The following is a 1153433-nucleotide window of genomic DNA, read 5'->3' as shown; positions in this document are numbered from 1 at the left end:
AGCAGTTAGAGAAAAGAAACAAATCACATACAAAGGAAAGCCCATCAGAATCACAGCAGACTTCTCAACACAAACCATCAAGGCAAGAAGAGCTTGGAGTCACATTCCAAGTTCTAAAAGAAAACAGCCTCCAACCCAGATTGATGTACCCTGCAAAACTATCTTTCAAAATGGATGGAGAAATAAGATACTTTCATGACAAAGAGCACCTTAGGAACTTTATGAACACAAAACCAGCACTCCAAAAAATTTTACACAATATCCTAGGAACAGACATTGAGGATCACAGTGCCAGGAAGCAAAGCAGAATGAACCCATCTGGCACAACATGAAATTAAATGTAAAGGGGGACAACCCAACAAAAAGAAAAAGGTCATAGCAATGATAAGTCAATATGTTTCAGTTATAACCATCAATGTTAATGGTCTCAATTAACCAATCAAAAGAAATAGACTGGCAGAATGGGTCAAGAAGCAAAATCCAACAATATGCTGCATACAAGAAACACACTTAATTAAAAAGGAAACTCATAGACTGAAAGGTAAAAGGTGGAAAACAATACTCCATGTGGCAGGAACCCGAAAAAAAGCAGGAGTAGCTATCCTCTTGGTAGATCAAGTAGATTTCAAACCACCACTGATTAAGAGAGACAAAGAAGGACACTACATCCTTGTAAAGGGAACAACCCAAGAGGAAGAGATGACAGTCTTAAATATCTATGCACCAAACACTAGTGCACCCAACTATATAAAAAAAAATACTAATGCACATAAAAAGTTATATATGCACTAATACAATTGTAGTGGGAGACCTCAATACACCACTGTCACAAATAGATAGATCAACTAGACAAAAAATAAGCAATGAAAAACTACAACTCAATCGAACTCTTGAACAAATGAACTTAACAGATGTTTACAGACTCTTCCACCCCACAAAATCAGAACAAACATTCTTCTCAGCTGCACATGGGTCATTCTCAAAAATAGACCACATACTCATGTATAGAACATTTTTAAGCAAGTGCAAAGGAATTGAAGTTATCCGCTGTATAGTATCAGACCATAGTGTGATGAAATTGGAGATCCATAGCAAAAGAAATTGGAAAAAATTAATAAACACGTGGAAACTGAACAACACACTTTTGAATAACCAATGGGTCACACAGGAAATTGAAGAAATCAGATAGATCCTTCAATTAAATGGCAATGACAATACAACATATCAGAATCTATGGGACACAATGAAAGCAGTCTTATGAGGGAAATTCATAGCAGTGAATATGCATATTAGGAAAACAGCATGAACCCAATTAAACAACCTGATACTGAAGCTCAAGCTTCTAGAAAAAGAAGAGCAAGACAAACCCAAAGCTCATACAAGGGAGGAAATTATAAAGATCAGAGGAGAAATCAATGCAATGGAGACTAAGAGAACGATACAAAAAATCAATGAAGCCAAGAGTTGGTTCTTCAAAAGAATCAACAAAATTGACAAATCCTTAGCCAACCTTATCAGAAAAAGGAAGGAAAAGGCCCAAATCCATGCAATTAGGAATGAAAAAGGTGAAATTACAACAGACCCAGCAGAAATCCAGAGGATCATCAATACCTACTTCCAGAACCCATATGCCAATAAGATGGAAAACACAGAAGAAATGGACAGATCCCTACATACATATGAATTACCAAAGTTGAACGAAGAAGGCCTAAAGATTCTAAACAACCCAATATCAACCAATGAAATTGAAACATAATAAAAAATTTAAGAACAAAGAAAAGCCCGGACCGTGATGGCTTCATTGCTGAATTCTACAAGTCATTTAGAGAGGAACTGCTGCCACTACTGTTTAAAACCTTCAATGAGATTGAAAGGGAAGCAATACTCCCAAATTCATTCCTGGAAGCAAGCATCACCTTGATCCTCAAAGCAGAGAAAGACCCAACTGAAAAAGAGAACTATAGGCCAATCTCACTAATGAACATAGATGCCAAAATCCTTAATAAGATACTGGCAAATAGAATGCAGAAGATCATCAAGAAGATCATACATCCTGATCAAGTGAGATTCATCCCAGGGATGCAGGGATGGTTCAACATATGCAAATCAATCAATGTAATACACTATATCAATAGAGCCAAGGACAAAAACCATATGATTATCTCCATAGATGCAGAAAAAGCATTTGACAAAATCCAACATGCATTTATGATAAAAACTCTACAAAAAATTGGAATAGATGGTCTCTACATCAAACCGATAAAAGCCATCTATGAAAAACCAACAGCCAGTATCATATTAATCGTCAAAAACTGAAATCTTTCACACTAAAATCAGGAACAAGACAAGGATGTCCACTATCACCACTCTTGTTCAATATAGTTCTGGAAACATTAGCCACAGCAATTAGACAAGAGAAAGAAATAAAAGGAATAAAGATGGGAAATGAGGAAGTCAAATTGTCATTATTTGTAGATGACATGATACTCTATATAGAAGACCCCAAGAACTCCACCAAAAGTCTTCTAGACTTAATAACCAAATTCAGTCAAGTAGCTGGTTACAAGGTCAACACACAAAAATCAATAGCTTTCCTCTACATGAATGACAGATTCATTGACAGAGAAATAGGGCAAATAATTCCTTGCACAATGGCATCTAAAAAACTGAAATACCTAGGAATCAACCTAACAAGAAATCAAAGACCTCTTCTCTGAAAACTATAGCACTCTGAAAAGAGAGATTGAAGATGATATCAGAAAATGGACAGACATCCCCTGCTTCTGGGTAGGAAGGATTAATATAGTGAAAATGGCCATACTTCCAAAACTGCTATATAGATTTAATGCAATTCCAATTGAGATCCCAGCAGCACACTTCATAGACCTTGAGAAAACAATCCAAAAATTCATTTGGAACAAGAAGAGGCCCAGAATAGCAAAAGCAATTCTAGGTAACAGAGACATGGCAGGGGGTATCACAATCCCCAACTTGAAACTATACTACAAAGCTACTGTGATAAAAACAGCATGGTACTGGCAAAGAAACAGACCTGAGGACCAGTAGAACAGATTAGAAGATGCAGAAACAACGCCAGACACACTCAGCCATCTCATATTGGATAAAGGAGCCAAACACCCTCATTGGAGGAAAGATAGCCTCTTTAATAAATGGTGCTGGAAAAATTGGGTTTCAACTTGCCAAAGATTAAAACTAGACCTATATCTCTCACCACACACTAAACTAAAATTGAAATGGATTAAAGATCTAAATATTAAAATAGAAACGCTGAACCAGCTGGAACAGAGGTTAGGTATAATTCTTGAAGACATTGGTGTAGGAAAAGATTTTATGAACAAAACTTCAGTTGCCTGTGAACTTGCACAAATAATCAACAAATGGGATCTCTTCTTATTAAAAAGCTTCTGCACAGCAAGAGAAACCACCAGCAGTATGAAGAGACAACCCACAATGTGGGAAAAAATCTTCACCTGCTTTTCCTCAGACAAAGGTCTACTATCTCCAATCTATAAAGAACTTAAAAAAATCAGACCTCCCAAATTTAAAGACCCAATCCAAAAATGGGCATCTGAAATGAACAGACATTTCTCACACAAAGAAGTAGAAATAGCAAATAAATACATGAAAAAATGTTCAACCTCACTGGTCATTTGAGAGATGCAAATGACAACAACGCTGAGATTCTACCTCACTCCAGAAAGAATGGCTGCTATCACGAAATCAACCAATAACAAATGCTGGCGAGGCTGTGGGGAAAGAGGAACACTGATCCATTGCTGGTGGGAGTGCAGACTGGTGCAACCACTGTGGAAATCAGTATGGAGATACCTCAAAGAACTAGGACTGGAAGTCCCATTTGACCCCACTATTACCCTGCTGGGGATCTTCCCCAAAGCATTAAAAGAATCATACCGCAGTGATATATGTGCACCCATGTTCATAGCAGCACAGTTTGTGATAGCTAAAACTTGGGAAACAGCCCAAATGCCCATCAACTGTAGACTCCATAAAGAAAATGTGTTTTTTTAGTATAAAATAGAGTACTACTCAGCTATAAAAAATGACAAATTTCGGACATTTATAGCTAAATGGATGCACATTGAGGGGATCCTCTTAAGTGACATAAATAAGACACCCATGTATAAATACCGAATAGTTTCTCTGGTGTGAGAAACTGAAAATGTAAATAAGGACTAAAACATATAATAGGTAATGTGAAATAGGAAGAAAAGGTACAAAGGGGAAGGAATTGGGAGGGGTAGGGGATAGGAAAGATGGGAATGGAATTAATATGAGAAAATGGAAAAATAGGAACAAAATCTTTGTAAATACGGGAAGGGGTTGAAGAGAGGGCTGGGCAAGGGTGAAAAATAAGAACCAAACGAGATTACGTAAAGGTGCAAATTTCCAATGATGAATGTCATTATATTGTATACCTAAAATCTACCAATGATTAGAATGAATAATCGATAATGCAAAATAGGAAGAAAAGTTCCAAAGAGGTAGGGGTAGTGGGAGGGGCAGGGGAAAGTAAAGAAGGGAAAAGAAAAATGATGAGAAATGGAAAAAATGGAAACAAAGTCTTTGTAAATAGAGAAGGGTGGGCTAAGAATGGGGAGAAAATAAGAACCAAGATGCATCATGTAAAGGTTCAAGTTCCCAATGAGAAATGTAAATGTGTTGTATACCTAAAATGTACCAATAAAAGAATTTAAGTAAAAAAGAAAAGCTGAATGACCATTAAAACTTTCATGAAAATAAATTTGGAGCTTTGTTTGGTTTTGTTTTTGAGACAGGTTCCTATTCCATTGCCTACGTTCACCTTAAACTACTGGGTTCAAGTGATCCTCCTGCCCCAACCTCCCGAGTACCTGAAATTATGGGTACACTAACAAAAAACACTCCCAGATTAAGTATTCAAATATCTGAAAAGTACAAAATAGAGGTCGTCAATCATTCAGATGATGAAACTGAGAATTAGTTCACCTGCCAGAGTGACAGAACTGAGACAAGGGCCCAGGTCTATGACCCGAATCTAGTGTTGCTACCATATTATGATAGTGCAATTGTTCCCATAGGTTAAGTTTATTGCTTAGTGATCCCTTCATTTGTTCAGAAAGTTTACTTATGAACAGAACTATAAGGGTCACTGCAGGAAGAAAAGTGTGACATCAACATCCAGATTGAACCCACAAGTTGCAATTTAAATGAAGCAGAGAGAGGCAGAGTGGGAGGGAGGCCAGGAAGCGGGGGGGGGGGGATAAAGAAGAAAGGGGAGGGAGAGAGAGAAGAGAGAGAGAGAGAGAGAGAGAGAGGTATGCCCTTACTTGTATAAAGTGAATGGCTCAGACTAAATTCTATAAATTTCCTACACCTTTGTCCACACTTTCTGGCATTCACAGCATATTATTTACAAGGCTTTTCTAATTGACAGGTATGAGAGGCTATGTGGAACAGCTAAATTTGCACATACATTTCTTATTTTGACATTGGTAAGTATGTTCTTTTTATGTGCCAAGGAGACATACAAACACTTTGTACAGTTTATAATTTTAAAAATAGCTCTACTTCAAAGTAACAAAAAGGATCACCTTATTTTTTCCACAGTTCAGATCTTGCAAGGTGCACATTAGTTTGAATTCCTGTGTAGCTAACAGCATTCACTGTTTATCTGGTCAGCCAAACTGGAACTATAAAAGTTAATCCAGATCAATTTGCCCTGCACATCTCTAGACGCCACCAGTCAATCACTAGATTATGTGGGTCTCCATTTGAAACCTCTCCCTCCTCTTCAGCTACCACAATTTATATAATTGTCACCTAGACAGCAGCAATTGGCTTCTATTGTGCCTTTCTCCTCTTGGACTTGGCCCACTTGAATTTTCTTCAGGATATTGCTATCAAGGATGATTTTATACAAAGCATGTCTCTATTACCTTCCGTTTCCTACAGCCAGTGGTTAAATCTCCTATATGTGTTCTTCCTTATCTTTCTCTGATTTTTCCATCTTAATCTTCCCTGCTAGCTCCTTGGACTCTTAATTTCTAGCTATACAAATTGACTTGAATTTCTTCTAAATTTTTCACCATTCAGAACTCATGGCATTTTCACACCCTGTTTCTTTTCCTTTCAATGAACCTCTCCACTCTGTTTATCTGCCAGATACCCATTTTTCCTCACTGTAATTTGGCTTATATCATTAGTGTAGCAGCCTTCTAATGAGTACTGTCCATCTGTTGCCAAGTATTTCTTCCTGTGCTACACTGTGGGTATGGAATGTGCCCCAGAGTCCACACGGTTAAAGCTAAGTCACTGGGGGGATGCCCCTGACTGAGACAATGGGAGAGTGGTCTCTTCCTCTCTCTCAGTGCTACACAACTGTCATGAGGTGAGTGAGTGCCCTGTATCACACAGTCTCACCATGATGCACTATGCTGTGATAGGCCCTAAGCAATAGGGCCAAGTGACTATGGACTGAAACCTGTGAAATCACGAGCCAAGTTAAACCTTTCCTCTTTTAAAGTTGATTTTCTCTGGCATTTTTTCACAATCACAGAAAACTAACACATTGCTTTACAGCCTATGAAATCTTGAAGCAAGAAATGTAACTTATTCATCATTGGTTTCCCATATTTTGGTATAAGGTCTGCCACACAGCACTCAAAAAATAATGGCTGAGTTCAACATAATAATATTAAAGCATTTCTAGGGGAAGACTTCACTTTTTAGAATTTAGCATTCGAGAATCATATAAGTTCCAAGAAGAGACTATGTGTTCTGGATTGTCTATTGACAACCCGACGCAACCACAATTACAGGTTGAGTGTCCCTGAACCAAAATTCTTGGAATCAGAACTGTCTCAGATTTTGAATGTTTTTGAATTTGGGAATATTTCCATATGTATTATAAGATATCTTGGTATGGAACCGAAGTCCAAATACAAAATTCATTTGTTCTATATATACCTTTTACACATAGGCCAAAGGTAATTTTATACTATATTTTACTACACCTTTGTTGTGACTGTGACACCCCCCATGAGGTCAGGTGTGGAATTCTGCACTTGTAACATCATGTTGGCACTCAAAACTTTGGGGATTTGGGAGTGTTTTGGACTTCAGAATTTGCATTTTGGATGGTGAAACTGTACTCTTATTTAAGACTAGAGATTGTTTCATAGAATGGCTTCAGATTGGAATGTGCCAGTGAGAGGGCCCAATAATAATCCGGAAGGCGGAGCAATACAGAAGCCATTCTCCAGATGGCCTGAGATCACAGTGGCTGCATTCACTGTGGTGCTTCCCCAGCCTCTTCATGAGTCCCCACCCTGCATCCCCATACCCATAACTTAAACATCCTGCAAGGTCTCTCACTCATGCCAGTGCCAGGGCTTCAGAATGAAGTAATTACAGACAACTTCTCCAGTCCTCCAGCAATAACCCTCCTGAAAACTTCCATTAACTACATGCAAATCTAAATAACCTTAACAATACATTAACAACATACTCCTGGAATCCTTGTAGTGACTCAGTTATCCTGACCAAACACAATTTTCAGTACTAAAATGGATCCATAGGAACAGAATCTGAAAGATGAGAATCTGTAATTGGTTCTATAATGTGACTAGATTTAATAGCACTAGTAACTTGCTGGGCATGATGTTCAAGTCTGTAATCCCAGATCTCTGGTTGGCTGAGGTAGGAGGATTGTAAGTTTAAGCCAGGCCTGGGAAACTAAGCAACATAGAAAGACCTTGTCTCAAAATGAAAAAGTTTTTTTAGAAAAGACTAGGACTAGAGATTAACTTAGTGTGAAAGCCTCAGTACCACACACACACACACACACACACACACACAAATTTTAATAACTTTACTGTCAGGGGTAAAGTGGATACTCATAAACCATGATACACAGTTGTGAAACAGCTTTTTAAGTTATTACCTGGAGTTTGATACCGATAGCCTTGGTTGACCGTCTTAGTCAATTCAAGCTGCTACGACAACATACAAAGAACAAGCACCCACTTCCCACAGTTATAGAGAATGGAAACTGTAGGTCAGAGAACGAGGAGAACGGAGGCTCAGTGAGGGCCGCTTCCTAGTAGACAATATCTTCTTGCTGCATCCTCACGCAGTACAAGATTTCCCACGCTGCTTTTTCTTCCAGGCCACTTTTATAAGGTTATTAATATCATTCATAAATTCTCCACCCTCATGATGTGACCATTTCCCCCAAATGCTAAACCAAGATTTTTAAATCTTGGGATTAGGACTTCACATATGAATTTTGAGTGAATGTGAACATTCGGACCATAGTGGTGACTTAATACCTACTAACATTTTAAATTAAAATAACTATACCAAAAACATGCACAATATAAGAATGGGTAGGAAGGTGATTGGCTATTTTAATTATAGTAAAGAAAGTGAAACAAGTAAATATTGAAGTCAGGGCTTTGTATTCCCATTTTAAAGCTTGAGGAATGAAAGAGAAGTATGTATGACTATCCTGAAAGAATACCTTATTGCTTTTAGTGGCAGGTTTGAAATTTTGAACATCAAATTTGGCACTGGAAGGGATTAAATTAAAAAGTAAATCATATTTGTAGCTTCTCAGGATTCCTCACAGTATGTCTCTGACATTTTATAGGGAAAGGATAGGAATCTAAAAATTGAGATTGAGATATTTAGATTACAGTGAACATGCAGAACCCACTTAGTAGGACTCTTTCCTGTCTGACTAGATTCATCTCCCCTTACTAAACAACTTGTAGCTTTGTGAGACTTGCCCCATCACTTCCTGCTGCTTCTAGACTTTTAACTGGACTCAAACTTTGAAATGGAAATAAGCTACAATGGCTGGCCCTGGAGGGCATCAGAGGGGACACTATACACACCAGAATATTTGGACAATTTCCATGAGTAAAAAGTAGGGAATGTCTTTGAGAATGGATTTTAAGGGTGCTAAACCAAGTAGGGAGTTGGGGCCAGGGATTTAGCTCAGTGGTTTCGCCACCTGCTGTGCAAACGCAAGGACCCCAGTTCAATCCCCATACCAAAAAAACAAAAACAAAAACAAAAAACAGGTAGGAAGTAATACTCTGTTGGATTCAGCTGAGTTTATTTATAAGAGTGTACTAAGCAGTGATGTGGGATGTAATGTACTACTGTAGGAATAACCCTAACAGCTTTGTGTTATTCAGGGTTCTCCAGAGAGACAACTAATAGAAGATAGATGATAGATAGGTACACAGGCAGATAGATAGATAGATAGATAGATAGATAGATAGATAGATAGATAGATGAAATAATACTTTACCAGTTATCTAGAGATCTCTTAGTCCAATCAAGTTGATACAATGATAAACCAACACAAGCTTGTTTGGCTGGTTGGCTGTAACTCAGTGCCTGCAATAGGCCGAATGAACTAAAGAAGACAGTGTCCAAAGATTTAGGGAGCTGGCTATGTTCGAGTGGACTTAGGTTATTCACTGTTTATCTGCCACTTCTTCAGGTCTTTCAGAAAAACACTTGAAAGACTCTAAATGTTATCTTCAGTGTGCTGGGAAGGCTATAGGTACAGTACACTCCCAGGGGGCAATGGAGATTGGGATTGTGAAGTGGCAGGAATCAGGCCATACAGTTCCTTGTTTCTGTCACTGAATTGCTAGGGTCAGAGTAGGCATAGTCACCATGCTGGGCAGCAGGGATTGACTGTGTGGCAGTAGGCCTATAGAGATCTTTGTAGTCAAATACTTATATCCTTAGGATGAATAGAGATCAATGAGCCACTCGGTCAAGTCTACTTGATTTGTGTGAGCAAAAATACTTAGTACAGGCAGAGGCCTGACTTGAGTCACTCAACCCAGTCAAGGCTCTTGCCAGCTCCTAGGCTTGAGTAATCTTCAGACACAAATCACTGTAAGTGAAGAGAAAGGATGCTGCTATACTGACAAAAGATATACAGTAAAACATCAATTTAGCTTTTCACCAAAAAACCTGGAATAATTTATCAGAGTGTTTGTGCATTAGGGAAAGAAAATAAGCAAGTATCTTAGGGATTACTAGACACTGGTACTGAGTTACCACAAATTCCTGAGGACACAAAGTGGCATGGTTATCTACCACTTAAAAACGAGGCTTAAGAAATATTATCATTCTTTTCTTTCATTCCATCTATAATGTGTCTGTCACTCAAGACCCAAGTTCTAAAATGAATATTTGGAATCAAAATACTCAGAAATATGTACTTCCAATTACAAGGTTGACCTGGCTCTGTCAAAGCTAAGTTCCCAGCCTGCCAACAGTGAGAACAGGCCACGAATCCTTCCCTGGTATAACAGCTTCCCACAGGGTGACCACACAGGTATCTGAAGGCAGGCTGATTGGATCAGAAAACATTGTCAAGAAAGGGGCATTAATTTGTTCTTACTAGAATAGACATGTTGGATCTAAATTTTCCTTCCTTGCCCATAAGATATTTTCCAGTCTGAAGAATATAGCTTCCAATGGAGTAATGCTTCCATGAGAAGGTGAAACCATGGTCACATTAAACTGGAAGTAAAGAATGTCACCTGGTCACCTTGAGCTACTCATTTCATGAAATTAACAGGTAAAGAGTGGGATGACTCTAGTGACTAGTACAATTGGGTTGCTGACACACAATGGTGGCCAAAAGGAGTGTGCTTAATGTGGCAAGCAGACTTCTAAAGGCCCCTATTGATCCTCAACTTTTAACATTCATGTCTTTGTGTAATCCACTGACTTTGAATGCTGGCTGAACTTAGTGACTTAATTCTAATGAACAGACTACAGCAAGTGATTCAGTTCCTCACAAGATGGGATATTACTTCATGATTGGGTTACAACATAGAGTGACCTCGGTCATCCTGGAGACAAGAAGCTGAAGGAAGACTCTGGCCAACATCTCAGGAGGATCTGAATCTCTACAACCACATGAATTTGGAGGCACATCATTCTTGAATGAAATCCTGGAATAACTACATTCCAGCCAATTGTGATGGTGTATGGGTGCCCTGAATCTCAGCATTCTGGGAGGCCAAGGCAGGAGGATGGAAAGTTCAAGCCCAGCCTGGGCACTTTAGTCATTTAATAAGACTCTGTTCGAACATAAAAAATAAGAAAGGACTGGGGATATATGTCAGAGGAAAGGCCCTAGATTCAACCCTCAGTACAGAAAAAGGTGGAGGGGAGAAAATAAATACATTCCAGTCAACATTTTTCTTACAGCCTATGAGAGACACTGAGGCAAAACATTCACTTAAACCTTTTCCTAATTCCTAACCAACAAAAAGTATGAGAGAAGAAATACATGGTATTTTACTCTGCTTCATTTTGTGGTCATTTGCTTTGCAGCAATAGATAACCCAGGCATTCAGAATTCAGTTGATTCCCTATGGATCCTCTTAATAAGCATGTGATAAAATGGAATAGAAAAGCAGGACTGCTAATGGTTCAGGTACCGTTTGGAATAAATGTCTGGGTCACCCACCCAGCAAGAAGCATAAATGATTGAAGCGGTTGCTGAGGACAAAGGTCTTGTGGAACGGTGAGCAGACAAAGGAAGATATAAAACCAGGTTATGGTCACGTGACCATAAGCAGAAATGAGAAAGGTGGTATGAGTTTTCTTGAATGTGTGTGTTTAGTTGCAGGTATATTTAAAAGTGTGTGTGTGTGTTTTGTGTGTGTGTGTGTGTGTGCGTATGAATACAGGGCCAGGGATTTAGCTCAGTGGTTTCACCACCTGCTGTGCAAGCGCAAGGACCTGAGTTCGATCCCCGGTACCAAAAAAAAAAAAAAAGAATGAATACAGATAGTTGCATTATGTTAGTAGCATAATGTGACTATTATCTTGATTTGAAAGATTAAAAGGATATTATTAATACACCCTAAGATGACATAAGGGTAGATTAAGTTAGGCTGGGCTGCCAACCTGGTTAAGCATTATACAATGTTTTCTAGAAAATCTTCTCTTTATAGTCTCATAACCTGAGATTATCTAAGCTTCTGACTGAAAGGATTTAGTGTTAAGATAAAGCAGAAGTGAAGTAGATGACATTTTTCTCAGGATAGGGTGAGGTATCTGACTTAGAAGCTTTGCCAAATTAGCCAAGAACTGTTCCCCAGGTTATATAGTTATAGCTATGTACCCCTTAATTCCTACATTAGATCACTTATTCCCATAATGCTTGTTGTGACTCTTTTATCCTTACCAAATCCAGATTTACATACTCAGTAAATTCTAAGTTGTATCAGTGTATTTTCTTTAAAGATTATATTCTTGATATTTTCAAATTATGACTGTAATATGTTTGAAAAGCTGAAGAAATACAAAAATATATAAAGAAAATGTTTGTCATCGGCTTCATGCCCCTGTCACCATTCGTGTTCTTGAAACATGAAAGTATGGTGTGAGTCTTTCCGTATATTTCTGCTGTCTATAGAAACTTATACAACCATCTCCATGGATACAGAGGCTGTTTTTTAAATTGCCTTTACTTAGTTGCTTTTTTTACCTAATAAAATAAAACTACAAAAAGCATCTACAAATTTGACAAAATCTACATAGTTATAGCTACATATGATTTTTCATGATTTTTCCAAAATTAGGATCACATTAAGGAAGCCTTTTTACATTCTGCTTTTCTCATTCATAAATACTTCGTGGCAATCCATCAATTAGCAAATGAACAATTCTAATTCATTTATTCTTTCAAACAAGAACAAAATATCCCGCAGTTTGGATATTTCATCATTTATTTAGGCATTTTCCCTGCCATGAGTAGTTGCTGTAACAGTGAATTGTTTAGGACCAAGGGTATCTTGGCTTCTTATTTTATTGATTGTTGCCAGGTTGTATTACAGAATTGTTACAATAATATTTATTTCTATCAGAATACATATGAGTACCCAACCTTGTTAATATTAATTTTTAAGGTTTGTGCTTTTGTTTGTATTTGATTAACAATTAATTTAATAAGCTTTCATGCATGCATTGGCCATTTGATTTGCTTTTTTTTAACTAAACACATTCCTATTGGTATGTTTGTCTTACCTGTCATGCTTTGACCTTGTCTACCTGTAAAACGTCTTCATATTATATAGAAACTTTATGGCATCTATGTTTAAGATTTCTTTCTATTGTATAGAAATATACCCCTTGTCATCTAAGTTCCAAATACATATTTCTATGATCTGTGTCTTTTAATTGATTTTGTCTATTGTATTGTTTTTACCACACAAATATGTATATGTCCAAATATTTCTTTTTCAATCCAGTTTAAGCTTCAACATACAAAGAGCTTAGAAGTTATCACTCCTATTATTACAAGAAAATGCAATACCAACTAAAAGTTAACAACAATTTTGGGGGGCCCATCGGGGATTGAAGTTGCAAAATAAATGCCGCCTCAGAATCTAAAGAGACTGGGGCCTCAAGGAAGAAATAGCAGCTGAAATCTACTTACCTGGAGCAGACTGTACTGTACTGAGCCATCAACTGGCAGAAACACTTGAATATAACTATGATGACTTGCTGGAGGCTGAGTAGGAACAAGTATAGAGTGAGCAACTGCAAAGTCAGCCACACCGGGGGGGGGGGGGACTCTATTTAGAATCCCACCAGCTTCTCCTGTTGAGAATTCCAAGAATATCCTCAAAAGGCTCTGGCAGAGAAGATGCAGAGATACCAAATAAAATAAGCCCAGGGCCGGATATTTACCTCAGTGGTTTTGCCACCTGCTGCGCAAGGTCAAGGACTCGAGTTGGATCCGTGGTACCAAATAAATAAATAAATAACCCCAGAGCCTTCTCCATAACAAATGCCTGTTTTCTAGAGGAAAGGACTTTGTCGAAGCCAAGCTGGGTAAAGGGAAATCCTCCCATTATCGTCTCCTTCAGCCTTTTTCTCTCACCCAATTGGGAAGGAGGAGCGCTATCTATAACATACGGAGGGATTACAGAAACAAGAAGTACTGAGGGTAGGTTACAGAGAAAGGAAGTACAATGCTATCCTACTGCTATACCACTGTGAAACCTTGTGAATATCACAGTTCTGAGACACAGGTCTGAAGAACCGAAATTTATTAGGAAGAATAAAGAACACTCCTTCCACCATATCTTCCCACCACACCCACAGGGTCCCAGAATAATATTAGTGGATTGCTGTCCAAAGAGCTGTGGCACACAAGCTCTCTGAGAAGTACCTTGAGAAGGCTGAAGTCAAAACAGGAGTCAAAAGGGAAGGCAGTAAAGGAATTTAAAGCCTTAGAATCTACGACTACAAAAATATCAAATACACCCTAACTCCTAGCTATATTGAAACAGAAATCTTTCCACTAAGGCTTGTTTACTTCACTTTCTCTTATTCTATGTAGCATGTCCAGTTTTCAGGAAAATAATAACATGCCAAAAGGCAAAAGGAAAATAATCTGAAGAGAGAAACTTAGCATCATATCTGGACTCAGATATGATACTAATGCTTTCATTATTAGACAGAAAATTAAAAATAATTATGATCTATATTTTGAGGATTTTAAGGTTGAGGAAAAATGCAAAATCAATTGAGGAATGGAAGCAAAGAGGTGGAAACTCAAAGAAGTAAAAGGAAATGCTAGAAATCAAAATCATTGTAACAGACATGAGGAATGCCTCCAATGGACTCATCAGTGGACTAGCCACTGATTCCGAGGAAAGAATTTATAAGCTTGAAGACAGATCAATAGAGACTTCCCAAATTGAAATTCAAAACCAGTGAAAAAAAATATGCAAGAACTATGGAACAATAACAAAAGACGTAACATACACATGTTTCTTTCTGGGATACCAGAAAGAAAACAAAGAACAGGTCAGAAGATATATCTGAAGAAGTAATGGCTTAGAACCTTCTAAATACCAAAATACAGATCAAAAAGTTCAGAGCCCACAAGGGAGGCTAATGCCAAAATGACAACAACCAAAGCCAGCTAGGTGTTACCCTATTCAAACTTCAGGAAACCAGAGAAAACCTTGAAAACAGAATTCAGGAAGGATATTGTTCTTGAGGAAGAAAGGTAAAAATTACTGGGAGTTGGGCCGGGGATTTAGCTCAGTGGTTCTGCCGCCTGCTTTGCAAGCCCAAGGACCCAAGTTCAATCCCCGGTACAAAAAAAAAAATTACTGTGAGTGTCATATTGGGAATCATGGAAACAAGAAGAGAGCAGAATGAAATATTTAAAATGTTGAAAGAATAAAACCTACTAGCCTAGAATTCTGCATCTAGAGAAATTATCTTTCAAATGCAAATATTTTCACAGAAAGAAAAGCTGCAGAAATTCATTATCAACTTTCCTGCAAGAAATAGAAAATAATTCTTCAAGCAGGACTATGCTATAGATAAGCAAGTTGTATCGCAAGTTAGGGAAGAATGAGGAGGAAGAAGAGGAGGAGGAAGAAGGGTTTCGGAGGAGAACAAATGAATGTAAATATCTTGTTATTTCTTCTTAGTTTGTCTAAAGGATACTTGTTCATTGTTCAAAGCAATATTACAGGCAAAAGGAAAAAAATCTGAAGAGGTAAGTAAAAAGTAAAAAGAGGTAAGTGAGGTAAATAATAAAGCATAAGAGTTACCCACTCCACACCAGAAGCAGTATGATGCTATTTGAAGTCAGTCTTAGGTAAATTTAAAATGTATATTGTAAACACTAAAGCAGCCACTAAATTTTTTAAAGGTAAAATTGATATGCTAATGAGAAATTAAAATGAATCCATATAAAATGCTCAGTTAAAATGGAGGAAGGCAGGAATAAAATAGAAAAACCTGCAGAAGATGTCAAACTTTATCAGTAATCACTCCAAATGAACAAGTAAAAGACAGAATTTCACAGTGGATTAAAAAAACAAAAATAACAACAACAAAAACAAAATCCAATTACATCCTCCACCAAAATTTTTTTAAATATACAGAGCAGGACAGGTTAAAAGGATAGTGATGTTTAAACTACGCTAGCAATAATATACTATGAATGCTAACTCTAATCAAATTTAAATTATTACCCTTATTCATATTACTATCAAGTATATAATGTTAATTATTATTACATTTAATTGTAGACCAAGCAGACTTCAGAAAAAAGAGAAATTAAGATAAATAGAGGCAGGGCCAGGGATTTAGCTCAGTGGTTCTGCCACCTGCCTCACAAGTGCAAGGATCAGAGTTCAATCCCTGGTACCAATAAATAAATAAATAAATAAATAAATAAATAAAATAAACAGAGGCATTAGATAATGAATAGGGATGTCAATTCTCCAAGAGCTCATAATAATCTTCCACATATATGAAGAAGTAACAAAATACAAGCCATCAACTAATGAAAATGAAAGGAAAAATGAAAATAAAGGAAAAAGTATATATATATATATATATATATATATATATATATATATAGTTGTTGTTTTGTTTTATTTTTCCAGTTGAGATTTTTCTATCTCCATTAAGAATGTCTTCCAAATTTAGATGAAGGAATTATGTATGCAGATGCCCTGTAATCCTTGATTAGGAGATTTGTTGTACACAGCAGTGAGCTGATAAATGTTTAACAAGTAGTCTCAGGTAGCAGAGGAGGAGAAGCCTTGATTTATACATGATGATTTCTGTTGTGCATATTCTTCTCTCAACATGGCTGATTCTGTGATATCAACATGATGTCCCTGAATTTAGAGTTGTAAAGAAATGCACACAATTGTCTCATGATAGCTTTTAGGAGCCAAAATTCATTATACTACTAAATATTTCTCTAAGATCTCTTTCTTTCTTAAAAAATAAAATTGTCATTCATATTTTCTTGAAATTACTTTTTTATATGACATGAAACAGGAATTCAGTTTTACACTAATATCCATTCAACTGTGTCAGTACCAATTACTTTAAAAAACAATATTTTTTTCACATTAAACTGAAATAGCAATTTTGTTATGATAAAAATTTATATATTTTTTGGATTGTTTAATATTTTTATATATAATTTTTATATATTTTTGGGTCCATTACACTGTTATACTTTTTAATCTGTTTGTTCCTATCCAACATCATACGGATTTGATTATGAGACCTTAATAATTCTGTTCTTTGAAAAAGCAAGAGTTCCATTATTACTGATAGTTTTCAGTTCTCTTTAAGAATTTAAACATATAAGAAATTTTAAATTATATTATCCAATATTTAAAAATGAAGTCCTACTTGGAATATCATTAAATTTACATATTAACTTTGATAAGAATGACATAGTGTAAGTTTTTGGTTGAAATTTTTAATTTAATAGTTTAGTTTTAATTTTTATCTTATTGGGGTTACTGCTGGTTTTTATCAAAGAACTTTTAAAAATGTATTATACGATAGTATTTTTTTTCAACAATGGCTGATAGTTCGTGTTGACAGAGAACCTGTTATTGAATTATGCTTGCATTGTTAAATTTTATATATCTTTTTACAACTATATTCAAATATATTGGTCTATAGTTTTGGGGTTTTTTGGTATATTATATATTATTTTTGTACTAAGGTTGTCCAGTCTTCCTAAAATAATTCCTAAAATAATAATAATAATTCCTAAAATTATCCAACATTTTCAATAGTTTGAGGTAGTTTAAGTAACATATGACTTATTTTTAAAATTTAGACACTTACATTATGCTTATATCTATACCTTTCATAATGTCATAATGTTTCACCTTTTATAATTTTTTTTTTTTTTTTTGGTACCAGGGATCAAACTCAGGACCTTGTACTTGTGAGGCAGGCAGTAGAACAACTGAGCTAAATCCCTGGCCCTATATTCATTTATATAGTCAGATTTTTCTTCCTCTTAGGGTTATATTTGATCAATTCTTTTAATTTTTAAAATTTCTAGATGTAAAATTATATAATTTATTAAAATCTGTTAGTCAACAATGTTTATATTCTCTTGCCTTATTGTTATTTTCTTTCATTAGTATTTATCACTTATATTTTTATTTACAAAGAACCAATTTATACATTATACTATAATTTTCTATTTTTTGTTTCTTTATTTCAACATTTTTAACTTATTAATTTTGATATATATATATATAGTTAGGTATTTTCCAATTTTGTTAAATACAGAGCAGTATTATCTAGTTAAATGAAGGCATTCACCGTTATTTTCTTTTGATTAAAGGTTTTTCTTTATATTCTGTAACTTGTGATTAAAAATGTTTTCTTTTTTACAGTTTTTTTCTTGTCAGTAATCTCATTTTTTATATTCTCTGATCCAAAATTTTTTATTTCTAAGAAATTTGCATTTTCATCACCATTTATTTAAATTCATTTTTAAACTTTTTAATTTTATTAGATTTTTAAAAGAAATTGTGGCTTTAACTTTCTAAGTAAAGAATCTAGATCTATGAAGTTTCATGGATATATGTGAATGTATATTAGCGTATCTGTGGGATACAATGAAAACAGTTCTAAGAAGAAAGTTTACAGCTGTAAGAGCCTACATTAGAAAAACAGAGCAATCCCAAATGCATAACCTAATGATATTTCTCAAGTAAAATAAGAACAATCCAAACCCAATACTAGTGGGAGAAAAGAAATTATAAAGGTCAGAAAAGAAATCAATAAAATTAAGAGTAAAGCAATCATTAAAAGGAGCCACGAATTAAAGTCCTGGTTTAAAAAAAAAAAAAAAAGATAAACCCTTAGTAAAACTTCCCAAAAGATAGAAAAGATCCATATCAATAAAATTAGAAATGAAAAAGGAGAAATTACAAAAGACGCAATTGAAATCCAGTGAATTATAAGAAACTATTTTAAAAACTTATATTCCAATAAATTGAAAAATCTGGAAAAAATAAACAAAATTTCTAGACACATTTGATTTATCAAAATTGAACCAAGAAGAAATGCTTAAACAGAGCAGTATAGAGCAATGAAATGGATGTCGTAATAAAAATCCTACTAACTCAGAAATGTCCAGGGTGTGGTAGGCTAAATTTTACCAGAACTTCTGAGAAGAACTAATGTCAATACTTCTTAAACTTTTCCATGTAAGTGAAAAGGAAAGAGCACTTCCAAACTCACTTAACATCCAAAACTGGATAAAGACCCTTCCCCCACAAAAAAAGCCAAAGGAATCAAACGAAAAACTACAAGTCAGTATCCTTGATGAATATAGCATTTAAAAAATTCTAAATAAATACTTGCAAATAGAATTTTAAAAATCATATCACAACAAATTCATCTTCACACCAGGGATTTAAGGATGGTACAACATACATAAATCAAATGTCATACCCTACATAAATATAATCAAGGATAAAAATCATATGATCATCTCGATAGATGTAGAAAAAGCCTTTGACAATATCCAGCATCCCTTCATGATTTAAAAAAAAAAAACCCTGAAGAAAATATATATAGAAGGACTTTACATCAAAATGATAAAACCCAGCCGGGGATTTAGCTCAGTGGTTCTGCCATCTGCCTTGCAAGCTCAAGGACCTAAGTTTGATCCCCAGTACGAAAAAAAAAGAAAGAAAGAATCCATATATGGCAAACCCACAGCCAACCTCATACTAAATGGTGAAAACCTGAAAATATTCTTCTAAAATCAGAAACAAAACAATGCTGTCCACTCCTACACTCCTGTTCAATATAGTACTTGAAACTTGAGCCAATAACAATCAGACAGGAAAAACAAATTAAAGAGATATAAACAGAAAAGGAAGAAGTCAAATTATCTCTATTTCTAGATGAAATGAATTTTCATATACACGACCCAAAAACTCCACCAGCAGACTCTTAGAGCTGATAAAGTCAGCAAAGTGACAGGATACAAAGCCAACATAGAAAAATCCATAGCATTCCTATACAATAATAATGAATCCACCAAGAAAGAAATCAGGAAAAGAATTCCGCTTCAGAAGAAAATAAAAAGCTAGGAATTAACCTAACCAAGGAGGTAAACAACTTCTATAATAAAAACTATAGAACTCTGAAGAGAGAGACTAAAGAGGTCATTAGAAAGTGGAAAGACATCTGTTTCTGGATAGGAAACATGTACATTGTTAACATGGCCATTTCACCATAAGCAAAATATAATGAAACTCCTTTTGAAATAATGACATATTTTCTATGAAATGTGTGTATGCCTTCAAGCTATCAACAAATAAAAGCTGTGCTAACATTTGCACTGCTTCTTTCTTCTTTTTTGCAGGAGTATGTTTGGATTTCAATAAATATACAAAGTGTAGGATAATGCATGAATATCTAGTAGAAAAAATTATCCCGACTGAAATTGTATTACAGCCTCATGAAAAATTAGCACAGGTAAAAAGGCTGACATATTCCTCATGCAGCTACGACCTGGGTGTACTCATGCTACCCAAAACAGAAACTGTTACCTAGAAAGACCTATCTCATTACCACCATAAAATAATTTTGAAGATAAGCCTCTGTAATAATCATAATCTTGAGTAATTCACTGAACTCTTTTGTTATATCTTGCTCAATAGTGTTGTGCTTTAAATGTCATTGTTGTCATGCAGTGCACTATTACATCTGTTCATAGAGTTCATCTTTCTTTTCAGTAGACTTTAGGTCCTAGCAGGGGCTCTCACTGTTGTACTGTGAAGTGTTCCACTGGGAACCATTGACATAAGCACAATCTGAAGCTTCTGCCTCAGGCATGCATCACATATAATAGTAGTGCAACCTTATTTGCTTATTCCTAGTAAAAAATAAGAGGGATATTCTGTTTTTTAGAGGGCCAAGAGAGCAACTGAAAATAAGATAATGAGCAATGATTGAAGAAGCCAGACATATTTAAATTGGCAAAAAAAATAAAAGGACAGGAGGCAGGTAATTGTGATAAAGTATCTTATAACCACTTTGTAGAACAGAAATGAGATTTTAATCTTTATAGCTCAGAAGGAGAAAAAGGGTTAAAGGTTAGAGGTCATAGAGACAAGTTTTCCCACAATACAAGCAAGTTGCCCTTCAGCCCTCCAGGAGTCCTCAGAAACTCCAGTTTGATCTTGGAGTTGAAACAATAGAGATGTCCATCTCTCAGCAAGAAGTTTATTATTGAAATTCAGGAATGTTGAACTAGGGGACACATGGCCCCTTGCAACTCAGTGCAAAGATTTTATAGTTTGCTTTCCATTTCTTTATTTTTAAAGTATGAATTATTTACAGCATTCTTGAATATCTCAGTACAGTCATTGCATTGCTCAATGACAGGGACACATGCTAAGAACTGAGTTGTTAGGCAATTTTGTTATTGTGCAAATACCACATACTGACACACACCTAGAGGGTACAGCCACTCTTACTCCTGGGCTATGTAGTACAGCCTTGCTCCCATGGTCATGTTGCATACAATAAACTCATCGAAAAGTTATAAAGAATTTCATTATCATCAAGCAACCTTATCAAACATTACGATCTACACATACACATGTCATCTACTTTTATAAGACTGGCACCCCAATAGAATTTCTTATACCACATCATTACAATTATGTAAGTAATGTGTGGCACTACAATATTATGGTGGCCATGATGTCACTAACTGGTTCCATTGTAGTCTTATGGGACCACTGTGGTATATGCAGTCCGTTGTTGGCTGAAACATCATTATGTACTATGACTGTACTTATTTCTAACTAAGATATAAAACATTAATAAAATAGTTGATGGCCCTTATATGCTTTTATTGTAACAATTTTTCCCCTACATCCTCAATATAGGATTTTTGCTTTATATTTTAGTACATTTATCATTATCCCTAAATAATATGGGGTATATGGTAGCATGCTTTTAAATTTTATTTCAGTTTTGAGGTGCTGAGGATGGAACTCAGAGCCTGTACACACTAGGTGAGTGCAGTACTAGTGTGAAATCCAGTCCTTTAATATTTGTACAGAAGGTGTTATAGTACATATAAACACTATCATAGAGCAGTATTCACTTTTCTCATAGCATCTTCAGTTTCGGTCATACTTAAACCACTTTATTTCTTTTTCTTCATTTACTTCTTCTCCCATGGTCTATAATTATTTCCAACTTTAGCCTATTTATTTATTTATTCATTTATTTGACAGAATCTCACTTTGTAGTTCAGGCTAGCCTCAAACTCAATATGTAGCCTAGGCTGGCCTCGAACGTGAGGCGATCCTCCTGCCTCACCCTCCCAAGTGCTGGGACTACAGGCATGCGCCACCACACCGAGCACAACTTTAGCCATTTGAAGCAACACTTCCATGAGTATGCTGGTCAGTGATGAGTGATGAGTGCAGGAACTTCTCAGTAGAGCAGATTAGAGGCTGATACTCTTTTCCTTTTTGTATGAGTTGTGCTTGTGGACACAGATATAAATATAATTTCTTTCAAGTGTCTTTATTTTTGACTAAAATTATCTCCAGTTTCTACAACTGTTTCCAGATCTTTCAGCTTTTTCTATATTTTTTTCTTGTTTTCCTCTTCACTGTCATAACAAAATTTCTATGAGTGGAAAAATAAGTCTCCTTTTCTTCTACCTACTAAATAGGTAATTAGGTCACCTATTCACTTGAGTAAACCCTTTGCCTTCAGGTATTTGCAGGCAGTGAAACAATCCACCTGTGAAATTTTATTTCTTTTACACTTCTTGCAATATTGACTGTATAATATCACCTAAGTCTTCTGATCAAGAATAAATTTCCACTGTTTAAGAGATCTTGTTAGCCAAACGAAACTTTATAGACACATTGTTACTATACTTATGGGATTTAAACTACAATATTGTAATTTCAAAAGGAAGTCCCTGGGGAGGAAGGATAGAAATTAATCTTTTCTTTAAATTGTATTTATTTTTAATTTTGATGACATAATAGTTGTATATATTTATAAGGTACAATATGATGTTCTGATTCATGTATACACTGGACAATAATCAACTCAGAGTAATTAGTGTACTTATCACCTTAAAACTATCATTTCCTCTCTTCTAGCTTGTCAATCTATCTAATGCATTACTGTTAAGGATATTCACCCTTAAGTGCCATGCAACATCAGAATACATCCTTCCATTCTAACTGTCATACTGCATCCATTGACAAACTCCGCCCATCCCCTTGTCCCACCAGTCTCTTGTGGCCATGATTCTAATCTCAATTTATACAAGATCATCTTATGTAGAGTCTACTATAAATGAGGTCATGTGGTGTTTCACTTAATATAATTGCTCTAGGTCCATCCACGTTATCAGAAATGACAGTATTTCATGTTTTTTAAGTAGCTGGATAGTATGTATTTGTGTGCACACATGTATGCTTTCTATCCAATCATCCAGTTACAAACATTTAGGTTGCTACTATATCCTGGCTATTGCAAATCGTGCTGCAATAAACACAGGCATGCAGGAGTTTCTTTGACATCTTGTTGCATTTCCTTCGGGTACATACCCAGCAGTGGGAGTGCTGAAACATACACTAGTTCTATTTTTATTATATTCAGCCTTCCCTGCTGCTCTACATAATGGCTGCACTAATTTACATTCCTATCAGCAGTGCAACTATGGATATGGGTTCTCTTTTCTCCATAATTATTTGTTTGTTTGATGATAGCTGCTCTAACAGATGAGAGGTGGCATGTCACTGTAATTTTGATTTGGATATCCCTAATGAGTGGTAATGTTGAGTACTTCTTCATGTATCTTCTGGTTATTTGTAGATCTTCTTTTAAAAAATGTCTACTCAGTTCTTCAGTAAATTTTTCATTGGAGGGTTTTGTTTGCTATTGAGTTTGTTTTTTATAGATTCTAGATATCAAATCCTTATCAAATATGTAGTTTGTAAGTAATTTCTCTCATTCTCTAGGTTGTGTTTTAGCTGTTGTTTCCTTTGCTGTGCAGAAAGTTTTAGTTTGATGTAATCCCAGTTGTCAATTTTTGCTTTTGCTACCTATGATTAAAGGGTGATATCAAAAAAGGTCTTACTGCCAATAACCTATGTGTTTTTCCTATTTTTCATCTAGTAGTTGCAAATTTTGGTCTTATTTTTAAGTCTTTAATCCACTTTAAAATTTTTAACAAATAGGAGATAGAGATCTAAATAATTCTTCTGATTTAGGCATCTCATTTTCCCAGCACCAGTTACTGAAAAGATTTTATCCTAATTGTGTGTTCTTGGAGCCTTTGTCAAAAATAGGTTGGCTATAAATGTGTGGGGTTATTTCTGGGCTTTCTGTTTTGCTACATGGGTCTATGTGTATGTTTATATGGCAATACTATGTTATTTTGTTTATTGTAGCCTTCCACATTTATTCTACAAAGCCAGCATTACCTTGATATCAAATCAAATTAAGGTACAACTAAGAAAACTACAAATCACTACCTCTGATGAGCATAAACACAAAAATCCTCAACTAAATACTAGCAAACTGAATACAACAGCATTTTAACATGATTTAAAAATTTATTCACCATGATCAAATAAATTCATCCAAGGAATGCAATTATGGTTCAATATATGCAAATAAATAAACACAATATACCACACAAAAACAATTAAGGACAAAAGGCACATAATCACTTTAACAGAAGAAGAAAGGCTATTTGATAAAATTCAACATCCCATTATGATAACAATTGTCAACAAATTAGGCATAGGAGGAATGTATCTCAATTCAATAAATCTCATAGATTGCAAACCAATAGATACCATCATCATTAATGGAGAAAAGTAGAAAGCTTTTCCTCTAAGATCTGGAACAAGACAATGATAGCCACTTTAACTATTTTTGCTCAACATACTTGCAAAGCTAGAAGTCCTAGCTAGATCAATTAGGCAAGAGAAAGGAAGAAAAGGCATTCAAATTGGAAACAAGGAAGTCAAGCCATCCTTCTTTGCAGAAAATATAATTGTATATATAGAAAACCCTAAACTCACCACTAAAAAGCTGTTGGACATAAATTCAATAAAGTTGCAGGATACAAAGTAAACTTACAAAAATCAATCACATTCCTTATACACTAATAGCAAACTACCTGGAAAGTAAATCAAGAAACCAATCTTATTTATAATTCACACACACACACGCGCGCGCACACACACACACACACACACACAGAGCTAAGAATAAATTTAACCAGAGGTGAAGACTCTCTAGAACATGGGTGGTGAACCTATGGCATGCATGGTTTAGCAGGCTGTTTGTACCACTGTCAGCTCTGAAAGGTTTGCTGTCACTGCTCTAAAGTGAAAACTGCAAAACACCAATGAAAGAAATGGAAGTGGATATGAATAAATGGAGAAATATTTAGTTGGAGGAGTTAATAGTTTTTAAAAAGTCTATGTTACACACAATAATCAAATTCAATGTAATTTCCATCAAAATACTAATGACATCATTCCCAGAAATAGAAAAAGCACTCCTGAAAATGAATCCTGTCACAAAAGACCCCAAATAGCTAAAGCAATCTAGAGAAAAAAATATCAATGCTAAATGTACCGAATTACTTGACTTTATATATGTGTGTGTGAAGTAATAGCATTCTTTACTATACTATATAGATACAGATATAGATATATCAGAAACAAAAGTAAAAATAAAGGAAATTTACTCTGTCTTAGACTGGTTTATAAAATTAAGCTAAAAATATCAACTCAATCAGTATCACACTTCTCAAAAGGCATATGTTTCTGTCTGAGGAAGACATAAGGAATTCATTAATCAACCATTATGCACAAAAGAAAGAAAAGAAAGTTAAAAGAAATTAATTAATTAATTAATTAATGGGTGGGCAATTCTTAAATCCACCTGGTGAACTGCTTTTAATATGGAATGCGTATTTTTCCTTCTTGTTTATTAGATACATCTCTCTGAAGTATGTGACAACTCTTCAATACAATCAGTATGTAGTAAGTGGACAACTGGGTAATGGAATCAGATCAAATAAGGTCAAATTGTATTTAGTTGTTTTTAATTAAAGAAGAGTTCTCTTTTAAGAAGTTTACAGAAAATCATCCAATATTTTTTGTTTTATTGAAAATTAAACTAAATCATTTTATCAACAGAAAATGAATGCAACGTAGCAAAGTAGACATATGTTGCTTTGTTTCGGCAGTATACTCATTCAGCTTCTCCCTATTCAGGACATTAGTCTCATAAAATTTCCCAGTAGAATTTCTAAGAGGTAGAATCTCACTGCTTCGGTTATCTATTTGGGAGAGCCCACATTGTGGGATCCTGAGCAGCTAGTTAGTTATCCAGCATTAGTCTAATCTAACCCACTGGGCAGGAAATAGGGAAAGAGTCACACTGCAGAGAACACAGCCACATGGTAGTGTTCATCCTCACAAGCTATGGTCGAGTTGATCTTGAGAAAGGCAGCATAATTTTTAGAATTTGTGAAATAACTAGCCCACAGGAGTAAGAAATTACAGTTTCCCCAGGTTCCCAAACAATATTTTCTGACTCTCTGCTCCAGGATACAAGTTGACAAAAGGGAAATGCCATCTGGATCCTGCGCACAGAGAGCTAACAAGGTGCTGACTCATTTGCCTCTCAATTTAAATTACAGAGGACTTCATGCCCTGTTTCTATCAATGAGCACATTTTTTTATTGTTCCTTTACAGGTGAAAATTCAATTGACTCACATTTTCCAAAAACTTCTTTCCTGGCTATCTTTCCTAAATCCTACATTTCTAGGAAAAGAATTTAAAATTTATGATCACTTAGAACATTTCTAGAAAGTAGGCAAAATCAATCAAAAGACAGCATTATTCACAACAGACCAACAGTGGAAAAGAATCCAAATGTCCCTCAACTGATGACATTAAAATGATGAATGGATAAACAAAAGGTGACAAATACATGCAATTTATTATTTAACCACAAAAAGAAATAAAATATGGTCACACTCTGAAACATTGATAAAGCTTTAAAAATATGCTGAGAGGAGGCAAATATAAGAAGTCACTTATTTTAAGATTACATCTATGTGAAATGTCCAGAATAGGCAAATCCAAAGTTAGAAATAGTTTTGTGGTTGCCAGAGCCGTGGGCAGGGAGCAAGAGGGCAGCAGATTGGTACTGACAGATAATAGGGATAAAACTGTGATGTTTTCTTTTGAGATGATGAAAATATGCTAAAGTTAGATAGTAGTGAAAGTTGTACAAATTACTGAATATACTAAAAAATTATATACTTAAAATGATGACTTTTGTGTTATCTGAATTATACATCGAGAAAAATAAATCTATTACTATCATGTCATGCCAACTCTGTTTTAGAGTTGTGACCTCTGGGTGTGATAAGAGAGTCTTTGCTAGTTAGTAGGTAATTTTTAAATGAATTTTTGTGCTGCTGACCCCATTGAGGTACTAATTTATGTATGAGAATTTTCTTGTAACAAACATTGCTTTCTTCTCTCCTTGAAAAATAAGAACATGTATAAGCAAATGATGGACTATTCAACTAGTACTGAATGATAATTATACTTCTTCATTGGAATCTTATACATCAGGTAAGATTAATACACCATTTTGTAAATGAGGAAGTACAGGATTAAGATAAATAATTTGTATGGATTTATTACTGGGAGTTTGACTACAGCATACATATTTTTCAACACTATTTTTTCATAGTAGACTTTAAATATACCATGGATGAAAGCTAACCAGCCAGAATGCTTATTGCTTCCTCCCTACGTAAGACAGGACAGGTAAGCCTAGTTATTTTGCTCCCTCTCAAGTTACACAGGAAGAAGCATGCCAAAGGCAGATGAACATCCTCATCGGCTTTCCTCCCCATTCACCCACCTCCTATCGCAGTTATGCATGCATGTGTGAGCACACATACACACACACACATGCACACACTTTTCTGAAGTAATACAAAGATGAGATGACTGCTTAAATATAACTCCTGGATGAAGAACATTATTAAAAATCTAAGTCAAGATTGCAGGCTATCTATGGAATGAATGAGTCCACAGAGAGACTTAATGTATTCATTTGATGGTTACAAAATCAAGAGATACCACAAAAATCTGAAATTACAGCATCGCTTAATAAAAATAAAATCAATTGTAATATTTTATGTAATCTAATGTATCCAAAATATTGTCTCACCGTATAAACAACAGAAATGAATATTAATGAAATATTCACATCCTCCTGTGTTAGATAGCAGAGATGTAAAGGCACAAGCTTGTCCCTGGCCATTGAATGTGGCTGCATCAGGAGACTGTTGGAGAAAGTCTTCGTGCCTAACTCCACTCCTTCAATTCATCATTGTAAAAGACCTCAGTAACAATTTAGGATTCTGGAAAAGCCAATATGATATCTACACACTGAACCACATCAGCATGAATAGGGAACAAATGGATGTGTAATAACATCCTACTAGGGACATGAAATAGAATGCAGGACTGCTTCTGGTTTGTTATAGTCTCTTCACTTCAGCACACCAAATTGGTATGGGGTGTGACAGTCAAATAAACTGACAAGAACTTTTCAAACTCGGAGAAATATTCCACAATATTTGAATCATCAGGGTTTCTCTCAAGTTTCTCACTCTTTCACAGCAATAACAAAAATCTTCAATGTCTCATTACCTGGTTATTCTACCTGTCAAGCTAACCCATTATGATCTCATTCTGCATACTTTTGAAATATTATGGGGAAAAGGCATAATGTTCCTGGGGTAATGGGATTTTCCATGAAAATTACAAGGCTGGCATTCTAGAATTACTGGCTAAGAAAAAGTCAACTTCTACTCATATCATCAAACATTTCTATTTAAAAGATCCACAGTCCAGTTCCCTGCCCCATAATCTCCCCTTAGTGGTTTAAAAATTTGGGGTAATTATAATAAAATAATAATAAATAATAATTTTTAAATTGGGGACCACTGTTTCTGCATCTATGAAAGTACATATGGGTAGGCATATTCACACATGTCACATAACATTAAAAATATTCAAAAACACTAACAGCTATCTTTCCTACCCTTACTTTATTATTACTAGATTTGCTGAGAAAATAAACTATTTTTTACACTTGTTCAATTCAGACATTTACAATGCATGCATGTGTTTGTATATGTGTATAGAATACAGTATAGTATATATATTTTTATATATTAATCCTTTATAAGGGTTAAATTTCATGATAGTTAAGATAAGTATATAATTTAATTATTTCAAGTTTTGAGAGCTGAGCATGAGAGGACCCAAAGTTGGGGAAACATTAAGTCCTATATGAATCAGAACTGCTTTACACTGAAATAAACCATGAGTGGTTTACGCCCTGGGCTGCTGCCTCCAGTGATAGTTAGGCCATTGCTCACTTGAGATGCTATTAAGCAAATGCAACCTATCTCCATTATGAGAAAAGCGTCAGGTGGAATATAGTAACAAACAATAGAAATGAGTACTGCTACATCACTGAGCATTTATAGGCCACTTGAGTCAGGTAGCATGTAAGCAATTTTGCTTGCATTTTTGACAGCTGATCTGCAGCTTCCAGGAATGTGCTAAGAGTGTGGCACCATGTTTTCGTAGTACAGGAAAGAACACTCCCTCTGTCATTGTGATGTATTCTCTCTTCCTCTTTATAGTACCCACCTTCAAACCCCCAGTTGCTACCTTCCCTGATTGATACAGCTTGAGGACATGCAGCTCCAGCTGAAACCCTTTCTGGGTGATAGAAACTGGCCCAGTTCTTGTTTATCTGTGGAACAAGACCAAGAGCACTTGCAGCTTTTGCTTTGACACCTTGGGAGTCACAACCTACCACCACACTCTCCTCATCTTTGAAGAGGGCTCCCTATGTAGAAATAAAAATAGAACTGGAAAAGGGAGACCTTGGAGACTTGTTGGCAAGGAGCATTAAAGTCAGCTGCACTGTGTGATTGATTGCAAAGGTTATACCCTACCATACTCGTGGAGAATGAATAAGGGCCAGGTCTTTGGATTTCCAGTCTCTTGTGGATGAGAATTATATTGCATAATATCAGCCACTCCTGGGAATTAGAAAACTCTTTGCTATCATTAAAACCAGGAAGAGTTCAGATTGGAAGGACTCCCTAGTTCACCCAGTAGAGACACAGAGAACTAGAAAGATAAAGCCAAAGATTGTGTCAAATCGAGAAAAAAAAGGCTTCCGTAATGTCTGCATAGCTACACACTACAGGAATCTCAGAACGACTGATCTAGTTTGAATATTCAAAAACTTTACATTGATAATAATGACAGGAACCTTTATTATAGGTCACCTCTCAATAACAATAGCATAATTGAGCAAGTCAATATATCATACCTAATGGAAATACAAATGAATTGGCTTGTAACACACTGTGATTTTTGCAGTCAGCTCTACACCTAATGCATTTTTGTGGCCAGCTGTTTATCTTGTAGCTTACATAATAAATACAAGGTGCAATATGCATTTAAATGGTCACTTAAAGTATAAAATCTAAATGTTACTAACACTTTTCCAAATGTAATTATTAAAATTGTTGTTTAAAAAATAAATTCATTGCCATAGAAGTCAACCATGAAATGATTACATAAATAGAATGAAGAGTTGGTTTCCATAGGACTTAAATGTATAGGTTCTGCTTAAATATATGAATGATGAGAGAGGTAAAAGGAAATCATGTGGGAAGGTAAAAATGGCTACAGAAAAAAGAATTTTTTTTGGTATTGGGGATTGAACTCAGGACCTTGCTCTTGTGAGGCAGATGCAGTGCCACTGAGCTAAATCCCCAGCCCGGCTACAGAAAATTTTGAATAGACAATTTTCCCCCAAACCTAAACAGTTATATCAAAACTAAGTAAAAACAAAATGAAACAAAAACAAAATAAAGAAGTTGTGATCAATCAGAAATATTCAAAACAACAATAAACATCAAATTGTCACAAAACACTGCTGGTTGATTCCAGACAGCACTGTCTCTAAAATCAGTAAGAAGTTTATAAATCACTATACATTTGAACTTTATGAGTGGTTTATTTCTTTCATCAACAAAGTTAAGAACATTCTCTGGGTTTATCTGAACATGCAAATCCTATTTTAGAGAAGCTATAAAATAGTTTACAAAAACAAAGATGCTCTTATTTTGTTTTCTCTTCCAAATAAAATATGCCATTAGAAGAAATTAAAATAGTGAAGTCAGCTCTTTTCTCATTTGGAAATGGGATGCACACATTTGTGTGCATGTGTGGCTTTCCTTCCTTTCTCTCTAATTGAAACATTCAGCTAGGGCCGGGGATTTATCTCAGAGGCATAGCGCTTGCCAGAAAAGGACAAGGTCCTGAGTTTGATCCCCAGCACCAAAATTTAAAAAAAAAAAGAAAAAGAAAAAGAAAAAGAAAAAAAACCTTCAGCTCTTCTGCAGGTCCTTGGTTCTGACTTCAAAATACATCCCCAGACCAATCACTTCTCATAGCTTTCACAGCTCCCATTCTGGTCCCATCCCTGACCTCTCCTTATCCAGATTCCCGCCAGGACTTTCTAAAGCTTCCACCTCATATGGGCAATTGAGAGATTTTCTTATAAAATAACCTTTAGATCACACTAATCCTCCATCCAGAACCATCCAATGACTTCCCAGGACACTCATTGTAAAATATCAACTTTTCTCAGGCAACAGAATTACTTAATGTGGCCCCTTCCTACTTCTCGAACCACGTTTCCACTGCTCTCTCTATGTTCACTTCACCCTAAAAGTCACACAAAGCCTTTCCTTGTCCCTCAGTCACACCAAGCATGTTCCTGTCTTAGGGTTGTGGCACGTATTAACCCCTCTGCATAAGATCCTTTTTGAAACAAGCTTTACTGAGATACAATTCTTATACTATAAAATCACCAATATAAAGTGTGTAATTTAATGCTTACACTACATTCACAGAATTGCATAACTTTCTCTACTATCAACTTGAAAACATTTTGCTCATCTAAAAACAAATCTCAACTAGCCGCCCATAGAGCCCAGCGGGTAGAACCACGCGGGGAGCAGAGCGCCCAGGACTGACAGAGCCCAGCACAGTCCAGCTGGCCACGCCTACTTGCGACCAAGAGCTAGGAAGGACCCCCCCCCCCCGCAAGCCCACAAGCCACCCGCGGAGCCGCCCAGGCACCTACAACAACAGTGCCAGGCCCCCCACCCCCGCCTCTGCCCTCTTGGCTGTGCAGCTCCCTGGTTCCACACTACGGAGGCACAGGGGAACATAAAGGCCATTGCCCTGAGCTGCAGAAGTGAACAACAGAGAGAGGGCCTCTTTCAGGCTCCCTGATGAAAACTGAAGCCCACTGGAAAAGTGAGGAGAATCTCTGCAATAAAGGCACACCAGACCACAATAATTGGTAAGTTACAGGGGTCATCACCTCCCATCGGAACCTGGACTATCTTCAGGGGAAGGGCGGCTGGAACCTGCAATAGAAACTTGCAGAGTTCAACCCTGCAGCAGAACAGGGAGCTCAACTTGGGACTTGGAGCCAGAAATCTGCCTGAATCTCACTGGTCTGTGACTGGTTTACTGAGACTCATTGACTTATAACTGCACACTTCTGCCCACGTTGTCTATTGTGACAAGCAGAGACATACCCTGAAGGAGGCCCTTCAATTTTAGCTTTTATTTGTTATTTCAAAATTACTATTTTTTTAATCTTATTTTTAATTTTTTTCCTTCTTTTTCTACTCTCTTAAAATCTTTTTTCTTTTTTTTTCCTCTCTCTCTCTCCCTCAATACCTTGCTGTCCCTCATTATTCTTCATCTCTGTTTGTGTTCCTGTTCTGGCCCTAATTCATATTTCCTCTTTATTTTTCTTTTCTTCTCTTTCATTCTCTCACCTGTGTCCTCAGGCTTCACTGCTAACCTTCCCCTATCCTTCTACCTACCTAACCCTCTCTCCCCACAGCCTTCTAACTCCCCATTCCAAAGAGTAAAGTTGCTATATTGAAGTTTATTCACTATAAACGTGTGTTTGGTTGGTCCTTGATTTTGATTTAATTCACACAGTTAAAGATGACAGATTAATAACTACCACAAATTGTCATTTTCTAAGAGGTACTGGATGCTATTGTGTTGCTAATTATATCACTTGGGCTAAGGTATTGTGATTGATCTAATCAGTTGTCCTTCCTGGTACAATGAAAATGAGTCAGACTCAGAGCCATTAAAGAATCAAAACCTAAAGACTAGCTATCTGGAAGACACCTCTGAGAAGCAATCATTCCATAAGGGTTCTAAATACAACAATGATACATACAATAAGCAACTTCAAAATATCAACCCAGGAACTAAACCAAAGACAGTAACAAAAACAAAAATGAGAAGATATTTAAGTAAGGTGACTTCCACCCCAACAAAGGCAAATTCTGGAGGAAATGAGGTGGAAAAGTCCAATAATCAACCACCTGGACACCCTGAACAGATAGCACAGGAAGTAACAAAACAGATGAATGAGGCTCTAGAAAAATTCAAAACAGAAATAATCTCCCAGATAACTACAGAGATGGTGAGCAGAGTGAAAGACATGAATAGAGGCTCTATAACAGAAACAGTTAAAAAAAAAAGATGAGCTCAGAAATATGCTGGAAGCCATGAAATCCCAGCATAAGAAATAAATGGAAACCATGATCGTCCAACATAAGAAAGAAATGGAATCCATGAAACAGATTCAAACAGATATTCAGGAGATTAAAAACTCCACTGAAAGCATACACAACAGATTAAGGAAATCGAATCTGAAGATACAACATCAGATAATAGAAGAGAGGATTGCGGTGAAGGATCATGAAAACAGACATTTCTTAAAAATAGTAAAGGACCATGAGAAATCAATCCAGCAGCTGCTAGATGATGCAAAGAAGAACAACATAAGACTGATAGGAGTCCATGAAAAAACAAGAGAAAATACAATTGACATAAAAAAACTGTTCACATAAGAAATAGTAGAAAACTTCCCAGACAGAGGTGGAGAATTGGACAAACAGATAAGTGAGGCATATAGAACTCCAACTAGCCATGATTAAAAAAACAAATCTACACATAGACATATAATAGTCAAGATCCCAGAAACCCAACAGAAGAACAAAGTCCTACAGGCAGTTAGAGAAAAGAAACAAATCACCTACAAAGGAAAGCTCATCAGAATCATGGCAGATTTCGCAACACAAACCCTCAAATCAAGGAGAGCCTGGAAGTGAAGCATTTCAAGCCCTGAAAGAAAATAACTTCCAACCTAGACTGTTGTATCCTGCAAAATTATTTTTCAAAATCGGAGGGGAAATTAGATACTTCCACAGCAAAGAACATCTGAGAAATTTCATGAACACAAAACCAGCACTCCAAACAATTCTGAACAATATCCTAGAAAAAGACAATGAAGGTCACAACACCTTGAGGCCCAACAGAAGGAAGCCACCAGGCAAGGTAAGAAACTAAAGGGAAAGGGGGGAAAATAAGAAATAAAAGAGCCAACAACAGTAAAACATCATGATAAGTATAAGTCAATATCTATCAATTATAACTATCAATATTAGTGGCCTGAATTCACCAATCGAAAGAAATAGATGGACAGAATGGATTAAGCAAAATCCAGCACTATGCTGTATACAATAAACACACCTAACTCAAAAGGAAATTCATAGACTGAAAGTAAAAGGATGGAAAACAATTCTCAATGCCAAAGGAACCCAGAAAAAAGCAGGCATAGCAATTTTATTTGCAGACAAAGTAGATTTCAAACCAAAACTAATTAAGAGAGACAAAGATGGTCACTTCATACTTGTGAAGGGAACAATCCAAGAGGAAGAGATGACAATCCTAAATATATATGCACCAAATACGAATGCCCCCAACTATACAAAACAAACATTAATGGACATGAAAAACCAAATAAGCGCTAATACAGTTATAGTGGGGGACCTCAATACCACACTATCCCAAATAGACAGATCATCTAGACAAAAAATTAACAATGAAACTCTAGAACTGAACCAAGCTATTGGACAAATGGACTTAATAGATGTTTACAGAGTGTTCCACCCCACAAAATCAGAATACACATTCTTTTCAGCTGCACATGGATCTTTCTCTACAATAGACCACAAGCTAGCTCATAGGACATGTCTAAGTAAATGTAACAGAATTGACGTTACCCCCTGTATAATATCAGATCATAGTGCAATAAAATTGGAGATTAATGACATAAGAAACTGCAAAACACCCACAAACACATGGAAATTAAATAACACCCTTCTGAACAACCAATGGGTCACAGAGGAAATTAAAGAAGAAATTAGACAGTTTCTACAAGTTAATGATAATGCCAGTACAACATACAGGAATCTATGGGACACAATGAAAGCAGTTCTACGTGGGAAATTCATAGCAGTGAATGCCCATATTAGGAAAACAGAAAACTCAGATAAATAACCTAATGCAGAACCCCAAGCTGCTAGAAAAAGAAGAGCATAACAAACCCAAAGCTCATACAAGACAGAAAATTACAAAGATCAGAGCAGAAATCAATGCAATGGAGGCTAAGAGAATGATACCAAAAATCAATGAATCAAAGAGTTGGTTTTTTGAAATAATAAATAAAATTGATAAACCTTTAGCCAACCTTATCAAAAAAAGGAAAGAATAGGCTCAAATCCATGCAATTAAGAATGAAAAAAGTGATGTCACAACAGACAGCAGAAATCCAGAGCATCATCAATACCTACTTCAAAAATCTGTACTCTAATAAAATGGAAAACACAGAAGAAATGGGCAGATTCCTAGATACATATAAATTACCAAAGTGAAATGAAGAAGATGTAGAAATTCTAAACACCCCAATTACAATGAGTGAAATTGAAAATGTAATAAAAAAGTAAGCAGCAAAGAGAAGCCCATGTCCTGATAGCTTCACTGCTGAATTCTACAAGACATTTAAAGAACTATCGCCATTACTCTTTAAACTCATCAAGGAAATTGAAAGGGAAGCAAGGCTTCCAAATTCATACCTAGAAGCAAGTGTTACTTTGATTCCAAAACCAGGGAAAGACTCAACCCAAAAAGAGAACTATAGACCAATCTCCCTGATGAACACAGATGCAAAAATCCTCAGCAAGATACTGGCAAACAGAATACAGAGTGTCATCAAGAAGATCGTATACCCTGACCAAGTCAGATTTATCCCAGGGATGCACGGATGGTTCAACATTTGTAAATCAATAAATGTAATACACTATATTAACAGAGCCAAGGACAAAAATCATATGATCATCTCAATAGATGCAGAAAAGGAATTTGAAAAAATTTAACACCCATTCATGATAAAACCCTACAGAAAATTGGAATAGAAGGTCTTTGTCTCAACCTGATTAAGGCTGTCTATGAAAAACCAACAGCCAACATAATACTGAATGGTCAAAAACTAAAAACATTCACACTAAAATCAGGAACAAGACAAGGATGCCCACTATCACCACTCCTGTTCAATATAGTTCTGGAAACATTAGCCACAGCAACTAGAAAAGAGAAAGAAATAAAAAGAATAAAGATAGGAAAGGATGATATGATACTTCACATAGAAGACCCATAAAAACTCGGTCAAAAGTCTTCTAGACCTAATTCACAGATTCAGTAGAGTAGCTGGATATAAGGTCAACACTCAAAAAACAATAGCATTCTTATACACAAATAGCAGACTCATTGAGAGAGAAATTCGGGAAACAATTCCTTGTACAACAGCATCCAAAAAAATGAAATATCTAGGAATCGACCTAACAAAGGAAGCAAAATACCTCTACACTGAAAACTACAGCACTATAAAAAAGGAGCTCAAGGAAGATATAAGAAAATGGAAAGACATCCCTTGTTCCTGGGTAGGAAGAACGAATATAGTGAAAATGGCCATACTTCCAAAACTACTGTATAGATTTAATGCAATGCCAATTGAAATTCCAATAATATACTATAGAACTAGAGAAAACAATCTGAAGATTCATTTGGAATGAGAAGAGACCTAGAATAGAAAAAGCAATTCTAGGCAACAAAGACATTGCTGGAGGTATCACAATACCCAACTTGAAACTATACTACAAAGCTACTGTGATAAAAGCAGCATGGTACTAGCAAAGAAACAGACCCGAGGATCAGTGGAATAGATTAGAAGATGCAGAAACAACTCCAGACATACCCAGCCACCTCATCTTTGACAAAGGAGCCAACCACACTCATTGGAGGAAAGATAGCCTATTTAATAAATGGTGTTGGAAAAACTGGATTTCAACCTGCCAAAGATTAAAACTAGACTCATATCTATCACCATGAACTAAACTAAGATCAAAGTGGATTAAAGATCTAAATATTATGACAGAAACACTAAACTGTTGGAAGATAAATTAGGTAGAACTTTTGAAGACATTGGCATATGAAAAGACTTTACGAACAAAACCTCAGTAGCATGGGAGCTAGCACAAAGAATCAACAACTGGGATCCATCTTATTAAAAAGCTTCTGCACTGCAAGAGAAACCACCAACAGAGCTAACAGACAACCTACAATGTGGGAAAAAAATTTTAGCAGCTGTGCCTCAGACAAAGGTCTACTATCTAGAATATATAAAGAATTGAAAAAAAATCAGATCCCTCAAATTCAAAGCCCCAATTCAAAAATGGGCATCTGAAATGAACAGACATTGCTCAGACAAAGAAGTAAAAGCAGCAAATATATATATGAAAAAATGTTCAACATCAGTGGCCATTCAAGAGATGCAGATGAAAACAATGCTGAGATTCCACTTCACCTCAGAAAGAATGGCTGCTATCAAGAAGCAGGGGTGTAGAGAGAAAGGAACCCTTCTCCATTGTTGGTGGGAGTGCACACTGGTGCAACCACTGTGGAAATCAGTATGGAGACACCTCAAGGAACTAGGGCTAGAGGTCCCATTTGACCCAGCTATTCCCCTGCTGTGTATCTTCCCAAAAGAATTAAAAGAATCATACCACAGAGATATATGTGCACCCATGTTTATAGTGGCACAGTTTGTAATAGCTAAATCTTGGAAACAGCCCAAGTGCCCATCAACTGGAAAATGGATAAAGAAGATGTGTTTTTTTTAATAAAATCAAGTAGTACTCAGCTATAAAGCATGAAGAACTAGAGACATTTATAGCTAAATGGATGCATATTGAGGCCATACTCTTAAGTGAAATAAATAGGACACACATGTGTAAACACCGAATAGTTTCTGTAGTGTGAGAATTTGAAAGTGTAAATAAGCATTAAAATGATTTAAATGAATAATTCATAATTTGAAATAGGAAAAGATCCAAAGGTGTAAGGTTGTTGGGAGGGGAAGGGGAAGAAGGGAAAGGAAAAATTATGAGAAAAAAAAAATGGAAATAAAATCTATATAAATAGGCAAGGGTGGAGGGGGTGAAGGGCACACAGGTAAGGGGGAAAAAAATAAGAACCAAGATATATCATGTACAGGTACAAGCATCCAATGATAAATGTAAATGTATTATATACCTAAAATGTACCAATAAAAGAATAAAAATAAATAAATAAATAATAAATATAAATTTCATATCTATTAGCATTCTTCCTTTCCTCTTAACACCCCTCACTCTAGACAACCGTATGTCTCTATTTCTATAAATTTGCACGTTCTAGGCATTTTATATGAATAGGAACACACATGTCATCTTAGTTATTGACCACTCATTCTCAGTATAATTTTGTCTATCCATGTGGTAACATGTTTAATACTTGAGTTATTTATCTTTCTGATTAATATTGCATCATATGGATATGCCAGATTTTATTGATCCATTTAATAGTTTATGGATATTTAGGTTATTTTCAGTTTGGGGTAATTATGAATAATGCTGCCAATGAATGCACATGCACAAGTTACTGTGTGGACATATGCTTTTTTTTTAGGTATATATCTAGGAGCAGAGTTGTTGGGTCATATTGTAACTATGTACTTAACAGTTTGTGAAACCACTGGATTGCTGTACAAAGTGGCTGTGCCACTTAAAACTCCAAACACAATGAAATTTTAAAAATTAACAATGCCAAATATTTACTAGAATTTGGAGGAACTGTAACACTCATACATTGTTAGTAAGAGTATAAAATGGCACACCTAGTTTTTAAATCAGCCTTGGAGTTTCCTGTAAAGTCAAATATACATGTATCTCTATAACTCCACTATTCTATTTCTAGGTATTTGCCTAAGGGGAATAAAACAGACACATACAAACACATACAAGAGCACACATACACAAACACACAAATAAATAAATAAGTTCCTAAGAATGTTCAAAGCAGTTTGATTCATGATACCCCAAAACCAGAAACAATGTCTATAGCTAAGAATAAAAAATGAGTTAAAAGAATTCTGATGAGTTCCATATCCATTAACATGCATCATGTTACCTGATGTATGAGCAAAAAGGATAAACTTTAAAAACTGGTAAAAGTCGTCAGATACAAAACACAGATTATATGAGTTATATATTGTATAAAGTTCTGTAACAAGTAAACCCGTGCTGAAAAATTCCATAACAGTTGTTGCTTCTGGCAGAAAGGTTTAGACTAGGAAGAGACACAAGGAAATGTTCAAAGAAAAAGAAAATGTCATTTAACCTGCTCAAGTGTGACTTACATGTGTACATATTTGTCAAAATTCACCAAAATATATATACTTAAGATATGTGCATTTCATTAAAAATAAATTATGCATTTATAAAGAATAAATATATGTGTATGTGACTAATAGAGTGAGAGGGAGAACCAATTCAGTCCGTCACCTTGGACCCTATGTCCATGGTGCCCTGCATCCAAATGGAGTTTACATTCTACTGGGGTGATGGGAAATCATTAAACATCCTCTAATCAACCCCCATGGAGAATATAAAATGAGTCATTTTGGTCCTCAAGGAACCCACGAGCCTTTTCTTTAACCTGTCACTCTGTAACATCTTAAAAATGACTATAGATATGACTAAAGGCAACCTGAAAAACAAAGACAAAATACATTGTTCTTCTGAGCATTCACTCGTTGGTCTATAAATAATCACAAGTTGCTTAAGAGTGAATATTTCGATAAATGATATCTTCAGAATCTGAGCAAAGTTACTGAAAAAATTAAAATAAAATGAATTCAGAATACCATGAATTAATGGGAAATAAGCAAGCTGAGTTTACCCTTAGCAAGGTATACCAGTTCATTTCTATATTATTGCATTAAGATGTAAAACATTAGCTTCATAACATATTATATTTCAAAAATATACTCAAGCAATGTTCACTAAGATCACAGCTATGTACGATTTATTTAAAATTCTCAAAGACTAAAAATACAGGAAATTGATGAATGAGGACTCATCTTTGGGAAATGCTTCCTGATCAGGTATTATAAGAGTAGTATTACATCCAATAATTTGAGACAGTTATTAAGGAAATTCGTGGTAAGCTAACCCACACATTAATTAGATTTGCTATTACTACGAAAATAGGAAGTGTTAAAAACATCAGTAGAGACTGGCTATTGTCTATGGAGAGAGTGAGGAATTTACAGAAAAACAACAAAAGGACTGTTATTCTGGTATTTGTTGTTCATTTTCAATGTAGAATGATGCATACTGAATATTTAAGAGCAATCATAAATAGTCTATGACTACAATCTAAGAAAAAGATTACTATAAACTTGAAAACAGGGATGGCCTTTTTTCCAGAGACTTCTTTAGTAGATTCTTCCAGGCTAGTGTTCCCTGCACATAGAATGGAGAGAAATGCTTTTATTTATTCCTAAAACTAGCCATAGATAGACTCATTGCCCTGCATTAGGTACTAAGTACTCAGTCACATCTCAGGAAAAAATAGGAATAAATAAAGGATGGATAGCAATTGTTAATGTATTTGGAAAGAAACTTAGGAGGACGTCCACAAAACATCCTGAATGAGGCATACAAAATTCTGCCTCTTACCTTAACAAAATGCAACAAGATTCTGGTAAGGGAGAATTTTTTTTAAATTATTCCAGATGCATCTATGCCTAAGAGTGTTTGACAAAAGCTCCACAAACAGAATAAGATAAATGTATAATGTCAATGGGAACATACTTATGTTAAAGTGCTGCACAAAATCCACATTCTAGATGAAGTGAACTAAAAGCTAATGCAATTCAACTTCATGAGTTTTATAAGGAAATTGTGTCGCTATAAAGTAAAAGGTCAAACATATAAACAACTGGGATGTGGATCACTTCCAGCCCAGAGCTCCTCATAATATCTCCTACTGCCCTCAAATCAGGACCACTCCCTGAGATGCAAATTTAGGAGCTATACTTAATAAGCTACACTATCCTCCTATCTCTGCCTAATCACAGCTAGTATTGGTATTCAATTACAACCATGACAAATGGTTCATTTCCAGAATGTGAGATGAAAATAAAGCTAGTGGCACAAAAAGATTAATTTTATCTTAAATATAATATGAAAAATTCAGTCTAATAATTGGATAAGTACAAACAATTTAGCATATATATGAAAAAAGAATTCTAAAGATTAAATATTTTTAAAGTAAATGTAGAAGAATAAGATTAGGGACATGAATAGTGAGTTAATTCACTCAGACTATGCAATAAAGACCTCACTTAACCTGTTCAAAATAACTGAACAAGCATGGTAGTTAATGCTTTGATTATAAAAATATCCTCATGTGCTTAGAATTAAATATCCAAAAACGCATTGTTAATATTCATTCAAGTTGTTCTTAAGTAAAAGCCAAGAGTCCTCTCATTAAACATGTTCAATATTCAAGACTTGAATATTTCCATGAAAATTAGCAAAAGAGGCATTGGCCATATTAGGAGACTGAATGTTTGTTTTTCCCAAAAATTCATAAATTGAAATCTTAATGACCAATATAATAGTGTTACAAAGTGGGGTATTAGAGAGGTTATCGGGTCATGGAAGGGCAGTCTTCATGAATGGGATTTGTGTTCTTATAAAAGGGATTTCAGGGAGCTCTTTTGTTCTCCTTCTGCCATGTGAAGAAACCACAGGAAGTAAGCCATCTGCAAGAAGGCCCTCACCAGAACCTATGTTGCCAACCTTAGCTCAGATTTCCAGCTTTGAAAAGTATGAGAAATAAATTTTGATTGTTTACCAACCACCCAGTATGGCATTTTCTTATAGAAGCATGAAATAAGACAGTGTTTCTGCATAATTAATATCCAGGAATATTCAATTGACTTAAATTGATAGCTACATAATTAGAACTACCAAACTATTTTTTTTTCATTGCGATCATTAATCTGTCTTCATAATAGATTGGAATGTCTCAAGTTCAACTACTTCATTCAGATTTTATATTGTGGCTGTTTAGGAGAGTAGTCCATGTAAATATAAGGATGAAGGGAAGATAAATTTTTTTCCTACCTCTGTGTACTTTTCCTAAATCTACCACTCTCATTCTAGTGTGAAGGGACAAACAACACTCAGCATCCACTACTGACATAGATTACTTTGTATAAATTTTAAGGATAAGAAAACTGAATTGTACAGAGTAAACTACCTTTCCTAAAGTCACACAAAGAGTAAGTCTAAGCTGATTCCCAAGGCGATGCTTTTTCCACATGCAGTCATGACTCTCTGTAATGCTAGGATGGGCATGGGAGCTGGGATGGAGAAGGAATGAAAACTGCAATAGCTATAATTTTCCTTGGAAAATTATCTGGAAACAGTATAGTTAAAAAGAGTAAAAGGCTCAGTGAGAAAGAGGCTAGTTATACCACTTAGTGGCCATCCTCAGATGAGCAAGCCACTCCGCATATTCTAAAGCCTCTGTCTTCTCATCTACAAACTGTGGTAACAGTGCTTCTTCCTCCATAGCACTGTAAAAATAAATACTTAATCACAGGTCCTGGTACTAATTGTGAACTATTTTTCTCTTTTCTTTTTTGGTTAACTGAATTTCAATCTATTTACTGTAATTTGTAGTAAATATCACATTTTCAGAAAACTTGCTCCTCCTAAGCATCATTAAAGATGAGGTAGAAATTACCTGACATATTACTACAGGGTAAAATCATCTTCTCCCTTTCCAGATTTTTCTTAAAATACAATTTTCCTAAACATGAGGTTTGGCCATCTGCCAAAGACTCCAACAAGGTGTAATTTTTGCTACCAGCAGTCAGACACACTGTGGTAAAGACCCAGCATTCGTGAAGGATTAAACTAGATAGACTTCAAGCTCCTTGTGTCTTGTCAATTTTCAGCTATATGTTGTTATACATTGGTAGTATTTTTTTCTTCAGTAAAACGACTTCGGCATCTAGAATGCATTTTTGGGTACCTACGGTCATGTCTTGCACCCAGTATGGGATGATGCACTAAGTGCTAATGACATTAAATAGGCTTTCTGGGAATTTTTCTCATTATCTGACCACATAGAGGCAACATTTCAGAAGTTCAAAACCTCTACTCCAAGTAGAAAGTCTCCTGGTCTTCTCTTGTTTTACCTATGAAATTAATATTCTTCTTACATATTATCAGAATGTTAGAAATGTTCTGTAATTATAGCATCGAAAATAAGCTAACCAAAAGAAACCTGCTAGCCATTTGCAAAAGATTGCAATGAGTTTCAGTAACCTGAAAGAAGCCGTGAATCATTTCTGATATTGATTCATTGCTAGCTCTGGATTAGACAGGGTGCCATGAGATGCCTTCAGGTATGAACTCAATGACTGTATGCTAAACAGATTAATGTAAAGCTAAAGTCAGTGTAATAAGACAGAATAGAAGATTTGCAAAGCCATCAATAGAATGCCTTCCCCGGTGATTTCCAAAGAAGGTATTATACACAGGTTCATGGAAATATCATTTAATGGCCTTAAAATTCTTCATTTTGTTTGTTTCTAGAATCAAATTTAAAAATATTTTGTTTTTTTATAAATATATAAAAATTTGTACACAAATATCTTATCATTCTTTGCTTGTTATCTATTAAATTGATATACTACTAATTTCCTTTAAGGATTTTAATATGAAACCTAGTTAAAATTTCAGCAAGTTGTATAAAACCCTTTGATCAGAGATAGTTTTCTGCTTTCTTCACACTCAGAAAGGTCTCTCTTGCATCTCTGGTTATAAGCTTTTGTGCGTGCTCAGTTGCTATCTACCAAATACAGATAAATTAGATCAGGTTGAATATTTAGATCATTTCAACTTTATGTAATACATTTCACTAAGTATTTTGAGTGGACCTAGACATCATCAATATGTTAGTTTCTCATAAAGGTGAATGATGTCTTGATTCTTTAACATCATCCATTGATGGAGACAGGTATTTCTCAAAATGTGACAAATGAGATGGAATCACCTGCACAGTGGCTATCAAAAGGCCAAGTTCCTGAGTCTCACACCAGAAATAATGAATCAGTGTAATTATCAGAGGCATTCCAAATCTGTATTTTAAACAAGCTTACTGTGTAATTCTTGCAGAAAATGAAATCAGAATCATTGATGTGGCTGTAGTAGCCAGGGATTAAACAGTAGCTGCTATATAAGAGAGTGCAGAGAGCCAGCTAACAAATTCAAGAATTACCTTTCCCATATACCTCTAAGATGAAAATGGTAATGACAGTTTATGAACCTTGGCACAAGTCAGCCCCTCCCTTGTATAACCTTTTATAAGTCACTCAATCTTCATTTTCTCATATGTTAATAATATCTACCTTACAAGGATATTAGCTCTCTTCCTTTACCTTAAACATCTATTTAATCCCATGTGTCTCAGTAAAAAAGACAAATAGTGACACAGTTCTTGCTGTCTTTTACATTTTCCAAATGAGAAAACTGAAAGCTAGGAATTATGAGCTATCTCGGGCCTTTCAACAAAAAAAAAAATCACAAATTCTGTATGATTGTATCAAACAATTCAGACTTTTTTCTGTAGTTACTTTTTGCCAAATTTACCACAATTATTCTTTAAAAATTAAAGTCATCACCTCTGTTAGAATATTTTTACAGTGAAATGAACAAAATAAATTATAGTGTGTTCCATTATTGACTTTAGTCATATTACAGAAGGGGATTTGTGACAGAACAAACTAGAAATAATAATGTTATTAAATCTCACATTAGCCAGTTCATCTCAACAATGTCTAATCTTTCTCACTAGACTGAAGGCTCATAAAAAGGCCACCTCCTCTGTACTTGGCCATTAACAACAGCACTTGGCATAAAGATTTTATTGAATACATTGCCCCTCACTATTCTCAGGTTCTGCATCTACAAATTTAACTAACCAATGACAGGAAATATTTTTAAAAATAACTCGTACCCATACTTAACATGCACAGAATCTTTTCCTTATTCCCTAAACAATATAGTATAATAACTGTTTACAAAGAATTTATTTTATATGAAGTACTATAAGTAATCTAGAGATGATTTGAAGAAATGTGTGTAGGTTACAGGCTAATATTATGCTATCTTAAATAAGGCACCTACAGATTTTGGTACCCTGGGGGGTTACCAGAACTAATGTCCCACGGATACCAAGAGGCAACTGTAGTTTCAAGTGAATAAATGGATTTTATATCTGTTTATACTTCCATGTCTCTTCTATTCTAGGTAGAGGTGAAATATTGCTTTCCTTCTGCAGCTACTTTGGCTATTTATTTACTTATATATGCAATCAACGTATATTTGTAATAATTTGCAAAGCTTTACAAGAAATTTAGTGAAATGCTTACTCATTTATTTACTAAGCAGATAAGAAGTACATCCTATTCAAGAGAATTTGAGAATTATTAAATATTTCAAAAAGTACATACAAGTGGGGTATGATGGTGCATGTCTAATAAGCATTGTAGGCAGAAAGATCTTAAATTGGAGGCTAGCTTGGGCACTTAGTGAGACCCTGTCTCAAAATAAAAAATAAAAAAAGATTGGCAATGTAGCTCAGTATGAAGTCCCTGGGTTTAATCCTAAATACCCCCCTGAAAGTACATATAAAACTATATAGCAATAATGAGGTTTACCACTTATTACTTAACTAGGCTCTGAATATACATTGCTCATTCATCCCACTTTGCCTTTGAGTGTCAAAGAGAGGTAGCTATCTGCTAAATGTACAAAGTACAGTCAGATACAGTGGTGCAATCTTGAAATTCCAGAACTCTTGGGAGGCTGAACGAGGATTGAAAGTTTGACCCCAGCCTGTGCAGCTAGCAATCAGCAAAACCTTATCTCAAAATAAAAAATTTTTAAAAAGCAGAGGACACAGGACTCAATCCCCAGTAACCCTACAAAAAAGAAAAAAATAAAGTTCAATCAATTTCAGGCTTTCCTTCCAAATATGGAAATTTTGAGGAGGACATCATGAGTACTTCGGCCTAATACAGTGCAGTCAGTTAGGAAGGAACTTTAGAGATGAGCTAATCTTTGGTATTTTACAAGTTCCTTTTCTTGAAGCCTAGAATTACATTGTGGGCTCCTTTCACCTTCAGATGGTTCTGATAGCTCATCTGAAGGTAACATCCAAGACTTACAGGGATCATTTGTAGCCTTGTGACCATGCAGACGGCACCGAAGTGGTGACCTCTGATTGCAGAGCCCTTCCAGAAGCCACGGACCTCCTTCAGGCTATGTCTTCTGCTCACTGTCCACAGTTAGTTTCCCAACTTTGGGCGATCTTGGTGTGCTGGCAAGATCATTGAGATCACAATAACATCTGCTGCTTTTCTCTATCAGCTCTGCTTTCATAATGACCTAATAATGTCTTATCTGACCTCTAGCATCCCAGACACCAAGGTTCCAAGTTCATCATTAATCTTCAATATGTAAATGAAATGATAAAGGCATCATCTCAAAGTGAACTGGAGTCAGCCACACTGTGGAGTTCACTGGAGATGTACTCTGCTCTATTTTCACCTTTTAACGTTCTTTAATTTTTTGAGATGGGGTCTCGCTATGTTGTCCAGATTGTCTTGAACTACTGTATACCACCACCCAAAGCTACCTATCATTTTTAGTGAGATCCATTTTTCTCCGTATGGTGGATAACTGACATGTCACAAAGCTAGCACAGAGTTAACCCACAGAATCAACCTTTTCTAAGAGCCCTGAAGAATCCTGGACATGAAAATATTTTCATCAGTTAAATACTTGCATATCATTGGTGAAAATGCCATACTAGATCTACTGATGAAGTCCATGAGGACTCAGTCTAGCACTTTATTTTATTCCAATCTATATACTAGACCCTTATAATATCAGCCCTAAGGTCAATAAACAACAAATCTCTTTGGTTATATCTGATTTAACACATGAATTAAAGTCATTAAGGCTTACTTAGTACCCAGGGAAATTTTAGGGATCTAGAATGTTTAAAAGCTGCATTTATATTTCCCTGGAGATATGCCTCAGAGATTTTGTGAAAGACTTTAGGAGACTCTTTTAAGATTTGTTGCTTGTGTTTATGTTTGTTGTTTTATGAACTCTTAACTTTTGGAGTATAAAATGCCTAGCTTGCTATTTGGTCCTATATATGGTTAAGATTATTATAAATCTATGGGAAGGAACTATATAAAAAAGAACTCATTGGTCATAGTCACAGTGAAGGGAACTATTCTAGTACCACTGCCATACATGGTAAAATTTTTCCAAGGAATATTTATAGCAAAATAATTATTTTTATCTTTAATGAGTCCTAAGATATTTATAAACAGCTGGGATTTTGAAGGCTTTATAAATCTCAGGTCTTATGGACAGGGAAATCTGCCTGACCAACCAAAAAAGTGCACAGTTTTAAATAAGGAATTTTGGAGAAATATCTAATATTTGATCCGGTCTCTTATTAATTAAAAATTACATATGTATTTAACAATATCTATTGAGCAATTATTGAAAGCCAGACACTGGGAATAGAAAGTAAATATCAACTGACTGGTCAGTATACTATAATGACACGCTGATCTGTCATTAGATGACATGCAGATGGTAGGTTAAAATGATACAAAATTGAAAGCAGTCACTGGGGGAGTTGATGTCATTTGCTTATTCAAGAATCTTTATTACACCCTAAAAATAAGATCATTTTCCTGTATAACCACAAAATAATCATTAAAGTCAGGAAACTGGTGTCAAGAAAGTCCTCCTCTCTAATTTTAGAATTCAGTTCAAGTTTCAGTGAATGTCCCAATAATGTCATTTAAGCAAAAGACATCCAGTCCAGGATCACATGCATTTACTTGTCATTTCTCTTTAGTCTCTTTTAATCTGAAACAATTTGTCTTTTCATGGCTTTCAAGGACCTGACACTTTTGAAGATTACAAGCTAGGTATTTTGTAGAATGTCCCCTAGTTTGAGTTTGTCAGCTATTTCCTCATGATTCCACTCAGGCTATGCATCTTGGGTAGGAATATCACAGAAGCGATGATGTGTTCTTCTCACTGCTTCTGCCAGGTGGTACATAATTTTAATTTTTCTCATCACTGGTGATAACTTCGATCTTTTGATTAAGGAAGTGTCTGCCTAAGTCAGCCACTGTGAAGTTACTTTTTCTTTTTGTAATCAATCAGTGCTTCATGGGGAAGTATTTTGAGACTATGTTAATATGGCATGCATGATCAAATGTTAAATTTCTTTATGCATTTATATCAATATGAACTAATGGATTTGTTTCATTCAAGTCGTATCATCTGAACATTTTATTTTAGTGTTGAAGTTATGTAATAATTGGTCACTAGGAGCCCCTTGAACCTGACTCCTTTGTCCTTTGGCAAGTTCCCATCATTTTTTGAGCAATTCCTACTTCCTAACAAAATAAAAAACCAAGCCCATTTTGTACTTTCTTTGTCCTACTCCTAGAAATAGACTTTATACAAAGGAGTGTCATTCTTTAGTTAAATAATATATAGAAATCAGAACACACCATCTTTTTTTCATTTTCAGGTTTTGCCTCTGAGGTGCTGTCTTTATTTCCAGGATGAGATCATGTCTCCTTCTTAGACAATCAATGAAGGAACATTTGCTACCTTTAGAGAAAATATCTTTTTGAGTCACAGCTGCGTAACCTTTCCTTGTGGACAATTTAGCTAGCATTAGTACGTTTTGCAGCAATTAGATTTCTATAAGATTGAGTACTGAATATTATCCACAGAGTCTGGTTCTTCCTCTTACCTCTTCCTCAATGCCAGCTACATATCATTTTCTTAGATACCTGAGAGCCTTGCTTACTTATCTTCAGCCTTAACCATTTAAATAAGAATGCTCACAACTCTAAGAACAAACAACACTGGCATACTTGGGATTCTAAATTCATTCAAGGCCAAAAATTTAATTTGCATCTCCTCCCACAACACAAACAAACACAAAGAACATCCTGGGAGATGTTAAGCCTCTCCAGTAATACACAATAATTGTTATTACCAACAGAAGGATTAATTTCCCAATCTGAAAAGATTTGGGTCAATAGTATTCTGTTCTCCACAAGAAAAATAGGTGAATTCCTACTTTATATTTCATTAAAAGGTCCAATTAAATATATTTTCCAGAACAAAGGAACATTTTATTCTACTCTTAGAAAAAAGAAAAAAAACTGCTTGCAGTTTTGAAATAACAAGGCTTCTAATCTCAATTATGTAGGTTTTCAAAACTCTCAGAGCCAAGGGTCTCATTCAGGATACCCCACAGCAGGATGAGTTTTAGATGTGAAATAAAGGCACGATACTGAGGATGCGCTGAATCTTTTCAATGTGGGAGAGTTCAGTGCATTTGCAGATTGCCAGAGAGAGTCCACAGTGTGGGAGGGGCTGGGGAAACCGAGAGGGCACAGTTAGAGAAGCAATCAATGCTGCAGAGATGTGACTGGTGGGACCAGACAGCAGGTGGAGGGTTTGGCCTTGGCCACTAGGAGGGCATTCTCTGTCCCTGAAAACAGCAGGAAAAGTTAAGAAAGAATACAGCAGATGCAAAGAAACCTACAGAGACTACAAAAGATAAGAGGTTGATGTGTTCCCGCATGGAGGCTCCCACCTTCTCAATAAAGTCAGAGGCAGGATTGAAATCCTGAAGAAGGGTAGTGAAGGTTTTTACAAAGATAAGTGAAATAAAGCAGAGTAACTTTGGCCAATACAAGGCATACAAGATGAAGCTACAAATTTGCAAAGTGAAAATCTGGTTGTCAATTTTGGGGGCTGCAGCCCAGGTGACAAAATTACCAACAAGAATTTATTCCAGAAACCAGGTGTTCTAAGGAAGACATAGTCTTTGACGAGGCAGATGAAATATTGGAGTTGGGTGACTGAGAAAGAAAATGAATTTCTGACTGGGGTGATAGATTCAATGAAGAAGCAATGAGTGATCTGAGAAATATCAATAAAGGGAGGTGGAGGTAAAGGGAATAATGGAGAGAACAGAAAGGAGTAGGACCTTAGAGCTTATAACTGGGGAGGAGCAGAGGTTATGGCGGACAACTAGGGCCACAGAAATGGACAGGTGATAAAAGTTTCTAGTATTGAGGCAGTTAGGAAACTGAGCAAAGAGTTTGGGAGGGCTGTTTACATGGACCCAGAGAGATGATAAGAACTGAGATGAAGTGGAAGGCTGAGTCTTAGATGTAAAATCTTCAATATATTTGAGGGCAAGCATGACCAAAAGGCACATATATACACACACACACATGGACATACAAGTGAGTGAGTAAATATATGTAAGAGGATGAGTTACAACACACATGCAGAGACTTCAAGGGAGTGACAAACAGCATTGTGGAATTAGGAAAATGCAGAGGATGAGGCTCAGGAAAGTGACCAGCTGTCACCACTGAGACAGTCAGGAGAAGCCATGGCCTTGAAGGAGAGCAGGGGACCAGGAAAGGCAAGAAGTCATCCGAGGCCTGGGGCTGCTGCTTGGTGGTAGCGCACTTGCCTAGCATGGGTGAGGCCCTGTGTCTAATCCCAGCACCACAGGGCATGAGGAAAAGAAGCCAAATGAAGAGATTATGGATTATTGTCAATGTCCTCATAACTGATTGGAATTTCCGAAGGGAAATCATATAAAAGACTGTGAGGGAAGAAACCAGCTGATAGGTCCAGAGAAAAATAAGCTCAGAAAATGGAGACAAGAGAAAAGAGGACAAATGACCAAAGGGAGCTACATTTTGAATAGCAGCCACTGATGACAGAATGTCAGGGATGCAAAAGAAAATGTGATTCCCTAGCCTTGACAGTTTGAGTGTAATTTGGGTATAACATTTTCTCAGTGCTGATACAATCTGAGATGCAAGGTAATATCGGAGGCTTCATTAATGGGTGCTCTGGAGTGCTTCTCAAACATCAAAGCAACGCTTAGAGTATACAGAATCAAGAGGTGGCTCTGGAGCCCCCGAATTGGATAGGGGTATTTTTTGTGTGGTTCATGATTTGCCTGTTTATGGTAAGTCACAGTTAGACAGCCCCTTCCACAATCCCATACCCGGGCCACTATACATCTCTTGGAGAACTATATATTCGCAAGAGGAGATTGGGAGTCTATTTTGCCATTATTTGATGATTAGAAACAGTATCTCTGAAAATAGCAGCTTATGACTTTAGCAATAAGATGCTTGGTCAACTAGTTCTTCCTCTAAAGCTTTTTCTTCATTTTCAAATTAACTTTCTCTGCTTATATACGGTAGCACCTGACCCAGAAATGGAGTCATAATCTCATTTTTTGCAGCTCGATATGTGGCCAGGACAATTTAGCCAATAAACAAGCTAGCCAGCATTTTATCCCAACTTTGCTGTATATGGGATTTGATTTATTACAGGACCTCAAATCATTTATAGAATCACTGAAGGATTGAAGAAATAGACATTTGTTTGGGCTTCTAGACTCCCAAATCACAAAGAACAGGACCACTGAGGGGATCTCTGTCTCTGCTACAACTAGAGGCTGCCTTTAGAATTAAGGCAGTGCCATGACAGCCAGTGGCTCCAGAAATACACTTTCTTTGTTAGATTTACCCCACCCTCTGCAGAGTTCTAAAATCAAGTCTCATGAAAGTATTTCTAATGACAGACTCCACATCACATCCTGAGTACTAGAACTGAAGGAATTCTTACTTTCCCGCATCTGCAAAGCAGAAAGTATACTAGTAACAGATGAAATTATATTCTGAATGAGCAATAAGTAGTACCACAATATTTTACCCATATTTGGTCACCAGGTCGATAACTCCTTCCATCAAGAATCTCACTTCTTTGATCAAGTCTATATGAGATTTCTTATCACTCGCTCCCTATTCATAAGGAGATAATTCCCAAGTTCTAAGATGCCAACCTGGAAACGGAAAGGAGGAACTTGAAATTTGAATTTCTTACTCTTGCTTAACAGGTTTCATTCATACAAGTAAGGGGCATGAGATAGAAACTCATCATTTACCTGTGAATCTAAATCCTAAGTAATAGTAAATGCATGGGTTTTTTTGACAGAAAAGGATCTACCTGCCACATTCTTAGCAACTAAAAATGATGATCATGAGACAGCTTTAGATCATGAGATGATCTAAAGCTTCAAACAAGCAATGATGTTGCACTTGTATGAAACAAGTAAGAAACAGAAATCAGGCCATGGACCTGAAACTTTTAATTCATTCCAAAAATTTTTTCCATAAAATTTGGTTTGAGATTGAGTGTGCTTATTTTCAGGTACAAATTTAAACAGTGCATATGATTGAAACTAAAGTTTAAAGTACTGAGGGAAACGAAAGAAAGAAACAACTTCAATGCATGTATATGAAGAGGCTATCAATTATATTTCTGGGTCTTGAAGCAGAAACATCAAAAAAAAAAGAAAAAAAAACACCCTCACACAGCATTTTGTATGGATATTGGACTCTTCCTGTCACTTTTTTGGCAAGGTCCTAGAGTAGAACTATGACCCTGAGTAGACTTGGATCCTTTTATGGATGGTAGAAACATTCCCAGTATCACTCTCCTGTGGAAGAGAGGGGATGCCAATAAGAGTGTGACATTCAGGGAATATGTGGTAAAGGAGAGGTCATGAGGTGCTGCCACATGGGCAGATTCAGTCAACAAGCAGGTTTGATTCAGATACCACTGTGTAGGGGCTCATTATTGCTATGTTTTATTTTATTGCTTTTTACTTTGTATTTTGTTTTTTCATTGACTTATCAATCTAGAATTTAAAAGAATAGCTTTCTATCTCTTTTTAGGTGTCCTTGCACCTTTGTCTCATATTCTGTACTAAGAACAGAGAATTCTGCTATGCTCAGTCTGCTGGAATCCCACTATTCCCTACTGTTCCTTTAATTGGCTCATTTTTACCTATTTCAAGTTTTCTGACATGTCCCTGAAGGCCTCTGAGCTGATGACTTCTGTCTCAAGAGTCAATGAAAGGAAGTCACACCTTTCACTTGGCTCACTCTCTAGAGGATGCCCCCAGTGCACTCCAGATGTGTGGAACTCACAGCTGGTCAAAGAGGCTGCCAGAGGCTCTACAGGGGGTGATGTGGCCAACACATCAGGCCTGTGTGGTTGGTACTCAATAAATGCTTGAAATACATGGAATAATACATGAAAATAAAATGGGGAAATATAGACATTGAATTTTGTTCTTAATTTTATTCATTTAAGAGATGATTACTTTTTTGTTCAAAGTCTGGATTCTGTTCTTATTTATAACAAGTTTCAATATGCTAAATGAATATTACCTATACTGTATACAACATTATGATATGTTATGAGATACACACCTAAGCTAAATCTCACTTTCTTAAGAAATTTAATCAAAACATATCTATAAAATGATCAATATTATTCCCTTGAACTTTGCAGAAAACAGTAATAAAAATAATTAATCAGAGTCATATTTACACTACTTTAAGACTGATCATTTGTTGATTTTAAATAATATATTTCCTTTTATTAAAATAAGTAAACATGCTGATATAAATGTAAATGTTTTCAACCATTTCAAATATGTTTAAATTTTACACTTCTCTGTTTGACGGTAGAATTAGCTGAATCAACTCTTACTTGAAATGACATGTAAAATACAAAGATAGCCTTAATAGGCAAGGTAACTAAAATGATGCAAGTATTTTCAAAACATTAAACCTATAATAATGCTTATCCATTCTAGAGATGAATGTCAGTTTTATTGCAAATAACCTACCAATGGTGTTGTTATAGATTATGGAGTCCAGCTGCTCACCTTAGGTAACTCAGTCTGAACATGGGCAGGTGAGGCAGTGTCCCAGAGTCTTAGCTTTCCTCTGTAAAAGACAGGACATAGGAGCTGGGGATTTAGCTCAGTGGTGCCATGCTTGCCTCGCAAGCACAAGGTCCTGAGTTCAATCCCTGGTACCCCCCCCAAAAAAAGATAGCACATAAAACCCATGTCATGGTGAAAGTTTAATAAAATGAAAAAGATTTTAATACTATGTACCCACATAAGTGTTCTGTGAAAGTTGCAAAATGAAAATATTAAATAAATATTCCTAGATCAATAAGAAAATCAACAAAAGTCAGGTGACAGATGCCAAAAACACCTAGCTAGAATCTTCTGAAATAAGTGGTTTTTGCTTTTTCCATGATAGCTTAGAATATATATTTTCATATAAATAAAATATGTCCATTTATTTCATTTAATGTCCATATCCATTTACTTTTGATCTTTAAGATTGAATTGACCCAGCACAGAGGAGCCTTCGAGGTCAACCTGCCACAGCTCCCAGTACAGAGTAGGAGGCTTCTGGGCCAACCTACCACTGATTCCAGCACAGAGGAGGTGAGCCACACGGGTGCCAGCAACACACCCCCGCCCACCTGTTGAAATGAGAAGACAGCTAAATAAGTCTCAGAACCAGACTCCCAGCTCACCTACAGCAACCCCAAATGGAAATGAGATGGAACACTCTGATACTTAACCACCTGGACTCCATGAACTAGCAACAAAAAAGAATCTGGAAAAAATGAAATCAGAAATAATTTCTCAGATAATAGCAGAGATTGTGCCCATAGTGCAAGATATGATTAATAAATCTAGACAAGGCATAGATAAAAAATAGAGGAGCTAAGGAACATGATGGAATCCCAACATAGGAAACAAATGGAATCCATAAAACAGATGCAAAGATTTCCAGGAAATTAAAAACTCCATTGAAAGTCTACACAGCAGAATGAGCCAATGTGAGGATAGAATTTCTGATATAGAAGATAAGATTGCAATTAGTGACCAGGAAAAGAAAAATTCCTCTAAAATTGTAAGGGACCAAGAGAAATCAATCCACCCGCTGCTAGATGATGCAAAGAAGAATAACATAAGACTGATCAGAATCCATAAAGAAACAGGAAAGAGTGCAGGTGACCTAAAAAAAACTGTTCACAGAAGTGATGGCAGAAATCTTCCCAAGCAAGGGAAAAGAACCTGACATACAGATAAGTGAGGCATATAGGACTCCAAATAGCCTTGATCAAAAAAAATCTACACATAGGCATATAATTGTTGATTTCAGAAACCCAACAGAAGAACAAAGTTCTACAAGTAGTTAGAGAAAAGAAACAAATCCCATACAAAGGAAAGCCCATCAGAATCACAGCAGACTTCTCAATGCAAACCCTCAAAGCAAGAAGGGCCCTAAAGGAAAACAGCCTCCAACCCAGATTGATGTACCCTGCAAAATTATCTTTCAAAATTTATGGAGAAATAAGATACTCTCATAACAAAGAGCACCTTAGAAACTTCATGAATACCAAACCAGCACTGCAAAAAATTTTAGATAATATCCTAGGTACAGACAATGAGGATCACAACCCCAGGAAGCACAGCAGAATGAATCCATCAGGTGAGACAAGAAATTAAATGTAAAAGGGGAGAATCCAACAAAAACAAAAAGTCATGACAATGACAATTCAATACGTATCGATTACAACCATCAATGTTAATGGTCTCAATTCACCAATCAAAAGAAATAGACTGGCAGAATGGGTCAAGAAGCAAAATCAAACCATATGCTGCATACAAGAAACACAATTCAAAAAGAAACTCATAGATTGAAAGTTAAAGGGTAGAAAACAGTACTGCATGCAACGGGAACCTGAAAGAAAGCAGGAGGGGCTATCCTCTTTGGAGATCAAATGGATTTCAAACCAACACTGATTAAGAGAGACAAAGAAGGACACTACATCCTTGTAACAGGAACAATACAACAGGAAGACATGACAATCATAAATATATATCCACAAAACACTAGTGCACCCAACTATATAAAACAAAAACTAACAGACATGAAAAGTCATATATACACTAATACAATAGTAGTGGGGGACCTCATTACCCCACTGTCACAAATAGATAGATCAACTAGACAAAACACAAGCAATGAAATACTAGAACTCTATTGAACTCTTAAACAAATGAACTTAACAGATGTTTCCAGAGTGTTCCCCCCCACAAGATCAGAAAACACATTCTTTTCAGCTGCACATGGGTCATTCTCCAAAACAGACCACATACTCACTCATAGAACATGTTTAAGTAATTGCAAAGGAATTGAAGTTATCCTCTGTATGTTATCAAACCATAGTGTGATGAAATTGGAGATCAATAGCAAAAGAATCCACAAAAATTTCATAAACACATGGAAATTGAACAACACACTTCTGAATAACCAATGAGACACAGAGGAAATTAAAGAAGAAATCAGACAGTTCCTTCAATTAAATGACAGTGACAATACAACCTATCGGAATCTATGAGACACAATGAAAGCCATCTTACAAGGGAAATTCATAGCAGTGAATATACATATTAGTGAATATACAAAGCGAGCCCAATTAAACAACCTGATGCTGAACCTCAAGCTTCTAGAAAAAGAAGAGCAGGACAAATCCAGAGCTCCTACAAGGGAGGAAATTATAAAGATCAGAGCAGAAATCAATGCAATGGAGACTAAGAGAACGATATAAAAAATCAATGAAGCCAAGAGTTGGTTCTTCGAAAGAATCAACAAAATTGACAAACCCTTAGCCAACCTTATCAGAAAAAGGAAAGGCCCAAATCCATGCAATTCAGAATGAAAAGGGTGAAATTACAACAGACCCAGCAGAAATCCAGAGGATCATCAATACCTACTTTGAGAACCTATATGCCAATAAGATGGAAAACACAGAAGAAATGGACAGATTCCTAGATATATATGAATTACCAAAGTTGAACGAAGAAGACCTAAAAATTATAAATGACCTAATATCAATCAATGAAATTGAAAACATAATTACAAACTTACCAACCAAGAAAATCCCAGGTCCTGATGGCTTCACTGCTGAATTCTACAAGACATTTAGAGAGGAACTACTGCCACTACTGCTTAAACTCTTCAATCAAATTGAAAGGGAAGCAATACTCTCGATTCATTTCTGGAAGCAAGCATCACCTTGATCCCCAAAGCAGAGAAAGACTCAACCGAAAAAGGGAGCTATAGACCAAACTCACTAATGAACATGGATGCAAAAATCCTCAAAAAGATACTGGAAAATAAAATGCAGAAGATTATCAAGAAGATCATAAACCCTGACCAAGTGAGATGTATCCCAGGGATGCAGGGATGGTTCAGCATATGCAAATCAATAAATGTAATACACTGTATCAACAGAGCCAAGGACAAAAACCATATGATCATCTTAATAGATACAGAAAAAGCATTTGACAAAATCCAACACACATTTATGATGAAAACCCTACAAAAACTTGGAATAGATGGTTTCTACTTCAATCTGATAAAAGCCATCTATGAAAAACCAACAGCCAATATCATACTAAATGGTCAAAAACTGAAATCCTTCACACTAAAATCAGGAACAAGACAAGGATGTCCACTATCATCACTCTTGTTCAATATAGTTTTCAAAACATTAGCCAAGGCAATTAGATAAGAGAAAGAAATAAAAGGAATAAAGATAGGTAACGAAGAAGTCAAATTGTCATTATTTGCAGATGACATGATACTCTATATAGAAGACCCCAAGAATGCCACGAAAAGTCTTTTAGAATTAATAACCAAATTCAGTAGAGTAGCTGGATACGAGGTCAACACACAAAAATCAATAGTTTTCCTCTACACGAACAGCAGACTTACTGAGCCAGAAATAGGGCAACAATTCCTTTCACAACAGCATCTAAAAAACTGAAACACCTAGGAATCCTTCTAACAAAAGAAAGCAAAGACCTCTTCTCTGAAAACTATAGCACTCTGAAAAGAGAGATTGAAGTTGATATCAGAAAATGGAAAGACATGCCCTGCTCCTGGGTAAGAAGGATCAATATAGTGATAATGGCCATGCTTCCAAAATTGCTGTATAGATTCAGTGCAATCCCAATTGAAATCCCAGCAGCACACTTCACGGACATTGAGAAAACAATCCAAAAATTCATTTGGAACAAGAAGAGACCCAGAATAGCAAAAGCAATTCTAGATAACAGAGACATGGCAGGGAGTATCACAATCCCCAACATGAAACTATACTACAAAGCTACTGTGATAAAACAGCATGGTACTGGAAAATAAACAGATCTGAAGACCAGTACAACAGATTAGAAGATGCAGAAACAACTCCAGACACACTCAGCCATCTCATCTTGGACAAAGGAGCCAAACACCCTCATCGGAGGAAAGATAGACTCTTTAATAAACTGTGCTGGAAAAATTGGGTTTCAACTTGCCAAAGATTAATACTAGACCTATATCTCTCACCATGCACTAAACTAAAATTGAAATGGATTAAAGATCTAAATATTAAAATAGAAAATCTGAATCAGCTGGAACAGGGGGTAGGTAGAACTCTTGAACACCTTGGTGTAGGAAAAGATTTTATGACCAAAACCTCAGTTGCCTTTGAACTAGCACAAACAATCAACAAGTGGGATCTCTTCTTATTAAAAAGCTTCTGCACAGCAAGAGAAACCACCAACAGTGTGAAGAGACAACCCACAATGTGGGAAAAAAAATCTTTACCTACTCTTCCTCAGACAAAGGTCGACTATCTCAAATCTATAAAGAACTTAAAAAAAATCAGACCTCCCAAATTTAAAGATCCAATCAGAAAATGGACATCTGAAATGAACAGACATTTCTCAGACAAAGAAGTAGAAATAGCAAATAAACATATGAAAAAATGCTCAACATCACTGGTCATTCGAGAAATCCAAATGAAAACAACACTGAGATTCCATGTCACTCCAGAAAGAATGGCTGCTATCATGAAATCAATGAATTACAAATGCTGGTGGGGCTGTGGGGAAAGAAGAACCCTGCTCCTCTGCTGGTGGGAGTGTAGACTGGTGCAAGCACTGTGGAAATCAGTATGGAGATACCTCAAAGAACTAGGACTGGAAGTCCCATTTGACCCAGCTATTCCCCTGCTGGGTATCTTCCCCAAAGAATTAAAAAAATCATACCACAGTGATATATGTGCACCCATGTTCATAGCAGCACAGTTTGTAATAGCTAAAACTTGGAAACAGCCCAAATGCCCATCAACTGGAGACTGGATAAAGAAAATGTGGGTTTTTTATGAAATGGAGTATTACTCAGCCATAAAAAATGAGAAATTAGCGATATTTATAGCTAAATGGATGCACTTTGAGGCAATAATCTTGAGTGAAATAAATAGGACCCACGTGGAAATACCGAATAGTTTCTCAGTGTGAGAAACTGAAAGTGTAAATAAGGACTACAAGGTATAATAGATAATGTGAAATAGGAAGAAAAGTGGCAAAGGGGAAGGAAGTGGGAGGGGTAGGGGAAAGGAAAGAGGGGAATGGAATTAATATGAGAAAATAGAAACAACGTCTTTGTAAATAGGGAGGGATGGAGGGATTGAAGGGAGGGCAGGGGAAGGGGGAAAAAATAAAAACCAAGAGAGATTATGTAAAGGTGTACATTTCCAATGATGAATGTCATTACATTGTATACCTAAAATGTACCAATAAAATAAAAATTTTTTAAAAATTGAATTGAATGTAATTTTGTTTTAGAATTAAGTATTAAGATATTAAGGTAGTCCAAAATTTTAATGTACAAAAGCAAGTATGTTTTTAAAAAATTCAACTGCTTCCTCTGCTCCTCATAATAATAGCCATCCCTCCCTCTTTCTTAGGTAAACGCTAGCATTGTATACATAATTTTTCCACTGAGCTTTTCTTTTTCTTGCTTAAGAATATATCCTGGTGATCGTTTTGCAGCAGTACACAGAGATTTTTCTTACTCTATTTTACTGCTCCTTAATCCTTCATCCTCTGTTGGGTGCATACAAAAATTATTCAGCCAGTCCCCTGTTGATGGATATTTGGATGATTTCAGCTTTAGCAAAACACAGTGCTGCAGTGAGTGGCCTTGATATGCAGTAAGAGAATCTTAGGTTGAATCTCTAAGATAATGTCTAACTTGACTGAAACTTGAAGACATTCTGTGAAGTTGTGAGAATTCGGATAACTCAAATACCTAGACAGGAGCTCTACTCTTAGTCATATAGTTTATTTTGACAGTATAGAAAGTAGTCTTTACTTCTCCAGGAAATGAGATAATTTCCTTAAATTTTTTGCTCTTTTCCCCCATTAATTATTGAAGATAGTTTACATCCTTGTACCTCAATAAGATGCCTGAAAAATTAGTATAAAGTTGACTACCATGAGCTCATTAAAATATGTTTGAATTGATCTTACTATATTTCTTTCATATTAACAGTCATGGTAAGCAAAACAAATTTTTGAGACATAATCTTGCCATGTTGCCCAGGTTGACCTTGAACTTGTGGTCCTCCCATTTTAGCCACCCAAGTACCTTGAATTACAGGCAGGTACTACCAAGTTTAGTTTAGAAAAAGAACAAGATTTTTTTTTTCTTTCTCTTGTTCCTTCCCCTTTCTTCTCCAAATTTTTAACCACTTTGTTAAAAGTTGTTTCTTGGATCTTTATGAGATATAATGTACGTACCATAAAATTCATCCATTTAAAGTCTTCTATTTGGCATATTTTATTGTATTTACACAACTATACAACCTCAATATAATCTAATTTTAGAACATTTTGTAACCTGAAAAAGAAACTCCCTTACCCACTCACAATCTCTCTCCACCACCAGCCCTAGAGTCATTAACCTATTGACTATCTCTATCGGTTTACCTACTCTGGATATCCGATATAGATGAAATGAAGACATATATGGCCATTTATGACTGACTTCTTTCACTTAGCTTAATGCCTTTTTTGTTCATCGATGCTTTTAAATAAATTAAAACTTTTCAGATTTTTATTGCCAAAAACGTTATTGCACCAATATATCACATATCTTCCTACTCCTAGTCCCTTAGCAACCAATATTCTATTTTCTGTCTCTATAATTTTAACTCTTATGAGTATTTCTTATAAGTAGAATGATAAAGTATTCACCTTTTTGTGACTGGCTTATTTCACATAGCATATTTTGCAAAAGATTCATCTATATTATAGCATATGCCATAATTCCTTGTTTATAAATACTGAGTAATATTTTTGCTGGTTTTGAAAAATTATGATAACCAAACTACCTCTGCAGAAAATATTAATGGAATTTTGAGCAGAGACAAGGCAGACAACATCCAAGAGCCAAAAAGAAAGAATAAATCTCACTGGAAGAGTAGTTAAACAAAAGGAAAAGGAAAACAAAAAGGAAGCAAGCATTGAAAAAAACAATACAATGACAAAAATCAGTACATACCTTTCAATAATAACATTTAATGTAAATAGTTTTAACTCTCCAATCAAAGACACAGACTGGAGATTATTGTGGAAAAAAAAAAAGACTCAACTATATGTTGCATGCAGGAGACACACATAATCCACAAACACACGCAGTCTAAAAGTTAAAGGATGAAAAATGATACCTGAATTGTTATTCTAATTTCAGACAAAATTGACTTCAAACTGAAACTAATCAAAAAAGACAATGTCACTACATACTGGTAAAGGGAACAATTCATTAAGAAGAGATAACAACAGATGAAACCATAAAAACTACAAACACATTGAGATTGAATAATACCCCCTTGAATGATCAGTGAGTGAGTTAGGAAAGAAACCAAAGAAGAAATTTTAAAATTCCTACAATCAAATGACAGTGAATTACAACATATCAGTCTGTGGGATACAATGTAACCAGTTATAAGAAGAAAGTGCAGGATATAGGTATGAATTTCTGCATTAACAAAACAGAGTGATCATAAATAAATACCTGGAAAACAATTCTAGTACGGTTTCAAAAGAGACAACCCAGGGCCAGGGATTTAGCTCAGTGGTTCTGCCACTTGCCTCTCAAGGGCAAGGACTTGAGTTCAATCCCTAGTACCAAAAAAAAAAAAAAGACAACCCCTGAAAATGAGTAAACCTTTGCTCTAAAAGATACAATAGGGCTCATTTTCAGAGGATGTCTCACCTAAAACCAGACTAGAACTTGTTTTCTGGGTAGGTCTTATTTTCTGGGAATCAGGGTAACCTAATGGTACATCTCAAGGGCTTAGAAAAAGGACAATCCAAAACCAAAATTAGTAGAAGGAAAAAATTATAAAGATCAGAATGCAAATTAATGAAATTGGGGAAAAATATGAAGGGTCAATAAATCAAAAAGTTGGTTCCCAACTTCCTAAAAGAGAGAAGATCCACATCAATACAATTAGAAATGAAACGTGAAGTTGCAACTGACACCACTAAAATCTAGAAGATTATTAGAAACTATTTTGCAAATATATTCCAAGATATTGAAGAATATGGAAGAAATTGATAAATACTTAAGCACATATAGCTTACAAAAATTGAACCAAGAAGAAATAAAAACCCTTAGCAGACCAATAACAAACAATGAAATTGGTGCAGTAATAAAAATACTACAAACTAAGAAAAAGTCAGGACCCGATGGAGTCACTGCTGAATTTTACCAGAACATTAGCAAAATGGAGGAACAAGTGTATGTAAAAATTTTATTCCAATATACCTCTATTATCTGCCCTTCTCCTTGTGCTATTATTACTGTACACATTATATTCATATACATGATAAGTCTATCAAAACATTTTTGTAATTAGTATTTTATGCAGTTGTTTTTTACATCACATAGGAGAAGAATATGTTTCACCAAAAGAATCTTCATGCTGTCTCTTACTTTTACCTAGGTTGTAACCATTTTTATATAAAGTACATCTTTACTTCTTCATGGGGATTTGAGTTACCATCCAATATGCCGCCAAGTCCTGGCTCCATTATATCTCCTTTATTGTTTCTTGAAAGTTAAACAGTGCCGTTTTGAACTTACTCTCTAAACAAAACCAGCTGGAGCTTTCAGCAGCCTGCCTAGAAATGTCCTTAGCGAAGTCAATCAGTTAATTAGGGATATTTTATATTTTCTATGTAACAAGCATCTGTACTACAAAACAAGGGTCCCTTTTCCTTTGGCTTTCAATATCACGTTACTCATTAGCAGCCCCTACCATGTCCTCTGCCAAGACCCTTTTCAAGTCTCCCAAATTCCACCCAACACCTGGTCCCAGCGACACTGCCACATATTCTGTTTTGTTTTCATAACAGCACCCATCTCCCAGGCCCCAAAAGCCTTTTATCTCTTGTTGTGCAATAAAATACTCCAAACTCATTGCTCTATCCAGCAATAACAATCATTCATCATCACTGTCTCAAGGTTCTGTGAGCCGAATGGGCTTAATTAGATGATTCATGTTCAAGGTCTCCCCTGTAATTGGCAGGCAGTTGCTGGGGTTGGAGTCACCTCAAATCCTTCCTCACTGAAACGTCCAGCAACTGCTTCTGGTTGTCATCTGGGTCTTCAGTGTAGCTGTGGTCACCAGGCTTGAGTTATGCACAGATGAAAGCCCCTGTCACCATTTATAACCAAGTGTCTCAAGTCTAAGTCCATCACGTTACTTCCTTTAGTCGTCGGCATAGTCTCAAAGCCATTCCCTGTTTCAAGGGGAGACACATTGATTCTACATATTAATAACAAAGTGGCAAAAGTTCTGGAAAACATGAGGAAATTGACATATCATTGCAGTCATTTTTGGAAAAAAAAAACAGTCTGCCACACAGAAAAAAGAAACATTCAGGCATTACTGAATAAAAATATGCAGTGATGTGATGTTGCAGAGTGGAGAAGTAATTCTGAGTACAAACTGCATGTCTGTAACTGTACCCTGGCTCCTGACCCCTGCTTCAGATCCCAAAGAGAAACAATTCTATAAAATACTGAGATACTCATAAATAGCACACACCATGATATAGTGAGAAAGACTATCCCTCTACTATTGTAAACATCCAAAGAACCTTAATATTATTCCTACCAAGTGTGTAGGTGTCAGGTATTTTTGGCACCAGCACTAGAGCCAGTAAGGGTCTCTTATTTCTGAGAACATGTGAGAAGTGGCATTGCACATGCCCCCCAAAATGATATATGTGAATAAATCTGTTTGCTCAAGGTGCACACTGTAATGTATGTGTAAATCTGTGTATATTAGAAATATACATAATTTATATAAATATATCATTTGTATAATATATGTACTATATATTCATATATGATATATACATTTATATTTTTATATTTGTGATGCTGGAGATCAAACTCAGAGTCTCCCAAACCTTAGACTACTGCTCTACTACTGAGCTATATATTTAATCCTAGCCTTATATTTAAGAAGTACAATCAAACTCTCCATTAATAACTGGCTTAAAGTTTAATGAATAACATAAACCCAGAAGTTTGAAGAAAGAAGAGAAAAGTAAAAGAGAAAGGTTTTTAAATGAGCTATAGTTAATCTCTGTAAGAGGAAAAGATAGCTAAGAAAAATGCAACTGAGACTCAGTTTAAAATACAAGGGGAAGTGGGAGGGGTAGGGGAAAGAAAAGAAGGAATAGAATTTATATGAGAAAATGAAAAAATGGAAACAAACTCTTTGTAAATATAGAGGGATGGAGGGGTTGAAGGGAGGCCAGGGAATGGGGAAAAAGTAAGAATCAAGATATATTATGTAAAGGTACAAATCTCCAATGATGAATGTCATTGTATTGTACACCTAAAATGTACCAATAAAATTGATTTTTAAAATACAAGCTTAAGCCAGTGGGCACTGGTAACTGGTAAATGGGAATTTCTCCCCAATTTCTATATTTCCACTGTGAAATTTTATATTTCATAAAAAGTTACAGAATGTTCCTAAGATATAGCCAAGGAATGTCAGCAAAATGCTTAGAAAATAACACAAATGAGGGGGCCAGGGATTTAGCTCAGGGGTTCTGCCGCCTGCCTCACAAGCGCAAGGTCAGGAGTTTGATCCCAGGTATCAAAAAAAAAAAAAAATGAAAAATAACATAAATGATACCTCGCTTTAAAGAGAGATCGGGAAGTTAATCATTTCAACCCAAAAGATGTCTAATGAGTATGATTCCAGCTTTAATCGCTTTAATTAGTACTGGGCTTATGAGGAAAACTCCAATACAATTAAGCATTCAACAAAAATTACTGAGCCACTGAAATGCTCTGAAACTCTATCTCTGAAGATCTCAAGAAATTATTTAGGAATGAAATCAAAAGACTTATAAAGATATAGTTATATTATAAAAGTATTATATAGGAAATATGCAGTGTTGAATTATACAGAAATGGTAACATATCTGCCAAGAAGAGTTTGGCAAAAACATAGCCTCTACTTGAAATGAATCTTGACAACTGAGATCAACTCTTTGAAGAAATGAGATAAATCTATCTATATTCATATTGACCAGCAACATTTTCCAAGGCATATTGTAAAGCAGGAGAAGCAAATTACAGAACAAAGTGTGTATTATGAACTCATTCACATAAGAAAAAGTCATATTTGGTGGGTTTACATATTTACCTGGATATATTAACAGGGTCTAAGGTAACATAATCCAGCAGGTAGTAGTGATTTCTTCTGAAAAGGGGGCACATAAGGGCAATACAGAAAGACTTTTCTGTATTCCCATATTTGCATACAATTTAAACGTTTTCTAGAATATAACGTCACACACCAGCAGTCCAGGGATCGCCATTCACACTGAGGTGAAGGTGAAGTGCTTACCCCGTGGGAGAGGTGGACAATGTGTCTTTCTCACAAACCACGATGTGGTGGTGGCCCTGGAATTCTGGAAGTTGGCACAGATGGTGGAGAAATTCTTTTTAAAAATTCACTGACTTTAAATAAAGGAAGGATCGGGCCGGGGATTTAGCTCAGTGGTGCCGCCACTTGCCTCATAAGCACAAGTTCCAGAGTTCAATCCCCGGTACCAAAAAAATACATAAATAAATAATAAAAATAAAAGCAGGAAGGATCATCAGGCAGTAAGAACATAGAAGACAATATGCAGTGGAACCGCTAGGCCCCAAATACAGAGGCTAAGAGAACTTGATATACAGGAAGCAAATCCATAAATTATAGGTCTGGATCTGATCATGAAGGAGTTTTAACTTAATTTCACTTGGGAGATGTGATGGAGAAAATGACGAAATCAGGTTTGGCATTAACTCTGAAAAATGCAGAGAAGCTGTGCCAGCAGGATGGAGGGTGAGCTGGAGAAGAGGAACAGCTGGGGCAGAAGGATGGGTCAGAAAGCTGTGTCAATCAGGGAGAGAGCACGGTAACTACTAAGACGCGTGTTCAGATAAGACAGATTGAACCAATAGATGACTGAATGATAGAAGCAAGGATGATGTAAGGCATGACGCCAAGGTCCCAAAACAAAATTTCCAGCAAGATGTCTGAGGAAATGGGCTGTCACGCCGAGATACACACTAAGCAGTGAGTCCCTGACCTAAATCCCCACCTGGGTCAGAACTGATTTTGGAGCCTCAGGTAGGGTTGAGCCTACCAGTGGATATGCACTAACTGGTCCCACATTCGATGTACTGAGTCAAACAGTTACTGTGCTGTATTATGAACAGTTTACATCTCTCTGTTTTGCCCCTAAAGATAATATAAGTTGGCAAAAATTCCTACCGAAAGCATGTCTGCAGCAGCTCCATAGTCTGACAATCCTGTAATGCTCCCTCAAAAGCATCTTGCTTGGCCGAACTAGTTTTCCATAAACTAGTGCTGCCTCACACACATGTTCTTTCCAACTACTCAGAACCCATCTGTTACATAGTATTTCTAGATGATCATATAAGGATTGCTATTCCAAATCTACTTTTCCAAATCTAATTTGCCCTTCACCATTTATTTATTTTTTTAAATTAGAACACCATTTGCCTATCTTTCATCTTCTAGAACATTTCACACTCTTTATGATTTAGCAACTACCAACAATATTATCTTCAGGTTTTCTGAGGATAATTATTGGATATAATGCATATGTATCTAAAACTTACTTAGGCAGAGTCAGAACCTCAGGACTCTTACCTTAATATTCTATACTTTTTCCTTAAGGCAGAGGTAAATTTAGCATACTTTAAACAGCGTTAGAAGGCCATGTTGGTCTGGAGTCTGATAGGCAAACTGCAGGGCAGTACATGATGGAATTAGGGAGGTGGGTAAAGGCAGATCTTATAGCCAAAGTACCATAAATTGAGAATCCAGACATTACTAGGGTGCCATCATATCATTACATAATTTCAGTTTTCTTTGACTAAATGAGCAAGTCAAGTCAACTCTGTTTTATATTCTTATCCTGTTTTGTTTCCTGTGTGTATACTTAGCATTAGATAACAATAAAGGCAATAACAATAAATATTTATTGAGTTCTTTATTAAGTACCAGGTGCTAAGTTCTTCATATATCTCATCTCATTTGTTCCTCATAATATGTCTCTAATGCAGTACACTAAGATTCAGCTAAAGAACAAATTCCACTGTAGCTAGTTCAAATGAAGAAATTTTTATGGCAGGATATCATACAGTATAGCTTAAAGACTCACTGACAGAGATAAAGAAACAGATTCTAAGCTCAATTGAAAAGGAATGGCTTCAAAAGCCACACCACAGAATCAGGGGCTCCTCTTCAAAGATCAGAAAACCATTGGCCCCAAAACTAACACCGGCTGGGAAGACACCTAGCCAAGTGGCTGCCACAATAACAGAACTCCCATAAGTCAGCAGCCATTACAGTTGCCAGCTTAGGAACCATTCCATGCTAGCTACAATCTGCACTAGCAGAATGGATGTCCAACTTCTGCTTCCTGGCACCTACAAAGCAAATGACTGGACACACTGAACTCTGTTTCTATCTGCCACAGAACAAGCTGAATGCCTGCGCTACCTCCTTGCCAAGGAAAAGGAAAAAGAGCTGCCTAAGTACATCATCTGTCTCATTTGAGCCTTTCAAACCTCAAGATATCTTACCCAAAACTGTGGCTGCAGGACTGTGAGGTGTAGTTTTTGTTTGGCTTTATTAGTGAGCAATTTACAGAATATAAAATTTTCCTATTGTAAGTGTGAAGTTCAGAGAGTTTTGAGGAATTATTCACTTATGTAACTGCTACCAAAATGAAGACACAAAAGCTTCACACCACATCAAAATGTCCCCAGGGTATCTCTTCTTATTCAGCCATCTTCAGGATCAGTAGGCTCCAGACAAGCATAGTCTGTTTTTGACAACTGTAGTTTTATGTTCATACAAATGGAATCAGTCTTTACAGAATCTTTTATGCCTGGCCTTTTCACTTATTGTAAGGCTTTTAATTTCATTTATTGTTGCATATACCAATAGCACTGTTTTATTGCTGAGTAATATTCAATCACATAGGCATAGTACAATTTGTGTATCTACTAATCTAAATGTACACTTACATTGCATAGAGTTTGGTCTACTATGAATACCGTTACAAACATTTGCTTATAAGCTATGAGCATATGTTTTCATTTTTCATGAGTAAACTCCTAAAATCAGGTCTTTGGGTCAATAACAATATATGTTTACATATTTAACTTTTTAAGAATTTGTCAAACCATTTCCAATGCAGCATACCATTTTGTGTTCAAAACAGCTAAGTATGAAAGTTATAGAAATTCTGTATCTTCACCAACACTTAATATTTTTCTGTCCATGCTATGGTGTATGATGTTACATTCTAGTTTAATTTGTATTTTTTCTTGACTCGTGATGAGTGTTGTTCATGTCTTTCACATGCCTTTTGCATAAAGTATCTGTTCAAATGTTATGTTCATTTTTAAAATCATGCCATTTTACTTTTTCAGTACTGGCCTACAAAAATTGATTATATATTCTGGGTAAGAGTCTTTTGTTATAAATGATTAACAAATATTTTACTCCAGTCTATGGTCCATTTTCATTTTCTTACAAAGAACCAAAGTTACAAAGAACTCTTTCTATGTTTCTATCTAGAAGGTTTTATAATTTTATCTCCTATATTTAAGTCTATAATTCATTTTGAGTTAATTTTTGTATGTTGTGTAAGGGAGGAATGAGGTTCATTTTTCAAAATATGCCACCCAATTGTTTCAGACCATTTGTTAGAAAGATTATCCTTTTCCATTGCATTGGTTCTGTACCTCTTTTCAAAAATAGCTGAATACGTATTAGTGGACCTATTTCTGGACTACATTCTGTTCACTAATATGTATCAGTGGATCTCAGAGTGTGGTCTGACCCTCACAGAGCCATTTGACAGTCCTTGAGGTCAAAATGATTTTCATAATAATACTAAGACATTGTTTATTCTCCTTTTCTCATAAATTTTCAATGGAACATTCGAGATTATACATTATCTGTGATATTACAACAAATTGAGACAGAAATGAGAATATAGCTCTCTGTTATAAACCAGATATTTAAAAGATTTGAAAATATAAGTTTCACTACTTTTTATAAATCTCACTAATTTGGGGGGGATATGAGAACATAGTTATTTTCATTAAAATATGTTGTTCAATAGTGAAAGTATTATAATTATTTTATAGTGAGTGTTCAAAATAAATATTTCAAATGCTATTTTCAAAATTTCTTAAATTTTATTTTTATGTTAAATATAACTAAAATATGTGGTAGATAACAACAGGTATAATCCACATAACTCACATAAACACAAAGCACTTTAAGATCCTCAATCATTTTTAAGAGTATAAAGGGATACTGAAACCAAAATTGTGAGAATCTCCATCTATATACCATCCTTATGCCAATACCATTCATTCCATATTGATTAATCTAGAGTCACAGTAAGTCTTAATATCAGCTAATATCATTCTTCTAATGGTTTTCTTCTTCTAGAACATTCTCATATTATTTTTATTGCAACTTTAATAATCAGCGTAAAACAATACAAACATATGATGATATACTGTTGTTGGTCCTAAGTCTGACATGAGTTTCACTGGGTAAAAAAATGTTGTCTGCAGAGCTAAGTCCCTGCACTGAAGTTCTAGAGCAGAAATCATATCCTATTGGCAAATTGTTGGCCGAATTCCGTCCTTTGTGGTTTTAAAACTGAAGACCCATTTCTTTGCTGGCTTTCAGCCAAAGTGTCTCAGCTTCTAGATGTCACCCTGATTTGTTGGCTTGTTGGCTCCACTTCCGTCTTCAAAACCAGCAGAAGTCACTCTGATGTTGCAAACCTCTCCTCCTCATCCTTGGTCTCCTCTGTCTGACTTTGAGTTGAAAGGTTATTCTGCCCTTAAGGATCCGTGAGATTAGACTGGGCTCACTTAGACCATCCACAGTAATTTTATCACCTCAGTCTTTGTCTTTTTCATCATACTTGCAAAGTTGCTTTTGTTCATATAAAATAACATAATGTATTCACAGGTTCCCGGGCACATATATAATTTTATTACCTTTGGTTTGCTTGTTTTTCTGTTTTGTTTTGTTTTTTCCTTAAATTCTTTTATTGGTACATTTTAGGTACACAGTACATTTACATTTATCATTGGGAACTTATACCTTTACATGATGTATCTTGGTTCTTATTTTTTCCCCATTCCCCTGCCCACCCTTCCCTATTTACAAAGACTTTCTTTCCATTTTTTCCTTTTCTCATATTTTTTTCCTTTCCCTTCTTTCCTTTCCCCTACCCCTCCCACTTCCCCTAACCCTTTGGAACTTTTCTTCCTATTTCACATTATAAATTATTCATTTTAATCCTTATTTATACTTTCAGTTGCTCACACTGAGAAACTATTGGGTATTTACACATGTGTGTCCTATTTATTTAACTTGAGTATTGCCTCAATGTGCATACATTTAGCTATAAATGTCTCTAGTTTCTCGTTCTTTATGGCTGAGTAATACTCCATTTTATTAAAAAAAAAAAAAACAAAAAAAACCCCACATCTTCTTTATCCAGCCTCCAGTTGATGGGCAATTGGCCTGATTCCGAGCTTTAGCTATTACAAACTGTGCTGCTATAATCACGGGTGTGCATATATCGCTGTGGTATGATTCTTTTAATTCTTTTGGGAAGATACCCAGCAGAGGGATAGCTGGGTCAAATGGGACTTCTAATCCTATTTTTTTGAGGTATTTCCATATTGATTTCCAAATTGGTTGCACCAGTCTGCACTCCCACCAACAATGAAGGGTTCCTTTCTCCCCACAATCCCACCAGCATTTGTTATTGGTTGATTTCTTGATAGCAACCATTCTTTCTGGGGTGAGGTGGAATCTCAGTGTTGTTTTCATCTGCATCTCTTGAATGACCAATGATGTTGAACATTTTTTCATATGTTTACTTGCTGCTTTTACTTCTTTGTCTGAGAAATGTCTGTTCATTTCAGATGCCCATTTTTGGATTGGGTCTTTAAATGTGGGAAGTCTGATTTTTTTTAGTTCTTTATATATTCTAGATAGTAGTCCTTTGTCTGAGGTACAGCTGCTAAAAATTTTTTCCCACATTGTAGGTTGCTCTTAGCTCTGTTGGTGGTTTCTCTTGTAGTGCAGAAGCTTTTTAATGGGACGAGATTCCACTTGTTGATTCTTTGTGCTAGTTCCCATGCTATTGAGGTTTTGTTCATAAAGTCTTTTCCTAACCCAAAGCTCATACAAGAGAAGAAATTGTAAAGATCAGGGCAGAAATCAATGCATTGGAGACTAAGAGAATGACACAAAAAAAATCAATGAATCTAAGAGTTGGTATTTCAAAAGAATAAATAAAATCGATAAACCTTTAGCCAACCTTATCCCAAAAAGGAAAGAAAAGGCTCAAATCCATTCAATTAAGAATGGAAAAGTTGAAGTCACAACAGACCCAGCAGAAATCCAGAGGATCATCAATACCTACTTCCAGAACCTGTACTCTAATAAAATGGAAAACACAGAAGAAATGGACAGATTCCTAGATACATAAGAATTACCAAAGTTAAACCAAGAAGATATAAAAATTCTAAACACCCCAATTACAATCAGTGAATTGAAAACGTAATTAAAAATTTACCAACAAAGAAAAGCCCAGGTCCTGATGGGTGCGCTGCTGAATTCTACAAGACATTTAGAGAAGAATTATTGCCACTACTCTTTAAACTCTTCAATGAAATTGAAAGGAAAGCAATACTTCCTAATTCACATATGGAAGCAAGTGTTACTTTGATTCCAAAACCAAGAAAAGACCCAACCAAAAAAGAGAACTACAGGCCAATCTCCTTAATGAACATAGATGCAAAAATCCTCAACAAGATACTGGCAAACAGAATACAGAGAGTCATCAAGAAGATCATATACCCTGACTAAGTCGGATTTATCCCAGGGATGCAAGGATGGTTGAACATACATAAATCCATAAATGTAATACACTATGTTAACAGAGCCAAGGACAAAAAACATATGATCATCTCAATCGATGCAAAAAAAGTATTCAATAAAATTGGGTTTTTTTTTCGGGGTGGGGGGATAATTATGCCTACCACAATTGATGTTGTTATTATACATCCTTTTAATTTCCATATAATTTTATAATCAGTATATTAATTTCTACCCTAAAAAGCCTGCTTGAATATTTATTTTGATCTTGATGTAGTTATAGATTAATTTGGGTAAAATTAACTTTTAATAATATTAGGTCTTCTGACCCAGTATTGGCCTCCTTTTTAACTGTCTTTTTAAAATTTTTTAGCAGCGTTTCATAGTTTTCAGTGTAAAGTGTGTACAAATTTTGCACTTATTTTGTCACATTTTTTCCTAAGTACTTTATATTTTAGGATATCATTGTAAATGCTATTTTTACATTGTTCTTTGCTAAGGTGGCTATAGAAGTACTATTAATTTTTGTATATTAGTTTTGTACCCTTTGATTTTACTAAACTCCCTGATTCTGATAGCTTTTCTGTAAAGTAGATTTTTTTAGTTCAGTCGTTTATCTTCTATTAAAATCAATTTTATTTCTTTCTTACCAATATTTACATCCTTTATTTCTTTTTCTTAGCTTAGTGTCCTAACTCTGACTCCAGTGCATTGTTGAAGATAAATTTAATGGTCAGAGACACCTTGCCCTTTTCCCAAAATTAGCATTTTAGGGAGAAAATTTTCATTATTTCGCCATTAATGTGATGATAGCAATGGTTTTGTTTTGTTTTGTTTTGTTTTGTTTTGAGATTTTTATTTTATTTTATTTTATTTTTTTTGGTACTGGGGATTGAACTTGGGTCCTTGCGCTTACACAGCAGGTGGCAAAACCACTGAGCTAAATCCCCAGCCCAGCAATGGGTTTTTTTAAAATAACTTTTATTATCAGATTAAGAAGATTCTCTTCCATTCCTAGTTTTCTATATTTGTCATGAATAAGTATTCAATGTATTTCTTTACAGAGATACTAGTATGCTTTTTCTTTTTCAGTCAATTATTATTTACATTGATTTAAGCCAACATTGCATAACTTGGATTAAGCCAGCTTGATCAAGTATAATATTACACAATATATATAATAATATGTATTGAATACATTTTATAAACAACTGGACTCAATCTCTTAATATTTTGTTCAGAATGTTGATGTGTACATGCATGAAAGATATTCACTGTTTTGGGATGCAGTGTTCCACAATTGGGGCAAGTTGATTGATGGTGTTTTCAAAGGTTCTGCATCCTAACATATTTTCCTTTATTATATAAAGTTCTGAGAGTCCTGTAAGTGTAGAGCTCTTCAGTCTCTCCATTGCATCTGTTTTGAGGTCCTTTATTTAGAAGTTCTGTTATTGCATTTTCACGTTTAGGATGTTATGTAATTTTTGTTTCTTTGGTCCCAGGGATTGAACTTAGGACCATGAGCTTGGGAGATGTGAGACCACTGAGCTGGATCCATGTCCCTATGAAATTTTTATTAATTGATCATTTTTAAGTAACAAAATGGCTATTTTATATGGTACACACCTTGTTTTTAAGTTTATTTTGCTATTGGTGTGGCCATTCTAGCTTTCTTTTCATTTTGGTTGACACAATACAGTCTTTTTTCCTTATCCTTTTCCTTTTTTATTTATTCTTCTCTTTATATTTAAAATGGATTCTGTTAGACAGAACATAATTATATCTTGCTTTTTTATCCTATATGAAAATCCTCTGCTTACTTTTAATTAGAATATTTCTGCCATATATTGTTATTGTGATTATAAATATGGATATTTTACGTGCACTACTCTGCCATTGCTTTCCTATTGATTCCATCTGTTCTTTGCGTCCTTTTCTTTTCCCTGCTTCTTTGAGATTATTTGCTTATGACTCTATCTCTGTTAATGTCTTATTTTCTGTACGTATACATTTGTTTTCCAAGAGTTGCACTGTATTGTAGAATATACACATTTATGTCATCACAGCCTACTTCAAAAAGTAGCTTCACTATAGTTAATACCATCATAGCCATATACTTCTATCCCCCTCTCATTCTTTGTGCTATTGCTTCCATATTTTCTTTCACATGTGTTATGAAATACACAATACATATTGTTTCTTTTAAAATTTTTTACCTCTAAGGAAATTCTTAAATGAGATTTTAAAATTTTTGTATTTACCCATATATTTACTATTCCTAGCCACCTTCCTTTATTTTTGTACTTGGTACCAGTTTTCTTCTACCTGAAAAAAATTCCTGTAACATTCATTTTAGGGCAGATATGCTGGCAAACAATTTGCTGAGCTTCACATTGTTTGAAAAGTACTTTTGTTTTGCTTTTATGTTTGAATGAGGTTTTTGAGTCTTTTCTTTGGCTGCTTTCAAGATTTTCATATCACATTTTTCAACAATTTGATTATGTTGTGCATTGATATACTTTCTGGATCTTTATTTGGCTAGAGTTTATTTGAGCTTCTTGGATCTTTGGGTTCAAGTTTTTATCTATTTGGAGAAATGTTGGCAAATTTTTTAAAAAATCACTTCTGTACTCTTCCCTCACTTAATCTCCACCATCTTCTATCCTCTCTGGAACTCAGATATATGTTACACATATTGATACTGTACCACAGGTTGCTGACATGCTCTTAAACTTTGATCATTGTCTTCTCATACTTTGTTTCCAGCTGTGCCTATCCTTATGTATTTGAGATCACCATCCATTCCTTCTGCTTTCTACTGTATTGTTAATCCCATCCTAAGTATTTTTTAAAATTTCAGATAATGTATTTTTATTACTTTAAGTTTCTTTGGGGTCCTTTTCATATTTTCCTTTTCTCAATTCACAATGTTCATTTTTTTCTATTACATCCTAAATTTTGTAATATTCACAATAGAATTTTTTAATTGAAAAATTTGTCAAGTTAAGATCTCTGTCTCTCCTGAATCTGCTGATTTTTCCCTTTGTGGTGGCTAACTTGGGGTAATTCATTTTACTTCCTCGTATGCCAGGATATTGTTCAGTGGGTTAAATTTAAAGATTATGAATGCTAGATTTTGTTGTATTCTTTCTTCACTGTCCTGGCTTACAGTAAAATCATTTTTATTTGTTTGATCTCTTTGTGGCTTTAAGCTTTGTTTGATTATTTTCTGGGTTTGTTGATGTTGTTCCAACATGCATACAGAAGTTGCTCTAGTATGATCTATCTCCAATAGGAGAGCAGGACTTCTCTGAGGACCAAACCAATGGCTCTGGGCTTATGAAGTTCATTTCTGACTAGAAGGAGCGTGGTGTGTTCCTTGCCTCATACATTTCTGGAGTTTGTGGTCCACTGACTTGCAGCATTTCCCAAACACCCTACACCCATTCCCAGCCTTGAAAATGTCACTTGGTGTTTACACAAACCAGCACTCAAAGACTAAGTAGCAGGCACAGTGTCTACAGGCTTAACATTTTCCTTCTTTCTAGATTTGGCCTTGAAAATTATTGCCTCCTTGGCCTCTGAAGACTCCAAAATCCTCAATTCAGAATGGCCACGAGGCTTTTATTGGTTTCCTTATGCCTGGGAGTGTCAGGCGGTCCGCTGGGGAGATTGTACAGCTCACCTCGTTGACTTTGCCCTTCTCAGTACCACAGCCTTGCAGAACTTGTCGTCTAATTTCTGAAAACAGTTGTTTTCATATATTTTGTCCATTGCTTGGGTCAGAAGAACAGAACCTGTCAAAGTTAATATTTCTTGGGAAGAAAAAAACATACGCAGAAAGAGTTTTCAGTTTTTAATAGTGATGAGGCAGATGAGGAGGGCAGAATGATTTTTAAGTACCAATCCCACCATATCCATCCACATTATCCCTGTGCTGCAAAGAAGAATACCTGGGCACAATAGCTCACAGAGGGAATAAGAGGCAGAATTAGGATTAGAGACTCTTTATTATTTCCTCCTAATTCTCAACTATTCACACTCATCCATAACTGAGTCTGGTTCGTTTGCATTTTGGATCAACTGTCATTTTGTCAGAAATTCAGTCTGACAAAGAGATGGCCCTCAGACACAACCCAACTCAAAAGAAGACTCCCCACTCTTAAACAAGACAAAAAAAGAAAAAAACTTAAATCCACTAGCCTTTATCTTCATGTCACTCTGACAAGAGATAATTGAATTCTTCTTTATTGTTCCAGATACATGCCCTGAAAATGGAGCTTTCAGCCTCTCTTGCTTTTTGCACTTAACACCTTTTAAAATTTGTAATTCTTCTTGACTTCACAGCCAAATAGTGTGTCTACATTTTTAGTATTAGAATGAGAATTTAGGAACAAAGATTAATGTAATTCAATGTCTAAGCCAAAGAATTCTACCCCAGCAAGGTTTTGGGGTAGCTGGTTTAAAAGTGTCATTCAATTATTTGTCATTATAGTTTTCTCTCTTGCCATTCCTTCTGTCTCACTTCTCCCTTCCTCCTCTTTCCTCCCTCAACCAACAAATGTTGCTCAATCTCTGGAATTATGACCTTATAAATCATGGAAAGCAACATGGGTCCTATTTATAAACAACTCTCCAAGGCCATATTGTGTCCCCAATTCGCATGTCAAACTCCTGCTGAGATTGAGCCATGTGCAGACCAAGGTCATGCCGTGGATAATATTCTCACTTTCATCTCCGTGTGAGAAATGAGGGGAAAGCATAAGTCTTTTATATCAGTAAAGTTCAAGCTCAAGTGTGACTGATTGGGGTTCAAGGCCAAACACAAAGGCCGATTTTTAGCAGAATTGTTGCTATGGCTTGGTTACCTCACAGAGGAGCACGTGTGGCAAAGCAACGGCGCAAACTGATTGAGACTGTGCAGATCAGAACTAAGCAAAGGACACTTGCTCATCATCCAGCAGAATAGCTGCCTCAGAGCTGTCAAACCATTCGCCATTGATCATCCAGGATCCAGAAATGTATTTCTGACTCACCTTCATTTACCCACTTCACTTCAAGCTGAGCAGATGCAGGCAAAATGATACAGTTTAAAATAGAAGCCCATCAAATTGCTAGTCTTAAGCCTGTTTCCTGCAAAGGTAATTCTGTACAGTAATTCTTATCTTTCAGTGTCTAGAATAATTACACGATTTAGAAACTTTATCCTCATTTGTCCTTGTTTGTATTGAGCAGTCTATTATTTTCTTCTCAAACTACAGGGTTCATAATTTCCATGCCACTCTTGTTTTGAAGATGAAATACATTCTTGATTACCTCAAGTAGCACTTGATGCACTACGTTTACCAAGGATCGTGCTAGTGGAGCGGAAGAGAGCCTGTATGGATGCAGACAGTTCTACACACTCATGACTCAAATGAAAAGGTGAAGTCGGCACACTGTGCCTGGGAATTGACAAAAAGTCTCAAACTCCTCCACCTGAGAAAATATCAATAGTCACATGCTTTTGTCTTTCAGAGCCGGTATTAGAGGTGATGGCCTATTTCAGGTCATAAGAACAACAAAACTTGTACTGGTTTTAAACAGGTTTGCTCAAGACTAGAAGTCAGTGTTGTCCTCATTTTTCTTTTCATTTCAATAGATTTTTTTTTTTGCTTCTGCTGTTTAATGCAGGCTTTATGCCAAAACCATCTTCGAAAGTCTGTTATGCCAGATGTCACCCTTTTGCCCTTTTGCTCTATCTGCAGATTTACTTTTAACAACAGCTGAAGCCCAAGTTAGCAAGCATGCATTTTCTACAGTAAAAGAGGCATTATGAATAACACCTTTTGTGTTTTGAATAACACCCTCAAAGAGCACAGCACTTTATTCATGTGCTACATCTTTGAAAAAGGATTATTCATGCTCCTTCAGATTTAAAGAGAGAACTTTAAGGTCCTAGTAGTTTAAGATCAGTGTCATCACCCACAGTAGAAGCTGATGGGTAAGGTTTAGAACATTGATTGGTTTGGTTTTGCCTCTAAACTGATCATTTCTAGAAAAAAAAAATAGGAAAAAGAAAAAGAGTTCTGCCACTGAGCACTTTTTATCTATTCTGTGTTCCCAAAGCAGAGACTTTAGACAGTGAAGCCGCCCCCCACAGGCACTAGCTCTTTGAGCAGATGGATTCATCAAAGTGTATCATTCAAGGTGGTTACACCTGTGCCAGTCTAGAGAGATGGGGTCTGGGATCAACAGCTAAGGCAGGAGGACTTCCTGAATAAATTCACAGCCTGCTTTGGCCACCTATTCTTTTGTATGCTCTAGCAACTCTCAGTTTTGGAACTTTCCGTCTAGAATTTGGTCAGCATTCTAAGAGCTGAATGTAGCCAGTCAGAATGTAGGACACTAGGTATTAGAGTGTGGAGAACAAAAAAGGTCTCACAGAAGGGAGATTTGGGTTTAAAAAAAAAAATTGCCCTTTCAGGAAGAACCTGTTCTAAATACTGAATTATGAGATTAACCCCATGTTATTTCTACCCATCACCAATTTACTTTACAGGCCTAAACTATAAAATCACAACAACATTGAATATATAAAGTCATAGCTATTGCTCTTCTAAAACTGTCATAGATATTAGGAATTATCCATTGTTAACTTGAAGAAAGTAAAAGCAGGTATGAAATTACCTGGCTTATGTTTTTTAAAAGTACCAATAACAGTCATTAGCTCATGCTCCTCATTACTTGAACAACAATCCCATAGGCTAGCAAGAAGTCAACAAAAAAGAAGAAATACCAAAGAGAAATCAGCTTCCCCTTTCGTATGCAAGAAACGAGAAACCTAGACATAGAAAGCAATCTGTTTAGAATCAGAATAGTGACCTTTTCTTTCTTCTCCCACATTTTCCCTTTCTCCCACACTCTGTTCCCTACCCACAACTACAGATTGTTTGCAAGGTACTTTTGGACAACTGGCAGTGTTTCCTGAGTCAGTGTTCAGAGAGATCCTAAGACCACATCAAAACCAGTGAGAAAAGATGCTATGATTGGTCTGCCATGTTTGCCACAGGCTCAGAAGAGGGTGCAGGTGCCATTAGTGCCATGAGGGTGGCATTGCCAGGCTAGCTGGCAAAATAGGGTCCCTGGTCAGAGCCATGAGATAAGACTCAAAACTGGTTGTTGATCCAGAGGCTACCTATAGTAACATTCCCCAAGCTAACTGCATGCTTCTATACCCAGTTTAGTTGTGCTATATTAATACAGACCTATGAGAACTTAAAAAAATAAATTCTATTGAATTATTATTTTCAGGGTAATTCATTTTATGAAGAACCAAATCTCAAACAGACCAAGAAGAAACTTACATAAAGAAAAAAATAATAAAAGCAACAAGGAAGTTAATTGCATTTAATTGAAGTCATGACTATTACTTGGCTAGTTTAACACTTTCGCCAATTCTCAGCCAACCTTTGGCTTCTAAAATCTCAATCGACAATTAAAGTTAAATTCCTCAAAATATAGTTTGACAAGTATATCCAAACCTATGAGCATTTGTGCTCCTTCAAGCAGCTGTCTACAGAAGGAAGAGTGCCTTTAGTCTGCTTTGGCTTTGCCGTAGCACCCAAGCTATGCTCAGGCTGTTAGCTCATAATGGAGGTGGAGAGTTGATCCACTAAAATTTCTGCAAGTCCCAGACACTTTCTCACTGGCACCAGCTCACAACCCTGCCTGAATTTTAGAATCATTTCAAGAAGTTTGTGAAACACACAAGCTTCTGGCTTCCTTAACCAAAATGCTGATTTAGTAGATGTTGCCCTGGGAACCTTCTTGAGCAATTTTAATCGAGTTCTCCATGTGGTTGTTTTGCAGCCAGAACCATTGCTCTCTCTTAACAGGAATAGTGTTTAGTCCCATGGAGCATTTGCTTCTATCCACCCATTTCTTGCCACCTCCATCTGTGGTTTGGCATAAGTCCATGACACTTTCCTGACATATCCCAGTAAGCACGACTGTGCTACTGCCTGGCTTTCCTATAGATAGGGAACTCGAGACATAGAAGACCTCAACTATAATGCGACTATCACTCCCTGGAGTTGTATTCACTCCATGACCCCGACCATAGGTATTTGAGTTCTTGATCTCTGATATTGTCCAAGCCTCTCATGTTATATATTGAAGTCCATAGACATAACATGACTTACCTAAGATTATAGAGCAAAACAGTGACAAAATTAGGTAAATATCACTCTTGAATCCATAAGAATAAGTACTTGGGTCAATGAAGTTATCACACTCAGCAGCCCTGCTCCAGCGAAACTAAGAATAAGAATTAAGATAAAGAGGGCCAGGGATTTAGCTCAGTGGTTTCGCCACCAGCTGCACAAGCACAAGGACCCCGGTAGCAGAAAAAAAAAAAAAAAAATTAAGATAAAGAGAGACAATCCATGCATGGAAGATAAACACTTTGTCAGAAAAAGCCTCACTGAAGTCTCTGCTTCCCAGACTTGGATAGTCAGTCTAAAGAGAACAAAAGCAATAAATTCAGCTCCTCTGCAAAAACATTCTCAATCCAAGAAATTTGGGAGAAGAAAGGAAGGCAACCATGTTGTTCAGTTAGAAAGAAAAGAGATGATAAAAACATACTCCATAAGGTTAAAGGAGAATTTTTTTTTTTTCCGGTACTGGGGATCGAACTCGGATCCTTGAGCTTGCGCAGCAGGCAGTGAAACCACTGAGCTAAATCCCCGGCCAAAAGGAGAACTATTGTTTCTATAGTCTCCTCTTAGATTTTCTATTCTTTATCATCTTTTTTAAAAAACTCATATTTTAAGGCCAAAAATATCTTAGATCTACTTGCTATTGTTATTAATGAGGTAAATCTTGATTGTGCCAGTATCTAGGAAACTATACCAAGCAAACATGTTAACTTACAAGTACTCTAAAATTTCAGAAACTTCAGAGTTCTCGACATGTGAGACAGTCTCAAACACTTTAAAGGGAATAGGATTTTCTTTTATTATAATATAAAAATAGAAAAGTTACCTTTTATTCATGTAAACACTAATAAATACAATTAATATAGATAAATCCAAAACTTTTTTTCTATTTCTTTGTCACAGGAATCCCAAACTAGTGCATGAGACATGGTAGAGCAGGCTAAAATGCAAGGAAATTGAGCCGTGCCTGGACTGGAATCCAGAAAGGCCAACTGGTAGTTAAAAGCATAATGTCCCAAAGGTATATCGAGCTGAAGCAACAAGCAGGTAAACAGTGTTTGATGCTGGGTCAAACAGTCTAGGCAGTGATGTCAAACATTTTAGAGCTTTCATGATACAAACAGCCTACTGCAGCACACATGCCATAGTCTTATTACCACTGGAGAGGTTATCAGAAGAGAAAATGGTTCCTGAGAAGGCAGTGCATACTGTTAATGAAGAAAGTTTGGGCTCAAGAAATCTGATCTATCCTCTCATCCACAAGATGAGTGGGAGGATGGAGATTTGCCAGCAGGAAGTACATTGGTGCCACTAATTCTATTTAGGGCCTCAACCCATGAATGAGACCGGAAAATTGAACAGGCTTATCATATAATGTGGTAAAGAACTGGAGTTCAGTTGTAGAACTGGATAAAGACAAACAAGGAACCATAGGGAATGACTCAGAAGCCACATAACCCTCGGGTCCATTCCGGGTCCACCAGATATTGGCTTAAAACTGTGGCTTCCAACATCTTTCTGCTCCATCCTGAACTCTCTAGCAACTGAGTGGGCCTGTATCTGCTGCAGAAGCTTCTATTGACTCAGTATGATGTTAAAGGTTGAGGAAAAGAAGCAGCATCTGACAGGAGAAACTGCCACTGGTCAGTAAGAATTATACCCAGTTTATAAGAGGTGGCATACGGAAAATGGTTCTATTTTTCAAAATATTAGAAAACTGAGTCATAGGAGTGTGCATTCAATCAGATGAGTATGCCATTTTTGTCACAGAGCCAAGTGCTCTGACACCAAAATGGAAAAATATGTACAAGGTTTAGAATGTACTTCTGCCAGGCATACGGCATTATAAATAATGAGGGGAGATGGCATGTTTAGTTGTCCCAGAACTATTCATTCTTTAGACCCAGAACCCACCGGCTCATAGGTCCTCTGGGGAAGGGCTGGGAGAAGCATTGCAGCATATTTCCAGTATGGTTCCTCCTAGTGGTTCAGCCACCCCCCATTTCATTCAATGAACCCTAGGTCTAAAAAGTGGTGTAGGTCTGGAAACTAAATACAGATCTTGAATTTTTTTTCTTTTTGGGAGGCTACCAGGGATCGAGCCCTGGTCCTTCATAGTGAGGTACATCCCCCACCCTTCTTTATTTTTTAATTTGTGTCAGGATCTCACTAAGTGCCCCGGGCTAGGCTGGAACTCTTGATCCTCCTGCCTCAGCCTCCTAGCTACACCACCATGGCCATCTTTCTTGAATTTTTATCAGGAACTTTTGTTTCAGTTTCCTGCCCACCTATTCTTGCTTCCTTTCCGTATACTTCCTTGCTATTGTACATATTCGTTAGTAACCTTTTCAGCTGTCCTTCCATTTTGCCCCAAGACTGCCATGTCTATTATTCTCTACAATTCTCAGCAGGTTGCCCATCTGGCTGCCCCTTTATGCCATCTAGATGTTAAGTGGCACCATCTGGCTGCTATTACTTGAGGGTCCTATCATTCCCACTGCTACCAAGGAGCCAACCTCTAACATTGTCTCGCTGTGCTTCCACTGAGCTTGCTGGTGATGCTGGTTCCTTTCTCGCCATCACACTCCCGTGCCCCTCGCGAGGGTTGTGTCTTCTGGGACATTTTGGCTTCACATCTTATCACTACTCCAGCATGCCCACTTCCATGAAAGTTTTCAGTCTCTCACTCTGCACTTGACTGCAAAGATTCAGGCGTCCCAGTTTCTCTCACCATGGACAGTCACTCTCGCCATATTTCAAGGAGCCACCTAAGGAGTGAGTTTGCACCATATTTGAGGTCCTCACTGGGTTGTTGCACAGAGGGTCCCTCCCCTAGTCACTCTTACATCATTGTCCCTTTGGTCTAGATCCCTTCAAACTTACTCCCATGAGTATTCTCCCAGCTTCCTCTAGTATGTGCTGGCTACTTCTTGTACCTTCTCTATAGTACAGTCCTATTCTTTCCTTATCACACTCAGCATGTTCCTAGGGGGACACAACTTAACCCCTTCTGTTGATCTGGCAGTCAAGAGAGGAAGCAGGAGCAGATCCTGAGAGGGATTCTTTGAGGAGCAGGGGAGTATATGTGATTTCCCTTGGTTTTCTGTTTTCTTAATGCAGAAGCCGTTTTACATGCTCCACCAAAGAATCCTTTAGGCCACAGACTCAGTCTGTCTGCCAACTGCCCTTAGGTTTTCATCAATCCATGGTAGCCCATCAATAAAATTCAATAACAACCAGACAATTCCATTATTTTGGGATGTATTGTTCTCCCCACACATGTTCACAACCTGAATCGCTGGACTTTTAAGTTTTCTCCACCAAAACATCTTCTCAAGTCATCTCCAGGAAAGTATTTGACAGTTGGCCACTGAATTGCTCCAAGGACTACCTCCTATACCACTCCCCCTGACTCCCTGCTTTCTTGGAGCAGCCCCAGACGCTCTGTCAGGGGAGTGTGACTGAAACCAGACACCAAGAGGATTTGGAGTGCACAAGTAAAACACTGAAAGGTAAAGAGAGAACAAAAGACTGGGTAAAAACAACCGCCCAGACACAATGCAGAGCTCTGGTCTGCACTGCTTACCTGAGGCACTCCTTTCTGCTAGAAGCAACATAGCTAGGTCCTTCAGCACAGTCTTGCTTGATCATTGGCTGAGGATCCCTCAAGAAGGCTGTGACTTCAAAAGTCAGGGGCATCTGTAAAAGTCAGCAGCTGGCAGCTGTTACTCAACACATTCCTCCAGCAGGAAACAACATTCTTCTCGCTCCTTTTCTGTAGGGGCTCAGAGTGGCATGTTTCTGTGTTTGCCCGTGTTTCTCTTTCCTTTCTGCTGCAAAAATGCCCATTTCACACCAGTTTTGTGGCTCTTGGTGGTTGGTCCACACCTGCTTGCAGTTCCAGGAACTCCTAGCACTGGTGGAGATGTCGAACATGGTTTTGCTTTTGCTTTCTAATCTTGGTTTTTATTGTTACCCAGAAAGACTCCCAAAAGGCTGATATTGATGCCATCTTCCTTGAATTGGGTGAAGGTTTTCTCTTTTGTCTATATTTTAAAAGTAAAATGTAGACCAGTCAATGAAAAATTTGGTATCTGCTTTAGCATTTACCCAAAATCAAGTATCTGAAGAAATGTCATCAGGAAAGAAGACATTTAAAACAGAAGATTCAATTGCAAGTTATATAGACTTTTTTTAAAAACCAAGAAAGTGATGTGCCTGAAACTGTTTCAAAGAATAATGAAATGACCTTGTGCCTTCTTTCTACCTGTCACATTCTACAGCTAATAATATGAAGTCTGAAAGACACAAATTACATAGAAATAGGGGACTACTGTGAAGGATATACAGCAGTTTAAAAAAAGATATTCTAAATTTGCACACATGCTCACTTTGAAAATGGAAGAAAGTTTATGCCTGTTATTTCACACAAATGGATTCACCTAACCATAATTAAAGGCTCTAGCCAATTAAAGTCGTAATAAAACCACAGATAACTAGCTGTAAAATGAATAGAAGAAGAAGAACAACTCTCCAGGGGAGTCTGGAAATTGAAGCTTGCTTATGGCTTGCTTAGATCTTATTCTGTTAGAAAATAATGAATCTCAGGACTTTTGCGATTTTGTACAGATTTCTTCCACTTTAGAGTATTAACGTCACTTTGTATCTGAGGGTTCTATATCCACAGATTCAGTCAACCACAGATAAAAAAAAATACTGAGGAGGAGAAGACTGTCTTCCTAGAATATGTATAGCCTTTTTCTCTTGTCACTGTCCCTTAAATAATACAATATAACAACAACTTATTTGTACTTACGTTGTATTAGGTACTATAGGTAACCTAGAGAGTTATTAGAGTATACAGGAGAACATGCTTAGCTTATATGCAAATACTACACCATTTTATGCCTTAGGCTTAAGCATTCATGAATTTCGGTATCTGTAGCATCCTGAAACCAATTCCTCATGGATATTGAGGGATACTGTATTTTCTTCCTTTTAAGTATTTTTCCTTGTGTCTCTGATGTGCTCATCAGATGTACAGCATTAAATGAACTTAAAGGACCTGATAGACCTTCTCCTCTTTCAGGTCCACACTTCCCATACACTGCTTCAACTGCGGGTAGGAGTGGAGGTGGTTCAGGGAAGACAAAAGGATTTGACCACACCAGACAGACCTGTATTTAAATCCCAATTCCACTCTTTACTAGAGAGGCACTGGGGCACTGAGTGAGTGGCGTAGATACTCAGCCTCAGTTTCCTTTACTGTAAAATCGATATTATGTAATTCATCTTGGAGAGAAACTGACATAGAGATATTTAGTTGTCTAGCATGTGGATATTTAATAAATGATTGTTATTGATCATTTCATCTCCTGTTAATTTAGAAAACATATTCTTTGCAGTATCCCCAAATTATTACTATTGTGTGTCAGTCTTGTAAAGGAAAAAAATGACAAAGAAAGGTGGTGAATTTCTTTCTCTTTAATTCTTCTGAAATATTAACAGTTTTTAAATGTAGATGATAATCCAGAATAAAGATGCTCACCCTTGAATTTCTCACCAAAATATTCAGCTCTCATTGAAGTTTTGATATTTAGTCTCTCTCTCTCTCTCTCTCTCTCCCTCTCTCTCTCTCCTTCTCAATGAAACTAATGATTAAGTTAGAAATTCATATTTAAAGCCACATGAGAGACACTAATTTAAAAATATTTTATAAGGAATCCCGGTCCTTTCTTGGTCTGCTACTGCATTTTGAGTGTGTTTATGATATTGTAAAAAATATAAAGCTTTAGAACAGTATTTATCTTGCCAAGAATAAATGTCAAACTCATATCTGTAAGAAGAGCATTGAACTTTTTATTGAAGGCCAACTGCCAAAGGTAAATTAATACCTACAAAGAAATATTTGACAATTTCTTTGAATATAAGCATGAACTGAAGGTTGATAAATATTCATGCAACTAATATATATTTGTACAAATGGCATGGTAGTAAAAGAGAATACCTTTTCTGGATTTTAAAGAAAATTGCATTTTTTTTTTTATTCTTAAGTTCTTTCAACAAGTTAATATTGATTCTCCACCAAAGCTACACAATAATTATAAGGGTAACTAACACTAAAATGGATGAATTTTTGAGGCACTAAGTTCATTGACAGTGAATAGTTTACAAAAAGAGCTAGATGTTTATCTGTTAGGGGTTGATGAAGGGAATTCATATATTACATTGGAACAGAGATAACAAATACATTTCCAGTCCTAATTAAGTGGTAGAGGCTGCCTAGAACCCTATTTAGAGAAATCATTCTGAAGTTGTGCCTAGGATTATTAGGGAAGAGTACCATGCTCTCTTAGCAAAATATGACCAAGGTACAGGAACAGGGCCCATGTAATTTTTTCACAGTACCTAGGTACCAGCAGATCTAGGTAACAACAGTTAACAATAACAAATACCACCAATAAATAATATTACTGAATTAATACATAGTACTGAGTATGTGTTCTAAGCACTTTACATGTATTATCTTGCTTCACCTTCTTAACAGCACTCTAAAATATGTGCCCTTATGAGCCCTTTCCTATGCATAGAGGAAACTGAGGCCTAATGATATTAACTCCACAAGTGAGAATGACATAGCAGGGGTAAGATCTAAATGTCTTGCCTCGAATCAGTCCTTAAAGAAAGTCCTGCCTGGCTCCAAGACTCAAGATAATAGAGGCAAATAGGAAGCTGAGCCCATCATCTGCTTGCCCTGCTTCACTGAAAACCAATGTCCACCAACTCAGGGAACAAATCTTACACTCAGCATGGAGTCATGTTTGCTCTGTGCTCCCAGCCTCGGACTGCAATACTTTTTTATTAGTTCATATTTGCAAAACATGCAGTGTACAATCATCTTGGGGAATGGGTACATATGCATAATACAGCTTGTTTCTTTTCTTTTTATCCCTTTCTGCTTCTCTTTCACCTCTCTTTCTCTTCCTCTAAATCCCCTTTCCTCATTTTCATTCTGTTAATATTACTAGTCTCATTTCATTTTTATGACAGATAATGTTTACAGTTACTGAGGTTATTAAGTTGCTGTACATGACAATATTCTTAAACAAGCTCTCTTTCAAAATCTTCGAGCCCATTTATATACTAGAGTTGGTACCAGGTCCCTGTCTTGTTCCCTACACCTCTAATATATTAGACCCTCACCCTGGACCTCACTGCCTTCTTGCTGGGCTCTTCCAGCATGAAACCCTGACCCTTACTCAACGTGTGCAGACACTGCAGCTCTGTCTGTGTCCTTGCTGCCTGCACCACCTCAGTGGGTGGGTAAGAGCAGATTGGATGAGAAACTAGAGCGGCCTCCATCTCTAGACTGCCCAGCCCAAAAGGCACAGAACTCAGCATCCAGCTCTAAGCCAAGGTGCAAGGAAAGACACTCTGAAGGCACCTTCAACTCTGTGGGACTTCTGTGAAAGCCTGAACAGTCACACTAAGGGGATATTTTATGGAACGAAGGGGAGGGAGGGAGGTTCACCTTATAGCCATAGGTTTTACTCAGTCAAGGCCAGGGCATTGCCACATGAGCAGTGGGAACAACACTGGGAGCCCTTCACTCCTGCCCCCTGGGGTCTGGGCAGGGTCAGACAAGGAGCTGAATCAGCTCAGGCCCAAGCTTGTCAGGCAGAGCAAAGGGGCACTGCTAGGAACTGGCCTAGCACTCGCACCATGAGGCAGGAGATTTAGAGGTGGTCCCACAGAACACTGTGATATCAATGGACTTCATCAGTAACAAGGAACCCCCATCCCTCCTCCTCTGCCCAGCTTCAGTGGAGTGGAAACATAGGAGTTAAACAGACTCGACTTTAAACCCAAGCTCTGCTATTTGCTAAAAATGGGCCAGTCATTTAAACTTTGAGCCTTAACTTTTGAATTTCTAAAATGGATATTGGTCTATTTCAGAGCAATGTTTAGAAGATGAAGTGTTACTTGTGTGTTTGGCATCCTGTGGGATTTTTAACAATTGTTCTCCTAATTCCTTCTTCTTTTTTACTTGCTTCAGTCCAGACCTCAACTACAAGAGATCATCATCCTAGCATGGAGTTGCTCAGACTTTTCTGTTCAACTCTTCCTCTCTGTCACTTTATTGTTTATTACTTAGATTTGCAAATTCCAGAACTATCTCGATACTCCCTGCCTGTCAAAACACTGATTACCTCAATGAGGGTGCATGACCTTTTTTTTTAAATGTATAACTTCATTATCATTCACAAAACACACATATATACAAAAATTAAAATTATTCAAAGAAAAGCAATGCAAGGGAAAAACTATAACTATATTCAAATACTATAAGCAATACTGAAAAGTACTTAAACATTTTTCCATATAATTTAAAAAACATCTCAAACATTAACAAGACATCAAAGGAAGTGATTTGTTTTAGAAAGATTTTCAAAACTAATATTGAACAAATAGTGGTCTGGAAAAAAATTCTATTAGCTAGTAGACTTCACATAGGCCAGATTTTTTAAATTTAAATTTCAATAAAGTTATTAGGCAATTTCACCGTGTGTATCGCAAAGTACCACACAGAGTGCCAACTTCTAAGTGCAAACTGAAAAGGTATACGTCAATCATCTGTGATGGCCCCTTGATATTATCCAAATGCACAGTTAAACACGAGATACATGAGGCTACCACTGGCATAGCAGCACACTGCTTTACAGTAAACTCTTTTATATAAGTAGAATTATTCTCTAAAGGATGAAAAGCACAGCATGTTATGATAAGTACCTAGAACAGTAACAGTCATTTATCACACTATCAAGTACTGTGTACTGTACATCGTTGTATGTGCTTCTTCTGGAAACATACCCTTTTCTCCTTTGATCTCAGTGACTCTTCCTTCCCAACCCACTGATGAGCTCCAGCCTAGTCTCTATCGACATTTCTTCCTATAGTTTTAAGCACAATCTATATATGGGTTCTTTCCAGATTCCAACCTGTAACTCTGATCTCTCCCCTTCCCCTCCTGCCACTCCTACCCCTTTGAACCTTTTCTTCCTATCTCAAATTATCAATTATTTCTTTTAATCATTTAAATCCTTAATTTCACTTTCAATTTCTCACACTAGAGAAACTATTAGGTATTTACTCATGTGTGTCCTATTTATTCCACTTAAGAGGATGGGCTCAATATGCATCCATTTAGCTATAAATGTCTCTAGTTTCTCCTTCTTTATGGCTGAGTAATATACCATTTTATTTAAAAAAAAAAAAAAAAAACACATCCTCTTTATCCATTTTCCAGTTGATGGGCACTCGGGCTGTTTCCAAGCTTTAGTTATTACAAACTGTGCCACTATAAACATGGATGAGCATATATCTCTTTGATAATTTGGGAAGATACCCAGCAGGAGAATAGCTGGGTCAAATGGAACCTCTAACCCTAGTTCTTTGAGGTATCTCCATACTGATTTCCACAGTGGTTGCACCAGTCTGCACTCCCACCAACAATGGAGAAGGGTTCCTTTCTCCCAACACCACCAACAGCATTTGTTACTGGATGATTTCTTTTTTTTTCTTTTTTTTTTTTACTGGATGATTTCTTGATAGCCATTCTTTCTGGGGTGAGGTGGAATCTCAGTGTTGTTTTCATCTGCATCTCTTGAATAACCAGTGATGTTGAACATTTTTTCAATTATTTATTTGCTGCTTTTGCTTCTTTGTCTGGGAAATGCCTGTTCATTTCAGATGCCCATTTTTGAATTGGGTCTTTAAATTTGGGGTGACCTGATTTTATTCAGTTCTTTATATATTCTAGATAGTAGTCCTTTGTCTAAGTTACAGTTGGTGAAAATTTTTTCCCACATTGTAGGTGGTTATTAGTTCTGTTGGTGGTTTCTCTTGCAGTGCAGAAGCTTTTTAATAAGATGAGATCTTAATAATTTATTATTTGTGCTAGTTCCCATGCCACTGAGGTTTTGTTCATAAAGTTTTTACCTATGCTAATGACTTCAAGAGTTCTACCTAACTTATCTTCCATCAAAGTTAGTGTTTCTGTCTTAATATTTAGACCTTTAATTCACTTCAATTTTATTTTAGTGCATGGTGATAGGCATGGGCCTAGTTTTAATCTTTGGCAGGTTGAAATCCAGTTTTTCCAACACCATTTATTAAATAGGCTATCTTTCCTTCAGTGAGGGTGGTTGGCTCCTTTTGTCAAAGATGAGGTGGCTGAGTATGTCTGAAGTTGTTTCTGCATCTTCTAATCTATTCCACTGATCCTCGGGTCTGTTTCTTTGCCAATACCATGGTATTTTTATCACAGTAGCTTTGTAGTATATCTTCAAGATGGGGATTGTAATACCCCCAGCCCCATCTCTGTTGCCTAAGATTTCTTTTGCTATTCTAGGTCTCTTCTGGTTCCAAATGAATTTTTGGATTGTTTTCTCTAGTTCTTTGAAATATATTATCGGAATTTCAATCGGCATTACATTAAATCTACACAGTAGTTTTGGAAGTATGGCCATTTTCACTATATTGGTTCTTCCTACCCAGGAACAAGGGATGTCTTTCCATTTTCTTATATCCTACTCAATCTCCTTTATCAGGGTGTGGTAGTTTTCAATGTAGAGGTCTTTTGCTTCCTTTGTTAGATTGATTCCTAGATATTTCATTTGTTTTCATGCTATTGTAAAAGGAATTGTTTCCCTAATTTCTCTCTCAGTGAGTCTATTATTTGTGTATAAAAAGGCTATTGTTTTTTGAGTGTTGACCTTATATCCAGATACTCTACTGAATCTGTCAATTAAATCTAGAAGTCCTTTGGCAGAGTAATGTGGGTCTTCTATGTAAAGTATCATATCATCACCAAATAATGAGGGTTTAACTTCTTCCTTTCCTATCTTTATTCCTTTTATTTCTTTCTCTTTTCTAATTGCTGTGGCTAATGTTTCCAGAACTATATTGAACAGGAGTGGTAATAGTGGGCATCCTTGTCTTGTTCCTGATTTTAGCATGAAAGTTTCAGTTTCTGACCATTTAGTATGATGTTGGCTGTTGGTTTTTCATAGATACCCTTAATCAACTTCAGATAAAGACCTTCTATTGCAATTTTCTGTAGGATTTTTATCATGAATGGGTGTTGGATTTTGCCAAATGCCTTTTCAGCATATATTGAGATGATCATATGGTTTTTGTCCTTGACTCTGTTAATATAGTGTATAACATTTATTGATTAACGAATGTTGAACCATCCTTGCATCCCGGGGATAAATCTGACTTAGTCAGGGTGTACGATCTTCTTGATGACCCTCTGTATTCTGTTTGCCAGTATCTTGTTGAGGATTTTTGCATCTATGTTCATTAAGGAGATTGGCCTGTAGTTCTTTTTTTTTGGTTGGGTCTTTCCCTAGTTTTGGAATCAAAGTAATGCTTGCTTCCAGAAATGAATTTGGAAGCCTTCCTTCCCTTTCAGTTTCCTTGATGAGTTTAAAGAGTAATGGTGATAGTTCTTCTTTAAATGTCTTGTAGAATTCAGCAGTGCACCCATCAGGACCTGGGCTTTTCTTTTTGGTAAATTTTTTGTTACATTTTCAATTTCACTCATTGTAATTGGGGTTTTTAGAATTTCTATATCTTCTTCATTTAACTTTGGTAACTTGTATATATCTATTAATCTGCCCATTGTTTTCTGTGTTTTCCATTTTATTAGAGTACAGATTCTTGAAGTAGGTATTGATGATGCTCTGGATTTCTTATGGATCTGTTGTGACTTCACATTTTTTCATTCTTAATTGCATGGAATTGAGCATTTTCTTTCCTTTTTTTGATAAAGTTGGCTAAAGATTTATCAATTTTATTTATTCTTTAGAAAAACCAACTCTTTGATTCATTGATTTTTTTTGTATCATTATCTTAGTCTCTATTGCATTGATTTCTGCTCTGATCTTTGTAATTTCCTCTCTTGTATGAGCTTTGGGTTTGTTATGCTCTTCTTTTTCTAGGAGCTTGAGGTTCTGCATTAGGTTATTTATTTGAGTTCTCTCTGTTTTCCTAACATGGGCATTCACTGCTATGAATTTCCCAAGTAGAACTGCTTTTATCGTGTCCCATAGATTCCTGTATGGCATACTGGCCTTATCATTTACTTGTAAAAACTGTCTAATTTCTTCTTTAATTTCCTCTGTGACCCATTGGTTGTTCAGGAGGGTGTTAGTTAATTTCCATGTGTTTGTGGGAGTTTTACAATTTCTTAGGCCATTGATCTCCAATAATATTTCACTATGATCTGATAATATACAGGGGGTAACTTCAATTCTTTTACATTTACTTAAACATGTCCTATGAGCTAGCATGTGGTCTGCTTTGGAGAATGACCCATGTGCAGCTGAGAAGAATGTGTATTCTGATTTTGTGGGGTGGAACACTCTGTAAACATCTATTAAGTCCATTTGTTCAATAGCTTGATTCAGTTCAAGAATTTCGTTGTTAATTTTTTGTCTAGATGACCTGTGTAATAGTGATAATGGGGTATTGAGATCCCCCACAACAGTTGTGTTAGAGCTTATTTGGCTCTTCATGTCCATTAATTTTTGTTTTGTATAGTTGGGGGCATTTGTATTTGGTGTATATATATTTAGGACTGTCATCTCTCCCTCTTGAATTGTTCCCTTCACAAGGATGTAGTGACCATCTTTGTCTCTCTTAGTTAATTTTGGTTTGAAATCTAATTTGCGTGCAAATAAGATCGCTACTCCTGCTTTTTTCTGGGTTCCTGTCCCGTGGAGAAGTGTTTTCCATTCTTTTGCTTTCAGTCTATGAATTTCTTTTCGAGTTAGGTGTGTTTCTTGTATACAGCATATTGCTGGATCTTGCTCCTTAATCCATTCTGTCAGTCTATTTCTTTTGATTGGTGAATTGAGGCTATTAATATTGATAGTTATAATTGATAGGTATTGACTCATCCTTGTCATGATGTTTTACTATATTTTTGGCTCTTTTATTTCTTATTATTTTCCACCTTTCCCTTTAGTTTCTTACCTTACCTGGTGGCTTCCCTCTGTTGGGCCTCATGGAGTTGTGACCTTCATTGCCTTTTTCTAGAATATTGCTTAGAATTGTTTGGAGTGCTTGTTTGGTGTTCATGAAATTTCTCAGGTGTTCTTTGTTGTGGAAGTATCTAATTTCCCCATCGAGTTTGAAAGGTAATTTTGCAGGATACAACAGTCTAGGTTGGAAGTTATTTTCTTTCAGGGCTTGAAATACTTCACTCCAGGCTCTCCTTGATTTGAGGGCTTGTGTTGAGAAATCTGCTGTGATTCTGATGAGCTTTCCTTTGTAGGTGATTTGTTTCTTTTCTCTAACTGCCTGTAGGATTTTGTTCTTCTGTTGGGTTTCTGGGATCTTGACTATTGTATGTCTAGGTGTAGATTTTTTTTGATCATGGCTAGTTGGAGTTTTATATGCCTCACTTATCTCTATGTCCAATTCTCCACCCCTGTCTTAGAAGTTTTCTTCTCTTATTTCTGTGAACAGTTTTTTAAGTCAATTGTACATTCTCTTGCTTTTTTGTGCACTCCTATCAGTCTTATGTTATTCTTCTTTGCATCATCTAGCAGCTGCTGCAGGATTGATTTCTCATGGTCCCTTACTATTTTGAAGAAATCTCTGTTTTAATGGTCCTTCGCCACAATCCTGCCTTCTATATCTGACATTCTGTCTTCAGATTCCCTTAATCTGCTCTGTATGCTTTCAGTGAAGTTTTTAATCTCCTATATATCTATTTGAATCTGTTTCATGGATTCCATTTCTTTCTAATGTTGGGCAATCATGGTTTCCACTTCTTTCTTATGCTGGGCATTCACGGCTTCTAGTATGTTTCTGAGCTCATCTATTTTTTTTATCTGTTTCTGTTCTAGAGCCTCTAATCATGTCTTTCAGTCTGCTCACTGTCTCTGTAGTTATCTGGGAGATTATTTCTGTTTTGAACTCTTCTAGCACATCATTCATCTGTTTTGTTACTTCCTGTGCTATCAGTTCATTGTGTCCATGTGGTTGATTATCAGACTTTTCCACCAAGTTTCCCCAAGAATTTCCCTCTTTTGGGGTAGAAGTCTGAGTTTGTGACTTGCTTAAATGTCTTCTCATTTTTGTTTTTGGTACTGTCCTTGGTTTAGTTCCTGGGTTGATAATTTGAAGTTGCTTATTGTAAGTATCTTTGTTGATCTATTTAAAAGCCTTATGGAATGATTGCTTCTCGGAGATGTCTTCCAGGTATAGGTGGTCTTTAGATTTTGAGTCTCTAATGTCTCTGAGGCTATCTTATTTTCATTGTACCAGGAAGGACAACTAACTGATTAGATCAATCACAACACCTTAGCCCAAGTGATACAATCAGCAAGACAATAGCATCAAGTACCTCTTAGAAAATGAAAATTTGTAGTAGTTATTAACCTATCACCTTTAACTGTGTGAATTAAATCAAGATCAAGGACCAACTCAACATATGTTTATAGTGAATAAACTCTTCAATATAACAACTTTACCTTCAGGATGGGATGTTAGAAGGAGTTGGGGAGGGAGGAATAGGCAGGTAGAGGGATAGGGGAAGGTTAGCAGTGAGGCCAGAGGGCACAGGCAACAGAAGGAAAGAGAAGAAAAGAAAAATAAAGAATAAATATGAATTAGTGCCAGAACAGGAACACAAAAGGAGATGAGAATAATGTGGGACAGCAACGGAGTGAGGGAGAGAGAAAGAGAGAAAGAAAAGAGAAAAACAGAAAAAGAAAAGTTTTAAAAGAGTAGAAAAAGAAAAAAATTAAAAATAAGAGCAAAAATATAGTGGTAATTTTGAAAATAACAAATAAAACTTAAAAATGAAGAGACTCCTTCAGGGTATGTCTCTTCTGTCACAACAGACAATGTGGGTAGCAGTGTGCAGTTATAAGTCAATGAGTCTCAGTAAACCAGTCACAGACCCGTGAGATTCAGGCAGATTTCTAGCTCCAAGTCCCAAGTTGAGCTCCCTGTCCTCCTGCAGATTGAACTTTGCAAGTTTCTATTGCAGGTTCCAGCTGCATTTCCCCTGAAAATAGTCCAGGTTTAAATGGGAGGTGATGATCCCTCCAACTTACCCAGTATGGTTGTCTGGTGTGCCTTTATTGCAGAGATTCTCTTCACTTTTCCAGTGGGCTTCAGTTTTCATCAGGGGGCCTGAGAGAGGCCCTCTCTCTGTTGTTCACTTCTGCAGCTCAGGACAATGGCCTTTATGTCCCCCTGTGCCTCTGTTGTGTGGAACCAGGGAGCTGCACAGCCAGGAGGCCAGAGGTGGCGGGGGGGGGGGGGGTTGTCTGTTGTTACAAGCACCCATGGGGCTAAGCTGGTGGCTGGTGAGCGTGCCTGGGGTAGAGTCCTCACAGTCTCCTGGTTGTAAGTGGGCAGAGTGAGCCGGAGGGAACAGGGCACAGTCACCCAGACCACTCTGACCGCTAGGCTAAGCTCAGGGTGCATGATCTTTTGATAGTGAAAGGAACACCAACAGAAACGTGGCTTTCCTGGCTTCCCAAATACAGCCCTTAACTTCAGAGTCAAGAGTCTAGAGAGCATGCAAAGTGACCCCAAGCCTCTGCAAAGTGGCTTTAAATCAGATTTATCCATCACATATCTGGGTTAGACTGTCACAGGGTAGATTCTGCCCATTCAAAAAAACATGAAAAAAGAAACCACTTTGTAACATTAGGAGAGTCCTCAAATCTCATGAAAACCCTGTTTAATTCACTGAAAGTCCATTTTCTCTAAATCTGGCCTTGTTAGAAAGGCTGCTTAGGACCCACTGTATGATACAACCTCATCTTCTTGAATGAGTCAAGGATCAAGAGGCAATCTAGAATCTTAGAGGTATCAGAAAATCAAATCTATTTTCTTTAGTCCACTGCAGCTTTTCAGTGGCACTGTCTGGAGAGTGTCAAATGCCCTCATTCTCAGGAATCTATTATTTTTAGATTGTCCCTAATTCAGATCCTTCTATAAAATTGTGACCCACTTTGCTATTGGGGAATTTTGCTCGGTGATGGTGTTTTTCTAGAGGCAATTTGGAGGAGTAGACAGGATGGGTACTTCATGATATGGACATTGAAAATAGGTTCTTACATGCTGTTTACTAATTCAAAATGAAAAAGAAAAGATTTACCAAAAAAAGTACCTCTGACTGCTACATTTGAACGTTAACTGTCTGTCTGGAATCTTCTAGACTCCTCAGAAGAGGAGAATCTAGACAAGGAAACCACTGTCAGGCACATGTGCAGAATACCTGGGCTCTGCTAAGGTCACTATCGATATACATATGCAAATGAAGTTGACAGGGCATGACATTATATATGTGAACTCATTAATGAGAAGAAAGGAGTTTTCTTTTTACTTTGAATTAATCATGTTATATTTCATTGCATAATACTATAATAGAAAATGCTGAGTCAATATTTTTGATTAATTCCTAATTACAGTAATGAAGACAATGATAATTACCTTCAGGAATACCCCGCGATTTTCTCACTTTACTTGGAAGCACTTATTAAATTATTTCTTCAGTGGGTGATGGAGTATCTTAATGGCCAGGGAATAATATGATGGTGTATTAATAGTAAAATTATAACATTAGCTAAAATAAAGTCTATCTAATTATATCAGTAATAACTCACCCTAAATTTAGCAACTTGCACATGCCTAAAACACATAGAGGGGCTCTTAGAATTGTTTTTCTCCTATAGATGAGGGAACTGAAGGCTTCAAAGATTATGAAACCTGCTTACAGTCACACAGTCAGTAAGAAGCCGGGACTGGGTCTCTACCAGGATGGTGTGAAGCTAATCTCATCGCTATTGTGACAGCACACAGTGTCACCTGTCCCACTTTGCAAACTGTCCCTTACAACTTGGGGATCACTCACTCACTTGACCACAGTGTGCTTAGGTTCTTTAAAGAGCATGAGCCCCTGACCAAAATTGCTCTTCTCAGTTATCACATCTCAGTATTCTCCCTGAGGTCTTATTCCATTCCAAGAGTCCCTGCCCAGGAAATGGTTTTCTTCTCTCCTCTTCTTCAACCTCATCCTGTCCACTCTCTGCCTACCAACACACACATCCCTTACCATCAGTCCCCTCTCCACATAATTTAAAAATCTTCCCTCCTCCTTATAATCATCTCAAACATAAGCCCTATTTTCTAATTCTTGCTACTAACCCTATTTTTTTTTTTTTTTTTGATACAGGGGATCGAACTTGGGTCCTTGGCTTGCCAGGCAGGCGGTGGAACCACTGAGCTACATCTCTGGCCCATTTTTTTTTTTTTTTTTGGTACCGGGGATCGAACTCGGGTCCTTGTGCTTGCACAGCAGGCAGCAAAACCACTGAGCTAAATCCTCGGCCCTTACTAACCCTATTTTTAATAGCCTTCGTTTCAATCCCACCTAATTTTCTCACAATCCAACTTCCTATCCCAATACTTTTTCAAACTCTTGTACTAAAGACTTCCTTTTCATCAAATTTAAGGAAAGTTTCTTGAAATGCTTTCTCTCTTTGATGTTTATCTTTTGTGACCACGTACTTCTTCTCCAAACCCAGTGGTTCCCATAAGATTGTGCTTGTGGGATGATCCTGCTATGTTCTCCTTCTTCCTCCATGGTGCCTCCCTCCCCTCAGCCTGACCTATAGGTGATCCTCAGGATCAACTGTCTTCTATGTCTTTGTAGTAGCCTGCAGTGGTATCTTTATTCAGCAGGTCATTAAGTAGCACCTCACCAGATGCTTCTCAAACTCATCTCCCTGAATTAAACCTTTCCTAAGCCTCACTCCTACATTTCTGCCTGCCTGTTGAATACATCAAAGTAACTTATCCAAACCACAAACTCAACATTTCATAAATCTGACTCATTTTCTCCACAAGAAAAATCTAGCATGTCTTTCTATTCACCCTTGAAGCTTTTGTCACAATATCCTATGAAAATCTTCTTTCTAGGTCCTGTAAATTTCACGTTCTCATTGTTTTTCTCTGCCTAGCTTCCTCACTGATCTTTCTACTGCCAATATTTCCTGTCTGCTTCTACAGTGTGCACTGTTGTTAGATAAATCTTTCTTAATCACAGCATCAATAACAATGTCAATCATAAACATTTAATGATAATCTACTTTGTGCAATGAGCAACATCATTACCTTATCAGATTCTCATAACTCTTAGAGGTAGGTACTAAAAATCTTCATTTTTATTATGAAGAGGGAGAAAATGTTCCAGGAAATTTAATCATGCTCAAGGAAATGCATCACATAAAAAGAAGACTATGGATTTCCATCAAGGTATATCAGACACCTAGACAGGTACCAAATCACCTGCCTGTCAAAAGCCACCAAGGGTTTCTCCACCTGCTTCCCTTGCCTGGCGCTTCATCATCCCATCAGCAAGGCCTCAGTAGACCTTCCTAGCCTGCTCGTCACTGCTCGCCTCCAAACAGCATACAATGCAGCCCAATCAAACTAGCTCAGTCCTAGCTCCCCCTATCCATCTGCTCCTACCTGGGTCCTGCCCTTTGTGCAGGACTGTTCCCTGAAGCCCTCTCTCTGCAAAGCCCATTCACTACCTCTTCTGCCTCTCTGCGGTACTATGTAACTCCTGAGACACTTTTCATATTATACTTTCTATTATCTTTTTATCTGTCCTTCAGCTATCCTTTACCCAGAAGGTAAATGCCCTGTGGACATGAACCCAACCTGACCTATTTGGGTGCCCCTGTCATTTCTGTAGCAGGGACCCTGGAAAGTGAACCTAGATACTGAATATAACTTTTATTCCACTGAATTAAGTTCTAGAGGCCCTCAGATTCTGAAGCCATAGACAATGAGACTTGCTCCTATCTTTGCTTTTTAGACTTTGTTCATAAAGCAATCCTCTGATCTCTTCAAAATCTCAGTTCTAATTCTAGTATTTTTTTGACATTTCTTTTATCCCAAGGAAACCCTACCTCAATGAATAAAGTCATAGAGTGAAGGTCTGACACTTCTATCCCAAAGCACTGATGTCTCTCTATATAAAGCACTAAATAACCTTGAACTCCCTATCTACAGTTTTATATCATGCTCCTTTCCAATGCAATTATTAAATCAGAGAAACCACGCTTAAAGTGCTTATCATTTAGGATATTCTCACTTTGATGACAATAAGACACCATGAATTTTTCTTTTACTAGTCACAGTCTCTGAAAGCCAGAGCCCCTCCTAAATTCTACTGAATATAGCTCAGTTATATCTTTTTGCCACTTAACATCATTTATAATCTCTATAAATAATTCTGAATTAAGTATGCAAAGTATATTAAAAATACCACTTTCATATGTCTCTCGCATAATGTTAAAATGTTTTTCCAAACAGCACAGTGCATTTTTTACCAGAGAAGTGCTTTGCCTAAATAGAAACATAGATTAAAAAATACTCCTATGTCAAAATCTGCAGATGCCTTAGTTTTTATGTAGATGAGGACATACACACGTCACTGATTGCATTTTATGTAAACCTGCTGTGGTACATCTGGACTGAAGGGTAAAAATGTTACCCAACCCTCAGCCATAGCTGCTTACAGGGATGGATGCACCATTCAGCCAAGTTCTCTTGCCACTAATGTTTGCTGGTAAATGGCTTATTAGGATGACAGTGACTTGGTGGTAAGTAAACAAAGTGATAAAACTAATAAATGCTGCACCTAAGCTTCTCTTTTTTGTGACCTTCTTTAGAGGATTGCTTTCTTCCCATAAAAGTGACTTTTTCCTAAAGTATTGCATTATATATTTTCATTTCCTAATGCTGTTAAATTTATGAATATGATTCATCATCTCCAATCAATGAAATTGTGTTGTAGCTTGGCTAAACAGCAACTAAAGTTTAATTAAGTTTTCGGTGTCCATGAAAGGAAAAATCGTCAGTCTTATAAAGCAAAGAAAAATTGATCACCTGAGAGATTTTAGAAAATTAAATCTTACACAACAATATGACTGGGTATCATTTCCTTCAAACACATTTCCAACTCATCAATATAAGCACATTATATTTTTCAGTGCCTTGGATATGTTAATATGTAAAAGGAATAAGAAACTATTGTCAAAATGTTTGATGTGCATAAGAGACTCGGTCTCTTAAACCATGAAATTCACAGGTCTGCTGTGAGAATCATGAATGATGCGTTAGAATATTTATAAACCAAAGAATCCTATAAAAATATAAATGACATCCTCTTCATCAACTGCTCTATAAAAATCAAAGTTCTGTCTATTTAGATTTATAGGTATCAGGTATTTATAGGTATTTATAGGTATTTATAGGTATTGTTGTATTTTTTAATTGCTTCTCCCAAAGAGAACTTCACCTGTTCTTTTGTCTAAACAAAATGAAGAAATACATATTATTTCATGGAAGTTTGCCCAGTAGTCACTTAATAAGGTATCTCAATAGTTAAATTTTTTGACCAACCAATAAGATTACAAGTACAGTCACCCAGGTAATATTGATTAAATGGGGATCAAAAGGGGGAGCAAGTCACATAGCAATCATACAAGGATTTTCAGTAAGGGTGGGTCAGGGATACTTCCTGGAGAGGCTGGGTTAAGATCTTGTAATCTTATTGGTTGGTCATGATTTTGTCCCACCTCATGCCCACCTTGTAAACTTCCATTGGGTCTTATAGTTTTGTTCCACTTTGTACCCACCTTTCCACATGGCTTTGCTGTATAAAACATCTTTGAAAAGTGGGGTGGGTGGGCAACCCACTTTCCGGTCCCCCTTCTGGCTCTCTTAGACAGAAGCTTTCTTTCTCTCAATAAATTATTCCTACTCTTAAAAAAAATTTTAAATTTTTTGCAGAACCAGTTCTATCAATTGTAGATGCCAAGCTGAATAATGGAAATAATTTATACTATTCATGAGAAAAATCAAAATCTGTTTCTATAGCAGTTCACAGCACTAGCTTTTAAGTCAGAGACCCAGGTTTGAATCTTTTCTCCAGCACTTAGTAGCATGACATTCTCCAAGTTACCGAAGGACTTTAAGTAAGTCTCATAGGACTGTAACAAAGATTTCTGTAAAGCACTTACCCCAATAGATTATAGCTACTACTGTGAAAAGCAATATATTTTTCTTAACATCATGTTATTTGTTCCTCAAAATACCTCTGTAGAATGTGTGGACCAGAGAGAATATGTTGGAAACTCCCACAGCTTTCATCTGTAGCCCAGAGGTCTGTTGAACTTCAGACCTTTGTACCCAACACTAATAGAGCATATCTACTTACATATGCTATAAAAACATCAACTCAACAAGTTAAAGACTAATTCATTGCATTACTTTCACAAAACCTGCACTTAAAGCTCTATTCTCTCTTTGTGAATGGCCCCCATATTCTCTTATTTCTGGGAATCAGTCTTGATTCCACTAACTTAACACCATGCCAATCTAGCCAGTCACCTGAACCTGCTCATCTACCCCTTTCTCTTTAAAAATTAACCTCCCCTTGAACCCTTTCTTTTTTATACACATTTGTACAGAATGTTTACATTCTTTATGTGGAATTGGTACATGAACATAACATATCGCAATTCCTTTTTTCTTCCCATATCTCTTTCCTCCCTCTGTCCTCCCTCCATATCTTTATCCCTTTCCCCTCTGAGAATGATCTAGCTCCCCATTCCTATTATCTATCATTTATTTTGCTCTTTATTTTTACTCTGAATTTGACATATAAGATAAACAAAGTAATGCCTAAGGATGTGTGTCTGATTTATTTCATTTAATGTTATGGTCTCAAGGTGCATCCATTTACCTAGAAATGATTCAAATTTCTTTCTTTATGGCAGAGTAGTACTTCATGGTATTTAAAAACTACATGCTATTTATCTATTCATCTGTTATTGGACATATGGGCTGCTTTCTAGAATTAGCTATTATGAATTGTGCTGCTATAAACATAGTATGCATGTATCTCTGTAATATGATGTCTTTAACTCTTTCAGGAAGATAGCTAGAAGGGGAATACCTGGGTCAATGGACATTCTAGTTTTAGTTTTTGAAGAATCTCCACACTAATTTCCATAGTGGTTATACAGCTTTACACTAACATCAACAGTGTAGTAGAGTTCCTTTTTCCACACATCCTTGGCAGCATTTGTTGTTTTTAAAATTTTTGATGTTAGCCATTCTTTGTAGGCTAAGATGGTATCTCAGTGTAATTCTAATTTACATTTCTCTGATGGCCAGTGATGATGAGCATTTCTTCACAAATATATTGGCCATTTGTACTTTTCTTCTGAGAAGTGTCTGTTCATTTTGCTTGCCCATTTTTTTATTGGGTCTCTTATTTTGGAGAGTTCTTTATATATCCTAGATAAGAGTACTCTGCCTATAGAATCACAGGTCAAAAATTTTTCCCACTCTGCAGGTTGTCTTTTAACTCTGTTTTTTCTTTTGTTAGCAGAAGCTTTTTAATTTATTATGACCCATTTGTAGATTCTCAGAACTACTTCCTGTGCAACTGGGATTCCATTCAGAAAATCCTGGCCTACAATTATGATTTCAATAGTTTCACCATCTGGTCTTCCAACAGGTTCAGTGTTTCTGGTCTAACATTTAGATCTTTGTTTCATTTTGATTTTAGTTTAGTACATGGTAAGAGATGGATCTGGATTCAATCTTCTGGATTCAATTCTGGATTGAATCTTCAATGTGAATAGCCAGTTTTCCCAACACCAATAATCAAGGAGTCTGTCTTTACTCCAGCATGTGTTTTGGTCCCCTTTGTCAAAGATAAAATAGTTGAGAGTGTACATACTTGGTGTTGTTTCTGCATTGTCTATTCTGTTCCACTGATTGGAGGGAGAAGGGAAAGAAGATGAAAAAAGAAATTAAGATGTGTTCTGTACCAACTTCCCACAAGAAATGTAAACATTATGTACTAATAAATTAATTTTTTTTTTAAAAAAGCTGTACATCTACTGCCAAAAACAAATTATCCTACCAACATTTCAATGGTGCAGGCTTAGACCAAGTCTTCACTATTCCTCTGTTGGCTTCCAACAGGTCCTTTTCACTCTTCTTAACTTTCCCATGCTGCTATGAGAGAAATCTTCCTAAAGTGACCACTACTGCTTCATCATCTACATCCTGTTAGCTTCAGAACTAGTTTCCTGCCACTTTTATCCCCAACCACATTCTTTGTTCAAGCTCTATGAAGTTACTTGGATTTCTCCAAATGTATCATTCAGTCTTACGCCTTTGAAATTTCATACCTACTTCTCTCTCAACTTAGAGTACTCTTTTCACACTTCACATTAGTTGTATTTGCCTTTCAAAATTCAACTTAGGGGTTTGCTCCTTCATGAAGATTTTTCTGACCCCATCATTCTGATCCCAGAATTTCCAACTGGACCTGGGCATCAGTCACCCCTTATACATTCTACCTAGTATGAAATTGTGTGTTAGGTTTACTATTCTTTGTCTCTAACTAAATTATATGCTTTTAAAGGCAGGTATAAAGGTTGTATATTTCTTTTATCTTCATCTCTAGCCAAGAGTAGAACACATCCATGTTGAATTGATGCATAAATGAAAAGAGAGAAGTAGAAAAATGGTATGTTCATTCCAATGTGAATGAACTGAGATTTGTGAATTTCACGACTTCTAGGACATTTTTTATACAATTAACCAATTGAACTGTGTGAGATAAATGTTCTACTGTTGTAATATAGTTTGTTGCAATGTTATCAATTTGTATATTTTTTAAATGCGATGTCACAAAGTAGTCCTATCATGAAGCTTGCACAGGAAAATAAGACTCCCAAAACAGTACAGAGAAAAACATATCTTACAAAACATTATTTAGATGCACCATTTGAAAATGAAAGGTAATTTGGTTGAAAGAATAGAAACTACAGTGCAAAATAAGTTAAGAGTGATTAACTTTTTTGATGAGAAAGACCCCCTTCCTTCCATATTTGTATAAACTTTCTTAACTTAGGAAAGGCCAATAACTAACAATGAAATAAGAAGCTATCAATTGAAACAATGAATTCTTAAACACAGAACCTAGTGCTAAGCATATTTCCCAAGATTCTTCCAGATTTCAAAATTTTAAAATACTCTAATTGGGATAAATACTTTCACACCACATAGAAGGTCTCCACTAATATCAAGACGAGTCACTGGGAGTCTCATTTGCGGTGAATACTCATGAATTTGTCTTTTTGTTTTAGTCACTAGTATTCTTAACAGTGAGTATAAAAAAATCTTCAGTAAGATCCTAAAAAACTTCTTAATTCTTCTAATTTATCAGGGTATGGTTGTTCATGAGATTTAATATGCATATGTGTTTTTTTCTTAAATGGTAACATGCTGAAATCTGAGCAATATGAATTCATACCTGTGTCATTTCTTACTAATACAATTCTATTTTATATTTGTGCTGCAGAGTAAGAATAAATTACCCCCCCAAAAAGAATAAATTATTCCCTACATTTTTTACAGCTTCACAGCTTAATGGAAATTTGATTATCCTAAATCTTAGTTCTATTTATGTGGAGAGGCATGTAAGGAACAGCAGAAATTACAAGGAAGTGAAACAATTGATGTTTCTTTCACATGGAAAATTTTTCCTTCCAACCAAGAATAAAACATTGGGAGTGGATTCTACCAAACAGATCATTTGGAAGGAGGGTCTATAGATTCTGGCTTTCCTTGATATGATACATTTCAAAGCACAGCGTGATTTTTTAATATCCAACAGGAATGAGAATTACAGTGTTTTCCATTCAGAAGAATTATAGCCCCAGAGTAAGGAATATACAAGCATGTGCACACATACACCTCTTGACAGTGGAAAGAAAACAAGGAAACTTTTGAGGCACTCTTTGATCCCTAACTCATCCACTGTAAACTATGATGAGATTCATATTTTTGGTAGATATTGCTAGTCTATTTAATACGATCTCTGGTTTCTTATTTCTTTTTATGCCCCTTTCTATATGTTTACAGAGAAAAATTATGTTTCAGCTCATATCAAAAACCACTAAAATCTATTCTTTTAAAGGTGAAGCTGAAAATAAATGAGAGAAGTGAGAATGTGTTGTATAAATCTCAAAATTAATTCTGCACACTAATTCTAATTGTAAGTCATTGTTATGTGGAATCTAAGAACTCTGATCTAAGAGTCTTAAGTGTGAAGCATAGCTGACTGTCAGGAATTTGGATATTTTATAAAAGTGACATTTTTAATACATATTTTTACATGGAGCATGCAGAATAAGACATGAGCTGTAATAAATCTCTCAGTCATATTTTTCTCTAGAAAATTCTTCCAGTAAAGTCCTACTCCCACTACCCTTATAGTAGAAGCCCCCTCTTTGGCTCCATCTGCAGAGATTTCCCAAGGGACAATTAAGTGAATCTATAATAAAAGATCACCTAATCCATCCCAGTTAGCAACATTCATTTGAAGTTGAAGAAATACCAAAATTATACCTTAAAATAGCATGAGGTCATTTAATGTTAAAGGCCTAGAGGACCTCATTAAGAACTAGAAAATATCAAAGCACAAAACCACTTGGCATTTAGTGAACCTTGAGAAAAGAGCAAGAGGAGAGACTTTTTTCTAGAATAATCATCATTGATATTGCAATTATTCAATGCTGCACGTTCAAGCCAGTTACTACTGGTGTTTCGGGGATCAGAAAACATCGAAGGTGCCTAAGCCTTAAGTGGCAACAAACTAAAAGGCCCGAGAGTTGCTTTATTGAGATGCTAATACTGAGGTAAGAGACAGAGTCATCAGAAGGTAAAGAGAGAGTAAAAGGTCACCAAACAGGAAGTGCAAAGGCTAGATTTCTAAGCAATGGCATGCCTTAGCTAAGGCATTTTCATCTTCCTGGATATTTATTTCCAACTCTGAAGAGATTGGGATTTATAATTCTAACAGATGAGAAAAGGACACTGAAGAATGCACCCCCCACCACTGCCACTTTGAGATTCAGGGTAAAATATAATTTATAAATCATACTTGAAATTTTTTAAAATCAGAAGTCTTCTGTGACAAAGCAGTCAACAGACATGAAAACCAGACAGCACCAAAATCTCAACTTTTAGAAGTATAATTTAAGGAAGCTATTATGAATTGGATTGTATTCACCTTCAAAATTTATATATTGAATATGACTTTCATTGCAATTAGGGTTATTGCAGCTATAAGTAGTGAAGATTCAGTCATCCTAGAAAGGGTGGCATTCTCAGCCAATCTGACTAGGGTCCTTTGAATACAGGGATAAATACACAGGGAGCCTCTTACTCTGGGGCTTCAGCTCCTCTATTCCTTGATGCTTCTACAAGACCAGGAACACCAAAGATTCCAAAACTCCCACTAATACCTCAGAGAAAGGCACGAGACAGTTGCTCCCTACAGCCTGAAAAGGAAAAACCCTTTCTGATGCCTTGATCTCATAATTCTCCAGAACTATGAGACATTAAGTGCCTGTCATTTAAGTCACCTAGTTTCTGGTTCTTCATTATGGCAGTGCTAGCACACTAATACAGAAACTACATGATAGATAAGCATAAAATAAGCAAAAGCAAGACCATAATGCTAAATGAAATAAATCAGACACACAGCTTAAATATCACAAGGCTTCTCTCATATGAGACCCAAAATATAGATACAGAACAAATTGAAAGACAGATAATAAGAACTGGGCAGGTAGACCTTTCTCAAGGGGGAAGGGGATCAAGACATGGAGGGAGAAGAGGAGGAGGCAAAGGGGGTTAAAAAAGCATTAAGCTGTGCTATGTCCATGTACCGACTCCTCACAGGAATGTAAACATGATGTACTGCAAACATGGATCAATAACTAATCTTAATTATTAAAAAACAGAAGTTTTGCAAGAAGAACTATAGATCTTACCAACTAAAATCTCCATGAGCAGGTTAAAGAGCATGTCAAATACAATTAAAGAAATCAATAAATATCAATATATGACTGGGATATTATCTAGAATACATCACAGAGAAAAAGATTAAAAATTTGAAATAAATACTAAAAGAAGCAAAGGATAAAATTATAAAGTCTAATATCTAGCCAAACAGGAGGTACACAGAAGGAGAAAAATAGAGAAAATGGGGGTGGGGGGATAGCGTTGGAAGCAACAATGAACAAGAATCTTCCAGAGGTGATAGAAATATCTATCCTCCATTTCAGGCAACTTCAATAGATCCCAAGCTGGATAAAATAACTGTAAATTCGCGACATGATTCTAGTGAAATGTCAGTAATTCTGAAAGCAGCTAAAGAGAAAAGATAAATCATACGAAAAAGGGTAACAATTAGACAGCTAATTTGACACCAACAATGGAAGAAAACAGCAGAAAAACTGTCACGTGCTAAAGGATGATTAATTGTCAAAACTCAACTTCTACGTGTAACAGCATAAATTATATTTCTGGAAGGAAAATGAATACAAAATGAAAGAGTAGACTGAAAGATGCAATAGGGAGCAAAAGAATTGAAAGCATGTAAGTATATCTAAATTCTAATATGATAAAAATTAGGTTGAACCCTACTGGTAATTACCTATGATCCAACCTTCCCATAATGAACTTCAAAGATGTTAAAAACCAAATGGATAGAGCACAGGTTTGTCAAGCTTACCCAACTGTACCGTTAACGTGTATATTTTCTTCTATGGAAATTATAGCCCAGAAATTGATTTTCCAAATAAATGAAATTGAAATGCAAATTAATAACAAGCTAGATAAAAGACACTGATTACATTCATGGCATTCTAACACATTTATATCACTGGGGAAAGGAAATGAATAACAATTAACTTTAGACTGTACCAAAGCACACATATGTTGAATGTTTAAAATATTAGAATGGACACAGAATAGAAGGCCCGTGGTTAAGAGCCAGCGTGTTCCTCACCTTTCCTTTGGTGTGAATTTGCCAACAAGGCATAGAAATGGTGTAGCAGCATCCAGTTATGAGGGGTCACAAAGAAGATCCAGAGAGCGATTATTTCGTTATTTAAAAGAAAACAAAAGTAGAGACCATAAAGACTCTAGAGGATTGATCTACAAGTCAGAATTTGAGGGAATTTTTTTAAGATAATGAGGTAGAATCTCCCAATGATTTCAGTGTTTCAGGAAACAAAAAAATAGCAAGAGGTAGCGGGGCAGGAAGAGGGGCCAGGGTGCAAATGTTGGTATAAAATGAGGCAGAATGAAAAGAACATTCAGGATCCTTTAGATAAAGTGAGTTATAGAGCATGGTTCATAAATGAGCGACTGCAGGACTTCAGAGGAGCAGAGAACCTTTGTGAATTTCTAGGTCAGGCTCTTTATTTAACAGATGAATGTTCCGGGGTCTAGAGAGGCCAGTAATTTATGCTACAACATTTATATTCCCGGACAATCAACTGCTACCATATTCTCTATTCCAGGAGTAATTATATTTTTCACACCAGAGACAAAGATTTATGTAGTCCCTTGAAAAATACCTTCAAAAAATGCACTATTTAGGACAATTATTTCAGTTAAGGTAGCTAATTATTGGGTATTTAAAGTAGTTAGTGTATTTGCATGCTTAATTAACCATAATTTATTTAAAAGTATTCTAATATCAAATTACTGTGGGATGCATTTGAGGTTTAATTTATTCTTTTATGAAGTTTTATTTTTTATTCATTTCTTTTTCAGTACAACGCAAAACTAAAATTTTATTCCATTAAAGGAAAATCATCAAGTAGAACTAAAAACACAAAGTGAAAAAAATGAGTAGGAATAAAATGTTGAAACTAAATAAAAACAGATCATTAAACAACCATTCAAGAATTACAAGAAAAACAATTTAATCTAAACAAGGATAATTTTCAAATAATAGTTATATTGTGGTAGAAACAAGAGTAGCAGTGTGGTAGAAAGTGTTGTTAAACTAAGTTAGACAGCCAGGCATGGTGACACACGCCTATAATCCCAGCACTGGGGAGACTGAGGCAGGAGGATCACTTTGAGTTCGAGGCCAGCCTGCACTACATAGTAAGTTCAAGGCCAGGCTGAAGTACATAGTAAGACCCTGTCTCAAAAAAAAACTAAAATAAAGATAAACTAAGTTAGACTATCTGGATTTTATCACTGACACAAACATTAATGTCTCTTAATATTTTCATCTGTACAGTAAGTTACCTTCAAATTCTAAATTTATAAGATTCTAACGGACTAGATTTGGTTAAGTGAAAATACCTTTCCTTACGTCACCAGATCTGGATCTTCATCCAGTCTGCTTATACCGGCTCTGTGTCCGTCTCTGGTGCAGGGCGGGTCACGTTCATTGCTGAAGGACTGCAAGCTCCCCGTGGAGCTGGGGAAAACAACTGGAGGGAGTGCAGCTGGGATTGGTAATCAGGAATGCAAACAAGGTGTGGAGGTGGGGAGAAGAAAATCCTCACTTCCTGTCTGCTTAAGAACAACTCCCGTACAGAAGTGTCCTATCAGTTATGAGGTGTTACACGAATTACAGCCCCTTTGGTGGCTTAAGTCTGGCCCTGTTAATTCCTACCTGAAACCAACAGCTCCCCCATCAGTCTTGCCCTCTTCCTTGCTCTGTCTTCCACAGGCTGTTACAAGGATTGTGAGCATATGTAAATGGCATTGGGTTGAAGACCTTCAATGGCTGTCAAATACTTCCAAGTAAAGTCCTAGATCCTTACAGTGATATCAAGATCCTTAAATCAGATCCATTTTTGTTTCTCCAGAGTTATGTTACACCTATTCCCACTTCTTCTTCATTTTATTTTTTTTTAGTACGTGTTTGTGGTCATCATAGGTCTATTCTAAAGCTAGTTCTCTACCCATTCCAAAAAGATTATTGCCAGAACCCCTAGACTTGCATTCCCTGCTCTCTGTGCCTGCCTGAACATCCCTACTCCGCATATTCCTTTTCAACTTGGGTTACTTTTAGCAGTTCTTAGCCCCCGTTCTGCCATTTATTTAGGTAAGATACCTGAGGTACTACCAGGGTAATTATTGGATCCTATGACACTGTACTATAGCCATTTACTTTAGAACTTCTCCAATAGATGGTAAATAAGACAAGAACAATGTCTTATTTATCTATGTTCCCTGTGCCTACTTCAAGTTTTATCTGTAGTAGATGATCTAAATAATATTTTGTGATTGAATTATTACTTCAGAATTTTGCCACAAGATAAAATAATTCCTTCTCAAACACAAAATCCTTTATGGAAATTCTAGAAAATTCAGATTTAAATCTTTATATTTTTCTGCAACTTTAAAATTCTAAATTATAGGTATAAATAAATTGGTCTATCTCATGTCAATAAGCAGAAATCTAAAATTTAGATGATGAGCATATTTTTATAACAATTTTTAAGGAAACTAAATGGCATAACCTGAAAATTATTTCTGATGGTAAATGAAAATTAATTTGTGAGTAAGCATTAATATGAAATTAGTGTATAGTTTTACTAAAAGAGTGATATTTTTTATTTATTGTAAAATATTACAATACAAACAGAGATGTCTCCAAAATAGTGTTTAATTTTAAAAGATACTTATGAAGAGTAGATAGAGAATGATACCCAAGATGAAGGTCAAGAACAAAACTAGGTATCTTTCACAATAATTGTCTTATTCAATACTTTTGTTGATGCTGAGTTATATGGATTCCTGCCTAATACTAGACTTTCTAGAAAAGTTAGCTATCAAGCTGGTAAAAGAGTTAAAATGTACTAAGCGCTTAAAACATGTCTAACATTGTTCCGAACAGTTTATACCAAAAAACTCATCTATGCCTCATAGCACCACATAGAGTTAGTACAACTAAGGTCTCTATTTTATATGTGAGGAAACAGAAATACAAAAAGGAGAATGCTAAACTAGATTTTAAATCTCGATCCCCCCCTGTATTTAAGTGTTTTGCATTGTAACTTTTCAGTTCCTTCCTCTAAAATGCTAAGTTATTTTCCCATCTCTTGACATAGTTGGGCCATTTGACCTGCTCTAGCCAACAGAATTGGTGAAAGAGACAGTGAGTGAGTCAGAGCTTATTCTCTGCCATCACACCAGGAAGAATGTGGCCAGACTAGAGTTGCTTCCTGGTCCCTTGTAGAGGATGGGAGACAATGATTTTGAGATCCTTAGCGGGCCCAGCCTGATGACCCATGCCAGTGGATCCCCAGATGTAGGAGGGAAGTCATACCTATATTTTTATACCTCTGAGATTTTGTCATTGTGTGCTGTGCACACAATCCATACGATCCATATAGAATACAATCCGTATAGAAGCACCTAGGTTGTGCCTGAAGGAGGAAAGTTTTCCACAAATTAGATACCATTATATTCTGTTGTCTCTGTCTTTGTAGTTCTGGGTTATTGGTTGTTGGTTGGTTTGTTTGGTACCAGGGATTGAACTCAGGACCTTGTGCTTTCCAGGCAGGTGCTGTGCCGCTGAGCTAAATCCTCAGCCCTGTAGTTCTGATTTTATACAAATTATTCCATGAGGACACACAATGCCTAATTTAATTATTGGGGAAGAACACACTTCTACTAGACTGTAAATTCCTTTAAGGCTAAGTGTGGATTTTTTATGTTTTTATTCTCATTTCCTCAAACAGCTCTCAAGTAGGGGTCCAATAAGTATCAAATACAAGGACTACTTTTTTTCTCTTTTATCTGAGTTCATTTTTCCAGAGCTAAGCTAACTTGTGGTAGCAACATAAGACAAGCACTTTGGAACCTGTTTAGCCATACACTGGTGCTACAGGAGGAGGTTTATGTTGTATCTATTACAACAAACATGTTTTAATCCCTCAATAATTAAACCACCAAGGAAAACCAACTTCGAAGTCTTTTTTGTCACTAAAATAGTAATATGTTGCAAAAAAACTCAAACATCGTGGGATGACTCTACCTTGCTGCCCCAAATAGAAGGAAAATAAACAGGTGTTTTAGCCTGCTCCATAAGTTAAGAATCTCAAACATCACCAACCTTCATCTTTATTCGTTCCAAACACTAATAAAATTATGGACCATAGCTATTAGACTGTTTTTACTGTGATTATATCAAATAGAAAGTCTATAAGTAGTAGCTGGAAGGGGTAGGCATATTCTTGCTTCATCATCTATGTTTAGATAGAGTCAACAATAGCTTTGTACAGGACCCTTTGAGGCTGGTGGGGAGCCCATCCTACCCAGGCCCTGACAATCCAAGTACTGGCCTTTGGTTCACAAGTCCAGCTTTCAGCTCCAAGAGCCAAGCTCGATCAGGACCTGCTGTGAGCATCTAGTTCTCCTTGACTACTGAATTCCACTAAATATCTGTAATTTAGTAAAGGAAAACGGTCAAACTTCTCATTTCCTTTCCTTTAGTATTTTCATTTTTTATTGTTCTCCTTTTTATTAGACTCTAAATAAAAACTTCATTGTCTTTTGAAAGCCACCAGCAAACCCTGCAGCATACTTCATGATGCTGCTTCTCAGTTCAACATTTTATTTATCCTCCCTGGCCCCCATGTCCCACAGTACAGGCCAGTGAGTCTCTGCAACAACTTTGTGTTACTCAAATGGGGTTGAGCTGCCCTGGCAGAGGAACAAGAAAGTGGAGACTGTTTTACCTACTTCTATTTCCTTTCCTAAGCGTGTTAAAACTGTATAAAACTTTATAAAAATTATATGAGTTCCTTATTTTATATGTTTGTTGCCCTCTCATAACATGAAGTTTTGCCTTCTAAGGTAAATCTCAGGAAAAGTGAAGATTTCAGAGTTGCTGCTATGCATAAGACTGTAAAACCACCAAGAAATTGCTCTCCTGAAAGTTCTTCAAAATGTCAGTATTTTCATCAGTCTACTCAACTCCTTCATGAAAAAGTCACATTGGAGAGATAAACCTGTCAGGTAAAAGTGCCTAAGACCAAGACCAGACCAGGCCACAACAAGCCTTTATTAGGGGAATAGATCTGCCGGGCCGTCTCTGAACAAAGGAGAGACAAAGGCAATATGGCTGTGGCAGGGAGAGTCTTTTATAGAGACTGGGGTGGGGCTTGCAGGGGCTGAGGTGGGGTTGAGTGAGGTAGTGATCAGGGAGTGGAGGAGCCGGTGACGTCACTAGGTGGTAGGGGGTGAGCGAGTATTAGGTTACTCTCTAGGTGGGTCCAGGGGCATGCTGGGAGGAAGGGTTTATTCTTTGGCAGGAGCAACCATCTTGGCATGATGTCACACAGGGGAGGGGGCAAGGCACCATAGGAAGAGGGCAGCTACTATACATAATAGCTGCTGAGGTAGTGGAAGACCTATCAAAACCTTCAGCATTATGTATTTATTTAAAATAGTTTAAATATTTCTGGGTCACTGTTCTCACTATTGATCACTATCTCAACTTTAAGATATGTTTAGTTCTATACCTTTATTTATATAATATGCATTTATAAAATGCATATGTATTTTAAAAGTACATATTAAGGAGTTATCGATTGGAATCTTAAAACATGCTAAAAATATGTTCTTCCGGGCAAACCATGTAAGCATATTATTTCCTTAAAAAAAATTCCAGTATTTATCCATAATTAGGATGTTTTCTGATATCTTTTAAAATGAACTGTTCTTTTAGCAAGAACAACTTGTAGAGTTTTTCAACCTGATGCCAGGTAAGAATTATAGTAGAAATAGGCTACATAAAAGTAGTTTCCTACAAATACTATCATGAGAAACAGCATGTACTTCTTCATATTTCTGCTCTTATGTTTCCATTGCTTTTAAAGTAAATCATTTGTAGGATGTTTGGTTTATATGTGAGGGAATAAAAACAACTGACATTTGTTCAAAATGACAAGATGGATTCAAGTCATGTTTTTGTTTGTGGAGAAATACACGGTATCTATACTGTGGGATACATGCTAACAGCCATTTCTTTGTCTATTAAGTACTCGTCACCTAGCAATAAGCAGCAAGTTACAACCATTAAAAAAATAAGCAAGTCATTTTTTGGCTAGCCACAAGCAGAAAGAGTGTGAGGGGAAGTTCACAGCTGGTTACTGGGATTCCTGACTGCTGGTGTACCATGCTTTGTAAAATCCCCTTGAGTGTGGGTGGACTACGGCTATGAGGGCACTCACTTCTACCTCTACATTACAAGGCAAAGGTGAAGATGTAATTAAGATTCCAAAGCAGTTAACTGAGAGTCCATCAAAGGGGGCTTGGCCTGGGGCATCTGATCCAGCTACCTGGGGTCAAACTCTGAAACAATGAGCTCTTAAGGCTGGAGTGGAGTGATTTCAGGTAGGCATTATAATAGGTGAAATGCACCATGCCTCTAGTTTATTACTAATTATAAGTTTAAAGGGAAGATGATATATTTCAATCTCAGAATTGTGTACGAATAGGAAACAGGATACAAAATCCTATGAGACTCACTCTCACATTCTGAGTGTAAAAAGAATGAACAAGAAGGAACTTGAGCTAAAAGTTCTCACTACCAACACCAGGTTTTCCTACAGTACTTTCCAAGGCTCATCTGCTTCAGAATCATCTGCAGTGTTTGCCTCAAAATGTAGACTCTCAGATATGGTTCCATAACCAGTGAATCAGGAAATCTGAAGGTCTATATATTTTTTCTTTGGAGTCCCAAATACTATATGGGATTTGTAGAGACACAAAGTCTGGGAACCCCTTACCTCCCCAGTGAGATGACAGAACTATTCGTGAGTGAGGAATCAATTTACAGAACGATGATAAGGACTAGGGCTAGGACTTCTCAGAGACCCCTGATCAGAGAGAATCGCAAATTTTGCTGGTCATCTTCTCCAGGGAATTCTAAGGCTGGAAAGTTAGAATTATCAGTGTCTGGAACCTAAATGAGAAAGCATACGTTCTTTGGGAAACAGAAGTTTCTTATTCTCTCTTAGGATCATAGATAACACCAAACCCCTCACTTTTGGAGGGAGATGACCCACATTCTCACCACAGCAAAAACCTTACCTTTCCCTAAGGGGGTATCTCCTCAATTCGAGCTGGAAGAAGCCAAAATTATTTTTGTGACAATTTATAAAACTACAGAAGTGGATTTTGATCCTTCTAATAGGAATGGCTTACAGTTTCACATTTAACATCATCTCACAGATTTTGTAGGGTCAAAAATTACATCTTTTCTTCAGCCACTGTGAGATCCATGGCTGATACTCCTATAACAAAAGATAGATTAATAAGAGAAAGCACAGTGAATTTATTTAACAAAGTTTTAGTGACACAGGAGCCTTTAGAGAAATGCAAAATGAAACTATCAGGATATAAAAACACTGGCTAGAACAGATAATTTTACCTCTGTGAAGGGAATTTGGAGCAACTAGGCCCCTTATATACTGTTGGTGGGAATGTAAAATTGCTATCTCTATCTATCAAGGTTAAGCACATACTTATCCCGTTTCTAGGGATGATACAGATGAAATGAAATCACAGATACACAAAAAGATCTGCATATTCAAATAAAGGTGCATATTCAAGCACCTTTATTTATGATATCCAAACAGGGAGAACCCACAGGAAAATAGATTTTTTAAAAATCTGTGTTATATGTCCACAATAAAATATAACTCTGCAATAAAAATGAACAAAATACAGATACACAAAACAAATGGATAAATCTCAGAATATTTTTGAACAAAGAAATCCAAATACAAAACACTTTATACCTAATGATTCTACTTGCATATAGTATAAAAATTAAAAATAAAATACAAAATATATATGTATATTAGAAGTCTGAGAGGTATTCAACTCTTGAAAGTGGATGATATTTTGCACAAGGGGGTATTCTCTGGGCTGATGGAAATATTCTGCATGTTGGTAAGGGCATGGATTAGATGGGTGTGGGCATTCATGAAACTTCATGAAGCATTTGCTTCAGATATATATATTATACGTAGATTTTACCCAAAAAGTACTATTAAAAATTTACAGCAGAAATTATTATTTTGTTGTTGTCCTTATAAGATACAATAGTAGGAAAGGGAAGTGGTAAACTGTTCTTGATATCTCATTCAGAAGATGATCTTTCCTGTCATCTTGCAAACTCTGAGAACACCCAGATTCTATTAACAAATTATGTATCAACCACTTCTTTAGTAAATACAATATTTACCAAACTCTTTTTCTTCTTCTTCATCTTTGAAAGCTTCTATTTTTAACTTCTGGTTTTTAAGTTCACCAGGGTCCCTTAGAGGCAGATTGAAGAAGCAGAAAAATATAAAGCACCAGGTACAGTATAAGAAAGAAAACAGAAAGCACTGACAATCTATTATTTTTTCCCTTGGAACTAACACTGCCTTTAATAGTACCAGATGTCAAACAATCCACCGGCCATCAAACATTCAATCTTGAACCCTTAGAAATGAGAAACACTGCACACGGGATTGACTAATTGTGGCGGCAGCACCCCAGGACATAAATATCCCTTTATAGAACCTGCACCAAGGCAATATCTCCATGTATCCCCTCCAGACAGAAGAGGATTCAGCTGCCATGAAATGATGGTCAGAGTTAAAGAGCTGTCAACACTGGAAAATGTTGAATTTCAGCACTAGTTGACTGAATCTGGACATAGCACCAGCCAATCTCTAGGAAAGCCAAGCACAAACAAAAACTACTTGGTAATTAGGGATGGCTCATTCAACTTGGATCACACCACAAAACTTGTCACCACTTGTCATTCATTTGAAAAACCATTAAGACTGTAAGCCCTGCTTTATTACTTCCTGTATTTGTTCCTGTCATGCACTACCACCTCTCTGTATCCCTTAACAATCTCTAGAGCAATGTGTATCATTTACAAAAAAGAAACTTAACTCTCCTGCTCCAGATAAACTAGTCAGAAGCCTATATGTTTTAATTTTCTGGGCAAAAGGTTTTTCCCTCACCTTAACGGGTGCTTACTTATATAATAAGTGATGAAAGGAAGCAAAAAGTAGGATAGATTTTGAATCCAATAATATAATGTAATTCTAGGAAACCACTGAAGAACTACTCAAGTCCAGCCCAAAAGACATAAAACTCATCATTTTTAAAGCCCCTCATACCACTCCAGAGATGTAGGTCTTCATGCACATGACCTATAAAAAATCCTGTCCTACTGAATAAAAACATTAAATTAAAGTAATTGAAATATTTCTCCTGGGAAATATGTATATTTATTTTTAGTTAAATAAAACCTCAAAATTACCTCGTTCTTATAAGTTCAGGCCCGGATTTATTACAAAATAGTTTGCCCACTAACTTGCAACCAAACTTTTTCCTTATCAGAGCTTTTTGCATTTTGGATTTACAGATCACGTGAGCCAGGTACTTGTGTTTGGCTTTTATACAGATTGGCTCACACAGTTAACTCCTCATTAACCCGGATCTATTTTTTACAGCTGAATCCTCACATACCTGGAGGCAACACATGAAAAACTCATTTTATTTCAAGTTCTACCAAAACAGTGAATTTTAATCACTGTGATCTGAGGAAATACAGGAAAAATGAAGCAGCTTTAAGGTAGACCAAAAACCCTTACACAGAGCTCTCCAAATATATTAGACCATATAACTTTCAACATAATTTTTCTCTCCTTCACTCACTCTGTCTCTTTCTCTCTCCCATCCTCTTCTCTCTTTCTCCTTCTCTATCCCTCTTCTCCTCCCTCCTCTCTCCATCTAGGTCTTCAGAGTGCTGTCAATATAAGCAGTTTGTGAGTAAATATATTTCTGTCCCAACTGTTACCATAGGCTTAAGTGGGTCAACACTGGGATCCACAGAATGGACAGCAAGAGAAATTCTGAAGCTACACAGATAAGCAAACTAACTGTAAAACTAACTATTGCAGATAGGTAAGTTAATTAGATATCTTATAGGTAGTTAGGAGGAGCCAACATGGAGGACAGGGAAGACACATTCACTGAAGGCCAGCATTGTAAAAGGAGAGAAACTACCACACCCATGTAGGATGAACAGCAGTGATTGATATTCTAAACAGCTATCAATCACCTGGGTGGGGGGGCCAAGGTCTTAACCCAGCCTTTCCAGGAAATATCCCTGACCCACCCTTACTGAAAATCCTGTACTCTTGCTACTTGACTTGCTCCCCCATTTGACCCCCATGAATCAATATTACCTGGGTGACTGTACCTGTAATCTTATTGATTGGTTGTGGTTTTGTCCCACCTCATGCCCACCTTATAAATTTCCATTGGGTCTTATAGTTTTGTCTCACTTTGTACTTGCCTCACCACATGGGTTTACTGTATAAACATCTTTGAAAAGTGAGGTGGGCGGGCAACCCACTTTCCAGTCCCCCTTCTGTCTCTCTTAGGCAGAAGCTTTCTTTCTCAAAATAAATTTTTCCTACTCTTAACCTCCGTTGTTCCTAGAATTCATTCTTCGATTTTAGAGAACATGAACTCGTGTTTTGGATATCTAGCAGGTTTGGGAGTTACATCTCTTCCCCCTATATCATAACCATGCATGAAAACTGGATGGGAGGAGAGAAGGAAAAGACCATCAAATCATGACAGGACAAGGCAGTTTTCAAATAGGATAGCTGAACCAGAGATCACATGAAGTGAAGATATGTGCAGTATTGTAGATTTCCATCGGTCACTCCTTGAGGCAGAAGAATCTTTTCTTATCCTCCAGACTGAAAGGCTGAATATAACCAGAAAAAACAACCCAAGGGGCTGCTGCCTATCTGATAGCCCCTACCCTCTTCCTGAGCCCACACTCACCACAATTCTATCTCTTTTTCTGAAGCCCAAAAGGGGGAAGTTAGTTGAAAAGCCTAAGATGGCTGCCACCATATGACCACAGGTGTTCCCTATGTACAGGCCCCTCGTGTCTCTCTGTAAATCACTGAACCCCTGGAGGTATTTTCACCATGAAAACCTTAAGCAAATCCATGGCCTGAAGGTAAGCACTCATACATCTGTTAGAAATATGTGGCAAGCCATCGGGCAAGTATTTATTTTTTCTAAACCAACCACGGAACTGAAAACTCCCCTCACCATAGAGAAAACTTAGTAGAAAGATGACTTCATGTATACGTTTTCACGTACATAAATCATACGATGTTTCCTCTAATAGAACTTATTTCCCTAGACTAAGAAAAACATAATATAGAGGAACTCATCTCAGTATAATCCAGTATTACCCACTTAACAGCCCATCCACAGGTAGTCTTATCTTGGTCTCTGGAACAGATGGCTAGAATAAAAGGGTTTCCTCTCAACAAATGTGAGCTTTGAAAGATGTGTACTTGATTCTGTAAGTTCCACAATACATATAATTTAGTTCATTTATATGTATAATATACAAACATGAGTGGTAATAGAGAAAACAACAAGGACAGAAAATGATTTACATGCCTTATATAAATTATAGTAAACAAAATATTTAATAGAAGGTTTCTTGGGGTAGGGAGATGTTTCCTTATTGCCATAGGTTTTCATATTACATTTCACATTTGTAGCAGTATATTCCTTCCCAAAACATTTCTTTTTTTACTTATTTTTACAGTATGCACATCAAATCATAGTTTCCCTCCCCCAAAGAAAAATAACACAAAGAAAAAGTCAAAATTAGGCAAATTATGTGACATTTGTTCTCAGAATCTCCTTCTTCCTCTTTGTCAGTTTTTCTTGATTTGTAGGCAGATCAGGCAGTGCTCATTTTCTATGGGGCCAGTCAGATGATTTCATTACAGCCAGAAGTACTAATAAGAAGAGGGGGAAAGGATGACCTTTGAAGGCTTCCTAGCTGGAAGAACCGGCTTACTTTATGATAAGAATTGTATCAATACTCCCACTGAAGCCTTTCCTGGTGAACTTTATTACATTAGGAATCATTAAAAATTCCATGGCTTCCAGGCTAATTTTGCTCCAAAGTACACTATCCCTGTTCAGAGTGAAGACAACCACAGAGAACAGATGACCAAGGTGGGCTTCAGAAAGCTTGCTTCAGTTTGCCTGGGCACTGCAAAGACTCTGTGCAACAGGTAAGATAATTTATGATGAAATGAAGATGGATGAAAAGGTGTGCTGTTATGTGATACCAGATGGATGCCATATTAACTCTTCAGAGATCAGCACATGCAGCCTGGCAAGGGAAGATTGCCTCAGAAGAAAAAATAGCTACAGAAAATTGTGAGCGCAGGAAGAGACACAGTGAATCTGGATGTCTTAGTAAGAAAGAAAAAGATAAATAAGCAGAGTCAGAGAAGCAGTCCTTATTGGGGCAATCTGTCAAGAAACTAAAAAGGCTATCCTGAGATGTGAAGTTACAGGACAAAACTAGACACATGTTTGGCAAAATAAGCCCCACACAACCCTAATTTGTTTCCCTAGAAAGGCTTTTGAAAGAATGACATGTCTCAACTTGAAAGAGGATCGGCTGTATTTTTAGGAATCTATAGTGTGACATTTAAAAATGTGTAAATATCTGCTATAAACAGAGTTCATAGAATATTTACAAATCTGTGCAGCAGGCTCCAGCCCACAAAAACTGTTAAATTTTAACATTTACTTTATGTTTTATTTGATCATTGGATTCCTTATTTGTACATGCTCAAAAGCATGCATAAATAATATTGTTGACAGAGTAGTAAAATTTTTATCATTATAACTAAGTAGTAGAAATAACTTTAGCTACCATTTATGTAGTGCCCTGTTTCAGCCATGGCTCTGTGTCGGGCATTGTCTAGATGTTTTCTACATTATCTCATTGTACTCTTAAATATTCCTGAGGTTTGGTCATTGTTACTCCTTTTGTTAAAATTGACATATTCGTTTAATTCAGGGTTTTCTCTCACATAGGGCCAATGCAATGTAAAGGTATAATGCACAGTATCTTTCATTCAGTACAACTTACTCTGTTTGTTTGTTTGTTTGTTTATTTATTTATTTTGGTACCGGGGGATTGAACTCAGGACCTTGCGCTTGCGTGGCAGGTGCCAGAACCACTAAGCTAAATCCCTGCCCCCTTACTCTGTTTATTGAATGCATACAATTTTGACGATACCATGGTAAGAGCTTCAGTGTATATAATGAAAAACGGCAAGTCTCTGTTTTTAAAATATATTAATAATAACATTTTATCAAGATGCTACAGTACAACGCTATCAAGTAGCAGTTTAGGTCAATGGGCCAAATATTAAAACCAGAAATCAGTGCCAGTGCCCACAACCCACAGGCTCAATCACTGGGGACAGCAGGAGGAGCACCACTGCACAATCGCATTTTAATAATCAATGCAGGTAGGAAGGACCAGTGGATGCTAAAATATTTAGGTGATTCAGGAATAGGATGTGCACACTGCTTCAGTATAACAACCAGATTACCTGTCAATTACAAAAGTAAAAGATAATGGACAATGAAGAGATCTAGTAGATACCCCTTGCCAACTGATCTAATACAGCATCCCCAACAATGAGAGATTTTCTTGGAGCGTAACATGAAAAAATATTAAGACAAATCCAGATAACTGACCTTTAAATATCCAGACAACTAACCTTCAAAAATCTGAATGTCTTAAAAGTAGGAAATAAAAGGATAGAGGAGAGAGAAAACTTGTTCTAGATGGATGGAGGACAACCAAAGTGATCAGACAACTAAATTCAAGTGATTCTTTTCAGTTATATTCTGAAATTTCTTTTAAAAGTTTACAGTGAAGACTATTATTGAGTATTCCAAAATGTGGATTTAGGGACATGCTACATAATCATTTTACATCCAATGTAATCTCTTAGTGTTAATATTGGTTTATGTTCTTTGAACAGAGCATTGTAATAGAAGATATATATGAAGTACTTAGAATGAAGTGTTATATTGCCTATAATCTACTCTCAAGTACTTCAGCAAGATAGAAATACAAATAGGTGATAGATTGTATAATCTATATAGAAAGATAGATATTTGTATTTATTATATTACTAAGTTAGTATATGTAACTACTAAATATCAGCATATGTGCAGCGCTTGTTATAGTTATGTAATATATACTTTATATATAAAATACATAGTATGGAATATACTACATAGCATACTATAGCAATTATATAAATCAATATATGACTAATAATAATACAGTTTATAAATTAATATGTCATACTAAATGCAAAGAAATAGAAAAAATATAAATCTAAGTATGTTCTATGCTATTTGCAATATGAGATATTAAAGATTACTGTAATATGTAAGGGATATTGAACTCAACTCAACCAAAATAAAATGAGAGGAGTTTTGAAGCTCTTGGGTTAGTTACTAGACAACACCTGAAAGGTGCTGCGGGAGGGCTATCCAGCAGTTAGGCTATCTGTCTTTGCTAGTAGTCTTACTGAAGTTAGGGTCCTGCCCTCCCACAGAGACTGGTGGGGGTGCTTATCTTTCTTAATGATTGCATTTCAAAGGAATATTTCCAAGGTCCTTGAGAAAGACATTCCTGAGCTATAGAAGAGCTACATCTCAAAGAGGCAGAGAAAGTATTAGAGTAGCAATTCCTAAATAAGTGCTCTAAGGAAAGGGCTGTGAGCGATCTAGAGTGAGGAAGAAGCATCTAATGTTTAGAGAAGCAAAGAGGCTACAGGGCTGTCCTGGACAGACATATGGTAAGAGATGGCTGCACAACACTCCTGAGAAAGCTTGTGCCTGAGGAGTTAAAAAAAACAAATTCAAGCAAAATTGTTTCTCCATGTTTACTTCTTCAGGTGCACTACTGACATGACTAATGGACAAAGAATCGAAAGCCACCCAGCATTTCTACTGAATGAGGCAAGGCTTTGTAACTCTCAGTTGGCTCAGCCTAAAATGAAAATAAAAATTGTTGCTTCCTACTTCATGAAAATCCTTTAAGGATTAATAGGCAATGTTTATAAAGCACTGTCTACTTTTTATGTAGAAAACACATCATGTAAGTACAAAGTGTGATTTCTATACATTACAGATGGAAGTATTAACAGCAAGATTTCAAAGGGCCAAAGTAGATTGCATCTGAAGAAAAAAGGGACCTTAACAATTCTTTCATGAGGACAATATTTGCACAAGAACTTCATTACACAGAATTTCTTTGTAGTTGTAAATGAGAATTATACTAAGCTAAGCACTGTATAAATAACAGTAAAAGGGCAGGATTGGTCTTAGAACATTCAAATCAGTTCTGTATAATAGAATTTTCTTCATTTCTGCTGCCTTGGCTCAAATTCCCTGAGCTTTAAATTTTTAAATGAAATATAGAATATTATTTTTTCTGTTTTTAAAAAATAATATGTAGTGAATTATAAGCAGTTTCAAAGTTGTAGAAAAGTATAAAATTCCCCAATGCTCTTATCACCTTGGAAAAAAACAACACCTGGATGTAATTACTTATAATCTTTTTGTTCCCAAACCACTTTTGCCAGAATTCTAATCATATTATATATGATTTAAATTGTATACATATGTTGAATTTCTTTTTTGTTGCTGTTGTTGTTTTGGCTTTTTGGAGACAAGGTCTCTCTGTATATTCCAGGCTAGCCTGGAACTCACAGCTATCCTGCCTCAGCCTCCTGAGTGCTGGGATTACAGGAGTGTGCCACCATGCCCTAACTTATATAAAATTTAATACTAAGAATTTTCAGGAATCTACTAGAGAGGAAGAACTGGTAATATTTTATTATTTTCTTATAGACTCTTTAAACTAGGTCAACATTGCTTTTTTGGTACCATGCAAAATGTCCCTCGCTAGCCTTCCCTCCACCCACCTTTCCCTCCCGTCTTTCATTCTTTTGCAAGTCTCATCTCTGTTTGTCAGGTAAGAATGGAGGCCTCTGATTTCATGGCGTCCATAGTGAAGGGACAGCCTATTGCTAGCACTCCTGCTGGTGCACACAGCATGCTTTGCTGATTTTTTCCAAGTATCATTATCTCAAGGACACTTAGCAGGCTTAGATGGACAGTGATAAGATGAGGAGCTTGGCCCTAAGACAAAAATCTGCCATTGGTTTGTTTACTGCTCCACATTAATTAAAAAGTAGGATCCAGGTAATTTAGCATGCACTTAAAGATGTAGAAAGTCCTTACTCAAGGTCTTTGGTGATCAAAATGCCCTTCGTGTCAATGTGTAGGACTTCTGTCTGAGGGAGAGGAACCGTGGTTGGTTCAGAAGTCAGACTAGAAGTCAAAGTTCAGTTCCTTCCTGCCTTTCTCATCAAGCTCATGCAGGCACAACTGCTCAACTCTGTGAAGCAGGCATTGTTATAATTGCACCTATAAAATACAGAAACTTACTGTAGATTTGCATGCATATACACATACCTACCCATTATTAGGAAGTGTTTTAGATCATTTTCAAATAAAGCAAGAAATTATATTTTGTCTGCAGACTCAATCACATGATTTAGAGCTTATGGTGTGAGAAATATTTTCCATAAGGTGTAGAATCAAGAGAGGAGTAATTTACCAAAATATCATGGTTCTCTGACCTGAACTCATATTACCAAAATAATCAGACAACTCTTAATCTAATCAGATTTAATTTTGTATCAAGTAAGGAAAGACTTGGTTGAGCTTAATACCATATTTGTTATTGATTTTAAGTAATCATTGTATCCAGTGGCTTTCATCAAGAAAAATACGTGGATAATATATCTTCTATTTACAAATCTCATAAACTCATCCCTTTGTAATGACATATTGAAGACTACAGGTTAAATCAATACTTTAATTCCCCTCAAAATTTATTGTTTGCAAAGATCTTGTCATTATTCAGGAAAAGAAACTAATGACTCCCAGTATTTGTTACTTTTTAGTCAGTAACCACTTACTCTGTCTCAGTGAGGATGGAAATGTTTTTCTTAATTTTTCCTAAAAACTTTTGTGGAATATGTAGATACAGATCTTTTTACTTTTAATTTTTTACAACACTTGTGAGGAATCCTTTAACTTTATGTTCTCAGATGTTATATTTTGTTTGGTAAAACTTTTTGTTGTGTTTTTAAATATTGTTTCTACTCCAATTCCAATTCAGAAACACCTTTAATTTCTAGATTGGATCTTTATTCTCTATTATTCTGCAATTATTGCCTGCATTGTGATGTTAATCTCTTTCTACTTTTCCCGTTATATTCTTGGATAACTTTGCTTTTGTTCTCTACTGATTTTATTCCTAACAATGTTATTCTACTATGTACTATCTCTAAAGCTGTCTCTAGCTTTAATTCTGCTATTGAATTTTTTGTTTCTTTGTAAACTTTCTTTTACTAACCATCTCCCAGTTTCCCCATTTGTTCTACTTTTTGTACATACTCACACACAAAAAAGTCCTGTTTTCCTTGAAATACACTGTTGAGAAAGCAGAATACATTCTTATTGTTATTTTCTACTTTCTGTGTGAATTTTGAAAATAGATAATTTTAATAGCATGTTCTTTTATCTAGTTAAAATGACACTGTCATTCTCTTATTCCACAGATGTGTTGTTGCTTTTACTGCTATTGTTTTTCTTTTTTAAGTCTCAGTTTGGTCTTTGTTTTTATCTACAACCCATACAAGAAAGGACCACTTTCCATAATCAACATTTGCTCTCAGAGAGAACACACAATTTACTACACCTGGTTCAATACCCACTTAAGTGCCCGTGCACCATTCTTTCTCTGACATAAAGTCAGAATTTATGAATTTATGGATCCAGATTCTTTTTCAATGTTCACTGTGTAGTAAGCACTCATCTATATATTTCTTCTATGCAAAGTAATTTTCTCCCTGCCTATTTTCTGGATCTCTAAAATCCAGCGAAGTATGATACAGGAAAGCACAAATCCTCAGCATACAGAACTACAAACAAGGCTTTTACTTTAGTCTGTCCCTATGTTCAGCAGTATATCTGAGGTGGCTAGAGCTGCCCCAAGGCATAAGGAATCACCATCTCCTACTTATTGAAATTTGTCTCCAAATGGATGTAAGAAGTTTGCAATCAGAACAGAGAGAAGTGTCCTAGTTACCTTCAAAATCAGCATCTCTATCACTGACAGCAGTTTGCCCCCACTTTTTACCTGACATAAAGCTAGCATATGGATGTAGCTTATGGATTGATAATAGTGAGAAAAAGAAAATAATATTCCTGGCTTGTATTAGGGAAATGGGTTGTTCTCTTTATTAGGCAAAACCTGGGCATCCATCAGTTGTTTTTGTCTCTCTCCAGTTTTATTAACTTTATGGTTTGTAGAAGTGGAGTGAAGCAATCAATTGCTTGTCAGATTTCATTTTTTGGATTGTTGTGTTGATCTTTTCTAAAAATTGGCATTTTATTCCTCTGCTTTTTCCTAATCACCAGTCTTATCACTGCTCTAGCTAAGCCTGCACCAACAGCCTTAGTTAAGTGTCCTTGCTGTTCCAGAGCTTTGCTGATGTATCTGAGATTTTTCTAAGGTCAAATGATAATCTCCTAGTCAGAACCTTCCAAGACAGAAGCCTGGGATTGTCAAATGATTTCATAAGTAAGAAGTTATGAGAGCATTTACAACCCTTTAAACCTAGCATTCGATTAAATATCACCTTAAGATGCTGTTATGAATATAGGTGATGAGCATGGGATGGGGGAGGGAGGGTGCTATGGATATGTCCTCATGAGTAAATATGTGCTTCCATGCATAAACATGAACATGCCCTCATGCATGTGCATCATGTCACATGCTGGCAAATCTATGCCTTCATACATACCAGAATACGTGCACATGCACACGCACATATCATCACATATGAATACAGTCCCTTCTCATTAAGAGACTTAGAACTTGCCCTTTGACAGGAAACTCATATATACATGATAACACTCTCAGGAAAAAGCATATGGAAGTAAATGATTCAATGCAATGATACTGTAACTGAAAAAAGCAACTCAATCAAGTGTATGAAAGGCAAGTGTAAAGCAAGTGAGAGAAAGGGAAAGGAATGACAAGAAATAGTAGATGTGATTGAGACAACAATGTGTTAGGCACTTGACACATGTTCTTTGTTACACTCATAATAATTTGTCAAGGAAAGAGCCAGGACTCAAATGCATTCAAACAAAACCTTTATAAGTACCAAATAAAACGTGCTCAGGGCAGACCAATTAAATTTTTTTCCAAGCATTTACCTATAAGTGAGGTAAAGAATGGAGCCCACAGGACAAAGCTAGAAGCTAAACTTCTCTGAACATAACTTGTTTACATATTTGATATCAAAACAATGAAAATATTGAACATAATTTCAGTATTTCTTTTACAAAGCTAGCTCTCAAAAGCTAAAACACATCAAAGCAAATGAACTCCACTATGTATTGAACTAGCAGCATTATCACCCATAGTAAAACTAGCTTAAGTGACTCTATGAAACAACTCCATTATGTATTCCATGTGAGATATACATTCCATGTGAGATATTACATATTTCATGTGAGATACCTAAATATTAAAAAGAACAGCAAAGGGCTGGGGATTTAGCTCAGTGGTTCTAGTGCCTGCCTCCCAAGCACAAGGACCCGAGTTCCATGGTACAAAAAAAAAAAAGAACAGCAAATAGAAAAATAACTTAATTCTGGTAAGGAGGATTTCAAGTTTGAGCCCAGCCTGGCAACTTAATGACTAAGATCCTATCTCAAAATAAAAAACTAAGAAAAGGGCTGGCTAGTTTATTATGAAAGTCCTAGGCTCAATCTCCAGAAACCTTCCCAAATAAAGATTATTAATCATATTTTTGCTGTATTGTTTGCATATTGTCCTGAGTTCATTGTTTATATATCATGGGATAAAGCCTATGGGGTTCTCTGAGAAATGAGATCTTCAGTATGAGACAAAGGAGATTTAAATCCAAGGTTAACGCTATTGAGTAAAAACTTTATAATATTAAAAGTGAATAGAATATACCAGTGTGACTTTATGATATAGTTTATTAAAAATAAAAGCTCTACTCATTGAAACATCCTAGATACAATAACCAACCCAATAATAATAAGTAATGTTCAACAGTTAACAAATATCGATCCCCGTATAGAATTGAGCACCCCACTATAACTTTCAATGTTATTTCTCATGCTGGAGAAATGAGTGATTATAGGTCTGTGACACACAATGTGCTTGCTATTTCTTATTATACAGAAAATCAGAAAGCTACTAAGTTTGGGTCAAATGAACGAATAAACTACTAATATAAAGAGGCTCCTACTGACAAAAGTCAATAAATTTAATAGCTCTCATGGACCTATGCATCAGATAAATTTAAAATATGCCAGATGATAATTTTAAAATTCATGGTCATATTTAGAATATGCTTGGAACCAATTTGCTGTTTTGAAAACTAGTAAATAAAGGGAAAGGATCAAGCAAAGTGTACCTGTAAATAAACTATAATTTAGGATACATAAATAGTTGATAAAGTATTTCTTTTTAGAAGTTCAGCTAATAAGTAGAGTGAGAGTGATAGATTTTCTATATTTCAATATCATAATTAAGTAATGGATCTAGGCAATAATCAATCATCAAAAAATAGTCAACCAGATATTGTGTGCTTCCTAATAGAAGTGCAACACATTACCTGAAGTATTGTTGGCAAAAAATTAAAGCTAGATCAGATCAATTCTGTAGATCTTATTAACAATTTATAGGAAACAGAGAGGACAATGGAACACATCAATTGCATAGGAATTCAGGTAGCAAAATCCAAACTGTGGGAAATGATACAGGATAAATGGCCTGAGTTTTCAGCAAAGAAACAGTGAAGAAGCCAGATGTTGTGGTACACACCTGCACTCTCAGCATTTTGAGAGTGACTGAGGCACAAGGACTACAAGTTAAAACTCAATCTGGGCAACTTAGTGTCTTAGCAAAACCCTGTCTCAAAATTGAAAAAAAAAAAAATTTAAAGGGCCAGGAATGTAGCTCAGTGTTTACTCTGGATTCAATTCCTAATACAAAAACAAAACACAACACAGCACAAAACTTATAAAGAACAAAATCAGAAATGGAAAAGAAACAAACAAAAAAACTTATGTAACAAAAGTTAGGGTTCTAGCAACCAATTGTAAGGTATAAGTTTTATTTCAATATTGATTCAAATGAATTATTTTTTAAAAAATTCTGACATACTCAAAGATGTTGAACATTTATTGGGTATTTTATGCTTTTAAAAATTATTGTTATTTTTAAAGTATAATAATAGGTCTTTGATTCTGTTTTAAATCATCTTTATCTCATTCAGGTGCATGTTGAAATACTTAGAGGTGAAATGGTGTAAGATTAACATAATGAGAATGAGGAAAGGACAGTGGGTAGAGATAATGCAAAGCAACACTGGACATGAGTTCATAGCCATGAACTGAGTATTGAGTACTAGAGATTTTTATATATATTTGAAATTCTTGTAAGATTTTAGTATATAAAAATCACCATACTAGTTTGGAGAAAGATAGGTATCTCTGCATAGTTAAAGAAGTATTTGTTTTATTTTTCAAGTATTATGTTATGGAATAAAAAGGCCATCTTTCTAAAAGTTTGAAAACAGTAGCCCCACATTTGACAATAGAAAAAAAGAAATGAAGAGTCTGTGATTTATTCTTGATCATTGGGTGTTTTCTATATTTAGGATTATTTTCCTGGTAATTCAAGACAAAATAGTTTCCTTAAGATACAGAAAATATAGCTAGCTAGAAAGCTCCTGGTTTATAATTTTAACAAATACTTTTTATCCAATGAGGCAAATTTTATAAGTATTGTGTATTTTCTCTTCAAAAGCATAGTTTCATTTAACATACTTCATTAACATGAGAATGGATTTTTATGTGTAATTTGCTTTTACCCCTTTACTATACTACCTTACAGTTGTTTTATTTTTAAAAAACCATAAAAACATTAAACAACACCCTTTTTAAAAATTCAAGATTTCAATAATTCTGAATTAGAATTAAAATGCATCAGGTATGGAGCAACAAATTAATTTAAAAGCAAGAGAAATAATCATACACTCAGAAAGTCCTTTATTTTATGCATTGCTGGAAGATTTATCCCACAATTACTAAAAATTGAATAAACACTCATTTGTGAGTTTATTACACTGTTTTGAGGAGTCATTAACTTAGCTCCATACAGCAATGCCTTATGATGTGACAGAGCAGTGAGCACAGAGCTTGAGGGAAATAAAAGTATCATTATGTGCTCCAGGAGCTATTCATTACTAATGTAAACAAGATTAAGAGGAATGCACATGTAACAAGGAAGGCCACAGATGATGGGCAAGGATCACATTTAACTGTAACATTTTCATAGGAGAAAGCTGACTCAGGATCCCCAAACAGTTCATGAAAAACAGCAAAAGTTTTTCAGCCATATCACATATAATTAAATGGGGGGAAGAATTACTTATAATGGTTGACTGATCATAAGGTAATGTCCAGTCTCCTCTCTAATCTTGATGACTGTGCAGCTCAGAGAATCCAAGTCATACTCACTGTCAAATTTCTCTTGCAATGGAAGACTTCAGAGGACTTAAGAGCACTGAATACCAATTCCATCATTATGATATGCAAGCATGGGTGTCGCTATGGTAAGATGGAAGGAGTGGGCACAGTTATGTGCCATCCAGATCCCTCCTCAGGAACAAGGGATTTGTCCTCCCTGCTGCTGGGATTGCCAGCCCTCTTAGGAAGTTGCATTGGTTGAAGAGTGCCACCTCATCAAGTCCATGCCCTCTTCCAAGGACACCGCTCACCCAGTGATTGACCAACACAGGAACATAAGGGTCAAGGGCCACAGTGCACCAACTCTGGAAGACTTCCCACTTCAGGGTTCCCTGTGGGCTGAGACCACAAATGAGGCCTTATTAACAGCATGTCTTCTCCCCCTGCCCCATCTTGCCTTCTTTCTGTTTTTCCCTTCACTGGGTATGATCCAAAGAAAATTCCCTAACGAACTTTCTGTAGTCCAATCTCTAAGTCAGAGTCTCCTTCTTAGGAATCTGTGGCAGTGGGCATCAAAACCTTGATAGGAATAAGGATAACATACATGTACACAAGACAATACAATTCTGTGAGACTAAGAGGATACCAGACTGACCCTTGTCCATAGAGTCATTTAAATGCATTACAACTTTGAATGAGAAAAACTCAACTGACTATATAAATTTTGTTCAGGATGGAGGTGGAGACAGGAACCGGCATATCAACCACCTAGGTAAAGGACCCCTCAAAATATACAATTTCTGAATGACTGAGAGCAAAAATATCAAGTCAGACCTTCTAATTGAAAGATGTACAGCTCAGCCTAATGTATTACCATACACTAAAAATCAGTATATTACAATACTCTTCAGGTTGAGAAGCTTTCAAGGAGGTTTAGTGACTCAATACAGAATATTGAATCTACATAGTACCACTGGCTAGTCTGATGCATTGGCAGAAAAATTGAGAGAAGTTTTCCTATTTTGTAAGTCCCTACATGTGCTTACTGATAATAGCGGCTGATATGCACCAGTATACATTGAAGACTCACTATTAAGAAGGATCTCTGTGAAGTACTTTATATAATTCCATGTGTTGTTTCTGCTGGACTCTAAGCTCTCTGAGAACCAATAGTGTCTACATCCCCTAAGTCTCATAGGACCTAGAACCAAGTGCTCAAAAAACCTGTACTAAATGAATGAAGAGTAAAAGGAATCCTCTGAGACCTAGAGGTAGAGGTTATCATAATCTTTATTTTACATATGACAGGCCTGATATTTAAATTAAGGTCACACCACCAAGGAGTGACAACAACCCAAACCAACACTGCTATGTTCCAAAACCTGAACACTCACCTGCTCAGCCTCACTGGTTGGTTGGTTTGGTGAGTTTTCCAGTTTAGGGTGGGAAAAAGACAGAAGGGAAAATTGTGTTCCTTGAGATACCTTCTTCTTTCTCCCTCATTTACTATATTATTTAAGGCTCATTTCTAGTCTCAGAAATCTTTGGCTATACAAATCTTTTGGTTTCATTTTAACACCAGCAGCTCTTAATGCCCATTAAGGAAAAGTTACCCCTAGCTCTTATGGAAAATTAATTATTGTTACAAGTTTTTGATCTTCTAAATGACCCAACTACTTTATAAGCTTGTCTTAGTCACTTCTCCATTGGTGGTACAAAATACCCTACACCAGTCGTGCCAAACTTACAGCACTTACGCTGTAGCAGACTGTTGGTACCATTAAAAGCTCTAAAAGATTTGCTATCACTGCCCTACACCTTCAATTTAAAGAAGAGAGATTATTTGAGCTCATGGTTTAAATCCATGGTTTGTCTGGCTCCAAGGCAGAAACAGGATGGCAGAAGGGCATAGCAGAGAAAATAGTGCTGAGCTATAGTGGCCAGGAATCAGAGAGTGAAGGGAGGAGGAGCCAGGGATAAGAATACACTTCAGGTCATGCCTCCAATGACCCACCTCAAATCAGTCCCCATCTCCTAACACCTAGTGAACTATTGTGCCATTATATTCTAATCACCTTCCCAACACATACGGCTTTGGAGGGTACTTTAGATATAAACCATAACATTTTTCCATGGCCCCCAAAAGACTCTTGTACATTTCTTTATGCAAAACTTTGCCCCATCTTGAAGAGTTGCCAAAGTTTTAACAGTTCCAGCACTGCTGAAAAATACAAGTCCAAAATCTCCTCTAAAACTCAAGGCAAACTCTTACCTCTTAGCCCATGTAGAAAATAAAAGAAAATTAAATACTTCCAAAATATAGTGACACGACATGGGGTAAACATTCCCATTCCAAAAGGGAGAGATAAGGGATTAGAATGGAATGGGACCTAAGTAAGACCAAAACCCAGTACAGCAAACATTAAATCCTGTAGTTCCATGTCTGGCACCCTGAGTAAGTTGTGCTAGGATGTGAGCTCCAAAGAGCTCTCCAGCCCCACCTCTATTGTCTTGCCAGTAGCAGCCCTGTTGGCTTCTTTCTTCGGGTGGGTCTGTTCACTGCCTGTGACATTCTTTAGCAGATGTTCCATGTTCATGGCATCTCCAACTTCCTGTGGTCATCATTATAATTTGGCTTCATTCTCATAGCTTCAAGCATTGCCCTCTCAGGGGCACTCTGCCTGGGCTCCCAGGCCTTCTTTTGAAATCGGAGTGGAAGCCTTCCTGACCCCACAACTTTTGCATTATGCATGCCTTTAAAGCCAACACCATGTGGATGATGCCAAGGCCTGCTGCCAGCTCAAGCAGTAGCCACGCCCTTTGGATCATGGTTGCAGAGCCCTATGAAAGCCTGGATGGCTGAACACAGTGAAAAAATTCCAAGGAACCAATTCTCTAACCAACCCTTCCTGACCAGGCCCTTCTTGAGCAGGCTTACCAGGGACTATCTTCTCAAATGAAAACTTCACAGTTTTGCTCCCTTGAGTCTACAAAGGATGGGGTCTTTCTGATTCCTTGGATGCCTTCAAGTTATCTTTTCTATTGTTCTGATGCAAAGTGCTGGGCTTCTGTTTAGCACTAATCTTTTCAACAACCATGCTTTCCTTTGCCCCAACTTTTCCTTTCTGGTGAAACTCCAAACTTTTCAAATTATTGAACTCTACTACTTACTCTTGATTCTCACTATATATATATGTATATGTATATATATGTGTGTGTGTGTGTGTGTGTGTGTGTGTGTGTGTGTGTGTGTGTGTAATGGAAGCCACAGACTAATCACTGGTCTGCTTTGAAATTTCCTCCACCAGGTCAATTAGTCTACTATACTTAATCTCAGTTTCTCTCAAAGTCTTGGAACATGGACAAAATAAAGACAAATTTTCTGCCAGACAAACAGTCCAACTGCCAATGGAGTTTTTGTACTGAACTGAAACCTCCTGAGCCTGGCCTTTGCTGTCTGCATTTTTATCAGCAATCTGCTCTTCTGAGCTCCGACAAGTATCACTCATCAAGCTCAGCTTACAGTATTCAAGGGCTTCTCAAGCTGGCCTCTCCAAACCTTTCTAAACTTTTCCTGTGAACCACTTCTAAAGGCTTCTAAACACATAGTCAAGTATAGTCATACCAGTAACACCATTTTAGTGACTTAGTCACTTTCTCATCAATAGAACAAAATCCCCAATCTTAAAGGAGAAATTTGTTTTGGCTCACAGTTTCAGTTCCCTGTATGCTGGATGAATCAGGATAGCAGAGGGGCACAGTGGAGGAAAAGGTAATCAACCTATGACATACAGGAATCAGACAGCAAGAGGAGAAGCTGGAGAAAACAATATAGTTCAGGAAGGTCTCTTTCATGAGTATATTTAGTTGTGCTATTGTGGCTGCCTCAGTGTTCTGAATTCATTCAAAATGTTTACCTTTCACGGTTATTTTGATTTGGGAGAAAAGCCAGAAGTCACATAGTACTAGATCTGGTGAATAAGGTGGAAGAGGACATACCATAATATATTTTATAAGCCCACCTTTCTGTTGGATGGTACTCACTGGCAGCATTCATGTATTTTTTATTACACCTAGGAAAGACACTTGAAAAAGAAAGCTTTCAGAACTGCTTCAGAAAGTGGCAAGAATGATGGGATGAGTATGTCTGAAATAAGAGGGAGTATTTTGAGAGAGAGTAATGGCAATATGTCTATTATAATAGTTTTGTAAAAATTTAAACATTCACTAGATTGTTGAATCATACCTCATACATAAGGAAAAACATATGGGAAATTACCATCATCATTTCATATGTTACTTAGAGGTACCTGGCTATATGAGTAAGAAACAGCCTCCCTCTGAGAGGGCCATAGAGTAGTAGTGCACTCACTGGTCTATCAGGTTTCTTTTATGACAAGGAAACAGCAGGAAAGCTTGAAAGAGCACATGAATGCAGTTTTATCGTGCAGAGGAGACTGAGGTTCAGGTAGGAGATACAGGCGAGGAGAAGAGAGGTGTTAGGTGAGGTTAGGGGTCATCTGCAGTATATGCATGAACACCCTGGAGATAACAGACACCTTGAAGAACTGAGAGTCTTCCTAAATCCATCTCTGACTCCAGATTGCAGCATAAACTGGCCTTGTTTTAATAAATACACAGAAATTTAAAAAGAAAAGAAAAATAAACTTCAGCCTCCCTCACCCTTTTTGTGTTCACTGTTGTATAAGTGCTAAGCAAACCAGGAAAAATATCACATCCAAAGAACATTAAAGGAAGAAAAGGTGAAATTTTTACTTCCTCCGTTGTATGCTTTGCTTAATTCAAAGAGCACTTGTTTTTTATTTCGGAAGAGACCAAGGATTCCCATTTCAGAAACAACACAGTGATTATGATCAGCAGAATTCCTGTAAAAGAGTACATAAAGAAGCTTCAGAGACATTTAACTGATCTAAAATAAGAATGAGCCAGGCATTTTAGCACTCCCTGGAAGTATTAGGTGGAGCTACAGTTAAAATTATCTGTTTTGCTACAAGAATAGTACAAAGCTGTCCCTTTGCCAGAGCAATTATCTAGTTAATTGCTGTAGAATGAGTCTAACCCAGTTTCCAGATACATGACACACATTTTGCCAAATGTGATTTGACTTATGCCAGCAGCTTGCAACAGTTTTAACTGCAAAAGTTAGCACTGGAGTTAAAGGATACCCATAGGAGCCTTTGGCAGACCTAAGACTGCAGAGCACCAAGGCCCTGGAAGGGGAAAGAGGAAAAGGAGGAAGCCTTGCTAATTGGGACCAAGGGGTCAAGGAAAAGAGAACAAAGACTGGCCGGCCGCAAAAAGAAAGAGGAAAGGGAATAAAAGAGAAAAGAAAATACACAAATGAACAATGGCCTCCCCATTGGTATTCACAGAATGCAACTCATTTCTTTTGCACCGTTGATATTACCACTCTTTTTGAGGATTAAATGAAATGAATTATATAATAACATAGGCAAAGTGATAGATACAAAGTAACGATGCCAGCAGGTCTTTCCCTTTCCCCAAAGGGATGTTTGTGTGTTCTCTATAAGTACACAATGTGGCTAATAAAGAGCAGGATGATAACAATCCTCCTCCTTTAATTACCAGGAAAGCCCTGCGTAGTCCTGTTTTCAGGAAAAGCCATGTCTTGGTACATAGTTAAAATATTCCACCTGCTATCACAAGTCATGTCAGCACTTCATGAATAGTATTTAATTTTTAGTCCTGAACCAAATAAAATTGGAAAGCAAGGTTACAGATGCCAAGTCCCTGAATGTATATAAGAATTATATATTCTCTAATTCCCACTAGACTTATTTTTACAGTATAGCCATTATCTGGCCATCCGTTTCAATAGAACATACAAAGTAGATGATAAAATCAAATGTTCCCAAGCCTTGATCAAAATCTTAAATACATTCCCCAAATCTCATTGTAATCGAAAAGTTTCAGCTGTTTTCACTTCCTTTAGTTGCTATACTGATTGTTTCCCCACTCTAGGGTATAGATATCCATGAATGTTACAATGGCCCACAAGTGAGAAGTGGGAGAAAAGGGGGGAAATATCAGAAACGCTCTCACCTCATCAACTAGCTAATCAATATCTAAATAACAGAGAAAGAAAATATGACAAATACTGAAAAACACAGCCAGGTCTTAAGTGGGAGGTAAGAAGGTTCTAGATTTGTCCACTTTGCGATTTTCAGTGTAGAATTTAGAAACTTAGAACTCTAACAGCACAAAGGAATGAACCAGGAGAACAGGACCCCAAAGTCCTTAGTGGTGGAATTAGCATTAGTGTCAAGCTCCTCACTTTCAGGGCAGCATTCTTCCCCTTCATCACACCACAGTTGTCACAGACACATGAAGTCATTGCATCTGGTCATTTCTCTTATTACTTGTTACTACATTTTACCAACATAAATATCTACTCCAGTTCCTGGAATATGCATCACAGTCAACACATGTGAAGTCCTTGGCTTCCCTTTCCATTCCTTTCATGCCAGCAGCATCAATGCGAGGAAAAGAAGCTCCTGGAGGAGGTCTGAATCTTGGAGAAGCTCCTTGCAGTCACCTCCCAGGGCTGATGAAGGTTGGCCTCAGGAGTATTTGGCCAAGGTGTAACTGTTTGCTGGTGGACAAGTTCTGTTCACTTTACATGCAGAGATACAAACAATTAAGAAAAGGGGTTTTCATTAGAGATGTCAATAATCTGTCTCTGATTGTCAGCTTCTGAACCTTTTCATTTTTTTTACTGGGTATTTTTGTTTAATGCCATGTGTAGGCAAATTACAAATAAACAAAACCAAGAAGAAAAAAATGTGAGCTGCTGGCAAGATGACATTGCTTAGCAGAAATCGAGAGTTGCATCTCCAGAAGGCTGCACTCCAGACTTCAATTTAATTCACTTTCTACCAGCAACAAGAGTGAGAATAATTTGCTTCCATGTAGGGAGATCAGAGAGGAGAAGCTTCACTGGGTTTCGAGATGGAGAATGACTGGCTGAGACGGCGTAGCTCATCACACAGGAGAGACAGGCAAGGAGATGAAATCAAAGTGGAAAGTGGCTTTTGTGAGCTGAGCTCCGAAAGGCTGACCTGCCTAGCTGTGAGAATACACGAGAAAACTGGCCCTCCACGGAGCTGGACATAGACATGTTTGTAATCCTGGGACACAGAGAAATAAGCTTCTTACAGACAGACTCTCAAAAGATGTCTGCCAAGAGCAGAGAAACATAGACTACAAAATTATGACCACAGTCCTGCATACCCCGCTGTTGGGACAGACATCCACTTTGGAAAAGCACCTCAACATGGATGACTGGGAGGACTGTCCAGAGCAATTGATTATTATTTTCTTTTTACATCTTCACTAAAATCCTTCTATGATCAGGCTCCAGGCCACTGTCCTTGTTTACATTATGTAATTTCCTTTCCATAACAACCTCTTCGTGGTAGGAACTATTATTTTCCCCATTTCTTAGATGGGGAAAATGAGCCTTAGGGAAGAAATGGACTTTCTAGGGCAAGCAACCATTGTTAAAGGGTAAAGAATGGAGTTCCCAAAGAAAATATTTTATCTTTTTATAAGAATGCAATACACACACTGAATCAGAGGTAAGTAACACCATTTAAGAACATAAAAATGGGATTTACAGAGCAGTTTGGCAGGATCCATTTAAATAGTTTCAGCAAAGTTTACATGTTGCATCAATTTCTGTACCTGGAAAGGAAACAAAATGTTTGCACTGGTTTCTTCCTATTGCTTAAAAAAATCCAAAACCACCACCAACAGCAACAATACGGCTGAACCTAAAGTAAGTTTTTCTTCTGTCTCACCTGAGCTTGAAAAATATTCAGAAAAATCACATTCCTCTGCTTCACTCTTCCTGCCATCTGCCACAGTAAGGTCACTCCTGGAGACTTTCAGGGGAAAATACAGTGCACTCCTCCCTCGGGCACTATCTGCACAAGTCACTCATCTATTGATTCCTGATGTTGCTGGTTTTAGCAAGATAAGACTCCTAATCCATCCGCTGAATGTTACTCTGCCAGAGATGAAATAGCTTTAATGCCAACAAAGATCACTGTGATGTTAGACTGAAGAAGATTGTGTTGTTGGAATTACAGCAGTCCCAGGAATATTTGCCATCTAATGTTAATGGCATATGGAAGCCAGACATTTACTTTACCTCTCATTCAGCTCAGAAATCTGGGGGCAGACCCATCATATTTGTGGCCCATGATGAGCCATGGTGATTTTCATTCAATTGGCCTCTTCTTCACATAAATAGATAGTTGTTCCTAAGGCACTATCAGTTATAAGATGCACCATCAGCTGTTTTAAATAATAGCTTTTTCAGAGAAACACTACAGTAAGTACATGAATCGACCTAAGGCCCATACTAGTCCTCACAAATATTAAAATGTATAAAAATATGCATCTTAGAATTAAGTTGTATTGTGTATTATGACTATATCTATATCTAGCTACATATATGTGTACATACATGCACAATGTCACAGATACACATAAACCTATATTTACATAGAGAGAAATATACTGAATACATCTGGTAGAAATAAGCAGGGGGAAAAGGTATCAGTTGTGGGAAATTTTTATATTTCTGCCACTTATTCTTCACTCATTTGATGCCACACTCAGATCCTGACTTTGAGGGATTGCAGTGCAACCTGTCTCGTACTTTGAGTAGGAAGAAAGTAGAAAGCCATCTGCTTACAGCACTAGTTACTGTTACTAATTATTAAGAGAATTTAAGTTATTTTCATTTACAAAAAGATTTCAACACTAGAAACAGATTTTCCCCCTAGTATACTTCATAGCGAGACCTCCGAACAACGCTGCCAGGAAAATCTAGAATGCTTCAGATGAGCCTGTAAAGGGACACAGCAGGGAGTATCCCATGGAGGACCCAACAAAATGGGGGCATCCTCATGCTAGCTAAGCCAGGACGTAACAGCACCCTCGTTTGGCTTGCGGGGACCTGGATTTAGCCACAGCAGGGCAACACATCATGTGGCCTGCTTCACATTTCATCACAGGCATGCTCTCCCGAGACTCCTCTGTAGTACACGCTTGAGCACCTCAAAGCTACATTACATGGATATCATTCATGCACTATGCAAAGATAAGTAAGACGCTATTCCAAAAACAATGCACACTATGTCTGTGTAGATAAACCAGATACACAATCAAGATGACTCCTGAAAGGGAGAAATTGAGTCTAAGGCAATTCTGCAGAAAGGGTTACATTGTATGGGAGAGAGTAGGTGTAACCTCATGGCACAAGCTTGAAGATCATGAAATACTGTGGAAGGAGAGTACTGGAGACACCAAGTACAGCCCTACAGGGTATAGCAGGAAGAGCAGCACACAGAGCAGGCTGGAAAAGGGGCACAACACATGCATACAAGCAGTGCAACAGAAACCAGGGTTGTAGAGTGTTATGGTTCTTATCTGGATGTCACCCCTGAACCTCATGCACTCATTGGTGGGGCTTTGGGGAGGGGACTGGATCACAGGGGCATGATACTCAGCAGTGGATCAGTCCATGGTGAGTTTATAGCTGAATGTGATGTGGGGAGGTGAATCTTGGTCAGAGGAGGTGGTCACTGGGAGTGTGGCCTGGAAAAGTATATCTCTTTCCTCCTCCCTTGATCCCTCACTTCTTCCTACCTCTATGCCCCTCTGCAGAGCTGTCCTGCCTTGGAGCCAGCCAACTGTGGACTGAAACTTCTACAAACTGTGAGCCAAAATAAACCTTTCCTCCTTAAGAATTGTGGGTGTTGGGTATTGTGTCTCAGTGACAAGTAAGTAACTAAGATTTGGAGGCTTTTTCCAATATTTGGAATTGAATCTAGAACTTGCTAAATGCTAGGCAAGCACATCGCCATTGAGCTACATCCCCAGTCCTTTTCTAAATTTTTATTTCAGACACATCTCCCTGAGTTACCCAGACTGGCCTTCATATTACCAACCAAGATTTGGGTTCTCTAAGCTCAGGATATGTCTCCTAACACACAATCCATTGAGTATACAGGCATCCCCAGGTCCTTACTGCGTTACCTGTGGGGATTGGGCCCTGGAAAGTGACACATGAAAACAACATTACTATTGCTAGTAAGGTATCATATAATCTTGTCCTCTGTGTGTGACCTAGCAGTCTTGTGTTTCCTGCAGAACAGTGGCAGGCTAATTTGTTAGCTTGCATGAAGATCTCAGACCCTTCAGGGTTTCTTGCACAGAGAACCTAAAATCCAATCAAGTCTCCCAAATATTTCCCCATGAGTTTACTATGTAGGTAGTAATTACTACTACCATATCCAATCTTTTGGATAAAGAAAGTCCCTTTAAATTTGTAAACAGATGAACTCTAAGGGTTAGCACAATGTGTCATTTTTCCCTAATTGTTATTTGGCTCATTGTTTGGTTTGTGAGACATTTAGCAAATTTCAGAGATAATGGAAAATAGGATACTCAGCTTGGGTAGGAGATTTAGGACTGAGAGACCCCATTGGCTGAGAGGACTTCATCCTTGGAAATAGCACTTCTCACTGGGGAGCAGAAGAATACAGAACAGGAGATAGATTTCAACTTTTCCTCCTGTTTCATTGTACCCCCAAAGCAACACATAAAGTCAATTTTGAAGATAGAATAACACAAAAATGGTAGTAATTTCAGTACTGTCATTCATGAATGATTATTTGCATTTGTTAGATGTGTCATACTAATTTGTATTTTTCCTTCTTCTGCCTGCTCCCAAAAGTATATAAACTCCACTAGCCGAAGAACTAACGTATTGGGTTCACATCCTTCTTCACTCAAATCCTACCCTTCACTCTGCTTCTTCTCTTAGCCTGGCGCTGAATTTTGCATATACATTAAGGATGCTCAAGGAACACTGCTCTAGAAAAGAAAATACACAAAACTACTAATTTCCACCTTTCTGTCAAACAACTCCAGGAAATTAGGACCTCCAAAGCAACATGAAAAATGAGCCAAATAATTCCAAGCTATGAGCAACATTTAAAATTTGTAAGTGGAGTATTTATAATCTTGGATTAATTTATTCAACAAACATTTTATTAATGGCCATTTAGCGCTTTTAAACAACCTTGCATTAGTCACTCTCTCAACCAGTTCCTGTGAAGAAAAACATTATTGTTTTATTTCTAGTGCTGCTTTGTTTAGATAGCAATGATTTAGTTTCTCATTTTGACTTAGCCATGTGATAGGTTGTGAGGAAATTAAAAATATATGTGCTAATTCTCTCATTACAGCCAAATTGAGAAATCAACACGGAGAAGTCCAAGCTGATGAAAAAAGGGCCATTCGGGCCGGGTATTTAGCTCAGTGGTTCTGCTGCCGGCCCCACAAGCAGAAGGACTGGAGTTTGATCCCCCGCCCCGTATCAAAAAAAAAACAAAAAACAACGTGCAATTCAATGTGACTCTTGAAATAAATAAGATAATGCATGCAAAGGTTTTGGCATGTGGAGAAACACTATAAATATAGTAGCTATTATTTTTTTTTACCAAAAAAGTTAAATCTCAAAGCCCTATTTGTGTTGACAATTCCTAATACACAATGAAAAATTTTTCTTTAAAAAATTAAATACTCAAAAAGTTCTCATTAAATTATCAAATATTTAAAGTAGGGTATGCTTAATAGTTGAAGGCATCTGAGTTCATGAAGGCAAGGATTTCATGAATTGAATACAAGTGAAGATTTGGGGGAATATTGATAACAATGCTGTGTGCAATCATATAAAATTAAATGTTTATCCCTTAAAATGTGGACAAACTGAAATACAGCTCACAGGGTTATACCATCTACAGATTTGAGATGAGAAGATGAAGATGCTGACTTTCTCTCCCTCGTGTAGGGCTCTAAGGTATGTTGGGGACTTTGGTCCTCTTTGTTTTGTATATCATTGATATCTACCAAAACTAGCCCTCCAAATCTCGATAAGCATTACATGTGCATCTCCAGCCACTCCCTGGGTAATCAGAGGCTCCCAGTAAGGAAAGCCACAAAATACACTTGCGTACTTTTAATTGCTTTCACTACTCAAATTAAACATCCTAACAAAAAGAAATTTTATTTTTGTGCATAAGTATTTTTTTAAAGCCTTCAGCCATCACAATTAAAGGTGAATGCCTGCATAGGCCATTAGGACTCCTTAATTGCTTTTCTATAATGAGCTGCAAAATATAATTGCTTGCTTGACACTGATATGAATCACATTTGATAGACTCATAAGCGGCATGAAGGCAAAGTGATGCCCGCACTGACATCACACAACCCAGATGACAAATGAGGAGAGAAAGTAAACATCTACAATCTTTTTAAATTCATTTAACAGTTAAAATGAAAATCAGAATCATAAAGTGATCCAATCCTTTTCCTTCCTTCTCACACATCTTCTGCCAATATTTTATTATCTGTCCAGACCAAGGGAAAAATCATTTCAACCTCAGTTACACTGAGCTATTTACTCTGTCGCCTTCTTTTTCCTCTCCACACTACTTCCTTTTTGTGTACATTCAACCATACCAATGCCTGCTTCTCAATGTACAATTGAGGCATTAAAATTCCACCACATACACTTCCTTATCACATGGAGGTAAGAATCTATGCCAATCATACCACCTTCTATCCCCCATCCCACTCAGTACTCTATCTACAATATTAATCCTCCTTCTACTTATCTCACTCTCCAATTTATTTCAATTTTATTTATCCCAGCTCAGAAACTGAAATTCTTTTTAAATAATTTCCTCTTTATCAAAGTAAATGTCCAATAGTCTATTTTTAGTCCAGAAACTTAGATGACTTTATTAAAGCAATTTACTATGATAATTCTTTTCTCCTTAAAAAAAATTGTCCAGCTTGGCTTCTGTCCTTGTCTTTTTCCTTTCTAAAAGCTTCTGAGCTCCAGTCCTCATGGAGTAAGTGTTGACACACGTAGGATGATAGTAAATGTTAACAGGTGGATACTTAGTAAAGTGGAGGACCAGGAAAAATTATTATTTAGTCTGCCTGAGAGGAATGGTATCAGGGCGAAGTTACTATGAGAATTTGGATTGAAATTTGAAGACTGCTGAAAAGTTGGGTAAGAATGAGAAAGCTGAGAGAAAAGCAGAAGTGAAGCCAGATGCGGGACTACCGGGACGAGGATGGGAGGAAGGAGACAGGAGCCACTGGCAGAGGCCCCGTGTGATGAGCCCAACTCACAAGGGAGACATCTAGCATAGCTATGGTTAATGAGGCACAACCAAAGATTTCTGCAAGAAGACAGTGCAACCTGTGTGCCCCAAATGGTTCCACGGCAATGTAAGGTTTGCTTCAGAGGGAAGAAGGAGCAGAATGAGAGTCTGTCACCTGATTGGGTCCAAAGAGATTCCCCAAAAAGAGGTGGGGACCTCAACTCTCCCACACATGGAATAAATTACAGGGTTGTGGAATCACATCATAGAAAAAGAAATCTTAGGACAAATCATTAAAATGAATTTTAAAAATTTGTTAACCAGAAGTATAGAAGCACATGTTCAGAGAGAATAAAGTCTGGGCCTTCAAGAGAGAGGTATATTATGGGGGTTTTATGTGGTCTTGGGGGTGGAGATCTTAGAATTTGTGAGTCTACAGAGCTCAAGCTCAGTGGAGAGTTGAAAGGTGATGGACCACTAGAGAAAGGCATGGTATTTTTTTTTTTTTTTAAGATTTAGTAATTTAGGAATGAGTACCTGAAAGGGCTGCAAGTCATATAGTCTTTTTCTCAGCATAATTTCTAAACTATAATTTTCCTTGTCCTTCTTTGTACCTATTTTTATTTCTTCTATCCTACCTCAAGTCTACTTACAAGTTTTAACTTTATCAGATAATATTAACTTATTCAATAATATTTATGGACACCACACCACTGGAGATAAACTCAGAGTAGGAAGGAGAAAATTTGAAGTAGAAATGGGGTCTTTTCATTGGCTTTGGTTTTATGTAAATACCGAAGACCCTCAGATTGCAACACTTTGAGAAACCATAGCATTCACTACCCCTGTTTTTCTATTGCTTAGAAGAAAGCTACAGAAGTAAAATGTGGAAGAGAACAGGAGAGAGGGAGGAAAGGAAGAATAATCAGAAGAGTGTTGGGGTGTAGTTCAGTGGTAGAGTATATGCTTAGCAGCCCTGGGTACAATTCACAGTGTGAACAAAAAAAGAGAAGAATAAGGAGGAAACAGATGAAATGAAGGTAAAGGGGGAAAATATTCTTTTTAAATGGCTGAATAATAAACAATTCCGGCACAGATGTTCTCATGTGTCTATACATTACTGATGATACTAGTACTATAAATGTGTTTCTATCTTACAGGATGGAACAACAAATGCAGAGGTCTGGCAATGATAATGATTTATCCCTCAGGTTAATTTTGGTCTTCTTTGATAGTGACACAATTGCTGATTTAACTGACATTTAAAAGATTTTTACAGAAAAAATGGTCACTGTGGAGAAAATTCCGTCTAAAAATATATTCAAATTATAAGTGAGAGCGGAAGCTTTCTATGAAAAGCATAAGTGCCACATTAAGTATTAATGTGTGAGATGTACCACACAGGAAAGCACTGACTCAATAGCATCACTTAACCTGAATACTTTATTCCACTACTTTAACCTTGGTACCAACAGACTTAATATATTCAAGCTTTTGTTTTCAATTATCTGTTATGTCCTGCAATCGGTTTATTGTAGACATTGTGAAAACTATTATGACCCCTCAAAGACATAAGGCAATTTTCTTCTCACTGGGATATTTTGAACAAATTGCTCTCAGTTTTAACATGAGTAAGTCTATGATTTTAGTTCTTAACATATAAAGTAATGGAATTTGGTTATAATTTCAATTATAATTATCATATCACATCAGTCAAATAAGATAAAATCCTACAGAGGTGAAAGCTTTCTGTCTTTGTATAATTGCATTTCTTCTTTTTTACCTCTTGCCCCCATTTTGGTCCCAAGCCTAGGGAGCACTTTGAAGTGTAATTATTTTGTAGGGTACTTGAAATAGTTTTACCATTTGGAAAAATGTGTTGTAGCATCTTATCTATGGTAGCATTACAAAGCATTGCTACAGCTTGCAATAATTAAAGGCTGCTACAGTTAAAAATTTTATGATTAGCCCTATTATGGCTCACTGAGTTTAAATTTTGAAATTTTGTACTGAGTCCAAGATTAAAATGTTTCTTAGTCGTAGGATGCATTGCAAAGATTAACTTGGACATTTTTCAGAGTCCTCTCACTTATTTTTCCCATCCTTGGTACGTTATAATGTCCTTTCATGGCAAGGTTATTGCTAATGCTAAGGGTTCAAGGCCAGTGTGAGCAAATTAGCTTCTGTATTTCATGGTGGCCACCCCTGCCGACCTATGGATATTCCTAGGAAAGGAACATCTTCACAAAGGAGCTCTGGACGGAACTTAGCTCCCAAAGCAACAGCCACCCATGTGGGGATGTACAATACCACAAATCCTCTTCTAGAAGACACTGAAAGAGAGGTAATTAAGCTAAGTTAACTGTTACTCTGAGAAAACAGAAAAGAATTTATTCACCCAGGCACACCGACACTTGATTACAATCCCAGCACTCTGGGGAATGAAAGCAGGAGGATCACAACTTCTAGCCCAGTCTGGGCAACTTAGCAGCTTAGTGAGACGCCATCTCAAAATAAAAATACTAAAAAGGACTAGAAATATAGCTTAGTACAAAAGCCCTGCGTCCAACCCCCAGTACAGGGTGCAGAGGGGGAGATACTTATTCAAAGACAGTGGATGGGATAAACAGACTAGATTCTTTTTTATTTCTTTCCCACTTGTTTTATATTGTATTTTTATGTATCCTAAAAACAAATTCTAGATTTACAAAGCTATAGGTTCAGAAGGATGGAATAATTTAACTGTGGCTGCCAGGCCCGTGGAAGGCAGCATGTGTATGGGACAGGCCTGTGGCTGGGTCCCCCAATATTGGAGCCAGTGAGTCACCAAATCTGCCCCTCCAGGATCTTGTTCTACACAGCAGAGAGGTCTCCCTAAAGGTCTAACTCCGAAAACCTCATTCCTCTAACTTGACCCTTCTAAATCAAGAATGTAGGTTAAGCACTTGCATTTATTTTGTAGAACTAATTAAGTTTAGTACTGAACAAACAGTAGACACCAACAAAAACAACAAGAGAGGAACTGTAGGCAGCTGGGAAACGCCCCATGATCATGATCTAAGAGATGGAAATGGGGCACAGAGGTGCAACCGATAATAGCCCTAAGTACTAACCAAGCTGCCTTGTAGACCCCAGGCCATGGGGGGATAGAGGATTGGAACTGTCTGAAGATATAAGAATACAAAAAGAGAGCACAAAGCCCCAAGTTCGATCCCCGGTACCAAAAAAAAAAAAAAATAAGGAGAAAAAAACCACACAGAAAAGAATGCACTTTAAAGAAGGAAATGTTGGGGCCAGGGATGTAACTCAGTGGTTCCTGCGCCTGCCTCGCAAGCACGAGGTCCTGAGTTCGATCCCCTGTACAAAAAAAAGAAAAAAAAGAAGGAAATGTTCTCACAGTCAGAATTGAGTTTTATAATTAATATATACATATTCTCAATTTTGTAAATAAATTAACATGGCCATAGATGACGTTATTATCAGAAAGATAGAACATAAGAGACCAACATTCTCCCTATTGTTAAAGAAAAATAAAAATGAAAGCCACAGTTGATATATACTCCAAAGCTAATGATCTATAACCAGACAGGTAAAACTTAAGTTGTACTGATTTCCCCCAATACTATTATCATGAATCAAACACAGAATGTAAGCTGTATGCCTTGGCAGTGTGATTCAGTGACATTAAACCAATTAGCTGTAGAAATATTAGCCTTCAGCTCTGCTTACCTTAAAATGCAAGTGAATGTATAGTAGTCAATCACATAAAAGATCAGACCACTTCCTCCTTGGCACTTTAGGAACTGCTATAACTACTGTAAGGTGACCTTCTTACCATTTGATTTGAAGTGTCCCAAATCTTGACCTATACTTTTCAAAATTTCAAAATTGATCTTATTTTATGTTTGACACTATTATTGGATGAAGTCAAAAGATTTTAAAATTTACCAATCAAGAAATGCCAGTATTTAGAGATACAGAGGTAGCTATTGAAACTGCAATAACAACAACTAAAAGCAAGTGGAACTGAAGGTTGCCAAGACATTTAACTTTTATTATAACCCTTCAATACTGCTAGACTTTTTTAAACTACTTATTATTACTTTTAAAAGATTTTAAAGTTCCACAAATAAAAATCAAGCTCATGGTCCTAGGTATTACAGCCAGATAAACTGAAAAACAAGCAGACCCCATATGAAAGCATATTTGTTTGAGTTTCTTCTCATTCTGGTCAATTTCATGCATGTGTTCAATATGCTAGAAACAGAAAACTAATGTTGAGGGACACAAAACTCGAAAGTCCAATTGTTACGAGGAGTTTCCTTTCCTCCTTTTTCAGTTGTGATGAATTGTGAGGAGACACTACCATAGCCCCTAAACACACACACACCTCCCAGGAGTAAACAAGTTACGTGTGAGTGGATAGACTTTCATCTATATCCATCTGACACATACTCCCTTCTGTCCAGGTGTGAAAAGTTCAAGAGGATGCTAGTGAGAAGTTATAGCCACAGAGGATAAAGGACAGGTGAGAAGGGAAGATGGAGAATGAAAGCAAAGCTAGCTGAAGGGAAATAGTTCCCCCATGCTGTGCCATGAGACAGTATGAGGGTAGAGAGAGCCGAGGAGACAGAGAGACCCCTGGGGCCCTAAAAGAATGAACTAGACCATATAGTTGACACTGTACATAGCAAGACCAGGAGGAAAACAGTGATGACCAGAGAAGAAGGGGAGGAAGGAAGCCAAGAACAGAAGCAGTGGTTCCTCTTCGTGTGAGCCATATACACATTCACCCAACTGCACAATGGCTTTGTGAGATGCACAGAGTCGCAGAAAGCTCTTGGAATCAAGGCAAACTCCAGGCAAGAGAGCTCATTGCCTCTCTCTTTGGGGCCTTTGAAAGTCACTCGCTACCCAAAAAGAATGAAAGGAAGACGTGTCTCTGGGGAAAATGAAATGAGAAGGGAGGGCGAGGCTAGAGCTGGGTGGGAGGAGGTGTGACAAGATCCTGGGACACAGGCACAGAATGGCTCTCAGGTCCCTGCCTGTGGACTTCCAGCGAGAACTAGAGCAGGGTTCTGGCAGGATGACCTGGATGTGACGCCACTGTGGGAAATATGAAAAAGAGAGCGTCCTTACTGAGTGCTCGCTGTTGTGCCTCTTCACAACAGCCCACTCGACACTGTAGGGTGCATTTTTAACTTTTCCTTCCTTTTACTCAGCCCAAACTTGCTCCGCAGAGCCCATTTTCCCCCACCCTTCTGGTTTTTTCCTGCCTTTAATAAATGTGAAACCTTGCCACCCACCGTTAAAAAATAATCACTTGCAAAAGTCTCTTTTCTTTTGAATATTTATCACTATTTATACTTCAGGAAAACCAATTTCTGTATATTTTTCTTTATGATTGATCTATAAATTGATTAGACTGAAAATACCTTTCAAAATCTAAGGACTGTCTCTTTTACAATTATGGTAAGACAATGAACCTCATCAAAAGGTAGTGGCAGCTACATTTTGTTATTTTTGTTTGCTTTATTCCCAAATCTGTCTTAAGTGGTCAGCAGAGAGCCTGGCCTCTGTGAGTCTTTATCAAGGAAATTGTTGTTTCCTCTGGTTCGATCATAAGCTGCCATCCTCATTCCACTTCACAATCCCTAGGCCTTTATATCCAGCTCCAGCCTTGTGCCTGTGTGAGGCCCAGACTTACCCTCTCTTCAGTTCTGCCCCGTCTAGCAGGGCCAAGACATGGCCCACACTCTCTAGTCAGCTGGCTTTCAGGAACACTGAGCAAGTGGGAAACATTGGCTAGTGTCTGGAGTATGGGAGGAGCAAAAATCCAGGGCATTTCCCTCTCCCTGGCTCTTTCATAGGCAGATGATGGGCTCAGATCCTGCCATCTTCCCAGGCAGATCCTTCCTTCCTCTGTGAATCAGCACCCTCTAGACAGACTTCATGGGGGGGGGGGGCACCACCCCAATTGATGGTTGCAGTCCCTGGAGCCTATTGTACCCCTTGCTTCCGGCTTCAATTCCCTGGTAGTTTTGTAGTGCTTCCTGATACCACACAATCTCATGTTTGCCTTGCCAGCTCTTCTAACACCCATGTGATCATTTTCCTGCATTAAATTCCTTCTGCTTGAGATACCTCTAATGGTTTCTGTTTTCCTGCATCCCATCTCACGTGCAGAGCCATATTCCCCTTCTTAGCTGTGAACACCTGGAGACAAATGGCTTTAATACGACCATTCTGTCTTCAGTGTGTCCTCCAACTAGTCTGTTTTCACAGAGCTATCTGTATTATGTTTCTACAAATAAAATCAATAAATCCTCCTCTGTGTACACTTCAGTGGCTCCACACTGTCCTGACATGTTAAATCTTGCTTTGTTTCTCAACTTGTTTTACAATGAATTAGAAGCTAACAAAATATACTTAATGAGGAAAATAGGAATAAAAATTGATCGTTGGTGAGGAAAAAAGAAAATTAATTATCCTGTAAGAAAAGTTGGGAAGGAGACATACAGTTACAGGATTTGGCTTCAAACACTTTGGCAATCATAAGAGAGAAACAATCAATTACATGACTCTTTCACAGGGCTAGAAAAGTGTTCCTGGCACTTGAATCTGATGGAAATTGCTCACCTTATTGGTATTATGGGGCAGTCAACCAAACAGGGCTTAAAATTTCATGCAACAAAAGGGTTCAAATTTATTTGAAAATTGAAGTTTATGAGGGTAGATGAAATGCCTCTTAATCAAATAATCTTTCATAGTTATTAACTGCCTCTAGGATTCTAATAACTGTAAACAGGATTGAGTTGACTTTGTGCATGCATATTCTTTAGTGCTATTAAAAAATAGCTCTGTATTGTTTAAATACCAAATAAACAGCAGATAAGGCTGACTGACATTACTGGATGAAAACTGGGACAGCTAACTACTATAACTCCCTCTCTTAAATATATGGTCTTTTGATTTCTTCTCCCAGTGACCAAAGGACTAGAGGGCAAAACCAAGATATCCTCCCCAAATTAACAAATACAAAAGAAAAGCATCCTAGCCCTGCTCTAGCCAAGAACAAATAATTAACTCAGTTCTCAGAATTTTCTTCTAAAATGATTAGCCCAGAAAACTATCCAAGTAGGATTTATACATTTTCTACCAATTCCATGGAAAATGTTTCACCTTTCATCCAATAAATATGTACTTGAGCAAATAAGTTCCATATTAAAATTCTAGGAACAATAGGAATAATACTTCTAAACAACAAACTAAATCATCCACTATATAGAGAATTGTTAAGCTGATTAAAACTGAAGAGACTTCTGCCAAACATAGCATATCCAGTTTGGGGATAATGGATTTAAGCTATTCTTCCTAAAAATTATATTAAAACCAATTATGTTGGGTCAACTTCTGGGTTAGAAATGTAAATAAAAGTGTAAGTATAAAATGATAATATCAAGCATTGATGTCTGCGTATAAGAAAAAGAACTCTCTTACAAACAGCCAGTAGACATAAAATCAATGGGTTATTCATCAATGAATATCAAAACTCTTAATATATGCATGTACCTTTGATTAAATAAGACTAGTCCTAGGAATTTATTCTAGGGAAGTACTTATGGGAACATATAAAATTTTCCACAGAGATGTTCATCACCTTATTGCTTCTAAGACTAAAAAATGGAAATGACCTGAGAGAAAATTAATAAATAAATGATCATATATTCCCATTATAGAACATGATTCAGACTTCAAAATTATAGAGTAGAATAATTTGATCCTATTGAAAGAAATGCTCATATTATTGCAAAGGACACTTCCAGTAGAAAAATGGCAATAGCAGATTGAAAACATTTAGACCCATGCTTTCCTGAAACTCTAAAATGAAAGTACCAAGGGTGTTTTTAAAGGAATGAACCCACAAAGACACAAACAAGATAAGAGCAACACAGAAATGGCAACATTTTGGATGCTGAAAAGGACACAGGCAAGTGGTCACTTACTTTAAGATCCAAGAAAGCTGAGCACCAAGTCGGCCATGAAGGGAGCCCAGAAGCAGCTCGGTTTCCATTCTGTTCCAGAGCTCATCAAGGCCTCCGAAATTAGTGTCCTCGGCAACTGTTGAAAGTGGCTGTAAAGGTGGTAATAACATAAAGCTTGAAAGTTGCATTAAGAGGCAGTTAGGAAAAAAATTGTTTAATGACAACTTTTAAAAAAGGAAAGGAAACAAAGGCAAAGCCTCACACTCTACAGGGCCTTAAGGATTTTCCTCAGAAGTTCATTTTTTTCCTTTTATTTTTCTAGGTCTTTGACCCATTTTGAACTTTCCAGTACGGTGCAAGGTAACACAAACTACAGTGTGCATTAAAAAGAAAAAAAAAAAGAAATAGAATCAGTTACAACATAGGAAAAAAGAACTAAGCCTTCAGATTTGATGAAGGTTAAAGGGTCCTCTGATATTTGCCCATAATTTTAAATACATGTTGGGCAAGTCTCTGTTCTGGGAGGCAACATATTCAGCCCTTGTGACGTCAAGACAAATTAGGCCTCTGCCCGTAAAGGACATGTAACTATGCTCCAAATAAAGAATATTTAGGTATTTTCAATAGTCTTTTAAAATTATTTTATTAGTACATTTGTAGTACCCAACGTTTACATCCCTGGTGAGGAATTGGTACAAGTACATAACACATCTTAATTCCTTTTTTATCTCCTTTCCATTTCCTCCCCCGCCCACACATCTCTTTTCAATAAAGTCTTGAATCAACCCTTGACCATGATTTAAATATTGTTCTTTCCTGTAGGAAGAGAAGCTACAAATGCTTCAAGGGATAGATTATAAGATATATCCAGGTAATTGAAGTCTGTGTTTAGTTGATACTCCATAGACTTCACAATGAGGAGGTTTCCAAGGTACCAGGGGCAGGATATTTTTCAGGCTTTATATATAACCACCTTTAGGTTTATACATATATTTAGGTTTTAAAAGGAGAATGTCTTTCTCTTCTTAGAAACATAGAAACAATATCATCATAAAATGCTGAAAACATATTACTTCTCATTCACCATGGAAACACTAAAACAAAGTTTTTTTTATTATATGTTAAACTAAAATGTGTCATTCATCAATTTGAAAGAAGATATAATAAATGACAATAACCAAAGACTCAACCAATGACCCCTTCCAATTAAAAAGGTAATATATGATGAAGTTGCACATTAATAATTACTGTAACACCAGTTATAATTTACAATGATAAAGACATTCAATATTTTAAAATCCTCTTCTTGTTCAGATTAATTTTCTTTTTATTCTCATAAACTTTCAACCAACTTATGAATCAAGACTTGCCCCACTGTCAAATCAGCAACTTTAACTTAAACAGAAAATTATATTAATTGCTTTGCTTCAGATGAAGTATCACATTCTTCCATTTATATATTCTCCTTTGGCTTCTTTGACAGTGATGATCTCAATGAATCCTTTCTGTATATAATAATAGGGCTTCTTCAGCTGAGGGCACAGTGTCTCCTGGATCTGTCTGACTGACAGATGGAAGTTTGGCATATGCGTAAGAGGAAATAGAAACTTTAATTAGCACAGTTACTCACAAATGCCTTGGACACTGTGCCCCAAAGTTGATGACTATAATAAACGTTGACAGGAGATTCCTGGTCTTGGATGAAAGACACTCTTTGAGTGATTGCGCTTCTTATTCCAAATGGAGAAATCATTTATAAGCCCTACACACTTCAACCCAAGAGTCTCAAGTTATAGATTTTTAAGTTTTCATTTCCCACTCTGGTCTTGAGAACTGTTAAACTATGGTGCTACTAAAGCAATTTAGTAGAGAAAGAATGGCTTGTTCAAGAAATTGTGCTGAAACCACTGGAAAATGTTTTGCAAAAAAAAAATAATAATAAGAGAAGGAAAATCGATTAATGCTTCTTACCATATAAAAAATTAAGTCAAAATAGACCACAGACCAAAATAAAATACCTAAATCTACAATCTTCCATAAGAAACTATGCTACTAATTTGAGCAAAGCTTGCTTACATACATATGAAAGTCATTATCCAAAAGAAATTCATAAATTTGACTTAACATTAGAAACTCTTGTGCTTTAAAAATTGCTACTAAGAAATTGAAAAGCAAGTAACAGATTGGAGAAAACTTTTCAAAACATCTTTTCAAAGGATTCATGTATAAGAATCACATGTAAGATTCATATATAAGAATATATAAGGAATGCTTACCATTCAATAAAACAGGACTGTAACTAATTTAAATATAGATGATGGACTCCAACAGATATCTCAAAAAATCACATATGAAAAATTCTTGACATCATTAGTAATTAGAGAAATTCAAATTCAAACTACAACAAAATATAACTAAATCATTCACTAGAGTGGCTAAAATGTAAAAGATTCCTTATAAGAAGTTTCACCACGAATATGGAGTGATTGATAGTTTTATACACTAGTGGTGTGAATGTATGATGGTCCAAGGATTTTAGAAAACAGTTTCTAACAGTGCGACGGTTAATCTAATTATCCACTTGATGAAGAGACTCTTGGAGATGTGACTGGATCACAGGGCACTATGTTATAGCCTAGTGTGTTGTTAGGAAGTAGGGACCAGCAGAGGAAGTGGGTCATTGTAGACGTGTCATTGGAGGATATATCTCTAGTTGTCACTCTTCCCTGTGCTCTGCTTTCTCAGATGTCATGAAGTGAGCAACTTTACTCCCTAATGTTCCTCTGCCATGTTTTTACCTTGGGGCCAGAAGACCCCAGACTGGACCCTGAAACCCCATAAGCCAAAATAAATGCCTCCTCTTTTAAATTGCAAGTGTCAGATATTTTGTCTCAGCAATGAGAAAAGTGACTTATAAAAACAGGTTTTTTTTTAAAAAAAATTAAACATATGTCTATTATGTAATCCAGCCATTCCATTCCTGCATACTTACCTAAAAGAATGAAAAATTTATATATCGATACATGAACTTGTACAGGAATTTGAACATCATATTTATTTGCAATACTCAAAAAGTAGAAATAAATGTCTATCAATATGTAATTGAATAAAAATACTGTCATAAGTCCATATGGAATTCAACTTAATATTTTTTAAAATGAACTAGTAAACTATAGATATTCAGAATAGTATGGATGGATCTCAAAATCAATATACTGTGTGAATAACAACAATAAAAGGCATATGCAGTATGACTCAATTTATGTAAAATTGTTATAAATGCAAACTAATGTATAATGACAGAAATCAAATCAGCAGTTGCTTAGAGCAAGGGGTCAAGGGTGTAGCAAGAAAGCCAGGTGGGAGAGATGATGAAAGACAACAAGGAAATTTAGGGTGAGGATGATGAATATGCTTACTACCTTTATTGGGACGATTGTTTTACTGATCTATATATGTGCCAAAATTGATAAAAAATCATATGCTTTTAATATTGGCACAGTTATTATATGCCAACCTTACCTCAATAAAGCTGTTCACAGGTAAGCAACTTCAATCCTTGCTAACTGTGTGCCAGAGTACTTGGTCTCTCTGCAATTTTCCTTATCTGTAAATGACAAATGACAATAATAGGGTCCTACAGAACCTCAGAGCAACTGTAAGGATCCTACGAAGTGATTTTAAATGTTTCTTTCCAATTATAAATCTTTATCTGTACAAAATAAAAGATAACTGCTGACATGATTATTAGCTCCAAAAACCCTATATGGTTGACTAAGAAATTGGTGGTTTGTCGTGGGAAAGAGGTATGTAGACGAATATGAAAAGGTAAGAGAAGTGCAGAATTCAACTTGCTGCACCAGAATCTGAAGACAGCCAGTAACCACAACCACCTTGGATTCGTACTAGTAATTGTCTGTCCTGAACTGTCCCAGGAGTCCTCAGCACCTCCACTCAGATTAAAACCTATGCTACAACTTCTATCTTCTTCCCTTTTTCTTTCTTCCAGTTAGAATGTGTAGAACAAGTGGCCAGGACAGTCTTATCACATAAGGCAGTGCATTAGCTTTTTGTCTTTGAGACAAAAGAGTACCTGAGAAGAATAGCTTAAAGAAGAAAAGATATATTTTGGCTCATAGTTTGAGAGGTTTCAGTTCATGGTCAAATGTCTCCATTGCTTTGGGCCCATTGCAAGACAGAGATATGGACAAAGGAAAGCTGCTCATCTCCTGGCAGCTAAGAAGGGGAGAGGGGAGGAGGGGAGGGGGAGGGGAGGAGGGGAGGGGGAGGGGAGGGGGAGAGGGAGAGGGGAGGAGGGGAGGGGGAGGGGAGGAGGGGAGGGAGAGGGCCCAAGGTCATGTTCTGTGATCCATCCCCACCCCAAAATTGCCATCAAATTATGATCCTATTAGTGGATTAACCCACTGATAATGTTAGAACCTTAATAATCCAAGCGTTTCAAAAGCCAATCAGCTAGCAAACAAGGCTTCAACATAATGAACATTTTCAGGAATGTTTTAAATAATACCCATAACATAGAGAGAAAACCAAATAGCACTCAGAAAGCATAGTAAGAGCAAGAAAGGAATGGCTGGGGATGAGATGTAGTCCCCCAGTTCACATCCCCATGACCCATTTCTTCCAACTAGGCCCCTCATCCTAGTTCTCCCTGCCATTCTGAGGCAAGAAGGTTTAACTCAAGTCAAAACCTTTGTTCACTAATTCTTTAGCAGATACAAATTCAGAGGGCAACTCAAAACCTATGCAAATTCTCTCAGAGAATCCATGTTCACGGTTTCCTCTGCCTTCTGGATCCTAATATGTGGAGGTGGTGTCTATTTGCCCTACATTACTGCAGAATTAAAAGTCCCATGCACTGAAAAAGATGTCTAGGTTCTGAGTTTAGCAGAGAACTGGAGCTCAGTAAGGATGATTATATTACAGACCACAAACTCTTCATTCTCTACTCTACCCCATACTTTCTCCTTGCTCTTATATTCCAACAGTTCTTAAAACTTTTTGTTAGGTACATGATTTGGTTCTTCCTTCATAAAGTTTAAGACTCACCTGTGCTCAGGCCACTGGGACTTTCCTTTACCATAAGCATCAATCAAGGACTTTTTCTAATAAAGACATTTTCCTCCTGAGTGAATTCTTATACCAGACATTAAGATAATAAATATTTTTAATTACAATTGCTACTTTAAGATATTAAAGCATTGCAAAAATCACAAAAACATACTCCAACTGAATAGCATGTTTGAAGTTCTTTGCCCCTTTCCCAACCAAATATAGACCCTTTTCTTTCTCTAGGCACATTTCCTCTTTCCACCTACTCAATGTGTATTTCTTGATTCTCATTATTTTTCCAGAAAATGTTTGAGACTTTCAATTCTCAGTGAAGAAAGCTAACAATTATCTAAGGCATGACAGGTCCCATACATATTTTTAACAGAAATGTGTATAGATTTAACTGCTGCATATTAGGCACTTGTATTGGCCAGGTATCCTGTTGCTGGGACAACAATATATGTGACACAACTTAAAGGGGAAGTTTACTTGGGCTCATGGTTGCAGTGGTTTCAGTCCATGGTCAGCTGACTCTAAGACAGACATATCATACCAAAGTGGTGTAAAGAAAAGCTGTTTAACTCATGGCATCTGGGAAGTAGAGAGCATGGTAAGAGCCAGGAAAGAAGAGCTAGGAACCAGATAGAGTCCCTAGGCTCATGTCCCTGTGGCCCACTTCTTCCAACTAGGTTCCATTTCCTAACAGCCTATGCAGCTGTAAACTCATGAGTGGGTTAACCACTGATGAGGTTAGTGGCTTTACAAGCCATTCACTTCCTCAGGAATCTCTTATTCCAGTCAAGTTGACAATAAACATTAACTGGCACAGTACCTTTTGGGGAAGGTACTAATCTCTCATGGGCTCTAAGTTTATGAATATATTAGCAATGTTATTCATTATAAATGTAGAAAAACAATGAATCTGAAGCACCAATTTATTAGAATTATGAACATGCTAGATCACTCAGTGATGACACAGAAATACGTGGTCAGAAAAAAAGGTCATTAGCATGTATACTAATTATATTTAGATAAGTGGGATCATCTGCCCTGTATTGGGCTGTTTTTCAGTAGTATAATGAAATACTTGAAGATGGATAACTTCATAAAGAAAAGAAATTTACTTAATTCACAGTTCTGGAAGTTCAAGGGACCCTATATGGCAATGGCCTCCTTGCAGGTTAAGTGTCAAGGTGATGTAAGGAACCACAGAGTGAGAGACAAGAAGCATGTGTGCCTGTGCTCTGGTCTCTCTCATCTTATACAGCCACCATGATTGAATTCTTCTCTGGTGGCCTTATCTAATCTCATCACCTCTCAAAGACCCCACTTTTAACCCTGTAGTTAGTGAAGCTTCTACTCTCTTAGCAAATCACAATTGGGATTAAATTCCAACACATGAACCCTTAGAATACAGGCTCAAGACATGAAAACCATAGCATGAACCCTGACTAAAAATCAAATTTAATTAATTAATTAAAACCTAAACAAAAAGATCGGTTTCTCCTAGGTTCTAATAACCAAAGAAAGTTTGGTTGAATTCAAGGTAGGTGAAGTTTGCATTTACAGGTATTTTAGAGATGGATATGATTTCACGTTTAAGAGTACATAATAGATTCAGAGCTGGAATCATGGTCTATAGCCTGAAGTGACATTAAAAAATTAGTTTGATCTCATGTTGTTAATTAAAATGCATTTATGATTTCTCAGTGTTACTTATTTTCTAAGTGAAGAAGCAAAAGATTTTAGATTTAGTAGTAGATTTCTCCGGATGTTAAGATCATAGTCAATACCAGGCCAAAGAGCCAGAATTTACAGATAACTTCCTAAAGCCATTTTTCTTTTGAATTTTTATCTCTATCCAATTTATTACACTATTTCATTTGTAACTTCTATACATTATTTCATACATAAACCTGCAGACCTTCAAAATCTAAATACGTACTTGAATTTCAGATTGTATGAGTCAAGCACATCCCTTCAAAAATAGTGGCATGTGTGTTTATCACCAACTTTGCTCTCTTTGCTCCTAAATCAGCCCTCATGAATCAGCACAGAGGTTGTCCGTTGAGGTCTTTATCAGCTGCACTCTCACCCTGTGGAAACTGGCCTTTCCTTTCTATTCCATCATAAATCATTCACCCTTACTCTAAGGGTACATGCCACATCCTTTCATGTGCAGTACCAGCCTTGTGCCTCTTTGCAGCTCAGCCCAAACTCTGTCCCCTCCTCTGGCCAACCTAGCAGGGCCACTACAGTCTCCTGCCATCTGGCCTCCAAGTGAGCTGAGCCAATGGGAAATGATCCCACCACATAGCTCCATCTCCCTTGCAGAATTGGCCAGATGGCTTCCTTCCTTCCGCCATGATTCAGCATCCTCCAGACAGAGCTTATCATGGGTGCAGCTCATCTCCACTGTCCACTTTTTAGGCTTTGATAGCCAATGAGTAAATGAGTAAATAGACCTGAAGCCTACTTGAATAGAAATCTCTCAAAAAGGAATGCTTAGTGGTGATGTTATCAGTATCAAAGTCCTGTTAAGATTATATGCCAGTGATGGCAAACCATTTAGAGACAAGTGTCTAAACTGGAACCCAAAACCCACTTATGTGCCACAAAATCCCAACATTGCAATTAAACCTGAATACTGAAGCCGTAATTTGCAAAAATCAACTCATACATTAACATCTTTTGTCTTGAAAAACAACACTTGTGCCAAAGTTTGCCACCCCTCATCTATGCTCTTGATGAATGGTGAAGATGACACTTTACTCCTATGAACGTCCTCCCCCAAACCCTCAACTTCAATCTAATCGAGAGAGAACTACCATATACAAGGAAACTGAAGACAATTCTGCAAAATACCTGATAAGCACTTTTTCCAAATGAATGATCAATGAATTTTCTCTAAATATTTTGATAAATAATAGCCACTATGTTATTCCTGAAGAACAGTGATCATACATAATAAAGGTTTAGTATCAATCTACATCGAAGGATGTATTAAATATAATATGCTTAATATTTCAATTTGGAGTCACACAGAAAAAATTGAATCAGCCCACTGCAGACAGGCAGGTCTATGGACGCAGTCCCAAGGTTGCCAGTCATGCTAAAAACACCAAATCAGCCTGCGCCCCGGCAGCAATCCACTGGACCCCCACCCCTGCTCCATTGGCCTCTTCTCTGTACAGCCACCTAGTTCCACACTACAAAGATGCAGAGGACACCAGACCACCAGACCACTGTACTGGAGCTACTCAAATTCTCAGCATTTAAAGAATTCCTGCCCAGAGGTAGGGGCTCCTGAGCTGCCATCCCACTGCTCCTGGTCCAGAGGAAGGGGCTTCCAGGATGCCAAACGTCCTGCAGCTCCCAGCCCAGAGGAAGGGGCTTTTGGGCCACCATCCCTACCACTGCTCCAGGCCCCTGGCCCACCTCTCCCAGCTTAGAGGAGGTGAGCCGCATGGACACCAACAGCACCCCCCATCCCCCCAGTCGAAAAGAGAAAACATGTAAATAAGTCTCAAAACAAGACTTCCAGATCACCTACAGCAACCCCAAAGTGAAACGAGATGGAACACTCTGATACTCAACCACCTGGACCCACTGAACTGGCAACAAAAGGGGATCTGGAAAAAATGAAATCAGAAATAATTTCTCAGATAACAGGAAAAATTGTGCTCCTAGTGTAAGACATGATTAATACATCTAGAGAGGAGCTCAGGAACATGATGGAATCCCAACATAGGAAACAAATGGAATCCATAAAACAGATGCAAATAGATTTCCAGGAGATGAAAACCTCCATTAAAAGTCTACACAGCAGAATGAGCCAATGTCAGGACAGAATTTCAGATATAGAAGATAAGATTGCAATTAGTGACCAGGAAAAGAAAAACTATTTAAAAATTATAAGGGAACATGAGAAATCAATCCAGCAGCTGCTAGACAATACAAAGAAGAATAACATAAGACTGCATGGAGTCAATGAAGAAACAGCAGAGAGTGCAGATGACATAAAAAAAACTCTTCACAGAAGTAATGGCAGAAAACTTCCCAAGTAGGGGAAAATAGCTTGACATACAGATAAGTGAGGCATATAGGACTCCAAATAGGCTTGATCAAAAAACATCTACACATAGGCATATAATTGTTAAAATTCCAGAAACTCAACAGAAGAACAAAGTTCTACAAGCAGTTAGAGAAAAGAAACAAATCACATACAAAGGAAAGCCCATCAGAATCACAGCAGACTTCTCAACACAAACCGTCAAGGCAAGAAGAGCTTGGAGTGACATATTCCAAGCCCTAAAAGAAAACAGCCTCCAACCCAGATTGATGTACCCTGAAAAACTATCTTTCAAAATTGATGGACAAATAAGATACTTTCATGACAAAGAGCACCTTAGGAACTTCGTGAATACCAAACCAGCACTCCAAAGAATTTTACAAAATATCCTAGGAACAGATATTATGGATCACAAGCCCAGGAAGCCCAGCAGAATGAACCTATCTGGCATGACAAGAAATTAAATGTAAAGGGGGAGAAGCCAACAAAAAGAAAAAGGTCATGGCAATGATAAGTCAATATGTTTCAGTTATAACCATCAACATTAATGGCCTCAATTCACCAATCAAAAGAGACAGATTGGCAGAATGGGTCAAGAAGCAAAATCCAACAATATGCTGCATACAAGAAACACACTTCATTCAAAAGGAAACTCATAGACTGAAAGTTAAAGGGTGGAAAACAATACTCCATGCAACAGGAACCCAAAAAAAGCAGGAGCAGCTATCCTCTTTGCAGATCAAGTAGATTTCAAACCAACACTGATTAAGAGAGATGAAGAAGGACACTACATCCTTGTAAAGGGAACAATCCAAGAAGAAGAGATGACAATCATAAATATCTATGCACCAAACACTAGTGTACTCAACTATATAAAAGAAACACTAACAGACATGAAAAGTCATATATGCACTAATACAATTGTAGTGGGGGACCTCAACACCCCACTGTCACAAATAGATAGATCAACTAGACTAAAAATAAGTAATGAAATACTAGAACTCAATTGAACTCTTGAACAAATGAACTTAACAGTTGTTTACATAGTCTTCCACCCCACAAAATCAGAATACACATTCTTCTCAGCTGCACATGGATCATTCTCAAAAATAGACCACATACTCACACATAGAACATGTTTAAGTAAGTGCAAAGGAATTGAAGTTATCCCCTGCATATTGTCAGACCATAGTGTGATGAAATTGGAGATCCATAGCAAAAGAAACTCAAAAAATTTCATAAACACTTGGAAATTGAACAAACACTTCAGAATAACCCATGGATCATAGAGGAAATTAAAGAGGAAATCAGACAGTTCCTTCAACTAAATGGCAACGACAATACAACGTATCGGAATCTATGGGACACAATGAAATCAGTCTTATGAAGGAAATTCACAGCAGTGAATATGCATATTAGTAAAACAGAACGAGCCCAATTAAACAATCTAATGCTGAATCTCAAGCTTCTAGAAAAAGAAAAGCAGGACAACCTCAAAGCTCATACAAGGGAGGAAATTATAAAGATCAGAGGAGAAATCAATGCAATGGTGACTAAGAGAATGATACAAAAGATCAATGAAGCCAAGAGTTGGTTCTTCAAAAGAATCAACAAAATTGACAAACTCTTAGCCAACCTTATCAGAAAAAGGAAAGAAAAGGCCCAAATGCATGCAATTAGGAATGAAAAGGGTGAAATTACACAGACCCAGCAGAAATCCAGAGGATCATCAATACCTCCTTCCAGAACCTGTATGCCAATAAGATGGAAAACACAGAAGAAATGGACAGATTCCTAGATATGTATGAATTACCAAAGTTGAATGAAGAAGACCTAAAAATTCTGAACAACCCAATATCAACCAATAAAATTGAAAATGTAATTAAAAACTTATCAACTAAGAAAAGCCCAGGCCCTGATGGCTTCACTGCTGAATTCTACAAAACATTTAGAGAGGAACTGCTGCCACTACTGTTTAAACTCTTCAATGAAAGTGAAAGGGAGGCAATACTCCCAAATGCATTCATGGAAGCAAGCATCACCTTGATCCCCAAACCAGAGAAAGACTTGACCGAAAAGGAGAACTATAGGCCAATCTCACTAATGAACATAGATGCAAAAATCCTTAATAAGATAATGGCAAATAGAATGCAGAAGATCATCAAGAAGACCATACACCCTGATCAAGTGGGATTCATCCCAGGGATGCAGGGATGGTTCAACATACACAAATCAATCAATGTAATACACTATATCAATAAAACCAAGGATAAAAACCATATGATTCTCTCCATAGATGCAGAAAAAGCATTTGACAAAATCCAACATGCATTTATGATAAAAACCCTACAAAAAATTGGAACAGATGGTCTCTACCTAAAACTGATAAAAGCCATCTATGAAAAACCAACAGCCAATATCATACTAAATGGTCAAAAACTGAAATCCTTCACACTCAAATCTGGAACAAGACAAGGATGTCCACTATCACCACTCTTGTTCAATATAGTTCTGGAAACATTATTCATGGCAATTAGACAAGAGAAAGAAATAAAAGGAATAAAGATAGGAAATGAAGAAGTCAAATTGTTATTATTTGCAGATGACATGATACTGTATATAGAAGACCCCAAGAACTCCACCAAAAGTCTTCTAGACTTAATAACCAAATTCAGTCAAGTAGCTGATTACAAGGTCAACACACAAAAATCAATAGCTTTCCTCTACACGAATGACAGACTCACTGAGAGAGAAATAGGGCAAATAATTCCTTGCACAATAGCATCCAAAAAACTGAAATACCTAGGAATCAACTTAACAGAAGAAATCAAAGACCTCTTCTTTGAAAACTATGGCACTCTGAAAAGAGAGATTGAAGAGGATATCAGAAAATGGAAAGATATCCCCTGCTCCTGGGTAGGAAGGATCAACATAGTGAAAATGGCCATACTTCCAAAACTGCTACATAGATTTAATGCAATTCCAATTGAGATCCCAGCAGCATACTTCACGGACCTTGAGAAAACAATCCAAAAATTCATTTGGAACAAGAAGAGACCCAGAATAGCAAAAGCAATTCTAGGTAACAGAGGCATGGCAGGGGGTATCACAATCCCCAACCTGCAACTCTACTACAAAGCTACTGTGATAAAAGCAGCATGGTACTTGCAAAGAAACAGACCTGAGGACCAGTAGAATAGATTAGACGATGCAGAAACAACACCAGACACACTCAGCCATCTGATCTTGGATAAAGGTGCCAAACACCCTCACTGGAGGAAAGATAGCCTCTTTAATAAATGGTGCTGGAAAAATTGGGTTTCAACTTGCCAAAGATTAAAACTAGACTTATATCTCTCGCCATGCACTAAACTAAAATCAAAATGGATTAAAGATTTAAATATCAAAATAGAAACGCTGAACCAGTTGGAACAGAGGTTAGGTAGAACTCTTGAAGACATCGGTGTAGGAAAAGATTTTATGAACAAAACCTCCGTTGCCCGTGAACTAACACAAGCAATCAACAAGTGAGATCTCTTCTTATTGAAAAGCTTCTGCACAGCAAGAGAAACCACCAGCAGTGTGAAGAGACAACCCATAATGTGGGAAAAAATCTTCACCTGCTTTTCCTCAGACAAAGGTCTACTATCTCGAATCTATAAAGAACTTAAAAAGATCAGACCTCCCCAATTTAAAGACCCAATGTGAAAATGAGCATCTGAAATGAACAGACATTTCTCAGACAAGGAAGTAGAAATAGCAAATAAATACATGAAAAAAATGTTCAACATCACTGGTCATTTGAGAGATGCAAATGAAAACACTGCGATTCCACCTCACTCCAGAAAGGATGGCTGCTATCATAAAATCAACCAATAACAAATGCTGGTAGGGCTGTTGGCAAAGAGGAACCCTGCTCCACTGCTAGTGGGAGTGTAGACTGGTGCAAGCACTGTGGAAATCAGTATGGAGATACCTCAAAGAACTAGGACTGGAAGTCCCATTTGACCCCGCTATTCCACTGCTGGGGATCTTCCCCAAAGAATTAAAAGAATCATACCACAGTGATATACGTGCACCCATGTTCATAGCAGCACAGTTTGTGATAGCTAAAACTTGGAAACAGCCCAAATGCCCATTACTTGGAGACTGGATAAAGACAATGTGGTTTTCTTATAAAATGGAGTACTACTCAGCCATAAAAAATGAGAAATTAGAGACATTTATAGCTAAGTGGATGCACATTGAGGTAGTACTCTTAAGTGAAATAAATAGGATACACATGTATACATACCAAATAGTTTCTCTGGTGTGAGAAACTGAAAGTGTAAATAAGGACTAAATGTATAATAGGTCATGTGAAATAGGAAGAAATGGGGCAAAGGGGAAGGAAGCGGGAGGGCTAGGGGAAAGGATAGAAGGGAATGGAATTAATATGAGAAAATGGAAAAATAGGAACAAAATCTTTGTAATTAGGGAGGAATGGAGGGGTTGAAGGGAAGGCTGGGCAAGGGTGAAAAATAAGAACCAAAAGAGATTATGTAAAGGTGCAAATTTCCAATGATAAATGTCATTATATTGTATACCTAAAATGTACCAATAATTAGAATGAATAATTGATAATGCAAAATAGGAAGAAAAGTTTCAAAGGGGTAGGGGTAGTGGGAGGAGCAGGGGAAAGGAAAGAAGGGAAAGGAAAAATGATGAGAAATGGAAAAAATGGAAATAAAGTCTTTGTAAATAGGGAAGGGTGGAGGGTGTGAAGGGAGGGCTAGGAATGGAGAAAACATAAGAACCAAGATGCCTCATGTAAAAGTACAAGTTCCCAGTGAGAAATGTCATTGTGCGTACCTAAAATGTACCAATAAAAGAATTTTTAAAAAATTTCAATTTATTAATTTAACTTCTTATATTCATATCCATGAAACATTCATAGCACATAACTGTGTGTTTGAGGGTAAAACTGATTTGTTTCTGGTTTCAGAAGAAAATGCAATGTCATGTGCAGTTCAATCAAACCCAACACAAATAATATAATATACATTTTTAAACAAAGGCAATATCATGTATGTTTTTTATTCTATCCAACCATGTTTTCCCAAATGTGTTTCTCCTCCAAATTACAAGGAACCATTGAAAAGACAAATTGCATATATTGCTTCCATGTCTTTACTAGCAGCTACTTACTTCTTAACTTTTAGAACCTAGGACAAAAGCCACAGCATTTTATAATTTAATATGAGAAGTGACATTGCATCTCTTTTGCTACATGCTGTGGTCACATAGAACAACCCTGACCACTGGGACCTTCTAGAAGGTCGGCTATGCTGGAACAACAGTCTGTTAATACTGGGCCCTTTCTTTGTAACTCAGCCTCAGCTCGGAGAACCTATGTGCCCTAACTGTTAAGAATGATACTCATTCTGTAAGAAAGAAAGGGGAAGTGCTCAACAGGGCTGGGGAGAGAAAAGGAAACTGGAAGAAATCGCTTCTTTGGTTGATCTAGTGTCCTGGACTGAGTGTGAGTTACTATGACTGACAAATAGAGGTAAAAACTGAAGAATCCATTTTTAAGAAAAGTGAGGGTGAGGGTTAGAAGCTCAAAGCATTCCTAAAAACTTTTGTGAAACTCTATACAAAAGATAAATTGTGTTAAGGGCCAGATGATAAAGCATGAAAGAAATCTGACAAAGAACTGACTCTCACCTGTGGAACTAGGACCACTCCAACTCCTAAATTTCCAGGGTTAGAACATTCTGTGTGATTTTCCCCTTTAGGGACAGGTAGAAATCACCCTTTCAGTAAGAGAAAGGACAACGAAACAAGAACGGAGATGCTCAGGTGAATTTGTTTGGTTGAGTTGGCTAGGTGAGCTCAGGCTACCTATATTTATCTTGAAATTCCAATTTCTACCTTACCAGTTGGTTTTTTTTTTCAAAGTTCAGGTCTAATATATATGACTTGCATATTCAAAAGCCTACTAGACATTTGGGCCCTCTTCCCTGTGGCCCCTAAACCACATGACTAGAATCAGTATTTGCTCCTCTTCTCTACATTTCTAGTCTACAAATGGCATTATCATTCTCCTAGTCAATTTTAAACTTTTAACCCACTATTATTCCCCTTCTACTCAAACTCCTTTGGTTCTGTAAGGGTAATTCTGGTTGTTAGGAACAGAAATTGTCTCAAACTGACATAAGCCAAAAGGAAATGATTATCTCATGTAATTACAACTGCAGAGCCAATGGAAGAGGAGAGAAGGGAGGAAGAGAATCACATCTACAGCTCAAAGTCAACAAAAACTCAGGGTCTTTCCAGATCTCTGCCTTGTATCATCCTCAATCTAATTCTCTTTGTTATCACAAGATGCCTAAAATGACAATAAAGACCACACTTTTGTCCTAGCAGGAAAAAGAAACCATGCTGCCATTGGATAATAAATAAATCTTTCATTTGCACCAATTTTGCTGCCAAAACTCAAGAATGGATTCTAAAAAGTTTCCAGGTGAAAGCTGTGCACTAGTTTACTTAAAAATTAACAAGAATCTGTGCCTGGAGGAGAAAGCAGGGAAAGTCATATTCCCCCAAGCTACTGTATAGGGACGTTTGAATACCTAAACGCATTTATATTTTTATTAGGAACAAGGTGGGAGTGAAGACCCTCCCAACCACAGCAACCAACAGGATCGACAGATATCTTAGTTAATTAGTACTAGTCTAGCACTGGACTAGTACTAAAGTCCCACGTAGTCTGATAATGTCATCCTGGCTCTTTGCTGTCTTATAAGCAACTTCATCTTCCCTTACAACATGGTCCCAACACAGTTTTAAAGCATAAATCTACTTTCCACTCCAGCCAGCCCAGCCCACTCCCCATTCTCCTATATACTCTGCTTCCTCCTATGTTCTTGACTTTCTGGATCTCAATTTCATGGGCATTAATTTCACCTGGATTTCCACTCAAACCCAGTTTCCATGAGCAAAGCTGTTCCTTATACTTGTAGGGCAAGGGTCTTAATGGAAGTTGGGTATTACCACAATCTCAGGAGATTTTTGAAATCACCTCTGCCTGGAATCCCAGAGCTTCTGACTCTTCATCTGGCGGAGAGGGCAGACACAGATTTTGTTTACTTCTCTTGGAAGGACTTGAAAGGTAGGCTGGTTGTAGTGGTTGTTTTCAACTTCTCCCTGTGATTCTAATTTTCTTCCAGGGTTTCAAATTTCTTCTCTAAAACAATGAATCAGTCTTTCATGTACCCAGCTGGGGGTGAATCTCTCCTGTGCTTAAGCTTCTACCCTATCTTCATTTCTGTCTTACTGACTTCTACCGTAGTTACACTTATGCCTGACTGAACAATGCTCCCAGACTATGAACTCTAGGGACAAGGTCGATGCCACATTACCTACCATGATGCCTAAACATGTATTAAGAAATAATAATCAGTTCATAAAAATACTTGGAATAAAATATTCCCCCAAATAGAATAAAGATGTACCTTTTGTATCAAGCAACGGTTTTATCAAACCATCAGAAATTGCAAATAGTTTATTAACACCATCTTTGAGATGCCACCAAAGAATAAGCAAGAGTGAGGCTTTGCTATGATATATACAATTCTTGCTAAATTGTTGTCATATTTTATAGTATATGCAAGTTAAGGGCTTGTAACCTCAAACCATAAGAACCAATTCTCATCTATCTATCTATCTATCTATCTATATATTTAAATTTTTTTTAAATGCAAAGAATCTTAAAGGGCTACAAAAATTAAATGTTTACTCTGTGCTCAGCTGTGTGCTAACCCTTCACAATTCCCAGAACAATCCTGTGTGGGAGTGTGTTGGCTTTCTACTACTATAACAAATGCCTAAGATAATCAACTGATAGTAAGAAAAAGTTTACAGTTGACTCACAGTGTTGGAAGTTCCAGTTCATGACTGGCCCAGCTGCTTTTTGGCCTGAGGCAAGACAGTGGATCTTGAAGCAAAGTTGCTTAATTCAGACCCAGAAAGCAGAGGATAAAAGGAAGAAACCAGGCTCCCACAATGATTTGCATGGGCACACACCCAGTGACCAAATCTTTCTACTAGGCCCCACTTGCTAAGATTCCATCACCTCCCAGTAGTGCCAAGGTGGGAGGAAACCTTTAACACATAGCCCTTTGGGGGCGTTTCAGATCCAAACTCGATCAGGGAGGTGCTATCATTGGCCCATTTACAAGTAAGGAAACTGAAAAGACAAGAAACTCCCTGAATGTTACACAGCTGATAAATAGCAAGTAGTGATTCAAACACAATTCTGTCTGATTCCAAACCCAAAAGCCTAACTTCTCAACCGGAGTATGCTGTTGAACATTTAGAATTCTTCGTGTAAAATGCAAGCTCTTCTCAGAAAATTTAATGATTCTTTTAAATGACATACTGTGATACACCAAATGATCTCTAGTTACAAATGACTTCAAAAAGCAAAGAATTTTTATTTTCACTTTTAAAGCCAGAAAAAAAAATGCAATGCTAGAATTCAATCTCCACAATCACACCTCTTCCCTTTCCCAAAATGTAATTATGACCAAGCAAGAACAAATCTTGCAAGAATGCCTGAAAGATGGGGGCCTTCAAGAATCTTTTGTTGAAAGCATAGTACTCAGAAAAGGACTGACAGATAAAAACTATGACTCTTAATATTACAGTTCTATTTAGGATTAGTTTGCACCCTAATTCTCAAGATTTGAAACTGGGGAAGGCTAATTGAACTTTCATTTAACTTACATATTTGAAATGAAAATAACTCAGGTTCAGGTGGTAGCTCTATGGCACCAAAGAACAAAAATATCTTTTACATGAAAACCTTGTTATGTGAGATTCATGAACTCTATTCTCTTTGGTAACCACCAGCATATTTAGATAATTGATCATGTGAGCTGCCCTTGGGTTCTGACTGACTGTCAATTAAATTTGTGCTTAATGTCCCTGCATGGAAATGGCTACAAGTAAAGACAGATGACACTGCTGCTTTAGGGTGATAGGATTTGACAAACATTATGACAAATGCTTCTGGCAACTCACGGCGGAATATTCGGATGTAAATTCCACTTTCCATCAACATTGTAATATTTATCTTTGACAGCCCTGATTGCCTACTAGGGAGGTCCTTCTTAGACATTAGGTTGAATAAAATGCTGGCTTGTCCATTAAAGTATTCATAATTAGGAATGGCAATAGTTAGTTGATCACTTCCCTGATGTCTCGTGGATGGCTTTGAGTTTTTTCCTAAGGAAAGTAAATTTACTTAAAAGAAGCAGAACAATAGAAAGCTACATGTTCTGCCTATTTGGATTTAAGGATTCCTGAAAGTAGAAATCTCCTCATTATTTTCTGAATTGTTGCCTTATTAACAGGATGAATCAGTCATGCCTCTTCCTCTTTCAAGTGACAGAATCCTCAAGTGAACCAACTAAAGGCTACAATGGGAAATGTATTGGCTCATATAATCCATCTGCTGAAGAGGCAGAAGTAAGCCTGATCTGTGGGGCTAAAACCAAAGACTCAAAGCCCTTTGAACATTCTCACTCACATCTCCCCATCAGGATCCATCCTTCTTCAGTTCATCTCCTCCACTCGGAGAATGACACAGCTCTGGGTTTATCTGCACTCACCCTCCGAAAGCTCATGACTAGAGAAGAAAAAGGATCTTTTATCACAACTGACATATGAAAAAAATCCCCACATAAAATTGGATTACCTCAGCTAGGATCCCGTGCCAATCACTTAGATGAGGCACAGGGACCAGGGCTAAGTAGTTATGACAGACACGGCCCCATCCCCAGGTCAGTCCCACCACAACAGCTAGGAGATTGAATTCTACTGTCAGAAGAGGGATCAAAAATCTTAACCATTGTGCCATATTAGTATTATTTTTTATGGCAACAGTGAATTATTAACATTGCAATTGGTTGGTTTTGATTTTTTATGTTTTGATATTTTTTAGTAACCATATTGTATTGGATTGAAGGATCCATAAGTTCATTCTTGCCCTCCTGAAGAGAGGGGTATTACTTTTAGGTAAAGACAAAGAATGGAGGGTCCATCTTCAGTATCACACATTTGAAGATAATGTGTCTATGTGTATTCAAGATTCCCATTGGCCTAATTAGATTATTTCCTAACCATCAGGGGCAAACTACAAGTTTAACCTCATAAATGGTTACTTTTCTACCCATGGGGTGCCACATTAAAATTTTAAGGATATTCTTTGTACAGATTGCAGTCGGGTTGCATGTGTTAAACTATTACTCAGGCAAGTACATATTTGGGATAATTATGCAGGTTTCCCTATTTATTTATGAAGTGTCACATTAAAGTTTAAACTAAGATGTATCATTGACTGCAGATATCCTATGTATAGCAGTTGCCTCTTCTGTGTGCTTGTTGAGTGTTAAATTCAGCTTTTAAAACCAACTTTTAGTATTTAAAGAGAAAGTTAACCAAAATAAACATCGCAGAACTTGAAATGATTATAACACTGTGGCTAAGAGTCAACTGAAGGGTGAAATTTCACTGACTAGGTAATAGTAGAATTGGATACGTTATTTATGGGAAAAGAATTAATCTACTTTCACTATATTTCTACATTCTAGCACTTTTTTTTTTTTTTTTTTGCAGTACTGGGGATCAAACTCAGGACCTTGCACTTGCCAGGAAGGTGCAGTGCCACTGAGCTATATCCCCGGTCCAACATTCTAGCACTTTTAAAGCTGATTTTTCTGATATGAATTTCTGAGTAGCTGGATTGTGCAGTAACTCTTGAGTCCACTGACATAGCAGTGAAATTAGGTGACAATGAAAGCAAAAAAAATGCAAAGTTGATATTCTTAAGATGCCAAAATATTCTATTTCACTCTTCACTAAATCTGCCAAATCACCTGTTTTTCTTGTTCAAAATGTAAGCTGTGCAAAGCTCAGCTTGGCTATGAGAAAATGGCACCGGAAAGAAACAGGTGTCTGGAGCTGGGTGGGGCTGAAGCCAAGGGATTTGCCTCCAGAGCTGAGGTACAGATAACCAAGCACACTCAGGATGAGAACACAGTGTGTGCAGGTTTGGCCCAGGAAGATCGTATCTAAGTGTGAATCTGACCTTACAACTGCTGCCTATCTCCCAAGCTCCAATCTTATTTATTCGACTCCTTGCTTCTTCCTTTCCACAAGTCTATGCTTAGTCCTGACAATATGCCAAGAGCACAGTGGTGAGGAAAAAATACCTGATGGGAGAGTCTGGCAGGGCAACAGAGATAAATAAAAAACAACACCAAAAGAAGTGCTCTGAAGGAAAACACAGCAAAACAATGTGGGATGTGTGTGAGAGAGCTGAACAAAAACACCTGGGGCAAAGGAGTCACACAACTCAAAGAAAGCTTCTCCCTGGAAGCGCCTCAGCCAGAAGCAAAGAATGAGGAGGGATCCCCACAGCAAGAAGGTACATGGTTAGAATCTCCCAGCAAAGCTCATGTTGAAACTTGATTCCCACTGTGAAATACTGAGAGCTAGGCCCATATACGACCTTTAAGTGTTGATGAGGGTGGGAGGGCTTTATGAGGGATCAGTGAGTTAATGGCTTGTCTTGAGGCTGGTTCTGTCATAAAAGCCAGCTTGGCTCTGTTTCTTGCATGAACCCCTCTCATCCTTCGATGCTCTGTGATTCCTCAGGACCTGCAGAGTCCCCATTAGCAAGAAGACCTCACTAGAGGCAGAGGCAGCCCCTCAGTCTTGGATTTTGAACGTCCAGAACCAGGGGCTGATAAAACCTTTAGACTTTGTAGGTTACCCATTCTGTAATATCCAAGTATACCAACAGACCAAGACAAGTGAGAGGGCCAGGGACAATCATTCCCGCAAGAGAAGGGAAGGAAGGGAGTTTGCCGTAGGAGTCCTTATGCTGCCAGCACCTCCAAAGCTTTTGCTGGGGAGAACAGTGTTCAGTAAGATATAAGGGAATTTCCAGGGCCAGATGACATTGGTCCTGAGTGCAGTGTGCAATTGAGGATTTTAATCTTCCTTCCCAGAGCGCTGGGAAACTGTAAACCTTTTAATGTGGAAATGAGAAGGGAGAGAATATAAGGATAATGACTCAATTGGATGTGTGCTTTGAAAATAAGGCTTTGGTTGCCCCCTCAGTACCTTTCATTTATTAACAGCTGCCCCATTTATCTGGTTACCTGACCCAAGAGTTAAAAATCACTGCACTCTTCTGTGGGTCTGCAAGCCCTGCAGCGTTGGGGTTGGGCTTAGTCTGCTGTTCACCTTGACCCTGCCTCAAGACCTCACTACTTCTTGCCTTGATTACAAAAATATCTCCAAATTATGTTCCCTTCCCACTGCTCAGCCTTTCCTGACTGCCCTGCTACTTCTGTACACAAATCCAATCAAGTTTCTCTTGTATAAACTCTTCATCTCTTTCAGCAAAGTTCAAAACCCTTATGGCGTCCACATCTCTGCGGTGATCCTGCCCGTGTCTCCTCTCCTGAAATAGGTCAGTGCTCTCAACACCCCACACAATTCCACCACTCCACACCTTTGCTTGTCTGCTCTGTTAAGAGAGGTGCTGCCTGCACAGCCCCTCCTTATAAACCCACACCCCCACTTGGTTAACTGCTGTGTGACCTTCAAGACTTCACTCAAGTTCTTACACTTATTGAGCCGATAATTACTGTTTAGAGTGCTTTCTGTGTGGGGGGGAAGGGAACAACCCTTTTCCACATGCAGCCTGCAATCTAGAGCAAAGTGAGACCAAAGAAATGCCTTTTGAGGAATAAATGTGAATCACACATGTAATTTAAGTTTTTTAGTAACCACATTAAAAAATACAGGGAAAATTAGTTTGGTAATGTATTTTGTTAAGCAAGTACGTACAAAATAACATCATTTCAGCATGTAATCAGTATTTCAAATTATTAATGAAATATTTTATACTCTGCTACACTTATGATGCATCTCAATTCAGACTCTCCATGCTTCAAGGACTTTCCAGCCTCATGTGGACTTCTTACTGAAAGACAGCTCTAGACAAATAAATGCATTATTACAACCTGGGCTACATTCTCAGAAGATCAAGGCTAGAAAGTGTAGGGGTGAGGGAGGCTAATGTGTCCTGGAGTGACATGAGCAAATAACGCTTCAGCTGAACCCTGAGGAGTAGCTGGGCATCCAGCAGGCAGAGTAGGTGGAGAGAACCCTGCTGATGAGCAGTGTGTGCCAACACCCTGAGGCAGGAAAGAGCTGGGTGCACTATGACCCGAGAGAGGGCCAGCCAGGCAGGGGTGCACCAGCTGAGAGAGGATCAAGGGGGGCCTCAGGGGTCCCCTAAGAGATAAATTACATACCAAAATACAGCTGTAAATCAGGGATTTTAGCAAGGTCATAATATATCAGCAACCCTTCTCCATCCTTCCTGCCATGCCAGGTGTATAATCTGAGTCAGGACCCTCTCTTTGGCCTCTGTTTTAACTGTGATTTTAGATTCTGCATAGGCTACTTGGCATCTGTCATTCCTGCCCTCTTCATAAGTCTACAGGACCACAGGGCCAGACCCTAACCAAAAGTTGTTTACGTCTTCACTGCAGGAGATCTCTCACAGGCATGTAAAAGTCAGATTATAATCCCCACCCCTGCCCACTGGGGCCTGCCTCTTCCCATTTAGTGACCGCTAGGGCAGTTGTGATGAACCCATAGCACGCATGCCACAGTGGGCCGTATGCTATCACTGAAAGCTCTAAAAGGTTCACCATCACTGCACTAGGGGCTGTCTCCACCCAGTAGTTTCCCACAAGCATAGTCATAAAGGCATGTACAAAAAAACATGGCAGCCAGGCAATACACATCTGACCCCTTGAACACATAAGTTTGACCAGTTCCCAGGCACAACCAGCCAGTTTATCTCTAAAACAAAAGGAGGAAGGGTGTTCCAATAGAAATACTTGATTTTTGAACAACTTTCTAGATGTTTAGTTATTTGCATTATACAGGTTTCATAAATTCAGACTAAACCAGACTGGTTTTAGCCATTCAGTTCTTCTACATATGAGCCAAATTTGATGAAAAAAATATAAATGAGCCAGTAAAAAAGACCTAAAACCCTAAAACCAGCTTATGGTTTTGAAACATGGTCTTCTTTTACTAGCAGAATTAATTCTGGGGGATATACTGTGCAATAAAGCATCATAGTATAGATAATGAATCAATAGTGTCACTCCTGGATTAACTCCAAGCGTATAGCAGGAATTATAATTAGAGATTCATTTCAACAATGAAGTTCAGAGGCCAGAGAAACTGAAAGTATTGGATCATATGAGTTTTAGATTTAAATAAGGAATTATTTGAAACTATGACAGTCTCATTTATACATGGTCCTTCCACATCATAATTTACTAGATGGCAATCTTTGTGCAGCATTCTCTTGACTATATATAATAATTTGTTTACATCTTTTGTGTGTCTAACTTTTCATTACTGTGCCAGTCTCACTGTTTAAATTTAATGTGTAATTTCAAAGCAGAAAATCAACTCCAGTTTCTATATTAATTACGGGAATTTTCCAATTCCTTTGTAAGTACTGACAGGGGCTGCAATACACTAAAACCTCTGGATGAGTCCCCATCAACTCTGATTGTAATGAAAGGCTGTGGTTTCCCCCGGTAGCTAATTAGTGTTATTCATATAGTCACCTTTAGTCCGTGAAACTAAGAAAGAAAAGAAATGTGTTTGAACCCATGTAAGGGCAGGATGATAGCTTCCTGTAAACACATTATTTCCTAGGCCCCTTTAATGGAATATTTGATGAAGCATTAGAAATATATCCCTCTGAAAGTTTATTTCCTCCATCGTGTTAAAAATGTTTTGAACCTAAATTCTGACATGAACTAGATTAGCTGAATTACACTCCATTCTTATTTGTCAGTTTCCATTTTCATTTTTAAAAACATCATTACTAAATAAAACTAACACGAACTACTTAAAAACAAAGAAAGATTTCCAGGAGAATCACCAATATGTTCAACTTCTCTCATGGATTACACAACATAGAATAGCACTGGTGATCCTGTATATCTACATACACATCTGTGTGTGTGTGTGTGTGTTTCCACTGATATAGCAGTTTAATGGATAATACACATAAATATATGCCTTCAAAAATGTGTTGCAATGCAAGAAACCCACCCTTTCGGATATTGTTTTGCCAGTACCACCACTCAACTGCTAATGGTTTCCATGAAGATAAGCTTGAAAACCAACACTTCCTTAAGTACCTTAAAATGGCCAAGAATCATTTTAAAGTACCAAAGGAAAGCTTGAGATGTAATCTGACCTTCTTGAATCATGCTTAACCACAGCAGATCAGTCATTCTTTGACAGAAATTGGCAAAGAAATAGGATGCAGCCTCGATTGGCAACTTACTTGGATATGCAAGAGCACAGATCCTCAAGTTGGACTCAGGACCTAAGTGCAGAATGAAAATAACCTGTCATTTTCTTCTGTAAAACAACCCTTCATGTGTTTGAAGATGGCATTTAAATTCAACCTTGCCCTTTGATCTGCACCCAGAATACTGATTCCATGCATTTTATTAGCTGGTAATTTTTTTGCCTATAAATATTAAATGTACCTTTTTAACTTGAGAAGGGACAGTCACTGTCTCATCTTCTGCACAGTACTAAAAATACTGGAGCCATTACTATGAGGCTCATATCTGTCAATCAAGTGGCATTGGATCATCCAAACTCCTGGTCTCTCCTTGACCTTAGAGTCACTACAGCTGCCTTCTCATCTCATTAGTATGTGTGGTTATCCTTGTGCCCCTCCTCATGGAGCCATTTGAAAATGGAGATGCAGAAAACAGCTCCTTACCCTAACTTTTCTGGCTTCCTTTTCATGGACTAGATCAGAAACACAGAAGGTTTTTAGGCCAGCAAACATGCATCCTATGTAATTATCTTCTCCTCAGTCAGAAGAGAGTATGTGTATACTTGTTCCTGAAGGAGTCTGAAACTGGGCAGCTTTCCCAAGTTCTTCCAAGCTCTGACTTCCGGCCTCTGTAGCTGTTACCAACACGTAAATTCGTCATGTTTCATGGACAACTGAGGGTGGCCTCAGCCATCTCCAGGGCTCTCCTCTGTGAACCTTTCTTCTGCCTCTTCTCCTACTTGCCATTTTATTTTGAACAATATTTAAATGTAAATCAAGACTGCCTAGACCAGTGATGGTGAATCTTTTAGAGTTTTCAGTGATAACAAACCGCACACGTGCCATGAGTTTGCCACCACTGACCTAGACTATTGGTTGCCTATTCAACTACTATATACTGACTTCTCCAGGGCAATTTACTTCCTGTTTTGCTACTAGTATTATGCAGCTATTTAGGATCCTGGAGGCCTAAGTATCTGGTAGGGCTGTCCCCAGACATGGAAGATGAATGAATGTTCACGATGGCAGCACTGTAGCTCTTTGAGTCCCTTGCCAATGACTGGTCTAGGCATGGGTATGTGACACATAAAGAGACATCTTCTATGAGGTTTCTGGAAAAGGCTTTCATCCAAGGTTTAATAAAAGAGAGGGGAGAGATTTCTGTGTCCATTGTCTACCCTTCTGCCTCTTAGTGTCATCTTGAAGGGACATGTGCCAAAAGTAACATGATAGTTATCACAGAGTGGAAAAATGTAAAGAAAACAAGTCTGATCCCTGAAATGGCTCCAAATATCTTATCTTATGTAAGATAATAAATTGCTTATCACTTAAAGTGCTTTTAGTTAGGTTTCCTGTAGCTTGCAGCCTAAAGTTCCTTAATCTATAAAGAAGGGCTTTTCTTTCAATAAACAAATTAAATTATGACTTAATGGAAATAATTTCATGGCTGTACTGCCAGCATGTGATGAAAAGGAACACTTCTAGGACACCTGCAGTGTTCCAGGGTCCCGCCATCTTACTTTCCCTCTTCACGAGAGCTCTCTGACATAGGTCATTTAATGTACAAGGAAAGTGAGCGGCAAGTGATGAGTAACTCATTCAAAATGACTTAGCTGGGCAATGAAGGAGTGGAAACCCAGGGTGCATGACTCTGAGTCCAACGTTCTCACCATTTACCATTTTGCTTCCAAACACATCCTCTCTTACAGTGCACAAAAAGATCAGAATATTCAGGCAAACTTGTTTTCTACAGGCCAATATTTCAACAAAGGCCAAACATGTATGCTGGAAGCATTCCACATATCTGAATGTTGTGCATTCCCTGGGAAGAGTTCTTGCTATTCTTGCTCCTCTGCCAGTACACAATAAGAGTGGGAGTGCTTTACTTGTGGTATGTTAGCTCCATAACTGTATATGAGAAACCATGCAATATTTAAGGTCATGCCCACAGGCTGCCTGCTACTCATACAGTGTCTTCCTATGCTCTCACTGGGTGTGTTTCCCAAGGATCTACAGCCACTGCAGGGGAACTCTGGATGCCACCTCCAGGCCACTGGGCCAGGTCAAGTATTTTTGAGAATATTTCTTGGCTCCAAATAGTCAGAGGATGCCTTTTTGAATGTTGAAAAAATATCTAAATCCCACAAAGCAAGAATGCATTTCTTGGAACTGGAAAAATAAAACATTAATGAAAGACAATGTTTACCCTTCTGTATGGCAAAGGAGTGCTAGAACATCTCATCGGAAATTCACAACAGTCCTAAGAGGTAGTGCTGCTGCAGTATTGTTAGCCTTCCCTGCCAGATGAAGAATTTGAGTTGCAGGTAGGCTTTGTAACTTGTCTGTTGTACGGGTTGAGTGTATCTATCCTTTCAAAATTCATGTGTTGAAAGTCCTAACCCTGATGTGATGATATTTGGAGATAGAGCCTTCGGGAGTCAATTAGGGTTAGATATGAGGTCAGGGTGGGATCAGTGTCCTGTATGAGGAAGACAAATCATGAAGTGAGGGAGCTACCTGTGTATAAACCAGGAAGCGAGCCCTCATCAGGGATCAATGTGCCAGCAACGTGACCTTGAACTTTCCAAGTCCAGAACTGTCCCTTGTGGAAACCAACCAGTCTGTATTCTTTTCTTATAGAAGCTTGGGCTGATGCATCACCCAACTTTTCACAAACATAACCGTCAGGCTCTTTGGCATCAAATACATACCCTTTCAAAACAACCACACTGCTTTCTGTTCCACGTAGAGAACCAGCAATCTTCATGTCTAAGCAATAACATCTGAAGCGCGTGGCCTATCTTGAGATATCTTTACGGAATAAATGCAAAGGTTAAAAAATAAAGGGTGAAAAACAGTTTTGGACAGTCTATTGTTGTCAGTTGGAAGCGACTTTTTTTTCTGTGTACTAAACTGTGAAGAATTGGGGGTCAGACCATGTACTGCAATAACATATCCTAGTTATTAAATATTTAGTGGCTGCCAAATGCTATTCTAAGTGGTTCGCATGTAGAGTCATTTTACCTTTACAAGAAATCTATAAAATTTTAAGTAATAACTAAGTTACTCATAGATTTGTAAATAATAGTCTTATCCTCATTGGAGACCGAAAGGGACATAGCAAAGCCGAGGTAGACATGCAGGGCTGGGGGTGGAAGAAAGGCAGCTGGCACCTGGGCTCCCCGTGACCCTCTGTCTCCTTCACAGCTGACTCCCAGCCCTTGGCCCAGTGCCTGATAATCAGCTGTCACTGAGTCTTTGATGAATAGGTACCTAGTTGGTGTTTTTATTAGATGAGGGCCAAAATCAGTCACGCAAACCTATTAAGCATTAAAATAAGAAGGTATCCAGGAAACAGGGCTGAAACCCTGTCATGTAGGAAGCGAAGAAGGAACTGATGATGAGTGAACCCTGCACAGAGAAAGCTCCCTGGGTGGTAGAGCAGCTGCAGTACCACAGGCACACATCCCTGTGCCTTGGTATTATTTCCCTCTAGACTGATCTACCAGAATTATTACCACAGGCATTTTATTATTTTTTAAGTGTCAGAATTTGTTGTAAAAATCAGAGGACCCATGTTCTCAAAATATTTCAAATATGAAATGTACAGATGCTGCCAGACATCCCCTGCCTTCCCCTGCCTGCTCTGAATTCAGGGTCCTGTTCCCAGGGGCTTTGGGGATGCAGGCTCTGACGTAACTGGTCCTGTGGGGCTTCAGCTCTTTCCTGCCCTAATTGACTCCCCCAAGGGACCTTTCAGAGGCACAGCACATGGGAAACTTCTCTGCTCAAGCTGGGGCTGCTGGCTGTGTGTCATCTTTCTCCCTTATCCCAAAGGTGGCCTCCTTCCTGTGACTCTCACTGGAAGAGGAATCAGGGACCAGGAAAGGTAGGACTTACAGACATGGAAAGAAGGGTTGTGAGCAAGGATGGTAAGGATAGAAACCAGGGAAGGGAAAGAACAAAGGGTTAGAGAGAGCATATGAGGTTAAATGAAGCCATTAACCTTATTCAGGTATAATGGAATTATAATAATACAATAAACACTGATGATTAAAAATAACATGCAGAGGAGCAGAGGGAAACTTGCTACTAAGGGAAAGAACATAGACTACCCATATTGAAGTTGTCATCACCTCTTAGAAAAGGGAATAGATTTTATTTGGTTACTTCATAGAGTATAAGAAATTGCCAAGAGGAAAATTTTAGACCAGTGTAAGAAAAATTTTCAAATACCCCTAACTGAAAAATTAATGGGCTGTCTATACAACAGAGGATTTTCCATAATATGGAGGTAACTGTTTCTCAGGAAAGATATGCTGATAAATGCCTACTAAATTCTTTAAATGAAATGCCTGATCTTCCTTCTCCAAACTACAACAATTGTAAAGGCTAGGCTTGTGGACTTTAGGGAGATGATGGAATGGTGAGCAGCAGAGAAATAGCTTTTCCAATATTTGGAATCCAGACACTGGACTATAACAACACGAGGAAGAGAAGGAGGAGAGAAGTGGACCCTCAGGAACCAGCAAGGATCTGAAGTGAGAATTAGACCTTTGGGAGAGAGAAGAGAGGTAACAATGCAGTAGAGGGAGGCAGCAAGCAGCACTTTCTCCCTGAGTCCTGGCTCATACCTTGGGAGAGGCAGCTCTAACCTGTAGAGGCAAGCTGATACTGGTGATCCCAGAGGCCTCCTGGAGAAATGCACCAGTGGAATGAAGCAGTGGATGATGTGGACTGCAGTGGCTGGTGAGTTACTCAGGTTCAGATGCCCCCCCACCCTGGGCAATTGGCCAAAACCGAAAGCTTTTACTCTAAAATCAGGAACAAGACAAGGATGTTGACTGTCACCACTCATTCAATACAGTTCTGAAAACATTAGCCAGAGCAATTAGAGAATAAAAGGAATAACAATAGGAAAGGAAGAAGTTAAATTATCATTAGTTGTGGATGACTTGAATCTCTACATAGGAGACCCCAAAACTCTACCAAAAGACTTCCAGATTTAATCACCAAATTCAGTAGCATAGCTGATTACAAAATCAACACTCAAAAGTCCATAGCCTTCCCATACACAAACAATAAACTCACTGAAAGAGAAATTAGGGAAACCACACCTTTCACAATAGCATTCAAAAAAATGTAATTCTTAAGAATCAATCTAATGAAGGAAGTAAAAGACCTTTACATTGAAAACCACAAAACTCTGAAAAAAGAGATTCCTTGCTTTTCAGTAGGAAGAATGAGTATATTGAAAATGGCCATACTTCCAAAATTGTTGTACAGATTTAATGCAATCTCAATCAAAATACCAAGAGCATTCCTCACATTATTAGAAAAAAAAATCCTATAATTTATTTAGGAGTAGAAGAGACCTAGAATAGCAAAAGCAACTCTAGGCAACAAAGGCAAGGCATGGACATCACAATCCCTGACTTGAAATTATACTACAATGCTACAGTGATAAAAACAGCATGGTACTAGCAAAACAAATAAACAAACAAACTATAACACCAACCAGACATTAGGATCAGTGGAACAGACTAGAAGACGCAGAAACACCTCCAAATACACTCAAACACCTTATCTTTAAACAAGGGGCCAAACAGCTTCACTGGAAAAGAGATAGCCTCTTTAATAAATAGTGCTAGAAAAACTGGTTTTCCACATATCAGAGACTAAAACTAGATGCATGTCTCTCACCATGAACTAAACTAAAATCAAAATGGATCAAAGACCTAAATATTAAAACAGAAAGACTAAATCTACTGAAAGATGGAATAGGTAGAACTCTTGAACACATGGGTATATGAACAAAACCCTGATCACACTGGAAATATCACAAAGAATCAAGCGCTGGGATTTCATCATATTAAAAAGCTTTTGCACAGCAAAAGAAACCACCATCTGAGTGAAGAGACAACTCTCAGAGGGGGAAAAGTTTTAATATCTAAAATATATAAAGAACTCAAAAAACCCAACCCCCCAGGTTAAAGACTCAATCAAGAAATGTACATCTGAAATGAATATGTACTTCTCAGATGAAGAAGTAGAAATGGCAAATAAATATACAAAAAAATGTTCAACATCACTGGTCATTAGAGATATGCAAATTAAAACAACACTGAGATTCCACCTCACCCCAGAAAGAATGGGTATTATCAAGAGATCAGCCAATAACAAATGCTGGCAGGGCTGTGGGGAAAGAAGAACACTGCTCCACTGTTGGTGGGAGTGTAGACTGGTGCAACCACTATGAAAATCAGTATGGAGATTCCTCAAAAACCTAAAACAAGGAGTTCCATTTGACCCATCTATTCCCCATCTTGGTATCTTCCTGAAAGAATTAAAAGTATCATATCATAGAAACATATACACAACGTTATCTATAGTGGCACAGTTTGTAATCATTAAATCTTGGAAACAGCCCAAATGTCCATCAACTGATGAATGGATGAAGAAGATGTGGGATTTTTTTAAAACAATAGAGTACTACTCAGCCATAAAGAAGGATAAACTCGAGACATTTCTAACTAAGTGGTGTACCTTGACACCATACTCTTAAGTCAAATAAATCAAACACACATGTTCAAATATCACATGATTTCTCTGGTGTGAGAAATCTATAGTGTAAATAAGCCCAAAATATATAATAGATATTGTGAAATGGGAAGAAAATGTTCAAATGGGAAGGGGAACCAGAGAGGGTAAAGAGGGAAAGAAAGGAAGGAAAAAAAAGAATAAAAGGAAAAAAATGGAAACAAAGCTTTTGTAAATAAGGAAAGGAAGAGGGGTTGAAAGGAGGGGAGAAAAATGGGAAAAAAGAAGAATCAAGATTATATCACAGTCCTAGGGCAGAGAAGCTCAGCTGGTCCCAGCACCTGGAAGGAAGCTCCCTGCCTCCATCCCAGGCTCCTAGAGCAGAGAAGCTCAGCCAGTCTCAGCACCTGGAAGGAAGCTCCCTGCCTCCATCCCAGGCTCCTGGGGCAGAGAAGCTCAGCCTTCCCAGCACCCTGAAGGAAGCTCCCCCGCTGCCATCCCAAGTTCCTAGGGCAGAGAAGGTGAGCAGCATGGGCGCCAGAAGCACCCCCCCGTGGAAATGAGAAGACACATAAATGAGCCTCAAAAACAGACTTCCAGATCACCTACAGCAACCCCAAAGGGAAACAAGATGGAACACTCTGACACTCAACCACCTGGACTCTCTGAACTGGCAACAAAAGAGGATCTGGGAAAAATGAAATCAGAAATAATTACTCAGATAACAGCAAAGATTTTGCTCATGGTGCAAGACATGATTAATAAATCTAGAGAGGACACAGATAAAAAAATAGAGGATCTGAGGAACATGATGGAATCCCAACATAGGAAACAAATGGAATCCATAAAACAGATACAAACAGATTTCGAAGAGATTAAAAACTCCATCGAAAGTCTGCGCAGCAGAATGAACCAATGTGAGGATAGAATTTCACATATAGAAGATAAGATTTTAATTAGTAAGGAGGAAAAGAAAAATTGCTTTAAAATAGTAAAGGAACATGAGAAATCAATCCAGTAGCTGCTAGACAATGCAAAGAAGAATAACATAAGACTGATTGGAGTCAATGAAGAAGGAGGAGAGAGTACAGATGACATAAAAAAACTGTTCTCAGAAGTGATGGCAGAAAACTTCCCAAGAAGGGGAAAAGAACTTGACATACAGGTAAGTGAGGCATATAGGACTCCAACTAGCCTTGATCAAAAAAATCTACACAGAGGCATATAATAGTTAGGATTCCAGAAATCCAACAGAAGAACAAAATTCTACAAGCAGTGAGAGAAAAGAAACAAATCATATACAAAGGAAAGCCCATCAGAATCACAGCAGACTTCTCAATGCAAACTCTCAAGGCAAGAAGAGCTTGGAGTGATGTATTTCAAGCCCTAAAGGAAAACAGCCTCCAACCCAGATTGATGTACCCTGAAAAACTATCTTTCAAAATTGATGGAGAAATAAGATACTTTCATGACAAAGAGCACCTCAGGAATTTCATGAATACCAAACTGGCACTCCAAAAAATTTTAGAAAATACCCTAGGAAAAGACAATGAGGTTCACAACCCCAGGAAACCCAGCAGAATGAATCCATTGGGCGTGACAAATTAAACGCAAAGGGGGAGAATCCAACAAAAAGAAAAAGTCATGACAAGGCTTTTGAAACTTTTAACTTCATCTCCCTAATGAGTGTATAATTCAATCTTCTTATTGTACTGATTAGTATTTTTCTGATTCTAGAGTTGCACACCATTCCTTGTGCTATACTGGCTATTTATCATCTTCTTATGTCTACATTTTAATTGGGTTATCTATTAATGAGCTCTAGGAATTCTTTATATATTCTGGTCATAGGTTATATGCATTGTAAATATGGTCTGTTTAAGGACTACTTTTCATTTTAATGATGTCATTTAAAGTTCTAAATTTTGATGGAATCTCATTTATCAATTTTTTTTCTTTTATACATCATGTTTTTTGTATCCTAGGTAGTTCTTGCCTACCCTGAATTCATAAATATTTTCCCTTATAATTTCTTCTCAAAGTTTTATACTTTTAGGTTTTCTTATTTAGGTTCATAGATCCCTTCAAGTTTTTTTCATGTATGGAAAAAAAGGGTTGAGGTTAATTTTTTATATACGGATACCATTTGTTCTAGTGCCATTTACTGAAGACACTACCTCTTCCTCGGCTCTTGAATTGAGCTTATATTCTATAAAATGCTAATGTTAAATAATCTTTCAAAACTCAGTGGACCATATATGTGTGGTTCTATTTCTAGATTCTCTGTTTTATTCCAATGATCTATATGTCTTTTCTTACACCAACACTGCCTTGATTACTGTAGCTTTAGAAGAAGTCTTAAAATTAGGTACTAAATGCCTTCCAACACTGTTTTTGTTTTTGTTTTTAGCTTTTCTAGGTCCTTTGTACTCCTATATAACTTTTAAATTTCAATATCCAATTCTTCATTTATAGCAAGTATACACAGATCTGAAGTTTTATATATACCTTGTGTTTTCTAATCCTGCTAAATTCAAGTACAAGTTCTAGGGGCTCCTAGACATTTCTTAGTATTTTCTCTGTAGATGATCATTTCATCTACATATAAAGATTTTGCTTCTACCTTGCCAGTCCTATCCTGATTGTGTCATTTTATTGCCAGACTATTTTGGTGGGGCCTAGGTTTCAAAGTTTAATGGACAGATAAAGAGTAAGCATATCTGCCCTTGTTCCCCACCTTAAGGAGAAAGCATTGTATCATCTCCATTCATATAAGGCATTCTCGCTGAAAGTATGGAGTACATGTCTTTAATCTGTTGAGAAGTCTCTGTTCTACTTCTAGTCTCCCGATAGCTTTTACCATGAACATTTGTAGAATTTAGTCCAAGACTTTTTCTCCAATTAGTGACAGGATCATATGGCTTTTGCCTTTCCTCTGTTAAAATGATGACTTTTGGGGGTGGATCTTCCAATGCTAAACCAACACTGCCATCCCTACAACAAAACCACTTTCTATATCCTGCCAGATCTGATTTCCAATAGTTTGTTTTGTTAAACAAATTTCTATCTATGTTCATACTTTTTTCTTCTATTACCTTTATCCAGTTTTAGGATTGGCACAATGTTGAGTTCCTAAAATGAGGGGAGAAGTATTCCTTCTTTTTTCTGCTTTAATTGTTTGATATAATTTATCAGTTAAAATGTTTATAAGCCTGCTGTTGTCATAGGTAGGTTTTCAAGCTAGGAATATACTTTCTTTAATAGGTGCTATTCTAATTTTATATTTCCTCCAGAGTTAGTTTCATTAATTTGTCTTCCAAGGTACTTCTTAGAAGTTGTCAAATTTATTTCAAAACAGATTTTTGTAATATGCTTTCTATATCCTTTTAAATTCTGTAAAATCTGTGGTAATGTCTCCTAGATCTTAATATTATAATTTAAAAAATGTATAACTGATATTGTGTAACAGGAAGAAAAGGTTGCAAAGAGCAGGGGAATTGGGAGAGGTAGGGGAAGGTAAAAAAGGGAAAGGAAAAAATATGAGAAGAGAAAAAAAATGAAAACAAAGTCTTTGTAAATAGGGAAGGGTGGGGGGGGTGAAGTGAGGGCAAGGGAAGGAGAAAAAAAATAAGAACCAAGAGACTCATGTAATGGTACAAGATCCCAATGATGAATGTAACTGTATTTTATACCTAAAATGTACCAATAAAGTTAATGGGGAAAAAAAGATTATGTCATGTACAAATTCCATATGATGAATGTTATCATTATTTATTTTTAAAATGTATTGATAAAATTAGTTTTAAAAAAGAGCTGCTCCTTAATGCAGTTGTAAAAACCTGTGGGTTTACTTCTTGCCCAGTTGTTATCTATAAATTAAATTCTCTTAGTGCCTAGGGCTTGGGCCCTCTTAGATATCTGCCTTCCAGCCTCACAGGCTTTCCGTGGTTCAGGGTGGCTTGAAAAGTACCCAACCTAAGACAGGAGACCAGGGCTCTTTGTGTTGCCACTGACTGACTTAAGGCATCTGGGTCTTCATTTCCTTTTCTCTGAAATGAATGAATTGGACTAAGTCAGTGGTTCTGAACTTTTTGAGTTACTTTTCCAAAATCTGAGGATGATCTACCCCTTGTAGCTGCTAAACATTAGCATATCTTCTTAAGAAAAATAAATAATAGCCAGAGGCCAAAAAAAAGGACTACATTTGTGAAATCCCCCATAGCAAGAGAATTTTAAGTTGAAAAATTTAAGACTTTCATAGGATGAATAATATTCAAATAATGTTAAGTCATGGAAGGAAATCTTAAAATGTTTTAAATACTTGCTAGAATTAAAACAATAAAGATCCATACAAAGAGCAAATAAATGCAAATTTTTTATAACATAAATAGTAATGATTGGCTCTGACATAAAATTTTCATATTACTTTTTTCTCAGGATCCTCTCTTTCATTCCTTGTCAAAGAGGGCTTGGAATCAGTTGTGCTCTGCAGTGGGAAAACACTGTATGGTGAGAGGCATTTTCCTCCACCCCATGTCTTCTGCAGTCCCTCTTCCTTCCAAGAGGGCAAGTCCTTCCTATTTTAGGAATCTGAGCTATTAATTTCATCTCCCAAGTCCAATTCTGTTGTAAGCCCACAGAATAACTTGGATGCTTCAGCAAACAACATGCTTATGCTACTTTACTTAGTACATCTGTAAATGGGGTATTTTTTTCAAATTCTTGAACATAGGGTTTTTCACTAGCAAATTCTAGAAGAGCAGAATTCTAGGATGGGGTTCCCCCACCCTTTGCAGGACTCCTGGCATCTGCTCCTCTCATCACAGAGGAAGGTCAAGTTGTTCTGAGATTCCAGTTCCTCTCCCTCAGCCTCCTTCATTCCTCTGAAAATCAGTGCATTAATCTTCCACTCCTCCTCAGCCACAGGTTCAAATCTCATTTCTTTCTTTCATATCCCAATCCTTCCCCCTTTGCTCATTTCTTCCCATTGTGGGAAATCAATATTTGCTGATCTTCTCAATGAAACTCACAGATTGCTGAACAGGTAGGGGAAAATAGGTTTAACTATGTTAGGACACTGCCTTAGGGAAATTCCTGGTGGGGAAGAATTCACAGACTGCCCATACTTTCCCAAAGAGTTACACTCCAATTATGCTCTTTATTTGTTTAAAGAAATAGACCCATCGCTGCAAATCATAATTCCCCTTTTTTTTTTTGGTACCGGGGATCGAACTCGGGTCCTTGTGCCTGTGCAGCAGGTGGCAAAACCACTGAGCTAAATCCCCGGCCCCTATAATTCACTTTTTACAATAGGACAGTCGTTGCTTCTCTTTGTAAAAAAGCTTTAGTATGAGTTAAGTATTATACAACATCAAACAGTAATTTTTGTAAATTAATTATGAATAATGACCAATTGAAAAGAAATCATATGCATGCAAAGTCATGTCCAAGTCCAGCAGTTATATCTAATAGAGCTAAGAGATGGACAAGGATTTTTGAGGAGAACAAATCTTTCTATTCAGTTTCATGCTAAAAGTTGTAAAATGTTATTTTTAATAAACTTGTAAAATATGTTTATTTTTGCCAATGTGGGTATGCACAAATCCCTAGGGTATAGAAGGAGACATGGTGAGTAAAGAGGATTGTGTAAGAAAGGGCAGGAGTCTACAGTAGTGAAGAGAAGAGGGGAGTGAGGAAAGGCTATTGAGAAAGACGAAGAGATGTGCAGGCATTCCTGGGTTTCCATGGGAACTGGGTCCAGGACTCTGCACCGATAGCAAAGTCTGTCATGCTCAAGTCTTTTACACCAAATGACAAAGTATTTGCACATGACTCAAGAAATCTTCCTGTGTCCTTTAAATCATCTCTAGATTATCATCCCTCATTTAATGTAAATGCTATGTAAATAATTGTTTTATTGTATTGTTTAAGAAATAATCATAAGGATAAAAGTCCATACATGTTTAGTGTAATTTTTTCCCAATATTTTCGATCCACAGTTGGTTGATATGAAGGGCCAACTGCACATCTAAGAAAAGCAAGACAGCCAAGTCAGTGAAAGAAAGGAGAGAAGAAAGGTACAAGAAGATCAACGTCCTCCACTGGCCATAGTGACAGGAAAGGGAAAGAACGATTACCGATTACCAGCTGTCACCAGTGATCCCCCAAACAGGCTCACCAAGGTGTGGCTCACGTGCTAACTGGGCATCGTAAGGGTGTTGCTTTTGTTACATTAGATTTGAATGCCTGTAGATGTAGCATTTCCTCACCAGTTTATCCCCAGCCTAACAATGTCAGAATTTCAAAGAAGGGATTGGAGTTCTAGAATGGACGAGGTTAGAACAGAGCTAAGGGGACACACCTGTGCACTGATTACTCTGCCTTCTCCTGGCTCCTACTTGTGTGAATGGACCCTCCCATCCCCATTCTGTGTGGTTTGCCAGAGTCACCTCCTCTCTCAGATTTCTGTTGCATGAAATCTCAGTTGGATCAGGCTCTGCTTCAGCTTGTGGAGTCTCGGCTTCCTAGGATCCCTGCTCTGGATAAATAAGTGATGAAAATATTAAGACCCAATCTCCCCTTGTATTCTGAAGGATCTAACAAAACTCTTCCTCCTTCTGGATCCCTTTTTCTTCTCGCCTTGAGTCCAGCCTGTTCCTCCAAGTTCCACAAGTGTAAATAGCCACCACCAAACTCATTGGGGCCCCAGTGTGCATCTGAAATCTGTACCATCATGGAGAACTTGGCACACATGTGTCCCATGTTCCTTGCCAAAGTGCTGAATTTTCCTACCTTCCAATGGAGAGATGCCTTTCTCAAAGGATTGAGAACTTGGTCTTAGGCCCACAACTCTCCTTAAATGGGCAAAAAATTGAATTTGTTAAGTTTAACCTAAGGGGTGAGAGGCCAACAGCCAGGAGACATAGAATTTCCCTGGAAGGGGTCGGCTCCAGAAGTACAGCTGCCAAGTCCTGCTCTCAACCCCTCAGGCTGGGTGCGTTTAGGGAATCAAAAAGATCTCTTCAGTTTGGGAATATGAATATGGAACGCATAATGAACATTACATAATCCTCCTTCCACCTCCCTAGGCACAGCGGCAGCATTCTAGGAATAAATACACCAGGTTCTGAGTGAAACCAACAGTATTCACACTGAGTTGGAGGAAAAAAATCTCCAAATAGATTTGAAGCAGCCTAGGTGTTCAAGTCTGGATGGTTTTGCTCATAAATAGGTAAAAAACAAATAAAACAATAAACTTCTCTGGTTGTTTTGTTTTGTTTTGTTTATATTGGAGATCAAGCCCAGGACCCACTCTACTACTGAGGTACATCTCTAGCCCCACTTATTAGTATTTTAAATTTGGAGACAGGGTGATTGGCCCAGATGGGACTCAAACCTAAAATCCTTCTGCCTCAGCCTTCCAAAGTGCTGAGATTACAGGGATTCACAACCATGCCCAGCTAACTGAGTCGGTTTTTAGGACTTTTTCAATTTCTGATTTGTGGATAAGGCATTAAGGACCTGGACCATAAAGAGAGAAATAGGCAGAAAGGCAGGAGAAGGCTCTTAAAAAGAAAAGAAGTGAACCAGCAAAACCAGACTAGCAAAGGCAAGCGCTGCCTGAAGAGTGTGTGGTGGCAGATCCTCCATGGGAAGGAGGAAACTGTGGCCCTGTAGCGGGGAGAGACCATCATAGAGCAGGGCTGCATCCCCCTGACTAGAGAGTGTGAGAGGAACTCGGGGATACAGAGGGCTGGACTCAAGGGCAGGGCAGGGCCAACAGTGAGGGAGGAGGAGAAAGAGAAGGAGGAGGGGAGGGAGAGGGAGGGGAAGGGACGTGTGGGTCGGGGTAACTTAAGCGCTGGGTCAAGGGCAGGCAACCAGATCCAGAATAAGCCGATCCAGGAGTCTTCCCAACATGTCACCAACCAGGGGCATGCAAAGGGACACTTGAAAAATTCCAGCCTCAAGACAAGAGATTTCATTTTCTGTACTTGAGTTCCTCATATGCTAGCAAACTTCTCTCTTCTCAACTGAAAAAAGGTTTTAGCTCATGGTGGGGTTCTTCACATCAATCCTGGTTAATTTTATCCTGCACACTTGAGGTAACCGGGGTCAGGCAGCGAATTCTAATTACCTCACAGCACATAATCAGTGTGTTGGCCTCTTCTGCCCTGGTCCTTACCCCCAGGGCCTTCAATGAGGTTAATTGTCCCATGTGAGTTTTCAAGGCACTCCACAGGACAGGGACAAGTCATTTTTCTCTTCTCATAAAAGGAAAGCAGGCTCAGAAAGCTAGAACTTTTACAAGGCTACCAAGAAACCCAGGGAAATTTTATTTTCTCTGCATTCTTACATAGTATTAATGAGCATTAAATGAAAATTATAGAAGGTATTAACATAAAGTCTGCTGCATTTTATTCTGCACAATATCCTAATTAATCTCATACTATGAATAAGTTGAAAAATTATTTTCTACCTTTTCTAATGGGTATTCCCAGGAACTCCAGGACAGTGATGTGCTATTCCCCAGGCTACCTTAAGACTTAGAAGATCCTAGCGTGGTACACATGTGGCACTATATTTCTTTGAGAAACTGTGAACACCGTAATGAAATATATTGGGTTGGAGCTGCCTTACCTCTGACTTATCACATGGCTGCTGTTACTGCATTTTTTTTACTGCATGAGGTACATCACGGGGACTGTTGGTGACCTGAACGAGGTTAAGGCAACTCAAAAGCAAGAAGTTATATCTTCTCAACTAAGATCAATCTCAACATTTCATCTAAATATAGTCTGTTTTAGTTTTAGTATTTACATCTAAGGAAAATATGCAACTTTATGATAAATAGCAGTTAGGGAAAAAAGTTATAGAATAGCAGAAAAATAAAGCACTTTACCCTAATATTCCTATTAATTAGTATATACTTATTACATAGTAAAATATTTAATTCAGCCTCATAAAATCTAATAAAAATATTGGAAGTACTAATTACTTTGTCATTACGTTGTTTTACATATTTCCTGTGCTTTCTGATGAAAATATAATACTGAATTGAAAAACATGCATTGTCATTTTGTTAGAGTTATTTAAAATAAATGCTGTTGTGCACAGAATGTATGTTCTAAAAAGGTCTTGTGAAAGTGGGTTGATGTTGGTTTATTGTTTCCCTTGTTCATCTGAACACTCGCCGGTTTACAGCAGTGATGGGAGCTGCAGGAAACTGAGGCAGGCCCGAGAGGTCTGGAGCTGGCGCTGCTTCCGTCGTCCTGGGCCCTTGGGCCTCACATTCTCTAATGCTAAGCTATAGCACATGCCTTTTCCTGGAATGGTCGAAGTTTACCCGAAGGAAAGGCAGGGAGAATCCTACTTTATTAATCTCTATAATCCCAATTACTGGTACGAAGTGGGTTCCCTGATACATATTTGCTTAATAAATGAGAAAGGAAGAAGAATGGAGAGAGGGGAAGAGAGGGAAGGCAAGGAAAAGAAGCAGAGAAAGGAAGATAGAAGGAAGATAAGGGTGAGAAGAAAAGAAAGAAAAACTGTGTGAGAATCCTATGGGAATAATAGAAACCTTAATGTTGGCATAGCTTCTGAATCTCTCAAGCTAGAATCTATTTAGATCAGTTGCCCTCCCACTTGATTTTGTAAATAAAGTCCTGTTGGGAAAAAAAACCCAACATTCTCATTCATTTATATATTGTCCAATGCTGTTTTCATGCTACAACCAGAGTTTTCAGAGTTGTATAGCTGCAAAGAGACCGTGGGGCTACCAAACTTAAAATATTTACTATCTGGCCCTCTACAAAATGTTTTTGCTAATCCTTCCTCTAAATACTCCTCATAGCTCTGACTTTCCCTAAGGAATGTGTTTAAGGTGTGATTCATAGAAACAGAAGACATCACCCCTAATTGGGAATCAGAGTTTAGGGTTATGAAGGGCACTCCTCAAAAGACAGCTGCACAGAGGGACTCTTGAAATCATTACTCATTTTTAATAACAATGTTCTTGGTCATTTGAAACTGTTGAGTCTTTGAAAGGAGCCAGGACATGTGGTACAGAACAGCATTGTCTTAACCAATGCTGTCAACTTATATTGACCCAGAGCAATTTTCTCCAAAAATTTAAAGTGATCATTCATCTGTGTTTACCCAGAGCAGTGGTAATTTTGAGCAATATTCCCAAGTAATTACTAAGAAGCTCCCTTAGGATCAAAGTGTCCTGGAGAATCTATTATATCATCACTTTATATACTTGATTCTGAAGTTATTATGTTTGCTCTTGTCAAACTAAATTCTTTTTATCTTTGGAGATTTTTCTGGGTCTGAGGGTATTTGATCCATTTTTGTTTGCTTGTTGTTTTTAATCATGGTTTTTGTCCTAGATCCTGAAGCAGTCTTAGCTAAAAGACCACAGCTTTTGACTTTGTTTTTGAGAAAATTACTTCACAAAGGCCTATACCCGAATGCTCTCTGCGTATGGCTTTCTCCCAAGAATGATAACAAAATGGAATTCGCTTGAAAATACTGTTTGATTACTAGCCTCAAATATTTCTTCCTCAGTTCCTGTAAGAATATTGACCTCTGTGGCATCAAAACCATTTAACTTCTCTTGTGGTTGCATCTAAGAAATCATCTCAGAGTATCCCTGGAAACCATATCTGAGAATCATTTAAGATGCTCAGAATGTCTCCATAAATGTAGAAGCTTGAGTTCTAGAAAGGATAACCCATTTCTGGGACATTGTCTTTGCTAACCTCTGATGGGAAAGCACCTGGAACCAATAAGCAGGTGTGCTAGTCAGCTGGGGTAGACTGTTTAAAAAGGCAATTGACAGCTATAGATATAGTGTTTAAATTGAAGCCGATTCCACAGCTTATATAGGCTGGCAGATTCTCTATTTTAAGCTTTCAGGTGGCCATGAAAACTTTCTCTTCCCTTTGGAAATTGTTTCAGTGACTCAGGAATAGATCTACACTGTCTACTATGAAAATAACTACACAGGTAGCTACTTAAAATTTAATTAATTAAATAAAAGTAAACATTTACTTTCTTGGTTTTACTAGCCAAAAGTTAAGTACTAAGTGACCACATAAGGCTAGTGATTACAGTGTTGGAGATCTTGGCTATAGAACATTTCCATCCCTGCAGAAAGTTCTGTGGATGAGCACTATATATATGGAGAAAAAGGATGATTAGTATAGTTCAGTTCATAGATCTAGAGCAAGGCATCGCCTTTCTTCTAATAAGCACTTGTCATATTGTAAAGAATACTTCAGAAGTAATGAATTATTGATGTGTATGTATTCAATTTATTCATCAAGCAACTATCACATGATAGGCCATATGCTGAATGCTGTGAAGAATTAAGGAAAGAAACATCACTGTTCAGTGACCTGAAGAACACCCCGTGGACAAGCCAGACTGAGTCAGTGCCATGAGAACGAGCAGTTGGGTACAGAGAGGATAGTTCAACCACAGGTAAAATTCCAAGGAGAATGAACTGCATGCACTCAGCCATGCTGCTGGGAAATGTCTCAAAAGAGCACAATATTCACGTATTCATTCATACAACCACCCCATGAGGGGGCAGAGCAAATCTTCTCTTAGTTTTATAGGACACAGACAGTGTCTTGTCAATCCATGGTGGTTGTACCAGTGATAGAGCAAGGGTCCCAGTTGGGTGCCATTTCTTATATATACACTGCAATCTTACAGAAGTTTTAAACTTAGTGAATCTGGGAAAGAAATGTTAGTGGTAATGGGGAAACATGCATTTATGGTGTACTTTAAAGGGGAAATTTTAGTAAGGGTACAACTTGAAGTTTCAGTTTTCTTTCATTCTAAATTTTCTATGAAGTCTAAATGTTCAAGGAAAAAAGAGCATTTCTAAAAGTGTTTACGATGTTTCTATAGGTAATGCAGCCAGAAAATAAGGCATGTTCATGGGCCAACGCTACTAACGTTGCAAAATAAAAAAACGGAAAAACTCACAGCATGCTGATGCTAGCCCCCATCTGGAGAAGGAACATATTTAGAGGCATCATCATTTGGAGACTGTCATGTTCGGCATATGGCTTCATCGCCCTTCTGATCATAAAGGGCATCACAGTGTACATTTTTAAAAGGCTCTTGATAGTGTTGCCTCTTGAAGACTTAATTTAATCTTATAGAGAACATAAGAGAGTAGAGTTTGTAAATGCATATTTGTGGTAATGTGAGTTCTTTTGAAGAACACTAGGCTATTTATGCCTTAAAGGTGAAAGTAATTTTAAAACATAGATGTTTGAGTGATGAGTTCATTATCAAATGCCTGACAATGCAGGGCAAACCCAAACTGACTTTCTTCACTGTTGGCTTTAAAGACTTCTTGGCTGCTTTGTGGTGAAACTCGGCAACAGCAGTTCTGGTCTTCTAGTTTATAGCTTCAGGGTGTCTTTTATAGTGCTTTATCTTTTCCCTTCAGGCAGAGACATTTTCATTCACAGGTATAAAGCAGAAAATATTGGTCTTGAAATTAACTTCACAAAAAGACCATAGCTCTCTAGAAAGAAGAGAAAGAGAAAACTAAAGTGGTCAGTAGAAGAGAAGATGGTAATTAATATGCACTTGTGGGAATGCTAGCATCTTTCATGTTGGAAGCAAGGACTCCTCCGGTGTGTGCAATTGTGTTCCACTGCCCTCCCTTCTCTTCTACAACTGAATCACACTCTCAGGATACAAATGCAACCCTAGAAATAGGGCTGACCATAGTGGTCACTCATGTAGCATCTGTTTTGGGGAGTCATGGAGCTACAGTGTAAGATTTGTTTCAAAGGCGTTCCCTGGGAATGGTTTTTAAGATCATTAAGATGAACAAAAATGAGTATATTTAGTTTGAACATGGACATAAGAGACAAAGACATTCTACTGTAGGAATAAGTATCTAAGTTTAGATCTCAGTGGTAAAGCAGCCCTAGTAAGGACAGAACTCAGTGTATTTCTCATAGAGAAATATTCATACAGAAGTAAGACACTACAGAGTTGAAGGCCTGGGGAAAGGCCATCAATGTGGATGTTTAAATTACTGTCTCTAAGGGGACAGATTGTATTTTGCCAAAATAGATTCAAGAACATCTCCCATTTTACATGTTCTTCTCACAATATGGGTTTAACTCTCTTTTCATTTAAAGGTGCCATCCATGTCCCAGCTCCTTAAACATATACATACTTTATGATTGTTTTATTAAAAAATTAAAATTTCAGTCACATTTGTTAAAGGATGGTAAAGTAGAATTTATTAAAGATTATTGGAATAGTGTGGTGGTTAATATTGTCAATTGTATTGATTAAGAGACCCCTAGAGGGGTCACTGGATTGTGAGGAGACTAATTTTATCAATACATGGGTTAATAGCTAAATGGGCCCCTAGGACAGGAGGGCTAGCTGGACGAAGTAGACCGCAGGGGCTTGACCTTGGGGACTACATCTGGTCCCTGGCCCCTTCTTCTCTGGCTCTTACCCTGCTCTCTGCTTCCTGGATGCTGTAAATTGAGCAGCTGTCTTCTGTCACACCCTTCTATCATGATGTTTCTGTCTTGGAACTAAGTGACTGGGGACTGAAACCTCTAAAACCACGAGCCAAGACAAATATCTCCTCCATTTATTTGTGAGTATCAGGTATTTTGTCCCAGTAATGGGAAAGCTGACTAATACAAATAGTTATAGGGATTATTGTAATGGGATTAGCAGTGTAGAGAGATTCAGCTCAAATTTGAATACATTATGAGCAAGTGGGAATTTATAGCTAAGGATCAGGATGGGGGTCAGTAGACAGAAAATTACTAACTTTGGGTAAGGGAGATTCTGGCTAAACTAATCTAATAAGATTTCTGCTGAAGACAGGCCAAGATGATCAGATATCAGCTGGGGGACAGTAGAAGATGAGGAACCTGATTGGATGTTAAAAACAAGCAGATACTTAGAAAGAAGTGAGGAGTTTTGCTAAACTGATTTATCTGGTTCTTGCTAAAATAACTGTAGAAGGAAATGCAGAGATGGGCCCAGGAGAAGATTCAAAAGCCCAAGATTGGTCAAAGTAAAAATCTTTATCAGTCTCAACCAATCAATGAAACCAATGTTATGAATTCCAAGATTGCTTCTTAAACTCCATGCTCCTCTTCCATGTTTGCTGGAGGCCACCATGCTGTAAGGAATCCAAACCGTCCCACCCAGGGACCACAGGAGGGGCACAGAGAAAGAGAAACATTTCTACTCCTTTAACAGTTGCTTCAGCCCCTGCTGCCGCCCTCCTCTCTCAGCAACCTTCCACCAATTACTAATCCATAGAAACTATGAAAGATAATAAAATCTCCTCATGTTTTTAGCCACTATCTTGGGGGGCTGCTTGGTACACAGTAATACATGATGGAATCAGCAGGATTAAGAGATCCAGGAATAATCCTGAGAAATAAGCAGACAGTCCTGTTAGTAAAGAGATATCAGTGAGACTGGGAGGAGAATGGAGTGACCATGTGGGATGGATGGTAATGGAGAAGGCGTTAATGAGAGTAGAGAATAATGCTCCTAAGCAACCGCTCTCCCACGCCTAGATAACATACACACCCTGAAACCTAGGAAGAGTAAGGAAAAGTGCACTGGAGAAGCTCAAAGCAAAGAGGAACAGGCATGTTCTCATAAAGGCAGAGTAAGAAGGACTAAGAAGGATTTTGGAGGAGAGACACACAGAGCAATCAAGGCGGGACTTGTCAGGGTTGAACCCAAGAGAGATGAATAGGACGTCCCAGTGCTAGCAGCATATGCATGGGTTGCACAGTGCAGAAGACCAGGGGCAGAAAGTGATCCAAAGCAATGGCAGGGATCTGATGACATGTCCTCGTGTGGGCACAGCACTAACTACTTCAAGGGTTACCAGTACTTTAGTTATAGGCAAGAGCTGTAAAGTCCCACCCAAGAACCAAAAGAAGTACAATTGACTGAGGGCAATCTGAGCTTAGCAGACAGGAAGGCATGGGTCAAATTTAAAACCCAATTTAAATGGCTTAATGTTGTACTATGATAGTCTCAACAGTGAACCTCCAAAATTTATATATTGAGGTTCTAAATCCCAGTATCTCAGAATGAGACTTTATTTGGACATCAGGCCTTTAAGGGACACAGATGACCATGAGGGGTCACAGCAAGAAGGAAACCATGTGCAACCCAAGGAGGCCGCCTCAGAATGGAATGATCCTGCTGCCATCTTGACTTGGGACTGCAAAAAAATACATTTCTGTTGTCCAAGCCACTCAATTTGTAGTATTTTCTCATGGAGGCCCTAACAAGCTAATAAATGCATTATTTTCTCTAATTATTTTTCTCTATTTTCATTAGACTTGTATTTCTAAGCAGTCTAGAAACTCCTTAAAGATAGAAAGCACAACTTTCTTTAATATACTTCCCAGGTTCTATTATAAGGAAAATTCATCATGCTTACTTAATAAATTGAGCAGATTGACAGAAAACAGAAGCAGGACCTTAAAATACACACACAAATGAAAAGTAGTAACATAAAATGCTAAGGACCACTAAGGGGGCCGCCCTGGCATTTGGAAGACTGATTGGGCAGCTACCCACTTCGAAGCTACTTATTCCAGACAAGATGATCCAAGGCTAAGGCTGAAGCCCCCAGGAGGGCAGTTCCAGTTTTGTGGGGCCTGAAGCTCATGAATTTAGGGTGGCAAGCTCACTGTAAGAAATGTACATAAAACTACAAATAAAACTGAAGTACAACATAATACCTATTTAGAATGAGAAAGTAAATCACAAACACGGAAACGTTACAAATATTGACACCTGGCTAGGATTGATAAAAAGCTGATATATTGTACATGTCTGATAATTAGGAATATTTTCCACAGATCAACTTTCAGATCCATGTGTTTCCAACTTTGTTTCTCCTCTGTCACACACACACACACACACACACACACACACACACACACACACGCAACCTGCGCTGAGCATGGAAGAGCAGGACCGCACACCTCTCCGGCAATGCTCAGTGGCACAGTGGGTAAAAGTTCCTACCTAGCACTGCTTCTCCACCAAGATGGTGAGCAATGATGGAATTATATGCTATGCCTAAACTAGAGCCATTTGCAACTCTACCTCTGCCCAGATGTTCACATTTCCATCTCCAGCCAACCCAGGGGGTGTAACAGAGCAACCCTGAGTGGGACAAAACAGTGGTCTATAGTGATTACTCCTGAAGTGTCTTTCTTTGGCATTACCCTGCGAATACCTTGCTAAAGCCATAACCAGCCTTCAGGGACTCATGCCCATAGGGCTCCTCAAACTTGAACCACATTAGCCTTAGGGTAAGTCTGTATCTGTGCAAGGGTGAGGAAAGATAATATGGGTAAATATTGCGAAGTGAAAATGACAGGCTTAGCTTAGAGTTCAGGTATTTCAAACACTGAAAGACAATAACATTGGAGAATGGACCACATTTCCTTTTTAGAAGATGCATTAAAAATAGATCCCAATACAGAAATAGAAGCAAAGAAAAGTGGATGGTGGATGTTTTTCCACATTCAAGGACTCAGTTAAAGAAGTCAGCCCAGGGAACTTGGGGACTAGGGTTCTTTCTGTGGGTCCTGTGTGTTTCCTCTGCATGCCTCTATTCTTACGGTCAGATCATGGACCAAAATGAATCGTGCAGCTGCAGCAATTCCATAAGCAATCTATTCAGAAGGAAGCAGGAAGTGCCCTGTGAGCTACTTGAAATTACACATAGCTCTTCTACCTTCATGCCATCGTTATCTGTCAGCTTTTCACACAGGTACATCTCACTGAAAGGGAGGCTGGAAAACACAGTCTTTACTCCAGTGGCCATGTGCACAAATGAAAGTCAGTTTTATTATTATAAAAGGAGAATACAACAGAGATTCAGAAAATCGCTACCTCTGCTCCAGTCAGTCACTGATAAAGAAGGCCAAAGAAGCCAGATAGCTCCCATCCCAGCTCACAGATAACAGGAGTGACAAAAATACACAGCAGTCAATGGGTAAAACTTTTCAGTTTTACATTAAAGTGAATTTCTTAAACTGAGCTTCCCACTCCAAATTACTTAAGCTGGGTTTGAAGAATCTTGAAGTTCCTGTCTCTGTTACCATAAGCTGATTGGCCCTGCTCTGAAGAAAGTTCACTCCGCACAGGCACTAACCCGATTCTCCAGTCAGCTCCTTGGTATGAGTTGTTTGAGGATGAAAGTGAAGTTGCTCTTCTAGACACAAAGTAGAGACAATGCCTGAGCTACTGCCACTGAGTCAAGATCTCTCGGGCCGTCTTCCTCCAACAGCCTGCGTCCTGTTCCAGTCTCTCAGTCAGGCGTGAGGTGAGCTCCATTTAGGGAAGTAGGCAGGGGCCTGGGCACGCCATCACCCAAGGCCAAACGATCAGTGTCATGACCACAGACACCTAATCTTCATCACAGTTTTAACAGCGACAAGGAGAGGTGACATGAAACACACAGGAACGCATCTCGTCTCTAGAAACCCAGGAGACAATGTCCTGTGCGCCCCACTCAGCTAAAGCCAGCTTAAAAGGCAGGGAGAAAAGTTATGGATGAACGTCCTCCACTGCTAAGGGCCTGCACAGAGCAGAGGCAGAGGGGGGTTTATTGAGCTCTCCCTGACTGTGGGCTGGGACACAAATCTCCTGCCCTTGCCACTCCCAGTTCTCAGGCCTTCAGAGCCAGACTGGAAAGCATGCCTCTCGCTCTCTGGCTCCCTGGCCCTCACACCACAGTGCTGGCTTTCCTGAGTCTCCAGCTTGGAGGTGTCTTCTGTAATATTCTGTGTGGCCCCATAAAGGATTTATCTTTTCAGCCCAGCCAACTGATTCCCTTTTGACCTGATGCAATGTATTCTCCTCTGAATAACCAGACTAAAATCTAAGCATCTTGAAAGCTTCAAGGCCCTATACCAATGATGGCAAACCTTTTAAAGCTTCAGTGATATAAACAGCCATAGGTTCACCATCCCTGCCATATTCCGTCTAACCCTTGCCTCTCTTCCAATCACCTCCCCCGTGCCGCACCCTCACACACAGGCACCACACTCAGCCCTGTCACATTCACCTAGCTGCTTACTGAACACGCCAAGCTCATTCAATCTGAGACTTCCCAGTTGTCCACCCCACTTCTTAAGTGTGTTTCCTTTTCTCCTTCTGATTTAGGCCCATGTCTTCTGGCAGACCTTCTCACTACCGCATCCTTGTCTTCCCCTGTATTATTTTCCTTCAAAGCCCCTAGCACACCAGAGTTTAGTTTTTCTCTTTCTCTCCCCCCTCTCTTTCTCCTCTCTCCTCTCTCCCTCCCTCTCTCCTCTCTGTTTTCTCTCCTCCTCTCCTCTCTCTATTCTCTCTCTCCCTCTTCTCTCTGTCTGTTCTCTCTTTTTCCCTCCCCTCCTCTCCTCTCCTCTCCCCCCTCTCTCTTTCTCTCTCTCTCTCTCTCTCTCTCTCTCTCTCTCTCTCTCTCTCTCTCTCTCTCTCTCTCTCTCTCTCTCTCTCTCTCTCTCTCTCTCTCTCTCTCTCTCTCTCTCTCTCTCAAGGAGAAAGCCAGGATTTGGACTGGTTCATAGCTGCATAACAACCAAAAATAGCAATATTCAGCTCAAGATAAGCACATATTTGTGTCATAAACTGATGGGATGAATAATTTGTATTAGGGTAATTTTCCTACTTAGGTTTTAAGGTTAACATTTTATCTTTTCTATCTTGCATTACAAAATGATGACTCAGAAATGCAAGCTTAAAGAGAGAGTTGGTAAAGGGGAAGGAAAATATGTAATTCTGTCTGTAATCTATTTAATTCAGGTTGATGATGAGAACTCCAGCTGACCTTGTATGTCTAGGAGCATGTACAAATGGATTGAAGGAGAAATTTCCAGGCAAAGACAGAAGATTATTTGTGCATAATGATTGATCTATTTGAAGATAGAAGTTAGTCGGTCTTTAATTGGGAGGTTTAGCTACAATTTCTGCTTCTCCTGAAAGGTGAAGGGAGTATTTGAGAGGCTTAACTTTTTCATCTCTTCAGGGTACCTTTTTGAGGTTGGCACTAAGGAATTAGAGTCACATATTCAATTGATATCAGAACACAATGACATGATTCCCTACAGATACAGGTTCTAGAGCCCCAGATTATGAAGATTTCTGGTTATCTTTTCCATTTGCCTTCAGACTACCAAGGATAAGAAAATCTCATTATCTTTTGAAACAGTGCTTTGTCTTTAAACATATCCGAAGTCCTAAGTGCTGTCTATACCTGATTTATTCTCCAGGAGCATTTTTATTTTTAGCTTTGCTTCTTGCAACTAAAAAGTTTAGTTCATTCCCCGAGGAAATGTAACAGCCTTCTCCCTAGGAAAGAAACCTAGAAAAATTTGTCCTGAGTGATGTACCCTTCATTTGGTGTTTGCACACAGATTCTACTGGACATTTCCAGGGCACTGTTTGACATTCAAAGGTAACATGTAAAATTGAGTATATGGTACCTTTGTCACACATTAAAGTGATGTGATCCATGCTTGAGCTAAGAGACACAAGGTTTTTGATTTCTCCCATAGCAAGAAATTATATCTGATAGCATGTGCATGGTAATTAAAAACCTTTGCGTGGGCATCAATGCCATATGCATAATACACCCCGGTGGCACCATTTCAAGGTTTCAGAGTCACATTTTGTGGACGAGTCATTTATAACCACCACTGCTACTGCAGCATTGTCTGTTATTATGCTCTACATAGGTGTTTCTGTAACAAATTCTAAAGTGGCTAAGTGATTTCTTTAAAATCAAGTTAATGCTATTGTATATGAGATATTTCTTAAGGTCTATGAAAAATCATCACCATGTACCTTGGTAAAGGATTAGAATAGGAGAGAAACAAGAATGCTAATAAAACCTTTTCATTGATCACTTGTAACAGTAGAATAGACTTTTCACAGTTGTAAAACCTGAGGGGATATTTTTAAACATTTCCACCAGGTCATTTTTACCTTTTTGAATTAGGAGGAATCTAATGAAATGGCACAGCTTAGATGCTTTTATTTGCTTAGTCCTACTTGCTCACATTATAAGGTACATGAGGATTTCTTCATTCACAATTTTCTTTTCAAAAAAATTTGATCTTCATTTCACCCTTGAAAAATATGTACTATTCTGAAAATGGAATAGCCAAATGGTTAAAAGCATAGACTTTTAGAGCTGAGTTTTATGGCTCATGTTAAAAATTTGGTTGCACTATTCCTTACCTATCTATCCTTCAATGTCACTCAACTTTTCTGTTTCCTCATCCATAAAGTGGGGACAACAACAGAAATGCCTCATTGAGTTCTTGTTGGAATTAATGTAAGTATCTGACACATAATGTTATGATTTAGATCTAAAATTTCCCCTGAAAGAGTCGTGTATTCAGAAGTGGAGCCTGGTTGGAAATGGAGGAAGACAGACTTGGAACAGTGTTTACTTGTTGCTGGTTCTTATCCACCCCCTTTGCTTCTTCACTACCATTGGGTGAGCAGCTTTCCTGTGTTATGAATTTCTGTCATGCTATTTCTACCTTCAGGCCAAATAACCATGGACTGAATCCTCTGAATACCATGAGCCAAAATAAGTATTTCCTCCTTTAAGTTGGAGGTATCAGTACTTTGGCCTAATGAAGAGAAATTGACTAATATAGATAATTTGTACTAAGAGTGAGGTCACTGCTATGACTGTGCCTGGCCATGGGGCTTCAAAACTTTGAGAACTGGTTTTCCAGAGGAGTTTGGAAAGGTTTAAAGATGTTGCCTAGAGAAGCCCTAGAATACTGTAAGTTAAGGTAGATGGGTGATTTTGGTTGGGGATCAGAAGATCAGGATGCTCATATGAATGTGGACAGTAAAGGCCAGGCTTATGAATTTTCAGATAGGTATGAGGACTTTATTAGACACTAGATTAGAGGCCATGAAAGTTTCATTATGATAAATAATTTAAGTTTTTTCTATATTCTAAGATTTTGTGTGCAGCTGAATTTTAAGAAAGTGGACTAATTGATTTGGCAGACAAATTTTAAGGCAGCCTAGTGTTCACACTGTGGCATGTGTACTTCTGGCTGCTGTTAACTAAATTTATAGTGAGAATCAAAAGCAAACTGCAGAGCAAAAAATGTGAAAAGTTTGCAGTTTCACTAGAAAGGATCCAAGAAGAACATAGTTGCTGAAAATATTAGCATTAAAAAGAAGCCAAGTACTTTGGATAAGAAGAAGAGGAAAGATTCCTAGAAGGCATCTCAGGAAAAAAAAACCCACCCAGACAGGCTTAAAGGGGGTAAAATGGTTTCCTTTGATAGACTTTGCTTTGAAAAGAGAGCCCCAGGGCACCATGCTTATTCAGTGGTACTTAGGGAAGTGTTTCCCTGAGTTCAGCAATTTAGGCACTCAAAGGCCCCTGCAGCTGTGTCACAAGGGGGACGGTTACTCAGACTGGTAGCAGACCTTGCCATCATCCACATGGTGGTGGCTTTTCAGGCATGCAGAATGCAAAAGTTATGGGGTCACAAAGCCTTTCACCTAGATTTCAGAAGAAGGCCTGGGAGGCCAGGCAAAAATATGTGTCAGTCCTTGCCAGGAGTTCATGAGTACATGAAGCTGAGAGAGAGAAATTAAAAGTGTAGTGGTGATCCCAGAAAGTTGGAGATGCCAGGAATATGGAATGTCTGTTGAGGAAAACTCTAGACAGTGAGTAAAATCAGCCTAAGAAGGAGGTCATGTGGAATGCACAAAGCAAGGCTATAAGAGAGGGCTGACCCAGCCCTTTGGATCTCATATATCACCACAACCTGCGGTAGGTGCTATACATGGAACTATAGGACTTAATGTTTACCATACTGCTTTTCAGCCTTGCTTTGGCCTAATTGCTCTCTATTCTTTCTTTTTGAATTGGAAGTGTTTACTGTGTGCCATTGTATGTGCCACTGTTTTTGGAAGTATTGAACTTTCTTTTTTATTTTCATAGAGGCTTAAAATTAAGAGTTTGCCTTGATTCTCAGAGGAGATTTTGGATTTGGGCTTTTTAGAAATGCAAGGACTGTTAAGACCGGCAATTCTTAGAGTTGAACTAAACACATTCTGCATAATGAGATGGGCATGAACCTTTTGGAAGCCAGTGATGGAATGGTATGATTTAGATCTACCATGTCCCCCAAAAGTTATGTGGAGCCTAGTGGAAAGAGGTGGATCATTGAGACACCACCTGGAAGGGTGTACTCTTGTCACTGGCTCCGTACTTCTCTGTCTGCTTCCTGGTTGCCCTGGGAAGAGTAGATTTCCTTTGCCAGGCTCTCATGCCATGCTGTTTCTGCCTTGGTGCCAACCAACCATGAACTGAATCCTCTGAAAATAATGAGTCAAAATAAGCTTCTCCTCTTTCAAGTTGTGGGTGTCAGGTATTTTGTACCAGCAACAGGAAAGTGACTAATATACATAATAATTACTTAATATTAGCTATTACTTCTATAATCAACAAACAGTTTTAGAGAAGTACTGCAATTTTCCCAGGACTACACTGCTAGCAAGTGGCTGATCTAGAATTTAAATCCAGATAGCTCTGATTCTAGAGGTCAAACTCTTAGCTCTAAATCATAGCTCAGAAAAGAGAATAGAAGAAGACAGATTCCCTCATACAAGATGACTGAGGGGATCACATCAGTATTGAATGACAATCTTCATGTTGATAAGTATTTATAGTTTTAAGTAAAAGGGAACTATTTTGATTGTCTAGATTTTAGTAGATTAGGAGTATATACTAACCCTAAAATAAATTTGAACATTACCAAGATCAAACTTGAATACTGTTTTACTAAATTTCTTTCTCTGAACCCCACAGCCAGACTACAGTTGCTATGTTCTTTTGTTCTTAGAAGTCCTATATAACTGAGTTTTGGCAAATGGACAGTGGTAGTATACCTGGTTGTTACCAGGTAGAAATGTTTAGTTGGCAGGTCTGCTTTTTCAAGTGAAAGAGACAATTGGATTTTTATATACCAAAGCTCTTTTTTTTAAATAAGTGCATATTTGGAGGACATAATATTTACATTCTTTCTGTAGAGTTGGTATATGTACATAATATATCTTAATTCCTTTTTTTCAACCCCTTTCCTTCTGCTCCTGCTTTCCTTTCTAAAACATCTCATGATCCCCTTCCTGTCGTTTCCTATTATCTTTTACTTTGCTCTTTATTTCTAATTTGTGTTTCTTATATAAGAGAAATCATGTGATACTTAAGTTTGTGTTTCTGATCTATTCTATGTAACATTATGGTCTCAAGATGCATCTATTTTCCTACAAATGACTCACATTTATCCTCATGTCAGAGTAGTTCTTCATTGTGTATAAATAACACATTTTCTTTATTCATTCAATCATTGATGGATATATAGACTTCTGATTTTTAAATGTAGAAAATTACTTCTTTTTAACATTGACTTGGAGTTTATCCAACTATGACATAAATTCTTAGACCATGATATATATTTTGGGGCCTTTGTGCAGAAATCAATCCCAACCCATGTAGTCCAAATTAGAAAAATGGTTTAACTGTCAATATGATCAAAGTTTTCTGAAGGATAAATACTAGTCAGTAAATAATTAATCTCTATTTGACTGATGTTATGGCTTGTATCTAGATGTCCCTCCAAAGCCTCATGTGCTCATAAGTGTGACTTTTCAGAGGTGACTAGATCATGGGTGTGATACTAGATTAAGGGTGTGATAACTGCCTCAGTCCTGGTTTAGTGTAGTTCTGAGTGTAGCAGAATGGATTTACTGAAGACAGAGGCCCAACCCTGGGTGTGAGTGGCACCAACCAATAAACTTATAGTTTGGATGGAATATAAAGGAAAAGATGGAAGGTGGGATCACTTCTTGCTACTTCCTGCCTGCAACACCATGGACTGTTTCTGCTCTGCTATGCCACCCTGCCTTGGAACCAGGCAACTATAGCCTGAAAGATTGACAAACTGTGAACTAAAATAAAACTTTCCTCCTTTAACTTTGTCAGGTATTTTGTCTCAGCAGTGACAAAGTAAATAAGACAACTGACATAATTTTTACAAATGAATAAAAATGCAAAAGTTGGGCTGGGGATTTAGCTCAGTCGTTTTGCCACCTGCTGCAAAAGCACAAGGACCCAAGTTCGATCCCTGGTACCAAAAAAAAAAAAAAAGCAAAAGTATACATTACATGTGTTAATTATCAGTTAATTACTTTAAGTATTTATGTAATAAAAGGAATCACAAGAGACTTTACAGTCACAGAACAGCCTTATCACAGGCAAAATTTTCAGTGCACCAATAATATAAGGATGTACGTTGAAAGGGATCAGGAGATCTCAGGCTGAGGCTCCCATCCCTGGGTTTCAAGGATGCATGTTATCTCCAGGTCTGGAACTACCACCTGCATGGTGGTATGTGAAGCACTTGTCTATCAGGAAGTGTGAATCTGTTCATGGACATCTCTTATAGTTAGCTGGTAACCTATTGCTTGTGACCAGCCTTAACAAGTAAAAACCCTCAAGCACCACTGGAACCGGGTGCAAACCCCTAGTTACTCTGCTCTAAACAACTCAAAATATCATTTATCTTCAACTAAAATCTTCTATAGCATTGGTCAAGGGGCAGTGCCATACTTCAGAGTACATAGAGATAAAAACATATATACTCAGTCCAGCTGAGATTAACACATGCTGCTATACCCTTAATGTAATTTCAACTTGCTATAAATTCTCTAAGATGGAACAGTGGTGTAATTTGATGGGATTATGCAGGAGTTATACTGTCTTTAGAAAAATAAGTTGGTATAATGTGAAATTTTCAAATAGTAAAAATATCACTATGATTTTCCATGATAATATGACTTGCAATGACTAGAAACATTTAGGAGTTTCCAATGTGAAGGACATTCTTGTCACCAAAACACATAGAGATTAGGTTACAGACAGGTAAAAGAACGTATTATTCTTATCAAGTGGCTTTCTGCTGATGTATATGAAAGTGATGGTATTCACCCATTGTCAGTTATTACAAGCATGGCAACTGTAGGGTAAAGATAGGTTAAGGACATAGCTATACCAAAATGGTAACTAAATTGCTCATAATAGCGTCTCTGAGTTTCTGAAATGTGCTTGAATGAGTTTTCTTCTAAAGAAGTATATAAGCAATTAGACCTTGGCAAACATACATAAAGATTACCAATTTAGATGAATATATATGTATATACACATATTTCCCAAAGCCATAGACTGGATAGTAACAATCTCTCTAGACTAATTAGTACACTTACCATTAAAAAAATTGAAATGCACAATATTTTACAACTTTTCATGAATAATCATGAAATTTAAAAAGTAAAATTTTACTGTAAATGTATATTTTAATGAGCCATATAAAATTTTATTTTTATGTATGGACAAATAAATATTGGCAGAATAGGACAAGTTTCACTACCAATTCTATTTTTCATTTTCAAGTGTGTAAAAATTTTCTCACATACAAAGTACATGGGACTGAAAATTTCTTACATGAAGGAAAGCCATTCTTTGAATATCTAAGTTACAGGTAAAATATCACATTATGACCTACCATTAAAAACAACTGACAACTCAATTATGTCTTTCTTCAATTTTGTTGAAACCAAAGAACTGGAAATGACTAAAATTTCACAAAGATTTGAACCTAGTTATTAGAGTCATTCACTTTCTCAACACCTAACAATTTCCATTTTAAAAAATTATCTGGCCCCTAGGTTTTACAGTGTGTGCGAATATACTATATGGATTGGAGTTTGGTAAAGTATGCTTTCCTTTTATATGATGAAATAACACAAGTAGAATTGATTTTAGAAGCTCCAGAATGGAAAATTATTCTCCTAAAAGGACATGGACCCCATTCCTGCTGGAAAATCATCATGTGCTTCCAGAGATAGCCATTCCCAAGAATGAAGAAAGCAACTGCTAAAAATCCTGAGAGGAAGAACACCCTGTTCCTACTTCAAGTGTGTGTATAACCAAAGCCCAGTTTAAGAATTTATAATTTCCTGTATTTGTAGAAAATGATCCCCAGGACAGTGTGACAGTAATCAAGGTGGAATATCACTGAAATAAAGGAAAGATAATGACCTTTTAGAACTGGATCAACACAGGTCCTACCTTGGCCCTAACACTTACCAGCAATGTTACATTGGGCAAATTATTTAACTTCTCAGAGCCTCAGCCTTCTCAACTATGTAAGAGGGACAGCAACGTGCCTTTAAGTATTATGGGAAAGATTAAAGTGATATTTATTAGTCACTTAGCACAGTATGATATGTGGAAAATATTCAGTAAATAATGGTGGTGGCCATCACCATCATGATTATCGTCATAACTTTACAGACTGAGTTGTTCCTTGGTAGTTACAACTACATGGCATCATAGTGTCAAGGTGAATAAGCAGGTATTGGGGCCCAACTTCTTCACTGTGCCCCATATTGGAAATGATCTTGGGAGAAAAGAGACTGATCAGATGAATTTAAGAGAATTCAATATGAGAGAAAGCAACACTAGCTCATCTCAATACTTCTTTCTCAAAAAGAAAATTAGAAGTAATGAGAAACCAAAAGTTCGGATTAAGAAGCCCAAAATATTTAAATTATCTCATCTATTAGACATATGTCAGGCCATCATCTAATTTCAGTAATTTGATCTCATTTACAAGACTTAATGACCTTACTTTAAAAATCTTATGAAAATTAAATTTGATAAAAATTAATGTATACTTATATCTACTTAATTTAATGACAAAAATTAGGTTTAGCTGTAAAGGTCTCCAAATTTGATTTAAAGTATAGGTGGGTGCATTAGTAAAATGAAGAAGATGATCTTGGGAAGAGAGAGGCACTTAAATTTAGAGTCTAAATGAGAGCTAAGGGAGATTCATTTCTTTATTTATAACTTCATCAAAAGTATGTTAATCAAATGATGACAGTACATGAAGGATTTAGATCTTTAAATACAAAAATACAGGATTAATGCATAGAATCACAGCATTATTCAGTAACAATTTGTGTGAGAATGATAATTACTGATGATCAAACAAAAGCTGTGAGGACTTTTTGAAAGGAAAAGTAAAATCCATCTGTCATTTGTTTCATTTATTATTAATAAAAGGATATTGCATATCCAATGTGATAATGCAAAGTAATCCCCTAAAATGTAACTTTCAATCACATTACAAATGCTTAAATGTCATTCAATTAGAAACTAAACAGCCAGAGACTTAAAGAGAAACTGCATGCTAACAAGCTAGTTCGGACTTTAGAGGAGAACACCTCCATGATACAGTCTTCCCAGGGTTTGAGCTTGGAATTCAAAATGGATCACTCCAAAGCATTCATGTTTTGCAACTTGCTACTGCTATATGAAGATCAATGGGAAAACAGCTTATTAGCTGAAGTTTGACTATTCTAAATATAAAATGAATGTATTCTATCATGATATAACCAGCATACATGCAAATGTTTTGTCAGTTACTTTAGTTTTGTAATAGATTTTCAAAAAACACTAACTTATGAAAAAATAAATCTTAATAAGTCCCCCAAAAGTTTCTCCAATTTTTATAGTAAAATAGCTCTGTTAAGAGCTCCTTCTTTAGAGGATTTAGTTGAAACTGTATTTTCAGAAATATAAAGACCACATCCAATGATATATATCTCAGACTAGAATGTAAGTAGGCTCTGACATGGATTTTATGAAAGGATTTTATTGCTTTTAAATATTTTACCAAAAAGGCTCATTTCTTTGACCTATAGAAATTTAGAATTGTTTTTAAAAAGGAAAAGACTATACATTCCCGTGAAGCCTGCTTAACATGGTGAGAAGGGAGCCTATAACTTGGCAATCTCTAAAAAGCAATAGAATCTGACTAGGTGAACAACAATGAGGAGTGGAAAGAGTGAATAAGGCAAGATGATCCAAGTACAATGGCTCATTGTACAATACAAAGAGTAAAAGAATGGCAGCTCATTGCTAAAAGTTCTTCTGAACCTATGCACATTGAGATAAATTACAACTGCAAGGACTTCTGGGAAGATGTTGGAGTGTGCCAGAATCCTATGCAACTACTGTTATATTCCATATTATTTTTTCTAAAAATCAACAGATTCCAGGATGCATCCTCTCTCCATTAATAGATTTCCTGTGATTTCTCTCAATTTATCTTAAATTCACTTATGTAATTTGTAAGAAATTTCATGTCCAATGTAAAAATATTTTTTGTCATTTTAAAATAAAATTTAAAATATAATTTGGTATCAGTTAATGGCTATTTAAAATATATAAATATCATTTAATTCTTATATTTTCCTTTTGGACACAATATAAAAGCACTAACTTTTCTCCACAAAATGTAAAGAAGAAAGAGAGGGAGGGAAGGTGGGCAGGAGGGAAGAAAAAATGAAACCCAGAAAATTTTATGCTCTAAAATGTTCTTGTGGTAAATTGTATCTGTCCATTTGCTACTGCTATAAATAACTACCTGAGAGTGGCTAATATATAAATAGAGCTTTATTTAGCTCAGAGTTCTGGGGGCTCAGAGGTCCAAGAACATGGTACTAGCATGGAGTGAAGACCTGCTTACAGTATTATCTAACATGTCAGAGAGAACACAATGATGAGACAGAGCAAGCTTGCCGGAGAAAGCTCACTTCTGAGTGCTGAGGAGCAGAGCTGCTCCCAGCGCTGAGGAGGTGAGACTTCTGGGCCACTGTACTACTCCCCCCAGGGCCAAGAAGCAGAGCCCCCCCCCCCGCCAGTGCCTAGGAGGTGAGCCAGATGGGCACCAGCAGCACACCCCCCACCCCTGTTGAAATGAGAAGATACATAAACAAGTCTTAAAACCAGACTTCCAGATCACCTAAAGCAACCCAAAAAGGAAACGAGATGGAACAATCTGATACTTAACCACCTGGACTCCCTGAACTGGCAACAAAAGAGGATCTGGAAAAAATGAAATCAGAGGGGACTCACCCAGAGAGGACCCACATGGGTGCCCGGGCTTTCACCAGAGGCCCGCCATTACATTGATGAGTGCGAGCTAATCCTGGGAAGCAGCTGTGTGGCCAGACCAGCATGCTGTAGGAAGATCCCAGTCGGGGGTCTGCCCCAACCACAGAGGCTCCTGGACTTCCACCCAGGCCAGGGTCCACCCAGAGAGGAGGTGCACAGGCATACAGGCTTCCACCAGAGGCCTACCACACCATCTGCCACAGCCAGGGACCCACCTGTACAGGCACACAAGCAATGCCCAGAGATTTGCCTGATACCATTGATAATTGTGTGGTAATCCTAGCCAAAGCCTGTGCAGACAAGAGGAAATGGGGTGCACAGGCCCAACCAATGACCTTCCCAGACAACAGCTACATGGGGGCCCCAGCAAGAGACACACCTAGATACCATCCCAAGTGTGCACAGACCCCAGCGAGAAGCCCACCCAGACAATAGGTCAGGTCAGGGATCCAGAAGGCCACCACTCTGAACCAAGGAATTGGTGTACTGGTGAGCAGCAGAGTAAAGGCTGCTCAGTGGTTCACTGAGAATCAAGACCACTGGATGAGCAAAAAGTCACCTCAACAAAGGCACAGCAGGCTGCCTCTATTGAAATGAGAAGACACTTAAACAAGTCTCAAAAACAGACTTCCAGATCACCTAAGGCAACCCCAAAGGGAAATGAGATGGAACAATCTGATACTCAAACACCTGGACTCCCTGAACTGGCAATGAAAGAGAACCTGGAAAAAATAAAGTCAGAAATAATTTCTCAGATAACAGCAGAGATTGTGCCCACAGTACAAGATATGATTTATAAATCTAGAGCAGACACAGATAAAACAAAAATAGAGGAGCTGAAGAACATGATGGAATCCCAACATAGGAAACAAATGGAACCAAAAAAACAGATACAAACAGGTTTCCAGGAGATTAAAAACTCCATTGAAAGTTTACAAAGCAGAATGAGCCAATGCAAGGATAGAATTTCAGATATAGAAGATAGGATTGCAATTAGTGACCAGGAAAAGAAAAATTGCTTTAAAACTGTAATGGACCATGAGAAATCAATCCAGCAGCTGCTAGATGATGCAAAGAAGAATAACATAAGACTGATCAGAATCAATGAAGAAACAGGAGAGTACAGATGACATAAAAAAAAAACTCTTCACAGAAATGATGGCAAAAAATTTCCCAAGCAGGGGAAAAGAATTTGACATACAGATAAGTGAGGCATATAGGATTCCAACTAGCCTTGATTAAAAAAAAAAAAATCTACACATAGGCATATAATAGTTAAGATTCCAGAAACTCAACAGAAGAACCAAATTCTACAAGCATTTAGAGAAAAGAAACAAATCACGTAAAAAAGAAAAGCCCAGAAGAATCATAGCAGACTTCTAATGGAAACTCTCAAGGCAAGAAGAGCTTGGAGTGATGAGGAAAACAGCCTCCAACCCAGATTTATGTACCCTGAAAAACTATCTTTCAAAATTGATGGAGAAATAAGATACTTTCATGACAAGGTGCACCTTAGGAACTTCATGAATACCAAACCAGCAATCCAAAAAATTTTAGACAATATTCTAGGAAAAGACAATGAGGATCACAACCCCAGGAAGCCCAGCAGAATGAATTCATCAGGCACAAAAAGAAATTAAACACAAAGGGGGAGAATCCAAGAAAAAGAAAAAGTCATGACAAGCTTAAGTCAATAGATATTAGCTATAACCATTAATGTTAATGGTCTCAATTCACCAATCAAAAGAAATAGATTGGCAGAATGGGTCAAAAAGCAAGATCCAGCAATATGCTGCATAAAAGAAACTCATAGACTGAAAGCTAAGGGGTGGAAAACAATAGTCCATGCAACAGGAACCCCCCCCAAAAAAGCAGGAGTAGCTATCCTCTTTGCAGATCAAGTGTAATTCAAAACAACACTGTTTAAGAGAGACAAAGAAGGACACTGCATGCTTGTAAAGGAAACAATCCAAGAGGAAGAGATGACAATCATTAATATATATGCACCAAACACTAGTGCGCCCAACTATATAAAACAAATATTAATGGACATGAAAAATCAAAGAAGCACTAATACAGTAGCAGTGGGGGACCTCAATACTCCACTGTCACGAATAGATACAACAACTAAACAAAAAATAAGGAACAAAATACTAGAACTCAATTGAACTCTTGAACAAATAAACGTAACAGATGTTTACAGAGTGTTCCACCCCACAAAATCAGAATACACATTCTTTTCAGTTGCACATGGGTCCTTCTCCAACACAGACCACATACTCACTTATAGAACATGTTTAAGTAAGTGCAAAGGAATTGAAGTTATCCCCTGTATATTATCAGACCATAGTGCAATGAAATTGGAGATCAATAGCAAAAGAATTTCATAAACACATGGAAACTGAACAACACACTTCTGAATAACCAATGGGTCAGAGAGGAAATTAAGGAAGAAATCAGACAGTTCCTTCAATTAAATGACAATGAAAATACAACATATCGGAATCTATGGGACACAATGAAAGCAGTCTTATGAGTGAAATTTATATCAGTGAATACTCATTAGAAAAACAGAGTGAGCCCAATTAAACAACCTGATGCTCAACCTCAAGCACCTAGAAGGAGAAGAGCAGGACAAACCCAAAGCTCATACAAGGGAGGAAATTATAAAGACCAGAGGAGAAATCAATGCAATGGAGAGTAGGAAAGTGATACAAAAAAAATCAATGAAGCAAAGAGTTGGTTCTTGGAAAGAATAAACAAAATTGACAAACTCTTAGGCAATCTTATCAGAAAAAAGAAAGAAAAGACCCAAATCCATGCAATTAGGATGAAAAGGAAGAAATTACAACAGACCCAGCAGAAATCCAGAGGATCATCAATGACTACTTTAAGAACCTATATGCCAATACGATGGAAAACACAGAAGAAATGGACAGATTCCTACATATGTACGAATTAACAAAGTCAAATGAAGAAGACCTAAAAATTCTAAACAACCCAATATCAATCAATGAAGTTGAAAACATAATTAAAAACTTACCAACTAAGAAAAGCCCAGGTCCTGATGGCTTTACTGCTGAATTCTACAAGACATTTAGAGAGGAACTACTGCCACTAATGTTTAATCTCTTCAATGAAATTGAAAGGGAAGCAATACTCCCAAATTCATTCCTGGAAGCAAGCATCACCTTGATCCCCAAAGCAGAGAAAGACCCAACCAAAAAAGAGAACTATAGGCCATTCTCACTAATGAACATAGATGCAAAAATCCTCAATAAGATACTGGCAAATAGAATGCAAAAGATCATCAAGAAGATCATACACCCTGAACAAGTGGGATTCATCCCAGGGATGCAGGGATGATTCAACATATGCAAATCAATAAATGTTATACACTATATCAATAGATCCAAAGACAAAAAACATATGATCATCTTAATAAATACAGAAAAAGGATTTGACAAAATCCAACACACATTTATGATCAAAATCCTGAAAAATTGGAATAAATGGTCTCTATCTCAATCTGATAGAAGCCGTCTATGAAAAACCAACACCAAATATCATACTAAATGGTCAAAAACTGAAATCCTTCACACTAAAATCACGAACAAGACAAGAATGTCCATTATCACCATTCCTATTCAATATAGTTTGGCAACATTAGCCATGGCAATTAGACAAGAGAAAGAAATAAAAGGAATAAAGATAGGAAACAAAGAGGTCAAGTTGTCAATATTTGCAGCGGACATGATAATCTACATAGAAGACCCTGGGAACTCCACCAAAAATCTTCTAGACTTAATAACCAAATTCAGTAAAGTGGCTGGATACAAGGTCAACACACAAAAATCAATAGCTTTCCTCTACACGAACAACAGACTCACAGAGAGAAATAGGGCAACAATTCCTTTCACAATAGCATCCAAAAAACTGAAATACCTAGGAATCAACCTAACAAAAGAAATCAAAGAACTCTTCTCTGAAAACTATAGCACTCTGAAAGAGAGATTGAAGAGGATATCAGAAAATGGAAAGATATCCCCTGCTTCTGGGTAGGAAGGATCAACATAGTGAAAATGGCCATACTTCCAAAACTGCTATGTAGATTTAATGCAATCCCAATTGAAATCCCAGCAGCATACTTCATGGACTTTGAGAAAACAATCCAAAAATTCATTTGGAACAAGAAGAGACCCAGAAGAGCTAGGTAACAGAGACATGGCAGGGGGTATCAGGAGCCCCAATTTGAAACTATACTACAAAGCTACTGTGATTAAAAACAGCATGGTACAGGCAAAGAAACAGATCTGAGGACCAGTGCAACAGATTAGAAGATGCAGAGTCAACTCCAGATACACCCAGCCACCTCATCTTTGACAAAGGAGCCAAACACCCTCACTGGAGGAAAGACAGCCTTTTAAACAAATGATGCTGGAAAACTTGGGTTTCAACTTGCCAAATATTAAAACTAGATCTATATCTCTCAGCATGCACTAAATTAAAATAAAAATGGAGTAACGATCTAAACATCAAAACAGAAATGTTGAACCGGCTGGAACAGAGGTTAGGTAGAACTCTTGGAAGACATTGGTGTACTAAAAGATTTTATGAACAAAACCTTTGTTGCCTGTGAACTAGCACAAACAATCAACAAGTGGAATCTTTTCTTATTAAAAAGCTTCTGCACAGCAAGAGAAACCCCCAACAGTATGAAAAGACAACCCACAATGTGGGAAAATATTTTCACTTGCTGTTCCTCAGACAAAGGTCTACTATCTAGAATCTATAAGGAACTTTAAAAAATCTGACCTCCTAAATTTAAAGACCCAATCCAAAACTGGGCATCTGAAATGAACACATTTCTCAAAGAAGTAGAACTAGCAAATAAACATATGAAAAAATGTTCAACATCACTGGTCATTTGAGAGATGCAAATGAAAACAATGCCAATATTCCACCTCACCCCAGAAAGAATAGCTTCCATCATGAAATCAACCAATAACAAATGCTGGCGGGGCTGTGGGGAAAGAGGAACACTGATCCACTGCTGGTGTGAGTGCAGACTGGTGCAACCACCATGGAAATCAGTATAGAGATACCTCCAAGGACTATGACTGAAAGTCTCATTTGACCCAGCTATTCTGCTGCTGGGTATGTTCCCCAAAGAATTAAAAGACTCATCCCACAGTGCTATATGTGTACTCATGTTCACAGCAGCACAATTTGTAATAGCTAAAACTTGGAAGCAGCCCAATTGCCCATCAACTGGAGACTGGATAAAGAAAATGTGTTTTTTTCATAAAATGGAGTAATAGCCATAAAAAATGAGAACTTAGAGACACTTTTAGTTAAATGGATGCACATTGAGGCCATACTCTTAAGTGAAATAAATAGGACACACATGTGTAAATACTGAATAGTTTCTCTAGTGTGAGAAACTGAAAGTGTAAATAAGGACTAAAAGGTAAAATAGATAATGTGAAATAGGAAGAAAATGGGCAAAGGGGAAGGGGAAGTGGGAGGGGTAGGGGAAAGGAAAAAAGGGAATGGAATTAATATGAGAAAAGGAAAATATTGAAACAAAATCTTTGTAAATAGGGAGGGATGGAGGGATTGAAGGGAGGGCATGGAAATGAGGAATAAATAAGAACCAAGAGAGATTATGCAAAGGTGAAAATTTCCAGTGATGAATGTCATTATATTGTATGTACCAATAAAATTAATTTTTAAAAAATATAAAGAAAGCTCACTTCTGTAACTATGTCATTTTCACAGAACCCATTAATCTATTAATCAATTAACCTATTAATCCATGAATAGGATGAATTAATCACCTCCCAAATGTCCCAACTCAATTACCATTCACAGGAATTTCAGGATTAGATTTCCAACATATCAATTGGGATCTTCATTTTTTATCCCTATATTTTATTTTTGATCTTTTTTTTAATTCTATATCCCTTCTTATGATTAGAAAAGAACTGATAAATTAGGACAAGAAATACAAAAAAGATGACTCATCAAAAGATCATTCATCTTCTGAATCCTGTTTACCCACTATGCCCACTCTACATTTAGTAGGAACTGTGGTAGGAAAGAATATCATAGATGAATTAATATTTACTACATAAATTAAAACTCTAACATTTTGTCTTCAACTTCTCTTTTTCCCTCCTTATATACCCATACCCCTAGTTGTTCTTTTATAAACTAGTTTTTGGTACATAATAAGCATTCACATGTGAGTTGGGTGAATGACTATTTGACCTGATTTCACATAAAACCAAAGAGATGGAGAATAAAATAAAGTATAAACTTAAGATAAATACCTGCCACATATTATTCTTGTGATTATCTGAAATTACATACATATTAATTTATATGGATATATAATATTCTTATAATTTCTCAAATAACATGTATTAAAGTCAAGATTCCAACAGATTATTCTAGATTGAATTCTACAGAAATGTGTTAAAGTGTCATGCCAACACATTCACCTATTTATATTGTCTTTTTAAAAATCATACAAGATTCTAGACCTCACGATAGATTGCCCTTGAACCAACTTTCCTATCAGATACAATTAAAAATATCAGGAATTTAAGTGAGCCTATCAAAGACATTTAAAATGAAGATTCTGGACTTAGGAGACACTAAGAGATGTGTGTGACGTTTGGCCCATTTTTCTCTTAAGGTATTTGCCAATGTGAAGTGGCCGAAAGACTTAGAAACTGAGAGGAAATATTGGAGCCTCAACTTGGTAAATATTACAGGTTGAAACCCAAAAAAGTTACATCCTGAGAGAGTAATGAAAACATAGAATTCTACTCAGATACAAGAATGTTTGTCAACTTAATTATATCTCTAAAAAGGCTCAAATTATTTTTAAAATTATCAAATGTATTTTTTTAGAACTGAGTTAAAAATATATGAGAATACAAAATGATAACATTGAACAAACTCCAGGAGAAATATGATAAATACAGACATATCAGAATTCTAAATATTGAAGTAAACATGCAGATAGTTTAACAGAATCAAATGAAAATTCTATGACTGAAAAATACAAGAATTGAAATAGGTGGCTCAAGGGATGATTTAATAGCTACTTAAACACAAATGATGAGAGAATTTGTGTCTTAGAAGTTACACTGGAAAAGATTCCCAGACAGAAGCAGTGAGAAAACAACAGTTAAAATCAAGAAAGCAGTCAAGATAGTAGACATATTCTTTGTGTAAAGTTAAGAGAGTGGAAAGGATAAAATAGCAAAACAATGTTTGATGAGATAATGGCTAAAAAACTGATGAAAGACAGTTAGTCATATATTCAAGAATCATTGAGAATTCCAAGCAGAAAAAAATTCAAAGAAACACACACTTAGAGATCAGTTCTCTGAGAAATACTGCTGCATCTTCCAATGGACCAACCCTCCTGCAGGGAACAATTATATTAGCAGTGAGTAATACATTTTAAAACTATGTGAATTCATTGTAGAGTGAAAAAAAATAGGCAGAGACTACAGTGGCTGTGTCACTTAAAGAAGGGAACCAAACTGGGTGAGATCTATACTTTTCCCCTGAGGAAGGTCTTGGTCTCTTTCTTGGTTCCTTTTCTTTGTTGTTGTTTTGTTTTTTGGTACCAAGGATTGAACTCGGGTCCTTGCGCTTGTGGGGCAGGCGGCAGAACCACTGAGTGAAATCCCCAGCTTTCATCCCTTTCTTGCTCTTTCTCTTAATAAAAAATTAACTCATGATAAAAATTAATGGACTTCATTGTGATATTTCCACACATGAATACATATTTTGTGTCTACTTTCCCTCATACCCTTTCTGCCCTCCCTTGTCTCCCTACCCTCCCATCTCTTTCCTCTTACATAATAGTCCTGTGTGGATACATTCTATCTCCTATGATACAGGATGACCAGAATCAAAAGCATCAGAAGCTAGAGCTGGATTGACAGAGTGACTGAAGATTGAGAAGGAAATTTAGGAAAGAAGATCCTGAGGACAATCCCCCAAATCCATGCATAATTTCTCCTAAAATTCTTAACTGTGCTCCCAGTGCCACATGGATAGGAGAGATTCCAGTGAGCCCAGTGGAAAGCAATAGTGAGAAGAACTATGAATGTGAAGCAGGGATCTCAGTTCCTGTGCACTACTGGAGAAATAGATTTAGAGTTAGAGTCCTGTCAAGTTAGAGCTGCTTGCTACATACTGTGGGCTTTCTGCTGAAGGTCCAGAGGTGCTACACTTTAAAAGACTATGTCTAAGGATTAAGGGAAAATACAGGGCAGATCTTCTCCAGTAAAATATAATAAAAGTTCAAGGTGATTTTTAAAGACATTTACTTTCGTAGCAGAACAAAGTTTAGGGTTTTTCAGGTGAAACACAAGAGAAAAAGAGCTTCCATAGTACATCACTCCAAATTTCTTGTATATATTATTTAAAAAGTCATTAGACATCCAAAGGAAGAGCCACAGAGAAGGATGGCCATAAATCAAGAGAAATAACAGTCAATAGAAACGAATCCTGAGATGACCCTGACATTGGGATTCGCAGACAAGATTTTAAGGTTACTAGTCTCTATATGGTCAAAGAAATTAAAGGAAAGATGGTCATCCGAAGTGCACAGAGGGGGAATCTGAAGAGAGGAATAGAGAAAATTCTAGAACTGAAATGTACAATATCTGAAGTAATAAATTCATTGGTTAGGCTTAACAGGAGGTAAGAAATGGTAGAAGAAATAATTATCGAGATAAAACCATATTAATTATTCAATCTGAAGCACAAAAAGATTTTATAAAGGAATAGGTCCTCAGTAACCTTTGAGATATAATAAGCAGTTAATAAATACATAATAGCAATGCCAGAGGAAAAAGAATGATAGGAAACTTCTTGAGGAAATGATGGCTGAAAAATTCCCAAACTTGGTATTAAACATCAACTTACAGACCCAAGAAATTCAATAAACATGAAATAAAGTTTTATGTGTAGGCACATTATAGTCAAACTATAGATCAAAGACACACAAAAAACCTTAAAAACGGACAGGCAGATAAAAGGAGTTGTAGCATCATCAATAAAGGAATAAGAAGACCGATTCTCAACAAAACAGAGAAAGCCCAAAGGTAAGAGAGTGCTTTATATAAAATAATAATTGCTAAGCTAGAATTCTAAAATCAGTGAAAATATGTCTTAAAAATAAATGCTGAATATTTCTCAAACCACCAAAAAACTGAGAGAATGAATCATTAGCAGACCTCCATCAAAGAAAATACTTAAGGGAGTTCCTCAGGCACAAGGAAATTAATCCCACATGGAGACATGAAAATGCAAAGAAATGAAGTACTGACTATATGAAACAATATGTTGTGCAATTTAAAATACATGTACAATTTTCAAGTGGCAAGGATGGTCCAAAAGGCAGTGGTTGGTAAGTGTACTTCAAGTGACTTGAAGTCACAGTACCATCTATATGAAGAGTAATTAAGAACATGATATGATATGAATGTTTGTCTTCCCCAGAATTAATGTGAAAATTTTAACCTTCAAGGTGATGTTACCAGGAGCTGAAGATTTTGGCAAGTGATTCGATCAGAAGGTAGAGCCCACATGAATGACACTAGTGCCCTTATACAGAGACTTGGAAGAGCTCATTGGCCCTTTTTGCCATGTGAGGTTATAAGGAGAATGCCATCAGGCTATGAAAGAGGGCTTTCACCAGATAGTGACATCCTTGGCACTTTGATTTTGGATTTATCAACTTCTAGAACTCTAGGAAATATAATTTTCTTATTTATCAGTCTAAGGTATTTTGTTAAAGCAGCTCAAATTGTCCAAGACAGAACACTATTTCCATTACAGTTAGAAAATATAGACTTCTATTTTGACTAACATTAGGATTTTGTATTTTAATCCCCAATGGAATCTTATAAGTATATAACATTTATATATATGATTTCCTTTAATATGTAGTATTCTTTATCTGTATTTCAGCAATATATAATGTATGTATATACAAGTACGTATCCATAATATGCATATACAAACAATTGTTTTTAGAGCAACAGAGCCTCTTAACTTCTGAACAGCAACACAGATTAGCAATCAAAGTCAACTAATAATAAAAAGACAAAGTATGACAATGAGAATACTTGTATAACATGTATTTTAAAAAATCATGTCACAAAATCTTCAAAGAAATTAGTTCCACACAGCAAGGTTGCTACTGGAAAAATAAGAAAACTTTAGAAACCAGACATCCTGTCTCCTTCAGTGCTAAAATAGTATGTTATGTTTATAAGAAACAGCAAGATAAAAACATAAGTAAACAAAATCTGCCAGAAAATAGTCAATGGTAAAATACATATTCACATTTTAGAACAGCAAATTAATGATAGGATATATTTGATAAACACGTCCATGTCCAGAATGCAGACTATATTATGGAACAAAAAAACACAATATTTTTTGTTATCATATGGAAGATGCAAAAATGAGAATAGTGAGACAAGTTCCAAGAAGAAAGTAAACAGACAGGACTGCAACATAAGAAGACAGAGTATAATCTGGGAGTGGCAGTGTTGGCAGGATGTGAGACAGCATTCTAGTTATGGCACTACTGTTAATTTATCAGTTTTGCTTTGTTGAGATAAGGTCTGACTGGGTAGCTCAGAGTGGCCTTGAGTTTGCAGTGATCCTCTTGCCTCTGCTTCGGAGGGCTGGTGTTACAGGCATGCACCACCACAACTGGCTGCAGTACTGCTCTAACAACACAAATCACATACATTTTGCATTCTAGTTGGCATGGAATAAATAAGTGATGCAGAGCAATGGCAGTGAGAGTGTTATTAAGGAAATAAAGCAGCATAAAAGAATACACAGTGAAAAATAGGTCATGGTGAATTTAGAAAGATGACCAGGGAACCCCTATGAGGAGGCAATTTTGAGTAAAGACCTGAATGAAGGCAGAGGTGGAGTTTCCAGGTAGAAAGACAGGTATAGACTAGGAAGGTACAGAGAAAATTGTAAATAGTTTTATAACTTGGAATAATATGATCGAAGACGGATCCTTTAAAACATTTCCTTTTGTAATCGTAGATCATATAATGGAAAATTATATAAACCATGCAATTTAATTAATGATATTGAAATATTTTTCGTGTCCCATCCATTTAAAAGGCCAGTCTCGTCTCTCTCTCTCTACCAAAAGAATGCCAGTGAACTTCTATAAGCATGCCTTGAAATTTTTCTTTAAATTGTTTTTCTTCTGACCATCTGAATCCAGGAACTGTGTGAGGCAAAAGTGAGCACGCTAATTTGGTAGTTTAGTATACATCTAAATTTAAATGTTTTTCCACATTCAAAACATTTTTACACAAAATTTGTTTAAAATCTTTGCTACGACTTTGGCAAAAAAGTGAAAAAAGTTGCAGATCTAAATCCTCCTGAGACACAAGCACAATTTTATATCCTGCAAATTAAATGTGTAAAACTTAATACATACACATCCTCCAAACAGTTTACTGGCAATAAGGTTGGAAATAATTCAAGTGACTAAAATAATTTTATATAGGTTGGCTTGCAAGTCATGAAAGGATAACTCTATTCAGCCTGAGCAGATACCTGTTCTGGTAAGGTCGTCCCTCTGTCCCAGGTGTCTCCATACTCAAACACATTCACTGTCCTGTCTGTCCCCATAGCAGTTGTTCCATGCTCCATTCCTACTGCTAAATTGTCTGGTGTCTATTTCCATTTTCTTATTTCTTCCTCTTCCCACCAGTAGATTGTGAGAACCTCTGTTTAATTCATCTTGATTTTCCATCCTTAACATAGTGCCTGGCACTCACATGTTAAGAATTGTATTGTCAATTTTGTGCAATCCTGTTACCAAGTAGAGCAAGATAAACCCTGCCTTAGACTAGACTAGTTCACAGCCTAGCTGGAGAGACAATATATACATGAATAATTGGTCTACAGAGTGACTGATGCACTCAAGAACATATATATCAGGCCTGAAGTTGCATTTCTGAGGAAATAACTCTTGAGCTGAGTTGTTCAACAAGCATTAAGCGTTAACTCTGCAGTGATATGCCAGATGGCTAGAGAATACAGAATTGAATAGAAAGAACATTTACCTCCTCTCCGAAGATTTACAACCTGGAATTAATAGTTTGAGTAAGAAATCACAGGTAGTAAATAAAAGTAGCAAGGCTGATGGCCAGTTTGCTGAACTGTTAAAATACTAAATTCTTCTACACCAGTGGTAAGCAGGCACCCTCCATTTGTTAATTATTCTGCCTCCCCTCAGTACCCCCAATCCCAACTCCCAGGGTCCTCAGACTTCCAGTGCACTAGCAACCAATGAATGGGTCAATACTCCTGAGCACTAAATATTTTATGTTATCCCAGGGGATGCACTTGGCCTGGGGAAAGGGGATTAGAAAAGTTGAAATAACAGTGAGAATTTGGCAAACAGCAGTTAAAGGCCAGAGTATGAAGTTCAAGCTGGGGAAGACAGGAAATGGAATTGAAGAGAAGGGCAATGAAGAGCCACTGAAAGATTTTAAGCAGATCTGCTTTTCAAAAATCATAATTCTGACCGAGTTTAGTATATAAGTGTTCACTAATGTTTGTTCAAAGATCATGGTGCTAATAAACTATTAGCAGTAACAAATGCTCTTGCTATGCATGTGTTTTGCTATTGCTCTTTCTGTTCCTGCTTGCTAATGATGAAAGAGCACCCACATTTGCAAGATGGCTAGTCATTATTTGGGATCTTGTCTGCTGATAAAACAAGAAAAGAGACCAAATGAGCAGAAGGAATTGATCCAGAGACTGTTTTCCTCAGCACAAATCTCTAACTAAGAAGAGGGAAAAGGAAGGCAGGCTTTATAAATGCTATAGACTTTCATGTAGGGAATTTGCTTCCTACTTGTACAAATTACAGAATCTATTATTCTACTATTACTCCCCTTTGCAACTGGTGATTTCAGTATTATAGACTTGGACTCTGAGTAACCACCTGAGGGAAATTCAAACTTGGTTGATGTGAAATGATTTTTTCCATTTCACTTATAACTTTATATCAAATAGTGATTGGATGCTGATAAATGGGTTTGTTTATTCATTACTGTGAACAGGCCTGAAATCCTTCAAAGGTTTGAATTAAAAAGTGCCAATAAAAAAGGCTTGATTGTATGAAAGTATTGATAGAATTGGTTCTCTATTACTTTAATCCCTTATTTCGGTAAGAGAGAATGTGTTTCTCATTAATGGATGTCCAATTAGATGATAACTAAACATCTAAAACAAGACCTGAACATAGTTCACTGTTCTTCCTAACTGGCAGCCATTAAACTGTAGTTACTGTCAATTATAATTCTATCATTGTGTGTATGTGTTTCCATATTCTACCTTAATAGTTAATGACAAATTATTTTCAAAATTATTTAGCACAAGTACTAAAGTTAGAATCCAATAAAGTATGTACAAGTTATCTTGAATTTACCTCCTTCAAGATAATGGAGTACTAGTCAGTCATAAAGAAGGATAAATTTGAGTCATTTGTAGGAAAATGGAGAATATAATATAGAGGAAATAAGTCAGTCACAGAAGGTTAAATATCTCAAGGTTTGTCTCATATGAGAGACCTAAAATATAAGTAATTTAAAGAGTAAAATAAAAGAGGCATGTTAAGAAACAGGGAGGTAGACTCAGTAAAGATGGGAAGGGGATCTGGAGAAGGAGGGAGAGGGGAAGCCAGGGTGAGAAAGCAGAGTAAAAATGATCCCGATATGAGTGTAATTACTACGTATCACAAACACAGTAATAACTTTTGCTTAAAAAAGACAGGTGCGATATGTTCATATGCCCAAAGGTCTGCAAAAATTTTGTCTTGGCAATAAACAACAGGGCACCAAAATTTAACACAGAACCGGGTGTCATTTACTACTGTTCAATATATTTAATGTTTTCTTAAGAATACAGATTCTCAACATTTCTCATTTCTCGCACAGTGGCCATGTGGGGCTCTTCCCATTTGGAGGTTCCTCTTCTGCAGCCCTGCTCTTGTAGCTCCAAGGCCAGCAGCTCAGGTGCACCCGGATGTCACTCCTCTTCACTCGGCACGGGTGAGCGCTCTGGAGGAAGAACGGACTCGAGTTTCTGCCAGCGCTCTGGAGGCCACAGGATATGTGTGGCGTGGGCATGCAGAAGTCCCAGGGAAACCTGAAACAATGGGAAACACAGAGAAAATAATGAAGAAGCGATTTTGTACAGGGCATCACTGATATCGTGAAATTCGAATTTGATTCAGATCTGATATGCCAGGGAAAGAAGGTAGTGGTTAAAAACAGTAAATACTTGGGCTGGGATGTAGCTCAGTGGTGCCGCCACCTGCCTCGCAAGTGTAAGGTCCTGAGTTCAATCCCCGGTACCAAAAAACCCAAGAAATACTTACATAGCCTTTTACAACTTTGTGTATATAATAGGCACCTTTAATCCTTATAAGAACCATTTGACGTAGGTATTATTATTTCCATTCTATAGCTCAGAAAAGTAATTCCAGAGAGGTTAAGGAATTTGCCAAAGCTACCAAGAACTGAACTCTGGTTTCAACCTGTTTATATAGATGCAGGAGCTACAGATCTAGTTCACAGTTTGGTTTCAGAACTTGTGACAGAATTCCTGTATCTTAGAGAGACTTTCTTGGTTGAAAAAACTATGGAGATCTGGAAAAAAAATTACACATTTTGTGAAAAATATGGTGTACGTCCTGAATGAGCAGCAAGAGTGAGTCGGGGGGCCAGGCAGGGGCCTCCACAGACAGCTTGCTGAGCAACTCTGAGCCAGTGCTCATGGTCAGAGGTGGAAACCAGGGCCAGCCCAACAAGTGAGCTGAGAAGCAAGGGAAAAGTATAGAGATCCTGGCGGACGGTAAAGAACCCCTTGGACGGACATCTGCCAGGAGGCAAGAGCAGGTAAGGGGGAGAAACTGCTCCTGGAGGACTTAAGGCCAAGTCCAGAGGTATAGAGGGACCCTGACACATTTTAGTCTCTCTGAAGACATCAACGTCAGGGAGCGAAAGAATGTGGCAGACTTATTTAAAATGTAGATCGGGGCCTATCCTCAGAGATCACCTTCCAGCTGGTCTGAGGTGGGACCTGGAAACCTGTGTCTTTTTTTTTGTTGTTATTGTTCATACCAGGTAATATTTTCATAGTATTTAGAAGCTTACAAAACATTCATATTTAGCACATATTTATTGAGTACCAGATGTAAATCAGATACCACATGGCCACTGTATCATTTTATTTTCTAATGTTTGTTCTATTTTTTTTTACATAATTAACATACAAATACTGCTTCTATTAAAGCTTCTCTGTCTACCACCAGATGCATTTAAAAAATCAGTTTGCCCACTCAAAGCAGGAGCTAGACATTAGGGAGAGACTCCCAAAAGATAACCAGAAACACAATGTAGGTTTGGGGAGTTTCAGGGGCGACCTTAACAAATTGAAATATAAACCAATAAACCCAAAGGGTAATAAGAAGCCCATGGGCTCAATAAAGGATTTTTTCCTTCAAATTATTTTGAAAATCAAACCTATAGAAAATTTGAAAGTATGGTACAAAACCAGCTCCACTCACCAAAAGCCAAGCAGTTATTGACATTTGGTTGCATTCATTTCTCTCTCATTGAATGTTTATATGTGTATAGGTATAGACATATTTTTTCTGAGCTATTTGAAAATGATTGATATCATGCTGAATTTACCCTTAAATACTCCAACATGTATCTCTTACAAACTAAGATTCTTTCCTATATGAACCCAATATCATTATTATATGCAAGATATTTAATGTTAATACAACAATATTACTTAGTATACAGTCTACATTCAAAATTTTCCAATTGGCCCAACAATGTCATTTTTGGCTATTTTTCTTTTTTAAATTCACCATGTAATCAAAGATCACAAATTGCAATTGGTGGTCATTGTTTACTTCCATTTCCATTTAGTTTATTTTAACCAGGTGTCCAAGACAGTTGTCCCACAAAAGGTTCCATATCTAGAATTGCATGATTCACTTCCCTCATAGATAGATGCAAGTTAAATGTTTTTGGCAAAAATAAACTCAGTACTGTATTTTTCCTTTCTATAACATTGGGAGGGGCATAAAATACCAGTTTGTTCCACTGTTGTAATGCTGTTTGGTAGCTTGACAAAGGTGATAGAGAACAGATTTCACCATTCATAAGCACATCTTTTCTTGTAATTAATATTAATCTGTGAGATATTCTGAAATGTCAGCAGCATTTCACCTCTCAGTTTTATCATGCATCAATGATCCTGCTTTAATTAGTCATTACATGAGGGATTACAAAAACAATGCTTTTTCTCCATGTTTCTTTTATATTTATTAGCTGCCATTGTTCTCTAAAAACAAGCGCTTCCTCTTTCTCAGCCCCAACTTCTCGTATTTTAATACTGAAGATTTCTTTTTTAAGTCAAAATCTATTACTTTCTTTTTTATGTTGGATGCTCAGTGTGCTTACCTTGTACCTTGTGCCTGTTTCAGCTGCAAACAGATGTTTCCTTAAAGGATCTTATTTTCTTTAAGCAAGGAATATCATTTAGAAACCAAAGTCAGCTACTAGATTTGCTTATAGTTCCTGGGTGTCAATTAACTCTTTCAGAGAATAAACAGCACCAAAAGGCACTCCCTCACCTCCTCCATTCTATATTTTCTCCCCTTTGCCCCAACTAAGCACCCTGGCTTTCTGCAACTGAACACATTCATTCTTTTATACTTTCCTAAAACACACACACACAATAGTTTTAGGATGACTATAACCACCACCCCAAATAAATTTATTGAGCAAAAGTCAAGATTTCTTGGCAATTATTATGGCTGTTTTATTAGTTCATTTTGTGTTCCCAGTACCTGAACACCACAGACTGGTGAGTTAGAAAGTGGTTTGCTTCGTCTCACGGTTCTGGGGGTAGGTGCACAGCTGAGGAGTCCCATCTAGTGAGAGCTGTCATGATGACAGAGTCCTGATGTGGCATGGGACACGACAGCAGGAGACAGGGTTGCCTCTGTATATGTGACTGTCTGGTCTTCTTATAAAGTCACTGGGATTCTGTCCCGGGGGGTTGGACTCAGACTCTCATGTCAATCATCCCTGAAAGGTCCCACCTCCAATCTCCACAGTGACATTGTTTCGACCCTCTTAATAGTGCACGAGGGGGCTTAAACTCCAGCATGACAAGGAGGGCAGCAAACAACTTTCTAACCCTAGCAGTTCTTAAAGTACATCTCATTTTAAGGAGTTTGGCAGCGTCCTTTGCTCCAAGTTAGTTTCAATCACTTCCTTTTTTTCCCTCCAATATATACGGTGGACTCTCGAGTTACAACCGACCTGACATATGAACAACTTAGGTTACCACCAGAATTTTAGTTTTAACTTACGAACAGAGTCTTGAGTTATGACCCAAATGCTGGCTGTTTGTGCTTCCAGATGGTCTCAGATACAGATTTAACCCTTAAAGAGTTCTAGAGGGAACATTATAACATCCTTTCCTGTGTGGGGTTAATTGAGAAATTCTGGGCCAGTGTCTCTCTAAAGACATTGAGATCTGCCTGTACACAGGAGAAAGACTGTGAAGGCTGTGGAAAGGAGCCTGGGCCCTCAATTGACCAACCTGAGTTACAGCTATCCCGGGAGAACAAATTGAGTCTGTAAGCCAAGGGTCCACTGTAGTAAGCTACTGTTTCATGTACAGGTTCCTTTGTTTCTATTTATATTCAGCTTTGGACTTCGCTCTTGTTACTTTGTTTGATTCAGTATTATTCTTCAATGTATAAACATTTACATGGCTCAAAAGTAAAAATTATTTTGAAAAAGTGTATTAGACACAATGATGCCTCCTCCCCAAATGCCCGCATCCTGTCAGAACTTGTGAATATTACAAGGCAAAGGGGAATGGAGGCTGCTCATCAGTTGAGTTTAATGAGAGTATTCTGCATGATAAAAGGGACCCAATTTCAGCACAAGGGTCCCTACATGTGAAAAGTATTTAGAATATATTCCAGACCATCCTCAGCACCCATGCTAATAGTGTAAAGGGACAGGAGAATTCCCTAGGCCTGAATGATCCGTCCTAGCATAACAGTAGTTTTCATCTAGGTTTGTTCTAGTTTGGGCTCAACTGAGTTTGACAACAGCTGGTCTCATTCTCTTCCAAAATAACCTTTTTTATATTTGATAACTGCTACTCTGTTCTATCTCAAGCCTTTCCCTTGCTTTTCCAAGTTGTTTAACTTTTTTCATAAGAATGATTTGCCAATCTTTTAACTTGGCTGAACTCTTGCCAATATTTGCTTGCTTGCTTAGTTTCAGAGCTCAGGTTTGGACACAGTGATTTAATTCTGGCTTTTAAATAAACAATTATTTCCCTGAAACTAATTTATGGTTCTTTTATTCCAAACATTTATTAAAGATACTACTCTTGCTTCCTGAAAAACATAATCTTCAAAACTATGAATAATGGTAAGCATTCTATCAGATAGATAATATCCATATTGAACATAAACATGATATGAAAATGCAAAATCCAGTTTTATTTAAAATACTAACTAATATAAAGAAAAGAGCCTATTCACTAACTTCATTATCTTGTCATGGATGTTTATTTTTTGTTGATAGGTCTACAGACATGCAAAGAGTATAGTGAATATAGAAGGATATAAAAATCCAGAAATATATGAACATTTTCAAATTAAAAGTTATGCTACAGGAACAGCTTTGCCTTCCACACCTGCAGTATTAATTAGGGTTCTCCAGAAAAACACAACAGGATGTGTATATATAAGGAGATTTATTTTAAGGAATTAGCACATGTGATTGTGGAGGCTTGGCAAAGTCTAAAATCTGATAGAGAAGACTGGCAGACTGAAGACCCAGGGAAAACATGCACTGTGAGTCCAAAGGCCATCTATGGGTGAACTGGGAAGACCTGAGGCTGTGGACAAGATGCCAGGCTTTCTGTGGGCTCATTTCTTCTTGCTCAGAGAAAGTCAGCCTCCTGCTCTATTCATTCCTTCCACTCATTGGAGGAGGCACACCCACATTACAGGATAATTTGTTTTACTCAGCACTCACTAATTTAAAATGTAAGTCAATCCCAAAATTCTCTCACAGAAACATCCAGAATGTTTGACCAAATATCAGGGCACCATGGCCCAGCCAAGTTGACATATAAAATTAATCATTCTCCTCTTCCTCCTCCTCCTCCTCCTCCTCCTCCTTTTTGTTTTATTCAGTGTAACACTCAATGCTTCTACATGCAGGGCAGTATTTTGGATGATATACACATACTGACTCACTCAATTCTCGCAAGAACTCTCAAGGTAGCTACTATTAGTGTCTTTACTTCGTGGTTGACAAAGCCTAGGCACAGTAATATATTTTTGGAACTAAGACTCAAGTCCATGAACTATGGATCTAGAACTTCTATATAATAATTCATAAATTATTTTTTCATCCAAATGAGACACTTTTGATGGGCAGAGAGGGCTTTATTTTAATTAAGAAGGGATAATGACAGGAAAATGGGAGAGTCATGGACAAATCAGGATATGGCCACCCTACTGATAAAGCTTCTTGACACTGCGAAGCCCCACATCTTTTCCTGAGAAAACTAGATTCACTAAAAATAAATGCTCTTTGTTATGGGCTGAATTTTGCCCCCCTAAATTTATATGTTGAAGCTTTAATACCTAGTACTTCAGAATGTGACTATATTTGGAGATACAGCTTTTAAAGGAGGTGACTAAGTTAAAATGATCTCCTTCTCCAGCTGATAAGGAGAGTAGGGAGCCAGGAAAAAAGCAGATATGTGTGTACGTGGGTGAAAGAGGACACAGTGGGAAGGAAGGTGGCCATCTACAAGCCAGGGGGAGAGGCTTTGGAAGAAAACAAACCTACTGACCCTTCATCTTGGACTTTCAGCTCCAGGACTATGAGAAAATAAATTTCTGTTGTTTATGACACACAGTCTGTGGTATTTTGTTATAACAGCCTTAAGGATATACACATGAATAAAAAAGAACACAGAGATACAGGTCAAGGCCATGCTATGTCCCTATACTCACTCAAAAGAGAACAAACAATATATTGAGGTAAAAAGGAAAAACATTTTTGTTATTGAACAGGAAAGAGACAAGCTTAAGCATGTACAACTCTTCCAAGATGCGGCATCCTTCCAACAACTACTCTAGTGTGGCTCTTAGATGTCTTGCAAAGGTCCATGTGTTCAAGGCTGGTTCCCCAGCCTGTGGCTGTGCTGGGAGGTGGTGGAGCCTTTCAGGGGTGGAGCCTAGCGGGAGGTCTTCTGGTCACTGGGGGGTGTGGCCTGAAGGGGTTACTGGCAACCCTTTTGTCATTAGCTAGCATAAGTTCTTAATTTTGGTAATAATGGAAATTAAAGCTAAAACACAAATTTATAGGAAAATATTTAATTGGACAGTCAGAAGGAAGATGGGAAAGGACTGCAGCTTAGGTGTGGAAGGAGCCTGGCCCACCTAGAAAAATGAATGGCCAGGTTTTAAGGATCAGCTAGGGGGCTGGGGTCCAGTTGATCACTATCTCAGTCCTGGTGTCATAGCTCTGGAATGCTTTTGGCTGAGGGGTGGCCTCATTTTAAGGTGATGGCAGGTTCAGGATAAGACCTGGAGACCTCCTGGGCATAGTCAAATGTCCCTGGAAATTCTCCATCCTGGTGTCCTCAAACTTGAATGGGATAAGAATATGTAAATTCAGAGCCCATCACCTTTATTTTGCCAACTTTTAGACAAGCACTCCCTAAATGATTAACATGTCTCTATGCAGAGCTCAGAAGAGATTTGACCCAAGATTGACAGGAAAAAGGATGCAAAATAAAAGTTAGGCTTTCTTCTGCTTTTATTTACCTATCATGCCTCTGTAGGCCCAAGTGAAAAGTCATGGTTTATAGCAAAAATGGCTTTTAAGTCCCTGCCTGCCCCAGGAGAATACTTAAGTCATGCTCTTACTAAGCAGCAGGTAAGGGCCAGGATCTTGCCCACTTCCTCATCCCTGTAATCATCCCTGACTACATTACTGTTATTGAGAAGCCAGGTCCTCACATGGTGAGGTCCTGATGCTGCAAGGAACTGGCAACACACCTTGATTTTTTTCTGTCTTTGATGAAAGATTTCAGACAAGACATGGAGGGCATTGTATAGAGCATGGGTAGAATTTTTTGGAAAATGATAGATTTTTTCAGAGCAAGAGAGAAAGAGGGAATACATCTTCAAACATGGAAGTGGGTAAGTGTCAAAACAGCAGTTGCACTGAATGAGGTCTCAGATTATGTTGATATGATTACTGGATCTCTCAAGGAATATCCTTTCCTTCCTCTGAGGTCCATGTATTGCACAAATCGAATGGGCTGTGTTTCTATACTGCAGAAAGAAATAGGTCCCTGTTTATTCCTTAGTTGGACGTCTCCATTTGGTTTGTTTTGAGAACATGAGGTTTACTCAACCCCTCACCAATAGTCTGAACTTTCTATGGGCCCTGGACCTTATCAGCACACCAAGAGGATGTTACATTCACTTGAGCTAAAGTTTACAACTACAAGCTTGTGTGGATCTTATCTATAGATAATTATTAAGAAAAAAAGGAAAAGAAAATCACATCTTGCTTTTCTAGTAGCCCTGAGCCACCTGTCTCCAGACCTGGTAATGACTAACTCTCTTCCTTACATTCTAGTTGCATCACTTTGTCTCCTATCCTAGTCATTAGGAGTACAATCTCACCTGTTTTGATACAGGCCCAAAAGCAAGGTGCCAATCAGTCATGACTGAAATCTCCAGAAGTGGGGGCCAAAATTAATATCTCTTTATAAGCCAATCATCTCAGGTATTTGTTACAGTAACAGAATGCTGACTAATCAATGAACTGACCTAACATCTTACTGGGACCTGGGTCTCCTTAGTCATTTGTGTCCCATTGTCTCCTTCAGTGGATTCACGATATTTTTCAGATATAAGGAATCCTATTTTATAGTAAATTTTAAAGTACAACAAAAATGAACAATTAAATTAAATGAACTAATGAACATCTCTGAAGCCTTGTCTGATCGGCACATTTTAGTATCCACTGAATGTGAAAACAGGGCTACCCACACGTATTAATGAACACCTTACAATAATTCTGCTTGTCCCTAGGGGATCCTGAACCCAGAGATTGGGAAGCAATGATCTAGAACAGTTGTCACTAAATTGCTTTGATTGTTTGGGCCATCAACAAACAATTTTAAAATTCACCCTCATTATTTATATTTTAAAATTACATTTCAAATTAACAATCCATAAAACGAAACATATACAAATCTCCCTGTATACAGTGTATCACTATACTCATCATGTGAATGCTGACACTCCCTGCTTCAGAGAGCACTACTCTGGAAAACACCCTAAGTACTAGCTGGAGAGTGATCACTGCCAGCAGTCAAGCAGTTTGTTTTGTCCACAGAAGGCCAAGGAACCTCATGGAGTAAATTTACACTGCAGTGCTTGTCTTTGGTTGAACTGGCTCCACTGAGAAGTTATCTTGACATCCGGTGGACACAGCCTTCACAAAGCCAGCTTTTCCTCAGGGAGCAGGGGTACAGGCGCATGCTGCTGGGGTTCCCTGCATGCTCTTCATAGGTCAACTGTCTGCAGAACAGGGCTCCCTTTCTTGGCCTTGGGGCACACTCTTTGAGGGAAGAGCTTGCAAGGGCAAGAGAAAGACAAGGTAAAGCAAGGGTCCTGAGGTAGGGGAGAGGAGAAATCACAGGAAAGGAGATGGGAAGAGTGAGCATATTTTAAAGAAGATGTTCAGAACCAGATCCATGTTCAGAAGAGTATCTGGGTGAGAAATGAAATGAACCACAAACTTTGTAGGTTCATCTGATTAAAATGTTTTCTAAGTAGGAAATACAAACACATTTTATCTGCATTATTAACAAATAGAATCTGTTTGATGAATGAACTTAGCAGATGAACAGGGAGAAATTTCCACATAAACAAGTCAGATTATATTTATTCTACAATATTAAATTACCTATAATTATTTTTCAAAGTCATATCAAATTGGAAGAATATATACACTATGAAGAATATTGTCTTAAAGTAAGTGCTGATTTCTCAAGGCTTAAGGAAATGTCCATTTTCCAATCTGACACCCAAGGTACAGGCATATCTTTCCAACATCTTCATGATGCTCTAATCTATATAAATAGGAAAATCCACACTCTTTAGAAAATGATATGGGGTGACGTGAGGGCTTCTGTAATCACTGCAAAATGCCATGATGGGTCGACGACAAACAACTCCTGCCAAAGAACTGTGGTGCAATCTTAAAAGATACAATATGAAATTTGAAACACATACACTTGTAACCCATGTATTTTAATTCTTTTGCATTTATGGCATCTTCTCAAGCGCTCATTGTAGTATATTATAAAGATAGGTAAAGCTGACCTGGATTCCCTCCGGTGACTGTAATTCCCATCCCACAAATATGAACAACACTAGGGAGAAGAGCAGCTGGTCACAACCGGCCCCAGGGTCCTGGGATGGGTGATTTGGCCCACTGATGACTTTGGCTATTTGACCTCTGTTTTCTCTCTAAAGTTTTCCATAATACAGTGTCAGTGTTAATTTGCTCACTGTTAGCCAGCGAATACTTCTGGTGCTGTATACAGAAGCGCTCCAAACCCTCCTGAATTGGGAACCACAGAGGAGGATGCTGTAGCCACTGTTGAGGCCGGGGCTGGGAGTGGTGTGTAGACAAAGAGGTGACTGGAGAGAAACTCAGGACCTTGCTCGCACCTCTGCTTTGATTTTATGCATTCACCCTGAAGTAGCAAGAGGGGGTGCTGCCCGACAGTGCAAAGGTGCTACCTTCCTGACCCCACTTCTTGTCACCATTTTGTACCCATTTCATCATTATATATCAACAATAATATTAAAGGCACATCTGTAAACAACAACCTGTGCCTGGTGCACCCGGGAGGCGGGGCCTGTGGGACAAGATGGAGTTGGTACAGGTCTTGAAGTGCGGACTGCAGCAGCAGGTCACTGGCCACGGCAGCTTCCGTGGCTTGCTGCGAGTTTTCTTCTTCGCCAATGATGTGAGGGTCGGTACATTGGTGGAAGAAGACAAATACAGGATAAGCAATTTTTTGGACGTCATCAATGGGTTATGTACACCACCGAAATGAATGGCAAAAACACTTTCTGGGATCTGGATGGAAGCACGGTGCCTCCCAAGTGGCATCGCTGGCTTCACAGTAGGACTGATGACCCTCCAACAACTCACCCTCCGATGGATCATAAATTCATCTGGAGAAACCATAAGTTCACTATGACTGGCACTCCAGAACAGTATGTGCCTTACTCCACCACTAGAAAGAAGATTCAGGAATGGGTCCCACTTTCTACAGTGTACCAATAAAGATGATGAGAACCAGCTGCAACATGTAAAACACGGGCCTTCCATGGAATTGCACTTTTACTGTCTACTGTTAACTTGATTAAAATTGTTTCACCAGAAAAAAATAAAAATAAACAACAACCTGAGAGTGAGAAAGAGAGAGAGAGAGTAGAGCAAAACAATTCCTTAATAGCTACCATAAAAGTGCGCTTTCTCATAGATACTGGCAAAAACAAATGCATGGCCTAAGTAAATCAAACAGAATTGGAGATAGAGTAAATGCAGGCAAAAATAATTTTCACATAGAGAAATGGAAAATTGCAGTGTTCAAAAATATTATCAAAATGATATTTTTTAAAAGACAAGAATAGAAACAATGCCACCTACCGTGTTTTCAAATGTGGATTAACACAACCAGGCTGGATGGAACACTGCATTTTTTTTTTTTTTGTACACCAGACAAGGTTGATAAAAAGAAGCTACCTACCACTTTCAAATTCTGGAGATGCTTATCTCCATAGTACTTAGCAGATAAACACCACTCGGGTTAAAAGAAGATATGGATATGGACAGGCAGTGGAGCTTCCACCCTAAGTAGGCCCTGACTCTCATCTACTCGAAGACAAACTGGTATGAACAAAGCTTGGGCTGCACAGGGGAGTGGAGGGAATGAAACAAGAAATGCATCAAACCTCCTAAGATCTAAGTTTTGGTGAGTGCAAAAAAGAAAAAAAAAGAATTAGATTGGTGAATGGAGGAGAGAAGAGGGCTCTGGGAAAAAAAATGGAGAAACAGGGTAGAAAAACCAGGAAGGGGCAGCAGCAGATAAGGGCAGGTGCAGAGGCTCCACAGCAGCGGCAGCACAGTGTAAACATTTTTCTGTGGGGACCGAACCTCTCCCACTGGGCTCTCTGGTGTCACCATCCAGAGAGACTCAGGCAGCACACCAGTTCTGCGAAAAAGGCACCATGCAGAAAACCTCAGCGTGGTTCCCTTCCTCCTCTGAGCCCCGGGAACAGTGGAATCTAGGAGTATTTCCCTCAGACAAGAACTCTTTCCTTCCTGAAGGTGCAGTTCAGCTCCACAGCACCTTAACAGCAATTCCAAAATCCAAAGATCACCCCTACACACACACACACACACACACACACACACACACGCACACGCACAAATAGTGTTTTGTAGTTTCTGGTAGCAAAACAGGACTTGACCTGAGCTGTCATGAAATGTCTTTGTTTATCCCATCAATGTCCCAATTCATACTTTTGGCTGTAGAAGAATGAAGGTGCACCCGACTCTTCTGAGAGAATTGTTCCATATGGTGTAGGCAATGACATACACAGACCCTCATACCTCGGTCGGGATTCCCCGAAGCTGGCTCTAATGTGCTGGAAACTTCCCTGTCTTGAGGGTAGATCTTCCGAGAAATCCCCTGCCTGACTGTTATCTAGAACATTCTCCTAATCCTCCACTGAATTTCAGAGTTGAGATAATGAAACAGGTTGATACAATGTAATATTTTGCCATTGAAAATTAAAGCCACACGCTTTACAAAAGATTCAAAATGAGACTCTCTTTCAAAGGCCTCATTCTAGGACAAGTGTTTTCCTTCATTACCAACACTTTTAACTTTAATCATTTCAAAGCAATTTTCCTGTTCAAGACTTAGCTTTAATCAGAATGCATTTTCAGGTCACTTCATGGCCTCTTCATGATTCTCTCTAGATAACTACAGAATCATGCATAATCACTCTAGTCCCCACAAGGCACCCTCAGTGAGTAGTTAGTTCAACATTTTATGCAAAAATAGATATAAAACAGGCCTCTAGGGGTATCTTCAGCTAATTTTCATGAATTAATTTCCCAGGATTAATGTTTATGCACCAGCCTCTTTACCACATAATCAAATCAATGGAGATGAAGTGGTCTAACTCCTTATTTTGCAGCTTGATTAAGCAGGTGATGAAATACTTGAATATAATTTGGACAGTTAGCAACTCAAAGCATTCACAATAATCCACTGTGGATGGATGACATTATTGACTGATGTCTCATTGTTTACTTGTGTTCTCCCTTAGTAGCTGGTGTTCCACATGCTATCTCTATGTAGGAAATAAAACTTCTCATAAACACACTTGGAGAGAGGTATAAAGTCTTTATTGCCATTGCCATTGTCTTAGACCATATTTAGACCAACTGGGCAGCAGCCATTGAGGCAGAACTAGTGCGCCATAGTGAGTGGATTTGCACTGACACGGTGTCTGTTGCTGTGGTGGGTATGTGGTGGATGTAAGCTATTGTGGAGTCTTCTGGTGAGGTCATCTATACTCATTTTAGGTGCCAATCTGGCCTCCAGCCTCTGTCTATCCTCCTCTCCCCACTTCCTTTCTTTTATCCTTCTTTTGAAGTAAAAGGGAGGAGTCTTACAAACTAAAGAACCGGCAATAAGAGAAGATAAATAAAAGTGACAATGACAAGTCCCAAGATGGTGGCTGTGAACAGCACCACACCTAGGACTCTACTTAGCCATCAGGGAGCCAAGGGAAGAGCAAAACATTCTAACTTGACACAGTTCTTTTATGAGAGCAAGCGACTTTCAATTTTGTAAGGGAAGCTAAGTTTTTGATTAAATTTCTAGAAGGTATTTCTGACATAAGACCACAGCAGGTTCCACAAAAAAGGCTGAAGCAGAATGCAGGCTTCTGGCAATTGATGAATATTGTTCTGCAAGGGACTAAGGTGATACAGATTCAAGTGTAATTTTCTAGAGATCTAACTGAGTCTAATAATAAGAATTTAGGTTACCTACAGGCTAAGGCAGATAGGATGCACTTTAAATTATCTTTTCTAAATATCATTTCTATCTTGATGTATAAGACTTGTTTTGAGCCATTTGTGTCTGCAGATAATTCCTGATCTCGAATTACTATTTCGTGTCCGTAAGAGAAGGATAAGTCTGAGGCAATGATCCTCTCTGCTCTGCCTATCTCCTCAGCCTGGACTCACACCCTGGCAAGAGTGGTCAGTCACAGCTGTAGCTCTTACTTTCCATCAGACCCCTACATCAAATTCTAGATGGTTGTGTTACTAAAAAATAAAATAAAATAAAATAAAAAGTCATTGAAAGAGTAGTGTGAGCCCCTGCAAAACAGGCGCTTCTGGAAACAGATCTACCAGGTGCTTGAAGTTTTCAAGGTGCTCAGAGTGTAGCAGGATGCACTTTGCTAAGGTCATGAGAACCATGAGTATGGCATGTGCAACAACCCCAGCCTTACTGACACTTGCACATTTGTGCGAGTCTCTTCCATCGCCTACTCCCCATACCATAGGTCCCTACAGTCCTTCTCTCCAACCTGCATAGCCAAGGGAAGCACCTGACCTGGGCTGCACCACTTGGACACCCGCATCTGGGACTGTAAGTATGAAGAGGGTGACATAAAGGCACAGTTTCAGGGGCAGATTCATGAGCGCTAGGAAGATTTACTGGCAAAGAAACCAGTTGTCCTCCTTACAACCTGGCTCCTGTGGTGGCATAGGGATGACGTATGTAGCTAATTCTCAAATCCCCAAGCCTGATTTTCACCCCACCCATTCTGTATGCTACCAAGATCCTTCCCTTTTTCTGCTTAATTTAGAAGGAAAAATTAAAAATCGAAATGAATTTGTGTGGTCAGTAATCAAGATACTTGATACGTACACTGCTGTGAAAACATTGACAAAAGAGCTTGTCTATAATGAGAATAGAAACTCAGTCTATTCATTCTTAATTCTACATTTAAGGAAACTAAGGCCCATAAATATTTCCCAAAGCCACTTAGATAGAGTGGGAACACAAATCCTACCGCTAGCTCTAAGTTCAAAGCCCTGTTTGCTATACCTGTCAGTGAAATGAGGTGCAGAGCCCTGGAGATTGCAATGTTTGGCAAGGGGCCCTGCATTGATGCTTTCTAAGCCTGCTTTTACACAAGGGAAAAGTGAGGTCTTTCATTTACCACCGAAAAAACAAACATTGCACATTAAGGTTTGTACACAGCCATGCCACTCTATTTGGGAAGTGTTGCTGATTTGTGGCAGCAGGGCATGTTACAAGCCACTGGGCTGTAAGGAACATTTGCTGGCAATGACAAGAAAGCCAGTGCTTATTACAGCAGCATGGTTATGTCAATGTGCATAAAAGACCCTGAAAAAAGAAAAAACGTGGTAAGATTCTAAACTGCACTCCTTTACCCAACACAACAGATGTGTAACACCCTGCCATATATGAAACACAGGGCAAGGTGTTTGAAATCTGCCAACATGCAGGATATATCAAACTAACTCATGGAACTTACAACTCAGAGGGGGAGACAATTGTCATTTACTTGATCCATGGGATGGATCTGGCAGAACTGGAGAAGCAGAGGCTTCTGGGAATGCGAGTAATCCTGTGAGTAAGAAACCACTGAAGAATTAGGAAGAGAGACAAGTCCTAAACTACAACTGGGGAGGCCACCTCTGATCACAAGTGTGGTAGAGCAACAGACCAGGCAGGAGAGTTTTGCAAGGTGTTAATGAAAGATCTGATGGTGCACAGGACCAAAGGAAAGACTTTCAAAATGAAATCCCAATTTTCTAGCATGGTACACATGGCCCTTCATAAATATGCCTATGCCTATACTCACTTTCTTCTCAGCTTTCCTCAACTGGTACTTCCTTGAAAATCCCTTGCTCGGTTTTCTGCCTCCCAGAAGGCTTTCTTCTACTTTCCCCTACATATCTCATCTTCTGTCCAGATATAGTTTACATGTCTCTTCCTCCTAGAAGACTTCCTATTCTCTTTCCCATGTAACGCCCTGAGCACACTTAGGTCTAATAATTATCAGAGGCACAGTTGTGATCTATCTAGTTCCTTTCTTCCTATTGAGTGTGAGCTTCTTGAAGTGGGCATGAGTTCATATTCCAAACACATGGCAAAAAGGAGAAGGAAAATGTTTCAAAAAATGTTTCTCAATGATTAAAAAATGAAACCAGAGACTGTGTGGCTATATATTGGATACATTGTGACAACTGATCAGAAATGGGAGCTGAGAAAAGAACGACGACGGGTGGAGATGACCAGCATTTTTCACCTGCATGGAAAGATGTAATGCCATTAACAAGACCTGGAACAAAGTAGGAGGAGCAGAGTTGGAAAACAATACTGCTTTGGATTATTCAATTAGAGATTCTTATCCTGTGTTATGGGAAGACACCCTGCACACAGCTGAAAGCCGGGGCAAGATTGCCAAGTGGAACTCAGATTCAGGGGTTATCAGCTGTACTCATGGGAATGCAAATTATCACCTAGAGAAGAAGAAACCAAGAGTACTAAAGACAGACACCTGAGAAAGCACAGCATTTCAGAGGCAAAGCTAGCAGGCTATCAATCATGCACAGCAATCAATACACTTGGACCCACCCCTCCCTGGAGCTCATGAGACACAGGCACAAGTGGAGTGCACTGCTCAGCTTATATAAAGGAGGCCACTGATGACAAGGACAGCAGAACAAAGCGTGAAAGCAAGGGGAGGGAGTGATCATAAATCATCTTTAAAGCTGCAGCGACTCACTCTTTTGACTGAGTCTAGAGAACACAGAAAGACCTCAACAAAACCTTAGAATTCTGTAAATTACATTCACATAATGTGGTTATATATCTGTATATATGCACCTGACTCAGATTAAATATATAATGCAAAGCAAACTAGCAGAGTAATTAAAATAGTTCCTCCAATGGAAATACTTTTTTTCTTTTAGAAAGATAAATGAAGTGCTTTCTAAAAAACTTAGCTGAATTTTATATGAATTGCCCAAGCTTTCAAAAATCACTATGGTCAGAGGCAATCTTGTCTGTGTAAAGCAATCATGCTACCAAAATGGCTATGTGCCATTTATGAGGAATCATTATACATATTTCAGTTTAAATATTATGATCCATCTAGCCATTTTTTTCCCCAAGTAACCACTAAGTGGATTAAAGTAAAAATTAAATTACTCTCTATTCTTTCCCTACTTTTATTACTGTAAAGAACCTACTTGTCCTGTTGGGAAATCACCTTGTTTGTTTGTAAAGCACAGTTTAAATAACCAGTGAAGTAATCCTACTATGATCCTGTTAAAAGAATATCGGTCCAATGAGTCCCAATACTGACACAAAGTTCCTGAATATATAGCTCTCATTGTGAGGGAGAAATAAGTTAATGGAGTCATTTCAGCTTCATAAGCTTTCTCTTGCTTCCAAGATTTTTTGTTTTCTAAATTTTGAGTTCTCCCACATCATAGTTATCTGGCTTTTGTATTTGATTATAGTAGTTAATTCAGAGAAATCTGTTGAGGGTTTTTCAATGTTCAATCAATAAACACACTGGCACAAAGCCAGGTGCTGGAATGCTCTGTATGAGATACTCAAATGTCAATGTACTGAAATTGCTAAAAGCAAATAATGGTCTTTTGATTATGAATGAGAATGGTTATTGTTTGAAATTCAATAATACCAGAATATTTAGGGCTAAAATTTATAAAATGATGGGCAGTCCATGTTAAAGATGACAGATTAGCAGTGAGATAAGTAATGGTAAGATGAATATACACTAGAAGAAATCCCACACGGCTGTGTAGTTTATCTGCAGAAAACTTGTACAGTCCAAGTTATTGTTTCCACAAGTAGACAGAATAATTCTAAGTCATATCTCTTTTCTGTACATGGGTTATACATATACCAGAGAAAAGGTTGATCATTCTTATAGCCTGAGGAAAATATAAGAGGTAAATTAGTTTTTCAGAGCATACTTGTAAATTAACTGGAGACTACCTACTGCTAGAAATGATACATGAGTTTAAAGTTCAGATAATTTAACCTTGGCTGTGGTTTGAAACTTTTCTTAGTGGGTAACAAAAGAAATGTTTCTCATTTATTTTTGGTGTTTTGAGACAGGATCTCACGATGTCTTCCAGGCTGCTCTCGAACTCACTATGTATCCCAGAATGGTCTCAGTCCTCCTGCCTCAGTCTCCCAAGTGCTAGGATTACAGGTGTGCACCACCACACCCACCTGTTGTGTGATATATTTAGATTGATTCTTGTATTGCCAAAATCTGAGCTTGTCTACTACAACTCTTGATACTTCATAAATCCAGAGATGATGTTAAAGTGCCAGGGCTTCAAGCCTAAGAAGGGAGACGCAAAAGACCCTTGTGGTCCTGAGGCAGGGTAGAAACACTCACTGCCTTGTTGGAGAAAGAGAGGTTTGGCCCTCCAGTCCACAGACACTCTCTGTGCCACACTCCCAGTGTTAACGACATTGTGATCTGCTTCTCTACAGAGTGTGGTGGAATAAGATCTCACAAAACACTACTAGAACTTGTCCTGTCTTTGGATGAAATCTTTTCATGAAAACTCCAGGCCATACTTTTAGCCCACAGCAACCAGTACTAACTGGCATTTGGGATCACAGTTTCAAGGAATTTTCTTTTACCTTTGAATGATTTGATTTTTCTCCAGTTGGTTTCTCCGTGTTTTCTTAAACTTGAAAAGACAACAGCTTCATTACCTTAAAGAAATTTTAATGCAGGCCTGGGCCTGTAGGGTGGATGTCCTAACCCAGAATAAATTCATCGGCCAAAGAGAGAGAAACCTGATGATTCAGAAATAACAGCTCAGCACCTATGTTCCTAGAAGCCTGTGATGTATAGAGTCCAAGGAAGAATATAGACAGAGCATCCATCTCAGAGGGCAGAGAGCATAAACTTCGCAGTTAGAAATCAAAATTAGGATCTAGACTGTGAAAATTAATACCAGTATCATTGTGCACAAATTACTTAGACTTCTCTCATTATCAAATGGAAATAACAATACTGAATTTACTAGGTTGCCACAGAGGTAAGTGGTGTATTTTGCAAAGCTGTAGCACTGTGGCCTATGATCTGTTTGTGACAGCCCTATGGAAGTCGGGGATGGATAAAACCTTAGGTGGTAAACAATACAACCACAAGTAAGAGAAAACGGCATTGAAAAGAGCTGAATTGTATCATATTGTTAACTGCTAATGATGTTGAATTAGGAATTATGCCTTTGAGAAAAAAAACTGTATTTGGGTAGCTTGTGATAGTTGTATACAAAAAAATATAAAGATGATTGCAAAATGTCTTGTCCTTCTTAGAAAATCTATCTGCAATGGCAATAATACACAGTTGCTGTTATGTTTCATTTGTTGATGCAAAGCCGAACTTTAAAGGAGCTTTTCTATGTACTGAGATGAACTCAATAAAAATGAAATCCTTTGGATTAAGGTAACATCCCTAAAAGATCTCTACTTCTGGTAAAGGCATTTGCAGTAATGAACAAAAAGAAGAATGGAGGACTCTATTGTTGCTTTAAATTGCATATAAGATAGATCACAAAGAAATGGCTCTTAGTTAAATGACCAATATTTTCCTGATTTTCTCCCAGTTCTTCAATACCTGCTAAAGGTCCATTAGAAGTATGAATTTTCTTAGGAAATAACACTGTGTTATAAATGGCACTAGTTCCTGATCGCTGACTCATTCCTTAACTCCCGCTGGCTTCAGTATTCATTACTCAATAGAATTGCATTCTTAAAAATCACCAGCATTTCCAATGGCCTCTCTTCAGTCCCCATCTTCTACAATATTCAACCTGGCTGATTACTTTCTACTAGAAAACCCTTTCTGGTGACTTCTCTTCCTAGCATTCTGAACACACTCTATAAAGTTTTATGATTTATCATCACATTTCTGTTTCCTGAATGGAGCTACTCCCTGAGGTTCTGACTTCATTTTCTGCTCTCTTTGTAATTCCTTTGGTAAACCCATCCGCTGCCATAGCTACTGGCCACGCTGCCAGTAACCCTCAACTCCTACGTACCAGCCTTTCTCCTCACTGCCAGACCTGATTCTCAGGCGCCAGTGTGATGGCTCATCCTTCCCAAGGACACCCCTCCCCATTATACAAGCATAGTATGCCACACACCCAGTTTATCTCAGCATTCCCTCAAATGCGTATCAGCCCTCAGTGTTTTGATTTGGGAGAATCTCCCTGTTGCCAACTTTAACTGTTACCTTAGAGTCATAAATTAGACTTCCGTCTTCACTTCACCACCCTCCTAACTAATTAGTCACCAGATTCTTCCTTGCTTGAATCCTCTGCTATTTTTCATTCTCTCTGCCTTTACTGAGGGACAGGTTCTGATTTCTTCTATCCTGAATGAGCACAGTAACTTTTATATCAAACTCCCCAGCTCCAATCTTGTTTTGTTCCAACTGCTATACACGCTGGTACCAGGTTAATTTTCTAAAGTTTGTCTTGAATCAGGTGACTATTATGATCAACACACTACAGTAGTTCTTCACATCTTACTGACATAAATATAAGACACACAGGAGGGGTGGAAGGGAGGGAAGGAGAATGGGAAAAAGCAAGAACCAAGATATATCATGTACAGGTAAAAAAATCCCAATGATAAATGTGATCATAACGTATACCTAAAATGTACCAATAAACTTAATGAATGAAAAATATATATCTATGACGCACAGGATGGCCTTCACGAGCCATCACAATATTCTGCCCACCTGTCTACCTCTGCATCCCTCTCTTTCACTATTGTTCTACTATGTACCCAAAACAAGCTCCACACAACTTCTACTGGGTGACTTCATTGCTCACAAAACCTTGAGAACTACGGCCCTCAGCTACAACCAAACTAAAATGGTCACAATTACACTTTGGTTATTCTGTATTAATGCCTTTATTTTTGTTGTTCCTCTACTTTTCATTGCTATCTCCAAATCCTAACCATCTGTCACTATGCAGCAACATTTACCAGAGAGCTGTTTTAAAATGACTCCCCCAGAAGCAATCTCCATCTCACTTGTCAACCTATGGGCAGATATTTATAAGCCTCATCTTCCTAAATGGCCATAAGTCCTCAAAAGCAAAATCCATGTTTATTTCATCTTTTGGTTCCTGAAATAATATATACATTGTAGCATTTTATGCATAGCAGGAAGTCAACAAATAGTTTTTTTTCATAAAAAGTTGATAAACAATGACATTCCCTTAGATAAGATGAATTTAGGAAGGAACGACAAAATGTGCCTGACAACATAGACCTACACATTAACTTTAGGATGAAATACACTTCATAATATAAACTAAGTTTAGCCCTTAGTGATCATAGGAATATATTTTTAAACAATTTTTAAAAATCTGTACTTTCTACAGAGTCAAAGCATGTATACATAAATGATTTTATTTCTTTATGTAAATATATGACCTATAGCAAATTGTATTTTACAAAGATGGCTTATATGCCATCTGATAATCTCTTAAACTATACAACTGCATATTTTGAGCTTATGTCTTAGCTTCTTGTCTTATCTTTGTCTTCTGGACATATATTATCTTTCCTCAAATCATCTTTGTATTTTAGTCAGTATTTTTAAGTGTTTATGGAAGGAGGAAATTTCACATACTACATTGATAGAACCTCTACATTTTCTTTAATGTTGTTGCTATATTGTTCTTGCAAATAATTTTTTAGAATCTGCAGTATTTAAAATGTGCTATGTTAGTGCTGGGGATTTAGCTCAGTGGTTCTGCCGCCTGCCTCACAAGTGCCAGGTCCTGAGTTCGATCTTTGGTACCAAAAAAAAAAAAAAGTGCTGTTAAATATAGGATCTCAGTTTCTAATTTATAGATTTTTAAAATTAACAGCTGCATTTGACTTTAGAAACTGCAAATTTTTTCTTTGTTTTAGTTAAAGAAAATAAGTAAGTCTTAAACCTTGCCAATTATTTAGGATTTTTTTATTTTTTGGAAAAGCTGCTATAAATATCTCTTTCTGGGAGAAAATACAACTCAAAGCACTCTGAACCAGTGTGAGAACAGCTACAAGTGAGAAATCAAAATATTGCTTATTTTCAGGAAAGAATTCCACTAAGGTACTATAGAAAAGAAAGGAGATTCTACAAAGGTAAGTGACAGTATAACTGCTAAGAGCATTAGTGATCACTTTATTAGTTGCTAATAATCTTCAACAGTTTAACAATATGCTAAAAAGGAACCGGCACAGTTTAAATATAGCACAAAGAGCAGTGACTGTCAAAATATAGTCCAAGAGATCTGCACATAAACCTCCTAGGGTACTTATTTGAATCTCTACTGTAAATCTCTACTAGTGATGCTTCTCCACATTTGAAGTTGAGACCAGCTGGTGATGGTTGTAAAAGCCACTATTTTTAAAAAAGAAAATACATGTCAGATCAAAAGGACTTAGAGTTCCACCTGAGGCAAGGCAGAGTGTACTTCTTAAGTAGAGTAGGGGTATTGTGTGCTCTAAAATGCAAAGTGACCTCTCAGCTCTAAGAATACACAACATAGGGCAATCACATTTATCCCAGCCACTCCAGTCTGAGACACCATCATCTTTTATCAGGATATTTCATTAGGCTCCTAATATTGGTTTTAGAAGTCACCTGATCAGAACCACTTTCTAGGCCTCCACATTTAAAATACCCCATCTGGGACCAGGGATTTAGCTCAGTGGTTTTGCCGCCTACTGCGCAAGCACAAGGACCCGAGTTCGATACCTGGTACCAGAAAAATAAAATAAAATAAAATAAAATACCCCATCTGGACACTTTCTCTTTACCCTGTGCCCTTTGCTTTGTGTCACTTATTTCTAGTTGATACGTTACATGGTACGTATAGAGTAGTCCTTGGGGCCTGGAGATGCTTGGGGTCAGAAATGTTTCAGATTTTTTTCAGATTTTGAAATGTTTACACACACATAATAAGATCTTGGGGATGGGATCCAAGTCTAAACATAAAATTTATTTGTGTTTCATATGCATTTATATACCCAGACTTAAAGTTAATTTCATACACTAATTTTAATAACTTGGGGCATGAAAAATATTTCATGGTATTGTATTTTCTACTTATGGCATCATGTCAGAGCTCAAAGTTTTGGATTTTGGAGCACTTCAGAGTTCAGATTTAAAGTTTAGGGATGTTCACCCTTACAGACTTATTCACTTTTTATCTACGGACTTTCACTCCCTAGGTTGTAAAACCGAGAACAAAGACTATGCTTTCTTTACTGCTGTATCTCAACTGCCTAGATGACTGCCTGGCATAAGCAGAGGCTCAACAAATATTGAATAAATAAATGAAAACATGTAAGAAAGACCTCTCTTCCTTCTGGGTTACTAGAGGGGATGAAGGATTTCTAGAGAGAGTAGAGGAAAAAAATATCCACAGGGACCAGAAAGTAAGATGCCTCATGGGTACAGGGAAATCCAAACCAGACTCAAGAATCTGATGTGGGAACACAAGAATTCCTACACTGAAACCAGATGTTTGTAACAGAAGGCTGAGACTGTGTCCAGTCTTCCTAGAGCAGCAACAGTCGCAGGAGCTCAACAGGCCCTGGAGAGGGAGGTTACGCAGCGGTGGTGGGTGTCTGACACAGTGCATACGGAGGGCCATCCTACTCAGGTGCTGTGTTTCCCACCTGAGGTCAAGTGTCCTAAATGCAGGAGGCTACCGATACTCCCATTTCTTATGGAAAATCCTGGAAGAATGATGAAGTCATGAAAATAAAACAATTTCCTGGTAAACTTATGAAATGTTGTGATATGGAAGGATTAAGTCTTCATTTTTTCCAAGTGACGTTTTTGATTTTGCAAAATAGAAAAGATCATACACAAGCAAATAGCTAGATGACAAAAACAGACTGGAATTTTTTTTTTTTCTGGAAGGTGACGAATAATCTTGGAATGCACAGCTCCTAGCAGGGACAGAAAGCCTAATTTTAAGAAAGAGAGGAAGAAAAGTGGCACTATCACACACTGGATGCAGTTGTAAACCTAGACAAAATCAGACGCAAAAAGGAACAGAGTGATTCAGCAAAAGAACCACAGTAGAGCAGAGTCTAGTAAGTTTCAGGGGAAAACTAAGGGAGAGAAATTAATTCCAGTATTTGGGTCCTTACTTACCTGTGAGTCAGAGTATAAGTTCTGCCCTAGAAGAACACAAAGGATCTCTTGGTTATTATTAAGGCTTTGTGAGATGGTCAGGAGGATTGGACATGCCACCAACTGATGGGAGAGAAAGAAAGAGGAGAGAGTATGTGTGGGATGTCAGTGGTTCCTCAAAATCTGAACATGATTTTACTATATGACCTGCTGATTCTACTCCTAGATAAATATCCAAAAGAATTAAAAACAGAGACTCAAATACTTAAACATGCATGTTTATAGCAGCACTATTCTCAATAGCTAAAAGTAGAAACAACCCACGGTGTCTCTCAATGGATGAATTCACAACTAAACTGTGTCATATGCATGCAATGAAATATTGTTCATCTATAAAAACAAAGTACTTCTACATGAATGCCAATGAACCTTGGAAGGATCATCCTAAGAAGCTGGATACAAAAGTCAGATATTACCTAATTCCTCTTATATGAAATATCTAGAATAGGTAAATCCATGGAGATAGACAGCAGATGGGTGGTTTTCTACCAGCTGGTAGGACAGGAGAATGCAGAATAACTGCTTATGAAGTACAGTGTTTCCTTTAGGGGTGATGAAGATGTTTTAGAATTAGAGTGATTGGTTGCACAATATTGCAACTGAATTAAATGACGTGGAATTGTCCACTTCAAACTGCTTAATTGTATTATATGAATGATATTAACAATAAAAAGAAGAAATCTAGTGTCACAGACTAAAAAATAATTTTATAAGTTGAACTTTTAGGAAAGAGAAGGGGAAAGGAGAGGAGAGGAAGGAGGTAGGTGTCTGTGACAGAGAGGAAAATGCTCATACAGGGAGACTGAACCTGGGAGCAGCACCACAATGTAGGGCACGTCATGAAGCCAGCCTGGGAGAGAGACACAGAGCTGCAGAAGGGTGACAGGAACATGCAGGCAACTGTGTCAGACAGACCATTAAGAACTGGAGTTTCCAATTGAGGATGCAAAATCGAGAGATAAAAGATGAATGAAGCGTTCCACCAATGACACACACTACAGGAACTGCAAAAGGTAATCAGGTGAAGTCTTTGTCTCTGAAAGTGAATACTCCAAACAGTTCTGCCTTCCGGAGAAAGGCCCGTGCCATGACAAAGGTACCGAAAGTGTCCAGATCATTCAGGAGAAAGAGGAACCACTTTTCAAAAGTGGAAATGGCAAAAACTTCACAAATCTTTGCATGGGCCCTTACTGAATGGTCAGAGGTGAGGGTGTGGAGAAGACAGCACAGCACACGCAGCCCTGCCACATCACATAAGCCTCCACACTGCTGCCAAAGGACTGTGTCCAGACCTACGTTCAGCGCTAGGTAAAAGACTGGATTTTACCCATGACCTAGTGGGCAGCCATCAAGATGTTGCTACAGGAAAATTAATCTGGCAGATAGGTACAGGTTTGATTGGAAGAATAAAGGACTATAGGTAGGGACAACAGCTAGAAGCTGACTCTTAGTCCAAGCAAGAAGGAGTATATATCTGTATTAGATAATGACCGTATGGTCAGGGAAAATAGATGACTAGAAAGCTGATTGGTAGTAGGCAAAGACAACACTCCAAAATTTTGATGAGGGGAGACTAGGAGAGGGATAGTTTTGTTAGCCCACAGAGAGAGCACTATAAATAATGAGGTAGAAGGTGGACACGGCACACACATGAGAACCATTTGACATATGTTGCATTTCAGATTCTGGAGTGTCCATGTGCAGAGGCCCAGTAGAAGCAATAAAGCCAGAAGGAGGAGAGGAGAAGCCTAGGGGACAGCCTTAAAGGGGTGAGGGCTGAAATTCGATTGAAGTTTGTTATGCACATGGTCTGCAAGCACTTAGGGAAATGAAATCAACCAGAAGCAGGCATGCATTTGCTACCAACTAGTTATGCCAAATTAACCTCAATTCCTTTGTGACGAGGGATCCAGACTATAAATCAGGGAAGTGCTTTAGACATGGTATATCTTGATTTCAGCTAAGCATTTGACAAGTATTTCAAGATATCCTTTGCCTAAAAGGGAAACATGTTGGGCATGAAAACAAATATAGATAGATTCACAGTTGACTGAATAATCATACCTGAAGCATGTTAAATACTAACTTTACACTAAAATGTCCTTTACCTTAAATGAATGGCTTCTTTACCCCACTGAGTAGTTGAAAGGAGCTTCTCAGAGAATTATAAAGTATTTTGTTGGAGTAAAATGCTATTTTGTGGTTTGGAACTTTAATTAAAACTGACCACAAGAAAACATTCTTAAGAAGTCGTATGAAAACAGTAGAGTTATCCATAGATGTTATTTATAAGAAAGTTGCAAAATCAGGCACGTTGTCTTTGTACAATGCAAGATTTCCTTTAAAGCAATTTGGGAGTTTTACATGTTTTATTGCTAAAAATACCGTAGTCATTTGTACACGTCACTATACACTAATCTTTGTCAAAAGCATTTATTATAAAAATTGTATTTTAGTGTTTTAAAGCATCAGCAGTTTTTATTTTAAAATTTTCCCATTACAATCTTGTGGGGGAGGCATCAGGGCCTGTGAAATAAATATAGGAGGAGACGTCAGAGACTGAGTTCTAATCCAATCTCTCTGCCATAGTCACGAACTATGAATTCGCAGGGAGAACCAACATGTAACTGTACAATACACTGAAAGTAATGTGCTATAAAAATATCTAACAAAGATAATACGTTTTCTCCAACAAGAAATGATTCATGTAAAACTGCTACCTAATGGAATAAATTGGTTTTGTCATTATCCAAATATTAATGATGTCTCAATATAAAACATAATTTAATGTTATCTCTTACTAATAATATTTACAAAATACTTTCCTCTGAATATATGAGTCCTACTATTTCATTGCAACTCAATTTTTAGAATCCAGAACTGCAAAAGGACAAATGGATGGATGGATGGACAAATGGATGAGAAATCCTTTCCTTAGTTTAACACAACTGGAAGAGGAGAAGTGTTTGCAGTATTTGGCAGAGACTGATACCTACATAATCAACATTCTTTCTCTCCTTTTGGTCTAAGATAACCCTGTTTTTCTTCCTGGTGACAAGTGGCATTTCCTAGACCCCCTTATTACCAGAGGAGATGCAAATGGAAATTAAATCTTTGGGGACTCAGAATATACTCCCTTCCTCAGCCATCCCCTACCTCCCTCTTTCATTCTTTCTAGAATTCAGAAGTGATGGTTGTTCTTTAGCAGATATGGAAAACAGCATAGAAACTTGAGGTGCCCACAGGACCAAAGTCATGTTCGAAGCATGGCAGGGCCTGAGGACAGGAGGGCTCTAGACAAATTCAGAGGGAAAGATAATGGAAAACAGATTTTCTGTTACATACAGTTAAATTACTCACAGTCAAAATATACTATTATATCCTGTATTTCCCACCTCACCTCTCCACTACAATGTTCTAGTCATAGGATGCTGTTTAATTCAAAATACTAAGGCTTTCAATCCATTCAAAAAATGTTCACAAATATCAAAGCCCAGAAAGAAACACCAGCGTATGCCTGGATCATCTATGGCCTTGTGTCCATCTGAGACACTTTGGAAAATATTTTGAATTGCTATTTTTTTCAGTAAATGCTAACAACATGGTAATTGTTTTTATAGATTTCCAATGAAGAGCGAGGTGCTTTGACAGCTGTCAGCAAAGCATCAAATAGACTGAGGCAGTGAGAGGTGAGGTGATTTAAAAGCCCTGACTGTCAGTACCCTTAATCTGCACTGCTATTGAGCTGCTTAAAATCAGCATCCGTCGAGGAAATAGTGTTCACACTTACCCATAATTCCCTCCTTCAGCTCTCCTGAGCTTCTCTCACTTGTGCTCAGAGATGGGCCCGGTTTGGGAAATAATCCTGTCCTGGACCCTGCGCCAAACTCAACCAAATAGATCCCACTTAACAGCACCCAGGATGTTAAGCTGCATATGAAGACATACACTTTTTACACTAGGAAAGATTACTGGGCTTGCTCCTTGAGGTAGAAGGAATTCTGAGAAGGCTCCGGGACCTCTCCCACAGAGTGCAGATCCCACCCCCTTGAGTAGAGTTGGAACCTGTGACTTGATTCTAGCAGCATGGAAATGGTGATGGGAGAAGGCTCCCCTTATTACAGTTTGTGCTATTATATCATATTGTTTTAGCTAAGGTCTGAGGGATACTGACCCTGGCCTTTTTGTGTGTATATTCTGGAATATTGTTGTGGCTTTCTTTCTTCATTATATCATTGTCTAGTGCAGGTATGAAGCAATTCTTGTCTTATCAAATAAGTCAGTAAGTGTTTCACAATTTCTCCTTCATTTCCCCATTCACTCATCTCCTAAGGATAATGCTTTTCACTTCAGAATTCCAAAAGCTCAGTGTGTAGGTCATTTATTGTTTAAAATACATCAATATACAAAATCAGTTTGCCTTGTAGAAATAATGTTGTACAAGTACTATGAAAAGCAATGGAGAGTAATAAAATTCAAAATATATATAATTAAGGACAGAATATTGTGTTCAGAAAATAAAACTGATATTTCAAAGAGGTCTTTTGTATGATGGAGACCATTGCTTATATAACGACTAAGTTTCAAAATAAAATGTGGAATATGTTCAAAATCCTATTGAATTATAATTACATAGAAAAAGATAGTTTTCTAATGACTCTTAAGAGGGGATTTTTAAGGCTTTTAAAGTTACCATCCAAATTCTTAATATTCTCAATGGATTTTATAACTTCTAAACAAACTTCTCAAAGTAAATATATTTAATTATATTTAGTGTGAAAAATCACCAATAATGTGTTAATAATAGTCTTCAGACTGCTGAATAAAAAATTGAATCTAAATTACTTTTGGTTGAATAATTTTCCTTTCAGATATCATTCCTTCCTAACATTTCCAAATTTTTCCTGTTTATGCAATTCTTCAATGTAATGTATGAAGTATAAAGTACTCTCAATGATATTTATAGTTCTCTTGTCTTAACTGGTAAGAGACTGTCTTATTTATTTAGATAAATTCTATCTTATCTATTTTGATAAATTCAGTATCAGGGAAAAGCAGCACTGTGACAAGGCCACCTCAAACTGTCCCTAGCAGAAGTTTAGTGACAATATGGAACATTAGACTGCACGGTAAGCTACTCATTAGACCATTAACTTTGACCCAGTTTGTCATGATTTTGTGCTGTAAATATCAATTTCTATTCACTTGATTTCTTTTACTTGGTTTTAATAGACTATGAAGAAACTGCCTTTTTCATAGAAAAGAAAGACTACCAGGGAAAGAAAACTCAGAAGTCTCTTGGGGGAAAATTAAATAGTAGTGAGAATCACCTGTAAGTTAATTAACCAGTTTGGAAGATAAGTGAGACTCTTCTCCTTGTGTGTCTGACACTGCCTCCCATTTACACGAGGGCACTTTTCACTGATTTTACACTTGGGTACTTCTCACTAGTCACTGATGCCACAGCACATTCAAAATCTGAGAAAACATTCTTGTAAAGAATTTCCTTAGACCACGCATATCAAATCACTTCTTTTGAGGAAAGAGTCAATTTATATCTTATAATTGAGTGATAAAAATGTAGCCGTCATTTTTATACATGATCAGCTCATTGTTATTTCCACCTGAAATAACCATAGAGAACTAAACGATTAAATGAGCAGCATGCTTTCTGCTTTTTATTAGCAGGTGCCATAAGGGATTTAGTGATGGAGGAATTTATAGCTACTGGCTAGAAAGACAGTTTAAAATGATTTGTAATGTCTTTCATCTATGCTGATCTATGACCAAAGATAATCAAGAGTTGGCTCAGCAGCTCATGGTTCAACAGTTGGTTGTATAGGCACCATGTCCAGAGTGCAGTCTTCCTTTTTTTCTTTCTCTGTTTGAGTAAAGAGGAATTGTCTTGAGCTCTCTATAAGGTATATAATATAGGTAATATAAGTAACAAAGTATCTTTTTAGCATTTTTATTATAATGTTTTTAAAATAAGGAAAAATGAAGGAGAGAGAGTGAAGAGAGAGAGAAAGAAAAGAAAGAAAGAAAGAGAGAGAGAGAAAGAGAGAAAGAGAGAGGGAGGAAGGGAAGGCAGGCAGGCAGACAAAAGGTAGTCCACAGGTTGGACATGGCTGCAGTAGAGGAAAGAGACTTGTTTATCAGTCCTAGTAAAATGTTTCAGTGAACAAAAACCAAAATAATGACATGTCAGACTGAAAACTGAAAAAAAAAAGGCTAATTTTTAAGGTTATTTCATGGCACTTTCACTATTTACTAGGAAACACAATATCTACTTGTTGTAAGCTGATTTATCCAAGTCCCAAGAGACAGCCACTCAGGTAATTATTGTTGCCAAATTGATAAAAGGTTATAAAATGTTTTCAAATAAATACAAAGGGCAAAGAAAGTCCATGTATTTTTATTTCTCAAATTTTTACTTCCAAACTAACTAGCGCACTCATTTTTTAAATCCCAACATTTCTGTATTGAAAGAGGACTAGATCAACTTTGGAAACAGCAAATAGTTGTTAGAATTGTGAAGAAAAAGGGTATATAATCTGAAGAACTTTTTTAACAAAATGTGAACTGGTCAAATGTAATTAAGGGGCGGAATCAAAGATAACTACCAAATTGCTAGTATATGATGGCAGTGCTTGTCAAAATTAGAAAGCTAATGTAAGAAGTAAGTGTTTAGAAATATGGAATTAAAGCTCAGGATAGATGTCTGGGATGAAGAAATATTTGAGAGGGGAATAAAAGAGTTTGAAGATTTGGGTAAGTCAATCTGTGAGACAACCTGGATTGAGAAAAGAGGTCAAAGATTTACTTCAGCTGACTGACAACGTGTAAAGGTTTATTTGAAATATCAGGAAGCATTGAAGTAGACTATAAAGGCAGTCTAAAGCACTACAGAGGGTAAGCTTTCAAGGCCAGGTGCTTTAAAGTGCTTTATCTGTATTGTTTATCTCTACATCTCCATAGTACTTAGTATACTACCTGGGAGCATAGTAGGTAAACAATTATCAAATAAATGAGAAAACAACTCACAACAGTGACATTATGAGAACCAAATGCAAAGAGGGTTTCAAGAAGAGTTGGTCACTTCTAATGGCATTAAGATGTGACTACTGGATTTGGCATTTATGAAGGCATTAAAATATTATCAACAATAGCTTTTGTGTAGTTTTGGTGGTAGAATTCAAATTGAAAAGAATTAAAGAGTTAATGGATAATGAAGTAGTGGAGATATTGAAAATCAGTCTCTCATTCAGCCATTCTAAAAGAAGAGCAAGAATAGATAAAAGCAGGAGAGGAACATTTATTGAAAATTTGTAAGTTAGGAGAGATGTAAGCAGGTTTATATGTTGGAGCAGTAGTCAAAGACAGAAAGATGTAGACTGAAGGAGGAGGAAGACAAGGAGGGGAAAGAGGAAGAAGAGAAGGAACCTAAACGTTGGTCCTTGGGAACTTGGAAGAGATTTCTGTAACACAAGAGGAGAGACTTCCCTATCCATAGTGACTAAATGTGAACACTGAAGGAAAAACAAGAGTCAAAAATAACTCAGAGGTTTCTGATATAATGTGATTTATACCTTTACTTCTATAAGGAGGAAAGAATAAGGAAATACTGGTATGTTTATTGCTGTAGAAATAGAAGTTTGAGGGTATTCTGATTCAAGTTTCTGAGTGAAGTAGTGATCATGCTTCCTTTTTAGAAGGATGAGGGTAAAGTGGGGATTCTAGAGAGTGGAGGATGTTCGGAGAAAACTCTGGCACTGGATTTGAGAGCTTAACACAGATGCATGGAAGGGATGGGTGCTGCCCAAGTGAAGAGATGATGAATTTTAGTTGGCAATAATCTCCATAGTTGGGTTTTCCACAGTGGCATTCAGGGATCTTAGTCTATAAATCAAAAGATAAAGCATAGGTTTAACTGAAGACTAAAAATTGGCTGAGAAGCATCATAGAACAGGTAGAAACCAAGGAGTGCTAGAATCCAGACACTTGGAAGGAACTTTATGTGGGGAAGGAAGAGAGCAACAATAGTTTAGGTTTAAGGGGGATAAGGTGGTTGAAATGTCGCAGAGTGTGAAGGGCAGGGGATTGAGAGGGACTAAGGGCATGTGGGAGCATCACTGAGGATAACCAGTTATGGCCATGAATAATGAAAAGCATCATTGGCTGGGTGCAGCTCCCCACTGAGCCTCAGGTACAGACATTAGGTGAGCTCAAGTTCTTACCAGAAATGATCAGAAGCAGCAAGAACTAGAGAACGGATATAAGCCATATCCTAGAGCAGACTGGCCTGTATTAGAAGTGCTAATATTTGTCTGCACACTGAAATAAATAAATGTGGAAACCTGAAGCTGTAGGTTCCTGGATCAAGGGGTCCAACTGCTTGAGTGATGCTATATCCCAAGCAATCCTCTAACCAGTTCCAATCTATTGCTCCTCAGTGCACCCAAACACATTGACTTAGCGACATTCTGCCTTAGGACACACTGAAGATAGAAATGAGGGAACAGAATGACTAATGATATGGCTCAGAAAGTTAAGGTGAGATTCAAAATAAAAAAGAGGACATGAATACAGGCAAATATTACACTGGAGATGGAGAAAAGAGCAAGCAGGATGGAAATAGAGTCCACGACTTGTTACAAATCGGCCACATGTGCCACCTGACATGGGACAGTGCCTTCTGTGCCTTATGAGACATGGCTGAGTCAACACAGGAGCAAACGTAAAGGTAGAAGTTAGACTTGCACAATTTCAAGAGTAAGTATTTGAAGGTCATAGGAAGCAAAGTCATGTAATATACAACCAAGCGTACCACAGATAACTGATGGGAGTATTTTCTAAAACATGCATTTAAAAATGCACCCCCCCCATGAAGTAATTGTGCTCTAAAAAAAACTCAACACATTATTAAAATACAAAAAAAAAACCCTCTTAAAATAATCCTAATTATTTCATCTTTCACAACTGCACAGAATAAGAGAAAGTCCTTTTGACTCTGGGATATTTATAAAATAACATTTTTTAAATTCCAGTAAAATATAAGATGTTTTATTCTGCTTGAAAATATTTGCAGGAAAAATCAAAGAATGTCATTTGCATCATCAAATGACCTTGGTCTGTGCTCTTCGTAGAAAACAAACAGCTTTAAATGAGAAGAAGCTGTCAATTCTGGCCATGTCACATTAACAAGAGTTCATCACATGCACTATCCCGTGGTTCTGAATTATAGCACTCTTTTATGTAGTTACACTGTAAATCACCACCCACTATTTATGGCATTTCTGCTCTTCTAGCCAAAATATCAAGTAAATCAAATTGGAGATGAAATATTTTTGGCTTAAACCAATCCAATATGTTCTTGCTCCTGACAGCTGTAAAACTCGAGAGTTATTTTATGTCTCAGTGTTTGAAGTCTAAAAATCACAATTTTGGATGACCTGATGCTCTACAACTAAAATCCTGGAAATCTCATGACGGCTGGGAAATTAGTTGGGGAGGAGGATGGTTCATAGGAGACCATTGTTCCTGGATGAAACTCACAGGAGAATCACAGTGAGACCATTAACTACAAAACCAAAAGCACAAGATCATGAACACAAAATTTTAAGAGATACTTAAATTGGAATGAAGGTGTGGCCGTTAACAGGATGATAAAACACAGGTATGTTCTGTTTGGTTCTACAAAGTCAGCTAATGGTAAATTGTCAGAGTCCCCAGTGAGCTTAGTAATTATCCTAACAAAACATTTATGTAGAAAGCAATCATTCTTCTTCAAGACCGTTACAATAATTAGTAAAAGAAATAAAAGAGGGCTAGAGGGATGAGCTAAAACAAGGATGTAAACAATAATGGAACTGTTCACTACCACAGGAGACTATTGACATAATTGTTTGACGTTCATAAGTAAAAATGGCTACTTCAGTATATCTCAAAATAATTTAATGAAGCTACAGGATATTTCATGTACATACAACAATTTAAATTTGGGGAAATAAGAAATAATCAGGTCTTTGCTCTCCAACTACTTGCTGAGGAATGTGATGCTGGCTGTATAGCCCTTCAGTCGTTATGTTGGTTGTCTCATGTTATAGGGATATAACCCTTGCAGACTCAGGAGTTAGGCTAAATGTTTCTGAAGCCTTAAGGGAATTTCGCTTAGTGGTCATGAATATGCCTTTAAAATACAAATAAATAGTCTGGATTCTTGCCAACCTGTTTTTCCAGAACAGGTGGAATTCTAAAGTGAATTTTCATCCTTGGGCATCACAGAACACCTAATTTTCCTTCTTGACTCTGGAGTGATAGCACTATAATACCAAGTGTGCTTGGAATAGCTTAGCCTAACTCACTATGTATTCCAGGCTGGCCTCGAACTCATGGTGATCGTCCTGCCTCAGCCTCCCAAGTCCTGGGATTACAGGTGTGGGCCACCACGCCCAGCAGCCCTTCCTCTTTCTCTCAGCTTCTCCTGATCCTCACCCTGCCAACATTGAGGTTAATACACAGTATGTGAAAATAATGTGTTTACTGTACAAAATCAGCTTCAGGGTGAGATGTCGTGCTTGCCGTCCAATGGAACTGGCATCTTTCCCTTCCTGTATGAGGTGTCATCACCACAAGGGGGTTAGTGTACTGATCAAGCGCACAGACTTGGGCACCAGACAGGCACAGGCCCATGCCATCTATTTCTCTGTGTCTGCCTTGGAAACTTTATACCTCCCCAAATTTCATACTGTTCAAGGATTTGCAAGGACTAAATAATAGAATGTGAAACATTTGGGCAAGATCAGTGAAGTTGAAAGTATTCAATTATGGCTAGCCATTTTTAATATCACCACTATTATCACTACTACTGTTCACTGCATTGTCTCTTATAAACAGTTTTATCCACTAAAAATTCTAAACTTATAACCATACAAATTAATAGGAAATAAAGATATACTAATAGGTAAATTCTACAGGCATTTTGTATTCTAATACAAGCTGTGAATATTTCATTTAAAGAATCATAGAACCCTAAACTACGCTAGTTTGAGAGGTGTTAATTGTCAGAAAATAAAATTTTCTGGTAAATCCAAACACACGGAATGTTGACTTGGTTACTGAGAGCATTTCATTCACTTCTATTGCCAGAGAGTGATTGGTATAAACATCAATTTTCATTTTATTAACAAAGAATGGAAATCCTTGCTATTAAAGAATTTTTGACAGCAATTTACTTGTAACTCAATAATAATTTATTGAATTGTAACCATATGAGGAAAGTTTGTGCTTATGGGTGGGGATTGTATGTATAGGAAGAGGATAAAGATAAGTAAGAAAGTATTTCCTATACCTTACAACCCACGGAGAGAGGAAGGAGGAAGAGAACATTGTAAACCACTGTAAGATAAAAAAATTAAAGTGCTGTAATAAAGGTGAAAATCAAGGGACTGAGAGCACAGGGATGTGAAGCATTGATTTTAACTGAGTAGACTGACGAAGCTTTAGAGTAAGAGGACTCACTTAAACTGGCTGAAGAGGTGAACAGAATTTCAATAGGTTCGAATGATGCCAGGATGAATGATATAAGATAAAAGTAGTTTGGGATATTTGGAAACCATTGGTAAGGATAGTACCCAAAGAAGCAGAAGAGGGTGGGAACGGAACAAAGGAATGCCTGAAGGGTTTTGAATAACGGGAAGAACCGGAATAGTACCAGTAATAGCAGGGGGAGCATCAAGAATTCGCCTAGTAGTAGTGGAGCTACGTAAACGGCTAACACTTAGGTAATACTTTACTAAGTGCCAGGTACTCAATAAGTGCTTCATGCCTACTACATCATTTCATCCTCAACAATAATAATCACTCTGTACGATATGAACCACCTCTGTCTCAAAAATGGACATCAGGTACATGGAAGTGGAGAAAATTGCCACAGCGCACACAGGTAGGTAAGTGACAAAGACAGGGTTCGAACAGATCTGACTCCAAGGCTCCCTCACTTAATTCACATCCATATTTTCTCTTTTATATGAAAACTAAGAAATCATACAGTCCAGAGCCTCCACGCACATAGTTTGTGATCCATTTCTTTTTCTTTTTGGTAATTTAGATGCTGTGGATTGCAAGCCACATGAAAGTATATTCCAGGTTTTGTTTCTGTGGTACATGTTATTAAGAGTTTAAAAAACACTCTGGGAACCTGAGGCAGGAGGATCACAAGTTCAAGGCCAGGCTTTGTTAGCAACTTAGTGAGACCCTGTGTCAAAATAAACAATTAAAAGGGGTGTGTGTGGGGGGGTACTGAGGACATAGCTTAGTGGCAAGGCCCTGGGCCTAGTCTCAAGGATTAAAATAAAGTTTAAAAGGCTCATTCAAAACATAATATATACCATTACTTCTAGTGAAGAAATCGAGGCCTGTTTTCTGGACCCTTTGTATGACAGGGAAATACAACAGAACTTAGCCCCATTTTTCTGGAACTACCAGTTGGAATGATTTCAGGATATTAGTGCTAGGAGGGTGACGAACACAGAGCAGAGGACTGAATGGGCAAAATAATTCTAAGAACACAAATTCTCTATTCTTTTCTATCATGCTTCTCAAACCAGAAGGATCTGAAATTTGGTCCAAACTGGACAGGAAAACAATTCAAGCTTGGAAGCAGCTTCTCAAAACTCTGTTTAACTATGTGCCTCAGTGGCCACATTTTTCTTAGCTGGAAGAGTTTCTTGTACCTAAGATTCTGTAGTGCATTTTCTATTACCCAAGCACACCAAGTATAAGATAAAAGTACTCTTTTATAAGTAATAAATAATGAACTGGCCACTGTGCTATCTTTGAAAATTTTGTCGTTGGACAGTGGATAGGGTTGCCAAATTATATTATGATGGGAATTTTGAGGTATTTTCCATTGGGACAGTAGTTATACGTGTGTGTAAACATTCCCCTCCAAGCCAGGGAGAGGGCTGGATGTCACTGTCATACCAGCTAATGGAATAAACTGCCACCAGTCTGATGCAGAATCCTAGCCCAGGCTTGTTACCAAAAGGCAGTGTTGAACAAAGCAAACTTAACCCATGTGTGTGTGAATGTTAAGTTTTACTTTTTGACATTAATAGAATTTTCATTGACAAAGGTAATACAAGGTAGTTAACTCAGAGTGACTGATTCTTTGGGATTAATATACGTTTTATTAGTGCATGTTGCCAGTATGAATTATTACATATATCATGAGGTGTTGGCACATCCTCTTTCTAAATCTACAGTGATTATCAGGTGCAGTTTTAAAAATTATAGAAGAAAAGGCACAGTCTGTATAGAGGGCAGTATGCCTGAATACAATGTTTTCTGTAAAAAAGCGAAAATGTGCACAGTTTTAAGAGATATTTACTATTTTATAATAGTTATGGTTATGGCCATGTATGTAGATGAATGAACTAGAAAACAGGGGTAATTATATAGATATGCTCTGTAGCTCTCAGTTACAATCTCAAATGATTCCCACACTTAAGAATAGATACTTAAATGTGAAATTCAGGTCGAAAATACTGCTCAGGAAATATTGAGCAGAAACACTAGCAAGTGCTTAGCTGAAAGACCTTATACATAATTTATATTAAATACAGTAATAACTTAAATATTTATGCTAAATTTTTGATATCTTGTTTTGACTAATGTCATTTCTAATTATTTTCTGCTCCTTGCATAATTCAGCTTATCAACAATCCCTCAAAATGTAGAACATTTAAGATACTAGAACCAAGTTATATCTTGAAGTCAAAAATATCATTTCATATTTTAAGCATGGATATTTTAAGGTTTACGTATAAATATAAAACAGATTTCAAATGATCACCATTTATCAGGTTTCCAATATGGTTAGTGTGTTTCAGGCTTTTTACCTGAAATGAAATTATGCTTCAAGTTAAAGTTCTTGGTTCATGTATAACTCTCCCAAAATAAGATTAAATAGAGAAAAACTACGTTAGAATCAATCCCTTCACTCAGTTAGTTAGCTAGTTAGTTAGAGACAGGGACTCACTAAGTCACTCAGCTGCCTAGCCTGGATCCCAATTTGTAAGAGTCTTGCCTCAGATTTCCAGAATGCTGGGATTACAGGCCCGAGCTACCACGCCTGCCCACTAACTTCCTTTGTAAAGCCATTGATTCACCCAGGGACATTCTAGAACCAAAGTGTCTGCATGTGACATTCCAGGAAAACAACAAGGGCGGCTGTAACTTCCTTTGGAGTAATGTTCCAGGCTTGAAGGGAAATGGTGAAAGTGGACTCTCAGGTTTCTAAGGATAAAAAGACATGGCAGCCTCTTTTGTGTGGGTCAGGACTGAGATATTCTGAAAATCACATTCAGAAAAGAAAAACTACAATTCAATCATCCCAGCCATTGTTGTGTACCTATTTCCATAAATATGGTTTGTGAATTGTTTTATATTTTCATGAACATGGTTGTTAGTGTTCAGTTCTCTTTAAAATGATAATTAAGTTTACAAGAACTAAACTAAACATCCTTTCATCATTAAGTACCGGTCCCTTCCTTTTTACCAGAGAACCAATATCACTGAGGGACTCTCACACCTGCAAGTAGCTTCTCCAGAATGGGCGATGCTGGAACCTGTACGACCTTGACTAAAATAGAAAAGCATTACCAAATTCAATTCATTTAACTACATCATTACACTGGATGACAGGGCTGAGACTGAGGGAGGGAGGGAGTATGAGAATAGTAAAGCCCCATGTCCCTTTGGGCAGACAGATAGAATGAGGCAGAACCTGTCTAAACAGCACATTTGTTATAACTAGTCGTGGTCTTTTCAAAGTCTTTGCTCAGGAAACCGCACTGATGGTGCCACCATAGCATTCACCTTAGCTCTGCTGCCCCCAGAAGCATCGCACACGCAAATCATACCTGCCCATCTTGAATTTAACAGCAAAAATCAAAAATGACAACATGTACAAAAAGCTGAACCCAGGCTCAATTTTTTCATTAATGTACAGTCAGTTAGGAAAGAAATTCTCATTCTAAATAATATTTTGCTTTTCTACTTTGAGAAGTCAGTATTTTGGTAAAATTTGACTTTTGTATGAGGTGTAGAAAATAGAACATATCTTCTTGGTCTCACATCCATTGAAAATATAAGGTAGACATGATTAATAATTATAAAAACTGTTTTCTCCTAATTCTATGCTATTTGCTTTCTACATCTAAATTTTTTAAAGAATATTCTTGTTTCACAATATTCCTTAAATATCATAAATTCTTTCTTTTAGGTTTGAAGAGTTAAGATTCAACCATAGAATGAAAATGAGAAGAGAGAGAAATTAATATCTGCTGACCATGTCTACTTTATTTAAGCCCTGTGACCAGCAAGAAATACAGTAGCAACGAAACAACCGCTCCTTAGTGGAGAAGGCAGATATGCTCACCTCAGCCATGGTGCTCTTGGAAAAGCATGTTAGTGGAGCATGGATTACATGCTGTCTCCTTCCAATTAGGGTGACCCTAATAGGCTTTATAAAGTGGTGATGTTTAAACTGAACTTTGAAGAATGAGTAATAGTAGCTGTAGTAATAATTACAGCTACAGCTACTGCTACAACTACTTCCATAGCATTTTCTATGGACTGGTCCCTGTTCTAACAGGCTTACATATATTAACTCATTTAATAACGCTGAGAGACAAGGACAATTACTCCCTTCTACAGATAAGGAAAATGAGGTTCACAGAGATTTAATAACTTGCCCAGTGATATACCTCTAGTAAGTTATGGAGTTGTGTTTTAATCCAGTTGGTCTAGCTCCAGACTCTGGGCTCATAACCAGTGTATCAGACTGCTACTAACATAGAATGTTGCCAAGGTGTGTCAACAGGCCAACCCACGTAGAGGGAAGTGATGAATATTAGGAGTTATGGAATAAAAGACTGATTTCTTCAGTCACTTGGCTCCTCGTACATCACCCTCACCACCTGGATGGGTATTCAGAGCACACAGCACTTCTTTATTCTTCCCATCCCACGCTTTCAATTCAGTTGTCCAGATAAGAAGGAAAGGGAAGAAAATGAATGTAAAAAAGAAGTATACAAAAGCATGAAAATCTTTTTTACACAGAAGTAATTATTATATACAGAATGGAATATTAATAAGGAATTTTGGCTAAAGCATCAAGACAATAATTAACACATTCTAAAGGAGGTGTTAGACCATATGTTGAATTTCTGTAGGATTCTGAGAACCAGTTACACAGTTCTACAATTTCACACTCACATCATAGTACTAGAGTTAGAAATTAAGGAGGAGAACTTATTTGAGAGAAGGAATTCATAAGTTGTGAATTCTACTCTGAAAGATGAGAGATGTCTGCCTCACCTCAGTCTTGAAAAGAGACTTCAATAGTACCTCCTGGATATTTTAAAACTCAAGTGTCCTCTGCAGTTTTATGTGCATGTGGACTGGTGTCCAACTCATGTATGAGACAGCTAAATTAAAGACTTAGATACTGACTACGACCACTTAAGGGGGGATAAAAAAGATTGCTGAGATGGAAACCACCCAATTTATAGAGTACATGGGAGTTCATAATGATCAGGAGTTTTCTATAAACCAAACGTGGGCATTTGACATGAAGGAATCAGAATGGCATCACCTATCCTCATGTCCAGGAAGACCATCTGGAAATAGATTTCAACAGAAAACACCGGAAGAACCCCTGGCTTTCTCAGCCAGAATGCAGATGGTTCACCCCACCAAACTAAATACAGAGTGGGGAAAGTCTAGGAAGAACCAACAAGAACATTCACAAGATGGTGAGCTGTTTGTTTTGTAGCACTGAAGATGGAACCCAGAGCCTTTGTATTGAGCTATATCACCCATCCCTTTTAGAAATTTTGCTTTATGTTAAGGTCTTCCTAAGTGGCCTAGTCTAGACTCAACCTTGTGATCTTCTTGCCTCAGCCTCCCAGAGTGCTGGATTACAGGCATCTGCTACCACACCTGTGGGACAGCTCTAACATTCCCCAAGTCCAGAAGGCATCAATGTTAGACAACACTATTGTACTTACTAGTGAAGGATTTTCCTATCCCTCTTTTTCACCCTCCTTTCCAGTCCTCCAAAAGCAGAGGAGTCAGAAACTGATGTTAGCAAATTAAGAATTGAGAAGTAGAAGGCTGGGTGGTAAAAGAGAGATCAACTATCCCTTTCCCAACTGCACATTTCCTGCCTAAAGAAGGCCTGAGTTTGAAAACTGGAACTTTAAGTTTAAATACAGTTTAGACATAGGCTAGATATTTATATTATTAAATTGAATCCATGTTCTTACCCCAAGTGTACTATAGAATATATTACATGTTGAGCATCTGTATTAGCTTTCCTAAGGCTGAAACACAATATCCAACACCCACCTCTTAAAGGACAAGAGGCTTAATTTGGCTCAGGGTTTCAGGGGATTCAGTCCATGGTTGGCTGGCTCCAAGGCAAGAACATCATAGTGGAAAGGTCTGGCAGTGCAAAGTTGCTTAGTTCATGACAGCTGGAAAGCAAAGCAAGGAAACAGTGCCAGAGAGAGGAGAGAGGGTCCAGAGATAGAATACCTAAGGTCATGCTTCCATGATCAACTGAGAAATGTGCTTTACTCATCCCCTAAGCTCCTCACAAGCCAAGAAAGTTGGCATAATCAAGCTTAATGATCACAGCAACCCTAATCTGAAAAATCCAAATTCTGAAATGCTCCCAAATCCAAACCTCTTTAGGCATTAAATGACACCATAAGTAGAAGATCCTATACCTGGTCTCAAGTGACTAGTCTCAGTCAAAATGAAGGCATACTAGAAATACTGTGTACAACTATAATCTGGCTATGTGTATAAGGTATATATGAAGCAAACGATTTTCGTGTTTAGCTTTGGATACAATCCCAAGATATCTCATTACTCCAAATTTTTTGTTAAAAATCCAAAATCTGAGACACTTCTGCAACTAAGCATTTCATATATTATTCAACCAGCACTGAGTGTCCAGAAAAGTTATGAGACTTTTCTCAGCTTTCATCAAGAGACAAGAAGAGGACCTGCTTCACAGAGTGGGTTTAAAGAGACTGAAAGTAACCTTTCCTTGCAATTACATCTAACAAGTTGTGCTTGAGTAACATAATGGCTATGTGTTGCCATTGTAACACTCCGCATTGGCTACCTGCACAAATGCAACTCTGCTGATTTCTGCTCACACCATGAAAGGCTGCATAGGAGATTCAGAGCCTGGGCTCTACAGCAAGTTTGCCTGAGTGTGCCTTAGTTTCTTCATCTGTAAATAGGGGTGCTATCAGTATAAGCTTCATAGTATTGTTGGGAAGATTAAATGAAACAATATTTGAAAGCATTTAGTTGGATGCTTAACCTCTAGTGATACCTGTATGCTTAATGTCACTGTTATCAATATGACTAATAATATTTCAAGGTCCATTTAATTACCTACAGAGAATCCAGGGTAGGAAGTTCAACACTGCTATGTTTTATCCAATCACCTTTGATTACTTTCAAACTAGCAAGCCCAAATACTGAGCCCCAACACAGTCCAATGGACAGTAATAAGGACGCTTTTGAAAACATCACCATCACAACAAAAAACCTGCTTACTAAGTGCCTATGGCTCTTTTACTCTGGGAGGTTTGGGTGTATTATCTCATTTATTTCTCCAAGCAAGGAATGAGGCATCTACTGTTGTTATTTCCATTTTGCTCATAAGAAATTAGGACTTAGAAAGGTCCTTGCCATAGTCCTTAGTTTTGGTAATAAAACTTTTATGTTGTGGACCCAGGAAAACAGTCACTATCAATATTTTGCCATCTTATAATAATTAAAATTATTGTTCATTCTGGGGGCCAAATATTTACTATGCTGCTGTCATAGGTCCTAGACATTACTAAAGTGCATTAGTAACTCAAAGCAATGCATCTTTTATGGTGAAGCCATGCTTTATTACTCATATCTGTGCGGTGTTTTGGGAATGTGATGAAAATTATGAGGTAAAATTCAAACAGATTGGTTTTTAATTTCAAGGAAAAGGCTTTCACGTTAGAGCACATATTAAACCAAATAGTAATTAAACACATAGTACAGCTGTTAGGTTCACTGTTTAATGGGTGTAAACAGAAAGAGGTTGCAATTTAAATAAATTTAGAGCATCATATCCAATCAGGTGAACTTCTCTGAAGAGTTTTCTTTTACTGCATATCATCATTTAACTTTTCATTTAGTATCAGATTCCTAATATCTAACATGGGAATTTACTGTCAGAACTAAAAGAAATCATGTATACATATGTAAAAACTATTTTTTAATCTATAAGAAGCTATAAAATGTGAGTGCTTATTATGCTTTTTGATAGTCTTACTGTACTTTAATACACATATCATAATGTTTACTCTATAGAAGGTGCACAAGTAATGCTAAATAAAGACAGCGCTCTACGGTCCTTACTAACAGCAGGAACGTATCTAGCATCTAGGAATGAGGTGAATGGTGACCTCATATGTTTGACAGTATAATAATGAATTCTGGAAACAGCCTCTGTAATTTGGGGGATATCCTGGAGAAGAGCTGCAAATAAACATTATATATACAATGGCCCGAGTCTACAATTCAAACTCATGTCATTGTTTCTGTAGCTTTTTCCACTAAGCACATGGGCAAACATACAAATACAACCATAAGCAAACATACAAATACAACCATAAGGTATTAAAAAATAATACCTTGCAATAATTTGGTGAAGAATTGTTGACATGATCAAATTGCATGATATTTAAATTATGAATATAAAGTCATGAAATCTTCTTTCCCTATTGACTTCCGGATGAAATAAACCAACATATATATGACGAAAAAATGTTTTAACTAAAAGGATAATATATATAAATTACTTTTTAATCTACAAAAGAAGTAAAGATGCCCAATAAATACATGAAAACATATATACTTGCATAATTCCATTCCATAATTATTAAGTACTTACTAAGTTCTTCACAGCAAAGGAAACAACAAACAGAGTAAAAAGACAACTTACAGAATGGGAAAAAATTTTTCCAGCTAGTTCTTGAATAAAGGACTAACATCTAGAATATATAAAGAGCTAACAAAAATTAAACCCTCACAATAAAAGAACCAATCAAAAAATAGGCAAGTTGGGCTGGGGATTTAGCTCAGTGGTTCCGCCGCCCTCCTTGCAAGCACAAGGACCTGAGTTCGATCCCTAGTACCAAAAGAAAAAAAAAAATAGGCAAGTTAAATGAATAGGCTCTTCTCAGGAGAAGTTCAGATGGTCAATAAATAATGAAAATAAATAATTTTTAAAATGTTCAACATCTCTGGCCATTAGAGATATGTAAATTAAAACATCTCTGAGATTCCATCTTGCTTCAAAAAGAATGGCCATCATCAAGAAATCAAATAATAGCAAATCTTAGTGATCCTGCAGGAGAAAAAGGAACCTTTCTTCATTGTTGGTGGGAATGTAACCTGATAAGCCACAGTGGAATTAAGTATGGAGATTCCTAAAAAAACTGAAACTAAAAACACCATTCTAACTATTCCCAGCTATTACCCTTCTAGGAATCTTCCCCAGAGACTTGTAGACATTATGTTACAGTGGTAAATGAATACCCATATTTATAGCAACACAATTTATAGCAAGTAAATCTTGGAAACAGCTTATATGCCCATTATTAGATGAATAAAGAAAGAAAATGTGGTGCTTATATAAAATGGAATACTACTCTGCCATAAAGATAAACTTGAGGCAGTTGTAGGTGAATGGATATAACTTGAGACCACAATACTTAGTGAAATAAATCAGACACGCGTTTAAATATCACATGGTTTTTATTTTATATGAAAAACCCAAAATATAAATAAAGGGCAACATAAAAGATAGATAATAGGAAGCAGGGAAATCTTTTTCAAATGAGAAAGGGAACAAGAAATGAGGGAGGCCGGGGGGGAGGGGGCAGAAGGGGATAAAAAGAATTAAAAGAAAAAATGGAAATAGAGCTTTTGCAAATGCAATGGTGATTAAGAAATGTAAGGAGTAGGGAGGGACGGGAGGGCTAGGGAACAACAACAGAAAAAGAATTAAGATGTGTCCTGTACACAGAACAACACTGTGATAAACGTAATCATTATGTACTGCAAACATGTGCATGTGCTGGACAGTCACAGCTATGCTCTCCAGCACTAGTACAACAGCTTCAAGGGGCTACCAGGGAACAACACCTCTGTCCTCTGTCTTCGCTGTCTACTGTGATGGTTGCTTAGGTATCAGTGTAGTAGGATGGACGAGGAAGCGAGAGAAAGGCAGAATCTCCTTTGTAAAGGGAAGTAGTACAGTTATCTTTTAATTTTTTTAGCCTGAATTTGGCTTCAGGTCTCTACCTAACTGAAATAGAGGACCAAAAGTGTATTATGGTCTACACTTGGTAAAATACCCACTTTTTTTTTTTTTTTTAAAGTATGTTTTTCTTAGGGAGAGGGACAGAAGAAAGTGTTTTAGAAGGCAATTCTCAATCTTTATCATAAGCACATTTTTAAATGCATTTAAACACATACGCATGTTTTATCATTTGCTATCCGTATCTCCAAAATCCATGTTGAAATGTTATCCCCAGTGGAACAGTATTAGGAGGTGATGGGGTGAGGAGGACTCTACCATCGTGAGTGGGATTAGCACCCTTACAGATGAAGGCACAAGGGAGCCTGTTTGGCACAGATCTGCCCCTTTGTCTCTATATGGGGACTTCTTTCTATGTAATTAGAGCAATGTTTCTGGAAAATATAATGGCAATATGTGCCCAGAAGTCTTAAAACTATCTGTATGTATCCTATGAGTAAACTAAGAATTCTAGGGAAAGAATCTGAGATGTTGTAAAAACCTAATGAATAATAATGCTAATTACCAATGTTACAACAATACAATGTAATAATTAGAAATAACTCATATACATACATATGTAGAGGCACTACATTATAATGTAATTGGACAATGAAATATTATGTAACTATTAAAAACTATACTTTCAAAGCCTATTTGATGACATGAAAATATTTCCACGGCATAATATGATGTAGGGGAGGATCAATATAATAAATTACACACACTCTTCTTTCCTCCTCTTCCACGCATGGACATTCCTACATGTACTATACAGATAAATGACTAAAAAAGAAGCACATTCAAACTTTAACTGTTAATTTTACGGTTTTTCTCTATTTCCCAAATTTCCTAATATAAGCATGTCTCACATTCATATAATCAGAACTCAACATTATTAAAAATCCATCTTGTTGAAAGTTAGAAGTTACAAAATTGACAGAAAATATAACTATGCAGATTTTCAAGATTAATAATTTTTTAAAAATCTGAAATGCTAGTTTTGGGCAATGGAGAGATACATGTTCCCCAGGTCTAATAAAGAGTAGTGTGAGGCACAATCAGATAATCAATTAGACTTCATGAGACAGGAAATGTCTAAATTATAATTAGGTAGTTATTAGTCACATTATACGAACAATGCATTATCAAATAATGCATTTAAATGTGAATATGTATAATTCATATCTCATCACTTAGAGATAACTTTCAGGATGTTAAATAGGTTCATCAAAATAAAGTATACTACTTATTTAAAGTGTTGAACAACTGCCATTATGTTAAACTTTAGATTCGAGCAAACTTTTTGCAGCTAACATTCAGCTTCCAGAGAGTAATAATTTCACTCAGAAAAGCTGCAAGGACCCAACTCTAAAAATACAAACATGTCACTGAAATAAAAAGTTTCCAAAAGATAAATACTACAAGGATTACCTGGTTTAAGTGTAGAAGTGCAAATTCAATCTGAAATGATATTTCCGAAATACTTCTGGTCTAAAGGATTTTTGTAAACATCTACAAAGCAAGTGCACAGTTATAGCTTCTCTGCACTGATCTGGGCCTTCAGAAACATGTCAATACATGCAGTACATAAGAACCAGCTGTAAGAGATTTTTTTTTTGTTAATACAAAGAAAGGTCATTGCGTTATAGGAAGACACAGCACTTTGTTTATTTCACTTCCAAAAAAGGAATGTTCAAGGGCAAATTCTAAAAGAATGAGTCTGGGAATCTTTAAAACTCTTGGAAAAATAGACAATAGTGGAAAAATTCTGAATGTCTAATATAATATTCTTCCACTGTGTTGTAAACAGAAAAAAGAGAATATTTTTAGAGACTGTATTTTGGTTTATGTATTTTTAATTAAATGTTTTTCCTCCTTTTTTAAAGCAATAGAAAGAAGACACATGCCAAGAAACAACAAATTGATAATAATTATGGAGATTAACTCTGGAAAATTCAAGATAACAAAAATAAGGAATACCTACACAAAGTAAATGCTTACATATTTTAATACAGTTCAGTAATGGCTTCCCTGTTTTGGACATTGTGTTGCTTGGTAAGACCTACTGTTAATGCTTCTTAAATAGTGTACTTTCTTCCATATAGCTCTTTGATGATAGGGAACAGTCTTGCTAGGGTACAACGACTGAGATATTTACTCGGGGTACCAAATTTAAGGAGATGCACATGAAAAATAAGCCCCAAGTAATCAAGTTAAACAATATTTTAAATGAACATGTTTTAAATAAAAATCAATTCGGACAATACAGGATGAACAAAGTAGCAAAATTTTAATAAGGATGGATCTGAAAGCACATAACAAACCTGCTTGGTTTGGGTGGAAATACATGATTTTTTAAAAAATTTCATGCTGCAATTTCTTTTGGAGTAATCAAAAGGTAAACCTCTGAGTAGAATGTCTTACTTACTTTTAATACTTTAGGATCTTCTTTTAACAATTCTCCCTGGAGACTATGAGGAGAAAACATCATCCAGAATACTTTCACTTTTGTTCCTTACTAAGAGACTAAAAGGAAATCATGTACAAGGCACAGACATCCTCAGGAGAATGTCATTATGGAAACAATTGGTATTTACAAGGCAAATCTCCTTATATATGATGGATGGTTAGAACAGGGAGAAATTTAAAAGAGGAAAATATCATTATCCTATTCCTTTAGAAACATACTTAATATTTGGCTAACCTGTTTTTCATTGTCTAGACATTTCAACTGATTTCCCCAAGCTTTTTACAAACAATTTTTTAGAAAGGCAACATTCAAGCAACTCGAAGAGGCCTTGAGGAAATAAGATGAAACATTCACAAGAAGCAAAAACAAAAGAGCACGGAAGAGAAAAAAAAAAAAATAAACAGCCCTGATAACCAGTCACCGCTCCAGGAAATTTTCTTTGGAACACCGAGACAAGGTCCAGCAGTAACACAATAAATTGCCACAGGGTGAGGAGGATAGCTGCCTCGTAGCTGGTATGTAGCAAATTAATACCCAGGATCTCTGATAGTTAATGAACTAAAGACTACTTTAAGTCAAGGCTATATTCTGTGAATGAAAATAGTTATTTCAAAATTAATAATCTAGTGATTATATTTAACATCCAGGTATCTTGTATCCATTCATATGAAATGTTTTGAGGTTTATAAAATAAATCAATGCTATTTTTAAATAAAATGAAAAGATACATGGATGATGACTATAGATGATCATATGCATTTGTTTTCTATGTTAGCGTCTCATCTTAAAAATTCTTATCCTGCTTTGTAGGTAATTATTGAAATAGTGATTCCTGAATCCCATATTCAGTTTTCTAAGTCAGTATCTCCAGGACTATGATGCCAGAAATAGCACTTTTAAGGAGCACTCCCAGGGGCTGAGGATTTAGCTCAGATGTTCCACCGCCTGCCTCACAAGCACAAGGTCCAGAGTTGGATCCCCAGTACTAAAAAAAAAAAAAGAAGAAGCATGCCCAAAGATACTTAGATACCCAACTCTGAGGATCACTACTGAGAGCAGACTATTAATTTAGATTTTAAAGTATAGGCATGGTGGAAATAGCTCGTGGAATGGATTTTGAGGTATAGAAAAGGGGTAAGCTACAAAAGATTTTGTAGGATATGCAATCTTCTCTGATTCTTTCATCTTTTCAGTCTATTGGTTTCAATTTTGTTAAACAATGCAAGATGGCTAGGAGGCGCACAGTATTACTTTCAAGCCTAGTATTCAGTATCCCTGGCTCTCTGGCCTTGCCTTACAATGGCAGCATATTTCAGCATCTTGAGGATCCTCTGCTACTTATTTCTCCACCCCCTTGGGGAGGAAGCAGAGGAACCTGGCAGGCCCACTCTGCCAAACAAACAAAGCTCCACACAGGAGGGCTGTGGCGAAGAGAAGAGGAAACAGCCTGTCTGACAGAAGAAGATGAGTTGAGGATATATGTTGATCCATTAGGGGGAAACAGAAGAAAATCTGCAGCAATCTTAGATTACTAAATGTTAAAGCAGGGAAGGATTTGAGGGAACAAATAAACCAGACCCTTCATTTTGACACTGAGGAGGTAAAAGCAGGCAGAGGTTAGGTAAATTTCTAGGTTCTTTAAAGAACCAGTCTCATGAGCGTGACAGTAACACCCTTGTTACTGATCATTTCCACCGAGTTGCTTTAGCCTACAGTATAATAGACACGCGTTCCCTCTGTAGTAGTCATGCTTTATGGGAGATGCGATACGGACATTGGAGGAGCAGAATGTGAAGGTGTGCAAGAAAAGACTTCCAGTCTTCCCTAAGTCCGTTGCTTTTTCATAAAACCAACAGTTATTGTAAAAATCTCTTCGAATCTATCTACTCCAAATAGTAGTTAGGGGGTACCATTAGTTTTGAAACTAACAATTCTAATAGAATACTACTCAAAATGAGCTTAGCTATGAGAAAAGGAAATAAAGAGAAATCTCAATGACACAGTGCCCTTTATGAACAGTACATATCTTCTCCTTTGTTAATTAATAATCAAGAAGTTGAGGGCTGGGGATTTAGCTCAGTGGTGCCGCTGCCTGCCTCACAAGCACAAGATCCTGAGTTCTATCCCTGGTACCAAAAAAAGCCCCCCAAAACAAAAAAACAAATAACCAAGAAGTTGAGATCAGTTGGTTCATTGCTGACCCATACCTATGGACAAGTGCATTCTCTTAAATCCTATGACAAGACTCCACACAATATTATATTGGACTTGTATATAAAATATCCCATGTTACAAAAACATTAGATTCTAAAATATCCCAGCAACACCAAGATACCTCAATTTTCTAACACTCACACACAGGAATCACATATTTATTCTTGACTCATGGAACTAAAGTGGACATTCATTCTGGCAGATACCATGGGCATGTGAGAACATATCTATCATATGTGAATTTTCAAAGGGAAACACAAAGGGAAATGGCCAAGAAGCTTAAAGTGTTTCGTGTGTATGTGTGTGTGTGTGTGTGTGTGCGCGCACATGTGTGCATGTATATGTGCAGTGGAGGAAGAAGGATGAAATTAAAAGAGAATGTAAGCAGTAGAGAGAAATTGTGACTAGACATCACTATAATCCATAGATTCCTCATTCCAGAAATCCTACATTACACTGGATGTGAAGGACAAATGGCAACCCAGCTGTCTTTACCTCTTATCGTGAGGACTGGGGAGCCATCTGAGCTTCCTGATAAATTATCTTGAGGTTCTTTCTACAAAATCTAATGTACAGTAAAAACCATCATCACATTCATCTCAGGATCTGAAAAATTCTTCCCATTAAATCTTTTTCCAATCCTTTAAGATAATACATTTCAATCAAATAATCTATTCCTTTTGAAGAATACCCTTCAAAATGGGCTCAAAGGGTAAAAAATCCCTATTCAAGTTATAACACCAGAGGAAGAAAAAGAAATGTCATGGTTAACCAACTCCTTCTATGTATGTTGCTGCTATTAAAGAAATTATGATATTCTAATTAATGTAATCAGTGAATACTGATGCTATTACAAGATGAGTATTACCTTATTTCAGAGATAACTTGGGTTAGCTAGATGGTCTTTGCTCTGAAAGTCCAGATTTAATAGCCTGTAGATGTAGAGCACAGTTTTTCTATCTATGAATTGTACTTTTTGTAGAAATCTGTCAGCTTTACTCAGCAGCTATCTCTATCCAAAGGCATATCTGTTCTGGATTAAATGTCAGTCCTCTCTTCTCTTCTTCCTGATTTTCTATGGGTACAGAAATAGTTTATGAGAGGGAAAAGTTCTTTTAAGGTCTAGTGATATTAACTTAAATTTTGAAGTTTTATTTAGGTTTTTTTAAAAGCAAATAGATACACATCTGCTTAGTGCATAGCATAAAGCTAATTATAATCAAGCTCATAAAATAGTTTGTTATAAAAACAAGTATACAAAAGAAAATTATCATGGTGCTGTAACATGTTTGCTATAGACGCTTTCACTGATAATTGGAAGATTCAGCCTCACTTCACCATTTAATCACCTACAAAATAGTTTATTACCCAATATATCCCTCCAACAAGGACATTTTCCATTTAATGTGCCCCTCAGAAAACCAGGGAACATGGCCCAGTGAAAGCAGTTTTCTTTTTTCAGATATTACTGCCAAATTTTAATTCACCATCAGCCTTTGATAATACACACTACAATTAGTATATATTAAACTGAAAGTGGTTATTATTTGAAGTAGAATGACACAGGTCAGAGATTAAAACATAAATATTATCTGCAATATAAGCTTTGTGTTTAAAATATTGCTTTTTAATCATGTGATTGATCAACAATATAACTATATTATTAAAGAAAATTATAAAATGTCACTCATAATTATTCTTTCAGAGATAGTTTTTCTTATTTTTTATTTTTATTTTTTGGTACCAGCGATCAAACTCGGATCCTTGCACCTGTGAGGCAGGTAGCAGCACCACTGAGCTAAATCCCCGGACCTAAATATTTTTAGAAGTGTACATTACAAACTAATGTTTTATCCTAAAAGTAACCTTTCCCACAATCATTAGAAAACACATAAAACTAGTTTTTAGTACTTTTTAGACAAAAATAGACAAAAGTTCATGGATTATTTAGAATACTGCATAGAAAACTTTTTAAATATTTAAGTACTTACAATTTTGATTGTGAAGCTCTAGATCTATCATTTACATTTATACACAGATATTGATACTGTGTGATAGTCAAAGTTAAATGTAGCATTTTCCCTTCACATATTTACTGAGCACCTACTATGTACTGGACTCTGCAAGGCACATTGATACAAAAATAAAAAGATGTCTCTTTTCCAAAGAAAGCTTAGAGTTTAGAAGTAGGCAGATCACTGCCGTGTTCCACGCAAAAAGCCACATTGGAGTTGTTGCAAGGTGTACTGGGAACAAAGGGGATGAAGGCAAGTCTAAGAGAAGAAGCCAAAGTTTGCAGGGCTGTTAAATCTGGGGAAAACATTCCCTTTAGGAGACACTGCTCTAAGTGCTAAGGTTGGACTTACCAGAGGCCATGAAAAAGAAAAACCAGTTGAAGAAATACCAGTAGTTTGGTATTTCTGGAACATAAACTAAAAAGACCTAGAAGGAGCAACACTTCAGAGAGAGCAACACTTCATATGCCATTTAAAGGAGCTCAGGTTTGATGTCATAGGTGAGGAAGGGCCACCAAGCGAACTGTACACAGGGAAACATGGTAAGGGTTGCCTGTGTGAAGATCACTTTAGCTACACTGTGGATGACATCAAGGCAAGAAGACCACCCAGAGCACCTTGGTCTGAATATAGACTAGAAATGGAAATTACGTAAATTAGGAAAACAGATGTGGGGATGAGAAGGGAAATGCAGATGTAGGAGATATTTAGGAAGTAAAAACAAACAAACTACCATGTTTAATTAGATGGTGGATAAGGAAGACAGAGAAGCTGCCATGTTTCTATAGTTGATCACAGGGAATGAAAACGCTGTCCCCAAAGACTAAGCCGGTCTAAACCACTGGCTAGAGGCAACACTGTTAACGTGTGCTCTGAGTGGACTCTCGATGTAGCAAATACATTTTGAAGGCAAGATGGAAGACAGAGGCTGGACACGGTGCTCCATTTCTTCTGAACCTGGGTGGTAGTGTATACAGCCGGGCCTGCACAATGAGGAGAGAAATAGACCAAGTGCTGAACTCTGAAAAAGACTGATTCTGGGATGGGCAGACCACAAAGAACATTAGCTAAGTTCACATCAGGGAAATAAACCTCATGAAACTTTAAAATTATATTCACACTCACATTTCTATTCTACATGCCAACCATTAATTTAAATTAAAGGTCTTGTTTTGATTGCTGCCTTTTAGAGAGGAAATTGTTAAGACAGATAATTTTAAATACTGAGAGTTTTTAAAATTATCCTTTCCAGAGGAAAAAAATGAATAGTACTTAGCTTTGAGTTACAGCTAGCGAAAAGAAGGGTCAAGAATGTGGAAGGGAATCAAGCTGAATCAATAAGCATTTGAACCCTTCTTATAGTCTTTCTTCCTCTACTTTTCCAGGCTTATTCATTTAATTTTTATATATTTGAGCATATTTATTGCATTTACTATGTGTCAAGGAGTGTTAGAGACATTCTATAAAGCTAGTAATGGAGTTACTAAAATCCCTGCCCTGGGGAGCTTAAATTTGAGTGGAGCACAAAGATAATCGACTAAAGAAGTTAGATGGTACACATGCTAGTTAGTTTGGGACAGGTGTGGTGGAGGAAAATGAAGTTGGAAAGATGACGAGGACTCCACTGTTAGAAGCAGAGGCTGAAATCAGGGCTGGTATCACTGATGTGCAGGCCCTGGAGTCACATAGAGTTCCCATTCAGAAGGGCTCTATGTTCATTTTAATGCTGTCTTTGTCTTGATCTTAATCTTTTCTGAACAAATCACTCAATATTTTCCTTGTGTTCCTCAAATGATGCAGTTGATCCTGCTTGTAATTTTAAGTGATGGTGGGCAAAGGAGGCCTGTGTGTGTGATTATCTTGCTTTTGGCTTACCAGATACACACTCTACCTTTCTCTGAATTCCTTATCTCAGGATGCTGGCCTGTGTGGATTGCAATAAGTGAACTCCTTTGCCCTCTAGCTTCTGATTTGGTGCAAATAATGGGGAACTCAGCCGAAGCTCAAAAGATTCCTATTTCTTCCAAGGTCACCCTGTTCCCAAGACAGGATTCTGCAGCTGCCCCTATTCTTGTCCACCAAAGCCCAGCTATGGTAAGAGCTCTGCCATATCAGGGCTGGGATATACACACCCTTCCTGGGTTCGCCATGCTTTGCCCATGTCATTCTTAAACCACTGTTTAATTTTTCTAATTCAAGAAAGCCATCTACCAGCCAGCTCCATGGCTGACAAAGCCTCATTAAGAAGGCAACACTCAAGGAGATTCCTTGAAGAAGGTGAGGGGGAAGCCATGGAGCCATCAGGTAAAAGAACTCCAGGCATTGGGAAAACCCTGGCCAAAGGCTCTGAGGTGGGGATTTGACTCACAGCTCACAGAGAGGATCTAGAAACCAGTCAGTGGGACCAATCCAGCCCACCATCTATTACTGTAAATAAAATTGAATTGGAACACATCCACATCCATTCACATAGGTATGTATCATCTACTGCTATTTTCTGCTATCATGTCAGAGTTGTGTAGTTGACAGAAGTCATGTGGCCCATAAACCCTAAACTATTTACTGTCTTCCCCTTTACAGAAAAAGATTTGAAGAGCAAGAAGGAGGCCAGAGAGCCTAAAGCCTCCTAGCTGAGGGAGAGAGCAGGGGAAGACAATGTCACAGGCATCATAGGAGCCCAGATAGTTTGGGCCTTCTGAGCCCTGTGGTGGGTAGACAGTGTTCAGGAGAGAAATTCAGCTTTACCAGGATAACTATCACTGTGGCACTAAGAATTGAACAAGGACAGAAGGACAGAGATCATTTAAAGGGACTGTTTCAATTAAGATAAGAATGCAATGATAGTGGCCTGTACCAGGTTGCTGGTGAGATCTGGTCAGAGTCTGGATGTGTATAGCCAAAAATGAGCAGTGTATAGATTATATGTGGGGTGTGAGAGAAAGGTAGGATGAGCTAAGGTTTTCTGACACGAGCACCTTCAAGTGTGGAGCTGCCACTGACCGAGTGGGGGGAGGATCTGGTGGGAGTCACACTGGGGATACAGGGATATAGGAGGAATGGTGTAGTTCATTAGTTCAGCTGCAGAAGCCCTAAGTTTTAAATTCCTGTTTAAATCCGAGTCCATAAAAGCTAGGAAGAAAATGAAGAGAATGTGTTGCTATGGGAGTTGGGGGAAAAAAAAATGTTTCAAGAAGGAAGGAAGACAGGATCCCCTGTGTCATTGTACCTGAAGGTCAAACAACAGGGAAATGAAGACTGGAGCAGTAACGATAACGACCTGGAGCTCCCCGGTGACCTTGACAAGAGCAGTTTCTGTGGAGTGGAGTGGGTGAAGCGCGCCTGAAGTGGTGTCAGAGAACAGAAGGGGAGAAAATGCAGACCATGAGTAGAGTCAGTGTTTCCAGGGAGTGTGGCAGTGAGAAAAAGGAGAGAAGCAGGAAATTGCTCGAGGCAGAAGCAGAGTAGAGAGATTTTTAAAGATGGAGTAAAAAGTGGCACATTGATATGCTGTTAGGGAAGATCTTGTAAGTGGGAAGTATGGATGATACAGGAGACAGGATAACAATGATGAGAGCCTTGTCCCTGTGGGTGAAAGGGGTGGGCTCCGCCAGCCTGAGCTACAAGCAGGGAGAGGGCCCGGAGCATGTGACGCTGAGCTATTTAGTAAATAATAATCCATCAATATTGACTTTCAGTCTTCCTACAATAAAACCTCCTGATACTCAGAACAGCTAGGGCATTAATACCTAATCAAGATCTTAAAGTTCAATTCACTGTTTTGTCACTGATGAGCTCCAAGACCCCAGACAAATATCCAACCTTTCTCTTAGTTGATCTTTGATTATGAAACGGAGCATTTACTGGCCATTACAGTGCCTGGAAAATTAATGAGTATAAATCAACCTTCCCAGGCATCAACTATCTTTGATGCTCACTGCTGCAGAACTTCATAGAAAGACATAAAAGGTGCCTTGTAGTTACAAATGTCTATCTAGTAATAGTCATGTGACGATATTTTCATTATCCATTATTTCTATTTTATAGACCTTCTTAAACTTTCTCCAGATGAAAGATCTTTATTCTCTATGCCTTAATATTCTCTATAATTACGTTGCATTTCTGAGAAGACGTAATTTTATGTAAACACCACAGGTTGGTATTCTAGTTTCCAAAATTTCCAAAAGAATCATGTATAGGAAGCGTGAATGTAGATTCATCATCCTTAAAAACATAGCTCTGATGACACTGCCACAGGCAGGTATTCCTGGGTCCCCTTGGGGAGATCTTGTTCTACTGCTTCCTATTCCACTCTATTTATCCCTGTGCTAAGACACTGAGCAGGCTGCCTTACAATGATGCGTTCACATTTCTATCTCCTCCACAGAATATGAGCATCTTATCTTATCCTCCTGAGTCCTCAGTGACATGTACAGAGTAGATAGGAGATAAATATTTGCTTAATATAGATTTCTCAATAGAGGCTGGTCAAATAGAATGGCATGATATACAAGGAAAGAAAAGGATAAACATGGACCAAATGTACGCTTGGGTAAGTGCTCACAAAAAAAGGGAGGCCCGTGATACACATACCTGTGAGTTCTGACTATTCTGTGAAGACTCAAGTTTTAAGGTTTGCTTTGGCAAACAGAATCAGGAACATTTTCTCGAGCGGGCTCTCATACGAAAGATTGATTATAGAGCTCGTCTTCCTCTCTCAGATACGCACATTTCACCTTCAGACCGAGGGGCTTATTTCCTTGGGAAACTACACAAATGCCCTTGTCCAACTTTTACTTCAGGGAGAATCCTGACATCAGTGAACTACTGAAGTCATAGCTTTAATACTCTCGAGTAACAAAGGATATGCATAGTGAATTTACATCAAGGGAATTTTCGAGATCGAACTTCCTGGCAGAGGTAAAGTTGCTTATTACTACCAGATTCACTCTTTCCCAACCCAGTTCCTTTTTCCTCTTGCAGTGAGGTCTCTGTCTTTGAATTCTCTATTAAGCTTTTTAATAGACAATCTGCTTCAGCGCTTTCTGAGAAAAAAATAGAAAAAAGTGCTTGCTTTCCCTTCACAATGGCAGTTAAGTGTTTCATTGAATATGAAATCAAGTGGAGACATCTGTCCTTTGTCATCAGAAAAGAAAACCCTTTATTTTTCTAATTATTATCTACTTATCATCTTTGGGTTGGGAATTCACTCACCTTTGTGCCACCTTGAGAATTCAGCCTTAATTCCCTGTACCCAGGCCTAAGATAGAATCATTCCCTTTCTATTAGTGTTTATCTATATCTGCTTCAGAGAAGTTGTTTACTTCCAATGTTGGACCCACCCTTCACATTAAATTTAAATTGGAAACTTTTTTTCTGAAAAAGATAACCTGTATCCTATTTGTCTTCAGGAAACTAACATAATTTAGCAACAGATGAAAATGTTTCAGAGCTATAAAGAGCTTGTAGCTGATGTTTTCCATTATCAGTTGTTTGTGTAGGTAAATAAATTACAGGTGGGGAATGAAATGTCCATATCAACAACTAAGAAACCAGAGCCTCTCATCCATTACACTGCTTTCAACTTACCAAAAAGAGTTTTGTTGTGCCCAACTCCCAGAGGCCAACTACTGGGAAGGCATGAAGTATCCGAATGACACCAATCCATATTGAAAGGGAGAAAAAAAAAACCCTGCTGGATTTGTTTTCCCTCAAACATTCTACAGAATTGCTTTCCTTTTCTTTTTGTCTGTACTTTTTTTGTTGTTCTAAAATATGTTTATTTGAAATTTCTCATAGCACTCCGATATCTGGAAAATCTCAAAAAGGTTGGTTGACTATGGCAACAGCTCTGACTGTCTCCTTTTTCACACTGGAAGTGCAGCACACTAGATAAAGACCCCAGAGGAAATTCAGGCCCCAAAAAGCCACAAGAGCGAGACCGTCAGTCCAAGCAGCTTTCTAGTTACACAAGTAGGGCCACCGGGGAGGGGGGAGAGAAAGGAAACACTGCAATGCAGCTGTCACAGAAAATTGGTGAATTAAGAACAGTTACTGTCAACTACAGGATTTACTGGGAAGAATGGAAGAATAGTTACATCATCAGAGTAGCTCTCCGTGGATTGGGGAGATTCCAAATGAGTCCAGCTTTCACCCAACCAAAGTTGAAAAGTTTAGTGTCTGCAACTGACTGTAATATTGGGGCATCCAGATGGGACAGTTAAGTGGTTTCTCAGTTAGTGGAATATGAGCTCTCTATCACAGGAATTATGACTCCTTAAGAGATACGACATGTTAAGGATGAGGATGATAAAAAAAAAATGTAACAATCCTTCTTTACCCACCCACCACCAAGCAAAGCACTCTAACAAGCAAGGGGATGATGTTTTCAAGCGATCAGTTATGTTATTCCTGTGACAGAAGAATCTTGATCTCTTCACCTAGATTGAGATGTATAATATTAGGGCAGAATTACACCATCTCTGTTTATCCTGTAAGACCCCAAGAATACTTCCTAGTGCTCTCCCAACTCTAGCATATTCTACGGCGAGTGTCCACAGTACCATGAAACTGAAGTACATATGCATCAATTAAGTACCTCTTAGGAGATTTTAAAGTTTTACAAAGATAACCATTCACACTTATCGATGCCTATTATAGGACGAGAACTTACAATGTGTAAATGGGTGGCTTAATTTACATATACTGTCTAATTTAATCCTTAACAGCTATCTTATGAGGTAAATATGATCATAAATTCAATTTCACAGATGAGGAACCTGAGGCATAAAGAGCTTAAACAAATACTCAGCTATTAATGGGAAATCTGAGTTCCTAACCTCTATGCCATGCTGACTGTAAGTCACAACTTTTGATTTCTCTAACTTCTGACTGCTGGTGTTACCAAGACAATTGTCAAGTAATCTACCTGAAATATTGTTTGTGCCAAAGCTAAATATTGCCCATAGAGCTGCCCTCCTGATGCCGGGTTTGTATCTCAGCTCCTGGCCTACCTCTGAGTTTCTATTTAGTCTAGCTTCCTGTAAGCAGAGAATGCTTTCTTTCTCTAACAGACATGGTCCTTTAACTTGAAAGAATCATGGAACTTGACAAATACCCTAACAGCTATTTTAAGTCATTAGAAAGGCTTAACTGCAACTCATTATATTTGCCTGCTAATGCATTTCTAAATTTTATTTCTCCTACAAGTTCCAGGAAATCAAAGTTTTTATCTGGAAAAGAGATTTGCAGTAAACATCACTTTTTTCATCATGAATATGCTTCAAAGTACTCTCAAATGTGAAAAGTACTTAAGCTAAGTTACGATTGAAAATTTCTATATTTCTGAAATTGTGGGTCCTTACAAACTATAAATCTTGATTACTCAATCCGGGTAAGGAAACGAGGTGTCAGGCTTCACGGTGGGATCATTACTGGCATCCCTCGTCTGAGGAATTTATCACACTGCCTCAACCTCAGCTCCCTCCACACCTGCCTCAGTGCCAGGGTTACCTGCATTCTCCAAGTGGCCTTTGCTTCAACAACCTGTGTTCATCCTTCATTTTTTGATATACTTTTTGACCTACACACACACACATACACCAAATGTTATTATTTTTTAAGTAGGGTTTGTCTGAGATGACAGAGGCCAGACACAAGCTGGTAGGAATGGACTAGTGAAGTCCTCCACAGGCCTCTAAGGAAATCTTACCTGCTGAATTGAGTTAATGTCCACTTGCATTTTGGACATATGCCCAGAAGCTAGTGGACAGCAGGGTCTTTTATATGCAATGCAATTCCCCAAAACAGAAAGCCAAAAAATATATATAAACATATAAAAGAAAATGTTTGGAGAGCAAGGGCAACTATTAACAATGTATTGTACTCAATCCTGTATTTGATTCTGAAACATTTTTTCCAATTTCTATTATTAATCAAGGATTTTTAGTTTAATTTTAACCATCCTCTTTTCCTGTAACACTGTATGCAATAAAACCATCCTTTGAGCTGGGGAATAGCTCCATGGTAACAGATCCTCAAACATCAGCACAGGATGGAGCTTTCAGTGTGTGATCACAGCTCAGAAAAGGAGGAGGAGGAAATTGATGAAACCCACATTGGGTTTCTTTCCTTCCTTGGGATAACATCCTGAGAAAAAGAGATCGGCAATCTCGTGAGGTTATTAAGGCAGCTGGGGGAGTCAAGTGACAGAATGTTAATATGCTAGTTACGGAATTTCAAGGTTTGAAATACATCCTTTATTTTAGGTCCCTAAAGAGATGAAAAATGTATTTTCTATTCAACAGAACATAGAGAACTCTGTACCCTGATGCCACACTTTGCAGAATATAATGAAACCGATCCATTCATTCACTTATTAGCCATTCGCTGGCGGCCTGCCTTGTGCAAGCAAAGCTCTGGGGCAGGCACTGTGCTGGGGCCCAGGTTCTTGTGTTTTCATATGATAAGGATTGGTGATCACATACCATGCACAGAGGGAATTAAGTGTTCCCAACTTGCATAATGGGCTATCCTAGAAGCTGGACTCCCTGCTTCACCTGACTACTCCTAATCAGTATGGGGCTTCAGATGCAACTTTCTAGTCATCATTAAAAAATCTAGTCTTGGGCTGGGGATTTAGCTCAGTGGTTTCGCCGCCTGCTGCACAAGCGCAAGGACCCAAGTTCGATCCTTGGTACCAAAACAAACAAAAAAAAATCCAGTCTTTATAAAAACTTCAAATTTGCCTGCCAAAGTCAACCAAACCTCATGGGTTTGGAGAACTTGGGTTTAAAGTGAGGTAGTGGTAAATTAGAGAACTATGCTTTAAAAAGTTATTTTAAAAGTTCATCAGTGTCACTGGATGGAGATCTTGCTTAAAGAAAACTTTGAGAATATTTTGTATTTCAAGTTTAGAACATCTGTAGGCATATGGGTGGCACTCAAATGCTTAAGGGTGTTTAATACCATTTGTTCTTCCAATCTTGTTTGCACTATTAATTTGGTTAATGGGTTAGTAATCCTTTCGTTATAGATAGCAGCAAAGTAAAATTCAACCCAGCATTTTTCTAAGTTATTACATCCTCAGATTAATGAGGTTTCACTCAAAGCTTTGGATTCACAGAGCCTTAAATGAAGTGTAGCATCCTTCTTTCCATTTAATGAAAACAACAATCAAGAAATATAAATCTGACCTGAATGCAGGGTAACAACTGGATAACTACCTGCCAACATTGAAATCACCTTCGAAGTGCATCTCCAGGCAAGGAAGAGGGCTCTGACCAAGGATGAGAATGCCAACTATACAGTCACTTAAAGCCCCTTTTCAGTTGCAGTGAGTCTCATAATATTTCAAATACATACAATCTTACTACACATTAAGAATGTGGAAAACTAAAATATGTTTCTGATTTTCAAGTTTTTCATTTATTTTGGTGATAAAAAACATATGATCTCCCCAGATTTGTATTATTTTACCTAAAGTAAAGTGAAAAGTTAAAACATAATTACATATACTATTCTCTATAACATCAGCATATCCTGTTTGGGCCTTTAAATAAAGTCTATGGCACTGGGAATTATCTGTATAGAGCACAATTAATTTCATTTCAATAAAACTTGTGAACTTGTCAAATCAGTAAACATCTATTTTGAAATGATTGCTCATAAAGTGGCACTTAATTACAATAATAAAAAATTCAAATGTAGGATAAATGAGTATGTCAACTAAAGAGAGTTATGACCCCAAAGAGGGAAAGAACTATCTAGCTTCTTTTTTGCGTTACTGAATTAATTGGGGAGAAAATGTTAGTTTTTAAATGCAACATCATTACTCTTGAAAGCACCACTCCTAAGTCCATCAGTTGCAAAATAAACATTGCTCTCATTTTACCTCTGATCTTCTAGCCAGGCAAGATGTTATTAAAAAATATTAAGAACTACTTAAAGTTTTTGTGGTTTCTTGTATTGATCAAAGATGCCAAAGGGAAGTTACTAAAAAATGCACCACTCCAATAACAGCTTGAACATCAATCCTAAAATTCAGGGTTTTTTATCTGTAAAATGAAGAAATGCTTCTAATTTAGACATTTGGCTGTTATATGCTTACTCAGCAATTTGAAGGGACAAGCATCACACCTAGAAAATAGTGCCAAATCCAGGTATGAGACACTTTGTATATTTGAAGAGTACATAGGTAAAAGCATGCAGAATAAAGTGAAAGTTTTTATTTCCCTAAATAAAATATATGCCTGTAATAAAGGTTAATGATAAATAGAAGTATTTAACCATAAACATTATCATAAAAATCAAATGCTTAAAGAGGAAAGTTATAGATATATTTATAAACTAGGAGAGAAGACAAGATTACTAATGCAACTCCAAGTTTACAAAAATTGCGGGTGGGCTAAAGCAGTCATGACTCTCTACATAAGTCAACTAAAACTTTTGTGGAAGATGGAAGATGACACACAGTCGTCAATATTTTTTAAATGACCTTTTCCTCAATATGACATTACCATTACTTTGTGTATAAGATTATAAATTCATTACCTACTCAGTACTTTGCCTGTAATTAGGATATGCTGTCACTAGAGGGTAGTAAAGCTAAATTGTAAACAGTTTAAACTTCATTTGCAAAATCTTAAAACTGCCTACTAAACGTTATATTTACATTATATACAACTCACTTTTAAATAAATCTTTATATGTTAACTAAGCTTTATTAAGACAATGAATTACAAAATTGCCAGGAATAATTTTTATAATTTTTTAAAATCAACCTTCAGATATTGAAATTTACTTTCACTGTTACCAACAATTCGAGCCTTAATTATTTGCAGATACTGGTCAGAATGTATCTTAACCTTTTTTAAAATTCTGGCCCTTTCTAGAGTTGATTTTGTCTTTTTTGGTACTGGGGATCGAACTGGGTCCTTGGATTTGCCAGGCAGGGGGCAGAACCACTGAGCTAAATCGCCAGCCCCTAGAGTTGACTTTGAAATCAGGGACTAAAGCTGTGTCTGTCATCAAAATCACTTCCAGGGATAATATTCAATTTCTTTGAAATATTTTCTGTGTTACCTACAGGATTCTTACACTGTTCAAATTATTAGATTTATTTCATAACATGACAGTAGTTTATATTTTAAGACTTCTTAGAATGTTTAAATTTTCACATTTTAAAATATTTGATATGTATATTTGATATAAAGCATGTATCCTTTAATAATTTTCCTATACAGGAAGTGTATCTTAAAATTTCTTCCTTTACTATTATTTCATTTTATTTTTCTTGCCCAAGCCATCTAATATTAAACGAACAGAAGTACGAAAGTGATGACAGTAGATATCCTTGTCTCCATACTGATTTTAAAGGAAATGTTCCTAACTGTTTAACTGTAGAATGGTATTTATTGTAGGCTTTTGGTAGAAAAATTTTATTAGGACCATAAAATTTCCTTCTATTCTAGGTTCACTTGGAAATTTTAAATTAGAAGTGGAGATCAAATATTCTCAAATACCTTTTCTTCCTGTAATGAGATGAGCACATCCTTTTCTCCTTCAATCTATTGATACAGAAGTGAACTGCATTTTATATTTTCTGCTTTATTCTTGATTATAACAGATTATATATTATATATATTACAGTTATATATAATATAGTTATCCATAGTCATATATATTCTATATAGTTGGACTTAGTTTACTAACAAGCATTTACTAACATAAATGTTTACTGTTAAGAAACTTTGGGCCCAGGTGTGCAGTTCTGTGGCAGAGTGCTTGCCCAGCATATAGAAGGTGCAGGTTTGATCCATAGCAAGAAAGGAAAGAAAGGAAAGAGAGAAAGAGAGAAAGACAGAAAGACAGAAAGAAAGAGAGAGAGAGAGAAAGAGAGAGATAAAGAAAGAAAGAGAGAGAGACAAAGAGAGAAAGAGAGAAATTAAGATCTCATAGCACCTTTATGAATTTCTTACTTGTAGAAATTTCCCTTACTTTCTTAAATTTCTGCTGCACTGTTTTCACATTTAGTGGTACTACTCTTGAATGCACTTCAAAACATGTACTCCCATACAACTCCAGGGCAAAAGGCATCGGGAAAATTTTTATTTCTGGCACTTCTTCTCTTCCTACAAAGCTTAAGATAGAGTGAGTATAGTCAAGACAAAACTGTAAGATGGAACTCCATGGTTATTATTTGGCAAAAGGAGGTATCTGACTCAGGAGGCCATCATTTCAGAAGTGAAGAGAAAAAGAATCCCAGCCATCATTTTTCAAATATGCTTTTCAGGGGTGTAAGAAAAGAGTTCTATTATACATAATGACCTCAAAACAGCTAAATTTACTACAAATTGAAATGTTTATCACTTAAATCCTTAGTTTGTTTCCCAATTGCTCTAATTCAATGTGAGGAAATGCTCCAAGGGATCCATCATTCTGGGTTAGAAATGGGACCCATCTGGGTGTCTTCGGAGATCTAAGCTGCTCCACTGGAAAAACCTTCTTGACACAGGTTGGCCTGGGTGATGTCTTCTGGCTGAAAAGAGGGAATTTTTCTAAGAAAAGGCCTTTGGTAAGGTGACAAAAGAAAGCCGACTGGAGAGTTGATTGTCAAAAGGGGTTTCACTGAGCCAAAACAGTGTCACAGTGCCCTACAGGGGCAGGCACCTCTCCAGTGTCATCATCTCTAACCTCTACCACAGCTGATGTCATCAGCCTTGCTTTATGAGTGAGCAGCATATTTACAGAGACTAAGTAACTTATCCCAAACAATTCTTATTAGAAGTGGGAGAGACTGCACCAGAAGTGAGGTATTTCATCTCTGAAGAGAAGGCTGTTCATCTCCCAGAAGTCAGAAATAATAGACCAGAGAGCGTTGGGGTAAATACCATTGCAAGTTTTGGCCTTTTTTATACTTCAAGGTGGGTGGGAGGAACCCCAATTCAAGAGTGAAGAGGGAGAAATATATTCGGGGGGGAAGCTCAGAAAGCCAGGCTCCCAGGAGCAAGAAAGAACCAGTAGAAAGATGTACAAGAAGTTCTCTGGCATTCACAAACAACATCTAACCACAATTTCAATCAAATTATAAGCATCATGCCATTTGCTTAAATGAAGGATAGTCTCTTCTGCTACAACATGTTTTTATGACATGAATTGACTCACACACAATTGTGAAATGGAAGAATGATGATAGAAAAATATACATGACACATGGTTTTATACACTTTTAAAAATATTTTCCCCAGTAGCAACCAGCTGCTGCACACAGGGTAAGAGTACACACCTGACCCCATCTGGTAGCTGTACTGGATGCCCGGTCATCTCAGTCCATTCCTCCTGGCTCTGGGTGTCCGTACTATCAGACACAAAAGGAGCTAACACCACTTCCTCAATGGGCTCCTTCACTCTGTCTCTATCTTGCTTCCATAACTGAGCAGCTTCAAACCCTTCCTCCCACCTGCTTCCATCACATTGTCTATGGCTTTTCTTCAATACTATATTTATGATGCATCTATTTACTAATTATGTATCTTTTACTTGGTTTACTATTTTTATTAATAAGGTTTTGAAATTGTTTTTGCTATCCCTGGTTGCAGTGTCAGAGGAGCACTGAGTGGTCTGCCTCAGTCTTATCCACCCCCCCCCATTAAGCTCATTTTAGTGTGTGGTTTAAAGATTTGGGGTGTCTTCAGGACCACATATATTATGTTATAATAGAGAGTCTGTATAATATGGCCATAATTCATATCTCATATAATTCTTGGTTTTAATGATTTTATTAAATAGAATTTGTTGTGACTGAATTAGTTACTGAGTTATCTACAAACATTATAAATTACACCTTCCAAATAACATAGGAGAGATCATTTAAATAACTTAATTGACGAAATACAATCTAAACATGGGCTGCTTCCAGTTATTTTCTAGATCTTAATAAACTTGTATTTAGCTCCAATCCTGAAGGGGTTTAACTTGTCAAAATTTACTAAAACAATATAAATGGATGTGACCTACAAAAAAACGGGTTTTCATTTCTTATTTGGGAATTGGAGCCACAAATGGAATCACAATAATTTATCACTTTTAATCCCCTTTGAAGCATGAAAACTGAGAATTTGCTCTTTAAATAACTTTTTATTTCTTTAAAAGAAGATGCTTAGGTCAGGCATGTTGCCACATGTTTACGAACCACAGCTGCTCTGGAGGCTGAGGCAGGACAACTACAAGTCCAAGACCAGCCTAGGCAACTTAATGAGACCCTTTCTGAAAATTTTTTACAAAATGTAGTTTAGTGCACTCTGAGTTAAATCCACAGAACTATGCAGGGGCAGAGGATTGCAGATATCTTGCTTTATGGAACCCATGTAAAGATGACAGAATTCTAACTGGCTAGAGATTCTGACAACTTTAGAGCAGTTCTAAGCAGAAACTTCAGGCAACAAGTACTCACAGGATAGGACTCAGTGTTTGAGTTCCCAACCAGGTCCTCATGCCTTATTGGGCCATCTGATCCTTTTTGTGTGAGGAGAGAAAAACAAGGTCCAGCTCTTCCACATGTAAAATGACTTCACTGCTGATGATTGCATGGAAGCACTGGTAGTTCCAGTGTTTCTTGTTCTAATGTTTATTTTCCAAGGTGCAAAACAGCCTTCAATATGCCATGCACTGATTTATCCTATTAAGTCATATTATTGTGTTTTATGAGTGGGGTAGATTTGCGTAAATATGATCTTCCCTACCACATAACTAGTTTGTGTCTTAATACAAGCAAAGAGCACTAAAAAGAAACTTAACACATAGGAGAAATTATGCTCCTAAACCTAGATTTTTTAATTCCTGTAACTTCCTTTCAATATGGTTTAAACTGGTTCATTTGTTTAAGAATGATTTTGAGTGTATCTGCCTACCTCAGGATTTCAGCATCGCCCCTCTCCTGATGCCATTCTCTCCATCCTCTCCTGGGTTCAGCTCGCCCACTTGGACAAGGTCCTTTACCATCTACCTGCTGATGCTCTGCAGGTCCAGGCCACTTCTGCACACACATACCCCCTCTTCACTTAGCTATATAAGAAAAGTAGCTGCATATCATATCTTGACTCCTCCTTCTCTGTGAATGGATCATTCAACTAACCATCAAGGACAACGTCCAGCATCTCTATCCCACCCTATTTCCTACACCATTCTCTTGATTCAAGCCAGCACTGGGGCTGGGGTAGGGCTGGAGCAACCTTTGTCATCTCCTAGTTAATATCCTGTTTCCACCAAGCTTCAGGCTACAGATAGGATGGTTTTTTAAAGCACAGAATCTTGCATAAAATCTACTGCTTTTAGCAGCATAAAGCCCATAACATGGCATTGAAGGGTTTTTATGTAGTCTCTACTTATTCTCCTATCAGTGCTTAAGGAGAATTTCATTGATTACCTCTTATGTGTCAAGCACTGTCACAGATGCTGGGCATATAGCAGTGTAGTGTATAGAGTCCCTGCACTCAAAGTCTTGCTGTTAGTGAAGAAAGACAGAAAACAAACAAATGTATATTTAACCCAAATACAGTGGTATCTCAGTTCACAAACTTGATTCTTTCTATGAGTCTTGTCACAAACTGAGTTGTACGAGAACCGAATCAAATTCAATGATTAGGTTCAATGTTGACGTTATGGGGAAAGTGGATTTGATTTTTTTCTATTTTGGTTCATGACCAGAATCATGGAAGGAACTGAGTTCATGAACCAAAGTATTTATCAAAAGAAGATATACAAATGGTCAACAGGGCTATGAAAAAAATTTGACATCACTAGTCATTAGAAAAATACAAATCAAACCATAATGAGATATTATCTCACTCCATTAAGAATTATATTATCAAAAGACAGAAGATAACAAGTACTACCAGGGATGTAGAGCAAGAGAATTTTGTGTACTGCTGGTGGGAATGTGATTTAGTACAGCCATTATGGAAAACAGTATGGAAAAGATTCCTTAAAAAAATTAAAAATGCATGTACCATATGATCCAGCAATTCTACCACTGACTGTATCCAAAAGAAATGAAATCAGCATGTCAAACAGGCATTTGTACTCCCATTTTTTTTTGTAGTATTGTTGTTAGAAGCCAAATGGAAACAAGTGCTTATCAGCTGATTAGTGGATAAAGAACATGTGATACATATGTACAATGGAATGCTATTCAGCCATTAAAAATAATGAAATCCTGTCATTTTTGACAAATGGATGAAACTGGAGGTCATTCTGTGAAGTGAAATAAGCTAAGCATGAAAAGACAAGTACCACATGTTCTCTTTCATGAATACAATTTAAGAAAGTTGATATCATAGAAGTTGAGAGTAGAATGGTAGTTATAAGAGGTGAAGGAGAGAGGAGAGAGGAATGGAAAAATGCTGATCAATGGTAATAGTTAGAGAGGAATAAGAAGTTCTGCAATTATACATGGCAATAATGTACCATATATTTTTAAAGACTAAAAGAAAGCATGCGAATGTTTTCACTGTAAAGAAATGATAAATGTTTCATGGGATACATGTTTATTCTGATCTAAATATTACATAATATATACATGTATAGAAACTTCACATGATACACACTGAACTTGTACAATTTTTATATTTTTATGCATCAATTAAAAATAAAAAAATTTCGGGCCAGGGATTTAGCTCAGTGGTTTCGCTGCCCGCTGCGCAAGCGCATGGACCCGAGTTCAATCCCAGTACCAAAAAGATAAATAAATAAAAATTTAAAAAGTAAAAAAATTTCAAGACTGCAAGGTGCTCTAAATAAAACAGTTAAGATAGTGTTACAGGGAGTGACTTGGAATGCGGCTTTAATTATAGCGGCTGGGGAAGGCCCCAAGGAGGGGCTGGCAGATGAGCGGAGTCTTGAATAATAAGCAGAAACATGTGCAGACCAGAAGGAAGACTGAGCTGAAGGACTCTAGACTGGAAGAAGCCCGGTATGTTTAAGGGACCGACAGAAAAAAGCTCAAAGCAAAGGCTCTGAGATCAGTGGTCCCAGGACTCTGCAGGGGAGCCGGTCTGAATTCCATGTTTTCTCCACCCCCCACTCCTGCCTTGATAATGAACTACTTTTGTGCCCACAAAGTTCACCCTCTTTCTCTGGAATTGTGCACGCGCTGTGCTCTTCCTTCCTGAGCTCTCTCAAGCTTCCTTCCCTCCATGGCCGGCTTCCGTTCATGCTGTGGGCCGCTCAGTGCACACATCATTGCTTGGAGGGGACCTTCCCTCGTAGGTGGAGACACCTGTCCGTACCCCTGCCTTCTAGCTGTGGCATCGCGACACTTACTGCAGCCTCATGATCGCCGACTTTCCTATCCACCTCACCGGCTCATCAGCTTCTTGAGAGCACGCACTGCCCAGATGTTTACTTTTGCCCCAGCGTTCACACACAGCCCTCATGTACAACAGAAAGTCCGCTTATTTTCTGAAGGAATGAAAGAGTTTTTCTAAGTAATAGTGACTTTCGGGTGCTTACAGGATAGAGATGGCTTTATGGAAACAAGCACAGAGGTAAATGTGCTTAACATTTTTAAAAGAAAGTAAACATTGTATGTTTCTACACTCCTTGTAAAGGTACTGGTATCTTTTGTCTAACAGCTCAATTTCATAAAAACCCCAGGGCCTCTGGTCCAAGCTTTTGAATGCATTTCCTTTTTGGAAACACACATTTCTAAGATGCAGTTGTATTCTCCTTTTCTGTTACTTTCCTAAATCATCATCTTGGTGGCTGGTGCTCTTTGTTTTTTATTTTCTTTATTTGCCTAAACAGGCACCTGCTCTTTCCTGATTGCACCTAACATTTCCGGTCTAGCTTCTGTAGCCCGTGAATGTCCACATTCATCTCTGTGCTGGTTTATGTTCATTCAGCATTAGAGAAACGACTTCCTGCACAGGAATGCACATGCTGCTCCATCCCACCACCCACTGCATTTACACTGCTAATTCAGCACCAGCTAATTCCTCATCAACCAGGGACTGATTGTCCGACTGAGAGATCACCTAGGTCTTACTTCATTTGCCAGATGTCCATCTTCGTTAGCCCCAGCATTTTTGTATTTTTGTTCGATAATATGCAGAAGTGAAGAGAGCAAGTGAAATATAAATTAATCAATTTTGATCATTTTTGAAGAGCCCTCATAAAATGATTCAGTGGACAACAAGGTTGAAATTATTGGCTCCACTGAGAATTATACACTTTCTGTGGGTGTCATTTATCCATGGTATTTCTGATGATAATTTAACTTAGGTTAATTGGAAAAAAATGGGCAGAAAGGAGAAAAAACTGGAGTTAGAGATAAATTAAGAGTAAGAAAAGAGATCTAAAAGTAAGATAGAAATTAACACGATAATACAGTTCAACTGATGAGGAAAGAGTCTGTCCTGGATTCAAAGCACATTTTACTATTATTTCCTGATGAGGAAATTGACCAAATTTTGGCACAAATAAACATCCTCCTCACTGGTTATGTAGCATACGATAGGCTAAAAAGTCAACAGCATAACTATCTCAACTGTTCAGCTGTAGAATGGTCTTCTTTTTTCAAGTTGGTACCAGGCACTGGAGTCCCCAATGCCTGCACACTCATTTAAACACTCTCTCTTTTCTCTCTCTCTCTCTCTCACACACACACAACTCTATGGCACACAGTTAGTGCTTTCCTGATCCCAAAGGGACCCAGAGAGTTGAATTATTTCTTAAGAGGGTCTATAGGATAAACTTAACAGTGCTATAAAATCACAGGTACTTCAGTAAAGGAATAGCTAGCTATTTCCTGTGAAGAACTAAGGGGATGGAGGTTTTCTTTCTTAATTCCCTTAAAGCTCATGTGCAGCCATCTGCATTTATGCAAGGTCATTCCTGTGAAGATGCAATCCATCGTGGGCAATGTGCTTCTCAATATAATGGCACTCATTAGCAAATGTACAAGCATTCCTGTGAATATATTAAAAGGTTTAAGAGAAATTAGCCCTTGTTTATAATTAGAAAATATCAGTGAAAATGTATTTCATGGACTTTTCTGAATACATTAAAATTAAGAATGAAGTATCCCTCTCCCTTGTCAAACTTCTTCAAAATTAATAAATCTTTACATTTCACGTACTGTCTTGTCTCCTCAAAATCCTTTTGGTGTATTTTGTGGCAGTAGATGTTTCTAGATTTATTTTTATATACAATATGGCAAATGTTCCTTTTGAGAAGCTCCATATCACAGGAAGGAATTGAGGACTGCATTACTGTTCTTATTTGGGTAATTACTACACAGGAAGGCACTGAAAGGTGTATTACCATGCTTATTTGGGTAATTATTACATTAAGGACATACAGATAAAAGCAACTGTTTCATGAAAGAGAACTCCCTGAAAGCATCAAGTTATGTGTGGACCCAGCACTCCTGGGTGACTGACCCTCTGAAAGACTCTCTAAGAAAACTTGGGAAAGGAGTATCTGGTGAAATCACTACATAATCAACATTAACATGGGTCCCCCAGAGCTGATGTGTCCCTGCTAGGATTGGTAGGTTCCTTGCTCTCACTGGCCTGTGCTGTACTTCTAGGGTTTGTCACTGACAACCAGAATTCTCATCAAGCCCTATGCAGGAGCCTGAAATACTGACGGGAAGGAGAGGGAGAAAATTATGACGATGGTATAGGGAAATTGGTCTTTGGTAAATAACTAGTTTCTCCAAAGAAGGGAATGCTGTTCTTGTAATTTTTGTCGAAAAATTCTTAAAAGTTGGAAGGTAAGATTATGTCAAGGAACACAGCATGGAAGAGTCTCACAGAGCAAGACCAGGCCAAGCAACAGAGCTGATGCTGTTAGGTAGGAGGGAGGGGTGTGGCCTAAGGCCTGCTTGCAGGAGGGCCAATTCCTCTTCAAGGGCCAGGGCTCCGAGACTGCAGTGCAGTGGGACCCAGTGAAGCTTCCCTCCCTTCCTCGCCTCATCTGTAAGCAACTCAAACCCTGGTGTAGAGCAGTGCAGAGGACAACTCAGACTCAGCCTGTTCAGTGTTATTGGAAGGCGCCACTGCACTCCAGGGACCAAACGCAGAGTTATCTGCAACAGAAGTGTACAGAGAACATTCCAGTTAAAGCTAGAGGCACCATGTGCCATGGTCATACAAATGTGGCATTTAAAAATCTTATTCAAGTTCAACTTCAAAAAGATGGGGAGAGATAGATAACAGACATCTACTCTTTATATATTCCCAAGGCAGCATAATATATTTTCCATATAATAAGACTTAACATTCCTGGTCATCTTAAATAAGGTTTTATAAGAGATTTTCAAACAGAAAATTGCTATGATTAGTGTAGTCAGTGTGTGCTAGAGAACTAAAAATTCTCCATAAACACATGACATGTTGAATCTTTCAAAGTTTCTAGGTCTTTATACTGACAAAATGTTCATAACCTGCCTGGGGCTATAATCTTGCAACTGCGTTAAGAAAAGGGCACTAAATCTACCTCCTAATTGGCTGAGACACAGCCACAAAAATTCAAACGTTTCAAAAAATAGTAGAAATGGTTCATTAGATTACTTTTATGTGAAACCATCCTGAACCAGCATCTCAATCTAATATTATAGGACATTTCAAATGGAGGATCTTGTCTACAACATGAAAAAAAGCCTACCATTAAATATCAGGTGCAGAAATAGATTAAATTTAGAACACTGACCAAATGCTGTCCTGTGACATACAGCTATGAGGACAATCTTCCTATATTTCCCAAGGAGCTATAAATAAAAATATACACACAATAAAGCAACTATGACAACATTACTATCTACTTATCTTCTTGTCAGACACAGGTCTATTGCCAGAAATGTCAGTGAGCCCAGCATTTAGTAGACTGAGATAGGAGTGTTACAAATTACAGGGCAGTTTGGGCTACATTGTGAGTTCAAGGCTAGCCTGCAAGATGCAAGGTCCTTGGCTCTCATGACTGAGGGGACAGGCAGAGTTAAACCATTTGGGTTAGCTCCTCCAGGTGCCTGTCGAGCAATTAGCCTAGTATTAGTTTTAATTTTCTGCACTAGTATTCTTTAAACTATTTTCTGCTAGCTGGAATTCCAAATAATATCACTGGGAGAAAACTGCCTCCAGGGTAAATTTAAGTGGTCATTTAAAATAAGGGTAGTGTTGGAAAAAGGCACCTTTCCCTTGTATCTTTAGAAATTAATTTCACTCATTTTACCTTTGATAACTGCTGCTGTTTGAGGTTTTGCATCTGACAACAGTTTGGGAAGGAAGCAGGCTGAAAAATGTTATGTGTGACACATAAAAATATCATAGGGTATTGCATAGTTTGACCAAGCTCAAAAAAACTAGTCCACATAATGGGGAGAAAACATTTTACAAGAAAAAGACTGTAACCACTGATTGTTTTCTTACACTTTTCTGCATTTTCTAAATTTTGTATAATGACTGTGTTATGCTCATCAGCTGTACAGATGTGAGTGGGGTGGGGGTGGGGCTCGATAGAACATTAGCTTGTATTTGCAGCTTAAAGCTTATACAGTTTCAAAAACAGAATTAACAGTACATTGAGTTCATTACTGATGATAAATGTCATCTGAAACAGAAATATTCTGTTTAAATTCCAAGTAAATACTTGAGAGCTAACGGAAACCTAAAAGAGCAATTGTATAAAGTCTGTTCTAGACCTGCACTGGGAGAGAAACCATAATTGGAGATAAGCCCTCACAGGTTTCATTCTGATATTACAACACATAAAAATATATGGCGAATGTTTTAAGCTTTCAAACACATACACTTGTCTTTCAAGACTATTCTTAAAGGACCCTAAATAAAATAATTTTCATTTTGTTCAAAGGCTGTTCTTTCAATATTGAAAGCTCTGAAGAATAAAAATGTTTCACTTTGCTGTATCCATTACCCTATTTTACTCGAAAAATAGTATTACATGTAGAGTAAAAGAAATGTAGAATAAAAGTAATGCAGCTGCCAGAGACAAAAAGTCTCTCACTTTTCTTCTACAGAAAAAAAATACGGAAGCCCCTTGTGAATAAGAATGCTATTTCTCCTTGTTAGTGTACCATGCCCACACATTACCCTGGGATAACAAAGTCAATTTCCAATTCAAGAAAACAAAGAGCAAAAAACAATATACATGGAAATAAAAACATTCATGGAAAAATAACTTTAGAAGAACTCATAAACTTCAAAACAGTTAAATTGTCATCTCAGTTCAACACACTGTAATTTACACAAAATATTTAATAATGAACAGTGACCTGTATAAATTATCTTAAATCTGTAGGAGTGTGTTCAGTGAATACCACGGTCTGGAGTGATTCCCACTCCAGAGTGGTTACATCTGAAGATCATGATCCAAAGTACATACATCACAGACGGCCATATCATATAATTCAAATATCATCATTATACATTATACTATCAGGTGAGTTAATTAGCTTATGTAGTATTAAGAATAATTTTTCTTTGGTAAAATCATTAATGTTTAGAGAAATGGATTCCCAGAGGGGTTGGAAAGGTCTCCCTGTCTCCCAATGCCCAGGGGCATTCTAGATCGAGAGTTCCTTTTAGTTCTCTGTCCTACCAGCGTAGCACACTATCACCTGAGGAAACCAGAAGATTTGTGGATTCTGTCTCAGTAATACTGTTGTATCTTCTCTGGAATAAAGCATTCATTAAAGAGAATTACTGAAGCTCTCACATGAGCAAAGAATGGGGATGGACAAGCTGGAGACTGGTTTTGCCCTTGGGTGCTAATAAATGTATGGCAGAATTCAAATTATGACTTGCTTTCATTTTAATGTAGGGAAAGAGACTTTTATTGCCCACCTATTCTCAATTTCTAGAAACTTCTAATATTTAACAGGCCTGACGATTATAACATCCAGCCCAAGGGTTACCTTTTTTGTCAGGCCTTCTCTTTTTTCCTCAAGTTGAAAGGAATCTTTGTTCCTTTATAATTCTTAGTGTACTTGGCGGTAATACTTATTTTATCATACTACAAAGGCTTGATTTGTGTAAGGGGAGGTGCTGTTTGTCTTCTCCACTGACTGTGTGTTTCTTTATACTTGAAAGTTGAGAGTAGAAATCATCTAAACTTTATCCCTGATACAGGATTGGTACTGGTTAAAATTTGTGGCTATGAATTCAACATTTGTTCTATATTAAACTTAGGGGTGAAAAAGATAAGAGCAGGAGGACTTAGCATCACTAGAACAGTCTAGATTCTTTCCCATGGGCTTCATCATCACACTACTCAGTGCTGTGGACCTCTTAGGTAGGATCCTGTCTCCCTGTGCATCTGTCACAGGAGCCCATCTTAGCAGGCCTTGCCTGAAAATCCCTTGATCAGGCCACATTTGGGAGATACACTCAGTAACTAAGTAAATATCTGAATGCAACTCTGCTGCACTATGACAGCCCCACAAGCCATTTTTCCCTATGGGGAAAATAGGTTCGTAGCAATATTAATAATAAGACACAGTTATTTGGGACAATTTGGGAGCAATCAAACCTGCCACTCATACAGATTTCCCATATTATACTTCTTCCCTGGAACCTAGTTTTAAACTCACTACTCCAGTAGGACCCAAAAAATTGAACAGTTTCTTGAGCCCATTAATTTAATATGAACATTCCATACCAAAAATAATATTGAGCAATATTGCTGAGAAAGCTGCAGAGCTAGAGAATGATCACTACATCTAGAATAGGATGTCTTACGTTATATAAGCTTCTTTCTATAAATACGTTCAGCAGAAGTGTCATTCTGCATTATTTTTGCTACAATATTTGTTGTTCTGAGGGTCTGTTTTAGTGGTGGCTTGCAGGTCCACTATATTAAAACTTATATATTGGCAGTTGTAAAAGAGAAAATAACCCTAATACCAAATAAACTGTCAGAAATCATAGTGTGAGAGTTACATATGCGGTCTAATTTTAAAACTAATAAATTATTTTAAGATGTTGAAAATAAATCTTTCCTGTTGAAAGACTTTGACTTGTTTTTCATTTATTGTTCTGCTAGTCTAAAAAAGAAACCTAACATTTTCTAACTGATGGACAGCAGTGAATTCCTTTTTACTGAAACACCCACACTCAAAACTTCTTGGCAGTTCTGAAGGCAATGTTGGGTTAGGAAGAAGATGAGAATATGTCAACTTCACTAAGATGAACATCTGGCTTCTAGAGCCACCAAATGAAGGCAGAAAATGTAGGTGTTGAAAAATGTTTTGTCATACAAAACTTTGGTAGTAGAGAAATCTAATAGAAAATATAGAAGCTTTAAGATATTTATATAATCCTATTAAATATTTCTATTTAATAAGAAAAATAGAGTTGAAATACAGTGGGTGTTTTCATTATTGTACAGAAAATAGAGTTTTAAACAAAATATAGGAAACAGAAGGCATCAACAATTCATACTGTCTTAAAAAAGCATCTATTTCACATCTATGTCATATATGAAAGGAGCACCAGGAATATGATGAAGATAACCTCTTAGAATTCACACACTCATTGTTTACTCCTGCTTTGAGTTAGTGATTTCATTCTCATTGTTTTAGCATTACTGTTATCACCTGAGTTAACCCTTCTTTTGAATCCAAAATATTAACTAAAATAGCGCAAAGCAAAATTATTGTTGGGTCTTCTATATTTTAGAAAGCTCAAAGGCACCGATTCTCAAATTTTCACATTTGATTATTTCCAGTGAAGAACCCTAGTGAGGGGGCCAGTGGTAGGACCAAAGAAATGATATTTTTAAATAAGCCCAACATAGGATAGCATGTAGACCTCTAAGAACCACCATTTGGGACAGTCCAAAGCACCGTGACAGCACCCAAGCATGTTCAGCTAAGGATGTTACGCATATATCAAGCATGAGGTGGATCTGTAGTATTTGCCTAATTCTGTGATGTAAGTTTCCCCACCATGGCCAATTTCAAACTGCCAATGTAACGTCACTGGGAAGACATGCTCAGTAGCACACTGTTGTGTCTGCCTTATAGAACTGTAAAGTATAGTAAAATAACTCAAAAAATGAGTATCTTGAGGAATTACTGCTTATATTTAATTATAATTTATTTTTAAATGTATAATATTTAACTTTTAAATCATGTACGAATAGCTATGTTTTAACAACCACTCAAAAAACTCCTGAAAATTGAATGATCAGTCCATACAAGGCAGGATTAGTCAGTCCCAGCACACACCAGCTATGAGATTCATTTTGTCTCATTTGTATCAGTTGACTTATAAAAGTAATAAATAAAGGCAAAGATTCTATTAGTTATGCTTCTAGTTGTTGCTATAAATAAAACCAAGTTATTTTCATAGGCAATAATTGTAAAGAATTGTCTTTTTATTCAAATTTCTTCCATAGCTGAAAGACACAGAAAGTTACTCAAAATGTATCAAGTGGAGGCAAAACAAATTAGGGTCAGTAAAGGCTGTTCATACTAAATTTGATCAGTGGGAGTTCAGTCTCTGAGAAGAACAGGACTTGGAATAGGCAAGGGCAGGGGACGTAAGGCAATTCTGACTCGTGCAAGTAGCTAGCTCTTAAGCCCTGAACATGATATGTAGCAAAGCAGTCTGCAATGCACACATAGCAGCATTTCTAGGAATGGCCAGATGGCTTATCTAGTACTTTCCAACTAAGGAAAACTTGTTGAAGAAGTGCATTATCACCTCTTGGGCTGTTGTACACCACAGAATTTTCTCCCAGATATTCATTAAACGTTACTCAAGTGATTTACACATTGAGATTTCTTTCTTTTCTTGGCAAAATCCTACTCCTTAGCCATCCATGCGTCATGGTGACAACAATAATCACCATTGCTCTTTCCATGATAAGGGAAACAAAGGTGTAAAAGTTCCCCGGAAACTGTCTAACAGTGCAGCAGTAAATTTGGACTTTGACATTAATTTTTTTTAAACCACAGATTGCCTCTAAAAGAAATACATGGAATAACCATTTCCTACCAGATTTTTAGCACGAGTACCATCGACCTTCAATAACATACCTTCTAATGCTAATTAAATAAGAACATTTTATTTTTCTACCTTTTGTCTCTGAAGTCAACCATGACTTCATGACTTATTTATGTGGCTGGCCTAGGCAGTAATAATCTCTTGAGAAAATACTAAGATCTTCTTGTTCCTTTTCTAGTTCACTATAATTTGAGGACCTGGCACCAAAGCTTCAAAAGTAAGTTTGATCCACATTAGAATTCAGGAAATTAAGTGTAGAGTTTAATTTCTATAATTGAATTAGAAGTTGCTTCTCTGGATTATTTTTTCTATATACTAGAAGAAAAGAGTGTTTGATGTAAGAAAAAAATAAAAGATAAAACCAACTTTATGGTTTCCACTAGTCTTAAAAATGGAACTGAGAATGCACCGTAGATAAATATTGCCTAAGCAAAACATTTTCCCAACATCTCTATACCTCTGCTAGCATCAATCCCATACAGAGCAAGAGTGTATTCAGAAGTAAATTTTCAGATTCCGATTGCTTTCACTGTCTGGGCCCCTCCCACCTCTAGCTTCCCATCTCTTCAAGTGCGCGCCCTGGACCTGCCAAGTCCATCACAATGTGCTCCCCATCTTCCTCCTTTCCCAGCTTGCCAACTGTACTGCCCCTGGCTCTGACGAGGAGTCAGTTCCTGGAAAGTATCGGCTGATTAAAAATCCTGAAAGCCTTACTTTACCAGAATCCTTCAAGGAAGTGGGGAGGATGTCAGAAGATTTTACAGTTGTGTATCATCTGTAACCCAGACAAATTTAAGTGTAATGATTGATGATTTTATGAGACTCCCAGATCACTGGAAGACTTTTAGTTATATACATACACATTAACACTGGCCAAGGCCAAATGCATAATTCCACAGCAATTCATTTGATCTTGTCTTATGAAAATCATCCATTTATTGAATTGGCAGTTGAAGAAATGTATTCCTACTTTTACACCAATAATGTAGAATAGCAACACTCACTATACTTAGTAAAGCTTCTCAGCACAGGTGTAACATGTTTAATTCTACAAATAGTAAATACAAATTCCGTATACTTTGATTTTTAAGCAATTTTAAGGTGAATAAAATTCACTGCTTTTCCCTTAAGTATATAAAATATAATTTTTAATTTCAAAATATCAAAGTATATACTACCAAACTTTAGTTTGCTATTATAGTATCATTTGATTATCAATAATATCGAATATCTATTCAATATTGGTTTAGTTTACATCTAAGATGAAGACATTTTAGGGCTGGGGATTTGGCTCAGTGGTGCCGCCCCCTCCCGCTGCGGAAGGGTGCCAAGTTCGATCCCCAGTACCAAAAAAAAAGAAAAAACAAGACATTTTATATTTCATTCCAAAAAAACAAAAAACTACGCACAGAATATATTCTCAAAATGGGCTGAAATATTCATTTTCCTACATTAAAATATAATTTAGTCAAGATATAAATGGAACTTATCTGACAACATGTTAGGAATTGTCAAAAATCTTCATCCAAAATAAAACAGATTCATATAAAATATTAACAATACCCTGCGCCTGAAATAAAACTTTAAAGAGATAATTATAAGGAAAGTCAGCCTACCTAATTATACCTATTTTAATAACAAAAAGTACATATAAAGTTTCATTATAATTATGTACCTAAGGTGATATGCTATATAGCCTTTAAACTTCTTTGAAAAATTAATAGGCAATAGAAGTCAAATTCTCTTTTCCAATAAAGGAAAATGATCACTCTATTCAATTAATTTAAAGTCTTCTCTTTTGAATATGAAGCAGGAGTTTAGCTTGCTATCTTAGCTTTTCAAAAATCCAGTTCTGGGTGCAAGCAATGAGACCCTTCTGAAGATCAACTCAGCCTTTCGCAGAGCCAGCCCAACAAGCACCTGGCACAGTGTGTTCCAGCTCAGGGTAGGGAGATACAGATAAGCGCCTCCAAGGACGTTCTGTCTACGGCCACGAACAATGGAAGACTAAGCTAACAAACACTTAACAAGAATTCATTGTGTGCTGGGTACACAGCTAGATATTTGCAGAGGAATTGTCTTAGAGCCCCAGATCCTTCAGAAATTCTTTGCTTAAAGTTCAATGAAGTCTTCAGCTATGTCTAAAACTATCATTTCGCTTAGGGAAAATCAGAAAAATTTCAAGAACACAGGGAGTCATGGCTCCATTTGATTAACAATAAAGATGTTCCAGGGACAGGAGTTTTAGAAAGATCAGAAAAGATTCTGAAAATGAAGCTTGAGAAAGACCCACAATTCTGAGGCCATAGATGATGTTAATTACATTTCTGTGTGTGGGCTGAGGTGATGAAAGAGAACAAAATAAGGGACATTTGTGATTTTCTCCAATCAGGAGGCTATGGGTGGGAGATGGGAGCTCTTGAGTACACGGAGGCTGGAGGAGAAATAGAGAAACTGGAAGGTGTATACGGTGACCACGTTCTTTGTTTGCTGTCTGGGTCGAATTAGCTTAAACTCAACTATTGGGGAACATGGAGACCAGGACAGTCCAGTACACTAAGCAGCTGCAGCTTGTGGCTTTGGCATTCTATAAACTATTATCAGAGATTAAAGCCTAATAATAATAATATCTTGTTAAATTCTGTAATAGCTTCGTCATGTAACTACCATCTTCAACTACAATGAGGAAATAGGACAGAAAAAATAATTTTTTGTGGAATGCCACCTAGATGGTACTTACATCACAATTTAAGTAATCTGTTCCTCTAGCTCAATCAGATGTTCTATCACGACATGACTAGATCATCCGTACCTGACTGAATGTTCACATGTTGAAATGTGAAGCTTTAAAAAACTGAAGGAAATTCAAGGGTGTGAGCAACAGAACAAGTACATAAAAAGCTACTACTGTTTTATACAGACATTTTTAGTCAGTGGGATACATAACATTTGAGTAAAGGGTTTTCACAGCATATAGGAGAACCGTGAAAAATCCAAAATCAAATAATTTAAAAAGCTGTATAAGCCTGCCTCAAATTATATTTTCAACTCAAAATGAGGATGGATATATAGACACTTTTAAAAAGGTAGAAATGTATGGAAACACAGAGAAGCAAGCTCTCTGAACAACCAGATGTATACAGAGAGCAAATCAGTTCAGCACAGAATCCCACAAGTTCATTGCTGTATACCAAAATGAGAACACATGGCCTTGAGCACAGTCCCTAGACCCCCTGGAGCCTCAGTCCCCCCATAAAAAAAGTGACATTGGACTACCATATCACTAAATTCATCACAACTATTTAAAATTCAAATTCAGCTACTAATTCTGTGAGTCTTTCTGGCAGAAATAAGTATTTTCTTTAGAAGGATTTTAGTGAGTCACTCACTCAACAATAAAAGAATTATTCTCCAAATGGCCTTTCCCTTGAATGACTCGCCTTCTAGGTAACAAGAAATAAGTAATGTTTTTCTTCTTCAGGGGTACAATTCCTAAATTCCTTCAGAGTTACAGGTGATGAATTAAGGACTTGACAGCAAAACCTATGGGCCTTTTTAGTAATGGAAAGATTTTATTTTACCTTTTTATGTATAGTGGGCCCTTGACTTATGAACTTGACCAGTTCCTGAGGGCTGGCTGTAACTAAGTCAATACAGCTGTGGTCTGGATGTTTACCTAGGTACACACTACAAATAACAAGAGGCAGATGAATCTTCCATTAACCTAACTAACCCAAGTTGTTCATGTCAGGCCGGTCATCACTTGAGGGTCCACTGTATCTGGAAACTGGATGCACAGATGTAAAATTCATGACATGAAAACATGTTTTGCCTTTGTTCAGCCTTTTAAAACTCATGTAGATTTTACATCCTACTGTAGTGTTCTCCTGCGTACCTAACAGCACCTCCTTCTCACCTCCCCCTCCACCTGAAATCTGTAATAAAGAACTTTCTTCTTCTAAACAACTTTTAAAAACAGAACAGCTTTATTAAACCAAAAATCTGCATACCACATAGTTTGCAAACTTAAAATGCTACTCCATAGGCAGTTATTCTAAATAACTCCTGATTGCATTTCCTTCTACATTGAGGCCATCATCTCTGAACTGGGCTACAGCCCAAGCCACTTGAAGGATCTGCCAACATTTACATCTACTTTATTTCTCTCTAATCTGTTTTCTGTGCTTTCACCAGAGTGATCTTTTAAAAAGGTAAATCTGATTATATCTTATCTCTGTTTAAAACTCCTTATAAAACATTATCATTGTTCTAAAAGAGATAACCCTTCCGCAAGGCATCCCAACCATTCAACAGTCCTTATACATGGCTGCACACTTAAATCACTTGGAAAACTTTCTTAAAAACCCTAGCGCAAGGCCACACCCCTGGGGACTCTGAAGTAACTGGTGTATGGTGAATCTGGACAGCAGGATTCTTTAAACCTCTGTTTAGAGATTGCCAGTGCCACTGATACGAGAACCAGTATTCTAAGGGATACAGTCCAATATGGCAGCTACTTACCACACAGCTCGCAAGCATGGATGCAAGTTTTAAAATTATAAACCTACTTTAAATAAAGTCATTCCCCTGGTTCATCTCGTGTTGTCATAACAGAATTCCACAGACTGGGTAATTTGTAATGAACAGAAATTTATTGGTTCAAGATTCTGGAGGGTGGAAAGTCCAAGACCAAGAAGCCTAGATCTGGTGAAGGCCTTCTTACTATGCAGAGGGTCAGAGATACAGGGGGGAGAGTGCAAGTGAGGAAGTTCAAACTCACCCTTTCATAATGAACACACTCTCGAGATAATTAGCCCACTCTCATAATAATGGCATTAATTGACACATAAGGACACATCCTTCATGTTCTAATCATTTCTTAATGATCTCACCTCTTCTTTTTTCTCCTCTAGTCAGTGCAAAGGAATCTGTACTGTAGAGGGACCTTATCTGACCTTCTTCTTGGGTGGAGATTATTGGTGTGGTCAAGCGTTCTCTCGGGGAAGTTGACAGAAGTGGGCACAAGCAAGGATAATACTTGTGACAGATCATCTTGCTGAGCTCTATTCTGGGTGAGCTGGTGGAGGACAGGCTTAATGATGCCACTTTGCAGATAAAGCATGAAATGCAGGGTGGACTCCCTCGACACTGCAGTTTGAGAGAGAGTGACCATCCTCCAACTGCCTACCTCCAAAATTAGTTCCTGCTAGTCAGGCGGGATGCACATTGATGGGTCTTCCACTACCTCAGCAGCAGCCATTATGTATAGTAGCTGCCCTCTTCCTATGGTGCCTTGCCCCCTCCCCTGTGTGACGTCATGCCAAGATGGTTGCTCCCACCAAAGAACAAACCCTTCTTCCCAGCATGCCCCTGGTCCCACCTAGAGAGTAACCTAATACTAGCTCACCTCCTACCACCTGGCAACGTCACCGGCTCCTCCACTCCCTGATCACTACCTCACTCAACCCTGCCTCAGCCCCTACGAACCACACCCCTGTCTCTCTAAAAGACTCTCCCTGCCCCGGCCATGTTGCTTTTGTCTCTCCTTTGTTCAGACACAGCCCGGCAGATCTATTCCCCTAATAAAGGCTTGTTGTGGCCTGGTCTGGTCTTGGTCTTCGGCACTTTTACCTGACACACATCTTGTCCTGGATTTTGACTTTGACATTCTGGACGGTGTCATTGGTCTCAGTCTCAAGGCTGATGGTCTGGCCCCTCAGGGTATTCACAGAGATCTCCATCTGTGTCAGCCATCAAGCCTCTGACACTGACCTGGTTCCACCTCCTTGTTTGATTTTTCCTCTTAACATTGTTGTACTGGGGAAACATTCAAACTATGTCAATTATAATGATTTTTTAACAAATGCTAAAAGCATTTAACATTTTCTAAAACACATTACTAGAAATTATGTTTAATTAGAAATAAGATAGGGCCAGGGATTTAGCTCAGTGGTTCCAGTGCCTGCCTCGCAAGTGCAAGGTCCCAAGTTTGATTCCCAGTACCAAAAAAAAAGAAAAAGAAATAAGATAAATTTTAATTTGTCATTAATTGCCTAAGAATCTTTTTTAAAGGAAGAGACTTAGATATGACAAGTAATTTTGGTGTTAAAGTCACAGAACATGATGGTAGACTTCATAATGTTCAATTATGTCTGCAGTCCATTTTACAAAACCCATCGGTTAAAAAAAAAAGTTAAATGAGTGTGTTTCAGCCAGAAAAATATTCCTGAAACAAAGGTTCCCAACTTTTAAAATTTTTGCATAAATATAACCTTCCTTTATTTATGATGTTTAAGTAGTTTTAACTTTAAATGATGTGCTTTCTTATAAAATATTTCTAAGTTTGTCAGTGGGGGCTTAGCATCAATAGGGGTGGAGTCAGAAATGGTGACAGTGAATTTAGAATCAGGTGTTTTCACCTTCTGTGGCAGTAGAATCCCAGGGATCTTTTTCAGTATTAGAACTATATTATCAATTTGGACTGTGAAAATGGCCCCTAATTAATTTTTCAAGTGGTTTCCCATTTAATATTGATCAAAGAGACAGAAAATAAGTGACTCCTTTAAGCCTACATATCAAGGAAGGAGTAAAGATAAGATCAATGTTTTCCATCCTCTCTTATAGCAATCTTCTTCAATATAACATCTTGCCTGCTAATGGCATTTATCAATATAAAATATCGTAAACCAAATAGACTTTATTATGCACATGTTTTATACACTAACTGGACTATGTGATTATTTTATGTTAAAAATTTAAAATGGAAAATGTCACAACAAAATTTGAGATATTTTATAACACTTCTTTTTTATTCCACATAATTCATCAATTGTATAGTGATATTTGTTTCTCCCTGTTTTTTTATAGTCTGGATCTACTTTTTTAAAGAGACTTCAAGATTCCTTGAGAGAAGCTAATTAAAGTGTATTCTATGGTTTAGATATGGTTTGCATATCCCTCAAGGCATCCATGCTGAAACTTAACCCTTAATGTGAAGTACTAAGAGGGCAGAAACTTAATGGTGTTTACAGATGGGCCCTTTGGGAGGTGATTAGGAGACAATAAGGTCATTAGGGTGAAGCCCCATGACTGAATCCTGGTGGCTTTATAAGAAGAGGGTGAGGGAACAAAAGAAACACCCCTAGATGTGCGCTCCCTGTCTCTTGTCATGTTATGTTCACTGCCACCTGGGGCAGCCAGCAGGGAGGCCATCACCAGATATGGCCTTGCCACCTTGAATTTCCAAAACTATGAGCCCAAATACGTAAACCTCTTTTCTTAGAAAACTGTTCAGTCAGTGGCATTCAGTTATTGACCACAGAAAGTGGACTAATAGTGTATTTTTCTAATTTTCCATGAGTCAGCCCAGAACCTGGCATACAGCACATACAGAAAAAAGGAAATTAAGAGCTCACAAAAAGAACCCTGACTAGATCACCATATTTTCTTCACATCAGGTAAAAATAAGTCTTTTTAAAACTAATAACAGTATCTTATGTTTTCTCAAATATTCCATGGAACATCTTCATAAAAGGGAAGTAATGGGCCGGGGATTTAGCTCAGAGGTTCCGCCGCCTGCCTCGGAACCACAAGGTCCCAGGTTCAATCCCCGTACCAAAAAAAAAGAAAGGGAAATAATTATTTTAGTCTAAAGTTCCTAGAATTATTTTTAATAAACTGTATCAAACATAATACATGATCACTTGAAAAAGCATTAGATGGATTTTTCAATTGCTCTTTGACATTTAAAGACATTTAAATGCTAGCAAAACATTATAATTTGTGGGAGTATTAAGCCTCTGAAAACACATGAAGTTCAAATAGGATTCTGTTCTAGCTTTTCAGAGAGAAAAGATACTAAAAATAGTGTGAGCTTAAGCTAGCCCATGGTTTGGTGAAATTGCTACTATTTTACTGAAAAATGGAAGAAATTAAACAAGACTATTTGGTGGGCCTACTGCAAAAGCTGGATTGACATACACCAGCCCTTCAGAATGTTCTATCAAAGGTCCTTTACTCTGTACAGCTAAACTTAACAGTGGGTCCAACCTAAATATATGACACCTTATTGTACTTTTATTATAGTATGCAAATATAAATAAAGTTCCCACAAATTGGTGAACAATTAATGAGATTCATTGCAGGGATATTTCATCACTGGATGCTGCTTTCTTGCCAACCGAGACATGATGTATTTAATTCTAAATGACAACACCTGCTCCCACCTCTAAGTGAAATGAAAAAGCTGCCACAGAGCATGTTGGGAATTCCCTTGCAGGCTTCCTTTTAATCAGGCATTTCTGCATAACCCTGAAAGCCAAAAACATAACACAATGGAAAATAACACAGCTTTGTAAGTCAATAGTTGAATTTGGAGTACTCATCAAATAAAAGAAACTGAGGATATATGGCATGCTAGTCCACCCACAACAGTATTCTATTTTCTGCTGTACAATTACTTTTTGACTCTAAAGCAGGAAAAAAAAGAATGATGTGTAAGAAAAGACAATATTATCTGATGTGGCAAATCAATAAGTGGAAATTAGAATGTTTTTGTTGTCATGGTTACCATGATAATGATACTGTGAATTTATAGTGTCTTTCATCTGAGAATTCAGCACACCTTCCTAAACCCTAACAAACAGTGCTTCATGGTATCATGCACATCATGCATGTCATGCATAACCCAACATGATACCACACATATTCTCCTAACAGGTATGGTGAGTTAGTATGTGGATGGGTGCTTTACCAAGAACCTTGTAACTCTCTTCTTGTAGCTTGTATTTCTTGATTTTCAGTCCTCTTTTCTGAGTAACCAAACTGCTATCCAGTGTGAGCAGTGGAAGTTGTTTATACCAGGCTTTTATCTTGAGTGTCAGTTGAATGAGTATCTATTTTCAGAAGCAAGCAAGTTGCCAAGGATAAACTCAGTAATACCAGTTGAAAACCCCCCAAATTACTTGCACATGAAGTCCTCCTCTAATCCCTAGAATTCTTAAAATCTTGTCCTGATTCAAATATGATGTTCAAAATCACATTGAAATTACTTATATTCATAAAATAATTTTGAAGGGTGCTGTGTTAGCTTTCTATGGCAGGACAAAATACTTAAGATAGACACTTAAATGGAGGAAATGTCTATTTTGGCTCATGGTTTCAGAAGTTTCTGTTCATGATCACTTGTTCTGCCCCTGTGAGCTTATGACAAAGGCACAATTCCATGGTGTAGAACACGTGGTAGAGCAAAGCTGCTCACCTCACGGAGGCCAAGAAGCAAAGGAAGAGAGGAAGGGACCAGGGTCCAGATATCTGTCCTTCAAGGGCTGCCCCCAGTAACCTTCTCCACTAGGCCCTGACGCCTGAAAGTTTCACTACCTCCCAACAGCACCAGTGGCTGGTTACGAAGTGTTTAGTCAAACCATTTCTGTAAATATACTTTTCTGTGCCAGGCTCTAGGTGATAGGAATAAGTAATAAACAAGATAGGCAAGCTTCTTTTCTATATGAAGCTCACGTTCTGATGTGTGACAAGTAGGAAATAAGTAAGTATGCAATAATGGCCAAGTGCCAGGGAGAATAATAAAACAGATTAAGAGAAAAGGGTAGGAGTTTTGCCCTGAGTAGGTCAAGAAGGTTCCGGTGAGCAGTAGGGTGTTTGAACACAAATCTGGATGAGGTAAGGAAGAGAGCCAGGCCAGTATCTTTCACATTGCATTCCTACCCTTCTGCCGGCTCTTGGAAACAACCTTTCTCTATCATTACTCTACATTTGCCTTTTTCTCCAATGCCTTAAAAATATGTCCTAAAATCTTCCAGCCCAAAAAACAGATAAAACACTCCTTTAACTTTCACCTAAACCCTCTCATTCACACATCTCATTCCTTTTACAACCAAATTCTTTTTTTTTTCCCCATTAACTGTATTGGTACATTTTAGGTATAAAATACAGTTACATTCATCATTGGGATCTTGTACCATTACATGAGTCTCTTGGTTCTTATTTTTTTTCCCCTTCCCTAGCCCTCCCTTCACCCCCTCCACCCTTCCCTATTTGCAAAGACCTTGTTTCCATTTTTTTCCTCTTCTCATATTTTTCCCTTTCCCTTTTTTCCCTTCCCCTACCCCTCCCAATTCCCCTACACTTTTAGACCTTTTCTTCCTGTTACACAATATCAGTTATACATTTTTAAATTACAATATTAAGATCTAAGAGACATTACCACAGATTTTACAGAATTTAAAAGGATATAGAAAACATATTTCAAAAATCTGTTTTGAAATAAATTTGACAACTTCTAAGAAGTAACTTGGAAGACAAATTAATGAAACTGACTCTGGAGGAAATATAAAATTAGAATAGCACCTATTAAAGAAAGTATATTCCTAGCATGAAAACCTACCTATATGAAAAAAGCAGGCTCATAAACATTTTATCTGATAAATTATATCAAACAATTAAAGAAGAAAAATGGAACACTTCTCCCCTCATTTTAGGAACTCAACATTGTGCTAATCCTAAAACTGGATAAAGATAATAGAAGAGAAAAGTATGAACATAGATAGAAATTTGTTTAACAAAACAAACTCTTAGAAGTCAGATCTGGCAGGATGTAGAAAGTGGTTTTGTTTTAGGGATGGCAGTATTGGTTCAGCATTGGAAGATCCACCCCCAAAAGTCATCATTTTAACAGAGGAAAGGAAAAAGCCATATGATCCTGTCACTAGTTGGAGAAAAAGTATTGGACTAAATTCTACAGCTGTTCATGGTAAAAGCTATCAGGAGACTAGAAGTAGAACAGAAACTTCTCAACAGATTAAAGACATGTACTCCATACTTCCAGTGAGAATGCCTTATATAAATGGAGACGATACAATGCTTTCTCCTTAAGGTGGGGAAGAAGGGCAGATATGCTTACTCTTTATCTGTCCATTAAACTTTGAAACCTAGGCCCCACCAAAATAGTCTGGCAATAAAATGACACAACTAGGATAGGATTGGCATGGCAGAAACAAAATCTTTATATGTAGATGAAATGATCATCTACAGAGAAAATACTAAGAAATCTCTACGAGCCCCTAGAACTTGTACTTGAATTTAGCAGGATTAGAAAACACAAGGTATACGTAAAAATTCAGGTCTGTGTATACTTGCTATAAATGATGAATCGAATATTGAAATTTAAAAGTTATGTAGGAGTACAAAGGACCTAGAAAAGTTAAGAACAAAAACAAAAAGAAAAACAGTGTTGGAAGATGTTTAGTACCTAATTTTAAGACTTCTTCTAAAGCTACAGTCAAGGCAGCGTTGGTGTAAGGAAAGACATATAGATCATTGGAATAAAACAGAGAATCTAGAAATAGAACCACACATATATGGTCCACTGAGTTTTGAAAGATTATTTAACATTAGCATTTTATAGAATATAAACTCAATTCAAGAGCCGAGGAAGAGATAGTATTTTCAGCAAATGGCACTAGAACACCTGGTATCCGTATATAAAAAATTAACCTCAACCCTTTATTTCCATACATGAAAATAACTTGAAGGGATCTATGAACCTAAATAAGAAAGCCTAAAAGTATAAAACTTTAAGAAGAAATTAGAAGGGAAAATATTTATGAATTCAGGGTAGGCAAGAATTACCTAGGATACAAAAAACATGATGTATAAAAGAAAAAAATTGATAAATGAGATTCCATCAAAATTTAGAACTTTAAATGACATCATTAAAATGAAAAGTAGTCCTTAAACAGACCATATTTACAATGCATATAACCTATGACCAGAATATATAAAGAATTCCTAGAGCTCATTAATAGACAACCCAATTAAAATGTAGACATAAGAAGATGATAAATAGCCAGTATAGCACAAGGAATGGTGTGCAATTCTAGAATCAGAAAAATACTAATCAGTACAATAATAAGATTGAATTATACCCTCATTAGGGAGATGAAGTTAAAAGTTTTAAAAACCTTGTCATGACTTTTTCTTTTTGTTGGATTCTCCCCCTTTGTGTTTAATTTGTCACACCCAATGGATTCATTCTGCTGGGCTTCCTGGGGTTGTGATCCTCATTGTCTTTTCCTAGGATATTGTCTAAAATGTTTTGGAGTGCTGGTTTGATATTTATGAAGTTCCTGAGCTGCTCTTTATCGTGAAAGTATCTTATTTCTCCATCAATTTTGAGAGAGAGTTTTTCAGGGTACATGAATCTGGGTTGGAGGCTGTTTTCCTTTAGGGCTTGAAATACATCACTCCAAGCTCTTCTTGCCTTGAGGGTTTGCATTGAGAAGTCTGCTGTGATTCTGATGGCCTTTTTTTGTAGGTGATTTGTTTCTTTTCTCTCACTGCTTGTAGAATTTTGTTCTTCTGTTGGATTTCTGGAATCCTATTATGCCTATGTGTAGATTTTTTTTTTTTTTGATTAGGCTAGCTGGAGTCCTATATGCCTCACTTATCTGTATGTCAAGTTCTTTTCCCCTGCTTGGGAAATTTTCTGCCATCACTTCTGTGAACAGATTTTTTATGTCATCTGCACCCTGTCCTCTTTCTTCATTGACTCCAATCAGTCTTATGTTATTCTTCTTTGCATTGTCTAGCAGCTGCTGGATTGATTTCTCATGTTCCCTTACAATTTTAAAGCAATTTTTCTTTTCCTCCTCACTAATTGCAATCCTATCTTCTATATCTGAAATTCTATCCTCACATTGGTTCATTCTGCTGCACAGACTTTCAATGGGGTTTTTAATCTCTTGGAAATCTGTTTGTATCTGTTTTATGGATTCCATTTGTTTCCTGTGTTGGGATTCCATCATGTTCCTCAGATCCTCTATTTTTTTTAATCTGTGTCCTCTCTAAGGTTTATTAATCATGTCTTGCACCATGAGCAAAATCTTTGCTGTTATCTGAGTAACTATTGCTGATTTCATTTTTCCCAGATCCTCTTTTGTTGCCAGTTCAGAGAGTCCAGGTGGTTGAGTATCAGATTGTTCCATCTCGTTTTCCCTTTGGGGTTGCTATAGGTGATCCATAAGTCTGTTTTTGAGGTTTGTTTACATGTCTTCTCATTTCCACGTGGGGGGGGGTGCTTCTGGCACCTGTCTGGGTCACCTTCTCTGCCCTAGGGGCTTGGGATGGTGGCAGGGGAGCTTCCTTCCAGGTGCTGGGACCAGCTGAGCTTCTCTGCCCTAGGAGCTTGGGATGGAGGCAGGGAGCTTCCTTCCAGGTGCTGAGACTGGCTCACCTTCTCTGCCCTAGGAGCTTGGGATGGCAGCAGGGGAGCTTCCTTCTGGGTGCTGGGACCAGCTCAGCTTCTCTGCCCTGGGAGCCTGGGATGGAGGTGGGGAGCTTCCTTCCAGGTGCTGAGACTGGCTCACCTTCTCTGCTCTAGGAGCCTGGGATGGCAGCAGGGGAGCTTCCTTCCAGGTGCTGGGACCAGCTGAGCTTCTCTGCCCTGGGAGCCTGGGATGGAGGCAGGGAGCTTCCTTCTGGGTGCTGGGACTGGCTCACCTTCTCTGCTCTAGGAGCCTGGGATGGCAGCAGGGAAGCTTCCTTCTGGGTTCTGGGACTGGCTGAGCTTCTCTGCCCTAGGAGCCTGGGATGGAGGCAGGGAGCTTCCTTCTGGGTGCTGGGACCAGCTCACCTTCTCTACCCTAGGAGCCTGGGATGGAGGTGGGGAGCTTCCTTCTAGGTCCCAAATTCTTAATATAAATGTCCACACTGAAAGTCTTTTCCTTCCATTTGTTCTGCAACCCACACCAAGCTATTTTTGAGCTCCAGAACTCAAGAAACTATGTGGTCAGGATCATCAGTGATCTTCATAATGCCACAGTTAATTCTTGGTTCACTTCTTTCAGCAGCACTTGACCCAAGGATTCTTCTTGAAACCCTCCCTGTCTCGGTTTCTAGAACATCACTGCCAGGTACCATGACTCATTTCCACTATCTTGGCTGGTTCCTTTTCATCTCTCTGGCACTGAACATCAAAATGCTCTAGGGCTCCTTCCTTGGGCCTTCTCTGTTCTCTGTTTAAACTCACTCTCCCTCATTCAGAACTGTGGATTTAATTATACTGATAACTCCCAAATGTACTGGAAGCACAGACCTCTTTCCAAATTCTTATATCCACCTGTGAACCTAACATCTCCATTTGGTTGTATAATAAATATCATAAATAAAACACTTCCAAAATCCAATTCTTAATTTTGCACTCCTACACACACCTGCTACTCCCACAGCCTTCCCAGTTATGGCAGACAGCATATCCCAAAGAGGCTGCCACAATATTTACATGCTCTTCTTGCAATGTGACCTTGGCATGCCTCCCATTAAGTGGTACTATATCTGTTCCCTCTCCTCTGAATTTGAGTGGGGTTTTGGGACTCCTTCATTCAACAGAGTGTGATTGAAATGCTGTTATATCATGTTTAAGTCTGGATCATGAACATGCAATTCCAGCTGTGTGTCCTGGGTCACTCACTCTTGGAACCTACCTGCTATGCTATGTAGAAGCCCACTCTCCCATGTAGAAAGACCACCTGGAAAGATCATGCTGAGGTGGTCTGGCTGGCAGCCTAGATGAAATCCCAACTGAAAGCTACCATCAACTACCAGGCATGTGATGAAGACACTTCTGGATAATTCCACTGAGTCAAACCTAGGCTCCAGATATTGAGCCACAGAGACAAGATGTCCCTACTGGGCCTTATCTGAATTTCTAACCCATTAAATCTATGAGTAAAATAATATATGTGCTCTGCGCCACTAAGTTTGTTACAGTTGTAGTAAATGGAATAGTCTGTTCTGTTGCTCAGGGCAAAACTTCTGAGAATCATCGCCACCTCCCCTCTTTCTCTCTCACATACACTGATCTTTCAGCCCTGTGAAGTCCAGCTCTTCTTCTGAAACACAGCCAGGATCCTATGACTCCACACCCCCATACTTCTCCTCTGGACTATTGTAGTTCCCTCCTCACTGGTCTTCCTGCTTCTATCTTCACTCCATCACAGTCTATCTCAACACAACAGGAAGAGTGCTTCTCTGAAAGCGTTCGGTCAGATCAGATGGTGTCACTGCAATACTCAAAACCCTCCAATGGCTTTCTTTGTGATACAGTTAAAATGCTTAATGGCCAAGGCCTTTAAAATCTGAGCCTTCAGCACCTCTTCCCACCTTCCTTCCTTGTTTATTATATCCTTGGTACACAGGGTTCCTTGCTTTTCCTTAAATCACCTGGTACACTCATGCCTCGAGACCTTTGTAGTTGTTCTCTTTCCCTGGAATATTCTTCCCCTCAAAAGCAATGATAAATTCCCCCCCGCCCCATGCCTCCTCTTAACAGTCAGTTTGTCAGATTTGCTCCAAGTACTTTCCATAAATTAGCACACCTTATATCAGTGATGGCGAACCTTTTAGAGTGTTCAATGGTAACAAACAGCGTGCTGGGGCTCATGTGACCTGGGTTCACCACAGCATTATTATACAATGGTTTGTTTGTTTCACTCTTGTAGTATGAGTTTCCCAGGTATAGAAACTTTGTTGTGTTGAAAGTTCCAGTCCCTAGTGCACAGCAGGAACTCAATAAACATTTCTTGTTAAAGATGCTCCAAGCAGAGGGCAGAGCAAGTTTAAAGGCCCTCAAATAGGAATTTTGTTGGCCTGTCTGAGAAACAGTGCAACCAGGACAGAATGAGAATGGGGGAGAGGGAATAAGACAAGGTCAGGGGGGTAACCAAAGGCCAGATCATGGAGGTCCTTACAGGCTATGACAAAGCTGGATGGGGGAAGTTGAAGGAGAGTGATGTGCTCTGATAGGCATTTTAAAAAGATAATTCTGGATGCTCTGGGGAAAACAGCCTGAATGGAGAGCAGGAGGGGAAGAAAAGCCAGGGAGATCAGCCCTGAGGCTTGTGGAGTAAATCAGACACACAAGAGACAATGGTGGCCTGATTCCTGATGGAGTGACAGAAGAGTCTAAAGTATTCAGATACAGGATGCACTTTGAAAGCAGAGCTGAACAGGTTTGATAATCTGGATATAAGATAATAAGAGCAATCAAGCATGAGTTCTTCTTTTTTTTGGTACTGGGGATCGAATTTGGGACCTTGCGCTTTCGAGGCAGGCTCCGGAACCACTGAGCTAAATCCCTGGCCCCAATCAAGGATGACTTCTAACAGTTTTGGCCTTAGCAAATGGTACATTTTAGCAGTGCAGCGGTATTGCTTCAATAGTTATTTGACTTTAAACAAAGGTCCTGTTTTTAATAAATTCAGAGTTGGTAAGCAAATCCCAAAGCAATGTTCAACTATACCATGGTTTAGTTGAACTGAAGTTCTAAAACAGAACGAGTAACACTTTGATCCACAGGATGCCTAGGCATGGGACATAATACATAATTAATATATATAGAGAGAAGCAGAACACCTCACACAGTGGAGCCCTATGTGTGCCACTGTCTGGGCAAAGCACCCCTCTCCTGACACCTGTACACAGAAGAGGCCTAGCTGGGTGGGCTCTCTAAGCACGACAGACTTGCTATCAGGCAAAGGAGCCATCCAGAAAATACAACAGATTCAGGTTTCTGTCTAGGAAGATGTAGATCTTCAGAACATTTATAGACCAGAGAGGGAGCAACCATACTACAAACCCCAAGGAAAGGCTAACCACCACCACTCATGTAAAGAATTTGTACTTAACATGCATTTCTCCCAACTTGCACATAACAGAAAAACAAATTTGTCAGACAGCTGCTGACTGGGACTAAAAAGGAATGTAAACTAATGAAACATCATAAATGCAGCTCTGTAGGGAATAGCCATCAAAGTGGGCTCTATGGGCTTGGTGCTACCCAACCAGAAAAAGCAAGTTACCTGAACATCTCCTCCCTTTTATAAGCTAACTGCCTTCTAAACATATTTCCATTTCTAGTTTCCTTAAAATATTTTGCCAGTGATTTTTCTCACCTTTCCCTTGAGAAATGAAAATGATTATTATTCTATAATTAATGGATAGTTATCCTGATATACATACATTTTATTACATTGATCATCTGGACTTCAAGCTACCTATGTTTGCAATTTTTCAGGGAACAGTACATGAAATGGCATTCGTATTATACTTTGAAATGAAGTGAAATGTGAATAGAGAATCAGAATGTCAGCCTGATTACTACTAAAGCTGATCAAAGAATGAGTCTTAGAGGTGTGGCCAGAGTGGACCCCTAACACCTTCTAATGCCCCTGAATCAGACAGCTGCCAGCCAGTATCAGAGGAGATGCTGGCTTGACAGCTCAATGAGAGGAGAATGAGACCTGCGGCATGAGCCAGAAGGATGCTCGGGGCACAATCATTTCTTTCTTCCACACCTGACTATCAGAGAAGAAAAGGAAGGAGCCAATGATGATGTCGAGAGAAGCAGATGTCTTCCTTATATGCTTTCTTTCCTGGAGAGTGGAGGAGAAATTAGCTCCTCGTATGAAAACCTGAGTTAGAATACATTTTCTTCCATTGTTGCCTTCCAAAATTGGACACGGGAACTGAATTTAATCTCTAATCACAGACCTGGATTTCTACCAACCATCTATGCATGCTTCCATCTTGTTATTATTTCTCATATACATAAATGAGGCATACGTGGCAGCCGTTAGGCATAAAGAGAGGAAGGCAGCTTTGAAACCTTCTCCTGCTATCTCTATCTTGTGGAATTAGCAAATCTAACTTCTCATAATCTAATATTCTTACCTGAAACAGGATTAGCTTTACCTCCCAGGGTTTTGTTAGAATTAGATGGAAACAAATGGGAAGGAACTGGAATTCAGGTGCCAAACTAATTATATTTTCATCCCTTCCCTAAATCTAATTCAGGAATATCAGAGATTAAAATTTGTATTAAAGCAAACCCCGTGACATTACTTCAGTCCTTGCCTCTTGGTTGAGCTCTTGAGAGTCCCTGAGACTAACCTTCACATTCATATGGTCACTAAAATATTTTAAAAGGAGTTTTGAATTTACAGAAAAATTGGGCAGAAAGTACAAAGAAACCCCGTATATAACATATATGTAGTCTCTCCCACTGTCAACATCTCACAGTGGAGTGGGATATTTGATACAACTGATAACCTTACATTGGGATGTCACCATTTTCCAAAGTCCATAGTTTACATTAGGATTCACTCTTGGCACTACACGTTCTATGAATTTTAACAAAAAATTACTGACGTAAGTCCACCCTCATAGTATTGTGCAGGATAGTTTTGTGGTCTTAAGGATCCTCTGTGCTGCTCCTACTTATCTTTCCTTCTCCCTGATCCCCTGGAAACCATGCAATGGGATAGTATTCAGCCTTAGAAAATAAGTTGTTTCTAGTTACAGCAATATACATAAATCTAGAGGTCATTATGCCAAGTGAAGTAAGCCAGATACAGAAAAAAAGAAATACTACAGCATCTTACTTACTTGTAGAACCTCAAAAAGGTGGATACGTAGAAGCAGAGAAAAGTGGTAGTTATTAGGGATGGGGATGTGGGGGACTTGAGGAGAGGCTGGTCAAAAGGTTAAAACTTATACTTATGCATGGTAAATAAGTTTAGGGGTATAATTTACAGATTGACTGTAGTTCCTAATACTTTATGAGATACTGGAAATTTCCTAAGGGAGTATATATCAAGTTTTATCCCCCAATACACAAAAATAATGACTATGTGAGGAGATGGAGATGCTAATCAACTTGATAGATTTTACTATGGATATGCACAGAAAAACATTATATAGAAAACATTAAATACATGCAAACTTTATTTTTTAAATATGAAATAAAGATACACAAATAAAAAACAAGCATATGAAAAGATGCTCAACATGGTACTTCATCAAAGAATTGCAAATTGAAACACCTATGAGATACTACCGCACATCTATGAGAATGGCAAAACTCCAAAACATTGACAACTCCAAATTCTGAGAAGGATAGGGCCAATGGAAGTTTCATTCACTGTCAGTTGGTAATCAAAATGGTACTTTCGCTTTGGGAGACTATTTGGCGCTATCTTACAAAGCTAAACATACTCTTGTTATATTATCTAGCAATTGCTCTCCTTAGTAAATATCCAAATGAGGTGAAAAGTTACATACACACAAAAGTTACACATAGATATTTTTAGCAACTTTATTCATAATTGACCAAACATGGAAGAAATCAAGATGTTCTTTACTAGGTGAACGAATTAATAAACTGGAACATCCATACAATAAAATATTAGCAGTAAGTAAAGAGAAATGGGATATTAAGCTAAGGGGGAAAAAAAGAGAGGAAGCTTAAATGCATATTGCTAAGTGAAAGATGCCCATATCAAAAAGGCTAGTCTGTAATTTTCACTATATAATCTTCAAGAAAATGAAAAACTATCTAAAAAGTAAATATAATATACGGTCATATTTTTAGTTTTGATGAAAGATCCCTTAAAATATATATACATACACCTTCCATTGTTTTCACAGCAATTGGATTTCATTGAATTCAACAGGAATCAACCAAATTGTTTTAAATTTTGTCATTAGATATTCCTATTTTTGACTTAAGACATTTAGGACATTAAGCTTTAAAAGAAAAACCACCAGGTCAGGGATGTAGCTCAGTGGCAATGCACCTGCCTAGCAAGTGGTCCTGAGTTTGATCCCCTGATACCAGGGGGAAAAAAAAGAAAAAAACTTACCACCACTACCAAAAAATAATTCCAAGTTACTCTACTGCAGCACATGGTGGAGGCCACTGTCACCTTAGAAGAAAGTTGTTTCCAGGTTTATTTAGCAGGGAATATAGAAAGCATAAGAATATTCTGACCAGAAGATAAGATGATTCTATAGAACCACACATATTAAACAGTCAGAGGAACTTTAATAAAGTTCTAACCCCACACTAAAACAACAAATACACACAAAGAAAAACTAAGATAAAGAAAAGTAAACTGACTTGCCTACAATGGCCCATTTACATAGCCCGCCCAAGTCTTCTGACTTTTGGCTCAGGGCTTTTTCCTCTGAGTTAGATGGAAGGAAGGAAACACAAATGGAGGCATGCAGTGAGGAGGACCCTGAATGTTGGAGAATTTAAGGCACCAAGTGCTTCCCAAGCAGAGAAAATGAGAAAGAGATAAAAGCAGAAAGTGACTAGAACATTCTGCTGCCAACTTGGTGGTGGCCCTTCCAATGAATCATACTTTATGATTATGGTTGAGTTCCTGAGTTTGACATTTGCAGCCCAACCTGGCTTTTTGTTTTCTGATTACAGAAGCAAACCAGTACAGTGTCTTTGGCTGTGCAACAAATGAGGCAGCATTTGCTACATGATTCCAGATTCTCCTACTTACTAATGATTAAAAATCTAAAGCAAGCATACTGTTTTTAAAAAATCAGCATCCTATCATGGTTTAAATATGAGATATTAAGCAAGTGGGCCAGAAACAAGCAAGGGACCTTCTTTTCTATATCATAATGATGAACACTGTCATAAAATTCAAATTATATTCTCTCTGGAGGGCAAGAGAGTGCGCTGACAGTGCTTTTTACTTAACAGCCTTGACAGCCAACTCAAGCATAAGCGGAGCAGCCATAGAGAAACATCTGCTGAACCCAAAAGATGGAGACACATGAAATTTGGGACCAAGAGAGAATATGGTGCTGCATATGAGGCCACTTTGGAATTCAGGTCCATATCCTGATCTTTAACGTAAGAGTTGATGCCCTGTGGATTGAATCAGGGAATTGAGAGTTTGGAGATATATATCTGGTAATCAACCAACAATTAAGAAGTAGCTCTGGGATACAGGAAAGAAGACACTTTTCTTATTTCCAGGAGCACTGGACAAAGCAATGCTTAACACTGGAGCAAGCCAGAGGTAGATGGACTTAGAACTCAACTGGCACTTCCCCTGCACGCTGAGTTGCAGAGAGGTAAAGTAACACACTCAAGGCTGGGGCAGAATTAGAATTCCGGTATTCTTTCCAACATGAAAGTTTGAAATGAGGACAGACTATTTTACTACCTTTTCTTCTCTTCATTTTTCGAAATCTTCTGATTTTTAGCAGGTTTTCTAGCTAAAGGTTTTTAATTGAATATCACTGGAAAAACTTCTCACTTTATCATAGCTTAAAACTCACTCTATGATAGCTTAAAACACAGTCTCAGTTTCCTTCAAGTATGAGAAATACATACAATACAAAGGCTGACCAAAAAATATTATGTTTAAATTTTTAAAAAAATATTACAGTGAAAGACACATTGCTCTCAACCCCCACCAAAATATTCCCCCTTTCTGTAAACACTCCTATCTCATCATTCTTGTCATTTTCAGAAGCAGTTCTGGAAGTCCTCTTTCATGTCTTTAGGAGGTGTGATAAAAAAATAGAATGAATGCTGCTGCCAAGCACAATCGAACAGAAAGGAAGGCTTGTGAAAACATTGCACTGTGTCCTCACCCGCCTTATTCACTGGATCTGGCACTGTGCAACTTTTGGCCCTTCTCCAAAGTCAAAATGACCATGAAAGGTAAAGAGCTTTAATCTATTCAGGACATCAAAATATAGCTACAGCCATGACAATGCAATTAAAGACATCCACCAAAGAGGCCTTTCAGAATTGTTTCAAAAGGTGGCAAGAATGCTGGGATAAGTGTAGAAGCAGGGGGATTATTTTGAAGAGGATTAATGGCAATGTATTTTTTACTGTAATAAACATTTTAGATTTAAACAGTCCCTGTATGTGCTAATCACACTCATAGCAAAGACTGTACTAAAAAGGAAGAAGAAATAGTTTAAGCTAGGTAACAAAGAACTTTAACAGATTCTGCATAACAACAGGATCATGGTGTGTAACCTACAGCTCCAGCTACCTAGAAAGCAACGCCTGTGAGATCACAGGAAAAAAGTGATCATCCCTCCCTCAATATTTGCTTAATGAACCAAAAAGATCTATAGGACAATGCCAGAAAACATCACCTTCACCACGCATACACAGTATAACTAAATGTTTTAACCCATGCTAACCAAACCAGCCTCTTATTGCATTCTGGGTACTCAGCAAGTAATGAGTTAATTCATTCTAAGCTTTGGGTTTGCACAGGGAGAATAAAGACAGCAAAAAAGTGAATCAGGTTTCCCAAAAAGAATCTATGCCAGTTTCATTTTCCTCATTCCCAATGAATATCATGGTCCCTCAAGTTATGATCAGCTTGACATAAGAACAACTTGAGTTAACTAGGTTAATGGAAGATTCATCTGCCTCTTGTTATCTATAGTGTGTACCCAAGTAAACATATAGATCTCAGCTGTACTGACTTGCCACCAACTTGAGTTACAACCAGCCCTTGGGAACCGATCGAATTTGTAAGTCCAGGGTCTACTGTAACTCCTGCACAAGTACTAAAATATAGGGACCTAGTGATATTTGATCCTCAATTTAAAAGGAAAGAGCAAATGGTCCTTTTGCTCAAGGAATAACAGTTCTGTCTTTGCTTCTGTCCTACAATATACAAAAAATTTGCTGTGAAACTTAAATTATCATTACCTTATTTCAACACACTGAAAAATCTGAGAAAAAATCTTAAATAAAACATGTCACCAAATATGAATTTTCATCAAATTCAAATCACATGGTAAGGCCTATGTGCAATACAAGAGGCAGCTTGAGGGGCTAATCATGTGGGCCTTTAAAAACTGCCTTTCTTCAATGATAAAATATTGATAAAAAGTTTCAATTTTTATGGTGAATTTAAAAAATGTTTGTAGTGCCATCTTCCCTTCTCCTTGCTGTGATTAACCAATTCAGACAGATAAAATTCTCCTAATTTTGAAACACTCAAATAAATGAAACCTGAAAAATAATGAAAAGAAGAGGAAATCGGTTAGACAACACAGTTATGTGGTACCAGACTAGTTGTGCTTGTAAGTGTGAGCATTGAAACTGAGTGTGGCGGAACATGCCTGTAATCCCAGCACTCTGGGAGCCTGAGGTAGAAGTCTGGGGAATTTAGCACCACCCTGTTGTGTTTTGTTTTTAAAGGCTCTCTGCAATTCTACATACTTACCTTGTATACTGGGAACTAATTTCTTTATTCATATGGCATTTATTGACTCCCTACTATGAAGAAATCACTGCTAGGCCCTACAGAAAAGTTTTTAAAAAGTTGCAAAATAATTCCTGAGACTGCAGAAGCTGAAATCTACTACCAGAAGTAAACATATGATGGACCTCATCACGACAGTATAGACTAAGTGCCAAGTCACTTAAAACTGGTTGTTTCAAAACTAATTCTTTTATTGGTCTATGAAAAATTAAGTGATGATGAAGAAGGATTTAAAGATTATCATACTTCAGAGTCACAGAAGAGCAAACAATGGCTATAAACACAATGAAATATCAAAGTGAAAGAAGTGATGTGTAATAAAATCATAGGAGGCCCTTTGAAGTCACAGAGCTCATGCCTAATTTTTGTTAAACAAAATATAGAATATTGGGGACTTTGTGATTCTAATCACGGCAGGATATAACTACAAAAATGCATAGACATTTTAAAGTTTAAACTTAACTAATTCAGACAGGTAGAATTCATTTTATTTTGAAACATTTAAATAAATGATGGCTAAATAACTAAATAATGGTAAGAAGAAGCAGTCAAAAAACTACAGATTTCTGCTGAACACTTACTGCATACTTGGCATTATGGAGGGTACAAATAATCAGAGAGGAGACTGTGAAGGTGAAGAATATATCTCACTCAATTTCATCCACAGTGCTTTACCATACACCCTAGCCCATGAGAGATAGTTACCTGATATTTTTAAGAAATAAATTTAGAGAAATGAATGACTAAAAAGTGAATGGATGACAGAATTCCTTTTGGCATTTAAATTAGTAACATATTCATTCTATTTCTAGGAAAAAGAAATGTTTCAGTTTGTGATAGAGCTAAGATAAATGCTACAAACAGAAATTAGAATTCAAATATAAAGGAACGGGAAGGAAAATCTAAGAGCTGAAGAAAGATGGTAACTTCAACTGAACATTGTATTCTTAGCAGGCAGGAAGAAAGAGAAGACATTCATTCTTCAGTTATTTTTGTCTGATTAAAGGAAAACACATCTTCAGAGAAAGAGATGGCTTCTTCAGACTATATCATAAGATAAAAATTTCATGAAGCTTACACATGAGAAATGGATATCTGAGGAACTCTGGGTAAATTAACAGGCAATGACGTCAACAGGCTCTTGAAGATGTAGAAAGGGATCTTCACATGATTCTTTGTTTTAGAAAAACTTAGAGAATGGTAAAACCTATAACCCAAATAAGGTGTTTTTATTGGCAGTTAAGCTTGTTGCTTTCTGGTAGTTCATGGAATTATAAATAAAATTTGAAAAAATGCAAAGATATGAGTGGTGAATTCTGTCAATTTCAAATACCAGTTATCTCCCTTTGAGATTATCAGCTCAAGGTAGATAGTGCTTAGCTCAAGAGTGAAGTCTGTAAAGAATGTTCAGCATACAGACTTCTATATTTGTTATTGGATATGTGCCATGCATACATCCAGAAGCATAAAATAGAAAATAAAAGTCTGAATTTGAGGCTATTAAAACCACTTTTAAAGGGGGAACACTCTTACTAAAATCAAGTGAAAGGATTTTTAAGGACAATTCCAGAAAAATTCCATGAATAGCTTGCTTTTCTTCCTGAAATGTGAGCCAATATATATTTTTAAGACTAACTTATTAAGCATATCATGAAATTGACTTAGATTATGAAGTTATTTGAAAAAGAAAAATGATGCTATGTTCCATTTTTATATCACTTAATTTTTTTTAAAAGGATGGTATATAAAGCATGGGTTATCACCTCTTTTGCACTAAATACATATCATGCTTTGCCCAAACACATTAGTAAGGAAAAAAATGTACTGGAGTCAAATATACTCAAGGAAATAGACTACATAATCTTTGAGAGATAAGATCAAAGAAATTTTACTATTGACATTTACCACCAATCATTTTATTTCTTCAAACTCCAGACAGAAAATGGTTAGTAGTAGCATCTGAGCGAAGTCAAGATACTGTAGGTCATGGAGGTGGGTGATTAATTGCCAATTTGATGGTCTTGTCTGAATTACTAATTCCACTCACTGGAATTTTGCTTCAGTCCACGCAAGAGACTCGAACATAACCAGTTCAGTGGTGAGATAGGCCAGTCCATCTCTACCACAAATCATCCCATGAAAATGAGGGTGGATTTTGAAATTCATTTCCATAAATGTTCCCTGAAGTTGTGCTATAAATTTTAAAATTGACCTTAAAGATTTGTTAAAATATTAAATGCATGCTTAAAATATTTATTAATCTTTTCTTCATTATTTCAAAGTCATGTCTGTTCAGAGAAGTTAAGCACTTACAATAGGAAATTGATTGCTTTTCAAAATTGTTCTTATTTCCTTGTCATTTGCCAATTCCTAATTTGATGTGGCTGGACATTCCACAAACCAAGCATCTAACTAACGGAGATAATCACCAGGCAAATGGGAGGAAAGAGCTAGCAAAAAGTATAAGGAAGTAGATACAACTGGAGCACTACAAGCAGCTTGTGAATGAACACATTTCATAGAGCAAATATTCAAATTCCCTTCCCTCCCACAGCTTAATGGTATGATCCAATGCCATTAATGATGGGATATATCATTAATGCATTTTTTTTGTGTAAGCTAAATTTGAATTTTCCATGTACCATAGGGAATTTTTGAAGGACAAAGTTGAGAGATGAGAAAAAAAATCAGAAAATACACAACAAAAATAAAACCAACAAAAATGTATCAAGTGCCTGTTGTATGTGCACACTTGCCAACTCTTTGAGAAGTTACACAAAGATGAAACTTTCTTCCCAGAAAGTTTATGGGCTGGTTTGATTGAAAACACACTTAATGTAGGTGAACCATTTATTCATACAAATCTTCCCTAAGATAATGCTTTTAAAAACATACCATAGTATTGTTTACTCATTTTAGCAAAATACACTTAGATGCATTTTCTTGGAAACAATGACACGTTAGCATTATGAAATGCTAGTAATTTTACCATTTAAAGACTCATACCTAGATATATAATAGCCAGTCACATTTCTTTATGTTGTGCAGTTGGTAAGAGCAGAACGCCAATGATATTGGATGAAGGAGTGGCTTCCAAGATGAGCCTGTCCTGTCTACAGTTTTAAGTGACTACCTCAAAAATGAAGGCCACTGGCTATAACAGGTACTTTCTTCAGGAATGTAGATAAAGCATTTTTAAAATCCACAAAACTTTAATCAACCGAAGGCTTACAGGCTGTGGTTTAGATTTGTTTTTACATGTGGATGGCAGTACACTATGATCTGATTCTTTTCAGCTCATGGCTCTGGTGCACAGAGATGAAAATGATGCTAGTCTTAGGTTTGTGCCAGTTTTCTACATCCGGTTAAAGTCAAAATAACTCATATTTCCTGACACTAAGCCTGCACATGTTATCTGCTATTTACTTAGCTGCTGTAGTTGCCCCTTTAGGGGCATGTTCCTGTTTGAATCTAATACACTGCTCAAATTGAGCCTTCTCGTATACAGCTTATCTGAATTTTATTTGAATTGCCCAGATTAGAAATGAATGCATGCTCTGTTGATCTCTATCTCAAAGGAATTTTCCAAATGTATGCTTCAATTATATATATTCTCATCAGTGCTGTTGTATGGACTAACTCAGCCCACTGTGACTCTGAACAATAAGGATAGCCAAAACCTACACAGAGTGATGCCCTTTAGTAAGAATCTAGAGGACAGTTAAGAGAAGGATCAGCATTCTCGTTTGTTCACGCTACTTTACAATTCTAGCTAGAATTGAAACTGAATCAGTGCATAGGATGTGAAATCAAGTTCACTCTTGGATATTTCAATTGTAAGCCCTGTGATACTGAAAAAGGAGATAGATCATGGCTAGATATGCCCAAGGGAAGTCCCAGTGCACACATAAGTGGAAAATACTGAGGTGCTATACAGAGGCACTAATAAGGGACAAATTTCCCAAACCGGCCCAAAAGATTTTCAAGGCCTGCATCATTGGGTAACAGATATTGGGCTGAGGGACATGGTTTGCTGAGTAGCAGTGTTATCTTTTATGGCTGTCTCTTATGCTGACAAGAGTGAAAGAATAAAAAACAGCAGATCCACTGTCTGAGGCAGAGATATCTTATTCCATGTGACGGCCACACAGTCACCAAGCCTGAGGTGTGTGTCCCCACTAACTACATGCAGCCCTGGGCACATATCTGCAGCCTTATGATGCCTTGTCATCCACTCTTTACCCCACTCCAGTGCTGAGGTACAACTCAGGGCCTTGCACGTGCTGGGTAAGCACTCCGCTGCTGAGCTGCACCCCCAGCCCCCAGTGTAATTCTTTGCTGCCAGAAAGGTGAAGCTCAATAGAAGGAAATTTGAACTAAATTTACATTACTGATTTTGCCCATTTTGAAACTAGATTAGACTCTTTAGTTTAGTCTAGCCAGTATAGAAACTGTAAGAGAATTTTAAAAAGCTTATATTAGTAAATATTATCTTTTGGATTTTCATGAAACTATAAGTCCTGAGGTTATGACTGATGGTATGAATTGTATATTTTAAAATGTATTATGTGAAGGACAATTTGTGAGTATAGGTGTGTGCATGTGCTTGTAAGCATAACCATATTCTTTCTTAATATATTTTTTCAAACTTCGAGATTTTGTGGTTTTTAAGTTAATATCCTATAACATTATTAGTACTATTAATTAAAAATGTACAAAAATACTTAAATTATAGGGAACTCATTTTCTTGGGACAGTATAAATATTCAAATGTTGAAAAATATATAAAATATATAATAAGATTATAAGATATGATCTTCTATTCAGAATAGGTAAAATAGGATTTTCTTTTTAGGGTCATACAAACCACTAACTATAACTGGTTCCTTTATTCAGATGGAACATTCAGTCTTTTCAAAGAATAGCATCAAGAACCATGAGAAAACAATGCCAAAAAGGAGAGTCCTGTCCCTGAGGAAGTTGGAAAGAGAAAATAGCAAGAAGACACATATGGAAGGAAGGCTGGTGGAGAAATGACAGGGCAATACAGGGCAATGGTTCCGTGCTCACTGTTCAAGGGTAACTAAGGGTACAGCCCCTGCCCTCAGGCAGTACAGTCTAGAAGAATAGACACAAACAAATATCTTCAGTACTACATGATATTATAATGCACACATGCACAAGAAGTATAGATTATAAACGCAGTGACAAGAATGTTAAGATCAACTCTACAGTGGTTTTGTAGGAAAGACTTCCTAAAATAAGTTTGGATCTGAGCCTTTGAAAACAGGATTAATACAAAGAAAAGGCAGCTTTTCTTCAGGAAGGGGAAGTAGGAGGGGTAGGAGAAAGGAAAAGGGGAGAAAAAGAAAACATGGAAACAAAGTCTTTGTGGATAGGGAGGGGTGGAGAGGTTGGAGGAAGGGCAGGGGAATGGGGAAAATATAACCAAGATGGATTATGTAAAGGTGCAAATTTCCAATGATGAATGTCATTATATTGTATACCTAAAATGTAACAATAAAATTAATTTAAAAAAGAAAAGGCAGTAATGAAGGGTATATAAAGGAGAGGGGGGCACAATGGATGAAATCCTGGAGACAGGAATCAATAGAAACTGTGGGGGAAATGGAGAGGTTCGGACAAATGGGAGGTTAGGAAGCAGCTCATGGAGTGAGCTCCGGAGCTTAGGGACGGCCAGGTGACCGAATGTCAGATCATACAACATGGACTCCATGTGATGGGGAACAGAGAAGCAGTGGTGCTGGAATCATGGCTGTTGAATCTCTGGACAGGCAGACTGAAACAGAATTTAGTATTTAGGATGTCAGAGAGTGCCTTGGGCCAACTGTAGTGCAGGGAGGGGCACAAAGGAGAACCAGGCTGAGGAAGGAGTCAGCCCACTCAACGGAGAGCCTGGGAGCTGAGAGGGCCCCTGGGAAGTATCTGATGCTGGGTATCCTAACTCTGATGTGCTCACTCACTGGATGTAGACAGCCCTGGACTTGGCAAGGTCAAGTGTCTATAGCCAGAGCAATCCTTACCCCTCACGAGGCTCATGGCCATCCTGTAGGAGTGCTCCCAGCATGGGGAGGAAGTCAGTCCTTGAAGACACAGCTGGGGAGTGACAATTATTGGTCTCATTTAAGAGAGCAATGCAGTGAGTTTCAAAGTATGTCCCAGGGACAGCAGCAGCACATCATCTGTGGATTTGTAAGATATGCACATTCTCTGGCCCCACCCAAGACTTTGGGCCTAGGTAGGACTCTGTTCACTAGCCCACTGGGTGATTATGAGGCAGAACTGCTGGTAAAATGACTATTTGAAAGAGGGTATTGAATTCATGAACAGCGAATAGACTAAGGAAGTATTTCCTTTATAAGTTTACAATTGATCCTCTTAAATTTAATAAAATAAGAGTTAATCGCTTCTCGGCCTTTTGGCTAAGATCAAGTGTAATAAAATAAGAGTTGCCCTCCCTGTTCTGTCATCCACATGTTAGTGGATTTAGGATCTCCAAACACCCAGGATTTGGATGGTAAGCAGTCCTTTTATTCATGCTCTTGGAGATTTAGTATTTATTTTAATGCTAGTTCCTTCTTTCACCCCACTGCTATTTTTAAATGAAAATAAATTCAGTGTGGCATTCTTTAAAAACCCTCCTAAACACCAATATGCTGTGGCAAAAGTTCATACCATAATTAATTGTTCTGCTCATAGGCTCCTCTGTGGCCCTGAAACAAAACCTTACGTACAGTCTTTGGTGTCTAAAAGACTAATGGTGTCATGGGATTAACAAAACTCAATCTGAAAGGTGAGTATTCTGGAACTTGGGTTTCTAATAAACACAGAGCCTTGTGAATCCTGCTCGTTGTCCTCAGTGCTTTCCCCTGTTCACATGGCAGCTCAGGGAGGGACCACATTGCCCAGCCTTCATTGGGGCTGGTCATGTAAGTTGGAGTCAAAAGGATGTGAGAAAGCGAAATATGCACTTTCTGGTTATCTTCAACTTAAAGACAGTTGACTCTAGACTGCCACCCTGACCCAATCTTCCAGGGGTTGCAATGTCAAAACTGCTGGCCTTAAACCAGCTTCAGCCATGAAGAGGAGGACCACTTAGAAAATAGAAAGATAACAGGTAAGAAACAGGGTCTTTGAATAGCCTAATGGTTCACAGCTGTCTAGACCAGATCGTCATGTAGGAGTGAACAAAACTATTATATTTCCAAGCTTTACATTTTAAGCAGTGTTACAAGAAAGTAGCTGAGATTAAACAAGGAAATGTAATTATTAGTATCCTGCATGCTCCTGAACTACTTGGAAAGAAACTGACTTTCAGTATAAATATTATCATAGATTTCGTATTGCAGTATCCCCTCATCTTGAAGAAAGCACAAAAAGTCACACTAGTTTTAGAAGTTAGATGAGTGATCCAAAAGTCACATGAATAAGTAAATAGCAAATAATGTTTCATTTGTTGTCAATATTATGTAAATTAATTAGCTTAGTGTCCACATAAAATTTAAATATACAAGCCTAAAGACCAAGCTTTATCAGCGCGATAGTGTAAATGGTAATTTGGGGTCTGTAGTACAAGTCACTTACTAGAAGGTAAGGATCCATGAAGATAATGACTTATTTATCCCTAGATTCAGACAGACTAGAAAAAAATTCCTAGCACATAAATAAAAACTGAATAAAATTGTATAATGAATAAATGTGATTTTTTTATGATTCAATATCTATGAATAAACATAAACACACATAAAAAGATAGTATTGAAACATGTACACTTTTCCTGAGGGCTGGGTGTGTAGCTGAAGGGCAGAGAGCTTGCCTAGTATACCTGAGGCCCTAGCTTCAATCCCCAGCACCAAAAAATGGAAAATTTACAGCTTACACCTATCTGGAAATACATTAAAAACTTTCCTCAAAATAAACCTGTTAAATCTGTCTTTAATTGCATAAAGAAAAAATACATGATTCCACATAAATAAAATTTTTGATGCTGTTTTTTAATTGAAATCAAGATTTATGAATAATTGTATCAAAGGAAAATATAAAATCCCAGAATTATCTTCTAAGAAAAATCTAAACATACATAAACTTGTATACATAAACATACATAAACTTGCCAAAAAACACAGTGAGTTCCCTTACAACAGTGGAATACCGTTGGCCTTATAATCTTCGTTTGTCTTACACATGGCTTTTACTCTAGGTAGTTATTTTTCTGATATATTATGAAACTTTTCATAGATCTGTCAGTTAATGAAGTGGTATAATGCTAAACCTAGAGCACATACTCTATACAGGCAAAAAATCAAGAGGACTTTATATTTGACATCATCTAGTCTGTCATCAGGGATTATTAGTCAACTCCATTACTCTGTTCAACACTTGGTAAAGTGGGCCAAGGAATTCAATAAATCGTTAAGTAAACTAGATATCATTGTTCCACTCCAAGGCAAGAGACTGCCCCATTAATTTGGAAGGCTTGCTATTGATCACAGGAGGAAGGTGGTGATAAGATGGACAGACTCATAAAATTACTAGAAAAACAGTGCAAAGTGTATTATCTGTGTTTAAGGTAACAAGTCCAGTGTCACCAGAAGTTTCACAGAGATGGTTCAAGCTCTGGCTCTAAGATTCCCTTCTGCATCATTCTGAATGACTCACTATAATTTTTCAGTATGTTCAATGCAGGTATTATTTTTCATCCATTTTCTCATGGAAACATTAACAGATTAACATGATAAAATATATTAAAACAGTGTGAAGCCTGTGAAAGGATGATATAGTATGGATCCAAGACAGCATTAAACTGATTACTTGAGAGGATTTAAGGGAAATTTCAAAAGTATTCCATATCTTATTCCCTATGATTACATAATCCTCTTCATTCTATGTGAAGCATGAAGAATTTTTAACAATCTTTCAAAAAAAAAACACAACTAAGAAATGGTTGGCCTCGAAAAATGTATCCAATTAAAGGGAAACTGCACACTAAAATAGCAATTAAGATAATGAAATATTTCTGGGCTCGGATCTATGACTGCCAAATTTCTAGTTAACGTCCCAATATAGAAATATGATCCAATTCAAATGGTTTCTTTTTTTACCCCCTTCTGAAATTTTCCGGCATATTCAGAGAATGATAATGTGAAAGTTGAGAAAACTTTTAATCATGCCAAAAAGTACAAAGGAATCTTAGAAAGTAAAAGCATTTGGAAAAAAGTTAAACATTTCCTTAGGATGAATTTCTGCCATGATCAAGGACTCGGATCCCATCTTTATATCATTTCTTGGTCACCATTTCAGGACCATTGTTCTGGCTCTGAAGTTTTTAATTCTTGCTAGTGGGTAGATTAAAGCCTACTATGCTCTGATTTTCTACATTCCCTGGAGATGCTCAGTCTGGGAGTCTGGGAAGCTTTATTCATCAGGCTGATTCTCCTAGTCCTCGTGGAGTTCTGCCCCAGCGCAAAGCTGACAGAGTCCCCTGCATTTTGTCAAAAGCAATATCTTTACTCTCATTCTCAACTCATAAGGACATTTCTTTGGCCACAGAAAAGTAAGTCAATTTGAAGATGGATCTGTGAAGTCTGGATTTTCTAATATGTATTTTAACAACCTTGTGTTTGTTTGATCCATCTCCCATTTGCACAAAATAAAACCAAAAAGAAAAAAAAAAGGAGGGCAAATACTCCTGTTTTTTCTTAACAACTTCCCTTTCTTGGTGGCACCTTTCTTTGAGTCAATCAGATACAAAGTCTTAACACTTGAAAATTTAAGTTGCTTAGACTCACATGAAAGTATTCTTAAAACAATAATTCAGGAGAATCATTTAAATACATGTACATGTACATAAACATCCATAAATATGTTTGAAAACATCATCACAATTTTCTGTATGGAAATCTTTATATTCATTCTTTTAATACAACTTCATTAATGCTATAGTTATTTAAAGTGTCACCCTACCTACAAAATGACAAATTTTCAATTGTGTATGAAATTTGTGTCATCCTCACCAAAGCTGACCTCCAGCTAAAGTGTGACTCATTTTTGCTCTTCCTTCAAACCAGACTCAAGTCACAAGAAATCAGTGTGACTTCTGCCCTAGTTGATGGTAGGCATCGGCTTAATATCTGTGTGCTGTGATTGCCACGGTTTTTAGAGCTACACGAGGCCTGGAGGTTTTTCCTTTAAAAATAGTTACAAGTAAACTTGTTGAAATGCTTTCAGAGGTTTTTAATTTTACCTTAAAAAAAAAACACTTCCAATGTAAAAACAGTGAGTTGTCAATTGTAAACTAATGGACTTTCAGTTTATTAGTTACATTACTCTCTATGTCCCTTATTGCAGTATCTGCTTAATACATATATTTGGATAAAGACTGAAGCTATCTCAAGGCATGGTAAAGACTTTAAACTTTAAGTACATTCTGTTGAGAATAATTTCATTGTGTGTGTGTTAGCACCCTAGTCCACACCTGGGAATCTGGCTTGGTGACGGTGGGTTATATCAACCAGGGTATCTAACGTGGACTAATCATCTCAGTACATCTGTTATTATCCAGAATTTCAAAATCTTTAGTCTTCAATTACAACACAGGGAAAGAATCAGGAGTTTCTCTGTTTTAGGCAGCCCTTTATGAATGAACACAGTCAGTCACTAAAAGGCTAATTGTATCTTCTGAGCTATTAATTGACTTAGCTCCAGGAGAACCGCACAAAGCATATGGTGGCAGATCCTAGCAACTGTCCAGGGCTATGCACAGGGGGCATTTGGCTCCTTTTTGAGCAGAAGAACTGAAGGTAATCCCTTTGCAGCTGCAGTGCAGATGGTTTCCTTTACACCATTTCACTGAATGCTAAACAGAAACTGGAAAAAGTTTGAAAACATGATAAACAAACAGCTGAGTGTTAGCTTAAATGCTCTCTGCATCTATCAGAGAGAAGCATTCAGAATCTCTGGATGTTTACCAGATAGTTTAAAAGAAACTCAGTGACATGAAAACTGAATGAAATGATTTGCGAAATTGTACCTAAATATGGTTCTGTGTGGTTTTCTTCAAAGGAACAATATAATTAAATCTCTCTGAAACTTCAATTACGGGTGTCATGATTCATAATCCTTGACATCATCAAAAGTTTAGGTTTCTCTGCAAATATGCTGAGATGGGTAAAGCTGACATCACCAAAGGACTTACTTGAAAATCACTGTTAACCTTCAATCTTTCCCTTTCCTGTGGCAACATCACACACTGTAATCCTTTCCAAATAAAAATGCACAGTGAAGCTCAGTTACCATTTCAACTTCACATCGCTTATTCTATCCTGGCAGAAAGAAAGTATATGCCTGCTTAGTAAGCAAGGGAAAAGCAAAGTTATATCAATGAATGTGAATGGGTTTGACCTACTAATATCCAGCAGGTAATAATAATGTATTTAGTTCACCGAAGAAGACTAAGATATTAATTCTAAAAATAAATCAGGCTCCATGCATTTGTGTTTCGTACTCTTCTAGACGTTGGAATTATGGCAGTAACAAACAAAATAAATATATGTTGTGCCTATAAATGTGTATCTACATGCATTCTTTCACACAGTGGAAAAAAGTCCAAAATATTAGCAGGTTATGAGTTCTGATTATGGATAAAATTCTGCATAGGATTATGAATTGTTCTTATGGATACTTTTTCTTAACTTTTTCATTGTGTAGGGCACTAATCTGGATTTTTTTTAAAGTTTTATGTTGAGATTAGGTTATGTATTTTATTAATAACAAGCCCAACCAAAAGGTGATATTACTTTGCTAAACAAGTTATGAATAAGAATATAATATGCTCTGTATTTTCAAGATTTCTAGAAAGTCTTGTACAAAAATGAAGATCTTCAAAACGTAAAAGGCACAATTACTATATTTCCCCAGAAGGGCAAATATGTGTCTCATTAGTTAAATAATGCATACAGTTTTGTTTTTTGTTTGCTTTGTTCATTTCATTTTGTTTTTTGCAGTACCGAGTATTGGACCCAGGGTCTTCACATTGTTTTTTGGAGGTAAGGTCTTGCTATATCACTAAGTTCCCCAGACTGAGCCTGAGCTTGTAATCCTCCTGCCTCAGCCTCCTAGAGTGCTGGGATCACAGGTATGCACCACTACACCTATCAGTTTATGAGTTTTAAAAATACAACACAATTCATCGAACAAAATACGTTGTAAAGCCCTACTAGCAAGTAACATCAAATCCAAGAAGAACTAAATGGAAATAAAAAGTCTTCCCTCTTTCCACCACTCACCCCTTCCCACATTCTTGAGTTCAATAGCTTTTCACACATGCTGAAAAACAACAGTACCTTTGTAGTGTGAGAACATGAAAGACAAGCTACACCAAAGCCAGCTCTGAAAGGTAGGCTGCTGGTTGGAAGACTCCGTTGCTGAACACCTGGCATCTGGAGCAGGCATACTGTACTCACAGCCCAGCTCTCAGCTGAAAATGTTTTGCTTATCCTTCATTTACTTCTCTCCATTTTTTTCTCCTCACTTGCTTGCCTTTCACTTAACATGGTAGAACACTAAAACAGCTGCACTTAATTCACTTATCATTGTTCCTCTAAAAAGGACTCCAACAAAATTTTCATATGGTTGCTGATATCATTTCTGGCCCAATGAATAGAAAGTCTCAACATTTGGGATTCTTCAGTGAGAAAAATGCTGTAATGCACTGAGGAAAAGCAGGCAATTGGTTGAAATTTCTAATGGAGTCTCCTTGCTGCAACATCTTAATTCCTCACACTGGGAGGCATGGGATGCTTTTCTGGACATGTCAGTTGCTGAATAGCCCAACAGAAGAGCCGGACTGTTGACATGGGAATGAGTGTTTAAGCTGCTTGTCAGCACTCTGGCTGTGATAAAGGCCTGTGTTAAGGGGCCTCAAATGTCCTTAGGATGCTACTGCTTCTTAGTGGCAGAGTTTGAAACTTGGAAAGGACAAGCCAGCAGCGCCTGATTCCGTTTGAGAATTGGTTGCTGATGATGACAGACACTTGAATTTGCTAAAAAGAACGAGGGCATTATGTGACTCTCAAATATGTGGTTTTCTTAAAAATAATGTAATACTAAAACTTCAAGTAAGGGTGCCATAACTCAATATCATCAAAAGTTTAGGGGTTCCTGAAAACGTGCTAAGCTGAGCAAAGCTTAAACCACTTTTGCTGCTATCAGGCTGACAACATGAACACTGTACCTTCCTGGGGTGGCACTGGGCACAGGAAATGGATAGAGGCTCCAGTACCTGGAAGACTCCCCAAATTCGGGTTTCTGATGGTATCAGACCCCATATGCCTAGAGGATTTTTACTTCTTTCACAGGTAATTATGAGGTAAGGAGACCAATAAAATTTACTGGTTCTTTGTTGAATTAATAGTCATTTTTTGAAAAGGAGAAGAAACAAACATTACTTTCTAGCAACTTTCTCTATTTCTACAACATTGTCAAACACTTTGATTTTCTCATGGAATCCAAAAGCACAAGGTTTAATAAACAAAAAAGTTTCCCTTTGCCAATTCCAGAATGATCTTAATGACTAATAAAGAAGATGTCACAAAAAATCTTAAAAGTCAAATCTACAAGGCCTTAATGCCAAACATTAGTCTGGTAAGACATGTGATAAAGGTTAATATATTCACAAACAAATATAAGGGGTGGCAGTTTATTATAAATAGCACACTAGGCTTATTCATCACAGCAGTGTACAAGTGAAGGGTCGGTGCACAGGTTGCCTTTTTTCTTTTTCTTTTTCTCCTAATAATTTTTGGCATAAGACAGTTCAACTTATAGCACTTTAATTAAAACTGAAAATCTGATTCTTTTTGCTTTATTTAATTTTTGAGCTTTATGTGACATTTGTAAGTGACTAAAGTAGTACACAAATATTGTAAACAAATGAAATTCAGGGCAGTATTACTCACAGACATCTGTAATATTCATGGCCCAGCACCTAGTGGCCCTTTGGAAATAGCACCTTGGTCATCCTGCAGGCAGATGCCCTTCCTTAGTTTGAGGGGAGACCCACGTGGTTTGGGCAGAGTTGATCCCATCCCCTCTTTTAGGGTGCCCCCGCAAAAGAGCATTCTAACTCTTTGGCTTCAGTAACTGGCTCAGGGATAAAGAAATGACCTAATATATTTTGTAAGAGTCACATAGCACTCTCCTGCTACTTCCACCTTCCCTTCTCATTCTTCACAGATAATCACTGGTACGCTATTTGGTGTATACCCTTTCAGACTGATTTCTCCATTGTCTAATTCTATTGACAAAATAAACATATACACACATATACAAACATATATATGAAGTGATATATATGTTTTACATACAAAAGATTTCTAATCAAAATGGCATAATTTAAGAAACTAATTCTTTGGCTCACACTTAAGATTTCTTACATCTTTTCTCTTCACAATAACAGATCTAGCATAATTTTATTGATCACCCCGTAGTATTCTCTCCTATAGAGAAAAGAATCTACAGTACAACCAGTAGGATGTTCTGGATAGCAGGATGTGCCACAGGAGGAGAAAATCACTGACTGCGAACAACAAACTGTTTCTGGATCACCCTCCACATCATTACTGGGCACTTCAGGAGCATCATAAGAGGTAGATGAAGGAGTCTCGGCTGAGAGGGAAGAACATTCTGAGGATCAAGTTTGTATGTATGAGAAATGGAAAGATAAATGCAAGACAATTCAGAAAAGAGAAAGGATGTAATCTAAACCAAGTCTCTGCTATCTTCTAAGATCTAGTATCCGAAGCCTTTACTTATCACGAAGTCCAAGTCATGTGTTCATGCTAATAAATCTAGGCACAGGCAAGCCTTGGAACTGAGTTATAAATCCTGCAGTAGACTGGAAATTTAGATATAAAGTCTCAATTGACTCACAGAAAATGAAGGCTGTGGGTGAATGAAATCAACATCTAAAGAAATCTTAAGAATGTGAAGGCCCTGGATCATTGTTGTGCTTGAGTTCCTATATGAAATACATAAGCTGACCTTATAAAGCTGAAAACTGCATGTGTTCATTTAATTGTCCAGTGCACATAAATTTCCATATATTAACCATAGCAACTAGAATTTCTAAAGTTCTAATTTCTTGGATGAAGAATCATACTCAGTACCCTAAAAAAAACACACACACACACACACACACACACACACACACACAATGGTATACATAGTAATTACTGAAAATTGATATCCTTTACTCTTTACTTCTTCCTTCACATTGGTTAAAACTTAGTAAATCATGTAACTGCTTGCTTTTGTTTATTGTATTTTAAGATTTTTAGGGACAGAGACCATGGCTAGCATACTCTACAGTGTTTGCTAGCATTTATGGCATGTACCTGTTCTAGAAAATAAATTTTTGTTGAAACTATGAAAAATCATGGGTGTGAGAGAGGGAAAAAGATTCAGAGAGAGAAAGAGGTAAGAAGTGAATGGAGTGGTACAGGAGAAAAGGCCTAGTGAAGAAGGCTTATTACAAAAATGATGTGCCCTAGCCAGGTGCCATCATGCACATCTGCCTCCCAGCTACTCAAGAGGCTAAGGCAGGAGGATCACAGGTTCAAGTCCAGCCTGAGCAACTTACAGAAATCTTGTCTCAATAAAGGTGGCTGTGGGGGGCTCAGAATGTAGCTCAGTGTAATGCCCTGGGTTTTGTCCTCTGTAATAGAGACAAACAGAAACAAAAGAAAGAAAAAAGATGTACATTAACCCGAATATCCCATAACAATATCCCATAACAATATCCCATGAAGATGAGATCTTATTTTTTTCAAAGTTGCTCAGAATAGGACACAGTTTGAAAGAAATGAGATTATAATAGCTTCATTGTTTTTCTTTCCTTACCCAAAATTGTATATATAGATTATACTTCCTTACACCATTCTCCCTTATTCTTAAAAAATGCACATTGAACAGTGTCAAGTCTATTTTTATCAAAATATACAAACAGCCCTAACTAGCATTTTCCAGTGCCATTGCATTTTTCTTACCCCAACTAGTTTGCCTAATAGATATCCAGAGAAGACCACAAGCAGCATGCACCTGGATAGGACTTAAAAGAAATCACATTGCAGTAAAGCGTTTTCCCTTCTATTTCAGCACTACCCTCTGTTTTCAAGATTAAGTACATTGTGAAAAGGTTGTCATAAAATCAAAGGATATCAAGTGGCAAGGGGTACAGGAAGAGTTTTTCTAACTTTCTAAATCATCTTATTTTTGTACCTTATTCAATAACTAATTCCTATTTTAACTGAAACTCCCTCTCTCATTGAATTTGAGAAAAAATGAAGCCAAACTGTTTGTACTTTGTAATTGGGTCCTTTCAGCAGAAAAAAAACAAAAAAACTATTCTGTGATATTACTCCAGATCTGTATTGAACATGGAAACTCATCTGTAGATTTGAGATTACACAAAAACATCAAGTTAAATATTTTTTAATCAAAGCAGAGCTAACAAGGAATGTGAAAGGGAACCATTAGTATGGTTAATTATAAATCTGATATAACAAAGCCAAAGATTTTAATTCTGGACAGAAAGATCAGCAATTCTGAGTAAATACTCCAGAATGTCTTCATTTCCTATAGATCCTGCCCTAGGCTAATGTAATATTTATCAAGTCTCTATCTACTAAAATAATTCATATCACTAATTTCTAAAGTTCATTTTTGTCCAAGGTCAAAATAAACAGATCATTTTAAAATTACACCAGAAGGAAGGAAATTTTACTGTGCTGTTTCCTCAGATAAAATAATTTCATCTAAATTAATTTCCTGACCAGAAAAATATTTTCTACACTTAATTCAGAACATGAACTATTTTCTACGCTATAACCATACAATAACTAAAGATATCAATCTCTAATGAAATAAATAGCACTTTCAATTTGTTTGGCAGGACTGGGCTGTTTTTGCTTATGAATCTAACCAGAAAATTGCTACATTTCAGTTGGATTTTATTCTTTTCAAAGAAGTTCTAGAAAAATAGTCAAGTTTTTAGGCACCTTCCCATTGCTGGGACAAAATATCAGGCACTTGCAATTTACAGGAGGAGAGGTTTCTTTTGGTTAATGGTTTCAGAACATTTGTTCACAGTTGGTGGGCTCTGAGGCAGAAACAGCATGGCAGAAAGGCCTGGCAGAGAAAAGCTCTTCAACTCATGGCAGCCAAGGAGGCAGAGAAAGAAGGAAGAGTTAGAGCAAGAGATATACCGTGTCTTCCAAAGGCACCTCCTCCAACCAGGCAGGTTGGTTTGCCTCCTAACAGCACATTCAGCTACTCATTAATGGATTAATCCACTTTGAGTACAGTGGTCTCATGATCCAATCACTTTGCAGAAAGCCCCACCTCTGAACACATGAGACTTCTAGGGGACATTTTAGATCTGAACCATAACATTCCTACCCTGTTTCACAAAAAGGCTCATGTCTATCTTCTTATGCAAAATGCAGTTAATCTGTCTCTAAAAGTCAGCAAATCTTAGTTCCAGCATTGCTGAAAAGTCCAAATTTAAAGTCTACTCTAGACTCAAGGTGAACTCTAAGCTGTGAGTACCTATGAAAACAGAAAGAAAGTATTCTAAAAGAAAGGTATAGGGGAATAAATAAGACTCAAACCAAAGCTCAACTGAAGCCCAGCAGGACAAACATTAAATCCTGCAGGTCCATGTCTAGCACCCAGGACAAGCTATGGTGAGAGGTGAGCTCATAGGTGTTGGCCGCCACATCTCTCTGGCCTTGACAGTTGCAACCCATCCAGCCTCTCACATGGGCTAGCTTTGCTCACCAGTTGAAGATTTCCTCAGCAGATGTTTTACATTCCTGGCATCTACAACTTCCAGGGGCTCCACTGAACCTTTGGGTTAAATCTCTCAGCTTCATGCACTGCCCTCTAATAGCTCTTGGCTGGGACTGCCACACATTTTTGCCTGGACTCCCAGGCCTTCTTCTGAAATCTGATGGAAGCCTCCACAACTGCATAACTTTTGCATCCTGCATGCCTGGAAAACCAGCCCCATGTGAATGACATCAAAGTCTGCCGCTGGCTTAAGCAGTAGCTCGGCCCCCATGGACCATGGCTTCAGCACCTACTGAGTGTTTGGAAGGCTGAACTTGGAGCCCTATGTGGCCCTAAGTGAGCAAGGTGTCCCAAGACTCTCTTTTTTAAAGTCTTTCAATGGAGTTTACCCTTTTACACCTTTAAGACTGTGATATATGGGATCTGACCATTTCTTGAGAGGCTCTTAAGCCATGTTTCATATTGTCCTCATCAAAGTAGACTGTTTAAAATGGCATTAATATTTTCAGATACCATACTTACCTTAGCCCCTACTTTATAGGGACTTCGTTTTTGGCTAAGCTGCAAAACTATAAGTTTTTTGCCTTGTATTTTGCTGCTGATTCTCACTATAAATCTAGCTAAAAGCAGCCAGCAGTGCTCATGGTACAGACTGCATGTAAGGCTACCTTGAAATTTCCTCTGCTAGGTTAACTTGTCTTCTATTTTTACATTTGGCCTCACACAAAGTCCTAGGACATGGACAAAATGCAGACAAATTCTTTGCCAAAATGAAAGTTTCATGGCCTCTAACCCCGTTTGCAACGGAGTCCTTATTTGTAAAAGAAACCCTATAAGTCTGCCCTTTATTGTCCGCATTCATATCAGCATTCTGGTCTTCTGAGCCCTGACCTGTTTCACCTATCAAGTGGTGCTTACAACATTCTAGAGCTTCTCTAGCCTGCTTATCCAAACTTTTCCAAACTCCTCCCACAAACCAGTTCTAAATGCTTCTGAACTACATGGTCAGGTACAGTCACAGCAACAACTTCATTCTTGGTACCAGATTTCTGTATTAGTCACTTTCTGCCCCTGAAAGAAAATGTCCAACTTTCACAACTTGAAGTGATATTTATTTTGGCTCACAGTTTCAGAGGGCTTAGTCCATGCATCGTAGGCTGGCTCCAAGGCAGAAATGGTGGACGGGGATGGTGAAGAAAAGCTGTTCAACCCTTGGCATCCAGGAAGGAAAGAGAGAAGGGAGAAATGGGAACAAGAACATGCTCTAACTCACCTCTTCCAGCTAAGCCCTACCTCTTAACAGTATATTCAGCTATCAAATCATCAATGGACTAATCTGCTGATTAGTATCATGACTCATGATCCAATCACCTTACAAAAGCCCCACTGCTGAGCACTTGAGATATTTGAGGTACATTTTAGATCTACATTGGACCCTTGACTTATGAATACAGTTTGTTCATAAAGGTTGGTTGTAACTCAAGTTGGTCAATTGAAGACTCAGACTCCTCCCTTACTGGAGACCTCCGCAGTAGGTTTCAGTCTCCTGCTCAGTGTACAACACAGGGTTGAAGACTCAAAGACAGAGTTAAAGAAAAAAGTGGGGAGCCAGAACAGTCAGTGCTGAGCAACCAGAAAAGGCCCTAATTAGTCTAAGTCACTGATTTTTTTTTTGTATTAAATTCTTTTATTGGTACATTGTAGGTATACAACACAAGTACATTTCTCATTGGGAACTGTACCTTTATATAATGCATCTTGGTTCTTATTTTTTTCCCCGTTCCTAGCCCTCCCTTCATGCCCTCCACCCTTCCCTATTTACAAAGACTTTATTTCCATTTTTTCCATTTCTCATCATTTTTTCCTTTCCCTTCTTTCCTTTCCCCTGCCCCTCCCACTACCCCTACCTCTTTGGACCTTTTCTTACTATTTTACATTATCGATTATTCATTCTAATCATTGGTACATTTTAGGTATACAATATAATGACATTCATCATTGGAAATTTGCACCTTTACATATTCTCTCTTGGTTCTTATTTTTCACTCTTGCCCAGCCCTCCCTTCAATCCCTCTAGTCCTCCCTATTTACAAAGATTTTTTTCCTATTTTTCCATTTTTTCATATTAATCTCATTCCCTTCTATCCTTTCTCCTAGCCCTCCCACTTCTTTCCCCTTTGCCCCTTTTCTTCCTATTTCACATTACCTATTATACATTTAGGCCTTATTTACACTTTCAGTTTCTCACACCAGAGAAACTATTCGGTATTTACACATGTGTGTCCTATTTACTTCACTTAAGAGTACTGCCTCAATGTGCATCCACTTAGCTATAAATGTCTCTAATTTCTCATTTTTTACGGCTGAGTAGTACTCCATTTTATAAAAAAACCACATTGTCTTTATCCAGTCTCCAGTTGATGGGCATTTGGGCTGTTTCCAAGTTTTAGCTATTACAAACTGAGCTGCTATGAACATGGGTGCACATATATCACTGTGGTATGATTCTTTTAATTCTTTGGGGAAGATCCCCAGCAGTGGAATAGCAGGGTCAAATGGGACTTCCAGTCCTAGTACTTTGAGGTATCTCCATACTGATTTCCACAGTGGTTGCACCAGTCTACACTCCCACCAGCAGTGGAGCAGGGTTCCTCTTTCCCCACAGCCCCACCAGCATTTGTTATTGGTTGATTTCATGATAGCAGCCATTCTTTCTGGAGTGAAGTGGAATCTCAGCGTTGTTTTCATTTGCATCTCTCGGATGACCAGTGATGTGGAACATTTTTTCATGTATTTATTTGCTATTTCTACTTCTTTGTGTGAGAAATGTCTGTTCATTTCAGATGCCCATTTTCTGATTGGCTCTTTAAATTTGGGAGGTCTGATCTTTTTAAGTTCTTTATACATTCGAGATAGTAGACCTTTGTCTGAGGAAGAGCAGGTGAAGATTTTTTCCCACATTGTGGGTTGTCTCTTCACACTGCTGGTGGTTTCTCTTGCTGTGCAGAAGCTTTTTAATAAGAAGAGATCCCATTTGTTGATTGTTTGTGCTAGTTCATGGGCAACTGAGGTTTTGTTCATAAAATCGTTTCCTACACCAATGTCTTCAAGGGTTCTACCTAACCTCTGTTCCAACTGGTTCAGAGTTTCTATTTTAATATTTAGATCTTTAATCCATTTTGATTTTAGTTTAGTGCATGGTGAGAGATATAGGTCTAGTTTTAATCTTTGGCAAGTTGAAACCCAATTTTTCCAGCACCATTTATTAAAGAGGCTATCTTTCCTCCAGTGAGGGTGTTTGGCTCCTTTATCGAAGATGAGGTGGCTGAGTGTGTCTGGCATTGTTTCTGCATCTTCTAATCTTTTCCATTGGTCCTCAAGTCTGTTTCTTTGCCAGTACCATGCTGTTTTTATCACAGTAGCTTTGTAGTATAGTTGCAGGTTGGGGATTGTGATACTCCCTGCCGTGTCTCTGTTACCTAGAATTGCTTTTGCTATTCTGGGTTTCTTCTTGCTCCAAATAAATTTGTGGATTGTTTTCTCGAGGTCTATGAAGTATGCTGCTGGGATCTCAATTGGAATTGCATTAAATCTATATAGCAGTTTTGGAAGTATGGCCATTTTCACTATATTAATCCTTCCTACCCAGGAGCAGGGGATGTCTGTCCATTTTCTGATATCATCTTCAATCTCTCTTTTCAGAGTGTCATAGTTTTCAGAGAAGAGGTCTTGGATTTCTTTCGTTAGGATGATTCCTAGGTATTTCAGTTTTTTGGATGCTATTGTGAAAGGAATTATTTGCCCTATTTCTCTCTCAGTGAGTCTGTCATTGGTGTAGAGGAAAGCTATTGCTTTTTGTGTGTTGACCTTGTAACCAGCTACTTGACTGAATTTGGTTATTAAGTCTAGAAGACTTTTGGTGGAGTTCTTGGAGTCTTCTATATAGAGTATCATGTCATCTTCAAATAATGACAATTTGACTTCTTCATTACCTATCTTTATTCCTTTTATTTCTTTCTCTTGTCTAATTGCCATGGCTAATGTTTCCAGAACTGTATTGAACAAGAGTGGTGATAGTGGACATCTTTGTCTTGTTCCTGATTTGAGCGTGAATGGTTTCAGTTTTTGACCATTTGGTATGATATTGGCTGTTGGTTTTTCATAGATGGCTTCTATCGGTTTGAGGTAGAGACCATCTATTCCAATTTTTTGTAGGGTTTTTATCATAAATGCATGTTGGATTTTGTCAAATGCTTTTTCTGTGTCTATGGAGATAATCATATGGTTTTTGTCCTTGGCTCTATTGATATAGTGTATTACATTGATTGATTTGTGTATATTGAACCATCCCTGCATCCCTGGGATGAATCCCACTTGATCAGGGTGTATGGTCTTCTTGATGATCTTCTGCATTCTATTTGCCATTATCTTATTAAGGATTTTTGCATCTATGTTCATTAGTGAGATTGGCCTATAGTTCTCTTTTTCAGTTGGGTCTTTCTCTGCTTTGGGGTTCAAGGTGATGCTTGCTTCCAGGAATGAATTTGGGAGTATTGCTTCCCTTTCAATTTCATTGAAGAGTTTAAACAGTAGTGGCAGCAGTTCCTCTCTAAATGTCTTGTAGAATTCAGCAGTGAAGCCATCAGGGCCCGGGCTTTTCTTAGTTGATAAGTTTTTAATTACATTTTCAATTTCATTGGTTGATATTGGGTTGTTCAGAATTTTTTGGTCTTCTTCATTCAACTTTGGTAATTCATATGTATCTAGGAATCTGTCCATTTCTTCTGTGTTGTCCATCTTATTGGTGTATAGGTTCTGGAAGTAGGTATTGATGATTCTCTGGATTTCTGCTGGGTCTGTTGTCATTTCACCCTTTTCATTCCTTATTGCATGGATTTGGGCCTTTTCTTTCCTTTTTCTGACAAGGTTGGCTAACGGTTTGTCAATTTTGTTGATTCTTTTGAAGAACCAACTCTTGGCTTCATTGATTTTTTTTGTCTCATTCTCTTAGTCTCCATTGCATTGATTTCTCCTCTGATCTTTATAATTCCCTCCCTTGTATGAGCTTTGGGCTTGTCCTGCTCTTCTTTTTCTAGAAGCTTGAGGTTCAGCATCAGGTTGTTTAATTGGGCTCATTCTGTTTTCCTAATATGCCTATTCACTGCTATAAATTTCCCTCATAAGACTGCTTTCATTGTGTCCCATAGATTCTAATATGTTGTACTGTCATTGTCACTTAATTGAAGGAACTGTCTGATTTCTTCAATTTCCTCTGTGACCCATTGGTTATTCAGAAGTGTGTTGTTCAATTTCCACGTGTGTATGAAATTTTTTGAGTTTCTTTTGCTATGGATCTCCAATTTCATCACACTATGGTCTGATAATATACAGGGGATAACTTCAATTCCTTTGCACTTAAACATGTTCTATGTGTGAGTATGTGGTCTATTTTGGAGAATGACCCATGTGCAGCTGAGAAGAATGTGTATTCTGATTTTGTGGGGTGGAAGACTCTGTAAACATCTGTTAAGTTCATTTGTTCAAGAGTTTGATTGAGTTCTAGTATTTCATTACTTATTTTTTGTCTAGTTGATCTATTTATTTTTGACAGTGGGGTGTTGAAGTCCCCCACTACAATTGTATTAGTGCATATATGACTTTTCATGTCCGTTAGTATTTGTTTTATATAGTTGGGTGCACTAGTGTTTGGTGCATAGATATTTATGATTGTCATCTCTTCCTCTTGGATTCTTCCCTTTACAAGGATGTAGTGTCCTTCTTCATCTCTCTTAATCAGTGTTGGTTTGAAATCTACTTGATCTGCCAAGAGGATAGCTACTCCTGCTTTTTTTCAGGTTCCTGTTGCATGGAGTATTGTTTTCCACCCTTTAACTTTCAGTCTATGAGTTTCCTTTTGAATGAAGTGTATTTCTTGTATGCAGCATATTGTTGGATTTTGCTTCTTGACCCATTCTGCCAGTCTTTTTCTTTTGACTGGTGAATTGAGACCATTAACATTGATGGTTATAACTGAAATGTACTGACTTGTCATTGCCATGACTTTTTCTTTTTGTTGGGTTCTCCCCCTTTACATTTAATTTCTTTTCATGCCAGATGGGTTCATTCTGCTTTGCTTCCTGGGGTTGTGATCCTCAATGTCTTTTCCTAGGATATTGTGTAAAATTCTTTGGAGTGCTGGTTTGGTATTCACGAAGTTCCTAAGGTGCTCTTTGTCATGAAAGTATCTTATTTCTCCATCCATTTTGAAAGATAGTTTTGCAGGGTACATCAATCTGGGTTGAAGGCTGTTTTCTTTTAGGTCTTGGAATATGTCACTCCAAGATCTTCTTGCCTTGATGGTTTGTGTTGAGAAGTCTGGTATGATTCTGTTGGGCTTTCCTTTGTATGTGATTTGTTTCTTTTCTCTCACTGCTTGGAGAACTTTGTTCTTCTGTTGTGTTTCTGGAATCTTAACAATTATATGCCTATGTGTAGATTTTTTGATCAAGGCCATTTGGAGTCCTATATGCCTCACTTATCTGTATGTCAAGCTCTTTTCCCCTGCTTGGGAAGTTTTCTGCCATTATTTCTGTGAAGAGATTTTTTATGTCATCTGCACTCTCTCCTGTTTCTTCATTGAACCCAATCAGTCTTATGTTATTCTTTTTTGCATCATCTAGCAGCTGCTGGATTGATTTCTCATGTTCCCTTATAATTTTGAAGCAATTTTTCTTTTCCTGCTCACTAATTGCAATCTTATCTTCTATATCTGAAATTCTGTCCTCACATTGGCTCATTCTGCTGTGTAGACTTTCAATGGAGTTTTTCATGTCCTGGAAATCTATATGCATCTGTTTTATGGATTCCATTTGTTTCTTATGTTGGGATTCCATCATGTTCCTCAGCTCTCCTCTCTAGATTTATTAATCATGTCTTGCACTGGGGCACAATTTCTCCTGTTATCTGAGAAATTATTTCTGATTTCATTTTTTCCAGATCCCCTTTTGTTGCCAGTTCAGTGGATCCAGGTGGTTGAGTATCAGAGTGTTCCATCTCATTTCCCTTTGTGGTTGCTGTAGGTGATCTGGAAGTCTGGTTTTGAGACTTATTTACTTGTTTTCTCATTTTGACTGGGGTGGGGGACTGTTAGCGCCTGCAGGGATTACCTCCTCTGAGCTGGGTGAGGTGGGACAGGGGCCAGGAGCAGCGGTAGGGATGGTGACCCAAAAGCCTTTTCCTGTGGGCTGGGAGCAGCCGGAGGGATGGTGGCCGGGAAACCCCTTCCTCTGGGCCAGGAGCAGTGGGATGGTGGCTCAGAACCCCATCCCTCTGGGCCAGGAGCAGTGGGAGGGATGGTGGCCCAGAAGCCCCTTCCTCTGGGCCAAGAGCAGAGGGACAGAAGGTGGCCCAACAGCCCTTTCCTCTGGGCTGGGAGCAGCGGGAGGGATGGTGACTGGGAAGCCCCTTCCTCTGTACCAGGAGCACTGGGACGATGGCTCAGAAGCCCCTACCTCTGGGCCGGGAACCGTGGGACTCAGTACCTTGGTCTGGTGGTCTGGTGCCCTCTGCATCTTTGTAGTGTGGAATCAGGTGGCTGCCTGTCTGCAGCGGGGTGATTTGATGTCTTCTGTGTGACTCAGGACCTCGGTAGGGCGTGCACAGATCTGTCTGCAGCGGGCTGATTTGGCATGTGTTCCGCGTGACTGGGGACCTCGGTAGGGCATGGGCAGACCTGCCTGTCTGCAGCGGGCTGATTGGGCGTGTGTTCCGCGCAACTGGGGACCTTGGTAGGGTCGCCACTGATTTTTATTGGTAATCAAATTGGGGTAAAGGGGAACTATATGTAAGGTCTCGCAGTTGGGCAGTTGTAAGGATACTAATTCAGGCAAGGCTTGTAAAGGAAAAGAAAAAGCATTCTTGAATTCAGGACAGAATAGACAAACTATAGGGTTGTAATTGGAACCCTATCCTTCTAGTTAAGAAGGTTTTAGTTGTGGGAATGGAATTTGGGTCCAAGTTACTCTGACCTCATCTACTATGTTATCTCGTATTCAGCCCCACAGCTTCATGGTCCATTTCTCTGGTCTCAATTGTGGCCATTAGTGGGAAGGCCATGCTAACCTGTGTGCTACCACAGTGGTTATGAGGTGGTTCTATGAGTCATGTAAGCTTCCGTCAGACTCACTTCTTAAAATGAGCCATTGGAGGGGTTAACTCTTTATAGCCTGCACTGCTTACAGCCTGCTTTGGGCATAATCAATAGGGCACACATACACAGCATTCAAAGTCTCTCTCCTGTGTACAGGCAGGAGTCCTTAGAGAGACATTGACCTAGAATTTCTCAATTAACCCCACACAGGAAAGGATGTTGTAATGTTCCTTCCAGAACTCTTTAAGGGTTAAATCTGTAATGGAAGCACAAGTGGCTGGCATTTGGGTCATAACTCAAGACCTTGGTCATAAGTTAGAACTAAAATTTCAGTTGAAACCCAAGTTGTTCATATGTCAGGCTAGTAGTCCACCGTAAACCATAACATGAAGTAATAATCCAAATTTCATTTCCATTTTCCTGTTATAGTGAATTTTTTCTATGTCAAATGGTGTTTAATGTTTTATATGTAATTGTCATTTTATGTAGGTGGAAAGATCATTACTTGGCTCACTTAAATTTTATATTTTGATCAGAGTTTTGTATATTTTGACACATATATATTATGACTAAACACAAATTGAATAGCAGTGTTCTCAACTATCTTAGGTTTCTAAGACTAAAATACATGTGCTCTTAAGAATATATCTTTATACTATATAAAGTAAAAATTTTAATCTAGTAAATACCATCATGAGCGTATATTAATTTTAATATACTAAGAAGGATAATATACTAAAAAAATTCACAAATCAATAAACTATTTTGATTTTTAAAAACACATCTTACATTTACTGGGACAGTCTCATTTCTTTCGACAGAAACAATTTGTGAAGTTTAGGGTTACATATAATTAAAATTTACTTTTATCTTTTCTTTAAACTATTTTTTGGTAGCAGTAGGGATTGAACCCAGGGCCTTTGACTAAGCTATAGCCCCATTCTTTATTATTTTTTGAGACAGGGTCTTACTAAATCAATAAATTGCTCAGGCTGGGCTCAACCCTGCAATCCTCCCACTTCAGCCTCCAGAGTTCCTGGATTATAGGCATGTGCCATCACACCAGCCTATAAAAATCATTTCTAATAATTGATTGCTCAGAAAAAATCTTAAACTCATTATAGATCAGTATTGAAAATATAAATTTAAAACACAATGCAATCACAATATATAACTTGTCAGCAAGCATTATGATGTTTAACCTATCTCCTTGTCATAATAGGTAGCATTTATTTTACAGAATGGAACACGTGTTCTTCTTCTTTAGAAACAATGTAATTCAGACAATATCAAGCTTCAAGAAACCACACATAATAATTGCTCAGCAGTGAGATGCTAATAGAGTGCTCTAGGGGTACAAATAACAAATTCATGTGGAATGAAGAAGTCAGCAAAGAGTTCATGAAGAACTGGGATTTAGGCAGGTCCTCGATTAAAATTATGGTAGAGATTGGTGAGAGGAGAAGTGAATCAGTTTAATGTTCATTTGAGGAAACTCAGAGGGTTAGGAGGAAATGAGGTGGAGATCGGACAGAGAAAAGCTCTGGAGTCTCAAGTCGTCACCAGGTGGTGTGGGGATTACCCTGCATGCAAATGTGACACACAAATATTTGGCTGAAATGCAGAAATGTCCCAATTTAGAAACTGGTGAAGAGGACTCAGGAGTTCTGGTAAAAGTGGGATAGAGGCAAGGAAAGTCGCTCCATAGATTTGTTAATGGAGAGTTGTTTTCAAGCTCTGTGAAAACTCAAGCCACCATGATTACAAAGTGACAAAGACAGTGACTGAGGCTGGTAGAGTCGTGCATGCCTTATTATCTCAGCACTCTGGGAAGCTGAGGAATGAGGACTGCATGTTCAAGCCCAGTATGGCAATTTAGTGACTTAGGGAGGTCCTGTCTCAAAATGAAAAAACAATAAATAAGAAAAGTTATAGGGATGAATCTCAATGCAAAAGCCCTGGCTTTCACCCGCAATACCACAAACAAAACAAAGAAATACAGTGAACACAGCAATCACACAGTATTTATGATTTGTTTTTGCAAATTAAATTCTAACAGTTTTACTAAACAAAAGGCTCCCCTGCAAAAAATCATCTGAATTTCAGTGCTAAGAAACCTCAGAATGGGAACAATAAATAATCATGCAGATTAAAAGGAAGGACAGGGTGAAATTCTTAAATAATCATTATAAACTAAATCTTTCAAGTTGTTATGGTTTAGATCCGGGGTGTCCCCCAAAGGCCTCCTGTGTTTGGACAGAGATTGAATCATGGAGATGCTATATTACATTGAATGTGCCAAATGTGCTCATGGGAGATGGAGCCTGGTTGAAGGCAGGAGTCTTGGAATCACTGGGAGCATGACCTTGAAGGGTGTATGTCCCTCCCTTCCTCCCCCCTTTGCATGGGGCTTCCTGGCTACCATGATGTGAGCAGCTTTTCTCAGCCAGACCCTTTCTGCTTGCAGCTAGCCCAGGCACTGTAACAAGCCAAAGCAAAATTCTCCTTTAAGTTGAAGATGTTGGGTATTGTGACAAAGAAAATGACAAAGACATAAGTGAAACTGTAACTATGCATTGTCATGGTGTACTTAAATTAAGACACTATAAATGAGTGTTTTACAGACCAATGCCACATTTCCTCTTTATTTCTCTATATTAACTTCTACTTGTTTAACTTGTTCATTTTGTTTCATTTAAATTACTATCTCTATCATGTTTTTCATATTTAGGGTGTGATAATTCAGTGACTATTCACTTCTGGAAGCATTCTCAAATGTTTCATTTGGCATCACTTAATACAGGCAGATGATAAAATCTGTGCTCATTTTTATCACCTCAACCTAGCTCCTCCAACCAACTACAAAAATCCAATAAGAATCCAAATCTACTCATCTTCAGGGCACAATACAAAATTCATCTATTTATTCAAGTCTTTGATTAACGGTGTCTATATTTATGAAATGCTCTGGGCTTTTCAGGTAAGAGTATTTTATATAAAACTCAAGTATTATTAAATATTCTACGATGTTATCACAGTGTTTTGTGTGCAAATGTGCTAATGTTCAATAGCTTTTGCCTCAGGTCCAATATCCACTATAAACTTACAAAATAAGAAAATCTTCTCTTAAGACTTGGGTTTAATTTATCAACTCAGAAAATGATTTTAGAATGGAAGGTATATAAAGAAATTGTTTTATAGCATCTTATTGTTTTGTTTCCTATTTAATATAGGGCAATCTGCAAACTATTACTAAGTAACTACTAAATATCATCTAAACATATATATAAATTATGAATTTTATCTGATTTATATATACACATACACCTATAATAGTTCATACTAAGCTTGAACCAATGTTCATAAAGAGGGAGCTTCTGACTTAGGAAAATCATCAATAAAAGAGGACATTTGCAATTCTATTGTCTTTAAGACCTGCTGTCATCTGATAAAATTCTATTTTACTTACCCTATTCACAAAGGCATTTAAAATCATTTTTATTAGTGTATGATGGCGATACATACTACATACTTCCATCCTGGGGAATCGGTACACTGCATTACAGAGGTACAGACCCTGCCTCAGCTGAGGGCAGGTGCAAGTACCCTGAGCTGAGAAGTGTGTGGACCTTGGTGCTGTCCCTCACTGGCTGTGCATCCTTGAACACACATTTTTAACCTTCCTGGGCTCCCTTTCCTCATCTATAAAACCAATATGATTATCTCCAACATCCCTCTTGCACTAAAATCCTGTCACTTGATGATAATAAATTATTATGATACTGCTACTGCTTCTGATGATGACAGTAAAAATACCTAGTATACACCGAGACCTTAATTATGCAGCAGCCGCTGTCCTATATGCTTTAATACACCGCACTCATTTTCACAACAATCTAGGAGGTAGATACTCTATTTCCATTTTATAGAAAAGGTTAAATAACTTTCCCAAAGTCAAAGTGATAGTACTTTGCTGTTATTTGCATCCTGTCACTTAGACTTAGAACCCATGCTCCTAAATATTATGTCATCTTAGAATAAGTGATCATACTTTACAAAGTAAAAGAAAGCAGAGTCCAAATCAGTGGATTTACTCATAGGTCCATGTTTGCTGGCATTAATCTAATTTAAATCTTTAATTACTAAATCTGTAATTTTCTACTTATATGTGAAGTATGTTAAAAGGATTTCACAAATATAAAAAAGTGACTAAGTAATTAAAACAACTCTATGAAGGATATTGCATAGTTATTTTTCGTCTGCATGTCATAAGAAAATTTAGAGCTAAGACCCAGACAATTATGAGACTTCCTGATTACAAAGTTACTATGCTTTAAATGCCTTATGCAACAAGGAAAGGCAAAACTCACAAGTCACAAAGCCACACGCCCAGGAAGGACACTTGGCATTCCTGACTTCTACTCTTACACGAACATTTATCAACTCTCAAATCTTTTCTTCAATTCAGGCTTCTTTCTTGGCTGAGCTCCTTACAAATAGGATTTAAAATACCCACATGAAATGTATCATTTTCTCCTGAAACATACTTTTTTCTCTTAAATTATCTTTTCTGATTGATGGACTAATAATCACTTACCTGACCCAGAAATTTAGAAGTCTCGTGCTTTCTTTTTCCTCAGTTCCCATCTGTTCACTCAATTCTATAAATTCTACCTTCAAACTGCAGCTCAGATCTATTTATCTTCATTCATATTATTGCTGCCTAAAGTCTTAAATCACTTGAAGTATACAAAAGGTCCTCTGTGATTGATGACGATTAACTTACCATCTTTACAGCCCTGCAACACTACACATGGTTCCTCATACTTTAGCACAAGTTCCTCCATTCCTCTGTGCCTGAGAATTTCTCTTCATTATGGTCATCTCCTTATCTTGAATGCTTACCAGGCTTCATTCTCAAATTAATCACCTTTCTTTTTATACCTTTCATAGTACAGTTTAATGGTAATAAACATCTTTCATTTGGTGACATTAATTCCAGGATCCGTGCTTTGAATATTTTCTCTACTCCTTACAAAGCTATGCATTGAAAATGCAGTGGGCCCTCAAGTTACGGCCAGCCTGACATACGAACAACATGGGTTAATTAGGTTAATGGAAGATTCACCTGCCTCTTGTTATCTATAGTGTGTACCCATCCAGGTAAACGTCCAGATCTCAGCTGTACTGACTTACAACCAACTTGAGTTTTAACCAGCCCTCGGGAACTGATCAAGTTCATAAGTCAAGGGTCCACTGTATTATTCCCATTTTAAAGATGAAGTCCCAAAGCACAGAAAAGTCAGGTGGCTATATAATTTAGATGAGATGAAACCCACATTTAACATTTTTTACCTCAAAACTCTTTCCCTTTCACATGTTACTTGCTAAATTGCTTTCTACATTACACTGATCATCATGCTCACAAAGCAGGGGTCTCTGGAGCTGGACCTCAGGGTCTGGCACACGCACTTGACAAACACCTCAAGAGAAAGTGAATAGGCCATGTGCTGTTTACCCATTCCATAAAATCCTATTTTATTAACTAGTATTTAAATAGAAATGCCAGTTTTATGAACATGACTGATGGGGAAAGAAGATTTGAACAATGTTTATGAGTTTTTAATGTAATTTTTATTGAGTTTTGGTATCCAAACTCATTAATAAAAGAAATGAAAATACTACTGGCATGCTTTATCTTCTAACATCATTCAGATTGAAGTGGCTTTTTTCTTTCAATAAGATATTTGGGCTAAATTATTAATTTCTTTTCTCCTAGAAAGGCCCATCCATTTTACACACAATAACCTAAGCCCTGTTTTATAAAAATATATTTGCATATACAGCTGACATGAGTTTGTCTGTGAATGTCTGGACAATCACATTTCTTCTTCAAAAAGCAGTATTTGTTTTCATTATATGGTTCTAAGAATTATAAAATCTGGAATGTTTTTTATTTTATGAAGGCAAATTTTATCACTTATCTCATAGTCTAAGTTTATTTTAAAGATAAACTTCTTCTAAGAATGGGTACATCCTACTAAATAACTTCCAGCTTATGAAACTGGCATTTGTGAAAGTAATATACTAAATTTTTGTCATACCTTCATATTTAAAAAAATATAGTGGACCCTCAAGTTATGGCCAGCCTGAGATATGAACAACTTGGGTTAATTGGGTTAATGGAAGATTCATCTGCCTCTTGTTATCTATAGCATGTACCTAGGTAAACATCCAGATCTCAGCTCTACTGACTTACAACTAACGAGTTACGAGCCCTCAGGAACCAATTGAGTTTGTAAATCAAGAGTCCCCTGTATATCCTGTGCAAAATAACCATTTGCCTACTTTTCTCAGTAGTCCCTCCATGCTTTAAGAACAAAATTAGGGGCGGGGCATGTTGGCAAACATCTGTAATCAATCCCAGCACTCAGGAAGTTTAGGTGGGAGGCTCACTGCAAGACCAGGCTGTGCTACACAGTAAGTTCAAGGCAAACCTGAACTATGAAGTGAGATGACTCTGTCTCACAAAACCAAAAACTAATGGATGGAAAAGAAATTCCAAAGATTTTTAAAGATGCTCAGAAATAACCATCAGGTGTAGAACATTCAGTCTCAGAATGTTATAACTATTCATTCCAAGAGTGTAAGAATTCAACTTAGTGATCACTTAAATGTACCCTATGACAGATGTCCAATCCATGCTGTTTCTATCAAGTTATCATTCAGTCACTGTTAAGAGAACACACTACTGGTGTCACCACTCTGATACACAAAGCTGCCACACACTTGTTTGACCAGTACTTAAACTGCACATATGACACTCTCATGCATAATGCAGCTCTTACAACCACTCCCTACGACCCAGGGATTTAACATTAGCCCAACTAGTTTTCATTAAAACTAAAATAATTTTTAATAATGCAAAATGGATAATAGTAAAATACAGAAAGGTGTAAAATAAATCTGAGTGTCTCCTTTTATTCCTTTTCAGGCCTTTGTCACTTTCCTCAATGTAGCTCTGGCTCCCAGTCTCTAGACATTTTGCTCTGTAAACTGATCATTGTTTACACAAATGGGGTCAGATTAAAACTCTTTGCAGACTTAATATTTGACATATCTTCGAAATTTTTGCATAGTTCCGCACATGTAACTTTTTTAATGTCTGCAAAATACAAACCAATTTCTTGGTTTTGGATGTACTTATTTAACCTTTTTGTGTTTTGTTTAATCCTTAGTTTCTTTTGTTTTAATGATTATAATCTACAGTATATTATATTGCTGAAATCAATGGCATGTAAATTGAACTTGTGATAGATGTTGACAAAGAGTTTGTACCTATTAATATTCCCATCAGAATATTCTCAAATGTTTTGACCTCAGGACTCCTTTATATTCTCAAAGAACTAAGTTATCTCTCTGTATGTATCATATTAGAAATTAAACCAAAAAATTTTTAAATGTTTGCTAATACATTTTTAAGAAAATGATGAACCCATTACATATCAATATAAATAACCATTTTCCAAAACAAAAATTACTGAAGATAGCTTTGTTCACAAATTTAAATTTTTTATGATTTCCACTTTTGGAAAATCTTTTGTGTCTGCTTAATACAAGACAGAAAGATTATCCTATCTATTGGAATATATTGCTTTCTTTGAAGTATCTGAGGAAATCTGACCTCACACAGTTGGAGAAGGAAAAGGCATTTTAACTGGCATTTCACACATCTGTACATTTTCTTCTTTGAAATCTCACCGAAAACTAAAAGCAATAGTTTTGTTTAAAAATGGTGCAGATGTAGAGCTTAATGCAATAACTGCTCCATTAACATCTTTTAGTCTTGCTGCATATGTATATTATACTTTTAATGAATCTTTACCTACATGAGATTCTGCAACACCATTCATTGGTCATTTGGACAATGCCAATTTATTAAGTTACACAGGTCTTCCAAAGTTGTGTTATTTCACTACAGGAGATTTTAAAGTCACATTTATCTTGGCATCAGTGCCATCAGAAAAGTCTTTTAAGTGTTGATAAACACTTAAGCAAATAGTAGAGGATATAAATTTTCCAAAATTCAAAACATTATACCGCAAAGAAGCTTAATTCTATCACTGGCACCAAATACTGTTAGTTGTTTTTCTTGAAGTAAAAGGCTCAGCACATTAATTTCTGATAAAATATTTGTCCAATACTCAATGTCTGAAAACTTAGTTTGTCAGCCATTCTTTCCCATGAAAGTGGTGTATCATGAAGGATGTAGCCAGAAGGTTCAGCTGGCTACTCAACATCCCAAGTGCCTTCACTCATGCCAGTCACTGTGCCCCAAAGCACAACAGAACTGATTTATGCCCCTTCTCATTTGATCATCCCAAACATCCAAAGAGGACATTGCACTCCTTTATAATAATTTGACATAATAATTTGACTCCTTCGTCAAGAGCATTTCTAAATGAAACAGACATATTTTTTTAATGCCAGTGTATGATAAGGAAAGAGCAACAGAGTTCAACTTTGTGTTATTGCCTGGGTTTCTGACAACACACCTGCAGTCTGCCCAACATTGCCTTTGCACCATCAAAGCCAATAGAAACCACAGTGAAAGTGACAAATAATGGTTTAGCATTCTTATAAAAGTAGTTTTGAGGGCCGGGAATTTAGCTCAGTGGTTCCGCCGCCTACCTTGCAAGCACAAGGACCCGAGTTCGATCCCCAGTACCAAAAGAAAAACTAATAATAAAAAGAAAAGTAGTTTTGACCCCATAAACCCCTTGAAAGTATTTTGAGGATTCCCAGATCTACAGATCAACCCCAGAAAGCTGTTAGCCTATATCATCCCCATTTCAAAGCTGAGGAAAGTAGATTCAGAGATTAACTTTCCAAAGGCAGTTATTAAACATCCCAAGAAAAATGCTAAACTCAGGCATTCTAACTCCAACTTCTTGCCTTTGAGATCATACACATCACTTAGGAGACCTTCCAATTCTTTGCTAGTACCGTCCCAGAGTTCCTTGCACTGAGATTTCACAGTGGTCCTTGCTTTGCCCTTTGGAGTTATAACATACATTTATTCATCAAGCATTTAGATGGCTTCTACTACGAGCCAGGGACTGAGTCCCCTGATGGGGAAGGAGGCATTGTCCTCACTTTCAAGGATTTCATGATCGACTGTGGAGGTAAACAAGTACCTATAATGCCATGTGATGAATAGTATACTAGTACTTCGTTCAAAGTATTTCAGAAGCACAGAAGAGTGATTAATTGTACCCAAAGAAGGGAGGAGCAGGGGCCAGTGGTTTAACAGCTCAAGTGCATTTCGGTTGACTTGAAGGATAAATACACCTAAATCCTTTATTCACAATAGTCTTTCACATACTTGAATATAGCCACCATGTGTCCTATACTGTTTAAACTTCTGCTACTTTGAATTAAATATTCCCAAGGCCCTTAAGAATATATGATGAAGATATATGTAGGAATTAAATTCTACATTATGGAAAGCATCTTCTGAAAATATGTATTGATCTTTCTTCTGCAAGGTATACATACACATTTGTTAACACTAGCTAGTAATTAATCATGAGAGACCTGGATAATTTTGCTTAATATCCAAAGAGCTTATTCTAAACCACAACTGGAAACAAATGTGAAAACTAAAGAGGCTATTGACAACGATCTCCATCCAGATTTTTTAGATGTTGTTGTTCTACACTGGAGATCAGCAAATCCTTTCTGTGAAGGAATAGATAGTAAATAGTTAAGGCTTTGTTGGCCAGATGATCTCTGATAACTGCTCAGCTTTTCCCTTATAGTATAAGAACGGCCATAAACAGTATGTACATGAACAAGTATGGTGATATTCCAAGAAAACTTTATTCAAAGGACCAGTCAGTAGGCCAGATAAGGCTCACAGGCGATAGTTTGCTGATTCCAACTTTAGGTCATCTTTATTCTTGCGTCCTATATCCTTTCACTGTACTCTGGAAAGAACATTAGATTGAGAAGTAGAATAAATGGTTTTTATTTCTACTCTTGCCAAAAACTAGCTGCGTAGTCTTGAGCAAACTGCTTCACTGCTCCAGCACACTTTTTCTTATGTTTAATCAAGAATCTTTTGATTATATGATCAATAATGATTCTTCCCATATTAGTTACTTTCCTGCAGCACAAAACACCAAACACCCTCAACCTAAAGAGGAGAGATTTATCTTGGCTCACTGTTTCAGAGAGTTCAGTCCATGAATGATTGGTGGACTTCAAGGCAGAAATGGCATGGTGAAAGGGCCTGACAGAGTAAAGCTGCTCATTCCATGGCAGCCAGGAAGTAGAGAGAGGGAAGGGGCTAAAAACAGGAAGACACCCTTTCAGTTCACGCTTACGGGGAATCGCCTCTTCAGACCAGCACTCTCAGCTATGAACTCATAATGGGAGCACAGTTTAGATCTAAAACATTAATTCCAAAGAATCACTGCTTAGTAACTCCTCCCACCTCAATATTCTTAATTCATTCCATCACAGAGTGATGTGAGAAATGACAAAAGAATGGTAATAACCTTACATGACAGGAAGAAAACTGTGCATCTCAAATGAGGTTGGAATAGGCTTGGTCCATTCTTCACAGGTCATAGAACAAGTAATGTTCAATTCTGAATAGAAACTAAGAAGACTATTCAGAAGAAAGAAACCAGGTACCTTAAAACTTTTGGACATTTTAGCAAATGAACTATGCTTCAAAGAACTGGGCAAAGAGTGGAAAGCAGAAATGTGGTAGGCATAATGTTACTTTTCAAATCCTAGGGATCTTCAAACAAGTAGTAGATCTTAAAGAAAATATTTTAGGCCTAAATGATATTTTTAAGTTGGGGGAATTCAATGGAATACAACTTCTATGCCTTCTGAATGTTCAAAGTATCTTGAGTATGCAGTTATTGCTACTAATGATGCTAGAAGCAACTCCATTACTAATACCTTATATTTGTATAGCCATTTCAGGTTTATATCCTTTTGTATCATATTCTTTAAATTTCCTGAGACTATGACATTGGCAAAGATGAATATTATGGCTGCCTTTGTACAAATTAGTAAGTAAAATTTCTGGAGTTTTCCTAGAAGATTCTTAATTCAGTAACATAAAATGAGGAGGGGGCTAAAGATTAATTCCTAAATTAATTTAGAACACAAAACTGAACTCAAAAAACAGAAAACACCAAGTATTTTCTAGATCCTTATCTTTCTTTCATAATTCTAGGAGGAAGGAGAGCTTAGGGGAATGGTATTTTAGCTTCACAACACTTTAAATTTGGAAATAGTTGCTTAGCATTTTTCTTTAGCAGTTAGTATTCAATTTACCTCATTTTTTTGGTTAGGTACTTCAGACAAATGTAAACGGTTCTTTAATATAGGTCGAAAAATGTCTGGAGGTGGGGTATGATGTTCTACAATAAAACAACTCCACAAATGTAAATGAGAAGGATTCTAAAAGCAAAAGATACTGTATTCTTTTCAATTTCATTAGTCTAAGAATCTTATTTTTATTTAAAAAAAGAAAAAACTCCAAGAATCTGTGAATAAGCCAAATCACTAAATAGCACAAATAGATTAATATTTTAATGTTATACTTGCCTTTTATCCAGACACAACTTTGAACATAATAGATTTGGTTTCAGAACTGAAATCCTAAAGATTTTGAGGGTTTTAAAAAAAAAATATGTACAATTAACTTCATCTTTGAAGGCTGCTAAAGGTTGTAGAGGGCAGAAGAAATGCATTTGGTATTAAAATGAGTCAATCTGTGGGAGGCCGCCACAGTTTCCAACACACGATACTACAAAGAGATGTGAGAGAGGAGCAATATTGAAGCTATGTTGTCTGAAGAGAATGGATGTTACAGATGGGGAAATTTCTCTCAATCCTCAATTCTTTTTTGGACACTGAGGACATCAATAGGAACCAAAGCTGGAGAAGCCACCTCTATGATATTCCATTGCCATCTAAGTTTTCGTAGAAGAAACCACATTATCACTAACATCCTAGGTCACCTTGTATGAGAAAAGCAGGGGCAGGGTAATTTGTGATGACTTTGGAAAGGAAAAGGGTACGTCCTACTGTAGTCCTTTGTGGAGAGCTGAGCATCTTTATGGGCTGACAGCATCCACCTGAGCCTCACGCCCTTTTAGCCACAGCAAGCATCTCTTACTTCCCCATGAACTAATTCCTTTTAGAAGCTCAGTTTTCCCACTGGGTGAGGCTGCAAGAGGTAGCATTTGGAACACCAGTGTTGGCTTTCAGATGGGGCTTTGTTTGTGGAAAGGCAGACTGTAAGATGAAAAGGACCTGGAATCAAAATGCACACGAAGATCCCTGTGATTTCTTAAAAGCCTAGTAGGCATACTTCTACATGCTCAACTCTTTAACTTATATGAATATAATGTATTCAGTAGTATACAGTTTATAATAAAAAAGCCATCTTGTACCAAAATGGTCAGTGAAATACTTTAATATTAGAAACAACCTCAAAACTAGAACATAGTTCTAAGAAGGATAGATGGTAATTTGTCCCTACTGCTTGTAACGTCAGCACCCTTCTCTCGCTTCATTCTCCCTTGCTTCACGTACCTTGCTTCCTGCTCAGCTACAATCAAATGCAAACAGCCACATTCATTTAGAGTCTCCACACCATTCTGACCTTGCTGTCTAGACTATTTTCTATAACCAATTACCACAAACTTAAAGCAACTTAGATCAAACATAGGTTAAAACGACCCGGTCTATTACCTCACCATTCCGGAGGTTAGGATTTGCTGCTCTGAGTTTCCCAAGGCCAAATTCTTGTTAGCTGGCTGTGCTCCTGGATAGAATTCACTACCAAGCTCTTTCAGGCCATTGGCAGAATTGAGGTCTATGCAGCTGTAGGGGTAAGGTGCTGTTTGCCTGCAGAGGCATCCACTGTCTTTGGCCTCTGGCCCCAAGGGCAGCAGCAGGGGCCGAAGCTTCTGTAAGCTCTTTCCCTCTAGTATTTTTGTTAGGTCAGGGTTTCTTCTTTTTCAGCATGCTTATTTTTACATTTTCTATTGCAAGCCTACATGGTTTTATTCAAATATATATAAAACTCTATTAACAGACCTCTTTGAGAAGTTTTCATTTCTTGTGTTTCAAATCTCTACCTCCCTTTCTGTCTCTTCTTTCCTGAGTCTCCTTTTTCAAAGACTTCTAACATTTCTGCCTTCTGGTTTGCTTTTAAGGCCTCATGTGATTATCTTTGATCCACCTGGAAAAACACAGGTTTCTCACCTCATGTTAATCTCGGGTTATTATTAACCTGCAAAATCCTTAAACAGCAGTATCTAGCTGCAAGTTTGATCGAAAAAAACAGAGGGTGGGAATCTTTAGAACATAAACATCATTAATATTTCTCCCACCATATTGTAATAAAGGCTTGGTCTCTCAAACATACTTCCTTATAGACCCTAAAATATCTTACATATATAGCTCAAACAGACAGACAGCCAAGTTGGTAAACAAGATCTTCTTTTTCTTTCTTTTTTTTTTTTGGTACCGGGGATTGAACCCAGGACCTTGTGCTTGTGAGGCAGGTGGACGAACCACTAGCTAAATCCCCAGCACAGTAAACAAGATTTTGTTTGCAAAATCATGAGCCAAATGAAAACCCACCAAAGAGGACTGTTATGAGAGATTACAAATACTTGAATAAAGCCACACAGGGTTGCAATAGCTAGTACAAATATAAGCATTCATAAAAAAAAAAGAATGCGCTGGCCTGACAAAATACTAGAAGCAGAAGCTCCATTTGCTCTCCAGACAGTTGGGGTCACTGATTTATTTAGAGGTGCCCAGGTGTTACTTCTTGCCAGGCGAAGTCTAAAGTGCTTAGTGCTTTGAAACAAACAGAGCTCCGAGACTTGTTAAAGGCCTAGGTGAAAGTTCCTAATTGAATCTAAAGATCCCAGCTGGGTTTTGAGAACCTGGCTTCCAAACAGATTTGACTTCAAAACCACTCTGGCATTCTGATTTTAGCCAGGTTTTGCACTGCACTGTCTTTATCCTGGCATATTCATGGGTTTTACTAAATAACATCTGAGCAAAGTAAGTCATGCTGGAGTTCAGGAATTCCCAGTGCGTGACACACTTCTCTAGGCTGTGGTCAGACACTACTCTTCAGCTGACAAGCCGAGACAGCCCCTCCCAAATTTTCACAGTATAACACAGACCTGCAGGTGGTAAACTTTATAGCTTTTCTCTAACTTTACTTGGTCTGGAGGCCAATGGTCAACTCAGAATGTTGTAAAGACCAAGTCCTGTGCTATATGCTTTCCTCACACCTACTCACACTGAAGTTCTATCACGTGGATGGCCACTCACCCTCCACAGGTATTATGCAGGTACTGGATACTGATAAATAGTGAAAAGTTTGTTTTTTCTCAGGTACCGCTCAGAAAGTTAGAATTCCTCACAGGGACTCTAGAATCCACACATTTCTGGAAAGTATAGGAGTGCAGAGGGAGAATTTCTTTTTCTCTAACCATGCAAATGATATACGCATACCCAATTTGGACACAGAAGTAGTGATGGCTTTCTTAATGACCTGGAAGTGGAGGAGGAGAAAGGATTGGGAACCATTTCTCTGTTCCTTGCAGAACATCTCACGACTTGTTTTCCTCCAAGAACTCAATAGTTGATTAACAAGCCCCTCTTGCCATATCTTACCTCGCATACGAGATACAATGAATACATCTGGAACAGCACTGCTTTTTGCTAAAGCAAGAGCCACAGAAAATTTATTCCACTGCTAACTAGTAGTCATGGGAGCTATTCAAACTAGAACAAACAACAACATAGGAACCAATATTAACTCAAACTTATCATTTCTAAACTTTTCTTGAAGTTCAGTATTAATTATAGGATAAAAAACCTAAGTCTTGATTTCCATGAAGTTGAAGGAGAGAAAATTATAGTGAGCCCACAGAGTATTAAAGTGGACTAAGATTGAGTGTTACCCATTTCTGCTATAAAGAAAGACTGTAGTGACCAAGGAAGTTTTAAAAGGAAACATGAAAACTGGTCACACTTGACCACAGTGATCTTCTCAGAGACTGTGACTTTTATGGAGCAAAGCAGAACTTGGTTCCCATTAGTAGGTGCCTTTTTCCACTTGCCAGAAGTCTGCCAGCTTACCTTGTAACTAGTCTTAGAAGGACAGATCTGGGGTGAATACAGATCCATTCCCATGGGTAGGCTTCAGGTGGAAGTACTCACCTGAAAATGTCTTCCAGGAGATTGATTTGTCAACTATGCAATTTGAGCTCACAGGAGTAGGAAATATATGGAACAGTTAACTAAATCACCTATAGTACTCAGAAAAGGAAAACCATTTGCTTTACCAAAACAACAACAACAAATCAAGAAAAAAACCAAACACTGGAAAATGCTCAAAAGAGATGTGTGTGTGTGTGTGTGTGTGTGTAGGGGAGAGGGGGAGTTCTTTCCTTTCAGGGAACCATGTGAAAGGTCATGATGTCCAGCTCCAAGGTATTACACCTCTATTACTGTATGCTGAATAAAGGTGTTTATTATCTGAGACAAAAGATCTGATCTACATACTTAACCTGGGGTATGGGGTATGGCAGAGCTTTTTATAGTCTTGGGATTTTTTTTCTCATCTGAGATCTCTCTGATTATTACAGACTCTTAGAAAGATGCCTAGAACTGTCTGGCTCATCCAGCTGCCCTCCCCCAAACCTCTTGAGAGCCCTGGACCAAGGACACTCATAAATTGGTGAAGACAACCAGAAATACCAAAACTAGGAAAATTTACACTTTTTGGTAGTAGATTTCAAAGGATTTTACCAATTTGACATACGTGCTTTTATTCCCTGAAGATAGTTCTATTAAGCATAGCAGCCGTAATTTTCCAAATCTTTTTTCTTTCTTTGTGAATTCACTGAGTAGAAATAAGACCGGTTATTTTTGCATATATGCCACTGTATTCAATAAATGCTAAATAATAGAAGATTATAAATTTTTAATAATTGTGTTTTATTCTAATTGTTTTCTCTTGTTCTTCTCATTTAACAAATCTTTTTTCAAATATGTGTCCTACTGGGGTGTTATTATCTACCCTGATGGGTCATTGACTCTACAGAGCATGGCATATGCTGAAATGAACACTGTAATTACATTTAGGCTCAGGGCAACACCCAATTGTTCACTGTCATTTTTAGCTGGAAGCACCTACAAATGACATATATTAATGAACAAAAGATCCTGTGGTGAGTTAATAGGATAACAAATGTTGATCACTACTGCATAAATTGCAGGGGGAGTGGAATGAAGTTCTTTGTAAACATACGACCTAGTGGGATGGAATCTCTGCAGCAGTGTAGAGCAGACAAGGTTGAGTTGATATTGGTCCCTGTGTTCTCATTGTTCTGTCAATATCCTCATTTCATGTATTCTAGCTGGCTGTTTCCCAGATTTCTGAGAGTAAAACCTGAATTTACAATTCTTCTTGTAATTTGCGAGAGGGCACTACATTCATGAACATGCATGTCAATATCCTCTCATACATTATGAGCTATAAAGAATCCCCTTAAAAACCTCGGCATCCTGAGACCTTCTGTTTATTACCCTTGTGCTTTAGGTGACTGATGTGGTGTAATGAAACATAAAGCATTAATGAATTTCTATTTTATTTTCCCATTAAATAGGAACAAAGAGAAGAGATTGATAACGTCCCGTGCTACTGAAGATGCCCAAGGCACAGGGAAACTCTCATTCACTCCTGGTGGCTACGTGAATCGCCAGCACCTTTCTGAAAAGCAATATGCCAATGTCCATTTCAAGTTAAAGGTGAAGATATCTTTTTTGAATCAGGAAACACAAGTTGGGAATTTTTTCCTATAAATTTAAAGCAGAATACCTCAGTATATATGTGCAAAATTGTTTATTGCAGTACTGCTAGAGGTGGCATAAAACTGGAAATGACTTGCATGTTCATTAATAAAGAAATGATTAAATAAAACATGCATTCACATTATGGAATACCAAACAGCTATTACAAATAATTAATTGCATGTATAAGTATCGACATCATGCATGATGTATCAATTGTCTATGACATATGATATATATCAAAAAGCAAATAACAGAATACGTGTAGAGTATTCCAGTTTAGAAGAGAAGACAGGAAGGGAAGGGAGAGAGAAGAAAAAAGCAAGGAAATGGAAGGAGGAAGGAAAGAAGAAAAGAGAGCAAATGAGAGAGACATAAAAAGAGAGCAAAGAGTAAGGGTATGGAAAACACTAAAATCTACTTATGTGCATGTAAGAGTCAACTTTCTGCTGCTGGGACAAATACTTGACCATGTGCCTTAAAGGGGAAAGGGTTTGCCCTGGCTCACTGTTTCAGTGGCTTCAGTTCGCTATCACCACCTCCAAGGCAGAAACATCATGGCAGAAGGACGTGGTGGGGCAAAGCTGCTAACTCCATGGCAGCTAGGAAGCAGAGAGCAGGGAAGAGTCAGACAGGAAGGGGCAGGGAACAGAAAGAGTCCCCAGGTCGTGCCCTCAAATCCCACCAGAAACAGCACAACCTGTGCTTTTCCAGTCTTCTAGCTATCTCCAGCCAATTAAGTTGACGATCAGGATAAACTGTCACAGTGTCTATGTTTATATGAACATAAAAGACTGCTATACTTCAGATAATGTTTTTAACACCGGTTACACACAGGGACATGAGACTAAAGGAGAAAAGATGAAGCAATTTAAATTTTTTTTCATACTGTAGAATTCTGTAGGGTTTGTTTAATAAAGAGAATATGAATTATTATTACTGCCCATCTTTGTTTGAAAAAAACTTAATTTGAAGAAAACAAGTACATCATGTAGAGACTTCCAACAGTGTGAGAAGGAACTACTTTTAGTTCCATGATGATTTGAGATAAATGAGAAAATACAAGAACATAATGTAAGCTGAAAGTGTACTTCTGCATGAGGGTAGAGACTTAAAGGTATTTTCCAGCCTCGCAGGAATGCCAGCATAGCTGTGATATCAAAATGCCTAGAAGGCCTAGAAACGGAGTCTTCAATTTCTAACCTTACACTGAAATTCAGAGGTTGAGCATGAGTTGTACCAAGAGACCAACAGGCCATTTAAGAACTTACTGTTTCTGGGACCAGACTAGGGAGGTTTTCAATGTGTTTTTGCTTAATGGATCCCTCAAATAATTAAATGACACTGTTATTCCAGAAAAAAAACTTGGCTAAAGATAAAAACTTAACATCATAAGTAGAAACCTTTGAACTTTTAATAAACCAGTTTTTAGCTTCCTAAATAATCAAGTTCATTCAGTAGTTTTTTGGGGTTTTGATTATATATTTCTGTAGAATTTTTGAGCATGTACTCCAAACACATGCAAATTTATTTACAAATAATATACATGTTTTAGTGTTAGCTATACTTTGACTTAACTTCTAATAAAAAATAGAAGTAGATATTTCATTATTTTTTTCTTAATGCATAACCAATGGATTGTTCTTTGTTTCATGTGATGTTTGCATTCCTCTTTGGGATTCAGGGTTTTACAGGTCTAAATGATTTATTGATTGAGTCCACATATATATTCCATTAGGTACATGGAATAATTAAGTCAGAAAAATAATGATACATGAATGAATCTCTGCCTGCCATTCAATTGTTGATGTCAATGTAGCCTTAAATATTTTAAGGTCTAGTGATTTTATTTCCCATGAATATTCAACACTTAAGATCTTATTAACATGATATTAATAGTGCAGCCAATATCACTTTGTTCTTCAGAGATAAGGTCCACTTAGCTCAAAAACTCACTTCAGTGCAGTCATTTGACCTTAAAGCTCTTTATTAAGGTTATATATATATATATATATGAAAAATCTCAGGCTTAACAGATAAGTTAGATGATGATTCACATAATGAACACTTTTTGTTACAATGAAGAACAAATTTAGGCTATCTTTATATAACTATCTCCCTTATTATTTGCAAAATTCTGCTATATATATATAATTTATGGATAAACATCAGTCAACACATCAAGTGAATAAGTGATATTCATTAGGACATGTGAATGGTGCATGGATAATTTAAAACAAATGAAGTTTAAGATCTTTAAAAGGAACTCAGTGGCAGACTGTGATTAGCATGTATAAGGCCCTGGTTTTGATCTGTAAGATCAGACACACACACACACATACTCACACATACACACACACACACACACACACACACACTCAAAATATACCTAGAAGAAAGGATTTTGCAAATTTTGACCACAAAGAAATGATAACTGTATAAGGTGATGGATATAATAAATACCTAACATAACTACTATACAATGGAAACATGTATCAAAATATCACACTGTACTCCATAAATATGTGCAATTATGTGTCAATTTAAAATCTTAATATTAGAGAAAAATGATCTATTAAAGTCATTTAAACTATACTGAAAGGCTGATTTGTCTTCAACTATGGATAATACAAACGCTATTGTCTCTTGACCTTGGTGTAGATTTAAATGTTTAGGGGGACAAATATGGTTCTTACAAGAGACTGTTCGATACACATTCCTGAATAAATGTCTCTTCTTAATGTGTCTTCCCACCCCAGGCACTCAAATACATATATTCTTCTTTTTTTTTTACATACACACATATACTCATATGTATATATACATACATATATAGCGTATTTTTCAGGCAGTTGATTTTGATACATGTAATGACATTTATATAAGCATTTATGTCCTTAAACAAACTGACATCTCTGTATTGCCAATCAGAAGCACACAAATATATTTTAGTAAATTGAACATTTAAAGATTTTATCATTGTTCCACTCATTAATCAGATATGCAGGGTGGATATTCTTTGCTTGCAAACATTCCTTCCTACTCTGATTTTGTTCACCCTTTTTTCTGTCTTTTTTTGCACTCCTGGACGAGTCTTTGATGGCACATATTGATGGCCGTCTCTACCCTCTGGCTTTTGTTTGTGTTTAGTCAACAGAAGGCTAATGAGGAATAATGGCAGAGCATCAGAGAATGAGTCTCCCTTTCTACTGGGCCAGTTTGGCAGTATCTGAGCTTCTCTAATGGCCACAGCTTCTGCTATGTTTTCTCCTACACCAACAGCCTCAGCTAAAGCTTTTCTTGTCCTGGCAATTCCTACCCACCTACCTTCCTTCTAACTCAATTTGCCCCTCAGACTTGTGAGTGGTAAAAGCTCCCTGCTTTCCATCATAAGAGTGATTCACCATTTTTATTCTCCTTTATCCCTACACATACCTTGCAAATAGTTTTTATTAAACTCTCTACATTATACCAACTGTGTGTGTGATCAACTTATCTCTGGGTCCTGATCTATACACATATTAGCAAAGAATCTGTTTAGAGTTCTATAACATAAAGAATAAATTGGAAATTGATTATACTCTTAAACAGTTTACAGTCTGGTAAAGCAGGTAACTGTGGCTCATCACATGTTATTAGCTGATTAATGTCTGCTTAGATATAACTGAAAAGGGAATGGTATTGTCACATGAATGCAGGGGAAATAACAGAAAGGCAGAAAATTTCATAGGATGACTTGTTTTCTATATACTGGCCTGACATAATTAACCTGGTTTTACATGTTTAAAGAACCTTCCTAATATTTGTGTATATTTGAAAGTGAAACTAAAAATTATGTGTCCTTGTACCTAATAATTATTCTACGCATATGCAAATTTTATGGAAAATTCTTGTTTATTTTCTATATCATTTTTATATATCATATATCATATTTGTTTTTAAAATTTGTTTTTAAAACCCATAAATGGTAAAACTTTTTTTCAAGGAATATTTAAAGGTATCTAACATTAATGCAACTATATAGGATATATTTTAACAATTTGATAGAGATAAACTCAGTTTTGATAATAATTTAATTATCACAAATTATTGACTGGGTTGCAGTTGTGAGAAGGCAATATACTTTACAATAAAATAATATTATTTAATGGTGTTTATTTAATTCCAAGTTCCATTCAGTAGGCTAAAAAAAGTAAGACTTTTACGGGAGCAGCTTTAGATTTTCAAGCTGTAGTATAGATCAGATGGATTAATAAATGTATAATGCACACTATTTATTTTCCTTTCTTTATTCATTGCATAAATTCAAGGTGTGTACTATCTCTTAATATCCACATAAATAGTGAAATGATTACTGGAAGTAAGCAATTTACTATGTCCATCATCATACACACTCACCTTTTTAAAATGGAAACTTTGTTTTAGATATTTTATGGACATTTATATTTTGTCAATACACAAACTGTAGATGAGATAAAAAATGAGGCAGCTCTTATTCTTAAAATGTATAATGAGAAATCTAGGCAAGAAAAGAAATGATGTATCACAGGGTAGGATTGTTTCTCTATAGATATTCATTTTTAGACAACTAGCACAATTAATCTAGAATCATCTAGTTTAATTAGAGTTTAACAAATATCCCCACATGAACATGTTCCTGCTTGCTTCACTGCTTCCTGGATTTCTTTTATCACAATGGATTTCTCATTCACACTGCATTTCAAATCAAATTGTATATGACTTCAATAGATATATTATGGAATTAACAAATATTTAAATATTATTGCCTGAAGTCTTGAATTGTTTTTAAAGAATGGGAAGCTTTAGAGAAAAATTAATTTTTAGGCAAGACCTCATGAGTACAAGGAAGACTACCTCCAGACTCTGCAAAGAAAAAGTGCTTAAACATTGGCAAGAGTGACTGTAAAAATCAATGAGTACATTATCTAATTTTCTTAGAACAATTGTGAGATTAAAATATTCGCCTGTCTCAATGGCCTGGCTTTCAAAAGAGTAGAAACATAAATATGTTTCAGTGAAAATAAGCCATTTCAATAAATCTCTGATTCACCAAGTACACTCAAGGCTTTGAACGGCACAGCCCCAAGTGATACATTAGTGGTGCAGACATACATTAAAGCACTTAGCATGAAAATCGCCCACCGTAAAATGGGGCAGAAACACATTAAATATTCTTATCCATCTCAAGTCCAAAAAGATTACAATTTAGAACATATGTGCGATCAGTTTTGCAAAGTGGACTCAACAATTTCTCCAATAATTTTCTAATTGTTTGGGGATTTATTTCCCCTATACTTTAGAATCTGCTGAACAGGGAGAACAGAAAGAAAATATTTCAATAATTTACTTTTGTTTATTTGGCTAGAATAGCAGAACGTGAAACACTCGCTGAACATAATTAGCTGCTCCGCACTGTGATTCCAAATCTCTTAGACGTGGGGCGGGCTGACCAGATGGTGTGTTGTAACACAATGCCTTTGAAACGGAGGCTTGAGTTCAGGCCCACAGGCCACAGGATGACAGAGGCAGACTGCACCTTGGAAGTGATACATTCCACTCAAAAGCCCTGCGCCTGGTAAGGGCTACTGTGCTCTCTGCCAAAGGGCAAAGCAAATGCCACCTTTCTCAAGTCTTGGGCTCTATCTTAGCATGTGACAGCTTCTTGTATTTTTAACTATTTGAGGAGGTCAGGGAGAGGTGATTGTGAGAGGTCAGGAGGACAAAACAGGTGAGGAAGAGAGGGCAGCTAATCGGTTTCCAAAATATCCATAAATTGCTGTGCAAAGAAAAAGATATGTTGGCATCCATTAAAAAGATAGTCTTGTCCCCTAGATTACCTTGTATACAAAGGGATTTTCTGAGAAATTTTCTTTTGCTGTTAATTAATGAGACTGATTGGGTAGCAATCTGCCTTATGACTAGGCCTGACAGAGCTTAATGGAAGAGAAGTTTAATTGCAGAAAAGCAATGGAAGAAATTCATTAGAGAAGACTTGAAACTTGATAATTACAGGCAAAGCAGGCTACCCAAATGGAAATTGAGCAATTTAAGATGTCTTAATTAGATTTAAAATCAGAGCTTAGAAAAACTAAATTAGCTATATCGAATCAGATAAAAAATCTGAGATAAAATGCATGGCTATTATTGGATTACTCAAGATAGTCTGTACAGCTTTGTGCTGGTGGTTCTAAAACAGGCTTTATGAGGAGTAACAAGAAAAAAAACATAAGACAGTGAGTAGGGACTTAAATAGTGTTGCTTTTATTCCCAAACTCACTCTTAACATTTAAGAAATTGTTTTAACATCTGCCCTCCTGTCAAGTAAGAAATGAAAATAAATAAATAAGCAAGCAAGCAAAGAGAAGATTAATCTCAATGTTGGGGGAAAATTAACAAACTAAATGCTCCAATTTATTATTCATTTGCCAGTTAGAAACATACATGAAACTGTTGTGATTCCCAGTGATTCCAAAGTGACTATAGCATAGGTATGGAGGAAGCCAATCAAACAGTCAACACATGGTTGTATTTACTAGGTAAGTATAGAACAATAGCGATAAGAATAAAGAGAGAGCAGAGGAAGAATAAAAACTCTACAGTAAGTACAATCCACTTGATCAATCATACTTATGGGGCAAGTAGGACTCAGGCACCATGATGATAATTCATCTTTGACAAAATATAAAAAGTCCCTGCTATAAATGAAGAAAAAAAGCCTAGAGAACAGGATGGATGTTAAACAAAATAACACTGCTATATGTAAATGACACATTGTAATAAGCACTGTAAAAAGTATAAAGCCACTGATGTGAGACAATAGCAGGGAAACGTGATTTGGATGAGGGCCTTGCTGAAGAAGTGATATCCAAGATGAGATCTGAAGCTGGAGGAAGGAATGGCCACCCAGTGCCAAGGGAAGAACATTCCAGCCTGAAGAGGCAGCCCAAGTTTTGGCATGGTGCATCTTCACTCTGACCCGTAAGACTGGATTGCAGGCTAAGACTTAAGACTTGGGCGTAGGGTAGAGCCTTTGGGAATGATTAAGCAAAATAGTGACATGGCTGGACTTGCATTTTTAAAGGATCACTGTCGTGGCTGTGCCAACAATACTGTAAGAGTTTCTGGATTCCCAGCATGTGTAAGTTAGTGTATTCAGTTAGTATTCCTACTGGAAACTAGTTTTCTACATCTATTGTTTGCCACTTCTACTGAGCAGGAGAGAAATGCATAGATCAATGAGGCTTAGAGTTTGCTTGCAAGAAATGGTAACACATTATTAAATAAATATGATTAGAGGTAAATTGTATTTATAGATATGTACAACATACTAAAAGAGACTAGGGGAAAACTTTATAAAAGAGATAAATGCTGAACTGGGTCTTGTAAGGACATAAGGAGAGAGAAAATATGCCATGTAGAAGCAATTGCAATAATAATAGAGGCATAAAAAAGCATGGGGTGGAATGGAGATGAAAGAAGTTCAGTGATGTTGTACCAGGGAAAAGTGTGGGAAGGGGACACTTGGAAAGGTAAGCTTGTAGAAAATGGATACAAATAATCTATATGCTAGGGGATTTGAACTTCATCCTGTAGCGAGTCAATGGAGAGGTCATGCACTGAATTCAAGCCAGATGAAACACTGTGTTTCAGAAAGATAATTCGTGTCCCATGTGGAAGACAGGAGAGCAGTGCAGAATGAGAGATGGCCAGGGCACAACCCATGGGAGCATGTAGGGACAGCACAGAGCTGGAGAGCTGTTCTCTCCATTCCTTCACATTTCCATCTCTGCTTCTCCCACGAAGAAAGTAGGAAGGATGGCCAGGAAGTTCACTGGGAAGTCAGGAGATCCCACTACATCGACAGTGTAAGCGTCCCTGGACTCAAAGTACAATGAGGAGCACTGGGCAAGGAACCCCTAGGAAAGGAAGCCAAGCACCCCTAGATACAAATTTCTCTATTTCATAATTTTGTCCAGGAAACTGAATGGCTTCTTCTATCTTCAAACTCTCATTAGCTAAGAAGGATTTAAAAGCAGCATGTGTCATTGAGGCATGGGGGCACATGCCTGTAATCCCAGTACCCTGGTAGACAGAGGCAGAAAGATCACAGGTTTGAGCCTAGCCTAGGCAAATTAGTGATACCCTGTTTCAAAATAAAAATAAAAAAGGATTGAGGCTGTATCTCAGCATCAAGACATTTATCTGTGGCATGTTTGTCATAACAACTTGAGTAGACATAATATACCATCTTCCTGGGTAAGCTCTCTTCTAATTACTCCCATGATCAAGTGATCAAGTGATTTGTTATCATGGCTTCATCTGCTAGTAATCTGGTAGTGAGGTTTAAGAAAAATCTATAATCTTCCACTGTAATCATTTAACCCCAAGACAACCGAGAATCTAAACAGCAAAGTAGTAACTTGATCAAGATAGAACGAGTAATCACTTCCAAAAACTCCAGGTTTCTGAAGCCAGGGCCAGGAGCCTTTGCTTTTGAACCTTTATCTAATTCTGATGTTATGACTCAGCCTTGAATATTTTCTTCTACCCATGGGAAAATTTTACTTGAATATCGTATTTTCATTTGAAAATAAACAAGCACATAGTCATTCTTAATGTATTAGTTGTTATTCAAATCCCTGTGATCAAAATTATTATTTCTGTTACTGACTCAATACCCTCCATCACCATCTGAAATAATCAAATCGTATAATTAAACTACCTCTGCCACCAAGCCTTGCTGGTCTCTGACATTTATCTCTTCCTCTATTCTATCACTGCTATGATTGGAGCCAAAGAGCTCCTCATCCAACTGTCTAGAACTAAAGGTTATTCAGTACTTTCTAGGTGTCCCATTTACTCAACCCTTCATCTACATCCCAGCTCAAGAACTCTTGAATAATGTCACATTTCCAGATATAGCATTTTTCTGCCTCTTACGGCAATGGCACAAAAAAAGGTCATGTGTCATAGATATTAAAGAAATAGTGAATTATACTGGTATTTAAAAATCAAGCTAGATGCAGTGTAATAAAGTTACAGGATTATTTTCATAAGACATAAGAAATCTTAGACTATTATACATTGGAAAGCCATTGAAAAGCTTTTAAAAATGTACAAATGAACAGAAGAAAAATATAAGTGTAAAGCAACTGCTTTCATTTTCATTTTTGTACTATTATTATATGTTTTATTTTAGCCTAATTATAGTAAATTCTCATTAAAATTATAGATAATATAGAAAGTATAGAAAGAAAAGTAAAAGTCATCCTTTTCTTCAATTACTGATTACACCTTGATCTTCAGATTCAACATAATCTCAATTAAAAACACAATAAGTTACCTTGTGGGTACTGACAAACTGATTTTAAAGTTTATTTGGAGAGGCAAAAGACCTCTAGTAGCTAACTCAATATTGAAGAGAAGGGGAAAGGCAAAGAATTAATATTACCTGACCTCAAAACTTATTATATAGCCACATTAATCAAGTCAGTGTAGTATTGGTGAAAGGAGACAAATAAAACAGCTGGGTGGAATTGGCTCACATATATATCGTCAACAAAGGAAATTCAACAGAGAAAGAATATTCTCTCTCTCTCTCTCCCTCTCTCTTTCTCTCTCTCTCCCTCCTCTCTCTCTCCTCTGTCTCTTTCTCTGTAGGGAATCCAGTGCCTTGTGAATGGTAGGCAAGCACTCAACAGTAGAGATGCATCCTCAGCCTTTACTTATTTATGAGTCAGAGTCTTGCTATGTTGCCCAGGCTGGAATCAAACTTTCAAACTTTATGATTTAGCATCTCTAGATGCTGGGATTATAGGAGTGTACACCTGTACCCAGGTAAAGATAGTCTTTTTTAAACAAATAGTGCTGACTGACCTTACAACTTTCACAAAAAAGTAACTCAAAATAGATGATAGACCTAAATGCAAAACACAAAATTATAAAACATCTAGAAAATTACATAAAAGAGAGCCTATGGCCCTGGGCATGGTGATAACTTTCCGACATAATATCAAAGGCAAAATTAATGAAAGAAATAATTGATAAGCTAGACCTCATTACAACTTAAAACTTCTACTCTGCACTTTGACTATGCCAAAAGACTGAAAATAAAAATTATAGATTGGGAGAAAATATTTGCAAAAGACACATCTAATAAAGGACGATTATCCAGGATATACAAATAATTATTAAAATTGAACATGAAGAAAATGAATCACCTGATTAAAATAAAGAAAAAATATAGACAGAAACCTCATCAAAGAAGAAATACAGAGAGCAAGCAATCATGTGGAAAGATATTCAACATCCTATGTCATTAGGGAATTCCCAAGTAAAAACAATGAGATGTCACTACAGACCTATTAGAAAGGGCAAAATCCAAAATACTGACTTCAAATTCTGGTAAGGATTCCGAACAGCAAGAAGTCTCAGTTGCTACTGATGGAAATACAAATGGCCCAGCCATTTTAGGAGATGATTTGATGGTTTCTTAGAAAACTAAACATGCACTTACCATACAATCTAGCAGTCATGTTTCCTGGTATATACCTAAATTAACTGAAAACATGTCCATACATAAACCTGCACATGTTTGTAGCAGCTTATTGATAGCTGCCAAAATTTGTAAGCAGTCAAGATGGCTTCTAGTAAGTGAATGAATACATCATGGTATATTCAGACAACAGAATAGTATTCAGTGCTCAAAAGCAATGACCTAGCAAGCCACAAAATGACATACAGTAGGCAGAACCAACACTGTCAAAATGGCCGTACTCCCAAAACTGAGATACAGATTTAATGCAATACCAATCAGAATACCAACAGCATTCCTCACAGAACTAGAGAAAACAATCATAAAATTTACATGGCACCAGAAGAGACCCAGAATAGCAGAACCAATCCTGGGCAACAAGAGCAAAGTAGGGTATTGCAATGTCTGACTTCAAGTTATACTATAAAGCAACTATGATAAAAACGCCATGGTACTGACACAAAAACAGACATGTGTATCACATATACATTCAACTATTTGATCTTTAGCAAAGGGGACAAAAACATATGTTGGAGTGAAGGTAGCCTATTCAACCAAAGGGGTTGGGAAAACTGGCTGTCTATAGGCAGAAATTGAAGCTGGATGCACATCTCTCAACATGTACTAAAGTCAAAATAGATTAAATATCTAAACAGAAAGAACGAACCCACTAGAAGACAAAACAGGTAAAACCCTTGAAGTCATAAGTAGAAGCAAAGACTTTCTGAACAGAATTTCAATTGTACAAGAAATATCAGCAAGATTCAACACATGGGACTGTTATCAAATTAAAAAGCTTCTGCACAGCAAAGGAAAAATCAGCAGATGAAGAAAATCAAGACATGATAGAAGGAAATGGAGTCAGACCTTTTGTAAGGGGGAAGAGGTCAAAGAGACCAAGGGTGAGATAAAGCAGGAGGGGAAGAGGAATAAAACGATTTAAGATGTGTTATGTACATGTGCCAAATACTCACAATGTGTAAACATTGTATGCCATAAACATGAACTAAAAAATAATAATAATAATAATAATGAAAATAGGGTGAGGGCATCTAGAGGCACAGTGAGGGAGGTGTGTGGAAAGGGGAATAAAAAAAATCAAGATGTGTTATGTACACATACCTACTGCTCAAGGTGAGTGCAAACTTCATGTATAGCAGACACATACTAATAAAACAGTGAACTCTAATGTAACTGTGGGCTTTGGGCATAATAATATGTCAGTGTGTGTTCATCAGTTGGAAACAGTGTTCCCTTACGGTGCAGTATGGTGAAGTGGGGAGGTTATGAGTGTATGAAGAAGATACAGTGTATGGAAATTCAGTGCTCTCTGCTCAATTTTGCTGTGAATCTAAAACTGCTCTAAAAATAAACTATTATTTTAGAAAATCTCAGTGTGTTTATCTACTTGACTTCTTGATCAAGAAAAAATACAATAAAAGAAATCACAAAGGTAGAACCATCAAGAGATTTGATTACACTTTAAAAGGCAGGCGTCCATATAAAATTAAAAATCAAACTACAATTAAGAAAATACCTGCTCCAAATTTTACTTATATTCCGTTAATGTTCTTTTTACATAAACCAATTTGAAAACCAGTTCCAATGAAAAAAGACTTAAGTTCATGACAGAAAAATTTATAGATAAAACAAATCACTTAATGGACATAAGAGAACATGGTCTAATGTCCTTGTAATCAAACCAACCTGTAAATTAAAATAATGATATCATTTATCAAACTAAGAAAAGTTAAAGTAAGTGAAAGAACTTAGTGTTAATTAGTAAAACAGAGATGGATGATCCCATACTCTGCCACTGGAATTATGTAGCAATAAACACTTACAAGAAACATTAACAAATTGTATAATGAACCTTAAAAATTTCATTGCTTTTAACCCACCAATTCAAGTATAGAAAACTGCTCCTAACAATTATCACACAGAAATAATTCATTTGTTAAGATAATCATACATCATTATTTATAAATGTTAAAAACACAAACAAAACTAGATTATCTATATGTAGAAAATAATTAAGTAATTAAATTTATGTTTCTAGTGGTCTTAAAATGTTTATAACATAATACTCAAAATTTTTAATTTAGAGAAAAAGTTCAAAATACATATTTGAAAATATATAGAAGATGACAGATATGTAACGGTGATATAATTTTCTACTTAGAGATTGAAAGAGAACATCAGGAAAACTGTGAGAACCAGATAGGATGATCAGAAAATAAATTTAGAGATAGACAGATTATATTAGTCATAACAAATTAGAAAATATAATAAAAAATAAAAAGTAAGATTTTACATTCAAAAGTCAATGTATAAAGAAAAAAATGAGCTATTTAGCCTCTATTTGACAAAAGAGATGACAAAATTAACATAAAATATAAATGACAAGTGGAAAATATATTTGTAAACTTTAAAGTCTTCTTATTCATAATCTATATAGCAAGTTAAAACATCAACAAGAAAAAGGAAACACTCCTTAATAAAATACCAAGAGACATGAAAAGTAATTTACTGAATAAAACGAAAATGATTACTGAGTATGTGAAAATTTGTTCATCTACACATCAAAAAAAATCAATGAACCAGGTTGGGAAAACAAAAAGAATTTTGTTTTGTTATGTCCGTTAGATTGGCCTTAACTAGAGTATGACAGTAGGGTTATTTTCTGATTGCTTAGTAGAATAAAAATATGCATAAATTTTCTGGAGATAAATTAGCAACATTTTAGTAGACAACAAAATTTGTAATATGTATATTCAAAGATCTTGAGCTTTCACTTCTGTAACTTATTTTACAAATACAATTTGGAAAGTGCACAAAGATTTATGTAGTTAGAGAATGTTTAAATCAAAATTCATGATAATAAAATACCATATTAGATATGTCCTTTAAGGCCTTTCATATTTACTAAGTCTAGAAGTGGCACCATCCAAGGAGGTGCAGGATGCAGGGATTAATGCCCCATGAGCAAACATTGACCAATGGGAGACAGGAGGCAGCAGATAAATTGCTCTCCCTTCTTTCCTTCCTTGCCCTGAGACAATGTTTATGTCTCCTTTTAGAGTACAACTCTGCGAGACTGAACAATCAATCATATTTAATACTGAGCAGTGGACAGCTCTAAATCATTCTCTTGGGCTCTCCTGCCATCCTCCTCTCACTTTCCCTTTTTCTCTCAGTTACCCTCCAGGATTGGACTGGCTCTATTTCAGAAAATGTGGCAGATCCGAAATTTTACCTGGCTTGTAATTTAGACCTTCACAGGGTGTGTGGATGGGTGGGTGGATGGATGAATGAATGGACAGACACTTAGATACGTTCACATCTACACAATATTATGAATAGTGCTAGATACACACAGAGAGAACAAGAGGCCTCTGGCTCAGAGACAAGCACAGTTTATTTCAGAAAGAGCAGCAACCAGTTTTCCAAGTCCCAGCACTTGCAGGGTAGTACCATAAGGACCAGCTGACAGCTGTACATGCAATCAGGTATATTACATGAGAAGAACCCCAAAACTAGGAGTCTCTGACCTTCCACAATATTGTTGGCAATGTGTGAATCCTCATCCTTGCTCAGGAGAGGAAAAACATTATCCTGTCTTTGGAATTTAAGCAAATCTGAAAAGGAGATGAACAGGATTTTATCTTAACTACTCTAGACCTCCTACAGAAAGAGATATGTCTCTGAGCTTTGGTATCCTATGATGTCTCTTTATGAAAACATCCATATATTGACTGTAAACGCCTTTACTTATAGAGCCTGGGCCAAGCAAAAATATGAAATATTCATGCAGAATTGTCTTCCAGAAGAAGTTCCAGCCATACAGAGAGCTCAAGTGGAGACATTCCAATTGACAGACTAAGCTAAAGTCCAAGCCAATAACCAGAATCAGTGGACAGATACATAAGTAAACACATCTTTACATGATTCCAGCCTCCAGACCTGGAGCCATGTTCAACTCAAAGTAGAACAGTAGTAACCTGTCCCTGGCAAGCCCTGCCCAAGACTAAAGGATATGTTGTGTTAAATAAGTCCATTTTTGATGTGGGTTTTTAGGCAGCAATAGGTTATTAGAACAACATAGGAACGTGTTCATGATAATTACATAAGCAGTTCAGAGATGAAATATATAACTTGATTCTATGTGCAGATATGTGAGCAAACATACATGCACACCACTGGGAAGATAAACAAAAACATACATAAAAATACAAAAAATTACCAAAAGATTTATTCCAGTGGGAAATGAAATTTCTACTTTATATTATCTGTATTCATTGATATTTTTCTTAAACAAAGATACTGTATGTATATTTTTGGTTGCCGGCACACAATACACAACAGACTCTACTTAATGAAAGAGAGCTTAGATGGGTGGAGATTCAGTGTATGGCCAGCTGCACTCAAGGCAGAGCCACATGGCAGAAGGGCAAGGTGGAGCAAAGCTGCTTACGTCATGGTGGCCAGGTAGAAGAGCAGGGAATCAGTGCCAGAGCATGGGTGAGAAGCCACATACAGTACCCAGGCCTACGACACTACACATCCACAACCCGCCCATTCCTACCCAGAAGCCTGTTTTACTAATCTGATAGGGGATTCATAATCCAATGAAGTTGGATTAGGAGTAACAGTCAACAATATGTTTTAGTTTTAAAGGAAAGAATGTTTTACTCTTCAAAAATAGTGTATATACATCTTAAACTCTGGATTATGTGTTTGTGTGTTTTTATTTTTCCTTATATTTTCCTTTCCCACCATTTTTGTAGAGTAAGCAGTGAGCACATGTGTAGTGATTAGAAGAGCACTGGGAATGTTTTCAGACAGCAGAAATTTGTTTCCTTTCAAGTAGAAATGTCAGCCCATTTACTACAGTTTTGGTTACCATGTGAAATGATGGGATTTTTTGAGAACTTTTCAAGAAGAAAGTGTTGTCCTATACAGAAAGATAAATAATATCTGTTCAATTATTATTTTGAACTCAATATTGATTAACAATTTTCTCTTTTTCTCTCTGAAAGCTAGTAAAAACAGATTACAAAAATTCTAAAAGTACATTATTTCAAATTACAGTTGTTCAGGATAAATGGCAGATACAATAATTTCATTTAGCTTTCTTCATGAATTCAAACAATTCAATAAGTTTCATAGCAGAACAGTCAATATGACTATTTCTATGAGTTATCAGGCAAACCTGTAGTATTGTTCTCTAATATGCAATACCCGACAGCTTCTGCATTATGTGGTAGTCTGCAACACCTATCAACGTTCTCACATTAGGCAGAATTATTTTTCTGTTCAAAATGTGAACAAAGAGTATCATTAAATCAAAATGAAAATTTAAAAGAGTATTTTTTATAATCACCATTAATAGTCCCAAATTCTTTAAACTAAGTAGTGTGACTCAGGTAGGCACACATGTATTTTAAAACATAGTGCCTATTTTTTCCACTTAACGTGCTTTTCTTTTTCACTTTTAAAAATTGCCTACTGTTATGTATCAGTGAGAAACTAATATAAGACATATATTTGAAGATTATATCCATTCCACTTGACTAAATCCCTCTGGAAAGAACACTTTGGTACAGCAGTAGTGAACACTTACTTTCAATAATGTTGGAAAACCCATAGATCACAACTGCATACTTTTCTATTATTAATATAAAATACTGGTCCTTTAAAATGTACTCCATTAAGATTCATTCTGTCCCAATAATACAAATGTGCTTTTTGCTCCTCCATCTTGATGATGTAGTAGCTCGAAACATACATTTAAAACGTTACTGAATAACTCCATATCACTAGACCTCAAATCTCATGAAAATAGGTAATCTAACCAATGAAATAATATTGAAAAGTAATTGATGTATGTATGCTGAGATTTCATGATTGATAACACATTAAAAACATATCAGGGTCTGGGGATTTACCTCAGTGGTTCTGCCGCCTGCATCACAAGCGCAAGATCCTGAGTTCGATCCCTGGTACCAAAAAAAGAAAAAATCTAACTCACAGATCCTGAAAACAAATACATAAAAATCAGCTAAAGTGGTTTTAAACCATCAGACTGCGAATTGCTTATCACCATCTTGAAATCGAATGGTTTCCTTGTTCTCTAGCAATTGTCTATGTACATATCTGTGTTTTATCCTGGAAACAAGTGACTGTCCACATGCAGCTTTGCAGTTCCAGTAGGTAGATGATGTCTAATATGAAACAAGAGTAAAATAAATTCACTAGTATAAGGAGAAAAGAAAATGAGGTTTCTAGAGTTGTGTGTTGTTTTCCTTCTTAGGAATAGATGTGTCATTTTCCCAAACCCATGTTGACAATAAAAGCCATGAAGAGATAATTATGCATATTTTTTAAATCTAGTTTCATCACAATTTAGAAAAATACAGCAAAATGAAAAATATTTCACCAATTTAAGAACATACACTAAAAAGATAACAGCTCCTCTGCAGTTGAGAATCAAGGGCACGCAGATTTAGAAAGAAATTTTATCTTAAATGATTACTAACATTTCTGCCCAAGGAAAAAAAAAAAGGCTTCTAATAGAAAATAATGGGTAAACAAAGTTCTAGAACCTAAAGTCTTGCATGGGGACACTTCTATATTTTCTGCACGACTAAAATGTTTAGGATGAGATCAAACATCTAGGAGGTAACACAGTAGTATGACAGAATAAACTCTGTATCGAAGTTGGGCATTCTGATTTGCCCTCCACCACTGCCAATTCTTTAACCCTAGGAAAAAAACCTCATTTCTCAAGGATGCATTTTGTAGTATTTTCCACAGGATGAATTACAGGATCTTTCAAAGTTTTTCTACTTTTGTACTAGAAACCATTCTGGGTAGAAGTAGACCCAAAAAGGAAAGGAACTAATTCTGCATAAAATCCTAAGAGAGAATACTTACTATCCCTTAATCATCTGTCAGTTTCCAACATGAACAATATTTTTGTTTTCCAAATCCAAATGTGCCTTTCTTTTTTCTTTCAAAACTCTGCCAAAGCTATTTTCCAAGATTTCTTGCTAAACATACCTCACTTTTATTTAATTACTATAATCAATCCCACAATTAGATGTGTCACTCCTTAAAGTAGAAATCAGACATGCTCTTGTCAGTCTATATTTTAATTTTTGGGGGCACCTATCTGGAAAATCTCTTTAAAAATATAATTAATATAGAAACATAAATGAATCCTATCTATGCTCATAAAATAATGTGATAGACTAACCAAGAAAAACTGTATGCTTATACAAAAGTATTTATGGAAAACTTTGGAAAATATATAGAGCCTTAATTTACTTTTTCTACATACCTACTGTAAGATACAAAATGTCATCTAACATGGCAACAATTCCTCTGACTTAAGGTACTTTCTTCCAAAGCCACCAAATATGTAGATTTTTTTCAGTTAAAATCAAAACCAAAATTATATCAAAACTACCACTTAAATACACTCAATTTTTTAAAAGTGAGATTTTAGAGAGAATGCAGTTCAAAGGACTTAAAATATTCTTTTTAAGGTAAGAGGTTCTTTTTGTGTCGAACTTTAAAAACATCCTCAGGTACAAGGCATGTAGAAATTTTTAAAGGTTTTAAGTACACTTTGTCAAAGGTAGAATAATGCCACTGTCAAGATAAGTAGAAAAATGATGTTAATTTCTAGAAGGTAAACTAATCTTACCACCTAGAAATTAAAGCAAGACAAAAGCAACCTTCCATAAGCCTGGTGATGTGCAAAGGAACTGACATTATTTTATCTGACACAAATTCATGAAAAAAAAAAATCAAGCTATTTTCTTAGAAAAGCTAAAAAAAAATATGTGTCAAGCAGCTAGTAGGACACGTCGAATCAATCTACCACTGTAGAGAGATTGACTCAGAGGAAAGAAGATTGCCCGTTTCATCTCTTTCTGTTACAAAAAAGCAATAGGTGTGTTTAATGAACACTTAACATCAAGATATGCTTTGGAACGTTACCAACTAACCAACAAAGTCCGGGATAAGTGGCCTTACTTTTCAAAAAATTAAAACGAAGTACTTTAGGACTACTAAATACTGACGAAATGTCCCGTCATTCATTCAACAGAAGTGGTTTTAAAAGACAAGGAGTCCTCGGAAACTTAGCTGTTGGGAAGAATGGCTCATCATCAACTTGGATGAAACAAAAACCATCGCCTCTGTTAGAGGTCCCTAACATTCATCTGATCGATGTTAAACAGCACCATGTAACAGTTCAGTGTGTTCTGGGGGGCCATCTAACAGTTCACTTAGCGCGGCAATTACCGAGAGACCTGCACAGGGTCATCATGAAGGCACTTGGGGTAGCTATTTTGCTCCTGGGTAGCACTTCCTCCAAAGATTTCAATCACAAAATGATCTCTGACTTGTTCTAACTTGATGTTAGAATTCATCAGTGAGTCAAGTCCTAGAAGAAACTCAAACTCCTTTGTGAGGAGTATCTGGCCTTGACCAGAAAAAAAAACTCATGGAAGCTTTTCCTGGGACACTAGGGTCTGGTTCTACAATTTTCATAATAGAATAAAAATGCTACTATCCCTGTGATCCCATATAGATCTGCCCCTAATTAGCAACATATAATTTTTGCTTTCTAGGCTTTCTGCAAACAGTATAATATTGAACTAGCATAATTATCCAAAAATTTAATTAACATAGAAGACATTAGCAAAAGAGAACTCAAGGCTGGTTTTCAAGCTCCCCAGACTGGCTGTATTAGAAGCATACTAAGTATTTACTAAACATAGATACCAGGATCTCATCTGAAACCACCTAAATCAGAAATTGCAGGCAAAGAGCTCAATAACTGATATTTTAAACAAGGAATCTATTTGATTTTTATGAGCATCCAAACAAAAATCCACACACTACAGGTTTCAGAATCCATTCAGACCTTGAGTTGTTCAAAACTGCTGTCTTTGGGTTGCACTTAGCCTTTATAGATATTTACTACTACCTGAGTATTTGGAGGATCAGCTTGATTAGCATGTGTCTCGATGTTAAAATAAATACTTGTTTCTGTCTTTCCCACAGAACTGTTAAGAAGGACACTGTTAGTACACTGCTTACATTATCTCTATCTCCTAAGAAACAGTATGAATTCCTTTTTTTTTTTAATTGTAAAGTCTGTCGTTCATAATACCCCCACATTTCCTCTAGGCTGCCAAGAAACTCAAAACCAAACTATACCTAATTATAGCAAATGATCTTAACTCTTACAGTGAGCATGTTTGTTTCCTCCTTTCACTTTGATTTCCTTCTTCCTTTCAATTATAGTACTTGAATTGACCTTTTTGTAAGTTAAAAGGGAAAACAAAGTATCCAAGTTCTCTAGGAAGGCAGCAAGGTATGAGAAAATCTCAGCTAAAACCACAGTGGCTTTATCATTTTTATGCTCTTCCCTTAGAATAGTAAATTGGACCCATTTGAGAAGGGGCTTATTCCATTGTCCCCCCACCCCCCTACATTTTCCTCCACAGAAGTGGAATTGGTCTAAATTGGTCCCAAGACATCCTTAGTCTGTAAGAATTTCAGAGACATGGTCATTGTTTACAGATGAAAAATCTGGAAAACTAAATTCCTCAAAATAGCAGGTCGGAAAAAGATGAAAAGTAACCATGCGTGGTTTGAAACCTATGGTGCTCTGCCAGTCTGGAAGATGACACAGACTGCAGCATTGCATGTTAGAAGAATCTGGGACTACAGCATTAGCTGCAGTAGGTCTATTGGAAGCCTGTACCAATTTGAAAGAACCTTCCAGTCACTATTCTGCTTTATAATTGTCTAAGATCAACTATTTTGGTTTGTAGAAAGCCCCAAACAGAAAAGTAACTAGCTGATTGTATTCTCATTTATTTTTCCTTTCACAGGAAATGACTAGTACCATAGCTGTTTTTAGTAATGTAAAAGGTAGATTTAGAATTCTATAGGTCCAGATAGCCATTTTTGGGTAAGTGAGAGTACACATAAGGTATCTGAGGATTTCAATGATTCTTTGAAACTTCTGACTGAAAGGATGATAGTATTAGGCAATTCAGTTTTTCGAAAGTCATCTTGAATGACATGAATGACTATGCCAGTCTAGCATCTTTGGCCACACCGGTAAACCTAAATGTAAACATGCTAGAAATTCAGATGAAGAGAGGTTTTAGAAAATATTTCAGAGGACAGTTTGAGATTGAAAATTTAGTTCAAATATTAATGTTTGTCAAAAAATAAAGAGTACATGTCATACAAATAAAATTTTAACATCTATTTCCTTTGTCAGGGATTAAAATCCATTTATTTAGTCCTAAATTTAAGATATGCAAAGTATAGAAGTTGTTGGAGATATTCTTTCATAACCATATTCTTAAAGAATTACGAATTATAAATTTATAACTTGATCTTATCTACTATGGACTTAAATTGATGTTATATATGCAGCCTAAAAACATCAGTTTTAGGAATTCATGAACCAACTGCAGTGCACAAAAAGAGTTTATTTCTGCCATTATTATCAACACTTAGCCTCTTTCTAAAATGATGAAGTAGAGGTGGCTGTCAAGGGATAGGATGGTCAGACTAAACAAAGCAACTGTTGGGCACCATTAGATTCTATTTTGTAGATTGTACAAAGTAAACTAGATTGAGATGAGAAAGAAAATACAAGAGAATTAAACCATCTAACTTGCAAGTAGCATATTTTTATTTGTCCTCACTTTAAAAATATTTCATTCATTTTATTTACTTATTTTTAGATCTTATTTTATCCCATTCCTCCTCAAGACTCCTCCCCTCCATATGTACAAAACTTTGTTTCCATTTTTGCCTTCTACTTTCACTTTTTATCTTGTCCCTTCCTTTCTCCCTCCGTCCTCCCTTGTTCCCCTTCCCATTTGAACTCTTTCTTTCCATTTCCCAAGATCCATTATACATCTCAGTCCTTATTTCCACATTCAGTTTACCACACCAGAGAAACAATGCAGTATTTAAACATGTGTGTCTGATTTATTTCACTTTACAGTATGGTCTTAAGGTCCATCCATTTAGCTATAAATGTCTGAAGCTCATCCTTCTTTATGGCAGAGTAGTACTCCATTGTAAAAAAAAAAAAAAAAAACACCCACATCTTCTTTATCCATTTGTTAGTTGATGGGCATTTGGGCTATTTCCAAGATTTAGCTATTACAAACTGTGCTGCTATAAACATGGGTGTGCATATATCACTGTGATATGATACTTTTAATTCTTTTGGGAAGATACTCAGCAGGGGAACACCTGGCTCAAATGGGACCTCCAATCCTAGCTCTTTGAGGTATCTCCATACTGATTTCCACAGTGGTTGCACCAGTCTGCACTCCTACCAACAGTGGAGAAGGGTTCCTTTCTCCCCACAGCCCTGCCAGCAATTGTTATTGGTTGATTTCTTGATAACAGCCATCCTTTATGGAGTGAGGTAGAATTTCAGCATTCTTTTAATTTGCATCTCTCAAATGACCAGTGATGTTGAACATTTTTTAATATATTTATTAGCCATTTTTAATTCTTTATCTGAGAAGTATCTTTTTATTTCAGATGCCCATCTTTTCACTGGGTCTTTAAATTTGGGGGGCCTGATTTTTTTTTTAGTTCTTTATATATTCTAGATAATAGTCCTTTATCTAAATAGCTGGTAAAATTTTTTTCCCACATTGTAAGTTGTCTCTTAGTTCTGTTGGTGATTTCTCTTGCTGTGCAAAAGCTTTTTAGTAAGATGAGGTCCCAGTTGTTGATTCTTTGTAGTGTTTCCTGTGTGGTCTGTATTTTGTTTATGAAGTCTTTGCCTACTCCTATTCAGTCATTTTATTATGGTGACTTGAGTATTAAATTTCATAGAAAATATTACCTCTTATTGGGAGTCATTTGTGTACATGGTGTGCTCTTTGAGTCCCTAAAATTAGGTAAAAAGTAATTCCAGCTTGAATATAATACTTTCTATTGGTCAAATGAATGTTGACAGATAGATACACGTGGAATTTTTTAAAGTTTACTTTCTGCAAGCTAAAGGAAAAAAATTCTTATTCCCTGAAAGCATGTCTGTCAATACTATATACAGTTAGTACAAGAAAGGTATTACCAGAATCTCAGCTTTGAGATTCATGTAACTGGATTAGTGACAGCATCATTCTTGTACAACTGGAGAAAAATATTTTTCCTTGATGTTTTAACTATACTGATAGTTTACTAATATAGATTAAAGTTATAGCAGCTGTCTTTATATCTGTCACCACCAACAAAATAATGTGCTCCCTTTCAAATGTGGTTTGCAAGTAAATTCACCTATGACCTTTCATGTCCCAAAGCCTTTTTAGAAAAAAAACAAAACCTAAGAAAACTAAGATAGAGTTTAATTCAATTTGTGCATATTAATATGAAATCAGAGCAATTCTTTTAATTTTGAAAGCACAAATAGTTACAAATAGATGGAACTACTTGAATAATATTATGGTTAAAAGTGTCTCAATGATTCCAACTATGCAAACATTAATATCAATATTTTCCTATTACAAAATGTTTAAAAATTGAAGAGATTTCTTTTCTCTCAAAGATGTGGAGGAAATAAATATTATCACCAGCAGTTGTTTTAGGCTGGGCCATTGATGGATTTCTTGTGAGTGGGAAAAGGATCTACAATAGGACAAAGAAAGGCAAATGAGCTACAAATCATTTTTGACAACTTATTCCCATCAAGAAAAGAAAATAATTCTATATTTTTATTAGGAAAATGTTTTCTGGTTGTTTAGGTTAAAGTGAAAAATCATTTTAAAAAATCAGTAACACTTCAGCATTTGCCAGTAAATGATTGCAGCTGCATTCCGAGCTTTGGTGTAGTTTTTTCTTCCCAATAAAACTGTTCAAAAATTCCACAAAAAAAAAAATTAAATCAGGAAACCTTTTACAAACCAAAACTTTGGCAAATCTTCAAAGAGGTGTCTATGGGTTTGAATGTTTCACCAAAATTCATGTGTTGGAAACTTAATTCCTAAATTCCTATGTTAACAGTGCTTGAAGGTGAGGCTGTGGGAGGTAATTAGGATTAAATGAGGTGATGAAGCTGAGGCCCAATCCTGAATTACAGTAGGGGCTTTAGCAGAAGAGACACAGGAGCTAGCACAATGGCCCTGTGTTGCCATTTTGTGATGTGGTCAGAAGACCCTCACCCAGACAGCACTGTGCTATTGGGCTACCTACCCAGTGTCAAGAATCATGGGCTAAATGAACCTCTGTTTCTGAAAAATTATCTAGTGTCAGGTATTTTGTTACAGCGACAGAAGACAGACTGTGATAGTGCCTCACAGCCTGGGTTTTTTAAAACTTTAATCATTAAGAGTTTGAATTTCCACTTTTCTAAAAATCCTAATTCAGAGGTACCCATAGCCTGCTAATTACCATAACCTAGAAAGAAAAAATAACTTGAAAAATATGTATTGCTAAACTAATTCTAAAAAGCAGTCAATTGCAAACATATTTGTTCTTTTAAAATATTATTACAATGAATTAGAAAGTATATAATTTGTTAATATATTTATCCAATTTGTCAAAAGAGTAAAGTAGTATAATGTGAAAATATGAATATTTATTATAATATCCAAATGCCTATAGCACCTTCAAAGGTATGGAAAACATTAATTCCAAGCAATATCATCACAATACAGTAAGTATTCCATGAGTAACATAATTTATTTTTAAAACATTTGAAGTCTATAAATATGTGCAACATAAATTTGTATACTAGAATTTTTATATCTCTTATATAACATGCATTTTCTTCAATGGTGTGCATGTATGTATAATTGACACATATTACACAGCTACACATCTCATTTATATGTATATTTTATACTTCTATATGTCCTAGTGAAGATTAGGAATATCCTCAGTGAAGTACTTTTAAAGTAATTTCAAAAGAAAAAGAAATACGTTACATTTGGATTTTCAAAATAACAAAACCTTCTCCATTATTCCAATGTCTATAAAGACCTCTGTTTTCTGAACACATTAATTTATTTTAGATAAATAGTATTTTTTTTCAGCAAAGGGCAACAATTCAATTTTATAAATGCACTGAATAACCATGCAAGAAATGGCAAACACCTACTTTTTGTCATGAGAATTTGACAACCTTGAATATATTCTTTCTAAACTGCCTAATATCATAGTTTGTTCTGCATCACTGTTCCTTTGCATTAAGCAAGAAACACAGGTAAAACTGAAGCAACACTAACACTGGAAAAAAAATACAGAAACAGGAAAAGTCCTTTGGATTTGGTTCAGTCTTTTGGAACTGTAAAGAGTAATAAAATCATCCTTATGCCTACTTTTTAAAATTAAGTTTATTGGTATATTTTTCGTATACATTATGACCACATTCATCATTGGGAATTTGTACTTGTACGTGATATATCTTGGTTCTTGTTTTTTTCCCATTCACCTTCCCTTCCTTCCACCACTTCACCCCTCCCTATTTACAAAAGCTTTGCTTCCCTTTTTTCCTTATTTTTCTCTTTTTTTTTTCTTTCCCTTCTTTCCTTTCCCCCACTCCCACTCCCTATTCCCTTTCCCCTTTAAACCTTTTCTTCCCATTTCACATTATCTATTATACATTTTGGTACTCATTTACACTTTCAGTTTCTCATACCAGAGAAACAATTTGGTATTTAAATGTGTGTCTGATTTATTTTACTTAAGAGTATGGCCTCAAGGTGCATCCATTTAACTATAAATGTCTCTTCTTTATCATTTTTTATGGCTGAGTAGTACTATTTGGTAAAACAAACAAAGAAAAAAACACATCTTCATTTTCTGGTCACCAGTTGATGGACATTTGGGCTGTTTCAAGATTTAGCTATATTACAAACTGTGCTTCTATAAACATGGGTTCACATATATCACTGTGATATGATACTTTTAATTCTTTTGGGAAGATACCTAGCAGGGGATTAGCTGGGTCAAATGGGACCTCCAGTCCTAGCTCTTTGAAGTATCTCCATATTGATTTCCACAGTGATTGTACCAGTCTGCACTCCCACCAACAGGGGAGAAGGGTTCCTTTCTCCCCACAGCCCTGCCAGCAATTGTTATTGGTTGATTTCTTAATAGCAGCCATTCTTTATGGAGTGAGGTGGAATTTCAGCATTGTTTTAATTTGCATCTCTTGAATGACCAGTGATGTTGAACATTTTTTCATATTTTTTTCGGTACTTCTACTGCTTCATCTGAGAAATGTCTGTTCATTTCAGATGCCCATTTTTGGACTGGGTCTTTAAATATGGGGGGATCTGCAATCCCCAACTTGAATCTATACTACAAAGCTACTGTGATAAAAACAGCATGGTAATGGCAAAGAAACAGACCTGAGAATCAAAGGAACAGATTAGAAGATGCAGAAACAACTCCAGACATACTCAGCCACTTTGACAGCTCCTTTGATAAAGAAGCCAAACACCCTCACTGGAGGAATGATAGCCTCTTAATAAACGGTGCTGGAAAACTTGGCTTTCCACATGCCAAAGATTGAAACTAGGCCCATATCTTTCACCATGCACTAACCTAAAATTGAAATGGATCAAAGATCTAAATATCAAAACAGAATAACTAGACCTGCTAGAAGATAGGTTAGGTAGACCTCTTGAAGACATTGGTGTAGAAAAAGACTTTATGAACAAAACCTCAGTCGCATAGGAACTAGAATAAAGAATAAACAACTGGGATCTCATCTTATTAAAAAGCTGCTGCACAGCAAGAGAAATCACCAACAGATTGAAGAGGTAACCCACAATGTGGGAAAAAAAATTTTACCAGCTGTTTCTCAGACAAAGGTCTACTATCTAGAATATATAAAGAACTTAAACAAACAAGAGAGACTATCATTTATTTGCCCATTTTGGTTGTATTCATATTTTGGTTATTACTTTTTAATTTATGTCATTGGGGCCACTAATCATGGCACATCAACTTGAATGGATCAAGAAACATATAGCAGCTTAATGGAGCACAATTCTGGGAGTGTCTGTGGATGATTGGCAGATAGGCCATCAAATTCAGGGAGAAGATCCAACTTGGATGTGGATGGCACCAATCAATAGGTTCATAGTCAGGATGGGATAAAAGGGGAAAGAAGAAGGAAGTGTCTCTGCTTTGGAAGAGCTTCAAGCTTCACCACTGCCCGGCTCATTGGCCTTTACTTTCTTCAGCCTTCTAATGCAGACTTGTACCAGCGACTCTACAGTGAGCTTCCTAGTCTTCGACCTTGAGCTGGTGCTGCATCCTTGATCCCTCTCATTCCGTGGTTTCCATCTTCTTGGGCTGACAGCTACTGGATCCTCTGGCTCTCCACCTCACAGACAACCACCGTGGACTCTCCTGCCTCTGATCCTGTAAGTCTATCCAATACGTCTCCTAGGATAACTGTACATATGTTTTCCACTGATTCCGGTTTTCTAGAGAACCCTAACTAATACAGACATCTTCCTTATCTTTTCCTTCCCAGATGGACTGGAAGCTCCTTGAGTGTCAGGCTAGTTCCCAGCACTTTGTTGACCCAACATAGTCCAATAGAATATGACTCTGTCTTGTGGATTACAGGTTCAAATTACTTCCCCAACTTAAAAGTGCTGGAGAAAATTTCCTGGCTATTCACCACATGGAAATTGTGTTGTCTGTTCAAACTGAAGATTTTCTAGAATATAGATTTCCATAGCATATTTGCATATTTTCTTTAACCTGTGGATAATCACTTTAAAATATAGAATATTGTTACATTTCCCACAAACACTTGTTCAGGCCCTGCATGTATAGGTTTGCCTGGCATAATATAATTTCATTTCATAGTATTTATTATAGTTGTAATTTTATTCATCTATGTAAGTGGTGAATGCCTGTTGCCCTCACTTAGCTGTATCCTGCATGAAAGCAAATACAACTACTTTTGTCTTGCCCACCTCCTACCTTAGCATTTGACAGACACATTAAAAATGATCAGGGAGGACCGGGGATTTAGCTCAGTGGTTCTGCCGCCTGCCTTGCAAGCACAAGGTCCTGAGTTTGATCCCCGGTACGCTTGCCTCTTAAAAAAAAATGATCAATGAAACTCCCTTCAAAGCAATCCAGGCTTGGGATGGGGATTTAGCTCAGTGGTGCCACCATCTGCCTCACAAGTGCAAGGTCCCAGTACACCCCCCACCCCCCCAAAAAAGCAATCCAGGCTAAAGCAAGTTATGCACATTAGATTACTCAACATTTCACATATAAACTCATAAACAAGTATGTATGTATGTATGTATATATATATATATATATATATACATACACATACACCTATATATGCGTATGCATTCATTTAGGGGTTTATTTTGTTCTCAAAATACATGCTGAGGGCTATACTAAATACCTACCCCTTAATTTCTTTTGTTATGAATTCTATGATAGTAAGCAATAATACTTCCTTAAATGTATTCTAAACTATAAAATGTTTTCAAAACTTCAAATCTAACTTTACAAAGACTAGTTGTCTTAGGGCATGACATAACCACACACTAATTATATTAGAATATAGTAAAAATGTATGAGACCCTTTCTATGTTTCAAAATGACTTCTAATTGTTCTGCATTACACTTAAGATAAGACAAGAATATACTGAAGTCCAACAATTAATTTTTAAAAACTTGACAGAGGAAATGAGAATAAAGGTACAGTTGGTATACTTCTGTTCAAATGTACACAGGGACATACACACATGAAAAATATATTGTAAGAGGAATAAAGGAAATATATTATTGATACTGCTAATACTGTACGTGTGTGTTGCAAATTTTTGACAAAACGATCATTTTACATTCACAATTAAAGTTCCTTGAATTCTTTAACAAGTATGATTACCATTCACATGTTCCCCTTTTGGAAATTTTCTGTTATTTTCTCAAAATCACTTCAAAAAACTCAAGGTGCATAAAGGGTTATTTATGACTTTTCCCAAAACTGTGTTAGACATAATTATCCTTGGAGCCATCTTTTCATCAAATAATCTCTTTGAATTGGTCTCTTGTCCATGGCCACATAGCACACTTTTATGTGCATGAAATAAACGTGCTTTACTTTGAGTCCAATGAGCCAATTAAAATTGGCCAGTTAACCTTTCAAGCCTAATTTCAAATATGACATCATAATTGTGAGATACTTATAGCTATGGCAATCAACTCCATTCTAACAAATCTTTCCTCCCATTTTCTCTTCAATTTCACAACCTTACATGCTGTGAACCTTTGACTGCATCCATCCTTTTTAAGAGGATATGTTCCATGAAAGGGACATTTATCTAAATATCTACATGCCTGTTATCATTATTTATCTAATATTATTTAGACTATTCAAATATTTAACAATTTTTCACCACTTTTAACAAATTGCTAAAAATAAAAAAATAAAAAAAAACCAAATTGCTTTTCAAACAGTATTTAAAATTCATGTTTAAAGTAAATTTTATTTTCTGTATTATTTATGTAAAATTTTGTGCCAAGAAGTACATACATTGGCACATATTCACGCTTTAAACATGCTGATTCATTCATGTGGTGTTCAATAAATATTAATGAGTAAAAAAATAAATTTGGACAAACACTTAATTTTAACCATCCTCTTAAAGCAAAATTAGCTTTCCTAAAATTTTTCAAAATTAAATTTGAATATTCTCCCTATTCTTGAGCTTTTCACCTGTTGCCTCTATTCTCTAACACTATCCTTCATTTCATTTTTATCACCTCTTCTACTCAATCAACATTTACTCTGAGTTCCATTTCTTAATTACAAACAATTGTTTGAAGCTGTAGCTATGGCTGATATATTTTTACCTTAGAAATGCTATTCTCATGAACTTCCCGCTGGAAGAATGTTAGTAACAGATGGAAGAGCTTCTAGAGATACAAAATGAGACTTTGCATATCAATGCAAATCTGACAAGTGTTTTAATTACAAAAGACACATTCCTCTCCTTCAAAAAAAAAAATGAGGCGGCATTGATGAACTCAGAACGACATTAGAAACAGACTTTCCTTTATTTTTTCTATATATTAACTTTTTAAGCCTAATTTTAAATAAAACATCATCATTTTTAGATTCTTATATTAACTAAGCACATTTAAGACAAATTTTCATTTATAGTATTTAGTCTGATCTCAGGTCATTTCTAGTAGAGATAACTAAGTAAAACCCAGCATTTACCTCCCAAATTACTTTTTTAAGGCGAACATGGGTATTAGTGTACTAAGTATAGGCTGAAAATTGATATAAAGCAATCTTCTAGGCATGGCAAAGTGCATTTAAGTATTGGGAACTACAAGAAAAAAGGACAGACGGAAGGCCAAAGTACCTCTGAGTAATACCAAAATAGGGTTCTGTGACCTTTGGGGCATAAATGAAAGACATGATTATCACATTTTAAAGATTGTTCTTTGAATAGCAATACCTAATCACCAATTCTTATCTTTGAGTTTTTATGTTTTAGCTCCAATTTCAGGCTCTTTGCTATGACTGTGCTTGGAAAATTTCTCACTGAAAAGAAGCAGAAAAGATGAAAGACACAAATTTCCTTAAAAAGTCTGAGTGACAGAAAAGGAAACAGAGCTTGAACAATGAAAGAGTAACATAAATATCTGGTAATGCTTGCTATAGAGACAGGGGAAGTTTTAGTAGTATAATAGCAACAGTTCGAAAGCATTTCAAGATTAGAAGGCAAAGGCAGGGAGAAGGAAGCTCTCTTTAGTACTGAGACTACAGTATCCTCTCCTCCTGCTACATGCCCAATGCCTATGCACCTGGCTCCCCCTGCCACTGGAGCTTCTGGAGCCCCCTTCCCTCAGCATTCCATCTCTGTGAGCATGTCATGACTCAGACTCCCCCCACTAGGAAACCTATTTTAATCTCCTCTTTGACAGAGTCTTGCATCTCTTTCCTAAATTAACAATTTGCCAATTGAAAAAATTACTCCATGCTGAGAAAAATAACACTAAAAGCCACCAGGACAGGGTGAGGAGGAACCCCCTCCCCACTGGCAGGCCCACCAGCTGAAGGCTTGGCTGGGCCAAACAGAGCCTGCGAGGTGGGGCCGAGCGGTGGCAGGCTGACCAGGACCTACCTGCTTGCTCCAGCTTGCTCCACCAGCTTTCCAGGGTTAGCCACCAGGACAGGGTGAGGAGGAACCACTCCTCCAGCCCCCACCCCCGGCAGGCCCACCAGCTGCTGGCTGGGCCGCTTGGGTGCCTCCAACAATACACCCCCCGCAACACCCCCCACCCCCACCCCCACCTCTGGCCTTTTGGCTGTGTAGCTACTTGGTTACACAATGCAGAGGTACAGGGGGACAAAAGCCATTGTCCTGAGTTCCAGAAGTGAACAACAGAGAGAGTGCCTGTCTCAGGCTCCCTGATGAAAACAAGCGCACTGGAAAAGTGAAGGGAATCTCTGCAATAAAGGCACACCAGACCACGGTGATTGGTAAATTGGAGGGATTATCAGCTCCCATTGGAAACTGGACTTTCTTCAGGGGAAAAGCAGCTGTAACCTGCAGTAGAAACTTGCAGAGTGCAACCCTGCAGGAGAACAGGGAGCTCAACTTGGGACTTGCAACCAGAAATCTGCCTAAGTCTCACAGGTCTGGGACTAGCTTACTGAGACTCATTGACTTATAACTGCACACTGCTGACCACATTGTCTATTGCGACAGCAGAGACACATCTTGAAGGAGGCCCTTTATTTTTTAAAAGTGATAGATTAATAACTACCACAAATTGTCATTCTTTAAGAGTTATTTGATGCTATGGTGTTGCTGATTGTATGACTTGGGCTAAGGTGTCATGATTGATATAAACAGTTTTCCTTCCTGGTATAATGAAAATGAGATAGCCTCAGAGTCATTAGAGACCCAAAACCTAAAGATCAGCTATATCTGGTAGACACCTCTTAGAAGCAATCATTCCATCAGGGTTTTAAATAGATCAACAAAGATACTTACAATAAACAACTTCATAATATCAACCCAGGAACTAAACCAGGGACAATACCAAAAACAAAAATGAGAAGGCATTTAAGCAAGTCACAAACCCAGACTTCCACCCCACAAAAGGCAATTTCTGGGGGAAATGAGGTGCAAAAGTCTGACAATCAACCACTTGGACACCCTGAACTGATAGCACAGGAAGTAACAAAACAGATGAATGAGGCTCTAGAAAAATTCAAAGCACAAATAATTGCCCAGATAACTACAGAGATGGTGAGCAGAGTGAAAGACATGATTAGAGGCTCTAGAACAGAAACTGATAAAAAAAGAGATGAGCTCAGAAACATGCTGGAAGCCAGGAATGCCCAGCATAAGAAAGAAATGGAAATCATGATGGCCCAACATAAGAAAGAAATGGAATCCATGAAACAGATTCAAACAGATATTCAGGAGATTAAAAACTCCTTTGAAAGGGCCTGGGATTTAGCTCAGTGGTTTCACCACCTGCTGCACAAGTGGAAGGACCCAAGTTTGATCCCCAGTACCCCCCCCAAAAAAAAAAACTCCATTGAAAGCATGCAGAGCAGATTAAGAGAATCTGAAGATAAAATATCAGATATAGAAGACAAGATTGCAGTGAAGGACCATGAAAACAGAGATTTCTTAAAAATAGTAAGGGACCATGAGAAATCAATTCAACAGCTGCTAGATGATGCAAGGAAGAATAACATAAGACTGATAGGAGTCCATGAAAAAACAGGAGAAAGTACAATTGACGTAAAAAAAACTGTTCACAGAAGTAATAGTAGAAAACTTCCCAGACAGAGGAGGAGAATTGGACATACAGATAAATGAGCCATATAGAACTCCACCCAGCCATGATCAAAAAAATCTACACCTAGACATATAATAGTCAAGATACCAGAAACCCAACAGAAGAACAAAATCCTACAGGCAGTTAGAGAAAAGAAACAAATCACCTATAAAGGAAAGCCCATCAGAATCACGGCAGACTTCTCAACACAAACCCTTAAATCAAGGACAGCCTGGAGTGAATTATTTCAAGCCCTCAAAGAAAATAACTTCCAACCTAGATTGTTGCATCCTGCAAAATTATCTTTCAAAATTGATGGGGAAATTAGGTACTTCCATGACAAAGAACACCTGAGAAATTTCATGAACACCAAACCAGCACTCCAAACAATTCTAAGCAATATCCTAGAAAAAGGCAATGAAGGTCACAACTCCATGAGACCCAAAATAGCAAAGCCACCATACAAGGTAAGAAACTAAAGGGAAAGGGGGGAAAAGAAATAAGAGCCAACAACAGTAAAACATCATGACAAGGATGAGTCAATATCTCTCAATTATAACTATCATTGTTAATGGTCTCAATTCACCAATCAAAAGAAGTAGACTGACAGAATGGATTAAGAAGCAAAATCCAGCAATATGCTGTATATAAGAAACACACCTAACTCAAAAAGAAATTCATAGACTGAAAGTAAAAGGATGGAAAACGGCTCTCCATGCGACAGGAACCCAGAAAAAAGCAGGGGTAGCAATCTTATTTGCAGACAAAGTAGATTTCAAACCAAAACTAATTAAGAGAGACAAAGATGGTCATTACATCCTTGTGAAGGGAACAATTCAAAAGGAAGAGATGACAATCCTAAATATATATGCACCAAATACGAATGCCCCAAACTATACAAAACAAATATTAATGGACATGAAAAATGAAATAAGCACTAATACAGTTGTAGTGGGGGACCTCAATACCCCACTATCACAAATAGACAGATCATCTAGACAAAAAATTAACAATGAAATTCTAGAAATGAACCAAACTATTGAACAAATGGACTTAATGGATATTTACAGAGTGTTCCACCCCACAAAATCAGAATACACATTCTTTTCAGCTGCACATGGGTCATTCTCGAAAATAAACCATATGCTAGCTCACAGAACATGTCTAATTCAATATAAAAGAATTGAAATTAGCCCCTGTATATTATCAGACACAGTGCAATAAAATTGGAGATCAATAATATGAGAAACTGCAAAACTCCCACAAACACCTGGAAATTGAATAACACCCTCCTGAACAACCAATGGGTCAGACAGGAAATTAAAGAAGAAATTAGACAGTTTCTACAAGTAAATGATGATGCCAATACAACATTTAGGAATCTATGGGACACAATGAAAGCAGTTCTACGTGAGAAATTCATAGCAGTGAATGCCCATATTAGGAAAACAGAGAGAACTCAGATAAATAATCTAATGCAGAACCTCAAACTCCTAGAAAAAGAAGAGAATAATGAACTCAAAGCCTGCATAAGAGAGGAAATTATAAAGATCAGAGCAGAAATCAATGCAATGGAGGCTAAGAGAATGATACAAAAAATTAATGAAGCAAAGAGTTGGTTTTTAGAGAGAATAAATAAAATCGAAAAACCTTTAGCCAATCTTATCAAAAAAAAAGGAAAGAAAAGACTCAAATCCATGCAATTAAGAATGAAAAAGGGAAAGTCACAACAGGACCAGCAGAAATCCAGAGGATCATCAATACCTACTTCAAGAAGCTGTACTCTAATAAAATGGAAAACACAGAAGAAATGGACAGAATCCTAGATACATATGAATTGCCAAAGTTAAATGAAGAAGATATAGAAATTCTAAACACAACCCTGCTGCAGACAGGTAGGTCTGCCCACGACCTACCAAGGTCCCAAGTCCCACAGAACACACTGAATCAGCCCGCTGCAGAGAGGCAGGTCTGTGCATGCCCTACCTAGGTCCTGAGTCACCCAGAAGATGCTGAATCACCCCACTGCAGGCAGGAAGCCATCTGGTTCCACACTACAAAGATGCAGAGAACACCAGACCATGAGACCATGGTACTGAGGCCTGCTGCTCCCAGCCCAGAGGTAGAGGCTTCTAAGTCATTGTCCCACTGCTCCTGGTCCAGAGGAAGGGGCTTCCCGGTCACGATCCCTCCTGCTGCTCCCAGCCCAGAAGAAAGGGCTTTTGGGCCACCTTCTGTCCCACTGTTCCTGGCCCAGAGGAAGGGGCTTCTGGGCCACCATCCCTCCCACCGCTCCTGGCCCAGAGGGAGGGGCTTCTGAGCCACCATCCCACTGCTCCTGGTCCAGAGGAAGGGGCTTCCCGGCCACCATCCCTCCCACTGCTCCCAGCCCACAGGAAAGGTCTTTTGGGCCACCATCCCTACCGCTGCTCCTGGCCTCTGTCCCACCTCTCCCAGCTCAGATGAGGTAATCCGTGTAGGCGCTAACAGCCCTCCGCCCCAGTCGAAATGAGAAAACATGTAAATAAGTCTCAAAACCAGACCTCCAGATCACCTACAACAACCCCAAAGGGAAATGAGATGGAACACTCTGATACTCAACCACCTGGATCCACTGAACTGGCAACAAAAGGGGATCTGGAAAAAATGAAATCAGAAATAATTTCTCAGATAACAAGAGAAATTGTGCCCCTAGTGCAAGACATGATTAATACATCTAGAGAGGAGCTCAGGGACATGATGGAATCTCAACATAAGAAACAAATGGAATCCATAAAACAGATGCAAATAGATTTCCAGGACATGAAAAACTCTATTGAAAGTCGACACAGCAGAATGAGCCAATGTGAGGACAGAATTTCAGATATAGAAGATAAGATTGCAATTAGTGACCAGGAAAAGAAAAATTGCTTCAAAATTATAAGGGAACATGAGAAATCAATCCAGCAGCTGCTAGATGATGCAAAGAAGAATAACATAAGACTGATTGGGCTCAATGAAGAAACAGGAGAGAGTGGAGATGACATAAAAAAATCTCTTCACAGAAATAATGGCAGAAAACTTCCCAAGCAGGGGAAAAGAGTTTGACATACAGATAAGTGAGGCATATAGGACTCCAAATAGCCTTGATCAAAAAAATTCTACACATGGGCATATAATTGTTAAGATTCCAGAAACACAACAGAAGAACAAAGTTCTCGAAGCAGTCAAAGAAACAAATCACATACAAAGGAAAGCCCAACAGAATCATACCAGACTTCTCAACACAAACCATCAAGGCAAGAAGATCTTGGAGTGACATATTCCAAGACCTAAAAGAAAACAGCCTCCAACCCACATTGATGTACCTTGCAAAACTATCTTTCAAAATTGATGGAGAAATAAGATACTTTCATGACAAAGAGCACCTTAGGAACTTCGTGAATACCAAACCAGCACTCCAAAGAATTTTACACAATATCCTAGGAAAAGACATTGAGGATCACAACCCCAGGAAGCAATGCAGAATGAACCCATCTGGCATGACAAGAAATTAAATGTAAAGGGGGAGAACCCAACAAAAAGAAAAAGTCATGGCAATGACAAGTCAGTACATTTCAGTTATAACCATCAATGTTAATGGTCTCAATTCACCAATCAAGAGAAACAGACTGGCAGAATGGGTCACGAAGCAAAATCCAACAATATGCTGCATACAAGAAACACACTTAATTCAGAAGGAAACTCATGGACTGAAAGTTAAAGGCTTGAAAACAAGACTCCATGCAACAGGAACCTGAAAAAAAGCAGGAGTAGCTATCCTCTTGGCAGATCAAGTAGATTTCAAACCAACACTGATTAAGAGAGACAAAGAAGGACACTACATCCTTGTAAAGGGAACAATCCAAGAGGAAGAGATAACAATTATAAATATCTATGCACCAAACACTAGTGTGCCCAACTATATAAAACAAATACTAACAGACATGAAAAGTCATATATGCACTAATACAAATGTAGTGGGGAACCTCAACACCCCACTGGCACAAATAGATAGATCAACTAGACTAAAAATAAGTAATGAAATACTAGAACTCAATCAAACCCTTGAACAAATGAACTTAACAGATGTTTACAGAGTCTTCCACCACACAAAATGAGAATACACATTCTTCTCAGCTGCACATGGGTCATTCTCTAAAATAGACCACATACTCACACATAGAACATGTTTAAGTAAGTGCAAAGGAACTGAAGTTATCACCTGTATATTATCAGACCATAGTGAGATGAAACTGGAGATCCATAGCAAAAGAAACTCAAAAAATTTCATACACACGTGGAAATTGAACAACACACTTCTAAATAACCAATGGGTCACAGAGGAAATAAAAGAAGAAATCAGACAGTTCCTTCAATTAAATGACAATGACAATACAACATATCGGAATCTATGGGACACAATGAAAGCAGTCTTACGAGGGAAATTCATAGCAGTGAATATGCATATTAGGAAAACAGAATGAGCCCAATTAAACAACCTGATGCTGAACCTCAAGCTTCTAGAAAAAGAAGAACAGGACAAGCCCAAAGCTCATACAAGGGAGGGAATTATAAAGATCAGAGGAGAAATCAATGCAATGGAGACTAAGAGAACGATACAAAAAAATCAATGAAGCCAAGAGTTGGTTCTTCGAAAGAATCAACAAAATTGACAAACCTTTAGCCAACCTTGTCAGAAAAAGGAAAGAAAAGGCCCAAATCCATGCAATTAGGAATGAAAAGAGTGAAATGACAACAGACCCAGCAGAAATTCAGAGGATCATTAATACTTACTTCCAGAATCTATACACCAATAAGATGGACAACACAGAAGAAATGGACAGATTCCTAGATACATATGAATTACCAAAGTTGAACGAAGAAGACCTAAAAATTCTGAACAACCCAATATCAACCAATGAAATTGAAAATGTAATTAAAAACTTATCAACTAAGAAAAGCCCGGGCCCTGATGGCTTCACTGCTGAATTCTACAAGACGTTTAGAGAGGAACTGCTGCCACTACTGTTTAAACTCTTCAATGAAATTGAAAGGGAAGCAATACTCCCAAATTCATTCCTGGAAGCAAGCATCACCTTGATCCCCAAAGCAGAGAAAGACCCAACTGAAAAAGAGAATTATAGGCCAATCTCACTAATGAACATAGATGCAAAAATCCTTAATAAGATAATGGCAAACAGAATGCAGAAGATCATCAAGAAGATCATATACCCTGATCAAGTGGGATCCATCCCAGGGATGCAGGGATGGCTCAATATACGAAAATCAATCAATGTAATACACTATATCAATAGAGCCAAGGACAAAAACCATATGATTATCTCCATAGACACAGAAAAAGCATTTGACAAAATCCAACATGCAATTATGATAAAAACCCTACAAAAAATTGGAATTAATGGTCTCTACCTCAAATTGATAGAAGCCATCTATGAAAAACCAACAGCCAATATCATACTAAATGGTCAAAAACTGAAACCATTCACGCTCAAATCAGGAACAAGACAAGGATGTCCACTATCACCACTCTTGTTCAATATACTTCAGGAAACATAAGCCATGGCAATTAGATAAGAGAAAGAAATAAAAGGAATAAAGATAGGTAATGGAGAAGTCAAACTGTCATTATTTGCAGATGACATGATACTCTATATAGAAGAGCCCAATAACTCCACAAAATGTCTTCTAGACTTAATAACCAAATTTAGTCAAGTAGCTGGTTATAAGGTCAACACACAAAAATCAACAGCTTTCTTTTACACAAATGACAGACTCACTGAGAGAGAAATAGGGCAAATAATTCCTTTCACAATAGCATCCAAAAAACTGAAATACCTAAGAATCAACCTAACGAAAGAAATCCAAGACCTCTTCTCTGAAAACTATGGCACTCTGAAAAGAGAGACTGAAGATGATATCAGAAAATGGACAGACATCCCCTGCTCCTGGGTAGGAAGGATTAATATAGTGAAAATGGCCATACTTCCAAAACTGCTACATAGATTTAATGCAATTCCAATTGAGATCCCAACAGCATACTTCATGGACCTTGAGAAAACAATCCAAAAATTCATTTGGAACAAGAAGAGACCCAGAATAGCAAAAGCAATTCTAGGTAACAGAGACATGGCAGGGGGTATCACAATCCCCATCCTGCAACTCTACTACAAAGCTACTGTGATAAAAACAGCATAGTACTGGCAAAGAAACAGACCTGAGGTCCAGTGGAACAGATTAGAAGATGCAGAAACAATGCCAGACACACTCAGCCATCTCATCTTCGATAAAGGAGCCAAACACCCTCACTGGAGGAAAGATAGCCTCTTTAATAAATGGTGCTGGAAAAAATGGGCTTCAACTTGCCAAAGGAAACTAGACCTATATCTCTCACCATGCATTAAACTAAAATCAAAATGGATTAAAGATCTAAATATTAAAATAGAAACTCTGAGCCAGTTGGAACAGAGGTTAGGTAGAATTCTTGAAGACATCAGTGTAGGAAAAGATTTTATGAATACAACCTCAGTTGCCCGTGAACTAGCACAAACAATCAACAAGTGGGATCTCTTCTTATTAAAAGGCTTCTGCACAGCAAGAGAAACCACCAGCAGTGTGAAGAGACAACCCACAATGTGGGAAAAAATCTTCACTTGCTCTTCCTCAGGCAAAGGTCTACTATCTCGAATCTATAAAGAACTTAAAAAGATCAGACCTCCCAATTTAAAGAGCCAATCAGAAAATGGGCATCTGAAATGAACAGACATTTCTCACACAAAGAAGTAGAAATAGCAAATAAATACATGAAAAAATGTTCAACATCACTGGTCATTCGAGAGATGCAAATGAAAACAACACTGAGATTCCACTTCACTCCAGAAAGAATGGCTGCTATCATGAAATCAACCAATAACAAATGCTGGTGGGGCTGTGGGGAAAGAGGAACCCTGCTCCACTGCTGGTGGGAGTGTAGACTGGTGCAACCACTGTGGAAATCAGTATGGAGATACTTCAAAGAACTAGGACTGGAAGTCCCATTTGACCCCACTATTCCACTGCTGGGGATCTTCCCCAAAGAATTAAAAGAATCATACCACAGTGATATATGTGCGCCCATGTTCATAGCAGCACAGTTTGTAATAGCTAAAACTTGGAAACAGCCCAAATGCCCATCAACTGGAGACTGGATCAAGACAATATGGTTTTTTTATAAAATAGAGTACTACTCAGCCGTAAAAAATGAGAAATTAGAGACATTTATAGCTAAGTGGATGCACATTGAGGCAGCACTCTTAAGTGAAATAAATAGGACACACATGTATAAATTCCAAATAGGTTCTCTGGTGTGAGAAACTGAAAGTGTAAATAAGGACTAAATATATAATAGGTAATGTGAAATAGGAAGTAAAGGGGCAAAGGGGAAGGAAGTGGGAGGGCTAGGGGAAAGGATAGAAGGGAATAGGATTAATATGAGAAAATGGAAAAATAGGAACAAAATCTTTGTCAATAGGGAGGAATGGAGGGGTTGAAGAGAGGGCTGGGCAAGTGTGAAAAATAAGAGCCAAGAGAGACTATGTAAAGGTGCAAATTTCCAATGATGAATGTCATTTTATTGTATACCTAAAATGTACCAATGATTAGAATGAATAACCGATAATGTAAAATAGGAAGAAAAGGTCCAAAGAGGTAGGGGTAGTGGGAGGGGCAGGGGAAAGGAAAGAAGGAAAAGGAAAAATGCTGAGAAATGGAAAAAATGGAAATCAAGTCTTTGTAAACAGGGAAAGGTGGAGGGCGTGAAGGGAGGGCTAGGAATGGGAAAAAAATAAGAACCAAGATGCATTATGTAAAGGTACAATTCCCAATGAGAAATGTAATTGTGTTGTATACCTACAATGTATCAATAAAAGTATTTAATTAAAAAAAAAAGAAATTCTAAACACCCCAATTACAATAACTGAAATTGAAAATGTAATGAAAAAAATTTACCAACAAAGAAAAGCCTAGGTCCTGATGGCTTCACTGCTGAATTCTACAAGACATTTAAAGAAGAACTAATGCCATTACTCTTTAAAGTCATCAAGGAAATTGAAAGGGAAGGAAGGCTTCCAAACTCATTCCTGGAAGCAAGTGTGACTTTGATTCCAAAACCAGGGAAAGACACAATCCAAAAAGAGAACTACAGACCAATCTCCCTAATGAACATAGATGCAAAAATCCTCAACAAGATACTGGCAAACTGAACACAAAGGGTCATCAAGAAGATCATACACCCTGACCAAGTCGGATTTATCCCAGGGATGCAAGGATGGTTCAACATTCATAAATCAATAAATGTAATACATTATATTAACAGAGTCAAGGACAAAAACCATATGATCATCGCAATAGATGCAGAAAAGTCATTCGACAAAATCCAACACCCATTCATGATAAAAACCCTACAGAAAATTGGAATAGAAGGTCTTTATCTCAACCTGATTAAGGATATTTATGAAAAACCAACAGCCAACATCATACTAAATGGTCAAAAACTGAAAACTTTCATGCTAAAATCAGGAACAAGACAAGGATGCCCACTATCACCACTCCTGTTCAATATAGTTCTGGAAACATTAGCCACAGCAATTAGACAAGAGAAAGAAATAAAAGTAATAAAGATAGGAAAGAAAGAAGTTAAACTGTCATTATTTGCTGATGACATAATACTTTACATTTAAGACCCAAAATACTCTGCCAGATGACTTCTGGACTTAATGGACAGATTCAGTAGAGTAGCTGGATATAAGGTCAACATTCAAAAAACAATAGCCTTCTTATGCACAAATAACAGACTTATTGAGAGAGAAATTAGGGAAACAATTCCTTTTACAATAGCATCCAAAAAAATGAAATATCTAGGAATCAATCTAACAGAGGAAGCGAAAGACCTCTATGCTGAAAATTACAGCACCCTGAAAAAGGAGATGGAGGAAGACATAAGAAAATGCAAAGACATCTCTTGTTCCTGGGTAGGAAGAATCAATATAGTGAAAATGGCCATACTTCCAAAACTGCTATACAGATTTAATGCAATGCTGATTGAAATTCCAACAATATACTTCACAGAGCTAGAGAAAACAATCCAAAAATTCATTTGGAACCAGAAGAGACCTAGAATAGCAAAGGCAATTCTGGGCAACAGAGACATGGCTGAGGGTATCACAATACCCAACTTGAAGCTATACTACAAAGCTACTGTGATAAAAACAGCATGGTACTGGCAAAGAAACAGACCCGAGGATCAGTGGAATAGATTAGAAGATGCAAAAACAACTTCAGACATACTCAGCCACCTCATCTTTGACAAAGGAGCCAACCACCCTCATTGGAGGAAAGATAGCCTATTTAATAAACGGTGTTGGAAAAACTGGATTTCAACCTGTCAGAGATTAAAACTAGATCTACATCTATCACCATGCACTAAACTGAGATCTAAGTGGATTAAAGATCTAAAAATTAAGACAGAAACACTAAACTCTTTGGAAGATAAGTTAGGTTGAACTTTTGAAGATACTTTCACAGCAAAAGACTTTATGAACAAAACCTCAGTAGCACAGGAACTAGCACAAAGAATCAACACCTGGCATTTCATCTTATTGAAAAGCTTCTGCACTGCAAGAGAAACCACCAACAGAGCTAAGAGGCAACCTACAGTGTGGGAAAATATTTTTAGCAGCTGTAATTCAGACAAAGGGCTACTATCTAGAATATATAAAGAACTGAAAAAAATCAGACCTCTCAAATTCAAAGACTCAATTCAAAAATGGGCATCTGAAATGAACAGATATTTCTCAGACAAAGAAGTAAAAGCAGCAAATAAACATATGAAAAAATGTTCAATATCACTGGTCATTCAAGAGACGCAGATGAAAACAACACTGAGATTCCACCTCACCCCAGAAAGAATGGCTGCTATCAGAAAATCAACCAATAACAAATGCTGGCGGGGGTGTGGGGAGAAAGGAACCCTTCTCCATTGTTGGTGGTCGTGCAGACTGGTGCAACCACTGTGGAAATCAGTGTGGAGATACCTCAAAGAACTAGGGCTGGAGGTCCCATTTGACCCAGCTATTCCCCTGCTGGGTATCTTCCCAAAAGAATTAAAAGAATCATACCACAGTGATATATGTGTACCCATGTTTATTGCAGCACAATTTGTAATAGCTAAAGCTTGGAAACAGCCCATCAACTGGAATCTGGATAAAGAAGATGTGAGGTTTTTTTATAAAATGGAGTAATACTCAGCCAGAAAGAATGAGAAACTAGAGTCATTTATAGGTAAATGGACACATATTGAGGCCATACTCTTAAGTGAAATAAATGACACACGTGTAAATACTGAATAGTTTCTCTGGTGTGAGAAACTGAGAGTGTAAATAAGGACTAAAAGGATTAATAACTAATAAATGATACTTTGAAATTGGAAAAGGTCCAAAAGGGTAGGGGTGGTGGGAGAGTAAGGGGAAAGGAAAGAATGGAAAGGAAAAATTATGAGAAAAGAAAAAAAAAATGGAAATGAAGTATGTAAATAGGGAAGGGTTTAGGGGTGAAGGACGCACAGGTAATGGGGAAAAAATAAGAACTAAGATACATCACTTACAGGTACAAGCACCCAATGATAAATGTAAATGTATTGTATAACTAAAATGTACCAATAAAAGAATTTAAGAAAAAAAATAAATAACACTAAAATTTCAATGTATTACTCTTTTAGGGATATTTACATTCCACCAAATGTTCCCCAGAGATGTAAAGCTTTGAATCTATAGGAATGAGGCTTGAATCGGTCAATTTACATCTAGTGATTAGTTCACGGGAAATTCCACTGTTTTCTAAATCAAACCATAGGTAAATAGCAGCCTGCTCTATTATATACCAGCCATGGCAGTATTTTACAGAATGCTCAAAGAACCAAAAATGTATTAAAAGAAGCTCAACTATAACTGCCAATTGCACACACAATGGCAGATTTTCATATACAAATATAAATCAAATACTTATACTATGTATTTTTACATACCCTGATGATGAAAGCAAATTTTCCTGAGATAAGCTCTTTTCACTCTCATCGTCCTCATCCCATCATCACTCTGAGGATAGCTCTTACTGTGTGAGTGAGTCCATTGGCTTGGGCTGTTATTATGGCCTGGATGTGTGTTCCCTAAAGGTACATGTGCTCAAGGCTTCATCTCCAGGAGGGCACCATTGGGAGGTTACAGCCGTAAGAGGAGCGGCCTCTCCAGAAGTCCTCAGGTCACTGGGACTGTCCCCTCAAAGGTGATTGTTGGACCCTGGCCTCACAGTTAAGTGTATAAGCAACAAAATAATGTCTTTTATTCATGCAAGGAGACAAAAGGGAAGAAATAAGATTATAATTATTAGCGCCCCCCCCCCGCAAAAAAAATCTCACGTATTTTTTTCTCAATAAATTTCTGTGCATTTAACTACTCTTGGGCATCTCTTGTCATTGCCCTCACCTCTAGGTTTCACTTTGGATCTAAGTGAATGGCAGAGCCAATACCTGCCATGCATAAGGAACCCTCCATCCAGACCCCTCTAGACCATTCTGTGAAAACTCTGTTTCGCAAGGTGAGCCTCAAGCTCTTATATTTCAAAAATAAGCATGACTACACTCAAGTGCCACTCACTGAAGCTGTTGGTTTCTGAAATGCCTGGACTCGCTACCCTCAGGCAGAGGATTCTGATGCTGACCTCCTCAGCCCCTCACAGTCCCTGCTCAGTCACAGCTGCTGCCATCCCAAAGGGCTCCCTCCTGGGTCCTAGGGCTCCAGATGAAGATAATCAACATAAGGAGCCCCCAAACAGAGCAATTAGCTGAAGGCAGCTGACCTTCAAAGAGACACAAGCTCTAACTTGGAAAACTCGAACTTTCAATCTGTAGTTTTTTCTGAATACAAGAATCTTGTGAGATTTTTTAAAAATGTGTAACCAATTTTAAAATTCAGTGATTGGAAGGGACAAGCACGTGGTATTAGATGAGGAAGATTAAATCCAGATTAAAGAACATCTGGTGTATATTACTTTGGCCAGGAATTTCTTCATTTTTCTTGTTCCCTCAGCAGATTTTTTTTTTCTGTTTGAAACAAAAGAGGCACGAAATCTATAGACTCGGTAATCATAGCAATACTAGTTATGTCAGATCAAGACAAGTCTCTGAGATGGTTTGGCCATAAGAATCAAAACTCAATCACCCCAAGTGTAACAGTAGCACAGTAGGTTATATTGTCATCATTGGGACCATAATATCTAAGCCCAGAAGTGAAGGGGTTCAAATGATAGTACATTTATTGCATATTTTATTCCAAACTGGTCCAAGCTAATCTAGACATCCATTAAACCTTTGGCTGTCAGCTTCTGGGCCAGGGAATGAGGACAGACACAAGGATTACTAAGATATTTTCTATCTTCAGACAATCTCTAACATAGAAAATACAAATTGCCACTTTGTAGGCACTGATCTATTTATACCAGCCATCAGCCAGCCAGTCTTTAAATGAATAATTGTAATGTGAAGAGTACTCCACTAAGCATTGTATTTGGTGCTTTTTACACACAGAGTTTCCTTGAATCAACTAGCCTGTCTCCATTATTCTTTCTACAATCTAATCAATTTCTTGTTCTGGAAAATAGCCAACTTTTAACAGCTCCCACATTGAAAGCAAAGAGAACCTCTGAAAAGGGAGCACAATTTCTGGAATAAAAATTAAAGGGGAGAAGACTTCACTTATTTTAATATTCTCTTGGAAAAGGAAGCTGTAAGTTTTTCTAAGACAAGAATATTTTTCTCTAAAGAATGCTCTCATTTTTACCATGGTGGCCATTTTCACAATATAGTTTCTTCAATTTTTACTTGATCACAGACAAGAATAAGCTGTTTAAATAAATATCAAATGGTGGAATTGCTCCCAAAGTTTAGGAAAATCATGTGAGTAGAAATAGAGATGGAGCTAGAAAAACTAGTAAGAATCCATGCATATTTAATCCATGCAGGATCTTCTATTTCTTCCAACTGATTTCATAATTTAAAAATCTGATTCTATAGGTTCAGATTATTGATAATCATCTAAAACTAATTACATCCTTAAAAAAAAGTCAGAGCATTCATAAGTGTAATACTTAGCCATAAAAATGAGAATGTCTAATATTTGGGATGAAATGTCTTTGGTGTTTCACTATATTTACCTGGCAACATTAAAGGAGCACATGTGTGTGTACACACACACATACACACGCACACATATATTCATCATTTTTTCAAGCAGTCACAGCATTGCTGAATTCTGTTTAATTGCTATATATGAGCAGATACAACTGTGGGCTCCTGGAAGCCATGGCTCCTGGCCTGGCCTTGCATTAGAACAGTATTACATTCATTTGGAAAAGTCTTGCTAAAGTACAGTTTCCCAAAGCCCACACACGTCCTAATAAATCAGAATCTCAAGGAAGCTAGGAAATCCCTATTTCTAAGAAACACTTAAAGTGATTCTAATACACACTACAGTTTGGAAAACATGGCTATACATTTCAGTTATGGTTACACAAATTCTTTTCAGAGAGCTTCAGAATGGAGTCAGAGCCTATGGCCCCATCCCTCTTCTTATTTACCCAGGACTTTTCTCCCCTGCAATGGTTTACCTGTTTTACCTCTGAATTTGAGGTCATCCTGTGCTAAACTGGGCTTTGCCTTCTCATTATCCCACAGAAATCCTGATAGCACCAGTGTCTTGTAGTCTTACTATTCTCTCTGAAGGTAAGAACAGCATTTATCTGAGTGTCCTTAGAGATCCCTACCATGATCATTTCCACTCTGCTTCTTTTTCACGTTTTACCCAGCTGTTCCACTGACCTACTGTTAAAGTTCTGTGATCCACCTAAAAGTAACCCTTCCCTTAGTCCTGTTTCTCCTTTTATCATAGTTTTTAATTGAATCACCATCTGTTTCTAAGGCGGACTCCATCGTGTCCTCTTCCTAGAAAGTGTATCATGCTACAAAAGCCTCCTTTTCAGTTCCACTGGCCACTACAAGCAAATTTTACTCTCTTTTCCTTTCAAATATCCTCCTTGGATGCTTTCCACTGATTTCTTTTTTCTGAACTTAGAGATTCTACTGTTGCTAAGCATATTCACAGGGCAGAAATTTCTTATCCATTCACCAATGAGGTATTAGATCCCTATTAAGAGCCAGACTGTCCAATAGCCATGAACCAGAAGGTCCCTGATCTCATGAAACATAACTATCATGGAGGTCATATAAGAAAATAAACTTAAAAATGAAATAGTATTTCATTTTTATTTAGTGATAATATCTATGGAGAAAATAAAACAGTAATAACAGAGATGGCAGAGATGTGCGTATGTATTTCTATTTTAGGTTAAGTGCACAGAAGAAACTCTTCTCTGCTGTGAAGAAAATAAGGAGCCAGATATTCATAGATCTGAGGGAAGAGAATACCAGGAAGAGTAAACAAACGAAGTTTGGCCTCTTCAAGCAACTGAAAGAAAACCAGAGAGGTACAAGTATAGAGAGGAAAAAAGATGCAGGGGCCACGTGGTATGAGACCTCCTGAAGGCAAAGGTCAAGGGAGTTGGAGAGAACTTCTTGGAGTGTGATGGCCAACCTGACTCCTTTTGTGTAAAGTCCAGGAATTCCCAGGTGGTTGCCTTCCCCCTTCCTGCCTGCCTTGGGAGTTCCCTCAGTTAATGCACAACAGACCATGGCATCCTGTGTGAGTTTCCAACTATGTTATCTTTACTACCTTGTAAACAGAAGATTCCCACACCTGTATGACACTTTGTTTTAACTAAACTGTGTGAAACTTCCCTGACCTCCACTAATTTAGCAAAGCTCTGCTCCTGTGAAATTTTGCTTGTGCTTCTCCTCTCCCTGAGCCCTCCCCAAATAGAAGAGCCCTTAAAAACTGCAAACTGTCTTTCCTTGGTGCAGAGTTTTTGGAAGTGTGAGCCACTCTGGAACTCCAGCTATGGTAATAAAGACTCCATTTAATTCAGAGTGTGGCTCATCTCTATAGTTCCAACTCGCCTGGCCTTATTACAGGAGGAGGTGTTCAATTCTAATAGTAACAGGATGTTCCTGATGTGTTTCATGCAGGTAAAAGACCTGATTCCAAGGTGAGAAAACTCTAGCTGCCATACAGACATTGGAGTTCAGCAGATGAAGAGGGGAGACATGTAGGCCAGTTAAAAAATTATTGTGATTTAGTATGATAGTGATGTAAACCAGGGAGGAAGCTGGAGAGGGAAGGCAGACAATGAGTTTAAGGTGCTTGTCATAGACGGAAGAAGCCTTGATGCTGTGAGTACATTGCATTTGGGAAGATGAAAAGTGACATAGCAAGATAACTAACTAACTTCTATCCTGTCCTTGAGTAACTGGACAGACAGTAGAGTCCTCTACCAAAATGAAGGGAATTTGAGGAAAGAAGGTGGATGTAAGAAGGTAAGAATGGAGAGTTTTATTTTAGACATGTTAAATTTGAGATGATGAATAGATATCCAAGTTATGTGATAAGCTCTCTAGAAGTAGAAATCTGGGCATCAATACATACAAAGAGCATTTAAAGACAAGGTCAATTTTCTGAGGGAGGGTTTTATGCACAAATAGAAGTTCAAGGCAGAGTTTAAGAGCATGCCAAAACTTTAAGATCTGGCAGGGGAGAGGGAAAATGTAAAAGAAGTCTACAAAAAAAATGACTGAGTCTATGGGTTCAAGCTAAGAGAAGAAAATTCTAAATATGTTTTAAAGAGGAAGTGGTCAACCACGTCAAACACTGCTGGAAGGCTGAGTAAGACCAATATTAGGAAGAGATCACTAATTTCAGTAATATGAATGTAACCCTGACAAACTTTGAACCAAACAAGTAAACAATCTCTTCACAGAAAGATGAAAACACAGAAGAACTTTCACAATTCTTAATCTTAGGTAAACCACAGTGAGACAGACAGGTACAAGTATGGAATACAACAGAATTTTCTAAAATACAGGAAATTCTATGGGGGATGCAAAATCAATCTAAATATAGATCTTAGAACTTATCAGCACAGGAGAGCATTTTTTAAAAAATTCCTGATTCAAGAGACAAAAGGGAATTTTTGTAAACACATAATTAATTATTCAACAAAGAGTAACCAAGCCAAGTCTACAAATGCACTGCTCCTACATGCTGCTCCTAGGCTCCTAGGCTCAGAATACTTACCAATCCTTCCTCTCATAGCAAAGCTGCCAAAAACTTGATGATTAATACCAATCCTCCACATTTTAAACAGTGCAAATCACCCATTGTCATTTAAATTGCACCGAATTTGAATTTGCATAGGTTATAAGTAGAGACTAGAATCTTGAAGCCACGCTTTGTCTTAAAACAGAATACATTAATCTTCTCTGGCACTACGCCTCACTAAAACCACAAACTCCATGCTACTCTTTGAGTGAGTCATGCTGTAAAATTTCCAGTTGACTTATCCACAGAGATGGCACCACATGAAACAGATCCCACATAAACTTCAGAGAGAAATGAGAATTCATGTTTTCAACTTTATGCAAGGCTTTGGTTTTGTATATATTACACCAAGATGAGAGCTACCTTCCAGAGCACTGTAAACTTGGCAAGGTACAAAGGTAAACCAGGACTCTTTCATACTCAATACTTTTTAAACTAGTTCTTGAAATACCTTCTCAAGAACAGCATTTCTCGAAGTGTGGTCCTTGGGACCCATTCACCTGGTTATTGTTGCTTAAAAGAAAATGTAGATTCCCAAGCCCAAAATCTTTGTGGGGTGAGCTTGGGGTTCTGCATTTTTAATATAGGCCTAAGTGTTTCCTATCACAGTAGAGTTTGGAAACCATTCCCCTAACTTTTTTTACTGTGGATTTTACTTCTGGTCCTTTGCAAGTTTGAGAGTTTTTTGTTTTTTACTTTTTGTTTCTTCATTCTCCAATTCATTTTATACACTATGTTATGATTATTTTTATTAAAGTCTTGTTCTAACCATTTCTCTACCATATTCTGAAGCCTTCTGAGGTCCTTAATGGCCTGAAGAATAATGCCCAGACTTCTCATGTTTAATGTCTTTAACAATGGCTTCAGACTTTGTCCTTCCCATAGTTGAACTTTTAGCCAAACAATATTGTTCAAATATGCAATAGACATTTCACTTCCATGCTTCTGCTCAGCTGTTCTCCATTCCTAGAAAGTTACTTTCCTACTTGTCCACAAGTTTAAATCCTATCTTTTCTTCAAACTTACTGAAATTTTTCTAATTCCTTTCTGGAAATAACCATTTCTATGAACTTCACAGCATTTGACCTGTTTCTGTTACACCATGTATACTTTTTACTTTTTATTATATTGTAGTATCTTTTCGTCTGCCTGCCCAGAACAGACAGTACCTGGGAACATTGGCCACTAGCAAAATAAGGTTTCCATGAGGTTACCACAAGTTTTATATAACACTGTTTCCAGGTCACAACTGGTTGGTCTAAAGGTCTGTTCTAAACTATGGCAACCACAGTAACAAGCCCTTGAGGATGATTCTTGTTTTAGGGTGGGCACCTGCTTCAAACCAATCATAATTCATTCTCATCTAGATCCTGTTGCAATAGTCATAGCCTGGCCCAAGCTGAGTCTATGGATTGGTCAGATCACTCTCTAATCTATGGCTTATACTAAGATATGTAACCTGGGAAGCTGTCTATGGCCACAGTGGAGAGACTGGGCTTCCACAAGCTTCAAAGGTCTTTTGGGAGAGAAGAGATGGGCATCTGATAGGAGTTGGCCTGCCTGCCATGCTGTTAGGGCTCAAGCTTCAAAACAGACTCAAAGCTCTATTTAGTGTTGTTTTTAGGAATATTTTGGAAGAACCACCACCACAAAAATAATTCCTCTCCGTGCAACTTTACTTTTACTATTTTATTGCTTTTTCTTTTTATGATGATGCTGAGTGGAAGAGAGAAGTTCATGCTATGTTTACAAAAAGTTAAAAGAAAGAATTTTCAAGAAATGATATCTCTTTATCTCACTGTCTTTTTTTTTCAACAAAAGGTTGCTAGATTTCTTCCTTTGGGGAGGGTAGAATAAACATAGTTTGAGAACAGGAAAGCCCTCCCCTCCTCAGGGCGGGTTACCACTGTGGGTTAAGAGAAATCAGGAGATGAGAATATAGAATATGGAGTGAGCTTGGAAGACACTGTAATTTAATCTAGGCCCAGTTTAATATGCTACTGAGTGGAAAAAACTATCTAGGATAAATATAGGATATGTTGTGCATTTGTAAATGGTTTTGCCTTGCATGCTTCATGATGTTTTGGGTTGGTTTATTTTTAAACAGGATTGGAATTACAGAAAAACCCATTTAAGCAGATATACTAATCAAAGCATCATGATAATCGTCCCTATGATGGATTTGGAGCTTTTCAGAAATTAAAATAGAGAATATAGAGAACAAATTTAAGGGGAGGCAGAGGGTTGACACAAGGTCTCACTATGAAGTCCAGGGTGACCTTAGACTCACTACGTAGCCCAGGTTGGCCTTGAATTCTCAGTGATCTCCCTGCCTCCACCTCCCAAATGCTGGGATCACGGGCATGTGCCACCATGCCTGGCTCAACAACTTTAAAAAGAGGGCAGTCATTCTGACCCGAAAAGGTGATGATATATCAATTTAGGATAATGTTCTCCTAAACAGGGATATCCTGTTTCATAAAGGAGCATCTCAGCCTTTCTTATAGGCAAACATTAAATTTACTTGATGAGATGAAAATAAAGAAAATAAAATAAGTAATATTAATAATTAAATTCAAAGAATGAGAAATGAGACTGTTGGGGGTAATAATAAGATGAAAAAGCAAATAATAAAATTTCACACTAATATAATGTTGTTATAAAGAACAAAGGCAATAGAAAGGCTTTCATATAACCAAGTAGTGCTTTAAATAATATTTTTTCATATAAAGAGAAAAAAACTTTAGTTAAAGCAAGATATATTTTTTAAAACATTAAAATACAAAAAAGTATTATATAACTATAATCAACTCAAAACTTAGTCTGGAAAACTCATTTAAAATTCTTTATAAAGTATACTTTTATGACTCAATAGTATAATACTATTTGCAAAAACAATTTAACTAGCAATGTCCATATGGCCAACAAAGACTTTGAGAACCATGCACTTTAATGAATGACCATGTAAGTGGCCTTGCATGTTCTGCACTTTTAGCCTGGGGTCTGTGCAGGATGATGCATTAAATCTAGAAATATCAGCACAATGAAATTAGTCTTCTAGTTTTAAATAATTCATTTAATGGCATTACCATTCTATATTCAGCACAAAATTTTTCTTTGTTTGAAAGACTAAGAAAATACCTGGAATTTTTTTGTATTTGTTTTTAATGTCAGGGAAACACAATATAATTTGCTTTAAAATCCTCTAGACCAAGCATTTTAAGAAAATTAGAATTTCTCCTTGACCAGCATCTCCACAATTCCATGATGACTTGTAGAAATGACATAATTTATAATCTCATTAGTTTTTTTGAAGTGAAACTTAATTTATATGAACAACCTAAATACAATCACGGCTAATTTGAGGGAATGTTTCATTGGCCTGCAGCTTCTCACCAAATATTAGCAGACAGAGTTGAAAGCCTCTATGCAGAACAGGCAGATGCACTTCTCCACTTCTCAGCAATGAGGTTTAAATGGCTTTAAAATGGTTTGGTCAAAGCTCTTCAACTATACATAAAATCACTGGAGGTCAAAGAAAAGCTTCTGCCTAATGGAGTCGTGAGTCTAAAGGAGGTTCTATCTAAAAACCATTATCTTAAAGAAAATCAGAACCAGTGATAGAAAACTAAGTCCAATATTGCACAATTCGACAAAACCTTATTTCCTCTTTCCTTCCACTGATCATATTCTAATCTTCGATCTAATATCAATGTACTTATTTTAATATGGTAATTTCATTTAAAGGGGGTGATTACTTAATACAAATTGAAATTAAAGTAAACATTCTACATTATCCCTTCAGCAAAACTGATGTTTCTTTTTGAAAATACCTTAATTTTGAAATATACACTTGTGTATTTTTAATATGATAATTTTAAAGAACAATCATGGAAAAGAAATTGTGCTTTATTGTGGTGCTGAGGATTGAACAGTGTGGACTGAGCCAAGGGGATTGTAGATGGTGCTGTACCACTGAGCTACATTCCTAGCCCTACCTAAGAAATTATACAAACACATCTTCCTATTAAACAGTGTCACTATTAAAATATAGTATTTAGTGAGGAAGCTCCCCTGCTGCCATCCCAGGCTCCGAGGGCCAAGAAGGTGAGCCGGTCCCAGCACCCGGAAGGAAGTTCCCTGCCTTCATCCCAAGCTTCTAGGGCAGAGAAGCTGAGCCAGTCCCAGCACCCGGAAGGGAGCTCCCCCACTGCCATCCCAAGCTCCTAGGGCAGGCAAGGTGAGCCACGTGGGCACCAGAAGCACACACCCCCCCCGTGGAAATAAGAATAAACAAGCCTCAAAAACAGACTTCCAGATCACCTACAGCAATCCCAAAGGGAAAGGAGATGGAACAATCTGATACTCAACCACCTGGACTCTCTGAACTGGCAACAAAAGAGGATCTGGGAAAAATGAAATCAGAAATAATTACTCAGATAACAGCAAAGATTTTGTCCATGGTGCAAGACATGATTAATAAATCTAGAGAGGACACAGATAAAAAAATAGAGGATCTGAGGAATATGATGGAATCCCAAAATAGGAAACAAATGGAGTCCATAAAAGAGATACAAACAGGTTTCCAAGAGAATAAAAACTCTATCGAAAGTCTGCGCAGCAGAATGAACCAATGTGAGGACAGAATTTCAGGTATAGAAGATAAGATTGAAATTAGTGACCAGGAAAAGAAAAATTGCTTTAAGATTGTAAGGGAACACAAGAAATCAATCCAGCAGCTGCTAGATGATGCAAAGAAGAATAACATAAGACTGATTGGAGTCAATGAAGAAAGAGGAGAGAGTGCAGATGACATCAAAAATCTGTTCACAGAAGTGATGGCAGAAAACGTCCCAAGGGAGGGAAAAGAACTTGACATACAGATAAGTGAGGCATATAGGACTCCAGCTAGCCTTAATCAAAAGAAATCTACACATAGGCATATAATAGTTAGGATTCCAGAAATCCAACAGAAAAATAAAATTCTACAAGCAGCCAGAGAAAAGAAACAAATCATATACAAAGGAAAGCCCATCAGAATCACAGCAGACTTCTCAATGCAAACCCTCAAGGCAAGAAGAGCTTGGAGTGATGTATTTCAAGCCCTAAAGGAAAACAGCCTCCAACCCATATTGATGTATCCTGCAAAACTATCTTTCAAAATCGCTGGAGAAATAAGATACTTTCATGATAAAGAGCACCTCAGGAACTTCATGAATATCAAACCGGCACTCCAAAAAATTTTAGACAATACCCTAGGAAAAGACAATGAGGATCACAACCCCAGGAAACCCAGCAGAATGAATCCATTGGGCATGACAAATTAAACGCAAAGGGGGAGAATCCAACAAAAAGAAAAAGTCATGACAAGGCTTTTAAAACTTTTGACTTCATCTCCCTAATGAGGGTATAATTCAATCTTATTATTGTACTGATTAGTATTTTTCTGATTCTAGAATTGCACACCATTCCTTGTGCTATACTGGCTATTTATCATCTTCTTATGTCTACATTTTAATTGGGTTGTCTATTAATGAGCTGTAAGAATTCTTTATATATTCTGGTCATAGGTTATATGCATTGTAAATATGGTCTGTTTAAGGACTACTTTTCATTTTAATGATGTCATTTAAAGTTCTAAATTTTGATGGAATCTCATTTATCAATTTCTTTCTTTTGTACATCATGTTTTTTGTATCCTAGGTAGTTCTTGCCTACCCTGAATTCATAAATATTTTCCCTTATAATTTCTTCTCAAAGTTTTATACTTTTAGGCTTTCTTATTTAGGTTCATAGATCCCTTCAAGTTATTTTCATGTATGGAAATAAAGGGTTGAGGTTAATTTTTTATATACGGATACCAGGTGTTCTAGTGCCATTTACTGAAGACACTATCTCTTCCTCGGCTCTTGAATTGAGCTTATATTCTATAAAATGCTAATGTTAAATAATCTTTCAAAACTCAGTGGACCATATATGTGTGGTTCTATTTCTAGATTCTCTGTTTTATTCCAATGATCTATATGTCTTTCCTTACACCAACACTGCCTTGATTACTGTAGCTTTAGAAGAAGTCTTAAAATTGGGTACTAAATGTCTTCCAACACTGTTTTTGTTTTTGTTTTTGGCTTTTCTGGGTCCTTTGTACTCCTACATAACTTTTAAATTTCAATATCCAATTCTTCATTTATAGCAAGTATACACAGACCTGAATTTTTTTATATACCTTGTGTTTTCTAATCCTGCTAAATTCAAGTACAAGTTCTAGGGGCTCGTAGAGATTTCTTAGTATTTTCTCTGTAGATGATCATTTCATCTACATATAAAGATTTTGCTTCTGCTGGGCCAATCCTATCCTAGTTGTGTCATTTTATTGCCAGACTATTTTGGTTTAGACCTATGTTTCAAAGTCTAATGGACAGATGAAGAGTAGGCATATATGTCCTTGTTCCCCACTTTAGGGAGAAAGCATTGTATTGTCTCCATTCATAGAAGGAGTTTTTGTTGGAAGTATGGAGTACATGTCTTTGATCTGTTGAGAAGGTTATGTTCTACTTCTAGTCTCCTGATAGCTTTTACCATGAACAGCTGTAGTAGAATTTAGTCCAATACTTTTTCTTCAACTAGTGACAGGATCATATGGCTTTCTCCTTTCCTCTGTTAAAATGATGACTTTTGGGGGTGGATCTTCCAATGCTGAACCAACACTGCCATTCCTATAATAAAACCACTTTCTACATACTGCCAGATCTGACTTCTAAGAGTTTGTTTTGTTAAACAAATTTCTATCTATGTTCATACGTTTTTCTTCTATTATCTTTATCCAGTTTTAGGATTAGCACAATGTTGAGCTCCTAAAATGAGGGGAGAAGTGTTCCTTCTTTTTTCTGCTTTAAATGTTTGATATAATTTATCAGATAAAATGTTTATGAGCTAGGCTTTCAAGCTAGGAATATAGCTAGGCTTTCAAGCTAGGAATATACTTTCTTTGATGGGTGCTATTCAAATTTTATATTTCCTCCAGAGTTAGTTTCATTAATTTGTCTTCCAAGGTACTTCTTAGAAGTTGTCAAATTTATTTCAAAAAAGATTGTTGTAAAATGCTTTCTATATCCTTTTAAATTCTGTAAAATCTGTGGTAATGTGTCCTAGATCTTAATATTGTAATTTAAAAAATGTATAACTGATATTGTGTAACAGGAAGAAAAGGTCTAAAAAAACAGGGGAATTGGAAGGGGTAGGGAAAGGGAAAAAGGGAAAGGAAAAAATATGAGAAGAGGAAAAAAATGGAAACAAGGTCTTTGCAAATAGGGAAGGGTGGAGGGGGTTGTTGAAGGGAGGGCAAGGGAAGGGGGAAAAAAATAAGAACCAAGATACTCATGTAATGGTACAAGATCCCAATGATGACTGTAACTATATTTTACACCTAAAATGTACCAATAAAGTTACTGGGGAAAAAAAAGTAAGAACAAAAAAATAAAATAAAATAAAAAATAAAATATAGTATTTAGGGCTGGGGATTTAGCTCAGTGGCTTCCGCCTGCTGCGTAAGCGCAAGGACCCAAGTTCGATCCCTGGTACAAAAAAAAAAAAAAATATATATATATATATATATATATATAAAAATATATATATATATAAATATATATAATATTTACATTTGTGTAATATTTTTACTTCTCATGAGCCTCCACATTCTAGGAATCACTCTTGCCTTCTGAAACATGATAACTCTAGAAAAAACAGCAAGGACAACTTGTGGAATGGATGGGTCATCATCAGTTGACATGGATGTTGACATGGACGTTGACATGTACGTTGACATGGATGACAAGTGTAACAACAGAATTTACCTGGAAAAACACCTGCCTATGAGTTGAAAGGGTCATGAGCAATACGTGATTATCCCATCCAAGTTCAGAGGAACAGATTGGATCTTTCTGAGGCAGCTTAATTCTCATCCGCTAGCCCCAACTGTCTGCTTAAATGTCTTTTCAGATGCTCTGCCAACTAGGAACCTTGGAGACATCACATTGTCACTTCAGGCTTTTGGTCTTTCACATAAAAATCCAGGAATATCAGTGATTTATGTCTCTCACACTTAATTAGAACATTTAACCCATTAGAGGTGAGTATGAAGGTATTCAGTATTTCAGTCAATGAATTTCTCTGACAGATAGGGTGAGTTAATTCAGTGAAGCAGAATCCAATCAATTCTTGGTTCCTAAGGACTCTCACATCAATACACTTCTTCATATTTTTTATTACTGTCACCTTAGTCTAGGGCCTAATCATCTCCCATTTGAACCAATGCTCTCATCAAGTAATTTCATTCTCTACCTATAGCCTATTTCCAATCTAATCTTTCATTCATAATTTCCCAAATCAGTCTTGCTAAGATGCCTTTTTAAACTTATTATTCTCTTGCTCAAAAATGTAAATGGCTTTTCAGGGCTTTCTAGTATGTTCAATTTTTCAGGCCTTCATATTCAAGGCCAAACATAATCCTTAACCAATCTTTCTAAAGTTTTCTACTGTTGCAGAAATCTCGGAAAGAAATACACGGAGACACAGAATTTGGATAAAATAATAAAATTTCTTCTCGCGAGTGGGCAGGAACACCAGAAACAGGTCTGGTTACTATCCGCACCCCCTTTGTTCAGCGTTTCCCTTTTTATATCCTTTTTAGCCAATATCTCATCCCTAGTGTTTTCTGATGTGTAAATACTGTTCCAGTTCTGATTTACAAGTCACAGACAAAAGATAGGCACATATACATCATAAATTCACCCTGGCATGGGTAACTTTGTTAGGTTAATGAAGTTACAGGTTAGAGTCAGATAACCGACACCTTAAACAAAGAGTTATGGGATAAGCAAATCTTGAAAGAACACATTACTTATTTTGCTTCTACAACGACCTTAATATTCAATCTATTAAGTTATCTAAAACTTTTCCATATCACTACTACTGCCAGGTATGGTGGTACATGCCTTTAATCCCATCACTCTGGGAGGCTAAGGCAAGAGGATTGCAAGTTCCAGCTCAGTCTGGGCAACTTAGCAACTTAGTGAGACCCTGTTTCAAAACACAATAGTAAAAAATAAAAGGGGTAGGGATGTAGCTGAGTGCAAAGGCTTTGTTTTCAATCCCCAGTATTATCACCACCACCACCACCACCACCAAAAAAAAAAAGAAAATACTTTACATTTTATAGTCCATAAGTCTTTGCTCCAAGTACTGAAGTCAACCCTTGCAATGGGTAAAGAAGCAATCACTATGAAAATCAGAGTTGAGATGTGATCCAACAGAACACCTCCTCCCCTCCCCTCCTTCTTCACAGAAACAGGCGTGGACCAGAGTTAGCCCAGGAGCCACAATTAATTGAATGGTGGTTGTCTAGGAAAATCTTTATTCTCACAAGTTGGTCATTTATTGTGTCATAAAACAGATGCTCAACTCTGTTCCTAGTTCTAGGACACAGGCATGCAGGATAAATTAGCTCTTATATATACCTTGGCAAAGCTGATAATCTTCACACCAAAAACGACTCGACAACTGCACCACCAGTGCTGTGAACAATACTTGACTTGGCCAGAAGCAAAGCTTCATGATGGCATAGGTCATTTTTATCATGTCCTGGGCAGGCGGAAGACAATGTAAAGAGAAGAAATGAAGCATGTGTCAAGAGAACCTAACAGTGAATTTAGAGGCTGACCAAGATGTAGGCAGGCCTGGATAAGGAGGAAAGATGAATCCAGAAAATGTGCCTGGGGACAGACTGAAAATGTTTAATGCCTTACTAATGAGTTCAGCTTAGTTTCTTTGAGCCTTATTTCTGAACAGGAAGCACTGCTTTTTGACTCTTGTACTTTGAGAAACCCACATATCACAGGTTTTACAGAAACTAACTGCATTCTTGCCTCACTCAAGAGCTGGTATTTAGTACCAGCAAATGTGACTTGGTAGCCTTGATTATCCACTAAGTGTTTACTCTTAAACAAACATGCATGAGGACCCAGACAAATGCTTTTCCACATCTCTTCTTTTCTGAACAAAAGGGGACTCAGTCCAAACGCCTGGGAAGTTTGCAGCTGGTTGACCACAGGGAGGACTGCAGCCTGCGGGAAGATGTAAATACTTATCTGGGAAAAGAAGCAAATTAAATAACTTGACAAGCTTTCTTCTCAGCATGAAGACAACAGATTTTCGTTAACACATTACCATTTGCCAGTACAATTGAGGGTCATGCTTTAATGCTTACCTGATTCAGGAGATCACAGGAGACACCACAATTATGCAAGACTACAGAGGAATCTTTTAATGAATACTCAACAAATCGTATCATTTTTAAATTAGTATATATGTGGTTCAGGCCCTAACACACGTGGACCATGACACTGACTTTTACACTGGAACATATGGAAATTGAACCCTAAATCTGTAAATAAACTTGCTTTTATTTTAAAAAGTAAGAAACACAGCTTTCATGTTAATTACTAATCATTTGTATTTTGTCTTTTAATTAAAAAAATACATTTTGATATTTTATAAAAAGGTTTTTACAAAGGTTTCAAAATACATAGAATACAAATTTTGGAGGTAATGTACATTTATAAAGTTAAGGAAAAGGAACATATTTTGTTTAACATTTTGCTAACTTGATTTATAGTGATTAAATATTTAAATGTGTGATATACAAACCTTCATGGGCTGGACCTTATAAACATAAGGAAAGGCCTACTATTTGTAATGTGAATTCACTGATGCTAATTTTTACTATTTTTACTTATGTTACAATGTATTTCAGATATAAAAACCACAAAGCATAATATATGAGCATTTGTGCTGTCACTACTTCCACCCTGTCGAGACAGTAAGCCCCAGTAAGTTCTTGCCCACTGTACTCCTCCCATCGCATTTACTCCCATCCCCTTCGGAGGCAGCTCGCATCCTGACAAATTCTTTACAAATATGTTATCTATTTGTTCTTGATGTCTAGACAAGGTTGATCATAATTATACTAATAAACTTGCATAAATATCTTAATCTGCAGATTGCTTTTGGATTTAAGTAGATGGTAAATCATATTTACGAAAAGTAATGGTTTGGAATTTTTTTTCTCATCCCTACCTCTTGTGTTTCTTTCTTATCTTAATATGCATTGGCACGGACCTTTAACATGAAGTTCTACAGGGGAAGTTAAGAGTGAGCTTGCATTTTTTCATTGAGTGTAATAGCTGCTTAGGTTGATGATATTGTATTAACAAGCAGAATGATGTGATCAAGAGTGATTTCAGAAAAATCTTTAGTGACAGGAGGATGAATTAGAGCAGAATTATATTAAGAGTCATAGTATAAAAATCATTTTTATTTAATGCAAAAGCCAAGGGCCCCATCAGTATAACAAACCTCCTGGTATGACTATGAGCACTATAATTAAAAAATTGCATTTTCACTTGATTCACTAAGTTGTATAAATTTTAATATACCACCAGTTCCCAATGGTCCCACTATGGATAATGTCTAAATGCATGTTTATTGTGATTAATTACAAGTTCTGTACATGTCTCCACTAAACAGAAAAGAATTATCCAAGTTACTAAAAAGCTGGCCTTCTATTTCTTTTGCAAGTCACACAAAACCAATAAGATACTGATATAGAGCAAAGTTTTTTTTTTATTATCCAACAAGCTTTGGAAAATTAAATATTTGTAAAGAAGGCCATTTCCTAGAACCTTATCAAAAGAGAATTATTTCAACAGTTTGGTGTTTACAAAGTCATTTATACAGTTTGGTGTTTATTAAGAGAAATGGAGAGTAAATATAAGTGGACAGTAAAAACACAGCAAATATTTTATAAGTATATAGCCATCTAAATAAAGCAATCACTCTCACACCTCGAGTAACAGTATATTCAATAACAGAGTCTTCTTCTCTTATAGGCCCCTCAAGTTTCCTCTTATCTATGTAGACCCAGTTATGTAGATACCAATTCTATCTGAGAAATTATTATCAGGACTAAACTCTCATTTTAAAAATCATAAAAGCTTATAAAATAGCTAAATTAATAACCTGAATATATTTCACTGAATCATGACTCTTGACCCTCCATCAGTAAACATATACTTCTAATAAAATGAACATGCTTCATCCTGTAACTAAACTGCCCCAAGGAATATTATCTGCCATAGCAATGAAGTCTAAGGACAATTCTGCTGACATCCTCCTATCTGAAAATGAAATCATGTGGAAAATGATTTTGAAACTAGCAGAATAATTAAGACAAAGGACAAAATTTGATTTGGTAGAATCGGAAGCTTAGACTGACTCTGTTCTTAGAAGGAGGGATGATATTATTTACTTTACAAGTATATTATGCTTCTGTGATTTCTTTAAAATCATGTGCTCTTTATGTCATAATCATGAAGCAAAGAAATGTAACCACAGTGAAGCAACTCCTGAGGGATTCTTTGTTGCTTTTTGCTATAAGAAGACTTCTCGCTTGTGAAGATTGCTCTAGAGAATGGGCTCTCTTCTGAGGCTTAGCTATCTGTAGTTATACAGATATTTTCATTACAATGACTTCCCTTTAAAATGGTTTTAACCTTTTCTTGAAATGCACACCTTTGTCTACACCAGTCTAATGAAAATTATATATAAAAAATGCGGGGTTGCTAGGTTCCAGCACTATTAAAGGGAGCTGAGAAAAAAACTGAAAAAAACCACTAAGGTATGGTTTTATGACTTTAGGAACCATAGCGCTGTAGCTATCATTATTTTTTCTATAAAACATAGATGATTTTAGTTCCTAACAAACATTTTTAACGAATAAGCATGTACTATAAAACAATAAGAAAATACAGCCAATTAAAGTCTAAGCAATATTTTTCAGAAAATTTGTGAACAGAACACTTTACTTGGATCCCTGTCAACACAGTCTAATGATCTTTTTCTTTATTTGAAAAAGGCTGATTTTAAATAACAGCTACTCTAACAGCAGTAGAGAACTTACACAAGGAAATGCTACACTTCAACAATAAAGAAAATGAAATGTCAATTTATTCTCCTAAGTCCATACAGTATAAGCAAAGTATTTTCAGAGCAGCTGAAAGCCATTAACCATTCCAGGCATATACTACTTCATTCACAAAGCACACAGCATCTATGGTAACTTATGTAATGCAAGAGTTTACCAAATTATTACTATTGTCACCAATATTAGAATATTCTACCAAATGCTCCTAGGAGATTTCACAGGTTTTTCTTATGAGTTTCTAGTACACAAATATACCCCTCTTTTAAGAGGCTCTGAAAACCTTCAGGTGTGGAGTATTTGTTACACTGTCGTGACCACCTTATTGGCTGCTTCCCCCATGCTCTCCTCCTTCCAGGGTAGGGATTACCCTCAGTCATCCTTGTACCTGTTGACTTTTTTACCTGCTCCTCTGGGCATCAAGGTTCTATTCAGCCTTGGAAATACTAGTGGGAAAAGGATTAGGAAGATTCATAGGTTCAGTACATCTTATTATCCATGATTTGAAATTTCTTCTTTTACAGTTTCTGAATACTTTAACTATATCTGAAAACTCCATCCCAATGTCTTTCTTAGTTACAAGATCTCAACAACATCAAAAGGACCCTTCGACACACCAGCTGCCAGTGTGGCCATGTGGTCAGACCCACGTAGTTGCACACTGTTCCTTCCAACTTGACCCGCCTGCTTGCATCAAGGAGACTGTGAGGTGACCCCCTCCCCGCTACCCCCCAGGCCCACAGGGCACAGGCTTGGCCTCTTGGCTGTGCAGCTACCCAGTTCCACACTACAGAGGCACAGGGGACATAAAGGCCATTGTCCTGAGTTGCAGAGGTAAACAGCAGAGAGAGGGCCTCTTTCAGGCTCCCTGATGAAAATTGAAGCCCACTGGAAAAGTGAAGAGAATCTATGCCATACAGGCACAACAGACCACCATACTGGGTAAGTTGGAGGGAACATTACCTCCCATTTGACCCTGGACTATTTTCACAGGAAAGACAGCTTGAACCTGTAGTAGAGATGTATGGAGTTTGGCCCTATGGGAGGGCCAGGAACTCAATTTGGGACTTGCAGCCAAAAGTCTGTCTGAATCTCAGGGGTCTGTGACTGGCTTACTGGGACTCATTGACTTATAACTGACAGTACCAAAAACAAAAAAATGAAAAGACATTTAAGCAAGCCACAAACCCAGGCTTCCACCCCACAAAAGGCAATTTCTGGGGAAAACGAGGTGGAAAAGTCTGATAATCAACCACCTGGACACCCTGAACTAATAGCACAGGAAGTAACAAAACAGATGAATGAGGTGCTAGAAAAACTCAAAGCAGAAATAATCTCCCAGATAACTACAGAGATAGTGAGCAGAGTGAAAGACATAATTAGAGGCTCTAGAACAGAAACAGATTAAAAAACTAGATGAGCTCAGAAGCATGCTGGAAGCCATCAAATGCCCAGTAGAAGAAAGAAAAAGAAACATGATTGCCCAACATAAGATAGAAATGGAATCCATGAAACAGATTCAAACAGATATTCAGGAGATTAAAAACTCCACTGAAAGCATGCATAGCAGATTAAGGGAATCTGAAGATAGAATATCAGATATAGAAGACAGGATTGCAGTTAAGGACCATGAAAACAGAGATTTCTTAAAAATAGTAAGGGACCATGAGAAATCAATCCAGCAGCTGCTAGATGATGCAAAGAAGAATAACATAAGACTGATAGGAGTGCATGAAAAAACAGGAGAAAATAAAATTGACATTAAAAAAACTGTTCAGAGAAGTAATAGTAGAAAACTTCCCAGACAGAGGTAGAGAATTGGACATTCAGACAAGTGAGGCATATAGAACTCCAATTAGCCATGATCAAAAAAAATCTCTGCCTAGACACATAATAATTAAGATCCCAGAAACCCAACAGAAGAACAAAATCCTACAGGCAGTTAGAGAAAAGAAACAAATCACCTATAAAGGAAAGCCTATCAGAATCACAGCAGATTTTTCAACACAAACCCTCAAGTCAAGGGGAGCCTGAAGCGAATTATTTCAAGCCCTAAAAGAAAATAACTTCCAACCTAGACTGTTGTATCCTGCAAAATTATCTTTAAAAATTGATGGAGAAATTAGATACTTCTATGACAAAGAACACCTGAGAAATTTCATGGATACCAAACCAGCACTCCAAACAATCCTAAGCTATATCCTATAAAAACATAATGAAGATCACAACTACATGAGGCCCAACAGAGGGAAGCCACTAGGCAAGGTAATAAACTAAAGTGAAAGGAAAAAAACCCCACAAGAAATAAAAGAATCACCAATAGGAAAACATCATGAAAAGGATGACTCAATATCTATCAATTATAACTATCAATGTCAATGGTCTCAATTCACCAATCAAAAGAAATAGACTAACAGAATGGATTAAGAAGCAAAATCCAACAATATGCTGTATACAAGAAACACACCTAACTCAAAAAGAAATTCATAGACTGAAAGTAAAAGGATGGAAAACAGTTCTCCATGCCACAGGAACCCAGAAAAAAGCAGGGGTAGCAATTCTATTTGCTGACAAACTAGATTTCAAACTAAAATTAATTAAGAGAGACAAAGATAGTCATTACAGCCTTGTGAAGGGAACAGTCCAAGAGGAAGAGATGACAATCATAAATATATATGCACCAAATATGAGTTCTCCCAACTATACAAAACAAATATTAATGGAAATGAAAAATCAAAGAAGCTCTAATACAATTGTAGGGGGATCTTAATACCCCTTTATCACAATTAGACAGATCATCTAGACAAATAATTAACAATGAAATTCTAGAAATGAACCAAGCTATTGAACAAATGGACTTAATAGATCTTTACAGAGTGTTCCACCCCACAAAATCAGAATACACATTCTTTTTGACTGCACATGGGTCATTCTCTAAAACAGACCACATGCTAGCTCATAGGACATGTCTAAGTAAATGTAAAAGAATTGAAGTTACCCCATGTATATTTTCAGACCATAGTGCAATAAAATTGGAGATCAATGACATAAGAAACTGCAAAACATCCACAAATACATGGAAATTAAATAACACACTCTTGAACAACCAATGGGTCAGAGAGGAAATTAAAGAAGAAATTAAACAGTTTCTACAAGTAAATGATAATACCAGTACAACATACAGGAATCTATGGGACACAATGAAAGCAGTTCTATGGGGGAAATTCATAGCAGTGAATGCCCATATTAGGAAAACAGAGAGAACTCAAATAAATAACCTAATGCAGAACCTCAAGCTCCTAGAAAAAGAAGAGTATAACAAACCCCAAGTTTGCACAAGAAAGGAAATCATAAAGATTAGAGCAGAAATAAATGCAATGGAGACTAAGAGAATGATACAAAAAATTAATGAATCAAAGAGTTGGTTATTCAAAAGAATAAATAAAATCAACAAACCCTTAGCCAACCTTATCAAAAAAAGGAAAGAAAAGGCTCAAATCCATGCAAGCAGGAATGAAAAAGCTGAAGTCACAACAGATCCAGGAGAAATCCAAAGAAAATCATCAAGTCTTACTTAGAGAACCTGTACTCTTATAAAATGGAAAACACAGAAGAAATGGACAGATTCCTAGATACATATGAATTGCCAAAGTCAAATGAAGAAGATATAGAAATTCTAAACACCCCAATTTCAATGACTGAAATTGAAAATGTAATACAAAATTTACCAACAAAGAAAAGCCTAGGTCCTGATGGCTTCACTGATGAATTCCACAAGATATTTTAAAAAGAACTATCACCATTACTCTTTAAACTTATCAAGGAAATTGAAAGAGAAGCAAAGCTTCCAAATTCATTCCTGGAAGCAATTATTACTTTGATTCCAAAAGCAGGGAAAGACACAACCCAAAAAGAGAACTACAGACCAATCTCCCTAATGAACATAGATGCAAAAATCCTCAACAAGATACTGGCAAACAGAATTCAAAGGGTCATCAAGAAGATCACACACCCTGACCAAGTCGGATTTATCCCAGGGATGCAAGGATGGTTCACCAATCATAAATCAACAAATGTAATACACTATATTAACAGAGTCAAGGACCAAAACAACATGATCATCTCAATAGATGCAGAAAAGGCATTTGATGAAATCCAACACCCATTTGTGATAAAAATTGCTACAGAAAATTGCAATAGAAGGTATTTATCTTAACTTGATTAAGGCTATCTATGAAAAACCAACAGCCAACATCATACTAAATGGTCAAAAACTGAAAACTTTCACGTTAAAATCAGGAACAAAACAAGGATGCCCACTATCAACACTCCTGTTTAATATTGTTTTTGAAATATTAGCCACAGCAATTAGAAAAGAAAAAGAAATAAAAGGAATAAAAATAGGAAAGGAAGAAGTTAAACTGTCATTATTTGCTGATGACATAATACTTTACATTTAAGACCCAAAATACTCTGCTAGAAGACTTCTAGACTTAATTGACAGATTTAGTAGAGTAGCTGGATATAAGGCCAACACTCAAAAAATAATAGCCTTTTTATATACAAATACTAGACTCACTGAGAGAGAAATTAGGGAAACAATTCCTTCTACAATAGCATAAAAAACAATGAAATATCTAGGAGTCAATCTAACAAAGGAAGCAAAAGACCTCTACTCTGAAAACTATAGCACTTTGAAAAAGGGGATTGGGCAGGATATAAGAAAATGCAAAGACATCCCTTGTTCCTGGGTAGGAAGAAGCAATATAGTGAAAATGGCCATACTTCCAAAACTATTATATAGGTTCAATGGAATCCTGATTGAAATTCCAACAATATATTTCAAAGAACTAGAGAAAACAGTCCAAAAATTCATTTGGAACCAGAAGAGACCTAGAATAGCAAAAGAAATCTTAGGCAACAGAGATGTGGCTTGGGGCATTACAATCCCCAACTTGGAACTATACTACAAAGCTACTGTGATAAAAACAGCATGGTATTGGCAAAGAAACAGACCTGAGGATCAGTGGAATAGATTAGAAGATGCAGGAACAACTACAGATATGGTCAGCCACCTCATCTCTGACAAAGGAGCCAATCACCCTCATTGGAGGAAAGATAGCCTATTTAATAAATGGCATCAGAAAAACTGGATTTCAACCTGTCAGAGATTAAAACTAGATCTACATCTATCACCATGCACTAAACTGAGATCTAAGTGGATTAAAGATCTAAATATTAGGACTGAAACACTAAATTTGCTGGAAGATAAGTTAGGTAGAACTCTTGAAGATATTGGTATAGGTAAATATTTTATGAATATAACCTCAGTGGCAAGGGAACTAGCACAAAGAATCAACAACTGGGATCTTGTCTTATTAAAAAGCTTCTGCACTGCAAAAGAAACCACCAACAGAGCTAAGAGACAACCTACAATGCGGGAATCAATTTTCAGCAACTGTACCTTAGACAAAGGACTACTATCTAGAATATATAAAGAACTGAAAAAAATCAGACCCCCAAAATTCAAAGACCCAATTCAAAAATGGGCATCTGAAATGAACAGATATTTCTCAGACAAAGAAGTAAAAGCAGAAAATAAATATATAAAAAAATGTTCGACATCACTGATTATTCGAGACATGTAGATGAAAACAACACTGAGATTCCACCTCATCCCACAAAGAATGGCTGCTATTAAGAAATCAATTAATAACAAATGCTGCCGGGGGTGTGGGGAGAAAGGAACCCTTCTCCATTGTTGGTGGGAGTGCAGACTAGTGCAACCACTGTGGAAATCAGTATGGAGATGCCTCAAAGAACTAGGACTAGAGGTCCCATTTGACCCAGCTATTCCCCTGATGGGTATCTTCCCCAAAGAATTAAAAAAATCATACCACAGCGATTTATGTTTATAGCAGCACAGTTTGTAATAGCAAAAGCTTGGAAACAGCCCAAGTGCCCATCAACTGGAGACTGGATAAAGAAGATGTGGGTCTTTTTAAAAATAAAATGGAGTACTACTCAGCCATAAAGAACGAGAAACTAGAGACATTTATAGCTAAATGGATGCATATTGAGGCCATCCTCTTAAGTGAAATAAATAGGACACATATATGTAAATACCGAATAGTTTCTCTAGTGTGAGAAACTGACAGTGTAAGTAAGGATACACACGGATGAAATGGCCAAATAACATATTTCTTGGATTGTGTTTCTATCACATGTCATATGACTGTATGGAAATTTAAATTAGGGAGAAGTTTGGCTTATGTGGAGTCTGCTAATTGGAGGTTTTTTTCCAGATCATTATTTGTTCAATGTTGGTTTTGGGGACCTTTCTGAAACAAATCACAGCCCCTGGTGTCTTCTTGGTGCTTGAGATGCTTTTTTAAGTTATATGGAAAAATGTTTAAGTGCTTTTCAGTTTTGTTTTGGTTGAGTTTTATTGTATTTGAATATTATTGTAGGTTTTTTTCCTCCTCCATTGTTCTTCTTTGAGTGGTTTTAATTTTTTGTATGTGCGTGTGTTTGATAATAAATTTATTTAATAAAAAAAGGACCCTTCTTTTCATTCTTCCTACAATGGCAAGAATCTCGTTCCTGCCTTGATCATATATTGTATTCTCTTTTTTTCACCAAAAATGAACAAGGGAGGAAAAAATTTAAAACAAGTATGATTAGATACTAAACCTCTTCAAATTTCCATTTTCTACATATATTACCTCATCCAGTAACTTTTTTCTCACTAATGTAATTCGTGTTTTTCCTGATCCACAGGCCAAATCTAGCAGGCTCTCAAAAATGTCTCTTTTCAGCCTAAACAAAAGGCTTTGCAGGATGTGAAAACATGAACTTGACTTTTTTCCTTCACTTTTTCACTTGTTTTTAAAAACTGAAAACTTTTCATTGTATGAACTTCAAAAAAATTCTATGTAATTTTAATCTTTATTTTCCATTCTTGTATATATCATCACTTTCAGGCTATCAGCTGAATTTACTTGTAAATAATATTTTAATGTTTGGTTGTGGCTAAAATTGTCATCTTCTATTAGACATATTTTCTTCAAAACTTCTCTAGGAGTGGGCCGGCAATTTAGCTCAGTGGTGCCAGTGCCTGCCTCACAAGTGGCAAGGTCCTGATTATGATCCTCAGTACAAAAAAACCCAAAACTGTAGGGGGCTAATACTTTACTAGGTATCAGTGAAATAAATGACCAGCTCTTTTTTCAAAAGACTTGGATATTAAAAGAATGCGTATTTTGTATAACTTGTAGTTTCTTTTCTCACATAGAGAAGATATATCACAATCATTTCTGAATCTAAATTGTTCAGTTCTGCTTCATGGTCCCTGAACACAAATTGTTCACAAGGTGACACTATGATCACAAACTTAAAAATCAAAGTGCATTTATACAACTTGGAAAGATTATCTTTGTGCTTTGAAATGTTTAAAAAAAAAGTGCTTCTTCTAATGTCCTTTGATCAATATAATTAAAATAATTTCTTTTATTTTAGATACTATCAATTTAGTATTTGATTTTAAAATTTAATTTACAGTGTAATTTACAATATAATTATAATTTTTTATTTCAGATACTATCAATTTAGTATTTGATTTTACATTCTAGAATTTTTATTATGACATTTTTTTCTTATGACAAATCATTATGCAGCAATAGTGAAAATATCTCAGTGGCTTATGACTTAAAGGTAGATAAAAATAATACAAAAACTTCAAAGACAGAAAGCACACAAGCTAAATGGAGGCTATGGAAAGAACCATATTTGTGTTTTCACCAAAAAAGAAATACCCATGAGAATAGATATGTGCTGAAATGAATATTTATAACAAATGAAAGAAAGAAATGCTGCATAAATTTTTAATTGATGAGTCTGCTAATGTCAAGTACTTCTTGAAAATTCATACCTATGTATATGTACATACAGATACAAATAAATTTTTTCTTTGAATATTCTGTATTTCTTTGAATATTTATCAGTATCTGTACTAATCAGTTGCTTTGGGGTGCCAGCAAAGAAACTGACAATTTTAGACAATGTACTAATGTCATCTACATGGACATAGTGGTGGTCAAGGGAAAATGATCAATTTCTTTCACTGAGCAAAAGAATTACTAAGACATATGCTTAGACAATGTTTTAAGCAATTAGTAACCAACATATTCACATTTGTTATATGATCCAGTAAAATAGACAATTACCATAATTTGAAAAGAAACTTACGAAAGGTATTCTTCACACTAAAAATTCAAGATGAAGTCATTAATTACTGAATCTACATTATGAGGAGATTGAATATTTTCTGTTATGGTGCAATGATTCAAGAGGTTTATAATAAATATATTTCATAGAGATATTATTATTCATAATCGAAACATTTCATATCCAACCACACTTGTGATATTTTTACCTTCAGCCATAATACCATAAAACATTTTTATGAAACTGAGAGCCAGAGTTAGAAGACATTTACTTTCAATCATTTTAACTCTCTTTAAAAATAACTACTTTTTCTGATTATAAATATAAAACCTTTTTTTGCAAAACATTTAAAATACAGAGAAGTACAAAGGTATAAAAAAGAATTAAGCATAAGCACAACAACTGGAGATAATTAACATAACATTGTATAGTCAGACGTTTAATTTTATATACTCACTTCATAGCATGCACACTATATCATTAATATAGGGTTTTTTTGGTACTGGGAATCGAACTCGGGACCTTGCGCTTGCAAGGCATGCAGCAGAACCACTGAGTTAAATATAGTTAATATAGTTTTTAATAAATATATAATATTTCATCCCCAGAGAAGCCATATTTTATTTACTTTTATATTAGTTTGCTTGAAATGTTCACAAAAATGTTCATTATATGTATGTATGTATGTATATACTTGCTCATATTATCGTGCTCACTTCAGCACCACATATACTTGGTCATTTTATCAATTATTTTATTTAAAGTGGATTTATAGAAGAAGAGAGACTCTTCCTTTTTTCATAAGAAAGTGTAAATCCATACAAGTTATGGGAATAAGAGTTCCATAACCAAGATTATGTAATTTTCTGTTCCATTATATCAACTATGTTTGCAAGAGAATATACTATTTTCTTCTTATGATGTCATCCTTAATAAGTTAGAAGTTTGGGTCTTTGACTATAAGCTACCTAAGATCTATCTCTCTTCCTGTCATAATGTGTTACATTGCTATAAGTTAGTATTACTATCTACTAATAATCCATTGTTTACCTTTCACTCATAAAATTATTCAACTACCTCTCAAGCCCACATATATTTGCAAGAAAATCCAAAAAAGCAAATAAACATATAAAGAAATAAATAGGAAATAATAAAACAAACCTGTAAACAAAGAGTAAGGTATTCTTCTTCTTAATCTTCTTTAGTAGATTACAATTAAAGTCTACTTGAACATAGAAAAATCCAGTTGTATTATGATCAACAATAGGCAGCAATTTAAAGCAACCTAGACAGATTCTGTGATGAAGCATAATTATTGTTCAGAGTTAAAACATGCTAAAAGCAGTTTGAGATATTTTTGAAGTTACTTGGGAGAGAAAAGAAGTTTAAATTTTTAAATTATTTTTTATGGACACAATAAGCATTCTAGACCATCCTGACTACCTTTGAGTTGGTTGTTAATGTCAAAGAAAGTGCATTACCTACTTGCAAAGGGACAAATGTATCAATCAACTACCTGGAAAGCCTTGAACTCACCAAGTTTCCACGTAGAATCTCTACCTATGCTAACTGATAAAAATTTCCACAGAGAATCTTACAGAAATATCATCATTTTCAAAATTATGTTTTAAAAAGTATTACTTTTTGTTTTTATCAGAAAAATATTAAAATAACAAATTATTTAGATACCTATTCATTAATAAATAATGGATTAAGAAATCTCCATATTCAAGTATCACAGTTTAGCTTTACATAAGAATTGTGGGGATTTTAGTTCTTAATTTTTTTCTCTATCCTCTTAAAACTGGAAACATCACTATAAATAAGTTTTCCTAGTCATATTTGCTATTGGAACATAAAACATGAGAGTCCATTCTAAAATAAAAATATGTATATCAAAATTAATGAAATACAGATAGGCTAATACATGATATGAGAAATGTTTCTCTTCATACCAGAAAAGGTATATCACTTAACTTTGACATATAAAAATAATATTAGTTACTGAATGGAAATTGATAGCTTGGTCTAGCTCATGAATTAAATGCCAGTCTGTATAAATATTTTTTCCATTAAAAAGAAAAAGAAGAATCAATACATTTCCAAGTAATTTTGTGCCTCTGATTCAAATTACTGATTCAAGTTACAACAAACACATTTCAATTTAAAACATGATCTAAGCCAAATGGCATTAAGCACTACCAACAATATATCAGTGCTTTGCATGCTATAGTTTCCTTTTGTAACAGATCCAATAAGCTTGTCCTTCCCATGCTATTCTTATCTTTTTTCTTTTTGTAAAGATATCAGTGGTGGGATTTTTCCACATCTGATACACTCTCATGGTTATATTCATAATTCAGTGATTCAAAACAGCACTATTAAGTGCACAGCAAGAATGGGGGCCTTGTAAGAGCCTGACAATAGACAGGATACTGAGGATCATTCAAGTCCCATCTACTCCATACTTTTCTTTCCCAAAGAAGAAAGTGTACAGATTACAACTGACTGAGAAAAACATTAATTCCATAAATAACATCACACCCATTTAACTGAATAATACAATGCAAATCAATCTCAAATTTTAGGAATTTATTCTTAGGAACTAATTATATACCACATGCCTCAAAACGAATAGCAAAATAACATTTTCAACACTTCATTTCACAATCACTGTCCTAACCAATCAAACACAACTAAAGTTAACCAACACTTTAATATGGACTTCACCAACAAGCCGATGAATCAGTATATTTAATCATTTATACAAGAGAAATAAAATTGCTTTTAGGTAATTTATTTTCACTTTCAGGTTTCTACTATATTTCCTCATAACAGACACATCTGCTACATTGCGACATAAAACAATTGCAATATTTTCAGTCTTTGTCTCATCTTTGGTATATCTCACAAAGATTATATTTCTGCATAATTATAATTCATAGGCAATTAAAGGCCTTAGAAATTTTTAAAATTATATTTATAACTAGAAAAAAGGACTAGAAGTAATCTCCTAATATTTTCCCCCACTTATCCATACACTTTTAAACCTGGCTCTATTATTATATGTTCATCCAAAGTTGAAGGAAAATAGCTCCTTCTTTTTGACAACATCACTGGCCTTTCATGCATGATATATAAGAGAAATCATTTAATTCTAATAAGATTTCACATTTAATTTTAGGCAAATCCATGAAGATAAACTTTTATTCACACATTTAAAGGTGTTCAATATTATAATGTGCATACATAACAAAATAGATATGTACAGCTTTCAGAAAATCAAATGGGTAAGGCCAAGCTTAAATAGACCAGGTAATTAGAGCTCAGGTATAGTTTCCATTAACTAAAAAATTCTTTACTTTACATAATGAGTTTCTGCAGGAATCAATAAGCAGAAAAGTTTTGTATGCATTAAAAATGAAAAATGCCCATGTGTCAGGTTATTCACATATTTTATGGACTATATGCATGAAATAAAGTATATCTGTATTCCTGCTATAAATTAAAATGCTAAAAATATCACTTATTAAGGGTGGCAGACCTGCAAAAAAGCACCACCCCAAAAGATGCCTCTCTGCCGTAAGGATTACTTCAAGTTTAAGGCACTTGAAAATCACCAGCTGCAAGAGCATACTAATTTCCCCTTTTCTTCCTGAAAATGGGAGGTAAAAATCTCTCATGTGATAGTTTCCCTTCCTCTAGTAGAAGACAAGAAACATTCTTTGATGGGGAGTCATAGCTGAGAGAATTCAGTAAAACAGACTTGTTAAAATAATTCTTATCTTCCTTCAGCCTCTCACGTAATTTGCTTTTCCACAATTACCTCTCTTTGTTCAACCTAACACAAAACTAGGAAGGTTTTCACATCTTTAGGTCTTCATTTCTTTATCAGAACTCTTGTTCCATGTAAAACTTGTATTAAATTTATATACTTTTCCCCCTTTAATCTGTTTTAATCAATTTAATTATCAGCTCAAAGTGGCACCCAAGGAAGGTAGAAGTAAAGTTTGCCTCTTCTGACACTTAGCAATATGATCACTATGACTCTTGCATTTTTAACTAATGATTTAGAAAATTGATGCCTATGTCTTTACACATTGTATCTACTAACCATTAACTGAAAACATAAGCTACAAAGCATTCCTATGGGGGAAATAAAGATCTTCCAAGTGGGACCAGTCAGCCAGCTGGAAGCAGCTTTTCGTACAATCATACTTGGTATCAACTGCTTTGAAACTCGTCTAATTCAGTACTCGACACAAACCATTCTGTGCTGATACTTCTGTTTGGTGCTCCACACACAAGTGAGAACGTATTAGTATCCCTTGTCTCCTGACTCGCTGTCCTTTCCAGCCAGGACAGTTTGTTTGGTACTTGTAGTTTTGGGGTTCTTCACACCAATTTAAGATGAGTACAGAGGCACCACTGTACTGTGTTGAAGAAGTGTCTAAGTTCTTTTCCATACATGCACACATCCACAAAAACTCGAGAGCTTATATATCTCTCTGACATTTAAAAGCAAATATTCGAATGTAACCTTTTCACTATAAAATTCCCAGTCTCTCTTGGCCTAATTACCTGAGTAAACTATCTGAATGAACTTTTGTTCTCACCTTTGAAATCATATTATATTGGCAACAGGATGAAAGATGACTTACCGGCCCAAAAGAATTGCTGTCAAAACTGTGTCCATGATGATCACCTTCAACCCAGATGTGGCCACGGGGAACTTTGACATACCGGTTTTTGTGTCCCATGGTTCTAGGAACAAACAAGGCAGACACTGAGATAAGAACAGAAAGAAAATTCCACAGCTCAGCATATAAACTTAGGAAGGACAGAAATGATACAAAGATGCAATAGATTTGAGTCTTTTGTGGGAAGGTGGATGCACCTTGAGACCATAATGCTAAGTGAAATGAACCAGATCACAAACTCAAGTGTCACATGGTTTCTCTTATATAAGAAATATAAATAAAGAACAAAATAAAAGACTGATCATAGGAAACAGGGAGATAGATCATTTTCAAGTGGAAAGGGGACCAAGAAATGAAGGGACCGAGGAGGGAGGGCAGGGAATGAAAATACAATTAGGATCTCCAAGGACTAACTTCTCACTAGAAATGTAATTATTATGTACTGCAAACATGTACTAGTAACAACAAAAATGACAAAAGCAATGCAATAGAGAGGTGAACTATGTAACTGGTCAATAACTTCATTTTTAAGTAGAATATAGTTAGGTTACTGTAAATCTATTCACATTTGTTTGATTTCTAGAAGTAGGAATTTTGTGTTTAAATAGAATTCACAAGCACCAAATATAATGTTTTGCTAATTAACTCAATATCTAAATATGTACTTATGAAACTCAATAAATGCTAACAAAATACAGATATATTTGTTTTCTAACATTTGCTTCTGTGTAAATAAATATTTTTTCCAACTCACTCATGGACAGCTGCAATCTTAATTTTTTTCAGTTAAACTTCTCAAACAGACAAGACTTTATAACCTCTTACTCTAAAATTCAGCAATAATAAGAAGAAAAGGAAGGAAAATATCTAGACAATGTCTTGTCAGAAAGTATCATTTGAAAATTTTTGATCACTACTAAAGTAATTTTAAAAACAAAAAACATTTTAGCAATTTTGAAATTATTTAAAGATCAGTGATAGATGATACATACTTAGCAGAATATTCTATATTCTCAATTCTGGCAAGGAAAAGAAATAAGGATAGGTTCTCTCACACAGTGTCTATGGCAACATAAAATGATACAACCTTTTAATCTATATTTCTAATTTGGATCAATTTTGGCAAGTTTTAAGAGACTAAAATGTTCATGGCTTTTGAACTAATTATTCCACTTATAGAAGTCCACTCTAAAGAAATAATCAGAAATATGGACAAACATTTATTATCAGAAATGTTCAATCTGGGATTTTGATAGCCCTCCCCTCCCCCAAAATCAGTTCATCTAATTGTCCAACAATACAGGGTTGATTAAATAAATTCTGATGTGACCAATTAAAAAAAGAGACTGAACTAAAATAAAATACTATTTCAATCTTAGAATAATAATTTCTTTTTGGAGCATAGATTGCTTTATTTTTTTTTCCTCCCTTGAGCATTCTTCAATGCCTATCCTAAAGAAGATTCTTAATACATATTTGCTGAAAGAATGAATGAATCAATATCACTCCCATGCTAATGAGTTTAGAAACCATGCATGGCCCTATATTCTTTGCTGTGGAATCCCTGTAAGATCAATTTTGTTAGCAAGTTGTATATATAAAGAAGAATATATAAAAAAGGGAAAACTACACCTAAATTGAAACTATTCATTATCTGGATGGATTTTAATTTCCAAGATAATTTTAGTGTTGAATGACTTTGCTTTAGATCAGTAAGTCATTCATGCAAGTAAGCAAAGTTGTGGCCATTAGAACCCCAATAGTACGTTAATGACTGCTATTTATTTTTAATTACTACTGAGAAGAAAGTTTTCAGCTTTTCAGAGAAAAGCGAAAACAAGTTGAACGCATTTTACTATCTTAGACTTTGTAATATAAGCATTCTATGAAAACCAATTAGTTCTTGACATCACTACCGCTTTTATCATGAAATTGTCTCTAAGAACTAATATTCCACATCAAGTGTTAATGACAAAGAGAAGACCCTTTTACTTAATTGTTAGAAATGCATAATCCCCAAGTAAATCCAAGTGTTTGTTCACCTTTTTAAGCTGATATTTGGACAGCTACTTGGAAAGAAAACAATTTCTAATTCTGTCTCTTCAAATAACCATTCAAGAATCATAGGTATGTATATGTAGGAAAAACAGACATAAGAGTTTGTTACTATTACAGATTTCACACATTCACAGGAGGGGGTATCTTAGAATATAAAGTATTCCTCATGGATAATTGGGAACAATAGTGTGTGTGTGTGTGTGTGTGTGTTTTACATATGCATATGTTCACAGTGTTTAGGGCTGTCTCACCAGATCAAACAAATGTGGATTTCCATGGATGACACGGGCTTCTAAATGATGTTTGCATTCAGAGTGCTGGATTGGGTGGGTGTCAAGAAACCCAAGACCCTGAACCTCACTTGCCTCTTCCTTCTTGAGCCTTTCAAGTTAATTTAATATGAATTTCTTTGTTAGGAAAGATGTCAGCCAAGGAACCAGAATTGTCTCTCACCTCTCACAGCAACTTCAAATTTTCAGTAGTTACCACCTAGATTGCTAGATGAAGAATTGTGAGAACACCAAAGAAGTTTTGTGCACGAGAATTCTGACTGATTGTTCGTGTCTGCCCTGAGCCCAGAAATAGCAAGGGATCATATTCCTCAGCAAAATCAGATAACTAATAATCATAACAGAAATAGCAATGATGATAATTACTATAAAACATCCCTCATCAGGAATATCAGTTATGGAAGTGAAGGTGCTTTGTGAACTGAACAGATAGACTACATTCTTTGATTATGAGAGAAAATGTTTTCTAAAGTTACAAAGTAAACCCAACACAAAATCATTTCTACAATGAAATGGTAGAGTTTAAGTCAAACTTAGCCTTCTAGAAACCAGAGAATAACATAAAATCCAAACTGAGTTTCAATGTGTTAATAAACCAAGGAGTCAAGACGCTTGTGAAAGAAAATGACAGCATCGTAAAAGTACCAGTGACAGTTGTACATTTCCTCGTATTGACCATCTTAAGTAAAATATTTCAATAGAACCTTTATCCCATTATTTTCTAGCCACTTACGTTGCTTTACTTTTCTGTATTGCACTTGATGTGTGTTCATGGGTTTGCTTATTCTCTGTCTCCCCCTACTAGAATGGAACCTTCAGAACTTTGCTTTCCTTATTCGGTTCAATAGAGTATGCCAAGCCCAGAAGAATACACCGCACAAAATGCTCCAAAAATATTTGTTAAACGAATGAGTAAATGAATGAATAACTAAAGAGTAAAACTTTCTGCAAAATTCTATGGAAAGTACATAGATTTTAGAAACACACAAAACCAGTTTTATTATTTATACTATTACTCACGTAATCTTGTGCATGTCATTGGCATTTGGCCCAGCTTTAAATGGAAAGAAGACAAACTAACTGGGTTGAGAAGGTCAGTAGTCAGATGAACGTCTTTGGATGGGAAATTATCCTATGTTGGCTTTTATATCGGAATTAACACTTTCAAGCATATGTGATCTTGGGAAACGTGATAGCTCTAAGTGTCAATTTCCTCATTATAAAACTAGGTAATTCAGAGTACCTAACTCAAAAATTCATTCAATAGATAAAAGTAGCATATATTAACCACCTGATAAATGGACTTTTTATAGTTGAGAATGGTTCTAAGTAAAGCTCTGAATACAGTTCTTATATATAGTCAGAACCCAATAGGTAGTGGTTATTATTCTATTGTCTTCCTTTGTCCATTATTTTCTTTCATTTTATGATTCAGAATGTGTTCAGATTCATATCTATTAGCATCAGTCTCTTTAAAATCACTTGAACTACGCTTCAATAGTTTCCTTTCCCCACAGTTGTGCTATGGCTATAGACTATTTTTAATGATACAAAGAATCTTTTTTCTTTTACTCTGATTCCCTCCTAAGACACTCTAACATTTATATATAAAAACACTATCTATTTGTGCATATTCAAATATGCAGAGAGTAGTAGGTGGAAACACAATCTATTTGTGATTTCTCCTACTAGTACTTTTCATATTTGAATGTTGCCATGCTACTACACAATGGTTTAGCTCAATACTAGACAGGTGTGAAAGAATTCTTTGCACCAAAGAACTTTGGTAAAATTGATGCCATTTGCATAACACATTTTCTATTTCTTAGGTTTCAATCTAACTTTATAAGGAGTAACCCAAAGTAGCTTTAAAAAATGTTAAACTATTGGGCTAGTTCCTTTTAGGGCTGCCAACGAAATATAATGCTCTTAATAGAATTTCTCAACAGAAGGAATTTTAAATAGCTTTGTTCTCCTAAATTCACATAAAAGAAAGACAAGATAATCCTTCAGGTGATTTAACAGTTAAGTGGAGTGTCAGCCTACAAGGTTGTATGTATCTATGGCTTGAAAATAATTTCAGTTTTGGCAGTCAAAAAATAAGTTCTGTATGGTATTCTAACTACCTGTTTTTTAAAAAGGTACTAGTTTTATCAAGACAAGTCACATAGGTCTTATAAATGGAATGAAGGGCAATTGCCTCCAAATTGATTTGACCTTGAAAACAATAATTTTAAATTTGTGAGTCTTTCATGTGTCATCAGTTGAATACAAAAATACTGTCCACGTAGTTCCTGGGAACACAAGAAGAAAATAAAATGTTATTAAAAGCATTTCACACACACTGTTAATTTAGGTAGCTTGTATTAATAATATTCATGATTGATTAGGTATTCATATTTATTTTTCAAACCATTCTATTGATTTTTCTTGCTAGCCAAAGCAGTGGCTTCCCTGAAGATGTTTACGGTTCCTTGCACTTTAGACCCCTAGGTTTTCATTTTCTTGAAGGCACCAGGAGTCAAAAGCTCAGGGCATAGTGAGATCAGGAGTTGGAACAAGGTCTCTTCATTATGATAGGGATAGTATGAGAAAAAAAATCTACTATCAGGAAAGGAAATGAAACACTTGCCTATCCAGGGTTGGACTGTGAATGAGAAAATAATTTTTTCTTAAGAATCCACACTCTGTTTTCAAGTGAGTTTGGGGTTCAAATTCATACTACTTGTGTGGTATAGGAAATAAATCTTTAATTGCCTGTGGGCCTCTAGCAGAAGCAAATATAAATTGCTTCAGGGCTATCCTTCAAGTTGGATTTTCAAATTTCCTATAAATAAGTCCCAGCCCAAACATCCAAATAAGTCCACGATCCAAAATAATAGATTTCATAAGGAAATAGTTGTCATTAGGGAGTCAGGACAAAGACTGAAAAGCAGAATTAGACCCTCCAAGGACTTCAAATACTACATTTTTTTCAAAGGCAGAATACAAATTGTACATATTGAAACATTTTATAAATCATAAAGGCAATTTAAAACATGAGTAAAAAAAGAATATCATATTTTTAAGTGAAAGATATGTGAAAAAGAACCAGAGAGAACATTGTAAAATTAAAGTATATAGGTAAGCAAATGGATTAAAAACTAATTAGTATGAGCTAAAAGAAGTAAAGAATTAGAATATATATATATATTTAAATTGAGGTTAGAAAAACAAAGAAATGGAAAAAATGAAAGATGCTAAAGAGAAACAGAAAATATCATGAAAAATACAACATCATATAATCAAAGCACCAAAGGAAGAGAATAAGAAACACAGAAGAGATGATCTTTGAAGAAACAGTGGTAGACTATTTTCTGAGATTGATGAATGTATAATTGGCCAGATTGTAGCATTAAAGTGCATAACAACATGAAGAAATCACAACTTAATACACTGTAATGAAATTGCAGAAAATTGAAGGGCCTCCCTCAATCTTTTCAAAAAATCTTTTAACCTTCCAGAGGGAAAAAAGGTGGTTTGCCTTCAAAGGAAGAAAGAATTAAATTAACAGGAGAAATCATTTGTTGGGATATAAGTCACATGGAATATAGTTCAGTGATTTTTAAGTACATAATTCAATGAGTCTTAAAAAACCATTCTGCATAATCACTATGGAGATCAAGATACTGAACACTTGAATCAGTCAAAAATTTCTTCAAGCCTCTCTGCAGGCAAATCTACCCCCAAACTCCCCCTTGGCTATAAGGATCCACCACTGTGCTGCATCCTGTCACTAGAGTTATGCTTTCTGTTGAATTTCATGTCAATGGAACTATACAGTATGTATTCTTTTATTTCTGGGTTATTTAATTGAGCCCTATGCTTTTGAGATCAGTCCATGTTGTTGCTTGCATTAGCAGTTTGTTGCCCTATTTTTTCTAGGATACTATTCTATACATTATACACATTCTAGGATACTATTCTATATATTATTCTATACATTATACATTCTGGGATACTATTCTATACATTACCATTATTCTATACATTTTCTAGGATACTATTCTATACATTTAATAGTTCACAGACTTGGGCTGTTTCTAATTTCTGGTTTTCATCTAAAAGCAGCAATGAACAGTTGGGTCTAAGTATTTATGTGGACATATAGTTTCATTTTTCTTGGATAAATAATCTATGAATAAAATGACTGTGTCATATGATGCAACCCTTTGAATGTTTGTCCCCTCCAAAACTCATGCTGAAATTTAATTGCTCTTAACACTATTAAGAGGTAACCTTTAAGAGATGGTTAGGCTTGGAGGGCTCCATGCTTATGAATAGATTAAGGCCCTTGACCCTGGAGTAGGTTCATTATGAAAAAGGAGCTGGCCTCCTCCTTGCTGTTTCTCTTTCTACCCTTCCTTCCATTCTCTCTCTACCCCTTCCCCATTCTCTCTTTGCCTTTCAGCTATGTGATGCCTTCTCCAATTTTATGATGCAGCAAGAAGGCCCTTGCCAGATGCATCACCTTCATGTTGGACCACCCAGCCTCCAACACTATGAGAAAAGACCCAGCCGCTCATTATCAATTACCCAGGCTATGCTATTCTGTTACAGCAGTGCAAAATGAAATAGAATACATGGTCAGGGAAACTTCAAACTGCCAAATTATTTTCCAAAGTAGTTGTACCAGCAATTTGTAACTATTTGAATTGTTCCACATCTCACAGCACTTGATGTTAGCACTCTTTCTAATTTTAGTGATTTTAGGGGCTTATAGTGCTTTCAATTTCCATTTACTTAGTGACTAATGATTCTGAGTCTATTTTTCATGTACTTATTTATCATTTGCATATCTTCTTTGGTGAAGTATTTATTCCATTTTTAAAAATTAAATTTATGGCCTACCCTATTTAACCATAAGAATTCTTTATATGATTCACATACTAATCTCTATCAGACATATGCCTTTACAAATATTATCTACTAATCACTATTCCACTTGTTTCACAGCAGCACGACAATTTCTTAACAGGTTTTTCTCCAAAGATATTTTTGATTTTGATAAAATTCAATAATCAATTTTTTAAATTTTATGGGACATATTATATAACACAGGAAATCTCTGTTTAATCCAAAATCCCAGGGAATTCTCCTATTCATTGTTTCCCTCAAGTTCCATGGTTCTGAACCTCTTGAAAAAATGTATGAGCTATGAGGCATGGTTAAAGTTTCAGTTTTACAAATGGCAATCAAACTTCTCTAGCACCAGTTTTTGAAAAAAACATTCTGTCTTTGAATTATCTTGGCGACTCTGTCAGAAATTAAGTTATCACATTCAAATGAATGTATTTCTTCAATCTTTATTTTGCTGCAATGATATTTATGCCAATATCACATTGTCATGATTTTGGGGAAAATCAGGTAAAATGAATCCTCCAACTTTCTTCTACTTCTTTCCAAAGCATTTTGGCTATTTTAGGTCCTGTGCATTTCCAAATACATTTTAGAATCATCTACTCATTTCTGTATGGAGTTAGCCTGATGAAAGTTTGATTAGGATTTCATTGATCCTGTAGAGAAAAACTTGGGTAGAAATGACAGCTTTACAACATTGAGGATTCTAGTTCATGAACAGGGCACATCTCTCCAATTTTAAAGGTCTTTTGAACATTTCTATCAGTTACTTCATGAATTTAACAGCAAAAGTCTCTAATATATCTTGTTAAATTAAGATTTCAAAGTGTGCATTATTTTTGATGTCTCTCTAAATGTTTTTACTTTAATTGTTAATGTTTCATTGGTACTGCATAGGAAACAATTGATTTTTCTGTATTAGTATTGTATCCTACAACCAACAATTTGTGTGCTCTAAATATGTTTGTAGAGTTTTCAAAATTTGCCATAGATGCAAGCAAACAGATATTTCTAAGGTAGTTTTACTTCTTGCCTTCTTTCCAATCTCTATATTCTCTCCCTCTTCCCCTTCCATTGCAATGAGTAGAGCATTCAGAGTGACAGTAGACATCCTTGCTTTTTCCCCATCAAAAGTAAATCATTCCATTTTCACCATATAGTAGGACGCTAACTGTTTATTTTCTATAAAAGTTCTTCATCAGATTGGGGATATTCCTGTATTCTTAGTTTTGCTGTGAGTTTTTATCAAGAGTAGGTACTAAGATGATTACATTATTGTTTTTCTTTTAACTTGTTGAGTCAGTGAATACAGTGACTTATTTTCATTGTTAAAACAATTTACAATCTTAGAACTAACACAGCTAGGTCCTGATGAACTTGTAAATTTTTCATTCATTAAGGATGTTTGCATCTATGTTCATGAGTAACATGGGTGTGCCATTTATACTGTGTCATCTTGAATGCTATTGTTAGTTTTTGAGGACGAAATTCTAAACTCTATGATAATAAGGACTATGCTCCTTTTTCTTATTATAAGTCAACATTAATTGAATGACTACTATTAGAGTGTCGATCAGGAATAGTCCCCCAAAATCTCATGGGTTGAAGGTGGAGCCTGGTGAAGAGGCAGGTCACTGGGAGGTGTGCATTCTTGTCCTTAGCTTCTCCTTGTTGTCACTGCTTCTTTGTTTCCATGAGTTGAACAGCTTTCCTTTGCCAGGCCCAACCACTCTGTCATTTCTGCCATGGAGCCAGCTGACCATGGACTGAATCCAGTGAAACTGTGAGCCAAAATAAACTTTTCCTTTAAGTTGCAAGAGTCAGATATTTTGTCCAAGTAATGGGAAAGTTGACCTAAACAACTGCTATGGGAAACAATAAGATGGTTTGTGTGGGGAACACAAAAAAGATCCAGTCCTTGTGAGGGAGAGTATAACTAACATCATGATTTGAAATATAAGAAGAAAAGTGGTCAATGAAATATATAATCAGACAGTCCAAACTACTATAGATGAAACTCAAAAAACTAGAAACATTTGCAAGAATATAATTGATTAGTAGAGGTTACAGAGCAAGAAATGAATGTCAAAAATTGCTAATTACAAAGATTTTGGAACAGTGACATTATTTGAGATTGCAAAAGTCAGAAAAGGCATAAATATCTGAATCAAGAATTGAATAACTGATAAATGCTAACAGATTTAAAAGGCACAATTGAATTCAAATCCTCTTTACAGAGAAAAGGATATGTTTCCCCTAGTGCAATATTTCCTTGAAAAGTGACACCATGAAATAAGGATAATATTTCATAAGTCACTTTCTAATGAAAATATTGTATACAGGAAAATTAAATATATTTAAATTATCTAATTTTAAAGATGTTAATAATTTTTTAAATCATGTAATTTTATTGGTTTTCTCTTAGTTTATATGCTAGCATAATATAAACAATATTAATTTACCTAAATCATAGTCAATTTTTAAATACCACATGGTGTTATAATTTCAGAATTATAAATATTATAATTGCTAACTGAATATAAATAGAAAAGATAACTCCAAACAGTAAAGAATGTACACAACTTGCATATATTTAAAATTAGTTTTTGCTAAAATGATGATTGATGGCATAAAATGTTAAAGGTGTAAAACCACAAGCAGTTTACTTGCTGAAATGGACTTTCCCATGAACAGAAACAGTGACTCATACCATGACTTCATGCATGACTTCCTAGCAAACCAATTTAAATAAAACAGTAAACTTGCAGTGCAGTTTTATTTTTAAATCAATATTTATTATAAGTGATATTGTACTTGTTTACAAAGTCCTATCTAGAAATAATTTCCTAGATGTCTGCATCATTCATCATGTAGTTTTAGTTTGTTGGTCTTTTCCACATTCTAGTTATGTAAGAAAAAACACATTTCAATTATTTTGTTGTAAGGCCCAATAACGCCTAAGTCTTTGAGGAACTATATGAGCAATCTTCCATCTTTTTGTTCTGATCTCAGCCTTACAACTTCAAATTTTAGTATTAAAAATTATTCTATATTTTTATTTCCTGCAAAATTTTTCATGAACTTTTGGATCATTTACTAATAATAAAAAAATGAATGCCTCAGAGCTAAAGAGCTCACTAAATAATTAATCTTCTTTTAAATATCTTTTTAAGCTAGGCATGGTTGTGCATGCTTGTAAACCCAAAACTCTGAGGGGCTAAGGCAGGATGTTCAAGGCCAGCCTCAGCAATTAGTGACTTAGGAAGACACCCTCTCAAATACATACACACATACATGCATGCATGCGTACATACATACAAACAAAAGCCTGGGGTCTAACTCAGCATGAAGGCCTGGTTTCAATTTCCAGTACTCCAATCAATCATATTTAGAAGTCCAAAAAATTTAGGCATTTATTTCTAGATAAGGAAAGTAAAGATAAAAAAAAAATAAAGCAAATAAACAACAAAAAATTGAAATGACAAAAAAAAAATCCATGTTTTCTGCTTCCTCAGGCACTGCTCCTCATCTGTTCTTAAAATGAGGAAAGATATAAGAGCAGGTATGCACAGATGGGCCTGAGTCGGTCTCCTCTTGTTTTGTAATGTGTGTAAAGTCAAAAGATGACTGTCCACAGCTACAAAATCAATGCTTTACATGGAGAAAGAATTTAGCTACCATTCTACAGAGTCACTAGAATGAAGCTTGCTATACTCTTCTAAGAAAGCTCAGGAAACTTTCTGCCTTTTTCTTCCTATTTCAGAGTTAATGATTTAATGTTTTGGGAGGATCTTTTCCTTTAATCTTTGCCTTTTATTTCTACATGTTTGCAGTATATAATGATTACATTCCATGTGGGAAGTTAGCACAGGTACATAACAAATCTCAATTCTTTCTTCATCCCCTTCCCCTCCTCTGCCTTCCCTCTCCCTCCATGTATTGGTCCCTTTCCCATTTTAAAAAGATCTATCTCCGTATTTATTATCTATCTTTTATTTTGCTCTTTATTTATATTTTGGGTTTCTCCTGTAAGAGAAACCATGTGATATTTAAACTTGTGTGTCTGATGTATTTCACTTAGCATTATGTTGCAAGCAGCACCCATTTTCCTACAACTGACTCACACTTATCCCTTGTTATGGCAGAGTAGTACTCCATTGTGTATCAACACCACAGTTTCTTTATCTATTCATTTGCTGATGGGTGTATAGATAGCTTCCAAGATTTAGCTGTTATGAATTGTGCTGCTCTAAGTATGGTATAAGCATGTATCACTGTAATATGACATCTTTAACCTTTTTGGGAAGATACCTAGAATAGCTCTGTTGAATGAAATTTCTAGCTTTAGTTTTTTGAGGAATCTCAATACTGATTTATACTGTAGTTATACTAGTTTACCCACATACAGAAGATTGAATCTAGATTCATATAGCTTACCATGTTGTAAACTAAAATCAAAATGGATCAAAGGTCTAACTGTTAAAACCGAAACACATAATCTCTTGAAAGATAAAACAGGTAAAACTCTTGAAGACATAGATATAAGCAAGGACTTTCTGAACAGAACCCCATCTGGACAAGAAATAAAAATAAAGATCTTCCCATTGGATAATTTAATGTCTATAGACCATTTTTTAGATCTTCTAGAACACAAAACTCTTTAATCAAGCCACATGAATTGACTGATTTGCTTTATTTTCCTCTGTATCATAAGAACAAATTAGAATTTCATTAAATAGAAATTGAGATCCTTCTTTTTACATGATTGTTGAAAATAGTAGAGCTAGTTAACCAGAGTCAGCAAGGATTAGTTTATTAACCATCACACATTTTTCCAACTGATTATACTTAAATGTGAATTCATTCAACAGATTCAAACAACAGAATTATGGAGAGATAACAATGACCTCTTACAAAAATCATAGTGCACTGTGTGGAAGTGAAAGGATATTTGTTCTTCCCTACATATAAAAGACTATTACTGTATGGTGGCAGGGCCTTGCCCTATGAATTTTCTAGGTATTCGTGAATGGTATTCTAGATCAGTATCTCTATGCCAAGTGACTTTGCTATAAACATAAAGTTTACTTGACATTTCTTGGGAGATTTTATGTCTTACCTATCTGTGAATATTTCCTATCAATTACCTATGCCCCAATTGGAGGGCAATTCTCTCAATTTCCAAGAAATGTACTCTTGAGTATCAACTGGACTCTTATGGGTGAGAAAATTCAGGGCATATTCAACTCAAATAAAATGAGCAAGAAGTCACTTTGCTTGAGGATTTTTCAACTTTCAATGTAACAGAAAATAATGATAAACAGCATAAAATTGACTTCAGTATCCACTGAATCCATATGGTGAATATCGGACCTAGAAGTTGGATTTAAGTGATAAAGGGAATCTTTACAACATGTACTTTCCCATATTTGTAAAGATCTAAATTGAAGAGTCAATCCTCCTTGGGAACGGTCTCTTAACACTGCCATGTATGCTTCTTTCCTAATGTAAATTATTAAATTATATAAACCACATTGTAAAAGTTAAAAGCCAGATAGAAAGCCATAACTAAAAGGAAACATATCAAGATCCACTTTTATTCATACCTAGAATGCAACTACTACCCCCTTCCTCCTGAGCTTACCCCCTGAACCAAGTTACTTTGTGGATCCTAGCAGTCACCTTCTCACTGTTTTTTAGGTTTTCACTGTCCTCTGTCTTCAGTCATTTTCCACACAACATATCTAATTCTGTCATCCTCCTGCTCTGTTGAACATTTTCCAATAGATTCCCATCACACTTAAAATATAAATTTCTTACTTTGCCCTAGAAGCCCATCTGGAATTCTTAGCCTTTACATCTGGAACATTTTGAGCCAAACAATACTCAGTAATGGGGGCTGTCCTGTGCATTATAGGACTTGAGTAGCATCCCTGGCTTCTATGAACTAGATGGTAACAGCATCCATTTTACAGGGGTGACAATTAAAAATTACTTCAAACATGGCCAAATGTCACCTGTAGGTCCAAATCATCCCATTTGGGAATCACTGTCTTACATGATCTGGCCTCTGGCTGCTCCTTCTGCCTCATCACCTCTTGCCCACTCCAACCATCATGGCTTCCATGCTCCCCTTAACCCTGGGCCTTCCTTCACTTGCTATTCTCTGCCTGGAATCCTCTTCTTCTACACTCATTTTCCAATCTCATTTATGTTCTAGGCTCCTCCTTACATGTCTTCTATCCTCTTCCTGTCTTAGTGTGCTTTTCTTAATAGCACTTAACTATTCCTAGCCTTAAAATCTCTCATGATTTGTTTGCTCTTTGTTCATCTCCCTCACTCAACTGTAAATTCTACAAAGACAGATATTCTAACAATTTGTACAATACTGTCTGCCTAATTCCTAAGACCATGCCTATCTGCATTTTTAGGAGGTAGTCAATAAACATATATTATGAATAAATGCACCAATCAGTACGGGTTCTGGTAGCAGTTTTCTCTATAGTATAAAAACTTTTGAAGTTGCTATTTGTCTCATTTCAACAATAGCATTATATAGTATCTTAAATTGAAAAGGATTTCAGAAATCGTCACATAACACATTTTAGAGAAAATCTGAAGCCTAGAGAGGTTAGTTTGTCAACAAAGATAAACTTAGTTTGTGAAAATTGACCTTTGAAAACCAAAATGACCAACAAATTTCAGGGCTTCTATTTGTATTCTTTCTTGTGGGCATTTTACCCACAGTGATGGAAGCTTAATTTACAACTAAAGTTTTAGAAAAATTTGATTGGAACCTGGACAAAGGTATTGGATATACGTAGTATAATTATTTAAGGCTTTCAAATTACTTGTGGTATAGGTAATTAACAAGATATATTCAGATAGGTAAGACATAAAATCTCCTAGGAAGCTTCAAGTAAACTTTATATTTATAGCACAGACATTTTCTCTTGATAAATCAAGACTATTTTAACATTGTTTAGAAGTAAATTCAGTCAGTAACACATCAGATCATTTCTTTAAATTCTTTTATTGGTACACTTTAAGTATACAATACATTTACATTTATCATTGGGTGCTTGTACCTGTACATGATGTATCTTAGTTCTTATTTTTTCCCCCATTCCCTGTGTGCCCTTCCCTATTTACATAGATTTCGTTTCCATTTTTTTTTCTTTCTCATAATTTTTCCTTTCCCTTCTTCCCTTTCCCCTTCCCCTCCCACCACCACTACACCTTTGGACCTTTTCCTATTTCAAATTATCAATTATTCATTTTAATCCTTATTTACACTTTCAGTTTCTCAGCGGCACAGTTTGTAATAGCTAAAGCTTGGAAACAGCCCAAGAGCCCACCAACTGGAAACTAGATATAGAAGATGTGGTTTTCTATAAAATGGAGTACTACTCAGCCATGAAGAATGAGAAACTAGAGACATTTATAGCTAAATGGATGCATATTGAGGCCATACTCTTAAGGGAAATAAATAGGACACACATGTGTAAATACCGAATACTTTCTCTAGTGTGAACATCTTTTTATGTGCCTGCTTACCATTATATATTGTCTTTGGTGAAGTACCTGTTTAAGTCTTTTGTCCATTTTTTACATTGGGTTGTTTTCTTAATCAGATCTTTTTTTAAATTGAGAGAAAATGGATGGCTTATAATTTATAGAAATGGGATTAGTTTCTGATTATAAACTAAAATATCTCAAAATACATAAAGTTATAGGATTAAATGTTTGGCACCAGCTCTATCTGAATGGATTCATTTTATGACCCTGATTGGCTGATTTCCATCTAAGCTATATTACTATATGGAAGACAAATATTATTGAATGATATTTTTGGATTCTCTACATCTTATGGTACTTTTTAACATGATTCAATTCAACCCATATTTACTAAGATACACATCTAAAGTGTACATGGCTTGAAGAGTCGAGAGATTAAAAATTCCATTACTGTAAAGCTGTAGTGTCCCCTTGTTCCAGTTATCTTCCAAAAGCCCCACCTACGAATGAGCACATGAGGCCTTTGGGAAAAATGCTCAATATAAACCGTAACAAAGTCCTTAGCCCATTTTTTAATGAAGTTACTCGTTGTTGGAATTTTTGTTTGTTTTATTATAGAGCTATTGGACTTTTTTCTATACAAAGTTTGATTGAAAAATACAGTGAGTGTTGAAATTTAAAATAATTATTACAATAAAAGATACAGTTCCATTGATCATTCTCAAAATCCTCCTCTTTACTTTGAATACATTTATCCCATCATTTTTGCCACATTCTGAAACAGCTCTTGAAGTCTGAGTGTCTTTATTTGCACTGTCTTGGCTACCTCAAAGTCTTGAACCAACTCAAATGTTTACCTTTTGTGGTCATTTTGACTTCAGGGAAGAGACTGATGTTGAAAGGTGCCAGACCCAGTGAATAAGGACACACTACAACATTTTTATGAGTCTGTCTTTTTATTGAATGACACTCAGCAGCAGCATGCCCCAAATTTTTGATCACACCTCATAAAGACACTCACAAAAGAGTACTTACAGAACAGCTCAGACAGTGGCACAAATGATGGGATAAGTATATTTGAAGTGAGATGGAGTATTTTGGGAGGATTAATGGGAATGTGTCTTTTATTGTTATAATTTTTTTAATGTAAAGATTCACTTTATTTTGATCATGCCTTATATGTTGTAAAGTATCCCTTTATAAATGATTTGTATATAGATTAAGCCAGACATATGATTTCTGAGTATTTTCTTCTATTCCAAAGGTTGCCATTTTACTATTGATTGTTTACTGTGCATAGAAGTTTTTTGGTCTGATATAATCCCACTTTTTTTGTTGTTTTCATTGACTGAGTTATTAATGTCATATCCATGATATCACCGGCAAGACCAATGTCATACAGTTTTTCCCTTGTTTTCTTCTAGGACTTTCGCAGTTTGGATTCTTACCCTTAAATTTACCTTAAATCTACATTGAGTTGATTGTTGTAAATGGTGTAAAAATCTCCAACATGTCTTAGGGTAAGCAGCCATTTGTCAGTTAAAGTGAGTCTAGGAGAGACCTGTGCTCCCTCTGAGGTACCAAAAACACATAATTGACAAAATTTCTCTGATTGGATATCTATTTTAATCTAGCAAAAGCAATACTGTTTCACCCTTACCAAAAATCACCTCACTTAGATAATAAATGCTTATAATTATATTCTCTTCATAATTATAAAATATCACTTAGCTTAGGAAAAACAGGCTTACTATGGTAAGCTCTACATGCAGCTAAATCCTATTTTGCCATTTACTGCCATTCAACATAGTCCAGCCTGATAATGGTCGGGTGATCTTTTTAAGTTGGCAAAGGTATAGAGTTATACAAAAAGTGTTACATTTGTTTCTTAATCATAATATGATAGAACATACAAATATGTAATTTATTCACTAATCTTATAAGATGTTATTCTCTTTTGATATAAACCCGTAAATTGAAATCTTGAGAAATCTTTCATAAAACATACTCATGGTGCACTGTTCAGAATTTTCAGTTTTAGTTTCTTTACAATGGAGTAAAAGTCACTGGTACTTACAGATATTTGCAACAAAATCTGACTATAGAATCTTTCTGGACTTTTCAAATTTTTTCCCAGACTTTCAGTTGTCTTACCCCATTTGACAGCCTTTTAAAAAAGAAAACTCATTCTAAGCTAGTCTTTCAAAGCATTTGGTTGCTATTTTTCTTAGTTGTATTTCATCAATGTTTATAATATTTGATTAAATTAAATGAGTACAATAATAGGTACAACTAGCACAAACATGTTTGGGAATAATCACAACTGACAATCAAAACTTCTTTTCAGGCATACATTTTAGCTGGCAGGAACAAAAAGTACATAATATTCTGGGGGAGTAACCTCTTAGCTGTAAACATTCTAGATCATAAGGTTCAGACAAATGCTTTGCAAAAGGAAGCAAGCTAGTCTATGAAGGGTCAATTGAGAACAACAGTTTTTTAGTACAAAGAGGCAGAATAAAATACAAGATGGGCAAATGTAATCTTGGTGAAAACTGAGGTTAGAAAGAAAAGCTAAATGAGAACTGTGAGCCAGGCTCCAAGAGCTTAATGGGACGTCAGTAAGAGCAGGGCATCGGAATACAGAGGCAGGAGTAAGTAAGATTAACTGGCTTTTCGTGCTGTCCCTCTACTCAGTAATATGATATTGGGCCAATTACTTAACCCTTGATCTATAATTTTTCTAAGAAAAGCTACCAACAGTACTTAGTCATACAGTTGTTGTTAAGTTTATATGAGTTCATATTGTAAAATGCTTAGAATGGTGCCTGGTCAAAACAGTCAATTAGCATCTGCTTTATTATTATATCAAAGTGATGTAATGACTGACAATAGTTTCTCGAGTTACTGTTGTAGAGCATAACTGTGAGTTAATATATGTAAAATTATTTAATTAATGCTTAGCATTTTGTAAAATTTTTATATTAATTTGTTGTGGTTGTTAAGAACCTATTAGAAGTTTTAAATGCAGGCATGCTCAGGTAGCATTTCAGAGGTTACCCTGCCAATAGTCAGAGGGAGGGCTTGGGAAGGGAGGGGCAAGCTTGGAGGTGAGAAATGTTTAGGATGTTATTGGTGTTGACTAGGACAGCCAGGATGGCAGGTAGAGGACAAGTAAGAGTCAAAACTTACTTATGCCGCAGAACTGACAGACAGTACCTGCTGCTTGACTGGAAGTGGCTCAGAGCAAGAGGGAAGAGTTGAAGACTTTTGTCATGGACTCTTTTTCTACATGACTGCTCTCAAATATTACATAGCTTTTGGCTTAGGAGTAAACTCAGGAAAGTAGTAAGAAAGTCACAGCAGATATTTCTAAGAAATTCACAAAATCAGCTACAAAAGAAGAAAAAGTCCTATGTTCATAAATAGTATCTCTGTATCCAGGAACCTGAGTGTCCAGTAAAAACTGACCCCCTTCTTATTAAGCCGTCACACTTCTATCCTCCAAAATTATTTATAGTTTCGTATCTCTAAGCCATGCAATTGTTCTTTGAAGATCCAGGCATGAGAAACCTTGTGGAATAATTCTTTGAACATCTTTCCTTTAATATGAACTTGCCTGATAACTGATTTAGTGTTCACTCTACTGAGAAAAGTCTGTACAACAAAGTAGACTAGTAAAATCATTATGCTCCCTCTATTGAAATCTGCAAGGCTTTGAGGCTTTTTCGGATTTTTCTGTATATAATCTTGCCTAGAAGTAGGTATTTATTGATACTAAAAGTGTACTTAAGGTTTCCAAAAAGCACATATGGGGAGAAACTTAACCATTTCATTGAGAATTGTCAAATTCCTTCTTTATTGTGTAAAATACAAGATTAATTTTTAATAGATAACTAACTATATTTATCTTTAAACTATTTATGCTTAGAAGTCTTTTTTCATATATGTTTAGTTTCTTTTATGTTATTTTAGAAGGTTTAAAATAACAGGGGTAACAATGTAACAGAATAAAGCCATGCCCATAGTGTAGTAAAATAACTGGATTCACATGTGAAATTTGAATTCCTGGTTCACTTAAGTTAATAAATATTTACTAAGTACCTTGTAAGTACCATGCATGGGGATATAAAAATGAGCAAAAATAGATACAGCCCATCCTCTCAAGGAACTTCTAATTTAGTGCGAAACCTAGTCATTAACCAAGAGATCACTAATTAAAGCTAAGGACTGTGAAAGAAAAGTACTTGCAGCCACAAATACAACAGGGGAACATGGCTTGGTCTGGAAGAGTGACAAGACCGACACAGACAGGGAAAGGGAGGCTCCAGGCAGATCCAGAAAGTATGCAAAAGTCCAGAGCCCAGAGCAAACCTCAAGCATTGGAGAAACCAAAAGAAGGCCAGAGTGGAAGAACAGTAGAGTGGGAAAGCAGTACGAAATGAAGTAAGGGAGGTGAGCAGAGATTAAACTGTGCTCCGCTTTGCTGGGAAAACTAAGCCCCTATGTCTGGTGGCTTTATTTATTGAGTTGGTTAGGTGCCTGAAGAAATACTTTACTCAAGACAGATGAAATAATCGCTTACTGAGCTACAAGAGATATGAGTTCATCTTACATAAAAATTCAGATATTGACGCCCTGAAAAGGAGCACTTAGCAAAGCAGGAAAATGTAAAACGGTAGGGTGAAGTAAGGCTATTTTTTGGACTTTAACCAAAAAGTCTTCAAGAAAACTTCTAAAGGACAGACATCCAGAGAACAGGTCTGTCAAATTAGTCTACTTCTTCCCAGGAAACACAAGGTAAAGCTATATATTAAGGCACAGTTTTCAAGGAGAAAACATTCATTTCTGGAGCCTTTTCTGGTAAACATTTTTCCCTTTCAGGCCACACTCTGGGCCTCACATGAACTATCCTTTCCTCTAGACCCAAGTGAGTGTGCTCTATCCTTATGTGTTCTCCCACAACCCTCTTCCCAACTCATCCAGCCAATGCAGAGTTCTCTACCTCCCATCTGCAGACATCCAGGAGTTGGAAAATCTACTTACCTATACATAACTCAGTTTTCCCATTGCTGAGACACAATACCTGACACCCACAATTTAAAGGAGGAAAGGTTTAGCTCACAATTTCAGCATATTCAGAGATGGTCAGCAGCCTCCAGAGCAGAAACCACATGATGGAAGGGGGCGTGGCAGCACAAAATTCCTTAGTTCATGGTGGCTGAGAAGATAAGCAAGGGAATCATGCCAGAGAGAAATACATGAGAGAGTAGATATAGTACCTAAGGTCAGGCCTTCAGGACCTATCCAGACCTGCCCAGGAGGGTACTATACTAAGGCCTTTCTTAATCCAATAAAATTGACAAATGAGGATTGAGGGACACAATCCACCCCTTGTCAACTTCACACCCAAACACATTTCATCAAACCACACTTAATCTCCAAAAAAGGCAATAGCACGTTTACATTCCACTTAATAGAATATCCTGGGTACAGCCAGAAATGCAACAATCCCTTCCCTCAAAGTCTTAACAGTTCTAGCATTTTTCAAAAATCCATGACCAAGTTCTTCTGAAACTCAAGGAAAACTCTTAGCTGTGAACTTTGGTAAAAATAAAAAATAGTTACACAATCTTGAGGTACAGTGGCACAAGGTAAACATCCCCACTCCAGAAGGGAGAAATAGGGGGCTAGAAAACAATTAGACCAAAGAAAGACTGAAGAGCAAACATTAAATTCTGCATCCAGAATATCCAGCATCAGGGCACATATTGGTGAGATGCGGAGTTTCAGAGTGCCTGGGTAACCCTACCCTGTTGGCTTTGCTGGGTGTAGTCCATTTGCTTCTGTTGTTCTGCTCTCAGGCTTCAGCTTTTTTTGGCAGAGATTCTAGGTTCCTGGTATCTCTGACTTTCTGGAGTCACCATGGTTCCTTTGGCCTCATTCTAATAGTTTCACACACTATCTTCTCAGGTGCTCCTTGACTGTCTTCCCAGGCCTTGCTTTTGAAATCTGGGCAGAACCTCCTTGACCTCACATACCTTGCATGCTACATGACAGTAAAAGCAGTGTCACATGGAAGACTCAAAGGTCATCTGCCAACTCCAGCAGTAGCAAGGACTCCCAGACCACTGCTGCAGCCTGAGTGCCTGGATGGCTGAGCACTATAAAATGAATCCCAGGGAAGCCATCTTCTAGGAGTTCCTTTCAAGCAGATAAATCAGGGATACCTTCCCAAATGAAATTTATATACTTTTGTACCCTTCAGCCTGCAATGGGTGGGGTCTTTTTGATTCCTGCAATGCCCTCAAGTCATTTTTCTTCTTGTGCCTGTCCAAAGCACTTACTTTTTTTCTTAATGGCAATAATTTCTTTAGCAGCTATTCCTCCTTTAGCTCTAAGTTTACACATGATTCCTTCTGAGCAAGAATGTAAGTTTTTCAAATTTTTATGCTCTGCCTTTTGCCCCTGCTTCTTCTTACAAACCTGGCTAAACACAGCTAGCAGTACCCATGCCACAGCCTGAATGTTGAGCTATCTAGATATTTCTTTTAATAAATTAATTAGTCCATCACCCACAGTCTCAATCTCTTGCAAAGTCTCAGGATATGGGCAAAATGTAGAGACATTTTCTGGGAAATTGTAACATATATGGCCGCTAGTCCAAATGCCAATGAAGTCCTTGTACCTAATTAAAACCTCTTGAGCCTGGCCTTTACTGACTGCATTCTTATCAGCATTCTGATTTCCTAAGCTCTGATCAGAAGCACCCATGAGGCTATGCTGACTACATTCTAAAGTTTCTCTAGCCCACATCTCTAAACTTTTCCAAACTCCTCCAGCAAACCAAGTACTACATGCTGCTAAACTACATGGTCAGGTCACAGTAACAGCCCCACTCCTGCTACCAGTTTTCATATTAAATACCTTTTCCTTCACTGAGTCACAATATCTGATACCCACAATTTAAAGGAGGAAAGGTTTAATTTAGCATTCAGTTTCAGAAAATTCAATACATGCTTGGTAGACTCCAAAGCAGAAACATCTTGGCAAAGGGGTGTTGTGGGGCAAACCAGTTTAGTTGATGGTGGCCAGAAAGCAGGGGAGGGGAACAGTGCCAGAGAGGCTAGAGATTATATATGTTACTCAACATCATGCCTGCACAACCCACCCAGTCACACTCAGGACAGTGCTTTACTAATCTACTAGGTATGTCTTTATCCAATGAGGTTGACACATCAGGATTAGCATTCACATTACTACTCCCACCAATCAGTAAAATGTATCTGTATTCTTTAAGAACAGGGAAAAATGGATTTTTACTTTTGTGAGGTAAGAAAAGAATCCTTACATTCAAAAAAAGTAGGGAACCAAAATGAATAACACCATTACAGCTACAAGAGTTTCAAGGAAACAGATGCTAGTATGGGCTAAAGCTGACAAAAGGAACTACTAAGCAATGAAATGTCAGTTAAGCTTCTGGCTTTAGGAGGGAGACTAAACAAGATAGGTCATTCTAGAGTAAATAAACCAAGCATGAAAACACAGGATAAAGGAATGATGCACACTAGGTTTGAAATGAAGCATGAAATAATAGAGAAAATTCAAAACAAGCATGAATACAACAGAGCATTCACAGTGCAAGTAGTGATAAAAGTAAAATTAGGACAGCAAGATCTTAGAGAGCCTTAAACACTAGGATAAGGAGTTTGCTGTTTTCCCCTTGACATCTGAGATGTACCACAAATGTACACATAGCAAAGTAACTTGGTTAGAGTGATATTCTAATAAAGTTACTAAATGAATTGTAATTTTTATCAACTCATTCAACAAATATCTATTCAATTCCAAGAATGTCCCCCAAAACAGTTGTAGGTACTATTATTGTAGACAATAAACCTGTAACAGGTATACTTACTAATATATATAAATATATTATATAATATATAATTAATTATGTAATACATAAATATATATGTTTGACACAAGACAACAGTCTAAAAAGAAAAGAAGAATCAGGAAGACAGATTTTTATCATAATCATTGAGTTGAAAGAGGCAGCAAAGTTGATTATAGTTTGAAGTCTGCAAGATGAAGAGGCTGTTGGTAACAAGCAGAAAATTGGATCATGTTTTGAGTAAAGATGATGATTCATATCTATGAAATGTTGAGTTTGAAATCTGGAATGATTTTGTCAAGTAGCAATGTACCTCAAACAGAAAGTTCATAAGTAGGTCTTGATCATTCTCTCTTTTTACTCATTATTTCTGTTTAACAATAAATTATGAAATCTTGGTAATTGGGATACATAGTGCTATGCCTCACCATTAGGTAAAATATTTTGATTTAGAAGTCTTTATGTCAGTATTCCATTTCCATGTTCATATAGGGAAATTTAATGTAGAAGGTGCTTACTGGAACAATGGTAAGATATACTACTTAGGACTGGGGATTTAGCTCAGTGGTTCGGCCGCCTGCCTTGCAAGCACAAGGTCCTGAGTTCAATTCGCTAGTGCCAAAAACAAAACAAAACAAATACTACTTAGGAGAGAACCATTTTATTCTTGAATATACTTAAAGCATAATTATATTTTTATAAATATACATAATCACATATATAAATGTATGACTGCATGTATATAAATGTATATGCATCTATAAATATAGCCACATGCATGTGCATACAAATTTCTTCCCACAGAGATGAGGAAAGTGGAGATTTTCAGAATTAACCGGTAGAAGACACCATATTTATTGAAGCCACTGTCCAAATAACCCAATAATATTGTGCATGTACATTTGAATACTTTTGTACTGTTTAAGACAAACCTTAGCCGGGGATTTAGCTCAGTGGTTCCAGTGCCTGCCTCATAAGCACAAGGTCCCAAGTTCGATCCCCAGTACCAAAAAAAAAAAAAAAGACAGTACACTTAGAAAATATTGACAGTCCTAGAAAAAGAGCTTATTCAACCAAGAACCGCATGCTTTGTCACCCATTTACCTAAGCCATTTTGTTTGGCAAGAAGTTTAAATCTAAAAGACAAGTTATAAAAATGCATGAATTCAAATTCAGCTTTTAGACTGAAATTAAAAATACATTACAATTGTAAATCAAAAGACATTAATTTATGTTAAAATTGCCTTTCCCTCCAAGGGTTTTTAAGCACTCAGCAAACTTTATTATAGCAGTCATGCTCTAATTTCAATTATGGGAAAATTATTCTATCTTCATGGACACAGAAACAGAAGAAAAAGAATAAATGACTTGTCCCTGTTTACACAGTACATCAGAAACTTGACAAATAAAGAGGCTCACACTCATGTGCATAAATTCTAAAGACTTCTAATAAAGTTGGCTAAAAGAGGTTGAAAGGGTAATTTAGATAAATCCTCTGCAGGTGGGTCAGGTATTAATTGTATGCCATTGAAGAGAACTTCAAATGTCTTCCTTCCTCGTTTTGACAGAAAGATCTCTACTTTATGGCTCTGGTAACAGAAACAAAATATTTTCTCTAGTTTCATCCATATTTATCAAGAGAACAAGAGAGACATCTACTATAGCCAATGACTTTAACCTATCTAATTGTGCAATTTCTATTCTAGATTTCCTGGAAAATTCATGCACTTATTTTCAGGCATTTGATAGGACAATAAATACGTATCAGAATAATTTCCTCTATGGAAATCACAGTAAATGTATTGTATTTACTATTTTTCCTATTTTTACTATTTACAAAATTTTTCCTCCTGAAATGTAGGAGTTTCTAGAAATTGACTTTCTATGGTACAAGCAATATTAAAAATATTGGTTAGACCCGGGGATTTAGCTTAGTGGTTCCGCTTCTGCCTCGCAAACGGAAGGACCCGAGTTCGAGCCCCGGCACCAAAAAAATAAAAAATAAAAATATTGGTTAGACATCCACTGTCCAAAGGCATCAGTCTAGACTTTACCAACAGACTCCTTTCTACCATACAGTTAAAAAGTCAAAGAAAAAATAAACAAATAAACCAAATAAAAAATCCTCAAGCACATTATAAATGAAAGAAGGCTGAGTTGTTTATGTCTCTTGTGGCCCATTTTCAACAGGAAATTTGGCTATACTTACCAGAATCTGATGTCCTAGCAAATTTAAGATTCTACCCAGTAGAAACAACTGCAAAACTACATAATGTATGTGTGAAAATGATCCTTACAGGATTATTTGTGACAGCCAAATGATTATAAACAATGTACGTGTTCCAACAATAAGTGAATGGTTTAAAAATTATAATATATTCAAACTGTAAACTGCTGGGGAGAGGTAAAAATAATGAGTTATATTTGTGAGGATATAATGTTCATAATGAATCTCAGACTGGCTATAAGATAAAGAAAATTTAAGGTCTGGATTTTTAAAATACTGTATATGCGCTTCTATGAGCATTAAAAATTACAGCAGAAATTATACAAGGAAAAATTTTAACACATTGAAATGTTAAGCTGGTTTTCTTAGTGGCAGTAGGACAATGGGATAATTTTAAGGAGAGGAACTCTAACCTTTAAAAAATTCAGTATTTGGGTTTTATGATACCCATATACAAATAAGAAATTTAAAATATGTTTGACTAAATGCCAATGACTGTGAGAAGTGGCTGCTGTTTGCTCCTAGACTGTCAACTAAGGCCTTAAATTATGGAAGCTTCTATTATTGCTCAGGAACTGGTGCTGAGATACTGAAGCTGAATCCCCTCCCAACCCACAGTAGGAGAACTTGTTACTTTGCATCTCCTCATTGACTCCAACTCCTAGTGTGCAGAGCGGCAGAGAAGACAGGTATGGCTAGAGAGAGAAAGGGTAGGAGCAAGTGACTTTTTGGAACATGAAAATCATCTCATTATAAACAAATACAGATAAGGAGAAGCCAAGAATAACCTTGGGAACAAGAAGGATTAGAAATGGTAGCTTTTCATCTCCTGTTGTCAAAAGAAAGTCTAATTTAGAATTGTTAGGACATGCGTAGTCTTCTTCAAAATGAGTTAGGAAGGAAGTGAAAGAAGATGTTTCCCTTCTCCCCAAGAAAGTGACAGTAGGTTACTAACTACAGGGTAATAAACAACAGGTGAAATGCTATTCTCATACCTTGCCCTTTAGCTTAGGATACAACAATGAGATTCAATGAACAGCAAAGGACCAAAAGCAAAGTACATAACCTTGTTGACTGGCAAATAATAAGCTCAGCTAACTGTGACCTTCCTTAAAATTTTAGATACCAATTGACCTTAATGAAAATGTTGTTATTTTTTTAAAAGGGTTAATATCAAAACACATAAGAATTCACACTACTCAATACTATATAAATAATAAATATCCCAACAACCTCAAAATCAAATATCCCAGTGGGGATAAATGGGCAAAGGGGCTGACTAGACATTTTTTCCAAAGAAGACAGACAAATGGGAAAGAGGCTCAGTATCATTAACATTCAGGAAGACACAAACAAAAACCACCATGTCGTATCACCACATACCTTTTAGGATAGCTATTATCAAAAAGAAAAATAGTAAGTGTTGACTATAGTTAGTAATACTATCTTGTTTAAAAGGAAAAAAATGTGTGTTGACCATAATAGATAATAATACTATCTTTTTTATTTGAAGTCACCATATTGTGCATTAGATTCCCAGAATTTATTCTTTTTACAACTGAAAGTTTGCTTTAACCAACATCTCTCCTTATATCCCACCCCTCAGCCTTGTCAACTGCTCTTCTACACTTCCTGCTTCTATGAGTTTGACCTTCCTAATTCTACACCTAAGTGAAATCACACAGTGTTTGTCTTAGCATAAAGAGGGGCTGGGGGGAGTAGCTCAGTGGTACAGGATGTGCTCGGCAGGATTAGGCACTGGATTCAATCCCCAGTACACACACAAAAAGAAATGCAATAAGAAATCTGACTTTATGTGTCCTCACCCACCATGCACACATATATGGTACCTGTGGGTGGAGACAAATGTGTTAATTAATTTGATTTTGGTAATCACTACACAAGGTAAATCTCCACATTGCACATTTGAATGTACACAATATTTGGCAGTTAAGTATTTATGAATAAAAAATGAAATACTGTGCTGAGAGACAGAAACATATCTCTGAATAAGATTTAGAGAAACTTTAAAGAAGGAAGTTTAATAATACATTGGACTCTATGTTATGTACGAAAATCATATAATCATATCATCCCTTAAAACATCCTACCAAATATTCTAAAGAGTGAATTTAAAAAACTAGTGAGGCACTTCTTATCCAATGTGGTGTTAAATGTTTAACCCAGGTAATACTTAATTTTGCAAACTAAAAATAATGTTTATTAAAAAGCTAACATCGTAACTCAGTGGCTCTAACACTATTTTATTAACTTGATGAGTATGTAGAGTTGCTATAATGACTGGAGGAAAAATAAAAACCAGAATTAAATACCACTACTTTTTCTGGAAGATGTAGTCGCACACAAATTACAGAACACTGCAGTCATGGTGATGATACTGATGGATGACAACGTAAGGTGTCTCTGTCTAAATGCCTGCAATGCAATACAGAATTTTCTCTTAGAAATGATTCTTTCAAGCAGGATCACATGGCTTTCAAAGAAAAAATTTAACATTTTTCTCTACTCTTTCTGTTCCAAAAGATATATAGAAAATGCATCTGCTGCTTCTATGGCTTCCAACTCTTTTGTGTGATGACAGAATGGATAAGCCATCCTATTATATAAAAGAAGTGAGACATCATTGGGAATGGAAATTTACCACAGAGAGTGAAAGTGAATCCTTGAAGATGTGGAAAATGAATTCAAGTTTCTGTTATCTAATGGCATTAAATCTAGTAATACACCCATTTTTTAAAAATTTCTGACCCTACTTCCTTCTTCCATCCCTACACAAATACACAAATAGAACCATGAGATGGTAGAGAAACAAAATATTTGAATGAGCAAAAATTATGTATGTTTCCTTTGCTGGTGGAAGTTTTATTGTTATCAATTTGAAAATTTTATATTTCATAGTTTACCAGTAAATTTAACTATGTGTAATGTTGATATTAAATGAAATGGCAATCAATGTTTTTATATTTGCAACTTTGTAATTGGTAATATCCTAATGGTTCTCAAAAGTACATTCTCTGCTAATAGATCATTAACAAATAAACAATAAAAATGTATTTGCAGTGAGCTGAATAATGTCCACCAAAGATCAGTATACATTCTAAACCCCTGTTGTGAGTGTGATGTTATTCAGAGAAAAGGTATTTATGTATATAACTAAACTAAGAATCTCAAGACAAGGTCATCCTATACTACAGTATCAGGGCGCACGCTATATCTAATGCCAAGTCTTCTCATGGCAGGAAACGTACAGAGGAGAGGCAAATAGGGACAAGGAATAAGCTAGAGAAGGAAGAATGGCCAGTCAAAGCCACCAGAAGCTGAAAGGGGCCTCTGGAACAGGCATAGCCTCCATTCTAGGTGTCCAAAGCTATGACAAAATACATTTCTATTGTTTCAAAACATCAGTGTTGTAGTAATCTGTTATGGCAGCCTTAGAAAACAAATACTTTTTTTTTCTTTTCTTTCATTCAAAAGCAATAATCACATCACTGAGCATAGTCTGCATGTCAGAGAGAGTAAAAATTACTTTACAATCTTCTCCTTATTTAAACTTCCCAAGGATTCCATGCAGATGACTTATTATTAACTCATATTACTGGCAAAGAACCTGAGAACTAGGGTTCAATCCGAAAACAGTCTGATTCTAATCCAGGCTCCTTCATTGAAACTACCAGGAAAGAATGGAGAATGTAAGTTAAATAAATCTTTCATTGCGTACATGCACCTTCAAAAAGACTCTGAAAGGAGGGGTACAGTAGAGAGATAAGAGGCACAGTGGGAAGGTATATTTTCTATTAAATGTTTTAAAATTTATAAGCCATGCTAATATGGTATTATCTGTCAAAAATAAGTCACAGAAGAAAAACATTAGCTGCCTGGTAGGAAAGTTTAAAAACCCTCAAAGGGGCAACGAGAAATTAATAAAAATATTATACACTTATAAGCAGAAAGAACAATTTTAAGAATATAGCTAAAATCATATCAGATTTTTAAAATATGTCAAGCAATTATTAGGTGAGTGCTGGAGTGCTGCTCAAACAAAAGTCATCCCATTGCTAAAATCTGCTCCTGCTCTCCCACTTTCTGCTGTAGTAAAAAGCCTAGCACTTTTCACTGACAGGAGGACAAAAGTAACCAAGCGACCTAGTGCTCAGCTTACAGCTCTGCCCTGTATGCATTGCTCTCATTTTCTACTATTGCAGTTGTTGAAGTTTGCTAATGTAACCTAAGAGAGTATAAGATAGTACAGACATTGGATTCCCAAAACACAGATTATGAAACTATTACTGCGGGAGCTAGAAATTCTTATTCTGCTGATGTTATTTACAAAAAAGAGCGGAGGAGATTTTCTCTTCTGGGTGATTTGCATTTAGACTTACAGTTAAAAGAAGGCAGTACTTAAGACCTCTGGTAATTAATCCTGAATTTACAATTCTAAAATTTTAGTGCCTTTCACAATAAACCTTTTATCTAAATTGTGCAAACTACAAAAATATCAAATAGGATTCTCATTCTTACATCACTCTTTCTATGTCATGTTGGTAAGTCATCTCCCTTTTTATTAAAAAAATTCTCTAATAATTTTCAAAAGAAAAAGAAAATAAATTTAAATCTAAATAATGACTCAGGGTTATTATTATCAATTAGTATTTTATCAAATCTTTACATCTATTTAATATGCCAAAAGATGTTGGTGGTTCATCTTTCCCAGACACATATAAACCCCTGAAAGGATGAGTGGATTAGAGTGAACACCAATAAAATCTAGGGCAAACTTAATAACCTTCAAACAGCAATAGACACAGGGCGTACTAAACGCACTGACCATTAACAAGATGCTTTCGTGAGGTCAAAACCAACCCAGGGCTTTCTATTTCCATATGCTGATTTTTCTGTGACTTTCTCTTTTCATGATACTTGCTTTCAAATGTAACTGTTATTTCACCACTTTAAATAGAGGGTTTTAAAGGACAAACTGATTACTAATAATTAATTTTTGTTTGACTTTTCTTATTGTGTCTTAACCAAAGCAAGCTGCAAGAGATAGAAACTGGCTACGATAGAAAATTACGGATTAGATATATTTAAACTCAACCCTTCGAGTAACCAAGAAGTCAGTATTACAAATCATGAATGGAACTTAGAAGCAGCAGAATCAATGAATATATTCACACTATGCTATCCAAGGTCTTTCTCAGGGACTGTACTGGTTTTCCGGACCATTTACATTTAATTCTGTGGAGCAGCGAGGGTATGTTTTGGGGCTTCCGAAAAATGACAAAGCCTTCAGAGAAGTGATTCTTTCATGGATTGTTTCTCACTTGCACCCTGGAGAAGAAATTGAACCAAAGATGCTTTTACCAAAAAGCTTTTGTAATATGTACATGCTCTTCTACAATCGAATTCACTGAGTCCTTGGGAAAAAAACAAACCCTAAAATTACTATTTTGAGATAAACGAGAAACAACCTCCCTTTAAGATTGATCGGCTTAGGGCCACAGTGGGAAGAGCTCAGTGCTGCAGCAGGTGACCATGAAGTGTGAAGGTCTAGGCGCCTACGAGGACAGGGTCACTAACTTATCTTTGGGAATTAGGAAGCATCTCTTTGAGACAGAGAGATGGTTGAAGAGCTATTCCCTTTAAGTTTTTAGAAATCATTCAGCTCTTCCGAGTCTGTTTTCATTTGTCTATTATTAATGGAGATGAGTGCGAGGCTTCAGGTCAATTTGCAAGTCCGAATGCTAGGAGTTGATCTTGTGGGTTCCTCTAATTCTAAACAGTATTTTAATATGCTTCCCTAAGCCTCTAGATCTCATCATAGTTGTAGGTTCTGAAAAGCGATTATCATTATAGAATATGTCCCACTAATTATCATAGAGTTTACACATGCCCTTCCTTTCCCTCAGCAACCAGTGCAAAATTTAGAAAACAACTTATTGTGAGATGATTTTAGGTTTACAGGAGTTACAAAAATAGTAGAAGTCTCATATACCGTTCGCCCAGCTTTCCCTAATGTTAACATCTTACATAACGCAATTATCAAAACTAAGGAATTAACATTGGCCTACTCCTATGAATTAAACTATAGACTGTATTCAGATTTCACCAGTTTTCTTTGCAGTGTCCCTTTTTGCTTCTTAGATCACGGCTCTTCTGTAAATAATTTACCTAATAACGAGTTATTTGAGACAGAAAAAGGAATAGGAATTAGAACTTCCAGCTTTCTAAATAAGATATTCATGAATATTTTTCCCAGATATATTTATTCAATAAATAGTCAATAGTTTTCTGTTTTATGTTTCAAATCTGTAAGCTATGAAGCTTTGCTTAATGTATTTGTAGATGCTATTTATTGCATGACCCTGACACACAGCTCTGTAGATGCACAAAAATACATATTTCACAATTCCATTTTCTCTCCACTGCTACTTAAAACTGGAGGTGGTTCTTTACCTTGAGAATGAAAGGCTCAGCCCCATCTGGCTAGGTTTCTTAAGACAGCAACATCTTGGGGCTCTGTTCCAGTGGCGGGGTGGTAGCTGCAGGCACCTACTTTGAGATGCTCAGCGCTAAGAACATGACACCTCCACTGCCTAACAACAAAGCAAGAGGCAATTTGTTCCAAGAACCTCTGTACATCCCTCATAATTCCTCTGCATTATTTTATATCTAATTAGCAAGTAGAGGCCAAGGCGATTTACTTCAAATTACTCTTCCTTTGAAGGATTTCACTGTACATAAGAATTCTAGAGAACACAGCTGAGGGAAAATGCCTGAGAGGACACCCTGCTTATTTCTTCTTCTGTTCTTCTTTTCAGACTGGCAGAACCATCTGGGAATCCCACTATATTTCCATCTCTTCCATAATGTGAAATCTTGGATCTTGGAGTAACAAATGTGCTCACCTACCCATGGCACACCACAAGGAGCATTATTTTCTCATATACGTGAAAAGTGGAAGTATAATTTGCTCTGGCATGGGAAGGACACTCTAATCTCTCTTAGAAATTAACTGTAGACTGCTCTAGCAGAACTGGCCAAGGAGTTGCTTTTTAATAATTCTGCAGAGTCCTTGGCATTAGGCAGAAATTATCTTCCCTCACAGTGTCATGTCTAGTGTTGGTGTACTGCAAAGCACTTGCACTATTGCTGGAACTTGTAGCCTTATCATAGATTTGGTTCACTGGGTAGAAAAATAATATTAATAACCACAGTGTTTCCTTCAGTTAAGTGAGAATAAGCTTCAGTCCATTACTGTCTCCCACCACTCCCATGTAATATTCATAATGACCAGGTACCACAAAAATAGTAATTATACTTTGTTTTGAAAATAGAAGGATTTATAAATTGTAGAAATAATTAACTATTTTGAAAGGTTGTTGGGAATGCCTAGTGCTCAGGAAAGATTGATTACGATAATGCTTACAAACCATAAAAAATATGGAGATATCAGGCTTAAGAGAAATTCTACTTCTTTTATATTGGATCCTTGCATATAAAAATCATAAATATTTGGCAATTGACTAATACATTTAGTCCAAAGAACCTTGGTAGTGAAAATAGATGACCAAATCTTTATGTTTAAATAAACCTAATAGAAATACATATAAAAGACATAAAACTTCCAATTAATTTGGATCTTGCTCTGCTTTGGGGTAATATTTTAGAAGGAATTTTTTGAACCATCTAAATCCTCTTGACTTAACCACCACCCCATGAAGAGACTAAAACTTAAATGACTCAAAGATCATGATAGATGTTAAAAGCATTATTTTTTAATTAGTGTATGTTTGTAGTCCATGATGCTTGCATTCATCTCTGAGTAGGAACATGTACTTAACATCTGAATTCTTTTTATTCCCCTTCCCCACCCCATTCTCTCTCCCTCCATCTCTAGATCCCTCCCCTTATTTTTTTTTGTTGTAGTTCATATTTGCCACATGTAATGATTACATTCATTGTGTACCAATGTTACCAGAAACATATCAAATCTTTTTATTTCCCTTTCCCCAAAACATTATTTTTCTTCTCTTTACTCAGTGTATTGGTTGGTTTAGGCTGAAGGGGCTTCAAGAATAAGACTCTGGTCTAATAATGTTGTCCTATTCTATGAAGAAATTAGAAATATGAAAAATTCTTCCAACTCCTCAAATTGTATGAATATGTGTCTGTCCTGTTGTTTCATACATTTAAGGGAGTAAACTGTTTTCTTGTTTAATTGTGGGTGAGATGATTTTCTCATCAGATTGATTGTCAAGACCTTCTTTTTATGTGTAACAAGATAAAACCTGAAAACTAGTGAAATCTGATTGATTTTCTGATTTGCCCCACTGCAGGCTACATTCCACAATTACATTAGTTTTCTAGAAAGTGTTTCACCATTCCAAATCTCTACTCAGGAAGAAAGAAGCCTGGGACAGATGCAATGGGGATCAGCCTCAAGGCAAGGCCCTGAGCATGATTCAACACATCGTCCACTGCCCCACCAGTAACCAACTCTTTTTAATTCTAATCCCTTCACTGTAAAGAAAAAACATATACAGTGCTCAATTCATTGACAATGAATCAACTTTCCATGATTAAAAAACAATGACCGTAACTATTATTATTAATTTTATTCTCGAGAATAAGTAATTCTTGCATTCACATTAGAGAAACTTTCTGTTGCTTGACCATAAATTCAGAAAAAAGATAGTATCCTGTTAAGAAGCACTGATTTGAGAATTAATTAAAATAAAGCATTTGATAGGGTCACTTACCCAATGAATTAACTTTCTGTGCACAAAGTACATATGTATCTAGTGTCATTAATATCATTTAAAAAATTTTAAAAAGACAGTGTCCTCATTACAGAAAAATAAAATAGAAAGTGAACTCATAAATATACAAAATGAAAATGATGGAATTCATCTCAAAAGCAGATTTTATACATACACACACATACACACATACCTTTTACTTTTAAGGAAGAGTCTACATTTTTATTATTAGGATATTTCAAAGGATTCATTAAGTCTATGTTTAATCTCTACTTTATCAGAAAATATTGTCATTCAAATATGCTTAAACATAAATATTTTGGTCACGGTTCATTACTGGGTAGTAATGAAATATACTGTCAACACATTGTAAATTTAATCTAAATTGTAACTCAAAATATTTGATTTTTAATTAGAGCATTACCTCCTATTGCTACATTAGTCTTTATTTAAACATAGATTGAAACTGATATATAAGAACATTAATGAAAGTACTACATATATCCTAATGCCCTGTAGGCTGTTTCATATGGTAGCCTTATTTATAGTGATTGACAACAAAGCCCAGATTCACTCTTGCCCAGGAATAGTACACTACCTCTGTACCGGAGAATAAAAAGCACATACTCCTCATTAGTCTTTAAAGTAACATTCATCTCACACTGTCACTAGATAGTAAGGTTACCTAATTGAGTCAAATGTGTGACAAAGAAACAGTCGCCATGGTTACTGAAACATCTATCATCTATCTAATCCCTTCTTTCCCCTACCCTGTGGCTTTACATTGCTTTATCTGAATAGTAACCTTTATCAGCACAAAGCTAGGATTTGGCCAATGAGAGCATGGACAGCATTCCTCTCTACATTGTTTCTTCAATTCCCTTTTAAAGCCAACTTGAGAAGAGACTTCTGATGAAAATGTTTTTATTTCTACAGGCAGACAAAATGGTGCGAGTAAGAATCAGGATTTTCCCTTTGCCTAAGGAGTCCTGGAAACAACACAGAGGAGCCCCATCCTTCTGACAAGTCCCAGGGTCCTCTGGGCTGTGGGTAGCAGATTTATGCCATGCTCTGTCACTATGGGGAACTGGGATGGGATGGTTTTATTTTAGGTATTAGATATCCCAATTATGTAAAGATACAATGGCTAATAATGCTCTCACTAGGGAAACAGGGCTCTCAAAGTAGAGAAAAATATTTGGATTGTTTGGGATTTTTCACTTTTTATCTCACCTATGTGTTATAAAGTAGAATCAGTACACACAGCTCAGTAAATTGCAAGAATATTCTTGTTCGTGCCTCTCCACTACACTGCTCTGGAGTTTTTCATACACGTAATTCAAGAAAAGGTTAAGGATGTCTTCTGTAAGAGAAAGAGTCAAAAAAGAGCTGTTGAGTACTTTTTTAACAACACCTAAACATTCATAACAATACTTGTTAGTCCAGAGAAGAAAAGGACCATGACAGATAAAGATGGTCTCTCTCTCTCTCTCTTTTTTTTCCCAGTACTGAGGATTGAACTCAGGACCTTGCACTTGCCAGGCAAAGACGGTTCTCTTAAAACTTGTTTTGCTAGGGTAAGAAATCAAATTATAGCCCAAGATATGGAGAATAAAAAATGATAACAAAGACATTAGAATGAAAGAGGAGAGCAAAGAAGACCAGCTTTATTTGCTATAAGATACTCCAATGTATGAACATTGTTTGTTATTTTAATAGGTTGGGTGAATAGAAAGTAAACAGTTGTACATAATTTAGATATTGGGTCTTAACAAACTAATTCTTACTCCAAGGGCATGGCTTCACACAAGGACATCAAAGTCCTTCTAGGCAAAAGAGAATAGGCATAGCTATCTTTAAAAATGGAGGGCTACGGGGATAGCTTAGTAGTAGAGCACGTGGTTAGTTTCTACAAGGCCTGGGTTCCATCCTCCTATAAGAAAGGAAGGAAGAGAGAGAGGGGGGAGGGGGAAGGGGGAAGGGAAGGGAAGGGAAGGGAAGGGAAGGGAAGGGAAGGAGAGAGAAAACAATCCCTTCTAAAAGTTCATTGTCAAATATTCTTGTATTTCTGCTATCCCATGTGTTTTCAGATAGATGCTAGATTCAATTTTCATGTGATCTACTGACATTATGTCTGAGGCAAAAAGATATGAGAGTACTTGACAGGCTTTCAGAAATTCTTTACAATCTCCTGTTTTATTAGGTAGCAGTAAGAAAAAAAATAATCAAGCATGGATATTTAAATGAAAGAACATTAAAAAGCTAGTGAACTTGGCTTTCTATTAAGTATGCCATGCAATTACCTTTTATTCATTCATTTCACAGTCTGTATCCTACATTACTTAATTGCAATAAAAAGCGTGGACTGCTCATACATACACTAATTGCTAAATGTGTAATTGATTGAATGACCCTGTTCTCAATCTATGAGAAAAACAAATATTATTGAAGACAATACAAAGATGGCAAAAGTATATAACCAACAAAAGTATACACTGCCCACTTAGATAGGATTTAAGAACAGCATAAGAACTGATTTAGGTAACTCACACATTTATTTATTTTATTCATACTCCCAGTTCTTAGAACATCTATCATATGAGATTTAAATATTGGCAAAAATATTAGTGATGAAAAGGCAACTACTGCAACCATTTTATAGGTAAGGATGGGCATCAAAGAGAGGCAAAAGTACATTTTCTAAGAGGCTGTTAATAATGAAACACAAAACCAACCACTAATGTGTTTTCATCCTCCTTTTATGGAAAAAAAAAGTCCAAGTTTATTTATGTTTGAAACTGGTAACCACGTGGAAAGTAGCATAATTTACTCACTTCATCAGAGAACCAAACACCAAAGTAGTTTAAAACCTACGATCTTTCCTTAACTAGCCATACAGATTACTATTGTTTTTGGTTCTTGTCAAGGAATAAAATCTTCATCTCTTTGATGCACGTCTTTTTAAATTTTTGACATAAAATATAATATCCACAGAGGATTAGCTGAAGGATATATATGGTACATTAGGTTTTTTTATAGTCTCTAAGTTTTGCCTGGATTCTCTCTAGTCTATTAGAGACCCGTGTACTTGGAATAAAGCCTTTAGTAACTTGTAGAATTATTTTCTTTCTAAAATGTATTTTGGTGCTAACATATAGAAATGCTGTAATAAACATCTCTATGAATTTTATCATAGCATTTTTGTACAGATATTGATGAGACCATCAGTTTTTATATCACACACAGTGCTCTTTTATGAGATCCATGAAAAAAATTTTATTTACTTGTTATACCCATGAAAAGCTGTTCAGGGAACACTGTAAATCTTTTAAGTGACAGTGGTGGTTTAAAAACATGTCTGCAAATTCTCTGACACTATTTCAATCTAACTTCTCTTTCTTCAATATAATTTCATGACTCACTTGAAGTGAACAGTAAGTGAGAGAAATAATACTGTATGACTTTGGAGGGTTAGGTTATAAAAGCCCACACAGTTTCTACCCATTTCTGCCTGTTGGTTCCTCCTTCTCCTCCTCCTCCTCCTCTTCCTCCTCCTCCTCCTCCTCCTCCTCCTCCTCCCTACCTCTTGCGTTTGCTATGCTTTGGAGACCTTAGTCAAGATATGTATATGATGTCCAGCTACCTGAGCCACATGAACACAGACAGAGATACTCTAGGTAGACCTGGTACACTGTTACTCTTTTATGAAAGACACAGCCATCTCCTTCCCAAAGATGCCCAGGTCTTGAATTTCAGAGTCTATAAACAGACTGGGTTACCTGACGAAGAGAAGTATGTTTTCTAGTTAGCTGGCCTCAAGAAAGTGGGTTATCCAGTGAATCCAAAGTAACCCTAAGATTCCTTAAAAAGGAAAGAGGGAGGCAGAAGAGTTAGAGATGAATGGTCAGAAAGATCCAAAGTCACTGGTTTTGAAGATGGAAGAAAGGAACCAAGAGCCAAGTTAATGCAAGCAGTCTCTAGACACTGGAAAAGGCAAGAAAACAGGTTTTCTAGCAGACCCAGAAAGGAATGAAGCTCTACTAACACTGATTTTAGCCTGATGATATCTCTGTCAGAGTTCTGACCTACACAACTATAACATAATAAATTGGTGTTAAGCCATTAAGTCTGTGATAATTTGTTATAGCTTCAATAGAAAATTATATACACTTAAGCCTCTGGGTTTAGGGAGTCTTTATCATATGTTCTTCTATAATGGGAACAGTGACTTTACCTACTTATCAGTTTGGGTCTATAAGAAGCTTAAACCAAATCAATGATCCACCTTTGACTACGCTGCCGGATCTCATTTCCAGACTAACTGTACCTCTTTCTTGATATATTTCCTCTATTATATCATGTTTAGTTTTGTATAATACATTAAATCCTTTGTAGAACAAGGCCAAGAGTAAATAAATAGGGCTGGTTAGAACAGTATAGTTATGCACTGCATAATGACATTTGGTCAATGAGTAATTATATACACCACAATATGTGCCATGTAGCCTGAGTGTACAGTACACTATATCTTCTAGGTCTGTCTATGTACACTCAGTGATGTTTACACTAAGGGCAAAATCACCTAACGATGCATTTTTTTTTCAGAATGTATCCCTGTCATTAAGCCATGCATGGCTGCATATACCATGACCTACCAGAAGTAATGAAGTAGAAAGTATAAAGGGTTTCTTTTCCTTATCTTTTAAAAACAAACACACCTCTGATGCAGATCTACAGCTAGGGAAAACATCAACTGAAGCAAACAGAAACAACATATACTGCATTTAATGTAATATTTTCTAACAATAGGAAAAAGGGGGCTCACTTCTCCTTTGCAATTTAAGAATAAGAAATAAAAAGTATTACCCAAAATATAAAAAGTATGTGTGTATACACACACACACACACACACTCTCTCTCTCTCTCTCTCTCTCTTTCAGCTTTGCGTTTTGTCTGCTTAAGGAAGAATACAGAAAAAAGAACAAATGAAACTAGGGGTTGACAGAAAGACAGAAAAGCAGAAGTTAAAAAAAAAGATGATTCTTTTCAAAAGGTTAGTGTACAAACACAGAGAACGATAGCTCCTCACACAACACACAGAATGAATCAAACAAGAACATCCACTATATGGATGCAAAACCAGGGGCCCAGCCCTCTTAGTTTATTTATTTCAAGTCTAGCTCACTGTGAAGGCCCTAGGTTCAATCACCTGTACCACAAACAACAAAAACGACACCAGCAGGTGCACTCAAAAAGAAGACATGCACTTTCATGGGATAACTAACACTCCTGCACGAGCCTTTTATGATGTTCTCGCTGAGGATGGCTGATGTCACACTGGATTTGAACAGTCTAAACATTCACATGGTACTCTTTGTCTCTTAACAATTGCTCTACGCACCCGTGGAACCCTGCCTTCCTCGCATCTTCTCAGCTTCAGACACGAAGTCCCCTGAAGGCAGCTCCACCTCTCAGGTTCCCAGGCAGCTGAAGCCACTGGAGAGAGTGCAGAACAGAGGCAATCACCCAGCAGCTGGAAAGCCACGTGCTGTTCAGGGAATTTGCCTCTTGAGCACTTGCCTGTCCCTCTGATGGCCAGCTGGTTGCAACCATCTCTGTCTGATCCACATCTTTGTGACCAAGCTTCTGCCTCCATTCCTCCATGGAGCCTGCAGATCCTCTCTTTTCTGCCCATCCAAGTGTGGGACAGACAACATTTTAGTGTGTACATCTGTCTCTCTTGGGTTTGTAACACTACTGATGACCGAGGACCTTTTCCAAAACATATGCATGAAGCAAAGCTATGATAGGTAGTGACATGGACATAGACTTCTGCTGCTAATCTCCACCTGGCCAAAATTTCCTTTTCTCTCTCAATATTACACTTTATGCTTTTAGATACTTTACTGAGATAGCCATCCCAGTGTTTACTCCTTCTTTATAATTTTGCTCATTAAAACATAGCAGAAGAGGGGATAGAAGCAAATGCTATTCTGTTTGTCTACTACAAGTCATAAATAGGAAGAATAAAAATAAGCTTAAGTGTATAGATAGCCCCATCTGTGCAGAGTCCTTTGATACAGCAAAATTATTGGTCTCTTGGAAATGAATGTACAAGCCAGACAAAATTTTAGGAATTCCAGGAATTACAGACTGCCTCCTAACTTCCTTGTATCTTTAGAATTATTGGCATTTAATGCTCGTGGGATTTAATGGTTAGTGAAGGAAGTAGCTTTCTTCATCATATAAACAAAATATGGAAACCTGTGAAGTAGTAGATTAACACTACAATATTTCCCTCCATTCGAGAAATGGCCTTCATAATCTTGGACATCAAGAGGCACTATTCATTACTCTTGGGAGAGGTTCCCCCATGATCACATAAATGTTGCTTGTGAATTCCATTTTGTATCAGTAGAGTGCTTCATAGTTTATAAAGCACTCATGCATTAATCATATAGAATGAAGTTTCTTTCTTTTCAGCCTCTTTCTATACAAGTACAGAGTATTATTTGCAGATAATGTGCTTCACTGAGCCTGCACTGAATTGTTCAGGCAATAGCAATAAATCAAGATTGACTTTTTGAACCTAACTTTGCATAATTCAACAAGCTACTCAACATCTCCTGCCTAAGCAGGCTCATGACTTATAAGAATCTGCAAAGCTAAATAACTACCCATGACTGTCTCAAAATGATTAAATAACAAAGAAGTTTGGCACTAACAAATCAGGAATGAGTCACTTACTATCTGATTCTTCCCTGATCAAGAAGTGACAGAGAAGGTGTCATTTACAAAGAAAAATGTCATGAAATGATTGAACTGTGAATTTCTTTTAGTTCCTAATGATAAGAAAATGACCACAAAAGGGGGTGGTAGTTGGGGGGAGATAACTGCTATTAAATACTAGTCTGTCAAGAGACGAATGTATCAGAGTCTTAGTGGTAATTTTAGTCTTAGCTCAGAAGTAATCAGCTCTGCAGCTAATGAGTACGCTGCTCTTAATCATTTCATTACATATAAGACTAGGCAGTGTAAATCAGAAACACCAGAAAGTCAATACATAGTTACAAGGTGCTTTAACACAGCACAACAATAAAATTTAATTATTGTGCTGAAGCCTTTATTTCCTTTTCATCTTTGGGACAGTTATTTGGAAAGATGGCGACTAGTTCCTCCACCAACCAGATACTTTCTTTGTCTCTCACTTCTTCTACCTTATTCCATGAGTGTGTTTTATAGTTTCAGCTAAACTCTATGTTCGTGAAGACCAATGGCTATGTTTACACAAATTTTAAATTGCTCTGGTGCCCAGTAAAGTGTTATTCATACACAAAAATCAATTTACAATGGTTGAACCACTTGTAAATTATATGATCTTAAAACATCCCCTTAATTTGTTCAAAGGCCTTTCAAGTCTAATGAATGTAAAATGTGAATCTCCTGAGGGTGATGAGGAGAGGAATGAGCAGTGTAATGGTACAGACAAGGGCCAAAGGAGAGGTGGTAAAATATGGTTACCATGCTTAGGGGGAAGCCCAGCTAGGTAAGTAGATGGTAGATGTGGAGCAGATCAGGACTAGGATGAAAACCTGGGGTTGCAGAAGCACAGGGGATACGCTTTTTACTTCATTCAGCAGCCTATGATTTGCAGGAAAGTTCTAAATATTTCTATGGGGACAAAGAAGAGAATCAGGGCTTTCCCTGGCCTGAAACACAGGACTCTTGTGGAAATGAAGAGATGTTTCTGAGAAGGGAAGGAGTGCCACTGGCGGCGAGCGGCAAAGATCAGCCTTCCATTGAGTACAGAATTGAAGTAACTTCCACCTCATTTCCACTGACCCTGATTCTTACCTCCCTTGTTCTCTCCACTCTGTCTTCCTCATGTGAACAAATATTTTCACCATGTATTTAATTTTCAGACCAAAACTCAAGAGCCACTTTGACTCTTTCTTTTCCCTTGGCTGCTATTTGTAATCCTCAACAAATCTTTGTTCCTCAAAATATACCAGTACTACACCTACTGGAGTTTCTTTCCACTTGCATATGATCACCCTGGCCTGAGCCACCATCACCTCTTACCTGGGTTATTATAGGCCCTCAGCTTCCTACTTCTATTTTTCTCCTCTTCTTTATAGTGTGATACCTACCAGCCCCCATGTTCATTTAAGCATATTATCCAGATCATGGCACTTGCTTGCTCCAAACCTACTGGCTTCCTATTGTCGACTAGACAGGTTTTACATGGTCTGACCCAACCTCCTCCTCTGGTCTCATCTCCCACAAGCCTCCACTTTGTATTCTACAAAGTGTTATGTATTCTTCTTTCCTGACCTCATACATAGTAACCTCATTTACATCTGTAGGTCTTGATGAACCTCTAATTAAAACACACAGACCCTATATCTTTATAGGATGACTCATTTCCTTTAGTCATGTCTAGGCCACCTTCCCTGGTGACCTAAACTCTCACACACTTCCCATGGTCCAGCCAATAGATATTCTTCCATCTTCTTCCATTTTCTTCATAGTACTTACCACTATCACTAATTCATTTACTTGTGTGAAGTCTGTCTTTATGTCCCACTTTTGACCCCAACTATACCACAGTTGCACACAGGTTCAGGAGAGTGAGGACTCTTACCAATTCATCTACATTGCCTAGAACAATGCCAGTTACATAGTAAGGGTTGAATGATTATTTCTAGAATGAATTAATTAACACACGAATCACAGTGAAAATCTTATGTGCTTAAGCTCTTTCTGAAATCAATGCTTAAGAATTTTCTGTCCAAGTGTGTTGAATATAGTTTTAATATTCTCAGACGATATTTGAGAAAATGTTTGATATTTTTGCCTTAGCAGAAAAGGGAGGATATGTCACCTACACTTTTCTTAAACACATAGTTTTAATATTGTGATCCTTCCTATGGGAATTTAACCTCAGAATTATAATGCAAGGATGAAAAAAATAATTGAAAGAATAGTGTAAAAAAGTCCATGTTTTCATTCTAGAGAATGCATTAGAGTTTTCTAGCATGACATATTACTATACACGTGCTTAGTAATACAGCAAACCTTCGAAAATGTTATTTCAGAATATTACATCAGTGAAGAGCTCTAACTCTCTCCAGTTTTGCCCAGCGTTTTTAGGATTGCTGTTACAGTGCTTACTTGAAATATATCCATAAGCAAGAAGTACGTGGAAACAACAGCAGTATTAACTTCATCACGTACAGTTAAGTATCCAACACACTTGGAAGTCCTGCTCCTTCCTTTCATGGATGCTGCACAGAGAGATAGGCCTGGAGGAAGGATCTGGTGGAGACACAGCTGCAGTGAAGCTGAATAGGATGACCAGGTGCCCACAGATGGGAGGGTTTATAGACTTTGATTATATGTAGGGTCCACTGACTCACACCATGTGTTAAAGAAATGAATGATGTAGAAGCACAAGGCAGATAACTCACAAGCAGTGGTGGTTAGGACCATGAGGCTGTCTGCCCATAATTTCCAGCTCCTTTAGATCTCCATGTTTTCCACCTCCATTCTCTCTATTCTCAGGCACCTTTATCCAAACACATAGATTCTTAGTAAAGAACAAGTTGAATTAAGGCTTCGTATGAATCAGAAGGCTGAAATTTGAAGCTTTTATAAAAAGTATGTGCTCTGAACACAGCATGGGACTTAAGAAGATCTTCTTCAGCCTCACTCTATGGTTCTCATGTTTGCTGGTAACACTCCAGGCTTCTGGTTCAGGAGATGTTTCCTGTCTTTCTTCGATCTTCCTCCATGTTAAGGCTCTTGGGCCCTGACTTTATATAAGGTTAGCCTGACCCCCGAGGTTCTTTTTCAATTAGGAGAAAGTACAGATTCTCTTTGATTTATTTTCCTAATTCAAAACACAAAAGACAGAGATGGCATAGAGTGTGATGTGAATAAAACTTGGATAGGGTATAATGTGATTGTGATAAAGGTGTCCTCAGGCTCTGAACATGTACAGTGTATAAGAGGAGTGGTTACTGGGCTCACCCGCCTTCAGGCTGCTCTGCTTAGGGGTGAGGAGTGTGAAATAGTAGAGGACTCTCATTGTAATGGGTTACGTATTGGAAGACAGATCAAGGCACTACATTAAACCCTGGGAAGAATTCATCGATCTATTAATGGCAAAAGTCTCTGTTGAATGATTCCACTCAGTCTAATGTAGATACTCTGCAATTGCTTGTATTTGACTATTTTTTAATTAAAAGATAGCAATATTACACGGTTCGACCTCATGTAACCAGTAGTAAGAATTGGGGTACGAAGAAGGAGTTTGTTTTCAGACCTGTTGTACTTTCCAAAGCCAGTTCAACTTGCTACACACTGCCAAGTTCTTACGTGTGGAAGGAAAACCCATTTTATACACTGGAGTATGCCCTGGTAGAGTTTTACGCTCTCATTGTTCCTTGGCTTCTGCCTCCTTTGGTGAATCTTTTCTCAGGGCCAAGTGTACCAGCAAGGATGCAAAGCCTCTGCAGGTTCCTATGGACACCAAGAAACCAATTTAAAGGACTTACTGCAACTTTTGGGAGTCACGTGGAGTGCCCTTTGTAACCTGAGCTGCCCCTCTCTCTCACCAGCCCCCCTACCCTTTTCTTCTCCCATCCCAGGCCTCACTCCATGTTCATCTGCTTAGACCATGCCTATTAGTTCAGCTACTACTAGCTTCCATGTTCTCATTCACAGGGAATATGGGAAAGCCATTTAACAGGATTTGCCATCCTTAAACATTAGCCCAAGTTACCAACACAGGATTCAACACATACACATCTGGAGCACTAATTCGTGGACAGTATTGTGCCTGGTGCAAGCACTGGGGATGGGAATCAAATGATGACCCCAATACCTGCTGGCTGAGGAATTCAGTCTGGTTGTTATGTTTCATAACAGAAGCACAACAGTTCAGTGATGCACGAAACAACAAAAGCTGAGGCAAGGACTGGTAGGGTGAGGGATTTGTGTCAGCATATCCTAAGCCAGAATAGACAAGAAACATTTTTTCACTGAAAATATGCTTCAAATAAACATTTTTCTCTAAACAAAACAATAAGAAATCCAAACTAATTCATCTACACATGGCTATTATAGTCATAGATTTGCATAAGGTAAGCATTGATGGAGTTTGTGATTAGAAATAAAATTGATTTTTTTCTAATGGTCACCTAACAGGAAAAATACTCTTAAAATACAATAGGTAGTTCCTACCAGAAAATTAATTTGAAGAAAGTAAGATAAAATGAAGATATGACTATTAGATCATTTTATATGCAAGCAACTTTTTTGAATGTATAAAGAAGTCTGAATATACCACATATGTAATCTTCTAATCATTGCAGAATCTGACAGAGACTTCCAGGCCAGTTCAATCATGAACTTACCAGTGACAGGCAGGGATTTTTTTGTTTGCTCCTGGAAATCTAAGTTTACATTGCTAAATCTTCTAAGCAGAAAACAGTGAGTGTACCCAAAGCTGATTCCCAGAGATGGAAGTTTAGAGCAGTGGTTTTCAACCAGGTTTATGTATGAGAATCATCATTGGGAGAGCTCTTGCCATGCTCAATCCTGGAACACTTAGAAATGATAGATTCCTGGAATCCATTCCCAGGGGTTTCAAATTTAATTGATTTGAAGTGACTTCCTGGAGCTTTAATGTTAAGTGTTCCAAGAACTTCCAGGTTTGGCCAACTTTTATTTTTTCCTGCAGTTCTAAGGATTGAACCTAAAACCTTTGCGCTGAGTTAACCTTCTATCTCCTTTCATTTCTTATTTTGAGACAGAGTATCACTAAGTAACTAAGTTGCCTAAGCTAGGCTTGAATTTGTAATCCTCCTGCTTCAGCCTCCCAAAGTGCTGGGATTACAGTCATGCATCACTACCCTGAACTTGGCCAGGTTTCTAAAACCACTGATGTACTGCAGAATTACAAAAATGCATGTGTATTGGTGTTTTGGCTTGTATCTAGATGTCCCTCAAAAGCTTCATGCAGTCATAGGTGGGGCTTTTCAGAGGTGGTTGAATCTAGGATGTGTGTTGCTAGGATTAAGGATGTGATACTGAAATTAAGGAGGCATGATTACCAAATTAGTTCACTGATTGCTTTGGCATAGTTCTGAATGTGGATAATGGGAAGGCCCAACCTGGATGTGAGTGGCACCAACCATAAGGCAGGCATCCTGAAAGGAACAAAAGGGAGAGGCAGGCTGCTGCTTGCTGCTTCACTGCCTTCTGCATACCCACTGCCCTGCCATGGACTGTTTCTCCTCTGTGATGCCACACCACACTGCCTTGGAGCCAGTGAACTATGGACAACCTCTAGGAACTGTGAGCTGAAATAAAACTTTCTTCCTTTAACTTTGAGTGTTGAGTGTTTTGTTCCATCAATGATAAAAGTAACTAAGATAATTGGTCCGTATCCTGTTGCTGGGATAAAATACCCAATACTTCTTCCAGCTTCAAGGAAGAGAGGTTTAATTTAGCTTGGTTTCAGGGGATTTAGTGTATGGTCAGCTGGCTCCAAGGCAGGAACATCATGGTGTGAAGAGTGTGGTGGACCAAAGCTACTTAATTCCTGGTAGCTGAGAAACAGAATACAGGAAAGGGCCAAGAGACGAAGGAACCAGGGGTCATATATAGTACCCAAGGTCATACCTCCATGGCTCACACAAATACACACCAAAATATGCTTTACTATTCCCCTGGGCAGCTGTCAACCTGATCAAGTTGAACATCCAGATCCACTATTCTGCCATGTCAGTTGGTTCCAAAACCATAAAGCACAAAAAGTCAGAAAATAATGTACTGAAATTTCTTACACTGTGGCACCAAAACTGTCCTAGGGTCCTTGGGATGTCAAAATTTCCTGGGTCACCTAGACAGCATATGTTGACAGCACACCATGACACAGGATATGAAGCTCCTCTTTGTGAAACTTCAGGCTAGGAATGTAGGCCAAATGATTTCTACTGTGTCTCCACTTAAGGGAAAATGACAAATGAACCTCCCAAGGACAGCAAAACCTCAATTAAGCAGCCTTTAGAATTCATCTCTGTGGTTAACTTTAAAGAAAATGTGGATATCTCACTACACTCATTAGATCAACAATAGAAGGATGTATTTCACTTAACATAATGCCCTCTAGGCTTATCTGAAATATATGTGGAATTTTAAAAAATCAAGTCATAGAAGTACAGTGTAGAATGTTGGTTATGGAGGCTCAGGAGGAAGAGGGTAGATGGAGAGACTCTGGTAACAATCATAAGATTATAGCTAGTGAGGAGGATAAAGTCTAGTGTTTTATTGTACAGTTAAGTAACTCTAGTTAGGAATAATGCATCGTGTAGTTCTAAATAGCTCAAAGAATTTCAAATGGTCTCACCGCAAAGAATTATAATTATTTGAGGAGAAAGATATGCTAATTAGCTAATTTGTTCATTCCACAACCTATACATGTATTAAATTATCACTTTTTATTCATCATATATACAACTATTATTTGCCAATTAAATATAAAATATAAAAAAGAAGGATCTAGTAGCTTACAAAGGCTCCCACATGACACCTCAAAGTAGAAGGGTAACAGAAGAATTTTAACATGGAAAAGCTTTGACACATACATACAACAGAAGGGAAACTTTGCATATTTTGCTAAAAAGAAAACTGAATCTGACATTATAATTCATGGACACTACAGTAGAAATGCATTATAACAGTATCTTTGACCCAAAAATTTCCTCTCAAATTTCACAGATAATGCAGTGGGATAACTATTTAAAAAATTAAAATAGTATAAATGTCTATATAATAAAACAGATAATGAGAAATAAAATTTCAAATATGCACATTTGGTAGTTATTCTTAGTGCAAAACTATACAATCTTGGGAATAAAGGCATCTCTCAAGATCTCATTCAACCATTCAGCTACCCAACACAATAAAAGAGAACTGGATTGAATAGGTATCCAATGAGTATCAGCTGATCAAACCAGACCTAGAGTTAAAGGAGCTTAGTTTTAATTCAGTATCTGACATGGAAACTTGTGTACTTAACATGATACATGTTATACAATCTAAAACATAATCAAACTGAATTTAATTTTGAAGTTCCGTCACTTGAGCTAGGCATGTGTATGTTCTAACATACATGTAAATGTAAATCAATTAGTAATTAAATACAATAAATGAAGACCTGGAATAACTTGACTATGAGGGAATACTTCAAATGTCATGAAAAAGAAAAACTATTTGCTATCAGCCTTGAGAAAAAAAATGCAGGAACTTAGAAAGTCTGTATGAGTAATCATATAAGTGGTGTTTTAATCACTACTGCATCACATGCAGACAGAGTGCTGCAAGAAGGATGCCAGGTTGCTAAAACACTTAGGGGGCCAATCATCCCAGCTGACATTCATCCAGCATAGCAGAGGAAGGCACTACCATGGAGAGGTATTCAGCATAATTAGGGATAATGCCTTCTTTAAGATGGAAATCAGAACCTAGACTAACAGCACCCTTTTAGGTTGAATGCATCTCTCAGAAGAGCGGCTTGTGCATTTCTCATTGCCAGCACAAGTAAAACATTTCCTTTTATCCAGAAACCCACTGGGAGAAATATCCCATTCTCAGGGATATTCTGTTGATGACAGTATTATGGTCACACAATATATCAACTGAAGCACCACAAGACAACATGCCATACAATTTATGTTCCTTGGCATAATTTGTTTCTATATCTTCATTTATTTGAAGACACTGTGACTGGGAAAACTATTAAGGATCTCAAATATGTTTTTATTCTTTGGTGGCCTTCAGAATGAATAGTACTTGTTATCCTTTCGCTTAACATACACAAAAAAGAGAGCTGTTATGATTAAGTCATGGTTAGATATTCTTATAATTACTTGAATGCATTTTAAGCATACAGTCAATGCTTACTTATTGCTCCACAATTCTTAGAGAAAAAAAGCAGGACATTTACTGTTGAGTGAGAGACAAAGGGTTTTAAATTTTGAATAATTTAAATGAATTACAATTTAGTTATATTTATTACATTCACCCCCATTAGTTTAAACATTTTTATCCTTTTCAGTTTTTTCCTATTGAGGTGAATTCTAACGCTTAATAATGTTCCTTCAGAGTCCATACACATCAGAGCTCAAAGGAAAATCATAAACTCAACCCAATAACGAAGTGCATCTACAACTTTCTTACGTTCTGTCAGTGTGACAACAAATTCTAACTCATGAGACATTTTTTGTTTTTCTTCTTTCACAGAATTATAGGTGCAGTATTGAGGTTAATTTTTGTTAAAATGACATATCATTTAGTCAATTAAAAATTGTAAGTTTATTAAAAAGAATTTAAAATAAGCTTAAAATAACACAAGTGAATATTAAATCTGCTTTATCAGCCCTGGTTTGGTGTATAGAATCTGTTGGTAATCAAATACTACACTTGATTTTAGCCAAACAGCCAAGAGGTAATAGTAATCAAATACTAAAAAAATAAAAATAAAAAAAGTTTTAAAAACCTGGATGGCTGGTCTGGGTTACTTTTGTGGCTTAGCTACAAATTCTATTTTGAAAGTATAATTTCAGCATTTATTTTCACTGATGAATTACATTCTACTCAAGAGTTAAGTTTCTTACAATAAATATTAACATAATGTAGAAAGATTTTATAATTTTCCAACTGACTAGGAATCCTTGACAACCAAATGTTGAATTTAAATTGTAGACTAACTCATTAGAAAATATGCAATAGCTCTGTCAAGATTTACAACAAATACACTGGAAGTGTTTAAAAAATTAATATTAAGCTGCTATGCTTGGCTTAATTAGCTTTCTTCTTCATTTACAAAGCATATCTGTCTGGTTTTATGAACTTGGTCTCCAGTCCCCTTTCCTACAAACCTGTTTAATTAAAGTTTAACAGCTGTGTATGCTTTGGAAACACAGAACGGTTTTCTCCCTTGAAATACTTAATCCTTTCTTAAAATATGATCCTTCTGAATATATATTTAAAAGGCGTTTTTACACCCTTCTGACAATGAATTCTCTAACTTGGCTTCAACTGCCCTATTGCGCTGTTTGTGGTACAGTCTCATGTGATGTGTGCTGAGTATGCACACTGCACTGATGCAAGACCAAAATCAACTGCTTTTCAAAAGAATTCTAAAATTTTTTGAAAGAGTGAATTACTGCTTAAAATGTTTTCATCCTGGTGGGAGAGATTTACATGCCCAATTTGTTGACACCAGGCTTAGCCATGTTCCTTGATTTAAGTAATGGCATGTGAATGGAAATAATGTGTGACTCTGAAGAAGTCTGGAGATCCATCCTATGGTTCTGAAATGTCTTTTTTTTTTTCTCCATCTCCTCTGAGACTACTCACCCTGTCAGCCTGAGACTCTGAAGGAAGGAAATGTGGAACAGAGCCTCCTGCAACCAACAGTGAACACATACTAGGGCGAGAAAACAAGTCTCTATTAACTGTACAACACTGAGAGTGGTTTGCTTTCACAGGAAAAGTTAGCCCAAACTGACTGACACCAGGCTCATTTAAGCCTTTTCAATAATAAAGGAGCACATCCTCATCCCCTTTGCTATGCAGGGACAATCCCTGCAGCATTTATGCTGCTGGAGAGAGAAAGGGAAACAGATGGCTGAGACTCCTGTGCTTTACCATTTGCCTTCCTTAACCTTCAGCAACATGAAAAGCTAATGTTGAGCAAATTAGAGAGTTTACATTTTTAAAGATAAGGAGTTGGGATTGATACTAATTGGACTAAGTTGAAATATTTCCAAAATAAATAGAATCATTTCACAAAGTGATATTCAGGATTAAAGTTTATAAATATTGCACAGAGCTTTCGGTAGTCATTAAGTCTGACAAATGCAGTACTTATCGAGCACACCCCAATCTGCTAGATTTCTTAAGGCAAGGTCGTGTTAGAGGCTGGGCTCCAAAAATGAGTTGTGTTCCTAGCCTCAGGAGGTCACAGGTAGAAAGATGTATGTACATTTGTCTCTAATATAGTTAGATGCACTTGACGCTTGTGGGAACCAATAAAATAGCATGGAAACAAAACAGACAACAATAATTTCTGTCAGGAGAAGATACAGAATCTTGACAGATGTGTAGGGAATGGAGGACCATCTCCCCACTGGGCAAGCATGGCATATGTAGAGAAACGTGAAAGCATTTCTGACATGTTGGACAGTAGGGCTCTAGTACATGAATGTACGTGCACACATGGGTTTAAGGGGAGATGAACAGGAGGAAAAGGTGAAAGTTAAAAATTGTCTACTGTGAATGGTATGTTATATACACAAAGTGTACAATGGGAGCACCAAAGGGATCTAATCCTAAGTGCAGGTTTTATAAAGCAATTCCTGAATTGAGACTTCGTTTACATACATGTTTCTTTTACAGATATGTGTGCATACTACACACACACACAAACACACACGTTTCTCCATATGTATATATACACAAATGCCACTTTATGCTCACATAAACGAAAGAGATGAGTTAATGTTTGAAGTATTCCTCAACATAAAAAGCTATACAGAGAAAAATCTCCCTCACACTGCCAGCCCTCTACTCTCCTCTAGAGGCAAAATTTACTTGTTTATTACAGTGGTATATACTTATTAGTTTAAATTGCAAAGAGAGAGAGAGGGAACTCATAGAAAAATGACTGGGTAGAAGAGAAAGATGGCCAAGACTTGACGTTATATTGACTAATTCTAGAGATGGTCTGCAAATATTCACGATGCATGTGCTTCTGTGTATACATGAATTTGTTTGTTCTTCTTAATTGTTCCAAAATATTCAATTTTATGTATGTGTCATAATGTCCTTAACTATACTGGCACACCTTTAGAAGGTTTTCAGGGTATTAGTTAGGTTTTCAATCTTTTGCTATTATAAACAATGCTGTAATTAACTCCATTATATGTGATTCTTTGTACTTGTGTGCAAATATATTTAAGATACATTCATGGGAATAGAATTGCTGGGTAGGATTGTTCAGACAAAAACAAAACAGAAAGAACAAGACAAAGGGAAGGTTGTGGCTTGCAAATGCAATGATATGAGCATTTTCTTCCTATTTCATAATATCTATTATACCAAATGGGAAGAAGAACTAGAGAGGAGGCAGGGGGAAAGGAAGGAAGGGAAAAGAAAAAAAGAGAAAAGAAAGGAAAAAATAAAAACAAAGATTTTGTAAATAAGGAGGGGAAGTGGAGTTGAAGGGAGGGTAGGGGAATGAAAAAAAAGAGGAATTAAGATATATCATATACAAGTACAAATTACCTATGATGAATGTGATCATCCTGTATATCAAAAATGGACCAACAAACTTAATTAATTAAAAAGCAATGCTATGTGAAGACTGCAAGAAACTACAGACTATGAGAATCCCAGGAACACAGTGGAAAGATACTCAGAGGCCAGATCACAAAGGACTCTATTTTCTGTGCTCCAGGATGTGGGAGGCATAATGAGATTCAGATTAAAAAAAATATTCCTGTAGAAGTGTGAAGGATGCATTCGTGAGGGTAAGAAAGAGAAATCAGTTATGATGCAATCACAGTAACCCATGGAGGAATTGAAGGGCTGGTAACCTGGTTACCAAGAGAAAGTTCTCTTCTAACTTCGCTCTTGCATTTTCTCCTGTTGGGAGCTCTCCAAGCTAGTGTCTAAGATGCTCCATGAAAAGGACCTGCCACAGAGAATGACCCTGCTGTGAAATCTACCCCTCTAGCCTGGAATGAAGGAACATTCTTTCCAGTGCTCCTCCCACAAAAATGTGTGTACCAGCTGCTGCCGTGTTTCTATGAAATAAGTAACAGAAATCTTAAGAGCTGACAGACTTTTTTTAAGTCACTTGGAGCAAGGGTCCTCAAATACATTGTCAGCTGCTTTCTATTTTTCAAAGCTTTGAGGAGCCAAAGACAAGCAGGGATTAGAAAAAAAGTGGGAGTAAACTGCTAAAAAAAAAATTAGGCTGCAAGTGGTGGTCAGGGTCTGGCACTTCCTATTAAGTACCAAGGGGAGTGAGAGGACCTGCTGCTGCCCTATGTTTTCCTTCCAGACATCCCAAACAAAACACCAGCACTGAGAGTTTGAACTTAAGCAGTCAGGCAGTGGAGGCCAACTTGAAGGAGTCTGATATCTGTGTCCTGCTCTGCCCTCTGAAAAGGCAGCAGTCTCATATCGGGTTAGACCAAGGCTTAACAGGTCGGACCACTTGGCTTAACTGACACAGTTAGTGAAGGCCCAACACCAGAACAAATTTCCAAATCTCAGTGTCCCTAGAAACATAGAGGGCCAGTTAAAACACAGATTGCTGGGCTCCCTCCCCAGTTTCTGATTCAGGGTGAAAAAACCAAGAATCCAGAATTTTGCATTTCTGTACTGGGGATGTAGCCTAGCAAGTGCAAAGCCCCAAGTTCAATCGCAGAAACTGAAAAAAGAAGACAGAGGGAGAGAGAGAGAGAGAAAGAGGCCACCAGGTGATGTGGATGCTTCAGCCTGGAGATCACAATTGAGAAACAATCTGCATCTCGACACCACTACCCTCCATGAGGCGATCAGGTAGCCTAGAGAATTATGTAGACATGCATACGGTCTTCTACCATGGAGTATTTCTGGATTACCTTTTAAATATTGAGAAAACCATGTTATAAAGTTTATAGGAAACCTCATTTTTATATATTTGTAAAATCCAATAGAGTAGCAGTAACTTACTAATAATTATAAAATCAATAGTTAAAGGGCTGTAAAACAATTATGCCAAGTATTTCAAATTCTAATGTCTACTTCACAGTCTGAAACTAATAAAAGTAAGATTAAGTGACTTTAAAATGCTTCAGAAACCTTACTTCGTTAAATAATCTGAGTATTTATAAAATTAAAAGGTAAATCACAAACTGCAAATAACATACTTAATGAATTAGAACTGAAAGGAAAATATTAGATATTTTAAAATTCTGAAATGGTTCTTAGAGAAGGAAATAAAATGCTAATAAATATATAAAATATCCATTCTTACTAAAAGTGAAAATAAATTCAAATTAAAACATCAATAAGAAATGTTTTCAACTTTCGTATTAGCAAAGATTAAAATGAATTTAATAGTTATTGCTGACTTAATATGAAGAATTTTTGTACATTGTTAGGGAAAGTTTCATTTTCCTATCTTTCTTGATTTCCTTATACTTTGTTGCTAAGAGTGCTGCAAGTTTTAATAATAAAAAACACTACTTTTTGAGTAGTCATATGAGTGTACTTGTGCTCTGAAATATAAAGTTAGGAGTCATTTCAATTTTCATCACACAATAAGCATTCTCTTGATTTTAATGATAGTTGTATTAAATTTAGAATTCAGGCTTAATTTACATAATCCCCCAAAGACATCCCCAGAAATCGATTAAAGGTCACCTTACTTTCTCGTACATATACCAAAATCTAATCTGTTCATTCGTTTCCTCTTCTATTATCATATTCCATGCTTTTGTAAAGCTTACTGCTTATTATACTTTCATTTCAAATAGAAAATCTTTCAGGTTTGCCTTTCCATCCTACTAAACTCCTTCCCAGTATGTATTACTTGCTCCTCTTCATGTTAGAGTAAAAGATTAAATAGGCATTTACTTTTTGATGTACGTAAAATTGAAATCCAGACTCCAGAAATGTTCTTTAGAAGTGTCAATACACCTAGAGGTGAAGCAGTGTGGGACTCGGTGTTCACCACTGCCTGTTCGAGGCTGCATATTAAAATCAGGTCTCACATAATGGGCAGGATGCAGAATTTATTTGTGCAATAACAAGGTAGAAAATCTTCTTGGTCCCTAGGTGCCCGATTCAAGACCTTGAAGTTAATGACATTCCATTCACCATAGGAAAAACATACAAGTTTCATCATATAATTTACTCTTCTGAAAGAAAATATCAACTGTCAACAGCCTAATAATTTAAAAATTAATCAATTTCACTTTAATTCTCATTCGATTCACAACTACCAGGATGAGCATGTTCAAAATCTGAATAATTCTACTAGTGAGACCTATCTAGACTCACACAGCATCACTTTGCATAAAAACTAGAGATATTTTTTAAATGAATGTTACACAATATTTCTGAAAACAAACATTTTGTAATTTTACAAAACAGCAAATATAAACTTTACTTTGAAAATCAACATTTAGAATACAGGGCTAATTACTGCTTATGACTAAGACTACTATATACCTATGTATTTCTCCCAATAAGTTCAATAATATTTGAAGCTTTATCATAATAACAAATGAGTCCAGGAACTAAATTATTTATTTAAACAATACCTATATATTCCCCAGCTTATTAGCTGCTTCTCTGCACTTTTTTTTTTTTGGTCTAGCAAAGTAGACTGTACTAATGTAACAGCCAAAAAAAAGCACTGAGTTATAATGTCAGGCTTTGATGATCAGCTGTAAATAATGTAGGATAGTATTCTAAAACTATTTTCTCAACTGCAGGCCTATTTCTTTTGTATTAAGAAGAAACTAACTGGACAATGAAATTTATTATTCTTTTTTATGAGCATGTGGCTACTCCCCAATTCAGGTGCTCTGCTGTGTTCTTTCAGGACAAATATCTTCTAGGTCTAGGTATGCCAGGTGTCTTCTAGCAATTCAGCAAAGATCTCATTACAAGTAGCAGCTCAGTATTTTCTCTCTGACTGCCCTCTGCCTCAACCAACATATTAACTAATGAATCCATGATGGCTGAGCTTTTTCTCTTATATTTAAACCATTGCACAAGTTTAAAAATAATGGTTCTATTTCCTATTGATTTCCAAGTTAAAGAAATAAAATAAGTAACACAAGCCAAAGGTCAACAAACTACAGCACACAGAGCAGATATGGTTCAACACTTGATTTTTGTAAATAAAGTTTTATTGGAAATTCATTTTATACATCTGTCTTTCATGTTATCAGAGTATTAGAGTTCAGGAGATTTTTCAGAGGCAGTATGGTCCATAAAGCCAAAACTATTTACTACTGGCCTTTTCCCAAAAAAAAGTATGCTGACCCCAGCTGCAGAAAGGAGAAGAAACCCAAATCAGAGGAACAGTAAATGCAACTCCTGCCAACAGGTAATAATGTGTAGGAGGAAGAATAGTAAGGTTGAAGCTATATGGTAGACTACATGTGAGTATTTTCATGGAAAGTTTTAATAGTGCTTTTATCCCATTTTATATTTTTGCTTTTGTTGCATATGCTTTTGATGTCATATTCATAAAAATCACTGCCAAGATCAATCAAATAAAACTTTTCCACTTTATTTTCTATGAGTTTTGCAAGTTCAGGCTTTACTTTTAATTCTAATCCATTTTTATTTGATCTGAGTGCATGATATGAGATAAAGTTTCAATTTCAAGGCTGGAGATATAGCTCTGTGGTAGAGTGCCTGCCTAGTGTGCACACACACACACACACACACACACACACAAAGATTGAATTTCAATCTTTCACATGTAGAAATCCAGTTTTCTCAATATCATTTGTTGACAAAGCCTATTGTTTCTCCATTATGTATTCCCAACACCCTTGTCAAAGATCAGTTGACTATACATACATTGGTTTACTTCCAGGTTCTCTATTGTGTTCCATTGGTCTACATGACCATCTTTAAGACAATACCATACTACTTTAATTACTGGAGTATTCCAATGTATTATGAAATTAGGAAATATGATGATTTCAGTTTTATTCTTATTTCTCAACATTGCTTTGGCTATTCGAGGTATAATTCAAGTCTGTGGCAATGCAAAATGGTGCTAGTACTATGAAAAACAGCATGGAGGTTCCTAATATATTTTTTTAAATGACTACAGTAGCCCCTCCCAATCCATAGGGAACACATTCAAAGGCCCCAGGAGATATCTGAAACCATAGACAGTAATGAACCTTAAAAGTACCATGCTTTTTCATATATATACATATTTATTATAAGTTTAATTTATAAATTAGACACAGTAGGTATTAGTAATAAATAATAATAAATTACAACAGCATTCTGTAATAAAAGGTATATAAATATAGCATCTTTCTTCCTTTCTCTTTTTTGCTTCTCTCTAAAAATACTGTGTTTTTACTTAAAGTAAGTACCTTATGGTTTCTCTTTGCCATATCACAATTACTAGCAACATTACTCCTGCACTTTCTGACTTCTTTGTAAGTCAAATAAGGGTTACATGAATACAAGCGTTGTGATACTGAAATAATTACTTTGCTCATTTTAATATTCTTCACAATGCCCAAGATGCAAAATGAACATAAATACCCATCAACAGAAGAATAAGAAAAGAAATGTGATATATACTTACATTGGAATGCTATTTTTAGCCTTTAAGAAAAGAGTCTGCAATTATGCAACAATATGGATAACCTTGAGGGTATTATAGCAAACAAATTAAGCCAGTTATAGAAGGAGAAATATTACACTATTCCACTTATATGAGCTATATGAGATAGTCAAACTCTTAGGAACAAGAAATAGAATGGCAGTACCGGTTGCTGGGGCAAGGAGAAAATGGAGAGTTGCTGATCAACGGGTAAAAAAAAAATTGAGATATGCAAGATGAAAAAGTTCCAAAGATCTGCTATATAACTATAGTCAACAATACTGTATTGTATACTTAACCTGTTAAGAGGGTAGATCTCACATAAACTATATACACCACAATAAAATTTAAAACATTAATTTCATTTTTTTAAAAATGCTTTTGTCGGTCCGGGGATTTAGCTCAGTGGTTTTGCTGCCTGCTGCACAAGTGCAAGGACCTGAGTTTGATCCCTGGTATAAAAAAAAAAAAAATGTTTTTGTTTATTCCAGTTGTAAGATTCATAAAATGTGGAGCCATGTATTAGCCTAGCAGCACAATAAAATTATTTTCGTTGTGACAACAAAATATTTGATAATCTAAAATGGCAAAAGATTCTGTTAAGCTCTGGAGAAGTCAAATGGAAATTTAATTAATAATAATAAAATAAAGTCAAAACTTCAATAATGTGTTACATTTAAGTTGGCATTGATGCATTTTTTTCTCCTAAATCTCTTTTGTGCTTTAAAATAACACTAAAAATAGAGAGAGAAAAGAAAGTCAAACTAATAGAGGTCAATAGCAACCAAACAAGTTCACACACCTAATATAGGACAGAGCTAGAAGTAAACTTGAAATCATCTCACTCCAAGTATAGCACTCTATCTACTATGTCACGCAATCTCTCATTCTCCTTTAAATGATAAAAACATGTTTTTACAAAAATATTAATAAAATTTTCAAACATTCATAGTTAATTAAATCAATACATTGACCATATCTGCTCACTACAATAAAAATTTCCTCCAAACATTTTAAAAGAGAGGCAGTGGTCAATGTTAAATTTAAGCAAGGTTAACTGAAAATGCACAAAAAAATAGAAGCACTATCTGTTCTTTTATTATTAAGTAATTATTCAGGCTGAAAAATTCACCGTAAGTTCTGTTTTTTAAAAAAGTATTTTAAAAGACAATCTTTTGAGCTTACTGTGATAATTATACTTATATATCTTTTCAAAATATGTGACAGACTTACATTACTGCAGGCAGAAAAAAAAAGCAAAATCAATATTTAGTCCAAAAGACTGTACAAAAGTTAGTGTCTATTTTAAGATTTCTATTTTACTTGGCATTTACAACTCCTAAAAGATATACTAGTAAGAAACGTAGTTGAGCCAGCAGTAAAGAAAGCCACTCCAATATTACCCTGGTCAGCTCCAGGTACAATGTGCTTTTGCCTAGGAAACTTCAGGCTCCAAAGAAGCCCTGCACATCATCTTTCTATATCTAGGGGAGGAGTGAGGCTCACAACAGAACTGAAGAGTCAATTCCCCAGGCCAGGCCAAGAGATGAAAAACAGCTTGGTGAAAAGCATCAAAGGTCAGGCACTGATAACTACCTTCTCCAATGAGACTTCTTGCTGAGGATGTGGCTGAGGATCAAGCCAGGTCATGTTATCTTGCCTGGCTCCCTGTCGGAGAGATTTTGCTTATTAAGCTAAGTCACTGCACTTCCTACCGGAAGCACCTCTATTATTTCACTCATGGAGTGCCTAGGGGGGACATAATGGTTTGAATATTCCCCTTTTGATATTGTGAGTTTAATGAGAATACTAAATATCAAGGACATTATTCAATATTCATTTTCATCTTTCCTTAATTTTCTGTGAATGTTTTGTCTAGGTTATGTATCACTGCTATTCTGTAACACATCCATAGTATCTTTGTGTATGTTATTCACAGGACTATTTAGGACTTAATAAATAATTGCAGAGTTTGTTATGTTTTTAAATACCTACCTCATATGGGAATATACAAATATAGTACTGTTAACATAGTATAACATACACATAGGGAAACTTAAGTCCCTATGTATCTATGTAAAGATGTATCTCAAGTATATTTGTGAAATATTCAAGGAAAAAGCTACTGTAAAATACTTTTCTAATCCTTTCAATCTCCTGCTGAGACACAGAATAGAAGAATATACATCAGATATGTCTTGGGTATAATTAAGGACAAAAGAAAAGCAGAACTTTTCTTTTTATATCATATGCTCTGTTATTGTTTGAATTTTTCATAATAAGTATGTGTTTCTTTTGCAGTTAAGAAGGAGGTTGTATGTCTTTCCTTACCTTTAACTTTCACAGAAAGTTGTCACCAATATAGCCCAGCTCCTCAGGTTGACCAGCTGTTCCCCCTAAACTCCAGGGAATTTTAGTGCACTACCAAAGTAGCAGTTCTCTTGCTATACTATATCACTTCTGCTTCCTTTGTTGTCTTAGCATCAGACTACAAACTTCACTGTGCAAGGCTTTTATCATTTATAACTGTAGAGCTTGGCACAGTGTCTAGCAAAAAGTAAATACTGAAGGCACTGTGTGAATAACTATCAAATCACAGCAACTACTAGTACTATCTGATACTTTCTAAACACCTGCAATGCACCAAGCCCTGTGCTAATCAAATTATACCCACTATTGCATGTAATTCTCAAGGAAGCCCTTTGCAGTGTGTAATAGTGTTACAATATTCAGTGTACAGATGAGGAAAATAAGGCTTTCAAAATTAAGCACTTTGGCAATGTGACACCTTAAATGAAAAGATAGGATTTGAATTAAATACATCCCTGAATCAAGGTAATTTTAATTAATAGTTTGTGTTCATGGCCTCTACTCTATATTGAAGGAATAAATGAATGACCATTCAAGAATGAATAAAAATATGGAAGATTTTCTATTTAAAAAAGAACTCTGCTCAAGGGACAAGAGAACTATGAAACAGAAAATGAAACTAGAGAACCCACTGGCAGGGAAGAACACCACCACAGTAACAGGTGTCACTATTCATGGAAAAAGAAATTCAACCTAAATGGTCTACTGATGTTGCACAAATGTCATACCCTCTTAAGTCACAGTGTACACATTATGTTTGATACAGTATATCCAGAAACCTACCTACGCTGTGAAACTGAATACAGAAATAATTTTGACTTAAAAAGTTAACATTTGTATGTAACAATATTAATCTTTATAGAAAATCAAGATCAACACTCCTATATATGAACTCAATAGCTCTGTCTGGTAGAAATAAATGTCAATTGTTAAAACATACAGTTTTTATTAGGAAGTCCATATTTTATTAACAGATACAGCCACAGTATGCTGAATAATTACATACAGTTATATAAAATAAATATTTCCATAAAGGCTTGGATTGCCATTCAGTCTGTAAAAATAATTCTTTAGCAAGAAAGCAAGAATAAGCAGGCTATATTAGTAATTTCTAATGGTGACTTCAGAAGAAAAACTGATGATTTTTTCAGGAATGCCTCTTATTTATTGGTTAAAAAAAAATGCCCTGCAGAGACCCCCAGACACTACATTTCAATGTGGAAAACTTTATCTATTAAGTAGTAGCACTGGTCAGAACTTTAGTAATAAACAAGGATGAGCAAGACCATTTTGATCAGGAATAATGCATGGTTCACAATAAACCAAACTAAAAGACCTCACAGATTTTAGAAAACCTTCTACCTAAATTACTAACAACTAGGGATTGGTGAATGAAAACCCTCTCTTCTCAGAAGAAACCTTTAGTCTTCAAGTTCCAAAATATTTTATTCACCAATCTATATCAAAGTCCTAGACATATGTCCTTCCTTTCAGAACAAAAAACATGGCTGATTTCCAGTCTACCAAAAGTGCCATAAATCAAGACATGGAGGAGAGTCATAGCACACATTAGGCTTGTATTACTCAGAACCACTATACCAAGAACAAAAAAGAGAAGTCATTAAACGCATAATTTGTAGTTTTACAGGGGAAAAACTGAATTTAGCTCTGTTTTGTTTCCGATAAAGTTTCATCATTTGCTGGAACATAATATGATTCAAATATATGTGATCGGCTAATATTGATTTTCGTATCTTCAATACTCCATTTAAAATCAACAGACTTTAAAATGTTTAATTTCTTGTGATTCAATAGATTTTTTTCTTTCTAATACCAGAAAATTGTTTTTTATAAATTAAGGTGTTTTGACATTTTACAATATAATCTTTAGACTTGAAGAGAATGATCATTTAAATTTTCTGCATCTGGAGAAGACTCGCGACTCCCTGCCTCCGCCTGCTCTGAGGTAACTGGAAAAGATAAAGAAAGCTGCGCGCCATGCTTTCCCACATGAAAAAGACTGCTCTGTGGCAGGACAACTCCATGCCTAAATCCTGCTTGAGGCCAAGAAGTTATTCTGGTTCCTGGAAATATTACCCACAGTTCTTCTGAATGAGGATGCCCACAAGCTAACCAAAATCAAGCTAAATGAAGTGAATTATAAAGTAGATTCCATTGAACTGGTAAGGTGACCATTTGTTGCAGTGTGTCCTGGCAGTCTTGGTTTATGTTGATTACCCCAATGTAATTTTAACATTATCCTCTTTCATTCTCCCAATGTGTGTGAGTTTAGGAGATAAATAATATGGTCGCCTTCTTCTCTGAAAACTAAAAGACTTTATTAACTTGGAGGTCCAGATTCCAAAAGCCTGACCAGGGAGTTTTACCAAATAACAGGAGTAATGATGCTGAGTTGGGTAGAGAAGATCTGTGAACAGAAATACAACTGTCCCAGTAAGTAATACTGTTGCTTTAGAAATTTCAGTTGTGGTTCATTCGTATTGATGTGCTATGTTTAGTGCTTAATATTCATTTTAGGCCTTTCTAAAACAGTGCTTCTCCATGAGTCATAACAAATTAATAAGAAAAAGCAAATAACTATGAAAAATATTTTGGTGGAACTAATGAGTGTGTCTGAATATGACTTTCATTAGCTTTTTATTGTTAGTATTATAGATAATCATACTCATTTGGGTCAAAACATTAAAAATAACTACATGCATGGTGAAGAGATTCAAGAAAGCAAGCAACTGCCATAAGATTTTAATCAAAATTAATATCAAAAGTCCAGATACCCAACAGTCTTAGGACTATCTGGCTGAATTCTCTGAACAAATACTTCACCTCTACTTCTTATCTTGTTGGTATAACCATAATGAGTGTGACTGTAAATAATGTGACTACTTTTATCTGAGTCACTGAAAATAAATCAAAATAGTCATCATACATGTCATAAACAAGGGTATTTAACTACTTTTACAAGAAGCTAGACATTATTTTCTCAAGAGAAAAATTCTCATATCAGTTATAGAAGTCAGACTGCAGACAGAGTGATCCCTTAAGAACGCTAATCAGGCCATACTGCCTCATTGCTGGAAGCCTCCCCAGGCTGGCCATCTGTCAAACACAAATCCAAAGTTCTTAGTACGACCACAAAACTGCAGATCTCTCAGAACTAATCTCTTCCTTCAATTTCCTTCCTTCACATGTTGGCTTCTTCCAATTCATTGAACTTACCTAATATGTACCCATGTCAGATTTGTCTTTGTTATTTCCTTGGCCAGCGCTGTCCTTAGCCTAGAAACTAGTGTGGTTCTCTCCCTCCATTCCTTAACTTCAAGGTCTTTCAAATATTTTCTCATTACAGAGGTTTGCATGTGACCACATCACCTAAAACCCACCCCATTTCAGACCCTACTCCTTTATTTTTTTTCATAGCACCTCTCACTCATAATATTGCATTATATGTTATTTATAGTCTGCTTCCAACAAGTAAATGGAAGCAGCATGAGGACAGGAAACTTGTTCAGTTTTGTTCACTATGTCTCTCTGGTGTCAAGTCCTGTGCTCATTAAATGAACGGCACTAAAGTTTACACTGTGGGTAAATTGATATGAAATACAACCTAACCATCTAAAGCTGACTTTGAAATTTGTGCTGAAGTGTTTTAACTTCTGAATCTGAAGTCTACAACTTCTCCATTGCATATGACCTTTAAATCAATTTCCTCAGAGAAGGGTATTTAATCTAGTGGTGCTGAATGTAAATATATAAAAACGTTCTGAGAGGGAAATTTGGCGCTATCAAATAGAACTGAAAATAACAACAACCATCCACCACAAAAACATAGTTGGCCTAATATTTCCACTTCTAGCTATATTCTACAAAAATAATAAGTGTGTAAGGATTTATATGTAAAGGGTGCTCATTATAGCATTTTTAATTCAATAAGGGTGTTTTATTTCTGTAATTAAAATTGTTTTTTACCTTCCTTAGTGAGTAATATTAAAGCAACTACTAAGGAGAACAGATTACAATTTTATTGAACTGAAGTTTCGAGAGGTAATGCTGAGCAAAGTGACTGCTAATTACAATGCCCTGTCCCGCGATGTCTCACAGCATCTGTCATATCTACAAGCCCGGTACAATAGGTTCCTTACAACTACAAGGCATGCACCAAGTGACTGGTCTACCAGGCAATAACTGATTGGATCAAAAAAGGCACCTATCCCAGAGGCAGCTCATCAATTGGTTGAGAGCAGTTTATCAGGCGGGCAGATCTTAGGAGCATTTATTTAAGGGGTGCATGGAGATTTTTTCCACGAATTTAAACAGAAGGAACACCCCAGGAAGTAAGCAGTTGCCAATGGGGCAAAAGCCAACAGAAATATAGACCAGACAAGCAAAATCAAGGTGCCAGTACATGGAGGGCCAAGTGACAGAAAGCAGAAGTGCTAATGTTCCCTTGTTACTGATCTTCAGTGAGGCTTGTGATCCTTCGCTCCTCACTGTCCTTGCTTCCTCAGGTGTACGTAAAATAAGTGCTCTTAAAACTGTATTTCAGTACATATCTGTTTTTCACAACCTGAAATTTAAATAACAGTACTGTACATTAAACAGAAGATTGAATTGAGCCTTAAGAGGGCTAACCTCTGAAAAGATTGCGGTTCTTCTCTACCTTCTAATTATGTGTAATTCAAATTAAAAATGCTACTGATACTTAGAATAAATGTAACTAGTCCTCAAAGTAAGAGTTTTTCTCTCTGATCATTTCATGAAATATCAATTATTTCCAATGAAAGAATAATTCACATTTGTGCTTAGTTTGACTACTATAATATCTAAAGGAATATCTAAAGAGAGTTAATGATAGAAAACTCACATCACAGACTAAACCACCTTGCATGTCCTGAGCCAGGGCACTATTAGACTAATGACTTTGGGATGTAGATAGAAAGCATATTTCAATGATTGTTTTTAAATACATTCTGCCATTTAAAATATATATCACAGTCAAGGATCTAGTTCAGTGGTTCCGCTGTCTGCCTTGCAAGCGCAAGGACCTGAATTTGATCCCCGGTACCAAAAAATAAAATAAAATAAAATAAAATAAAATAAAATAAAATAAAATAAATATCACAGAGAGAAGAGGTACATCAGTAAATGATATTTTGTTACTTTATTATCACTGGACACTTTTTAACACGGTTACAAATCATTTTATGAATATATTCAATTATTTAAAGCCTAGGATACTTAGGTGCCAAAATTTCAAGGAGAATAAATTTCACATTTTCTTTAAAAATCACGAAACACTTAAGAAAAGATCATTTTCTAATTAATTATCAAATAAGTTTAGATACCACAGCAGAGGAAAATCTTGATCCTATGCACTCCCATTCCTCATGTTATCCGTTGCTCCATGGTTGGGGTACAGTGAAAGGGGACGAATAGGGCCGGGCCACAGGCCCCAAGTGTCACTGCAGGTTTTGCATGTGTTGGCTGCAGCAGTGGAGACAGAGGACACTGACCTAGACCCATTACCTCACGGACTCCCTTTCCTCCCACGCCCAAACCGGTGCCATTAACCTTGCCCTGACTCTCACTCTTGCTTTGCTCTGGGAATCCAATATTAGCATTCGCTGAGGAAAGCAACAGCCCCAGCTTGCTCTCTGCAAAGTCTACTGCAGGATTTCTGATTGCACAGAGCTTTTTGTGTCTCCCCAAGCTTTGCAATCATCACACTGTTCAGCCAGTGACCAATAATGATAAACCTGAATTAGAAGCTGTGTTCTCTTTGGATTATAACCTAAAACGGATCCCTTGACATCCCTAATTCTGTTAGATTACTTTAAATAGATGACATTTTTGCTTGCTTTGTTGACCAATTCTTTTGGATTTATTTTTAAAAATAGCTTTATCAAGATATAATTCATTTAAGACACAATTTATCAGTTTAAAATATAAAACTGAACATTTTTAGCATATTAACAGAATTGTACTGCCATTGTTACAGTCTAAGTTTAGGACATTTTCATATCCCTCAAAACCAAAAGAAAACAACTCTGTAACCCTTAGCAGTGCTGCCCACCACCCCCCTCCCATGCTTCTGGGAATCACTTACCTATGTCTGTTTCTATGAATTTGCCTATTCTGGATATTTCATACGAATGGAATCATGTATGTGGCTATTTAGTACTGACTTGTCTCATCTACCATAATGGTTTCTAGGGTTGCTGATTCATTGTTTAATATTATTGACATCATATCCACACACAGTCTTTTGTTTGGTTTTTTTTTGGTACCCGGGATCAAACTCAGGACCTTGTGCTTGCGAAGTGGGTGGCGACACACACTGTTTTTTAAACACTAAAAATATTCAAATATTTACAGATGGACATTTAAATTATACCTCAGTACAATTTTTAAAAGAACCCCAAACAAATGTTCATGAATATAACCCAAAGGCCAATACAATACTTCCATTAATATCATATAGGTTACAAGTAAGTCTTCAATTTTGATTTAAAAGTTTCTACCTACTGATCTTTACCTTAGCAAGTTTTCAAATTGTTTGGTCTCAGCACTCCTTTACATATTTAAAAATAGGATTTAAATCATATTTTTTTATATGGATCCTACTATTACTATTTATAGTATTTGAAATTTTTAAACTTTTAAAAACATTTTATTGATTTAATTTAAAAGAAAATAATAAAACCATATGATATGAAATATATATTTAACAAAAATATAGTTGTTTCCTTAAAAAAGAAAAAATACTGGGAAGAAACATTTTTATGTTTTTAAAAATCTTTTTAGTGTCTGGCTTAGTAGAAGACAGCTAGTTTTCATATCTGATTCTCATTTGATGTACTTAAAGATCACACATCTGGAAAATTCCACTGTAAACTCACAAAAGCAAGGATGGGAAGGACAAAAAAATTCTTAGTATTATTAGGAAAAGAGTTTTGGTAAATGTACATATCATATTTTGATCCCCTCCCCAACCTGAAAGCCAACTCTATGTGCAAATATAAAAAGGAAAAAGGTTTGATCTTATAGGCCCCCAGAAATGCTTCTGGGGATCCCCACACATTCTCAGGCCATGCTTTGAGAACCCTGGTCTAGATTTTCCTCTAAAGCTGACTGAGGTTCACTGCAGTGAGACTCCTTAATATGCACTAAAATCTATGTAAATATTTTAGGTGAAACTTTTTAGGAAAATAGGATCAGAACACTCTTGAATATAATTTTCAAAGCCTTTTGGCTATACATTGTATATACTTAACAATAACTTATTTAAAGTAAGTAATCAAAATGAGATATAAGATGTCATATAACTAATTACTCTATTTCACATATTCTTAATTTATCAACAAGAATAATAAATGTGTTGTTTAAACACCTATTATACTGTTAATACCTACATCCTCTATTGCTGTCTATGATTCAGAAGTTTAGATTTCACATGCTTTCAAGTTTTCTTCTCTCTATGATTATAAAAGATTCCTCTTAGCTTCTATTTGCTGCTAAAGTAATAAAATGTTCTTGAGTTTTTCTAAAATGGACATTTCTGCCATAATCTTGAAATAACTGTGGTACATTTAATATTTGAGAATCAGTGATTCAATGATCACCGAGGTGGTTAATTTTTGTGTAATGAGTATTTTTCCTATGACTCACAATTTCAGAATGATAATATGGTCAGTAAGCTTCTGTATGCCTTACATCTCAGAATGCTGAATGATGCTCACAAAAGCAGCACCAGCCCATGGTGAAACTCTCAAAGCTCTGGCCCTTCTTGAATTGAGAAGCATTTTCCAAATAATGAGATTTATAAATAAATTAAATATCTGCATATTTTGTACCTGAATTCAACAACAGTACCTACCTTATAATGTCTCCTTCAAGAGCAATCACCCTCTTAATGATCTTCTGTCCTGGGTTTTTAGGGGACCTAGAATAAAAAGATATGGTTATACCATCAGTTAGGTTTCTGTTATTTTAAGAAAATGAAAAGAAATTTGACAACAAAATAGGCTATATTAAAATCATTACAGAATTCTTTGCACCCCTGACATATCAATCCTACTTATGTTCAAGTGATATGACGTTACTATTGAAGTATTTCTCAATTTAAATCTCTGGGAAAAAAGAAGCAATGTTGAAACTTTACAAAAAATAAAAAATACAGAGGGGTAAAGAATTATATCATTCCAGCATCTGGAAGGAAGCTCCCCCGCTGCCATCCCAAGCTCCTAGGGCAGAGAAGCTGAGCCGGTCCAAGCACCCAGAAGAAAGCTCTCCTGCTTCCTTCTCAAGCTCCTAGGGCAGAGAAGCTGAGCTGGTCCCAGCACCCAGAAGGAAGCTCCCCTGATGCCATCCTAAGCTCCTAGGACAGAGAAAGTAAGCCATGTGGGCACCAGAAGCACCCCCCCCACCACCACAATGGAAATGAGAAGACACATAAACAAACCTCAAAAACAGACTTATGGATCACCTATAGCAACCACAAAGGGAAACGGGATGGAACAATCTGATACTCAACCACCTGGACTCTCTGAACTGGCAACAAAAGAGGATCTGGGAAAAATGAAATCAGAAATAATTACTCAGATAACAGCAAAGATTTTGCTCATGGTGCAAGACATGATTAATAAATCTAGAGAGGACACAGATAAAAAAATAGAGGATCTGAGGAACATGATGGAATCCCAACATAGGAAACAAATGGAATCCAAAAAACAGATACAAACAGATTTCCAAGAGATTAAAAACTCCATCGAAAGTCTGCACAGCAGAATGAACCAATGTGAGGATAGAATTTCAGATATAGAAGAAAAGATTGCAATTAGTGAGGAGGAAAAGAAAAATTGCTTTAAAATTGTAAAGGAACACAAGAAATCAATCCAGCAGCTGCTAGACGATGCAAAGAAGAAGAATAACATAAGACTGACTGGAGTCAATGAAGAAAGAGGAGAGAGTGCAGATGACATAAAAAAAACTGTTCACAGAAGTGATGGCAGAAAACTTCCCAAGCAAGGGAAAAGAACTTGACATACAGATAAGTGAGGCATATAGGACTCCAGCTAGCCTTGATCAAAAAAAATCTACATATAGGCATATAATAGTTAGGATTCCAGAAATCCAACAGAACAAAGTTCTACAAGCAGTGAGAGAAAAGAAACAAATCACATACAAAGGAAAGCCCATCAGAATCACAGCAGACTTCTCAATGCAGACGCTCAAGGCAAGAAGAGCTTGGAATGATGTATTTCAATCCCTAAAGGAAAACAGCCTCCAACCCAGATTGATGTACCCTGCAAAACTATCTTTCAAAATTGATGGAGAAATAAGATACTTTCATGATAAAGAGCATCTCAGGAACTTCATGAATACCAAACCAGCACTCCAAAACATTTTAGACAATACCCTAGGAAAATATAATGAAGATTGCAACCCCAGGAAGCCCAGCAGAATGAATCCATTGGTCATGACAAATTAAACACAAAGGGGGAGACTCCAACCAAAAGAAAAAGTCATGAAAAGGCTTTTAAAACTTTTAACTTCATCTCCCTAATGAGTGTATAATTCAATCTTGTTATTGTACTGATTAGTATTTTTCTGATTCTAGAATTGCACACCTTTACCTGTGCTATACTGGCTATTTATCATCTTCTTATGTCTACTTTTTAATTGGATTGTCTATTAATGAGCTCTAGGAATTCTTTATATATTCTGGTCATAGGTTATATGCATTGTAAATATGGTCTGTTTAAGGACTACTTTTCATTTTAATGATGTCATTTAAAGTTCTAAATTTTGATGGAATCTCATTTATCAATTTTTTTCTTTTATACATCATGTCTTGGTATACTAGGTAGTTCTTGCCTACTCTGAATTCATAAACATTGTCCTTTATAATTTCTTCTTAAAGTTTTATACTTTTAGGCTTTCTTATTTAGGTTCATAGATCCCTTCAAGTTATTTTCATGTATGGAAAAAAGGGTTGAGGTTAATTTTTTATACATGGATACCAGGTGTTCTAGTGCCATTTGCTGAAAACACTCTCTCTTCCTCAGCTCTTGAATTGAGTTTATATTCTATAAAATGCTAATGTTAAATAATTTTTCAAAACTCAGTGGACCATATATGTGTGGTTCTATTTCTAGATTCTCTGTTTTATTCCAATGATCTATATGTCTTTCCTTACACCAACACTGCCTTGAGTACTGCAGCTTTAGAAGAAGTCTTAAAATTAGGTACTAAACGTCTTCCAACACTGTTTTTCTTTTTGTTTTTGTTTTCAACTTCTCTAGGTCCTTTGTACTCCTACATAATTTTTAAATTTCAATATCCAATTCTTCATTTATAGTAAGTATACACAGACCTGAATTTTTAAATATACCTTGTGTTTTCTAATCCTGCTAAATTCAAGTACAAGTTCTAGGGGCTCCTAGACATTTCTTAGTATTTTCTCTGTAGATGATCATTTCATCTACATATAAAGATTTTGCTTCTACCTTGCCAATCCTATCCTGTGTCATTTTATTGCCTGCCTATTTTGATTGGGCCTAGGTTTCAAAGTTTAATGGACAGATAAAGAGTAAGCATATCTGCCCTTGTTCCCCACCTTAAGGAGAAAGCATTGTATCTTCTCCATCCGTATAAGGCATTCTCACTGGAAGTATGGAGTACATGTCTTTAATCTGTTGAGAAGGTTCTGTTCTACTTCTAGTCTCCTGATAGCTTTTACCATGAACAGCTGTACAATTTAGTCCAATACCTTTTCTCCAACTAGTGACAGGATCACATGGCTTTCTCCTTTCCTCTGTTAAAATGATGACTTTTGGGGGTGGATCTTCCAATGCTGAACCAACACTGCCATCCCTATAATAAAACCACTTTCTACATACTGCCAGATCTGACTTCTAAGAGTTTGTTTTGTTAAACAAATTTCTATCTATGTTCATACTTTTTTCTTCTATTACCTTTATCCAGTTTTAGGATTGGCACAATGTTGAGTTCCTAAAATGAGGGGAGAAGTCTTCCTTCTTTTTTATGGTTTAATTGCTTGATATAATTTATCAGTTAAAATGTATATGAGCCTGCTGTTGTCATATAGGTAGGTTTTCAAGCTAGGAATATACTTTCTTTAATAGGTGCTATTCAAAATTTATATTTCCTCCAGCGTTAGTTTCATTCGTCTTCCAAGTTACTTCTTAGAAGTTGTCAAATTTATTTCAAAAAAGATTTTTGAAATATGTTTTCTATATCCTTTTAAATTCTGTAAAATCTGTGGTAATTTCTCCTAGATCTTGATATTGTAATTTAAAAATGTATAATTGATATTGTGTAACAGGAAGGAAAGGTCTAAAGGAGCAGGGGAAGTGGGAGGGGTAGGGGAAAGGAAAAAAGGGAAAAGAAAAAATATGAGAAAAGGAAAAAAATGGAAACAAAGTCTTTGCAAATAGGGAATGGTGGAGGGAGTGGAAGGAGGGCAGGGGAAGGGGAAAAAAAATAAGAACCAAGAGACTCATGTAATGGTACAAGATCCCAATGATGAATGTAACTGTATTGTACACCTAAAATGTACCAATAAACTTAATGGGGAAAAAAAAGAATTATATCATTAAGGGATAAAGTTAATTGTTAAATTAGTATGGTTATCAAAGATAAGTACTTATAGGAAAGAATTCATACGTAAGAAAACAATTAGTCATTTCTTTCAAATGATACAATACTTAAATTTATTTCACTTAAAATTAAGAGGAACTTTATTTAAATCCTTTAGAAAACATTGAAGACAAGAAGTACTTAAAAAAAAGAATTAGATAATTTCTTTAAACTACATTTAGGTTTTGCCACTCGACAATTATGGAATTTGGAATGCTAAACAGGGTTACAGAGAGTAATTGACAGGTTTTGATATAATTAACAATGATATCATTTGTTTTAATCTATTTCATGACAGTACCTTTTTATTTGAAGTGATATTATTTACTCTAAATAAATCCCAGCCCCTCTCTTTCTTATCTATCTATCTATCTATCTATCTATCTATCTACCTATCTATCTACCTTCTGATATATCTCCTGTGTATTTCCTTTCCACATTGTAATAGGATTGATCAGTGAGGTCAAGAGAATATGGAAAAAGTGATGATCCATCATTTTTTAGATTATTCCATTACGAAACAGTCTTACTTTCATGTTGTATTCTTCCTCTCCTTCACCCTTCTCTTCCACCCTTTCTCCATTTCCCTTTCCCTTTAGCTCTCCCTGCCTCTGTCTTTCCCTGAAGTCCTCTCCTAGATAGCTACTCAGGGGGAGTCTTGTCTGTCCTGAGCAGCCCTGTGTAGAGATCCACCGGTGAGGAACCCAAGTCTGTGAGCAGTCACAGGAGTGAGCTCTGAGGCAGCCCCTCAGGCCCTGTCAGCCTTCCCTGGCAGTGACCTTGCTCAACAGGTGGGCTGCAACCTCCTTAGAGAAACAGAGCCACCAGCCAGCTGAGCTGCTAATGCTTTCACAACCCTCAGAGAACATGCAAGATCAATGTTTGCTCTTCTAAGCTACATATTGGGGTAATTTCTTACGTAGCAATTGATAAGTCTATCTTAATATGGACAAATTCCTTCAAAGGTCTTAAGTCTTCATAAGGTCTTAAGGTCTTCATAAGGTCTTAAGTCTTCTAATTTAACAGATACTTTCAAGGAACATCTTATATATCACATAAATGATCATTTACCAAATATTTGAAAACCATGGATAGATAAAAATATTTTCAATTCAAATCACATTTTGAGTTGAACTACCTATAAAAGGAATGTAGATGTGCAAAATCTAAGAAGATTAAATATGTAAAAAATGTAGATTTCACAAAAGGAAATATGCAGTTTCAATAAGATTTATTTCATGACATATCTTGTACAGAAAATGAAATCATGTAAAGTGATTGCATCTACTTGTGACAATTACATAGTAACATTCTTTACTTCCAAACAAAGTTTGATCAGAGTTTTGACTGTTTCTCCCCTTCATTAAATTGCACAAACATTATATTTCTGTAAGTCTGACATAATCAATGTACACCTAGAATGAGAATCTGGGTACATTTAGATTGGTCAAATTTGGGTCTTTCACACAGCTGTCTGTTTATATAACAAGTAATACATAAAATAATATTCAGTCAAAAAAATGTTCAGTCTTAGTGGTCACCAATGATTGGCCATTCAACAAGAAGATATTACAGCATTTTCTCACTATATTGATAAACAATACAAATAAAATGTTACAAGGGTTCAGGAACATGAGTATTCATAAACTGCTAAACTGCGTGGTCACAGCCTTCCATAAGGCAGTCAAGATTTTAAAACCTATCTTAGATAAAAAGTGTACTTTTAGTAATTAACCTTGATGAAATGAGGTATGCAAAATTTGTAAATACACAGATATTTAAAGCAGTGCCTATAAAATTTTTTTTTAAATCCAACAACAGGAGATTGGTTAAGTAGATTATCGATCATCCACACAATTAAATGATTTACAGTGATTAAAAATGATGGTACAGAAGAAGATTTCATCATACAGAAATATCAACAAAATTTACAGATTAGGACTGGCTCAGCCAGGCAGGTGGAGCTAACCTTGGTTGTAAGGAGCCCCAGTCTGTCCAATCCACACCCTGCCTCCCAGTGACCAGACTCACTGACTTATAACTGCACACTGTTGTGCACTTTGTCTATTGTGACAGCAGAGACATACTCTGAAGGAGGTCCTTCATTTTTATTTGTTATTTGTTATTTTCAAAATTATTATTTTTTTGCTATTTTTAATTTTTATTTTTTCTTTTTCTACTCTTTCCAAATTTTTATTTTTCTCTTCTTTTTTTTTTTCTTTCTTTTTTCGTTCTCTCTCTGTCACTTGCTCTCTCACTGTCCCACATTGTCCTTCATCTCCCTTTTTGTTCCTGTTCTGGAGCTAATTCAGATTTCTTCTTTCTTTTTCTTTTCTTCTCTTTTTCCTTCTCTCAATTGTCATTAGTTCTAAAGGAAAGTAAATACAGTTACTAGCTTCCCTATTGCTGTTAGGTTGTTCTGTTCTTATCATTGTTCCTTCATTCTGTCTTTTCCTCTTGTCTTCAACCATTTCTTAGAGTTTGCATGATCTTCCTTTGTCCTCTGGCCTCACTGCTAACCTTCCCCTATCCTTCTACCTATTTATCCCTCCCTCCCAAACTCTTTCTAACTCCCCATCCCGAAGGGTAAACTTGCTATATTGAAGAGTTTACTCACTATAAACATATAATTTTGAATTAATTCACACAATTAAAGGTGATAGATTAATAACTACTACAAATTGTCATTTTCTAAGCTGTGCTTGATGCTATGATGTTGCTAATTGTATCACTTGGGCTAAGTGTTGTGATTGATCTAATCAGTTGTCCTTCCTGGTATAATGAAAATGAGATAGGCTCAGAGCCATTAGAGACTCAAAACCTAAAGACCAGCTATATCTGGAAGACACCTCTGAGACACAATCATTCCATAAGGGTCCTAAATACAACCAACAAAGATACTTACAATAAGCAATTTCGAAGTATCAACACAGGAATTAAACCAAGGGCAGTACCAAAAACAAAAATGAAAAGACATTTAAGCAAGTCACAAACTCAGACTTCCACCCCACCAAAGGCAAATTCTGGGGGAAATGAGTTGAAAAAGTCTGACAATCTACCAGGTGGACACCCTGAACTGACAGCACAGGAAGTAACAAAACAGATAAATGAGGCCCTAGAAAAATTCAAAGCAGAAATAATCTCCCAGATAACTACAGAGATGGTGAGCAGAGTGAAAGACATGATTAGAATCTCTAGAAGAGAAAAAGATTAAAAAAATAGATGAGCTCAGAACCATGCTGGAAGCCATCAAATGCCCAGAATAAGAAAGAAATGGAAAACATGATCACCCAACATAAGACAGAAATGTAATCCATAAAACAGATTCAAACAGATATCCAGGAGATTAAAAACTCCATTGAAAGTATTCACAGCAGATTAGGGGAATGGGAAGATAGCATATCAGGTATAGAAGACAAGATTGGGGTTAATGACCATGAAAACAGAGATTTCTTAAAATCAGTAAGGGACCACCAGAAATCAATCCAGCAGCTATTAGATGATGTAAAGAAGACTAACATAAGACTGATAGAAGTGCATGAAGAAACAGGAGAAAGTACAATTGATGTAAAAAAAAACTGTTCACAAAAGTAATAGTAGAAAACTTCTCAGACAGAGGTAGAGAATTTGATATACAGATAACCGAGGCATACAGAACTCCAACTAGCCACGATAAAAAAAAAAAATCTACACCTAGACATATAATAGTCAAGATCCCAGAAACCCAACAGAAGAACAAAATCCTACAGGCAGTTAGAAAAAAGAAACAAATCACCTATAAAGGAAAGTCCATCAAAATCGCAGCAGACTTCACAACACAAACCCTTAAATCAAGGAGAGCCTGGAGTGAATTATTTCAAGCCCTCAAAAAAAATAACTTCCAACCTAGACTGTTGTATCCTACAAAATTATCTTTCAAAATTGATGGGGAAATTAGATACTTCCACAACAAAGAACACCTGAGAAATTTCATGAACACCAAACAAGCACTCCAAAAATTCTAAAAAATATCCTAGAAAAAGACAATGAAGGTCACAACTCCATGAGGCCCAAAAGAGCAAAGCCACCAGGCAAGGCAAGAAACTAAAGGGAAAGGGGGAAAAAATAAGAAATAAAAGACTCAACAATATAGTAAAACATCATGACAAGGATGAATCAATATCTATCAATTATAACTCTCAATGTTAATGGCCTCAATTCACCAATCAAAAGAAACAAACTGGCAGAATGGATTAAGAAGCAAAATCCAGCAATATGCTGTATACAAGAAACACACCTAACTCAAAAAGAAATTCACAGACTGAAAGTAAAAGGATGGAAAACAGTTCTCCATGCCACAGGAACCCATAAAAAAGCAGAGGTAGCAATCATATTTGCAGACAAAGTAGATTTCAAACCAAAACTAATTAAGAGAGACAAAGATGGTCACTACATCCTTGTGAAGGGAACAATCCAAGTGGAAGAGATGACAATCATAAATATATATGCACCAAATACAAATCCCCCCATCTATACCAAACAAATATTAATGGACATGAAAAACCAAAGAACCATTAACACAGTTGTACTGGGAGAACTCAATACCTCACTATCACAAATAGACAGATCATCTAGACAAAAAATTAACAAGGAAATTCTAGAACTGAACTAAGTTATTGAACAAATGGACTTAATACATGTTTACAGAGTGTTCTACCCCACAAAATCAGAATACACATTCTTTTCGGCTACACACGGGTCATTCTCCAGACTAGACCACATGCTAGCTCATAGCATATGTCTAAGTAAATGTAAAAGAACTAAAGTTACTCCCTGTATATTGTCAGACCATAGTGCAATAAAATTGGAGATCAATAACATAGAAACCACAAAACCCCCACAAACAAATGGAAACTGAATAACACCCTCCTGAACAACCAATGGGTCAGAGAGGAAATTAAAGAAGAAATTAAACAGTTTCTACAAGTAAATGATAATGCCAGTACAACATACAGGAATCTATGGAAAAATGAAAGCAGTTCTATGTGGGAAATTCACAGCAGTGAATGCCCATATTAGGAAAACAGAGAGAACTCAGATAAACAACCTAATGCAGAACCTCAACCTCCTAGAAAAAGAAGAGCATAACAAATCCAAACCTCATACAAGAGAGGAAAATATAAAGAGCAAAGCAGAAATTAATGCAATGGAGACTAAGAGAACAATACAAAAAAAATCAATGAATCAAAGAGTTGGCTTTTTGAAAGAATAAATAAAATCAATAAGCCCTTAGCCAACCTTATCAAAAAAAAGGAAAGAAAAGGCTCAAATCCAAGTAATTAAGAACAAAAAAGGTGAAGTCACAACAGATCCAGTAGAAATCCAGAGGATCATCAATACCTACTTAGAGAACCTATACGCCAATAAGATGGAAAACACAGAAGAAATGGACAGATTCTTCGATACATAGGAATTGCCAAAGTTAAATGAAGATACAGAAGTTCTAAACACATCAATTACAATGAGTTAAATTGAAAATGTAATAAAATATTTACCAACAAAGAAAAGTCAAGTCCTGATGGCTTCACTGATGAATTCTGCAAAGCATTTAAAGAAGAACTATCACCATTACTCTTTAAACTCATCAAGGAAATTGAAAGGGAAACAAGGCTTCCAAATTCATTCCTGGAAGCAAGTGTTTCTTTGATTCCAAAACCAGGGAAAGACCCAGCCCAAAAAGAGAACTACAGGCCAATCTCCCTAATGAACACAGATGCAAAAATCCTCAACAAGATACTGGCAAACAGAATACAGAGGGTCATCAAGAAGATGATACACCCTCACCAAGTCGGATTTATCCCAGGGATGCAAGGATGGTTCAAAATTCAAAAATCAATAAGTGTAATATACTATATTAACAGAGCCAAGAACAAAAAATCATATGATCATCTCAATAGATGCAGAAAAAGCATTCTAAAAAATCCAACACCGATTCATGATAAAAACCCTACAGAAAATTGGAATAGAAGGTCTTTATCTCAACCTGATTAAGGCTATCTATGAAAAACCAACAGCGAACAATATACTAAATGGTCAAAAACTGAAAACTTTCACACTAAAATCAGGAACAAGATAAGGATGCCCACTATCACCACTCCGTTCAATAAAGTGCTGGAAACATTAGGCACAGGAATTATAAAAGAGAAAGAAATAAAAAGAATAAAGATAGGAAAGGAAGAAGCTGAACTGTCATTATTTGCTGATGATATGATACTTTATATACAAGATCAAAAAACTCCACCAAAAGACTTCTAGACTTAATCAACGAGTCAGTAGAGTAGCTGGATACAAGGTCAACACTCAAAACACAATAGCCTTCTTGTGCACAAATAACAGACTCACTGAGAGAGAAATTAGGGAAACAATTCCTTTTACAATAGCATGCAAAGAGATGAAATATCTAGGAATCAATCTAACAAAGGAAGCAAAAGACCTCTACACTGAAAACTACAGCACTCTTAAAAAGGAGATCAAGGAGGATATAAGAAAATGGAAAGACATCACTTATTAGTGGGTAGGGAGAACCAATATAGTGAAAATTTCCATACTTCCAAAACTGCTATATAGATTAAATGAAATGGCAATTGAAATTCCAACAATATATTTCACAGAACTAGAGAAAACAACCCAAAAATTCATTTGAAACCAGAAGACACCCAGAATAGCTAAAGCAATTATAGGCAACAGAGACATGGGAGTGGGTATCACAATCCCCAACTTGCAACTATACTACAAAGCTACTGTGATAAAAACAGCATTATACTGGCAAAGAAACAGACCCGAGGATCAGTGGAATAGATTAGAAGATGCAGAAACAACTCCAGACATACTCAGCCACCTCGTTTTTGACAAAGGAGCCAACCACCCTCATTGGAGGAAAGATAGCCTATTTAATAAATGGTGTTGGAAAAACTGGATTTCAACCTGCCAAAGATTAAAACTAGACCCATATCTATCACCATACACTAAACTAAGATCAAAGTGGATTAAAGATCTAAATATGAAGCCAGAAACACTAAACTTGCTGGAAGATAAGTTAGGTAGATCTCTTAAAGACATTGGCATGGGAAAAGACTTTAAGAACAAAACCTCAGTAGCACGGGAGCTAGCATAAAGAGTCAACACCTGGGATCTCACTTATTAAAAAGCTTCTGCTCTACAAGAGAAACCACCAACAGAGCTAAGAGGCAACCTACAGTATGGGAAAATATTTTTAGCAGCTGTACCTCAAAGGACTACCATCTAGAATATACAAAGAACTGAAACAAATCAGACCCTCAAATTTAAAGACCCAATTCAAAAATGGGCATCCGAAATGAACAGATATTTCTCAGATAAAGAAGTAAAAGCAGAAAATAACTATGTGAAAAAATGTTCAACACCACTGGTGATTCGAGACATGCAGATGAAAACAACACTGAGATTCCACCTCACCCCACAAAGAATGGCTGCTATCAAGAAATCAACCAATAACAAATTCTGGCAGGGGTGTGGGGAGAAAGGAACCCTTCTCCACTGTTGGTGGGAGTGTAGACTGGTGCAACCACTGTGGAAATCCGTATGGAGATACCTCAAAGAACTAGGACTAGATGTCCCATTTGACCCAGCTATTCCCCTGCTGGGTATCTTCCCCAAAGAATTAAAAGAATCATACCACAGTGAAATATGTGCACCCATGTTCATAGCAGCACAGTTAGTAAGAGCTAAAGCTTGGAAACAGCCCAAGTGCCCATCAACTGGAAACTGGATAAAGAAGATGTGGGTTTTTTTTTTTTATAAAATGGAGTACTACTCAGCCATAAAGAATGAGAAACTAGAGACATTTATAGCTAAATGGATGCATATTGAGGCCATACTCTTAAGTGAAATAAATGGGACACACATGTGTAAATAGCGAATAGTTCCTCTGGTGTGAGAAACTGAAAGTGTAAATAAGCATTAAAATGAATAATTGATAATTTGAAATAGGAAGCAAATGTCCAAAGGGGTAGTGGAAGTTGGAGGGGAAGGGGAAAGGAAGAAGGGAAAGGAAAAATTATGAGAAAAGGAAAAAATGGAAACCAAGTCTTTGTTAATAGGGAAGGGAGGAGGGGGTGAAGGGAGGGCAGGGGAATGGGGAAAAAATAAGAACCAAGATACATCATGTACAGGTACAAGATCCCAATGATAAATGTAAACATATTGTATACCTAAAATGTACCAATAAAATAATTTAAGCAAAAAAAAATTTACAGATTAAAAAATGAAAGTTAGAAAACATTATCTGTACCCTAATTTCATATCTATAATTACAGAAGGAAAAATGTGGAACCATTTTACTGGGAAAAGAACAGAAAGAACATAAAACAGGAGCGCAAAAAGGACTGTGTACGTTAAAAACTTTTATGCCCAGACTTTTGGTGCAAATTATCTGGATGCCTCTTGGCTGATGACAACTGTTTGCGCTGTATGACGTTACCTGTGAAGAAATGCACGGAATGAAGAGTGAGACCTGACCTAATTAACGTTTGCAACCTAATATCAAGGAAGGAGTGACATATATGAAATAACATAAAAACAATCCCTTTCAGCATAATAAAAATGTTATGCCAACATTTTATGCTTTTGAGATGTTCAGAAGCATTTTATATTTTAAAATAATTTATATTTTAAGATCACAAGGCAAAATAAAGTATGTAAAATGAGCTATCTATATATAATTACAGTCTTATGAATTACTACTTCAAACATATCTATAAATTTTAATGTAATATGAAATTCAAGAATCTAATCAAATAATTCAAAATGAAAAAAGCTATTACTAACAATTCTATTACTGCTTAAAATCTATATTTTAATCATTAGGCTGTTAAATGCAATACTTTGATGTAAGTAGAAGTAGTAGGAGAGTTATTACAGATTTACATCATAAAAGTTATTAAATTTATCTTTGTCTTTATTTTCTTTGCCACTTTCTTATCTTCTAGAATATGTGGAGAATAAAGAGAGAAAGGTTATGCCGTACTTTAGGTATACAATGTGTGCTGCTCAATAGACATTTAACTTTGTAATTTCAGTGTTTTCATAATATGTAATGTTTTATAGTATTTATTTCTGGGACCTGAGTTGTAAACATTCTGTTTTATTTTGAAGATTTAGTTAGGCAAGTTTTCTCCAGAGGTGTAGGCTAGAAGTCTAGAGCTGCCATGGTTCTGAATAGATCTGCATGGTATTAGAGACATTAAATATATTTCTAACCAGAGTGGCTGTGGAGTGAGGGCTAATGTACACGCACAGGATTTAGCTAAGATCATACTCAATGTTTTTCTTTTGAATTTTCTATCTTTTCTCTCTTTTTTTGGTACAGGGATCACACGCAGGGCCTTGAGCTTGCAAAGCAGGCAGTGGCACCACTGAGCTAAATCCCCAGCCCTCCTATCTTTTCTTGACAGAAATGGGGCCATTTTTTTTTAACCTGGTGACTGACCAAACACAGCTATGCCTTAAGTCTCATAATCTGTGTAACTGATTTCATGTTCCTTTTTTGTTGCTGTTGTTGTTAACGTTGCTATTTATTGACAAGAAATTCTTTTTTTTTTAAGCAAAACATGTATTGGAATATTTTAGATATATACAATGAGAATACTCATCAGAGGGGATCTGCACCTACACATGATATATTGTTCTCCAAAGGTGATCATTTTGACCCTGAGAAGGTCCTTTGGAACGCTCGCAGAGAGATTAGTATGTGTCCTGTCACCCTGGGTCTAGGCACTCTCACTCTTCTCTCTTTTATGATACAATTCTAAAGCCTCCGTGAATCAGGTAGATTTTTATACTTTCAGTTAAGGATTGGCTCAGATTATCACAGACTTCACTTCTGGGTTAGAAGTCACTTTAGCCACAGTCTAATATAAGCTTTGATCCCTTAAAAATTCCACCATTAATTGGACACTTATCCCACTGTCAAAACCCAGTGAGGTCTAAGTCTTTATGCTTTCTTAGTGAGGTAAACATAAAAACCAATATTTTGAGGGTATCTTATATTAGATAGGCCATATTTCATTGTCCTATAAGAGGATCATGCATCAAACCATGTAATTTAACATCATCATAATTTGAAAAATACATTTGCTATTGTTTTAATCATCAGAATAGAAAGTAGAATGAAAAGATTAGTTGATTTATAATCTTGCTCATCGTGTACGACCTAAATTGTCTACTTGGTGACCATGCAATGGTCCTCCTTGTGCTCTGCAGACATGTGGCCTGCAGTGAGATGGAAATGAGTGTGCTGCTACTGTTCCACTTCTTCTATGAATGACTGGAAGCAAGCTATGGAACCAATCTGGGTTTCAGATAAGAGCAGAGAGGCCGGACAACCAAATCTGGCTTCTAAGAATGTTCTGTTTGATATGTGTGTGTGTTTACAAATACTGAGGATTCACCATAGTCGCATCAGCCCATGTAGTTAACACACATGTAATGCCTAAAGTTATCTGAGTTTGAGGATCTCTAGAAATACTGATGATTTTTTCTACTACCTACAGCATTATGTGACTAATGAATGTGAATAAACACTTTAGGAGGAATTTGAGCACATACAGGTACTTAGTAATTTTAGTCATCCTTTCCTAAAATAAATTTGTAAGAGAGATCAATTAATGGGCCTAAGTCAATTGTTATAAACCATTTCTTATTCTTCATGGACAGACAATTTTTAAACCCTCTTAATAAAAGTATTCTCCTGGCCAGAGATTTAGCTCAGTGGTTCCACAGCCTGCCTCGCATGCACAAGGACCCAAGCTCGATCCACAGTACCAAAAAAAAATTTTCATAGGCTTTTTTGCATTGCTGGGCAAAGAAAGTCATTTTAAAGATTTAGTCCAGCTTTATTAAATAATTAAAGAAACATCAAAACTAATTATAACAATATTCAGGCCAAAAAGTCATAGTTTAGTTTTAAATCAGATAAGCACTCTCTGTAAAGCCAAATGAAGATGAGTAATTTTCAGTGTTGGGTTCTGTACACTTGCCTTGCTATCAGTAATGGGAACTTTGTGCATTACAGCACCATTTTTAATGGTTTCATTTTTTTAATTTAACACAGTTTTATTAATTAAACCTCTCAAAATATTTTACTTAGGCCAGCATTTCAGCTACATTTTCCCCCTTGCTAACTTGGCTTTGTATCATGTTTAATCTTTTAAACATAAACAAAAAAACCTGTAGATTTGTGGGTCTTTGAGTCTTTGCTTATTTTCACAAGTGGAGCACCTAACTTTAGATGTGCTTGCAGAATATGATACATGTATACACCATGGCTAACCAGCACTTTTTCTCTAGTATCTCAGAAAATGCTTTGGTCCACTCAGTTTTAGCATAGTGACTCATAAATGGGGTGGCATGAACTCAGCTTAATGTGTCAAATTTATGTTCTAAAATTTATTTTCTAGAAAATGGGTAGGTTCTTAGAAACACACCTCAGACAGTGACCAAAGTTTGTCAGACATAGAAAGAGGTTTAATGAGAAGTAAAATTTCAAACATGGGTTTTACGGCCTTATTTTGTAAGATGGGGCTGGAACAGGGGAAGGATGGTTTGACGGCTCTGGTCATACTCTCAAAGCAGACCTCTCTGATCAGGCTAATGAGCAGCAAAGATGCAACCATTTTGGAAACTAGAGAGACTGCAGTCAGGTTTCTAAGAACAAATTTGTGTTTCAGATTTATCTACACAATCCCTTACTCAAGTAAGTACATTTTAATAGTACTAATGAAACAATAAAACCATAAACTTTAAAGAATGAAACTGTTGCACATAAATTTTCTTGGTTAGATGTAAGCATTGTTTTCATTTTTACTATGATTAGGAGAAATTTAATAAGCAAATGGTGACAACTAGTCTTATTGATAAGTCAGCCTTGATTATGTAAAATCAATTAAATGTGTATTATAGCTCAAACTTCCATAATTAAGAAGAGATGCAATAGTTTTGTAATTGAATGCTTTTTTTAATTTTAAAAACAAATGCCTTCCCTTAACTATGAAAAATCGAAGGAATTTAGTGTAATCATAACAATGACGTGATTTCGACCAATATTTAACTCAAGATTTCAAAACATAGAATAGTGCAATCTTAGTCATTAAACATAATTACAGTTGTACCCCATTGTGTAGAATACATTGTATATAAATGAATATATACAGCATGTATATAATATGTAGAATGTTATGTGTGTGTTATTCCATCATGAAACATGAAATCATAATATCAGTACTTAAAAGAAAATGTATTTGTGAAAATCAAATTCCCTTTTATATTCCATGACTTATTTATTTTGTAAACCTGTGCTTTTATACATTGAATATGCTTAGAGTTGAACATACCTGTGGGAATGGAGATGAATACTTAACATAAAACACTATTCTAGACTCTCAAATTGCAGTCCTTTATACAGAAGCCCCAAAGTCAGGTATAACTTGCAAAACTATTCATTTTTCCTCTACTCAAGCTAAGCCACAGCCCTCTGTCCACATTATCTCACTGAGTATCCTTTTGCAGTGCAACACCTTCAAGTCGTGGAATAAAATAAAATAACTGGTCTTCGAAGAATAAAGCATTCAATCTATCCTCATAATTCTAATTCTTCAATGAAGCTACTCAGCTTTAGATTTTTAGCTTCAAGCAGATTGGGAGGCGTGATGAATATTCATACCACAAATCATCCTGAAATATCTAGTTATTTGTATTTTTATATCAAACCATATCTATAGCTATCAAAATGGCACAGAGAAGGTAGGCCAACCAATAACCAAAATGGATACCAATATGTAAGAACTGAAGACAGCAGAACCTGTCATCATCTGGAGAATGCTCTTGGAAGAATGGCACATGTGTCATCCTGTCCCCAGTACAACTCATCTGTCAACTTGCCATGATGTTGGCCACACTGTGTAGAGTATGGTCAAGCTTGGGGAACAGAGCACCTTGGTAAAAGTCAACAGAAAGACAACAAAGGAAGTCTTGACCATTTTACCTGGAGCCAGCATTTGACCTCCACCTATCTTTTTACCTATAATTATTTTCTAACTAGTCAAATATCTAAAAAAAGGGGAAGAACTTCTACATTTGTGAGTACAAAAATAATATATTATCTGTGGTAAACTGAGCTTTTGAAGACTAATTGTTTCCAGTATGTGATTGGGATGGACAGAACCTGTGCACCTGGAATAGCTCAGGTGGCTGGGGTTAGGCAAAAAGGAAAGTATACACTGATGTGCTCACCTCTAGCCCTTTTGTTTCATGACTATGCTTGTCATATGCTACTTTTCAGGGTCTGGCAATAGATAGCAAAGAGACAGGTGGAATGGGGATATTTCAATGGTTACCAATCTTGGGGGGTACTGGTAAGGGGACCTTTACAACTTAGAACCAGACGAGCCAATGTGCTTTTCCACAGATGCCAAGAGCAACAGATGTCTACTGAGGTAATAACTCCAACACCATGGTACTCTGAACTCCTTAGAGCTTAGATGCTGCTATGACAAGATGGAGAAGCATACACAGAATTGGTTTAGAAAGCTCTTCAGTTTATCCTGAATTGAAAGGAGTAAGATTTTTCTTCCTTGCAATAGGAAACTTAAATTCAGTAGTAGAAAAATAGTTATATATTTTACATATTTTATTTTTATGACTGAGAATTTGTACCCATTTCATTTGCTTTTTTTCATACGGATTAATATGCTTTCTAGTGACTTTGGTGACATGCATTATTAATATTCAACTGTGCTACTGGATTCAAAATTTCCTAGTAAAATCAAGTTATCATGTGTGGGGAGAGATGAGAGTCTGCACAATCACTGATATTATCCTAATTTCTTTAAATGCTCACTCTTCTGGAGAATACTGACAGTGTGGAGGCTAGAACATAAGTACAATATGGGTATTCTGACTCACCTTTGTTCTAACCCTGTTGAACTTATTAATTTTTAAAATACAGTGCTATTGCTTCACATGCTTTACAGAAGAGTTTCAGCTAGGCTCCAATAACTACATACAGCGTGCTCCCTTGAAAATTTCAACTTTCTACCCCAATTGCAAACTGAATAGCATCAACAACTGTCTTGAGGAAAAAAATACATGAGATTTGGGGTTTTACAAAATCAATTGCAAGTAGTCGCCCCTGAAAACAGCATTATTATTCACTTGCTCTGCTTGAGAGCAATTTATAAAGCTCTAGTTGCTAAGTTATCAGAAACTTCTATGTGTTTTTATTTTCTATTTATACTTCAGTAACTGGTTACTATGATAATTTATTTATAGACAATTTTAGCCTCATGATACCAAAGACTGTCCTTTGATGAAAGGAGGCAAGCTAGGAATGACAAAAATTTAGACGGGGGGGTTACCGAATGTGAAAGACTATAAAGAAACTTTGGAAACAACAAAGGAAAAATGAGACAGATTTATTTCCAAGGATTAATTGGTTATCTCAATAGATAAGTCAAGCCAGAGAGGTATGAGCAAAAGAGGTAGATACCAGAGAAACAGCCAGGCCAGAAAGAAAAATGTGGTACCCATGGATTCAGTGAAGACTGCACAGAGAAGCACTGATGTCTCCAGTGGAGGGAGAAGACAGTGGAAGTGGCTCCATGTGGGCTCTGGACATTAAAAGGCCTCAAAACCAGAGAAAGTTTGATGACCATGTTGTTACAGTCTGATGACTGTCCTTTGCCTTGTTAGGTTTATCTTGGAAAAATTTCATTCTTTAAGAAAATTAGGAAGCCAAAATATTCCTAGTTACAGAAAATACAATGGTAGCGGCCAGGGGTTTTCAGGAGGAGGTGGAAATGAGGTGATGTTGTTCAAAAGGTACAAAATTTCAATTACACAGGAGTTTTGGAGATCTACTTTAAAACATAGCGACTGTAATAAATAGTAATATATTGTGTACTTGACAATTGCTAAAATAGTAAACTTGTGCTGTCATGACCAAAAAGAGATAGGTATGTGAGGTGACAAATTGTGAATTAGCTTGATTTTCTCATTTCATAATATATATATATAAAATCATTATATTGTATATTATATGTAGTATAATACAGCTGGGGAAAATATTCCTAGTTTCTAGGGTTGAAATGGAGAACACCAAAAAACATTCCTTTCCAAAAATCACTACCATATTTCCATTGGTGATGTCTCCCTCCCTAGACTTTTTCTTGCTATTTTCATTTGACCGTATACAGTCAGCAATAACTATAACGTGTTCAGGTGCATCCTTTTCATAAAAATACTAATATCTGGAGGCTACAGTTTGTCAGAAGATTTGTCCCTTTCAGCCATTCCTTAGCACACACATACCACAGCTACTTATCTTTCCTAGGCCATAAGCTTTATTCCAGATAATTAGGTACCCACTTATGGAAACACACAATGTCAGCCCACAGGAGTTGTTCCTTCTAGGAAGCTGCCCTGATTCTAGGTTGTAAGACATTGATTAATGTGAGAAGTCTTGCCTGCTTTCTGAGCCTTGGTTCTCTAATTCTGTACACACACAAAATGGACTCTAATCTCTGCAGCTGTCATGTTGATGTTCTTCATGAGCCGTACATTTCTGAAACCACTCTACAGCTCAGACGTGATCAACAGCTCTCTTCTAGACCAGAACAGAAGCGTGAGATTACTAAGTCAAAATGTGAGCAAATCCTCCTTTTCTTTTGTGGATGAAACTCACAGGGGATCTCCATATGGTTCCCAGAGCCAAACCTTAATGAGTATCTTCCAGACACAGGTATAAGAACCATTTGCAATCCTCAAATACCTATGCATTGGAGCAAATCAAGGCTTAATAGAATTAAGAGACATAATTTCCAACTGGTCTTACATGTCTGTGGGTTAACTGTGTGAAGGAGGCTTTGATTTAAACAAAAGCAGAATTGTCAGACACATATGCTCCCCAACTACCATTCTTCACCTGAGTGGCTGAAACCTAAGTCTCATTTCACTGTAGCATGGAATCTTTGCCAAGAGATATGAGTACAAGCATCAGTACGAGAACAACCTCTACGACAAAATATGTTCTCAGGCTCTAATTCACATTAGGATTGGTTTATCAGTCATAGCCCCATGTATCGGAATGACCACCTGGATAAATGTTTTATACCGGGTCCTACACCTTAAAATAAAATGCTTTCCTAGAAAAGCAAAATCGAATAAATACTTCTCACAAAAATTCTCTGGTTCAGCTTCACTTTAAAATACATACCCTCAAGCCTTACCGGAGCACACCGTGTCACTCCCACCCTCGATGCGCTCTTCCTTGCTGCAGCCATCTGTTTGCCTTGCTTTTTCCAGCACGATGCCCATCCCTCCAGGCTGCTCACTCACGCTCAGATGCTCCCTCCAATGCTATACCGCACAATCCAAGAAAAGTTCCAGGTCTTTTCCAATTCTCCTTCCCAAAGATTTCCTTCAGCACTACCGCCCTGTCTATTTCAGACACATATCCTTCTCAGGTATTAATTGAAAATTAAATAACATGCACGTTTGCTTTGGGGCCTCTATTTGAGGCACAGTTATTTTCTGTCATCTTGTTTTGTTTTGAACATGGGAAGAAAATTTTCTGAACATCTTGTCTTTTACAATTACAATTCTCAAGTCATTGTGATTCCAGGCTTTAAAGATTGAAATATAATATTCAGAGGACACTTGTGATGAAAAGGTAGCTAAATCAAATGTTTCAGAAAAATATTCTAATTTATTTTTATTAACTTTTAATACATAGAAGTCAACCTTCTTATAGTTATGCTGATTTAATCACAGCCAATATCCTAGTACAGAATTATTAGTTAAGAATTTTAATCAAATATATAATATGACTTAATAAAAGACCAGGAAATATAAGTCCAAGATAGCTCTATGGAAGTTACAAGATAGAAAATAAGGTAAATGACCATATTTTAATTTTTAATAGTATCTTTCCACTTATAACACTACTCGTCTAAGCTAAATTCTGATTTTAATTAGTTTCCAACAATCCAATCTAATCATTTTCAAGTCAAAGACTCAGCTGCTTAGAATGCAGACTGTATCACTGCTGTGGCTCTGTGTACTTGACCTCTTGCCTGTTAACAAAGAGACTCAATTAATTGTTTGTTGTTTTGAACAACTATTTCATTTCACCTCCACCTTTCTTTAAGTGTTAAAAGGCTCAATTGCTTTATCACCTTAACCTTAGCTTTAACTGCCAACTAATAAACTATCTTGATCCAGAAAGCTAATTTTCAGGACCATAGCGCCTAGATGTCTGATGCTAGAATCAGCTGAAGTAACATATTGACCTGGTGCCATATCAACCTCTAAGACAGTCTCTCATTTTGAATGGCAGCAATGGTTTTAAGCTATTTCCCTTGAACTGGGACAAGAAACACAGTAGCACCTCGATAAGTTGTATTGCCACAGTCATAATGAAATACTGCATGCAAGACTAGAATGCTTTCAGAATACATGGAACCCATATAAATTATAGCTTATCCTATTTTTCCCATAAACATTTAGTTGTTCCTGCACACTTTTAATCACATTGAGATCAGTAGATGAATCTCATATTTAAACCCTCAAACATCGAGCCAGAGTAAGAAAATAGCTTTGAAACACACATGAAAATGAATTTTGCAGCGTGTGGATATGGGCAAGTGTGTATGGAATTTTGGACTGTACAGTTATGTAGAACTGATACCACTGACAATCTGCCATTCCTGTCCACATGAGTAGATCAAAGATGATATGAAGAAAGTCTTAAGTTTCTAATTACATGCAACACCGAGTTACTTATTCCACTTAAAGAAACAAGTATTAAGTGACTGATAAAGATGATTGCCTCATAACATATGCGGCAAAATATTGCTACCAGATCTCTCATATAACTGGTATAACATTTTTCCCTTCATGCCTAGACATTTCACTCAGATCATGTCTTTAAGGTTCATTCATGGTGTAACACATATTAGAATTTCATTCAATTGCCATTTTTATGACTGATATTAGTCACTTTTTGTGAATATTGAAATTAATTTATTAACCTAGGAAAAGCATCATATATTTCTTATGACTGAATAACAAATGGCAATTTAGAACTCCTCTATTCTTTCCAAAAGCATTTATATTGATATGAAAATAAATGATTCTGTAGTCTTCAGATAGAATGTAGATCAGTGGTTCTGAATCTTTAGAGTCCAGGGTTGGGCTCATGCAGGCGGACTTAGCCCACCTTGGTAAACATAGCTGGGAACCTTCACATGGACATTCTATGAAATTAAACGTATAGGCCCCCAAATATTCAGTGAAAATATAAGCCATAAGAAAAGTCATGAAGGATTCAAAATGAACATGACAAATAATATTGATTTAAAAACCCATGCAAGATTCTACACTAGTGGGAAAACAAAATTCCCTACTAAGGGAAAGAATAATATTCTCATAATTTTATATTTGACTTCAGCCTGGAATTAGATGGGTAATGGGTATGGAGTAGCAAATTCATGCAAAAAGGAGCAAATCATCCAATTACCAGTGTTTGCAGAATATAAAAACTTCAGTCTGATCATGCAAAATAATAGAAAAACTATGATACAACAGAAAGACTATGAGTATATTTCTTATAGTCATGAATTCACTCAACAAATATTTGCTGAATGACAATCAGATGCCAGGTACTCTGTGTGGCACTATATCATTGTTTGGCAAGCATGTCCTTTGTAGGACCCATGTCCATACTACCTGTATCACCTTGGGCAAGTCATTACCTAACTCTTTGTGTCTTTTCTTTCTATGAAAAAAGAGGTGATTATCATGAGTGCCACTGACCTGAAATGCTGCTGTATGTACCACACTCGCTTCTAAATGTTAACTGCTGCACATCTGCTTTGCATGAAATGTGTCGCAGAACAACATAACCAGTTTTTATGGAAAGCTCCACGGGTCCAATTCCCACTTCAAGTAGGTAAGAAGCTATAATCTCTGAAAGTAAGAGCACAAAATGAACTTCTCCTGACAAAGACGACTGCATAACATTCTGTGAGGCCTGTGTTATGGTCTATTATGTCTAGAAAGCAATTCTGCCACCAATAAGCAAGTTCGGCTCTATTGCCAAATAAATGCCATTCTCTCTCTCTCTCTCTCTCTCTCTCTCTCTCTCTCCCTATTTCTCTTTTCCTCTCCCTTTCCCCTTGTCCCCCTCTCTCCCTCCTTCCCTATCTCTCATTCCATCTCTCTCTTCTTCTCTCCATCCCTCTTCCTCCTCACCCTCTTGTCTGCTTCCCCTTTTTGTTCTTCTTTTTCATTCTACTTTCCTCCCTTATTTTGTAGAAAAATTTTTGTAAGATTTTTTCAATAAGCAAATGATGGTACAGCTAAATTAAGCCATTTTGAGGCACAAGAATTTGTTGCTTTTTTTCATTAGCTCATGAGCTGCTAAATTTGTTGCTAAATGTATTCTTACTGGGCAATTTAATTGCACCGGAGAAATGTAAAAGTTCAATCAAACATTTTTGTGTGTGTGGAAAATGAAGAGAATCTAATTTTTTTAATCTGTTGTGTATTTTAATTAATTGTTCCTCACTTATAAACTATGTACAAAATGAAAACAATGACATTTTATTAAAATGCCCAGGAAATACTGGAAAGAGGTGAACACAAGCATAACTGAAGAAGTCCAAGTTCAGAAAAAGCCACGGGAATGCTGACAAATGATAGCCATTAGTTCACTTTTTAGTCTCAGATTATTTCATCACTTTATTTGAAGGATAATAAAGCACTTATTCGTTAGTATATTTCTAGACTTTTATTCTGATTATTTTCAAATGCTCTGACTTAATTATGATAATATTTTTAAAGGGAAACAACCCTACCTATATTTTCCAATAAGAAACATACTCCAGAGGCAAATGAATACAGTATTTTCAAAAGGCACAAGTCAGATTGTTGCAACCCAGACCGAGGCCAGGGGTTTGATCCATCTGTCTGTTAATCAGAACACTACATTATCATTTCTTGTGGGGGTCACTACTATTGCCAATGTGGTTTCACTTCTTAAATCAATAGAAATGTATAAGTAGCACCAAAAAGAAATTGATGATAACAGTCTAAAATTATCGTCTTTCTTTCTAAAAGACTGTTGAATCACAATAAATTGTGACATAAGATATAAATCAAAATATCAGTTGCCCAAAGGGACAAATTGTATTTAAAATAAGATTATCATCTATACTACACAATCCCTATTTTTTGTGAGAAAGAAAAATTATTTAACCCTAGTTTGAATACATAAACGAATGATATGAAGTCCCGGTAGAGCACTAAGTTCATTTTCTGACTCTTTGATTTCTAAAATTCTTTGACAAAACTTCTTAAGACCACACCAAAAACACAAAGCCCTGTTTTAAGAAAAAGAGAAATTTATAATTTTTTCAAATTCCATTTTGTTGTAAAATTTGTGTTAAAAAATTAGAAATATATTATTAAATATATTATCCTCTTTTTTTGAGGTAGTAAGGATTTAAGCCCATAGCTTTCTTACTCATCTACATCCCCAGCATTTTTTTTTTTTTTGAGGCAGGATCCCAGTGTGCTAGGATAAAGCCATAAACTAACATGCCCAGCTTTATACTATTTTAAAATGATCATTCTTAGTACAAATTTATATGAGTTGGCATATAGAAGAGATTTAGGAGGTCTGGGGTTAATCTTTAACATTTTAAGTTCCAAGTTGGACTATTTTTCTGGTCCAATAATGTGTTCTTGTTTAGTGTACTTTCAACTGTATGCAACTTTTCAAAAATATATGTACAGTGTGAATATCCGCAAGAATCCACACACTATATGCTAATTTTCTTTGGGGAAAAATGTACCATGTTGTCTTGCTTCCACTACAAATTGGTCCAAGGGGTTTTTGGACTTTTATTTTCTTACTACTTATTTATTTATTTATTTATTTATTTAATCTAAAATCATCCTTGATTTCATTATCCAAAAATAACTGCCAGTAAGATTTTGTTATTTTTCTTTTCTCACTTTTTTCTGGCTTCTCACATTGTTTCACGATGCAAATTGTATGTCATGTTTTAAAATCTGCTTTTGTCAAATAATAATAGCCTGTTATGTTTTTCCAATTCATAATTCCCAACAGGATGAAACTTCCAGGTAAGAGAGCACAAATTAAAACTGAAAGATAAATGATTTTATAGTGAAATCTATCAGTACTGTTGGTCAATGAGAGGCTAACCCAAATGAGAGCTTGAAAAGATTGAATTATTGGGTTTGACCACAATCACAGTATTAAAATTATGTGAATAATTCATAAATCTTGCCTCTGGTTAAGTGTATATTTGGCAAATCAAAGCAATTGGTCATGCTTTATACAAAATTTAGGATAACCTTACTAAACTTTCTAGTAAGAAATAAAAATGTATAGCTAAGATCTTTGAGCATGACAAAATGTTTAAAGTAGACCTAAATGTTGACTATTACCAAGTTTTCATTTGAAGAAAAAATTGTATTTCTTATTTTAAAAAGATAGATCTTTTCCAAAAGAGAAGGAGACCAAGAGAGGGAAGAAGGAAAGAGGAAGGGGTAGAGGATGAAAAAGGAATTAAGATGTGTTGCAAACATGTACCAACTTCCCACAGTGAATATAATCATTATGCACTGCAAATATGTATGAATAAAAATAAATACAAAATAAAAAGAATGAAATGATAACCAGTGTTTAGGAGTTGAAGGGACTCCTTTTTTTTGAGTTAGGTTCTCACTATGTAGTTCAGGCTGGCCTTGAACTCACAGTGATCCTCCTGCCTCTGCCTCCGGAGAGCTAGGATTATAGGTGTGTGCCACCTCCCCCAGCCTTCCTTTTTAAGAATATGAAAAATCAAAGCCATGTGTGTAGGAGAACACTGAATCAAATGCATTTCCAGGACGAAGGAAAATACCCGTCATTCCAGTCCACTTAGGTGGAAAGCTGTGTGAGTCCTCCGTGTTCCTGCTGGGGCAACGGAACTCTAGTCCAGCCAGTCCTCTCCCACTTCTCTGGCCTTCCTTCCTTTCACTCCATGGAGACAGGGCACATCCCACACGGAGAGTCAAGACATGTATCTTCTACATCTGAAACCTTTGCTCTGCTACTTCTTGGAAAAAAGCAAGAAAGAACTTAAAGGGGGGATTAATTTAAAAATTGGTATGAGAGCATTTTTGTTTTTTTTTTTTTTGTTTTTGGTACCGGGGATCAAACTTGGGTCCTTGCGCTTGCACAGCAAGTGGCGAAACCACTGAGCTAAATCCCCGGCCCCATATGAGAGCATTTTTGAAAGGCATTTCACATGAAACATGCATTGCAAGATCTATTTGAAAGATTTTTTTTTTAATGTTCCAGGGAGACTGATTATATATTAACCATGCAAATTTGTTAATACCTGAATCTAATTTCAGACTCTATTAGAAAATCTGAGTGATGTTCACTCTATAATTTTCACATTTTCAAAAGTAATATAGATATATTCAAGCTACTGTTCCCCAAAAGCTGGATCCTGCTGCGCCACTGAGCCAAAGGTACAAAACTAAATCAGGTCACAAATCCAAGTCCACACCTCGGTGAAGGAGGCATTGCTTCAGAACTCCCATTTAGAGCAATACTGTGACCTTAGCTAGATCACTAGCTACTCAAAGTCAAGTAGTTTTAGTTGAGTCCTTGCTGCATAAGCACTCATATTAGGGAGAAAAAGGTTCATGGAACATCAAAATTTGCACCTTCGTTGGCAGTCTTAGTAGAAAATCCTGGGCCCTGAATAGGCATGAAGACCACATAATTCTGTGATCCCCAGAGGTGGTCCTACTGGGTCAGAAATGAAGCAGACTGGTGGGCATCATGAAGGAGCCAACACAACAGGCTCTATGAACTACCTGAAAAGACTACTGTGACTGTACAGGCACACTTTGTGAGAACTAAGTGTACTCCTGTCTTTGCAAATGTATATACAATAAAATACACCCTTGAAATACACATTTGGAAAGTCAGGAACATTCCATGCCAACTATGTATTTACTTCTTATAATTTAAGGCATTCTTATTAACTATCACAAATTAAACAATCCATGTCAACTATGTCAGTGGATAAAAATATTTCTAGATTGAATCTTCACACTTCAAGGTTCTTGAGGAAACAGTAATGTGAAAATCACATATTTTCTTATTTGATTGGAAAAACCATGGAATAGAATCACTGACTGTGATTTCATTATCTCCCCAAACAGAAAGCCATAGTTTAAACATCCTTATCTACAAGACCCTAACCCTTAATTTTGGACCATATTTAAAAATTATTCTTATCATCATTAAATATCATATATATACATATATATGTATAATTTCTACTCTTTTATAGTCAACAAATAAACCTTCCTTCAAATACACTTGATGAATTTTATGCAGTTTTTATAAAGAAATATAAATAGATTGGTCAGTTTTACCATTAAATAGATGATATTAACTGGTTTTATTGTGGGCTTTTTGTTTGCATGTTTGTTTTGTAGTACTGGGGTTTGAACCCAGGGACTTCTCACTGAACTACATCCTCAGCCTATTTTTATTTTTTATTTTTAAGTATTTATTTTAATTATTTATTTTTTATTTTGAGACAGAGTTCCACTAAGTCACTAATTTGACCAGGCTGATTTGAACTTGTGATCCTCCTGACTCAGTCTCCCGAAGTATAGGAATTATGGGCATGAGACCTGACTGCCAGGTCTTACAAGTCTTATATGAAACAAACAAAAACCCAACTACATACTGAGAAGTGGAAAGTGCAAATTATTTGACCCAATATTTGAAGTAAGCCTAATCACTTGATTGTCAAAAGATTTACCTTCCCTTCTAGAAATAATATTTGATATGGTCTTTATGCCATTAATTTGGTAGGTTGATCATAAACTGTTTCCGTGCTGTAATATTTTAAGGATAAGAAATTTTCTCAAAGTTCATTCAAGAAATCATTCCTTCCACATATCCCTTCCCTTCCTGTCATCATTTACATATTTAGATACCCGAATCTAGCAGTAAAACTTCATTACCAAGCATTACATGAATGCCTTTCGAAAATGTACTATTCCACTCTCTCTCAGTTCCTACCTGGTATTTAAATATTTACTAGATTCTACATATTTTGCTCAAACTATATTAAGGAATAGAGGAAAAATGTAAAGTAAGTCACAAGTATTATGACAAGGGATTGATCAGGTGTAGGAAAAGCACATTGTAAGAGACTGTTGCTGGCTGAACATCCGTCCTTCTAAGAACTCTTTGCTTAAACATATTCAGGAAGATCAAGGAAAGAAAATAGCTGGGTCTGGTGGCACATGTCTGTAATCCCAATGTTCTGGGAGGCTAGGCAGGGAGATTACAGACTCAACCCCACCCTGGGCAACTTCCGGTGATTTAGTGAGATCTTAGCTCAAAATAAAGAAAAAAAGGCCCGAGGATGTAGTTCAGTGAAAAGGTCCTGTGTTTAGTACCCAGTAGTCCAAAAAGGAAAGAAAAATGGTGAGAGCTACTCTTCCTCACTGTTTATTAGTTACTAAGGTTTTAGTTTTAAAAGTCTGTATATTTTCATTTTTCCAATTCAAGATCACTACTCAACCCCAAAGTAACACATGTATGGGCTCCCACATGCCACATGCATACTCTATAATCCCACTCATGTGTGGTCAAGCAGGTCGCCTCCCCAAGAAGTCAATCTCTTAGACTGTTTAGTATAGCACATGTAAGCTCAGGCCCCTGACTCTGACTCTTTCACTTTGACACAGTGAAACCTAGGATGTGGGGGGAAAAAGAAAGAAATAGGTCACATTGCATTAATGTTAAATGTTCACTTTGCGCTTTGGCTAGGTGAGATACTTTGTTACTTATCATTAAAAACAGCCTAGATTCTTTAAAAAAGAAGTAGCATTAGTTAAAGAAGACTCCTCTATGAGTGTGTGTGTGTGTGTGTGTGTGTGTGTGCAAGTCAACGTCAAGAAGAGATCTTGGATTATCAAACTAAATAAATGAACTTTTTAATACAACATTTTTTATTCAATTCTAAAACAGTAGAACTGGGGATATTCTACCTCTTCTTTAACAGAAGAGCTAATGATACTGGTTGTAAACAGGTAAAACCAATATTTAAGTCTCGAGAAAACAAATGTTGCAATAGTGAATAAATCTGAAATAATTTTCATTAGTTATTCATGTTTAAAAAAAAAATTCCCTAGTGAAATTTTATCTTTCCTAAAATTAGTGGTTAGTAATATCCAACATTTATAGTTTGCTCTTAATAAAATTATTTTTACTGATAAATGAAGATTACTACTATTTCCTTCAGTCATCATAGCCTTTGAAACCTGGAGATTTGGTGTAATTTGTAATAAGAACACCTAGGAAACAACAATGAAAGGCATCTTCAGGTCTGATCTTGCATCTCCAACTTTTACAGACAGTATGGCAGGCAGTATAACGGCCCTTCAAAGCCGCCTATATCCAGATCCCCAGAACCTGTGTAAGTTAGTTTTTATGGCAAAGGGAAATTAAAGTTGCAGATGGCATCGAGGGTGACATTCAGCTGGCCATAATGTACCTATTTTAAAAAACAGTATCATAAGGGGCCCCAAAAGGGGAAGAAGGTGTCCTGCTGACACCCGGCTTTTAAACCTATGAGTCCTATGAGACTTGGGCTGGTCTTCAAAACTGCAGAACTATAATACATAATACATAGTAACATAATACGTTTTTGTTGTTTTAAGCCTCTAAATCTGTAGTAATTTATTACAGAAATAATAGAGAACTAATAGAAGCTGGTTTTCTCAACTTGTTTGCTGTGGCTCACTTGTTAAAAAGATAGATTGTTTGGCCCTTCACAAGACCCCCACAGCTCAAGAGTCAATATTATAACAAAGCATGTAGATTATTGCTATAAGATTTTTTAAAATCCATTATTTGAAATGGTTTGGATCTAAAATGTCCCCCAAAAGGTTCCTGCGTTCAGAGATGGGGTTTGGGAAGGTGACTGGATCATTGTGACACTAACTAAATAAGTGGATTAATCTACTGATGAGTTCACAGCTAAATATGCTGCTTGGAGGTGGACCCTTGTCGAAAAATGTGGGTCCCTGGGGTAGAGACCTGGGAGGGGGTATTCTCATCCCCAGCTCCCCCTTTTCTCACTGCTTTCTGGTTGCCATGGAGTGAGCAGCTGTCCTCCTTTATGTCCATCCACCATGCTGTTTCTGCCTTGGAGCCAGCCAACTACAGACTGAACCCTCTGAAACTCAGCCTTTAAGCTGTGAGTGTCAGTATTGTCACAGCAACAGGAAAGTAACTAACACAACTAGTAAATTCTAAAAGTTTTTTTAAAGGATAATAAGTTGTCACAAATCACATACAATGAATTGTAGATTTTCACTACTCAATCTCTCTCTCTCTCTCTCTCTTTTAGGTACCAGGGATCACACTCAGGACCTTGTGCTTTCTAGCCAAGCGCGGTGCCACTGAGCTAAATCCTCTGCCCTATTCAAACTCTGTTTGTTCAACTAAGTTCATCAAGTTCAGAGCTACTTTTACAAGTTAGTCAAATAATAAATTACAATAAATTACATTTTTATTTTGGTACCAGGGATCAAACTCAGGTCCTTGTGCTTGGGAGGCAAGTGACAGAACCATTGAGCTAAATCCCTGGCCCTTATTTTAAAAATTTTTTAAGTGTTTTAAGTTTTTGGAATATGAACTCTATACTTGTTAAGCAATGAAATAGCAAAAACATCCATACCACAAAATATTATGGCTCTAAATTTCCCTTAAGTTATTTAAAACATCAGAATCAACATTAGGTGAAGGCACTTTGTCTCAAGTCCAATAAATTTGTATTTTAATAGATATCTACAGACAAAAATTAAATGTCATTTATACAACTGGAAACTATACCATTCCTAAAAGATAAGCATTTTTAGAATTTCAATTTCAGAAGTTAAAAATAAATAACAATCAATCCCAACTACTAACATAATGGTACTTTAATTAAAAAATAGCCTTTAAACTTAAATGAGCAACATGAAGCCCACAAGAAATATTTTCTTTACTAATAAAAATAAACTTCCTGTATTACAGTAAGTCCCTGTTGCAAACCTTCTCAGGTGTACTGTATAAGTCTCACACTCGACTTACAAAGAAATCTGACTTTTGAACAATTCTCACAGAATGGAACTTGTTCATAACTCAGAGACTTACTGTACTAGTATAACCAGCTATCATACCATGTGAATTTAAAAATTAAAAAATACCAAGTAAAAGTACTTTGCCAGTTATTTGCCATAATCTGTGTGTGGGTAAGCCCACAAGCTGTTGCTACCTGCCTCAAAGTTCTGCCTTTTAATATCATCAATTCTAATTATTGGCTCAGGTTCAATTTCATTAACTAAATATTTCAATTACAATATGCTAAGCTTCAGAAAAAAAAAGAAATGAAGGAAGAAAGGAAGGTAGAGAAGAAAGAAAGAAAGAAAGAAAGAAAAGAAAGAAAGGGAAAGAAAGAGAGAGAGAAAGAAGAGAGAAAAGAAAAAGAAAAAGAAAAGAAGCTTTTCCTGGTCACACCTGCAAAGCAGGCCAAACTTGACAACCCTGTCACCCTGTCCCTCACCCCAGTGGGGATGCCCTCCCTATATCATGGGCTGAGGCTCTCAGCAATCTTGGTTAGAAACCAGTTTGATTATATACTCTCTGAGATGAAATGTGAGCCTAGTATGAGTTTTGGGAAAGATCCCCCAGATATTTTACAAGAATCCTTAAATACCAAGAAGCCTCTAAGCTATGAAGGAGCCTATCTCTACAGGACAGGATGTGGGGAAAAATCTGAGTTTCAGGACTTCCCTGAGTCTGCCTTAGAGATTATCATATACTATCCCAAGGTCTGAAGCCTGTCCAAGCCAGTGGAATATTTTTAAGATAAATAAAAATCATTGTCATGTAAAGGAGACAACACTAACTTCAAAACTGGGAAGCTTAGTCCTGAATTTGTTCTGATCTCACCGTCTCTGGGCCTCAGCTGACATATTTTTAAAATAGTGTCTTCACTATCCCTGCAGTGCTGTAACACTATCATAGAGTGGGCTGGAATATACCTTCTTCATTGGTATGAAAATTCAAACAATAACTTGACCCACTTCAAAAATCACCCTCCATGGCTTGATTAGTGTGCAGGAAGCTGTGGGTTCAATTCCCAACAACTCAAAAATCAAAACTAAACTAAAAAGCAAAAGGAAAAAATTAATGCTTGCTGTAATCCTACATTTTCTCTTTTTAAATATTTTTTTCTTGGATAAATTATTTTCATAAGGAGAAATAAATACAGTGGTGTATAATGATATGATTAGTATCACCAGTTAAGTAACTGAAATATCAAAATTTTTAACTCAAAATGACAAGGGTAGAGTTAAATATACATATATATGTAAAGTTACATGTATAAAATTATATGCATATATGTAACTATATATAAAATAAATGTGTAAAGAAATTGAAAACTTCATAGATCATAAATGCCCTTTTTCCTAGTTTATTTCATCACTCTGACTTTTACCAATAGTATATGGGCAAATAAGTTAAAATTTAAGAAAGAGACAGGTTGAACAAATTACCTAACTAAATTAAATAATCTATAATATTTATAAAGATGTCAGGGAATAAAATAATAGTTGAATTCTCACAAAAACAAGTGTTCTTGTTATTTTTAAACTCTTGACAACGGAAAAGATAATCAGAGCTGACAGGTATTCACAATGTGCTGTATTCCGCTCAGTAAACCTGTTTTTGAAAATACAGTGACAACTCTATTTGAACCAGAACAGTTATTTCTTTAGAACTGTACGCAAAATTTAAAATGGTCCTTTCCATTTGCTTTTCTCAGTCAATTATCACAAACTTTTCTCTGGCTCTAATAGACTGGGATGGCATTTCCCAAACAGTATTCCGTGGAACACTAGCTTTAGAAATGCTTGTTTTCTTAGATAGCAATGGTAGAGCCCTAAGACAAGGGTTCTATGGGAAGCGAACATTGGAGACACTAGGTTAGAGGAGGGGAATGGGTTTCTTTACTGCAAGAACCTTGCATATGCGATTCTAAACCACACAGGGCCAGCAGACGTCCAGGGCTCCAGATGGCTTTAAGAACAGAATCTGCGTTTTGCCCAGAACTTGCTAACATCTCAAAGTTGATACGTGGGAATACTGTTTTATGATTCAGCTAAGAAACATTATATTAATTTAAAAGTAGTAATAAAAATTATAGCTATTCCTATCAACTAAAGCTCTGAATCTCTCAATATTCTACTAAAATGAAAATATCCTAACAACATAAAAATATTTGAAAAAACGCACTGTCTCACATTATCAGTCTTCAACAGCTTGCTTCTAAATCAGTTTAATAGAGAATGCCAAAACAAAAACAACAAATAAAAGGGGAAATGAAAAGAGAGACTAAAGAAGCATGGAAATCTGACTATGGAGAGCAAAGTGGAGCTTCAATCTTCACTATTTCAAAGCTTAAGGAGAGAAATTTAGAACTGTACAATCAGGCATACACTAAGTGCTTGGAGCTACACAAAATGTATAACAACTTAAACCCAATCAACTTCACACATGGCTCAAGTAGCAGTTCAAAGGACCTCAGTTCGATAAGAGCCATAAATAATGTGCAGCTAAACTGTGTTTGAAGAGTACGATTGGCTCTTCCATCATCAGCACACAGCTTCCAAGGTGACCTGAAGAGTCCCCTCCATCGCAGGCAGTGGGAAAGGAAGAGAGAATAGAGGTGTGAAGATGGAAGACATGTTGGGGACAGGTGTATAATTGGCACCTGTGACTTCTAGTCACATGTCTTTGGCTAGGATAGGCTACGGGCATGTGTTCACAGAAACTGCAGGAGAAGCCATGACATGTAGTCCAGCTGGCACACAGACAGGAAAACAGAGCCCTTAATAATAGACAGCAGCCTTTGGTACACATACAAAGAAAAAGAGGTACAACTCAGTCACAGCAGTCAGCCAAAGTTACAACACACGTAAAGATAGCAAAATTAAATTTGGTCTATATACATGGCCAGTGTTATACTTCTTTGTACCATTTTAAAAAATTCTTTTTGAAAAGATTAAAAATAATACAAACATAAAAAAGAGTTAACTAAATTATAGTATTTCTAAACAGTGATTTGGAAGGATTTACATAACCTAACATAATTTAATATATTTTTAATAAAAATGAGCGTGGAGAAATGCAACATGGAGATGTCTGAAAAAGTAAGCATTAAGGCATTAAGATGTTACTTTAGTGGCAGCTGTGAATGAGTGCTGGGATTTTTAGAGTTGGTGTTTTATTTTTCTTCAATATTTCATTTTCAAAAATATTTACTATATTTAAAATAAAAATGTGTAAATAATGTAAGCATGAAACTATGCACAGTGATAAAGTTCTAAAGCTATTTTAAAATAAAAGATGAACAAAAAATTAAAAACATTTTTATCTCTTTCCCCACGATGAGCAATTGTGGTTTTTTTAAGATATTAAAATTATAAAAGAGATCATGGTAGGGAACAGGTTAATAACTTCTACTTTTATTGGAATTTTTTTATTAGCTAATTTCAACAAACAGCAAGTAATTTTGGGCATTCAGTAGGAGCTATGAAGACAAAGGTCAGTGCTATTTTGTGTCAGCAGCTATCTGTGTTGATGCATTCACAATTACTTTCCATCAAGAATCTTGCTCAATAAAAGCTCCCTGCTTTATTTTCTGTTTATTGATTTTAGGTACAAAGGGACAAGTAGCAAATAGGAGCTTATAGATCAATGACTTACAGTAGTATAATAAATATATACAACTACATACCCATGAGTAGGGAATTTTAGTTATATACACTACCAGTTATTATTATCTAATACTATTAGCTATTATTTAATAAAATATGTAGTCACAGTAGGATGATTAATATATGTACACTAATATATGTAGTCCATGACAATATTCCTAATGCTTTGTAACTATAAATAAATTTATTATTTCCTCTCCTAATCATGAAAACATTAAATAACATTCAAGTATCTTTGTGAACTCCTTTAAAAACACCTTAAAATACCCAGCTATTGTCTCCACAATAATCCTAGCCAAAAATTCAAATTTAAATATTCAGAAATAGTTGATAGTATTAATAGTAATCTAAATTGATAGATAATAAAAATCACAAAAGGACCTATTTTCATATCTACATTTATTGCCTCTGCTGTATTCATAGTGAGCACCCTTCCTCTAAATATTCACTCTCAGGTATTTTAGGTGATAAATGTCAAGGAGACAGGGCCCTTGTCATCTTCCTTCAAGAGCAACCTGGAATACTGGAATGCTCTCGGGCATTGGGATCAGACTGGCTGCTTTTAATTTCTGCCTTGCCACTTTCAAATCCATTCCTTTATTGTCTTGTAGCTGGGATTATTGCCTAAACCTCCTACCAAGCTCTCCAGTGCCTGTGGCCATATTACTCTAAGCTCTCTTATGCGAGGACTGGCTTTTAAAACACACAAGTCTGGGACCATCGTGACTTATTTTAAAACTTCTGGTAGTTCTCCCATTGTGTGATACACAGAAAGCTAGACTTATAGCCCTGACCCTAATGTCCTGGCCTATACACTCTTAACAGTGCCAAATTCTCAAGTGCGGCTGGAAAAGGCCAAACTCATTTTCGTATGTGACACTTTTTATTAATAGCATATATTAATGCTCTTTGTCCTCTCTTGGAAAGGAAAATTTCCTAATTTTTATGCAATAGGATGAAAATGTGTGTTTCATAATTAAAAGTAAATTTCATGAGTTACGCTAGATTAGCACAAATCCTATGAGCTGTTTACATAGTACTGATATTTCAAAGCACATCATTTAAGATGATCATTGCAAAGTCTACAGAAGAGTAATAAATGATAATGCTCTATAAATATAAGAAAATGTTATGGCCATGACAAAGCCTCTCAGAGGTTGAGAAAGGCCCAGGGCAATTCCCAATTTTGAGCCTTTCCTTATATTAAAAAAATATAAAAAACCAAAACATAACTACCAATAGGATGGCTTATTCTATATTGAACATAGTAACACATCTGACATCTTAAAGTACAATGGAATATAAAAGTGCCATTCACAAAGCAATCACAATTCATTGCTAGAATGTATATTTCACAGTTTACTAAAAGTGGTGTCGTCCAGTAATAGGAGTGAAGCTTAAATATCTTCAATCATTTTCTCTGCTCTTGTCAGTACGTTATCGTCAATATTTGATGACATCAAAGCCCTTGCTTTTGCCTTTTCTCAGTGAACAGCCTGGGTCTACAAGGCCAGCCCAGCCCTCCCGGTGAAGACTACCGCTCTTTTCCCAGACACAGACCAATGGACTACTGTAGATTTTGAAAGACAGAACTGCTACTAGACTCCGCTGATCCCATGGGAGATATAGGCGCTAACTAAAACAGCAGCGATAATGACCACCATCCCCATCACAATGGCTTCCTCTTGTCAATGAATCACCCTCCTTGTAATCCCTTTTGTTCTGGCTTAGGTGCCTCCCTCAGTAGGCCTTCATCCTCCACCATCACCTGAGTCTCACCTTCTGTACCCAGACAACACTCACTCTCACACTCAGAGCACACCCTCCTTCGTTGTGCTCTGGAACCCCCTCATGCCACCCAAGTCCACCACTGGGCCAAGCTTTTTCTTAGACATGCTCTTTTTGAGAAACTCATTGTTTGCGACCTTTCAAATCTTTTGTTCTTTTTGTAAAATCTTGATAGAATTTTCTATAATTTTACAGCACAAATTGTAATATATGTGACAGTTATATGGGCATTTATTTCCCCCAAGAGAATGCACTTTCCATGAGGGTAAGAAAAATCCTGTACTCCTCCCTTACATTCCTTATGTTTTCTAGCATCCTATATCATATGTGATGAATATTTGCTAAATAATTATTAATTATAAATTACAATACCCACAAATTTTGGCAACATATTTTCTGAAGTAAATATTTCCTATGGTTTCACTAAAATATTCAACTATCTATTTAACAGCTGAGTTATTAAATAAAATGCATAATCATTAGAGATTTGCTACCCATTGCAAACATACCAGGCATGAAGCATGTACTTTATAAATATTAAACAAAGAAAGAAGAATAATGATAATGCATCAACAATGCTATCGGCTCTCAGAAGTAAGTTAAATCATAAACACAATTTAGTTTTACTTTCTGAAAAGATCTAAGCCATATTTGAAATTCAAATAAAGATATATTAACTTTTCTTTTTAACTGAGTTCCTAAATGTCTTGGCAAGAACTTTATAATATATAACAGATTCATTAGGAAGCTTAATCAGATCACTCAAGCATTTGTTCATATGGAAAGTTCATCCAAATGTATCAAAATTCTCAGCCAATATCAATGTAACTATAATTAAGAACATATTTAGAAATAGTGCCATAGTTAATGCTTATTCAAGTTGCCAACTTCTTCATAAATAAATACATGTTGTCCTTTTAGGTCACTTGTATTCAGTCTCTGGAGTTAAAATAACTTGGCTAGACTCCAACTACAAGACACTTAAGGAAGAAAAAAACCATTTCTTTAGTGAGACTTCACTACATCAAAAAGGATACATAATATACAAAGATTAATAACCCAGTTAGTGAGTTCTCAATCTAATCTCATTATATAAAAACAAAAGTGCATATTGTTTTAAAAATCATAGGGAGACTAATGAAACTAATTGAGGAAGAAATGGTAGTACAGTATTACCAGTTTTTAAAATGTTAAAGAAAACAAACGGGCTTTCTGCCTTTCGACTTTCCAATTTATTCCAGCTCCTTGCAGCTCACAATAATGGATGGACATATGCCACCTTAATGACCGAAATAAAAAGGAAAAGTAAACATCATCAGAGCATGCTGCCTCTCCTTCCTTTCTGCCACCCACTCAGCACATTAGTTAACTACAATTATGGCTCCTATGTCTGTCACTCTACTAAAACTGTTCTCTTACAAGTTACCGAGCTCTCCCCATGGGCAAATTAATTGAGCTTATCTCCTTGTTCTTGTTTTCTCTAAAAATTTTACCCAGGTGAATGCTTTGCTCTCTGAAAATCTCATCAACATCAATGAGGATTCTTTTTGTTTCCTTTTTACTTATTTTCTAGCTCATCTTGCTATCCCCTAGTAAGCATAAGTCTTTACTAAAGTTCATCCTTTTCTCTCTTTGCCCTGACATTCTCATTACTTCCTTGTTTATATACATAGCCACCTGGATTATATTCCATTAACACCTTAAATACCCAAGGGTCTAAAACAAAACATCTCACTTTCTTCTCCCCCACTGTCACAAACCCCAAACAAACAAAGAAGACAAAGCACAAAACAAGACCAGCTCCTCCTGACTTCCTGCTTCCCTTAATGGGTGCATTCTCCTAGTGAAACCCGCTTGGTACTGCAAGGTCAGGTTTGGCTGCTTCAGTTCCGCTCCCCAGTCGGGGAACTCAGGCTCTCCAATGTCCCCCTGCATGGCCTGTCTGCCCTTCTCATTATCTACACTCCAATGCCAGCTCACACTGGTTCTCATCTGAAAATGAAAAGGAAGAGTCTCCATGCTCCCTGCTCATTCCCTCTCTAATGTCAATATCAAATCAAGGTAGTAGGGAACAGCTGATTCTTCACATGTTGCTTGCATACTCACTATTATATTTTCAGCATGCCTTTTTTTTTTTTCCGGTAGGGAAACCACACATCTGGTTAGCTACTGACCAAACGCAGTTGATCTTTTCTCAAGTCCAAATCAATTTCTCACATTGTGTTTTTATTTTACTATAAGTCATAGCCAATCAAGCCACTCTTAACTTTATTCTTGCTGTTCTTTTCCTCCTTCATACCTGGATACAAAATGAGATTTTATCCCTGAGACTCCACTTTCAACTTCTACATTTTAGTAACTGGAAAATATTAGCTCTCAGCTAAAGCTGTATCTCCTAGCCCCCTTACTGCTAAGTATATGTAAATACTTAGTATATATAAATACTTAGTATAAGAAAAATGTACATATATTTTGTCCAAAGGGATATGAGAATAAACTACACAGACAGCTTCCAGATCATGTCTTTACTCCTAACCCTAACCAGGACCATAGCCCTCCACTTCCTTCCTGCTTTCTTTCTTTGACATCAAGTGCCAGAAACATCCTTGGGAATGCAGAGCAAGACGGAATCTTGTTCTTGAACAACATTTTGGAACAGAACCACAGTCTCCCGTGTCCCTCTCCTGACCATCTATAACTTGTGAGAGAAATTAGCTTCTACCTCATTTATATTTTTGTTTTTTTTTATTCTGTTAATGGAGCCAATACAAGAAGCTAACCAATAAATAGATACAACCTCTTTAGCCTCTCTCCTACTTGTCAATAATGGTAAAATATATGGCTCACAGGGTATTGTATAGCAAAAAGGACCCAAGTGGTAATACTCCCGAGCTTCTAAGGCCAGGAGAAAGATTTAATTGGTATAACAGAAAGGAACATGGTAGCAAGAAACATAGGAACTTATTTTCAGTTTGGGCCCTAATAAGACAATAAATCTATCCAAAAAAAAGCCCACAGCTACAGAACATTCAAGGCAGATAGAAAACTAGAGAGCTGCAGCAATCACGCTATTTCGTGAAGCATATCTAAAGTTACTTAGTTTTGATAATAGTTCCATTCGTGCTAAAGAGCAGTTGGAAGAAAACTTTCCCCAGATGCTAATCAGCAAGAGGCCAAGAAATGATCAAGCACACAAATGAATTATTCTGTTTCTTCCTTGAAATAAAGAAGTACAATTTTTACTGAGTTTGGTTCAATGACAAGATGTCAAAATCCGTACAGTACTCACAGTATTTGATACACAGATTTTGTATTTGTGTTCTTTCTTGTTCAAGCTTCTAAGAATCAGATGCTTTGCCAGATCTAGTAGAACCCTGCATATGCAGACAGCATCATAAGCAGCCATGAACCTCACTAGGGACTTTAGCAAAGGAAGAGAGAGAGAGCCAGGATAAGATACGCTATATCTCCTCCTCCTCTCTCTCTCTCTCTCTCTCTCTCTCTCTCTCTCTCTCTCTCTTTCTCTCTCTCTTTCTCCCCTCCTCTCGGCTTCATACTTAACCAAATGAATTACCAGCTGGTGTGTGTGTTTCTTGCCTATCTGATTCCTACAGGGATTGGGTCATTTTCAAAACAATCTTTGGTGGTATTCATAAAATCCTCAGGTAAGAAATTTCTCCAGTGTAGGATATCTTAGAAAACAGTGGAAATGCATAAGTTTTATTGTCAGACAAACCAGACACTAAATCCCAGCTTATCCACTGTAGTATGCATGTAATTTGGAGCAAGTTATAACAGCTGTGTCCTGAATAATTACAATCAAATAATAACAGGGATATTCATGCAATCACATCTACAAGTGTTTTGATGAATCAAAGTATTATAGGAGTAAGTTACAGGGCAACTAACCTAGTTTGGAAAATCAGGGAAGGCTTCTCTAAAGAAGTGATATTATAACTAAGATCTGAGGAATGAAAAAGGTTAACCAAGGGTCAACTAAAACTGTTCTGGGCAAAGACAACACTCTGGGAAAATGCCCACGGCAGTTGAGAGTATGGCACATTTCTGAAGCTGAAAGAAGCCTACTACAGCTGGAGCAGAGGACGAGGAGGATCTTGGTATAAAATGAAACTAGAGGTAGAGTATATGCATATGGCAGACCCTACAGCACAAGCCATCATTCCATGAAGGAGGAGCAGGGTGACATGTACACAATCCTCAGGAAATGTTAGTTTTGTGGTTACTACTGGGAAATAGCACCTGGGCTAAATGAACTCTGCCTGATAATCATCAATTTAGAGATCAAAAGATAGACACCCACCTAAGGAGGACCTCTTTATAGGATGCCATTTTTAAAATCCCTCTCAGGGGACTGGAAAAACTGAGGCCTTTTCTTATTTTTTTAGCTTTTATTTCAAGATGATTATAGATTCACACTCAGTTGTAGGAAGTGACACAGACAGATCCCATGTACCAAATACCTGATCACAACCACAACACAGTGATACAATGCAGAGACCTAATTTAGATCACACCAAGTGTACATGTACCTATCTGTGTGTGTGTGTGTATGGTGTGCATACCGAGTTGTATGCAATTTTATAATAGAAATAGCACCATGTGACAACCACCATAGTCAAAATACACAAGAAGGCTCCCTCGTGCTTCTTTAAAAAATCACATTCTTGTCCTTCCCTCCTCCTCAACTCCCCAGCACTGGCAACCAAAAGACCCTTCTCTAGCTCGATAATTTCATCATTTCAAGAACGGATATAAATGGAATCAAATAGAATGTACCTTATTTGGATTTGTTTTTACTCCACACAATCGCATTAGTTTCATCCAAGTGCTTTCATGCATCAATAGTTCATTGTTTTCTCTTGCTGAGTAGTGAGTGTTCCATGGTATGGATGTACCGAGTGAGTTAACCACTCACTTGTAGAAGAATATTTGAATAATTTCCAATTTGGGGCTATGACAAATAAAGGTGCGATGGACAGTAATGTTCAGGTGTTCGTGTAAATGTAAGTTTTCATGTTTAGGTTAAATGCCTATGTGACAATTGCTGTGTCATATTTCACTTGCAAGTTTAGTTGTATAAAAATCTGCCAACCTGTTTTCCAGTGTTAAAGTGCTGTTCACAGTCCTACCATGGATGTATGAATGATCCATGTCTGAATCCTTGCCAACACTTGGTAGTGACATGATTATTTATTTTAGGTATCTTAATAGCTGTGTAGAGATAATTCGCTGTGGTTTTACAGTGGTCCCTCAAGTTTTGATCAGCCTGACATATGAACTACTTGGATTATGACTGGAATTTTAGTTTTAACTTATGAACAAAGTCTTGAGTTATGACCTGAATGTTGGCTGCTTGTGTTTCCACATGATCTCAGATACAGATTTAACCCTTAAAGAGTTCTGGAAGGAACATTACAACATCCTTTCCTGTGTGGGGTTAAGTGAGAAATCCTGGGCCAATGTCTCTCTAAGGACACTGAGATCTGCCTGTGTACAGGAGAGAGACTTTGCGGGCTGTGTAGAGGAGCCTGAGCCTTCAATTGACCAGCCCTTGTGAACAAATTGAGTTCTTAAGTCAAGTGCCCACTGTAATTTGCATTTCCTAATGACTGATGAGGTTTAACATCTTTTCATGCTTATTCGCCATCTCCTTTTCAGTGATTTCTGCTGTTGTTCATGTCATTTGCCCATTTCCTAACTGGCTTATTTGGCTTTTTTTTTTCAACTGGGATTTTAGTGTTCTTTAAATAGTCTAGTCACAAACTCTTTGTTATATACAGTATATGATTTGCAAGTACTTTCTCCCAAATATTCTAGTTTGCCTTAGTAATGCTTAGAAATAGTTATCAATGTAAAGAAAAAAATAATAGATTAAAGGCTGCAAATTTGCACAATTCTTTTAATACTGGACCTTTTGAATAAATCTTGTTCCTGACATACTCCAAAAATGGAAAATGGAGCTGAGTGTGGCACACACCTGTAAATGCAGCACTCTGGGAGGCTGAGGTGGGAGGATCACAAGTTCAAGTCCAGCCTAGGCAACTTCTTAGTGAGCCCCTGTCTCACAATAAACAGAAACTAGGGCTAGAGATTCAGTTCAGTGCAAAAGCCCTGGGCTCAACCCACAGTGCTAGGGGAAAAAGGCAAATGGAAGCTCTATAATACTACTAACCTTTTCTGTCCCTGCATCCTCCCTCCCGCACGTGCCCATGGTCTAAGTGGGATCTTTCCTTCCATAATACACAACTGTTCTCAGTGGGTAAGCAGTCCAGATGACTATTTCTTCTTGCCACAAATTTATGTTTCTCAGGATATTTGGCTAGCTGGGTCACAAACCCTAAGTTTTGACCTATCAGTAGTACCACTTGAGAGGGGCCCTTCTTTCTTTTGCCAACTCAGAAATCTTTAGTTCCTCCCAGTGTCCACAAGGAGTGTGAATTTCACAACTTTGTAATTAAGGATCATGTTCTAACTCAGTCTCCTTCTGTTCTTACCTCTTCTGTTCTGAATTTCTATCACAGTCATCATGCCTTCCATCTTGCCTCCAAAAAGGTCTGTTTCCCTGTAATGCTTGCTCTCTGAGGTTGAGCTGTCCCTAGAATGACGAGCATGGAGGGTTCTATCCCTTAACCCACAGGTTCACTAACTATGTAACTGATGCTTCTCTTTTTTGGTACCAGGGCTTGAACTCGGGACCTTGTGCTTGTGAGGCAGGTGGCGGAACCAATCTCTAGCTATTTCCACTAGCAACTATCTGTAACTCACTGAAAATAAGGAAATATTGTGTTTAAGTACACTGAAGTTTCCTAGCTTTGTAATATGTACTATGCTCTTTCAAAGCAGTTCAATTGTTTCTTACAAAAATGTTGTTAATTCAAGCATCACATCTCCTGGATGAGATATTTCTGGAAGGCTGGACTTAACTAGGACTGTACTGTGAGTGACAAATGGGTCCAATTGAAGGAAAGAGTGTTCTGAGAGATAGGAAATGAGTAATGATAGCTTTTTAGAGCCATGGCTCGGAAGCTGGCACTGTGTCAGCCCACTGGATTCGACTGCTCCACGCCATCCCACTGCTCATTCACATTCAAGGAGAGAGGGTACAGAGTCACATCTCTCAGTGAGAGGAATGTTAAGAACTTACAGCAGTCTTTAACCCACCATCCAGTTTGGTGGTGGATTAGGGGAGGGATGCTTTGAGTTCTTAAACATCTGAAAATGTCTTCAATCTGTCATTAAGAATGGAGGGTAGATACCATTTCAAGTTGGAAATTTTTTCCTTCATATCTTTAAAGTTAGTACATGTACTAACTCCCCACAAGCAATGTAGTCATTAAATACCGCAAGCATTTACTAATAAAAAGAAAATATTAATTCAAAAAAAGAGAAAAAATAATGCTTTCTTTCCAGTGCCTTGTTGTGTCCCCAAGAAGTCAGATGGAAATCTAATCTGTAGTGTCTTCTTAGACATTTTTTTCTTCCCTTTAAGATTTTAGGACTTCAACTTTCCATCCTCAGTGTTCTAAACCTTCAGCACATATTTAGGTGCAAATTACTGTTCTGAAGCGACCAAAAAGCAAATACCTTTCTTCGGCTCTTAGCTATGGTATTCAACTGTTTTCTTCTTAATTTATTATGCTTTTTACTTTTTCAATTTTTTTCCTGAGAGTCCTAGATTTGACCTGTTTTTATTTATGCCTTCCAGTGCCCCACCCCCACCCTGCCGCCGCCGCCGCCGCCGCCATTTTCTCTATTTGTCTTTTTGCTCTGTTTTCTGGAAGACTGTCTCAGTGCTGTTTCCTAACTTTACTGATTTAATTTCAACAGTCCTATTTGTATTTCCCAGGGCTGCTGTCTAACTCTCTAATGGTTCTCTGTCATAGTATGCCTAATTCTTGTTTTATGGATATAATATGTTCTCAAATCTTCCTGAATATATTAGACAAATAAAAACAGATACTCATGATCTGTCAGCTGTTACTCTTTCTTCTGGGCTCAGCTTTCTTCTTTGTTTATCTGATATTTTACTTTTGCGCTCTTGGGTCTCCTTTTACACCTAGAAATCACTGATAACCATCCACAGTTACAGAGAGATGATGGGGTTCCTCCCGTGGCTTTTCTTTGTATCCAATAAGAACATTTTCCTCATCAAATCTTTTCCTTGAATGAGATATTTGTGTGGGGTAGGGTAGCCTGGGGGAAACAATAAATCACAACAGATAAAACTTGCACACTTGCAGGTTAAGATAAAAAGAGCAGGAAGTCATCTGACAAGTTTCTTGGAACTCCCTCAAGTGACAGAGAGAGAGGAGCTCTGCTCTTTTCTTTGGAACATCCATATGCACACTAGCTGCAGTTTTCCCAAGTCGGTCGATTCAGTTTTTGTATAGTGGAGCCCTGTTTTTTGTGTGTTTTTTGTTTGTTTTGCTTTGCCAAGTACCTGACAGGTAAGTCTGTTTTGGGAACAGAACTCAGGGAGCAGGAACGTGGTGCACTCAATCAGTCCATTTACAGATATAATTCTTACCCAAACCCCTATGGACTTTGATGACTGTCAGCCCAGAATTTCTCTCCTCTGTTTATCTCTTTTAAAACGTTTCATCAGGGATGGAGGGCAAACACATGCTCCTGGTCCAACGTTTCTAATAGTTCTAAAAGTCTTTGCTACTTACACTCAACCTTGCTTTCACAGGTTCAAATTCAAGACATCATTAGAAGACAATATGATGGAACAGATGGCAATTAGTTGACTATATTCAAATAAGGGGGTAACTATTCTGAAAATAACTTTATTATATACCATTTTTTATTATAGCTATTGAAAACAAGTGATTCCCCAACAGCAGACTGAAAACATGGAAATTCTTACCGATATTTTGATACTTGTTGTTCTTTTACAAATGTACCCCAAAGATAGTAAAAGAGGTAGAAAAGCCAAAAAGAGTAGCCAGGATATTGAATCAGAACTCTTCTAGGTACTCTGTGTGGTCAATCGTATTACTATGAATGCATCTGGCTGTCAACAGGTGGTGGTAATGTGTAGCCACAGGCTTATCAATAGACTGCAAGGAAACTTCTGCATGTAGAATCACAGTGTAAGGAACTCTAGGAACACTGAGAATTTTTAAAACATCATTTTTAAATCTTCCACACAGTTCAGAAAATACCTGCCATTATTGTGCAAAACACTTTGCTCCTGTAAAATAAAATAATGTAATGTTTAATTATTTCAAACATCTTTTTACACTGATCTTTGATGAAAGCCCCAATATAATTAAAATCTATGGGAGCATAACTCCAACTGACATTTTTAATACCTTATATTATTATGTTTAATCATGTATGAAAATGTGGTAAAATACAAAATTATTAAATAAATATATTATGTCCTTAAACACTTTGATAGATTAAAGAAAACTTGTTCCTGTAGTTCAAAATCAGCTGTTTTTTACATAAAAGGAGATCTGATTTCATTGTATTCGAAAAGTACTACTATGAAATTTGGAAAGCAGTTAATTATACCTGATATGAATAAATTAAAGAAACTTTTATTAGAATCTCACAATTAATAATCCATCAAAATCTTTCACTGCTTTTAAAACATGATTGGTATGATATTTAAGCCCGAGGAAAAGTTCACATATGAATAAGTGTGATAGCCAACCCGACTCCATCTTGTGCCTCAATGTCATTTTGTACCTGTGCTTGATGAATCTTTTTTTTCTTTTTTGGTACTGGGATTGGGTCCTTGCGCTTGCAGGGCAGGCAGCAGAACCACTGAGCTAAATCCCCAGCAATACCTGTGCTTGAACAAAGTGCTTGCACATGAACAAAGCACCCAAAACTCCCACATCCTGCTTGGCAGTAAACTTGCTACAGTTGCAGGATATTTTGTAGCTCACCTAGTGTGTGTGAAACTTCCTTGTTCTCTCCACTAACCTGGCATGATTCTGCTTCTGTAAGATTCCACTTGTTCTCCCCTGAGCCCTCCCCAACTGAAAGCATGATTTAAAAGGAGAAATGAAACTGCTTCCCATTGCCCAGGAATCTTTCTGGGCGCTAGTCCCCCTCGGCTGCCAGCTATAATAAATGGGCATGAATCTGGCATACAGTGTGGCGCATCTCTATTGTCCGAACTCACTCGTCTACAACACCAGTTAACAATAAGCCTTAGTAGTACACTAAGAGCAAACTACAATTCCCAATTTATAATGGGCTAGGACTCTTTTCTTACCAAAAGATTTCAGCGAATACCATTCTTAAATCCATTCACCAAGAAAAACAGGCAAACAATCCACTGCAATGCTTGTGAGATGAAGTAAATAATTACAGGTATAGAGTTCACTGTAGCTAAGTAGCTAATGGCTACAAAATTGATCACTCCCAAATTCCTGCAACTTCAAAAGACAATCTAGACCTGTGGACAAGAGAAGTGAGCAAACTAAAATTGAACTCTCATGCTCACTGGTACACAGACATCAATATTATTATAATAACTCTTTGTCTCCTTGTTTGACAAAATTAACTGAACTTCTAGATACTATGAGATTTAAGTGCGGAGAGTACAAATGAAGAGACCCCATGAGGTACCAGCAGCATTCTGAAAACAAATGTAACAGAATCAACACCAAGTAGAGGACATAAGGTACAGGCAGAAGTTATCCTAGGCGACAGAAGCCTCGGAGGCCCAAAGAAGCAAAGGTAAAGCTGGCTGTTACCCAATCAAAGCCATAAATATCCCAGGAGAAGAATGCATTAACAGAGCAGAATGGTCAGAAAAAAGATCAAAGCAAAGGAGAGTGACCAATTTGTCAATGTTTATCTAGCAAAATCCTCAGGGAAAGAGATGTCGAGTTTGGGGGAGTTGGCCACCAGCCACTGTTTAAAGGCAGAGAACTTTCTTCAGGATTTTCTATGGCCTAGATGAGAAGTTTCAAATCTTTAGCCTCGAGTCCCTGAAGGCCCTCAGAGGCTGCCAAGGGAGGGTAAAGTAGGAGGGGCGGACAGGAAAACCTGGATAAGCTCCATGTCTTCAAAAAGTGGGAAACTGACCAGCTCAATTGCAATTGTTTCCACAAGTCCTACTGCAGGCTCACCACTGAGTATTTCAGACACAAGTTCAGTTTCCAGGCATCCTCACTCTGGAAATTGTTCCGATTAGCAGCCTTAAGCTTGTAGATCATAGGAAAGGAAAGGAAGATTGCTTTGAAATTACCATGCTTAACCTTTGCTTTGCTTGAACAGGCTTTTGAGACTCTGGTCAGGATGGACAAGTGTACAGCAGGCTGCACACATTGAAGAACACAGGCCAACCAAGCTGCACACCCCGGAATGAGCGTAGTGATGCCATGCAGGTAATGCCTCCCTGCATGCTCTTCTCCGAGAATCTAGAACATTCTCTGGGGGTGTAGACATGGCTACCATCAAACATAAACATCTTTAGGGAGGAGTTTTCCACTAGCGTGTTACCATTACTAACTAATGTTACTACTGTAATGTGTAACAGCACTTCACTGTGCACTGAATCAAAACAACCTGAGTTTTGTCTGGCATTAAAACTTTCAGCACCGATAATTAGTTTGGGCTAACATTTCTTTTTTTTTTTTTTTTTTTGGTATTGGGGATCGAACTTGGGTCCTTTTGCTTGCACAGCAGGCAGCGAAACCACTGAGCTAAATCCCCGGCCCTTGGGCTAACATTTCTTGACTGGAAGTGTAAATAGTACTAATCCATATCCTCTCTCTCAGAAATTTGTGTGATATAATGTTATATAACACATTCTCTATCAAATAGTACATAATCTATCGAACTGCTTGTTTAGAACTTACATATTAATTCGCTAATGTAATAAAAAATATCTCCATTAGATAAATTCAGGGGCAATAAGAAAAAATCTTTTCATTTTGTAAATTACAAAGTACTACACAAATGAAAACATTTAGTGCTGCTAAAATTTTAGTGTTCCTAATTTTGTAAATCTTAGATAGATAAAGACTGAGTACAAAATATGAAAAAGAAACACTAAACTTGATAAAATAAGAAAAAGATGTTTCAGTGATTTAATGTTGTTAATTCCAAATCCAGTACTTTCTCTACCCCCACTGAATTCACATCTCATTTTATAATAGGAAATTTCACTTAAAACAAGTATCAGGAAAGAATTTATTAAACAAATTGAGAGATGCATCTTTGTATATTCTCAACTAGGATATTTATTGATAAATTTCATGAAGAAATCAATGAATCAATGTCAAAGGTCATCAGTTTTCAGAATGTAATGATAGGGAACAGGAACAATGGTGTACCCCAATACAGCCCTTGGAAGATTGGGGCAGGCTGTCTAGGATTGAGTGCTTGGTTTCACTGTGTATTATCTTTTACAAGCCACCTAAGTGTCTATAAAAACGGAAATAATATCCCAGCTTCATAGATTTGCCATGAGAATTGTTTAATTCTCATAAAGCGCTTATGGCAATGACTGTGGCTTCATAAAGACTTCGTAAATGTTAAGGAATTATTGTGGTCCCAGGTTTCTACTCCTACGTCCTTGCAAAAAGGTATGCTAACATCTTCTGAGAAACTCATCATTATCCCCACAATACATGCAGCCCTGTGGCCCATGAAATCTGCCCAGAGCTAAATACAAGTGTTTTTGCCCACCCACCCCCCATCCCTTTTCAAGGAGCAGTTTCTGTATGAAGCACACCTTTCTGGTTGTATATTTAGTGACCCACTCTATCTGGGCATGGTTGTTTCTGCAGGGTATGCTACAGGGGTGATGTATTTCCTTAGCTTCTAGAAATAAATCTATTAATAAAGTAACTAGGCATTTGGGAATACAAATGAAAAGCAGGTTTTGAAATTTTAGAATAGATGTCCAAAGCAAAACAAAAATGTTCTCACTTATCACATCAAAGCTATTACATAAATGTGGCTAAATCTAATTCAAACTGTCCCAGATTGCAGTAAGATTCAATATATGATATAGCTACTAACTCAAGAACAACTTAGGAGTCCACCCTAAGGGTAGTTACTTTTATCATCAGAAATAATGGAATATGTGAATTTAATATTCCAGATTCTAAGACTTTGTGCCACATTTCTACTTGTATAGCCATCACCTCAGTGCTTCACTCTGTTGCTTTCCCAGTTGTTGCTTACATTTAGAATTTTAACTGCCTCGACTGTAGATCTACAAACCACCCATACTTCCCGCCCAGAATGGCTTCCTGCCACATATCCAGGGGAAATGCTTCATCATTATGCTATCTCTTCTGTAGCCTAAAAATGAAGAAAACCAGATACAGTTTTTCTAATTAGCAATAATAGCCCTTCTGCTGCCACATAAAATAGTTTGTGGGAATTAACAAGGCGTTTGTTTTACCTGTATGTAAAGCTGAGGTCCAAATTACACAGAGAGAACAAACACATGCATAGTTTGCAACGACACAGCTTTGGCAAGTTGCTTAAATCCAGCACATACATCACCAATCTATATAACCACCACTCCAGCAACTTCTCATCACCTGCAGTCAGAATCCTGAATTCACAGTTCCCTCAGTTAAGCAGATAGTTACACTCCGTAGTTCCTCACTTAACCCATGCCCCTGTACGGAGAGTTACCATTATAAATGACCAGCACACTTTATGCTGGGGAAGTCTAGTCTCCTGTAATTAAACCATAACTGAAATGCTCTGGTTCCTTATTTGGGTTAGATTCTATCTATTCAGAAGAGGATAAAGAATTCAGGTGTGTTCTGTGGAAAGCGGTCTTCCATTCTTATGACCAAATGCTGAAATATCCTCTCAAAAGTGGATCATTCTTTCTAGCTACAGGATGTAATGGAAACTTAGTGGCCAGAACATCTCTTGGTGAACAACGTAATATAGTTAATAGAAACTAATTTCAGCAAGGCCTGTGGTTTTTATTTTATTTTTAAAGTAATAGACCCTTTGGTCAAGGACATCAGGTGAAAATTGAGCAGATCCGGCTCCCCACCGTATCTCCTCTCACTGCTGACTCACAGAGCTTTTCTGAGTCTGAGCCCAGAAAGCCCTCTCACTCCCACATTTAGGGCCAGTTATGCCTACTCCCCACATGTGGTTGTCACTGCAATTTTATAGCTATACTGTAGTAATAACACACAACATGATCTTGAATGCCAAAACTAATCAAAAAAGAGACTGCGAGGACAACTCTTGACTAAGTGAAAAAAGGAGAACTGTGAATGATGTGCACTGACCAATAGCGATGCAGGACAGGAACATGATGATATTTGTGTCATATTATTTGGCTCCTATATTTTATAATAAATTATTGGATTTTTTTCCATGGACTCATGGAATCAATACTAAAAATCATTCTTAAAAACTAGTTTAATCTACTACAGCAAAAGCACATTTTCCCCAATAGCTATTTATTTTATTTATCTTTTATTAGTACATGTTCTCAGTACATAGTGATTACATTCAACATGGGGAGATAATATATATATATACATATATATACATATATATATGTATATATATCACAGCTTAAGTCTTTTTACTTCTCCTTAAACCCTCCATCTTAAGATCTCTTTTCCATTTGCAAAAAATCAATCTCCCTGTTTCCTATTATCCAGTAATAGTCATTTATTCATGAGACTTTTTTTTTTTTAGTACCAGGGATCAAACTTGGGTCCTTGCACTTGCAAGGCAGGTGGTGGAACCACTGAGCTAAATCCCCAGCCCCATGAGACATTTTTAAAGCACAAATCTTCCACAGACCACGTACTCAGGGAGCATGTATCCTTTTTCTTTCAATAGTATCAACTGTACCCAATGTCCTAAATTCCAAAATCCTTGCTGTCGTCAAGTGACACATGAGCTGATTCCAGGACGTCAGCCTCTGATTGCTTCAGCTGGCTTCTCACTGGAACCTCTGCTACCAGGCACTCACTCTTTTAGTCTACTTTTCTCTTCGTAAAACCCTATCATAATCACCTAAGCTTTCTTAAATACTCCCCTCTTCCCCAGCCAAGGAACCCCCGCAAGGAATTCCCACTCCTTCACTTGCTTCATCAACTTCTCTGCTTCTCCCCAATCTTTCCTAGCAGTACAAAAATGCACTCACTTTTTAACATATATATATGATTTGTGATTAATACATGTTTTCAGTGATTAGTACATGTTTTCAGTATGTGTTTGATTGGATATGTGTGTGTGTTTGTGTGTGTGTGTGTGTTTTGTGATATGTCCCAAAATAAAAACCTGGTTCTTTACTTTCTACCTGTTTCTCAGACAGCTTCTCAGTCCTCCCACCTACAGTGACTAGCATCCATCCAGGCTAAAAACACGGAAGCATTATTGACTCCTCTCTTTATGTCTCATTTACTTATAATCTATTTGGCAAATCTTGCTAGCTCTCCTTTCAAAATATGTCCAGAAATCAACTACTTCTCACCACTTCCACCACCATTGCTCTGAGATACAAGCATAACTTTCTTGGACTACTGCAATAGCCTCCTACTCTTTCTTCCTATTTTATCTCTTGCCCCTCCTCACTCTCAGTTCTCAACATGAGACCAGCCTAAGCCTTTTACCATGCCAGATTTGTCTATTCCTTTGCTCAGATCCACAAGCTGTCTATAACTCCCCACACAGTATGATTCCTCCGGTACCTCTGAAGTCATTTCCTGTGTCTACCTCACTCGCTGTAAACCACACTGGCTGTCTTCCTGCACATACCAAGAATGGTACAGACTCAGGGACTACATACTTCTTTATGGCTGGAACTCTGTCCAAGTTCACACTTTCCCCCAGGTATCTACACGGCTCTGCTCCTCATTACTTTCAAGTCTCTGGTCAACTGTCATTATCCTCAAATGTTATCATATTCCCCTAATAATAATAACAGACATCCATCCTAGGCTTCTAGACACTTCCTGTCCCTTAACCACCTTAAACATGCGCGCACAGGCACACACACACACACACACACACACACAATGTTGCTGTTAATGCTAACTTTTCTGTCTCCTCCCCTTAACATAAGACAATGTAGTGTACATGTTGACAGGGACTTTAGTCAGGTGGGTTCTACTGTGGCATCCTCAGAGCCTATATTTGTGTGTGGTACACTGTCAGCACTTAAAAGTGTTTGCTGCATCAGTACTGAGGGAAAAGTAATTCTTCAAGAAGGTCTGTCAGAGTTACAGTGGTAAGCTACTATATTGGCCAGTCTTCAGTTATAAAGAATGAGTTGAAGGTTTCCAGAAACTGAACACGATTTTTTTTTTCCAGTACTGGGTATTAAACCCAAGGATGCTGCATCCTCATCTCTTTTTATTTTTAATTTTTGCTCAGTTTCCCAGGTGAGATTCAAACTTGTGATCCTCCTGCCTCAGTCACTAGGACATTTGAAGTAGAAGATGGATTATGCATTGATCTCCTGCCAGTTAGGGGTATCTCACTCATGACAACTTTCTTTAACTAGTCCCAACTAACTGATTGCTCCAAAAACTAAATGTTTTTGGCATCAATAATCCATAATTCATATTTGTGTATAATTTGTGTGTGATTTTACATTTTTTATGAGTATTCTTTTGATATAATTAATAGGTATGTGTTGTTTATCTGCCTCCATAACAATCTGTCTGTATCTTCTTTCTAAAAACAGTTTAAAAACTTGGCATCTGGGCTTCAATATTTGGACTGTTCTAGATGAGAAGATTTTGCCTACAAGCAATTTTACTGTTTCTTTAGTTTAGCCAAAATGTAAGTCCTTCAATTTGGTAAAGAGCTATAATTGCAATGATTTCATTAGCACCATATTAGCAAGTCAAATTAATTGCAGATTTAATGTAGAATATACATATATTTATGTATACATATATACACACATACATATATATATCTTAGCCTATTTTTCCATTTTAGCTTTGATCTTAACAATTTTCCTAAGACTGTAAGTTATAGGAAGGCAGAATCCTAGTTGCTCAGGTTGCCTAACACAGTACCTCACACATTACAGGACTTAAAAAATGACATTGATGACGAACCACGGGTAAAATAGAGCATTATGCAGAATTTTGACATAATGAAAATCTACATTTGTGGTTGAATGGTTTTAACCATATTTATTTTTTGTTTCTCTTTTTAGCCCATTTCCAAAGGAATGAAAAAAGAAAGCTGTTCTTTAGCAAGACAAAGCACAGTACAAAAGCTCAAAAAGCCACTTCTACTCAGATCCCCACTCCACCTGGAACACAGATTTAGGGTTATTGGAGCATCCTGTGTAGAGCCTGAAAAATAAACGCTGTGGTTTTCAGAGGACTGCGAAAGTACCGAAGAGAAATTAAACAAAGCCTCCAAACCTTATTTGTGTTCTGTAACACTACTTCAAGGCAACATTTTTATTTTTGAATGTATGCCCTCATTTACTCAGGAAATTAAGAGATGAACTCTCTGTGTCCATGTCCCTGCTACTAAAACAACCTAGCCATCGGCTGATTTACAATTGAGTCCTAATTGAATAGTTATGGTTTTAACTATCTCAGCATATCTGCAGGTTCCTGAGATAAATATTCCAAGCATTTCCCATGGATTGTACAGGCAAAAGAAAGTCTTGCAGCTAACCAGATTCTAGACCAGTTGGCATACAGCTCTGCTTATTTTTCTTAGGTATATTTCATTTCTGATACATATATTCAAAAACTTACTATGCAAAATATAGTCATTAACAACAAATAAGAGGGTTTAGAGAAGATATAGAATCTTATTTCCTTAGTAATGTAACTGAAATTTAATTTAACAATTATTTATATGGAGATAGACCTTAACATCACATGTAACCATTCTCATGAGTTCCTCCCTTGATGGGGCAGTATATTCACTTAGATGCCTTCAGACTAGGTCGAAATGCGTAATCAAATTACACATCCTCACAGCTGTAATGAGGCAGAAATGGATAGCCTATATTAAAACTGTAAGATTTTATAATTTGACTTATTAGTGTGCCTGTCTCAAAAATACTTTTGTCACCAATCATAGTTTAAAAAGTGTAGAGCTGGAATGGTGAGTACAGATTCTGGCCAAACAACTATTTTATATGGAAGAAAACTGATGTTTGTAGATATTCGATAGATTTTCTGAAGGTCCCAGAGCCAGCTGGGTCTCCGGCCCAGGTACATGAAAGAAGTTGGATAATTGAAGCTCATGCTAGCTCAAAGCCTAAGTTCAGTGAACACAAAGGAAGGAGAGAATTGCAAGCATAGGCTACATTTTGGCAATAGAGAGTTCAGTGTTTAAGATTACAAACACAGCACAGTTTCAGTTGAAGACAAGTTTGAGGGATGCCTCAAAGTTTACTGTTTAATGAGGCCATCAGAACTAGGCAAGTCAAGATACAGACACGGGTGTTGAAAGTGTCCCCGGGATGAGATGAGTCAGGTGCGATGTCATGGTGGAAGGCAAGAGTGCTCAGAGTTCAGTGGATGAGAGCGGTAATTAGGGAAGGGTTGCAGAGGTGAATGGCACCAGCGAGTGGGTAGAGATGTGCAGCAGTGATAGAAAGAAAGAAAAGTTGCCACTAAATAGTAGTTTCAAAGGCACAATTCTGGTTGTCAGGGGAAAAAGAGAAAAGTGTGTGCCAGTTTAATCATGTTGAGTTATTGAGACTAAATTTGAAGTGGACTTCCAGCTTGCTAAGAGCAATATTCATTAATATCTGAGTTAGCCTAAGTGTTGGCCAGACTGTTTACCTAGAGAAATACTGTTCTTGCCCTTTCCCTAAACCAATATGTACCTGAAATGGACAGGAATCTGTGTTATCATTAAAGAATAAAATGCACATAAAATGCATGCTCAAGGGACATTTTTCTTCAGGGATGCAGTACATTTAAAAAACAGTTTGCTGAAGAAAAGAAGTCTTTTAGTATGTTATCCCTCTAAAATGGAGCCTGGGTGGAGGAGCAATGAATGGAGAACCTGTGGGATACTGAGGCCTTCTATTCTAGATCAAGATCATTTCCCATGCCTGAGTAATTTTACTCCCTGCCAAGAAAGCTCTTGCCATGATGTGACAGTTTGTAACTTTACCACCAGGCAAGGAATAGATTTTGGCATCATGTTGTACTGAAGACTGCAACTCACAGAGTATCAAGTGATTATTTTCTCCATAATGAATGAATGCGTGAAGAAATAAACGAACAAAATTGCTTGGGTGATTTTGATAGTCGATAGAACAATTCTCTCTGGGAAGAAACTATGCTTTTGAGGGGGAAAGGTATGACATAAGCTAAGAGTTTCTCTGGCTCTGGTAGAGGTATTAGCACAAAATTCTTAGGACACTTCTACTCTGTATTATGTTGTATTTCCCTCTGAGTCTTAGTTGGGAAGCATATGAATACAGCTTGACTTCCCAGACCCATTTCTAATCATTTTTGGGAAGGAAGAAGAGGTAAGCATGTCCATTCGCAGTTACCTGAATGTTGAATAATACAGGCATTTACTGAGTTGCAGCAGAAATAGGTACAGGTAGTGAGAGTTCCATTATTCAAGCTACTGAAATGTAATGTAGATTACAGGCTTATGAATAAAAGACACTTGTATACTTATTTCAGTTATAATTTGATCTTGCTGAGTTTCATATGCACCATTTCTGATGAGATGTCCAAGCATGAATTTTTAGAGTAAACAATACAATTATTTCCATTATGTTTTGAATTCATGTTGCATTCTTCCTTTAAGAAACTTCCGCACCTCATATAATATGGCAATTACCCTCAGAAACACCTCATTCCAATGGGAACAGTGTTTCATAAAAATGGAGCTAATAAAATACAAACAAATATAAATTTCATATAGGCAAATAAACATTAATGCATTCATTTCGTCTACTTTTATAGTCTTTCAGTTTACAGTGAAGGTATTCACATACCTTCAGTATACATTTATATTTGTCTACAGTAATGTTTATATTTGATACTAACACAGAAGTGAATCAAACATAAGTTGAAAAAGATATATCCTTGACACTTAAAAAGGTTTAAACAAGCCTTATTAGAGATTAAGTTTTATAAGGCAAACGAATATAGATTTAGAACAGTATTTGTATATATTACAGATGTTGTAGCCACTCTGGAGTTTTACATAAATTAGAGTGGCTTTGGACATGACCTGATCCAATCCTTGTAGCATACAGATTTATCTGCAAAGGTTTTTGTTTTCATCTTGCAGATGAAGGAACAGAACATAGAGGATTCACTGTAACTCGTTAACTTGTTCAAGCTTCCCGGAGAGTGCACTCACTAAGGTACCATAAAAAATTTGCAAGAAGGCAGATTAAGGAGGTTCCAAATAACTTACGTGTAGAGCAGCTTTCATTTATTCAACACATTTTTATTGCATACTTAATGTACTGCACATTGTGTCTGTCACCAAGGCTACAGCACTGAGCTGGACTGGATGGTTCCTAACCTCAAGAACCTCAGAATACACTGAAGGATACAGACAAGTGACGTGATTAGAAGACCTCCAGACAAAAGCTAAAAGAGGGATAAGTAAAGCAGGACAAATGTTGTTGTGCCAGAGTATGTACCAGAAAAAGCCCTTGAGAACACAAGAGTATTAGTCCTGAGAGCAACTGGGAATCGTGTAAGTGCTTTATGTAAGAGATACACATTAGTAAGTCATATTACAGAAAGATGACTTCGAATCGAAGAGGGCAGGTCAAGGCAGGCAGACCAAGGATGAGGCTGGGGCAGCAACCTAAGGCAGAGCGTGCTACCCAAAGTGAAAAAAGCAGCAGAAGGGACAGAGGCAGGAGTAGGTTTGGGAGGTAAAACTGAAAGAATTCAGTGACTGCCTGGATGGCAGGTGGGAGGGAGATGAAGACTGAGGGAGGCTGGCCAAGTTTCTGTTTTAGTGAAGTGGGTGAACAGGAAGCCATTCACACATCAAAGGGAACGGGAGGAGGAGGAGGAGGACTGAAGAGGCGCCGTGTGAGTGGGGTGTGTTCCTGTACAGCACTCCAAGCCTGCAAGCAAGAGAATGGATGCATTTTGTAGTGAACTAGCAGGGGTCCCTGCAACTTGAGCATTGTTAAAGAGTTAAGTCTTAATTATGGATATGTCATCTTCAAGATATGTTTCTCTGTGGCGTATCTCAATAGACTAAACATAAAGTGGTCTGCTTATATTTTCTTTTTTGTAAAAACAAATCTGGTTTACTTCCTTATAGAGGAAAGAAAATTTCAAGAAATTCTTTGCAGGACAGATATGTAAAAAGTTCCCTCATATCCTTGAGTTCTTGAACTTAGAGTCAAGCCAGGAAAATCGCACATATTTCCAGCTTTTCTTGAGTCCTCAAGTCTTAAAGCTTTTCTTGAGTCTTATTATAATCATAACAAAACTTCATTATTTTGCAGGCAATTATCTTTCAGAACAGTAGGCACACCCATAATCAGATATAAGGAAAAATTAAATTTCTAATACAAATTATTTGAATTACTGAACTCTGATTTTATAATTAAAAGTTGGCTATATATGTATGTTATACCAGCTTTTGCAATGATATCTTCAATATTATATCAAAAGCACAGGCAACAATAGCAAAAAAGGAGAAATAAGAGTATATAAATGTTAAAAACTTTGTGCACCAAAGGACAAAATCAAGAGCATCAAAATAATGGGAGAAAATATCTGTAAATCATAAATCTGATAAGGGCCTCATATCCAGAATATTTTCAAAACTATTACAACTCAACACCAAGAAATATCTACTAACCTGGTTAAAAAATTAAAGAATTTGAGTATACATTTCTCTGAAGTTGATATGCAAATGGCCAAGAAGCACATAAAAAGATATTTCACATTACTAAGGATAAGACAAATGCAAATTCAAATGACAGTGTGATACCACCCTCATTCACTCATTAGAATGGCTACTATTAAGCAAAACAACAAAAATTTTAAAATATCAAGTGTTGTTGAATAGACTGAGAAATTGGAAACCTGGTGCACTATTGGGATTGTAAAAATGGTACAGCTTCTCTGGAAAGGAATATGGAGAGTCTTCAAAAAGTTAAAAAATACAGCTACTATATGATTTGGCAAGTCTACCTCTGGGTAAATGGGATACCCAGGAAAATTGAAAACAAGGTCTCAAGGAGATACTTTTACTTCCATGTCCATAGCACCAGTATTTATGGTAGTCAAAAGGTGGAAGCAACCTAATATCTAGCACCATATAAGTGGATAAACAAATGAGGTGAGTACATACAATAAAGTATGATTCAGCCATAAAAAGGAAATATACGGGCCACTGCCCTCTTGTTCTTGCAGTGGTCCATTCTGCTTGCATGACATATCTTTTCTTCCTTCCTTCAGATTACTCTTTTCTCCCTAAGCACTTCTCCTTTTTCTTTTCTTTTTCTTATTTCTGCCCTAAAATAAATGGTAATCTTTCACATCCACCAATTGTCCTGACCTAGCCATTGACTGGGACAAATGAGAAAATGGAAAGAACTACTGGTCCCCACCCCATCCGAGAGCATCTTGAGCAATAATTGGAGAGATTCTAGAGAGGCACAGTAGAGAAGGCTTTGTGCTCCTTAGGATGTCTTGAGCACTCAAAGGATAGAACATCAGAGCTGGAGACGGCACCGAGATTTATGCAGAAGTAAAACAGGACCTTGTGACCCTGAGTGACTGCTGGTTTGATTGGAGAATGATGGGCCCTGAAGATGGAAAAGGACCTGGTCAAGAAGGAATGGAAGAGATGGAGAATTCCAGGAAGAGCTAGTGCAAGGCCGAGAGGACAGATGGAAGCCTAGCGATGCATGGAATGAGATGAGAACAAGGCTGTAAACAGAAACCAGATAGAGTGTGGCTTTTTGAGCCAAGTTAAAAAATTAGAGACTTTACCATACATTCAAAGGGAGCCCACCAGGAGGTTTTGAGTGACAGAATCTTACAGTAAAAGAAAAAATAAAAACATACACAATAAAAGAAATAAAAACAAAATAGAATTCTACTTCAATTTCTCCTGACTTTATTCACTTCACTCCATGTCTAGTGTCTTCACAGTGGCTACTAATGAGCAACTCTCTTAGACGCCTATTCTGACAATTAATGAAATAGGATACTGAAGTCTCTTCATTTTTCCAACAATCTGTGCAGATCATGATTATAGATTTAATAATAATCTAAAAAGGAACTACATATTTGGGGGTTGCTGGATCTCATATAATGATGCTTATTTAACTCCAGATCTAGACAACAGCATTTCAATCATGTATCACTCTGTTCAACCAGCAATCTAAAAAAAAAAAAAGGAAATACAACTTTCCACAAGCTATACCACAAATGAACCTTGAGGATATTATGTTAAGTGAAATAAGTCATAGAAAGATAGGTGCTATCTGATTTCATTTATTGTAGTATATACAGAAAGTAGAATAAGGGTTACCAAGGGTTAAGGTGGTTGGGTAAAGGGAAGTTGCTAACAGTGTACTGCAGTTTCAGACATGCAAAATGAAAAAGTACTGGAGACATCTATTCCATTATAACGTCATTTAAATAGCATTACTGAAAAGTACACTTAAACTGATTAAGAAGCTAAATTGTATGTTATATTTTACCACAATAAGAGCAATCTCATATTGTATGATTCTATTTATTTGAAACTCCAGAATATTTAAAGCTATGGGGACAGAAAGTAGACTGGTAGTTGGTTAGGCCAGGGAGATTGGAGGTAAGGGAGAGACTGCTAATGATAGTACATTTTCTTTGGGGTTAAAAGGTTCCAGAATTAAATATTGGTGATCTTTGTATAACTCCATGAACATATTATCAACCACTGAATTGTGTAGTATTTTTTAAAGTCCTTTTGATGTCTAGTGACTGACATACTTACATCGCCTCTTAGAGAGCCTGTCTCACCCACCAGACTCTTTAGCAAATCCAAACTGTTCCACATACCCTTCAAACACTAGGAAATATATAAAGTAGTTCCTGAAGGCATCTTAGTAATTATTTTCTTTAATCCACTGCATTCAACTCCCTAGGAATCCACACACAACAAATGCAGCATTAATAATGTTATGTTAAAAGCAATGGCATAATGACAGAGAATTGCAAGGATAAACATGAAACTCCCTTGCCTGAGATTTAGTGTGCATTTCAAAAACAACTATATGCATCACTCCACTTGCATGAGATGTTTTGACATCTTATCTCAACATCTAAAATTAAAACTACATCTTCAATTTGTGGTAAAAGTCTTGTGTTTCATCTAGATAAAGTTCTGATAAGAAGTTAGAATGAAGGAGATTAGCTGCAACAATGCTTATTCGAAGGCTGTCTTCCTTCCTTCTCAAACTTGAAAAGAAGTTCAATAATGTATATATGTCAGGCAATAACATGAGAACTGTTTTAAAGATATGTTATTTACACTTTTTGGGAATTTTTGGCCAGAAGAAACAAAGTAGAAATTTCACTAAGATGGCAGCAATTGCTCCCTCTCAATAGACATTTCACAGTGATTATAATCAATAGAGCTGCAAATTATATTTTCTAGACATATTTGCTTATTTTTAACTCTATTGCATATATTTATTTTCCATTAACATCCTGAGCCTAAAATGATACAATTCCTCTTTCTTCAGAGATTACTATGTGAGTCAGCTCAAAGGACAGTCTTATCCCCTAACCCACCTACCACAGAATCGGTGAGCAGAAAAAAGGAGGCTCAAACATACTAGCCCAAGTTATGAAAACTGTCTTACATATTCTTCCTATTATTGTCCATTCATTTTACTTCTCATTCAGTTTATTTTTGGTACAATCCCTTCTTCACCAGTGGTACCACTCGAGGGAGGTCTCCCTAGTTGGGGCCATGTATATTGTGCTCCCTGACATCCATTCCCCTAAGAAACCCTGCTCAGACAGGGAGTGGTGGAGCACTGGAATCTCAGCACTGTGGGAGGCTGAAGCAGGACGACAGCAAGTTCTAGCCCATCCTAGAAAACTAAGCACTTTAGTGAGAATTTGTCTCAAAGGAGGGGGTGGGTGGTGGGGGTAGGGGGTAGGGGGTAGGGGGACAGTAGGTCAGGGCAAAGGTCCTGGGTTCAATCCCCAGAATGTGGGGGGAAAAGATGAAAAAGATTAGGGCTTCGGTAGCTTTAGAAAACCCCCTAGAAGGTAGACCAACATAGTGGGAAGCATCAGGAGAACAGAACCTACGGATACAGTAGCAGAGAAAGCATCCGTTGTGCAGAAAGAGAGGCTTCTGGCTTTACAAGAAGATGCCATTTGGAATTATACAACGGCTTATTTTTCCAAGCAACAAGCCTACTTAACAATAACTTTTGGAGAAATTGTTAGTCATTTTGGAAAATGAAAGTGATGGTCATGCATTTGGGGGTTCTAATATGGAGTATTAATCACATGCAAGTCACAGCTATTCTTAAACTGTCTCTGTTTGCTTTTCTATTTTTCTGATCTAAGGCAGTATCATTATTCTACTATTATTTGAACTCAGGTTATTTCTCAGAAGAAGGAAAAATCTAATAATTTCCTACAAGTGCATTATCCGGAATGGTAGCAAGACAATTTTCAGTGCGGCAGAGCCACTCTTGGTGTTCATTAAAGTCATCAGGCAGCATGGTGCGACCCAATATTAACGGGACACAGTGCTAGTGGCTCTGTGAAGTAAGTATCTATCCTGATTGCAAATTGTGCATGATGGTACACATAGGAATCGCTGGATCCTTCACTGAAGGAGCTTAAAATGGTGTATAAAAGGCAGCAGCTGAAACACAGGACAGGTTCTAGAGAAAAGAATCATTCTTTTCTGTTTCAAAATAGGCATTTAATGCGGGGCTGTTTCAAGGTTAAGACTCAAAAAATCAATGTTCTTCCAGCTTTTAAGGCAAAGATGCTCCTCAACTGACAAAGGGGCTATGTCCTAATAAATCTCTCGTAAGTTTAAAATATTGCACCCACTACACCTATTCGACCAGCATTGTAGTTTGGCCACACAGCACACTGCAGGGCACTGGTTGTTTCCCTCCTCAGTCTCCTGGCTGCCTGGGAGCTGCTGCTCACTGCTGCTGGCCAGAATGATGAGAGTGAAGTAGGACAGAAGAATAAAGATAAGAGGGAAGAAGATAAGGAAAACCATCATTTTAAAATTGTGCTTTTAAGAAATACTAGAGCTTCTTGGCATAAAAGTTGCTCAGGCCTTGTTTTAAACTCAAGAGGGTTTTTTTTAAAATTCCTAAGGGTCTTAAAGACAAAAAGTCTATAAAAAGCTTATACCCTGGGCTCTGGGCCAATACCTTTCACCTGTAAATTGTGCTCCCTCCTACTGATCCTCCTCCTCAAAAAAGCACACCCTTAGCCTAGCAGTATAGATATGATTCAAACTCATGTAAATGGTGCATTGTAACATAGCGTGCCAGGTGCGTGGCCTGGCAGAGAATGGAAATAAACATCTTTGAATCATAAAGATGCCCCAAGATCACATAAATATACCCAGGCCCAGGCCGCAGTACATCTCATTCTCTGAATTCCTGCACTCTTTTTTGAGAATGCACTTTTTTCCTAAATAAATCTTTTCTGTACCTCCTACTGATAAGTCCTAAAAATTCTAACCCTTTGAGGAACCTCCTCAACCCTGTCCAGTGACAAGGGTATCATATCATCGGCCTGGGAAAAGATCAAAACTCAACATGTAAAGTACAATTTTTACTCAGTGTGTATTGTTTTCACATCATCATAAGGTCAAAAAAATTTAAGTCAAACCATGTATATATTGGGGACCATTTGCATTCATTTAATCCTCAAAGCCCAAAGCATCCCAAAGACAGGTAACATTATTAATCCCAGATCAAATATAAAGAATCTGAAGGTCAGAGTTAAATGATTTCCTGATACCACACAGCTAAAAAAGGATGAACCAATATTTAATCCATACTCTTCACAAATAAAAAGAAATAGTATGTCTTTTTTTAGAAGCATCATGGTTTTAAAAATATTCATTTCACAATGGCGTAATTTTTTTAAAGTTATACCTACATAACACAGCCGTTCTGCCTTTCTAATACACTCATAAGGTTAATTAAAATAACGCCTTGGTTGAGTAACATGTTTACACAAGCTGGGGTAAGGACAGAATCTATGGAGGTGATCTTTATTCTATGCCCAGATGCTGAGCAGATAATTCTGCTCCTTGAAAGCAGAGATTGCTATCTTCATATTGTGAGCACCCAGCACAGTATTAGTAGTGTAAACACTCAAATATTGTGTGGAATGGAGAAGGAAGGTAAATGAATCAGCACTACCTGTGGAAATGTCCTGGCACAGAAAGGAAAGAAGGCTGAAGAGGGAGGGGACAGGAAACCATGGCGACCTCCAGCTCTTAGCTGACTTTGCCCCAGGGCTTCCTACTCCAGAAAGCTGCACACCCAGGATTCGCATCCCTGCTGTGCTAGCCCTGAGTTCAAGCAGCAGGGCAGGGGCCAACGAGAGCAAAGAGGGAAGTCTGAAATCAGAGAAGGTCCCGCTGCAGGGAAGCTGCAGTGGCTTCAAGTCACACCCCCATCCTCAGGGAGCCAGGCGGGAGTGAGGCGTCCAGGAAGGGGACAGGGAGCGGGGCGGGGGAGGCAGGCAGCAAGGGATCTCCACCTACTTTTCAAAGAACCAAGAAGTCAAACTGAAAGTAGAAAGGATTTAGCCTCCTCTTACACAGGGTCTTCTGTCTTCCTTTGAACATGACTTTAGAAAAGAAAAGGCAAGGTTGAAAGGAAACACAAAAGAAAGTCAGCTGCATGCCTAGAGAGTTAAAACATGTTGGAAGAGCCTGTGTAAATCACCAGCTGAGGCCAGTATATTTGGAAGGGACCTGCTACCTCGGGTTTCGGGGGCCTGGTCTGCTGACACTGCTAATTAGCCCCAGGGGGAAAAATTGTTGGAAGGAAGGATATAAATTGGGAGAAAACTTAGTGATCCCTTCTTCTGCATTTCTCATTCATACTTTGACCTTTTTTTCTGGAATACTGCCACACACTCCGCAGCATGGCCAAAAGGCCATCTCTTCTGTGAAACCTTTCCTGGTCATTGGAATGATACCTCATGTAATAGCTCTTAGAAATCATTTGTATAATCTGTTTACTTACTCTGCAGACATTTATTGCATGCCTGTCCTGCGAAAGGTAGGAATACAGTGATGAAAAACACAGAAACAGATTTCTGCATCAAGGGAGCTTACATTCTAAAATAGTATATTGTATATCAAATTATAATTGTTACACTGTAAGAGTATATAAGAGGTTATAAGCCTCTTGTTGAACTACTATAAACTTCTAATAAAGAACAGATACCATATTGCTTATATCTTTGAATTTTCATCTTACCTACCAGAATGTTTTGCATAGAGCAAACATTACTTTAAACACGCATACAAAATTCAGTGCAATCTGTAAAATCAACAAGAAATCTAAATTTCCATCTAGTAGTGTAACTTTATGAACTTTTGGGCAAATATTTTACTTTTACTTTTGACATAAGTTCTTATAATTTCTCATATTTTAACACATGCTGTAGACATGGAAGAGTAGAAATATGTATATACTTGTATTGTACACAGCTGAGCTAGGTAGAAATATTATAACTAGTCAGATAGTCCTCGAGAGAGTCAGGACAAAGGTGAAACATAACACAACTGAGGCAGAGATACATCTATTGGAGGTCAGGCCTCAAAATAAAGACAAGATGACCAGAACTGTATACTTGCTCAAAGGACAAACACTAGGCCTAATGAAGTCTAGATATGTATCAGTCACCTTGGTGGGTGACCAGGACCTCTGGACCCATAATTTCCTAGAAAAAGTCTTTGTTCTTTCCATCCACATTTGTTACGTGACTTGTTTCCCAATTGGAGCACTATTACCTAAGTGACTATACTTATAACCTTATTGGTTGATCATGGCTGTGGCCCATTTTCTAACCACATGGATTTTACTCCATAAAACTCCCCTGTAGAGTGGGGTCCCCCGCTACCCATTTGGGTCCCCTCCTGCCTCTCAAGATTTTCCTATCAATAAGTATCTTCCGACTCTTAACCTCCATGGCTCCTAGAATTCATTCTTCTTTTTTTTTTTTGGTACCAGAGATCAAACTCAGGACCTTGCGCTCGAGAGGCAGGCACCAAAACCACTGAGCTAAATCCCCAGCCCTAGAATTCATTCTTGGATTCTTAGAGATCACGTGCTCTGTGTATCAGACATCCAACAGGTTGAGAGATAAAATATTTCATATTTCATCTCCAGTATCACTTCCTGTATCATTATGTCATAGGAAAGGAAGAATTCAATTTCTATTTCCAAACTGCTAAATATAATACAAAAATATTAAAAATAGTATGAAGCTTCTATTTCACAAGTGTTCATTTACACAAATTAAACTGGAGGCAAGAAGTAGTTCAAAAATCAGTAACAATTCAAATTATTTTCAAAGGGATCTGAAAGTGGTTGTCAGGAAGTGTTTCTTAAATTTCTGTTCATTTGAAAACATATATAATTCATAATACTATTATATAGGTCAAGTATTTTTTCATTTGACTTTAGTTTCCCAAATACTAGTTATGTGCAATGATGGGAACTAAGAAATAATCAGTAAATCACTGTGTACTGACCACAAGATCAAAATGTTAATGCTCAATATAAATACTGAGCTTATAATAGATTATTATTTAGAGGAAAACAACAACAGGCAAAACACTTAAGTTATAGATTAGTCACTGCCTTGGGGAACATGAAGCGATTTCTATTATCCAGCCCATCTTTCTTGAAGACTTTAAGACAGACTTCAGAAAAGTCTATCTGAAAACAGGTAAGGAATAAATAATATATATTCTTCATAATTTGATTTCTTATTCATTCCAATCAATTCACAACATTTCTTATGTAAAATTTATCATTCTTCCAAAGGAACTAAAACTGGTCTTTTTCTGCCAACAAATCCTAATCTGAAGTTGGAGTCTAAATCTCATCTTTACTGCCTAAGTAGAGATGAGTCATGAGCTCAGCTATAAAAATTGCTAAGGAGTAGGGTGATGCAGATAAAGACAAGTTGGGCAGTAGCATTGTAGCCCTCTGGCTTCATAATTTCAGGATCTAATTATTCTTAGAATGAAACTCCCCATCAACTCACAAAGGAAAGAGAACAAAAAGCTTAAATCTTAGCTTCTGATGTCATGATTTTGCAGCAGACTCAATATCACAAGTCAATCTTCAAAAGTGTTTTTCAAACTGGGGGTAATAAAATAAGTAGCCACTGCTGAGGTGTTGGCAGATATAGAACTTTTAAACTCAGACATGCTGAGAGGCCCCACTCCTATACGAATCTTTGTGAATAGCTGTTGTTAGCAATGTGAACATACAAGCCCCTTTTTTGTTTTATCATTAAAAAAATGAGAAACAATGATGTGACCTCACTGAAAACCTCAGCTCCCCTCAAAAATGATCTACATCTTGTAGCTTCAGGACTGAGTACAAAAGCACAGAGTCCCGCTTCATGCTATCACATCCGTGGCTGTGTCAGTAAATCTCCTGATTTTTATCAAACCTCCATATAAGAGACATTTGGTAACCTTAAAAAAATTCTACAACTCTGATCAGAAATAAATTTCATTCATTTTTAATACTGACCTTTCTTTCCTTTTTTAATGAGAAAATGTTGCAAAATTGAATGAGAAAGGCAACAATTAGACAAAGCAGATGTAACACATTTCTGAGCTATGAGCCTAGCACAATACAAAAATCAGACTTGCAGCTCTATCCCAACGGCTTATGCCCTCAGTAGAAGAAAGTCATGCATAATGCAGCAATGAAACTGTTGACAGGGCTACATGGTGACAGAAGACCCTGTGAATTTGCTGCTGTGGTCATGAAGATGAGATGTGTGAAGCAGAGCCTGATGAGATTTCACATCTCTCTTTACTGTGTCCTGAAGGCAAGTTCTGCTGTTTGCTTAGCATCTGCAGTAATGTGAAAGCTTCTTGAAAGTATGCCTGCAATCCCACACATTTTGTGTAACGGCAAAACACACATACACACAAAAATAACATTATTTCCTTATTGAATTGACAAATATTGAAGTGTTCATGGCCTTAACAAACATATACAAACAAGTCATCTAGACTATTTGAACTCAACATGTTCTTTTCCAAATAAATATAAATTTATAAGTTCATTCAATTGCTGAACATCCCAAGGCATATTAAATTTTAATCTCATGACACAAGTAACAGAAAGTAGAATGTAAGTCCAATTTCTAAGTGGCCACTCTAAACACAGAAATGAATTGAAACAAAATACTGGCCATGTGAGTGGTACCTTTAAATTATGAGTCAATAATTTATTATCTGGGGAAGCTAAAGTAGAGAATGCAGGTGTAGCAAAGACAAAATTCTGAGTTAAACTTTCAGCAAGTCATCACTTGTCCTTTACAAATGCTTTTTAAGCTATAATTGATATTTTATAAGCAGTATATATTTAAATTGTAAAACTAGGTAAGTTTTGACATATGTGTACACTTGTGAAATTGTCAAGACAGAGTAATCAAAGCATGTCCATCTCTGGGTAATCCTTCCTTGGAACTCTGACCCTTTCCATATCCTGTCACTATGTGTTAGTTTGCATTTCCTAAAATGTTATATTTAAATGGAATGACATATTGTAGATTGCTGTATGTTTACATCCTAATTCCTAGAAATTTGGAACACTGCTTTATTTGGAGAAAGGGCCTTTTCAGATAAAGGACCCTGAGATGACCAGATCATCCTGGCTTATGTGAACAGGCCCTAAATCTAGAAAGTGTCCTGTCAGGTGATACACAGGAGAAAATAAGGGGAGAATGCAGATGAAAGCAGAGGTAGAAAACTGTGATGTAGCCACAAGCAAGAAATACCAGTAGCCACCAGAAGCTGGATAAAGAAAAGAACAAATTCTTCTTTAAAGCCTATATGAAGAGTACTATGTCAACACCTTCACTTCAAACCTTTATCCTTCAGAATTGTTCAGGAATAGAAATCTGATGTTTCAAGCCACAAGTTTGTTTCAATTTGATGTCAGCCACAGAAAATTAAAGTATAATTCCTTTTTCACTAGTTTTTTAAACTTGGCATGATTGTGGTAGCTCCTTTATCGCTGAGGAGTATTTTGTTACACAGATGTACCAGAGTCTGTTTATCCATTCACCTGTTGATGGATATTTGGATTATTTTCAGTTTGGAAGTAGTAAAAGGCAGGCTGCTATGAACATCTGTGTATGACTTTGTTTTCACACAAACTTGCATTTTCTCTTGAATGAATACCTAGTAATAGAATGGCTGAATCATATAATAAGTGCATTTTCATCTTCCTAAGAAACTACCAAACTGTTTCCAAAACTATTACTTTACATTCCAACAAGAATATATTAGAGTTCCAGCTTTTAAACACATGGAATATAATTATAATGATTTCTAATGTCATTAACTCCTAATAGTTCTTGGTTAGGCATGCCCTACCGAGGTCCCGAGTTGCGCAAAAGACGCCGAATCACCCCGCTGCAGACAGGAAGGTCTGCCCATACCCTACCAAGGTCCTGAGTCGCATGGAAGATGCCAAATCAGCCCACTGCAGACAGGCAGGTCTGTGCACACCCTACCGAGGTCCCAAGTCGCACAGAACATGCCGTATCACCCTGCTGCAGACAGGCAGCCACCTGGTTCCACACTACAAAGACACAGAGGACACCAGACCACCAGACCAAGGTATTGAGTCCCGCTGCTCCCAGCCCAGAGGTAGGGGCTTCTGAGCCACCGTCCCACTGCTCCTAGTCCAGAGGAAGGGGCTTCCCGGTCACCATCCCTCCCGCTGCTCCCAGCCCAGAGGAAAGGGCTTTTGGGCCACCTTCTGTCCCTCTGCTCCTGGCCCAGAGGGAGGGGCTTCTGAGCCACCGTCCCACTGCTCCTGGTCCAGAGGAAGGGGCTTCCCAGTCACCATCCCTCCCGCTGCTCCCAGCCCACAGGAAAGGGCTTTTGGGTCTCTATCACTACCCCGGCTCCTGACCCCTGTTCCACCTCTCCCAGGTCAGACAAGGTAATTCGTGCAGATGCTAACAGCCCCCTGCCCCAGTCGAAATGAGAAAACATGTAAATAAGTCTCAAAACCAGACTTCCAGATCACCTACAGCAACACCAAAGGGAAATGAGATGGAACACTCTGATACTCAACTACCTGGACTCACTGAACTGGCAACAAAAGGGGATCTGGAAAAAATGAAATCAGAAATAATTTCTCAGATAACAGGAGAAATTGTGCCCCTAGTGCAAGACATGATTAATACATCTAGAGAGGAGCTGAGGAACATGATGGAATCCCAACACAAGAAACAAATGGAATCCATAAAACAGATGCAAATAGATTTCCAGGACATGAAAAACTCCATTGAAAGTCTGCACAGCAGAATGAGCCAATGTGAGGACAGAATTTCAGATATAGAAGATAAGATTGCAATTAATGACCAGGAAAAGAAAAATTCCTTAAAAATTGTAAGGGAACATGAGAAATCAATCCAGCAGCTGCTAGATGATGCAAAGAAGAATAACATAAGACTGATTGGGCTCAATGAAGAAAGAAGAGAGAGTGGAGATGACATAAAAAAATCTCTTCACAGAAATAATGGCAGAAAACTTCCCAAGCAGGGGAAAAGAACTTGACATACAGATAAGTGAGGCATATAGGACTCCAAATAGCCTTGATCAAAAAAAATCTACACATAGGCATATAATTGTTAAGATTCCAGAAACACAACAGAAGAAGAAAGTTCTCCAAGCAGTCAGAGAAAAGAAACAAATCACATACAAAGGAAAGCCCATCAGAATCACAGCAGACTTCTCAACACAAACCATCATGGCAAGAAGAGCTTGGAGTGACATATTCCAAGCCCTAAAAGAAAACACCCTCCAACCCAGATTGATGTACCCTGCAAAATTATCTTTCAAAATTGATGGAGAAATAAGATACTTTCATGACAAAGAGCACCTTAGGAACTTTGTGAATACCAAACCAGAACTCCAAAGAATTTTACACAATATCCTAGGAACAGACATTGAGGATCATAACCCCAGGAAGCAAAGCAGAATGAACCCATCTGGCATGAAAAGAAATTAAATGTAAAGGGGGAGAACCCAACAAAAAGAAAAAGTCACGGCAATGACAAGTCAGTACATTTCAGTTATAACCATCAATGTTAATGGTCTCAATTCACCAATCAAAAGAAATAGACTGGCAGAATGGGTCAAGAAGCAAAATCCAACAATATGCTGCATACAAGAAACACATTTAATTCAAAAGGAAACTCATAGACTGAAAGTTAAAGGGTGGAAAACAATACTCCATGTGACAGGAACCCAAAAAAAAGCAGGAGTAGCTATCCTCTTGGCAGATCAAGTAGATTTCAAACCAAAACTGATTAAGAGAGATGAAAAAGGACACTACATCCTTGTAAAGGGAAGAATCCAAGAGGAAGAGATGACAATCATAAATATATATGCACCAAACACTAGTGCACCCAACTATATAAAACAAATACTAACGGACATGAAAACTCATATATGCACTAATACAATTGTTGTGGGGGACCTCAACACCCCACTGTCACAAATAGATAGATCAACTAGACAAAAAATAAGTAATGAAATACTAGAACTCAATCGAACTCTTGAACAAATGAACTTAACAGATGTTTACAGAGTCTTCCACCCCACAAAATCAGAATACACATTCTTCTCAGCTGCACATGGGTCATTCTCCAAAATAGACCACATACTCACACATAGAACATGTTTAAGTAAGTGCAAAGGAATTGAAGTTATCCCCTGTATATTATCAGACAATAGTGTGATGAAATTGGAGATCCATAACAAAAGAAACAAAAAAATTTCATACACACGTGGAAATTGAACAACACACTTCTGCATAACCAATGGGTCACAGAGGAAATTAAAGAAGAAATCAGACAGTTCCTTCAATTAAATGACAATGACAATACAACATATCGGAATCTATGGGACACAATGAAAGCAGTCTTATGAGGGAAATTCATAGCAGTGAATAGGCATAGTAGGAAAACAGAACAAGCCCAATTAAACAACTTGATGCTGAACCTCAAGCTTCTAGAAAAAGAAGAGCAGGACAACCCCAAAGCTCATACAAGGGAGGAAATTATAAAGATCAGAGGAGAAATCAATGCAATGGAGACTAAGAGAACGATACAAAAGATCAATGAAGCCAAGAGTTGGTTCTTCGAAAGAATCAACAAAATTGACAAACCTTTAGCCAACCTTGTCAGAAAAAGGAAAGAAAAGGCCCAAATCCATGCAATGAGGAATGAAAAGGGTGAAATGACAACAGACCCAGCAGAAATCCAGAGGATCATCAATACCTACTTCCAGAACCTATATGCCAATAAGATGGGCAACACAGAAGAAATGGACAGATTCCTAGATACATATGAATTACCAAAGTTGAACGAAGAAGACCTAAAAATTCTGAACAACCCAATATCAACCAATGAAATTGAAAATGTAATTAAAAACTTATCAACTAAGAAAAGCCCGGGCCCTGATGGCTTCACTGCTGAATTCTACAAGACATTTAGAGAGGAACTGCTGCCACTGCTGTTTAAACTCTTCAATGAAATTGAAAGGGAAGCAATACTCCCAAATTCATTCCTGGAAGCAAGCATCACCTTGATCCCCAAAGCAGAGGAAGACCCAACCAAAAAAGAGAACTATAGGCCAATCTCACTAATGAACATAGATGCAAAAATCCTTAATAAGATAATGGCAAACAGAATGCAGAAGATCATCAAGAAGATCATACACCCTGATCAAGTGGGATTCATCCCAGGGATGCAGGGATGGTTCAATATACGAAAATCAATCAATGTAATACACTATATCAATAGAACCAAGGACAAAAACCATATGATTATCTCCATAGACACAGAAAAAGCATTTGACAAAATCCAACATGCATTTATGATAAAAACCCCACAAAACATTGGAATAGATGGTTTCTACCTCAAACTGATAGAAGCCATCTATGAAAAACCAACAGCCAATGTCATACTAAATGGTCAAAAACTGAAATCCTTCACACTAAAGTCAGGAACAAGACAAGGATGTCCACTATCACCACTCTTGTTCAATATAGTTCTGGAAACATTAGCCACAGCAATTAGACAAGAGAAAGAAATAAAAGGAATAAAGACAGGTAATGAAGAAGTCAAATCATTATTATTTGCAGATAACATGATACTCTATATAGAAGAGCCCAAGAACTCCACCAAAAGTCTTCTAGACTTAATAACCAAATTCAGTCAAGTAGCTGGTTACAAGGTCAACACACAAAAATCAATAGCTTTCCTCTACACCAATGACAGACTCACTGAGAGAGAAATAGGGCAAATAATTCCTTGCACAATAGCATCCAAAAAACTGAAATACCTAGGAATCATCCTAACGAAAGAAATCCAAGACCTCTTCTCTGAAAACTATGGCACTCTGAAAAGAGAGATTGAAGATGATATCAGAAAATGGACAGACATCCCCTGCTCCTGGGTAGGAAGGATTAATAGAGTGAAAATGGCCATACTTCCAAAACTGCTATATAGATTTAATGCAATTCCAATTGAGATCCCAACAGCATACTTCATAGACCTTGAGAAAAGAATCCAAAAATTCATTTGGAGCAAGAAGAGACCCCGAATAGCAAAAGCAATTCTAGGTAACAGAGACATGGCAGGGGGTATCACATTCCCCAACCTGCAACTCTACTACAAAGCTACTGTGATAAAAAACAGCATGGTACTGGCAAAGAAACAGACTTGAGGACCAGTGGAACAGATTAGAAGATGCAGAAACAATGCCAGACACACTCAGCCATCTCATCTTCGATAAAGGAGCCAAATACCCTCACTGGAGGAAAGATAGCCTCTTTAATAAGTGGTGCTGGAAAAATTGGGCTTCAACTTGCCAAAGATTAAAACAAGACCTGTATCTCTCACCATGCACTAAACTAAAATCAAAATGGATTAAAGATCTAAATATTAAAATAGAAACTCTGAACCAGTTGGAACAGAGGTTAGGTAGAACCCTTGAAGACATCGGTGTGGGAAAAGGTTTTATGAACAAAACCTCAGTTGCCCATGAACTAGCACACACAATTAACAAGTGGGATCTCTTCTTATTAAAAGGCTTCTTTCTGCACAGCAAGAGAAACCACCACCAGTGTGAAGAGACAACCCACAACGTGGGAAAAAAATCTTCACCTGCTCTTCCTCAGACAAAGGTCTACTATCTTGAATCTATAAAGAACTTAAAAAGATCAGACCTCCCAAATTTAAAGACCCAATCCAAAAATGGGCATCTGAAATGAACAGACATTTCTCTGACAAAGCAGTAGAAATGGCAAATAAATACATGAAAAAATGCTCGACATCACTGATCCTTCCAGAGAAACAAATGAAAACAACACTGAGATTCCACTTCACTCCAGAAAGAATGGCTGCTATCATGAAATCAACCAATAAGAAATGCTGGCGGGGCTGTGGGGAAAGAGGAACCCTGATCCATTGCTGGTGGGAGTGTAGACTGGTGCAAGCACTGTGGAAATCAGTATGGAGATACCCCAAAGAACCAGGACTGGAAGTCCCATTTGACTCCGCTATTCCACTGCTAGTGATCTTCCCCAAAGAATTAAAAGAATCATACCACAGTGATATATGTGCACCCATGTTCATAGCAGCACAGTTTGTAATAGCTAAAACTTGGAAACAGCCCAAATGCCCATCAACTGGAGACTGGATCAAGAAAATGTGGGTTTTTTTACAAAATGGAGTACTACTTAGCCATAAAAAATGAGAATTTAGAGACATTTATAGCTAAGTGGATGCACATTGAGGAGATACTCTTAAGTGAAATAAATAGGACATACATGAATAAATACTGAATAGTTTCTTTCCTGTGAGAAACTGAAAGTGTAAATAAGGACTAAATGTATAATAGGTAATGTGAAATAGGAAGAAAAGGGGCAAAGGGGAAGGAAGTGGGAGGGCTAGAGGAAAGGATAGAAGGGAATGGGATTAATATGAGAAAATGGAAAAATAGGAACAAAATCTTTGTAAATAGGGAGGACTGGAGGGGTTGAACGGAGGGCTGGGCAAGGGTGAAAAATAAGAACCAAGAGAGACTATGTAAAGGTGCAAATTTCCAATGATGAATGTCATTATATTGTACACCTAAAATGTACCAATTATTAGAATGAATAATCAAAAATGTAAAATAGGAAGAAAAGGTCCAAAGAGGTAGGGGTAGTGGGAGGGGCAGGGGAAAGGAAAGAAGGGAAAGGAAAAATGATGAGAAATGGAAAAATGGAAATAAAGTCTTTGTAAATAGGGAAGGGTGGAGGGCGTGAAGGGAGGGCTAGGAATGGGGAAAAAATAAGAACCAAGATGCATTATGTAAAAGTACAATTCCCAATGAGAAATGTAATTGTATTGTATATCTACAATGTACCAATAAAAGAATTTAATAAAAGAAAAATAGTTCTTGGTTAGTTTCACTAACCATCTCTTTATAGGTCATAGCTTTTTTTTTCACACCTGGCAGGTTGTTTTTCTTTTTTTTTAAATCACAGACATTGTGGATTTTACCTTGTTGGGTACTGAATAGTTTTGTTTTTCTGTACAAAACAGATACAATTAAGTTTTTTGAAAATAATATGATTCTGGTTTTGGCTGTAAGATTTCTTAGGAATGTAGCTGTGTTCAATCTGGGCTAATTATTCTCCACTCTTAAGACAAGACCCTTCAGAATCTTAACCTTTCCTGGTATGAGGATACTTCTTTGTGATCTTCCAGAGAATTCTGCCTTCCTGGCTTTGAATAGCTCCTTTGCCTGTATCAGCTGATTGATCCACAGTCAAGTGGATTTAAAGGGCCAAATCTCTCTCAAGGTACCTCTCTGCTCTCTCCTGCTTTATTCTATGCACTTTGAATGGCTTGGTCTTCCTGTGCTCTCAGCCCCATCAACTCAATCCAGGCAGCCCTCTGCTTGGGTTCTTCATCTTTTTTAGGCTGTACCCTGGGAATAAGCTGAAACAATTGTAAGATCACCTTGTTTTTCATCTCACAGGAAGCACTGTGCTAACTTGCCAGATGCCCAGGCACTTATTTTGTCCTTTTGTTTGTTTGTTTGTTTGCTTGCTTCCTTGTCTTCAGGGAGGGTGAATTCAGATCCTTTTATGTCATCCTGGCCTTTTGCCCTTCAGTAACTGCCAAATAACTATATGACCCCTTTTCTCTTTTATAACTAATGAAAAACTAGATCATGTAATATACAAGCAGCTTTAGTACCATTTATCTATAGGAGGAAAAAGTCAACAACAGAGAAAATGTACCCCTGAATTTAAATTGACCATTTTTTTTTTTATCTTTCAGACTTTCTTTAATCATATGAGACATTATCCAGGTGAATGATTGGGTTTTTAAGAAAATAGAAATGCTGAAGACACTTAATTAAGGGAATATTGCATATTAGTTAGCTTTTCCAGTGCTGGGACAAGATACCTGGTCTCCACAACTTAAAGGAGGAGAGGTTTATTTTGGCTCATGGTTTCAGAGCTTCCAGTCCATAGTCACCTGACTCCAAGGGAGAAACATCGTCGCAGAAGGATGTGGTTGAGGAAAGGTGTTCAACTCATGGCTACCAGGAAGCAGAAAGAGAAGAAAGAGCCAGAGCAATCAATACACTCCCCAAAGGTACTCTGCCAGTGACCCACCACCTCCAACCAAGCCCTACCTCTTAACAGCACATTGAACTATGAACTCTATGGTGGATTAATTCATTGATGAGTATAGCACCACCATGATCTAATTACCCTCCAAAAGTCCCACTTCTGAATCATTGGTTTTATCCTGATAATTCTTGTTGGTAAAAATAATTAATATTGGAATTAAATGTTAGGATTTAACACAGTAAAACTTTTTCTGCATTTAGTCTGCACAACAGCTCTAAAAAGCAGATAATATATAATAGTAGATAATATAATACATCTTATAGATAATGAAATTAAAGAGAGATGAAGTGGACCATTTGGGATGCATGTTTTCTCCAAATTGTAACTTAATGAAATTAGTATATATTTGCTGAAAGAACTTTTCAATTTTGGGTTACTTAAAAAATAGCCATTTTCAAATAATTAGATTATCCAAATAGGGATGGAGACAGTTCTGAAACCTGGCTGTTGTGATTTCCAGGTCATTTATCTCTTTAGCTCCTTCCTCACCCATTTCTGTCCTCCCACCATACTCTACTCCCTTATCGCTCTGAAGTACATCAGTTTTAGCATGTCTTGACTGCAAACAAATCACTTCTGAACTCTGAACAAATCCCTTGTCAGAAACTCAGATGCCTACACACCCCAAGCACATGATGTAAACACGTGATTACCACTTCATCTCTCTTTGATTTAGTTTCATTATCTATAAGATGTGCTTATAATCTTGTCTACTTCTTAGACCTGCTGTGCAGTCTAAATGAAGAAAAAATTTTACTGTGGTAAATCTTAACATTTAACTCCAATACTAATTATTTTTACCAACAAGAATCATCAGGATAAAACTAATGATTGTTCATGGCATTGTCTAGAAAGTTAACATGGTATATTGTTGCATCTGTTATCTAAAAATCAGAATATATTCCTCCAAACATGAATATACTTTGATTTATATTTGAATTGTTGATACTGCCATTTTTTTCACTTGACTTTCTAAACTGGTAAAAATTAGTGGGGTAATATTATTATATATTAGGAATAAGGCCAAGGATATAAGCAAAGAAATGTGGGCAATAAAAATTCTTTTATTCACAGAACAAACCATCTTACTTTAAAAGGGTTTCTTATTGAAAATATAATTTAAATAATTTTAATCATTCTAGTGGTCTTGTGTTCATACTCATGGAAGGTCAGAATGAATGGGTGGAGGCTTTCATAAGCAGACACAACAATTATAGCAAGAAGACAGTATCTGACAGTGTGGTAGCCAATGAAAGACAAGTTAAAGTCAAGTATAATCCTTCGGTTACCAAAGTTATTAAGGTACATTACAGGTCAGAATAATTTTTTAAAGAATCCAAAAATCATAAAGAAGGGTTATCTCTAATAATTTCTATTTGGGGGTAATATAGTAGAAAATTTTTTTATCTAAAACAGGCTGTGGTTCAACAATTAACTCAACCACCTAGAAAAGGCAGAATCCTGAAGTCCCTGAAAATGTGAATAGTTAAAGTTTTCAAATAGTTTTCATGCATCTATTTGGGCTTACAGCTTGACAGTACTCTCCAGGAGGGCAAAGTGAGCTTCCTGCTTTCTACTGAATCACAGCATCCAGCCCAATGCTTAAGCCTAGTTGGGCATGAAATTTATGGGAGGAATGGATGAATGGATAGATGTGTGAATGGATGGCTAGATGGTTGCCTGCATTTTTAAAAATTTCATTTTAACTACAGTATTATTAAATCTTTTTTAACATTATTTGCTCCAGAATGGAATTTGTGATTCAGATGCCTTTTTCTCAGATATTTTAAAGTTTTGAACAGTCTATAATTTAGAACAGATATATTCTTAAATATTCTTGTCTCCTTGCAAACATTTTTAGTAATATTTAAAAACAAAATTGAAAAATTAGGAACAAATAAAAACAGAAAAAACTGCTTTGGAATCATTGTTACTAACGACTCAAGTAGCAAGGTTTAGAAAAAAAGAAAAAGTAAAATTCAATAAAACTATCTCTGTCACAGCCAGAACTATTGTACAATTTTACCTTCATTCTACTACCTGAAGCAAATAATTTCAATTCCTGTTCGAACTAGTTAGAAGTTAATGGTATTTTTTTGCTCCAGATAAAACCTGGCAGCTCTGTCTAAGATGGTGTGTCACAGAAAAATTTCACCATTTAATCCTTAAAACAAAGTTTCCCTTTTCTTCCACTTATTGGAAAGGACAGTGATGTTGACATAAGGATCAAACTGTTTGCCCTCAAATGCCATTATGAATGTATAACAGAGAGGGGAAAATGTGCAACCTAGATTAGATTACCCGGCTTCCAGCAACTCTCCCTGTGCCAATTATGGCCGACTTTCATTTACATATAAATAGATCCTAAATTCCACCACAAATGTACTTGAAAACACTGCATCAAGTAGTTCAGAAAAACATGGATTAGGTGCATTTCAATTTAATTTTAAGGTGTTTACTACAAGCATGTATTCAAGTAAATAAAAGAAATGGGATCGATTTTTATTACAGAAAGCAACATTTTTTTAATTATTGAAATTATCCTCACACTGCTCTTAAAACCTTCAGTCAAGGTTTCTTTTAGCATGCTGTTAGTGTTTTGCTGAAAGAGAAAAGAAAGGATTAAATTTTCGTATAAAGCTTGGTGTGATGTATGGGATATATAATGCCGTAGTTTTATTTCTCCTTAGGTTTTGTCTGTGTACATCAGAGATATAAATAAAGCCAGGTATACCTATCCAATATAACTTGCTTTTATCTTTCTGGGTAATCTGGCTTACGGTTTCTATCCTCGTCATGTTTCCACCCACTAAAAGATATTTAAAGTCTGCATGACCTTATTAGTAGTTTCTAACTGCTAACTTGCCACAGATTAACCATTCTATCTAGTGTTTCCCTGCTTGTAAGGAGTCACTTCAAATTCTACTGTAATTTTGCAATTGCAGTTAATAGATGGTATAAATGAACAACTTGTATAGTAGCAGACATGTCCCATAAATGCTGGGTTCTGATGTGCTGAATTGAGGAGATATACTCAGAGCAAAGAAAGCCAGTTTTGCTGTTTACACACTGAACTAATATTAGCAGAGTTTTATATTTTATAAAATGTATCACAATTATTTTATTTTATAAGTATCTGAACATATTTAATTCACTGAATTGTGCACATAAAACCTCAAGCTAATTGGCAAATAGTGGTGTAGGGTAGGGGAAAGAAGGAAGGAAGAGAGAGAGAGACAGAGAGATGGAGACAGAGACAGAGAGAGAGAGAGGCTAATTTACTGTGAATGAAGCTGCAGGCCACCTTCTGTATTGCAATGGCTGAAAGTGTTTAGTGGAAAGTCCTTGCTTGGTGGGGGGGCATTCTGCACAATGGACATGGTAGAAACACTGCTGATCTACAGATGCATCTAAAGGACTTGTAAAATTGATTATGCTAAATTTCATCTTCAACTGATAAAACACAGACGTTGTTGATTATCTACCACATGTGGGGAAGTCTAATAATATTCTTCTATGTGTTTAGGAAGTACTCAGACACAAACCAGGATATACCTAAAGGAAGGATAAAAGAATCCTAACTTTGTATTTCATGATCCAAAATCATCTCAGAAGAGGAAAAAAATCTAAATTCACAGATCAGAGCTCTATTTTTTACACACACAAGATTGAGAAGTTGGAAAACAGACAAGGAAACATAATTTCTTAAAAATAAAAAGCAAAAGAAAAAATGGAACATTCATTAAGCTCTGAATACATGAGGTAAACATAAGTTTTGTATTTTGAGGATAAATTTCTTAAAGTTTATAGTTTAAAGGTTGCTATGCTTAGAAATTTAACAAGTTCAAAAACAAATGACAGGGCCAGGGATTTAGCTCAGTGGTTCTGGGGCCTGCCTCGAAAACCCAAGGTCCTGAGTTCGATCCCTGGTACAAAAACAAAACAAAAGAAAAAAACCCCAAAAAACAAAGGACAAACAAATTTTCTCAGGAAATAGGATAACAGTTATTAATTCACTATGTTATTTCTTTCTTTTGACAGACATCTGAACACCTAATTTTTATTAATATTTGCAAATAAGGCATACAGTCCACAATGAAATAAGATTTATGTAGCCCTTACACTCTGTAGAGTGAACTTGCATAGTCAAATATGCTAACCACAAACTTGGTAGCTCTGTCATATTTTACTAGATTATGTACACTTGTACTGAATACAGTATCTATGATGAACTTGAAACACTTGCTTAGCATATGTCGTTTTTCTTGTAATCTACCACTTTCTCTCTCTCCCTGACTTGTTGGTCTATTATATAAATCAGATTTTGCAATTACCAGAGGGAAATCACTGTGCTTGCCATTATGAATGTGTATACTTAATGATCATCTTCTTTCTAAACAGAGATAACAGCAAAAGGCTATGATGAATTTTTTATGCAATGGAAAATCTATGTGATTTATTTGTAACAGAGGTAGCTATGACCGTCTGTGAAACCACTTATTAGATATACCAGCAAAAGGAAGTTCTCTGGAAAAAAGCTATGTTGCATTTCAGCATGAGTCTCATTATTTGAGAAGTCATTTCCCTAACAGGTACTAGACACTGCCAACATAATGAAGCTTCGATTTAGTAGTCCATGTTTTTCTTTTCTCTCTTTCTCTCTCTTCTCTTAATATCACAATATGTTGCTAAGGAAAAGGCTATGTATTAAAAAAGAATAAATGACATACATCTGCAATCTAAAATGATTGGGTTTCAGACAGGAAAAAAAATCTTATGAGTAGGATTGTGAAAACTAGGCTATAAAATAAGATTTTCTTCAAATGTCACTGGAATCAGAAACTTCCTCTTAAAATCTGAAATATGCCTAATGGACTAAGAAATATAGTACATCAGTCAAAATTAGACAGTTTTTACATAAAATACTTATTACTAGACTTATAAAAATTACAATTTAAAAGATATCGGAAAACTACCTTGACAGTTATTTTAAAGGAAGTAAATATGACTTTCTAAAAAGTTATAGTTAACCAGCTGCCATGATAAAACATTCACTTATTACACGAGTTCTCAACAGATTTAAAACTGACAGACATTGATCCAATTTCCATAAACCAGTGGCATAACCTAGGTACTGTAGAGGCTTGAACAACTTCCAAGGGACACAGTTCAAGGAAGGTCAAGCAGAGAATTGCACTCAGGAAAGATCTGGTTTCAGCTCACTGCTTGCTGGGAGCCAACAGAGATGAGAGCAGGCAATGTCTTCACACTGTTCAAAGCGCTCTTCTGATCACTGGAGTCCTCCAGGGACATACTCTCTCCATTTTAGAGGTGAAAAAATTGAAACATAAAAAGGTCAAGTGACATATTAAGATAAAACCAATAGTAAGCAGCTGAAGAGACACAGATAGCTGTTTCTCTGCATCAAGTTGCTGTGGCCAGGCAGGAATAAACTCTTTTCAAATACATGCTTTATCATAAGATCCAAAGATTTAATAGAATTATCCTAGATTCAGCAGAGAACTAAATGACCCTATTAATGCCTGGCCCACTAGGAATGATCAGATGCCTTCTGACTACTGTCATAAATCTAAAAAGAAAACCAAAAAACCAAAAAAACCACGTATGTTGCAAAAAAATATGATTATTATACTTAGAAAATAAGCATTTGGGGCATTTCAATGTATTGCTCATCACTTTCCACATCAGCTATAATTTTAGCTGTTTCAATCCAGCAACATATTTCTGAAACTCCTGAAGGAAAGAAACTGATATTCCCAGTTTCTAAAAAAAAAAAAAAAAAATTGTTAAAATCATCATCTTACAGTGATGGGTGCATAGCCATGTTTATAGAAGTGCAATTCATACTAGCTAAATCATGGAAGTGGACTATGTCTATCAAAAGATGAATGGATAAAAAAAGTGTGGTGTTTACACACAATGAAGCACTACTCTGCCATAAAGAAGGATAAACGAGTTATTTGTAGGAAAATGGATGCACCTTGAGACCATAATGTTAACTGAAATAAATCAGACACGCAAGCTTAAATATCGCATGGTTTCTCTTACACAAGAAATCAATTATAAATAAAAAGCAAAAAAGCAGCTAATAGGAAGTCAAAAGAGATCTTTTCCAAAGAGAAAGGAGATCAACGCAATGGGGATGGAGGAGAAAGGGGATGAAAAAAAGGAATTAAGATGTGTTATGTACCAACTCCACAAAAGGAATGTAAACATTATATTCTATAAATATTTATGAACAATAAAAAAATTTTTAAATCATTGTTAGACAAAGAGAAGGCTTATAAAAACTACTGATAGCATAAGTAGTTTCTGGAAGAATTCTAGGCTATGTTTCACTGGCAGCGTAAGAAGAGAACCAAAAGGCAGTCACTCTCATAGGTCAGTGACAGAATTCCTAGACCCATAATTCCAAACCCAGTCTGCCAGAACTGCTCCCTCCTCCCAGGTTCCTGATTCCTTCCTGAAAGGTGGACGCTAGCTCATTCCAGCTTGTTCTCATAAAAAGAACCTGCATTCCTGCCCCAGATGGGATTTAACCTGGAGAGCCAAATGGCAAGAGAAGTAGGGGTAGAGTTCAGGATTGAAGCTCATCACAAGAAATTGGTTCATGTAGGCAATTACTTATTAAATATCAGTTTCTTTCCATACTTCCCCAACGTTTGAAATAAAGAAAATTAAGTAAAAAAAAAAAAAAATCTGTAAAAGGTGCTCAAAATGGATGGATACTACTTTAATTTTTTTCTTTCATTAAACTGTTTCCTTATTTTTTCATTTACTATGTAAACAAATGATCATATAATGAATGTTAATAGATTTTTTTTTTTTTTGTACTGGGGATTGAACTCAGGACCTTTTGCTTTTGAGGCAGGCAGTGGCACCATTGAGCTAAGTCCCCGGCCTGTCAATAGATTATTGAGTTTTATCATATACTGTGTTTTATTCTTTCCCTTCCTTCATGTGGGATTTCTAAATGATTTCTCAGAGGAAGTGAGAAGTGATGCCAATTTTGACTCTGATTAAAGCCGTGACTGTGTAATTTCTAAAGAAAACTCATTGAGCTGCTATTACTGGAGACTCTAAGCCTGGAATTCCTTGGTAGTGGGGCTGATCTGTTGACGTTATCTACTATAACAGATGCATAAAAATGTACTGCACTGAATTTATTTATATTAATAAAACAGATTAGTTATATAGTTATTCACTGTATTTACTATATTGTCAGGCAAAAATGTATATGGTGAGAAAAATAAAAGAAAACAGAAGAATATACATATTTATATATACATTAATTGAACAATTGGGTAAATGGATAATATAGAGGAAGAGCCAAATGTTTCACTTGTGGAATAGAGGTTAGAGGTAAGCAAGGGAGGATAATCCTAACAATCCACATGTTGATGGAGTACAGTAGGATACTGGGAACCCCTGAAACATTACTGGAAACCTCTGCAGTAGGCTCCAGTCTCCTGCCCAGTGTACAATGCAGGCCTGAGGGAAAAAAAACCCTAAAAGACAGAACTAACAGAGACAGAAAGCGGGGCACCAGGATGACCAATGCCAGTGAACCAACAAAGGTGCTGTTCTGTCCAAGCCACTGATTTTTATTGTTCATCAGTTGGGGTAAAGACAAGCTACATGCAAGGGTGATGTACCTGCAAGGACAAGCAGTCATGTGGTTTCTATGGAAATTAATGTAAGCAAGGCTCATAAAAGATAAGACAAAGCATGAGCTGGGGATTTAGCTCAGTGGTTTCGCTGCCTGCTGCGCAAGCTCAAGGACCCAAGTTCGATCCCCGGTACCAAAACAAACAAACAAACAAAAAAAGATAAGACAAAGCATTCTAGAATTAGGAACAGAATAGAGAAAACATATGGGTGTAATTAGAATATTGTCCTTCTAGTAAGAAGGTTTTAGTTGTGGGAATGGAATTTGGGTGCGAGTTACTCTGACCTCGGCACACAGACTTCAGCCAGACTCACTTCTCAAAACAAGCCAATTGGGAAGTTAACTCTTTACAGTCAGAACTGCTTACAGCCTGCTTTGGGGATAATCAGTATTGGAGTCTCCCGCAGTAGAAAATATAAAACTCAAATTTACGTTAATGTATTGTTATATATAGAAATGTACATAGTTATGGATATACACAAAGGTTAGTAATACATACATCTATTTCTCTGTTCTGTTAGCTAAAAGGACCTAGAAGTAATCACACTTCAGGGGCAGTATGTATATCTACTCCCCAGATGTACATTACTAATAAAAGAATCTGAGATCCTCACAAAAGTGAGTAATTCTAGTGTAAGGGCAGGAAATATAAAGGGGCAGTCTGGGAATGCCACAAAATGTGGCATTGCTAGGGGAGGTGAGGGAGGGGGAGAGGAATCCTCTGCTGATGTGGGTATATCTAAGGGACACTGAATCTAACTAAAAGGGCACTCAGGCCAAAGCTGAAAAGATTCTGAGCAACAAAATAAAAATTGGACTATACTCAGAGTATAAAATTAATATCCATGAATCTACATAGATATAAATAAATCGTATATCAATTACTGAGGTTAGAGAGACAAATCAACCCAAGCAAAATAATTTCAAATAATCTACATTGATACTCTGCCCTCCAAAAGGAAAAGAACAATTCTTTAGTCCTTGAGTGTGAGCTGCTCACAGTGACTAACTTGCAAACAATATAGTACAGAAGGAGAAGAAAAGGGGTGACATTATAATGCAGAGATCTGACAGACGTTATCTCAGCCACATGGTCAAGGTCAACATTAACAGTGATAAATCACATTGGTAATATGTGCCCTTAGTAAGATAGAAAAGGGACTGTACATCCATGACTTCCTCCCCAAAACTCCACCTTAACCGTGAGAAAAATTTCAGTGGGAGTCACTGTACAAAATACATACACATCAAACACACACACACACATGCAAACACACACACAAACACACACAATTTTGTTGGTTCTGTTTGTCTGAGGAAACTGAACAAAGAAACAAGAGGAGAGAGAAGATGGATAGGAGAAGAAAGAAGAGGAAGATACATAAATCCAACAAAATATCAAGCAGCACTATAAAAGAAAAACCCCATTCTTCGGTAAAGAAATCCCCTCCTAAATGCTATCACCTAACATGAACTGGGCTGCTCCATTCCAGCCAGTAATCTCCCCACCCTGACTCCTCATCTATAAAACAGGAACAACAATACTGAGGTTAGTGAGTTCAAGAAGGTAAAGGGCTGAAGACAGAGCCTAACACACAGAAAGTTCTATAACTTTTGTTCATTATTACCTTGTATTATTGTTCACATTATTCCCTCTTTGCTATGATTCTGAGTTTTAAAGTATGGAAAGTTAGAACTGTAAAAAAATCCAGAACTGAGACAAGAAATACAAGTCTCTAGGTCTAATTCACTGCTGTTTATAATGCAATTCCCTTCACACTCAAGATTTAGCTTTTCCCAGAAGTCTTTCTCTTCATAAACCAGGCCATTTAATAATAGCAAGAAACACCAAGAATTAAATTCTAGCCCCAGCTCTGCCCAGGCCAGCTGGTGAGCACCAGATAAGTCACCTTTCTGTGACCTCTAATCATTCTTCCTAAAAGGTTTGCACTTGGGGGTTGCTAAGGTTCCTTTTAGTTTGAACATTCTAATTCATGAAATTCTTTAGTATTACTTACTGTATTTATATGACATTATGAATTTGGTTTTTTTCCACACTTAAAGTATACCTCTAGAATAAACTAGACTATAAGCATCAGGAACTGCTAGGGCTAGGATCATCATTCTTTTTCTTTCTCTCCACTGCACTTCGCTCATCCAGAAGTGAGATGATTAGACAAAAAATGCCCAGTAGGTGAAAAGGAAAGGGTAAATGAAGTAATCAGGTGTTTTCAGAGTCAATCTGAGATTTTTACTGGTGCTACACAATTATTTTTTAGTAGTACTACTTGATTAAAAAGCTGTTCAATTATATCATCCATTCTTGTAAAGGGCATTTTTCCAAACAAGATGACTTTCATAGTTTGTATAGTTTTAGATGGGTCAGAGGCATAATATATTCTAAATTGATGTCATTCATTTTTCTCAATGAATCCATTAAGATGATAAACTTAACCATGATATAAGAAATCACCATGTATGAGTTTTGCAATTAAAAGGAAATATTTTTATTTATTAACATTTTCAAGTGATACAATGTTTTGCAACAAAATAAATATGCACATAACTAAATGTCAAGGACCAATAATGAGCAGTCAGAAGTGCTGAGCCGATCTCTTGCTTTTAGCTAGTAACACTGTTGTATAGGATCACTTAGACTAAAAATAAAATTTTTACAAGGAAAAATTAACATTTTGTGGTCAATACACCGCTCTACTGTAGGCTCATTTTCTTCATCAAGCTGTTAGGTGTTTCAGTATTTTTAAATGGCTGAGATGTTCTTAAACTACCACACACAACATGGAACATTAATCTTAAGATTTATGTTTTCAAATTTGTAGAGGTCTAAAGGTTTTCAAGGCAGCTGTAAACACATACTCTTCTGAAGTAAAGGTTTCCAAAATATCTGGCACAGAACCAATAAGATATATTATGAAGTCAGAGGAGAAATAGAGGAAAAGTAAGCAGTGTGCAAGAGAATCACAAAATATAACTGAGGCCCAAAGAAGTCACTAATTTCACAAGAATGTCTTGGGTTTTGTTTTGGTTTTTTTTGGTACCGGGGATCAAACTCGGGGATCAAACTCGGGTCCTTGCGCATGCATAGCAGGCGGCGAAACCACTGAGCTAAATCCCCAGGCCCCATGTCTTGGATGGTTTTAAAGCCCACTTCAGATGCATTAGTAGAATATCATTTTCTGTTTCAGAAGGAGTAATTTCAATCCAGGTCAGCTTTGTAGTAAATGAACCCTATAGCTATATTTTGTGAAAAGGGGTTATTTTAATTTCAGGGTCTTTTATTGCACAGTGAGGTGACTGACTGCACTGTAAAACAGCATTTACAATATAAATAAACTCAATTGTCTTCTCTTCAAACAAAGTAGTTACTATTTGAGTATCTTCTCTCTACATTCTCCCATGTTTTAAGATTTACATAGTAGAGGGCGTGGGGGTTAGCTCAGTGGTTCCGGCGCCTGACTCACAAGCACAAGGTCCCGAGTTCGATCCCTGGTACCAGAAAAAAAAAAAAAAAAAGATAAAAGATTTACATAGTAGAATCATAGCCCCTTTTAAAGTCAGATAGAAAGCTAGCTTTTCTAAAACAATTTAATATAACTAATTATATTTAAAATTAATAAAGATAGACAATAATCAGATGCAGAAAATGAAACACAAAGGTGGTAAAGTTTATATATTTCCAGATGACAGATTAAAATGCACAGTATTTTATTAAGATATTTTAAAATATTGTGGTGATATCTTAATGTGTTTGCCCTATTTGTGCTGAATAATCTATCCATTATAGAAAAACGATCTCCTACAGGCCAGTATGAGACTTTTAAAATACTAGCAAAATATCAACCACACCTTAGCTTGCAAATATTGCAATGAAGAACCTTAATTTGAAGTTAAAATATTTCCTTATAATCATTGCATGTATTGTACAGACCCTGTGTCCACCTAAAAGTAACTAACTTAAAAAAGAAAGATAGTGAGACTCCAACAATTCTTATTTTTTTATAAAATCTAAATGTAATTATTCACAATCCATAGGAGGCAAAACTGAAAGGACACAGAACAGTGGCTTATAAATTGGAAGGGCAATGGAAAAAGTGTTAACGCACAATGTTGCCTGCTTTAATTATTTGATTCTATCCTTATCAATGTCAAGCAATGAAAAGGAAACAAGGGAGGAAAAAGAGTGAAAACCATCCTCTGTCCCAACCTGCTTAAGCCACCTGCTGGTTCAAGGTGAGCTAGGTAGGCTCAAAGGTGAACTGGCTACGTTCACTGAGATCAACCATGATCTTAAATGATTTTTTCTGCAACATCACAAGGACCCAGGTACCAGCATTTAACCAAAATGTAAAGTAGTGAAGAGGACTTCTGGTTTGTTCAGTAATATGAGCCCTGGAGCATAAAATTACAGTGCTTCTGGCCCTCAAAGGAAATATAACAAATAGTGAAAGAATACACTGGTTCAATGTTAAGTATTGTACGAAGGAAGGTATTGTTTTCAATACTTCTCTGGAACCACCTTTTTATGTGACATGACTTGAAATGGTTACAAATCAGCAGGGATCATCTTCATCAGTCATGCTATTAATAGACAAGAGATTAAGAAATCTGGAAAATGGGATATTGGGAACCTTCTCAAAACAACAGTTCAGATCAAACGTGGGGATGATAGCTCATTAATCAAAATTAAGGTTTCCACTTGTGACTTAATATGTGTAAGATGGTAATAGAAATATATTTCTAAGCTTTGGCATTCAGGGCATTTTTGCTGTTGTTTTTCTTGTTTTACATCTCAGACTTAAAGTATTTGGAGTACAGGGATCATTTCCTTTTGAACATGTTTCTTTTCAAAGTCTTACAACTGCAATAAGCAGGCTAGAATGGTCTGCATTAGAACCATGAAGACAACCTGATTTCCTATCTCTTGTTATTATTTTTTAATATATGAAGTCACTGCTTCTGTGCTAACCATCAAATAAGAACCTACACTTTTTTTACATTTTAGCAAACACAAAATCTCCAACTTGAAACTTAAGTTTCAGAATTTATTTGAGACTCAGTTATTTACGCAGTGACCACTGTGATGAAAATATATAGTGGAGTGGTCCACTTAAGAAGTCACAAACATTTTGAAAACCACTAGTTTATTTTCAATAAAACCAAACTACACTTCTCTAAACATAGACCAAATCTATTAACCTTACAATTGACATAAATGTTACACCTGTGATACTTTGAGGAAGATACTTTCAGATGCTATGTTTGGTAATTCTCATGAGGAAGCAGTGTCACTGGGAAAATATGCATAATTCAGTTCCAAGAAATCACATTAATTCAGGTCAGCTCTCCCTTTTGTATTTCCTATTTATTTGTTGACCCATATAATAAAACATAAAAACGGTAATGATTAAAAATAACAAATTATCATTATTTACCATATTCATCAAAAGTTTATAAAATTTAGACCTTGTGAAGTCATTCCAGCAACTCTATTCCTCCAGTAATAGTGCAAACTTTACCTAAGAATATTTTTCCATCTTTTACATAGGTTATGGTCTGCTATAGCATCCCATCAGCTCACCAGCCCCATTCTGTATGTGCAGACCCAATAAAAGGATAAGATTACTATACTAGATTGTAATCACCATTATTGAGAAAGCAACCCAAATTTCCTAAAATGATTTACTTGAAAAGAACTTGATGTTTCTATTAAATAAGTAAGTTTCTTAAACAATTAAGGAAGCTCCCAAAATGACCAATATGTCATAGGTTATCCTGAGAAACGTCAGGATACATGGAGTGAAAATAATAAATAATGGCATTGAAAACTTAATTCAGAAAACTGGAGTCTTTATTCTTACTGAACCAAACAACTCATTTAGAAAATTTACTCCCCTAAATTTAATGAAATGAATTATACCAAATTATTAGAGCAAAGAGAGTATTCAAATTTATCTAACATTTGATTATATATTCTGAAATACCTTTTAATCTAAAACTTTCTTATCTCATATTTAAACTATCCTTACTTCCCTCGGCATGCCCTTCAAGTCTAATGAACAAGAGGTATAAGACTAAGACAATAGAGCATTATATAATACATAAAATATTAATTACATCAGAAAATATCAGAAGTTAATATTGATGGTATTACTTGGCCCAAATATAGCATTGAAGGAAAAAAATTCAAATCACTCACTTTAGATGCATTCAATTACAAATATACAGTGTCATCATATAATTCTAGCTGTTCTGAATTATGATTCACAGCTAGTATTTTAGTATGATAAATCTTCCGGAAGATAATCCTGCTTAGGGATTAGTGACTAATTCTTATCGCCATGTACCACCTAAGGAAATTTAAATTCTTGTTTTCTTGGAGCTCATAAATTTTTGATACTAACTGAATTCTGTAAGTACCTACAAGTACTTTTTTGTGGTCAAAAAATAAGATTTAGGGGGAAAATATTAAAGATCCTTGAATTTATTTCTCAGAATGAGTAGTAAGTATGTGTAAATATACTTGTGATTCCTTAAAGTGTGTCTTTGTGGCAGCACATTCTATACTGTTACTAAGGACATCCAATTCCAGGAAAAGTAGGGATGATCTCTCAACTGCCAGATACAGTAAATTTTTCTACCTGTGTTCTAGTAACACTGCAGCTACAAGAATGTGCCAAGTTGAACATGACAAAATAAATTCTTGATGAAACTGTCTTTTCTTGGTTTCCAAGATCCATTCTCCTGGATCTCTCCACTCTCATTCTACATTTTTTCTTTCTTTTTTGGTCCCAGGAATTGAACTTGGGTCCTTGCACTTGTGCAGCAGGCGGCAAAACCACTGAGCTAAATCCCCGGCCCATGTTCTGCATTTCTGATTGTGCTTTACTCAACACTCACTAAAGTGTTGCTAAAACCCAGAGCCCTATCCTTCAGAATCCCCTTTCCTTATTCTATTTGTACCCAATATCCTCATGGCTTAGTATCCATATGTACATCAGTTCTGATCTGTTTATAGCACAGGCCCTTCTATTGAGTTTCAAACATATACATCTTAGAAGAGTGTGGTCATCAGCTGTCTCACATGTGATATTCTAGAGAGATGAGACCATGTAGTGCAGTTAGTGTTGAAACACAGAAGCTAGAGTCAAATTCCTGGGTATGAACCCCAAGTCTGCTGGTTGTATAAATCTGAGCAAGCCATTTAACCTCCCTTTGCATCAGTTTCCTTACCTACAGAATAAAAGTAAAAATAATAAATTACTATACTATGGAGTTGCTATAATGGTGAAGTGAGCTTAGATTGGAGCCTGGAATATAAGTGCTAGAGAAAATATTTGTTCAATAGAATAAATAATAATGTAATTTACAATTCTGAAAATTTGTAATTATGTTCCCTATAGACACTTGTATATGTGAAGCCACATGTCCTGGTTTTTAAAATATCCATCATAAATAGCACTTAATGGCTTCCCTTCTATACAGGTTAACCTACTGGCAATACCTGTGCTCCACGCATTTGGGGAAAGATTAAACTGAAGCAGGAAGCTAGATGCTGACAGGGGTCACAAAGTCTCTGGTTAGGCAAGGAGAAAGAGAGGGACCAGACTGAGTTAGAGCTTGATTTTTAATACTCTACCTAAGATCTTAGTGATGACCACTATCCCCACCCAAATAACAGTCTGCTTTACCACAAAACATGGCTAACATCGAAATTAGGATTTCAGGATTTTAAAGAAGCTCGCAAACATCACACTTTCTCTATTTCCTGTAATCCACAATGATCTTGTCTTAACCCATTCTCTGGTATTACAAGGCCAGGAAACATAATAAAGAAGTGAAAGATGTCTCTATATGACATGAAAAGGCAGAGATCACCTCTTACTCTCTGTAACCCAGCACCTAACAGAATGCCTGGCTTATAACTGGAGTTCAATAACTACCTCCTAAATAAAAGAACAAATGTCAAAAGTTAACTGAGCAAAATAACTCAAATTCCCATTTCTATAGCTGATTCTGTTGACTCAATTTGCCTCAGAAACAACCATACATGGTTGGCCTCCTGTATCTGTGAGTTCCATGGATGGAAACTATTCAGGGAAAGGGGGCCCACAATGACCACATATTCACTACACAACACAGTATAACTACTCCTTAGGCACCATTTATATTGTATTAGGTATTAAAATAATATAGAGATGACTTCAAGTATATAAGTGGATGTACATAGGTCATATACAAATACTAGGTCAGCTTATAGATGGGATTTCAGCAACCACAGATTTTAATATTTGCAAGGGTTGGGTAAACCAATACTATAGGAAATATCATGAGATAATTGTACAACACCCCACCCAATGCACGCACACACACACACACAAACACCTGAGATACGTACATACAGCTGCTGATTTCTTAACCTACAGTGCCAAGGGCCATCTCTTATACCTTTCTTTAATTTTCAGAATATAAAAAAGCCAAATATTCATATCAGATCATTTATTAAAAGTCTCTTCTGAATTAAACACATCCTACAATTAGGATGTGCCAAAAACAATAACAAAATGCATTAATATAGTACCGTGATAAGTATTATAATTAACTCAACCAAAAGCCTGTGATTTCATGATTTTTAATGTCACCTTCCCTCCCCACATCGTCTCAACATTACCATCTTAACAATTCATTTATACAGCACCCAAAAATGCCTGTAGGAAAATACATAAACATTATATGAGATGCAAATGTGACATCTGCCAGTTCAGTCTTGTAATTTTATCTTTTCCATCTTGGCCAAATTGGAGATTTTTCTTCAGGTACAAATTCACTTCCTTCTAAGTACTATGGGTTAAAAATTTAAAAATTTTAAAGAGAACAGTAAGAAGCTATGTTTCAGTACTGGAAAATGCCAGGATGGTTGTGCGACCCATGATTTCACAGTGTGGCCTCTTCCTGCCATTACTCCTGCAGTGTAACGGAGAAGTCTTAGTATGTACCAAGCAAGAGCACAGCACAGGAGACAACACTTTCATCACCTGATATGAGACTAAAACCAAGTGTGGACAGGAATATTAAATGGAGATCACCATTCAACCTTCATACATAAGAAAATGACTGATAACTTTGTCAGCTCTTTTTAGTGAGAGGATCTGAAAGATATATAAGAAAGTTCATAATCCAAAAGATATTGATTCTTTAACAAAAATAAAACATTGAAGCATTCACTAAGTTTATTCTTAACATCCCAGTATCAATCAGAAGATATTATGCTGAGAAATTGCCCTCTCTGGACCACCTTCGGTGAAGGAACTCACTGTTCCCTAGATGCCATCCAGTCCACTCAAATGTTTCCTCACTGAAGTTCCCTCTTCATATACTAGGGACCAGGGTTAGATGCTAAATCCAGGGAATTAAACCAGCATCGCCTTGACCTCAGACACTTACAATTAATGTTGTATGCATTCTTTAATTTTGAGTATTATTCTGAACAAATCTGACCAATCTGTGATTGCCTTAGTTCTCATCTATTGAAAATAGGTTGATGAGTGACAGAACTGCAATAAAAAAATGAACTCTGATAGACAAAATTAATACCAAAAAAAGCATGACTGACAAAAACTAAGGAGCAAATGTGATGCTTTTTTATTCTACCACCAAGTTAAGATGTATGTGTCTGTGTGTATGCTCATGTGTTTTAAGTGAAAATATAAATGTCTGGAGCAGGGTTCCTCTTTCCCCACAGCCCCGCCAGAATTTGTTATTGGTTGATTTCATGATAGCAGCCATTCTTTCTGGAGTGAAGTGGAATCTCAGCGTTGTTTTCATTTGCATCTCTCGAATGAAATGTCGTTCTTTTTAAAGGTTATATAACTAGAAGGTAACTGACAACTCAAGATGCTATTTGATTGTAACATTTTTACATTTATTTATAATTTATTTATATAATGCCTTTGTTTAAGATGGTTTATAGAGGCATAAAAATATAATAAAAATAATGTAAAAGAAAGAAAGATAAGGTAGAGAAAATATAAAGACAAGGAAGTAATTAGGAGATAGGAGTGAGATTAACATATAAATTGCAGTCAATTAAACCCTACTAGAAAAAAAGGCTAAAAACAGACCATAAATCTGATTCCAAGATTTCACATACAAAAACTACCATAGCTATAAAGTAAAGCAAAATCTGCTGCCAAGATCTCTCTTATGGCCTTTGTGATCCGGACCTTGATTATCTATCTTACTGAAATCTTTTCCTAGGGTCCTTAAAAAAAAGAAGAGGAAAGGAGAAGTGTCAACAACAGGGTGATACAATGTCAGAAACACTCTGTGGGTCACTGCTAGATTTGAGGGTGGAAAGGGGCCAAGGTCAAGGACTCAGGCATCCTCTAGAGTCAAGAAAGAGCAAGGAAGTGAATCCTCCAGAAGGAGTCAGCCATGACACCTTGACTGTAGCCCCATGAAACGCATGTTGGATTTCTGATCCACAGAACTGTAAGGCTATACATTTGTGCTGTTTTAAGCCACTGAAGTTGAGATAAGTTGGGAATGCAATGGGAAACTGATAGAGATTTGAATAAAAATCTTCCTCATGAGATAAGAATACAAATCAAAATATCAAAACATATTTGAAAAGAATAATAAGAAGAAAGGCCAATGGAATAAATTTAAGAGAAGTATCCACTATTAAAAAACACTTATATAAGTATAAAATTACTTGAAAATAAAGAAAACTTAAAAACTCAATCAGATGAAATGATAAATACATAAAGCATAAGAAGTTTAATACAGGCAGAATTAAATAATACCAAGTGCAGATGAAAAAGAACCAATTAGAAAAATGGAAACAAAATATGAATTGTCATTGAAATAAAAACTAATAGATTGAATAAACTCTAATCTCACCATATTAGCAGAGAGAATTAGTGGATTTCAAATAGTATTAACAAGAGACCAAGAGTGTACCTATGATGGCTAATTTTCAGGATCAACTTGCCTGGACAAAGGGGTGCCCAGACAGCTGGTGAAGCATTGTTTCCAGGTGTGTCTGGGTGTTTGAGAAGAAACTGGCATGTGAGTCAATGGAGCGTGTGTGAGGAAGACCCACCCTCATTTTGGACAGGATCGTCCTCCCGGCAGGGCAGGAAGAACAAACAGGCAGAGGAAGAGCTAGTGTCTCCCTGTCTTCCAGAGTGGGGTGCCCTTCTCTTCCTGCACATGGACATCAGGATTCTAACTCTTTAGCCTTTGGACTCTGACATAGACTCACAGCCTCCTGGGGCTTCAGGCTTTTGGCCTCAGAGTAAAAATTGCTCTATTGCTTGTATCGGTTCTGAGGCTTTCAAATTTGAATTGAGTCATCCTCCCAGAACCCAGGGCCTGCGGCTTGCAGGTGGCCTATCATGGGACTTCTCAGGCTCCATAAATCAAGGGGGCCAATTCCTCTAAGTCCCCTCTCATCTATCTATATCTATTTCTCTATCTATACCTATATCCTATTGGTTCTGTCTCTCTGGAGAACCCTGACCATAAACCATCCCAGAAAATAATGCAATGAAAACATGAAGGAGCAGCTAAAGAACATGGATAGAGACACTCCAAAATGTATCCAAAAGGAGACAGACAAGAGATTTCCAGAACTGAAGGAAGATATGTGGGAAAGTATACATTTGAGGTCCAAAGTTGGGCTTGGTGGCGTATGCCTGTAGTCTCAGCACTTGAGAAGCTGAGGCAGGAGGATCACCACGAGTCTGAGGACAACCTGAATTACAAAGCAAGACCCTGTCTCAAACAAACATTGAGGTCTGAGCAGGAAAACAATAAATCCACCTGTACAAACATCACGGAGAAATCGTGGCATATCAAGATAAATAAAATTGCTAAGAGAAAGAAAAAAATTATCTACAGAGGAAGACAATTATACTGGCAGCAGATTTCTCCTAACAGATTATAGAAATATATTATTAAATATTTTCTTCAGAATGTAAAGGACACAGAACTCTACCGCAGTTAAACTATTAGTTAAAAGTGAGCCAAATAGTAGATTAATATAATGAGAAAGCAGATTTACCATAAACTAATGAACCTTAATCTTCAGGGCTCCACATTGCTCAGACCTTTCTACTGCTGAGAGTGGCTGAAGGTTACAGAGTGCTCCTGACACAGAAAGACAGCACATCTGAGACTGCTCAGAGATTCCCGGTAGATTGTCTAGAGAGATCTCAGAATGAAAGCACCCAAATCTGAAAGGCTCTAATAATTATCAGGTCTCTTTCCTCTATTCTAGAAAAACATAAAATTCCATTCCATTCTATCCTTTCAAAAAACACAGTAACTCTGTATTTTTTTAAACAAGTTTCTTATAGTTTACTATGTAAGCTTCATACCCTGCACGTGCTTGCTTCGGCAAAAGGACAAGTAAATCTAGAAAAAGTAAAGGTTTAGATATAATATTAAACAGAAATTGGCATGTTTTGAGAAGCTTACCCAATAATAGAGTATTGAAGCATAAAGGTATAAGTAAATTTTGTATGAAAAAGATGTCTTAAAAATTCTAGTTCATATTAACATGGGTCGTTTTGGTATATGAAACCCTCCATCTAAAAGAAGACATCAGAAATACAGAAAATGTCTGGCCTGAAAAAGCCTTAGTGGATAATTTTATAGCAAATAATATGACACTTGAGATAGTTATTAACTGAATCTTTTTATAATCTGGGGGGAAGGAAGAACTAAGTGTTCCCTCTACGAATGAGATTTGAAGCTTTGCACCTCACACTGGGCCACATGGGCTTTTCAGCAGAGTCTGTCAGCAAGCCTTGGCATCATGATTAGGAATGGCTCTCAAACCCTCCCAGTGCAACACGCCTTCCCCAGTGCCTCTGGCCTAAGTTGACAATGGCTCTGTGGTATGATAGTGCAACATCAGAATCCACTCAGAGAATAGCCAGGATACCTTCAAAGATGGCATGAAGGAAGTTTTTCAGGAAAAAAGTGATAGACTAGCAACTTCTCAAAATATATGCCATTTAGTATGACTCTAAAGAAACTTAATGTGGGGCCACATTCTTTCACATGTGCTAAAATCCTTCTATGTCTTGCTGTCTTATCTAGACAATGAAATGAAGATACCTAACTCAGAGGAAGTGTTGTAAAATAAATTGAGCCTAGTGCCTCAGAATTTACCGCATTTGAAATTTAAGAGGCATCCAGAAAATATGTACGGACCACAGCAATATACCCTGTGTTGCTTGCTACCTGTGCTGAGATTCTATTTAAGTCTCCTCAGCAGACTGCTGATGAGTTTAAGGAAGAAAAAGGATACAAAAAGGTCATGAATAGCTCTGCCTGAGGACAGGAAAGAAACTCACAGAATCCAATTTCAAAAAAGGAATAAAAAGCGAGCAAGTGCTCACTGCCAGGTAAGTCACACTGCCAAGGAGCCCCATTGAAAAGACAGGTATCTGGCACCTTGCACTAGCACCATCTTAGCCTCTGTCATAATAAACTGGAAGAGCCTGTGAGCTCCTAAAGGCGAGAGACTATGTCTTATTCATAAATTGTATTCCCCAAACCTGCCACAATATATGGCACACAGAAAGTGCCAATAACACTTACGGATCTGATTAATAAAAGTTAGGACTGGATCTCTGAATAGGATAGTGAAGAAGTGCGGTTGCTGCCTATGCTGTCTAGCTATAGATGACTCCTGAGCTAATTCCAGGGAGGGGCTAAAACCTTCATAAGGTCTCTAGCCACAGGTCAGTGGCACTTCAACAGATGACCTGGAATTGAGTAAGAGAGTCTGTGAAAATAACTATGGTTCAAATTATTTACTATCAAATTGACTTTATGAGGAAGTATTAGTAAGCCAACTCATATTCATTTTCTATGGTTTACTTGAAGACAAGATAGATAATATTCATTCAGAATCAATTACATGTTTGGTTAGAATGCTTAGTAAATTAAGTCACAGACCCAACTATTTAGAAATTTCTCAATAATTGAAAACATAGTAAAGAATTAAGTACCTTTATTAAAAGCTTTTATTTTTAAGAACAACACCAATATTATTGTTTCTCTACAGTAAAGTGGCTGGTCATCCTGGCTTTACATTAGCATATCTTTCTAGGGGTCTTCTTAAAAATTCCAAACTCAGGGCCCAGGGATTTAGCTCAGTGGTGCCGCTGCCTGCCTCAAAAGCACAAGGTCCTGAGTTCAATCCCTGGTACCAAAAAAACCCAAAAAGCCTCCAAACCCAGATTTCATCCTACACATTCAACTTGCCCTCCAGGCATCAGCATTTCTGGAAGCTCTGCAAGGGGTGTCACTATGCAGATGAATTTGGGAAGCACTCCTCTAAAAGACTAAATCCCAGCAAACATTTCAGCCATCTAATCACTAAAATAGTAATGCTAAAGCATACAGAGCAGTTAGAGAGAAATAAACTACTGAAGTGTCTCAGGAAAACGTTTTTATGAAGTTTCAATGGAAAATGGGGAAAACAGCTTTTATATGAAGACTTGCTTTAAATGTTTCTGAAAGTTGGTTAAGTTCTGGTAGTACTGACAGGTCCAGCACTTTATTAAATAATATATTATGTAGAAGTAACTGTTCTTCAAGTCTGAAAAGTTGGGGCATGAGATGGATGTGATGAATATTTTACCTGTTCTTATAAGGTAATTCTCTAGCTATTTGGATGTCAATGCGTCTTCAAGGAAAAGTAAAGGAGCAAAAGAGATGATCACCAATATCAAAGATGTTGACAGAAGGAACAAGAAAATGACATCCAAGCATATTTGACTAAAGAAGCTATCTTTTTATTTCACTTAGGACAATAATGAATTAGTTACATTTTAAAACATATGCTATAACGATATCTAAGTGGTTAAGATGTTTTCATCACTGAAACTAAACCTCCAAAGAATATTTTACTTGCATTTCATAAAGAATATGAAAAGACAAAGTTACAGCAGACTATTAGGAAGAATATATTTATTGAAGTAATCTATATTTCCAAAGCACCTATCTTCTGTACAGAAATATTCTAAATACTGTGGGAATACAAAGTTGGTCCTTGTCCACAAAAGAGATTCTGACACATCCAACAAATATATATGGCTGAAATCTAAGAAAAATATCTATCAAGTGGACCCAGACTTGCTGCACTGTCATGTTTTCACCCTGTTAAAGGTATGCTATTATATCTGAAAGCCAACTACCTCCAGGACATCATTTAAAATTACAACCCTAAGAAAACAGCTTGGTTTAAGCCTAGGCCATTGATTATTATGATATTTCTAAAAAATGTTAAAGGATATTAAGACTTCAGCCTATCGTTAAGTGACTTCTTAGTTCTCTTAAGATTTCATATACCTGAGCAATCATTAGAAGTCAGTCATTACCTTGGACCCTCTCTTCCCCTTGATCTACCAATTAAAATTCTGTATTAGTGATTTTTTCTTTATAAAAACTAGATATAACAGGATATTAAATTGGGTTTCTGTCTCAGTTCATCTGAAACCCAAAAAGTTGAGAAAAAAAAATATTCATCAAACACTGCCAAAACAAATTTAAGTCAAAAGCAAGACAGTAGACCTCTTTTGCAGGACTTGCAAATAAAGTAGTCAAGAACCAGTTTTGCATTTCATTACCCACTCTGAGGATGTAAAGAGATAAAAGCAAACATTGGAAAAGCTACTTAGGGAAAATATATTGATATGTTGATATGTTGTGAATCCCAGTCTCCCTCCCTGCCCCATAAGGAAGCATGGGAATTAAAAGAGCCATTGGCATCCTAGTGGGCACAGAGGTCCGATTCACAGTTAAGAAAGCGAAGGAGCAGAAGTAGGCTCCTCCCTTCTCAGTCCACGGTTTGCAAGATAACTCTTCTCTTCTCAATCCATGGTCTAAGTTTCGGTTTCTTCTGGACCAAGGTGTGTGGAAGACTAGGACGGCTGATTTCCTTGTGTGTCAAATTTATCCCATTTTAATAGTGCTACTATTTAGTGAGCCTGTGTTGGATAATCCAAGGCTGCCCCTTCACAGAAGTCACTTCTCATTCCCCTCCAAAGTGCTAATTCTGTAGAAGTGGATTCTGTGGAGAAAACAAACTTACAGATTCTGAAGCCAAATTCACTAGCTTCAAAATTGTAACTCTTGTCTTTAAGGAACTTTGGAGGAAATAGTGTTAACCTCTGAGTTTAGTTCTTCCATCTGGAAGACAGAGGTAAGAAACCTCCTCAGGGTGCTAGGGCGAATAAAGGAAAGAACCAATGTATCTGCCCAGCACTAAAGGAACAGAACCCACGAGCCCCCCATCCCTCCCCAAACTGATACATTCTTTCGGCACACTCATGTCTTAGGGTCTGGTTTAAAGTGAAAAAACCTCTTTTTCTGCTTTTTTACCTGGCAGACTGCCACTCTTTTAAAAGCATTCCTAACAGACATGTAAATTATCTATTATGTGTAGATTTGCTATCAATTTTAGTAGCCTAAGTCTTCATTTTGTGGGTGACTTAGTGCTGGGCCTAATTACTACTGATGTCAACCTAGAAAATGTATTGTTTGGGGCTTAACTCTACTTTGAGCCTAATATATACCATATCTTTTCAGAAGTATTTTTAAGTCCCACCAACACATCTGTGCTATTCACTGGATATGAACAGAAGAAACCATAACTAGGTCAGTTGAAAAACACAGGATACACTCAAGTTCTTTTAGTCACTTTTGTCCAGAAAGCTTCAGGAAAGCTGAGTGGGCTGATTACAGGAAAAGAAATTAACAGATGAGAAAGCTGACTGAAGAGTAATGGCTAAAAGAAACATTCAGCACCCTACAAATGGGGAGAATAGGGTAGTAGGGTTTTTTTCCAGTGGTCTAAGTATTTTTATGCATTTCACTCTAAAAACAGAGGCTACTATGTGATTGCTTATATCTATATTGTCAGCATTTTTACTAAAACTATAATTTATTTTCCTCTTACATAAAAAGTTATTTTGTTTCTGAGGCTGCTGAATATTTTCCCTGGAGAGCCCAAGAAGGGCTCCCAGGAACTGAGTACATGCATCCAGTGGATAGAGCACAGGACAAAGAAACCTGAGACAGCCTGTCTCGGCTCTAAGCCTTCTGAAAAGTCACATCTACTCTTATCGTCATCAGAAAATACTTCTCAAGTGTTTGGAAACCCTTTAATGAAGCCTTTATAAATACCTGGTTATGTCAGTATAAAAATCCTCAGATGCACTACAGCACAAGCTTTCCTACTTGAAAATCTCCTAGGGAAAAATACTTGAGAAAATATCTACCTTTTGAAACATAAGTTGGCTAAAACAAGAAGAGCAGATTCACTCTAATTGTAGCTAGGCACAGAAGGCACTTTAAAAAGCATTTCAAAGCATTTACATATTGAAATATCTTTATTTCGATGGCAGGTTGTATCATTTCAAGACAAATTGTAATTGATTATATCACAAGCAGCCTGTTTTATTTTGTTTTGGTACCCGGGATCGAACTCGGGTGCGCTTGCGCAGCAGGCGGAGAAACCACTGAGCTAAATCCCCGGGCCTTGTTTTGTTTTTTGATACCAGGGATCCAACTCCAGACCTTGTGCTTGCGAAGCAGAAGGCAGGGTCACTGAACTAAATCCCCGCCCCTGTTTTTGTTTTGTTTTGTTTTTTAATACGGTAGCAAGAATAATGGTAACACTGTCTACTCAGGTTCCCCCTTTCGAACAGGTGCTTCTCCAGCTCTAGGCCCCACTTTAATAACCAGGTTCCATGTATGGTCACTCCCTGGTTCTTTCCTCTTCTAACTGGCATTTGTTTTTTCCTACCAAAATTCAGCGCCACTTAAGCTCAACTGTCTATATCATAGGACAGATGGACAAGAAAGTATAATTGAAAGGAACTTCAAGAAACACACCATGGACACCAACTCCATTCTGAGTCAAAGGTACCACATACCTTCGGATAAATACATGTATCTGTGCTGTCTCCATTCCACAAGACTTACTAAGAAGGAACTATATCAGATTATTACAGAATACTAAAATCCTTAATTCCCAAGCAAATAATTACTTTGTATTTTAAAGCAAATTAATCAAAGCTTTTGTGTTATTGAGGTATGGTAATCCAGAAAAAACAACTCATTTTTATAGAGAAATTAATTTATATGAAACATCACTAAGAGAAGAATCAGTGAAGTAATTAACATAAAGGGGGAAAATGAGTTTAGGGAAAGGAGCAAATCAGTGCACTAAAACCTTTAAAACTACCCTACTCGTGTGAAAGCATATTTTTAAAACTGAACTTAAAAATAATTCTATTTGATATATTTTAATATGCAGGAATTTAAAAATTCATCTATACATCAACTTTAAAAAGAAAACCATGCCTTACAGACAGAGATTTTTGAATCATTCTGTTGTTTTGACTTTTGGAATGTCCTTTTCTCTCTTTCAGCTATTTTTTAACCATGATAAGAGCTTCCCTGTCTTGAAGACATTTAAAAATACTTCATTTTGGAGAAACTATCAAAGGGACATCAACTGGCACATATGCTTGGCATCAGGGCACACCAAATGGCCCAATTAAACCATTTGCAGTCTTTGAAAGACACAAATTAAATGTACCCAAGAAATGTCAACTGGTTCCTCATGCAAAATTATCTTTGCCAATGAGCTATGCCTCAGGAACGGAGCACATTAATCCCTGCAGAAACCCAGGCGGTACCATTTGTCTCCAAGGCACAGGGGCTGACAGTTACCATAGAAGGGTTTTTCTAGCTGAACACAATAGGCACAAACACCTTCAGAGAGACAGAGTAGCTGACACATGAAATTGCCAGCACCGCCCCCTGTTGGAACTGAGTGCCCCACACCGTGTTCTAAAATAAGCCACAGGAGGAAAACTTCCACATTTCCAGTCTCCACAGGCAATTCTGCAACACTTCATAAGAAGCCTTCTCAATGTGATAAATTTGAAGAACATCATAGTGAAGGCTAGGGAAGAATTATTAACAAAATTACATACTCAAGCCACAGCTTCTGCACTGGAAAAGAAAAAGAATAAATTAATAGGAAACAGTTGGGCTAGCTCAAAAGTGACAGCAGGAATAGTAGCACAGATCTTATCTTTGCTCCCTGTCTCTAGCATGGACTTGGCATCTCAGAACTAAGTTCAGGCCTGGCACACATATGAGTGAGAAGACTGCACCTCAGAGCTCAGGAGCACTCAGCCTGTTGCTGCCCCTTCTCTTTGGAAGATTTTTCTTTCGCTAAGATGCTTGTCAGGAAGTCCCTGCTCCATGTGCTTGCCAACATTTGCCTGTCCTCTGTCCTCTGCATGGTCCACCTTTCTGCTCAGGTGCTGGTTCTGGATTGGTTTTGACCACTTCCTGCCTTAGCAAACTGCTCACCTGCTTTCAGAGATTGGCCCCTTGGCAAGGTGGTTTTCTGCCACTCTGCACAAGCTTAATTGGTGTTCATGATTAAGAACATATATAATGGCTCAAAAATGGTTCATTACACTTCAAAGAACACAGTAGGCAAAGAGATGAGGGAATGCAGGAGAAGGAAAATGACTTATAAAGCCCATAAAGACCAACCTAACTAGTAAATAAACATATATTTGAACTTGCTTCCCACGATTGTAGAATATGACAGGGTAAATTCTGGTGGCTAGTGCACTGTAATACCAGACACTCATTATATTGGCACATATGTGACAATAATATACTAAGCCCAGTGCTTTTAGAATGAGCCTATTTAATACAAACTTGTAGCATTTAATTGTCTTGAATATAGTATATAATTAACATTTTATTAAAGCCTAACATGAATAAGCTACATCATTTTAAATTTATCTTTAATCTTATATTCAAAGATGTATTTAAGAGCATGCCGATTATTTAAACAACCAGTGTATCCCTGAGTTATGCTCATGCCTATTTAGCATGGCATAGCATCTACCCAGCTTAATGTTACTTATGAAAATCCTCTAGTAAAAATAAAGGCAGTAACACTAATGGAAGCTTTATCATCTATAACATATTCAATTACATAAAACACTAATGACATTGTGTAAACCATGTAGGACTGGACAATGGCTGTGATGATTGCTCAGTGATAGCTTCCTGTCTCTGAGGCCTGGAGCAAAGATGAAGCATGAGATATAAAGACAGAGGGAGAGGAAGTCTGGAAAGTTACACACTACATTTACTAGGAAAATTGAGGTAAGTTCCTCTGAAGATACTGAAATATCCAAACCAGTGGCTATAAATTTTAAATACTTAAAATTGTTTGATGTGAAGTCCTTCCATCATAACACCAGAACCCCAAATCTACTTAATAGTGTTTCCCATACTAAGGTGGATTTCACTTCACTTCTAGCTATAATTACCTTGAATTCATTTTTGTTCACAGAGATGTCCCAAAACTGTTAGGAGCATTCTTCTTTTGAGTTCATAAAGTTCCCGACACTTTCCAGTGATTACTAATTTAAAAATCCCATCTATCAGACTTCCTTGCTCTACACTTGCAGAGCCTGCTTTCCACATGCGGTTCATTAGCATGATGCTTTCACCCATATGCAGGCTGGTGCCTTCCATGAGGTGGGCACCAGCCACCTGCCTCTTCCATTCCTCTGGAATATGGGAAAGACATATATTGGTGGGAGCTAACCATTCTTGGAGAAGACAAGATGATACCGAGGTACTTTAAAAAATATCTTTTTGAATTTAATTCTTATTCATTTGAGTCTAATACCAAATTTATTTTGCTAGTCTCTCAGAAGAGAAACATAACTCTTAAAATAATATGACAAATATCTCGTGGTTTATGTACTGTGGATACTTCTTTTAAAGAAGATTTAACAGTATTTACCAGTTATAGGAACCTTCATACATATTAAATGCAATTGAATAAATGACAGCCCAGGTCAAGATTGTGAGTGAAATAACACCTTGCAATGGCACTAAACCTAATAAATGTATCTTCTGTGTTGTGGATTAGGCTGAGGATTATCAAAACCCTCATCAACTGGATGCTCATTTGCTATTTTCAGCCTGATGAAATGCCACCTTTATCCAGATACAGAAATAAAATAATTAGACAATCATTGAAAAAACTTCTTTCCTTAATGTAAAAATATGGATCTTCATAAAAATTCTTATCTGTGAGGAATTTCTGCAATTGTGTGTCAAGACATACATCTATACAAGCATGCATGTATAAACACACATACATATGCAGAATATATATATATATGAATTACTATATATATGCATTCTAAGTGAAAGATTATTCAAATTTTTTCCACAGGGTCTTCATTGGATCTCTTATCATCACAATAATAAGGTTCAAAGTAACCAACATTTCCATTTCTGCAAAGGCAAGCCTCAAGAAAGTAAAATTGCAATGCCTTAAATTTCCATAAACTCATGAATTTGTTTTCTTTTGTCTGCTACAAAGCCAAATAAATGTAGATACAGGTATCCTAAGAAAGAATAAAGCCACATCCTTTCTAACTCAGGCTGTCATCCCAGTCAAAAACAATCTTACATTATGAGACAATAAAATATATCTACAGCTAGGCACGGTGGCACACACCTGTATTCCCAGCACTCAGAGAGTCTAAAGCAGGAGGATCAAGAGTTTAAGCCCACTCTGGGCAAATTAGCAACTTAGCAAGACCCTCTCTCAAAATAAAAAATAATAAAAGTCCTTGGGTCTGTAGCTCAGTGCTAATGTCCTGGGCATCCACACCCCCCAAACACACACACACAAATATACCTACAAAAATGTACAGTAAGATTACACTGATGTCACTATAAAATTATGGTGTGTGTTTTGGATTTATTTCTGAAATGCTCTGGCTAGCTTTTCTGAAATAATTCCAACTTCCATTTGAACATAGCAAACAATTCTAAGAAAGAAGCTGAAATACTCTGTAAGACATGGTCTTCTACAGTTAGAAGGTGCCCCCCAAAAGCTTAGTCCCTGGAAACTTGATTCATCAATGTGGTAGCATGGGGAGGTGAGGCTTAGTTGGTGATGTCTACATTATGGGTAGGATGCTCTTGAGTGGATTAATGCCTTTCTCAACAGAAAAACTTACCCTTTCATGAGAGTTCGGTCTGCTTTTCTCGCCCCTTATTTCCCTTTTCACTTTTCTACCATTCTATGAAGCAGCACAAAGCCTCATCAAAAGCAAAGATAGGAACCATGTTGTTAGACTTATCAGCCTTCATAGCTGAAAACCAAAATAAAGCTTTATTCTTTTTAAATCACTCAGTCACAAATATTTTTTATCACAATAGAAAATAGACTAACACACAGCCTGTATCCATTAAACATGAATTCAAGATCGAATTATAAATATTATTACAACGAAAGAGAATATGGTTCTTCGTGTTATACTGTATATATTAAAAAGAGATTCCTATGCTTCATAAAAATGAGACAACTAAACACAAGGGAATAAATAGATGTAATTCAGCTTTCCACATTACCTTCTAACCATTCTCTCTTAAAAATGAACCTTTGAGACTCCACAAAGTGTATCAGTATACAGAAATTCAAGAATAGTTATCCAGATTATTGCCACTTTCTCTGCCCACTGCAGAAATTAGCAGAGGTCTTAGGAAAACATTTATTAAGACAAAAGATCCAGTGTTCACTACCTGGAACTGTACTACCAAATTCCTACTTTAAGAAACAACAACAGCAAAAAAAAAAAAAAAAAAAAAAAAAAAAAAAAAAAATCAACCTAACTAAACTCAGAGCTGGGAGTGTCATTCAGCCATAGAGCACTTCCCTAGCTTATGCAATTCCCAGCACCTCAAAAACAAATAAAACTAAACCTCTGACAACTGAGCTGAATAACCAAAACATTTTTCTCAATTTTTCTTCAATAATTCATTACTTTTCTGCTTGTGAGGCTTTCTCACTATGCTTTCTCATTCCTTATGTCCCCTTTCTCACGTCTTATTAGTGGTGGCTAAGTAGCCAGTAATTCAGTCATATAAAATGAGACCATAAACTGAAAAAAAATTAAGTGCATGGTTTAAAGTATTTGAAATTATTTTTCACATATAAGATTATGAACAACTGAAACTTTCTCTAATTAGTCCAAGGACCACTAAGTACCTTCCCCTCTAGAGCCAATGATAATAGTCTAACAGCCTGCATTTATTTCTAGAAAATGTTTAGTTGTTTCAGACCTATTTCCCCTGCTGGACTAGGCACTTCAGAGGGGAAGACTATCATAGCAGAACCTCTGTTCTCCCAGGGTCAAAGCGGTTGACAGAACATCCAGGACACTCAATAAATGGCCATAGTTTGATTTTCATATATACTGGCATACATATTTGTCATTCACACATTCTGCTGACAAAGAGGATAGGCTTTGAGCCACCACTCAAAAAAAAATTTTTTTTTTTTGTACTGGGGATCGAACTCAGGTCCTTTCACTTGCGCAGCAGGCGGTGAAACCACTGAGCTAAATCCCCAGCCCCCACCACTCAAATTTTAACAGGAGCTCAGAAAGCAAATTCTCCCCTCGGGTAAACTTACTAGCCCTGGTATTTCATGTTGGTGACTTCCAGTGTCTGAAATTATGGCACTTGTACATGTCACAGGAAGCCAGAGCTCTTTCATTCAATGTATGTATATATAAATATAATTTTCCTTCATAGCATATGGTCATAAATTTAAGATTAAATACTTAATTGTGAAAGGAAAAAAAAGAACTGTTCTTGCTAGAATCCAAGTCCTGTGTGAAAGTAGCCAGTGCTGTCTCATTAGTTAGTAAGCTAATGGAAATGGTGCCAGTATTCCTTTCAGTGTCGAGAAAACAGAGCCTGCAATGTGCCAAGTCTTCACTGATTTATTTTTGTAAACAGCGGTGTAATAAACTCAAGGAAGTCAAAAAAGCAAATTTTAAAAAAATAAATATTCATTTGGAATCAAGATGGATATGACCTTTTTACCTAAGCCTGTTACTGACAATTCAGAAAGACTATGTGAACTAGCCAATCATTCATCTTAACTGCATTTGCAGGCATTACCACAACTCAGGTTTTAAAGTGCCCTCAATTTGGCATTCCTGTGGTTTTTATACAAGAAATCACATTATTTCACCCATGTTCCTTATTATTTTCTGACCTTTCAGGAAAACCTGATAATATGAAATAATACAGAAGAATTCCACTTTTCTTCTTCAGCATGCCTGCACATGATCCTCAGTTTGCAATGCACTGTATTTTGTAGGCATTCTATGAAGTTATCATACTGCAATTCAGAACTGCAAAGGTATAAGAGTCCAGCTATTTGAGTCTGGGTTCCAGTGATACTGGAGATGAAATATCACCTCCAAATGATATAATGGAAATATTATACTTTACTAGATGTCTGATACGCTGAGTTTGAGTTTTCTAAAACTGAAGAATGAATTCTAGGAACAACAGAGGTTAAGAATAGGAAGTATTTATTGAGAAGATAGCTCCTGAGAGGCAGGAGGGGTCCCAAATGGGTAGCTGAGGACCCCACTTTACAAGGAAGTTTTATAGAGCAAAAACCCCATGGGTACAACATGGATTAAAGCTATGATCAACCAATAAGGTTACAAGCATAGTTGATTAGGTAATAGTGATCCAATGGGGAAACCAGTCACGTAACAAGTATGCATGGAAAGAACAAAGACTTTTTGTAGGAAGTGATGGGTCCGGAGGTCTTGGTCACTCACCGGAGTGACTGTTATCTGTCTAGACTTCACTAGGCCCATGTTAACAGGTGTCTTGTCCTTTGGGGAAGTATGCAGGCCTGGTCATTTTGTCTTTATTTTGAGACCTGATCTCTAGAAGATGGATCTCCAGCCACGGTTGTAATATGTTTTACCTCTGTCCTGACTCTCTCGAGGGCTGAGGCCTATCTGATTGCCTATCATATTTCTACCTAACTTAGCTGTCTTTAACACTAGCCCTTGCTGGTTATAAAGATCGGAGCACATTATCTCAGCTTTCTAAGCTTCGGTGTTACATTTACAAGATGGCAATAATTTAGAATACATCTCATTGTTTTCTTAAAACAACTAAATGAATGAATTCATGTAAAATGCTCAGGGGAGCTGAGGACTCAATCGAAGTCAATAACAGTTAATTATTATTACGCATCAATATGAATAGTTATTTTAAAATAAGCTGTTATGAAAAATGAATTCTGTGCATATTTTCAGAGCTTACTTTCACTTTGTCTTTTGATTCAGATAATGTCTTAAAAGTTTAGGTATTTTAGATAAATTCACTTCTGCAATCTGTAAGCGACCTATGCTCTCAGGTTTCTGAGATGCACACCAAGCTATTTCAGTGGTGAAATGGCGTCTGGGCTGAGTCAGGTTCACAGACTGGAGGGAAGTGATATGACTGGGAGCACAGTGACTCAACCCTCTGGCCAATGAGCCACGTACACTAGTGAAAAGGCGATCAGTAAAGCAGGAAGGGCCAGGACCAAAGCGCAGAGTGACTGCCTGAGTCTGGACTTTGTAAACCAAGCAAGAGGATGCGCATCTTTGATAGTTTGCAGGAAGCCCAGGTAGCATGGTCTATGCGAGCTGGGAATGACAAGTCTGGGAGTCTATGGAGAGTCTCCTCTGGTTCAGAGACGACTGCCAGCTGCTCTGAAAGGAAAGCTGCAGGGAGGCTCGTTGTCTTGCTCCAGCCCTTCTTCGCCCTCACACTCTTCCTCTGCTCCTCCTATCTACCTGCCTCCAAATAAGTCTCAAGTCCTCAGGCTCTTCCCCACCCATGTGCACCGCCACCTCAATTGCTCTAACTGAGGTTTAAGAGGTCTTTTTCTTCCTACCCTATCCATCCAGGTTGCAAAATACATTGATTCTCCACGGTGCAGGCAAAGTAATATTTAAAAGTGTAAACTGAATGATTTTACTTATTTACATGAATCCCTTTCAGTGATTTTACTGTGACAGATCCATTAAAATCTATTTTCTTCTTCGCTGCCCTTCATTCACAATCATCTTGCTACATGAATATTCTTTGACTTATTCTTTGCATCAAGCTCTTTCCTGACACAGGAAACAGTATTCCCTCTTTATGGAACGCTATCCAGCAGCCATTGTATCATTTTCAAGCTGGCTCCCATCCAGATTTAGCAGCTCAGTGTACGGTTATCCCCTTCTCCATTCAGCCCACTTCCTCTGCTAGTCTCTAACTCAGGACCCTCTCTTTTCCTCCAAGAATTTTCGTCAACTTGGGGCCATTCTGTTTTGTGTTTATGTGTGTGTCTGAGAGGAGGGCTGGTTGGTTTGGTTTCTGTTTGTCTCCATATCAGGCTGTCAATTCTATGAGGGCAGGAAACACATCTGTTCAAGAATGAAGTGAGCATTCAATTAATATTTATTAAGGGAATCAATTAATGAACAAAGAATAAACAAATGTTAGAGGTTTTAAAGTGATAATCATTAACTTAAAAAAGAAAGCATAAGCAAAAAAGTTATTTTTGAAGGAAAATGAGAAAGGGTTAAAGAACTGCTTAAGAATATGACATTTTAAAAGACAGGGACCATGTTCTAGATACCACATCAGTTTGTTTACATTATTTATTTTAACCTCTGAAGTGTTTGCAAAGTCACTGGGCCAAATAGCTAATTATGTCCCCCCAGATCCACTCTCATTCTCTTCTACTGTGTATTGGAGAATTTAACCTCTAATGAAGCCTGGATTTAGCCTTTGGCTTCTTGGAGGTAATCTCTAGGCCCTTAGGAATAGTAGGAGTGTCTCTGATTGCCTGAGGGTCTTAGGTTATGCTTAGAATAGGATAGTCTAAGGATATGATTTAGGGTAGATGCTGGCCATATCAGAAAGACTAATAATGTGAATTAGGTTGTAGTTTTGACCCAGAGACTGAAATCAACCACATAAGCAATCAATCAATCAATCAGTCAATCAATCATGTCTGTGTTTATGGAGCTCCAAAACAAACTCTCAACACTGAGGTTGAGTGGCTCCCCTGGGTGGCAATACTCAGTGCATACTGTCATACATCTAGGCCAAGAAAGGAATGGGTCCTGATTCCAGAGGGACAGAAAAATGAGATGTACTTGTTACAGTTTGTGTCTAGATGACCCCCCAAAGTCTCACGTGATCACAGGCTATTTTAGAGGTGGCTGAATCTAGACTGTCTGATTGATTCATGGTGGGGCTAGGCCCAAGGGCACTAGGATTAAAGGCCTGAGTGCATCCACCCTAAGTAGTTTGAATAAGATAAAGGGGCCAGAGCCATGACAGGCTCTCTTGTTGCTTTTTGCTGCTTCTGCCTCCATGAATGGTTGCCCCTCTGCCACCCTGCCATGGAGCCGGCTGATTATGGACTGAAATCTCTATGAACTGTAAGCCTCATAAACCTTTTCTCCTTTAACTTTGAATGTTAGGTATTTTGTTTCAGCAACAAGAAAAAAGTAACTAACACAGAATTTATACCTATTCATGGGCTTCTTCCATTGTCTGATTTAACTTTGATTAATCTTCCTATAATAAACCACAACTACAAACAAAACAGCTTTCAGTGGGTGTGTGAATCCTCAAGTAAATTAAGGAATCTGAAAGTTGATTTGGGAAACTTCACCAAAAAAAAATATGGGCATTTTTTGGTATGGTTCAATCTAACCTTATAGTTGGCTTAAACTCTTGCATCCACTGTGATCTCTCACCTGGGAAGCCTCGTGGGTTACATAAATAGGCTCAACCTTTGCCTTAAAGCTGAGTGCAGACAATGGAGAGCCCAGATGAAGGCTAGAGAGAGGGAAAAGAGGGAACTTGGTATTTTCCAGGCGGCTTTCTCTTGGTAGGCCTGCCTCCAACTGGCTGTGTCCCTCTCTGAAAGAAAGTCACTGGTCCACCCCTCTTCCCTCTGGACAATCACATTTGTAATTAGATTAGTCCCTGTATAAATGAATCCTTCTTGACTTCTACTAGTTCAAATAGCCCATTTTTCTTCTTGCAGGAAGCCTCTCTGACAGAGGAAAGCACTATTTTATTAGAAAACAGGTTCAAATAGGTCAAAATAACTTGTATAACATCACATAGTGCATGGTAGAAGTAAGATTTGAACTTGGTTTGTCAAGGGGAGAGCATATAATCTTTCCATTATACTAAAAGAAAGGCTGACAAAGGAGATGAAGAAAGAAAAGCAACAAAAATAGTTTGAGAACTAGAAAACCTCATGGTCACGGCCCCTTAATAGTTAAGAGATTTGAGTAACAGACCAGGGATACAGTGTGGGAAGCAATGCAAAAGTACAAAACCCTGCAAAGAAACTCGAGTACTTAGTAACCCTTGGATTCAGTCAGTCTGCCACCAGCATATTTGAAGTTTGAACGATTAAATATATAAAGGAAAAATAAATGAAACCACACGAACATTATGCTCTGAATGTCTATTAACAATGAAAAGACTGTCCGTGTGTACATGTATCAGTGTGAGTAACACACTCACCTATACAAGTACATACTTATATAAAGAGACCACAGAGAATAAAGAGTAAGAGCAGGAAAGTGAGGAGACAGATGGCTAAATTTATTTTATGTATCACAAATAATTTCGTGACAATATTTGTGACTGATGTGCAGCATTTTTCATTGCAGGGAAGGAACATTTCATAATAAACTTTGGCAGAGAAAAATGTATTCTGTATAAAATAATTTCTTACATTTCCAAGATGATCGAAATTAACAAGCAAAAAGCAACAAGAAAAAAGTCACTGATGTTCATATTTTCATGAAGTCAATACACAGTTTGAATTGCCATTTTATGCATATTTTGCAAAACCATACTGCATCTCAGTTCTGGGGCTAAATAATGAAATGTGTAGTGTGGACTTTAAAATTTAGCAAAGGTTCTTTAATAAAACTACAAAATATTTTTGAAGAAAAACATCAACTAACAAAGTAAGATCATTCTAACTTACTATTGTTTTTAATATCTCTAACAACACAAATATAAAATTAAGGCAAGGAAAACCTCTTAGTGCTATTATAAGCCAATTTAACTAAAATATAAATATAGTGAACAACAACATTAAAAGATCCTATCCATTCTCTGAACTTTAAACATCCCAGGACAAACCATGAGGTCATTCTAATTTTAGAAAAGACATTCCAGAAGTCTAACTCAAATCCTTTTTGTTGTTCTGTCTATTGAATCAGTGGGTTAATCAGGGGGTAAAGCCAACTATCTCTTTGCCAACAACAATGAGAGCACAATTCTTTGACAGAATTGCTTTTTATTCAGCACTTGGTCTGGTACTCTGCCATGAAGGAAGTTTCAGCACATGGGCACTGGCAAAAAGAGACCAGATACAGTACTAAGGGTCAAGAGGCCTGCTTTGTAAACGATTCCTGTTGCAAGCTAAGCAAATAACTTCATTATTGGTCTTCTCTAATCCCCTCATCTTTAAATTGAGGAGAGGGCTGGACTAAATCCTGTTAAGCAAACAGAGTCTTTTCTTTTCACCAACTCCTTTTTTACTGGTGATGCCTGCCAGGGATGTGGAAGGATGCTTTGTGCTCAGCGGGAAGAAGCACTACGATCACTCAGCAATGTCTGTGGTGGGGAAGCTGCAGTAAAATGCTGCTTATCTGACATATCTGTACTATATGAGTATTGAGCAGCCTTTAATTGCAAACATTTACAGAATAAGAAATAATAATGAACTACACCAATATGCCATGAAGAGTGATGGACCTGAGTTTTGTATCTATAAATTAAAAGGTTATCATAGAGAATATCTAATGTCTCTTAAAGCCACAACATGGTGTTTCTATGTAGAAAATGTTTTTATATCTTTTCATAGCTATTTAGAGATTAATGATTACGATGAAGACTAATAATTATATTGACCAATGATAAAAGTTCATGCATATATCCAAAGACAGTCTTTTAGATGCTTCTGCCAAGGTACTAGTAACTCCACCCAACTACTATTTACATGGAAGACAGATGGGGAACAGAATCCTTCCTGGAGACACAGCTCAGGTGGAAGGGTAGCTATAGTAATCACAAACAATTGACACTCAAGTTCTCTTTAGAGCTTCCAGAATGTTCATTTGAACCATTCTCTGAGGCAAAAAGACAAGACAACATCTCACTGAAACGTTCTTCTACTATTTACAAATGCAACATGAATGTTTCGGCTTTGGCCACACAGCTCAGGTGGAAGGGTAGCTATAGTAATCACAAACAATTGACACTCAAGTTCTCTTTAGAGCTTCCAGAATGTGCATTTGAACCATTCTCTGAGGCAAAAAGACAAGACAACATCTCACTGAAACATTCTTCTACTATTTACAAATGCAACATGAATGTTTCGGCTTTGGCCACAGCCATCCCCGAAGTTTTACAACCAGATATTTCCTCCAAAGACTGTCCATGGGTAACAGAAGAGAGGAGAAAACTGTTACCATGAACCTCATGACAGAGATTTATAGACTGGAAGGAAAATGGTTTTTAGCTAAAGTAGCTTATATTTTTGTTAGGAAAGTAGGACTAGATATAAAATGGTAGCGAGAAAAACACCTACCAATGTGTAAAGTCCAAAGAAGCTTTGAATAATGAAAAGACAGCTATAAATTCAACAGGAAGAAAACAGTGAGTGCCATAAAGCTGCAAAGGGTTGCAGGCTCACCTCAAAAGAAAGCCTTTGCCTCTGAAAATGCCAGCAATCCAATGTGCTACAAAACATTTTCCCAAAGTTTAAAATAGAACATTGCATGGCTGCACTCCTGAACATTGTCAGGCCAAATTGTAATTAGTGTTCAGTTAATGAATACTAGCATTTAAAAAAGGAAGTATATAGAGGCAAGAGCTAGAAAACTTTGGGGTTTTTTGGGGGGATTGCTGTTAAACAATAATGTTATCTGTATAGAAAAGAACAGATGAGTGGACAATTTTAAGGAAAAAAGAGTGATAAAAGACTTAATCAGGATAAGATGAAAGCATATGTGTCAAATGTCATGCACCAAGGGTACTATATTTGTAGAGTCCCTGTACTCCGTAACTATTCTACAAGTTTGATTTTTTAAATTAAAAGCTAGTTTCAAAAATATTGGATCTTTGAGATGACTTTATTTTCATTTCATCTCATATTCTTGTACAGATGTGAGACTATGTTCTCAGCAATATTTTCTTTTGATGGCCATTTTCCTCTTAGAAGCATGGCAAACAGAAAAGAAACATCCCATTTGCTTATTGTGTCCATCTGCTTGCCAGTGCAATATTATTCCCTGTGGAATTATTTTTACTACTTCTCAAGCCCATATTTAGGAGTCTGAAATGTGTAGGATTTCACCACTTCCCTTGAGAAGTTTCTTCTGTTAATTGTCATCTGCTGAAATACAGGTTGTCCTGAAAGGTTTTGTTAGGTGTATTACCAATCATGTAGCAGAACTCTGCCACTCCAGAAGATAAGACTTATTTCTAATGGTCTGTACACCAACTTCTTAAATTGTTAACCTTTGACTTCTTTATAAGGAAATTTGAGAAATGTATATGTAGGATAAATTGTTATGCAATAAGTGTGTGTATTATGTATACTGACAGTCCTCTGTGCCCTCTTACTCTGTGGCCTGTCACCAGAGCATAGGGCAATATCCAAGCTCTGATATCCAAGTTCTGAATGGAAAATACTTTTGTGTAGAAAATACTTCCTGGATTCTACTTTGTTACCCAGTGATTCTGACTGCTGAATTATAAACACATAAAACATGAGAGCTAGAAGAGACTTGAGAGACAACCAGGTATAATCTCCTTATTTTATAGACAAAGAAATAAAGCCCATAAGGGCTGAAATGCTTACTCAAAGTAATACATTAAGTTGAGGTCAAAGGCAGACTAAAAAACCTGGCTCATTCACTCCTCACCTATAATCTATCTACCATGAAGCCTTATCATATGGTTCAGAGTCTTTTAACTGATCATCACTTTAAATGTTTGAGAGAATTTATAGAATATTAATTTGCTTTTCATAAACACTGCTGGCAATAAACGTTCAAAGCAAGATTTATTTCTAGCATTGCTGAAAAAGCTTGCTTTCCTAAGGTTCAGCATAAAACCCAGTTAATCTTGGTCCCATGTAAAATACATAGGCACATGAGGCATATCTTTAGTCCTTTCACTTTTAGACATATTTCTGCCTAAATGCTTGGCCCTCTGCCAACTAACTAGTATTCTCTAAATAATATTTAGATCACTTCAGAAAATGGAAGTCAGCTCACTGAGATTTCATCCATTCAGACACAGCTGGGAATCAACATTCTAATGTTCTTGCTAATGGGGCTTGAATACAAGAGGAGACGGTGACAGAGTATAGGTTTTTTCTAGAATATGTTTCTTAACTTCCAAAAACATTTGAATATATATTTTCTTCTTTCATGTCTGTTTCTGGCCAAGATTGTAATCACATATGAGATTTCAGGGATAAGGGTAGTTTTGCAGTACATTTGTTTAAAAAAAAAACAAAAAAACAGAAATGCTGAAAATCTGTAAAGAATCTATACAAATAGAATCTTTGAGAAACAAGAAATCTGGAAGAATTTAGCCACATGCAAGTAACTGATAAGTTACCATTCAATGAATGACAGAGATCAGATGTTTCTTAGAATAGACTGAAGATAATATGAATCAAGGGGACAAGTGATATAAGGCAATGAGCTCAAGAAGCTTGATTGAAATGGGAGCTGAAAAATGTGACACATATTTTTAAATAACTTGTTTTCAATTTTCAAATTTATAAATATTAGTTGCCAATTCTCATAGTCAATATTCTGTTTTCACAGTACTCAAACTTGCCCAAACATTAATATACTTCTTTTTTTCTTAAGAAAATTTCCACTCTTAGATTCCATGAAAGAAAGCACTTTCAACTTTTTTTTTCCCTCCATGCTCTTCATTCTCCTATCCTAGCCTTTCCATGCCTGCTTCACGTTAAATGGTGCCCCAAGTCAAATCCTGAGACCTTTGTGTACTCTTTTGCCACGTTGTTCACCTCAAGACATGCTGATAACTTCTATTTACCCCTTAAACACAAATTTCTCCTCTGAGCTCCATCCCTGTATATCTAAAATATAAAGCATCCACTATTTGGCTGAAAGGCACACCAAGCTCAGTATTCTGGAATAAACAGAGAAAAAATGCTCTACTTTTTGTTTACAGCAAATTTAATCTTCTCAGCCTTCTACTTGATAGCTATCAGAAAACCAAATAAACCAAGTATCTCATCTCCCTTAAGTTTGGTCTACTCTACTGGCTTCAGAATTATACATATAATAATTTCTCTCTAAGGGAAATACCTTTCTTCGAGTACACTGGATGGAGTACCTCTCCTCATGGCATTGTAGAGGGGTCCACTGATTTCATGATTCTGCATAAGTACCAGGTCCTTGTTTCTCATCATGGACCAGCAACATTAACATCTTCTGGGAGGATCACCATAAGAAGTATCTCAGGGTAAGCTCTAGGCCTAAGGCATGAGAATCTGCATTTCAACAAGATCTTCAGGTGACTCACAAGTCTGAGAAGCACTACAGAGCTGACGTCTACTCAGCATGCACCTGACTGCTTGTCCTGCTGACACACAGAGCTGCAATCTATGGCTGGTACCACTTTTGTGGGGTTGTTTTCTTTAGCTTTGTTTTGTTTTTGACAGGCTGACTGGTTGGATTTGGAGGTTTTATTGTCTCCATTAGTTTGCTCAGAGACTGGTAGTTGTTTGTACCAAAACCAGCCTCACTTGAGCTCCTACTGGCAACAATCTCCTTAATGAAGGACTTGTCTCCCAATCAGTCTGGCCACAGTCCTCAATGTCTCTCAACCCAGCATCTGTAATTTCAGAAAACTAAATCCTAGGCAATTTTTCTGCTGATTTGGTGGTGTGGTCAAACTTCTGTGGTACATGACAAAAGTAATGGAGGAATGAAAAAGTGATATTTTACCAGAGACCTAGGCATAATTCCCTTACCCATCTCCAATCTAAAGCCATAGAGCACTTTGGAAGATACCTATCCAACCACCTTATTTTCAGTCCGCTTTCCTCTTTTCTCCTTAAAACTCCTTGAGGCAAAATAAAAGTCCACTACATCTTATTTTTCTTCTTTCTGATTCCAACTAGGCCCTCCGCTAACTAGGGAAAATTGTATGAGCTGAGTCATGGCTCAGGTAGATACGGGAAAATCTTACCTCAAGACAAAAGCCTGGCTTCCTGTATTTGGTCCAGAAATTCACATCATAGGCTCTGGGTAGCAGTTGTTTCTTGTGCTTGTTTTTAAACTATATTTCTGAAAAAACAGAGCTGAATAACATACTGACTACTTCTTGGAACTCTGTCTGTTACAAATTTTAATCTCTCTTCAGGGAAATGAATGACCAGAGCTGATGAGGGGAAGGGTTTTTGTTTGTTTATTTTACTCGGTTGAGCAAAACTTTAAAATTTTAAACACGTTCAAACATTATCTTTCCAATATATGGGGGAAACACCATTTGGGGATGAGGACAATTTGCTCACCTCTCATAATCCCACATCTCACTTAATAGCACCGCCTTCCAACTGGGTACCTTCATCACACTGGCTGCCCTACTGTCCACCACAATGTACGAGTCTTGCTTAGGTCATCTTTTCTATATCCCTTATAATCCATGGACACTCTTTTTAGGTTTAAATTTAAAATCTTTGGAATGCCAGCATCTCTCACTGTTTCCTCAGCTACCATGGAGGCCAGCCGAGTCATCAGCATGTGCTTCTCCCCCTAACTCCTTCCCACCTTTAGCCAATTCTCCGCACAGCAGCCCAGGTATTTCAGAAACAGTGAATTTAAAAAGCAATAAATGCAATAATATCTGTAACCTTCCTAAAGCCATCTACCAGTTTCAAGTTACAATTAAAATCTAATTCCTCTCCATGAACTTTCAGGAAAGCAATCTGTAGTGTGTGCAGATGGTGTGGTGGTACACATCTGTAATTGCAGGTACTGAGGAGGCTGGAAAAGGAGGATCACAAATGGGAGCACACCTATTTAATGAGACTCCGTATCAAAAAATGTAAAAATGGCTGAGGATGGAGTTCAGTGCAAAGGCCCAAGTACATGTGTGTGATGGACCACAAATCTTTTGTTCTATAAAGTTGAAAGTCACTTCCAACAATCCTATCCTATGCTGCTTATTCACTGCATTATTTAGTACTTCATATTAGTCTAGACTACTGAAAAATCATTTAGGAAAACAAATGCCCTGACCAATATCTGAGGAATGGATCACCTATAAGTTTTATGGCATAATTTTAAAAACATGTAGTATTTTCTTACATATGAATAAGAATAACAAAACAAAGTATATCAAATTGTGTATCATGCCTTTTTTGACAGGTGAATGTTCTATGCCCTACTTCTTTATCCTCCTTCAGTTTTCTAAATTTTCTTTCATAAACTTATGCTACTAATAAATATTTATAGACACAGCATTTACTTAAATAGTATAAAACAAATAAAAATCAGTGAATATTTCTTTTAGGTAAATATGACTTTTTTCTAAACCTACTTTAAAAAATATAATACTATAGAACAGTCATTTATTTGTATTTGAATTAACTCTACTTTACTCTTCATTACAATTTTATCTGCCCTGACAAGATTTTACTTAGGGCCTTAATTCAATGTTCCAAATCACATGTGAGACACTGACTAATTGAAGACAAAGGTACATCTGAGTATACATATTGAAGAATATAAATTATCAAAAATTACTAAATGAGCTTCTAAATTGGCAATTATAGATTTGTAATAGTAAGAACTAAATACCTTGTTTTCATTCAAACTATAATCTCTTTGGTCCACTCACAAATTCAAGCCTTCTAAACTTACTTCTCCAAATGAAATGACTGTTGGTGTTAATTGAAATGTATGATTGTTACAGCAGACTGAAGATCTTATTGCTCCAGGCAGACCCAGAATTATAATGAATATCTGATATTTCATGGTACCTGGAGACATTCTGAGAGCTCTCCCATTAAGAGAATGAAATACAAATATAACCACTGTAGGGTTGAAACAAAGCAAAGGTGTTTGGCAGACAGATTTGACCTACTTCTTTCATTGTAATTTTATCCTACATATGTATAAATATATACACACAAACTAGGTTTTATAGTTTCAAAAAGGATTTAGCTCAGTGGTGCCGCCACCTGCCTCACAAGCCCACGGTCCCTAGTTCAAGTCCCGGTACCAAAAACAAAAAGATTTATAGGTGATTGAAAGGACACAGAGAGATTAGAATTTGCTATCCAAGTATTAAAATAAGTTAAACATTTGCTGCCTCCATAATTTAACACTCGATTAAGCCAGGCTAAGGGTCATCTATAGATGCTGAGTTTGCTATATTTTTCTCATATCAAATCATTTGGTTTAATTTCCTTACTGAACGCCTACCTAATCTGTGTCAGGCATTATGTTGAATACCAGGAATATAACAATGCAGACGTCCTTGTCTCGGCCAAAGCTTGACAGGATAACCTATAAGGGGTCTAATGCATATTCATTTTGACAACAGAAACCTCACCAAAAGCCCCAGAATTAGAAGAATTTTCTTGTCAGCAACCTACACTGCTAAACATACACTCTAAGTAAATACTCAGTAGACACATCAGATCAGAAACAGCTGGCAGCTTCAAGATGTTCATTTCAAAATGCACTGAAGCCCCATAATCAGAACTAGTGAGGCTATTATTGATACGATAAGTATTTGTGTACTCTCATATGAATAAACTTTCTTTTGTTCATGGTTTCAATCTAAGGGCCTTTAGTGATGTTGGAATTCCCCAATTAATGTCACAAAATGACTTAATTTCTCCCTCAATTCTACTGAGCTTGACTTTCTTAAAATTTTGTCAGGCAGAAAAATCTTCAGATATACCCTTGATGTAATGCATGTGTATTAAAAATGTGTGACTGCCTCACACATAGTTAAAGAGACTAAAGAAAAAAGGAAAGGTTTTTAAACACAAGACTTTCTGACAAAGCTGTTGACTTTTCACATTTATTAATTTTATTCTATTGATCTTTAAGAATCTGTGAAGGAAATAAAGCTGTACTTGCTTATTATGCTTGTATCTAAGTTTTAGAAACTTCAGTGCCTCGTCTTAACACTGGTGTTCCAAAGAGAGACTTTGAGCAGGCCCCATATGTAGAAACCACCCTAAGGCTCTGGGCTATGACTCCAAAGATCTCATTCAATCATGGATTCTCATGGAAGAAGTCATCTAACTACTGTGATTGTCAGTGAAACAGTAAAACAGCAAGTCACCTATGAACATTTATTAATTTCTGCACATGTGGATTAATCAGTGCATTGATATGTCTTGGTTGATGAAAAATTTAAAGTAGCTCAAAATAAAAGTAATGCTGCCTCCCTTCTCTGACTTTCTACTTTGTGCAGAAGTGGCGTCTGCCCTGTTCAGAAAATGCCAGCTAACCACATCACAAAATAGAGAAGGGAATGATAAAAAGTACACTGCTATCAAAGTGTCATAAATCCCACTTTCCAGGGTGAGCAAGAAAGGAAAATCTCTCGATTTTTGGTAGTAGCTCCTCTCTTTGCTGAGGGTTGACAGGAGCGAGGGAGAGGAGAGGAGCCTCCTAGCAGCAGGGTTTTCTCACTCCATGTCTGAACTGGATGCTCATTAACGAACACCCAGCACCAATTTGCAGTAGCCATTCTGAATTTAACAGTGACAGTTTGGAGCCTGCAAACTGAAGTCTGACTCTGAACCTGTGTTTGCTTATTGGAGCACGGGTAGAACTGCATCACTGAGTTATAAAGACACTGGGAAAATTGAGATTAATATGAGGATCCATATTTTGTGCTTCCTCTGCTATACGTCACACTTCTCACCGAGACCCTAACAAGAGCAGGAATTGAGAATAGGTCAGGAGAACATCTGCTTTGCTTATTTGGATTACGTGGGCAGGCAAAGGAATTTGCTTTTATAACACTGAAATAACTTGGAATGCGGCAAAAATAAATGCACCTTCTGTCTCATGGAATGTTATTACAGTACGATGCTTTGTGAATGCTTGGTGGCATTTGCAAGCATTTTTTGTTCCCCTCATTTCTTTCTCGGCTCCATAATGCAATCCTCATGGTTTGAGCACTAGACTTCAAATGAGACATCTATTCAGAGCATGTTCAGACAAAATGAGTGGTTTCCTTAGTAATGGGAACTATGTGAAAGCCTTCAGCACAGCCCTACCAGCCAGCCAGGCTTTCTCTGAGCTTGGGGTTCACACATAGGCTCTCGGTGATCATTACGTAGTGGGAATGCACCCTCAGAGTCCAAAGGGGCCAAAGCACTTAATACTCACTGGATTTCTAATAAAATGTGCCCTTTACAAATCCTTAAGGATGTAAGAAGTACTCTGAATGGTGAGAGGTAATTTACTCATTTTCTACATCATTTCTATGGAATGGAGAGATAAGCAACTATAAAAAAGAGACATACGTTAACTTTCATGATTATGTTTCAAACGTTTCCTTACCTTAAAAAGTTAAGCTTCTCTTATTATTTTTCTGTCTATGCCTCAAGACTACTGCTTCTGATTTTCCAGGTTCATGCCTAGCAATTGTCCCCAAGAAACCTTTGAAATTTTGTTGCTAAAACAGGGTAAGACGGGGTGCAAGTTTTGCCTTTTTATAGACTTAACTACATCAAAAAATAAAACAGCAAAGTAGTGTCATGTACACCAATGCTGAAACTTTGTGTTTGTGGATTTTGCTTCAGGACAAGACAACATCTTACAAAAGAGCAGGTTTTCCTAACTGAGTAAAAGATTTGTCCTTCTTCTTAAGTATATATCTTCTTAAGATAGTCAAAAAGAGACAGCTATCCTGAAATAAAAACCAATGTTTAAATAACAACAAAAGCTGAGTTACTATAATGCTTATCTTTGAAAATAATTCCTTACAAATATCCTCATACTCTACCAATCATCCCATCAGGAGGATAAAAATGCAGTCAAATATTATGATATGAGGTGGGAAAATGAGGTACGGCCAAATTATTTCAGAATTCTATCTACTGTGAATGTGTTGTGTTAATCAGGTTACAAATAAATAAACATAGGAAGAAAAATTGTACTATAGAGCATGCAAAAAAGAGCAAAATAAGAGCTTCATATAATACTTGAAGAGAAAAGGTTTTTTAAAAATTAATTTTATTGGTACATTTTAGGTATACAATATAATGATATTCATCATTGGAAGTTTGTACCTTTACATAATCTCTCTTGGTTCTTATTTTTTCCCCTTTCCCTTGCCCTTCCTTCAACCCCTCCATCCCTCCCTGACTCATCTCCCAGCCCTAGCTCCTCAGTAGTTCAGACTGCAAAAGTTTCCTCAATAACCTCAGTTTCCTCTCTGGTGTAAAAAGGAAAATCCCTGGTTGGTTTCTAGTACTGTATGAATAAAAGAAAATATAGCAGTGCTTACAAAGTGTCAGTGTCTTGCATAAAGTTGAACACAATAAATGCTATTTATCATTATTCTAGGTATTTTCATTATTTCTACATACATGATTTCTACGTTTACATAGTAATACATATTTCAAAGTATGATCTATTTCATTGTGTTTTGTGGGTAGCTCAAGGAAAATGATTTGTATTTCCCTGAATAACAACAGTAACAAATACAACAAAAAGAGCAGCAATACTAAATTTGCTGTCGAAAAGAGTATTGCATCACTGTCCTTGGTAGTTGGAGCATTTTTTTCTCAGAAATTTTGATGGATTTTTCTTCATGGCTCATATTCATCATATCAGTTCTCTATGTAATCAAGAGAAGGTATCTCTGATCCAGTTGGCCATGGATTATGGCTAACTGTCTCACACAAGTATCAAAGCACAACCTTGCTCTCATTTAGACGAGTCTACATATCACAATTATACATTTAAAGACTTGATGCTGTTATGCTTAAATACTTTGCAATATTACTTTCCTCTCCATCAAACCTCTACTTAAAATTCACCCATCCATTTATTCAACAATACATTCAGATCAATTACTCCGTGTTATAGGCCCAGAAGCAAAGCAGTGAACCCAGTCTCTCGAGACAGGGAACAGACTTCCTGGAAGGAATAAGTTAACTCAAGACTAAACAGTGCACACTGGGGCAGCCTTGTTAACCACAAGCATCTGCCTGATCCATGTGCTGCAGGAGGAGAAGAAGCATTTAGAAGGGATGAGACCGGAAGCAAGGAATTTAGGAACAGCTATAGCAACTAAGGTAAGAGATGATGAAGGCCTAGCAGAAAACCAACAGGATCAAGACAATCTAGGAATAAAATGAGCAGATTTCATTAATTGGTTGAATGAAATATATGAGGTAAAAGAAAAAACAAAGATCCTGGACTTCTCTACGTAACTTGGTAGTGATACTACAACAAAAATATAAAAACAAAGGAAGAAAAGCTATTTAGGGAGAGCCTTGTGGTTAGTTATAGACATGTAGAGTACAACAAGACACTTCAGTGCCACACAAGTAGAGATATTTCTGAGAGGTCTGAGGAGTACAGACAGATAAAAGAATTATATATGCAGAGGCAGAGATGTAGGTGTGAGAGTAATGAGCATATAAATACAAGAGATGTTATCAAAAAAGCTCACAGAGCAGTAAGCAAAAGAACAACCCTCAGATTAATACTTTGGAGGTAGATGACACTGCCATGAGAGCGGACAGAATGTGCAGGCCAGAAAGACAATGACTAGGGGGAACTGTTGTGCCGGAACCAAGATGAGAGGGCACTGATGGCATTCTAAGGTGGAATTTCAGTACCAGAGATTAGGTGAGAAGCCAGATAAAAATGACCTATTGACTTAAGTAGAAAGTTAGGCCACGGCTCATAGGAAATGTTGAGAACATCTTTGGGGAACTGAACTGAGGAGGAGAGACATGGAAAGGTAGGATATGGTTAAAGATTTAAGGGAGACTTGTTATTTTGGTATGAATAAAAATGAAGCCTATCTATGGATTTTATGGAAATATGTCACTTACAAGGTAGAGTGGGGAAGAAGACTGCTGGATTAATTCCTGAGTACATGAGAGTAGAAAGAATGCAGAAAGAGAAGAACATAGAGACTGACGATGAGAAAATTTCTCATCCTTTGAGGAGAGAAAGAGAGACAGGATGAGTTTAGATTATAATACATTAGTAGTTGTGAAATAAAGGGAGTTGAAACCTAAAGGCCCAAATCCAGTAAATTTTAAAGCAAGGACATTTTCCTAAAAATAAAGCCATTACAATGGGATGTTAAACAGGGTGCTAAAGTTTAGAATTGTCCTTGAAGATAATGAAGCAAAGGACAATTTAGGACGTACTTAAGGCTGGGAGGGCCCTGCTGCAGACCCAGCAGCAACATGACCCTGCACGTTTAGAGTGGGCACCAGTGGGCAGAACTGTGCCATCTCTCGGAACACTCTGCCTCATGGAAACAGGAACAAAGAACAAAGAGCTCAGCACGGTCCAGAGCTTGTTACTGGACATGGGAAGAGAGCAGGAGAATGAATCAAAGTGACCGATATGGTTTAGACAATGACCTTTAGTGGGTAGGAAAGGAAAAAGTATGAGAATGATCAGGAAGGAAAGAATGGCCACCGGACATCTGAAGTATTTGTGGTGTCAAGAAGCAGATACAGGAGGAGCAGAGTTTAAATGAGCCAGATGGATAGAGGGTTAGGATCAAAGAAGAACATTCAACTCAAGATTTCCAGGTAAAACACATCCACCTACCAAGAAGACATACATGTCCCTGGGAATGGGCCTCTGAAATGAAGGGAAAGTTATCTTCATTTAAGGAGATTTAGTAATTGCTGGCTGATTTTATATCTAAAGGTTGAAATCCCCTAAGATTTTAGTAATAGCTAAGGAGGAAAAGAACACTCACTGCTTACCAGACATCAAGCCTCAAATCTACTGAGATCTAGGAGAGTGGCAGCAAAGGTAAAGGGAAGGTAATGAGTGTTTGTGTTATAGGGAAGATGAAAATAATTAATGGATTATAATTGGTATCTGGAAGCCACAGGAAATGCAGAAGCACGATATCCCATCACACACATGGTCATGCCCATACACACGACACAGCCAGCCCCATGGGGTGAGAAAATGAGAGGCCTCAAAATAGGCAAGATTTATGAAAATACAATCAGGTCCTAGAAGGAGATTAGATTTTACTCAAGGAAGGAAATGGAAAAAGAGACCCAAGAAATAACAGGATGACAAATCTACTTATAACTGAATAACAGGAAAAGTGAAAAGATTTAGGAATATTCATGTAATCCTATTAGAATATGATAGAGTTAAAGATAATTTTAAGATTTAAGGACCAAAATTCATCAGTGGTATCATTGATACAGGAATCTCCCATCTAGTCTACATCCTTACTAGCCATAATGAGTGACTTTTATTTCTGAAAACACCTACCCTACACTAAGGAATAAGTCTATGAATGATCACTAAAAGATTAGACAGAACTTTAGCTCTGGGCTTCCTATACTTTCTATCAATGAAGAAAGAGAATCAGATGAGAATGATAACAGCCACCTTTGTTCTCCAATCTAGTACAAGTGAAGATGACATAAAATATTCATGAAAATTCAAATGATTCTTTAACTTCTGGATGGTACAACTTAACTACATGCCTAAGTGTTTTACTGACAAAGAAGTTTGCTTTCTCCTCGTGAGAAATCACTGCCTCAGTTTTTAACTTGGATTACAAACTAGTAATGTTCATTAGGCCACTTTATAAACAAACCCATATCAAAGCAAAGAAAATACCAACAGAGTTTGCATAAGAATATTGCCTCAGGAGAAAAGTATGATCTGGGGCTTCCCTGGTTCTTAATTTTTGCCTGTAATTTATACGAACATATATGCCATCTCGGTTCTTGGAGTTTAATTTTTGCCAAGAACTTTGATGAACTCAACTGTATTTGATAAGTACTAATCAAAGAACATAAAAAAGCAGAAGAGACAGGCAAAGAAAAAGACCAGGTTAAGAAATATTCTATTATCTCATAAAGAATAGCTTTATTATAAACAACCTTATGTGTAACTGAGGTTGCCAGTCTGACAAAATCTATCCCCTTGAGGGGATTCTCTTGATTTAGGCTTTTTTTAAAAAAAAAAAAATGAATGACTCTGATTGTACTCCAACTTTGAAATAAAATGAGCACACAAAAGGCAGTAGCAGATTACTCCTTTCAAAAATACAAAGTGTACTGCTGGAAATACAAGGCACACAGGATATATTTTCTATCTTCAAGTTGCTTGTCATCTAGGAACAGAAGACCTGCAAATTGAAATACATGTAAAACAAGGCAAACACAATAATAAAAAGTAAATTTTAAATATGACAAAATAAGAAAAATACTTATTTTCATTGAGAAAGGGCAACAGAAGCCTTATAGATCTCATATGCTCAAAAGAGAAAAACAATCTACGGATGCAAAATGAAGGAAATGTTCAGGAAATGTGACATTAGAGGGCACTGACGGACAGGATGTGCTGGAAGTGAGGAACACAGAGAAAAGCACACTGCAGTATGGGAGCGATCTCAGGGGTACTGCGGCACAGTGGTGACGGGTGTCAGTCTTGAAATCAGACTAACTCTGGTGTGATTATGGATTATATCAGTAAGCCACTATGTAACTTGTGGAACACTCAGCCAACCTCCCAGTTTTCTGATCTATACATAAGGCTAATAGTTACCAAGAATTCTAACAGGAAAGGGTGAGTGGCACAAGTTATGAAATACTCTTAAAAGACTACCTTGCACAAAGTGAGCATTGCAAAATGCTGTTCACTATTGTTGTTTTTGCTATTATTGCTACTTTAATTATTACATTGTGGATGGAACTGAACATTGTTAAGGCTAGATATTTTAGTAAGTGAGACATGTAATTAAAAAACAATTAAGCTATCATAGAACTTGGACCTCATTTTTAAAAGAAGAACTATTCTTCGTGATTATAAAAACAATATGTATTGCTACACAAAGTTTGATAAGTTTTTAAAAGAGATAAAGAACTACTCATTATTCCATCAGAGATAAATACTGCCAATAATTTGATATGTTTAGGTTTCTAGTATATTTATTTTCAGTTATTTCTTTGCAACTTATAAACTATGTACCTACCTATCTGGCTAATTACCTATCCACAAGCTGTACTTTGTTTTCGTTACAGGATCCCACTATGTTGTCCAGGCTGACCCCAAACTTCTGGGCTCAACGATGCTCCTGCCTCAGCCTCCTGAGTAGTTGGGACCACAGGTATATACCATTGTGCCCACATAGCTGCTGTACTTTAAAAATTTCTTTTATTTTAAAAATTTGGATTGTGCCATACATATTTCATGTCCTGCACATCAAAGTGATCTTAACAACAGGTTTGGTTTTTTGTTGTTGTTTTCCATACAGCTAAAGAAAGTATTAAAGCGAATCCCCTGAAAGAAAAGAATGAACACAGGCATAGAATAGATGAGAAACATTTTAGAACTAAAAAGAAAGACAAGGAAAAAGAAAAGAAAGAAGACAGGAAACTGAGGAAGACACAGAGCCAAGGATTTGTCCCCTTGATTTTTGACATTTTTCTTGTTCTTGGTTGTGAATTTCCTTGAGTGGTGGAATCAATGTTATTTTTCATATGCAGTCATAATGTTCACTGAAAGTTAGGCTTGTAGTTAAATAAGGATCTCATTTTCCCCCTTCAATTCTACTTTCTAAAACTCCTTTCGAAAGGAAAATGAGCACTGTGGTCCAAGTTGATCTAGTTCAACCTGATAACAACCAATGTTATTCACCTTAAATCATGTTTCTAACTTAATTGGGGGCTAATCTGCTATGAGAATTGGATGATAAAGATTGAAGTCACTGATGATCTTCCCAGCATAATGTCACCCCCCTCTCTATCGGTGGTTCATTCATATGCATTTTACTTTCTGAGCATATCGACTCATCTTTCTAACTAGGTACTGCATTTCTTCCGAGCTCTATTTCTCAAATCGTGACAGCAATAAAAATTCTGCCATCAACACTGAACAACCCTAACTATATGAAAGCGTCCACTGTCTGGTGCATAAAATTCATTCCTTTTAAAGAATAGTATTTTACCTTTGGCAATCCTTGTTGCTGAGTACACTGAATTGGTTGGCACAGCCATCAATCCGTCAAACGTTCACTTGTTACACAAGTGAATATTGAGTGCCTCGTGCAGGGAAAGAGTCTGGCTCTATAAATGCAGGACTGAGTTCAAATTCTAGCCCTGTCATTTAATAGTGTTAAGACGCTAGGTAAGTAACGTAACTTCTTGCAGCTAATGTCAGCTACACTGTCAAATGGGAATAAAGCATCTATCTTATAAAGATGCTATAATGATTAAATAACTTTTAAAACACAGACATATGTTAGTGTTCAATAAATTTGTCTCATCTGTTTTTTTATCCACCGTGGAGCATAAAGACATAATGAGACATACATCTCTCCCCACAAGGAGAACCTTATAAGCTAAAATGGGAAAAGAGGTAAAATTATAGAAACAATTGAGATGACAATAGTGATAAATTAAAAGAGAAATAAAAATTGTTACTCTGGGTCAAATGTAGTGTACATTTTGTTAGAGGAATCAGAGTGGAACAACATATTTTCGAATAGCAGACAAGTAAAAGTCAAGGACTTGGAGTAGAAGGTAGAAAGGACATTCCAAACAAAGGGGGCAGCTGGAACAAAATGATGGTGGTGGTGGTGAAAGGGGAGGGTGAAGGGGAGGAGGAGGAGGAGACGACACCATTGATAATGACCACAGTCATAACTGAAGGGCAAAATTGAGGTCAAACTCTTACTACGTTTCATGCATTTTCTAAGCTCTGTATATGTATTAACTCCTCGAATCCTCATAACAATCGTAAGAGGAAAGTGAGATGTCAAGATGATACTTAAACTGAGATGCAAAGATGATTCTTAACAGAGATGATACTTAATGTGATGCTCAGGGTCACACAGCTAGAAGTAGCGAGGGAAGCATCCAAACCCAGACAATCTGTCACCAGAACCTGCAATCTATCCATTGCCCAGGCTACTTCTATAACAAAAGTACACAGGCAAATAAAGTCCAGGATGAAAAAGGAATAAATCATTCCAAAGTTAATTTCTTTGACTACTAAATCAATGAATAAATATACATTTATATATAATAAGTGAATGTTTTATTTGATGATAAAGGCAAAATCCTTTCAACATAACTTATAGATTAATTCCTCCTTCATGTTGTTAAACTATTCAGTACCTTTAAATTAAGAGTGAATGCTCATTTGAGAACCATTGAAAAAATTTAGTAGAATGTAGCTGACATGTACACCAATGTAATAAGTAGATTTGCAATATGAAATTTCTCTGAAAGTCTATTAGACTCTAAGACAAGAAACTTCAGAATAAAAGAAAAAAAAGGAAGAGAAGAAAGGAGAAAAATCAGAAAGGTAAAACTGGAAATACAGAACTCTATCAAGTATCCAGTGGATGATAAAGTGGTATGGTAGAGAAATGTTGGAGGACCCAAGGGGTTCTATTCCTGGCTTTCGTATCAATTTTGTACACTTCAATAAATCTTTTGATCTTCTAGAACATTAGAGTTCTAAAATTTCACGGTTCTTATTTGATGACCATTCACAACTGTATTAATTCAAAAGCCCTGAAATCCTTACCCCATCATAAGTGAATGTCTTCTTATAGTACTTCATTCTGGATGTAATAGCTAAATAACTCTTTCATACATCTTTTGTAAGAAACTTTCATATTTTCAGTGGAAGACTCACATCATGGATAAGTGAAAAAGGACCTGAAAACACACTGCTTTCACTAGGTTGTTGATATTCTTGTAGCAAGATAGAAACTACAGCCAAAGAATAGAATCCTTATTCTTTTAATCCAAAGCCAGAGTTTTCTCCCCATCATCAAAATCTCACTCCTAATGCTCCACAGTATGGAATTTCTAAAAGGAAATATGAGATCATTTTAATTTAGCGTGTACCTACAATAAAAGAAAAAATTTCATTCCCTATCATCCAAAAGGCAGTAATCATTTTGTTAAAACAACTTCCTATGAAATAATGTCAGGTAGCTTTTAAAATAATACTCAGTTCTACCCAAGCATGGTAACTCATGCCTATGATCCCAGCACTAAGGGAGGCTAAAGCAGAAAAACTGCAAGTTTTTGTACCTTCTGGGCATCTTAGCCAGACCTTGTCTCAAAATAAAAAAATAAAAAGGGCTAGAGATGTTTCAATCTCCAGTACTGCAAATAAATAAATTTCACTAAATAAAAATAAAATAGCATTCAGTCCTAACTAAATTATAACTTAAAAGATTTTTCCTTGATCCCTGAACAAGATTGAAAATGTGAACATTACGAATGATTATTAGTTTCATTTATAAACCAAGAAAGTAGTTTAATCATGTATCTCTTTGACCATCACAACTTATCTTCATTAAGGGAGTGCATTAAAGTAGGCTTGATTACTGGATTTGTCAATTATACAGTCAATACCAATCAACCAAAATGAAATGTTTACAAAATCACAGTATAAAGATAGATTTCATTTTTCAAATAATTGTCACAATTTTAACATACTTCTCTCATACATGGAAATAAATCCTACAAATATTGAAATGATTTGGAATATACAAAAACTTAAAGCTGGAGACTGTAAAATTAGGGGTAAAAAAGGATGCTTATTACCATGATTATAAGTGCATTGAATTATATGTAGACAATCCAATACAGCATTCCCAACACTCAACCTTAGTCCCTGACACATCTAGAGAACCAACTATGTCCTTTTTGAAGAAATACTAGAGTGTCTGGTAAAGAATGAAACTTTAAAATAACATTCTGAAATAAGCGTTATTAGGTTAGGTAAGAAGCCACTTTTGTTTTGAACTTATTTTTATTCAGAAGATTAGGAACCATTTCATGAATATGATCAAAATTCATTACACACATTGAAATCCTCCAAAATGTGAAACTGGGGGTGGGTGGGTACGGAAATTGAGTAATAGGGGGCAATGATTGAAGTATGTTATGTGCATGTACAAATCTGCCTAAATGAAACCCACTAATTTGTATAACCAATATGCACTAATACCAAATGTGGGAAAATAAAACAAAAGAGCATTTTGGGAACTTTTATAGGAAACTACAAAGTGAAAACATCTGGTGGTTAAAGACCAAACTAGTGCTTTTAAAATTCCGTAGTATGATGATTATAAGAACTGCAAATCATTGGTCTATGCCACTTTAATAAATACCTTAAGGAGTAATTAGATGGGAAGCTTTTTTTTGCCCCCCCCCAAGTAAATCTGAGAAATGTCATTTCGTTTTACTCCACTAGAGGGTAGTCTCTCAAAACCAGGGCTGGAGTCATGTATCGAGCTAGCTTTTGACCTGTTGGCACATTAATTCTCATGTTCCAGTCTTCTCAACAAGATGTTGCTTTAGTGTACTAATTAAGATAATGAAATATGCATTTTTAATTGTGAATTTTTCATAAGTATTCTTAGAGACATATACAATTATGATGTTTTTGCATTTTCTTTTCCAAATTTTTGATAAATCCAAAAATTATTTTTCAGATATAGATTATGTAGGATATTTTCCTTGTAAATATCCATAAGGGGTTAATATGCCTAAGAATAAGGAGAATTCATTTTTTGATGATTTAATTTGTTATACTTAAAACAGTCCCCCATAGTAGCAAATCAGACAGCCAAACACCTCTCCCCCTGCGCAGTGAGGTGTGTGCACAAACAGTCCTTACCCATTAACCCATTCACTTGTGTTTTGCAAATTTATTACATTACATAAAAAGGGAGTGAATATTTTAAAAAATGTGTATATTTTTAAAATTACTCCCCTTATATTCAAATGTTTGAATTTTACAGAAGCAAATACATGCTTTATTTTTATGTCCAGATAAGTGTCGCTGCCAAAAAAATTAGGAAAAAGAAAAAGAAACGGTGGGGGGAGAAAGTGGTATTGAACAGCAAGCACACATGCTAAATTAAGCAGTAGCTATAGAGAACCAAATGCCATTCAACGCTAGTTTCAGGATGCTCTTCTTAAAATAATAAAGCGATTGCTGAACTTCACAGAGAGGCAGGCAGAGACTTGAGTTTATACCAGATGTTTTTAATATTCGGGAAATCCTTGTTAGTAGTGAGCCCTGCCTACAGTATTTTCAAAGTGAAAACATAAGTTTCGCTGAATGGCTGATAACCCCCCAAATGAGAGAACTTACCAAAATTCCCTAACATTCTCCTGAAGGAGAAAAAGCAAGCAAATGATTCCTAGGAAAATATGCAAGCCGGTTTCATTTATTTGCACCCTGAGCGGCAGTGTCATAGAACAGACAGGTTGTTCCAGCCAACCAGACTGGAGCCGCTGCGAAGGCTACATCTTGGCAGTCGGAAGCGATTGGCTCCTCTCTGGGGAGTGGAGGGTGTTCAGTTATTAATGACCGCTGAGCAGGCAGCACCATGTCAGTGTGACAACTGATCGGGTGAACGATGCACCGCTAACCACCATGGAAACAAGGAGCAATCAAGCCAACTCCCAGCACCTCCCTGCCCGGGATTGAGAGCCTCAGCTGCCTACCGAGAGAAAGAGTTCCAGGGCAAAGAGGGAATCCTAGCTGCAGCCTCCTGCCTTCCTTTCTATTCAGAATACGGAGATAAGACTGCCTGCATGTGTGCATATCCGTAGTGCATATTTGTGCCTACTTTACCGCACACACATATGCACGATTCACACCCGGGGGAGAAGACAAGCGAGTGATTATCTCAACCAAGGGACGGAGGAATTCTGCACGCAGGGACAGCAGAGGTGGTCTAGCTCTGAAACTGCTTTAGCAAGGTAAGTTTACAATACGTACATCTATTCAAATGTGCTCTTTCTCCTTTCACTGAGGCTCTTGTTTTTACACTTCAATTCTCCTTTGAGGTTTTCTCCTTGTCTGAATGTTAAGAGCATTTTTCTTTACGTTTTACTTTTGAGAAGAAATTCACTTGCAGAATCCTCTTGCTCTGTGTGCAGAGCTGTGCCTGTGGGATTTTCCAACATGCATTTTACTAGCTTGAATGCCCATCAGAGGATGTGAGTAGGAGAGAAAGGCAGGGCTGGGGGGAGGAGAAAGCGGAGAGAAAGGGAAGGGGACAGCGGGGGAGAAGAGAGGAGAGAGTGAAGTGGGGGTGGGGAGAGAGGGAGACAGAGAGGGACAGAAGAGAGACGGTTTCAGGGGGAGTTTTCCTTTTGCTTCATATTATTTGTAATGAAAAGGAGATCACACATCATTTTGTGTTTTAAATCACCCTCTTCAATGGGGCATTTTTGCTCCCTTTCACCGTGTGGATGGAGATGAAGGCGAATGCTGTTTTATATCGAGAGCAAAAACCACTAAGTGGAGTAGCGGAAGGAGCATACTGTATCACAAACAGTTATTGAATTTCTGCCAGGCTACATCTTAGAGATTGGGGTAAATGACTTCTCTTTAATAACATCCCCTCACTGGTGTGAAGGGATGGTGAATGTCTGCTTGCTAATGCAACTGGAACTGCCACACACTAGGTAAAAGGATCCCATGAACCAGAAGAGTTCTCATCTTCTTTGGTAATTAACAGGATCACAGCAGGATGGCTTTAAAGTACATTTCCTATTTAAGAAGATTGTTTGTTCAAATCAACTGCAATATTCCCTTTGCTGTTACTGAACTGGATTGCTTAATTCGGCTCTAATTTATTCATTTTTAACAATATGTCCTTGTTTCCATGTCTCTAATTTTAGTGAAAGCAGGCTATGAATATGAGTACAACCTTCCTACTTTAGTGAAAAGGGGACAATGTGAAAAATAAAAAGGGAAGAAGATTCAAATGATCTACCAAGAAAACTGTGCCCTAGTACTATAAATATTACTCATAGCCTATATTTCTTATCTTTAGTTTCAGAAGCAATGCTTTTGAGACAGAATTATTCAGTAAACTCTATGAGCATCCATGCAGTGATGAATCATGGAACATACTGTGGGCTAATTTTTACTTCCAATCTTGTAGAAGGAAGCCAGCTACTTAGAATATGCTTCCAAAGAGACAACATCAATTGAGGATGTTCGTGGAAAGCTTCACTACCCCTGTGCACAGGTCCTGTAAAGACATTGAAACAAACCCTGTATTTACATTTTGTAGGCTGGAGCTCTCTCTTGCCTTTCTTTAGTTCAACTAACCAGTTAATGGAGTCTGCTTCTTTGAAACAGTGTTATTTTTTTTCACATTGTAATTTCAGAGTTATTATTGATTTCTTAGTTTATAATATATGCCAAAACCAAAAGATAATAACCAGCTACTTAGATTCTGCCACTTTCCCATAAATGTGTCAAAAAACGCGTCAGTTTATAATATGTAATGTAAGAAGTCAATTCATTCCAGCGACCTTTGTAAATGATGACAATAAAGCAGCTCTGACAATCTGCCAGTGGCTTCGATTTTCCCTCTGTAAAATGAACAAGTTTCAGAAGAGGGTTCCTGCTCAGAGTGAAAAATGAAAGGTGCTGAAGCATTAGCTTGCAATATTGGCAGCCGTGCTCGCTCTGCCTCAAATGCCACATGCAATCTATAGAAAAAAAAATGATTTATTATGAAGAGGAAAGGTGTTTTATTTGCTTTTCTGCTATTCATTAGAAGTGTTGCTTTTGAAACAGACCAGATCTGTTATTTTGAGGTAGCTCTAAGTTCCTAGCCAAGAGGAAAGGCTTGAAGTAGACGTTCAATCTCCCAGTTTCAAACTCCTATATTATGTAGCATTGCAGTATCGATTTCAGCTTTTCCTAGACCTTTTCCAGGGAAACTTTTGATATTGAACACACACATTCTTAAATCTTACCCAGCCTATTTTAAAATTGCAATCAATGACAGCTAACAGGAGTGGGTTTACTCTTTAACCTTAGTAAAACTCACATACATATTTTGTGGATTTCAGAGGTCAGCAATGTGCCCACTGGAGTCTGAGAAACAGTCACTCCAGGCCCCCTGCATTGCAACTCAGTGTGCCAGTGAGTTTGGTGATTTGATAATCCGTGCCAGATGATGGACATATGAGTATGTCTGGAGGATTTAACCATTCATAGTCACACCCAGGCACGTAGAGACACCCGAAATAATAGCTTTCTAGCAAGACCAGCTTCAAAAGAGGGTCATTTCAGGGTGTTACTTGACACAAGCAACATATTAAGTTAGAATGCTAATGAGTAGGTGATTTTAACGAGATTTTTTTCTTTGGTAGTGACAACATTTATTGTTACTGGTTTAATAAACAGTGTTACCAGCTTTCTAGGCCAGCAGTTTAGGGATCTGTGAAAAGGGTGATTAACTTATGATTCATTGTCTGTTTTTTACTGGGCTTGTTGTTGTTGCTGCTGTTGTTGTTGTTGTTGTTGCTGCTGTTCTTTTTTTGTAAATATCTATTGCTTTAGCCACAAGATGGGTTTGATGTTGTACGTTTTTCCCCTCCTCTGATTTTTTTCTGCTATAAAATTCCCATGTAACATGGCATTATGAAATTTACTGTAAACTCACAAAAGGTTTGGTTGAATTTTTTTTAAACAACACTTTTGTAATTTAAATGTTACTACTTAATTAGCAATCCCCAAAGATGACCATAGATGAGGTTGCTGAATCTGAAGGAGTTCATTAAAAGGAAACCAAGAACATGCTAGAAAATGAGTCCTTACTTCTAGACTCAATAAGAATGCCCCCAAAGAGTAATTTAAAACCATGTGGTTCAAGCCAAAATGGAGAAACACTGGACATATGTGAAGCCCACTAGTCCTCAGTGTTTAGCTCCTTATGTATTGCTCTTAAGTATATGAAACTAAGTAGAGAAGGCAAACACAAAGCAATACATCAGTATATCTTGTCAATGCTGTCAAAGATAAAGATGCTGGTTATGCACCGAGTACTTAGGAAAGCTTCATTGTATAACAAATGAACACAGGTCTTGCATGTAGCTCACAGAATTCCTCCCTCACCTCCTTGCGGTAAAGTGATGTCCAAGAAACTACTGGTAGAACTTGATAGCAATTATTACTTTGGCAATAAGGTCAAGGAAGTCAAATTCTAATGTAAAGAAAGTAGCTAGTGTCAGAGGATGGGGAAAAGTAACAGGGAGAAATCAGAATGTTTTTTTAACTTGATAGAAGAGTAGAAGATCCCAAAAGACATAACTTAGAGGTCAATAAATACAAGATGAGAAAAGATATCAAGGCCTATCTCAAATCTTTGTCAAGTGCAGCACTGATCAAGTCATGTACTACATTTGCATAATTGTCGAGTTTATTCGTACTTCTTGCTGTCATGTTCATTCATCTTTAGACTATGGGGTGGGGGGCTACTTTTTAAAGGCACCAATAATAAAAACCATATTACATAGGTCATCATAGAAAAAGAAAAAGCAAAAAAAGGCTTTCATAGAATAACAGAATTTTTTAACAGAAAGTGTCGTACAGTAGTTAGTCTAATCTGCTCATCTGATAGATGAAGAAACTGAGGTCCAAAGGGTTTAGCATATTTATAATGAAAGATAATATACCTTACATATTAAACTATTTATGGGAGAGGCTTAGGAGAGCTTCCTCCACCATTCCATTAAATTTCAGCCTCCTCTATATTTCAAAACTAATATTAAAAAGAATTAGAAATATGTGCCAAAAATTAAAAGAATGCTTATCTAGATAATGAAGTACTCTAAAAGCAAAAGCTAAGACCCTATAATAAAGGGGGCAATGGTTTGTCAAATATATAACACGCAAATATTTCAAAAATATTCATCTTTTGGATATTGTATATCATATTCTTCTATGGTAAGTCATAATAGTTAGAGGACTGCTTTTAAAACATCTTCATATTAGTGCTATCTTTCACCTGTGGAGATTATCCAACTATGGGTCATCCACTACAAACTAAGTTTTTCTAAGAATTCTGAAGAGATGATCCACCTCCTTTTTAAACTTAGTTTCACTATAAATATTTTAAAGCACTTAACATATGCATACAAAGTCCCTTCTCAAAAACCCATACTTTGCTTGTACACCTCATTGGAAAACAAAGAGTATATTCTTATAATAGTAATTCCTCTTTCCTTCTACCCTCCCTTCTTCCACCCTGCCTCCCTGTCCTGCTTTATTTTTCATTTCCAGAATTAGGAGAGCATTTGTAGCCAATGAAATCTTAATTTCAGACTTACTTTTTTTCCTTTTTGGCAAATTACTATCTGTTCCTAAATGTATTCTCCAAATTCTGCTTAACACAATAGTAATTAATAAACTCAAAACATTTGGGAAATAAAGAAGTATACTAAAAAATTAACACTGATTGTGAATATCTGTGTAGAGCTCTACTGTCTGTCCTCAAAGCACTTTTTCAACACCATTTGTTCCTCACAGCGATCTGGTGAGGTAGGATAGGTGCAACGGTGATCATCTCTTCCATTAAGACTGGAGAATGAGGTTTTGTAAGTTATAGTCTTGCTAACGTGAAGGAGCCAGGGGCTCCAGAGAACAGGCAATAGCATGAGAATACCATTGATCGCTATACTTCACATTTCAAAAGTCATTCATAAATATCCATTCCCTTCTTCCTGAACTCCTATTCTGGATCTGACCCTACTAAGGCCTATGTTTTTTGCACCATACCACACTATATCTGGATGGTTGCTTGCAAACTGAAACCTATATGTCTTAATTTAAATCACAGCTAATGTTATGCTTGAGTAAGATTAGAGAAGTACAACCAACATCAATTCCTAAAGAAAAAGACTGTGTTGTTCTACCTATTGATCCATATGTTTGTCTGACAGTATTAGCACTGTGATAAACAGATACTTGGCAAAAGTCTCAAAAATTGAATATAATGGGATGTTCCAAGTCGCTGAAAAAAAAATACGAACAAAGACTTCGAAGTCATCTGAAGAACCACTCCTGGTTAAAGTCGTTTATCATACAAACATGTACTCTTTCCCTAGTCTATTGGGAGGGCATAGTTAACTATTCAAAAATAGTTGTGGGCCGGGGATTTAGCTCAGTGGTTTCGCCCCCTGCTGTGCAAGTGCAAGAACCTGAGTTCAATCCCCAGTACAAAAAAAAAAAAAAAAAAGTTGTAAATTTGCTAAGTAGTTAATTTGTAAGCTAATAAAGTCAAAATGCCAGTAAATTTATTTACATTATTCTGATAGCCCTGTCTAGGGGACATTTTGAATTTCAAAAGCAATATTATCTTTGAAATGAATGAAAACCCCTAGAAAACATATTCTAGAGTTTGTCCTCTGAAACTTGACTTCCAGAAGTGAAGCATCCCATACATAACCAGCACCTCTACCCAGAGAAGGTTTTACCCATCATGAGTTTTTGCATGACTGCATTGAAAAGGCTCACCAAATGAATTAAAAGCTTTACATCAACATGCAATATTTTCTAATTCCAGATCTAAGTCCCCAAGGAACCAGAGGAGGGTGGAGGGCAGTGTTTCTGTACGCGTACAAAGTAGGGCCAAGAGGAAATGGGTGATGGTGTTCTCCTGGGGCCAAGCTCACTAAGGATACATGGGCCAAGCAGCAGCCTTCAGGAAGCTCAGAACTCACCACACTTATGAACGATATGAATAATAATCAATATTTCAACTATAAAAAGTATATAACAGGCTCATTTTTCCTGTGGTAGAAAGGACTGATATAGACTTATAAACTTTTCTAAAATTATTGCATTAATAAATGATTAAAATAAAGGCAAATATTTCATTATAGCAACTCCCTAAAGTAATATTTGTTCCATAAAATCTTATAGTCTCATAATACCAAAAGATAAAGGAATTTAAATAACATTGTCAAACAATTTGCAGTTTACTTTTGTTAAGGAAAAAGAATGAAAATTCAAAAAGGTATTAAAAACAGATATGTTTTCAGAGATAAAATCATATTGATCTTTATGTCCTCAGAAATATTTTCTTCATCTCTATATTTTATGCCCAGGAAACACGGATCTTATCACTGTTTGTTAACAGTGTTTCAGGCTGAGTCTGTAACTCCACTTTTATCAAAACTCAGTTACTCAGAAACATCGAATGCTGAATATGTTCTACAAAGAGTATTCAACATCTGCATAATACATGGGACCACAAGGACCAGACCGTAACTAAACTTTCAGTAGTAGCAGGGCATAATTTCAATATACATCTAGAAAGATTATATTTGGGTTTGTAAAAAGGCTTCAGGGTTGACGGCCTTATACTGCAAGTGCCTAAGGCAATGAGAATCAAAAAGTAGAGTAGGCAAAAGGGTCCGAGTTATAGTGCTGTATCACTAAAGAAAAAGTACAATTGGATAGAAAGAGCAAAGCACTGTGACCACCACATATGGAAATGAAATACACTTTAAGCATATATAAACCTTGGAAGCTCTATTTATGTAATTCTTACACGAAAAATACATAAAATGTCACTATGAGATATGAGCTTAGACTTTATTCATCAAACTAGTCAATTTGTTGTGTGAATAGCTGAACTGATTCACTTACCAAATGTGTAATTTATAGTGTTCCTCTCACTGTAGTTTATCACCCACACATTCTTTTTACACAAACACTGTTGCTACTCAAAGGGTGTCACAAAGGTGATGTTCAGCTAACTCTTAAAAAATCAGTGAGCCAACTACAATTTCCTTGATCAGTTAATTTATTTTTAAGGACCAAGTAAATTCCATGTACATATCAAAGCCCCACTTTTCATTTCCACTATAAATTGCCTCACAATGTGCTGCTACTGGACAAAATGGTCAAGGAAATGGAGAATTAAAATGAATGTTATCCCATAAATTAATGTGAGCAGAGTACTTCTAGGCTAAAATTTCACCACCTCTCTTAGTCCTTGCCTGTCTCAGGGAATGATACTAGCAATTCTCACATGGTATATTTCTGTCTTCTGTGTCAAACACTGTGCTCAGCTCTTAACTTGCATGTTCCCATTTAACCCTCACAGTAGCTGCATGAAGTACTATTTTTAATCCTTTTTTACCAGTGAGAAAATAAGGCGTAGAGAAGAAAAGTAACCTGTCACAACCAATTAAAGGTGGAACAGGAAAAGAAACCTAAGTCACTTTGGCTCTAAAGAACATAACTGTGTGTGAGGCAACACTGCCTCTCTGTATTGCGGAAATATAGCTGTCTACACCGCCTCCCGGGAGTCAGACTCCCTTTCAAAATACAACTCTGTCTATAATTCCATACCATGTATTATACACATACTGGAACATCTCTGCAGGATCCATTCATACTTTCTCCTTTGCCTCCTTCTTCTGTTTGTTTCTGGGAAAGGGATAATGATGTACTTAACTTGTGTTTGAGTATCCCTATCCTTTAGATTAACTGAAATGATCTTTGTAATTCAGTTCACAGATCCAGCTGTGAACTGGCAGCATATACTCTTCTTCTTTAACCATTTTTCATCAAGTAGAATTCAACATGCTTCTTTACCTGAGGTCATGTAGTGCAATAAAGGCACAAAGGAAAAAATGCAAAACTTAGCTCACAGGGCTCAAATTGCATTATTTATTTATAACAGTCATTCTGTAGACTCAATCTCAATTTGTGGGCTCTTTTCTTCATGCATATTCTTTTAAACAAGGAAGATGAAAACAATCTGAATACTATTTCACTGCTAGTGTGATCATCAATTTTCAATGACATCCATCAGTCCTCCTATTAATTACCTTAGCTCTGCACAAGTTAACTGATGAAAGCTGTAATTCATTTTCTAAACTGAGCACACTAGTCAAACCTAAAACTTCAGCAGAAGTGTTCTACACCAGCTGTTTATAAAACTTCAGTGTTTCTCGCTAAGCAACTTTCTCTAAGGGTATCAGGGGAGTCCTTCAACTTGACTGTCCTACATAGAAAAAGCTGAACGAGAAATGAAGGAAAAATGTTACCAAGGATTCCTCCAATCATTAGGAATAGGTCTAGAGAATTCATGTTCACATATATTATGAAATTGAAGAATTTTTTAAAAATCAAAAGCTCTTAGACAACTGGAAAAAAAAGAAATTAACTTTGAGGTAATAAGATTTTAAAATAATTTTTGTATCACAAATAACCTAACTCAAAACATGCAAGAAATAAAGAAGGAAATGTTTAATTTGAAATTAAACTTTTTACATTTTCTTTGGTATTTTTTTTAAATGCAACTCTCTTTATTTCAGATCATTTCTTTACAATCAAACACATATTCATCTGAAGCCTGAATTTATAGCTAGAAACTCAGATTCCTCTTTCTGATGCTTTCTAGGACCTGAGTCTACAAAAGTCACTTTAACTCTGGATCCGATGATTCCCCAAGTTTGCTGTCTGACCTACCTTTTTCTCATTAACATTGAAACAAAGGTCCTGTGTCCCTGGTGCCCAATGCAAACATAGGATACTTAAATCCAACTAGATAGTGATACAAGTAGGCCACGAAGCAGGGTGCAGTTAATAGACTCTATAGTTACAAGGGAGCACACAATGAGCAACACAAAACCGGACTATCCTGGGATGGTTTAATGGCTGCACCATCCTCCTTAGCCCACCCTGAAACTAGTCCAGTCTCAGCCAGGAGACATTCAGGCGTAAGTTCCTCAGCCTTGCAGTGTGACACAGCAGGCTATCCAGGGTGGCTATGGACATGGAGTTCCTCAAGTAGCTGAATGTAGTGAGCTGGAAGCATCGGCTCAAGGTAGGGCATCTGTGATCACACAGGCCTGTACATCCGGAGCAGGCACTGGCTCACGATGGAGAGAGAGTCTATACAAATCTTCTCCAGATGGTGACGCTTACAAAATTGAGAGGTGCTTTGGGTGAGCAACTGCTCTAACTCCTTTGAGGAAAGGAACTCAGGCACAGAGATGTCAGAGATGATTAGTGTCTGAAGATTTTTCATCTCAACCAGATAAGGGGCCAAAAGAGCCAAGGTGGATAATGTCCAGCAGTCACCCAGTTCTGCCACCTGCACAGAATCAAGGTTCAGGATTTCTATGATCTCTATGATACTTTGAATGTCTGCTCTTTAATGCACAGCTTCGGACAATCCAACTGCACCAGACCTTTCCTCTGCTGGATCCACTTGAGGAGGTAGGATTGGAATAGATACAGACATGTGTGACTGAGCTCCAGGTCTACAATCACCTTGAGGGGCTGCTTTTCTGCCGCCCTTGGCCCACTCTTCTCTGTGTTTCTCTTCTTCATGGCTTCTGAGGAGGAGCAGGCTTCCAACTTGTTTCCAGTCCAGACTCTCCAAAAGTTGTTGTGCTTGTCCAGCAAATCTAGCACTTGCAGTTTTAACCTCCTGGAGCATATTTTCTGGCTTAGCAGCACATCAATCCCATCCAGTACAGCTTGTTCTTTGTTTACTATGAAGTAGAAGAAGAGGAGGGTAAAAGGAAGGAGAGGGAGATATTGGCCAATGCTTATTTAACAGGCACCATAGCCTGAACCCTGGCTAAGCTCTTTATAGAACTCACCACATTCACCTTCACAGTTCTGTGAGGGAACTGAGCCCTAGAAAGTGGCAACATTTGGCCAAATTGACCCAATGGCCAGGTCTTATTTGAACCTTAACTGACTTCAAAATGCATTCTAGAAAAAACAATGCTAGGGCTGGGGATTTAGCTCAGTGGTTCCACTGCCTGCCTTCCAAAGCACAAGGACCTGAGTTTGATCCCCCGTACTAAAAAAAAAAAAAAAAAGACAATGCTACTGTGCCTCCCATATCATATGTTTCTTAGAATAAGCATACGGTATTTCTCTTCAGGAAAGCATTTGACTTTCTCTGCAGAAGCATCCAGCAACAGGCTGGTTCTATAGTTTTACTTTCCTCAGCAAAGACCAAGGGACTTACACAATAATTAATCAAACTTCACAGTTCAACCACACAGTATTACTTCATTAGTATAATCTTATTTCCTGAATAGTCTCATGAACACTTAATATAACTTAACTAATTTAAAATAAAAGTATTACTTGTAGATTTTCTGCTTAAACATTCTCGTTGAACCATGTAATTTCTTAAGTGTAATGTGTATTTTTTAAAAATGATCATGGTTGAATCCTAGAAGGACTCATGAACATTTAAGGGCTTTATTGTATTTTAGGAAATGGAAGTAGTTGTGAAACAAGGAAACTTTTCTTGACCATAAATATCTTACAAACTGAATAGGAGAATAGGGTACAGGTTTCCTTTTAATCCTAAATATTGATTCTTAGATTGGGAAATATCTTATAACTCTTTTATGTTTTTCTATATTTTGAAAACCTAGGAAAGATGAATACTTGTAACTTTAAATCTGCTCCATAAAGAATTTTTCCTATCTTGAATGGCAACTCCTCCTCCCAGACCACCTCCTCCTGTCATGGTACATGGAGTTCTTAACCCCATTTATGCATGGGGTTTTCCTTTTTACAGATTATGTCTAATTTTAAAGCAATGTGCTGCTCTGTGTTTTACTTGATAGAGATCTCTATGACTCTTTGAAAGGAAATTCTGAAATAATATACCATTTATTCATTTAGACATGCCACTTCATGGTCATGTAAGGGATAACCGTGTATACAGATGGTCATGCGACATATTAAGTAGGAATGATGCATCTGTAACACTGTAAATAGAACCAATGTATGTATCTGTGTCGGTCTATATCAAAGTCACTTGGGTGCTCAGACTCAATGCCGTATCTCAGAACCTCTAAGAGAGATGCCTAAGAAGCCCTATATACATTTTGCACAAAGTTTCATAATTAATATGGGGGAAAGATTATCTTTCTATGTCTATTGTCTGCTATTTTTGTTTTCGATTAAATAAAAGGTTTTTTCTGATGATTAATTGCTTGAATTATACAGAATATGCATACAATAGGTACCCTGCATTGTATTTTCCCTCACAGGATAGAGAAGAGGCTAAGAAAGTTAAGGCTTTGATTCTAAGACATCTGACTGAGATATCGAGTGGATAACCTCCGTTAACATTCAATGGCATATGTTTGTGGTGAACAGAGTCAACTGCCCCTAACCTACAGAGGTGCACCATCCATCATCATTTCTCGGCTCACAGATGATGTCTGTATGGAGCAGATGCCTGCTTTAGGAGGAACATCTACCAGAAAACTTTTTAAAAGCCCTTTTGTTTATGTTTATGAGTTCTAAATTTTTTTTTTTTTTTGGTACCTGGGATCGAACTCGGGTCTTTGCACTTGCGGAGCAGGTGGCAAAACCACTGAGCTAAATCCCCGGCCCCAGTGAGTTCTAATTTTTATATATTTGAGACACTTTATCTAGAACTTAATTGAGGATTAACCAGAAAGTGCCACCAGGGCTGGATGAATAGTATACAGTCTGTTGATTTGCTTTCAAATGCCACTGAATAATATGACAAGTCAGAATTAGCACAAGAGAATCCCAAAATGGGGAGAGGTCTCACAGATCCTAAGTCACTTTCTCAAAGACTCCACTGCTTAAAGACATGATTGGAACCCCAAAGCAGGTGATTTAATCCTTCCCCAGTGGGTATTTCACAGAACACTGTGATCATCAAGATTCAAAAATGTAGACCACATGCTCCTATCAAATCAGTCTTTCTTTAAGCACCAAAAGGCACCAAAAGTTCCCAACGTAGTCCCATAGAGTAACTGGGCAGTGCTGTGAAGGATCCATACTCATGCACAGTCTTGACAGCTGGGTATGGAAGAACCCCAATCCACCGTCACCCAGCCACCTTTCAAGATGCCTCTTTAGATTGACATTTTATTGACAGTGATGTGTTGCTGCTGTTCTGCATCAGGAATGTCAATTACTTGGGTCTGGGGTTTTGTGCTGTAATGTCATTTTAGATGAAGAGTTGCTTTGCTTAGTTTTTTAAAATGATCTAATAAAACAAAGGGGAAAAAAGAGAAAGGCACAAGAAAAAGAATGGCAACTACAGAAATTGCCAAACATCATATTTATCCAAAACACAACTAGAATGATCCAGCTTCTTTGTGTTATTCTATTAGAAGCTTCTACTCAAACATTCTGTCCCAAATTTAAAAGGTTCTTGTAGGGAACAGGGGAAGGGGACGTTACCAGAACCTCTGCAGTAAGTCCTAGTCTCCTGCGAGCCACGGCAGCACATGGCGAATTACAGGAAAGGTAGACAAATGAGACTGAGAAGAAGCTGAGCTTTGGGTCTGATCAGTGCTGCTCTGGGCAGCAAAGACAAAGCCCCCTAGCTTGCAGCACTTTTTATTCAGTACATGGGGAAACAGATGTAACAAGTGAAAAATGCAGAGTTCAGTACTTCACATTGGGATAAACAAGGTATAAAAAGACGGGGGGGGGGGGGCAGTGGAAATCTAAGGACAATGAGGAACTATGCAGATGAAGATTTGGTTCCTCCCTGGCATCTCCCACAGGTGTGTGTGGTCTTGTCCTGGAGTATTACAGCCTCATGGGATCACTGAGGTCTCAGTTGTGACCTGAGGCCAAAATGCAATTATGTCTGGAATGCCATAGCTGGCCTGTAGGCAGGAGAACTAGGCCTACTCAAATGATTTTTCCCTAGAATTATGTAGCATTCCTCCCAATAGGTTCTCAGTCATTTAGTCCTGATCCTCCTTGCTAGACCACAGAAGGCCTTATGACATACAAAATAATTACAATCTTTGAACATTATAAATCTCATTGCAGGTATTTTTTAAATCTTATAAAAACCTTGTAACGTTCCTCCCAAAAGACAGCAGAGTAACTTCAGAACAATGAACACTCAAGACCCTGAGTTGCTAAAATGAATTTTTTAAACTACTGTAAGACCAGAAAATGTTCATTTATCACTGTGACTTTACAGGATAGTTTTTGTTTCTCTCATTTGTACTCTGATTAGCAGTTCTTGTGCATACAATTTAATGAAATATAAACCTTAACCATCTTTATAAGATTTTATTTTCCCCAAAATGTAATCACATGTTAAGAAATGACAACTGCTCTATTCCATCAGTTCAGGAAAAAATGTATTAGCATTTTTGCAGATTTATAGTTAATAATTATATTTCTATATCTCTAGTCCAATGTCAGCAAATATGAATACACATGTGCACACTTTCACATGCCCACAAATAACTGATTTCTTTTTTTGGTGTTGTGCCCAGATTGTAAGGTCCCAAAGACCACCAGGAGGCCGTTTCCGATGTAAGCACATGAGGGTCATTTATTCAAGCTTAAGCAGGGACTCTCAATTGTCACCGACACAGCGGATCGAGATTGAGAGCCCCGAGTTCCAAATTAGCGGGGTTTTTATAGAGGTTACAGCAAGGTTTGGAGATTTTCTACTTAGCAGTTACACGATTGGTTAACATTTATCGAGCATGAAGTGTACATTTTTGATTGGCTGAACTCATCAGGGGTAAGGGGGGATTATGTATAGGTTTTACAAAAGAAAAGAAGGACAAAGGTTAGTGGGCAACTGTCATGTATTGATGGTCAGCAGACACGGTGACTAATGGTCACGACCACCCAGCATTGACAGTCAGCACGTTAACAGACTGTTCCTACAGATAGTGGGCCCAGGATGTTCATTTCCTGGGTAAACAGATGGCTGAGTAATTAACTTAGGAACTTTAGTTTGTTACAGATTGTATCTTTTGTTCCAGAGCAAACACATTTTAACCATTAATTTGAGAGGCTAGGGGAATGGTGGATTTTAGCAAAATGGAGTCGCTTTGGTCTCACATTGGTACCGTGGATTGAACTCAGGACCTTGCGCTTGCGAGGCAGGAGCGATGCCACTGAGCTAATTCCCCAGCCCTCAAATAACTGATTTTTAAAGACAGTTTCCAACTGTTAATAGTTTTGCTTGGTTATAAATATTTAAATAAATCTAATCACAGTTGTTTCTGGTTTCCAATGATGTTTTCCTTCTTCAATGTCATACAATTAAGATGACAAATACAGCAGCAGATCTTAAGAGTTACACAGAAATAAGGAAGGAAAAAAACTACTGTGGTAGGCAAGTACAATTCTGTAACGTTTTATGGAAATCAGAGTCAAATGCCATCCAAGTAAACTGTTTTGCTCTGCCACTTCTGTTCCCACATCTTTACATCTAAACTAAATTTGTTACAATAAATTCTAATAATAATATCATTATTGACATTGATTTTGTAGTGATTAACATTTAGTAATTACTTTCTGTGTTTTGGGGATTAGTGCTAAGAACTTTTATTGTATTAATTTATTTAATTTTCACAAGAACTCCATGAGGCAGGTATTATTATCGCCACTGATAAGCAAACAATGACCTGATCGTGGCAGAAGAGCTGGAGTCCATGTTTGATCCCTGAATTATTGGTCTAGTTCTACTGAGCAGCAATCTGAGTGCCAGAGAGCAAAAGAGAAAGATAAAGGATTTGCATGTGCTGTTTAAGAAATTTGGGAGAGAAGTATAGAACAAAGTTGGAACACTGAGAAGTGATACTCATGGAATACATGCTTGGAGAAAAAACTGTATTTTCACTTAATTTCTGCAGCATAACACCGCTCATAACTGTGAGCTAAGACCTATATATATATGCAACTGTTATGATGGTCAAATTTACTAGAGAAATGACTCTTGCTGAAGATTCTACCCTTTCTTCATTCATTCAGGTACCTATACATACCTGTACTTTTCACCTCTTGAGATAGTTTTGCAGAGGTGGACATCAAGAAACCCCAAATAGAAACAAAAGTCACAATTTTCTTTGTCACACTCTCTCTGTGTCCCATTTTCCCATTAATATTACAGTTCTCTCCTCCACAATTTAAAATTGTTTTAGGAGAAGATGATAATTTCTTTTGTCATCTGTATTTGATTTTTACCAAATGTCCCCTTTTCTTCTCCCTTCTGTCACTAGTACTCCAAGTTTATGTATTTATGTTTAGTGCCCTTGTGCTGTCAGTTCAATAACTAATATCATATCAATTTTTAAAAAGGACTGGACTAGGGATTTAGCTCAGCGGCACAGCGCCTGCCTGGCAAGCGCGAAGTCCTGAGTTCGATCCCTGGTACCAAAAATAAATAAATAAAAATAGAAAAGGATTAGAGGATAAGTGAAACTACTTAGTATAGCTGCCAACAATAGTATTCAACAGTGCTAAATAATAGTCTCATCATTAAGCCTCTAACCTAGTCTTTCCAGTTTTGGCTTCTGGAACCAAATGCAAAAAAAAAAAAAAAAATTTAAATCCAGGCAATAGGAAGGTTAGTGGTAGGAATATAAAATACAGGGAAAATTGCCAAGGGAGCACAGAGATGAGATAGCAACAGATTCCCAGTAAGCTGGATATTGCACTTCTAATCAAATTAAAAATATGAACCAAAATATTTAGGTTCTCTTTCCATTGGAAACAGGGATAAAATCTACTCTGCATCTAGGGACCATTCTCAAGACAGGAAAAAAGCAGATAGGGGGATAATTTCATAAATACAAAGGGGGAAATCAAAAGTAAGGGAAGCAGAGTTGCAGATGTTATAGGGGTAGCAATGAGCTTGAGTTCAAATTCGTGCCATCGCCAGAAGACAAAGAGTAAAGACCATGGAATTTCAGAAGCTCCCAGCACAGTGCTATTTCAATTTCCACAGCAAAGGTCTCATTGAGACAAAAATGAATTCTTATCTCTGTACACTGCAAATATGTAATAATAATTTAAAAATTAATTTCATTCTTCTTCATGAAGTAAAGAATGTGTTTATCAAGATGCTGAAAAATTCCCAAACAGGTGCCAAACAGCCTTCATTTTGCAACAGCAACCGTCTATAAATCTGACATCTAGTTATTCCAGGTAACATCACGAATGAAACCCAAAAAATATTCAGCCGAAACACGAAATATTCAATTTGTGACAGCATGGTGAAAGGAGCAGATGAGACCCAAAAAGTACAAAAGTATATAAAATGACCAAATAAGAATGCATATGCCACCATCTTCCATGACAAGAGGAATTTATTGACTGACAATTTACATCTGCTTTGCTTCCTTATTCTGCAAGTCACAAAAATGGGTTGCTGTGGTAACTATGGCACGCAATTTAGCTTGCTGGGGGAAAAATTCTTAGCATACCTTCTAAGACACAAATACAGCATGTATTTTTTTGTTCTGCCCATCCTAGAAAACTAATTCTGACAGTAGGCCTGTTTTCTCATACCTTTAAAAATGGGCTTGCTTTCTGTTCTTTTCACTTATATATGCTACCAATTTATGCAAAACAGGAAAAAGAAAAAAACTCCATAAAAATATGAAGAGATAAATACAGATGTCCTAAATCACATGAATGTGAGAGGGCCACTGTCTTTTATAGCATCCACACTTTTATCATCAACAGCTCTTTTAACCAGTTCAATTCCGTGATCTCTGTATCCAGTCCACACCCGATACTCACTGGAATACACTACAGCTCAATTCTTAATGTACCAGTAAAGGCAGGTTTATTTTTCTAGACCAGAAACGAGAGCAAGTACAAATAAGAAACTGGTCATTTTCTTCAAAACGGTCTCACAATAACATAAGACATAGTCTGCTCACAAGGATACTAAGCAGTTACTCAGAATTTACAATACCAACATCAGTGCACAGTGGAGCAAGCAAATTAACACCTTGGTGCTAAGTGAACTGGGAGGAGTGCTTATCTCAATCTACTCAGCTGTGACTGGGCACCCTCACTCTACTCCCACAAAAGACAAAGTACTTGGAACATTTAAGGCTCTGAGTATGGAAGAAATAAAAACTCAAGTTACTGTTCTCATTCAATGGCAGGTTTGACAACTATTTAAAATTTCCTGATACCGGTCTGATGTGAGAATGTAAATGTGAAGTCTCTTTTCTCCGGAAGCTCACTAATTTTGAGAAAGTTCTCTGAGAAAAACAGTTCACTTAAAAACAAAAAGAAAGTTAGTTGTGTCTTTTACTTTCACCACCACAACCATATGGAACTTTCTTGGGAACTTCCCACAACCCTAGGCTTGAGTGAAAAGCTCATTCTGTTGAGGCATGAATTTAAAGAGGGCAGAGATTGGCGAAATATGTTTTCTAAAAGATAATGGAGATTTATAATTTAAATAGTAATAACAGAAAATAATGTCCATGTGTGAAAATTCTATGCTTCCACAGTGTGGATAAAAACTTCCCTTACAGCTCTGGGAGGGGGGAAAAAAAGTACCTGACTGTATACTGTATTAGTGTTTTGCTGCACTGTTTAATCATAACAAAGAAAGAGAATCAGCCCACAAATAGATTTTTTCCCACTTTTCCTTGGGCAACAATAGAGAACAATCAATTTAAAAATAATTGGAGAAATCTGTGTTTTGTTCAGAAGAGTAAAGGAAAACATTCATTCAGCAGTACCACATGGAATCATTTGGTTAATAGCATTTCTAATATGTTATGCATTTATTCAATCTACTTCTTTCTATATTAAAATGCAAAAACAATTACTCTGGATGTAAATCCTAGAAAACAATCAAAGTTTCTATTAAATCAGAGAAGAGACAGTTAAGCTGCAATGTGATGTGCAGATGCTCATGAATAGACAGTACTTAGAACTTCTCTCACTAGAGTGTAATAAAGGAGGGTGGTAGAGATTCAGAAATTCCCTTCTTTTCTCCCTCCCTCCTTCTCTCCTTCCTTTTCTTCTTCCTTCTGTCCTTCCTCTCTTTTTAAACACGCTATAAAGAAGAGTTTTATTTAAAGAAAGATAATTTAAATTATGCAGGTGCATATAGCCTTTGGTTACAATACCAGCCATGCAGCAGGTAGAAACTTCCCTTTAACATTCTGTTATAAATAGTTTACATTCAATTAATCAATCACAGGGGACTATGAGCATTTTCAACCTCCTAGTTCCTTCATCTCTTAAAAAAGTTTGAGTAGTTCTTTTTATACTTAAAGCCATTTCTGTTCATTAAAAACATAAAATAAGCATGTTCAAGGAAAGGCACTGGAACACAAAGCTAAGAATGAAAAGATTCTGTGCATGTATAACAAGCATTTTGTATTTTACTGTCTGAATGGAATTTCTAAACTCCACAGCTTTAATTGGGGCGCTACTGAAGTAATAATCTCAAATATGAGATTCAATAAATCTGTTTCATGCTCTGATTAAATGTCAAGGCCACAGATTTGCTATTTCAGATCTAGTGAGCAATAATTTTGCCAGATAATAATGAACTCCTAAAGATTTATTTGCAACATTTAGCTGTCCATTTTCAAACTCTTGAATCACAGTACAATACTTTCAACTCTGTCGATACTATTAAAGAATCTAGTATACAAAGCTTCAATATTTAAGTGAATTTTACCATTTCCTATGTGCTACATGATCATTGGGTTCTGCAGAATCTAGCACCAACAATGTTTGTTCAGTCTTGACTCACAGCAGATGTCTGGGTTTGCATCAACTTTTTTTTTTCCTTTAACTGAATGTATATCAATTTCATTACGAAGGTGTTTTTCTGCTCTAACATTCAGTGTTTTCTGTAAGTATCAATCTCTAGCACAGATTCTTTACTCCAGCCATACTACACTAAAGGCACAAAACTCAACGACTGTTGGTAAAATGATTATTTTCCATCTGATCACTATCCACTAACAATAAAAAAGGTTTGGCCTCCAGCCATACCAAACTAGTTTGTTAGGGGCCTTTTCTCAGCATTTACACTCAATTATCTTCATGTTTATTATGACTTTTTTCATTGTTGTTACATAATTTTCTGTTATTTTTTTAAAGCTTTTGGCACCTCCAGACATTAAGAAAATATGATAAGATTATTTCCCTGGTTTCCTGTGTTGTCCAAGTAGAAATGCCACAAACTTTGAGAAAACAGTTTGCATACCTTACACACTCACCTCAGTATGCTAGTACTATGAGTATAACTTAGAAAACTCAATTGAAACTATGTCTTCAGTAAAAAAGATATACACACAACACATAATATCTCCATTAGTTCCCTCACAACCGATTTATTTAAGATATTATAATGGTAATGATTGGATTAGAAGTACTTTTATCATTCTTTTTCAACAATCTGAATTTAATAATAGCTTTTTAAACATGCTAGAGTTTTCAGTGGGTTTCTTACAATTTTGTACTCGCCTGAATTTAAAACACATACACACATGCATGCCACAAGAACCCACTCATACAAACTGAATGAGTGAAATCAGCAAGCCACAAATTAATATCTTGTATAGCAAACTTAAAAAAATATATTATAAGAACTTTCAATAAAAAACAACTGATTTCCATTCACTCATTTATTTAGTAGATATTTATTGACGTACAGTGCCAGGCACTATTCTAGTTAGGCTTTGGAGTTACAGCTGTGAACAAAATAGAAAACTAAGCAAGCTGACATTCTAGTGGAGGGGATGGGAAGTAGGCAATAAACAAAAACAAATTATTTCTGGAAGTCTAGGATGTGATATAAGGATAACAAAATGTTGAGAATGACTTGGCATTACCTTCACAAGGAGGTCCATAAATAAGGTATCACCAAATTGAAGATTTAAAAGACAAAATTTTAAAAATCTATGATGTCTAAAACAATTTCAGTACAATTTCACGTCTATTGTCATCTGTAAGATAATGTTAACTTTTCTTCCTTAAGTTTTTAAAAGAAGTATCATCTAATTTCATTCTGCACAGAAAAATATTGTTTATGCTTATAAAAAAGGGCTAAATATGAAGGTCTCTTAGTAGCAACTAAACTAACAATTCTCTAGTTATCTAATAACAACGAAGGGTGTCAGTCAGCACTTGGGTATCTATAACACAAAGCTTTAGGCAGCACAGAAAAAGAAAATTGATTGATGGTGAAATCAGAGATCTGGAAGAAAGCTCACCTACTATCCCCAGACCTTTCAACTTTGACCAACTCATTAACTCTCTCCAGGCCCATCTTTATCATCTATAAAGTGGGCATTATTGCACAGACTGTCAGAATTACTATGGGAACCAAATAAGACCAGATATGAAAACTGAACCGAATTTTTATCATGTAGCACATTACTGTGGCTACTATAGTTGTTTGTCGTATTTGTTGCCGGTGTTACTGGAAATGACAGGGACCTTAAAGAATCTTTTGGATCATAACTACCCTAAAATATGCAAGGCTTTTTAGCATCAAAGACCTTGTCCATGTCCATGTTGGAACGAAGTCTACATGAGAGAAAATGATATTTTTTTCTAATCTATGTTTCTCCATGCAGTCGATGGGAATGAGTCATTAAAGAAAACCTCAAAACCAGAACTGTTCATTCCATACTTTTTATTACCCTGACAGCTTAATTATTCCTCTCATATATTTAGGGTAGCTTTATTCACTGAAACAATACCGTGGCTTCCAAGAAAACCAAGGTATGACCACAGTGATAGATTACATTCTACTCACCAGTGTCATAAATTATAATGAACAAAAATCAGGGAAGAAGTTTTATACTCTTTTCAATTTGGATACTGAACTCCAAATCCACATTGGATTAAGCAAAATTTTACTGTGCAGCTATTTTGAATAAAATCTATGTAACATAAATATAAATATGAAAATCTAAGCACAATCAACCAACAACTTCTTTAAGTTCCAAAGAAAGTTTCTCCATAATATGAAATTAATATTGAATAATTCTTAACTGAGTAATGTGAAATATTCCTGTAACAGACTTTAACAGTAAGTAAAATAACATAAATTCATACAATAATTTTGTTTGGGCACAACAGAATAGCAAAGTGAAAGTCTCAAATCAAATTGAAAGGATTCCAGATTGTGAATCATGCAACTATGAAGGGAAAACTTCTTCTCATAACTCAGATATAATAATCAGATATTGTTCACTTTATTTATAAAAGTGTATTGAATACTACCCTCTGAAGCTGTTACATAGTGCTCTTTTTAGCATAAACTGATGGGCGGAAATATAATCCTAAATTACCCACAGAGTTTACTAAGAAATTTTTCCCGGGGGCCAGGGATTTAGGTCAGTTGTTCCGCCTCCTGCCTTGCAAGCATAAGGAATCGAGTTCAATCCCCGGTACCAAAAAAAGAAAAGAAAAGAAATTCTTCCCAACAGGTGATTTGTCCCTAGTTTTCATCTAATCGATGGATGAGATGAGTAACAGGCTTCTAAATAAAGTGGGTGCAAATTTACAAGCTTGTTTGAAAGAAGTCTTTTTCTCTTTTAAATGCAGAATTCTCAATGAATGGTTCATCCTTGTGCAATCTTGAAAAAATGTGTAAGTGGGCATATTGCCCTCACTCCTCATGAGGTAGCTGCTGTGAAAGAAGTGATGCTATCATAGGTCTGTATTACCTATTAACACAAAATTAAAATTTGGAAAGCATCACAAACTATATTACTTTCCATTTCAAAGAAATTACAATTCAGTTTTATTTTATTTCTCTCTTAATTTTGGGTGTTTCTAACACTTATAAGGCAATGTATATTTATTTTTTATCCCAGTGTTTTGGGAATCTTATATTCCCCAAATGTGGAGAACCTAGATGTAGGTCCTTATATGGGATAATGGTCAAATATCACTGCGAACTTACTGCAGTAGAATTCACCATAGCCCTTTATTAGCAGGAACAATGTTGAACATGTCACCTTGTATCAGTGATGATCTTTAATTTAAGAGAATTGTAGTCAACCAAATCTCACTAGGTTGTCTACATAACACAATCCTGAATCATTAACGCCAAGTAAATTATGGCTATTGTTAGGCTACTGTACAATTAAGTAGATATAAATTAGGTTACAGGAAAAAGCAAATTCAAAGCTTTTAACCTGCATATAGTGCCTTTGATTTCTAAAAGAAATAAATAATAAAATTTGACTGACCCAGTGTGCATCAGAAATGAACTCAGTCTACTCTTAAAAACTTCTTCAAGGGTTGAGGATGTAGCTTAGTGGTATAGCATTTGCCTAGGATATAGGAAGCCCTGAATTTGATCCCCAGCATCACCCCAACCCCACAAAAAAAGACTTCTTCAAAGTGTCCCCAGGCCATCACACATGAACCGTTAATCAACACAATTGCTAGGGGGAAAGCCCACAGCTTCTACAGTAATGAATTTCTACTCACTACATGCACACAGACATGAAAAGTGCCTCCATGCCTTGTTTTAAAGATTTACTTTCAAAACACAAAGCTGTAATTCAGGAAGCTTTTTTTCAAGCTTCCAATGGAGGTTTTGTTGCTCTATTTTAAATTTTTTCTTGTAGTCTCTGGACACAGATACAGCAATGCTGTTTTAAGCAGATTTTCCAGAGTGTAAAGGGGAAACCAAAGAGCATGAGGAAATATGGTACAATTTTAAAAATGAAAATAGAAAAACAATGCTGTGGTCATCATAAGGAACTAAAAGTACAGACCCCCAAGGACATGGTCACATCCCTTAGGTGCAATAGCAGAAAAGCATCATCCATCACTGAACTCACGGCAGTCAGGGACTGACCCATGGCACCCTTGAAAATGTGGTACTATAATTTTATTCACTCATTTCTTGCATCTAAAGAAGTCCTTTGACCATAGGTGGTCATTTTATTTTACTTCCTTTCAAAATATTTGGTTTTCCCGCTTCTCAGTAAAAACACTGATAATATATGTGAATAGCAATGAGAAGCAATATTTCTGTTTTATGTGGTACAGAAACTGGACTACCCAGAGGCCATCTCCTCTGCGTTCCTGTCAGAGGAAAGTTCTTCCTTGAAATATGATTTCACAGTCTAAGTGGATGTTGTAACTAAACTACATTTCATTCTCTATCTGTAGTTAGTATCACTGGGCTCTGGGCCAGAGCTTTCCTTTCCTTCTCTGCGAACCAATGACTTTCGCACTGCCAAACTGAGCTAAGAGTAGACTACAAATGTGAGGAAAACCTTTTTGGTGTCATTCTTTCATGACATATGTCTCTGCTTCCAAAACCAGCTCTCCTGAGAATGGTATGAAAGCCTTTCCTTATGATCATGAAGACAGAACAGACCACTTTTGATTTCTGTATTTATGTCCTTCTATATATGTATTTATCATGTCCTCCTACATATAAGACCAGGGGAGAACAGTGCTTGCAATTTCAGGAAGCAAAGGCAACTTCAGTATGCCTACCCACAGTCACCTCAATCTGCATTGTTTCTTTCCTTTTTTTTTTTTTTAAGGTAACAGAGAAATGGCCAGTCTTCATGTGACTCAAAGGACAGAGACTTCAAAGACAGCATACTTGACTGTTTTCCAATGCAGGAGAAAATGATTTAAAAATTGCTTGAGTTATCTAGATAATTACCCCAAATGCTTTCATCTGAAATGTAGGATAATTGTCTACATGAGGCATGCATTTCCAAATCAGCATACTGAGATGCACAATATAAGCCTTTTTCCTAATCAAGCAGGGGAGTGTGCCAGAGAAACTATTTTCAAATCAAGCTGGAAATTCTTTTCAGATAAAATGATGTCCACCTTTACAAATTATCTCACTGCACTAATTCCCAAATAAACTGGAACTAGATGGATGATAAGGATGAGGTTTTAGTAAGCAAAAACGTCAAAGAAATAATAAAAGAATATTCAGGAAGACTTTCTCTCTTAATCATTGTGAAAGCTCTAAAACATAAACGGATACAGGTGTGGTAGCACACATTTGTAATCCAATCACTTAGGAGGGTGAGGCGGCCTGGGTTATACAGTGAGACCCTATGTCCAAAAAAAAAAAAAGAAAGAAAGAAAAGGGGGGGGCCCGGGGTGGGGGGAGAGAGATTGCTACCTAAATCAATGATCTAGAATATCTATGCATAATAAAAATTGGAAAAAAGTGGGAAATTTTAGTGTATTAAGTTCACTTATGAACTGTAGTTCATAAATTTATTAAATCACATCAGAATTTTCTGAGCAGAACCTAAGTATCATAATATACATATGCACATGAGCACATGTATGTGCATACACAAATTTGGCCAAGAGAACAATTATTTCCCTTATAAATGTATATGCATGTTCCTGACATACAAGTAAAAATAATCTCTGAATTTTTCCATGAAGTTGTACAAGTCTTAAGAACTTTTTATACACTACTTCTGCTCCTAGCACTCTATCTCTCTGCCATACTTCTACACATATGAAAAACTGTAAATAAGCATAATGAAAACCTAAAAATATCCTGAAATCTGTGTAAATACAGTCAGTATCTACTCAAGTACATTATGACATCTGCACAAAAAATATACTGGAATAAGTTTGACAGTATTTAAGATTGCTACAAAAATATGTAACTACATATTTACATATGTAGGATCTTAAGGACAACATTCATTGTAAAAATGAAGTGACTAATGGCCACGAGGTCTCCTCCTAATTCTTGAATTTGCTTATTTTCATAATACTCTGTGGGCAAAGTGTTGGGAGTTTAACACAGGGTCGTCACCTACATAGAGTCTATAGTTCAATTAAAACCAGAAGCATGTTTTCTATCACTCTGTATCTTAATTTGTAAAACAAGATGACTGTAAGTCAATCTTAGATGAGTCAATGTTAAGCATAATGCCTAAATGAGTGCTTTTCCCCAGAGAGGACTATACTTGGGATTGTCCAAGTGCTAAATAACAAGGGAACCATAAAAGGGAAGTTAAATAAGCAAATGAGGCAATCAAATTCCACTGGCTCCAAAACAATATTAAACAATGTAGTGTTCTGCCATATAGTAAATTAGAGATTCCCAATACATGGTATGATGCTCATAAAAGAAATACAAGCATACAGAGACAAGTTATGGCTTAGAAATGCCATTTGTTTTGCTAATCATGTACAAAAATCAACTTCACATATAATGCTATTAATGAAATGCTCAGCTGTGCAAAAACTACAATTAAAAATAAATATAAATCCAAATTCTTTTCATAATGAAAAATGACATTATTTTGACAAGCTGATAATTTATGAGTATACTGAAATCATGAATAGGAAACACTCCTGGGATTTGGATTTCATTGTCAAGTCTGCCCTTACAAGCAGACTTCCTAATAATGACAACTCCCTAAGAAATCTCTTGGATTTCATACGGCACTAACAATCAATTTGAAAACAACTGTGAAAATCTCAACCCCAGGTGACTTCTAAACTTGGTCCAAGTAAAAGTTTTCTATCTGAGGAAACCTGCACAACAACAACAAAGGCGTATACAACCATGTATTGGGAATCTCTAATTTACTATATGGCAGAACACTACATTGTTTAATATTGTTTTGGAGCCAGTGGAATTTGATTGCCTCATTTGCTTATTTAACTTTCCCAGTTGAAGGGAAACACTTGTGTGAAAAGGTAATATGCTGAGTGGTGCTGTTTTAACAACTATTTGAGAGGAGTAAAGTTCAGCTTTGGAGGCAAAATAAAAGGATTTGAATCAATGCCTGTAGTATTTAGATCAAGGCACCAAATCCAGGCAATTAATCCCCCTTGGGGCTGGTTTACTGTACTTTGATGACTAAAGTAACTCTCCCACTTGATTTTCTACAGTGTAGACATAAACATAAAACAAAATAGGAATAACAGCAGATAATTAATTGATAGCTTTAAAAGCCCCATAATGACTAAAAACCACTAACCCTAATTTGTTAAAAATAGGACTAGAGTACTGAATATAAACTTTTGATCAACTAAAGAATAGCAAGGTTAAAATCAGATAAATGACTTTACACATAGCTAATTGTTAGAATGTGAAAAAATATTTCACATTCACATAATATGTAAATTTAGAATGTAAGAGAATCTTAAAGATCTTGTAACACAATTTCTAAATTTTAAAGATCAAAGACTGGTGGTAAACACTGTAATCCTAGCACTCTGGAAGTTGAGGCAGGGGGATCACCAGGAGTTCAAGGCCAGCCTGGGCTAACCAGTGAGTTCAAGGCCTGCCTGAACTACGTAGCAAGATTGTGCCTCAAAAAAGCACAAAAATACATAAATAAATAGATTTTAACGATCAATAATTTGATGCACAGGAAAGTGAAATGTCCTTTCCCGAACTACAAAACCGCCTAGAAAATCTGGCCAGTTTCTTTACCTAAAGCAAATGTTCCTTACATGTATTATTTCTTGTTAACCAGTAAATATTATAGGGATAGCTTTCATCAAGCCATTCTAAAAAGCCACTTCTTGAAAGCCAGCACACAAATTCAAATAATTAGGTTAGAAAAAACTATGTCCTGTGAAAAAAAGAACTATCTTTTATATGATGTATTTAGTATAACTCAATAACTTTGGAATATGGAAGCTTCAATTAGAATTGAAGAAAGATTGAATCTTACAACAAGGGAATATCAAGTCAGATAATGGGAGAACAGAATTTAAGTTCTTTGTACAAATGAACTTAGCTAGTAATTTGCAATAGAAGAAAAGGGAAAACCGGGTTTTAATGTAGTCATGGCAACTTTCCATTGCCACCAATTTTTAAACTTGAGTATCGAAATGTTTCTCTTCTTTATTGTGTAGACTTTACAAAAGACATAATGAGGTACAAGGAGGAAGGCATACTTTGTTCTTAAGCTTTGCTATTGTGAAAATTCACCTAAGAAATGGTAGATTTTTAAATCCTCTTACCCACCTGTTTCCCCATTCTATTCCAGTGAACTTTTTTTTTAAAAGTATCACAAAAGACCCAAGAACATTCACTTTGCTCCAGTTGGACAGACAGAGCTAAGCGTTCCCTCCTTTCAGTGTTCAAAGACCACTACACACACCTTTATCATAAATCACATTTACTGTGCAGAATTCTCCTCAGCTATTTACTCCTTCGATAACTGAGAACTTAGTGAGCAAATATTTCATCTTATTTATGGCTGACTTTCCAGTGTCCATAAGAGCGCTTGCCAAAAAGTAGGTGCTCAATGTTTCATAAATAATGAAAAACAGATGAAGAAGCTAAAAAATGAAGATCTCTTTACTATGCAAAAAGTAGCTTTTTCATAAACGGTTCCATGTATAATTACAGTTAGAAAGAATTTTGTTTTTAGATATTGAAACCTAAAAATTACTCTAAAAAGAAACCTCAGGTTATGACGAATGTCCACAGGTATAAAAATATAAGATATGAGAACTTTTAAAATTGCTTTCTTTTAATGGACTAAATCTGGAGGCTTCATGCTGTGAGTGTCCCATATAAAACGTTTTAGGCCTGTGGTGCTTCCTGAGGCAAAATCTGCATGGTAGAGCCAATGAGAGAATTACAAATACTGTGAGAAAAATTCAGACAGCATAAAAGGACATATGTATTAGGAAAATTCCACATTTTCCAGTGCTTTCCAAATTTAAAAAATGACCTTCTGAATCAACCCACAGAAAAGGCTTATATAGGCCGAAGTACATTCAATCAATACAATTTTCTAACTTTTCAACTTTTAAAAATCTTATAACCTGAAGATATTAGAAGTCAAAGAAGAATGACTGGTGCAGGCATCCCTGAGCAAGTATTTACTGGAAGACCAGAAGGATAAATAAATGAAAGGGAGGACAAATGACAAGAGCTAATAAAGTCCAACTCTGCATGAGACATTCACTCAATGTTGCAAAAGTATTATCTTTTAAACAGTAAAAAAGCAAATATATGTATTTTGGTTAAAATTACAGAAGGTTCTCATGTTTTAAGAATAACAGATGATAAGGGGCCGGGGATTTAGCTCAGTGGTGCCGCCGCAGCTGCCTGCCTCGCAAGTGCAAGGTCCTGAGTTCAATCCCAGGTACCAAAAATAAAAAAAGAATAACAGAAGAGAAAAACAACCTTCTGAAATAGTTTTATATGAAAATAACTGAAAAGAACAGTACTTAACTATGAGTTAGTTATTAACACCTAAGAGTGATCACATGGATATTCACTCTTACAAAATGGAATCATTTAATACAAACCCATCTGTTCTTAATAACATTTGCTGCCTGTGGCTTAATTATCATATTTTAATGGACAAAATAAGACATTTCATCTATACACAATCTACTTTATATTCATTCTCTCATCAATAAATACTATGATAGCAAGTCCCTGGGCTCAATATGCCAGGCTCCAAGCATCTTCCTAGCAGATGTAAACCTTTAAGCCTTTAAAACCCAACTTGAAATATTGATTTTCTTTTGAAGTATGATTTTTCACTTATTTTAGAAGAAAACAACCACTGATAATTGATGGAGTGTGGGAATTATGTAAGTATGTCAATAATTACCTAATTCAAATTTTTGTGAGCTTGAAAATGCTTTTCAAAGAGATATCTTTTATTTAATGTGTTCAAAAAGGAGAAATAGAAAGATGAGAGAAAGGGAGGAGGAAATGAGAATGTTTGGGGAATTTAAATTTTGAAAGAATAAAAACAGATCATGCTGGTTATTTTATTTTTAATGACATAATTAGTTTTTTTAAAAAATTACACAGGTATATGTAAAAAAGAAATAGAAATCCTTCTTTTAAAATCAGTACAATCAATATTAATTGTTATCTCACTCAAATCCCAAGTGGCCAAAAGCAGAAATCATTGTCTTGGTGCTGAAGCCAAAAGGTGGCTGTAAAGACCATCTACATTGTTAAATCAGCGTGTTTAAAGTCAATCATTTTGTGTTTTGTCAGTGGACATGGTGCAGTATAACTGACATTTCCACCTTTACCATCACATGAATAAGGGGGAATTGATGTAAAATCTGAAGGTGTATTTTTTTTCTTGATATTTGACTGTGTTGTCTATTGGCAGGTACTTAACTTTTTAAGTTATTTTAATTACTAGTTTGCATGTTATCATTCAACAGAAATGACAGAAAGACACATTTGACAGTTATCAATTAGCAACTCTTTGTTTAATGCCATACTCTACAGGTTCTGAGGTAGATACAAAGGAACCAATTAAATTTATTAATATATTCAAGGTGAGCTGAACACCATCCTTAATAACAATAACCTTAATATACAGCAGAAATAAAAATCTAATAATCAAATATCTACTAAAGGAATAATCTAACAATCTAAAGCCTGTTAATAATCCAATAATCTAATGGATATTAATACTGAATAATCTAATGCAAATGAGGGAATAAAGAAATATCAACAAATAATTCAGAGACAGGTAGAGGTAACCAAAAAAATCAGGAAAAGCTTCTGGGAAGGGGTTTGGTGCCAAAGATCACAGCAAGGACCAAAAGACTCAAGAGCCGCAGTTTCCATGGACGTACTGCTCACTACAGAAGACATGCAGGCTATCATTTCTAATGGCTAGGATAATTCAGAGCTCTAACTTGGCTTCTCAGCCTCAGACCTCCCATTTGTAGGTGAACTGCACATTCATACTTTACCTTTCTAAGTGTAATTTTCTAAATGAAACAAAAAGCACTGGATTGTAAATTCAGAACTTTGTATTCTCTTCTCTCAGTAATGTTTTTCATTCTAATAAACTGGCATTTTGGTTTTGTACATTAGTCCCTTGTTAGTTCAACTTGTGTGAATCACACCCTAGTCATTATTAGTTGATGATAAAGGTAATTTTATAAACTTGAAACTGTGAGGATCTGGGTAATATGAATTATTTCTGAGAAATAAAATCATTGTACTAACTAATGGTTAAAATGACCTCATCTCATTTCTATATATGCATGCGATACAGCTTTCTAGGAACAGGTGAGGGCCTAAGGAGAAAGCCTGGGTTCCAATCTCACTCCATCATTTGTTAGCTGTGTGATCTGTCAGAGGAGACCTCAGGTAGATTAAATTACAGTAATGGAAGGTCTCAACACGCTTACATTGAAAAGGGGTGGGAGCATGAAGGTGTATCTTACTAACCCTTCTCACAAGCTCATTGTTAACATAAACAATGAATAAGAAAGGGCTTTGAAAACTATAAAGCCCTGAGAAGTAAAAACTATTATTAAGGCCTTATTATCTTACAAGAAACCCATGCCAAACCGTCTATTAGTGACAGCACCATGATACTTTCCACAGACAGAAGAAAGTCAATATTGTAATAAAGGTTAAACTTCTATATTCTCTATTGTGCTTCCCATGCTGACAATTTCTTTCTACAGACCAGACCTAAACAAAATTTGAATTTGTTCAGTTCTAAGAAATCTTGTTTTCAAAAGCTTCCAGGATAAATCTAGCTTAAAATATGGTTGTTTCCAGTATACAGCTACATAAATGATGAAATGAGGTCAGAAAAGGGTTTCTAATTAAGCATAATTATAAACTTTAAAAGATATCCAAAGCATAATATCAAAATAAAAGACAACATTATTAGGTTATCACTGCCCCAAGAAAATGCTTCATCTTTAATATTTCCCATCTTCTGGTTAACATAAAGGAGGAGATAGGCTCTTCTCTGTTCAGCTGGAAAAATGGATCCAGCTCATTGATTGGCAAAGGTCATAGTTTTTCATTCTCAGCTAAGTGGTTTATGGGAACATACAGAAGCATATTTTGTACTTTTCACCTAGGCTATTTCTGCTTTAGACAGAAAGAGGAAATAGGTTTCTATATTCATTTTATCCAGTTGCCTGTCCCATATGCCTCCCTATGTGCTCTTATATGGAAGGTGTCCAACTGCTTACTTGTGTTTTTCCCCCCAGACCAAAAGCTTACTAAAGGAAGTGACCATATCTAAGTCATCTTTCTTTCCTCTAGCTATTAACTTCATAAGTGGCACTCAGAAGATGCTCAATCAATGTTGACTGAATAAATTAAAGGATAAGCTACAATTACAATAGATAAGACTTTCTTTAGATCTTACACAAATACAGGTAACACACACGAGACTTATATGAGTTAAAGCACTTAAACTTATCAAAATTAGGAAATTGAACAAATGAATTACTTAAATTGTATGTAAAATGATGCGTATGTAAATTTATTAATTAATCAAATGCACTTAAGAGTTTGTTCAACACATTTCTTAAGCATGTGCCTTTTAAGATCTAAGCATCTTAGGGGCCGGGGATTTAGCTCAGTGGTTCTGCTGCCTGCCTCGCAAGCACAAGGTCCCAAGATCGATCCCTGGTACCAAAAAAAAAAAAAAAGATCTAAGCACCTTAAGCATTTCCTTCTAATTACCAACCCCAGGAGCTGAGGATACAAAGTCAGGCAAGTCCTTGCTCTCAAGAAATTTGGTGCCTGATGAAAGAGTCCAGGAAGCAATCTGACAGAGGTGTGTACTAGGGCCAGGAGGGGACGGGTAGGTCGCTCAGCAGGACTGGAGGGAGGGGTTATGTGGAAGGAAGGCTTCCAAGAGGAGAGATGTTTGAAGTGAGGTTTGAACAGTAAAAGTTCCTTTAAAACAAAGAAAGAGGCATACCAGGAAGAAAGAACAGGAGACAAGATGAATACCTTTACCAATAGAGAGGAGACTGCACACAGGAAAACATCAAAAGATGGGGTAAATGTGGAGAAAAACTAGGACCCCAGGTTGTGGAAGGCTTCATAGGCTGAGGAGGATGCATCAGGTATCTTCATAAAGAAAGCACTGCATTAGTTCTATCCTCAAAGGGCTTAGAATTTACTTAAAGTAGATTAGAAGACTACCTGAAACATTCATTAAAAAAACAAAAGAAACTGTAGTTCAGCAAATAGATATAATAATGAAGAAAGTGGCAAAAATACTTTTAATTCATGGTAACTTAGTAGTTATTTGAATATCCTGATTCAATTTTTAAAATCAGATTTCTGAAAATAAAAGAGGCAAATCAGGTATGACTTTAAATTGTAAACTTTAAATTTAAAATTTTGAGAAACAAGAATTTTCTTTTTACTTAAAAGAATAGTATTTCTGGGTCTCCATAGAGACCACATCTCCAAGGATATTTATGTCTATCACTGAAGCACCAACCTCATTTTATCTGCAGTCAACAATGGTGTTTTAAATGTCAATACTGGGCAGAGATGAAAAGGGAACAGTATTCACAGACTATTATTAGACCATTATTGCTGAGAAGCAACAAGCTGCAGGAGGAAAAACCTACCTGTGTCCCCACTTTCCTGCACAAAGTACAACTGGGCAAAGTACACACCTAAAAGTGGGTTGCTGTTTTAAAACACAGCACATATCAAAATGGCAGTTTGTTTTCAGATTAGTTTTCAGTGATAAAGGCTTTGGTCCATTTAAAAGACAGAATATCTAAGCATCTGATTTACTGGTGTAATAAAGTTGCTTCTTCACTGTAAGTGACTAATGGAACATAAATTATTCGCCAGGATAAATAAAACAGTCAAACATTAATCTGAATTTCAGTTAAGAATGATAATATACTGGTTCATCTACAGTATGTTAATAAGTTAATATCTTTCAAATACTGCAAAATTCAAGTGACTTTAAACAAAGGAGACTATGGACAGAAGTATGGATGAAAGTGGGAAATCCAGCTAATACTACTATTTGTAGTTCATTTAACAATCATTTTATAATTTTGCCCCTAAAAGTTATCTCCTAAGAACACAAGGAACTACACCCTAACTCATTTGATTGTAACAGAATAGTACCATTTATTTATACCCTTGGCATTTTGCCTTCTTAAGAGGAAGAAAAAAGCCATCATCCTTGAAAGGTTGTTTTCCCCTCTAATTATTAGAGAAAACAAAAAATACACTAAAATTTAAAATATTAAGCAAGTAAAAAGTTGCAATAACAGAAAATTCTGGACATATTTATTACATTTAATGAAACTTCAGTCTTCTAAAGATTAACTTTGTCAACCTGTCCAATGTCTGGGCCAAGAGCTCTCAAGAATGGTCACAACAAGCTCAATCATCAGAACATACTGAAGTAACTGTAGATTCTGTGAGAGTATAATTTACATAGGAAATAGAGATAGCACATGGGTATTAGTTATGGTTATTTCCTTTGCACTAATAATTTTTCTCTTCTTTCATTTGTTTTGTATTTTGTTTCACTTAGCATAATGCTGCTGTTCCTGCAATACTGAAGAAGCATGGGATCTGAATAGCACAATCCTAAATAAATGAATTGCTCAATCTCCTGTGATCATCTATACATACACCATCCTCAAAAAGGACATCAGTATTCTACCATTAAAGAAACAGTGACCTTCTATTATCCAATATGCATGACACTTTTGGCCAATGCAATTGTGGCGCTCACACTTATATCCACGAAGAAAAACTCCGCAGTTCTTTGGCATTCATCATTTGACAAATGCAAGTATTTTCTGTATCATTCAGCTCTTACTGAACTTACTAGCAGTGACTGTGGAATCCTTAAGGGCCTGTTAAATTTCTGAAGAAGAAAGCTAAGATGAAGGACATGCCACTCCAAATTCATGTGCTACTTGGCCTAGCTATCACTACACTAGTACAAGCTGTAGATAAAAAGGTGGACTGCCCACAATTATGTACATGTGAAATCAGGCCTTGGTTTACACCCAGATCCGTGTATATGGAAGCATCTACAGTGGATTGTAATGATTTAGGTCTTTTAAATTTCCCAGCCAGATTGCCTGCTGACACACAGATTCTGCTCCTACAGACTAACAATATTGCAAAAATTGAGTATTCCATAGACTTTCCAGTCAACCTTACTGGCCTGGATTTATCTCAAAACAATTTATCTTCTGTCACCAATATTAATGTAAAAAAGATGTCTCAGCTTCTTTCTGTGTACCTGGAGGAAAACAAGCTTACTGAACTACCTGAAAAATGTCTGTCTGGTCTGAGAAGCTTACAAGAACTCTATATTAATCACAACTTGCTGTCTACAATTTCACCTGGAGCCTTTATTGGCCTACACAATCTTCTTCGACTTCATCTCAATTCAAATAGACTACAGATGATCAACAGTAAGTGGTTTGATGCTCTTCCGAATCTAGAGATTCTGATGATTGGGGAAAATCCAATCATTCAAATTAAAGACATGAATTTTAAGCCTCTCATCAATCTTCGAAGTCTGGTTATAGCCGGTATAAACATCACAGAAATTCCAGATAATGCCTTGGTGGGACTTGAAAACTTAGAAAGCATCTCTTTTTATGACAACAGGCTTATTAAAGTGCCCCATGTTGCTCTTCAAAAAGTTGTAAACCTCAAATTTTTAGATCTAAATAAAAATCCTATAAATAGAATACAAAGGGGTGATTTCAGCAATATGCTGCACTTAAAAGAGTTGGGAATAAATAATATGCCCGAGCTGATTTCCATCGACAGTCTTGCTGTGGATAACTTGCCAGACTTAAGAAAAATAGAAGCTACTAACAACCCCAGATTGTCTTACATTCACCCTAATGCATTTTTCAGACTCCCCAAGCTTGAATCACTCATGCTGAATAGCAATGCCCTTAGCGCCCTCTACCACGGTACCATTGAGTCTCTGCCAAACCTCAAGGAAATCAGCATACACAGCAACCCCATCAGGTGTGACTGTGTCATACGTTGGATTAATATGAACAAAACCAACATTCGATTTATGGAGCCAGACTCATTATTTTGCGTGGACCCACCTGAGTTCCAAGGCCAGAATGTCCGGCAAGTGCATTTCAGAGACATGATGGAGATTTGCCTCCCTCTTATAGCTCCCGAGAGTTTTCCTTCTAATTTGGATGTAGAACCTGATAGCTATGTCTCCCTTCACTGTCGAGCCACTGCGGAGCCACAGCCTGAAATCTACTGGATAACGCCTTCTGGTCAGAAGCTCTTGCCTAATACTCTGACAGATAAATTCTATGTACATTCTGAAGGCACACTAGATATAAATGGTATCACCTCAAAAGAAGGGGGCTTATATACTTGCATAGCTACTAACCTAGTTGGAGCTGACTTGAAGTCTGTTATGATAAAAGTAGATGGTTCTTTTGCCCAGGATAACAATGGATCTTTGAATATTAAAATAAGAGATATTCGGGCCAATTCAGTTCTGGTGTCTTGGAAAGCAAGTTCTAAAATTCTCAAATCCAGTGTTAAATGGACTGCCTTTGTCAAGACAGAAAATTTTCATGCTGCCCAAAGTGCTCGAATACCAGCTGATGTCAAGGTGTATAATCTTACTCATCTGAACCCATCCACTGAGTATAAAATTTGTATTGACATTCCCACCATCTATCAGAAAATCAGAACACAATGTGTAAACATCACCACAAAAGCTTCGGACCCTGACCAAAAAGAATCTGAAAAGGGTAATGCCACAATATTTATGGCCTGCCTTGGAGGCCTTCTGGGGATTATTGGTGTGATATGTCTTTTCATCTGCCTCTCTCAAGAAATGAATTGTGATGGTGGACATAACTATATGAGGAATTACTTACACAAACCAACGCTTGCATTCAGTGAGCTTTATCCTCCTCTGATAAACCTCTGGGAAGCAGGCAAAGAAAAAAGAACATCCTTGGAAGTGAAAGCAACTGTTATAGGTGTGCCAACAAATATGTCCTAAAACAAACAAACCAACAAACCTAAAAAACTAAACCTACTGCAAAGAAAAACTCAATATCGAAGTTGTGCTAAAAAAAATAGGAAGGAAATATTACTTTCTATAAAGAAGGCTAAGCTTCACCAATGCTGCTCCTGACCAATGGAAATATGTACAAGTTCAGCATTTTAATTAACTGGCTTCAAAGGGTACTGTGGCAACCAAATAATTCCATTTTCTAGAACTTTCATGTAACTTTTATGTCTGGACTACAGTTAAAGTGGACAAAAACATTTCTGTATTTTTTTTAAGTATATAAGAGTAGTTGAACTGAGCAATACCTCCTCCTGTGTTGTATTACACATATTAGCCACGAGTTTTTGCAGTGACCAGATAAAATTAATTGACACGTGGTGTAATAAAAAGGACAAATTCTGTAGAGTAGACACAGTGAGTATGTGGACCTCTTTTATAAGGAAAAATACATTTTGGATTAAAATCAATTGCTTTTGTCTTGTTTTGTTTATAAATAAAGAATAATTTCTGGGAAATGTCATCTGATCAGATATTCAAATTACAAGTTTTCAAAGCGTTTTCAATAACAAAGTTTGAAATGTTAAGGGTAATACACTTGTATTGGGTTATGTGACTACATTTTAATAATGCAAAAATGGAACTTAGAAAGCATTTGATCAATATTTTAAAAATCATAGTATTGTATTTAATACTTTAATTATTGACTGAGACACATATCCCAGGAAATTATACATTCACTTAAAGATTTTCTTAACAAGCAGCCTTGGAGTGGATTTAATTATTAAGTTCAGATAATGTAAATCCAATACCTGAGAAATTGTAAGTCCTATTTTAATAATTAATAATGGCACATCTTCAGGTTGCTGCTTCTGCAGAGAATATTACCAAATTTCAGTAGGACTTTAAATCTAGGTGTAGTTTTCAAATCTTTTGGTGATTTTTAAACACTTACTGAGCCTCAATAAAATAAGAAAATAATAATCTGCTATGATGCAAACATAGCAAGGGAACAACACATTCCATTTCAAAACTATGATTTTAGAATTTCATCATAAAATATATCGATTAGTAGAAAAAGTTTGTCAAGTTGAAATTTATGAAACTCTACTTTTACTTTGTTCATCCTTGTATAAAAATTATATAATTGGGATCATTCCAGAGTTTGAGGGGACAGCAAGAGGACAGTTTAACTAAGTAAACACTTTTGAAACTAATTTAGAATAAAAGAAAACAATATAGTGCAGTCCTTCAAGACTATATTTAAGGTGCCTAAATAATACAGTTTAAAAATTCCAAATCACTGAAATAAAGTGCCAAGAACTTTACTAGTTGTTTAAAAATATTATATAGAAAATGAAAGAACTTCACTTGGGGAAAAAAAACCTATGATCATCGAGAATTTTATTCATTTTTACAAAAAAACCCCAGAGTGTTAAAAATAAATGTATTTTTGTACAAAGGAAAACATCCTGAAATATTAGAAAACTGTGATAATAAGCCATAATTTTTAAAGGCAAATTGCTTATCTCTACAAAACTACATGGCTTCTATGTTAATTGCTGTTGTGTCTGCTAATAAGTGCTTAACTTTTCTTACAATAGCTTGCTGCATATCATCAACATGTCACTGGCCTGTAAGCATTTCCACTGTAGTCATATCAACTTATTTTTTAATATCAGACATTTCTTTTGTGATGGCATTGACAGTTTCTAATTAAATTCTAGCTGTTTTTGACAATGTGGAAGGTAATTGTTATGAACTCTTTAAAATGAAAGGACAAACTGTGTTAATTTCAACACAACCAAAATGTGGAACTTGCTAATTAATGTTTTTCCCAAACACAAATTTTACAACCTGATGAATCACTATCACACAGAGACTGACATTAGAATTCATCAGCAAGACATGCTCATACATCATGAGGATTTCAGCACCATTGACAGAGCTTTTTGGAGCTCAGCTATTTGTCAAAAATATATGGGCTGAAATACAACCTATTAGGATGCAGGCATTGTTTAGGTCAGCAAGAACTTGAGCAGGTATCTCCTGTGTTTCTTTTAAACTTAAAAACCATCACAAACATATCATACAGCTGAGAATGCATTTCAAGCTACCTATTTCCTATGAAAATTGTTATGAAATAAGCTCTCTGGCTAGACATCTAGTAGTGAGCAATGGAGTGAAGTATTTTTGGTACAGTCAAATAAATACAGAACCTCAAAACAAACCAAGATCCTACTTATTTGCTTAAATTTTAATCTAAAATAGCCAGGAAGAGAAAAAGACATTTGATTGAATGATAATTAGTCTTTCATATTCCCTATGATACCTCTTAAACCTCAATTAAAATTAACTAAGCAATGATCACAGTACCCAAAACAAATAACTTACAGCGTTATCGCACATATGGATGCACCAGTTGTACCAGAGAAGTTTACCTATGACAAACAAAATTCTAAAGTTTATACCTCTACAAATGCCAATTAATCAGATTATCTTGTACAGAGAAAGGTAACTTTCACAAAAATGATTTTTCAAGAATTACATATTTCTAGTTTACTCTTCAAAATAAAATTCCCATTTTCTGAAAAGAAAGAAGTCCAACTGAATATAAAAATACAATCATGCATTGCATAAGTAAGTTTCAATCAACAACAGGTTGCATGTACAAAGCTATTCTCACAAGACTGCAATGCAGCTGAAAAATTCCTCTCACCTAGTGATGTCCTAGCTATCTTCACATCATAGCACAGCACATTATTTACATGGTGACCCTGATGTAAACAAACCTACTGTGTTGTCTGTTGTATAAAGCTATTGCACATACAATTATATTTAGAACATAATACTTGATAAAGGTAACAAATGACTATGTTAATGGTTCATATATGTACTATACTTTTATTATTTTGGAATACAGTCATACTTATAAATAGTTTATTGTAAAACAATATCCATGTTATGCTGGCAGTAGCCTCATATAGCTCACGTTTACCATGTCTCTCTCTTGTTTTGTTTTGTTTTTTATGGAACTGGGAATCAAACTCAGGACCTTGTGCTTGCCAGGCAGGTGCGGCACCACTGAGCTAAATCCCAGGCCCCTATCATGTCTCTTGATTGCATTAGATGCCACATCAAGAGGCCTCTACCACCCAGGTTTGCTTAAGTACATTATATGATGCTCACACAATGCTGAAATCAATTAATGATGCATTTCTCAGAATGAAACATTGTTGAGTTAGGCATGACTACATATAAAAACAGTGTGGAGCAAAATGTGTTACTTGTTAGTAAATCAAAGCAGCGACATACTGTCACTTTCCTAGGGGGGAAAGAGATTTTAGTTTTTATTCTATTTAGATAGGAAGTTTTTAGTCAAAACTGTCAATAGACAGACACAATGTAGAAATGAGTTTTCTTTTTTTGTATTTAAGAAATAAAAATTGTAAGGCTATTAGTCACTGGAAAAGCAGGCTTGAACAGAAAAAATTCCCTTTCCCTACCTAATTACATATTTTACTGAATTTCATTCTGGTTCATTTTCTTTATCAGTGTTTTTAACAAATTATGTATGAACTGTGACACTTTGTAAAGTCTCAGCTTTATTTTATAATTTCATAGAATGATTATACTCAGAAAATCACAAGATTTTTTCTTGGTCTAAAAGTTTTAGTCATAGAAATATGTTGATGTAGAAACTTGTTTCAAATTTATTATTGATTTCTATTCATTATATGTATTTTAAATAGACTAATAATATCCTTAAAATTATTAAATCAAGAGGCCTTTCTATTTACTGTAATTTCTGATATAAAAACACAAATAACTGCTTCATTTCACCTATTTTAAACTTGGACTTTGATCACTCAAGAAAGTGGGAAGTTAAATTCAAGAAAGTCATTGACAGATATCTATGTATTTTCAAGAATGAGAATCACCTTGCTCTAATCACTAACTCTTATAAGATTTTCCACTACCTATGAAAGAAAACTTTGAAATTCTACTAAATGGAATTCTATTTCATTAGACTCTGTTTAACTGATTTAAAATCAAAGTGATATGTCAGACACTTATAAATCAAAAAATTGAAAATAATAATTTAAAAGTGTGTACTTACTAAAAGGAAAATTTCCAATAAATTACTCCTACAGCTATCAAAATATCAAGGAAAACTTTCTGATTATACACATCACCATTAGTGATACCTTGGTCTTCATCCCAATTTTGACTTTCCAGAATATGGGGGATAATGAATGGAAATTAAAGTCTGGCCCATAAATTCTGATATCCAATTTACCTATTCTAATATATATATTTTCAGAGGATTCTGAGTTTATCTTTGAAATAAGCCATATGTATATAACAACTAAAGGATCAAGAACCTCACAAATATATCTATAGAACTTTTTCTTAATAGCAATTTGAGGTCTTCAAATAAGCAACAAATTCAGTCCCAATATCATTTATGACTTTAAATTTATTGTGGGGTCAGCCAGAGTAACAAAAACACAGCAAAAAAAATTGTGGTTGATCTCAGTAAGCCTTTTAGAAGAATGAATTACAATTACATTAGGAGAACTCATAGTACTTTGTGTGATCATAGTTATCTTTTCTAAGTCTACTATATCTGCAGAAAACTAACAGCATTATGTAACCACTGTAAGAAAAATCCAGCTTCTCATTAAAACATATGGCTCAGTGTCTGGGGTTATTGACTCAAAATTCAATCGTGATACTTATTTATTATGTTTACCAACCTCTGGAACAAATAACAGAGTAAGCTTCAGACATAAATTGACCTTCCTAATCCTCACACTGAGAGATTCTGAGAGTAATAAAATAACCTCCCTGTTATTAGCAGTACAAGATTCAAGGCTGGTAAAGAAAGAAACAGTTCTTAAAATATCAGACATGCCATTATTAAAGCAATAGAGTCAAACACACCCAAACAGTTCCGTAAAAGATTACTATATAAAATTGAAATTCATTATCAAGACTGGGATTAAGATCAGATACCTCTGCTAAACATACTGTAACAATGGTTACAGAGAAGATTAGTCCTGTCTCCAAAATAACTTAAAGCCTCTAGCCTTCCCATGCCTGTTTTCTTCTCAGTTAATCAATAAACCAACATTTAATATATAACTTTCACATCGAGGTATCATCTTATCAATGTTTTCAAAACATATTCACATATAAAATTCATGAACTCATAGAACTATATGATGCCAACAAGATAATTTGAACTCTTAAATTTAAAAATAAAAATTCCTTCTACCCAGGGAAATGATATAGAAAAAGTATAAACATAGTAGGAAACAATACATTCACTTTGTACTAAATAACATTTTTCCATACACATCAATGGAAACTGAATGGCTACAGCAAGAAAAAAAAAAAAGAACTACAAAAATAACTGGGAAGAACAAAAAAAAACCCAAAAAACAAACAAACAAAAATAACTGGGAAGCAAAAGGAATTAGGTTTTCTTTCGGTGGACAATATCTGTTTCAGACTAGGTCCAGTCCTGAAGTGACAATGCAAATGTCTGAGTATTTTCCTGACACATAAAATTCATGGCATTTAATAAATATATTGTTAACATATTATATTTGGATAAATATAGAAAAGAAAGGAAATAAAGGAACAAAGGAAACATTGTTAAATGCTAATTTATGCCAGACTAACAATTTCTGATGGTCCTAGAAAATCCACTAAAAAATATGAAAAAATATTTTTAAATGAACATTTAACACCTAACTGTGCGGTAGGAATACTGATAGACTTTATACCTCTCTCATATATATGTCCATATGTATAAACTAACTTACATATGTATATAATTTATACACAAATTCATATATGAATAATTTATACATCAGTACATATTTATATAGAATTATAATTCAATTTATTCAATCCTCATAAAATCTCCGTAAGTTCAGTATTAACATTCCCATTTTATATATTAATCTCAGAGAACTTAAGTGACTTTTTCTTCAACATAGAGCAGAATGACCAAGACATACATCATGAGAAATAAAAAACACTTAAGCACTTTATATAAGCTTGCTATAGCTTACAAAAATAATTCATTGAATTGCCCATTAGTTCTAGGTAATTTAGGGGGAGGGAACAACCATCAATAGTATATGAGATTCATTAATTGTTCCTATTATCTTCTAAAGATTCCCATCCACATGTTGCAATGTTATATATATATATATATATATAATATATATATATATAATATATATAATATAAGTTTTGCATCAGGAATTGGAGATAAAAGGCTTCAGTTACTACCTGAAAAGAAAAGGGCACTGGTTTATCAAAAAAAATTTGTTCAAAAAAGAATATATATGCATACTCTTATAAATAAAAATTTTTAAATAGGCATATTCACCAAGTACCTAGTAGGGGCAAGGCTAGGAACTTTAAATACTTTTTTCTGTATTTATTTCTACACATACATCCATTTCACAGTTCCAATATACAGTGGTACCTTGGTTCACGAACACTTTTGTTTGCAAAAAAATTGGTTCACAGACATAAGTGTGGGATGACAAACGCAACCATGGCCATCTTTCCCATGAAAACACAAAAGTGGCCATCTTTTCTAAAACCATAGAACAAATTAAGTTTGTGAATCAAGGTACCGCTGTACAAAGTTACCTTCGTTTCATTACAGAAAAGCACAGGTTGGTAAATTATCTGCAAAACCTGCTTTCCAACTCTCAGATTTCATTCATCATGCATAATAACCTGACATTAAAAGGTACATCCTGCATAAAGAGTAAAGTTGACAAAACAAGAGCTTCCCTTCAACCCACCGCCACCAAGCCCACTCTGTGAGGACTGGTACAACAGGCACCGGGGCTCAAAAATACTAGGGCACCTTCACACCAGCAGCCCGGAAGTCATTATGCTCTGACCGAGTCTGACTTTCCCGGCTGTCTTGAAATTCACTGCAAATCTTAGGTTCTCAGGAGATCGGTTTTCTGAACATTGTAATGCTAGAGAACAAAATAATTTAATATAGATGATGTGGATTGTTTATCAACAAACAGGAAAACAAATATAAAATTAAAATACCTTCAAATACTATGTGTTTAAAACCTTCAGGTGCCTTCATATGGTAAGTTGGTCATCCATACTTGCCAGGAGAAGAAACAAGGTGGTTCTTTAAAATAAACACACTCACTGCCTGCCTCACAAGCACAAGGTCCTGAGTTTAATTCCCGCTACTCCCAAAATAAATAAATAAATAGATAAATAAACAAACACATAATTGGGGCTGGAGATATAGCTCAGTGGTAAAGCATTTGCCTACCCCATGCAAGGTCCTGGATTCTATCACCCAGTACCACAAAGCAAAACAAACCCCACATTCATAGGTGAAGAACATTTCATGATATTAAATTAGCACGAAGAGATAACTTTATATCTACTAACATTCTTTGTTATTCAAAAGTATTAATTTTTACTTGCAAATATTTCAAAGTTACTATGTTAAGCTTTTGTTGTTTTTTAATGACTCATTTGTGTGGTAGACCTTCTTGAAAGGGATAAGATTTGGAAAATAGTAGCAGCAAAGTTTGAAGCACGGAGACAAAGAGTGGCCCATATTATCCACATATGCATTTTATTCATTCACTATTTATTGAGGATCTGCTACATATGAGACAATAATAGCTACTAAAGATTCAAGATTGACTGTGATAAATATCTTCTGACATCACAAAACTTACAGTGAAAAGTTACATATTAACAAATGAATATGGCAATTTCATACAGGGTAATAAATTACGAAAGGTATACAGACAACTTATACACATTTGGGGTACAGAGTATTTAAAAGGGCCCAATCTTTACACAATCTCCTAACTGCAAAGGAGATAAACATTGGGAGTAGACTAGGGATGGCCTGAAGAATTTTAATAGGATCAGTGTACTAAGTGCCTGGGAAGAAGTGCCAAAGGTGAAAAGAACAGGCATTGCTGGAGAATTTAAAATAGGGAGATGCATAAAAGTCATTTTTTAAAGGCAAGTTTATGTGTTGCTAACCATGGCAGAAACTCCTATCCCATTGGAAAATGACTATGCCAAATTTAAAACACCAGGACTAACTTATAAGAGGACAAAGACTTGTTTTCAATATTTCAATCCTATCTTACAATCCCATAGTTCAGCCATCATCTCTCATCTAATCCACCATAGCTAAGAATAGAAGTAGGAGCAAAAAACAGACATAGGCACATCTGGTGCTCATCTTCTTAGGCTTCTTGTACCCTGAAATCTCACAAAGGCACATACGTATACTCAGCACCTCACAGGTCTACCCTTAGAGAGACACATTCTTCATGTTCAGGGTTACAGCAGTTCAGTATTTGCAAATAAATGAAGAGATCCTAGACATTTTGGGTTGTTTTTCATCTTGCGTTTCAGTTTTGGTTTGTGTTCTTTTTGTGCCAGAGATTGGACCCAGGTCCTGGTGCACAATATGCAAGTGCTCTCCTACTGAGCCACAACCCTGCTGCATATTTTTGCACATAAGAATCCAAATACAATGTTAAATTATGGGGCATGTGTTATGGCTTGTGTCTAGATGTTCCCCCAAAACTTCATGTGGTCATAGGGCTTTTTCAGAGGTGGCTGAAACTAGAGTGTGTGACATTGGGATTAAGGGTGTGTGATTGCTAAATCAGTCCATGATTGGCTTGGCACCGCCCTAATCCCTGTAGTCTGGATACGATAAAAGGGGCAGAAAGACGCTGTTAAGGTTCCCTTGTTGGTTTTGCTATGGTGTAGGGGCCATAAACTGTTTCTCCTCTGTGACGCCTCTCTGCCATGTGCCACCCTGCCTTGGAGTCAGCCGATTATGGACTGAAACCTCTGCACACTGTGAGCTAAATAAACTCTTTCCTCCCTTAAATTTGAGTGTCTAGTATTTTGTCTCAGCAATGAGAGAAAAGTAACTAACACACTATGTCTTTACAGTTAAACTTGCCTAGTTCTACTTCCAATCTCAATTGTATTTATCTTTCCAAAATTTCACAAATATGTTACATAGACTTTTAACAAATATGAAAGTATACAAATAGATACAGGAAAACCAGGGGAAAAAGTGCCACATCTAATTTTTCTGAACTATATATATATATTTGGGGGGCGGGGGGTCGGGATCAAACTCAGGACCTTCAGCTTGTGAGGCAGGCGCTAGAACCACTGAGCTAAATCCCCGGCCCCCTGAACTATATCTTGTGTAACACCAGACAGAGTTCTAACTACCTGGATCTCATAGGTATCATTTTCTTCAAATAGTATTTAAAAATTATCTTCTATTATGTATCAAATGGAGATCTTCTACTCAAAATAACTTAAAATAGGACAGAGTAGGGCCAGGGATCCAGCTCAGTGGTTCTGCTGCCTGCTTCACAAGCACAAGGATCAGAGTTTGATCCCTGGTACCAAAAAAACAAACCAAAAAAATAGGACAGAGTATATGTAGAAGTACTGATCCCCATAAATCAAATACTCATATTGGATTTTCTAGTTTTCTACCATCATGTTCTCTTAAGAATAGTTTATAAGGAGACCTGGGGATGGATCTCTTGGAAATGAGAAGGGACACAAAAGTTCAAGGGTGGGGTGGGGGTAATAAGTAGAATAATGATATGCCATGTACGGGAACTTAATGATATCAATGTAATATAAACATTACATGCCATAAACATGAGGTAAGATTAATAATATCAAAGAAATGAAAATTGGAAAAAGGGATTAGAGGAGGAGGGGGGAAGGGGGCAGAGATGAGGAAGGGGATTGAAAAAAGGAATCAAGTTGTATTATGGACGTGTTACCCAATCCTCAAGATGACTGTATAATGCATGTACTGCAAACATGTACTAATTTAAAAGTTTGGTCAGCTTAATAATTCTTTTACAACGTTCCCCCAAAGCCTCAGGCACTCAGAAGCTGAGCTTGTGGAAGGAGACTGGATAATAGGGATGCCACAGATGACATGATATTAGGAGGTAGGGGCTGATTAGGAAAGGGTCACGTGGGTTGTGACCTGCAAGGGGACATCTCCTTCCCTGGCTCCTCCCTTCTCCCTCTAATTCCCAGCTGCCATGATGTGACAGCCATGCCCCTCCGCTAGGCCCCTGTGCCATGCCACTTCTGCCCTGGAGTGAATCAACTATGGACTGTAACGAAGAGCAAAAACAAACCTCTTCTCTTAAGTTGTAGGTGTTGGGTATTGTGTCTCAGAGACAAGAAAGTGACCAAGACAAATATATTATTTCATATATAAAATAATCTTGATCAATGTATCTTAATATATTATTACCAAAGTAACATGTGAATACACAAAATTAAGTACAGAAAAGAGGGCCTTATGTTCTGTCTTCCATTTATACTCTTAGAAAAGCCTGCCATTCTGCCTTTGCTAAAATTTATAATTTTGTCTTTTCCCCCACTATTTTCACTCCTAATCCAAACTAAACTTGCCCATACCTTAAGAATGACATCAAAGACTTCCAATCTAAGAATCAAAAGAGACTTCAGTTTTCATCCTGTCTTTCTCAGACTCAGCCTCCAAATCTCCCAGTGACATGACCAGCAGATACTACCATCCTTTACTAGCTCAGTCCTTTAGATGTCAGCCTTTTACATTTTTTGAAATCTCCAGGTCTAAACAAAATTTTCCCTTTCATGTTAGTCTGAGATACTTGTTTCTTTCTAATTCTCATTGGTTCTATTTTAAAGAGCAAAATGAATTAATCTATGGTCACAGGCTATAAGTTATGACTATGTCAGCCATTCCTATGTTTGAACCACAGTAAAGGAACCAGTCCCCTTAAAGCAATCCACATCACTCTTCTTGAACATTGTTCAAGTCATTTAAGTCCCTCTTGAAAGGTAATACCGGCTACTGAATGTAATCCTCCAAGTGTGCTCATCTTTCAGCTCTTTATTTGGTTAGAGAGTAATGTGAACCAAATTTCTGCACCATTTTCCAATGGAAGCATCATAGTCAATTCGACAACAAGGGTGATTACACTTGTTGCCACAAGATGTGGTTAATAATGTCATCAGTACCAGCAGCAGCTGTATATGTAGCATTGAGCAATAGCATACATGTAAACTCATTTAACTCCCATGAGATTCCATCAATAGTCATATCTTATATTATAGGTGAATAAATAGAGTATAGAAGTTTTAAATAATTTACCAGGCTAGTGAACACATTAACAATACTGATAGGCAGTAATGAAAGAGGTTTGGTTTCCATGTAAAAAACTGACAGGTTGTTAGCTTTCTAATAAATACTGCAAACCTTGAAATTTTTCATATATACTACATGACCTCTTAGACATAGGTCAGCAGCAGATACCAGAGGCAGATCTTATAATAATTAGTACCAGAAATTATTCTATAAGCACAGAAAGCAGAATGTCTCCAGCCATAACTCGTATTTCATTGATTGTATACTTTCTGGAGTCAAACTTAACACAAACTAAGAACTGGAAAAGAGAAACAGAACAGTGCTACCCTGTTGACACCATTTTCATTAGAGGAATTGGTATGGTTACAAGGCTTTTAGTGGCAACCAAAAAGACAATCACAGGCACTAGAAAAGAGAGCTAGCAAAAGGTATTCCCTGTGACCACACATTCTGATTATTTTATTATTTAACTTACAAGAGTCAAATGCCATCAAGGTACTGTGAAGCAGAGCATAAATTAGAATAATTATTGCTTGTATTTGTTTTGACACTTGTAAACCTGTTAAGCTTTTTTCATGTTAATATAAATATCATATCTTTTAACACATACCCAAGTACTGCACAATGTACACTGACATTTTGTTTTGGTTTTTGCTTACATTTTGTTTGGGTTTTCTATTTTAATGCCAGCATCATGACCTCCTAACCAATTTCATTACCTACTGAAGGAGTCTGGCCGGCAGCTTTAAAACCCTATTAGTACAATCATGGTCAGAAATAAACCACATTCATGAAATGACTGTGGAATTCCTATTCAGCACCTCTTTTTGTAGTGATTAATTCAAAGCTTAATATTGTTTCTATTTAACTCCAGGACAAATAAGGGAAGGACAAATAAGAAGGGAAAAATGGCAATAGTTGTGAAGAAGTAGAGGAGGTGAGCATACATACTGGGTCAACGACTTGCAGAAAAATAAACTGTGTTAATTACAAAAAAGTTCATAATTTTTGACAGGTTAGAAAAAGCTCAACCAGAATCTTGTAAATATGTGTAAAAATGCATCTGTCTAAAATACAGTACCAAAACCCCTCAAAATGTCATTTTGGTTACATTATATGTAACTTTAAAATTATTAAATCAGTAACACTTTGCAGTGGTTCATTTAAAGCGAGAAGTAAGTAGTGTGTAACAGTCCCAGCTTCTTATAGGAATATGTTCCAAGACACCTAGGGATGCATGAAACCGAGGACAGTTCCAAACCTTTTTTATGGGGTTTTAAGTTTTTATTATAAACATACCTATGAAAAGTTTAATTTATAAATCAGGCACAGTAAGAGATTAACCGTAATACCTAATAATGAAATGGAGCAATTATAAACTATATTAAGTTTGGTAAATATGCTTTCTCTGGCCTCTAAAAATATTGTATTATACTCAGCTTTCTTCTTATAATGATGTGAGATGACACAATGTGTACATGATGAGGCAAAGTGAGCTAAATGATGTAAGCCTGTGACTTAGTGTTAGGCTCCTTTGTGAGGGTTCAAGCACTGGGATACTAGGATAGTCAGTATGGCAGGGTAGTGTTTATAGCATTGATACACGATTGGGATGATTCATGTACTTGCCAGAATAAAGCAGGACAGTACAAGATTTCATAACATGACCCAGAAGACTGCACAATTAAAGAGTTTATAAATTGTCTAGTCCTAAAATTTTCAATTTAATAGTTTTGGATTATAGTTGACCAGGAGAAAACAAAGCCATGGAGAGTAAAACCAAAGGTAAGAGGTTTTACCTTACATATCGATGTTAAAGATTAATTTATATATTAGGCACAGTAAGAGATGAACAATAATAACATAATAAGATAGAATACTTATAACAATATACAGTAATAGCAGGTTATTTGAAAAATATGAATTCTTTATTTCTGGAATGTTTCCATTCAGTAGTTTGAACTGCACTTGACTGTGTTGATGGTTCACTTTAAAACCACAAAAAGTGAAATCACAGATAAGGGTAAACTATTGCATATCTCTCTAGAGGACACAATGTAATAAACTGTAAGCAGGCAGACATACATAAATCTAGAATGTCACATGTATATAAATACATAGATATATAATCAAATTGGAATATTACAAAAGTATCGAAGATCAGTTCACTTCCTAGAGGGAAAGGGGTTGGTTCAAAAGTGGTAAATTTGCTCCACTTCAGTTTGTTGATATTACTTATAGTGGTATAACAAAAAACATATAGTAAAATTAATTTTCAAGAAAGATTCATTCTATTTAATTTATACTAATTAGTGTGCTGGAAGAGCCATCTAGATGTCTTTTTTAAGTGGTCTTTTCTGCTTGAAGTATACAATTTTAAAATCAGTGTTTATTTCCTTGCCGATGATTCATTTCACTATTTTAAATAAAAGATGTTAAGCCAGAATCATGATGTTCCATCATGTAAAACAAAACTTACACACCCCACAGGCATACTGCTTCAGATACGTAGTGATCAAGGTTTTTTGGTTTCTTACTTTTAGACCATATTGCTCAAAGTAAGAAAAGGCAAATGTAATTAATCTTGATGAGCCAAAAAGTTGAACAAATGATAGAAAAAATATTTGATTTGAGGGGTAAAGATATTAGATTATAAACATAATGCTCTGAAAAATACTCAGCATCAAAAGCAGTTCAAGTGCTTAAAACTAAAGGTATTCCAACAATTTATCTAAGAGGAACAGAAGTAATGTACTTTGGTGACAATTTTAGCATGAATGAGTTAAGAAAGTATACTTATAAAAACCTCACTCAGTTGGAATACAGATGAATTCCTTATACCTTTGTATAAACCTACTTCAAAATACAGAAAAGGTATTCTGTTCATTCTTTGCAATGTATTTAGCAAGTGTGGATAATGTTATATTGCCTAGAGTAATCTCAAAGCTTTTGTTCTACTGGAAGAAACAAGATACCCTTTAGCTAAAGGTTTTCTGCTGCTTTTGTCTGTTCAGCACTAGCACAAGTAGGGTGACAGTCTCATAAAGAAAATAACCAAAGGCACTCATTTCTCCCAGTGACTTGGCATCCCTCCAGCACTGACATTTCATGCCCTACATTAACTCCTTGGGCCACAGGATCAAAGGAAGAAGGAAATAGTGTGCCTTTTTGTTTAGTTGTGATAGCTACTTTTTTATTACATTGGCAGTATAATTCACTTTCTTATATAACTGCTTAACCCATTTTAAATTTTAATAGCCATCCAGTGACAAACGAATGATATCATTTGTTCTATGTTAGGTGTAACTTACAGATAAAACCTTGCAAATTGACTTAATAAATCAACATAGTCCTGGAAGAACAGTGAAAACATAGCTGAAAAAGATTAGACACTATGTTTTACAAATGTATGCTCCAATTTTTTATTTTAACTCAGCTGAAGTCACCCTTGGTTCTCATGAACCTGAAAGTATAGTTATTTGTTTTCCCAATCGAGAATCCCAGAAATTATCTAGTCACTTGCCTGAAATAGCCTGGCATTTGTGTACCTCCAAGTGATATAACTTACTCGTAGAACTTTTTAAGGCAAAAGAGAATGGCCTGCATCTATTATCCAGAAAGGAAAAATACTGAATATTATGATGTACTCAAAGACTACAAGTATAGCAGAAAGTGCCATACTGGTAAATGTTTTTTATTTGACATGATTCATTAAATCTTCTCTATTGATCTTTTCATTTAAAAATTTGTATGAGAATAAATGAACAAATTTATGTGATGTCCATTTGATCCGCAGTATTTTACCAGTACAAAGGATAAACCTGCAATTTTTATCTTTGCCCTATTTATATTTAATGGTGAAGAAATATTTTGGAACAGAGCTAATAAAAGAACTAAAATAAGACACAATCTTACTGCTCTGGGATACTCAGTAGCACTATTACTTAGAGACAAAAATCTTAAAATGATTCTATGAACAGGTAATGAACTATGAAGATGGCCAGAGACTGAACTATGTTGATATTTCTCTGTTCATTATTTACTAAGAAACTAAAATGTTAGAAGTTCAGGATATGCAAAAACAGATCACACATGCATCTTCTTTATGAGAATTTAGAGAATTAACTATGATGGAGGTAACTATGAGGAAGAAGAGAAATATGATATGCTCTAACAATTTAATAGCAGCTTACCTATCTTGGTAAAATTCAAGACACTAGTAACTAACCTAATCCTGATATGCAAATTAATCATCTTTCCCACCTAGAAAGCTGGCTTTTTTGGTAACAGAAGACACACTAACTAGTGCCTATTAGCTATAAAAATAGCAATAAATCTCCATTTCCTCAAGTTAAAAAATTTCTTCTGAATAAAAATTCTATTTTAAACTAGAAAAAGTGAACACCAATGAAGATATATTTTACCTGCTGGAAATTTGGTTCATCTTATAATTCCCTAGCAAAAAGAAAAACTAGGATCATTCTTTCCCTGACAAGACTGCCTATGTGTTGGCTTCACTAGTTCAAAAACCAAAATTCTAATTTTACTTCTACAGTTACTTGTGAACCTTCCATTGTCTCATCTACTAAACCGCAGTTACAGTTACAATGCAGTTCCTAACTTATGGCATATTCTTGGAGCTTACTGAATAGGAGTGGAAAGAAAGAAAAATAGAAAGAAAGAAGAAGGAAGGGAGAGAGAGAGAGGGAGGGGAAGAGGGGGAACCAATCTAAAAATTGAGATTGAAAGGCAAGGTAGGAAAAAAGTAACAGAAGATATATTTGGGTTGGCAGAAAGAGAGAGAAAGAAATAGACTCAAGGGGATTTGGAAGGACAAATCCTTCTGTCTACTTGAAATCTTAGCTTACTTCCTCCCATTAAATGTTGGCTTGTGTCTATTATCACCTGATCTCTAATCTAATGCCCTATAAAAAAAAATGGTTGGCAAAGACAGAGGTAAGATAAAGTAGCAATGACCTGCCTAATATGAACATTTTGGAGATCATATATTCTGGAGCCCAGATAAGTCAATGCTAGATTTTTTTCTTCCTACATATTCAAATTCCAGTGTACTGAAATTTAAATAAAATTCAAAGTAGTAGTTGTATACTTTTCAATACAATGTACTTCATTTACTATTACATTTGCTATTGAACTTAATAAAAAATTGTAACAAATCATGAGAAAGCTAAGAAATATAATCAGGCATAGTTAAATAAGTTTACAGGGCCAAACCATTTTGGACATATGGCTTTTTGCAATTTTGGAAATATCTGAAGCTCTCATAAGTGCCACAGAGTGAGAATTGGAAACATTTCCATCTGCCTAAACTAAAGGAACAATTGCTCTTCATTCATGTTAATGATAATTCCTTACTGTTCTCCAGGTTATTAAGACTGTTTGGACACTTAAGAAGAAAAATTGTCTTACTCTTCCCCCAAAAAGGGTAATTCTGAAGCCACTTTAGTAAATGACTAAGGGACAAAACAAATTAAAATTAATGCCTTCAAGAGAGATGTCAGAAACAGTCTCTTCCTGACTACTCTGCTTGTAATAGAGGAAAACATCACTGAGATATAGCACAGAACTTGGGCAGTGAAATGAAAAGAACCATATCTTAGTATACACTTTTATATTAAAAAGTGGTTATTGGTGGTAGAATCAGGACTCTCAGATCTTCTAACAGCAATGATCTCCATCTTATGTTATCAATAGCCAAATACTCTGGAAATGGGGTACAGCAAAAAGAAAAAAAACAAAACAGTAACATCACAATTCTTTCTGATGTTACTACCACATTTCATATCTGTATATTTAATTAATTTATTTAAAAAGAATACTAGAAAGAATAAGTTAGTTCCCTTATACCCCTCCACATTTTCTCTTCCAATCATTCCTCAAAATACAATTTCATCAAAACTTTTTGTTAAATCATTATTCATTTATGCATTATTATGAATTTTTAGAGCTGAGCCATATGTCATGCTATAATTCCATGTCATTTTTATACAATTTCATATTTCTTACAGATAATCTCTTCCTTGTTTTTTGTATTTTCAGTTGTTTGATGTCCCATGTACTTACAATACATTCCCAAACTCTCTATGCACTTTAATTCTACAAACATCTCTGGTCTACTATAGGACCCTTCCTGTTCTCTTTATCACTGTGGGCAGATGGAGTTTTATTTATTTCCTTATGGATATTTTAATGACATTTCAAGGAGAGTCATAACCACATGTGTTCAATTCACTATAGTGAACCATGAACTAGAGATCAATTTTTAATACCTGTGGAAAATATTAAAACATTAACTGTGCTAACAAATGTCAAAAGCCATGTAGCACACAGTGACATTACAGTGAGTAGATTCACAAGAATTCATCCATAAGAGATTGGGTTTGATTTTCAAGGAAAATAACAGACCAAAACCAAGCCAGAATTTTCATCTTTAGATTTTCAAATGAAAGATTTGGATTGTTTAATATAAATCTATCTTATTCCCAAATCTTAGAATAAAGTTGCTCATACATTAATATGCACATGGATCACTTGGGAGTTTACTAACATACAGATTATGCTTAAGTCTTCATTTAAAAAAGTCCCTCAGTGATACCAGTGAATTTGGCCTAAAAAGAGCAATGTGAGTAGCAAGACTGTGGAATAAAACACTCAGCCTTGTTATAAGAAGTGGAAAAATGAGGGAGACTTACTCAAGCACAGAAAATAATCTTAAAATATATTTCAGGTTTTACAATTTAGGTTTTGGAGCATTAGTTTCTTATTAGAGAAAGCACTGTCATCCACAAGGGGAAAATAGGCATTTCAAGTTAATGCTCTACAAACAATTCAAAGCCAACTGGACTCACACTTCACCAGTGTCTCTATACCCAAAATGTCACATAGAGTACAATGGAAATGCACTGCATATATATTCAAATGCTTGTATTCTGACGCCAATCCCAATCTAATATATTGCAATACATTTCTAGTCTCCTGCTAACTACCTAGAGTTAATGCAAACTGCACAAGTTACGGGCTCAGTACTTCACAAAAGTGCTCTCACCTCAGAAGACAACCTAAGGACAAACCATTATTAGCAAAATGCCTACAAATCTGGGGGTTCCAGTGACCACCTTCAAGTCTGATAAATCACTAGAATGATACTCAGAATGCAGAAAAGGGCTACACTTGTGATAAACATTTATTTCATAAATACAATCCAAATCATCTAACTAAAGAAAGACGTATAGGATAAGGTCTGGGACAATCTTGAATACAGAGCTTCTATACCTTCACGAGGCAAATCAAGGTACATTCTCCTACCAACATATTATTGTGTGCCCCAACCAGACAGATCCACGGAGCTTCAACATCCAAGATCTACCTGAAGTTTTGGTCACGTGATTGGACTCAGTCTCCAGGTGTTTCTCCTCAGATGATGGGAGGTTGGGCTGGTATCACTTGGTTCCAAGCCCCAACATTCTGTCCACATAGTTTGTCTTTCCATCGTGACCGGCCATCATCAGATGCTAAGAAGGAGTCATCTTACCAGCATAATCTCAGGTCCACACTTGGGCTCAGGAATAACTGAGACACGCCTATCCATGCTAGAAGCTCAGAATAAAGACAAGAGAAAATCTATATTACATAACAATTATTCTTATAATTTTTGGGAAATTATTGATTTAAGAAAAAATCTATAGTCTACTAAGAATAAATAAAAAGAGAAAGAGGTCACCAAGGCAAGAAATAAGAAAACTGAAATCTAAGTAAGTTGGAAAAATGTATATAACAAAGTACTGTATATTGTTGGGGTTTAGTTTCCTTTCCTATATTAGCAGGGATTGAATTGGACAATCTCCTAATGGCTCTAGTACTCTATAATTCTATGAGTTTATAAAATCTATCTTATTCATTTGCCCAGTTATCAGGTGCTAAAATTATCACCTCTTGATCAAGATGAGGACTATAATAAACATCTTTATAGTCACTGCAGTAATGAGAATCCTACAGTCATGTCAACTCTTTCAAAGAATAACTACAACATCAGCTTGTCCTGAGCTGTATTGCTGGCTAACCTCTTTCCCCTAAAGTCTCTTATTCATTAATTTAAAAAACTAAATATTAACTCAATCCATTAATCATACAAATTTCAAAATTTGGAATGTATTTATCATTTTCTAGCACTTTAATATGAATTTAGAGTTAAATTCAACTTTCATATTCATCTGTGTCAAGGAAAGCAAAACTATATGAAAATATCTAATGTACCATAAATTAAGAACATAAAATAGGACAGAGTCCTCTAAACCTAATTATCAGTTATCCTTATCTGTCTTTCTCATTCCAGTTCTACTAATTGTTATTTGAACAGCAAATAGCTTATCTGAAATAAGAAACACATACATTATCACTACCACAAGAAGCATGACAAAGCTGCCTGCCTTCATAATTCTCATAAATGGAATCAATTTATACACATTTTGAAGAACATCAGAAAAGCACAACAGGCTAGGTTCATTTTGATATTTTTCTTTCCTGAACAAGACAGGCAGATCATTACAATTAACATCTATTGTGAATTTACAGGGAATTGGTAAGGAAATAATTCATGTTAAGCAGAGGTTCTCAACATCATTAACAGAAACTGAGAAACTGGGCCAGTGTGCATGAGAGCATAAATCATAGAGGTCATGTGTGTTAATGAGAAAAAGAGCATTTATTAGCTTCCAATTTAAAATATAAAGCCCCTCTCTCTCAATGGCTTAAAATGGAACAATATCCTATACCTGAGTGAGGAGAAGGTAGTGCCCTCAATTAAATGAACAACTCTCCTGGCCCCCAACCTTTTATTGTTGTCATTGAAGTTCATCACTCTCACTTCATTTTTAGATTGTGATGTCTTTGTTCTATGGACAGAAAGCTTGTGAACATAACCTTTCCAGTATTATTACCTACACTGTAGAGTTGCCTACTCTTTTCAAAGTTTTAAAGACATATATATTTAACTCAGTAACCAAAGAGGAATATGTCCTAACTTTTTGGTGAACTCCAATTACTGTTTAGTATTTGTATGTTTGTTTTGAAGTCAAGAGAAAAATGTTCAAATATAATGGGAAAAAAATAAAAACATATTAGAAAACTAAAGATACCAATCATTGGAAATTACCATTTTATTATACAAATGAGAAGTAAACAAAAGGATAGATTTCAAAGGGATGATAGATTATAGATTATCTATAAAATAATAGATTATATAATTATACTATATAACTGTTTTAAGAAGTAATTTACTCTTTTGACACGTTTGAGGAATCTTACCCTAACCCTCTCTCCATAATCAAACTATGGGTTAAAATTTGCAGGAATAAACCCATGATAACATAAGTTAACTTCAAAGTACTGAGACGATACCCCCAATGAAAAGCCAAAAATGTTTGGATTATATTTTCATAAAGAAAACAGAAAAGCCCATCTTTTATATATTTTACAAAAAAAAAATACCACCTAGGGCATTTTACAAATATTTACTTCTTAGCAATTTCATTTTCCTTTGCTTCCAAAATTTATGTTCTACTAATTTTCAAATGAAAGCATTCTTTATGCATACTTTTGATGAAGATGCCTCCCACAATGGAAAGGCACAGAAAGTAAAGTTAAACCACAGCCAGTGAGTGAACCTTTCATCAGGACCAATGTGAAAGTCAGGACTATTCACTGTGGGACATAATTCTCATTTTAAGCCATAACAAATAGTAAGAGAACTCAGATACTATATATTCAAAGCTACTCAAATGTACAAACTGATTTAATCAAAGCTTTAAAAACTTCCCATTCTTTACCTTACTTTGTTTTTTAAACTTTAAAGAAATTGTTATTTCCATTTCAGTGCCACAATGAATATACTGCAACTTTAGGGACAAGTTTTAGTAACTGACCTAACAAAATCTCCCTATTATAAGATGATGTTTACCTACAAAGTAAACAGAATGTGTGATGCTGAAATCTAGTACATTTATTAGAGAAATGAGAGCCAAAACTAGGAGCACAAGTAATAGTTGATGCCTTCCTATTATTTGACATTAGGGATGTAAGGAACCAGAGTCTCCCTGAATCATTATTTATTCCTTTTCCTACATTACTTCTAATTTGATACAGAATGTAGTCACATTGTTTAAATTTCATGTTAGCGAATATCTATTTCATGCCTATTTGTCAGATGCAGTAGAAAATTCTGAGGATACAGTAATGAGCAAGACTGCTCACAATTTCTTTCCTTGTAGACCAAAGAGAGCAAATTCCTATAAGCTGGAATTTCCCTATATTGGGAGAGTCTGTGAAGAGAGAAATCATCTCTCCCATAGAGAAGTTGATCCCCCACAGACTGGCAGAGTAGCTCAAACACACGCCTACCTATAGGAGCTCAAGGATCAGTCTTTCCCTGTACTTCCACACTTTTCACTACTTTTTACTTTTTCTTACCATACTGACGACTTCCTGCTGCTTTTTGAGAATTGCTAAGGAAAACTATAATAAAGCCTCAAAAGGTGGAAGTTATGGAGGAGTGATCATATAAAGAAAACAACTAAATGGATTGATTACATTGAGAGATATATCTCTCAAAGGCAAACCAGGCCTCTTGAGCATTTACTCCATAAATATTCGACACTGTGTGCTAATTCCAGGAGAATAATGTTGAGCAAAATATTGGCCAGAAAGTACTTACAGCCTTGCAAAGGAGAAAGACATCAACCAAACTAATCCTAAACACAGAAACACAAAATGACAAATACTCTGAAGGCAAACCATGAATTCTCTTTCAGAGGGGCCTTATTTGAATTGCAGGTTCAGTAATGATTCCCCTGAGATAGTAGTGTTTACCTTGGGATATTCAAGCTGAGCAGGTAGGATATTGCTAAATGAAGAGAAAAAGAGCTTTCAGGACAAAAATGTGCATAGCATGTGTAAAGAGTTTGGAAAAATCAAGAAATGGTGAAAAATAAAATATTTGGGCACCATGTGGCTGGAAGATAGGGAACTAGAGAACATGTTGAGAAATGCAGAGGTAGACATATACTCAGGCAAGTTTATTAAATCTTGAAAGGCCAGTTTAAGGATTTGATTTGTCATCCAATAAGTAGTTTGCTGACATGTGTACACAGTGTGTCTGAAGGGAATGTGAGCTTCTGCCTGTGCAAGGAAGATTTGAGAGGCTGAAGGGCGCCTTTGACAACCCAGATGTTGTACATTTAAGTTTGCCTTTGTACATTTATGACCCACTTAAAGGAAAACAGTGCTATACACTTTTAAATCACTAGCTCCTGCTTAGAGGAACTGTTCAGCAGAAGAGTGGATTCTAAAAAACCAAACAGAAAGCCACTGGTGTGGTCTGGATATGCCCAGATGGCAAGCAGTAGCGATATAGTAAAAGATTCAGAATGATGTGAATTTATATGGTAAAATCAAGAATGTGTTGTAATAGATTGTGTATAAGAGGTCAGAAAAAGAATGTCAAAGATGAATTGTAGATCTTTGACTGGTACCTGAATGGGTGATTTTATTGTTCACTCTGAGGGAATACTGAGCTGAAAATTAGATTTTCACTGCCTCCATTTGAGACACCTTTATTGCATCTAAAAGGAGATGTCAAATACAGATGTTGGGAGCTCAAAGAAGCTGAGAGGGCAAACAGCATGAGAATATAATTAAGCCATGGGTACAAGTGAAATAATGTAGCAATCTCCTCTTGCAGTTTATTTTAAATTTATTAGCATTAAGTTGAAGATATTTATTTCTTCTTTCAAGTATCTATATTTCAATAGTAAATGTTGATATGAGTGAAGTTCATAAAAGAGAAAGTGATGAGAAAACAGATCGAGCTCACTTCTTGAGTAATCCACAATGGCACACTGATTTGAGTAAACTCAGGGTGGACTTTTGGACTGTAAACAAGTCACAGAGGGCAAATACTCACTGTGTTAATAAAGAATCTCCCAGAATGGATATATGACTCAGTTGTACCATTTATATTAGTGATTACCAAATAAGATACTGAGAAATGGCATGTCCTGTAGATGACTCATCAGGTGAACCCAACGTGCTCTCAGGGTGTCAGCTGAGTATCTGCATGAACCCTGAGTCTGGTGATCACAAACACTAACACAACATTAAAAGGGACTGTTAGGTTCATGAGCCACTTCTTATTAAAGAATAGAAAACCTTATTGGAGAGGTGATAATGTGAATACCCACAAATGAGCACATTACCTGACATATCTTTCAGGTAACTAAACATGTTTACAATCAGCTTATAATTCAAAGTAGGTAGATTTGTGGTGCTCCTGTTACTAGAACATACCTTTTTATGAGAACCAGAAGGAAAGACAGCTATAGGGTGGAATATTTTTTAACAAAAATAAATGAGGTTCTGACACATGCTACAACACTGAGAAACCCTGAAAACATTTTGCTAAGTGAACTTTTGAAGTAAGTCATAGTATGCTAAATCTTGTATGATTCTATTATATTGAATGGCAAACATGGGCACATCCATAGAAACAGAAATCCAAAATTCATTAGTGCATATAAAAGCTAAGGGAAAGGAAAGGAATAGGGAATGATTCCAAAAGAGCATGGAATACTTTTGGGGGTGATAAAAATATTCTGCAATTCCAAAGAGGTAATAACTATACAACTCTATGAATATACTAAAATATACTGAATTATAAATTTCCACACGGCAAAATTTATGGCATAGGAATTATATTTCAATAAACCTGTTTAAAATAATAGTAGATGAAAGTTTCCATCTAAGACTATTGAAGAAGACATATTAACCTGAAAAAATTGCAACAGTTTCTATAATTGAGCTTTATAGAGGTCACTTCAAAAATTCATTTCCTTCCATCTTTATTCTAGAAATTATTTCTGGGAGTATGTGTAATGCATTTATTGCTAAATGCTTATTTTTTTTATTATCAAATACTTACGTTATTTAGCAAATGCTTACATGGTTCTTCTAAGCGATTCACATGGAATAACTCACTGAATTCCCAAAGCTACTCTATGAGGTTGGTACTATTTTTACTCCGCAAGGGAAAACCAGATAACTAGGCCAAGGGCATTGATGGAGTAAGTAGAGGGTTGAAATCTGAATCTAGACAGACTGGCTCCATAACCTATACCATTAACCACATGCTATGCAACTACTGTAATAAAAATATTTAAAGAGCATGCTAACAGAAATACAAAGAGTAGTTATACTGAAGACATCACAAATACATACCGCAGGGAAGAAAAAAAAGTCTCAAAAATAATTTCCTAATGTTTTCTAAATACACTCTTACTGCTTAGGATATAATTTCCAGTTGTAATGTCTTTCCAGAAGTGAGTTTAGATATAAAAGACGTGCTCTGAAACCTCATTAAAGGATGCAAAGAATGGCTCTAGTAATGAAAAATACTGATGTTGAACATCCATGTAAAAAATTGAAATATAAGATTAGAAAAAGCAATATATTTAAGTCAATAAATACATATGTGGTTTTAAGTAATTACTGTAACAAACTAATAAAGTAAAATCTCAAATAAATATCTGAATTATTTCCAATTATATCTATGAAAAAATAGAGGTTACTCTATGCTCAAGGTAACCTTTGTTTGGGGAATGCATAACACATACAACTGGTCGATTTTGTATTAAAAGCATCTAAAAAACAACTATTGATTCTCATATCCATGAAACAATACACTGGCAGCTCATCAGTACATCTGGATTATGTAAGAAAACCAAATGTTAACAGAATTTCATTTTACTTTTTTATCTTTAGTACAAGTTTTATTTTACTTTGACACACTTCTTTTTTTTTTTAACCATGTAGTAACTTTCAAGAAAACTTAGAATCTCATCCATGAATATGAAGACCAAGCAAAATACTATGATTTCATTGCAATTTGATATAGGGGTTGAAACAATCCACCAGATACATGGTCTCTATTTTGAATTTTCAAATAAAACCTCTCATCATATGTTCAGATACTTCCTCATTTTCCAAACAATCTTCAAGACACATAGTACACTCTCATGTCCAGGCAGTCAATCAAGGGGTCTTCCTTCTGCCTTTTTGACAAATTTCCCTTGGGCTGCTCCCTCTCCACCATAGGCAAAAAACCCCTCCTGGCTTTGAAGAGTACATTACCTGCTACTGCCTTCAAAATCATGTAACAAACCACTGATCCTGACAGTACAATCTTGGACCAACCTCCAACAGAGTCCGTGAGACTGAGCTTTGATAGACCTATGCTTTAATTCACTTTGCCACTGAACTGGTTTTGCATTTTAAACATGAAACAAAGCCAACTAAGGAGTACCAAGGTTTGGAAATTTTCTATGCTTTGTTTTTCCAGACAGCACTCAAAATCCCATTGCTATATAATTTTGCATTCTTAAAGTTAATCAATATATGTGTGTGTGTCTGTAGACAGAATATATATATTCTATATATATATAGAATATATATATACATTTTATGACAGAAAACATAAGCCTTACTGCTACTCTTTTTTTCAGGAAAATAAGCATGTTTCTGTAAATCAATCTACGAATCTTCTTACTCACTTTCTCTTTGGTCTCCTAGCAGATTATTTCAGGTCACCTGCTCTTCTGCATGGCTTGCATATGGCCAACTGTGCCATTTCATTAGCCACAGGCTCTTCCTAATGCCTAGAGGGATTATAAACACTGATGGTTTTACTCCTTAGGAAAAGCTGTTTCTCACCAGAGTGCTCCTCTATCTGCCTTTGTCAGGGTCAGGATGTTATGAAGAAAATTGTCCCACAGACTCTTGAGCAATCTGCCCAATATGGCTCCTGCAAAACAGGACGCCATTATAAACACTTGAAAGCATAACCTGAATTTTATCAACTGTATAACACCTAGGCCACCTGCCAGAGTATCTGAGCACACCAAAGGTCCAAAGGGCATTTGTTGGACTTACATAGCAAGTTAGAGAGGAAAGGACACAGTTCTATTAACACAATGTTGGATAATAAAGTTTATTTTCATTCCAGATCTTATAATGTCTAGAAAGATCTAACAAGCAGCTTTCATGAGCTATAGAACATAGAAAAACAGGTCCAATGACAATATACAGATTTAATCAGTAAAATTCAAAATGTGGAACTGTCTTTAGCACAGCTAACTGGGTTTCTTCAATAAATAGGAGAGAGTCAGAGAGAAACAAGAGACAGAGTCAGAGACAGAGATAAAGAAAAAGAAAGACAGACAGGAACAAACCTGTGACTTTTAGATATACTTAAAGGACATAAGCAAAATGTAAAATGAAGACCTGTTTAGTATCTTAATTTGAAAAACCAAAAAATTCCTATAAAAACCAAATAAAACAACTATGAGGCAATAATGAAAATTTGAATATATTTGATATTAAGGAACTATTATCAAAGTTTTAGGTGTAGCAATGGTATGATGGCTATGTTGGAGAAATCTTATCTTTTAGAGATACTGAGACTTGTATTGAGATATAGAGATTTGTAATAGTTATAAGTTAAATACTATCATTCCTGGGATTTCTTTAGAATAATCTTGGAAGAAAATTGGTGATGTCACTGAAACTGGGGGATGCTTACAGAGTGTCTTTAACATACTGTCTCCTATACCCTTTAATATATGTTTAAAGTTTTTCTATAAGTGTAATGAGTTTTCCGGTATTGCTTCTCGGGCCATGGGATAATTATTCAACAAAATAGGAGTTACTTAAGCACAAGCTCTGTGATAGTTTGACAGTCAATCTGATGGATGAGACAGCTTTTGAGTTACTAACAGGCAGGCAGCAAATACAATGTGGATACAGTAGACAAGGCAATGATTTATGTCCCAGGAGTGATGGAATGGGACTGTGTAATATTTAATCATGATATTTAGAAGAGCATGAAACATAAAAGTTATAAATTGTTTATTTCTGGAATTTTCCATTTAATATCATTGGACAACAGTTAACCATGTGAAATTAAAACCACAGGAAGTGGTTTCAGAATTAATTAAAAATTTTGAAATGTTTAAAGACCATATATTTCCCTTGCTTTGATCTTAAATGTTACCACTTCATTGCCTTTATATATTTATTGCCTTTATACCTTGCATTTTAGATATAATTTTTCCTTAGTCTCCTCAATTCAGAAAAAATGTAGTACACATTCTTCCTGCTGTAGCCTCCACACATCTTTATTATTATACACAACACATTTTATTTTTTATTATTATATGCTTGTTATACATATTAGTTACATTTGTCTTGAGGAATATATATATATATGTAAATATATACAATATATATATTGATCTCTGTGCTCTCCCTCCCTGCTACTCCCTCACACATCATGTTTTAGTGCTGTATTTGTTTCTTACCCTGCATTATTCAGTAGAAAATATTTTGGGGAAGTAAATCTTAATTTACTTTGCAAGAAAAAAAAAATCACTATGAATATTGAGTTTAATAAATGAAATTACTCCAGCTCAGCCCACAAGACCCTCTACCAAAACACAGGAGATGTTAGCCAGATACTCGACCTATTCTAAGCACAACTCTCTTCCTCCTCATTAATACACAAAGACCATTATTTTATCTCCAAGGTTTAACTGTAAAAATCATCTATGCCTAGTTTACTTTCCTCTAACTGATGTATCTCATCTCTCATTATCTATTTCTACTAGATGAGAGTGAAGAAGATAGGAACCAATTGTTATTTCTAGTTTTTTAGGACTTAACACATTTCCAGGTGAAATGTGGATTCAAAAAAAGCTAAGAAGAAAAAAATCTTTTGGAAGTGTAGATGTATATCAAACTCCAAAATAAGTTTTGCTGTATATGTTTTTCTAAGCTAAATATAAATTTGAAACCTACAGTTTTACTGTAAAGAAAAGGCTTCTTGGGGCCGGGGATTTAGCTCAGTGGTTTCACCGCCTGCTGCGCAAGCGCAAGGAACCGAGTTCAATCCCAAGTACTAAAAAGAAAAAAGAAAAAAGAAAAGAAAAAGCTTCTAAGTATGCCAAGAAAAAATAATATTATAGCATGAGTTGAAATGAAGCATTATCTCTTTAAAATAGTACTTTATATGTTTGAGAGTATTGCCTTATAGCAAATAATAGTTACTCAGTTTGTAAAAGAAAGCTCTTATCAGAGCAACATATAAAAGTCATCATGACATTTGGAAAATTATAGCATATTAATTTATAGGTACTTAAACATCCCTGTCATTAAAATGTCATTGCAAGACATTACATTCACTGAGGAGAATATTTTTTTACAGATTGTGACATACTGTAACAATAAACACTGTGCTAATGTGGAATTAGTACAGTGCTTTAATTTGATTTATAACACATACTATATTATTGTAGTCCCACTTTCCAATGAATAATCTTAACTTTCTAACTTTTTTGAACTACAAAAGGATATTTTGATTTAAAATAGAAACTAAACTGTGCCCACCGGCAGATGTTCTACTTAAGGATGGAAATCAGTCAGTTTATATATAAACTCAATATTCACTAACAGAAATCAATGGACTCTAGCACCATGTTATTTCTATTTGCCTATACTCTTCTTAAAATATAGTAATAATGTCTAAAATTACAAATCAAAAATGATTATAAAATCACCAAATATATATCAAGTGTAGAAAAAGTGTACTCACCTTTTAATGAGAACTATGTATTTTCTTTATGATATTCACACAATAAGCACACAAACCTGCAATCAATTTTTCACTGAACAACTGCGCATATCCATTCAACATGAATCATTGCCTTATTAAGTGGCAGGAACTTTTTCTCCCTAACTGTTACACTCATTGTACCAAATCTCGTTAGATGAAGCAGAAAGAAATTCATATTTCCTAACACTTATTCAAACTCTTTGGACTAGAAACTGCACTGTAGTCTTCACATTTCATCAAGTCATTCTCCCAGTCAGGTTCACACTAACAAGGCTCTCATGTATCTTTGCTTTTTTCTTTTTCTGAAAAAGAAAGAATCCCCACTAATTCCACAGTACAATGATTCATTCATTACTTAATCTTGTTTCCTCGTCTATTAAAATTAAAGATGCATATGACCTGTTGTACCACACTATTATATTCAATTCTTGGATAAAAATGATTAAAAATGAAATTAAACTACTCTAAAACACCTTTATGGATATTTCTAAAACCATATTTCCATATCTTTTCTGATTTATTCTGCACTGACTGGCTGGAGATCACTTCTTACATCTCTAAAGGTTTATTAGAAGCATAAATAAGAGTAGGTAGATAGCTACTTTCATTATTACCAACTATGCATATATTTTAAAGATTTTTTTTCAAGAGGGAATTATGCACATCACATCAACAAAGATGATTATATTTTTTAAGTACAATAAGAAAAATAATACCAAGGTCCAAACCAGAACACGAAAAAATTCAGTTGTATATGACTGTCAGATTGTTTCAGAAAGGAAAGAAAAGGGATTTTAATTAGAATATAGAACACCTCAGTATTGTGAATGTTAACTGCCGTGACCTAGGAATAATCAATAAAATCCTATGTAGATAGGTGAGTAAGAATCCTAATTCCCTAGAAACAAGATGAATATGCCCTTTCTATTTCTGAGTTTGTTTTAAGAAACAGAAAAACCCAAAGTTTGCAAGATTTCCTTATGTGGAATGCAAAGTAAGTCCCTTACTTTGGAGATCGTGATGTGAGGCCAGAGGCTAAGAGGGCACTGGCAAAGCTGACTCATAACATTGAACTCTGGCTGACTGTGATTATGGGGAAAATGTCACGGGCAACTGTCCACTAGGAAACCAAGGAGCTAAGGAATACCCTTAAATAAATCTCTAAATAAACTGGATTAGACTTGTCTCAGTAGGCATTTTCCTTCTGTTGGCTAAATAAATTAGGACTGGAAAATCGTTTAAAAATAAAATCTGTTTCCACCCATTCCTAAACCCACTTGAAATGCCAAAGCAATCACTGAGAATTGTTTTACTAGAAAACTTGACATTTAACTTGTAACCTACTGTGTGTATAAATGTATATGTGCAAATATATATGTATACATTCGTATAATATATGTAATTTTCCATGAGCTTCCATGCATGTTTTCAGTTGAATTAAAATAATATGTACTCTTAAAAACTTTTCATTGTTGAATATAAATATTGCAAAACACATCAATTTTTAGCACAGCTTGTATACATTTTTATGCAATGAACACATTCATATACATATACCATTCCCAGGAAGTTGCCTCCCCTCATGCCCCACCCAAGTCATTATGCCTCTCATAAGGTAAAAAAATTTTAACCTCTACCACCTCAGATTAACTTTGCCTGCCTTTGAACTCATAGAAATGGAAATATATGCTATGTTTCCTTTTGTGTCTTATGTCTTTGCTCCAGATTATACCTCTGAACTTTATCCACTGTTGTTTGGGTTGGACTAAACACATTTCTTCTACAATCGACCACAGAATTTAACTTTATATCTCCAAATTATTAGTTAGCTCTATTCTTCACAGATACTTCAGTTGTTTCAAGTTTGGGGTTATTTAAAATAATACTGTCATCAGTGCATTTATACATATTTTTCTGTTGGGCATCCATCTAGGGTGGGATAGCTGGGTCAGGCAGATGTTCAGCAGGATGTTAGAACAGACTACCAGCTTTGCCAAAGTTGTTATACCAACTTTCATTGCAACTGCGACCTTCAAAGCTCTAGTCATTCCATATGCTGCTCCTCTACCCTTGGTATTTTAAATTCCTTTATTTTTTCCTTTTAGCAATTTTGGTGGTATCTTGTGGTTTTAGGTTGCATTTTCATAGATAATGAAGCTGCTGATTTTCTTTTCATATAGTAATTGACCATTTGGATATATTCTCTATAAACTGTATACTTAGGTAACTCTCACACTTTATTATCTTTTCTTTGTGGATTAGTAGGAGTTCCTTATTCTAGACTTGAGTTTTTCCAGAGTCAGATAATTCTGCCCCATTCATTGTCATTATGTTTTTCACACTGCATTATTTTCTCAAACTGTAATACTTCGTCATAAGTTAGGTGAACATAAATGAGTCTATTTCTACATTTTTTATTCCCTTCATCAATCTTTTTTTCATACTTACTACAATACCACACTGTAATAATGCAATGCTATAATACATTTTATCTGGAGTATTAGTCTTTCCATTTCATTCTCCTTTAAGTCTGGATTGGTTATTCTCCTGAATTTGCATTTCCATATGCCTTTTAGAGTCAGTTTATCAAGCTCCCCCAGAAATTCCTGCTGGATTTTTAAGTGGGCATGGAATCTAAAATCAGTTTGTAGGCTGACATTGATACAACCCATAAACACATGACATATCTTCTCATTTATTTAGGTTTCCTTTAGTTTTGAAATGTCTGTACAGATTTTGCAAATTGCTTCCCCTAGGCATTTGCTCATTTACTGTTAATGTAATCTTTTAAAATTTTTGTTTTCTAATTGTTTTTCAAGATACTACACTGAAATACAATTTATTTGTGTGCTGGTCTTGTATTCAATATTCTTATATATGTCAAAGAACATACTGAAATATTCTCGGCCCAAGGGTATTTTTTTTCTCGTAAGGATGATTTCACTTACGGATTTTATTTAACATATATGATGATTTTCTCTTCAACAAATCTAAAAATTTTAAATCTTACTTTCCTTTGTTTGTAGAATCTGTTCTATAGTCCTTTTAACAATTCCTCATATTGGTAATTTATACCCTTTTTTTCTCATTTTATTTGTCCTAAGGATTTATTAAGTTTATTAATCTTTTCAAAGAAATATTTATTTTGCCTTCTTGGTATTTCTTTCCACCTAATTTCTTAAATTTCTTTCCATTTAAATTACTTTTTATTTTAATTTATGTTTCAGTTTTAGAATTTCCATTAGACAATTTTTAAAGATTCCAGCCAACATTTTCATCTATTTCTGATGTTATTTAATCACAGTTATTTTAAAGTATGTGTTTGACATTCCTAATATCTGGTTCATCTTTTGTTTTTGTTTTACCATTATTTGGGCATATTTTCTGTGCATGACTGGTAATTTTTCAACGAATATTTGATAATAATGACAAGAAATTTCAGAGACTTTGAGTGATACTGCAAGATAGGATATTTCTGTGGTAGCTAGAAGACAGACAGATGATTACCTGGCATCCAACTGAGGCCAGCATATTTCTGATTTGCCTTAATCTCAAGATGAAGCCCTTTCAAAAGCTTTTACAAAATGTCTGAACATTACCCAAGACTCTTCTTCTTGGTAGTTCTAAGGTATTAAATATTATAGATAGATGAGCTAGGTAAAAATATTATAGGCAGTCAGATAGGGCTAAGTCCTCAAGAGGGCTAGCACAAAGGTGAAACACACCACAGCTGCACATTGGCTGAAAACCAGGCCTCAAGATGGAGACAAGATGACCAGACCCACATACTTCTTCAAAGAACTGGGCTTAGTGAAGTATAGATGGGCAATGACCACCCTGGGGGTGACCAGAGACCTCTGGACCCACCACCCCCTAGGAGAATCCTTGTTCTTTCCATCCACGCTTGCTACGTGACTTGCTTCCCAATTGGACACCATTGCCTAGGTGACTATACTTGTAACACTATTGGATGTTCATGGCTGTGGCCCATGTTGTACTCATGTGGGCTTCACCCTATAAAACTTCTCTGTAAAGTGGGGTCCTTGGCTACCCACTCAGGACTCCTCCTGCCCCTCAGGAGCTTTCCTATCAATAAATATCTTCCTACTGTTAACCTCCGTCATTCCTAGGACTCATTCTTCGATTTCTAGAAAACAAGAACTTGGCACATCATACAGTTAACAGGATGGGAGATATAATATTTCATATTTCATATATCCTGTGAAATATTAAGCAGCATGAACCCACCTTCCTTTCTGGGAATCTCACTTGCTCTTCCCACACAGGCACTGCAAAGGGAACACATCCTACAAAACGAAATTGTAAGCTAAACATTGGGTTCACTTCCTTGGTGGTTTTTCTCTTTCACTGTTGCTTCTTCTTTAGGATCCCTGAGTTCTAGCTTTCTGAGAATCCTGTACTCTAGTTTTTGCTCCCTAAGGTAAGTGACTCAGCTGCCACAGGCCACTGTTTTCTGTTCATCCACCCAGCTTTATACTGGGAGTGCTCAGATGTCCTGAGGAGAAAAGCTGCTGAGAAGGTAGAGAGCACACAGACACTCTACTCCTGTCCTTTAGCTTGGGTGTCTTGATTTCCTTCCCATGGCTTCAAAGAGCTTCTTTTTTGGTTTCCTACAAGCAAAAAAAGAGACTCTAGTACCAGGTATTCCACCGGAGCTGATAATGAAGGTCCCCACCAAATGTATTCGTTGAGAAGGAATCTAAACCAGATGGACTATTAAAATGTTAAGTCTACATAAACATAATTTGTATAGGCAAAAGTGAAAAATTCAGTGATTCATTACTAAAAGTATAGCAGAGCCACTAGTTCCTGTGTGATCTATTTGCAAAGCAGTGAGTCCTCATACTTCTTCACATATTTCTTGAAATTAAGTGAGGCTTGTCTGGGTCCTCTTCCCTTAAATAATTAACCTTAGAAATACATAGTCATTTCGTATCTGTTATGGTTTATGTCTAGACACTCCCAAAACCTCATGTGCTCATAGAGAGGTGACTGGATAGTGGAGACATGATATACTCAGCAGTGGATCAATCGTGATGACTTTACAGCTGTATGGGATGCTGAGAGGAGGCAGGTCACTGGGAGAGTTGCTTGAAGGGAGTATCTCCCTGCCTCCTCCCTTTATCTCTCTCTGCTCCTGATGCCATGCCATGAGCTACTTCCCCTGTGCCATGCTGCCTTGGAGCCAGCTGAATATGGACTAAAACCTCTACTAACTGTGAGCCAAAACAATGCTTTCCTCCTTTAAGTTGTAGGTTTTGGGTACTGTGTCCTAACAATGAGGAAATAACTAAAACAATATTTAAATGTCTATCTATATGTCTCAATATTTTCTTTTCTATTATCTACCAGTAAAAAGTACAATGAAATAATAACAATTATCTGTGGTAGAGCTATAATTAATTTATAGAAAATAAACACACAGACTGATTAGTCATGCTTTTTTTCATGAAAAAAAGAAAACTGCAGCTTTTTCTTTCTAGGGCGTGGCATAGAGTAAGGAAATCCTAACGCCTAAAAAGACAAAAGATTTTAAATATTTTAGGAAAAATAAAAAAGAAACAAAGACCTAGAATTCAAAATCCTAACTTTTAAGAAATCTACAATGGATAGGAATTTTGCTTTCACCATGAAGGATTAAGGCCACTCAGATGCTTGGTGACTGACCCTGAAATGTAGAGGTACCATACCCTACCAGGGAGTTGGCATTTTAAAATTATATTTACTGCAATTTATTCTGGTTACAGAAGTAATTAATATTTATTCTAAACAAAATTTTGCTGCAGGGAAAGAGAAACCCTTCTACATTGTTGGTAGGAATGTAAACTAGTACAACCATTTATAGAAATAGGCATAAAGACTCTTCGATTAGTTAAAACTAGAAAGTCATTGGACTCAGCTATTTCCTTCCTAGGTGCCTTCCCAAAAGAGCCAAAGTCATCATATTACAGTGATACATGCATATTCATGTTTATAGCTCCATAATTCATAATATCATGGAAGTAGCCTTTATATCCATCAACAGATGTATAAAAATGTGTTTATAGGGGCCGGGGATTTAGCTCAGTGGTTTCACCGCCTGCTGCACAACCGCAAGGACCCGAGTTCGATCCCTGGTACCAAAAAAAAAAAAAAAAATGTGTTTATACACAATGGAGCCCTACTTTGCTATAAAGAGGATAAACGAGTCATTTGTAAAAAAACAGAAGTACATTGAGACCATGTTAAGTAAAATCAGACACACAAGCTTAAGTATTGCATGATTTCTCTTATATGAAAAACCAAAACTATAAATAAAGAGCACAAGAAAAGATAGATAATCACAAAATGGGAGATAGATCTTTTGCAAAAGGGAAGGAAACCAAAAGAGGGAGGGAGAGAGGAGGGAGAGGAGGGGAAAGGAATGAAAAAAGAAATAGGATGCGTTATATACATGTACCAACTCCCCACAAGGAATGTAATCATTATGTACTGTAAACATGTACTAATAAAAAATAAAAATTGAAAAAAATTAGAAAACATTTAAAGTCCAAACATGAAAAATACTAAGTATGCTCCTTTTATCTAAAGATAAGATATCCAACAGAAAGATTGAATAATTACGATGTTTCCGGTACGATTTTTCTCATATAAAATGACACCATGCCGAATTCATTTATGGTTATGATTTTAACTTATATACTTTGCATTAAAGAGTACGTTTTTAAAAGATAACAGGCATTATTCAAAAGCAAAGTTTTAAATAGTTACATAACAATTACATTAGATGTCATACAATTTTTTAAAAAGTCAATCACCACACATTTGGAAGTTTTACTGTTCCCAACATTTTGTCATTAGAAATAAATACAATAGTATCTTTTTATATAGTAATATCTGCATGCATCTTTGGCTATTTGCATAAAACAAATTTCTAAAAGTTAATATTCCTCTTCCTACAGATTACTAAACTCATGTCTAGAAAAATTGCGCCAATTTATTCCCCCTAGCTAGAGAATATTTCATGTTAAAAGAGAAGCATCTTTGAAATTAAACATTATGGTTTTAACTTTAGAAGACAAAAATCACTATCAAATATTTTGCACACTTGGATAGCCTAATTACTAAAATGTATCCTCACGCTTGAAAGGGTTTGATCTCACAGATCCCAGAGAAAATGTGGAACAAAATACCAAACTCTGTTGTGCACTTACTCAGCTCTACAGCACTAAAAAACAAAATTGAAAAGACTCAAATGTGCAAATAATCTATTCCATAATTATTTATATAACAATATATCATAGAAAGATGTAAAACCATTTATTTTTCTTTGTAAGAAATGAAAAAATATTTCCTTTCCCTCATGCATCATGCAATAGAACTCATAAGATAAGAAATTTACCCTTTATCAAATCTACCCTTCCATATCCAAAGTGGTCCTGCAGTAAGCTGAAATGTCTTCCTGCTTTTGGATACTGACACTTACTGATGAGAACTACACAAATACTATTTGTAGAAATAACTAGGAATGGACATAACACCATCTTCCTTATATGTAAAGACCTGGAGGAAGCGCAGGACAGTGGCTACAGAAGAGTGCAGTGATGCTGAACAATTCTGCCTAAGGAATATGAACTTTACTAGAATTACCTCCTGGAGAAAAATGGTTAGCCAAAAACTTTCAAGCACATGTTCATAAAAATTGACTTTTTCTGCATGACAGGGCAGACTTCACAAAGGGGAAAAGGTCAAAGTGCAAAGCAACAGACTGTTATCTTCCCGTATTAGTACAGCATATAAAAAATTATTCACAATAATTACATTATATAATTTAAGCGCTAAACCCGGGCTGGTGGCATGGGCCTATAATCCCAGGACTCCAGGGCCTGGGGCAGGAGGATGGCTAGTTCAAGCCCAGCTTGGGAACCTCAACAACTTAGGGAAACCCTGTCTCAAAATTAAAAGTAGAAATGGGCTGGAGTTGTTGCTCATTGCAAAGGCCCTGGATTCAATCCCCAGAGCCACACAAACACAAAAAGCAGATCTAATAAAGAAAAAAAAATTAAGTAGTGAACATAGTTTATGAATTCAACTGGTTATCACACAATTATATTAACTGATTTCAGTACATGGAAGCACAAGAAAGACAAATTTAGCCTCAATAAAAATGTTATTGGGCGGGGAATTTAGCTCAGTGGTGCCACCACCTGCCTTGCAAGCCCAAGGTCCTGAGTTCGATCCCGAATACCAAATAAATAAATAAATAAATAAATAAATAGAAATTAAAGGTAGCATTATCAGCACTACTTCTTAAAATTTTTATCATAGTATTCTAGCACATAAGTGTTCTTGGATCCTATATTCTATTTATAAAATGAATGTTTTGTTATATCCTTTTCCTATTCAAGAAACAAAAACATTATGGCATAGAAATATTATATACAAGATTGCTCCATTTTCAATATGTCAAAGAAAATGTATTCCTTTAACTCTTCAAAATATTGTGATTATTGGGCCGGGGATTTAGCTGAGTGGATCCACCACCTGCCTCACAAGCGGAAGGTCCCAAGTGCGATCCCCAGTACCAAAGAAAAAAAACCAAAATCAAAATATTGTGATTGTAGATAAATAGATATAGGTAAATACATGTAGCTATATATACAAGTAATCTGGAAACAATGCTACATGAAAAATTAACCCGATAACAATAATAGCACACAATACATAAAGGTGACTTTTTAAATTGTATAATATAATCCATTGTAAGACATGTTACTAAACACACTTTACTTCATGCAGAAAGTAGTAGCAATTAAGCTTGGGAGTAATTATGCACTTTTACAATTTCTAAGAGTAATTTTAGAATGAAAAACTGCTGTAAAATGCAAATTGAACTTCGATCCAAAATGTTACTTTTTCAAATCAGACAGCTTTTCAGTTATTTTAGGACACTGCCATATTCATGGGTGCTATACAATTCTCTATGACATTGTTTCTAAGCAGGTGAGAATTTATACTGTGTATGAATTTTCTCAAAGATCCCTAAATATATATTCTGTTGATTAATGTAGATCATAAATTGGGCTATTTATTCCAATTTTCTTGAACTACCAAATTAAAGAACAAAGAAGTTATCTATAGAGTAAGTTCTAGGCCTCTATTGTAATCTATTCAGTCTATGGATAACAAAAATCAAATTGGAAATCAGAGACTTGGCTTCCTCTAAAAGATGCTTTCTGGATCCACTTAAATTTAGACCATCATTGAAAAAAGTACAACCAAATAAATGGAGATTTTTCTTTTATAAGCATATGCTTAATATTTAGGTACTTCCTCTACTGAATGTCATAATGTAGACATTACATAGATCACATAAAATTAGGAGAGTTTTGGAATTTAAAATGTTATTGGCAGTGTTCCATTAAGAAGGGCTCTTTTCTGTTCAGGCCAATCCTTATGACGTTTATAATTTAAAATTTTTATCTGGTTCGTTTGTTTTCCTAGAAGAAACAATAGCCTTTCCTGTTATTTTTTTAACCCCCAAGTTAAATGAACACTTGGTCAGAAAAATAAACTCACTAAACTAAAAAGTAGAAAATAAATTAAACCAACAAAGTACCTTTGGTAGGCAATCAATAGGCCTATGTTTTGTTTCTAAATTTTTCATCCATGTAATGTACTATGAAAGCATATATGGCTTAACATACCAACCCTACCTAAAACACATTATTCAAATCTGAGTGTGGGCAAAAGTTTCTTAGAACCCACACTTGCGAAATGTGAAAACTGCGCTGGACTGATACATATACATACTCCAAACAAAAACACTGCTTGAATATGTTAGTAGGATTAATCATTTTTCCTATATATGGCAATTCCATTGAACATTCTGACTATACATTTTTTTTTAGAAATTTCAAGCAACTTTATAATACAATAAACATAATTATGACATAATTTTACAAATGCAAGTAAAATTTACCTTTAGTTTACCACTGTAATTTTTGGAATTATTTGACAATTATTTGACCTCATTCCTTATATTTGTGAGACAACAAATAACTTAGCATTATATTATCATTGATTGGGATTAATCAGAATTAAAATTTTAAAATTAGAGCACTGAAATATCTTTGCAAATCATATTGTTCAGTAAGCAAAGAACCAAAGATCTAAAGCTGCATTGGCTCTTTACTCATTACGATATGAATCTTGAGTACTGAAAAGCTTAAAGACTGGTTTATTAAGACAGAAGAAATTCTATTAAGAACTACGTGAGCCACTTAGGAAGTTAGACTGTAAACATAAAGTACAAATTAAGATATTTGAAGAAAGATAATGAAGAACAAAATTAAAGTGATAGTAAAGATTAAACAGAGAATCAGAATATCGAAACTAATTTTTTGAAAAAACTCAGGATTCAGGTGATAAGAATTAAAAAGAAAGCGAAAAGAACAAGAGAATGAGACACCAAGGTCCAAATAAACATTAAGAAAGAAAATGAGCATATAACCAGAGAATATAATAAATTGAAAAGCCTTCATGAAATCAAATATCTTAATAAAATTAGTCTTCAAAAAGGATAAAAATTTAAATAAATCTACAACTTTTTAAAAAGCAGAATTATGAGTTTAAATATTTCCAGGAAGAAACCAGACTAAGACTAAAAGATTTTTGCATAGTAGGTTTGTGAAACTTGCAATAAGCAAAGCATTTCAATCTTATATTTTTCCAGAAAATGGGAGGAAAAGAGTATAGAAGGGAGGAATGATTTATTTCCCAACTCTATGAAGCCAATATAACCTTGATTACGAAATTTTGAAAACAAAAGGAGAACAGAAAATAATATGTGCTCCTGGTCACGTATGCAAATGTAGATGCCCTAAACAAAATATTAAAAATCAAATCTAGTGAAACCTAAAAATATTTGTTTGACTAGGTTCAACATTTAGGAATGCAAGGGAGATTATAATTAAAATATCTATAAATGGCATTCACTGCATTAACAGGCTGAGATAAAATTGTAATTGTTCCCAAAAAAGTATAATTATCTCAACAGATGCAGAAAAATTATTTCATAAAATCCAATACTGATTTACAGTAAAAGCTTCAGTAATGACAATTAATAATATATCATTAGCCATTCTATCACAGTACAGCTGTTCCCCCTTATCTGAGGACACATTCCAAAACCCCAGTGGAAGCCTGAAATGATTCCATAACCTATACAGACTGTCTTTTCCTAAATGTCAGGTCCAGGCCATCCTATTAAAAACCTGGTCGAGCTGTCAGGGGAAGTCCATGTTCAGGACTTTGGGAACAGCTCTGCACATGTGTCCCAGGATTTTGTGATTGACAGTCATGCAACTTCCCTAATCTCCTGTCTCACCACCACTCCAAATGTACACACACTGAGACTTGAACAAAACATGAGTAGCAGTTCAAGGCTGCATCCCTAGAATGACCCATTTACCCTTAATGTGCCTGCCTAAAATCACTCAGTACTACCAGGAAAATTTACTATCTGTTCCAACCCAAAAGCCATGCTAGGTGTCCTAAATCCCTCTGTCTTCCAGTATTTAACTTAGAAAGCCAGGCAATTTAGCAGCTTGGTGACACCAGGTCTCAAAACAAAAAATAAAAAAATGTAGCCGGGGATTTAGCTCAGTGGTTCCAGCGCCTGCCTTGCAAGCAGAAGGTCCCAAGTTCGATCTCCGGTGTCAAAAATGAAAATAAAAATAAAAAAAGTGATGGGCAGGTAGCTCAGTGGAGAGCCTTGGGTTCAATCCCCAGTACCCCAAAAAAGGAAGATGCCAATGATTATAAATGCTTTTCTGATATAAGTCTACCACCCAAACTGTTGCTCAGGGACCTCACAACTGCATGAAATGCAAATCTTCAGGAAAACAATGCTCCTAGTCCCTGCAGGTGGATAAATGCCTAACTTCCTATGGGCACCTTCCCTAGTAGGAGAGGATTGTTTCTTCAAGGGGTAGAGACCAATTAACAACCACAAATGATCCTGTTAATAGCCCTCACTCCCTTTTTCTTAACACACTCTACCTTCAGAAAAGTCCGCAGTCTTTTATTTCAGTTGGGGTTTAGTTCCTGCTGGACTCACCTCCCTGGAGGCATCAGCATGGGGAGGGAGTAAGATGAGGAATCAGTATAGGGAGTCCAGTCATTAAGTGGATGCCCCCACTCATAGGACATGGTGTGAGAAAGCACTGGATCACTAGGGAAGGCACCATGGGCTCAGAGATTGAGAGCAGATGATGGTATAAGAAATGGGCTGAGAGGTGGGTAGAATTCTTCAACAAAGCATGAAGAAACCTAGTTCATGGAGTGGCACAATACAGAGTCTAACAGAAGACTGGGCTCAAATAGCTTAATTTAATGAACTCTACTCTTACATGGGTCTGAAAGGCGAAGGAAGGGCATAATGTAAGAGTCAAGTAGGGGCTCAGGAACACGCACTCTGTTCTAAGTGGATATGATTCAAATAAAGAGCTTGGAGGCATCATTTTTTCTTTGTTTTGCTTGTAAGAAAATTTAAATTTGTTTTATCTTGTTATTTGCAGTTTGTGGCGGAGTCCTTGCTTTCCTATCCATTTTTTATTGTGATAAAACATACGTTGCATAATAATTAACCATAACATAGTTACCACTTACCAAAACATAAACCATTTTGAGTACACAGTTAAGTGTTGTCAAGTACATTTATATTCTTGTGCAACCCACTGCAACCATCCATCTCTAGAAATCTTCATCTTACAAAGCTGAAACTCTGTGCACTTAAACAATAACTCCGTATTTCCCACTCTGCCTAGATTCCCAGCAACTACTCTATATTCTGAATCTATGATTTTGACTCTAGGTTCCTCCTATCACTTCTTGGCCTTTTGGCTAAGACCAAGTGTTGACTCTAGGTTCCTCGAATCGTATTGTGACTTTTGTGATTGGCTTATTTTACCTAGCAGGTTGTATACAAATTTCAACTGTATTGTACCATTTGTCTGAATTCTCCTTCTATTTTTAGATTGAGTGATATTCCATTGTATCCATATACCATGATTTGCTTTTCTGTTCCTCTGTCAATGGGCCTTTGTCTGGCATCACATTTTGCCTGGCCATGTCATGAAACATCGCCCTGAGTGTGAGTGTACAGATCTCTGTTCAAAACCCAGCATCCAATCCTTTCCAATGATACTCAGTGATGGAAGTGCTGTGCAATGTGATCCTTTTTTAGTTTTAATTTTTAGGGGAACTACCATCATATTTTCCACAGAAGCTGTCTCCCTTATCTTTTAATGTAATTGTTATTTTATTATTTTGCTAATTTCATTAATGCTCTTTACTAATTTTTATTTACTCTTTTTAAAAATCAGTTTTTTAAATCTTGATTTCATTGTTTCAATTGCTAACAAAGAAGAATCAGTACAGCACAAAGATAACAGATTTATAATGAGTTCTTGATCAAGGTTGTGGGAACTATACATTTTTCTCCTAGTGAATCCTGCAAATATCTTCACAGCACCAAAACAGATTCCCACTCCCATCCTGAATGGTCTCTTTCAATCTTTGGGAAAAGCCTGACGGAATCCAGATGTCAATGCAGCTTTGCTTCCCACCATTCAAATGCAAAGCCCTGGCAAGTTATCCAGATTGTTGTAAATTCTAAATAAATACAGATTGCCATCATTGTACAAAGCAATTGCTCTCAGTCGTGTAAGCAAAAATAGAGTAAAATTCCCTCTCATAATACAGTAAAACAGTCATTCTCGAAGGAGGCTCAAGAACTCAAGGACAGGACTGTGTTATTTATCATTTCTAAGAATACTTAGTCTCTTGATTGTAATTTACAATGCCAAGAAAAAAATAGTAATTAGTATCTTTATTATCTATTTAAGTTCCATAAGTGAGGTTAATAATAACGAAAGAATTATTTTCTCTACTTTATAGATAAGAAAGTAAAACTTACACAGGGTCTTAGCCCATGGTATGATGCTGTGGTATGCAGAATACCACAGACTGAATAAATTATAGTCAATAGAAGTTGATTTCGCTCATGGACCCAGGGAAGCCCATGGTTAAGGGGCCATTTCTAGTGAGGGCCTTCTCTCCGTATTATAACATTACAGGAGGCATCACAGGGCAAGAATGAACTTAAGGGGAGAAGGAAAGGGCACTAAACTCCCTGCTTATATCTAACTCACTCCTGTGATGCACTCATGAGAGTGGTACCCACAAGAATTCATCATTTTATAAAGGTCTCACCTCTCAACGCGTTACAATAGCAGTCAATTTGAACATGAGTTTTGGAAAGGGAAATCAAACATAGCAGGTAGGCAACTTGCCCAGCCAGATAATGGCAAAGCCTGAGTTCAACCCAGGGAATTCAACAAAAGAAAACAGTATCTTCTTCGGATTTAACGTCTAGAGAATGAAAATCTGGTCTGAAACTACTTATGAAGTTCCTATCCAGAAATATAATTATGTTACTAAGAGACTAGAATCCTCCCACTCTGGCCTGCTTAAAAATAAACTTTATTATACTTCCTATCTCAAGAAATTACATCCTGTTAAATTACAAAACAAAACAACAAACAAAGACAAAGGCAGATATCTTTTAACAGTCAAAGGCTGTCTAAGATTCAGAAGCTCCTTCTCAGAAGCAGTTTCCCGGGCCCCGAAGGCACTGACAACTGTAGAACATCTGAACTGGTTTGATCTAGGTGTATCAGTTTCACAGGGCTGCTGTAATAAACCACAACAAACTGGGATGGCTGACAGTGACAGAAATTTATTCTCTCAATAGATCTGGAGGCCAGAAGCCTGAAATCAAAGTGTGGCAAGGCCATATTTCCTCCAAAGACTAGAGGGGAAATTCTTCCTCTTCTCTTCTAAACTTCTGGTGGTGCCAGGCATTTCTTAGCTTCTGGCTGTATCACTCCAATCCCCACCTCTAACTTCACATCATCTTTGCCTCTTCTCTCTGTGTGTTTCTTTTCAGCATGTCTTTTAGAAAGACATCTATCACTTTATTTAGGACCCAAATGGATAACCCTCTTTGAGAGCTCAATTTTTTCAAAGATGACATTCACAGGTTCAGAGATATGAGTACATTTTTGGACAGCTATTATTTAAACCACTACACTATCACAAGCCCATGTGAAACCATGGTATTGAATACCACTGGATGACATTTTACCACTCAGTCTGATCTCCATTTAACATTTTACTATTTTCCTTGTTCAAGGGCTTGATCTTAATACACCATGAACCACACCTGCCCTTTGCACAGCTTGCCTTTGTTACACAGAATACTATGAAATTTTAATTACTCTTGCCTCCTTCCGGTCTAACTAATTATCAAGTCTGTTTCAGACTTTCCTTACCAGTTACCTTGTTGACTCCACTGACAAACTGCAAATCCCAAACAGTATGGGTTCCTCTACCCACTATGCAGCACTGGTCTACTCTGCCCCAAATGACAATATATCTTATTTTGCCCAGGACCTTGCTGGTTTACCTGAGTTTTCAGCCTACTTATTGATATGTCCCCTTTTAAGGTCAAAATTACATGAACATCCTAACTTTCTGTACCTCAGCTTTGACCCAAAGTATTAAAAGTTCACCAATTGGAATCAGATAATTCCAAACTCCCCACAACAAATGCATGCATTATTGTAGTTTATATCAGCTTTAGTGTATTTGGGAACACATTTCTCAATGACTGTATTACCCCAGGATATGACACAGGGAAAATCAAATCTTAGATTTACTGTCTGATATCCCTCTATGGACACCACATCCCTACAAAAGAATTTTCCCTGAAAAAAGAACAGTCAATGAGCTCTGTATTATCCCACTCATAATCCTTAGAAAAAATTATTGAAAGAAAAATATGTTGAATATAATGGCTTAAGTTAACAACCAAGATCTGCCTTCTGAGCTATTGGATGCATGCAGTAAGAATTCTTTCATAAATTAGAATTATACTTTATCCATCAACCATCCTCACCTCTGATTTTTAAAAATATTTTTTCAGAAATCTGCTTACATTTACAGTGGAAAGATAAATTTCTATATACTCTATTAAAATAGTAACATTTTTGCATACAAATAGTTTCCATTCTTTATTTTACTTACATATATTTTTAAGGTATCAGATATGTATGCCTTTCTGATGGAATGTGAAAACATTTTCTGTTGGATATGTGTAAAATAAACTTGGGGCTGGGGATTTAGCTCAGTGGCGTTATGCCTGCCTGGCAAGTGCAAGGTTTCCCAGTTCAATTTCCGGTACTAAAAAAAAAAAAAAAATTAAACACAATCTAAAATGAACTTGATTCTGAATGTTAAAATTATTTATGAATATATATTTACCCAAAAGTTTGAAAAAATGATTTGTGAAAGTGATACAATTATATGTGATTGGTTTTTACTTGTGGGCGTCCCTATGCTCTTTCTTAAAAACCCTGAACCTTTGCTTTTATTTGAGTATTCTAAACTCATTTAGCTGGAAAACCAAATTCCTTGTGGTCCCATTAAGTACGTTGCTAAGCAAACCATCTAGCACCATCTACAAACAGGAAGCTTGGGTGTGAGCCAGTCTTGTAAGTTGAGAGGAGGTCAGTGCATTTTAAACCAGCAGATCATTGAAGAAAGGTGTCTTGCTGCTGAGCCTGTTTTCATTTCTTTTGGGACAAATATATACATCTATTGACCTATGCTAAATTTATTTTCATGTTTACGCCTGCCTTTGAAGCATCTTCTATATTGCTATATAAATTTTACTTAACAAGGGCTTCCTTAACTTGAAAAAGAAGCCGAAAGATGATCTTAAAAATCTACTTGTATACTTTTCAAGCAAGGTTGTAAATTATATGCTGGCTTTTCTTACATTCTTTCTAAGGGAAAAAACTGTCATGAGTAAATACTCTCTTCTTGAAAACTGACATTAAAAAGTAAAGTTGCTGTGGCTTTTTGAACGGGTATTAGCTCATATACTAAATTAAATTTGTATTATTTGGTTAAGATTATGCTAACAAATGACTAAAAAACAAGTGATACAAACAGAAGTGTCTTTCTCACATCCATGGGCTAAAAGTTTGAAATCTAGGTGCCCGCAGCTTTGCTTTCTTCTATGGTTTGTGCAAAAGAATAGTTTCCACGTCTCTCTTCTGGGGATTGGCTGGTAACGACCACCTTTGGAGTGCCTGGGTTTGAGGTGACACAACTCCAGTCTACACATGGTGTTCTCCCCATATCCCTATTTCAGTTTTAAAATTTCCATTTACACTAGGTAGGGCCCACCTCAATAACCTCATCTTAACTTGATCATCTGCAAAGACCTTCCTTCTAAATAAGGTTATATTCACAGGCACGAAGGGTTAGGTCATCAACATTCTTGGACAACACAAACTTTTTCATGAAGGATTATCACAGACTACTTGGGCACGCTCATATTTCTATATTTTTGTCAGATACACTGGCTCCATTCTACCATTGTCTCCTTTTGTTTGTTTTTTCTGGTAATCTTTTGCTATTTCAACAAAGATTTTTAAATGATGTATAACAACACATATAAACTGTTGATAAAATATATCCATAAACATACATTCAGGGTTTGGTTTAAAAAAGTAGCACAAGGTTTAACAGGCAAAACTGCTGGGAGTGAGTCATTGTACTTTGGCACATTTACAGCATTTGGAAAGAGGGAACCAATTTGAAGAATTCTTTCCTAAAAAAAAAACAACAACAACAGAAAATGAAATCACTTCCTCTGTTTGTTTGTGGAAGCTTTTTCCCCCTCAAGACACCCAACAACTAAACTTAGAAATCAAGGCAACCTTCAAGGAAATCTGGATGTGTAGCCAGGCTGACTGGCAAGGAGAACTCTGCTTCTGCACTTAACCCCTTGATCACGATAAAGACTACACCCCAGAATAATCAGCAGGAACAACAGACCAGAAATAATCACTGGAAGCAAGGCTGAAACCAGAAAAGGAGCCCACAATACAGCACCCCAGTCTAATATGCTTCAGGACTACAGCCTATGGCAGTCTTTCCAGAAAAAACTGAGAGCGCTTAAAGTGGACCTACAGAGGTAGAGAACGTCATCTAAAGCAAAGGATAGTTCTAGAAAAGACGAAGTTACAAATACACAATTCTGAGGCCTGTATAAATAACAATGCTTGAGGTTTCCTATAGCTTTAGTTTCTTATGCTTGGAAATAGTCTTAAAATAGAAAGGTAAAACCAGAAATACATGATTACAGTAGATAAGAACACAGTGGTTTTATAATCCGGTTATGCTAAATACTTCTGATTGCTCAGAAAGCAAGGAAAAAAATTCGATTGTATGAGGATATTTCATTTTAACATTTTTATCTCTAAGAAATCAGTACAAAATTCCAAAATTTTGTGCTTGTTTCCACTGCACATATACTAAAATTGATACAGGGAAGATTAGCCTGGCCCGTGAAAGGAAGACTCGCAAATTTTCCTAAGTATAAAGGAATGGATCGAGCCAGCTTTTCACACAAGCATTTCTCTAGCACTTTCTTAAAAAGAAAAGTAAGCATGTAAGACACACACACACACACACACACACACACACACACACTCTCATACGGATCAGGGGAGGGGAGAGAGAGAAAGTGCACACATATACCATATGGCATACATTTATATTTAAAATTATCATGAATTAAATTGTCCCGTGTGGACTTTTCAACACTGTACCACCTTGGAGTTATTAGAAACTCACTAGGGTAGTATAAAATCAATGTTTTGAATCGCTGATCTCAAGGGAAATAATATTTGAGGCTTCTAACTCTTCTAATTATATGAATATCACAACTACCATTTATATATTTGTCTTTGCAGTCTAGAGGGACAAACAGAACAATTAAGGGACAACCTGTAGAACACAAATCATTTAAAGCTTTCTTACCTCCACTCTCAAGATTCAAGATTCTTTCTCAAAAGAGAAAATGGTCAAACATGAATGAAGAATGTATTTCATGAAGCAAGAAACACTATCGCCATATGTTTAAAGTAAAAGAGTCTGGATAAAAAAAAAAAAGCCTAAAATCCTGAAGGAAATTTATCAATATCCTGATCAAACTAGAATTTGTTTAGGACATGTCTTAAGGTACAAGAAGCAACATGAATGATTTTTCTTTTAAATTATAAGCCGTTATTTCCAACAGCAACAATGATGACAAAGACAATAATCTCCTGCCCCCCCCAAAATCAGGTAGCTTACACTAAAAGCAAATACACATGTAATGAAAACATGTTAAAAGAAGAATTAGAGGTATAAGGCCCAAGTAATAAGATAAGAGGAGGGGTGGGTAAAGAAGGAAGGAATTAGTACTTGAAGGAAAGGTGATAACATTATACAGTTGGTGAAAAATAAGGCACAGACATTTGGTAATATCTGCTTTAACAAAAAACAGCATTCATTTCAATCAAAAAAGTAATATATGCCCATAAGAATTCCTGCAATATTGTGGACATATATAGTACTGAGGCTATATTTTGAGGGTGAAATCATATATGTCACTTGCCAAATGTGTTTGCAAAATGCTTTGAAATGTAAGTGACATGCTGGTTTCTGAGAAGACTCCATTAAACAGCAAATTCTTTGCAGATATAAGAAAGGAAACTTAGCAGCTTTATATATTAAAATATTGGATAGATTCAATATTGAATTTAATCTACAAATTGGAACATGGATCCAATTTCTTATCTCTGTTGATATTTCTTCAATCCAGAATTGTACATGTCATATTATAAAAGCATTTTAAAGGAACATATCATTAAAATAAAATCATCTTGAAATTGACAAACTGGCAAGGAACACATGATAAAATGTTAGGAAAGCCACTGTGCAGATAATCTATGGAGGTAATAGTAGAATTACTGTTTTCTATATGGCAAAGACATAAATGTACACTGTCAAGGGACTGTTATCCCTTCACAGGCTATGGACAAATGAAATACAGATGAAGTCTGTAATGGTTCCATCAAAAGAGATTAGGACAAAAACACTCTGGAAGATTCTGATCTCTGAAGAAAAGGACTTTCTCTTAAAGCATTGACATCTCTGCAAAGTGTTACAGTTGTAGATTTTTTTAAAAAAACTTCCATTTTTTTCATAGCTTAATGTAATAATATGATGGTGTCTAATAATTTAGACTCTAGATAAAACATAAGTCAATTTATCAAATATAGCATTTTACTGATAAAATCATTTTTAAAGCATGATTTTTAAAAACATATTTCTAATAATTTCTGTGGTACTAGGGATTGAACCCAGGGTGCTGTGTCTGCTAGACAGGTACTCTACCACTGAGCTACATTCCCAATCCTAAATACACATTTCTAAAACAACTTTCTACATGAATAAAAATTTAAGTATTAACAATACTCAAAATTAGTAACTAACACAAAAGAAGAAAAATGATTCAATATTTAATTGAGAAATATTAGGGTCACATGAGATTGGAGGATGCTCACTTAAATTTTATTGTATTGTAATTAAACTACTATCATTGCAGATAGGTAAGTTAATTAGAGATCTTATAGGCAGTTAGACAAGGCCAGCCCATGAGGAGCCAACATGGAGGACAGTCAAGGAGCCAACATGGAGGACAGTGAAGACACATTCACCGAAGGCCAGCATTATAAAAGAAGAGAAACTAACACATCCTTGTAGGACGAATAGCAGTGATTGATATTCTAAATAGGTATCAATCACCTGTGTGGGGGGCCAAGGTCTTAACCCAGACTTTCTGGGAAATATCCCTGACCCACCCTTACTGAAAATCCTGTACACTTGCTACATGACTTGCTCCCCCACTTGACCCACATTTAAACAATATTACCTGGGTGACTGTACTCGTAATCTTATTGGTTGGTCACGGTTTTGCCCTACCTCATGCCCACCTTATAAATTTTCATTGGGTCTTATAGTTTTGTCCCACTTTATACCCATCTCACCACATGGGTTTGCTGTATAAAACATCTTTGAAAAGTGGGGTAGGTGGGCAACCCACTTTCCAGTCCCCCTTCTGTTTCTCTTAGGCAGAAGCTTTCTTTTTCCCAATAAATTTTTCATACTTCATTGTTCCTAGAATTCATTCTTGGATTTTAGAGAACACAAACTCACATTTCGGATATCTAGTAGGTTTGGGAGTTACATCACTTCCCCCTATATCACTATATTTAACTAGAATTAACAAGTATTGTACATTACAAAATGCAGTAGAAACTAAGTGCTGTCTTTTATAGACCAGGAGTCTTATCTCTACAAAAGAAAGTGACTTGCCAAAGTCTAACCTGCACACTTCAGGGATGTAAAGCACTTAGAGACACTGACATGTATTAAAGCACCATATTTGTCCTGTATTCAGAATAGTGTCCAGTAGCTAATAAACTCAATAACAGTTTAGCCAGAGGGTTTCACTCTTCAAAGCTATTTTAATGACAGAAAGAATGATAAGATTATCATTTCTATCCAGTTATACACAATAATCCAAACCCAGATTTATTGCATTTTATTGCATATGAAAATTTAAGCTAAAAAATTTTCTTTTTCTTTTTTTTTTTTTTTGGTACCGGGGATCAAACTCAGGTCCTTGCACTCTTTCCCATACAATCAGCCATGCTACAGAAAATATATGGTCAGAAGTGTTAACTGGTATGCCCTCATGTATAATTTTCCCATTGCTTTCATGGAGGATTACAAATATTTTCCAGGGGAAGCATCATTTGATTTAATCAAGTTTGATTAAATGATTAAAAGAGTAGCATAGCATTCTAGTTAAGACCTTAAAACTTGCCCTGTTTAATTCATGGCTTTTCTGCATAACACTTTGTGATTAGTTTTTATAACTTCTTATGTTAGTTTGCTTACCTGTAAAATATGGGAAACTGGCAATTGTGCCACATGTCTCTAATCCCAGCACTCTGGGAGGCTGAGACAGGTGGATTGCAAGTTCAACCCTAGTCTGAGCTATGTAGCAAGACTCAATCAATAAGTAAAAAAGGGTTGGGAATATAGCTCACTGCTAAGATCCTTGGTTTAATCCCCAATAATACCCCCCAAAAGATGGTAAATATCTCACATTATGGTTATGAGATAAAATGAACTAATATTTGTAAGGAATACAGGACATGCCCACCATATTGTGAAAGTATTTGTGAATCAAGTGCCTCAATGTATATGCTATCAGTAGCATATAGCATGGCCTTTATTAACATTTATTTCTATGGAAGATTGGGAATAATTTCTTATAATAATTTGTGGAAGGCTGATTACACATGTGCAAAAGGGAGAAAATGTTGCCTTGAAAGAAGTACGTTGAAGCAACCTAAATCATTGAATTAGTTGCCCAAACTTGGCTTCTTATTGGTAAACTTTCCAAAGGTGTTAAGAATGTGAAATCTGTGTCAGCACAGTAGAAGAGGAACACTGTTGAGTATGTGGGATTTTTGCATATTGCTGAAAGCACACATGACAACCACAGTGGTTTGGAGACCTACACACACATTCTTTTGCTCATGTTTGGTAATCAGTGAGCTATAATTTGTGTGTTTATCCTCAGAGAGCAACAGCCAGTAGGTTTCAGGAGTAGCTGTGTAACTTCCAATACTTAGTGACACAGCAGATATAACCTGCTTCCTGGGATGTTCACCATATTATCAGAACAAGCCAGGAATGAAATGCAATCCATCCAGTCAATAGGGAATAAAATTATTTGAAGATTAATCAAATACAGGAAATATTTAAGAAAAACTAGATACAATATGAGCAAAGCTTGTAAGACTGTGCCCACATTTGAGAAGCAAAAGGAATAATCTATTATTTTCTGTTCAGTCATTCCACGATTTTCTTGTCTCCAAAAAAGGGCAACAAATCTAAAGTTTCAAACTACTGTTCTAAAAATATCTACATTACAATGAAGTTAAATATATTAATTATCAATGCTTAAATAGCATTTGGTTATCTCTTAACATGGATTATAAACATTAGCCTTTCTCATAAATAAGAACCTCTCATGAGCATCCATTTGTATGGATTAGCACCCTTCATCATTAACTACATGTTTACATCATAAAGGAAAATGACACACAAACTCCTGTGTTTTTTCTGTCCTTACCCCTCAATCTCAGTTTCATTAGAACAACACTACAATCAACAATGTACTAGGTACAGGCATACAGACTAATATTTCACAAATGAAATTTTCATTCATTTCATATAATCACCCCTCATACTTAAAAATAAGACAGAGCAGGCAGGTATTACAAATTGAAAAGCTGAGGTAGACAAATATTTAAAAACTTCTTATAGCTGGTGAATAGCAGAACCTAGGCATACATATATACACGGGCATATTTCACACCCACTCTTTAGAACCAAAATCTATGTCTTCACAGTATGTTTTATCTTTGTAGCAACTGTCTCACCCAATAAAAAACACACTGATGAATTTCAAAATTCAGAGTACTGACAGGAAATATACAGCCCCCTGTTTGCTTATTTTTAAATTTCACGATTACATTCTCCCTGCTTCAAAAAATTCTATTATCACATGAAAAACTATTAACCAGCCCCCTATTGACTCTAGTAAAACAATTATTGAAAAAAGAACATAGCCTCATAAAACATGTGCATGGAAACAAATATAATCCTTCCCTGGCACAGAGGCAGAAACTCAAATTGCCAGGAGAGAATCTGGAAGATATTTTGAAATCAATACTTGTATATAAATGGTCACAGAGAAATATGAAAGGCAGGGGAGGTATACATATATAAAGCATGGTATTAAAAGAATTGCTTTAAGTGAGCTGGGCATTCCAATAAAGAATAAAAAGTCCACAAATCAAAGATAAGTCCCTGGCAGAATACAAGGCATACAGTAGGCACTTAATAATTTCTTGATGGGCCTGGGGATTTAGTTCAGTGGTTCCGGTGCCTGCCTCACAAGTGCAAGGTTCCAAGTTCGATCCCCAGTACCAAAAAAAAAAAAAATTTTCTTGTTGCCATAAAAATGCAATTATATTATATGAAACCAAATACCAAATTCTATTTCTAACAGTTCAGAAATTAAGTGGAAAATCAGAAAAAAACTATTGCCTTCATTTCAGAATTCTTGTAACACTATGTATTCCAGCTCTATGCAAGAGAATTAGTATTAATTACACAGCACCCTTGTCACTAGCTTGCTTCCACTTCTGACTTTTTCGGCATATAGGCCAAAGGACAGTCAAGGAAAAGGTTTACTATAGCAGCCAATACTTCCTGCACACTGGCTTAGCTACATTCAAGAAAAAAACTTAAAGTGCCTACAAACCCTCAACAATCTTTCCTTACCCACTCCAAGAGAAAACCAGAATAGCTCAGGTAAGGGCTATATGTCAGCTCAGGGGAACTGTGTTAACATTAGTAGGATTAACTTCTAGCACAGTAACTGTTTGAAATCACCACCATATCTAAAATATGGAATATTCTATATTAAGAAACAATAAGAATAGCTTTCCTAATTTTCAATATTAAAAATTAAATTTAAAAATTAAATTTTCTTCTACATAAGACACAATGAGCAAAGTTCAGCTTTAGTGAAAAAGACCTACCTTTTCTAACAATAAGGGTGAGATTTTAAATTTTTTTCTATTAGATTGTTTCTCCTTTTCTAAAGTGAAGAAAGTAAGGTGTTATATCTTAAAGGAGTAGATATGAAGATTAAAGGGGAAAATAGATAATGGGTTTTATTTTACTTTTTTATTAATGAATAAATCACAAAGTAAAATTCTCCTTCAATAAGAACAAAAAGACTCAAAATACAAGAATCAGAAATAGAAGAGGAGGCATTACTAGTAACTCTACAGAAACAAAAGAGATTATAAAGGAAAAGTATGAACAACTCTTTGACAATATATTAGAAAGCGTTCAGTGACGGTGAACCTTTCAAAGATGCATGCCTAAACTGTAACCCAAAACCCACTTATTTATCGCAAAGTGCCAACACTGCAATTAAACCTAAATACTGAGGATTTAGTTTAGGAAAAACAACTCATACATTAACATCTTTTGTCTTAAAACAAAAACAACATATATATCATAGATTTGCCACCACTGACTTAGATGAAGTGGAAAAATTCCTAGAAAACACTAACTACTGAACTCTCTCAAGAAGAAACAGATAATCTGAAAAGTTCTATAACAAAGGAAGTGATTAAAGAACTAATTAAAAAAAACACTAACAAAGATGAGACTAGATTCAGATAGACCACGTATTCACTAAATTTTAACCAAATACACAAAAACTTAATGCCAAGTCTTCACAAACTCTTCTAAAATAGAAGACGTGAAACACAACTTATTCCATGAGGGAATGTAGTTTCAATGCGCCATGCCTGCCTGGCAGGTGCAAGGTCCTGAGTTCAATTCTTGATACCAGAAAAAAACTATTAAGATAAAATTTTAAAAGTCAGTAAAGTTATAGGATACAAGATCAATACACAAAAATAATTATATGTTTATATAGTTGCAATGAACATTCCAAAAATCAAATTAAGCAAAGAATTCTATAAATAGAAACATCAAAAAAATAATATTTAGGTATATATTCAATAAAAGAAATGAAAAACTAGCACTTTGAAAACTACAAAACACTACTAAAAGAAATTAAAGAGTACCTGCATAAATGAGTATCTATCATTTCATTGTCTGAAAAAAATTAACTGTTAATTTGGAAATTATCTCCAAACTGATCTACAGATTCAATGGAATTCTCATGAGAAACCAATATGACTTTATGTAGAAACTGAAAAAATGATTCTAAAATTTATATGGAATATTAAGTGACCCAGAATAGTCAACACCATATTGAAATAAAAACACAAAGTAAAGATTCACACTTCTTGACTTCAAAAATACAACAAAGTAATTACACAATATGGTGCTGTCTATGAAGCATGAAAAGAAGTGAGAGCTCAGAAACAAATCCATACATCTACAGTCAACTGGTTTTCTTTTTTTTTTTTTGGTACCAAGGATCGAACTCGGTATCTTGCACTTGGGAGGCAGACAGCAGAACCACTGAGCTAAATCCCCCACCCTCAACTAGTTTTCAACAGGGTGCCAAAGCCATCCAATGGAGAAATAAGTCTTTCAGAAAATATTTCCAGAAAAACTGAATAGACACTGTAAAATAATGAAGTTGCTGCAGAATACATAAATAACTCTTACAATTCTTTAACCTCAATATGTAAAAAATGCTTACAAATTAATAATAAAACAACAAACCCAATTTAAAAATGTGTTAACCAATAAGCATTTCTCCAAATAAGTCAAAAAGCCAGTAAGCATATGAAAAAATTCTCAACACAATTAGTCATGAGAAAAATGAAAATCCAAACCAAATGAGATGCTACTATACACATACTAGAATTACTATAATTCAGAAGGCAGATAATGCTTCTCACTTCCAGTCACTGCAGTGAAGGTTGAATTGTGCAGTTTTAGTAAGTACAATATCTACCCCAGGCTTGGGAGGTGCTAGGCTGGGACCATTAGGAAGGTTTTCCAATTTCATAATCCAAAACGAGTAAGTGGTCCTTTCCAAGAGGAATCATCAGCAATTAAACCAAATGGTCCTCCAAAGAAGAATGCACAAAAAGGGACAGTTGGAAGAAATTCAAAAGAAAAAATCCATCTTGCAAATCCCAAACCACCATCACTGGCATGTCCCTTTCTAAAATAATGGCCAAGAGGATAAGAAACCTAAAATTAGAAAAGTGCCATGACAGTAAGCTATCATGGCTGCCAAGGAAGCAACACACACTAAGCAGGCTCCTAAAAGACAGCCTGCTGTAGCTGTAGCTCCTGCAAAGGCAGCCTCTAAACAAAAGAATGTGGAGCCTGTGAAAGTTTCTGCTCCCAGTGTTGGAGGAAATGTTAATTTGACAGATCAGATTTTTTAAAAAGAAAGATTTAGCTATTAAAAATGACAGTTAATAACAAGCATTGACTAAGACATTGAGCATACTAGGTCTCTTGAGTGTCCATAAAAAAATTGCACAGATTGTGTGGTTTACTAACTTGTAAGGTTTTTTTATATATTATGGTGTACTCTGCACCAACTTCATTCTTTTCCAAGTTGCTATTAACTTGCTCTGGAACCATTTTCTGGAAGACTTATTTCTCCATTAGATGATTTTGGCACCCTGTTGGAGACCAGTTTGTTTGTCACACTTCTGGAACACAGAAAGTTCGAGATCAAGGTAATGGCCAGTTTGACTTCTTATAAGTCTCTCTGCCCGACTTTCATACAGCCTCTTTCCCATTGTGTGCTAAGATGAGAAGCACACACACTGGAGAACAAGCTATCCAGTGCCTTTTCATACAAGTGTAATGATCTCATCATGAGACTCTCATCCTCATGAGTTTCTCTCACCCTGATCACCTGTCATGGGCTCTATTTCCAAACAGAACCACACTGGGGAGTAAGTCTTCAACAAAGGAACTAGGGGGAGGGGACAAAGATTCAGTCCACAAACAGGAGAAATCAAAACACTCATACACCACTGGTGGAAATGAAAGAGTGATGCTATTTTGGAAAATAGCAATTCCACTCCTAGATAAATACCCATGAGAACTGAAAACGTACATTCATACCAAAACCTATACATTGATCTTCATAGCAGTATTACTCATAATTTTCAAAAGCTGGAAAAAGAAGCTGGGGGTATATAGCTCAGTAGTACACCACTTGTGGAGTATTAAAAGGCCCTGGGCTTGATTCCCAGAAAGCCCATATACATACACACAGGTGGAAACATGCCAAAAGTCAAATAAATAAATAAAATGTACATTACCCATGTAATATAATATTATTCAGTGATATGAAGTACTAATACTTGGCCACACCCATGGCGACAAACCTAGCAAGGCAGGAAGAGAGAGGTCCCTGGCTACCTGGAGCCAAGCCCCATCCAACCCGTGCCATGCCCACCGGTGACCAGCCAGATGGTAAAGACCCCTCACCACTTGCCACGCCCACAGCAACCAGCTTAGCCGCGGACACCTGCCGCCCCCCGTCCCCCCCCACTGCCTCTGGGCTCCTAACTGTGCCACTATCTGGTGCCACATTACAAAGGCACAGGGTGGGCATAAAGGACATGGTCCTGAGCTCCAGAAGATAGACCAGAAGTGAACAACAGATAAAGGGCCTCTCTCAGGCTCCTTGATGAAAACTGAAGCCCACTGGAAAAGTGAAGAGAATCTCTGCAATAAAGGCACACCAAACCACCATATTGGGTAAGTTGGAGGGATCATCACTTCCCATCAGAACGTGGCACCAGGGAAAGGGCAGCTGGAACCTGCAGTAGAACCTTGCAGAGTTCAATCAACCCTGCAGGAGGTCAGGGAGCTCAACTTGGGACTTGCAGCCAGAAATCTGCCTGAATCTCACGGGTCTGTGACTGGCTTACTGAGACTCATTGACTTATATCTGCACACTGCTGCCCACATTGTCTATTGTGACAGCAGAAACATACCATGAAGGGGGCCCTTCATTTTTATTTTTTATTTGTTATTTTCAAAACTATTATTTTTTTGCTCTTATTTTTACTTTTTTCTTTTTCTACTCCTTTCAAATTTTTATTTTTCTCTTCTTTTTCTTTGTTTTCTCTTTTCTTTCTCTCTCACACTTGCTCTCTTGCTGTCCCACAGTGTTCTTCACTTCCCTTTTTGTTCCTGTTCTGGCCCTAATTCGGGTTTCTTCTTTACTTTCCTTTTCTTCTGTTTTTTTTCTCCTCTCACCTGTATCCTCTGGCCTCAGTGTGAACCTTCCCCTATCCTTCTACCTATGAATCCCTCCCTCCCCAACTCCTTCTAACTCCGGATCCTGAAGGATAAAGATGTTATAATGAAGAGTTTACTCACTATAAACATATGTTGGGTTGGTCCTCGATTTTGATTTAATTCATACAGTTAAAGGTGATAGACTAATAACTACCACAAATCGTCATTTTCTAAGATGTACATGATGCTATGGTATTATTGATTCTATCACTAGGGCTAAGGTGTTGTGATTGATCTAGTCAGTGGTCCTTCCTGGTATAATGAAAATGAGAAAACATCAAAGTCTTTAGAGACTCAAAACCTAAAGACCAGCTATATCTGGAAGAAACCTTTGAGAAGCACTCATTCCATAAGAGTTCTAAATACAACCAACAAAGATACTTACAATAAGCAATTTCAAAGTATCAACACAGGAATTAAACCAAGGACAGTACCAAAAACACAAATGGAAACACATTTAAGCAAGGCACAAACTCAGACTTCCACCCCACCAAAGGCAAATTCTAGGGGAAATGAAGTGGAAAAGACTGATAATCAACCACTGGATGCCCTGAACTGATAGCACAGGAAGTAACAAGACAGATGAATGAGGTGTTAGAAAAATTCAAAAACGAAATATTTTACCAGGTAACTACAGAGATGGTAAGCAGAGTGAAAGACATGATTAGAGGCTCTAAAACAGAAACTGATAAAAAAAAAAAATAGATGAGCTCAGAAACATGCTGGAAGCCATGAATGCCCAGAATAAGAAAGAAATGGAAACCATGATTACCCAACATAAGAAAAAAATGGAATCCATGAAACAGATTCAAACAGATTTCCAGGAGATTAAAAGCTCCATTGGAAGTATGTACCGCAGATTAAGAGAATGTGAAGATAGAATATCAGATATAGAAGACAGGATTGCAGTTAATAAACATAAAAATAGAGATTCCTTCAAAATAGTAAGGGACCACAAGAAATCAATCCAGCAGCTGCTAGATGAGGCAAAGAAAAACAACATAAGACTGATAGAAGTCCATGAAAAAGAAGGAGAAAGTACAATTGGCATAAAAAAAATTATTCAGAGAAGTAATAGTAGAAAACTTCCCAGACAGAGGTAGAGAATTGGACATACAGATAAGTGAGGCATATAGAACTCCAACTAGCTATGATCAAAAAAAATCTACACCTAGACATATAATAGTCAAATCACAAAAACCCAACAGAAGAACAAAATCCTACAAGCACTCTGAGAAAATGAACAAATAACCTACAAAAGAAAGCCCATCAGAATCACAGCAGACTTCTCAACATAAACCCTCAAATCAAGGAGAGCCTGGAATGAAGTATTTTAAGCCCTAAAAGAAAGTAACTTCCAACCTAGTCTATTGTATCCTGCAAAATTATCTTTCAGAATCGATGGGAAAATTAGATACTTCCAAAACAAGGAACACTTAAGAAATTTCATGAACACAAAAACAACACTCCAAACAATTCTAAAAAATATCCTAGAGAAAGACGATGAAGGTCAAAACTCCATGAGGCCCAACAGAAGGAAGCCACCAGGCAAAGCAAGAAACTAAAGGGAAAGAAGGAAAAATAAAAAATAAAACAGCCAAAAACAATAAAACATCAAGACAAGGATGAGGCAATTTCTATCAATTATAACCATCAATATTAATGGCCTCAATTCACCAATCAAAAGAAATAGACTAGCAGAATGGACTAAGAAGCACAATCCAACAATATGCTGTATAGAAGAAACACGTCTAATTAAAAAAGACATTCATAGACTGAAAGTAAAAGGATGGAAAATGGTTCTCCATGCTACAGGAACATGGAAAAAAGCAGGGGTAGCAATCTCATTTGCAGACAAAGTAGATTTCAAACCAAAACCAATTAAGAGAGACAAAGATGGTCACTATATCCTTGTGAAGGGGACAATCCAAGAGGAAGAAATGACAATCATAAATATATCTGCACCAAATACAAATGCCCCCAACTATACAAAACAAATACTAATGGACATGAAAATCCAAATAAGCACTACTGCAATTGTAGTTGGGGACCTGAATACCCCACTATCACAAATAGATCATCTACACAAAAAATTAACAACCAAATTCTAGAACTGAACCAAGCTAATGAACAAATGGACTTAATAGATCTTTACAGAGTGTTCCACCCCACAAAATCAGAATATACATTCTTTTCGGCTACACACAGGTCATTCAACAAAATAGACCCCATGCTAGCTCTTAGGACATGTTTAAGTAAATGTAAAAGAACTGAAATTACCCCCTGTATATTATCACACCATAGTGCAATAAAATTGGAGATCAATAGCATAAGAAACCACAAAACTCCCACATGGAAAATTGAGTAACACTCTCCTGAACAACCAATGGGTCACAGAGGAAATTAAAGAAGAAATTAGACAGTTTCTACAAGTAAATGATAATGCCAGTACAACATACAGGAATCTATGGGACATAATGAAAGCAGTTCTGCATGGGAAATTCATAGCAATGAATGCCCATATTAGGAAAACAGAGAGAACTCAAATAAACAACATAATGCAGAATCTCAAGCTCCTAGAGAAGAAGAACATGACAAACCCAAAGCTCATACAAGTGAAGAAATTATAAAGATCAGAGCAGAAATCAATGCAATGGAGACTAAGAGAACAATACAAAAAAAAAATCAATGAATCAAAGAGTTGGTTTTTTGAAAGAATAAATAAAATCGATACAACTTTTAGCCAACCTTATCACAAAAAGGAAAGAAAAGGCTCAAATCCAAGTAATTAAGAACAAAAAAGGTGAAGTCACAACAGATCCAGCAGAAATCTAGAGAATCATCAGTACCTACATCAAGAAACTGTACTCTAATAAAATGGAAAACACAGAACAAATGGACAGATTGCTAGATACATACGAATTGCCAAAGTTCAATGAAGAAGATATGGAAATTCTAAAAACCCCAATTACAATCAGTGAAATTGAAAATGTAATAAAAAATTTACCAACAAGGAAAAGCCCAAGTCCTCATGGCTTCACTGCTGAATTCTACAAGATATTTAAAGAACAACTATCGCCATTACTCTTTAAGCTCATCAAGGAAATTGAAAGGGAAGCAATGCTTCCAGATTCATTCCTGGAAGCAAGTGTTACTTGATCCAAAACCGGGGAAAGACCCACCCAAAAAAGAGAACTACAGGCCAATGTCCCTCATGAACACAGATGCAAAAATCATCAACAAGATACTTGCAAACAGAATACATAGGGTCATCAAGAAGATCATACAACCTGACCAAGTTGGATTTATCCCAGGGATGCAAGGATGTTTCAACACACATAAATCAATAAATGTAATACACTATATTAACAGAGTCAAGGACAAAAACCATACGATCATCTCAATAGATGCAGAAAAAGCATTCAACAAAATCCAAAACCCATCCATGATAAAAACCCTACAGAAAATTGGAATTAAAGGTCTTTATCTCAATTTGATTAAGGCTACCTATGAAAAACCTACAGCCAACATCATACTAAATGGTCAAAAACTAAAAATTTTTCTGCTAAAATCAGGAACAAGACAAGGATGCCCACTATCACCACTCCTGTTCAATATTGTTCTGGAAACATTAGCCAGAGCAATTAGACAAGAGAAAGAAAGAAAGATAGGAAAGGAAGAAGTTAAACTGTCCTTATTTGCTGATGATATGATATTTTACACAGAAGACCCAAAAAACTCAGTCAAAAGATTTCTAGACTTAACTGACAGATTCAGGAGAGTAGATGGATACAAGGTCAATACTCAAAAATCAATAGCCTTCTTATACACAAATAACAGACTCACTGAGAGAGAAATTAGGGAAATAATTCTTTTTACAATAGCATCCAAAAAAAATGAAATATCTAGGAATCAATCTAACAAACGAAGGAAAAGACCTCTATACTGAAAACCACAGCACTCTGAAAAAAGAGATGAAAGTGGATATAAGAAAATGGAAAGACATCCCTTGTTCTGGGGTAGGAAGAACCAATATAGTGAAAATGGCCATACTTCCAAAACTCCTATATAGACTTAATGCAATGCTGATTGAAATTCCAACAATATATTTCACAGAATTAGAGAAAACAATCCAAAAATTCATTTGGAACCAGAAGAGACCTAGAATAGCTAAAGCAATTCTAGGCAACAGAGACATGGCTGGGGGTATCACAAATGCCAACTTGAAATGATACTATAAAGCTACTCTGATAAAACCAGCATTGTACTCACAAAGAAACAGACCTGAGGATCAGTGGAATAGATTAGAAGATGCAGAAACAACTCCAGACATACTCAGTCACCTCATTTTTGACAAAGGAGCCAACCACCCTCATTGGAGGAAAGAGAGCCTATTTAATAAATGGTGTTGGAAAAACTGTATTTCAACCTGCCAAAGATTAAAACTAGACCCATACCTATCACCGTGCACTAAACTAAGATTGAAGTGGATTAAAGATCTAAATATTAAAACAGAAACACTAAACTTGCTGGAAGATAAGTTAGGTAGAACTCTTAAAGACATTGCCATAGGAAAAGACTGTATGAAAAAAACCCTCACTACCACAGGAACTAGCACAAAGAATCAACAACTGGGATCTTTTATTAAAAAGCTTCTGCACTGCACGAGAAGCCACCAATAGAGCTAAGAGACAACCTACAATGTGGGAAAATAATTTTAGCAGCTCTATCTCAAAGGACTACTGTCTAGAATATGTAAAGAACTGAAAAAATCAGACCCCCCAAATTCAAAGACCCAATGTAAAACTGGACATCTGAAATGAACAGACATTTCTCAGACAAAGAATTAAAAGCAGCAAATAAACATATGAAAAAATGTTCATCATCACTGGACATTGGAGAGATGCAAATGAAAACAACACTGAGATTCCACTTCACTCCAGAAAGAATGGCTGCTATCATGAAACCAACCAATTACAAATTCTGGTGAGGCTGTGGGGAAAGAGGAACCCTGCTGCACTGCTGGTGGGAGTGTAGACTGATGCAACCACTATGGAAATCAGTATGGAGATACCTCAAAGAACTAGGACTGGAAGTCCCATTTGGCCCCGCTATTCCACTGCTGTGGATCTTCCCCAAAGAATTAAAAGAATCATACCACAGCGAAATGTGTGTGCCCATGTTCATAGCAGCACAATTTGTAATAGCTAAAACCTGGAAACAGCCCAAATGCCCAACAACTGGAAAGTGGATAAAGAAGATGTGGGGTTTTTTTATAAAATGGAGTACTACACATAATGAATGAGAAATTAAGAGACATTTATAGCTAAATGGATGCATATTGAGGCCATAAACGAGTGAAATAAATAGGACACACATGTGTAAATACTGAATAGTTTCTCTAGTGTGAGAAACTGAAAGTGTAAATAAGGATTAAAATGATTAAAATGAATAATTGATAATTTGAAAAAGGAAGCAAAGGTCCAAAGGGGTAGGGGAATTTGGACTGGAAGGGGAAAGGAGAGAAGGGAAAGGAAAAAAAGGAAACAAAGTCTTTGTAAATAGGAAAGGGTGAAGGGGGTGAAGGGAGCATAGGGAATGGGGAAAAAATAAGAGCCATGATACCTCATGTACAGGTGCAATCACCCAATGATAAATGTATACATATTATATACCTAAAATGTACCAATAAAATAATTTAAGCAAAAAAAAGTTATAACACTTACCACAGTATGAAGAAAGCTTAAACACATTATACCTAAATGCAAGAAGGCAGTCTTGCATTCATTCATACAAAATGTCCAGATGAGGACAGTCTATAGAAAGAAAGACCAACAGTTACTTAAAGGTAGGGTAGGATAGGTGGAGAGATAGTGACAAACCCTAGTGGGTACCAAATTTCTTTCTTCAGGGAATAAAAATGTTCTACAATGAACTATAATAATGGTTGCACAGCCGGACACAGTGGCAACCACCTGTAATCCCAGCACTTGGGAGGTTGCAAAAGAAGGACTGCTTTGAGTTTGAGGCCAGCCTGGGCTACACAGTGAGTTCACTGCTAACCTGAACTACAAAGTGAGATGCTATCTCAAAAAAAAATGGTTGCACATATCTCTGAATACCTATAAACTTATGAAAACCATTAATATGTATAATTTAATAAGTGAATTGTATCTATATGGATCTCAATAAAACAGTTTGGAATTTTTGTTGTTGATTTGGTTGTACTGGGAATTGACACCAGGATGTTTGCATTGAGCTACACCTTTAACGATTTTTAAATTTTTTTTAACTCTATTTGCAGACAGCGTCTTACTAACTTGCGCAGACTGGGCTTGAATTTGTAATCTTCCTACCTCAGTCTCCACATGCAAGAAATCAATTTTTTAAATCATTAGAATAAGAAATGGAAAATTTCATGTTAACAGGTTACTGACCATTACAAGCTTTCTTGAAGACAAGGAAATAAAACTGTAAACAAAGCAAAATTTATATGAGAAACAAACAGAAAGTGCTGATTAATATAAAGGGAAGACAAATAGCAAAATATAGCACTTTTCAGTAACTTTTCCACCACAAAATGATCATGACTGCATTATTCTCAGAATGCATGCAAATCAGTTTTAATTTCTGAAGTACTGAAATGTCTTGTATTAACTTATATTTAATTAAAAATCCTTCCACATGGATTTCATATATTTCAAGCACATGGAAAATGAACTAGACTGCCTATTCTTTTATTTTAATTTCTGTTATATAACATGTACTGTTTTAATGGTAATATAACATGGAAGGTAGGAGAGACATACATGCAGACTTTTCTAGGTTGGTTGTCAAGATGGCTCTATAATGGATGCAAAAATAAATATTCAATTAGAAATGAGTTCACAACATCAGAAATTATTTGAAGAAAGGCAAAATGTGTCAGAGATATAGAATTCTAAAACTTAAATTTCACAGAATAACTTAATGAAGAGGGAGTTTTTTTAAGATTAGAAACAATTTTTTTGATACCACCGCCACCAGCACCAAGGAGCACAGCTGCCCATAGAGCAGAGGAGGTGAACCTTCTGGGCCGCCATTCCATCGCACACAGAACTGAGGTGAGCTGCACCTGGTGCCAGGAGCACCCACCCCCCATTTGAAATGAGAAGACAGGTAAACAAGCCTCAAAACCAGACTTCCAGATCACCTGAAGCAACCCCAAAGGGAAACGAGATGAAACAATCTGATACTCAACCATGTAGCCTCCCTGAACTGGCAACGAAAGAGGATCTGGAAAAAATGAAATCAGAAATAATTTCTCAGATAATGGCAGAGATTGTACCCATAGTGCAAGACATGATTAATAAATCTAGAGAGGACACAGATAAAAAATTGAGGAGCAGAGGAACATGATGGAATCCCAACATAGAAAACAAATGAAATCCATAAAACAGATGCAAACAGATTTCCAGGTGATTAATAACTTCATTGAAAGTTTACACAGCAGAATGAGTCACTGTGAGGACAGAATTTCAGATATAGAAGACAAGATTGCAATTAGTGACCAGGAAAAGAAAAATTTCTTAAAATAGTAAGGGATCACGTGAAATCAATGCAGCAGCCACTAGATAATCCAAAGAAGAATAGCTTAAGACTGATCGGAGTCAATGAAGAAATAGGAGAGAGTGCAGGTGACATAAAAAAAAACTGTTCACAGAAGTGATGGCAGAAAACTTCCCAAGCAGGGGAAAAGAACTTCACATACAGATAAGTGAGGCATATAAGACTCCAACTAGCCTTGATCAAAAAACATCTACACATAAGGCATATAATAGTTATGATTCCAGAAACCCAACACATGAACACAATTCTACAAGCAGTTGGAGAAAAGAAACAAATCACATACAAAGGAAAGCCCATCAGAATCACAGCAGACTTTTCAATGCAAAACCTCAAGGCAAGAAGAGCTTGGAGTGACATATTTCAAGCCCGAAAGGAAAACAGCCTCCAATCCAGATTGATATACCCTACAAAACTATCTTTCAAAATTGATGGAGAAATAAGATACTTTCATGACAAAGAGCACCTTAGGACCTTCATGAATACCAAACCAGCATTCCAAAAAATTTTACACAAAATCCTAGGAAAAGAAAACAAGGACCACAATCCCAGGAAACACAGCAGAATGAATCCACTTGGCACGAGAAGAACTTAAATGCAAAGGGGGAGAATCCAACAAAAAGAAAAAGTCATGAAAATAATAAGTCAATACTTATCAGTTATAACCATCAATGTTAATGGTCTCAATTCACCAATCAAAGAAATAGACTGGCAGAATGGGTCAAGAAGCGAAATCCAACAATATGCTGCTTATAAGAAACATACTTAATTCAAAAGGAAACTCATAGACTGAAAGTTAAAGGGTGGAAAATAATACTCCATGCGACAGGAGCCCGAAAAAAAAAACAGGAGCAGCTATCCTCTTTGCGGATCCAGTGTATTTCAAACCAACACTGATGAAAAGAGACAAAGAAGGACACTACATCCTTGTAAAGGGAACAATCCAAGTGGAAGAGATGACAATCATAAATGTATATCCACCAAACACTAGTGCACCCACCCATATAAAACAAATATTAACAGACATGAAAAATCAAGTAACCACTAATACAGCAGTAGTGGAGGACCTCAATACCCCACTGTCACAAATAGATAGATCAACTAGACAAAAAATAAGCAATTAAATATTAGAACTCAATCAAACTCTGTAATAAATGAACTTAACAGATGCTTACAGAGTGTTCCACCCCACAAAATCAGAATACACATTCTTTTCAGCTGCACATGGGTCCTTCTCCAAAACAGACTACGTACTCACTCATAGAACGTATTTAAGTAAGTGCAACGGAATTTAAGATATCCCCTGTATATTATCAGACCATAGTGGTATGAAATTGGAGATCATTAGCAAAAGAATTTCATAAACACATGGAAATTGGAAAACACACTCCTGAATAACCAATGGGTCACAGACGAAATTAAAGAAGAACTCAGACAGTTCCTACAGTTAAATGACAATGACAATACAACATATCTAAATCTATTGAACACAATGAAAGCATTCCTATGAGGGAAATTCATAGCAGTGAATACTCATATTAGGAAAACAGAGCGAGCCCAATTAAACAACTTGGTGCTGAACCTCAAGCTTCTAGAAAAAGAAAAGGAAGACAAACCCAAAGCTCATACAAGGGAGGAAATTATAAAGATCAAAGCAGAAATCAATGCAATGGAGACTAAGAGAACAATACAAAAAAAATAATGAAGCCAAGAGTTGGTTCTTTGAAAGAATAAACAAAATTGATAAATCCTTAACCAACCTTATGAGAAAAAGGAAAGAAAGGGCCCAATCCATACAATTAGGAATGAAAAGGATTAAATCACAATGGACCCAGCAGACATCCAGAGGATCATTAATACCTACTTCAAGAACCTGTATGCAAATAAGATGGAAAATACAGAGGAAATGGACAGATTCCTAGATAAGTATGAATTACCAAAGTTGAACAAAGAAGACCTAAAAATTTTAAACAATCCAACAGCAATCAATGAAATTGAGACTGTCATTCAAAACTTACTAAGAAAAGGCCAGGTCCTGATGGCCTCACTGGTGAATTCTATAAGACATTTAGAGAGGAACTACTGCCACTACTGTTTAAACTCTTCAATGAAATTGAAAAGGAAGCAATACTCCCAAATTCATTCCTGGAAGCAAGCATCACCTTGATCCCCAAAGCAGAGAAAGACCCAACCGAAAAAGAGAATTAGAGGCCAATCTCTCTAATGAACAAAGATGCAAAATTCCTTAATAAGATACTGGCAAATACAATGCAGAAGATCATCAAGAAGATCATATACCCTGGTCAAGTTGGATTCATCCCAGGGATGCAGAGATGGTTCCACATACACAAATCAATCAATGTAATACACTGTATCAATAGAGCCAAGGACAAAAAGGATATGATCATCTCACTAGATGCAGAAAAAAACATTCAACAAAAACCAACATGCATTTATGATAAGAACCATACAAAAAAATTGGAATAGATGGGCTCTATCTCAAACTGATAAAAGCCGTCTATGAAAAACCAACACCCAATATCATACCAAATGGTCAAAAACTGAAATCCTTCATACTAAAATCAGGAACACGACAAGGATGTCCACTATCACCACTCCTGTTCAATATAGTTTTGGAAACATTAGCCACAGCAATTAGACCAAAGAAAGAAATAAAAGGAATAAAAATAGGAAATGAAGAAGTCAAATTGTCATTATTTGCAGATGCCATGATACTCTATATAGAAGACCCCAAGAAATCCACCAAAAGTCTTCTAGACTTAATAACCAAATTCAGTAAAGTAGCTGGATACAAGGCCAACACACAAAATAAATAGCTTCCTCGACACAAATGACAGACTCACTGAGAGAGAAATAGGGCAAACAATTCCTTTCACAATAGCATCCAAGAAATTGAAATACCTAGGAATCAACTTAAGAAAAGCAATCAAAGACCTCTTCTCTGAAAACTATAGCACTTTGAAAAGAGAAATTGAAGATGATATCAGAAAATGGAAAGACATCCCTTGCTCCTGACTAGGAAGAACCAACATAGTGAAAATGACCACACTTCCAAAACTGCTATGTAGATTCAATGCAACCCTAATTGAAATTAGAGCAGCATACTTCATGGACCTTGAAAGAACAATCCAAAAATACGTTTGGAACAAGAGATCTAGAATAACAAAAGCAATTGTAGACAACAGAGAAATGGCAGGTGGTATCACTTCCCCCAACTTGAAACTATAATATAAAGCTACTGTGATAAAAACAGCATGGTACTGGTAATAGTAAAGAAACAGACTGGAGGACCACTGGAACAGATTAGAAGATGCAGAAACAACTTCAAACACACTCAGCCACCTCGTCTTTGACAAAGGAGCCAAACACCCTCACTGGAGGAAAGATAGCCTCTTTTAATAAATGGTGCTGGAAAAATTGGCTTTCAACTTGCCAAAGATTAAAACTAGACCTATATCTTTCACCATGCACTAAACTAAAATCTAAATGGATTAAAGATCTAAATATTCAAAAAGGAACGCTGAACCAGCTGGAACAGAGGTTAGGTAGAACTCTTGAAGACATTGGTGCAGGAAAAGATTTTATGAACAAAACCTCAGTTGCCCGTGAACTAGCACAAAAAATCAACAAGTAGGATCTCTTCTTATTAAAAAGCTTCTGCACAGCAAGAGAAACCACCAACAGTGTAACGAGACAACCCACAATGTGGGAAAAAATTTTTACCTGCTGTTCCTCAGACAAAGGTATATTATCTAGAATCTATAAAGAACTTAAACAAGTCAGACCTCCCAAATTTAAAGACCCAATCCAAAAATGGGCATCTGAAATTAACAGACATTTCTCAGATAAAGAAGTAGAACTAGCAAATAAATATATGAAAAAATGTTGAACATCACTGGTCATTCGAGAGATTCAAATGAAAACAATGCTGAGATTCCACCTCACTCCAGAAAGAATGGCTGCTATCATGAAATCAACCAATAACAAATGCTGGTGGGGTTGTGGGGAATGAGGAACCCTGCTCCACTGCTGGTGGGAATGTAGACTGGTGCAACCACTGTGGAAATCAGTATGGAGATACCTCAAAGAACTAGGACTGGAAGTCCCATTTGACCCAGCTATTCCTCTGCTGGGGATCTTCCCCAAAGAATTACAAGAATCATACCACAGTGATATATGTGCACCCATGTTCATAGCAGCACAATTTGTAATAGCTAAAACTTGGAAGCAGCCCAATTGCCCATCAACTGGAGACTGGATAAAGAAAATGTGTTTTTTCAATAAAATTGAGTACTAAGGGGCTGGGGATTTAGCTCACTGGTTTCATCGCCTGCTGCACAAGCCTAAGGATCCAAGTTTGATCCCCGGTACACCCCCTAAATAATCGAGTACTACTCAGCCATAAAAAAGGAGAAATTAGAGACATTTATAGCTAAATGGATGCACATTGAGGTGATACTCTTAAGTGAAATAAATAGGACACACGTGTAAATACAGAATAGTTTCTCTAGTGTGACAAACTGAAAGTAGAAATAAGAACTAAATGGTATAATAGATAATGTGAAATAGGAAGAAAAGGGGCAAAGGGGAAGTGGAAGTGGGAGGGGTAGCGGAAAGGAAAGAAGGGAATGGAATTAATATGAGAAAATGAAAAAATGTAAACAAAGTCTTTGTAAATAGGGAGGGGTGGAGGGGTTGAAGGGAGGGCAGGGGAATGGGGAAAAAATAAGAACCAAGAGAGATTATGTAAAGGTGCAAATTTCCAATGGTGAATGTCATTACATTGTATACCTAAAATGTACCAATAAAATTAATTTTTAAAAAAGAAACAATTTTAATGAAAAGCACGGTATTTGATTTTCTATCAGGAAATATATTTACAAACATGTCAGTAGGAGAAATCTGCCTCATTACAATCAGAAATCATCTTTCATTTTGTAAATATCAGGTATGTCTTAAATTTGAAACAAAGTTTAGAAAATTTAGTTTTCACATAACTGATATTATTTTTAAAATCTACAACTTATACATTTTCTCAGAGATGCAGATCAATGAAAAGGCATCAAACTTCCCCCTTTTGCTAACTTAGGAAGACTAACATATGCTACTTAAAAATAAAGTAAAATCACTTAAACCCATTCAAACTAGGAAGCAAAATAGAGGGTCCATAGTGTGTACTGTCTTATTACCTGTGGCTTTTTAATGATTTTCTTTCAGTTACATCACACTGTATTAAACTAGTGTATTTGCTGCACATAGTGCCAAATACAAAACAGAATCTGTACCCCTTAATATTTTTTCCTTTACTCATACAGAAATTGTTTTCTTTTTGAATATGTACTCCATTGGATGACTACTGATCCTCAAGTTTACTGGTGAATGTGGATGAAGAAATGAAGAGAAGAAACGTAGAATTCTGAAAAGTACCACAGGAAAGATTCATAGGACAATGGTCAGGAAAAATTTATCATCTACACATCAAAAACTTAATCTAATTACTGAGTTTCACACTGGCCTACTTTTTGAAAGTTTGTTTTCTTTTCTTTGCCCATTTATCTGCTATTTGTTATATGCTGTTTTTTATACATCTCCAAATTTAAAAGGTATACATGTAATGTAGAGTAATATAATATAAAATCAAAAGTCGATTTTGCTATGTAATATTTGAAGATTCTTTAGTCCATAAAGTAACCAGAAGCAATGTTATAATGATAGTTTTTACACCATTAGACAATTTACCTAAATTAACCTTTGCCCTAAAATGCTCCTTAGGAATTGGATCCATGTGAAATTTCTCTTATTCACATGTAGGTATATAAAATACGACAAGAAGATGGAGCTGCAATGACCTACACTGTGCCTGTGGTCAGAGGGCAAGGAAGTTAAATCCTAGCTTCTTCATTCTCTGTGCTCATTTTCATAGCCTTTCAGTTTCTTTTAAATAGGATCATACTGGCAATCAGATCAGATAAGAAATCTCCTAATACCTCATGCTTTTGTGTGCAAATTGCTTTTCCTATTACTATTTCAAACTAGCTAGAGTATATCTACATATTCTTCAGAACTTTTAAGCATCTTTCCCATGACTCATACAGGCAAATAAGAAAACTGCTCTAAAGTGAATATATTGTCTAATTATTTTCATTTCACTTATGTGCACAAATTAACATAGCCTATTTTTTTCATTTTCGCTCTAGGTAGGATATATGCTTCATTTTACAAATTCAGAAAAAATCTGACATACTATACATTAGATTTCAATGATGCTTGCAGGATAGAAAAATGTTATTCTGCACAGTAAACCCAACATTTAAAATAACATGTTATGGTTCTTAGCTGATAATAACAAAAATTGCTGATAACTCTTTTCAATAGCATGATAAAAGCTAACACAAGAAAAAAATACTCTAAGGGCTTCTTATCATTGCTTCCACATTTCTGATTGCCTCTTACAGCTAAAACCAATAGCTATGAATATTGTAGCTAGCTAATCTCTCACTTTAGATATGCTCAAAACTTGCTTACATATAGAACAACTTTGAATGAAATTCTGTGGCTTCAAAAGCTTTATGAATAAGCATTTCAATGCACACAGCCATTTCTTACTTCAGTAAAAGCAATCAGCATAAATATTAATAAAAATCATAACAAAGAAATTTTGCAAACTAATTTCCCCTAAGTGTCAGAAAAAGGGAATGTGTGAAATTGGTACATAAAATAAAGAAACTCATTTCTTCCTTTCTAGTTGAATCCTCCGTATAGTCAATTCTGCCCTTCATTTTTGTATTTTCAGAACTCCACTTCTTGGTACGCTCAAAAAAACTCTGGGACAGCACTGCAACCTTCCAGAAAAACAGCACTGATGAAACTAAATCCACTGTTTTCTAGTTTCTACCACTACCTAGTATTTACCACTTCTTTTTTGATCTTAGTAGAGGTAAGAAGTCAGATGCTACCCCAGCATCTCAATTGAATTCTGTATTTCAGAAGAGCCCAGCTGCCTCTAATCCCAGTTCTCCCCAACTTCAGTGATGTGTTCCATTCAAGGGAACCTTCAAATTTTTCTGAAAGCAGTCAGCTTAGAGTCAAGAGAGAATATGTTCATTTGTCAAGTGAAATATGAAAAAGAAAGAGTAATTTTGAAAAAGGGGATTCAGAAAATAGAACACAAGGTAATCCTAGACATGAAAAAGTGGGGTTAAGAAATACAGGAAATCAAACATGCTCTTCCGGGAAAATAGCTCTGGGATGGAGGATGGAGGAAAGAGTGTGGTATGAATCCAGGGCAGTCATGATTTCAAGAACGGATTTAGGTGTAAACAAGAAAAAGGAAAGCAGAATGTACAGATATATATAATGGATTTAGGAGCAGAGACATGCAAAGAAAAAGAGAAAACTCAGGCTAGTTTTCACATAGTTTGGTTCTCTCGAGTACTTGTATAAATGGAAATTTTGAAGTCTGCAATCCATTAATCAAATCGACCTTAATTTGTACTATGTTGAGGATGCTAAATCTTACAAGCACAGATTGGTGGTGTTCATGTAAACTGGTGTTTTGCTACAGTGAATAAACTTTATACTAACAATTATTTTATACAAAAATTTAAGGTGGCATTGATATAAATGCTTAAGACATATTAAGTATTTATAAATACATCTTAAATGTTTATTTTGTATCTGCATCAGAACCAAAAAATAAAGAAAAGCCATCATGTTCTGCTTAACCCCATGCTGCATACAGACAGAAAATATGCCATTCAAATAAGTAATAATGCATAAACACTGAGTCCCTATGAAACGCATGTTAAAATTATGTCAATAAAATATCTCCATCCTGGAAAGGAAGTAAACCATTTTGATGTATGCTAATGTAAGCCTTTATAACAGTTATTAGCCATATACTCAAATTCCTCTCTGATTACAAAACAAAAATATGCTGGAAATTCCATAAAGATCAAACTAATTAAGGTCCTTAATTGCCTCTGACTAATTATGGAAATTGGCAAGCTTAGCAAGGAAACAGGCTTCAAAAAAAGAATTTATTTTTTAGGCCGTAGCTTCCTCAATTTCAATTTACTGGGAGCCCCTTGCATCATTTCAGATCTGACACTGCAAGCTCTGTCCACAGAGAACTATAAAGGGAAATGGATGCATATCCATTTGGAGCTTACCTGGGACAAGCCCAGGCTGTATAGTCAGACTTACAGCGACAAGTTGGGTTGGCACTTCCCTAGACCGCTATGTTGTACATTGTTTCTCTCAGCATGGAATCTCTCCTAACATTTTGTTGTTGTTAAAAGAGCAATTCCCTCCACAGGGCATATTTACAATTTGTCCTGACCCTTTTAATTTAAAGGACAAAAAAGGCGTCATCAAAAAGATAAAGTTTCAGGCATAAAGAAGAGAACATGGATGCTGAAGTTCAAGTGATAATTGTTTTGTTTTATTTTGTTTTAAACCCAGCTTTGCCATTTAAGAAGTATGCCTGTGATAACTTGGGAAGTTACACACTTTCTCTTGATCTTGTTTTGTTTTTTCTCAAAAGATAATAATAGCATAACATTGTATGTTGTCACAATAATAGGGAAAAATGGAAGGTGTCTAGCTCATTTATGGAAATAGAAGGTGCCTATGAGTGAAAGTTATTATACTTTATATTCAGTAAAGGACAATCTTTTTCATACACACACAGTATTATGGTTCACTACTTATTACAGGCATATGAGCAGACATGAAAAATCAAAGCTTTCTCTGGGGTCTCCCTGAAACAAATTATAATTCTGCCTTAGGAATAAAAGAGAAATAAAGGGAAAATTAATCAATAATTAGATGATCTTCTATGCTATTTAATCTTTACCTAAGTATATTTCTGGTCAGTGTCCATGTAAAACAAAATCTTTAAAGGTACTATTATTTATAATAATTAAACTATACAGAATGTAATATATATAGTAATCCAAAATACATATTTATTTTGATATTAGAAGTTAATAACATAATTACAAATATTCAATTTCTCTGCATTCTATTAAGGAAGCATGCAATACATTTGCTCTCTCAAGCATTCAAAAGAAATTCCCTAGCCTTTCCCTTCTCTCAAGCTCTCGGTCTCACTATTGCTTTTCAGACAGCAAGAGCACTTGTAGCAAGCAGTACTGCGAAGGGAGTTCTCTTCATGCTGCCTGAAGTCGGCATAAAAATACCACAGACAGGAAGGTTGCTGTGATAACAGTAGAATTGCAACTACAGACTGAATTCTGCTGTTACCTCCAGCAGACTCCACGCACTGCCTCTTAAAGGCTTTCCAGCCTTTTAGAACGACCCATTGTAGATGGTGTGTCGTGCATGTATGTGTGTGTTTGTGTGCTAGGAAGATATAAGACCTGAATTTAGGTGGATTTTGTCAATAATAGTCCCCACTCCACTCTAATTATCCCATAAAAGTATTTTAATTAATTTTGCACAAGTCAATAGTATAAAACTGTTTGAGTCCAATAAAGACATTGATAATAAAAGTGCCCTATCAGTAAATAGGTATTAAAGCAAAAAGCCTCTTTTGAGATGGTTACAGTATAATTTTGCTTTTTAGGTAGCTTTATTGCTGATTGGTATATGAATCTCCTCGCTGAATGGAAGCAGTCCAAGAGACTCATCACTCCCACTAGAAGGAGAAGCTTCAATAAATCTCAAAAGCTGTGGCGGTGGTCCAGTCCCTGTGCCATATGGCACTCCACCTGTCCCAAGAAGTTTTGTTAACGTCCCTTAAAGCTCCAAACAAAAATACTGAGACAAAAAAGTCAAGCTTGCTTTTCAGTGGCGTTTTTTGAGCTCTGTGTGGTAGCTGCAAAAATTCCCCATGCTGTGCGTGTTAATGAGACCCTCCATGGTCACCATTAATACATAAAAGCGATTACCCATAACTCACAGGCCTTTTCCTCTGACTATGTCTAACTGTGTTCACTGCATTTAGCAACTAGAAATAAAATAAACCAGGAGAAATAAGTGTGGATGTCAGGAGACATGAGGACTGAAAATCTAAATCCAATAGCCAGATAAGAAAAGTTATAGGTTCTACACATATAATCGCCAAGAGTTTACTACCACTGAAAGAGCCAAGCAATTAAACACAAAAATATATTAAGATCAACATATACAGGTAAACAGCCATAACCAAAATTGAAAATTCATTTTAAGTGTATTCTTGTGGATCAAAACAGTAAGAAAAAATTTAAATTTCTGTAACCTAATGAAAAGAATAGCACAGAGATTAGAACAAACCACTGCACTCTTTCACATTATTATCCAACCACTTTGTTCATTCAAATCCTTATTGCAATGGATCTAAGCATTTCAAATTAAAGAACATGAGAAATATAAGCAGAAATGAAATGACTGATTATCTTGTTAAACTTTTTCTTATATAGAAAGAGAAATACTTTATTCTAAATCATATGATACACCACAAATAGAAGTCTGACTTATTTTTATGTTGCATTCTATTATTTTCTATATCTTGAAATAATTTTTACTTTCAATGCTATTTTGAAATTACGATTGTTTCTAGACCCATTTGAAGTACATATATAATACATCACAAATTTACAATATTTTGCTAAGTGTGTATTCAGTGTAACTGGTTTCCTTTTTATTCTCATCTATTTTTATTTCATAAAAATAAAAATGTATCCCTGAGAATAAGTCTATAGGCTATAACAGATTCCTACCAAAGCAGTCCACAATGGAAAGAAATAATCCAATTGCTTTTTCTAAAGAAAACACTATACAGACAGACAAGACAGGCCAGTGTCCATGCCTGTGGCATATAATTAGCATAAGTGCAGTTACAGCCATAGGACTACCCATACCTCATGCCTACTTTGCTCTTCCATATTCCTTTGCTTGGTCCAGTATATACCTCTCACTCCTCTCAAATGTTTTAAGCATCTAGGGTCATGTCCCCTTACTATGAAGGTTTCTGAGGAAGTCAATTTCAATAAGCAACCTAAGATGGGTTCTTATTGCCCAGTTTGTCAAGACTTGTGGAATTCATGTATCAAGAACAAGGTGAAACAAAGCAACACTAACAAGAAGCCATATTTTAAAGAATTCTTCCCCTACAATTTTCTGTAACTTATCCCCTTTTCTTCTTGTTGTATACATTTTTATATCCTTAGTACAGTATAAATTGGTCCACTTAGTTCTGGGAGTCGAATAAGTACTAGGTTCTTTTTCTCCTTCTCAAAATAAACATAGATTTATACATAGAAAAGACAACTTCAAAAGCATGAGCAAAAAACAAGTTTACATTACTGCTGTCCAGGACCTTGCACACCTATGATGTGTGGCCCAAACTGGTATAATGGAAGGGAGTAGATAGTGATGTTCTAACAACCTGTGGGCCAGAAGGAGTTTGAAAAAGAAACTGAGCCTCCATCAGTGATGTCAGGAAGCAGAGCAATGCATGGAAAGGGTTCTGCTGCCTAAGGGCAGGGTCACCAGGCTCTCCTTATTAGCACTAGCTAATGCAATCCTGCCACTTAACAAGAGCACCTAGCTACTTAGGGCAAAATCAATACCAAGGCAAGTGACACAGCTAATTTCCACAATGCATACCTAAAAACCATTCACATTCTATTTCAAAACAGTACTGCAGCAGGAATTGATATATAGTAAAATTTCTACTATATATGCTATATTGTTAAGTTCTTGCCTACTCAGGACATGAATCCTATTGGGAATGAGAAAGAATAAGTATGCTCTCATTATATATTTGTTAAATGAATAAAGGAATGTTATGGTTAGGATTATATTTTAAGTCATCATCATGGCAAACACTTAAAAACAGCACATTGTGTGGCAGATATTATATTAAGTGCTTTATAAATACCAAATCATCTAATTCTCTCCACAAGGCCCACATGGGCTATTCATACACGCTACTCTAGCACAGAGATCTTAAATCACCATCCCCAAATCACTTAGGCACTAACTATGAATTTGAAAAGTATATCCGGGAAATCTGACTTCAGAGCCTGAGGCCTTCACTGCTTCACCACATTGCCAGGTCAAACTAAGGTCCACATCTCTGTTCATGATCGTGCTTCTAAAAGGAAAGTATTTTTAAAGTGGGTTGGAGATGAAGGTGGTCAGGATGATTTGCGACCTGTCAGATAGTAAGCTTAATAGGAGGGTGGGACCTCCCCAGCAAGGTCTTGCTGAATGACAGAAGTAGAACTCAGTGCTCGTACTTAATTCCCAGCTCTCACTCTGCTCCATGCTCCCAGGGGCCTCACAGCAGTGTGGCTTAAGTTCTCCTTTAAATTCTGTTTTAATGAAACCCTAAAGATTGTATCCCACACATTTGAGTTCAATTCACAATATTCCTGTTTTACTTCAGGGTGCTATTTAAAAATCACCACAGGCCGGGGATTTAGCTCAATGGTTCCCCTGGTGCCTCGCAGGCACCGGAACCCGAGTTCGATCCCTGGTACCAATAAATAAATAAATAAATAAATAAATAAATAAATAAAATAAAAATCACCATAGACTGAATGGCTGATAACAGGAATTTATTTTTCTTAGTTCTTGAGGTAGGAAGTCTGAGATAAGAGGGCCAGGGTTGCAGACTGTATCCTGACTGGGCAGAAAGACTGCAGGTGGCCTCACTGGAGCCCCTTTTATAGGGATTCACTCCATCGATAATTGTAACTAAGCCCCACTCTATGATGACTAACCTCCCAAGCACCCTCCTGATATCAACATGTTGCAGTTAGGATAACAACTTATGATGAAGTTGGGCAGTACACAAACATTCTGGTCCACAGTAGCTCAGGAGAATCCTGTGCCCAGCGGGTTCAATCCTGTCATTCAAGCAAAGAACTGTTTTGTCCTGGGAGGAGCCAGGGATCCATCTCTGGGTGGAACTGATTTTCTGGCATCTGCAGACAATGGAAAGGGATGGAGAGATGGACAGTTCGACACACTTGGTGATGGTGACTGACACTCCCCACCAAAGACTTACGTCACTAGCTACATTAGTTTGTTATTTAGCTAATGATCCTGTAGACTAAACTGTCCTTGTCCAACAGGGAGGATTTCTACTTAATAAGAGACATTTAAGCAGAGGTATCTATTTCAACTACTCTTCATGGAAAACCAGACCAGACCTAAAAAACCTGGCTTGTACAAAAGTTGCTCATGTTCAAGCAGCCTTCCAATAGTCTCACCCAGCTCCATGACTCACACTGATTAGAAGCCCTGTTGAGAGAGAACTGCCCTTGGGTAGGAAAGGACAAGCTGTAGATGCACCAAAACCTGAAGTGTTATCAAAAGAAATGAGAAAATCCACGTAGGCCTTTTACTATGGCCTTTCATAAGCAAGAATTCCATGGGTGAAACAGAAGGTTCAAGTAAAATAACAACAACAGGATAAAAGGAGCAGAGAAGCAGAAACTTTACCTCTGTGGTCTCAGAGGCCTCAAAAGCCTCTGCATCAATTATAAGTATGGTAAGGCATCAATGCTTGCATGTCATCCAACTTTTTAATGAAAAAAATGAAATATTACAAGGGCTTGCCAGAAAGGAAATGAGCTTGACATTAATGACCAGAAAAACTGTACTAAGACTTAATAAACATGGCAGAGTTACTCTCTCAAGATCTTTTCTTTAACATCTTTACAATCTACTCATGAATTCTATTTTAACTTTCTCCCTCATTCATAACCCAAGTATAGAAAGTAATCAAAAGAAAAAAGACTTATTAGTCTATGTTCTCCTAATCTCCCACAAACACTGAGGAAATTATGGTATCTCTCTGTAAAGAACTAGGGCAAAATAAAGGTAAGAGAATAGGATGATATCTTTAATACAGAACATTTTCAGAGAAGTGCCATCCTTCATAGCTTTTATGATCTTGAAATGACTTAGTTTAAGGTGATTTCTGTATCTCTGATCCACCCCAGGGATGAGGAATAGCAGGGCTTGGAGGTAGAAGAGAAGGCTTAGTATATCTTTTAAGAAGAAAAGATGCTTCTCCTGGTATAAATGCTTCATAACAAACTGTTTCATTGATTAACCTTAATACCAAATTTCTCTGGGTATTATAACTAAGGTTTCATTCATATGGCAACTTTAAATATGTTTAAGGGGGTGGTGCTAATATGTACGTTGATGAGATGATTTCAGATGTTTCACCAGTGGAAATTAATGTGGCCAGTTGCCATTATATCAAAATGATGATTTAAAAAAGAAACTGCAGATACACATTTCAAAACATTGTCTCACACCATTTTTCACACTAAATTAAATGTCTAGCCAATAGCTAAAATCACTGATCACTGAGCTGGTAGGTGTATGTTTTATCGCTTCCTTTTATTTCCAGGGCAGCATGACAGTTATTATTTTTTATTCCTCTAAGCTTTCTAACTACTTGCTATATTTTTCATGCTCGAGGTAAACAATGACACCTAAGCAAAAACAAGATTTTCTTTGATTCTACTAGTGCTTCAGGCTTTAGTTTTAAATTAAATATAACATTACCAAAGCACCAAATTTGGATTATATAGCTTCTTCATCTATCATCAAGTATACTTTTAGGCTTGCCAAAAGTGAAAATTATTTTGTTCTGAGAGAAAATATATGTGTGTATGTGTGAAATGAGGTAAATATCTTAGTCCTTATTCCTCTGTATGTCAGTAGAACAAAAGAGAAAAACAGGGCAAAAAATAGTGGTTGAAAGTGCTTAAAAAAGAATCATAATAATACGTGACCTCAACAGGGAACATTCTCTAGGACTGTTTTCCTCATTTTTCCTGTCCCTGGGACAAAGTGCCTGACACCCACAACTTAAGGGAGGTGTGGTTTAATTTGCCACGTGGTTTCAGGGGTTTCAGTATGTGATCAGCTGGCTCTAAGGCAAAAACATCATGGCACATGGCCATGGGGAAGCAAAGCTGCTCACCTCATGGTAGCCAGAAAGCAGAGCACAGGAGAAAGTGCCAGTGAGAGACATATCCTCCAAAGACACTGCCACAGTGACCCACCTCCTCCACCCGGCCCCCACCTCCCATCAGCACATTCAGCCGTGAAGATCAGTGGACAATCTACTGCAGAGTACAGCGCCCCTATAATCTAATGTTTCTCCAGGAGTCTCAAAATCCATTCCATTAAATAAACTGACATGAGAATATTGGTTTCCTCAAGTAACCTAGCTTCACAAATCACTCTTATACTGCTTGTCTGTATTACACAGGATTATTGATATTGTTGTGTAAAGGTAGGTGAGTAAATACATATTTCTATGTATCCTAAAATAATATAAATAAATTCTATAGCCATTCTGAGACGTAGTTTGACTTAATGGAGTTTAGAGGTGGGGAAGGGGAGCCAATGGAAGAATTTTGACAGTCATTTAAATGAGAACATCAGTAAAACATCTAACGAAAGCCTGGCATGTAGTGAACATCAATAATGGTACTTATTTTCCTTCAAGCAAACTAAAACAGGAGCAATAGACTGACCCTTGCGAATCTGAAGTGATAGATAAGAAAGTATCACAAAGGCAGCAAGAACGGGAAGCAGCAAGAGCAAACTGCCCTGCTTACAACTTCTCTAAGGGCTAAACAGCCTGAAAACTCCTTAATCTAAAGCAGTTATACTATTTAATACAATTTACAGCACATTGTTTACATTTTGAATGATTTTTTAAATATATTTTTTGCAATACTCCACCCCAAAACTATAGGAAAGAAAACCAAGCAAAAGTAGACTAGTATTTTCCTTAGTCTCACAGAGCTATTTAAATTCCATCAAGGCATGTAAAATGCATTCGTTACATCACAGTCACATTGCTGACAGAATACTTCCTGAAATATAGTTAAAATGTGCAGGAAGGTAAAATGCTGTTCACACACACACACACACACACACACACACACACACACGCACAAGCCAGCAGGGCTGAGACTGACTTCAGTGCACTCTTACAGCAAAACTCCCAAGAGCAAATACCAGTATATTTTTTTCCTCATGACTTACAAGTACTTTAGAGGTCAGTAGCCCAATCCATGTTCTAAGGTTAGACTATTCTGTTATTTCTCAGTCTTAAACATGTCTTGGGATCAGTTAGTGCCTATAGAAAATTTTGTCAGGCCAAACAAAACTTAATCTTCCCTAAGTGAGAAAACATGTTTTAAATGGACAATTCACATTCTTTCTATACAGATCTCTTTGCTCTACCATTCTACCCTAATGGTGCATTACTGCAGAAGAAGGCTGGTTCTATTTCTACAGCCAACCAGAGACCATGTAGCACAGAAATGTAAGGAGGAGTATTAACAAAAGAAGGAGAGAAAAAGAGGCTACATTAAAGTCATGGTCGGCACCTTTACTCATCAGGTATCACCTACAGTTTGGTTGGTCAATTGTGTATCCAAGAAGTGATTTTTCTCTCAGACTTACTCAGAAGTCAACAAAAGTAAGATACACATAAATTTTTATAAATCTCATCAACTACAATCAGATTCCACTATGCTGAGAGATTGTGAAGTCCCATACCCCTTTCCATTATTTAATATTAAGACCAAATGATTTTAAATAAAAAATATTATACATATATATGGAACTGCAATAAGTTCTTTATTTCCTATGATTTTGAAAAAATAAAATACGTAAATTTCCTTAAAAATGTTTTATTTCCTATATACTGGTGCCCTACATTTATACCTAGTTTGCAAAACTGAGCGATCCAGTACTGCTCATGGGGGCACTAAATTCATCAGTGGATTCACCCATTGATGAGTTCAGAGCTGAATATGCTGTTAGCAGGTGGGCCTGGTTGGAGCAGGGTCCCTTGGGAAGTGACCTGGAAGGGTATATTCTTGTCCCCAGCTTCTCCCTTCTCTCTGCTTCCTGGCTTCCATGGATTGAGGACCTTTCCTCAATCAAGGCCCTATGTTATCCAGTTTCTACCCTGACCATGGAGTGAAGCCATGGGCCAAAATAAAGTTTTTCTCTAAATTGTGAGTGTTGGGTATTTTGTCTCAGTGACAAGAAAGTGACTACGACACTATGTGGCATGCATGAGGCCCTGGGTTTGATCCCCAGCACCACAATGGGAGGGCAGCCTTCAAAACAGAATAAAATATTGAACACCTATCCCCAATGATTTCTGTGAAAACATAGCTATCATTTTACATCTCCAAGAGTGATTATTTGGGGTTAAGTAGGGAAATAGTCCTCAATATAATCTTCAAAAGGCAGAGATCCTGACTAGACCATGTTAGGCCACACTAAAACAATCCTCCTCGTTTTAGTGAGAAAAAAAATAATGATCAAAAGACAATCTTCTGGTAACTATTCTGATTGGTACAACTAGTTGATTTAGACAATAGTATCTTTAGACAGCATAATGTTGATCTCCTCTGATATTGCTTGTGTGTATTTATCATCTACATTGCTTACTTTGGCTACACATAGTTCAACTTCCCATTATCTAATCTGTATTCTGCCCACTACTTAACTTTAGTTCTCAAAACTATGCCAGGTATGTTTTTAAAATACTGATTTTTTAAAAATATCTCCTTTCTTCCATGCCAGGCCATTTTAAACTCAGTATTCCACAGGCCAAACTCCTTACAAAATCACAGCAATTATACCATAGCCTGGTAGATGCCACAAAGCCCCAGAATCAGTTTGCCCAACTTCTGCCTTGGGCACAGCACGCCTTGCACACACCTTTGTCTCCCACAGGCCGTTGACCTCTACAAACAAGGACCAGAGCTTCTTAACTCTGTGGTTCCTCCATGGCAAGCATAGGGACATATCCGTTGCAGCTCCTCAGTAAATACTTGATGAAATGAGTTTTGTTCTCCCTCTGCATTTAGTATTCTTTTAATATTAGAGTAAACATTTACCTAGTGTTTTGTCTACTTACCATAACCACTGCTGCCTGACCACAGTAACACTCTTAAAGTGCAGCCTCTAGGAAGGACTCTAGAGATCCCCAACAGAATCAGTCCTTCCTTTGTATCCCACATCTGTTTCGGACATTTGCTACTATGCACCATAACCATTTGCTTTCACTGCTTGCTCCCTTTCAACAACTATGATCTCCATCTATGCAAGAACCTCCTCTTATTTATCAGCATGGCCACTACCTGGCACAACACAAGTACACAGCAAGTATTCAGCAAATACTCAGCAAAATGTTAGTAAATGGATAATACTTAATCTTTTCACAATACAATAAATTCATATATAGCTGGAAAAATATTAACAGCATTTGTTTCTAAATAAAAGAGTAATGCTTAAAACATGGTATTTCCTTTATGATATTTCCTTTATAAATTATTTTCTCCACTCTGGGGGAGGCAGATTTTCCATTATTTGCAACCTTATGTTACAAAGCAAAAATCTCAAAAAACATACCTACCTACCTCTAGCCAGAATCAATTTCTATAATCATATTTTGTACACAGACACTAAATTTCCAGATTTTTCTATACTTAAAATAAGCTTTAAAAACTTTTAGCAAAATAAGTTTTACTTATAATTTTCAGAGTATTTATCATAAATAGAAATGTTATATTTTTGTAACTACAACAAACTTCAAATAATGTATTTCAATGAATTAATAGAAAAAAAGCTAAATTATTTAAAAATAACAATTAAAACTGCCAATGTTTGATATATTGTTAATATAATAGTTCTTAAAGAGTTAATATGAATTACATAAACCTTATATTGTAAAGTGTATGAAAGAGGCACAAGTAATAGATTCTTTACTTCCATTTATACTTACATAGAATTATGAAGATTTTAAATCCATTGGATTAACGCCATAGAAACTTAAAGTTATTTAAATTTAAAGTAATAAGGACAGTAGAAACCTAAATCCCATTAACATCTTTGGAAGATAGATGAAAGACTAGAAATAATTTTTTCCCCAAATTTATCACTTCTGTTTCAACTAATGCCAGTTTCTATGATCTCAGTACAAACTGAACTGATATTATCAGTTGCTTCTGAAGACTAATTTCATAAAAGCATAAGGTTGTAAGGAATAAAAATGAGATGGGCTGGAGAATATAAAATGTAACACTAGTGGGAAAATACATTCAAAGAAAAGGGTCAAAATTTCAGTATAAAATTTCAATCACATCATTTATTAATTGTCACATTAATTTTTACTGTGTAGAAACTTTATCCAAAAACATTATTATTTTCAAAAAGCAACACATACAAATGCTTTCAATGAAGGCTAATTTCAGTGGGCTAAATTCTTTGACATACTCTCATTGATTTTTATCTAAGTACCTATGAGTTTCTTTTCAAAAGTATGGATGCTTCCAAAATCCATATTATTTCCAGAATACTATGATTTAACTTTTCAGAAAATTATGAAACTCATTCAAACCAACACATACACTGTTTATCTGAGATCTTCATAAACTGGTAAATTTACTTTGGTAATATGAATAAAGTCAGGACCATGTAAACAAATTTAACTTTAAACAAAGTTTATTTCTGGCCTTACAAGAATTAAATAATCAAGATAATTAATCTTTTGAATGAAATAAAGCACTGCATTGTTCCCACAAAGGAACAAAATGCTTTGTGGCGCTAACCTTTTACATCGTACCAAGCAAGCGGAAACACAGTTCTGCTCTGCATTTTCAGAATCAAAGTATAAAATCAATCGAAAGGAAAAATAGTTTAATGAAGACTCATTCAGCACAACAAGTTTTAAGCTCAAGCAATGTGCTATTATCTCTAAAACCTTATTACAAATCATTGTAAACAAGATAATGAATTCTCATTCAAAAAAAGTTATAGAAGATGCCTAGTCTCCTACTGTTTTCTAAGTAAATGGAAACTTATTTTAAAACATTTTAGTTATAAAAATAAAATATGGTGTTTGTAAAAGAGAAGAGAAAGAAAGATACAAAAGAAAAATTAAGCACTTCAGAGAAATAGCATTTGAAAATGTAAATCCTCCTCATTTTTCTTAGCTTCTTTCCCCAGAAGAAACCATTTTTAAGGCTTCCTTGGAAAACCTTTTACATTTTTCTTTGCAATACATTAGTTTATATACCTGGAAAGCACAATCATTACATAAATGCTCTCATACTGTTTGTAGTTTCACATTTTACATTTTGACAGGACATTATAGACACTTCTCTTTAATGGTACACACAAAACTCATTCACTGGTTTTCATAGCTCTGTCATACTTCACAAGTTATTTTACTGAGTCCGATGTGAGACATAACCAGTTTTCCCCATTAAGCATCTATTCTAGAAATCTATGGAACTGGAAGATAATATGTTAAAAGAAATAGGCAACTACAGAAAGATATACAACACATGTGCTCATTCACATATGGAAAAAGGTTACTGCAGAGAAATAGAGAATGAAATGTAGGTCACTAGAGGGGATGAAAGATAGAGGGGAAAGGGCATAGAGAGAAGTTGGACAAAAAGATACAGTTAGGAGGAGCAAGTTTTAATTTTCTACAGCATAGTAGGATAAGTATTGTTCACAACAATTTATTATATATCTTATAAGGAACTAGAATAGTTTGAAGTTTCTCTATGAAGAAATTAGTAGAAATGAGACAGAAATGCTAATTATCCAGATCTGACAATTATACATTGTAATATACATATACCAATCTCGCTGTGCTCCCTAAATATAATTTTGTGTTAATTAAAAATAATAATTAAATTTTTTAAAGGCTGCCTTAAAGTCCCATAAATTTTCTGGAATTCATGAAGGCATCTTGAAATAATGATATACAGTACTATTTTACATGACCTATGGCCCAGGAAATATTGAAAATGTTGAGAATATAAGGCAACTCTCCTAAGGAATATTGAGACTAGAAGGTAACACAAAGATCAAGTAAGCTAACCTACTGCCTTGAAAATAAATCAAGGGTTTACAGGAAAACAATTCACAGAGTACTATAATTAATAATCTGATGAAGTCTCCACACATTTTTAAAAGGCAAAGATAAAATATTCATAGAACTGGACTTCAACAAACAAAACTCAAACCTTGGTCACAGACAGAAAATGAAAAGAATTCTTAATTATGAACACTAATTCTTATAGACCATAGAGGTAAAATCAGTTGGAAGAACAGGAAAAATAATCATATTTTTAAATAATCATATTTTATAATCATATTTTAAAATCCAGCATGTCACATACCACACAATAGCCCTCTGTATTGTTTACTCAGTACTGATAATGTTCAATCAAATGATAAATTAGTCTAATTCCAAATACTGAAATTGCAGTTTCAAATGTTTAAAATATCCTCTGAAAATTTCTCTTGATATTAAGAAATTACTTTCAAATTAAAATGTACCTCAGACTTTGGAATTTTCAGACATTAATAGAGGCAAAATCAGACAGTAACTAGAAAGAAGAGAAATCAATAGACAGGTGACATCACATAGAGGAATGAAGATTACATAGATATGCTAAACTCAGGGCTATGTAGCTTTTAATCATCATTTCTGTCCAAGGCTCCACAAATGACATTTTAAAGCCAAGTACTCCTTTCCTGTTCTCCTTGACACAAGAATGCAACTGCTAATGGAAAATGAAGGTTTTTCTTTCACTCATTTTGAAAGAAGAAAATGTTATCTCTAGTGTGGATAAACTAGCTGAAAGACTGGCAGGACATGAGTATTCCTCTAAGTATGGCTTCTAATCTAACCTTAGGATTATACAACATAGTGAATAAACACACTGTCAGGGATGCCTAGATTTGTATCTCTGGCTCAATAACTCATTAGCTGAGTGATTTTAAGCAAGTTCTCTCTGAGTCTTGTTTTTCTAACCTGTACAATAGTTATTATTACCTTGTAGGGCTGATGTGTGGATTAATTGAGATAATGAAAGCAAAGTGCCTAATAGCATGACAGTGCCAGGTCACTCTGGGTAACTGTAGCTCATTAAGAAGCTGTGATTTGTACTCTCTTGCTACTGAAGCTGAAATCCATAATTATTTCCTACACGTGCCCTAAAGATTTCTGCCTTGATCATTCTAGTCCCTTTACAATCAATGTTTTCTACTGAAATCTTACCATTCTTTCAACACTTTTTCAAATGCTAGTACCATTATGAAGTCTTTTTCCAATCCTCAGCTGTTATAAGAAGCCATACACTGTGGGTGGAGCTTTGTGTTTCCATCATACATAAATTGTAGATTAGGAGTCACTGGTCCTTCTCATATCTTGCTTTTCAGTGTCAGCTCCTGAGAGGAATGCTCTTCCTTATCTCGAACCTTTTCATTATTTACATTATCCATAAAATGACCTATTGACTGTTGGAGCAGAGAGCTTACTCATTTTCAGAAGTATATACAATCAAGTAAATGTTTGGGAAGTGTGGTTAAGCTCAGGGTTCTCCCCCAATTTCCCCTGAATCTATCAAATGTATTAGTCACTGTGTTTGGGGATTACAAGTGTTTCCCAGGTTTGCTATTGTTATAATTTGTGCCCACTTTTTTCATTATTTTTCATGTCATCTGTGGAGTAGGTTTTAAGAAAGGAATTGGAATCAATACATTTTTAATCTGCTATCATTTACCAGAAACTGCCTTATTTTCAGAATAAATCAATACAGGATATATATAATGTATATTAACTCAAATACTTCAATTCCTTCATTTACACATCAAGCCCTTCTATTTAATCTTGATTTTAAAGTTAAAGTAATGAGACAACCTTTGACATCTCCATAATTTCCTTTTGCTCCTTCAAATACTACCACTAAAACCACCATAAGCAATGAAAATAATATGGAAATATGTATAAGGACATGCAAAATAGTAACAAATACGGAATAGGTGAAAGCTCATAAACATTGAAAAGCAGCCAAAACTAAAAGAAGACAAATCTCTTTAACACATTAAAAATATTCTTGTATCTGAAAGAAAAAAAAGGCTAATGGGAATCACTAGAAAGTTATTCTCATGTAACAATATTAACCTATACAATATGACTTGGTTAAGAAGTTAATAGAATAATAGTAGAATGTTACTCATCAATTAGTAGCAACATAGCTTTATTTTTTACTATTATTCTCTTTTTTGAAGGTGTTTACAGTAGTAAATAATTAGTACAGTCATTAACCTGAGCCGGATATGTTATTATCAAAAGTTGCAAATTCTGCAAAGTAAAGACCCTGATTTTATATGAATGGATATCTATTAGGGATCATGTTCAAATCATCAGCCTCATTTCAATAGACATTTTATCTCACATAAACTATGTTGCTAGACATTAAGTGTCACTGGTTTACCTCTAAAGTATCCAGCCCCTTCAGGAAACTGGGGGTAGTTTTAATAAAATGGGACTCATAAGATTTTATTACATTTATAATGAATGCTTTTCAGTTTTATAGGCTCTTTGAAGGAGCAATTTAGTTTCTCTATTAAAACATGACTTTATATCCTTCACAACTCTCAGGTTTCAATTTTATGTTGCTGCCACTCTAAATATAAATGAAGATATTGAAGTTTTAATAAAGGTATAGAGTTATTTTTACTGACATGTTTGAGGTGTGAGTTTACAAAATTACAGGGGAAAGAACTGAAGATTAAAATCTCTTTTTATTCTGATTCTTCCTATATTTTTCCATCATACAAAACTAATGAATGGTTTTATCAAGATATATAACATATTTGGGTATGAATAAAGCCAGACTCATGACATTACCTTTTTGTAGAATAAAATCTTTTTTAAATGTCTTACGGCACAGTAGAGAATGTAATACTGTTTAATTTAACTTGGTGATCTTTAGTCAGCCTCTATATTATATCAGGTGCAAGCATATCAAATTTTCAGACATGCTGTCTCTGTTTATACCATCAAAAACCTAATTCAAGCTCAACATCAAGAATTATTACAAAGGAAATAAAGGCAACCATGATACATTTTGTTTCTTTATTTTCTGAATTACAGAATCTACTATACATAAAGGCAAAATCACCTTCTATTTGTTCACTCATGATTCCATATTGACTGTTAGGGTGTTTCGAAATAATTTTTATCTATTCTTCTAAGACATACGTAAGAAAGATCTAGTATCACACAGTTGTGCTTGGACAACATAATAAAAAATTCACTAAAAGGATATGAAAAGCATGCCTTCATATGAAAAACCAATGTGTTTTCCCCATCTAATATTTATCATATCCAACCCATGGGCAAATGCTTCAATTTCTGCAAACTTTGTTGTTTTTAGAAAATTAGAACATACCTACGGTCTGAATCCACCCCCCCCCAAATTCCTATGTGGAAATCTAGTTTTCAATGCAAAAGTATTAGGAAGTGGTGCCTTTAGGAGGTGACTGGGTCCTGAGGGCTTCACCTTCATGAATGAGGTCTGTGCCCTTCAAAAAGTGGTCCAGGGAGTTTGCCCCTTCCACCATGTAAGGATCTAGCAATAAGGGACTATCTACATGCAAAGAAACCACGACCATACACCAAGCCTGCCAGTGCCTGGATCTTAACAGACAATGAGAAATAAATTTCCCTTGTTTATAAGCCAAACAGTATGAGGCAGGTTGTAATAACAGCCCAAATTAAGACACTACCGAGACCACATGAAAAACTAAATATAATCTCAAAGCACATCTTTTGAGAAGTAGCTTCCTTATGTGATTAAACATGATTCCAGTGTTGTAGTTAATAACATCATTTCCTAAGCAGAATCATCATTGAGAAATAATCAGAAGCCAGATGAAAGCTTTGTATTTCCTTTGGTGTCAGGTTATTAATTTCCATGATTCTCATTCTTGGCAGGAAAAAGTCAATACAATTAAAATCTATTGATAGACCTTAAATTTGTCTGGAAAAGGGAACTGTTAACTGGAGGGCTGGCCCTATGTCCACCTTACTAACAATTCCCTGATGACAAGTTTCAAGAATCAAAAATAACTACGCTTGTCACACACTCCTAGTTTCTCATCATGTAAAATTCATTGTTATAGAGTGTCTTCATTTCTCCCATGGAGGCCTATCATTTAAGCTGATCTACTCCAAATAAACCCAATGGGGCAAAGATGAGTGTCCTCACAGTTAGTTTCACTCATGAAACCAGCCAGCAATTCAAGTGCCTCTACTTTGTTCTAGGTGGCTGCACTCTAATGATCGACAGTAAAGAGGATATGTAGAATTGACTCTTCACAGAGACAGGCTGAAACAGTGCTACAATATAACATCAAAGGAAAACATTATCTGAGCAAGAAAGGAGTTTGGAGAAAGGGACTACTTCTCTTTAGAAATGGAATAAAGAGATAATAAGTGAGGCCATCCGTCCCGCCGCTCCCGGCCCAGAAGTAGGGGCTTCTGAGCTGCCGTCCCAATGCTCCTGGTCCAGAGGAAGGGGCTTCCCAGCCACCATCCCTCCCGCCGCTCCCAGCCCGAGGAAGGGGCTCCCGGGCCCTGTCCCACCTCTCCCAGCTCAGAGGAGGTGAGCCGCGCGGGCGCCAACAGCACCCCCCCTGCCCCCCCAGTCAAAATGAGAAAACACGTAAATAAGTCTCAAAAACAGACTTCCAGATCACCTACAGCAACCACAAAGGGAAATGAGATGGAACACTCTGATAATCAACCACCTGGACCCACTGAACTGGCAACAAAAGAGGATCTGGAAAAAATGAAATCAGAAATAATTTCTCAGATAACAGGAGAAATTGTGCTCCTAGTGCAAGACATGATTAATAAATCTAGAGAAGAGCTGAGGAACATGATGGAATCCCAACATAGGAAACAAATGGAATCCATAAAACAGATGCAAATAGATTTCCAGAAGATGAGAAACACCACTGAAAGTCTACATAGCAGAATGAGCCAATGTGAGGACAGAATTTCAGATATAGAAGATAGGACTGCAATTAATGACCAGGAAAAGAAAACTTCTTCAAAATTATAAGGGAACACAAGAAATCAATCCAGCAGCTGCTAGACGATGCAAAGAAGAATAACATAAGACTGATTGGAGTCAATGAAGAAACAGGAGAGTGTAGATGACATAAAAAAAAAAAACCTCTTCACAGAAGTAATGGCAGAAAACTTCCCAAGCAGGGGAAAAGAACTTGACATACAGATAAGTGAGGCATATAGGACTCCAAATAGCCTTGATCAAAAAAAAATCTACACATAGGCATATAATTGTTAAGATTCCAGAGATAATAAGTGATTTTACTCTATGAGCTCTAGTTGACCCAAAACTGGTTGATTTGTACAGTAAATATAGAGGTAAGTGTGCATGGGATATTGTGAATCTTTAGAAAACCAGCCTTCTAAATCTATTTTGCAAAAATGGTAGATAAGAACAAACAAAGAAATCCAGAAGTGTCCACTGTTTTGGGAGAACAAGTTTAGCACAGACATCTTCAACATTAATCCCTTGCTCAAAACTAGTAAAACTAATGCTTGTAGGGAAGCAATTCTAGCCCTCACCAAAGAAGACATTTGATTTTGAGAACATCAGAAGTGAAAACTAAAATCTCTTCAACTAGGATAATCTCTTCCAATAGAGACAGCAGAAAAATGAAAAGGGCTAATATTCCCATGAATGGTTTATCATTTGAGATAGATAAATTCTTGAAACAAATAATTCCATTAAAAGGACCAATCATCTTAATAGGCAAGGCATTTTATTTTGTTTTGTTTTGTTTTAACACATTCACTCAATAAATACTTACAGAGGGCAGCCTATGTTCCAAACAAATATTTTTGGCACTGGGAAACAGCAATAAACAAAACAGATACAGACACTGCTCTTATGGAGTGTTTATTCTAATGCAGAAGATCAACAACAAACAAGAAAAATACAAGTATGTAAGATGGTGCTTGGTACTTTAAGGAAAATAAAGAAGGCATAAAAGATAGAGTACTGGGGAAGTTATTTAAAATAAGCTGATCAGAGAACACAAAACAAACGTTTTAAAGACAAAGTAAAGAAGTCATGTCTGAGAAAGAGAATATGAAAATTATTCTACATTAAAATACTATAAATTAAAACTGGAAGAATAAAGCAACCCAAGGAATTAGATTCAGCAGGCTACTTACTCTGCCTCTATCAACCTCAAATATTAGGTAAAATTATTTACTATTAGCTTTCTATTTCTGGTAGGGAGGACACGGGTTTAATACAAAGAACTATAAAAACCAAAAAGATCCTTAGGATATCCTACAATATAATCAGTAGCAGAGCAACACAATTTGAAAGAGATAGCTCTAAAATATTTGGGGAGAAAACACAGAAATATAAACCTACTCTTGAAAATGGTTTCCATGTCTTGGGACCATTCCCATTGGTTACCCTTATAGAATTTTGTTAGGTGCAAGTTCAAAATGGTTACTTTAATAATTCAAAAAATCTCATATTATAGAACTGCTGAGCAGACTAAACTCATAGATCAGCTCTGCTCTCAAAGCCTAACCATCCCGATCTACACTCAGAAAAGAAATAAATCTCATTTTTAAAAAATCATCTATCACATTTTTTAGGATCTGCACTTTAAAATATTATTCTAAAATAATATCATTTCTCTAGTGAAAAATTATCATGTCCTGTCCAAGAATTTTTCAATGACTTGAGACAAATCCTGCTGTGAGTAGCTTTGAAAATACTTTCAAAGCCCACAGTGCTCACTGATGCAAATATCTCTTGAGAGGCATCTAACTTTAAAATGCAATTTATAATTCCCTTCTGTTGAAAATAAATTAAAATATGAACTGCAAGGCATAAAAAACAAAAATCTCATTTTAGTTTATAATAAACCCCAGAGCATGTAGTCACCTCTGCATTATAACACACATGAAAAAATATCTGATTGACATATAATATCCTACACAATTTTTATCCACATTAAGTATTCAATAATGCTGACTTGTTGATATACAGTACTGTATATGTTAGCACATAAGGTACCTATATAATAATATTATAACGAAGGAAATTCTATACTTTAATTCTCTATTATTTCTATACATGAAAATTCCATACAACTCTTATTAGTTGGATTATAAGTAACAAAAAAAAATTCTTGGCAACCATTTATAGGAGTTGAAGTACTTTCACATTTAAATATGATGAGGAGTACTTTCACATAAATCATTTAGACTTCACGACAACCTGTGAGTATATTTCTTACACCCATTTTAAGATGAAGAAATAACATGTAGAAGAGTTAAGTGAGCTGTATAAGATCACAGGATAAAAGCCCACATTAAAACCATAGTATATCAAGAGTCAACTGCTATAACCACTTCAGGGGAAAAATCATTAGATCAGAATTATATATAATTCTGTAGAATTCATGTAGAATTATAATTTTACATGACTGTAATATTTGATTATAATTTTCTCATATTAAAATTATAATGTGGGATTATAATCTTTATTAAAGACCTGAAACAAACAGAATCTGAAGAAATAAAAGATCATGTTTACTTGTCCCATAAACTATAAAAATTAGAGTTCTGAGACATCTATAAATTACATTTATAAAATAACCTAGGAAATAATAATAATATATATGTTTCATGGCTTTGCCATGATAAAAATTAAAAGAAGTAAAAAAGATAAAACAAATAATAATCTAACTCAATTTTATTTAATTTTACCAAGTAACTCCCTAACTACCACTGCCATCCCAATGGACACCAAATTTACAGAAAGAAATAGTAGAAAACTGGTAGAAAACAGAATGAACAAACAAAATACCTCAAAGCCAAAGAATTTTAAAAGGTTCTTCACAGAGATTTTGAGAGTCATATATTTATAAAACAGAAGCATTCTGAGGAGCTCTATGTAGCAGTAACAATACAAGGAAGGAAAAGTAATAAAGATTAAAGCAAGTTTCTTATTTTTAAAGATGTCCAAGATAGCATCGGAAAAAAAAAGGCAATAAAAACAAATAAACATCATATAAAGTTTTAAATGCTACCTATCAAATAGGAATATGTAAGGACACAAGACTTTAGAGCAGACTCTGAGTAAAATCCCTGATGGCTTATTGTGAAAAAAACCCCAATGGTTGGAATTTTAAGAAGTAAGTTTCCTTGGCCAAACATGGCCCAGTGTAAGAGCTGCCATGCCCATAGCATTCCCTCTTGTGGCTTGCATTTGGCTGGCAGGCCATGCCTCAGTGGCACCAAATTTACCTTGTATTGATCTCCATTAGGTTTCCTTCTATTGATAAAAAATGTTTAAATAAAGGTAAATCTCAAAACCACAAACTTGATATGATTATTTTAACTTAGCCTAAAATCCCTTTAATGATACAGTCATTTACATTGTTGGAGGGTAGTCTCTGATATAAGATGTGACTATACAATAATAAGACTGGATTCTTTTTCATAAATATATCAGACTTCATATATTATCTTAGGCTGTTCCTGCCTCTATAACAAAATACCAGAGCCTGAATAATTTATAAAAGCATAAATTTATTTCTCATGGTTCTGAAAGTTAGGAAGTCTGAGATGAAGGCACCAGCATTTGATGTCTGCTAAGGACCTTTTTGGCAGGTCATCACATGGCAGAAGGGACAAAAAGAGCAAAAAGAACACAGTCTCCTCACATGGCAGAAGGTGCCTAGGGCAGTACCCATCATCCTGTGGTACGAGGGCACTGTCACTAATCCTATACATGTGGACTCTAGCCTCATGACTTTATCACCTCCTAAAAGCTCCACGTCTTATTATTTTCACTTGGCAATTAGGTTTCAGTATACAAATTTGGGGAACACATTCAGGACACAGCATACATCACATGAGTGCAGCTGTTCAAAATGTCTTCACTTGATTGGTTATATACTTACTGCAAGGGCATGGTCCTTGCTACAACTGCTTTTAGAACTTCTCTGTATGGATTATTACAGAGCCAATTTACCAGCTCCTATGGGAAAATCAGACCCATTGAATGTTACAGAACAAAGATTTCTCTGCTAGCCAAATACATGCCTTTGCCCTTTCTTCCATCTTTACCTCTGGTTTGATTTACAATAAAATTTACAAACTAGCCAATTCAGGATAAAAAAAATAAATAACAAAAAGGAATTTTACACACATTTAAAAAAATAAATAGCTGGGTGTGGTAGTGCATCCCTGTAATTCCAGAGCTTTGAGAGGCTGAGACAGCAACAAGGAGCCCAGCATGAACAACTCAGCAACTTAGTGAGACTCTGTCTCAAAATTTAAAAGTTAAAAAGGGCTTGGGATGTAGCTCAGGGCAAAGACCCTGAGTTCAGTCCAAAGTCTGGAGAGGGAGAGAGAGACAGAGAGAGGGAGAGGGAGAGGGAGAGGGATAGGGAGAGGGAGAGGGAGAGGGATAAGGAGAGCAAGAGGGAGAGGCAGAGGGAGAGGGAGAGAGAGAGAGAGAAAGAGAGAGAGAGAGGAGACAGACGGAGAGGCAGAGACAGAGAGATAGATAAGAGAGACGGACAGAGACAGACAGACAAAGAGACAGAGGGAAACAGAGAAAGAGAGAGGCGAGGGAGACGGAGGGATGGAGGGGCAAAAGAACTAAGGAACTACAGGCTATAGGCTGTGTACTTCACTCCAGTTCGGTGTCTGCTTGCTGCAGCTGCTCTGGAGCTGAGTCTAGTCCCATACCCAGTTCCACACAGCAGCCCATGGGAACAAGGCGAGATTGTTGACGAGGGAAGTCTTATTTGATTCACATTAGGAATCAGACTACCTGAGTTCAGTTTTGTTTTAGGTGTCATTACATAATAACATAGGCGAAGAGGCTGGGAGCCTTTCTGGCTCAAGGAGAAATCGGCTGCCTGTAGAGCTCCAAACCTGAGCGCTGCTACAATATACACTTAAACCTCCAGTGCCACCAAATCTGATCTCCCAAAGACACACCAGACTGCTTAAAGGCTACTTCAGATGCCACCTCTTTCTTACACAATTGAGGCATTAAAAATCTATAAACTCCTTCAGATCTCACGATTAGTAAAGATGGAAGGTTTTTCATTATATATCTTAGAACCCTAGATCCTGCTTGCTTTAGCCCATTTCCTCTCATCTATCCAGAGGGAACAAAAACATGCTTCTTTTAATATCCCTTTTTGGCAAGTCCCTCTTAGCTTTCCAGCTCGGAGTACAGACTCTTTTCTAGCCTTGCTATTAGTTTCCTCAAATCAGCATCTGAAATTGCACTTTACCTCCTCTTGGTGTACAGTGTGACCCAAAAAGTGGCCCTGATCTTGAGATTTTTTAAAAAGTGAGAATACAGCATTAAAAGCTCATTTTCATCTCCCCAGCAAGAGAATAAAACAGAATAGAATAAAACAAATGGCAAACAATAAGCCTCATTGAGAGAGGTTATTTTTCCTTAGGTGTTGCTCATAGGTTCCAGAAAAGCACAAGGAGTAAACATTTCAAATAAGAACAGTACATAAAAAAGACCAGCAACTACCACTCACCACTCCTCATCTATTGCTGGATTAAAAAAATAATCTTTACAAAAATTACTTTTAAGATTTTTGAAGGAAATCTATTCTCCAATTTAACTGCTAGGATAACTTTCCCAGAGTCCCCACCCCTCCCTTAGCAATAGCCACGTGGAAATCACACTTAAGATGCAACATTAATATATACCTTGCAAGGGAATCTGAGTGCTACGCAAGCACTTGGGCTGTGGAATTGGCTTGCCCCAGTAAACACCTCTGCTCAACCACTAAGAAAGTCATCAGTACGACTCAGTTTCCTCATGGAGGCTGACCTATTTCACCAGGTTGCAAGAAGTGAGATGAAAAACATAAAGCACTTCTCAGTTTCTGGAACAAAATGAGAGCTTAGTTAATGTCAGACATTATTATACTGACTTCTAAGTCATTGCTTACACTTAACATTCCCAGATTTCAAATATATCTTAAAAGATATAAAAACAACCACTTATCTTCCCCATGCTGCTCTCAGCTCAAAAGACCCCTTACCAAACAATGATGAGCCTCCATGCTCAATTCTTGCTGTTTTGTCTGTCTTTAATCAGGAAAAAATGGCCTCAGAGTGCATTATAAAGTTTTATACATTGTGTGTATCCCTCAGGTTTGTTTTGAAAGGCTCTCAGCAAAACATCCACTTTGACCATATCCAATTTGTTTAGAATTTTAACAAGATTCTCTCAGGTCATTAATCATTTGGAAAAAGAATAATAGAGTAAAATTTTCATTGATATTGCTTTGATTTTCTAAAAAGGAACAAGTAATGGGAATGATGAAAGAAAGATTTTGCCTACAATATATCAAGCACATTATTGATTAGAATTCCAAAATCAATGCAAACCCTTAATTAATAACCCCTTTAAATTATTTTATTCTGTAGCTGAATCACCACACTGAAACTTATCTATTTGATGATGGTCTGGCTCAGAACTGACATTTTACTGGCAGGTTATGAAATGTTTGTTAAAGCTATGAAGTCTAATTACAAAAGACTTCTTTCAGAGGCTCACAAAGGGTGGAGAAGAGCTAGAAAATTATCTCTGTCATGCCAAAGGGAGAGGTATCAAACAAATGAAAACAAGCAGAGTGAAAGCAGATCCACGATGCATGTGTAGGTAGTTTACAGTCCACAAGAAAGGAACAACAGGCTTAGAATACAGAGGAGAAAGGAAAGTTGGTCTGGTGCCATTATTTGGGCCATTCTAGAAAATATCATTATCTTTTTCTTCAATGGGGTTGGCTATAACTGTAGTTTCATGGTTGCTAATATGTTATCGTTACTCAAATAATTAGACTTGGGAGCAATAGATTTTTTAAATTAGCTATCTCAAAGCAAGTACCATTATAATCATCTAATTATCCTTTGAGGCAGCGTATGTGCAAATGCTTTAAACGTTCACTACCTTACTTCCACGGGTGCTGGCTCCATGTTTATAGTTTAGTAGCATTTAGTAGAACACAGTGATGAGAACTTAAGAAGCAGAATTTTTTTTCTTAAGGAATTTGAAAATAACTTTCAAAAAGTAAGAATTTATTAATTATATTTAGGTTCAAAATGAATATGTGGTTTTAGCAAATAAAAGTGATAAAACTCATACTCATATTCAATTTATTAGCATACCAATAAAGCCTAAAGTAATTCTTAGCCTAAATGTGAAACATTTAACTATATTCAATCAACAAGTTTGCTTAGCTAGATAAATAATTACCACCTTTATCAGATAAGATGCCTTCCTATAATAGTATGATTCAGTTAGCCTGTAAGAGCAAATGACTTTTTAAAAGACGTAATTGTGTTAAATGAGTCTCTAAAGATCATATCCACCTGATTACTCTAGCAACAATACAGAACAGTTTTCGAACTACAAAGAACTTTTCTTCATTACTTCTTATTGTATGTACGAGTGTAAGAGCCTGCCTGGAAACAGGTGGCTGGGACACTCACAGGTGGATCTGAAGATTTGGATCAGGGGGGCAGAAAAGAGCTCAGGTGTACCTGATCTCTAGACATTACCCTTCCTGCCTGCAGGCTCCCACTCCCTGTCCATGAGCCCAGTTCCAACCTTGGGAGAAGTCTAGTGTCCTCCCTGTTCTCTCAGATTACAAACAAATTGCTCTTTCCCAAGAGTAAGCTATGATCTCTTCTGCTTTCCTTCTCCTTTGCACTGAGACTTTGTTTCAAGTAACTCGGGGAATTACCTTTGGTTTGAGACTTTGCTGTTTATGTTCTGGTCTCCCCACATAAACTTAAGGAAAATTACTCCAGCCATGGAATTTCCTTAAGAGACCCATGAAGTGAAAATTAAAAGAGTTAGTTGGCATATTTGTCTTAAATATTAGAAGGTTCTTTTTTAAAGATGGAGCACATTTCCAACATAATTATGTGCCTATCTCAATCAGTTTGAATTTATGGAACTGGGTTTGTTTCACATGTAAATTGAACACTAGAAAAGTTTGGAATATCCATCTAATCTAATCAACTTTGATGTTTCTAGGTAGAAACCTTTTCAACCACATTCACAGGTGTGTCAATTCTTACAAAATTCTAAGGACTATTTGCACACTTTTTTATAACTCCATTAAGGTGTCTTCTCATTACCACAGGGAGGAAATAGTTTCCTTTTTCTACCTATGACATATTTTTCAGTATTACACATTGAGGTGTATTTTCTTCTGTACTCTTACCAACTCATTAAGATACAGGAAATACTGCAACCACTTACACTTTTCAATCATAAAACTGCCCTTTAAGAGAAGGCGTTAAAAAAAAAAATGCCCTTAGACTATGATAATAGTGTTTTGAATTAAGAAATCTTCAGACATATAAAGAGCAATCTTTTTCTTACAGTGAAATACAGAACCCTAATCAATATGAAAAATAACGCTAAACCTTGAGTATCTTGTGTTACATCTGTCATCAAATAGTGCAGATACATATAGGGCCATTGGCCTTACCTAGACCTAAACCAGGTGGCAAACCCATGGCATCTGTGCCACAGTGGCCTGTTTGTATCATTGAAAGGTTTACCATCACAAATAGACTAACCTTGGATGAAAAAGAAAAGGAAAGAACAATAAGAAACTTAAGCTAATAAGAAATTATGTACTTCTTTCTAAATAAAGAATATATTTAGGTTCAGTTATCTATTAATTCATTTCACAAATATTTATTAGGCTTATTTACAAGGCTTTGTGTGATACCACAAAGTACATAAATACAAGAAAATTTTAAGTACCTCAAGGAAATGTCAGAGAGATTGCTACAAGAGTTCAGAGGGAAAAAACCACATGTGATTGGTCTGCCTAAATATGAAAGCATTTCAGATGGTCCCTAAAGAGGGAACACGGTTTTAATCAAAGGAAATAAGATAGCATAGCATCAAAGATATGAAAAGAAGAAAGCAATGCTTTGCTTGGAAAAAGGAAGAAAACCTGGAGAAAGAAAGGAAAGAGAGAAGGACTGCATTCTGGGCTTGGAGCATGGAGCAATTCAATGACTGAAGTAGGGAACAGGGCTGGAATTGCAGGTTAAGCCAAATCAACAAGATGTTGAATATTAGTCTCAGTCTATTAATTCTATAATTAATGAGGAGTGTAAAGAGGTTTTTGACCAAGGTCGTATGATCAGCAGTGTGGCAGAAAATGTATAGGTTTAAAGCACAATATGGTCAAGGAGAAAAACTTGGGGGGATTGAAATGAACCCAAAACTATATTATAGAAATTTGAAACACACAAATCATCTAAAGCTTGAATAATCTGTATGTTCCAAAGTGGGTTTAGAGAGTATCATTTTGTTATATTCCTCATACACACACACACAGAAACACAATTTTTATTATGTTTCTTATATTATTTTGTGTTTAACATAATATATAATAACATTTAAATTTGAATTTATTTGTAACACATTTCAGAATTGACATAACTGGGAAAACATAAGAATATAAAAGAGAAAAAGGAAAAAAAGAATGATGAATTCAAAATATTGCCTCAATGTTTAGGAGGTTATATCACATAAATTGAAATCACAGTGGACTCTTGACTTACAAATTTGATCAGTTCCTGTGGGCTGGTTGTAACTCAAGTTGGTTGTAAGCCAATACACCTGAGATCTGGATGTTTACCTGGGTACACACTATAGATAACTAGGGGCAGATGAACCTTCCATCAGATGGGTCAAACGTGAGGGTGCACTGTAGAAATGGTTTGGTGAGGAACTGATGAGATACAATAACTTTAAGTAGAAATTTAAGAAGAGGAGTACTAGACAGACAAGTTTTAAAATAGGACAGAAAAATCCTAGCATATGTGCTTATAGGTGGCCTTATAATAAGAAAGCAGTGACTAAGCCCTTTTCATATGGGAAAAGGCAAAAATGTAAATGTTGTTCATATCTTTCTACATCATGAATGAAACTGGACTAATCATTAAATCATCCTTACAGATTTTATCCCCAACCTTCATTTCAATATACTGAAACAGATCTCTCTCCTCCCTTTTTTTGGGAAAATTATAATGATGAATCAGGTCTTAGAATACTGATCTAGAAGGTTATTCTATTTTATAAAACAATACTACATAGAGTATCCTTGAAAAAGCAAGCAAATTTTGTTCAATTCTGTTATTTCTGCCATCACAGAAATATAAATGCACATGAGTGAATAAAAGGGTGTTTAAAAACCCAACTATAAAAATATAACTGTTACACAAAGTGAGGGAAGGTTGAAGAAGGAGAGCAAGACTAAAGGCAAAGGGGAATCCGTGCTAGATTTATGAACATGATGGGACACTGGCTCTTTGTGTCTGCCCAGTGTCCTTCACATCTTCTGCCTTCACACTGGGGCACTATTCCTCTCACTTCATGTGTTCTGGTAAGAATTTCAATCCCTACATTCTATGCCAAAGTGCCATGAACCTCTGTCTGTCTGCAGTGGCTGACCCAAAGGTTGCCCAGAAAATCAAAGAAAAGTCGAGTGAAGTTATCCCCTGGTATTTTATATATGTTCACTGTCTTCATTCTTTAAAACAATGTTTGTCTGGAAGTATCTGCTACTGTGTGCAGTCTGAATCTTGCTGCATGTAGTAGACAGAGGGGGAAAAAACAAGACAAAGAAGCACTGCTGAGAAACAAAGACAGAGCAAAGAGGGAGAAGTGGGAAATGTGACGTGACCATGGGGGCACTGGAGTTCTGAGGCCAATTTCATTCCTGGACTTCATCCCTGGACTTTGGAAGCCAAGAAACTATCCCCCAATCCTCCAATCCATTCCTTTGAGACAGAAAGACAGAGGCCCCAGCACTTCCCTTTACCCTCTCAAGTCCAGAAGGAGGCAGCTGTCAGCACACCTCCCCTCACTTCCCCCTGCCTCCTGCAGGGTAGTCACAAGGTCTTCCCACCACCTCTGGCAGTACCTCAGTCACTTCCCTCCAGGCTGTGCAAACAGGCACCTGGGCTCTGCTCACAGCCAGGTGTCCTCCCCTGCTCACACAGCTCCAGACGCTGCCACTACCTCAGTGAGGAACAGAGAGAAAACTGCATGTGACAGGGTAAAGATCCAGGAGGGACTTAGACCCATGGCTACTAAACCCAAAGTCCCCAAACCCAGTGAGCCATGATCATGACCCATGATCAGAGACTCCTTGAGGGTGGCAGCAGTCGGGACTTCAGCCCCACCATTTTTAACCAAATGATGGAGTTGGCCATCAAACAGCAGCTCTTCCCAAAGATACCCAATCATGACAAATCCTGCTATCGTGATAGCCATGTTGCCCAAAAGGCCACCTGGCTGTCCTAGGAGATATTTGCCATGGCTGCGGCAGGCTTAAAACCCAACACTGTCCCAGGTAACTCCACCCTGCAGCCATTCAGGATGACTCCATCCTGTAACCTCCAAGTGGCACTTTTCCCTCTGCCATTACTCAAATAGGTCCTCAAATAGGTCTGTGAAATGCAGGAAACCAAGTATGCTGGGCCCCTCCTGCTGTAAGTAAGCAGCACTCCCTCCCCCTCAATGCCTCCCTGCTGTGCTGCAGCACAGACCCAGTAAAGCTTCCCCTGGTCCTACTGCTTATTCCTGATTCTGATCTTGGCCGGCCGAGTGAGCTGACAGCACTAGAGGCTCTGAGCATTAAAGAGTTCCAGAGACCAGCAGCAGCTGGCAGAGATCAGCAAATGGTGGAGACCTAGGGAGGCCCACAGAGGCAGAGAAAGTTGCTGGAAGAGCTGCAGACAGCCAACAGAGATACAAACCTCAGCTGCTGAGGAAGTGCCTGGGGTAGCTAAGAGCCACAGTAGCCACAACGCCAAGAGCTGTGACACTAAACTCAAAGCCACTTGCATTCAAAGCCCAGAGTCACTAACATCAAGGGCTACTTTCTGCGGATTCATGATTTCTATCCTATTTGAGCAAAAGGACAATCAGCAGATTGGTGACACCCTGACACATTTATTTATGCTGGTTTGACTTGGATTTCTGTCACTTTCGATCCCCAAATCCCTGACACAAATATTTTACAATGCTTATCCCAGAACAAAGTGTGCTATGCAGCTGTGCAGCCTGAAGTCATCCCAGCTGCTGCCCACCTCAGAGGTAGGGGAAGGAAGAGGAAGAAAACTGATGCCAGTTCTACCAGAGAAGGAAAAAGAAGACAAGAGAACAATGGTATTCACAGTCTCTGCTTTAGGGTGCTCTCACTGTTCCAAATCCAGCAGAAAGCTGGATATAATTAGAGATTTCTCGAATGACATCACCACAGGCATGGCTTTAACATTTAACTCACACAAAGCAGGAATGACCACTGGTTCTGACTAGGCAAACACATTCTACAAAGCACATTTCAAAAGGGTTAAATGGAAATCATGTTTTCAAAATGAATTCTTCATTTTGTTCTCATTTTTGCTTTTGATTTTATTCACTGAGGCAATTATTACAAAACAGCTTGTTATTCCTGAGAAACACAATTATGCAGACAGACTAAACTACCATCTCAAAGGAACTGTCTAGGGTGTGAGGTGCAGTTTAATGATAGCATATGGCGTAGTGTGCACAAGGTCCTAAGTTCAATCCTCAGTGTCTATAATGAAAATAAATTTAAAAACAAAATGCATTATCATTAACAGAGTTTAATGAAAGAAAAAACTGCAAAAGTTTGAAAGGGGAAAAATAAGTACAGATCTTGACTCTAAGGAGCCTGAAAATACAGTATTAAGAAAAACATAGCTATTCTTTTTTTTCCCCTTAAATTCTTTTATTGGTACATTTTAGGTATACAGTACATTTACATTTATCATTGGGTACTTGTACCTGTACATGATGTATCTTGGTTCTTATTTTTTCCCCATTCCCTGTCCTCCCTTCACCCCCTTCACCAAAAAGGAAAAAAATGGAAACAAAGTCTTTATAACATAACTATTCTTATACTGAGGTTTCTTTAATGAAAGAAGCTCTTACAGCCTGAGAGAAAACTAATCACAACTAGCTGAAAATTGTGCTGTGTTTATTGTGTTAATACCAACATCCTAAATGGAGGGAAGATTGTCTTGATTCACCATTCCTCAAGAAAATAATTTATATTGTTGGTGATGAATTTCTTTCTTTTTGCTTTCTATTTGTTTGTTATTATATATGCTGACTTATGGAAAAATCACTTCAATTACTACAACACTCTGATGATCTATAACAAAAACAACATTTAATAAACACCTATGTGCCAGATACCGTCCTACATGTATTCCTGCATTTAATCCAGTCAGTAACATTAAGTAGGCCTTACTTCCTTTTTGCAGAAGAGAAAAGCTAAGACAAAGTGAACTTATATAACATCTTCGAGCACACTGACAAAGTAGAAATGGATTGGAAATCAAGAAGTTTGATTCCAGAACCAGGGCTCTTAGTTGCTGTGCTTTAAAGTAGCAGTGAAGTTGTACTCTATTTTTTCTTTTTTTTATGTGAAGTTATACATGTGATGAAGGGGCCCACATATCATGGCAGAATGGAACAAGTAGCACTCTATAAATAACAGCTAGAAAAAAAAATACGGTGTGGAGGAGAAGTAAATCCAGAAGATAGGAATGGCATAAGCAGGGGCCTGAAAAGAAAGGGCAGAAGCAGCAGGAAGTTTGGGGTGGGGGCTTCACTGAACGGTTACTGCTGAGTAGTGGTCAAGAGAGTTGGGCAGGAGACTGCCACCTCATTTTGGAAGATCTGCAATATTTGGCCTAATTAGTTAATGAAGTAGAAATTTAAAATTTAATGATAATTGTGAATGATGCGATTTTCAATTACACTTTATTAAAAAATCTGCAATTCTGGGTAGGGAGGACTGCAATTAGAATATCACTCAGGAGCTAATCCTATGGTCCAAGAAGGATAATGAGGACTCAACACAGACACAGTTGAAACAGAAAATAAGGAAGAATGGACATGATAAACATATTCAGTATGGTGGAGGAGAAGAGCAACTTAGAGACAGCAAAGTGCAGGGGCTAAAAACAGAGTACTAATCCATTCCAGGAAAGCCTCTGTGCAGGAAGTCAGCAAGGAAATCTATAGTGAGATCTGCTAATGAGTAAGGGCTGCTCTTAAAGGAGATGGAAGAGAGTAGAGGGGTGAGGGACAATGACAAAATTGAAATTCTATGAGAAATACTAGGTATGCAGAGACCTTTGATGGAGAAACCAGGAAAGTCTTGATAGGAGCAGAAGCATGGCTCGAGGAGAGAGTGTGTGTGACTGAGACTGGGGATTTGAACAACAGGTGTTTGTGGGTCTGTGTCCATGCCATTACTACAGTCAGCTATTCTTCACAAGGCTGCTCCTGGGAGTAGTTATTTTATCTTGCCTTGTTCCACATACCCACCTGCACCTTGCACTGTACATATTTCCATCCTATTTCACAATGTCTTCTTCCTCATTTTCTCCATCATAATTTTGGCTTCCCACACCTATCATGTCAGCTGCTAATTTATTTTAGCTTCACCTCAACCACTCAGTAATTAACTCTTTCCCTGACTGAATTAACCCACTCCTATTTTTGAAATACATCATGTCCAGAACCAGTGACCTATAACTTGACTTTCTTTACATTAGGTCCCAATCATAAACCTAACAATTATAAAAGTAATTTTAATCAAGCTTTGGATACTTCCTCTACTTCTAGAGTTTTCCATAAAACCAAAAAACTGACCAAATAGCCACACTTAAATTACTATTAATGTAAAATTCCATAGCCAAACATAGAAGGAAAAAATAGAAACTAAAAACTACAAAAGACGTGAATCATAAAAATTCCATAGCCAAACATAGGAGGAAAAATAGAAACGACAAAACAACAAAAGACTTGAATCATAAAAGTAGTAGGTATAAGTACTCATATTTCAAAAATATATCATCAGTAATTAAAATTGCAAACCATGAGAATACAAAAGCATTGTTTTAAAAATACACAAGAACTTAATTTAAAAAGTAGGTAATTTTATTTTGAAGAAAATTTTTAAATAAAATATCATCATCTCACTGTTGAGTATACATAACCCCTTCCAAGGGTGCTTGTTTTCTTTATTTGTTTGTTTTCTTAGAGTACTTATTTAACTCATTTAGAAAACTATGAAACACTGAAGACAAAGTAAAAACAAAATTTATTGTAATAACTCACTGAAACTAAAGAAATAACATCAATGTTTCTTTGTAGTCTTTCCTGTGGTTAACAACATGGATACTATTAGCAATGTTATTTTGAACCCAATGAATTATAATTTTTTGCAAATTTATATAAAGGTTAAATCTCAATTAAACAAAATTTGGGATGAGAGTAATTTCCCAGCACATTGTTATTTTTTTTAATTATTTTATTGGTACATTTTAGGTGTACAACACCATTACATTTCTCATTGGGAACTTGTACCTTTACATGATGCATCTTCGTTCTTATTTTTTCCCCATTCCTAGCCCTCCCTTCACGCCCTCCACTCTTCCTTATTTAAAAAGACTTTATTTCCATTTTTTCCATTTCTCAGCATTTTTCCTTTCCCTTCTTTACTTTCCCTGCCCCTCCCACTGGCCCTACCCCTTTGGAACTCTTCTTCCTATTTTGCATTATCAATTATTTATTCTAATCATTGGTACATTTTAGGTATACAATATAATGACATTCATCATTGGAAATTTGCACCTTTACATAATCTCTCTTGGTTCTTATTTTTCACCCTTGCCCAGCCCTCACTTCAACCCCTCCATTCCTCCCTATTTACAAAGATTTTGTTCCTATTTTTCCATTTTCTCATATTAATCCCATTCCCTGCTTTCCTTTCCCCTACCCCTACCACTTCCTTCCCCTTTGCCCCTTTTCTTCCTATTTCACATTACCTATTATACATTTTAGTCCTTATTTAGACTTTCAGTTTCTCACACCAGAGAAACTATTGGTATTTACACATGTGTCCTATTTATTTCACTTAAGAGTATTGCCTCAATGTGCATCCATTTAGATATAAATGTCTCTAATTTCTCATTATTTATGGCTCAGTAATACTCCATTTTATTAAAAAAAAAAACCCACATTTTCTTTATCCAGTCTACAGTTGATGGACACTTGGGCTGCTTCGAACCTTTAGCTATTACAAACTGCGCTGCTATAAACATAGGTGCACATATATCACTGTGGTATGATTCTTTTAATTCTTTGGGGAAGATCCCCAGCAGTGGAATAGTGGGGTCAAATGGGATTTCCAGTCCTAGCTCTTTGAGGTATCTCCATACTGATTTCCACAGTGCTTGCACCAGTCTACACTCCCACCAGCAGTGGAGCAGGGTTCCTCTTTCCCCACAGACCTGCCAGCATTTCTTATTGGTTGATTTCATGATAGCAGCCATCCTTTCTGGTGTGAGGTGGAATCTCAGCCTTGTTTTCATTTGCATCTCTCAAATGACCAGTGATGTTGAACATTTTTTCATGTATTTATTTGCTATTTCTACTTCCTTGTCTGAGAAATGTCTGTTCATTTCAGATGCCCATTATCGGACTGGGTCTTTAAATTTGGGAGGTCGGATCTTTTTAAGTTCTTTATAGATTCGAGATAGTAGACTTTTGTCTGAAGAAAAGCAGGTGAAGATTTTTTCCCACATTGTGAGTTGTCTCTTCACACTGCTGGTGGTTTCTCTTGCTGTGCAGAAGCTTTTTAATAAGAAGAGACCCCACTTGTTGATTGTTTGTGCTAGTTCAAGGGCAACTGAGGCTTTGTTCACAAAATCTTTTCTACACTGATGTCTTCAAGAGTTCTACCTAACCACTGTTCCAACTGATTCAGCGTTTCTATTTTAATATTCAGATCTTTAATCCATTTCAACTTTAGTTTAGTGCATGGCTAGAGATGTAGGTCTACCTTTAATCTTTGGCAAGTTGAAACCCAATTTTTCCAGCACCATTTATTAAACAGGCTATCTTTCCTCCAGTGAGGGTGTTTGGCTCCTTTGTTGAAGATGAGATGGCTGAGTGTGTCTGGCATTGTTTCTGCATCTTCTAATCTGCTCCACTGGTCCTCAAGTCTGTTTCTTTGCCAGTACCATGCTGTTTGTATCACAGTAGCTTTGTAGTAGAGTTGCAGGTTGGGGATTGTGATACCCCCTGCCATGTCTCTGTTACCTAGAATTGCTTTTGCTATTCTGGGTCTCTTCTTGCTCCAAATGAATTTGTGGATTGTTTTCTCGAGGTCTATGAAGTATGCTGCTGGGATCTCAATTGGAATTGCATTAAATCTATATAGCAGTTTTGGAAGTATGGCCATTTTCACTATATTAATCCTTCCTACCCAGGAGCAGGGGATGTCTGTCCATTTTCTGATATCATCTTCAATCTCTCTTTTCAGAGTGCTATAGTTTTCAGAGAAGAGGCCTTTGATTTCTTTCATTAGATTGATTCCCAGGTATTTCAGTTTTTTGTATGCTATTGTGAAAAGAATTGTTTGCCCTCTCTCTCAGTAAGTCTGTCATTTGTGTACAGGAAAGCTGTTGAGTTTTCTTTGTTGACCTTGTAACCAGCTACTTGACTGAATTTGGTTATTAAGTCTAGAAGACTGTTGGTGGAGTTCTTGGGGTCTTCTATATAGAGTATCATGTCATCTGCAAATAATGACCATTTGACTTCTTCATTACCTATCTTTATTCCTTTTATTTCTTTTTCTTGTCTAATTGCCATGGCTAATGTTTCCAAAACTATATTGAACAGGAGTGATGATAGTGGACATCTTTGTCTTGTTCCTGATTTTAGTGGGAAGGATTTCAGTTTTTGACCATTTAGTATGATATTTGCTGTTGGTTTTTCATAGATGGCTTTTATCAGTTTGAGCTAGAGACCGTCTATTCCAATTTTTGTAGGGTTTTTATCATAAATGCATGTTGGATTTTGTCAAATGCTTTTTCTGCATCTATGAAGATAATCATATGGTTTTTGTCCTTGGCTCTATTGATAGAGTGTTTTACATTGACTGATTTGCATATGTTGAACCATCCCTGCATCCCTGGGGTGAATCCCACTTGATCAGGGTATATGATCTTCTTGATGATCTTCTGCATTCTATTTGCCAGTATCTTATTAAAGATTTTTGCATCTATGTCCATTAGTGAGATTGGCCTATAGTTCTCCTTTTCCATTGGGTCTTTCTCTGCTTTGGGAATTAAGGTGATGCTTGCTTCCAGGAATGAATTTGGGAGTACAGCTTCCCTTTCAATTTCATTGAAGAGTTTAAACAGTAGTGGCAGTAGTTCCTCTCTAAATGTCTTGTAGAATTCAGCAGTGAGGCCATCAGGACCTGGGCTTTTCTTACTTGTTAAGTCCCCCTCCCCCCATTAACTTCATTGGTACATTTTAGGTATACAATACAGTTACATTCATCATTGGGATCTTGTACCATTACATGAGTCTCTTGGTTCTTATTTTTTTTCCCCTTCCCTTGCCCTCCCTTCACCTCCTCCACCCTTCCCTATTTGCAAAGACCTTGTTTCCATTTTTTTCCTCTTCTCATATTTTTTCCTTTCCCTTTTTTCCCTTCCCCTACCCCTCCCAATTCCCCTGCTCTTTTAGACCTTTTCTTCCTGTTACACAATATCAGTTATACATTTTTTAAATTACAATATTAAGATCTAGGACACATTACCACAGATTTTACAGAATTTAAAAGGATATAGAAACCATATTTCAAAAATCTTTTTTGAAATAAATTTGACAGCTTCTAAGAAGTAACTTAGAAGACGAATTAATGAAACTAACTCTGGAGGAAATATAAAATTTGAATAGCACCTATTAAAGAAAGTATATTCCTAGCTTGAAAACCTACCTATATGACAACAGCAGGCTCATAAACATTTTAACTGATAAATTACATCAAACAATTAAAGCAGAAAAAAGAAGGAACACTTCTCCCCTAATTTTAGGAAATCAACATTGTGCTAATCCTAAAACTGGATAAAGATAATAGAAGAAAAAAGTATGAACATAGATAGAAATTTGTTTAACAAAACAAACTCTTAGAAGTCAGATCTGGCAGTATGTAGAAAGTGGTTTTGTTATAGGGATGGCAGTGTTGGTTCAGCATTGGAAGATCCACCCCTAAAAGTCATCATTTTAACAGAGGAAAGGAGAAAGCCATATGATCCTGTCACTAGTTAGAGAAAGAGTATTGGACTAAATTCTACAGCTGTTCATGGTAAAAGCCATCAGGAGACTAGAAGTAGAACAGAACCTTCTCAATAGATCAAAGACGTACTCCATACTTCCAACAAAAACTCCTTCTATGAAGGAGATGATACAATGCTTTCTCCCTAAAGTGGGGAACAAGGGCATATATGCCTACTCTTCATCTGTCCATTAGACTTTGAAACATAGGTCTAAACCAAAATAGTCTGGCAATAAAATGACACAATTAGGATAGGATTGGCATGGCAGAAGCAAAATCTTTGTATGTAGATGAAATGATCATCTACAGAGAAAACACTAAGAAATCTCTAGGAGCCCCTAGAACTTGTACTTGAATTTAGCAGGATTAGAAAACACAAGGTATATATATAAATTCAGTTCTGTGTATACTAGCTATAAATGAAGAACTGGATATTGAAATTTAAAAGTTATGTAGGAGTACAAAGGACCCAGAAAAGCCAAAAACAAAAACAAAAACAAAAACGAAAACAGTGTTGGAAGACATTTAGCACCCAATTTTAAGACTTCTTCTAAAGCTACAGTAATCAAGGCAGTGTTGGTGTAAGGAAAGACATATAGATCATTGGACTAAAACAGAAAATCTAGAAATAGAACCACACACATATGGTCCACTGAGTTTTGAAAGATTATTTAACATTAGCATTTTATAGAATATAAACTCGATTCAAGAGCTGAGGAAGAGATAGTATCTTCAGCAAACGGCACTAGAACACCTGGTATCTGTATATAAAAAATTAACCTCAACCCTTTATTTCCATACATGAAAATAACTTGAAGGGATCTATGAACCTAAATAAGAAAGCCTAAAAGTATAAAACTTTAAGAAGAAATTAGAAGGGAAAATATTTATGAATTCAGGGTAGGCAAGAACTAACTAGGATACAAAAAACATGTGTAAAAGAAAAAACATTGATGAGATTCCATCAAAATTTAGAACTTTAAATGACATCATTAAAATGAAAAGTAGTCCTTAAACAGACCATATTTACAATGCATATAACTTAAGACCAAAATATATAAAGAATTCTTAGAGCTCATTAATAGACAACCCAATTAAAATGTAGATGTAAGAAGATGATAAATAGCCAGTATAGCACAAGGAATGGTGTGCAATTCTAGAATCAGGAAAATACTAATCAGTACAATAATAAGATTGAATTACACACTCATTAGGGAGATGAAGTTAAAAGTTTTAAAAGCCTTTTCATGACTTTTTCTATTTGTTGATTCTCCCCCTTTGCATTTAACTTGGCACGCCCAGTGGATTCATTCTTCTGGGTTTCCTGGGGTTGTGATCCTCATTGTCTTTTCCTAGGGTATTGTCTAACATTTTTGGGAGTGCCAGTTTGGTATTCATGAAGTTCCTGAGGTGCTCTTTGTCATGAAACCATCTTATTTCTCCATCAGTTTTGAAAGATAGTTTTGCAGGGTACATCAATCTGGGTTGGAGGCTGTTTTCCTTTAGGGCTTGAAATACATCACTCCAAGCTCTTCTTGCCTTGAGGGTTTGCACTGAGAAGTCTGCTGTGATTCTGAGGGGCTTTCCTTTCTATGTGATTTGTTTCTTTTCTCTAACTGCTTGTAGAATTTTATTCTTCTGTTGGATTTCTGGAATCCTAACTATTATATGCCTGTGTGTAGATTTTTTTTGATTAAGGTTAGCTGGAGTCCTATATGCCTCACTTATCTGTATGTCAAGTTCTTTTCCCCTCCTTGGGAATTTTTCTGCCATCACTTCTGTGAACAGTTTTTTTTATGTCATCTGCACTCTCTCCTCTTTCTTCATTGACTCCAATCAGTCTTATGTTATTCTTCTTTGCATCATCTAGCAGCTGCTGGATTGATTTCTCATGTTCCCTTACAATTTTAAAGCAATTTTTCTTTTCCTCCTCACTAATTGCAATCTTTTCTTCTATATCTGAAATTCTATCCTCACATTGGTAAATTCTGCTGTGCAGACTTTCGATGGAGTTTTTAATCTCTTGGAAATCTGTTTGTATCTGTTTTATGGATTCCATTTGTTTCCTATGTTGGGATTCCATCATGTTCCTCAGATCCTCTATTTTTTTACCTCTGTCCTCTCTAGATTTATTAATCATGTCTTGCACCAAGAGCAAAATCTTTGCTGTTATCTGAGTAATTATTTCTGATTTCATTTTTCCCAGATCCTCTTTTGTTGCCAGTTCAGAGAGTCCAGGTGGTTGAGTATCAGAGTGTTCCATCTTGTTTCCCTTTGGGGCTGCTGTAGGTGGTTTGGAAGTCTGGTTTTGAGGCTTGTTTATGTGTCTTCCCATTTCCACGGGTGGGGGGTGCTTCTGGCACCCACACGGCTCACTTTCTTGGCCCTAGGAGCCTGGGATGGCAGCGGGGGAGCTTGCTTCAGGGTGCTGCGACCGGCTGAGCTTCACTGCCCTACGAGCCTGGGATGGAGGCGGGGAGCTTCCTTCCAGGTGCTGGGACCAGCTCACCATCTTGGCCCTAGGAGCCTGGGATGGCAGCGGGGGAGCTTCCTTCCGGGTGCTGACTTCTTAAGTTTTTAATTACGTTTTCAATTTCATTGGTTGATACTGGGTTGTTTAGAATTTTTAGGTCTTCTTCATTCAACTTTGGCAATTCATATGTATCCTAGGAATCTGTCCATTTCTTCTGTGTTTTCCATCTTATTGGTGTATAGGTTCTGGAAGGAGGTATTGATGATCCTCTGGATTTCTGCTGGGTCTGTGTAATTTCACCCTTTTCATTCCTAATTGCATGGATTTGGGCCTTTTCTGTCCTTTTTCTGATAAGGTTGGCTAAAAGTTTTATCGATTTTATTGATTCTTTTGAAGAACCAACTCTTGGCTTCATTGATTTTTTTGTATCATTCTCTTAGTCTCCATTGCATTGATTTCTCCTCTGATCTTTATAATTTCCTCCCTTGTTTGAGCTTTGGGGTTGTCCTGCTCTTCTTTTTCTAGAAGCTTGAGGTTCAGCATCAAGTTGTTTAATTGTGCTCATTCTGTTTTCCTAATATGCATATTCACTGCTATGAATTTCCCTCGTAAGACTGCTTTCATTGTGTCCCATAGATCCCGATATGTTGTATTGTCATTGTCATTTAATTGAAGGAACTGTCTGATTTCTTCTTTAATTTCCTCTATGACCCATTGGTTATTCAGAAGGGTGTTGTTCAATTTCCACGTGTTTATGAAATTTTTTGAGTTTCTTTTGCTATGGATCTCCAATTTCATCACACTATGGTCTTATAATATACAGGGGATAACTTCAATTCCTTTGCACTTACTTAAACATGTTCTATGTGTGAGTATGTGGTCTATTTTGGAGAATGACCCATGTGCAGCTGAGAAGAATGTGTATTCTGATTTTGTGGGGTGGAAGACTCTGTAAACATCTGTTAAGTTCATTTGTTCAAGAGTTCGATTGAGTTCTAGTATTTCATTACTTATTTTTAGTCTAGTTGATCTATCTATTTGTGACAGTGGGGTGTTGAGGTCCCCCACAACAATTGTATTAGTGCATATATGAGTTTTCATGTCCGTTAGTATTTGTTTTATATAGTTGGGTGCACTAGTGTTTGGTGCATAGATATTTGTGATTGTCATCTCTTCCTCTTGGATTCTTCCCTTTACCAGGATGTAGTGTCCTTTTTCATCTCTCTTAATCAGTTTTGGTTTGAAATCTACTTGATCTGCCAAGAGGATAGCTACTCCTGCTTTTTTTCGGGTTCCTGTCACATGGAGTATTGTTTTCCACCCTTTAACTTTCAGTCTATGAGTTTCCTTTTGAATTAAATGTGTTTCTTGTATGCAGCATATTGTTGGATTTTGCTTCTTGACCCATTCTGCCAGTCTATTTCTTTTGATTGGTGAATTGAGACCATTAACATTGATGGTTATAACTGAAATGTACTGACTTGTCATTGCCATGACTTTTTCTTTTTGTTGGGTTCTCCCCCTTTACATTTAATTTCATGCCATGCCAGATGGGTTCATTTTGCTTTGCTTCCTGGGGTTGTGATCCTCAATGTCTGTTCCTAGGATATTGTGTAAAATACTTTGGAGTGCTAATTTGGTATTCACAAAGTTCCTAAGGTGCTCTTTGTCGTGAAAGTATCTTATTTCTCCATCCATTTTGAAAGATAGTTTTGCAGGGTACATCAATCTGGGTTGGAGGCTGTTTTCTTTTAGGGCTTGAAATACATCACTCCAAGCTCTTCTTGCCTTGAGGGTTTGCACTGAGAAGTCTGCTGTGATTCTGATGGGCTTTCCTTTGTATGTGATTTGTTTCTTTTCTCTAACTGCTTGTAGAACTTTGTTCTTCTGTTGAGTTTCTGGAAGCTTAACAATTATATGCCTATGTGTAGATTTTTTTTGATCAAAGCTATTTGGAGTCCTCTATGCCTCTCTTATCTGTATGTCAAGTTCTTTTCCCCTGCTTGGAAAGTTTTCTGCCATTATTTCTGCAAAGAGTTTTTTTATGCCATCTGCACTCTCTGCTGTTTCTTCATTGACTCCAATCAGTCTTATGTTATTCTTCTTTGCATTGTCTAGCAGCTGCTGGATTGATTTCTTGTGTTTCCTTATAATTTTGAAGCAATTTTTCTTTTTCTGGTCATTAATTGCAATCTTATCTTCTATATCTGAAATTTTGTCCTCACATTGGCTCATTCTGCTGTGTAGACTTTCAATGGAGTTTTTCATCTCTTGGAAATCTATTTGCATCTGTTTTATGGATTCCATTTGTTTCCTATGTTGGGATTCCATCATGTTCCTCAGCTCCTCTCTAGATTTATTAATCATGTCTTGCACTAGGAGCACAATTTCTCCTGTTATCTGAGAAATTATTTCTGATTTCATTTTTTCCAGATCCCCTTTTGTTGCCAGTTCAGAGAGTCCAGGTGGTTGAGTATCAGAGTGTTCCATCTCATTTCCCTTTGGGGTTGCTGTAGGTGATCTGGAAGTCATCCCAGCACATTATTTAAGATTTCAATAATTCTAACACAATTTCAGGAAGTTGATCAGGATATATACAATATACACCTAATAAAAAGACAGTAAAGTAGAAAGCCAAACTATAGCCACAAGCCAGATTTTGCTCAAAGACATACTGTATGTGGCCCATGGCAGTACAGCGAAGTTGTTGTTGTTGTTGTTGTTGTTGTTGTTGTTTTATGAATTTGCTTGTACAAAAATTTCATAAAAACATGAATTTTAATCTTTCCTTAAAAACACAAACAAAAACAAATGGAAGCTCTGGCCACATGAGGCTTGCATTCCCACTTGTAAGAACCACCCTGAGTGACTACAAACCACACTCTTTCATCTGGGCATTCACACCCACTTTAAACTAGCTTTGCATTACTTGTTGGTTAAAATCGCCACAGAGACAGACCTTGTAAGTGCAGCAGCAAAAATAAAAAGTACAATTTCCTCCATTCTATTCCTTTCCAAGTCTCCTGTGTATATTTTATGATCATATCCTTCTGTCAGAAGAAGTTAAATGTCTTACTCAAAATAAAAGAGCCACCAAATAACAGAACCAGGCTTGAATCTAAATCTTCAGAACCAAAATCTAGTGCTTGTCTAGCTTTAGTACAGTTAATATGGGTAGCAAATTAGTAACAGTTATTTCCCCAAATAAAAATTTTAAGATATTCTAGTATATTTGAATAGTTGTTTTTAACCTCAAAAGATCAAATTTACTACAAGCAACAGTCAAAATATGGAAGGCACTCATTTCATCTAACTTTAAAAATAGCATGCATTCCCTTGAATTTCATCTTATTTCTTTCAACAGCAAAAGAAAGCTTAGGTACAAGAAATAGCTGACCACTCACAAACAGATATCTAAAGAAAAATATGTCACTCTTCAGAGAAACCTCAGAAGGAAACTGGCAAAACATTACTCTTCCTCAAAAACTTCTCAGCTCTAATTCTACATTCGTTCTTTCTAATTCAAACCTAATGTGGGCTCTTACACAAAATCACACTTATTCTTTGTACATGTCATCCTTTTGTTATTCCTCCATTTCTCATCTATAAATGTGTTCATCAACTTGTCAACCAGACTGCTATAATTTGTACTTAATCTTTACACTCCCTCTCAGATGAAATTTTCTCTTAATCATTTTCTATTTTGATTACAATAATTTCTCTTTTATTATCCTCTTGAAATTCATACTTGATAAATCATATATGGTCAGAATATGTAGCTAAAATAACATTTCCCTACAACTGTCTCTCTTTCTTTCCCAAACACATCTTGACTCTCTCTTGGAATATTCCACTTCACCTTCATAGCACTCTGAATACTCTAATCTAATTATTTTTCTCTGTTACTATAATATGAAGTCACACATGACCAATTTTGTCATCTCACCTTCCTCCCATGAGGATCCAAGCAGCTATCCTTTGAGATATTCTTTCTTTAAGAACATTCTTTTAAAATGTTGCCTATCAAGGTGAAATATCAGGAAAATATGTGAAGGAGTAACTATAGCTATGTTTTCTTGCTTCTCTAGGAAGAAATAATTCAAAATATAAACCACATTTTAAAGTTGCTTTGAATTTTAATCTTTAGAATAGAATTTATAATAGATTAGAATATGTGAGAAAATGGTTTCTCAAATTTTAACATCTTTTGGGCAAAAGATGAGAAGTTCAATTCTATCACATGATGCACTAAAAATGTAAATGTTAGAAAACTAACTATATAATCAAAAGAATATCATTTTAGGCAATAAATCCTTCAACTTCAGAAGGCTTTGTTTTATGACTAAAACATCAAGTCAACCACAATCATTTTGAAGTATTTCATATAAAAAACAAGCATTTTTTTGATGGAGAGAAGAAAAGAAAAAATATATTTTATCAAATGTATGAGGATAATCTGGTTGATATAAATATTTGAAGTAAAACCCCAAATGGCACAGTCTAAATTTCACTTTGCAAATTTTTGGGAAAAAAATGCAGGTTTACATTCTTATCTAAGACATTCTGTTATTGAGCGAGAAAGAAAGAGAGATCACTTAAAGCATTCTTGTTGGAAATGGATTCTCAGCGATCTACCATAAGTCTTTATAGAAAGCTAGTTCTCCTTTGGGTGTTTGGTCAGGAGTCCAGAACACAGGAAAGAGAATCTTCTGGAAATCCTCCCACTGAGAAGAAAGCCAGACCTGTTCAAGAAGGTACCAGCAACACCGTTGCTAACCACAGTCAATTTAAGTGGGTCACCTGACACTTTTCACATGAAACAGGAACAGGAAAAATAACTGGTTGCCTTAAACAAGTCAAGACCACTCAGAGTTTGGGTGAGCTCAGCTTTTCCTGAAGCATTTGGCCCCTAGGAGAGCAGAGAGGCTATATGAGGAGACAAGGTGTCCTGGGAAAAAAGGAGGAAGGAGACAGGAGTGCTGGGTGCAACTCACAACATCCATGGATCAGGATGACAGCTGTTACCAAATTATGAAACCTCCGGGCCGGGGATTTAGCTCAGTGGTTTTGTCACCTGCTGCACAAGCGCAAGGACCCGAGTTCGATACCCGGTACCAAAAAACAAAACAAAACAAATTATGAAACCTCCTTTACTTTCTCGTTTTATAAACAACAAAAATATTGCTGCAAATTAATTATTCATTACCAAAACTTGTAAAGCTGAAGAATAATCACTAGGAATGAAATTCTAATCAAGGAAGAAGAGCTATTAAAGATGAAGTAACTAGCAGCCTTCCTCATATATTTTAGAAATTTTAGTACAAAAAATAAATTTACCAGTTTTAGAAAGTTTAGATCTCTATTACAAATTGAAGGTCATTACCATTACTTTAGGAAAGGACTTAACAATGCTCCATAGCAGCTGTACTTTTCAGATCCACACTTTACAAAATAATGAATTGCAGAAAATGTATCACCTTTTTTCACTCAACAAGCAGTAAAACGCAAAGGATGCTGTAAATGCAGTAATACAAATTTTGTCTTTATTCATCTTCTCCCTGTGTGTAACTTGTGTATCCAAGCATCTATGGGCTTAATAAATAATCACAATATAAACAAATATTACAGGCTGAAAATTAAGTCTTTACTCCTAAAGTTTTCTTGCAAGATACGTCAACCAGGCCAGGTAAACTAATGTTTTACAAGTCTTATCAATTTCTGTGCACACCCTTAGAAGCTTTTCAATCCTTATAAATGTCACATTTCTTATGAGATTAAATGTTTTCCTCTTGAAAGAGCTGCAAATCAAGAATGCATGTACCTGTGCTATTATATGCTACATCTGCTACATTTAATGAAACAAAGATGTAAACCTTCAACATAGTTTCAGAAGTTACATCAGTTGTTTTCATTGAAATGTTAAGGAGAACTGCATCAATAAGCCCCAGGAAACATAAATAAAATGTTGCCCATACAGTCTTAAAAGAAATAATAAAAATATCCAAGGCTAGCCACTCAGGCTAGATCAGAAATATTCTCACTAACCCAACAAAAGCTGTAAAGGTCTCTACTGCTGAAAGATCGTCAATTAACCCAGTTTATAACCTGTGAGGACTGAATTCAATCACTTATTAAAATAATTTTTGTTTCTGACTAATTATTGCAGGCTGATCAGTTGAAGGCCAATGCTATGTGTGTCAAAGTCACTCACTTGGTTAGCAATGACAATGGAAATTACTTTCCTATGAATGATTCTGAAATCTGGGCCCCTGGCTAAAGTCAGTTATTGCAAAAGTGCAATAAATCTTGGAAATAAAGGATCTGTCTTTTCTAATATAGAATACTGAATATTAAAGGGAAAATCCTCGTGTTCTACTTAAAAACTGAAATATATACTTCTACAACTTAGAATATCTATACAAATTAAAGGCATTTATGTTGAGCTAATAAAACTACTGAAAGGCAGAGGGAGGTCATGCAAATACTTAAAGAAATGCAAGTATTGGACTAGAGAGGAAAAGATTGCACCACTGACTCACTAAATCAACTACTTATATATGCTATAATGATTTTAGCAATTTAGCTATTGTCACAATTTTATATGAAAATGTCTAATTTATTGCACTTTGAAATACTAGACTTCTGAAAATTTTAAAAGCCTATTTATGCAGTTTGAAATACTGACCAAATCACATTAAAACTATTCTTTTATTCTTTGTTTGAGGCACTATTTCTGAAAGTGAATTCTCAAGACTGCCTGGAGCAGGCAATATGCTGATTTCTATGCCTAACCTAGACCTAATGAGCTAGAATTTCTGGAAGTAAGGCCTAGGTCCCAAATTAAAAAAAAAAAATTCTAGGTATTTTTTAATCCATTTAAGTTGTTTAGCTACTTCATAAATTTTAAGTAAATAGAGCTAGCTCAACACAAAAATTAGTCCCATTGTTATTATGAATCATTATATGCTATTCAAATTAATTGAGTCTTTATTCTTTCATATTTTTATTAAACTTTCATAGGAGATTTTCTCTTATGAAACAATGAAATCACTTCTAATTTAATTTAGTTTTCTTTTTTGCCTTAGCTATCAATATTCTATTCTATGACCTAAAACCACTTTTCAGTTAAATCACATTAAACAGTATCATTAATTTTTCTGCTTTATATAATGAAGACTTAATCATGTTTTTTTAAATGTTTTTGTACTTTTATCACACTTAATTTGAAAATCTTTAATACTACATAGAATTAAATGAGGTATAAATCTTTAACAAGTGATCTTGTAGGAGTACTAGAATAATCACGTAATGGTAATATTATTTTAACTTATTTTCTCAGAAGTCAATAAATGGTTAGTGGGAAAAGATATTTCATAAAATAAATTTGAATCTAATTTATAGAGTATAATTTCATGCTTATGTTATTTCTGCAAATTCCACTGAAGAACTGTGGCAGAATTATTACATTTTTCCAATAAGTTTTAACATACCATATCTCCATCACACTAAAACAGCATAGGTCCACAAAAGAAATGAATGGTCAAGTTAGATTTGAGCCTCAATTTATAATTTACTTTAAATATATTATAAAGTAAGATAGTTAACATATAAGACATAGGGGCTGGGGATTTAGCTCAGTGGTTCCGCCGCCTGCCCTGCAAGCACAAGGACCTGGGCTCGACTCCCGGTACCAAAAAAAAAAAAAAAAAGAAACATATAAGACATAAAAGATGAATAATAAAATATTTTTATCAGCTAGATAGAAATTCTGGAGTTAGGGTTTTAAAACAAAGTTGATGTGGGCCAGGGATTTAGCAAGCGCAAGGTCCCGAGTTCAATCTCCAGTACCAAAAAAACAAACAAAGTTGATGATATTCTAGATATTTCAGAAAAATTTCAAAATATTTCAAAACATAGAAGATAGAAATAATTCCAGGATAACATAGATGGCTCAAAATCATAAAATGTCTTCACTAGCTTAGTAAATGAAGAAAAACATTTTGTTAATTATTCATTTATTCATTCAAGGTAAAAAAGCTTTCTGTGGTAGAGTTCTCGAGAGAAAGAAAACTAAATAGGAGATGACAGAGAGACAGTACAGACACATGCCTTCATGCACACATATGTTTTCAGGTACTGGCTCATGTAATTATGGAGGCTAACTTCATTCGCAATCTGGCCTCAGTAAAGGCAAGGGTGTAATGTAAAGGCCTGAGAGTGAGAGCCAATGGTGTAGATTTCAGTTTGAGTCTGAAGGCCTGAGAACCAGGGGCATGGAAGGCAGGAAAAGATTCATGTTCCAGCTCAACAGGCAGAGAATGAATTCCATCTCCCTCCAGCTCTCTGTTCTATCAGGACTCCAATAGACTGTATTATGTCCCACCACAGTGGGGAGAGCCATTTGCTTCCTCAGTTTACCATGTCAAATGCTGATCTCACCCAGAAACACTCTCACAGATACACACAGAAATAATGTTTAACCTGGTCAAGTGACACATAAAATAACCCACAGATAAAGAATACACCTCAAGAACCTAAAACTTTAATCGCAATACCATCAAAATAAAGAGAAACAATTATATGTATCTATTATACCAGTTATTTATATTGCACTGAAGATCATAATTAACACTACAAGATGATCAAACAAAATAAAAGTATAGAATTTGAAAGTATTACCCATATCTGTATATGTTATGACTACTCAAATAGAAAATTCTAACAGGATCTATACAAAATTGCTAAGAAAAAAAAAGTAGCTGGCTTAAAGAATAATAAAGAAAAGCTATATATAAGCAACAAGGACTCAGTATTTCCAAAGAAGACAATATACGACAGCAACCTCAAAAAATATGGTACTGAGGGAAATGTATATGATCACATTATGGGGAAAATCATAAAATATTAGCTCTCCATAATGAAAAGCTAGGCCATATTACATATGGGAAGAATGCATATGATAAAAAGAGCAAATCTGCGCCAACTAATATATCAATATACAGTAATTCCAAAAAGAATTTTTCATCAGTATTGATAATCTAATAATGAAATTCACTTAACAGTGCAAATATCCAAAAGTAACACAAACAATATTGTTCATTTTTTTATTAGTATATGTTTGCAATTCGCACAGTTTACAATCATTCTGAGGAGTGGTTACATGTACATGTATTACAGCTTGATTTTTTTTCCAATCTGCTTCTCCCCCTTCCAGTTCCCCCATGAGCTTTTACACTCTTGTAGATCTTATTTGTCTTCGCTCATGTTATAGCATATAATGTTTCCACTGATTGGAGTTATTAGGACCCTGTACATGGCACACCTTTATTCCTCTCTCTTCCCCTTCCCTCCTCCTTAATCCTTGTCCTTGTTCCCTTGGACCACTTCCCTACTGGACAAGATCTGTCCCCTCATCCCTTTCTATCCACCCTAGGTCACTTTGTTTGTACAAAGTGTACTCTGTCTCACTCAAATGAGAGATACCATACAGTATTTCAGCTTGTGTGCCTCATTTATTTAACTATTATATTTTCCAGATGCATCCATTTTCCTACAAATGCCTCAAATTTATCATTCTTTATAGTGGAGTAGTATTCCACATTTTGTTTATCCAATCATCTGTTGATGGGTATACAGGCTACTTCCAGGATTTAGCTATTACGAATTGTGCTGAGATAAACATTGGTATACAAGTATCACTGTAGTGTGATGATTTAAGCTCTTTGGGGAATATACCTAGCAGAGGAATAGCTAGGACTTTTGGCATTCCTAATTTCAATTCTTTGAGAAAGCTCCACACTGATTTCCATAATGGTGGTACTAGTTTGCATTCCTACCAACAATACAGGAGTGTCCCTTTTTCACCACAGCCACATCAGCATTTGATACTGCTTGCTTTCTCAATGACTGCTGTTCTTTCCTGAGTAAGATGGAATCTTCCTGTTGTTTTAATTTGCGTTTCTCTAATGGCCAGAGATGTTGAACATTTTTTTAATGTATTTGTTAACCATTTATATTTCTTCCTCAGTGAAGCATCTGTTCATTTCTCTAGCCCATTTTTTGACTGGGTCTTTCATTTTAGGTGGTTTAATTATTTGTGAGGTCTTTATAATTTTTAGATATTAGTCCTCTGTCTGAGGAATAGCTGGCAAAAATTCTTTCCTATTCTGTAGGTTGACAAAGACAATTTTGAAAAAGAAGTACAGAATACAATGTAGAAAACTTCTCCCACCAGCCATTGAAACTATTATTATTAAATAATATGACATTGGAGCAGAGGTGAACAGGTAGACTAAGAGTCATATCAGATAAACAGATCCATGCCATTGTGACCCAACATGAGACAGAGGTGGCATTTCAGGTGACAGAAAAAGGTGAGAAAGCAACTCACTACCTCACACTAGATACATGGAAATTTAAGTTTTTTCACATCTTCGCTCATTGAACTATAATATCAATCCAAATCTTGGTTGTAATCCCACCTAAACTGTAGATGGAGTTTACCTAAATGTGAAAAGCAAAATACAGAATATAGCTTTAAAACATAGGAGTAAGAAACCCTCTTAAAAATAAGAAAAATCTTATGTCACAAAGTACTGCTACAGATACTACATTGAAATTAAATTACTTTTTTTTTGGTACCAGGAATCAATCTCGGGACTTTGCACTTGCAAGGCAGGTGCTAGAACCACTGAGCTAAATACCCAGATCGAAATTAAACTTTTTACAAGAAAATACAAAGCATAATTAAGCCACAGACTAGGATATTTTTAATACTTGTGACGAATGGATGATTATTATCCAGAATACAAAAGAGCACCTACAAATCAGTTAATTTTTAAAAGTTTAACTAGAAAAAGAAAGATGGAAACAAATATTTCACAGAGAGAAAACAGTCATGAATTATGAATTACGAATTATGGTATATTCATTAATGTACAGTACACATTGCATATGAAGATCAGAATTACATATGGTAATTGGATAAATCCAGAAGTAATGCTGAAGGAAAAACTTTAAAAAACAATATAAAATGATGGCAAATTTTATAAAGTATTAAAAACAAATGTATATATAGCAATACAAATATATGTATCAGAATATAAAAAGGTGCATTATGTAAAACTAAGCAATACATCCAGAGTAACAATTGACAAGTCACTCTGACAGGCACATTGGCAGGCCCAGGCTCAGGAAAGGGTATCCAGGGTATTTAATTATATTTAATTATATTTTATTTATTTAAGAAAAAAAGCAAAATATTAAAATTTGATAAAGCGGATCATAGAAACATGGATATATCTTATTCACTATAATTTTTAGAGTTTTTAAAATATTTTCTAAAATATTAAGGAAATAAGGTTTTAAAAGTCTACTTAAACAAAGTGAACTCTAGGAAGTTCAATTCAAGCCTCCTGACCAAAAGGAAATACCACAAAGAAACAGAATAAATGAATGGTTAATTAATTTTTATAACCTGCAAATATTCTTTGCTATTATAAACTCTTCAAAACCTTTTTAATTAATTCATGCCATGTACTTCAGCCTTTGTATTGTTAATCCCAGCACACGATTATAGATTAGTCAGTCAACTTGACTTTCTAACATGCTTAATTACCCAGCAAATAACTATTTTCTGTATTGTTTCACCTTATATTGGCTGTAGAGTTTAAATTGCTTCCTGCAGTTCTCCTTGCAGCTAATTTCTACCTAACTTGGCTGATATTTATTAAGGTTAAAAAAGTGTTAACCTTCATAGTTACATCAGAATTCTGGTTAGCATCGGGCCTTTACTAAGGCCTCGGCTCCTACAGTAGTTGCTGTTACTTCTATTGCTCAGTATTTTCATCTAAGTCAACAGCCTGTGTAGACATCTTATGATATGAACTGGTAACAGAAACCTGCTGCATAGACTTGGGAGAAAAATATGAAATACCTTTTAAAACATTACTAGAGAAGAAAGGGAGCAGTAACTGTTGGAGGAATCTGTAGATCGAAAATAACAGCATCTCAGTTAACTTCTGCCACTCAGTCCCTGTGTGGCCTTGGGCCACCCCTTCTCTCTCAACCTGGGTTTACACATGTGGAGATATGGAGACTATGCTATCAACCTCACAGGATTGTTATGAGGCCTGACAGAGAGGACAGGTGTGAAAGTGCTTTGAAAACATAAAGCATTTCCAACAAAATGAGCTTGTCATTATTCTGATCTTTTCAGAACTAAAGAATATACTAGTAAAATAAAAACCCTAAAATTCTCAAACAAATTGATTAGGGAAAGGGAATTTGGTGCCTTCAGAAAAGTGCAGTTTGGGCATGAATGAGTGTATCTGTCAAAGGACAATTTCTATGAAAAAAACAATTAATTGCTAATGATATTTTAGGAAGAAACTCTGTTAAAAGTAGGAGTAGGCAAAGAAGTTTAAGAAAAAGTATCGAAGTGCTATCATCCAAAATTACTCAAAGACTAGATTAAATGGTCATTGCAATTTGTGTACAAAAATTAGGATTGACATTAGCTGAAAAGGGGTGGCAAGATAGAAAATATCAAGATACTGTTTTCCTTAAAGTAGTGGTTCTAAAAGTATGCTCAGTGGACTCGCAGGATGCCTGAGAACCTCTCAGGAATCCATGAGGGCAAAGTCATTTTCATAGTAATACTATGATTTTATTTGCCTACTTTGCTGAGTTAATATTTGCACAGATGTTATAAAAGCATCGGTGAAAGAATTTGCTGTGTTTTAGCACAAATCAATGCCACAGCACTGAAAAAGAGTCATTGCACTCTTCGCTGCTCTACACTTTTTATTAAAACAAACAAATAAAATGCCTGTCTCATTCAAGCATGTCCTTACTGTACTAATAAGAAATCTCAGTCCTACTATGCATTAATTCAAATTCAATTCATTTTATTATTTGTGGGATGAAATCCTACAGATACATGAAGCACTTGATGGAACAGCACCGGTGTGATAGTTTCAGATGCAAGTTGAATTAGCCAAATTTCTCATGAAACATCATTTTTGCTTGAAAGAACAATCAACAAACTAAATTATCCAAATGGGTTTGGGGCCAAAATTCACTTCAAGGAAAACAACTGTCAACATTTATTGCCAATGATGACATTAAGGGTTTCAAAAAATATTAGAAGTTTGAGAAATTTATAGCTGTCACTATGACAAGTATAAGAAAAACATATATGACATTGTAACAGCTTCCTAATGCAATGAATTTTCTCATGGATCAGTCATGATATTAACAAATAGGATCTATTTATTCTATATAATAAAATGTGTCAATATTTGGAAAATCCTTATAACTCAGTGAATCAATATTTTCCAAATGACCAATACATGATGGTGTGATATTATGCATAAGTAAAAAAGATTCACACAACATACTAGACAGACTAATGAATTTTAAAACAAGAAAATCCAAGTCTTTCATTAACATCATTTGAGATTCCATATTCCAAGTAATCTTTAGAAAAGTACCACTTGCGTTTTGGTATATCTAAAAGGAATGGTCATAATTATCCAAAACCATAATTAAAATATTGTTTCACTTTCTAATTGAGTAGTGGGCTACAATAATAATAATAATAATGATAAGAAGAGGAGGGAGAGTTGGAGGAGGAAGAGATGGAGGAGGAGGAGGAGGAGGAGAGGGTGTCGAGTGCAGTGGAAAGGAAACTACCCAATTCCATCACATCTAACTCATTGAATGTGAATAGGCATAGAATTTATACTCCAGAGCCTTCATCCAGGTTTAATCCAAAGCTATCCTTAAAGGAGACTTTGCCTAAAATCACACCTTACTCCCCTTCCCAGTTTCTTCCCATTCTGTCACTCCCTAATTGTATCCCACTTTCTTAATAAATTATTTTCAAACAAATCCTCATCTCCTGGTGGGAAATTCAATCCTAACATCTAGCAACCCATCATTCGATGGTTTAATCATTTTGTTCTTTCATTTACAGGTAAATGAGGAACAATTTGACTATCATAATAATGAGAACAATATCAATTTATACTAACATAATTATAGCTAATTGTAAGTGAAACAAGGAAGAAATTTTAACTGTGTCAATAATAACAAAATTTTGGTTATGAACTTTGGCTTGTTTGTTTGTTTGTTTGTTTCAGAAAGGGCATTATCAAGTGGAATATTTTGAGCCCAACAACTGTGACATTCTTCTGGGAAACTAGGTAGGAGAAAATAGAAATAGTACAGCAAGTGTGATGGGATAGACTGAAGAGAACTACACAGGAGAAACGTGCAAGTTAGTGGGGCAATACAATAATCAGAGGGAAAATAAAAATGCCAGGAGAAAGGGGAAGGGTCTGGTGGATTGATACATTTGATGAAACAGAAGTAAACAAGATGTAGAGGGAAGGTAATGGATGAGAGGAGAAGGAGTACAAAATGCTAAGATGGGAAAAGGGCAGGTAGGAAAGAGAAGCTAAGTGAACAGCATTCATTGGTTCCAGACATCATTCTCGACAGTGTTACATAGCAGAATGCATCACCTGCCACACATTTAACAGATGATTTCACCTTGCAAACAGCCACACAGTGCTCCATTTAGACAATACATATTTCTCACTATCCTCCATTATTCCATTACATGCTTCTTTATGCTTTTCCCCTTTTTCTATTTTTCAGTTGTTCCCCAAATCACTACCCTAAGAGACCACAAACTTCTGCCGCCAGTTAGTATATGTTCCAAAAAATCAGTGAGCAAAGAAGGAAGTAGGATATATTTACAGACTATCCTCATTTTCTTTTAGGCCTATAAGGCCAGTTACTTTTATAGAATCCAAGAGGAAACACTAGTCACAGAAACCAGCTCTGTATGAAACCATCTACCTAAAATTGCCTTTGCAGGGCCCAAAGGACAATATTAAAAAGGAATATATGTACCTGGAAAAAAATCAGTCCTTATAAAGACAAAAACTGAGTAGAAATATTTCATAAAACTGCTCTCATATTCTGTGTAAGCCAGGAATCAGCCATCTGTAATACTGCAAGCATGCAACAAAAAACACTAATGCTTAGTAAGTTTGTCAAAGGTACATTTATCAAAAATAATTATCTCTTTTTATGCTTAATGTTTTAGCACTAAAGTATTCTTTAAAACAGAATTCCACCATCTACCGAAAGAAGTTACATCGTAGCCTATTTTATAGGTAACCCAGAGTGATATTCCTTATAGCATTACAAGTTAATCAAGAACTCAGAAGGACACTTTAAATTTTTCTACTATAAATCTGTTGTCCTGCTAGTTATTTGTTAGAGAGCCTAACATGACGTGCTTTGGATTCTACAGCATGTGAAGATTTCTCAACTGCTTCCATTGAAATCTAGCCCCAGGCCACAGAAATCCATGGAAAGAGTGTAAGGATTGGCTTCAGATGGGCTAATCAGAAATCCTCTCATTATGAGATTATCTGCTGTAGAAATATTCATTTTCAGGTTGGGGGAAAAAAGGAAAACTTTCTGGAACACAAAATATTTCAAAGCAAAGTACTATCCTCCACAGCATCAGCATGTAAGTAAAAGCTACAGACCTGAAAGGCTCTCAGCTTGGGAACAGGAGCACTAGGGATGTGTGTTGGGACACGTATCTGCATAAAAGTACGTAACTGGCTACAGGCAAGTTTATTTCTATCCATTTGTATCAAGAGACAAGTAGATTATGAAAAACAAATCATTTGCTGTGCAGAAGCTTTTTAATAAGAAGAGATCCCATTTATTGATTGTTTGTGCTAGCTCACGGGTAACTGAGGTTCTGTTCATAAAATCTTTTCCTACACCGATGTCTTCAAGGGTTCTACCTAACCTCTGTTCCAACTAGTTCAGAGTTTCTATTTTAATATTTAGATATTTAATCCATTTTGATTTTAGTTTAGTGCATGGTGAGAGATATAGGTCTAGTTTTAATCTTTGGCAAATTGAAGCCCAGTTTTTCCATTTATTAAAGAGGCTATCTTTCCTCCAGTGAGGGTGTTTGGCTCCTTTGTTGAAGATGAGATGGCTGAGTGTGTCTGGCGTTGTTTCTGCATCTTCTAATCTGTTGCACTGGTCCTCAAGTCTGTTTCTTTGCCAGTACCATGCTGTTTTTATCATAGTAGCTTTGTAGTAGAGTTGCAGGTTGGGGATTGTGATACCCCCTGCCATGTCTCTGTTACCTAGAATTGCTTTTGCTATTCTGGGCCTCTTCTTGTTCCAAATGAATTTTTGGATTGTTTTCTCGAGGTCTATGAAGTATGCTACTGGGATCTCAATTGGAATTGCATTAAATCTATATAACAGTTTTGGAAGTATGGCCATTTTCACTATATTAATCCTTCCTACCCAGGAGCAGGGGATGTCTGTCCATTTTCTGATATCATCTTCAATCTCTCTTTTCAGAGTGCCATAGTTTTCAGAGAAGAGGTCTTCGATTTCATTCGTTAGGATGATTCCTAGGTATTTCAGTTTTTTGGAAGCTATTGTGAAAGGAATTATTTGCCCTATTTCTCTCTCAGTGAGTCTGTCATTGGTGTAGAGGAAAGCTATTGATTTTTGTGTGTTGACCTTGTAAGCAGCTACTTGACTGAATTTGGTTATTAAGTCTAGAAGACTTTTGGTGGAGTTCTTGGGGTCTTCTATATACAGTATCATGTCATCTGCAAATAATGACAATTTGATTTCTTCATTACCTATCTTTATTCCTTTTATTTCTTTCTCTTGTCTAATTGCCATGGCTAATGTTTCCAGAAGTATATTGAACAAGAGTGGTGATAGTGGACATCCTTGTCTTGTTCCTGATTTGAGTGTGAAGGATTTCAGTTTTTGACCATTTAGTATGATATTGGCTGTTGGTTTTTCATAGATGGCTTCTATCAGTTTGAGGTAGAGACCACCTATTCCAATTTTTTGTAGGGTTTTTATCATAAATGCATGTTGGATTTTGTCAAATGCTTTTTCTGCGTCTATGGAGATAATCATATGGTTTTTGTCCTTGGCTCTATTGATATAGTGTATTACATTAATTAATTTTCATATATTGAACCATTCCTGCATCCCTGGGATGAATCCCACAGCAAGAGAAACCACCAGCAGTGTGAAGAGACAACCCACAATGTGGGAAAAAATCTTCACCAGCTCTTCCTCAGACAAAGGTCTACATCTCAAATCTATAAAGAACTTAAAAAGATCAGACCTCCCAAATTTAAAGACCCAACCCAAAAATGGGCATCTGAAATGAACAGACATTTCTCACACAAAGAAGTAGAAATAGAAAATAAATACATGAAAAAATGTTCAACAGCACTGGTCATTCGAGAGATGCAAATGAAAACAACACCGAGATTCCACTTCACTCCAGAAAGAATGGCTGCTTTCATGAAATCAACCAATAACAAATGCTGGTGGGGCTGTGGGAAAAGAGGAACCCTGCTCCACTGCTGGTGGGAGTGTAGACTGATGCAACCACTGTGGAAATCAGTATGGAGATACCTCAAAGAACTAGGACTGGAAGTCCCATTTGACCCCGCTATTCTACTGCTGGAGATCTTCCCCAAAGAATTAAAAGAATCATACCACAGTGATATATGTGCACCCATGTTCATAGCAGCGCAGTTTGCAATAGCTAAAACTTGGAAACAGCCCAAATGCCCATCAACTGGAGACTGGATAAAGAAAATGTGGTTTTTTTATAAAATGGAGTACTACTCAGCCATAAAAAATGAAAAATTAGAGACGTTTATAGCTAAGTGGATGCACATTGAGGCAATACTCTTAAGTGAAATAAATAGGACACACATGTGTAAATACCAATAGTTTCTCTGGTGTGAGAAACTGAAAGTCTAAATAAGGACTAAAATGTATAATAGGTAATGTGAAATAGGAAGAAAAGGGGCAAAGGGGAAGGAGGTGGGAGGGCTAGGGGAAAGGATAGAAGGGAATGGGATTAATATGAGAAAATGGAAAAATAGGAACAAAATCTTTGTAAATAGGGAGGAATGGAGGGGTTGAAGTGAGGGCTGGGCAAGGGTGAAAAATAAGAACCAAGAGAGACTATGTAAAGGTGCAAATTTCCAATGATGAATGTCATTATATTGTATACCTAAAATGTACCAATGATTAGAATGAATAATCGATAATGTAAAATAGGAAGAAAAGGTCCAAAGGGGTAGGGGTAATGGGAGGGGCAGGGGAAAGGAAAGAAGGGAAAGGAAAAAATGATGAGAAATGGAAAAAATGGAAATGAAGTCTTTGTAAATAGGGAAGGGTGGAGGGCGTGAAGGGAGGGCTAGGAATGGGGAAAAAATAAGAACCAAGATGCATTATATAAAGGTACAATTCCCAATGAGAAATTGTGTTGTATACCTACAATGTACCTATAAAAGAATTTAATACAAAAAAAAAAAAGAAAAACAAATCAGACCCTAATTTTAAAAAACCTTTACATTGCTAAGGATGTAGCTCAGTGGCACTACACCTGCCTGGCAAATGCAAAGTCTTGAGTTCAATTCTCAGTACTGGGGGAAAAAAACCCCTTTTCATTCATTAAAAAAAAAATAGCCCCAAATCAAAAGGTCTCCAATTTGGAATTTTCTGCCCAAATCCATGAAATACTGAAATCCAAGCAGAGAAACCAAGTTAGCTACTTACGGCCATAGGGACCAGAAGTGTAAGACCAGTATAATCCCTCCTGTCAGCTCTCTCAAGTCTGTTATGAAAGTACAAGAGGACTGGGAAACAAGCTGACATTCAGAGAAGTATTGACCCCCCAAAACTGACCATCCACTGCAGGAGCTCAGTGAGTGTGGATTAACATTTCCTCTGCTGTCCAAAAGCAGCAGAAACTTGAAACTTTGTCCAAAATGTGTAAGTATTCTATAGTTATTTGCAGAAGTAAGAACTATAATAAAATATAGACTCCATTCCTATGGATATCAATCTTAAGAAAGATTTAACAAAGACCCTCAGCCCTCTCATGTCAAAGACATTTTAATACTTTGAGGAAATTTATGGATATATATAAAAATAAAGTAAAATAATTTATGCCTTTCAAATTAGGTAAAAATTATGCAAAAAAGGTAAATCAAAAGTGCTACCTATGCCAATGTTCTTTTTTAAAAATACCTACTATTAATGTCATTGTAACTGAATTTTTCATATATCTGACATAGTAACAATTTATCAACACACAGTTGAAAAATCTTCAGTAGTTCTATTAAACCACCTTTATTACAAAGGAACTTCTCTCTACACTAATGATATACTCCAATGCAAATATTAATACTTAATAACCATATTTTAATACTTTTTAAACTACTGATTTAATAATTCTCATTTTCTTCTTGAAAGGAAATACTAATACTATGTTTTAAAACTTCTAAACCATAGGACGGAAACTTAGGATAACAAGTAGTACATATGTATCACTTATCATTTTATTGGCTCTGGTTATGAAAATCACAATCAGATGGATCAAAGTAACTGTTTTTTCTTACAGACAAAACCCCTTTTGGTGTATGGTAGGAAGAGGACTACGAAGTAGGACAGGTATGCCAAATATGGCTGCTCTACCTCACCCCCTGCCTACTCTCCACACTCCATCTTTCTAGGTTAATATATGGGTTAAGTGGTCAACTTATTGGGAGTGACCCTGAAAATGGACAAAACTGGATTTAGTGAAGAATTTCCAGGGTCTGCTAAAAGAGAAAAATAATTATAATATATATTAAAATATTCCCTAACATCGATGCACACCAGGCTTTTCCATTTCAAAGGTTTGGTAAAGTTCAATTAGAACCATTTTTCCATGATTTTAAATGTTCGAAAAACATGGGACATGTTGCATTGAAGAAATGCTCAGAAAAAGCCCAAGTGTAAAAAAGTGAAGATTACATAAGTTTGGTTAAAGTCTCTATGCTACATTTTCTCAGCTCTTAGATGTAATTCCAAAAAGGACTCTGGACAGTGTGGTACGGGCTAACATACAGATTATTTTCAGCTTTATGAAACAACAGGGATTTACAAGCTTTAATAAATTTTCAGCTATACCCAGAGAAGATCTCTTTGAACCTCACCAAATAGAAAATGAACAATAACGAGTTGCTGGGGTGATAGGGTCTTTATTTGTTATGATGGCCTAGAAAAATAAATGTGTACCTAAGGCATTTGTTTTAATCATGAAAATGGGGCAGCTAGTGCTCAGCATTCTTCATTACTGGATCATTTCTACAACTAATCTAATTAACATAAAAGAGAGCTTCTTGTGTAGTAAATTCATACCTTCACTTAACAAGTACCTACTGAAGTCTGGTATCAGCTCAAACATTAGCAGGGTCTTCTGTAGCTATATCACACAAGAATGTGAGAACTAAAGATATTTAAAGGAGAAGAAATGCAGAAAGAAGAACAACAAGATTAAACACCTATTTTACCCTATTTTACTTAGTTTTAAGACTTTTGATAATAGTGATAATATATTCATAAAGGTGTTATATTAAACGAAAAACAATAAATAATTAAACATCATAGTTTATCTTGCATCTTGAAATAAAATGAATGTAAGATATTGGTGATTCTTTTTTATTGGAAACATCAGGCTAAAGTGGTATGCCATTCACTCAATTAAGTTTTTTTTCACCAAATATTTATTCACCCCAATCCCAATGCCAACTCTCTGCCAAGCTCTGAAGGTTTTTTAAAATTATTTTCATTTTTATTTGCAGTACTAGGGATGAAGATTTTATAATGCTATGATACCAGCACTTGTAGAGCTGTCAATGTATTGGGTAGATGAGGGACAGTGAGGAACAGTAATCAAAACCCTAACACTAAGTATGAATGTACAAACTGAAATACAAACAGAAGCATTAACAAAGAAATCTGTTACAGGTTTGAGTTTACAGAGGAAGAGGGATCAAGAGAAACTCTTTTGAAAATGAAATGTTTGGGCTAAGAGCCACAGTATGGGAGTAAGTTAATGGAGCAAGAGTGACATCTGACAACGGCAATGAAATGTACAGACGTCCAGTGGTATGAACAGGATGGTGGTAGAGTGTGGATCTGGAGTGTTGCCAAAGGTCCAGGTGGTAAAAACTTGGTCCTCAGCCTGTGGCACTATTAGGAGGTGGTGGAACCTTTAGGAGCTGGGGCCTAGAGAAGTCAGATCCCGGGGATGCCCTTTAGGGGATACTGAGACATCAACCTTTCCTCTCACGCCTGCTTCCTGGACAGGAGTTGAGTAGCTTTCTTCACCATGTTCCTCCCACCATGATGAACCATACCATCACAAGTCAAAAAAAGCAATGATCCAACCACATAAAAACTAAAAACCTCTGAAACTGTGAGGCAAAATAAACATTTCCTGCTTTTGAGTTATCTCAGTCACAGTGATAGAAAACTAGCACAAATGGATTAGCAAAAGGGGAGGAGGATAAGAAATCATCAATGTACAAAAGTGGAGAGCCAATGACACCAAAATTCAGACAATGAAATGGGCAGTAGTTCCAGATGAATCTGAAAAATGATTTCCCCTGTCTTACATGGCAAAGACACAGGGGAGATCATCAATGTTCATAGAAGTAGAAGCAGTATTAACACACTTTTAGTTATACTGTTGGTAAGGGAAACATACTGAAATGGGGGGGGATAAAGATACAGATGAGAGAGGGTCAGGGAGGAGATGGGGAGGGAGGAAGGGGAGAAAGACAGACAGAGATAGAGATAAGCCATAAGCTAAAGTCAAATTGTGCACACTAAGAAGCACACAGGAACCAAGTGATTCTCCCAAGGACACTTAGGTGCCAGGCCACATGCACAGTCAAGATCCCTTGGAGGCTCCAAATTAAGCCTGGACACTGCTACTCAACCCAGAAGTGGAAAACATCAGTGAAAAGAACAATGCACTGAAGCAAGAAGGAATTTCAAGATGCCCTAAGGAACAAAAGCTTTCTCAAGACAAAAGTCAGGACAAGGCAAATTTTTAGAGTTAGTTTAACCATTGAATGTAACTAGAATCTGCTGTAAAAAGTAGGTTATAGTCTGAGATAATGAAATACAAAAGGAATGACACAAGTCGGAAATACAAAAAATGTGCTTGCCTCTAGCAGCTAATTTAGATAAAAATATTTTAAGTCATATTATAATACTGGGATAATATTGTTCCCATTGTCCTCTGAAACAATAAAGTTGTGCACATGAAAAAAAAATAGGTAAGCATGTCTTTCATTTCACTTTAGCAGACAGTAATCTTGAAGACCAGGTTTCCATTTTGCAAGATGGTAACTCAATACAGGAAAAATGGAAATTAACTCCTCCTCTGCTATTTTTTAACAGAACATAGTAAATAAATATACTTAAGTCAACAACATGGGCAATATTTTTAAAGAACAACAGCTAAATAAATACCTGCAATATTAATAATATTGAAACCAAGAATCATCAAGGATCCTATCAGCAACTAAGCTACTTGCTCTGTCTACCTTAAGAAGTACTTAATAATTGACAACAAAATGTAACACCAACCTGTCTCCATTTTTCCAATGTCTACGGAAAATCACTCTGATTTTTACACTATCATTTATTTCATATTACCATAATTAATGCAGGAGTTCTTACTCAACTACACTTCATACTTTCTGCAACGTGGTATAAAAATCTCATCTTGCTCAACTCTAGCCTTCACTTCTAACTTCTATAGGTCTTCTTTTGAGTCTTCCAAAAAGACTAGGTCTTCCCTCCTCTGAGCATTTATAGAGACATTCGTCCGAATACTCACCAAGCAAACAACTCCTAATCAGCCATCACATCTTGCTGAATGTTACTTTCCTACGAAGACCTACTTGCTCATTCTGAAGCAGGCTACACTGCAGCCCTCCTGGCACAGCACTGCTCTTTGCCCTCGCATCAGCTGTCAACCTCGTGTGTTTGTGTAGTATGTCTTCCCAAATATGGTGTGAGTCCCATGAGGGAAAATACTCATATCTATTTATCTACCAAGAGCAACACATATATTAGAGGCTCAGGAAATATTTATTGGCTGAAAATGAATGAATGAATGAATGGTGACTGAGAATTTGAAGTAAAATTTTAAAAAGAACCATAAATAAATATGTATTATAAATTGCACTTAAAAAGTCTTTTTAAGTGTAGGCACTTAAAAAAAAGTGAAATGCTCTTCTGGGAGTTTCTTGAAGAATATTATATCACTGTTAAATACTACATTCTTTTTATAAGGAATACTGCAAAATTTCAGAGTGCTATCTAGGAAGTCAATCAAATCCTAAGGCAATCAAAATGAACAACGGGGAAAAAACTATCAAAAATGAAAACTGAAATGGACAAAATTATTTTCACACAAACAAAAGCTCAGTATCACAGGTGAGGCAGAAGAAATGCTCGATAAATGTGGAATAGATGAATAAATGCTTAGTATTTCTACAACTCACAGTATTCTACAATTCACAGTATTAAAAGCAGACAAGTAGCATGAATTTACAAATGACAACTAAGTATATAGTATCATTCTTATGAACTTTAGAGAAAAGCAGGATATACAATTTTTGGCAGTACATGTATATCTATGGTCCTAGGAGCAGTTTAGAATGAGTGGAACAAAACTCTCAATTTAAAGAATTCATAAACACCAATAAAAATATCTAACAAATCTGTAAAATGTATATTTTTTCATAACTAATTCACTAAATTGACTCACTTTTGAGGATTTTTGTAAAAGGCAAAATCAGTCATATGTGCACTCAGGAATCATAACCTTTAAGAGCCCAACTCAGCTTAAAACAACTCAGACTCTGGAGACGAACTAGAAAGGCCAATCCTGAAGTCGGCTGGATATAATTCTGAAATTTGCAATTAGCCAAACTAATACGATTCTTTTTCTTCCTTTTCGTTAACCCACCTTGAATTTAATTTTCCAACTCTTGAAATAAAAAGAGAACAGACTGATAGCAAATGCTAAGGGATGCTGTAAACCTTTCTTCCTACTCATAGTCAGCAATGACTCTTCCACTCCATTTTATAGAATGATTTAAGAATGACAGTCCAAGCATGAAAATGTGATTAGTCCACTCACTTCATAGTTACTCTTTGCTTATGGCATGAAATTTAAACTTTGTAACTCATCCCTACTGCCTTTCGCTCCCCACTTGCCAGTTCTAATTCATACACTCTATAAACCAACAATTCTGAACATTTTCATGTTCTCTATGCCCAGAATCCCCTTCCCAAAGAGTCACCTCCTCTGGGAAGGAGTTTCTTCATTCTTCAGTCTGCACTAACAATGCTCTGCTGTTCTTTCAAAACACCTTGCTTATAATACCATCACATAACATTTACAATTTCTGTCTACCCCCACTAAATGGTAAGCTACTTGATGACAAAATCTGTCCCTTCCATTTGTATGTTTCCATTGAAAAAACTGACTCTGACTCATCTTAGATGCCCAATATCTGCTTGGTAAATATAAAGTACATTTTATCTAATAAGTGTACTTTACATCCCATGCATGCAAGCAAGTTAACCACTTTATAAGTGATTCCTTTATAGAATGATTAATAAATATAACCTCTAATATTTAGAGTAATTGCAATAAATTACTAATCACTAATTAATTAATAACTAATAATTACTCAAGTAATTGATTGTTCTGGTATTTTGTGTGATATATATTTTTATATATATTCTTATTATTAAAATACCAAAATGTATTTCATGACGCAAACACCTTAACCTGTCCTTTGAAATAGCTCAAAATAATCTCTAATATTTAAGCAAAATAAGAATTTTGGGAAACAGCTATATGAAGTTAGTGGTATTTGACTAATTTACAATATGATCACTTTGTTGAGATGATTCATTTTCTTTTCAAGAAAGGAAAAAGATAAAAACTACAAACTTGGATCCAAGAGACTACAAGAACCCCAAGGTAAAGAAAGCTATACCAAGCAACATCAAAATCAAATTGCTTAATAACAGTGACAGAAAGAAAATCTTAAAAGCAGACAGATAAGAGACATATAAGGTACAAAAATGGATTTGTATATTATTCTTTGAAGTGCTGTTAGGTTCTGCTTCAAGCATTTTGATGTTCTATTAAGCACATCAGCGTTTCATATTTTATGTCTTCTTGATGAACGAACTCTCCTGTCTCAAAGAGATGACCATCTTTACCCTGGAAATTATAGATGGGGTGAATATGAGATTTGCTACCAGTTTTCTCTTCCTTCCACCTATTATTTGTTTCCCTCTCTAGTTTTCTTTTTTCTGCCTTCTGTTAAATTAATTATACATTTTATATTATTCCCTTTATCACTCTTTTTACTTAGAAGCAGTATGTTTTTACTTTCGTTTTTGTGGCTAATTCAGTTTATGTATGCACCTTATCACAGAGTATATTCATTTAATATACCCTTTTACATACAGTAAAAATATTTTTACAACAATATACTTGTTTCCCCCATGTAGCCTTTGTAGTAGTGTATTACACATTTTACTTCTCCATGTTATAAAGTCCATAACATATTTCTACTTTAAGTAGTCGTGTAGTTTCAAAGAGATTATGTGAGGGAGTGGGATTACCATTTCAAGTGCTCTTTATTCCTTAGTATAGTCCAAGTTTCTAACTGACAACATTTTTCTTTTGCCTTCAGGACTTTAAACATTTCCCCAAGTACCAGCATGCTAGTGGTTAACTTCTTTTAACTTTATTACATATAAACAAGTTTTCATTTCATATTAAATTCTGAAATTTATTTCAATTAGCTATAAACTCCCATATTGATTCTATCACTCTCAATACTTAAATAATGTGATTCCACTATCTCTGTATTGCATGAGTCCCAATGTTACCATCTTTGTTCTTCTCTACCTTCTACTACTCTTATATGAATTCTTTTAAAATAATTCTCTATCACTGCTTTAAGCAATTTTATAATGGGCCTAGAATAGTTTTCACATATTCAGAGTTTTTAGAGCTTCTTGTATATGAGTTTATAGTTCTTTCAATTTTTAAAGAAATTGCTCAGTTTTTTTCAAATATTTGACTTAACTCTTCCTTCTCTTTTCTTCCTCTTCATGGTCTCAAAATATACATATATTGAGCCACTGTAAATTGTCCCACATATCATCGATCTTTTATTTTTCAGTCCTTTTTTCTCTGTGTAGTTCATTTGGGTAAACTCTGTTGTTTTTGTGTCTACTTCTCTGATGTCTTCATTACAATGTCTAAACTGCCATATACCCATTCAATGAATTTTTCACCTTGGACACAGTGATACAACTCTCTGGAAATTAGATTTGAGTCTTACTCACATCTTATATTTGTTTAATTATTGTTTAATATTTGCTGTACTTCCTTAAATAGATGAATTATAACAATAACTGTTTGATGCTTCTGTCATTAACATCATTAATTATGAATTATGTCATTTCTCTGTCTTGTTAGTAGTTATCTCTTCATTTTGAATCATGCTTTCCTACATCTTTCTATAACTAGTAATCTTTAAAAGACTTTAAACATTATCGTCATCTTTTTTGGGAAGTGGCTATTCTTTTTTATTTTGTGTGTGTGGTACTGAGGCTCAAACCTGGGTCCTTGCACTTGCGAGGCAGGTGGCGGAACCACTGAGCTGAATCCCTGGCCCGGGAAGTGGCTATTCTTAAGCAACCTTGAGGATTTTTTGGAACAGTTAGGTTTCTTGGCAACAACTAATCCTGGAGAGGCTTGCTTTCAAACTTTCTGAGGAAGTACAGGAGCAGTCCTTATCACAGAGTTTTCTCCACTGCTCAGGTAGTGTACTTCTGATTATGAATTATGAGGCTTTCCATTTTTTGGTTGACATGAATTGTTCTGTGAATTCTGTGGGCTGTTCCTTGTGTCCTTTCGGGGTAACTCAGTATCTAGGCTTCTGTTAATTTCCTTACATGCTGACTGGCATTCAGCTGAAGGATCTAAAGGGGTCACCTTCAGGTCTCCATAGTCTTGGTTTTGTATCTCTCCCTTCCTCAGTAGTCTGTCCTATAAACTCTAACTGTCTGAACCCCCCCAGACTCCCAAATCTGCAGGGTTATCCCTAGCAGACTGCCAAGTTTCACTTGAGTTCCCCTGTGCCGAAGCCTAGAAAATGTCTCAATGCAACAGCTGGCACAATCACTACCACTGCCCTAAAAGACCTGACATCCAATGCCTGAAAACCATTCTTTCACATGTATATTTGGTCTGCTTCTGACAAATGAAGGCCCTGTAACTCCACCTAGAGGGAATTACTCTAACATAATTAAATGGCCATTCTTTATGTGTGGAAAATAAGAACCCTCAACACTGAAGTTTGTATAGAATTCATGATGACTTAAAAATGAACAAAGGAAAAACATATACTTTACAAAAGAAAAAATATAAATATAATATTTAAAGGAATAAATATTTCTATACTCAAACATAATGACCATCAGAGAAAGCCTAAAATAAGTGCTACATATTGAATGAATACATCTTAGGAGTTCAAAATTTCTTATTTTGATGCTAACTACAATTAGAAAGGATAATTCATTAACAAGAATAAGAGAACAGTGCTATCCTGAGTCTTATAAACTGAATAATTCAATTTGATATCCTACAAGAATATTTGACAAAATTATATTTTGTGTTCCAATTTACTGACTCTTCCTATTTAATTTTATGACTCATTAACACAGTATATTCACTTATTCTATATTTTAACGTCCTCTGAAATAAGATATTACTATATAATTTATTTATTTAAAAGCTTTATTTTGGTAATCATATTTTTTAGATAATGTAATTCACTAACAATATGTTGAGAAGAAAATCATAAAATTAGGAGATCATTCAAAAATAATATACAATAAAAGATTAACATAAGACTATATTTCTCTAGAATCATACAGACTACAACTTATAAACATAGAAAGTTCATAACTTAAAAAAAGTTCGGATAATTTTTAGCTGATTCGGAGGATCTAGTACTCCAATCTGCTATTTACAGGTTTTTTCAGGGAATCTTGACCAGTCATTTTAGTTCATGAATTCTGGAGTAAAACAGCCTGCAACAGAGTCACAGTTCTGCTAATTATTTATCCTCCCTAAACTTCAGTTTCCTAATCTGTAAAATGGTGGTCGCCATACCTACCCAGTGAAATGGTAATAAGATCAAGGAGAATGTGTGCAAAGCACCTAAAAGACTCATTAACACTAAGTTGATTATATCAGTGAAGTTGATGTTATTGCTTAAAAATAAAGCTGATTTGTGAAAAAAGTAAGCGATAAAGCTGAATTATCTAGTTCCCTATTTTCCCACACTAAGGCCAGTCTAGTGGAATATCAACCCTAAATTTCCAGGGTCACCCTAGGATTACTTACAGAATGATATAGCCAAGTGAAAGTGGTTAAAATTCGAAGTACAGTGGACCCTCAAGTTACGACCAGCCTGACATACAAACAACTTGAATTAATTAGGTTAATGGAAGATTCATCTGCCTCTTGTTATTTATAGCATTACCCAGGTAAACATCCAGATCTCAGCTGTATTGACTTACAGCCAACCAGCCCTCAGAAACCGATTGAGTTCATAAGTCAAGGTCCTCTGTAGCAAAAAAAAAAAAAAAAAAATCTTGTATCAGAGAGAAAGGACATACTGGAGGCCTGCAAATAGAAGAGCGAATCACAGCCTAGAAGAGCTGGTTACCCAGGGTTTTAGCCTACAGAGGCTGTGCTGCCTTCAATTCCCTCTCTACCAGTTTCTGTGTGCTTGACTTTAGGCAAGTTATTTCATTCTCACCTTTAAAAGAAGACAATAATAATATTTACCATGCATGCTGTTAAGATTCATTGATTTGATACTATATATCGGAGCCTTATATATAGCAAGCACTTAACTGTCATTATTATAAAAGCCAAAAGACTGAAAGTTAGAAAAGTATCAAATAAAAACTTATAGAGATAGAGAAAACAAGGGACAGGTAGACTTCAGGAAAAGAATTCTGGCAGATGCCTCTCTTTTAAGATGCCCCACCATGGCTCGCCAATGGCATTTAAAAATGTTTTAGAATGATAAAGACCTCAAGAGGGTAAAATGTGTGAAAATGGCTTTTGTGACATAAACTGAACTGAAATTTGATACAGTATAGATATGTTATATAGAACAATTGTTTTAATATTTTTAAATAGTTTGCCATAGTGTGTGGAAGTCAAGGTTCTGCATTCAGACCTACTTTGGATCTAAATTTTGCCACTTAGTGACTGTATGACCTTGACTAAGACCCTTAAATCCTCTAAACCTCAATCTTCACAAATGTAAAAGAGTCACATCAAAACTATCTTTCAGAATTATGCTGAAAATTAAATAAGAATGCATGACATGTACATCCCACAATTGCTATAATAATGTCTTTTATTATTGGGCTGGAGAATTTTTAAAGATCAAGATGCTGCCCAACTAACTAAAGAAGATGAATCAGGGTTACTGTCACCATGCTCCAAAAAACAGTAACATTTCCAATGCTTTCGACACAGTTGATTGGTCCATTATTTTTGTTGTAAAGAAACAACTTCCTCATATGTAAATATGGACTAATTCTAAGTCTTTGCCAACTGGAACACGAATGACTGGATCACATCCACACTATTTATCCTATAGCCAATTCATTACCCAGGGTATCACTATGAGTAAAGACTGAAATCACCTCCTTCATTTATTTTCCTTATACAAGTATCACATATAACAGACAGTACAATCAGACCTCAAAAACTAGCATTCAATCTCCTAAGCACTAATTTTGACAAAACTTAATTTATGCTAATTAAGCAGTATGTCACTTTCTACTGTTAATTTTCACAAACACTCAATACAATTCAAATCTAACGTCCTCACACATAAAGATAAGAGAAACATAAAATGTGAAAGAATTACAAATACCTCTTTGGTTGAATTCACCATATTTACCAAAATCTAAAAGACAAAAGTAATATTCCCTCTTAGGGAAAGGGTTTTTAATTTAGGTGTACTTGACTAAGAGAGAAAACAGATAAATAATGCAGAACATCAATCTGATGTGACCAACTGTACTTATAATCTCTTTATCTCTGGTGATTCTTTGTGAAATCCAAAAAAACCCTTAATCTTCTTCTACATTTTCTCAACTGCTTATGCTGTACTGCCAAGTCTCATCAATTTGGCAAGTAGCTGAGAGCTGCAATGACTAGAGAAAATGGAGGGGAAAGGCGAGCTAAATCAATTGATTGTGTTTCAATAGTCTATTTCATCTGCACAACGAGTAAACCTAAGTGTTCTTACTAAATGTTATTAAGCGATATTTGGTAATTTCTGCTTTAAAAAGGGGGTCTTGTCTATAATAAAACAACTTTTCTCCTTGAAGAATGGCAGACATAGTTGCTAAGGTAATAATTTAGAATTATCATCTTACTTTCACAATAATAAATGTTCTAACATTGACAATAAATAGATTTCCTCATTACCACAATCAAAATTCAATTAAAGTAAAGTTCTGGTAGTGTATTTAAAGGAAACATTGCATCAATAATATAGAATGTTTCCTTAAGGATATAAAATTACTGCTATGCTTTCAATTCTAGTCAAAAATCAATGTCACACTAGGCTACAATGAATGCCTGCTTGCCAGCTACACTTAAACTGACTGAAACTCATCATTCCTTCAAAATCTAGTCTACCAAGAGTAATTTAATAACTTGAGTTACTTAACTTTGTGATTGGATTCAGACATAATCTAACCATGGATTGGAAAGCATTTTACACACAGGGAAAAAGGCTGTCGTTATTAGTGTTACAGATGTTTACAACATAGCTAATTTTTAAAGAAAGGACAGAAATTGAAGTCAATTATTATATACAAATTCACACCTGTTGTCTGTCATGTTTCAATCCCCCTAGGTGTGAGATTTAGTCAAGGCAAATAAAATGAAGAAGGAACAGCTGCAAAAACTGATTCTGTTCTCACATGGTAATTAAAGGAAAAACTGTACCATGTGTTGCATATATGACAATCTCATTATTTCACATCGGGGATAGTTCCATTTTCTTTTTAACAGATTTATGTTACTGTCAAGTCCATTATAAAGGCTAGTATTCATAGGTCTAGGCTATTGACCTAATTTTTATTGGTGGTCTGTCCAATTACCTTTGCTAAATTTCTCCCTGAAGCATAATAGGCTAATGCCAGAAAAGTTAAACAGTATCATTTTCATTCCTACCCAAACACTCGAGTCTCTGCCACCATGTCCTGTTTATGAACATCACGTGAGACATCGGACCAAGTCAGGCCATCTGTCTTAGCATGTTACAAACTCCAAATTCTTTTGAGAAGCAAACCACAGAAATCTAAAATTACATGTGATAATAATTGAGCATTCCAAATACAGATAAACCCCACAGTGTTATAATCATGCTCTTCCTTGAAATATCTTTGTTTGTTTTGTTTTTGTTACCAGGGATCAAACTCGGGTCCTTGTGCTCTCGCAGCAGGCGGCAAAAGCACTGAGCTAAATCCCCGGCCCTTCTTTGAAATATTTTAAGATAACAGCAATCAATGTTTTTATATTGGATTGTACAAATAATTACTTTTGCATTTTATTTTTCAAAGACTACTTAATACGCCTTTGAATGTTACCAAGATTGTATTTGCGCTAACATCTGCAATACACTCCAAATCTGTATGACTCAGTTGAGTAAAATATAATATACAATAATGGAAAGTTGAAAATAGACCTTTGCAAAGTATCACTTTAAAAGCACATTCACCAGTCGTTAATAGTATGTAGCAAGTGTAAAATATGATTTGCTTTATAAAGACCTTATTTCTACAAAAGACAATGAATAACAGACAAAGATAAAAATATATAAGCATTGAATGATATAGAAATGGATACAAATTCTGGCCTCACAACTTGCTAGTTATGTGATATGAGAGCATGTCATTCACTAGTTCAAAGTATTAAGATTTCTCTGCTGTAAAAGTAGAGACAGGGCCAGGGATTTAGCTCAGTGGTTCCTCCGCCTGCCTCACAAGCACAAGGACCCAATTTCGATCTCCAGTACCAAAAAAAAAAATGTAGAGGCAATATTTACTTCACTTACAGTTAAAGAGGATATATAGTCTAGCAAACATTTTTTAAAGTGAAAATATTAAAACCAACATAAATTACTTGGCAAAAAGAAATTAATGCCTCAAGTATTTTTATTGCTACAGTATAACTGACCATACAGAATTGTCTGAATCAAGGAAGTCAAAATATTACTTGTGTATGGCATTTGTGGTTAAGTAGTAAAGGTCAATCCAAATGTAGAAGGGTCAATCCAAATGTACATTGCACTTTAACTTTTATTTTTATACCATATGTACTTTTCCACCAAAGAGGAAAATACCAGCTTTTCTAGGTCTTGAAATGATTTATGAAACTGAGTAACGAAAAACAAAATGAAGTAAGTACACTTTGATGAAAAAAAGTTTATAGTCAATGAAGAAAGGTACTTATAGATACTACTAAGGTAGTTACAACCTCTAGCAAAAAAAATTGTTAAACTTTAAAATGTCCTAACATTACATGTGAAAAATATGATTCACCTGACCCAAGCATGGAAAATGCCATTAACCAATCTATGAAATAGATTTTTCTTTCTAGATTATGAAGAATTATTCACTGAGAGAGCTGTGTATCATGGAGCTGATTTCTTTTAAATGGAGCCTAAAATGAAAAGAATAATTCAGAAAATAAAATATTAGCTTCCCTTAGCATTTCGAAAAAGGGAAACACAGACAGCAACAATAGAGCAGAACAAGCCAGGTGTATGTTGCTTAGTGATCAGTCAGTTCAGCAATAAATCAGTTCCTTTCAGGTGCTGTTTATAACGCACAGCTGAAGTATGTCAGCTAGGACAGAGAATCCACTCTCTTCTGAATTTATTTATCACAAAGTACTCCTAACTGAAGCCCAATTTGTTTGTGGAATTGCAACCATTCTGATTCAACTAAACAAAAAATGGATCTGTCTTTCATAGCTGCAACTCCAGAGAATAAAAGCAAACAAAAGGGAACTGCATCACAACAACGCTTCACAATCCAGGGGTGCAGTTAAAGAATCAGTGGGGAGTCAGTTTCCAGAGAGGTGAAAAATAGCATGGCTACAAAGCACAATTCATTAACCTGAACCACCCCTGTACTTTTTGCATCAGCTGTATTTCACCTAGTGAGCCATTCACATCACACAAATGAACTTGCTGAGATTTTTTAAATCCCTCTTCATTCTGCAGGCCACATGCATCATTGAATGTGGGCATCTTCAAAGACCACGCTGAATGTTTCTCCAACTCAACCTGAGATGGTGGTACTGATTAACAGTGAAAAATTAAAAAGGCTGACAACACAACCATGTTATGATGTCTAGAACAGAAAGAGAAAGACATTTATAAATATCCCTCCACTAATTAAGTTTTTGGACTGTAACATACTATTATTTTTCATAATAACATCACTGTTTAGAAACAATCCTTTGACTAGTATTTTATGACTAGTATTTCTTAATTTGTCAATTTCATTGTTATATCTTACTAGGGAATAAAAAGAGCACTGTAACATATTTTTATGTCATAGGAAATTCCTTTTTGTGCACTATTCTTACAACTCAAATACATGAAGGTGAAAATATTGTTACAAAAAGAACTGTCTCAAGTAAATAGCAGCTGTGTTCAGAAGAAACAACAGTTTTTTGTTTTTGTTTTTAATTTGGCATGTCACTTTGTTCACTGGTCATTCAATCATCCCCAAAACTTTATTATTATGAATATGAGATATTTATTATATGTTGATTTATGAAAGATTTATTATGCTGAAATTGTTCTCCATCCACAGTAATCTTCATATAAAACTCCTGTAAAATTAAAAGCTGGGACATAATTGAAGGGCTCAGGCATCAACGCACACCATACTGGAGAATTCTTAAATTGTTAAAGTTGATATTCTTGCATGGATTAGTAACTTCCACAACACTACCTCTTAAAGGATCAGGCACAACCTTACACGATAAAAAAGTTTTATGCTTTAGAAAAGTAGAATATTCAACTCCCTATTCCTACTCTTATTGCTTTTCACTAAATATTTAGAAACTGTGTCCAAGGAAACAAAACTATCCATTGGGAAAACAGTCATATTTCTATTGAACTTCTTTCTTGTATCTAAAAATGTAATGCTACTCTGACAGCTCTTTCTTTGTGAATTTTATTCCTTACTATCAGAACTAATATGAAGACATACCTAGTGTAATCTCTCCTGACAAACATTCTCATATCTGTAAAAACTATGAAACACACAATAAAGAGAAACAAGATTTGCCTTAACCAAGTGTAAAGAAAACATTTCTCAAAATCTTACCAAATATCTCATCCTAAAATAGGTCATTTGGGAATATGAATAAAGATATATTCCTCTCTATTCAAAGCCCACATGGAAGATTCTTTTCTTTGACTGTGAGTTCAAATAAAGAATACACAATTCAGCTAGTGGGATGTATGACAGGAAGTCATCATCAACCAACAATGGAAACAAAGTCAAAGTGTATGTGTGAGTCTCTGCATGCGTGTAGTCATGTGCACACCCATGTAAATGTTTATGCAGATTTAGACTACTTATTAGAAATATACCAATGCGAAATGTTTTGAGTTGGGCAGTTTCCTCAGACATAAAATTTATGGTAGATAAGAATGCACTTTAAATAGCATCATAAGTACATTTTATAGCCAACATTTGATTTCAGAAGAGAAAGTTAGCTGACATAGCCATTGGAAAAAGGAAAGGGGACTAGTAATAATTTGAGATGGAAAAAAGAGAAGGACAGAATACCAGCTCCTGATAAATATGTGACTCTAATATTACATTAGGCTTGAAGCCAACACTAAATTAAGCTTTTTGAGCATTTGAATTAAAATTCCATTTTTGAGAACCTGTGAAGTGTCTATTTATGATTAGTAACATTTGCACAATGTGCAGATAATTATTCAGAGATATCTTTTCCTATTGTTCTGGATGCACAAATTTATTTTTTTAAGACCCAAGTATTAGAAAATGGTGTTTCTACTGAATTCAAAAACTTCCAAGTTTTACTGGGCATAACATATTAAAAATTACTGGTTCCAACCCTGATAGTGTCAATATTCATGAAAACTAACATTCTGTTAGTGTCCACATGAAATGATTTCTTTAGAAGTAAAAATAATATAATGAGAGTTGCAAAACTTTCATGGATGTTACTCATATTGCCTGGTCTTCCTATTATTTCTATGTATGTTTCCCACTTCATTAGTAGAAAAACATTGGTAGAAAATCATTAGTAAAAAGACAGTAAGACAAAGAATACAGAAAAGAAGAGACGATGTAATCCAATAAATGCCATGAAATAAAGGTGGCACTTAAAGCTTCCTTGGTGGAGGTCTGTCATGCCTCCACTAAAATGAACATGGGTACACAAGTGTGCAGGGACACTCAGGCAACAAGCAAGGCTCAGAGGTGAGAGGACGCAGCCAGAATTCTGTTTGGCTACAGAGACTGCCAGTAAAGAAAGGCTTCCAGAGAAAGGCATGGCCAAGTTCATGAAAAGTTACACCAAGGCCATGAGCAGGAAATCGCCTGGAAGGGGCTTTAAGGTTGTATTTCAGTAAGATCAAATAAACTGGCTGTGGCCAAAGTGCGTTATCAAAAAATCCCAAAATACTTAATGTGTTAAGATCCTCAAAACCCGCTACATACAACTGTATCTAAAGTCAGAGAATTATCTAGGCCTAGGTTTACAAAGGGAAGTGCTTACAACAGCCAGGCAAGTAACAATGCAAATAAGTGAACAGGCCCAGTGGGGCCTCTGGGGAACAAAGTGGGACCATGATAACTCAGCCTCAGAAAGCCCTGCCAGCAGAGGTGAGGGTGCAGTATGTCCTCATTGAATAGTTAAAGAAAACCAAAAATCAAGATTCTTAGGTGAAATATATTGATTTTTTTCAATAACAGCAACTCCATCAATGTTTTCCAAAACATGAAGTGCCAAACAAAATATAGGGAGAAATTAACTCCACCGATTGCAAGGGCAAATAAAATTGATTCACTACAATATATAACATTTGTGCATCAAGTTGCCTCTGATTTGAGCAAAACATCCTCCTAAAAAATGCTCTCATTGAAAGATGTTTCTGAGTGATGAAGGCTTTAAAAACTCTGGTTTCATTAACTAGTACTCATTTAAGCAGAAATCTGTTGTCTTTTGTTTTGCTTATCTCAAAGTGGATGGTTCTGGAATGATCTAAAAGTCTTTGACTAAATGCAAAGGTACAAAGGAGAAAACTTACAAATATGGGATACAACAAATATGAACAATCTCACATGTGGCAAACAGAAATAAACAATATTATTTCATGGAAGAAAAAGTCCTCTAAAACATATTTCACGACCTAATACACAAAGTCCTGTTTTAAACCTTAGAGTGGATTGACAGAATACCTAACACCTAGTTTATTGGACAATTGCTAAGTCTAACATATTGACATTTTATAGAAAAAAGAAAAATAACCAAGTTACATATAAATACTTATTGTGTATATATATCATATAATTTATATATTATATGATATATAATATAGACACAATAATATATCATATATATTATATAAGAAATATATATATCTCTCTCTTTTGGATAAAACCTTTAGCTCTTTATTAATTTCTACAAAGCAAATATACATGTAAGTCTCAAATATAACTCAAGTAACATTATACAAAAAATTAAATTATGCATTATCCGATCCCCAGATATAACACGTAACATTTTAAATCTACATTTCATAATAATACGTCAAATAGTTCTGAACTAATGAAATTGCTGATTCTATAACATTGCCCTACCACAGCCAGTACCACAAAGACATTTTTTAAGCTATTTCTTCCCACAGATTTCATAATTGATACCAAACCTGAGAAACTAACTTTTCTTCTAAAAAGGACTACAAATATCACAATGAAAGAAAACTAGTAAAGGTCAACCATAAATTAAATGCTATCATTTATAAGAACTAGAATACATTCTCAAATATCATCACCACAATATTGACACACAAATCTAAACATCATGAATAAATCCAATCCAAAAATGGGCATCTGAAATGAATAAACATTTCTCAGATAATGAAGTAGAAACAGCAAACAAATATATGAAAAAATATTCAACATCATTGGTCATTCAAGAAATGCAAATTCAATTTCACTACTCCAGAAAGAATGGCCATTATCAAGAAATCAACCAACAACAAATGCTGGCAAGGCTGTGGGGAAAAAGGAACCCTTCTCCGCTGTTGGTAGGAGTGTAGACTGGTGCAACCACTGTGAAAATCAGTGTAGAGATTCCTCAAAAAATTAGGATTAGAGGTCCCATTTGACCCAGCTATTCCCCTGCTGGGTGTCTTCCCAAAAGAATTAAAAGCATCACATCACAATGGTATACAATGGTATACGCATACCCATGTTTATAGCGACACAGTTTGTAATAGCTAAATCTTGGAAACAACCCAAATGCCCATCAACTGATGAAAGGATAAAAAAGATGTGGAGTTTTTTTATACAATGGAGTACTATTCAGCCATAAAAAGATAATCTTGAGACATTTACAGCTAAATGGATGCAACTTGAGACTATACTCTTAAGTGAAATAAATCGGACACATAGGTATAAATATCGCATTGTCTCTCTGGTGTGAGAAACTGAAAGTGTAAATAAGGACAAAAATGTATAATAGATAATATGAAATAGGAAGAAACTGTTCAAAAGGAAAGGGAAACTGAAGGGGGGAAGGCAGAAAAAGGAAGGGAAGAAGGAAAAAATGAGAAAAGAAGGAAAAAATGGAAACAAAGCTTTTGTAAATAAGGGAGAGAGGGGGCTGAAGGGAGAGGAAGGGATTGGGAGAAAAAGAGGAATCAAGATATATCACGTACAGGTACAAACTCCCTTTGATGAATGTGATCGTTATGTATATTTAAAATATACCAATAAAATTAATTTTAAAAAGATTTAAGAAACAAAATAAAAGTAGATAAATTTTTTTAAATCTTCCCCTAATAATAATAATAATTTTAATACTATGTGAACATTTCTGTTAATTCTACACTATAATCATTATATGCAATTACATAATCCTATTATTTAAAATAATGAACAAAAATGTTCATATGTCATTTTACCCTAATGAATTCTAGGAATTATGGATTATGATCACAAGTCTAAAGGTGAGGGTAATGAGGCACACAAAGGTATCTATCCAGAAGCCAAAAAGACAAAGGAGCCAGGGATAGATGAGGTAGGACTTAAACTGAAGTCTACAAATTCCAAATCTCATGCTTTGGCTAACAAAAGCATTTTCAATGCTCAGAGTGCAGTGTGCTTTAATGATTATCACCAACCCAATAATTAAATGTTAGATTTTTTTTGTAAAAAAAGGATTTTTTTTTACAAAGGATGCTGCTTCGAAGTAGATGATAACTCCAACATGCTAGCTTTATCTGTATTCTATTGTTTAAAGCCATAATTATCAATGAATGTTTCTGGAAACTATGCATGCTTTTATTTTTCTTATTATTTCAGAGATATTCAATGAGCAGTCACATTCTAAAGCCTCATAATTTAAAATAATAAACCATGAGAAATTATCTCTCCAAAAATGAGAATGAAGCACAAAGATTTGTATCATACATTCCATCTTGTTGCTTCAGAAAATAAGGTTATTTTTATTTAAAACAAAAGAATTAGTCATTCAGTTTAGATAATATTTGAAAAAGCTCATAAACAATCATCTGTTCCTTTTCCTCACTTTAAAATACTATGCTGATTAAGTGTATGCATACAAAACCATTCATTTACCAAAGTTACACAGTTAGAAAATAGCATGTGAAAATGTGAAACTTCATTTTGCTTTTAAACCAAACAGATTGAAGGCTCCCCATCTGCAACTAATGCACATGTAAACCTTACCAATTTTTCAGTTTGAAAATGTTTAAATCTAATATTCAGTATTTCCTATAAATACCAATTCCACAATGTGCAAAATACAGATGTGGAAAAAAGAAAACCTATAACACTCAAGTAGTTACTAGTGTGACACTAGGGACCATTTTGGCTCATTAGGAAGATGGTATGTGTTATTTTCTTCTAATGTGATTTGGAAACCAACCCCAAATGAGCTGACTATATCAAGAAAACACTTCATTGAACAAGGATAGACAGGAAAGTGTACTCCATACTTACAGGTAAGAGGTCTCGCTTTAAAAAGATACTTGCAGCTTCTCATTCTCACCAAAGATGTTCACTACACGTCCATTGTTCATAGAGGACCATGCTCCCTGGAGTGAAAACTTATTTAAAACTGAGTACTACAGTTTTTCCATATCACAAGAAAATCATAAAACACAGTATCCCTAGAGGAGTTCGAGGTACTCTTCAATAATTCAACTCTGCCCTGAATTGCCACATTAAATTATCATATACTGTGAATTCATACCCTCTAAGAAAGAAGCTTTCAAAATACTTGAACTGTGAAGACGGTGCGCTGACACTAAAAGAAAATACAAAGACAAGCACCAGTTACAGGTACTTCACTAAAAAGTATCTAGGTGGATCATCAATTCAATGGATCATTCTAAGGAGGTGAGTCCCATCGGTTTCAGAGGTAAGCATCTTACAATTTATAGAAATAAGTATTAGATGCACACATTTATATCGCAGACAAATAAAGCACAACTTTTTCTTTAAAGATACTTACTACTTTATCACCTTAATACAAACCAACCACAAGGAAACAAATAGCATTCTCAGACTATAAGGGAAAAATCCAACAAAAACTTACTTTGTTTGGCAGTGTTCGAATATGTAAAATTTGTAATTCCTACTAAAAACTAGCATATCAAAATAGCTGTCTTTCAAAAAAGAATATGAGTCCATATTATATATTGACACATAGTTATTCAGTTACTTTGTTTTAACTGAAAATGAGTCCAAAAGCTCATCATTCCAGAGGGCGGATTGATTCAGGTCATCTGTTACTAAATTAAACATTTTCTGCTTTCACTACATCTCATTAAACATGCTACTAAAAATTTAAATAACTCACTGCCTTCATTTGCAGTCACCCGTTTTGTTATTGTTTACAGCAACCTAATTTGGCACATAATAATTCAGGCAGCGTTGGTTTCACATTACACTGAAGTATTAATTTTTAATATAATTGCATCCTCTCATCCAACAAAAGCTAGTACAATGGGGATTTTACTCAAGTGATTCTTCAATTATTATACAAGGAAAAATTTTCTAATACTTTTCACCTCTCTTTGCCATGCTGATTCATTTCTCCATAAATTAAAAACTCATTATGAGCTTACTTAAACTTGCCTAAACAATACAGAAAATGATGGCACCAGTGCAAAATATATGGTCTACACATCTTTAAAACATTTTTCCAAGAGATACTTGATTTAATAATTTAGCAAGCCATGTTTTTCTTGCACAATGATAATTACTAAACCCCACAACTTATCATGAAGGCTAGTAAACAAATTCTCCAAACATTAATAAAATAAGAAGAGTAAGAGTTGCCTGTTTAAGTTTCCTTTGAGTACAAATCTGAGCAAAACAGATATTTGGAGAAATGCGCTGAAAATCAATTATATGTCCTCTCTCAAATGTGGGTGACTGAGAAAGTACAAAGGAAATACTTGAGGAGAAATCAAGGTAAATCACCTGAAATGAGGAAGGTCAAAGGCAAAATACAAAATATGTCCACAACTCAACAGGAAGGTCTTAAATTAATCACCAATTCCTTTCAATTTTATTCACTCATGTTTGCATATCTTCTATATAATGGGGCATATTTGTAAGAGTCCCATTAAAAATACTGGCTTTAAGAAAAAGAAGCATATTTTTTAAAGGAGTATGATAAAATTCCATTTTTCAATATTTGTGTTAGTGGTCACTAACAGAAAAATTAAAACAAAGCAATTTTCTAAATTTTAATCTGAATTCTACAACAGTGGAATTAAGCTATTTTAACGCCTTGATCAGCTGAATCCACAGCAGAATCTGAGAGAAGGTGATTTATTTTTGGATCTGATCTAGAGATATTATGTTGACTAAAGGACAAAAAAGACTTGAAATTTGGGGAAGGCCTCCATAAGGCAATATGAAAGTGCACATCTGTAAGAATATATTCATAAAACTATTTTTGTATAACTTGGAAGTGTTTCCTAAAACATTTTAATAATAATGGAATGTTACTTAAACAAATGTGTAAGAATTGGTTACTTTCCTGTGGAATATATAAGGAAAAGATTGTTTTCTTTAAAGGAATATAAAACAGAACAGATATTATAAATTAAAGGTATTATAGATAATTAAAGATAAGGTAATTAAAGATATTATAAATAAAACATATATGCAACAAAACAATAACAGTAGATACCCTTTTGATTTTCCATCTTAGGTACCAAATATGTGTTTAACAAAAAACATACTATCTTGAATTAATAAATCAGTAGATAAATGATAATTTTTAAATGGCTGTTCTTATTAATTTTGACTTCAGTATAAACATGCATAAAGATAATAAATTATAATGTTGAAATTGTAAATCACAATATTTGGGAATCAAGAATAAAATTCTAAGGGCTGGGGATTTAGCTCAGTGGCGCTGTGCCCGCTTCATATGCGCAAGGTCCTGAGTTTGATCTCTGGCACCAAAGGAAAAAAAGAATAAAATTCTAGGAAGCCAAGAATTGTAAATATTAGTGAAAAATGTACCTCTTTCTATTTAACACTTAACTTTCAGCATAAGGTAACAAGTTCATTGGTAAAAAATTTTCATTAATTTCTTTCAGTTGATCTGTTTAATAATATGAAATAGATTTAATTATGGTCAATATCTCCAGAGCCAGGAAAAGTGGAATAAAGTTGAACAAGCCCCCTTCTGAAAGCAGAGCACTCAGAGGGAACCACACTTCATAATATTCACTGCATAGTCACCAAATCCCCCTGAGACATTTCCCTCCCAGACTTGATCCCAAGGGAACACTGACTTAATTGCTATTCTTTGTGGATATTATAATACTTGATTAATGGAATATTCTTCTTTGTCTTGTGTAGCCAATTCAGGAGTAAATTTTTAAAATTATTTGTTTTAGGGCTTCATTCATTCAATATATTTTAAGATGAGTCAAATTATCAACTGTCTTGGAGATACAAAATGAACAGAAGAATTCAAAAGCTTGGAGTCTAGTGAATGAGACACACATACTCAAGGATAATGATTATACAATGTGTAACTGCTAAAGCAGAGGTAGCACTGGTTCCTATAGGTGAACACTTAATCCAGTCTAAGGAAAAGAAAGTGAAATATAAGAAAAGGCCTTAGGCCAAATCACTAAGGATCTAACTATGCAGATGATTCAGACAGGTCATTTAAGTCATAAAACTTCAGGAACAAAATACACTAAAGTCTTGAGGAGTCAAGACACATCATTATGAGTTAGAAAGAGACTGCAATGAAATTGGAAAGGTAAGAAAGCCACTGGGCACCATGCATAATATGTAGATTTTTACTCCAAAGTCTATGAGAAGACACTGAATTTTTTTTTTTTTAACCAGGGATCGAACTCTGGACCTTGCTCTTGTGAGGCAGGTGTGGGCACCACTGAGCCAAATTCCCAGCCCAGTGCCACTGAAAAATTTTAAGCAGGAGAAAGTTATGACCACAACTGAGTTTTAGAAACAGTATGCTAGTAGTCTGTTAGTAATCACGTGGAATGATCTAGTGAGAATGGTAGTAGTATAGGGATGAGGACAAAGGAGTTCATTTGACAAATTTAAAGCAGCACCCATCCTAGTAAAGCACCATTCTAGGCACTGGCAATAAAATGGAAAACAAAATCTCTACCCTCGTGGAACTTATATTCTAATGGCACAAATTACTTATCAGCAAGATGAATAAGTATGACAGTAGTACTTCAGGGAGGGCTAAGTACAACAGAGAAAAAGACAGTATCAGAGGAAAAAAGGGGGGAAAATGTATCAGAAAGTAAGGCTGAAATTTTATAAAGGAAAGTGGGGAGAATCTCAGCACAGAGGTGAGTAAGGACCTGAAGGAGGTAAAGGAAGAGGATATGGGAAGAGCTGAGTCCACAGCATTTCCATAAGGGGAAGAGTAAGTGGAGTCTTGTAGCAGGACTGTGCTCACAGGAGTGGGAGAAAAGCATTGGGGGTGGGAGGTTAGAAGAAAAGAAGGTTGACTCTACATAAACTCCTTGTCATCTGGACTTTTAAATACGCACAGTAGTGATATTCACCCAAGAAGGAGCAATCTCCGAAATGCTTATGACAAGACGTCCTTGTCTACGGATTACCTATAATAAAGAGAACCTAAGATTTAGGATATATCTTCCTGGAGAATATCATGCAGATATAAAATTGAGAATTTTCATAATCTAAATGTTCCTACTATGACACATAACCCCAAGACCCTCATATGGAGAAGTATAACCGGCCAGAACACCATGTTCAATGTAAGAAAGAACTCAGGAGTTATCCTTGATAATCTTGGACCTCTCATTTGTCTTTTGATTATCTGTGTCCTTGACATTATTAGAGCTTGATGCTAGGTAAGATCTCTCATTCATATTATACTGATTTTACAGTCTGGTCCTATACGTTTGCTCCAGGATTAAGAGCTCTGTGGCTGGGCCACTGTGACTGGGAGTATTAAAAAAAGATGAGTTCCAGGAAGTAAATGAGTGGCCAGATAATATAGTGCCTTTAAAGCTATTTTAAGACCTCTTACTTTTACTCTGAGAATGAGGGGAAGCCATTGAAGGGACCGCAGTGAATGTGGCAGAGCAGTTGTCATTATTGTCTTGAGGAAGGATGGCAGGAGCAGGGAAAACAGGAGGTTGTTAAAAGTAAGTAGGTGGAAGATGATGGTGTGAAGAAGAGGGAGGGGTACTGAGAAGTACCTGTATTCTGGATATATGTTTAAGGCAGAATCAATAGTATTTGCTGACAGATTGGATATAGAGTATTAAAAAAAAAGGAGTCATAATTAACATCAAGTTCTTTGGACTGGGCATGTAGAAGGAGAGAATATCAATTTACTGAAATGGGGAGAACCACAGTGGATCAGGTTTGAAAGAAATGTTTAGGAGTTCCACTTTGGATATACTTGGTTTTAAATCTAATTAAACATCTGGAGATGTGAAGTGTACCTTTGGATAAATGAGTCTAAATAGAAAAGAAAGAAGTCTAGCAAAGAGAAGTCTGGGAGTCATCACCATATAAATGATATTTAAAACTATGAGGTCTGGATGAAATCACTGGGAGAGATAGTGTTACTGGGGAAGAGGTTCAAGAACTGAGTACTGGGGTATTCAGTAGTTAAAGATCAAAAACAGGAAGAGAAACAAGCAAATAGGGCTAAGGGGTGACTGGAGAAAGAGTAGAAGCAGCAGGAAGACCTAGTTTTGCTGATAGGCAAGTAAAGAGAGCATATCAAGTTAGAGGGAATGGCCATCTGTGCCACTGTGACTGGCAGTCAGAAAAAATAAGGACTATCATTTGTTCACTGGTGTTAGCTACATAGAGGTCACTGGTGACCTTGATAAGGAGAGATATTTAAACGGCAGAACGTGTAAATTTTAAATACCTAAAATTGATTGCTAAGGTTCTGGCTAGGATGTGTAAGTGGTGATAGCATATTCACAGGTAGACACAGTAAGTACAGTTATGATATTCCATATTTAGCTTCAGAATATAAGAAAAATACATTCTAGCTAGAATAATTACATTCTAACTAATAAAGGTTTAGCAGTCAAAATGAAATAACAATGTATTAACCCAGAAAATCATGTAAAAAATGTCTCACATAGCAATTCATTATTTTCACCTATCTCTTCGCAAAATGAAAACATAACATCACTCACTGAATAAGGGCACTGGCTCTCATCTACCAATAAAATTATCTTGGATTAAAATGCCTTATCTGCCTAAGAGAAGAGATATATAGTTTAGGGTAAAAAGCTTGCCCAACAGAGTCTAATCCTCTGAGTAGGAAAGATGCTTCCACTTGGCTTCTACAAACAGCAGACGGCAATTTTTGTTTGGTTTGTATGTAACCCAATGTGAAGCACGGTGCTGAGAAACTTGCCCAGAAGACATTAATCCCCTGAGCAGGAAGGCTTTTAGCTTTCTGCCCAGTAGGAATTCAACCTATAGACAGGAAATTTAGGCTGGATGCTAGCTGTCTTTGAATTGATTACAAACTAGAAAGTGAGATAGATTGCAATCAGATTAACTGGTAGCAGGGAAGAGTCAATGATTAGATTAGCATCCAAGGAAAATTCAAGTGATCAACTGGAAGGCTGCTCACCATCCAGAGACACTGTATTATGGAAGCAGCCATCCATTTCCAGACTGTTCACTATTAACAAAGCAGTTTCTAGATCTTGGTAACCGCAGATCATGGGTAGAGAAAAGGCTAAACTTCCCAGAGGTCTTTGGCAATACTGCTGTGCAGTATGGTTGGGCAGGAGGAAACTAATACCCAACTGGTGAGGAAGCTAATACCCAACTGACACTACTACTTCCAATCCTCTGTTACCTGAGTCTTTCATTCAAATAAACAAAAGGGTTAATTGTTTAGAGCAAGTTTGTTTACAGATCATTGGAAGCAATTATCAACTTGATGAGCTACAGACAGCTCTGGGATAATTTAGTACTAACCTAAAGAGATAGACAACATTTCTAAAATGTTGCTTATTTTAACAGAAAACAGTTTAAGGCAAATGAATTTCCACACGGCTCGGATGACAGACAACTTCCCACACACATTCACGTGGGTGCATTCTCTCTCTAAGTGTCCTTGAACATAGAATAAGCTCTATCACTGAAAATCTCTTCCTGTATGACATATGCTTTATTAAATACTCTTTCTTCTATGCCTTGGATGCATTTTCCTGAGAAATATACTGAACTCCAATTGAAATATCAACTTTCTGTTGAGAACTCTGATTCTCAAAGGAATAAGATAAATATCTTTCAATTTGATTCGAGGAACTGTTATGGGACAGTTACAGTGTGCCAGTGAAAAGATGATTAAGAGACCAATTCTTATCTTCAAAGAACTAACTGGATTTAGGGGGTGTGGAGGAAGGAATCTTAAGAAACTTCATGAGAGGGACATTGTTTGAGATGGACTATGAAAGATGGCTAGGGTTTCAATGGGTCAAAGAACATTCCTAACAGAAAAAAGAATGAGCAATGTCCCAAGAAGAGGGAAAATATTGGTTGTTTGAGGGCCAGAGAATGGCCTGCTTAGGAATCAGTGAAGATTTCAGAGTAGTGCAAGTCAGGAAACAGGATAACTAATAGTATGGGGTGGGGTGGGATTTTAAGTAACTAAAACAACTATAAAAGAGGAGTATAGTGGGGAGAAACAAATATTTGTTTCTGTTTGAGAAATAGAAGTGGAAATACAGATTTCTGCAGGGATTACAGGAGTAGAGTCTGCATGACCAAGTAAAGGATTGATTACTAAGTCAGCAAGGACTTCCCTTTGACTTCACAGCAATCCACTGCTACACACACACTTATGCTTCTTTTCTATGTTATTTCTCCCTTAGCACTCATCACCATTGAACCTACCTTAAACATAATTAAACACTAACACCGTTATACTCATTTAATTTACTGTCTGTCTTCCTCCACTATAAGGTTCTTGTTCACTGCTATGCCTATCACTGCTAGTACTCATTAAATATTCTTTAATAAACAAACCACTGGACCCAAAAACTACTGAAATACAAAGGTGTCATTATCAGAAACCACAAGGCCAGGGGTTCCTTTGCTAAACCACGAAGAGTCAGAATATTAAAAAAGAGCATTAGGCAGGATTGGGAATTTGAGGTTCTTCTTCCAGGTCTGGTGCTAATGACATCTATCAGTTTGGGCAATCATTTACTTCCATAAATTACATTTCCCTCATCTGTAAAATTAAGACTTAATTGAAGCCACATATGCCCAATGATAGGGAATCTTTCTGCTAGGTTATTGAAATGGCCAAAATCTTGTCAGGACACTGTCCTTTTTTATAGATGTGGTTAAAAGCATTTACACAGGAAGAACTTATGCTACAGTAGACGTGCTTCTATTTCAAGGAATGTTTGCAAACAGCAGCTCTCTTATTTCTTGAATTAAGCAGCATAAGGAAGGTCACAGCCTCATCTACATGGAGAAAGGAGAGTAAGGGTGTAGGTGTCCTCGATCGGTCTCTGCCCCGGCTTTGCAATGACCCAGCGTGCTTGTTTCCATGTAACCTGGATGGTTGTGATGATGATTTTGGTCTAAGGACCACAATAACACATTCATTTCCTCCTAACCTCCAGGATTCCTCTTAGTGCTCACAGGTATATTTCTATAACCTTTCATAGGATCTTACCCAGTTGTGGAGCTGATAACTTTTAATCCTTCTAAATTCAAACTTTCCAACAGAATATGTATGGTTCTACCAGATGGAGATCGTGTTTAAGCATTAAAAAGAAACAGTGATTCTGAATCAAGGGAATTTAGGTAGTTTGAATGGGTTATAAAAAGTAATTGCAACATCCTTTGGACATATAAAATCACTGAGATATAGTCAATGCCATTATTTAAACATATCCTAATTTGTTATTATTTAACATTTATATCCCAGTTGGTCAGCATTAAGGCTTATGAGCTGCAGGGTGATGGAAGAATCATGCCATCTGCTTCATTGCTAGAAGCACTGGTCTCCAGAGGTCACATACCGTGATTATTAACATGGCCTCGGAGGAAACAGTGACATTGTGACCTAAGTGGCCAGAAGCTCAGATGTTCTTCTTCTAATTCTCTCACTGATTTACTGGCCAACTTCTTAACAGGAGACTCTTAACCTTGAGCTATCTCTTTAACCCAATCTTTAACATGTTTGATATGGAAAACATTGTTTCCCTCTCAAGTTTTCAAATTACATTACATCTTTTATATTCTATTCTTCAGGGATAATACTACTTATCATCTGCAGAGGTGTTTGCTAGGTTAATTAAAATATGATGCCAAGATACACCACAAATTGAACTGCTAAAAAATGATCATTCCTACATGTCTATGAGTTCATAAGCCACTGCATTAAAATAGTCTCAATTCATTCTTTAAATCATTATCTTTTTCAAAGAAGAATTAAGTAAATGCTGCGGCATTTATGCCTGCATTATTATCTATTTAAGTGCACCAATTGAAGAGATTTTAATTGACATTAATTATTAATAATAACCTTAGCTTTACAAAGAGAGCACAGGAAGTAGTCACTCAAACATTTCCTTTTGTTTTAGACAAGGTCTCCTCCCCAGTTTTCTCACTCATCAACTCCCCACCACCCATGATATTTAAATTCTAGCCATCAGATATTTCCTTCTATGTGTTACTCCCTCAAGACATTCTCTTTTAAAAAGCGATGTCCCTGAAAGAAGTAGGATATTTGTATGCAGTCAATCACTACCAGTATGTGAAGCCCCCCAGGCAGAAGGAACTCAAAAGCTTTATGTATTTGGGAGCTGGAAGAGTTGGGAAAAGGAGGATAGCAGATGCCTAAGACAAACTTTACCTACTTCAGTTTTGCTAAGGGCAAGCTTCCAGTAATAGGTTTTAGCTTTGTGGTGGCAGCCATGGGAAAACACAATGGTAAAAAAGGTAAACTTGCCAGTTTCAGAAATTCAACCTTGACAAAAAAGGAAATGAAAACTGTACCTCTGGGGTACAGATATCTTTTCTGTATAAATTGTTATCTTTCTGGACCTTGTTAACTTGGAGGCATCTGCAAGTCTTGCCCATCTTTATTACTTCTAAAGCAGGTGGAGCAAGGTCCAGTGACCATGTAGGGAACAAAAGAAGGATCACACAGGGAGAAGAGGACCCCAGGCTCTGACTGTGCTTCTTCAATCTTCAAAATTGTCTGAGATCACACATCCAGCCAAGATTTCACTGCGTGCCTGGGAAGTTTGTGGAAACAATGAAAGTTTCAATGCAAATTTTATATCAAAAGCAGCATATATGTCCACTTAGGAAACACTTTTATCTGATTCACTTCCTGTAACATCAAACATTTTCAAGTTTTTGTATCACTGCATTATCTTGCCATGCTCAAATACTGGATAAAGAAGCATTAAGAAAAGTAATGTGTATAGGGAAAAAAATTAGCTATAGGAGAAGACTGAACAAATGGCAGGATTTTAAGACAAATCAATTAGTTATCATTTAAAAAATCATGCAAGTGTGCAAATAATTTCCAGATTAAATACAAAGTAAAAAAATTGTTTTATATATACTATAGCCTCTCTCTTGAGACAGAATGGCATTTCAACTAACATCTTAAGAATTAAAAAGATGTGTTCACTTAAATGGAGTGTTAAAAATAATTACTGCATTATACTACAAATACAGTATTTTTTCTTATGTGATGTCAAATGCACATTTTCATTAATAGTATTATATAGTACATTCTTTTAAAACCATAACTAATGTTCACATCATGAAAAATAGGTAATTATGAAATTATATTTCTAAAATACAGAATTATGTGTTTAGGTGTAGCTAAATACATTCTCCCATCTGAAAGAAGATTTACAAAATACAAACTCACCACACAAAAATGCTCCCTTAAAATGGAAGATCAAAGTGCACTTAGAAATTCACCTGGAGCTGCACCATCCCCGGCTACCTGTACCTACTCTCGGGGAAGCACATGCCAGGTTTTGAGCCTCGAATACTGGCCCACTAACTCTTCCTGTCCTCCAAGATTCAGACCAGGCACCATTCACTACTTTTTGCATGTCATTAACCTTTGTAACCCCCTATTCCTATTGCACCATCTGTGTGTATACATGTGTGTGTGTGTGTGTGTGTATGTATTTTCTCCATTGATCTGAAAATCATCCATTTGTTTCTCCCAGTGCCTGTGATATAGCTGCCCATTAAATGGTAGCAGGAGGAAGCTAGCTTGTGTTTTAAAAATTTTTCTAAATACTACTTCATTCAAAGAAAATGTGTCAAGTGACTATACTATAGTATAGATTCCATTACTTGAAAGTTATCATTACCTGCCTCCTGTTATGATAAGTTTCAGTGCTGCCTTGAAGAAAGCTCTTCTCCTGATATACTTTTCATTTTTTCATAATATTCAGTATTATTCTTGAGCACAATGACAGAATGCAATCCCGGGACCAGAGTCTAAATGCATTCCATTTGTCATGAGTATTGTATTTAGCAACTTGAATTCCTTTTTATGCAGATGTCGACAATCAATTATCTCATATATTTATCAGAGTTCATTATAAAGAAAAATTTTTTTTAAAAAATGTGAAGCACAATAGGAGAAACTTTTGCTATTATGTGAGCAAATTAGCTGTCAAACCCAACTTTAAAAGCCTTACCAAATAACATCCTACCCTTTGGAAAGTAGCTTCCAAGGTAAGGAGTTTAATCAAACTAACTTCTACATGATACTTCAATAATCTCAATAATTTATGGACAGTAAGTTTTACCGTTAAACACCTACATCTAATGAAAACACAAGTATTCATTTGCTTCTTCTCTTACAGATTTTTTTTTCTCAGTCATGTCAGAAAGATGTAACAACTGGATTTGACTTATGCACAGTAAAATGGCATCTCTAAAGAGAGCACTTACCTGATACAAACAATTTTAGAGATCTGAATGTAAACTACAGTCTCAGGACCACATAACACCTGCTAAGAAAGTCACATTCTCCACTGATATGCCAAGTGACAGAATGGCCAAACATTGAATGACATAAAACTGATGACAAACTGAGACTGCTCTGGAGTAAAATAACACAAATATACTTAGGCTTGAGGCCTTCTTTTGATCCTCACTCTAACTGACTTGGCCAGGAGTCTTCATTTGAAATACATCATCATTACATGGGAAGCTTATTAACACAGATTTGGGGCCCCCTGTGACAGTGCCGCCATGGAGTCTGAGAATCTGATGTCTAAGTTCTCAAATGATGCTGATCTTGCCGGTCCAGGGACACCGTCTGAAAACTACTGGTTCAGGTAATGCATACACACAGATGCTTGCCATGACTCCAGATCCCCATCTCCATCAGGAGGACCTTCTGTCCAATTGCCCATTGGATCTCAGGGAAAGTCACAGACTGCAAAGTGGTCAGTACTACCCAAAACCTTTCTCAGATAAAATACACCACCATCAAGCAAGTTCAAGTACACTGCTTAGAAAACATTCTTAACTATTCTGTCTGGCCATATCTAACTGTTAGCCAAAAAAAAAATCTCTATTTTGTTCCTGTACATTTTCCCAGTAAATTTACTTCACTTCCTCCCTGCTACCTATTCCATCCAGAATACCACAATCATCTCATGCTTGGACCACAGAAATAGCTTCTTGACCAGACAAACACTCTATTTCTAATTTTTGCTCCAATTCAACCTACTTTCCATAGAGTAGAGCAATTATTTTAAAACATAATCACAGCATGTTAAAATCTCCAATAACTTCCTATATCTCTTACAAACAGGTCTAAAATCCTTAGTATGGCATCCCATGGTCTCTAAGACAAAGCCCCCTGCCATAATTTTATTATTCTCTTGTGTAAACTCTCCCACCTAACCATGCTGGACTTTGGCTACATCTTGCTTTGCTCTACCTCAAAGCTTTTGCCTCCATATTCTCTCTTTGCTTTGTCTTTTTCTAGCAAACTCCTCATTCCTTGGGTCTCAGCTTAACTATCATTTCTAATTCAAGTCTTTTCTGATTACTCATAACAAATTAAACCACTACTATAATATTCTTAAAAGGTACTCTGCACTGTCTCTTAAGTATGATTAATAACACTGAGAATTAGGTGGTCATTGGATATCTATTTCACCAGCTAGGCTCCACCTTTGCTGAACCATTGTGTCTTGCTCACCATTTTAATGCCAAGGCCTTATACAATGCTTAAGATAGAGTAAGTACAAACTAATTGACTGATTGGCTTATACATGGACTATTATAAAAATGTTAATAGGGCTGGGGATTTAGCTCAGAGGTTTCGCTGCCTCCTACGCAAGCGCAAGGACCCGAGTTTGATCCCCAGTACCAAAAAAAAATAATAAAAAAAATGAAAATAAAAATGTTAATAGAGACAGGGAGTGAATAAAGATAAATAGAGGGGGGCCAAGCTCACTGGAATGTGTATTCTAGGTTTGCTCCCACAGGACAGCTCTAACCTTTCAAACTGGCTCAATTAGCCCTTTTCTTTGGGCCAACACATGTCAGACTCAAGGACCAATTCTGGCCACTGGCAGTAAGATACTTAGAGCTCAGCTTCTCATTTGGTCAGCAATTCCCTGGCACTCACTGAACTATTCTAACCCAGCTTTGCAGTAGCCAAGGTTCTCTACAATGCACTATGACCATTTCCTTTATACGTCAACTCTACAAACTCTCCAAAGGCTGTATTTCAGCTTGATTCCCAAGTGTTATCCTGCCTCAAGACCCAGTATACCTCTGAATCCTGACTAAAGACAAATCCTAGACTATCCCTTCAAAATCATTCCCCATAAAAACTACATGTCTGAATCTCAGAAGTACCTTTAATCTCCACTCGGCCTCTGTCCTGTCTCACATAGACACGCAGAATCAATACAAGCCTTCAACAAGAGCTGCATTGCGAGGCTTTATCCCACAGACCCATCTCTTCAGCTGAAAGCTATCAAGAGAATCTTTTCCCTAAAACTCATGTCTTTATTTGGATCCAAGATTCTTACTCTGGTCTTCATGTGGCCTATGGGATATTCTTGGTTTCTGTTCTTCTATCTATTCATTCAAATGTTTACTAGGAACCAACTACAGCCACGCACAATCCCAGGTTTTGAGGCCACAATAAGGAATTATTGTTGCCCTATGAAATGATCACTTCAGATTACAGTACTTAAATGCACAGTAAGATACTCTGTGAGCCCAGAGATGGGCTAACTGATCTAGATTTTGGAGGAGGTGATAACAAAGTCTTAACAGACCAGAAATCAACTATGTTTTGAATAAGAATAGAATATTGTAATCAGAATGAACACACTGAGAAAAGTCCAGAATTACAAAATCTCAGAGGATTCATAGTAAAATAAAAATTTGTACCTTGGATTTTACATACACTTGTTTTCCCCAGGAAAGAAAAAAAAAAGTCAGTGTAAGGAAAAATACAATATAGTAACTAGCGCTAAAATGTAAAACCAATGAAAATAATTAATTCCTACAGGAAAAATTTTCAAGTCTCTGATCTAGTAGGATTGCCTTTTAGAAATAAAAAGCCATCATTACATAATAGGAAACATTAAAACTTCCATTAGAAGGAAGGTTAAAATGGGCGTTAAATAAGATGCACTCATATTAAGAATTTTTTTACAGTAACTGAAGAGAATCTTAATTATTTTACTTACTTTACATGAACCTCTCTAAAAACCTATTGCCAGTAATTTCGGCTAATGAATGTAGTCAATAAAGAACAGCCTCGACTTTAACACTCCTCCCTCAAAGCCTGTCCCTCTTGTGGTTTTTCCAATAGGCTATTGTTAGATTCATTTACAGTAAAATAATTACCAACTCCCTAAGCAAGACACATAGCAGGTTATCTATTGTCCCTCAGAGGACCGTTGGACTGTTCTTAACAAGCATTCTAAATTACAATAGCAGCTTTATTGAAATTAGCAAACAGACACGAATCACCAACCCAGTTATATCTCAAAAGACAGCAGGATTCTGAAGTATACTGCAGTAGTTGTTTTCTGAACAACTGTTTTGTACCCCTAAATTCAAAGATGAGTCTTTAAGCAAATAGGCACATGTCCCAGGAGCAGGGAACACATAATAGCTTTCTTTGCTATTCCCAACAGAAAGCACAACACTTTAATGGTTCAGAGATTAACAGAGTGCCTGAGACATGAAAAGATACCAGCATTCCCCTTCAGTATGCAAAACACTCACGCTTGATCATTTACAGCTCTGTCTGCTTGGCATATCCCAGGCTCCAATCCCAAATCTGCTACATCAAGGCACAGCTCTACCTGTCTCTATCCACTGACATCCTTATCCTGAGATGTGTCAAAATTAAAGTGGGCAAATTTCCAGCTTATCTGAATCCTTTTTGTTTATAAACATGCAACTGCAGTGTGCATATCCACAGGTGACCCATAGAGGCTCTCAGAGGAGCTACTCAGAGGGACTGAAGGAGCACAGGTCAGTGCCTGAGAGTCAACAAGGCTACACTGCCCACTAATGGGGAAGAGTATAAGGAGACAGGGACTCAACCTAAATTCTTCTCTACAAATGACAATAAAGCACTCATATAAACAGTTCTGCCAACAAATCCATACATTTCCAAGGGGAATGAGCTTGTTAAGAGGGAAATTTATGTTCTGGGTTGAATTCCTGATGGCTTTGGATTAAAATTATTGTTTCCAATACTAGCATTTTTCATACTTGAACAATTTTCTATAAAGATCCCTTACTCCAAGACGAGTTGGAGGGCGGGTTTGATGAAGTAAAGCAAGTAATTATATTGAAAATGTAATAAAAAATTCCAGTTATAATAAAAAAGAGGTATGATTTAGTCTGGTAGTGCATGCCTGTGTATGTGTGGTATATGTGAGTGTGTGCATATGTCCATGAATTATTCACAGGCAACACAACTGTTTAACATACATGATATGTAGTGTTTCTCATCTTTTCTACCCTGTGGCATACAGAGAAAATTATGATTTTTCACATGAAACATAGGTACACATACAAGCTTGCTAATGCAGCTAGAGGTTCCTAGCTAGGGAGCTCCAGCCACTCTCTCACTCTTATCCCTCCCCAGGCCCAAACCACTGTTTACAAAATAACACACTTTTATAGCAAAAAATCAATCAGAACTGATGATCTTAAAAGACAAAAATTGACCTGAAATCCCACCATTCAGAGAAACGATTGTTAATGCTTCAGTAAACGTCATTCCCATTATCTCTCTAGGCATCTACATATACACATGAGTTATGCACCTCAGGTGTGAAGCTTGCTAACAAGGCGTGATTTATACATATTTGTATTAAACCTCTAACTGGAGTCTTTTTAATCTCTAAGCTGCGAATGTGAAGATGAAAAAGGAAAACTTAATAAAGTATATTCTTTTATTCATAACTTATTTTTCATTTTCTAGCTCATAAGTTCTTGCTCTATCTTTCTCACACACATCAGTGATCTAGTTTTTGTGATAAAAACTTTTGTTTTTGGTATTCTATGCCTAACTTGAAATCAGAAATTAGATTTGGAACTCTACCTCTAGCACAACTTTCAAGACATCGTATTGTTCTTAACAGATTTAGAAATACTATAATCTTTTTTAATGGTTTCCAAGTTATTGAAACAAATTTCTATGAGAATAAAATATTTTCCTAATCCTTAAAATATGAAGCACAGAGAAGAGAACTTGAACTACTTGAATAATCAATAAAAGGCAAGGCCTCTGAGTAGTCTATTGTGAGCAAGTCTCTTGTGCTGTTTTTGTAATCACAGACATTCAAAAATATTGCTGTGTCTGATTTTACTTGTAGAAGATAAACCTTATACAGCAGAGGCTTTTTTATGGAGGTGGTAAGGCTTAAGTCAGAGTTTCCAAACTGAGTAGGATTTTAAAAACATCAGAATGGCAGTAAAGTTGGAACTAAGTATAGTCTTTGGTACCTAAAAAGATAATAACTCACAGTAGTTGGTTGAATAGTGACCCCTCATCCTCCAAATGATATGCCTGTCTCCCAAATACCAGAAACTGTAAACGTGACCTTATTTGTAATTAAGTTAGGACCTTAAGAATATCATGAACTGAAATGGACCATAATTCCAAAAACCAATCCTTAGAAGAGAAAGAGAAATAATCAAAGCACAAAAGAGAATGAATGCCATGGGAAGATGGAAGCAGAGATTGCAGAGCTACTTCTACAAGGCAAAGGATGTAAATGATTTGTAACAGTCACCAGAAACTAGGACAGTGCTATAAAACAAATTCTCTCTGAGTCTCCAGGAAGAGCTAACCCTGCCAATACCTTGATCACAGACTTCTAGCCTCCAACATTGTGAGAGAATAAATTCCTATTATTATAAGACATCCAATTTGCAGTACTCTGTTACAGCAGCAAGTAGAAATCATCATAAATCAGCTATTGGATAGTTACTATGTGCCAGATATTTTCAACTTTTCACTGATTTACTCACTGATTCTTACAGCAACCCTATGAGCTAGAAATATTATCGTCTCCATTGTACAGATGAGGAAATTAAGGCACAAGAAGTACAATATCTCACCTGAAATAACACAAAAAAAGGACAAAGCCAAGATCTGAACTCAAAGTCTGTTGTAACAATGCCTTTATCTTCCATATTATACTCTCTTTCACTTGAAGAACAAACTGTCCAAGTGGTGCCTCAGTCCATGAACTTAATTTTTCCGTGATTCTAATTGCAAACCAAATTGGAGGAGATCCAAGTCAAATTTCCCCAAAAAGTCAATTGAGCCTAAACATTGAATTTAATTTGGTTCTCATCCAATTCAGTTTATGACCAGAATCGTGGAAAGAATTTATTTCAAGAACCGAAGTACTAGAACTAGGTATTAGAATATGAAGGGAGATAAACATACATTTAAATAGGCAAAGATATAAAGACCTTGAGAAGATGGGAAAAGGATTTGTCCATGACACTGCATATAACAGCAAATATTTCAGGCTTTTATAGCATCACCAAGCCCATTGTCTCCACCTCCAAAGTACATCTCGAATCTATTACTTTTATCCATCTTTAGTGCCATGGTCCTAGAATCTACCATGTCACTCACCTAAGACAAGTATCAAGTTCCCTAGTAATCTGCTACATCTACTCTTGCATATACAAAACATTCTCCACACACAGGAGCCAAATTCACCTTTTAAAAACAAGTCATTTTGAAATCATTGGTGAGATCCCAGTGCTTTTAGAATACAAAAAAACTTCTTGTCTAGTCTATCAAGACCCTATATTATCTGGCTTCCTCTTTAATATCATATCATGTCACTGTTCTCATCCTGCATTCCACTCTAGCTGTAAGGGTCTCCTCTGTCTACCAAGCATTCCAAGCACTTCCATCTCTGGACATTGGCACTGAATTTCCCTCTCCATGCAGTCCTCTTTTTCCAGTTTCAGCAAGGTTAGTCCATCCACATCTTTCAAGTCTCAGCTCACAGAACATCTCATAGAGGCTTTTACTCATCACCATTCTAAGGTGCTCTACTGAATTACCCCATCTTTGTGTTTACTACTGCCATAGAATTTTTCATGACATGAGAATCTCCTTTAAGTACTTGTTTACTAATCTATCATGGCACAGAACAGAACACCCAAGAAGGCAGGGACTGTCTAGCCCAATGATGGCAAACCTTTTAGAGACACGTCCCCAAACTGCAACCCAAAACCCATTTGTCTACTGCAAAGTGCCAACACTGCAATTAAACCTAAACACTGAAGTTTAATTTTAGAAAAAATAACTCATACATTAACATCTTTTATCTTAAAAGAAAAACAAATAACACATGTGCCATAGGTTGGCCACTACTAGTCTAGCCTATTTACCAATGAACCATGGCACCTAACACAGTGGCTGGCTGCTATCATAAATTCAGAAAGCATCTGTGACAAGAAATAGGGGAAATGGCATAATGGTTTCTAGGAAACTTGATCTGGGTAGTAACATACAGCATGACTTAAAAAACACACACAGACTCAAGAAAGAGACAGACTATAAGCTGTCACCACAAACTAGTAAGGAGTGTTCTAAAGCTTAGAAGAGAACTGGATGAGTAAGAATATCAATAAAGGAATGAAATCTACAAACCTGTAGATGATAAAGACAATAATACCTCATGAAACATTAACTACATAGGTTATGAGTACTAAAAATCGTTGGAAGTCAAGAAACTGTTACAAGCCTTATAGTTTAGGTTAAATGAAAAACCTCCACAGCATTTGGAGTCTAGATTTCATACACCTCATCATTTAGTTTCTGATATATACAATCATCATCCAACACTGCCTAGGTTCCCAGCAGAGAGAGAAGGCTTACCAAACTCCACAGAGGTATCACCCAGTCTCAGCAAAAAATTAACCAGGTATTTTTTCCAAAGCTAAACAGATATATTATATCCATGTATATCAGAAATAATGTTGGACTGAATGAGTTTACAAACATACAATTTATCAGCCTTATCTAAATGAGGATAGTCTGCTTCAAATTAAGGATAGGAAAAACATCAAGTGGCAACAAAAAATAGACTCAATTTCATAAGTTTGTAAGACAGATCCATCAGGGCAATAAACAGCTCTCCTCTGCAAGTGACAGAGCACTGAAAATAGGCAATGGGAATAGGAGGATACTGTGGTTGTTTTTATGGGCACTATGGGATGCTATTAAACTGTAGCAATATGCTGAAAGATTCTTACTAAGTTACTTAGTGTTGCTTTCATTTTTTCACACCTTCAAGTGTGCTATTAAAAATGTCAATATTCAAAATTGTGCCTAAAATGGAAAATGATTGAAAATTGTTAACCTTCAATATTTCATGCAGTGAAATAGGTACTGGGCAAATAAATGAATGAAAATCAGCTCAAAGCATTTGTAAGGCTCACTGGCTATTAAGGAAAAGGAACACACACACTAAAACATTACAGAAAGAGGCATGACAGATTATCCTCTGGCATGATGGCATGATGGCATGAGGAACAGGAATCTTCCTGCTATGATCTCCAGTGAAACTGGAAAATATTATTTTTTTAAAAAGAAGAAGAAAGAAAGAGTCCTAAGGGCAGATAGTAAATGAAGAAACATCTATTAAAAAAATCAATGGAAATTTTGTAAGAAAGGCAATAGTTTATGGTATTTGAGCCAAGATTGCTCTCTTCTCAGTTCCAGTTCACAGAGGTGAAATGGAGAGATTTTTATAACGATAAAAACTCCAACTCATCAGGAAGATATAACACCAGTAATGACACACTGGGTATATAAAACAAAAACTGACAAATAATTCAAAAATAATAATTGGAGATGTCAATACTACACTTTCAATACTGGGTGGAACAATTAGGCAGAAAACCAACATGGAAATAGGAGATCAGAATAACACTATAAACCAACTTACCTAACAGACATTTATATAACACTCCACCTAACAATAATACATTGTTTTCAGTATATGAGGAATATTCTCCAAGACAGACCAGAGGCCAGAGACATACCTCAATAAGCTTAAAGGGACCAAAAAAACCCCAAACAAACAAACAAACAAAAAACCAGCATATGTCCTCTGATCATATGGAATGAAGTTAGACATCAATACCAAGAAAAAACTGAGAAACTCACAAATAAGTGAAAATAGACATACTCTTAACTAACCAATGGTCAAAGAAGAAATCAAGAAAAAAATTATAGAACATCATGATAACAAGAATGGGCATAAGCAAGGAGCTAAAGGAGCATATATATATATATATATATATATATATATATATACACACACAGTAGACACCAATTCTATCTATGAACATCCAAGAAGTTCTGCAGACCAGAGGAAGTAATGTTTAAGCAATCTTGAAGATGAATATGAGTTTACATAACAAAGATGGGGAGAATGGAAAACATAAAGTTACGGAGTACTATGGTGTTAAAGCGAATGAAAATTTGGGATTAATGTGCAGCACCAAATGCTAGAGTAGAAGAAGGATGGAAGTAGAGAAAGATGACATTGGAAAGACAGATGAGGACCAGAGTGTTAATAAATGAGGACATTTTTCTTAGGGATAAAGACTTTCCTTTGGGCAAGAGGACATCATCAAAGTTGTAAAAAGACACGTGGCATAAGATTTGCATTTTATATCATTCTATCTCACAGTAATAAAATATATTAACATTTTCTCTTCAGTAGAGAACAACGTTTTTCAGAGGAAGTAAAATATTCTCTGCCACTGTTAATGAAACAATGCTGAAGACATTGCAACAATCTCAGAAAACAATTCTTATTTAACTACAAAACAGTACAAAACTTCTAGAGATATTTTGCCCCAAACTGATGAACTGTTCTTTTGTTTTTCCAATTTAGTTACTCTTGCTGGCTATTTAATATAGTTCAACAAATTATGAATGAACTATTTCCTTGCCTTTTCAATGCCATAGGAAAGAAGTCTTAATGTCCTCTTCGGTCTTATATGTAACAATTTTTAAAACACAGAATAGGAAACCAAACAAGGTAACAGAAACCTTGTTAATGATACCCACAAAAAGATAACAACCCATATGCATTTGAGAACCATAATAAAATCTGTACCATAGCAATGTGCCAAACAATAAACTTTATTGTAAATATACTAGAAAATATTGTAATGAAATAAAAACACAATGAAACACAGTAATTTGGAAGACTATAGTAAATTTATCCAGAAAGCATAAAGCCTTTCACTGAATATGGAAAAACTATCTCCTACACCACCTAAGGAACTAAATAGTACACACAGGATAGGGTAGCAGCAAACGCACAGAAGGCTGGAGGGGAAAAAAGACCATCCAATTGAGTTATAAAGGTAAAAATATACTGTTGAAGGATGAATACAGGGAAAGTCAAACCTTAAACTCCTAATAAAGACAGTATTGCACCTCTCAGTGCATTAGCCACTCAGGTTTAGGCAGAATGAAATATGAAATTGGGAAAATATGTTAAAGAAAAAGAAAGTTATAAAAGAAACTCAAGATTCTTGGCCATGGAACAACTTGGTCAAAGTTGGAGTGACTTTGATTAAAGGTGGCAAGAGTGAAGAGGAAAAGCCAATAGAGCTGAGAATGACTATGAACCTGCAGCTTTAAAAATTTCATACATAAGAGAGGCAGCAGCCATTGAGAAAGTGAAGGAGGTACTGCCACTGAAGAATGAGAGATAAAGGCAAGAGGTCAGTAAACAGTAGAGCTGAAGCTGAGAAGAATGAGAATGCAGATGGAGACTTCCTACCATAAGAGAAATTGTTAAATAAATTTGCAGAACAGTGCTCTGGAAATCATAATGGGTAGGGGGGAAATGACAAACCCTTCCTTTGTTTTCATGAGAAAAGCAGGAATAGAATTGGGCTCCAATGAAGAGTCTTGAGAGGAGTAGTAGTGATGGTCAAGCGTTGAAAGGGATAGGACAACCATTAATAAAGTAGAGTAGATGCTCATATATAAAGAGGTCAGCCTTATTCACTAAACTGGCAATATTGTAGCTAACACAACTAAGGAAGTATTTTGGAAACAAAATAATAGCACATACTCTCCTAAAACTATACATAAAGTTCAGCTAGCTTCATCAAGATAATGTATTCCAGATCGATGCTTGTCAGATTTAAAGGCTCATAAAAATTATGCAGAGTTCTTGTTAAAATGTAAATTCTGATTTAATAAATCAGAGATGAGTCCGAAGAGTCTGGATTTTTAACAAGCTCCCAGGTAACACTGATGCTCATAGTATGAAAACCAGCAAGGATTACAAGAACCTAGATTTCAGTACCTCCAAAATATGTAAGGTAAGTGTACACCTTAGAGAAAGGTTTCTCAAACTTTAACGTGCATATAAATCACTCTGGGATTTTGTTAAAATGTAGATTATGGCTCAGCAGGTCTAAAGGAGAACCAAATATTCCACATTTATCAATATTCCAGGTATATGAATACTGCTGGCTCATAGGCTACACTTCCAGTAGCAAGAGACATTACAGTATACAATTAAATTGTGGTTTTACTTAACATAATTCATGTTGATTTATTATATATATCCTGTCATCAAAAATTAATTAGATAAAGCAATACAACTTAAATTTCTCTTGATTTTTTTCAAAAAAATCAAGATATTTCCCCAAACATTTAATTACTAAAATGAAACTATTTCCCAAATTATACACTGCAGGGGGAAGACACAGTAAAATAATTTCACCATTGAGCTCCCAGATATTGCCTATCTTTTGTAAAAATATGAGCAGAGCACTGGGTGTCTACTATCAGCAGAACTTAAAGCCAAGGAATGACCTGTAAAAACCAAATGTAACAATTACTTTAAGAATTTGCAGGTCCCAGGGAACCTGCCCCATCCAGCCCGCACCCCTGGTAGCGATCCACTTAGCCACATGGGCGCCTGCAGGACCAACCCCCCTCCCCCGCTCCTCTGGCCTCTTGGCTGTACTGCCACCTGGTTCCACACTACAAAGATACAGAGGACACTGGGTAAGTTGGAGCGATCATCACCTCCCATCGGAACTGGGACTATCTTCAGGGGAAGGGCAGCTGGAACCTGCAGTACAACTCTGCAGAGTTCAACCCTACAGGAGGACAGAGAGCTGAACTTGAGACTTGCAGCCAGAAACCTGCCTGAATCTCACCGATCTGCGACTGGCTTGCTGAGACTCATTGACTCCTATCTGCACACTGTTTCCACGTTGTCTATTGTGACAGCAAAGACATACCTTGAAGGAGGCCCTTCATTTTCATTTTTAGTTTTTATTTCCAAAATTAGTATTATTGGTTTGTTTTATTTTCTCCTCTTATCTTTAATTTTTTTTACCTACTCATTGCAAACTTTTGTTTTTCTCTTTTTTTCTTCTTTCTTTTCTCTTTCCTTTCTCTCCCTCTTACACTCACTCTCTTGCTGTCCCACATTGTTCATATCCCTTTTTGTTCCTGTTCTTGCCCTCATTTGGATTTCTTCTTTATTTTTCTATTATTCTCTTTTTCCTTCTCTCACCTGTGTCCTCTGGCCTCACTGCTAACCTTCCCCTATCCTTCTACTTATCTATCCCTCCCTCCCCAACTCCTTCTAACTCGCCATCCCGAAGGGTAAAGTTGTTATATTGAAGTTTATTCACTATAAACATATGTTGGGTTGGTCCTCGATTTTAATTTAATTCACACAGTTAAAGGTGATAGATTAATAACTACCACAAAATGTCATTTTCTAAGATATACTTGATTCTAGGGTGTTGCTCATTGTATCACTTGGGCTAAGGTGTTGTTATTGATCTTGTCAGTGGTCCTTCCTGGAATAGTGAAAATGAGACAGCCTCAGAGTCATTAGAGACTCAAAATTTAAAAACCACCTATATCTGGAAGACACCTCTGAGAAGCAATCATTCTATAAGGGTTCTAATTACAAGCAACAAAGATACTTACAATAAGCAATTTTGAAGTATCAACCCAGAAATTAAACAAGGACCGTATCAAAAACAAAAAAGAGAAAACATTTAAGCAAGGCATAAACTCACCCCACCAAGGGTAAACCCTGGGGAAACAAAGTGGAAAAGTCCAATAATCAACTACCTGGACACCCTGAACAGACAGCACAGGAAGTAACAAAACAGATGAATGAGGCTCTAGAAGAATTCAAAACACAAATAATCTCCCAGATATCTACAGAGATGGTGAGCAGAGTGAAAGACAGGATTAGAGGCTCTAGAACAGAAACAGATAAAAAAAATAGATGAGCTCAGAAACAGGCTGGAAGCCAGGAATACCTAGCATAAAAAAGAAATGGAAACCATGATCACACAAGATAAGAAAGAAATGGAATCCATGAAACAGATTCAAACAGATATTCAGGAGATTAAAAACTCCATTGAAAGTATCCACAGGAGATTAAGGGAATCTGAAGATAGAATATCAGATATAGAAGACAGGATCATGGTTAAGGACCATGAAAACAGAGATTTTTTTTAAATAGTAAGGTACCACGAGAAATCAATCCAGCAGCTGCTAGGCAATGCAAAGAAGAATAACATAAGACTGATAGGAGTCCATGAAAAAACAGGAGAAAGTACAATTGACATTTAAAAAAACTGTTCACAGAAGTAATAGTGGAAAACTTCCCAGACATAGGTAGAAAATTGGACATACAGATAAGTGAGGAATATAGAACTCCAACTAGCCATGATCAAAAAAAAAATCTACATCTAGACACATAATAGTCAAGATCCCAGAAACTCAACAGAAAAACAAAATCCTACAAGCAGTTAGAGAAAAGAAACAAATCACCTACAAAGGAAAGCCCATCAGAATTACAGCAGACTTCTCAACACAAACCCTCAACTCAAGGAGAGCCTGGAATGAAGTATTTCAAGCCCTAAAAGAAAATAACTTCCAACCTAGACAGTTGTATTCCACAAAATTATCTTTTAAAATTGATGGAGAAATTAGATACTTCCACTACAAAGAACACCTGAGAAATTTCATGAACACCAAACCAGCACTACAAGCAATTCTAAACAATATCCTAGAAAAAAACAATGAAGGTCACAACTCCATGAGGCTTAAAACAGGGAAGGCACCAGGCAAGGTAAGAAACTAAAGGGAAAGGGGGAAAAATAAAAAATAAAAGAGCCAACAAAAGTAAAACATCATGACAAGGATGAATCAATATCTATCAATTATAACCATCAATTTTAATGGCCTCAATTCACCAATCAAAAGAAATAGACTGGCAGAATGGATTAAGTAGCAAAATCCAGCAATATGCTGTATACAAGAAACACACCTAACTCAAAAAGAAATTCATAGACTGAAAGTAAAAGGATGGAAAACAGTTCTCCATGCCACAGGAACCCATAAAAAAGCAGGGGTAGCAATCATATTTGCAGACAAAGTAGATTTCAAACCAAAACTAATTCAGAGAGACAAAGATGGTCACTACATCCTTGTGAAGGGAACAATCCAAGTGGAAGAGATGGCAATCATAAATATATATGCAGCAAATACAAATGCCCCCAAATATACCGAACAAATATTAATGGACATAAAAAACCAAAGAACCATTAACACAGTTGTACTGGGAGAACTCAATACCCCACTATCACATATAGACAGATCATCTAGACAAAAAATTAACAAGGAAATTCTCAAACTGAACTAAGTTATTGAACAAATGGACTTAATACATGTTTACAGAGTGTTCTACCCCACAAAATCAGAATACACATTCTTTTCAGCTACACACGGGTCATTCTCCACATTAGACCACAATGTTAGTTCATAGCACATGTCTAAGTAAATGTAAAAGAACTGAAGTTACCCCCTGTATATTGTCAGACCACAGTGCAATAAAATTGGAGATCAATAACATAAGAAACCGCAAAACCACCACAAACAAATGGAAACTGAATAACACCCTGCTGAACAACCAATGGGTCACAGAGGAAATTAAAGAAGAAATTAAATAGTTTCTACAAGTAAATGATAATGCCAGTACAACATACAGGAATCTATGGAAAAATGAAAGCAGTTCTACATGGGAAATTCACAGCAGTGAATGCCCATATTAGGAAAACAGAGAGAACTCAGATAAACAACCTAATGCAGAACCTCAAGCTCCTAAAAAAGAAGAGCATAACAAATCCAAAGTTCATACAAGAAAGGAAATTATAAAGAGCAAAGCAGAAATCAATGCAATGGAGACTAAGAGAACAATACAAAAAATCAATGAATCAAAGAGTTGGTTTTTTGAAAGAATAAATAAAAACAATAAACCTTTAGCCAACCTTATCAAAAAAAGGAAAGAAAAGGCACAAATCCATGCAATTAAAAATGAAAAAGGTAAAGTCATAACAGATCTAACAGATTTCTAGAGGATCATCAATACCTATTTCAAGAAACTGTACTCTAATAAAATGGAAAACACAGAAGAAATGGACAGATTCCTAGATACATATGAATTGACAAAGTTAAATGGAGAAGATATAGAAATTGTAAACACCTCAATTACAATGAGTGAAATTGAAAATGTAATAAAAAATTTACGAACAAAGGAAAGCCCAGGTCCTGATGGCTTCACTGCTGAATTCTACAAGACATTTAAAGAAGAACTATTGCCATTACTCTTTAAATTCATCAAGGAAATGGAAAAGGAAGCAAGGCTTCCAAATTCATTCCTGGAAGCAAGTGTTACTTTGATTCCAAAACCAGGGAAAGAACTCAACCCAAAAAGAGAACTACAGACCAATCTCCCTAATGAACATAGATGCAAAAATCCTCAACAAGATACTGGCAAACAGAATACAGAGGGTCATTAAAAAGATCATATATCCTGACCAAGTCAGATTTATCCCAGGGATGCAAGGATGGTTCAACATTCGTAAATCAATAAATGTAATACACTATATTAACAAAATCAAGGACAAAAACCATATGATCATCTCAATAGATGCAAAAAAGGCATTCGACAAAATCCAACACCCATTCATGATAAAAACGCTAAGGAAAATTAGAATAGAAGGTCTTTATCTCAACCTAATTAAGGCTATCTATTAAATACCAACAGCCAGCATCACACTAAATGGTCAAAAACTTAAATCTTTCTTGCTAAAATCAGGAACAAGACAAGGATGCCCACTATTACCACTCCTGTTCAATATTGTTCTGGAAACATTAGCCAGAGCAATTAGACAAGAGAAAGAAAGGAATAAAGATAGGAAAGGAAGAAGTTAAACTGTCATTATTTGCTCATGATATGATACTTTACATAGAAGACCCAAAAAACTCAGTCAAAAGATTTCTAGACTTAATTGACAGATTCAGTAGAGTAGATGGATACAAGGTCAATACTCAAAAAACAATAGCCTTCTTATACACAAATAACAGACTCACAGAGAGAGAAATTAGGGAAATAATTCTTTTTACAATTGCATCCAAAAAATGAAATACCTAGGAATCAATCTAACAAACGAAGGAAAAGGGGGCTGGAGGTTTAGCTCAGTGGTTCCGCTGCCTGCCTCAAAAGTGCAAGGACCTGAGTTCGATCCCCGGTACCAAAATAAAATAAAATAAAATAAAAAAATAAAAACAAAGGACGCAAAAGACCTCTACACTGAAAACTACAGCACTCTGAAAAAAGAGATGAAAGCGGATATAAGAAAATGGATAGACATCCCTTGTTCCTGGGTAGGAAGAACCAATATAGTGAAAATGGCCATACTTCCAAAACTGCTATATAGACTTAATGCAATGCTGATTGAAATTCCAACAATATACTTCACAGAACTAGAGAAAATAATCCAAAAATTCATTTGGAACCAGAAGAGACCTAGAATAGCAAAAGCAATTCTAAGCAACAGAGACATGGCAGGGGGTATCACAATCCCCAACTTGAAACTATGTTACAAAGCTATTGTGATAAAAATAGCATGGTACTGGCAAAAGAACAGACCTGAGGATCCGTGGAATAGATTAGAAGATGCAAAGGCAACTCCAGACATACTCAGCCACCTCATCTTTGACAAAGGAGCCAACCACCATCATTGGAGGAAAGATAGCCTATGTAATAAATGGTGTTGGAAAAACTGGAATTCAACCTGCCAAAGATTAAAAAACTAGACCCATACCTATCAATCACCATGCACTAAACTAAGATCGAAGTAGATTACAGATATATTAAATATTAAATATTTAATATTAAAATAGAAACACCAGGGGCTGGGGATTTACTTCAGTGGTTCTGGTGCCCACTTCACAAGTGCAAGGACCCAAGTTCGATCCCCAGTACCAAAAAAAAAAAACCAGAAACACTAAACTTGCTGGAAGATAAGTTAGGTAGAACTCTTGAAGACATTGGCATAGGAAAATACTTTATGAACAAAACCTCAGTATCATGGGAACTAGCACAAAGAATCAACAACTGGTATTTCATCTTATTAAAAAGCTTCTGCACTGCAAAAGAAACCACCAACAGAGCTAACAGACAACCTACAATGTGGGAAAAAAAATTTTACCGGCTGTACCTCAGACAAAGGACTACTATCTAGAATATTTAAAGAATTGAAAACAATTCAGACCCCCCCCAAATTCAAAGACTCAATTCAAAAATGGGCATCTGAAATGAACAGACATTTCTCAAAGAAGTAAAAGCAGCAAATAAATATATGAAAAAATGTTCAACATCACTCGTCATTTGAGAGATGCAAATGAAAACAACACTGAGATTCCACCTCACCCCAGAAAGAATGCCTGCTATCAAGAAATCAACCAATAACAAATACTGGCAGGGGTGTGGGGCAAAAGGAACACTTCTCTGTTGTTTGTGGGAGGGCAGACTAGTGCAATCACTGTGGAAATCAGTATGGAGATACCTCAAAGAACTAGGACTAGAGGTCCCATTTGACCCAGCTATTCTCCTGCTGGGTATCTTCCCAAAAGAATTAAAAGAATCATACCACAGCTATATATGTCCACCCATGTTTATAGCGGCACAGTTTGTAATAGCTAAAGCTTGGAAACAACCCAAGCGCCCATCCACCAGAAACTGGATAAAGAAGATGTGTTTTTTTTTATAAAATAGAGCACTACTCAGCCATAAAGAACGAGAAACTAGAGACATTTATAGCTAAATGGATGCATATCGAGGCCATACTCTTAAGTGAAATAAATAGAACACACGTGTAAATACCAAATAGTTTCTCTAGTGTGAGAAACTGAAAGTGTAAATAAGGGTTAAAATGATTAAAATGAATAATTGATAATTTGAAATAGGAAAAAAAGTTCAAAGAGGTAAGGGTGAAAGGAGGGGAAGGGGAAAGAAAAGGAGGGAAAGGAAAAACTATGAGAAAAGCAAAAAAATGGAAATGATGTCTATGTAAATAGAGCAGGGTGGAGGGGGTGAAGGGTGCAAGGTAATGGGGAAAAAATAAGAACCAAGATATGTCATGTACAGGTACAAACACCCAATGATAAATGTAAACATATCGTATACCTAAAATGTACCAATAAAAGAACTTAAGAATAAATTTTAAAAAAAGAATTTGCAAACAGTCCCTGCTTTCTTGTTTGCTGTCAACTCCCACAGATACATTGAGAGTTTCTTCTGATGTGCAAAATAATAGGAGGGAATAGGAGGACATTAAGGACATTTGCAACCAGTTTAATGATGAAAAATAGCAAAATATGTTTCTGCTATTAATAAATGTGATTATTATGTTGAGGGGAAGATGTATGGTTTCTGTAGCTATATAGAGATCTGACTAACCCATATGGATCTTCTGAGGGATGTCCAAAGACCAAGAAACATCTATTTGAGTTTCATAGTAAAAAGATGTATTACAAGTTAGTATGAGATTGGAAGCCTTTGAGAACTTAGCAATTAGGCAAGGACTTTAACATCATTTAAGTTAACCAGGATATAGTCTCTGTCACATAAAAACAATATGACAAGACAGTTAACAGTTAAAAGAAAAAAATTCTACAAAAGATAAGAACAACAGTAATTATTTAGTGACAGCATTTGCTTCATTTTATATTGGTCACAAATGACTAATTAATTTGGAGAAGAAAAAAGGCAGTTATAAACAAAAACTTCTGTCATAAAAGGAGTTTAAACAAATGTTCCTCGGAGACCTTTTCTAGTACGGTGCTTATTTAACATGTTTATCAGGAATTCCAGAGTGCAATATCTAGCTCATCCATGACAATGAGTTCTGTGAACAGTGAAAGTTCAAGGGACTTTTAATACAGTACAAGATTGTGCATCTTAATAGCTGGACAAACAACTGCAAACAGAGAGAAACACACTCTTCCGGGCATTGGAGAAGTTGGAATAAAATGCAGCCCTGGACTTTTAGGAGCCTAGTCTAATGGAAAGAGGGAAATGTAAATGAATGCCTGCAATTAATGAAAGTGAGGATTGCCTGGGCTGTGTGTGAAGTGACTCTGCTGAAGGGTCAGGAAGGGCTTCTCAGACAAATGAGAGCATCACGAAGGATGGGAAGGAATCTCCATAGACACCATCATGCAATAAGGGTCTTGCAGGGAGAGGCACTAGCTTACCCTCTGACATGAAACAGCAGGGATTATGAGGGACAAAAGCCTGAAAAGTCCATCAATATGCATATTACAGAGAGCCATTATACAATCCCACAGCCTAATGAATGACCTCAAAGCTGAATGGTCATCTAAATAGGACCTATGACAGGGAAAGTAAAAACAAAAATAATAAAATAATCAGAAACCACCATTTACAAAACCATTAGTAATGTTTCTTTGGGAAAAATCCAAATGGATTTGAGGTGATTCAAAGAAAAGCTTTTAAAATAATAGGAAAATGAAGGGAAGAGGTCAATGCATCAAGACAAACTGTAAAGACTGAGGTTCTACAGCTTGGACTGGAGATGACAAATATCTATCAAATCATGGCATCAATAAAGCCTTACTCTCTGAATTTCAGAACATCAGCTGTAAGGGGAATCGTTGAAGCTCAAGGGAAAAATAAGGTGATTCCGGATGGTTCAATAATTATATAAATGTTGATGTGATTCAATTTCAAATGTGAGAATTGACTTCTGCAAGGCAGCCTTCATCAGTTAAAATCCTATTCATCCTTCCAGACCTGACCCACCTCAAGGTATCTCTAGAACCTTCCCAGTCAGAATTCGTATCTCCCTTCCCAAGATTTCCACAGCATACAATAGCTCTTAATACAGTCTTCATTGTGTCTCTCCATACAGAAAATCAATTTCCTAAGGTATGAGACAATACTTTATTCATATCTGTATGCACAACAGGATCTAGATTCAATAAATGGATATTTATTTAATACAAAAATATTCATGGGGAGACTATTAAATGTAAAACACTGTGCTTAATACTTCTGCACAATAAAGAAATGAGAGACAGACTCTCCACCCTGAAAGACTCTGCATAGGTATTAGATTTAGAAAAGAAAAAAATGTCACTACAATACAAAACAGAGCAGGAAGGTACAATCAAAGCATACACCTGTATGTTGTTGTTCACTCATCCCCTAACGCATTCCAAAAGGGTTCTGACAGCTCACATAAGTAAATACAGCATAATACTAGAAAGAGTATGCTTGAAGAGATAGAGGTAAGGAAAAACTAATAAGCAAATAAGATGGAGTTGAGGTTTAATAGAAGTATAGTTAGAGATGTGCAGTAAAATAAAGGGAAGAATCTCAGCAACAGTTGCTCAGAAGTTCAACTTTTCTAGACATTGGGACTACTGAGAACTTTATTCTACAGGTGCTCAGAAAATAAACACTGTGTAATGTGTGGACCATCCCCTTATCTACCCCGCTGTGATGAACAGAATAATGCCTTACTAGAGGGTGCTGAGTTATAATGACCCTCAATTTGGCCAGTGACATAATTCCACAGTGCTATTCAGTAAAACAATTCTCAAGTCAAAATGCAATTCTTTGATAGCCTAACTTGGAAAAGTTCTAATTTCTATCAGAACAGATGGATTACATATTCTTTAGGAATATTCCAAAAATACTATCTATGAAGATTCAGTTTTGATAAGGACAAAGCCGGTAGAAATTTTGAAACAGCAGTCTCTGAAAAGAACCAGAAGTATAAATATTGTCTGTTGTCCGTTAAGGCCCTATTGAGCATTGACAATCAACTGAGCAAGAGTATATTATGTTTCCATGAAAACCTAAGAGCTGCATATAGTTATTACCCAACTCTTAAGCAGGAGATGGCCATGATTTCTCTCAGAAAATGATCAAGGATCCTATTAAATATACACATCAGGGCAACACTCTGAGCCTGGTAGACATTATTTTAGGACACAAAATATTCAAGGTAGACCCTCCCAATCACCATGCTATAAATGAAAAGACATGATAGGGCAGTGGTGGCAAAGCTATGACGTGTATGCCACAACAGGCACACGGAGCCCTCTCTGTCAGCATGTGAGCCATGTATGAGTTGCTTTTTCTAAACTAAAACCTCAATATTCAGGTTTATTTGGAGTGTTGGCACACTTTGCAATAAATAAATAAGTTCTGGGTTCCAGCTTGAGCACTTGGTCTCTAGAAGGCTCCCTGTCACTGTGATAGGGGATCTTTCAAATAGATCACACTGGGCAATATTTCAAGATATCTTTCAAGATAAACTGGCTGCAAAGTGTTTATTTCCTAAATAAGCAAGAAGACATGCTCCACAGGTTTCTTAGCTACAAACAAATAAAGTTTTAGTAAGTACTGTATAACCATTCTTACTGATAATAAGTATCAAAAACAGTTTTCTTTAAAGCCCAGCTAGTTGGTGGTAATAAATTTATCAACTGGCATAACAAAGAACCTTATCTTTCTCTTAGGAAAGGGCATATATTCTGTTCAAGCCGTTTACATATGAAATGGAAGTCAAAATGTATTCCTCACTTTACCTGCTCAAAAGTATTTACTAAGCTGTCAGGAAAACATTTACAGTATTAGGTACCATAACTGCTTTGTAAAGGCACCAGAAGTAGGTAGAAGAAAGAGACAGGCACATATATCATAGCCACTGATGTGCCTCAAAGTTTTGCTTGACAAAATCAAACCAAAAAATTAATCAACCAAGGAAGCATTGTTATGAAGATTTTTCTGAGAAAGTATTCAGTAAAATAAATAGTAAAAATCTGCTTGATAGTTTGGTTCTCATTTGGTGTAAACTTAAAAGCTGCCATATATTCTGATTAGAGTCTAGAGCCAAGAGGAAAAGGATCCTCCTTTAAACATGTATATGAGTTAAAAAAAAAAAAAAAAAAAAAAGCTCAATCACAAAGAGACAGAAATGTATATTCAACAAGAGTGATGGACAAAAGTCAGCCTTCTGAAAGGCCTTCAAGTAGTTTTGCAGATAGAACTTTACTAGACCTAGTTCGACATGACAGTTGCAAAGAAACAACAGAAAGAAATCATGGTTTCTATAAAGTCTGCAGTACTTGATCTTGCTCTATGAAACTGGGAAAGGTAAACTGTTAGATTCCAATCAAACAGAGTCTAGGTTTCTAAAGTTCAATAATTAAATTAATTCCATAGGTAAATATCAAAAATTACCCACATTATACTTCTCTGAGTTCCATGAAAGTTCCTCTGTAATTTATTATGGGCTTTTTTGTTTGTTGTTACTGCCTCTGAGACACTGATATATGTATTTAAATGAAGTGCTACTAGGTTTCCAAGGATAGGAAAAAATCACAACCAACTGTGGTTAAGCAGCACTAAGTAGAACTATCATTTTAACACAGAAAGAATTCTGCCAAAGGAGGTTTAAAAAGTACTGTGAGACAACTTCTGTTTGGTGAATAAAGTTTTATTGAAACTTTGTTTGCCTGAAAAGACAAGTTGGGTCAAATTCTGTATGGCCTTGGATGATGGAATGAATTTGTAAGGCAATAGAGATATATTAACTGAATGCAGGCCTGAACATCTATCCCATGTTATTTTTTCAGTACTTTCAAAGACAAACAAATTGGAAGACCAACTTTGGAAATTTTAGGGAAAAAAATACAAATTAAATGGTAGCCCCCCCCTCCCCGAAAATTAAGCCACCTCAAATGGCTTCATATAAAAATACAACTATGACTACCTCTCTCACCTTTGCTTATGCTGTCTTTGCATTTAAGTGTTCCATTTCCTTAGGCAATTTTGATATTGACACAGCTCCAAGGTTTATATAATTTAAGAGATCTTTTGAATTGGAATTTGACTAATAATCGAATAATGCCTACAAGCCCAGTTAAATCCCTCTCAGAATCCACCACCTCAAAAACAATGCTTTGAATTAAGCTCCACCCTCTTCAAACCACATGCACCCTTACTATGATCTCTAATGTGTATCTTATCTCTTAGTATCTTCCTTTTCCTCCATCTTCCACTACACAAAGAAAACAAAGACATAGTTCAACTGCTTCCCATGCTCGTAACAATGATTCCCTATGCTCTTAATTCTGTTTTAAAAGGGTTTCTCTTCAAATACAAAGGTCATGCTATTGACCCAAAATCAGAGACCATGACCATTAGGTGGGCTTTCTGGGAGTTAGGCTGTTGATCATTTCATGCTCCACTGTCTGGCGTCCTTTGGAAAAAAATCATTCATTATGCAATGTACAACATAAAGCACTATAAAAAATAATGAAAAACATTCCTCTGAATATATATGGGAGGAGGTAAATAAGCTGTTTTATGTACAGGTTAAATTCTGATCGAATTTGTGTAGTTATTGGTATGTTTTAAATGTCTTCAGAAGTGATTTTAAAATATAATTAGTGTTTACTAAAGCATGATTGACTTATTTTTTTAAAACATGAAGTAAATGATTTAAATCCCTCAGGCTGTACTTATATCAGAGGTCAGCAACCATTTAGAAGTGGTGTGTGCCAAGCTGCCAATCCCTGTTTCTGGCAAGCAAAGGAGAAAGGATGCAAAATCCCAGAACAGACAACTCAAAAATATCTGTGATGCATAGATATGTGCGCCCTTTCTAGCAAACCTATTTCAAAATGAACTGTTGACCCCATCTAATCCCCTCCATTTTTGCTTCTTTTTCCCAGTTGCATTTAACATTATTAAATATTATATATGTGTATATAGAGATACAATTTCTTGTCTATTTACCAACTAGAATTCAAGTTTCAGTGGGGCAGAGATTTTTATCTATTTTGTACTCTTATGGTCTAGAACAGTTCCTGACCTCTATCAGTATTTGAGTAAATATTTGTGGGAGGAATGAAGAAATCTCTCCAAAGTAAGAACCTATAAAATCTATTTGTTTGCATTTTTATGTTTCTATGTTACTTAGAAATCTCTTAAAACCTCTCTTCAAACCCAAGTAAGGACAGCTACTAAGGGAATAGGCAATGTTTCTAGATAAAAACAGATCATAGAGAGCCACAGATAATACTCAGTAGTTTGGGTAATTCCATCAAAAGAGAGCTTTAACGAACAACACAAAGGAAAGGTCAAGAAAAGAAACCTGGGAGGCCTTCGCAGAAGACAAGTGGTCAAGGGAGCAGCTCACATCCTCAGAACACCTTGCTTCTTTCTCATCCCACCAGCACCCCAGACAGACTTGCAAGTGCTCCCACCACACTGAGCTAGGCTCATAATTATAGTATGAAAATGCCTACTCCACAAGTACTCTCAGCTAAGAGAGAAGCGCTTTAGAAATGTTTACCTTTTCTCGGGAGAAAAAGGCGATGTAACTTCTTTTTACTTTCAATCTAAAATCCACTTTATTTTATGTGCAGTCTGAACCCTGGCTGCCTACACACAAAATAGAGTTGTTATCAAAGGGTGGAGAGGGAAGTGGATGTGGAGAGAGGAAATGTGAATCAAAGGGTCCAAAGTTTCAGAGAAGAAGAAGGAACTTTAGTGTGCACTGAACAAAATGAGGAATCTAATAAATAATAATGCATTGCAAAGAGTAGATTTTAAGGGTTTCACCACAAAAAATGTTAAGTATGGAAGGTGGTGGATTTAGGTAGCTTGAGTTGATCATTCCACATTATAAACATCCATTAAAAAGGCACGTTGAACCCCACAAACACATACAAATATTACAATCAATTAAAATTAAAAGTTAAAAAATATCTATGTCAAAGAAGGCTGACTGAAGGAATCTGTATCGGCTTCCAAAGATATTGGAAAACTTCTCCCTAAATCACTCCTGTCATAATTTAAGCTTTTTTTTTTGGCCTGTCCCCTGTCATGAAGAAAGAACAGCTGCTCATCATTACTCATATAATATCCTTTCACACATAGTGAAATCCAAGAAAACAACCATAGTCTCAAATGCCTGTCAAAGGAAATTCTCTTGAGAACCACTCGTGGCCTCTGTCTATGATTTCACTGAACTTTAAGAAGGTAATTAAGTCCCTATTCGGACTTTACAACTCTAGGCTAAATAAACCCAATCCTTTAGACTTTCATCATAAAGCAGATTTCTCAGCCCTTTAATATTTTCTTTTGGATTCCTCTGGATTCTCTCCAAATTCTACACAATAAAGTCATGAACGGGGCTTCAGGAGGAAAGGGGAATTGCCTGGCTGCCTCTTAATGTTATACTGTTGCATTTGTACAGTTTGATTTTCTTCCCTGTGTGAATTACACTGCACACATCTCTACTGAGCTATACTCTGTGTACAAGTTCTTCCAACTTGCCGTGATGGTTTTGGAATTATAAAGCTTTTTGTGTTTTGCAGAGCACTGGCAGGGCTTGAAGATACTGATATATTATGTGTCCCTCATGAAAATGAAAACAACAAGCTAAGGATTGTTACCTGGAGAGTATTATTCAGAATCCATTGCCACATACTTCCTAAGATGAACCTAAAATAATGTGTCAGAAACTCGTGGTTTTAAATTTCAATTCTACCATCTACTTTTTTCAGGACTTTGGCAAACACTGAATGTTCCTAGGAATAATAATTCCTACTTCACAGGATCATCATGAGAAATGAATTGAGTTAATAATGAAAAGAACATGGCAGCATGATACGTGCTCTGTCATAATTCTTACATGTATTCATTATTTTATCTTCTGCATGAAACAATCTTTCTAACCAATTTTTTTAACTATTTTCACAGCACAGTGGTAAAGGCCAAGAGGGCTCATTCCTCTGCAGAATAAAACTCAATATGAAAGATAAAAGCCTGATCAAATATTATGCCAAAAAGTTTAACTCTCAGCATATACTTCACCATCTGCTGTTTCGTAGGCAGGGCAGCAGCAAAGATGTGCAGAATAGAAGGTAAGAGATGGTGCACACACAGTAAGTGTGGGCAACTCAAAAACAGTAGCCTGAGACAAGCAACATAAACTAAAAAGCCAAAACTCTAAATTTCACTCCTCCCAGTCCTCATTGAGCATTAAACCAAGTGACATTAATAAGGTATAAATTTAGCATTTTGCTTTACAAAATATTACCTTGCTGTTTCAAAGATAATCAAAATATTAAATTTTTTGCTTTCTGTGAAAATAATTTTTATTCTAACATTTCAAAAAAGTATATAATACTCACTATAAAGAGGTTGTCCTATAAATGAAAAGCAACATGGAAAATCTTTCTATTTTTTAAAATACTTAAATGAATTCTGAGTAGACAAGGGCAGATAAATTAATAATGAATTTTCTCTAATGGCATCCCTAACATTTGAACTCTTGCTAAGAAATCAGTTCTGGTAAGGGAAAACAAAAGTTATTTCCTCCAGAGAAGAATGATAAAAACAAGTCTCATTTCAAAAAGTACCTCTGGATATGCTTCAAAATTGCTGGACTGACAACACAATTCTATCCCTGATTTTAAAAGATTTAGCAATAACGTAGTAAAAGCTTTCAATCTACTATATTAGGTGTAATACAGCATGCTTCAGCATGAATAAATAATAAGAATTGCTAACATACACCAGGCTCTATATTTCATGGTTTACATAGCATATTTTATTTAACCTCAGAACACCCTTACCACAGGTAGGAGGGAAAATGAAGATTGGAAGAGCTGTCACTGCTCAAGATGACAAATTAAAATTGACATTCAGAAATATCTGAATCAAGATGTAGATCTCAACCTAACCCAATTCTGGTCAGGAAAGCAAGTTAACAGGTTGTGATTAACATTTTTTTTTTTAGTGGAATGTAATAGAACAGAATAAGATAATAAATAGAATAAAGCTTTTTGAAAGTCACTACTCTAAACCAGTGTTACACTAGCAATGACTAATGACCTAAAAATGGAACTTTATATTTTTAAACAATATTCAGACATGACTTGTCCTTACTATTCTATTTCATTTTATAGATGAATAAACAGAAAGAAAATTTGAGTGACTTTCTTTACCCATATAGCGAGTTGGGAGCAGACTCAGAACAAGAACACAGAATTGCTGAAAGCATTTTGATCTGAGAGATATATTACAAGGCATATTACAGATTTGGAATGAAAGATGATGCTATAGATAATTATAACAGAAATATAAGCATGAACCTGAATTGTTGTGAGCAGACTCCCATAAGAAGTATATGGCTTCAGAAACAAACCATCAATGCCTGTGAACTAAACATAATGGAAAAAATTCTAATTAGGTAGAATATTTTTTCCTTTTAAGAAAATATTTACATAATTTAAACACTAAGTTAGTAAAGAAACAGGAGGGAAAGATTACACATTTTGAACCAACATATCAAAGAAGTCATAAGGACCTTGCCTATAGTTTGTGAAAGTTTCCCAAGTATTTCCAGTGCTGATGCCAAAACTGGCAAGGAGAGATTCTAACTGGATTGCTGATACTGTGAAATAATGTTCACCAGATGCAAGTGATATTTACTGCAAGTTAGTTTCTATAAATATAATCCATAACAAATATTAATATTCAAAGAACTAAAAAAGGGATATTTATTTTCAGAAGTCAGTATTTCAGAGTGATTTATACAAGTATTTCTAACCCCAGCTAAGTATTATGTAGAAATGAATACACTTTTCAACTAGTGAGAAGATAACTAATATTTTAGCCTATAAAGTCATTATGTAAATTTAACTGGTTTATACTGCAGCCCTTATGACTTGAAACATCTGTTCAATACATGCTTTCCTGATAATACATGAAGTTTCAAACTGTGTATTACAGCATTTTATAATATATTTATAATGTGATGGTTTTGTCCTTTACTAGATAGGAAACTTTTAAGGTATGACCTGTAACAAGATACTGAAGTTATTCCTTACCTCACCATCTGCTCAAATATATTTCCCTCTAAAATTATATACCATTCATAACTGTATTAGAAAATCATCTTCACACAATTTTGCACTTAATTGCATGTATTACTATATCACTGACCTAAGGTCATTAATTCAGCATCATGAAAAAAAAAGACTATAAGTAAGAATCAGAAGGTAGATAAAACTAAAAAGTGGTCAAGTTGGAAAAACACTCATTACAAAGTCTAAGCATTGAATTAATGGTTCAGTCCTCAGGTCTCCATGCTCAGGCTATGGACTCACAGTTTAAACAATTCAAACAGGATACTATTAACGGGTTTCCCATTCCACAAAAGATTAGAGTAAGTCTATTGGAAAAGAGTCATAAGAATGTCATAGAGTGTTGGGAGCAATGTTATTTAATTTTAGGGAAAAATCATTTGAGTAGGCCTAGTTTTCTTGTCTATAGCCCAGCTAGGACATTTTAGACATAATTGTATTTTGGCCTCTGGTGACAATTGAGACCTCAGTGATCTCTCTCGGGTGTTGTAATCTCTAGGACAAGACCACACCTGTGGGAGACGCCAGGGAGAAACCAAATCTTTATTTATATAGTTTTTTATTGTTTTTAGATTTTTATTATCCCCCAGTCTTTTGTTATATCTTGTTTATCTCAATGTGAAGTATTGAACTCTATATTTTATTTGTTATATCTGTTTTTTTATGTATTGAATAAAAGGTGTTATAAGCTAGGGGCCTTTTGTCTTTGCTGCCCAGAGCAGCACTGATCAGACCCAAAGCTCAGCTTCTTCTCAGTCTCATTTGTCTACCTTTTCTGTAATTCGCCGTGTACTGCCGTGGCTCACAAGAGACTAAGACTTACTACAGAGGTTCTGGTAATGTCCCCTTCCCCTGTTCTCTACAATAGAGAAGCAAGCTGAGAACAACATAAAATGAAATATGAGTTTGGAGGCAAATAAAGTGAAGGAAAACAATCTTACTATATAATTAGTCATAAGAGGTCAAAATAAAGGAAACAAAACTTTCCTGCCAGTTGGGAGTATAAATGTATGAGAGCAATTTGCATATACTTAGTAAAAATATTTTTATGCATTTCCATTCATCCAAAGGTACTTTCCCACATAACCACATGAAGCCATATATGACGACATTTCATTAGTGTTATTTACGCTAGCAAACCTAATTAACAATCACCAAGGGGTTGAATAATAAAATGTGGCATATGAACAAAAATTAACTCTAAATGGATCTTAGACCTAAATGTGAAACCTACAGCTATAAAACTTCTAGAAGAAACACAGAAGGAAAATTTCAAAACATTTGTGTAGGCCAGGATTTATTAAAAAGTACTAGCAATGAACGGGGAAAATGACCAAATCTAAAGTCATCAAAATTAAAAACTTCTACTCTTCAAAATGCACTTTTAAAAATAAAATAGAACAGCCAGGCAATGGGAAAAATATCTGAAATATATATATATATATATATATATATATATATATATATATACACACACACACACACACACACACACACAAGTAAAGAAGTCTTCCAATTCTTTTTTTTTCCATTTTATTCTTTTAATTATTGTTTTTTGAGTCATAAGGAAACCTTCACTTCTGGAAGAAAGAATAACATAACTACAGTTAGACTTTGGAGCATGTTCTTGGATCATTTATGATGGCAATCATATTTTCCTGTTCACGAGGTTTGTATGGAGAAATTTTAATCTAGTACTTTATTTTTAAGCCCCTAAGCTGTTTTTGCTCTTGGTATTTTTTTTTTCTTAAATTATTGGTACATTGTAGGTATACAACACATTTACATTTCTCATTGGGAACTTGTACCTTTATGTGATACATCTTGGTTCTTATTTTTTCCCCATTCCTAGCCCTCCCTTCACCCCCTCCACCCTTCCCTATTTACAAAGACTTTATTTCCATTTTTTCCATTTCTCATCATTTCTCCTTTCCCTTCTTTCCTTTCCCCTGCCCCTCCCACTACCCCTACCCCTTTGGAACTTTTCTTCCTATTTTGCATTATCAATTATTCATTCTAATCATTGGTACATTTTAGGTATACAATATAATGACATTCCTCATTGGAAATTTGCACCTTTACATAGTCTCTCTTGGTTCTTATTTTTCACCCTTGCCCAGCCCTCCCTTCAACCCCTCTATTCCTCTCTATTTACAAAGATTTTGTTCCTATTTTTCCATTTTCTCATATTAATTCCATTCCCTTCTTTCCTTTCCCCTACCCCTCCCACTTCCTTCCCCTTTGCCCCTTTTCTTCCTATTTCACACTATCTATTATATATATACTGGTATCGACAAGTAAAGAAGTCTTCCAATTCTATAAGAAGATTAATAAACTAATAACAAAAATGGCCACCAAAGGAAAAAATAGACACTTCACAAAAGAAGATAATCAATAAGCACTTGAAAAGATGCTCAGTAAGCCAAAAATGAAAAACACACTGAAGTAGTGATACATGGCAGTAATATGGTTAAGATTGAGAGCTGATAATACTGGCTACAGACGTTTCCTCACAAAGGATACACAAATAACAAATAAGCATATCCAAAGATGTTCAATATCACTGACCATTAAGGAAATGCAAATTAAAATCAAAACCAGATTTTTAAAACAACTATTAGAATTGCAAAAATAAAAACTAATGGCAAATGTTGGTAAGGATATGGAGAAACAGCATAAATTATACATTTGCTGGTAAGGAATATAAAATGTCTCAGCTGCTCTGGGAAACAGTTTGGCAATTTCTTAACAAAATAGAAAATAAAACACTTCGCATACACTTAGTATATGATCCAGTATTCACATTACTGGGCATTTGTCACAGAGAAATGAGAACTTATTTCTATACAAAAGCATACACATAGATGTCCACAACAGACAGTTTTATCTAAAATAACCAAAAATTAGAAATGATCCACAGTTCTTTCAGTGGGTGAATGATTAAACAAACTGTGCTACAGGGGAGGAAGGAGAGAAGAAATGAGAAGGAAGCCTAAACCTGGAGAAGACCAAAATATTGACCCACAGATGAACAGATAAATTATTTATACAATGGAAAACTGTAAGAGTAATAGAAAGCAATGGCATTAATGAATCTCAAAAGAAAGCTGAACAAAAGAAGCCATGGTCCCTGGATAGTAGCGATGCTTGTAATCTCAGCACTCCGACAGGCTGAGAAAGTAGAATTCCAAGTTCAAGCCCAGACGAGGCAACTTAGAAAGACTCTGCCTCAAAATAAAAAATGAACTGGGGTGTAGCTCAGTGCAAATGTTCAATCCACAGTACTGCAAAAAAAAAACAAACAAAACCACACTCAAAATATTTTATACTGCTTGGATACACCTTGAGACCATAATGTTAACTGAAATGAATCAGACACAAAAGCTTGTATATTTCATGGTATCTCTTATATGAGAAACCCAAAATATAAAGAAAAGGCAAAATAAAGTTAGACAGTAGGGAGTATAGAGACGGGAAGGGCATCAAGAGATGAAGGGAGGGAGAGGAAGGGGATCAAAAATTAAGATGTGCTAAAAGTACATTTGAAAAAGTAAAACTGTTGGGAACAACCCACAGTTCACTATTTGCCATGTACAACCAAAAGGCTAAATAACGTTAATATTACAGTGACACTGAGACATAAAAAAGAGGAACAAATCAAAGACATAAGGCATCAGACTAATGTGCTGTTAAATATATACACACATTCACACACACAGACCAAATACATTTTAGAAAGACTATGCATCACATTCCTAAATAGGATATTAAGATAACAAGTCTTGGATAGCTGTTACTATTTATGTATCTCATCACAAAATTGAAAGATACATGAAGATGTACCAGCCAAATAGTGCTAGTACATAGCTCTGTTCATTAAACAGGTGTTAATCTTATTTAATAGCCATCACTGAATGCCTACTTATGTGTGAGGTGTTCTAGTGAGCTGTACACAAAACAATTGCTCTTCAAAAAGCAACACAGAATTAAAATGGCCATTAGAAGATCAAACAAGGGTTTGGCATTTTCAGGAGCAAATACAAACCTACTATGAATGGAGTTTTGCCAGAAAAATCTGTAAAAGTATAGCTGAAGCAGAAGAAAACAAAATGTGAGCTTCTTACTTAAGAAAGAGAGATAGTGGGTCTTTTGAAAAAGCATTAAACTTATTCATGAGTTAACAGTTCACTGAGATTTCTGATCATAACCAACAGGTACTCAAAAGAGGACCCTCATATGTGCAATAAATATTGAGTTTCAAAAGTACAGTCCTGCAGCTACTATGTAAAAAAGACGTGTTCTGTTTCCATACACAGTTTTACTGCCCAGCCAAGTCCCATATTAAAGAGAAAGGGGTATAAAAGGACTAACAGCAATTTGCAAGAATTAAATGAGCTGCATCCTTGCTAACAAAATTATAGGTACAAGTAAGAAAAGTATTTATTTCAAAAGGTATCTGAAATAAAAGATGAGTGGACCTGGCAGTGGACATTAGAGTAAGATTTATTTCTAAGGAGAAACTATGGTATCTATAGACAGATATCTTAAGCATTCTCAGTTGAGTGGTTCTCAGTTAAGCAACACTGCTTCAGGATGAGGCCACAGACTTATGTAGAGTAGGATGCCTGTACCCAGCATCACAATCTAAAAAACTCATGAGTAACAGTCTACACTTTAAACCCAGAGGGACTTGTCTGCAGCTTTGCAGAGATCCTCAATCCTGTCTGCACAGCAGAAGCACCCAAAGGTCTTTCTAAAAGTTCGAGATATAAATCCTACCAGTTAAGTGAGAATTACTAGGGCTGGAGATCATACATTCTCAACTCATCAGCCAAAATTTAAAAAGGGATTTTCTGTAATTAAACTTTAAAATTCTCAATGTATTTGTAGATTCCTATGCAATTGCAAGAAATAGTACAGACAGAATCCTATGTACCACCTACCAAAACTCTCCCGGTAGTGACATCTTGCAAAACTTTAATGTATTGACATTGACATCGACACAGTCAACATACAAAACAATTCTCTCCTGTTCTCATACAACCAAGCTCTGTTATACAAAACTCTCCTGTTGTCCTTCCATAGACACAACCACCTCTCTCTTCTCCCATCCTCAACTTCTGGTCCTAACTCCTATAAATCACTAATGTTCTTTATTTTATAATTCCATCATTTAAGGATGTTATATTATTCAGTATGTGACCTTTAAAGATTGATTCCCTTTGACTCTGAGTAATTTCCTGGAGATCTATACTCATGATTTAATATTTACCACTGATGAACATCTGGGATATTTCCACCTGGGTTTATTACCAGTAAAGATGCTATGAACATTCCTGCACAAGTATTTGTGTGAATGTAAGTTGTCATATCTATGGGACAAATAGTCAAGAGTACAATTTCTGAGTCATATGGTAATTACATGTTTAGTGTTTTATGAAACTATCATACTGTTCTCCTTAGTGGATATACCAATTTACATTTCAGCAGTAACGTATCAGTGATCCAATTTCTTCACATCTTCTCCAACACTGAGTGTTGTTATTTTCTTAGTCATTCTGATATTTGTGTAGTTATAACTTATTATACCTTTAATTCACATTTCTGTAATATGTACCACTGGTGAATAGATTTTCATGGTTCTTGTCATCTGTGTTCCCTCTGTAGCAAATGTTTCTTATTTCTTGTCCATTTTTTAAACTCTGTTGTTTTGGTGTTTATAGTTTTGAGAGTTATTTTCATATTCTAGATATTATGGGTTTATTTTTGGCTTTGTGGTTTGCAAATATTGTTTCCCAGTCTATAGTTCATCTTTCTGTTTTCCTTTCACAGAACAAATTAGGTCAAGTTTATCAATCTTTCTTTCTATGGATCATGCTTTTGGTGTCAAGTCTAAGACTTCCTTGCTGAGCCTTAGATCCTGAAGATTATATCCTACTTTTTTCCCAAAACTGTTATACTTTTATATGTCTTTTATTAAAGTCAGTGATCCCCTTTGATCTACATTTTGCAACTGTGTTGTTTAGGTCAGGTTCATTATTTTACCAGTGAATGTCCAATTGCTCCAGCACCATTTGTTGCAATGGCTATCCTTCCTCCATTGAACTGCTTTTGCACCTTTATCAAAATTTGAGTTGGCCTTAACACTGTAGGTACATTCCTGAGTTCCATGGCCTGTTTCACTGATCTACAAGACTATGCCTTCAACTAGCACGTTGTCTTGCTTACTGCTGCTATAAAGTAGGCCTTAAAGTATTTTTCAAAAATGTAAATTAGGTCATACCAGTCTCCAGCCTGAAAATCTTCCAACAGCTCCCTAAAACTTTAGACATTCTACCTCCTTATTCAGGCTCACAGACATCTATAAGACTAGATCTCCACCAGCTTCTCAGATTGCACCGCCTCACGCTCAAAAGCACTACCAGTCTTCTGTTTTGTTTTCTGAGCACATCTTAGAAACTCTTATTCACTGAAATGATCTTGCTCTAGATGTTCAAAAGTTTGGCTCTTTGATAGAAGAAGATACAAGAAAATGGAAAGAAATGCCTTGTTCCTGGGTAGGAAGAACCAATAGTGAAAATGGCCATACTTCCAAAACTGCTACACAGATTCAATACAATCCCAATTGAGATCCCAACAGTAAGCAATCCAGATTGAGAACCCAACAGTATATTTCACAGATATAGAGAAAACAATCCAAAAATTCATTTGGAACCAGAAGAGACCTAGATTAGCAAAAACAATTCTAAACAACAGAGACATGGCAGAGGGTATCACAATCCCCAACTTGAAACTGTACTACAAAGCCACTGTGATAAAATCAGCATGGTACTGGCAAAGAAACAGAACCGAGGATCAGTGGAAGAGATTAGAAGAAACAGAAACAACTACAGACACACACAGCCACCTCATCTTTGACCAAAGAGCCAACCATCCTCACTGGAGAAAAGATAGCCTCTTTAATAAATGGATTTCAACTTGCCAAAGATTAAAACTAGACCCCTATCTTGCACCACGCACTAAACTAAAATCGAAGTGGATTAAAGATATAAATATTAAAACAGAAACACTAAACTTGCTGGAAGATAAGTTAGGTAAAACTCTTGAAGACATTGGCATGGGAAAAAACTTTATGAAGAAATCCTCACTAGCACGGGAACTTGCACAAAGAATCAACAACTGGGATCTCACCTTATTAAAAAGCCTCTGCACTGCAAGAGAAACCACCAACAGAGCTAACAGACAACCTACAATGTGGGAAAAAAAATTTTACCAGCTGTTCCTCAGACAAAGGTCTACTACCTAGAATATATAAAGAACTAAAAAAAATCAAACCCCCAAATATAAAGACCCAATTCAAAACTGAGCATCTGAAATGAACAGACAGTTCTCAGACAAAGAAGTAAAAGCAGCAATATATGAAAAAATGTCCAACATCACTGGTCATTCAAGAGATGCAGATGAAAACAACACTGAGATTCCATCTCACCCCAGTAAGAATGGCTGCTATCAAGAAATCAACCAACAACAAATGCTGGTGGGGTGTGGAGAGAAAGGAACCCTTCTTCATTGTTGGTGGGAGTGCAAACTGGTGCAACCATTGTGGAAATCAATATGGAGCTACCTCAAAGAACTAGGATTGGAAGTCCCATTTGACCCAGCTATTCCCCTGCTGGGTATCTTCCCAAAAGAATTTAAAAAATCATACCACAGAGATATATGCTCACCCATGTTTATAGTGGCACAGTTTGTAATAGCTAAAACTTGGAAACAGCCCAATTGCCCATCAACTGGAGACTAGATAAAGAAGATGTGGGGGGGGGTTATAAAATGGAGAACTACTCAGCCATAAAGAATGAGAAACTAGAGACATTTGTAGCTAAGTGGATGCACATTGAGGCCATACTCTTAAGTGAAATAAATAGGACACACGTGTAAATACCGAATAGTTTCTCTGATGTGAAAAACTAAAAGTGTAAATAAGAATCAAAATGTATAATTGATATCGTGAAATAGGAAGAAAAGGCCTAAAGTAGTAGGGGAAGTGGGAGGGGAAGGGTAAAGAAAAGAAGGGAAAAGAAAAAATAGGAGAAAAGGAAAAAACCGAAACAAAGTCTTTGTAAATAGGAAAGGGTGGAGGGGTGAAGGGAGGGCAGGGGAAGGGGGAAAAAATAAGAACCAAGATACATCATGTACAGGTACAAGATCCCAATGATGATTGTAACTGTATTTTATGCCTAAAATGTACCAATAAACTTAATGGAAAAAGAAAAAGTTTGGCTCTTTGTCATCAGTTCTCTACTTAAATGATACCTCCTTTTAAAAGACTTTCTTGACTACTCAGTCGCCCTTGTATAACCACTCTGCAGCACTATCTGATATTTTTAGGCACTTATTTACTTGTTGAATTGTCCCCCTGACCTCAGAACCAAAATGTATTTCACATGAACAGAAACCTTCTCTGTCTTATTCATTAATATACACTTAGCATCTAAAATAGTGCTTGTTACAGAGTAGAACTATAATTAGTATTTTCTAAATAAATTTAAAATGCCTATTTATGAAGTCTACCATGAGTAATAACTACAGCAAAAACAAAAACAACTAACACCTACACATGTAATAAAATGCAGTTTTTAAATCTTCTCTCATTTCCATGATGGAGATTACAACTGCCAAAATCTTTATAACCTACCACGTTTTGTTTGATTACTTCAAGCTCTAGCCACAAAGAAAGAAAATGTTAACTATATCAGGAACATGTGGCATATAATAGATTGGAGTTTTCCCAATGTGGCTCATTGCTGAGGTAGTAATTAGGGCTGCCACATACTTAGTTCCACTCTGGACTTCAGCAGACCAAGCCCCAGTAATGTTCAGTAAATTTAGTTCTAAAACATAATTGTATCACACTATTCTCGATTTAGCTCATGACACTAATTCCTTGAAATTCTAAATAGCAAATGATGGCCTTATACAGATATCATCTGGAATTCTGAAACTGCACACAACTCCAGGACAAAAATGAGTAAAAGCCAAAAAGAATTTCTAAGTGTATGTTTTACTCCCTTGACGCCTTGTTCTGCTCTAGGTGTCCTCAATACTTCAGTTGTTTTTTCCTTTAAGGAGACTAAAGAAATCTGAAAGATTAAAAAAGTATTTACTGTTTATAAATCGTTTCATGATTATATCTACTAACAAAAATTAGCAATTTGTGAAATATGAAGTGTTCCCCTTCCTGGAAAAAAAACACATAAAAACCAAAGTAATGAATTCTTGGCTTTTGCCTTTGATAGATATACACAGACTGTTCTTCAAATGTACTGTTTTTAAATTTTAAAAACTCAATCTCATAAATCAAATTATTATTTACTTACATACATTCAACAATTTGGAAACAACCAAACTTAACTAATTATTTATGAATGGTTTTATTTATCTTTATAAAGTGTTTTGAGATTTCATTCCTATGGTTATGGCTATGCAAAGACAAGACATTCTGGTTTTTATTCCATGAAACTACCTTCATATTTGTGAGGGAATAATATAAGGATGATTGTTCTTTTCTTTTAAGAGTACACCAGATCCATTTATCACAAAAATTAGTGGCATAACAAGGAAATTGTTCAAAACTGAGTAGACAGGTTTTGAATATTAAACATCACAAAGATGCGGGTTTCTTAAATTTCTTTGTGAATTCGTAAAAAAGGAGACACAAAAATGAATTGCAGCATCTTTACTGGGTTCTCCAGGGATTTCACAAATGTTTTTGGAGAGATCTCCCCCAGTTCTGTGCAGCAAAAGAAACATGATGTAAAAAACAGTTAGGGGAAAAACTATTTAAAGCCACACCCACCTCCCAAAGAGCTTCAGTATTAACAGAATAAAATATACTAATGGATACAATCAATTCTACAGGAATATAAAAATAAACATGAAAGTTTACTTCATACATTAATGGAAAGGTTATTATTGCATAGCAAAGAAAATGAATTCTCATATACTATTAAGTTTATACACTAAAATGAACCAAAGAAACTAATTACTTAAAACAAAGAATGGCCTTTGGGAAACACTGCTGTCTAAAAGGATTTAATGGTCAAAGCTTGCCTGGATTAATTTCATGAATTAAGCTAATGAGAGGATGAAGATACTGTTAACAGAAGAGAAAGCTCTCTTGAAATGCTAACCTTGCCATTTCTGTCATATGATGAAAGAAATCAATATCCAAATACAGCATGCAGCTAAAGCTTTTACAGAAAATAATGCCACAGTATTTATAGAGATAGCTTTTTACAAAGCAAACATAAACTAATATGATAGAGAAGAGAAAAGAACAATAGTAAACATTGTGCCCCCAATGAAAATTAAATTAATACCAGACAATGAATCAGGAAGAGTCAAAATATGATCTCCAACCATTTGTAAAGGTATTATGAGCCAATATGTATGTATATATGAGTATGTGTTCAATTCACATTATACATACATACAAAGCCTACAAAGAAAAGATTGTGTGAACATCAATGTCCAAAGTTAAGATGACCTATATGCTAATTTAAAAAGTATAACCAGAGGGAAACATAAGTAGAAAGTTTAAATATGACCTTCTCTGGGGTTTTTTCTCAAAAAAGAAAAAAAAAACATGCCCTTGAAGAATGATCTACATGACACCTACCGAAAGAGAGCCCCAGAAATAAGAATTTGAAAGTAAGACTATACAAAAGAGGGTTTTCTATTGGGGAAGATGGTTCCTGACTTCACATTTTGGTTAACAACAGAAAGAAGACTAAGAGGATTCTTTGACAAATACAATAATATATAAAACTTTTTGGGTTATTTTTAGGAGGGAGAGATTTCATTTTCTTAAATTTACTATGAAATGTGGTTTCCAGAAGGTTACAAGGGTTAGGGACAGGAGGAAGCCACAGAAGGAAAAGCAATAAGAGAACAGTATGAAGAGATACTCAGGGTAAAAGCTCATATTATTGGAAAAGGATTAGTATTTTGGCAGGAACTTAAAAATTTACAATGCAAATCAATAAACTAGTATTTTGATTATATATCAGTATTGCAATATATTTTTCTGATTTGTTTCATAAGTCTATACCAGAAAAATTGATAAATTTGAAGATATTGAAGAATTAGTTTTCAGGACCTGCAAAATTAAGAACCAGATCACAGTACTTGGCCTGAGACTATCATTATCTCAAATGAGATCTCAATATTGTCCTATCTCCAGTGTTTTACAAAACAAGTGGGTGAGAATCAGGTGAAGCAGGTTCTGAAGAAAAATGGTAGAAGAAAGAAAAGAATAGGGAAGAGAATCGTAGATACCTTCTAGGAACTAACACAAATTTCAAGCATATACATCATAGATCTCTACCATGAAATGTAAAGTAAGATTCTCCAAATTCACAGGGATAAAAATGATATCATTATTTAAAGACGAATAACATATATCAAAATGTGTAGTTACGGACAGAGGTGCACGCCTGTGATCCAAGCTACTTGGGAAACGGAGCCAAGAGGATGGCAAATTAAAGGCTGGCATGCCTTTAATTTAGCTAGACTCTGGCTCAAAAAAATTGTGTGTGTAATTTTATTCTACATTCTATTCTATATTTCCACATTTCCCATAGTGCACATATGTAATTTTGGCAATGAGAAGGAAATTTAAATTCACAAATAATTAAAACAACAGAACTGTCCTATATGATATAATGGTGAATACAGGTCTGTCTTAGTCACTCTCTGGTCACTTGGACAAATTACTGGATAGATCCACTTTAAAGGAGAACAGGTTTATTTTGGCTCTCAGTTTCATAAGTTTCAGTCCATGGTACTATGCTTAAATGCAGAAACAGCAGGGTGGAAGGGCGTGTGCAGAGGAAAGCTGCTCACTGCATGGTGGCCAAGAGGAAGATGGGGAAGTAAGGACAGGGAAAGGAGATACACCCTTCCAGGTCATGCCCCTAGTGACCCACCTCTTCCCACAAGACCCTACCTCCCAATAGTCAGTCAGCTTTATTCCCCCACGATGCAATCACCTTCCACATCCCTGCCCATGAGCGTACAGGAACTTTGGAAGACATTCTTGATCAAAACTATGCCACTATAAAAGTGTCCAAAGCCATAGAATGTACAACACCAAGAGTGAACCCTAATATAAACTATGGACTTTGAACGACAATGATGCATGAATGTTGGTGAATCATCAGTGGTAACAAATGAATCTCTGATAAGGAATGTTGATAATGGTGGAGCTCTGCATGTGCAAAAATGGGGATATGTGGGGAAAATCTTCACTTAGTTTTACTGTGAACCTAACATCACTCTTAAAAATAAAGCCTATTTAAAAATCTAGCACAGATCTGACATTATTTATCATGTAACTATATCAATACATTCTCAGAAATATTTAAATGTCTTTTCTCTTTATACATTAGGTCATATTGATGATGACTGGAATATATATGTATGTGGGGGGGGTGTTCTAAATCTAGAATGGAAGTACTAAAGAGGACACTGCAATGAGCTCTCCTAATAAAATAATGTGGCTTATCCAACCTCTAGGGACCATTCCAATTTGGTGATTCTTCTAATTTTTTAGCCCTTGGGCTAAACCAAGGTAACAAAATAAGATTCACAGTTTGCTACCCAGAGCAAAATATGGAGGATAAAAATCTATACTGTCAGTATACAGTAGCCTTACTTTTTATATTTACAGTTATAGAATTAATGTCATTATTATTTTTTTAATGTCATTATTATTAAAAGTATCTGGTATTTAAAGAACTGGTTAATTATAACAAATATTTGCTAAATATATTGTTAGTTACTAGTTCACTATTTCAGTTCATTTCCACATGAAGATAAAAAACAAAAAGGAAAGAGTACTGTATGTACCCATCATCTTAAATTATGTTACAAAAATTGATACCTTATTTTTAATCCTCATAACTCCTTTATTGATCAACCTCATAATTTAAAATTTTTAATTTTTAAACCTTTGTTTTATAGTGTACTTCAAATAAGAATTTTAAAAATGATAACTATTTGGCCATAAGTACCACTACTTATTTTCTTATCTTCATTTTATACCATTTACCATGACTGTCAAGTCAGTGAGTTTTCATTTTTGGTTCCATTTCTCTCTTGTTTCACTTAGAGATTTTAGTCCTGCACTTTGCTACAAGTATGTTTACTTGTCCTACATTATAAAATACAAACAGGTAACAACTATGACTATGTACCCATAGTAGGTAAAAATATAGAAAGTTCCAGAATAATTTCACTTCTCAATATTATGCATACCATATTCAATATGTATAGTCTAACTTTGGGGTTGGAGATGTAGCTCAGTGATAGAGCTTGCTTAGCATCCTTAGGGGCTAGATTTGGTCCTCAGTACCAACAAAAATAAAATTCAATTAAAAATAATAAAATTTAACTTTGTATTAAAACAATGTATCTTATAAAATACTGTACAATCAAGCACATGATATTATGCAGTCATTCAATAAAAGTTTTCTAGTCACTAACGTCCTTGTAATTTTTATCATATTCATAACTTATAAATTTTGTTTTTATTCTTTGGTTTTTGTTTTTTTTTTTTAACTAGGAACTGTTTCCCGTATGCTGCCTTTCTATTTCTAACTTCCTTGGAGATGGTCATCATAGTACAAATTTTTCTGATTCATGAGACATAGCTTCACGTTATTATGTTTAAGTCCAGTAATAAGAAAAACACTACAAAAATTAAATAAAAAACAATACAAATCAACCTAAATCAGCCCTGATACTAAGAGAATCAGAATAAATACATATAATATGCTTGAACATTTTAAGAAACCTTACATGTTTTCAAAAGAGATGTTGACTGAATTATTTCATAGAAGAAACTATTACATTGGTATTTCAACTAAGCCTCTTGAATTATAACTACATTCCTGTGTTTCTGCACTTTGTCTTTCCAATCTCAGTTGTATTTGTTGCCTACAAGATTATTCTTTAAAACAGCCAATAGAGAGGAAACAGCCCCACACCAAAATCCAGACATAATATATAGCCAAGGTACTGTTCTGCTTTGCAGATATATTATGACCAAATGTTACTATCAGAAAACATTACCATACACTTCGTGAACATGTGAAAGTTAAATAAATGTATAAAGGCAAATAAATGAAAAAAACTGAAGATAATGTTTTATCTGACATAAAAACAAAAACAATGAAAACTGTTGATTTAAGCATCTAGCTAGATAAGCAGGAGGGGATGCAACAGGAATTCTGAAAAAATAGGTACTAAAGATTATTTAAACTTTCCATCTTAATGTTACATAGTTTGAAGAACTCTTTACATCTGTATAAGGAGAACAAAGAATTTTGAGGTTAAAAGTATTATAAAATTGATAATATAAGAGTGAACTAGTACAATTTTTAAATATCTGACTTTTCCCGACCAATCTTACTTTAACAGTATCCTCATACAAAGGCAAGAAAATTATATGGAATAAATGAAAAGAGGACCTTTGTCATAAACTTTGAAATATAAAATTCTAATGAAACATCTACAGGAGAATATTGGGGAGGAAAAGATACATTCTTCAATAATAATTGAACTTAGCCTGAATTCATAAGAATATCCTTCAGTTTTGCAAATTGCTTCCCATTTTCTGGGAACCATTCTTTTATGCTAGCTTAAAATAAGCAAAGATTACACAAGTACCATGTGCCATCCTAAATAAGGAAAGGGGAAAAAAAACCAAGTACAATATGGTATTTAAACAGCTGTGTGAAGATACTGGTTAAAACAAGAATCGTTTTTCAGCTGAGCTTGTTATGCTTCATTTTGCTAAATATAAACTAGTGCATCATTAAATTAACCACTGATTTGTAGACTAAGCACAGAGCCCCACCTGCAAATAATCCAATAAACATAATAATTTTTCAAATGCTTGTGAAATTGCCATAATTTGGAGTTGAGATTGTAGAGAATTAGTAAAAATGCAGAAATTATTTTGTAGCTATAGTGGGCAAAATACAATTGTTTTCATTATTTGCAGATTTATTAGAGTGAGCTGACAAATGTACAATAAACAATACATTTACAAATACCCTAGTAAGAATTTTACACCCAGCAATTAATGAAGATTACTGCAGAAAGTCAATCTTTTGGAAATAAACAAAAATGTTAAGTGTTATGTGACCATTACAAATAAATGAAGTTGAACCAGTTGACAAAATGGAAGAAGACAAGTGTGTGCTCAAAGTATTGTACCAAAAAAAATAAAGGCTCCACAAGGTTCCACTGAGTACATTAAAACAGTTAATTTTCTATGTGGTATCTCCTTAATCAAAGAATTAATGCTTATTCATATATATGCTCTAAGTTGTTTCTTATTATGTCAGAGGTTTTTATTTTCCCAGAAAGTAAATAAAAGACTATGGTAAAATATATAATTAACAAAATATGTCCAAAGAAAAATAAATATGCATTTTAAAAAGCTATTGTGTTTTGTAAATTTACTTAGACCATTAGTTCTGTAAATGGACTTCATTAAATCCTCTTATACCAGACAGCTCAACAGTCAGAATTCACCACAGGCCCAGAAACAATGAAGGCAAATGACAACGCACTAAAACCTCTGAAACTGTGAACAAAAAAATAAACCTTTTCTCCTTTTAAATTGTATCTCTCAGGTATTTAGTCACAATGTCAGAAAACTGACAAACATAATGTGGGAAAAGAATTTGTAAGCTCAGTAACCATATAATAAGTATTTCATGAGAGCACTCATTTTTAAAATTCCTGTGATTCAATTATTATCTTTTGTTTAATCTCTTGAATGGAAGAAAAATTCCAGAGCTTTCCACTTAGCCACTCCTATCATAATATCCCTCATTCCGTGGCTCAGAAAACCACTCTACAAGTTCTACAAGCTACATAAGATGTTTGTCAAAGTAACCATTCAAGAACTAGGAAAAGAACCATAAGGTGGATGCAAAAACTCTATAACTAAGTGAAACTGACTCAAGATAAAAAGAAAGAAGGAAGACAGGGAAGAGGGAAGCAAGGGAGAAAAGGAAGAAAGGAAGGAGGGGACTAGGGGAAAGAAAGGAAAGGAAAGAAACTGAAATGGAATGGAATGGAAAGGAAAGGGAAAAGAAAGGAAGTGCAAGGAAAGGAATCCATCATTTGGCCACCATAAGGTCCTATTCTGACCAAAAATGACAGCAGTGTTTTGGGTCCTTCTGAGAATTAGTATCACCCAAGGGGAACATCTCATAATCCTTGAAGAAACTGAGAATTCCCTTTTCCACAGTGTAAAAGTGCCCTGGTCAATGACTTGAATCAAGGAAAATTTTCAGTATATATTAGTAGCAACAGCAATGGTTTATCATCAAAGGGATCCAGCTCCCCCCATTTCAGGGAAGGGCTCTGGATCTGTAAATGGGTGCAAGGCTAGGAATTGAGTGAGAGGTCATCGTGCTCTAGAATGCCAAAGGATATCAGGTTTCTGTTCACCAGAGAGGCTGTTTTTCAGTGACAACTTAGTCGCCACCAATAATTACATGTGGATGTTCCAACATTACAACTGTAAATCTCTGCCTCTTCTGCCTATTTCAGTAATTGTACCCACCCTGCCTCCAACAGTTTCAATGGGACACTCCGCCACTCCAGGATTCCATCATGCCATTGAGATAGAAGTGACCATTTCAACACTGCCACATAGACCACATCCAAGACACTCAGAATGAGCCATCTCAGAATATTTTAAGGACCTTATTGCTCCCTTTACTAATTTATTTCTCATTGCCTGAACTTAATGAGAGAAATAATTTTGGGTTATACATGACACTTTCACTTCAAAGTTCTCTCTTCTTAAGCCTTCATATTTTTTTTTCCTTGTAAGGTTAAAATCATTGTAGTCTGTAATAGTATTCTCAAGAAATTAGAAATTAATCTCACAGAAAAGAAAGGGGGGTCATTCCACAATAAGCATTGAGAAAAATCCAAATGAGCCACAGAAGTTGGGGTTCAAATATAACAGGTAGTCAGGTGAGTCTACATAAATATATTTGTTTCAATTCTATGTCTTCCATTCAATTCTTATGTTTCATATAAGAAAGCCAGAGAGGCTGGAAATTCAACTTGTACTTTGACTCTATAACTCTAATGCTTGAACACTGTTTCTTATTTTCAGCTGCACCAGCATTACAAAACTAAATGGTAAGATAATCTTGGGGTGGAGAGGTCATTATGAATCTGTTTCACTGACTATCCTTGAACTGAGCTTAAAGTCCTGCCCTCATACTTTGTTTTCTGTAAACTCTCCATTGCAATCAAAAGCAACCATCACAGCTCACAGTGCTGTCATTATTCCCATCAGAGCAGCTCATTACAACTTCTATTTTCTATCCCAAAGCTTTTACTTTAGGAATCTCTTCATTTCCAGTAAGAAATTTGATCATTTAAATCACTAAGCCATTTCTGCATGCCATGGCAACTTTCCACTAGCAATGAGAGGAGATCCTACTATATTCAATTCCAACTGGTTCAGATATCCAATCCCAAATTTTCACCTTTCAAGTCATATTTTCAAAGACCATTCTTGGTTAATGTCTATGCAGAAAAGCAGAAACTACTCTAGATATTTCCATCATAGGGAATTTAACACAATTATCAGGCAGCTGTTGAAGGGATTAGACGTGGATATACCTGAAAGTGCAAAAGAAAACCAGAGTAGCAAACTAGAGACAGCTGCCATGCTAGGCTGAGGCAATCACTGTTGAACTTCTGAAAAGATTTCTGAACCTATGGCACATGTGCCACAGCAGGCATGCAAAGCCCTGTCAGCACGTGAGCCAAGCTGCCCCAGCCAAGGTTTGACAAATAATCAGCATGCATACAACAGCAAAGATCACGTGAAATATACAAAAGCATGCCAAACACAAACTTTTACCTTTCAATAAAGCTACTTGTATCATTGAAAGCTTTGTTACTGTATTTTTAAGACAAAAGATGTTAATGCATGAGTTGTTTTTCTAAACAAACCCTCAGTATTCAGGTTTAATTGCAGCATTGGCACTTTGTGATAAAGAAGTGGGTTTTGGGTTGCAGTTTGGGCAATGATCTCTAAAAGGTTCACCATTACTGGTGTAGGGTGTTTACTTTGCTGTTGAATTGCTTAAGAAAAATTTAAGGTGCTTAAAGAAAATTCTTTAAACACATTAATAATCTGATACTTAAAGTTTGTAATTTTAACATTTTATAATTTTCCTGAATCAGTCTGAATTAAATCAAACTGAAAATGAAAGGAAAGGTTGTATAAAGCTTGTTGTAAGTTCTACATGGCCCCATTTTTTCTTTTAAGAAAAACACGTATGCAGCTACATTTTAAAAATCTATATTTTTCTGACCTTGCTTTTAATTAGTATGAATTATGTTAAATAAATATTAACAATATTAACATTTACTTCTAATGCCATTCTTACAGTATATTCATCCAAGCTATGGAAAATTATGGAAACAGAAAGCATATTGGATTATGATTTAGCAATTGTATTTTTCTACATAGGCAAGAATCCAAAAAGCTGAAGAGTAAAAGAGGGCCACTGGTGTCAGCAGAGAGCCCTAAAGGGCACCAAATATCAGTATACTAGAAAGGTGGACCGATTCTGCCCACAATGCAGGTAGCATCCTTTCCCCAAAGTGCCTGGTTAATACAGATAGAAGCTGAGGGAGGACTCAGGCTCCTGGCAAACACTAGCATAGCTCGAGCTCACAGGCAATTCCTGGTTAGTTTAAGGGTGGATGGTCCAGTCCAGTGATTACAGACTGCATGAACACATAGATATTTACATGAAACAGAAAGGGGGAGATAACAGAGTTTCATCCTTCATCCGTATCAGTCAGAATCCTCACATGATAGCCAGTGTGGTGGCACACCCCATAACCCCGGCTGCCCAGGAGGACACCCAGGGCCAGGTTTTCATGACCAGCCCACAGACACAGCAAGGCATCATTTGACCAAAAAAAAAAAAAGAACCTTCAGATGGACGAGACTTTAAGCAAGTCTGAACACGACTAAACCCCTGATCCAAAAATTAATTGCAAAATACATATATGGCTCAGATCAAACCAGAAATGGGTTTTCTGGTTCTGAGGTGCACGACAAACTTTTAAGTCAAAAGATAATGTAGAAGAAATCACTTTTTAAACACGATGCTTTGCCAAGCCTATGGACGACTAAGTCATAGTTATGAAAGTGTTCACTTACCTATTTTAGTTACTAAATGGAGATATATTAAATAGCTGCTGTTATTTACATTTTGAGTGTGGAAATAATAATACTTTCAAATCAATTAATGAGCAAATATATTGTCTATTCGTCACAAAATTCAGCATTTGCTAGAATTCATTGAATAATTTTTAATTAGCTTGCTCATTAGCCAGAAGTTAGCCATCAACATAAATTGTTCCTTTGTAGTAATCACCTTAAATTTGTCCACACATCAAAATAACCAAAGAAGAAAATATCCCTCTCATACCATTCTGGTAATCAGAAAGTTACCATATGGCTTGAGTAAGACTATTTTAGAGTTTGATAGTCTAATTAAATGCTATCAAATAATGTCTGTAAAGAGGGCAAGGCTGAAGACATGCTTACACTTTCAGGACTTGGTGACAAATCATTTGTAATCGTGTCACACTCAACAAAGTGCTGAGAGCATTCTTTTTTCATCCTCACAGAATTCCGGGGGACTGTCAAGCAATATCAAATCGTGACCCTGATGTTTTATAGCTTAAATACCACAGTTAAAGTCCTCATAAGCACTGAAACCCATCTCTGCACAAGAAGTAAAATACCCTTCTACACTAATGTGCTACACATTATAGACTTCTAGAATATGTTCCAAATGTGATACAATGTTATTTCCAGAACACTAAAAAAAAAAAACAAAAAAAAAACATAGTACTGTATAGCAAATCCAAGCAAGACTCCTTCTGGTGAGAAGGCCCAGATTGGGGTAGGAGGTGGAAGAAGCTGAGTAAGAAGAAAACAGCAGTAGTGAAATACCAAAAGTCTAACCATTCCTCAATTTTATATATTTGATTGTCCCAAACACCAACCCTCAAAATAATTCTATAATCTGTTTCAAAAGGGAAGACCATATTCTGCAGGGAAAGGTATTATAATTTTAGGAAATAGTTTCATTTCCAATGTTGGAAATTGAAAATCCGTATTTTCCTAGAATGCTAAGACAGAATATAGTATTAGAAAGAAATCAGATAAAAGCCCAGAGCATTGGCTGCAAAATACCTTTAGGATGCTTTTCCATGCAACGCTCAAGATCTATTTGAGAATAACGAATGATTAACATTTGGGGTGTCACATTCTCCCGGAAGGGATAACAATAACTTTCTGTTTAAAAGAAAAAGAAAAACTTCTATTTTTTCCTTGATTTTTAAATTTAGTAATATTAATTGAAACTCTTTCTTCCCTTATTAACTCTTCATCACTATGTACTTCTGAGCATTAAGACATCTTTTAAAAAATATCCTTGACCTCACAACAACTTCCATCCTGGGAAGACTTCTGTTCATAAAAAGAAGACAAGTCATGGACTGCCAGCCACATATACGAGGCGTCATCAGGAGATCACTCCTAGGTTGCATCCCGCTGGATGATGGCAAGCATCAGATCACCCTGTCGTTCAGGACAGAGCTACTTCTATAAAATGGATATGAATAACTTCAAAAACCAAACTGTGCATTCTGATGTTTCTCCATTTACCTTGGTCAGTGGAATCACCTGAGTCAGAAGCTGGGTAGTCAGTCACACCTCTTTCCATTCCCGCAGTCAGTCCACATTCTTATTAGCTCTACATTTATTCAGTCCTTTCCAACCAACTATCTGAGTATTTGCATGAGCCCACATCATTCCTCACTCCAATTATTTAATCAATTTCCTAACTAGTTTCTCTTTTTCTTGTCCAGGACTCATAAATTCATACTCCAAACAAAGAGTAATCTTCCTAACATCTTTGAGGGGCTCCATACCAGTAGATCCCTACTCTCCTTAACATAGCTCACAAGCCCTTTACAATCTGACTCTGTTTACATGCTCAATCTCTTACTTTATAACCAACAACATGAAACTATCTGAAATTATTTAATTGGCAGTATTTTCTCAGCACCATTCCCTGAACAGTCTTCAAGGAAATATTGTTAGAGATTTCCAGTTTGGACAGGTGATCTACCTCTGTTCTCCAAAACATACTCCTCTAGTCTCCTTCCTCATAGTTATACTATATTGACTTGTTTGTGTTTTTCTCTCATCCCATCCCTAACTATAAGATCTTTAAAATTGGAAGCAGCCTTATTCATATTTATATCATAGTGATAATCATAACATTTGAAGCAAGTGAGACTCTCAATAAATGTTTACTGAATAAATTAACCCTTCAAAATTGGATATAATAGTACACAACTCTGTGCTTTCTTTAAGAAAAGGAGTGGCCACCAAAATATAGAAGAACTAAGAACTAAGTACCTACAAGGTCCGCCCAAAAAAAGAACAGCTGAAAGTTTGTCAGAAATTCCAGGACATGCTTATATAAATCCAGGAAAGTTTACTGACAGAGAAGCTACAGAATCACGCTGGCCTTGACATCTGATTCACCCTTGTTTGCTTCTCCATAACACCAATAGCACCTGTCCATGCTGTGAGTATGTAAAGCAGCACCCAATTGGCTCAGTGTCAGCAGATTACAACCACTATTGAAAGAAAAGGACTTTAATCAAAACCCTGCTTCCTTATGATTTAATCATTGCATGCTGATTAAATAAATAACAGTAATTACAAAGAATGTTTTCCATCCACTCTGAGTGCTCCTAAGAAGCTTGCAACTGCTCAGCCACATCTCTGATTTGAGAGAATCCATTTAATGTCCTCAGTTAAATGAAAATATTCTCAATGGCTAAAAAAAAAAAAATCATTTTCTAAATTATTTATCTTTGAGATTGAAATTCTCAGATGTTTGCAATTGCATCACAGGATTTTTTTAAGGGTCCTTTAAAAAACCTGCAAAACAAAACATTAGGCTGTATCTAAAGTTTGGAGTAATTGTGTAGCTATTACCTTGAATTTCTAAATTCAGAAATTCTTCAATCTAGACATCTAAAAATTAGACTTTCAAAGTCTAAAATAATGGTGAAAACTATATCATTGTCACTTTATTTAAAATACGTAGAATTGCAAAGTGATTATTATAGAAACGTTCAGCATGCTTTCTAAAGATCTATAAAATGCTAAGATTTTTATTTTATCCTTGCCTTTGTGACTAAGTAATATACATTAAAGTATCTTGAATTATAATACAAATCCTTAAACCTAAATGACTTTAGGTTAAAAGGCAAAGTATTTTAAATCCTTAAGTATAATGTGTTCTAGCTCATTCACAGCAATGAATGTACAATACTTTCTTTCCTTTCTGAACTTTTATGATTTCTGCAAGACAAAACAATCCAAAGAGATTTCTCTATAAGAATTAGTATAATAATAGCTTCTAATATGTAGCCATGAGTGCATAATTAGTCTTGAACATGGCCACTAAGACTTTAGGACTTGGTGTTTCCTGAATAATTAACATTAAATAAGAGGCTGTCCCAAATATTCCTTTATCCCTAACTAGTGGGAATAGTATATAGCAGAAAGCTTATTCACAGTAAGTACATTTTGAGGTTGCATTGGCCCTATGATTGGTTAGATATTTAGTTTTTTAGTTCTCATGTTAAAGATACCCTGAAACTGAATTGAACACAAGTGCAAATTCAGCACATTATTATAATGGATTGTGCAGAGAGAACTATTAGTCATTTTCTGCTGCAAAGAAATGAAATGCAGAAGCAGAAGGAAATAACTTAAAAATTTTGGCTTATACAGCCAAATTTGGAAGAAATAGCAAGGAATATCCAGTTAACAAAAATCAAAAGGAACTCAAAATCTGGAAGATGGCAGAAACTGAGACAAAACAATTACAAATGCACTAATATTAGCATATTAATACCAATATACAAATACAACTATGTATTCTCTTTTCACAATGTACACAATGCACCAACCAAAAAAAAGCCAAGCCAAAAACTCTTAAGTAATAACAATGTGAATGACAAAAGGATCTAGTCACTTACAATTAAACAGCAAGCTACTAAACATCTAATATTTATGGATCATGGCAAAAGCACTTCTCCAAAAAATCTGTAACATTAAATATTTACATAATTTTTAGAAAGAAAAATGAAATAATTTAAACATTCAAGTCAAATAGCTAGAAAAAATTGAAGAAAACAAAAGGAAGAGACTGCTAAAGAGATTTTAAAAAAGTAAAATAAATAAATAAATAAAGCTGGTTCCTTGAAACTCTCAACAAACAGATGCAGTACTAGCTGAACTAATTTTTTAAAAGGAGAAAGTAGGATGAACACCCCAAATCACAAACTGAAAAATAAAAGAGAAATAATCACCAAGAGATAAAAGAGAGATAAGAAAAAGGGATATGAAATGAAGTACAGGAGAGAAGTCTATTTTATTTGTAAATAAATGCAAAATATAGATGAAATAAAATTTCATTTGGCAAAATGGACCTTAGTGGAGAGAGAATGTTATGGAGGAAATATCTAAAAGATAGGTTTAAAAATTCATCAATTACAAATAATTCATAAGTGTTTCCTTAATTAAGGCAAGTGATCTTGAAACTTGAAGGTACATTTGAGAAAGCCACCGTTTTATTTTATTTTTTTTGGTACCGGGGATTGAACTCGGGTCCTTGCGCTTGCTCAGCAGGCGGCAAAACCACTGAGCTAAATCCCCGGCCCCTGCCACTGTTTTATTTTTAACACATCAGGATCAAAATAATAAAATTCATTCAAGGTCATGTGTGATACAATTTTTATTTACATGTAATTTCCTTAAATGAGAAATTTCAATTCTATGAGCTCCACAGAAAGGAACCATTTTTGAATAGCTGAAAAATATTCAGTATGTACAACAATCTTTCCATTTATTGACAAAATGTATTTGGATTTTTAAATAAGCAATAAAAGATAAGTAAACTAAAATCCACATGCCAAACAGTAACATCAAAAGTATGTTTTGGAATATTGGAAATCTACTGGAACAACTGCTCACTTGGCTGCTTCACAACCTGTTATTTCTTTTATTAAATATGACTAGGATAAGTCTGTCACATCCATAAAAACATTATCTGAAATTAATATGCAAATTATGGTGCCTGCGTGGCATGCCATTTCATTAATTTCAATTCACTGACATAATTGTGCTCTTTAAAGTTATGAGTTTCTCAAATGCCATACCACAGAGAATGCAATAGTTAGTGAATATTATTTTGCTAACATAAATCCAACAACGGCTTAGTCCAGAGGAAAAAAGTATCTAAGATTTTAGTCACAAAAAATTCACATTTCATGAGTGAATTGTCAGTTGTTTTAAACAACTTTTTAAACTTTTAAAAGAACATCTGTTAATAAAAATCTTGGAAAGTTAAAATGCATAAAAAGAAGAAACATTAAAAATCTGATATCTTTAAACTATGATTAATAATTCTAATATTTTGATATATTTGTATTAATCTTCTTGTATGTACATACATACATTTTTTTCATACATACATTTTTTAAAACATAGAAATCTGAAAGCATGCAAAATATAACTGCTTATTCTATCTTTTTAAATACACTTGTTATACTATTGATATTTTATCATGTCAATAAATAAATTACAAAATGGAATCTTAAATGAATATATAGTATGATAATCATAGGAACCAACCAAAATATTTTTAATTGTTTCAGTATGCTTTAGAGTTCAGGTTTTTAAAAATGTCTCAGCATTTTAAGTCCTTCTGTAATAAAACCAGTCACGTGATTATTAATATTATAATAACCAGCTCTCTGATTATTTCCTCAAAAAGTCTTGAAGTAGAATTACTGAATCAGAGGATATCAATCTTAATATATACAATCTAAATATCTTCCAAAAGGATTAAAGCATTTTATTTTCCCACTATGGGTATGACTTCCATTCCCTTGAGGCTTGCCCCTACTACATATTATTTTTTAGCACTGTCAATGTGGTAGATCAAAATAGCATCTCACTGTTGGTTCATTTGCATTTCTTTATTAGAGAGGTTGAACCCTTGTGAAACTTTACTGTCATAATGATCTGCTGGAATTTTAACTTAAATTATTATGTAGTTTTGCCTATAACTGAGTAGTGAGCAACAGTGCTATTTATAATTTATTATTGCTTGAAGTCACATATGGTAAAACATTCATTCTGTGCTTAAATTATGTACAGTACTTTTTTCTAAGTTACATTTCATAAAATCTAAACCCAATCAGAGTAAATTTCTTCCCTCCTCACTTGCTGCTATTTTTGAGGTCTATAAAGACATAAGGAAAATTATACTTAATAGAGTTGTATCTATTTTAAGTCTTTTGAAGCCAATCAGTTCATTATAATACCTCAATTAAAAATATAAATTATCCAAATGTAAGAGACTATAACCAAAAAAAAAAAAAAGATACTTAGCAAATGAAAGATTTGATAAACGGTTTTTAAAAACGTTTTCAAAACTTCAGAAAAATATTCTGATGAAGACCAAGGATTAAAATTAAAATATCTCTTCATGTCACACAATACTGTTATAATTATTTAAAACTGTGGACATATGCTGAATGTCCTTCCATAAGTCAAAGTTTCAAGGTAGCTCAATTCTCAATTGTCTCATAATATGCATTTCATAAACCATCTTCAACTGCTGATAATATATTCTCCATTGAAATTTTTAATTTTCATACACATTTTTCCAAAGAAGACAAACAGTCAACCGGTATATAAAGAGACATTCAACATCACTAATGATCAAGAAAATATAATCAAAACTACAATGAGCTATCATCACACACTTGTTAGGATGGCTATTGTAACAAAGAAAAAAAAACTGCTATCAAGATTGAGGAAAGTAGAACCCTGGGCAATGCTGGAGAGAATGTAAAATGAGGTAGTAGCTTCAAAGACAGTATGGAGGTTCCTCCAAAAAATATTTCTTTTTCCGGTACCAGGGATCAAACTCAGGACCTCGTCCTTCTGAGGCAGGCGTGGCGCCACTGAGCTAAATCCCCGGCCCCAAAAAATATTTTTTTAAAGAATTATCATTTCTTGTGGGAATTCCATTTCTAGACAGTTATCAAAAATAAATAAAATCACAATTGCAAAGAAGGATTTGTACTCCCACAATCACGGCAAGATTTTTTACAATACTCAAGACAAGGAATCCACCGAGTATCCATCAATGAATAAATAAAGAAAAAATGTCATATACATACACAGAAACTTTATTCAGCCTCTAAAAACAAAATAGATTCTTCCATATGCAAAAACACACATGAAGCTGGAGGATTACACTAAGTGAAGTAAGTCAGGCAGAGAAATAAAATGCCGCATGACTCCACTTCTATGTTGTATCTGAAAGAGTCAAACTCCTAGAAGCACGAAAAGTATGAAAAGTGCTGGGTGCCATGGAGCTGGGGAAGAGACAAGGGGTGTAGCTATCCATCTGATATAAAATTTTAGATAACCAAGATGAAAAGTTTTAAAAGATTTTGTGTACAGTACAACATTATGTTTTGAGTTAACAATACAAAAAACTAGCTATACACTTAAAAGTTTTCTGAGGGCTTAAAAAAGGATATTGAAGAAGGCTGGGCATGGGGGTGAGTACTTCCAGCTACCCCAGAGGCTGAAGGAAAAGAACTACTGGCCTGGGAGTTGCAGATGAGCCTGCATAACACAGTAAGACCTCATTTAAAAAAAAAAAAAAAGAGCTATTGAATAAAAAATACTTTGTCATGAACTAAAGTGATCTTTTATGAATATGGCATAGTAGAAGTCACAGGGTAAAGGACAAATTAAAAGGAAAGCAAAAGGTAGAAAAGGGAGAAAAAGAAAGGAGCTGGGCCTTGCTGGTCCCTCCAGTTTTGATCCCATTTGGGTCAACAAGGGAGGCAAAGCAAGCACATCAACAGGTTTGTCACTGTGCTTTTGTGGCTAACTCCCTCTCAACTTTCTGGGATTTTTCTTTTTCCAGAGAAAGAATATTCACTGGGAAAGAGCTACTTCTCTTTTTCACAATCACAGCCAGTAAACAAAGCACAAGATTTTATTGAAAAATACACACCCATGACAAAAATAACCAAATAGTTTCTCTGGTGTGAAAAACTAAAAGTGTAAATAAGAATCAAAAAATATAAGTGATGTATGAAATAGGAAGAAAATGTTTCAGGAGGGGTAGGGGAAAGGAAAGAAGGGAAAAGAAAAAAATATGTGAAATGGAAACAACGTCTTTGTTAATAGGGAAGGGTGGAGGGGGTGAAAGGAGGGGAGGGGAATGGGGAAAAATTAAGAACCAAGATACGTCATGTAAAGGTTCAAGATCCCAATGATGAATGTAACTGTATTGTACACCTAAAATGTACCAATAAACTGAATGGGGAAAAAAACAACCTTTTGAACTTTGGTCTTGACACTAAAGGGATAGAAAACAACAAAAGACATTTTGGAATGCAGTTGCTGACTGTTTATTGATGATATGTTAGAATTTCTATTAATTTTACTAAGTGTGAATAGGTGGTCAGAGATATATAGGAAAATGTTTATGTCTTTTTCTCTAAGTATGCGCATTTTAAGTATTTATCTTTAAATGTTGAATCCCAAACTGCTGTCTTAAACACCAAAATGTAGCAAGGTACACTGATAATATTTGGAGTGTTTAAAATGAGGAAAACTGCTATTTTCTTGACATTGTGGGGAGAAGGGGGCATAAATATTTGTTAATATTAACATGAAATACAGTGGAGTAGATACTATTAAATTATATTTAGACAACTACTAACAGTCTTACTGAGTGCAGTGGTCTATAAAGGTGATCCCTTACACTAAACCATTAAAACTTACAGTTTTTTAATCATTCCAATTAACTGTCTAGTAGTAAATATTAGTGAGATTGCAGTAACATTAGAGTTTCAACTTTACCTTTTTATATTTGATGTATTTCTTATACTGTTTTTAAAATGTTCTGGTATTTATCATGGACATGATTTAAAAAGTCTCTTTCAAATCCAATATCCCTCTTGCCATTCTTATCAGAAGGTAGCTATTCTTTGTTGAGTAAGCAAAATACTTTCTGTAAGAGTCACTGGCTCACAGACTCACAGGCAGCCCTAAGTAAGACTCTAACAAGAGCCATATGATTTGTGACTGCCCCAAGTACTGTCTCTTTTTATTAATTTATTATGTACATTACAGAATTTCTCCACTGTTTTCAAATATCATTTTTCCATCCATGTGATTGATATATAACACAATAAAAATGATACTAACATTATATTGGCTACACATCAATCCTATTCACTTACTGTTTTCAGACACATATTTCACTTTGTATAATTTATAAATACATTTTTTCTATACCAAACTTGAAAATATAGATCATTTTATTTTCTTCATACATATACCCCTCTCCTTACTGAGGATCTAACTCAGGACTTTGCCTATACAAGGCAAGCGCTCTGCCTCTGAGCTACATCCCCAGACCACAAAATGGTGGTGTGTGCGCGCGCGTGTGTGTGTGTGTGTGTGCGTGTGTGTGTGTGTGTGCATACTAATAAAGACTTCATTGAATGTAGTGAGTGGTGACAAAGAACTAACATTTAATTCATATAAAAGTTATTTTAATTAAATATTGGAAAATAAAACAAATTATGTTAATATTCAATACACACACACACACACACACACATATATATATACATAGTCCACCAAAACATGTATACATCAGGAAAAGAAAAACTTGTATAAATATTTTAATACTAAATTTATTGAGATATCATGAGATTAAGACAAGTTACCTTTGGCCACTGCAATTCTAAGAGGTGCTCAAAGTGGTGGCCATTACCTTCTAGACATTTACAAGTACAGTGAACTTCTGAAGTATGCATATTTTTAGTGGACTCTGTGTATATATATATACATGTATGTGTAGATAAATAATATGTAACACACATGAAACTTATGCAAAGCATACAATAACAATTAGGAAAAATTATTTGACATTGTGATATTTAGGAATTAAGAAATCCCAAGACTGGGTTTCAAAAGAGAATTTTGCCTACAACCTGTTATTTTTCAACAGCCTAAAATTATATAGAATATGATTTCATTGTTTACCAAAAACTAGAAAGATATCGCCCAGGTATTTTAATTTAAATAATTATCATATAAATAATTGTTTACAGGGCAAATGACTTCCTCCACAATGAGGTCCCTAATAACAAACTTTGGGGCTTATAGATTATATTATTTTGACTATCATGGCTTTTAAAGAGTAGGCTCTCCTAAACCCAAGTCAGAAAACATAACTAAGTACAAAGGAAGATGTAATTCCAATTCTATATAATTTATGGAAAAGAAAATACCAAAGGTGTACACATCTGTTATCTCAACACTCTGGGAGGCTGAGTCAGGATTGACAGTCTCAGCCTGGGCAACTTAATGACTACTGAGACCCTGTCTCTAAAAAAACAAAAATAAAAAAGGGTTGAGAATAAAGTGCAAAGGGCCTGGGTTCAATCCTCAGAGCCAGAAAAAAAACAAAACTGAAATACAATGCCTCATTTAACTTACTTTGTAAGAGTTCACTGAAATCAGATGCAGGTTATATGTATACATGTACTACTGTAATAAAATAATTTCTATGCTTTTATTAGCTTGTGTTCCACTCCCCTTGCTGCATGTCACTGTTACAACTATTCTGAAAGGTACTGAGACTAGTAATTCATCTATTCATCTACTTTATTACCCATGAACACTGAACTATATCTTTCATAAAACTTGGAACAGAGCAAATGTGCAACATGAATAAATGAAAGCAATATAAATATAGAAACATTTAACCCACAAACACAGTATTTCTGAAAAAAGACAAAATATTTTAAACTATTTACAGAAGTAAATTAGAAGCAAGGATGTAAACTTATTATACCTTAATAATTTAAATGTTATCATCAAATCTCCTGCCGTAGCCAAAATAAGTGCAGAGGTAGAAAAAAATGAGCAGTCATTTTTTTTGAGGTCAGAAATGGAAGCTAAGTACCTGAAGCATGCAAGAAATTCTGAACTTTCTAGATTTCACATTAAAAAGCTCAAAATTTCAAATTGAAACTGAAAATTTAACTACGTACCTGATCAATCACCTGTTTAGTAGGGAAGGAAATATAGAAAATATATGGGAATAAATCATTATGAAACACAGGAACCACTCACATTTCTCCATTATATCATCATTTAGGGAGAAAATATAAACCAATTTAGTAACCAATTCATGACCTCTTGGTCATAATAAAACTAATGAAAGTACAATAATCCAATTTTACTAAGGGAATTTGTATGATTTTTTTAAAAGAACGTCATTGGGACCAATCTCTCAGAGTACAAGCTCTTAAAAGTTGTTCTGAAATTTGTCAATACAGCTGGGGTACTTCGCAACTCAGTTGCAGGTTCCAATGGAACATTACAGATATTAAAAATTTGACAGAATTCAGGAAACAAAATTCAAACAGCATTACTGCAATTATGACATGTTACAATGAAATCCATGGTACCCAGAAATGAATAGGAACTTACAAAATGATCATTAGAAATGCATTTACGTGATTATGCAGTTTTCCCCAGCAGGAAAGTAACTGTTTCTTCTTGTTCTTTACTGGCACAAAAAGTATTTCAGAGGCCACAGATTTTAAAACCATTACAAAGTCTGAAGAATATAAAATAAATGCCCACAGATAAAGGAAGGACTTATATCTTATAAGCCCCACTGAAGCATGACTCAGATTTAGTTATATAAAGGAGAGGTGTGCTGTATCTTCAGGAAGGTAACACCTGGATACAGTGCTGAATAAGTGTGTGTGCCCATGGGTGGGATGTTCATAGAGCTGAAGGGAAAGAGATGTATGTCTTGGGAAGTGATGTGGATAATTACTTGTCATTAAACAGTAGAGTGATTGCTGCAGCAAATTTCCATGTAACTATTCCACACAAAACCTCATCATGCCCTTGGACTTACTAAACATACACAGATAATCTTAACAAAAAGTCAGCAGTCAATGATGCATCCCACTTAAAAGGAAGATCAATGTTTTATTATTTAGTCACACAAAAGGCAATAAGACTCTGCATATTAATAACAGAGACAAAACACCATTGATTTTTACATTAGGAAGACTTTGGTAAGAACTCAAAATCTGCATTTTCTATTGGCTGAGATGATGTATCTGATAAAATCTACAATGATTTACAATATCTTCCTATCTTTTGTAAAGTCTTTATATCCACTCATATATATTCGGATTTGAATTTCATAATAAGCAAAAAAAAATTTTTAACCATTTTTGTTGCTACAGGATGTTGGGTGATGTCAATGGTCCATTGACAGTTTTCTGAGTAGCAAAAGCAATGGCAGAGAGATTGATCTGAAAGTTCCCAAATACCTTGGAAAGATGAGGAAGAAAATAAATAGAAGGGTAAAGATGAGGAGAGGAGAGAGAAAAAGAAAAGAGAAATAAGAAGAAATAAAACTATAAAACTCATGATCTCAACAGGACTAGAAGAAAGAGAACTTTGAAATTTCTAATTAAGTGTAGGTAAAACAAAAATAAGCCTACCTGCTGCTGTTGCACACTTTTACTACAGTCTTCATAGACACCAAGAACAGTTCAGGAGAAATAGTACAGAAAGAGAAGATAATTTGAAACGACAGCTAGAAAGAGAAGGTCGGCCCTGTATGTGAAAATACTGAGGTAAACAATGAAAGTGTATAACAGGGACAATAGAGAAGGGACTTGGAAAGTCACATGAGACGTGGCAAGGTAACCTTGGAAAGCTTTCACTCCCGAGAGAAAAAAGAACTAGAACAAGAAGAGAGGTTTATTTGGGAACAATACATTAGAGAGGTAAAGAAGAAAGGAGGACATCCAGAATATGTAAAACAAAATAAAATGAAAACTTTATGATCATACAACAATTCAAAAGTTATGCCATCCAGTAGAAAAACAATACTGTGCTGATGCTGACAAAATGATCTTGAACAAGGAATGTCACTGCCATCCTCACCCACTGAAAGGGAAAATAATATTCAAAGAAAATTGAAAATGAGAACCAAAAAATCCAGCTGATGAAAATTCCACACTTTCACCAAAATATGGGTGAAACTTAACAATATTATAGCCCTTAAAACAGAATTAAATATCTACAAACCTGGTGTTTAGATGAAAAACTACTGCGAAATAAATTAAAAAGTAGGAAGAAAAATAGATAAAAGCTTTAAAGAGGAAGAAATAAAACAAGAGTTGGTTGAACTCAAAAATAAAAGAAAATACCAAATCATGTTACAAGTGTAAACTGAATTCCATGCTGTTCAAAGGAAAATTGATTCAAAAGAAAATACACTTAAGGGATACCAGAAAAGTAAAAGAAAATCAACCTAGTGAATAAAATGAAATGGAGAAACAAAGTAAAACGTCCAGGGATAAAGTAGTTGAAATGGAAAACAAGTAAAAGAAGGTCTACTTATATACAAATTGAATTCCTGAAGAAAAGAATTTTCAAATTGAATAGCATTAATATTTGTGACTTTAATTAAGTATTCCAAAAAAAAAAAAAGGTCAAAAACCACGCTCTGAAAGGGTCCAATATGGACAAGAGAAAAGGATTTACAAAATTTAACTCAAGAGCCATAGTCTAATAAAACTAGAGACATTACAGACAAAAAAAAATCCTCAGAAATGATAGTCAAAAGATCAAAGAGTGGGGAGGGGATTTAGCTCAGTGGTTCCACCACCTGCCCCACAAGCCCAAGGACCGGAGTTCAATTTCTGGTACCAAAAAAAAAAAAAAATCAAAGAATATTTACAAACAAGATTCAAAGCAAAATATCAATAGAGCAACATTTTTAAAACTCCATGAAATAAAGTACAATTATTTATATTCAGCCAAGCTGCCTATGAATATCAAAGCTATAGAAAAAATTTCAAATAAGCAAGAATTCAAAAATCCTTTATCCTCAAGCTGTTGAATAATCTATTAAAAGTTGAAGTTAATCTACCTGAGAAAAAATTAGGAAAGTAAAGTTTAAAAATCTCTATATCTATATCTTTATAAGCAATGAAAGAAAGGTTAAGGATGAGAAAACAGGTTAGATGACATGATATATATTAAGTGCTGAATGTTCTCAAAAAGTAGAGATAATCCAGATAAAACAATGAGATAAAAAAATACAGGAAAACAATCGAGTAAGCTTTCCATATAGGCAAGAAGTAAATAATACATTAGAAGCTGAAAAACCAAATATTAAAGTGCAAATTTTTCAAATGGAGAATAAAGATATAAGTAACTACATAAATACAAACATGACCACTGGACCAAAAATAAAACCTCTCTATAAAAAAAACTTCAGAGAAAATAAAAAGAATTAGTATAAAGAAATCCAGCTCACATAATAATTATAACATTAAACTATATGACAGAATTAAGGCCAGAGACATTAGTCTTTTTAATAAATGTACAAGCTCATAACCTACTAACTTAAGAAAAATTTAACTACAAAAAGAAAAAGATTTTATCTGACTCACAAAGCACAATGTATCTATATAATCCATACAAAGAAACAGATTTTTAAAAATGAATAAGAAAGCCACTATGGAAATCAGTATGGAGATTCCTCCAAAAACTAAAAATAGAAATTCCATTTGACCCAGTTAGTCCCCTTCTAGCTATCTTGGATACACGCATGCCCGTGTTTATAGCAACACAATTCATAATAGCTAAGTCTTGGAAGCAGATGAATGGATAAAGAAAATGTAGTGTCGATACACAATGCAGTACTTCTCTGCCATAAAGATGGATAAAATAGTCAGTTGTAGAAAAATGGATACCCCTGAGACTGTAATATTAAGTGAAATAAATCAGACACATATGCTTAAATATCACATGGTTTCTCTTATATGAGAACCTCAAAATACAAATAAAGTGCAAAATAAAGACTAGACGACAGGAATGAGGCGGATCTTGGACACACGGGAAGGGATCCTAGAGATGGAGGCAGGTAGGAGGAAGGGGAGGAAAATGAGATTTAAAGAAAGAATCGAGAAATGTCACGTTCATGTACCAACTCTCCACAATGATGGTAATCGTGTACTATAAACATGAAAATAATAGGAATTTTAAAAATTAAAATGCCCATCTACTTACAAATCTTTCAAACCTTTTTTTTTTTTTGGTACCAGGGATCGAACTCAGGTCCTTGTGCTTGCAAGGCAAGCAATGGAACCACTGAGCTAAATCCCTGGCCCAAATTTTTTTTTTTTGGTACCGGGGATCAAACTCGGGTCCTTGTGCTTGCGCAGCAGGCAGCATGAAACCACTGAGCTAAATCCCCAGCCCTCTTTCAAACCTTTTTAAGCAGCTCTTAGGTAGAAGGGTAAATACATGCCCAAACTTAAAAAAAAAAAAAAATAGCTTTCCAAAAAAATGAAAATTGAGTCTAAGGCAGTATAGGGTCACAAGTGTGAGCCCAGCCTGGGCAACTGAGGGACTTGGTGACACCCTGTCTCAAACATATTTTTTTTAGAAAGGGCTGGCCACATAGCAGTGTAAAGTCTGTGGGTTCAATACCCAATACCACCAACAAAAATAAAGATACTATATATAAGATTTTTAAAGCACTGGTCAGAAGAAAACTCACAGCACTAAGCATTACTATCAATAAAACCTGAAGAATAAAAATAAATGAATTCTATTTCCAGGTCAGGAAGGCATTCAGAGTAATAAATACTAATCAGTATTATACAGTGTTTGATATGTGTCCCCAAGGAAGTAGACTAACCCAGGGCCCAGGAACACTATAGGTTTTCCTACTTGACTCAGACAGTTCCAGAGTTCGTGGGAATTTAGCTTCCTGGAGATCTGTGGCCTAACTGACCCAGTGTATGAGATACCAGACTACTACATTTATCATGCTTTTAGTCTTTCATGTCAATTTCTTTCATTTCCCTCACTTTTCAATCTTATCTCAGTACACAGAAAAAAAGGATGAGAAAGGTCAATTTCAGGCAAGATCAGTCACACAATAATGGAAACCAAGTTTCAGACACAGCTCTTCCTCTGCAGACATGACGCTCTTCCCTGCTGATCACCCCACCCGAAGCTCCGACAAAAAGCTTTCACTGGCCTTGGAGTCTGAGTCAGGAACAGGTTGTAGGCCAGATCCCATGAGTTGAACAGAGGTGCACACTTACTGACGCTCTTCTGTAATTCATAATTTTAACACTCACACAAGAAGCGGCTGAGATAGGATCGGCCTTCTTACAGGAAAGATATAAATTAGAGCTAGGTTTTAGCTTCCCTCACCTTCACTTTTAAGATATCCTAAATGTTCAAAACCATATTGCACTAAATGGATGCACCCTTATGTAAAAGCAAGAAAGAGGGTGAATACAGAGTACAGTACCTCTATTATTACCAGTGGAGAGTCTTAAAAGGCAACTGGATAACATGAAACATCTATGAAGTGTGAATAAAACAAAGCTAAATGGCAAGTGGATAGGAAGAAATATTTATATTACAAACAACCTAAAGATACTATACATAGAACTCAAAATAAGAATGAGCAAAATTTATCAACAGTTTACAGATTAAATAAAAATAAATATAATATGTACCAACACCCCATGATGAAAGCAATCTTTATATAATGCAAACATGCTAATAAAAATTTTTAAATGTTTATAAAGACCTTGAAGAAAATATCAGGCATCACTAACAATTTTTAAAATATGAATTAAATCAACAAATTCATCCTATGAAATAATAAACTTTAAATAGCTTCATAATTTCCAGGATTACTGAGATTGTGGGGAAACTGTCATTCTAATAAACACTTGATAGGAATGTAAAACAGTATAACTTTATTGGAGGGCAATATTACCAGTAATGATAAAAATTTAAATTTGCCTATAATTTTATCTCCACTTCTAATCATTTATTCTAAAGACATACATTACAAAGAAACACATCCATGGATATTTATGGAAATATTGTTTATAGCAGCAATAATTGAAAATATCTTAAATGTCCATCAATAAGAAAAATCATTAAAAAGACTAGGCAATACACACAGCAAAGAACACTTCACAGTAATCTGAAAGAATAAATTTGAGCTGCACAGCACAGAAAGTTCTCATATACATTGTAAGATAGTAACATTTATTATGAATTTTTACATGGTGTGCAATAATATGAACAATTTGATCCCTCATCAAAGCCATAAAATTATATATCTCTACATGTACACACATACTTTCATATAAATACACAGAAATAAAGGTCTGGAATGTCACATACCAGATTGATAATGGTTATCTATGGAATATAAACTGTGGATGGCTTAAAAGGATAAAAAGATAATTGTACTTTTAAACCAATATGTATTTATTTCACATTTGAATTTTTGTCAGAAATAATTTCATACATATTTCCATAATTTCATCTCAAGTTATTTTAAGTGAATAGTAGATAAAGAAATAAAGACATTATATGTTTAAAATGTTTTGTATACTTTTTAATTATGATGGCACAACCTATTTTTCATTTTCAATTATATTTTTTGGTTGTTTACTTATCTTTGATTTGGGGCAATTCTTCAATACTGTCTTTTATTTCAAAAGCTGTCTAACAGTAAATCTGCTGAACTTTATTTTGTCTATAGTGATGATTTGATTTCATGTAAATGGCAACATTTTTCAATTTCAAATTTTTAGTCTTTTTTATACCCATGTATTCAAGTTTGTTCCTGTTTTGTTGCATAATTTCTTCTTTTCCAATAAAAGTTATTTCCCAACTTATCTCCATGAAAATTAAGAATACTTGTTTCAATCATCAGACCTTTCATTTATTTTACCAAAAAATGAATTCATTTTCAAATTAATGATTGATCAAGTTGTCTTTCCCTAAAATAGATTTCTTCATTTTTTTTTTTAAGAATGTTGGTATCCATCTTCTTTTTTTACTAGCCAAAATGAAGTAACCCAAGGAAAACTAGCCTTGCCTGGTAGACTAAATAAGCAAAACTAATGGAAAATACAGAATAGTAAGCATTATACATTTTTAATGTTGGTTCTCTCATTGTTTCAGTTTGAATATTTGGCCTTCAGAAATTCTTCAGTACTTTCTGATTCAGTAAGATTTTTTTAATACAAGAAAATCCCATCTAATGCAATGAAGATCAGCAGTTGTTATAATAAGGAAATATCAGAGTGTTTTTAAGGCTGAGAATCATAAAAAATAATACATCATATTTAGCAGCTTGTTTCAATTTAAACACCTAAATATTGATTTGCTAGTCTTTTGAAGCTATTCAAAGAAAACAATTATTTAGGAATAGCCAATAACTGTAATTACAGTATCATTCTCTGATGATATTTTTCCTGTCTCCCATGGCTCCTAGAAAATGCTGTGTACTATCTAAATGACAACATTAAATAAATAATTTGTCTGAATGCATGAACAGACAGGGGAACAAATGGATGAATGAAAATGAATCAATCATTCATCAGAAAGAACTAAGTCTGGCCTCAAAGTGGTCAAACATGGAGTGTCTTAGTTACCCAAGGTGATCTGAGAAAAGATACAACCTTACATCTAGGAGCAGATTTTAATTCTTTTCATTAACATTAGCAAGAGCAGAAACAATAATGACACCAACAAGCATTCAGTAAAATTCTGCCGTGTGAGGAACTATGAGGTTAACCAAAGACACACAAACAGAAAAATGACTTGCTAGATGCAAATCCACTTGGAGAGCTGAGATGCAGAAAAGGATATATGACAATACAGGGCTGCTTGTACTAAGTGGCAAGTAGGCGAGACAGAGAACAAGGTGAGACAAAGAAAGAAGGCCAGGCCAGAAGCATAGGAAAAGCATTTTATGCGGATGGCAGGACCTCAGCTCTGGGAAAGAAAATGTTCTGCAATCAGCTATATAGTTGCAAAGATGACAGCTGCTAGCAATGGCAAGATCAGTTTAGAAGACCAAAGCGTTTATAGGAACAATGTGTGGAAGTCACACATTTTGATTAAGGAAAACAAGCAAACTAAAATGCTATTTTTTCTTCTTAACACATTCTCTTTTTTTGCTATGACTATCAATATTTTAGATGAACATGTAACATTAAAGTTCAACTATCCATCCCTACTCTTGTCATTCTAGGTATAATAAATTGTTACCACACATAAATGGGGACTAAGTTTTCTGAGTGATCAATTACATTGGTAGAAAGAATCAATGGATATGTCATGAATCAAAATCAGATATAACCAATAAACATAATGGTAAAAGTTGGTAAGAAATAATTTAAATTAATTTTAATGACTCAAAAGTCATTTTAGGATCTTGTACCATAAATGTGAAGGAAAGAAAAATAGCCAATCTCTTATTGAGTACCATTTACTCAGGCATTAGAGTTTGTGGTTCTGGTTATTTTACTCGTATTATATACTTTGTGAAATATTATTATTCTTGTTTTATGAATAAAGAAATCCTGGTTTGAAATGTTCTTTATCTATTGAGAGACAACCAGCAATAGGTCTGATTTTACATTCTTGTCCCTTTGTCACAAAGTAGCATATTTGTGCATACATGGACTTGCTTAAGAAAGATTTTCCAAAAATAAATTCAGTCAATATGAGCATTTATTTTGAGTCTCAAGAATATTGTCCCAGAAGTCAATAACTACCTTTTTTCTTGATCCTGGTACACTCCAGGTGAGTTCCTCTGGATTTTATTTGTATAAACGATTCTTCCCTCAAACTAAATTACTGTAAAAACACTTACCACAAAGGAAATTGCTAACAAAATCATTATCTACCTCAGTACAAACTAATGTTATTACTTTCAGGAAACAGAAGCAACTAAATTACATAATAGAAATATTAGTTTAAAAGGTCACTGGATGTCAGAATGTATCATTTTATAGAAGTCTCCTGAGACATTATTCATCAGAAATTATAATGCTTCCAACACGAGGATCAATGCCATGATTCAGCAGATCTCCCTCTTGCCTGGCTCATGCAGCACCAGTCATGCAGCTGTGGCACAGGAGGACAGTTATACTTTCTCTGAAATACTTCTCTCAACTTGCAAAGAAGAAAAAAATCAGAGAGGCCTCTTTATTAAGTCTCTTTTTAACATAAATAAGCCTCCCTTTATTAAATATATCTGATTCCCTATATTAACATAAAGGAATACACACACACACTTGCTCTAGAAGGGACCATGTGACAGATAAAGAAACTAAGACCCAGTCAAGTAAAGGGTCTACGCAACTGAGGTTGCAGAAATAGTAAAGGAAAAAACTACAAGTGATTAAATCATAATATTGCCTTCAGTTATTCAGTACAACTGAACGTAAAAGGGAGATATGAAAAATGGTGATATTTTCATTGCTCTATCCCATTGAAATACATCCTTCAACTCAACTGCACCTCTCCTTTTAGACCCAGACTTACACAGTGAAGGTATTTTGGTGAAAACTGAACTGTTAGCCTTCTACACTACAAAATACTTTCCAAACACTATAGTAAGTAGGACTGGGAATCAAACAGCACTCAAAAACCATATCAAACCATGGTGCCTATGTTAAAAAAAATAGGAAGAACTAAATGTACCCCACAAACCTAATTTAGGATGTTTATCTGGCAATTTTAATTGGCAAAGAGATATAAATCTTATGTAGATCACTAATACTACCATTTTGTGTACAGAATACTGAAAGCACAGTTCATTGTAACATGCTAAATATAATCAAGAAACTCTAGTAAATGGGAAAAAATACTTACAAGTATTAAATGAACTGAAACGTGAGAATTTTCTTTTCCTGACTTTAAGTACAAGAGTAACATTTCTATAGTACACAGAGGGCAAAAAGAATCATTACTTTTGGGAAACAAATACAGCTATAGTAATTTAATATATTTTCTGAACATTTGAATTTTTTTGTTCTATTATAGAAGTCTTTGTACTTCAAGATGAGAGCTGTAAGACGTTAATCTATTCAATTCTTTCCTATATGAAAAGAAAAGGCTGGGATAAAAAGAAAAGTATAAAGGACATTATTCTAATTTTTTTATAAAATGAAATAATTATGTCACTTTCGATTTCTTAGGATTTAAAACTATGTTTAAGCCAATATGACCCTTATTTCTTTAAAGCATATCCCTAATGTTCACCGTATTTTAAAATATTCAATATTAATACAGCTCTTTAGAAAACTCTTTAGCTGTTTCTCCTACAGCTGAATAGACATACTCTGTGTGCCATAATTAATTCTACTCCTAGAAACAATTCAAGAAAAATTCACATACACCTGAAAGTTCAAGCATCATTTGCAGTAGCCAATAGCTGGAGATGACCCAAAAGTCTATCACTCACAGAATGGACACATAAATTAAGGAATAGCTTACAAAGGAACACAACATAACAATTATATTAAACATCCGCTACACACAGCAGGAATAAACCTCACCTACATAATGGTGAGGGAAAAAAGCCAGACACAAAAAGTGTACTTACAATATAATTCAATTTATGCACATTTCAAAAACAGGCAAAACAATCTATGGAGAGAAAAGTCATCTGGTTGATGTAGTGGCAGGAAGAGAACATGAAAGAGGTAATGTTCATCTTAGTCAGTGTGGTAGTTATGGGATCATCATTTTGGAAAAGTTCATCAAGCTATGCTCTTAAGATGTGTACATGTTTCTATTTCCATATTATACTTCAATTCAAAATTGTCAGCTAAAATTAGACTTTTTCTTAAGTTTAGATCTTCAACTACAACATGAAATATTAGAATTTTTCTCAAGATGAGACCCTCAAGTAATGCATAGCAGTATTCAGAATAAGGGAATTCTAGTGATGACGCTCCTGCTGACTAGTTTTGTAATCATTAATATAATTCAACCTCTCTGTGATAATTCTAGCAGAATAAATAATAAATATCACAGAAAAAGTTCTGAAGAATTTTTAAAATGACATTATTTCTCAAGGCCCTGGATTTGATTCCAGCACCACAAAAAATAAGATATTAAATCATAGTTATTCATATAACAAATGTGCATTGTGATCCTGCTATGTACAGACATTCCTCTAAGCACATGTTTCCATAACATTCAATCAGCCGGGTGTGATGGCACACGCCTGTCATCCCAGCACTCAGGAGACTGAGGCAGGAAGATGGAGGCCAGCCTGGGCTACATAGTGAGTTCAAGACTAGTCTGAATTGACCTGGGTAGTGAGACCCTGTCTAAAAGAAAAAAAAAATCAGCAAACATTATGAATTAATTGGAGGATGAGGTAAACAGTGGTTGAAAAAACATATTTACATACACACCTATAAACCAACTGAGACTTGCAGTCCTGTCTGAACACACTTTGAGCACACGAATACAGAAGAGAAACAAGTTTGAAATAACTGTTTCATTATGCTCAGAAGTAAAACTGTTCCCAGGGTTAACATCCCTGCATAAATCTTCATGACTAAGTTTTGATAAAATATGAAATATTTAAACATATCCTGAAAACACAGAGGATAGAGTTGGAACCAAAAAGGCATATTTTTCAAAGAAAAAATATTAATATGGTACTTAAGATAGAACTTTAAGTAACCAAAATATATTTTTTAAATGTTAAGAGAGACTTAATAATGTTATATAGGAGAAGTAAATTTTGTGTTTGGGAGGGAGGTCAGGTTTGACTTATAAGACACATCTGGAACTTAATTTTATGAACTACAATTAGTAATTGGAAATTTTGAAAATATATTAAAATAATTTTTAGAATTTATTGATTTCACATGTGTAACAATAAAAACAAAATAAAGGTCTTAGATAACGTACACTGACAATAAACTGATATTTGAAATTTTATACTATCTTGAAGATCTTAAAATGCTATTATAACTAATTACCCATAAACATAACAGATAAAATTTAAGATTCCTTTTCAATGAGCACTGTATATATAAGTATTTTTTTTTTTTTTTTTTTTTTTTGGTACCAGGGATCGAACTCAGGTCTTTGCACTTGCATAGCAGGTGGCGAAACCACTGAGCTAAATCCCCGGCCCTATATAAGTATTTTAAATGTGTTATTTTTTCAGAAATTCTAGCTATTTGAATTTTTGTATCAGCAATACTCACTTTTTTGAACAGAAAATGATACACAAATCTCTAAAAATTTATCTAATTTGGTTTCAATTTAACATCCCTTGAGCATTAAACACCCAGCAACTACAAAAACTACAGAAACCCAGCAACTACACTTTAAAAACTAACTCAAGTTTCCTAAAATTTTAAATAACAGAACAGAATAGCAATGAGGCTCACTGAGGACCTGTTTATATCTCTCTCCAATGATTTCAAATTGTGTCTCATCATTTAAGTCCAACCAAGCTGAAAACTTCTAACTACCTATTACAAATACTACATATTTATAAAATATTATCAACAAATACCTATTTGGTGATTGCACCCATTTCTAATTCATTTTCCACACTGTAATTACAATAATCTTTCAAAAGGTTATTTATATCAATCCACGTTGTTTGTAAAAGTTATACATGGCTCCTCTTCTACTACAACATTCAGGCCAATTTCCTTAAAATGACCTTGACATAACGTTACTCTTTATGTGACATAACCATCCACTTAACTGATCAAACCAGAAAACTGGCCATGTTCCTTACGTCCTCTCTGTCATTCCACTGCTACTTTCCATTCAACCAAAAAGTCTACATGTGTACCTCCGAAGAGATTTCAATAAATCTACTTCTCTCTTTTTATTCTGTCCCCACGGTATTTACTTTCTCTCCTAGACTTCTGTTAAGTCTTGTTTCTAGATGTTCCCCCAAACCCTCGCGCATTCGTAGGTGGGGCTTTCCAGAACCGGCTGGATCTAGGGCAGTGGTGGTGAACCTATGGCATGCTTGCCGAAGCAGACTGTTTGTATCGCTGAGAGCTCTAAAGATTCTCCATCACTGATCTGGGATATGTGATACTTGGATTAAAGGTGTGTGGTAGTAAAATAGTCCACTGATTGGAATTAGCATAGGTATGGGTGTGGATAATAGAAGCCTCACCTGGGCTGTGGTGGCACCAATCAATAGCCTGGATGGACTATAAACAAAGAAGGGAAGGCAGGCTTACTGCTGGTTGTTGCCTGGGGCTGCTGCCTTCTGCAGGAACTGTTTATTCTCTGCCATGGTCCCAGCCATCCAACTCTGCCTTAGACCCAGCCAACTATAGACTGAAACCTCTACAAACTGTAAGCCAAAATATCCCTCTCCTCCTTTAACTTGTGGCTCAGGTATTTTGTCTCTGCAATGAGAAACATAACTAAGACAACCTCTAAGTGTATGGCTTCACTTCTTGCTTCCATCTAATTTATTTTGCCATAGAGGAATCATACTATAAATAGAACTATCACTCTATTTAAAATTTCCCTCAATGACTTCCTACTGTGCCATGAATGACCTAGCTCTACCAGGCCAGGCTCACCTCCTTCAGCTTTGCCTCAGTAAAGGTCCAGTCCCAGGGACCTCCCTCCAAGTCTAGCAACATGCCAAGTATTTCACTGCCTCAGAAATTCTACTCATACTGTACACTCTGCCTGGCATACTCTTCCTGTGCTTTGTGTAAGGCTGCCTCCTTCAGCTTCAATGTAGTAACTTTTGTTTTTCTTTTGCCATTACTGAACTCAGGGCTTTGCTCGTGGGGCAAGTGCTCTGCCACTGAGCTACATGCCTGACCTTTTTATTTTGAGACAATATCTCATTAAGTTGCTCAGAGTGGTCTCAAACTTGCAATTCTCCTGCCTCAGCTTCCCACATGGCTGGGACTACAGGTACTATATGTGCCACTGCACACAGCTGTAATAGCTTTTGATAAAGACTTTTCCCAAAGGCCAGAACGAAACTAAACCCTCAATCTGCTTTCCTGTTGTTCTCTACTGCCATACTCTGATCTTTTTCCCCTTTGCTCTTTCACATATCCTAAATGTGTAAAACCATTCCTGGCACACACCAAGCAAATTAATAATCTTTCTGGAAGGAAGCGAGAAGAGAAGGTATATGTAGGTACAACATATGCACACTATTTTGATATGAACACAGTTCCCTTATTTTTCTAAATTTCACCTTCAACAGCTGACACTCATAGTAGAGTTAGAAAAATTCCTTCTGTTTTGAAGCCTATTGTTGATATGTTATCATAAAGTAAATCATGGATTGATATAATTAAAAGTTTAGAAAAAAATGGAAACAAAGTCTTTGTAAATAGGGAGGGATGAAGGGGTTGAAAGGAGGGCAGGGGAAGGGGGGAAAATAGGAACCAAGAGAGATTATGTAAAGCTGCAAATTTCCAGTGATGAATGTCATTATATTGTACACCTAAAATGTACCAATAAAATTAATTTTTAAAAAGTTTAAAAAAGTAGCTAGTTATTATTTTAAGGAAAACAAACAGGAGCATAGAGGAAGAGAAAATACTTAACAATTTTAATAACAAAAATAAGTCCACAAAGGTCTGGAAATGAACCACCACCTAAAGCCACCAGAAAGGCATCACAAAGATAAGGCTTTTCATTTGAGTTTTTAAAAAAACAGACTCAACTTAGGCCTGGAGTAGGAATATACTGAACTAGGTCCAGAGGTAGTAGCAAAAACAAACCTTGATTTTTTTCACATATGCTATTTCCTAGTACTTTCCTGAACAGGAATATTAAGCATGAAAACTGGAAATTATACATAGGCTCACAAAGCATGTGATACACATACTAAGATCCATTCAATTCCTTTACAATTCCTAGAAAAGGCTAATATTGCTAAATGTGTAATATTACTAATTTGAGGCCAGGTAAAAATGTTGAGTAGTTGGGCATTTATAGCAAGCTGTTTCAGCTGTGCTTCATTAGAAAGCTCAGTGCATCCAGGTCCCTTTTATGTTGGTCACCTGAGGCACAATTTGCTACCCACCACTCTGCAATAAGCAACTGTTCGCAATAAGCCCCATGCTGCAGATAGCATTAGGCTGTCTCCTAGGGCTTACAGAATGTTGATTCCTAAAGGCCAGATTTAACACTTGGGGAAAATATAAAAGACAGCAAGAGGGAGGAATAATGCACAGCATTTGATTATTTAAGGACTGCTACCTATTATAAGAATCAGTTACCACAGAAACTATGATCTGTAAATGGCCCAGGTGGAATATGCTGGAAAATAACATGTTGTGCAAAAATCGAGTTGACTCATCGAACATCAGAGGGGGTTGGCACCATGAAGATTCCTGGTGAAGCTCTGGCTAATAATTAACAGATCTAACTATTCAAAGCACTAATGTCCCAATTGACAACCCTGACTCTAGACCTAAGATCTTCACTGGAATACATACTATACTGGAGAGGTCATTTTAAAGCAGCTATGTTGTAGAATTTGTTTATTCAGTGAAAATCTACTGCAACTCTTTAATTTATACCCATTATGATCTCTAGAACCAATAGAATAAATCAAATTCATCTTCTACATCCCCACAAATATGTGGAAGCATCTATTACATAACCTCATGCCTTTGTTTTCTTGTAGTCAGATTGAACAGATATAGCTCATTTGATTATAGCTTTTATTGTACCAGTGTGACATCATTTCAATTAACTAGCCACTCTGTTGCTGCTGTAGATATTGGTATAGAATATTTCAATAGTCAATGCCAAGTGCAGTAATCTAACAAAAAGAACCAAAATCTCCATCTTATAATGAAGATACTGAGAATCACAAACAAGGAAATACTCTCTAGTGGCTATATTGTTAGTGAAAAGGTTAGTAACTGAACTCATGTCAACTCCAAAGTGTATGCCCTAACCTCTGTTCTGGACTACTTCAGGGGAGACCTAACCAGAGCCCAGGAGCAGGTAAGAGAGACTGCTGAACATCTGTTATATCTAAATTCTATTATTTAATATATATACGGACCCATAGAGCTGAACTATCTATGTAATCAGCATGCAAGGTACATTTTCTCCAAGCAACTGAAAAAAGGTTAAATAAACCAAAGTTGAGACTGAACCATTCCAAATAGTACAGAAGAAAAGATTAACTTACTCTAGATTTGTGTGGCCAAGTTATAAAATTCTACTTAAGCTATGGTAATTTTCGAAAAGATTGGTCTAAACATAGACATACACAGGCAGAAAGCCACATTGGAGACAAAAGTAATGTAGCTCTGATAACAGTGAAGTAGACCGCAACAAGAATCTGGCTAGATTGGTGGTGGGGAATAAAACAAAGTGTATGGATGCAAAAGATACTTAAGAAGCATAATTGATGGTACTTGGTGATGTAATCTATATAATAAGGTGGTGGTTTAGAATGTGGCTCTGGTAATAATCTTGGATCTGAATTCTAGCTCCACCTCTGTAACATGCATGAATGAAGCTATAATTTAGTCTCCATGGCTGTAAAATAAGCACATTAGCATGTAACTCATGGAGATGCTAGTAAAATTAGCTGTGATAATAGAGGTAGAAAGTTAAGAAAGTCCTGGTCACATAGGAATGTTCACTAATATTAGTGATGAACGAAGTAGGGGAAGAAGAGAGGAAAAAGACTTAAAATAACTGTCAGGTCTCTGTTTATATGGCTGAATAAAATCAAAGTAGGAACTCGAGCAGAGAGGCAGGCTAGAGGGGGAAGATATGAGCACAGTTCTGAATGTGATAAGCTGGAGATAGTGGAGCTGGAATTTAGGCAGTAATGGACTGAAGAGTCTAGGCTGCCATTTGGGCGTATCTCCCAAAGTCCATGTGTTGGAAACTCAATCTCCAGCTTTTCACAGGTTGGGAGGAGGACCTTTCAGAGGTGTTTCTATGAGGAGTGCCCGGCTCTCGTGAATGTTTTAATGCCTTATTGTGGGAGGGGGTTCATTATCTCAGGAATGAGTTCCTCAGAAGAGAAGGAAGAGAGAGTTCGGCTCCCTCTTGTACACCATCTCACGTGTGCTCATGCTCCCTCTCGGTCCCTCTTCCTCTTTTTGCTCTTGCAGGATGGGATGGTGCACCACGAAGATGGCAGTCTTATGATCTTGAACCTCATATACACACATTGGAACCTCTGTAACAGTAATAAGTAAATTCCTGTTCATAAGTTATCCAGTCTCAGGTATTCTCTTATAGCAGCATAAAAGAGCCTGAGAGTATGGAAGTATGAGCAGTATATTTTCGCCTTTTATAGGAGATTGAGTATGAAGCAAAGTAGAAAGGACATAAGGGATGGGGCAGGGAAGAGAATTGTTTTGAAAGGTGCAGAAGCATATTAGAGTCTGATGGAGAAAATCCTGAAGATGGGGAGAGAAAAAAAGTAAAAATGATTAGAGTTAGGCGAGTCCAAATGGCAAGGTTAGGAATTGAAGCTGTGTAGGACTACAAAGCCTGGCCTAATTCTCGTCCTAGAGTATTTCAGAGGACATCCAACCAAACCGAATGGGGAGGAGAGGGGTCCTCAAGCCTAGGACAACCAGAGAACTGGGTCCAGATGGGAAAACAGCCCTCAAGCGAGAACAAAGGAAGGGAACTGTTTCCTCATAAGGAAGTAGGAAAGAGGTAAGGGTGGATGTAGTAGTAGACAGGTTTGCAGTAAGGAACCAAGGAAGCTTCTCTCCAATGTTTCTATTTCCCAATAGAAATGTGATCAACTCCAAGAGGAAACGTTAAGCCGTAAGGAGTAGGACTTGAGTGTGACAACAAAAAGGATAACACTCAAAAAAAGGGGAGAGTGACAAAGAAAAGATATTTCTGCAATGAGCTTCTACTCATTTTTCAGGGCCTGATTTGATTGTGCATCACCTGTAATACATTCCTCAACTTTCTTCTCTGTCTTAAATAAAAATTTTATCTCTTCTGCATCACTCAGTGTAAAAAATTCTATTAAAGTATTTATTACACAATGTGTATGTTCATTTTTCCCACTAGACCACATTTTATTCGACACTAAATTCTCAGCCTTTCCCTAAACCGAGTAGATGCTCGTTTAAGAAAGGAGCCAGTTATCAATTTATCTAAGTGTACCCTAATATCCTTCTTTCTCTACTTTGGTATGGTAAAAGCAAAATGATGTGTTATTATGGATTAGATCAAAATGACCCCCCCAAAAAATCTTGTGTATTCTAAGATGGGACTTTGGGAAGGTGATTAGATCACAAAACACTAACCTAATCAATGGACTGATCCATAGCTAAGTGTGCTATTAGATGGTGGGGCTGGTTAGAGGGAGTAGGTCCCTGCAGACATTCCTTGAGGGTATATCCTGTGGCCAGCTCTCTCTCTCTCTCTCTCTCTCTCTCTCTCTCTCGGTCTTTCCCTGTCTTTCTGCTTCCTGGTTGCCATGTTCTGAGCAGCTTTGTTCTACCAGGATGTTTTTGCCTTGGACCTGGCCTACCATGTACTGAAACCTGTGAAACTATGAACCCAAATGAACCCTTTCTCTTTTAAATATGTTGTATATGTATATGGAAGCCATCTCAGAAACTGGATGCTGGCCAATACATTGCAGTTTCTGAGTATATGAAATGAAATAGAAAACACTTGCACATTGTTTCTAATGTCAAACAGTTAATATAAATCTGACCTAAGAATTAAGGCTGTTGCCTCCATAGGTTTTTAAAATATGCCCCAGTAGCATTATTAGTATCATTAGCTACAACTAGACTTATGACATGGTCTTTAGAAACTACAGACCTATAATTTAAACTACATCTCAGAAGTCCCTACCTGTTTTCCTTTTAGAAAAAGACTCCTATAATGTATATCTAATTGACTCTGACATTCAAACATTTCAATATCTAAAAACAAAGAATATTTTGTCTTCTGTCCCTTTTCTGTGTGCATGTCATAAACTCCTAAGGACTTCCCTAGAATGAATTTAACCTAGTAGTGAAATATTTTCTTCATCCAAAGTCCTTTCAAGTATTTATTTCCTTCCCGAGTAGAATGACCTCTGTGTGTAGTGGTTAAAACTTTATAAGCTTGGGCTTGCATGCCAAACACTTCAGAGGCTGTTTTACTCCAAGATACATTTTTCCTGCAATTTCAGTTGTTTGCCATAAGGAAAAAAATGATACCTGAGCTAAAAGCTTATCAAAACAGAGGAGCTTCCCAGAGCCTTAATTATCAGAATGAAAACATAGGATTATTACTTCAATTCTTTTTTTCTCTAACATTTTATCCAAACAACAAATAAAGTGAATTGCTACTATCAATAACAGTAAGCTATGTGACAAATATGAATGAGTGCCGATACTGAGCATTTGCTGGGTGAGATGTTGGGATGGTAACCAAATCACATGAAACATTTCCAACCTCCAGGATTATTCCAAGCAAGTCAGATAAGATAGAACACACATTAAAGAAAAAAGTAGTTTAAAGAGTTTTGAGCAAGAATTCAACAAATGTAGCTAATAGGTACTTTTTAAATTTCAAATGTAAGCTTTTCTCACTAAACTCCAGGAGAGCAAACATTTCTTGATTTTCATTTATTCCTTACAACCTTGACTGTGTGGGTGTTAAATCACCAACAGATTTTCCTCTGCAACAGAAGAATGTCTGTGGAGGAGGCAGGGTCATGTGCGGGAAGGAGAATGGATTCACTGGTTGAAGAACTAAGGGAGAATTGAAATAGCCAGTGAAAGAAGGCCAGGGAGTACAGGGCCTTCTTCTAGGCCAAGGCACCCTCCGCCTCCATCTAGTCTCTCTCATTCCTCTCAGCAGCCCTCTCCGTATTCCACTCTAGATGAATGCCTCTTGTCCAGTGCAGGAGAGTAGGAATCCTTGTGCCCCACTTCTCTAAATCCTGGCTCACATCTACTCCATGCGAGCCCATTAAGTGATTTATCAGAAAATGCTTGAGAGGAACCCTAATGCAGCTGTTAAAATGAGAAAATATATTACATATTAAATTTGCATATATAGTTATATTATTCAACTAACCTCTGTTTTCTAATTATAAATGTATTGCATTATTACAGATTACTAGGCTATAAACTCCTTGAGGACAGGGTCATCTTAGTGTCCCCAGAAACTAGAGCGGCACACTCGGGATTCAATACATTAAAATTAGATAATATTACTTTCTCAAATATATGGGTCTCTTGTCTGAATCTTACACAATTATTCAACATAAACAATCGTGACTAGAGTATCAGATTTTATCTGAAGCAGCTCGCTGATTAGAAAGAGGCTTCAAGTTGACCTCACCCTATAACACTTAGTCTCTCAGTATCTTTCTAACAGTGTATTTTATAGTATATGAAAACATGCTCTATGGGCTGGGGATGTCGCTCAGTTTATAGACCACTTGCCTAGCATGTGCAAGGCCTTGGGTTCAATCCCATGCACCAAGGGAGGAAAAGAAAACTGATAATTTTTCCAAAAATAATCCAAACCATTAATTCATAGCCACCAGAAAGACTTTCAATCCTCATTCTTTTGATCTATTTTGTTTGAGTTCACACCACACTATTTCTTCAGAATTTCCATCTCATTAGACAAGAACAATGAGTTCCATAATTGTAAGGAGTGATACAAAAAGGGAAAATGTAAAAAAAACAGACTATGTAGTTTCACTCATAACATTTAATATTATTAGGTTACCATTACATTGTAAGAAGTGGAAATACAACCAAAATTGATGAGGAAATCATAATCTTAACATTTTCAACAACTGCCTGGTATTGATTTTTGATGTAAAACTAAAAAGTTTACATAAAATATATATGTTTTGTTCCATTCACTACTGTATAGACCCTGGAGAAATGGTATTTTATATTTTTGACCAGTCCATTAAATCAACCAATAACAAAGGCTGGTGGGGGTGTGGAGAGAAAGGAACCCTTCTCCATTGTAGGTGGGAGTGTAGACTGGTGCAACCACTGTGGAAATCCGTATGGAGATACCTCAAAGAACTAGGACTGGAAGTCCCACTTGATCCAGCTATTCCCCTGCTGGGGATCTTCCCCAAAGAATTAAAAGAATCGTAACCACAGTGATATATGTGCACCTATGTTTATAGCGGCACAGTTTGTAATAGCTAAGGTTTGGAAACAGCCCAAGTGCCCATCAACTGGAAACTGGATAAAGAAGATGTGGTTTTTTTTATAAAATGGAGCACTACTCCGCCATAAAGAATGAGAAACTAGAGTCATTTATAGCTAAATGGATGCATATTGAGGCCATACTCTAAAGTGAAATAAATAGGACACACATGTGTAAATACTGAATAGTTTCTCTAGTGTGAGAAACTGAAAGTGTAAATAAGGATAAAAATGATTAAAATGAATAACTGATAATTTGAAATAGGAAAAGGTCCAAAGGTGGAGGGGTGGTGGGAGAGGAAGAGAAAAGGGAAGAAAGGAAAGGAAAAATTATGAGAAAGAAAAAAAAGTGGAAACAAAGTGTATGTAAATAGGGAAGGGTGGTGGGGGTGAAGGGCACACAGGTAATGGGGAAAAAAATAAGAACCAAGATATATCATGTACAGGTACAAACACCCAATGATAAATGTAAATGTATTGTATACCTAAAATATACCAATTAATACATAAATTTTTAAAAAATGAATGGGGGTGGCATCTTTTTTTCTCATACCACACTGTAGATAACTCCCAATTCAAGAAGATAACCAAAACAGGAGCAATTCATCACCAACATGGTTTTATCATCAAGTTCTACTTTCATTCCTGATAAAATCTATTCCTTTTTGACACATGTAAATCTCAAATGAATGCTACAGATAAAACTTGTTAAATGAGTGACCATAGTAATGTGGGGTTGCAAAAAGAAAGGGCATCCACTCACTGCTCTTTACTGTTATCTAATTACCTAATTATTGCGTTAAACTACAAGCTATGCATTTAAAATAAGTAAAATGTAGACATATTGTCCATCTCAATTTCATACATGTCACACCATATATTTAATGTATATCACTTTTGATTTTTTTGGACATGTATATTTCAAGATAGCTGCTACACAGGGCCTCAATATTTCCTGTTTGATTTATTAATATAAAACTGAGTTTGATTAGACTACAAGTTCTCAGAGAAATGATGTTCATCTACTGAAACATCAGTTTTATTTCAATAAAATCGTAGTTGACAAGGAATGTTTCAGTTCTGTCCTATTTTTTACACTAGCATTTTATACCAGCCTGTTTGACATTAAGGCAACAAATATATCCATAATAGCAGGACATATGAGGAAAAGTTATAAAAGCAGTCAGTCCGAGTCAAATGTTCAGAATCATGGGCACAAACATCAGACGCATGATAAAGCCTCCCAGAATGGTAAGGCTTTACAAGATGCAGGAAAAATGTTTTTAAAATCCTAATACCTAAACATTTAAAAAAATATTTTTAAAACATTTGTCACCTAAATAGTATAAAGGTGACAAAGACATAAACATGCGTGTTAGCCAAGAAAGTACAGAAAAATATAAAATATAACCATTCAAATGAAAGTCAGATTCCAGTCTCTACATTTAATCTCCATTCTCCAATCCAACTAAAGTCAATGATTCTCAAACTGTTTAGATATAGAGACTCCTGACATTTTAAAAAAATTATTGAATATATCTAACATTTTATAATGCAATATAAACTAAAACAGACAAGCTAAACTAGTATTTCTAAATAATAACCCATTATATATTAACATAAAAATGTGGGGTCTCTCATTGGCCAAATTTAGAAAATTAGGTATATACGCATTCCATGTATATAACATATAAAACTATATAATGAATAAAATATAATCAGCTATAAAGTGATTTAGTACACTCAGATTTCTTTTTAGAGGAGTAAATGGATTCAATATGTTCAAATAATACCTTATTCACATCGAATTGAAATTTTTTAGAGTCTTCATATAAGCAATGTGCATTATTTATGAGAAAATTAGCTAAATTTCTATATTAGCTGGAATAAAAGTCCTGGTTTAAAAAAAAAGAGGAGAAAAAGAACAGTCATTTCCATAGATGCTTTGCTTTATTTGAAAGATTTTTTAAAGCATATACCTCTATATCAAAAGAGTACCACCCACTGGTACTATAAACTCATCTCTGCCTTGGGATTAACCACTAGTTACTTCAAGAAAATGATGTGGACATACATTGGCCCATTGTGGTATTTAACATTTTTTGACTAAATATGCACATCTGGATCTTTCAGTTGAACCATCAAGATATAAAACACATTTAAAATCTTTTTGTAAATACCAAGCAGCAATGATCCCTTAAAGGCAACAACTTCAGATGGTGCTCAAACAATGAATTTTTTTCCAACAATAACAATTTTCTTTAAATTCATTTACAAAACCTCACCACACAGCATGAGGCCTAATTTCCTGGTAAGTAACTATAAAGTAGAATTAACTATCCTCAAATGACTATGAAATTAAGTCAGCCATATCAGATTAAAATGACCATAAATGCAGTTGAAAACATGCTAATTTACATAGCCCCCTAACCATGTTTAATGGTGACATTAAAAATCCTAAATGCATTCCTTTTATATGCTGGCCTGCCCTTTACAACTCAGAACAGTGTCAACTGAATTAACTTGTTTTGTCTAAATGTTGCACTTGGCTTTTTCATTTATATTACTAGAGCATTCATGAGTTCTAGCTATTATGTCTAAATATTTTTATTAAACAAATTAATGTAATTAAACTCATCAAACTGATTTCACAAGGTGGTAATGCATAAAATAGCCTTAAGCAACTTAGCCTTAAGCAATGAGTCATCTTGAAGAATTTATTGCATGTATAGGAGGTGTGATTACAAAATACAGTGAATGTTTTAAATTTTAAAATATTACAGGAAGAGACACATTGCCATTAATCCCCCTCAAAATACTTCCCCTTATTTCGAACACACTTGTCATTCTTGCTTCTTTCAGAAGTAGTTCTAGAAGCCCTCTTTCACAATCATTAGTTATGCTATCAAGGCTGCCTCAATTTTCAGAATCAATTCAGAATGGTCATTTTGACTTTAAGGATGAGCTAGATCTAGAGAATAAGGTAGATGAGGACATAACACAGTGTTTTTATGAGACTGTCTTTCCACTGGGTGGCACCCAGCAGCAGCATTCACCATATATTTAAACACATATGATCACACATCATAAATAACATTTTTTATCATCCTTTGGATTTCATCTTTGTCCTTTTATTTTCCCCATATGTACAGATCGATTCCCTTAACATCATGTCAGTTACAATAGTTAATGCATGGTAGCCTAGAAGGCTAAGCCAAAAGTTTACTTCCTTGATTCCCTGATAGCTAGACTGGTGCAAGACTTCGCTCTTGGCAAGCAGATTCACCAGCATGACTTTGGAAAGCAGGGTAACCACACTGAGGCAGAAGCTGGCTGCTGTTCCCTCTACTACTTTTTACTTGCAAAATCATAAAGAAATTTGATTTTTCTGCACTGTAGATCCTAATGTCCAATCCTTTCTTTCATGAGCGTCAAAAGCCCGGGTTCATTTTACATGAACCACGGCAGAGATGTGAACCCACAGTCCGCAGTTCTGAGGTGGCTCCTTACCCTCCAGGTTCTTAAACAGCAGGAACTGTAGAATAGTGGCAGGTCCCCTCTGCCGCAGCCCCTTTCTTAGATAGTAACATGCTCATTGGATATAGCAAGAAAGAAATTTTAACTGCATTTAAACCATTATATATATAGTTGGAATTTCTCCATAAGATAAACTACTGCTCATCCAAACTGATAGTCTAAAATATGTATTGTGTGAATGTGGAAGAAGAGGGAGTAAATGTAAAAGAGAAGAGGGAGGGAAAGTAGGAATTAAGGAGAAAAATGAGCAGATGACTGGGGATGTTGATTTTTCTTACATAAAGTATAAAAATCTGATACTGTTATAACCACTAAAGTAAAAAATATTTTTTAATTTATTTTCTATTGATTTTTATATGAGCAAAACTTTTTTTCCACAATCGCTATCTTGTTGAAATTTATAAACTAATATACTCTGTAATTTTTAATGTTTACAAATTCTGATTATAACTCTGCCATAAATGTAATTACATATCAAAAAGTTAAGAAAATGTTTCCCATAATATACCCTAATCAAATGCAGATAATATCAACATGCCACATAGCCAAAAGCTGTAGTCCCATTTTATAACACTGCCTACAGCCTATGAAAGTGCCATCTAACACTACTTTAATATTTTAAAGCATCAGTTCTCCCCGTGTGGTAGAAAGACTTCTGATGGCCTCTAAGGACATTGCAGGGATTCTGTAAGGTCTCCCTTTTCAAAGTGCCTATCTGTGTAAGAGCAGATTTTCTTCATACACTTTAACCAAAACAGTGGATCACAATGGATTGAATGCATAAGCAGACATGAGAATCCAGCTGCTTCTACCAAGCCAGACATTAAGGATATTTACAAAAATCTCTTCTTACTATTTTGTTTGAAAATACATTTTTCATTAAATCTTATTTGTATTCATATAAAATGGGCTTTTTATTCTCACCTTTAAGTTATTTGATACAGATATTTTTATATTTTTTTCTATCTCAATTTTTAATATCCTAACTTGATAACCTGTGTAAACCAGAGATCTTTAGGGTCTTCAAATTTTTGATAGTTTTTATTTTGTTTGTTTGGCTGTTTTTTGAGACCAGATCTCGCTATGTAGTTAATGCTGGCCTTGAATTTGCTACTAGCTCATGCCAGCTCAGACTCACAGCAATCCTCCCGCCTCAGCCTTCCCAGTCCTGGGATTACAGGCATGTGCTACAAAACCCAGCCTCTCAATTTTTAAGGGTTTTTAAAACCATAAGCAAATCAGCAAAATCTATAATATAGTACTGCCAGTATTTCTTTTAGTAAACAATAAACTACATTTTAATAGAACCAGCTTTCTTTCTATACATATAAAATACTAGGCAGCTTTTCTAATTGCTATAGTAGAATGAACACGGTGTTCAAAAAATGGGTTTAAATACCAGTTTCACAACTTATTAGCTGTCTGGGCATCTGGTCCCTATTATTCTCACTACTACCAATACATAAACTCAACAGTATGCATATTAAAACTAAAATTGTTGCATTTTGCAAGCATTCAGCAACATTTAATTACCCAAGACTATATAGAGTGATTTCTGTATAATTATATACACTTACTAATTCAATTATTGGGATTATATTTTACAGCTCACTTGTTACTCAGAGTTCCACATTCTGCAGTAGCAGTTGCAGCATAACTGAGCATGAAAAATCAAGCAACTGAAATCCATCACAAAAGTCCTCCTCACCCAAATCGCATCTGTCTGGCTCTTACGGAAACCCAATAAAATACTTCCTGGTTCAAATGCCTGTGTTGATCTCAAAATTTCTCCCTTAGGAAAATTATGAGGTTGTCCAAGGATACTCTTTTCACTAATGAAAAAGTCTCCATCCAAGAGAGCTGTCTGCACCACTCACCTTTGATAACAGAAGATAAGCTCCATCCCAACCCTTATGTCAGACTCCAAACCTAGGAATGGCTCCTTCATTATTAACAAAACAATAAGCTTACAATGAGCACAACCCAATTCTGTTTCTTAGCTAAATTTTACAAAAGATATGTTAAGGGAAGGCTTTTTAAACAAAAGATCTGAAGTATAGCTTTCAGGGTTTTATCCCTCATACTCTTAAAAAACAATGTTGTAAAACACTGCAATGTAAAATGTATTTATATAAAATGTTGCGTCACAAATTTAAAAAAATTAAAAAGATGTAATTACAAGAAATGTGGCTGTAAATGTTGCTATTTTAAAATAAAACTATTGTATTACTCTTTTACGAGTACTAAAGGAATCTATAATCCACAGTAACTTAATAAATACCAGCATTATTTTAAAAAATAATCAAGTAAGAACGTTCACATGTTCATGTTTTTGCTTGAACTCATTTCCAGTAATTTTCCCATAAAATTTTATCCTAATGCAACAGTTTTTATTTCTGAAAGGCTTTAATTGACCACCCCATCACATTTCTCTACAATAAATATATTTGTCTAAAATTCTTAAGCCTAAATTTTAAAATTTTGTCTCGTTTCCTAAAACTGCAATGCTCAAACCAGAAAGTATGTTAGAAATGCAATTCTTAATCAAATGGATAGGGCTATTTTTTCTTTTTTAAAATAGCTCAAAAATAAATAAATAAATTAAATAGTTCATAAGCTTCTGAATATTCTTTATTGCTAGTATGAGACAAGATTTCACATCAATGTTCTTTTTATTTTTTATTTTTTGATGAAAGTACTAAAAAACCTTGTTCACTGAAGTAAGTAGGAGTTTCATTATAGCAACACTACCCAATTCTTCAAAATCACTTGGTTTTCAAAAATCAAATGTTTTCAGAATCTGTCCACTGATAATTACATTTTCCTTCAGATTTGTTGAAACCAAAGAATGGGAAACCATCTGAGTTGCAAAAAGATTTGTTACTGAGTGTTTAGGTTATTCACATTTTCAATAACAGTACCAATATTCCTAATTTATCTACTACTTCATACAAGGGGAGTTTTCCACCCTGGGGAAATGCACCATACATAATAAGCTAAAAGTTGGTTGGAAAGTTTGCCTTTCTATTTGTAACATGAGAAAAGAGCAATTGTGAAAGGGGCGACACAATAGAAAAACAAACTTTTGGGTTTTTTTGGAAATGGTATTGGGGGTTGAACACAGGGCTTCACACATATTAGCCAAGTGCTCCAACACTGAGTACATCCCCAGCCTTTTTAATTGCTTTATTTTGACACAGGGTCTCTTTAAGTTGATCAAGCTGCCTCAGCCTTTCAAGTAGCTGAAATTACAAGCATGCACCTTGGGACTCAGCTCGGTGGACAAATGTTAGGAAACATTATGAAAATTGAAGACTGAAATTATTGAAGACTGAGAAACTGAGTTCTTCAAAATCAGTTGTGTGTCCCTTAGAAAGTAATTATGTATCATTTTGAAGACCCTTTAGAACATACTATCCTTTCCTCAGTTCCTCTCTCTTTCTCTCTCTCTCTCTCTCTCACTCTCTCCACACAAAACCCCAAGCCCCGTTCACAGAAAGCAAACATAAGAAGACCACCTCTGTATTTATAAAACTCTTGTTGGTGTTGCAATCATCACAATATCACAATACTTAAAAAGCTCTGTCTTTGCTACTTATATTAGGTGGAGTTCTCTAGAGAAACAGGATCAATAGAAAATATCTGTATAGTTATGCAGGGGATTTACTAGGTAAGCATTTACGATCAGAGGCAAGAGAGTCCACAATGGCCACTGCATGCTGATGAGCTGGAGGATCCAGTAGCTGCTCAGCCCAAGAAGATGGAAGCTGCAGAACAGGAGGGATCAAGGACACAGTGGCAGTCCAAGGTCAAAGGCCTGGAAATTCACTGGAGAGCCCCTGGTATCTATCTGCCCTGGAAAGCATAAGAAACCACAGATCTGGAGACTGATGTTTGAAGGCAATGGCAGCAAAAGCCAAATCCATTCAGGAATTCTGGTGCTCTTCAAAACAGGGACACTTCCTTCTTTTTTCCCTTTTCAGTCTACCTGGGCTACAAGCCTATTGGTTGGTGCCATGGACTACCTAAGTGTGTCCCCACTTCAGTTTGTTGCCCTACATGTCTGTCGTTCACATATACAGCACAGTTGTGCTTTACCTACTAGGCATTTCTTAATCCATTCAAATTCACATTTAACAGTCACACAAAGTATGATCATCAGGACAACAGAAGAAAGTATCCATCTGTAACTTTGTCAGAAATGCAAAACTTAAGGACCCAGCCCAAACCCAATGAATCAGAATCTGAATTTAACAAAAATCCCCAGGTGATTCTTATGCAGGTGAATGTAATGAGAATCACTGATCTAAGAAGGGGAGAAATAATTTTTTAAATCTAACATATAAAAAAACTTCAGTTTCATGAAGAAATAGTATTTCCTCCTTTTCTTATCATTAAAATTGGGCAACGCTCTGCTCCCACTTTTGTCCATCTTACTAGCACTGGCCAGTTTATTTCCTAAGACCATAAGGCTTGAACTACACCCCATGTGTCTCCTCCTCACTATCCTGCACTTTGAGAGTGTTATTCTAGCTGTCCTACCCACCTACAGTCTTTGCTCCCACCAGTCCTTCCTCTCTCAATCACTGCAAGAGTAGAATTTATATAATAAATCCGATCATGACACTCCTGTTTAAGGCCTTCCAGGTGGCTCTAACTTCAAAATAATGTCCAGAAATGTTTACCAGTTCCCTATTTACCTTTCTAGTCTCATCTAACAACCACCTCCTGTTTCCTCCTATAATTGTTTTCTCCAAGTTTCCTGCACACACCATGCGGTTTTATGTCTCTACTAACTGTCCATCATGCTATCCCTTGGAGGATACCCTTCCCCTATTTATCACCTAGCTAATTCATCCCTATCCTTCAAGACTCAACTCAATCATCTTTTCTTCCAGGAACTTTTCATTCATCATTCCCCACCCATCTCCCTCCATCCATCCACAGGTACAATGAGCAAAGTTTGTTGTCATTAGCACTTATCATTTTATATTCAAATAGTTTTTTTTCTATTTCTGTCTTCCTATGTAGACAGTAATCTCCCGAGACTAACAAAATGAACAGCCCACGTCAGATGAACAATACTGAGTCAACTTGCCAGGTGTGATGGTGCATGACAGCAACCCAGCACTCTGGAGGCTGAGGCAAGAGGAGTAGAAGCTCACGCCCAGCCAGTGCAATTGAGTGACTTAGCGAGACCCTGCCTCAAATCTTAAAATTCTTTTTTTTTAGTTTTATTGGTACACTTCAGGTATTCACAATGATCACATTCATCATCAGGAATTTGTACCTGTACATAATATATTTTATTCTTTTTCCCCCAACCCCCTCGCCTTCCTTCAACCCATCTTCCCCTCCTTATTTACAAAAGCTTTGTTTCCATTGTTTTCTTTCATTCTTTTTTTTTTCTTTTTCTTTTTCTTTCCTTTCTTTCCCCCTCCCCCCTCCATTGTTCCCCTTCCCATTTGAACATTTTCTCCCTTTTTCTAAATCTACATTTTGGTCTTTATCTACCCTTTCCATTTCTCACATCACAAATTTTAAAATTCTTAAAAGGGACAGACATGTAGTCAGTGCAAAGGCATTGGGATCAACCTGCAGGAGCAAGGAAAAAGTCAAATTGAATAAAATGAAATTTAATTCCTAATCAGAAGAATTGTAATAGCACTTATAATTAGCATATTTGTTTCTTCACTGTTATATGCTTTGGGTGATCTTACGTTATCCGATAGCTTTTATGTTTCATATTGTTTCTGATTTTGAAATAATCTACCCCAATTCCTTTTTATGAAACTAGACAAGGTATAATAGAGCACAGCTCTGTGGCTTTGATAAATTATATAATCTGTCACATTTTCCATATTAATAAAATAGTAACTTCAGGATCATATTAGATATGTGGGATCAAATCAGGGATGTAGTGAAATACGACTTATAAATTATAAATATATATGTGGTAATTATTCATTTTTATTAAAATTACATCCATTATAGCAAAAACTTCAGTGGTCAAAGCTGAAACAACAGAAAATATCTTAAGAAATACGACAAACTTTAAATGAGAAGGTCCTAACCTTTCTGCTGCTGAACTTTTAAAATTTTATTCAGTATAACATTAATATCCTGGAATGGCCTTTGCACAATCCTATATTTCCTTAGTTTCCTGTACTTTGTGAAAGATGTAGAAGATATGTGATTACTTCAAACTGTATAGGTTCCGAAACACAATCTGCCAACATGAATATTTCTTGAAAAATATTTTCACGCTTATCCTTTTCAACAATGCCACATCATAATGCTTTATTTCATCTGCCTGTGACAGACATCATTACTAATCTCATACAGCTGCTCGTTTCATGCCACACTAGAGCAGTTATTGGATTTCCTACAACAAGCCAGCCGATCCTGACATCCATGTGAGGAACACCAGGATAAATATGCAAAGGACTACATGTAAGGGAAAGAGAACTAAAACATCATAGATTCTAAAGTAGGCATTTTAACTTAGAGAGAAACTCAGTAAGTAATGAAAACTTCCTTAAGGATGAAAGAAACATTCACCAACTGTTTAAAAAACACAGCTTAGTGAACCCTCAGGGGTAATGAACATAGCACCCAGATCTTAGTTTTTAATGCCACTCTCTCTAAAAACAGCTGTGGCTTCTGGAGAAATAGCTGACTTTAGGACTGGGTAGAGCAGGTACATGACTGGCCTGCAGCAGCTTGTTATGCCAGAAGGTAAGGAAATGCGTAGAGTGATAATGTGTCTCTCATGCACTCAGAATTATAAATAACTGGGGAAAACCAGAAAACAAAAAGGAGAGGAAGAGAAGGGAAGTTCTTGAGCATAAAATATTGAGAACTTACTGGCAAATATGGAGAAGATGCTGCCATTGGTACTTCATCATTTGAACCTGGTTCAAAACTCTCATCATTTTGGACAAAGACACCTGGTCCAGATAAGAATTATTAATAGACACTAAGGAGGAGAAACTTCTCTGAGGAGCAGGACATATGCTTTGTTTCAAAATGTCTCTGCACAGATTTCTCATCAATACTGAGGGGTAAATAGCATCTATAAAATGGAAAAACGGAACAGCACTTCAACCAGATGTGTACATTCAGTACATTCAGCTTACAGATACAATAGCTGGAAAACATCTCTTATGTACATAGTATCCTGGCTGGAAATTTAAAATCTTAATCTAAATCATGAGGAATCAGACACCAAAAGAAGGATAATCTATTAAAAAAAGGAGAAAGCTGTTTCTTCAAATATACTGATGTTATAAAAGATGAAAAAGCAGCCTGAAGAACTGTTACAGATTAGAGATTAAAAGAGATTAAAGAGCCATGACAATATATAATACTACACAGCATCTTGTACTGGAAAGAACAAAACAAATTTTATAAAATACATATTAGATGCACTCATAAAATTCAAATATGATGGTAAGTTAGATAATATCATTAAACATTACTAAAATTACTGATGTTAGAAACTATACTTTGGTTATATAAAATGCTTTACTCAAAGAAAATCACACTGAAATATTCAGCAGTTTAAAAAAAGCAATAATAACTGCAACATACTCTATAAAGAGTGAATAAAATATCTGTATTCATATTTTGTTTGTATATATTTATTTTCTATATTCACACTATATATTTATCCATAAATATATCCATTCTCTCAGCATATATGTATGCATACACATAAATATGTGGGGAAAGAGTGGAAGCAAATGGAGCAAAATATCAACACTAGATGAGCCCTGCTTTAAAAATTATACAGATATTCTATGAATTATCCTTGCAACTTCTATGTGATAATTTTATAAAATTATTTCCAAATAGAATGCTTAAGGAAAAAGAGTGGAGAGAGAGATGAATGATAAACACAAAATTCAGGGGAGGAACGCATAGACCACTCAAGGTGCTGACACACTCGGCGACAGACTCCTGGCCGTCTCTCTGACTATGCTGCATAACTGTCTGTGTGTTGTACAGATCCTTATGTGCATTAATGTTACATTACAAAAGAGAATAAAGGAAAAACAATGCCCTGAAAATTATTGTAATAACAACTTCAGAACTACTATAAGAATATGAAAACCACTCACAGTGCAAGCACAACAGGTCACACAGACTAATTAAATATTTCTGGAGTAATAAGCATCAATTTGTTTTTATTCCACTGGGTTTAGACCATAACATTGCTTTTAGGTCCAGTTATTTAGTATTTAGTTATCTTCCTATTTCCTCAATTTGGTAGTACTTTTCCCCTCAACACAAATGCTCTTAAAACAAAAAGGAGCAGAAGTGCAGTTAACAACAGTTAATACAAATAATTATAGATAATATTTTTTGCTTACTAAGTCCTAGGCATCATGTTAAAAAGCACTTGCTATTTATTATGTCTCTTAATTTTCCTGGTCACTCTTATGAAACAGATCTTATTATTTCCATTCTTTTTGGATGAGGAAAACTCAGAAACAGATAGGTTAAGTAACTTGCCCAAAGTCACAGAGTTAGTGAGTGCCAGACTCAGAATCTGCACCCAGGGAATCTCGCTCTACACCCAACACTACTGGTAAACACCATGTTCCACTACACCTTTATTACCCCCCTGAACCTAACATTCTGACCTCAGATATTCCATGCCTATATATTTCTTTAAATCCAATACTTGAAACCAGTAGGTAAGCAACAAATCATAGCTATTATTTCCATTCACTGTTGGAAGCAAATGCTGTACATAAAATGTAAAAAGAAACATTATCTTATGTTTGAACTCTCCTGCTCCTTTTTCCTCTGACCATTCATGGGCAGAGACAGGTACTACTGACCACTCATGGGAAGTGAGTAATGAAAATGCTACTGGAGACAAAGCATTAACATTGAACAGAAAAATTTAAAATATTCTTAATCTATACATACCAGATAATACACAGGTGTAAAATATTGAGTATATTATATAGAAAGGGTGATTATATTGGATGCAGAATAAAGGGAGTTTTCTAGCATAATACAAACTTTGTCGTTATCAGATGCATTAAGCAGATATATGGCAACCCAAATACATCTTCTCTGGCTGTGGAAACCAACGAGGTCCCCTAAGATTACTTGCAGAAAACTTAGTGTTCCTGCTGCTGATACACAGAGGTGAGCATTTAACCCAAGTGTAATCAAATCAATCAAACTCATTTTCTCAGGAGATAGTATAATAGGCAGAGTCTAAGCACATATCAATGACATGCTTAAACTTGATTCATGCCAGTAAAAGAGCCTGGGCTTTAAAAAAATTGTTTCTGCTACCAAGTCCTTCCAGATCTGCCTAGTTCTCATCTATTATAAGCATAACTCTACAATCTTCAATCCTGTGGGCTCTTTTCATCCCACTTCTAAGTAATTCCTTTTCTGCTTTAAAAAAAAATCTGTTTATTTTGCTGGGCACAACATTAACAACAACAAAAAATGTATAGAATAAAATATAAAGACATTTTATTTAGCATTTCTTTTCATGACTTTTAGTTTCTTCACAGGTTTGGTGTATTAGAAAATACTTGGTACAGGCCAAAGTATTTAAAGATCTAGAATATAGCACAGGCTTTCCACCAGCCACTTTCAACGTCTGAAGTCTAAATTTATTCTGGTTCTGTTTTTGTTTTTGTTTTTTTTTTATCTGTAAAAGAAGATGATTTGAACTACAAGGTTTTTATATTAACAAAATATTGTATTTTATAGAAGGGACAAAAGTTTCTTAAATAACAGTACCAATAATAATAATAATAATAGTTCAAGAAATTACCAAATTAACGACTGTTTAATGTATTATTATCTCTTTTTAAAAATATTAGTTTATATACAAATAAAATGTTATAGCAGTTTCTCTGAATAAACAGAAATCAAATACTTTCAGACTATTTTCCTAAAGAAATACTGTATATCTCAGAAGATTTAGCCACAAGAAATAAATCGGTTTGAAATATTATTACTCTATAAATATATAATTATAAAATCCAGAGGCAAAACAATGAATCTCCTATAGGCTTTTACATTTTGTAATGCCACAACATGCTCCTGAAATGTGCTTTCCTGCATGTTTTCAAATGTTGCATAAATACCAGCCTTATATAAAATTTTAATGTCCAAAAGAATAAATTCTTTTAAAATATTATTGATGATTTGACAGACATGTTTTGGGCCATGTGTTTAAAATTGATTAGTATATTTATTAAGAAATATATTCATGGGCCAGGGATTTAGCTTAGTGGTACTGCGCCTGCCTCGCAAGTTGCAAGGTCCTGAGTTCGAGCACCAGTACCACACACACAAAAAAAGAAAATTCATAAGAATACTGGAGTTTCAATTTTCCTGAGCGGCCAAAAATTACTAGTATCAAAGTCAACCAAGAATTTTTTAACCAATCCATAGCATTAACTATGGATTGGTGAGAGTATGAAAAAACAGTGAGAGGTCAACACACAGGTCCAAAAGAGTTTTAATATTGAAACCACAATATCTGTAGGGAAATGCTACTATTAATTCTTTAAAAATTAAAAAGTAGAGCCGAGGATTTAGCTCGGTGGTTCCGTCACCTGCCTTGCAAGCAAAAGGACCCAAGTTCGATCCCCGGTACCAAAAAAAAAAAAAAAAAATTAAAAAGTAAAGTAATCCTCAAATTCATTTAAATCAAAAGACTAACATCATTAAATCACATCTGCAAGAATGATGATGATTTAATATTAACATTTATCAAGCATTAACTGTATTTGAAAGGCTGTGAGATTTCACTCCTCATGAAAGTTTTATCTCCCTAGATGTAAGATTGGATATACACTTTGTTACTACCTCTCAAAGCAATTCAGAATCACAGGAAAATCCATCTATCATGAAAGTCATTATGTTAAATTCTGGGATGGCAAAAAGGAATATGAAAAGGTGTCTGGCCTTAAGGAGCTCCTAGCCATAAAAACTAACTCACTATAATGTGATACATGCAAGAAAAGAATGGTGTCCAGTCCTATCTGTTAAGGATAGAACAAATTTCATGTGAAAGCAGAGGAAAAATCAGAGAAAAGATGACACATTAAACCTTTATGAAACTATCAGAAATATGAAGACTAAAACACTTATCAGATAATGAACTTCACAGACAACCAGATCTGAGTTTTACTCCAGCTGTATCCCCTGTTGGCTATATGACATTCAACATGTTTGGGAACCCAGATCTAGCCCTGCTTCTACCACTTCCTAGCCACAACCTTTGGCAACCTTTAGTCTCTCTTGGCTTGCATTTTCCCAATCTGTGAACGGAGCCATGGAGTCGTACTGGATGACCTTTAATTTCCTCTCTGGTTATAACAGGTCTATATTTTATACCAAATTATAGAAATTCTTGCCTCTGTCAGAAATTTTCATTTAGAAAATATTTATAAAGCACCTTCTATGTGTCAGGCACTATTTTCTAGGCATGAAGGCATCAATGAAAAACATCAGGAAAATATCTGTCTGCATGGAGATTACACAGAAAATTCCTATTGAGAAACTTTTTTAAATGCTCTGTTGTCCCCATTTTAAACATCAGTTCCCTGTGAGATTTACATATGTATTAAAAAGAGTTAACACTGGCACATTTCCAACTAACTACAAACATTAATGTACAGAGAAATCCTGATGATGAAGTGCACCTGGTAATGCCATTCTCACAATTATATTTCTCTAAATTCACACTGAATCAGTGAACCTGAGAAGCTTGAAAAAAAAAGATAGTAGGTTAATGAGATCCACCCAAACCAATTTAGTAGATATCCATCTAGGCTTCCTCCTTTAAACTATTACATATTTTCTCAAGAACTATGGCATAACCAGGTTAAGTTTTGTTTAAAGATGAATAAAATCTACACATGGTAAGAAAATATATACAAAAACCTATAATTTCACTTCTTTTCAGATATTCCCTAACTGGTATTTTTTTAAGGCCATTTTATTGTACAAGGTCTTTGAGAATTACTTATTATCACTGTTTGAAACCCATTTTTTTATTCAATAGATCATTGTACCACCTCAGATCTTTTGGGCACCTCCAAAATAGAAACACATTCAAAGTACATCAGGTGATGAAATAGGGTAGGGGGATGGAGGGGTTGCTGAAAGGAGACTAACGAGCCAAGGAAGAAGAGAATCTACCTGCCCTCAGAATACAGCCATTTGAGGAGACACACAGCCAGTGTGAAGGCCTTCCATAGTTGCACTCCACTTCTTTACCAACTCACTGATTTCTCTGATGCCCTTTCCCACTGTTGCATAGCAATGTCTTCTTCCTGGTTGATTCAGTCTTCGGGATTGGCAGCCTGCCTTTCCTCAGAACGTTTGCAACCTTCTACATCATTCCAGTACTTGCATCCTTCTCTGTAAGAGGGAAGATCTTAGCAGGGTTGTACAACTCTCTTCTATGGAGCAGCATTCTCACACGAAACCCCACCAATGAGTGTGTGATTTTGACTGCCTCCCTTCATTGAGTGGCTGGATAATGGGGTCACAAGGTTTAAAAGAACAAAAATCTTAGTAACAGATACATGACACATCCTTAAAAGAGGACTATGGTGAAACATGTACCACGAAGCTTCTAAGAAAGACCCGCTGTAACTGACAGGCAATTTCTGTGGACTCTCAGAGATTGTATTTACAGAAAATGAGCTCACAAATCACAAGCAAGGCAATTTCTCTACAAAGAAGTCAAGCAAAGACTGGTAAAAATACATGGCATATACTAGAATTTAAAATTATAAAAGGTGTATTTATCTATTTTAGAATAAACCAAGTTCAACTCGATAACTCTTATTTAAAGCAAAACAAACTAACCAAACTGTAAAAACACTATGTTCAAAAAAACTGAGCCTGTCAGCATCAAGAACATACTGAAAAGTAGCATATCTTATATTTCAGCCAGTCAGCCATAATTAGCACACTCCAAGCTGTGAAAATCAGAGTATATTGAGAAATGGTCATATTTCTGGGGGAGAGAGTAATCGCTCTAGCAAATATTTCCCAAAGCTTCAGCATTCCAGTTTTGCCAGGGAGATGTATCTAGCATCACATAATTGCCAGTCTGAAGTTCTGTTCAGGCCTCACACTGAATGAGAGCTAGGGATTTAGCTCAGTGGTGCCACCACCTGCCTTGCAAGAGCAAGGTCCTGAGTTTGATCCCCAGTACCAAAAAAAAAAAAAAAACCAGGCCTCATACATATAAATCACAAGCAACTACCAAACAAGAAACGAAACAACACAACACTGTGGAATAAATTTGCTTTATTTGAAATACTTCAATAAAAAATGGGAGCCACATGAAAGGAAAGGAGACCCATCTCTGTTCTCTTTCTATCTGATGGTGGGCAGGAGATGATACATATTTCCCCTCACCCTCCACCCTACAGATGTGGTTGGCTGTCATCACATACTCACAAAATGAGTCACCTCAGAAGTGACACGGTCAAGACATCACTCAACCCTCACCCTCACCCTGCCCTGGCTCTGGTCTCTTCATATATATCTGACCCCAAAAAGTGCCTTGTTCTTTTCATAATTTAGATAACACATCATCTCCCTTCAGCTTTTGGGCTCCTATCTGCACAAATCAAGGTAGAGCCCAGGAGCTCAACTGGAGAGAATCAAATCTCCCCAGCATCAACACAGCCATTTCCAAGAATAAAACCCAAGAGTATATCCTCCCCTCTCCCACTGCAGCACTCACAATCTTATCATGTTCATCTTCCTTGAGATCATTAGAACTAATATTATGCCCTTTATTTCTCCTTTTCATGAGCCCCTGAGAGAAGCCCAGGACCTCGGGCACCCTCTAGTGTCCATACTGTTCTGTGGGCAGTGGGGTAACCCCAAATGCACCCAGTGACTCCCCAGCCCTCATATCTGTTTATCTGTTTTAGTCTTTCCATCACTGCTTGTAAATCCCTAATGCACTATGAATTCTACTTCTTGTTTTTTCTTCATTAAATATAAGCTCTAGGAGGGGAGAGGTTTTTTGTTTTACTAACTGCTATAACCCAGTTCAGAAGAACATTCATTCATCATTTATTCAGTGAAAAAATATCCTAAAGAGTTGTAAAAGGGGTGATGTATCTTATTTTCCTTTTCCTAGACTTGGTTTCAAAAACTAATTGCTTACTAATTACTACTTAAATGGCTTCCATGGTTCATAAAGCATTTTTCAGAATCAAACATCACACTTATTTCAAAGACTATGATTTTTCTCTAAAATAGTTTTTTTTTTTTTTGGTACTGGGGATCAAACTCGGGACCTTGTGCTTACAAGGTAGGCACCAGAACCACTGAGCTAAATCCCCGGCCCTTCTAAAATAGTTTTAAAGCTCTAAAACATTCATAAGCATTCAAATTTTCTAAAATGTTAAAAAAAGTAGAACACTCCTTCTAGTAAGCCAAATGAGTTGAAGGCATATGTCCATAAAAAATCTGCACACAAGTGTTTATATCAGTTTTATTCATGATTGCCAAAACTTAGAAGCAACAAAGATATTTCTCAGTAAGTAAACAAACAAACTGTGGTAATATCATAGACAGCTAAGTTAGGTAGAAATATTATAGGCAGTCAGACATTATAGGCTAAGCCCTCAAGGGGGTCAGTGTAGAGGATGAGAACACATTACAACTGTGGCTGGAGGCCATGCCTCAAGATAAGGATGGAATGACCAGGCCTACATGCCTCCCAAGGTCTAAGCAATAAATTGAAGATTATACTATAATTGGTATCACCTAATCCGATAAAGTACAGATAGACATCAGTCACTCAGGTGGGTGACCAAGACCTCCTGATCCATTTTTTCCTAAAAAGATGCTTGTTCTTTCCACACACACTTGCTATGTGACCTTGCTTCTCCACTGTATCAATATTACCTAAATAATTATACTTGTAATCTTATTGGTTGATCATTGTTTTGACCCACGTTGTACCACCTCATGATTTTGCACTATAAAACTTCCACTGTGAAGTGGGGTCCACGGCAACCCACTTCTGGTTCCCCTCCTATCTCTCAGGAGCTATCTCTCATTAAATTTTTCTACTTTTAACCTCTGTTGTTTTTTAGAATTAATTCTTCAATTTTGGGAAACAGGAACTTGGCATATCTGATATCCACCAGGTTGAGAGTTACATTTATTCCCCCTATGTCAGTACCACTATACAATGAAATATTACCCAGTAGTTTAAAAAAATGAACTATCAAACTACAAAATGATACACAAGAGTTTCAAGGGCATATTGCTAAGAGTAAAAAGCAAGTCTAAAATACTACATATTGTGTAATCCCAATTATATGATATTCTGGAAAACGCAACCCTATAAATACAGTAAAAAGATTAGTGGTTAATAAAGGACTCAGGGAGACAGACAAGAGAGGTGAACAGATGAACAGATGGAGCACAGGGGACCTTTAGGGCAGTGAAACTATTCTGCATGATACTGTGATGGAGGAGGGTGTCAAAACCTTTAGAATTTACAACATAGAATGAAGTCAAAGGCATAGGGTACAGGAATTCTATGTACTTTCTGCTCAAATATTTCTGTAAAACAAAAACTTCTCATAAATAATGAAGTCTGTAGGGGAAGTGGGAGGGGTGGGGGAAAGGAAAGAAAGAAAAGGAAAAAACAAGAGAAAAGAAAAAAACGGAAACAAAGTCTTTGTAAATAGGGCAGGGTGGAGGGGTGGAAGGAGGCAGGGGAATGGGGAAAAAATAAGAACCAAGATACATCATGTAAATGTACAAGATCCCAATGAGAAATGTAAATGTATTGTATACCTAAAATGTACCAATAAAGGAATTTAAGGTAAAAACATAAATAAATAATGAACCCTATCAATTACAAATAAAGGTACAAACAGACTGCCTCTCAGTTCTTCAATGATCACTGACACTGTCATCTCTTCTGTGAGCACTGGTGGTTGTTGTTGTTGTTGTTGTATGAGCAAGTTCTGTTTCATAGTAAATGGTAAAAGTGGGACAGAGTGGCCCCTAAAGAAATTTAAACTATAAAGATTACCTCCTTTCTATCAAAGGGGCCACAAACACAATAAATGAAAAAGGGTGGTCAAAAACACTAGTTTTAATGGTACCACAACAAAACAAATAGAATAGCATGGCTACTCAGAATTCCTTATCAGTTTCACTTTCCTGTTTCAAATGCTGTAGGTTACAGATCATAATTTTGCAAATACTTATACAAGGACAGATTCAAGGTGAACAATCAGCCTGGATAAAAATGAATATAACAGAATAAAAACTTAATCTGCTGTGTTACTTACCAAGGAAGGGACTACAAAGTTACCCAGTTTACTCACTATGGAGAATTAAACAACTTGCCCCCAAATATTTAAAAGTGGCATAAATGATGAAAAATACTATATAGTGGGAAAAAGAGATCACATGTGTCCCACAGAGTAGTTGTTAAAAGAATATTTCTTAAATTCATCTGAAAGTGTTTTAAAGGACAGGAAAATTAAATTTTCAATGAAAAGAAATATTAGAGAAGGTCAAAGAAGTTAAGATACTGGAAGATGGGCAGAGTAGCACACCAGAATGAGTGTGCTACTAGGAGAAGTTATTTTAAAAATTGTATGAGATAAAGTTTATAAATATATCAGCAAGTATCACACAGTGAAAGTATTGAAATGGAGAAAAACCAACCAATGAAGAAGAGAAAATTGCCTTCAATGCTACCAAGGAAAGTGAAGCAGAAAAGAGATAATGCAGTAAAGCTCCTGTTTTTGATGCCTTGAAGCTCCAGGAGTTACCACTTGGAAAGCTTCTTGGGTGGAAATTTTAATTTGTCTGTTTTTCTTAACAACTTTGGTCATAATCTTTGCTAAATGCTTGTAAGTACCTATAAGAGACAAATTGGTCAGTGAAGATTAGACATTAAAGGAAAATGCCTCCAAGGGTGGGGTGCTGAGCTAATACTACACACACACACACACACACACACACACACAAACACAAACACACACATAAAGATTTTATTCTACATATTGTATGCTACATACACTTCTTCTCTCTTGAGTACAGAAATTATAAATCCTGCTCACTCTGATCCCCCAGTTATGAATGGAAAATACATGGAAATAGATCAAAGGTTTAAATGACTGCATTTTTAAGGAACTCATATAGGACAAGAATAGCTTAGAAAACACTGTTTTGAATCTAATCAAAGGTACAAAGTGCTTTTTGTAATAATGGAAGGAAAAAATGCCAAACTCCAATTTCTGATGCTAGATTTGCTCTGACCTTTAATATTTTATCTTCAGTAAAGAGTCCATTCAGTTTGTGAAAAAAACCAAGCATAATCATAATGATTTCAAATTATTTAACAGGAGTTGCTTTGAACTATCCAGGCACAAAGCAGGTCTTTAAAAATGCTCACATGCTAGAGTTTGACAGTGTCATAAGCGTCTATAAATGAATACTGAACAATGCAAATTGGTAACCTGTTGACAGTACATTTGCATAAATCAAATGAATACTCCTGTAATAAATTCACCTCTGACCCTTTTACCTTGCCTAGTATTGATCATTTCATGGCTGGCAAGGTCCTGGACTAAGTTGATGACAGTAAATAAATAAAAAGGAGAGAATGGCACCCTAGAAGAATGATTTTTTAAAACTCTACAGAATAATGGTGATTAAAAAAAACACGTTTTCAGGCAAAAATACACAATCCAAAACTGGAAGAAATAACAGGACTTAACAATTCCACAAAGTGAGCTTTACCAAGTCCAGCCTATTCTTACATTATTATTATCCTCATATCTAACTACCACGCTACTGAAGGACTTATTATAGGGCTCCTTGCATATTTCACAAGCATTAAGGCAAGAAAGCCATCCACACAGTTCTTATCAAGTTAGAACCAAAGGATAGGCTGGGGATTTAGCTCAGTGGTTTCGCTCCCTGCTGTGCAAGCACAAGGACCCAAGTTCGATCTCCAGTACCAAAAAAAAAAAAAGAAAAGAACCACAGGATAGTCAGATCCTGAGAGTCAAACAAGTAAAAACATAAGTAAAATAGTTTTGGTCATAAATCAAAAGCTGATAGGCCCTGACCACACATGTTTGACCCTTTAATAATATTCTCTCCTAGTGTGGCAACTCAAGTGAGAAAACAAAATGCAGGGTTATCACCCATGCAAAGATACTAGACGCTCCAACAGATATTAGCTGTAGCTATCATGTTGTTTTTTAAAAAAAGGTCTTAAATGAAATCAGGTAAAACTATTATCACCAAGATCAGACTTGTATTGTCAAAATAAAGGATATAGAAAACATTCACAGCCTATACATCCAGAGATGTTATCATGACCTATCAAGAAGGCTTTAATATTTTTGGTAAATGCTCATAATTTCTATATTTTGGAACTTTTACAGCAGAGATCACACCCTTTAAGTGTGCTGTCTCCTATCCACTTGGGAGGTTCTCAGTAAGAGTCTTAACAATTAGGTCAGCAGAATGCCCAGGATGGAAACTGAGACTAAAGTTCTTTCTGCCTGCACAGTGGCATCATATTTGCCAAGCATAAAAAGTGATAGGCTTGTTGATTGTTGTCACAGATCAAAGAGCAATAGAGGCAAATCAAATAATAAAAGGTACTGGGAAACTGATGGGAAAAACATCACAAGAAAATAGTAATAATGGTCTTGTGAGATAGATGTCTGACAGCAAGAAGTGCTTCCCACCCTACTTCCTTAAATTTTTATTTCTGGGCAGTACTAAAATGGCTCTTTCATTAAATCTGGGTTAGGAATCCTGGAAATATGCATTTTAAACAATCCAGTTAATCTTGATGCAAACAAAATACAATCTTTAGCAAAGTTGTGAACAGACTTCCTATATTTTGGAAAAGTAATACTGGATGAATTATAAGGTCCCTTGAATATGAGATTATGCACTCAGATAAAATGAAATAGTAACCACAACAAGAAAAAAGTAAGAAGAAATTTAAAAATATGTATGACTTGAGATGCATTCTAGTGTCATCTTTAAGAACTCAGATTAAGAATTTAAGATTCTTGGTTTATGGTCTGGGTTCACATCATATACCATCTACAAGCTCTGTACCCAAATTCCTAATCTTCTCTAAGGCTCAATTTTGTAATGGGTATAATACTTAGCTCTCAAATTATAAAGAATGTGTATGAAAAAACACACTCAAAACCTTAAAGAATGAAGAGTAACGGTAAGAACATATAGGCAAATCTGACGTTACTTTACTTTAAAAACATAACTCATGAAAGTAAAAATGCCTCATACTCATCCATTTAAAATATATATGAGCCCAATAAAGAGATAAAACAATGTTCAATATCACTAGCCATGAAATAAAAAACCATTCCAAAACACAATGAGATACCATTTCATATCTACTGGGATGACTACAATCAAAGAGACAGATAACAAGCATGTTGATGAGACTATGAGGAAATTGGAACTCCATACACAGCTGGTTAAGAATGTGAAATGGTATAGTTGCTTTGAAAACAGGTTGGCAGTTCCTAAATGCTTACAGTGAGTTGGATGATCTAGCAATTCTAGCCTGCCTATATTTTTTTTTCTTTTTTTTTTTTTTTTTTTTTTTTTGGTACCGGGGATGGAACTCGGGTCCTTGAGCTTGCGCAGCAGGCGGCAAAACCACTGAGCTAAATCCCCGGCCCAAGCCTGCCTATATTATCAACAGAAGTGAAAGCAAGAATCAAAAAAAAAACTTGTACATGAATGTACAATAATGCAGCATTATTCATAATAGTCAAAAGGTGGTAAAAACTCAAATGTCTATCAATTGATGATATGGTGGTATGTCGTTTATCTATACAATGTTATATTATTAAGCCATAAATATGAATAAAATTCCCAGCACAACAGGATGAATCTTGAAAATACTATGCTAAATGAAAGAAGCCAGTTACAGAGGTGACATACTACATCACTCCATTTATATGAAATGTGCAGAATAGGGAAATCTACAGAAAGCTGTTTAAGACTGCAGGGGATGCATGTTGTTTGGTGCTGACAGCAAAAGAACAGGGTGTTTTCTTTGGAGCTAACAAAACAATATTCTAAAATAGTTCTAACAAATGTATAACTGTGGGGCCAGGGATTTAGCTCAGGGGCACCCTGCCTGCCTCACAAGTGTAAGGTCCTGAGTTCAATCCCCAGTACCAAAGGGGAAAAAAAAAATCTGTAACTGTGTATTGACAAATAGGAATTGAGCTGCACTTTGAACTAGTGAATCATATGCTATATGAATTAAATCTCAATAAATCTGTTTTTAATACAGATAGACAGATGTGTATATGTACAGAAAATATCCCTCCATGTAAAGATCTGTGGAGTATTTCATGCCTCCCACCTTTATCAGTCAACTGCCACTTCCTCCACTCTGTCAATCCACTGTGGCTGTCAATTACAGGAAGTCTCAAAACCCCACTCCTGCCATGGAAGCTGCTCAGAAATTGTTACCACTAAACTGTCTCGGCTGTTGATATTTCCATGTTTCCTAAAACCTACTTATTCTGCTGTGCTTTTGATTCTGATATATCCACATATTATCCAATACATCCTCTTCCCCCTCCATTTATTTTTACTTTTTGCTTAATCTCTTAGTTTAGGTTACTTACAATTATGAAGAATTATTTCATATACATTCTACAGTTCCAGCCCCTTCCCCAGAACCAATCCTGTGAACAACATGTTAAGAATCCTACCAGTTATTTCTATGCATATACTGTTACATGCTCACATACATAAATATGTCTTATCATAAAGCCTATCTATAGTATTAATACACTATAATAGATTCTATCATTCCTCCATTACTAGTTGTGATATTTACCTAAGTTTTATTGCTTTTCTTTTAAAACCAAGGAAATAGGGAGTATCCACTAAAAAGATATCAGGTTCAAAATGTATAACAGATAATGTGAAATAGGAAGAAAAGGTCCAAAGGGGAAGGGGAGGTGGGATGGGTAGAGGAAAGGAAAGAAGGGAAAGGAAAAAATATGAGAAAAAGAAAATAAGGAAACAAAGTCTATGTAAACAGGGAAGAGTGGAGGGGTTGAAAGAAGGGCAGGGGAATGGGGAAAAAAATAAGAACCAAGATATATCATGTAAAAGTACAAATTCCCAATGATTGTCATCATATTGTATACCTAAAATGTACCAATAAACTTAAGGAATAAAAAAAGATATCAGGTTAAAATCTAACATATTTACTGAATACACTTGATGGTTACATTTATCAACATCTTCAGAGAAGACAAGAGGAAGCTGAAAACTAATCTCTACTCAAGCTTTCTTTACAATTTAGGATGACAGAAAATATCAAGAGATAAACAAAATTCCATAACAACCATACCAGTTGAAGTCATGCAGATTAAATTTTATTAACTGTCAACTGTGTAATATTTTTCAGTAAGCTGATTATACTGGCATTCAAGTCACCACAAAATTTACATCTCACTATACTTATGGTATAATCTACTTGGTCAACATTTTATAACTGTCATAAATATAAAAATCGTTACACATGATTCCAAGAAAAATTAAACATATTTAAGATACTATTTCATGACATTTATCATAATAATACTTAATAATTTTAGTGTTTACTAAGTCTAATTAACTCAAGTATTTTCAAAGTAATCCTATAAGGCAGGTATTATAAGTATAATGACCAAAGGGTACTGTGGTAGTCATGACTGGCAAATCTCAGAGGTGAAGTCAGTTCTTTCTACCTCTAAGGCACCTTCCTTAACCAATCCTCCTGCAATATGCTAACAATTATTTTAATAATTTGCTCAAAAACTGAACTGGGAAGCTTTTATAATATTCAATTATATTATGGGATCAATATTTATAAAAATCCTGTTAGAAATAAATCTATTTTCTGAATCAGCACAAAGAGTCATTAAATTGAATTCTTGATTCTTGGTATATGAGAACTTACAACATTACCTTTAGCACTTTGATAAAGGTGAAATCAAATTAATTTAAGCCACCTTGCTGATAGATTGGTGATCCTTACAAACACATAAAAAAGTTGGTATACCCTCTTAACTATATAATTATTCTGCATGAGAAATAGATATATAATTCCATAAAATGCAAACTAATATAAAATAAATCACAATTATTACTATATTGCTACACAGCAGATATTTTTAATCACTAAAGTATTTTTAATTAAAATGATATTTATCAAAAGGCTAATGAGATCATTTTGAAACACATTCACTGTAAGGCTAAAGAGACAGTAGAATACAATCTGTTTATTAACTAGGAACAAGACATATGACATCTGTACACAATAAGAGAAGATCAAAATTACCAATAAAATACCACTGAAAGCTTCTCATAACCCTTACAATAAAAATTCTTATTAGCATCAAGAAAGACTATGTACAACATATGGACAATATGAGTTCCTCACTTCTACAGCAGAATTCAACCCTAAACTGACAGTAAATGAAACTTTGTATTCTGCTCAAACAAATTACCTAATGAGAGTACACAAATTACACACTCATGCTTCCAGGCCGCCATACCACTGCCCCAGCACCGAGGAGCAGAGCTGTCCCCAGCACAAAGGAGGAAAACATTCAGGACCACCGTACCACCACCCCCAGCTCCCAGGATTAGAACTGTGCCCAACCGAAAGGAGGTGAAGCTTCTGGGCCACCATACCACCACCCACAGTGCCCAGGAGCAGACCTACCCCAGGCACAGAGGTGGTGAACTTTCTGGGCCGCCATACCACAGCCACCAGTGCTGAGGAGGTGAGCCGTGCGGGCTCCAGTAGCACACATCCCTCTCCTCCACCCCCCGTTGAAATGAGAAGACACTTAAACAAGTCTCAAAAACAGACTCCCACATCAACTGAAGCAGCCCCAAAGGGAAACAAGATGGAAAAATCTGATACTCCATAACATGGACTCCCTGAACTGGAAATGAAAGAGGATCTGGAAAAAATGAAATCAGAAATAATTTCTCAGATAACAGCAGAGCTTATGCCCATAGTGCAAGACATGATTAATAAATCTAGAGAGCACACAGACTAAAAAAATAGAGGAGTAGAAGAACATCATGGAATTGCAACATAGGAAACAAATGGAATCCATAAAACAGATGCAACCAGATGTCCAGGAGATTCATAACTCCACTGAAAGTTTACGTGGCAGAATGAGCCAATGTGGGAACTGAATTTCAGATATAGAAAATAAGATTGCAATTATTGACCAGAAAAAGAAAAATTTCTTCAAAATAGTAAGGGACCACAAGAAATCAATCCAGCAGCTGCTAGACAATGCAAAGAAGAATAATGTAAGATTGATCAGAATCAATTATGAAATAGGAGAGAGTGCAGATGACATAAGAAACAACTGTTCACAGAAGTGATGGCAGAAAACTTCCCAAGCAGGGAAAAAGAACTTGACATACAGATAAGTGAGGCATATAGGACTCCAAATACCCTTGATCAAAAAAAATCTACAGAGTCGCGAGGAATACGCCAAATCAGCCCGCTGCACACAGGAAGGTCTGTGCACGCCCTACCGAGGTCCTGAGTCACGCAGAAGACACCCATTGACCCCGCTGCAGACAGGCAGTCGCCTGGTTCCACACTACAAAGACGCAGAGGACACCAGACCACCAGACGAAGGTACTGAGTCCCACTGTTCCTGGCCCAGAGGTAGGGGCTTCCAGGACACCATCCCTCCAACCGCTCCTGGCCCAGAGGGAGGGGCTTCTGAGCCACCATCCCACTGCTCCTGGTCCAGAGAAAGGGGCATCGCAGCCACCATCCCTCCCGCTGCTCCCAGCCCACAGGAAAGGGCTTTTGGGTCACCATCCCTACCACTGCTCCCGGCCCCTGTCCCACCTCACCCAGCTCAGAGGAGGTAATCCCTGCAGGCACTAACAGCCCCCCGCCCCAGTCGAAATGAGAAAACACATAAATAAGTCTCAAAACCAGACTTCCAGATCACCTACAGCAACCACAAAGGGAAAGGAGATGGACCATTCTGATACTCAACCACCTGGACCCACTGAACTGGTAACAAAAGGGGATCTGGAAAAAATGAAATCAGAAATAATTTCTCAGATAACAGGAGAAATGGTGGCCCTAGTGCAAGACATGATTTGTAAATCTAGAGAGGAGCTCAGGAACATGATGGAATCCTAACATAAGAAACAAATGGAATTCATAAAACAGATGCAAACAGATTTCCAGGACATGAAAAACTCCATTGAAAGTCTACACAGCAGAATGAGCCAATGTGAGGACAGAATTTCAGATATAGGAGATAAGATTGCAATTAGTGACCAGGAATAGAAAAATCGCTTCAAAATTATAAGGGAACATGAGAAATCAATCCAGCAGCTGCTAGATGATGCAAAGAAGAATAACATAAGACTGATTGGGCTCAATGAAGAAACAGGAGAGAGTGGAGATGACATAAAAAATCTCTTCACAGAAATAATGGCAGAAAACTTCCCAAGCAGGGGAAAAGAGCTTGACATACAGATAAGTGAGGCATATAGGACTCCAAATAGCCTTGATCAAAAAAAATCTACACATAGGCATATAATTGTTAAGATTCCAGAAACACAACAGAAGAACAAAGTTCTGCAAGCAGTCAGAGAAAAGAAACAAATCACATACAAAGGAAAGCCCATCAGAATCACAGCAGACTTCTCAACACAAACCATCAGGCAAGAAGAGCCCGGAGTGACATATTTCAAGCCCTAAAGGTAAACAACCTCCAATCCAGATTGACGTACCCTACAAAACTAACTTTCAAAATGGATGGAGAAATAAGATACTTTCATGACAAAGAGCACTTTAGGAACTTCATGAATACCAAACCAGCACTCCAGAAAATTTTAGACAATATGCTAGGAAAGAACAACAAGGATCACAACCCCAGGAAACCCAGCAGAATGAATCCATCCATCGGACACAAAAAGAAATTAAATCGAAATGGAGAGAATACGACAAAAAGAAAAAGTCATGACAATGATAAGTCAATGCGTATCAGTTATAACCATCAATGTTAATGGTCTCAATTCACCAAACAAAAGAAATAGCCTGGCAGAATGGGTCAAGAAGCAAGATCCAACAATTTTCTGCATACAACAAACACACTTAATTCAAAAAGAAACTCCTAGACTGAAAATTAAAGGGTGGAAAACAATACTCCATGAGACAGGAACCCGAAAAAAAACAGGAGTAGCTATCCTCTTTGAAGATCAAGTGGATATCAAAGCAACACTGATTAAGAGAGACAAAGAAGGACACTATATCCTTGTAAAGGGAACAATCCAAAAGAAAGGGATGACAATCATAAATATATATGCACCAAACACTAGTGCACCCAACTATATAAAACAAATACTAACAGATATGAAAAATCAAATAAGGACTAATACAATAGTATTGGGGGACCTAAATACCCCACTATCACAAATAGTTAGATCAACTAGACAAAAAATAAGAATGAAATACTAAAACTCAAGCTCTTCAACAAAGGAACTTAACAGATGTTTACAGAGTATTCCACCCCACAAAACCAGAATACACATTCTTTTCAGCTGCACACGGGTCGTTCTCCAAACTACATCTCATACTTGCTCACAGAACATGTTTAAGTAAGTGCAAAGCAATTGAAGTTATCCTCTGTATATTATCAGACCACAGTGCATTGAAATTAGAGATCAATAACAAAGAAACTGCAAGAATTTTATAAACACATGGAATTTGAACAACACACTTCTGAATAACCAATGGGTCACAGAGGAAATTAAAGAAAAAATCAGACAGTTCCTACAGTTAAATGACAATGACAATACAACATATCAGAATATATGGGACACAATGAGAGCAGTCTTATGAGGGAAATTCATCACAGTGAATACTCGTATAAGGAAAACAGAGCAAGCCCAATTAAACAACCTGATGCTGAACCTCAAGCTTCTAGAAAGAAAAGAGCAAGTCAAACCCAAAGCTCATACAAGGGAGGAAATTATAAAGATCAGACCAGAAACCAATGCAATGGAGACCAAGAGAACGATACAAAAAAAATCAATGAAGCCAAGAGGTGGTTCTTCAAAAGAATAAACAAAATTGACAAACCTTTAGCCAACCTTATCAGAAAAAGGAAAGAAAAGGCCCAAATCCATGCCATTAGGAATGAAAAGGGTGAAATTACAACAGACCCAGCAGAAATCCAGAGGATCATCAATACCTACTTCCAGAACCTATACTCCAATAAGATGGACAACACAGAAGAAATGGACAGATTCCTAGATACATATGAATTACCAAAGTTCAGCGAGCAAGACCTAAAAATTCTAAACAACCCAATATCAATCAATAAAATTGAAAACATAATTAAAAACTTAGCAACTAGGAAAAGCCCAGGTCCTGATGGCTTCACTGCTGAATTCTACAAGACAATTAGAGTAGAACTACTGCCACTACTGTTTAAACTCTTCAATGAAATTGAAAGGGAAGCAATACTCCCAAATTTATTCCTGGAAGCAAGCATCACCTTGATCCTCAAAGCAGAGAAAGACCCAACTGAAAAAGAGAACTATAGGCCAATCTCACTAATCAACATAGATGCAAAATTCCTTAATAAGATACTGGCAAACAGAATGCAGAAGATCATCAAGAAGATCATACACCCTGACCAAGTGGGATTCATCTGAGGGATGCAGGGATGTTTCCACATACACAATTAAAAACATGTAATACACTATATCAATAGAGCCAAGGATAAAAATATGATCATCTCAATAGATGCAGAAAAAACATTTGACAAAATCCAGCACACATTTATGATAAAAACACTACAAAAATAGGAATAGATGGTCTCTACCTCAATCTGATAAAAGCCACCTATGAAAAACCAACAGCAAATATCATACTAAATGGTCAAAAACTGAAATCCTTCATAGTAAAATCAGGAACAAGACACGGATGTCCACTATCACCACTCCTGTTCAATATAGTTTTGGAAACATTAGCTACAGCAATTAGACAAGAGAAAGGAATAAAGAAAGGAAATGAAGAAGTCAAATTCTCATTATTTGCAGATGACATGATTCTGTATATAGAAGACCCCAAGAACTCCACCAAAATTCTTCTAGACTTAATAACCAAATTCAGTAAAGTAGCTGGATGCAAGGTCAACACACAAAAATCAATAGCTTTCCTCTACACTAACACCAGACTCACTGAGAGAGAAATAGGGCAAACAATTCCTTTCACAATAGCATGCAAAAAAATGAAATACCTAGGAAACTACCTAACAAAAGAAATCAAAGACCTCTTCTCTGAAAACTATAGCACTTTGAAAAGAGAAATTGAAGATGATATCAGAAAATGCAAAGACATCCCTCGCTCCTGGGTAGGAAGAACCAACATAGTGTGTCAGGAGCAATGCTATAATTTTAGGGTAAAATCATTTGGTTAGCCTAGTTCTCCTGCCTACAGCCCAGCTATGGAATTCCGAGACATAACTCCATTTTGGCCTCCGGTCACAAGTAAGACCTCAATGATCCAGTGATGCTGTGATTCTCCAGGACAAGAAACATCCTGGGAGCTGAGAACATCCTGGGAGGAATAAACATCTACTCAGTTCCTCCTTGATCTTGGATTGTTACATCTTATTTAGGCAGGATGTAGTCATTTATTACATTTGTTTCTCCCGATGTACTGAGTACTGAATAAAAGGTGCAGTAAGCTGGGGGCTTTGTCTTTGCTGCCCAGAGCAGCACTGATCAGACCCAAAGCTCAGCTTCTTCTCAGTCTCATTTTTCTGCCTTTCCTGTAATTGGCCATGCGCTGCCATGGCTCGTAGGAGACTAGGACCTACTGCAAAGGTTCTGGTAACATTTCCTTCCCCTGTTCCCTAAAATAGTGAAAATGGCCATACTTCCAAAACTGCTATATAGATTCAATGCAATCCCAATTGAAATTCTAGCAGCATACTTCATGGATCTTGAGAAAATAATCCAATAATGCATTTGGAACAAGAAGAGACCTAGAATAGCAAAAGCAATTCTAGACAACAGAGATATGGCAGGGGGTATCACAACTGCCAACTTGGAACTATACTACAAAGCTGCTATGATAAAAACAGCATGGTACTGGCAAAGAAACAGGCTTGAGGACCAGTGGAACAGATTAGAAGATGCAGAAGCAACTCCAGACATACTCAGCCATGTCATCTTTGACAAAGGAGCCAAACACCCTCACTGGAGGAAACATAGCCTCTTTAATAAATGGTGCTGGAAAAATTGGGCTTCAACTTGGCAAAGAGTAAAGCTAGACCTGTATCTCTCACCATGCACTAAACTAAAATCAAAATGGATTAAAGATCTAAATATTAAAATAGAAACTCTGAACCAGTTGGAACAGAGGTTAGGTAGAACCCTTGAAGACATCGGTGTAGGAAAAGATTTTATGAACAAAACCTCAGTTGCCCGTGAACTAGCACAAACAATCAACAAATGGGATCTCTTCTTTTTAAAAAGCTTATGCACAGCAAGAGAAACCACCAGCAGTGTGAAGAGACAATCCACAATGTGGGAAAAAATCTTCACCAGCTCTTCCTCAGACAAAGGTCTATTATCTCAAACCTATAAAGAACTTAAAAAGATCAGACCTCCCAAATTTAAAGACCCAATCAGAAAATGGGCATCTGAAATGAACAGACATTTCTCACACAAAGAAGTAGAAATAGCAAATAAATACATGAAAAAATGTTCAACGTCACTGGTCATTCGAGAGATGCGAATGAAAACAACGCTGAGATTCCACTTCACTCCAGAAGCAATGGCTGCTATCATGAAATCAACCAATAACAAATGCTAGCAGGGCTGTGGGGAGAGAGGAACCCTGGTCCACTGCTGGTAGGAGTGTAGACTGGGGCAACCACTGTGGAAATCAGTATGGAGATACCTCAAAGAGCTAGGACTGGAAGTCCCATTTGACGCAGCTATTCCCCTGCTGAGTATCTACCCCAAAGAATTAAAAGAATCATACCACAGTGATACATGTGCACGCACGTTTATAGCGGCACAGTTTGTATTAGCTAAAACTTGGAAAGAGCCCAAATGCCCATCTACTGAAGACTGGATAAAGAAAATGTGGTTTTGGTCCGGGGATTTAACTCAGTGGTTTCGCCGCCTGCTGCACAAGCGCAAGGACCCGAGTTCGATCCCCAGTACCAAAAAAAAAAACAAAATAGGCAAAAGAAAATGTGGTTTTTAATGAAATAGAGTGCTACTCATTCATAAAAAATGAGAAATTACAGACACTTATAGCTAAATGGATGCACATTGAGGCAATATTCTTAAGTGAAAGAAATAGGACACACATGTATAAATACCAAATAGTTTCTCTAGTGTGAGAAACTGAAAGTGTAAATGAGGACTAAAAGGTATAATAGATAATGTGAAATAGGAAGAAAAGGGGCAAAGGGGAAGGGGAAGTGGGAGGAGTAGGGGAAAGGAAAGAAGGGGACGGAATTAATAAGAGAAAATGAAAAATGCAAACAAAGTCTTTGTAAATAGGGAGGGATGGAGGGGTTGAAGGGAGGGCAGGGGAAGAGGGAAAAAATAAGAACCAAGAGAGATTATGTAAAGGTGTAAATTTCCAATGATGAATATCACTATACTGTATACCTAAAATGCACCAATAAAATTCATTAAGAAAAACAAATCACACACTAATTACATAGGCTTATAGTGGTTATAGGTACTTAATGGAAACCATTTTTAAATTACAAAATAAGTCAAGATGTTTACATGGTGGAATAATATTTCATAACATTGTACCTGAAAAAAAACTCACATTAGAGTACTGTAACTCAGAAAAACATGGTTGATAATTCACTAAGCCTAAAACAATTCCTTTATCAAGTGAGAACTGTGGAAAGGAAGCATGCTGAAAACCATTTGGAAATGCTAGTCATGGTCTCAAATCACAATGATAACTTTAATAATAACAATATATCTTAAGGCTTTTATCTTAAAGATCAGAAAATTCCAGATATATCAAGATGGTTCATAATGTTAAAGTCTAGATAACAAAATTGGTCCACGTGTAATTGCCAATTATTTTTCAGCAAATATACAGGGACTCATTTTCAAAGTAAGAAAATTAGCAAGTAGTTCAAGTCTGAAATTTTCATATGAAATAGCATTTATGAACTTTCTTTTTTTTTTGTATTAAATTCTTTTATTGGTACATTGTAGGTATACAACACAATTAACATTTCTCATTGGGAATTGTACCTTTACATAATGCATCTTGGTTCTTATTTTTTCCCCATTCCTAGCCCTCCCTTCACTCCCTCCACCCTTCCCTATTTACAAAGACTTTACTTCCATTTTTTCCATTTCTCAGCATTTTTCCTTTCCCTTCTTTCCTTTCCCCTGCCCCTCCCATTACCCCTATCCCTTTGGACCTTTTCTTCCTATTTTACATTATCAATTATTCATTCTAATCATTGGTACATTTTAGGTATACAATATAATGACACTCATCATTGGAAATTTGCACCTTTACATAGTCTCTCTTGGTTCTTATTTTTTCACCCTTGCCCAACCCTCCCTTCAACCCCTCCAGTCCTCCCTATTTACAAAGATTTTGTTCCTATTTTTCCATTTTCTCATATTAATCCCATTCCCTTCTATCCTTTCCCCTAGCCCTCCCACTTCCTTCCCCTTTGCCCCTTTTCTTCCTATTTCACATTATCTATTATACATTTAGTCCTTATTTACACTTTCAGTTTCTCACACAAGAGAAACTATTTGGTATTTACACATGTGTGTCCTATTTATTTCACTTAAGAGTATTGCCTCAATGTGCATCCACTTAGCTATAAATGTCTCTAATTTCTCATTTTTTATGACTGAGTAGTACTCCATTTTATTAAAAAACCACATTTTCTTTATCCAGTCTCCAGTTGATGGGCATTTGGGCTGTTTCCAAGTTTTAGCTATTACAAACTGTGCTGCTATGAACATGGGTGCACAGATATCACTGTGGTATGATTCTTGTAATTCTTTGGGGAAGATCTCCAGCAGTGGAATAGCGGGGTCAAATGGGACTTCCAGTCCTAGTTCTTTGAGGTATCTCCATACTGATTTCCACAGTGCCTGCACCAGTCTACACTCCCACCAGCAGTGGAGCAGGGTTCCTCTTTCCCCACAGCCCCACCAGCATTTGTTATTGGTTGATTTCATGATAGCAGCCATTCTTTCTGGAGTGAAGCGGAATCTCAGCGTTGTTTTCATTTGCATCTCTTGAATGACCAGGGACGTTGAACATTTTTTCATGTATTTATTTGCTATTTCTACTTCTTTGTGTGAGAAATGTCTGTTCATTTCAGATGCCCATTTTCGGATTGGGTCTTTAAATTTGGGAGGTCTGATCTTTTTAAGTTCTTTATAGATTCGAGATAATAGACCTTTGTCTGAGGAAGAGCTGGTGAAGATTTTTTCCCACATTGCGGGTTGTCTCTTCACACTGCTGGTGGCTTCTCTTGCTGTGCATAAGCTTTTTAAAAAGAAGAGATCCCATTTGTTGATTGTTTGTGCTAGTTCATGGACAACTGAGGTTTTGTTCATAAAATCTTTTCCTACACCAATGTCTTCAAGGGTTCTACCTAACTTCTGTTCCAACTGGTTCAGAGTTTCTATTTTAGTATTTAGATCTTTAATCCATTTTGATTTTAGTTTAGTGCATTCAGTCAAGTAGCTGGTTACAAGGTTAGCATTTATGAACTTTCTCAACCAGAATCATGGTTAAATGTTTACTAACAGAATTCATACATGCATATAAATTTAGATAAAAGTTCAAATAAAGTTTAGGCATGACATATACATTACAAGTGGCAACTCCTCCCTACAGCCAATTTAGTATTATGAATTATCTGAATAAAAATCAAAAGAGAATTACCAGAAAACAGTAAAAATAGCTCCATCAATTCCTCAACAAATTAATATGGAGTCATTAAATCATACTTATAAGCATAAGTATGATACCTTATTATTATAGCTAAATAAGTTGATGACACTTCACATTATTACAGTATATCTTTTTTAACACTTATCAAATGATGTATTTATTACTTGTCATGTTAAGGCACTGCCATGAGAGGCTTTAAACATTTATTAAGGAACATTTTCTACATTCAAAATGAGATTGAATTGAATATTTAAAGAATCTGCAGTAGATTATATATTTATTGATTCCTACTACATGCTCCAGCCAGTAATGATCTTTTGTCAAAATATGAGAGATCTAATCATGTGATCCTCTTCATGCAGACTGACAGCAACACTCAAAATGTAATAAAGCCGAACGATTCACCTAGGTGAAAATGAAAGAACTAGTTCTACTGCTCAGATTTTTATTTTTCTTTCAAAATTTTAGTCCCTTGAAATTTAACTTCTTGAGTTAATACACAGCTATTTAAAAGCAGCAGACTTATAATCAATACTTTTACTAACAGCTATTTCCCAGGCTCTCTTAAATATAAGCACCAGAGTTATGCAAGATAGAAAATACACAATTAGATTTTCCTGGACCAATTTAGCTTGTCCAGCTATTGAATATTTTGACAATAAATATATTCATGCTCTTGAGTTTGAGAGAGAAAAATCAGCCCTTTAATTAGCAGTAAAACTAGCCTAGAAATTAGCCATCTGGCTTGTGTCTGACATACTCTGAGATTGTATCATGTTATCAAAAATAAAATATCAGGAGTAAATTGCTAATATCAGAGTATAAACTTAATTCAGCTACCTTCACAAAAAGTAACAGAACCTGTCCTCTAAAGTACTTCAGTTGATTCGAAATGAAAAATATCAAGTTGTTCTCACTGCTATCCAGTTTCCATGTTTCCAGAATGAAAGAACAAATCTAAGTTTCAGGTGTAAGTAGATCTGGGAATAAAGAAAACCATGTTATCACCAAGGCGCTTGTACTGGCATCAACCAGTGCTCAGATAACACTGTACAAATTGTCTATAGCTGATTAACTTGGATGGTTAAAATACTGCCTTGAACTCATATGATTAGGGCTTCTGAACTTGAGTCATTCAACAGATACATATTGAGCATCCATGCTGTGCCAGGCACTGTACTCAGTGCTAGAAACATAAAGGTTAAAAAAAAGTTTAGAGTCTACTGGAGAGAGACACCTGATAAACACAATAACACACTTGTACATAATGTTGCTGCCAGTAGAAATGTGTATTTCTCAAACTGTGGATGCTAATTTTTGAGCCATAGAATCAGTGTTGCATCACAACCATCACTTTAAAATGTAAATCGGTATACCTCATAAAATAAAACATTGTTTTGTGAACTTTTGTTGCAGTCTGGCATAAGTATAAATTTTAGATAGATAGATTTCAGTACATCTATAGACATTAATGTAGCATATGTATGTGTGTCTGTGTCTGTGTACGTGTACTAAGCAACATTACAAAACATACTTCTGACCAAGTGTGGTCAAACCACTTTGAGAGCCAGAGGCAGGACAAACTTGCCTGAATAAATCCAAGTTGTATTCGTGAAGGAAACAGCACTTAGGCTAAGACTACATGAAAAGTTTTGTTTTGTAAAAGGATAGGTGGCTTCCAGACAAAGGGATCAGAGTATTCACAGGTTAAGTAAGCACCTAGCATATCTGTAAGAACTAGATTAGTTTAGTATTAGAAATGGAGTGCAAAATGTGGAGTACAAAATAAGGGCCGTGGAGGGAAGTAGAGAAGGACCAGGTTATGTCAGATTCTACAACAGATAATACCAAGTTGAGATGTTCGTTCTATAAGACATGGGAAGTTATTTAAAAAGTTGAGGTAGAGGAGGGATATCTGAAGAGGATGAATGATACCTTTACTATCAAAGCAATGTAAAGCTACTTTAGGCCATATGTTATCCCTTAACCATATATGTTCTCATTGAACATTTAAATGTGGCTTAACTCAGTGTTGAGACAATATTTTGGGCCAAATAAAATATATTACAGTCAACACCTTTTTTAATATGACTACTAGAAAAAAAAAATATATATATATCTTCCATAATAATTTTAAATTGGACATCAGTAGCAGAGATGATGAATTTGAGTGAGGAAATAATGAGGCCAAGTTAGGCTTTTGAAATATCCCAGGTTAGAGAAGATGAAAGCTTGGTCTAGAACAGATAGAATGAAGAGAAAAAATACAAGAGCAGAAATTAGAATCGACAAGAATTGACTACTGGCTGGATCTAAAAGATGAGGGAGATGTCATGGTTTGTTCTCTCATTCATTTTTTTCACTCAAATAAATAATTATTGCACTCATAGGATATGCTAGCTTCTCTGCTAGCTATGCTACAGCGAGCAAAAATGGAAATTAAAAAATGCTTATAAATTATCTGGTTTAAGAAAACAAGGGAGAAGCACTTTTGTAAACATCAGATGTATCGTGTATGAAATGTCTGTTGTTTACTTAAAGAAATGTCTGCAAAGCAATTAGATATCAGGGTCTGAAATGCAAGAAGAAGTTCTCAAGAACAACTAGAGATTTGGAATCGCAGTATAAAATTGGCAACAGACCTTAAGGAAGGGTTGGTTGTGATTGTAGATCAGGGCCTGTAGTCCATGAAAGAATACATTTAAGGCCAGGAGAAAGGGGAGAGAGCATGTCCACTAACAATGAGCAGCCAGCTGTAAATGAGAAAAACTCCATGAAAGGTAGATCACAGAAACCAAAAGAGCAAAGCATTTTAAGGAAATAACATTCCAAAGGATCAGACACAGAAGAAAACTACCCAGCAGCACTAAAAAGCATACAAAATATAAACATAAACAAGTATTTAGCAAGTTCACATCAATGTTCAAAAAGGTGATGCCAAAGAGCAAAGGAGAGCCAAGGAAATGGAGGCCAACTATGGACACTTGTTTCTAAAGCTTTATTTATGAATACAACAAAAATAAAATAATGAACACAAAATCAAGGGTTTAGGGGTGCTTTCATTTTTGTTTTTGATGCAGAGACTTGAGCATGTTCGGAAGCTCAGAAAAGCAGAGCAGCTGGTTAAAGAAACAAGAAATGAAATAACTAATATCTCCTTTTCTAGAGAGAGAAGCAAGGGTGGCTATCTGCAAGTTCTTGGGTTTAAAAGAAAATAAGAGGGGAAGGTGGCTAAAGAACCAATAATAAATACAGATGCACAAAAAAATTCTAGTCTTTATATTAAAATATTACTCAAGTTATACAATAATGGTAGCTTTGGTTAATGGTAATTCTAAATGTGGTTCCACAGTTCCAAGGATTTGACTAACTTTTACAGCACATGTTCTAAAAAGCCATGGGCACAGATCCATCAAGGGCAAGTCATCTTTAGCCTACTCCACGGCAAGGAACTTCCTATACTCTAATACAAAAACCAAAACAAAACAAAACCTGTTGGAAATGATTGTCAATAGTTACAAAGAATAGTCAAGAGAGAAAATGCAGGCCAGAGTATCTCAAAACAGGGAACATTTATGTCCCTACAGAGATTCCTACCTATGCATATATGGAATGGAGATTATGGGAAAGATTTCTGTTCCTCACTGTATAACCCCTAACTCCTTCCCAAGGCAAGAGTCCTATGGAACCATCATTTGGAGCTAGAGTTTAAACCTTCTGGATAGTGTTATGGATTATATCTAGATCTTCCTGCAAAGAGCCTCATGGGCTCATAGGCGGGCCTTTGGAAAAGGACGGGACCACAGGGGCGCTACAGCTGCCTTGCTGTTAGGAAGTGGGGCCCGCTGGAAGGGGCAGGGCACTGGGCTTGACCTGGGGGTATCTTTCCACCCCCACATCTCCCTTCTCTCTCTGCTTCCTGGCTGCCACAACATGAGTAGCTTTTTCTCTGTTATGTCCTTCTGCCATGCCATCCTGCCTTAGAACCAGCAGACCATGGACTAAAAACATGAGCCAAAATAAACCCCTCTTTAAGTTGTGGGTGTAGGTATGGCATCCTGGCAATGAATGAAGTTATTGTAGATTCCTTTTCCTGGTAGCCTTCCTGTTTCTGGTACTGGAGTGCTAAGCATGCTTAGGCAAGATCTGGTCCTCTAAGCAGAATGATTATAATCATGTTGTGTGATTTATAAAAATCAGAGAAGTTGAGATATAGTTCAGTGACAGAGTGCTGGCCTACCATGTGCAAAGCCCTGGGTTCAATCCCTACCACTCGGGGTGGGGGGGAGTAACAAAGCCCCAGCCAACCTTATCCTCTCTCTGCTCCAATCTCTCCATCTATAACTAGGTTGGTGAGTGGCACAGTCTGGACTAGGAAACCCAGCTAAGCCTCCACAGGCAAGCCTCATGGCTCAATGGCCCTCACTGGAAAGGCCTCGGATTGACAGCTCTCAGGCATTTGTGCAGATATTAAGCAGCATTTTATTTCCCTATTGGCTTTCATATCTTTTTATAAAAATTCTTCAGTCCAGAACCCCATGAGGCAAAAAGGATAAGTGAAGGATTCAAACATCAAAACCCCGCCTTGAAATTCTCTTATCCAAAAAGCCCTTAGCAACTGACTTTGCACCGGGTTTTTCTGCCTCTTTATTTTTGATTTTCCCTCTTCTCAGTCTAGCTTTCCTGAAGCCTTCCCTCCTTCCACTTCCATGTACTCGAGAATGTCAGAATCCAGTTTATATGGCTCCTTCTCAAGCACATCTTCCCTGTCCAGTTCCATTTCACTATCACTGTTTCATCTGTGCTCTCACATGCCTTATTTATATCTCTATTAAGCTTTGTCAGAATGATATATTTAATTGTGTCTCCCTAGTTCAGCTTTGTGTCTCCAGCCTAAAGCACACTGCCAAGGTCGGTGCCTGCTCCAAGGCACAATTCCCTTCTCCTCCCAAACTCCCATAGCACTTTCTAGGGCAGCCATGCAGCCAAGTAGCACTGGATTAGCAGACCTGCATCATGAACAGATAATCCAAACTAATCTGACTGCCCAGGGTAAAAGAAACAAGGAGCAATCTTCTGACTCTTCAGTCAATGACTGTTTCATTTGGCCAGGAAATAAGGAATCTCTTAAACATCTGGCAAAAAAGAGGATCCAGAGATGGGTTAAAAACAAGTCATGAGGAAGTAGGTGGGACTGAGGCCAAAAAAGAACTCACAGTTGGAGTTTTCCCTCTTCATTCAAGAAAGAATATTTACACACATAGTTTTGAACTGAATAAAGTTAAGAAATATATAAATTAATGAATACAGAATTTCTAACTTTATTAATAATGGCAAAGGAGCTTATAAAGTACACTGCATCACACAAAGTACTTCCAAGACAGGTGTGTAGTGGTGCATACCTATAATCCTGGCATTCTGAGAGGCAGAGGCAGGAGGACGGCAGGTTTCAGCCCAGCCATGGCAACTTAGTGACTTAAAACATAAATTAAAAATAAATTTTAAAAAGGGCTAGAGAGATAGCTCAGTGCAAAAGCACTGGGTTCAACCCCAGTTTACGCTCCCCCCTCCCACGAAAGCACTTCAAAGTAAGTGCTACTATTTTCCACCTGTAGAAACAGTCATAGTCATAGAAAAATTAGGTGAGTTCTATGAGACCTCATTCATCAATAAATATTGAAAAAATGCCTGCTGTGTGCAATGCAGTAAGTCCTCCCCTCCTGAACCTTTTTTTCTGGTGAGACTGATAACAAATATATAAAATACATATGTCAAATAGTGCTACTGAGAAAATAAGGTAGGTTGAGAGGAAAGGATACAGCTATGATTAAGATGGCCAAAGAAGGCTTCATTGACAAGGTGACATTTGGGCAAAGATCGAACGAGGAGGAAGCATGTCAAGTGGCTGGTATCACCATATCATCTACAACCCAAATCTTAGATTTCCACTGCTTATGCTCTTTTCAGTGTGGCAATTTGCCTACAGAAGAAGAACTTTCTGACATCCAGAAAACAAGGAGTACCCCATTCCTAGCATTTCATTTAGGAAAGCAGTTCAAAAAAATTTTAACTAAGTGCTACACCAGGCCCAAGTGAGTCCCCAGCCACAAATTTAGACAATGCAAAGAGATGCCAAGTAGTAATTTTCATTGACAGGACTAGCAGCACCACTCCACATGGTAAAATGTTAAAGCTGTATCCAAAGATTATTTGATCTTTCTACTGCTGATTTTCAAGGCAAATGTTTTAAGTGTTTTGTTATAGTTTCTATCATACAAAAGCCATTTCATTCTACTTAACTACTTGGTTATCATAAGACCAAGTATTGAGCAGTAAAACTTATTAAGAATCAATTATCTAGGCTCAGATCCAGGTCACCATCTTTATCCAAGGCACGACTAATATTTTCCAGTGAAGCATGGGTTCATCTCAATTAATTATCAACTTGCCTTACTAATCAGAAGATTGATAAGATCTGATTCAGAAACATGGGGTAAAAAAGACAGATATGTTGAACCAGCTGTTCCATATAATCAGTAAATAATCTAAGTAACCATCTAGAAAAGAAGTACATTTTTGCTGAATAAATGACCTCTCCAGGAATAATCCTCCCCATATCAAGTGTGCCCAGTTTTTAATAGCATTTCTCTTTTTAGACTTACACAATCATTCACTCACTTAACAACCATTAAATGACTGCCCAATAAGGCAAGTACTTTGTGTGATTTCCTCTTTGAAAAGGGGGTGCACATAAATATACACATAAACACACACTGATAATACATCCCATTTGGGAATATTTATAAGTACATCATCTATTTAATTTCACATGAGTATATATGTGTAAGTGAATGTATACATGAGAAAGAAGCAGAGGGAACTGCATAAGGAGCAATTACATTAAACAGAACTGAAAAAAATCACAAATGAGTCATGAGTAAATGTAAACATTTAAACAAAAAGAATAGCATCGGCCTTCCCATACTTGTGTTCACTGCATAATCACATTCACGCTTCATCAACTGCTTCGTCCACATCCCATGTGCTTCCTGCATCCCTTATGGGTGGTATGTAACCAAGCTCTGCTTTTAAAGCTATTGGTAAAAATATCTGTTCCAGAAGCTTTTAGCTAACGAGTAATTATAATTTACCCTGCCAAAGAAAATTAGGCAAAAAGCAACCCCACAAAAAATTGATAACCCTGTTTCATAAAATAGACAAAAGAGATTTAAGGAAGATAACACCATTTCTGTGTCACCATCCATTAAATTTAAATTTGATCTTGCTTTTTATACCACGTAGCATATACTCAAAAATAGATGAATAATCCCTGCATTTATACATTGTCCTGCAAAAAAAAAAAGAAGAAAATACTATTATTTGTATTTTTTCCTCAAACATTCTAAGAATAAAAGAATTGTTTTCAGAAATGATGAGGTTCCTGCAGCTAACATTTACCCACAGGACTTGAGGCGTTCTTGTGACACAAAGTGCAGAGTACTTTGAGGGTGGTTACAGATGCAATGGCACAGAAAAGTCTTTTAACTTTGGCTCATTTCCTCTGACCACCAGGCCTCCATGCTAAATTATAACCTCTCAAAGCTACAGATCCTTTAAAACTAGGTTTTAAACTGGCTTTCAATGGTATCATCTCAAAATAAGAACACTGTGTTACTTGAAAATAAAAGCACAAAATCACTGGATTCAATCACTGTTCTCATTATTGCAAACCAATAAACAAGCCTCAACAAAAACTGTTTTATCCTAATGGCTCTTGCTTATCAAGCTGCCAAGAAACAAATCCAAAAGAAACTAAAAGAAAAAAAAAATGGTCTTAACAATATAGATGGATTCTTATTCAGAAAGTAAATATCAAAAATGGCTAGCACATAGCCTAGTGTTTTATTATTTTCCATAAAAGAATCTTAAGCTAAATACTGAAATTCTGTCATTCACATCTACAATCATCATAATTTTTTTAAAAACTAAAATACTAAAGAAATCTCATTTTTTAATTTTTTAGGGGGTGGACAGTATCAGGGATTGAACTCAGGACCTTGTGCTTGCAAGGCGGGTGCGGTACCACAGAGCTAAATCTCTCGCCCAAGAAATCTCATTTTTTAACCTAGGTATGTCTTTTATAATATATCCCATACCAAATGCTACGGGCTCAGCCAAATCACTTTTCAGGTGGGTAAAGGACTTTATATCCAAAGGAAAATAATAATAGGCCTAGGAAACATAAGAAATATTTGGCCCTTTCTCCTCAGTTGAGGCAAAGGAATTAAGCAAGGTTAGGACTAAATACTCAGCCAGTTGCTTGGGGAAGCACCAGGAAATAACCAAACTGGTGTGAGATTGGTTATGTACATGGGAATTGAACAAACAAGTGAATACACTGAAGATAATAGGAGCCAAGTTTTTTCACTGTTGGAGATAAAATACAAGTATATAAGAATGATAGAAGAAGAAAGCCTTCAGTCCCTGTTATTTGGGACTGGAATTGGAAATATGAGTGGGAGTGTATTATTGACAGATGAATGGAGATGGATGTTTACACAGGTATGTACATACAAACCTGTATTTCTTAGTTTCACTGAAAAAATCTAGAGAAAAAGACAGCCAATAGAAATGAGTTCCCTAGAACGCAAATCTTGGTTTCTCAATGTCATCCATTAAAGGGAAGCAGAAGTCCCAAAACTGGAGCAAGAAAATTGGAAGAAGCAAAACATAAGATATCACAACCAATGAACAAGCCACAAGAAAAACTGTTCTTTAATTTTAGTAGCTCTTGTTTATCAACCTCCAAGTGAACAGATAAACTGAGAAAAGGGTATCACTTCTTTGGTAATCTTGATTAAAATATGTAATCACAATTTATTCATGAGGAAACATCAGATAAACTCAAAGACAGAAACATAATTTGACTGTACTCTTCACAAGTATCAAAGTCACAAAAGACAGGGCAAGACTAAGGAACAGTTCCAGATTGAATGAAGCCAAAGAGCTGAAGGAATGAAATGTTAGGTGTGGATTCTGGACTAATTAAGAACATCAATGAGAAAACTTGGGAATAATGAATTGGATCTGAGAATAGATGATAATATTGCATCCCCATTAATTTCCTATTCTGTGGTTATATTGATGTGATATGATAAAATATTATTTCTAGAATATAGTCACTGAAGTACTAAGGAAGTACTAAGCCATTATGTCTGCAACTTCTCTGAAGCAAAGAAAAAATGTTCAAAACAAAAATGTGTGGTAGTAGTGGGAGAAAAGTGGGAGAAAATAAGGCAATTGTAATAAAAGTTAATAGGAATATTAGTGGAAAACATTTGTGAGCTCACTGTCTTATCCTTGTAATATTTCTATAAGCTTAAAACTGTTGTAGAACAAAATGTTTAAAACAGAAATATTTGGCCTTAAATGCTCATATACTATTAAGAAAAAGCTTAACTTTCTATCAAGGGCCATAATCTTCTACAAATTTTATAAAACAAAAAAAAAATAACAAAAAAACAACACTTGCAACTAGAAGTGAAATATAGCCATGTAATTTTAAAAGCATGCAAATAAGGGTGTTAGAAGGGTTTATGTCTAAAAAATGTAACACTTGGTTGATTAAAGGTGCTGTATACTGGGGAATGATAAACATTATAAGGATAAAATTGCAGAAACCTCTTGTAGTCATGAAATAAAATCCATGTGGACGAAGAGATGCGTTCTGAAGCCCCTTCAGGGAATTCACAGCTCACATGTGTGCAGTGTACTCAGTAGTCAGCCTGCAGGGCGCGAGACATCAGCATCTGCCTTGTCTTCCCACTTCCCCTCCCCAGACATGATCCCTGGTACACATCTTGTAGTCCAAACTTCAGTCCAGCATCTACTTCTTTGTGTTTTAATGAAACATAGCTTAATATAGGCACATTTTCTAAATTTGCCTTGTACAAGGTAACTTTATTTCCAACTTACAAGACAGTTATAAATTTTTTTCAGGTGAATTCTATCTCTAACTCAGATTCATTTGCCTTCTCCCGCTGTGTGACAGAGGAATTGTATTTTCCCCTTTTCATGTTAGCCAAATATAAAAGATAATCATTGTTTAAACAACAAATTTCCTTCTTATGGTCCATTAGCTCCTGCTGCTTGTTCCTGAAGTGAAATTGAAATATAACAAAACGATTTCCATGGCAATAGATAATAATCTAGTATATGTGAATTTCTGACTTAGCAGCAGAATAAAACAAGAGGAAATTATGGGACTGGAGTGGGGCTAAATTTCAGTTTCTGTGTATATTTTTTATATCACATTCCAAAACAAAGAAAGCACCAACAAATGCAGACACACATAACAGTCAACTATGAGGAGAACTCTAATTACATGATAAGTTTAAAAGAAAGAGAGTTCAATAATCCTGCCTACTTTACTACCAAAATATATTCAACTAATACAAACCATATGTAATAAACTTGAGAATTCTTACAATTTTTAACTGGAAGTGTATTATTGATAGGGAAAAGTTTTAGATAACTTAATAGATTGAATATTAAGGTAATTGTAGAAGCAAAATAAGTAATGTGTTCCTTTAAGATTTGCTTTTCCCATAACTCCTTGTTTAAGGTGATGGTTATCTGACTCTTTAACCAGTAACTTCATTAACCTAACAAAGTTGCAATGCCTGCATGAATTTACAATGTATATGTGCCTATCTCGTGTCTGTGACTTGTAAATAGGAACTGGAATTATATTTCATATCAAAGACCACTAGGGATGAGATAATGGCTAAAAAGGATATAAAAAGGGAACCACTGAACAAAGGGGGCATGGATACTAACCAGACCTGTTTCTGGCATTCCTGCCCACTCTCCAGAAGAAATTTCATTATTTTATCTGAATTCTGTGTGTGTATTTCTCTCCAAGATTTCTGCAACATTATCTACTATGATATTTGTCCTAATAATTAATATAACCCATTATTTTCCTTTTTTGTAATAATACGCCTTATAACCAATACACAGGTGAAAGATTATTGAAGGACTAAAGAATCTCTAGAAACTATATGAAAAGAGGACCTGGAGGGTTTGTGACCCAGGCAACAGATACCAATGTCAATAACACTCTGCTTCTAACCACCCCTGAAACGTTTAGACTGGTGTCCTTGTGCAGCACTCTGTGTGAGCCTTTCTCTGTTATCCAGGGGGTCTTCATCACCCTCTAAGCCAGGGGTGGCAAAACTTTGGCACACATGCCACAGCCAGGTGTTTGTTATCGCTGATAGCTCTAACCCCATCACTGCTAAGCTCTACACCAAGAGTTGTTTTGTGCCCACACTTATTTCCAGTTTTTCTGATTACTATAATTGCATAATTTAACTAAGTTGTCTAGAAACTGATGGAATATGAGTGCAAAAGGGAAAAATGGCTACATCTAAGAAAAATAAATACAATGCTTTGCACAGATTTGAAAAAGATGAATCACTGAAAGTATAAACAATTGGTTGTGAGCAGTACTAAACTGTGGGCAGTTAAGGAAAAAAATTCAAATCTAGAAGGATTCTACACTGAGACTGCTTTGTAAATGTCTTAAAACTTTGATCATTTTGATAAGTCAAATATCGTGGGTACTTTATACAAAAATGACAATGCAAAATTTTAAGCTTTTATAAATAAAAAGCCTTTACCCTTACCAGAAATAATGGCAAACAGACAAGCAAGAAGAAAAAAATTATCAGCTCAAGGAGGCCTGGATAGGATTACTTAATATATGGTAATACAACCATGCCTCTCTTTTATATCCCTCTGCTCTCTAGGTGTAATCCCTGCCCTCTGTTCTTAAGACGATGTTGATCAGCCATTGCTTCTCTGTCCTTGACCCAAGATAAGCACTTCTGCAATCTCAGCAGGCTAATTCTGCTTGGAGAGCAGTAATGGCTCAGAAATTGTTCTGTGTGAGTTAAAGACATCATACTACAGTGATGCATGCACACTCATGTTTGCAGCAGCACAAGTCACAATGGCCAAATCTTGGAAGTAGACATATATCCATCAACAGATGAATAAATAAAGAAAACGTGGTATTTCTACACAATGGGGCAATGCTATAGCATAAAGAAGAACGAGTCATTTTAGGAAAATGGATGCACCATGAGATCATATTACTCAGTGAAATAAATCAGACATGCAAGGTTATATTGCATAACTTCTCTTATATGAGAAACCAAAGAATTTAAAGAGCAAAATAAAAGACAATAGAAAACAGACAGAGAGAGACCTTTTGCAAATTGGAAAAGAAAGGGTATATGGAGATACAAGTCGGAGGGCAAAGAAAATAAAAAGAATTAAGATGTGTTATATATATGTACCCATGATCAATTTATTGATTATGTACTGCAAAGAAGTACAAATAAATAGAAAATTTTTTTAAATTTTTAAAATAAAATGATTTTTCCTTCTTTGTTATACAGTCTTCTTACTCTTCATACACAGATTCTTCATAACCAACATAAGTACACTTCTATGTAGAATACAACATTTACAAGTTATATTTGCTGGTTACTCATCTAGTACCCAACATAAGCCTAAGATAAGAACTTTTTCTTGGGAACAAAGTCACATGCACAATTATTTAATTGACCATTTTTCCAATACTTTAAGCATTTTTCGCAAAGAATACCAGAAACAGTCAAGTTTCTTCTTCATACTCTAGCCACATTTTAATGGCTTGGTCCAGTGAAAATAAATAGGATCAGCCATAAAAAGAATTTCCTGCTCAACATTCATAATTCACCAATTACAAAAAATAGACTGCCAGAATAGGTCAAGAAGCAAGATCTAACAATATGCTGCATACAACAAACACAATTAATTCAAAAACAAACTCATAGACTGAAAGTTAAAGGGTGGAAAACAATACTCCATGCGACAGGAACCCAAAAAAAAGCAGGAGTAGCTATCCTCTTTGCAGATCCAGTGGATGTCAAACCAACGCTGATTAAGAGAGACAAAGAAGGGGGCTGGGGATATAGCTCAGTGGTTTCGCCATCTGCTGTGCAAGCTCAAGGACCTGAGTACCATCCCCCGTACCAAAAAAATAAAAAATGTATAAGAGAGACAAAGAAGGACACTACATCCTTGTAAAGGGAACAATCCAAGAGGAAGAGATGACAATCATAAATATATACGCACCAAACACTAGTGCGCCCAACTTTATAAAACAAATGCTAACAGACATAAAAAATCAAATAAGGACTAATACAATAGTAGTGGGGGACCTCAATACCCCACTGTCACAAATAGATAGATAAACTAGACTAAAAATAAGCAATGAAATACTAGAATTTAATCAAACTCTTGAACAAAGGAACTTAACAGATGTCTACAGAGTGTTCCACTGCACAAAATCAGCATACACATTCTTTTCAGCTGCACATGGGTCTTTCTCCAAAATAGACCACATATTCGCTCATAGAATATGTTTAAAGTAAGTGCAAAGGAATTGAAGCTATCCGCTGTATACTACCAGACCATAGTGCGATGAAATTGGAGATCAATAGCAAAAGAAACTGAAAGAATTTCATAGACATGGAAATTGAACAACACACTTCTGAATAACCAATAGGTCACAGAGGAAATTAAAGAAGAAATCAGACAGTTCCTACAGTTAAATGACAATAAAACAGATCAGAATCTATGGGACACAATGAAAGCAGTCTTACGAGGGAAATTCATAGCAGTGAATATGCATATTAGGAAAACAGAACGAGCCCAATTAAACAACCTGATCTGGAAACTCAAGCTTCTAGAAAAAGAAGAGTAGGACAAACACAAAGCTCATATAAGGGAGGAAATTATAAAGATCACAGCAGAAATCAATGCAATGGAGACTAAGAGAATGACAGAAAAAAATCAATGAAGCCAAGAGGTGGTTCTTCAAAAGAATAAACAAAATTGACAAACCCTTAGCCAACTTTATGAGAAAAAGGAAAGAAAAGGCCCAAATCCATGCAACTACAAGTAAAAAGGATGAAATTACAACAGACCCTGCAGGAATTCAGAGGATCATCAATACCTACTTTGAGAACCTACACGTCAATAAGATGGAAAATACAGAAGAAATGGACAGATTCCTAGATATGTATGAATTAACAAAGTTGAACGAAGAAGACCTAAAAATTCTAAGCAACACAGTATCAATCAATGAAACTGAAAGCATAGTTCAAAGCTTCCCAACTAAGAAAAGCCCAGGTCCTAATGGCTTCACCACTGAATTCTGTAAGACATTTAGAGAGAAACTACTCCCACTACTGTTTAAAATCTTCAACGAAATTGAAAGGGAAGCAATACTCCCAAATTCATTCCTGGAGGCAAGCATCACCTTGATCCCCAAAGCAGAGAAAGACCCAACCGAAAAAGAGAACTATAGGCCAATCTCACTAATGAACATAGATGCAAAATTTCTTTTTTTTCCCCCCATTAACTTTATTGGTACATTTTAGGTATAAAATACAGTTACATTCATCATTGGGATCTTGTACCATTACATGAGTCTCTTGGTTCTTATTTTTTTTCCCCTTCCCTTGCCCTCCCTTCACCTCCTCCACCCTTCCCTATTTGCAAAGACCTTGTTTCCATTTTTTTCCTCTTCTCATATTTTTTCCTTTCCCTTTTTTCCCTTCCCCTACCCCTCCCAATTCCCCTGCTCTTTTAGACCTTTTCTTCCTGTTACACAATATCAGTTATACATTTTTTAAATTACAATATTAAGATCTAGGACACATTACCACAGATTTTACAGAATTTAAAAGGATATAGAAAGCATATTACAAAAATCTTTTTTGAAATAAATTTGACAACTTCTAAGAAGTACCTTGGAAGACGAATTAATGAAACTAACTCTGGAGGAAATATAAAATTTGAATAGCACCTATTAAAGAAAGTATATTCCTAGCTTGAAAACCTGCCTATATGACAACAGCAGGCTCATAAACATTTTAACTGACAAATTATATCAAATGTTTAAAGCAGAAAAAAGAAGGAACACTTCTCCCCTCATTTTAGAAAATCAACACTGTCTAATCCTAAAACTGGATAAAGATAATAGAAGAAAAAGGTATGAACATAGATAGAAATTTGTTTAACAAAACAAACTCTTAGAAGTCAGATCTGGCAGTATGTAGAAAGTGGTTTTATTATAGGGATGGCAGTGTTGGTTCAGCATTGGAAGATCCACCCCCAAAAGTCATCATTTTAACAGAGGAAAGGAGAAAGCCATATGATCCTGTCACTAGTTAGAGAAAGAGTACTGGACTAAATTCTACAGCTGTTCATGGTAAAAGCTATCAGGAGACTAGAAGTAGAACAGAACCTTCTCAACAGATCAAAGACATGTACTCCATACTTCCAACAAAAACTCCTTCTATGAATGGAGATGATACAATGCTTTCTCCCTAAAGTGGGGAACAAGGGCATATATGCCTACTCTTCATCTGTCCATTAGACTTTGAAACATAGGTCTAAACCAAAATAGTCTGGCAATAAAGTGACACAACTAGGATAGGATTGGCACAGGAGAAGCAAAATCTTTATATGTAAATGAAATGATCATCTACAGAGAAAATACTAAGAAATCTCTAGGAGCCCCTAGAACTTGTATTTGAATTTAGCAGGATTAGAAAACACAAGGTATATATAAAAATTCAGGTCTGTGTATACTTTCTATAAATGAAGAATTGGATATTGAAATTTAAAAGTTATGTAGGAGTACAAAGGACCCAGAAAAGCCAAAAACAAAAACAAAAACAGTGTTGGAAGACATTTAGCACCCAATTTTAAGACTTCTTCTAAAGCTACAGTAATCAAGGCAGTGTTGGTGTGAGGAAAGACATATAGATCATTGGAATAAAACAGAGAATCTAGAAATAGAACCACACATATATGGTCCACTGAGTTTTGAAAGATTATTTAACATTAGCATTTTATAGAATATAAACTTGATTCAAGAGCCAAGGAAGAGATAGTGTCTTCAGCAAACAGCACTAGAACACCTGGTATCTGTATATAAAAAATTAACCTCAACCCATTTTTTTCATACTATGAAAATAACTTGAAGGGATCTATGAACCTAAATAAGAAAGCCTAAAAGTATAAAACTGTATAAAGAAATTATAAGGGAAAATATTTATGAATTCAGGGTAGGCAAGAGCTACCTAGGATACAAAAAGCATGATGTATAAAAGAAAAAAATTGATACATGAAATTCCATCAAAATTTAGAACTTTAAATGACATCATTAAAATGAAAAGTAGTCCTTAAACAGAACATATTTACAATGCATATAACCTATGAGCAGAATATATAAAGAATTCTTAGAATTCCTTAATAGACAACCCAATTAAAATGTAGACATAAGATGATAAATAGCCAGTATAGCAAAAGGAATGGTGTGCAGCTCTAGAATCAGAAAGGTACTAATCAGTACAATAACAAGATTGAATTATACACTCATTAGGGAGATGAAGTCAAAAGTTTTAAAAGCCTTGTCATGACTTTTTCTTTTTGTTAGATTCTCCCCCTTTGCATTTAATTTGTCACACCCATGGATTCATTCTGCTGGGTTTCCTGGGGTTGTGATCCTCATTGTCTTTTCCTAGGGTATTGTCTAAAATTTTTTGGAGTGCTGGTTTGGTATTCATGAAGTTCCTGAGGTGCTATTTATCATGAAAGTATCTTATTTCTCCATCAATTTTGAAAGATAGTTTTGCAGGGTACATCAGTCTGGGTTGGAGGCTGTTTTCCTTTAGGGCTTGAAATACATCATTCCAAGCTCTTCTTGCCTTGAGGGTTTGCATTGAGAAGTCTGCTGTGATTCTGATGGGCTTTCCTTTGTATGGTATTGGTTTCTTTTCTCTCATTGCTTGTAGAATTTTATTCTTCTGTTGGATTTCTGGAATCCTAACTATTACATGCCTATGTGTAGATTTTTTTTGATCAAGCCTAGCTGGAGTCCTATATGCCTCACTTATCTGTATGTCAAGTTCTTTTCTCTTGCTTGGGAAGTTTTCTGCCATCACTTCTGTGAACAGTTTTTTTATGTCATCTGCACTCTCTCCTCTTTCTTCATTGACTCCAGTCAGTCTTATGTTATTCTTTTTTGCATCGTCTAGCAGCTGCTGGATTGATTTCTTGTGTTCCTTTACAATTTTAAAGTAATTATTCTTTTCCTCCTCACTAATTGCAATCTTTTCTTCTATATCTGAAATTCTATCCTCACATTGGTTCATTCTGCTGTGCAGACTTTAGATGGAGTTTTGAATCTCCTGCAAATCTGTTCGCATCTGTTTTTTGGATTCCATTTGTTTCCTGTGCTAGGATTCCATCATGTTCCTCAGATCCTCTATTTTTTTATCTGTGTCCTATCTAGATTTTTTAATCATGTCTTGCACCATGAGCAAAATCTTTGCTGTTATCTGAGTAATTATTTCTGATTTCATTTTTCCCAGATCCTCTTTTGTTGCCAGTTCAGAGAGTCCAGGTGGTTGAGTATCAGAGTGTTCTATCTCGTTTCCCTTTGGGGTTGCTGGAGGTGATCTGGAAGTCTGTTTTTGTGGCTTGTTTATGTGTCCTCTCATTTCCATGGGGGGGGGGTGCTTCTGGTGCCCACGCAGCTCACCTGCTGTGGCCTAGGAGCTTGGAATGGCAGCAGGGGAGCTTCCTTCCAGGTGCTGGGAATGGCTCAGCTTCTCTGCCCTAGAAGCTTGGGATGGCGATGGGGGAGCTTCCTTCTGGGTTCTGGGACCAGCTGTGATTCACTGCCCTAGAAGCCTGGGATGGAGGCAGGGAAGCTTCCTTCTGGGTGCTGGGACTGGCTAAGCTTCGCTGCCCTAGGAGCCTGGGATGGAGGCGGGGAGCTTCCTTCCAGGTGCTCGAAAATTTCTTAATAAGATACTGGCAAATATGATCCAGACAATCATCAAGATCATACACTTTGGCCAAGTGGGATTCCTCCCCGGGATGCAGGGATGGTTCCACATACACAAATCAATAAATGTAATACACTATATCAATAGAGCCAAGGACAAAAAACATATGATCATCTCAATAGATGCAGAAAAAGCATTTGACAAAAACCAACATGCATTTATGATAAAAACTCTATAAAAAATTGGAATCAACTGTATCTACTTTAATCTAATAAAAGCCATATATGAAAAACCAACAGCCAATATCATACTAAATGGTCAAAAACAGAAATCCTTCACCCTAAAATCAGGAACATGAAAAGGATATCCACTATCACCACTCCTGTTCAATAAGATTTTGGAAATATTAGCCATAGCACTTAGACAAGAGAAAGTAATAAAAGGAATACAGATAGGAAATGAAGAAGTCAAATTGTCATTATTTGCAGATGACATGATACTCTACATACAAGATCCCAAGAACTCCACCAAAAATCTTCTAGACATAATAACCAAATTCAGTAAAGTAGCTGAATAAAAGATCAATACACAAAATCAATAGCTTTCCTCTACACCAATGACAGACTCACTGAGAGAGAAATAGGGCAAACAATTCCTTTCACAATTGTATCCAAAACAATGAAATACCTAGGAATCAACCTAAAAAAAGAAATCAAAAACCTCTTCTCTGAAAACTATAGCTCACTGAAAAGAGAGATTGAAGACAATATCAGAATATGTAAAGACATCCCTTGCTCCTGGGTAGGAAGAATCAACATTGTGAAAATGGCCATACTTCCAAAGCTGCTATATAGATTCAATGCAATTCCAATTGAATTCCCAGCAGCATACTTCATGGATCTTGAGAAAACAATCAAAAAATGCATTTGGAACAAGAAGAGACCTAGAATAGCAAAAGCAATTCTAGGCAACAGGGACATGACAGGTGGTATCACAACCCCAAACTTGAAACTATACTAAAAAGTTACTGTGATAAAAACAGCATGGTACTGGCAAAGAAACAGATCGGAGGACCAGTGGAACAGATTAGAAGATGCAGAAACAACTCCAGACACACTCATCCACGTCATCTTTGGCAAAGGAGCCAAACACCCTCACTGGAGGAAACATAGCCTCTTTAATAAATGATGCTGGAAAAATTGGGTTTCAACTTGCCAAAGATTAAAACTAGATCTATATCTGTCCCCACGCACTAAACTAAAATCAAAATGGATTAAAGATCTAAATATTAAAACAAAAACGCTGAACCAGCTGGAACAGGGGTGAGGTAGAACTCTTGAAGACATCTGTGTAGGAAAAGATTTTATGAAGAAAACCTTAGTTGCACATGAACTAGCACAAATAATCAACAAGTGGGATCTCTTCTTATTAAAAAGCTTCTGCACAGCAAGAGAAACCACCAACAGTGTGAAGAGACAACCCACAATGAAGTTCCTCAGACAAAGGTCTACTATGTAGAATCTATAAAGAACTTAAACAAATCAGACCTCCCAAATTTAAAGACCCAATTCAAAAATGGGCATCTGAAATTAACAGACATTTCTCAGACAAAGAAGTAGAAATGGCAAGTAAACATAGGAAAAAATGTTCAACATCACTGGGCATTCGAAAGATTCAAATAAAAACAATGCTGAGATTCCACCTCACTGCAGAAAGAATGGCTGCTATCATGAAATCAACCAATAACAAATGCTGGCAGGGCTGTGGGGAGAGAGGAACACTGCTCCGCTGATGGTAGGAGTGTAGACTGGGGCAACCACTGTGGAAATCAGTATGGAAATACTTCAAAGAGCTAAGACTGGAAGTCCCATTTGACCCAGCTATTCCCCTGCTGAGTATCTACCCCAAAGAATTAAAAGAATCATACCACAGTGATACATGAGCACCCATGTTTATAGCGGCACAGTCTGTAATATCTAAAACTTGGAAAGAGCCCAATTGCCCATCAACTGGAGACTGGATAAGGAAAAGTGTGGTTTTTTAATGAAATGGAATACTACTCAGCCATAAAAAATGAGAAATTAGAGACATTTATAGCTAAATGGATGCACATTGACATGATACTCTTAAGTGAAATAAATAGGACCCACGTGTAAATTCCGAATAGTTTCTCTAGTGTGAGAAACTGAAAGTGTAAATGAAGACAAAAAGGTATAATCAATAATGTGAAATAGGAAAAAAAGGGGCAAATGGGAAGGAGAAGTGGGTGGAAAGGAAAGAAAGGAATGGAATTAACATGAGAAAATGAAAAATGCAAACAAAGTCTTTGTAAGTAGGGAGGGCAGAGGAAGGAGGAATAAGTAAGAACCAAGAGAGATTATGTAAAGGTGCAAATTTCCAATGATGAATGTCATCATATTGTATACCTAAAATGTACCAATAAAATTAATTTTTTAAAAATTAAAAATAAATTTCAGTGATTTAATTTTTTAAAAAAAGAATTTTCTGCTGAAGGCCCAGCATTTGTAGACTTATATCCTAAAGTGTCTGATTTGAGTGCTTTTTACACTATTGTCTTAACTTTCTTAGCTACAACTTCACTTTCCAACACCCTATTATGTCCTTTCCTCCTTCCTCCAATTTTCTTGGCCTTACCTCAGTGCTTCTCCTATTATACTTGAGCTGTTTTTATTCATACGACTGACTTCTGACATCAAATGAGAGGTGTTTTCTTTCTGACACAAATTGATTCTGACACCAACTGGGTGTCCCAGGACTCAATTCAATTCTAACACTAACAAAGTTAGCATCAGACTCCTCAGGCCTAAGGGCTCAGTCCTACTTAACTCCATCCACAAGTTCCAGGTCCCAAGTTTATCCACACTTCTGTTTGACCTGACTACAAAGTATAAAGTTTATCTCAACAACCCATGCCCCTCAGTTCAATAATCTGCAGAAAGACCACAAAACTCAGGAGACTATTTTCTCTTGCTGGCTTATTATAAAGGTTAAAAATGAATAGCCAGATTAAAAAGCATATAGGGTGAGATCCAGAGGGTCTCATACATGAGTGCTTTTCTCCCTCTGGATTTGGGGGATATCATGCTTCCAAAACATATATGTGTTCACCAACTGTGAAGCTCTCCAAACTCTAAAGTTTAATCTTATAGAGGTATCATAACATAGGCACAACTGATTAAATCATTGGCAGTTTGGGGATTAATTCAATCTCCAGCTCCAGCCCCCACACCCCAGAAATTGGGGGAGGGAGCTGAAAGTTCCAAGATTCTAATCAATAACCAGTCCTCTGGCAACCAGCCCTTGTCCATAAGCTTTGCAAAGGCCCCCCAAGAATGGGCTCAGAACAAAAGACACTCACTCTTAAAACTCAGAAAATCCCAATGCTTTTTATAAATTCAGTGCCAGGAACACAAATAACATTATAGAAGACAAAAAGTAAATTTATTTCTATGATACCAAATGCTTTATTCTTTTCCCTTTTTTCTTTGTTTCCACAGATATCCATATATGTATAATACTGTTACTTGTGACCTATCCTCTACCACCACTGTCCTCTTCCCATTACCTCTTGTGAAAAATTCCTCCCATTTCTTCTGCATGCTAGAAAAAATTTCTCAAACTCATTATCCCTATTAAAAAAACCTTTCCTAAGGAACAATGTATCCACTTCTCAAGTTCATTGTCTGTTTTACTGTTTAAATCCTCCTTACCACTATCAGTACTGCAAAGAGTGTAACTTTGCAGTCCATTGCCTAAAACTAGCAAAAATTAAGTCTTCACCACATGAAAAGTGACCCCTGTATGCATTAATCAAAAATAACAATAAATCAGATGAGATTGGGTGTGTTCAGGCTGGTATGGCTGTAGACAAAAAAAAAATGTATAGATAAATCAAGTAAGGATTCTGATGCATTCTCCATATTATACTTTTTCTCTGAGTGTCTCTTTTCTTTCTTGTCCTAATTTGCTGAACTTCTCATTTGCCTCCATGTGAGAAAACTAAAAACTGATGAAATTGCTGCAGGTTGTGCTAAATGACTTAGTTCTGAGTGTTCAAGCCCAAATAGGTAAGGATCTTATCATCTCAAAGACTTTAAATATCAGAGCCTATCAAAATCTACCAAATCCACAAGGAATCTCATTGGGTAATAGACTGTGAGATAATTTCCATGGTTAAGGTATTTGGAAATGGCTCTACTGGATCTTTTTGTCTTAGCCAAAGTATCAAGTCATATTTTCAAATGATGCAAGCTGTTTTCTTCCATATCACTTCTACATTGTCACTTTTTTCTTCAACAACATGATTTTTGAATGGCTGCACAACCATTCCATCATTTCACTGTACCATAATTTATTTGGCTGATCCAGGAACGTTGGTCATTTACTATCATAGTAATGCAACAATTAATGTTTATCTTTGATCTGATCTCCAAATTATTTCTTATGAAAAATTTTCAAAGATTGAAAATACCAATAAAAGGTATGCAAACATTTTTGATGCTCATTACCAAACTCCAACAATATGTAAGAGGACAGTTACATCAGATATTTCACCACCATAGGCGTTAACAGTATAATGGATGAAAGAGCTGCCTCCTTTAATTTCATACTATTTTAATTACAAAGTTAATTATTTTACTACATTCATTTTCCATGTGCTTTTTTTGTTTTGTGAACTGTTTGTTCATTATCTTTTCCTATTTTCCTTCAAAGGCACTGCTTTTCATTACTGTTTTTTGGCTTTTCTTTATATATGAGTGATATGTTAAGATAACTGCAAATATTTTCCTACATTCGCATTTGCTTTTAAATATAAAGATTTTGACATATGAAGATTTCATTTTGTATAATCAAATTCACCAAACTGTTCCTTCATTATATCTTCCTTCTGTTTTAAATAGAGGAAGCCTTTCCTCAACCTAATATCAAATGATTCATCTATACCTTTAAATATTTTAAGGTTTCCACATGTAGTGTTTATTTTTAACAAATCTGAAGTGTGTTTCACATATAAGATTTGTAGGGAGTTAATCATGCTTTTTTAGAATACTCTAACCCATCAAGTTCAAACACTGAACTCTTTCAGATTAAATGTATTATTAATGTCCTTTTATATCTAATAACACATTTCTTTAAAAAAAATCTGGAATATAAACATACATTAGCATGTCCTATCACTTGGCTGCTTTCTGCAGTACAGAATCAATATCTTCTTTCATTCTTGCTTCTCATGCTACCCGAACTATAAAATAAGGTTGTCATATACAGTACTATGAAGAATAGTTTGATCAGTTTAGTGTGGAACACACACAATACATCCATAATGAAATACTTTTAAAAGTGAGCTCAATTCCTCTACCTATTGAACACAACTTAAAATTTAAAGTATAGGATGAAGTTACATGAGTTCCATTTTATACCATCATTAAAATGTCTGTGCCATCTCTCACTTACCAGTGCAGTATACTCTGGGCTTTACTTAAATGTCAAAGTGCCCCCATCCTTTCCTAAGCCCCTGGGTTCCAATCTCCAGCTGGATAGGTACATCTCCTGTGCTTTTCAAGCCATCCACATCTAACTTGTTCACAGCCCTTATCAACTTGTATTTCACTTTGACTTAAATGAGTCTCCCCAATAACCACAGAGATTTCAGAAATTTAAAAATGTATTTCAGATATCATTTTATCCTTTTCACCTAGTTCATAGCAAGCAGCTGGTAAATATCTGTTGACTGAATGAATGAGTGCAAGATAACAAGAAAAGACATCTAATCTCTTTCAGGTCTTCTAATTACTGGTGATTACAATAGTGAACAAGTCATTTAATCTTTTTTAGGCCATGGTGTCCAATTTAGCAATGAATATTTTCAGTAAAATGATCTGTTAAGTCGGCTGGAGCTCAAAGTTCTATGATGATATGATCTTTATTCTCAGAACTTAATCTTACATACCTGTCACTTCCTATACCTTCTATTGGTGATATTCCCCTGCTTCTACCATTTTGGGCCTTCCAAACTTTGCTGGCATTTCTATCATAAACCACTATCCATTTAAAAATATACCTACCTTGTTCTCCTTGAGGCTTTTCTCTAAGATCAATCACGGACATCTGCAGTCTGAATGACAGGATCATTTAAAGCTCCTTGCTTGTGCTAAATTTGCATGCAGGTACTTCGCTTAAGGGGAAGACAACAGTGATGTGTGATCTGCTTACCCAACAGACTCATCTTCAGAAAAGCACAGAGCATGAGCTATGACTGCATTTCTACCCTAAAATAAAACATCTCTAGTAAAGATTTTTAGTATCATTTTTCAATTTTACAACTTTCATTGTTTCTATAATGACCAACAGAAATAACACAGTTTTTGTAGTCACACTGAAGGGTTGATAAAGAAGGAAGAATATACTGGTAAGCCTTTCTCAAATAAATTCTGATAAAGAAAGGTTTATTTTGTTTTATTTTTTCCCATTTTCTTCCTCTAACCTAGATTCTTTCAAATTATTTCTGAAATTTTCTGTAATAACTTTATTTTGAATTGACATTTGTTTCTATTCTTTCAGAGCTTGATACCATGTGGTGAGATTGTTTGAGAAACCTCAAACATTTAGCCTATTGTTCTAAATATAATCTGCAAAGTTATAAAACAAGTTTAAAAGAAGTCTGTAAAATAAAACACAATTCCAATTTGCTAGTGAACATTTATACATAAACACTAAGGACAGTTTTTTAACTCAACAATTATTTTCTGACTGCCAACCTGTAAGAAGTATTCTAGGGGAACAACAGCAATTAAAATCAATTTTCTCTCATTAAAGAGTGTAAATTTTGGTAAGATAGAAACCTATGCTCAATTAAAAACACAAGGCAGAATAAAAGGTTTCTTTAAAAAATAAATTCTGTAGTGTCATAAAAGAATTATAGCATTAAAATATAATATAGATCATAAATATGATTGAAACTGTAACCTAATAGTCCTTCAAACTTCAATATAAATATTTGAGCAATTAATTTTTTTAAAATCACCTAAACATGTTCTAAGCACAGATGACAATTCCTGTACCAATTTTTGGAAATATGGGCTCTGCCAGGTGATGGACCAGTGTTTACTATTTGTGAGGTTCCTCCAATACCAAAACTAATAAAAATGTTAGGCAAGTCATGGTCATGCCAAACAATTCTCATGGTTTATCAAGGATTAGATCACTACATGAAAGGTCAGGTGGAAGAAATAATTATGAGATGGAAGAAATAACAGATTTAGGAAGGACACAGGTTCATTAAACCTACATGAGATCTTTGAATATTGTATAGCTCAACATTAGATTAGTGAATAAAATGCAGGAAAAATGTTCTCTGGCATAGTTTCACCTTGGTTATACATTCATGATTTTAAAAGATACTAATAATAAATCCAGAAACCTTAATTCACTCCTTAATTCACTTACCCTGTACATGTCCTGTGTATTTAAAATAAGACTAACGAAAAGCCTTCTGTTTTGAAAGTGTTTATGACACCTCAGCTGGCATTTCTGGCCCCCAACATTAAGTTCCCTTATTCACATCCATAAGTTACCCATATAATGAAATGAATCTTTTTTTCCCCCTTAAAAACCATATAAGCTTTGATTTACAACAAATTCAAATTGAAACACAAGATGGCAATCAAGATGCTCCATATCTACATATCCAGCTGGTTTCTTATTACATGCTCAAGAAGAAATTCCTCTTCAAGCCTTACCACACCCATAGTTCCACACATGTTACATTTACTTATGTCTACTTATATGTGTTGTTTCTATGGTCATCCCCACATGGTAAATCATCTCCCTCCCATCCAAACTTTTTCCAGCTTACATGAAGCAATATTCCCCCAGAAAATCCTGCCAGATCATCCAAATTCACACTATTTCCTTTCTTATCATATACAATGTTTATGCTGTTGATTTTATGCTATTTTAAATTACTCTCAGCTGTTTTAATATCAACTAGGTAGCAAAGTTAGATGATCTGCTTATTTACTTTGTATGCTCTACAATATTTAGTGTATCAGATGGTGAATAGCATTCAAATTATATAAGCTGTTTAGAAATGACAATAATGTCATCCAGCTTTGTTTACACATGAAACGCGAGCCAAAAGTATATCAGCTACTCCAAAATTACATATGGTTTGCACCCAATCTAAAAACTCAAACTCTATATTTCTCATGTTGTAAAGAATCCTGTAGATGGTTGCAAAGGGGTAGGAGAGAGGACCCCTTCTTGTGTAATATTATTAGTAATATTAAAGTTGGGCTCCTTTGATTTAAAAGGTATCATGAATACTGAATACAGAATTGCCATCACAATTAAATGTAAAATATTTTAGCAAAATTAGAGGATGACACTCTGAAATCTTTTGAAAGATTTGAATTTATGTTTTAACCTATATGCTATTGGTACAACTCCAAAGACATATACTAATTAATTAATATCAGTGGCAACAAAACACACGAGAAGTTTTATGACCTGAATATCCACCATTTTTTTTTAATGCAGAAAAGACTTTCATGGGAGCAGTGACTGCACAGGGCCGACACTCAGGTTGTGGGTGCAGATGCAGGCCACAAACAACATTCCACTCCCCTCCAGCCGAGCCCCGGCTGACGCTGCCACCCTCCCTGCAGCCAGCTCTCCATGATGCTGATGCTGGCCCAGTCCAGCCCGCAGCTCTTTGCACTCATCGGCGCCCAGGCCAACATCACCAAGGAGCTGGAGCGCATGGAGCAGCGCCTGACCTCGGAGGAGCTACAGAGCAGCAATAGCACCCACTGGGCTGCCTGGCTGCCAGACTACAAGTGAGCTGTTCTGGGCCAGGGGAACCAACCCCAGGGCCATGGCCACTGGGCCTGATGGGGGATCTGGGATGATGCCAAAGCCTGGCTTGTCCACCATATTTAACATTGCCCTAGCTCATAGTACTTTATCTGCTTGGCTAGAAAATACAGTAAATCACCAGATAAACTTCTACTAGCCAAGCTATTTGCTAAAATATTGTGAAGCACAAAGGACATAAATTCATCTGAGAAGGTAACTACCATCCAAAGGAATCAAGTCTAATGCAATACAATTAAAAGTGGTCAACATCAAGAGCTCAAATATTGGGAGAATTCAGTAGACTTACTGAGAGTTTTGTCCAACTGCTACTGTGATGACAATGAAAAATGTATTTCCTAATGATCTCATCTAAAACACATTATATTTGTCAGAATATAAATGCATTCAAATATAATAGGCACATAAGGAATACTAATTATGACTGGCTTCTCTTACAAATAACAAATGACTTTGGAACACAACTCTGAAGAGTTCTGAATGCTTTTTGGAACATTCTCTTTCCATTTAGGAACATGCAACTGAATGCAACAGTAAATGGAAAACAGAAGCAATAAATTATTCTTGTAAGGCAGAAAGAAAGTCTATCAACTCCACTTTTCATCTATTTCAAAAAAATCTTAAATTTGAGGAAGACATTCATTCTTCAGGTTCCTATTCACTAAAAGTAAAACTTATTCTAAATGTTAGCATCTGACAAAGATAATAATATCAAACAGCAGTCCACAATTTCCTAATGGAATGATGGCCATTGGTATTTCTTAAATTAATGCAGTGACCTACAGTAATGTGAATTCTTGATACATAACGTTTGTCAATAGGCAATACAAAAACTTCAGAACAACTTCTGGTGCATGAACTCCAAAATGCAGCCAAAATTTATATATCTAGAGGAGTTCCTTAATTTGTACTTGCATCTTTTACTTACAGTAAAATCAGAAAAATAAAAATAATATCAGGTGTAGATTAGTCAAATTATAGTTTCACAAACTAAGTACAAGTTAAGTCAAGATTTCTAATAATATCTAAGCAGTCATCTTTCTGAATGAAGATATTAGAAGCCTATGCAATTCTTGTATCCAAAAATGGTTTAGTGAGATTCATATGTGCATAAGTAGCTCATTTTCAGTTACTTAATAGAAAATGTGAAATGATATTTCAAAAGCCTCAGCAAACAGAAATGCTCAAATTGAAAGGACATGTCTTTTATCTACAAACTTCTTCTGCTTTCACCATTCCCAAGTATTATAGGTAGCCTCCAATGTAGAGACCAGCTACATATTGAGGAAAACAAAGCTCCAACTGTATCATTTTTAACAAATAACCCCACACATTGGAGTACTCATCAAAACATATTTGAAACAATGCACTAAAAAGTGTTCTAGTAATTGGAACAGTGACTAAAACAGGTGCAAGTAAAAACTGCAATTAGAACTTCACACTCAAATGTCTAGAGTTAGGAGTATTTTACATGATATTATAAACTCTAGAAGATAATTACTGAAGTATATTAACAGAGAACCAGTATGTCTAAGATGACGGGTAATTCGAATATTATCTTTTCAAATTTTTACATGAATTATTTGTCCACTTAAAAACATAGGTAAAATAAGGATACATATAAATGGTAACCTCTTCATAATCTCTGAGTTTCTGTCCTGTCTTCCTTCTTATATCCTTGGCTGGATTCTCCCATGATTATTCTTGACCTGTAAGTTTTAGATTACCTTGTAACCTATTTGGGGTTTAGGTGGGTTTTTTTTCTCCACTCACTATCAAGGTCAGAGGTCAGTAAACTACGGGCTGCAGGCCAAATCCAACTCACCACTCTAAATTTATGTAAGTAAAATTTAATTGGAACATAGCCACATCCATTGTTTAATTATTGTCCATAGCTCCTTTCACACCAGAAGATCAGAGAAGAATAGTTAGGACAATAATTAATAATTAGGACAATAACAAAAACTTTTTATAGTATTTCTCACTCTTTAAAGGAAAGGTTTATCAATTCCTGTCTAAGAGATCTCACTCAGAGCCAAAACATTTAATGTAATTTTATCCTGTCAACTCCCAAAACTCTATCATCACTTCTGACCTAGATTTGCTTCCCAACTTCTCAAGCCACATCTATTCTTGAATGTCTAATAGGCATACAAATTTCATACTTCTAAACCAGAAAATTCATTTTCCACCACCCCGACCCACTCCTATTCTTCTCGTATCTCAACACAAATATTTCCATCCATCCAACTGCGTAAGTCGAACACAACATAATCTCTCTCAACTCCTCTTTCTCTCACAGTCTATACTCCAACCATCAAACAATGATACCTTCAAAGTGGACCCAGAATCTGGCCACTTTTCACCTACTACCACCCTAACTAAAGCCAAGGCTACTTGGCTTTCACATAGGCTACTTGCAGCCTCCCTGCTACAGGTCCCGTACAATCTCCTTTTCCAGAGCATCTAGAGTGATCATGGAATTCTACTGCTGAAAAATACATCAAAGGCTGGGCAAACTGTGGCCCTTTGTTGTGCCCACCTATCTCCCTCTTACTGTCTCTTCTCTCACCAACACGAGCCCTCTTATCATCAAGCATGGCCCTGCCTTCATCTTTTTACTTGCTTTTCTGTCTACAAGTCTTCCAGAAGAGATCAAGTTAGTTTCCTCCTTCATTGTATTCAGATCTCTGATCAAACATTATTTCAAACTAGAGGTCTTCCTTAGTCACCCTAAATTAGTACTTCCTATCAATTCTATAACACTTCTATAGTTAGATTCCCTAGGAAAAAGAGGGTAGGACTCTGAAATTTACATGCATTATAAGGAGTAATTTCAGGAGCAACTAGCAAGGAAAAAGGAACAAAATAGTAGAGAGAAAAGGTGAAACTCAGTGCAGTTGTAACAAAAGCTTTGGTCATTGGGACCTCTGTAGTAGGAAAGAAATTTCATAATTTTCCTAACTGAGGCAAGGGGGCTAGATTTTTGAGCCCATATGCTAATGCATTATAAAATTCAGGGTACCACCAGAGAAAGGGATAGAAAGTTGGTTAAGACACATGAACAACATGCTTAAGGAAATGCAAATTCAAACCAAAATGAGATGCTATTTCACAAACACTATAAAGACTAGAAAAAAAGACAGAAATACTAGAGAATATATTAAAAATATTAGAGAATATATAAAGTAGAAAGCCCATATATTGCTGGTAGGAATGTAAAAGTCCCATACACAGCTATCTTGGAAAACAGTTGCCAGTTCCAAAGAAATTAAACAACATGCCCGAGATCATAGAGCTAAATATACTACAAATATATTAACCTACATTCATAAAAGTAAATCATATACATTTATATGCTAAACAAAAGTATTTATCCATGCCACCAGCAAATCCAAAAGATTACATCAAATATGTATAAATCTGGCAAGTTCACCATAACATAGTACAGACTATTTAATAAACAAGCAACTTGCAATACTTCCGATTATCTGTTAGTCACTGAAACAAGAAATAAATATAACATTCACAAGAGTTTATATTTATAGAGATTTAATTATAATAAAAAATATAAAGAATGTTCATGGCCTAATCTACCAAATAACTATGTTCACACAGATAAAGAAACATCACCGTGGTATATGTAAATAAAATTTTATTCTGTAACAGTCATGCTTAAAGTATATAAAAACACTGAATCACATACTCTTATAATAAAGATTTTCATAGTATGTCATGTCACAAAATTTCAGGCATATCATTGCTCCTATAACTGAAGAGCACAATGAGACAAGATGAGATGACAATGTATTTTATCTTTTTCATATGAAAGTTTAGTAATAAATTTCACATGGCAGTAAACCAATATGAATGGTGAACATGGTGAGATTAACTTCCTGTGTATCTCCCAGGAAAACACTCTCAAATTTAGAGATAATGCTACAAAACACAGCTGATAAATGAACCATCTAGCATGTACTTAATATTTTTAAATGGCATATGAATGATCAGCAAGCTTATAATATTTGACAATAATGTATTTTAAATAGTCTAATAAAACAATGCACAGACAATAGAGGAAAGAGGATATGTAACTAAAACTGCATTCGCCTTCAATACCTTTGCAGTATAGGACTGAAAAACTTACATCAGCACTTTCTGTCTAAATGATATATTGACGCAAAGCTAGAATAAAAACACTGTTAAAAATATTTCATTTATAACTGAGAATAAATGTTTCTAAGTGATGACAAGCTTGTGTCAGTTAAATTCCTTTTAGGAAGAAATATTTTTCCCTAAACATTTCTTCTAGTGTTTTATTGGAAAAGTTTGTAATTAATTTATGTGCCAAGCTAATAATTAAACAATTATTTTGTGTATTCACTATAGATGTTAGTAATATATATTTAAGGTATTCATCTATAGTTGAGGAAAACATTCCGCAATAGAAAAATAATTCCTAACCTTGATTCTCATAGAATATAACATATCTACCTAGAAAGCAATGCATCAATAATAAATTCAGGATTCAGTATGAATATCAGCCTACAGCCAAAAATCTGCAGATCTTTATAACCAAGCACAATAAATGGTCCCCGTGGGTAACATATAACCACGAGCAACTCTCATAACTGAACATCTACTATGGTAACACCATGTGTTTATTTTTCAATCCCAATATATTTGAAAAGAAGGTGTACATGTTTTCAATGTAACAAATGATGTGCAAGTACACAGACGGCCCCCCCCCAAAAAAATTAATGACCTTATGGGTCACCTCTGTGAAAAAAAATGACTGTTTTTCTTTTTTAAAGGTTTTGGTATAATATTATTAAACAATCTTATTGTCTCTATATAAAGAATTCTTTGAAATCCCTAAAGCAAATAAAAACAATATGTAAAGTATGCTTCTAAAAGAACTAAATTGAATATTCAGGTTTAGAGCAACTACACTAATCAAAATGAATTTAAGGAGAAAAATAACTATGTTGAACTGTAACAGGATTGACTTTCAAATCCTATTCTGAACTAGAAAAGTAAAAAAATATATATAAAAAGCTTTTTCAGATTACTGGACAAAAGGCAAGACAGACCTGTGACTATTCAAAGGGAAACATGATGATGACCTCATGACCACCTATATTTCATTTTAGAAACAAACTTCACACTAGAACAGCAATGAGGAACCTAGAGACAGCCTCATGAACCAAATAAATTGAAAAATAGATCAGTCAGAGGAAGCTGGGAAGGCTGAAATTTATGGGGCAGAGTACAGGTGAAGAAGGAACTATGCAAAGGAGAAGCTAACCCTAAGATCCAGTCTAATAATAGTGTCTGAAATGAACAGACACTTCTCAGAGGAAGAAGTAAAAATGGCCAATATGTACATGAAAAGATGCTCAACATCACTGCCCATGTGAGAAATACAAATTGAAACCACACTGAATTCCACTGCAATCCAGTAAGAATGGCTGTCATCAAGAAATCAACCAATAAATACTGGCAAGGTTGCAGGGGTGGGGGGAAAGGTACACTTATTTGTTGTTGGTGGGAGTGTGAATTGGTAAAACCACTATGGAAATCAGTTTGGAGATTCCTCAAAAAAACTAAAACCAGAGGCTTCATTTGACCCAGTTATTTCTGTTCTAGGTCTCTCCCCAAAAAAGTTAAAGTCATAATACTACAGTGGCACATATTTATAGCAGCACAATTTATAATGGCTAAATATGGAAACAGCCCTTATATCCATCAACAGATGGATGGATAAAGACAATGTAGTATTTATCTACAACGGAGTACTACTCTGCCAAAAAGGATAAACTTGAGGCATTTGGGGGTAAATGAATGCACTTTGAGACCATAGTCTTAAATGAAATAAATCAGGCAAATGGGTTTAAATATTGCATGCTTTCTTTTGTGAAAGAAACCCAAAGTATAAATAAGGAGCAGAAGAGGATAAATATTAGGATGTAGGAAGAACTTTTTCAAATGGGAAGGGGAACAAGAGATGGGGGAGGTTAAGGAAAAAGTATTTTAAAAAGAAATTAAAGGGGAAAAACAGAGCCTTTGCAAAAGGAGATGAGGAACATGTACTAATGAAAAATGTGTACTAATGAAAAATAAATAAATAAACACAGAATAAAGGCAGAAATGTTATTGTGAGCACATATGCCCTGTAAGAAATGTCAAAGGAAGTTCTGGAAGTAGAAGCAAAATAATACCAATATGGAAACATCTATGTACACTTAAAAATGAAGAACTCTAGAAAGAATGTATATGTAGCAAACAAGACTTTTGTCTCATTTTTAATCTCTTTACAACTGACTATGGATAATAAGAATAATGTACTACGGAGTTTATAAATATGTAAAAGTAAAATATCTGACCATAAGAGCACAGAGAAGGGCGGGAATAGAGAGTAATGAGTTCCTGACATACATTCCAAACCCTACAACAACCACTAAAAAATAAAATAAACAGGTTGTTATGGTTTGGGTCTGGATATCCCCCCACAGTCTCAAATATTTGGTCAGAGGTGGCTGAATCTGGAACATGTGATGCTGGGATTAAGGGTGTGTGATTACTAAACCACTACATGTGAGTGATTAGTTTGGCACCGCCTTAACCCCAGTAGTCCGGTTGGGATGAAAGAGCCAGTGAAGGTCTCTTGTTGCCTTTGCTACCTTGTGTGCACCATGTTGTTTCTCCCCTGGGAGGCCTGTCTGTCATCCCTGTTTTGGAGCTGGCTTACTGTGGACTGAAACCTCTACGAACTGTGAGCCAAATAAACCCCTTCCCCTCCAACTTTGGGTGTCGGGTATTTTGTCTCACCAATGAGAGAAAAGTACCTAACACAGAGGTAGAGCCAGTAGTGGAGATAAAATGGAATTCAAAATATCAATTACAGTTGGCTTTTCCTATCCACAGATTTGCATCCATAAATTCAAACAACCACAGATTAAAAATATTTTTTAGAAACTGTATCTGAACTAAACACACACAGATTTTTTCCTTGTTGTTATTCTCTGAATAATCTAATCATTATCTAACATAACATTTAGATGGTATTAAATACTGTAGGCAGTCTAGAGAGGATCAAAAGCATACGAGAGGAGGTCCACAGGTTACATACAAACACCATGCCATTTTATGTAAGGGATTTGAGCATCTGTGAATTTTGGTATGAGAGGGGTTCCCGAAGCTAATCAATCCCCTATAGATATCAAAAGATAACTATATTCCAAAATAAGGCAAGAAAAAAAGAGAAAACAACATATCAAATTTGACCCAACCAAATAGATAAATGCAATATATGTAAATAAAGTAAACCAACCTCTCTACAGGGAGAATTCCCAGAAAGAACTAAGCCCTAATACCTTTAGACATTTACTGTATATGATAAATTACTTTCTCCTTATGAATTCTATGATTTGTTCCATTCTTAGGAAAACTGAGAAAATATCTTCACCCATTTTCTATTACTGTACCTGATTACTACAGAAAGAGGTTTATTTGGCTCATGATTCTGGAGGCTGGGAAGTCCAAGAGCATGGGCCTACCATCTGCTTGGCATCTGCTAAGGGCAGCACATAGACAGCAAGCATGCTGGCTCACATCTTTCTTCTTCTTCTTATAAAAGCACTAATACCAGGCTAGGAAAGTAGCTCAGCAGTAAAGCACTTGCCTAACATAAGCAAGGCCCTGGGTTCAATCCCCAGAGCTGCCAAAACAAAACAAAACAAAACAAAACCAAAATCACTAATATCAGCATAGGAGGTCTACCTTTCTGACCTCATCTAATTTTCTGATTATCTCCCAAGGACCCCATCTCCAAACACCTTTAACATATGAATTGAGGAATTAAGTTACAACGGAAAAATTTTAAAAATACATCAAAACCATAGCAATATTCATTCAAATCATTTTCTACAGTACCAGGCCAGCTGAAAGAGGCCAGTACACATCTAAAAGGCACAGACACAAAGTGTACACTGCTTAAGTGAAACCCAAATTAAATGTCCAAACATAGAGATTTTAAAAGTGAAATGATTTTTTTGAAATAGATATATCATACAAACACTAATAAGAAAGCTGGAATGACTGTATTAATGTCAAAGTTGATTTCATAACAAGAAATATTACCAAGGATAAAAGAAAGCATGTTATCTTATGATAAAGAAGTCAATTTAACAAGAATACATAACAATCCTAAATATTTATGCACTTAGTAACAAAGTTTCAAAACACACAAAGCAAAAATTTAAAAAAGCTTACAGGAGAAAGAAGCAAACCAATAAATACAGTGGGAGTTTTTAATCCTACTCTCTTAATAATTGCCAGAAAAACAGGACACCATCACAAAGCAGGAGATTAGGGTGTGGCAAGCTGGCCAAGCAAGGGGCCATGACCTGTCCATCATGAACATTTGGGGCACGCCCGGAAAGCCAGTTCCAAGCCCTGAGCCTGGGAACAATCAGAAATGCTATCTTCAATTCTTCTTGTGAGAAATTAAGCAGGTTTATGATAGAAGGGCCTAGATCTGATGTCAGCCTGAGGAGTGGAGATGCAGAAGGCGCCAGCCAGGAAGCTTGTGGTCACTGTGAGCCTTTTCCCTGGCCCACTCTCAGCCTGCAGAGTGTACATCTTTTCCTACCTTTCGCTGGCCAGTACTCACTCTGCAAAGAATATTTCTTTTCCTATCTTTAATAAAGGTAAAACCTCGCTACTTTTTTTTACTTGTCTCGGCCAATTCTTTGTTCAGAACAAGAACCAACAAAGAACCCCTATAAGGAGCCCCCAGTACCCCAGAACCCAGTAACAGTAAGAATATAGAATATTTGAATATAACACCAACAAAATTGACCTAAGTGACATTTACAGAACACTACAGTCAACAATAACAGAATATACATACATTTTCTGCATTCATAAAACAGTAACCAAAATAGAAAATAAGCAGGGCTTCAAACAAAAAAGAAGATTGAAATCAGTAAGACAATTCTTTAATTATAATAGAATTAAAATATAAATCAATAAATGAAAAGAAAAAGGAAAAAGCTCTAAGATGCTTGGAAACTGAACAATGTACTTCTAAATAAGCAAAGAAGAAAAGAATTCACAAGGGAATATTTTACAACCTCTTGAAGAAAATTAAAACATAACATATCAAAATTTGTAGGAGAAAATTAAAGTACTGCTCAAACTAGTGTGTCCCAAAATGTGCTACACATTGGAATCACAGAGAGGTGTTTTTTTTTACCCTGTATCAATTTAACCAATTAAATCAAAATTTCAGTGTTTGGTAGACAGGCATTAGTATTTTTTAAGAATCCCCAGACAATTTCAGTTTGCAAGAAAATTTAGAAACAATTTTAGAGAAAATTTAGTAGCCTTAAAAAACATAAACTTCTAATTTAAGGAGGTAAAAAAAATTAAAAGTATACAATATGGAGGAAATAAAAGTAATTAAAGAAACAAAAGACAAACCCAAAGCTTCTTTTGGAAAAAAAAAAAAAAAGGAGTGATAAATAGCTAGAATAACCAAGGTAATGAAATAAAAAGACACAAATTATAAATAATAAAAATAAAACAAGAAACAGTCTACCAATCCCTCAGATGTTAAAACTGTAGTAAGGAAATATTATGAAGAGTTTCATACCAATATATTTGACAATTTAGATTTAGAAAATAAATTCCTTACAAATACACAAATTACAAAACTGACCCAAGGGCCGGGGAGTTAGCTCAGTGGTTCTGCCACCTGCCTTGAAAGCACAAGGTCCTGAGTTCAATCCCCGGTACCAAAAAAATATATGGGCCGGGGATTTAGCTCAGTGGCTCCGCTGCCTGCCTTGCAAGCGCAAGGACCCAAGTTCGATCCCTGGTACCAAAAAAAAAAAAAAAAAAACTGACCCAAAAGGAAGTCCATAATCACTCTCAAAAGTTTAATTCATAATAAAGTCTTCTCAAAAATAAACTTAAAACTAAAATTCTAGAACTACATGGTTTCACAGAGAAGTTCTACCAAATATTTAATGAGGTAAATCCTAAAGAAACTCATTTATAATACAAAGGAAGAAAAAACACTTCCCAGCTTATTATGCCAATAAAACACCAAAACTAAATAGAAATTAGAGAAAAAGAAAATGGCAGAACAATAACTTCACGAATATAGACATAAAGATTTTAACAAAATAGTACTAGATCAAATCTAGCAACATAGAAAATGATATAGCTAAGAATATAATTTTGAGCTTATATTTAAATATCCAATTAATGTAATTTATCATATTAATATATTAATAAGCTCTATGGTCACCTCAATCACTACAGAAAGGCATGTGACAATAGTGAATACTTACTCTTGATTAAAAACAAAAACCTTTAGCACTAAAAACAGAAAATATCAACTTCCTGCCTGTCACTTTGTGATATGGAACTGGACCCTGGACCCTGTATCTTTTCTTCTGTGTCGGAAGCTATGACATTAAGTTCTGTCAGTAGAGGTGCTAGAAGAATGCTGCAGGAGGAAGGAGCTTCTCTAACTCATCTTGCTCCTGTGGCACTAAGTAGCACGGAGAATGGGACCCAGAGGGCAGCTTCCTGGATGAACAAACTGTAATACACCATGCAATCAAATATTAGTGATTAAAAGGAGGTAGCAAGCCGTGAAAAGATATAGAAGAGGTTTAAATGCATATTGCTGAGGGAAAGGAGCCAATCTGAATGAAGACAAATTGTAGAATTCCAACTGTCCTGTCCAGTGGTCTGGGGTCTAGGGGTCACCAGACTCACCCTAGCCGAGCTCACTCGCTTGCTCGCTCTCTCTCTCTCTCCTCTCTCTCTTCTCTCTCTCTCTCTCTCTCTCTCTCTCTCTCTCTCTCTCTCTCTCTCTCTCTCTCTCTCTCTCAGTACAAAGCAAATACTTTATGGCAGGTATTGCCAGAAGCAGCAGTACAAAGTCACTCTGAAGGAGTGGGGCTGCCCAGGGCTGGGTAACCTATGAATCTGGGGCTGTAGTCCTATTTTAGGGGGTAGGGGCCCCATCTCCACCCCTTCTGAGGGGCATTACTTGATTGGTTTTGGACTTGTTGCTAGGGGGCTGGGTTTGGTGGGCTAATGGGGTATTTTGAGGAGAGAAGTAACCTACTTATAGAGCGGTGTAAGTGGGACAGTAGCTACACAGAAGAGGGTACCAGCACCACAGACTGTCAGCTCAGTGTAACTACACGGAAGCACATCTTGAAAAAGGAACCCTTCTCCACTGTTGGTAGAAGTGTAGACTGCTGCAATCACTATTGAAATCAGTGTGAAGATCCCTCAAAAAAATAGCACTAGAGGTTCCATTTGATCCAGCTATCCTCCTCCTCAGTGTCTTCCGGAAAGAATTAAAAGCATCACACCATACCAATATACGCACACCCGTGTTCAAAGCAGCACAGTTTGTAATAGCTAAATCTTGGAAATAGCCCAAATTCCCATCAACCAATGAATGGATAAAGAAGATGTGTTTTTTTCTAGGATGGAATACTACTCAGCCATAAAGAAGGATAAACGAGATATTTATAGCCAAATGGATGCATCTAGAGACCATACTCTTATGTAAAATAAACCAGACACACGTGTGTAAATATCACATTGTTTCTCTGATGTGAGAAGCTGAAAGAGTAAATGATGACCAAAATGCATAATAAATATTGTGAAATAGGAAGAAAGTGTTCAAATGGGAAGGGGCACAAGGGAGGGGGAGAAAGGAGGGCAGGGAAAAGAAAAAAAAACAAGAAAATAAAGATAAAATGGAAACAAAGGTCTGGTAAATAAAAAGAGGAAAGGGGGTAGAAGGAAGGGGAGGGGAATGGGAAAAAATATGAATCAAGATATATCACGTACAGGTACAAATTCCATATGATGAATGTGATCATTATGTACATTTAAATTGTACCAATAAATTTAATTAATAAATTTTAAAAACCCATAGGCTATCAGCTGGGCTGCTTGCTGAGATGCAGATGTCCCTCCCTTCCACCTGTTAAAGGAAACAAGTTCCCTAATCTTAACCCTATTTAAGGAACCCAGCTGTCTTTACACAACTATATGACATTCTGGAAAAGACAAACTGCAGAGAAATAAAAAAAATCAGTGGTTTCGCAGGGCTTGAGGAGAAGTAGAAAGAAGGAAGAGATAAATAAGTGCAATGGAGGGGATTTCAGGACAGGGAAGCTATTGTGTGTGATATTTTAATGGAGAATTTGTGGCACTATGGATTTCTCAAAACCCACAAAATTACAACACACAGAGTGAATCCTAATATAAAGATGGACATTTTATCAATATTGCCTCATTAGTTTTAACAACTGTACTACGATACTCAATAGGGAGAAACTGAAGAGAGAGAGAGAGAGGATGTAAGTGCGCTCTCTATACCTTTTACTTGATTTTTTGATGAATCTAAAACTATAGTGTACTAGTTTTTTAAAAAATTATAATTTGGACGTCTTGAGGTGTAGCTCAGTGATATAGCAATATGCTGAGCATGTGCAAGACCCTGGGTTCAAACCTAAGCACCCAAAACAGAAAACCTAAACAACCAAAATAAAAAGCACCACAATTTCAATTTTCACATCCATGCAGTACGCAGAATTCCAAGATGGCCTCCCAGATTACCGCCCGTTAGTATATACTCCACATAATCCCTTCCCCTGAAGTGTAGAAAAGACTCTAAATGTAGATTTCACTCCTGCTATCAGTTTCCATTATATGACAATGATGAAAAGATTTTATAGCTGTAATTAATGTCTTCAAATAGTTGATTGTGAGTTTGTGAAAACAAAGTATTCTGGACTAATCGGGCAAGCCCTTAGACGGAACTAGGCCCTTCTGAAAAGAAGACCTCAAGGCTTGGAAGAGATCTTTCCTGCTAATCTTAAAGAAGAGGGCCTAGAATAGGGCTATGTAGCAAGGACCTAAGAGACAAGGTCTCTAGAGACTGAAAATAGTCTCTGGACAAAAGCTAAGAAGAAAAGGGGGGCTCTGATCATACAACTGCAAAGAACTGAAGCATGTCAACAGCCACATGGATCCAAAGATCCAGATGCGACAGCAGCCCAGCCAGGACCTTGATTTTAGCCTGTGAGACCAGAAGCATATAATGTGTGTACAGCCAAGCCCTTTGACCCATAAAAACTATGAGATAATTGATTTATATTACTTAAGCATCTAACTTTGGGTTAATTTGTTATGCTGCAGTAGAAAATTAATAGTCTGTTATCCTCAAGCAGACATGCCACCAAAGTCAACAAATTAGACTAAACTATGGCACGTGAAGATTTTTCTGTATTTTGAAAATTGAACTGAATTTCAAAATCATAAAATGTAAATTAGTTTATTTTACAAGTAGGTGGCATTGGACATTTTAAAAAGCCAAATTACAACTAGAATGTATGATACAACCACAGCTTGTAAAAAAATCATACAACAGAAAATAAAATGCAAGAACAAATCTATTAGAAAGTAACATTTTAAATACTACTTAAGATTTTCCAAATTATTACTAAGTGATAATTAAAACTGAAAATTAATTTTAATATGTACTGGTCTCAAAAAAGTACAGAAAAAACAAAATTTTTTAAATCTGCAAAGATAACAACTTATAACCCCTGAATTTCTGATTAAAAATTTACATAATTCTCAAAAGCAGAGTCAGTGCTCATACTTTTCTATATACTAGTCTTCAGAAAAAAGTGAGGACTAGACTAGTGAACCAAGGGATTAAAATAAAAATCCTTTACACTCTGATATGATACATCTTATGTTACAAAATTAAATGTCTGACAAGTAAAGGTCAGCGTTAAAAATAATGTATAATCATTGAAATGGAAGAGAATACAGTATTAAAACTTTAAGATCCAAAGATTTTTCTTTGTATGACTAAAAAGGTAAAGAGAGTGATTTTTGTTTCTTTTTTCTTTTCTCATCAAATTACAGTTTTAAAAAATGATAGTATTCTTATGATACCATGTTTTATTATTCTTTCTTCTAATTCATCAAACTTAATTTAGAGCATCTGGATGGACTACATTATTAACATTTAAAAATCCTATAATAGGAAGATAATATATAATATTTAGCACACAGGAGAACATAAAAAATTAATGAATGGTAGTAAATGAGGGGATAATAATATATATGTGATATTTAAGTAGACTAAACCTGAGAAGTATTGCATAGCTATGGACAAAAATGTTGATAGTCAACCAAGGCTTAGAACTGGTTAACAATAACTACTGAGGAAAGGACAAATTTTCAGTTGTATTTAAAAGTTAATCCAATGGATGAATAGATAAACAAAGTATAATATATTCATACAATAGAATACTATTCAGCTTCAAAAAGGCATGAAATATTGATACTCAGTACAATGTGCATGAACCTCAAAAACATTATGCTAATTGAAAGAAGCCAGCCACAAAGGGTCACATTTTATACTATTTCACTTATATGAAATGTCTAGAACAGGTAAATCCAAACAGACAGAAAATACATTAGTAATCGCCATGGTTTCAAGGTGTAGAAACAGGTGGAGGCTGCTTAATGGGTGTGGAAGATCCTTTGGGGATGGTGAAAACATTTTGGAACTAGATAGAGATGACACAGCATTGTGAATGTACTAAGTGCCACCGAATCATGCACTTTAAAATAGTCAATTATATTACATGAATTTCACCTTAAATAAATATAGTCAGTCCAAATATTAATTATAATTATTACATGTAGATGTACAGAGAACATCTATCCCCAGCTTCTCTCAACACTGAACTATGCAAATAAAAATCAATAGCACATGAACAGAAAATCATTAACTGGCCCATTAAAAGTACACATTGAAATGTTTTCCAGAGTGCTTCAAAGGTGACCTATTCACTGCTTTTAACAACAGTGAAAATTTTCTACCCTTTGCTATGCATATAATGAATAAAATGTGAAGTGTTTCAGAAAATTGTATGTAATAATATGCCATGGTAGCAGCTCACATAACTGTATTAAACTATTCATACTTTCTCTTTTTTCTGCTCATTAAATATTCATGAGTCACTGTCAAAACCCATGTCATAGCAAGACAGACATCTAGCCCAATATTTGAAATGTGTTTGTTCCACCAGGATTAACAAACTAGGTAATCAAATTAAATACTGAAGGTATCAACCAAATAATCTACTATCTTTTTGGTATTAAATTTACTAAGAAAAAAATAAAAGGCAGTACTTCCTGCAAAAGATTTTAACTCTTGCTTTAAAAATACATTTTTAACATTTAAGATTTTTCAGTATAACTGGTTCTAGATAGTTTTCTATTAAGACAGTCAACTATTTCAACACTTTAAAGGTTATGTTCTCAGTTCAGTATATAAGGATGTGTCAGCATACTACTGTCCATAATTATGAGAATCACTTGCTTTGCTCATAGGCAATAATTGAATCACATAATACAGAATTTAGACTGCAATTAAGAGTTTAATATTTCAATGATATCAAATGTTAGGCAAAATATAATATATATCTTTAGTAGGATAAAATAAGAATCTGGTTTACATAAATGTATTAAAATGTTAAACTTGCATTGTCCAATACAGGAGCCATTAATCTTCTTAAATTGAAATTAAATGTCACAAAACTCAAGATTTAGCTCCTCAGTTGCAGCAACCACATTTCAAGTGTTCACCAGCTGGATGAGGCTGGTCTCGGACAGCACAGACCTAGGAGCTCCCTACCTGCAGAAAAGCACTGCTTGATGGGTCCAGACTTATCATCAAACTCCTATGAGGCTCAAGCTGTAGTCAGTGCCTACTCAAACCAGAAGTTCTTTGATAGGAATGTAGTTCGTTACACATATATAACTTCTACAAATGTACCAGTATTTCTTTTTTCATTTTTTGTTCAGACTCCTATGAAACAGAACTCAGAAACCCTATGTTTGTAGACCACAAACCTGTAGTAATTTTACAAACACTAAATATGTCTGTGTCAAGTTGCATGATTTATATACTTCAACTATCAATAATAAAATCTAAATTGTACTAACCATGCTACAGAAAAACTAATTCACCTTTATAATCTCTCAGTAGAAAATTATAAAATTATTATATAGAAAGGTGATCAACCACCATACATCCTAGAGATGGAGAAAGAAGTAGTTCAAAGGTGTGATGAATTTTAAAATACTATTTTCTAAATATAGTAATGAGAAATAAACGACAAAATGCAGAGAAAACCTACAAAATGAGGAAAACATTCTGTCAGCTACTTCTAGGACAGAGGACTAATATCTACAATATATAAAGAATTCAAAAAAATTAAACCCTCCAAAATGAAAGACCCAATAAAAAAACAGGCAACTGAAATAAACAGACATTTCTGAGAAGAAATACAAATGGTCCATAAACACATGAAAAACGTTCAACATTCCTGGCCATTACAGAAGTGCAAATTAAAACAACACTGAAATTCCTTCTTACTCCAGAAAGAATGGCTGCTTTCAAGAAATCAAAAATAACAAATGCTGGTGAGTCTGCAAGGGAAAAAAGAACCTTTCTACATATTTGGGGGGAATGTTAACTAGTACAACCACTATGAAAGTCAGAATGGTGATTCCTCAAAAGTTTAAAAATAAAAATTCCATTCAGCCTAGCTATTTCCCTTCTAGGTATCTTCCCTGAAGAGTTAAAAACATCATAGTACAGTGACATATCTATACCCATGTTTATAGCAACACAATTTGTAATAGCTAAATCTTGGAAGCAGCTTATATGTCTATCAGCAGATGAATAGATAAAGAAAATGTGGCATTATACTCAATAAGGTACTATTCTGCCATAAAGAAGGATAAATTTGGGCCAGGGATTTAGCTCAGTGGTTTTGCCCCCTGCTGCACAAGCGCAAGGACCCGAGTTCAATCCCTGGTACCAAAAAAAAAAAAAAAGAAAAAAGAAAAGACAAAAAAAGAAGGATAAATTTGAGTCATCTGTAGGAAAATGGATGCACCTCGAAACCATAATGTTAAGTGAAATAAATCAGACACACAAGCTTAAATATCGCATGGTATCTGTTATATGAAAAACCTGAAGTATAAATAATTTAAAGAGCAAAATCAAAGGTAGAAAATAGGAAATAGGACGATATTTTGCAAAAGGGAAGGAGATAAAAAATAGGAAGGGAGGGGAGGAGAAGTAAAAAGGATTAAGATGTGTTACGTGCATGTACCAAGTCCCCACAATGAGCATAATCATTATCTATTGCAAATATGTACTAAATTTTAAAATATGTTGTATGGTAATGCCACTGATCATCCTTACTGAAATGTGTGACCAGTCAGCTGTGATTTCTTTTTCATTCTAAATACATACTGACAGTTATAAAGAAATTTGTTTGTAATTTTGAATTTTTTTCTTAAACAGGACTCTCTATATATGTAAATATACCAATCCTCAAAGACAAATTATTATGTGTCACAAACATATACTAATAAAAATTTTTTTATAAAGAAGATTCTCTAAATGGTCTAAGTTTCAGGTTGTCAACAGACTCTTAACTATATCTCTGATGCCAGGAGATTTTATCTTGCTGAAAAGATATATTTGTTAATGAGTAATCTCTGCATTTTAATTTCTTCATTTTACAACTTGGAAAATGCAATCACATCATTGTCATTGAATCCTGGTACTTAAAAGGAATTAATTTGAGTGCTGTGGTTTGGCTCAGTGGTAAAGCACTTGCCTAGAAGGCACAAGGCCCTCATTCAATCCCCAAAACTGCAAAAAATGGAGGGTAGGTGATAACTTGATAATTTGATAATTAGGTCCTTTTGCTCACTCTGGACCTAATCTGATAATCACATTAATCTTCAGTGCAAAAATATTGTATCTCATAGCACTGACACAAATGTCCTTTCTGGTAATTAGGTTACACTGAGTAATGTTCAGCCTCATACTGCTAATGCCAGGGAAGTCTTTAATACATTTACTGTTATGGTTATTCAGAATACCAAGGCTTTTGCTTGAGTAAACAATATATTGAACAAATGCTGGCATGACAATATCAATTCATTAGAGATAATAGAAATAAAAAATGCAGTTATCTAATTACATTTAAGAGAATGTTCTGAATAATGCCAACATTTGTAAACCAACCTTTGTGTATTATAAAAATGCACATACGATATAAGTATAAAGATACCCAATAACTAAATGCCACTTATGCAAATATTCCCTAAGATACCCTTTACTTACATTTAATTTTATACCCTTTACACTTCATTAAGCAATACTTCAATAACATAATTTCTCATTATTATATTGCAAACTATTCTCAGTCTGGAATTTCATCAAATAAATTATGTATCAAATTTCTAAAAGCTACAGCTATAGGTAGAAATCAAATGAAATTCCTAATTTCACACAAGTGGCTAAAGCTTTAAATATATTATATTTATATAACTGCCTATGCACACTTATTCTGAAGTGTTTTCCCTTTGTGCCTCCTATATCTATACAATAATCTTATGCTAATTTATGGGCAATATATTGGCAGCCAAGAAAAAAAAATGCAATTAATATAAAATGAAGCCTGTTAAATAAAGAACTAAAATTTAGAATTGGAATATTTATATTCTAATAGTTTTGTTTCTCTGATAGAGCCCCAATTGATACATTTATAAAAGACAAACAGAAGACCGAGGTCCTGAGTCACTAGGAAGATGCCAAATCACCCCACTGCAGACAGGCAGGTCTGCCCACACCCTGCCGAGGTCCCCAGTAGCGCGGAACACATGCCGAATCAGCCCGTTGCAGACAGGCAGGTCTGTGCACGCCCTACCAAGGTCCTGAGTCACGCAGAAGACACCAAATCACCCCACTGCAGACAGGCAGCCACCTGATTCCAGATTACCAAGGCGCAGAGGACACCAGACCACCAGACGAAGGTACTGAGTCCCACTGTTCCCGGCCCAGAGGTAAGGGCTTCTGAGCCGTTGTCCCACTGCTCCTGGTCCAGAGGAAGGGGCTTCCCGGTCACCATCCCTCCCGCTGCTCCCAGCCCAGAGGAAAGGGCTTTTGGGCCACCTTCTGTCCCACTGCTCCTAGCCCACAGGAAGGGGCTTCCGGGCCACCATCCCTCCCACTGCTCCCGGCTCAGAGGGAGGGGCTTCTGAGCCACCATCCCACTGCTCCTGGTCCAGAGAAAGGGGTTTCCTGGCCACCATCCCTCTGGCTGCTCCCAGCCCACAGGAAAGGGCTTTTGGGTCACCATCCCTACGGCTGCTCCCGGCCCCTGTCCCACCTCACCCAGCTCAGAGGAGGTAATCCCTGCAGGCACTAACAGCCCCCCGCCCCAGTCGAAATGAGAAAACATGTAAATAAGTCTCAAAACCAGACTTCCAGATCACCTACAGCAACCACAAAGGGAAAGGAGATGGACCATTCTGATACTCAACCACCTGGACCCACTGAACTGGCAACAAAAGGGGATCTGGAAAAAATGAAATCAGAAATAATTTCTCAGATAACAGGAGAAATTGTGCCCCTAGTGCAAGACATGATTAATAAATCTAGAGAGGACCTGAGGAACATGATGGAATCCTAACATAAGAAACAAATGGAATCCATAAAACAGATGCAAATAGATTTCCAGGACATGAAAAACTCCATCAAAAGTCTACACAGCAGAATGAGCCAATGTGAGGACAGAATTTCAGATATAGAAGATAAGATTGCAATTAGTGACCAGGAAAAGAAAAATTGCTTCAAAATTATAAGGGAACATGACAAATCAATCCAGCAGCTGCTAGGTGATGCAAAGAAGAATAACATAAGACTGACTGGGCTCAATGAAGACATAGGAGAGAGTGCAGATGACATAAAAAAATCTCTTCGCAGAAAACTTCCCAAGCAGGGGGAAAGAGCTAGACATACAGATAAGTAAGGCATATAGGACTCCAAATAGCCTTGATCAAAAAAAATCTACACATAGGCATATAATTGTTAAGATTCCAGAAACACAACAGAAGAACAAAGTTCTCCAAGCAATCAGAGAAAAGAAACAAATCACATACAAAGGAAAGTCCATCAGAATCACAACAGACTTCTCAACACAAACCATCAAGGCAAGAAGAGCTTGGAGTGACATATTCCAAGCCCTAAAAGAAAACAGCCTCCAACCCAGATTGATGTACCCTGCAAAACTATCTTTCAAAATTGATGGAGAAATAAAATACTTTCATGACAAAGAGTACCTTAGGAACTTCGTGAATACCAAACCAGCACTCCAAAGAATTTTACACAAGAGCCTAGGAACAAACATTGAGGATCACAACCCCTGGAAGCAAAGCAGAATGAACCCATCTGGCATGACAAGAAATTAAATGTAAAGGGGGAGAACCCAACAAAAAGAAAAAGTCATGGCAATGACAAGTCAATACATTTCAGTTATAACCATCAATGTTAATGGTCTCAATTCACCAATCAAAAGAAATAGACTGGCAGAATGGGTCAAGAAGCAAAATCCAACAATATGCTGCATACAAGAAACACACTTCATTCAAAAGGAAACTCATAGACTGAAAGTTAAAGGGTGGAAAACAATACTGCATACGACAGGAACCCGAAAAAAAGCAGGAGTAGCTATTCTCTTGGCAGATCAAGTAGATTTCAAACCAACACTAATTAAGAGAGATGAAGAAGGACACTACATCCTTGTAAAGGGAACAATCCAAGAGGAAGAGATGACAATCATAAATATATATGCACCAAACACTAGTGCACCCAACTATATAAAACAAATACTAACGGACATGAAAAGCCATATATTCACTAATACAATTGTACTGGGGGACCTCAACACCCCACTGTCACAAATAGATAGATCAACTAGACTAAAAATAAGTAATGAAATACTAGAACTCAATCTAACTCTTGAACAAATGAACTTAACAGATGTTTACAGAATCTTCCACCCCACAAAATCAGAATACACATTCTGCTCAGCTGCATGTGGGTCATTCTCCAAAATAGACCACATACTCACACATACAACATGTTTAAGTAAGTGCAAAGGAATTGAAGTTATCCCCTGTATATTATCAGACCATAGTGTGATGAAATTGGAGATCCATAGCAAAAGAAACAAAAAATTTCATAAACACGTGGAAATTGAACAACACACTTCTGAATAACCAATGGGTCACAGAGGAAATTAAAGAAGAAATCAGACAGTTCCTTCAATTAAATGACAATGACAATACAACATATCGGAATCTATGGGACACAATGAAACCAGTCTTACGAGGGAAATTCATAGCAGTGAATACGCATATTAGGAAAACAGAACGAGCCCAATTAAACAACCTGATGCTGAACCTCGAGCTTCTAGAAAAAGAAGAACAGGACAACCCCAAATCTCATACAAAGGAAGAAATTATAAAGATCAGAGGAGAAATCAATGCAATGGAGACTAAGAGAATGATACAAAAAATCAATGAAGCCAAGAGTTGGTTCTTTGAAAGAATCAACAAAATTGATAAACCTTTAGTCAACCTTGTCAGAAAAAGGAAAGAAAAGGCCCAAATCCATGCAATTAGGAATGAAAAGGGTGAAACTACAACAGACCCAGCAGAAATCCAGATGATCATCAATACCTACTTCCAGAACCTATACGCCAATAAGATGGACAACACAGAAGAAATGGACAGATTCCTAGATACATATGAATTACCAAAGTTGAATGAAGAAGACCTAAAAATTCTGAACAACCCAATATCCACCAATGAAATTGAAAATGTAATTAAAAACTTATCAACTAAGAAAAGCCCGGGCCCTGATGGCTTCACTGCTGAATTCTATAAGACATCTGCTGCCATTGCTGTTTAAACTCTTCAATGAAATTGAAAGGGAAGCAATACTCCCAAATTCATTCCTGGAAGCAAGCATCACCTTGATCCCCAAAGCAGAGAAAGACCCAACTGAAAAAGAGAACTATAGGCCAATCTCACTAATCAACATAGATGCAAAAATCCTTAATAAGATACTGGCAAACAGAATGCAGAAGATCATCAAGAAGACCATACACCCTGATCAAGTGGGATTCATCCCAGGGATGCAGGGATGGGTCAATATACACAAATCAATCAATGTAATACACTATATCAATAGAGCCAAGGACAAAAACCATATGATTATCTCCATAGACACAGAAAAAGCATTTGACAAAATCCAACATGCATTTATGATAAAAACCCTACAAAAAATTGGAATAGATGGTCTCTACCTCAAACTGATAGAAGCCATCTATGAAAAACCAACAGCCAATATCATACTAAATGGTCAAAAACTGAAATCCTTCACACTAAAATCACGAACAAGACAAGGATGTCCACTATCACCACTCTTGTTCAATATAGTTCTGGAAACATTAGCCAAGGCAATTAGACAAGATACAGAAATAAAAGGAATAAAGATAGGAAATGAAGAAGTCAAATTGTCATTATTTGCAGATGACATGATACTCTATATAGAAGACCCCAAGAACTCCACCAAGAGTCTTCTAGACTTAATAACCAAATTCAGTCAAGTAGCTGCTTACAAGGTCAACACACAAAAATCAATAGCTTTCCTCTACACCAATGACAGACTCACTGAGAGAGAAATAGGGCAAATAATTCCTTTCACAATAGCATCCAAAAAACTGAAATACCTAGGAATCATCCTAACAAAAGAAATCAAAGACCTCTTCTCTGAAAACTATGGCACTCTGAAAAGAGAGATTGAAGATGATATCAGAAAATGGACAGACATCTCCTGCTCCTGGGTAGGAAGGATTAATATAGTGAAAATGGCCATACTTCCAAAACTGCTATATAGATTTAATGCAATTCCAATTGAGATCCCAGCAGCATACTTCATAGACCTCGAGAAAACAATCCAAAAATTCATTTGGAACAAGAAGAGACCCAGAATAGCAAAAGCAATTCTAGGTAACAGAGACATGGCAGGGGCTATCACAATCCACAACCTGCAACTATACTACAAAGCTACTGTGATAAAAACAGCATGTTACTGGCAAAGAAACAGGCTTGAGGACCAGTGGAACAGATTAGAAGATGCAGAAACAACACCAGACACACTCGGCCATCTCATCTTTGACAAAGGAGCCAAACACCCTCACTGGAGGAAAGATAGCCTCTTTAATAAATGGTGCTGGAAAAATTGGGCTTCAACTTGCCAAAGATTAAAACGAGACCTGTATCTCTCACCATGCACTAAACTAAAATCAAAATGGATTAAAGATCTAAATACTAAAATAGAAACTCTGAACCAGTTGGAACAGAGGTTAGGTAGAACCCTTGAAGACATCGGTGTAGGAAAAGATTTTATGAACAAAACCTCAGTTGCCCGTGAACTAGCACAAACAATCAACAAATGGGATCTCTTCTTATTAAAAAGCTTCTGCACAGCAAGAGAAACCACCAGCAGTGTGAAGAGACAACTCACAATGTGGGAAAAAATCTTCACCTGCTCTTCCTCAGACAAAGGTCTACTATCTCGAATCTATAAAGAACTTAAAAAGATCAGACCTCCCAAATTTAAAGACCCAATCCGAAAATGGGCATCTGAAATGAACAGACATTTCTCACACAAAGAAGTAGAAATAGCAAATAAATACATGAAAAAATGTTCAACGTCACTGGTCATTCGAAAGATGCAAATGAAAACAACGCTGAGATTCCACTTCACTCCAGAAAGAATGGCTGCTATCATGAAATCAACCAATAACCAATGCTGGTGGGGCTGTGGGGAAAGAGGAACCCTGCTCCACTGCTGGTGGGAGTGTAGACTGGTGCAAGCACTGTGGAAATCAGTATGGAGATACCTCAAAGAACTAGGACTGGAAATCCCATTTGACCCCGCTATTCCACTGCTGGGGATCTTCCCCAAAGAATTAAAAGAATCATACCACAGTGATATATGTGCACTCATGTTCATAGCAGCACAGTTTGCAATAGCTAAAACTTGGAAACAGCCCAAATGCCCATCAACTGGAGACTGGATAAAGAAAATGTGGTTTTTTTATAAAATGGAGTACTACTCAGCCATAAAAAATGAGAAATTAGAGACATTTATAGCTAAGTGGATGCACATTGAGGTGATACTCTTAAGTGAAATAAATAAGACACAGATGTGTAAATACCGAATAGTTTCTCTTGTGTGAGAAACTGAAAGTGTAAATAAGGACTAAATGTATAATAGGTCATGTGAATTAGGAAGAAAAGGGCCAAAAGGGAAGGAAGTGGGAGGGCTAAGGGAAAGGATAGAAGGGAATGGGATTAATATGAGAAAATGGAAAAATAGGAACAAAATTTTTGTAAATAGGGAGGGCTGGAGGGGTTGAAGGGAGGGCTGGACTAGGGTGAAAAATAAGAACCAAGAGAGACTATGTAAAGGTGCAAATTTCCACTGATGAATGTCATTATATTGTATACCTAAAATGTACCAATGATTAGAATGAATAATTGATAATGTAAAATAGGAATAAAAGGTCCAAAGGGTTAGGGGTAGTGGGAGGCACAGGGGAAAGGAAAGAAGGGAAAGGAAAAAATGATGAGAAATGGAAATAAAGTCTTTGTAAATAGGGAAGGGTGGAGGGCGTGAAGGGAGGGCTAGGAATGGGGAAAAAATAAGAACCAAGATAGATCATGTAAAGGTACAATTCCCAATGAGATGTGTAATTGTGTTGTATACCTACAATGTACCAATAAAAGAATTTAATACAAAATAAAAAGACAAACAGAAAGGAAAACATTTCTGACCTAAGAAGATTGGGTGCAAGCAAGAATTTACCAAGATCATTCACAAAATACTATAGTATTTATAGAGACAGAAAATGGAACTGGTAACCAGCAGTCAGGAACAGAGAAGGGGTAGGCATGGGTTCTGATTTACTCTTTAGTAGGGACAAAGTTTCACTTTGAGAAAATGAAAAACTCTGGAAATGGATGGTAGTTGTGACTGCATAACAATAAGAACATATTTAAAAGCCAGGTGTGGTGGTTTAGGCAGGAGGACTGCCAGAGTTCCAAGCCAGCCTGGTTACCTAATGAGTTCAAGGTCAGCCAGAACTACTACATAGTGAGACCTTGTCTCAAAAAAAGAAAACAAAAAGAATGTATTTAAAGCCACTGAACATAAAAATGGTTCTAATGATACAATGAATATTAAAAACATATTACCACAATAAAAGGGTTTTAATTGTTCTATAGTATTTATATTTATATATTTGGTTATTTCTCTAAACATACACCTGAATTGAAGAAAAGTTCATTATAAACAATGGAAATTAAATACTTAAAGCAGTCATTCATAGTCACAGATAATAAAATGCATAACAGAAATCTTATTTTGTGACTCCTGGCTCTGTGAACTTTTTTCTCTATGAATATGAAAACTAAGAGAGCATATAAAAGAATTAAGATGTGTTATGTACATGTACCAATTCTCCATGATGAATGTAATCAGTAAGTACTGCAAACATGTACTGTACTAATAAAAATAAAGTTAAAACTAAAAAAATAAATTCCAAAACTCTCTGACCAAGAATAGTTATTATGAAATAAGCAAAAAAAAAAAAAAAATGGAATTCGAGGTACTAGTGAGCATTTATTTATTTATTTATTTATTTATTTATTTACTGGTACATGGGAGTTGAACTCAGGACCTTGTGCTTGCCAGACAGGCAGTGCAGTATCACTGAGCTACAACCCTGGCCCAAAAGTTTTTTTAGAGAGAGGACAGTTAACACTCCTTATGTTAACACTACTTATGGCCACATTGAGCAGTAGGTCAGTAAAAAAACAAGCCCACTTGTCTCAGTTGTGGATATAGCAGAATTAAATCAACAGTACAAACGTTAATCAACTTCAAATAATCTATCTTATCACATATGCCAATAGGCCCTGTTCTTCCCAAAACCCACTCTTAATTCTAAGATGTGTGATCTTAAAAGTGAGTTCTGATTCACTGGAAATTAATCTTTACAAACCAAAAGAGAATCTGTAGAGACTGATTTATATTTAGGTACTTTCTACTTAACATGGTATCTTCAATCTAAGATAGTGTTACAAAGTAGATGCACAACAAATATCTATTTAATTAGCAAGGAAAAAAGGAGAAGAGAAAAGAAGAGAATGAGAGGGAGGAGCAAGGTGGTTGGGAGAGTTGTGTAGATTCTCACAACTCATCAGCTAACATTTAGTGTTTGGCTGCAGTATTGTGCACAGAGAGAGAGACAGACTAGAGACTACAAGTCATTAATAAATAGCAAGGGCTAATATCCAGGCTAAGCCATGCTCCATTTTAGATTTTATAGGTAATTTATCTCTCTATTGACTAATGCTCAGAATTTAAATGTTTTACATGATGTTACATATCACAAAGTACCTGAATAACACATAGGATTCTTTTTTTTTTTTTTTTTTGTACCAGAAATCAAACTCGAGTCCTTGCACTTGCGCAGCAGGCTACAAAACCACTGAGCTAAATCCCCAGCCCTAATTCTTTACATCTATATAACCATGCATTCATAATGCATAACTGAACTATTAAAAACTCTTAATATAGTTATTTTATATATTCCACAATATATTTCTTCATTTACATTAATTGAAACTCTTTGTACATTTTAAACATTTCATACTAAATCATTCTATGAACTACTTATTAAGCAATTCTATCACCAAAGCAGAAATTTAAAATAATCCCCATATTTTGACTTGATGACCTTTGTAAAATACGTGCTTATTTGGGTCACAGAACTGTGTCGCTTTTTCTAACCACCAGCCAAAAATGTTTTTCAAGGGACTTGTAGGTTTAAATATTCCAGTGACATTACAGGCAATTACAAGGCTTAATGAGATGCTGGCCATGTGTACTTCTGACATTCCTCTAAATCCATGTCATTAGTCATTTCATGTAGTCATTCTAACTTTTGTTCGTCAATTGCCCTCTCAGTTACCCACTTGTCATTTCAGTGATTCATATCACACAGAAATCCTTCACCTTTCTATGTTTTTCATTTAAATATTCATATACTTTGATTTCTTAAGGATTCATGTTTTGGCAAAACAAAGTTATAGTGAGAGAAAAAGAATCACAAGAGGGCTTGCCTAGGGGTGTGAGGCAAAGGTTGATTAGGAAGGGACAGGAGAGGACTTTCTGGAGTGATGCTAATGTTCTATATCTTGGTAGAGGTCTAAGTTGCTCAGTTTATGCATATATCAAAACTCAGCATATATTCACTTAATATATATGCAGCCCACTGTATTTAAATGCTACCTCAAAAGAAAAACTGTAAGCTACCATTGAACTCTAGCTAATAATATACACAGTGAATTTGCTCAGAGGGAAGTGCCTGCAATTTACTTTGTAAAGCATCAAAATAAGATGGACTGGTAGATGAACAGAGGGATAAATAGCTAATTACTTAATAAAAATTTTTGATATAAAATGAGCAGTATTCACTGTAAAGTTCTGTCAGTTTCTCTCTATGCTTTAAAATTTTCAAACCAAAAAAACTGTTTTGAAATTCTAAGTCATTTCCTCATAATCCATTTAACTCTAAAATTTACTCAATAAAGTAAAAGGAATTAGCAAGTGTTCCCTAAGATTCTGAACCATGATTGTAGTCCTTCTTGCTTGAGTATTTCAGGTATTTGGAAAAACTTGATCCAGATAGTTAAGACTGCTCAAAATTCTTTCTAAATTAATTAAGCATATAATTTTCTCAACTATTCCTTCATTCATTCCACAAATACTTGTCAATCATCTTCTCTATAGCAGAAGTCTCTAAGTGCTACTGAAGACAACTTAATTGTAATACAATGTGATATATATTCAGCATGACAGGAATCTGATAGGCAAAGCATTTTCTGTATCATAAAGGGTAACATTTTGTCAAACAGGATAAAGGGAGCAGAAAGTTCATTCTATACTGTGGGAAATAATATAAGTAAGCCTGTGATACACAAGCTTTATTTTACAGCTTAAAAAGTAACATTTATATTGTAGTTATTTCATGAATATATTGAAATATCTAAAACAAATATGTATACATTCAATCCCTTTTACTATTTTATATGCTACTGTAAGAATTTGCAGTCTTTTTAATTACCAATACAGTTTAAGTGTCTCCTGATCATCACTGAAACACACATTTATGTATTTTATTTTAAATAATGAAAGATATGCTCATAGTTGAATTTATTATTTCTTAGGGTACTTTGTTTTATTTTGTTGTAATAACAAGTTTTACCTCCACTTAAGTTTGGAAAACAATGTTCTAAAGTCCTGAAATCTGAAGAAAGAAGATTTAGGCCTTAGAAAGACTTCCTAGACCAAGCAGTAAATAAAAATGCAAATCTCAAATACAATTCTGCTCAATATAAAATGCACAAAGTACTACCTAAACTGTCTACAATCTACTTAGCTATTTTAAATATTTTACATCTTCTCTTTTCAGGCATGTTGATGGTTCTATTTCCTTTATATTTCTAAATAACTTAACCAAAAGTCCAGTATACTGGGTTTACTGGGATATATCCTTTTTACTGTCTGCAAACTTTATCACTATATGTCTCATTATTTAATGTGAAAATTAAATCATGCTTTTTTAAAAGGTGAAAGTGCTTAATGTTTAAGCAATTAATGATAAAAAACATTTACCCATATACATATCCATGCAGTTTCACAAACAGATTTTTTACTCTGGGCCAGGAGCTGAGGTGAGCCAGAATATCTTGTCTTTGAGTGTAGCTGCAAAGTCTTTAACTCTCAGTCTCATTGCATTACTGACCACTTCAATGTCATGACAGTTTTTCATTTGTTCCATTTCAGATCCAAACTCCTTACTTCACTGCTCACCCAAGACTGGTACTCTTTACAGAGTTCACTAGCAAAGACCTGAGAATTCTTTTATCATTTCTCTGTTAGTGGCCGAGAATAGAAATATCACTGGAACTTCACCTCAAATAATCCTCTAAAAGAATTCCAGCAACTGAGTTGGGCCAGAGGTTCAGACTCAAGATGCTTTGTAATTCGTTTCAAACCATTTTCTATCAGTACTTTCAAATGATGCCTAGGTTGAATGAGATGTTTTGTTCCAAGGGACTTGGACAAAAATCACTTAGGAAAGGTAATATTAGGGCACTTCTTAAGACTGAACATGCATTATAAAAGAAAATCAACATTCAGAAATTTGAAAGAAAAGATTTCCAGAAAAATCAGCAATCACAAAAATTAAATAGAAAACAATTTGTTAAAACATATAATAATGGGTAATATTTAACAGAAAACTGCATTATCACATTGAGATAGAAAGAAGCAAGACATTGAAGTTATAATTTTGAGATGCAATTAAGTGATCCAATTCAATAAATCTGAAAGAGAAGGTAACACTTCTACACAGAATGCCAGAACAGCCTATAAATTTTGCAAGGTTGGGAACAACCTTGTAGAATGATCTTGACTATTGATCAGCTTATGAATCTCCATGCTAAGTCTCACTATGCAAAAAAAAATAAGTATTCCTGATATTTACTGTGAAATTATAAATCTAGCCCCACATCTCAAAATGATTTAAAAACAGTTAAATCTTAAATATTGTCAGACCAAATACAAAGTCAAGGTCTCTGTCCCATTAGGGAAGTTCATACTACTGACATTTTTTCCCACAAAACATTTTTTTAAGACATAGGCATGCATCTTATTTTGCTAGAATGCTAATTATACTCATCTAAAAACCTGACTTTCACTTTTTGTTCTTTCAAGACCTGCTCTTGACACCAATGTATTCTGCATAGCGACTACACTCACACTGTGCTCTTCATTGGCCAAGCCCCCACCAACAGATTGTGTGCATCTGAATCTTTATGATGTTTTTCATTTGTGATATTCTAAGACAGTGATTTTCTATATTGCTCCTTTATCTTGTATTTCAATCTCAGAGAAAATGATAGGGCAATTAGAACCTTATTTCACAAGTAAGTTACTCTGCCTTACTTATCTAAAACAAAATAGATTTTCTAATATCTAATGAGAAAGACAGACAGTAGAAAAACGAATTCTGAAAATGTCAAATGAAATACATGTTTCAATAGTTATCTTTCAAAGTACTAAAGGAGCAGGAAAAAACAATTTGATATGAAAAGTTTGAATGACTAAAAATGCCTACATGAATCTTTACAGTCCTAAAACACCTTTACAAGATGGTTTATATGTGAAATAAACAAATTTGTGAATTCAAAATTCTTTTGGTAAAAGGAATAAAATACACATTAAAAACTTAAACAATTTGATACAGTACCATTCTAAAGAAATATCCAGGTGTCTAACAATTTTATTTTCACCCAAGGAAATCCTATTTTACTGACAATGTAATTTACTTTAAAGCTAAAGCAGTATGAAAAGTTCAAAGGAAGATTTTTCCAAAATATAAAATGAACCTAAGATAAGCCAAAACACAGTGGAAATGACCATACCACTTTCCAAAATCTGTAATTGCTTTAAAGTACATTATTATTCAACCATAAACAAGTATGTACATATTCTGTAGTTGAACCAACTTCAGTTTCTATGAAGCATTCTCTCATTTTCCACAAGTTCTTACAAAGCATTATAGTTCAAGTTTTTAAAAGGGAAAAAATGAAAAAGTATAAAATGTAAAGGTCAAACGTGAAGTATTTTACAAACAGGAAATATCTGACAGAACATGGATGGATGGACAGATGGATGGATGGATGTGTGCATATATATCAGATTAAGAGAAGCTCAGAATGACAGGTAAATAGATAAATATGCTGCATTCTATCAAAAGCCACTAAGAATCCTTTCACTAAGTATCACCTGCATAAGCACATAATCTGCAAGTTGCCCATGAACTTCAAGAGAGGACAGTTCGTGAATTACCAGAAATTGTAAGAGATGTATGTTGATACGGGTAAACACATAGATATATATGTGAGAGAGAGAGCGGTGGGGGAGAAAAGAAAAAAAAAGCGAGGTAAGGAAAGAGGGAGGGAGGGAGGGAAGGAGATGGGGGAGGGAGAGAAAGAGGGAGGAAATGTGTATATATGTAGATATACCCTTATTTCTGAAGTAGTGTTCTGCAGATTTATTTTATATAGCCTCAGAAAAGATTACAGTCCACTAGTGTAAAATATTTTACATGTTTCACTTACATAGTGGGGTAGTGCTAAGTAGCCTTCTCAAAAAGAGGGATCCATGGTAAGAATTTCAAGAAAACATACAATATACTACTCAAATTCAGTGTAATCAACCAAAACACTTTTAACTACCCTAAAGAAGTTCAAAATTACATTGTTTAAAGACTTATTCATGTTTTAAATGAAATGTAAAACCTAAATAGGCACTGATAGTTCTCAAAGCTTACTTTTAATAAGATTGCAGTTAGGGACACACACACAAAAAAGTCTCAGTTATCAATATTCATTATTTTGTGAAGGGAAAGTTCTTCATAGCATGGCCTGAGTCCCTACAAGTTACCTTAAAATCACAGGCAGAGGCATAAGATCATGTCTCTCTTAATTAGAAAGCACACACACAAAAAGGACCACTTCTGGTCTCCTGAGACAATTAATCTCCTTTTAAAATTCTCCTTCACCAGTCTTCCACCTGTAATCAAAAGAACAAGGCCTCAGTAAGAAATGCAAAGCCTGCTCTGGCTTGGCAGCCTGGACCAGTGAGCTTTCCACACCGACTGCGAAGCATCAGCACTCAGAGACACAGCTGGTGCTAGGCATGTTTTCTGAATGGAGCAGCAGGGTAATGCACTGCCCCCCCAAGAAATAAAAGCCCTGAAAGTTAGCTTTAAAAAAATCAACACTGTAACCCGTATTTCTTATTTATTAAACGTTGTCCTTTGACAACTGCACAGAAGAATTAAGCAAAGGATTTAAAGGTTCACATCTAATTGAACTCCAACCCAGATAAAACAGTCAGTGTTTCTTAAATTGAGACTCCAGCAGGTAAATGTTGCTTTTCAAAGGCAACGGGATTTTGGAGAAATGATACCTTCCCAGGGATGCCTTTGAGCTTTTCACAAACATTTATCATGGTGGCAAAAAAATTTCTTAAGTTTCTTTATTGGACATATCAGCTTGCACTTTAAGAAATGCAGACGCAAGAATTAAATTCACAGAGTGGCATATTTTAGGAAACATGCTGGACCACAATCTAATCAGAAGACTCTGGGATTTAGTACTAAAGCTAGATGGATGGGAAGTGAGTTCTTGGGCAAAAGTGACCCTATTATACTGCCTTTCAGTGGCTATCGCCACATGTATGCAAAGCAAACACAGGAAATATCTGATTTTACTCTTACTTCTCTAATTTTCTCTCATATATCACAAACCCCTATTTAAAAATCAGATTATAACTGGAAAAAAAAGCAAAACTGGGGAATACATAGGTAAAGATATTGGAAGCTATTAATAAGATGAGGAGATATATTTAGAATTTTCACAATTTCTGTAATATGCCCCCCTGGAGAGGCTAAATGACTTATACCCTAAAACATGGGATGGAATCTCAAAATAATAAAGACAAAAATATTATTTTTCTTTCCTTTCTGTTAGGAAAAGTAAAAGCAAAAATAATTTACAAATTTTCAAAGAAATTTAAACATATCAAATATACCCCCTAGCTGTCTCCAAACTTTTACCAAAATCTGAGTTTATAAAATTCTGTAGTTTTAAACAAAAGTGCTTCTTCTCAGTAATAGATATTTCATAGGCAGCACCTCCACGCTATATGGCCAGGTTTTATAGCTGTTTTGTGAGATAACAAGATCCAGATAAACCTGAAGAGTAAATATAACCCATAGCATAATACTTATCGTTAGTACATTATGGATTTCCTCAAGGATTCACTGGACAATGAAAAGGAAACTGCTATGTACTCACAAGCAAGTCATTTTGCTCACAGATCTGTTTTCTCATGTATAACAAAGTACTTTACTTATTTTTATTAACCTATAAATTCTACAAGCAGGACAATGTCCCCTAATGCCCAAGTAAAATTAGTAGTAGAGAAATTACATGCAAAATGCAAGATTGTAGGCTACTTCACCAGCAGTTATACACTCATCTGTCCATATTCGTAAGAGGTTGGTTTCCAGACACCCCTCCTCTCCACAGAAACCAACTCTGAAGTTGCTCCAGTCCCTAATATAAAATGATACAGTATTTGCTTAGAACTTATGCCCTCCTGTGTACTTAAAATTGTCCCTGGATGACTTACAGTGCCTAGTACAATGTAAATGCTATATAAATAGTTACTATACACATTATTTAAGGAATGACAAGAAAAATCTAGATATGTATAATATGGATTTTTTTCTGAATATTTTTCACTTGCTGTTGTTCAATCCAGATACAGACCTCACAGATATGGAGTTTTTAAACCTAATGTTTGGGTGCTATGTCCATAAAATACAGTAGAATAAGAGGATAAACAGGCTCATAAAAATGTGGAAGGAGAAATTGAAGACCACAAGAAGAATGATTGGCCATCACTAAGCCTCAAAATTCTTTTTCATAAACACAGGTAGATTCAAATTTTGATTCCTGCCTAAGTGAAGAATGGTCTTTATATGACTTTTTAAACTTTTACAAAGCCAAGCCAAATGATACACAGCCATAAACCCATTCAATCCCATCATGGGCTACATAGTGAGTTCAAGGCAAGCCTGAACTACATGGTACACTTGGTCTTACAAAAAAAAAAGCTTTAAACTGTAAGTGTAAGCTTTATAAAGTCTTCCTAGTTTCTCTTTTTAGAATAATGACTTTTTCTTCTTTTTGATTTGTTTATTCAAGTAAAAATATTTTTTAAATGTATACATTAATTTGAAATAAGAATAAAATAAAATCTTCACTAATTTTTGTTTTTAAATGTGTATATTCTTTATAAAAAAAGGAATTAGACCCAGGTGGTGGTGAAACACACCTGTAATTCCAGCACTTGGGAGGAAAATCACCATGAGTTAGAAGGTAGCCAGAACTACATAGTGAGACTCTTGTCCCCTGCTGGGTATCTTCCAAAAACAATCTTAAGAATCATATCACAGTGATATATGTGCACCCATGTTCCTAGTGGCACAGTTTTTAATAGCTAAGACTTGGAAAGAGCTCAATTGCTTATCAACTGGAGAATGGATAATGAAAATGTGGGGTTTTTTTAATAAAATGGAGCACTACTCAGCCATAAAGAATGAGAAACTAGAGACATGTATAGCTAAATGGATGCACATTGTGGCCATACTCTTAAGTGAAATAAATAGAACACACATGTGTAAATACTGAAGTTTCTCTTGTGTGAGAAACTGAAAGTGTAAATAAGGATCAAAATGTATAATAGATAATGTGAAATAGGAAGAAAAGGTCCAAAGGGGAAGGGGAAATGGGAGGGGTAGAGGAAAGGAAAGAAAGGAAAGGAATAAATATGAGAAAAGGAAAAAAAGGAAACAAAGTCTTTGTCAATAGGGAGGGATGGAGGGGTTGAAGGCAGGCCAGGGGAATGGGAAAAAAAAATAAGAGCCAAGATATATTATGAAAAGGTGCAAATTCCGAATAATGAATGTAAGCATACTGTATACCTAAAATGTACCAATGAAATTAATGAATTTTTTAAAAAAGGAATTAGTACTTAGTCACATTTGGACAACCTACCTTAAAATAATATACACTAAAATGTAGAAAAGGTGGAAAATCACAAAGAATATGCTGCAGAATTACATATAACAACAAAAATGAAAAAGCAAAATTGTTAGAGTAAGTGAATTATCACATAAACTGCAGCATAACCACCTGACCGTGCACTTCAAAGCAATTAACATGATGGACATAAAAACCAAATGGCAATGAAGAAATGTGTTGCTAAGAAATAGACAGGATCAAGGAAAAGATGATTTTATCTCTAAAAGGAATATTTCTAACCTAACACTATAAGAACACAAAACAAAATTATTCATCATATTTCATAAATAAAGTAGAAAAGTTCAATAAAGATGCATTTTAAAGATATTTCTGAGCTCATGTTTTCTTAGACTTTGCTTACGTTTACATACACAGTATAAATTATGAAATGCTTTCAACAGAACCATCTGGGCTACCTTACCACCACCCCCAGCACTGATGAGGTGAGCCACGCAGGGATCAGTAGCACGCATCCCACCCCCCAAACATACCTCCCCAATGAAATGAGAAGACAGGTAAACAAGTCTCAAAACCAGACTTCCAGATCACCTCCAGCAACCCCAAAGGGAAACGAGATGAAACAATCTGAAACTCAACCACATAGACTCCCTGAAATGGCAACGAAAGAGGATCTGGAAAAAATGAAATCAGAAATAATTTCTCAAATAACACCAGAGATTGTGCCCATAGTGCAAGGCATGATTAATAAATCTAAAGAGGACACAGATAAAAAAATAAAGGAGATGAGGAACATCATGGAATCCCAACATAGGAAACAAATGGAATCCATAAAACAGATGCAAACAGATTTCCAGGAGATTAAAAACTCCATTGAAAATTTAAGCAGCAGAATGGGCCAATTTAAGGATAGAATTTCAGATATAGAAGATAAGATTTCAATTAGTGTCCACGAAAAGAAAAATTTTGTTAAAATAGGAAGGGACCACAAAAAACCAATCCAGCAGCTGCTAGACAATGCAAAGAAGAATAACATAAGACTGATCAGAGTCAATGAAGAAAGAAGAGAGAGTGCAGACATTAAAAAAAAAAAAACCTGTTCACAGAAGTAATGGCAGAAAAATTCCCAAGCAGGGGAAAAGAACTTGACATACAGATAAATGAGGCATATAGGACTCCAACTAGCCGTAATCAAAAAAAAATCTACACATAGGCATATAATTGTTAAAATTCCACAAATCTAATTGAAGAAAAAAATTCTACAAGCAGTTAGAGAAAAGAAACAAATCCCATAGAAAGGAAAGCCCATCAGAATCACAGCAGACTTCTCAATGCAAACCCTCAGTCAAGAAGAGTTTGGGGTGATGTATTCCAAGCCCTAAAGGAAAACAGCCTCCAACCCAGATTGATATACTCCGTAAAACTATCAAAATTGATGGAGAAATAAGATACTTTCATGACAAAGAGCACCTTAGGAACTTCATGAATACCAAACCAGCACTCCAAAAAATTTTACACAATATCCTAGGAAAAAAACAACAAGGATCACAACCCCAGGAACCCAAGCAGAATAAATGCACTGGGCACAATAAGAAACTAAATGCAAATGGGGAGAATCCAACAAAAAGAAAGTCATAACAATGATAAGTCAATACGTATCGGTTATAACCATCAATGTTAATGGTCTCAATTCACCAATCAAAAGAACAGCTTGGCAGAATGGGTCAAGAAGCAAGATCCAACAATATGCATACAAGAAGCACACCTCATTAAAAAAAAAAAAACTCAGACTGAAAGTTAAAGGGTGGAAAACAATACTCCATGAGACAGGAACCCAAAAAACAGCAGGAGTACCTATCCTCTTTGCAGATCAAGTGGATATCAAACCAACACTGATTAAGAGAGACAAAGAAGGACACTATATCCTTGTAAAGGGAACAATCCAAGAGGAAGAGATGAAAATCATAAATATATATGCACCAAACACTAGTGCACCCAACTATATAAAACAAATACTAACAGACATAAAAAATCAAATAAGGACTAATACAATAGTAGTGGGGGACCTCAACACCCCACTGTCACAAATAGATCAACTAGACAAAAAATAAGCAATGAAATACTAGAACTCAATCAAACTCTTGAACAAAGGAATTTAACAGATGTCTACAGAGTGTTCCACCCCACAAAATCAGAATATACATTCTTTTCAGCTGCACATGGGTCATTCTCCAAAATAGACCACACACTCGCTCACAGAACATGTTTAAGTAAGTGCAAAGGAAATGAACTTATCCCCTGTATATTATCAGACTATAGTGCGAAGAAATTGGAGATCCATAGCAAAAGAAACTAGAAAAATTTCATAAAACATGGAAACGGAACAACACACTTCTGAATAACCAATGGGTCACAGAGGAAATTAAAGAAGAAATCAGACATTGTAATTTATGGGACACAATGAAAGGAGTCTTACGAGGGAAATTCATAGAAGTGAATACTAATATTAAGAAAACAGAGAGAGCCCAATTAAACAACCTGATCTGGAAACTCAAGCTTCTAGAAAAAGAAGAGCAGGACAAACACAAAGCTCATATAAGGGAGGAAATTATAAAGATCACAGCAGAAATCAATGCAATGGAGACTAAGAGAATGACAGAAAAAAATCAATGAAGCCAAGAGGTGGTTCTTCAAAAGAATAAACAAAATTGACAAACCCTTAGCCAACTTTATGAGAAAAAGGAAAGAAAAGGCCCAAATCCATGCAACTACAAATAAAAAGGATGAAATTACAACAGACCCTGCAGGAATTCAGAGGATCATCAATACCTACTTTGAGAACCTACACATCAATAAGATGGAAAATACAGAAGAAATGGACAGATTCCTAGATATGTATGAATTAACAAAGTTGAACGAAGAAGACCTAAAAATTCTAAGCAACACAGTATCAATCAATGAAATTGAAAGCATAGTTCAAAGCTTCCCAACTAAGAAAAGCCCAGGTCCTAATGGCTTCACCACTGAATTCTGTAAGACATTTAGAGAGAAACTACTCCCACTACTGTTTAAAATCTTCAATGAAATTGAAAGGGAAGCAATACTCCCAAATTCATTCCTGGAGGCAAGCATCACCTTGATCCCCAAAGCAGAGAAAGATCCAACCGAAAAAGAGAACTATACGCCAGTCTCACTAATGAACATAGATGCAAAATTCCTTAATAAGATACTGGCAAATACGATGCAGACAATCATCAAGAAGATCATACACCCTGGCCAACTGGGATTCATCCCAGGGATGCAGGGATGGTTCCACATACATAAATCAATAAATGTAATACACTGTATCAATAGAGCCAAGGACAAAAAAACATGATCATCTCAATAGATGCAGAAAAGGCATTCAACAAAAATCAACAGGCATTTATGATAAAAACCCTACAAAAAATTGGGATAGATGTTCTCTACCTCAATCTGATAAAAGTCATCTATGAAAAATCAACAGCCAATATCATACTATATGATCAAAAATTGAAATCCTTCACACTAAACTCAGGAACAAGACAAGGATGTCCACTATCACCACTCTTGTTCAATATAGTTTTGGAAACATTAGCCATAACAATTAGACAAGAGAAAGAAATAAAAGGAATACAGATAGGAAATGAAGAAGTCAAATTGTCATTATTTGCAGATGACATGATACTCTATATAGAAGACCCCAAGAACTCCACCAAAAGTCATCTAGATTTAATAACCAAATTCAGTAAAGTAGCTGGATATGAGATCAACACACAAAAATCCATACCTTTCCTCTACACAAACAACAGACTCAGTGACAGAGAAACAGGGCAAACAATTCATTTCACAATTGCATCCAAAAAACTGAAATACCTAGGAATCAACCCAACAAAAGAAATCAAAGACCTATTCTCTGAAAACTATAGCACTCTGAAAAGAGAGATTGAAGATGGTATCAGAAAATGCAAAGACATCCCTTGCTCCTGGGTAGGAAGAATCAACATTGTGAAAATGGCTATACTTTCTAAATTGCTATCTAGATACAATGCAATCCCAATTGAAATCCTAGCAGCATACTTCATGGATCTTGAGAAAACAATCCAATAATGCATTTGGAACAAGAAGAGACCCAGAATAGCAAAAGCAATTATAGGCAACAGAGATATGGCAGGGAGTATCACAACCCCCAACTTGAAACTATACTACAAAGCTACTGTGATAAAAACAGCATAGTATTGGCAAAGAAACAGACCTGAGGACCAGTGGAACAGATTAAAAGATGCAGAAACAACTCCAGACATACTCAGCCACATCATCTTCAACAAAGGAGCCAAACACCTTCACTGGAGGAAAGATAGCCTCTAATAAATGGTGCTGGAAATATTGGGTTTCAACTTGCCAATGATTAAAACTAGACCTATATCTCTCGCCATGCACTAAACTAAAATCAAAATGGATTAAAGATCTAAATATTAAAACAAAAATGCTGAACCAGCTGGAACAGAGGTTAAGTAGAACTCTTGAAGACATTGGTATAGGAAAAGATTTTATGAAGAAAACCTCAGTTGCCCGTGAATTAGCACAAACAATTAAGTGGGATCTCTTCTTACTAAAAAACTTCTGCACAGCAAGAGAAACCAACAGTGTGAAGAGACAACCTGCAATGTGCAAAAAAATTTTCAACTGCTGTTCCTCAAAGGTCTATTATCTAGCATCTATAAAGAACTTAAACAAATCAGACCTCCCAAATTTAAAGACCCAATACAAAAATGGGCATCTGAAATGAACAGACATTTCTCAGATAAAGAAGTAGAAATAGCAAAAAAAAGAAAAAAAAAATACGAAAACATGTTCAACATCACTGATCATTCGAGATGTGCAAATGAAAACAATACTGAGATTCCACCTCACCCCAGAAAGAATAGCTGCTATCATGAAATCAACCAATAAGAAACGCTAGCAGGGCTGTGGGGAAAGAGGAACACTGCTCCACTGCTGGTGGGAGTGTAGACTGGTGCAAGCACTGTGGAAATCAGTATGGAGATACCTCAAAGAACTAGGACTGGAAGTCCCATTTGATCCAGCTATTCCTCTGCTGGGGATCTTCCCCAAAGAATTAAAAGAATCATACCACAGTGATATATGTGCACCCATGTTCATAGCAGCACAATTTGTAATAGCTAAAACTTGGAAGTAGCCCAATTGCCCATCAACTGGAGACTGGATAAAGAAAATGGGGGGGGGGTTATTAAAATGGAGTACTACTCAGCGATAAAAAATGAGAAATTAAAGACATTTATAGCTAAATGGATGCACATTGTGGCCATACTCTTAAGTGAAATAAATAGGACACACATGTGTAAATACTGAATAGTTTCTCTAGTGTGAGAAACTGAAAGTGTAAATAAGGACTAAAAGGTATAATAGGTAATGTGAAATAGGTAGAAAAGGGGCAAAGGAGAAGGGGAAGTGGGAGGGGTAGGGGAAAGGAAAGAAGGGAATGGAATTAATATGAGAAAATGAAAAATGCAAACAAATTCTTTGTCAATAGGGAGGTCAGGGGAATGGGGAAAAAATAAGAACCAAGAGCGATTATGTAAAGGTACAAATTTCCAATGATGAATATTATTATATTGTATACCTGAAATGTACCAATAAAATTAATAAAAAAAGATAAAACATGTGAAAGCAAGACTAAATACCATAAATAATACCTGGTTATATTCAAAAGGTTCTAATATATAAGGTGATGGTATGCAAAAAAAGAAATGCTTTAAACAGAATTATTCTCATTGTGTAAAAATACAAGTAAAATAACTCAAAAAATTTTAAATCCTAAACGTATGATTGTACTTTGAATAATCACTGCATTAACATTTATATCACTACACAAAACTGTACTTACTCATTTTTATGAAAATTTGCCAAATCAGATCTTTAAAAAACCAAATCCCACTGCTTTAACACACATATACATAAAAAAAAAAATCCAAAGAGAAAACAAAGATCTGTGTCGGACTGTGCATCTTTAGCAATAAAATATAAAAATAAGAAATTGTAGAAAGACATATAAAAATAATTTAAATTCTAACAGGTATAAGAATTTAGTGTTTTAAATTATTATTTCATTATTTCTTTCCATTTAGCTAATATAAACTAGCTATCTGGCAATTACCACATAAAATTGTTTTAACTATCTATATGGCACTTATTTGTATTAGATATATTCTTATTTTTTTGTTTGATTACCTATCTGACCTACTAAAATGTAAACTCTGAAATAAAGGAGTATTTTCCATCTTGTTCACTCCCATAGTTTACATAAAATTTTATATATGTGAATAAAACATCAAAGTAGTTGTGGGGTACACAACCTACACAACTATGTTAGGCTCTACACAATTACTATACATGTAACAAAAAACAGAGACCTTACCAATACTATACCCCCAGTGGTGATGCAATCCTACTGTAAGCATGCATGCCAGAGAAAGTTCTTCAAAGTTTCTAATTCCTAAATTTTCCTTAACATTATTTCACATGAGCATATATAAATTATTTGTTTTTTAATTGCACAAAATTTATAAAACCAAAGTATACTTAAACAGAAATTAATCCAATAGTTACCTATTAAACATCAATAAAATCAGTTATAAGAGCAAAATTTTAAAAGTATTTTTCATCTAGAAATACTAAGTTATTTACTACTGATTACATATGACTTATTTTTAAAATAATGTTCTAATGCTCAAAGGATAATATAATTTATATATACATACAGTATCTATAACATAATCCATTCAATATTTAAGCATACTAAAGTTCCTATACATTAAGATTTATAGAATTACATTTTTAAACTGTCATCTCTTTTTCATAAAAAATAAGAGGTTTTGAGTTTAAATTACTATTATAAGCAGGAGTCTCAAATTCACTTTTTCCAAACATGCCTCTTATTTATAGTAACTTCTGACAATGCCCTAGAGAACAAAAATTCCAGTTGTAATGAAAGTTAAAGGCGAGAACTATTTCCTTGGAAATCTAATTCAAGGCAAACAGTCTCCTTTACTTGAGACTGTCCTAGTCACACAAAGCTAGATTGTTACAAGAAATGATAATGGAATATAAAACCTTTCTCTTCTGCGCTGTTGTGTACAACCTGGACAAAGCTGACAGCCAAAGAAAGGTTTCAATACAGAGCTCGATGTAACAAGAATGAGCCGGATTAATCACTGCTTCCTAGGAGAAGATGCTGATACGATCGTCTACTAAACAACCCTCTCATTCCCTCACCTCCACGTACAAAAGTAAAATGGAAATTGCAATCTCCATTCCTCAATTGACAGGTGTCTTGAGTTTAATTACATAGGTCTTCACAAATATCAACTGCATTCATCAAGGTTTCAGTTTTCTGCAATAGGCTGGACAATAGAATATCCTATTAATATAGGATAAAATATGGCTAGAAAACACTACTTTTCCTGGGAAAGCTGTCCTAGGAGAAGTGTGGACACAACATCAAATCAAAGTAGGGCCCAGCAGTTGAAATCAGCCTCCCTGTGCCGAGACCCAAAGTCGACTAACTGAAAACCACAGGGCGGTACACCTCAGGACCAACTCATCTGTTGTTGGAAATTCCTCCCCTCGACACCTTATTCCTTCCTTAACTATTCCACTCACCAATCTGCCAGTAACCACCTCCTCTTCACCTTTCCAAATGGCTCTTCCCAATCTCCCCTTCCATTGCCCACCCCAAGACTCTAAAGCCCCATCTCGGCACTCTCTCTTCACCTAAGGGTTCTCACATCTCAAGACTGCACACCAGTCCTCATCAGCTGGGAGAAGAAACCTATGGACGTCAAGGAAAGATGAAAATCCAACTACCAGAAAACAAAACAATGAGAAACCTGGCAAGGGCCCTGAAGGTCACGTGGTCTGAGCTACCACCGTCAAAGCAATACATTTAAGTGCCACTGCAGTGGGACTCCTTCTTTGGGAGCCACCTAACCATGTTCCACAAATTGGCCCCACAACACCCTCAGTGTACTTCTCTCCAGGAAGCTATAGCCAAAAGCCATTTCAGGTGTTTGCCTTTTCAAAACCAGTTTCAGTCACTGGAAGTATCTATAAAGATAAGTATTTGGGAGCCTCATCATTTGCAGCTGACTGATTTTCTAGACCTTCCATACTAGATTTTAGCCTTTGCATGACCCTCTGCTCCCAATACAAACTTTCATTGGTGCTAGGCTACTGTAAAAAATAGCCTAAAACCAGCCATCAGATCAAGGATGGCTATGAGGTATATCTCTAACCTCAGTAATGGCCTGTGCTGATAAAAAGCACTGGGTGTTCCTGGAAATATCTCTGTGCAGCTACCTCAAATGATCACCAAGTACGGGACAAAAATCAATCTGCTAAAAACTAGGATGGGGTACGGGTAACAAAGCACATGGCACTAAAATGCTTACCATATATACCCACAGAATTCAGTGCTGAGCCCCTTTTGAATCATAGCAGGATAAGTGTTTTTAACATTAAATTTTCTATATAATTAACTGCTGCAACACAAGCCAACCTGTGAATTGAAAAGACAAACTAGAGCTCCTGAGATAATCAGTTGTAAACTTAGATATTGAGGATTATTGTGACTCTAATAATAAATCTGAAATAAAAATTTTAAATAGGCATTTGAAAAAAAAGGTCAAACTACTTGCCCAGAACTTAATTAAAGTGGCATTTTAAATATAACACAATAAAACCCTCTATGTTGACACGGACAGCACGCAAGTAGTGAAAGGCAGGCCTCACACAACCTTCTAGAATCTCTCGATTTCACATTGGTCTCATAAATACTGAGAATTTTTACTTCTTTTTCTTTCCAGAATTTTCAACAAAAACTTTTAAAATAAGTTAGTAAAAATATATACACATAATAGCCTAGCTTTAAAGGGTATCTTATTCAATATCCCTCATGTTAAAGATATGAAAATATAGCCCACAAAGGGTGAGTAACACAAAATCACACCATGTGTGAGAGACAGGAATTTCTGTTAATTATGAATACCTCTGCCCCATAAAATTGATCAGATACTTCCAAAATGATAGAACAAGCTGTTTGACAAGTCTATCAGAGTAATTTGCTACAAGATAATCAGTATTAAACCCATTATCAGCAGAGGAGCAAACCTGGGAGGGATGGGAAAGGACATAGAGAAGAAAGAAATCATGGTCTCTCTTTGATTCAAAATGAATTTAATCCCCAGAAAACCTAGTGCAGCTAGGCAGACAAAGCTCAAACATTTATCAAGTCTCCTCTGTCTGGTTCTTAACACAGAACATATCAGTGTGCTGTTTTATATTCCTTCTCAGGCTGCACAGAACAGAGCTCTGCTCAAAATATCCCAGAGGGACTTCAGAATTCATTTTTTCAAATGTTCTGACACAACACTGGAAAGGTTGAAATTACTAAAATCTCTGAAATGATATTTAATCCAAATATATTTAGAAGCTACCCATTCTTCCCTTTATTTATAAATACCGTATGATATCATCATGTATATTTTATAACTTAAAAGAGTATTTTCAATTCTTTCTATACAGCCATAATGGGAAAGAGTGAGCAGTTAGAAGAGGAAGAATTTGATTTTCTATCCATTTTAAAGAGATGAAAAGAGAATCTGTACTCTAATAAAATGGAAAACACAGAAGAAATGGACAGATCTCTAGACACATATGAATTACCAAAGCTGTACAAAGAAGATTTAAAAATTCTAAACAACCCGATTACAATCAGTGAAACTGGAAATATAATTAAAAATTTACCAACAAAGAAAACCCCAGGGCTTGATGGCTTCACTGCTGAATTCTACAAGAAATTTAGAGAAGAGCTACTGCCACTACTCTTTAAGCTTTTCAATGAAATTGAAAGGCAAGCAATACTTCCAAATTCATTCCTGGAAGCAAGTGTTATTTGGATTCCAAAACCAGGGAAAGACCCAACCTAAAAAGAGAACTACAGACCAGTCTCCCTAATGAACATAGATGCAAAAATCCTCAACAAGATGCTGGCAAACAGAATACAGAGGGTCATCAAGAAGATTATACACCCTGACCAAGTCAAATTTATCTCAGGGATGCAAGGATGGTTCAACATACATAAATCAATAAATGTAATACACTATATTAACAGAGCCAAGGACAAAAAACATATGATCATCTCAACAGATGCAGAAAAAGCATTTGACAAAATGCAACACCAATCATGATAAAAAAAAAAAAACCTGCAGAAAATTGGAATAGATGGTCTTTATCTCAGCTTGATAAAGGTTATTTATGAAAAACCAACAGCCAACATCATACTAAGTGGTCAAAAACTGAAAACCTTCATGCTAAAATCAGGAACAAGACAAGGATGTCCACTATCACCACTCCTATTCAATATAGTTTTGGAAACATTAGCCACAGCAATTAGACAAGAGAAAGAAATAAAAGGAATAAAGATAGGAAAGGAAGAAGTGAAACTGTCATTATTTGGTGACAATATGATACTCTACATAGAATACCCTAAAAACTCCACCAAAAGATGTCTACACTTAATTGGCAGATTCAGTAGAGTAGCTGGATACAAGGTCAACCCTCAAAAATCAATAGCCTTCTTGTACACAAATAACAGAATCACTGAAAGAGAAATTTGGGAAACAATCCATTTCACAATAGCACCCAAAAAATGAAATATCTAGGAATCAATATAACAAAGGAAACAAAAGACCTCTACATTAAGAACTGTAGCACACTGAAAAAAGAGATCAAAGAAGATATAAGAAAATGGAGAGACATCCCCTGTTCCTGGGTAGGAGGAACCAATATAGTGAAAATGGCCATACTTCCAAAACTGCTATACAGATTCAATGCAATACCAATTGAAATCCCAGCTGCATATTTCATGGACCTTGAGAAAACAATCCAAAAGTTCATCTGGAACCAGAAGAGACGTAGACTAGCAAAAGCAATTCTAGGCAACAGGGTCATGGCAGCGGGTATCACAATTCCCAACTTGAAACTGTACTACAAAGCCACTGTGATAAAAACATCATGGTGCTGGCAAAGAAACAAACCCAAGGATTAGTAGAATAGATTAGAAGATGCAGAAACAACTCCAGACATATTCAGCTACCTCTTCTTTGACAAAGGAGACAACCATCCTCACTGGTGGTGTTGGAAAAACTGAATTTCAACTTGCCAAAGATTAAAGCTAGACCCCTATCTTTCACCATGTACTAAACTAGTCGAAGTGGATTAAAAATCTAAACATTAAAACAGAAACACTAAACTTGCTGGGAGATACATTAGGTAGAACCCTCAAAGACACTGGCATAAGAAAGGACTTTGTGAACAAATCCTTGATAGCACGCGAAATAGCACAAAGAATGAACAACTGGGATCTCATCTTATTAAAAAGCTTCTGCACTGCAAGAGAAACCACCAACAGAGCTAAGAGACAACCTACAATGTGGGAAAAAAAATTTACCAGCTGTTCCTCAGACAAAGGTCTACTATTGAGAATATATAAAGAATTTTTTTAAAAATCAGACCCCCCTAAATATAAAGACCCAATCCAAAAATGGGCATCTAAAATGAACAGACATTTCTCAGGCAAAGAAGTAAAAGCAGTAAATAAACATATGAAACAATGTTCAACATCACTGGTCATTCGAGAGATGCAGAAGAAAACAAGGCTGAGATTCCACCTCATCCCAGAAAGAATGGCTGCTATCAAGAAATCAACCAATGACAAATGCTGGCGGGGATGTGGGGAGAAAGGAACCCTTTTTCATTGTAGTTGGGAGTGCAGACTGGTGCAACCACTGTGGAAATCAATATGGAGATACTTCAAACAACTAGGATTGGAAGTCCCATTTGACCCAGTACTCCTCTACTGTGTATTTTCCCCAAAGAATTAAAAGAATCATACCACAGTGATATATGTGCACCCATGTTCACAGCAGCACAGTTTAAAATAGCTAAAACTTGGAAACAGCCCAATTGCCCATCAACTGGAGACTAGATAAACAAGATGTGGTTTTTTTATAAAATGGAGTACTACTCAGCCATCAAGAATGAGAAACTGGAGATATTTGTAGCTAAGTGGATGCACGTTGAGAGGCTATACTCTTAAGTGAAATAAATAGGACACACATGTAAATATTGAATAGTTTCTCTGGTGTGAAAAACTAAAAGTGTAAATAAGCATCAAAATGTATAATTGATATTGTGAAATAGGAAGAAAAGGTCTAAAGGAGCAGGGGAAGTGGGAGGGGTGAGGGAAAGGAAAGAAAGGAAAAGAAAAAATATGAGAAAAGGAAAAAAATGGAAACAAAGTCTTTGTAAGTAGGAAAGGGTGGAGGGGGTGAAGGGAGGGCAGCTAAATGGGGGAAAAAATAAGAACCAAGATACATCATGTAAAGGTAGAAGATCCCAATGATGAATGTAACTGTATTGTATACCTGAAATGTACCAATAAACTAAATGGAAAAAAATAAAGAGATGAAAAGTTTAAATCGCATTATCAATGTTAAAATTAAACTACAGAATATAGTATGTGCCTCTTGACAATATCTAACCTCAAAATATAAAAAATGTTTAAATAGGTCTTTAAATTTTTTCTCTGTGAATATCACAAAACATAAAATACATAGAGTTAATTGTCATGAAAATAGCTTTTATATGCTGTGGCTTTTTATTTTTATAATGACTTTACTTTTTTTATTAGCACATATTGGCAACACAGAATCATTTCATTCGTTCGGGGGAATTTGCACACACACGGACTTCATCTTGGTCATTCCTACACCCTTTCCTCTCCTTGCCCTTTCCTCTGCCTCCTTCCCATCTCCAAAAATGCCTGTCGCCCTGTGTCCTACCACCTCTCCCTATTTTGCTCTTTAAATTATTTATTTTGGAATTTCTCATTTAAGAAAAATAATCCAATAGTTAAACTTCTGGATCTGACTTATTTCATTTAGCATTATGGTCTCAAGATCCATCCATGTTCCTGCACATGAGAGAAAAGACAGCCCGTTTAACAAATGATGCTGGGTAAACTGGTTATCTACAAGCAGAAGAATGAATCTTGATCCATCGCTCTTACCCTGCACTAAAATGAAATCAAAATGGATCAAAGATCTAGATACAAAAGCAGAAACATTGAAACTGCCAGAAGGTAAAAATAGGTAAAACTCTTGAAGACAGGCATAGGCAAGAACTTTCTGAACAGAACTCCAGTTGCACAAGAAATAATACCAAGAACCAATGCATTTTTATTTTTAAAAGTCATGTCTTTTGTCCCCCAGAGAAGTTTAGTTGGAACTATTTTTCTAATTTTCCCCTATTATCAATATCTTAAATTTATGTTTCTGCATTAGTTCCAATGTCTCTCCTTCTTACCCTAGCCCCCCCCCCCACACACACCTATCCTTTTAAGTGCTAGCAATTAAACCCAGGGACCTATGCATTCTAGGCATGCGCTCTACCACTGAGCTATCCTCCCAGTCTGAGCTTACTTGATGTAATGGCAAGCACACACATACACATGAACATATGTAGGTATACACACATGCATGCATGTGACGGGAAAGACAATACAGTGGTTACGTCTCTCTCTAATAAGATTGCTGGATTCAACTTCTGGTTTAAACCACTCACAATTTTGAACAAGTTACTTAGTCTCTGTTCATAGCATACATATCTAAAAAACAAGGATAATGTTGGTAACTACCTCTCAGGATCTAAATATAACTAAAGAAAGATTTAACATTTATAAAATGATGAGAAGTGGGCCGGGGATTTAGCTCAGCGGTTTCACCGCCTGCTGCTCAAGCGCAAGGACCCGACCTCGATCCCCGGTACAAAAAAAAAAAAAAAAATGATGTGAAGACAGTAAAAACAATAATCAAAAACAGAAACTATAGGCTGTAATGCAGTGGTCTTCAAATTTAGGTACATATACCTCTGTAATTATATGAAGATTTTTCTGAAAACTAGTTGGCCATGTACATATATTTAAAGGAATGAACTTCCATCTAAAATCTTTCCTCTAAAGTGATCTGTGAGAGGGAATGCCTCTCCAGAAGGATATCCATACAATATGAAGGATATTGTTCTTGTGCAAAACCTTAAAGCAACAAAAATGGACATCTCCTTCCATATCTAGCCCTGTACAGGTACTCTCAGGTTGGCGCTCTCCCAGGAAGAAAACTTCTTAGCCTCTCTTCTCCTTCTTACAAGTTTATTCCTCCTCTTACTGGAGCAAGTGCAGAAAAATATGACAGACAGACAGATACATGCATACATACATAAACACATATCTACATACAGTTAAGTGCCTTGGCCTCAAAGAAATTAAGCAATGCAAGGTCCTGGTGAATAATAAACAAGCACATATTCGAAGATTAAGAATAGTGAAAGCATTAATAAAGAATTTAAGTTCAAGCATGTTCTCTAAGATATGAGCATTTTTCAAATGTATTTTAAAGCTCAGATTTTGTCAAACACTGAAAAGGTACAGATTGGGAAATAAGATTAATTGAAGGAAAGGAAATAATAAAAGAACAAAGAAAAGAAAGGAGACAAGAAGGTAAACTGATTTAGTAATAAAAGAAAAAGTCCTTTCAAACATACTATTCTATAAAGACGACAAAGCAATAGAGCATAATCAGTAATTGAACTGTCATATTATATTTTAAAAGTCCAAATACTATTTAGTCAATTTAAAAATTCTACATTTTTCCTGGATATATCACTAGTATTATAAGCAATAAACCATTATGTTGTATTTTTTAAAGGCAGATGAGCAGAATATAAAAGATATACACGTCATAGAGAGTATAAAACTAATGGTGTCTTTTCATACAGATTTAAATCAGCTCTAGCCATTAAAGAGCTGTAGGTCTGGAGAGGAATATATCTCTAGGCGATACTACATTACTCGTGATACATGGAATAGTTCAGACTTATCTGTTTCTAGTAACATTTATATATTTATCAAGATGCTGGTTTAGAGTCTAATTTTGAGCCTTACAGTTCTTATGAACAACAATCTTCTATCATCTACCATGACTATACATATGTATTAGGTTTAGTAAGGCAATTTATGATACAGTCTGTATATTTGAAATAGAAAACCAGAAGCTAAGTATTATTTTAACAAGCTGTCAAGATATGCTCAGTTTTGCCAAAGAAACATTGTTTCTAACTAGTTTTCTGAAAGAAGATGAAACTTAGAATTCCCTAAGCAAACCAGTGTTACATAAAATAGTCATAAAATTCTATGAAGAATTATGGCTCAAATGCTACCAAAATCCTTCATAAGTAAGATTTATTTCCAATGTAATATCTTCGTTTTGGAACACTGATAATTTGCTGCCCATTTTCCTGTTACATAGTTTATTGTTTTGTATTCCTGAATAGAAAGAAAATAAAGAACAAAAAAAAAAGAACACTACAGGTAATCTATCTGAATTTGACTTCAATCTTGAAAAATACATATGTGCCCACCACTTTTATTCTGCCACTGATCCCTCTAGGCAGGTGCTGCTTCTAATTTTCAGAGCTATAAGGGAAGGAAAAGAAATCCAAACACGAGGTTGCTATGACACTAATTCAAAGCCAACGTGTCACTCCAATTTACATAGCAATCTGCCAGGTCTCCTCCTGCAACACTGCTGATCCTTTTACACACTTCTGTGTAGCACTTCCATCCTTAATATATTATATAATTTATACATACATTTATTATCTGTCTATAGTTGGAAAGTAAGCTTCAAAGGGCCAGGGCCATTTGGCTCACTGGCCTATTTTTCACTTTCCAAGGTTTTATTTACCATTAGTCAACCAAGGTCCAAAACCACTGAGTGGAAAATTCCAGCAATAAATAATCCATAAATTTTACTTATTTTTTTTTTCTGGTACCAGGGATCAAACTCAGGACCTTGTGCTTGCAAGGCAGGCATGGCGACACTAAGCTAAATCTCCAGCTCCAACCCATAAATTTTAAATGTATGTCATTATGAGTAGCATGATAAAATGTCATGAATCATTATTTTGTCCAAGATTTCCACACTCTATATGCTACCTGCCTGGTAGACACTTCCTAGCAATCTGGGCTGTCAGATCAACTGTCACAGCAACACAATGCTTTGTATTCAAGTAACCCTTATTTTACTAAATATAGGCCTCAAACCACAAGAGTAGTCCTGTTGGTGGCAATTTGTATATGCCATAAAGAAGCCACAGAGTGCTTCCTTTACCTAAAAGTTCTTGGCTGAATAAGGAAACACAAAAAGTTGCATGATGAAATTACTAAAAACTACAATAAGAAGGAAGCATATTCATAAAATTATAAAAAGGGGAAAAATGTGTGCTAGTTTTGCTGTTGCACATCAAACTGGAGAAGTTACAGCTTCCTAGGGTTTGAAAAATCCACTGGTAGTCTTGAAACATTGCCAAAGGATAAGGGGTGGGCTACTCTCAGTACAGTTCAGCCTTTATTAACATCTTACCAATGCTTCTATTCCTGGCTAACCTCATTTTCATGGCCACAAAATAAAGCATCCCATTGTTCAGCTCCTTTTCTCTCCCACTTTCAGCAATGTCTTCTACCCCGAATACCTCTCCTATGAATTTACTACCTGTGTACATTATCATTGATGCTTTTTCCCTATGTCTACAGATTTACTCTTCTGATGTCCAGGTATCAAAAGCAGTTGCTAAATAATTCCCACAAAAGCATATTAGATTCATACACATATTTGTGAACCTATTAAACATGTTTCATCAAAAAGTATTCATTTTAAATTGTTGCATTATTTGATATCAACATCTAACCATAAACCAAAGCAGTACACATGGAGGTAGATGCTACCAATAGGACAGGATCAATAGGATCAATACCAATAGGACAGAGAAGTCACTGTCAGCATTAATGGGAAACAGCTCAAGGGCTCAACTATCTGCTCTAGAATCGGTGAAGGGAAAGAAAAAACTGAAGGGGGATGCCAATAATGCACATTGTGATTTTGAACACTCTAAATATTACCCAAATGGCTATCCCCCATTAATGTCTCAAGCTAACCCCAAAATCCAGTTGTTTCTATTCTTCCAGTTGTTCCAAGAGGAGGTCCTCTAAAATAATGCAGATTCATAAAATGTTACAAAATAGACACTAAATAAATATTTGCTAAATAAATTAATAAATCAGTGAGTAGGGTTTAGGAATGATCAGCCCAAAGTTAAATGCCTGACTCAAATGTAAAAGGTTATGTCTCAAAAATTGTAATTTGCAAGCTGATAAATGACAGTTAAATAAATGTATCTGAATGTTCAGAAAGAAATTTACGCATTCAAATATTCAACAGATCATAAAACCTTGTGGAAAAATTTTATAACAGTGAATTGAAGCCATATAAACACCTTTCATTTGAATCAGATAATTCTCAAGTGGCATTTCATTCTCAGGTACTGAAAAAGAGAGTAAATACCTCTTTCTAATGGGTAGAAAAATAGGACATTAATTTTAACTTACTCTCAATTTTGAAGTAAAAAATATTTTGTTCTAATAGCTTTGATTCAGGTATCCATCAAATACATTTCTCTATTTTTAATAAAAACAGCTTAATTGAGATATAATTTGCAGATACAATTCATCCACATAAAGTGTGCATTTCAATGGATAATCACGGTTGTGCAACCATGACCACAATCAATTTTAGGATATTATCATCACATAAAAAGAAAATTCCTGTACATGTTTGTGTTCATTCCCCATTTCTCCCCACACTTGCCTATCTATTCCACACATCCCCACCTCTAATCCCTGACACGCACACATACACAGGCAATCACTTATCTACTTTCTCTCCATACATAACTTACCTATTCTCTGTACTTTTAAAATATATTTTTTTCTATTTAATTCTAATTATATGTTCTAAAACCAACATCACCTTCCCTACTAACCACCTACTCCTCTGGTGACCATCATTCGACTTTCCACTTCTATGTTACCAACTTTTTTAATTTCCACAAATGATGGAGATCATGTGGTATCTGTCTCTCTGTGCCTGATTTATTTCATTTTACATAATGTTCTCCAGGTTCAGCCACATCACAAATAATCGAATTTTTGTTCTTTTTTAAAGGAAGAATAGTATTCTAGATACTGAATAGCGCATACCATATTCTTAATCCATTCATCTGTTGATGGATATTTAGGCTGATTGCACATTTTGATATTTCTGAATAGTGCTAAAATAAACATGAGAGTACAAACATTCTTTCAAGTACTGATTTTATTTCTTTTGGATATAGACCGAGGTGTGGGATGGTTGGGTCATATTATAGTTCTATTTTTATTATTTTTAACTGTCTTCTATAATGGCTGTAATAATTTATACTCTTACCAACCTAAAATTCACATGAAACTACAAGACACCAAATAGCCAAAGCAAAATTGAGCGAAGAGAATAAACCTGGAGGCATCACATTATCAGACTTCAAAATATATTACAAACAGCACCATACTGACATAAAAACAGACATACATACTAATAGAACAGAATAGCGGGCCCAGAAATAAACCCATGCATTTACAGCCAATTCATTTTAAGCAAAGGTGCCAACTCCTTACTGGGGAAAAAATAGTCCTTTCCATAAACGGTGATAGGAAAACTGGACATCCACATAAAGAGGAATGAAATCAGGCCTTTAGCTCTCAACATATACAAAAACAATCAACTCAAAATAGTTTAAAGAATTAAATGTAAGACCCAAAAACTATGAAACTGTAAGATAAAACACAGGGAAAATACGTGAAATACATTTTATTTTTCATATTCCCATATTTAAGCAAATAAACGCATTTTTTAAAAGTGGGAAATGTTTCATTCTTACTAAGGGAAATAAAAAATGTAATAAATTCAGACATTCTTCTTCAAATATAGCTAATTTTATTAAGAATATCTACTACTAGGGCCAGGGATTTAGCCCAGTGGTTCCACCGCTTGCCTCACAAACCAAGGTCCCAAGTTCCATCCCCAGTATAAAAAAAAAAAAAGAATATCTATTACTTATGTAATTTCAAAATAATATTGCTTTAAAATGTTGAACAATTCTTTTTTGATTTGTAATTACATTTTTAAGAATTCTTATAAGGTATGAGATCAGTATGTGTTTACAGAGTCCTGATTTTTAAAGTGTTTTTCCTCTACCATAAACATAGTCTGGTTTTCATTCTATTAGTGGCCCAAAGAATATAAATGAGATTCAAAACCAGTAACACTGTAAGACAGGTAGGTAGAATGATGAGAAGTGGAAGGAGAGGTCATAAGGAAAGATAAGGTGATGAACTCTCTAGGACAGTTTGAATGTAATCCTTTTTGTGTTATTAAAGTCTGATGCAAGTCTGTTGGGAAACCTAAACCCTAATATTGTCAATGAAATATGTGAAACACTGAAATATTAAGAAAAAATTAATAGATGCTGTTTCTAATAAGTACAATCTTCCAAAATATCTGATTGAATAAGGGATTAAGCCTTTCATTATCTTCCAGCTACTTTACTATTCTTAAGTTGTAAGACACTATGCAAATGATACTTTTCTAACAGAAATGCAAATAAACTTTATCCAGTGGAATAGAACTGATAATTGCCCTGTGAATATGGACCAGTTCTGCATCCTGTTATACATTTATTGCAGCATCCCTTACTGCCTATATAAGTATGCTTGTACAATTCTCCTTTGAATAACTTGAAATATCTTACTGGTTCCCTCATTAACAAGGAGCTAAATAAAGTCATTTATTCTGATCAATTTTATATTTGAATAAAATTCACTACTTAACCTTTCTTTAAAAGTATCCCTTAACAGAATCTATAATTAAAAATGACTTTTGAGATTATATCCACCTTTTCATGAACACATGATCTTAAAATTTCCACTTGGTCTTCAATCATCCAATTTAAATTAAGCCAAAAATGTATAGCATGCTTCAAAGAATCCAAAGTACTATCATACAGTGAGGTGTTTGTGTCATGTATCTACCACTATTAAGGAAAACAACTGCCAAATAAACTATAACATCATGCTTTTTCATTCCTTAGATTTCTCCTATTTTTTTGTCTTTATCATATATTCCACAGTTCTGCTCCCATGCATTTGTATATATACAACTTACTGTTATGAGGTCAAGTTGACCTCATAACTATATTCACACATGTACAGACAATAACAAACTACATCAAAACCACCAGCTGAAGGGCCATGAGTATATATTAGTGGTAGAGCACTTGCTTAGCATGCAAGAACCCTACGTTCAAATCCCTAGAACACACACTAACCACCAGCTACTCAACAAGGATTTTAAGAGACCATCAATTTCAAGATGCATTCTACTTCTAATTTCAGATATATTAGAATGTGGGGGAAAATGTGCCTCTCAGGATCTAGAAAATGCCAATATTATAAATGTAAAAATATATAGCAGGTTTGTACATGGCAATTAGTTTATAACCAGAAATCTCATCATGAGAGGGTCATCATTTACTTAAAAAGTGGAGCTAGAATAATCCATATAGACTGCTAGAAATTCATGAATCTTAAAATTAAAAGCCAAAATCTCAGTAAAACTAAATAATCTTTTAGGATAACAAAAAGTGGGTCCTTGCCTGAACCGAAGTCATTCAATTTCTTGTTGAATAAAAGAGCAGTACACTGATGGTACAGTGTCTTGGAGGGTAAGAAAGATGGAACAGCATGAGAGGGCTGGCTTAAAGCAAAGTAATGCACAGGAAGAAACAATCACCCCCACTTCTAAGAAAATTATCTCCATCCTTTGTCACCACAAATGCTGACATTCCTTTCCTCTTCACACCTAGACTAGTTAACAGCTTGTAAAACTGCTGTTATTAGAACAACAGTCTCAATGAATAAATCACAAGGCATTAGCCTAAAGGATTGGCTCTCTAACCAGTTGTAATGTCCTTAAAAACAAAGAAAACAAAAGTTTCTCCTGAAGACTAAGGTCTTTTCCAAATTAAAATAAAGCCCTAATATTCTAAATACTTATCAGTGATATCAACAAATTCCCTGCTAAATATTACTACTAAAGTTTTGGCTCTTGGGGGTGTTATAAAAGTTTTGACTGTTTTATCACCGGAGTTTACAATATTGACAAGCACGTAGTAAACTAGAACATGACTTTTTCTCCTAATACAGTATTCTTGGTTCTCACAATTAAGAAGTCAGACAACAATCATTATTCTCATTTTACACCATGAAGAAACTGAAACTTGAAGAATTTAGGACTTTTGCCCAACAGTCACACAGCTAATAAGTGGCACTGTCAGAACTGAATCCGAGGCCTTCTGATTCTAAATCCTGAACCCTCCTGACAGGGAAAGACTAGACATCAAATGACTAAACTTTCATTCCTGCTCTCTTCCCTCACCTACCAAATAGTACTTGCCCCAGGGATCTGGTTTGCTGAGTTCTAAAATCACTTCATCAATAAGTTAATCGTTAATGAGGCAGTTCTCTGCATGGTTACATTTGGAATTTAGCACCAATATGGTGGTTAGGTACAGTGGAGATTACTGAAAATAATTTTTTTTTTTTGGTACCAGGGATCGAACTCAGGTCCTTATGCTTCCACAGCAGGCGGCGAAACCACTGAGCTAAATCCCCAGCCCTGAAAATATACAATATTAACAGTCAGGTAGGCAGGTTTTAGTGAGACAAGAACATTTAATTTTCCCATGCCTCAAATTCTTCATCTCCAAAAGCAAGCTGAAATGTAGATGATCTCTACAGTCTTTACCTAATTATAAACATCATATTCTAATGGATCAAGAATACAGAATGCATGAACAGAAATTTAAATATATTTCAACCATTCAGCCTGACTAAAAACACTGTCTCGACCAATTTAGAACTAGAAGGTTCTGAGAATAAAGGAGATCTATATAGACACAACTGCCACAGCAGCCCTTCCAGGTATACAAGACACTTACATTTTACCGGGCTGTAACATACTTCTTTTGTACCTGGCAAAACTATACTTTTCTCATTATAAATGCCCTAGTTCTTCCCACGAAATTATTGTAAAGTCTCCAAACATCACTAATTTGTCCCTTAAAGCAATCATATAAAATACTCTGTGACATATGAGAAATGTTCACTAGGTTCTTTACTTGCTTCAAGATATAGCATATAAATCATTGACATTCTAAACACCAGCACACAACCTATTTTTGTCTAAAAGATTTAAAACTTCAAATTGCTTCTTTTTTTCTACTTTGCAGCTTTTAGGACATTTAACCTGTTTCAATCTTCAAGACATAAATTATTTTTTCAATAAATGAGTAAATAAAATTGATTTTTTGACTACTTTGTTAGTATAAATCTTTTTTATATGTGCAATCTTACTTTATATGTACACATTTTCTTTGTATGAGTCAATTTCTATTAAATGTGTAAATTATTTCCATTTGCTCTATCAACTGAGCCTCTGACTAAAAGTAGTTTTAAATAGTCCAAACTTTGATCAATTTTTAGAGTGTTATTGCTCCATCAATAATATCCATGATAAACTTTCCATTTTAACACATGAACAATCCAACACTGAAGTTCCCTAACTTATTGGGAAAACTATGACAAATTACAAATAAAATTATTCCTCTAATCTTTTTTTTTTTTTGCTTGTCTGCTCTATGTTGCTTGAAAACATTCTTTCTTCCACAATTTCCCAAAATAGCTCATTTTCCTGAGTCTCTTATTCCTCTAATATTTCCATCATTTTCTTCAAGATCCTTTTCCTCCTTCCTCCCACCACCACATCCCTCTAATTGTCTATATTTACCTTCATCTTGATTCACTCCTATAGTTCCAGTTGTCATCAGGATATATCTACTTGAATGACTTAATAGTCTTTTAGATCTTAAGTCTTCCAATTTCTCTAATTCTTCCTAATCTCCATGTATGCAACTTTATATTTGTGAACATCTAATTCCTCTACATAATCCTAATAACCTAAAATCTTCACCATCTTACCAGGCTCCAGGCCCAAAATGAACTATGTATGTTACTACAAGATGCTAAAACATTGCTGAAAAAAAAATCATCAAAAATTATGGTAACTTTTTCAATACAAACTGATGAGTTATAATATTCTTTGAGTAAATTCAGTTCATTTTATTTCTCTACTGGATATTTTTTATTCATTTCTCAATATTACAAAGAAAACTGCAATCTTTATCATTATACATAATTTTTTCATATTCAATCACATCCTTAGTGTAGTTGTCCACAAACGGAATCAGTGGACCAAAGGCATAAGCATTGTTAAGATTGTTGATTAGTACTCACAAGGTGATTACCAAAAACAATGCAGAGCACTGGAAACTTGTCTATTTTGTTCCTATTGTGGGCACTGGTAATATAAAAATCAAAGTAAATGGTGAGAGCTCAATAAATTTTAGTTTTATAAAAAATGAATTAATCAACCAACCAGACCTATGAAACACTTCTTTCTCTCTGATACCTTTGTGCTACACTTCCCTTCTCACCTTTAAGAGTAGCATGTCATTTGCTCTGACCAGTAATATATACACCAAAGTGACTAGGCAAAAGCTTTAGAGTCTTTTATCATAGTCTTTTTCCTCTGTTCACAGCAACAAATTAAGGCAAACATTTCTGGTGTTGTTATTTATCATCATTAATATCTTCTGGTAAAATGGAGATTTTCCCTAAAATATATCTTTTTCATTATAGAAAATGACATGGATCTCCCTTACAAAGAACCTAGTGCAAAGGAGTCCTTTGGTAGGAGAATTACAAGCACAAGTACCATTTCTAAGAAAGAATATAGACCAATAATAGAAAGTGTCCTTGATGCTCAACTTTGAGATCAAGATAACTTTGAAAATCAGACAATCCTGTAATTCAGAGAACTGTAATAAAGACTTGTTAGATTTCAGTGAAATAAAATGCTTCATGGGATGGCTCTAAGATAGTTTTATAAAAACATTAGAGGCCCAAAAGGACAACTAGAAACCAGGCAACACGTTTTATTTTGAAACTTAGCAATGTGGTTGAACTGTTGCCCTAGCATTAGGGGGTTACAAGCAGAGAAGGTAACCAGAACCTAAAACCATGATGCTAAGTGAAATAAATCAGACACATAAACATGATTTCTCTTATGTGAAAAACTCAATATATAAATGAAGTACAAAGTAAAAGACAGATAAGAGTAAAAAGAGCGAGAGAGAAAAGTTATTATAATCCACCACGGACCATGTATCTAAAAGTGTGCCCTGATATAGTATAATTGTCCTATGTGCTTTACATATTTTTGGTCTATTACACTGGTTGTTATTTTGTATATATGATAATTTTAGGTATACAATATAATGTCATTCATCACTGGAAATTTGCACCTTTACATAATCTCTCTTGGTTCTTATTTTTCCCCCTTCCCCTGCCCTCCCTTCAACCCCTAAATCTCTCCCTATGATAATTAACTTTATAAGGACTTAAAAGATAAATAAATAAATTTGATACTCGAAAAATAAAATGGAGGGAAGGGGAAAAAAGAATTGAGATGTGTTACAGATATGTACAAATTCTCTACAATGAATGTAATCATTACATACTGCAAACATGCACTAATGAAAATTTTTAAAATAGTAAAAAAGAAAATATATAACTCAAATCAAACTCAACATATTTAAAATGCAATAAACAAACCAAACAGAATGAATATACAAAGGCGTGGGGGTATACAAATCGAGTTTAAGAAAATTTAACTATAACCTAATTCCTATTAGAAAAGCAATCTTTCTTCCCCAAATACAGGTAAACACATTCGTGTTTAAGAGTTTTAGTGCAAATTTCAAGAACGAAAATTAAACAGGGCCGAGGATGTAACTCTGCCTAACAAGCTCAAGCTCCTCAGTTTGATCCCTGGTACGGAAACAAAAAAAAAAGAAAACAGAGAAAGCCACATTAAAAATGAATGACATATTTAATGCCAATAAGAAACATTTCAAAAAGAAAGGCCTAGTGTATTATTATGACCATACTGTTATTATTACTATTTGTATTTCATAAAATTTGTGGGAGATTTTTAAATAAATGTTATCCTCTCTGAGGCAACTAACAAAAGAAAATTAACTAAGAGAAAAGAGGACTGCAGTCGTTTGCAAATTCACAATGAGAAAAATCCTGTTAAATCTTTCTTTGATATTATTTGCTCTTATACCTAATCCCCACCTTTACCACAAATGCAGGTGGCATGACTGTCTAATGCCAAGCATTGTCCTATGCTTTTTCACAACTCAAGTTGATTGTATTTTTCTCATCACAAAAGTAATTAATGGTCAATATAGATGGACTGTATTGAACAGCAGATAAAAAATACAATACTGTGACCCACGTGAATCGATCCCTTTTCCTCTCTCTTATACACACCCACACACACACATACACGCACACACACACACGACACATATATACCAAGCCTGGAAGTGTATCTTCTCAGGTATGTTGATAATAAAAGAGACTTTTTTTCTTCCTAAAGAATGTTTTATTGTAAAATCATAAATACCACCCTAACATAAACTTATTTAAGCAACCGATTCTCTCTGTTAAAAGGATATCTATAACAAGTGATTTTATAAGTACCTTTATACTGATTTATACACTATTTTTAAATACGTATTCTAAATGTATAATTTTTAAATTAACAAAGTAAATATCAAAGTGTTACCCCATCATTATTTGAGCTAAAATATTGGATAATCTAAATGATTTATCTAAACTCTAAGCAGAAGTTTAGCTCTAGTGAAGAAGGGGAGTAGAAAAGATCAAAATGTGATTGTACATGTATAGGGAAAAAAAGAAGCTTGGGCACAGCTCCCTAAATTGAGGCTAGAAATCACTGGTAGTAAAGACATCAGTCTTTGTCATGTGTATGTTCATTAATATAGTAGAAAGTGGATCTGGAGGCAAAATGTTCCACCTTGAGTCTTGTCTCCACCACTTGGTAGACTGTACAAACTTATCAAGTTGCTTTACTTCTCTATACAGCAATAAAATGGGCATAAATATAAATGTAAGCAAGTCAGAGGATTGCTATGTGAGGCATGTGTCAAATTATATTAATTTATGATAATTAAATCAGTTATTACATATTAAAGTGCTTCTGATAACTGGCTTACAGTAAGTCATGAATATTAGCTGCTGTTATTAATTTTTCCTCTGACATTTTTTCCCTATCTCAGTCACTCTACATGGAGCCCACCTGCACAATCAAATGTTCATTTGAATATACAAGAACACAGAACACAGCCAACTCTTTCACTGTTAGTATCCAAACCACGTGTGGTTCAAACTATCAGTAAGATCCATCACTTCTGCTATCCCAGACTCTCTGACCCCATTTGGAAGTACATTTTAAATTCTCAGGAGTTCTATTTGTTTACAACCCATTTTTGATGGTTGCGCTGTCAGACAAGATTCCAATATTCATCAATCCCCTACCTGAGGTATTCTTGGCTATAAGTGAGACGCTGCACTCCCAACCACATCCCCAGGGTCTCCTTGAGCTTTTCATGGACAGTTCATAGTCCCTCCTTCAAGCCAAAGAAATAGCCTTTCACTAGTGATTCCTCCCAAAATGTGTATGCTTGGTTTCATTTAAATGTCAGGAGGAAAAAGATGGTTTTTGAGTACAGCCATAATTCAAAAAGCCATTAAAACCCACCAGATTTAGTAGATTTTTTTAGGGTGAAGAGTTGAGGAGAGAATCAGAAAGAAAATTCCCACTGGAACAAGAAACTAGAGACATTTATAGCTAAATGGATGCATATTGAGGCCATACTCTAAAGTGAAATAAATAGGACACACGTGTGTAAATGCTGAACAATTTCTCTCGTGTGAGAAACTGAAAGTGTGAATAAGAATTAAAATGATTTAAACAAATAATTGATAACTTGAAATAGGAAGAAAAGGTCCAAAGGGGTAGGGGTGGTGGGAGGGGAAGGGGAAAGGAAAGGAGGGAAAGGAAAAATTATGAGAAAAGAAAAAAAATGGAAATGAAATCTATGTAAATAGGGAAGGCTGGAGGGGGTGAAGGGTGCACAGGTAATGGGGAAAAAAATAAGAACCAAGATATATCATGTACAGGTACAAGCACCCAATGATAAATGTAAACGTGTTGTATACCTAAAATGTACCAATAAAAGAATTTAAGAAAAAAAAAAGAAAATTCCCTCTGATCTTTGCAAAATATGTCTTCTTTTTAAATTAAAAATAAAACAAAAAATTGTTTTTTAAAAATCTCTTGTGTGACTTAGAAATATGGCTCAGTAAGCAAGAAGTGATTATTGTTAGGTATAAAACACCTTTGTGATACAGTTATATTTACTATATCTATATGTTTATATGAGCACATATTTATTGATACATCCAAAATATCCAAACCTCACAAGAGGTTTGCCTTAGAAATGAGTCTAGTTAATAGCTGTGAGTTCATAGAAGAAGCTTCTAGAATTCATTAGTATAAAGCCAGACTGACTGTTGGGCAGACTAAATCATTGATGCAAAGGACCAAAGAGGTCCAGTGGCCTCAGAGGTGAGACTCTCTTGATCTGAAGCCTCACTGTGGCAGTTAGGAGCTGATCTGGGGCACGTTACACAAATAGCTAGGTGCCTCAGTTTCGTCAGTGGGTCACAGTTCTGACCTTCAAAGGTTAGTGGGATAATGAAACACAATAACATCTTTATAAAGTGTTTGGAACAATTCCTGACACATAGTAACCCATCAAAAACTCTCCATGCTAAAATTTCCAATTGTATATACACAACCCAGGAAAATACACAGTTCTAAAAAGATGGCATTCGTTGTAAAAGGAATATTTCCCTGAAGTTGCAGTTTTGACCTTTTTCACCTACTTTAATAAATCACACTACTCATACTTAAAACAGTACAAACGAATTTACATAATAAATGTTCAAAGATGGCTGATGTTTACATTGAAAATAATGTGTCAGATCTTGAGTTCATGTCTAGACTTCCTTGGAATTACATAGATGGTAAGGTTAATTATAATTTTAAACATGATGATCAGTTATTATCTTGTTTTCTTTTTGATAAAAGGGCAAAACATTCTTACTATATGCAAACATATGTCTGTTCACAATTTATTCATTGCTATTTATGACCACTAGTTTCCTTTCAAATTAAACAATTAGATTTTAAACAAATGCTCAGGAAGTAGAAGCAAAAATAATTTCCTCAGCATATTTAGTACTTCTTAAAGGTCTCCAAGAAGTAACATACTCCAGTTAATATTTATCCTCTTCCGTAGAGCACTGATGACTATGCTGCCTAAGGGAAGCCTGTTGCCAGCTAAGGCATACGAGGTTAATAGTAATAGGATGTGCCTGGGAGAAAAAATACATAGCACTACAAAGAACTAACTTCTCATCCAACTGAAATATGCTAGAATAAAGACAGTAGGAGGCAACCAAATGTAAAAATATTAAGAAACAGGTAACAAAGTCATTCTTTCTCACTCTAACTAGATCTACTGTGATAATTACTTTCTACATACACTAGTGTTACCTGAGAGAATCTATTGTTTTCCTATGAAACTCAGCTGAGCTGCAGAGTTTAATCAAGGCAGTTCTCTATATTAGCTTCCGAGTACAGAAAGTGTATCTGTAAATAAAGTGTACATCATTTGTTATCACTAGGATGTTACTAACTTCTGCTTCTTAGAAACTGGAACATCTATACAGGGGTTCATTTACAGAGAAACAAAAGAACTTTGCTTGCTAACTTCATTATGGGTATCTCATAAGCGTAGCACTTAGTACTGACACAGGAGTTCTCTATTATTCACACTTGATGGCCAGTTTCCTCCAGCAGCCATCAGGAAGCCTAATATTTCACATCTGAAAAATTTTTATGTCTTCAAGGCTTTGAGAAGAGAGAGAAATTTATATAAAAGAGTATCTGTAGTTAAAACAGTGGTCTAGGAATTCATACGCAATGTAAAGAGAAAATAGAATCACAGAAGTTTTAAGCAAGAAAGTGATATTATTCAAATTATGCTGGATATAATGCTGGTAGAAATTCGGAAACCTGTGTTAGAGGAAACAATCAATAAAAGATAGGTCAGTGTGGTATCTGAACTACAACACTGCAAAAGTAAAAAAATATTCAATAGATACTTTGTAGGTAGAACCACAAGGACTGACTACTTGAATGCAGATGGTAAGAAAATATAAGAAGTTAAAGTGTCTAACGTTGACTTCTGACTAAATATGATGATGCTGAGAGTTATAATAATAACCAGAAGAAGAAAACAACTTCTTCATGAGAGAGAACTCTAGGGTGAGTCTGAGTGGTCTACAGAATATCACTGTACAGATCAATCCATCAGGCAGCTAAAAAATGCAGGCACGCTGCTTCTCAAAGTAGTCAAGAGCAGTAAGCAAAGGGGAAAAACAAAAAATTAGGGGCAAGAAAGAACTAGCAAAACAAAGAGCTGAAAGAACCAAGAAGAAGGGTGTAAAATATAATAAGGAACAAAGAAGTGTCAATTCACAATGCTCATTTCTGAGGGACCAAAAAACGTTTATATTGTGGGCATTGGATTTAGCAATGAGAAAGTTTAGAAGTTTTTCCAAGTAATTTCTGTAGAATATTACAGGCAGAAGTCTGATTTCAGTGGGATAAAGAAATAAACAACTTAAGAAAGTAAAGAGAATGTACTGGCTACTCTTTCCAGATGTTTGAAAGTAAAGAAATGAGCAATGTACTAATTTAGCTATAAAATCTGACAGACTCGAAAGAGTACTCTAAAGTCTGTAAGCTTGATTCATAGTAGAGCTATGAAGATGCACTGACTTCAGTTGCCAGGTACAGTGTAGCAGCCAAAATCATGTATGGCTACTGAACACCTGAAAAAAGATCTGTCCAAATCAAGATGTGCAGTATAAAACCCATACCACATTTTCAAGCCTATGTATTTCAAAAAAATGTATTAATATTTTATTAATGTTAATATGAATTGCTTATGAAAATAGTATTTTGGGTATCTTGGGGTAAATAAAATATATTATTAAAATTAATTTTACTTCTTTTTTACTTTTTAATGTGATACTCAACAATTTAAAATCACATTAGATGACTCACAGTATATTTCTATTGGCCATCCCTGAGCTAGGAAATAAATACTGGACTAGAAGAACAGGATTCAGGAAGGTTTCATCAGAGGCTGCCTTTATGCCTCACAGTAGGGTAGACAGTTATGAAGAGCTCATCCAGGAACATTTTAGGATTTCACAGCTTGAGACAATAAGGTCCTGACTGATTCCGTGGCTTATTCAAGTTACCTATGTAGTCATCTGCCATGAGGAGCAGGTGTGCTCCTCCGCACCTGTGACATGTGGTCCTGCCTTGGGGCCAGCTGGTCACTTAAGGACTAACACTACTGAAATGTGAGCCAAAATAAACCTTTTCTCCTGCAAGTTGTGGGTGTTGGGTTTTGTGTCTCAGTGACAAGAAAAGTGATTAAAAAGATAACATTCAATTCATGGCCAGTGGACTGAAGGCTTTGTCTAAGATGACAAAGGTCAGGTCCAGGGATATGGGGGAGGGCACTTGTATTTTCCCCACTGCTGAGGTTTTGAACTCTGGGTAAAGAGGCCATTTATCTTTATAAACTAAAAACATTTTTGCTTTTTCCAGTTTTCTGTTAAGGACAAAAGAGTGGAAGCAAATAAAGTTTTACTGATTTTTGAGGTACTAAAAAAATTAACAAAAAATCTAACCTCCAAACACCTTAAAATTATGACCTTGATAACACAGTGTCTCTTCTTATATAACTCAATAAGGTATATCAACCTATAATTTATTTTCCTTTACTCTGGGCATATGTACACTCTGAATTTATTTCAAACCAATTTCACACTAATCTTAAAGAAAGTAATTATCTATTAACTACATACTTCTTAAAAAATAGCTGTGAAAAAATATAAATGGAAAAGTTCAAAGAATGTATTTCTCAACTTTTCTGTTATTATTTGCCACTTGAGAGTGACAACTAAGACCTCATGGTGCTCATTAGTTTAATACTCAAGGAAAGTTAAAAGTTCATGTCTACAGTATATGAAAATATACCTTATCTCAAACTGTGCCAAGATTTAAAGTCCTACTTTGCCTAGTGAAAGTATCATCCAACCACAGTTTCAGGGCCACCCACAGTCATAACTTGGCTATTTTTTTTAATACCCTAAGCTACGGTAAATCTATTCTTCCTATGTAAAAAAAAAAAATCTTAAAAATTTAAAAATTAAATTATTTTATGCACATTTTCCATGTAAAATTGAAAAACATTGCTTAGTTTTTTATCTGAGATTCCTGTTTTTTTCTTTTTTCTGAGTAGCACAATGAACTGTTTTTATTACTAGTGCCTATTAATTCTACAAAAGTTTGGGTTTCACAGCTTCTGTTTTGATCTTCTCCATCTCCCATCGCCATCTTTTATACCACATCTCCCCTCATTCCCTTTCTGTCTCAGTTACTTATCAGTTACGTATCACTCCACTGTGCATACACCACATTTTCTTTATCTGTTCAGTTCCATATCTTTGCTATTGTGAATTTTGCCTCAATAAACATGGGCGTGCAGGTATCCCTACAGTATGCTGCCTACATAATCCCTTGGGTATATTCCAAGGAGTGGTGCAGCTGGATCAAATGGCATCTCTACTTTTAGTTTTTCAAGGAACCTCCATACTTATTTCCATAGTAGCTGTACGAATTTATATTCCCACCAGCAGAGGAGGTTTCCTTTTTCCCAGCATTCTCACCAAAACATCATTTTAAATTGTTCCAGGTATTTAATTTTGCAAGGTACATTAATAAGCTAATAACTGCCAAAAACATGATAGTTATTTTCTTTGTAGAGCTATTGCTTCAAAATACAGCACTGATAAGAAATAAAGATTATTTGATTAGGCAGCATTCAATTTTAGATACATACCCTATATTTACTTTAACAAATAAAACTGTTACTGGTATTCCAAAATGACATTATTGAGAGCAAAAAAAAATTGGCTTCCACTTCTTGAATATCTGTTGCTATATCAATGTATCACATGGATAAAAAGTGTGTGCAAGGCTAGCTAATAGAGTTAGATGCACAGGTGAGTGTGTTAACCAAAGAGGTATTTCTGGGGTTTGGGGTTTGGTTTGGTTCACTTCTATTTTATTTGTAGCACTGGGGATTGAACCCAGGACCCTGTGCAAGCTAAGGGAGAGTCTACCACTGTGCTACATCCTCAGTCACAGTTTTCAGTTTCGATTTCCATGTTTTCCTTTGTCTGCTATTTGTGGTCCCTCTTGAAATAACTGGAGCTCATATATTCATCTATTCCATATTGGACTCCACTACAGCAACCTGGCTGCTGTCACTGCCCGAAACAACTGAGCCAGATATCCTTTAAAGTTGAGCCTCAGCACAGCCTTGAAGAGTTTTTTCAGTTTTCCCTGCTTGTATTTGTCACTTCTGTGCTTACCATGCGATGTGTCATGATGCCCTCTCTTCTTGGGAAAGAATAATCCAGAATGGAGCTACAAAGAATCACTGCTCCTTCTATGCTGGCTGAATCATATCACTGATGTCTGCATCAGACTACTTCATTTTAAGATAATGAAATTGCATATTCATGTATACTAGATTCAGTATCAATATTCTAGCAAATATTTACCATGAGCAACATTTAACGGGCCTTTAACATGATATAAAGCCGATCATTTTGTATGAAGAATTTTTTTATTTTGCTTAACTCTCAAAGCATTACTAAGAGGAAAAAGTTACAAAATTCAGTGACAGTCTTCAATTTTGTACTACCTGCAAAAATCTAGCAATGTTTAGGATTTCTCTGTTACCAGCTAATGTATGATTTAGACATTGTGAAGCTTAGTTCAGACACTGTGTTCAAGTCCAACAAAACTATTTACCACTTCTTTCATACAAGTTTTCACTCTTCCCTTAGAGATTTCACATATGCCATTCTCTAAAACTTCCCACTTCTTCTCTGGTCAAGTGTGTACCACCTGACTTTGAAATCTAGTTTCAATTCACACTTATTTTTCTTCCAGCCCTTCTGCCTTCATTAACTCATTCATTTCAGTATCACAGCACTAACTTCTCAAGTAGCTCTATAAATTCACTGTGCATGATGCATCTGCCTCACGTCTCTGTGGATCATGATACACCTGGGTAAAAGAAACCGTCTCCACTATTTATGTTGGACCACCTGACAACATCTGCCATGGTATGCTAATACCTGGTAAGCTAATTCATAGGGGTTCTGGGAGTCCAATTCAAAACAAAATGCTTGCCTAACATGGGCAAGGCCCTGAGTTCAAGCCCCAGAACTAAAAGGAAAGGGAAAAAAAAGACCTTGTGTATTGACCGCCAATTTTCATAATATAGATACCCATACCACGGCTGATTTCAAGTTTGCAAGATAAAGTTACTGAATGTGGAGTTGGAAAGAGGTTTTCTACTTACTGTCGGGAAAAAGTACTAACTACTAAGCCATGCTTGACACAACTGCTGACCTACTGAATATCACACTTCTCTACCAAAATGCCCACATACCTCACTTTTGACAAGCTTCAAAAATACCTATTTTCAATTTTGTCTTACTCAACATACATCTATCCAGTAGAATAAAAAGTTCCATGAGGAGAGGTACTTTGCCTCCCTATGTTCTGTATCGTTGTATCATCAGTGGTCAATTCTGTGCACAAAGATGGTACTTAGGAAACACTTGCCAAAAGAATAAATTGTCAATATTTTAAATATGATATTACAAGGAGAAGTTGTGATATGCCTCACATCATAAAGTAAATTTGACCTATGCATGGGGAGAATAAAATAATCACAGAGATAAGAACTTTCAAATTAAAGGATATTTTAGAAGGTATCAGATACAATCTTTTCATTTTATTAAAAAAAAGAGAGAGATGAAAGAAGTGATCCACAAATGTTAACTGACAAGTAACTGCATAAACCTGTAGTCCTTTAGTGCCACAATGAGCCTAAAACCCAGACCTCTTGCTATTTGCCCCAAATCTTTTTTGACTGCATAGTCATGACTGCTCCATGAGTTATTGACTATTTGAGTTAACCTGTGGTGACACTGCTAACGTTGTGAAGAATAGATTGTCTCACTGGCTTTCAGCATTAATATACAATGCAGAACTACATTTGATATAATATCTAATGAAAGACAAGACAAGCTAATTATAAAAATATCAGTGACAAATGAAAGGCCATAATTATAAAGAATATTTCTGTATATATCAGATGACCTTTTCCTCAACATAGCGTAATAAGGGGGAAGCCCAAACTCTTATTTATGCCATCTTTAAATTGGGAATCATCTTTGAATGTAATTATCTTGGTTACCATTCTGTCTATCTGATCATTAGTACAGAGGTTACATAAAATTAGATCTTATATTGATTCTAGAAACAATTACCAAAATCTTTCCATAATTCAAGGTTCACAGGGATATAAGTACAAATTGTCAAAATGGGCAAGAGTCTATTAACATAACTATAATATTTTAACAACTACATATATAAAAAGTATTTAAATAACCAGAGAGAAAAAAATGTTTCTGTAGAAAATATTTTGGATTTTTACCTATATGTTTTTAATAAGGATAAACTGAGATACGGTAAAAAAATCATAGTTTCCTATATTGAATCTTTTATTGGTTTAATTCAGCTGACTCCCTCTAAAGGTGTTTATTCAGAAACAGTTGAGTGAAATAAACTCAAAGTAAAAGAACTGAACAACTCTAAAAATTGTAGCTAATTTTATAGCAATATACCTTTCTCACAAGAAATTTTTTACTAATTATTTGTTATAATTTAAAGATTAGTAATATGATAAATTGTGCCAAATAATCATACTTTCTTAAAAATAAGACATCACTTATTCTAGTTTTAAAACAAAAGCAAATATTCTGAGATAATTATAGGAAGTTAAGTTCATTAGCCAATATTCCCCTAACACCTAAGGCAGTTTTCTGATTTTTTTTAATGACTTTATTACTGCCTAATTATCCATATTGCTTTTCCTCCTTTTTGTTAAACTGAAATTCACCCAAGCAGTTTAACCTTTCATTTAGAACCATTAAATACACCCCCTTCCTTCACTGATAATTGGCCTCTTTCTTTATTAACTGATTTACCCCCTTGATTTATTACAAATCTTTTTTGCCAAATTTGGATCCATTCTATTAATACACTCTTTACCTTCTTTCAACTCAATTAACACACTGTCACTGTTACCAAAGCTTTCCTATTATTTCTTCAGGTTCTTATTGCTCTTTAAAGATCCTCTAGTAGAAGTAATGAATTTTTAATAAACCCGAATATTTTAATGATTCTTATTTAATCATAGGATGAAATTTATGTGAGACACTCTAGTCACACTGAAAGGCTCCCTACCACCTTGTCATAGTACTCTATGGTAACTTTTCCAGCAATACAAATACACAAATCTTTGCTACATAACTGTGCCCTCTAAAAACACAAAGACATATTGCAATTATCATAGCCACAGCCAAATCAAACTGAGCCAGCTCCTCAGTCAGCAATTTCAACATCCATACAATTTTTAATAAAGTGAAACCTACACTTGTGCGATCAGTAAATATTAATGCCACCTCTGAGTGTGAGTAAATCTGTTACCAGGTTATGCAAAAAGAGTAACCTTTCATAATATGGGTCATCAAGATTTCTTATTAAGGGAAATATGCGTTAGCTGTGTTTGTGTGTGTGTGGTAAAATTTGTTGGTTGTTGCCTTTAGCTTGTCACTTTTCTGATCAGCCACAGTCACATTTTTCAGCAACTGCCACTTTCACTTACCAAACACAGTGCCTTTTTTCCCTATAAGAAAGAGGAAACTGGGAGGGAAACTACAGACCTTGCATCAAATAAGATTACGTATGAGTTTAGGTTTGAGATTTCATTCACACTTCTAGGACCTAAACCATGAAACAGAATATAGAATTCACCATCTCTTTTATGTAAGAATAAGTGGGCAGTCTATTTACTGGTGGGGAATGTATCTAAGGTGGCAAGGGATGCAGAAATAACTAGAACATAATTAACCATTAGAATCTATAAAACTAGAATAAACTACAAGCAATCAGAAATGTTAAAATTTCTACAACCTCTTATTTTAAATAATTTTAAACAAATGGGAAAGAATTTTCTCTTCATCCTTCTTGTAAAACATCGAGTGGCCAACTTCTAAGTTTGCAATTTTCAATAACTTTAACCAAAGATATGATCCTAACAAACATATATTCATTATATGACTTTGACCAATAAAAGACCTGGTGTTCAAAGCCTTCTTATCTGGTCCAGAATTTGTTTAATATGCCAATGTAGCTCGTCTTTCTCAAAAAACTTCAAATCAGTTTTTACTCCAGCTTCAAAAGCATGCATCATTTTTCTAACACTCTGAGGGACTGATTCTTATGGCCAGCTTGTTAATAATTCCATCTTTGTTCCTAAAACTATTTTCATTCAACTTTTTAAATGCACAGAACTTAGAAATCAAACTGCAAGTTACTTTACCCCTAATACTTATCTACCCCTCCCTGAAGAGCTGGCATTGGCATCGGGTTCCTGTGCCCACGGCTACACCAGTCACCTGCACAGCGGCCTGGGAATATGACAAGCAAGGTTAGGTTAGGTGGGGGCTCAGAAGGGCCTTTCCACTGTCGGTTTAATACCCTAAGTTACCATCTTGAAATTCGAGAACCTGAACTTGTTATGTAAATGAAATCTAAAGGGACAATGGAGTATTGCCAGGGTTTGTGTGTACAAAAAAAAAAAAAATGTATTTATCTTTCATTTTTCAAGAATATTTGCAATAAGCACAAAATCCTGGTTTGAGGGATTTGTGTTTTCTTTTGCCATTTTAAAGATGTCACTCAGTTATTTCCTGTCTTCCATTAAAGTAAAAGCTATCATTTTGCTTTTATGAAGGTAGCATGTCTCCTTTTTCCTTTGGACACTTTCCTGCTTAACTCTTCTCTTTTCGGTGGTTTGGCTTTGTGCCCTGAATCATGTTTATCCTGATAGGTTATCCCAATAGTGCTCCTTTCATCTATGGTTGATGTCTTTCATTTGTTTTGGGAAATTTTCCACCTTAATCTATTCAAATATTGTTGCACCTTCATTCTTTCTCTCCTCTTCCAGGACTTCATCAGATGAAAGTGAGCCCTTTATACCCTTATGTTTCTTGGATGTTCTATTCTTTTATTTCTCCATACTTTGGTCTAGATGTATTCTAAATGAACTATTATCCATTCACCAGTGCTCTTGTCAGTATGTGTAATAACTACTAAATTTTCTTTTAAGTACTTCATTTGAGTTATAGTTTTCATTTCTAGAATTCTAAATTTTTTTTTTTTTTTTTTTTTTTTGGTACTGGGGATCAAACTCAGGACGTTATGCTTTTGAGGCAGGCGGTGGAACCACTGAGCTAAATCCCCGGCCCTATACTGAATATTCTTGACAACTTTTAGCCATTGGTCCTTTCTTTTTGATTTCTAGAATTCTAGATTCTAATTCCCTGGTAAAATCATATATTCTTTCATCAATCAATTTTTTCTTCTGTGCTGGGGAGGCAAGTGCTCTACTTCCACAGCCCTGATCAACTTTTTGTATTTATTGATTTATAGTTATTTTATAGCCCATATCTGATCATTCCACTTTTTGGATCCCTATGCAATTTTTTTTTTACTTACAAACTCAGAAAAATATTTGGTTGTATATCAAAATAATCACAATAAGTAGATAGAACAGATAAATACACACAATTATATATTGTGAGCTCTACTGAATTTTAAAACAATTATAGTCATTACTCAGTATTATCATTGCTCCGGGCATTTGTTTCAAAACATGAATTTCCTTTTTTGGCAGGCTTCCATTAATTTCCTTTGGTAGGTCAAACATTTACAAGTACTCAAGCACAAAGGAACTAGCACTTTCCCATTTCCCTCACTCCCCAACCACCCCACCAAAGGCTCTGTGCTATTTTATCTATTGCCCTGGCTCAAATCTCCATAACATTCTATTCTTATTTAGGTCTAGATATGTAGCCACCACACTGGCCATCTGCCAGAATGTGGTAATGAGTTTAGCATGTCACAAACAAGATGCTGAAATTGTTTGCACACACTACGTTCATGATAATGTCCTACTGCTACTAATGAAGAAACTACATTTAGGAACCACTGTATCAAGAACTTGGCTGCAGAAATAGGAACAAAATGAGAGGCACAGCATCTCAGGGCCTGCATGATGTCTTTGCCAAAAATGGGCAAGCTGCTCACCCATCACGCAACAGGTAGAGAGGCAGTACAGGATGATGATTAACAACACTGCTTCAATGTGAAACCCTTTAAATCCTTCTTCTGCAGATGCAGAAACAACGCCCGACACACTCAGCCGTCTCATCTTCGATAAGGGAGCCAAACACCCTCACTGGAGGAAAGATAGCCTCTTTAATAAATGGTGCTGGAAAAATTGGGCTTCAACTTGCCAAAGATTAAAACCAGACCTATATCTCTCACCATGCACTAAACTAAAATCAAAATGGATTAAAGATCTAAATACTAAAATAGAAACTCTGAACCAGTTGGAACAGAGGTTAGGTAGAACCCTTGAAGACATCGGTGTAGGAAAAGATTTTATGAACAAAACCTCAGTTGCCTGTGAACTAGCACAAACAATCAACAAGTGGGATCTCTTCTTATTAAAAGGCTTCTGCACAGCAAGAGAAACCACCAGCAGTGTGAAGAGACAACTCACAATGTGGGAAAAAATCTTCACCTGCTCTTCCTCAGACAAAGGTCTACTATCTCGAATCTATAAAGAACTTAAAAAGATCAGACCTCCCAAATTTAAAGACCCAATCAAAAAATGGGCATCTGAAATGAACAGACATTTCTCACACAAAGAAGTAGAAATAGCAAATAAATACATGAAAAAATGTTCAACGTCACTGGTCATTCGAGAGATGCAAATGAAAACAACACTGAGATTCCACTTCACTCCAGAAAGAATGGCTCCTATCATGAAATCAACCAATAACAAATGCTGACAGGGCTGTGGGGAAAGAGGAACCCTGCTCCACTGCTGATGGGAGTGTAGACTGGTGGAAGCACTGTGGAAATCAGTATGGAGATACTTCAAAGAACTAGGACTGGATCTTCCCCAAAGAATTAAAAGAATCATACCACAGTGATATATGTGCGCTCATGTTCATAGCACAGTTTGTAATAGCTAAAACTTGGAAACAGCCCAAATGCCCATCAACTGGAGACTGGATCAAGAAAATGTGTTTTTTTAATAAAATGGAGTACTACTCAGCCATAAAAAATGAGAAATTAGAGACATTTATAGCTAAGTGGATGCACATTGAGGTGATACTCTTAAGTGAAATAAATAGGACACACATGAATAAATTCCAAATAGTTTCTCTGGTGTGAGAAACTGAAAGTGTAAATAAGGACTAAATGTATAATAGGTAATGTGAAGTAGGAAGAAAAGGGCCAAAGGGGAAGGAAGTGGGAGGGCTAGGGGAAAGGATAGAAGGGAATGGGATTAGTATGAGAAAATGGAAAAATAGGAACAAAATCTTTTTAAATAGGGAGAACTGGAGGGGTTGAAGGGAGGGCTGGGCAAGGGTGAAAAATAAGAACCAAGAGAGACTATGTAAAGGTGCAAATTTCCACTGATGAATGTCGTTGTAGTGTATACCTAAAATGTACCAATGATTAGCATGAATAATTAATGATGCAAAATAGGAAGAAAAGGTCCAAAGGGGTAGGGGTAGTGGGAGGGGCAGGGGAAAGGAAAAATGCTGAGAAATGGAAATAAAGTCTTTGTAAATAGGAAAGGATGGAGGGAGTGAAGGGAGGGCTAGGAATGGGGACAAAAAAAAAGCAAGATGCATTATGTAAAGGTACAATTCCCAATGAGAAATGTAATTGTATTGCATACCTACAATGTACCAATAAAAGAATGGTTTTTAAAAAAATCCTTCTTCTGCTATTTATTTACCCTGTCCTTCAGTAAATTACTTAACTTCTCTAGGCCTCAGTGTCCTCATCTAAAAAATGGAGATAACAACGGTGTCTACATTTGAGGGGGTTAAATAAAGATTCAAGTGACTATAAAACTCTTAGCCCAATGACTCAAAAATAATAAGCAGTTAATAAAAAAAAGAGATGCATGTGGCTATCTTTTTTCTGCCTGTCTTTCCCCCTTTGTCTTTGAACCTGATCGCCCCAACACTCTCACCAACACCCAGTGTTTGCCTGTATTACTTATCTTTGCCTATCTGATGTCTACGTACAGGGAGCCTTCCTTTGCTACATAGCAATCACCTTAGTGTTTTCCATCTCAGACTTTAAGATTGCACCTTAATTCACTGAGACACAGTCCATGGAAACAACAATGTATAATGGGAAAAGGTTTAGACATAGCATTGCCCAGCAAAATATAACGGCACACATGATTTTTAACAGATGTCAGTAGTCAAATTAAGTGCTCAGCAACCACATGCACCCCCTACAGCAGACAGCAGAGGTTAGGGCCAAATAAACTAGATTCAAATTCTAGCTGCTATTTATTTGCCACTCACTTGCTTTAAATTTCATGTTGTTGAAAATAACTATCTCCAAGGCAGGCATGATGGCACATGCCTGTAACCCCGTCACTTTGGAAGGCTGAGACAGGAGAATACCAAGTTCATATCCCATCTGGACAATTTAATGAGACCCTGTCTCAAAATAAAAAACTTTAAAAGGAGGCTAAAGGTATACAGCAGCTGAGCAACAATGGGTTTGATATCCAATACCATAAAAAAACTATCTCTAAATATTATTATGACAAGTAAATAAAATGGCATATTCAAATCACTTAGCACAATCTCTATATTTAGGGATACTCACTCAATGAGAATTCCCTCATCTTAATCTTCCACTCCAGAACTTGATCTAGTCCTTCTACTTTCTCTTCTAGTGCTAGTATAAACGTTAGCCTTTTCCCTGCTTACATGATGGCTCTCCCCCTTGTGTCCTAGCAGCTACAGATTTTACAGGATGGCCTTATTTCTAGAAGCCATGGACACTTTCAGTCATGATCTAAGGATGTGGTCCCAAGAAACCAAAAACACCTGTGCTGGAGAAGTGACCCTACAGTCTCTTCTCTTCCCAGCTCTCCCTGCTGCCTACTCAGCCTATATCTCTCAGCTGCTACCAGGGCTGTGGCTGCCTCAGCATCATTGTTGATGTCAACGCTTCTCAACTTAAAGAGGGATTGGCCTCAACTACTTAAAAGGTTGAACATTAGTCTGAAAAAGAATTGTCCAACATCCTTCAAAAGTGGCAAGGTTATACAAAAGAAAGACAAGAACAGTCACAGAATCAGAATCACAGAATCAACTAGAGAGACATGAAAACTAAAAATTAACTATAAGAGCTTGAGTAGGCCTTTGGCCCAGAAAAAAGACATTAGTCAAAAAAACTACAGTGAATGAGATCTATAGATTGGTTAATAATGTATCAATGTCAATTTTGTGGTCTTGATACTATGCTGTACATATACTGTTAATATGAATGGCTGGGTAGATGGGAACTCTCCAACCCTCTATGCTATTTTTGTAATTTTTCTTTATGTTCAATACTATTTCAAAAAAAAAGGTAAAATGCTTATACTGTGATTATTTGGAACTGCATTATAAAAGAGCTTCTGTCCCAATAGACTTCTTAAGTGATATATTATTGTGAAAGAGTGCTACTTACGTTAAGCCTATTGCAGTAAGGCCATCACACAGGTTAACGAAAAGTCAATTCCAAGGTATAGAAAAATCCACCTTAATCACTACTATTAGTTTGCAAATCCACTAAGACAGTATGAGGCCACCTACATACACTCAGGAATACTGAGGACTTAATTACAGCAAATCATATTTTGTATGAGCTGTAATTTTATTAAATAAACATAGCTTTTGAATTAACAATACTGCGTAACATGCTTAAACAATAGCTCCCTTGGAACCCACATTTTACAGAAAGAAAGATTTAGGAAAAGACCAAGAGATGCCAAGAACCCTTTTCCAATAGGTACCTGCTTCCCTCCCTCAAGCTGCGATGCCCTAAGTAACAGCATTAGGCAAGCAGCTCCAAACAAAACCCCAGCAATAAAAGGGATAATCTGTGCAGCCACATCACGTGTTTCGTAATGAATTCAGTCATAGATAATTGGTAAATCGAGAAAGGATTTCAACATAATATGGAAGGTGCATTGTTCATATGTTATTTTTCCTCTACATCATTATTATTATTATTATTATTATTATTATTATTATTCCTAACAGCAACTAAAGGCCAAGTACACAAGGAACAGCAAGCCAGGAAGGAATTGGCACTGTGCATTCAATCCTTCTTTCAGAAGTAACTATTACAAGGTTAACACTGATTTTTGTGTAAAAAGGTCGTACATATTATTAAATATAAGTAAATAGCATAAAACAATAATAAGAACATATACCTCTACTATCAGTATATTTCATACAAAGCCTACAACCTTTTCTCTACTTGCAACTTACTGCTCATATCCATCCCTCTGCCCTTGTGTCCATAGATAGCCTAACCCATCCTGTGTCACCTCCCATTAGGCTATCTTTACCCCTTTTAAGTATCTTTGTTTGAAATACTTAACACAAAAATGGTGAAGGTAGTTCATCTACTGTAATTTATTCATTAGAAATTTTGTCTTCTAAACTATATATTTTTATCGTGATTATTAGTGATCTAGTTACAAAGTTGCATCAACTCTACTAAGTTAAATATGAATTTGCAAACTGAAAGTTTTCCAGAAATGCATATATAATATTACAGTAGAAGTGCTATATTTCTGCCCATCTTGAATACATAAAATGCTGTCCTGCAATGTTTTTAAACATAAAAATATCATACTACTTTGCTTCCAAAGATTACTTATATACCAATAAAATGTATTAATATCAATATATAAACAAAAATATTTTATATTATCTGTAAATTGAACATTCAGATATGTATTTCTATATTTAGTCCACATTTCTTAAATAGGTAGGATATTTGAATTTAGTAATGGAAATTAGCATGTATATTAAGACCAGATTTATGTTTTTTGTAAGAAAAAAAAACATTCAGTGTTGTTTGACACAGAGCAAATGTGTCCATGAGCATTTATCAAACAAACATCAATCTTTTAAAATGATGTAGTCTAAGGGCCGGGGATGTAGCTCAGTGGCGCCATGCCTTCCTTGCAAGCACGAGGTCCTGAGTTCAATCCCCAGTGCTGGAAAAAAAAAATCTCTAGAAGAGTATATAAAGCAAAAATGGTAATAATGCTTGTTTATGGACATAAAATAATGTAGTTTATAGTTCGTATAAACTATAAGTATGTCCAGAAAGCATTTTCACCCTAAAATCACATATATACTCTCCATGCTATATATATGGACTTTATAGCATTACCTTAGGCTAAAGAAGAATTTCACATCAGATCTTCTGTTTCAACAATATTGTTTAACGATTACGTGTTAAATGCTGTACCAACCCTAAAGCATTCTTTTATGCAAAGAAATCCTGCTAGCAACAGCATTATGAAAGAAAGTATATACTCTTTGTCCATGACAATGATATAGCATATAATTGACTTATAAAAAATATGGTTCACCTGGAGTAGTTACCAATTGTTATAACAACTCTAATTTGAGTGTTTTAAAAATTAATTTCTGTAATAAATATAAATTGTTTTATTATCTACCCATAAGAATAGTGTTCTCTTTTCATCATAGTCCATGATATGCTAGGATATTTTTATAGACCTGTGCAACACTGAGTTTCAAAGGGACTTTTCATACTTTTCAATTACCTATTCAAATGCACTTGCTTAGAGATAGTCATTGTGTTTCCCGTGGGAAAAAATACTGCACAATTGTCTGCTTGTAGTGTGACCTCTTTCACTTGGGTGGGTATCTGCTCCATCACCCACTAAGTGAAGATGTAACCTTGTCAAACCAAAGGCAAAAGAATAATGAGCACACAACAGGCTTAACTGGCATGGAAAAGGGTTTTGAGGAGGTTGCAGAAATAGTACTCTGAACGACAGAATAAAAGAACACTCCAAAGAGTAGGTTAATACTGAGGAAAGCACTCAAAACCTGAGAAGCATTTAATCCCCATCCCTGGAAGTCTGCCACACAAAACTCCACTCAAATGTATTTAATTCATTAGCTACTAACCAGATTCGGTTAATAGGTTTTCAAATGATTCCTGGTAGAACAGTCTTAAAGGAGATACACTTATAGAGTATGTATGAAGGAGATACATTTACAGAGTATCTAGTTCTTCAAAACGTTAGCCAAAGGTAAACAAAAAGTAGATACTGCCTTGCTTCCACCAATTATAAATCAGCATCCAACAAGAAAAATCACTGCAATTCAACAATAAGAAATACAAACTGAAAAGGTCTTCAATTAATGGTAGGCTTTCCTACCACTAAAACAAACAACAGTAATACTGCTACATTAGCTGCTACCTCAGTCCACTGACTGCCATAACAAGGAATCACATTAAAACGTTTTTATAAATAGCTGAAACCAGAAAAAAAATTAAGCAAGTTCTGTTTCAGTCTTCTCAATGTGAACTTACTTTTAAAACAAACAAAATCTCAAATCTAAACTATTCAAGCATGTACCGGGCCTGTGCATTTTATCATTGTGTCAATTATGCACACTTTGACACTCCGTTTTTACAACTAAGACAAGAATTAAATTTTTGTTCCTGACAGTAACAATATTTTAACAGAGAAACAGCGCCACCTTTTGGTCCCAAACAAAAGCCTCCACTCCCAGTCTTCTTCGCAGTTAAACTTCAGATATACATAAATGTTACTGAATTTAATATTATAATTATCTAAAATTTTTGGCTTCAGAAACTAAGAAAACATTAAGGTGAAATGAAACTTGCTTACCAAGATGCAAAACTTCAAAATATTACAAAGTAATACCAAACACACAGTTTGGATCATAAGTATAATGATTACCAATCAATATTTTATTAAGCATATTGTACCAGAATCAAGTATGTCAATCAACTGTTATATCTTTACTGCAAAAGAAAGTCTTTTTTATAGGTTGTCGCAGCTCAAAATTGATTTTTTAAAACACATTACATTGAAATTGTACTCATTAATTTTTATAATTTGCCATACAGTATTAACAGTAGGTTACCAGTTAAATCACCAAAGATACAGTCCAAATATGGTATGATTTTTACAGAACCAATTACTTACACCAATGACACAATGTCACCACGTTGAACTTGAAAATTCCTCACTTTCCAGTGGTTCAAAAGTACCACATCTGATGTCTGGCTTCCCCCAGGATTCAAAGAAGGCTAGAAAATGAGGAGAATAGACACATCTATCATTTGTATTTTTCAATCTTCATGGTTCCTTGCACTTCATAGCTTGAGTGGAGTGCAATAAAACATTTCTAATATAGTACCTTTCAATAAATTGCTGCTCTAAAATAACTGCAAATGATGAGTTTTCAAAAAGGCTCACTGGGATTCCTCATACATGAACCAGAAAAAAATAAATTACCAATACTTATTTGAAAGGAAAGTGTGCAAGATATTAAGTCTTTACAAAACTTTAGTAAAGAAGTATGGAAATCTTTCCAAAGGATTAAAAATATGGGGCAAAAATGACTCAATCCTCCCAATAGAATATTCAGAAAGGATTTATTTCCACAGTATGATGCACCATTGTTTCATCTGGGGAAAAGAGGCAATCATTTCTAATCAGCCAGTAAAACACTCAAAAAAAAAAAATACTGAGGGAACAGATACAGAGGAAAGGATAATCATTAAAAATGCAGCGATCCCCCCACCTTTTTTCCCAGTGTCAGCCTATAAGTAGCATTCATCCTGGGAATCATAAGAGTTCAGTTGAGCCTAACGATGGATGGAACAAGAATTGAGAAGCATTTGGCATAAGAATTCATCCAAAAGAAATGAGAGACCTTTACAATGCAAAGTACAGTACCCTAAAAAAGGAGATGAAAGAAGACATCAGAAAATGGAAAGATAGTCCCCGTTTTTGGCTAGACAGAACCAATGTAATCAAAATGACCATACTCCAAAAACCAATACATTGATTTCACATAATTCTAATCAAAATAACAAAGGCATTCTTCACAAATTTAGAGAAAATAATCCTCAAATTCATACGGAACCAGAAGAGACCAAGAATAGCAAAAGTAATCCTGGGTAACAAGACCAAAGCAGGAAGCATCACAATGTCAGATTTGAAGTTATATGACAAAGCTACAGTGATAAAAACAGCACAGTACTAGAGTAGCACAAAAACAGACATGTGGATCAAGGGAACAGAATAAAGGAACCAGAAAGAAAAAAAAAAAACAGTAACAGTTATCAATTTGATCTTTGACAAAGGGAAAAAAATACACTGGAGGAAACAAAGTCTCTTTAATAAATGATTCAGAGAAAATTGTATATCCACTTGCAGAAGATTGAGTCTAGACCCATTTTTCTTACTGTGTACCAAACTAATATCAAAATAGATCAAAGATCTAAATGTCAAAACAGAAAAACTTAATCTGCTGGAAGATAAAATAGGTAAAATTCTTAAAGACACAGGTATAGCTAGTCAAGGACTTTCTAAACCAAACCCTAATGGCACAAGATATGGTACCAAGAATCAACAAATGAGACTAACAAATGGGACTAAATTAAAACCCTTCTGCATAGTAAAAGAAATAAACAAGAGTGAAGAGACAACCTACAGAGTTAGGAAAAAATTTTGCCATCTACTCCTTAGAGGACTAAGATCTAGAATATATAAAGAACTCAAAAAAAATTAGCCTCCTCAAAATAAAAGAACCAATCAAAAACTGAGCAAGTGAAATTAATAGACACTTCACAGGAGAAGTACAAACAGCCAATAAATAGAAGAAAATGCGTTCGACATTGCTGGCCATTGAAAACAAAATTCAAAAAATATTGACATTCCGTCTTACTCGAGAAAGAACGTCTATCAACAAGAAATCAAATGATAACAGAAGCAGATGAAGTTGAAAGGAAAAAGGAAACTTTCTGCGATGCTGGGGGGGGGGAGGGGGATGTAAACTAGTATACCCACTATGGAAATCAGTATTCCTCAAAAAAACTATTACTAGAAATTGCATTTTATCTAGCCAATCCCTTTCTAGGTATCTTCCCAAAAGACCTAAAGACATCGTATTATAGAAATACATGCATACCCATGTTTATAGGAGCATAATTCATAATAGCTAAATTTTGTTACCTGAAAGGTTTTTGGGGTTTTTTTGGTACCGGGGATGGAACTCGGGTCCTTGCGCTTGAGCAGCAGGTGGCGTAACCACTGAGCTAAATCCCCGCCCCAATAGCTAAATTTTGGAAACAGCCTAAATTCCCATCAAAAGACAAATGGATAAGGAAAGTGTGGTATTTAAACTCAATGAGAGTACTACTGTGCCATAAAGAAGGATAAACTTGAGTCATTCGTAAGTAAATGGATGCACCTTGAGACTATAATGTTAAATGAAAGAAATCAGATACACGAGTTTAAAAATCACATAGCTTCTCTTATATGAGAAATCCAAAATATAAATAAAGAGAAAAATTAAAAGATAGATAATAGGAAGTAGGATAGATAATGGGAAAGGGATCCAGAGATGGAGGGAAAGGGAAGGAGGGAAAGGAGATAAAAAAAATAAGTGAAAAGAAAGAAAAAGAAACAGATCTTTTGCAAGTGGAAAGGAGAGCAAGAGACGAAAGGAGTAGGGAGGGAAGGAAAGGGAGGGAATGTAAAAAGAACTAAGATACAATACTTTATTTTTTGATATGTTTTCCTGTTAAGTACTCATTGTTTAATATAATAAAGCTCATAAAATTAAAATTAGTAATTCATCAATAGAAAATTCTAAAGAATAATCATGGGTATTATACACCCACCACAATGCACCTTCAACACAAAATTGCCTTTATGCCCTGGGGGCTGCAGATTGTCTTCAACATAACAATCAAGACACACACAATTACAGGATCCTCTTAATCCCCACTGACAGTTTCCACTAGTTGAACTCAACCACAAGTCGTACCACACACTCACAGTGTGTTTTCTCAGGTCCAAGAAGTCATATAAGCAAATATTTCTGCCTGCAATGTTTCCCCCTCTTTCTGCCTTCCTTTCAAGTGGTTAGCTCACTTTAAACAAAAATTGAACTCCATGCAGCAACCTCATATGAATTCTTTCCTAATAGTCAATCTTCTCTCTTCCTATGCCTATCTTCAGTCACAGATGATCAAAAATCCCAAGTTCCCCATTTACTCTGAGATTAGTTCTATCATAATATATTCAAAGGTGCATTATAATTACCCCTGGTCTTTTTTACCCAGTGTCTATAAGCATCTGGGAAGATTCTTTCTTATGTCTGTATTTTTTTTTTATGTCTGTATTTTTGAGACCTGATCACTTTGAAGGTGATTAATAGATTTTAGTAGAAAGAATCAGAAACTATCAATGCATGATGGTTTCTCCAAAGTATAAATAATTTAAAGATCAAAATTAAAGATGATAGGAAACAGGGAGGTAGACTTTTTGCAGGAAGGGTATCTAGGACTAGAAGGAGCAGAGAGAGGAGGGAGGCAAAGGGAGATTAAAAAGGATTAATGTGATATGAATATATAACTACTCCCCACGACAAATGTATTCACTACCTACTGCAAACATGTACTAATACAAAAATCTAAAAAAGAATGTGTGAAACTCCCAAAGACTCCCCAAACTCACCTGCCTAAAACAGATCTTACTCCATCCGCCCCAGCCCCCAATGCTTCTGTTTTCCCATCCTTGGCTAACAGTAACTGGTATCCTGTACACTGCAAGAGTCTGGATCCAGCTTCATTTTCTAACTCTGTTTTTGTGTCTCTCACATCAGATTCTCTGTCTGCCCAGGATGCCTTTTCCCCACTTGGAAAACTACTTATCTCTCAGACCCCAGCTCAGATGGTCACTCCTCTATGAGGGCTTTCAAAAAAGACATGATGATGACGACGACGACGATGACGACGACCACGACGACGACAACAATAACAAAAAATGTAAAACTACCCACAGTTCCCTTGTGAAAATTAGGAAATTACATCCTAGTGCTCCAGGACTGGGGAGTGAAGAAATTCCACAGACCCAAATCTTGCCACTTAGACCTACCTTTCCCTTATCTAATCACTCTTCTTTTCTATTTTTCCAAACCTAATTGTTAAAAACAAAAGGTAAGGCAATGTAAACAACAGATTTATACAGGGAGATCCCAGAAGAAAGCATGTCTAAATCTCAAATAGTAAAGTACTAAAATCATCAGTTAACAACCAGAAGACCTTTTTGATTTTACAAGGGAAGCAACAGTTTTCTTTTACCTTTCTTCTCCTCCACAAGGTAATATTAATTATACTCCATCTGTACTCCCATAGCAATTTTCCTCAACTTCAATGATAGCACACAATAGGTGTCTGCCTACTGATATGACTGTTTCACTCAAGTGTAAGCTTCCCATGTCTTACCCATTTTTGCGTGCTTAATTCAAAAAGAGTTACTATAGAATATTATTTCTGGATTTGAAAATTTAAAAGATTAAAGGACCGGGCCGGGGATTTAGCTCAGTGGTTCTGCAACCTGCCTCGCAAGCGCAAGGTCCCGAGTTTGATCCCCAGTACCAAAAAAAAGATGAAAGGACCTTAGAAGAATATCTAAGAAATACACTTTCTAAGCATTGTTCATTATCTAAACAATGAATATATTTAAGGACCTTAGAAGAATAGCTAAGAAATATACTTTCTGAGCATTGTTCATTATCTAAACAATGAATATATTTCTTTCACTGAAAGCATATCCTAGATAACTAAATATGGTAAGAAACTTTTTGCATCTCATCAAGTTAAATAAGGTAAGCATTAGGAAGTTTAACAGTGCTTCCATATTACCCATCATAAAATAATGGTAATCACAACAAGATAACTATATCATAATTATATTATTCATTTATGAATATGAGCAACACTTATGAAGATGAAAAACACATCATAAATAAAAAACTTGAATTGGGAAACTTTCTATGGCATAATAAAAATCAGAGTTCTTTATGTTTCAATAAAAAGTTTTATTAAAAGAAAACAAATATTTTCTTTCTGATTTTAGTAAAACCACTTTTGAGAAGAAAATAATTCACAGACTTCAAAATGACTTTAGGCAGGAAATTAAGAACATCTAAATTGGATGATGTTGTTTTAGAAAAATTAGTTAATCATGTTGGTGCTTCAAAATTTTACATCTTGCTTTTCCATGTGGGAATGACAGTGCATGCTTCAGACAGAGCAAGCAATCATTTCAAATCAAAGAATTAATAAACTGCAAATCTATATTAAAAGTAATAACTTTGATAATCTAATATGACCAAGCTACATTTCCTTGTACAGTATTATTGTAAATATTTTAAACCCCACATTCCCCCAAACTATAGCAAAATTATAAATTACTTAAAATAATATTTTTAAAGTGAAAAATCTCACAGAATCTCTGAGTTTCTACCTGTATCTCAAGGTGTTATGACTGTATGTTCCTGCCAGCAGTCCAGGAGATTTCCAGCAGTAAGGGCAAAAATGTCTGTAATCATTGGAATTAGTAACAGAACAAAAGAAAGTCAATGGCCCCCTGCATATCTTTTCTTCCAAAACCTGTATTCTCACACTCAATCATTCTGCTTCTACCAGGAACTAACTAAGGTTAGAATCAAACTCGAAAGGGCTGGGGTGTTAGCTCAGTGGTACAGCATATACAAGGTCTCCTAGGCATGTACAAACCCTTGTGTTCAATCTCCAGCACTGTGAAAAAAATAAGCAAAACTTGAGGAAGTCTTTCCGAACAGGTATTGCTCTTAAGACAAAAAGTTGTTTATGTCTTGGCTCCATTTCCTTTCTATCCATACTACCTTAGGCAAATTATAACCACTTTAAATCTCCTTTCTTCATTTATAAAATGGCAACTGTAAAATGTCATAAGGTTGCTTTGACAGTTAAATGACACAATCCACAAAACCTTAATACACTTCATGATACAAAGTAGCAGTCAACAGATATGATGATAGTGATAACAATAGAATAAAAGGAAACAAAATCAACAAGATCTACAAGATTTATGAAAAAGTTTAAGCATTTACATATTATTCTACATATTTCTAATTTTAAATACTAAGGTAGAAGTCTCCAGGCAGAAATTCTACCCCTTTTTTCTAAATTATGAGTGAATTAATTTTTCAATTCTTTTAAGCAGATAAAATCAGCATGTTTGGGGGGGGCCTTAATTAAAATAACTTTAATGTGTACAAATATTGTTACAATTACATATAGAAGTGTTTTATTCACTATGTTTTAAGCTTTAATTTTTAAAATATGCATACAGGCTGGGGATTTAGCTCAGTGGCACCGTGCCTGCCTCGCAAGTGCAAGGTCCTGAGTTCGATCCCTGGTACCGCAAAAAAAAATTGTAATTTTAATTTTTAAAAATGCATATACATATAAAAAGACATACATTAAAAATCTAAGAGTCAGCTCTTGCTGATGAGATTATGATCTTTCCCTTTATTTGGTGCTTGCATTTCATACTTTTTTCAACATTATAATAATAAGTACATGTTTTGGAAAAAAAATTTTTTTTGGTACTGGGGATCAAACTCAGGACCTTAAACTTTCGAGGCAGGCGGCAGCACCACTGAACTAAAACCCTAGCCCTGGAAAATTTTTAAGTTACATCAGAAAGAGCTTATTGGGCCAGGCATTTAGCTCAGTGGTGCCGCTGCCTGCCTCAAAAGCACAAGGTCCCGAGTTCGATCCCTGGTACTCAAAAAAAGAGCGTATTATGTGCTTTGCTCTGACCAAGGCCCTCTACAGTGCACTCTAAGAAAGACTATGTAAGTCAGCAAAATCCAACAGATGTTAATAAACTATGCTAAAACTGGAAGGAGCAGGAAGAGAAGGGAGAGGAAAGGGATGGAAAAAAAGAAGACAAGAGAATTAAGTTGTGTTATGTACATGTACCAACTCCCCACAACAATTATAATCATTATGTACTGTGAACACGCACTAATAAAAAAAATTAAAAACTAGAAATAGCCAATTGGAAACTGCTTCTCAAACCAGTACAGCATAAAAATTGGGCTTTGATGTTCATCTCTGATCAAGGACTATGTTGAAGGATTTTTATTTCTCTTACAAACAAATACTAGTATCAAGATATCCTAAATCCTCAGCTTGTGTCCAAATTGAAATGGCATGACAGTTCTGAGGAAATTTATGCTTTGGTTTAGGACAATAAAACTCCCCTAAGGAATTAAATAAAACCAGGACAGACCTTTTGCCTTGTAAGATTTAACTAAGCTATCAATCAATAAATGATAGAATTCAGGTTTTTGTTTTTTCTTACTTTCTTATTTCAAAAAATTCACAGCCTAGGATTCATTGCCAGCAATCTACCAACAAAGCCTGGTTTTAAATTCCTTGGGAGCAATTCATTTAACTGTTTCAGGTCTATAAAAAGAATCCCCCACACTATACATATGCAATCTACAAATTTTAAATATTAAATGTTTCACATTTAAATGAGATGACTCCCAGTAGAGAACATGAAAAACCAATAACAACCCTCTGACTTTTTTCCACCTTTCTGGCTTCTTTTTTGTACAGGGATCGAACTCAGGACCTTGCTCTTGCGAGGCAGGTGCAGCACCACTGAGCTAAATCCCTGGCCCCTTTCTGGCTTCTATTAACAGCTGTCTGCTGTTCACTCAGTCAACAATCCTCCCACCACTTCTCTAGTCCCTAGCTGCCACCTACTCCCCAAACCAATGCCACATTTTAGGTTTTTGTTATGGCAGAACCTCACTAACAATACCAATTTTTGTTTTAGTTATCTATTGCTTTATTAAAAAATAAATACTGTAAGCTATGTCTTAGAAGAATAACTACAGTTTATCTGCTCATGATCCTGAGTTTGGGTTCCAGTCAGCAGGGTAGATTGTGCTGGTATCTCTTGAGGTTTCTCATGTAGCTGTGATCATCTAGGGTCAAATAGGGCTGAGTAGTCCAAGCCGGCCTAACTGACGGGTCACACACTTAAGTGGGGCTGGCTGGCCAGAATGCCTCAATTATCCTCCAACATCTCCTCCAGCAGGATAGCCTTTATCACACTTCTGCCTGAGCAATGTTTGCTGATGTCCCCTGGGTCACAGCCAGTCACACAGCCAGAGGCAGTGTGGGAGGAAGCTGCAAATCAGTGGAGGAGCCCTGATTGTTGAGGAGCCAATACTATAAAACTCTACAGACTCCTTCTGCTAAGTGAATGGACCATTCACTCAAGTAACTCTTGTGATTCCTGCTTCCTGTTGGTCATTTTTTAAGTTACAAAAAGAAAAGTTTAAATTTTTTGAAGGAAAAGAAACATTTGTTGGCAACAATAACAGGTCATATTAAGCTAGAAAGTACAAAATATTCATTTTTAAAATATAAATAAAGTTGGGCTGGGGATTTAGCTCAGTGGTTCCACTGCCTGCCTCGCAAGTGCAAGGACCCGAGTTCGATCCCTGGTACCACACACACAAAAAAAAAAAAAACAAATAAAGTGGAATGATAATAAAAAATGAAAATTAGGAAGTAAGAAGAAAATCAAAGTTCATGAAATAATAAAAATTTTAAATGACATGTATTATAAATTGGCATAATCATTGGTAGGAAAGTTGAGATATAATCTAAACTGACACAAACATGATGAACAACAGACAAAAAATAAGGAAGAAAACATACCTTTTTTGAAAGGTATAAGAGTAAGAATTCAAAAGTTTAACAACAAAGGCAATTGGGATTCTTCATCTAAAAGCAACTACCAAGCTTAGCAAACCCCACAATTATTTGTTCTCATCCAAAACTTGGGGCTCTTTGTAAGGAAATGATTCTCAAACTTCTCAGCATTTTCATAGGACTTGTTACACTGCAGATTCCAAGGCCCTTAGAAAATTATCCTAATTGCATATTTTTGAAATACGACTCTGAACCTTAATTAATAAGCACTCTGCATGGTGTTAATAAAAATGTCCAAAGACCAAATTGACTACAAAACGGATTTTTCAGACAAGAAACAGACCACAGTCCTGCTTACTCTTCACATTATCCTTATTTCTTGAAGTTCTTATGACAAGCCCACATTTAAAATTTCATAATCAAAAGCTAACATGCTCCATTCCCCTAGTTAAAGCTCAATTTGAGCTGCTTCATCTTTTCAAGCCTCCCTCCAGCAATAAAGCAGAATTTTTTCAAACTACAGGTCACTACTAATGAGTGTGTCACAGAATCAATTTAATGGGTTTCAACCAGAAGTGAAAATATCAGAGGGCATTGCACATAATGATGGTAATTATGGTTTAAGTACTGTTACATGAAACTTTTGTTTCAGTTGCACGTATGTGTGAATAATGCAAAACTTAATATGACTCATGAGGAAAAGAGGACTGAAAATCTCTGCCAAAAAGAATATGAAGGGTTCATCAAGGAGCAAAAATGTTTTCAGGAGAATAGTGCAGCAACACCCTCAAAGTCTAAGAAAAAAATTAATGATGATAATTTTATCTCATCTCTGTAGAGTTTAATTATTCAGGCACTTCAATGCTTCAAAGCACAAATTTAATATGCATTTATTCGGCATCCTCTGAACAGGTAGGTGAGAGGAATATGGTCCCTTTCTTTTAGAAGCTTACAAGTTAGGGTAGTATTAACCTATGAAATAACTACAGGATAACAGAAAAGAATTTTTCATCATGACTTAAACTTACAATGCTGTAGGCTTTCAAATAAGTGAACAGCAGAATTTAGGAAAGTTGTAAGAAGACAGAACTTGAGGTTAGTAAAGGCACATAACATAAAACAAAAGCAGAGAAGTATAGAAATAAGCCTCATGATACAGTCAAAGTAGGCTAAGTGCCAGCAAAAGGAAAGGCAAAAGCCAATGCCTAATACAACAGCGAGCGGATTTACTCCATAGAGTCATCCAGAAACACAGGTCCACTTGGTCTTATGCATCTACCATCACCTGTGGCCTGAGCATCCTCACTGGGGTCCAGTGAGAAACTGTGCTGCTTCTATACAGAGGCAGGGGTCCCCACTTACAACAGCTCAACTTCCAATTCTCAACTTCAGGACAGTGTAAAACCTATAAGCACAGGGTAGAAATCATACTTCAAATACTAAACTGTTATTTTTCCCTGGCTAGTGATATGCAGAATGATGTCCTCTTGGGATGCTGAGCAGTGAGCCTTAGCTCTCAGGCAGCCATGTGATCATGATCTCGAGGGTGAAAAAAGCCATCCCTACATGTAGTGTGCTGCTGAGCTATGATGGTGCAGGGAGGTGTGGTAAACGCATTTTCAAATTCTATGTTCAGAGGAGTTAGTAAGACATATTGATAAGGTGAGATCTGTATGTATGTGTGTGTGTATATGCATGTATGTATAGGTGTATATTTTTCTGTATACTGTATTTCTACATCTTAAAGAAAAATCTTTAGACCAGTCAGAAACACATCTTCAATACGCAAACCAACTGATCCAGAGTCTCCCTCCTTTGACTCTGGATCAGGAGACAGTGGTCCTCTGCCTTAACCATTCCAGAGACTGCTCCTCCCAAGACTAACAAATTTGGTGTTAGCTTGGCAATTTCTTAAGAAGGAAACACAAATGTACCGTGCCACTACTAGGTATGTCCCTAGAAAGAGTGTGAAGATGCGTGGTGTATGCAACGTGCTCTTGGACAGTTCTATAACAAAACCAGTAAGAATGTTTGTGAATAAATACATACGTACACACATGTGTATGTACACATACAGAACAGACCCAGTCTCACACTAAGTTGCCCAGGCTGGGATCAAACTTGAGATCCTCCTGCCTCTGCCTCGAATTACAGGCATGTGCCACTATACTCAGCTTCACAAAAATTTTTAAAAGATGTAATAAAATCAGCATTTAAATCACAGAACTCTAGCTATATAGAACAAAAGCATACAGGCATTATCTCATGGAAGGTGAAAAAAATCCATAAAGGAACATTATGAAGTTCTTCCTCCTCACCAACTGTTTCGGGGTCTCATATGTTTCTTGCTATAAATACAAACTATGTGAATTCTCTGCTTAATGATAGGCTACAGAACTGTATAAAAATTCATAACATTCTAAGGAGTAAAAATCTCAGGTGAGATTTCTGTGCCGAGAGTAGTTTGGGATGCAAGCCCATAAAGTGTTCCGACATGAAATCCCGGCCTCCTCTACATCAGCCCCAGCAGACCAAGGGAAGGCAGAGCAGAGAGGAGTCAGAGCTGGAGGAGACTTGTGCCAGGCACTTACAGCACCTTGGAAGCACAAATTCAGCAGTGACATAAAACCCCCTAACTCAAAAACACCAGGCCATAAATCACTACCTGTCTCTTCCCCTGAGAGTCTATACCAGCTTCCCAGAATGTCACAATAACAGTCACAGCCGAGGATGACTAAAGGATATTATGAAGCCTAGTAGTGTAAGTTAAAAAAAAATTTTTTTAATAAAATAAAAATAGAGATTGAGAGAAAGAGGCTCTTTGCTTGCTTTTTGGACAGGACTTTTAATTTTAAACTCAGTAGTAAATGAGATAATGACTATAAAGAGCTAGGTAGGAGTCTGAGAGACTTATTACAAAACAGTTTCTTGAGGCTCACACACAGGTAGCTGAAAATCAAGACAATTTCAAACCAATGAATGTGTGTTGCTGGCCAATAAAGATCTCAATGCTGAATAAATTCTATTTTCTCTCAAATTCTCTGATTTTCCAAATACATTTTGCATAACTATATCTCTGAAGCCTGAGCTAGAGAGATAGTACAGTATAGTGGTGCTTTCAAATATCCATCTCTCTTGCCATGCACTGTGGACAAAGGAAAGCAGTACACTACATAAAAATTACGTAGCAATTGCAACAAAAATAAGATAATGACACTTAAAACTGTTGCCCTCACTTTTTAGCCTTTGATCTTAATTTTAAATATGGGAAGCATGCACCTCCTATCAGAACCAGGGACGATGCTGCAGGCATTCTCAATCAAATGAAATCTAAAACTTTGGTGTAAGGTCATTAAACTTCCTAGGGCCCCCTCTTACCCTAAAATGTCTGTGAGCCACTAAAGTTCTAATTTGAATAATTGCATTCCACCCACATAAATTCCCTCTGTAGTTTCAACTGTATGTAATATCAGTCATTTCCTGAGTTAAATTAATGTCATGTAATATGGTGCTTCTTCACTAAAAAAAAGTCATCTTCTTTCATAGGTAACCTTTCAACAACCAGTAGAAATGATTCATGTGCACCAGAAGGGAAGAGGCCAGTATGAGTAATCATTAACTAGCAATTTGTACCATTATTCATTGTGTGCCAAGCATTGCAAAAGGGACATCTCATCCCATAAAATAGATGCACCTACACAACTTTATGAAAAACCAAATGTTTCTTAAACTGAGTCCCATTTTCCATTGAAATACATCAACATACCATTAAAAACTTTAGTTTCATGTATGACTTACTTTCCACAAGCTGAGACTCCCCATATTTGATTACCTCTATCCTTCTAGTCAGATACTTAGTGAATTGTAAATTAATATTGGAAACCGTAACCTAAGAAAAGAACCACTGAGTAGTGTTTAAAAAGTCTTATTTCTCATCAGATGAAATCCTGAAACAAGCCTCCCCCAGTAAATTGCAAGCCAGTAGAATTTTTTGAAGACTTAGGGTTCTTTAAGCAAAAGTTGTTACTCACAGTGAATTGCCAGTGTTGCCATAACAATATTTATTTAATAGCCCAAATGACTGGGATTACATGTCCCTTTAATAAGACTGGATCATTTAACTCTTTGGATTTTCTTCAATGACATGTCTGAAAGTTACAGAGTGATCTTTAAGAAAGCCATTCTAAGTCAGGAATAGTGGCGCACACTTATAAACTCAGCACTCAGGGAAGCTGAGGCAGGAAGATCAAGTTTGAGCCCAACCTGGGAAACTCAGCAAGACCCTGTCTCAGAAGCAGGCTAGAGCACAGTAGCTCAATGCAAAGGCCCTGAATTCAATCCCCAGTACAAAGAAGGAAGGAAGGGAGGGAGGGAGGGAGGAGGGGGGAGGGGAGGGGAGGGGAGGGGAGGGGAGGGGAGGGGAGGAAAGGAAAGGAGAGAAGCAAGCCAAGCCTTGCTAGTGACAGTCCAATTGGCCCTGGCCTATCTATCTCAAACCTAAACACATCTAAAACAGATCAATCCATTCCAGATTTCAGTGACTCACAGTATTAGTTGATCCCAATTTTGTCAGTCTTGGACTATAAAAATAAGGATTTTTCTTGGTAGATGCAAAGGTAAATACAACTTTTTAGATGACTTCTAAAATCAACTATATTCTCTGTGGGGTCACACAGGCTGTGGCAGATGAACTCAGAACCCTCTCTTCGCTCTCCACCTTTGCCAGACTTTCCCGAGGGTGGAAATACACTTCCAGTCAGTGACATTGGGTTTGACACTGACTTACTTTGAACAGTGGAATGCAAACAGGATTAAAGTTCTGAGCCAAGACATTAAAAAGCACTGAGTGTTTCTTCTAACCCTCTTGTGTCTTCTATCACTCATGGGAAGAGCATACCCCAAGGCAGCCACCACTCTGTGGAGCAGACTGAATCAACCAACAGCCTAGAGTGATGACAGCCAATGCAAAAGACCCATGAGTAAGAAAGATAGATCTGAAATCCTGGGGTTGTTTGTTCCCATAGGAAAAGTTAATATACGAGCCAACAAAAAAGAAATTCAGATGTGATTTTCTGATACCATTCTGTCTTAATTCAAATTTCCAGGTTAATTCACCAAAATAGTGTGCTAAACCAATCAAATCTTCATTTCTGAACATACCAGGAGTTGACAAAACATTTATCTGAGAGCTTGACAGCTTCCATGTTAATTTCATCTGAAGATTTATCCATTACCCAGGATTAATAATTCTTGAACTTCCTCTATTAAAGTAAAAGCACCTTGAAAGCAGAATCTCTGATCCATCACCCTCAGAGCACCTAACATAATGTTTTGTATGTAACAGCCATTTGGTAAATGACTCTGTGTTCTAACATACTTAGCAGTGCTTTTCAGTGTTACCTGTGCCCCAAAATGATATTCTGAGACACAAAATTAATCACAGACCTGAAATCACAGAGACGCTCAGATACGACCTTTCTACCTGAGTACACAGGAGAATCAGTACTAGGCGATGACTGGTGCTCAAGACTGATAAGCTACACCAACAAGAGCCTCTTCAAAATGCCAGATCCCTGCCATGGGTGAATGGGTGGCTGGATGACACTTCCCACAACTGCCACACACAAACACGCAGCAGAGCCACATGAGCAGTAAGGGTGCAGTCCCAAAGGAAGTGCCCCAAGGGTCCTAGCAGTCCCTGAGTTCAGACTCTCGCACTTTTGTGTCTTGGATCTCTTTAGCACCCGCTCTCTGTGCCACTGCACTGTTCGCTGCCCAGTCGTCTGATTACCTTCATCATCCTCCATCACCCAACCAATCTAGGTATCTATGTGATTTACTTTCTTGCACTTCGTTCTTTCTTGCCTCTTCTTTTTCTGCCTCCCTTTCATACTTCTAAACTTTGGTAAAAGAAAAACCCTCCGTGTACCCAAAATGCCCCTCTTCATGACAAACCAACCAAGTGCCTCAGCCCAGATGTAATGTTCAGGCCTCAGAGTCGACAGAAGCAGATGTGTTTCTTGCAGGAAGCTCTAGAACTTAGCTCCACAATTAGAGAAATTTCAAGATAAGAATTTATTCCAGTAGTCAAAAATTTTTGCTAAAACTCATGGTGTAAACATGTTCAGTTCATCAAAGCTATATATTAAAATTATTATCTGCAAATATGTTGAAGTTTCTTGATTCCTAATTTTCATTACTGGAATTTCTCCTCTTAAATAACTTTAAGCATGATACAGTGATGTCTAATGAAACTATACATGAAGTTATCTGTTATACCTAAAGTTGGGCTCAAATTCAGAAAATACAGACCTAACTATAATAAACATGTATTTTTCCATTTTTTCCAGAAGAACATCCTTTCCACTTGTATTTTGAAAACTGCATCACCTTTGCTGCGAAACACCTGTACTCCATGCCCAGTTCCCACAGAACAAGGCAGTTTAAACAGATGCTCTAGTTTTCTGACAGAGCCTGCTGTCCAGCCACAGCTGGACCGATCATGATACCCCATCCTGCTGGTCAACACTGATTTGTGTGATCCAGGCTGAATGGATCACAGCCCTTTCCCCAGGTTTTTCAAACTGAAATGAAGGCAAGAAGAGTGATCTCTCTCAGATGGTGAGGAAACTGGGCATCTTAAGGCACAAGAGCTGCCAGCAGCCATGTGTCCTGCCATATAGAGAAAGCTGGTCTGAGAGAACTAAGCCAAAATGAGCACAGACAGAACTCAGAGAGAAGATGGAACACTCTGACAGCACTCACGTCCTGCTCCAATGAACCCTAACAACTGCCACTCCTCTCCTTCTCTAGAGGACATAATAAGCACTCCAATAAGTTCCCCTTTATACCTATGGAAGTCCAAGTTACTTCCCTACAACCAGAGGCCAAGTGTTCAGGCTTGTGTTTAGATGTCCCCCCCAAACCTCATGTAGATGAGGTGGGCTTTTCCTTTTCAGAGGTGCCTGAATCTAGAGTGTGTCATGCTGGGATTAAGGACACATGATTACTAAACCACTACATGTGAGTGACTGGTTTAGCAACCCCCTAATCCCAGTAGTCTGAATAAGATAAAAGGGCAGAATAACACTGGCAAACTCTCTCTTGTTGCTTTTGCTACCTCTGGCCACCACGAACTGTTTCTCCTCTGCAAGGCTTGTCTGCCATGTCACCCCACCTTAGAGCCAGCCAATTATGGACTGAAACCTCTACAAACTGTGAGCTAAATAAACCTCACCAAGGAAATTCTACATGATATAATGGAAAAATATATATTATATAATATACAATTCATTTGAACTAAACAAATTTCCAAGGTAATAAGTTTCACTTCTTGTGGAGGTGGGACCCAAAAATACTACAGGCAATGTTAATGCACCTACAGATACCAACGCACCTAATGCAAGGCTGACATCATTAGCCCATGGACTTGCACTTGGGAATGACGTGGTTTAACACTATCTTCACTGATAATAAGACTCATCCTTTCATAAGACAATCACTTCCTTGTTAATGAAAATCATATATATTTTTAATGAATCTTCTTGGCACTTCTCACAGCCATAAACATAGGTGCTTAATAGGAATATACTGGGTTAAAAATATGAAGACTGAAATACTTGATTGCCACATGATCCTCTGGATTATTATGAGATCCAAAGTAAGGAGGTTTTGTATTCTGGAAAATTTTTTCTCATGGTTTCTACATGGTTAGGTAACAAGACAGAAGTAAAGAAACTGGAGAAATTAATGAATCTGATTCTTCATCACTAAAAGATACAAACCCATGGATGGATTCAAAGGAACCCTGGGGACCAAAATGTGGTTTGGGCTGCTATGGAGAAGGCAGTTTTAATCTGAAATGAAAAATCTGATTCAAAAGCTCTACCAAAAAATGGGTTACATTTCTCTAAAGATTAGGTATAAGACAAGGCTTTCAGGAATTCAGAAATAAAGAGGCAGGAAGTACAAAATCCAATCTGTCTTAAATGTGTTAAATTGTATTTAGAAATATGGGGCGGGGATTTAGCACAGTGGCCACATGCCTGCCTCGCAAGTGCAAAGTCCTGAGTTTGATCCCCAGTACAAAATAAATAAATAAAGTCATATATCAGTAAATCACTCTGCCTAAGTTTACTGTACTCCAGCATTTAAACATTTTTGCACTCTAAACAAGTGGTCAGTTTGCTCTGGGCTGGTGATCTGCTATGGAAGGGACCTGCAAGACAAGGTTCAGGTCAGAATACCCTGGCCAGCAGGCCCAACCATGCTCAAAGGATGCAGTCAGAACCAAATACAAAGGCAGCCCTGCCCTCAACCTTTAGCTGCATCCAAAGAGCAATCACTCTAGTAGTGTGCTGACCTTCTTTATCCCACTGACTACCAGAACTCAGTAAGGAGTCTGATTTTCAATACCATAACTACAATAAATAAGATAAATCCATCACAACTCCTTATAGCTGATGTCTATGCCCTTAATGAAGTCTAACCAAAACAAAAAGAAAACAATTAAGCTGGTCATTTTCTATATGATTTTAATTTCTCAGAAGTATATATTTCCTTATTGTTTTACAAAGCCGTTTGTCACAATGCAGGAACTTAATACATACTAATAATGAGACAAACTAAATCATATTACAAAATGCAAAGATGGCTTAACTACATGAGCTTACACAGTGAAGTTCAAAATAGCAACTGCAGATCAGTAAAATTTCCTCTAGTTCTTCCAGAAGGCTATAAAGTATTCACATATAACTTTTGGAAATCTCCACTCCAAAGTACTTCCACAGCCCTTAACTTTTTGTTTTTCTTTTCAGTACTTGCTATTGAACCCAGCGCCTTCACACTGAGCTATATCTCCAGCCTTTCTTACTTTTTTAAAATTTTTGTGGCAGGGTCCCACTAAGTCAATAAGTTGCCCAGGCTGGGTTTCAACTTGTCATCCTCCTGCCTCTCAGAGTGCTGAGATTACTGATTTATGGCACCATGCCCAGCTTACTGCACTGAATATTTTCAATCAGTAACTTCCTTAAAGAGCACAGAAGGATATCTGGGATCAGTGATCTAGACTTTTCTACAAAGTGAAAGTAGGTATTAGTAGAACAACTGACTTTGACCCCAACCCATCCTACAATTGTATTAATAAACTGACCTTGCAAGGGTACTCAAATGTAGCCATATTCACAGAAAATGGTGTCAATAAAATTTCTCAGAATCCTCATTTACAGTTCTCAGAAAGAAGCCCAAATTCAGCCTGAGAAGTATTTGATAATTATTTTTATTCACCTCTCCTCTGATTATAACAGTAGTGCATTACAATGATTTTATAAAGGAATTTAGTAAAGTGAAATTTCATTTCAATGCCTTTTTAAAACCTTTCAGTTCCCAGCATAGAAATAAGAACTACAACTCTCATTTTTGGTTCTTGAGAAACAATAAAGCCTATGCTTTAAAAACTGAAGTTGGATTCATTCTCACCTGCATGGATGCTCCTTCCACTCTTGCCACGCAGGCAACCTGGTCCAAGAAAGTCACCGCCACAGGCACTGTCACAAAGAAGCCCTTACAGAAGGACTTGAAGTATTTTTTCATCCAGCCTTGTGACTGTGCCATGCCTAGGAACACAAAAAAAGCAGGTATGAATTTATCCTCAAGAAAGGAGAAAAAAAGAAAAATAAGAATTAGAGAAAAGTAACCTTGTTTCTTAACATAGTTCACACTCATTTTTGTAACTATTAGAATAAATTTGATTTACAATCCCAAAGAAGGATACATTAATATTCAGCTTACCTCTTTTCAGTAGTTCAAGTCCACTTAAAAACACCACTGGAAAATCTCTCCCCATAAAACAATGATGTGTTATAAAAAAATAAGTAAACCTTTTTTGTTGTTGATTATTATGGTGGAGATCCTCCTTATACCTCACAGATGTTTTCTGGGGCAAGGGGAACAAGATGAAGAGTATCTCCCAGCCTCCTTTGCAGGCAAACATGACCATGTGACTAGGTCTACTTAACGACACAGCAGCAGCAGGTACACACTTTCTGGTTGTGTCTTCAAAGGGAGCTGTCCCTCCCTCTTCCTTCCGTATTTCATAAATGGATTACTAACAGTTGGTGGTAGGAACAAGAGTGGTCATCTCATGCTATAACATGAAAGCTTTACATTAAATGTGGCAAAGCAACAAAATAGAAGAACCTAGGGCCCCAACACCATGGAGGTACCATAACTGTCCTGCACTGCTTACACTCAGAAGGTTTAATGAGACATAAACCACTGTTTACCATGTTTAAACTCCTGCTTTATTGGCCTTTGCTATAGTAGTAGAACTGATCTTAGCAGGACAAAGAAATCTATGACAGAGCAGGGAAAAAAATCACTGCGTGTGAATTCAATACATATACTGATGTATATGTATTACTGATCCTCATTTAGCGCTGTAAATATTTGATTAATTTTCAGATTTTCTTGGTATCAGGAGATCCCTTAACTGTCTCATGAAATAAAAGACAAAATAGTGAGAGTTCAAATTATCCTCCTCAGGCGGGTGTGGTGGCACATGACTATAATCCAGGTGCCTGCCATGGGAGGCTGAGGCAGGAAGATTGCCACAGGTTCAAGGTCAGCCTGGGCTACATAGTGAGATTCTCTCTCTCTCTCTCTCTCTCTCTCTCTCTCTCTCTCTCTCTCTCTCTCTCTCTATATATATATATATATATATATATATATATATATATAATATATATTTTGTTTTGTTTTGTTTTTCCTCTCTATTGGAGCCAAACCTAGTACAACAGGTAAAGAACTCTCCTGGCAGAGAAAGGCAAATGGCCAGCTCGTTCACTGTCTCACTTCGACAAGCTCCATGTGCTACCCAATAATGCAAAAAGCAGGCTAAGTGAGAAGATGGCAGAGGCAGTCCACAGAAGACTCCTAATTTCTCCTTTCTTACTTGGAGTGCAAGACTAGATCAGAGCAACTGGACCATTCCTTAACACAACCAAGAGGCTCCTCCATCCTAAAGCCACATGGCGGCTTGCTCAAAAGGAAATCCAAGATTTCTTGCCCTCTTGGGAGCACATCCAGAAGGGTTGAAAAATGTAATTTAGTCTAAGCATTTGCCATAAAAGACAGCATTTCGACCTTTATTCCTAAAAGTTACACTAGGAATACAAGCAATGTTGTGATAATATTCATATTACAGAAATGAAACAAAAATAGATAAGAATAGGAGAAGGAAATAAAAAAGACTGAGAATATATGCATGAAGACAAAGGAAGAAGAGGAAGAGAGAAAATAATATGAAAAACAACTAAGTATATAGTTAAATTTTGCCCAGATGCTCACCTCTGAAGATTTTACCCAGTAAAGCATAGAATTCACACTTGACATACCAGACAGCAGGAGCATATGAGGAACGAGTATCACTACTTTATATGGCACACAAACTGCTGCAGTTATTTAGCTGCAAAACAGTTTCTTTCAAAAGCCTCTTCTCGTTTCATTTTGAGGCCTCTTTCCCTCAGAAGATATATACAATGAAGGTGACATGACAAGAGGGAACTCACAGTCTTCTGTCTCTGACAGAGCTTAAAATTCTCCAGTTATAAACTAGGACAATGGCTTTCAATGTTTTTTGACCATATCTCCATGTTTTGTAGCAACCCCGTACTCATTCACACATACACATTTACACATATCACACCAAATAAGAAATAACTAAAAGTTCTACCAAAAAGTATTTATCATCACTGTTGATGGTCTATCATTTTTAGTCTGTTTTTCATTTTTTTAAAACATTGCTAGTTGCTAGAGCTGGGATCATAAGCTCAGTGGTAGAGCATTTGCCTAGCATGTGCAAAGCCATGGGTTAAATCCCTAGAACTAAAAATAATGTAAAAACCCACCAGTTGCCAATCACTAAATTAATTTTTAAGACCCACTAAAGGTTCTCAACCTAGTTTTAACAAAACTAGTCTGTGAATATTCCAATCACTAAAATTTCCTCTAAAATTTTTACTGTATCATAAGAAAATGTAATAATCAGATATGGTTAGTTCTTAATATCCTGCTGTGGCTGCCATCAACAGGGGTTATACGCACTTATAATGAAGAATAAAATTATTTTTCTTACAGCTTTATGAACATATATTGCACATATCATTACATTCACTCAAACTAGTAATCTTTTATATATAACTGAAATAAATGTAACTGCAGACTAACTTTAGAAAACAAGCAATTTTAAAACATATTTTCATTCCAACTCATCTAACAACTATAATCTTAAGTAAAGTTGCTTATGAGTTCCTACATCTGGTATCCAAGAAAAGTGTTTGGCCCAAGGTGCTAAATGCTTCTGTGAGCAGCCTCAACCACTGCACTCCTGAAACAGTAAACTTGTTTGATATGTTTCCTTCATACACACCCAGCTTGAATATAAGTCCCTTAATAAAACTAGAGTAAATTTCTCTTCAATACCATCGTTCACCTACAATCGAAACACCCTTACTTGTCCATTTTATACATTTCGGCAAGAGATTTGATATACTTTTTCAATGGACTGTTTTACAAAGATTCCATTTATCATCTTCTACATAACTTGGCAACAGAAGAATGACTGTGGTATATTCATTAAATCAGTGTCTTCGGGACGCAAAAGAGGCATTTTCTCTTATGTTTCATTTCATTAGTTGAGTCTCTCTGAAAATGCTTCTAACTGAAGTTAGAAGTCAAACATCACTTTTATTAAATTTAAAAGTTCACTGACCTCCATATCTTTCCTTTTTAATGTTTTCCAAAGCACAAATAAACCTAAGGATTCATGACTGTAAAATATGTGAGTCCACCAATAATTTAAGTGTTCTGATGTCACAGAGAAAAAAAGTAGTTCCTGTGCTGAAGAGAAAGGAAACAATTCTAAAGTAAATATCAACTCCTCATTTACCATTTCAGTAGGTTCAAGTAGGGTAGTGTTTTCCAAGCTCGCCTTGACCAATATGCTGAAAACAGATTCCCCCCACCCCCAACACAGACCTCCAAAAAGAACACCACAGGTAATTCCCTTAATCAAGCAAGTTTAGAAAATACTGATATGTGGGTGTATAAGAAGTCTGTCGAACGTTTGCTACTTTTACACTAAGATCCACAGAATGTAAGTATAGTAAGTACTCTCTTTTCAGTTGGGATATCTGCAAGATAGAAACGAGGAATACTTTCAAATATGAAGATGCCACAGTTATGCCCAGTTACAAGGTACAGTGCAGGAATAAATAAGTAACGGGGGTGGGGGCAGCATTGGCATAAGTTGCATCAAATACACATTCCCTGAATTCTAATTCACCCTTTATTTCCAATCTATATTCTCCACACACTCCTATTCCACTCAGTCACCATGGTCCCTAGAAAGGAGAATAATAAGAGAGTCAGGAGCCCTGTAGTGGATTCCTCTCTCAGCCCATACCTAGCCATATGACCTGAACAAATCATTTCTAGGCCTCAGTTTTATCAGGTAAAAAAAAATTGAGGGGCAGGGTAGGGGGTTAGATTCTTTTTCTAATGTTCTTTCAAGGCCTAGCATTATTTCTATAATTTTTCATCATTTCTTCATCATTTTTTCCAGGACTTTGGCAGATACTAAGGCAAACACTCAAGTTATTATTGACTACAAAAAGACAATGAAGTTACCTCTTGGGTTTGAGTCTTTTTTAAATGTTGAAAAGAAAAAATACAGTGCTAGCTTTTATAAAATGACTAGTTAAAAAAGGCAGCAGAGAAGAAGAATCAGGGCAAATCATGAAACACACACACACTTTAAATACAGGTAAAGACCTGAAAGCAGCCACTCTTTCACTTCTCTTTCCCACAACTGCTCTGCTCACAGCATTGCCAGCCACCATTCCCTGGACAGCAAAGTCAGGCCCAGTGTTTTGCTACTGAGAGATCACAGAGGAGCAGTGGGAGGCGAGCCAGTCTGACAGCGTGCAGGTCCTCCTCCAAGCCAAGGGAGGAGAAGAAAAATGAAAGTTACCCTGAAAACAAACTGCAAGCAGTCACTACTTGCAAAGGCTCAAAAGAGAAGGCTTAGTACAGTCCTATCCTCTCTACACTGTGAAGGATGCCTATGTCTCGAGATAATAAAACACTGCTAAAAGATTCTAGCCACCACTTACATACTAAAGAAGTCCTAATAATTGAAGAAATGAACACTATATCTCAATGTCAAGTTGTACCAAATCAAAATTTCAAAGTACCATGGCATTTGTATTTTGATAAAGGTAAGTATGGCACTTCCTGGTCTAAAAAGCTGTCAAAGAATCACTCAGGTGATCTGGTCTTTTATGAATACTTCAAAACTACCAAACTAACAACATCTGCTGCCAGATTCCTTAAAGAAAACTTCTTTAAGCAACAACAATGTGATACTAAACTTATCTCTGGCAAAAATAGAATAATTTGTATCAGTTACTCCTTTCTTCTTGTAATGTGTGCAAGTCATGTAGGTTCAAAACTGCTCCTGAAAAAAGTATTGCTTAAGTAGTAAGCACACCTGGTTTATTGATGAAGTACTTAGACTGAGGATATTTTTAAATAAGTGCTCAGATTCACTTGAAATCATCTTTCCCACCTGGCATACAGCAGATGAAAGCCTCTTGGTGATGCTGACCTCAACTGCATAACAACCCACATTATCAGCTCCTCTCTCTCCCCTAACAATTTATTATGGCTGGATCGTGCATGAATTCATCTAAAATCATTGTGAATCTGCTTATATTTCAGCTTGTACAGTCACCAATCACTTATCCATAGCAACTAAGTCATCCCAATTATAAAAAGTATTTAAAAGTTATGTGGGAGATTTGAAGATAAGAAGAAAACAATAAGTTGCAAAGCATTATCTTATATAAAATGTAACTTTTCGATCACAATAATAAGTCAAAGGGGAAACTATCAAATCATGAGTTTCAGAGAATATAAACGCAGGAATCCAAGTAGACTTGGCATGCAATTCTTGAATCATTCTATATTTATGTATTTATTGGTCACCTACTATGTGTCCAGGAATTATGCTAAGGAATGAATAACACAGAATAGGCCACCATGCCTGCTGCCCATGCGAATGCATTTGCATTCTCTCAGTCTTAAGTACCTCCTTTGTGCTAGACACTGTGTTAAGACCCCATATATAACAAGCTATAGCACTTTCCCATTGGGACTTAAGACAAGATCATTAGAAACAAGTAAATAGCAACACATGATCAAGGAGCCACCATCTTCCATGGATCTTTTCAGCTGACCCCATTACCAATAAATTCACTCACCAAACAAAGCTTAAGTATGTGATAAACCAGAAGACACTTAGATACGTTTGACTAACACAAGGGAAAAAGTAACAACTGATGAACTACAGTCTGGGTTCCACTGGAAGATCTAGAAAAGCCAAACAATTTTTCAACGTGACACACCATTTCTGGGCCATCTTGTTTCTTTCACTTTGTAATGAGAAATATTAGAGAATATATTATGTTCTAGTACATTTTTCATTAGTATAACAAAATCCTTAAGGCAGACCACTGTATAAAAAAATGAATTTATTTTGCCTCATGATTCTGGAGGCACCAGACCCGGGTCCTCATCTAGTGATGCCCTCTCACTGACAAAGTCCTGAGGTGATACAGAGCATCTGATGGCAAAAGACAGAAACATGTATGTATGTCTCTTTCAGTCTTTCTCCTTCTTAAAGTCATCAGGAACTGAGAATGATGTGACGGTGCATGCCGTAATCCTAGCACAGGGGAGACTGAAGTAGAAGGGTCACCAAGAGTTCAAGGCCAGCCTGGGCTGCACAGTGAGTTCAAGGCCAGCTTTAACTACATAGTGGGACCCTCTCTCAAAAAAAAAAAAAAAAAAGTCACCAGGATTTATGGGGGCTAATGACCTTATCTACTCCTAGTCATCTCCGAAAGCCCACATCCTTGAGAGTTTTTTAAAGGAGAATAAAAGAAATATATGACAGTGCAGAATTATACCACAGGAATAAATTATATCATGGTCATAGGGATGGGGGTAGGTGAGGATTAAGTAAGGTGAGAATTTTTTTAAATGATGAGAAAGTTGAAAAAATGTAGATGGGTTTAAGAATAATCATTATGTTTACAACTTTTTTGGTATGTTTAAGATTTTTAATTAAAATTTTGTTAATAAAAGATAAATATATTACATTTGGCAAATCTCTTGGACAAGAAGGAAATATAATTATGGGAATAAGGGTATGCATGGCCTATTTAAGATAGGGAAAACAGTAGCTCACTAGTTTTTGGAAACCATGGGAAACAAAAATCCACAATACTTCACTAGGCCCCTCTAAAAGCTGGCTCAGACCATCCTAATCCTGAAGATTAGCCTTATCGTGTAACTCCACATAGACAGCATTTGACAGTGTTTACAAGTACGGCTCGATCTCACATTTCAGCTATAAAACTGCCACAAATTCTACAAAAACGGTTTACCATAAAAATGAACAGGACAGTGAATAGCTTTTTAAAGAATGAAAAAAAAAAATCCTATTAAATGATAACCAGTTGGGCCGAGGATTTAGCTCAGTGGCGCCTCACCTGCCTCGCAAGCACGAGGTCTTGAGTTCGATCCCGTTACCACAAAAAAAAAAAAAAAAAAAAAAAAAAAGATAACCAGTAGCAAAGGAATGCTCAGTCAGGTTTAAACTTTAACAACCCCAAAATTTGGATTCAACACTGCACTCTACATTTTTTTTCTAATTTAATCTTAAAAAGCATAAATGCTGTCATTAAACAAAAGCTAAGCACAACGTGTATTTTAAGCCAACAATGTGGCAATTTAAAGGTAGGTAACAATGAGAATATCCACAAACCAACAAAGCAATTAGAGGATTTCTGGGCTATTTCACCATAAACTTATTTCCAAAGTAATAATATTTTGAATTAGTGTAAGGAATTATTTCTAGTAACAAAAATACAGAATAACTCAGAAGACACTGCATTATTTAGTATTTGAATCATGGGTGTAATTGGCTTTTAAAAATTAAGAGAGCTTATAAATAGAAAAATCACCGTTTTATACTATAGTAGTTTACCTTAGTTTATTGAAAAGAAAGGTTTGTGTTATTATGTTTCTTTTTTGTAAGAATTTTTAAATTTTATGTCTTGTACTCTGAGTAACTACTTTGAAGATAATGATGCAAAGTATAAAAAAAAAAAAATCTCCAAAACCAAGAATTAAGACAGACAAAGGAAATAGAGAAAAGATGGTAAAATTCAAAATCTCGAAAAAGAAAAGTCAGACACAAAGTAAATATGAAAAAGATTAGAAGGTAGGCATCAGGCAATAAGCAATAGGAAAAAGTCACTAGATACACCATTTCTGAAGTAGACATCTAAGTCCAGGCTTTGCTTTCCTTACCTACTTTGCTAACTCAGATTCTGGTCTACTATTTAACATTAATTCTTACTCATTTATCTTCAACACTTTTCACAGTGACTCTATTGTTGCTTTATTTTAGAATGGTACAAGGGTCTCATTATAACTCAAAAGTAAATAGCATAAGGAATTGGGGGGTCTTTTTAATAACTTATTTTTTATTTGTACCTGTTTTCAGTACATATCATTCCTTGTGGGGACCTGGTACTTGTACATAACACATCTCAGTTATCATCTTCATCCTGTTCCCTTCTCCTCCCTCCCCTGCACCCTCAATCTCTTGAACCCCTGCCCTTTTGCAAAAGATCTCCTTGTTTCCTATTATCTATCTTTTATCTTGTTCTTTATTTACACTCTGGGTTTCTCATATAAGAAAATTCATGCAATATTTAAACTTGTGTATCTGATTTATTTCACTTAACATTATGGTCTCGAGGTGCATCCATTTTCCTAAAATGACTCAAATTTATCCTTCTTTATGGCACAGTAGTACTCCATTGTGAGCAAATACCACATTTTCTTTATCCATTTATCTGTTGGTAGACATATAAGTTGCTTCCAAGATTCAGATATTATGAATTGTACAGCTATAAAAACAGGTATGAACATATCACTGTGATATGAGGTCTTTAACTCTGTTGGGAAGATACCTAAAAGGGGACTAGCTGGGTGAAATTTCTAGTTTTAGGTTTTTTTGTAGAATCGCCACCAAAGATTCTCACATTCTCACCAAAGATGCACAAGGGTTCCTTTCCCCCCACAGTCTCACCAGCATTTGTTATCAATTTGATATCTTGATGATATCGATTCAAGTAAGATAAAATCTGTGTTGTTTTTTAAAGTTTTTATTTATTAGTACATGTTTGTAGTACACGATGTTTACATTCCTTGTGGGGAGTTGGTGCATGTGCACATACATCTTAATTCCTTTTCTCATGCACTTCCCTTCCCTCCCTTCCCCTTCCTTCCATCTCTTGGTTCCCTCCCCCTGTGACAATCATCTATCTCCCTATTATCTATTTCTTATTTTGGTCTTTATTCTTTGGGTTCTCATATAAGAGAAACCCCCAGGGCCAGGGATTTAGCTCAGTGGTTCTGCCACCTGCCCTGCAAGCACAAGGACCCAAGTTTGATCCCCAGCACCAAAAAAAAAGAGAGAGAAACCCCCAGTGTTGTGTTTAGTTTGCATTTCTCTAATGGCCAGCAATGTTGAACATTTCTTCAGGTGTTTGTTGGCCATTTGTACTTCTTCTGAGAAGCATCTATTCATTTTACTTGCCCATTTTTTTATTGGATCTTTAAAAAAAAGGATCCAGAGTATCATCAAAATTCTCTTACCCCTACTTTTCTGCTTTAAATATGTTGCTTTCTTTGCACAACTGCAAACCAATGTAAATGAATAATCCAAATTCAAACTCAAATTCACATCAAGAGATAAGGGCCAATACCATGACTTTGCCCTTGAGTAGGGTTGGGATTAGGGAGTTGGAAGGTTTCTCAAAACAACCAAGGCCATTAGACCCCAAAGGGACAAAGATAGCATGGGAAGATCACAAAAAAGTGGGATTGAGAATTATGATATAACTAGCAAACATTTGGCCAACTCAGGGACTGCTACTATTTTTTATAGAATGAAAAATATAAAAATTAAAAACACAGGCTCTAGCAGCAGGGAAGCACATTAGGGCTCTGATTACTCTGTCAAAAATAAACGCTGTCCAAAGTATAGTTGGAAGATTTGGAAGGCTGCCCAGCCCATCTACAGCAGCTGCAAGTCCACAGGGAGCTCAACCAGCAGTGGTGCAGGCTCAGTGCTAGGTAAATATGCTAGCCATGTGAAGAGATGTACGCAATTTAGGTGAAAGCAATGATAAAACCTCCTCTGGAATGAGTGGCTGGGGTCCTTTAAACTTAAAAGTACATGTATATATGCATGCATACACTTGTTCAAATGGCAATAAAGGCCAAGGTGGAAGGAAGGAATAAATGCCAGCCAAGAGGCCATAGTACAAAGAAGCTCATACTGTGCAGCCTAGAGACAAAGGCAGATGGAGCACAGCACTACCCAGACTCAAGTGTCTGCTGCACAGAAAGTCCAGGGATTATATCGAGCCTCTGGTGAGCATCAAGCATATGGGGCTGGGATGTTATTTAGATTGTTCCCCACACATAAATGTCTTTTTCTGATTTCCACATACTTACCCATATATTAGAAGATACTGGTTCAACTACCTGTAAATTTTTTTATATCTGTGAATCTTCATCAACATGCAATGTTCTTAAGTTACTATGCATCTGTCAATCAAAACATTCAAAACTGCTCACTGAAGCAAAAAATGTTGTGAAGCAATTTTTAAGAATGCTGTAAGCAGGCATGTGCAATGAAATACAACAATCCCAACTATCTAATTCCAATGAAACATAGGAAACTACAGAAATAAAACAACTTAAAATGTCACCTGATTTATTATCAATATTACTTTATATAAGTATTTTAGATACTTGACCACTAAACTAGACAGTGGCTTTTCAAATACAGTAGAGCACAGCATTATGTGACATTCTATCAGAATAGGACTCTTCAATGTAACAAAAATTATGATACCAGCACAGAAATAAATAAATATGTATATAACAAAAAGAAATCTTGGTAGTTTTACAATGGCTATACATTCTTTATTTTTTCATGTAAAAATGCATTTTTTTATTTTATGAAAAAATAAAACAAATTTTCATAACCAAATAAGAGAATGACAGTAGTTATTACATTGTGTCTCATTATCTTCAAAGCAGTACTCAATACAAGACATAAACCAAAAAGATTCTTACAAAAAAGAAATAGATAACACAAACTTTCAACAAATTAAGATAAACTTCTAGTATAAATAAAACAAATTAGCACATATATTAAAATATTTTTTAAAGCAATGGAGTATGTAATTTGGAGAAGTATGTAACTTCTCCCTACTTCCTATTTACCTGTCTTTTATTTTGCCATTTTATATACATATGTTCTCACAAAAGAGAAGCCACACAATATTTGAGCTTGTGTGTCTGACTTATATCACACATTTTACAGGTATATTCTTCAAAACAAGGAGACTAATTGCACGCCCATTTACAATGGACTGTACTTACTTTTTTCTAGCCATTACATAGAAAGGGATATTATGCAACTTCTGAGGCCAGTTTCTCTCTAGCCTTTTTCTCCTTTCTCAGATCACTACCTCTGTGGAAGCCAATACACCCTGTTACAAGGTCACCCAGCAGAAGTCTATGTGAAGGAGGCCAGCACCCACCAGCCATGTGAGTAAGCTGGTTCCAAGACAGATTCTGCACGCTGAGGTAAGCCTTTTCATAACTATAGCTTGGCTTGAAACCTTAAGTTTAACCTTAAGTAAAGACCCTGAACCAAAACAGTGCAACTGAGCTACTCCTATATTTCTGATGCATGGAAACTGTGAGAGGATAAATATTTTAATTCACTAAGTTTTGGTATAATTTGTTTAGAAGAATCAACATAATATTGAACTCAGAAAAAAGACCCAGTGACATAAAGAAGCATGGTATGGTACATGCCAAAGACAACATTCACATTATGAGGAAAGGGAGTTAAATTAGCAAATGATGTTGAAACAGCTAATCACAATATGAAGGGGAAAGGCAGTCTTTTAAGGGTAGAAAGAGAATATTTTACAAAACCTAGAAAGCAAACTAAGAAAATTACAAACAGAAATACAAGACCTGTGGAAAACAATTAAGAGAGCAAACTTACAATCAATTAGATGATGGTGGAGCCAAGCTATAGAGTAAAAGCACAGAAAATCTATTAATTGAAGTAAAATAAAATTTCCCCCATTTTGGAAATGATAGAGCTATCCAAGTGGAGGAGACAGTCAGTACCTCAACTAGACATGATGTTACAGTTTAGATCAAGAATGACCATCCGCACAGAGGGGGGGTTCTCTCCTGTGCTCTGAAGCAGCATTTTTGGAAGGTACCTGAATTTCAGAGTTACTATACATGACTTGCTGTTAGGAGTTGGGGCCTGGGTAGATGCAGATCCCAGGGGACATGACTGGAAGTGTATATTCTTCTCCTGGCTTCTCCCTTCGCTCTCTGCTTCCTGACCACCATGACATGGTGAGCATCTTTCCTCTGTGGCAGGCCCTTTCCCACCATGCTGTTTCTGCATTTGCACCTGCAACTGAACTGAAACTTCTGAAATTGTGAGCCAAAATAAACCTCTTCTCTGTTAAGTTGCAGGCAGTGCATACTGTGTCCAAATTATGAAGAAAATAACTAAGACAGATTTTGGTACCAGGAGGAGTGGGCTTATTGCCAAGACTATACCTGATCATGTGGCTTAAAAGCCTTCAGAACTTATTCATGAGAGGAGTTCAGAATGGTCTGGAGATGCCCTAAAATGCTATAATCTCCGCTTGATGGGAAATTCCGATCAGAGCTCAAAAGACCAGAATGCTCATAGAAATGCAGACAGTAAAGTCCAGGCTCAGGAGCTGGGAACAAAGACTCCATGGGCAGCTGGACTCAAGACCACGTGTGTTAGGCTCTGGCAGAAAATTTGTGTACATATTTTTCATGCCTGGAGTCTTTGCAGGAGACTGAGATTAAGGATAGCGGACTGATGAATCTGGCAGAAGAAATTTCAAGACAAAGCAACACTGAGGTTGTGGTATGGGTACTGCTGAGGGCTTTTAGCAAGGTCTGTACTAAAATCAGAAGCAAAAGAGCCCATTTGAAAAGTTTTCAGTTTCACCAGAAAGGAAATACCTGCAAAACTGAAGCAGAGGCAAGCATCCTTGCTAAAAAGATTTGCATTAAAAAGGACAATAAGAAAGATGCCTCAAGGGTGCTCAGAAATCAGCAAGACATTGCCCTGCCCAAACTCAAGGGTGCAAAAGTGAAAGACTTTGTGAAGAAATCCCCTGGTCTCCTTGCTCTAGAGGGGCCACTTCGGGACCTGGTTCCCAGAGTTCATCCATCCAGGCATTCCAAGGCTATTACAGCCATGATCCAAGGACTTAACACTACTGCTCTAGCTGGTGGCAAACCTTGGCAGCATCTGTATGGTTCTGGTTTTATAGGCATGCAGAACACAAGAGTTGTGAGGCCAGAGTTTTCCACTCAGATTTTAGAGGAAGCCTGGGAAACTAGGCAATGTGTTGCTAAGAGGGTAGTACATGAAATTGCAAGAATAAAGCTAAAAGTACAGTAGAGACTCCAGGAAGTTAGAGATGCTGGAATGTGGAATATCTGGTGTTAATTTTTTGGTGACTCTTAGAGATAGACTAAATACATTTACATAAAAAGATCCACCTGAGTCTTTTGGGGTCCAAGGGAAGCATGTCATGGTTTTGATGAAAAATGACCCTTCAAAACTCTCATGTGATAGGGGAGGTACTTTAGGAAGGTGATAGGATCATAGGGGACTATACCTGACTTGGATCTGTTTACAAGCTTCCACTGGTTTCCAATAATCTATTTCTTGTCTTATTTTCCTTATGGGACCTTAATTTTTATGGGATGATATTGCAGAATTAAAGACTTTCAGAATGCACAAATGGCATTAATAGTAGAAATATTTTATTCATTATCATTAGTAATAGTATATAATGATTGGACCCTTGTAGATTTTTTAATACTACAAAAGTGAAGGGAAGGAGAAAAAGGAAAAGAGGAAGTGGGGAAGGAAGAAACGGAATGAGAAGAAAAACTTTACACTTCATTTTTGCTTAAGTGATAATTTCTAGTGAAAAAAATTAAATGCAAAGCAAAATAGCCTCATTTTCTTAATTTATACCACATATTTTGATATCTATAATGTATAAAAAATGGTCTTTGTTCCACTAGACACTAAAAATCTAAAACAGAGAACTAAAATTATCAATTAAAAAAGGGGACTGATCCAATTAAATTTAGAACAAAGTATCTATACAGATAATGAATATTACACATTGTTCTTTGAATTATTACAGCCTTGTGTTTTGATTAAAGGGGCCATAACAATGAAGAAAGATTTTATAAAGGTGAGAGGCAATCAGGGGTGTTATAGAGAGACATTCTGCAGTATTCTATATTCTCTGATCCTTCTACACTCAAAGAATGACTGTCATCCAAACAGCTGCCCCACAATCAACATGGTAGTTGGCCAAAGTGCTCTCTCCTGAAAAATAACAAATCATTCTAACTTCCTCTCACTTGAATTCTTCCAATTATTCCCCATTTCCCAGAGCATAACACAAGGCTGCTTAGATTTCCAAAATTAAATATGATTAGATACCTGCTCTTCCATTTCTATTCTTTTATTAGTATATCATACACCAACTGATAGCTGTTGTGTCAACTTGAATAAGAAATGCCCAACTGGGCTGGGGATTTAGCTTAATGGTGCTGCTGCCTGCCTCACAAGTGGAAGGTCCTCAGTTCGATCCCTGACACCAAAAAAAAAAAAAAAATGCCCAACTAATTGGATCAGCATAGTTCTGGGAGTTGCTGAATGGATTTACTGAAGACAGAAGACTCACCCTGGGTGTGAGTGGCATCAACCAAATAGACTTGTAGCCTAAACGGAATAAAAAGGGGAACGAAGAAGAAAGACTTGCTTCTGTTTTGTTGGAGGAGCTCCAGTCTTCACTTTCACCTTGGAAGTCATTTCCTGGCTTCCAGTGCAGACCCTTTAGTCTCCTGATACAGACTCACACGGGACACTCCAGTGAGCTCCAGCCCTTTCCCTTTTGACTGGATTCTTCAGAGCCAGCACGCAGAGAGCCCTTTTGCACTTTTCCACACCTGACTATGTGGGCGGCCACTGTAAGCTTAGCTTGTAAATACTAATATATTTATATATTTTTTATTAAATCTGTTTCTCTAGTGAGCACTGACTGATAAACCAACCAAACCCAGCCACATGTAATTTCTGGAATATGCCATGCTTATACTTGTCTGTGGGCCTTTATACATGCCCTCTCTTACATCTTCATCACTCCTCACAAATTGTTTTGGACAACTATTACTCATCCCTCAGGTTAGCTTAGATGTCACTCTACCAAGAAGTCTGTATTAGATGTCCTTGCCATGTATTCCCATGATACCCCATGCTTTTTCTCATTCATACTCCCAATTGGCTGCAGATTTTGAGAGCAGACACTCTCGTTCCCCATCATATTTCATTTTTATTGAAGAAAATAATAAATCACTTCCAATAATTTGTTACTAAAAATAATTTTTAAACATTAAATATTTTGGCTCCTGGGTGCAGTGACACAAATCTATAATCCCAGCTATTCAGAGGCTGAGACAGGATCATCACAAAGTCAAGGCCAGGCAGGGCAACTTAGTAAGATCCTGTCTTAAAATGAAATAATAAGGATGTGGGATGCAGCCCAGTGCTAAAGTGCTTGCCTAGAATGCACAAGGCCCTAGGTTCAATTCTCAGTACTTTGGTAAGGTAACTTCATAACTTCCTGTCCATATAGTGTACCTACATCATAGTCAGAAGCTGATGATGTAAAGACATAAATTCAGAGAAAGGCGCTGCCTAACCATATGCAAAAAATTTTGTGTCTGTAGTAAGTATGTGTGATAACTATCCTTCTCTCTCAAAGTTTTCATAGTTGAAGATATTTATAGAGAAAGTGTTTTTAATTATCATATAATCTGTGTGTACTGAAACATATATACATATATTGGACTTTAAGAAGTTGATTTTTTCCAGTAAATCATAGCACAGCACTCTTGTTTAAAGATAATAAAGATTACAAGGATCAAGTAATTTTCATAACACATTCAACTGCAAGGCATTGAGAACTTTAATTAAGTTTTTACCAAGTATTTAACTTGTTTTTCCTTAAAAGTGATTTCTTTCAACCTGTGCTCAGTGGTATCTGAAATTCCCCAAATGCTCAAGAGCTATAGGGGGCAGGCACTCAGCAGAGCTGAGCCCCAACCCCTGCCTCTCTCACAGCCACTCTGCTTCTCTCTCTCTCTGTCATTTTCTTTGTTAAAAATGAGATTCTTTGAAGAGGGGTTCACCACCTTAAAATAAGAGTAAGAAAAGCAAAAAGGTTAAAAACCAATGCCTTTAAGAATTAATGGTAGACTGAGGTTTGTCATGTAATTCATGCCCTAATTTCTTTCTTATTTCTTGATTAGATTAAATTCATCTCTGTCAGGCTCATAGGCCCTTATTTGTGACAAAATGAAAAATACCATTTGAATCCAAAACATAGGTTTTGAAGAATATATTTATTCTCAGATGCAGCTATTTCTAAATTTATTTATCTTATGTTTAATGGCATTATTTATGTGCCAATCTTCAAGTTAATGATTTATAACAAAGAACACCACAATAATTTAACTGAACAACAGAAAAGCCCACTGTAAATCCCACCTGCTGCTGTTTATATATTGTAGACAAATATCCTATTTCACTTTAATAACTGCTTAGTAAAAAGGTCACCTTAAAAGGAAAGATCCACCAAACTCACATTGCATTAGCAGTTTTAGCTACTTTGCAATCAAGAAGCTGAATCCAGGGTGCTTCAGTGTGCAGTGTTTAGAGGACCAGTGGGGAGAGCTCAGCCTGCCAGTGAGCACACTGAGGAGCGAGGAGCCCGAATGGGATTCCTCCAACAGAAACCTGTCACCATCCTGTGCACCACAGCACGGAAACTGTGGAAAGGCACTCACTCACTGAAGTCAGGGGAACAAATGCAATCAAGGCCCAGGTCTGTAACTTAAGTTGGGTGAATCCCAAACCTTTAAGGCTGCATCATATACTGATGACACCTACTGAGCTGAGAAGCCGGCATTTTCATCTCTTTGGGGAAACCTTACACAAGCCTTCTGACCCATGGTCCTCTCTTCTACCTCCAAACTCCTCTTGATACACTGGCCACACCCAAATTAAACACTCACTATGTTGGTTTTACACATACTGTACGCCCGTTCTTTCCATATCGTCACATCTCATTCTTTTCTCTAGAGAAATTTCTTAGAATTTTGCTAAGCATTTGCAGGTGCTAAATAAATGTACCTGGATGCTTAACTGTACATATGATTTATATTACTATTCATTTATAATATTTATAGAAAAAAGTTTGGTGTGATTGTGTAAGACACTCCATTTGCTTAAATGTCAGCCAGATTATAAGGGAGAAAATTAGTGCCCAGGTCCAACTGAGAGCCAGCCAGTTGTACTGAGAGCCAGCAATCCATTTGATACCAGTACCTCCATGTACCAAGTACCCATTCCCTTTTAGGGCTACACCATTTTTTTCTGCTACACATATTCAGAACCAAATTAGAAATCAGAGACTTGATTCAAGTCCAAGCTATGACTCAGAGTACACAATTAACTTCACCTATCTAAACAGACTAACTCCAAGGTTCTTTGCTCCAACTATGGATGATTCTATGAGTCTAACTCCATTTCTTGCATGTGACAATGTGCCTATCATCCTCATTCTCACTGGGCTCACACTCCAAGAGTATTTTATTTCTGACTTCTGCTACAAGGTCAACATATTAGTAAAATCATGTCCATATCTTCTAATAATTACTGTTAAATTTCATGTCTCATCTTTGCTTAATACCTGCAATCATTTATTAAAAACCCATGTTAAGTGGCTGGCTGGGTAGCAAGGGAGAAGATATATTCGGGAAAGCTTCTAGCACAGTATATTCATGCTTTTAGCAACACAGATAAGTATGACTCCATTTGCAAATAAACACCAATAGTAATAAATAAATTTAAGTTATTTTTATACTAGCAACCAAACAATGTTCTTTTCATTTTAATCAACAGCCTAGTGGCCCTAAGAATAATCCTGGTATCTCCCATTTTGTAAGAAACATTTTTATTATTATCTCATCAACATCAAATGATATTAGTGTCACAATGACTATTACAGCAAATGGCTTAGAAAGAAAATCTAGAAACAATTTTGATAGGTTTTAGTGTACATATGTGCTAGATAAAAATATATGAGCCACACAGAAATTTGAAGCAATTTAAATTAGTATCTATCAGTTTTGAATAATTAAGCTTTTCAGAACCTAATGTAGCTTTATTCTGCAAAAAACTCAGTCTGTCACCCAAAGACCTTTCCCTAGCCAAGTAATTTGTTATTCAACTAATTAAAAAGAGGCAATTTTACTTCTTCATATCAAGCAAAAACAGCCATAATCAAATCACACAAGGAAAGTCAGTTTTTAAAGAGAAATGTAGGTATCAGAATCTTTCAGGAAATATTTAAAATTTTATTTTTCCTGGACCAAAAATATATCAACATTTTGCTACATTTTGGATGCTAACATCAGTATAATTATTAAACAGTCATATAAAAACTTCTGACTAATAAGACAGTGAGATTTTGTTTCTTTTTTCATAAAGATAGTGATCGGCCATTAACAAAACCTGTCAAAATTATTATTCACAGTTATGATCAAATCTACAAACTCAAAAGAAAACATTAATTGGAAAAAGAAAAAAATTATAAATTAACAATTTTACTGTAAAACCAAGGAAATAAAATTTCAGGGTAGTAAAAGATTATTCATTTTGTGTTATCTAAAATATTACCTCACAATGTTAAAGAGAGTAAAATAAAATATTTTGTATCTGGGCATGGTGGCACAGGCCTGTAATCCCAGGAATATGCTCAGGAGGCTGACCAAGAAGGATTGCAATGAGTTCAAGGCCATCCTGGGCTACAGAGGGAGTTCAAGGCCAGCTTGAATTACAGAGCAAAACCCTGTCTTTAAAAATTTGTTTTGTTAATCTCATTACTTCATTTAACTCCTGCACTTATCCTGTTTTTGTCCCCATCTTTAAAGATATAAACTGATGCTCAGGGTGCTTAAATGATATTCCTAGGGTCACACAGATAGTAAATACTAGAGTTGAACCCAGATTACCTGACCCTGTAGCCCACGTATTTAGAGACTATTGTAGCTGCCTCCCAGTTATTCATCACTCCCAGTAAATTTCACTACTCTCAATAAACACAGGGCAGAATGAGTTATTGATTTCATAACTGCTACTGCAGTATTCATGTGCAACTTAATTGAAAAAGTGTACTGGATGGACAATTCAATCTACCATGTAAAATGTAAACATTCAAGTCTTCTTCAAATGAGAAGTAGAAAAGTACTAAATCTATATGCAATATCAATTAATGGAAAAATATAATTAGTGTTGTCTTTGGATTTAACAAGTACTGAAGACCCTTATTATCAAGCTGTCCCTTCAGCCATCTCAATTGCCTTTTAGAAATAAAAATTTCAGGGCTGAAACAAAAGTTGAAAGCTATGTGTATCCCAAAACATTGTGTCCTTTTCCAATTTCCCTGCTACACTTATTACCTGAATCTTTAAACACTCAAATAGGAGTTAAAACAATTCAATTATATGTATAAAATGTAAAACAAGAAACGCCAGAAAATCAATGTGACCTTTGAAGTGGAAGGTTTCTCACAACTATGTAGTTAATACTAGAAAAACATCTTACATGTTTAAAGCATCTTAGGTTTCAAGCTTAATTTTCATGTGTAATAGTCTCAGCAAATATGAAAGCAAATATAGCATAAAGCACTTAAAAGTCAAACACATTTTAAAAGTCAAAGTTTAATTAAGCTTAAGCTATGACGTTTCCTGTAGTAGTTACCTTACCTCCTAAACGTCCTATGTTAATGTGCTCTTTTCCAATACAAACTGATAGAACCATCACTACCCTACACAGTCACTTCCTGCAATTAGTAGTACCCATTAGTATAACACACTAATCCTCAATTTGCCCATCTTAATTTGAGAACAAAAATATGTATTGTTCACCTGGGGATACAGCAGTGCCAGCAGCAGTGCAGCACTTGCCTAGGAGTGCAAGACCCTGAGTTTGATCCCTGGGACTGCAAAAAAAAACACAACAAAGTGTGTATGCTCTGTGTGTGTGTGTGTGTGTGTGTGTGTGTGTGTGTCACAAAGCTAAGCCTCTCTCAGGGCCAAGGCCATTAATTAATCCCATGGCACTTGCCTCAACATGTTTTCTAACCAGCCAGACTCAGTGAAAAACACTTTGTATATGCATGTGGTACTAGGGTGAACCTAGGGCCTTTGCACTGAGTTATGTGCCAGCCTTTTTTTTTCCTTATTTTGAGTTAATAAATTGGCCAAGCTGGGTGTGAACTTGTGATCCTTTTGCCTTAGTCTCCCAGAGTGCTGGGATTACAGGCATGCCCCACCATGCTCTGCTCAAAAACACTTGTAACAAACATAAAAGTTGAATAGCTGGTACCATAAAATTAAATTTCATATAAGAACAAATGTTGCCTTTAGATCTAATCATAATTTGATAAAAGTGAAAGATATGCAAATCAATACTAACAGATGTCAAACTTCCCCAAACCAAATCCTACTTCAAATAAATCACCACTTTTACATTTTTTAAATTCCAAAATCAAATACCAATACCTGAGAATATATCCTTCTTTCTCCCTTTGATTATATTAAGAATTTCAAACAAAAGTTAAAAAGAAAATACTTTTCTTAGACTTTTTTCTGCACCTTTCCTAATAAGAGAGAAAAATTCTCAAGACAAATGAACTCTGAATCCCACCCTACCCACCTTTATTAAATAGTAGGGGTCCATGCCTCCTATTGAAATAGTACAGAACTCAAAGAGACCAAGGAAACAAACTGAGCAGTCTAATACCTAGCTAAAGGGCAAATTTCACCCTTAAAATTGAGTATAGTTCCAATCACCTCTGTGAATTCAGCTGGAAGGTTACAGCATAAAGAGACAAAACAGTAAAATATCAACGAAGAAACTAAATTAGCTCACCTGTCACAGAGAAAATCAATAAGGTCCAATGAATTTATATGTGCAGATATATTTAGGGAAAACTTTGGAACAAAATGTCTTTAGCTTTTTGTGTACTCAATATATTCTGCCCCACTGGCTGCAGAAATCAAAGAAAAGATGGCAGAGAGCAAATAGGACCCAGAGCAGCAACACAAGATGAGAGCTCTTGGGAAGATTACATTAAACATACATAAACCTGATATATGTGGGCTTTTTATTCGGAAAGGACTGTAACTAAGTATAAAATGGCCAGAATTAGTATGGTAAGAAAAAACACAGAGAATTAAGGATGACTGAAAGTGGTTCACATCCCAAAGAAAACAAAAATGAGACAAACTCAAGGCGGAAAAGGACAAAAAATTCCAAATAAGACAAAAACCTCAATGCTCTTTCCCATTCTGAGAGAAGCAAAATAAAGTACTGAGATAGGGTACAAGAAATAAAGACAGCTGGAAAGAAGACAAGAAAACTCAAAACTGAAAATTGTACTTTTAAGAAGACTACAATTTCTGGGGTCCAGTCAAAGTTGCCCACAGAGATCCACAAAGGCATTCCCTTGGTTAAATTTGCAATAAGTCCATAAACTGGCAGAAAAAAAAAAAAAAAAAGTAAAGACCAGGAGCCTGATCCTAAAATAAAGGAACAGGTTAAGAGAATTCAAATAATGCTTAAATTATTCACCTTAAAAAAAATAACCTGGGCTCATGCCTGTGAGATAGGCCAGTATCCTTCTCAGGGGTGGCCACCTTCTCTGGGGTTTCCAACCCCTGGGGCTGGAGAGGAAGATAAATGTTCCCAGTTCCAGGACACAGTGAGGGGGTTCTCTCTCTTCTCTTCTCCCCCCTCCCCCGAGTGTATACTTTCAAATTTCTGCCTAATAAGTCCCTTACATCTCATACTGAAACATCCTGAAAATTCATTTTCCATGATGGAAGCCAGCAAACCTGCAAACTTACTCCACAACATGGGTGGGTTAGAGTTCTTCTCTCCACTTCTTGGACCCTGTCTGCCGAAAGTGCAACACCAAGAACAAAAATATCTAAGGAAGGATGGAAGAAACAAGATAAGTAGAAAGGAGACAAGGAAAATCATATCCTGAAATTATACTTTCAAGAAGACTGCAGCTTCAGGACGCAAAGTTACTCGAGGTCATCCAATACATGCACTGCATAGGCTGTTTATGCTTCTTAGGCTTTGGGGTTCTGTATGTTTGATTTTGGCTTGGGGGTTTTTATTTATTCTTCCAGGCCCATCACATGCAAAGTCCATTAAAGATACTATAAGTCTATGAAGTAGCTCAGTAGACAAACTAAAGGACAGAAACCTGACCTTAAGATAGAGAAACAGAGTCAAAGGTTTTTAGGAACCTTTGGAATGTTTTTAGGCATAACATCTTCAACAACCCATCTTTAGAACAAAACAAAGAAGGAGCAAGTCACAGCCCATGATGAAATGACACAGCAAGCCGCCATCTGGCCACAGCCATCCGCCAACTTGAAGCCAGCTGTACATGCTGCTTCCCCTTGGCACAGGGCAGCAGAGGTAGGACTAACCGACCAACCTGATCCTGGACAAGGCCAATGGCCAGGGAGAGGGGGTAAGCCCAGAGAGCCAGTACAGAGAAAGTACAGACCTCGCCAGCAGCTTCAAGGACTCCAGTGTTACCCTCCCAAAGTGACTGAGCAAAAGACAACCACAAGAGACTGCTGCAGGGAAGGTGCAGGCTAGACACAGATCCCTAAGAAGTTTAAACTCTGGCCAGGAAGGACATGGGCCCTGGCCTTGGTAGTGAGAAACCAGACACAGTGAGTGTTGATATTAAGTCCAGTCTGCTTGACCCCTCATCCCATGGCCTACATCTATCACAGGGCAGAGGGCTGATTGCTTTCTCCATCTACCAACACGGGCAAGGACGAGCCCCAGCTTGGCCAGTTCCCACAGTCTGGGGTGAACAAACAGAGCAACCTCTCATACAGGGAGAGATCTTCACAAACCCAAATGCCCTAAAGCTAGGAGGGAAAACTTGTGACTTGTAGGATTCAAGACTACAAGTTATGGAAAGAAATGACTCATTCAAAAACACAGAGGAATATTTTTACTCAATCTTTTAAAAAAATCTTTATATATTTTTTATATATAAAATATAAATTTTATACATTATACAAATAGATATAAATTATATATTTAAATATAAATTTTATATAATATATATAGGTATGGGTACGTTATTTACAAATATTTAGATTAAAGCAGTTACATCAAATGAAGAGTACAACAGTCTGAATAAATCCTTCCATCACAAAACAATATTTTTATATTTTTCTTTATGTTTTATTATTTCTCTTTCCTTTATTGGTTCTTGGGGGAGAATTTTTTTCTCCTTTTTTATTTTTTTCACTTTTTTCTTTTCTCCTTTTAACTTCTTTTCCTTTTTATCTTTATTTCCCATAATGTATTTTTCACTGTTTTTCTTTTTTCCTCTTTTTCTATTCTTTTCTGCAACTATGTCTTATTCTCTAAAATATTCTCTAAAATAATAGTTAATTCCTATTATCCTACACCTTTCATTTTTTACTTAGTAATATCTCGAAGCTATTCCATTTCAACATATGTAACCTGCCTTATTCTTTTTAACAATTCCTAAGTATTCCACCATATGTATCATTAATTTAATGATCCAGTTCCCTAAGAATGAGCATTTGTTTCCAATTGTTGCCAAAAATATCCTCAAATACATATTATTTCACATAAGTATAAAATGCTTTGGATGAATTCTTGTAGAGGAGTCAAATAATAATGTGTATTTTAAGTTTTGGTAACTACTTTTACATTGAAAAGTACACAGACCTCTACTCATTATTAGCAATGATTATACTGCCTAGTTCCTGATACCTTCAGTGATATAATGTTTTCAAAATTTGTTTCCTTGCCAATTAGGTTTTAAGAGTTATTAAAGTTTTACCTTATAGTTCTCTTGTTAGGAACTACTCATATTTTTCATATCTTTGTCCACATTTCCATTCAATTGTTGGTCTTTTCCCCTTCAAAGCTATTTTTGTTTGTGTTTTGTTTTGGTTTGTTTTGCTTCATTTTGTTTTGTTTTTTCAGGTACTGGGGATCAAATCCAGGGCACTCTACCTCTGAGCTACATCCACAGGCCTTTATCTTTTGAGAGAGTTTTTCAAAGTTTCCCAGGCTGGACTCTAACTAGCACTCCTTCTGCCACAGTCTCCTGAGTAGCTGGGATTACAGGTATGCACCACTGTAACCAGAGGTGTTTCTTATGCATTTATCCAATTTGCCTTTTTCAGATTTTATATGAATTACAAATATTTCTTCTAAAATCTGCTTTTTTTTTTTTTTTTTTTTTTGGTACTGGGGATTGAACTCAGGACCTTGCTCTTGTGAGGCAGGCGGCAGAACCACTCAGCTAAATCCCCGGCCCAAGATTTCCTTTTTGATAGAATATTTTGTGGTGTTTTTTGGCAATGCAGAATCTTTATAAAGTTTCATAAAGTTTATTCCTTTCTTTAATGGTTTCTCTTCATCTCTTACTTTTTACCCCACAATCACCATAGTGAAAATGCTACCTTAGAAGATATTAGTTTCCCAAGTGGTGTACTTTTCATCATTCCCTCCACTTTCCAATTGATCCTACACACTTATCAGATTAATCTTCCTAAAACACTGTTTACCATGGTTCTGTAGTCAAAAATTCTTCAATTATTAATTCCCTAATGATTACAGATTACTAGCTGTACAATGTTCATAAACACCTGGATTAGTATTTAGGTTATCTACTATCTAACCTCAATTTGTATTTCCCATAATCCCCTACTATACCCAAGTACTTTATTCACTGACTCTAAAATTTAAAGAGAAAGACATTCCACTATGAGTCTGTTCAAACCAAATAACTTACTTTGCATATTCCTTCCTTCTAATGTTACTTCAAAGTGCTCTCTTTTCTCTTCCAAATCAGTCCAAATCACCCTGACTGAACAACTGTCTAGTGAGTAAGGACCTATCACACAAAGGTAGAAAATTAAGTAAATCCAATGAATTTTGTGCTACAGGAATATATAACAAGATGAATAGAGGCCTCTAAACTTTCAAGCTACATCTGAAAAATTAGTTTTGAACCAAATTTAAAAATTAAAGGCCAAGTAAACAACAATTTATTGCCCACAAATTAGTCTGACTAGAGTATAAAGTGCTGATGCTGAAGTAAAAGATAAAGAACAAAAGAGGCAAGAAGGCCCAGGTAGGAGAAGGTCTTTAGACCTATTTAAGCAAATGTTTACCTTAACCTGAAGACAAGTTGAAGCCACAGAACCAGTTTAAGCAGAATGAGTTCTTCACAGAGGAATTTTATAAAGATCACTGACTGCAATCTTGAGCACAAGCAGCACTTAAATGTCCAGACTTGAAATTGATTCAAATATCAAATATATCTTACTTATCCAAAAAATCAATTTAACCTTTGTGGAATAGAAAGCTGCAGAAAGGTAGAGGAAGGTAATATGCTGCTCTACTTCTTTGCTAAGGTCATGAAACAATTATTTTCTCTATTCAACTTTAAACAAACAAACCATGTTTGAGAGTACTGATGATACAAAATCATAGTTGATGCTCTGCATTTTTTCATAAAATCCTTTTATGCCATTCACTCAACAATTCCATACTTCCCCACTTCACGTAAAACAAACTGTTATATCCTTCATTTATCTTGTTTTTAAGACCTAGTAATAAATGCCTATGAATAGTTCATGAAGTATTAGGGTCCCACTAAATTTCCCCACATTTAGTTTGAGTAGTTTGAGCCCAGGTGCAGGGATGGAACATTATGTATCCTTCATCCATTTTGATTCTCTAAATTGTCATTATCTATGGCTGCTACAAAGAAATTTTGTACCAAAGAAGCACATCCAAAAAGTGAAAAGTTGTTCAACTACATAGTTCTCTAGAATGCGTGTTAAATTTTTTTCCCCTCATTCTCAATAAATCAGGTAAGACCTAATTGGTCATGTCCTGTCTTATTTGCTAGTGACAATTCTTTTTTGATTCCCCATGTCTACCTTGGGGGTTAGTGGCTGAAGAGTCATGAGAGCTTTAGAATCCAGGCTTTTCTTTCCATAAAGAGAAAATAATGTATCTCTGACTCTGTACAGAATGCAGCAATATAATTCCTGCTTTTCAATGAAATGCTGACAGCTAGGTAATAAATATGATTAGAAGCAAGCATACAAGCAGAACATCCCAAAGTATACATACCTTTCATACGAAGACACAAGCAGATTTAATCAATGAGACATAGCCAGTAAAAAAGTCATTTTTTTCCTCAGATACAGCTAAAAAACCATTTTTCTTTAGTAGTCTTGTTAGTCCAAAATCATTATTTCCCTTTATTACTTGGATGTAAAACTAAAAAAGTAATTATAACAGTGAAGACAGTAAACAAATATGATTCGCTAATCAAATCTTTCCTCCTTTTTTTAAAGATCTTGCTATGTTGCCCAGGCTAGCCTTGAGCTTGTGATCGTCCTGCCTAAGCCTCCCAAGCATCTGGAATGACAGGCACGTGGTACTGGCCTTTCTTCCTGTGTACTAGGGATTGAACTCAGGGCCTCGGTCTGTTCATGCTCATTGTTATGGTTTAGATCTAAAACGTTCCCCCCAAAAGTCCCATGTTCTTAGACGGTGACTGGTTCTTAGGGACATCACTCATCAGTGGATTCATTCATGGATGCATCCAGTAGCTGCATGTGCTGCTAGGAGTTGGCGCCTGGTTGGAAGTAGGTCACTGTGGGTGTGACCTGGAAGGGTGCACTCTTATATTCTTGTCTCTGGCTCTTGACTTCTCTCTCTGCTCCCCAGCTACCAAGAGGGGAGCAGCTGTTCTCCATCACACCCAGCTGACCTGGAGCCAGCCAACCATGGACTGAATCCTCTGAAAACCATAAGCCAAAAATAAACCTCTCCTTTACGTTGAGGGTTTCAGGTATTTTGTCCAAGCAACAGGAAAGTGAATAACATACTAGTCAAGCATTCCAACACTGAGCTATATCCCTATCCCTCACATTTCTTTATAATAAGTTAAAATTCACATAGCTTTATCATTGTTGTTATCATGGTTGTTGAGACAGGGTCCTCACGAAGTTTCCAAGCCAGTCCTAACCTCACAAGTCTCCAGCCTCAACCTCAGAGAAGCCCAGCTCGCACACAGGCCTCGTACTGTCTGCAGAGATAAGCTCGGCTCATGTTCACATACAGCAAAGCTGGCACCTGAATAGAGGTTTCTGTAGCACAGTTCCACTTCCTTTTCATTATGGAACTCCACTTTAATATGTGGAAATTTAAGAAGGATTTAGCTGAATATTCAGAGACTATTAACATCATGCAATAATATACACCAGATAGACTGCAAATAATTAATTCTCTAATACACTGTTCAGACCACAGATCTTCTCTTACATGTGAGAAACAGACGAAAAAAAAACACAAGCTTATTCCTTCATAATGTGCTTCAAACTACCTATACAGTTACATAATAATAGTTACACTCCATTGCATAATAACAATGCTAGTTTTTTAACCAACTAAATAATAACTATTTGTTACTTGACTCTGACACTAATAAAACTATTAAAGCAACTATTAAACAAATAAGCTTCCAACTATGACATTATGGAAAAGGCAAAACTAGAGATAGTAAAAAGATCAGAAATTTCTAGGAGTTAGAGAAAAGGGAGGAATGAAGAGGCAGAATGCAGGACCTTTTAGGGCAGTGAAAATACTGTGATTTTATGATTATTGGTACATATCATTATACGTTTGTCCAAAACCACAGGATGCACATCAAGCGTGAACCTTAATGTAAACCATGTTCTCTGCGTGATAATGCTATGCCAATCTAGATGCATTAATTGCAACACACGTACTACTGTGATGGAGTGAGTTGATAGCATGCATGTGTGGGGGCAGGAAGTACACAGGAAGACTGTACCTCCTACTCAGTTTTGCTGTGGCACCTCTAATCTTTTCCTAACAACTGTTACTTCACAGGTTCTCTATTACCATTCAGCAAAGAACACCCTTGGCCATCAACCTTACCCTTCAGTGCAGCTCTTCTCTTACACACCCATTACTCCTTGTGATGTCTAATCCACACTATTTTAGCCTGCTCACCCTCTAACTACCATAGGCAGACTAAGTCCAAAGACAGGGAGCGAGTCAGAGTCAGAGAAAAGATGGAGAAGGTAGGTAGTGGCTAAGGAAGCAAGGAATTCCTAAAGGAGGAAATGAATAGGAAAACCTGCAGGGGAGAGTAAAAAGATGAAAAGAATCTCAGATTGCTCTGAATTTGATTATTGGTGCACATAATTGGAAAACATATGAAATAAATTAATCCTAAAATACAAAATGTGATGACATTACAAACATTTGCCTTCTTTAAAAACTGTCGTTACTATACACAATTCCATAACTAGAAATGGACATTATGTTTACAATGTATCCTCAAGCTACAAAGCAAGATGATTTTTCAAAAAGTGACTGTAACTGCTACATTTTTCAAAGGAAAGACATAAGAGTGTATATGCCAAAGAGCTATTACAAAGAACTATCTCAGAATAGATTTTTGGAGAAAATTGCAAAGATTAAACTTTTATGATTTATTATATGGATTAAAGTTGTACACTTTCATCTTCTGGGTATTTTAAATCTAAGAAGTCAAAATCACACTATGAGTTACCAAATGGACAGAAGAAATTCAACAAATCTTGAAGCCACATAAGAATGACTAATGGGGGTATGTGATTCTGTTTGCTTGCTTACTTTGGTCCTCAGTGAGGAAGCCAGGCTAAGCACCAGCTATCCAAAATTACGGGCACCAGTGGCAAATTAGAGACCTCTGAAAGACAAGCCTGAAGATAGATGGGCAAGAGACACCACTATCACTGTTGTGGCCACCGGAGCAAAATACAGCCTGCTTTATCTGAAGTTTCAGGGGAGGCACAGGGGTCAAGGTTCTGTCAGAAATCCAATTCAGATAAGCAAATAACTGTGAAACACCAATGAAGACCAAGGCATTTGGTAAAAGGTACTGGAAGTCACTGAAAAAAGACATAGCCCCCACCTCTGAAAGTTTCCAGTCTAACACAAAGGAAGACAAGTCTACAGATAACTATAAGCCAGGCAAAACAGACCAAATGCCAAAAGAGAGGTACAAAGAACAAGACATTGAGAGATTTCATCGAAGATATGGCCTCTCTAGGATGAAACCTGATGCTACTACTCAGATGACCAAAGGTTCTTGCTACCATAACTGTATTTCATATTTTTCCCCATTCAATGTACTACTTTTACACCAGCAGATGAGGAAAACTTGAAAAACACTTCCTTGCTCTAGTTTATTATTAAATGGGAAGATTTCTTAAACATAAAACAAGATAGAAGATAAAGACAAAAGATAAAATTATTTTTAAAAAACAAGAAGATAAAAGCTTTGGACAGGCAAAGGGTGTTGTAGTACTAACATGACACAAAGCATCGTAATTCAATTGCTTTTTTTTTTGGAACCAGGGATCAAACTCAGGACCTTGTGCTTGCTGAGCTAAATCCCCAGCTCTAGTAACTCAATTTCCATTCAGCCTCAATTTTAATAGTCAAGTGGAACACTATCATTTCTATATCACATTTATATGTTGTTTTAATGATTAACCAAGGACTCTCACATAAATTCGTAAATGAACCTCAAAGCAATCCTATTCAAGGTGAAGATGGCATCACTCATGCAACCAGTCTCCACAAGATGATCCTCAGGGATCCTTGCCTCGTACCCTCCTATAGCTCCTCCACATATTGAATCAGAGCTAGTCCAGGAGACCAATAGAATACATTAAAAATAATGAATGCATCATGAAAGGGAGTGGACACATTGGTCTACTGGATCTTGATCTGGAGGAAGCCATCTCCCATAAGCACAGCTCCATGGAAAGCCTTCGTGGAAAGGAACCAGCCTGCCAACACCAACTTGCCAGCCACAAGAGCAGGCCACTGTGGAACTTAATCTTTTAGCTTCAGCCATGCTCCATTAACTGCAGCCCTTGCTGATGTCTGACAGTAACTTCACGAGTCTTTGAACAAGAACTCCCTAAATTACTGACCCACAGCAACTAAGACATAACAAATGATTGCTGTTTTCAGCCACTGTTATGGTTATATCTAGATGTCTGCCCAAAGCCTTGTGTACTCAAAGGTGGGGCTTTTTGAAAGATGATTGGATTATGGGGCTCATAGCTGGCTAGCTGTTAGGGGGTGGGGCCCGGTCTGAAGAGACTGGTCACTTGGGGCAAGCCCTGGAAGGGTTTATCTCCCTCCTTGGCTTCTCCCTTAACACTCTCTACTTCCCTGCCACCATGCCATGAGCAGCTTCTTCTCTGCTATGCCCTCTGCCATGCAGTCCTGCCTTGGAGCCAGTGGAGTATGGGTTAAAACCTCTACAAACTGTCAGCCAAAATAAATCTCTCCTTTCTTTAAATTGTGGGTGTTGGGTATTATATGTCAGCAATGAGGAAAGTGATTAAGAAAGCCACTAAGTTCATAATGTTACAAAACAATAGAGAACTAACGCATCCCAATTTTACATATAAGGCTCAGAAAGACTAACTCATCTACTATCACAGAGAAAAGCAAACAGAAAAATCAGATCAAGAACCCTGTCCTTAGGCTTTAAGTTCCTTTTTGTTATTTTAAACAATACCACTCCCCAGTTAAAAGAAGCTACAATACCAAAAGGTATTATAAGGTATTATGTAATGTAAAACAACAAAAACTAAAAAAAAAAACCAAAAAAAAACTATAATACCAAAATTCTTCCATGATTATATGACTGACACTAATATAAAAGGCTTCCCACAGGCTGAGACACAGCATATGTCCCTGAATATTTAATGGACATAATGGGACCTACAATATTATTGAATTTGTGTGGCTCCACAATACTCTGTGGAGGTTTTACTATCTCTTGGAATTCTGCCATTTTTTAATGCCTTAAAAATAACTTATTTATAGCAATTTAGTACTAAACAATTATATTGACATTGAACATATATGTGAAGAAGTGCTGGAGATTGAACCCAGGATCTGGCACATGCTAGGGCTTGTACTCTACCACTGAGTTACAAATCCAGCACCTGAGATATTTATACACATTATAATCTTAATCATAGAAAACATTTGTGTAATTGTAAATAATTAGAATTAATACATCAGACTTGAAATGCTCAACTGCAGATTATTTCCTTAAGTATTTGCTGTTTTGCTTCAGGTCTTCAGCTTTTTACCATTCACAAATATAGTAAAATACGTCCTCAAAACTCTCATTATGGCCAAATATTAACTCCAAATCCATAAAATAATTACTATCTTGTACGATAACATAGCCAGCTTAGCCTTTCCACTCCTAGAGGTCAGCAAAATATTCCATTCTTATAACAATATCTCTAAATAATGTTCCTTAAAACAACTCACCTCTTGTGACTGGTATAACTGCAAAACAGGCAGGACAGGTATACTACCACCACATTTTCCAATCAATGATAGGCTTAGAGAAATATAAGTAACTTGACTAAGGACACACAGCTATTAGAAGAAAATCCAAAAACTTAACCTACAGTTGTGTTTTGTTTTAGTTTTCTCAAAAATCCCACCTGAACAAACCTTGCAGTCATTCCCTACCTGACTACCATTAGAACTCCCGGGATGCTTTAAAAAATATCAGTACCTGAACCTCACCCCCCAGATACTGTGATTAATTACTCTCATCTGTTTTAACTGTCTACCATACAACAAACCAGTGGTGATAAATGCACAGAAAGCTTATGTCACAAGAGAAAAAAATTCTGATAAGTCTGTAAGTAAGCCAAAATATCTTTATTCCCTAAGAACTCCCTCAAAGACAAGCACATCTTGCAATGAGCCAAGCAGAATAAGAAAAAAATTTAAAATAATTTTTTTAAAAAACTTTTTGCTGTTACATGAGGCCACCAAGAATATTTCATTCCTTTCATCTTACTCTCTGAACTTCAACACACCATACTTTAAGCTGTAGTTCAAACATCACCTCTATGAAACCTTCAAGAATACAACAAAATGAAGTCCATTTCTACATCCATCTTTCCTTGAACTCTGCCTCTATAACAGTACATATCAAGGCCTTTATTTACATTCCCATGTCTCTCAGTGACCTGAGGGCCCCTTAAGGGCAAGATACCTATCTTAGGCATCCTTCCCTTCTTACGTATCTTTGTATCCAGAATTTCGAACACATCAGATATTAATAAATGTTAGCTACACTGAATGATTTTTTTGTTTGGTATAGTTACTTCCCCCTTAGTCTCTTAGTAGATACTACTACGAAATTTTTCATCTTTTAATAAAGAAATGTAGACTTTTTCCACCTACAATTAGATTACAGAATAACATATCCAAAAAGGCCAGATGTGGTGGGACAGACAACAGTGGAACTCTGGGCCAAGAAAGTTGTGTGAAGACATTTAAGGGCAGGATCAGATATGAATTAAAAAGCAGGGCAGGATGAGGCAAACAGGAAGTATGTTAACAAGAAATGTGATAATCAAGAACTGGCCAAATGTATTAACAGTATCTTCCTTTCTCTAGAGACCCTTCCTCTCAGAATAAACACATCATCTCTCCCTCTCAAAAAAATAAAGTCTACAAAAGTGATCATTCTTTCTCATTCTTGGGCACATTTTAGAATCCAAATATTAGAACTGCCTGGGCAACTTTTAGATTTTGCAACCAGAATCCATACAAAGTGGTGATTCCATTTCCTTTGATTATATACCCAAAAGAGGGACTGCTGGGTCACATGATAACCCTATTTTTAATTTAAGAACTTTACACTTATCCATAATGGCTATACTCATCTTCATTACCACCAGCAGTGCTCTAGGGTTCCTTTTTCTCCCTCACAACACTGATTGTCTATTGCCTCTTTGCTAGTATCCATCCTAAAGGATGTGAAGACATGGAAACCACATAAGTATCCATGGACAGAGGAATGGATAAAGAAACTATGGCATAAATATATAATGAGACATTTTCAGTCTTTTAAAAAAAGAAAGACAAAGAGATCCTGCCATTTGCCACAACACAGATGAATCTGGGAGAGATTATGCTAATAGTATAAACACAAAAAGAAATACTTGTTTATATGTGGAATGACCTCATTTATATGTGAATCTTAAAAAACAGAATACAACAATTGTAATGGGGGAGAGAGGAAGAAATGGTGAGATGCAAGTCAAAGAATACAAAATAGCAGATATGTAAGATCAATTAGAGATCCAATATCCAACATGAGTACTACAATTAATACTGCAGTTGGGATTTTTGCTAAATGAGTATCTTTAGGTGGGGGCTGTAACTGCGTGAAATGATGAATGTTAATATTTTTCACTATAGTAACCGTTTTATTATCTATGTGTATTCCGTAACATAATGTTAAATACTTTATATGTACACAATAAGTTATTGACCAAATATCCTGAGAGACCCAAGCATGTCCACTGCCTATCCCACCTATTCTCCTAACACCCCTTTAACCATGAGTTTCTGCCCCCCACCATTCCCATGAAGCCAAAGACTCCTAACAGATACTTTATATTCTTCACCATACTGGATGATTTACAGTATTAAATTTTAACTGGATTCTACTTCTTAAACTTCTCTAGGCTATAGGCCTGAAAAGCTCCACTTTTCTTTTTCTCTTAGGCTCTTTGGCTAATTCTCTTTAGCATCTTTGCAGCTTTCTCTTTCTTGCTTGTCTTTTATATTTCAATACTTCTCTAAGACTTACTTTTAGCCCTTTTCTCTTCTTTTTTTATATAGTTCCTCTAACACTTTCATCCTTACCCACCCCTTCAACTACTCAGAAAACTATCTCTAACCTCTGCAATCTCTTGCCATGTTCCAGGATGCATATCCAGATGTCTCCCAGACACCTCCAACTCCCCAGTGATATGCCACAAGCACATGTCCAAAGCTCAACTCATCTTCTCCCTCATACTTGTCTCCTCCTTCCCTTCCCTCCTCACTATCCAGAAACCTAAGAAGTATTCAGCATCCTCATTCTTCCCACAAGCTTTAATTTTAGAAAGTTACAAAACCAATTCTCCCTCCCAGTAAATATTTTCCCGACATTCTGACTACTCTCTCCTCACTACATCCATCCTTGTCTGACCTCTTAATCTCTTTTCCATACTAACACACTGTCCTCAACGGCCTCCTTCATGGCCACAGTGATCTTTCACTATTCTTCTGCGATTCACTAGTACACAGGAGATGGGAAATACACACTGAATTGACTATCTAGCTTCATTTGCTTCCACTCTTGACCTGGCCCCTCACACGCTATTATGACTGACCTACATACAGAACATGCTATGTTCTCACAGAGCCACACAACTGCTTGTGCTCTTAGCTCCCCTTGGAAATGCTTTCTGCTGTTTGTCCAGCTGCCCACTCCTACTCAGCTTTCAAGTCTCAGCTCCAACACAACCACCACTAAAACCCTTCCCTGGCATTTCTATCAGGGATCAAGACCTCTTGCTAAGTTTCCATTGAACTTAAACCTACCTCAATCACAGCAAATAACAGACTATATTTAAACTGTATATAGACATCCATCGTACTACTACACTACAAGCTCCTTGGTTAAGCACAGTGACTTTTCATCTTTATATCCTCAGCACTACTTCAATGCATATTATAGGTTTTTTTAAGTGGGGGTGAGTTCATAACTGAACTGTAAACCAACAAAAGGGCAAGAAAATCAACTGAACTTAGCATATGGGGAAAACCAAACTTAACAGTGGACCCTCAAGTTACAACCAGCCTGACACTACAAACAACTTGAGTTACAAGTGGAATTTTAGTTTTAACTTATGATCACAGTCTTAAGTTATAACTTGAATGCCAGCTTCCAGATGGTCTCAGATAGATTTAACCCTAACATTACAACATCCTTTCCTGTATGGGGTTAATTGAGAAATCCTGGGCCAGTGTCTTTCTAACGACACTGAGATCTGCCTGGAAGAAAGTGTGGCCTACAATTGTACAGGAGAGACTTTGAAGGCAAATGAGCAACTTGAGTTACAACCAGCCCTCAGGAATGAATTGAATTCGTAAGCCAAGGGTCCACTGAACATTTATTGTTATGTCTTACTCATAAAAATGTAGAATGTACGGTTATTCAGGTATTAGGAAAGTGACGAAGAAAAAAAAAGTTGTATTAAACTAAGCAGGAAATAAGGAGCTAAGAGTTCTCAGTGGAACAGCTGATGAAAGATCAATAGCCAGAGAAAAAGATGGTTCTGAAGATGGTTCTTTCTGTGAGCTGAGCAGTTCATTGAGCTAAGTCCATGGGCTGTGCAAAAGTCCACGGACTTCTCTCAGCTCACCAGTACTCCCCTTTGTCATTATTCTGCATGTCCCTTTCCCAGGCCCCACTACCAAATCCCAGATCCCCTGAGCAACTCCCCTCCATTGGAGCCATAAGTCCTGGTTAGTGGGTTAGTCTGGATGTCAAATGAGAGGGTCTTTTCCTGTAGCCACGAAGGACCTAGAAGGAAAAAATGAAATGGCTGTGTACTAAAGACCTGTTTTGTGCCAGATACTTTGCTACTTTACAATCACTGAGTCTCACGTAACTATAATGATCCTATTTTACAGCTGAGAAATCTGTGACCACAGTCACAACAACCAAGCGGTGACAGAGCCCATCCCAAAACTCAAGACTGACAACCTCCAGGGCTTTTCTCTTCCCAGTCACTACCTCGAAATAGAGGGAGATGTGATCTAGCCATTCTAGGCTGGACCCAAGAGTACAATTTTCTCCAAAAATTATTATTATACAGATTAGAGTAACCATTACCGCTAACAACATAATGGGTACACAAAGAGTTTTAAAAACTTTGGTGTTCTGACTTGGAAATCTAAATGCTTATTAAATGCTTTATTACTGTAGGTTGTTAAAATTACAAACAACAATGGACTTTAAAATGAACTTTTGGTATAAACAGGTCTTTTAATGAGGCTTTTAAGAATATTTTTACTTCTATTAAACCTCAATGTAAAAATCACCATAGATAGAAACTATTTTGTCTTATAACTTGGGAGAACAATGACAGTAGAAGACACCTGTGGGAAATGTGCTTATCTGACCAGGTGCTCATTTTCGGTGTGCTTTCCTTTGAATAAAACATCATGCTAAACCCTATAGACCAGAGCTTGTAATGGAAATGCCATAGACTATAGCAGTACAGCTGATACGCCTATAATCTACTGACAGAATGTACTCCTTGGCAGAGTGAAACCAGATGTCTGGTGTGACATCAGATGTCTGTGGATTTGTCTTTCTCAGCTTCCAGAGCAGTTTTAGATACATTAAATACACAGCTTAGCTGTATATTAAATCCACAACTAGGCAAAATCATGACAGTTTGGACATGAAGCCTCAGCATTTTTATTGTAATTCTTATAAACCAAAGACATTACTAAAATAGAACTCCCAACTTTAAGCACTCAGCTAAACGCAGTATTATGTCTTTCTCACTTTGGTAACAGTGTCAGAGCTTTTTAAACACATTATAGAAACCCTTTCCCTTCATTTTCCAAGCTGACATTCTTTAAGCAGGGCTGCAGAATGATCTGACAGGAGGAAACTGAGCTGCATCTGGTGTCAGTCCTTGTCCCAGAAATTCCAGATCAGATGCAGCAGGTGATCTACCATGAAAATACATATACCCAGGAGGCTTAGCACCTATAGGAAAGTATTTAATTGCTTTCTACTACCAAAGGGAAGATCATAAGAAAGTAATGGGTGATCAGATAGAGAAACAAGGAGGGAAATTAACTATCTACATGCCAGGAACCATTTTTTTACACACTATTTTTTATATGTATTCATTGTTCTGTTTGACAGATGAAAAATAGGAGCAGATAAGTTTTAAGTGGACCGAAGTGGCACACCAAATAAAATAAAAGCCAGGATTCAACCCGTATCTAAAAGACTATAGGGGCTGAGGGTGTAGTTCAAAAGTAAAGCTTTTCCTTGCCTAGCATGCATCAGGTTGGGCACTTGGTCTCCAGTAAAAGAAAAAATAAATAGAAGACTATGAAAGGCAATCAACTTCTATGGGAGGATTTGAGGTAGAATAAGTGTTGGTAAATGGCTAAAATGTTGGAGGAAAAGGAAGAAACCTACAATTTTACAAAAAAACTGAAACATGTATATCTTATGTTGTATAGATGTTATATAACAGGTTTTTTTTCTCTCTCTCTCTCTCTCTATATATATATGCGAACCAGACATATTAATAGATAACTAAGCTGTATGTATGGTTAACATATGCTAAGCTGTATGTATGGTTAACATTTATATATGTAATATAAATTGTGTATTTAATGTGTATATAGGAAATAAAAAACTGAAGTAAACACCACATTGTTAACAATGATCATCTCAAAGTGAACTCATTTATTTTTTTTAATTTTTCAATCTTTCTCCTTTCTCTCTTTTCCTTATCCTCTCTTTTTCTATTTTCCTATCATTCCTTCTTACTATTTCTTTACAAACCCTTGCGTCGAGGGCTGACTTTCAATAGATCGCAGCGAGGGAGCTGCTCTGCTACGTACGAAACCCCGACCCAGAAGCAGGTCGTCAAGACTCATTTAATATTCCTGCAATATTTAATTCTAAACTTTGTTTTTTTACCTTATAACCAGAAAATGACAAAAGGATTTTTCTCAGTCGGATAAAGAAACAAAGCTAAATGCACAGAAACTCGTGAAAGTTAATAGTCTCCTTCAGTATTTATTTTCCTAAGTGCATCATCCCCTCTCAATGTTTTATATTAGGCCTTCATATGGAACAGTTCAAAAACTTATCCTCATATAATTATTGTACTTGTATAATATATTTATTACCCTGGAAAATGACTATAACACTATTCATTATAAGACACAAATCGCCATAGTCAGTCATGCTTGAACGTTTATTACTGGCTGTATTAGAAAGGCAGAATAATGATACTGTTCTTCTGCAACACTCTATAGAGACTCCAAACCATTAAGACCAGCAGTATAAGGATGTGCTCGTCCATTTACACATAATTATGCAGGAAATCTACAGAAAACTGATGAAAGGCCTGTCCCAAAATGGCCATCTTCACACAGTCTCATCTTTTCACCATTTTCCTTTTACAAATGTGTTCACCACATGGTAGAAAAGAGAATAAATATTTTCTCATTCAATATAGGAAGCTATCACCAGTAAACAACTATTTCCTGATTTCTCACAAATTATGTGGTCACTTTAGTGCACAAGGCAGGTTCACAAGCAGCCAATGCCAAGATGGTCACAGAGGGCAATTCTGGTTTTCAGGTGTTAGCATCCAGGAATGTGGTTTACTATATATATTCTTGCTTGTGGTTAACCTCAATTTAAATTTAGAATGTTTATTTAAACGTGACACACCCAAAGGGAGACCCAAAGGAGAAGAGCTGCGTTTCATTTCACCATACAGGGAATAGGGAAGCAGTGTGTTGGAGAAGTGATGGCAAAGTCCCAGGGAAAAACCAACTGAAGCGATCACACTGAAAACCCCAGGAAACGTCCTAGGACTTCAATGTGCTGTTTAACAAAAACTTTTCACAAGTGAACAGAATGCTTGTGAGGGGACAGCAAAGTGAAAGTCGTGAGAAAAATGTCCAGCCTGGTAACTTCTCTCCTCACCCAATTTCCTTTTTCTAGAATCCTGAGAGAAGATCCCAAAAGAACTTCAACACCTGTTAACACTGCTGCGGTATTAACATTATGCTTTTAGGTCCTAAAGGTTTATTTTTTTTTCTAAAGGATTATTTTTTTTAGTAGTCCTCTTTTTCAAATGTGAAAGTCCCTGGAGGAACTCCTGTTAATTATCAAGCAGGACCCTGATTCCTTAACACCTACCGTCTCAGGGATTAATCAAAGCTAGCTAATAAGCTATGGGAGGGAGACAGGCAACTCCAGGACCACGGATCCAAGTTCAAGAGGTGACAGGAAATCAGTTTCCCCTGGGGTCAAGGGACCAACACTGACTTATGCTCAAACTGTCAAACTTCCAGCCAACCCCACAGACTGTAAACCTGGAGTCTTGGGACCTGTGACCTTTGAATGTGGGCCCCAATGCTGATGAAAAGCAACCCTCCGAGGAGAAAGTCCTAGCTCCTTCCACCCGAGCCATCCTTACTTACCCTTTCTCCCGCTCTTCCTCGGTGAGAAGGGGTAAGTGGTTATTTTGTGCCCTCGCCCAATTTGGCCAAAACCCTAAAAGTGGAAAAAAAAAAAAAAAATGACAGAGGCAGACAGGTCCCTTAAAAATCCTGCGGTTGACCCCGTGGCGCTCCCACCCGCCCCGCCTTCCGGGAAGGGCCCACGGCGCCCCCACACGCCCAGGCCGCGGACTCCTCCGTGGGGACCGGACCCCGCGGGGAGCTGCGACGCCAGGCCCCGGGCCCGGGGAGCCGGGGAGGAGCAGCGACCGGGCCGGGGCCGCGCCGGCCTTGAGAAACGCGCGCGCACATGTCGCGGTCACCGCCGGACTCAGCCCGCCGCCCCCCTCAGGCAACGCCCACCCCGCGGGCCCCCCGCAAGGGTCCCGAGCCCCGACCCCAGCGGAGCGCGGCGTCGCGCCCGCCACCTCAGCCAGCCCAAGCCCCCCGACCGCCGCGGGCGCCCGCCGTCCGCACCAGCTGCGTAGCTCGGCCCAAGGGAAGTCCCCGAGCAGCCCGGCCCCGCCCCGCCGGCGCCAGGCCCCGCCTTCTCCCCGCCCACAGCGCGAGGCGGCCACGCGAAGCTCCGCCCCTGAAGTGTGGACTGGGTTGGACGAAAAACGGGGCGTGCATTCGCACCGTATCAGAAGACAAGCTCATGCAGCAAGCAGTTATGTATATGAGAAACGCTTGCTCTAAACTCAGCGCCGCCGCACTGACGGCGCCTGGAGCACAGAGAGCTGCAAATCTAGGGAACTATATGCCAAATAGCGTTTTGCATTTCATGTGTTTGAATGTCATGCATTTCCACACAGGGGTGGGCTTACACCTGAAATTACAACCCTTCGCTTAGTCAAAACTAAAACTCAAATTTGACACCTCGTATCAAACAATCACATTTCTAAAAGTTTTTCAACTTTTTTTTCAAAGTTCTCAGCGTTTTTACTATAGCAACTCTGAGAAAATTGATATACTTATTTGAATTAATTTGAAAGCATTTGAGATTGCATTTATATCTCCCGTTTTGAAAATTTGGGGAAATTTTGAATATGGATTGTGCCATTTGGAAAAATAAAACATTAATGTATAGTTATTAACCCAATTCCAGGTATACTTAAAATGAATGATGCACATCATCTTTTATTTAAATAATGTTAAAGCGAACTGAAAGTAAAAATAAAACAAGCAATTATGGTTTTAGTACCTCAATAAATACTAGGTTCTAAAATTACTGCATTGGAAAAGAATTTTAGGTTAATAAGCTCTTACTTTATTACAAATAAAATAATGCAAGTCATCTTGTTTGGGGTTTTAAAATACTAGCTTCAATCTAATAGAAATCAGGGCTTGTCAGAGAGATGTGTAATTTCAGGTCTGGGGTAAGATATATACATGATGAGCCTGGAATATCTTGTGCCACAAAACGAAGAATCCATTCACAACAAATAAAGACAGTCTCCTTTGACAAAAGGGGGGATAAATTGAGCATTTTTTAAAACGCATGCTGTTGTTTGAAAATGAACAGTAAAAATGTATGACTTCTGTTTTTTTGTTTTTTTGGGTTTTTTGGTACCAGGGATCGAACTCGGAACCTTGTGCTTGCAAGGCAGGCAGCGGAACCACTGAGCTAAATCCCCGGCCCTCATTTTTTTTTTTTTAAGAGCAAAAAAATTTATTGGAGAATAGGAATGGGGAATAGGAATAGCTCCTGAGAGGCAAGAGGGCACCGGAAAGTAGGTTGCCCAAAAATACATGACTTCTTAATGATGTGCTACACAGGACAGGCAGACAGAAGAGAGAGAAAAGGAAGGAAAGAAGAGAGGGAAGAGAGAAGGTGTGCAGTGTGGGAAGCAGAGACACAAGTTTGAGCCAAGTTTGGGAAATTTAGCAAGTTAGTGAGATCCTGTCTCAAAATATAAAATAAGGAGGTGGGCTAGAGACCTAGTTCACTATGAAGGCTCTAGGTTCAATCCTCAGTCCTGGAGAAGAAAAGGGAGAAAAGCAGAAAGAAGGGAGGGAGGGAGGAAGTGGGGAGGGAGGGATAGAGGGAGGGAGGGAGGAAAGAAAGAAGAAGTTCATTGCACAGTATGTCAGTTAATCTTAAATGTCAATTTGACTGGATTAAGAGATTCCTGGAGCACTGATTGGATCCCAAAGGTGTTGCATCATGGGTGGATTAGTCTACTGATGTGCATAGCTGAATGTGCTGTAAGGAGGAGGAGCCAGTTGGAGAAGGTGGACTTGGGGCCATGACTTGGGAAGGCATATCTCTTGCAGGCACTCTTGCCCTATAATCTGCTTCCTTCTTGCCATGAAGCAAACAGCTTTGCTCCACAGCATCTTTCTGCCATGATGATCTGCCTCATCTCAGAACCACAGCAATGGAACTAGCCAACCATGGACAGAAATCTCCGAAACCAGGAGCCAATAAACTTTTTCCTTCTTTAAATTGTGTAGGTCAGGCACTTTGTCCCAGCAATGAGAAAGTTGACCAATACAGACATTATTGCAAGTACCTGGCACAAACTCCTTCTTCTAAAATTGTCAGTTAAAAGAATTAGAACTTATAATGTCTTCTGTAATGAACTGTATTTCTGGAAACCAAATAGTTGTCATGGGGAAGTTTTTTTTTAATGATATGAAAGAAATCATAGAATTAGAAAACCACAATCTCTTATTTAGCAATCTCTTATGTAAAAAAAAATGATTAGGAAACAATCTTAATGGATTCAGGTGATGAAAGAGTCTTTGTGCTTTTGTTTCTATGTTTGTATATGCTTGAAATTTTTCCATAATGAGCTTTTAAAAATAAATTACTGGTTTAGCCCACATTTCCTAGAAAACAATGCCTGAGGCAGATACACATGCTAATATTTTGTTGGGGATGGGGAGTTGGCAGTAAGAAGTCCTAGAATAGCAATAATGAGGGGAAGGGAGTGAGGCAGGGACAGACAAAAGAGACAGGCAGTGGTGAGTTTATAGGCTGGTCATAGCTTTACAGTCTATACAGGTGGCTGTGTAGTGCCTCAGGATCACTCAGAAGGCTATTAGAATCCACTGGGTAACAAAACCCCTTCAGGAGGGGAAAGGGCAAGCAATATTTTTGCTGACTACAAATATTTGTCAATGTTTGTTCATAAATGAGGGCAAGCATGTGGAGAATAAGACTGGGGTGCTGGAGAGCAGAAATACAGAGGCCAATAACGGCCTCATGAAGTGTTTGATTTATTTATTTACTCTCACAAATTAGGATTTAAACTAGTCAGTGACTTTCCGGTTTACTGAACCATCTATTAATTTAACATCTTTTGACTGAATAATCATTCTGCTTGATCTTTTTGGTCTGAAGGATAACTTATTCATGATCATTACACATTGTGTAATATCAAAATAGCATACTGTATACTATAAATACCCATGATTAATATGTCTCAAATAAAATTGCAAACTAAAAATAAATAATTTCTTGAGGCCACCAGTCTTTTTTTTTTGGTACAGGGGATTGAACTAGGACCAGCTATATCTGGAAGACACCTCTGAGAAGCAATAATTCCATAAGGCTTCTAAATACGAGCAACAAAGATTCCTACAATAAGCAACTTCAAAATACCAACCCAGGAATAAAACCAAGGACAGTACCAAAAACAAAAATAAGAAGATATTTAAGCAAGGCACAAACTCGGACTTCCACCCCATAAAAGGAAAATTTGGGGAAAACAAGGGGAAAATGTGGGGAAACAAGGTGGAAAAATCAGAAAATCAACCACAAGGACACCCTGAACTGATAGCACAGAAAGTACCAAACAGATGAATGAGGCTCTAAAAAAATTCAAAACACAAATAAATTCACAGATAACTACAGAGATGGTGAGCAGAGTGAAAGACATGATTAGAGGCTCTAGAACAGAAACAGATAAAAAAAAAAAAAAATAGAGGAGTTCAGAACCATGCTGGAAGCCATGAATGCCCAGCATAAGAAAGAAATGGAAACCATGATCGCCCAACATAGGAAAGGAATGGAATCCATGAAACAGATTCAAGCAGATATCCAGGAGATTAAAAACTCCACTGAAAGTATTCACAGCGAATGAGCGATTGTGAAGATAGAACATCAGATATAGAAGACAGGATTGTGGTTAGTGACCATGAAAACAGAGATTTCTTAAAAATAGTAAGGGACCATGAGAAAACAATCCACCAGCTGCTAGAAGATGCAAAGAAGAATAACATAAGACTGATATGAGTCCAAGAAAAAGCAAGAGAAAGTAAAAATAACATTAAAAAAGCTGTTCACAGAAGTAATAGTAGAAAACTTCCCAGACAGAGGTAGAGAATTGGACATACAGATAAGTGAGGCATATAAGACTCCAACTAGCCTTGATCAAAAAAAAAGATCTACTCATAGGCATATAATAGTTAAGATTTCAGAAACCCAACAGAAGAACAAAATTCTACAAGCAACTAGAGAAAAGAAACAAATCACATGCAAAGAAAAGCCCATCAGAATCACAACAGACTTCTCAATGTAAACCATCAAGGCAAGAAAAGCTTGGAGTGATGTATTTCAAGCCCTAAAAGAAAACAACCTCCAACCCAGACTGATGTACCCTGCAAAACTATCTTTCAAAATTGATGGAGAAATAAGATACTTTCATGACAAAGAGCACCTTAGGAACTTCATAAATACCAAACCAGCACTCCAAAAAATTTTAGACAATATCCTAGGAAAAAACAACAAGGATCACAACCCCAGGAAGCCAAGCAGAATGAATCCGTTGGGCACAATAAGAAACTAAATGCAAAGGGGAAGAATCCAACAAAAAGAAAGTCATGACAACGATAAGTCAATATGTATCAGTTATAACCATCAATGTTAATGATCTCAATTCACCAATCAAAAGAAATAGACTGGCAGAATGGGTCAAAAAGCAAGATCCAACAATATGCATACAAGAAACACACTTAATTTTTTTAAAAAACAACTCATAGACTGAAAGTTGAAGGATGGAAAATAATACTCCATGCAACAGGAACAGGAAAAAAAGCAGGAGTAGCTATCCTCTTTGCAGATCAAGTGGATTTCAAATCAACACTAATTAAGAGAGTCAAAGAAGGACACTACATCCTTGTAAAGGGAACAATCCAAGAGGAAGAGATGACAATCATAAACATATGCACCAAACACTAGTGCACCCAGCTATATAATACAAATACTAATGGACATGAAAGATCAAATAAGCACTAGTACAATAGTAATGGGGGACCTGAATACCCCATTGTCACACATAGATAGATAAACCAGACAAAAAACAAGCAACAAACAATTAGAACTCAATAAAACTCTTGAACAAATGAACTTAACAGATGTTTACAGAGTGTTCCACCCCACAAAATCAGAATACACATTCTTTTCAGCTGCACATGGGTCACTCTCCAAAATAGACCACATACTCACTCACAGAACATGTTTAAGTAAGTGCAAAGAAATTGAAGTTATCCCCTGTATATTATCAGACCATAGTGCAATGAAATTGAATATCAATAGCAAAAGAAACCAAAAAGAATTTCATACACACATGGAAATTGAACACCACACTTTGGAATAACCAATGGGTTACAGAGGAAATGAAAGAAGAAATCAGATAGTTCCTATAATTAAATGACAATGACAATGACAATACAACATATTGGAATCTGTGGGACACAATGAAAGGAGTCTTATGTGGGAAATTCATAGCAGTGAATACTCATATTATGAAAACAAAGTGAGCCCAATTAAACAACCTGATGCTGAACTTCAAGCTTCTAGAAAAAGAAGAGCAGGACAAACCCAAAGCTCATACAAGGGAGGAAATTATAAAGATCAGAGCAGAAATCAATGCAATGGAGACTAACAGAATGATGCAAAAAAAACCAATGAAGCCAAGAGTTGACTCTTCGAAAGAATCAACAAAATTGACAAACCCTTAGCCAATGTTATCAGAAAAAGGAAAGAAAAGGCCCAAATCCACGCAATTAGGAATGAAAAGAATGAAATTACAACAGACCCAGCAGAAATCCAGAGCATCATCAATACCTACTTCAAGAACCTATACACCAATAAGATGGAAAACACAGAAGAAATGGACAGATTCCTAGATAAGTATGAATTACCAATGTTGAATGAAGATGACTTAAAAATTCTAAACAACCCAATATCAATCAATGAAATTGAAAATGTAATTAAAAACTTACCAACTAAGAAAAGCCCTGGTCCTGATGGGTTCACTTCTGAACTCTACAAGACAGTTAGAGAGGAAATACTTCACTACTGTTTAAACTCTTCAGTGAAATTTAAAGCAAAGCAATACTCCTGAATTCATTCCTGGAAGCAAGCATCACCTTGATCGCCAAAGCAGAGAAAGACTCAACCGAAAAAGAGAACTAAAGGCCAATTTCACTAATCAACATAGATGTAAAAATCATTAATAAGATACAGGCAAATAGAATGCAGAAGACCACCAAGAAGATCATATACCCTGACCAAGTGGGATTCATCCCAGGAATGCAGGGATGGTTCAACATATGCAAATCAATCAATGTAATACACTATATCAGTAGAGCCAAGGACAAAAACCATATAATCATCTCAATAGATGCAGAAAAAACATTCGACAGACACCAGCGGCCCACGCCCTGCCAGACCATACCATGTGGCATCTGAATCCACACAGCAGAGGCACCAGGGGGAACATAAAGGCCATGTTTATGAGCCCCAGAAGATAGAGCAGAAGTGAACAACAGAGAGGGCCTTTCTGATGCTCCTCAATGAAAACTGAAGCCCATTGGGAAAGTGAAGAAAAACTCTTCAATAAAAGCACACTGGACCATCATGGTTGGTAAGTTGGTGGGATCAGCCCCTCCCATAGTCCCTCCCGGACTCACATAGGGTGGAGGACAGCTGAAACCTGCAGTAGAACTTTGCAGAGTTTAATCCTGCAGGAGGTCAGGGACAACAACTTGGTCCTTGCAGCCAGAAATCAGCCTGAATCTCAATAGACTACAGCTGGCTTGCTGAGACTAACCAACTTAGACCTGCATATTGCTGCCCACATTGTCTACCAGGACAGCAGAGACATATCCTGAGGGAGACCTTTTTTGTTTGTTTTGCTATATATATATATATATGTGTGTGTGTGTGTGTGTGTGTGTGTGTGTGTGTATGTGTGTTGTATATATATATGTGTGTGTGTGTGTTTTCTTTTTTCTTTTCTTTTTTGCTCTCTCTATCCCTTCTGGCTCTATATTTCTCTCCCTGTTTGTTCCTGTTCCTGTCCCATTCCAAATTTTTTCTCTCTCTCTGTCCTCTCAACAGTCCCTTTTTTTTTTTGGTACTGGGGATTGAACTCAGGACCTTGTGCTTGTGAGGCAGGTGGCAGAACCACTGAGCTAAATCCCTGGCCATGACTGTCACTTTTATAGGAAGGTGAATACAATTTCTAGTTTCCCTATTGTTGTCAGTTTGTTCTGTACTTGTCTCTGTTCTTTTGCGCTGTCTTTTCTTCCGGTCTTCAAGAGATCCCCACAATTTATGTGATCTTCCCATGTCCTTTAGCCTCACCTCTAACCTTTACCTCTCCCTCTATCTCTCTACCCCTCCCTCCCCAACCTCTGCTAAATCCCTATCCCACAGGGTAAATTTGCCATATTGAAGGGTTTACTTACTACAAACATATTTTGGGCTGGCCCTAGATTTTGATCTAGCTCAGATGATTAAAGGTGACAGATTAACTGCCACCACATATTGTCATTTTCTAAGCTGTGTTTGATGCTGATTGTGTCAATTGGGCTAAGGTGTTGTGATTGATCTAATCAGTTGTCCTCCCTGGTATACTGAACACAGGATTTCCTAAGAGTCATTAGAGACTCAAAGCCTAAAAAGGCCAGCTAAGCTGGAAGATATCTCTGAGAAACAATCACTCTATAGGGGCTCTAAAAACCAGTAATAAAGATACTCAAAATAAGAAATATTGGAGTATCGATCCAGGAATTAAAGCAAAAAACAACACCAACAACAAAGTTAAAAATGAGAAGGCATCTTGGCAGAACACAAACACGGATTTCCAGCTCACCAAAGGCAATTTCTGGGGCAAAGAGATGGAAAAATATGATAATCAACCACTTGGACACCCTGAACTGATAGCACAGGAAGTAACAAAACAGATGAATGAGGCTCTAGAAAAATTCAAAACACAAATAACTTCCCAGATAACTACAGAGATGGTGAGCAGAGTGAAAGACATGATTAGAGGCTCTAGAACAGAAACAGATTAAAAAAAAAATAGATGAGCTCAGAATCATGCTGGAAGCCATGAATGCCCAGCATAAGACAGAAATGGAAACCATGATCACCCAACATAGGAAAGAAATGGAATCCATGAAACAGATTCAAACAGATATCCAGGAAATTAAAAACTCCACTGAAAGTGTTCACAGCAGATTGAGCAATTGTGAAGATAGAATATCAGATGTAGAAGACAGGATTGTGATTAGTGACCATGAAAACAGATTTCTTAAACATAGTAAGGGACCACAAGAAATCAATCCAGCAGCAGCTAGATGATGCAAAGAATAATAACATAAGACTGATAGGAGTCCATGAAAAATCAGGAGAAAGTACAATTGACATTAAAAAAAACTGTTCACAGAAGTAATAGTAGAAAACTTCCCAGACAGAGGTAGAGAATTGGACATACAGATAAGTGAGGCATATAGTATTTAAACTAGCCACAATCAAAAAATAGCTACACCTAGACATATAATAGTCAAGATCCCAGAAACCCAATAGAAGAACAAAATCCTACAGGCAGTTAGAGAAAAGAAACAAATCACATACAAAGGAAAGTCCATCAGAATCACAGCAAATTTCTCAACACAAACACTCAAGTTAAGGACAGCCTGGATTGAAGTATTTCAAACCTTAAAAAAAAATAACTTCCAACCTAGACTGTTGTATCCTACAAAATTATCTTTCAAAATGAATGGGGAAATTAGATACTTCCAAAAAAAACAAAACCTGAGAAATTTCATGAACACTAAACCAACACTCCTAACAATTCTAAACAATATCCTTGAAAAGGACAATGACGGTCACAACTCCATGAGGCCCAACAGAGCAAAGCCACCAGGCAAGGCAATACACTAAAGGGAAAGGGGAAAAAATAAAAAACAAAAGAGCCAACAAAAGCTAAACATCATGACAAGGATGAGTCAATATTTATCAATTATAACCATCACATGTTAATGGCCTTAATTCACAAATTAAAAGAAATAGACTGGCAGAATGGATTAAGAAGCAAATTCCAACAATATGCTGTATACAAGAAACACGTTTAATTCAAACAGAAATTCATAGGCTGAAAGTGAAAGTATGCAAAACAGTTCTCCATGTGACAGGAACCCAGAAAAAAGCAAGGGTAGCAATCTTATTTCCAGACAAAATAGATTTCAAACCAAAACTAATTAAGAGAGACAAAGATGATCACTATATCCTTGTGAAAGGAACAATCCAAGAGGAAGAGATGACAAACCTAAATATATATGCACCAAATACAAATGCCCCCAACTATACAAAACAAATATTAATGGACATGAAAAACCAAAGAAGCACTAATACAATTGTAGTGGGGGACCTCAATAACTCACTGTCACAAATAGACAGATCATCTAGACAAAAAATCAACAAGAAAATTCTAGAACTGAACAAAGCTTTTGAACAAATGGACTTAATAGATGTCTACAGAGTGTTCCACCCCAACAAAATCAGAATATACATTCTTTTCAGCTCCACACAGGTCATTCTACAAAATAGACCACGTTGCAGGCCGGGGATTTAGCTCAGTGGTTTTGCTGCCTGCTGCACAAGTGCAAGGACCCAAGTTCAATCCCCAGTACCAAAAACAACAACAACAACAACAAAAACACCACAAAGGTATCAAAATAGACCACATACTAGCTCATAGGGCATGTTTAAGTAAATGCAAAAGAATTGAAGTTACCCCCTGTATATTATCAGACCATAGTGCATTAAAATAGGAGATCAATAACGTAAGAAGCCACAAAACCCTCACAAACACACGGAAATTGAATAACACTCTCCTAAACAACCAATGAGTCACAGAGGAAATTAAAGAAGAAATTAGACAATTTCTACAAGAAAATGATAATGCCAGTACAACATACAGGAATCTATGGGGCACAATGAAAGCAGTTCTATGCAGGAAATTCATATCAGTGAATGCCTATATTAGGAAAACAGAGAGAACTCAAGTAAATAATCTAACACTGAACTTCAAGCTCCTAGAAAAAGAAGAGCATAAAAAACCCAAAGCTCATACAAGAGAGGAAATTATAAAGATCAAGCAGAAATCAATGCAATGGAGACTAAGAGAATGATACAAAAAATCAACAAATTGAAGAGTTGCTTTTTTGAAAGAATAAATAAAACTCCTAAACTCCTAGCCAACCTTATCAAAAAAAGGAAAGAAAAGGCTCAAATCCACACAATTAAGAATGAAAAAGGTGAAGTCACAACAGACCCAGCAGAAATCCAGAGGATCATCAAAACCTACTTCAAGAACCAGTACTCTAATAAAATGGATGACACAGAAGAAATGGACAGATTCCTAGATACAAACAAATTGCCAAAGTTAAATGAAGAAGATATAAAAATTCTAAGCACTCCATTTACAATCAGTGAAGTTGAAAATGTAATTAAAGGGCCAGGGATTTAGCTCAGCGGTTCTACCGCTTGCCTCACAAGCACAAGGACCCGAGTTTGATCCCAAGTACCAAAAAAAAAAAAAAAAAAATGTAATTAAAAATTTACCAACAAAGAAAAGCCCAGGTCCTGATGACTTCACTGTTGAATTCTACAAGACATTTAGAAAAGAACTATTGCCATTACTCTTTAAGCTCTTCAATGAAATTGAAAGAAAAACAATACTTCTAAATTCATTCCTGGAAGCAAGTGTTACTTTGATTCCAAAACCAGGGAAAAACCCAACCAAAAAAGAGAACTACAGGCCAATCTCCCTAATAAACATAGATGCAAAAATCTTTAACAAGATACTGGCAAACAGAATACAGATCAAGAAGATCATACACCTTGACCAAGTCGGATTTATCCCAGGGATGCAAGAATGGTTCAACATACATATATCAATAAATGGAATACACTATATTAACTGAATCAAGGATGGAAAACATATGATCATCTCAACAGATGCAGAAAAAGCATTCGACAAAATCCAACACCCATTTGTGAAAAAAAACCCTACAGAAAATTGGAATAGAAGGTCTTTATCTCAACCTGATTAAGGATATTTATGAAAAACCAACAGCCATCATCATACTAAATGGTCAAAAACTGAAAACCTTCACACTAAAATCAGGAACAAGACAAGGATTTCCACTATCAGCACTCCTATTCAATATAGTTCTGGAAAGATTAGCCACAGCAATCAGAAAAGAGAAAGGAATAAAAGGAATAAAGATAGGAAAGGAAGAAGTTAAACTGTCATTATTTGCTGATGATATGATACTCTACATAGAAGACCCAAAAAACTCTGCCAAAAGACTTCTAGACTTAATTGACAGATTCAGTAGAGTAGCTGGATACAATAAAAGACTCAGAAAACAGTAGCCTTCTTGTACACAAATAACAGACTCACTGAAAGAGAAATTAGGGAAACAATTCCTTTCACAAGAGCATTAAAAAGAAAAGAAATATCTAGGAATCAACATAACAAAGGAAGCAAAAGACCTCTACACTGAAAACTACAGCACTCTGAAAAAAGAAATCAAAGAGGATATAAGAAAATGGAAAGACATCCCTTGTTCTTGGGTAGGAAGAACCAATATAGTAAAAATAACCACACTTTCAAAACTGCTATATAGATTTAATGCAATGCCAACTGAAACTCCAACAATATATTTCACAGAACTAGAGAAAACAATCCAAAAATTCATTTGCAACCTGAAGAGACCTAGAATAGCTAAAGCAATTCTAGGCAACAGAGACATGGCAGGGGTATCACAATCCCCAACTTGAAACTATATTACAAAGCTACTGTGATAAAAACAGCATAGTACTGGCAAAGAAACAGACCTGAGGATCAGTGAAACACATTAGAAGATGCAGAAACAACTCCAGACATACTCAGCCACCTCATCTTTGACAAAGGAGCCAACCATCCTCACTGGAGGAAAGAGAGCCTCTTTAATAAATGGTGTTGGAAAAACTGTATTTCAACCTGCCAAAGATTAAAACTAGACCCATACCTATCAATATACACTAAACTAAGATCGAAGGGGATTAAGGATCTAAATATTAAAACAGAAACACTAAACTTGCTGTAAGATAATTTAGGTAGAACTCTTGAAGCCCTTGGCATAGGAAAAACATGAACAAAACCTCAGTAGCATGGGAACTAGCAGAAAGAATCAACAACTGGGATCTCATCTTATTATAAAGCTTCTCCACTGCAAGAGAAACCACCAACAGAGTTAAGAGACAACCTGCAATGTGGGAAAAAATTTTTAGCGCTGTACCTCAGACAAATGACTACTATCTAGAATATCTAAAGAACTTTAAAAAATCAGACCCCACAAATTTAAAGATCCAATTCAAAAACGGGCATCTGAAATGAACAGACATTTCTCAGATAAAGAAGTAAAGCAGCAAATAAACATATAAAACATTGTTCAACATCACTGGTCATTCAAGAGATGCAAATGAAAACAACACTGAGATTCCACCTCACCTCAGAAAGAATGGGGGCTATCATGAAATCAACCAATAAAAAATGCTGGCAGGGGTTTGGGGAAAGAGGAACCCTGCTCCACTACTGGTGGGAATGTAGACTGGTACAACCACTGTGGAAATCATTATGGAGATGCCTCAAAGAACTAGGACTGGAGGTCTCATTTGACCCAGCTATTCCCCTGTTGGGTATCTTCCCCAAAGAATTAAAAGAATCATACCACAGTGATATATGTGCACCCATGTTCATAGCAGCAGAATTTGTAATAGCTAAAACTTTGAAGCAGCCCAGTTGCCCATCAACTGGAAACTGGATAAAGAAGATGTGGTTTTTTTAAAATAAAATGGAGTACTACTCAGCCATAAAAAATGAGAAATTAGAGACATTTATAGCTAAATGGATGCACATTGAGGCAATACTCTTAAGTGAAATAAATAAGGCATACATGTGTAAATACTGAACAGTTTCTCTAGTGTCAGAAAGTGAAAGTGTAAATAAGGATTTAAAGGTATAATAGATAATGTGAAATAGGAAGAAAAAGGGCAAAGGGGAATTGGGAGGGTAGGGGAAAGTAAAGAAGGGAATGGAATTAATAAAGAAAATGAAAAAATGGAAACAGAATCTTTGTAAATAGGGAGGGGTGGAGGGTGTGAAGGAAGGCCAGGGGAATGGGAAAAAAATAAGAACCGAGAGATTATGTAAAGGTGCAAATTTCCAATGATGAATGTCATTATACTGTATACCTAAAATGTGCCAAGGAAATTAATTTTTTAAAAAGAAAAGAAAAAAAAAGATACTATAGGTACTTAATTATACTGTGGAGAATCATCTTTTCTACAGAGAAGAAATCAATTACATATCTATAGCAACATTCATTTGCATTCCTACAGAGAAGAATAATTTGCATTTTACTATAGGTAGGTTTTCTGTAACTCTCTGAGCTATAAAATAGCTCAGTCAAGGACAGTCGAAAGTATAATTCCAGCAGAATCCAATAACTGAGAAAGATAAGTCAGACAATGTCAGACATTCCTTTGAAAAGATGCCCAGTAATCATCCCCATTTCAAAATCTTTCTCAGTTCTTTCTGACACACTTTATAGGAGGACCTCAAGGAGAAAACTGGGAAAATCTTGCTGATTAAATGAACATTTACACTGCAGTATTTAGATTTAATGGGAATAATCAAGGAAAATCAGAAAATTATTTTCTTAGCCTCATCTTTGTCACATTCTTCAGATAAACCTGTTAATCATTAAGCAAAAGATCAGATAGGAAGGAAGTAAAAGGAAATTAATGTATTCTCTTGATAGACTTTTTCATTCATGTGTCAAAAATTTTATTTAAGTAGTATTATGTAATTAATGCTATTTTATATATCTAGATGATTGTTAACTAGCTGAAGAAAAAAACATATTCCCTGATCAGATTTGCATTAAAAGATCATTGATTGATATTCAAACTTGGCAAAGAAAATATAATGAGAGCTAACAAGCACATGAAAAGATGCTCATCATTACTAGTTACAAGGGAAATATAAATCAAAACCACAGTATAATATCACCTCACATCCATTAGGAAGGTTATGACTTTAAAAACTAGACAACGTGTTGATGAAGAACCTAGAATTGGAATGATGGTACATTGCTGTAATGATACAGGAGAAATATAACTCCCGACATGTTAGATGTCAAATGTGCCAAGTTCGTGATCCCACACCATGGAGGAATGATGTCAAGAACCAAAGGAAGAAGTTAGGAGAATTTTATTGGAAATAAGGAGAGAATAATAGCTCCTAGATTTCAGGAGGGGTCTTGAATGGAGTTTCCACCGAGGCTCTCCATCAGGGGTAATTTATATAGCAAAGTCACCATGCGGGTAGCATGGGTCAAACTATAATCAGTCCACAGGATTACAAGTACAGCAGCTTAGCTAATATTGATCCAATAGGGAAGCAGATCATGTAGCAAGCATACATAGAAAGAACAGAGACATTTTGAGAAGGGGATGGGTCCAGATGATGGGTCACCCCCCTGGACAACTGATGCCTATCTGGACTTCCTGGATCAGGTGGTGCTAATTACAGTGTAATCTTAAATTAGTTTATCCCTTAGGGAGGCATCCAGGCCTGGCCAGGACCTTTATCTTTACTGCATCTTTATCTTGAGGTGTGGTCTTCAGATGCACCTCCAGTCACAATTCTGTCTTCATTTTCCCCTGACTTCAGAGAGCCCAGTCTCTTTCTGATTATATCTTAATTTCTGTCTAACTTAGCTGCCTGTAAGAGTGGGACTATAAAATAGTGCAGCCACTGTGGGAAACAATATAACAGCTGTCCAAAAAGCTAAATATAGAATTACCATATGATCCAGTAATTCCATTTCTAAATTTCTAAATGTATACCATAAAGAATTGAAAACAAGTGCTCAAACAGATACCTGAAAGTGGACACCAATGTTCATAGCAGCATTGTTCACTGATGGGGTTTGGGGCACATTACCTAAAAATACTTTAAATGAAAAAATATTTGAGAACACAGCAGAAGCAGGAAGGTCACTATTACCTTCCTCCAACTCTCTTCTGGACCAGTTAATGGAAACTAGGAATGGGCCGGGGATTTAGCTCAGTGGTTCCGCCACCTGCCTCACTCACAAGTGCAAGGTCCTGAGTTCGATCCCCGGTACCAAAAAAAGAAAAAAGAAAAAAAAAAAAAGAAGTTGAAAATTAGGAAGGATTTTCAGACATGTGCTCTTTTTTCTTTTTCCAATTTAGATTTAACTGTATGCTACAGATGTTTTTTTCTTACCTTTTCTTTTCTCCTTTTTCTCTTTTTTTTTTTTGTTAGTACATGCTTGCAATGCAAAATGTTTATATTCATCATAGGGAGTTGGTACATATACATAACTTATTTTAATCCTTTTTACTTCTCCTTTTCCTCCCCCCTTTCCCTCTCCCCCATCCCTAGATCTCCTTCCTATGTCCACAAAGTCTACCTCCCTGTTTCCTATCACCTTTTAGTTTGCCCTTTAAATTCTCTAATGTAAGAGGAACTGTGTGACTAACCCATTTCACTTAGCATTATTCATTAGCATGCTTCTAGTGAAGCAGGTCATAGGACTGTCATGTAAGAGGTGCTCACACATACCTAGAGAAAAGGAGCCAAAGACACAGAGATGCCAAAAAAATTTTTAAAAAACAGGCATTGGTAAAGTTTCCCTCAATTTATTGCCATTAGTTCATAACCTGTTGTCCAATCCTATTTCTCCATACCTATCTGCTTCCTCAACAAATCTACCATAAAAACATGCAAATTTAACCTGTTTGGAAACTTCATTTTCTTCTGAAAGCTTTCATATCATGTTATCATGTTTGAAGTTTAGAAATATGTTCCCCAATTGATATTGTAAAACATAGTTTATTTGGTTAGCTTATGAATAAGGCAGCTAGCTGGGGAAAGGGTCTGAGATAGAGTTGGATGATCAGCCATATTGATAAGAATTAAAATAAGAACAGACAGTGAGCTCGGACATTGGCCAAAGATTGAACTTCCTCGGGCAACATGGAATGTAGCTCCCTCCAAGCTAAAGGGAGTCACAGCCCCACCCTATTAAGATCCTGAGATTCCACAAATTTAAAATACAAAATAATCAGTTCTTCTTTAAACTCCCAGTTTCCTTTAAACCCTACCTGCTGAATGAGAGCCTGAGTTCTGGTTGGTCATTTTAAATTCACAGAGCCAGCTGTGATAAGTTAACACTTGAGAAATTCCCGTGCTCCACTTATCTATAAAAAGCTCTGAACTGTGGGGCCACACGGAAATTCCACTTTCTGGATTTCCCTCCTGGAGAAACCAGGAGCCTTTCTTTCCCTCTTCTTATTTCCAATAAAAATTCTCCTAACCGTCTCCTTTGGGTTCACAACATTATTCTGTGATGTTGTGAGACCATGAACTCAGCTTGTACAGAATTAACTGTCTCAATGTTATTGTTTCTTTGAAAATGGAAGTATTTGGAATTTATGGATTTATAGTATCAGAAGAAAAACACTGGCCAACTTCATGACTTATAGTATCTTTAACTGATTTTGTCTTGAAGGTGTATTTTTCTTAAAGTTACAGCTTCCTCACAATTATAGTTTCCTGCTCTCTTTTTTGACCTATCTTTATTTTTTCTACATCAATTCCTCTAATATGGAATATACAGAATAGTCAGATTCATACAGAAGAAGGTAGAATAGAGGTTTCTGAAGACTGCAGGGATAAGGGGAAGGGAATTATTTAATGGGCACAGTTTCTATTTTAGTGATGAAAATGTTCTGAAAATTGATAGTTTAAACAGTTGCACAACACTGAATGTACTACCACTGAATTGTACACCTACAAAAGTTAAAATGATAAATTCTATGTCATATATACTTAACCACAACATTTAAAAAAACAATTAGATAGAAGTCAGGTAAGTTATCAAAGTTATTTCAGAGTATAAACACTCAAAACTGGCCTCCATTTTAAATCTCTTATTGCATTAATTAATAAGCATTTGTTGAGAATTTTTCTACTGACTACTATTCTAGGCATAGCGAAAAAATTAAAAATAAGTGATTTTTCTCATAAATCTATCATTTAGTTCTTTCTAAACTAAGATTAAGAGAAAATTGTTTAGTTTTTATATGACTTCATTTTCTTTTGTTGGGAAGGGGTTGTTAATAGCTGTGCAGAAGAAACAATTCCTCCTCATTACAAATAAATGTGTTTTATCATTGAACAAAGTTAAATGGATTTTTTTTTAAATTGTGGACTTCTCACATCCTTTAATATGCTAATGTGTATTTTGAATCTCCACAACAGGATTTAGTAAGCGGTTCCTGAGCTTATTTGATCACAAATTCTTTGTTCTCTTGGAGCTGAATTAATTAACATCTTCCTTTGTACCGTGACTATAGAAGCTGAGCTTCAGACTTACAAGCTGTGTGAGGGATTCTCTTTATATAAGGCTAAAGCTATGCAACCTGTAATTATGGGATAAATGTGTGGTTTATTTTTATCACAAAGTGTTTTTGAATGTGTACATAGCCGTTTTAAATATTTTATAAATTTTAAAATACAGCTTAAGCATTAGAGATAAAAAGTAATTTTCTAAAGTGATGTCTTACCTCAATTTATAGTTCTCTATCTCTTTTAAATAGTATTTAGTATTTTGAGACAAAAGATTTCTGTTAATAGAGATAATGCAGAAAAATGTGACTCTGTAAGATGTAACTTCTAAACATTTTTAGCTGCCTTTTTTTTTTTTTGGTACCGGGGATTGAACTCGAGACCTTGTGCTTGCGAGGCAGGCACCGGAAACACTGAGCTAAATCCCCGGCCCCCTAAACATTTTTAATAATAGAAATAATAAAACACCAATCCTCATGCTTTACTCGATAAAAGTATTCCTACCCAAGTTGTATTCAACCAAGTACCTTTAAGAGCTTGTCAGTTTTCCTTTTGCTTTTAGATTATTGCAAATCTCTCTCTCTCTCTCTCTCTCTCTCTCTCTCTCTCTCTCTCTCTCTCTCTCTCTAACAAAGGTTCTCACTATGTTGCCAAACTGGCTTGGAAATCCTGGGCTCAAGCAACCCTCTTGCCTCAGCCTAGGCAGAGTAGCTGAGACTACACAGGTGCATGCCACCACACCCAACTTTTGAGATTGATTCTTAATCCATGTTTTTAAAGAGGTCTCCATTTTTTCTATTATCGGGCTTAGCTTTAAGTCACAACCTTCAATAATATATTCCTGCATTTTCTACAGAATACCTAATTTTGTACCATTTCTTCAACTTAACCACTTACCAGTCCAATTATTTAAATCCAATTATTTAAATACAGGATGACCCAAACTTTCATATTTTTCATTAATTTTTATAGATAACCTAACAGGAAATTAAAAAATGACAATTTCATTCAATACAAGAATTTACTGGCTGAAAATACACCTGCCAGAGTGACACTTGGGATAGTCAGTATATAAACAAATGCTGCCTGTACAATGAACATCTCATTAAGGCTAAAAAATACAGCAATTTTGAGCCCCGTTTAAATCATGTGATATGATAACTAAAGGGTTAGTTCCTCCTGGATGACTGTGGAGGCCCTTGTGGTGAAGGATGCATTGGGGCTGGGTTGTGGGAGACAAAGAGGATTCCTACAGATTTTTCAAGACTTTGTGGAGAGGCTGAAAATATATATCTAGGAATGCAATTTTGTAGTGCAAAGCATAGCGTGCATGAGGGACACAGAAGTGACTGAGACTGGAAAAAATAGACTGGGGCCAGATCATTAGTACTAACAAGTTTAGACTTTATTCTCTGAGTAACTGGGAGCTAAGGAAAGCTTTCGAGCAGAGGGCCTGACCCATGTTTCAGAACAATTACTCTGGGGGGCCCATCGGGAAGAGATGACACTGAAATGTGGCAGGGAGGCTAATTAGGATATTATAATTGTCTAGTGAGAAATGATGAATTCTTGATTGAATGCAAAGGAAGCGATAAATAGGAGAGACATTTCAAAAGTATTTCCTGAGCTTGGTGAGTAATCAGTTAGAAATGCATTTGGATGCAAGAAATAGAATTTCTGTTGAACAGGGCTTAACATAGGGGCTTATTCTGCTCAAGTAGATGTGGGTTTATTGGTTGCTGGTGTTGGTGCAGAAGCTTAGCTGTATCTCCAATGTTATTTCTCAGTTGTCTTGGTTTTCCTCTCCTGCCCTTGAACAGCCTACATTAGATGTGATTGGTCAGAGCTGGGTCACGTGCCAGAGCAGTGGGGAGGGGCGTAAAATGAGGAACAGTAGTGTTTTAAGTACTCAAACAGACTATGCTGCATAACTAGGGGATAATCACTTCATTTTGAAAAACAATTATTAGCAAAGAGCAGACGGTTGAAAAGTATTCCCCCCAAATTTTGGCCACCTACAATCTTAGGATATGACCTTAGGTAGAAATAGAATTGGCCAAAGTCTTGAGATCAACATCAAATTTGAAATATTTAAAGTGGCTACAAAACTATTTCCACCATGCAGACAATTAGGTGCATCATTGTGGGCACTGGTGCTGTTAGTAAAATATGTTTCCTAATATCCTACACACTCATAACAAAAACAAATTTCCATCCAAATATTTATCAACTATTTTTGACAAGTTTGCAATCACGGTTGTGACTGGTAAAGAGCATATACTCTTGGATTTTTTGATACTGCAGAGCAAAAGGATTATTACAGATTACAACCACTGAATTATCCACAAACATATATTTCTAATCTGCTTTTCAGTGATCTGTCTTCCGTACTTCAAAATGTGAAAGAAAAGGGCCGGGGATTTAGCTCAGTGGTTTTCCCTCCTGCCTCGAAAGCACAAGGTCCTGAGTTCGATCCGCAGTACCAAAAGAAAAAAAAAAATGAAAGAAAAGTGCATGCCTGAGAACTTACCATTGTCCAAGGATTCCTTTTGTGCTTTTGGGGACCCAAATTGATCTTAGTGATGACCCCTCTGAGAAATATGCCAAGAACAAACAGAACCCTGCCATCTCAGGCACTGCTGAAAAGCTGCCCTGTGATTTGAAGACTGCCAAGTAGGTGGAGTGTTTTGCACTCCTACACAAAGGCTAAAGAATGTTTTATGAAGTCATATTGGCTGCTCCGGAATCTCCACATGGGCAGAACAGCCACAGGTGTGTGCTGCTATGAACATCTCTCTAGACTCCTTTCTGCACAGCTGGTGTGGGTATCACACTAACAGTGATGTTTAAGTCAAACTAAAGATTAAAATTTAAAATTCATTTTTCCAATAATGATAAATGCCTTGTACCAACACATGCACTCAGGTGACACAAACCCCATGAGTATAGCCCTGCTTCCCTCTCCAAGTGCTGCTTTTGAGTAACTATGTATTGTCAAAGACATGATTCTAGTTTTTTCTGTTTCAAAAAATTTTTATTTTTGTTTGTTTGTTTAAAGGTAAGCCAGGCTCCCCTTGTTCTACTCTGCAGAGTAATCTTGGACTTCTTAGTGTTGCTGGATTTTGTTATTTGGTGGAGGGGACGGGGATAGAGTATGTATGAGGGTTTTCAGTCTTTTTTTTTTTTTTTTTAAGTTTATCAACCAGTCCACAGGCCTTACAGGAAGGAGGATGGACTTCTTCCTACATTCCACTTCCTAGGTCAAGTTTAGAAACCACGTTTCCCATGGGGAGTTCTTAGGAAGGAATATGGTATTCTATACCTTTGAGTAGACCCAGTATTTGATGAAACTCACAAAAGTGTGTGGAATCTGTTTTCCCCCTCCTCTTTTCTAGGATGCATTATACACGACTATGACTTCCACAGAAGTCTATTTGTCTTTTGCTGGCTTATGGGAGAGGCATAATTTCTAACATCTTTCACTGATAAAATGAAGAAAAATATTTCATTGTTTGAAATACCCCCCCCAATAAAAAGCTTTCTGCAGAGATAAATAAGGTAAGAATTGTGATGAGATCATATTGGATTACAATGGACTCTAAATCCAATGGAGTGTCCTTATAAGTATCAAAGATGAACAAAGCTAGATACTAGTTAATGTAGTAAGTATGGATTTTATTCAATAATGAACTATTGTAATCGGGAAGATGATCCAAAAAGAACTAAGTTCAAGTTAATTCATTTTAAAGAAAGAATGCGGGAGAAGAAAGAGTGGGGGAACAGAGTCAAGAAATGGAAATTGGGTTGGGAGTACAGCTAGTGGTAGTGTGCTTGCCTAGCATGCAGAAGGACCTGGGTTTGATCCCCAGAACTACAAAAGAAAAAACAGCAAAAGAGGGAGAGTAGGAGGTAAGAAGGAAGGGAGGGAGGGAGGGGGATGGGGAGAAGGAGAGAGAGAGAGGGAAAGTTTACAAGAAATTTCAAAAAATAAAAGAGAAAGCTTACAAGAAAATTTTTAAATGGAGGCCTGTAATCTCAGCTACTAGAGAGGCTGAAACAGGCAGATCACAAGTTTGAGGCCAGCCTGGGCAGTTCAGAGAGACCCTGTCTCAAAAGAAAAAACACAAAGAGCTGGTGATGTAGCTCAGTGGTGGAGTATCCCTGGGTTTGATCCCCATTCTGGGCGGAGCAGCGGAGGTTCCATGGGATTGGTGTGAAACCCATCTGAGTTTGCTACCTAACTGGTGCTAGTCACAGCTAGGCTTGTACCCACCCCAGAGATTAGGTGATAAGAGCCTTATCTGCAAGTGTCAGCTACAACAAACAGTAAATACTGTAGGCAGCTTTATGCTTTCTAGACAGAAACCCAAGGAGACTGGAGTGGTGATTCCAGGGATGAGCTCTTTGACTGTTAGAAAGGCTGCCCAAGTTTGTTCAGTCTTTTAGTGGGGAGGGGAACAGACAAGATTCATTTGTGCTGAGTCTGAAGAAAACTCAGAGAACCCTGCCTGGGTTTGCTCGCAGAAAGAACCTTTGTAATTAGAGACAGGCACAGAGTTAAGAAGTCAATGTGAGGACAGAGGTGAGACTGGAGAGGAGTTACCACAACCAGGAGGGCCAGGAGCCACTGGGGGCCACAGGCAAGGAAGGACCCTCCCCTAGAGCCTTTGAAGGAGTGCGGCTCTGTTGACACCTTGATTTCCTTCTTTCTCTTTCACTCTTTCCTGCTTTTCTTCTTTTCATTGTTGGTGCTCAGACCCAGGAACTTACATACATGCTAGGCAAGTGCTCTACCACTGAGCTAGATCTCCAGCCCAACAATTCATTTCTAAATTCTGACCTCCTGAACCACAAGAGAATACATTTCTGTTCTCCTCGTTTGTTCATGTGGTACTGGGGATTCAGCCTAGGGCCTTGTACATGCTCAGCACATGCTCCACTGAGCCACACACCGCAGGCCCCCAAATTTCTGCTGTTTTACGCCACTCAATTCACAGTAATTAGAATTTTGGGTTTTTAAATCAAAAGAGAATTCAAACTATATTTTAGAATTTATCAAATCATTTCCTAAAGATTTGAATTCCTAACTAATCTATCTCTCAGCCAGTATTAAAATCGGTGCATAACCCATAAGCCAAATCACGCATTATTAAAATCAGTGCACACCCAGAATTTGCTTCAAAAAGGAAAAGTTTTTTTAAAAAGAGAAATTAAAATAAGTGTTTTCCTTTTTAGTTATAAAAGGAAGGTCAGGCAGGGATGCAAGGAAGCACAGTTTGTTGCAAAAGGAGATTCCAGCATCAGGTCGCTGCGCCCTGAAGAACGTCCAGTTCCCGTCATCCAAGAAGTTGTTGATTTCGAGACAGATGTGTGGAGCGGCTCAACATCAGTCCCCAGTCATTCTGGGTGGTAGTGAGGATGAAGAGCTTGAGAATGTCTCCAGTCCCACCTACCGTGATTTTGGAGGAGGGGCAGGACGGAAAACAGGGAAGAACAAGAAACCAGTGGCAAGGGAAGTGAAGAGAAGGGCAAAGCTCTGCTCAAACTCAGAGCCTGCCTGCTGACACAAAGCTTCACAGTTGCTGGGGCAGTTGCTATCCCATCTGTGGTAGTTTGTTACAGCATCATCTGTAGGACCCTACTACATGGGGTGAAGGAGAGCGAGAAGAGCTCGCAATAGGGCCTGGGAGGGGACGCTGTCAGGCTCAGAGCACAGTCCTAGAGCATGGCACCTCAACATGCTGAGTACTTGGAACTGAAGCACAATAGAGGGGCCTATGAAGCAAGATATACATCTCTGACCTTCTTCTTCCCTCCTGTCTCCCACCAATTTTTCTCCCCAAAAGTGAGTCCTAGAAACCAGAATTCCCCTTCCTCAAGGTGAGTCATAGAACTCCTCTTCATGAAAGCAATCCATAAAACCAAGAAAGATCACTCTCTTTCTCTCTTACAGACCCCCATTCTAGGGGGTCCAGCCCCATAACCACCAGGAAGGAATGTTACACCGAGTCCAAGAGGAATCTGAACAGTCTTTGCTGGGTTATCTGACTCAGTCTATTTCCACCAACTCACACTCTTTTTTTCCAATTGTATTTCAACATGGCTGTCCATTTTTCAAGACATCTAAGCATAAATATATTTTCTCCAGGTCCTTGGTTTTTCATTTCTGAAGGCTTCCCTGTCACACGAAGCTTTCATTAAATAAATCTATTATGATTTTCTTTTTTTTTTAACCTGTTTTTCAATACAGGAATGTCAGCTGTGACCCTCATAATGGGTAAGAAAAATTATCACACCTTTCTGTCCCCACAGTGTTAATACCATGAGTTGACATGTTGACTATGACGCTTGGAAAATATTCAGATGGGGATATAAGATAAGAAGTAGGATTGTGGATTAAGAATTGAGGAAAGCAGTAAGAGACTCCAGGGAAAGGAAAGGAAATTTCCTGGGAAATTAATGATGTAATAGATAAAGAGGCCGGGGGTGTGGCCCAGTCGTAGAGCATTTGCCTTGCAAGTGTAGGGTCCTGGGTTTAATCCCCAACATCACATAAAAAAATAAAATAAAATAAAATAGTGTATAATTATAATGCTTAATGTACCATTGTAACACAATTGTTTCCTTCCCATATCCAAATTCTGTTCCTATGTGCCAAGAATAGAAGGCAAAACTAGCACCACTGAGGGGCAATGAACTTGGCCTATAAGGACCAATGAGTATTCACAACTAAGTTTGGAAAGAGCCAGTAACACTTTGGTTTCTCATTTGCCCTAGGAGCAAAATTAGCAGTGCTTTTTAAGCTGCACTGTGGATTACTGTCTCTATTAGTATTTTTAATACACAAGCAATAAACACTAAGCATGGTGTTGCCATATCCTCAGTGCTTCTAACATAATATGTTCATATTTTTACTATCACATTTATCCCACTGCACTGTAATTATCATTCTGTCTCGTTTTCTAAATTGTAAGTTCCTTGAAGGTAATACACCACTTTTATTCATTTTTGTATTTCCATTGCCTGGCATAATATTCACAGTTAAGTAATTTACACAATAACTATTAGAAAAATTGCAACAGCAATACTGGTGGACTCTAGAACTAGGCTACAGAGGAGAAATCCTGATTTGACTGTTTCTTTGCTTTTGACAATGAGCAAATTCCAAAACCTCTCTGTGCCTGTTTCCTCATCATAACATAGAATAATAATAAGACCTTTGTCACATCAGGATACTATAATAAAAACACCACAGACTGGATGACTTACACAACAACCATTTATTCCTCATACTTCTGGTGAAGTCCAAAATCAAGGTAGCAGCAGACTCACTGTCTGGTAAAAGCTCTTCTTGTGGTTTGTTGATTCCCTTCTTTTTACTATATCTCTACCTGGCACAGAGAGAGAGAGAGAGAGAGAGAGAGAGAGAGAGAGAGAGAGGTTGCTAGTGTCTGTTCTTATAAGGGTACTAACTGCTTTCACAAGGGCTCCACCTTCTTGTCCTGTCTCCCAAAGATGCCACCTCCAAATACCATCATACTGGGGAGCAGGGTTTTGACATATGAATTTGGGGAGGGCTACAAACTTTTAGTCCACAACAATCCTTCTCATGAAATCATGGAGATTAAATAAATTAATACATTTAAAACACTCACAAGACCACAAGAATGCTAAGCATATACTATTAAGTGTTCAAAACATGATCAATATGTCCATTCCATGCTGCTGTCTATGGCCTCCTTATTTTATAGTTTGCTGTTTATTTTTCTCACAGTAATTTCATAATCTATAAATTATTTGTCTACAGGCAAATAAGCCCCATGAAGGCAAGAACCTGTCTATTAAGTTCTCTACTCATTCCATCCTTAACACAACATCTCCACACAGTAGAGACTAGTCACTGTTTCTTCAAGGAATAAATTGATGAATGATTCTACTTTATCTTCTGCAAAGTCCAGTTGAAATCTTTCTCATCTAGCTAACACTGAAATTCTAAGTTCAAAGTTAAAAGTAGGTTAAGGAATATTAACAACAGACGTTTAGGCAGATCTGGAAAAGATGGACTTTGTGGTATTTCTAGGACTACTTGAAAGTAAGAGAATATCTTGCAACATTCCAATAACACATTCATTTCTTTAGTTCCCTATTTACAAAGGAAATGATTCCAATCTCACACCTTCTGTTCTGACTTTGCCTTCTTATATTTCCAGCTGCTCTTCTACACAGTTTGGACACTAGAATAACTAATAATACCATATCCTTAGAGAAAGACTGATCTACTCACTGGAATAAGGTTAAAGGTTATTTCCTATGAATTTTATTGTGTTAGTATGATTTATATAGAAGGAGAGTCAGTGTTGAAGATTGGCTGTTTTGGGGCTATAAAAGGATTTGTGAAATGAACACTAACATACTCTTCATAGCATTAAATGTTTCAAAACCAAAATACCTTTCATCAAGCCTTCTACATGGTTCTGTTCTGCCGTCCCTCTATATGTTTGCCCACAGAAGACACCAACAAAAGAGGAATATATAAACATTTTAATCATTTCTAACTTACCATCTGTGACACAATTCACCGCGCTGAAATCAAAAAGGATGGGATCACTTTTCCATTTCCATAAGGTCACCAAGGACAGACAAGCTCAGGACAGACAGTATTTGTCAGAAACAAAAGAGATGACTGGTGAGGTGGCAGTGACAAATCTGTTCTAGGCTCAGCTCATTTTACTGAAGAATGTGTGTCCCCTTCTGACATTTATCAAAAGAAATTCAATTTTATAAAAAGAAGGATGTCAAATAACAGTACACTGCTAACACTCATTCTGCTGCTGTCAGAAGGGTTGATGGGGGCAGAAAGGAAAAGGCAAATGGAAGAGAAAGTTGTCCTGCTGAGAAACAAACAAAGTGTAAGGTCAGGCTAATACTTACAGGATTGAATGTATTTCTAATTAAATTGCTGATTTTTGAGATTCATGTTAGGGTCTGGCTCTTCTTTCTCTCTTCCCTTTTCTTTTCTGTGTATTTAATTTTTTTAAAATGTGTTGTCATTTGGCTGTACTTGTAGTGCATCAGGGACAAAAGCTAATGAAACCTGGTAAAACCCCATAACAGCAGTACAGTGGCATGCACCCTTTGGGCAAGCACTCAATATTTCTTATGGTGATGATGAACATTTTTCTCTGACAGAAAAGGACATTGTGGGTCAAAATAAATAAATAAATAAAATGAAGTGGTGTGGCACAGATACTAGAAAAACAGAAGTCAGATTAAGATCAAGGAAAGAATTCTATCGGAAGAATGATGATGAAGCTGACAAAATACGGTAACAAGTATGTACAGTACTAATAGTATTGGACCACACCACATAAAAATATTGGATTAAGGAACAAATTAAATGCCTTTCTCAGTAGATGATTCTGCAAGACATAAGCAATTAGGCTGCCTCCTAGAAAAGACAGGAAACTTGATTAACCGATCCAAAAAGACAGCTTAGGGAAGATAGGTTTAACATGAGGAGGTGAAACACCAACTGTTATGCAAATTGACTTTTCCCAAATGGTGGATAATTTCAATCAAGGACTGAAATACACTTTTTTTTTCTAATGTCAGTATTCTCTGGCCTTAAAATAGTCACTGAGTTTTGCAATAAGAGCCAAAGGAGGTTCTTATTAAGTAAATGCTACCAAAGCATATGTTCCACTCACAGTCTGCTGAGGCAAATACGGAGATGCTACAGAAAACTTAACCATAAAGTGGGGTTTTGCTTCTTTGCTACAAATTTTCAAATATTTGGAGATATCCTGAGTAAGGGTGGCTGAGCAGGCAGCTGTCAATACCTGAGGAAGGGTAC

General features: G+C 36.3%; 3 protein-coding genes, 1 long non-coding RNA gene and 2 pseudogenes across 6 annotated transcripts; 3 read left to right on the top strand and 3 right to left on the bottom strand.

The window, feature by feature from the left end:
* Nucleotides 1–223146: 223146 nt before the first annotated feature.
* Immp2l (inner mitochondrial membrane peptidase subunit 2) lies at nucleotides 223147–1126385 on the bottom strand. 3 transcript variants are annotated; one of them, XM_021253899.2, is made up of 8 exons: nucleotides 1126323–1126385; nucleotides 1125828–1125900; nucleotides 1086647–1086783; nucleotides 1068570–1068673; nucleotides 512898–512963; nucleotides 445489–445591; nucleotides 387307–387357; nucleotides 223147–227225 (listed from the first exon to the last, which is right to left on the bottom strand). In XM_021253899.2, the coding sequence occupies exons 3-8, from the start codon at nucleotides 1086779–1086781 to the stop codon at nucleotides 227106–227108; spliced, it is 579 nt and encodes a 192-aa protein (XP_021109558.1). In that variant the 5' UTR covers nucleotides 1086782–1086783; nucleotides 1125828–1125900; nucleotides 1126323–1126385; the 3' UTR covers nucleotides 223147–227105. The 3 variants fall into 3 exon arrangements, 2 of the variants coding, with proteins under 2 accessions (XP_021109558.1, XP_087062579.1); XM_087206453.1 differs by lacking the exon at nucleotides 387307–387357; XR_015449278.1 differs by lacking the exons at nucleotides 387307–387357; nucleotides 445489–445591; nucleotides 512898–512963; ... (2 more) ...; nucleotides 1125828–1125900; nucleotides 1126323–1126385 and adding an exon at nucleotides 343528–351893.
* Nucleotides 237082–237563, top strand: LOC101722136 (NADH dehydrogenase [ubiquinone] 1 alpha subcomplex subunit 12 pseudogene; annotated as a pseudogene).
* Lrrn3 (leucine rich repeat neuronal 3) lies at nucleotides 646573–683118 on the top strand. Its single transcript, XM_004839631.4, has 2 exons — nucleotides 646573–647050; nucleotides 680156–683118. Exon 2 carries the CDS (start codon nucleotides 680513–680515, stop codon nucleotides 682637–682639), a length of 2127 nt encoding a protein of 708 aa, XP_004839688.2. The 5' UTR covers nucleotides 646573–647050; nucleotides 680156–680512; the 3' UTR covers nucleotides 682640–683118.
* LOC110348021 (PRAME family member 16-like) lies at nucleotides 655347–661994 on the bottom strand. Its single transcript, XM_087206555.1, has 3 exons — nucleotides 661889–661994; nucleotides 656250–656614; nucleotides 655347–655991 (listed from the first exon to the last, which is right to left on the bottom strand). Exons 1-3 carry the CDS (start codon nucleotides 661992–661994, stop codon nucleotides 655803–655805), a joined length of 660 nt encoding a protein of 219 aa, XP_087062681.1. The 3' UTR covers nucleotides 655347–655802.
* On the bottom strand, nucleotides 686743–716191 carry LOC147829276 (uncharacterized). Its single transcript, XR_015449279.1, has 2 exons — nucleotides 715864–716191; nucleotides 686743–711917 (listed from the first exon to the last, which is right to left on the bottom strand). It is a non-coding gene; the product is annotated as an uncharacterized LOC147829276 (long non-coding RNA).
* Nucleotides 737613–738620, top strand: LOC106008930 (large ribosomal subunit protein eL24 pseudogene; annotated as a pseudogene).
* Nucleotides 1126386–1153433: the final 27048 nt, after the last annotated feature.

Source organism: Heterocephalus glaber, unplaced genomic scaffold (assembly GCF_053883595.1).
Source record: "Heterocephalus glaber isolate CG9 unplaced genomic scaffold, H.glaber_assembly_v1.0 deba00000676, whole genome shotgun sequence".
Classification (NCBI taxonomy): domain Eukaryota; kingdom Metazoa; phylum Chordata; class Mammalia; order Rodentia; family Bathyergidae; genus Heterocephalus; species Heterocephalus glaber.
The sequence above is the reverse complement of the archived record's forward strand: the minus strand, read 5'-3'. Positions and strand labels throughout refer to the sequence as shown.

Bases quoted from the DNA above. Each gene is read 5' to 3' on its own strand.
- Immp2l (XM_021253899.2), bottom strand. From the start codon at position 1,086,781: ATGGCACAGTCACAAGGCTGGATGAAAAAATACTTCAAGTCCTTCTGT. The intron at 445,592-512,897 runs GTAGGTACTGTT...GTTTGTTCCTAG, and splicing joins CTTGAAGGAGACATTATAAG to AACCATGGGACACAAAAACC. The intron at 387,358-445,488 runs GTAAGTCATCTT...TTTTGGTACCAG, and splicing joins ACAGCAATTCTTTTGGGCCG to GGATCGAACTCAGGATCTTG.
- LOC110348021 (XM_087206555.1), bottom strand. From the start codon at position 661,994: ATGGGACACAGAGAGAGTGTGACAAAGAAAATTGTGACTTTTGTTTCT. The intron at 656,615-661,888 runs GTATGTATAGGT...TCTACTTCATAG, and splicing joins TCAAGAGGTGAAAAGTACAG to TAAACAAAGAACAAGCTGTA. The intron at 655,992-656,249 runs TAGAGATCATAG...TCTCCATCGTGA, and splicing joins AGCAGACATTCAAAGTATCA to GCCAGTGCCTGCTCCGGATG.
- Lrrn3 (XM_004839631.4), top strand. From the start codon at position 680,513: ATGAAGGACATGCCACTCCAAATTCATGTGCTACTTGGCCTAGCTATC.